This window comes from Homo sapiens, chromosome 4, assembly GCF_000001405.40.
Source record: "Homo sapiens chromosome 4, GRCh38.p14 Primary Assembly".
Taxonomy (NCBI): Eukaryota; Metazoa; Chordata; class Mammalia; order Primates; family Hominidae; genus Homo; species Homo sapiens.
Genome location: NC_000004.12, coordinates 163,439,962 through 164,593,394, shown reverse-complemented (window position 1 = coordinate 164,593,394; position 1,153,433 = coordinate 163,439,962). Strand labels below are relative to the sequence as shown.

At 36.0% G+C, this 1,153,433-nt stretch overlaps 3 protein-coding genes, 2 long non-coding RNA genes and 4 pseudogenes across 11 annotated transcripts, besides 24 other annotated features; 5 read left to right on the top strand and 4 right to left on the bottom strand.

The window, feature by feature from the left end:
• Positions 133,471-133,671: a silencer, noted in NCBI's record as "peak5144 fragment used in MPRA reporter construct". NCBI's record gives its function as "represses an SCP1 promoter by STARR-seq MPRAs in K562 erythroleukemia cells {active_cell/tissue: K562}" and the evidence as "EXISTENCE:reporter gene assay evidence [ECO:0000049][PMID:32103011]".
• MARCHF1 (membrane associated ring-CH-type finger 1) lies at positions 209,376-1,069,097 on the top strand. Of its 7 annotated transcripts, NM_001394959.1 has the most exons (10): positions 209,376-209,525; positions 481,733-481,807; positions 604,686-604,894; positions 739,226-739,374; positions 892,532-892,582; positions 980,002-980,081; positions 980,357-981,124; positions 1,007,466-1,007,646; positions 1,047,652-1,047,799; positions 1,064,349-1,068,677. In NM_001394959.1, exons 4-10 carry the CDS (start codon positions 739,264-739,266, stop codon positions 1,064,645-1,064,647), a joined length of 1,638 nt encoding a protein of 545 aa, NP_001381888.1. In that variant the 5' UTR covers positions 209,376-209,525; positions 481,733-481,807; positions 604,686-604,894; positions 739,226-739,263; the 3' UTR covers positions 1,064,648-1,068,677. The 7 variants fall into 7 exon arrangements, with proteins under 7 accessions (NP_001381888.1, XP_016863825.1, XP_016863824.1 ...); XM_047415869.1 differs by lacking the exons at positions 209,376-209,525; positions 739,226-739,374 and adding an exon at positions 209,878-210,208 and having other exon boundaries at positions 1,064,349-1,069,097; XM_017008336.2 differs by lacking the exons at positions 739,226-739,374; positions 980,357-981,124 and having other exon boundaries at positions 1,064,349-1,069,097.
• Positions 209,647-210,148: an enhancer, noted in NCBI's record as "H3K4me1 hESC enhancer chr4:165304399-165304900 (GRCh37/hg19 assembly coordinates)". NCBI's record gives its function as "activates a minimal SCP1, AML or CMV promoter by ChIP-STARR-seq in primed H9 embryonic stem cells {active_cell/tissue: H9 hESC(primed)}" and the evidence as "EXISTENCE:reporter gene assay evidence [ECO:0000049][PMID:30033119]".
• Positions 241,755-242,372: an enhancer, noted in NCBI's record as "NANOG-H3K27ac-H3K4me1 hESC enhancer chr4:165272175-165272792 (GRCh37/hg19 assembly coordinates)". NCBI's record gives its function as "activates a minimal SCP1, AML or CMV promoter by ChIP-STARR-seq in naive H9 embryonic stem cells {active_cell/tissue: H9 hESC(naive)}" and the evidence as "EXISTENCE:reporter gene assay evidence [ECO:0000049][PMID:30033119]".
• Positions 351,072-351,582: an enhancer, noted in NCBI's record as "H3K27ac-H3K4me1 hESC enhancer chr4:165162965-165163475 (GRCh37/hg19 assembly coordinates)". NCBI's record gives its function as "activates a minimal SCP1, AML or CMV promoter by ChIP-STARR-seq in naive H9 embryonic stem cells {active_cell/tissue: H9 hESC(naive)}" and the evidence as "EXISTENCE:reporter gene assay evidence [ECO:0000049][PMID:30033119]".
• Positions 351,583-352,093: an enhancer, noted in NCBI's record as "H3K27ac-H3K4me1 hESC enhancer chr4:165162454-165162964 (GRCh37/hg19 assembly coordinates)". NCBI's record gives its function as "activates a minimal SCP1, AML or CMV promoter by ChIP-STARR-seq in naive H9 embryonic stem cells {active_cell/tissue: H9 hESC(naive)}" and the evidence as "EXISTENCE:reporter gene assay evidence [ECO:0000049][PMID:30033119]".
• ANP32CP (acidic nuclear phosphoprotein 32 family member C, pseudogene) lies at positions 395,574-396,555 on the top strand (annotated as a pseudogene).
• Positions 402,762-405,162, bottom strand: LOC100288073 (heat shock protein family A (Hsp70) member 5 pseudogene; annotated as a pseudogene).
• Positions 450,731-451,320: an enhancer, noted in NCBI's record as "H3K27ac-H3K4me1 hESC enhancer chr4:165063227-165063816 (GRCh37/hg19 assembly coordinates)". NCBI's record gives its function as "activates a minimal SCP1, AML or CMV promoter by ChIP-STARR-seq in naive H9 embryonic stem cells {active_cell/tissue: H9 hESC(naive)}" and the evidence as "EXISTENCE:reporter gene assay evidence [ECO:0000049][PMID:30033119]".
• Positions 451,321-451,910: an enhancer, noted in NCBI's record as "H3K27ac-H3K4me1 hESC enhancer chr4:165062637-165063226 (GRCh37/hg19 assembly coordinates)". NCBI's record gives its function as "activates a minimal SCP1, AML or CMV promoter by ChIP-STARR-seq in naive H9 embryonic stem cells {active_cell/tissue: H9 hESC(naive)}" and the evidence as "EXISTENCE:reporter gene assay evidence [ECO:0000049][PMID:30033119]".
• Positions 642,471-642,970: an enhancer, noted in NCBI's record as "H3K4me1 hESC enhancer chr4:164871577-164872076 (GRCh37/hg19 assembly coordinates)". NCBI's record gives its function as "activates a minimal SCP1, AML or CMV promoter by ChIP-STARR-seq in naive H9 embryonic stem cells {active_cell/tissue: H9 hESC(naive)}" and the evidence as "EXISTENCE:reporter gene assay evidence [ECO:0000049][PMID:30033119]".
• YWHAQP4 (YWHAQ pseudogene 4) lies at positions 659,954-660,875 on the bottom strand (annotated as a pseudogene).
• RN7SKP105 (RN7SK pseudogene 105) lies at positions 764,282-764,595 on the top strand (annotated as a pseudogene).
• Positions 782,468-782,527: an enhancer, noted in NCBI's record as "active region_22106". NCBI's record gives its function as "activates an Ori minimal core promoter by ATAC-STARR-seq in GM12878 lymphoblastoid cells {active_cell/tissue: GM12878}" and the evidence as "EXISTENCE:reporter gene assay evidence [ECO:0000049][PMID:35858748]".
• Positions 855,588-855,779: a silencer, noted in NCBI's record as "fragment chr4:164658768-164658959 (GRCh37/hg19 assembly coordinates)". NCBI's record gives its function as "represses an EF-1alpha promoter that drives an FKBP-Casp9 reporter gene in an ReSE screen in phorbol 12-myristate 13-acetate-treated (for megakaryocytic differentiation) K562 erythroleukemia cells {active_cell/tissue: K562(+PMA)}" and the evidence as "EXISTENCE:reporter gene assay evidence [ECO:0000049][PMID:32094911]".
• On the bottom strand, positions 895,681-926,020 carry LOC107986325 (uncharacterized). Its single transcript, XR_001741915.3, has 3 exons — positions 925,946-926,020; positions 899,170-899,265; positions 895,681-895,749 (listed from the first exon to the last, which is right to left on the bottom strand). It is a non-coding gene; the product is annotated as an uncharacterized LOC107986325 (long non-coding RNA).
• Positions 898,643-899,842: an enhancer, noted in NCBI's record as "BRD4-independent group 4 enhancer chr4:164614705-164615904 (GRCh37/hg19 assembly coordinates)". NCBI's record gives its function as "activates an origin of replication core promoter dependent on BRD2, P300/CBP, MED14 and CDK7 cofactors, and independent of BRD4, by STARR-seq in HCT116 cells {active_cell/tissue: HCT116}" and the evidence as "EXISTENCE:reporter gene assay evidence [ECO:0000049][PMID:35650434]".
• Positions 918,842-918,891: an enhancer, noted in NCBI's record as "active region_22105". NCBI's record gives its function as "activates an Ori minimal core promoter by ATAC-STARR-seq in GM12878 lymphoblastoid cells {active_cell/tissue: GM12878}" and the evidence as "EXISTENCE:reporter gene assay evidence [ECO:0000049][PMID:35858748]".
• Positions 918,912-918,991: an enhancer, noted in NCBI's record as "active region_22104". NCBI's record gives its function as "activates an Ori minimal core promoter by ATAC-STARR-seq in GM12878 lymphoblastoid cells {active_cell/tissue: GM12878}" and the evidence as "EXISTENCE:reporter gene assay evidence [ECO:0000049][PMID:35858748]".
• Positions 929,097-929,176: an enhancer, noted in NCBI's record as "active region_22103". NCBI's record gives its function as "activates an Ori minimal core promoter by ATAC-STARR-seq in GM12878 lymphoblastoid cells {active_cell/tissue: GM12878}" and the evidence as "EXISTENCE:reporter gene assay evidence [ECO:0000049][PMID:35858748]".
• Positions 929,787-929,836: a silencer, noted in NCBI's record as "silent region_15781". NCBI's record gives its function as "represses an Ori minimal core promoter by ATAC-STARR-seq in GM12878 lymphoblastoid cells {active_cell/tissue: GM12878}" and the evidence as "EXISTENCE:reporter gene assay evidence [ECO:0000049][PMID:35858748]".
• Positions 981,558-981,607: an enhancer, noted in NCBI's record as "active region_22102". NCBI's record gives its function as "activates an Ori minimal core promoter by ATAC-STARR-seq in GM12878 lymphoblastoid cells {active_cell/tissue: GM12878}" and the evidence as "EXISTENCE:reporter gene assay evidence [ECO:0000049][PMID:35858748]".
• Positions 1,042,741-1,043,240: an enhancer, noted in NCBI's record as "H3K4me1 hESC enhancer chr4:164471307-164471806 (GRCh37/hg19 assembly coordinates)". NCBI's record gives its function as "activates a minimal SCP1, AML or CMV promoter by ChIP-STARR-seq in naive H9 embryonic stem cells {active_cell/tissue: H9 hESC(naive)}" and the evidence as "EXISTENCE:reporter gene assay evidence [ECO:0000049][PMID:30033119]".
• Positions 1,043,241-1,043,742: an enhancer, noted in NCBI's record as "H3K4me1 hESC enhancer chr4:164470805-164471306 (GRCh37/hg19 assembly coordinates)". NCBI's record gives its function as "activates a minimal SCP1, AML or CMV promoter by ChIP-STARR-seq in naive H9 embryonic stem cells {active_cell/tissue: H9 hESC(naive)}" and the evidence as "EXISTENCE:reporter gene assay evidence [ECO:0000049][PMID:30033119]".
• Positions 1,052,075-1,052,574: an enhancer, noted in NCBI's record as "H3K4me1 hESC enhancer chr4:164461973-164462472 (GRCh37/hg19 assembly coordinates)". NCBI's record gives its function as "activates a minimal SCP1, AML or CMV promoter by ChIP-STARR-seq in naive H9 embryonic stem cells {active_cell/tissue: H9 hESC(naive)}" and the evidence as "EXISTENCE:reporter gene assay evidence [ECO:0000049][PMID:30033119]".
• Positions 1,069,098-1,072,855: 3,758 nt separating the features above from the next.
• TMA16 (translation machinery associated 16 homolog) lies at positions 1,072,856-1,098,705 on the bottom strand. The gene is made up of 7 exons (NM_018352.3): positions 1,098,591-1,098,705; positions 1,086,250-1,086,362; positions 1,080,536-1,080,573; positions 1,079,237-1,079,321; positions 1,077,934-1,078,082; positions 1,075,919-1,075,961; positions 1,072,856-1,074,061 (listed from the first exon to the last, which is right to left on the bottom strand). Exons 1-7 carry the CDS (start codon positions 1,098,591-1,098,593, stop codon positions 1,073,881-1,073,883), a joined length of 612 nt encoding a protein of 203 aa, NP_060822.2. The 5' UTR covers positions 1,098,594-1,098,705; the 3' UTR covers positions 1,072,856-1,073,880.
• Positions 1,097,912-1,098,814: an enhancer, noted in NCBI's record as "NANOG-H3K27ac-H3K4me1 hESC enhancer chr4:164415733-164416635 (GRCh37/hg19 assembly coordinates)". NCBI's record gives its function as "activates a minimal SCP1, AML or CMV promoter by ChIP-STARR-seq in primed H9 embryonic stem cells {active_cell/tissue: H9 hESC(primed)}" and the evidence as "EXISTENCE:reporter gene assay evidence [ECO:0000049][PMID:30033119]".
• Positions 1,098,129-1,098,278: an enhancer, noted in NCBI's record as "active region_22101". NCBI's record gives its function as "activates an Ori minimal core promoter by ATAC-STARR-seq in GM12878 lymphoblastoid cells {active_cell/tissue: GM12878}" and the evidence as "EXISTENCE:reporter gene assay evidence [ECO:0000049][PMID:35858748]".
• On the top strand, positions 1,098,171-1,101,381 carry LOC124900805 (uncharacterized). Its single transcript, XR_007058354.1, has 2 exons — positions 1,098,171-1,098,233; positions 1,098,499-1,101,381. It is a non-coding gene; the product is annotated as an uncharacterized LOC124900805 (long non-coding RNA).
• Positions 1,098,309-1,098,448: an enhancer, noted in NCBI's record as "active region_22100". NCBI's record gives its function as "activates an Ori minimal core promoter by ATAC-STARR-seq in GM12878 lymphoblastoid cells {active_cell/tissue: GM12878}" and the evidence as "EXISTENCE:reporter gene assay evidence [ECO:0000049][PMID:35858748]".
• Positions 1,100,096-1,100,367: a transcriptional cis regulatory region, noted in NCBI's record as "candidate enhancer chr4.3253 targeted for multiplex CRISPR interference". NCBI's record gives its function as "positively regulates TMA16 gene expression with high confidence in K562 cells {active_cell/tissue: K562}" and the evidence as "EXISTENCE:mutant phenotype evidence [ECO:0000015][PMID:30612741]".
• Positions 1,110,919-1,111,058: a silencer, noted in NCBI's record as "silent region_15780". NCBI's record gives its function as "represses an Ori minimal core promoter by ATAC-STARR-seq in GM12878 lymphoblastoid cells {active_cell/tissue: GM12878}" and the evidence as "EXISTENCE:reporter gene assay evidence [ECO:0000049][PMID:35858748]".
• Positions 1,119,641-1,122,300, top strand: TKTL2 (transketolase like 2). The gene has a single exon (NM_032136.5). The coding sequence runs from the start codon at positions 1,119,661-1,119,663 to the stop codon at positions 1,121,539-1,121,541; it is 1,881 nt and encodes a 626-aa protein (NP_115512.3). The 5' UTR covers positions 1,119,641-1,119,660; the 3' UTR covers positions 1,121,542-1,122,300.
• Positions 1,122,301-1,153,433: the final 31,133 nt, after the last annotated feature.

Below are 1,153,433 nucleotides of genomic sequence, written 5' to 3'. Positions count from 1 at the left end.
ACACTATAATTTCTGAAGACAAGAAGTATCACACAAAGAAATTCAAAGTATTTTCTGAACCCTATGGCAGAACTATCTTTAATCAGCTTATAGTTTGGATACATTTAAGAAGTATGCCCATGTTTCCTTTTTTCTAGTTTATTTTTTCTTATTTATTTGGGGTTTTACATTTAGTTCTTCAATTTCTTTCATATGCTCAAAATCAATGCTATTTTTTTCCATTAAGTATGATGCTATAATTCCTGGATTTTGTTTGATTTCCCCCACTGCTGTTAGCCCTATGTGCATTGTATCCTGTCCCTGCTGTGTACAATTGGATAAATATATATTCTTAATACTTAGTCTGACTATAAAGCAACAACTTTGAAACACGTATTTATGTACCTGAATTACCTTTTGCAGTCTGATCAAGTTGGCCTCAATAAGCTATATCTTATCTCCCTTATCTGAAATATATCATTTTACCAAGTAATATGAGAAAAAATATTTGATGATATGCATTACAAAAGCTGGGATCTATGACCTCTGAGAAAGTAGTCATTGAAGACAGTTTGTTAAATATACTTCTATTAAACATCAAATCAACAATACCTCAGCAAGTTTAATTTTCTGTGATTGTTCCATAAGATACTCCTGTAGTGTGGCAGAAATAAAACTTAGATTTATGAAATATTTAGGACGCAGAGAGAGAGATATCTGCCATTGTGAAAGGTTAACATGAGTCTTGCAAAAAAAGTAATTATGTAAATTTAAGTGAAGACTACCAATCATTTGAAATTCTATGAAATAGCTAAATGTGAACTTCTTAATAGATAATAGTGGACATTCCCTGCAACAGAACCATGACAACCAAAGAAAAAGATTTAAATATTCCCATGATAATGACTATTTCACATTTACATTGTGTCTTCCCAGAAGAACTCTGAAGACTTTATGAACATTCTTTTTCTTAGTAGCTGGGTTTTAGTGCAGACTGAAGACAGCTTCTGAAAAAGAAGAGGGCCCTACCTAAAAACTTATTTCATATATGAGCCATATAAAATATAAGGGATGAGACAAAACTCTTCAAAATGATAAATATATTCCAAAAATGTAGGTTAATGGAAGTGGTCTAGGATTTAGTAAGTTTTCACTGGAAAACCAGTTCCAAAAAATTTTCTTTATGAGAAACCACTGTCCTCTATAGGACAGTGTCCTGTTAATTGCCAATGTCCTCTATAGCCCATTAGGTATACTTAAATAAATAATAAATATAACTCAGTCTGGTTATTTTATTCCCCTCTATAGAAAAAAACAAAATAGTTCAAAAGTCAGGACAGCATGTATTTTCTTGGTTCAATTTAGATGCTTCATATCGCTGCAGAATGTGCTGTTATTAGACAGTAGTGATAGTAGCACATTTAGGAACATTAACAAGTAATAGTTCTGGAGACAAGCCAATTGGCAAAAGTTGCTACCATATCAAACAAAATTAGCAAGCTCTTATATTCCCTCCGGCGCTGGAAGTGGAAATATCTTTACAATCACAATTATATGACATTGCATATGATTACATTATTTTCAATGTTTATATGCACAAAGTGTGTGCATTTATAAAATACAATCGTTTTTAGTTAACGTTCAGAAAGTGCTTTGAGACACTAATGGCTTGATAATTGCTATGTACCATGTGGTTGTCCACATGTAGAATTAAAGAAGTTTTTCTGAAACATATGGTCTCGCCAAAAATGCAACGCAAACCAAGTTGTCCTCATACTGAGCAACTGGGGCTCCTTATAGTCTCATGAAAGAAGATCCTGTTCTCTGGAAAGCTAATACTTTTCTTAATCAATATTCTTGACATTTTTACATAAAAGTGCAGAGTTAAACATTTCAAAGATGATCTTTCTTGTGATATCAATGGTTCTATTCATTTAAAAAAAGAACAAATATTGGGTTGGCATATGGCTTATCAGATATTCACCTCTTTTTCCAACTTTCTTGTTCCTATATAAACCACCCTACCATACCATATAAATTTAGTTTCCTGAGATGTTCACCTGGGAAAGGTGTGTTATTTGGCATAAGTTTATAGTGATCAACTTAAACCAAACTTAATAATAATAAAATTATAAATACTATTCATATAATTTATTGAGTGTCTATAATATGGTAGGTACTGTACCAGGTACCTTACGAGGCTCTACATTGTAGGCATTCTCAGGGGGTAATATTCAAAATATTAACAACATCATAGCATATGCTGATTTATCAGTATAGACACAGGTCATAGCTCCAACATATCCTGGAGGCTACTTACCAGCTGAATATCAGCTGCTCATTGGTTTTATTAGTTTGCTAGGGCTGCTCTAACAAAGTTCTCAGACTGTGTGGCTTAAGCAGAAATTTACTTTCTCACAGTTCTGAAGGTTAGACATTCAAGATCAAGGCGTCAGCAGGGCTGGTTTCTTCTGAGGGCTGTGAAAGAAGCATTTATTCCCGCATTCTCTCTTGGCTTGTAGATCACCACCTCCTTCTTGTGTCTTCACATGATCATCCCTCTGTCCATGTCTGTGTCCAAATTTCCTCTTTTTATAAAGACTGCAATCATATTAGAGAAGGGTCTGTAACTAAGCAGTTTAGCTTCAAAATGCATTTTAAAACTTTTTTTCCTTTTTCTCTTTTCTCCATAGTCTCAAATGTAACCTCGAAGCAAACTGCAGAAACCTTTTATTCATCCTTAGTCTTGAAATACAGCCTTGAAATGTACAGCCTTGAAACTCTTTGTTTCCCTCCCTTTCCCACCAGAAACTCCCATGCACAGTGCTCGCTTATGTAATTATGAGCTTGCTTAGAAATTCCAGGAGCTAATCTTGAGAAAAATCAGGCATGGAGACCCAGCTGCAAAGTTCTAGAGATAACCTCAAGGCAGTTAGTCTACAACCTGACCATTGTTGAGATAATGTCAGCCCATCCATGCTCCAAGTGGACCATGACTCAAGATAGCCACTGGAACAAGATACACAGACCTTGTGCCCGGTACAACTCCTGCATGCCTCCCATTCCAAGTTCCCCTTTCTAACCTCCTCTCCCCAGCCTAAAGTTTGGAATAAAGTCACTTTCCTTTCACAGTATCTCATCTTTGTTCATTTGGCTTTACAAACTGGGAGCAGCCTAGCTAGCATTTGGTTGCAAGCCTGCCCTAATTACTTCATTTTAACCTCATTACCTCTTTAAGGATCCTATCTCCAAATATAGTCATATTCTGAAATTAGGACTTAAAAATATAAATTTTGGGGAGAGGGTTATACACAATTCAACCCATAACACCTGATTATATTATCTCCATTTTAAGATAAGGAACTGAACCCTAGTTTAACTATCTTAAGGTCATATAAAAAACAAACTAAAACTAGAATTCAAATTCAAGTATGTGAGAGTTCAGTGCAAATGTCACAATTATTAAAACCTTTAAACAATTAATCTTTAATTACTTGATTCAATTTTCTTCCTTAAAACACTTTATAAAAATTTGCATTAAGCTAATAATAGACACGTTTTAGCTAAAAGCCAAGTTCATCAAGTTAGCATTATAAACTTCTAATTATATGGTATTTGATATAATATGTGGGTTTTATTTGTTAATTTTTTAATACCCATCTATCTTTCACAACAGATTTAAAGAAGTTTATGTAAAAAGACATGCCTAAAGCAAAAGCATAAAATAAAGAAAGCAAAATTAAGAGCCAACAAAGAACGATACTGGATTAAAGCAAAGAAACACAGATGAAAACACTAATAATAATATTTCTAAATGCAAACTATTTCTGAGCATCCTTACTTATATGTGTGGGGATCCAGGGAGAGAATCAAAGCCCTGTTATGGTATATCTGCATTTGGGAAAATGATCCACAACTTGGAAGTAAGGCAAGAATATTATAGCAAGCTCTTTCAAACTCATGCTAGCACATTGTATAACAAGCTCACCTGTGGGACAGCTGCCTCCCTAAGTGTTATTTGACTCTCTAGAAACTGGAACATTGAGAATTTACAAGTTATTAGGACTCAGATCTTGAAAAATTCGATGTTGCTTGCAGAAAGTGGAGAAGCTGCAAATATTTTTGTTTAAAAAAGATGGAGCCCGGGTGTGGTGACTGATGCCTGTAATCCCAACATTTTGGTAGGCCGAAACAGGATGATTGTTTGAACCCGGAAGTGCAAGACAAGCCTAGGCAACATTGTAAGACCCTACAAAAAAAAAATTAGCCCAGCATGGTGGTGCATGCCTGTAGTCCCAGCTACTTGGAAGGCAGAGGTGGGAGGATCTTGTGAGCCCAGGAGGTCAAGGGTGCAGTGAGCTGTGATTGCACCACTGTACTCCAGCCTGTCTTACTGAATAATTTTTTTAATTATTATTATACTTTAAGTTCTAGGGTAAATATGCACAACGTGCAGGTTTGTTACATATGTATACATGTGCCATGTTGGTGTGCTGCACGCATTAACTCGTCATTGACATAGGTATAGCTCCTAATGCTTTCCCTCCCCACTCCCCCAACCCCACAACAGGCCCCAGTGTGTGATGTTCTCCTTCCTGTGTCCAAGTGTTCTCATTGTTCAATACCCACCTATGAGTGAGAACATGCAGTGTTTGGTTTTTTGTTCTTGCGATAGTTTGCTACGAATGATGGTCTCCAGCTTCATCATTGTCCCTATGAAGGACATGAACTCATCCTTTTTTATGGCTGCATAGTATTCCATGGTGTATATGTGCCACATTTTCTTAATCCAGTCTATCATTGTTGGACATTTGGGTTGGTTCCAAGTCTTTGCTATTGTGAATAGTGCCGCAATGAACATACGTGTGCATGTGTCTTTATAGCAGCATGACTTATAATCCTTTGGGTATATACCCAGTAATGGGATGGCTGGGTCAATTGGTATTTCTAGTTCTAGATCTTTGAGGAATCGCCACAATGTCTTCCACAATGGTTGAACTAGTTTACAGTCCCACCAACAGTGTAAAAGTGTTCCTATTTCTCCACATCCTCTCCAACACCTGTTGTTTCCTGACTTTTTAATGATCGGCATTCTAGCTGGTGTGAGATGGTATCTCATTGTGGTTTTGATTTGCATTTCTCTGATGGCCAGTGATGATGAGCATTTTTTCATGTGTCTTTTGGCTGCATAAATGTCTTCTTTTGAGAAGCATCTGTTCATATCCTTCACCCACTTTTTGATGGGGTTGTTTGTTTTTTTCTTGTAAATTTGTTTGAGTTCATTGTAGATTCTGGATATTAGCCCTTTGTCAGATGAGTAGATTGCAAAAATTTTCTCCCATTCTGTTCACTCTGATGGTAGTTTCTTTTGCTGTGCAGAAGCTCTTTAGTTTAATTAGATCCCATTTGTCAATTTTGGCTTCTGTTGCCATTGTTTTTGGTGTTTTAGACATGAAGTCCTTTCCCATGCCTATGTCCTGAATGGTATTGCCTAGGTTTTCTTCTAGGGTTTTTATGGTTTTAGGTCTAACATTTAAGTCTTTAATCCATCTTGAATTAATTTTTGTATAAGGTGTAAGGAAGGGATCCAGTTTCAGCTTTCTACATATGGCTAGCCAGTTTTCCCAGCACCATTGATTAAATAGGGAATCCTTTCCCCATTTGTTTTTGTCAGGTTTGTCAAAGATCAGATAGTTGTAGATGTGTGGTATTATTTCTGAGGGCTCTGTCCTGTTCCATTGGTCTATATCTCTGTTTTGGTACCAGTACCATGCTGTTTTGGTTACTGTAGACTTGTATTATAGTTTGAAGTCAGGTAGCATGATGCCTCCAGCTTTGTTCTTTTGGCTTAGGATTGACTTGGCATCCTAAGCATTTTATTCTCCTTATTATTAGGATTGTATTTCTCCTTCACTTATGAAGCTTAGTTTGGCTGGATATGAAATTCTGTATTAAAAATTCTTCTCTTTAAGAATGTTGAATATTGGCCCCCACTCTCTTCTGGCTTGTAGAGTTTCTGCCGAGAGATGCGCTGTTAGTCTGATGGGCTTCCCTTTGTGGGTAACCCGACCTTTCTCTCTGGCTGCTGTTAACATTTTTTCCTTCATTTCAACTTTGGTGAATCTGACAATTATGTGTCTTGGAGTTGCTCTTCTTGAGGAATATCTTTGTGGCATTCTCTGTATTTCCTGAATTTGAATATTGGCCTGCCTTGCTAAGCTGGGGAAGTTCTCCTGGATAATATCCTGCAGAGTGTTTTCCAACTTTGTTCCTTTCTCCCCATTACTTTCAGGTACTCCAATCAGATGTAGATTTGGTCTTTTCACATAGTCCCATATTTCACGGAGGCTTTGTTCATTTCTTTTTACTCTTTTTTCTCTAAACTTCTCTTCTCACTTCATTTCATTCATTTGATCTTTAATCACTGATATCCTTTCTTCCAGTTGATTGAATTGGCTACTGAAGCATGTGCATTTGTCACGTAGTTCTCGTGCCATGGTTTTCAGCTCCATCAGATCATTTAAGGACTTCTCTACACGTTTATTCCAGTTAGCCATTTGTCTAATCTTTTTTCAAGGTTTTTAGCTTCTTTGCATTGGGTTCAAACTTCCTCCTTTAGCTTCGAGATATATGATCATCTGAAGCCTTCTCTCAACTCATCAGTCTTTCTCCATCTAGCTTTGTTCCGTTGCTGGCGTGGAGCTGTGTTCCTTTGGAGGGGGATAGGTGCTCTGATTTTTAGAATTTTCAGCTTTTCTGCCCTGTTTTTTCCCCATCTGTGTGGTTTTATCTACCTTTGGTCTTCGATAATGGTGATGTACAGATGGAGTTTTGGTGTGGATGTCCTTTCTGTTTGTTACTTTTCCTTCTAACAGTCAGGACCCTCAGCTACAGGTCTGTTGGAGTTTGCTGGAGGTCCACTGCGACCCTGTTTGCCTGGTATCAGCAGCAGAGGTTGCAGAACAGCGAATATTGCTGAACAGCAAATGTTGCTTCCTGATCATTCCTCTGGAAGCTTTATCTCAGAGGGGTACCCAGCCGTGTGCAGTGTCAGTCTGTCCCTACTAGGGGGTGCCTCCCAGTTAGGCTACTCGGGGGTCAGGGACCCACTTGAGGAAGTCTGTCCATTCTCAGATCTCAAACTCCATGTTGGGAGAACCACTGCTCTCTTCAAAGCTGTCAGACAGGGACATTTTAGTCTGCAGAGGTTTCTGCTGCCTTTTGTTCTGCTATGCTGTGTCCTGAGAGGTGGAGTCTACAGAGGCAGGCAGGCCTCCTTGTGCTGAGTAGGGATCTACCCAGTTAGAGCTTCCAGGCCCCTTTGTTTACCTACTCAAGCCTCAGCAATGGTGGGTGCCCCTCCCCCAGCCTCACTCCTGCCTTGCAGTTCAATCTCAGACTGCTGTGCTAGCAATGAGTGAGGCTCCATGGGCGTGGGACCCTCTGAGCCATGTGCGGGATATAATCTCCTGGTGTGCTGTTTGCTAAGACCATTGGAAAAGTGCAGTATTGGGTGGGAGTGACCCGATTTTCCAGGTGCCGTCTGTCAACCCTTTCCTTGGCTAGGAAAGGGAATTCCCCAACCCCTCGTGCTTCCAAGGTGATGCGATGCATCGCCCTGCTTCGGCTCACACTCGGTGGGCTGCACGCCCTTTCCTGCCCCCACTGTCCAATGAGCCCCAGTGAGATGAAGCTGGTACCTCAGTTGGAAATGCAGAAATTACCTGTCTTCTGTGTCACTCACACTGGGAGCTGTAGACTGGAGTTGTTCCTATTTGGCCATCTTGGAACCTGATCCCTGAACAATTTCTATTAGAAAAGATAACTCAAGATTTATCACTGGGATCCGGATCATCATGGCGAATGGGAGGCAGGACTAGGTTGCAGCTCCAGACAGAGCAGCGTGTGGAGGCTCACATAGTGAATTTTAGGTCTAGATTGACTGCAACAACAAACCAGCAATCCAGAGAGGAACTTTGAAGGAAGTGGACTACTCCTGCAGGACCTGGGAGACACTCCAAATACTGCACTGGTATCCACAGCTGAGAGTCCCATAGATGGTTCACATCACAAGACTCTGCAGACAACCACCAGTACCAGCCTGGAGCCAGGTAGACTCACTGGATGGCTAGACCCAGAAGAGAGACAACAATCACTGCAGTTTGGCTTACATGAAGCCACATCCATAGGAAAGGGAGGGAGAGTACTACATCAAGGGAATACCCCCGGGACAAAATAATCTGAATAACAGCCTTCAGCCCTAGACCTTCCCTCTGACAGAGCCTACCCAAATGAGAAGGAACCAGAAAACCAATTCTGGTAATATGACAAAACAAGGCTATTTAACACACCCAATAAGTCACGCTAGTTCACCAGCAATGGCTCCAAACCAAAAAGAAATCCCTGATTTGCCTAAAAAGAAATCAGAAGGTTATTTACTAAGTTAATCAGGGAGGCACCAGAGAAAGGCAAAGACCAATGCAAAGAAATCCAAAAAATGATACAAGAAGCGAAGGGAGAAATATTCAAGGAAATAGGTAGCTGAAAGGAAAAACAAAAAAATTCAGGAAACTTTGCACACACTTTTAGAAATGTGAAATGCTCTGGAAAGTCTCAGCAATAGACTTGAACAAGTAGAAAAAAGAAATTCAGAGCTCAAAGACAAGGTCTTTGAATTAACCCAATCCAACAAATACAAAGAAAAAAGAGTAAGTAAATATGAACAAAGCCTCCAAGAAGTCTGGGATTCTGTTAAATGACCAAACCTAAGAATAATGACGTTCCTGAGGAAGAAGAGAATTCTAAAGGCTTGGAAAATGTATATGGGGGGATAATCAAGGACAACTTCTTTGGCCTTGGTAGCAACCTAGACATCCAAATACAAGAAGCACAAAGAACATCTGAGAAATTCATCACAAAAAGATTATCACCTAGGCACATTGTCATAGGGTTATCAAAAGTTAAGACAAAGGAAAGACTTACGAGCTATGAGACAGAAGCACCAGGTAAACTATAAAGGAAAACCTATCAGATTAACAGCAGATTTCTCAGCAGAAACCCTAAAGCCAGATGGGATTGGGATCCTATCTTCAGCCTCCTCAAACAAAGCAATTATCTCAGCCAAGAATTTTGTATCCAGTGAAACTAAGCATCATATATGAAGGAAAGATACAGTTTTTTTCAGACAAACAAATGCTGTGAGAATTCACCATTACTAAGCCACTACTATAAGAACTGCTAAAAGGAGCTCTAAATCTTGAAACAAATCCTGGAAACACATCGAAACAGAACCTCTTTAAAGCATAAATCACACAGGACCTATAAAACAAAAATACAAATTAAAAAGCAAAAGCAAAAAACAAAAAAAATCAAAGTATACAAGGCAACAAAGAGCATGATGAATGCAACAGTACCTCACACTTCAATACTAACATTGAATGTAAATGGCCTAAATGTTCAACTTAAAAGATACAAAACCACAGAATGGATAAGAACTCACCAATCAACTACCTGCTACCTTCAATAGACTTAACTAACACATAAGGACTCACACAAACTTAAAAGTAATGGGGTGGAAAAAGGCATTTCATGCAAATGGGCAACAGAACCCAGCAGGGTAGCTATTCTTATATCAGACAAAACAAACTTTAAAGCAATGACAGTTAAAAAAGAAAAGAGGGACATTATATAATGGTAAAGGCCTTGTCCAACAAGAAAATATCACAATCCTAAACATATATGCGCCTAACACTGGAGCTCCCAAATTTGTAAAACTAAATTACTAATTACTAAAATTACTAACAGACCTAAGAAATGAAATAGACAAAAACACAATAAAAGTAGGGGACTTCAATACTCCACTGACAGCACTAGACAGGTCATCAAGACAGAAAGTCAACAAAGAAACAATGGATTCAACCTATACCTTGGAACAAATGCACTTAACAGATATATACAGAACATTTCATCCAACAACTGCAGAATACACATTCTATTCGACAGCACATGGAACTTTCTCCAAGATAGACCATATGATAGGTCATGAAACTAGCCTCCATACATTTAAGAAAATAGAAATTATATCAAGCAGTTTCTCAGACCACAGAATAAAACTGGAAATCAACACCAAAAGGAACCTTCAAAACCATACAAATACATGGAAATGAAATAACCTGCTCCTGAATGAGCATTGAGTCAAAAATGAAATCAAGATGAAAATTTAGAATTTTTTTGAACTGAATGACAATAAAGACACAGCCTACCAAAATCTCTGGGATACAGCAAAGGCAGTGCTAAGAGGAAAGTTGATAGCCCTAAATGCCTACATCAAAAAGACGGAAAGAGCACAAACTTGACACTCGAAGGTCACACCTCAAGGAACTAAAGAAACAAGAACAAACTAAACCTAAACCCAGAAGAAAGGAAATAACCAAGATCAGATGAGAACTAAATGAAATGGAAGCAAAAATATATACACAAAAGATAAATGAAACAAAAAGCCATTTTTTTGAAAAGATAAATAAACTTGATAGACCATTGGCAAGAATAACCAAGAAGAGAGGAAATCCATATATCCTCACTAAGAAATAAAACAGGTGATATTACAACTGACACCACTGAAATACAAAAGATCATTCAAGATACTATAAACACCTTTAGACACATAAACTAGAAAACCTAGAAGAGATGGATAAGTTCCTGGGAAAACACAACCCTCCTAGCTTAAATTATGAAGAATTAGATACCTGAACAGACCAATAACAAGCCACAAGATTGAAATGGTAATTTAAAAATTACCGATAAAAAAGTCCAGGACCAGATGGATTTACAGCAGAATTCTACCAGATATTAAAAGAATTGGTATCAATTCTTTTGACACTATTCTGAAAGATAGAGAAAGAAGGAATCCTCCCTAATTTATTCTATGAAGCCAGCATCATCCTAATACCCAAACCAGGAAAAGACATAACGAAAAAGAAAACCACAACCGATATTCTTGATGAACATAGATGCTAAAATCCTTAACAAAATACTAGTTAACTGAATCCAACAACGTATCAAAAAGATAATCCACCATGATCAAGTGGGTTTCATCCTAGGGATGCAGGGATGGTTTAACATACACAAGTCAATAAATGTGACACACCATGTAAACAGACTTAAAAATCACATGATCATCTCAATAGATGCAAAAAAAAGCATTTGACAAAGTCCAGCACGCCTTTATGATTAAAACTCTCAGCAAAATTGGCATACAAGGGACATTCCTTAATGTAATAAAAGCCATCTCTGACAAACCTGCAGCAAGCGTAATACTGAATGGGGAAAAGTTGAAATCATTCCCTCTGAGAACCGGAACAAGACAAGGATGCCCACTGTCACCACTCCTCTTCAACATAGTACTGGAAGTTCTATCCAGAGCTATCAGACAGGAGAAAGAAATAAAGGGCATCCAAATCGGTAAAGAGGAAGTCAAACTGTCACTGTTTGCTGACGATATGATTATTTATCTTGAAAACCCTAACGACTCCCCCAGAAGTCTCTTAGAACTGATAAAAGAGGTCGCAAAGTTTCCAGATACAAGATTAATGAACACAAATTAGTAGCTCTTCTGTACACCAACAGCGACCAAGCAGAGAATCAAATCAAGAACTCAACAACTTTTACAATAGCTGAAAACAAAAACAAAAACAAAAACAAACTTAGGAATATACCCAACCAAGGAGTTGAAAGACCTCTACAAGGAAAACTACAAAATACTGCTGAAAGAAATCATAGACAGAAATGAAAACGCATCCCATGCTCATGGATGGGTAGAATCAATATTGTAAAAATGACCATACTGCTAAAAGTGATCTACAAATTCAGTGCAATCCCCATCAAAATACCACCATCATTCCTCATAGAATTAGAAAAAACAATTCTAAAATTCATATGGAACCAAAAAAGAGCCTGCATAGCCAAAGCAAGACTAAGCAAAAAGAACAAATCTTGAGGCATCACGCTACCTGATTTCAAACTATACTATAAGGCCATAGTCACCAAAACAGCATGGTACTGGTATAAAAATAGGCACATAGACCAATGGAACAGAATAGAGAACCCAGAAATAAACCCAAATACTTAGAGCCAGCTGAACTTTGACAAAGCAAACAAAAACATAAAGTGGGGAAAGGACACCCTTTTCAACAAATGGTGCTGGGATAATTGGCTAGCCACATGTAGGAGAATGAAACTGGATCTTCATCTCTCACCTTATATAAAAATCAACTCAAGATGGATCAAGCACTTAAACCTAAGACCTTAAACTATAAAAATTCTAGAAGATAACATTGGAAAAACCCTTCTAGACATTGGCTTAGGCAAGGATTTCATGACTAAGAACCCAAAAGCAAATGAAATAAAAACAAAGATAAATAGCTGGGACCTAATTAAACTAAAGAGCTTTTGCACAGCAAAAGGGACAGTCAGCAGAGTAAACAGACAACCTACAGATTGGGAGAAAATCTTCATAATCTATACATTTGACAAAGGACTAATATCTAGAATCTGCAACAAACTCAAATCAATAAGAAAAAAAAACAATCCCATCTAAAAGTGGGCTAAGGACATGAATAGACAGCTCTCAAAAGAAGATATACAAAAGGCCAACAAACATATGAAAAAATGCTCAACATCACTAATGATCAGGGAAATGCAAATCAAAACCACAATGTGATACCACCTTACTCCTGCAAGAATGGCCATAATCAACAAATCAAAAAACAGTAGATGTTGGTGTGGCTTCGGTGATCAGGGAACACTTCTACACTGCTGGTAGGAATGTAAACTAGTACAGCCACTATGGAAAACAGTGTGGAGATTCCTTAAAGAACTAAAAGTAGGGCTACCATTTGATCCAGCAATCCCACTGAATATCTACCCAGAGGAAAAGAAGTCATTATATGAAAAAGATACTTGCACACACGTTTATAGCAGCACAATTCACAATTACAAAATCGTGGAACCAACCCAAATGCCCATCAATGAATGAGTGGGTAAACTGTGGTATATATGTACAATGGAATACTACTCAGCCATAAAAGGGAATGAATTAACAGCATTTGCATTGACCTGGATGAGACTGGAGACTATTATTCTAAGAAAAGTAACTCAGGAATGAAAAACTAAACATCATATGTTCTCACTGATATGTGGGAGTTAAGCTATGAGGACACAAGGAATTAAGAATGGACTTTGGGGACTTGGGGGGAAGAGTGGGAGGGAGGCGAGGGATAAAAGACTACAAATATGGTGCTGTGTATACCGCTTGGGTGATGGGTGCACCAAATTTCGCAAGTCACCACTAAAGAACTTACTTATGTAACCAAATACCACCTGTACCCCAATAACTTATGGAAAAGAAAAAAAAGATTTATCATTGTACTTCACTGTATGATATTACCCAGTTTCGACTCTAAATTAACACCCTTATTCCAGCAATCATTTTCCACACACCTCTTTCTCCCTCCGTCTCTGTCTGTCTCCTCCCCTTATATGTGTGTATGTGTGTAATCTGCTTTGTCATTCCATATCATTTATAAGTTAAAAAGATCTCTCGATGTTAAACAGATTCTCACTAAGAGACTTACCTACTTTTTTGAAAATTATATCTTTGCATTTAACAAATTGATGAGTCAGTGATCTTCCAGGCAACTGTTTAATTAATTAATTTATATGTGCAGGGCAAATATTAACTTTCATATTTTACGTTTATATGCCTGGGCCAAATCTGAAGAGGGACAAGAGAACACAGACAATCTGTTTTTGCCCTGGGCCCCACTCCAAGGATTAGATGTAATCCACTATGACCAAGGTGTGCACACAGCAGACCTGTGTTGAGGAAGCTCACACTCAATCGGTGCTGCCTCTGAGCCCACCCCTGAGAGAAAGGTGCAACGCCACATACCCAAATGAGGGGCGGTAGGTAGCAGGGCCCTCGAGGCAGAGAGGACCTTTACCCTGCAGAGAGGGTCACCAGGGAAGCAGCCAGGTGCTGGCCATTAGCGTTTGGCAGCCAGATACCACTTTATAATGGCTTGTGAGCAAAGGAACTTAATCAGAAGTCCACAGCAGAAGGATATGTAGGGGCTTATTTCTCAGGTCATAGGAGATACCCATTAAAATTCACAAAAAGTGACTGAAGGGGAAATGGTACTTTGCTTTCAAGGTAAAGAACATGGAATGAGAGTGAGGCCTTAGCAAAATTCAGATGTTCGTGTTGACGTTACTTTATTTAAATATAGACCAAAGAGAATTGGAGATATTTTATTCATTCATGACTTAGTATTTCAACAGACCTTATTCTATTTAGGTAGCCAACCTTAAGGAGTCCAAGAGTCATCCTTATATAATATTTTACAACACTAAAAAACATATTCTTAGTAGTAGGTGATACTATCCCATTCATATTAGTATAAGAAAAAATAATTAGTTGTGATTGTCAAACTTTTGAGTTTTTTTTTTTTTCAGCCAGCATGCTGGAAACATTAGATAAGTGATGCCAGACATGAGAATTGTTTTATCTTTGAAAAATTTTGTAAACAGAGAGCCCTTATTTCTATCAAAATATCATTTTTTAGAAACTAAATTAATAAGAGATTATTAGTAGAGGAACAAGGAGGAACAGTAGAGCATCAAGAAGATAAAATAACTTACATTCAACCAGGATGCTTTTAAGAGTAAAAGGAGAAGCTATTAATAATTATGCTGGGAATACAAGTATAAACCAGGACTGTATTGAGCAAATTGGGATTTAAGGTCCCTCTAAGAAAGAGCAGGAGTAGCAGAATAAACTTTAAATCTTTTCTAGAAATTTTCAGAAAATAGAAATGTATTTGTTATAGGCACAGGGATGCACTGTGCAGATGAGATTCCCCTTAAGAAAGTTCCCTTGTACTTGGGAGTAGTGTCAATAGGCAGACTTTACTGCCAGGCCCTGCAGATACAGAGCACACCCTGCCCAAGATCATGCCCTTCCTGAGGCAGCTCTGGCCCATTCAATCCAACACAGGACAACTCCCTCATGCCATTTCACTCCAGAGCTCCCAATGGGTTGATTTCTGTCTTCCCAGTCCTGCTTCCATTCCCACAAGTGTTGATCTCAGGAGTATGTCCCAAGTGCCCTGGTACCTGGGAATGGTTACAATAGGCAGGCTTTGTTGTCGGGCCCTGCAGATAGAGTCCTGCCTTACATCTTACATACTGCACCCCATCTCAGAGTCTGCTTCCCACAATCCCAACCAGGGACGGTGCTTGACATTGGCATGGTAAATAGAACTGTAATAGGCCACATGCAAAGCGGATATAACCGCAGGCTCCAGAACACACACAGACTGCTTGGTTAGAAGCTGGGCCCCACCACGTACTAGCTATATGGCTGTGGGCAAGTTACTTGGTCTTAATTTCTTTTTCTGTAAAATGTATATGAAGATAGAACCCACCTCAAAAGGTTGCTGTGAGATTTAAATGAACTGGTACCTACAAAACAGGTAGATCAGTGCTTAGAACATAGAAAATTCTCAATAAGTCTTTGCTGCTATGATTAGTATCAGTGACATTATTTTTAGTCTGTCAGCCAGAATTGGAAATAATCCAGCATCTTCAGGGCATAGAAAATCCATAACAACTTTGGATTGACTGAGTTCCCTAGGACGAGGCCCTTTCTCACATTTCAGTGCAGCGTGGGCTTCCTGACCAAGACACAGGTCTTCAGTGACTTGACTCTTTCATTACCCGGATTCCAGCACTGCCCTTTCAATGACGAAATTCCCTGCCTGCCATACAAATTTACACAAACTCTAGATTTCTGCTAGCTATATCCCAATATTCATTCCCACAACCAGGTCCCTGATAGTTGCTCCTGGACCTCCTCAATATCCTGTTATCTGTTTACCTGAACCTCCAACCATTATCTGAGTGAGCAGGTCTCTGAGACTCCCCTCAGTTTGATCTTTTGCCAACAGCATGCTCATCCTGCCTTTCCTTTCTCTCTAGATCAATTTCCCAAGTTGAAACATAGCTTTAATTCCCACCCAAACAATCATGTCCCATGTTTTCTCCTAGGTTTACATACCCCACCCTTTCAAGCTGCAGAGACCTCAGGCCTCTTGTTCTATAATCTGGCCTCTGCTGATGCGACCAACATTTTGGTCCCAATCAGCGTGATAAAAAGGAAATCTCTCATGGCAACTAGCCACAAGTGGCACAGGGATGTTGTAAATATGGCTCCGTAATATTATACCAACCACAGTGAATGTCAAGAGACTGATGAGGGTTTAACAAATATCTCCCCAAGTGACCTACACTGGAGTTCTCGGCACATCAGTTGCTATTGAAGTGAAAATCTAGCTTGTGATAGCAGTAACTGCTTCTACAGTTAGAAAATGAATATTTCTTTGTGAGATATTATTCATTCATTCTGATAAAAGGAACTATTTGTGAGGGAAGAAAGAATATGTTGTATCGACTTTTGTCTTTAAATAAGGCAGGAAGAATGAAGCTAAATTGTCTGCAGAATCCCCTGCTCCAACATATTGACCAATTTATTTTTATTAATAAATTTACAACTAAAGTTGTAAATTTACTTACAACTAAAGTAATTTAAACTTTTAAACAAAATTTGATTTTATAAAATAAACATTTTTTATTGCTAAAGAAAAATATTTAGAAGAAAGCATTTTTAGTCATATGTTAGTTTTTGTGATAGGCTGTTTGCCCTGATGTTTTAAAATACATCATGAATAAAATAAATCTTAACAATTCAAATTGCCATACTTCTAAATAATTTCACAAATCTCTCCTTCAATTATTTTGATAAATAAAACAACTAAACATTGTTTTCTGATGTTGATTTAAACTGCTTGGGGGAAAAAGTATCAGAGCAAATCCCTGCTTCAAACCAGACTGTGTGAACCTTCTACAATGAAGCTTCTGGTCACCATAGAGTGTGGGGCCTGTAGTGAGGCCATTTCAATAAACAAGGAGGCACTTAAGGTTAACATTTGAGTTGTGATTTCAAGGGGATGGCAGGAAATTGTTTGATTTAAATCATATATATCAAAAATAATATATATTCAAGGCTTAAATACTTTGAAGTCCCAATTACTCATGACACAGATTAAAATCATTTTACAACTTCGACTATTCCTTTGCTGGTAGAAATCTACCATGGAGGTGCCGAGTTGTTAGACAATGAAGCTATAGATTCATCTGTCTTTTAGTTTTCTACTCATGCTCCTGGTGTGCATTTTCAGGCTTTCCTAAAAACATCTCTGCCCTGTCTATCGGCTTTCCCTCAGGAGAGCAGTTAGCACTGCGGGAGACCAAGCACTCCTCACTGGTCCTAGAATACAGGCAACTACTGATGTTTAAAGATCCCGATGTTGACACATCCTATTATGATCCTGAATGTGGTTTCTCATATGTCCATATTTCACCAGCATACTACATTTTTGCTGTAACTATTTTATCCCTAATCATAGACAGATAGGTCCCTAAAGAAAAAAAATTTTTTTAAAGACAGAGGATCCTATCTCACTGTACTCTACTGACATCTGAGGGAGATTCAGACACTTCCACAAGAGTGTTTAACTCCCACGCACCAAATCCTGTTTTGACATGCATAGTTTATCAATTATACTGGTTTTCTTTCAGCCACTGGACAAATTATCTTTAAGAATTGATGCTAGAAAACATGTGTTCACAACCAAAATAAGAAGAAAAACCTGCACTGAAATTTGTACCAACCATTCTTCAAATTATTCCAAATTTCCAAATTATTATGAATTTTGCAGCTGGAGAAAAAATATTCATAGCATATTTTGGGTCAACTCATTTCAGGTAAAAGAATGCAGAGTAAAGTTAATTCCACTAGCTTTAATTCACAAATACTCAGTAGACATCCTTGCCTCTTATATCCTTGCATTTGACACCATCCCAGAGCTCTGAGGTAATATGTAAACATCATTGGATAAACATTTTTTTTCTTTTTCAAATTTTATTTTAGATTCAGGGCATACATGTGCAAGCTTAATACCTGGGTATATTGCCTGATGATGATGTTTGGGTTCCAGATGAGTCTATTACCCAGGTACTGAGCATAGTAACCAACAGTTAGTTTTTCAACCTTGGCACCCTTCCACCCTCCCCTCTCTAGTAGTCCCCAGCGTCTATTGTTGCCATTGTAATGTCCATGACTACCCAATGTTTAGCTTCCACTTATAAGTAAGAACATATGATATTTGGTTTTCTGTTCCTGCATTAATTTGCTTAGGAATGCAACCTCCAGCTCCATTCATGTTGCTGCAAAGGGCACAATTTTGTTCTTTTTTATGGCTGCATTAGTATTCCACAGTGTATATGTACCACATTTTTTAAATTCAGTCCACCACTCATAGACATCTAGGTTGATTCTATGTCTTTGCTATTGTGAATAGTGCCATGATGAACATGCAAATGCCCGTGTCTTTTTGGTAGAACAATTTGATTTCTTTTGGATATATATCCAGTAATGAGATTGCTGGGTTGAATGGTAGGCCTGCTTTTAAGTTCTTTGAGATATCTCCAAACTGCTTTCCACAGGGGCTGAACTAATTTACATTCCCACCAACAGTGTGTAATGTCTCCTTTTCTCCACAGCCTCACCAACATCTGTTGTTATTTGACTTTTTAATAATAGCCATTCTGAGTGGTATGAGATGGTGTCTCATTGTGGTTTTGATTTGCATTTCTCTGATAATTAGTGATGAGGAACAGTTTTTCATATGTTTCTTGGCCACTTGTATGTCTTCTTTTGAGAAGTGTCTGTTTGTGTCCTTTACCCACTTTTTAGTGGTGTCTTTTTTCTTGTTGATTTATTTAGGTTCCTTATAGATTTTGGATATTAGTCTTTTGTCAGATGCATAGATTAAGAATATTTTCTCCCATTCTGTAGGTTTTCTTTTTACTTGATAGTTCATTTTGCTGTGCAGAAGCTCTTTAGTTTAATTAAGTCTCAATTGTCAATTTTTGTTTTTGTTGCAATTGCTTTTGAGGACTTAGTCTTAAATTCTTTTCCAGGGCTTATATCCAGAATGGTGTTTCCTTGGTTTATTCTTCTAGGATTCTTATAGTTTGAGGTCTTACATTTAAACTTTTAATCCATCTTGAGTTAATTTTTGTATATGGTGAAAGGTAAGGGTCCAGTTTTGTTCTTCTGCATATGGCTAGGCTAGCCAGGTATTCTATCACTATTTATTGAATAAAGAGTCCTTTCCCCATTGCTTATTTTTGTCAATTTTGTCAAAGATTAGATGGCTGTAAGTGTGTAACTTTATTTCTCAGTTCTCGCTTCTGTTCCATTTTCTCTGTTTCATTACTTAGGAGAATGGGGCTTCTGTCCCCTGACTACATTTGACATCCAAGAAAAAGACTCTAAGTGCCCTAGTTTGTGCCATGCTCTCACTCCTGTGACCAAGAGGATAGAATAAAATAATTATCTGAGGTGGAGGGAAATGCAGCTCCTCAAAAGAAAAGGGAAACTGTCCCCTGACAGAAGGAAAAAATAACAGCTGTCCATTTTGAAAAACACCAAGGTCTTCAGCTTTGACTTTCAGCAAGTTACTGCTTGTTTCAATGCCTAGAATACATTTTTTATAATTGCTATTTCAGGCATCATTGAAACTGAAACCTTTTATTCATGACCAAGCTCTATTTAGATGTCCCAAGTCTTGAGCCCCAAAAGTCTGACATCCTTATCCACACCAACCCAGAACAGTGTCCCTTTGAACTAAAAGCAGACAATGACACTCTTGGCTCACTCTTTAACAGAGAGCTCAATTAAATAAGAGACGTAGTTCCCTTATTGGGTTCACTTATCCTTGATATTGAAATAATCTTGAGAAATACAATAGTTTTCCCTAAGAACTCCAGGATTTTCAATTATAACACAAATATATGCCCAGTCCATAACTTTGACATGGTTCTTATGCTCTCCAGTGTGGTTCCAAGAATTGGGAATAGACTGCTAAGGGCAAGAGAAAGACCAAAAAAAGACAAAATTTTCATTAAAATATACAATTACTGTAAATGTCAGGTGACTTGCCTACAAGACAAAGAGAATGACACAAGGGTAAGAAAGATTTGAGTCCTTTCCATTTTAAAAGCAATGAGTCATTGGCTATTATTCCACATGGTGGCCTAACAATACTGGAGAGATTTATAAGAAAAATTAAAAAGCAATCCAGGCTGTGCACCAGAGGCACCATTCTTTGGGCATATCCTGCTAATTGTTCTTTCTATTAGCTTTCCAGATGAATACCATTCTGGCAACAGCAAAAAAAAAAAAAAAAAAGATTCCTGAGATTATAGCCCATTTCATTTCTAAAATAGTCACATTCCTACTAAGATGATAAATCAGTGTTTCAAAAGAAATGTGACTCATTCACTGTCTGGCAGGTGAATCATTACTGGATTAAGAGTTCCTAACAATATTCTAGATGTAATAATGTATTATAGCTCTTTTAAATAGTAGGTCAAGAATTATGAACCTTGCCTTTTAATCCATATTGCTTTAAAAAGCTATTATAACTAAGCACATAAAAATTAAATACACTTTTCCAGGAGATGATAAAGAGAATGTATTATTAAATTTGGTGCCAGAAATATGGCTATAATGGTAACTAAAAACAGAACAAAACAAACAAAACCTATCAGGATCAATAACCACTCAAAAGGAAAAAAAAGGAGTTTGAATTATAATACTCTCAAATCAAAGGCTCTCATTAATTTAAATTTTTTTCAATAATCCAGAAAATCAGTTATTGATACCTGACAAATAGGGAGTGGACTACATAAAAATCTCATTAAAATCCATACCATTTACCTTTGATGCCATACACAAAATAGAGCAAAATAATATAGATCTATTTTACTTAATGCGATGAAGTGTATTCAACTTTTAGAGTGCAATGACTCTCTCAAACAATTGGGTTTTTTTCTCAGTGATGAATTGGTGGATTTATTACTGGGTTGTTAGATTTGGTGGCGATAATCTGAGCCAACCTTGAAATGTTAGTCTGTCCAGGGTCTGCTCATCAGTGGCTGTCTCTATCATGGTTCATTATGTTTTTCATCAGCCAGTGATTTCACTTACCAAAATGAGGTCAATAGCTATGCCAGCTCACTCCACTTCCTTTTAAATAGCTCAGATGTTTTATAAACCAAGAAAATAGAAGCTGCTAGAGATTAAATCAAACCAAGGTTCAAGGCTCATGGTGAAGAGAAACAGATTTCAGTACATATTGGGAAGAACTGATAAAGGTGGAGAGTTTTGTTTCCATCTCGAGGACAGCTGAGAGATTGTTCTACTGCAGGTGATATGTCTGCATGTTACTTACTCATCACACCTGCCAACCTTGAGAGGGTCTCTTTGTCATTACTTATAACTGCCAATTTACAAGATGGCCCAGTAGGGAATGAAAGAACCAACTGGAACAAATAGAGGTTTTACCACAGCTGCTGTCTGCCTGCTCGAGTCAGCACAAGCAGTGAATCTTAAATAGGAAGGAGCAACCCAAATACTTTTCCTTTCGGGTCACCAGACACCACAGGCCTGCGTGATGGGTCCTGGCCTCAGCAGCTGACATTCTTGGAATGCTGTGGACCAGGTGTTAGGTTCATAGCTGAAAGGGCTTGATTTGGCCACATAAAGACTTTCTTTCCGTATTAACTGGTTCAGGAGATAACTAGAATTTTTCCTAGTAACGTTACCTTGGGTTCAAATTCCAAGGAAGATGCAACCAATTAAGCAGAAGCATCAGTGAAAAGACTCATTGCAGCAACAGGGGACCCACCCAAGGAAAACCATGACAGTTAGATGAAATGGAAATGAGATCTGCTGAAATTGAAAAAAATAAAAAAGACTTTGGACTGCCTACAACATTTTGGCTGTGCTGTTGATCACCCTCTGGTCATGCTTGTGTGTTTAGGCATTTCAGGCTAGAGGATGTTCTGGGCACATTATAGGCTCCTCTGTTCACCCTGATCTTACTTTGATTTGACCTTTTAGTTAAATTGGCATTTTGAAGGTGTTTGGAAACATGCCTTAGGGAAGGAGTTTGCAGTGGTGAGCAGAGAGAGTACTGATGCAAATGAACACAATTTATAACCATTTTGGTAGCCTGTTGACGGTGGAAGGTCATGAGACAGTGTTTTGAATATATTTCTGGGGACTATGTCAACCCCCTAAGGTGGCTGCAGGTTAAAATTTCATTTGGATGTGGCTTTAAAGCATAATAGAATGGCCTAGGGAGCTTTTAAAGGTACCCATTCCTGGACCTCATCCCTGGGCATTCTGATTTAATTGGACTCGAATAGAGCCCAATCATCAGAGTTCTTTAAAAAGCTCCACTATATTTCTAACATGCAGCCATGGCATAGACGTCCTGCTTTATTTCAAGAAAAGCGGGAGAAAAGCCATATACAGAGACATGGTGAGCTCTGTTCTCTGAAGGCATGTCTGCTGCTTTCCTAATGGCACTGGCTCTGTCATTTGATGAGATGCCTCAGTCTCAGAGATGCTTGCTTCTATGTTTCTTCACCAACTATTTCATGTATCAGAAACATTTGCACAAAATTATGCAGGTTGGGATCTTGTTACCTCCCCTCCTCCTTCAATAGTCATGATATATATGTAGTGCTTGGCATGCAGGTGGTATGTATACCAGTTAATGTCTTAAAATAATTGTGGTATCTGGCGAAACTTGATTTTAAGGAACTCCTGCTGAAAGAATGCCACAGTGATCATTACAATATTAATGTCCTTTCAAAAGTATAAATCTTCTCTCATTTGGCCTTAAATTTTCTTTTAAGTTGGCATTAAAGAGATCTTTCTGTATCTAAAATTTGATATTCAACCACAGTAAGGAAGGCTGCAGTTTTTAAATTGACACAATTTCTTTGATAAAGTAAAGGCTGTCAAAATTATATGTAGAAGCCCTAAGGCAGGAGGAAAGATACTTTCCATCTTGGTGGTAAATAAAGTTCTTGACAGTCAGTGTCTGAGTGAAGGAGAAGAGTGGTCCAGCTGGCACTCTCCTGATAGTCATTCTTTGGTATGATGGAAGGAGGATTAAGGAAGGGGGACATAATTAGCTTTCATCAAAATATCATGACAGAATCCTCTGTGGGACTAGCCTTATGGAAAAGATTATTATACCCAATGCCATTCTATAAATCGGTTGCGCTATGCAGCCTATGATAAAAAATGTTTGACATTCCATGAAGCCTAAATGAAGAAAGCACAGCACATGAATTATGATTTAAGTGGGAAAGCAACCTCATGGGAAGAGAGCAGTTTAGTCTATGACAAGCAATTTGGGCTTTGCAATTCCTCTGTGTTCCAAGTTTCAATGGGCTGATAAATAAGAAGTGGTGAATGATTTACTTTGTTGCAGGGTATGCAATATTATGTGAGAATTAGAATGGATATTGCATATCGGCTCATTAGTCCCAAAAATGTATTTGGCTTTTAATTTTGTAGAGCAAGCACAGAACTTGGCATTAGGAGTCTGGGTTCTGACCCCATATTTTCAAATAAGTAATGGTGAACAACTAAATATCTCTGGATCTTTTTTAAAAATCACCTGTAAACAATAGAATTCTATTCACTCATTTGTTGGTTTATTCAAGAAATATTCCTGGTTGCCTATTATATGCTTAAGCACCTTGCCAGGCACTGAGGATACAGAAGTGAAAACATGGGCCTTGTCCACAGTTTATAGCCCAAAGTAAATATTGATTGTGCAGTGCTGTCAATACAATAGTAGATACATATAGAAATAAACAAGAAAGTAATTAACTTGGTTGGGGAAGAGAGTTGGGAATCTCAGTGTAGACTTCAAAGCACAAGAACTTCTTGAGCAAGGTTATGAACATAGAGGTCCACATTAGTTTAATATTCTGTGATCTTAAAATTATAAATAAATAGTTTAATAATAAATGGATCTATATGGGCCAATTGCTGTCTCCTCTGTGTGTAAGTTGAAAGAGTTTGTCCATCAGTTCTGTGGACCTGTGAATCCTTTAGAGCACTGGCAGCATCATAGAATAATATCTATTAAGCATTTTATTTTATTTTTTTAATTTATTTTTTTATTATACTTTAAGTTTTAGGGCATATGCACAACGTGCAGGTTAGTTACATATGTATAAATGTGCCATGTTGGTGTGCTGCACCCATTAACTCGTCATTTAACATTAGGTATATCTCCTAATGCTATCCCTCGCCCCTCCCCCCACCCCACAACAGTCCCCGGTATGTGATGTTCCCCTTCCTGTGTCCATGTGTTCTCATTGTTCAATTCCCACCTATGAGTGAGAACATGCGGTGTTTGTTTTTTTGTCCTTGTGATGATAGTTTGCTGAGAATGATGGTTTCCAGCTTCATCCATGTCCCTACAAAGGACATTAACTCATCCTTTTTTATGGCTGCATAGTACTCCATGGTGTATATTTGCCACATTTTCTTAATCCAGTCTATCATTTTTGGACATTTGGGTTGGTTCCAAGTCTTTGCTATTGTGAATAGTGCCGCCATAAACATACGTGTGCATGTGTCTTTATAGCAGCATGTTTTATAATCCTTTGGGTATATACCCAGTAATGGGATGGCTGAGTCAAATGGTATTTCTAGTTCCAGATCCCTGAGGAATTGCCACACTGACTTGCACAATGGTTGAACTAGTTTACAGTCCCACCAACAGTGCAAAAGTATTCCTATTTCTCCACATCCTCTCCAGCACCTGTTGTTTCCTGACTTTTTAATGATCGCCACTCTAACTTGTGTGAGATGGTATCTCATTGTGGTTTTGATTTGCATTTCTCTGATGGCCAGTGATGATGACCATTTTTTCATGTGTCTTTTGGCTGCATAAATGTCTTCTTTTGAATAGTGTCTGTTCATATCCTTCACCCACTTTTTGATAGGGTTGTTTGTTTTTTTCTTGTAAATTTGTTTGAGTTCTTTGTAGATTCTGGATATTAGCCCTTTGTCAGATGAGTAGATTCCAAAAATTTTCTCCCATTCTGTAGGTTGCCTGTTCACTCTGGTGGTGGTTTCTTTTGCTGTGCAGAAGCTCTTTAGTTTAATTAGATCCCATTTGTCAATTTTGGCTTTGTTGCCATTGTTTTTGGTGGTTTAGACGTGAAGTTCTTGCCCATGCCTATGTCCTGAAAGGTATTGCCTAGGTTTTCTTCTTGGGTTTTTATGGTTTTAGGTCTAACATTTAAGTCTTTAATCCATCTTGAATTAATTTTTGTATAAGGTGTAAGGAAGGGATCCAGTTTCAGCTTTCTACATATGGCTAGCCAGTTTTCCCAGCACCATTTATTAAATAGGGAATCCTTTCCCCATTGCTTGTTTTTCTCAGGTTTGTCAAAGATCAGATGGTTGTAGATATGCGGCATTATTTCTGAGGGCTCTGTTCTGTTCCATTGGTCTATATCTCTGTTTGGTTACCAGTACCATGCTGTTTTGGTTACTGTAGCCTTGTATTATAGTTTGAAGTCAGGTAGTGCGATGCCTCCAGCTTTGTTCTTTTGGCTTAGGATTGACTTGGCAATGCAGGCTCTTTTTTGGTTCCATATGAATTTTAAAGTAGTTTTTTTCCAATTCTGTGAAGAAAGCCATTGGTAGCTTGATGGGGATGGCATTGAATCTATCAATTACCTTGGGCAGTATGGCCATTTTCACAATATTGATTCTTCCTACCCATGAACATGGAATGTTCTTCTATTTGTTTGTATCCTCTTTTATTTCCTTGAGCAGTGGTTTGTAGTTCTCCTTGAAGAGGTCCTTCACATCCCTTGTAAGTTGGATTCCTAGGTATTTTATTCTCTTTGAAGCAATTGTGAATGGGAGTTCACTCTTGATTTGGCTCTCTGTCTGTTATTGGTGTATAAGAATGCTTGTGATTTTTGCACATTGATTTTGTATCTTGAGACTTTGCTGAAGTTGCTTATCCGCTTAAGGAGATTTTGGGCTGAGATGATGCGGTTTTCTAGATATACAATCATGTCATCTGCAAAGAGGGACAATTTGACTTCCTCTTTTCCTAATTGAATACCCTTTATTTCCTTCTCCTGCCTGATTGTCCTGGCCAGAACTTCCAACACTATGTTGAATAAGAGTGGTGAGAGAGGGCATCCCTGTCTTGTGCCAGTTTTCAAAGGGAATGCTTCCAGTTTTTGTCCATTCCGTATGATATTGGCTATGGGTTTGCCATTGATAGCTCTTATTATTTTGAGATATGTCCCATCGATACCTAATTTATTGAGAGTTTTTAGCATGAAGCGTTGTTGAATTTTGTCAGAGGTCTTTTCTGCATCTATTGAAATAATTATGTGGTTTTTGTCTTTGATTCTGTTTATGTGCTGGATTACATTTATTGATTTGCATATGTTGAACCAGCCTTGCATCGTAGGGATGAAGCCCACTTGATCATGGTGGATAAGCTTTTTGATGTGCTGCTGGATTCGGTTTACCAGTATTTTATTGAGGATTTTTGCACTGATGTTCATCAGGGATATTGGTCTAAAATTCTCTTTTTTTGTTGTGTCTCTGCCAGGCTTTGGTATCAGGATGATGCTGGCCTCATAAAATGAGTTAGGGAGGATTCCTACTTTTTCTATTGATTGGAATAGTTTCAGAAGGAATGGTACCAGTTCCTCCTTGTACCTCTGGTAGAAATTGGCTGTGAATCCGTCTGGTCCTGGACTTTTTTTGGTTGGTAAGCTATTAATTATTGCCTCAATTTCAGAGCCTGTTATTGGTCTATTCAGAGATTCAACTTCTTCCTGGTTTAGTCTTGGGAGGGTGTATGTGTCGAGGAATTTATCCATTTCTTCTAGATTTTCTAGTTTATTTGTGTAGAGGTGTTTATAGTATTCTCTGATGGTAGTTTGTATTTCTGTGGGATCGGTGGTGATATCCCCTTTATCATTTTTTGTTGTGTCTATTTGATTCTTCTCTCTTTTCTTCTTTATTAGTCTTGCTAGCAGTCTATCAATTTTGTTGATCTTTTCAAAAAACGAGCTCCTGGATTCATTGAGTTTTTGAAGGGTTTTTTATGTCTCTATTTCCTTCAGTTCTGCTCTGATCTTAGTTATTTCTTGCCTTCTGCTAGCTTTTGAATGTGCTTGCTCTTGCTTCTCTAGTTCTTTTAATTGTGATGTTAGGGTGTCAATTTTAGATCTTTCCTGCTTTCTCTTGTGAGCATTTAGTGCTATAAATTTCCCTCTACACACTGCCTTGAACGTGTCCCAGAGATTCTGGTATGTTGTGTCTTTGTTCTCATTGGTTTCAGAGAACATTGTTATTTCTGCCTTCATTTTGTTATGTACCCAGTAGTCATTCAGGGGCAGGTTGTTCAGTTTCCATGTAGTTGAGCCGTTTTGAGTGAGTTTCTTAATCCTGAGTTCTAGTTTGTTTGCACTGTGGTCTGAGAGACAGTTTGATATAATTTCTGTTCTTTTACATTTACTAAGGAGTGCTTTACTTTCAACTATGTGGTCAATTTTGGAATAGGTGTGGTGTGGTGCTGAAAAGAATGTATATTCTGTTGATTTGGGGTGGAGAGTTCTGTAGATGTCTATTAGGTCTGCTTGGTGCAGAGTTGAGTTCAATTCCTGGATATCCTTGTTAACTTTCTGTCTCGTTGATCTGTCTAATGTTGACAGTGGGCTGTTAAAGTCTCCATTATTATTGTGTGGGAGTCTAAGTCTCTTTTTAGGTCTCTAAGGATTGCTTTATGAATCTGGGTGCTCCTGTATCGGGTGCATATATATTTAGGATAGTTAGCTCTTCTTGTTGAATTGATCCCTTTACGATTATGTAATGGCCTTCTTTGTCTCTTTTGAGCTTTGTTGGTTTAAAGTCTGTGTTATCAGAGACTAGGATTGCAACCCCTGCCTTTTTTTGTTTTCCATTTGCTTGGTAGATCTTCCTCCATTTCTTTATTTTGAGCCTATGTGTGTCTCTGCCTGTGAGATGGGTTTCCTGAATACAGCACCCTGATGGGTCTTGACTCTTTATCCAGTTTGCCAGTCTGTGTCTTTTAATTGGAGCATTTAGCCCATTTACATTTAAGGTTAATATTGTTATGTGTGAATTTGATCCTGTCATTGTGATTTTAGCTGGTTATTTTGCTTATTAGTTGATGCAGTTTCTTCCTAGCCTTGATGGTCTTTACAATTTCGCATGTTTTTGCAGTGGCTGGTAATGGTTGTTCCTTTCCATGTTTAGTGCTTCCTTCAGGAGCTCTTTTAGGGCAAGCCTGGTGGTGACAAAATCTCTCAGCATTTGCTTGTCTGTAAAGGATTTTATTTCTCCTTCACTTATGAAGCTTGTTTTGGCTGGATATGAAATTCTGGGTTGAAATTTCATTTCTTTAAGAATGTTGAATATTGGCCCCCACCCTCTTCTGGCTTGCAGAGTTTCTGCCGAGAGATCTGCTGTTAGTCTGATGGGCTTCCCTTTGTGGGTAACCCGAGCTTTCTCTCTGGCTGCCCTTAACATTTTTTCCTTCATTTCAACTTTGGTGAATGTGACAATTATGTGTCTTGGAGTTGCTCTTCTTGAGGAGTATCTTTGTGGCATTCTCTGTATTTCCTGAATTTGAATGTTGGCTTGCCTTGGTAGGTTGGGGAAGTTCTCCTGGATAATATCCTGCAGAGTGTTTTCCAACTTGGTTCTATTCTCCCCATCACTTTCAGGTACACCAAGCAGATGTAGATTTGGTCTTTTCACATAGTCCCCTATTTCTTGGAGGCTTTGTTTTTTTCTTTTTATTCTTTTTTCTCTAAACTTCTCTTCTTGCTTTATTTCATTCATTTCATCTTCCATCACTGATACCCCTTCTTCTAGTTGATCGAATCAGCTACTAAGGCTTGTGCATTCATCACATAGTTCTTGTGCCATGGTTTTCAGCTCCATCAGGTCCTTTAAGGACTTCTCTGCATTGGTTATTCTGTTAGCCATTTGTCTAATCTTTTTTTTAAGGTTTTTAACTTCTTTGCCATCGGTTTGAGCTTCTTCCTTTAGCTCGGAGTAGTTTGATTGTCTGAAGCCTTCTTCTCTCAACTTGTCAAAGTCATTCTCTGTCCAGCTTTGTTCCGTTGCTGGTGAGGAGCTGCGTTCCTTTGGAGGAGGAGAGCTGCTCTGATTTTTAGAGTTTCCAGTTTTTCTGCTCTGTTTTTTCTGCTGGTGAGGTACAGATGGGGTTTTGTTGTGGATGTCCTTTCTGTTTGTTAGTTTTCCTTCTAACAGTCAGAACACTCAGCTGCAGGTCTGTTGGAGTTTGCTGGAGGTCTATTCCAGACCCTGTTTGCCTGGGTATCAGCAGCAGAGGCTGCAGAACAGCGGATATTGGTGAACAGCAAATGTTGCTGCCTGATCGTTCGTCTGGAAGTTTTGTCTCCGAGGAGTACCCAGCCGTGTGAGGTGTCAGTCTGCCCCTACTGGTGGGTGCGTCCCAGTTAGGCTACTCGGGGGTCAGGGACCCACTTGAGGAGGCAGTCTGTCCATTCTCAGAACTCCAGCTGCATGCTGGGAGAACCATTACTCTCTTCAAAGCTGTCAGACAGGGACATTTAAGTCTGCAGAGGTTTCTGCTGCCTTTTGTTTGGCTATGCCCTTCCCCCAGAGGTGGAGTCTACAGAGGCAGGCAGGCCTCCTTGAGCTGCGGTGGGCTCCACCAAATTCGGACTTCCTGGCTGCTTTATTTACCTACTCAGGCCTTGGCAATGGTGGGCTCCCCTCCCCCAGCCTCACTGCCGTCTTGCAGTTCGATCTCAGACTAATGTGCTAGCAATAAGTCTAGCGTAGTTATCCATGGGCGTAGGACCCTCGGAGCCAGGCACGGGATATAATCTCCTGGTGTGCCGTTTGCTAAGACTATTGGAAAAGTGCAGTATTAGGGTGGGAGTGCCCCAATTTTCCAGGTGCTGTCTGTCACCCCTTTCTTTGACTTGGAAAGGGAATTCCCTGACCCCTTGTGCTTCCCAGGTGAGGCGATGCCTTGCCCTAGTTTAGCTCACGCTCGGTGCTCTGCACCCACTGTCCTGCACCCACTTTCCAACACTCACCAGTGAGATGAACCCAGTACCTCAGTTGGAAATGCAGAAATCACCTGTCTTCTGTGTCACTCATGCTGGCAGCTGTAGACTGGAGCTGTTCCTATTCGGCCATCTTGGCTCCACCGATCAAGCATTTTATCACTCTTTCATAGTGCTGTACCAGGCCCCATCCTGGAAAGCATCATGGTGCCACAGTCCCTCAATTCAGTTATTATGGGTGTCTACCATATGCGTGGCTTTGTACCACACACTGGGATGATGAGAAAGATCAAGATATGATTCTGCTTTTAATGAGTTTAGAGGCAGCTAAAGAAAAAAGATTTACAAATGAATCAAAGCGTTATAGAGTAATGAACACTGTAATACTGATAGGTAAAAGAAGCTTTGGAAACACACAAAAAGAGGGTGCTTAGTTTTGACTGGGAATAGAGGTATTAGAATAATAATAACACCCTTGTTCATGTATTGAGCTCTTATATCATGCTGCCATTTTCCATGATTGTCTCATTTAATTATTATTATAATTCTGTAAGGTAAACATTATGACTCCTTCTAACAGATGAAAAGGAAAACTGAAGCCTAGAGAGGTTAGTAATCTAACCCCAAATCAGTTATTTTTTAATAAAGTGAGTTTCATATGCAACTCTGCCTGAGGCCAGAACCCTCATGTGTTAGCCATAATTTGACACTCCTTCCCAAAAGGGAGTTTCCTAAGGAAGTGGTTATATTAATTTCCTAGGCTGCCATAATACATTACCACAAACTGAGTGGCTTAAAACAACAGAAATTTATTCTCTTACAGCTCTGGAAGCCGTAAGTCTAAAAACAAGTGTCAAATAAAGATAATTAAAAACAAAAGCCATATGATCATCTCAATAAAACCCAATATTCCTTCACGATAAAAACCCTCAACACACTAGGCATCAAAGGAACGTACCTCAAAATAATAAGAGCCATCTATGTCAAACTCACGGTCAACCTCATAGTGAATGAGCAAAAACTGGAATTATTTTCTTTGAGAACTGGAACAATCAAGGATGCCAACTCCTACCACTCCTATTCAATATATACTGGAAGTCCTAGTCAGAGTAATCAGATAAGAGAAAGAAATAAAATGCATCCAAGTAGGAAGTCAAATTATCTCTCTTCACTGACAATATAATTTTATACCTATAAAACCCTAAAGAGTCCACCAAAAGACTCCTAGACCTGATGAATGATTCCAGCAATGTCTCAGCATACAAAATCAGCATACAAAAATCAGTAGCACTTCCATACACCAATAATATTCAAAATGGGAGCCAAATGAAGAACACAGTCTCTTCTCAATAGCCACACACACAAAATATACCTAGAAATACATCTAACCGAGGAGGTGAAATTTCTACAAGGAGAACTACAAAACACTATTTAAAGAAATCATAGATAACACAAACAAATGGAAAAGCATCCTATGCTCATATATCAAAAGGATCAATATCATTAAAATGGCCATATGGCCCAAAGCTATCTATAGATTCAATGATATTCCTATCAAATTATCAATGTCTTTTTTCACAGAATTAGAAAAAACTATTCTAAAATTCATATGGAATCCAAAAAGAGCCAAGACAATCTTAAGCAAAAAGAACAAAGCAGGAAGCATTGCATTACACAACTTAAAATTACACTACAAGGCTACAGTAATGCAAACAGTGTGGTACTGGTACAAAAATAGACACATAGACCAGTGGAACAGAATAGAGATCCCTGAAATAAAGCCACACACCTACAACCAACTGAGCTTTGACAAAGTCAACAAAAATAAACACTGAGGAAAGGATATTCTATTCAATAAATGCTGCTGGGAAAACTGACTATCTATATGTGGAGGAATGAAACTGGACCCCTAGCTCTCATTATGTACAAAAATTACTCAAGATGGATTGAAAACTTAAGTGTAAGACCTCAAACTATAAAAATCCTAGAAAAAAAACTAGAAAATACCCTTTCCAACATTTACCTAGGCAAATAACTTATGATTAAATCCTCAAAAGGAAATGCAACAAAAATAAAAATTGACAGTTGGGACCTCATTAAACTAAAGAGCTCTGCACAGCAAAATAAACTATCAATAGAGTAAACAGAATACCTACAGAAAGGGAGAAAATATTCTCAAACTATGCATCCAACAAAGGATAATATTCAGAATCTATAAGGAACTTAAATAAATCAACAATAAAAAAACAAATAACCCCACTAAAAAGTGGGCCAAGGACATAAACAGACACTTCTCAATAGAAGACATACCCTGCACATGTATCCCAGAACTTAAATTAACAAAAAAAGACAAGCATCCAACAAACATTAAAAAATGCTCATCATCAGAGAAATGCAAATCAAAGCCACAATGAGATACCATCTCATACCAGTCAGAATGGTGATTATTAAAAAGTCAAAAAATAGCAGACATTGGCGAATCTGTGGAGAAAAGGGAACTCTTATACACTGTTGGTGGGAATGCAAATTTTAGTTCAGCCCCTGTGGAAAGCAGTTTGGAGATATCTCAAAGAACTAAAAGTAGAATTAGCATTCAATCCAGCAATCCCATTACTAGGCATATACTCACGCAAATAAATTGTTCTACCAAAAAGTCATCTGCACTCATATGTTTATAGCAGAACTATTCACAATAGCAAAGACATGGAATCAACCCAGGTGCCCATCAATGATGGATTGGATAAAGAATATGTGACATACACACAACATGAAATACTACACAGCCATAAAAAATGAACAAACAAAATCATGCCTTTGCAGCCACATGGAAGCAGCTGGAGACCATTATTCTAAGCAAATTAACACAGAAACAGAAAACTAAATACTGTGTTTTTTTTCCCTTATAAGTGGACACTAAACATTGGGTACAAATGGACATAGAGATGGGATCAATAAATACTGGAGATTCCAAAAGGGCGAGGAGGGAGAGGGACCAGAGTTGAAAATTACCTATTGGGTACTATGTTCACTACATTGGTAATGAGATCATGAGAAGATCAAACCTCAGCATCATGCAATATAGCCATGTAACAAACCTACACATGTACCCCCTGAATCTAAAATGTAAAATAATAACAATAAAGTAAAGTCAAGGTGTTGGCAAATCCATGCTTTCTTTGAAAGCTCTAGGGGAGAATCCTTTTTTGCCTCTTACAGCTTTTGGTCCCTGTAGGCATTTCCTGGCTTGTGGCAGCATAATGCCAATCTCTGCCTCCTTTTTCACATGGCCTTCTCCTCTGTGTCTCAGTCCCTTCTCCTTTCTGTCTCTTATAAGAACACTGGTAATTAGATGTAGGGCCCACCATAATACAGAATGATCTCATCTCAAGATCTTTACCTCACTGATATTGGCAAACACTTTTTTTTTTCAAATAAGTTTCCATCCACAGGTACCAGAGGAGTTTTGGAGGACCACAAATTGACCCACTAGAATGGTACTTTAGTGGGGTTTTCAGGACAGGTTAAAGTTAGTTGGAATGGGAGACAGCAGAGGTAGCAGTTGGTTCAAAGACCAGACATTTAAGAATATGCCATATGAAACAAATCCTGCATGATCTCACTCATGTGGAATCTAAAAAAGTTGATTTTCTAGAAGGAGAGAGTAGAATAGTGGTGACAGAGGCTGGGAAGGGTAGCAGGAAGAGGGGGCCTGGGAGAGGTTGGTCAACAGACACAAAGTTACAGTTGTATAAGAAGAATAGGGGGAGGAGCCAAGATGGCCGAATAGGAACAGCTCCGGTCTACAGCTCCCAGCGTAAGCGACGCAGAAGACGGGTGATTTCTGCATTTCCATCTGAGGTACCAGGTTCATCTCACTAGGGAGTGCCAGACAGTGGGCGCAGGCCAGTGGGTGTGTGCACCGTGCACGAGCCGAAGCAGGGCGAGGCATTGCCTCACCTGGGAAGCGCAAGGGGTCAGGGAGTTCCCTTTCCGAGTCAAAGAAAGGGGTGACGGACGCACCTGGAAAATCGGGTCACTCCCACCCGAATACTGCGCTTTTCAGACCAGCTTAAAAAATGGCGCACCACGAGACTATATCCCACACCTGGCTCGGAGGGTCCTACGCCCACGGAATCTCGCTGATTACTAGCACAGCAGTCTGAGATCAAACTGCAAGGCGGCAGCGAGGCTGGGGGAGGGGCGCCCGCCATTGCCCAGGCTTGCTTAGGTAAACAAAGCAGCTGGGAAGCTCGAACTGGGTGAAGCCCACCACAGCTCAAGGAGGCCTGCCTGCCTCTGTAGGCTCCACCTCTGGGGGCAGGGCACAGGCAAACAAAAAGACAGCAGTAACCTCTGCAGACTTAAATGTCCCTGTCTGACAGCTTTGAAGAGAGCAGTGGTTCTCCCAGCACACAGCTGGAGATCTCAGAACAGGCAGACTACCTCCTCAAGTGGGTCCCTGACCCCTGACCCCCGAGCAGCCTAACTGGGAGGCACCCCCCAGCAGGGGCACACTGACACCTCACACGGCAGGTTATTCCAACAGACCTGCAGCTGAGGGTCCTTTCTGTTAGAAGGAAAACTAACAAACAGAAAGGACATCCACACCGAAAACCCATCTGTACATCACCATCATCAAAGACCAAAAGTAGATAAAACCACAAAGATGGGGAAAAAACAGAACAGAAAAACTAGAAACTCTAAAACACAGAGCGCCTCTCCTCCTCCAAAGGAACGCAGTTCCTCACCAGCAATGGAACAAAGCTGGATGGAGAATGACTTTGACGAGCTGAGAGAAGAAGGTTTCAGACGATCAAATTACTCTGAGCTACGGGAGGACATTCAAACCAAAGGCAAATAAGTTGAAAACTTTGAAAAAAACTTAGAAGAATGTATAACTAGAATAACCAATACAGAGAAGTGCTTAAAGGAGCTGATGGAGCTGAAAACAAAGGCTCGAGAACTACGTGAAGAATGCAGAAGCCTCAGGAGCCGATGTGATCAACTGGAAGAAAGGGTATCAGCAATGGAAGATGAAATGAATGAAATGAAGCAAGAAGGGAAGTTTAGAGAAAAAAGAATAAAAAGAAATGAGCAAAGCCTCCAAGAAATATGGGACTATGTGAAAAGACCAAATCTACGTCTGATTGGTGTACCTGAAAGTGATGCGGAGAATGGAACCAAGTTGGAAAACACCCTGCAGGATATTATCCAGGAGAACTTCCCTAATCTAGCAAGGCAGGCCAATGTTCAGATTCAGGAAATACAGAGAACGCCACAAAGATACTCCTCGAGAAGAGCAACTCCAAGACACATAATTGTCAGATTCACCAAAGTTGAAATGAAGGAAAAAATGTTAAGGGCAGCCAGAGAGAAAGGTCGGGTTACCCTCAAAGGGAAACCCATCAGACTAACAGCGGATCTCTCGGCAGAAACCCTACAAGCCAGAAGAGAGTGGGGGCCAATATTCAACATTCTTAAAGAAAAGAATTTTCAACCCAGAATTTCATATCCAGCCAAACTAAGCTTCATAAGTGAAGGAGAAATAAAATACTTTACAGACAAGCAAATGCTGAGAGATTTTGTCACCACTAGGCCTGCCCTAAAAGAGCTCCTGAAGGAAGCACTAAACATGGAAAGGAACAACTGGTACCAGCCGCTGCAAAATCATGCCAAAATGTAAAGACCATCGAGACTAGGAAGAAACTGCATCAACTAACGAGCAAAATCACCAGCTAACATCATAATGACAGGATCAAATTCACACATAACAATATTAACTTTAAATGTCAATGGACTAAATGCTCCAATTAAAAGACACAGACTGGCAAATTGGATAAAGAGTCAAGACCCATCAGTGTGCTGTATTCAGGAAACCCATCTCATGTGCAGAGACACACATAGGCTGAAAATAAAAGGATGGAGGAAGATCTACCAAGCAAATGGAAAACAAAAAAAGGCAGGGGTTGCAATCCTAGTCTCTGATAAAACAGACTTTAAACCAACAAAGATCAAAAGAGACAAAGAAGGCCATTACATAATGGTAAAGGGATCAATTCAACAAGAGGAGCTAACTATCCTAAATATATATGCACCCAATACAGGAGCACCCAGATTCATAAAGCAAGTCCTGAGTGACCTACAAAGAGACTTAGACTCCCACACATTAATAATGGGAGACTTTAACACCCCACTGTCAACATTAGACAGATCAACGAGACAGAAAGTCAACAAGGATACCCAGGAATTGAATTCAGCTCTGCACCAAGCGGACCTGATAGACATCTACAGAACTCTCCACCCCAAATCAACAGAATATACATTTTTTTCAGCACCACACCACACCTATTCCAAAATTGACCATATACTGGGAAGTAAAGCTCTCCTCAGCAAATGTAAAAGAACAGAAATTATAACAAACTATCTCTCAGACCACAGTGCAATCAAACTAGAACTCAGGATTAAGAATCTCACTCAAAACTGCGCAACTACATGGAAACTGAACAATCTGCTCCTGAATGACTACTGGGTACATAACAAAATGAAGGCAGAAATAAAGATGTTCTTTGAAACCAACGCGAACAAAGACACAACATACCAGAATCTCTGGGACGCATTCAAAGCAGTGTGTAGAGGGAAATTTATAGCACTAAATGCCCACAAGAGAAAGCAGGAAAGATCCAAAATTGACACCCTAACATCACAATTGAAAGAACTAGAAAAGCAAGAGCAAACACATTCAAAAGCTAGCAGAAGGCAAGAAATAACTAAAATCAGAGCAGAACTGAAGGAAATAGAGACACAAAAAACCCTTCAAAAAATCAATGAATCCAGGAGCTGGTTTTTTGAAAGGATCAACAAAATTGATAGACCGCTAGCAAGACTAATAAAGAAAAAAAGAGAGGAGAATCAAATAGACACAATAAAAAATGATAAAGGGGATATCACCACCGATCCCACAGAAATACAAACTACCATCAGGGAATACTACAAACACCTCTATGCAAATCAACTAGAAAATCTAGAAGAAATGGATACATTCCTTGACACATACACTCTCCCAAGTCTAAACCAGGAAGAAGTTGAATCTCTGAATAGACCAATAACAGGAGCTGAAATTGTGGCAATAATCAATAGTTTACCAACCAAAAAGAGTCCAGGACCAGATGGATTCACAGCCAAATTCTACCAGAGGTACAAGGAGGAGCTGGTACCATTCCTTCTGAAACTATTCCAATCAATAGAAAAAGAGGGAATCCTCCCTAACTCATTTTATGAGGCCAGCATCATTCTGATACCAAAGCCGGGCAGAGACACAACCAAAAAAGAGAATTTTAGACCAATATCCTTGATGAACATTGATGCAAAAATCCTCAATAAAATACTGGCAAACCGAATCCAGCAGCACATCAAAAAGCTTATCCACCATGATCAAGTGGGCTTCATCCCTGGGATGCAAGGCTGGTTCAATATACGCAAATCAATAAATGTAATCCAGCATATAAACAGAGCCAAAGACAAAAACCACATGATTATCTCAATAGATGCAGAAAAAGCCTTTGACAAAATTCAACAACCCTTCATGCTAAAAACTCTCAATAAATTAGGTATTCATGGGACATATTTCAAAATAATAAGAGCTATCTATGACAAACCCACAGCCAATATCATACTGAATGGACAAAAACTGGAAGCATTCCCTTTGAAAACTGGCACAAGACAGGGATGCCCTCTCTCACCGCTCCTATTCAACATAGTGTTGGAAGTTCTGGCCAGGGCAATCAGGCAGGAGAAGGAAATAAAGGGTATTCAATTAGGAAAAGAGGAAGTCAAATTGTCCCTGTTTGCAGACGACATGATTGTTTATCTAGAAAACCCCATCGTCTCAGCCCAAAATCTCCTTAAGCTGATAAGCAACTTCAGCAAAGTCTCAGGATACAAAATCAATGTACAAAAATCACAAGCATTCTTATACACCAACAACAGACAAACAGAGAGCCAAATCATGAGTGAACTCCCATTCACAATTGCTTCAAAGAGAATAAAATACCTAGGAATCCAACTTACAAGAGATGTGAAGGACCTCTTCAAGGAGAACTACAAACCACTGCTCAAGGAAATAAAAGAGGATACAAACAAATGGAAGAACATTCCATGTTCATGGGTAGGAAGAATCAATATCGTGAAAATGGCCATACTGCCCAAGGTAATTTACAGATTCAATGCCATCCCCATCAAGCTACCAATGACTTTCTTCACAGAATTGGAAAAAACTACTTTAAAGTTCACATGGAACCAAAAAAGAGCCCGCATCGCCAAGTCAATCCTAAGCCAAAAGAACAAAGCTGGAGGCATCACACTACCTGACTTCAAACTATACTACAAGGCTACAGTAACCAAAACAGCATGGTACTGGTACCAAAACAGAGATATAGATCAATGGAACAGAACAGAGCCCTCAGAAATAACGCCGCATATCTACAACTATCTGATCTTTGACAAACCTGAGAAAAACAAGCAATGGGGAAAGGATTCCCTATTTAATAAATGGTGCTGGGAAAACTGGCTAGCCATATGTAGAAAGCTGAAACTGGATCCCTTCCTTACACCTTATACAAAAATCAATTCAAGATGGATTAAAGATTTAAACGTTAGACCTAAAACCATAAAAACCCTAGAAGAAAACCTAGGCATTACCATTCAGGAGATAGGCATGGGCAAGGACTTCATGTCCAAAACACCAAAAGCAATGGCAACAAAAGCCAAAATTGACAAATGGGATCTAACTAAACTAAAGAGCTTCTGCACAGCAAAAGAAACTACCATCAGAGTGAACAGGCAACCTACAACATGGGAGAAAATTTTCGCAACCTACTCATCTGACAAAGGGCTAATATCCAGAATCTACAATGAACTCAAACAAATTTACAAGGAAAAAACAAACAACCCCATCAAAAAGTGGGCGAAGGACATGAACAGACACTTCTCAAAAGAAGACATTTATGCAGCCAAAAAATACATGAAAAAATGCTCATCATCACTGGCCATCAGAGAAATGCAAATCAAAACCACTATGAGATACCATCTCACACCAGTTAGAATGGCAATCGTTAAAAAGTCAGGAAACAACAGGTGCTGGAGAGGATGTGGAGAAATAGGAACACTTTTACACTGTTGGTGGGACTGTAAACTAGTTCAACCATTGTGGAAGTCAGTGTGGCGATTCCTCAGGGATCTAGAACTAGAAATACCATTTGACCCAGCCATCCCATTACTGGGTATATACCCAAGTGACTATAAATCATGCTGCTATAAAGACACATGCACACGTATGTTTATTGCAGCATTATTCACAATAGCAAAGACTTGGAACCAACCCAAATGTCCAACAATGATAGACTGGATTAAGAAAATGTGGCACATATACACCATGGAATACTATGCAGCCATAAAAAATGATGAGTTAATGTCCTTTTTAGGGACATGGATGAAATTGGAAACCATCATTCTCAGTAAACTATCACAAGAACAAAAAACCCAACACCGCATATTCTCACTCATAGGTGGGAATTGAACAATGAGATCACATGGTCACAGGAAGGGGAATATCACACTCTGGGGACTGTGGTGGGGTGGGGGGAGGGGGGGAGGGGTAGCATTGGGAGATATACCTAATGCTAGATGACGAGTTAGTGGGTGCAGCACACCAGCATGGCACATGTATACATATGTAACTAAGCTGCACAATGTGCACATGTACCCTAAAACTTAAAGTATAATAAAAAAAAAAAAAGAAGAAATTCTGGTGTTCTGTTATACAGTAGGATTGCTATAGCAAATAACAATGTAGTGTATATTTCAAGATAGCTAAAAGAAAATTTTGAATGTTGTCACCACAAATAAATTAGCTTAAAACAATGAATGTGATAATTACCCCAATTTGATCATTATAAAATGTATGCATACATTAAAATATCACAGTGTTCCCCATAAATATGTACAATTATCATGTGTCCACTATAAATAAAAAAGTTTTTAAAAAGAGACAATGCCATCCTAGGAAACTACATGTACTTTGTTATACTGGGAATGCTAATAAAAATATAAACAACAAACAATATGCTGAGAAATGAGGTTCAAAAACTAGAGAATAACAGGATAATAGAGAGTCTTGTCCACTAAGCTAAGTGGTTAGGCTATATTCAAACTTGAGAGTCATTCAAAAATCTTTATGTAAGGAAAATATAACTAATTATGCATATGATAAAAGTCACTCTAATGCTAGTGGAGGAAGCGGTATAGGATGTGAGTGTGTGGGCAGGGAAATTCATTAGGAGGCATTTGATAAAGCCCAGATGAATGAGAATGGATCAAAGACCATTAAAAGGGAAAGGAATTATGAAATCAAGTGACTATAAGTGATAGATTTGACCAGACTTGATAATCATTTGGACACATAGAACTAAAGAAAAAAAAGCTGAAAATGAGTTGGAGGTTTTGGCATGGACCACTGGGTTAACAGTGCCATTCACCAAAAAAGAAAACCAAGAACAGGTGCAGTTTCATGAGGAAGGAGAACTAATTTTGCTGTAGACCTGTTGACCTTGAGGACCTCAAAGATATACAAATGGACTAGACAGTTGAACATAGAGAGCTACTGATTAGTTTTGAGTAATGCAATTCTGCCACTTCCTCTAGAACGTGACTCTTCACAGAACCCACGTTTTATTCATATTTACATTCCTAACAGCACACCTGGTGATAGTGACAGGAGGCATAAAAATTCTAGGCAGATGGGGCAGATCCCTGTCAAAACCCCACCTTCAAGCTGAAAAGCCTGAAACCCGCAGCCCAAAGTGAGAACTTCCATCCCTATGTGCCTGCTCTCTCCCAATTGGTTCTTTCTAAATAATGTCTTTTTACCAATTGAATGTTGCCTTTTCCAAAACTACCTCTGACCCACCCCCCGCATCCTGTGCCTATAAAGACCCCAGACTCAGCCAGCAGAGACAAGTGGTTGGACATCAGGAAAAAGTGGTTGGATGCTGGGGAGAGGTGACTTTGAAACGGTGGCTGAATGAGGTAACTTGACTTCAGAAGAGAGAGGCAGAGAGGTGGCTTGACTTCAGAGGAGAGCAACCTGCCCTACCCATCCCCTTTCCAGCTCCCCTCTCCACTGAGAGCTGCTTTCATCACTCAACAAAATTCTCCACATTCACCATCCTTCAATTCATCCACATGACCTCATTCCACCTGGGCTCCAGACAGGAATTCAGGATGCACAGGGTGTGGGTACCGAAAAAGGTTGTCACACTGGCCCTTTTCCCTAGCTGGCAGAAGGTAGCCACCCCACAGGATGAGGCAAAGGGCACTGAACTGGTAACACACTGCTGTCTGCAGACAGCAGAGCTAAGAGAGCACTGTAACACGCCCTCTGGGGCCTTGGGGTCACAGGCACCCGACCTGGATGCTGCTGCAGGGCCTGCATGGAGTTTTCTCCTGCCAGCGCCAAAGCAGCCAGTTCCTGCACTCACTCATTCTGGTTCCTGCACTCACTAGCTTGCTTGTTCCCTCCTGTGAGGAGTGGAGTCCAGTGGACCTGAGTAAGTGGAGTTTGCTCCTGCTGCTGCCAAAGCAGCCAGTTCCTGCACTTGTTTGCCCCAGTTCCTGTGCTCATTCGCTTGCACACTCCCTCCTGTGAGGGGTTGAGCAGGGCAGGCTGAGTAAATGAGGCACTCCTGTTGCAAGGCCCGAGAAGGGGTCAAGAAAGTATTCTGTATCACTGGCTCTGAGTAGGAGTTATAATGTCTGCTGAATTAATTTCAAAGTCATTATTATTAACTTGATGTCAATGAAACTATAATTCATAAATCATCATGTATTGATTTTTTAGATATGTGTGTTGTATTAAGCAGGTTTCTTTCCATATACATCTTTTATTAGAATGCCTCCATTCTGTGAGAAGGAGAAATAACTTTCTAACTGCTGAGTTTAGACAAGGAGCTGGGCCTGCACAGTTTACTAACTCGCTCTTCCTGTGAATGCCTCCCCTGCTGAGGGCACACATCTGCTCTGTTTCTCCTCACCACATTGGGACAGAGCCTGAGGCGGATGCCTGGTGCCACCTGAAACAGACAAGACTGTCTGAGGCTGAGGATCAGAACTCACTGCTTCTGCACCTAAGCCCTGGTCTGAAAGTCCCGTCAATAGTAATGCTGAGTTTGTTAGAGCCATCCTCCTGACTCTTGCATAAATTATTGATTCCTAAAATCCCAACAGACCTCTTTGTGGGCCTAATTTCTCTCACTAAAGCAAAATTGACTTGTTCCTTATACAAATCTTTCAAGAGTTCCTCTTTAAATAGAAAAGATTTTAAATTAATTTTTATTTTATCCATCTGTGGGAGAAAAATTATCTCCATTTATTTTGTTTTATATATGTCTAAACAGGACAGTCTTTATTTTACCTAATTTAAAACATTATTTGAACTACTAAATTAATATATATTTATTATAAAAACATTGAAATTATGATCAAATGAAATTGTTTCTTTAAAAGAAATAATCTAGAATTTACCAGAAGGAAAAAACATTACAATTTTTGGTGACTATCCTTCTAATCATTTTGCTTTGCAGACATATATATTGTTTGTTTCTTTATGTACAAAAAAGTCATACCATCAGTCTATTTTATGAAAAGCTCTGATGAAATGCAATTCCATGTCACAAGATTTACTTTAATGTCATTTTATATGACTTAATGTTACTTCCTTGTATTGATAAACTAGAGTTTACTTAATCAATTTCTTGCTTTTAGGCATTTAGATTATTTTTATTTTGATAGTACTATAAACACTTTTGAAGAACATTCTTGCAGCTTAGTCTTCGTGAATATTTATGGCATTTTCGTATAATACATTCTTAAAATTGAGATTTTTAAGGTATTGAGACATTTTGCCAGAATTTTTACCAACTACATAAATGAACAAGTTCATTGTCATTATTTAAAACATTTGATGATATCGTAGGTGTACTGGTATTTCCAGTGGTCCTGGCAGATACACAACGCTACCTATTTCTACCCTGTTCTATGTTCCAGGAGGCTGACACCTAAAGATCAGGTACTAATTTACTTGTCTCTGGATTCTGGTGAGGTTCGGCTCCAGGAAGGCAGCAGCAGGATGTTGGAATGCTAGTGGAAAGAGAATGTGTTTATTCTCATGGCCCTCTCTAGGCCAGCATGATTAGCAGTAGCTACAATTATCTTCTGCTGGGTATCCCTTTTTATAAGCTGCAAACCAAAGAGTATCTGAGACAGGCATCAGTCAACTTAGAACTTTATTTTGCCAAGTTTAAGAACATGCCCAGAAGAAAAGAACATGGAATCACACTAACAGCCCTTGGTTTGTGCTTTTCTCCAAAGGTGATTCTCAGGGCTTCAATATTTAAAGGGGAAAAGTGGGCTGGAGGGGAAAGAGGGAGGGTATGGTAATCACAAGTTGTCAGAGAAAAGGAGCAGCTAGAGGAAAAGTCAATTATGTACTCACCTTGCACTCAGTATATCAGCGCCGTACATAAGATAAGGTGAATATAGAGTAGCTACCTGTGGAGATATTTAAACTTTTATCTGTAGCTATCTGCTTAGGAACAAAAGGAAAGGCAGTTTCTTCCATGACTCAGCTTTCAGCTTAATTTTTTCCTTTTGGCATAGTGAATTGGGGTTTTTATTTTCTTTTCTCAAAACAAAGCTCTCCCAGGATCCTAATAAATACTGCCTTCCCTTGCCCCATCGGGCCAATAATGGTGATGGTTTTCCATGATTACTATTAGCAGAGTGCTTCACCATTCCTTATTAAGGTATCTCCAATGTTAAAACAGACCCCTCTTTATTTTGTGTTATTTTTTTAAAATTTTATTATTATTTTACTTTAAGTTTTAGGGTACATGTGCACAACGGGCAGGTTTGTTACATATGTATACATGTGACATGCTGGTGCGTGGCACCCATTAACTCATCATTTAGCATTAGGTATATCTCCTAATGCTATCCCCCCCTCCCCCCACCCCACAACAGTCCCCAGTGTGTGATGTTCCCCTTCCTGTGTCCATGTGTTCTCATTGTTCAATTCCCACCTATGAGTGAGAACATGTGGTGTTTGGTTTTTTGTCCTTGCAATAGTTTGCTCAGAATCATGGTTTCCAGCTTCCTCCATGTCCCTACAAAGGACATGAACTCATCATTTTTTATGACTGCATAGTATTCCATGGTGTATATGTGCCACATTTTCTTAATCCAGTCTATCATTGTTGGACATTTGGGTTGGTTCCAAGTCTTTGCTATTGTGAATAGTGCCACAATAAACATACACGTACATGTGTCTTTATAGCAGCATGATTTATAATCCTTTGGGTATATACCCAGTAATGGGATGGCTGGGTCAAATGGTATTTCTAGTTCTAGATCCCTGAGGAATCGCTACACTGACTTCCACAATGGTTGAACTAGTTTACAGTCCCACCAACAGTGCAAAAGTGTTCCTAATTCTCCATATCCTCTCCAGCACCTGTTGTTTCCTGACTTTTTAATGATCACCATTCTAACTTGTGTGAGATGGTATCTCATTGTGGTTTTGATTTGCATTTCTCTGATGGCCAGTGATGGAGAGCATTTTTTCATGTGTTTTTTGGCTGCATAAATGTCTTCTTTTGAGAAGTGTCTGTTCATATCCTTTGCCCACTTTTTGATGGGGTTGTTTGTTTTTTCTTGTAAATTTGTTTGAGTTCATTGTAGATTCTGGATATTAGCCCTTTGTCAGATGAGTAGGTTGCAAACATTTTCTCCCATGTTGTAGGTTGCCTGTTCACTCTGATGGTAGTTTCTTTTGCTGTGCAGAAGCTCTTTAGTTTAATTAGATCCCATTTGTCAATTTTGGCTTTTGTTGCCATTGTTTTTGGTGGTTTAGACATGAAGTCCTTGTCCATGCCTATGTCCTGAATGGTATTGCCTAGGTTTTCTTCTTGGGATTTTATGGTATTAGGTCTAACATGTAAGTCTTTAATCCATCTTGAATTAATTTTTGTATAAGGTGTAAGGAAGGGATCCAGTTTCAGCTTTCTACATATGGCTAGCCAGTTTTCCCAGCACCATTTATTAAATAGGGAATCCTTTCCCCATTGCTTGTTTTTGTCAGGTTTGTCAAAGATCAGATGGTTGTAGATATGTGGCATTATTTCTGAGGGCTCTGTTCTGTTCCATTGGTCTATATCTCTGTTTTGGTACCAGTACCATGCTGTTTTGGTTACTGTAGCCTTGTAGTATAGTTTGAAGTCAGGTAGTGTGATGCCTCCAGCTTTGTTCTTTTGGCTTAGGATTGACTTGGCAATGCAGGCTCTTTTTTGGTTCCATATGAACTTTAAAGTAGTTTTTTCCAATTCTGTGAAGAAAGTCATTGGTAGCTTGATGGGGATGGCATTGAATCTGTAAATTACCTTGGGCAGTATGGCCATTTTCACGATATTGATTCTTCCTATCCATGAGCATGGAATGTTCTTCCATTTGTTCGTATCCTCTTTTATTCCCTTGAGCAGTGGTTTGTAGTTCTCCTTGAAGAGGTCCTTCACATCCCTTGTAAGTTGGATTCCTAGGTATTTTATTGTCTTTGAAGTAATTGTGAATGGGAGTTCACTCATGATTTGGCTCTCTGTTTGCCTGTTATTAGTGTATAAGAATGCTTGTGATTTTTGCACATTGATTTTGTATCCTGAGACTTTGCTGAAGTTGCTTATCAGCTTAAGGAGATTTTGGGCTGAGACGATGGGGTTTTCTAGATATATAATCATGTCATCTGCAAAGAGGGACAATTTGACTTCCTCTTTTCCTAATTGAATACCCTTTATTTCCTTCTCCTGCCTGATTGCCCTGGCCAGAACTTCCAACACTATGTTGAATAAGAGTGGTGAGGGAGGGCATCCCTGTCTTGTGCCAGTTTTCAAAGGGAATGCTTCCAGTTTTTGTCCATTCAGTATGATATTGGCTGTGGGTTTGTCGTAGATAGCTCTTATTATTTTGAGATATGTCCCATCAATACCTAATTTATTGAGAGTTTTTAGCATGAAGCATCGTTGAATTTTGTCAGAGGCCTTTTCTGCATCTATTGAGATAATCATGTGGTTTTTGTCTTTGGTTATGTTTATGTGCTGGATTACGTTTATTGGTTTGCTTATGTTGAACCAGCCTTGCATCCCAGGGATGAAGCCCACTTGATCATGGTGGATAAGCTTTTTGATGTGCTGCTGGATTCGGTTTGCCAGTATTTTATTGAGGATTTTTGCATCAATGTTCATCAAGGATATTGGTCTAAAATTCTCTTTTTTTGTTGTGTCTCTGCCAGGCTTTGGTATCAGGATGATGCTGGCCTCATAAAATGAGTTAGGGAGAATTCCCTCTTTTTCTATTGATTGGAATAGTTTCAGAAGGAATGGTACCAGCTCCTCCTTGTACCTCTGGTAGAATTTGGCTGTGAATCCATCTGGTCCTGGACTTTTTTTGGTTGGTAAGCTATTAATTATTGCCTCAATTTCAGAGCCTGTTATTGGTCTATTTAGAGATTCAACTTCTTCCTGGTTTAGTCTTGGGAGGGTGTATGTGTCGAGGAATTTATCCATTTCTTCTAGATTTTCTAGTTTATTTGCGTAGAGGTGTTTATAGTATTCTCTGATGACAGTTTGTATTTCGGTGGGATCAGTGGTGATATCCCCTTTATCATTTTTTATTGCATCTATTTGATTCTTCTCTCCTTTTTTCTTTATTAGTCTTGCTAGCAGTCTATCAGTTTTGGTGATCTTTTCAAAAAACCAGCTCCTGGATTCATTGATTTTTTGAAGGGTTTTTTGTGTCTCTATCTCCTTCAGTTCTGCTCTGATCTTAGTTATTTCTTGCCTTCTGCTAGCTTTTGAATGTGTTTCCTCTTGCTTCTCTAGTTCTTTTAATTGTGATGTTAGGGCGTCAATTTTAGATCTTTCCTGCTTTCTCTTGTGGGCATTTAGTGCTATAAATTTCCCTCTCCACACTGCTTTAAATGTGTCCCAGAGATTCTGGTATGTTGTGTCTTTGTTCTCATTGGTTTCAAAGAACATCTTTATTTCTGCCTTCATTTCGTTATGTACCCAGTAGTCATTCAGGAGCAGGTTGTCCAGTTTCCATGTAGTTGAGCAGATTTGAGTGAGTTTCTTAATCCTGAGTTCTAGTTTGATTGCACTGTGGTCTGAGAGACAGTTTGTTATAATTTCTGTTCTTTTACATTTGCTGAGGAGTGCTTTACTTTCAACTATGTGGTCAATTTTGGAATAGGTGTGGTGTGGTGCTGAAAAGAATGTATATTCTGTTGATTTGGGGTGGAGAGTTCTGTAGATGTCTATTAGGTCTGCTTGGTGCAGAGCTGAGTTGAATTCCTTGATATCCTTGTTAACTTTCTGTCTCGTTGATCTGTCTAATGTTGACAGTGGGGTGTTAAAGCCTCCCATTATTATTGTGTGGGAGTCTAAGTCTCTTTGTAGGTCACTCAGGACTTGCTTTATGAATCTAGGTGCTCCTGTGTTGGGTGCATGTAGTAGCTCTTCTTGTTGAATTGATCCCTTCGCCATTATGTAATGGCCTTCTTTGTCTCTTTTGATCTTTGTTGGTTTAAAGTCCATTTTATCCGAGACTAGGATTGCAACCCCTGCCTTTTTTTGTTTTCCATTTGCTTGGTAGATCTTCCTCCTTCCCTTTATTTTGAGCCTATGTGTGTCTCAGCACGTGAGATGGGTTTCCTGAATACAGCACACTGATGGGTCTTGACTCTTTATCCAATTTGCCCGTCTGTGACTTTTAGTTGGAGAATTTAGCCCATTTACATTTAAGATTAATATTTTTATGTGTGAATTTGATCCTGTCATTATGATGTTAGCTGGTGATTTTGCTCGTTAGTTGATGCAGTTTCTTCCTAGCCTTGATGTTGTTTACAATTTCTCATGTTTTTGCAGTGGCTGGTAATGGTTGTACCTTTCCATGTTTAGTGCTTCCTTCAGGAGCTCTTTTAGGGCAAGCCTGGTGGTGACAAAATCTCTCAGCATTTGCTTGTCTGTAAAGGATTTTATTTCTCCCTCACTTATGAAGCTTAGTTTGGCTGGATATGAAATTCTGGGTTGAAATTTCATTGCTTTAAGAATGTTGAATATTGGCCCCCACCCTCTTCTGGCTTGTAGAGTTTTTGCCGAGAGATCTGCTGGTAGTCTGATGGGCTTCCCTTTGTGGGTAACCCGAGCTTTCTCTCTGGCTGCCCTTAACATTTTTTCCTTCATTTCAACTTTGGTGAATGTGACAATTATGTGTCTTGGAGTTGCTCTTCTTGAGGAGTATCTTTGTGGCATTCTCTGTATTTCCTGAATTTGAATGTTGGCTTGCCTTGGTAGGTTGGGGAAGTTCTCCTGGATAATATCCTGCAGAGTGTTTTCCAACTTGGTTCTATTCTCCCCATCACTTTCAGGTACACCAAGCAGATGTAGATTTGGTCTTTTCACATAGTCCCCTATTTCTTGGAGGCTTTGTTTTTTTCTTTTTATTCTTTTTTCTCTGAACTTTTTTCTCTAGCACATTGCTTACAAAGTCTGCATATTGAGAGATGTTCCAGACTTTGCAGTCTCTTTAATTTTCTGGCTCCATCTCATATTTTTCTGCTAAGATTTTGCTAAGATAAAGCACCTTGCCAATGTCAGTAATCTATTGCCTTTTTTAAACATAGTCTCCTCTGGTAATCTCTACTCACTGATTCTTCACCTAGGAGCCACTTCTCATGTTAACAATCAAGAAACAATGTCATCAGTGATGCTCAGCATCATCTTGAACCTTCTGCACACTATAGCACCACATGGCTGTGAGTGAGTGATGCCAACTCTATGGTACCTGGCATGGTGCTGAGATGACTGTTACATTGTGCTGAGATGCTCAGCTTGGCTACTGGACTATATCCCTGCAGGAAGTCTTAGAAACATTTCTCATGCAGCTCAAGACATATTATTCTAAATTTTTTTCTCAATTTAGTATGTGTTTATTTTAAAAGTCACTAATTTTGCTACTATATTCCAACAAAGAGTAAAGTCATAACAGAAATGGAGAGCAAGATGTATCGTACTTACAAAAAGCCTGTTATGACAACACCTCAAAGCTGCAATGGGTTGGCAAATACACATGTTCTAATATCATCGGGAATAGATATAAACACCTTTTCCTCAGTGGTAACATACAGATATATAGATATAGATTAGATATAGATATATAGATTCAGATATAGATATAGATGGATAGATAAATATAGATATTTGCTATCAAGTTGCAGTTCAGAGAATTTCCCATCCTAAAAAATGTTATCTAGTGTATGACTAAAAATAAAAAAGTTTTTGCCAGGCACAGTGACTGACACCTGTAATCCCAGCACTTTGGGAGGCTGAAGCAGGTGGATCACCTGAGGTCAGGAGTTCAAGACCAGCCTGGCCAACATGCTGAAACCCTGTCCCTAGCAAAAATACAAAAATTATCTGGGCATGGTTGCACGCACCTGTAATCCTAGCTACTGGGAAGACTGAGGCAGGAGAATGGCTTGAACCCAGGAAGCAGAGGTTGCAGTGAGTCGAGACTGCACCACTGCACTCCAGCCTGGGAGACAGAGTGAGACTCCATCTCAGAAAATAAAAATAAAAATAATATGAAAGATTTTTTCCCTGTTTTCTCTTAAAATTACTTAATTGTTCTATATAGCCCTGAAAGACTTAACAAAAGTGGCAAAATAAGCCTGTAATCTCACGGCACTTTGGGAAGCCAAGGTGGGTGGATCAATTGAGGTCAGAAGTTTGAGACCAGCCTCACCAACATGGGGAAACCCTGTCTACTAAAAATACAAAAATTAGCTGGGTGTGGTGATGCAGGCCTGTAATCCCAGCTACATGGGAGTCTGAGGCAGGAGAATCGCTGGAACCTGGGAAGCAGAGGTTGCAGTGAGCTGAGGTTGTGCCACTGCACTCCAGCCTGGGCAACAGAATAGACTCCATATAAAACCAAAAGTGGTGAAACAAGATATCATCTATGAGAAGTTGAGGAAGTTAATTATTTGGTATAATTATTAGTCTGTTGTTGTTGAGCCTTTACAGGTGTAAGACAGTAGACCATATTAGATATTTAAGAGTTCATATGTAAAGTTTAAATTGTGATTTTTAAACTGCCAAAATAATATTTTGATTAGTAATTTTGAACTTACAGTAATTCCAGTTTATGTTTCTGCTTGAAACTTCATTGTAGTTCCTGAATTTTTTTTAAATATGCCAGCCTGAGAGAACTAGACATAATTGAAGAGCCCATTGAACAGTTAGCAAATACTTGTCCTATGTATCCTTAATAAAGTATCATAGCCCCCTAGATTAATTTTTTGTTCAATTCAGTTTGAAATGCTACTATCCTTGAGTCAAGTTTCAGTGTAGCTATAAAGCATTGTAATTCATGGGTGTCAGTTTAGTCTCTGGAGTACTTGAAATGCCAGAAGAGAACACTGAGAATTAAAATAACAAACAATTAAATATAAAAAGGCTACTGGGTATAATCTCCATTCTCTAGTTCTTCCCAGACCAAATGTATACAAAATTACATGAAAATGAGCTCTACTTATCATCTTCAACAAAACAGTGTTTAACTAGTTTTGCACAATGCCAAGTAGTTTGGAGTGCTACACGTAATTAAATGCTGCAGAAGGCTAATTCCTTTGATGACAAAGAGAATTTAAAGTAGAGGGAATTTCAGGCAAAAATATTACCCTTCCCCATGAGCTTTAACCCACTTCCTTTTAACATTAGAAATGGATCATATTCAATAGACATCAGTATTTCAAATTCTACTTGAAATTTGCAAGTGCTAAATCATCAGCAATGACACCCTGTATTCCCTAGGTGAAAATAAAACAAGTGGAAATCTAGAAGAAATTAAAATGGCCTATGATATGTTTTGGTTCTGTGTCCCCACCCAAATCTTATTGCAAATTGTAATCCCCACATGTTGAGAGAGGGATTTGGTGGGTGGTGATTGGATCATGGAGGTGGGGAGGAGGTTTCTCCCACGCTATTCTCTTGATAGTGAGTGAGTTCTCATGAGACCTGGTGGTTTCAAAGTATGTGGCAGTTCCTCCCTCTCGCTCTGTCTTTCTGACACCATGGTAAGAAGTGCTTGCTTCCTTTTTACCTTCTACTATGATTGTAAGTTTTCTGAGGCCTCCCAGTCATACTTCCTGTTAAGCCTGCAAAACTGGGAACCATTACCCAGTCTCAGGTAGTTCTTTATATCAGTGTGAAAACTGACTAGTACAGAAAATTGGCACCAAGAGAGTGGGGCACTGCTATAAAAATACCTGAAAATGTGGAAGCGACTTTGGAACTGGGTAACAGGCAGAGGTTGGAACAGTTTAGAGGGCTCAGAAGAAGACAGGAAGATGTGGTAAAGTTTATAACTTCCTAGGGACTTTTTGAATGGTTTTGACCAAAATGCTGATAGTGATGTGAAGTCCAGGCTGAGGTGGTCTCAGATGGAGATGAGGAATTATTGAGAACTGGAGCAGAGATCACCCTTGCTATGCTGTTTGTTTGTTTGAGATGGAGTCTCGCTTTTTTGCCCAGGCTGGAGTGAAGTTGCACGATCTTGGCTCACTGCAACCTCTGCCTTCTGGGTTCAAGAGATTTTCCTGCCTCAGCCACTCAATCAGCTGGGATTACAGGCATGCACCACGACAACCAGCTATTTTTTGTATTTTTAGTAGAGATAGGGTTTCATCATGTTGGCCAGGCTGGTCTCCAACTCCTGACCTCAGGTGATCCACCCGCCTCGACTTCCCAAAGTGCTGGGATTACAGGCCTGAGCCACCATGCCTGGCTTTAGCAAAGAGACTGGTGTCATTTTATCCCTGCCCTAAAGCTCTGTGGAACTTTGAACTTGAGAGAGATGATTTAGGGTATCTGGCAGAAGAAATTTCTAAGCAGCAAAGCATTCAAGAGGTGACCTGGCTGTTTCTCAAAGCATACAGTCATAGGCATTCCAAAGAGATGGCCTGAAATTGAAACTTATATTTAAAAGGAAAGTAGAGCATAAAAGTTTGGAAAATCTGGAGCCTGACCATATCGTAAAAAAGAAAACCCCATTTTCTGGGGAGAAAGTCAAGCCACCAGCTGCAGAAATTCACATAAGTTAAGAGAAGCCAAATGTTAATAGCCAAGACAATGGGGAAAACGTCTCTAGGGCATTTCAGAGATGGTCACAGCATCCCCTCCCATCACAGGCCCAGAGGCCTAGGAGGGAAAAATGTTTTTTTGGGTGGTGCCTAGGGCCCTGCTACTCTGTGCAGCCTTGAGACATGCGCCCTGCATCTCAGCAACTCCAGCTCCAGCTGTGGCTAAAAGGCCCCAGTGTACAACTCAAGACATTGCTTCAGAGGGTGCAAGCCCCAAGCTGTGGTAGCTTCCATGTGGTGTTGGGCCTGCAGGTACACAGAAGGCAAGAGTTGAGCTTTGGGAGCCTCCACTTAGATTTCAGAGAATGTATGAAAATGCCTGGATGCTCAGGTAGAAGTCTACTGCAGGGGTGGAGCCTTCATGGAGAACATCTACTAGGGCAATGCAGTGGGGAAATGTGGGAATGGAGACCCCACACAGAGTCCCCACTGGGGAACTGCTTAGTAGAGCTGTGAAAAGTGGGTCACTGTCCTTCAGACCCTAGACTGGTAAATCCACTGACAGCTTACATCATGCTCCTGGAAAAGCCACAGGCACTCAATGCCAGCTCATGAAGGCATTCATGTGGGGGCTGTACCCTGCAGAGCCACAGGGGCAGAGCTGCCCAAGGCTGTGGGAGCCTGCCCTTTGCATCAGCATATCCTGGATGTGAGACATGGAGGGAAACAAAATTATTTTGGAGCTTTAAGATTTAATGGCTGCCCTGTAGAGTTTTGGACTTACAGAAGGCCTGTAGACCCTTTGTTTTGGCCAGTTTCTCCCATTTGGAATGCAGCATTTACCCAAGGTCTATACCCCCATTATATCTAAAAAATATTCCTAGCTTTCTTTTTATTTTACAGGCTTATAGGCAGAATGGACTTGCCTTGTCTCAGATGAGACTTTGGACTTGGAATTTTGGGTTAATGCTGGAATGAGAAGACTTTGGGAGACTGTCGGAAAGGTATGGTTGTGTTTTTAAATGTGAGAAGGACATGGGATTTGGGAGGGGTCAGGGATGGTTGATATGGTTTGGCTCTGTGTCGCCACCCATCTCATCTCGAATTGTAATCCCCATGTGTCAAGGGAGGGACCTGGTGGAAGGTGATTGGTTCATGGAGGCAGTTTCCACCATGCTGTTGTCATGATAGTGAGTGAGTTCCCAAGAAATCTGATGGTTTAAAAGGATGTGACAGTTTCCCCCAACCCCTGCCTCTCTCTCTCCCTCTCCCGCTCCCATGGTAAGACCTACTTGCTTCCCCTTCGCCTTCTGCCATGATTGTAAGTTTTCTGAAGCCTCCCAGTAATGCCTTCTATTAAGCCTGAGGAATTGCGAGTCAATTAAACCTCTTTTCTTCATAAATTACCCAGTCTCAGGTAGTTCTTTATAGCAGTGTGAAAACCGATTAATGCAGCCAATTAGCAAGAGTCCAACTCAATTCAATAAATTTTAACGAGATTCTACATGCAAGACAAAGATAAAATATAACCTTGACTTTATGTTACTTACAACATAATTAGAAGATAATATAAATTTATAAATAATAATAAAGTTAGAATAAATAAAGACAAAAAAGAAAAATAGAGATAATTACCATGAGACATGCAAAGGAAAGAAAATATCCCTCCTTAAGGAAATCAGAAAACTTCATGAAAAAAATCACTTTTGAGATGACAGTTCACAATTACACATAGGGAAGATAGGAATTTCAGTAGACAGTAAAACCATGGACAAAAACAGAAAAAAATACATTGCACACAGAAAAAATGCTTGTTCCACTGCAGAATAGTTGAATATATCAGATCAATAATTAAAAGATTGTGTTGGGTTAAGACTTTCAGATTTCACTCTGTAGGCAATAAAGAGGCATAAAAAGTATATGTGCAGGGAAAATCTCATGGGTAAAGTTGTGATTTATATCTCAGCAATGAGTAGGAATAATTGGTGTGGGGAGTTGTAAGAATTGAGAAGATCAGTTAATCAATCTCAATAGTTCAGGTGAGAGATAATAATTAAACTCAATACTTCAGACAAGATTGTGGTAACAATTTTTGAAGAATTTTGCTGCTCTACCTGAAGTCACCAGATTTAATCCTGTGAAAACAAGTCTTTTGTTACAGCACAGTAGTATGTAGTCAACGTGCTATAATACACTTACAAACAGAATCGGGCAGTTATGTCAACATAGCTTACTATAATAATATTAAAATAGTAAAGTTCAATTATCTTCAGGAGGCTGACCTCAAGGAATCCAGCATCCCTATGCATAGGTGTTTTTGACATCTCTTTTTGTTTATATGTGTTCTGGATAGAAACATTAAACTGAGTGACTAGGACTTGGGCCAAAGCACTGGTGCTCTATATTGGCAGCTGAAACCAAAAACACTGTCGTAACTCTTAACCCTATATTTATGCTTTCAGTGTTTTTTAAATTTGTTTGGTTTGGTTTTTGTTTATGCAAAAAAAGGATGCAGTGATAACTGATGTCATGTTGGTGGAATCTTCCTTATTTTCCGAAGTTGGCTCTTTCTGCTGACATGAATGCCTTTCTTCAGCAAATAGCCTGAATATAAATAAGATAAATAGGTGTCCTCTGGGGTTTACAGCAGAAAAGCCTCTGGGCATTACTGAATACACTCAATTAGGAAGTGTCATTCCCAGGTGGTGACAGTGACAAGAAACTAAATCCTAAGAAAGTGCAATCTGGGCACTTGAATTTCAGGTGACTAATTTGGTTGACTCCGCGTGCAAGGTCTGACCTGCCACCACAGGTGAAAGGATTTGATTGAGCATAGATCAAAAATCTTCCAGGAGCTGAGTGACCTTGTTAAGCAACTTTGCTGCATCTTTTATGCAGTGAGTTACGCTCAGCAAAGCATGGATATTTTCCATTAACCTCTGAGACAACAACAAATTTAGCCATTTCCTTTCCCTGCTTACTCATCTCACTCAAATCCTTCATCAAAATGTCCTTTGTTTCCCCCATTTGCCACTTTGTCATGTGGGCCATGTGAACTGTGTCCCCACGTAAGATCTGCTGTCCAGATCTATGGGGCTCTTAAGTTTTAAACTGAGTTCCTGAAATTCTGATTTCTGTAAAAGAATTCCAAATATAATTTTAAAGTGCCTGGAGAAACAGATGGAAACTTCGTGTCTTCCATAATCTTATAAACAGACTAATTGGATATCTTTGTTAAGCTTCATCAAATCAGTCCAAAGATATTTATTACAAGCTTAAAGTGTCCGGCCCTATGTTAGGCATTTGGTATACAATGACAAGTCATGATTCCTGGGAAAATAGAGAATGCCACTTATAGAACAGGTTTACATCCCGGTAGACCTGTGTTCACATCCCACCTCTAACTTTTTCTGTGGTTTTGATAAAATAGTCAATTTCTCTGAGCCTCAGTTTCTGCATCTGCAAAATGGGGATAATAGTATTGTCTCATAGGATTTGTAAGCATTGGATGCTGTAGTTGTAAGCATTGTATACTATAGAAATGCTTAGTTGAGTTTTTGCAAATAGGGAGGATATCTAAATGTCAGCTGTTTGTTGTTTTTGTTGCAGGAGATTGTTTTGTTTTGATTTTTTAGAAGATTGTTGTCTAGAGGAAGGAATCAAATTAAGCAAATACGGTAACATCCAGATGATCACACCAATGGGCAGCTCTCCTTCATCTGCAGTAGATCTTTAATTATTTATGGGACTGCCATTTTTTCACAACCCTTCAAATTAAATGAAATGTAGAGGCCACATTTATCTCAATATCATAAGGTATATTTCATGTATATGGACATAAATCATAATAAGAACCCTTAAATACACTTCTCATCTTAAGGCAGCAACAGAGGAATGCTTTAAAGCAGGGCGTAGTTGCCCTGCATGTTATTCACATTTTCCCCAGCATACTTGGGCAAGGCCAGGCCTTAGTCACACTCTGGCTCAGCCTCTCCTGCTTTATAGGAAAGCAGTGTACATGCTGTTTTGCTGAACCTGCTGAGGAACAGTCATGCCTGGACTTGTTGCTATGCTACTGAAAGGACAGCAAGCTCATGACATTCCCACAGCAACTATGTAACATGCACAGAAATCTGTTGGGATTTCTAGCAGAACTCCGAACAGCCAAATGGCCACTTTAAAAATGTCTGATTCTTTTTATAACCTAGATCTTGAAACACACATGATCAACAAATGGCAAACTTAATTAGAAATTGCAGGAAACATTTTTAAATGTTGAAGATCTTGTTGGATCTAATCCCTTTAGTTATTTTTATTCGCATTGGTCTTCCATGCCGTGTCACATCATCAAAGGCTCAAATCATGCAAAGTAAGAGTTGAATAATAAGGTGGACAGAGACCGTTAGAGACACAAAAGAAGACAGTGACCTAAAAAATTTACAACTGCTATAGACTTAAGATATCCTAAGTGCCCAGTTATTCTGCTGGCTTTGCTCACAAAAATACTCATACTTGTGTAGTAAATACCACATAGGGGATTCTGCTCCAAACCATCCTTCCATCCACAAACCCAGCACCCATGTCCACCTACAAAAGGCTTCCTAGGAGGCCTGCCCCATGACATGCCACAGGATCACAAAAATCTAGTTTAACATAAATGAAAAAAGAAAAGGGGTTTGACACTGTTGGATGTCTAGATTTTTAGGATATTCTGAATGCAAAATTGGAGTTAGCAATATTTATCAGGAGGTATTTCTCTTTAACTTAGATTCAACTTTTAATTCTCTCTCCCTTAATCTCATAGATGGTCTGGAAGGCATTATGCCTCCTGGGTTTATCCCAGATGGGCTTCTAGATCTAGCTCGTGTGATTTCTGTTACTTGCTGCTTTTATTTTCTCTTACTGTGCATTTTCCACTGACTTTAATTAAGCTTCTTTTACTGTTATGAGGTTCTCAGTATCTGATCTAAAGCCTTTCATACCTACAAAAATAAAAAAACCAAGTTAGAAAGAGAGCAGTGCAGCCATAAAAGAGTTGTGGAATCTGTTTAAGTTTCTGTATTATAAAAGGTCAGCCCTTTAAATGGTCAAGTCAAATAGGTTGAAATTTGGGCTGAAATGTCCCTCTGTGAGAGCCACGATCTCATCCGCAGGCATGCTACTGCCCGAGGAGGAACTGCAAAGCTTCCTTTCTCTTTGTGGTGTAAGTTACATTTTAGTAGTTGAAGCCTGCTTTGGAAGTGAATGGTACTGAGGCTCTCATAGCCAACAGAAAGTCATATAGAACCCAAACAAAACCTCCTTTTAGAAATTAAAGAGCTGATAGTTTATAGTGATTGTTAGAATCAAGAACACAAGACTTTAGAAAGGCATTTAAATACTGATAACCTTGTTTCCTTATAGCAAATTTTGACTTTTTGGTTGCTGTTTTGTTTTTTAGCGTAACATGCCAGTTCAACAAGGTTAAGTAAGGGTCTTCTAGGATAATGACACACTCAGAGGCACTCAAGAAATTTTATTGTACTGCTGTCTACAACATACAGTTTCTTTTCTTTCTTTCTTTTTTCTTTCATTTTTTTGGTCGGGGGGGGGATGGAGTCTCCCTCTGTCGCCCAGGGTGGAGTACAGTGGCATGATCTCAGCTCACTGCAACCTCCACCTCCCAGGTTCAAGCGATTCTCCTGTCTCAGCCTCCCAAGTAACTGGGATTACAGGCACCTGCCACCATGCCCAGCTAATTTTTGTATTTTTAGTAGAGACGGGGTTTCACCATGTTGGTCATGTTGGTCTTGAACTCCTGACCTCGTGATCCACCCGTCTCGGCCTCCCAAAGTGCTGGAATTACAGGCATGAGCCACGGAGCCCAGCCCACATTTTCTTTCTGTAGCACTGTTGGTTAATGATGTCTCCCAGGACATGGTAACAGAATCCTAACTTCACCAATTCCACCATGCTATCTTCCATGTGTTAGCCATGCTAGTTAATTCCTCAAGGGGCATGTACAGCAAAGATGATATAAAGGCAAATGACTCTTTTATTACTAACTAGAATCTGCTCCCTGAACCTCATAAAGGCCACAAGGACCCTATCTGCTTTTTTTTCACTTCTACCTGATTATCAGGTAGAGGACTTGCCGTAGATGAAAAGCCCACCTAGACACTGCTTCCTGCCTTCATTCTCCTGAGCCCTGGTCTTATTTTAGTGTCTGCTTACAAGCTGGAGAACACCTGGTCCCGTTTTAATACGCCAATCCCATAGGGAAAGACCGTAAAAAAGAAAAGATCCACAAGAGAGAAATAACCTAAAGAAAGATCTTCTTACACAAAGATAAAAGTTTCTGTCTCTTTACAACACATATTAAAATCTGTACTGTTTGGCTATCTGACCCATCAGGTAACTTCAGGGCTTCCCTCATCTTTCTGTAAGGGTCCTATGAGGGAGGTTATAATGTGCTATTAATTAGGATTCCTACACAGTGCTCTGTGGAAGAATCACCTGGGAAATAGGGTAAGACCAGGAACACACACACACATGCACACAAATGCACATGAGGGAGGGAGAATACATATATTAAGTGTCTCTATAATTTCTTTCTTTTCCATCTCACTGCTTCAATAGATATATAATTTCTGATATCATCTCTCAGGGATATCATATTTGGGAACCATTGCTTGCAACAAAACACAATGCCATCTCAATAACTGACTTAAAGAACAGGAAAGAGGTGTTTTTTTAACCACAGAAATAGAATAGTCAATAATATTATGAGAAATTTGATGGCAGATAACATAAAGAGGGGTTCAAGTGTCTGCATACATGATTGTCTCAAAGGACCACAGGAATTTCTAGTTTTCCCCCAAATATGATGAAAATCAAATAATTTTTCCCACCCACAACCTCTCCACTTCTACCTTGGCTGGAGACAGAGAAAGCTCTCATATTCATTGTTTTATAACACAAGTGTTTTCTAGAACACTTAAATTCTAGGAATCATTGAAATTGTCTTTCATTGCCCCATGTACCAGCTGCCTAACTGCAAATTTAACACAAAAACCTCACTGTAGTATGCGAATGAATGTGTTGCTTTAGCCCTTAGAAATTTCTCAAATTCTGAAAGGCAAAAAAATGTCTAAACCGACCACTAATAACATGAATTATTATTTGCCTGTTAAAAAGAAGAGCTGTAAACAAGCCAGGCCTTCCTAATCAGCATGTAAGAGTTTGAAACCAAAATATCCAAGTTATTTTTTAAAAGTAACTTAACACATAGCCAGCCTATACTCTAATGGTGAGAAATAACCCAAAAGGCATATATAGAAAGCACCATCCTCAGCAAAAAGCTAGTAATTAATTTTTAGTGAGACCTGTATAGTAAATAATTTATATAAAGAATCAAAAAATCACTGTAAATATTGCAGATATCCTTTAATATATCAAATACCTATCATTTTCAGCACAGCTTTAGGATAACTGTTTTGTTAGTATGAGTACTGCACATTACTTGATAAAAATTTGCCTTCCAGTTAGCTGGTTTACTAAGAAACAGCAATGCAGGTCTTACCCACTTAACAGACATGTTGCTAGGGAATTGTAACCGTAACTCAATTTTAGTAAATCAAATAGAAACTTGCAAATGCTTTTCAGTATACATTTTAAAGATGCAGTCAATTGATAGTTCACAATGTAAAATCTCCGTCTTCTCTATTTCCTTTATTCTGGTCCTTTAAACAGAGTAAATTAGAGGCATTATATGGGAGTAAATTCAAAGACATTCATTTAGCAGTGTCTAGGGTCTGAGAAAAATGAAGAGTCAGGAAAAAGAATGAATCAAAGAAATGAGCAATTGAAGGAGTAGTAGACCTCAGAATGCACAAATAAGCACATCTAGAAAACCTTATGTGTGTGTACTACGGAGGAGACACTAATAGAAGACTTCTTAAGACTTTGATAGACCCACAAACCTGTGAGTGAGGGAGTAAAGATGTGGCCAGTGGTCATATTCAAAATCTCTATTACCTAATTTTCATACCATAATCAAATTAACTACTATCACTTCTGTTTCTTAATATGCTTGGAATCCAGTTCTCTCATACAATTTTTTTTCTCAGTTTAATGCTTTTTTATGATTTAAAGGTCATCGATTTGATATCAATCAGAAGTCATAGCAGTAAGTAAAATAGAGCATTAACTAACAAAGACACACAACTAGGTAGAAGGTGTGGCCTCAAATCCCCCTCCTGGTTAGCCCCTGAGCCAAGCAACTTTCCTTACCTACAAGCTAAAATAATATATTTTTTTATGAAAATTGTTTTTTATAAGTAATAATAAGAGTCTGGTTGTAATTGTTTGCAATGATGGTCAGACAGTGAAAACAAAATAGGCAGGCATATTTTGACTGATGTTTCTGTAAGAGCCAAGTAAAATAGGAGGAGCATTGCAATGGTAGAAGTGGTGACTTGCCTTTTGTTTATTCACCATCATGGTGATACACCAAGATTCATTATAGTGCATGAACTATATTCTTGGCCTTAAGGTAAGCACCCACTAGCATAAGCTTTTTTCTCAATTTTTCACAGCAAATAAGTCATGATAAAATGTCATTTCTATGTAAAATATGTGAAACCTAAGTCTATTTCTCCAGGAATAAAAAATGCGAGCACTTTTTCTCTGTGCTCTTTGATATCTTAGTTTCTTTGGGAAGTTTTCAAATTAGCTGAATTAATCATGAGACATCTACAAAGGTATCCTTACCTGAATCTTTCATGGACTAAAAAATTATGTTTATGTTTAAGAGCCCCTATGTTCCTGTAACTTAAAAAAAAATTCTCTGATTGTATTGAGGAATTAGGTAAACAGGTGAATGCAAGATGTCACTGATAGAAAAGATACTATTGAAAACAGTAGACCAGTGAGGGAACCACAGCAGTAATTCAAGCTTCTTGGTCTAAGGTGATAGTGGTAATGATTGAGAGTATTAGACAGAAAAACAAAAATACTGTGATGGGTGTACTGGATATGGAGAATGAAGAAATGAGATGAATTAAGTATACGTAAGTAATTTGAAAGATTGTAGTTCTGTATACTGGATGAGACCAGAGAAAGAACGGGAAGAAAAAAATGGGAGTTTGAGATATTTATTAGACATCTAAATGACACGTTAAGTAGGTGAGTGGATTCTGGAGCAAAGTTGGGCTAGAGCTATTTGGGAGTTATTTCAGTATTGGGCATATTCAAAGCCATGAAGTTGACTAACAGGTGTATAAATGGAAAAGCCCACAGGCAGCTCAACATCTAAAGATCAAATGAAGAAGGCAAAAGAGAAAGGGAATGAGTGACAATCAGGCCGGAAAAAAACAAGAGATGATGATGTCTTGGGAGCTAAGAGAAGAAAATTCTTCAAAAAGAAGTAGCCAAATGCCATTGACAAGTCAGTGTCTGCAGGGTAAACACACCTGATGGCAATAGCTTAAGCACACCCTTAGAATGACTCATAGGGCAGATGCACCTTAATGTGTGTTCTGAGCTAGGGAATCCAGGCATGGCCAACCGGGAGATTCATTTCTTATCTGTGAGAAACATCTGAGCCTCCATCCCGTCCTGTGAAACATGGGGCATACAGGGGATTGAGGACCTCAGTTATGGGTTAAATGAAAGTGGCTGGATGGCGGTCATTAAAGGCAGGGTGTTAAGTGAAAATGCAGTTTGTGAGTGGTTGCAGTTTTCCTGCCTAGCTCACAGCCACTAGACTGTAGGAAGGCAGATATGTTGTGCAGCCTGCTGCCACTGGACCGTTTTGTATGTAAAGTGCTTCTCCTGTCTAGTCTGCCACCACTGCACTTTCTCCACTGCATGTAAGCCCCCCAAAAACCCCACATCTCATTTGCTGGCCTGTGGTCTCTTCTTTGGCCTCTTGAACCCAGTGCCTTCCATATTAAGGTTCATAGGGGCTCAGCACAACAGTGTCAGAGGGTGTGATGACTGGATTTGGGGAATGGACTTCATTGGTCATGCTGTCAAGTACAGTCTCAGTGAATTGGTGGGAACACAAGTCTGATGGGCGTGGGTTGAGAAGAAAATGGGTAGTGACAAAATAGAGTCCGTTGCTACAGAAAATTCAACAAGTTTTGCAGTGAAGAGGACAATTTGAAGGTCCATAGCTGAAGGTAAATGAGGACTACAGAGAGAGCTGTTTCTTTTAAGAGGGAAAGTGCAAGCCTGTCCATACACTAGTAAGAACAATTCAGTAAAAAGGAAGACACTTTCAGTAAAAAGATCCAGTAAAAAGGAAGGTGATGCAGGAGAGAAATGGGACAAAGAAAGGAGGAAAATCGTTGAAGGGTTCTTGGGATCCAGAAAACAAATGGAAGGGGTGTCCTTGATAAGGGCGAATCATTTTATCCTTTTGATTCAGGTGCAGGAAGGGAGATAGGGCTCACAATGGGAAGGTGAGAAAGTTGCAATGGTACGTATTTTCTGAAAGAAAATGAGGCTACATTATCAGCTGAGTCAGAGGATTTGATATGACAAGAAGGTGGACAAAAAGAGAAGAGAACAGAGTATAAATAAAATTGTCATTTTGGAGAGGGAAGCAAACTACAGAAATATGGTAGGTTGGCCAGAGTTGATTGCCATCTGGACATTTGTGGCCGTGGTTGCGTTATGGTTTGTTACGATTAGTTGGGATTAACATAAGCCTAATCTTACAAGTGAAAACATATCAATAATACAATCAACAAATAAAATCAGGATATGATTTCAAACATAGCTTTAATAACTGTTTAAAACCTGTTCCCCAAATAGTTGGGTCCTTTACAGAGTGGTGGAGTAGTAGTTATTAAATACATAGAAGAGTATAATGTTTACAAGCACGGATTTTGGAGTCACACGGCTTTGTCCCTAGGTAGCCATATGATCTCAGCCTCTATAAATCTCAGTTTTCGCATCTATAAAACAGGGATTATGTCTAACTCATAGCATCGCTGGGAAGATTGAATGTGTGCTAATGCAGCTTAAGTGCATAGTACAGAGATTAACACATTATATTTAACGAATAAACGGTAGCAATTTCTATTACTTGCGTTATCAGTGATGGAGGTTACAATAATGTTTAACTTGTGAATGTTGATTTAACTTACTTGTTTTTAATTTGTAAACTGGCCAGAAACAGAATTAAAGGAAACAAAGTGCATTTACCTGGATAATCGTCTAATACATCATTAAGGATTAACTATTCTTCTTTATTTATTATCTCTCATTTGATTTACTTGCTTTAATCCTCATTCCTATGATTTTAACTTTCCAGCTCAAAAGATAACGGGGGCGGGTCATGGTAGCTTATGCCTGCAATCCCAGTGCTATGGGAGGCTGAGGCTGGAGGATCGCTTGAACCCAGGAATTTGAGCTGCAGTGAGCTATGATTGCGCCACTGCACTCCAGCCTGAGCAACAGAGAGAAACTCTGTCTCTTAAAGAGCAAACAACAACAACAACAAATCATAATGGAAATGTCTCATCCTTTTTTAGATCAAATTATATCTCTGTTAAAACAATTTATTGTCACTAATCCTCTGAAGTCTTCTCTCTTCCTTTCTAAAAAAGCAAGGATCCACATTTGATTTAAGGCAAAAAAGAAAAGATACGAAAATGAAAAAAGTTATTCAAATGCAATTAGCATTCAACTATGCTAATGAAGAAATAACCATATGAACTCTAGTATTTCCATAAGAAAATAAATGGATGGGGTCATGCAGGAAAGCCAGCTCCTAAGCATCAGAGCAATGGAGAAAGCACAAAGAATACACAGTGCAGAAGAAAAAGAGGCAGCCAGAGAGCCCAAGGGCGTGTCTAAAAATCAAAGGGCAGGCAGTTCACATCTAAGAACTGGGAAAGGATTGTGTTTCTAACTACTGAAATTAATATTTTTTTTCTATATCTCACTGGGAAATGTCAAGAGACCTAAAAGTTAAGAAAAAAATTTCACAGCAACTTAATCATTCCATCATTTTTTGGTAGTAATGTAGATGAGTATCTGCTGTATGCCAACATATATGACTGGGCCCTGAAGATACAGAGAACGTTGGGTTTCCTGCTCACAAATCCTTCCCTATTGAAACAATTAACCCATGTGGGATACAGGGGCAATAGGAGCCTAGGAAAGAAAGCACCCATACATGCCTTTGAAGCAAGTAATTTTATTTATTTATTTATTTATTTATTTATTCATTCATTCATTTATTTATTTATTTATTTTGAGACAGAGTCTCACCTCTGTAGCCCAGGCTGGAGTGCAGTGGTGTAATCATAGCTCACTGCAGCCCATATTCCTGGGCTCAAGCGACTCTCCAGCCTCCGCCTCCCATAGCACTGGGATTGCAGGCATAAGCTACCATGACCCGCCCCCATTACCTTCTGCAGTGGTGCGATCTCGGATCACTGCAACCTCTGCCTACTGGGTTCAAGCAATTCTTCTGTCTCAGCTCCCCGAGTAGCCGGGGCTACAGGTGCGCGCCAACACGTCCAGCTAATTTTTTATATTTTTAGTAGAGACGGGGTTTCACTTGTTGGCCCAACTGGTCTTGAACTGCTGACCTCAGGTGATCCACCCACTTGGGCCTCCCAAAGTGCTGGGATTACAGGTGTGAGCCACCACGCCCAGCTGAAGCAAGTAACTTTTGAATGTTCACAGAAAGCTGTAAATACATATTTTCCTATTTGCTTGATTTACTTGGAGCATGCTCTGTGAAGTGATTTTAGTGCCTGGCCCAAGCATTCCAATATGAACTGCTACTGTGACTGAACAGCTTTTGCAACATCATATTTTTTTTATTCTTGGTAAAATTTTTTAAAAAGACAATAGACAACTTACCTCCATTATTTAGCCACGTATATAGTCTTGTTTATTTTATTATAGTTTTTAAGAATTAAATGTATGGGCTGGGAGTGGTAGCTCACACCTGTAATCCCAACACTTTGGGAGGCCAAGGTGAGCAGATCACGTGAAGCCAGGTGTTCGAGACCAGCATGGCCAATATGGCAAAACCCTGTCTGTACTAAAAGCACAAAAACTAGCCATGCGTGCTGGTGCATGTCTGTAGTCCTAGCTACTCAGGAGGCTAAGGCAGGAGAAATGCTTGAACCTGCTAGGCAAAGGCTGCAGTGAGCTGAGGTCCGGCCACCACACTCCAGCCTGGGTGACAGAGTGAGACTCTGTCTGAAAAGAAAAAAATAATAAATCTATCATTAAAATTATTTTCCACTAATTGTTAGCAAGAGCAAAAGTACCAAGATTGCTGTCTCTTATGGGACAATTTAGATCGGAAAATAAATGAGGAACACCTCTCACTCCACTGTAAATGAACTTCATTGTAATTTGTTTGTTACCAAGTACTCTGCTGTGACAAAGATACGTGCACCTGCAAAATTTTTATAGTAATGCATTTTAGATAGTGAGGGATACCAAACCCACAAGACAATCTTTGAGAGAGAAAAATTTCGTTTTATAGTTTATTATTTTTGAAGCTTTCAAAAATGTCATAAAAGAAGTCAGAAGGAAAAAGAAATATCCCACACATTGCTGCTAAATCACCATAATCTCTGAATACAGTAGGTGTGCCTGGCTCTTCTTTGAAAGAAAGGTATTACAGCTTCCTTTAATAAATCTAAGTGCCCTGCAACTAGATTAAACTAGATAGAGTTATTCTGTCAGACCTTAATAAATGGGCTTATAACAGAAAATCTATGCATTTTCTAATTTATGACTTCATGCTTAGTATTTAAAAGAAAGGAAGAAAACCGGGTTGGACTATTTCAAAAGGCTAACCCTGTGCCTCAGTCACATTATAACTACAGAGAGATTCCCCTTGTTTAGAAGTTACTTAGCTCAAGACAAAGAAAATGAAAAGCAGCTATAAAAAGCTTAGCTTGGGTTTACAACAAATGGAGGTGTGTTTGCTACTTAAGCTCTTTTTTATCCTTCCTGCTAGTGACTTTGTCAAAGGAGATGCATTCATTGTAAGCCATGAAAAGACTCTTTCTGAGGATTTGGGGAACCCTTTGTTACTCAGCAATTAATCATGATGGAAAACAGTTCAAGGTACGCTCTCGCATGTTACTGTGAAGGAAAAAAACTAGTTCAAGACTTTAAAATTCATTGTATATATATTCTGGGATACACACACACACACACACACACACACATATATATTTAGAACATAGGCATGTGTACACACATGCATGCACACACATGCATATACGTATATAATAGTCAAGCTGCCTCTTTCTGTTCCTTCTTTCCGAGTCAGGTAGAAGATTTAAAAGCATACCACAGCTGCCTGTTTCAGAATACTAAATCACTTTAGAAGGAACAAATCAAGGTCTTTTGACTAAAGTCCATCTTGTCCATTTAAAAATGATCATCACACCTTATGTCAAAATAGAGCCAACTTCTTCCTCCAGAAATGCCAAAAATCAATAACATGTAACTCAACTTGAAAGAATTTCTTTGATATGGTTACAAAAGATAGTTTTTAAAATACTAAAATGGCAGTTTCAGCCTGGGCTAGAACAGTGAAATCATGCCAGAGAGGTATTGGTTTTCAGTGAAGGTAGGACCAGATTAGGATTATATAACTTTAGCCTTAATTTGTTTTTCCAAACATAAAGCTCTGAACTGCAGAGAAATGCATGAAAAATGCAAATACCTTACTAACACCAGTATCTGTGTGAGGAGTCATTCCTTGGCAATGAATTATGCCCAAGTGACGATGATACACTTTGTGAAAGAATTGGATTCTCCCTATAAAAAGAAAATTTAGATTCTTGTTGAAATCTCTTAAAGGGAGGTTAATAACTATTTTACCTTTCATATGTAATATCACTTTCCTGTAAAACCATTCACAATGATTTTTTCCTACTATAAAGTAATAATGTGCCATTGTTAAAAATGTGTACACTTCCAGCTTCAAATAAGCCTTGTTAAGGCCATAGTCCTCAAAGGGTATGTCTTGCAGCATGAAGGTCTATGCAAACCTATCCCTAAAGTCCGAGGAAGTTGAGAGGCCAAAGAAAGAGGCAGGCAAACTGAGTTTCTTAGAAAGAAACATTTAATAGGGACTGACAAAAAGAAGCCATGTCTGTGTCTTGAGTGGTGGCAAGACAAGATGGTGGATCCCTGTGCCATTACCCCTCAGACCCCTTAGACTGAGGGCTTGTGTACCATAGGGAAGGGGTGGTTCAGAAGGGAGGTGTGGGACAATTGAAGTATGATAACATCAAGGTTGTTTTACTTAGGGGCAGGATTTACAGTAAGTACCTGCTTTACACAAGGAACAGTAGACAAACTGGAAATCTTAGAGGCCTTCCCAGAACAGGGGTTAATCAGAAGCCAACGTGGTGGATTACCTTGCAAGATGGAGTTGCTTTGGCCTCCACATGGTATAACAGGTGGCCTGATCTGTTATCAGATAAGTCACTGCTATCCAGACAGAATAATCAGGTAAATCTGCTTCTACTATTTCTCAATGACATGGTCTTAGAGTAGTTTATCAATAAATACAGTAAAAGGATTAATAGAGAATTAATGGATAAATGATTTTATAAAATGGCAACAATATATAGTGTACAATACACTAAACTCAAGTGTACACATGCACAAAGGATATGAAGAATTCTAATTCCTTAAGACTGTAAGCTCTTTGAGGTCATAGACTGTATTTTAATTCATCTCTGGCTTTCCAGCATATAGAAGAAAGTCTAGTACCTAGGTGGAACATCTTGTCTAAATATCTGATCCCTGGCAACTGCTAAAAAAAACTTTAGTGAGGTATGGTCAAATAAATGATTTTTTTCTAGGCTAATCTAGAATTCTCCTCACTGATACTGATTATTTTATTTTGGAGGTCCTGTAGTTTTCTTTTACAATGGCAATCTGCACTTTCCAGATTGTCGATAGTTGCCTAGTGTTAATAGTACAATGAAATCCTCACGAACTGATTTCTAAGAAATTCAGTCTTTATTCAGTCGCATCTGTTGAACTGTCAGATTGACATAAACCCAGGAATGACTTCCTGTTGAGTTCTGTGTTCCCATGATTTTCTCTCCTTTTGTTCTATTGGTGGTTTGTTCCCTTAATAGCAATGGGAAGAGGGTTTTGTTTTGCTTGTTTTGTTTCTGAAAATACTTCTAGGTTAGAGTTTAAGCTAAAAATCAATCCTAGCACTGCCTGGAAGGAGAGACATTACGAAACTTCTTAAATAATACTGTTAAATCTATTCCCTGGATGGCATTATTAAAAATAAACAAGAAATATAAGGAAGCCTTCTTTTCTTGCTAATTGCCTGCTGCCTTAATTTAAATCACAACCAGACTTTTTCTCTTTCTAGTGGTTCAGCATTAGAGCTATAACCACTTAATAAACTGAAAAATAATTACCTAGGATTCTCTAGGAAGGCACTCCCTCCTCTCAACTATTTTTTTTTAAAGCTGTGAAAATTAAAACCTACTTCTGACCATTATCCAAATGACCACTTTTAAAATTTGAGAAGAAAAAGTATTAAATGTGCTTCATCCTTCTCTGCAATTATGTTGTATATCAACCAAAACGTGCTTTCTATCTTCACCAGGACCTAATGCCTGAAACAGTAATTTCTTCAAACACAAACACAAAACTGCACTGATTTGCTATAGGGACACTGAACATTTACAAATTTTACCTACCATTTCTTTTCTTCTCACTTCAGGTCTTCTTGTCATGCTCCTATGAGATTTAATCACACACAACAAAAACTTGATGTTCTTCTTCTACTTCCTTGGAGCTATAATTTTAGTTTCTTTGTTATCTGCAGAGTTTATCTTTTCTAGCCCATCAAATTCAGTCAAAATGATTTCTTTTTGCTCTTTAGGAAGTTATAGTTTCCTTTATAATCATGTCTTGGTGTAAAGCAATGGAAAGTTGGAATTACTCTGCCGTGTTTCTGAAACAAATTTTATTCCGTTTTCTCTCAGGCTGCTGATTTCTTGTGGGATCCTGTTTGTACTCCATGTATAAGGTATCGGTGATGATTGGATTGGGTCAGAGGGCCTACTTACAAAATATTTTCTCAAATATTGGATCTTGGGGCTTCCCAGCAGTTTTCTGAGATGTAGCTGCAAAAATTAAGCACAATAATATCCTCTTTCATAGGGCTCAACATAATCATAGCTATAACTTATCAGGCACCCTATATGTGCCCTTTATACGAATTTTCTCTATTCATGACCATGATCCTACAGTAGTACTCTTATTTACATTTTACAGGAAGAAAGACAGATAATCAGGATATTTAAATGACTTGCCCTACGTATCAGCTAGTCAAATCCTGGATTGTTGCTATAAAGCCCACTTTACTGTCACACCACCCTGCCTATCTAATTAACCACAAATATCCCCTGGTCGTTTTCCCCCTTCCTTCTCATAGCAGTCAGTCACATTTATCAACTTTGAAACCATAGTGAAATCTGTATTCTAGACTAATGGTTTCAAAGTTGAGTAGGTCAGAATTACCTGGGCTGCCGATTAAGAATGCAGATTCTTAAGCCCTCTCTCCCAGAATCTCTGACTTAGCATTTTAGCATTTCACAGTGGGCCTTATTCATCGGTAATTTAACAAGTGCATCATGTGATTATAGTAGAGGTGGTCTGCAGATCATACTTTGAGAAATGCTGGCCTGGTTTCCAATTATATCTCATGGGACCAGAGCTCAGTTGGCCTCACCTTAAAATACCTCCCTTTTTTCATTAATTTAAGCTATAGATTTTGAATTTTCTTCTGTTTTGCTTGATGGAAGACATACATTATTTATTGGAACTTAAATGACATATCACAATATGCATCAAAATCAAGATATTTAGCCTAATGTGTTAGTCCATTCTTGCACTGCTGTGAAGAAATACCTGAGATTGGGTAATTCATAATGAAAAGAAGCTTAATTGGCTCATGGCTCTGCAGGCTTTACAGGAAACATGGGGGCATCTGCTTCTGGGGAGTCCCCACTCAGGAAGCTTCCAATCATGGTGAAAGGTGAAGGGGAGCAGCATGTCACATAGTGGAAGCAAGAGCAAGAGAACAAGGAGGGAGGTGCTGCACACTTTTAAACAACCATATTTCACAAGAACTCACTATTGTGAAGACAGTACCAAGGGAGCTGGTGCTAAACCATTCATGAGAAATCCACCCCCATGATTCAATCACTCTCACCAGGCCCCATCTCCAACACTGGGGATTACACTTCAATATGAGATTGGGGCAGGGACACACATCCAAACTATGTCACCTAATAATTTATGTAATCTACTATATAGATTTTGAGTATCCAACATCCTTTTATTTCTACCAATTCCTGAATCCCACTTTTCCAACTCTCTTGTCAATGCCTTTGTTCCTTTTATATTGGTACTTACTCATTTTACCACATATATACATAGAAATTCTATCCAAAAAATTAGAGGTAGAGAAGGGAGTTTGCTTAGAGGTGAGTCCACTTTCAAAAATAGTTAAAGCCTAGAGCCTGACAGAGCCAGGCATGGTGGTTCACTCCTGTAATCCCAGCACTTTGGGAGGCTGAGATGGACAGAGCGCTTGAGCTCAGGAATTTGAGACCAGCTTGGGCAACATGGCAAAACTCCATCTCTACAAAAAATACAAAAATTAACCAGGCATGGTGGCATGCACCTATAGTCCCAGCTACTCCAGAGACTGAGCCCAGGAGATCGAGGCTGCAGTGAGCCATTATTGTACTACTGCACTCCAGTCTGGGTGACAGAGTAAGACCCTGTATTAAGAAAAAGAAGAAGAAGAAAAAAAGCTTGACAGCAAGGAAGTCTGAAAACACAGCAAGCAAGCTCTGGCCATGAAGTGTCAAAAGGCCATACACCTCCTTGTGTTACACTGTATTACCACTTCAGAGCCTAATATGGTTTTTTAATTTTTAATTGTTGTTTTGTTTGTTTTTAAGACAGGGTCTCGCTTTGTCACCCAGGTTTGAGTGTAATGGCACAAACAAGACTCACTGCAGCCCTAACCTCTGGGCTCAAGACATCCTCCCACCTCAGCCTTCCGAGAAGCTAAGACCACAAGTGTGCCACCATGCCTAGCTAATTTTTATATTTTTTTGTAGAGACAGGTTGTCGCCATGTTGCCCAGGCTGGTCTCAAACTCCAGGGCTCAAGCAATCCTCCTCCCACCTCAGCCTCCGAAAGCACTGGGATTACAGGCAGGAGCCACTGTGCCCGGCCTTATCAATTAATCTTCATAATACTAATTCTGAATCCACAAAATGTTAAATTATATTTAGCATCTTCATTTTAAGAAAATAATTACATGTACAATATATGAGAAATATAAAGCAGTTCTTATACTCACAAAGGTAAGCCCGCAACTATTTGAGAAACTGCTACCTAAAATAGGAAATAGCTTCACCTTTAAGAATTTTGAAAAGTGATAGTAATATATATATAGAAGGTAAGAAAACATAGTTTAAGAATGTCTCTGATGAATCAATAAATGCATATAAATACATAGAAAATGTATTGATCGGAGGGGCCAAGATGGTTGAATAGAAACAGCTCCAGTCTGCAGCTCCCAATGAGACCAATACAGAAGGTAGGTGATTTCTGCATTTCCCACTAAGTTACCTAGTTCATCTCACTGGGACAAGCTAGGCAGTGGGTGTGACCAATGGGAAGAGCGATCAGAAGCCGGGTGAGGCATCACTTCACCCGGGGAAGTGCACGGAGCAGGGGTACCTCCCTCCCCCAGCCAAGGGAAGTGGTGAGGGACTGTGCTAGGGGTACTATGCTTTTTCTATGGAATTTTGCAATCCGTGGATCACGAGATTCCCTCATGAGCCTACACCACCAGGGCCCTGGATTTCAAGCACAAAACTGGGCAGCTGTTTGGGCAGACATTGAGTTGTGGAAGTTTTTACATACTCCAGCAGTACCTGGAACTCCAGTGAGACAGAAGAATTGTCCACTCTGCTGGAAAGGGGGCTGAAGCCAGGAGCCAAGCAGTTTGGCTCAGCAAGTCCCAATCCCATGGAGCCCAGCAAGCTAAGAACCACTGGCTTGAAATTCCCAATGCCAGCACAGCAGTCTGGAGTCTGTCTGAGTCTGATGGGGTAGGGACAACTGCCATTACTGTGGCTTTAGTAGACGGTTTTCCCCTGACAGTGCTAAGGGGACTAGGAGGTTTGGAGGGGATGGGATTCACCACAATGCAGCAAAGCAGCTGTGGCCAGACTCCTTCTCTAGATTCCTCAAAGGCAGGAGATCTCTGCAGGAAATCTACCAGCTCCACTCAGGAGCTTACAGACAAAACTCTCATCATCCTGGGACAGAGCACCTGAGGGGAGGGTTGGCCACAGTCTCAGGTTCAGTGGACTTAATCCTTCCTGCCTGCCAGCTCTAGAATGGCTGATCATAACGGGGGGGATTCCCCAAGCACAGCTCACCAGCTATGCTAAGAGACAGACTGCCTCCTGAAGTGGGTCTCTGACACCGTGCCTCCTGACTGGGTGAGACCTCCCAACAGGGGTTGACAGACACCTCACACAAGAGAGTTCCAGCTGACATCAGGTAGGCACCCCTCTGGGATGAAGCTTCCAGAGGAAGGAGCAGGCAGAAACCTTTGCTGTTTTGAAGCCTTCACTGGTGATACACAGGTGAATAGGGTCTGATGTGGACCCCTAGCAAACTGCAGCAGACCTGCAGAAGAGGGGCCTGACTGTTAGAAGGAAAACAAACAAACAGAAAGCAACAACAACAACATCAACAAAAAAGACCCCACAAAAACCCCATCCAAAAATCATCAGCCTCAAAGATCAAAGGTAGATAAATCCACGAAGATGAGGAAAAACCTATGCAAAAATGTTAGAAATCCCAAAAGTCAGCATGCCTCTTTTCCTTCAAATAATCACAACACTTCTCCAGCAAGGGCACAGAACTGGGCTGAAGATGAGATAGATGAACTGACAGAAGTAGGCCTCAGAAAGTGGGTAATAATGAATTTTGCTGAGCTAAAGGATTATGGTCTAACCCAATGCAAAGAAGCTAAGAACCATGATAAAAGATTACATGAGCTGTGAACTAGAATAACCAGTTTCGAGAGGAATATAAATGACCTGATGGAGCTGAAAAACACAGCATGAGAACTTCATGACCCAAACACAAGTATTAATAGCCAAATCAACCAAACGGAAGAGAGAATATCAGAGCTTGAAGACTATCTCACTGAAATAAGGCAGGCAAACAAGATTAGAGAAAAAAGAATGAAAAGGAATGAACGAAACCTCCAAGAACTATGAGACTGTGTAAAAAGACCAAACCTACGACTGACTGGAGTACCTGAAAGAGATGGGGAGAATGGAACCAAGTTGGAAAACACACTGCAGGATATCATCCAGAAGAACTTCCCTAACCTAGCAAGACAGGCCAATATTCAAATTCAGGAAATTCAGAGAACCCTAACAAGATACTCCACGAAAGCATCTACCCCAAGACACATAATCATCAGATTCTTCAAGGTCGAAATGAAAGAAAAAATGTTAAAGGAAGCCAGAGAGAGAGGTCAGGTCACACACAAAGGGAAGCCCATCAGACTAACAGCAGACTTCTCAGCGGAAACCCCATAAGCCAGAAGAGATTGGGGGTCAATATTCAACATTCTTAAAGAAAAGAAATTCCAACCCAGAATTTCATATCTGGCCAAACTAAGCTTCACAAGTGAAGGAGAAATAAATTTTTTTTCAGACAAGCAAATACTGAGATTTTGTCACCACCAGGCCTGCCTTGCAAGAGCTCCTGAAAGAAGCACTAAATGTGGACAGGAAAAACCATTACCAGACACTACAAAAACACACCGAAGTACCCAGACCGATGACACTATGAAGCAACTACATCAACAAGTCTGCAAAATTAACCAGCCAGCGTCATGATGACAGGATCAAATTCACACATAACAATATTAACAATAAATGTAAATGGGCTAAATGCCCCAATTAAAACACACGAAATGTCAAGCTGCATACAAACGCAAGACTCATTAGTGTTCTGTATTCAAGAGACACATCTCATATGCAAAGACGCACATAAGCTCAAAATAAAGGGATGGAGGAAAATTTACCAAGCAAATGGAAAGCAGGAAACTGCAGGGGTTGCAATCCTAGTTTCTGACAAAATAGACTTTAAACCAACAAAGGTCAAAAAAGACAAACAAGGGCATTACTTAATGTTAAAGGGTTCAATTCAGTGAGAAGAGCTAACTATCCTAAATATATATGCACCCAATACAGGAGCACCCAGATTCATAAAACAAATTCTTAGAGACCTACAAAGAGAGTTAGACCCCCTACACAATAGTAGTGGGAGGCTTTAATACCCCACTGTCAGTATCAGACAGATCATTGAGACAGAAAATTAACAAAGATATTCAGGACTTGAACTCAGCTCTAGACCAAGTGGACCTGATAGATATCTACAGAGCTCTCCACCCAAAAACAACATAATTTTTTTTCAGTGCCACATGGGACTTAATCTAAAATTGATCACATAATTGGAAGTGAAACACTCCTCAGCAAATGCAAAAAAAACAAAAACAAAACTGAAATCATAACAGTCTCTCAGATAGTGCAACTAAATTAGAACTCAAGACTAAAAAGCCCACTCAAAACCACACAACTACATGAAGATTGAACAACCTGCTCCTGAATGACTCCTGGGTAAATAATGAAATTAAGGCAGAAATCAAGAAGTTCTCTGAAACCAATGAGAACAAAGAGAAAATGTACCAGAATCTCTGGGATACAGTTAAAGCAGTGTTAAGAGGGAAGTTTATAGCACTAAATGCCCACATCAAAAAGCTAGAAAGATCTCAAATTGACACCCTAACATCACAGCTAAAAGAACTAGAGAACCAAGAGCAAACAAACCTCAGAGCTAGCAGAAGACAAGAAATAACCAAGCTCAGGGAGGAACTGAAGGAGATAGAGACATGAAAAATCCTTCAAAAAAATCAATGAATCCAGGATCTGGTTTTGAGAAAAATCTATAAAATAGACCACTAATGAGACTAATAAAGAAGAAAAGAGAAGATTCAAATAAACACAATCAGAAACAATAAAGGGGATACCACACTGACCCCACAGAGATGCAAATAACCATCAGAGAATACTATAAACACCTCTACACAAATAAACTGGAAAATATAGAAGAAATGGAAACTAAGAAATGGGAAAACTAAGTATTAAAGGAACATACCTCAAAATAATTAGAGCTATTTATGACAAATCCACAGCCAATATCATACTGAATGGGCAAAAGCTGGAAGCATTCCCCTTGAAAACTGGCACAAGACAAGGATGCCCTCTCTCACTACTCTTATTCAACATAGTGTTGGAAGTTCTGGCCAGGGCAATCAGGCAAGAGAAAATAATAAAGGTATTCAAATAGGAAGAAAGGAAGTCAAATTGTTTTTGTTTGCAGATGACATGATCCTATATCTAGAAATCCCTATCGTCTCATCCCAAAAGCTTTTTAAGCTGATAAGTAACTTTAGCAGTCTCAGGATACAAAATCAATGTTTAAAAATCACAAGCATTCCTATACACCAACAACAGACAAGCAGAAATCCAAATCAAAAATGAACTCCCATTCACAATTGCCACAAAGAGAATGAAATAGGAATACAGCTAACAAGAGAAGTGAAGGACCCTTTCAAGGAGAATTACAAACCACTGCTCAAGGAATCAAAGAGGACACAAGCAGATAGAAAAGCACTCCATGCTTATAGATAGGAAGAGTTAATATCATAAAAATGGCCATACTGCTCAAAGCAATTTAAAGATTCAATGCTATTCCCATTAAACTACCATTTACATTCTTCATAGAATAACAAAAAATTTTTTTAAAAATTCATATGAAACCAAGAAAGAACTTGCATAGCCAAGACAATCCTAAGCAAAAAGAACAAGGCTGGAAGCATCACACTACCTGACTTCAAACTATACTACAAGGCCACAGTAACCAAAACAGCATGGTACTGGTACAAAACCAGGCACGTAGGCCAATGGAACAGAATAGGGAACTCAGAAATAAGACCGCATGTCTACAACCATCTGATCTTTGACAAACCCAACAAAAACAAGCAATGGGGAAAGGATTTCCTATTTAATAAATGGTGCTATGAGAATGGCTAGCCATTTCCAGAAAATTGAAACTGGATCCCTTCCTTACACCTTATACAAAAATTAACTCAAGATGGATTAAAGATTTAAATGTAAAACCCAACACTATAAAAACCCTAGAAGAAAATCTAGGCAATACCATCCAGGACATAGGCATGGGCAAAGACTTTATGATGAAATCACCAAAAGCAATTGCAACGAAAGCAAAAATTAACAAGTGAGATCTAATTAAACTAAAGAGCTTCTGCACAGCAAGTGAAACCATCACCAGAGCAACTAGACAACCAACAGATTTTTGCAATCTATCCATCTGACAAAGGTCTAATATCTAAAATCTGCAAGGAACTTAAGAAACTTACAAGAAAAAAACAACCCCCTTAAAAACTGAGCAAAGGATATGAACAGACACTTCGCAAAAGAAGACATTTACGTGGTCAACCAACATATGAAAAATAGCTCAACATCACTGATCATTAGATAAATGCAAATCAAAACCACAGTGAATACCATCTCACACCAGTCAGAATGGCGATTATTAAAAAGTCAAGAAACAACAGTTGCTGGCAAGGTTGCAGAGAAACGGAAACACTCTTTACTGTTGGTGGGAATGTAAGTTCAACCACTGTGGAAGACAGTGTGGCAATTCTTCAAAGGTTTAGACCTAGAAATACCATTTGACCCAGCAATCCCATTACTGGGTATATACTCAGAGGAATCATTCTATTATAAAGATACATGTGCCAGTATATTCATTGTAGCACTATTCACAGTAGCAAAGACATGGAATCAACTCAAATGCCTATCAGTGATAGACTGGATAAAGAAAACGTGGAACATATACACCATGGAATACTATGCAGCCAAAAAAAGCATGAGATTTTGTCCTTTGCAGAGACATGGATGAATCTGGAAGCCATTCTCAGCAAACTAATGCAGGAACAGAAAATTAAACACTGCATGTTCTCACTTATAAGTGAGAGCTAAACAATGAGAACACGTAGACACAGGGAGGGAAACAACACTTACTGGGGTCTGTTGGGGAAGGGTGGGTGCGGAGAGAGCATTAGGGAAAGGAGCTAATGCATGATGGGCTAAATACCTAGGGGATGGGTTGATAGATGCAACAAACCACCATGGTACACATTTACCTATGTAACAAACCTGCACATCCTGCACACGTACCCTGGAACTTAAACAAAAACAAGAACAAAAACAAAAACAAAAAAAACAATAGCCGGGCTTGGTGGCTCCTGCCTGTAATCCCAGCACTTTGGGAGGCTGAGGCGGGCAGATCACGAGGTCAAGAGATAGAGACCATCCTGGCTAACATGGTGGAACCCCGTCTCTACTAAAAATACAAAAATTAGCTAGGCGTGGTGGTATGCACCTGTAATCCCAGGTACTAGGGAGGCTGAGGTAGGAGAATCACTTGAACCCGGGAGGCGGAGGTTGCAGTGAGCCAAGATTGCACCACTGCACTCCAGCCTGGCAACAGAGCGAGACTCCGTCTCAAAAACAAACAAACAAACAAACAAACAAGCAGTTTTTTAAAAAAGAAAATGCATTGATCCCTGTTGCTGTGCCCTTCTCATTACTATTATTTATTTTATGAATGTAATTTTTGTCCTAATATAAAATTGTAACGTATAAAAAATTTGGTTCATCTTATGAAATCATCTCTTTTCTCTATTTACTCCTTGTTTGCCAAGCCAATCTTTATTGGTTACATTTTCAGATGGACTTAGGGAATGCTGATATAGGATGGCAGTTGTCAGACAAATTAGCAAACCCCTTATGTAAATACACATGTCTATTTTCTGACATTCTGACAAGCAGTGGCTGTGTCATCCACCTGTGGATTGGCACATGCTAGTAATAGAAGGGTTGGCTGGAGCAACCTATATGACAGGAACCTGACAAAGACTAAGACTAGTCTGGGAAAGCTTCCAGTGAGGAAGTAGGTTAAAATGAATGAGAAAATAGAGCATTTTAGTCAACTGGGTATGGTGTGTGCAAAATGGAAGGGAGGTGAGAGAGAAAGAGTTTCTTGGTAACACAAGAGATAGCACATAAGACAAGAAGAGAAATATAAAGCAAATCTAGAGGGCTGTAATCCAGAGTTTTAATTTAATTCAAATTACAATTTTCATCCATTATAAACAAAAGATAATTTAATGGAGTCTCATGTTATAAAAGGCTCTAAAGCACTTAAATGATGTGTGAGTCTCCTCTACAGAACTGTGATAGGTGGCTATTCAGAGTGGCTATTCAGATTATTCTTTAATGTGTCTCAGGGTAATACATTTCTTCCTTACTTAAAAAAATTCCTATTTTAGGAAGGTCTTAATTATGAGAATACACCCTTTCGGTAATATCTACTCACCATTTATAGTTGTGACATGTGGCACCACACAGAAGAACAACCTATATGCCACCTGTTTGACCTTAGAGTGAGAAGGGAAAAATAGAAAAAAGCCCCACAAGCTCTTACTCTAGGACTGTCAATACTCTCACCCTTTCATCATCTTGGCTGTGCTGAAATCTGAAAATGTCTATGCTTTTTTTCTTCTTTTCCTCACTTTTCATTTATCCCTCAATATGATAAAATCTGATTACTGATCATTTTTTTCTTACCAAACTTTTAGCTACCTGCCTACCATTGGAATTGTACTAAAAAAAAAAAAAAAAAGACATTAAGACAGGCAAATTTTCCAAACAATGGACAAGACTAAATTCTTACATTATAAATTTTTTACATTTATGACCCTTTGACTCTCCTTCAGTAGCTTCTCTCAGTTCTCCTCTGCCTCTCGAGGATGCTATGTTTCACTCTCTTCTTTTTTCACTCTTTATCTCTTCAAAGGCAACTTCATTTGTTCTCATGGTTTTAGTTACCCTTCTTAGACTAAGAAACTATAATTATTTATTACTCACACAGACAACTTTCCTTTTTTTAATTATTATTATACTTTAAGTTTTAGGGTACATGTGCACAATGTGCAGGTTAGACAACTTTCCTAATCTCTGTAAATCTTACTGTGTATCTCCACCTAGATGTTCCAGAGGCTCTTCCAAACTGAAAAGTCTAAAGCTGAACTTGAACCCTCTCCAGGCCTGTGCCTTACTTAATACTCACAATGTCATTGGTGGTACCACCATCCAACCAGCCACACAGGCCGGAAGCCTGGGAGTCACCTTTCAGACTTTGTCCTCACTCTCCCCTACCTCTACCTTCCATCAGTCACAAGCCTCCTTGATTCCACCTGCTCTACATGCGTTGAATCAATCCTTTCCTCTGCATTCCCACCCCTATGTGCTAGCTCAGTACTTCTTAGGTCTTGCTTAAACCCTTAACTGATCTCCCTCTTCTAAGACTCAGTCCTTCCAGGCAATGTTCCATATCACCACCAGAGTAATTGTGCTAAAAGGCGAATTAGACCACGTCATTCCAACTGCTTAAAACTCTTCACCTGTTCTGTATCACCATGCAAGAAACTCAAATACCTCAGCGTGGATAAAAGGCCTTTTGCACTCAGGCTCTTGGCTGTGTTTTCCTTCTTTTCTCCTGTCACCCTTCCTCCTGCTCCCTGGGCCTCAGCAGTGTTCATAGTTCCATCTGCTTATAAAGTGCTGCTCCCACTCACCTGGCTGGCACCACTTTCTCATTCCCTGGTAAACAATTCACCATTCAAAACTCATTTCAAAATTTACCCTCACCAGAAAGCACCCCCTGACTAATCCACACTTTTCTGTGTTAACTTCTGCATACTTACATTGTGGATCTATTGGATTCTGAGCTCCTAGGGGGAAAAAAAGATTGTTTCTTTTCAATATTCAACCTCTTTCTCCCTCCTTCTTGTGCATAGTAATTCACAGACAGGCACATAACATTTCAATATTTATTGAATAAACAAATGTAGTCATTAAACCACATAAATTAACATTAAAATTGTCAGTCTAATGAGGAGAACATATTTAAAAACCATTAAAATATAACACGTCTTTTTTTTTTTTTTTTTTTTTTTTTTTTTTTTTTTTTTTTGAGACAGTGTCTCACTCTGTCACCCAGGCTGGAGTTCAGTGGCATGATCTCGGCTCACTGCAACCTCCACCTCCTGGGTTCAAGGGATTCTCCTGCCTCAGCCTCCCGAGTAGCTGGGACTACAGGTGCATACCACCACACCTGGCTAACTTTTGTATTTTTTTTTTTTTTTTTTTTTTTTTAGTAGAGATGGGGTTTCACCATGTTGGCTAGGCTGGTCTTAAACTCCTGACCTCAGGTGATCCGCCAGCCTTGGCCTCCCAAAGTGCTGGGGTTGCAGGCATGAGCCACTGAGCCGGCCAAAATATAACACATCTTTAGACATCTTATATCCCATGTCTATGTGGGTATTGCAATAACACAGGCTGCACAGACTGCTTCTGCTCTGCCTAAATGTGGGCCCTAATGGATGTCATCTCTAGGCTTAACATGTTCATCAGTCCATGAACTGAAGCTATTAGAGTCTCAGAAAATACTGGTAACTCCTACTTCCTCATCTTGAGATACAAAGAGAAACAAAGAGAAAGTCGACAGAAACAGAAGTCTTATAGAAGGAGGAAAGAGGTGCAAGAGGAGGAAGGGAATTGTGGAAGTGGTTGAGAGCCTGGCACACATTGGCATTAACAAATATTTCTGCATAAATAAATGCATAAATGAGTGATGATGGATAAGATAGAAGTATAGAAGTAAAAGGGGAAGTCTAATAATACAAAAACGTTGTGATTTTAACTACTAACTTTCTCTTAGGTGTGATTAAGCTACCACTGAGTGGATCTTTCTTGATCTGGCTCAGTGATATACATTGGTTCACTCCCTGCTGTCTTAAAACTTTAAGTAAGGTTTGAACCACATGCTCAAGGCTATGGACTATGATGAGAGGGAAGTAACCTATTTTTAAGAAGTTTAGGAAGAACACAGGAGGAAGGGATGCTCTAGTATATAGAGCTCAATAAATATCTAATTGTTGATTGAGTCCACTATCAATTCATAATCAGTCTCAAATAAGCCCACAATCTTGACCATCAGTTTCTCTAAGATTCACTGACTAACTCATCCACCCATATCCACAATGATGTTCTCAAGCCTTCACCTTCTTCAAACCCCTGGTATTCCTTCCTCAGAGTCTGACTTCACCTCTGCTTCTCAGAAAAAATAGAGGCTGATAGATGAGAATTCCCACACCTTCTTTACAAAATATATGTACTCATCTCAGGCTCTATCCTTTTTATCATCTCTGTTGTTACTGCAGACGAATTGTCTCTTTTCTTCTCTAAGGTCTATTCTTCCATCTGAGTGCAGGAGCCTATTTCGCTTGGCCCAGATCTATTTTGTGGGGTTGACCCTTCTCTCATAACTAAATCATTTGGATTTGGTTAAAATTCCTTAAATCTTGAGTTGCCTACATATTCGCTCCAGCTCTCAGGTTTCTTTTCTCCTTTCCTTCCCTGTCAAGCTTTTAAAAAAAATTGCTGCCATTTACATTTTCTAGCTCCATTTTCTCTTCTCCTGCTCCTCCATCCACTCTCATGTGGTCTGTACCCTCATCAGTCCACCAGAATATCACTTGCTAAGGTCGACAATGAACTCCATCCCCCCCAAATTTAGAAGATACTTTTCATTCTCCACCTTACCGAACTTCACATCAGTGTTTGACACTGTTGACTATTCCCTCCTTTTTGAAACAATCTTTCTCCTTAGTTTCTATGACACACACACACACACACACACACACACACACACCCCGTGGTATTTCTCCTATAATTCTCCTTCTCCTTTGTAAACTCATTGAATGTGAGAAACTCTTAAAGCATGGCATGAAATTCTATTTTCTTCTCACACCATAATCTTTTCTAAAGTAATCATAACTGCAACTATAGAAATGAAAAAACAACTATATGGATAAACAAATGTGACCTACCCACACAGTGGAATATTATTCAGACATAAAAAAATGAAGTTATACATGTTCCAGTGTGGATGAACCTTGAAGATATTACTAAGTGATACACTTATTATTATACTCAGTGATACAAAAAGCCACATATTGTATGAGTGCATTCATAGGAAATGCTCAGAACAGATAAATCTGTAGGAAATAGGAAATAGTGCTTGCCTAGGACTTGGGGTAGAAGAAGGTCAGATCAGTGAGGGTGTGGGGGAGGTGATAGCTAAAGTGCATAGGGTTTCTTTAGGGAGTGATGAAAATGTTCTAAAAGTAACTGTGATAGTGGTTAATTTTATCTGTATATCTGTAATATACCAAAAACTAATGAGTTGTGTACTCTAAATGGGTGAATTGTATCCTTGGTAAACTGTATCTCAATAAAGCTATTTTTTAAAGATAGCAACAACAACAGCAGTAACAACAACAACAAAGCAACTTTATGGAAATGACCCCACATTTTATCTCCAACTTACACCTCTTCTTTGACCTACAGACCTATGTAGCCAACCTCCACTTATATTTCTCAAATGCATCCCTAGATCAGCATATTAAACAACAACAACAATTTCTGGCCCACTCCACACAGCCTCTCTCTCCATATCTGATCCACTTGTCTCGATCTCAGTGGACAATGCCACCTTCTTTCATCCTGTTATGCGATCTTCAGTTTATGAGTCACCTCTAAAACCTTCCTTCCTTTCAATATCAAACCCAAGTGAACTCTCACACCCTTCCATCTCCTTACCAACACCCTAATCCAAGCTCTAATTATGTCTTAATTGGACTAGTTCTGCATGTTTCCATCCACTTCAATCCATTCTCTAATTCTTTTCAGAGCTATTGCTTCAAAATACAAATGTGAGCACGTGACATTCCTCTTCTCCCTGCCTTGTCTCAACTTGAAGCCCTTCAAAGAACTTAAAGACCAAAATCTTTAATATGGTCTAAAAAGACCTGCTGGCACAGACCCCTTACCCTTCTTCCTGAGTAATCTCATCATTTACCCCAGCATTTGTCTAAATCTTGCTCCTCTCTCAAGCTCAGCTTCTCCGAGAAGGCTGCCCTAAGCTCCCTATGTTTTTAAGGTACAATATTATTCTCTCCACCCTCATTCCTATCCCCATTAGAGTTATACACATAATTGTGTCTCCTCTTGATTAAGACCATCCTTCCCACTAGACCGCGATTTCTATAAGGACACAGATCTTGCTATTATTTTTCTTGTATTTTTGTTTGTTGTTGTTTGCCATCTTTATATTATCTGAAGTGCCTCACAGAGATAATCTGGACTACAATAGTAGATTCTTAATATTTGTTTTTAATTAAGCATTACTTAGAGGAGAAAAATCTGATTTTACTTAGGAAACTTTCAGGGCTCCCTTCTTAACCTCGTGAAGGTGGGATTTGCCAGGGTGAGAGAAGGGGTGGTTGGATTCCTAAGGCAGGCTTCTATAGTCAAAGAATTGCTTCCTGAAGACAAGGTTTGGCTAAATAGGGAATGCAGAAGGACTTGGTTGGACATAGAAGATTCGGAAGGTGTAGGTATGACTGAGAGTGCTGAGGAGTTGTAGGAGGAGAGACAGGAAAGAAGGGAAGCAGCTGAGAATGGAGAGATAGCTGGGGCAGAGAACATCTAATGGAAATTTTTGCTAACGTGTAGTCCTATAGTGTCCCATGTAAATACTTTTTTCCCCATTAAACTTTAAGTAACACGTAACTAACTTGCTAATGAGCAATGGCATATCTGGTTTGGTCAGGGGCAGCAGGAAAAGGATGAAGCAAGTTGCTGATTCCTGCTGCAATGTGGATGCAGGAAGAGATTGTTGTAATCACTGTGATTACAACACATCTAGAAACTCTAGTAAGAGTCTGAACAATTTCATTTCTCACTCAGTTATTTTGGAGATTTTAAAGATAGTCCTGTTTGGCTTTCCAGTTACTTCTTGTTATCATAAATTGGTACTCTGATAGACCATAAGTGAGGTATTTCAAATGTAGTAACTTGACCATGTAAATACAATTTTGTTTTTCTCCCTATAATAAGAGAGCATTTCCAAGAATGTTCTTTAAACACCACTCAGCTTGGAGTTTTGTTTTTATCTCTATAGCAGTGAGTAATTAGAACTATGGGTTTGTGAATTCTTTAGGTTTAGGAAAATGTTAAGCAGTACAATTTACAAATGTACAATGAAGATATGACTGATTACTATTGATTCTTAAGAATCTGAGTGAAATATTTCAGTATGAAAGAGCATTTTGATGAAATAAATGAGCAAGAAAATTATATCTGCTTACTTTGATCTAAAGCTACATTGCATGGTTTAGATTCATGAATACATTAATCCCAGAGGCTATGCTTGGGAGGTAGAATTATAACACTGTTGTATAGCACTTATGATGCTTTTGTGATTTTTATAAACAGAAATTCTTTTTATTGGTTATATCTCACCATAGTCTTATGAGTCAATCTCCTTATCTTGACAGCGTATTTGAGTCCACTGACAAACAAAGAGGTAAAATAAACTGCTAGCATCACTAACAAGTGAGTGAGAGAACTGGAATAAGTGCTTTTGTGTCTGGGTTACCAGACAGCTTCAATTTTTTTCCAATGCATCACGTGGGTTTCTTAGGTCACAAGAGCACTGACTCTCCGTGTGAATGTCTTCAAATTTAAAGGCAATCTTGATTTATGCATTGGGAAAGATCTGTACACTGCAGAACATCTTTCATGGATAATCTTATGTTTACATTCAAAATCTGCAAATTAAGGCATATATACCTTCCAGTTTCACCAATGATGGAAACGAGACCCAGAGAAGTGAAATGATGCTCAGGAACATGCAGCTGAAGGACCTAAGGCTAGAATTACACTATCCAGGGTCACTGAATTATAGTTTTCATATATTTTTACACTAAAGATTATGTGTTTCTAAAGCCAACACAAGCTCCACAGCATGACTTTTAAAGACACAAAATTGCACACACTGAAAATAAATTAAATTGGGTTTCCTGGTCTTGGTAATAAAAACAGGGTTTTTTCTTCTACAGAAATAGTACCATTTTTATAACATATAACTATAGATTGGAAACAAAAGAAAAAAATGACTTACAGAGTGTTACCAATTTTTGTAATACCCAATTGTATAATAGAAACAAGAGAAAACAGAAACTATAAAGTTTTTAAATACAGTGCACCCAAAAAAGAATTAAATAGATCACTTTTACATACCATTATCTGTAAATACATATTTAGTGAGCTACCTTAACATGCTTTGGATTTTTTAAGTGCAGTAAAAAAATATAAAAGACAAGGAGAAAGGAAATGAACCAGTTCAAAAAACTGTAAAAAAAATATGTTCTCAAACACAGAATCTATCAGCTCAATAAAAAACATTTACTTAAAATAAAAAGAAAGAAACTTTTGGAAAGAATCACATAGCCTAAAGGAGAGGACATTTTTTTTTCAGGGAAGCAAAAATAAATGTTTCAACAAATATTTAGCAAAACAACAGCATACTTGTCTTAAATACTCCAAATGTTTGCCTTTTTAATTGTGGGGGAAAAACATATCCACTGGGAAATACATCTAATCAGTTTCAAAACATTAAATTTTTCTTCTTTCACTCTCAATTAAAGATTGATTGTGCATATTATAGCGTATTTACAGAGACAAAACTGCTGCCTCTTTCTTTCCCTGTATAACATAACAGTGGTTTCAGAGCCAGTTGAAGATTTTCATCAGGACTGTTCTCAAAGCTTCCGACTCCATTAAAATGAAAAATGACATTAAAATGGATAGTTCCTGACACTGAAAATGTTTTACAGTTATCACCCATCCAAATAGATGCCAGGCAGAATTGTTTAAAGGAACCGTAGAGTTACTTTTTGGATAAAGCAGAGTGACAGGTGATACAAATAGCTTCATTATTTACATACTTCTTCTACACTGCTCTGGAAATGAACAAGTAAGAATTTCGTGTTGTTTTCTTTGTTCCCTCCCCCGACCCCCCCCCCCCCCCATTAGAGGCTTTTCACTAGCCTTCTTTAGGTCTTTCACCTAAGGAATGAATTCACATCCAAAATCAATGAGTAGGTAAATCTTCAGCAATGTAATTGAAATTACATTCAAACTTTTGATTGAGAACAATGTCCCCAGGTCAATACAGTGTCATAGAATCCTGTGGCAATTCCTGAGACACAGAGCATTTTAAAGGAGAGAGGAAAACTGACTCTAAATAAATAAAAACAGTTCTTAGAGAAACAGGTTAGAAAAGAGGTAAGATTAGTTTGGAGCAAAATTTATTGTGGTTTTTGCCATGAAAAGTAACGTCAAAAACCACAACTACTTAATTTTTTTAATTATAATTTAAGTTCTGGGATACATGTGCAGAACATGCAGGTTTGTTACATAGGTATACATGTGCCATGGTGAAAAACCACAATTACTTTTGCACCAATCTAATAGAACAGGTAAGAACAGATAATGAAAAGTTTATTGGACTGAAAAGGAGAGAGAGATACAATGCTGTGGGGTAGGATTGTGAAGAGAGCAATATACTAAGTGGAAATAAGTAGAATATAGTATTGTTCTTCTCATTCTATAACAGTGCTACAAAGAATATATATTTTCTTGACTAGATTTGCTCCTATCAGCAATTTTATTGTATTGAATTGTGTACAGTGGGATGCCTTACAAGATTAACATGCACAAAAGAACAAGTCTTATGCAGTGAGCATTCCATAAAGGAAGTTACTTACCTGTGACCTTATTCTGGATATAAGAAACTTGACTACCTTGGCCAAAAAATTCAACCTCTCTCCTTGAAAACACTGTATAGGAATTTTTAAATCAGGGCTTTCAAAAGGCCCCCAAAATGTGGGAAGTTATGTGGAGTTTAGTTGGGATGATATTGTCATATGACCTCAGAACTACACTCAGCTCCCTTAAGCATAGAGAATGATGCTCTGCCTGCATGTTTTTTTCTATTTGCTAAAACACCACGATGGCAAATGTTCAAAGTGTGGTTTATTTCCAATCATGGAGTCCTACCTGCCTATGCCTACTAGGAAATGCTTTCTTCTTATTCTTTTTTTTCTCCTTTTCCTTTGAAAGAAATACTACAACTTGGGGTAACCTCATATCAGAAAGTCAACTACTGCTTTCAAATACCTTTTATTGGATATGTAATAGAAACTACAGAGGTATAAAAGATATGAGAAGAACTATAAATAATAATTCACCATTGCCCTCCCCTTTCAAATGTATGCAGTCATGTCCCAAATCAATGAGTGTTTCTGAGCAGTCTGATTAGTCATTTAAGAATATTTTACTTCACAAACCTTAGGGAATTTGGTCCTCTGACACTTATTTGACAGTTTCTTCATATGAAAGTAACAAAAGAAGTACTGTTTCCAAACTGGAAAGCCTCTTACTCTGCTCAGGCTAGAGTTCCCCTAACTTAAGCAGAGAGAGAACCTATCTAGGCCCATCATTGCTCTGTTGACAGGGCTAACTCCTTCCCATCCATACCACTTTACTTTCCTGCCAGTCGACATTGGAACAAATGCACAAAAAGAGAGAGCTCCATCCTTATTGGCAAAACTTAATTCCTTTAGGTCAACTCCTTAAACAAACCTGCTCATGGTCAAGACAACTTAAGACTCTACAGATTATCTGGAACCTGTCAGGCCCCGTCTGTTAACTTGGTTGATTTAGATCTCTGGTTCACATATGGTTATTTCCTGTGTTCCATTATTTAAGGTAGTCTCTCACAGGCCAAAGGCCACACCAACAGCTCTGGTTAAAAAATTCTAACGTATTCGGTAGATTTTTGTTTTGATATTTAATTCTCATTACATTTAAGCAATATATAAGCATAATTAGTGAACGAACATCAGGTAAATAAAAAACTTGAAGTATTTGTATCAGATCATAAATCCTTCTCATCTTTCAAGTTTCCATCTCCTTCATGAAGCATTCCATGATTTTTACATTAAGCTGTTTATTCTAATTTCTACAAATCAAAGAACCTATAAATCAACAAAACATGCCAGATGCTCCAATATCTCTACTTCTAAAGTGTGCTTCCAGAATATGTCTTATACTTTGAAATAGCACAATTTTCTATAATGTTCAACTTCGCTCATTATAAGAGAAATAAAAATTAAAACAAGATGTCCTCATTGGCCCATGAAAGTAGCCAAAAACTTGAAGTTAGTTAATTATAAATTAATAAGTTGTAATTTAGAATACCAAAACTAGTGAGTAAATGGTGAAATGTGTTCTCATTGGTCTCATTCTCCAATAAAATGGAATCTATTCAAAAAGGATGGGCCTCCTTTCTTTCAATGCCCACTTATCCTAATTAAAATTAATTCCTGTTAACTCATTTGCTCCTGTCCTCTCAAATAGTATGGGTTGATTACCTTTAGTAGTTACCAAAAACAAAAGTCAAGTACTCAACTTTCTTGTTTTTTAAGAAAGCAGAAGTGTGTTAAATTTCCATTCAACAAAGAGGGGGGAAAAAGCCCATTAAATAGAACACCTTGTACTTGTTGATGACAAGCAACATGTAATTTCTAAGTTTCTAGTTGGCAGCATGGGCCTTTCTAAACTATTTTTTTTTAACTTTCATCAATGTAGAGTTGCCCATGATTACAAACATAGAGATCTTAGTATCCTAACTTAACGACACATGGAAGAGATGACACCTTGTTTTTCAAAGGTACTTCTGCCTCCAATTTATTGACCCTTCTGGGCAGGTGACGTAATCCCTCTTTTAATCTGAGCGAGCAAAAAAAGTCAATCAAGTTCACTGCAGTAAGGAATACAGAAACCATGAAAATTGGACTATAGGACTGAAAACTGCTAAAACATGACAGCAAAGGAATGAACAAATGAACAGAGCAGATATAAAAGTATCTGTAGTCTCTTACTGTCAAAACTTTATCATGCAGATTTGAAAACATTCAGCAAGAAGAGGAAGCATCTGGCAAAGAGATTATACATTAAATAAAAATGAGATTTCAAATAATGAATCTTTGCCTTTATCTTTGCACAGAAAAATCTCTCCCCTATCGCCAAAGTTGGCTTTCCTTGGCTATGAGAGAAAGGAAGGGGAAAATGGTTTTAGCAATTACTAAATGAGTGAAATACAAAAAAAAAAAAAAATGGAATGAAGACAATTGATCTACATTATATTGAAGTTCCAGAAAAAGAGGAGAAAATAGAGCAGAGAAAATATTTGAAGGAATAATTGTTGAGAAATATTCAGAACTAATTAAACACTCCAAGCCACAGATCCTAGAAACTGAATGAACACTTAGGAGAACATTAAAAAAAAAATCATAGTATAAAGACACATAACAAAACACAAAGAAGATCTTATGTAAGAGATTGCTTACATTGGAGAAAGAATTTGACTGGCATCTCACGTCTCCATAATAACAACACAATCTAGAAGACAGTCAAATTGTATTTTCAAAACGCTGATAGAAAATAACTCACTATCTAGAATTTTATGAACAGCAAAACTGCTTTTCAAAAAGAATAAAATTATGCCTTTTCAGACAAAAATATGACACCTTACAAATATCACAGCCCCACAAAATTTTGAATGATATGTTTCAGGATAAAAAACATGGTCACAGGAGAAATAAGTAAAATAATAAAAAAAAGAAAAGTAAACAATGTAAATGTAATAAAGAACATGGTTACAGGAGAAATAAGTGAAATGTTAAAAAGAAAAAGTAAACAATGTGAACATAATAAAATCTAAATAAAAATTGCTGAAATAAAATATCAGTTGGACTTAGAGCATTTAGAAGGACTTTGTATTGTTTGAAAAGAAGATAAAGCTACTACTAATAAAATTTAAACTTTGTTGTGCTTAATATAAATGTTAAAATTTTTAGAGTACAGAGTTTATCATTTTCAAACCAATAGAGGAGAAAAATGGAACCAAAACAAAACCTAAAAGTAAAACTTAATCCAAGAAAAGGCAAAAGAGAGAGAGAGAAAGAAAATGTAGAATAAATAGGAAAAGATAGCTCTAAGCAAAATAAAAATAAAAAAAGTCTAAGCAAAAGAATAGTAATTGTATATACTTAAACTACTTAGTTAAAACACAAGACTGACTAAATTTTCAAAATCAACTGCACACTGTTTACAAAAGATGCATTAAGATAAAGAATAAAGAAAGTGAGAGAGGGAAAAGAATAATACATACCATTCAAGAGAAATCTGATGTGGCTATATCACTGCAGCAAAATTTACTTTGGGACAAACAAATTAACAGAGATACAGAAAATCACTTACTAATAAAAGATTCCATTTCCTAGGACATTAAAACAATACTAAGCTTATATGCACCAAATAAGATTGCTTCAAATTATATTAAGCAAGTTTTTAAAAAATGATTGCACCTCAAGAAGAAACTGACAAATCTAGTAGACTAAGAGATTTTACTACAGCTTTTTCAGTAATTTATACTAATTTCTTTAAATAAATGCTTCATTTTTAAATTTTAAAATGTAAAACGTTTTTAATATAATTTATGGTTTCCTAGCTAAAAATTAGTTAGCTAAGTGTCACACTTAATCACTTTAAAAAGAAGCAGAATTAAACCCAAATAAATTAAGAATAAAATAATAAAGTTAAAACTTAAATTAAACAGTAAATAATCAAATAAAGAATCAAAGCCAAAAGCTGGTTCTTAGAAAACATAAATATAGTTGACAATTATAATTGGTGAGACTAATAAAGAAAACAAAACACAAATACAAAGCATTGAGAATGAAAAAGAAACATAACTGCAGATGTAATAGATTTTTAAAATTAAGAGATGTTGAAAAACTTTGCCAATATATTTTAATATTTACACAAAATAGAAAAAATCCTAGAATAACATAATTCACCAAAATTGACTAAAGAAGAAATAGATAATCTGATTTGTTATATATTCATTGAATAAATTAAATCTGTTTTTAAAAACCTTCCACCAAACTAAATGTCAGTTTAGATGATTTTATAGGCAAGTTCTGTGATACATTCAAGGAATAGATGAATTCAATCTTAACCAATTTCTTCTAGAGAATAGAAAAAAATGAAGTACCCTCTGTATCAGTTAGGATAATTATTGTGTGTTTTATCAGAGAGTCAATACTAATTTTAGTATCCTAAAGAAGGCTGAGGTTTATTTTTTCATTATACAACAATCCAAGGTTTCAGATCAGAGAGTGGTTACCATTCAGGACCTTAATCTTGTTTCTCTGCTGTCTCTCTCAGTTCTTGGTTTGGGGAAATTTGAGGGGGCTTTTTTGTTGTTTTTGCTTTTGTGTTTTTAATTTTGGTCTGCCTGATTGAAACTACAGTGCAGGCACACCCACATTCTGGTTCAGAGTAGGTAGACAGAGAGCATATGAAGGATGGATGCCCTAATATTTTAAGTCTCTGATTTGAAAATGGTGTGTATCACTTCAGATCACATTCCACTGGTATAAACTTAGCAAGCTGTAAATATCCCTTGGAAATTGGAAGTCTGGGAAAACTATCACTACTCTACACAAGTATGTTTGAACAAGCATCAACTCACTTCTGGCATCTCAAGTATGTAAGTAACAGATGAATAATCACCCATTAGAGCTGCTGTAAAAATTCATGTAACAGAATAAAGATTTCTCATGTTCCAATCTAAGAGTCTTTTATGCTCTAAGATTCTGTGAATCTATAACATAGACTTCTCAAAAAGCAAACAAATAAAGAAAACAGAACAAGAAAATGGGTGCAAAGTAAGAAGGCTGACGGTGCCAAAACAAGCAATTCACTTCAAAATTTGCCCAAAATTTGCTGAAAAATTATGTCATATTGGCTGTAAGATTGCAGTCCAAGGAAGAGTGATTCAAATCCCTTTTGCCTGAAATCCATGCATTAGAATAAATTTCTCAATCAAGGGCCATTTATATATTTTATATATAATTACCATCATATGATCATTTAATTGGTCCATTAGTAAAGAAAAGGAACACAAATTTTATATAGAATCTATTATACTAGGTGTTCATGCATAACATTTATTTAATCTTTATTTTTACAGGTAAACAATTTAGAATTAAAGAGATTAAATCAGTAGCCTGAGGTCACATAGGTTTCCATACCCCTTTACTTGATTTATACATTGATTTCTTTTCATTCAGCACTAACAGCCCAGTTATTTGGAGGGTTTAGCATCATTATACCACACTGAAGAACAACAGTATTAATTCACTGTAAATATAGTTTCATTTTAAAAAAGTAAGGATAATTTTATATAGAAATTGATATATACAATTATATTTGGAAGAAATATATGGAAATTAACAATTGTAAAATAAGTTAGCTTATTGATGAATAGTGTCAGAAATGGCATGACAATTGCATAAATTATTAAAATTTGTACAACTCTTAAAAAGATATCAATCAGAACATCAAAACTTTTTACCTCTTCAAATTGGAAAGGCCATATTTCTAGTTTATTATTCCCCTAATAGAATACATTGAGTTAGTTCCCTCATTTTTAATTAAATTTTAGCTCACTGATAGGCCATTACTGACAAAATGGGTATAATTTATTGTTTTATAGGGAAGAATAAAATATTCAAGTTTGTCTTCAATGATAATATATTCTATTTAGTATTTGGGTATTATCTCATTTTTCAGTGATAATTTCTCATAGACGTTTAGAGCCTAGTTCACCAAGAAACTCAGCTGTGAGGGAAAATGTCATTTTCTCTTTTTCTAAAGCCTCCCTAACTTATGTGGTAAATATATTATCATTTTTTTAGCCATTTCATGATAATCCAGGAACATCTCAGCTTATTTCAAAAATAAAGAACATTTATTTAGGATCACCAAGACATTTTAAAAATGGCCTAGAAGTGGTAATGCTTGCTGTCTCCTGCGCATGTCTTTTCTTGATTCACACATTTCCCTGTGGCTTTAACTCCAGCTTTCTCTAGTCCATAAGTGGCTTACACTTTTTAAATTGAGTCCTTATGATAATAACAACAACAACAAAGAAACCCACATTTTTCTTGTAATTTTTATTTCTTTTTTTCTAAACTGACTTTGCTTATCTCTAGGGTGCTTCAAATTTAATTGTGTGGAAATGAGCTGGATGGCTGATTTAATAGTCACTTTTGATATTATCCAAAACCTCTTAATGAGAGTTGAAAAACATTCCCGTTTTATAAATACAATTTTTTGAAGTTACAGTGCTATGAACTAGAATCTAAAATACTAACCACCATTTCATAATTCTAGCAAACAGACAATGGTATGATGTGGCATGAGTGAGATATAAAAAATGAAAAGGGAAGGATAGACAATTCCAGATTTCTGTATCACGAAAGAAGTGTAGTAACATTACTTTTGAAAGCAGCACAGATTATTTTACAGGCTTAAACTGAAGGCACTCTTAGAATGAAAAAAAAAAAAAAACGCTTCAAGCACTGCATCTTTATTTTGTTGTTAAGTTCCGGGGTACACGTGCAGGATGTGCAGGTTTATTATATATATAAACAAAGCACTGCATCTTAAAAGGCATATCATCATGTATGGTACATCATACTACAGGATAATTGCTGAGTGTACTTGGCATTATAAATATGGAGACAAAGTTTTTGGTTTTGTACATTACCATTGTGCAAACAAGATGATAAAGCCATAGTTAGATCAACTGATGTTTTCCCTGCATAGCAGCAATGATCTTTTCAAACTGTTAGTTCTATGCTCAAACCCTTTGTGTGTTCCCATCTCGGTGGAATAATATCCAAAATCCTCACTAGAGCCTAGGATGATTGATCATTATCTGGCCCCTGAGAACATCTCTGACCTCATCCACTTCCACTACCACTAGCTTCTTCATCCTGCATCACATGAGTCTCCTTGCTGCTCCTCATGTGTGCTAGATAGTCTCTTACCCCAAGGTCATTATAAAACTTACCTCTGCCATGACCATTCAGGTGGAAATCAACTTGGCTCCTTTCATTTCAGGTCTTTGCTCAGATACCACCTCCCTTGTCCAATCACAACCCTGTCCCTACTTTTCTTTTCTCCATCATAGACATAAAAGATAGATAACTGATTTTTTTTTTGGCCTGCATTCCTCCACTGAAATGTAAACCATATAAGAATAGGGCTTTTGTTTTTTTCAAATATGTATTCCTGTTGCCTAGAATAGGATCTGGCAAAAGTTGGCCACTCAGTAAATATTACTTTTGAACAAAGAAATGAAAAAGTTAATGCAGTATAATAGTTGGCTCATGTTACTTTTTCAGACAATATTTTGACACCCAATTTAATGAGACAAAGTTTGCTAATGTGATAACCCTAGAAATTAAATAGTTCCAAGCAGAAACTGAATGCTGTATCCCAGCCCCACACTGGTGTCCCCTGGTTATAACCTGTATACATCTACTCAGAAGGGTATTGGGACAATAAAGAGTAAAGAGATTAAACACAAAACATAACAGGAAAAATAGCTCACAGACTATGTATGATGCTTATGAATTGAATAGTAAAGCATCAGATCTGTGATACATGAAGCTCCCTATATTTTTAGAATTGCATGTGTTACTTCACCACCCCAACCTTATCCAGACCATAAAACTTATTCTGGGGTGCCGGGCAGGATGGCTGAATAGGAACAGCTCTGGTTTGCAGCTCCCAGCAAGACCAACAGAGAAGGTGGGTTATTTCTGCATTTCCAACTGAGGCACCCAGTTCATCTCACTGGGACTCATTAGGCAGTGGGTGCAGCCCACAGAGGGTGAGCGAAAGCAGGGTGGGGCATCACCTCACCTGGGAAGCACAAGGGGTAGGGAGCTACCTCCCCTAGCCAAGGGAAGCTGTGAGGGACTGTGCCATGAGGGATGGTGCTATCTGTCTCAGATACTATGATTTTCTCACAGTCTTTGCAACCCACAGACCAGGAGATTCCCTTGGGTGCCTATACCACAAGGGCCCTGGGTTTCAGGCACAAAACTGGGAGGTTGTTTGAGCAGACATGGAGCTAGCTGCAGGAGTTTTTTTTTTTTTTCATACCTCAGTGGTGCCTGGAACACCAGTGAGTCAGAACTGTTCACTCCCCTGGAAAGGGGACTGAAGCCAGGGAGCCAAGTGGTCTAGCTCAGCAGATCCTACCCCCATGGAGCCCAGCAAGCTAACATCCACTGGCTTGAAATTCTCGTTGTCAGCACAAGAGTCTGAAGTCAACCTGGGATGCTTGAGCTTGGTCGGGGTAGGGGTGTCCAGTATTACTGAGGCTTGAGTAGGCAGTTTTTCTCTCACAGTGTAAACAAAGCCACTAGGAAGTTCAAACTGCGTGGAGACCACCACAGTGCCTCAAAGCCACTGTAGCCAGACTGCCTCTCTAGATTCCTCCTCTCTGGGCAGGGCATATCTGATAGAAAGACAGCAGCCGCTGTCAGGGGCTTAAAGATAAAACTCCTATCTCCCTGGGACACAGCACCTGTGCAGGGAGGGGCGACTGTGGGCACAGCTTCACCAGACTTAAACGTTCCTGCCTGCCAGCTCTGAGGAGAGCAGTGGATCTCCCAGCACAGTGCTCGGACTCCGCTAAGGGACAGACTGCCTCCTCAAGTGGGTACCTGACCCCTGTGCCTCCTGACAGGGAGACACATCATACAGGAGATCTTTGACTGGCATCTGGCAGGTGCCCCTCTGCCAGAAGCTTCCAGAGGAAGGAGCAGGTAGCAATCTTTGCTGTTCTGCAGCCGCCGCTAGTGATACCCAGGTAAACAGGGTCTGGAGGGGATCCCCAGCAAACTCCAGCAGACCTGCAGAAGAGGGGCCTGACTGTTAGAAGGAAAACTAACAAATAGAAAGGAATAGCATCAACGTCAACAAGAAGGATGATCACACAAAAACTCCATCCTAAGGTCATCAGCAGCAAAGACCAAAGATAGATAAATCCACAAAAATGAGAAAAAAACAGTACAAAAAGGCTGAAAATTCCAAAAACCAGAATACCTCTTCTCCTCATAAGGATCACAACTCCTTGCCCACAAGGGAACATAACTGGACAGAGAAGGAATTTGATGAATTGACAGAAGTAAGCTTCAGAAGCCCATCGCTGTAGAGTCAGGCTGCAGGCCTGTCCGCATGGATCCAGTCAAAAGGTCCACCTCAGTGGATGCCATCTCCAGGCTAGACCCCAGGGATGCAGGATCCAGGCTACCCCTGAGGACCCAAGCTCCAGACCTGCTCCTGAAGACACAGTGCCAGACCCACCCATATGGACAAAAGCTCCAGACCTTCTCCAGTGAACACAGACAATAGGCTAGTCCCTGGGTACTCAGGTGCTACATGAAGACACAAGGGAAATGCATGCGTACCCCCACAGTTGTCTCTGTAGCTTTCTCCTTTCCAGGTAGCTGCCTTAATAATTCCAGCTATCTTGGTCTTCCTGAACTGCCTCCTTGACTCAAGAAAACTACCAGTCTTTGTTTGGGTCTCTCTTTCCTGCATTGCAGGCCAAAAACCCTCTTCAGGCCATAAACTGGGGCATTCTTAGATCTCACCTTATTTCTTTCCTTTACCTTAACACTGCCTGTTGTGCTATGTCTGAAAACTGTTGTTTCATGTATTTTGTTCACTCTTATAGTTATTTCAGTGAGGGGGGATGCGTATCTAATTCCTGTTACTGTTACTTCTTTTGTTTTTTTTTTTTTTTGGAGACGGAGTCTTGCTCTGTCGCCCAGGCTGGAGTGCAGTGGTGCGATCTCAGCTCACTGCAACCTCTGCCTCCCCGGTTCAAGCGATTCTCCTGCCTCAGCCTCCTGAGTAGCTGGGGCTACAGGTGCACACTGACACTCCCGGCTAATTTTTTTTGGATTTTAGTAGAGATGGGGTTTCACCATGTTGCCCAGGCTGGTCTCGAACTCCTGAGCTCAGGCAATCTGCCCACCTTGGCCTCCCAAAGTGCTAGGATTACAGGTGTGAGCCACTGCACCCAGTCCCTGTTTCTTCTTAATGGATACAAATGAAAGTTATGGGACAGAAGTTTTGATGGGATGTGGGAGGAGGCTTGTGATATTATGTTATTAATATATCTAGAACATGAGGTAAGCTTATACTGTAATATAATTTTCTTTAAAAGTAAAATCCATTTTAAATGTTTTTCCAAACATATTGATTCTTGACTTTTAAGTGAACTATAGGATGATTACAATTGATAACTATTTATATCATTAAATAACTTTTTATTTTATCATTTTCATATAGTATTAATTAAAATAATATATTGGATATTTTTGTTTCATTTCTTTAGTCATGTATTTTAAGAACTCCACAAATTAAAAATGTTTGAAATACTTGTACTTTTTTCTATTAGAAACATTTCCTTTAGGTATAAATATATTCCATATATTTTAAACTACTAAAACTATTGAGGTATGATCTAACTGACAGTATATAGTTATATAATCTAAACAAGGTGCCTAGATCGATTGTGTATTACCATATATAAACCCAAAATTCTCCAGGAAATACTAGCTTTGAGGCACAAGTGAAATCATGTATTTTTATACCGCAATTCTGATTTTTCAACAACACCCTTCTTGTTTAAGCAATGCCTCAAGATATTTCTCGGCTATTTCTAGGAATCCGTAAAGATGTATCTCATGCATGACTGTAAACCAACCTTATTCCAGTAAATGATCTGCAGTCCCTCATATAGCATCTACCGTTTTTGACATCCATAGTGCATAAAGTCACTCTGCTGACATGGCTGATGACATCTATAGTGGAAATAACACAGTCCTTGCTAAGGGCATTGTCTTGTGATTCGTAGAGTGATAGCATGGTGCTGGTTTCTGTGCAGAGGCAGGGAGAATGTGCTTGGAGTTTTTCTCAAACTTTTTCTTAAAATACAGCACTTTCTGGCATTTATTCTCCTAGAATCTTGTCAAGTATTTATGAAAATAGTCCTATCAGCTTCTAGCCTTTACTTTGTAATTAATGTGGTTCAAACTGGTCCAAGGAAGCCTGATGGGTAATAGACGTAAGTTCTCTTAATAATCCTTTTTCTTTCTCCTCAGGGACCCTTGGCCTAACCAAAGTAATGCCACTTTCTGCAGTTATAAAATAACCTCCTCCGTGTGTATTTAAGTACACAAATTATGTACTGAAAGAGGATGGTGCTATTCCTACCAAGAAGTGAAATTGCCAAGATACTTTTAGAAAATAGAAACCAGAGAACGTTTGAACATTATAACATTTCTAGTCACTGATAAAACATAGATAATTGAACTCTGTCTTTGAAAAATAACATATATCAATGAATGGGTCATTTTCTACATCTAGATTGTGTAGTTTGCTAACTTTCCTAATAAATAATGATCCACTGTCATAAACGCATTATAGGTATTAACCTACTTAATCCTCACAACAAGCTTATGCATTGTGCACATTATATTTCCGTCTCACAACTTGCCTAAGTTTCCGTAGCTAGGAAGTAGAAGAGCCAGGATTACAACCATGTTTTTCTTGCCATATTTTGCCACTTTAAGGTGGGAGTTAACACTTGCAAGGTTTAAGCTGATTATAATTTTCACTCCACTTTGAACACTTACATTCAATGTATTTTATATTTTGTCCCATACATACAAAAATATACATACATATATACACATATATATAATGCTGGATATTTGAATATTAATCTATTACACTTGAAAATTATACAAGGATATATTAAAATATCATTGGCATATGTTGTGTGTGTGTGTATTTAGTTTACTGGTATCTGTTTTTCTCAAAGTGGCATAGACACACGTCTGCTTAAATTAAGTTCATTCCAATGTACCTAATTCTAGACTAGAATAATGAGCCATGCAAATGTTTTCTCAAACACATTACTAATTTATATGAGTAGATCCTTTTTTTTTTTTTTTTGACACGGAGTCTCTCACTGTCGCCCAGGCTGGAGTGCAGTGGTGCGATCTCAGCTCACTGCAAGCTCCGCCTCCCGGGTTCACGCCATTCTCCTGCCTCAGCCTCCGGAGTCGCTGGGACTACAGGCGCCTGCCACCACGCCTGGCTAATTTTTTTGTATTTTTAGTAGAGACGGGGTTTCACCGTGTTAACCAGGATGGTTTCGATCTCCTGACTTCGTGATCCGCCCGCCTCGGCCTTCCAAAGTGCTGGGATTACAGCGTGAGCCACCGCGCCCGGCCAAGCAGATCCTTTTGTTTAAACAATTGATCTACCTAATTGAGTCATTCTAATTCTAAATGTTAGAACTAAAAGGGTAGAACAGGAAGAGTTGTGTGGCATTTTGCACTTTATTGAGATATGAGTAGCATTGGTGCCCTGGTGTCAAAGCCAACTGTAAATAGATAATTTTTTGCACTATTCTATAAACTTACCTGAGAAGTGTACTCTTAGTGGGAGAATATTGCCTAAGACCATCCTATGATATCTTCAGTGTATGATATCCTTACCACTCTGTAATTATAATTGAAGAGGCTCTTTTAACCTGGATTCTTCCACCATTTAACAACTACTTGTTTCCTTGTGTTAATGCGCTGGTGTTCAGTTAGTGTGCCAGGTTATGGAAAGATTTGTAAAGAGTTTTGCTAAGGGAAGGGTAAACTATTCATACTTGAGTAGGGTGTTGTAGTGTGTAATGTGAAGGCTTTGAGTGTCCAGGGTGGTAGGATGGTCAAAAGAAGGGATAAAGATGAGGAACAAAGAGGGAAGCATGGATGATACTTGTTTCAATATTTTATCATATTTGGATAAACTGTTCACAGCTGCATTCTGGAGTGTCTGTGTTTCATTTTTAACTCCCTTTACTTATTGTTACATATTTTAATCCCAAACAGTATTTCACTTGCCCCTAAATGTCCCTGATAGTCATTTACTTTTTTGCTACCCTCTTTAGTTCTTTGTTAATTTAGACTTAGATTTTAAATTTTTTCTCAGCTTCCCAGTAAGATGTTCAATGAGGATTCATTTTAAATATCATTGATATTAAAATTTCATTTCAAGTCAATTCATTAAGTAGCCACCAAGTATTAATAATTAAGTTATTTTATTCTTTTAAAATTTTGAATATTGTATAAACAGACTATACTGAAGCAGATGAGAAATGACTCCTATACAGTCCTTTGCAATAAACAATGACCAATCACAGAGTAATCTTTGTGTCAGAGGATGGTTTCAGGAAGTGACATAGTCTTGTCTTGTGTATGGAACAGAGCCATCTATACAGTGTGTGACCAGGCTAAATGCCACCACTGCAGTGGGACTTTCAGAAGGTTCAACTTTCCTGCCTGGTAAGGCTTTTAACTGTGTGATTCTCTAGATAGGCCTAATTCCAACTTGGTCTATAATTTATTCAGTATATTTAGACATACTTCTGAATACATACATTCTAGTCCCTTTTCTCTGTGATGTTTTTATTCCTAAGCAATTTGACATATTCAGGGTAAGGTACATGTTACTGTGGATTTATGATCATAAAAAATTGATTAAATGACTTCTTGTGATGAACTGGATGAACATTTGTCTTTCTTCAACTTATGGTCACTTTTGCCCTTATACGAGGGGTCTTCAAAAAGTTCATGGAAAGTTCACATTATAAAACAACTATGTATGGAATTCACATTTTTTTTATGCCAAAATAAACTCATACTGCCTGTTACAACATGTCTGAACAGGATCTAGTTTAAGGCACCAAGAAGGATACAACATCAGTTTGAGAAGAGCCCCTTTCAGGACAACATGAATTCTGCTCAAATTTAAGCAAGAACAAACATCAAATTTGTGTTGAAGCTTGGGTGGAAGAATGGTGAAATCATTAATACTTTATAAAAAATTTATAGGGACAATGTTCCAAAAAGGGTAGCAGTTTACAAATAAATAACTGATCTTAAGAAGGGGTGTGATGATGTCGGAGAAGAAGCCTGTAGCAGCAGACCATCCACATCAATTTGTCATGGAAAAATTAATCTTGTTCATTCCCTAATTGAAGAGGACTGATGATTTACAACAGAAAAGCCAACACTGTAGACATCTCAGTTGGTTCAGCTTACAAAATTCTGCCTAAAAAGTTAAAGGTGAGCAAACTTTCCACTTTATGGGTGCTCCAACTATTGCACCCAGGTCAGCTGCAGACAAGAGCAGAAATTTTATTGGAATTTTGAACAAGTGGGATCAAGATCCTGGAGCATTTCTTTGAAGGATTATAACAGGAAATGAAACATTGCTTCTAAACTTCTAAGCTTTACCAGTAAGATCCTGAAGACAAAGCACAATCAAAGCAATGGCTACTAAGAGATGAAAATGGACCAGTCAAGGCGAAGGTAAACCAGTTAGAGCAAAGGTCATGGCAGCAGTTTTTTGGGATGCTCAAGGCATTTTGTTGTTGACTTTCTGGAGGGCCAAAGAACAATACCATCTGCTTATTATGAGTGTTTTGAGAATAAGAGTCAAAGCTTTAGCAGAAAAATACCCAAGAAAGCTTAATCATAAAGTCCTTCTCCACCATGACAATGCTCCTGCTCATTCCTCTCATCCACAAGGGTAATTTTGAGAGAGTTTCAATGAGAAATGATTAGGAATCTGTCTTACAGTCCTTATTTGGCTTCTCCTGACTTCTTTTTGTTTCTTAATTTTTAAAAATCTTTAAAGGACACCCATTTTTCTTCAGTTAACAGTGTAAGAAAGACTGCATTGACATGGTGAAATTACCAGGATGCTTGGTTCTTTAGGGATGAACTAAATGGCTGTTATCATCACTTACAAAAGTATCCTAAACTTGATGGGGCTTATATTGCAAAATAAAGTTTACGTTTTTATCTTGTAATTCCATGTTTTCCACAAACTTTTTGAAGCCCCCTCATATATTACACAGAACAAATGTACAACCAAAATCAATATAACAGCCATATCCACAAGGTAACCAATAGGAATTTACCATGTGTGGAAGACACAGAGATGAGCCACACAGGTCCCCATTCAAGGAGGGTGGCCAGCTGACAGGTCTTACCCTCTTCAAGTCTGTCTCAGCTTTTGAGTTAAGGTCATTCTATTCTTGAAGTAAGCCCAGCCAATGATTGAGCAAGACTGTGGAACAAGGACCTAACCATTTCCACCTAAATGTGATTTCTTTAATGGATGGATTTTGCTCCTGATGCCTCATGGCTACCCTTGCTTGATCCTGCTTCCTACCTTTTACCTTCACTACCAATAAATCTTTTATATGTCTAACTCAGTCTCAGCATCTGCTTCCTGAAGTCAGGAACCAATTGCCATGATAAGATTATATAGTTCACCTTAAGCTTTGGTTTTTCATTGTTTTCCAATTTCCTGCTAGAAATGTAGGAATTGAAGGGAAAAAGTAGAATAATTCAATCTTCTTAGAGGACTGCTATTATGGTACCTCCTCCCTGGGACTCTGGTTGTATGAAGGGAGTGAAACCGGTTTCCAGAAATACACCTATCCTTTCTTGGGCTAAACTTCAGTGCTACAAAATGAGGGTGGAAATTTGCAGGCCATTAAACTTAAATTTAAGCACCATCTTTTCCCTTTCATTAAAATAGAAAAACCAAGCCTGTGTTTCCAGCTTGATAAAATAGGCTGCTGCTAATTGGTCATTTTCATAAAAGAAAGTGACTTGTAATCATATAAGCTTCAGCTGTTAAAAATGTTGCTTCACTAACCATTATACATTCCTGCTTTAATGAACTCTTCTACTTCTCGATGTGCTAGAAGATTCATTTGGGTCATTTAAAGTCAATTCTATGAACCTTTAAACATGCAAAATGATGTTAGTACCCTATCCTGTGGCTTCTAAACTTTAAACTAGGGCTGAAATGTTTTTTATTAGGTTAATTGGCTTAAATATGAAATTTCTAATTACCAAGTGCACGTAGTATAGAGGGAAAAAAAAAGATAAAATGCTGCTTTTGTGGAATAAGATAAAGCTATTTACAGTTTCAGCTGGCTAACTGTTGAGAAATTCAATAATATAACAGGAAGAGACTCAGGAGATGCTCTTCTCCCTGGAGCATTTTCCTTCTCTAGTTTTTTTTTTTTTTTTTTTGGAGACAGAGTTTTACTCTTGTTGCCCAGGCTGAAGTGCAGTGGTGCGATCTCAGCTCACTGCAACCTCCGCCTCCTGGGTTCAAGTGATTGTGCTGCCTCAGCCTCCCAGGTAGCTGGGATTACAGGTGCACACCACCACACCCAGCTAACTTTTTTGTATTTTTAGCAGAGACGGGGTTTCATCATGTTGGCCAGGCTGGTCTCAAACTCCAGACCTCAGGTGATCCATCTGCCTTGGCGTCCCAAAGTGCAGGGATTACAGGCGTGAGCCACCGCACCTGGCCTCATTCTCTAGTTTTCTAAAACCATTATGGAATTTCCCCCATAACAGAATTTAAAAAGGCTAGATTGAAGTCAACCTATCTAGATTCATGTCACAACTCTGCTCCCCACCTGTTATGCAAAGATGGACCCATTTAAATTTCTGGTCTATGATAAAGAGGTAATAGAGAACCTGATTTCTTCAGAAGGTGGCTGTGATCACCAAATGGTAAGATACGCATGAAAATACTTTTTAATCTCAACACATTTTACAGTGGTAGAAAAATGTTATTATTTTGTCTATATTATCAAATCGACAAAACAGAACTGACGTTATTTTGAGAAAACTTATTAGATATTCTGCAAGGAAAACAAGGCAAACATTTACTATCAAGACCTAATCATAATTGTAATCACAAACAAAAGGATAGCTTGGAAGGGTATAGAGTGACTGTGACTAAAATGTATCAATTTATGTACATTTGAGTTTTGTCTGTAGGACATGCAGACACTCGTTTTTGTGACATATTCATTTGATAAATGACTATGCATCTCTAAATTTTATACACATACATTTTTATGTATTTAAGAACTTTTTATTTTTTACATAATATACTCTTGCTCACATACTTACATACAATCATGCATCACTTAATGACAAGAACATGTTCTGAGACATGCATCACTGGGCTATTTTATTGTTGTGAAAACATCATAGTGTATACTTACACAAACCTAGATGATATAGCCTACTGCACACCTAGGCTGTATGGTATTGCCTATTGCTCCTAGGCTACAAACCTATATAACATATTACTGTACTGAATACTGCAGGCAATTGCAACACAATGGTAAATGTTTACATATCTAAACATAGGAAAGGTACAGTAATAGTATGGTATTATAATCTTATGGGATGACCCTCCTGTATGCAGTTCATCGTTGACCAAAACATTGTTATGTGTGGCATGATTGTATATGCAAATTATATTTTTCCTTCTTATTTTCTTCTCCTCTACCCCTTCACTTTTCTCTTTGTTTTGCTTCTTATTTTTGGTTAAGAAATACTACTTGAGTCATGTGTGGCCACATGTGTCAAATTACACAGTGAGAAGGCCCTTTCATGCCCTAACTTGTGCCAGCTTCGTTTTCCTTCAGGGCTGTCTTTCCTGCGAACAACCCCTCTTCTGCCCCCTGGAACTCATTTTTCTTGCTGTGGTGTTCTGTTGCAAAGTAAGTCTGAAGTTATTAAGAAAGGCAATGACAAAATGCCAACAGGAACATCGTATATTACATGCAGGGCCTACTATAAACAAATCACTGGAAATGCTGCACAGGTACAAGTCACTACATTAAAACAACATATTTTTGTTTGATCGAGAAATACTTTTTGAGCATCTATTTTGTGCCAGAACTGTTAGTATCCCATTGTAGCTACCCAACAAAGGGAAGCAAAAATAAGAGATAATCATCATCCCCTCACTAATACTTTTGATTTTCTCTGTTTCAAGTAAAATGAACATACTCACTTCATTAAAATTTCAAACATTATACAAGATTGACATAAAATGAAATAAAAAGATCTTATCCTTCTTTCCAAAATTTTCATTAACATTCCTCAGAAGTAAAGAGTCTTAACAGTTTACTGTACATCCTTTCAGAATATTTATATATTTATCTACCATATAAATCTCCTTGGGATGCTATAAGAAAATGCCATAGACTTAAAAACAGATTATTTGTTTCTCACAGTTTTGAAGGCTGGGAAGCCTATCTATCAAGTCCTATCCATCAAGGTCCTATCAAGGTCCTGGAAAATTTGATTTCTGGTAAGGGCCCGCTTTCTGGCCTGCAGATGGCTGCCTTCTTGCTTCTCACATGGTAGAGAGAAAGTAATTTCTTTTAAAAAATTTTATCATATTTTAAGTTTCAGGATCCATGTGAAGGATGTGCAGGTTTGTTTAATAGGTAAATGTGTGCCGTGGTAGTTTGCTGCACCTATCAACCCATCACCTAGGTATTAAGCTCAGCATGCATTAGCTATTTATCCTGATGCTCTTCCTCTCTCTGCCCCCTGCAACAGGCCCCAGGCCCCAGTGTGTACTGTTCCCTTCCCTATGTCCATCTGTTCTCATTGTTCAGCTCCCACTTATAAGTGAGAACATTTGGTGTTTGGTTTTCCGTTCCTGCATTAGTTTGTTGAGGATAATGGCTTCCAACTCCATCCATGTTCCTGCAAGGGGCATGATCTCATTCCTCTTTATGGCTGCATAGTATTCCATGGTGTATATGTACCACATTTTCTTTGTCTAGTCTATCATTGATGGGCATTTGGGTTGATTCCATGTCTTTGCTATTGTGAATAGTTCTACAATGAACATATGCAAACATGTATCTTTGTAATAGAATGATTGCTATTCCTTTGGGTATATACCCAGTAATGGGATTGCTGGGTCAAATGGTATTTCTGGTTCTAGGTCTTTGAGGAATCACCATACTGTCTTCCACAGTGGTTGAACTAATTTACATTCCCACCAAGTGTAAAAGCATTCCTGTTTCTCTATAGCTTTGCCAGCATCTGTTGTCTCCTGACTTTTTAGTAATTGCCATTCTGATTGTCATGAGATGGTATCTCATTGCGGTTTTGATTTGCATTTCTCTAATGATCAGTGATGTTGAACTTTTTTTTATATGTTTGTTGGCTGCATAAATGTCTTCTTTTGAGGAGTACCTGTTCATGTCCTTTGCCCACTTTTTAATGGCTTTTTTTCTTGTAAATTTGCTTAAGTTCCTTGTAGATTCTGGATATTAGATCTTTGTCAGATGGATAGATTGCAAATTTTTTCTCCCATTCTGTAGGCTGTCTGTTCAGAGAAAGTTACTTGTTTCTCTCTTTCTCTGCTCCCCTCACTTCTTATAAAGCCACTAGTCCCATCAAGAGGGTCCCATCCTCATGACCTCATCTAATCCTAATTACCTTCCAAAGTTCCCATCTTTAAATACCATCACAATAGGGAACAAAGCCATATATGAATTCGGTGGGGGACATAATTCAGTTGGGTGTGTATATATACATACATGTGTATGCAAATATGTGTGTATATATAATAATTTGAATCATATAAAAATTGTTAACCAATGTGATTTTTTACTTTAGCAATTTTAACTTGAGTAATTTTCATTGCATAAACAATGCAATAACAACATTAAGGGAAATTTGAAAAAACTAAAATAACGTTACCCATATAGTTTTCTTTATTAATATTCTTTTTCATTTTTCCACATAAATGTCTCTTTTGCACAGTTATAATTGTAGTGAACAAATCCTTTTAAATTCCATGTTTAAAAATTGACATTGGTGTAAATATTTTTCCTGTGATTATTTGATGTTAATAATTGTCATAAATTGCAAGTATGTACAGTATTTTTTATTCACTCCTGTTGATAGTGGATTGTTTTCTTACTTATGACTGGAAATTTGGTTATAAAATTCGTTACTTACTAGTTAAATTAGTATGAAAATATGCATATATCACCACAAGTATTCTGTTACTAGCTATATGACTTAGAATAAGTTTAGAACTGAACTATGCCTCATTTTTCTCATTTGTACAGTGAGTCCAAATAATACTTATCTCTTTCCCAAAGTTTAATGAGAGTTATACCTCATAATACATTTTAAGCGCTTAGACTATTCTTTAGCATACAGCATATGTTCAACAAGTGATTATTTATTAATTAAAACATTAACAAATGTGCTTTTACAATGATTTAACATATTTAAAATGTTTGACATATGGTTAAATCAAAATCAGATGATTGGTGGCCCACAAACCTAATTATCAACCAAAATATAACTATAATACTTTCTGCAAAAAATCCAATTTATTAAAGTTGTTTCTCTTTTTGATAGCACTACAGTAAAAGATGAATAGGCTAGGCATGGCTCACTCAACTTTTCCCATTAATCAGAAACTTGCATTGACTCAGGTGATTGCTGACAGCTATTTTCTGAATATTTACAGAAGGCAGTGAATGGATGACCTACTGAAAATATCATTCGTGAGAAGACAACATTTAATGCACTGGACCATGAAGAGTTTGCTATACTTAGCAAAAAAAAAAATAACACTCCCAGGGCTGTATCCTTACTGATGATGAAAAGGCAAGTCTGTATGCTGAAAATGCTGACATTCCAGACAGATGGATGTCTTATTTCAAAGTTCTCCTGAACAAGCCATGAAGAACAGCATTAGCTGACCCTCAGGGTGTGATTGACTTTGCTACACAGAGCAGCAAGAGTGACCTCAATTCCATATCCATCAGTGAGATTTATGACTCAATTGTAAAAAGCAAAAAATGCATTAAATGCTAATGGAATATACAATGAAAATCTTATAAGAAATATACACATGCATGATGCATGCACACATGTATGTACATGGATATATTCGATTGTAGCTTTGCCAGGAAGAAGAGCCACTGGTGTATGAATCTTCCTGATCCAGAAGTGTTTGAAAATTATGAGGAAAAATGTATTTTAAAATCATGGCCTCATCTTCCTTTTGATGCTTGTAATGATCTTGAAAAATTCTCTTAATGTTTTTTGTTGAGGAGTAAGTCTGAGTAGGTTGGATTTATGCATAATCATTTTATGGTTGAGCAAAGTTTTATGTTCCTCTACAGCCATCCAAGAGAGACTGGGATTTCTTCCAGGGCTATCCCAGGCTTCATTAATTTTAAGGCCACCTTCAAATACACAGATCATAGTTACTTAAGAAGAATTCTTATACCATAAGGACAAATAAATTTTCTATTGGATATTCATGCATTTGATTCTATTCCAAAAAATATTGGGTATATTTTCTGAAATTCTGGGGACCGATGCCAAATTGAACACATTCAAAGATGGGATAATCTAGCTTAGGAATAGTTTATGCAAAAAACATTTGAGTTTATTCTTCATCATTTTTTTCCTATTGGAGTTAAAATAATAACAGAAGACTTGAATAATGCCATTTGCAGCTTAAAGTCAGAAGTAGAAATTGGGGTTAGAATCAGGTATCTAATAGTCTAAAACCTCTGGTCTTATATCCACAGAACTCGGAAAAAAAAGATAAAGAAAATTTATTTTTTCTTGACAAAGAATTTTGGTTTATAGAATGTTAGGCTTTCATGGAGCCTGAAAATCACCAGCTCCCACCTCACCCCATCTCCCATATCTCTCATGGTATTTTTGTCATATGATCATTCATCCAACCTCTGCCTTATATCCTAGGCAGTTCCACAGTTGGAAAGATCTAGTGGCTGAAATTGTTGATATGGAGACAAAACTTCCTCCCCAAAGTGCTTATTAATTGTTTCTGGATCTATCTCTGAATAGGAGAGAAGATTTGTTCCTCTTGTTGACTGACTGTTTTTATCCATTTTAGGAAAGCGATTGTGCTCTTCCCCGGTCTTGTTCAGGCTAAGCAGAGTTAAACCCACAAACTTTGGAGTCCAATAGAGATAAGATTCCTCCTTGCCCTTCCTATTTTTGTGATCTTATTGAACCATTCTTAGTTTCCCTTTCTGTAAAATAGCGATGAAGCAACTGACCTTCCGTAGCTCTGAGGATTAAATAACAATGCAGGCTCTTGACAGATGTTAGCTACTATTTTTATTTTTTTCAACTATTCTTATGTAACATAAATCCTTAAGAGCTAGAATAGATACAGATAAATTTGATTTGAATCCATTTTTTTTAAAGCAAATACGTAATTCCCGGAAATTTCTGGAAGTGTGTGTGTGTCTGTGTCTGGGTCTGCATCTGTGTGGGGTGCAGTTGTGTTTCTCTGGCATCTCTGGCTCTGGCATTTTGTCTCCACTTAAGTTTTGCTTTTTGTTTTGTCTTTATTCCTAGATAGTCAATCTAAACATGAAGTTTAACCTCTTTGATCTGATGCACACCCACACGCAGGCACGTGCAGGCATGTGCGCACACACACACACACACATCCACACACACACACACCCATGTCAAGTCTCTGAACATGCAACAACTTTGATAAAGGGTTGGGAGATTAAGAGAACTTTATTTTGCAGCACATGAAAACTGAAAATTCAATATCTGACATTTTTATTCTAAAACATTTTCTTGCATCAGCTACGTGTCTTTTTGCCAACTCTCTTTTTTCCTCTTCTTGCTCTCCAGACCAAAACTACCAAAATTCCTCTGAGAATATCTTCCCTAATTAAAATAATCAAATTTGTAAGACTTAATTGGTTAAAATCTAAGAATAGTAGTGATCAGTTTGTCTCTAATTAATACATTCCTTTTGGGGTGGATCTTATTCCTTCATAAAGATTCCATAACAAAATAATGTTATTCTGTAGAGAGCTTTCTGCACTGCCAATTTGAGAAGGCAATGCAGCTATTCACAGAAGATCTTTAAACAAGAGCAGTTTTTATTACTTTGAAATCACTTGCAGATGTTATTCACTATCTTTGCAGTTGCCATAAGATCAAACTCAGATATGGCACTTGTTACAGCCATCTGTTTAATGCTTCATTGAGAAACTTCATCATTCCAGCTTTTTCAGGATTATTTTTGTGAGCCCAAATCTCTGCAAAGGTGAATGTTTAAAACCTAAGTACTTACTTTTGGAGTTTAAAGTCTGTCTTCACTGCTAGATGAGACAGTAAGCTATGTGAGGGCAGGCATCCTGGCTGTGTTGTTTCCTGCTGTTTGCACATCCCTTGGCACAATGTATGCCACATGATAGAGTTTCAATCAATGTTGGTTGAATGAATGAATGCATGAACACATTTTTAAGATATGGTACATAATAAAAATGCAAAAAGGACCCTTAATTTATTTTTAGATAAGGAAGCCAGGGCCTTAATAACTGTTTAAAGTGCCCAGCTTTTAGAAATCAAGACCAAAATTTTAATGATTATAAGAAATTATTTTGGAAATGGTTGAGATCTTTCTACTACTCATGTCAGAATAATAACTTGGTGAACAATAGTACTGGAGTAACCTGTTATTATTTGAATAAATGTAGATAGAATTTTTACAAGACCTTTCTGTTAGATTTAAACACACAGCTGCCCCTCCCCACCCTCCCTCTGACTCCCTGTCAAAGGTCAAAGGCAGATTAGCATAGAGGTCTTGGGGGGAACTCTGAATTCAGGCGGTCTGAGCTCAAATCTTTACTCTGTACATCCCGAATCATGTATTCCTGGCAATCTGAATAACTCTGCTTCAGTTCCTCACTTGGAAAATAGAGGTTGTAATGTACCCGCATCCTAGTGTTACTTTATATTTCTATTCAACAGTGCCCTTTCTTTCCCTGCCCGCTTTGCTTTGCTTGCCTGCCTGCCTGCCTGCCTGCCTGCCTTCCTTCCTTCCTTCCTTCCTTCCTTCCTTCCTTCCTTCCTTCTTCCTTCCTTCCTTCCTCTCTTTCTTTCTCTCTCTCTTTCTCTGTTTAGCTTTCTTGCTTGCCAAAGTGGCATCCCCTTAATTGCTTCCTTTTTTCTATAATAATATCCTAATCTACTTTATATGAAGTTGAAACAAAATTGATTCAACTTTTTCTTGGCCTTCAAATGGGTGTTTCTAGCCCCCTCAAAGAAAATGTAGTAAATTTAAATGAGCAGGGAAATATAATGTTTAAACTATGATTTGGATTATCCTTTGTTTTCTATATGGAGCCCTTTTTCCCCCAAGCTGAGCAGCACTATGGTAGCTATCACATTGTTATCGCTACTGCTTTGTTTTATTCATTTTAAGACACATATGTTTTTCACATTTCAACATCTCTGAAACTGGGATGCATTGTAAAATCTACAGAGCCTTGTAGCTACTGTCAGTCATGCATCAAAGAGACTTTGTCATTCTTTGTGTGTGCATGAATTAAGTCCTGGCTGTACATATTGTCCTTTCACTGTACTTCTGTGCATTGCCAATACTACACATTGTTTAATCGTGATTTAAAATGTCTAAGCCTGGCACAATGGCTCACGCCTATAATAACAATGACTTGAGAGGCTGAGAAAGGAGATTGTTTGAGGGTAGGACTTTGAGAGCAGCGTGAGCAACATAGCAAGACTCCATCTCTAAAAATATTTTTGAAACATTAGCTGGTGTGGTGGTGCATGCCTGTAGTCCTAGCTGCTCAAGAGGCTGAGGTGGGGGATCACTTGAGCCCAGAAGTTCAATGCTGCAGTGAGCCATGATGGTATCACTACACTCCAGCCTGGATAGACAGAGTGAGACCCCAATATTTAAAACTTTAAAATATATTAATCTATGATTTGGCATTACAATTAAAAGTTATGTAGAAAAGCAAAGAAACTGCAGTAAGACTTTTTTTTTTTTGAGACGGAGTCTCACTCTGTCACCCAGGCTGGAGTGCAATGCCGTGATTTCAGCTCACTGCAACCTCCACCTCCCAGGTTCAAGCGATTCTCATGCCTCAGCCTCCTGAGTAGCTGGGATTGTAGGCACCTGCCACCATGCCTGACTAATTTTTGTATTTTTAGTAGAGATGGGATTTCACCATGTTGGTTAGGCTGGTCTTGAACTCCTGACCTCAGGTTATATATCCACCTCGGCCTCCCAAAGCGTTCAGATTACAGGAACGAGCCACTGCATCTGACCATAAGACTCTTAATGAAACAAATATTCATTATTGCATGAATAACCACAATTCCATTCTTTTATTTGAAAACAAATTCAAGTGTTTTGTGGAAACTGATGGAGTTCAGAAAATATATAAAATAATGCTGTATCATATAACTGGTGTCATCTTATATTCATTGAAATAAAGTAAATTTTTAGAGGGCCCAAAATTGCAATACATTTTAAAGGTATATTACTTAAGTGCTTCCCATGTATAACACAACAAATATGCTGGATGTTGTATGAGTCTCCTAAGGCTGCCACAAAATCACCACAAACTAGGTCACTTAAAATAACGGAAATTTATTGTCTTAACAGTTCTGGAGGCTAAATGATCAAAATCAATGTGTCAGCAGGGCCCTGCTCCCTCTAAAACCTGTAGGGGAAAATCTTTCCTTGCTTGTTCCTAGATTCTCATGGTTACCATCAATTGTTGGCATTCTTCAGTTTACAACTGCATCACTCTAATCTCTGCTTCTGTTGTCTCATGGCATTCTGCCTGTGTGTCTGTATTTTGACGTCTTCTTTACCTCTTGTAAAGACCCCAGTTATATTGAATTTGGGTCTAATCCAATGACTTTATCTTAATTTAATTACTTCTGTAAAACTAAACTTTCCAAATAAGATCACATTCACAAGTACCATAAGTTAGGAGTTCAACATGGTTTTTTTTTGACAGACACAATTCAACCTCTTAACGGATGCTATTTTGGAAGAGAAAAGATGACATAAGTATATGTTCAGCCCAAAAATTTATTTCATTCTGGTAGAAGAGAATACACACACACACACACTCACACACACACACACAACCACGTGCATGCATACACAAACACACAACAGGACAAGCTGTAAAGAAATAGCTATCATAAGAAAACGTAGGCAAAAAGCCAGAAGAGTTAAAAGGAAGAAAATATTACTTTAATAGTACTTGTCTTCTAGTAACTTCCATTCCAAACAATGCATAGAACCATAAACATGTTGGGACTTTGTCTACTAGCACAGCAGTGTTCATTAAATAATTAACTAATTCCATTTCTTGATGTTTAATATGTAATAGTGCTATGTTCTCCTCTATAGATAACCTAAGAACTTATATCTAGATTTATTTACAACTTCCAATAATGATCACCGCTTCCCATTTAACCTGTGAGGTTAGTCATAAAAAGATTATTTTTAGTATTTAATATAGAAATGTTAAATATAAAGTATGTAAGAATAAAACAATTCTATTTTTTAATATTAACTTTACTCCAGGGACTTGAAATAAATAATATATTTTCCTTTTTTAAAGGAAATCAGTTACCTTTTTTAAAATCAAGAATTTACTTAGATGTATGTTGGAAGTACCTAATTCAACAATGAAAATAAAGTTGGCTTTTTCTAAAGTTCTGGGGTTTTTTGTTTTAATTGGATGCTGTGAGTCCAATTAAAACATCTCTATAATATGTGTTTTATGTTGATTTTCTTGGAAAGATCGAAGAATCACTCAGGCTCAGTTTAGCCCTACATAAAATTTATGTGGTGGGCAGATTTAAGGTGGTCCTTAAATCTCATCCATGTCCTTGTATAAATAATCCCCTCTTTTGAGTGTGGGTGGAACGTATTACTTTCTTCTAGCCAGTAGAATATGGCAAAAGTGATCAGATGTCATTACCGTGATTATTACGATTTATACAAGATTTTGTCTTGAAAGTGGACATACTAGTGAGACCCTCCCCCAACCCTTTGTGAGTTTTGAAGAAGCAAGCTGTCCTGAATAACTTGCCGTATTGGAGTTCACATGGCAAAAAACTGTGGATGACCCTTAGGAACTAAGAGCTGTTTCCAGAAATAAACTGAAGCCCTCAGTTCTGCAGCCACAAGGAAATCAATTCTGCCAAAACCCAAGGGAACTTGGAAGTGTATCCTTCTCCAGCCAAGCTTCTATGGAGACTACAGCCACAGACAGAACTTAAACTGCAGGCTAGTAAAACCCTAAAGAAGAGAACCAGCTAAGTTGTGCCCAGATTTTCAACCCACAGAAATTATAAAATAATAAATGCATGTTTTTTTAAGTGGCTAAACTTGTGACCACTTGTTACATGGCAATATAAAGCAAATACAAAGTAGAACATTATGAAATCCCAGGATGATTGGAAGCAGTAAATAAGGGAAGGGACAGAGCAAGGTGGCTGAATAGATGGCTTCATCGATCATTCCCCCAACAAAGACACCATTTTAACAACTATCTACACAAAAAACATCTTCATAAGAAGCAAAAATGAGGTGAGGACCCACAGTACCTGGTTTTAAGCTCATACAGCTAAAAGAAGCACTGAAGCGGGCAGAAAAAGTATTGAATTGCCAATGACACTCCTGTCCTATCCCCCAGTAGAGGCTGCATGGTGCAGAGAGAGAATTTGTGTGCTTGGGAGAGGGAGAATGCAGCAATTGTGAGACATTGCATTACACTCAGTGCTGCCCTGCCAGAGTAGAAAGCAAAACCAGGCTGAACTCAGCTGATGCCCACCATGGAGGGAGTATTTAAACCACCTCTAGCCAGAGGGGAATCACCCATCCCAGCAGTTCAAACTTGAGTTCTGGCAAGACTCCCCTCCATAGGCTAAAATGCTCTGGAGAACTAAATAAACGTGAAAGTCAGTCTAGGCCACAAGAAATGAAACTCTTAGACAAGTCCTAGTGCTCAACTCAGCTCAGAGCTAATGCACTTGGGGTCCATAAGACCTACAGAGACACCAGCAGGGTGGCTAATGGAGTGCTTGTACCACCCATCCTTCAACCCCAAGATGCACAGCTCTCTGCTCCAAAATGAACTTCTTCCTTCCACTTGAGAAGAGGAGAAAAAAAAGTAAAGAGGACTTACTCTTGCATCTTGGATAGCAGCTCAGCCAAAGTAGTATAGGGCACCAGGAAGAGTCATGAGGCCCCTTTTCTCCCAGATGACATTTCTAGACACACCCTGGGAAGGAAAAGAACCTGCTGCCTTGAAGGGAAGGATCCAGTCCTGGCAGGACCAAATACCTGCTAACTAAAGAGCCCTGGGGCACTGAATAACCAGAAGCAATGCCCAGGTAGTATGCCGAGGGCTTTGGGTGAGACTCTGAGACTTGCTGGCTTCAGATAAGAGTCAGCAAATTCTCAACTGTGGTGGCTACAGGGAAACAATCCCTCTGCTTGAGAAAAGCAGAGAGAAAAGTAAAGCGGACTTTGTCTTGCACCTTAGGTACCAGCCCAGCCACAGGGTGGGTAGAGCATCAAGTGGGCTGTTGGAGTCTCTGATTGTAGGCCATGGTTTTTACATGGCATTTCTGGACCTTCCCTGGGGAGAGGGAGCCCACTGCCATGAAGGGTGAGTCCCAGCCCAGGCAACATTCACCACAAGCTGACTGAAGAGCCCTTGGGCCTTAAGATAACATTGGCAGTAGCATAGCAGTACTCCCTGTGGGCCTGCTGTGGTGGTGGTCATGGGGTGAGGCTCCTCTGTCTGTGGAAAAAGGAGGGTAGAGTGGGAAGACTACATCTCATGGTTTGAGTGCCAGCTCAGCCACAGTACAATAGAATAGTAGGTAGACTTCTAAGATTTTTGACTCTAGTCCCTGGCTCCTGGACAGTAGCTCTGGACCCATCTGGGAAGGACACAGGCCTGGCTGGTTTTGCCATCTATTGATCATAGAGCCCTAGGGCCTTGAGCATATATAGGTGGTAGCCAGGTAGTGGTTACAGTGGACCTCAGGCAAAACCCAGTGCCACGCTGGCTTCAGGTCTGAGCCAGCACAGTCCCAATGGTGGTGGCAACAGGGGTGCTTGTGTCACCTCCAGCTCCAGGAGGCTCACAACAGAGAGAGAGAGACTCTGTTTGGGAGGAAGTAAGGAAAAAGGATAAGAGTCTCTTCTCTGCCTAGTAATCCAGAGAATTCTTCTGGATCTTATCCAAGACCATCAAGGTGGTACCTCTATGAGTCTGCAAGAACCACAGCATTATTGGGTTTAGGGTGCCCCATAATGCAGATATGTCTTAGATTACAACACCCAAATTTTTTTGAATATCTGGAAAGCCTTCTCAAAAAGAATGGGTACAAACAATCCCAGACTGGAAATACTACCATAAATATCTTACTCTTCAATGCCCAGATACTGACACATCCACAAACACCAAGACCATCCAGGAAAATATGACTTCACCAAATAAACTAAATAAGGCACCAGAGACCAATGCTGGAGAAACAGAGATATGTGACCTTTCAGACAGAGAATTCAAAACAGCTGTGTTGTGGAAACTCTAAGAAATTCTAGATAACACAGAGAAGCATTCTACCAGAAAAATTTAATAAAGAAATTAAAATAATTAGAAAAAAATCAAGCAGAAACTCTGGAGTTGAAAAACGCAACTGACATACTGAAGAGTGCACCAGAGTCTTTTAAAAACATTAATCAAACAGAAGAAATAGTTAGTGAGCTTCAAGACAAGCTATTTGACAGTACACAGTCAGAGGAGACCAAAGAAAAGCAAATAAAAAACAATGAAGCACATCTGCAGAATGCAGCAAATAGCCTCAACAGGGCAAATCTATGAGTTATTGGCCTTAAAGAGGAGGTAGAGAAAGAGATAGGGGTAGAAAGTTTATTTAGAAAGATAGCAAGAGAGAACATCTCAAACCTAGGGAAAGACATCAATATCCAAGTACAACAAGGTTATAGAACACCAAGTAGATTTAATCCAAAGAAGACCACCTCAAGGCATTTAATAATCAAGCTCCCAAATATCAAGGATAAAGAAAGGATTCTAAAAGCAGCAAGAGAAAAGAAATAAGTAACATAAAATGGAGCTCCAATGCATCTGGCAGCAGACTTTTCAGTGCCAGAAGAGAGTGGTGTGACATATTTGAAGTGCTAAAGGAAAAAAACTTTTACCCTAGAATAGTATATCTGGCAAGAATATCCTGCAAACATGAAGGAAAATTAAAGACTTTCCCAGACAAACAAAAGCTGAGGGATTTCATCAACACCAGACCTGACCTACCAGAAATTGTAAAGGCAGTTCTTCAGTCAGAAAAGAAAAGGACATTAATGAGCAATGAGCAATCATCTGAAGGTACAAAACTCACTGTTAATAGTAAATACACAGAAAACACAGAATATTATAACATCATCACTGTGATGTGTAATCTATCTTAAATAGATTAAAAGATGAATCAATCAAAAATGATAACTATAAAAACTTTCCAAGACATAGTACAATAAGATATAAATAGAAACAACAAAAAGTTAAAAAGCAGGTGTGTAGTTTTTATTAGTTTTATTTTTTTCTTGTTTGTTTATGCAAACAGTGTTAAGTTGCCATCAGCATAAAGTAATGGGTTATAAGATAATATTTGCAAGCCTCATGGTAACCTCAAACCAAAAAGTCTACAACAGAGATATGAAAATTAAAAAGCAATAAATTAAATCATAATACCAGAGAAAATCACCTTCACTTAAAGGGAAACGGGAAAGAAGAAAAAGAAGACCACAAAACAACCAAAAAACAAATAATGAAAAGGCAGGGGTAAGTTCTAATTTATCATTAATTAAATGTAAATGGAATAAACTCTCCAAAAGACACAGAGTGGCTGAAGGGATTAAAAAAACAAGACCCAGTGACCTGTTGCATGCAAGAAACACACTTCACCTACAAAGACACACATAGACTGAAAGTAACGGGATGGAAAAAGATATTCAACACCAATAGAAACCAAAAAAAAAAAGAGCAAGAGTAGCTATACTTATATCAGACAAAATAGATTTTAAGAGAAAATTTAAAAGAGAGGACAAAGAAGGTCACTATATAATGATAAAGGGCCCAGTTCAGCAAGAGGATATAACAATTATAAATAGATATGCACCCAATACTAGAGCACCCAGATATATTAAGTAAATATTATTAGAGCTAAAGAGAGAGATAGACCCCAATACAATAATAGGTGGAGACTTCAACACCCCACTTTCAGCATTGGACAGTAAATCAACAAATAAATATTGCAGGTAATCTGCACCATACAGCAAATGGACCTACCAGATATTTACAGAGCATTTTATCCAATGTCTGCAGAATTTTCCTCAGCACATGAATTATATTCAAGGAGAGACCACATGTTAGGTTACAAACAAGTCTTAAAACATTAAAAAAATTGAAATAATATCAAGCATCTTCACTGACCACAATGGAATAAAACTAGAAATCAATAACAAGAGGAATTTTGGAAACTATACATACACATGAAAATTACACAATATACTCCTGACTGACCAGTGGGTCAATAAAGAATTTAAGAAAGAAATTGAAAAATTTCTTGAAACAAATGATAATGGAAATACAACATACCAAAACCTATGGGATACAGCAGAAGCAGTACCAAGAGGGAAATCTATAGCTCTACATGCCTACATAAAAAAATAAAGAACTTCAAATAAGCCACCTAATGATGCATCTTAAAGAATAAGAATAGCAAGGGCAAACCAAACCCAAAATTGATACAACCAAAGAAATAATAAAGATCAGAGCATAAACAAGCTAAATGACGAGTTAATGGGTGCAGCACACCAGCATGGCACATGTATACATATGTAACTAACCTGCACATTGTGCACATGTACCCTAAAACTTAAAGTATAATAATAATAAAATTAAAAAAAAGAAAAAAAGATACAAAACATCAACAAAGCAAAACATTGGTTTTTCTTTGAAAATATAAACAAAATTGACAAAACTTTAGCCAGACTAATAGAGAAAAAGAGAGAAGACCCAAATAAAATCAGAGATGAAACAGGAGACATTACAACTGGTACCACAGAAATTCAAAGCATCATTAGTGGCCTGTATGAGCAACCTTGGGCCAACAAATTGGAAAACCTAGAAGAAATGGATAATTTCTTAGACACAAACAACCTTCCAAGATTGAACCATGAAAAAATCCGAACAGATCAGTAACATGTAATGAGCTTGAAGCCAAAAAGTCTCCCAGCAAAGAAAAGCCTGGGACCTGATGAATTCACTGCTGAATTCTACCAAACATTTACAGAGAACTAATTGCAATCTTACTCAAGAAAAAGTAGAGGAGGAGGGAGTATTTACAAATTCATTCTACAAGGCCAGTGTTACCCTAATACCAAAACCAGACAAAGGCATGCCAAAAAAAGAAAACCACAGGCCAGTATCTCTGATGAACATTGATGGAAAAATCTTCAACAAAATGCTAGCAAACTGAATTTAACTATACATTAAAAATCATTCATCATGACCAAGTGAAATTACAAGGAGAGTTCGACATACACAAATCAATCAATGTAATACATCATATCAATAAAATAAAGTAAAAAAATCCATAAGATCATTTAAATTCATACTGAAAAAGCATTTTATAAAATTAAACATCACTTCATAAAAATCCTCAAAAAACTTGATATAGAAGGAACATACCTCAACATAATAAAAGCCTTATATAACAAACCTACAGCTAGTATCATACAGAATGGGGAAAAACTGAAAGCCTTTCCTCTAAAATCTAGAACATGACAAGGATGCCCACTGTCACCACTGTTATTCAACATTGTGCTGGAGGTCCTAGCTAGAGCAATTAGACAGCAGAAAAAAAATAAAGAGCATCCAAACTGGAAAAGAAAAAGTCAAATCCTTCTTGTTTATAGATAACATAATCTTATATTTGGAAAAATCTAGACTCCATAAAAATATTAGAATTGATAAATTCAGTAAAGTCGCAAGATACAAAATCAACATACAAAAATCTCTGACCACAATGGAATAAAAGTAGAAAACTGACTTTCCTCTAAGAAAATCATTTCTATATGCCAACAGCTAACAATCTGAAATTAAGAAAGTGATTCTGTTTATAATCGCTACAAATAAAATTAAATACCTAAAAATTAGCTAAAGTGGTGAAAGTTTTCTGCAATAAAAGGTATAAAACATTGATGCAAGAAATTAAAGAGGACACCAAAAAATGGGAAGAGATTCCATGTTCATGGATTGGAAGAAACAATATTGTTAAAATGGCCATATTACTCAAAGCAATCCATAGATTTAATGTAAATCTCTATCAAAATACCAAAGATATTTTTTTCACAGAAATAGAAAAAAACCCTAAAATGTATATGGAACCACAAAAGGCCTAGGATAGCTAAAGCTATACTAGGCAAAAATAACTAAACTGGAAGAATCGCATTATCTGACTTTATACTACAGTGTTATAATAACAAATATGGCATGGTACTGGCATAAAAACAGACACATAGATCAGTGGAACAGAATGGAGAACCCAGAGATAAATCTACACATATACAATAAGCTGCTTTTAGGCAAAGGTGCCAAGAACACACATTGGGAAAAGGACAGTCTCTTCAATAAATGATGCTGGAAAAACTGGATATTCATATGCAAAAGAATGAAACTAGACTCTTATTTCTCGTCATATATAAAAATCAAATCAAAGTTGATTAAGACTTAAATAGAAGACCTCAAACTATGAAACTGCTAAAAGAAAACATTGGGGAAACTCTCCAGGACATCAGGGCAGACAAAGATTTCTTGAATAATACTCCACAAGCACAAGCAACCAAAGCAAAAATGGGTGAATGGGATCATGTCAAGTTAAAAAACTTCTTCAAAACAAATGAAACAATCAGCAAAGTGAAGAGACAACCAACAGAATGGGAGAAAATATTTGCAGACTACCCATCTGAAAAGGGACTCATAACCAGAATATGTAAGTAGCTCAAACAACTCTATAAAAAAATCCCCACAGCTCTATAGGATTAAAAAAGTGGGCAAAAGATCCTAACAGACATTTCTCAAAAGAAGATATCCAAATGGCACACAGGCGTGTAAAAAGGTGCTCAACATCACTGATCCTCAGAGAAATGCAAATTAAAGCTACAATAATTGAGGAAATAACAAATGCTGGTAAAATGGAGGAAAGGGAACCGTCATACACTGTAGGTGGGAATGTAAATTAGCACAATCACTAAAAAGAAGAGTTTGGAAGTTCCTCAAAAAACTAAAAATGGAGCTACCATATGATCCAGCAGTCTCACTCCTAGGTATTTGCCCCAAATTAAGGGAATCAGTATATCAAAGACATATCTGCACTCCCATGTTTATTGCAGCACTATTCACAATAGCCAAGATTTGGAAGCAATCTGAGTGTCCATCAACAGGTAAGTGGACAAAGAAAATATGGTACATATACACAATGGAGTACTATTCATAAAAAAAGAATGAGATCCTGTCATTTGCAACAACATGGATGGAACTGGAGATGGTAATGTTAAGTGAAATAAGTCAGGCACAGAAAGACATACTGCATGTTCTCATTTATTTGTGGGAACTAAAAATTAAAATAATTGAACTTACAGAGATAGCAGAAAGATGGTTACCAAAGGCTGGGAAGTAGTGGAACTGGGGATGGTTAATGAGTACAAAAAAAAATAGTTAGAAAAAAACAAATAAGACTTAGTATTTGCTAGCATATCAGGGTGACTGTAGTAAAAAATAACTTAATTGTACATTTTAAAATAACTAGGGGAGTATAATTGAATTTTTGTAGCACAAAGGATAAGTGCTTGAGATGATGGATATCCTATTTACCCTGATGTGATTATTACACATGGCATGGCTGTATCGAAATATCTCATGTAATCTATAAATATATATACTTACTATGTATCCACAAAAGTTTTTTTGCAAAAGAAGTAAATAAGTGATGCAAGTGACTCAGCAGAGATTCTGGCATATTCTATGTTCTAGTCATATTTTAGTTCCCATGAATTTTCTTTGCATTCAGAATATCTTATGAAGTTCTAGTTATTGCAACTTAAAACTAAGCAGAAACAGACAGTGCATCAACCTTTATAAATATTAATTAAGTGTATTAACACTTGGGTAGTTTTGGTAGCAGTAAAAAGACAATCAATCATTAAAAAGTCAGGAAACAACAGATGTTGGAGAGGATGTGGAGAAATAGGAACACTTTTACACTGTTGGTGGGACTGTAAACTAGTTCAACCATTGTGGAAGTCAGTGTGGCGATTCCTCAGGGATCTAGAACTGGAAATACTATTTGACCCAGCCATCCCATTACTGGGTATATACCCAAAGGACTATAAATCATGCTGCTATAAAGACACATGCACACGTATGTTTATTGTGGCATTATTCACAATAGCAAAGACTTGGAACCAACCCAAATGTCCAACAAGGATAGACTGGATTAAGAAAATGTGGCACATATACACCATGGAATACTATGCAGCCATAAAAAATGATGAGTTCATGTCCTTTGTAGGGACATGGATGAAATTGGAAATCATCATTCTCAGTAAACTATCGCAAGAACAAAAAACCAAACACCGCATATTCTCACTCATAGGTGGGAACTGAACAATGAGATCACATGGACACAAGAAGGGGAATATCACACTCTGGGGACTGTTGTGGGGTGGGGGGAGGGGGGAGGGATAGCATCGGGAGATATACCTAATGCTAGATGACGACTTAGTGGGTGCAGCGCACCAGCATGGCACATGTATACATATGTAACTAACCTGCACAATGTGCACATGTACCCTAAAACTTAAAGTATAATAAAAAATATATATATATATATATAAAAAAAGACAACTGAACGAGCAATGAGGAGTTGATCAATATTTATTTATTGCCAGGAAAATTTTTCTGGTTTAAAGTTCCTATGCCAAAGACCTTCAAATTTGGTAAGCACCAAAGCAACATTGAACCACTTTCCCTCCTGGTGAACTTAACAGTTCCCAGTATGAAATATAGATGATGTTTGAAGCTTCACTGGAAATCTGTCTAAAACTGTTCTTTTGATTCTCTGCTTGTGTGTGTCTGTCAAGATATAAATAATTAATGGGAAATAGTTCCCAGAAACGTTGTACCTTTTAATAGAACTTAAATTCTAATACTGACTTTGATTATCTTAACTTCAAAGTATACGTGTGATATAAGTTGGATTTATTGTGTGCCTTTTTTCATTTTACTTTTGATGATAATGAGATCTGAAGTGATTTCAACAGCAAACTCAGACATTATGTCTTCACTTATTGGGGCTCTGTCTCCCTAAGTATTCAGCATTATTCAAAGTCAGGCCTACAGTTGTTACTGAACAAATTCATAAAATGTTTTAAATATAGTGCTACATAATAATTTTTCTCTTCTTTTTAATCTGTTCTTCTACAAATAGCAACTCTGTTATGCCACTGGATGTGTTGATTACATAACACAAAGCAACTGGCTTTTTACAAGATTTGAATGCAATAATGTGTACAATGGGCATTATGAAATCAATTTTGTCACAAATCTAAAACCATTAATGACATACAATCACTACTATTTCAGAAATCCTGTAACCTAGTCTTTCCTAAACTGCATTTCATAAAATTTCCCATCATAGAGCTCCATATACCAAATAAGTAAGGGAAATTTTGGGTGCAACATTGAGAATTTTGATATGTTAATGTACACTCCAAGGAAGGTAAATATTATGCAGATTTTCAAGAGTTTTGATAACAGATTTCCCTTTTCGAGGATCACCTATTAACATATGCTGGGACTAGAATTTATCAGAATCCATTTTCAAAAATTCTTTTTTGACTTTTGATGTTACAAAGTGTTGACACCTGTTCAGGGAGAATAAAACTCTGTATTGTTGTTTCTATCGGAATGGAATCCAGTTGCACTCACTGCTGAGGATTGAACACTGTTCTTATATGTTTTGTGTTTTTCTAGTCTAAAAACATCACAATTCATTGATTCAGAGATAATGAAAGAAATGGCAATACTTTGGCCATTATAGGGGAAATTATACAGAATTCCTAACCTAATGCAAGAGTTTACCCTCAAAATCTAAAAAATAATAATAGCAAAGTAAACATGCCCATGGCTAAAAATCAAATAAGGGAAGGGATAATAATGAACAGTCACATTGGCCTGTATCACCCCTCCAACCTCTCCAGTTTGCTTCTCTTGAGTCAACCTCTGTTTTAGTTTTTTGTCATGGTTGCCACATGGCTCTAAATAATATGTGCTTATGTTTTATCAAATTTAGATACTATAGCTTGACTTTCTGTAATAAAAGGTGAGGCTTTGCTCATGTATACAAACCTTCACCTGCCTTACCTCTCCTCTGCCAATAGCTATATCACTGTCCTCAGGGACTTTGCCGGCCACCTTGCAAACTCAAACTGCCTAAATCTCTGCTCCTTGTTACATCAGTTCTAGAAAGCTCTTCTCTCCCCTTGAGGCTTCTCAACCTCTGTCAGATGCATCTTTACTTTTATACTGAGAACACAGATAATTATATTCCCTCCTGTATGAATAGTCTTCTGTGATTTGATTATAAAGGTAGAAATGAGTAAACATCATTTGCATATTCATTAGCTTTAAAGCCAAGCCATGCACAAGCTTTCTGTTTCTTTTCCTTTGGGTCCAATGCCCTGTGCCTTTCCAAGAAGAATCCTTATAGTGTCTACTCTATTTCCAATATATTTTCCTTACCGCACTTCATCAGTTACTTTTACAATGTGCTCAAGTTTTGGTAAGTTCTCAATTACAGTATCTATTTTTCCATCCTTCATCTCTTTTTTCAAATGTTTATTTTATTTTATTTATTTTTATATATTTGCTTTTAATTGAAAAATAAAAATTGTATCTATGGTGTACAACATGTTTCGATATATGTATACATTGTGGAGTGGCTAAATCAAGCTAATTAATATATCAATTACCTCACATCTCATTTTTTGTGATGAGAACACTTAAAATCTAACTCTTAGCTATTTTTAGGTATACAGTAGCTCTTGTTTATCTGCAGTTTTACTTTCTGCAGTTTCAGTTACCCATGGACAACGGCTGTCCAAAAATATTAAATGGGGAATTACAGAAATAATTCATAAGTTTTAAATTGCACCCTTTCTGAGTAGCATGATGAAATCTTGCTCCATTCTACTTCACCTGCCTGGATGTTGAATCATATCTTTGTCCAGCTTATCCATACTGTACACACAATACACTGGTTAGTCATCAACGTCATCTGCATCAGATGTCCAATCATGGACATCATCATGGTTCAATGATGCAGAATTACCTGGAGCAGGTGATTTTTCTTCTCCTTGGGTCACGGGGGCATATCCCTCATGAATGACTAGCTCCATCCCCTTGGTGATGAGTGAGTTCTTGCCTGAGTTCACATGAGATCTGATTGTTTAAAAGAGTATGGCACCTCCCCCACATCTCTCTTTCTCCCACTTTCCCCATGTGACACCACCAACTCTCCTTTCCTTTCCACCATGTCTGTAGCTTCTGAGGCCCTCAGAATAAGCAGGTGCTGCTTCCATGCTTGTACAGCCTGCAGAACCATGAGCCAACTAAACCCCTTTTCTTTATAAATTACCTAGCCTCAAGTATTCCTCTATAGCAACCTAAAATGGCCTAACACAATTGGCTCCATTTTCTTTTAACATTTATTGTTGACAAAAAGTCTTACGTTAGTCTAGTTCTTGTTCCTTTGTAAATAATCTTTTACTTCCTCTGTGGGAATGTTTCAAATCTTCTTTTCATTATTGCTGTTCTGAAATTTTACAATCATGTGTTTTCTACTTGGTTATTTGTTTGCATGTTTGCTTATCTTGTTGGCTTTTTGGTAGGCCTTTAAATAAGAAAGCTTGGGTCTTTTAATTCTAGGAAATACTCGTATTATTTCTTTTATAATTTTCTTATCCACATTTCTTTATTCTCTCTCTCTAGAATTTTTAGACTCAGAAGGCAGAGAACTTTATTTCTATGTGAATTTTATCTTACCTCGTATCATTTTTGAATTTTGGTAAATCAAGAAATATACAGGCATAATTATTGTGGCCACTTGCACACTGTATTTCTTCTTTATCCTGAATCTATTTATTTTTATTTCCAGAATAAGTATTTTAAGTTCACAATTATTTTCTTGTTCACTGAACAGCCATGCTATTCTTGTTCTATGTATGTACTTAAGTTGTTAAGTGACTCTGAGGTACTAATTTTTTAAAGGTCTCTTCTTTCTCCTGAATTATTCCTATTTGAATCTTTTTTAAGTTTGATTTTTTTCTTTTATATTCAAGGCATTTCTTAAACATTTGATAATTTGCGTTTGTCTAAGAAGGACTGAGACAAAACAAAAAGTTGATTTGGAGCTGATGTATTGGGCTGGTCTTTTGATAGCTAGGCATCACTTTGAGCTGTTTGGTTGGTAAGCTAATGTGATGAGAAACCTCCTTGTGACTGACAATGTCAGGGCCATATTGCCCAGTTCAGGAGTCCAGAATCCAGAAAGCTTATTCAATTTTGTTTCATTTAGAGAAAAATCCTCAGGTTTTTGTGCTTTGGCTTCTTCATTTGGGACAGGGAGTTAAACACTTTGGGAGGCCATTGGAAAAGGAGTGTTTGTGTGTGTGAGTATGTGTGTTATAAATATACATACATTTGTATATACTTAAAATATTTGTACTGATGAGGATACAAAATCAAAAAAGATTTTTAGGTCATTTTTGAAAACAATATATCTAGTTCAGGAATGAAAATGATGAAATCATTCCATTTATATAATATTAAATGGCCTTGTACATCACATTAAATGAACATTTAAATTAACTTTATTATCTATGTAATTTAGATGTGGACAAGTGAGACATTTAGATGAGAAAAAGTGAGATTAAATGAAAATTTATTTTCCTACTAAAACAGATGACTGTGTGCTAGTGCATTAACATAAAATGATTATTGTTATATTAAATCACTCTAAACAGAGTGTTCTTATTTAATATATTTACATCTTAAGCTCCTTTCTTAGGAGAATAACTTAAACTTCCAAAGTACAGGAGAGTTAATACCAGAGTGCCCTATCCGAAATGCAAATCAGCAAAATTCTGTGGAAGTTCTAACCATGATAGAGCACCAAGACACAAATGAGTAATCTGGCTACTTCCTCAGGGGATTGTAAGAAAGATCTTTTCTTACAGACATTATCTAGTTTCTGTCTTCTCGTTACTCAGCAAACACTTCATGCAGACACTCTACAAGGCAATCTGGGAGTAATAACACAAATGACCAATCTTTATGTGTTATAAAAATTTAATAAAGTATCTGCTTTTCAGAAACTTCTGTAAATTCATTTTAATGAAGCCTAATTTACTGTGCAAAGGATTTTCCCGATTTATTTTGTTAGACAAAAAAACTAAAATATTCTGAAAAACCCACTGAACCTGTGTCATCTGCCTCACTCCCCAACTCCTTCTATTTATTTGCTCTTATCCCTAAGAGAATTGTCTGAAGTGAAGGAGAGCAAGGGCTTTGTAATCAGAAAGCCTTTCTTTTTAACATTTTCTAGTTGTGATCTTGAGCAAGTTAGTTGATTTCTCAGTCTTGTTTTGTCATCTGAGTAAGGATAGTAACAGTGAACTCACTGGGTTGTTAAGTATTAAATAAAATGATATTTGTGCCAGCGCCCAGCATTTCGCTAGGTATACAGTATGGTCTTGAAAATGCAATTCCCTTTTCAGTCTAATATTTACTCACCCTGTCCAGGTTTCCTGTATTTCAGCTGACATTTAGTTAAGTCCCTCGCAATGTTTTTATTTCTAGCCTTCTATACAATTTCTTTCACACCTGAATCCTTACGTTATTTAGATACTTCAGAAAATCTAGCCCTCGAGTGCTAAGATCTCATAAGCATGCTATACTCAGCCATTCTTCTATGGACAATTTTCATTTGTAAGAGCAGCCAAATCAAAGTTGCATGAACATGAGTTTTCTGTGGCAGGAAGTTTAAGACATTTTTAATATTTTCCAATAAGTTTTTTTAAAAAGTATTTTTGGAGATAATTTTCATCATTTTAAGGCATCACTAACACACTCTTGATTTTTCTGGGAATGATTTTTTTAGTTTGTAGATTATCCTTGCCCTTTATTTCTCCTCCCTATTTTGTCTGCCTCTGGGCTATTTTTACAGCTCATTAGTGTTTCCATAAGAAGATGGGAAATGGAAATAAAAGAAGATGACGCTCAAATTCAGGCACTACCTATGCAACATAAAATGGACCTTCAGGGATGAAAGAAAATCCATCTGGTTGGCTGTGGAGATGTTAATGACTGAATTATACTCACAGTTTGATTTCAGACTGTTATCCACACACAGTGCTTGTCAGCTACTTAAACTCAATTTTCTTCTTGAAATGGCTGATTGGTACTCATTACTATGGTGATATCCATCAATCACCCAGACCATCATGCATGCTGAGTTATTATCTTGATCTTTGGGTGTTGGAAAAGATGTCTCCACATAGCTTTCAGCATTACCCTGTTCTGTTTGCTGATTCACTTACCTCTTCTCATTCTTCACCTGCCTATCAGGGCCTGGCATCTACCAGCAACTTCATATTTGGTGGAAAACTGTCCGTTACACTGATATCCTAGGAGCCAGTATAGCTAGTAACTTCAAGGACATTAGGAGCTCTGACTCCACTCAGTTTTTTGGCCAGAAAAAGGTAGAATCAGTTTACATACTTGAATAATCTATTCTGTCTAAGGTTTGGCCATCAATAGTTTTCCGTTTTGTTTTCTGGAAGTTTTTTTTTTTTTAAATAAAAATGCCGTAGTCTTTGCAAAAACATATAACCTCAACAAAAAATAATTTGCTTTTTAAAACATCAAAATTCAGTTTATTATAACCAGTTATATTATCTATAGTTAGCTTAGTATCATATTTTGTTAACAGCTTTTATTCACAGATTTGGTTATGGAACTGTGGGTGGCCATGGAGTTCAAGTAATTTTGCTTTAAATTCCTAGTAACATGAGAATTAAGAGTGGAATATAGGCAGCTGAATGTGTGTACATAAGTTATTGTTTAAAAGCAGCACTAAACTCTTGGCCAGAGTGCTTTTCCAATATTTAACAATATATACTTTAATAAGACTTCTGAAACACCTATGTATTAAATGTTTCTTTTAATTTAGTGTCTTTGTGTGAGTCTCTTTTTCAGTAGAAATAGAATAGAAAGAAGCCATGGGAAACTCCTAGTCAAAAACTCCTTGGATATTTCATTGCCTGTTGTTGGCTTAATATTGTTCATTTCAGTTTGCAGATGTTATGCAGGTTCCAAAAATACTGCACCTGAAAATTGCAATATTAAATATTGTAATGTCTCCCTCCACTCTGAATTAGCTAAAATTGCCATAATTGCCATCTAAATTGTGGAATGACCCTAGCAAGGAAAAGTTAAGCTTGATGGAGCAACTGTGACGGAAGTCTTTTTTGGCCAGGCTCATTTTTGCAGTGGTTAGACTGAAAACACTTATGACAGGACATGCTGATGAGGCAAAGAAAAATGGGGCTACAAAGAAAAAGGAGGAACAGAAAATGAATGGGGAATTTATGTGAAAAGCAAGGAACAATAGAGCTGGAAGTTTCCTAAATTTAGAGCTGTATGAATATGCTCCCTATACTGAGGTATGAGAGAGAGATAAAGTAATGACTGAAAAGTCTGATGTTGGAATACCACTTTGTTATTATAATAATTTAAAAATTATTATTAGAATGAAAAGAAAATGTGTGAGGCAGGTTGGCATAGTATAAAATTTATTTCACACCCATTGATGGATTTCAAGAAACTGGCTCAAAGATGTGAACGGGCAAGTCATTGTATGTTTGAGGAGTAATGTCCTGGTCTTCAGGACACTGTGATGGCAAACAAAAATCCCACTGTGAAAACTTACAACAGTAGTGGAAATTAATTAGCTCTCCTCCAACCATATGGGGATATCATAAGTTAGAACTCAGAAGCACCCAGGAAGGGATTATGGGCTTCAGAAGGGAACAAGAAAGGGAAAGTACTGCTATCACCAAATTGTCATGTTCACATCACAAAGAAAATGGATGAAAACAACAAAAACTGGTACTTTTTCACATCTTGAGCATTTAATTGAGATCTCAGGTTGCTTTTAAAATTGAAATATGGGGTAATTAACTCTCTTATCAGACAACAGCCAGACTGCAATGATTATTTAGAAGAGTTAGGGAGTGTGCTCTCTAGTCAACATGACCTTTATCATTTATTAGGCTATTTACCTGGCTGCTTTAAAGGTTTTTTAAGAAACTTTTCTTTTTAACTACATGGGTAAATATCTTTGTAATCTTTATTAATTGACTGTTAAAATCACACTCAGAGTTCTATGCCTTGCATTTGCAAAGGTCAGAAATGTTTTGTGCATAAATGGCATGGGGGGATTCTATAAATAATATTTCTGATTTCAAAAGGTCACATGGAAAGGAAAAAATTATCTTTGTACTGCATGTGTTTCGTGGCACATTGTGTACTTTTGTAAATGAATCTTTGCCAACATACCATATAATATGCTCTTCTTAACACTGACATTCCCCTCTCTTTAATCTGGATTTTACTGTAACTGGGTAAGAAGGAAAGCGTACACTTCATAGGCTCAGCAATCAATGCATATCTGATTAGAGGAATCATGAGAACCAAGAGACTTTTAAAGTTGAGAGAAATGTTAAAGATTAGCTCAAAAGCCTTCTTTCACTAAAGAATACAGGAAGACCAGACATGTCACATGACTAGTTCCAGTAAGAGAACTAGTTATGTCAGAGTGGACCTAGGACCCAGGTACCTTTATTCCCAATTCTGTGCTCTTTGGTAATGTAATCTCAACGAACTACTGGACACACTTCTTTCAGGGAAAGGTCTTCACAAAGCTAATTCTCAAAAACAGAGTCCTAACTAGAATTGCTTATTTTTATTCACATTTTATTTAAAATAATAAAACCTTTAATAATAAAACCTAAATACATTTTATTCATTAAAATAAGTTTAACATTTATTTACTATAGAAATAAACCTTACTTCTTTTTCTGTAGTAAATAAATGTAGAAATAAATAATACATGTATAGCTTATATATATGAATTATCACAAAGTAAGCATATTCATGCAACCAATACACAAATAAAGAAATAGAATATTACCTGTAGCCCAGAAACCTCTCTCTGGGTCCTTTTCTAGTCACTACCCTTACCTTCTCCCCAAAGGCAACCATGATCTTGATTTCTGTCACCACATACTGGTTTTTGCCTGTTTTTGAATTTCATATATAAATATATTGTTTTGCATCTGACAAAATTTGTTAAATTTATCAATGTTGTTTCACATAACGTGTTTCCTTGAAATGATATGTGGTCTTCCTTTGTTTGAATATGCCACCATTTATTTATCTGCTCCAACATTAAAGAACTGTTGGGTTGCTTCTAATTTTGGACTACAGGTTGATTATTCTTTATACAAAATGCTTGGGAACAGAAGTGTTTTGGATTTTGAATTTTTCAGATTTTGGAATATTTGCATATATATAATGTGATATCTTGTGGATGGGACCCAGGTCTAAACATGAAATTCATTTATGTTTCATGTATATCTTATATGCATGGGCTGAAGGTAATTTTATACAATATTTTTAATTTTGTGCATGAAACAAAGTTTTGACTGTGACTCACCACATACGGTCATATTTGGAATTTTCCACTTCTGGCTCAAAAAGTTTGGGATGTTGGAGCATTTTTAATTTTAAATTTTGAGATCAGGGATGCTCAATCTATATTGCAAACAATACTTCCCTAAACATTATTGTTCATGTTTTTGGATGTATATATATATCATACCTCTTAGAAGAGTCCTGGAAGTGGAATAAAATAATGAAATAATTAATAATAAAATATAGGTTTGATAGACACTATCAGCTTTCCAAAGTGGTTATGCCACTTTACACTCCCAACAGCAGTGTATACCTCACTCCACATTCAGACCAAAGCTTCTGTATTCATTTGTTTTCATGCTGCTAATAAAGACATACCTGAGACTGGGTGATTTATAAAGGAAAAGAGGTTTAATGGACTCACAGACTCACAGTTCCATGTGGCTGGGGAGGCCTCACAATCATAGCAGAAGGCAAGGAGGAGCAAGTCACATCTTACACGGTGGCAGGGAAGACAGCGTTTGTGCAGGGGAACTCCTCTTTATAAAACCGTCATATCTCGTGAGACTTATTCACTATCATGAGAACAGCATGAGAAAGACCTGTCTTTATGATTCAGTTACCTCCCACTGGGTCCCTCTCATGGCACGTGGGAATTGCAGGAGCTACAATTCAAGATGAGATTTGGGTGGGGACACAGCCAAACCATATAGTTCTGCCCCTGGCCCCTCCCAAATCTCATGTCCTCACATTTCAAAACCAATCATACCTTCCTAACATTCCCCCGAAGTCTTCACTCATTTCAGAATTAACTCAAAAGTCCACAGTCCAAAATTCCATCTGACACATGGCAAATCCCTTCTGCCTATGAGCCTGTAAATTTGAAAGCAAGTTAGTTCCTAGATACCATCAGGGTACAAACATTGGGTAAATACAGCTATTCCAAATGAAAGAAATTGGCCAAAATGTAGGGACTACAGGCCTCATGCAAGTCCAAAGTCCAGTGGGGCAGTCAAATCTTAAAGCTCTAAACTGATCTCCTTTGACTCCATATCTCACATCCAGGTTGCACTGATGCAAAAGGTAGGCTACCATGGCCTTGGGCAGCTCCACCCATGTAGATTTGAAGGGTATAGCCCTGCTCCTGGCTGCCTTTGCAGGCTGTCATTGAGTGTCTGTGGCTCTTCCAGGTGCATTTCCAGATTCTGAAATCTGAAAAAGTCCAAAATCCAAAACACGTCTCTTCCCAAGCATTTTGTATACAGAATACTCAACCTATAGTCCAAAATTGGAAGCAGCCCAATAGTGCAAGCTGTTGGTAGATCTATCATTCTGTGGTCTAGAGGACAGTGGCTCTCTTATCACAGGTCTACTAGGCGTTGCCCCAGTAGGGACTCTGTGTAAGGGCTCTGATCCCACATTTCCCTTCTGCGCTCTTCTAGAAGAGGTTCTCCATGAGGGTCCTGCCCCTGCAGCAAACTTCTGCCTGGGTATCCAGGCATTTCCATACACACTCTGAAATCTACACAGAGATTCCCAAACCTCAATTCTTGACTTCTCTGCACTTGCCGGCCCAAAACCATGTGGAAGCTGCCAAGGCTTGGGGCTTGCACCCTAAGAAGCCACCACCTGAATTGTTGCTTGGCCCATTTTAGCCATGGCTGGAGCAGCTGGCATACAGGGCACCAAGTTTCTAGGCTGCCAGAGCAGAGAAGCCCTGGGCCCAGCCCACAGAACCACTTTTTTCTCCTAGGCCTCTGGACCTGTGATGGGAGGCGCTGCTGCAAGGTCTCTGACATGTCCTGGAGACATTTTTCCCATTGTCTTGGTGATTAACATTTGGTTCCTTGTTACTTATGCAAATTTCTGCTCAGAAAATTAGTTTCTCCTCAGAAAATGAGTTTTTATCTTCTATTGCATTGTCAGGCTGCAAATTTTCTGAACTTTTATGCTGTTTCCCCTTTAAAACTGAATGCTTTTAACAGCATCCAAGTCATATCTTGAATGCTTTGCTGCTTAGAAATTTCTTCTGCAGATATCCTAAATTATCTTTCTCAAGTTCAAAGTTTCACAAGTCTCTAGGGCAGGGGCAAAATGCCACCAGTTTCTTTGCTAAAACATAGCAAGAGCCACCTTTACTCCAGTTCCCAACAAGTTCCTTATCTCCATCTGAGACCACTTCAGCCTGGACTTCATTGTCCACATGATTAGCAGCATTTTGGTCAAAGCCATTCAACAAGTCAGCCTGGACTTCATTGACCACATGATTATCAGCATTTTGGTCAAAGCCATTCAACAAGTCATCCTGGACTTCACTGACCACATGATTATCAGCATTTTGGTCAAAGCCATTCAACAAGTCATCCTGGACTTCACTGACCACATGATTATCAGCATTTTGGTCAAAGCCATTCAACAAGTCTCTAGGAAGTTCCAAACATTCCCACATGAGCCCTCCAAACTGTTCCAAACTCTGCCTCTTACCCAGTTCCAAAGTTGCTTCCGTATTTTCAAGTATTTTTACAGAAGTGCCCCACTCTACTGGTAGCAATTTACTGTATTAGTCTATTTTCATGCTGCTAATAAATACACACCCAAGACTGGGTGATTTATAAAGAAAAAGAGGTTTAATGGACTCACAGTTCCATGTGGCTGGGGAGGCCACACAATCATGGTGAAAGGCAAGGAGGAGCAACTCACATTTTACATGGTAGCAGGGAAGAGAGAGCTTGTGCAAGGAAACTCCTCTTTACGAAACCATGAGATCGCATGAGACTTACTCACTCTCACGAGAACAGCATGGGAAAGACTTGCCCCCATGATTCAATTACCTCCTACTGGGTCCCTTCCATGACATCTGAGAATTGTGGGAGCTACAATACAAGATAATATTTGGGTGGGGACACAGCCAAACCATATCAGCTTTACATTACCATACTTTTTAAAAATTTTATTTTTAATTGACACATAATACTTACACATATTCGTGTGGTACAAAGCGTTATTTCAATAGATGCGTACAATCTGTAATGACTAAATCAGGGTAATTATCACATCCATCACCTCAAACGTTGAGCATTTCTTCGTGTTGGGAACACTCAAAATCCTCTCTTCTAGCTATTTGAAAATATACAATAAATTATTGTTAACCATAACCACCCCACAGTGCTATAGAATGCCAGGACTTATTCCTCCCATCTAGCTATGATTTTGTATCTGTTAAGCAAGCCCTTTCTATCCCCCTTCCTGCCACTCTTCCCAGCCTCTAGTAACCACCATTCTATTATATTGTATGAGCTCAAATTTTATAGCATCAATGTGTGAGATGTAGTACTTATCTTTCTGTGCCTGACTTATTCCACTCCACATAATATCCCATGTTGTTGTAAATGATAGGATTTCATTATTTTTGTGGTAGAATATTATTTCATTCTGTACATATACCACATTTTCTTTATTCATTCATTTGTGAATGGACACTTGGGTTAATTCCATATCTTGGCTATTGTGAATAGGGCTGCAGTAAACATAAGGGTACAGATATCTCTTTGATATACTGATTTCCTTTCCTTTGGATAAATATCCAGAAGTAGTATTGCTAGATTATATAATAGTTATAATTTTAGTTTTTTGAGAACTTTTCATAATGGCTATACTAATTTACATTACTGTCAACATTGTATAAGAGTGTCTTTTTCTCTGCATCATTACCAGAATTTGTTATTTTTATATTTTTGATAATAGCTATTCTGAAGTGAGATGCTATCTTATTGTGGTTTTGATTTGTATTTCTCTGATGATTAGTGATGTCAAGCATTTTTCCATATACGTGTTGGCCATTTGTATGTCTTCTTTTGAGAAATGTCTGTTCAGCTAATTTGTCAATTTTTAATCCAATTATTATTATTATTATTTTTACTGTTGCATTGTTCGAGTTCCTTGTATATACTGGATATTAATCCCTTGTCAGATGAATAGTTTGCAGTTATTTCCTCCCCTTTTTTTCAGTTATCTCTTCACTCACTTGATTGTCTACTTTGCTGTGCAGAAGCTTTTTCACTTAATATAATCTCATTTGTCTATTTTGTTTCTGTTTCTTGTGTTTTTGGAGTCCTATCCATAAAATATTTGCCCAGATCAATATTTTGAAGCATTTTTCTTGTGTTTTCTTTTACTAGTTTTTTAAGACTTTCATTCATTTGGTATTGATTTTTGTATATGGTGAGAGATAAAGATCTAGTTTTAGTTTTTCTGCACATTGATATCAAGTTTTCCCAGCACCATCCTTTCTCCAATGTATGTTCATGGTGTCTTTGTCAAGATTCAGTTGGTTGTAAATATGTGGACTTATTTCTGGGTTCTGCATTCTGTTTCATTGGTCTACATGTCTGTTTTTAATACCAGTAACATGCTGTTTTGGTTACTATAGCTTTGTAGTGTAATCTCAGGTAGTGTGATGCTCCCAGCTTTGTTCCTTTGTATCAGGATCGCTTTGGGTATTCAGGGTCCTTTTTGGTTCCATATGAAGCCAAGATTTTTTTTTTTTTCTATTTCTGTGAAGAATGTCATTGATATTTTGATTGGAATTACATTGAATCTTCAGATGGCTTTGGGTAGTATCATCATTTTCACAATATTAATTTTTCTCAGCTATGAACATGGGATGTCTTTTCATTTTTTTCTTTTCTCTTCAATTTCTTCATTAATGATTTATAGTTTTCCTTGTGAAGACCTTTCACCTTTTTGCTTAATTCCTGGATATTTTAATTTTTTATAACTATTGTAAATGAATCAGTTTCATAATTTCTTTTTCAGTTAGCTTGTTACTAGTGTCTAGAAATGCTACTCATTTTTGTATGTTTGTTTTGTATTCCATAACTTCATTGAATTCATTCATTAGCTCTGAAGTTTTTTTGGTAGAGTCTTTAGGTTTTTCTAAATGTAAGCTATGTCATTTGCAACAGAGATAATTTGACTTCTTTTCAAATTTTGAGGCCATTTATTTCTATTGCTTAGCCTAATTGCTCTGGCTAGGATTCCAGTATTATGTTGAATAAAAGTGGCAAAAGTGGGTATCCTTCTCTTGTATGTGTATAATATGTGTATTCCACAGCTGTTGGATGAAATGTTCTGTAAAGTTCTTAAAGGAAAAGCTTTAAATTTTTCCCTGTTTGGTATGATGTTAGCTGTGGTTTTGTCATACGTGACTTTTACTTTGTTGATATACATTCCTTTTATACCTATTTTTTGAGAGTTGTTAGCATAAGGAGATGTGAAATTTTATCAAATGCATTTTCTGCATCTATTGAGATGATCGTGATTTTCCTCCTTCATTATATTGATATGAGGTATCACATTTATTGATTTGCATTTGTTGAACTATCCTTGCATCCTTTTGATAAATACCACTTTGTCATGGTGTATAATCTTTTTGACATGCTGCTGGATTTATTTGCTAGTATTATTTTGAGTATTTTCGCATCTATATTCATCTGGGATATTGGTCTGCAGTTTCCCTTTTATAATGTGTCCTTGTGCTACTTTTATATCAATGTAATGCTGGCCTTGTAGAATGAATTTGGAAGAATTTCCTGCCTTCAATTTTTTGGAATAGTTTGTGAAGAATTGGTATTTGTTTCTCTTTAAAACTTTTGTAGAATTCAGCAATTAATTTTTCCATTCCTGGGCTTTTCTTTGTTGCAAGACTTTTTATTACTGATTCAATCTCATTACTTGTTATTGATTTGTTCAAGGCTTTTATTTCTTCATAGTTCCATCTTGGTAGATTGTATGTATTCAGAAATTTATCCATTTTCTCCAGATTTTCCAACTTGTTAGCACATGGTTGTTCATAATAGTGTTGAACTACTCTTGTATTTTTCTGGTATCAGTTGTAATGTCTCCTTTTCCATTTCTAATTTTATTTATTTGGATTATTTCTCTTTTTTCCAGTTAGTTTAGCTAATGGTTTGCCAGTTTGGTTTATTGTCTTAAAAAACTTTTTCATTTCATTGATATTTTGAATTTTTTTTAGTCTCTATTTCATTCAGCTCTGCTTTGATCTCTATTATTTATTTCCTTCAACTAATCTTGGATTTGGTTTTTCTTGGTTTTCTATGTTCTTGAAGTACAACATTATATCATTTATTTAAAATATTTCTTCCTTTTTGTTGTAGGCATTTATTGCTATAAACTTTCCATTTATGATTGCTTTTGCTGTATCCCATAGGTTTTCTTATGTTGTGTTTCTATTTGCATTTGTTTTATAAATTTTTAAAAAGAATGCTTTTAAAAGGATCTTTATTGTTTCATTGGTCATTCAGAGGCATGTTGTTTAATTTCCATGCATTTGTAAAATTTCCAAAGTTGTTCTTGTTATTGATTTTTAGTTTTATTCCATTCTGGTCTGAAAATATATTTGACATGGTTTTGAGTTTTAAAAATTTGTTGATACTTGTTTTGTCGCCCAACATATGGTCTATCTTGGAGAAAGTTCCACATGCTGATTAAAAGAAGGTGTATTCTACAGCTGTTGGATAAAATGTTCTGTAAATGTCATTTAGGCCCATTTGGTCTATAGTGCAGTTAAAATCCGATTCTTTGTTGATTTTCTTTGTCGATCTGTCCAATGCTGAGGGCTGGGTGGTAAGGTTCCCAACCTCTCCTATTAGCTTTAATAATATTTTCTTTATATATCTGGGTGCTCTGGAGTTGTGTACATATATATTTACTATTGTTATATTTTCTTGTGAAATTGATCCCTTTCTAATTATATAACTACCTTTTTGTCTGTCTTTATAGTTTTTGACTTAAATTCTATTTTATCCTATGTAAGTAAAGCTACTCCTGCTCTAAACTTTTGTTTTCCATTTGTGTGGAATATCTTTCTTTTATCCTTTTGCTTTTAGTCTTTACAGGTGAAGTGAGATTTTTTGGGGTAGCATATAGTTAGGTCTTGATTGTTTATTTATTAAGCCAGTCTATATCTCTTAATTGGGGGATATAAACTGTTTACGTTAAAGGTTCTTAGTGATAGGTACAGACTTAACTCCTGTCATTTTGTTGATTATTTCTGATTGTTTTGTGCATCATTTGTTTCTTTATTTCTCTCTTATTATTTATCTTTGTGGGTTTTTTGGTAGTAATATAATTTGATTTATTTCTTTCTCATTTGTATACCTGCTCTGTCAGTGAGTTTTATATTTTACTGTATTATCATAATAGTAGTTCTTGTACTTTCACTTGTAGAGGTAGGACTCTCTTTAGGCATTTCTTGCAGAACCAACCTAGTGGTGATGATTTCCTTCAGTTTTTTCTCGTCTGGAAGAGACTTTATTTCTCTTTCATTTCTGAAGGATAGCTTTGCTGGGTATATTAGTCTTCACTGGAAGTTATTTTCTTTCAGCACTTTGAGTATATAATCTCATTATATCCTGGCCTGTAAGAGGGAAATCTGAGAAATCTGCTGTAAGTCTGATAGATATTTTGTTATTTTTGACTTAACACTTTTCACTTGCTCTTTCTAAAATTCTTTGTCTTTGCTTTTTGCCAGTTTCACTGTACTGTGTCTCAGAGAGAACATTTTTTAGGGTTGAATCAATTTGGGGATCTGGATGTCCACATCTCTTTATAGACTTATAACATTTTCAGCTATTATTTCATTAAATAGGTTTTCTATACTTTTTTCTATTCCTTCATCTGAAACTTCCAAATGCAAGAATGTGTTTTCTTAGTGGTGTTCCATAAGTCTTGCAGGCTTTCCTTATTCTTTTCTATTCTTCTGTCGTTTTTTGGTCTGACTGAGTTATTTCAAAAGACTTCTGTTTTCAAGTTCAGAAATTCTTTCTTTATCTTGATCTAGCTATTATTGAAGCTCTTGATTGTGTTTTTGTATTTTATTCATTAAATTCTTTAGTACCGATATTCTGTTTGTTTTTTTCATGATACCTATCTCTTTGTTGAATTTCTCATTTAGATCATGAATTGTTTTCCTGATTTATTTGTGTTGTCCATCTGTGTTCTCTTGTATTCCACTGAGAGTTTTCTATCATTATTTTGAAATCCTTCTCAGGCATCTAATAGATTTACTTTTTTGAGGACTCTGTTACTGGAGAATAATTGTGATCCCTTAGCAACGTCCTTTTTTTTTTTTTTTAATGTTTCTGAACAGTAATGTCTTCTAGTTTTTAGAAAGCCCTTCTGACTTTTGTATGGAAAGACTTTTTTTTCCTGTGGATTTTTCTCATAATGTCAGTTGGTTAGGGTGCTTTGGCTTTGGTTTTTGTTGGGCACAATAGTGCAGTCTCCATATGACATCTTTGGCTGTAATCTATGTCAGCAGTGTTTGTGAGTGCATAAGTGGCGTAGATTGAGTGTGTTTATGGAGACCGCGTCATGGCTTTGGTGGCAGTGGCAGAGGGTGTCTACCAGGTGGGCCTAGTCTTAGGCCCTGGAAAGGCGCATGACAGCTCTTCTGGTCAAAAGTGCAGAGTTACCATTAGCAATGGTCCCAAGTGGGCCAGTCTTTGGGACTTACAAGAGTGGGCACAGGGCATGGCAATTTTGTCTTTGGAGGGGGCAAGATTGCCAGCAAAGGTGGACCCCAGGTGAGCAGGTTCTCAAGTCCTTAAGTAGGGTACATGGCAGTTCCATTGCTGGAGTGAGTAAGGTTGCCACTGCAGTGAGCCTTTGTGTGATTGGAGGGTACACAGTTGCATGGCATCTGTATCACTGAAGTGGGAAGGGTCACTGGTGAGAGCAGGCCCTTGGTGGGAAATGCTTGGCCCCCTGGTGAGATTTGAAGATGCTCAGCAGCTCTGCTACTGGAGTAGATGGAGTTGCTGATGGAAGCAGGCCCAAGCAGACCTAGGTGAGCCAGTCCTTGGGTTCTAGTGATGGCACCTCACTCTTCTACAGCTAGAGTAGTTGTGGTCACTTGTGGCAGCAGGCCTCAGGTGGTTCAGTTCTCAGCATCCTTGAGAGGGTTCATAGGCAGATGATGATTCAGCTGTTAAAGTAGAAGGGGTCACAGGTGGTGGCAGGCTGGGTGGTCTGGGAAGGACACATGTGGCTCACTCTCTATTTTGGGTGACCTCCCTGCTGCACCGTACCACCTGTTCCCGAGCATGTAGGGTGCTGCCTGGGTTCAGGTGCCTGGTTCACAGATGCACCATTGGATCTAGCTCAGGCCATGGCCCTGCAGCCTTCTGGTGTGGGTATGGTGGGATGAGTGAAGTGCCGCAGAGATGTGGAGATGTAGGGGCAATTGGGCTTTTGTGGAGGATGCACTCTGGCAGTGGTTCTTACTTCAAAACAGTACCATGTTGCAGTAGCCTGGATCCTGGGGAGTGTGGGGGGAACACTGTGAGTTTTCCTCCCTGGAGTAATGCAGTCACAAGGACTCTAGACAGCTCCCTACACTGGTTGAGACTGTGAGTACTGTGGGGCTCTCCTGTAACTAGGATTGCAGGAATTTGTGGTGGGAATGAGACTCCTAGGGATCTCCACTTACCTGTTATCTGGGTTCCAAGCTGATCTTGGCTGGGTGCTTCACTTCCTTCTCTTTGTTTCCATCCTGAGTTATGCTTCTATCCTGAGTTTGTATACTTCAGGGTGTCTTAGTTACTTTCTTGCTGTATTCCAGTATTTTTTCCTAGACACTATTTGACATGTGGTTTTCTAGTTGTTTTGATCCTTCTTTGTGGAGGAGGCAAGTACCGGGTATCTCTGCTCAACCATCTTGATGATATCTTCCTTACCAGAATCTTGTTTTATTTTACTTATTTTTTATTTTATTTTATTTTTTGAGAAAGGGTCTCACTCTGTTGCCCTGGCTGGAGTGCAGTGGTGCAATCACCACTCACTGCAGCCTTGACCTCCTGGGCTCAAGTGATCCTCCAACCTCAGCCTCCCCTGAGTAGGTGGAACTATAGGTTTATGCCACCATGCCCAGCTAATTTTTTTTTTTTTTTTTTGTAGAGACAGGGTTTCACCATGTTGCCTAGGCTAGTATTGAACTCCTGGGCTCAAGTGATCCACTCATCTAGGTCTTCCAAAGTGCTGGCATTACACGTGTCAGCCATTGCACCCAGCCCCAGAATTGTAAATGTTATCTAATCTAGTACATATGTAGTGGGGTCTCACTGTGGTTATGATTTGCATTTTCCTAGTGATTAATTAATTTGAACACTTTACAAATGTTGTGTTTTTTAATATTTTCCCTTTTTGAAGTCTTCTGCACATTTTTCTCTTGGCTTGTCTGCCTTTTTCTTACTTATTGATATCTTGGTCTGTTCTATCTGCTTTAACAAAATATCATAAACTGGGTAGGTTATAAGCCACAGAAATTTATTTCTTATTGTTCTGGAAGCTGGAAAGTCCTTGAACAACACACCAGCAATTTCATTGTCAAAAGAGGGCTTGCTTTCTGGCTCATGGATAGCACCTTCTCTCTGTTAGAAGGGGCGAAGATCTCCAGGGTCTCCTGTATAAGGACACTAATTATATTTATGAGGGCTTTACTCTCAGTATCTAATCACTTCCCAAAGGCCCTACTGTCTAAATCTTTACCTTTGGGATAAGGATTTCAGCATGAATTTTGGGAGTACACAAACATTCAGACCATAACAATTGGTAAGAGTTCTTTATGCGTTCTAAATGAATTATTTGCCAGCTAAATACATTATAAGTGTGTTCTAGACAATGGCTTGCTTTTGTATGATCTTAATAATGTGTTTCAATTAAAATAAGCTCTTAATTTTATTGTAGTTCAATTTATCAATGTTTTTCTTTATGGTTAGTGTTTTTTGTGCTCTCTATAAAAATATTTGCTAACTCTCAAAGTCTTGAAGATATTCTCCCATGTTGTCTTTTAGTTGATTTATTGTTATGCCTTTTATATTACATTTAATTCATTTTTGTCATAAATCATGTGTTCATATGTATATGTATTTCAGGACTTCCTCTTTGGCCTGTTTGTTTTTCTATGTGTTAACACCATATTGATTTAATTTCCTTTTGTTCTAATTCTTTGAAACTGCTGTTAGTTGTAGTTTCATCCTCTTTCATCCTCTTTCTCTCTATTTCTCCATGGAGCATTCTGAGTTATTTTCTCAGATTTCTTTTTAGGTTATTAGTTTCCTCTATGACATATCTAATTTGCTACTAAATCATTCACTGAATATTAAATTATTGTTTTGAATTTCTTTTGAAGTCTTATTCTGTTCCTAAGATTGTGTTTACTTTCTTATGTCTTTAAAAATGTTTACATTTTTTCAGATCATGAAAAATGATGTTTATACTTATTCAGATCATGTTTCATAAAAAACCAATATTACATGGTTTATTTTTATAACATTACTGTTTATTGCTTGATGACTCTCACTTATAATTTTGTTTTTAAGTGTTGATTATACATTCATCTTTAGTGAAGACTTTTTTTTCTGTGATAATTTCTCATGACAAGACAACATTCTTCCAGGGAGGTTTAGAGTTTGCATCTGCTGGATATTTTATGCATCTCATTGGTCTAGAGCCCATTTTATGTTAGATCTTCTCTGTTTTTTGGACCACGTATCAAAGCAAACCCCAAATCTGTGTGTTTCAGACCCAAAATTTCTCACTGGTTTTGGTTGTACCCAGAAACCTCACAGGCATAGATTTTGTCATTCCTTAAAGAGAGTAGAATGAAGGTAATGGGTATTTCTGGTGATAATATGTGTGAAATATTCCAAAAAGAAAAAAATGCAGCACAAATGTAAAATGTTCTCGTTATTTTTTATTTTAGGTAAAGCTTCTATTTGCGTATGTTCAGTACAAAGAAACTTTACTTACTAGAATTTATTATTCTATTAAATAACAATAAATTGAAGATCTAATTTCAAAACTACAAGGGGAAATCTTTTTTTCCTTTCTATGGTGGTCTGCCTACATATTATTGGTACTGAAAAAAAACCCATATTTTGCTTTTACTTTTCTATTGTTTGCATGTCGCCTCTAAAACTCATGTTGAAACTGAATCCCCAATGTAGCAGTATTGAGAGGTGTTGCCTTTAAGAGGTTATGGGATCATAAGGGCTCTGCCCTCATAAATGGATTAATGGGTTAATAAATAAATGAATTATCATGGGAGAGAAACCTGTGGCTCTGTAAGAAGAAGAGGAGAGACCTGAGCTAGCACATCACCGCACTCAGTCCCCTCACCATGTAATGTCCTACATGTAATGCCTCAGGACTTTGTGCAGGGTTTCCACCAGCAAGAAGGCTCTCACTGAATGTGACACTTCAAGCTTGGACTTCTCAGCCTCTGTAAGTATTAGAAATAAATTCCTTTTCTTTAGAAATTACCCAGTTTCAGGTATTCTGTTATCAGCAACAGAAAAGAGACTAAAACAGAAAATTGGTACTAAGAATGTGGCGTTGCTGATAACAAATACCTGATAATGTGAAAGCAGCTTTGAAACTGGGTAGTGAGCAGAGGCTGGAAGAAATTGAAGGACTGGGTTAGAGAAAGCCTAGCTTCTGGTGAGGGCTTAGATGACAAGAAGAGTGGGGAAGGTTTGGAACTTCTAAAAGGTTGGTTAAGTGAGATGACCAGAATGTTAATGGAAATATAGACAGTAAAGGCCATTCTAATGAGGTTTCAGATGGAACTGAGGAATAAGGTATTGGAAACTAGAGGAAAGGTCATTCTTCTTATCAATTGGAAAAGAACTTGACTGAACTGTGCCCATTCCTGAGGCCTTGTAGAAGGCCAGACATGAGTGTCATAAACTGGGATGTCGGGAAGAAGACATTTCTAAGTAAAATACAGAAGGAGTTGCATGGTTATTTGTAGCCACTTGCAGTGAGATGCAGAAGCAAAAGAATAATTTAAAGATAGAATTATAATTCAAAGGGAAAGAGTGGAAAGATTTGGAAAATTCTCAGTCTGGCCACTTAATATGTTGCAAAAGTGAATATGTTGCAAAAGTGAAGAAGTATGTCCAGGAGAGAAAAACAAAGGTGTAGCTCAGTGACCATTTGCTAAAGAGATTAACACAGATAGAGGGAAGCCAGGTGCTGTTTTTCAAGACAGTGAAAGAAAGACCCTGAAGGCACTTCAGAGATCTTCAAGGATGCCCCTCCCATCACAGGCCCATAGACCTAGGAGGGCAGATTGATTTCAGGGGACAGGCCCAGGGTGCTCTCCATAGGCTCACTGCCCAGGATTTCCTTGGGACTCTATTCCCCATACCCCCAGTGCAGTGCCTCATGTATGTAAACCTTGGCAGTGTTCACATGGTACTAATTCTGCAGGCTTGCTGAAAGCAAGAACCTTCACCCAGATTTCAAAATACGTCACTGAAAACCTGAAGGCCCAGACAAAGACTTGTCACAGGGATGGAGCCACCACAGAGAGCCCCCATTAGAGCAATGCCTGCAGAAATGTGGGGCTGGAGCTGTTGCAGAGTGGGCAACATCAGCTTGGGAGAGCTGGGTGGGCTAAGCCCAGTCAAGCCAGAGTCCAGGGCTGCCCAAGGCCTTGGGGACTTAACTCCCACACCAGTATGCAGAAGAGGTCAGACATGGAGTCAGAGATTATTCTGGAGTTTTAGAACCCAATGTCTACTCTCTTGAGTTTTGGAATTTCATAGGTCTTGTTACCATTTTTTGCCTATTTCTCTCTTTCGGAGCAGGAATCTGTATCCTATGCTTCTCTCACCCTTGTATCTTACAAGAAAATAACTTGTTTTGATTTCACAGGCTCACAGATGACACTTTGGGCTTTGAACTTTTGAGTTAATACTGAAACAAGTTAAGACTTTGGGCTATGGGGATGGAATGAATGTATTTGTATGTGAGAAAAACTCAAGTTTTCGGAGGCAAGGGTGAGAATGCTATGGAGTGAATGTCCCTTCCAAAACTCAAGTTGAAATTTAATCTCCAATGTGGCAGTATTGAGAGGTGTGACCTTTAAGAGGCTCTGCCCTCCTGAATAGATTAATCCATTTGTGAATTAATGGATTAATAGCTTAATGGATTAATGGGTTATCATGGGAGAGGAGCTGGTGGCTTCCTAAGACGAGGAAGAGAGCTAGCACATTAGCAAACTCAGCCCATTCAGCATGTGATATCCTGAACCACCTTGAGACTTTGAAGGGTCTCCACCAGCAAGAAGGCTGTGATGATATGGGGCTCTTTCACCGTGGACTTTTCAGCCTCTATAACTGTAAATATCTTTTCTTTATTAATTACCCAATTTCAGGTATTCTGTTATAAGTAACAGAAAACAGATGAGGATATACCCTATTTACATTTTACATTACACTTTTATCCCCTCCCTCTGATTCCTTCTTATTAACAGAATGGAGATTCCACCAGGCCTGACAGCCTGATGTACAAGAAAATGCACAAACTTAAGCTAGTGCTTCAGTGACTGTGTGTAGAGCAGACTAGATAAGCCACAGAGGGTTTCATCCTGCTGCCCCACCACAAGCTGCTCCAGGATCTAAGTCTCATTATGTATACTTAAAGGCAAATGTACAGTACTTCATGACTCATAGACTGTCCTTCAGGTTAGTGGTCAGAAAGAGTCTAGGCTCAGCAAAGAAGCAGCTAATGAGAGAAAAAATCAAGGAGAACAGTGTTGGAGTTAATTCATCTTTGTTAAGACACTTCATTGCAGAAATATTGGCAGCACCAGTTGTGAGATTCTAGCTGAGGATGAAAGGAAGAAACTCCTATTTTCTTTCTCCTGGGGAAATAAGGGCTAAAAATGAATTGGACCAAAAAAAAAAAAAAAAGGCAGGCAGAACATTCTCATCTGACTGATCAGATTTCTTCATAAAGCTGCATATGTAAGATTTTCAACTTGCTCCTGAAAAGAATTGGAAACATGGAGCGATGTAAATTATAGGTGTAGGAAGAATAAAAATAAATCCAACAAAAAGCTCCTCTCCTCTTTCATGTTAGTAAAATATCTCTGCATTTCTTAGCTTTTAGATTAGTTTCTATATTTATTTTATTTCATGGACTTATTAGGTTGGACTGTAATGACCTCAACATTGACCCTTCATCCATGCTAATGTGTCAAATGGGAATCTTATTTTTTTGTATTATTTGGATTTAAATATTCCCTTAGTTGTAAGTTGTCTTAAAAATGGAATCAACCTTTTGAGAATTGAGAATACTTTTGCATTAAAATGCTAATTTTATTAAATTTATTAAAATCTGAGAATTTCAATAATAGATTAATGTTTAAAATGACAAAATAGAATTTGTACTAATTAGGTTTCTCCTAGCTCTAAGTGGGTTTTATGTGGAATTAGCTATGACTAATATTGGCTTATATATTATATAAGAAGGACATATAGAATTGACTTATTTATTATAGGTATTGGTATTTGTGCTAGTGAAATGTCACAAGACAACTGTAAGAAGACTACATTCTAAACCATGTCCCCTTTTGTCTATTTCAAAACACTAGCTCCAGGTCAGCTGCAAAATGCTCTTTTTTTTTTTTTTTTTTGGCTCACTGCAAGGTCCACCTCCTGGGTTCACGCCATTCTCCTGCCTCAGCTTCCCGAGTAGCTGGAACTACAGGCGCCCGCCACCATGCCTGGCTAATTTTTTGTATTTTAAGTAGAGATGGGGTTTCACCGTGTTAGCCAGGATGGTCTCGCTCTCCTGACCTTGTGATCCGCTCGCCTCGGCCTCCCAAAGGGCTGGGATTACAGGCGTGAGCCACCACGCCCGGCTGCAAAATGCTCTTGTCATTGTTTTCTTTTCCTTATCAATCCTTATCAATAGGAAAAAATTTAATCTTGCTGGAGATAGAGGTTATCTATTTAATGCATCAAAAAAATTAGATCAGGATATATGGAAGTAACCCAGAACTCTCCAGACATTGCTAGTTGTTCTTAGTTTGACCAAATGTAAAGTTTGACCTACAAGTATATAATCCTGCAGATGTAATAACAAATTCAAATATTTAAGATCAGATATACAGCTGTATGGGGACAAAAATATGTATATGTCTATGTATATCTATATGTATATCTGTATCTATATTTTTCTATATCTGCTTATCAACTTAGATTTATCAAGTAAAATTTGGTTGTTTGCCCAATAACAATAATACTAGAAGTATGACTAGAATTTGCCTACTTATGACTTAACTTTCTATTTTTCTTTAGCTCCAGCAAAAATAAATGTGTCCTTACCTTAATGCCATCTATGAATAACATCTAACAGCTAAGGATTTCTGAGCACCCACTTTATTTGGAGCTTTGCAAGCACTGTCTTTTTAAAATTCATGTAAATGTTTGAGGTCAGTTCTATTTTTATCATGTTTATTTGACATAAGAGGAAACTGAGGCTTCGTAGTAGTAGAGCTAAGGTTTGAAACTGGGCTTTTCAAAACCCAGAAGAAACCAATACAAGCAGATAGCCAGTAGATAATTAATATAGCTGTGAATATAATATATAGTGAATATTAATATAGCCATGTTGCCAACACAGTATATACATACAATTGGTTCTCAAAGAAATGTACAGAAATTATGAGTGTACTTGCTCATAATTTCTGCTGTAAGCAGATGTTCATATCCTACCTACAAATTTAGACACTGTGTTTTTTATTTTTTGTTTACAGCAAAGAAACATGGTTAACTTTGGTTAACTTTCTCAAGTTTCTTTATGTGTTTTGTTAACATTAAATTACATAGTATCAGCTAGATACAAGAGTTGTCTTCCAAGAGAGAGAAAACACTTAAATTGGCTAAAGCAGAAAGAGCAGTACAAAAGTATTGGTTTATGTAACTAAAAAGTCCAGAGATAGACTGAGAGTTAGCTTGATTCTGACTCTAGTGATGTCATCAGGGCCTTATTTCTCTCTAAGCAGTGGTAACTGACTACCAGCAGTATCAGGTTTTCATATTCCAAGGACAAGTATAAACAAAGTAAAATAAAATAAAAGCCTTGGGGAAGATCCACCTGCATCCCAGAATTAATTCTATTGAATCTGATTTTATCACGTAGCTTAACCTAATCGTTGTGACTAGGGAAATGCAATACTTGTCCAAGTCTGGGTCATGTATCCTCTCCTGAATGAGGGTGAAGGGGAAGGGAATTTCCATTCAGTTATGTGGACTAATGATGGGCATTAGCAGATCTTCAAATACGATTCAGCAAATTATCATAAGAACTAGGAATGTATGCTCCATGGCAAAAATAATACAGTTACATGACAATTCTTCAAGTACTTCTAACACTTTACAAGGGATACTGAATCCCTTCATGGGGAGATAGAGGTTTTAGGGCAGAACCAATGGGAAAAAAATGCATGTCAGATACTGAGTTTTATAGTAAAGCATTTAAAAATGCTGACTTTTTACTAAATACTGGAATATAACTTTTGTGAGGTAGCTGTATAAGCATGATGGTTGATAAAAATGCGATCATGAATAATTGTAATTGCTGACTACAAAAATAAATACTGGAACTTACAATACGGGAGTATAAGAAATTCTGCATTGAACTACGGATCTGGTCTATGCTGTAGTCCAGAATTTTCCCTCTGTCAGTTAATGTGGAGGGTCTTATTTTTTAATTTTTATTTAAAACCCACAGCTAATACCATAAGAGTGTCTTTCCAAGTGTTTACAAATATTGCACCTGATTCTGTCCTTGTCAGGCATTAAGGTTTTGCTTTATGTTTTGTTTTGTTTTGTTTTGACATTTTATGGCTGTTAACAATGAAACAGATTTAAACTAAGGCCTGATGTGGCAAACTTTGAAAAGCAACTCATTCACTGTTGAAAATGCTACCAGAGGTTAAGCAATGAATGGGACACTCAACTTGGAGTTCACTGTACCTGTGTGAGCATGGGACTATCAGTACTGATGCTTTCTTTTGAGGCATAAGAGTGTAAGATTTTTCCTTATTTTTTTAAAAAAAGAAATGGATTATGTTTGTATTTTCATTGGGTGTACATTTTACCACACAGTTGAAATGAATGAAAGACTTTTTCTCCATGACTGTAGGGCTTTAGTTTTCTGTCTTTTTTTGGTTGATAATGGTTACATTCTTATGTACCAATAATAATATGAGACACAATAATATTATTAATATATGTAGCTGACACTTCCTGAATGTTCATTATGTGCTAGGAATTCGGCTAAGCCCTTTTTAAGAATTTTCTTGCAGCCCAGACTCCCGAACAGAGACACAAACCTGGATATCAAACTGCCTACTGAACATCTCCTTTTGGGTGCTTTGAAAGCATCTTACTTATATCCTTAGTTTCAAACTTTCTGTTCTTCTGTGCTTTCTAGGTTAATAAACACACCATCCACTCAGCTCCCCAGTGCTGGGTCTGGGCATCACATTTGACATGTTGTTCTTTCTCCCCATCCTGATTGATCAAACATCAAGCCCTAGTGTACAGAACTGACAACTCTAGCCTACAAACAGCTCGCTCAGTGTTCCACCTTTCTTCATCTCTGTAGCTGTCACCTGATGCACACCTCACCTGTTTCATTGCAAGAAGCTCTTAATGGATCTTTAAAGATATGAATGATCTTATCATTTCCTTATGAAACACTTATCTATAGAATAAACATCTACCTTTCTGTTCTGCCTCATCTGCTGCTACCACTGTCCCCATACTTTAGCTTTTCTGAACATTCAGATCTTAGTTTAGAAGACACTAAGGAGAATTTCCTTGATTCCTTACACATGTTTTAATATCTCTACCACAGTCCACAGTTCGTTTTGCTTTTCTTTTCAAGATTATGTGCATTCTGTCTTCCTCACCAGACATAGACTACAGGAAGGCAGGAATACATGAGTCATGTTCACCATAATATTTACATTGTCTAGCATAATGCAGCTCCTGCATAAACATGATTTAAATGAGTGAATGAATGTGCAAAACCTACACAGGTCCTCCTTTCCAAACCCTGGTTCCTTAAACTGTGTCATTCTGCTTTGAGACACATTTTGATTCCGTTTTCACTTCTTGAACGTTCAATCTTTGCCTCAGGGGCCCAGTGGGAATACCTAATATATTCAATATAGACATTTACATTTTGTTTTCTATTTGGGAAATATATCCGTTTTTCTTAGTAATAAAATTTTCATGCTCTTTTTGAAATACTTAGTAAAAAGATCAGGGAGGAAAAGACGTTCTGGAGTGAAAGTGATTAAAGTACATTTTAAACAGTGCTGGATTATCCAAAGGCAAATTTAAAATGCGCTTCAGGCACAAGATTTTGAATATTGACATTTCCCAAAAAGAATCAAAGTAATACTGATGGAAAAAAGTCAGAAAGTCTTTAAATGTCCTAAAACTCATCTTGATATTTATTATTGATTTTACTTTTAATTATACAAGAGGCACAATAATATTAGGATCACAAAAAGCCTCAATAGAACCTACCTTAGAATACTAGTGTTAGAGTTGTATAATTTTCTACATTTTCTAAACCAGTGCTCTTTCATTTTTTTAATAATAATAAGCATACATTATTATATATCAGATACTGTGGTAGGTATTTTACATTCATTCTCTTTAATTCATGTTACCTTGAAAGTTAGATGTTTCCCTCCCAGTTTTAGAGATGAGAAAAGTAAGAGTTAGAATGACCAGGTAAGTAGCAAGGTCTGCTTGGCTTTCCAGCCCATATTTTTTCTGGCAGGTCATACTAGCTTTCTCTGAGCAAATGGGGTCATAACTTCTTCCCCATCATATTCATCCTGGTAAGACAATTCCAATGCTGACTATGCAGCGGGATTGCATATATTGCTCCAATCTGCTTAAATTGGCTACTGTGCAAAACTGAAGCAAAGCCCTAGCAGCTCAATAGAAAATCTATATGTTCCAGCAGGATGCCCACAGGGAAGCAGCAGATCTCTAATTTGGAACAATTCAGCACAGCATGGAGTGTGGCAGGGCTGCTTTGTAGAAATATACAAGAGTTTCAGTCATTGTAGTTGACAGAAGAACTAAGATTTATTGTAGAAACTAAGCATTTTCTTTAGAATCAGTCATTGCATGGATCTGAAGTCAGCAGTTAAATTTCTTCTATTCAGGGCCTGGTTATGTGTCCCTAACTGGCTAAATGATGTTATTTAAATACAGATCAGTACTTAGTATGCATAAATGTATGGAGAAAATTTGAGTAAATAAAACAGTGTCCATGGTAAAACCGGTCTGATCCAATAAAACATTTAAAATAAATACAATTTTTCTAAAAAAGTTTGAAAGTAGCTACAAAGAACAGGGGAAATGCTATGGCTATAATTTGTGGCAGATACTTCTTGGAGAAGTAGTCCTCCTTAACTTTTTGGAATGTTTTTGCCTCTGTTTCCCGAGGTAGGCCCTTGAGATGCCATGGGTCTGTGCCAGCTGCTCTCCTTACAAGAAAGCTGGTGCTGAACTAGATCTGCTTCCAGTCTTCAGGAGAACCAAATGTGCATATGTTTGTAGAAATTTCTGAAGAAATGTTGTATAGGAAAAGTGGTAAGAAAAGTTAATAAATCAGATGTGATTTAGTCAATGTAAATTGAATACTTAACAACCAGTGAACCACATTTACCTCAAAGGTAGCACAGTAACATTTTCCTTAGTTTTAATCTACTAGCAAATATCTTCTCTTTATTTCTTTTTTTTTCAAGCCTCCTTTATACAGTGTGAATCTAAGGCAGCCCTCTTCTTTCTAAGCCTTGCCCCATCCCCCAGGCTGACTTTTTACCCCTACACTGCTTTCCTGACACATGATCTTCCCTTGAGATATTGCTTGCCTGACTAACTTTCCACACAATATCTTTGTGCTTTTCATGTGAATTTCAATGAGTCACAGTGACTGTACCTGTTATAACAGTTCAACATGCAGCTGGTTCCATAGTGATAAAGGCACCAATTTTCCACATATCATGTAACGTAATGGTTAGAATGTGGTGTTAATAAGGCTGAGTGTGCTTATCTACTTATAGATCAATTAGCATTGCTTGGAGAGCTTATCCATATTAAGGGTACTGTTAGGGATTATATATCTGACCCCAGGGATCAAGCATGCCATTGCACATAAGGTGAGGCAAAGACTGTCACTTTTTCCTTAATATCTATTCTCTGTTTCCTCCACAGTTAGAGGCTATGGACTCTGTGAATGAACATTAAGGAAAAAGTGTAAGACAGTGTTTCCCAGCATCCCCTCCTGCAAAGTGCAGTTATGTAACCAAAGCTGTACTGTAGAGATGAGAGTGATGAGCTGGTAGAACCTTGGGATCCTAAAGCCTCCAAGCAGGAGAACTCATCCCTGCGCTGCCCCTCTCCAGACTTCTCTGTGAGAAAGATTTTAACTCTTGTCTTATTTAAACCACTGTTATTCTGGGCCTTGGTTACTCAGCAGTAAAGCAATCCTAACTGATGTATAAGGCAAAGAGTGCGGATGTCCCAATGAACATTTAGAACTTAGATCTTCAGAATACTAGTAAAATGATAAAAAGAGTTGAGCATAGTACTTAATAAGTGAATATTCAGGATTATTTTTTGCATTAACAAAATTTAACAAATAATTTTTCAGTGTTGTTCTATTATATTAATTAAATGAGAACACATATAGTTCACCTGATTAAGTACCATATGCATATCCAGTGCTCAATAATGATCATATTCTCCTTCTAAATAAAACACTATGTTTCCTTGATAAAGCACTTTCTATTTATTTTTTATTGTAAATATCATTACGAAGTATTAAAATAGAGGATTTCTGTGACCTGAAAAAAATCCTATAAAAGCATTCATAAAGTTGTTACTCCTTTCAAATAATGTTGTGTTAACACATGAATTGTTTTGTTTCAAAGTAGCGGTCTTTTCCCATTATGGAGCATGGTTACACTAGTGACCCTCAATGAACCATGCCTCCTAGTAGCAGTGGGTTTGGGTGGTGGTAGTCCCCTCCCACATTGACACTAGGCTTCTTCATGTGACCTGCTTTGACCAATAGGACCTCAGCAAACGTGTGGCAAGTAGAAGCTTAATATGCGGTTATACATTGAAGCATGCCCTTTTGGAATGCTGCTGCCACTATTCGAGAAGGCTTGGACTAGCTGCCCTAAGGATGAAAGATCACACAGAGAGGAGAAACCAGCTGTCTCAGGTGTCTCAGCTAAACTCAGCTGCTAGTTAACTTTCCAGATGAAGATGGTCATAAAAGTGATCTCCAGGTGAGATCAGCAAAAAGCCACCCAGAGTTATGAGAAATAATAAATCGTTGTTTTACACCAGTAAGTTTTGGGGTGATTTGTTATTCAGCCATAGATAGCAGACATTCACACACACAAAGTACTTTTATGTATACAAAGTATATATACATTTTTCATAGTAAGGAATAGAATACAAAGATAGCTAAGCTTTGCTTTTCTCCTTATACTGTACATAACCATAGCAAAAATTTTACTTCATTTTTTATGTGTTTGACAGCTACAAATTAAACTATCAATTATTAAATTTGTGCATTGTGCAAGCTTTAACCAGAGACTGACACTTTGGTTAGCTACAAATAATAATATTTTTAAAATTATAGAAAAATATATGACAATCAATGGTAAGTATTTTTACTTATTTATTTATTTTAGTGGTTTATTTTGTTTTAGAGACAGGGTTTTGACCTGTTGCTCAGGCTGGAGTGCAGTGCCGTGGTCATGACTCATTACAGCCTGAAATTCCTGGGCTCAAGTGATACTCCTCCCTCAGCCTCCCAAGCAGCTGAGACTACAGGCATATGCCGCCATACCCAGCTAATTTTTAATACTTTTTATAGAGATGGGACCTCACTAGGTTGCCCAGGCTGTTCTTGAAATTCTGGGCTCAAGAGATCCTCCCACCTTGGCCTTCCGAAGTGCTAGGATTACAGGCATGGGTCACTGTGCCCAGCCCAGTATTTTTATTTAAATTGTAGGACTTCAAAGGCAGATAAAACTCAAGATGGAAGACAAGAATAAAAGAGAGAAGAGAGAGAGAATGAGATTGTTGCTCTGACTATATTTTTAAGAGTTAAATAACTGAGGAACCAATCATACAACATACCAGGCTATTTACCTGTTTTCCAAGAGTTCTTTCTATGTGTTTATCCCATTAGTGAAAGACAGTGGTTGGAGGCAACTAGATGTTTCCAGCAGATGGAATCAATTTGCAAACCAGACAGAATCACGTTCCCCATTTGCTGTTTTTATTATGGTAATCTGCTTCCTACACCAGTGTTTTCTAAATGTTATGTCTTGAAATATCTTTTAGGGCATCTAAAACCAAAATATAAACATCAGATTTTTAGCGGTATTAGTTCCATAATTTCCAAATACCCATGCTAGCTATGAACTGTTCTCACCTTCAGAACAAGATAAATCTCTCCTAATTAATGTATTTACTCTTGATTCAGGCTAATGACTGTAACATTGTTATATAGGGAAGTGTATTTTTATTACAATTTTGTTACTTGGTTAGTTTACTTTTCTCATGGGTATTCCAAGGATCTTTTTTACATACTGTGTTAGGTCTTTCTTGTGTTGCTCTAAAGGAATACATGAGGCTGGGTAATTTATAAAGAACTGAAATTTAATTGGTGCATGGTTTTGCAGGCTGTACAAATTGGCACCAACATCTGCTCAGCTTCTGGTAAGGGCCTCAGGAAGCTTACAATTATGGTGGAATGTGAAGTGGGAGCAGGAATTTCACATGGTGAGATTGGGAGCAAGTAGGGGGAAGGTGCCACACACTTTTAAACAACCATATCTCACATGAACTCACTCATCACCGAGGGGATGGCTCTAAGCCATTCAAGAGGGATATACCCCTGTGATCCCACCTTCCACCAGGGAATTGGTAATATAATATAATTCTCTACATTACATGTAATCAACTTATAATATAATTACATGTTGAAACGTTATCTCTGCCTCCAACACTGGGGGTTACATTTCAGCATGAGATTTGGAGACAAGTATCTGAACCATATCATGTGCATAATATTATGGGTATATACTGAGCCCAAAAGCCAGAATACCTGAAGTCTAGACCCAGATGCAACATTACCTAGTCACATGACTTATAAGTAATTTAATTTCGCTTCATTTTCAAATTAAAACATAGGGTTAGTAGTATCTTCTCTGTTTTCCTCACAAGATTTCTGCAGAGGGAAGCAAAGTCATGTATGTGAACAAATTATTCGATATTAATAATATCTTACTATTTAAACAATAAGATATTTTGAATGGTAACTGAAAGGTTTATGCTTAAAATCTTCTCAATAATTCTTTAACATTTGTACATTATAAATTTTTGACACTGTACATTGAAGTTAGTCTTGTGGATATAAACTAAGGTATCATTTTGGTCTCTCAATGTATTTGGAAGAAAATTATTGAGGTGCAAACAAAAACCTTGAATTACTTCCGGAAAAGAGGCATGTTTCAGTGACACATTATTATAAAAAATCATGTGCCCAGTTTGGGACTTTTCTATGGTCACAAAAGAATTATTTGGTTTTTCACAAATGTTGGTTAAAAATGATGTGAACCTTTTTAAGGTGACACATGACCTACTTTGCCACATTCCAATTATAAGCAATTTTCTTGATAATATATCTTGACATTTGCTAGATAAACTGTTTATTATTTCTGCTGAGTACTTTGTTAGTAGCAAACACTTTGAAAAAAAATTGAAATATATAGAAAAATATGTTGCAGACAATATTATTTGCATACTATCAATCTTATGCTTGACTTCAAAAATATTATTTGAATCATTTGCATGAAAATGAGATCTTTGTCTTTTGAGAGTTTATATTCTCCTGTTGCTATATATGTTATACTGGATTATTACTTCAAGTGAGGAATAAACAGCAGGAACAGATGAACTTTTAAAAATAAAGATCTCCTTTTTATGCAAATACATCTAATAATTAACACAGATAAATAGGAAAGTTATACACAATTTCTCTGACAGTATCCAATAGAGTTTTTCAAAAATAAAAAAAGGCTTTCATGTTTTGATTTAACATCTGAAGTCAGTGGAGTTTGCATATGTTACTTTGATCTTCAAAACCCTATGTGGTCTCGGTGCTAGTGACTTTCAGTGATGCCTCTTAGTTTCCTGGTGGTTCTTTTTCTCAAAAGGGCTAAGGAGAACATAAACATAATTGTTTTCTCTCAAAGTGTAGTTTGCAAACATGTTTTATGTTTGAAAATGATGCTGATAATAATTACAATATATGTATATAGCTGTACTTATATGCGTGTGTTTATGTGTACATATATATGTAGTGCTTTTAGTACTTTATAACGTACTTGATTAGCTATATAAATTAAAATGTATTTCTCTGACAAAAACTCAGTAGTTTTCAGCCTTTTCAAACATAGGAATAAATTCTCGTTATTAAATAATTGTAAATCCCCTCTCTGCATAATAAATGTTACATTTTTATTTATTCCAACTTCAGACAGTGCTTATTGTACAATCTTTTCTAATAGCTGTACTTTCCCCTGCTCCTCTTTCTAAAATAGCCAACTCAACATATCTTTGACTTGGTTATTGAATATGCATCTCTGCTTGGGGCAGCTTGACTAGGACTGGTGGTAGCTATCTGCTATCATACCTTTTAATTTTTTATTTGTATATATTCATGGGGTACAACTGCAATTTTGCTACATTGACATATTGCACTGTGGTGAAGTGAGAGCCTTCAGTGCCTCCATCACTGGAGCAATGTGCATTGTAGCCACCAAGCAACCTCCCATCATTCACCCCTTCCCACCACCTCACCCCTCTGGGTCTCCATTGTGTATCATTCCACACTCTGCTTCCATGTGTATGCATTATTTAGCTCCTGCTTAAAAGTGAGAACATATGGTATTTGTCTTTCTGTGCCACACCCTTTTAAATAGCAGGAGGCCATACCTAAGGATACAAAAAATGAGCTCAAATTAAGACTACTGGATCTAGTATTCTAATGAATGGAATGTTGCTATTTTCTAGATAGGAGGACTTATGACTGACTTGTTAAACAGTGATTTTGTGGCTTAAATATGCTATGGCTTGTGTGTATAGTGGTCACTATTTCAGAAGACAGCATCACTTGGATATATAAATGACATTTGAGATGGAGGTAAACATTTGTAAATAGCCCCTACTCCATTTCCAGGACTTGCTTGGAGCCTCCCACTTTAATACACAATATCTCTTTCTTCTGGTCATCTCAGACTTAATATAAAGTCTCCAAACTGGCCTCCTTCTCTTCTGCTTTAACCCAGAGTTTTTGATGTTTGAGATATGTTTGTGTGTGTGTGTGTGTGTGTGTCTGTATGTATATATATATATATATATATATATATATATATATATATATATTCAATGTGACTTAGGCTTATTCATGATTAGATGCAGGCGATCAAGGAGAAAAACTCAGTATTTATAAAAATGACAATTACACCCTGAACTTTAAGTTTAGTTTTCTATAAAGATTGTACCTTCCTCGGAAAAAGAAGCAACTAGCCATAACAATCCTGAAGATATTATGCTGCTCAATTATATAGGACTAAAAACAATTTTCTAAAAATGACCTGTTCATATTTAGCCAGTCAGTTTTAGTTGTTCCTGTCATGTTTGTTTTATGATAATGAAGTATGCAAAAGCAAGTTGATTTTTAATTGTCTCTTTGTCTCTAATTCTCACAGTCGAGCCATTCACTTTTTTAATTTGTAAATTTTGACCTAAATACAGGAATATAGAAAAACACAACACACATATTTTTGTGATATTCTAGTGGGTCTGCATAATCATAGCACAATTGGATGTTATCCTAAGAATATGGGTGCAGCCTTCCATGACCAGTAAAAACTGTAAATGGTACAGACTGTGCTTTCAGACTGGCCCTGTCAGTCTGATCCAAGGAACATTTTATTTGATTTTTCTATTCTAGGGCATTACTTCAATGCATTATCAATTACTTTAGAGTAAGAAATGTATTGTTTTTAGATTGAACCAGTTTTTATTGTGAATTACTCAAAAAATATTAAGAAGAAAAGAATATATTAGTGAGGGGGCTAGATTTGCTAACTTTTTGGGAATGACCCTTCCTTCTAAGCTTGCTTCTTCCTAATAATGTCCTCCTTTGTTCTTTGTGGATGTACCAGTTCTCCTTCCCTCTCAGGTTCTACTCTTTTCATAGTTTGGGCAAACTATGTTTGCCTAAACTTTTTTACTACTGGCACAACTTTAGATAATCATCGTAACTTTACTAACCTAACACCTTCTATGATCTGACTCCTAAAATGAAGGAATTTTAATTAGTGTGTCTTTTGGTGCTATAGAATTGGCTACAGCAAGTAGAAAAAGCATTTCTTTTTCTAAAAACCTTTATTAAATGAGCTACCTGACTGACCACTGGATGTTAAAAAAGTCCTGAAATGTGAGACACCCAATTTGAGAGTAGTAATCATGAAAAGGTGAAGAAAAAAAAGGCTGCCTGTGTCAAGTACAAAAATAAGATAAAAATATTTCTTCTAAGTTTTTATTATTTTATTAACACTATCTTTCCCTAATGGAAAATTTCTACTGGATTTGAAAGAATAGTGAAGACTGAAGGGAATGTGTGATTATAGAATTAATCTCAGTTGAAAATCTGCAAAAAGTTTCCAGAAGGAAGTACCTGTTCCCTCCTTACAAAACATTCTCATTATGTGCCAGGCCATAATCTGGTCACTTAACCCCGTCTATGCCATCATCCCCTAAAGGGCTAACCCATAGCTAAATAGGTTCAAAATATGCATGAAAGATACTTGCTTCTTTCCATCTTTCACTCCTAGATAACTTTCCCCTTCCAATATAGTAGCTCAGTCAGCAAAGTGTTCTACAGCGGTGTGATGGTTAATTTTATGTGTCAACTTGGCTGGGCCATGAGGCGCCCAGATATTTGGTCAAACATTATTCTGTGTGTTTCTATAAGGATGTTTTTGGATGAGGTTAACGTATAAATTGGTGGACTTTTAGTAAAGCAGACTGTTCTCCATAATGTAGGTGGGCCTCATCCAATCCACTGGAGGCTGAATAAAACAAAAAACCCAGCCTCCCTCAAGCAAGAGTGGTTTCTCCAGCAGACTGTCTTGGAATGTTATCTGTGACATTGCCTTCAGATCTACAGATGGCCTTTGGACCAAGACTGGAACATTGGCTCTCCTGGGTCTCCAGCCTGCTAGCCCACCTTGCAGATTCTGGACTAGTCAACTTTCATAATCACATGAGCCAATTCCTGTAATAAATCTCTTTCTGTATATACACATCTTGTTGGTTCTGTTTCTCTGAACCACAACTAATGCAAGAGGGTTTTATTGAAATCTCAACCATTAGATTGCTCCATTAGCAACTAGCAATCATTTATATTTTGTCTTAATACATTTAATTCCTGTTGAATATCTTTCTAAAGAGTAAAAATATTTTACTCTTTCTAAAAATATTGGTACATGGAGTAAAATATTTACATACTTCACTCAGATGTGCAGTTTTTTTTAAAATTATGAAGTTCCTCTTGTTAATGAGCCACCACTACACTAATGGAGTTGGGCTAGAGGTAGAAGAGCTAAACCTTGCCAGTTAAATTTACCTCAAACGCTTCAAGTTTAGACTAGCTTCTTTAAGGTCTTCTCCATTTGTTTTGGATAATAATAAAATTCAAGCTTTAACAACCAGTCCTTTTTCTCTCTAAATTTTTTACCTTTTCTCCTCCTCTTACGAGAGACAATATTTAGATGTAGGAGAAATCTTATGGTAATGGATTAAAGGAAATTAGAAAAGCTAGTTTGTGTGCCAGTCTTTGTGAACTTTTCACGGGCTTCTGTGAAATGTCCTAGTCCATCCTGGTCACTAGGCATGCTGATGGAATCTGCCGTAGATGTATATCACTAATAAAAATCATGACCTGTCCTTTCTGAATTGGCAAAAGTCTTGGGAAATTTGGTTCTGGCTGGCACTAAAGATCCATCTGGTCCTGACTATAACCTTCATTGAGTCCTGAACTTGGAGTTTCACCCACTGGTTTTTGAGTCCTGGACTTGGAAGTTCACCCACTGGTTTTTGGTACAGGAGCATCTTACCTGATTACTGCTACTCTCACCCATTAACAAGTTTGCTTGCTAAATATCTCTGCTTTCTTCTAGAGTTCCACCTAGAGCACATGGAATTCCGGATACTTTTTGTGAACCTAGTAAGATTTGGAATGCTACCTTCAGCCCAGCCTGTGCCTAAATATGCCATACCATTCCTTTTACATTACTGCCTCTGTTGGTGTGGAGAACCATTTAAAGAGGTGGCTTTTATGAGATGGGAGCAGGGTATAGGAGCCCTCTGAATCAGACATTCACTGAAGTGTCTAACTTCTCAACATAAGCCAGGGGTGAGGGGATGCTAAAGATCTTCCTTTTAGTCTTACCTCCAAATACTTCTCTCTTTCAGATTTTCCACCTACTCTTGAGAACTTCTTCTCTAGGTTATTTTACTTTCTTCTTTACCTACACTACATGCTGGGACCTATGTAAACTCCCCTCATACTTTTTGTAGGTAATAACCTTCATGGTGTCAGAAATGGTTATAAGGGAAAGAACTGGATTATAATAGAAGAAAATACATGGGTTTGATATTTTTAAAGCATGATTCCTGCTGGCCATTATGATTTTTTTTGGTATATTTACATCTCGAGCATTTCTACTAAAAGGAACCAACTTTTTTCATCTTTGGGTTTTACTGAGAGTTGAAACTCAGTAAATAAGTAAAACAAGATTCTATAGATTCTACTATGTGAGATGTAAAGGTGTGGGGTGCTCTAAAAAGTGGTTGTAAATCTCTACAAAACAAAGAACTGTATAAACCTTTTTTTTAGGAGTATGGTTCCTTACTGCAATATTACCTTCAAAATAATTACACAATCCAAGTTATTTGGGGGCAGTGTCATGGTCAATTGCAATAACCAAATCATGCCAATGGCTCTTTGAGCTGAATATAGTACATTCTTTAATTTCTATCGCTGTATTATTTGCTTGCACATAATGATGCATATTATTTTTAAAAATCTTAGAAAATGAAATAAATCCTGCCATGACAATCTTAGAATTTTTTACAACATGGACTAAATAGGGTTTATGATGAGAATGGGATTTTCCCTGAGGAATACTCAGACCTCAGCTGAAGGGACTGCTGGGGAAAATAAAGAGCCTTGATTTAATAGCTAGCATTACATGGATCAAAGGCTTCTTACTTGGTGCATTGGGTGCTGCATTAGTATAGAGTGGGCCACATCTGAAGTGAGGTGGGTGGCTGAATTAAGATTGGGGGAAATTAGAGAAAAGTAATCATAGAGTATTGGATTCTGTGTCTTAGGTAGAGGATTATTGACAGCTAGACATGATGTAAAGTCCTGATCAATTACATTGGGTCAGACAGGGCTATAATCCCAGTGGGTGACTAAGAAATTTACAGGTAGTTTTTACTACAGCTGAGATAATGTGCTAAGGATTAAATAAAAGCTGTGGCTTGAGGGAAGCCATTGGAAGGTTTTGAGCAGTAGTGAGACAGTCTGAATAATGTTACTAAAATGTCATCCTTTTAGGGGAAGAAGTTATTAAAACAGGGAAGATCGTTTGCCCCATTTCTCTACTGTAAAGTTACTATTTTCCCTCTTTCTATGCATAAGTCTTTGTAAGTGGGTCACACAGTCCAGCTCACATTCACGGGAAGGGAGAGCGTCTATCTATCTATCTATCTATCTATCTATCTATCTATCTATCTATCTCATTTGGAATTATTTGGGCACTGTTTAAAAAATTTTATTGTTAGTATAGTTTAGAAACGAGATTTCACTATGTTGTTCAGGCTAGAGTACAGTGGCTGTTCCATAGGCACAATTCCATTACTTATGAGCACAGGAGTTTTGAGGGCACTGTTTTAAAATGCTTTATGCATGTTATATATTTAAAACTTATTACAACTCTATGGACTATGTGTGTTGCTATCCTTACCTTAAATTTACAGATTAGAAAAATTAAGGCATAGAAAGGTCATGTATCTTTCTTAAGGTTGCACAGCTAGATTTGATACAGAGCATCTGGCTACATAAGGTATTTTGTTAACCGCAACTACTGCTACTGTTCCCTGCAGAGCATGGTTAATGAAAACAACCTGGAAAACCAGTTGACAAGAAAAGAGTGTAGACTTATGGTTTCTGTCTTAGTCCATTCAGCCTGCTATAACAGAATTACATGAATTGGGTGGCATGTAAACAGGAGAAATCTAGTTCTCAGTTCTGGAGCCTGGAAAATTCAAGATCTACGCACCAGCAGATTCCGTGAGAACCCAAGGAGAACCTAATTTCTGTCAGTGAGAACCCAAGTCCTCACTGTGTCTTCACACAGTGGGAAGGGAGAACTCTGGTCTCTTCAGCCCCTCATAAGGGTACTAATACCACTGGTGAGGCCTCATCTTCATGACCTAATAATCATCTCCCAAGGGCCCTACCTCCCAATACCATTACATTGGTTATTAGGTTTCAACACATAAGTTTTGGTGGGCCACAAATATTCGGTCCATAGCAGTTTTTCATCCAATACCGTTATGTCAATCAACAGATTAATGGATAAAAAACGATGTGGCATATATACTCAATGGACTACTAGTTAGCCACAAAAGAAGAAAACTTTGTTATCTGCAATAACATGGATAAACCTGGAGGACATTATGTTGAGTGACATAAACCTGACACAGAAAGACAAATATTCCATGATCTCATTCATATAGAATCTTAAAATGTTGATCTCACAGAAGTAGGGAGTAGAATGGTAGTTACCAGAGGCTGGAGTGGTTAAGGAGGAAGGGAGTTTGGAGAGATTGTGGTCAAAAGATAGATATTTACAGTTAGGAGGAATAGGTTCAAGAGAAGTATGTACAGTATGATGACTACAGTTAGTGACAATATATTGTATCTTTCAAAATGCCAAGAGAGTGCATGTTAAGTATTCTTACTATAAAAATGATAACTATATGAGGTAATGCATATGTTAATTGGCTGGATTTAGCTATTCTACAGGGTGTATGTACATCAAAACATAATGTACATAATAAATACGTAAACTTCATGTCATTTACAAAATAAATTTGAAAAAATAAGAAATAATCCTATTTCTTGATGTTTCTTGAAATTTTTGAATGTCTGAACACTATTTCTGTATGATAATCATATATTTACTGAAGTTTAAAAAAGGAAAATCCTTAATGTAAATTGGATCACTAACAACCTCAAAGAATTAGAAGAAAATAAAGAAGAGATATTGCAGTTTGTAGTTTCTTCTTAAAGTGGTGAAAATATTCTAAAATTGAGGTGACAGTGGTTGTGCAACTCTGTAAATACCGTTGAATCATATCCTTTAAATGAGTGAATTATGTGGTATGTAAATTACACCTCAGTAAAGCTGTTAAAAATATTAATTCTGTCACAATAATGACCAGTGTGTAAACATTTTTGCCTTGGAGTCGCATACTCTAAAGAAGAATGTGTATACTTTCTAGATTGTACCTTCTTCTTTGCCCTTTGACATCAGTATGCAGTTTTGGCTGTGAGAACCTGAATGGTGGTAATGGCTACTAGATACAGGGCTCCAACATACCAGGCCCTGTGCTGACCATTTTGTAGACATTATTTTATTTAATTCACTAAGATATGTTGGCGTTAGTGTCTCCATTTTATGGAAGAGAAGACTGAAGCTGAGGATAGGTAATATTTTGGGCTGAATGTTTTTGCCCCTTCAAAATTCCTATGTTAAAGCCTGATCCCTAATGTGATAGTATTTGGAGATGGGGCCTTTGGGAGGCAATTACGGCATGAGGGTGGAGCTCTCATGAAAGCAATTAGTCCTCTTATAAAAGAGTCCCCAGTGAATGCTCTCACTCTCTTTTCACATACAGGAATACAAAGAGAAGTCAACCACTTACAAACCAGGAAGAGAGCCTCACCAGAAACTGACTTTGCTGGTACCCTGATCTTAGACTTCCCAGCCTCCAGAACTGTAAAAAATAAATTCCTTTGTTTAAGCTACTCAGTCTGTGGTATTCTGTTATAGCAGCCCGGACTAAGACAACTAAGTAATTTGACTTCATTCACACAGGTAGTTAAGTAGTAGAACCAGGAAGTGAACCAGATCTGCCTGATGTCAAATACTATAAATTCTTGTTTTCTAATGTGGTCCCCTCTTGCTGAGATATTCCCTTGCATTGAGATGGGAAACAGATTTAAATGATTGAAAAGTTTCCCTTGAAGGTGTTTTTCCTTGGGTAGTCTTCTCCTCCTCTTTCTCCTGCCCCTTGTACTATTCCTCTTCCTCTTTCCCCTCCTCCTCCTCAGCTCCCTCTTCCTTCTCCTTGTCTTCCTCATTCCCCTCCTTTTTTCTCTCCGTCCTCTTCATCCCCCTCCTCCTATTCCACTTCTTCCTCATTGTTCACCTCCTCCTCCTCTTTCTCCTTTCCCTCTTCCACTCTTACTCCTCACCCTTTCCTCCTTGTATTCCTTTTCCTCCTTCTTCTCTTCATCTTCCTTTATTTTTTGCTAAAAACAAAAAGATAACAGAGAACGTTGGAAATAATAGAAACAGAATATATAATTCAGAAATAATGGCAGTTTAATTAAATTCTGGCTCCTTTCTGCAAGTTTTATAGAGGAAAAATATATGGTCTTGGACTTTATTGTGCTATAAAATCTTGATTTTAATTCCTAAGAATAGACTTCCTTTTTAAGGTTACCATCTGCCTGAAACTGGTTGAGAGTAGCCATAGATTATTGTATATTCTGGAATGGGAACTGGAGCAGGGAAGTCATTGTTACCTTGTTCATGGGTGGGGCAGACTGTCTATTTTTTTTCCCCTAGCAATATTGTTCTCCTTAGTAACTATAAAGGCACTGTGGCATTTCTTTGTCACTTGAGGCTTTCTGAATTAATAAAATAATACACCAAATATTCATTAAGTGCCTCCTATATACATAGCACTATTGCTCAGTATTGGGGCCAAGGGGTAATTGAGGATCTGTATCAACCCAAAGTTTTATCGCCTCTCCACTACCATAAATCCCCCAAAGAAACAAGTAAACTAAGTAAAAACTGTTGCTTTGAAAATGAAGTTTTAAGACAAATCCCCTAGACTACCCTTGCCTTCCCCTTCAACAACAGGTGCTGCTAATCCTATCTATTGGTAAATTTTGGAACTACTATTGCTGTGGTGGGTATTTTGGGAGAACCCAAGCTTTATAAAGTCCGGTCTTTTCCCTCAATGAGATTATAACCTAATTGGAGGGTAAATTTATAAACTTGTGAAAAAGTAAATAGCAATATTCACTGAGAAAAAAGCAGAAGAGGTGTCAGAAAGACAATATGAGTTTTGGAAGCATTCACAAGAGGAGCAGAGGTCAAGAACCAGCCCCTGCTGTTCAAGGCCTAGATTTCAACCCTGGTTTCACCACTTGCTATATATGTGACCCCAGGCTTTAGCTTTCTCATTCTTCATAGGATATTGCGAGGAGTAAATACATTAATACACCTAAAATGTGTAGAACACTTCCTTGCAAATTAGAACAATGTGTTAACTGCTATTATTGTTTCCAGAAGGAGGGGCAACCTCATATTTGGGTGCTCAGGGGAGCTGCCAGCAAAAGGAAATCATTTGCACTGCATTTGCACAAAAGGTTAGAATTTTGATGAGAAGAACATCTTGAATCAAGAGATTCAAACACTGAGTATAGAAAAAGTACATGCTCTTTGTTATTGTAATGCTGCAATGAATTTTTTGCTCTTTTGTGTCTCTTTTTACCAGGGTTCCAGGTAAAAACTATTAACAACTACTATTAATTTATAATAATGGGAGAGAATTAGAGACTCATTGCAGCCAAGTTTTTTCATGGTGATTTTAAAATAATGATGAGATTAAATTTAACAGCAAACACAGAGCACTTACAATGGGCCAGACGTTGCTTTTTGGGCTTTATGTAAATGGATGATCTCACTTTATCTCAACAGTCTTAAAGGATGGTTTTATTTATTTTTTAATAGATAGTTAATTGAGCGGCACAAGGAGCTTAAGGAACTTATCTATGACTACTCAGCTATAAAGTAGTGGACACTGGATTTGAAGACATGAAGTCAAGCTCTAGAGCCCTCATTGAATTTAACCTATTAATAGGATGAGAAAATACACTTCAAATTATGTAGCATGAAAAAGATATTTTAAGATACGCAGTATTAGGCCAGGCACAGTGGCTCACACCTGTAATCCCCACACTTTGGGAGGCTGAGGTGGGTGGATCACGAGGTCAGGAGATCGAGACCATCCTGGACAACATGGTGAAACCTCATGTCTACTAAAAAATACAAAAATTAGCTGGGCGTGGTGGTGCATGCCTGTAGTCCCAGCTACTCAGGAGGCTGAGGCAGGAGAATCGCTTGAATCCGGGAGATGGAGGTTGCAGTGAGCTGAGATTGTGCCATTGCACTCCAGCCTGGCAACAGAGTGAGACTCCGTCTCAAAAAAAAAAAAAAAAAAAAAAAAAAAAAAAAGATACACAGAATTTAGTGCCTTTAAAATCATACTACTTAGGCTACATATTGCTGTGTTCCTGGGTAAGCAGAGCTCTGGTGTTGATAAGCTAGGAAACAGAATAGACTAACCAATCTGATGACTCCAAGCCACTGAATGAAGTGTATATATTTACAAAATTAGTAATATCCAGGAGTAATTTCTCTATACTATGAAAAGGCTCTTGAATAGGTTATCGTTGATTTAAAAACATGATATTTTTTATTGCATTTTACATGCCACATTCACACACACACACACACACACACACATACACACACTCATTTTTCCATATGTAGTCTCAAAAATTTTCTTTTTTAGCTGGATATAAGGTCTAGCCTGTATTCAGGAGCATGAACTAGATACCTGAGGACCTTTCCAGAGCTCTGATTCTTAGGATATATAGCAACCTGAGATAAGGAGAAGTAACTCTTGAATCATTTTCTGTAAACTTACACTCCATTTGTCATTTTGTGTTCTTGACCCAGAAAGAGGAGTTATTTAGAGGCAGTGGCTGAAGCGTTCACTAAGTAAACAAATAGAGTTAATGGAGCACAGTACGTGGCTCCACATGTGTATCTTTCCATTACAATGTCATATGTCATGAACGATACAGGGAGCTCTAAGCAAGATGTAGCAAATAGCAAAGCATTTTGTAATGCAAAAATATAGCTTTTTCCAGCGAACAGCACTTTTGATTGGCTAGAAATGATGATCTTTAGGAATTTATAATGATAATGTTAGATTATAAAGACTATCTACTTGAATAATAAGTAAGATACTGTCAATACTTGCCAAGAGTGACATTTATTTACTCTTTTCTACATAGGTATTAGCATACACTGTAAAAAAAATCAGAACCTAGACATATGGCCAAAATAAAGAGACTTCAGACTTTAGAAGATGCAAATAAGTGTGTACCATTTCTCACAGTTTAGTCTTGCTATTTTAATTCTAAAGAAATTTATTGCCAGTTATTTTAAATATGCTTCTTCGCGTTTATTAAAAGGTCTAGGATAGTATTGCCCCTCGATGGCTAATCATCAGAATTATCTAAAAAGATTTTTGCATATAATTTTGGAACAATTTAGTAGATTTGTGTTGTGGCCCAGAAATCTCAATCTAGATTATTTCATGATTATTAAACCAAGCATGATTTCTAGATTATTACTTCTGTAAATGATCAAAAAAGATTTCCATAAACTATGACTTTTGTTTTATCTTCTCAAGTCACATTGGCACACTTACAGAGAAGGAAGCATATTATTTTAGCAAAGATGAACTATGTGCCAACCAATTTACTTATATTTTAAATAATTTAACTAGTGGTCAAAGAGAGTAAGTAAACAGCATATGTTCACACAGTTGGTAGATACTGGAGTTAGGATTCTGATCCTTTCTACTATGTCATGCTTCTTCTCTGAGGCAATTGTTTTGGATTTATAGAGAGATGATAACTGCAGGCATACCTTGGAGGTACTGTGGATTTGGTTCCAGACCACCTTAATAATGCAAATTTCACAATAAAGTGAGTCACTACAAATTATTGGTTACCCAGTGCAAATAAAAGTTATATTTACACTATACTGTGTCTATTAAGTGTACAGTAGCATTATGTCTGAAAAAACAATGTGCATGCCTTATTTTAATAATACTTTATGACTAAAATATGCTGACAATCATCTGAGCCTTCAGTGAGTCATAATCTTGTTGCTGGTCGAGGGTCTTGCCTCAATGTCAATGGTTGCTAACTGATAAGGGTAGTGGTTGCATAAGGTAGGGTGGTTGTGGCAACTTCTTAAAACAGGACAACAATGGAGTTTGCTACATCAATTGACCCTTCCTTTCATGAAGGAGTTACCCGTAGCATGCAATGCTGTTTGAGAGCATTTTACCCACAGCAAAATTTCTTTCAAAGTTAGAGTCAATTTTCTCAAACCTTGCTGCTGCTCTACCAACTAAGTTTATGTAATAGTCTAAATCCTTTGCTGTCATTTAAACAATATTCACAGCATCTTCATCAGAAGGAGATTCCATCTGAAGAAACCACTGTCTTTGCTTATCCATAAGAAACAACTACTCATTTGATAAGGTTTAATAATCAGATGGCAGCAATTCAGTTACATCTTTAGGTTGCACTTCTAATTCTAGTTCCCCTGGTATTTCCACCACCTACACAATTATTTCCACCACTGAAGACTTGAACCCCTCAAAGTCATCTATGTGGGTAGAAATCAACTCCTTCCAAAACTCCTGTTAATGTTGACATTTTGGCCTTCTCCCATGAATCACAAATGTTCTTAATGACAACTTGAATGGCAATTTCTTTCCAGAAGGTTTTCATTTACATTGCCCAGATCCAGCATAGGAATCACTATCTATGGCTCCTGTAGTCTTTCGAAATGTATGTTTTTACGTTTTTGCTTTTATTTTATTTTTATTGCTGTATCATTTTTGTGCTGCAAGAAACATGGGAGTTGTATATATCTTTTGAGCACATATGATATTTTGATATATGTAATGATCAAATCAGGGAAATTGGGATATCCATCACTTTAAACATTTATCTTTGTTTTAGAGACATTATAATTCTTCTCTTCTAGCTAATTTGAAATATACAATAAGTTCTTATTAACTGTAATTTTCCTACTGTACTGTCAAATAGTAGAACCTATTTCTTTTATGTATCTTTGTGCCCATTAACAAACTTCTCTTTATTCCTCCTCTTCCCTTCCCAGCCACTGGTGACTACCATTCTACTCTCTCCATGATATCCATGTTTTTAGCTCCCACATATGACTGAGAATATGTAATAGTTGTTGTTCTGGGCCTGGCTTCTTCATTAACATAATGACTGCCAGCTCCATCCAGGTTGTTGCAAATGATATGATTTCTTTCTTTTTCATGGCTGAATAATATTCTAATGTGTATATGTATCACATTTAAAAAATCTATTCATCTATTGATAGACACTTAGGTTAATAGCACATCTTGGATACTATAAATTGTGCTGCAATAAACATGAGAGTGCAGCTATTTCTTTGATATACTGATTGTTTTCTTCTTTTGCATGTATTCTAGCAATTGGAGATTGCTGAATCATATGGCAGTTGATCATATGATCCAGCAATCTTATTGCTGGGATATATCCTACTTTTAGTTTTGTGGCCCAACATATGGTCTATGGTCTATGCTGGGCAATGTTCTATTTGCTGATGAGAAGAATGTGTAATCTGTTGCAGCTGGATAAAATGTTCTGTAAATATGTGTTAGGTCCACTTGGTCTAGAATATCATTTGCCTCCAATTATTTTGTTGATTTTTGCCTAGATGATCTATCCATTGTTGATTTTTGCCTAGATGATGTATCCATTGTCAAAAGTGGACTATTTAAGTCCCTTACTATTATTGTGTATTGTAGTCTATCTTTCCCTTTAGATCTGTTAAACTTGTTTTAGATATTTGGTGCATACATATTTACTATTGTTATATCGTCTTGCTGAATTTACCCCTTTATAATTATATAAAGACCTTCTTTGTCTCTTTTTATAGTTTTTTACTTAAAGAATATTTTATCTGATGTAAGTATAGCTACTTCTGCTTTTTTTTTTGGTTTGCATTTGCAAGGGATATCTTTTTCCATTCCTTTACTTTCAGTTTATGTATGTCTTTGCAAGTAAAGTGAGTTTCTCGTAAGCATCATATAGCTGGGTCATTTTTAAAAATTTATTGAGCTGGTTTATGTCTTTTAATTGGGGATTTGAGACTGTTTACCCTCCAGGTTTGTATTGATAGATATGGACTCACTCCTGGCATTTTGTTGGTTGTTTTCTGATGCTTTGAATTCAGGCATTGACTTATCCTTTCTAGCTATAAAAGTTCTAGATGACATTTTCTTTCAATATAAAACTATTTTTCTATATTGAAAATATGTTATTTAGTGTAGCCACCTTCATCAGTTATCTTAGATAGATCTTCTGGATAATTTGCTGCAGCTTCTATGTCAGCATTTATTGCCTCACCTTGTGCTTTTATGTTTTAGAGATAGCTTCTTTCCTTAAAATTCATGGATCAAACTCTGCTAGCTTCAAACTTTTCTTCTGCAACTTTATCACTTCCTTTAGCCTTTATGAGTTGAAGAGAGTTAGGGCCATGCTCTGGATTAAGTTTTGGCTTAAAGGAATATTGTGACTGGTTTGATCTTTTACTCAGACCAGTAAAGCATTTTCCATGTCAGAAATAAGCTCTTTAGCTTCTCATCTCTTGTATGTTCACTGGAGTAGCAATTTTCACTTTCTTCAAGAACATTTTCTTTGCATTCACAATTTGGTAAACTATCTGGCACAGGGGTCCTAGCTTTCAGTGTATTTCAGCTTTTAACGTGCCTTTCTAACTAAGCTGGATCATTTGTAGCTTTTGTTTTTAAGTAAGACATGTAAATTCTTCCTTTTACTTGAATACTTGAAGGCCATTATAGAGTTATTAATAGGCCTAATAATAACACTGTTGTGTCTCTGAGAATAGCAGGGCCTGAGGAGAGGGAGAGAGATAAGGGAAACAGCCAGTGGAGCAGGCGGAACATACACAACATTTGTCAGTTAAATTAGCCATCTTACATGGGAGCAATTTGTGTTGCCCCAAAACAACTGCAATAGTAACATTGAAGATCTCTAATTATAGATCACCATAACAGGTACAGTAGTAATGAAAAAGTCTGAAATATTGGGAGGATAACCAAACTGTGACACAGAGACTTGAAGTGAGCACATGCTGTTGGAAAAATGCTGTCAGTAGACTTGCTTGACCAAGGGTTGCCAGAAATCTTTAATTTGTAAAATATGCAATACCTGTGAAACACAATAATGCACAAAGCAGTAAAATGAGGTGTGTCTGTAATTGAGTAAATGCTTTCTTTGTCAAGCATTAGTTTCCATGTTTATATAGTTAAAAAGTAAATACCTTTCTCCATCATTGAAACTCTATGTTTAGATCGGATAAAACATTTGCAAGATTCTGACATAAGACATGAAAAATATTTTAATAGTCAATAATTATAGACAGATTTGATTAAGCAGTCTAAAATACTAATATTCTATTGTAGTAAAATAATTAAATAATTTTTCCTTCATATATATATATATTTTTAACTTTTTTTTAGAATCACGGGTACATGTATAGGTTTGTTACAAAAGTAGATTGTATGATGCTGAGGTTTGGGGTGTGACTGAACCTATCACCCTGGTAGTGAGCATAGCACCCAACAGGTAGTTTTTCAGCCCTTGTCTCCCTCTAGTAGTCCTCTCTCCTATCTAGTGGTCCTCAGTGTCTACTGTTCTCATCTTTATATCCATATGTACCCAATATTTAGCTCTCACTTACAAGTGAGAACATGCAGTATTTGGTTTTCAGTTCCTGCATTAGTTTGCCTAGGAGAATGGCCTCCAGTGACACCCATGTTGCTGCAGAAGACATAAATTCATTTTATTTTATGGCTGTGTAGTATTCCATGGTGGATATATACCACACACATTTTCTTTCTCCAACCTGTCATTGATGGACACTTACGTTTTTGTTTGTTTGTTTGTTTGTTTGTTTGTTTTGACAGTCTCGCTCTGTGGCCTAGGCTGGAGTGCAGTGGCATGATTAGGGCTCCCTGCAACTTCCGCCTCATGGATTCAAGCGACTCTCCTGCCTTAGCCTCCCGAGTAGCTGGGACTGCAGGTGTGTGCCACTATGCCTGGCTAATTTTTGTACTTTTAGTAGAGACGGGGTTTCACTGTGTTGGCCAGGCTGGTCTCGAGCTCCTGACCTCAGGTGATCCACCCACCTCAGCCTCCCAAAGTTCTGGATTTACAGGCATGAGCCACTGCACCCAACCAACACTTACATTGATATCCAGTCTTTGCTATTGTGATTAGTGCTGTGATGAACATAGAAATGCAAGTCTCCTTTAAGTAGAATTTTCTTTTGGTATATACCCAGTAGTGGGACTTCTGGGTCAAATGGTAGTGAAGCTTTTAATTCTTTAAGAAATTGCCAAACTACTGTCCAAGGTGTCTGAGCTAATTTACATTCCTACTGACAGTGTATATGTGTCCCCTTTTCTCTGCAGCCTCACCAAAAACTGTTATTTTTTGACTTTTTAATAATATCCACTCTGACTGGTGTGAGATGGTATCTCATTGTGGTTTTGATTCATATTTTCTGATGATTTCAGTGATGGGGAGGATTTTTTCATGTTTGTTGGCTGTATGTAAGAAGTGTTTGTTCATGTGCTTTGACTGCTTTTTAATGGGATTATTCATTTATTGCTTGTTGATTTGTTTTGTTTCTTATAAATTCTTGATATTAGATGCTAGTTAGATGCCAGTTTGTGAATATTTTCTCCAACTGTATAGGTTATGTGTTTACTTCATTGATAGTTTCTCTTACTGTGCAAAGCTCTTTCATTTAATTAGGGCCCCTTATCAATTTTGTTTTTGTTACAATTGCTTTTGGGAACTTAGCCATAAGTTTTTTGCCAAGGCCTACATGGAAAATAATATTTCCTAGGTTTTCATCTAAGATTTTTATAGTTTGATGTCCAACATTTAAGTCTTTAATTCATCTTAAGTTAATTTTTGTATATGATGATAGGTAGTGGTCCAGTTTCATTCTTCTGTAAATGGATAGCCAGTTATTCCAGCATCATCTATTGAATAGGGAATCTTTTCCCCATTGCATATTTTTGTCAAGTTTGTTGAAGATCAGATAATGCAGCTTTATTTCTGGGTTCTCTGTTCCATTCTATTGGTCCGTGTGTCTGTTTTTGTACCAGTACCATGCTGTTTTGGTTACTGTAGCCTTATAGTATAGTTTTAAGTCAGGTAATGTGATGCCTCTGGCTTTGTTCCTTTTGCTTAAGATGGATTTGGCTATTTGAGTCCTTTTGGGTTCCTTATGAATTTTAGAACAGTTTTGTCTAATTCTGTGAAAATTGATCTTGGTAGTTTGATATGAATAACAGTAAATCTATGAATTACTTTGGGAACTATGGCAATTTTAATGATACTGAGTTTTCCAATTCATGAGCATGGGATGTTTTTTCATTTATTTGTGTCATCTCTAATTTCTCTCAGCAGTGATTTTTTAGTTATCCTTGTAGAGATCTTTCACTTTCTTTAGATGTATACTAGGTTTTTAATTTTGGGGTATGTGGCTATTATAAATGAGTTCATGTTCTTGATTTGGCTGTCAGAATGTTATTGAAGTAAGAAGTGCTATTAATTTTTGTATGTTGATTTTTGTATCCTGAAACTTTGCTGACGTTGGTTATCAGTTCCAGGAGCCTTTTGGCAGAGTCTTTAGGATTTACTAGATATAGAATCATATTGTCAATTAAGAGAGATACTTTGACTTCTTCATTTCCTATTTGGATGCGTTTCATTTCTTTCTCTTGCCTTTTTGCTCTGGCTAGGACGTCCAGCAGTATGTTGAATACGAATGGTGAGAATGGGCATCTTTATCTTGTTGCAGTTCTCAAGAGGAATGGTTCCAACTTTTGCCTGTTCAGTATGATGTTGGCTGTGGGTTTGTCATAGATGGTTCTTATTATTTTGAGATGTATTCCTTTGATGCTTTGTTCATTGAAGGTTTTTATCATGAAGAGATGTTAAATTTTATCAAAGCTTTTTCTGCGTCTATTGCAATGATTGCATTGTTTTGTTTTTAATTCTGTTTATGTGATGAATCACATTTATTGATTTGCTTATGTTGAACTGAGCTTGCATCCTAAGAATAAAGCCTGCTTGATCATGGTGAATTAACTTTTTGATGTTCTTATTTTTTAGTTATTTTGAAACCTTTACTAAAAGCTTTTAGACATTTTTGTTCTGCTATTTCCTGATATATAAAATAAGTGATAGTTTATTACACATGATTAAATTGAGCCATTTATCTAAATTTACAGTATCAGTATACATTACTCAGACATATGCTAATGGAATTTGCAGTTTTTCCAATATCTAAATTCACTGATTAATACCCCAACAATGCTATATACAGTTAAACCTGTGATTTTTTTGTCATTTGGATTTATTTTAATCTTAAGATATTTCTAGACAGTCTTAACAAAGCTTATTCTTTAAATTCAAAACATTATCAGCACTGGGAATGTTTCTTTTGTTAAGATAACATCATTTAGGAGGATATAAACTTTGCATTTGGAAGGGAATGGGTTTTGGACCTTTAAAAAATAGTCAGGTGGGGCCTCGAGTTCCTTAGCAACACAAAGTCCCCGAGACTGCTCACATGAGCAGCATGTTTATAGTAGTAAATGCCAAACTTTAGCTTGTAGTTTGGGGATCCCTCTTTGACATGCAGCATCTTTCTTTTCTAAAATTGTAGATTTTCCTTTAATTCCCATGTCCTGCTAAACTTTTATCATTCAGATTTAAACAGTTTTAAAATTTGCATTTATATATGTAATTACATGAGTAATAAGTATCAGAACAATTGAAATAAGATGAAAGCACATGGAAAAAGCACATGTCTTCTTTAATCACATTTCTTTCTTCTTACTCCATTCATAAATTTGGGGTGGAGGTTTAGTTTTCTTGTTTACATATATGGGAACATTTTATTCATAGTCTAATATAGTTTGAATATATGTCCCCAACTAATCTCATATTGAATTGTAATCCCCAGTGTTGGAGGAGGGGCCTTGTGGGAGGCATTTGTGTCATGGGAGTGGAGCTCATGGCTTGGTGCTGTCCTCACAATAGCAAGTGAGTTCTCGAGAGACCTGGTCATTTGAAAGTGTGTGGCACTTCCCTCCCAGTCTCTCTCTCTAGCTCCTGCTTTAGCCATGTGACATGTTTGCTCTTGCTTTGCCTTCCACCATGAATAAAAGCTCCTTGAGGCCTCCCCAGTAGCCAACCACATGCTGGCTTCATACTCGTATAGCTTGCAGAACCGTGTTCCAATTAAATCTCTTTATAAATTACCCAGTTTCAGGTGTTTCTTTATAGCAATGCAAGAACAGCCTAATACATATTCTGTTGACTTGATTTTTTTTTTGTACTTGTTTATTTTCTTCACATTTTTGGAAATTTTTACAAATCTCGATTATAAATAGAATTTCAATCTTTATTAAGATTGTTATGAACAATGATGCAATAGATGTCCCTATACATATATTTGTGTACATGGGTGATACTGTTTGTAAAATGTATTCCTAGAAGTAAAATTGCTGGGCCAAAAAGTATGTACATTCTAAGTATTAAAAGATGTTGCCAGATCACTTTCACATAATTCCATCGATACCTATTCTAAAACAAAATTTTATCAATTTTTTTAAAATTGTGCAATCTAATACCCCAAAGCTTGATATCTTATATATATATATAGAATTTCTTCTTTTAAATTTTAAGTATATTTGTATATTTTAAGTATATTTGTCTATTTTTAAATTTATAGTTTATTTGTATTTTTTTCTGATAAACCTTTGTTTGGAAATTTTCCCCATTTGTATTGGATTTATAAGAGCTCTTTACATATTATAGAAATATGTCATTTATTTGTTACAACAAGCCATATATATGTTAAAAATAATTTTTCAAAATTTGTTGCTGATACTTTCCCATGCCATTCACTGGAAAGAAGTTTTAAATTTGTATATAATGAAATCAGCTACTTTTTTCTTATGACTGTTGAAAGTTATTGGAAGAGCTCTTCCAACACAGAATTATATTTTAAATTATTTTTCTTGTTCAACTCCCACTTATGAGTGAGAACATGCAGTGTTTTGTTTTCTGTTCCTGTGTTAGTTTGCTGAGAATGATGGCTTCCAGCTTCATCCATGTCACTGCAGATGCATGAACTCATTCTTTTGTTTATGGTTGCATAGTATTCCATGGTATATATGTGCCACATTTTCTTTATCCAGTCTATCTGGACACAGGGAGGGGAACATCACACACCAAGGCCTGTCGGGGGTTGAGGGCAAGGGGAGGGAGAGGATTAGGACAAATACCTAATGCATGTGGAGCTTAAAACCTAGATGATGGGTTGATAGGTGCGGCAAACAACCATGGCACATGTATGCCTATGTAACAAACCTGCATATTCTGCACATGTATCCCAGAACTGAAAATTAAAAAATAAAATTAAAAAAATTTCCTGTATTGCTTCTAGTTACTTTTTTAGATTTGTTTTTGATATCTAGATATTTAATCTATTTGGAATTTGTTTCTGAAAATTATGTGAAGTAATATCTAACTTAGTTTTTTCCAAATATACAGCTGATTGCCTCAACATCTCTAATTTCTCCTGTTTTAAAAAATGCTAAGCATATAGTTATATTTACATATCTTTACATATGTGTACTATATAGTTTTATATATGTATTAAACATATGTCAAATAAATATCCATGCTTACCTGTATATATAGCATATGTTTATATAACATACAGATGTGTATTTATATTTTGTTTCATTGATATATTGTACTTTTTATGCCACTAATACATTATTTTAATTATTATATTCTAGAGTATAGTTTAATATAATAAAAAGTCTCTATTTATTATCCTTTTCTGATATTTTTATACATTTAATTTTCCACATGCAGAATTGCAAGTTTTTAATGGATCATATTAAAAAATAGATCTTATTAAGATTCATTAAGAAATCTAATTGAGATTTTTGTTTGCATTGAATTTACAGGTCAATTTTGGAAGAATTTATGTCTTTGTAATATTGAGTCTTCTCAATGAGAAAATCAAAAGGTAAAAAACAACAGATGTTGGCAAGGCTGCGAAGAAAAGTGAATGCTTATACACTGTTGGTAGGCATGTAAATTAGTTCAGCCACTGTGGAAAGCAGTTTGGAGATTTCTCGAAGAACTTAAGCAGAAGTACCATTTGGCCCAGAAATTACTGGGTATATGTCCAAAGGAAAATAAATCATTCTACTAAAAAGACACATGCACTCTATGCTCATTGCAGCACTATTCACAGTAGCAAAGACATGGTATCAACCTAAGTGCCCATCAGTGGTGGATTGGATAAGGAAAATGTGGTTCATATACAGCATAGAACACTACACAGCCATAAAAATGAATGAAATCATGTCCTTTTGCAGCAACATGGTTGCAGCTGGAGTCTATTATCCTAAGCCAACTAATGCAGGAACAGAAAACCAAATACTGCAAGCTCTCACTTATAAGTGGGAGCTAAATATTGGGTATTCATGGACATAAAAATGGAACAATAGATACAGGGGACACACTTTATTAGTAAAGGGGAAGGGAGTAGGACAAGGTTTGAAAAACTACCTGTTAGGTAATATGCTTACTATCTGGGTGGCAAGATCATTCACATCCCAAACCTCAGGATTAAGCAATATACCCATGTAACAAACCTGCACATGTAGTCCCTAAACCTAACATAAAAGTTGAAATTATTTTAAAAAATCAGCATGATTCTCTACTGACTCAAATATTCATGTATGTCCATCATTTCTTATTAATTTTATTCTTAGGTATATTGCCTAGAACTAGGTTGGCAGAAAGCAAAAGAAAATCAAAATGGCAGTCACTCAAACATGAAAGACATTTAGTTCTCTCTCACATGACAGTATCTCACAAACAGCTAGTATGATAGTTCTGTCACACAGTCTTCAGGGCCCCAGGTGCCTTCTGTATTTTCTTACCGCCTCTTAAGATGTCAATTCTGGTAATTAAGATTTGATATAACTGCAAGAGTGGCGGCTCTCATATCCCCATAAACAAGAAGGAGGCAAGGAGAACATCCAGGTGTCTTACAAGGAAAGCTTTTAGAATTGAATACAGAATTATTCCACTTATATCTTTCTTATATCCCTTTGGCCAGAATAAGGTGCCACATGGCCATACCTAGTAGCAAGAGAACCTGAGAAATATTACCTTTATTTTGGGAAGCTACGAGTCAGCAAAAAATGTCTAATATTCTATTAGTATGGGAGAAGACAAAAATGGACATTAGGGCACAGCTAGCATCTTCACCACAGTAGACATTTTTTAGTTTTTGTTGCTATTACTAACACATTATTTTTCACATATATTTTTCTCCCATACCTTCCCTTGTAATTATATAAATAAAGTACAACTCTTCCATAACTTGAGAAATAATGCCCTCCAAATTTCCAAAAAGTAGGATTGTGTCATTGTGAAAAATGACCAAGATGACCAAGGTGAGCCTGTATAGAAGCTAACTGAGCTTTGGAGTCAGACCATATGATTCAAATCCACCTTGGTGCTGTCTGGGAACAGTTCTGCCTTCTGTGCCTGGTTGGGTTTTCCAGAATGTCTGAAACATTTTCAGGAATATTCAGGTAAAATGGAAGCCCCCCCCCTTTTTTTTTGGTCTGATCAGGGAAAATTAGGCTGCCCGAATCCTGAGAACAGAGGAACCCATCTTTACCCTCTCCTGCTCCAAAAGTTTGTTGCCTGAAGGAGCCTATTTAGCATCATTCTTTTTTCCTCTTAATTCTCGCCCACAGCTAGAACTTCTGCCTACCTCTCATTTAGAACTGGGGCTCTGAACATGAAGGGAATTATTTGTGTTAGGTAAATTCCCATCAATAGTAGGTATATTATAGTGGAGTTTTTGGTAACAAATACATATTGTAATAAAAGCATGTAAAAAGATAAATATAAAAAGTAAGGCTACATCACATATAACTCCCTATGTTGAAATAAGTATTATTTTTTTCTCCCCATATCCCTTTTTTTATTTCTTACGTTTTCTTTTTCTGTGAACTCACAAGATGACTGTGAGATGTGAGGTAGATTGATTTGCTCAGCTTTGCTGTTAAATCACCCGTTCTCCTACCTGGAGTGTTCAAACCCTTCCCATATCATTAATCTCAACTGCTGAGCTGATGGGAATTGAGCTCTACAAACAGGTTGTTGGCCAAAGGAGATGTTCCCAGGCAAATATTTATGGATTTTTACCTAGTAAACCATGTTTTCTTTTTTAAGAAAACCAAATCAAAATAAAAACAACAATCTGTTTTCCCCATAGATGGATAAAATGACTAAAAATATGTTGAAATTGAAATGGAAATGAATCACCTTTGGACACCTTCAGGACTTGCAACATCTAAACTAATAACTAAGGAAAAATGTATGAAGTAGTAGATAAAAGACTCAATTATACCTGTGGCATGTGAATATTTCTGCCTGGAGTTAGACAAAACAATTTGTGCCACAGTCCTCAGAATTGTCTTCAACTAAGGCAGTGTAACATAGTGGTCAAAATGATGGGCTCAGTGTCACACAGACTTGGTTTGTAGTCTCACCTTTGCCCGTTACAATCGTGGCTGTGTTATTTCTTCCTGCTAAGGTTCAGCTTTCTTATCTTTTGACTGAAAACAACACTTTCCTGTGAGTCTTGTTGTAAGTATTAAGTGAAATAATTTAGACAAAGATTTTAGACTATAGTGAAATAATAAATATTAGCTACAACTACTACTGGTACTAGTATTACTACTATATTTGTATTATTACTATTAATATTTGCACTCATACTATGTAAAGATGCTCATCTAAATGCTGTGGGCCCCAAGGTGTGGAGGGTAGGATGTTAACCCTTAATATGTTTACAGTCTAGTTTGGAAGAATACACTTAAAAAGTCATAATTATGTTTTATGGATAAAAGTACGATAGTTCTTATTAAGACAGAAATCATTTTGTTTTTCTAATAATGACCTCCAATAAATTATACTGCCTTGATTCATTTGCAGTGTGATGCTGCCATTTATCCCATAATAAGTGATATCTATTCCCATAGTCCTTGAATCTGAGTGGCCTTGAGACTTGCTTTGGCAAAATGATGTTGTGTGACTTGCAAGGCTAGGCCTTAAGACTTTTTGTTGCTTCCACTTTCATTCTCTTGGAACATTGCTAAAATTACATGAAGAACCTTTTCTAGCTTCCTGGAGGATGAGAAACCATATGGAAGAGAACCAAAACATTCATTCAGGCAACGTGATCTTAGGAGAAATCAGCAGAGAAGCCACTCAGCAGAGCAGCCACTCAGCAGAGCTGAAGTCCGATGCTTATGTAAATGGTTCTTGTTTTGGGGTGGTTTGTTATGCAGCAATAGCTAACTGATCCAGTTTTATACATGATTTTCCTCTACAAATGTCTTTCACTTAAACAGCTTGAAGACCCAGAGTTGTGCACATTTCTTTAAAGCACATATGCTGGATCCAGGAACTAAACATTTCAGCTTATGCTTGCTAAGTTGACATTCAAATAGAGAGGTTTTTTTTTTTTAAATTTTTGAAAAAAAAGGGAAATGGTAGCATGCAGACAGTAAACAATATGATCTAAGAAAGAAAAAAGCAAAGTTATATTTTCTGTAGTTTTCTTCTTGAAATCCAATGAGAAAAATACATTGATACGTAAAAGTAAATTAGAAACTGTGGTAAAATTTTATTAATTAAAATTCTGAAAGGCATTTTCCCTCAGCATGGCACCTGAAACATTTGAGGTGTCAGGAGAAATTGTAATCTGAGCAAAGAATGCCTTTACCATGATTGGTCTTGGGGAATGTCAACCACCTCTGCTCTGCAAATGACATGAAATCAAAAGTAAGCCCAAGGTAAATTCAGGAACTTAGGGAACAGCCCAGTGAAAATCCATGTTCTTGAAAACAAGAATGCAAGCAAACAAGAAAGATGAAAGTGTAGGAATTTTAAGAGGTCAAGAATTTTTAGAAAGAGTAAAAGTGGGTGTTTAAAATAATTGTGGTTTAGCCTGAAGCTGGAAGGGAGGAAGGAAGGAAGGAAGGAAGGAAGGAAGGAAGGAAGGAAGGAAGGAAAGAAGGAAGGAGGGAGGGAGAGAAGGAAGCAAGGAAGGGAGGGAGGGAGGGAAGGAGGGATGGAGAAGGAAGAAAGGAACGAAAAAAAGAGAAAGTTCCTGGGGTCAAACTGGGACTGTTCCAAAAGTCTGAACCAGAACCTACAAAGGCCGTGTTAACTGAGTAATTAAACTTTCTTACAGTCCACGATAAGGAAAGTCCTTGAGAGAAAAACAGGAAGGGGTTTCTTCCAGATCCAAGAATCCTTGGATGTGGTCTCACAGATGGTGTACTATGCCGTTTATGCCATTGGACACTTGAATGAGCCATTCTAGAAGGTGAGGATTTCTCTTGTTAACCACATCTATGCTGGCTTTGTGATGGTATACTCCAAGAATTAATATTATGTTTAGTAGTTCTTAACATTTTATCCATTTTCTTTCAGTGATAAGATGATTTTGCTACTTCTCAGGTAATTAAATAGAATGTACTAACTGGGGTCATTTAAAATCTTTTTATAAATAATTCAAGATTGGAAGAACACTTATATACACTCATTTTATAAAAACATTTAAAAAGAATATTAGCATTGAAAGTGATTGAGAAATTAAATCAGTCTTGATACTTATGTTTGAGTTGCAATTATTTTCTTTCTTTTTATTTTTAATCTATCATTGATTTATCGTGTAACTTATACAAATTGAAAGGCATTAACTGGACTATAAATAATGAAATACGTGAAACAAGAATAATTTGCTTACTAGTTTGGAATTAGCCTGATGTAACTGCTACATGAATATCAGAATTTTAAAACTACTCCAAGAAAAGTTTTATGCCAATAAATAACCATATAGATTTATTTATTATAACAGCTTATATGCTTTGAATATGAAACAGTTCTTTCTTTTTAAAATTATTTCTTTCCTATATTGTAGTAAAGAACTTGATGAATATATTAACCCTTCCAGAATTCTATAGTGTTATATTGTAGTGAAGTGACTGATATATGACCTGTGCCTAAATAGTTGTTGCCAGTTGTATGTCATTATTTGTACCCAACAAACATGGCATCAAATTTGTCAAGATTCATCTTAGGTTACTAGTAGCTTTCTAGTTTTCAGACAATTTTTATGTGTATATTTTTTCTTTTTTAACAATGAAGTCATTGAGGATATAGCATTGAATAAGTCACTCACGGTCACAGACACTATAAATGGTATTTGGACCCCACATATTTTTCTGTAACACCCATCTCAAGAGCAAAAGGATATGAACATTTTGATATACTGTCCAAATTGTTTATGAGTTCAATCATAAAATGCAAGAATTTCCAACAAATAGTCTCCAGATAACATCAGTGGGGTGAGTATATTTGGAATGAGGTATTCAGCATCTGAGAATACTGTTAGTTATATGTTAACATATGTGAGAGGCACACCATTGTTCTCTCTGACAATTATCTCCCAGCTTCCCAGGTAACACTACTGTGAGTTTTACATACTGTACTTTAGAACATTTTCACCTAATGTCTTCTACAGAGAGTTTTGAGGTGATGTTAAATATATTCTATGTCTGAAGGCATCTTGAAGGAAGTGACATTTGAATTGAGGTCTGAATAAAGTCAAGGAGAAGATACCTGAAGAGAGAACATTCCAGGAAGAGGAAACCTCCAGTGCAAAGGCTTTGAGATAAGGGCATGCTTGGTTGATGAGAGAAATAGCCAGAGGCCAAGGTAGCTGGAATTAGTGAATCAGAGTGAGGGCGATAAGTGATGTGGATGGAGAGTTAGTCTGGGCTAGCCCAAGTAATTGCAGAACTCTGTACATTTAGAAAAAAGACTTTGGATATTTTTCTAAGTGCTATAGGAAGATCCAGAAGGGTATTAAGCAAAGAATAATTATCTTTAATGTCTTAAAGGGATTGCTATGGTTGCTCCATGAAGAAATGACCAGAGTACAAGCAGGGAACAATTTAGGGTGCTATGACCACGTTCTAGGGAATGATGATGGTGTGGAATGGGGCAATAACAGAAGAGGAAACCAGAAGTGGTAGAATTTATGTGCTGCTTTAACAAAACTTATTTTTTCTTTTTAATTTTTGTGGGTTAATGGGTACAAAGAAATAAAAAGAATGAATAATACCCACTATTTGATAAGAAACTTGATAGACTTAACATGGGATGTGATATATAGCGAGACACTAAGAACAATGTGCACACATGCCAATGCTCTTTACTAAAATGGGTAAAGGGGTAAGCCTAAGGGAGAAATGTTTGTAATGATTTTGTTTAAAGAAGCTTACTCAAGTGAAGACCTTTGCATATAGGTCTAAAGTTTATGGGAGAAGTTGAGTCTGAAGTAAAATTTTAGTCTTCAGCATAAAGATTGTATTTAAAGCCAATGAAACTGCATGGGGTCATCTAAGGAGTTAATAGAGATAAAGACAAATTACTAGGAGTAAGTCCCAGGGCCCTTCCATATTTATACATTAGGGAAGCAATGGCATTCATCACAGGAGATAGAGAATGGTCGGGTATGAGAAAAACTAGGGAAGTGTGGTGCTCCAGAAGCCAAGTGACCAACTGAGGCAATACAAGAAAAAACAAGTGAATGTCTAAAATGTTCCCAGGAAGTCAAATAAGATGAAGACATGGAAAATGAAACATTAGAAGTAATGAGGAGGTCATTGATTAACTCGACAAGAGCTGTTTTAGTAAAGTGGCTGAGATGAAATCCTGGATAGAAGCGAGTTCCAGACTCACTATTTGGAGACAAATCACACAGTGAGTGTGAAAATAGAATCAGTGAGTGTGGGAAACTGAAGTTTTTCTTTAAAAGAGAGTAGAAAAATAAGGAAATGATCTCAAGAGAATATTTTTTAAGATGGAAGAAGCAACAGCACATTTGTATGCTTACAACAAGATCCAGTAAAGAGAGAATACTTGAAGAGGGAATGCCCTTGGCAGACGAGAAGAAATGGGATCTAAGGTGTAAGTGGAGATGATATCTTAGTAAAAATAGGTTTATTTTTTCTGTTGTATAGATGATATATTTTGTGAGTTTGAAGAAGCTATCTAATGAGAATGTCTTCATCTGCATGGGAAGGGGGAGAGGATATTGAGTGGTTCAGGAGAGAATAGAAGATGGGAAATAATTGCCCAAGGAAGTCAGAGAATGAATTGACTAAGGAAATGTACTAGGATTATAGGCAGTAATAAAAATTCACTTGGATTGGAATGGCCTGCGAAAGAAATGACAAATAATACACTTGAGCCTAATTTGGGTAAACGTCAATAAACGAGGATATTCAGTATAGCAGGTGAGGAATCTGGCAGCTGTGGTGTCTTAGTGGCAATCATATTTAAGCTTGAGTAAATAGCTACATTAGTTTCCCCAATAATTTTCTGATTTGGAGGACACCAGTCATCACATCGGGATACAGACCTCAGAATCTTCCTTGTATGAACATAGATTGTCTATTACACTTGTTATCAGAATTCTAACAAAGTCAGTTGTGTCTAGAGTAGGACTCCATCTTAAGAAAGGAACATGGTATGCTTATTTTGACACTTAGGCAAAAACACGGTTTTCCAGACTGGATTCACAATAAGAAAAAATGATGAAGAGGAGAAGCCTGCTGTAAGTGGGGATCCAGATATCCATGTTCTATCCCAGCTCACAGAATACTGCATCATCTTGTCTCAGACCAGGAATTCTCATTAGGTGAGGCTTCCCAATGTATTCATTCTCCTGGTCACTTTAGGCTCAATGTCTGTATGGAATTGGCCTCCAAATGAAAGGCAAAGAGAATGGCAGATAAACGGAGCAGAAGCAGCCAGGATTGAAAATAGAGTTTTAAGGAAGTTTACTGATTTAAAAAGAGTTCAAAACTGTCTATTGAAAGTACACATTTAGGAGAAAAAGTGAAATGTTTTCAGGACCAGAATTGAATTACAGTGTTTGGTGAGTAATTTGATGCTGTGTTTTCATTTGGCTAAGATTTAAAAAGAAAAAAAAAATAAAGAAACACGGCCTTCATCTCCTGACAACTGAAAGTATGCACATCTATCTACAAAGATGATTTTGTTGTTGTTGAACTAAACTAAAGCACAAATTGAACATGTGTGTCCTTGGATAGAGGACATTAAGCAACAGCAGGTACAGTATCTTTAAGCACAATTTTACAATCAGTAAGGAAAGCCTGTACAATTCATTTTTGTAATTAATCCTCCATAAAAATAGAGAGTTTGACATTGAATTAAAACTAATCAAAGGTAGTTCTGTGAGAAGCGGAGATAAAGTTGTACAGAAACTTTTTTCCTGATGGTCAAGCTCAAAGCAATGTCAGAACATGGCACCTTTCTATTAAGTAAGTAATAAACACAATCATTATGAAACAGCTTTCAAATATCAAGTACCTTAAATGAGTTTTGTACAGATGTTGGAGCTCATTCAATTTCTGTTCAAATCCTATGGGAGCTACTGAGTACAGATATTTTACACTCTTGATTACATCAAAGCCTGATGTTTTAGATGACTAACAGGACAGAAGCCCAACATGATCCTGTCATCATATGATACCAGTCATGTCATGACACTCCCCAGCCATGCAAGTTATTGGGCATTGCCATAGCTTTACCATGTTTCTTTATTTAGTCTAAGAGGTTGAGGTCCCCTTGATGCTGCTCACACCAGTTCCTCAAAGGGGATAATAGAACTCATATAGTTTCCTATTTCTTTGTCAATAAATGTAGTGCTGAATGCTGAGCTCCCTACATAGTAGAATTTGATGATAAATTTCAACTCAGTATTTTATGACCTCTTAGATCAACATCATAAAATTGATTCACATTTTATGAATTTCTCCTAAGAGAGTTTTTCCTATTTATTCTATACCAAGGAATAAAAGGTGAAAACAAATTTCTTTTCCCCCTGAAGTGTATTATTCAGTCTTTATCCTGTGTAATATACTACATAGAATGCCCAATTCCTATTTTAGTGCCATTGAACTCAAATCTTATTAATATTATAACTACTTTTATTAAATCATCTACTATCCTTCTTTTTCCACCAACATGATTTTGTGGCAAATTAATGGTGATTATCTAAAAGAAGAAAAAATTTACTCTATCGAAAGCATTGAACAGATACAGAGTCAGGTTAAGAAATGAGAATTTGGCCTTAGAAATCTAGTAGCTTAAAATATAGTCACATTTTAAATTGTAAAGTACCATGTTTAAAAGTTATTTTGATGAGTGTAGTATAGTTTTCATTTCACAGAAACCTTAGGTTGACTCAGATTTTTTTCTTTTTAAAATTATTATACTTTAAGTTCTGGAGTACATGTGCAGAATGTGCAGGTTTGTTACATAGGCGTACATGTGCCATGGTGGTTTGATGCACCCATCAACCCGTCATTTACACCAGGTATTTCTCCTAATGCTCTCCCTCCCCTAGCCCTGCACCCCCACGACAGGCCCCATCGTGTGATACTCCCCTGCCTGTGTCCATGTGTTCTCATTGTTCAGCTCCCACTTATGAGTGAGAACATGCAGTGTTTGGTTTTCTGTTCTTGTGCTAGTTTGCTGAGAATGGTGGTTTCCAGCTTCATCCATGTCCCTGCAAAAGTCAAGAACTCATCCTTTTTTATGGCTGCATTGCATTTCAAAAGAAAAAAAATATATAAATTTGGTGTATACCAAATTGTAAAGACTCAGATATTTTACAGAATACACAGACAGACACATAATTGATACTTTCTGGAGGTCTTGGAATCCGTTGTTAGATAATTTTCATTAATTCTCTTTTAGAATTAGTATTTGAATTAAAAGTAAATTCAAATATTTTAGGCACTGTTTAATCCATTGCATATACTGCATACTTATTTTTAAAATTGTGGGGGTTTTTTATACATCGTGGAATTAATTCATATTTAATGCTCAATGGTACACCATTTGACTAATTATAGGTATATTTGTTTTCATTTATTAGTTTTGAAGAAAAACTTCTTTTTATTCATTAATCACTACAGTATATATTCTCTCTAATATGTAAAATGAAGATGGTTTCTTTGTAAAGGTTTTAAAAATTCATTATTTGATAATGTGACTGTAAGTTAAAGTTACAATCCTGCCAATGGTTAACTATAGAATCTTATAAGAGCAACATAAGTTTTCTTGGCCTTGGTTTCTTTAATCCAGACATGGTTGAAATGATTTCTAAGATCCTTTTGAGTTTAATATCCTAAAATTCTATAAAATTATCAAATCATGTCCAAAATTTTTTATAAAAATAGATAACAAGGTTATTACAGTTTTATACAGGTTGTGTTGTTAATAGCTGTAATAATAAAGTATAAACATTTATCAGCTGAGATTTGTTTAATAACTGATGTGTTGACCACTAAAAAGTTAGTATTATATATTCTCTTAAGATGATTTAGATTATTTAATTTTTAAAATAAACCCTCTCATCACTTTTAAATCTACAGGTGGGATACCTTGCTATAAAGGGAGATCTGCAATAAGTGTGCTTCCAGGAGATATGTTTACCTTTACAATTAAATACATAATCCAAATATCAGATGAAACATTCTTCCACTAGAAAATGACTTGTTTTGGAAAGAAAAGTGTATATAGAAACTATGACTACCTGATATAAATACTCAATATAAACAGATTGTTAATGACAAAACTAGCTATTGACACTTTCAGAGGCTTTTCATATGCACTTACTCATTTGATCTTCGCAGTTTAAGAGTGAGGAAAATGGTGCAGATATTACCATTCTATTTTACAGATGAGAAAATGAGAGTGAGAGTTGAAGTGCATTTTTTTTAAGGCTCTACAAGTAATGCAGATGTATTAGTTCTCCCTCTCTTGCTCCAATCCTCTAGTGTGTACATGGGCTCTATGTGTGTGAGGGGGAATGTTAAAAGCAGGAGATTCAGTCTTGGCATCACTGAAGCTATGTCAGTCATGTGTAGGTCTACAGTAGTCTGCAGTTGCTGGTCAGTGATGGTAGCTTCATTCACTATCCTCAAAGATGGAGTTGAAGGGCTTAGAGGTCTTTCAGTATCATCTTGCTTAAAAACTTGCAAGAGGGGCCAGGTGTGGTGGCTGACACCTGTAATCCCAGCACTTTGGGAATCCAAGGCGGGTGGATCACCTGCGATCAGGAGTTTGAGACCAGCCTGGCCAACATGGTGAAACCCCATCTCTACTAAAAATACAAAAATTAGCTTGGCATGGTGGCAGGCTCCTGTAATCCCAGCTGCTCATGAGGCTGAGGCAGGAGAATCAATTGAACCCGGGAGGCAGAGGTTGCATTGAGCCAGGCCACAGGGTGAGACTTCATGTAAAAAAAAAAAAAAAAAGAAAGAAAGAAAGAAAGAAAAAAAAGAGGATCAGTGATCAAATACTATCTTTTTTGAGGACAGCTTTCCTGAGAATAAAACAGACAGTTCTTTTCTCGAAGGACCAGATTTATGTTATACAAAAACATAAACTAAGTATGTGGACTGTATTAATAATTTTCCCTGTTTTCTACAAGTGGAAAATTTCTTGTAATTAAAAGGCAAACATCCCTCTTACCTCTCCATCTTTTCCCTGGAAGAAAGGTGCCCTTTTGAGTCTTGTTAACTCAAGCATTTCAGCCTCAATCTGGAGGCTGAGTGGAGCTTTTTTGATCACTCGTTCCTGGTACTTAGGAAAGCAGGGTGGATTCTTTTTTTAGAGCTGGTGGGCATTCTCATGCTAGCTCAGTATCCCGCACTCCCTCAGCAAGTGCTGCTGCTGCCCTCCTCACAAGTTTCCTAAAATCATGATGTCTTGCCAAGGTGATTATTAATTTTCTTTCAAAGTCTGCATAGGGTAGTATTGCATGGGGAAAACATTTATATATTAATGTTACTTGGACTGTTCTATCTTGGAATGAATCATCTTGACCTCTTTGTTCCAAGGAGCATTTGACAAATTACAGAGCCTGTTGATATTACAAGGACAAGTTGTATGTTTACATTACAACGACCAACTATGAATGAGTCTGAACAACCTAGTAAGGGAGGAGCCATTCTAATAATACCAGTTCTTTTGATTCCAAACTTTCTGCTGATTAGGAATGTAGTTGTATTCAGTTCATCCTGATGATTTATGTACATATATATATATATGTGTACATTTATACACACACACATATAAATATAGGTTTCACTCTTCAATGTTAACTCTGAATTTGGTGAGGTTCTGCTGCTTTCATGTTAATAGCTACTGTGGAAGACTTTACCGGTGCTTTCCAAACTTCCAGTTTTCCTTTCTTTCTTGCTACATACCTCCTTGAAACTATGTGTGGCAAAGTGACTGGCTTTGGGCAATAAAATGTGAATGAAGCCCTTCTGGATGGAAACACATAAAAACTAGTGCAGTTTCCTCATTCACTTATCTCTTGCCATGATAAACCATAAAACCTTGTACTGCAATGGTGGCATTATTATAATATAATATGCCCATTGCTGAACCTGTGTTGAACATAAAGAATACATGAGAAATGAGCCTTTGTAATTTTAAGGTTGAGATTTTGAGGGTTCTATAAAGACAACATAACTTAGCCTATTCAGACCATTACAGCAAATACATTTATCTCCGAATTTATTGAACTTTCTTGTCTGTATAACCCCAATCCCTTCAAATGCTAGTTCATTCAATTGAAAGAATTTTTATCTTTTACTAATATGGCTTACTGCAAGCCATATATATATCCTGCCACATATGCTAACTTTTCTATTTTACTTTCCTCTGAATGTTTTAAATGTGTCATACATTTTGAATGTAGTGACACAATTTTAATATTGCTACAAAGGTTTTGTTATAAATGATTTTAAAATATTTGAGTGTACAATAGAAGGGTAATATATAGGCAAAACTCATAATATGTGTTAAGTATATATACAGTAGAAACAAAAAGCTTGTAAGATATAGAGAGAATCCATAAGATGCTAAGTAAAGATACTGAGGTAGTCAGCAGAGTATAAGTTGAACATAGCTATAAAAAGATAGAGACATCAAGACACCTAATAGTCATGAAACACTGAATATATATGAAACACATACTACACATACTACTCATGAAGTACTAAATATATATAAGCCATTAGGTGTTTCTAAAGTTTTCATGTAGTTACTCACTGGTAGCATTAATTCTGGCCCCATATGTCTCCTACTGAAGAAATACAAATAAAATTTATAGCTTCCCACAGGGCTAATTGGTGAGTACAGCAATTGATCTATTTGCCTTGCATCTCTCTGGTAAAGCAATTGTATGTGCTTGTCCCAGGTCTCTTGTACTGTTGGGGTTATTTACTGAAACATCAATTCTGGTGCTTGCAGCCATACCGTTAGTAAGATAGTATGGTTCAGAAGAGAAAGAGGGAGATCAAGGTGGAGATGGAGATGGAGAGAAAGATGGAGGGAGAGAGGAGAGATATGAACATGAGCATTGCACAGTCTGGAAGTTAGGTAGTATGGTTTTCCACTCCACTCGCACAATATCTCAAGTGTGCCAACTATGTCATCTTATCCCACTTGTAGCTCACTGTACATTTTAATTAATTATATACACCAATTAATTGAATATCTTAGTTTGCTCTGTGAGCCTTTTTGCTCTGTGGCATTTGGCACTTTGCCTGCCAGTGTATTCGGAGGATATTATTGCATCAAAGTATTTATCTTATGACAGGTTTCTTAATAATGGGAAATGTTTTAAAGCAAGACTAATGGACATAGCAAAACTAGTTGAGCTGTTATATTTGATGATTATTAATCCTGCTACCCAGACTGTGGAATGTACAAACAAGAAAATGCTGCTTTCTGCAAGTTTTAGAAATTTATCTCTATGATCAATACTTTTTTTTGTGGTAAGACTGTACCTGGAACAGAAGTATCTACTTTTTTTGCATTTTTCCCCGGCATAGTTTGGTATAGCTCAAAAAATTATCATTCTTATCTCTTTAGTCTAATTTAATGAGAACAATTTTACATCTCAGCATAGTCAAAAAAGTGGGTAAGTGTACACAGAAAAAGGTTAATGTAAAAAAGAGATCTGTTAGTCATAAAAAATACTAATTAGAATCCATTGAGGAGTGCAGTTGTACCTGTTTTCTTGATAACTCTGAAAATCCAGCTAGTCTGAATAAAATCCTAGTGGAGGGAGCTCAGTGATACTGATTCTTTTTAAATTAGTCCTATAAGATCTCAGAAAACTGTCACCCTGTAGTGTTATGTTGATAGTGCACTCATGTGATAAATAAACTTAAGTGACTATTGCTGCCTCAACAGAGAATTCAACTACTGCTCTTTAATTCATCAGAGTGGGCAAACATCTACTAAAAGAACACATGCTAAAGATAGGCTTATGGACATCTGACTATGGTGAACAATGTGACTATTGTCCTTGAAGGTAAAATTCATATTTCTATATGCCAAATATTTCCACATATTTCATGGTATTTTTTTCCTAAGCTGATAAAAGTCCTTCTGTTCTGCCTTTTGAGCTTTTTTGCAAATTATTTGTAAAATTCATCATTATCTTATTTTTCTTAAAACTTATCAAAAGAAGAATGTTCTGCATACCACAAAGCACCCTCCAGTCCATGCTCCTTTAAACAAGTTGATATCCAAAATATTTGAAAATTCTTTCGTAAATTTTCTTTAAGGGTCTGTCATGTGTAACATGTTAAATGATGTTAAAATTACAAATGTGAAGAAGTTGTAATCTTTGTCTTCAAGTAGCTGATGTGTAATAGAGTAAGGAATGTTCATATGTGGTACAAAAAATGTAAAAGTTAAAAAAAGGCAGCAATACTGTGCTATAGGAATCTAGAGGAGGGATCAAAGAGAGGAAGAGATGGCAATTAGAAAAAAAGGAATTTTAACACCACATAGTCAAAGAAATTAGCAAAAAGAATAAAGTTAGAGCCATCACACTATCTTGTTTTAAGCGACACTGCACAGCTATAGTAATTAAAACAGCATATGAATAGCATAAAAATAAACACATTGACCAATGAAACCAAACAGCCAAGCCCCAAATAACCCACATATTTATGGTCTATTGATTTTTGATAAAGGTGCTAAGAACACAAAATGGGAAAAGGAAGTTCTCTTTAATGAAAAGTGTTAGGAAAACTGGATATCCACATGCAGAAGAATGAAACTGGTATGATGGCCCGTGCCTGTAATTCCAGCTACTCGGGAGGCTGAGGCAGGAGAATTGCTTGAACCCAGGAGGTGGAGGTTGCAGTGAGCCAAGATTGTGCCATTGCACTCCAGCCTGGGTGACAGGGCGAGACTCCATCTCAAATAAATAAATAAATAAATAAATAAATAAATAAATAAATAAATGAAACTGGGTCCTTAACTCACACTACATATAAGAGTCAACCCAAAATGGATTAAAGGCTTAAATGTAAAGATGTGAAACTGTAAAACCACTAGAGGAAAACAGGAGAAAAAGCTTCATGACATTTGTCTTGGCAGTGAGTTTTTGGATTTGACCTTTATAGCTCAGGCAACAAAAACAAAAATAGACAAATGGGATTACTTCAAACTAAAAACTTCTGCACAGAAAAGGAAACAATTAACAGAGTAATATGGACAACCTGTGGATTGGGAAAAAATATTTGCAAACCATACATCTGATGATAAGGGGTTTGTATCCAAAATATGTAAGGAATTCAAACAACTCAATAGTAAGAAAACAAATAACCCAATTAAAAAATAGCAAAGGACCCAAAAAGATATTTCTTAAAAGGAGACATACAAATGGCCAAGAGATACATGAAAAATGGTCAATGTCACTAATCATTGGAAAAGTGAAAATTAAAATCACAATGAGATATCACCTCACACCTGTCAGGATGGCTATCATAAAAAATGGAGGATAATGGTTGGTGATGATGTGGAGGAAAAGGAATCCTTGTGCACTGTTGATAGGAATGTCAATTAATACAGCCATTATGGAAAACTTCATGGAGGTTTCTCAAAAACTAGAACTACCACATGATCGAGCAATTCTGCTTCGATATCTTAAGGATATAAAATTAGTATGTCAAGAAAATATTTGCACTACATGTTTATTGTAGCACTATTCACAATAGCCAAGGTACGGAATCAACCTAAGTGTACATCAACAGATGAATGAATGAAGAAAATGTGGTGTGTACACAAAGTAAAATACTATTCAGCCTTTAAGAAGAGGGCTAATCTGTCATTCGCAATGACATGGATGAACCTGGAGGATATTGTACCAAGTGAAATAAACCAGGCACAGAAAGACAAATATCTCACGTTCTCGCTTATAAGTAAAATCTAAAACATTCAGACTCACAGAAGCAGAGAATAGAATGATTGTTATCAGACGCTGGGGGACGGTGGTTAGAATATAAATGTATTGGTCATAGGGTACAATGTTTCAGGTATACAAAAGAAATAAAAGATAAATATTTGAAAAAAAAATAGGTTTCTTCCAGGCAACAGTTTACCATAGAAAGAGAAACTAAAATTTAGGGCTTGGAATGGGTTGTGTGAACCTGATAGAGCCTGACTCTTCCTTGTTTCATCAAGCACAGGGCAATCAATGGTCCTTCAGAAGGTTTGAGTTACCGTTAGTGGAAAGGAAACATCTTTATACAATTCTAGGAGGGTCTACTTCCTCTTCTCTTTCCATGAGCCAACCACTTAACAATATTTTTATTTTCTTGGAATCTTTTTCTTGAAAATCTACATCTTTTTCTGTAAAATGCATTCCTAAAAAATCTGAAAATACCTGTCCTAATCAAGTAACTTAAAAATAAACAGTATTTTTAAAGCTAAAACAATAAAATAAGTTTTTTTCTTAATTTTTGGATTTTTAATTTTTATTTTACTTTAAGTTCTGGGATACATGTGCTGAATGTGCACGTTTGTTACATAGGTATACATGTGTCATGGTGGTTTGCTGCACCTATCGACCTGTCATCTAGGTTTTAAGCCCCACATGCATTAGATATTTGTCCTAATGCTCTCCCTCCCTTTCCGCCCTACCACCCGACAGGCCCTGGTGTGTGATGTTCCCCTCCCTGTGTCCATGTGTTCTCACTGTTCACCTCCCACTTATGAGTGAGAACATGTGTTGTTCAGTTTTCTGTTCATGTGTTAGTTTGCTGAGGATGATGGTTTCCAGCTTCATCCATGACCCTGCAAAAGACATGAACTCATTCATTTTTATGGCTGCATAGTATTCTATGGTGAATAAGTTTTGTATGAGACAACTACTAACAAAAAAAAGGAAAAGAAAAAAGGAATTTGGAAGGGCTTAATCAATTTAGAACTGGAAGACAAGTGTGAAGATAAAAATTTTGCCAAGGAAAGCCAACTGCCTGCTATGGAAACTTAGTGCCTTGAAGAGAAGTTACTAAGTATTAAGGTCAATTCAGACGTTAATTTGCCTTATTTTTAACTGCAGGGAAACAGAATTAAACTTAATTCTGTCACTATAGTAGAAGCACACTGAGAATTTATAATTCTATGGTAAAATATTGAAAAACATAGTACTAATATGTTTTGAGAAGAAGGTATATATTGACACTGGAATGATCCTCCAGGGAGAAAAACCACTTATGTATTCTTAAAATATTTTATTTAAGTACCATTCCCTTGCAGCGCATAAATTGCTATTAAATAAAATAGGACTTATAAACATCATTGCCAACATTTACCAATCTTATAAATTCCAACACTTTAGGTCCAATAAGCTTCAATTTAATAAAAATAAATTAATTAATGATTTAGAAAAATTAGGAAAATAACAATATGCATTATTTTGGAGTAAGAAGGACAGAAACAATATAGCCTTGATGAAATTTTAGCTATTCTTTTTCTCTACTTTGCTTGGCATATTTAGCTACCAGAATAATCTTGATTTTTCACGAATAGAATAATTAAGTTCTTCTATGAATGTAAGATATAAATTGAGTTACATACACACATGTGTATATTTATTCCAATTTCTAAATAATGCCAGGTCCCAACGTATCTGTTTACACAGCCTGCTCCTGCTTCTTCTATCTGATTATTGATGGGCAAAGTGCTGTCCAGGGTGCTAACTCAAGCTTACTGACCCAAGTCCACAGCATAACCACTAATCCAATAAAACACTCTTTCCTGCCGAGTACTTATGTGATCTCAAGAATCTCAACTGCTTACCCAAGCAACCACTATCAATTTCTTACAGATGGTTCTCAAATTAAAACCTATTAGTGAACGCAAGTCTAATGATGTGTCTCAACCTTACATGGGCTTCAGAACCTGTAAAAGAGAATTCCTATGAATAAAGGACACAATAGACTAATCTATATATTGGAATAATAGCTTATTCATTTCCACATAATGCTACCTAATGAATTATCACCAAACATTTACATAATCTACTTTTAGTAAGAAAATAGTAATAACTAGCAACTAAGTCTGTGCCAGGCACTGTTGAAAGTACCTCATATGTATTAAGTAATGCGATCATCACATCAACCCTATACAATCAATACTCTTATTGACCTAATTTTCTAGGTGAGGAAATTGAAATAAAGAACTAGAAAATGGTGGAACCAAAATTCGAACTCAGGCGAACTGGCTCTAGTAAGTATGCTTTCAATTACTACAATATACTCCTGTTACATGGGAAATCAAATTATATGCAGAGGTTGCCTTGTAAGGGTAAAGAAAAATTACTGATATGATTTTATGCTTAATGGCAATTAATTATGACGGTTCATTGAGCTCATTTTTACTAGTCAGGGCAAGAAAATGGGCAAAGGGACTCCCTGATTTCTAATGCAATTTTCTTGTATTCCATAATAATAATTCAATTAGCAATTGTTTAATAAAGGTAGCATTGCATAGTAATTAAGCAGTCTTAGAGGTAAGCTACCTGAGTTCTAAATACCACTTGGGACATCATTAGTTGCATAACCTTTGCAAGTTGCTTTTCTTTGTTTCACTTCAGTTTTTGTACCTATAAAATGAGGAAAATAACAATGTCTGTTGCACATAGTTGTGAGGATTAAATGAGTTAATGCATGTAAATCACTCAGACAATGCCTTGCATTTAACAAACCCCAATAAATATTAGTTATCATTATTGCATGTTTTCATGGAATTAATTGGATTGCAATTCGATTTCTCATAAACTTTATCTTTCACAAAATATTTTGTGGCTAAACAACGTTTAAATATTTATTTTTTCTTATGTATTGATTTTATGGTTGAAATATAAAGGTTTGACTGCTTTTCCATTTCCTATATGTATCTTCTAAATTTGGTCTATATAATTGAGTAAATTAGAAACAACAAACATTACAAATGAAGACATCAAGGTAAACAGTGTTTTTCCCTGTGCAGATAATTTACAATGTATAATATTGGCGACAAAAAAATAACTACTATCAGCACTCATATATGTAAGAAGTCAGTTAAAGTTAACAGAATAATTGGCATTTCTTAACACATATGGTCAATTAATCATTATTGGGTAACTTAATAAAGAAACAAGAATAAAGTACACAGTTGTCACAATGGGATGGTCAGATGCCACACTATGTGCACATCAATCTGGTATTGAATCAAGGATATAAACTAAATGGGCACTTTTGGAAATGTTGCAATGCAATAACTCCTAAAAGACATTGCTTCATTTTAATATTAAAGTAGTATGATTCCTTTATAAAGCACTAATACTATTGATAAATTATTGTATATTTGATACTCAGTTATGCTGTCAAGTTCTGGAAGCAAAGTAAAACAAAAGATGAACAAACAAAATGCAAGAAAAAGTTTTCATCTTTAAAGATCTCATAGCATAGTGGGAAAGATAAGCAAACACATCATGGCAGTATAGTATGAGAAAATATGTACAAAGTGGCATGGAAATTAAAATGAGAATGGCCATGTAAGAGAGTTTTTAGAGTATGTAATTTTTTTATCTTCTGGATTAGCATCTTATTGGAAAATACATTTTACATTTTAAGGTGTAGATGTGAAATCAGGTCTGATTTCAAGTCTTAATTTTACACTTTATGATTTGTAAACCTGTACAAACCTCTTAAACTTCACCTCAGTAATTATAATGAGTATTAAATGAGACAATGCACATAAAATACTTAAATAAAAATTTAGTCTATTGACATTCAATGTAATATTTCTATTAAAAATATGGGAAGAATTTGCCATGAAAGGGTTATTGGGTATGGAAGAGTACCTTTCAGAAATAGGAAAAACATTACCTAAAGTGAAGATGCAGAGAGAATGTGGCACTTAAATAAAATGTAAGTGCATGTGGGTGAATAATAGAAGAATAAACTGGAAAATTAGCATCTAGATTTTATATTTGAATGTAAAGATTATTTTGACATATACAATGGAATGTTTGATTATTTGCAGAAACATGTAATGATAAAGTCAGTATGAAGCATGTCATGTTTTAAACGAGCAGGCATTTAATTAATCACAGTAGCATAGTTCTTAAAAATAGTAGTATATGCATATACAAGACTTTGATTATTTCGTGGAAAATGCTTGGGTGATAAGGATTTTTAGCAACAACTCTCTGGTTGGAAACTACTTCCAATGACAATGGGGAATACTGATGAGTGTGCTGAGGATAGAATGGCACTATCAGGTTTGCATTTGAGAAAGGATACTCTGTCAATGGCTGAAGGATGTTTTGCACAGAAAGTGTGGTGAGGGTAAGACTATAGGCATGAAATCAATAGAGGCCATTTCAGCGATAGGGAAAAGGAGTGTGTACCACTCTTGTGTCTTAACAGGAAAGAGATAGCACAATATACTGGGATTTCTTTTTTAAATTTATTTTTATTTTTTTCTTATACTTTCTAGGGTACATGTGCACAACGTGCAGGTTTGTTACATATGTATACACTTGCCATGTTGGTGTGCTGCACCCATTAACTCGTCATTTACATTAGGTATATCTCCTAATTCTATTCCTCCCCCTTCCCCCCATGCCATGTCAGGCCCTGGTGTGTGATGTTCCCCATCCTGTGTCCAAGTGTTCTCATTGTTCAATTCCCACCTGTGAGTGAGAACATGCCGTGTTTGGTTTTCTGTCCTTGCGATAGTTTGCTCAGAATGATGGTTTCCAGCTTCATCCATGTCCCTACAAAGGACATTAACTCATCGTTTTTTATGGCTGCATAGTATTCCATGGTGTATGTGTGCCACATTTTCTTAATCCAGCCTATCATTGGTGGACATTTGGGTTGGTTCCAAGTCTTTGCTATTGTGAATAGTGCCGCAATAAACATACGTGTGCATGTGTCTTTATAGCAGCATGATTTATAATCCTTTGGGTATATACCCAGTAATGGGATGGCTGGGTCAAATGGTATTTCTAGTTCTAGATCCTTGAGGAATTTCCACACTGACTTCCACAATGGTTGAACTAGTTTACATTCCCACCAACAGTGTAAAAGTGTTCCTATTTCTCCACATCCTCTCCAACACCTGTTGTTTCCTGACTTTTTAATGATGTACATTTTAGTAAAGAAAATACTTCTATGTGAGTAGGGTTAAAAAAAAAACAGGTTAGAACTATCAAGACTGGGAAGCCATGGTTACCCTTAAGCCTACTAACCTTAAGGTATCAAGAAAGCCTGGCTGATGGCTGGAAACATGGGAGAATCTATCATGATGAAGCAAAGTAGCATATTTTAGAACCACACTGAAGCATGGAGGAAATGGGGGAAATACAAACCCACCTCTCCTTCTTTCCACCCTCTAAATCCTTCTGGTGTCTCCAAACAGAACCCAACCAGAAGCCGAAGGGCAAGGAAAATGCCAAAGAGGATGGTTCTTTAGGGCATAGAGAAAGAGAAGGAAGGGTGTAAGGGTAAATTTAAGGTGGCTAAAGATAACAGGCCAGCACAAGGTGAAAGGTTCTAAATGAGTACAATTGCAAAGAATATGGAAAAGGGGAACAACTCAAGAGATTTTTATGCAAAGGTCTTGGTGACAATGTCACCACCAAAATGATGCCACTCATTTTTTTTTTTAAAAGTAATGTTTAATCAAAATAAAATAATTAGAAATAGTTGTATGTAGAATAGTAGTATATAGTAGTAGTATATAAAATATTGATTATTCCAATGGGGTGCAAGTGAGAGGAAATATCTTCCAGTAATATTTAGATTCCTTGTTTGGAAACCTGAATGGCTGCTGGAACTATTTACCAAGAAAATTATTACAAAACAGAGAGCACGGAGGAAGAAGAGCTGGAGCTGGAATTAAGAAAAAGAAGTCAATACATTGCATGAGGTTCACTTTTAATGGCTAAAATTGCTATTTTATTTGACTCTAGTTGGGTTAATCTGGTTCCCAGAGGCTTAAAAATTAATACTGCCCTAAAGTTATAGTATTAACAACTGATTCAGAGAAAGGGACAGCATACAGGTCCACAGTGGAGCGTAACAATTTCACAAGTTGTCATCACTCACTGTGGAAAAAATATCTTTGCAGTGAAAATCACCCTCTTACCTGGATGAGGACAACTGTACAGAAACTCTCTTACCTATATATATGGCTTCAGGGTCTCAGGTTCCCTGGCGACAACTCTCTAGAGGACTTGTTAATGTGCCATTGGGAAACTAAACTATGAATTTACGACATCACCTATTCTGTTCGGCTCAGCAATGTGTTGAAAAGTGGTGTATTGGTCAGTTCAAACAATATTTCCCTCTTCATTTATTTGAAGTTGTTTTATATACATCTGTCCTTGAAAGCACTGGTTTCCTTTTACAAATAATATTATGAATTACTCTCTGCTGAAACATGTTTGTGGATAAACATATTTTCCCTGTATCTCTGGTTATTTCTCTATAGCAGAACCTAAAGAAATTTAATCACTACCTCAAAGGCTATAGGAAGTCTTAAAGCATTTGGCATTTGCTGCCAATGTTTTCTAGAAAGCTTGAACGAACATATGTTTATATCTACAATATATACAACTCTTCCTTTGCCCGAAGAAAGTATTACAAGTTATGAAAATCTTTACTTGATACTTGAAAAATTGTGTCTCAGATTTTTTAAACTTGAATTTTAAACTTCAATGTTAGTTCTTTTCTGCAAGTAGTTCTTTTTTGTGTGATTTCTTTATATCTTTTTAAGAAATCTACTGAGGTCTTAGTATTTTATTGATTTCTATATATATTGAATATACCAAATATATCTGTTGCAAAAATTTATTCTAGTTTATTAAACTTTAAATTTGTATGTAGTATTTTTGGTGTTCTGAAATTTTATATAATATTTAATAAAATGTTACTATTTTATCTATAATTTATTTCATTGCTTGTAATTTAGATATTCCTTTCTTTCTGTCATAAATGTCTATTTTTATGTTCTTCCTAATTATTTTTAGTTATTTTTAGTTTTATAATGTTTAACACAAATCTTTCTAGACTCATTTTGCTTTACTTTATAACCCAAATAAAGCAAGGGTTTAACCTTTCTGAGCATGTTTTCTCTCCTATAATATAAAATGGAAATAAGATTACCTACCTTAGAACATTGCATGAGGCTTAAATTAATACATGTAAAGTGCTTAGAACAGTGCCTGACATATAGTAGATATTCAATAAATGTTAATTCTTATTCTAATGTCTAGAAATATCTAAAAAATAAAAAAATTTTCACAACTCATTTGGCAGAGAACTGACATGAAATGATATGAGGCTCATTTTATCACACTCAGCATGAATCTTTATATATTTCACTGCAGACATATCACTATGTTTGATTTTATGGCGCTGCCCCAAACAACAGTGGGATACTACACAAAATGCAGTATATAACTTATATTCCCTTTTTAAAAAAAACAAAGGATAAAAACCTTTGGAATGCAATTTGCCCCGAATCCAGGATTTCAAGTTATATTAGTTATTGATCAGCTGCTAATTGATAGGTATTATCTTAGGTGTCTTAGTCTATTCAGGCTACTCTGACAAAATACTATAAAGTGAGTGGCTTATAAACAATGTTAACATATTTCTCACAGTTTTGAAGCTTGGGAAGTGTAAAATCAAGATGCTGGCAAATTTAGAGTCTGGTGAAGGCCTACTTCTTGATTCATAGATTGAAACTTCTTGCTGTGTTCTCGTGTGGTGGAAGAGGCAAGGAAGCTCTCTTAGGCTTCTTTTAAAAGGACACTAATCACATTCATGAAGGCTCTGCTCTCATGATTTAATCACTGTCAAAGGCCCTTAGCTCCTAATACCATAAATTTTATGATTAGGTTTCAGCTTGCAAATTTTGCAGGGACATAAATATTTACACCATAGCACTAGATGTTGTCTATATTCCATTATTTTACTGAATCATCACAGTGATCCAATCATACATTCATTTATTCAACCAATATTTTCCAGGAACCATTTAGAGTGTCTTGGTTATATTATTAACAAAACAGATTAATTTCTCCTTCCTTCTTTGAGATAGCATCTTATTTCCTTAAGTCTACATTACTACTCCTTGTTACAACTAATAAAATAACTTTTGCAGAGGTGAAAATTAGTACTACCTTAAAAGCACACTGTGGATGAACAAATATCTTGATTTTCAAAAAATTAAACTGAGGAAAAATTAACTGTATTTTAGAGGAGCAAGTGGGGTTCAGAGACATTAAAATATATTAATTAAGTTATAGTAAATGGTAAGCTGGGGTTCAAAACTTTTCAAAGGCCACACTTCCACTGTTCCATATTTATGTCTAAAGGAATAAAAAATAAAAAAGACCCCCAACAGAATAGATCTTTTTTTTCCACTCCTGTTCTTTCTCTTCCCTTCTTGTTATAGCCACCACTATCAGCTATACATAATTGAGTGTCCTGTACCACTGAACGGGATGTAGCTCAGGAGGCTCCCTTTAGATCTGTAGAACTATTACACTCCCTTTGTATCATACTTCCACTCTACTTTCTTTTCTCATAGAACTCTCTGAAGTGAGCGATATATAAGGCAGATGTTATTAATTTCCTTTTCCAAATGAAGAAGATAAGGTGGCTAGGTGAAATGAATTACGTAAGTCATAAAAGACATCATTAAGAGAACTAGATTCAGAAGCAAGGTTATAGTACTCTGAGCTCTTCCATTCGACTCTCAGGGTACTTCAGAAATTAAAGTTGACTTGGAAAATCAGGAATGTCTATTAGAAGACTCTAATATTATATATATGTTTTTTCCTCAGAAAATATATTTGTCAGGGTTTTTCCCCATGATAGCTAAGAAGATATAGCTGTGGGAAAAACATCTGCTATAAAGATTAAGGACTATGACTAAAAGATCAGCAAATTATCTTTCTTTGGGCGTATTTGGATCTGTGTTATCTTTAATCCCATGCCTATAAATGGGATCAACCAAGGTAATTGAAGCAATTTGAGGAAATATATATGGCCACAGGATCAGGGTGGAAATAATGAAAGCAGATCACTAATACTACTGTTACAGCTGAATAATATGAGCACTTTCTCAAGAAAAATCTCAGTCTAAGAGGATAAATCAGCATCTTTACTTCTCAAATACCTTTATTTTAGGAGAAAATTGTATATATACATGTTCCTTCATAGCATTAGGCTGTGAAGGAATGTGTATATATACAATGAGATTCCTTTGCTTTCCACAAGCAGTATGTCCATTCTGCAATAAGTTCTTCCTTCTAAAAAAAATTTCCTCAATCTTTCCTGTACCTTTAAACAAAAGCAATTCATATAAGACCTCTTCTATGTCATGTTAGTGCCAATGACCAGCATAAGTGACAAAGCAGCTGGAGAATTAACTAAAGCCACGGGATGGGTCCCCGTCCTGTCAAATAAAGATATTTAATGATAGAAGAATGTACTGGAACCAAAGTCAAAATAACACTAATATTTAGATCCCAAGTATGCAATAAATAAATTTGTACCTGCTAACATATCTTATGAGTACCAAGATAGCCCTTGTTTGTTTAAATGGTTTATATCATAAATGAGCAATTAATTCAAAAAGCCAAGTTAGCAGCATACTTTGAAAAAAATGATAATTTGTTATGTGTACCTTTTAACCATTTCACACATTCTCTCAAATAACCCTTATTAACAGAGTTGCCAAACATCAGCAATTATGAAACAAGATAAAATAAAAAAAAGACTTTGAAAAAGTCTACACTAAACCTTTCTGTTTAAAGAAGCTTTGGTTATATATCTGTGCCCAGGGAATATTACTTTCTATGATAAAAAACATACTGGGTCTTTCAGGTCCAATATGTAAAGTGATCTATTTTCCTTGTTAATATTCACAGTAGGAAGAAAAGCCTTCATTTGGATGGGTGATGTAGTTTTCTCTCCCAGGGCTACTGATGGATTAACTGTACAGAGAAAATAGTTGCTGAGGTAGTCTTTATCTTTATTCAAATGAATGGTTTATGGCTCTTTTTCTTTTTTATTTCATTTTGCAATGATCTGTCTTCAAGTTCAAAAATCACTGTACCTTGCTTTATGTCTGAAACTGTTTAAGAATAGATCCAAAACCAAAATTTATTTGGTAGCCTGAGATTCTTTTTCTTCATAAATAACTTTGAAAGCATTTCATTTGCAGGGATAATGGAAATAAAATTAGTGATGAATTTGTTAACTGATGGAAAAGTTCACAAAATCATATTATTTACTTCATCAAATAGAATATATATATGTGTGTATATATATGTATATATAATGTATGCATGTATATAACATTTTATTTTTTCATATTTCATTTTTTTCAGTGGAAAAAATACCTAAAATTTGCAAGTATGCTGTTATGAGGACACACTTTATATGTTTAGGCTGATATACTCAAATTTTAATTTGATTTGTTACTAGTTTAGTTGCCTGGACGATTTTTGTAACCTCTGTATGTCTCTGTTTCCTCATCTTCAAGAGAGGTTAATACACTTGTATCATGGGGTGATTTGAAGAGCAGATGGAGTAACATATAATAACTTAGCACAGTATTTGGCACATGATAAGGACTTACTGATATTATTTCTGTGTATTATGTATCAACAATTAACAAATTTGTATGTAGGAAAACTTGTTTTTAAAAGTCAAGGTTGGGCACAGTGGCTCAGGCCTGTAATCCCAGCACTCTGGGAGGCCAAGGTGGGCGGATCACCTGAGGTCAGGAGTTTGAAACCAGACTGGCCGACATGGTGAAACCCTGTCTCTACTAAAAATACAAAAAAAAAAAAAAAAAAAAAATTAGCTGGGTGTGGTGGCGCATGCCTGTGATCCCAGCTACTCGGGAGGCTGAGGCAGGAGAATTGCTTGAACCCAGGAGGCAGAGGTTGCGGTGAGCTGAGATCACACCACTGCACTCCATCCTGGGTGACAGAGCAAGACTCTGTCTCAATAAATAAATAAATAACAAATAAGAATAAAAATAAAAGTCAGTAGCTATAAATGAGTCTATCAATTTAAATGAAACCAGAGTATAAAAAGTTTATATTCTGTGGAATTCACAAATAAAAAATGTTAAAATATGTCTATTTTTCCCACCAAAGCACTTGCTGCTTTTGTGAAGAGACTCATGTATCAGTATGAAAATGGTACAGTAGAGCATCAATAATTGAGGCAGAAATAATATATCTACTCTAAATCTTCAATTCCAAGGTTTAATATATTCACCATTTAAATGTGATTCAAATGTAAGTTAGGTTTGCAAAATATGATTTCAGACTTTTTTTTGGCTAAGACTTACGATACTTTTACATTTTCTCATGTAACAATTAGATGTTTTAGTTATTTATAGCATCCATTTGGATAAAAATATTTCAAAATATTCAAACACCACGTTTTAAGAATTACAAATAAAAAAGCATGCAGTAGTAGTGGAAAATGTCAGTGGCACAGGCAAAGGTGTTAGTAGGTTGGGACACATTAGGAAAGAAGTTATTGTAGAGATACAGTAAATTCACTTTGCTAAGTTCAGGGTCCTGAGTGATTGCCACAGCACAGTATTTTCAATTCCCAAAAAAGTCCCAAATCACATACTGAAGATATTTTCACAGAAATAAATACATTATCATGTAAGAATGCATTTTTTCTTTAAAGTAAGAGATTTAGGTTTTGCTTTAATTCCTTAGAGCAGTGATGAAAAAGAAAAAAAGCTGAAGGATGCATTTTCCGATCTTTATGGCTACTATTATAAATTCCCCAGATCTGCTAACTATGACCTTCTTCTTGTCTCCATTCTTATGAATTAGTCCAGAGAATGCTGAAGAACTGGAAGATAAACAGAGGCAAAGAAGATAGATAGGGCATTAAAGAACCAATCTCCTAGGGAAGGTTTACAACTTGACCTTCTGATGCACTTAGAACAGTGTCATTAGCAGTACTAATTACTTTTTTCAAGCCATTAGATTGTTTTCCTATTCTCAAAGACTGCCATTACTTACATTTCCAAATTTTTACCTTTTCTCCTGGTTTACTTCCCATTTGGCCCCGATTGAAAAAAATCTTTATTATTTTGGTATTTAAAAATATTTGTTTCTAACATTTGTTCAATCATTTGATATGTTATTTTTTACTTATTATATAATGATATAAATACTAGTGATCCCTAAAATATTTTAATTTGAAAATAAAAGTGAACACATAGATTTCACAAAGTACATGCATCACAATTTTTTTATACTCTATTAGTTTTTAATTTTTATAGGTACATAGTGGGTATATATATTTATAGGATACATGAAATATTTTGATACAGGCATACCGTGTGTAATATTCACATCAGGGAAAATGGGGTATCATTGCCTCAAGAATTTATCATTTCTTTGTGTTATAAGCATTTCAATTATACTTTCAGTTATTTGAAAATATACAATAAATTGTTGTTGACTGTAGTCACTGTTGTGCTATCAAATACTAGATCTTCTTCATTCTATCTATCTATATTTTTGTACAGCCTCTGGTAACCATCACTTGAATCGCTATCTCTGTGAGTTCAGGTGTTTTAATTTTTAGCTCCCACAAATGAGTGAGAACATGCAAAGTCGGTCTTTTTTGTGCTCAGCTTATTTCACTTAAGGTAATGACCTCCAGTTCCTTCATGTTGTTGCAAATGACAGGATCTTATTCTCTTTTATGGCTGAATATTACTCCATTGTGTATATGTGCCATTATTTTCTTTATCCATTACACTGATAGTTTATTTTTTAAAATAATTTCTGATGCTGCTTTTTCATACTTATTACTTTTTCCTCAGAAAAGTCCCATTGGATTTCACAATTTCACAATGCAATAAGAAGCCTATCTGATAGTGAGTAGCCTTTAAATTGTTGTTGTTATTATTTTATTGAGTCCTCTTTGTATTTACAAAGATTAAGGAGTTTCTAACCGTATCTACACTTGTAATAAATGTTATTCTTAGTCTTCACACTTGTAAAGGATAATGGTGATGAATGCAGCGGCAGAGGCTGCACGTTCCCACCCAGCACTCTCACTGAAGACTGCCTAATCAGCACTGGCTGCTGGTACTTTTCTCTGCAAGCTTAGTCTCTTCCAGGAATGACAGGTGGTAGGTAATCCTGGGAACTCAAGAGCCTCCTTGAAGCTTGGACTGATTAGAGCACAAACCATGAGCTGTTGAAATCTGGTCCCTGAACAGGAGAGTTTTTGACATGAAGCTGCTCTAGATTGCTGTAGGGCTGGGTCTCAGATCTGGTGTATCTGCCTGTTTCCATGAAAAGAGCGGAATCTTCAAAAATACTCAGGCTGTTTGTCTATTCCTCTAATAAAACTTCTATTGATGTTATATAGAATCTTGAGCAAAAGATTTGGCATCGCACCTTTTATGAGTTTCAATAAACCTTGTGATTTAAATAGTTTCATCATTGATGACAGTCTTTGGGTGAGGCCACAAGAGAGTCGCTTCTCGAGTGTCCATTAGTATATGGTGGGAAGACAGGAGGTCAATACTAAGGCTAGGAGTGAATTGCTACTGGTGCCTTCTTGCCTCAGACCAGCGGTCTTTTCGGTGTTCATGTCATAGATTGTTGAGGTCCCCTCGTTGTTTAATGTTTTGCCTCAGACTCCCGCCTGTAAACAGTACACATCTTTCTCCCTCACTTTAGCTGCTCATCATTTAAGCTGTCATTGGTCAGACATCCTAAACTTTCTCATTGTGACTAGGGCTCTGAGGGTTCCAGGGGTTCTAATTATTATCGTGGCTGCAGTGTAGGTGTCCATCACCGAGATGGGGCACCTGAGCTACTGAGCAGCCAGAAAAAAACTTTCTCCTTATCCTTGGCATCTGCCATCAGTTTAAGTACTGATTTAGGAATCTTTACGGCAAAGAAGAGGCTCTTCATCCCCGGCCCCATCCCCACCGCGCCCACCCGGCCCACATACACCCTCGGAGCCTGCTTTCCGCAGACTCCCCTATGTCCTGTCCTTGACTCCAGTTAACCTGGAGATGCTAGTTCTGGGAACTCCTAGAGGCTCTGTTGCCTCCTCCGCCTGCTCTGCGTTCCCCGCGTGAGCGCTGGATTATTCCAGTCTTTGAGCATGGCAGATTTCCACTGGATGACATCATGGGAGCCCAGTGAATGCCGGCTCAGAGAGGGGGACGGAGAAGGGGAGGGGGAGCAGAGGAGGGGAGAGGACTGGGGAGCCGAGCCAGAGCCGGGCTGCCTGCCACCCGGCTGCTCGTCCGCTAGCTGGGGAGGAGCGCTCCACCCGCAACTGACAAAGGATGGGAGAATGCCCGCGCCCCGGGATGCCGGCCGCACGCAGCCTGGCGGCCGCCTGAGCTACTTCACCCTCCGCCGGTAAGTGACTGCAAACATCATTCATTCAATCAGCCTCACTGGGAGCCCCTTCTCTCCGGCTGGTAGTCCTGGGCGGCTTGTCCCTGATCCCGAGCGGGGCTTGGCACAGCATCAGCCCTGGAGGGCAGGCAGCAGGTGCCTTTGCCTGGTGGGTCCACTGGGGAGCGTGGCTGGGGTTCGCGGCGGGTGCTGCCACCCAACCTGCGGGCGGCGGGCTCGCCCAGTAGGCGCCTCTCTGGTGAGAGGAGGCGGCTCCAGCCCGCAGCCTGGGGTAGTTGCTACTATTGGCCCCCAGCGCCCGCTCTGCGCGCGCGCCGTTTCTGGCGGATCCCCAGTGCGCGGCGCGCTGTTTACACCGGCGTGGTACTAGTCACGGAGCCGCACCCCTCGGAAAGCGCGGAGTCGATGACAGCCACTTCACAGGCTCACGCGCTCCTAGTGTGGGCTTGAAGGGGACGGGGACCGATTACCAAAGGAGAGCGCTGAGTACGGAAGACACAGGGCAGCCTTTGTCTTGGGTTTAGCGCTGATGCGCTCAACCCTGAGTCGGGTTCACTGCAACTGTTGTGTCCGATTTCGGTTCCCTGCAACCGCCCTCCTGGGCGAGAGATGTCATTGTGTTCCTGCGGCCAGCGGGACTGAGAGCTGGGACTTAAGACGCCAGGAGGGTCCTGCGCTCACGGGTGAGTGTCGCAGTTATCCAGGTGCTGAGGGAGTTTCTGGAGCTCCAGGAAGTGGAGTGACCAGTCGAGGCAGAGAGACGCCCAAGTTTTATCCCCAAATGGTGTGAGGGAAATGGCAAAGTTAAGGGAGACTCACTCTCGCTCTTTTCTCTGGTTTCTGAAGCGCTGATTTTGGAGATTTGTGACAGGTGAATGGAATCAGAGGCATGGCCAATATGTAGTTAGAGAGCCTCACGTTTTCCTGGCAATTCTTATTGTTATTCAGTAGTTCCAGAAAAGATTTGCTTGCTAAACATTTTTGAGATCAAAATGTTTTCTATTATAGAGCTCTGTGGGTTTGACGAAAAAAGATTCTGAACCTGCTCAGGTACCTTAGTTTAGAGTTGTCTCGCCTATAAGTGCTATATAGCCAACATGCCAACACCCAACCCCCTGGCTTTTTGCTTGGCGGACACAGGTTTTATTGATGAATTCCTTGTTTAGGAGGTTCAATTTTCAGATCACAAGGAAGCGGTGGTACCTATCAGAACATCTGTTTCTAATGTCAATGTGTTTACAAAAGGAATATCTCGTGAAAAAGATGGAAAGAAGTGAAAGTTTGCTACTTTGGGGGTTCAGTGACTTTTTCTGTTTTCATCCACTACAATCGAAAATATTTAAACTTTAAATAGTAATTTTGTATGTATGAATTTAATGTATATTAAATGTAAATAATCCTTGAACATTAAGGAGATTCTTGGTATACCAGTTTGGTATCCCAGCATCTAACATAATGCTATGGTATAAGAAAGCAACAATCACAATAATAATTCAAAGGGTTATTTTATTTTTCTTGAAAGAGGCTAATTTTTCTTCAGATGATTTTTTTTCTTTAAAGATAGATGATTCTAATGAAGCTTTTCTGAAACAGGATTGAAATAATTTTTCTTAGTGATTGCTCTTTTGATAAAGTTTGAGTCTTTTCAGAACAGATTTGATAGAAAATTATTGGAATAATCAATGTGGTGGAAGTTAAAAAGAAACTGGGTGAGATAATACAGGGAGGCTTTACTAAATATGAATGGTGGGACTATCAGAAGGTGCTGTGTCAGTTTTGATTTTGGAAAAGCTCATTGTAGCTTTTACATGCGTATCTCTACTGGGAAGTGCATAATTATATGTCTGATTATGTCACGCTATGTTGAGAGACCAATGTTATGAGCAAAGAGCTTGTTTTAATCCAGGACTTATGGGGTTGTCAGCAACGTTTTCTTCTGTGATACAGTTTTTTTTATTTCATTGTTTCTTGACTAATTGTCACAATAGGCTCCACCTGTTTTATCTGAAGTCGTCTTTCTAACTTTGTTGTACTATGTTTTTATGATAATGGGGTTTTACTTTAAGGTTCTTAGAGAACCTGTTGCTCATGTTGACTACTTTCCTCAAGTATTGTAATAGCAAAAACTCTTTTTGAAATAGACTTATGAACGTACGAGCTTCTGACGTGCTTACATGATGGGGTGTACACTATATAAAAATCTACATTTACATACAATATGTGTATAACTCTGATCAGATAATCAGCTAGCAATGATCAACAGGAGGTACTGTGGTGTTTGGCTCATGGTTTTTGGCATATGATATTACCTTTAGCGATAAGATGTTTTACCTCCTTAACATGGTAAATAAAAATGTATATTGAGAAGAACAGATTACATTTTATGTATGAAATCTTTAATTTTATTTCAAAAATATTTTATCCAAGAAGGTCAAAAGTACATAGATTCTTCACATTCCACTAGAATACTGAGAAAATTTCTCAGAAAGTATAAGCATATTATAAATAGATATAATTTGACTTATTTGATAGCTAGTACAATATTATTTTTAAAACCACATGGAGTAAAATAGTGTCCTTGAACTAGAGAGTATTCTCATAATGTTCTTTAATGTATTTCACACATACTTTGCCTATTTTGTTGCACAAGGGCTCTTAACTGGGCAAGGTGAGAAAAAGGAGGAAGTTGCATTATAGGGCAAAAATAAAGCCATAGCACAAAGCCCAGGGCAGGCAATAGTGATGTTCCAAGGTCACCGAAAAACATGATGTCAGGACACTGGGAAGTATCCATGGAAAGATCCTGTATGAAGAATAAGTTTATGCTGTTTGACGACCTCTTGCTTTCATTGTTCCAGTTGTGTGATTTAACAGATACTTTAGGACCTCTATGATAGAGCGAAACGTCCTTTACCCACCTTGAGGCAAAATTGTGTCTTAAACTCAATGAAGAGGTTGTCTTCTGGGCTTTTTCATGGTGTAATTCAAATTCTAGCTTAAGGATGTTTTATGGATCACAAAACATTGTAGCTTTCACTTTCCTGTAGGCCTTTGATAGGGAAATTGGTCAGTAAAACCTTGGCTGAAAGGTTTTTGCATCCTAACTTTTTCTGGAAATACAACAGTGAAAGTCAACGGTTATAGTGTTGCTGAAAATATTTAGGAGTGTGATGATCTAATATTTAGAGGGTTAAAATAATGCTGTTAATGTAGCTTTAAAAATAAAATAAAAATATTTGAGACAAATTCTCTGAAGCCACGATTATCCCTTTGCTATATATTGGGTTCATTTTGCAATTTATGACTCCCCTATGATACTATTAATTCATTTCTACCTCCTAGTGTTTCAGTGATGAACAGTGGTAGGAAATATGTGTTCTACTTTTGACTTTGTCATGTACTTGAGGACAAGGGTCGGAGTCTGTAAACATTAGTTTCATTTTACATAAAATAAAGATGATAATATCTGCCTTGCCTTTCTCATGGGGGACAGTGCATAGCAAATGAACTAGTGTACAAAAATGATTTGGAAAATTCAGGAGGAACTGTGACAAATATTATATATTAGTGAACTTAATCACTTTAAATTTCTAATTAGTTTCAGTTAAAGAAGTAAATTGATAGAGGTGAACCTAATGTGTGAATTCTATTTTATTAGGTTGGTGCAAAAGTAATTGTGGTTTTAGAATATCTGGTATGTTAAATTTGTGGCATTCTTGTCAATGCACTTATAATTTATTCATAAAAATTATGAAGTAAGTGGTTATGTATTTTTATTGCAAGTGTGCTGGCAACAAATTCACTCAGTTTTTGTATGTCTGAAAATATTTTTAAATAGATGTAATTTTTAAAGCTAAGTATAGCATTTTTGTTTGGCAGTTTTTTTTTTTTCAACATGTTGTTATTTTTATTTATTTATTTTTGAGACAGAGCCTCACTCTGTCACCCAGGTGGAATGCAGTGGCGCAATCACTGCTTACTGAAACCTCTGCCTCAAGTGGTTCTCGTCCCTCAGCCTCCTGACTAGCACCATGCCTGGCTAATTTTTGTATTTTTAGCATAGATGGGGTTTCACCATCTATGCTAAAACTCCTGGACTCAAGCAATCTGCCTGCCTCAGCCTCCCAAAGTGCTGAGATTACAGGCATAAGCCACTGTGCCCGGCCAACATTTGTTATTCTTTTGACTTCTCACTTCCATCAAACCTGTCAGTCATATTGTTGCTATGAGGGTAAATGTGTCTTTGTCTCTGGGTGATTTTATGATTTTTCATTTGCCATTATTTTCTTTAGTTTTCTATATATTGCTAGGTATAAGTTTTTTGGATTTATCCTCCAAGTTTGCAGAGCTTCTTGAATTTGTGGATTGTTATCTTTCATCAGGTGAAATTCATTGGTGAATTCTTGACTATTATCTTCTCATAGATAGCTCTACTTCATTGTGTCTGTTTTCCTGAGATCTGAGTTACATGTTTAATAGATGGTTTCACTGTACCCAACATGCTCCCTGTACTTGTTTTACTATTTTCTACTTTTTTTTTCTCTCTGTGCTTGTTTGAGTATTCTTTTGACCTTCTCTTCAGTTTACTAACCTTCTACACCATGCCTGTTATACTGCTCATCCACAGGTTATTACTGTAATTATTGTATTTTTTTAAATTTCCAAGTGTACATTTGATTTTTTCTATAGATTCCAATTTATCTGTTTTCTCCATCTTTTCTTCTATGACTTGGAGCATATTAATCAAACTTATTCTAAGGTTTTAGTCTGCTAATGTCAGCTGTATTGCCGTGAGCCTCTTTTCAGCATATCTTTACTCTTAATTTTAGTTATTGTATATAAAAATTATAAAGACTCAGCCAGGTGCAGTGGCTCATGCCTGTAATCCCAGCACTTTGGGAGGCCTAGGCAGGTGGATCACCTGAGGTCAGGAGTTCGAGACCAGCCTGGCCAACATGGTGAAACCCCATCTCTACTAAAAATACAAAAAATTAGCCAGGCATGGTGGCAGGTGCCTGTAATCCCAGCTACTTGGGAGGCTGAGGCAGGAGAATCACTAGAACCTGGGAGGCAGAGGTTGCAGCAAGCCAAGATCGTGCCATTGCACTCCAGCCTCGGTGACAGAGTGAGACTCTGTCTCAAAAAACAAAAAACAAACTTATAAAGGCTCCAGATGATCTATACATCCCCAAAGAAGTATCAACATTTCCTCTGCTAGACAGATACGGTGGGATGGTAGCCCATAGTTGTAATCCACCCAGTGACTGAGCTGACTCACAAGTTGTTAGACTTCTGGGCTCCCAGATGCCAAGGCGTAGCCACCGCACCCAGCCCAGATGTCTTGAACTTCTACTGGTGCATTCACAGGCCCTCAACACAAGCCAGGACAAGACTCCTGAGAATCCGCTCTTCTTTCCAGAAGCTTCCTTCTCAGTGTCTTAGCCTCCACTCATATGTGTAACTTCAGGCTTTAGCAAATCTCATGTAGGTAAAATCAAGTATGTGTCAAGCTGAGCGCTACACCTTTTACTTCTCACTGAGCTCTTGGCCCCTCATAGCTAATTTTGTCTCTCCAGTCCCTCAAGACTGCCAAAATCTCTGCTAGATTCTTTGTCTCACATCAGTGGTCCTCTGCTCAGGCAAAGCCCGTATTCTTAGTCTCTCACTGTCTTTCCAGATTGGCAATTGCCCCCACTCTTCATCCCGGGGAAAAAACATATTGTGAAAAGTCACATTACCTCCTTGGTACTTCTTCCATCTGTAATCTTGAAGCTTCTAGTCTTGACCTCTTCTGAAACTCTCCACCAGGTTTTATCAGAATACTGTCCTTATATCTGGCTTTTCTAGTTATTGTTGACCAAAACCATCAGCTGAAATGTGTCATTATTTTTAACTGATAATAAACATAGATGTACAGTGATCAAAGATCATTTCTTGATGGTAAAACTGGAGTTAGTAGTCCCATCCCACAGCCTCCTACGCAATACAGCTAACTCCAAACGTATTTTTAGAAGTGGTATAAAACGAAGGCAGGTTCTATCAAACAGCCATTAATATACTATGTGCCATTTTATATTGAGACTGTTTGTCTGTTTTTTAAATTTTGAGGTAAATCTTTGTGACAGTGAAGACCAGTAATTCAAATAGCCAATAGATTAAAGTTATTGGTAACTAAACATAATAAATTGGTAAAACTTTTGTTTCTTTTAGGACTAATACACACCCAAAAATACAGACACAGACACATGTGTGTATGTGTGTGTGTGTGTGTGTGTGTGCATAAAAAGTAAGGCTCCTTTCTGAACACAAGAACTCCATGGTTAACGAATCATTCTAACTTACAAATAAGCGCTACATTTATGGAGTGAAAAATGTGTGAAGTCTGGAGTCTCCCTCTTCTTAGAAACAACTGTCCTATTTTTCCAACTGTTGGCTCTGAAAAGCAACTGATACAGACTGATTTCTTGTGAAATACATACAATAGTGTTAACAAGCTAGTACTATGTTTATCTCTTTTCTTATTGGTATATGGATAAAACTCAGAACGTATTTCTAGACCAATTCACGGAAATATAGTTAATTCAGGTTATACCTGAAGTAGATTGTTAGAGATATATGATTTAAATTAACTGTGCTTTTATGGATTGACCTAGAATTTTTGTTAAGTCTGCCTGGTGACGGATGGATTGAACTATTACATGTAATGTTATTTTTGAGTGACTTGTATGTTGCAGGTAACATATTCCAGATAACATATTCCAGAAATCACTGACTATTTGGGACACAATGATTGGAAGTCGGAGAATGCCTGGAATAGATTCTTGTGCCTGCCTTCAATTCAGTGTCCTGAGGCACATCAGGAGATAAATGGAAGCTTGGTGAGAGTGATAAATTAGGTACTGACATTGAGGCTCATTGGGGCTGACTGTGGTGAGCAATGATCTGATTCTCATGAAGTATATCACATGCTTTTTGGACCCTGCCGGATGTCCTGTCAATCTCACATCTGTTTCTGGCTCTGGCTCGGGCAATCATTGTAGGCAGCCTTTGACTCAGTTGTGCTATTTCCCATCTCAAGCTTGCGCTGAGTATCTTTCACTTTCTTTTCTGTGACTTTACTAGCATGTCTTATCTTTCCCCCTGCTTCTGACCGTGGTCCATGCAGCCTGGAAGTGAGGAGGAGCTAACACCACCATGGAGCCTCGCAGTCAGTGGGAATGGGTGGATAGTTCCGAGACGCACTCTGCAGCTCCTCATAAGGTCCAAGTGAGAAGGAGCCTCAACCGGCCATGGAAGTGACCCAACTGCATGCACCTGTATTAGCCTTTACTCTCTCCCTGGTTCACTTTACCCGGTGCCTCACTCCTACTCTCCGGGATCACCTTGTATTATTTGCACATAATTTTTTAGTTCAGACTCTGCTTTTGAAGAGAGCCTGGCCTAAGATTTATGACTTTCCTTCTCTAGAGAAAAATGAATAAGAGAAAGAAAAGCAGGACTAAATCATAAGCTACATCCATTACAATGAGAGAAAAAAAGAAAGAAGATAAAACATGTATTTTCAGAGATACTTTCTTTACAAATCTGTCATCTTTCAGATCACCAAGTGAGACCATTTAAATAATTTTTCTAGTAACTGTGAGGTCATCTGTTGACATAATGATTAATTTGCATCTCTTCCTTCTTTTTTACTATACTTTAATATGTAGTTATTGGCAGTCTACTCTATGCTCAACACTCAGCTAGGTCCTGGTAATGTAATGATGAGTGAAAGATGTGGCATGATTCCTGCCTCTTTGGAGCTTTTTATTTCTGTGAAATTAATTAAATAATCACACAAGCCAGTGCACATACGCAAAAGTGAGTATAATGAAGGCCAGATGCACAGTAATGGGGAAGCCTATTAGAGGGGAGTTTGACTCAGCCAGGGAGGTCTGGGGAAGCCTCCTTGAGGAGGTGACATTTTACCTGACATCTGAAGGAAGGGTTAATGAGGTGGAGAAAAAAGATAAAAATTTTCTAACAGAGGGAGAAATGAAGTGTGCTCAAGGTCCTACTGTTGGGGGAAGTTTGAAAGACTCACAGTCAGAGGGAGTGTGATGTAGGCTGAAGAGAGGTACTAAACATAAGGGACTGTCACAAAATATTTGCCATAGTAAGGAATTAATTGTACATGTGTGTGTGCATGTGTATGTGCATGTAGTAGGGGAGCAGTAAAAAGGTGCTAACAAATACAGACCATCTATTTGCAAAAAAGAAATGTATGAATCTGGGAAGAATGTTGTATCGAATATGCAGCCTAGCAAATATTAAGAGTTATGAACATTTGAATCAAATAAAAGTTGTAGGAGTTATCATTTAAAGTTAGAGAACTTCTAAAGAAATAGAGTTGAAAGAAAGGAGAATGAACTATTTATTTATTTATTACTCAATGTATTTGTTCCAGCTCATGGTGATGATACCTTAAGGACTACCTACAAGGCTTTTAAGTTCCATATAACTAAGTAGTTTTTACATAGTTATAAAATTTATATATTTTTGCTAGTTATCTATTAATTTTTAGAGTGGTAGAATTATGGGTAGATATTTTCTTTTAAAAGTACAACATTTCAATTAAAATTTTACTTGATTTATTTTAATAGTGTAACACACAAAGGTCTATTAGATGTTACTGAAGCATAGCACATAGCCACATTTAATTATTCATTCTGGAATCAGCTTTTGTATTTAGGTTTTAATGAAGTTAAATTGCCTCTATACTCACATGAGTTTGGATTTTGGTTCTGCTAAATTCTCCCAAATTTGAAATTCGATCAATTAGAGACAAATTATTTTCCACTTAGAGCTATATTTCCTTTAACATTTCTTAGCAATTTTGTTTTCATGGAACCCAAAGTCAGGTCCCAGGCACCCTGTGAAATGACCCTTTAATATTTAGCATAATATATACAATAAGTTCTTGCCAGCTCTCTTTCCTTTTTAATAAGATAACTTGGTTTATTTATAGCTTATGTTTAAACTTAATCTTTTATGAAATCTTTTAACCTCATGAGTATGTCTTATTTTAGAAACCTTTACTAAATAAATGGATAAACAAGTATTTATTAAGTAACTACTACATGAAAGAAAGATTCTGTGCCATTAACAATAGCAGAGAATTAAAGAGATGGGGGAATCAATTTGACGCATTATTAAGATATTAAGTGACAAGTATAATATAGAAGGAAAAGTCTGATACTTTTTGGTTTGTTCCTTATGACATTCATGGTAGAGAAGATGAGTCTTAAGAAGTGATAATAGATGCTATTTCTATAGCTTTTGTTATGAGGATAAGCCATAGTTGTCAATTTTCAAAAATTGTTAAAAATGAGGCAGAAGGCTTTAATTTTTTGAAACATACATTACCCAGTAATGTCAAAAATAAAGGAAATGTTTATTTTACAAATAGGAAGTATTTTCAACTGTTAATAGTTGTCATAGGACTATCGTTAGCTTTTTGTCCCACTTTTTAAATTTCCCAAATACTTTTAGTAATAATAAGACTGAATTATTATCATAATAACAATTTAAATTAATAATTATTGGATTAAAAGATGAATATTAAAGCAAAACTTAAAAAAATGTTGACGTCTGTTAAATCTAATTAGTTTTCTTGTGGATTTTAAAAATACTTTTCTGAGTGTATAATTGTAATAAATTATATGTAGAGGAAAAAATGATGCGAAAATAATCCTCTGTTTCATGCTAATTTCTATTCTGTGGCAACACATCTAATGTGAACATTTATTTGAAAAATTTCCCTCAAAACAGTGTAAGAGAGAACTTATGCTGATAAATTGTTTTAAAGAAATTGTTGGTTATCAACTATTAGAACTAAATTCTTTTTATAAACAATGGAGAGAGCAGTTTCATGGTTCATATAGCCAAATTTTACTTCTGTGTGTTTTCATGGTGATAAATGAGTAATCTACATTTTTACCTCCCATTTTTTTCATGGTGGGAACAGTTCAGTAGATTATGGACTGTGAACTGACAAGCCACTCATTCTCTCTTGGGCTCCTATTCACTTAGCAGTGAGTGGGGTGTAATCACCACATGGCTACTGGGAGATGTATGCCTTTAGAGGCAGAATATTTTTATAGTGGATCTTTCTGGATGCCAGAAAATTATCATAATTTCCTTAGGAAATTTTTTTGTTATATAAAGTGGTTTTTGGGCTGGGCACGGTGACTCACGCCTGTAATCTTAGCACTTTGGGAGGCCAAAGCAGGCAGGCCACTGGAGGTCAGAAGTTCAAGACCAGCCTGGCCAACATGGTGAAACCCCATCTCTACTAAAAATACAAAAATTAGCTGGGCATGGTGGCTCACACCTGTAATCCTAGCTACTGGGGAGGCTGAGGCAGGAGAATCACTTGAACCTGGGAGGTGGAGATAGCAGTGAGCCAAGATTGTGCCATTGTATTCTAGCCTGGGTGAGAGTGAGACTCATCTCAAAAAAAAAAAAAAAAAAAAAAAGTAGTTTTTCACATTAATTTTTAATGGGAAGATTCAGTTTCTCTGCAGGAAGAATGAGAGACAAATGGTAGTTGGAGAAGCTCAAATTCCAGGCCATATTCAGCTGTGTTGAAATCTCCACTCACTAGTGAGATGGCACTGGTCAAATTGCTTAACGTTAGTGTTAGAATGTTGGTTTCCTTATCTGCAAAATGCAGATGATAGTATTTTCTCAGTAGCAAGGTTGTTTTGAGGATTAAAGGTAGTAAGAAAATTCCCTAATAAATAGTAAGGGTTCATACCATCATTAAAGCAAATATAAATATTCTTTAAATTCTCAGGCATGGTTTCATTTTTATAAGATATATGCTATACATTTTAAGATTTTAGTTATCTTGCTACTTTTTAGACATGAAGGAAATGCGAAGATTTATTTGCTTGAGAAACTAAAGAAAGGTGGCCACCACTATCACTACTACCAACTGAATAAATAAATAAATGAATTGATTAATGAATAAATAATATTTATGACTGGTATCATTTTGTAGTGAGTGTTTTATTTTTCCTTTTTCTCTTCCTATATTTTTAAAATTTTCAGTACTGAGACCCTATCACTTTAATAATGGTAATATAAAGGAAACTTTATTTCAAAAATAAGTTAATTGTATAATTATTAGTTTATGAAACATGTACAACACAAACATTCAATCTCATATCTGAGGGTGTTTTTACCATATTATAGTAGGATAATAAACACAACACAGGATAAAATAACAAATGTGGATTTTTTTCAATGGTTTATAGCTGTAAAACTGAGGTAAAATATGTTTATTATAAAAAAATTATAGAAATATTAAGACTGAAAAGTGGATGCTCCCCTTCAATTCTCTCCCAGTTAAAAAATATTGACTTCTTTCCAGAAATGTATCCAAAATATATATTTATGCTAATATATATTAGACTATGACATTTCAATAAATATGTAATATGCTGTGTGTTAACTTGTTAGAGTCTCTGTTATCTTTTTCATGTCAATACAGTCCACTTACTGTGCAGTATTACATTTCTGGAGGCGATCAGCAATTCACTTCTAGAAAGAGTTTTTGTATGTAGACCCAAAGAGACATGTATTTATGGCAGTGTCATTTGCATTGACTTAAAGATTCTAGGTAATCATTAATCACGATATTTTGATGCAATTGAATACTATACAGAAATTAAAATGAACTAAAATTCACATGTCAACATTGATCATCATTTGAGTGAAATATAATTTCATTTTTTAAATTTATTTTTCTTGAGAAAGGGCCTCCCTCTGTCACCCAGGCTGGAATGCCGTGGCGCCATCACTGGCAGCCTTGACCTCCTGGCTCAAGTGATCCTCCTGGCACAGCCTGCAGGAGGAGGCTTTAAAATATAATTTGAGTGAAAAAAGTTACAAAAGATAATTGTAATGTATAAATGATACGTTACTTTTATAAATATTATAAACAAAAAGTAATTCTCTAAATTAGTTATAGGTACTTAAATAAGAATAAAATTGTGAAAATGTTGTAGTGGGATTAAGAGAGCAGTTTCTATCTTCAACAAATCTTTAGAGATCTATCTTTCCATATTGGTTTTAGCAACTTACATGTCCGTCAGCAATGTATAACGTATTATCAAACTTTTTGGTTTTGCATGCATATGTTTAAATGTCTTATTGATTGTTTTCCCTCATTGGTGCTATTGAGCATCTTTTCATGTATATAAGACTTCACTTAAGTCTTCTCTTTTGCAGATTGTCTTAAGTTTTGTTATTTTTTCCTTATTGGTTTGAATTTTTAAAATGAATTTTTAAGAATTTTTGTATACTCTAAGTACTAACTTTTTGTCATTTACATGCATTGAAATATTTGCTTGCATTCTGTCCCTTGTTTTTAAGTTGTGTTACTATGTCTTTTTGTATAGAGATTTTGAAATTTTGTTATGCTCAGTTTTATCATTCTTTTCCTTTACAAATTTAGTATTTCTTGTTTAAGTAGTATTTTCTTACTTAGAGATTGTAAAAATATTCACTCAGTTTTCTACTAAAGCTTTAACATGTTTAGCATTATGGTCTTTGGCCCAGTTGGAATTAATTTTTGTAGTTGTTTTGGAAATAGGGATTAACCCATCCCCCCACCACAAAAGGTACAGCCAATTGTTCGAGTTTAGTTTTTCCTACTGATTTGTGAGGCTAACTCTGGCATATCTAGGTGCCATATATTTATATCTGTTCTTGGTTCTCTATTATGTTCCATTGGTTTGTCTAATCCTTTGCCAATTTAATACTTGATTCTTTAATCCTTTTAACATTATACAGCAACTTTATTAAGATGAATTCTCCTCATTCTCATTCTTTAAAATTTTCTTGGCTGTTCTCACAAACTTTGCCATATTAGAGTCTGCTTTTTATATTTATATTTATATTATTTATTTATTTTTGAGATGGAGTCTCACACTGTTGCCCAGGCTAGAGGGTGGTGGCAAGATCTCGGCTCAATGCAACCTCCGCCTCCCGGGCTCAAGAGATTCTCCTGTCTCAGCCTCCCAAGTAGCTGGGACTACAGGGGCACGCTATCACGCCCAGCTAATTTTTGTATTTTAGTAGAGATCGAGTTTCGCCGTGTTGGTGAGGCTGGTCTCCAACTCCTGACCTCAGGTGATCTGCCCGCCTGGGCTTCCCAAAGTGCTGGGATTACAGGCATGAGCCACTGTGCCCAGCCATAATTTGCTTTTTTAAATTCCATGAAATAGTCTATGTGGTAAATATTCCTTGGTTGCTTATTTAGAGCCTTTCTCCATGGAGCTGCAACTCCTGCACTTCTTTGGCTTCTAACTTCTAGTTAGGTGTGGCTAATGTGAGACACTACCAGGAGACTGGTGAGAGAGTATGGTAAGGGAATTAATTCCTCTGGTCCCTCTCTGCCTCTTAGCAGGTGTAGAAGTGAATGCATACAATGATGGCCACCGCTCCTCTATTTCAAGGTTCCAGTTCTATTTGGATTTCTATAATACTGTTTCTTCCCTTTCCCCCAGCAGGCCTGAGAGGTTGTGGTGGTTGTAGTAGGGGTGGTAGAGATAACTACTTTCTTCTTTTCACCCTCACCATATTTCTGTCTTAGTCCTTTTGGATGTGATATCTTTCTTCCAGGGCTTCTGACATACACTCTGTTGAGATTGGAAGGCATTAGGTTTATAATTCAATTTGAGACAGCTGTCATTTTTATGATAGAGCTTTCCTGTCCATATATTTGTTACATAACTCCATTTATCTAACTCTTCTTGAATGTGCTGCAATGATGGTATAATTAACGTCTTCTGTGAAGATCTTGCTTAGGTTTTTGCAATTTATTCCCAGGATTATTATGGTTTTTGTTGTAATAATGAATAATATATTTAAAAAGATACATGTTCTAAATGTTTATTGGTGATGCATGTTGATTTTTACATGTTGATTTTTCATCCAGCAACCTTACTAAACTATTTGATTTATTCTCATAGTTTGCTTTTGAGGTTCTATTGTGTAGGCTAGATAGATGTTCGTGTTGTGTGTGTATAATATTTAGAACTTACTTTTTGAAAGACATGCTTTAAATAGGGTAGTTTATTTAATCTTCAAATCAATCTTATGGTAGAGGTACTATTATAGTACATAAGTACATTATAGAACGTTAGTACATTATAGGTACATTATAGTACGTAAGTACATATATAATTACATACATTAGTATATAAGTACATATGTACATATGTATATATGTACTTTTTTTTCGAAGAAGGGTTCCCAGAGGTTCAGTGATTATAACAACTTGATAAAGGCAATACAGCATGCAGTTGGCAGTTATTACTATTTCATATTCTGTATAAGAAAATCTAACCACAGAAATATGAACCAATCTGACTAAAACCATAGAGCTAGTAAGTGGCAGGTGCAGGATTGGAACTCATGTGTTCACTTTGATGCTCTTGAAATCATGGTGTCCAATTTTCAAATTGTCTTATCGTCTTTTCAAATCTTTATGCCTATTTTCCAGTCCATAGCACGGTAGTGAGAACTCATATAAAAGTTGTAGTAAAGGGATTAATGTAGACACAGAGAAGAACCACCCAGTCCCCCTTCAAGGATTGTTGCCCAGCTAAAGGGAATGCTTTCAGTGGGAAGCGTCTGGCCGTGAGCCTGTCTGGGTCTGTCTCAGCTGCCAAGAGCCACCTAGACCCGGGTTAAACCACCACCCTCATCCCCGGAGCAGCCCACTTACCTGAGAGAGGGAGCTGATATAAACGTTCAGTCATAGGACAACTCTGATGGACCCTTGCTCTGGATGGAAGGAGTGAGACTTTGCTGGCCTGCAGCACAGTTCAGCTTCTCCCTCTGTCCAGTCAGAACTCCTGTTCTTTCTAAAGTTTCCGTGTCTAATAGACATTTTGTACCATGACTGTTCACAGCACCAGCTTGTAGAGACCCCAACCTGCAGTAAGGTTGAAAGCTGGTATCATAGCCTTTTCCTTGGTTTAAAGTAAACAACTTCTAATATTTCACAATTTAAATAGGTTTCTTTTTCTCCTTACTGTGGAAGTCATATTTATTTTCTTGTGAATGGATGTTCAAGTGTTACAAATATAATTTTTTGGCTTCTAATCTGTTCATATGGTGAATTTCTAATAATACACAGTCCCTGCATATTTAGGATAAATCCTGGTTGGTCATTATGTGCACATATTGCTGAATTTGGTTTGAAATGTATTTTTTAGGATTGTTGTAGCTATATCAAGAAATGAAATCTTGTATTTTTCCTTTTTTGTGTTGTTGTCTAGCTTTGATAATAAGGTTATATTAGCCATAAAAGTGAATTTTTCTATGGAAAAGCTTGTATGATTGGAGATACCTTTTTCTTGAATGTTCAGCAAAACTTCCCTATAAAACCTTCTAGTATTGGTGTATTTTAAGTTACTAATTCAAGATAATAATCATTATAAGTGTCTTGATGTTTTCTACTTATTTTTAAATTATATTTATGTTTTTCTAGAAAATTATTTTCTTTTTCATTTGTTCTTAAATTATTCAACATAATATATCTTTATGATTTTAAAAAAATCTCTACTTCATCTAGAATTATATGATATTATTTTTATTACCAAAGATTTTTTTTTTTCACCTAGGATTTGGCTATTTTTTAAACATATATAAGAAAAATCAGTTTTTTAAAGAAAACCATTTCTTTGTGGTTTTTTTTTTCTAGTTCATTCAGTGATATTTTTCTATTTTCTGATTTCTTGGGTTTAATCTTTTATTGTCTTTTTTTAAATCTTTTTTTTGTGTTGAATTCTTAGCTCATTAACATTTTTATCTTTTCTGATGTGTACTTCAAGGGGTGTATTTTCACACTATATACTACTTTAGCACTATTGCCAAATTTTGATATACATATAGTGTTTGAATATTGGACTTAAGAGATGATGGAGATACAAAAGATACTAAACAAAAGAAGCAAAAAGACTCTAAGAAGGTTAATTTACACCTTCCTGCACTGGACTCATGCAATTTCACAGGTGAATTTATTTAAAACTTTAAAAAAAGATAATTAAATTTCAATTTAAATTGTTTTAGAATACTGAAAAATAAAAACAACCTAATTTTTAAGAAATATGCATAATGTAAACAAACGTTGTAGAAAATTGGAAAAAGAAAATAAAGGTAAAAAAGAAGGGGAAAAGGAAGAACTTTAAATCTAAGTCATTCCTACCAAGTGAATATTGGTGTCAAAATTCAGGAAAAAAAATCAAGAAAAGGAATATGGAGATATATTAAAACAATAAAGTATAAAAACGAAGTTATTTCTAGGAATAACTTTTTAACTTTAGAAGACCTATTAATATATTTCATCCAATTAACATTTTAAGGGTAAATATTACTAGATATTTTCAATAGATGTTCAAGTGATTTTTGATAATATACAAATACATTTCTGATTTAAACACATTAGTAAAGCAATAGAAGGAATTTTCCTTAGTATGGATAAATACATATTTAACCTGATGCTTAGAGTAACAATTTCAGTATGCTGTCTGTATAAAATTAGGAATAATAGAAGACTCTCCATGATCACCATTACCATTTAGTATTTTTTCTGGAAGTGCCAGTCACAAGCTAAGAAAATGTAATAAGGAGAAATTTGGACATGAGTAGGCAAGTCTGTCTATATTTGAAATATGACTATACTTGTATGGCAATGGTTTCTGTGAAAAAAATTCCCTCTCTCCGGTGCTTGGGCCCTCTGAACACATGTCACTTTTGTAACAAGATTTTCTCCGTTTGGTAACTAGACTGTACCTAAAAGAATGGAAGAAACTTAGGCCTTGTGTTAGGAACTAAATGACACAAATTTGCAATATTGCAGTGGTTTGAATTAAGGTAAAAATGCTGTGAGGTTGGTGCTTAGTAATGACATAAATAATGAGTAAATTATTTTGAATTAAACTGTTCTGAAACACTTAGAAATAAGAAAATTACCCTAATTTTTACTGTAAATGTAGGTGACAGGTACATATAAATAAACATGTATAAAACTTTTATAATATAAGAAGATATAATGGTATAAAATAAAAATTTAATATGCTGAAACATACTAAAATGCATATACAATAAATAAAATTATATAGCTAACTGGAAAAAATGAGGCAAAAATGCAACAGTTTTGTCAAAATGATAAAATTATGCTGATATTTTTCCTTTATCAAAAATATATTTAATATTTTTCAATCATATTTTCAATAAAATGCTTTAAAATTATAGTATTTGTTGTATGTCTATGTAGAAGGGTCAGGTCCTTAACCTGTCAGTATAAGACAAACTGCTTCCTCCTAGGAACTTGAATGTATGCAACACAGAAAAAGAAAAAAATACAATATTAAGTTATATTTATGTTATTCTTTAATTTTATAAAAGATTATATGCACATCCATTTTTCAGTTCAGTTATCACTACAGTCTTTTCTATGCTGGCCCTTCTCCTGGAGTGTAAACTTTATAAGAGCCAGGACTATGTTTGTATCTGCATAGCCTAGCCACAATTCATTACTATGTATATGTCTATTGGACTGTTTATTGGAATGGACAAGCCCTATGAAATATGCAGAAGTATTATTTATATGCCCTTGAATGCGAAACTTGTATTGGAAGGTTAATGATTGTGCCCCATTAAATATTGTCAGGATTTTAACACAACTTTTCTGATTTTATATTCATAGTTCTATTTATGATATCATCCTTTTTTTCTGGTAATAATTAGCCAAATTACTATAACAATAGAAAATACACAGAGAGTCTTGCAACTTCTTGTTCAAAACAAATGTATGCAATGTGTGCGTTTCAGAGGGGAGAGAGATGATCAAAACTTGAGGAGCCTGGGAAGGCATCATGATGAAGTGAAGGATAGGAGGAGGGGGAGATTAAGGTTAGATGCCTTATATTTTTCTTCTCAAGGGCTTTCATAATTTTCATACAAAATAATGTTAGCATATATACTTGTTTATATAGAAAGGTTTTCCCTAGTTAATGAGACCTGTCAAAATGTGATGATTTGATGCACCAACTGAAATCAACAAACAGGAGTTCAAATCTAGTTCAACTTTTCATTGGCCTCTGACATTGGGGACATAGCTTAATTCTTCTAATCCTCAAATTTCTCATTGGTAAAGTATGAATGATAACATCTAAGTAAATGAGATTGCTATATTAAATAAAGTAGTGCTTACAAAGGCCTTATACATAAATATTTAGTCATTGTTAACTGCTCTTATTATAATTATCATTTATTTTCCTTTACATCTGTGCTAAATTTTGTTTTTCAGAGATGAAGTAGAAGCTTGGTTTTTCTTAACACAATCTACAGTTATGTTTATTTTCTGTTACCTTACGATTTTTCTCTGTCTTATGAAACAAGAAAGATCTAGCCAACACATATCAATTTCTACTTAAGAAAGCAAAGTCTTGTTAATGCCAAATAAAATTTAAAACAGTCGAATGGAAGTAGAATGGAAATGACGCATTGTGAAAACCAACCTGAATCAACCTTTTTTCACTAAATATTTGCATTTTTCTCGAATTCACTTTTTATGTGAGTCCAGATAGATATTTCTCATGTAAGTATTTCTAAGGCATTTCTTTTTTTAAAGGTGCATTTATTTTATACATTTAGGAAGTGTCACTGATTGCATTCAGTCCAAGAATCTGTTACTCTATTCGTGGCAGGGAATGATGAAGACATAGTAATCAGCCTGGTTAACTGGATGTCAACTCCACTTCCTTTTAAATAATAATTCCATAATTATCAATTTTGAGGGATAAAAAATATTTCAAATGGTCTAAATTTTGTGGTATGAATCTTCAGTTTTATTGAGTTTCATTAACTGAATGATTTTATTGAATATTTTGTGTGTTACTCTACCCTGAGGAACAGCTGTGAAAAGATGAATAGATCAGATAATCTACAGGTTATAGAATTACAAAAATAAAAAATGGCTAGAAAAGATAAAGGAAAAAATGGTGAGGGAAATATGTGAAAGAAAAACCTCAAATGGGTTAAACTACCTTCATCAAATGGTGAATAAAAGGATTAAGAGAAAAGAAGGAATTGTCTTTTTATTTAAAAAAAAAAAGGAAAATTGTTCAAGAGAAGGTTACAGAGGCATTACAAAAAATTTGAGATTGAAAAATTTAACTCTAAGAATAAATGGGAAACCTCTGAAGGAAACATTAAAATGAAGAAAAATCAGAACAAGGGGTGGCAAATTGAATATGGAGAGTTGTAAAATGTATGTTCAACGTTAAATATGAGCACAAAAATAAATGAGTAGATTTGTCATTAAAATGCAGAGTTAAACAATTTCCTTTGTGATAGATAGTGGTTTTTATTCATATTTTGGTTCAGATGCTTACTTTATTTACCACTACAACTCACAAAATGAATGTATTTTTAAGATTTGCTAAATTCAAAAGTGATCTCTAAATTTCAGAAAGAAATCAGATATTCAAGGGCTCTGGTAGGAGCCTTTAGTCCTTTACTCACGTTTTTACTGACTATATGAACTTGCACATAATCTGTCTGTAATCCAAATGAAATGGTCTAATGCACAAACATATTGTTTTCAAGAAATACCAGAACTTTTCTCTGACTGACTAAAGGTTATTAAAAATGTTTGTTCTAAAATCATTTCTAATTTTTGATTTAAGATGTCTGGTCTCTCCCTTCCCTTCTTTGATAAATAAGGCTGCTACATTTCCTAATTTTTCTAGATGTTTACGCAATATAATAATGATAAAATCTAAATAATGGACGACAAAAAATTAATGTTACAAAAGGAAAATATTCATTCTTTTTTGTATATTTTTATGATGATTAGGGTTTCTAATACAAAGGAAAGCATTCTTTTGTATTTGAAACCCTATCATTGTGCTTGCTGAATTGAACATTGCTGATAACACCAGAAGACCCCTACATTCTCTACTCAATAGGAGAGCTAATGAGGTGGCATGTGATGTAGATCCATAGTATGTAAGAACACAGACACACACACACACACACGGCTTATTAATAATGTAATGTTAAATAATACAATGCAGGGCATTTACATTGAATGACGGTTTTGTTTACAGCAGATTTGCTGGTTCAGAAGGGACCAGTTGATCCACTTAAACTATTTTACTTCTTGAGTAGCCCTATTTCTGTTTTGTCCTTTTTCCCCCCAAAAATTTATGGCCAGGAGCTACCTGGATGAACTTTGTTGGCTTTTCTACTCGTAGGGTCCTGTGGATGCCTTTTCGTCAATCGACACTATCCACATCTCTAGTGGCCTCTGTTCTATTTCTAGCTATCCAGAGAAAATCTGCCAGTTATAGTTTTGGTGCCCTGGAATTCTCTCACAAAGATAAGAAGTAGTTTATAGTTTGGTTTCAACTGTTTGTTAAATATTTAAATATTCACATTTTCTTCTTAGGAGAAAGAGTTATCTCAGAAAGATAAGAAGTAGTTTATAGTTTTGTTTAAACTGTTAAATATTGAAATATTCACATTTTCCTACTTCTTCAGAGAAAGAAAATTGGCCTTTCTTAGTCTACCCAGTTTCTGCTGTTATTTTTTTCCCCAGGTTCAGTCTGTAATTACACATTTTTATTTTATATCATCTGGATATATCTTTTCTTATACCATTTATTGATTCTATAAAAGTCTGCCGTGTTTAACTTTGAAACAGAATAGAACATATGTATATTTTATGTATACTAAATTGTTTTCTTGTGGGTTTATTGTTAATAAGCCTTTTACCTTCTGGGTTGTTGGACTGTTGCAGACTACAGCAATTATGTATGCAACAAGAGCTTATGTATTCTAATTAGTATTTTTTTAGACATTGTGAGAAATGATCTTAACAATTATATATTGCAGAGAAACAGTTTTCCAGAAAAACAATTGAAAGACAAATAAGGCAGTTTAGGAGGATCATCATAAAATAAAATATCAAAATGAGAAATTGGAACAGAGGAACATCTATTTATAGATGATACTATTTGTAAATGAGTTTCTAGCCATGGCAAAAATTTATGTTTTTGTCTCTCACTAAATTATGTTTAAAATTGTTATGCAAATTCCCTGTGATTTTGTATCTGTTATTTTCTTTGCTTGTCTAAGTCAGAGATCACTATTTAAGTTTTAACTAGTAACAAAAGTGTGCACCATTTGAACCTCAGTTATTAGTTTGGTTTATGCGAGAAAATTTCTGACCACTTCTTGGTAGTAAAACGTGGCTGGTTTCTAGTCCAATTAGCCTTGGGCATCTATGTGTCAATAAATGTGGGTACAAGGCCCCTGGTGGAGGCAGAGCTTCCTCTAGCTCCCTGTATGGCCCTGATCTTCACCCACATAATCATGTACCCCCTGGACTCATGTCTCCCAGACATTTTCACTAATAAAAATGATTGTTGATCATCTAGATTTTTCTGGTTTGGGGTACATCACTATTTTCCTCTAACAGTACAAGTAATAGAAAGTTGGACATTTTAAAACAAAATAGAATTATTCACAAGTTTGAAAGATTAATTTTTTTAAAAGTATGTATCTCTGTCTTAGATATAATCACACACAAATGTCTGTAGGTTTTAGATATTAATCATTGTAGAAAAGGTTTTCTATACAAGCCAGTTTCTTTATTTGTTCACTTACTACATCTCTTACCTCCATACCCCAGTCATACTTAAATTTAAACTACATTTTTTGTGATAAAACCATTTGGTGTTTACTGAGGGAAAAATATGAATGAAGAGTCAACCTTGAAATCTACAAGTGCATAATTTACCCATGAGCTTAAGTGTATCCCCAAATGCATAATTTACCCATGAGCAAAGTATTACTCTGAATTTGTAATACTTGGGCCAACTAGATAGAAATACATGATTAAAATTGTTGGCATTCATTTCTGTAAATGAGATGTAAATTAAATCATGTGCTCTATGGCCATTATGGTACAGTGTTGTGAATGTAATTTCAAAATCCATTCCAGAAGTTTGTATACTTACCCATTTATTAAGTCCTTCCTTAGTAAGTTATCATTTAAAATTGTACATGTTTAAAATGAAAACCTCAGAAAAGCATGTAATATATTGATTACGCTACAATAAATTCTCATGGTGAAGGATTCTTTTGGCATACGTTATCACTCATATCAAAAACAGCTTTCTACAGTGGTAGTAAGAGACAGGCGAAGCTCAGAGTTGCATGAATATATACAAAAATGAGAGAAAAATCACAGAGGCAGAGTCTAGATGAGAAGGTGGGGGCCAGGAAACTGTTCTGTTTCTAGATAAACAGCAGTTTCAGTAGATACTGCAGATCTTTGGTAAGGCCCATAATGGAATGACATCCAATTTCTTTATAGATTTATATTGTACTGATTCATATATTAGCAAATTAGGAAGTGTGACAACGGTTGCAGTTGTAGGAGGATGGTGGTTGCTGAAGGGTCTAATTTAATTTGAGCTTCGAATAACTGTGGGCAAAAAGAATAAGGATTCTTGTAATTAATATAAAAGTTTGATAAAAGGAAATGTCCATTTTTAAATGCAAGTGTGAAACTTAAAAGATAGCAGGGCAGAGGAGAGAATTAACTAATAAAGCATCAGAAGAGGAAAAGAGTAGAGTCGGGATTAAAACTGATATGCTTTGGTCATGTTTAGCCAAGTGTTTCACCAGTCCTTTATGTGGATGAACTATCATCAAGACCAGTGTTATGATACACAGCACTGTACCATAATGACCCTAGACCATCAAGTGCTCTAGACCATCAGGTGCTCTAGGGTCATTATGGTACAGTGTTGTGTATGTAATTTTAAAATTCTGCATACAGAACCCATGCATATCAGTAGGTTCATTTTATGTGTATTTGCCTAAGATAATTTAGAAATAGTATAGAAATAGTACCTATAGTTTACTACCAATTATGGGTTCAGGTATTCTCCACTAATTATTTCTTTTACTATAGAATTCCAAGTTAGAGAATCTTTTAGCTATTATTATAAATTGATATATGAAAATGACAATTGCAATAGAAGTTTTGGAGACCGTAGCAGAGAGAACAGTGCTGCAGGCCACTTACTGTAGTGTTTCTCCAAGCATATCCATGGATCACCTGAGTAAGAATCTTTTAGAAGGGCTATGAAAATTTGGAGCCCCATCTCAGTAGAACTCTTTGGGTGGGGCTGAAAAATCGACACTTAAACAACTCTTTGGGTGATGCCTATGTACACTGAACTACAACTTCATAAAACACTGTTGGAATAAAACATATTCCTGTTCGAATATGAACACATACCATCACCATGCAGTAGGAATTGTTTTTTATTGTCTTAGTTTTCTCCCAACCACTTCTCCCTCCAACTATTTTAAAGCGAAGAAAATAATAGAGACATAAGAATCTACAAATAGCAGGAATTCCTGTTATGGATTTTTTGGAGACCTAGAATTCCCCTTCTTCACTCAACAGGGAGTCAGATGCCTAAGAGACCACTGTACCTGGGAAACCTCGCAAGATAGCCACCTGCAGTATCAAATATTTTGCAAAATCTGGATTTTTTTTTCTTTTTTGCCAGTGGATACAGCTGGAAGCTTTTATCTTGCAGACAAACCTGGTAGGAGAAAAGCCCAGTGGCTCTGCTGGGTCACAAAATTTTTGTGATGCTCTTGTTAACGATTACACAAGGACAATGAATGAGATAAGCTGGGGCAAGTGTTGCTATAATAGGTGTGCAATACCTGCCCGCATACTGATTGCGCGGAGTGTTCTGGGGGGTGGGGTTCACACGGCCTACTAGAATATGACACTCTCTGGAATAATGTCATTTTTTAATTTAAAAAGTCTCTATCTGTGGTTCTCAGATTTTTGTGTGAATCACAGTCCCCTTTAGAACTGCTAAAAACCAGATTTCTGGGCCCTACTCCCAGAGGTTCTGACAGTTTAAATGAGAACACAGCCTGTCATTTTCCTAGAGGCTTGTGTTTACTGGAGAGATGGACTTACAGGTGGTAGCTAAAATGTAAGCACATATGTTACAGCACTGTCAGTATTTATAAGGACATTAAAAAATAGACATTGTTACAGCAGAGAACTTACTATAATAACAATAAATAGTTAAGCTCTGGAGAATTCCTTAGTTACTTTATTAAAGCTCCCACATTGAGATGGCAGCATAAAAACAATTTGAATATTCTGTTGTAGTTGATTAAAATGTATATTCACTTTCCTATATAGAGTATGGATGATGAAATGATGAAATTCCATAATGTACATACAGCGTATCAGAAGTAAGGACTTCAGATGAGCTTGACTAAGCATCATACCATAGGAAATGTCTCTCTTCTCAACAGAGGAAGCAGTTCAGGGATTTATCTTGAAGTGTAGCAGAAATAGTAGCTTGATGGAAGGATCTCACTTCAGACAGATCTGCTGAAGTTTGTTCAGAACTTTTAAATGCATTAGACAACAATGCTGAAAACAGTGGCAAACGAGAGAAAGAACAAATTCTTCCCCAAACATTCTTTCATGAATAGAGAACTATCTCTCAGAACTACCACACACATGCAATGACACACATCACTGGAGTTAATAGAGTGCTTAAAGCACGATGTGAATGGCCACATCTTCCGAATATTCTCTAACTGCTTGGTGCAAAGCAACAGAATTGCTTTCCTATTACATATATCTATCGCACTAGAAATGTTTACTCTGAATCCCCAGAATAAAACAAAAATTTTTGTTTTTGTAATTTGTCAGTTTTTTCAGAGTAATAAGAGAAAGATCTTTCTTAAATGGATTGATATAATGTATTATCATATTTTCCTCCATATATTTTAAAGAAAAACATCATTGCTATAAAAATACATGAAAAAATGACCTTTGGAGCGTCTTTTAACATTTTTATGTTTTCATTTTTTAAAAATCCAATTGCTCGATGTCCAATATTATCAGTAGTCAGAAAAAGCTGGTTCTTAAAATAATAAATGTTACTCTATAACATTTCTATTCCATGAACTATTCTGAACTTGGTTTAATAGAAACCACATTTCATTTTCTTGGGATACTATTGATAATATTAATCCAATTACAACCTCATGATTTTATTCACTGACTTCCTTCTTTAAAGATAGCTACTTAAATGATAAACTACTGAAGTGAACCAGGTCTACCAACTACCATTTACCCAGTAATATCTCCTTTCACTTTCTCTTCATTCTGTGTATGTCACCAAAGCAAAATTCATGTTGAAAATGTCATTTATTTCTGTAAAACTAATTTCAGATATCCTGTTTAGTACGTTTCATTTTGAAATTCTTGCAATTCTGTTTCTTATCAGTTTTCTTCTCAAACTGAGCCATAGTTTCTTCTATCTTATAATTCTTTCTCTGGTGCAAAGAAAACTTCCTTGGATAGCTCATATTCAAAATAAGTTGACTAGTGACTTTCTTTATAGCATTTATGTCCCCCAGTGACATTGGCAAGTTCAAGGCTTCCCCTTTATGACCTGTATCTATTTCTAGGCATTCCAAGAGGATGCTGTGGCCTCCTGGTACACATCTAAATCTTCATTAACACGTGGGGTCAGTCTGAGAAGCAAACCTTACCTAGCAGAAGAGGCTTTACAAAGTCTCCTCTGACTCACCCTGGGCTCTAGTTGCATAATGTGGACTGATTAATGTAAGCTCTAAGTTTTTGTGGAGGGAATTTTCTCACCTTCCTCAAGAGTGATTCATCTTGTATTTATTAGGAAAAAATAGCCCCAGTGTGTAATTTCTACAGCCTTTACTTCTCTTATGTTTCTCACCTTGTCATCTGTCACCTGATCACCGAAAATCTACAGCTCTGTGGGAGAATCTGAAACTCTTTCTGATGATGTTTCTTTCTAGAAAATGATTGTTTTCCTTTTCTTCTGAGGTTTTAGGGAAAAATTATTTCTTAAAAATCTATTTTGTACAGACTGAATACCTAGCTAAAGGTTTTATGCTGTTGGTATTGGGGAGGACAGAAAGAAGCTGTTTTAGTTGTTATCAATTGACACTTCAGTACCCATTGTAAAATAATATTCATTTTTACAATGCCTTCATCATTATAAGATTCTGATTTTCTTCTACCTTGAAAATTGGCTATACTCAGAATTATTCTCTTAAGTGTATTTAATTGCATTACAATTTTTCAAAATTAGCATCTCTTATTATCTTACATGGGTGTGGTAGACTGAATTACACCCTCCTAATTCAAAACCTTCATCTCATATGCGCTGAACCTGTGCATGTTACTTTATTTAACTAAAGTGACTTTGCAGATATGATTAAATTAAGGATCTTGAGATGGGGAGATGATTCTGGGTGTGGCAAACTGTAATCACAAAGATCTTTATAAGAGGGAATCCAGAGGAACCTGACTCAGAAAAAGAGATGTGATGGCAGAAAGACAATGAAGTGATGAGCTTTGGAGATGGAGGAAGGAGCCACAAACCAAGAAATCTAAGTGGCCGCTAGAAGCTGAAAAGACAAAGATACAGATTCTCCCCTCACAGTCGCGAAAAATGAATGAGCCCTGGTCATGTTTAACTTGCTGAAACTGATTTGGGACTTCTGAACCCCTAGAATTGTAAGATAATGCATTTGTGTTGTTTTAAACCACTAAATTTTTATTTATTTTTTTTTTTCTTAAAAAAAAACTTAAGTTCAGGGGTGCATATGCAGATTTGTTATATAGGTAAACTTGTGGGGGTTTGTTGTACAGATTATCTTGTCACCCAGGTATTAAGCCTACCCACTAGTTATCTTTCCTGATCCCCTCCTGCCTCCTACCCTCCACCCACTGGGGCCCAGACAAGTAGGCCCCAGTGTCTGTTGTTCTCCTCTATGTGTCCATGTGTTCTCAACATTTAGCTCCCACTTGTAAGTGAGAGCATGATAAACCACTAATATTTTTCTGATTTGTGCAGTAATAGAGAACTAATACAATGGACAAAAGTGTTAACAATACTATTTTTTTTTTTTTTGCTTTTCTTTTTTTTTTATTATACTTTAAGTTTTAGGGTACATGTGCACAATGTGCAGGTTAGTTACATATGTATACATGTGCCATGCTGGTGCGCTGCACCCACTAACTCGTCATCTAGCCTTAGGTATATCTCCCAATGCTAACCCTCCCCACTCCCCCCACCCCACCACAGTCCCCAGAGTGTGATCCCCTTCATGTGTCCATGTGATCTCATTGTTCAATTCCCACCTATGAGTGAGAATATGCGGTGTTTGGTTTTTTGTTCTTGAGATAGTTTACTGAGAATGATGATTTCCAATTTCATCCATGTCCCTACAAAGGACATGAACTCATCATTTTTTATGGCTGCATAGTATTCCATGGTGTATATGTGCCACATTTTCTTAATCCAGTCTATCATTGTTGGACATTTGGGTTGGTTCCAAGTCTTTTCTATTGTGAATAATGCCACAATAAACATACCTGTTCATGTGTCTTTATAGCAGCATGATTTATAGTCATTTGGGTATATACCCAGTAATGGGATGGCTGGGTCAAATGGTATTTCTAGTTCTAGATCCCTGAGGAATCGCCACACTGACTTCCACAATGGTTGAACTAGTTTACAGTCCCACCAACAGTGCAAAAGTGTTCCTATTTCTCCACATCCTCTCCAGCACCTGTTGTTTCCTGACTTTTTAATGATTGCCATTCTAACTGGTGTGAGATGATGTCTCATAGTGGCTTTGATTTGCATTTCTCTGATGGCCAGTGATGGTGAGCATTTTTTCATGTGTTTTTTGGCTGCATAAATGTCTTCTTTTGAGAAGTGTCTGTTCATGTCCTTCGCCCACTTTTTGATGGGGTTGTTTGTTTTTTTCTTGTAAATTTGTTAGAGTTCATTGTAGATTCTGGATATTAGCCCTTTGTCAGATGAGTAGGTTGTGAAAATTTTCTCCCATGTTGTAGGTTGCCTGTTCACTCTGATGGTAGTTTCTTTTGCTGTGCAGAAGCTCTTTAGTTTAACTAGATCCCATTTGTCAATTTTGGCTTTTGTTGCCAGTGCTTTTGGTGTTTTGGACATGAAGTCCTTGCCCATGCCTATGTCCTGAATGGTAATGCCTAGGTTTTCTTCTAGGGTTTTTATGGTTTTAGGTCTAACGTTTAAATCTTTAATCCATCTTGAATTGATTTTTGTATAAGGTGTAAGGAAGGGATCCAGTTTCAGCTTTCTACATATGGCTAGCCAGTTTTCCCAGCACCATTTATTAAATAGGGAATCCTTTCCCCATTGCTTGTTTTTCTCAGGTTTGTCAAAGATCAGATACTTGTAGGTATGCGGCGTTATTTCTGAGGGCTCTGTTCTGTTCCATTGATCTATATCTCTGTTTTGGTACCAGTACCATGTTGTTTTGGTTACTGTAGCCTTGTAGTATAGTTTGAAGTCAGGTAGTGTGATGCCTCCAGCTTTGTTCTTTTGGCTTAGGATTGACTTGGCGATGCAGGCTCTTTTTTGGTTCCATATGAACTTTAAAGTAGTTTTTTCCAATTCTGTGAAGAAAGTCATTGGTAGCTTGATGGGGATGGCATTGAATCTGTAAATTACCTTGGGCAGTATGGCCATTTTCACGATATTGGTTCTTCCTACCCATGAGCATGGAATGTTCTTCCATTTGTTTGTATCCTCTTTTATTTCCTTGAGCAGTGGTTTGTAGTTCTCCTTGAAGAGGTCCTTCACATCCCTTGTAAGTTGGATTCCTAGGTATTTTATTCTTTTTGAAGCAATTGTGAATGGGAGTTCACTCATGATTTGGCTCTCTGTTTGTCTGTTGTTGGTGTATAAGAATGCTTGTGATTTTTGTACATTGATTTTATATCCTGAGACTTTGCTGAAGTTGCTTATCAGCTTAAGGAGATTTTGGGCTGAGACAATGGGGTTTTCTAGATAAACAATCATGTCGTCTGCAAACAGGGACAATTTGACTTCCTCTTTTCCTAATTGAATACCCTTTATTTCCTTCTCCTGCCTGATTGCCCTGGCCAGAACTTCCAACACTATGTTGAATAGGAGTGGTGAGAGAGGGCATCCCTGTCTTGTGCCAGTTTTCAAAGGGAATGCTTCCAGTTTTTGCCCATTCAGTATGATATTGGCTGTGGGTCTGTCATAGACAGCTCTTATTATTTTGAAATACGTCCCATCAATACCTAATTTATTGAGAGTTTTTAGCATGAAGGGTTGTTGAATTTTGTCAAAGGCTTTTTCTGCATCTATTGAGATAATCATGTGGTTTTTGTCTTTGGCTCTGTTTATATGCTGGATTACATTTGTTGATTTGCGTATATTGAACCAGCCTTGCATCCCAGGGATGAAGCCCACTTGATCATGGTGGATAAGCTTTTTGATGTGCTGCTGGATTCGGTTTTCCAGTATTTTATTGAGGATTTTTGCATCAATGTTCATCAAGGATATTGGTCTAAAATTCTCTTTTTTGGTTGTGTCTCTGCCCGGCTTTGGTATCAGAATAATGCTGGCCTCATAAAATGAGTTAGGGAGGGTTCCCTCTCTTTCTATTGATTGGAATAGTTTCAGAACGAATGGTACCAGTTCCTCCTTGTACCTCTGGTAGAATTCGGCTGTGAATCCATCTGGTCCTGGACTCTTTTTGGTTGGTAAACTATTGATTATTGCCCCAATTTCAGCTCCTGTTATTCGTCTATTCAGAGATTCAACTTCTTCCTGGTTTAGTCTTGGGAGAGCGTATGTGTCGAGGAATGTATCCATTTCTTCTAGATTTTCTAGTTTATTTGCGTAGAGGTGTTTGTAGTATTCTCTGATGGTAGTTTGTATTTCTGTGGGATCAGTGGTGATATCCCCTTTATCATTTTTTATTGTGTCTATTTGATTCTTCTCTCTTTTTTTCTTTATTAGTCTTGCTAGCAGTCTATCAATTTTGTTGATCCTTTCAAAAAACCAGTTCCTGGATTCATTGATTTTTTGAAGGGTTTTTTGTGTCTCTATTTCCTTCAGTTCTGCTCTGATTTTAGTTATTTCTTGCCTTCTGCTAGCTTTTGAATGTGTTTGCTCTTGCTTTTCTAGTTCTTTTAATTGTGATGTTAGGGTGTCAATTTTGGATCTTTCCTGCTTTCTCTTGTGGGCATTTAGTGCTATAAATTTCCCTCTACACACTGCTTTGAATGCGTCCCAGAGATTCTGGTATGTTGTGTCTTTGTTCTCGTTGGTTTCAAAGAACATCTTTATTTCTGCCTTCATTTCGTTATGTACCCAGTAGTCATTCAGGAGCAGGTTGTTCAGTTTCCATGTAGTTGAGCGGTTTTGAGTGAGATTCTTAATCCTGAGTTCTAGTTTGATTGCACTGTGGTCTGAGAGATAGTTTGTTATAATTTCTGTTCTTTTACATTTGCTGAGGAGAGCTTTACTTCCAACTATGTGGTCAATTTTGGAATAGGTGTGGTGTGGTGCTGAAAAAAATGTATATTCTGTTGATTTGGGGTGGAGAGTTCTGTAGATGTCTATTAGGTCCGCTTGGTACAGAGCTGAGTTCAATTCCTGGGTATCCTTGTTGACTTTCTGTCTCGTTGATCTGTCTAATGTTGACAGTGGGGTGTTAAAGTCTCCCATTATTAATGTGTGGGAGTCTAAGTCTCTTTGTAGGTCACTCAGGACTTGCTTTATGAATCTGGGTGCTCCTGTATTGGGTGCATATATATTTAGGATAGTTAGCTCCTCTTGTTGAATTGATCCCTTTACCATTATGTAATGGCCTTCTTTGTCTCTTTTGATCTTTGTTGGTTTAAAGTCTGTTTTATCAGAGACTAGGATTGCAACCCCTGCCTTTTTTTGTTTTCCATTTGCTTGGTAGATCTTCCTCCATCCTTTTATTTTGAGCCTATGTGCGTCTCTGCACGTGAGATGGGTTTCCTGAATACAGCACACTGATGGGTCTTGACTCTTTATCCAACTTGCCAGTCTGTGTCTTTTAATTGGAGCATTTAGTCCATTTACATTTAAAGTTAATATTGTTATGTGTGAATTTGATCCTGTCATTATGATGTTAGCTGGTTATTTTGCTCGTTAGTTGATGCAGTTTCTTCCTAGCCTCGATGGTCTTTACATTTTGGCATGATTTTGCAGCGGCTGGTACCGGTTGTTCCTTTCCATGTTTAGCGCTTCCTTCAGGAACTCTTTTAGGGCAGGCCTGGTGGTGACAAAATCTCTCAGCATTTGCTTGTCTGTAAAGTATTTTATTTCTCCTTCACTTATGAAGCTTAGTTTGGCTGGATATGAAATTCTGGGTTGAAAATTCTTTTCTTTAAGAATGTTGAATATTGGCCCCCACTCTCTTCTGGCTTGTAGGGTTTCTGTCGAGAGATCCGCTGTTAGTCTGATGGGCTTCCCTTTGAGGGTAACCCGACCTTTCTCTCTGGCTGCCCTTAACATTTTTTCCTTCATTTCAACTTTGGTGAATCTGACAATTATGTGTCTTGGAGTTGCTCTTCTCGAGGAGTATCTTTGTGGCGTTCTCTGTATTTCCTGAATCTGAACATTGGCCTGCCTTGCTAGATTGGGGAAGTTCTCCTGGATAATATCCTGCAGAGTGTTTTCCAACTTGGTTCCATTCTCCGCATCACTTTCAGGTACATCAATCAGACGTAGATTTGGTCTTTTCACATAGTCCCATATTTCTTGGAGGCTTTGCTCATTTCTTTTTATTCTTTTTTCTCTAAACTTCCCTTCTCGCTTCATTTCATTCATTTCATCTTCCATTGCTGATACCCTTTCTTCCAGTTGATCGCATCAGCTCCTGAGGCTTCTGCATTCTTCACGTAGTTCTCGAGCCTTGGTTTTCAGCTCCATCAGCTCCTTTAAGCACTTGTCTGTATTGGTTCTTCTAGTTATACATTCTTCTAAATTTTTTTCAAAGTTTTCAACTTCTTTGCCTTTGGTTTGAATGTCCTCCCGTAGCTCAGAGTAATTTGATCGTCTGAAGCCTTCTTCTCTCAGCTCATCAAAGTCATTCTCCATCCAGCTTTGTTCCGCTGCTGGTGAGAAACTGCGTTCCTTTGGAGGCGGAGAGGCGCTCTGCTTTTTAGAGTTTCCAGTTTTTCTGTTCTGTTTTTTCCCCATCTTTGTGGTTTTATCTACTTTTGGTCTTGATGATGGTGATGTACAGATGGGTTTTTGGTGTGGATGTCCTTTCTGTTTGTTAGTTTTCCTTCTAACAGACAGGACTGTCAGCTGCAGGTCTGTTGGAATACCCTGCCGTGTGAGGTGTCAGTGTGCCCCTGCTGGGGGGTGCCTCCCAGTTAGGCTGCTCGGGGGTCAGGGGTCAGGGACCCACTTGAGGAGGCAGTCTGCCCATTCTCAGATCTCCAGCTGCCTGCTGGGAGAACCACTGCTCTCTTCAAAGCTGTCAGACAGGGACATTTAAGTCTGCAGAGGTTACTGCTGTCTTTTTGTTTGACTGTGCCCTGCCCCCAGAGGTGGAGCCTACAGAGGCAGGCAGGCCTCCTTGAGCTGTCGTGGGCTCCACCCAGTTGGAGCTTCCAGGCTGCTTTGTTTACCTAAGCAAGCCTGGGCAATGGCGGGCGCCCCTACCCCAGCCTCGCTGCCGCCTTGCAGTTTGATCTCAGGCTGCTGTGCTAGCAATCAGCGAGATTCCGTGGGGTAGGACCCTCCGAGCCAGGTGAGGGATATAATCTTGTGGTGCGCCGTTTTTTAAGCTGGTCTGAAAAGCGCAGTATTCGGGTGGGAGTAACCCGATTTTCCAGGTGCGTCCGTCACCCCTTTCTTTGACTCGGAAAGGGAACTCCCTGACCCCTTGCGCTTCCCAGGTGAGGCAATGCCTCGCCCTGCTTCGGCTCGCGCCCGGTGCACGCACCCACTCGCCTGCGCCCACTGTCTGGCACTCCCTAGTGAGATGAATGCGGTACCTCAGATGGAAATGCAGAAATCACCCATCTTCTGCGTCGCTCACGCTGGGAGCTGTAGACCGGAGCTGTTCCTATTCGGCCATCTTGGCTCCTCCTCCCAACAATACTATTGAACTGGCTTCTCCTAAATAAGGAAAGGTAACATTGTACTATGCTTTGGTATATGAGGCTAGATTGGCACACATTGTTTTTTCTTTTTCTTTTAGTTGACAAGAAATAATTGTACATATTTATGGGACACAGAGTGATATTTTGATACGTGTATATAGCGTGTAGAGATCAAATCAGTAATTAGCTTATCCATCACCTCAAACATTTATTATTTCTTTGAGTTGGGAAGATTCAAAATCCTCTCTTTTAGCTTTTTGGAAATATACAATAAATTATTAAATATATTCATCCTATGGTGTCATAGAACACTAGAACTTATTCCTCTTATCTAGCTGTGATTTTCTATCCATTAACAAACCTCTCCCTATCCTCCCTTCCCCCCAACCCTTCCCACTTTACTAACCTCAATTCTACTCTGAACTTGAATGAACTCAGTTTTCTTTGGCTCTTACATATGAGTAAGAATGTGCAGTATTTATTTTTCTGATGGCACACCTGATTTTAAACATAGACTTTTTGCACAGTGAGTCAGCATACACATACATATACATACACATCAGTATACAATACCATGACTATGAGAGTAAAGCATCTTTTTCTTTTCTTGGATTATTAAAATATGTATATATTTGTTTAAATAGATGTTCTTATTCACTTGAATATGTTTTACATGCATTGTGAACATTGCAATTTAATCTCAGAACTATGCAAAATATGTTCTATGACCTCAATTTTGTAATGAAGAAACTGAAGCTTGGTTGACCAAAATCATACAATCATAAGTGATAGAGTTGAAATTCCAGCTTTCATGTTTCTGACTTCAAAAGGTAAGTTTTTTAACCACTATGTTACATTGTCTTCTGTATGTTTGAAATCTCTTGACAACTTTTGAACAATTTGAGTGGATAAGTTTAAATACCATCATTACATGTGACTTTCCTGTTTTACCTCAAGTGCTGAAGAAATATTTTTCCATCTTCCTCCTTATTTCTTTCTTTATATTACATTCTTTTATAGGTAACTGCTATGTGCTGATAAATATCCTTGTAAGTATAGTGATTTTGATTATGATATTCAAGTCCTATAAATTATAGAGTACTTGAAGTCTTATGAAAACTTTTACTCTCTAAAATTGTACTAATTCCAGAAGCATTCCCATAAAAGGACATGAAAACTATAATATTGGACAAATACTAGAAAATAAGTACTGTACTTTGAAAAGGATATATATTAGAAAAAAGTACCACCAGCCTTTCTTATATAAAGATTGATAGTTCTGAATGGGATTGTTATCAAAAAAAGAATACTTCAAAATTGAAAGATGTTGAGTAGATGATGGTTTCATATTATTATGTCTTATTTTAACAATACTGTTGGAGATGAGAGGAATAAAAATGCAGAGGTATTGTAACTTTTCTCAGATTTAACTTCTACCCAGGAGATAGAGCAGAAAACATTCTTGGAGTTCATAGCACTTTGAGAAGTAGAATTAACTTTCAATTCATTTGTGTCGTTTTAAGAGGATATACATTACATACCATGAAGCTAAACATGAACTTATGAGTCAGGGCAGATCTATTTTGGTAACTGAAAGGTTGATAGAATGGATTCCACAGATCTGGTAGGGAGAGGGACTAATTTTCCCTCCTCCACCGTTACCCGACCCTGTTCTGTGTGCATCAGTACCATTTCCATCTGGTGGGAAAAGTAAAGCCTTCCCAGATAGAGGAGATTCTTTGGGTATAATAAAGCATTGCTTACCCTTAGATCCTCAAAGCAGGTTTTGTTGATTATGAATTAACTGTCTTCACTAGAGTATGAGACACTCTAAATCAGGGAGCTTATCTGGCTAATTCTTTGTGGTATCTTCTGTATCTGGAAGAGTGCAAGCAATATAGTAGTATTTCAATAAATAATCTTGAGTGTGTATGGATGAACTGACCAAACACCCCCTGCCATGGTCACTTAATGACTGAAGACCAGGAGACCATGTTTCTAGGCGAGAATAGTGTCTCCTGTTTCCTTTGCTGTTTTTCCATAATGCTTACTTGTTATTATTAATTCATTCTCTGTCCATAGTTTTATTTCTATTTAGAAATGATACTGATATTAACTTCTCATGGACTTTGGAGCCCTGTGTTTCTCAAGATCTGTCTCTAAGCCTTCTTAGAAAGAATATCAGTATGTTCTCTGCCATTTGGATTCTTCATGTAGCACCAAGGAGAGCAACATCTACTTACAAATAAGCTACGTCATATCTATGTCTTTGGCACTTCCAGGTCAAGGGAACAAACCATGAGAGTCAAAAGAAGTTTGGATTAGATAAATTCCAACATTCATGTAGAAGTGAAAGAATTGTGTTCATAAAAATTAAATAAATATTGTATCTCTATTCCTCATTTTGTTTTGAAGCAAGTCAGGATGAATCTTTCTTCTTCCTTTCTTCCTTCCTCCCAAAAGAAAGTTTATAAATCAATATTGGCTAAAATGCACTATGGGCTGCTGAGTGAACTCCATGCTTTTAAGTAAGTCTGATCTTCTACAAAAAAAAAGAAGCATACTCTTTTGATGCCAATTATTGAGAAACATGTCTGGATTTTATCTCTCTCTTTTTCATCTGCTTCTAGAAAATTGCAAAAATGTCAGATTGCCACCACCTCCCACAGGCAAGTGTTCAATTCTTTTTCATTTAATTTATGCTTATCATTTAATTCTGCCTGCCCTCCCTTCTCAACTAAATTTTTAAAGTCTGATAGGATTAGGAAAAGGTCAACTTCTTAAATGCTAAGTACTGATACACTTCTTAAATGCTATATACTGACAAAATGAAAATATATAATAAATGGCATTAAACACCATGAACATAAACATTTTCTATTCATTTTAAATAGCTCTAAAATAGATATTTTTCATTTTGTTTCTTTGAGCATCTTGGTTTTTGTTTCCAGTTTACCCTACAATCCCTAAATTAATGTCCATGAAGTACAAAACCTTCTAGTAACTGCAGAACTCACAAATAACAATTTTTCCTCAGTACTGTTCTCCACTAAAAAGCTATTAAGAGTTGTAACTGATGTCTTATTTTGAGAACTAAGATTAGGAATGTTTTGATTATTCTAAAAAATGGCAGCACGGTGGATATCTTAGAACTAAATAATTAGCCCACTTTGGAAAACGGAACAAGTTGCCTTTTAGCAATATGATAAATTAAAAGAAAATAAAAATAGGTAAGAACAGTCAAAGGAAATAAACATTGAATTTGACATGATGCAGAGGGTATGTCAAGCCCCTTGGCTGAGTGGGATAATAGAGGAAAACACCTGGCCCCTTTACCTAAAAGAGATACTTGTTTCTGGCAAAGAAAAGAATTTACCTGATTCTTCAGCCATACAAGTCACCAGAGGCAGTCCTAGTTCAGCAGCATTTGGAAGGACACATAGAAATAAAATCTGGCACCTCTGACAATGAAAAATGATGGATTAAATAAAAATAAGGATATTCAAAAGAGGTGTTCTAGAATAGCACATCACTTCTTCATTTAGCTTAGTGCAAATTCAAGTTGTTCCTCACAATTTTTTTTTCACATGTTCTTTATTTATTTGGCAAATGTGGAGTACCAACTATGGCCGGATTCAGTTCAATGTGTTTGGGAAACATCAGTATATAAGCAAGGGTCCATGTCTTCCCAGCAAACACTCAGTTGGAGGGGAGTCCCAGTTGTGAATGCCAGGATAAAATGAATTTTAAAAATCTAGTCTGGAAATATGAGTCTTAAAAAACAGGGAGTTTTCTAAATTAAAGAATTAAAATATTTTGTATTTACATTTACATTTTTCCTAAAGATGTTTAAAGAGGGATACTCCTGACTCTTTTAGGTATGATGAAAATCGCTATAAAGTATATGGTTCTCTGCAAATCTGCATTCATTCATTCAAAAAATTATAACTGTACTACCTGATACTCATGCTAGGTGCTGCACAATAAAGCCATTGTTTAATTCCATACCATCTCTGAAATGAAAAGAATAAGCATTTTTCATGCTTTAGTGCTTATAAAAGCATATGGACATATATATATATATATATATATATATATATATATATATATATATATATATATATATATATATATACATACATACATACAGGTTTGAGGACATCAGCATTTGTCAGGTCCATTCATTACTGGGTTTGGTACTACAGATACCAAGAGGCAAAAGATGAAGACCTGGCCTCCAGGGCCTTTCAGTCTAGCAATTGTGATGTATTCTTTAAAGACTAAGTATATGCAATCAGTGCAACTCAGATTTATCTGCTCTTCAATAAACAGTGGATTGTAGAAAATTATAAAATCACAGTTTCTCAAAGCATACGAGTTTTTCTTTTTACCATGTCAGTGGTTCTACCTATTTAATAACATTTGACTTCTGCACATTTATAGAACGTAAAATTCTAGTTATGCCAGTATGTCCTTTGTCTCTTTATTACTTGAGCTCAACTCCTAAGAGACTCATTTTCTATATCCTGATATACCTAGGGCATTATCTGTTTAGTTCTGTTTAACTCATTTACTCAGAGCTAATGAGAACAAAGTCTCAGTTCTGATACCCAAAGAAATAATGTGGTCATAAGCTGCACATTTGCCATGTCAGCTCTTAACCAGAGTGGTGAATTTGTTTTAGTACCAATCAAACCATTGGCCTGAAAAACATTCATTTTATTGTTAAAAATGAACTTTATGTAAAAGCCTGATCTTGTTTATTTATTCAATTACTAATAAAGGCATCATGAATGATTTTATTGTGAGTCATTAAAATGGGCTTTAGTATATCTCTTATTAAATTCTTCAGAAAGCTTCCAATATTTACAATGCATTATGAAGTTATGGAATTCAGGAGTGCTTAAGTGTTGGAAAAAATTAGAAAAAAATAAACAACTTTGAAAACAAAAAACCAGCAGCAGATGATAAAATACCACAACAATATCTAGTAGGGAAGCCAAGGTCCAATAACAATATTTAACATTGACAAGAGTTCACAGTAAGGTATTAAGCAAAGTCAAATTTGCGTGATGTGTTAGCTACAGGAAAACTTTAAAGTTTTAAATTTTATGCTTTTAAATTTATTATTATTATTATTATTATTATTATTATTATTATTATTATGTTTGAGACAGATTCTTGCTCAGTTGCCCAGGCTGGAGTGCAGTGGCACCATCTTGGCTCACTGCAGCCTCTACCTCTGGGTTGAAGTGATTTTAATGTCTAGCCTCCCAAGTAGCTGGGATTACAAGCATGCGCCACTACACCCAGGTAATTTTTGCATTTTTAGTAGAGATAGGACAGGGATTCACCATGTTCCCCAGGCTGGTCTTGAACTGCTGGACTCAAGTGATCCTTTGGCCTTGATGTTCCACAGTACAAGGATTACAGGCCTGAACCACTGTGCCCAGCCATACATTTTATTTTTTTAATTGACAAACAATAGTTGTACATATTCATGGAGTACATCGTAATGTTTTAAGACACATAATGTATGGTGAACAGATCAGGGTATTAACATAGCCATCATATCAACATTTATTATTTGTGTTAGGAATTTTTAATATTCTCCTTCTAGCTATTTGAAAATATATATTATTGATAACTACAGTTATCCTACAATGGTATAGAGCACTAGCACTTATTTTTCCTGTTTAGCTGTAACGTTTTGGCCTACTAATTATAGATTTAGTGACAAGCATAGTGGCTTAGCATGTGTGAAATATTTAATTACAATTTGCCAAAGAGAAAACTTCATTAATGAGCCTATGAATGAATTGATTTTGGTTATGAAGAACAAGACTTTTTAGATACAAAGAGCAAAGGACTTCTTTAGTCTAATCTTCAGTTTCTTTAATTTGTAATGCTGGGTAGGTTGCTTCAGGACAGGGGCGTTGCTTGCTATTTTTAGTTTTATTTCTTTGTATGTTGATGGATGGGCAGAGAGGTTAGGTTTTGCCAAAGTTAATAGTTAAGTAGCATAACAGGGCAAAAAGTAGTTCACAAACTCCAAATTAATTTCTGAATGCTAGTCCTTTAAGGATAGTTGCCTTTCTAGATCCTTAGTAAATTTAAATTTTTATCACTTGGTTTCACTTACCCAACTAACACAGCAGAGTGTTGACACAGAAAATTAAATATACAAAAAAATCAAATTTTATCAGTGCAGATAAAGTCTTCACTTTAGTTTTCAAAAGTGCTGACCAAAACACACACACACACACACACACACACACACAAACACGTGCATGTGCACAAACACACATATTCTTATTTTCTGAAGGAAATACTGATCAATAAACAGACTTATTTTTTAACTTTTATTTTAGGTTCAGGGGTACACATCGAGGTTTGTTACATAAGTAAACCTGTGTCAAAGGAGTTTAGTGTACAGATTATTTTTTCACTCCAGTAATAAACATAGTACCAGATACATTGTTTTCCGATCTTCTCCCTCCTCCTTCCCTCCACCCTCAAGTAGGTCCTGGTGTCTGCTGTTCCCTTCTTTGTGTGCATATGTACTTAGTGCTTAGCTCCCACTTATAAGTGAGAACATGTGGTATTTGGTTTTCTGTTCTTGTGTTTGTTTGCTTAGGATTGTGGCCTCCAGCACCATCCATGCTGTGCAAAGGACATGCTCTTGTTCTTTCTTATGGCTGCATAGTAGTCCATGATATATATGTACTACATTTTCTTTATCTAGTTTACTGTTGATAGGCATTTAGGTTGATTCCATGACTTTGTGATTGTGAATAATGCTGTGATGAAGATATGTGTGTATGTGTCTTTATGGTAGAACTGTTTATATTCCTTTGAGTATATACCCAATAATGAGACTGTTGGGTCAAACAGTAACTGTTTTGAGTTCTTTGAGAAATCACCACGCTGCTTTCCACAATCACTGAACTAATTTACATTTCCATCAGCAATGTATAAGTGTTTCCATTTCTCGGCAACCTCATCAGCATCTGTTATTTTTTGACTTTTTAATAATAGCCATTCTGACTGGTGAGAGATGGTATCTCATTGTGGTTTTTATTTGCATTTCTCTAATGATTAGTGATACTGAGCAATTTTTCATATGGTTGTTAGCTGCTTGTATGTTTCCTTTTGAAAAGGAGACGTGAAAAGTCTATTCATGTCCTTTTCCCACTTTTTGATGGAGTTATTAATTTTTTGCTTGTTAATTTGTTTAAGTTCCTTACAGATTCTCAATACTAGACCTTTGTTGAATGCATAGTTTGCAAATATTTTCTCCCATTCTGTAGGTTGTCTGTTGATAGTTTACTCTGTTGACAGTTTCTTTTACCCTGCAGAAACTCTTTAACTGAGTCCCATTTGTCAATTTTTATTTTTGTTGCAATTGCTTTTGGTGAACAGACTATTTAAAAAAATTTCCTCAGCTTTGTGGAGGTATGATTGACAAGTAAAAATTGTATATATTTAAGGTGTACAAGGTAATGTTTTGATATATGTATACATTGTGAAATGATTACCACAATTAAGCCAATTAACATTCATCACAGCACATAGTTACCACTTTTTTCAATGTGTGTACTGAGAATACATAAGAGCTACTCTCTTAGCAAATTGCAAGTAAAAAATACATTATTATTAACTATAAACATCAAGCTGTACGTTAGATCTCCAGGAATTATTTATTTTATAACTGAAAATTTATATACTTTGATCAGCCTCTCCCTCTTTATCCCCATCTCCAATCCTTGATAACCACCCTTCTCTATTTCTGTGAATTTGACTTTTTTAGATTCCACGTATAAGTAAGATCATGCATCATTTGTCTTTCTGTTCCTGGCTTATTTCACTTAGCATAATTTCCTCCAGATTCATCCATGTTGTCACACATTGCAACATTTCCTTCTTTGTTAAGGCTAAATAACATTCCATTGTGTGTTTTTGTGTGTGTGTGTTTGCGTATATACACATACCGTATTTTCTTTGTCCATTCATCAATAGACACTTTGTTTTTTTCCCATATCTTGGCAATTAGGAATAACGCTGCAATGAACATAGGAGTTCAGATATCTCTTCAAGATAGTGATCTTACTTCCTGTAGATATATACCCAGAAGTAGAAATGATGGATTATATTGTAGTTTTATTTATTTTATTTTATTTTTTAACCTATTAAATATTTTTTTATTATTATTATTATTATACTTTAAGTTTTAGGGTACATGTGCATAACGTGCAGGTTTGTTACATATGTATACATGTGCCATGTTGGTAATGACGAGTTAATGGGTGTAGTTTTATTTTTAATTAGTTGAGGAACCTCCATAATGTTTTCCATGAGAGCTGTATGAACTTATACATTTCTACCAATAATGTGTAAGAGTTTCCTTTTCTCCAGACCCTAACCCATGCTTGTTATCTTTTGACTTTTTAATGAAAGCCGTCTTAACAGGTGTGAGGTGATACATATAATTGTTGTTCTGATTTACATTTCCTTGATGATTAGTGATGTTGAACATCTTTTAATTTACTTGTTGGCTATTCATATGTCTTCTTTGGGAAAATGTTTATTCTCGTCTTTTGTCCATTTTCTGATCTGGTTATATGTCTTTTTTTGCTTTGAATTTTGTGATTTTCTTATATATTGTAGATGTTAAAGTTTTAGTGGATACGGGGTTTGCAAACATTTTCAATACACAAATCTTTTACCTCCTTGGTTAAATTCTTGTTTTATTCTTTTTGATGGTAATGTAAATGTGACTGTTTCCTTAATTTCTTTTTGGGACATTAGTGTATAGAATGCAACAAATTTTTTGAATGTTGATTTTGTGGACTTCAACTTTACTTAATTTGTTTCAGAGTTTACTTTATGTGAGATTATGTCATTTGCAAACAGGTGCTATAGTCTGAATGTTTATGTTCCCTCATAACATATATTGAAATCCTCACCTCAGCATGATGGTATGTATTAGGATGTGGGCCTTAAAGGACTAATTAGGTCATGGGGACAGAGCCCTCACTAATGGCATTAGTACCCTTATTAAAGAGGCCCTAAAGAGACCCTTCACCCCTTCCACCACATGATGACACAGCAACCTGATGCCATTTATGGGGAAGCTGACTCTCATGAGTGACAAAAATCTGCCTTGATCTTGGACTTTCCAGTTTCCATAACTATGTAAAATAAACTTCTACTGTTTTTAAGCTACCCAGTTTATAGTATTTTGTTTTAACAACCCAAATGGACTAACATGCAGAGACAATTTTACTTATTTTTTTTATTTTGTTGGCTTTTGTTTATTTTTCTTGTCTAATTGCTCTGGCTAGGACTTCTAGTGCCATGTTGAATAGAAGTGGTAGAGGGGACATTCTTGTCTCATTCCTGATCTTAGAAGAAAGGCTTTCAGCTTTTTACTCTTGAGTATGCTGGGGTTTTTTTTTTTGTTTTTGCTTTTGATGTAAGCTGGTGGTTTGTTATATATGGCATTTCTTGTGCTGAGGTATGTTACTTCTATTCCTAATTGGTTGAGTTTGTATTATGAAAAAATGTTGAATTTTGTCAAATACTTTCTCTGCATCTTTTGAGATGATCAAATGATTTTTATTATTCATTCTTTTAATGTGGTGTGTCACATTTAGAGATGTACAAATGTACCATCCTTGCATCCCAGGGATAAATTCTACTTGCTGAAGGTATATTATGCTTACATTGTGCTGTTGCATTCAGTTTGCCAGTATTCTATAGAGGAGTTTTGCATCTAGATTCATCAGTGATATTGACCTGTAACTTTTTTTTTTTTTTTTTTGTAGTGCCCTCAGCTGTCTTTGGTATCAAGGTAATGTTGGCCTTAGAAAAATGAATTTGGGCCCAGCACAGTGGCTCACACCTGTAATCGTAGTACTTTGGGAAGTCAAGGCAGGCAGATTGCTTGAGCCCAGGAGTTTGAGGCCACCCTGGGCAACATGGTGAAACCTGTCTCTATTAAAAATATGAAAAAATGGCCAGGCATGCTGGCTTATGCCTGTAATGCCAGCACTTTGAAAGGCCAAGGTGGGCAGATTGCCTGAGGTCAGGAGTTTGAGACCAGCCTGGCCAATGTGGTGAAACCCTGTCTCTACTAAAAATACAAAAATAGGCAGGCATGGTGTGGGGCGGTCCCAGCTACTTGAGAGGCTGAGGCAGGAGAATCGCTGGAACTCAGGAGGTGGAGGTTGCAGTGAGCCAAGATTGCACTGCTGCATTCCATCCTGGGCAATAGAGAGAAACTCAGTCTCAAACAAACAAACTATATATATATATATATATATCTATATATAAATCAAGGCCTGGTGGCATGTGCTGTAGTCTCAGCTACTCGGGGGGCTGAGTGAGGTGGGAGGATTGCTTCAGCCCAGGAGGCAGAGGTTGCAGCAAGCTGAGATCACGCCACTGCACTCCAGCCTGGGTGACAGAACGAGACCCTGTCTCAAAGAAAAAAAAAAAAGAAAAATGAGTTTGGAAGTATTCCCTCCTCTTTGGTTGTTTAGAAGAGCTGGAGAATGATTGATGTTAATTCTTCTTTAAATATTTTGTAGACTTTACCAGTGAAGCTATCGGATCCTGGCTTTTTCTTTTTTGGGAGGTTTTTGATTACTGATTCAATCTCCTTACTCATTATTGGTTTGCTTATTCAGTCTCCTTACTCATTATTGGTTTGCTCAGTTTTCCTATTCATGATTTAGTCTTGGTAGATTGTGTATATCTAGGAAGTTATCCATTTCCTCTAGCTTATCCAATTTGTTGGCATGTTATTGTTAATAATATTCGGATTATTTGTATTTCTGTGGTACCAGTTGTAATGTTACATCTTTGAGTTCTGATTTTATCCTTTATTTGAGTCTTATCTCCTATTTTCTTAGTCTGGCTAAATGTTTGTTGATTTTGTTTATTTTTTCAAAAAACCAACCTCAGTTTCATTGATCTTTTTTATTGTTCTCTAGTGTCTATTTATTTCTCTTCTGATCTGTGCTATTTCCTTCTTTATACAAACTCTATGCTTAGTTTATTTACTTTTTAAAAAATTCCTGAAGGTGTGAAGTTAGGTTGTTTATTTGAGATCTTTCTTTTTTATTCATGTAGGCATTTATCCCTGTAAACTTCCCTCTTATAACTGCTTTTGCTGTATCTCATAAGTTTTGATATGTTGTTTTAAATTTTTTTTGCCTCAAGACATTTTAACATTTTTTAAAATTTAGTTTTGGATCATTGGTTGTTCAGGGGTATGTTGATTAATTTCTACATATTTGTGAGTTTTCCAGTTTTCTTCTTGGTATTGATTTCTAGTTTCATATTATTGTGGTTGGAAAAGATAATTATTATTCTAACCTTCTTAAATTTGTTAAGGCTTGTTTTGTGGCCCAACATATATTATCTGTCTTTGAGAATGTTTAGCATGTGCTTGAAAACAAGGTGTATTCTGCTGCTGTTGGATGGAATATTCTGTATGTGTCTGTGAGGTCCACTTGGTTTAAAGTGTAGTTCAAGTCTAATGTTTCCTTATTGATTTTTCTGTCTGGATGATCTATCCGTTGTTGAAAGTGAGGAATTAACGTTTCCTACTAATATTGCATTGCTGTTCATTTCTCCCTTCAGTTTTGTTGATATTTGATTTATATATTTAGGTGCTATAATATTGGGTGCATATATATATTTACAATGCTTTATCCTATTGATGAATTTACTTATTTTATTTTATTTATTTATTTTTTTTGAGATGGAGTTTTGCTCTTGTTGCTCAGGCTGTAGTGCAATGGTGCGATCTTGGCTCACTGCAATCTCCGCCTCCCAGGTTCAAGCGATTCTCCTGCCTCAGCCTCCCAAGTAGCTGGGATTACAGGCACGTACCACCAAGCCTGGCTAATTTTGTATTTTTATTAGAGATGGGGTTTCTCCATGGTGGTAAGGCTGGTCTCAAACTCCCAACCTCAGGTGATCCACCTACCTTGGCTTCCCAAAGTGCTGGGATTACAGGCATGAGCCACCGCACCCAACCTGAATTTACTTCTTTATCCTTATATAATGACCTTCTTTATCACTTGTTACAGTTTCTGACTTAAAGTCTGTTTTGTCTTATATAATTACCCCTGCTCTTTTTTTGTTTCCATTTGTGTGAAATTTCATTGCTTCACTTTATGTTTTCTTAAAGCTGAAGTAGTATCTTGTAGGCAACATATAGTTGTTTCTTTTTTAAAAAATCCATTATGCCACCCTGTCTTTTGAGAATTTGATCCAATTACATTCGTGGTAATCATTGATGGGCAAGGACTTACTATAATCATTTTATTGATTATTTTTATGGTTGAGTTACATATTCTTTGTTTTCTTTTAAACCATTTTTGCTGCCTTCCTTTGTGATTTTATAATTTTCTGTAATGGTATGCTTTGATTCTTTCCTCTTTATCTTAGTGTATCTATGATAATTTTTTGCTTTGTAATTTCCATGAGGATTTTGTAAAATACTTTATCATTATAATAGTCTATAAGTTATAAGAGTCTTACAGTTTTAGGTGATAACAGAATTTTAATTGCATATGAAACTGCACTTTTAAGCTCCCTTCCTCAGTTTAGATTTTTTAATGTCAAAATTTATATCCCTTAATATCATGAATTTTTTAACAAATTATTATGCCTACAGTTATTTTTAAATACTTTTGTTTTTATCCTTCATATTAGAGTTCTGTGAGAGCAACATATTAATTAGTCAGCCAGGATAGGAATTCTGAGATACTTAGGCATTTTCTATGAAAGTGCCTCTTGTGCCTTCTTTAGACAGGGGGAGAATTGTTAAGATTCTGTGCCTTTTCTTGATCCAAGAAGGCCAAGCCAAGTGCTGATAGTCTTTCATTTTTTTTTCCCCCAGGGTGATGCATTGGCATGCTTGAGTTTGTATGCCTTCTCCTGATTCCACAGAGTTAAGCCAGCTGGCTGCATGTGGTCATAAACTGTCTGCAAAACTCATACTCACCACCTGGGTGTTGTGTGGAAAGCAGGCTATGAGTTAGGGGTGTAAGGTGTGTGGACCATTGAGGGTGTCTGTAGGCTAGTTAGGAGGTGTACACATGCCAGATATCCCAAGTGGTTTTGGGTGGTTGTCCACAGATTGGTTACTAAGGAATATGACCTCTTTTCCCTGCTCCCAGACTCTCTTAGCCATTTACTCATCCATGCTGATCATCTTAGTATTTTGGGTGAGAAAGATAATGGATCTCTTGGGCAGTGTTCTGCATAGCTGAGGGAACCAGGTGCTCACTCATCACACTGTCACTTCTCCCTGTGGGCAGAGCCCAGGGGAGGTTCTCTTGGCATTGAGCCATGCTGCCTTGGGGTAAGGTGCTGCAGGTGAAATGAATTATTTTTTAGCTTTTTTAAATGCATCTATTTTCAGATTTTTGTGATCCAACAGTCTGGTGGAACTTCTTTGGGGGACACCCAAATCCCACAGTTACTGACATCCACAGGTGGTAGTCAAAATTGATACTTTTGCAGGGTGATGATGGCAGAAAACTCCCATTTTACCATCTTGTTAATTCCACTCAATAGCTTACTACTAATATATTCAGTATCAAGTACTCCAAAACTTACACTTTCACAGGTTTACTTTTTTCCTTTCTTTCCTGCCTTTCCTTTCTCTCCTCCCTTTCCTTTCTCTTCTCACCCTCCTTTCCCCTCTCCCTCCTTCCCTCCTCTCTTCCTTCCTTTCTTTCTTTTCTTCTTTCCTTCCTTTTAGATACAGCTAATTCCTGTTGGAAGTTAGAAGATTATTTTATCCTCACTAGGTTTTGAAAGATTGATGGATAAAATTTTCCAGAGCCATTAAAATGCCAGTGTGTATAAATTTGTTGCTAACTTGTAGGAGAGAAAGGTTTTTGTACATGCCAGCCCTATTGGTGCTTCTTTCATGTGATGAGACAGATCTTTTTCAGTTAATACTAACAAGAACTAAAGAACAAGGATTTACAACCTGGTAGTAACCTTTGAATTGTTGCCTGCCACACCTACAAAATAGGGTGAGAATAAAAGCAGTGCTTATACAGATAATATTCGTGATTTTTATTCTTAAAGAAAATTTATCCTCAACATAAGTATAAGCAACTCCTACTGTGAAAGAAGGTATTCTTTCAATATACTGGTTACTGATTCCAAGATGCATTATTTTAAAATATGAATATTTGCTTCAATAGAAAAAGCGTATAACTTTTGCAATGTATTATAAAATAAATGGAGCAAAGAAACTGATTTGCATAAAATGATGCTAGGGACCTCTGAGTTCTTTGAGGCTGGTAAATCCTTCTTCAATGGATATTACATATCCTGTACATAGTCCAAAAGGCAAAATTCTATCTGGTTAGTATTTCCTTTATTCCTTTTTTTGTCTTAACCAAATACCAATGTTACTTTACCACCATAACACCACTTCTTAATGTTTACTAAGGATGTTTATCTGACATGGGCTGTCTTTCAGGAATATTGGCAGTGTTCAGAATAGCCAATTTGGTTGTTTCATCTCTCATCTATCAAGAAGCAGCAATTTTTCCCCCTTGGTGGTCTGGTTAGAAAGGTTTCCTTTTCACAGCTGTGAACCTTCTGCTTCAGCATGTTATATTCATGGGTTTGATACTAATGTTGTCTCTTGGTACAGCAAATGCAAGTTCATTAACTCCTATCAAACAATTCTGTTCTTTCCACAGCTACTTATTTTTGGTGAAAAAAGAGAAATATTTCTGTTGAAAATACTAGATAGCATACTAAGCTTGCCTGATTGATTACTGGAAGAATACATATATTCAGGTTTGTTCTATAGCACTGTATTAAAGCAAATATCCCAATAAAGTGAGTCACACAAGTTTTTTGGCATCCCAGGGCATACAAAAGTTATGTTTATACTATATTTATAGCATTATGTCCAAAAATGTACCTATTTTAATTTAAAACTACTTTACTGCTAAAAAATGCTCATGATCATCTGGGCCTCCAGAGCAAGTCATAATTCTCTTTGTGGCTGGAGGGTCCTGCTTCGATGTTGATGGCTGCTGACCGATCAGGGTGTTGGTTGCTGAAAGTTGGAGTGGCTGAAGCAAATTCTCTTTTTTTTTTTTTTTTTTGAGATGGAGTCTCGCTTTGTTGCTCAGGCTGGAGTGCAGTGGCACAATCTCGGCTCACTGCAAGCTCCGCCTCCCGGGTTCACGCCATTCTCCTGCCTCAGCCTCCTGAGTAGCTGGGACTATAGGCGCAAGCCACCACGCCCAGTTAATTTTTCGTATTTTTGGTAGAGACAGGGTTTCACCATATTAGCCAGGACGGTCTTGATCTCTGGACCTCATGATCCGCCCACCTCAGCCTCCCAAAGTGCTGGGATTACAGGCGTGAGCCACCGGGCTGAGGCAAATTCTTAAATACGACAATGAATTTTTTTCTCATAAATTGACTCTTCCTTTTGTGAAAGATTTCTCTGCAGCATGTGTTGCTTTTTGATAGCTTTTAACCAAATTAAAACTTTCAAAATTGAAGTCAACCCTCTCAAACCCTGCCACTGCCTTTTCATTTAAGTTTGTGTAATACTCTAAATACTTTGCTGTCATTTCAACAATGTTCACAGCATCTTCACCAGGAATAGATTTTACTTCAAGAAACCACTTTCTTTGCTCATCAATGAGAAGTAAATTTTCATTTGTTTAAAGTTTTATCATCAGATTGCGGTAATTCAGTTGTGTCTTCAGACTCCACTTCTAGTTCTCTATTTCTACCACCTCTGCAGTTACTTGCTCCTCTGAGGTCTTGATCTCAGCAAAATAGTCCATGAAGGTTGGAATAAACTTCTCCCAAACTCCTGTTAATGTTGATATTTTGACCTCCTCCCATAAATCACAAATGTTCTTAATGGCATATAGAATGACAAATCCTTTCCAGAAAGTTTTCAATTTACTTTGCCCAGATCCATCAAAGGAATCACCATTTATGGAAGCTATAGCCTAAAGAAATGTATTTTTTAAATAATAAGACTTGAAATCAAAATTATTCCTTGATCTATGGATTGTAGAATGGATATTGTCTTAGCAGATATGAAAACAACATCAATCTCCTTGTACATCTCCATCAGAGTTCTTGGTGATCGGGTGCATTGTCAATGAGCAGCAACTTTTGAAAGGATTTTTTTTTTTCTGAGCAGTAGGTCTCAACAGTGGGTTTAAAATATTTAGTAAACCATTCTGTAAACAGATGTGCTGTCATTCTGGCTTTTTTGGTTCCATTTATAGAGCATAGGAAGATTAGATTTAGTATAATTCTTAAGGGCCCTCGATTTTTAGAATGGTAAATGAGTGTTCGCTTCCACATAATGTCAAAGCTGCATTAGCCCCTAACAAAAGAGTCAGCCTGTCCTTTGAAGCTTTGAAGCCAGGCATTGACTTCTCTCTCTATCTATGAAACTCCTAATGGCGTTTCCTTCCAATACACGTCAGTTTCATCTGCATTGAGAATCTGTTGTTTAGTGCAGCTACCTTCATCAATTACCTTAGCTAGATATTCTGGATTACCTGCTGCAGCTTCCATATCAGTACTTGGTGCTTCACCTTGCACTTTTATGCCATGGAGATGGCTTCTTTCCTTAAGCCTCATGAACCCACCTCTGCTAGCTTCCAACTTTTCTTCTGCAGCTTTCTCATGCTTCTCAACCTTCATGAATTGGAGAGAATCAGGGCCATTCTCTGGATTACGCTTTGGCTTAAAGGAATATTGTGGCTGGTTTGATCTTCTATTCAGACCACTCAGATAAGACTGTTTTACCTTCTTATCATTCATGTGTTCACTGGAGTAGCACTTTTAATTTCCTTCAAGAACTTTTCCTTTGCATTCGCAACTTGTTTAGCTGTTTGGCACAATACACCTAGCGTTTGGCCTCTTGGCTTTCAACATGCCTTTCTCACTAAGTTTAATCATTTGTAGCTTTTGATTTCAAGTGAGAGACAGTGACCCTTTCTCTTAAACACTTAGAGGCCATTGTAGGCTTATTAATTGGACTAATTTCAGTATTGTTGTGGCTCGGGAAATAGGGAAGTCCGAGGAGAGGGACGGAGTTGGAGGAATAGTCAGAGTAATCAGAATAGACATGTCCTTCATTGATTAAGTTCACCATCTTATGTGGGCACAGTTCATGGTGCCCCCAAATGACTACAATTATTACATCAAAAATTTCTAGACACAGATCACCATAATAGATATAATAATAATGAAATCATTTAAAATATTGTGAGAATTAGCATAATGTGGTAAAGAGATACAAAGTGAGTACATGCTTTTTGAAAAATGGTGCTGATAGACTTGCTCAACACAGGGCTGCCACAGACTTTTAATCTGTAAAAAACAGTTTCTGTAAAGTGCAATAAAGTGAAGTATAATAAAATGAGTTACATCTGTGTACATAAGGAAAATATATACATATTTATATACATATACACAATTTTGTAATCTATTATTTATATTACATCTTTATTATGTAAAGTCTGAAACACATGTGGAGAGGACAATGAAATGAATTCCCATGTTTCTGTCACTCAGCTTTGACAATGACCAACTCATGGCATTCTTATTTCTTTTTTTTCACACTCCTCTCATTGTCTCTGATTATATTGAAGTAAATCCCAGACATTTCACATCATTCATAAATCTTTGAGTATATATTGTTAAATACAAGAACAATTGAACAATACCATAATATTCCCTAAAATTTAGCAATAATGAAAGTATATTTGTATACTTTCATTATACTTTACTATATACTTTCATTATACTATACTATATACTTTCATGTATAGCAATAATGAAAGTATATAGGCAGCTTATATAACATAAACATCTAATTATGTTAATGTGTTTTTTTCTAAGTCATCTTGCAGAACTTTTCACCCACAATTATAATCTTATGTTGCTGATTTGGCATTCAGACTATATCACAGATGCCCGGTTAATCATGATGCAGTTAAGGTTTAACACCAGTTGCATTGAGTTCTAGGTGCTTAAATCAGGGCTCTCCTTTTCTCTGTTCAAGGCCAGCCCTAAAGTAAATTTGAAATGCAGTAAAACTGATCTTTTCTGCACCCTGTTCTCAGGAACCCAGCTGTCTCACGAATGTTGCCCCTAGAACTCACAAGAGGGCATAGAACCCAGCATCTTCCCCTGCTCCACAGTACTGCCTGCTATCACACCATCTAGTTTTAATCCCCACTGCCATCAGCAATACAATATTCTATTCTCTCAGAGATCCATTTCCTGAGCTAAATTTAAGTAGAGCAACTCATACTAATTAATGTTTGTGAATATTATGTCTAATATCTGTGAATCTGAAATACTCATTTTTGTAAAAGCAACCATGGCATTATTATTTTTAATAACAGGCTCTGGCAGGTAAAACAGGAATGTCAGAGGAGAAGAAAGCTGGAACAACAGTCACTTGTGTGTCTAGGTGATATGTAAGCTCTGGGTGTGCTGAAAGTGACAAATAAAAAAGACCTGACGGAGGCAGGTTCTAGCCCATTATTCTGTCTTTTTCTCTTTCTGTTTGCATACTTATTATTATTTTCTGGTCTTAACTTTAATAGGAACAGACAGAATAAGAGAAAGGCTAAGTTGTAAGGGAAGAATATAAGGTAGAAAGAAAGATAGAGGTAAGAGGGAAACCAGAAGGGAGATGAATGCTCTGTGGAGCATTGAACTATGTGGGATCCTGACATATTTCTAATGAACAAAACCGTTGGGACTAGGACTATACATGTAGTTATTAAAATGATTTCTAAACGATAAGCACATGGAAGTTCTTTTATTTTCTTCTCTGTTATTGTATATATTTGAAATTTTACACAAAGACAAAGATAAGCTAGACTGTAAATTAAGAGATGAAAATGAGCTTCTTAAGACTGAGCAGTATTCAGAGATTTTCTTTTTATCAGCATACTTAAAATTTGTCTTGAGAATTATTATAGATATGTAGATGTATTTATATACACATACACTCTACTATATATAAATGTGACCAAAAGGAAGGAAAATGGGATAAATTAAAGCATTCTTATAAATATTTTATAAAACAACGTGTTAAGACACACAATTTTAAAGAGAAAGAAGTGAACTCTGCTAGCATTTTAATAGCCTTATATTATTACCCAAAATGTACATGCATATATGCATACAAACATGAAAGGCTGAACAAGCAAAATTAAAGTGCCAACATTTAATTGTATGATTGAGGAGTCTAGAATCAAAGAAGTACAATTACATTATTTCTCTTCAAAATATTCTGTCTTAACAGCTTGCTTTGTAAAGCATTTGAAAGAATACTTTAACTCGCCACCATTTTTCTTTTCTTTCTTATACAGGACCTTAGCTATTCAGCATCATAATTAATTCTTGCATTTCATACTTTTTTTTAATGTAACTTATTTTGAATGAGCCACTGTTTACTTTTCTATTTCCTCTGTCTCGGCCTTTAATAAAGCTCTAAGATTATAAAAGGTAATGCTATTCACTTAGGAGAGAAAGTCTCATTATTATTATTTTTAAATAAAAGGAGATAAGAGAAATATTGACTAATGATATAAAAAGGATTAATGAAATTACTTGAAAACTTTTCATCAGAATGGTGTTAATGGCTAAATATTTCAGGCTTTCAAGCAACTTAATTATCTACTGACACAAAAAAATGTAAAGCTTTAATTCAGGAATGGATGTGCTTTTCTGTATTTGTAGGTACCATTCAAAATCACTTTTACAGAACTGGAGCGTCATTATATCTAGGGCTACCACTGAAAAATCTGTGATTTATATTTTTCAATAAATTTAGGTGTAGCATGAATGGTTAACAGCTTCGTTTCAAAAAATGTGGTAAAATCCCCAGTGCTGTTCTATAATCTTTAATATAAGAAATTTGGTGCTGAGTATGATTTTGGTATTTTGCACAATATAATCCTATCCTGTATCAGTTAGCCTTGCATTTTCAAAGGACCCCTACTGCCTTCATGCAGAGGACCAGCTATGTGCATGTTCCTCGGCATGTTCTTGCAGCAGCTTTAGTACATCATCATGTTTGGCTTTTTCTGTTTATGTATTTTCAAGGGAAATTATAATAATCTGTTTTATTTTCAAATGACACACTTAATAATCCCAAAGTTTGCAACTTGCACAGTTTGAAGCATATGGAGCTTTCATTTTGTGGCTACGGGTGGGTTTTATGGACATATGTCTGTCTGTGTGCACCAGGCTCTTGGCAGCAGAGGCAGCTTCAAGAGATCAAGTGATGGAGGGGAAGACATGACAAACTTCGGAATTTCTTCCTAACTCCATCCTGTACATGAGGTTTGGTTGCCTATAGGAAGGGAGTAGTGAGACAGCAACCTAATAAACTGGTTTTCTGTAAAGAATGTGTAGGCTCTGAGCAGACACAACACTGCTGTGTTGTCTAGGTGACAAGGTTTGCAGGTGAAAAGGCCTTTTCTTTTGTTTTTGTTTTTTTTTTTTTTTAACCTTCCTTCACAGAAGCTGAATTTGGTCAGGTGGCTTTAGAAGCAGAAGGCGAGAATGCCCTTGGCATGGACTTGGCATTCTTACAAAGAGTATTTTGCTGTGGTCACCCAAAGGGACATACTGGAACAAAAGAGGAAAAGTGAACAGATGCTATCTGGTAACTTGTAGCTGGCAGATTGGTTGGTGAGCAAAATGAGACATCCCTGTGAGGGCTTCAAGAAACACAGAGACCCTCTGATATGGTTTGTATGTCCTGTCATGTTAAATTGTAATCCCTATTGTTGGAGGTGGGGCCTGGTAGGAGGTGTTTAGATCATGAGGGTGGATCCCTGGTGAATGGCTTGGGCCATCTCCTTGGTGTTAGGTGAACTCTCACTCTGAGTTCTGGTGAGATCTGGTCATTTAAAAGTGTGTGGCACCTCCCTGTCCACTCTCTCCCTGTCTTGCTCCTTCTTTTGCCGTGTGACGTGCCTGCTCTTATTTTGCCTTCTGTCATGATTGGAAGCTTCCTGAGACCTCCCCATAAGCAGATGCTGCTGTGCTTCCTGTATAGCTTGTAAAACTGTGAGCCAATTAAACGTCTTTTCTTATAAATTACCCAGTCTCAGGTATTTATAGCAATGCAAGAATGGCCTAATATACCCTCTGAATAAGTGATGGAAATACAATCAGTAGATGGGGCTCAGCCCTTGTAATTTGAGCATTGATATAAGCATGACCTTTTTTTTCCGTCTTTTCATTTATTCATTCTTTCTCCTTTTTCTTTCTTCCTTTTTTCTTTATTTCTCCCTTTTTATTTTTAAATCACATGCTGGTGAAATGTGGAGCACATTGACTACTTTCTTGTATTGTAATATAAATACATATTATTCTAACACTTTAAGCAGAAGAGGGTTATGAATTATAAAAGAACCAGATGTCACAGTTTCCATAAGTAAAAGGTTGTCGTGGAGGTCAAGGGACAGTTTACTTTTGCCAAAGTGCATCTGTTAGTTTCTGATGATAATGTGGATTTTGTTTGTTTCTGGCAGTTTTTAATCTTCTTCCAAGGATCAAATGATTGAATATTGTTTGGGGTGAAAAGTTCCTTCTCCAGTAACGAGATGTAGAATATTGAGGGAATCATTAAAGGATATTTATACAATGCATTACATGTATACTTAGGTTGGTGATCTATTTGGAATATATTAGTGGTTCTCCCAGGAAAAAAATCTTAACTGAAAGTTTATTCTGTGGTGGGAATGCTTAAACTAGGAATCTTTTGTAATTTAGTATGCCTCCACCCATTTTATCCTGTGAAATATATAAAGCCACATTTAATTTGTTTAAAAATATTTCATGTGGCCGGGTGTGGTGGCTCCTGCCTGTAATCCCAGCACTTTAGGGGGCTGAGGTGGGCTGATCACCTGAGGTCAGGAGTTCAAGACCAGCCTGGGCAACATGGTGAAACCCCGTCTTTACTAAAAATACAAAAATTAGCTGAGCGTGCTGGTGCATGCCTGTAGTCCCAGCTGCTGGGGAGGCTGAGGCAGGAGAATTGCTTGAACCCAGGAGGCAGAGGTTGCAGTGAGCCTAGATTGCACCATTGCACTCCAGCCTGGGCAACAAGAGCAAAACTCCATCTCAAAAAAAAAAAAAATTTCATATGACTCGATACACTGATTCAACTGTCCACTTGGTCTTTGCTCTTCAGTTGCACATTATCTTTAGTATTTGACTGATTTAAGAAATACATACTGACACCGAAACACAGTTTTCATATTTGAATTGGTGAATACATTCTTGCTTTAATTGTTTTAAGATTTTATATAATCTCCTTATTTTTGATATACAGTTGTAGAACTGTATAAATAAAATCATAAATCTAAAGATTACTCTTTGCTGTTTGTGTGTCAAAAAGTAAATATTTGCCATGTTAATGTTTTAGCATCTTTCAGAACGCACCTAATTTGATGCACTAATGCTTTTCTTTACTTATTTAGATATGAGAAAATATGTGCTAAAATATTGGTCTAAAACTAATTTTAGAATTTTCTCCACGGATATTTTTAAAGTAAAAAAAAATTCAAGATCCACAGTTAGCCTTCTGCTCTTCTGATTTTGTGTACTCTCCCTGAGGGTATAGGATAATATATAGCCCAGGTTCTGATGGCACACGGTTTTGTATCTCCAGCCCAAATATCTCTCCTGGGACTCAGGTGCGAAGCCTAGCTGCATACTAAAAATGGTTTCTTGGATGTCCCACAGACAACCCACATATGACATACCTCATGCTGGACTTTCCTGCCAATCTGTTCTTGTTTCTATTTTAAAGAATAGCTGCACCAGCTTTCCAGCTGCAGGGGCTGGAAACTACACGAGCTGGAAAGTTATTGTAAATTCCTTTGTTTCCCCAAATTCCTACACGAAATTAGAAACCAAGTATTAAAGATCAATTTCCTTTATTGTTGTATGTTTTTCCTTCCCCTTCCTGACATTGCTTTAGAATGTTCTTCCTGAATTACTGTGATGGCATCCAAACTGGCCTCTCAGCCTCCAGTGTCACTCTCCACAGGCCAACCTGGACTTGGAGTACAGGGGTGACTGAGCATGTCATTCCCTTACTTAAAAGCCTTTTAGGGTCATGTTCAAATTCCCAAGCATACTATTTTTTTCCTCTCTTTCCTGTGTCATTTCACTGACCTGACAACAACCACCTCACCACATTCCTCTCCCTTGCCCCGACTTTAGCTCCACCTGTTGCAAAAAGGAGTTGTAATTCTCCTTGTAACATATTAAGGCTTCATTCTCTCATCACTTTCACAAGCTGTACTCTTCACTTTTCCTCCATTCTTTAAGACTCGTCTCAACAGTCATATCTAGAATTGGGTTTCTGTTGACTTTTTAGTTTCATTGAGCGATGCTCCTACCTTTGTTTCCTCAGGAGACTGCATATATCTAATAGGAGCTGTTTTACAATGACTTGCAATTGTTGGTAACTTGTTCATCTCCTTATTGAACTATTTGAAGTTAAGACTATATTTCTGATTACTATTTTTATTCTAGGTGCTAATATAGCATCCAGAGTATAGTAGACACTCAATAAATATATTTTGCTGACTGAATAGAAGATAATCATAATAGCTAACACCTACTAGTACTTACATGTTGCCAGTGATTGTTCTAAGTCATACACACACACACACACACACACACACACACACACACACACACAATCCTTACAACAAACCTATGAGGTAGGTACTATTATTAACCCCCTATTGAACCGATAAGAAAAGTGAGGCATAATGAAGTTAAGAAAAATACCTAGGGTCACAACAAATAAGCAGAAAATCTGAAATTAGACTACAGGAAGCCTTTAGTTTGGCTCCAGAATCTATACTTTTAGCTCCTATCTGTGAATAAGTAAGGTTTGTGGTTTAATTGAAAATGTGTTAGTTGCCTCAGAACATTTTTAGTTATCTTATTGCTAAATCTAGTTTATATAAATACAACTTCATAAACAGCACTTTGAATTTGTCAGATAGATATAGTTCTGCTCTACATAGTAGCAAATACTTGCTCCCTATAGTGACTTTGCTATATTACTGATTTCATTTCTGTCTACCAACTTACTGGTCCTTGTCCATTTCCCTTGTACTATGTTCTTCACTGTCCAGTAGCCACAATTTTGCTAGCAACTATCTTTAGAGTCATGTGTTCTCTTCCTGTTTTGATGATTACCTGTATCTCTCTTGGTATCCAATTAATCCTTATTTTTGGAAGAATATCTTTGATATAACAACTTTTCGGTCATGAAAATTTAATTTCCTTTTGAATATGATGTAGACCACTGGCTGGATGCCTAGATCAGAAGATGATGTGGATCATAAAAACTAGTCATTTTGCATCTCATTGTCTGGCAACTGGGACCACACCCATGCTGCTTTTACATTGCATTTAACCCCATTTGATAACTTGCTATTTTGATCATTATGTCCTCAGTGGAGAGCTGCAATTCTAGTAAAGGCAAGAATTTTTTAAAAAGGAAGGAAAATTGAAATAATAACAAGGTTTCTTTACTGCTTGATGAGACAATATGCTACTGGTTTGGGAGTTTAGAATGAAAAATATAAAGAATATTTTAGTATTAAGAAATGTTTTCAAGCACTTATTAAAATTGAAAGTTTTGGAATCGACATAAAAATGTACAATAGTGAACTGCAGCTTGAGTGCCTGTTATAGCCACTGCTCCATGTATTATGTTTTTAATGCAAAATGTTATTTTAAATTTATTTTCGTTTTTATTTTTATTTTTCCCCTTGCCTCTGGGCATCAATTATTTCATGTATGGTATCTTTGCCATATTATAAAATTTTAACATGGTGAAATGTTTCTATCATATTTCTATACAATTTAGGTTTTCTTTCTTGAGCACTGAGGTCTTTTTTATTTTTATTTTTTTGAGAGTGAGTCTCGCTCTTGTCACCCAGGCTGGAGTACAGTGGCGATCTTGGCTCACTGCAACTTCCACCTCCTGGGTTCAAGCGATTCTCCTGCCTCAGCCTCTCGAATCACTAAGGTCTTATTTGTATTTGTAATCTCAGGTTTTGGAATGAGTCTTCTTGTGTTGGTTTTATAAGTTTTGTTTTACCTTTTCTTTAAATAAGTGTGTTTAAATCATCTGAAACTAATGTTTGTATATGACGTAAGAAAGGGTTCCAACTTAATACTTTTAGGTATGTAGCAAGTTATTTCAGTATTATTTCTAAACAATCCATCTTTTAAAAAGCTGTATTGGACTATCATGTAGTTTTCTCACAAATGTCTGTGCAAATATATATATATATATATATATAATTTCTGTCTACCAACTCACTGGTCCTTGTCCATTTCTCTTGTATGATGTTCTTCACTGTCCAGTAGCCACAATTTTGCTAGCAACTCTCTTTAGAGTCATGTGTTCTCTTATTGTTTTGATTATTACCTGCATCTTTCATTATTACCTGTATCTTTGATTATTACCTATACATATAGTATGCACACATATACATTTAATATAGACTTATTTATTTCCACTGATCTATTTGTCTACTATTCCTATGCTAATAAAATATCGATATGATTACTTATCTTGTAATATCTTATAAGGCAAATAAATGTTGTCCACTCTCGATATTCTTTTTTTCCTTTATTGTGCTATTCTTGGTTATTCTTGGAAATTTATTTTTTTCATATGAACTTCCGTATCATTTTATTAAATTAAAATTATTGGCATTTTAGTTATAATTGCATTTATTGTTAAATTTTTAAGACTTTCTATTTTGGTTATATAAATCACTCAAGAAAATAGAATGTATTCCCTTTCATTACAACTTCTTTTGATCTCTTCCTCAATCATTTGTTTTCTTTATATAGATGTAAAACTTTCTTGTTAAATTTATTTCTAAAGATTTTATATTTTTGTTGCTCTTGCAAATACCTTTTGTTATTTTCTTTTCAAATTACTTATTGCTAACACAGATAATAAACATTTATTTCTTCCTTATTATAAGCAGAAGTTTTTCACTCTTTGCTAAAATGGAGGATAAATACTGATTTCTTCTAGCTTCTTTCATTCAGAACTTTATTGAATTATTACATTGAGTATAGAGATTTTTAAACTTAGAGTCTCTTGGGTTTTCAAAGTCTAAAATTGTATAATAGGTTCATCAAAGTTTTATATATTCTTTTTCGTGATTTATACAGACAATTTTATTTTTTTCTTTGATTATATTTACTAGAATCTTCACATCAATGTTCAATAATAGTGTGTTTCCCTGTGCAATTTCCAATTATAATTGTAATTGTTTTTGGGTTTTAATATTTGGGTTAATATTAGTTGATTTTTAAATAGTTGCCAATATATGTCAGCAGTGTTTTATGTTTTCTATTTTATTCAGAATTTCCTTTAGGAATGTATGAAATGTGTCAAATGCCTTTCCTACTTCTAATGTTATAATTGTATGATTTTCTTCCTCTGTTTGTTTGTGTAATTGATTATGTTAGGTTTCCTGAAATAGACTTGGGTCATGGGGTATTAATCTTATTACACAGAACTAGGTTCTATGTATTCATATTTTACTTTAAAGTTTTCATTGAAATAATTAAAATTAGTCTTTATTTTTGTTTGATCTTTATTAGGTTTTGGCATGAAAGTTATGCTGTCTTTCTAAAATCAACTGAAGAATTTTCCATGTCCTTTTAGCTTTTACATTGTTGAATATTTTAAATAACTTTGAAAATAGGCTAGACAGAATTTGCTCTGAATCCCCCTAATTCAGGTTATTTTTCAAATAGTATGTCTTTCATCACATTTCCGATCTCTTTATAGCTAATTGATATACTACTAATTTTCCACGTCTTAGGTCCAGCTTGGTAATTCAGATGTTGCTAAGAAGTATGTTATTTCCTGTCACTTTGAAATTTACTGCCGTAATTTCAATTATAATTTTTCCATTTCAAACATAATTTTTTAAATTTAATGTCTTCTATAAATGATGTGTCCCTGTTCTCAGTACTCATGCTGCTTTTTTTTTTTTTTTTTTTTTTTTTTGCTACTCATCCTCTCCTTAATCAGTGGCTTATTTGCTTCATTGGTATCTTCATAGAAGTTTTGAACTTATATTCATTAATTTTATATAATTTCTGCTTTGATATTTTACATTAATTTCATCTTCCAATTTTTAAAATAAGTGTAATTAACATTTCTGTTTTCTTATGAGGACTATTTTAAAAGATATGCATTAATCTTTAATATTATAGGCACTACAGACTGTATATTTTCCTAAGTACAGCTTTTGCCATGTCTCAATTATTCTCAGATAGTGTTTTCTTATATATGCTTTTTATATAGCTTATATTTCAGTTTTGCTTTCCTCTTTGATCCAGGGGTTATTTTAAAAGTATGTTTATTAATTTGAAATAGGCTACCATTATCAAACATTCACTAAATTTATTATAATATGATCAGCATAGCTAACCTGTAAGAACTTAGAAAGAACAGCACAATGTTTCTTAGAGGGAAAGTATATGATTTATTTTTGTTGGTGTTCCATAAAAGTACTAAAAGGTGTAAATTTTCTAATGGAGAAAAGTGAAGTTCTATATATAGCTATTAATTTGATTTTTAAAGTGAAATTCTATGTATCTTTGACAGCCATTTATAATTTATTCTATTTTTTAAATTGTCAGCTTCTGCTTTGATTTCTAACAGTTTTTACTTTACATATTTAGCAATCATATTTAGGTATCTTCAAGTTTATGGACATGATGTCTACTCTTAAATTATAATTACCTAATATTACTTTACCTGTGTAGGTAAACTTAAAGTTCCACTTGAGCTGACAATATTATTGATATTCTTGCATTCTTTCTGTCTTCATTTATACACTTTGCTTTGCTAATCCTTTTGTGTTGTCTTTTTTATTTATTTTATTTTTGTGAATACATAGTAGGTGTATATACTTATGGGATGCATGAGATGTTTTGATACAGGCATGCAATGTAAAACAAGAACATCATGAAGAATGGAGTATCCATCCCTTCAAGCATTTATCCTTTGAGTTACAAACAATTCAGTTACATTATTTATTTAAAAATGTACAATTAAGTCATTATTACTGACCATAGTCACCCTGCTGTGCTATCAAATAGTAGGTCTTATTTATTCTTTCCAGTTTTTGAGTACCAATTAACCACCCCCACCTCCCCCCAACCTCCCACTACTTTCCTCAAAAAACTAAATATTGAGCTACCATGTGATCCAGCAATCACACTGTTGGGTATATATCCAAAAGAAAGGAAATTAGTATATATTGTCTTTCTTTATCACTTTGATTTCAGTGAGTTTCTTAAATAGCCTGTAGCTGAGTTTTTTGCTTGTTCGTTTTGTATTTTTACCCAACACTACTCCTTGGCTACAGTTTTGGTTTTTAATTCAGTTTTTATCATCTAATCAATAATTTAGTAAATGATTAATATATTCAATTTTATTGCTTTCATAGATAACCATTTTCTCTAAAAGAAACTGTTCTTCCTTAAATGTTTCTCCTCACCCCTACAACACTCATCTGAAAGAAATTTACAATATTTATACTTCTCTTTGTATTCCTGGGCTGAGACATTTGACTCTATATTTCCTTCGCTCAAAACTTTGAGTTTTGAAGTCACTGTAATAATAGCTATGACTTTCTCATGAGGATTAAATGAAAAATGCTTAAAGCATTACTTGATATATAAGCAGTCAGTAGGCACATAGAATCCACAGTAGGTATTAATTTCTATGATTATTATAATTAATTATATTAGATTACACTAGTACATTTATCTATTAGTAAATACAAGAGCCATTGATTGCCATTATTTATTTTCCTCTTTATCTTCCCTGTCTTTAGATCTTTTGTGCTATCGTTTGAAAAGTTGGGTACATGGGTAATATACCCTCAGACTCTTTGCATGTTCTCAAAATTCTTCCTTTAACACTAAAAGATGAATGACACCTTATCATGGTTCTAGGTTCTTGGGTTGCAGTCCTTGAATTTCAGGGGTCTTCTAGATGTTTTTCCATTAAATTCTTTCATCTGATGTTGCAGGTGAGAAATTTTGTGTAAGTCTGATAACTTTTTCATTTAATGTATTCTCTGTATATGGAATAGTTTTTTTTTTTATCCTTGGTGTTCAGGCATGTTGCCAGGATGTATTATGTTTATTATCTCCTTGTATCTTTTCTCCATTATGAAAATATTTCTTCTACTTGATTTTTCAATCTACTATAGGAGGTCTCAACAGAATCCAAGCACTCTTTAAATTCATCCACTGCGTCATTTACTTTGCAAATCCTAATTTTTAAAATTACTTTGTTTAATGCTGTTTACTCCAGAAAGTCCTTTCTTTGTGTTGGACTTGTAATTGCTTCAGGTATTCTCACAGTATATTTTTATTTAAATCATCAGCTGTCTTCTACAGAGGTTTTCTATCACCAGCATGTGTTTATTTGTTTTGACTTTCTCTCTCTCTGTCAGTTATTGGACTGTTTTAGATATACTCTTATATTACTTTAAAAATCCTCGCTGTTGGAGTAGCCTGTCGCCCTAGTGGCCGTTGTGTCACATGTATCAGATCCCCTGTATTCACCAAATCACTCTTTGATGCTTGTCCCAGGCTCTCACTCCATCTGTAACTGAGAAAAGCTGTATAAGATCTCTATTCCGAGACTCTAGCCAACGCTTTGCTGACACTTATCTGGCCTTTGACTTGGGAAAGACAGAGAGATGGTAGCTGGGAACAGCGGAGCAGAGGTCACCTCCCCAGAACTTTCAGTTCCCAACCTACAACCCCCCAGCCCCACTCCCCCCACACACATTTCTATCACATTTTAAGGACATATCCATACTTAAAGGAAGCTTTTGTTTTGGAGGGGTCACCAGTTCCAAGCACCTGGATTCTTTTAAGGATACGAATTCCTAGGTCATTCCCATGTTGTAGTAAATTGACCGGTTTTCTGTTTTCAGTCTTCTCTGTGTGTTTGCTTGTAAGTATAATGTATATGTTTATCTGGGATGGCAAAGGCTATACATTCGTAGGTGTGGTAAAAAGAAACACACAGTAGAGAGGAAGCATGTGTTTTCTTGCTGTGTCTCTCAGCTTGTGTGTGGAGACTGGCAAGTGAGAAACGGTTGTCCCTTTCCTTCCAGAGCTGCCACTTCTGTGACTTTAGTCGCCTTGCCCACGATTTCTCATCATTTGAGGAGCAGTAATTCCTTAGTTCTCCTACTTCTCCTACTTGTGGTGTTTTGCAAGGGCTCCCCTCTCATTAAAGATTTTGGATAATAATGTTTACCTTGGGAACCATCACCTGGCAGAGGATTTTGGACTTAATTCCCTAATGAATGAATTCTACCTTATTAGAAAATTTTCATGATTACTGGGCAAACTAAGTAGAATGCTTAATACCAGGAAGATAGAAATATCGTTTTGGTTTCCATCATTTCTCCAGCACCTAAAATAGTGTCTGGCACATAGCAGATGCTGGCAAATGTTTTTTGAATAGAAAATTGGACTTAATAATACAATTAGACTCATGGATGTGTGAAAAACATATGATAGAGATTGTTCTTGTCTGCATAAAGCATAAAATTGTGTTTATATTATCCCTCTTACAGTAAAAAAAATTATACATATGTTAATCTTAAAATGTCTAGAGAAATGTACCATAAACTGCTTGGGCTTAGGGGTTTATTATGTTGCTCATTTTACATTTGTTCTCTGCCATTCTCTGTGGTTATTTTAAAACTATGCATACATTTTTGCATATTGCTTTGCTGTTCTCATTCTAGGATATAAATATGTCCAGCAAGGCCCCCAGCTATGTATAAGTCATTCACAAAGACCACTACCTCAAATACATCTTTGTTTCCCCCTTTAAAATAAAGGATCTATCTGATTATCTGAACTAAATTAAACTGAACCGACTAAATAAATTATCTGAACTAAAGAGGAAAAGTAATTCTTTCAAACATGAGATACAGTATTAGGGGTCTGACATTTTTCACATTCTTTCCTTATCAATGATAATTTTAAAGACCTTTTTACCTCACATGGGCTTATTAAAATAGGACATTTTTAATTAAAATATTGTTCTTGCTTCTTCATCGAAGAAATATTACATGCAGCACAGTTTGGGGTGAATTAGTCAGGTAAAGGCAACATTCTGCTTGGGATGCTGCTCATCTTGCTTGCCATGGGTACCAGGTCAGTGTACAGTCATTCCTTGGTATCCATGGGGAATTGGTTCCAGGACCCCTGTGGATACCAAAATCCATGAATGCTTATGTTCCTTATATAAAATGGTGTAGTATTTGTAAATAAACTATATACATCCTCCTGTATACATTAAATGATCTCTAGATTACTTATAATACCTAGTATAAGTTAAATGCTATGTAAAGATTTGCTGTGTTATATGGTTTAGGGAATAATGACAAGAAAATGTCCGTACATGTTCAATACAGGCACAACCATCCATTTCCTTTCTAATATTTTCAATATGTGGTTGATTGAATCCATGGATGTGGAACTCATGGATACAGAGAGCCAACTGTGATTATCTTTGGGGTCCACCCAATTCAGATATCCAGAACAAAACCTGAAGAGGTTCTTTAACTCTGTATTTTATAATGTCAAGCAGATAAGTTGAGTATTATCAAGTCACAGAATGAATTGAAAATTTCATGATTAATTTAAATAGAAATATATGTGTGTTTTATATATAAACATATTACAAATGATATAGATTAGTATTCTCATATTAAATTCAATTTTTTTATAACAAGTACTTTTGTGACTTAGTGAAATGTAAGTCTAGTCTTTCATAATCCAGGTCAGGGTTGATGAACCTTGTCTTTGTCCTACATTACACACATTTCATGCTGCTTCAAGGCATTTAACAATAGCCACATAGAATCCACAGTCTGTGAAAGTACTCAAGAGTTACACTTTAGACAGTCATCATTCACATTCATTTCTATAGGCCAATTATCCTTGTTTTTCATTGTATGAAACTCAAAGCAATTGCTTCTGTATTTACCAATTCTTAAAACACCTGCCACCTCTTTGGTGCTGTAATGTTTTCTCTCTCTTTGTAGGATGCTTTTACTCTCTGACATCTTAATCTGTGTTCTTCTCCATTATAGTCAATAACTTTCACTTGACCATTTCTGAATTATGTGTGGCAGTATGAACGTTTTACAGAACTTCACTCCACAGAAGGGAGAATTGATTCCAAATCTAGTATAACAAAACCAACCCCCTTACTTCCCACGTTAACATCAAACATTGCCTTGCACTGTGGATTTTACTTTTTGGCTATCACCTGCATGATTGCAGGCTGTAGTCCACTGTCTTTTTCTAGAGCACAAGTCTGCAGTTGATAACAGCTAACATTTTTTGAACAATTACTGTGTGCAAAGACTTGTTATAAATGCTTTACCTCTATCAATTCATGTAATCCTTACACCAACTCCATGAAGTAGATTTTGTTATTTTCCTCATTTTTATAGATGAGGAGCCTGAGGTAGACAAAAATTAAACAATTTGTCCAATGCATACATTTAGTTAAAAGAGTAACCAGGATTGAGATCCAAGCAATCAGGATCTCAAGTCTGCACTGGTTACCAAATCCTGAAAATCATTTTTAGCCTGGATAAAAGTGCCTCACCAGGAAGGAACAAATAAACAGAGGAATGAAACACAGTTGACCTAATTCACATTGAGTATGACAAATATGTGGGCTGGTATCTCCACATGTTTAGTAGGCCCTCAGCCTGTACAAAGCTACTCCTCCATTGATCCACAGTTTACCCACCAACTCACAGCCAATACAACAAAAAACTTGCCCACTCGCAACAGGCTATTCTACTCTATTCTATTCTTTGATTTCTTTTTCAGGCACAGATGGCTAGTTGTCTCCCAATACTCACTCCGTTTTCTTGAGTAAGAGTGCTGTTCAGCCAATGTAGTTTTCAGCCTCTCTCCCTCTTAGGAATGACCCAGTGACTGAGTTCCTGTCAATGAGACAAGGGCAGACGTGTATGGGGTATTTAGGGAATCTCTTTTGAAAAGGGGGCTAGTCTCCTTTTTCACCCTCTTGCTTAGGTAGTGGATGCGATGATACAGTTGTATGTGTAGGCACCAGCACAGACCGTGAAGAAAGCAATTGTCCTCCAGGAACAGCTGTGAGGTGAGCTGCACAGAACCTGAATCTGGTACAACTTTGAGGTGCTACTCTACCAGCTTACTTCCAGGCTTCTTTTAAATGTAAGAGAATTAAACTTCTGTCTTGTTTAAGCAACGGTTATTTTAGATGTTGTATTATACAGCTGAAGTTAACTGACACGTACTCTAAGTAGAAGAGTTTTGAACTAAAGGACAATACCAAATCAGGTAAACTGGTTACTAATAATTTGCACATAATATAATTTAGAGTACAGTTAGTTGCTTATTTTGAAATACAAATGTATTTACTTATGTCACTTTTCACATCTTCAAAACATTAGCTACTAGAAAGTATAATGATCAAGGCAATAATAGAATAACTTTTTGTATTAGTTCATTCTCACACTGCTATAAAGAACTACTTGAGACTCGGCAATTTATAAAGGAAAGAGGCTTAATTGGCTCATGGTTTTGCAGGCTATACAGGCATCTGCTTCTGGGGAGGACTCAGGAAACTTAGTCATTGCAGTAAGGGAAATAGGCACATCTTACATGGCTGGAGTAGGAGGAAGAGAGCAAAGGGGAAGGTGCTATATACTTTTAAACAACCAGATCATGTGAGAACTCACTCACTACCAGGAGAATAGCAAGGGGGAATCCACCCCCCATGTTCCAATCTCCTTCCACCCAGCCTCTTCTCCAACACTGGGGATTACAATTCGACATGGGATTTGTGAGGGGACACAAATCCAAACCATATCACTCTTAGCATAAAAGTATTTTTTAAACAAAAATATATTCTTTGGTTCTCTTAAAAATTGGTACCTCACTCTTTTAGGAGTGTTGTCATTTCTGCTTCAGTGGATAAGTATAGGATTTGGATGTTTAAAAATATTTTAGGCAGACTTTTGTTATTGTGTCTTTTTACTCATCTTTTTTCTTATCCTTTTTATAGGAAGCACAATGTTAGCACTGATATCTAAACAAAACTTTCCTTTCTACCCTTTACCATCTACCCTAATGAATTTGTTGCCCTCTTAAAATGAGTCAACTGAGATCTGAATACTAACTAGCTGGTGAGCAGAATCTGCCTTTCATTGCTCTAAAAAGTAGTTGCTAGTATGACTTATTCGTGCTTATTTTTATCAAATCCCTCTCCTCAAAACAAAGAAGTCATTGCTACTTTTGACATGTCATGCTAGGTTTGGAAGGTTAGTTTGTTTGGGAGTGGGTAAACCTGACTTCCAGTTCTGATTCTGTTACCAATGAGCTGAATAACCTTGAGTAATAATAGACACTAACATTTTTCACTCCTCACTATATGGCAGACACTTGTCTTATCACTTTATATATATTAGCTCATTTTGTCAGCGCAATAACCCATTGAGAGGAGTATTCATTATCACTTCCAGTTTACAAATTAGGAATTTTAGATAGAGATTAAGTAATTTGCACAAGGTATTACAGTTAAGCTAGACTTAAAACTCAGCCTATCTACCTACAGATCCTGCACTCATAACCTCTACTCTGTATCTCAAGTTATATAACCATTATAATACCAATTATCTCTAAAATCAGGTTGATGTTTAGCCAATTCTTTTGATATCTTATATTTAAAAGCGTCTATGATTAACGTAGTGTAAATAGATTATTATTATATATGACCTAGTTATGATCCATAGGGATCTCATATAACTAACAGTCTCCCAATACCTCTCAATGCTCTAGCCAGATGCTTTGTGAAAAACAGAATTTCTTGAGGTGACTGAAGCCTTCAGCTTTCTGATAGAGGTCATCAGCTGGCCTGGGGCAGCTAAAGTAAGTTCTAAATCATTCATAAAATGGACTATTAATTTAGACAGTAGACAACTTTGTCTCCATATGTTTTCTTTCTTGCTTCCATCTGACAGTGATACGGGGTACATCTACCTCCCTTTCCTATGATACTGTAGTTGGCTGGATCCTTACAATATGGAATATAGTCTGCATATTGAAGTGCTTTTTACCTTGTAGAATTAGAAAACTTTGATACAAACATTGCCCATTGGTGTATTAAGTTCTCATCGATCTGCCGTGTTTCCATAGTGGTTTGCTAACTATTGCATCAAGATGCTTATGAGTCTTTTCATTGCTTCTGCATTTTCTACAAGATGGCATTGTAATTGAAAGTTAAGGGTCTGTGGAATTCTTTTTTTTTTTTTTTTTTTTGTTAAATTAACCCAATACAGAAGAAAGCTAAAGTTGGCCTTAGCTACTCTTATTTGCATTGTTCACTTGGTTTTAATGAGATCCGAAGTGTTTTATGGAGCATAAACAAGTTTGGTGCTTCATGCATAAAATGTAGCTTGGTCATCTCCCTTAGTATTCTGCCATACTCCAGTAAACTGTGGCATAACTCTTCTCTGTTTTGCTAATGTACTCTGTTTGACATTTACCTGGCAAGTGGCTTTAAAAATCATTTCGGAATGTTGTTGGATTGTCACTATTACAGATAAGAGTTTTTAGCGAACGTAATCAAATGATATACATTTTCTGATATTTTCTTGGTTGAACAAGAAGAATAGGACCTGGGAGGTTTTATTTTACTTAATATAGTAACATAAAAGTCATCACATTATAAACTTAGTGAACATAGTATCTGACGTACAGTAGAGATTTGATACATGTTAAATATACAACTAAGAAATAATAGGAAGTAGTGGTGATGAAAGGCAAGAGCCACATTAATAAATTCCTAACAAATATTTATTTAAAATTTTATATGACTGAGAAATGGTTTATTTTGTATTCTCCAGGATATGGTAAATTTTCTAACATATCTGAGTATTTTATTTTGGTTTTGGTTGAGTTTGGATTTTTCCAGGGTTAAAATTTGGCTCACTTTCAAGTGTATGCCTGCGTGAGTACTGACCAGTAAAACTCACATTGCCTGTGGTAAAGGTGATATTTGTAAGTGTAACAGGAGGAATTATTAAGAGTCAATGACTTATGTACAGTTGAGAAAATTTTTAAGATAAAGTTAACAGTGAAACCCTTCACATTGGACCTTGGGTGGTAAGAGAGAGCAGCTATTCCCAGGTGTCTTTCCCTAGAGAAGTGTGATGCACAAGATTCATTTAATTGTTTGCAGCATTATATGGCTCTCTCTTGCTAGCAATTAAGATAAAAGATAAGTAACAAGCTGTGACGAACACTCCATCTTAAAGTCTGAACTTGAGTAATTAAATATAGACAAAGTGTACTTTCTCTAGTCTTTACAGAAGTCATGATGAAAGAAACGATCCATTCTGACACAAAGCAGAGAAGACAATCAGCAGAACATGCTGAATGGGCATAAATGAAAGGGCTTCTGCAAAAGCTGAAGGAATTTAGCTCTACCTTCGAAACAAAGGATTTTAAGCAGGAGAGTATCAGAATGTGATTTATGTTTTGGAGCACTCCTTCTGGCATCTGAATAGAAATGGAGTAAAAGAGATGCAGCTGAAGCTGGGAGACTGTTTTCTTTTAGGCAGATAATGAAGATAGGAACTAGAGCAGATTAGCTGGGATATAGAAGTCATGGATTTGAGAACTATTTATGAGAAAAATCCCATCAGGGCTTGGTAATGGATTGAATGTGGGAAAGGAAGGAGGCTCAGACTGACCCTCAGGTTGCTAGTTTGGGTGACTGGGTAGATTTAATTTTCATCCACTGAGTTAGGAAATCTAGGGAGAGGGGTATTTTGGGAAGATGATGCATTCTGTTATTTGGATATTTTTTTTTCTTTTAAAATGCTTTAAGCTTTAGTAACTATTTAAAACTGCTAATATTGTTATTTAGGGAGGAAGAAAGAAGAGAAAGAGGAAGCTGGAGCCCTGGCAGAGACCATACCCACTTCACTACTCTGCCTGGCATGTCTCAGGCTTTGTTCCTTTATTTCTAAAATATATCTAAGCAGTGTATCTTTACCCTGCAGAGGATCTAGGCTTTGGCCCAGCTCTATCAATAAGCTTAGATATTGGGAGGTCATCATGGAAAGTTCTGTTTTTTAAGGAGTCAGATGATCCGAAGAGGATCACTGCAAATCTACACTTTTTTTTTTTTTTTTTTTGAGACAGAGTCTTGCTCTGCCACCCAGGCTGGAGTGCAGTGGCACGATCTGGGCTCACTTGATGCTCTGCCTCCCAGGTTCACGCCATTCTCCTGCCTCAGCTTCCTGAGTAGTTGGGACTACAGGCACCCGCCACCACCCCTGGCTGATTTTTTTTTTTTTTTTTGTATTTTTAGTAGAGACGGGGTTTCACTGAATTAGCCAGGATGGTCTCGATCTCCTGACCTCGTAATGTGCCCACCTTGGCTTCCCAAAGTGCTGGGATTACAGGCGTGAGCCACCACCGCTCCCAGCCTACACGTTTTTAAAGAAATATTTTTATTGATTTTTTTCAGAGAAAGACAAGGCATCCTTAATGCCAACATCCTTAGCATTGAGAGTGAGTACTGACTTTCAGAGAAGTCCTGGCTTGTTCTACAGTTGCTTTACTGTTCTAATGCAAACTTAGAAGTTTGTGGATTGGTAGTGCCGGCACAGGGCTCATGCAGGCTGACGCCATATGTCAATTACTACTTTTCTTGTGTAAAACATCTTCCTCTTTAACATGCATCTTGAATTCAATTTGAAAAAGGTTATTAAAATCTGTTGATATGTATATATATATATTTCCTTCCACATGAAGAAACACTGTGAGCGATATGAGACTAAGAACTTCTGTGGGTTTTATGTAAATCGTAGATTCTTTCTCCAATTTTAGATAGTTAAGATTAGTGTAAAGAAAATAATTCGGCCGGGTGCGGTGGCTCACCCTGTAATCCCAGCACTTTCGGAGGCTGAGGCGGGCAGATCACGAGGTCAGGAGATCGAGACCATCCTGGCTAACATGGTGAAACCCTGTCTCTACTAAATATACAAAAAATTAGCTGGGCGTAGTGGCGGGCGCCTGTAGTCCCAGCTACTCGGGAGGCTGAGGCAGGAGAATGGCGTGAACCCGGGAGGCGGAGCTTGCAGTGAGCTGAGATTGCGCCACTGCCCTCCAGCCTGGGCGATAGAGCCAGACTGCGTCTCAAAAAAAAAAAAAAAAAAAAAGAAAAAGAAAATAATTCACAGGTGCTTCATTTGCTTTTAGTATCTAAAATACAGTTGCTTTACGTGCAATTCTAGCAAAACATCCCAAATGTGACCTATTCATTGTCATGAAGCTTCTGGGATATCTGTTCTCTGTAATTTGAATTTGCTGTTTCTGGAGGATTGAGAATACATGAGAATTCTTGGAAGATACGAGAGCTGATTCATCTGAGTCTGCGGTAACAAGAAAATTAATGCCATCTTCTGTTCTGGCAAAGGTAGTGCCACATATAAAAATGGACTTTTTGACATGCATAGAGAATTATCAGTAATATGTGGTGATTATGGGTCTTCTTTGAAACTTGGGGATCAAAGGGAAGCAAAATGAAAAAGAAAATTAGCCCAAATTTAAGAGAAGAGAGAGAATCGTTCAAAACATTAAATAGAAAGCCATAAATCTTTCCTCCATCCCAGGAAGAACTTTATGGCATAAGTAATAAGATTAGTATCTTTATTATTTGGTGCATATGCAATGTTACAACCTAATTTTTGGTCTCCATGCAAATAATTAAGTCTTATGTGAAACACACCTGACACCAATAATACTTTTGAGTAGAATAATTTAATGGGCTTTCAAATTCTTCACAAATACTATCTAATTTGATTATGGAAAAAATGTTCAAACAAAAAAGATAATCACCAAGATTAATAGGACTCAAGATGATATTTAGAACCATATTTTTTTTCTTAGTTTCATAGCAACCAGAAACTAACTACACAGATTTCTTTTTAAATGTCGTATTGCTTTTCAGAACTTCAACACACAGTTTGGACAGATGGTCATTGGAAAGGTTTCTTATAGAATTGTTCAGTGAATAGTAATCTTTAAGAAAATGTATGTTTCCTTAAAATTTGCATAGCAGAGGCATCAGCTAATTGTATCTCTCATTTTGGAACTAAACCCAGTATGTTTAACTTTAGTTATTTTCATGGTAACTCATAAAACTAAAGAAGATGTTTCTGTAACTGAGCTTCATAGTTATTTTCCTTTTTTTTCCCAGTATTACCCTGGAGAACAACTGAGAGTTATTTAAGAAAACCTCGGGTATTATGAGTAGTAATCATCCTAACAATAGATCAGTACATATCTATCCGCAATTCAGTATAGAGGACGGTTAACTAAAAAGAATACTATTTCAAGAGCACTCACCTGTTAGCATACTAAATAAACCTTAAAAAGCAACTACTTTATTTCTGGAGGCAAATTCAGCATTTAGAGTGCTATTAGAATGGTTCCACTTTTTATTTTCCTTGGAATTCTTTACGATGAATTCTAAGAGCATCATAAGAAGGAAAGTGTTTTTAGTGGCAAGTTGGAGCACACAATCTTAGAAGTAGGTTCTCTAAATTGAGTTTGTTTCAGTTTTTAATATTGACCCACTAATCACTAAATGGAGAAGAAAAATCAATATTTATCTTCTATCATTATTAGAAAAAATTCTAAACTGTGTATGATAAATTATGTTTTTATATTTTCCAGTTACCTTATTTGATCTCTCAGTTTCCTTATGAAGCTATATTTCTGTTGTTTTTTAATAACTTAAATTAAGGAGCTATGAGTAGTGGCTTTAAGCAGCTATGTAATTTCTCCCAGAGCAAATCGTTATGCATAGCAAAGGATGAAACACTGTGAAATAATAAATATTATTATTCACTACTAGAAATAAATTTCAACTTTTTGTTGAACATAAAAACACATTTTCATAGACAGAATGGTTTTAATAGTTTCTTGAATCTACACGTCCTGTATAAAAATGATTTTTTTCTCCTAGTAGTTCAATAAAACTCAAATACCATTTTTCCTAATGATTTGGAAAATAAAAGGAACATTATTTTATGTGTTTGTTTCTTTGAATAAAAATGTGATTATTTCACACTGAATGCCTCCATCAAAACATCTCATGTGGCCAGGCGTGGTGGCTCACGCCTGTAATCTCAGCCCTTTGGGAATACAAGGTAGGCGGATCATGAGGTCAAGAGATCAAGACCATCCTGGCCAACATGGTGAAACCCTGTCTCTACTAAAAATACAAAAATTAGCTGGGCGTGGTGGTGCGCACCTGTGATCCCAGCTACTCGGGAGGCTGAAGCAGGATAATCAGTTGAACCTGGGAGGTGGAGGTTGCAGTGAGCCGAGATGGCGCCACTGCACACCAGCCTGGCGACAGAGCGAGACTCTGTCTCAAAAAATAAATAAATAAAAATTAAAAAAATAAAAAGAATTAAAAAATCTCATGTACCCCATAAATATATACACTTTCTATGTACCTACAGATTTTTTTTTAATTAAAAAAAAGGAACATGATTTGTTGTGAAAGACAATTCCTGCATTACGTGGGCTTGGTTTCACACATCATTCTTGATAGAGGAACTCTGAGGCATCAGAAAAAGAACATGTAATATAACTGCTATTTCTGACATAATATTAAGTTATTAAAAAATATAGCATTACTACTACTTGGTAATTGCCTAGCAATTCCAATTGTCTAGTTTAGTCCTTTTGCCCTTAATGTTTTTGGATATTAATCTTAGATTAAAATGTCTTATTCTATTGACCTTGATTCAATTCCACAACTAATTATTTGTTGGTTACTATGTTCTTGAACTGTGATAAACAGAACATAGAAATAGAAGAAAACAGAAAGGCGTGAATTGCCCCTGTACTTAGGACATTTATAATTGAAGGTAGAAGTCATCTTTCAGTGATTAATAAAAATCATGATGCCACCACAGCCACTTCTTCTAATCTAAATAATACTGCCTTGCACTCAGCCCCCTGACTGAGGATGCTGTGCTAGTTGTACTAGATCTAGAGATGAGCATTTGACCAGCAATATTCCATCTGTGGTCTTGCCAGCAACTCTGGAGGGATTCACAGGAAGGGTTCTGTCAGTGGGGCATCATTATCATTGCCTCTTCCTGAAATGTGGCAGGGAGCGCAAAGCAGACATGCAGACAAAAGCAGAAAGCCACAATAACACACAGACACACACGCGCACACACACACACACACACACACACACACAGGTTAGAAATTAACCAGCACTTGGGAGTTGCCTGGAGTTATAATGCCTTTTTTTTTCTTTTTGGCCACGTACACAAATGGTAAAATAGACTTTATTTTTAAATGTCCAGAGCAAGTAATTCTATATTTTTATACTGTTTGCATATTTAGTTATTCTTGCAGCTCAATTTTTCTCCATACCTATCAATCATCTATCTACTCTACCTACCTACCTATCATCTATTTTTACCGATGCAAAATTTTATGTAACCCTGAGCTATATCCTCCTTTCTCTTTCTTTTTTTTTTTTTTTAACTTTTATTTTAGGTTCAGGAGTACATGGGCAGGCTTGTTATTTAGGTAAACTTGTGTCACAGGGTTTTGTTGTACAGATTATTTCATCAACCAGGCACTAAGCCTTGTACTCAATAGTTATTTTTTTCTGCTTTTCTCCCTCCTCCCACCCTCCACCCTCAAGTGGGTTTGAGTATCTGTCGTTCCCCTCTTGTGTCCATGAATTCTCATCATTTAGCTCCCACTTATAAGTGAGAGTATGCATATACCCTCATTTTTCTCTAACATTGTTTCTTATCCTGTGTGATTATTTTAAGAGGTTTTCAAGTTCTAATTTTTAAAAGTTTTTAATTCTATAAATTATTTTTAATTTTGATATTTTTTACAAAAAGCATTTGTAATTATCTCCCACAATTAGTTGTGGTGTTCTGGAGCTTAAGTAAGCAGAGAACTGCAAGGAGTGCAAGGTGAGCTGATTTTCTAAGAAAATTATCTTACTGATGGAAAAAAAAAGGAAAATGATCTTGCTTACAGATCATAACTCCAGGGAGTGTGATTTAAAATCAATAGATCCCAACAACAATATGATTATTATCAGTTAATGATTTCTTTGTCCTAAAATCCAGAGAAGAAAATAGCAAATAGGTTATTTCCTACAAATGTTTGTTTTTAGTTCAATATAAGTATAATTTCTAAGGTAATGTTTGCTGGTATGTCTCACATTCAATGCTAGGTTTTAATGAAATATCAAGACCCTCTGAATTATGTACAAATCATAAATATTGTGATTTTTTTCCTAATTAGAATGAAACATATTACATCAACTTTAGTGGTTTTTGAAAGAATGCTTGATCTCATGGCTCTGGGTAAAAAGGCAAATTTTCTAGTTTTTCATTCCAGCCTCTCCCATACACTGGTCTATATTCATTAGTGTATAGTTAAGCCATCTGGCAGATATGAAAGATTCAGCGTAACTATAAGACAACTTTAAGATTTGGCGTGTTTAGTAGGCTCAAGGGGTAAATCATGTGAATGAAGACACATGATTTGAAAGCATTTACAGCACCACAGTTTTGAACACTTAAACATTAAGCTCATTATTCTTCTGGAAAGGAGGCAAAATAGGGGACTACAGCCATCTTATGGCTTACCTGGTCTTGTTACATTGTACAACTTGCATTATATATTTGTTTAATTTTGTTGTGCCTGTACTCTGTCTCCTAACTAACTGTAACACGAATTTAAGGCAGAAATTATTCCTTAAATTTATCTGTATCTTTAGCATTTGGCCCAGTCTCTTATGTAGAGGGTGACAATCCACAAGAGGAGCATTTTTGTTGTTGTTGAATTATTTGTAATTGGGATCTCTGTTCTTTGGCATGGCAAAAATGAAATGGCATTGAATTCAGGATTTCTCTTCCTTTTGCCCAGGGGGCTGGGGTGTGAGAGGTAAGCTGAGATAGCACAAGGATTACACAGGGTTGGGAAGAGACGAGCTTTGGGTTTTACTGGCCACTGGCCACATCTCCACCTATCAGCTATTGACACATCCATTGTTTTATTTCAGCCTCAGAAGAGTAAACAGGTTGCTGCTGTTTGGTCCCTCATTCTTGTGCTCAGAGTTCCAGCAGCTCCATCCTCTTTAATGCATCAGAAATGATTTGGCTACTCCCTTACTATGCTAGGCTGTAAGAAGCTCTGTAAAGCTTTGTAGGTAAATACTGAGGTTTTCCAAATTCCTTAGCACAAGTCTGTTTTCCCCTATTCTTTAGATTTATATATGTATCTGAGGGTCCTGTCCTTTGTACAGAAAATCTGTATCTAGTTGGGCAAGAAATGAGGTGTGGGTGGCAAGGAAGTGTAGTTTCTGCATCTCCTGTGTTCCCCCAATCTTAGATCTTTTGTTCAAGCAAGAGTTATATTTTTCCAGGCCTAGTGTTAAAGGTTTAAAGTAAATTTTAACTTTATATAGCTAAAAAATGAGAAGAAAATCATTACAGGCTAGAGGGCCACAGTGTAGGAAATATAGAAAATATGCATGTAATATTTCCAAATACATACTTAAGCATTTAAAATGAAATATGTAAGGAAGAGATGTCATTGATGATGATTAGTTTATGGCATGTTGAATATCTACCTTTTAATTAATATCTTTTGTATAAGAGGCTAAATTTATATCGTCTTTTTGATTTATTAATTATGGGCTCTCTTTTCCAGATCAGTGATAAATAAACACAAAAGAGCCAGTTTTTTAAAAATTTGCAACCTTTCTGTATGTGCGCTGAATCACATTAGGACCCTCATTTATCTTTTCTCCATCTTGTTTGTTTATCTTAGTTTTAGAAGGAATATCTCGCATTTTGTTACAGCAGATATAGATTATGATCTAAGATCAAGGAATTTCAGGGGAGGGCCTAAGAGGTAGGCTGAACTCACGTGACTACTAATAATTTTTTGAAACAAATCGTTTTACTGCAGTGAGGAAAAAATGATTCGAAGTTGAATTTTGAGCAAGAGGTTGATGATTATGATATGGCAAATATAGGGAAGAGTTTAGCAACAACAAAACAAGCCTTGACTTGTTTCTAACTTGGAGTGTGACCTTGATAGAAATGAGGTTGGTTGATTTTAGTGGATATTTTCTGAAGATTTCATAGAATTATATAATTCTAATAAAAGGTAAAGAATTTCAGCCAAGAAAAATGCTATTGATATTGATAAGTTGACTTACTTTTTAATGATTATAATTTTCCTGACATGTTAAGGAAAGGTGAACAAATCTGTGAACTATCATCCTTGAGAATGAGAGGTTTCCTGACGATGACAAATTCTGGGGAATTAACATTCCTAGCTATTTTTTTTCCATTTTATTCACAGATTTATTTCATGTATAAAGACAATATAATTTCACTTTAATATAGCTATTTGTAAATAAGACATATGTGCATTAGTGAGAATTATTCGTAACAATCAGTGACAACATCTTAAAAGTTCAAGGTGGTATCAATTATTTGAAGAGACTTTATTATTTAACATGCTGCGGTACTATTCTTTTGTGTGACTTTTCCCTTTAATTTTTAGTTGACATATAATAATTTTACATATTTTGGGGACACAGAGTGATATGTCAATACATGCGTACAATGTGTAATGACCAAATCAAGCTAATTAGCATATTCTTCGTCTGGAACATTTGTCATTTCTTTATGTTGTGATCATTCAAAATCTTCTCTTCTAGCTTTTTGAAAATACTGTGTGTTACTATAAAATTCTAGCTGCATGTGTAAAATATGCAGAAGTTTTCACTATTAGTCATTGGTAAGTAAAAATATTAAATGCAGTCTTTACAAAATAAACACTTCAAATAAATATTTTATTTTTTCTTAAAAAACACCAATTTACCAATCTTTGAAGAAAAGAATACTTACAAAAACTTAAGAGTTTTAGAATGAGACAGTGCCTCACTCTCAATCTCCTTATTTGGTCATGCTGTTAATTAGGACTCTGGTGTTCTGATTTCTAAAATAGCACTTTGCTGATTACATAATTCACTCCAGTTCATCTTTCAATTCTCTCCTGCATCTAATCTTTTACCCCACTCCTACTTCTTTAGAAGTTAGATTTAAGCTTAAATGCCCTTTATCTTGAACTCACTACTCAACAGTTAATCTTTCTCAAAATATTCTGCACTTTTATTTTATAGTACTTAGTAATTTGTAATTTCATATCTATACGTATGTTGCATTTATTTGGTTAGTATTTGTCTTTACAACTAGGATGCAATGCATTATAGGGTGGGGATTTTGCCATTTTGGGGGTCACTTTCCCATTTCACAGTACTAGTATGGTGTCTGACACATGGTACAATGCATTTATTTGCAATGAGTAAATAAAGGTGTGACTAGATGACTGAGTGGGTCCAGTATGGCCAAAGCAATGTGTTTGTGGTTTTTACAAATGATGTCAGAAACTTAGACTATGCCTTGCTCATGAATTTATTTGATGAAAACATTCAGATTCATCAAATATCTGAAAATCTAAAAGCAATTGTTCTAAAAAATAAATAAAACTTGAATGGTTTATTTACTATACTTCGCTTCCTTCTTCCCACAAGCAAAATAAGACCAAACAAACAAACGTAAAACCTCCTGTGGACTCTGTAGTGAAAAACACAGCCCTGGTATTTATGGGCATTTATAAAACTGTAGCATGTGAACACAATGGATACATCAGTAATGCAAAATTTTCATGTAGATATTTAAGTTACCAGAAAGCATTGAGAGGTTAAGGATCAAAGGTGTTTTCAGTGTTATTTGGGGAAATAACTTATTTCTTGTTACATGTCCTGCCACAATCTATTTCAAAATAAGGTATTTCTGCCAGAGCAACTCAACACTTGAAATTCGGGCTAGGTACCTCTAAGAATTTATATACTGTACATTCTTAGAAATGATCATTAAAGAATTCTGTGCCAGATCTGACCACTGCTGTAGTGCTATATTCTGACTCTAAATAGTTTCAAAATGAGTGCAGATATGAAGGAGTGGGAGGGAAATACACCAGGGGCTGTACATGACTTCTCATTTATTGCAAAATGCACTTGTAGTGAATGTAAAAGCTCTTAGCTTACTAGTTAGTAATATCCCGTTTACATTATTGGATTGATTTGCCTCTTTAGCATTTAATAGACTGTTGCTAGAGGCCTCACAGTTTGTGTTTTTCCCCTGTAACTTGTTCTGTGTTCATGGATTATCTTCAGGGACATATATACTTGTTTTTCTCCCTTTGGTTATAGCTAATCATGTAACATAGTTTCTGGCATCTCTTTGGCAATCTCCTGCTTATGATCTTAATTGCAAGCTTCTGTACTATTTCATGGCTTACAATCTTCCAATCTTTAAGGATTAATTTATAATTTGATTGTTTTCAAGAATGTGTTTTAGAAAGAAATAGCTTGCAGTAGTCTGTTTGGAAGGTATTGCATAGAGTATCAGCTTGATATCTTAAATGCATGCGGTAAATAGGGATAGGAAAGCTTTTATTTGGATTCATCACTCGGAGTGTCGATTACCCAATAATGCCCATAGGGGCTATAACTTCTCTTTCCTAATAGCAAATAAGAAAATAAAATGTCTCTTTATTTTGTTTCTCATGAAGTTTCACTTAAGATCCCTGAGCTGAAAGGTGTGTGTACGTGTGTTTGTGTGTGCACGCATGTGTGTATGTGTTGGGGAGGCGATGGGTGATTGGGGTGTGTGGGTGCAGTGGCTGTGGTAGGAAAGGTGTGGTTGAATAAGTTAAACCCCATGAGCTATATGACTAGTTAATATTAGTCCTTACAAAGTGACACAATAATGGCATGAGTATAATTTCATATAGAAATGAATGGTAATTTATTAACTCTGTAATTTATTTACTCTGTGCCAGGCACAGTGATAGTCTATGCACACAATCTCATTCATTCCTTATTTAATCCTGTGAAAGGATTATTTAATCCTATCAAAGGCTAGGGATAGGAAACTAAGCTCCGAAAAGTTAAATCACTTGTCCAAGCTAGTCCAATAGTTTAGCTTCCTTTCCTTTTGGTGCTTTTGCTAAGTGTTCTTCCCCACCACAAATGAGTTTTTCATTTCTTGAAAGGGAAATATGCACTCTTATGAGAAAAATCAATTTTCTTGCCTTTATTGCACTGGAATAAATCATAAAGTTTGGTCACAAATTATAAAGCAGAAAGAAGCCTTCCATGTTCCATAGGTCATAAGATTGGAAGAAGGAAAACAAAACCGAGCTGAGTAGCAGAAACTGTGGATGTTCACATATTGGCATGACTTATTCCAAACTAGAGGGAAACCGTGAACCATCCCAAGGAGCAGAAATAAAATTACAGACCCCAGTGTGAGCCTGTGGAAGTAATGGTGTCCAACCACTCCAGAAAGATGAACATCTATTAGTGATTTTTAAGTATCTGTTTTGGAAGTCTTATAATTGTAAACATGAAAATATACTTGTAATTATGTCTATCTGAACTCCCTCATCCTGCAGATAGAGTTTATTCTTTCTTCAGGCTTTAATAGCATGCGAAATAGAATATCTTTTTTTTTTTTTTTTTTTTTTAAGACAGTCTCTCACTCTGTCACCCAGGCTGGAGTGCAGTGACATGATCTCGGTTCACTGCAACCTCCACCTCCCAGGTTCAAGTGATTCTCATGCCTCAGCCTCCCGAGTAGCTGGGATTACAGGCATGGGCCACCATGCCCAGCTAATTTTTGTAGAGATGGGGTTTTGCCATGTTTGCCAGGTTTATCTTGAACTCCTGGCCTCAAGTTATCCACCTACCTCAGCCTCACAACATGCTGGGATTACAGGTGTTAGCCACAGTGCCCAACTGAAATTATTCTTTATAATATAATTTACAAACATTTAAAAAGTATTATTAGGCATTTTTCCCAGGCTTATGTTCTGTAACTGAAATTCTCAACCTTTCTCAACCTTTTAGTCATGACCCCGGGGTTAGTAAAGATTACCCTTTTCTTAAAAAAGAGGTTTGGAAAATTAAAATTTGTTTTAAGATTTTTAAACTACTAAATTATATTTTTAAATCAAGACATGTTAAAATTCCAATATACCACTTATAAATTTTACTTGTCATGTGTTGGAACAATGGAACAGTGTATTTATGTAGAAGTGTTTTATGAATCAGGTATAAAAAATAGCCCATAAGAAGCCCAATGTTTTGGGGTTCCCAGAGTGTCTTTGATAAGCTCTTTAGAAAGGGAGAAGAGGAGTTTTCTATTCTGCAGTGCTCAATTGGAAGTATCATCAGTCTCAATTATATATGTGACTTGAGGCTGGATTTTCCGTCACTACTTTCCAAAAGAGCCATTTAGGTTCTGAATGCCCATTGGTCAAACAGGATGTGCTCCTGCATATGTCAGCAATATGTCTCCTAATTCAGAGACTGATACGTCCATACTCCTCTCCTGGACTAACCTGTCCTCAGTGCCCTCTGCTCTTATCTCCTCCACAGTCCTAGCCAATCATTTGTCTTCTCTCTTAGGGCACCCTATGTCTTTCCCCCTTCTTCACAGCATTCCTCTGGCAATTAACTTTTCTCTTCCATACTTTGCTTTAATTCCTCTGTCAAAGTCAGCCAAATTCATGACCATTTCCAGCATTCGATCCTTTTAGAATGGTTTTCCATCCACTTTGATACACTCTTATTCCATTTGCTGTATATGATATGAACCATTGACATTCTTTTTTATTTTTCTGTCAGTTTTATTTTTTGACACTTTATCTGCTCACTCCCTAAATATATGAATTCAATAAATTTCTGACCTTGGCCTTTTTTATTGACTCAGCATTTTCTTCTTGGGTAATTTTGCCCACTCCCAAGGTTTAGCTAACAGTTTTGTGCTCATGATTCCCTAATGTACAAACCGAGCCCTATCCGCTCTCCTGAGCACCATAGTGAACTTTTTCTATTTGGTTGACATTTTAACTTCTTTTTCTTCCTGTAAAATTCAGTGTGTTTAGATCCAGACCTGCCTTCTTAAGACAGCCTTACAATTAGCCCGTGTTCCTTGTGTAAACTGATGGCTTCTTTAACCCAGGTTAGAAAACAAATAGGTAGGACCTCATTTCATTTTCTTCATTTGTCAATTTCTAGCAATCATATCTTCAAAACAGTTTATTTTTCCATCTCTACCTTTCAGTTTCTACTTAGCCATTGCCATAGCTTCTGCTATCATATCTGGTACTCCAATCTCTAATGCATTTTCTTCTTTAGAATTTTTTCACATAGTCATGGTAGCTATTACTCCTCTGTGAAACTTAAATGTCTCTCGTTTTCACCATATTAAATATATTAATTATGCATAAGGGCACTTTAAGATCTGGTGTTATCTTAATTTATAGTGTCTTTAAAAAAAATAGCATCTTTCCGAAGATCTTATGCTAGGCAACTAAACATGCTGTGTGTTTGTGTTTATGTGTTTCAGCATTTTCGTCTCTTCCCCCATCTACTCAGATCTTCCTTATCCTGTAATGATCAGTTTAAGTGTCGCCTCCTTTTTTGGTGCCACCCTGAATGAGACTGGGCAAATGGGTAAATTCTCCCGCTTTACCATTTGCATGTATTTGGTGCATTGACGTACTTGTTGCCTTCAAACTAGTATTACTTGGGAGGCTGAGGCAAACAGATCACTTTAGCTCAGGCATTCCAAACCAGCCTGGACAACATGGCACAACCCTGTCTCTAGATAAAATACAAAAATTAGCTGGATGTAGTGGCACACACATGTAGGCCCAGCTAGTCGGAGGGTGAGGTGGGAGAATTGCTTGAGCCCAGGAGGTCACGGCTTCAGTGAGCTGAGATCACTCCCCTATAGCTTGGGTGACAGAGTGAGATCATCTGAAACAAACAAACAAACAACTAACTAGTATTACTGTTGATTTCATGCATGTCTTCCTTCATCAGTTGCAAAATATGAATTCAAGGGTAGAAATTGTTCAAAATGTTGGAAAGGGCCTATAGGGGAGATTTAGTGTTCAGTTTTGGAATTTTATGTTATATTGAGATAGTCATGGCTAGATCGGAAACCTAGGCATAGGTTTTGGGATCTTTGGGTATCTTAAAAGCTCACTGTGGCCAGAAATAAACTCCCATAAGTATATACCAATCGGCTCTAGTCAGCCACGTGTATGATTTATTGTCTGAGAAATTGCTTCAGCTGGGGTATTTATTGTGGCAGAGAGCTAAGAGTGGTCATTAGTCTCGGCAATAATGATGATAATGATGTTCTACAGTGATGGAAGTAGGGAGGAAGGAGAGGAAGAGACTTTAGAATTGAATTGAGTGCCTATTGTTTTAGAAGTGTTCTGGTTCTAGAAAAGGTTTAGATGTCTTAAATTTTGACTTTGGTTACTGTTATTTACAGGTCCCAGGGCTCTTTGTGGGGTTTATATTTGTTTGATTCATGTAATTTTCTTCTAACTGAACACATTTGCTAATAGAATTCTGCTAGATAATTAGTGAATTCTACCACAAATTGAAATATTTCATATGGAACAAGTATACTTAGGTCTTAAAAGTGTAATTTAATTTATAGAAAAGAATCCATAATCATGCTTACCTTTGTTTTAGAAAACTAAGTAACATAAAAGTTACCTGTTTTTATATTAGTGCCACCTCTCTATTTTCCTCTGTAAGAGTTGAATATAGCATTGCACAGAGTCAGAGCCCAGTCAGAACCCACTCCATTCAACTGTTGACAGACTTTAGAACATCATGGAACATAGGTTGAAACAATATTGATGGTCTGTGTTGTTTCAGTTTCACCAAATGGAATAACTCTACTCTGTGCAGCTAAGGTCTGTGCAGCTTCAACTGGATTGCTTTGGCCAAATTTGTCAGATTTAATTTGGTGGGCAAAAATCCAACTTCCTTAACCTTCAAAAATTATGCCTTATGTACTTTTGATTACTTGATTCATTTTCCTTAAATGAATCAAATACCCCATTTCAAGAATAAAGGCAATCTCTCAATTTCCATCTTATTCTTAAAGGCCTGCTGCTTTTGGATTCAATGATTTCCTTCCATTACAGTAATTCTAAGATTTCCATTTAATGTGTCAAAGTTGTCAGGACTTTTAGTGCTAGGGTTTTTTTTCTCCTCCATTAAAACACAGATTTTTAGAAGTACAAATTATTGTGGACATTTAAGAGATTAAGTCTAGGAGGCCATTTTAATGGAGAGAAGAAAGCTCTAATGGAAGGAACATAATACTACCTCCTTGCACAAAGCCCAGAACATAGTGGGCACCTGATAAATACTTGTCAGATGAATAAGAGTTTAATGTTTTCTAAAATTTTAATTTTGAGCAAGTATTTGATTAGTATGTGTATATGAGGAGAATATGTTTTGAGATAGTATGACTGCATACTTTAAAATGTATTTTGTTTGAAATATAATGGTTTTTAAAGAAAATACACTGGAAACTACTTTTTATACACCTGTATTTTATTTAGACCTTTTGTTGTCCTGAAAAATAATTAATCATACTACCCTATAGAGTACACATGAAAAGGAAGTGAATTATCTTCTATTTATCCCTTGATTCCCTTTAACCATATCAGAGTACCTCACTTTGCATCAACCTTTGTGTTAGATTAACTTGTAGAATAATAAAATATAACCTTCTTTCTAGAGACACTCTCAGAAGAGCAATTCTTTCCAATAACCAGAGTGCCATTTGTCCATGGAAGCGGTATATATTATCCATAACCTTAGAGTTATATCATACTAAAAGAAAACCTTATTTTAATCTCTGGTAGGAGTTGAGTGTAGTCTTGTAGAAAACAAATCTGAAAGGCCCATAGAAAGACCAACTCTTGATATTAAAAAGATAACTAAATCCGTGTAAAGGTATTGCATCACATTATGTGATGCAAAATATGAAAATTGTTTAAAATATATAAAAGGGAATTGTCCACGTTCTGGGCTACAAATTAGGTTGTAATGGGTTACTTTAAATGGGTATTCCCTGCTCAGACTTTGTAGAAGGTACCCGTTACGGAAAGATTTCAGACCATAGGTTTTTTTTTTGTTGTAACCTACATCCCAGGAAGAGAAGTGCTACTTAAGGTTAATTAATTTGTTCAATATATTTATTCTCTTTTTAGCATTGTAGAACAGTTATGCAGGAGGCTTTATTTTAATCTATTTTAGTTTTGAAAACTCTTTTTATGTACTTGTTCCACATTTGAATTTGCTATAAAAATACTATTTAGTAGTGGGCAGTTTGTAAAGAAAAAGTACATTTCTGCTGAAATATCCAAATGCTTTTCCTTATGAGTAAAAATTGCAATGAAGCTCAGGGTCTTTTAAAACTCTATTTGGGTCTTGTGTTTTTGTTTTTTTTCTTTCACCCTGAACATTTGGTATTGTGTTGAGACATATAACTAGATTAGATAGGTGTGGATTAAGATCTGACTTGTCTTATGAAGTTATATCAGAATAAAAAATCATAAGGTTTTAAATTGAGGAGATTCATGATATCTATTTAATACTTAAGTAAGTCTACTTCAGGTAAATTGAGTCTCATGGCTTTTACATTTGTTGACTTTCTTCTGCCCCTTACCTTCCAACTTTTAAAACACTTTATTTTTGAATAGTTTTAAATTTAGATTTATAGAAAAATTGCAACGGTAGTACAATTCCTGTATTGTATTCATTCACTGATAACCATGGGTATATTTATCAAAACTAAGAAACCATTAATTCTTGCTGCATTACTACTAGTTAAACTGCAGGCTTTGTTCATAGTTCACTACTTTTTTCACTAATACCCTTTTTCTAATCCACAATCCCACCTAGAATATTATGCCATGTCTAGTCATCGTTTTCCTTAGTTTCCTGTGGTTTGTGAATTTCTCACTCTTTCCTTGCTTTTCACAACCTTTACAGCTTTGAGGAGTACTGATCAGCTATTCATAGCATGTCTCCCATTTTGGGTTTGCCTGATGTTTTCCTCATGATTAGACAAGGAAGAATATTAGAGACTGACTTGCCCTTCTCATAGCCTCACATCAGGGGTCCATGCTCTCAACATGACTTATTGCCAATAAGGTTAATCTCAATCACTTAGACAGTGTACTCTTTGCCAGATTTCTCCACTATGAAGTTACCTTTCTCAGACCTTCTCATACTCTATTCTTTGAAAATGAGTCATTAAGTCCCGCTGACCATTCGAGGCTCCATCTCCATTTTTAATGACTTAGGAAATATGTGGATAAATTTTCCTTATTGTTTGCATTGAGAATTTTAATAGTACCTACCATTTTTACATATTTTCTATAGTCAATACACTGTACTAAACATGATATATCAATCATTTTTCTTAATACGATAAGTCTTTGAGATAGAAATTATTATTTTATTTTAACGGTATGGAAACTCTGTCAGAGATTAAGCAACTTGACCATTGTCACACAGAGCAAGGGCATGAATCCAAGTCTGCTGGGTGCTAGAGCACTTGCTTTTAGCTATTAGGCTCTACCACCTCCTTGATAGATATCCCAAACCTTATCAAATTTGGTGGTGAGAAATTTTCACATACTCTTTTTCCTGGCTTCTTGGTTCCATCTTAATTAAAAGGTGCATGTTTGGGCCATGAACATAAGTAACCTGAAAATTCACCTTTTCTAGAAACCATATTACAAGTGATGTGCATTCATATATAAGGTAGATGTGGGATCTGAGGATGACAGAGTAACTGTGTACAAGGGCATCAATATTAAATTAAAGAGTTTGGGCCAGACATGGTGGCTCATGCCTGTAATCCCAGCACTTTGGGAGGCCAAGGGGGGCAGATCACTTGAGGTCAGGAGTTCAAGACCAGCCTGGCCAACATGGTGAAACACTGTCTCTACTAAAAATATAAAAATTAGCTGGGCATGGTGGGATCTGCCTGTAATCCCACCTACTCGGGAAGCTGAGGCAGAATTGCTTGAAACTGGGAGGTGGAGGTTGCAGTGAGTCAAGATCATGCCACTGCACTCCAGCCTGGGTGACAGAGCGAGACTCGCTCTCCAGAAAAATTAATTAATTAAATAAGTTGAGCACTTCTAACAGTTAAAACTTCTTTGATTGTCAATGGAATATTTATCCCATGAGTTAAAAAAATTAACAGCTATCACAGATGTAGGAGAAATATGACTCATCTTCACAAAGCCAATGGCCCTCAGCCTGTTGGGTGAACTAACATATGATTGTTTGATTGATTTGGTGACACTGGTTTTGAGCCATAGAAAAAATAAACTAGTGTTATTACTAATTACTTTTTAAGTTAAGGTAAATTTTTTTTTATTTGAAAATTTCAAAATTATTCTTGAGACAATTATTGAGAATCTATACAGAAATAAGGCTGGGAATTTCCGTTTAAGAGACTCCTATTTTGTTTTGAAATGCCAGACAAATTTCTCTTCTTTAATTGATGGTTTGCGTGTGTGTGTATTATTGTTGTTTTTGCTTTTAGATTCACCATTAATTCCTCTTTATACTCTCATACTCTATGTACTAAATTAACAAGTCTTATTAGTGTAACTAACTCTCAAGTATAACCACCTTCCTTCACCCCTCTTGCTTTAGTTTAGGTTATCTTCTTCCATTTCTTTAACAAATGCAGCAGTTTACCTGGTCTTCTTACTTTTATTCTTTTTCTCTTTTCTCCTAGGAGAAATACCATCATGATGTGACATTTATGCTTACAAATTCCAGTGCCATCTCATAGGCAGAATTGAGAGGCAAAGAAAGATATATGCCCAAGTTGCTTAAAAATTTGAAGCCTATTTAATAGTTCTACTTTAATTGCAGCCATTTCCCTCCTGAATATTATGCTCCCACATTAAACTTACTTCAGTTCAAACAAAATCTTGTGATTTAATTCTTCCATGACTTTTCACATATAGTTTCCTTGTGGGAAATGGCTTACTTCTGTAGTCAGAGTGTATGTTGTGTGTGTGTGTGTGTGTGTTTGTGTGTATGTGTGTGTGTTTTGAAGTTCAGAACACATCACCCCAAAATGTATCACTTTAGTGTAAGAATTATTTTGAGCTAAAAGCCCTTGAAAAACAGCAGATGCAAGAAGGGCATTCTAATCTCCCCTTTTCTTTCTGAAAACAGGAGATAAAAACTCCCAAGTGAAAGATACCCTTCCTGTGCCAGGAGAAAAACATTATTCTACAGGGAGTCATAGCCAAGAGAATTGTACACAAACAGATTTTGTTAAGATGATTCTTATCTTCCTTTATTCTCCCCCATAGTTTAGTTATTTTTCTACAATTGCGTCTCTTTGTTCAACCTAGTATAAAGCACATTTAGGTTTTGCCAATTCTTTGGATATTTATTTCATTATGAGGGCTCCCATGTTATGTAAAACTTACGTAAATGTGTGTGTGTGTGTTTCTCCTGTTAATCTACCTATGCCAAATTAATTCTCAGGCCCAGCCAGAGACCCTAGGTAGAAGTAAAGTTGCACCCATTAAAATACTGGTAAGTTTGGAGAAGCATTTTCTTTTAACTAGACTGAGGTTTAGTGTCCTCTGTATGGTCACAATAGGGTATATTTAAGAAGTGACACCTATAAATAGATTACAATATATTGCAATTACTTATAGTCATTAATGCCTTCCCTACTTGTTTGTAATTTTTTGAGGCCAAGAAGCATTGCAATATTTTATTTATATTCACAGTTTCTAAGACAGTGCTGTGCATGTTAAGTAAAAGTTCAATAAACATTAAATTATGATGTATAATATGTGCAATGTTTATATCTTAATTGACGATAAGAATATGGCAAAAATATTCTTGATTGACAAGATTTCATAGAGGCAGGAGAAAAAGAAAATGGTTGTAAACGAGTGAAAGAGAGAAATGTAGAAAACGTTAGGAAGCAGTTGTTTTTTGCAGCATGTGAAAAAGTATATTCCAGAGTTGGGATAGCAAATGGGTTTTACTTGTAGCATAAACTCCAGTCCGTTGGTGTGGCTGGAGCTATGTGTGAGAAGTCCCTGAATCCATGGCTGGACTCAGAAGGAAAGAGAGCTACAATTGATTTGTGTATTATTCAGGGTTCTCTAGAGGTATAAGATAAATGTATATTTGAAGGGGAGTTTATTAAGGGGTATTGACTCACATGATTACAAGGTGAAGTGCCACAGTGGGCTGTCTGCAAGCTGAGGAGCAAGAAAGCCAGTCCGAGTCCCAAAACCTCAAATTAGGGAAGCCGAGAGTGCAGCCTTCAGTCTGTGGCCGAAGGCCTAAGGGCCCCTGGCAAACCACTGGTGTGTAAGTCCAAGAGTCCAAAAGCTGAAGAAATTGGAGTCCAATGTCGAGGGTAGGAAGTATACAGTGTAGGAGAAAAATGAAGCTTGGAAGACTCAGCAAGTTTGCTCTTTCCACCTTCCTCTGCCTGCTTTATTCTAACCGCACTGGCAGCTGATTAGATGGTGACCACCCAGATTAAGGGTGGGTCTGCCTCTCCCAGTCCACTGACTGAAATGTTAATCTCCTTTGGCAGCACTCTCACAGACACACCCAGGAATGAAACTTTGCATCCTTCAATCCAATCAAGTTGACACTCAATATTAACTACCACAATTTGTAATGCTGCATAGGCACAGGGCAGAGGAACTAATGCATGGGAGCCTTCATGCCTACAGGCACAGCACATGTAGTCTTTTTATTTTATAACAAAGAGTCACTCGATTCTATGTGCTAGCAATTTTAAGTGTATATACTAGCTATTGCGATTCTTAATCAGAAAAAAATCTAAATTTATTACATGCATAGTAGTTACTTGTTAGTACAGACTTTCTCAGTCAATGAACACTAAAATATCATTGTATTAAAAGAAAAACTTTAGACAAATTACATTTAGCAGAGTTTATTTGAGCAAGAATGATTCATGAATCAGGCTGTACTCCGAGCCAGGAGAGCTTTCGAAAGTTTTATCCAGCAACATGGGGAGGCAGTATTTATCGACAGAAAAAGAAAGTGTTGTACAGAAACAGCTTAATTTGTTATACCCTGGCATTTGCCTTATTTGGGAATGGGTTTGTGAGGCATTTGCCTTATACGGAGATGGTCTGAATAGCTGGCAACTTGTGATTGACTGAAGCTTGGCTGCTTGTGATTGGCTGACACTCTGCTATTTGTTGCAAGAATATATACTTAGGTTGCAGGGATTTTTTTTTTTCCACATGCTAAGTTAGGTTGCAGTTTGCTATGCAGAAATTCAAGATATAGGCTATGCAGGAATTCAAGTTTTAGGCTAAATTTAATTTAACAATTACTATTATATAGAAATTTATGATTTTGTTTTTCATGTTCAAATAATTTCTTATACTCAGAAACAATAAAAATCATTGGTAAGAAGAGCAAGAAGACACTTCATGAACCAACGTGACTTTCATGGGTGTTGTTAAAGAAAAATGACTGGAGAGTCAAATGATTGGTTAGAAGAAGGAAGTAGTATATAGTATCCTGAAATTTATAGCATTAGTAGAAGATTTTAGGGAGGAATCACGTTGATATACCAACCTGTAGGGAAGGCAATCTTGTCAAGGAAATTTTAAATAATTACAAAATTCACATAATCTTGATTTTATGATTTAACAACATATATTAAAATAAAAGTCAGTTACTAATATTAATGTGAATTTATGGCTACTGTTTTTCATTGATTGTAAGATGCACTTATTTTATACATTTTAACGTTTCTGAAATTGATATGCAATTTGCAGATGGTGGTAAATTATGTTTGCTATTGTCCAGGTGGTAGTTGAGACACTATGTATTGCATTCACATGAATAGATTTTGTTGTTAATCCTTGTGGCATGACAGTAAACCTGCAACACTATGGTAGTTCTGTAAACAAACCATGTGAAAACCACGGAAGGGGGAATATGATTTTTACATGTTATCTGAAAACTGTTTATTAACATCTGTGAGATCGAGAAAGCATCAGCCTCAAAACCTGCAGTATAGGTATGAGAAGCTTGGAGTCAATAGTAGAACTCTCTTTTAAGAAATGCTGCTTCACCAATTTGCTTGGTGGCCTGGAAGAAAATTCTGTATGAAAAAAAACGCATAACCATTTATCACTTTGAATTGCAAAGTGTTTCATAGAAGTTAGACTTTAATTATGAGAAACGTTTTAGCAATACACAATCTATTTTGCATAAATTTTTCAAGATGAGTTGGTAAAAATCTATGTATAAATAAATCTAAAAGAGCCCTTTTTATAGATATAGGTGTTCTAAGTGGTAAGAAATCACAGTGTAAAAGTTTTAAATAGCAAATGTGTTGTTTTCCTTTAGTGGCACATAAAATAATGGAACATTTATAATTGATAGCATTGTATATTCAATAAAGTATGAAAAAATCTCTATTGGTTGACAACATGTAAACTAAAATTAATTAATTGTGACTTTAGCAAAATGTATGACAACATCAATAATATTTGTTGAATGAATGAATGAGTTATATTATAGTAACTATAAATAACATTAGAATTCCTGAGAGAATATAACACTTCAAAAGCACCTCTGAGTCATTAAGGAAATAAAGTCATGGCCCACATAATGATGCTTCCAACAACAACCAACTCCATATTCAGGGGTGGTCCCATAAGATTATAATACCACATTTTTACTATACCTTTTCTATATTTAGATATGCAAATTCCTACTACTGTGTTACAATTGTCTGTGTCTACAATACATGTCAACTGTATTCAGTACAGAAATATGCTGTACAGGTTTGTAGCCTAGGAGCAATAGGCTATACCATATATCCTGGGTATGGAGTAGGCTATACCATCCAGGTTTGTGGAAGTGCACATACTCTTTGATGGTTGTACAATGATGAAATAATCAAATGGCACATTTCTCAGAACATATCCTCATCATTAAGTGACATATGACTGTACTGAATAAAGTTCAAATAAATGATAATTATGTCTTATGGCATGTAAAATGTTAGTCCAGACATCACTCTCTACAAATGAGATAATTTTGTTACTAAAGTAGCCATTCTGCAAACTGTTAGTTTAAAGAAAGTTTATTGCATTTAAATTCATAGCACTAGAAATGACATGCAAAAAATGATTTTAATTGCATGTAGCTAAAAATCAATCACATTATGTCCTTTCCAAAAAAGACTCCTATTACTCAATCCAAATTTGTTTGAGTAATCAAAAATGCTGCTTTATAATGTCAAATTATAAAATCAGGATAGAAAAACTGTACCCAAATTTTCAAAAATTATCAAGTATTTTAAATTTGTAATCTGATCATATGCTTTGTCATCTACAGAGTTTGACCTTTAATCGTAGTCTCTGGAGTAGTCTGAAGTTTTTTTGAAATTTCAACTTAAAGATAATAAACAATTGTAATACTACGGATAAGCATCATAATTTAAAAAACATGTTTACTTTAAAATGAATAAATTAAGAAAAGTTAAAAAATTAAAAGATTTTAAATAAGATACTAGTAGTATATTTGTAACTATAGTTACTTGGATTTTCTTTGTCCTTGCTTGGAGAAATGTGTCTATTTCTAGAAGTTAAACACAAATAGATTTCAAGGATAGTTTTTCATGATCTTTCCTTCACAGGCTATTTATATGACAGTTTGAAGTATTTAGCATAAAATAAATTCTTATCTTTCATTAAAGTGAAGTATGAATACTTTTCAAATGATTTTTACTATTTGAAAGTATTTCCCTCTTTGAATTAAGTATGAATTAAATATTCATTTATTTTATCTTTAAACCACATAATTGAAATTCCCACTTAATGCATTATTAGCAAAAATGAATTAGGTAAGTAATTAAGAATATTTGGAAGGGAATGTTCTTCTGTGCTTAATTTCTTCTGAAACAATTTTTTTCTCTTTTTTTCCATTTATGATTCTCATTTAGTGACATCACCAAAGTTGTGAAATGGAGGGCATCGGTTTTTGAACTTTAGGAATGCTTCTGAATACAAGTGCCTGCCCTTCACAAAGCAATAAGTTAGTAAACCTCAACTGTTTATATAACATTCTTATAATGAAATGTCTTTTTGTTTGTTTCAATTGATGAAATTTCAAATAATGTTATAATTAACTAACAGGTCTCTCTGATTTTTTAATATAATTATGGAGACATCACTAATCATCCATTCATCAAACTTGTACTGAGTTACTGGCAAGCTCTGGGGACTATCCAAGGTGCCAAGGATACAAGATGAATAAGATACAGCCTCTGACTGGAAAGAGTACATTTCTAGTGGTAAAATAGATATGAAGATAAATAACTACAACTCAATGTTGAATGCTATTATAGAGACATATATGAGATGCGTCAGGGCACAGGAAAAGAAATTGTGTGTCTGTGTGTGTGTATGTGTGTGTGTTGGAGGATTTAAAAACAATTTCAGAGAAGGAGGTGAAGTAGGAGAAGCCTTAGGGGAATACATGAAGACATAGAATAATTAAGAAACAAGTAACAGACATGGCTGAAGTGTAGACAGAAGTAGGACTGATGTGGTAGAGATGAAGCTTGAAAGATGGGCTGGGATTAGAGCATAAAGAGCTGAATATTTTGATCTTTGATCAAAGCCACTGAACCACTTTGATAAGTCACTGAAGAAACCAATGTATGGTATGATCAGATTTTTTAAAAGTCATTGATTGAAGGTGGGATGGTAAGACTAGAGACTTGTATACTCATAGCCTGTGAGGGTTTGATTAGATAGATGTGAGGGAAGGTTGCTGGAGCAGCCAAGTATAACCGCTGTTGCTTAAATCTGGGGAACGATGGTTTGAACAGGTTTTTTTTTTTTTTTTTTTTCCATCTAAGTATTTCTAGCAGCTCATTCACTCCTACCTGCTGTGACAACTCACCTCCTTTAATTCACAGAAAAGTGGCTGCATCAATAAAATATATTTGCAAGTCAACTTCAACTTTAAAAAATCTGTTTCATAATGATTATGAAAGTCCATATAGTGATTAATGTATTTCAGGTTTAGTTTCATTACCTTCAAAATCCAGATATCAACAAAATCTAAAACCATCTATAAAATCACGGAATACTAAACTACACTAGAAGTTATTGCTAAGACTATGTCAGTGATCAAAGCCACACACAGTGGTTCACAATCTTCCTAGGATTGATATCACACAGCATCAAGAGTGGATGCCACTTTTCATTTATCATTAGACTCTAATACATAAGACCACAGACACTAGTGTTTGTTTTATAATGAACATTTCTACACCCAGCCAGAAAATATATATGGTAAACTAATGAGAACACCAGCTTTATTAGGATGATTTGAAACTTACTAATTTGTTGAGGGAAAAATGAGTGTAGCAAATACCAGGAAAAGAGAAAATATTTTATCTGAAACGTTCCAAAGCTCAGGCATTCAAGATTGAAGGATTTTTTACATAGTCAATTCTAGCAACTATAATTAGACCATTTGGATAGACAAGGAATAAAAGAGAATTCCTAATAATGGAATTTGTTTACAGGTTTTAATTGATTGAGAAACTAAACGTATATACCTTGCTGAGAGTCAATAACAAATGCCAAAGATTTCTGAGATTAAAGTCGGAAAACTCTCACCTCGGAATTTTTTTCCCCGTGTTTCAAAAGGACTCCCACTCATGTGTCGAGTAGGTCTCTAGAAATGTGATGAAAGATGAACATTTGGCTGGCATTTACATAATAATATATAACCATGGGGAGATAATTACAGTTTTTGGATTTGAGGGAAATCTATTATTTATTATATTATCTTCTAGTATGGCATTTAATCTAGCTTGATGACTTTCTATTTTTCCCATTTTCTCTCACAATTAGTTTTTCTTTAGTTTTGCTTTCATACCTATTAATAGAAATTCTCATACTGCTGATTTCCTTTTTTCAGTTTTTGTTCATTTAGCTATTCTTTCCCTATGAATACAACACAATAACAGAATTGAATCTCCATCATTTAGATAAATCTTTGCAATTCATGTGTCTATCACGAATAGCCCCAGCCACCATTCCTTTCTTTTTTCACTTCATTCTTGCAATTAATTTCAATGGATTCCCTTTTCTAACCCTTAATAAGAATATTAATTTCAAGATCACAATTCTGACTTTTAATGTACTTTAAAGTTTTCCAAGTGGCTCTAGCTTTTGCGGTAAGATTTTTTTCTTCTACTTTTTTCTCAATCCTTTGCACAGTATCACTGGCTATTTCTAAACCCTATGAATACCCAGACCTCAGCGTTAATTCTCTTACCTTGAGAATTGCATCCTAGGATTTTGAACCATGTGGATCATGGATGTAATCTGCCTGTAACATTTTTGTGTGCTCCCCACACCCACAAAACATTTCCTTTTTAAATACTCATAAGCTACTCACAGCAGCCTTAGTTTAAATTGTATGTTTATGTTTCTGGGCCAGTTTATGTTAACCTAAGTCATATAATTCATTTCAGTATGTTGTGATTCTCTGAGAAATAAATTAATGTAACCTAATGGTTTTCTAAATGAATATCTAAGACATTTTATTTCCACTTGCAAAACTTTATGTAATTATGTGATCAAGCATTAGCTATTCTAAAGAGTAGATATTCTATTCTAAAGAATAACTATTCGATTCTAAAGAATATTCTATTCTAAATAACTAGTCTATTCTAAATTATTCCTCCAGAATCTCTTATGAAGACAAAGATATTAGTTTTCATGTCATCCCAGCACTGCTTCTACCACAATGATGAAACAGATGATTTTCTTTTGCACCTCCTGAAGTGAGAGATACTGTGAAGATCTCAGTCTGACGGAAGGGTTACTTTTCATTTAAATCCTACTAGGGTTGCACACAAAGTAATTAGGAAGAGCGATAAAGTCTTGGTGACTTTTAAAAAATTCAGCTTAGTGATTGTAAGGAATGCCTTGTAGTACAGCTTTCTAATCAGGATGTTCCACGACATCTTCACTGTTGTGAAACTGAGCGATGTCTTACGACACGGCAACTGTTTTAAACTGTATTGCCATTAACTTATCCTGGAGGCTGTCCTTTGGAGTGACAGGCAAGGAACGTAATAGCAAAAACAATGACAGGCAGTCCTTGACAAGTTCACCTTCTCTAAGGATGAGTTGTTTTCCTCTTTTTTCCACTCCCATGAAAACCCTAATTTGACTATTAATGACAATGGACTTTGTAGAAGCCTTGACCTGAGAGACAAATGACCTTTAATTCAGACTTCATTTATTATATATATATATAAAACATAAAATTCTATAGTTATATATAAATGTTTACATATTTATATAATATAAATTATATTATTTTTAAAAATTAATACTATAAAATTATTTTTTTCTTCTGCTTTTTTCTCAATCCTTTGCACCTCCTGAAGTATCACTGGCTGCATCTGAACCCCAGGAATACTCAGACCTCAACCTTGAGTCTCTTTCCTTGAGAACTGAAACCCAGGATTTTCCACCACATGCAGCATGGATGTAATCTTTGCCTGTAACATTTCTGTTTGCTCCCCACACCCACAAAAAATTTCCTTTTTAAATACTCATAAGCTTCCCACAGTAGCCTTAGTTTAAATCATGTGTATGTTTCTGGGACAGTTTATGTTAACCTAAGTCATAAAAATTATTTCAGTATGTTCTGATTCTCTGCTTATAGATTTATTATATAAAAATATAAAATATATATATAATAGTTTGAACAAGAAAGTCTTTTTTTCCTAAGCACTTCCAGAAGCTCCTTCACCTGCTATATATACACAGTACATATTTTGAGCACATATTCCCATGGCTTCTAAGAGAATATGTGTTTTCTCAGCACACATTCCCATGTTTTTGTAGTACCAAGGAAACTGAGTCAATTTTCTGTTTGCTCCTATAACTTTATATTTTTTTCTGAAGAAACATATTATTTTGTGAAAATAATTAGAATGAATGATTCAGTAATTATACATTAATTAGCACTAAACATTGCCAAAATATGTTAATAGATTTATGAGTAGTTTAAAAATAGATTTATAGTTATTTTTAAAAATGTTGAGAATTGATTTAAAAATATGATGCAATTCATTGATTGTTGTATTCAATTTTTCAATCCTCATACAGAGCAGGAAACATTTGACTTTAAAAACAGGTATATGGAATGTTGTATACTGATCTCCTGTGTAAGGTTGCCAGTCTAAACACAAGTTTCATAAAAATCCCTCCACCACAGTATGTAACTAAAATTTCCATTTATCTTTTGAGAGTTTAGTACAGGTAGACTACTATGCTAAGTACTAAAAGATGTTCTATAGCCATTTTGTTGGAGCTATTTTGGTTTATGGAGTGTTTTCTTTATTGATCCTGTCAGGGAAATCTTGATTTTTCTGTTGCTATGTCATTATTTTACCTATGTGCTTACTCCTTACTCACTCCCAGTCATGCTGAAGGGGTAAGATGAGACCCGAGGTAGTCCAGATCATAATTTTTTTATGAGAAGTTCTGCTGGGAGAAATATATATGGCATTAGTTATCATTAATTTTTATTTCATACAATTTGTGGCTTCAGTTTGGCCTTTTTTTTTTTTTTTTTTTTTTAAAGAACTACAGAGAAGGTGGAGCAATATTAGGATATTCAACTTAAAAAATAAAATTAATGCCGGTCGCGGTGGCTCACGCCTGTAATCCCAGCACTTTGGGAGGCTGAGGCGGGCGGATTACGAGGTCGCTGGTGGATCACGAGGTCAGGAGATCGAGACTGTCCTGGCTAACACGGTGAAACCCCGTCTCTACTAAAAATACAAAAATTTAGCCGGGCGTGGTTGCAGGCGCCTAGAGTCCTAGCTACTCGTGAGGCTGAGGCAGGAAAATGGCGTGAACTCGGGAGGCGGAGCTTGCCGTGAGCCGAGATCGCGCCACTGCACTCCAGCCTGGGCGACAGAGCGAAACTCCGTCTCAAAAATAAATAAATAAATTAATTAAATTAAACATTTTTGTTTTATTTTATTTTTAGAGATGGGGTCTTCCTATGTTGCCCAGGCTGGAGTGCAGTGGCTATTTGCAGGCAGAATCATAATGCACTGCAGCCTTGAACCCTTGGGCTCAAGCAATCATCTTGCCTCAGCCTTCTAAGTAGTGGGGCCACAGACATGGTACCACTGCTTCAGGCCAAATATCTTCAGTAGTAAATTGTAATTTAATTTTTAGTCTCTTTGGTTATATTGAAAATAACAGTGTCCAGTGACATGTCTTATTATGATTGTTCTAAAGTGATCACAATTTTTAAAATTTATAATAATAGATAGGTATGTAATTGTTCAGCAGAGTCAGGTAGTTTCTTATTATAAAATATTTCTACACTTAACACCTACAGTAGTCAACCTACTTTTGTAAAATAAACACTTGCTGAAAAGGCTGACATTTAATGTATTATGATGTGATCAGTTCATGAAAGAAAAACAAAATCAGCCATTATAAAGGCATGTGTACTTTAGCTGAGTTTCCTGGGAGAAACCTAATTCTTTGGAAGTAAAAAGCTCAACCATATTTGGGTTATTTTGTATCTAATTTTTTCATGTTGTATCGAAAATATGTGCTAAACATATACGATATTGAACTGCTTGCTACTTCTCAATGTGTGTCAAAAAGAGATAGTTGTGATGGAGAAATACCTTTGTGATTTTGAACCAGTTGTCTTTCAACATATAAGGTAAATTCTGGTAGCTAATTAGGCATCTGTGAGGGGAAGAGACTAGAAATAAAGAACAACCTAGAAATCAAGACTAAGACCAGTCTCTTCTTAGTTTTGTGTCTTTATAAGACTGTAGGAGCTATTTAAAACTAATTAAAAGTGTTTATGCAAAGTAGTTTTTCAGCTTTTTCAAGTTGATTGCTTCTTTAAAGATATGTAGCTAGAACCTGAATATTCAAATCCTTACTTACCTAATTGCCATAATATGTTATAAAGGCATATGTGCACCAAAACACTATAGGGCGTCCTATTTCCTGTACAATTTTTCTACTCTGGAGAACTGAGCCAGACCAGCTTGTTCTTGCTCTCTCTCTCTCTCTCTCTCTCTCTCTGTCTCTCTCTCTCTCACTTTCTTTAGCTTAAGGACTGCATTAAAAACAAGTTGAGCCTCCTCCTAAATATCTTTTCATTTGGCCTATACTTACATATCCAAGGAATACTCAAATTAATACATTATCAAAAACAATCCAGTATCACATTCAAACTAAAAATATGTATTTTCTCCCTACCCATTAAGTGATTTGAATAGCGAACCTTAGCATCTCAGGACCTAAGCTTTCTCAGTTTCAGTACCTTTTATCTTCAATTCATTGCTTAAATTGCTCCAATGGAATTGACCTCAAAATGTCAGAAATTAACCTTGATTGTTAAATACAGTTGTCTTTTTAAAATCAGTCATTCTCTTAGTTAACCACAAGTACCATTTGACATTTAATAATTCTCTTTGAACTGAAAGTGCTTATTGATGTTTCTAATGATAATAACCTCATGTGGATAAATAGAATACATTAGATCAAATCAGAAATGAAAATTCCTCTGCCGTTGGTTTCCATGATATCCCCTTCTTCATGACCCTCTGTATACACTCCCTCCTGCATTTTCTTCCATCTTCTTTCTACTATCTTGGTTTTTCTTTGGCGAGATTGTTTAATGACTCTGTTGGTAATTTTGGACTCCATTTTGCTATTTTCTTATTGTATACAATCTCTTTGGTTGATCTAACTGGCAACCACAGTGCCTTTAATGAGTACACGCATTCTGATGAGTTTCCAGGACTTTCCTGAGCTTCTGGCACTGCCAGAAATTCTCACTTGGATATCAAAATGTCTCAAAGGGGATTCATCATGGTTGTTCCCCAGACCTCCCTCTTGTCCTTTTCCGGTGTTCTATTTGTTAGTGAGTATTACTGTCTTTTTTTCAGTTTTTCCAGGCATCTTTCTTGAGGCAGGCTAGGAACACATATATTTTGTGATGAACAGGTAAGCAATTCCTCTACAGCAGCTTATATATGCTGTGAATGTGGTAGGGAAGGTGTGTTTAATATTGAGGAGGGAGGAAAAGAATGACATACTGAACCTAGGGAGTGGGTGAATAAAATTACTAAAGAGGAGAAGTAGGCTTGTTGGACAACAGTGAATATCCATTTGAATTTTTGTGTTGCTGATTTTAAATGGAAATCACTAAGCGAGGTTAAGCGATTTTCCTCTCTAACTTCAGAAGCTTGTGTACAAACATGAATAAGATTTGTATTTGGTGGGGATGTAGTAAGGATTGGTATTTTTGCTCTTTGAAAACTACACTATCATGTGAATCTGGTGGAGCTATCAAGTTAATACTGTTGCCTCATTTCTTTCACCATAGGTGAAGTCTTGAATCTTAAAAAGGGAAACAAGTTTACCCCATTTCTATGTCCACAGTGATGGATGCAGAGGCAGGTATATAATGCAAGTAGGGTCAGAGTCATTTATAAGTGCTTGATAGATATACTGGATCTCCTTTCTTCTAATGTCATTGGTTTCAAAGATTACTTAAGTCTATTATTAGGGAGTCATCGTACCTGGCTAGAAATAATTATCACATGGAAGGAAATAGAACAAAGAGATGGACAGGCAGAGCCTGTTGATCATGTTTGAACCCTGGATACAGATGTTCTGGTCTCTCAGATTTCCAAATTATGAGGCACAAGAAAAGTTTCCTTTTTGTTCAAGTGGGTAAAATTGTGTTCCTTCCACCTGGAACAAAAAGCATTCTGGCCAAAAGACCAATTGAGTATTTTTGAGTGAAATAGGGGCAAGGGAGTTGAGAGTGTGTGGTAAGGGAGTGTTTATAATGGGAAGTGAAGCAAGACGGTGGTGATGAATGGTGGGAAAGTAGTATAGGTAAATTTATTGGAACGGTGGATGAGGTGGCAATACTGAGGTATTGGAGATGGTGCAACTGTTGGTGATGATAAGGTTGCTGGTTTGATCATGCCAGTGGGTGGCTGAGGTGGATACAGGTAAGGTGTTCAAGGAACTGAGACTCCAAGTGTAGGTTGATAAAGTTGAAAGTTTTGAGCAAAGTCACAGTTGTTTGTAAATCAAAAATCTGGAGATAATATTGGTGAAGGCAGTGGTAAAATTAGATGGTTTGAGTGTTGGAGATGATAGGGCTTGTAGGAGTCAAATGATACAGAAAGGAGTCAAATGATACAGAAGTAGTAGTTGAGGGCAGGGAATATCCTGCCATGAGATGTGTGATGTGAGGGAGAAGAAACAAACTCCATGTAAATGGGATTCAGTTAATATAAAAAAGCAAGCATCATATTCAGAGGAAATAATGATTTATGCAAGTTTATAAATTGGGTACTAGAGGTCTATAGGGTAGAGTGAAACGATGAATGGAATGAAGCCTAAACATGACATTTGGCCAGATGAGGGATGCATGTGACTGGTGTGGGGATTGAAAGCCAGAAAATCCTAGACTAATGGATATGACTGAGTTTTGCAAAGGGACATTTTATAATGAGTTCAAGTCATTTGTTAGAAGAAGGACACGCTGACTGGCTCTGCAGCCTGCAGTAAGGTGTGTGTGATGTGCAGCCTGAATGGTAGACACTGGTGCTCTCTTTTATAGGTGATGGCTCCACAATGGTCTCAAGTCAACTGCTTCATATTACCCTGATGATAAAGCTTTGAATTTAATGTGTTATTCAGGTTCTTCAAGACCCAGACCCTTTAGCTTTCTTGCTTGCCACTTCTCACCATTGCAGCCCTACGAAGCCACTCTTAGTTCCCCTATAATTCTCCATAGTCTCTCTTGCCTCTGGTCTGTACACATGTTTTTCTCCTACTTGATAATGTCTTTTCTTCTCGTTCCAGCCACCTCTGTTTTTGGGTAACACTTAGACTTATCTCTCATGATTCAACTTTAACTAACATCAGCCCCCCTAGGAAAGCATTTTACTCATCAGTATTGTTATCAATGCTCCCCATCCACAGGTGCTCAGGCAGTGTGTTTTATTCCTATCAGAGTGCCTAATATACTACATTCTCTTTGACTTTTGATGTAAGCCCTTTGATGGAAGGCAGTATGATTTGTATATCCAACCCTAGAAGAGAGGTGTTTGATAGTTATTCAGTATGTATTTGTAGCATGAATGAACTGAACAAATTAAAACGTTCATGACACAATCAAGCTTTTGCTTGAATTTTGCTTGAATGATCACACTATTCTATGCCATGAATCTAATTTTGCAGAACAATAAATGATGCCTATGTACCTGAAGATCATGCACTCTAACAGATATAAGAATACAACTGAAACACTGAGAAATATTTGAATCAAATTTTTTGAGTGTTCAGGTTTATTATAAACAATGTGGGATTTTTTCCATATTTTATGGAGGAAATTAGAAGACATTCCATTCAGTCCTCTCTTCATTCCCTAAAGTATTGTACAATTGCTCAGTCATTCTCTTTGTAACCAGAAATGTTTGTTCTAATAGAATCAGGCAAATTTTTAGAACTATAAAATTACAACTAATATCTACCTACCTGGAAAGAGTGAGGTCAGGAATAGGAAAATAGAAATGTATGTTCTAGTTTTATCCAGTGGCATTCTCACTATATAGCCACTTAATATAAAATGTCTAATAATATTAGAAAAAAGAATTTCCCAAAATTTGAAGTGGAAAATGGAAGTTTCCATTTTTAAAGTGCCTCATATTTGTTCTCGAAATGTACCTAAGTTTGTGAAAACCAACCAGCCTTCTATTTTCTGGGTTTAGTTGACATGTGGAATAAATTTGGTTTCAATATTTGAACATAAATCTATAATCCATCTGGAGTTTATTTTGGTTTATGTCACAAGGTAGGAATCAATGTTATCCTTTTTCCAAATGGTTAGCCAGTTGTTTCAACACCTTTTCTTGAATAATTCATTTCTTTCCACTAATTTAAAATGCCACCATTATGTTATACCATTGTAGTTTATTTAACTAGGTCTATTGCTACTCTTTCTCTCTTTCTATGCAATTCCATTGATTTTTCTATTATTGTGTTGGAATATGCAATTTGTTGTTAAGAGTTCACCGTTTGAAGATGTACAGACTTAGGTTGACATTTCAGTTCTGCTTTATGCTATATTCACGACTTTGAGGAAAGATCTATGTAAACTTATTACTAAAATAGGAACAATAATAAATTAAAGTTGACAATATATCCTTTTCAGGATTATGAAGAGTATTAACTGAAATAATTTGTATAAAATATCTCACTTAATATAACCAGTAGAGGTTTTTAACCTCTATAAAACAGGGTAAGAATTTGAAAGTTAATCAAATATGCTCTTGCCACATATTGAAAAAAATATATAATTCTACCCTTTAAGTTTTTGATGTGATAAAATATTTTAATCAATTCTCTAAAAATGAAGTTTTTAAAAAATTTCCAGAATAATACATACTTAGTTGGGTATTTCATTCATGTTATGTAAAGCTGGTCTTAATTTGATAATATTCTATTTATAATTTTGATTTGTATCTTTTGCCATATTTAGTATTAAGGTAATTGTAATTACACATAATGATTAGGAAGAGGTTTCATATTCTTCTAGTTAGAAATAGTTAAACAATATAGCAGTTACTTTTTTACATTTTACACATACATTTCACAGTTACAGTTTCAGAGAAAGTTTGATACTTATCTAAAAATTTTCAATTTATGAAATTTTTACATTTGACAAATAATTGTACATATTCGTGGGATACAGAGTGATATTTTGATACATGTATACAATGTCCAATGATCAAATCAGGATAATTAGCATATCCATCACCTCAAATATTTGTCATTTATTTGTATTGTGAACAGTCAACATTTTCTTCTAGTTTTTTAGATTTATAAACATTTAAATTTTATTACAGAAATTTAAATTTTTTGATTCTGAAAAATGTCATATATGTAGGCAACATCTTTATCATTTATATATATATTTATGCATCTTTCCTTTTAGTTTTGACAGAGATTTTCTATTTTATCATTATTTCAAAAGAACTCTTACCTTATTTATCAATTATATTTCCCTTGTTTTTTCCTAGTATATTAATTTATTTACTTATCTTCTAAAAATCCTCCATATAATCTGTTTATTTTGTTTCCTTTCTATAATTTCTTCAATGATTAGTTCTGTTCTGTTTTCCATTAAAATATTTAAATCTTGTATGAATTTTTGTCAGATTAGAAATTTAGGGCATTTCTTAATTTCTCTATATTCTAGCTTTTGGCTTTTTTTTTTCTGACCTAAGAGGTATTTAGAGCACATTTTAGATTTTTTATTTTGACTAATCATTTAAAATGTATACTAATCTTCAATTTAAATAAAATACTGGTCTATAGTGACAAAAACTACAAATGAGCCTAACTAATAAATTATCAGCTGTGTGTATATGTATAGGCATGCACAGATTTTGGTAAATATGTACATAGTATATTGGTGAGCTTATTTTTATCATTCTTAACTCATTGTGTAGTCTAAACGCTGGGGAAAAAATAAAATACAATAATCAGATGGTGTGAATGAGAAAATTGTTCTAATGTTTGTAAACCAAAAACGGTTTTAACCGCTCCCCTCTTCCTGATTGACTTCTAAAAGGAATTAATCCATATTGGGTCCTATCATATATGTCACAATATAACATCCCCAGCTATAAAATGGAAATTTGAGAATAACTTTGCTGCTACTCAGATACATTTTATTTCAAAAACATACACTAAGGAGTTGCTGTTGGATCTTTACAAAAACATATTCACACAGAACTTTCAATCACACTGAGCCATATTTGAACAATCTTTCAAGGTCAGCTCTGGCATAAGCTAACATTATACCATTTAACTTAGAAATTACTTTAGTATTTGATTAATGGGTTTATGTTTGATATGTAATGTAATTTTCTAATGCTAAATCAAGTTGTAATTTTGTTAGTCAAGTTGATTTAGTGACTTGGGAAGAAAGCTTTTAATGTTCCCCTAATTTTTCTTATCTTTGACAGGATACTTCACATGTCTTATTTTGCTTAGTGATTTTTCTTTTGTTTTTGAGACAGGGTCTTACTCTATTACCCAGGCTTGAGTGCAGTGGTGCGATCACAGCTCATTGCAGCCTTGACCTCTCAGACTCAAGCTATTCTTCCACCTCAGCCTCCCAAGTAGCTGGTACTACAGGCACATGCCACCAAACTTGGCTAATTTTTGTATTTTTTGTAGAGACAGACTTTTGCCAGGTTCTCAGGCTGGTCTGGAATTTCTGGGCTCAAGTAATCCTGCCTTGGCCTCCCAACATGCTGATATTACAGACATAAGCCACAGTACCTGGCCAGTTTTCTTTTTTTAAAAAATCTATTGGTTATTAGTTTGAAGCCTTCCTTTTCATAGCTGTGCTCCTTAATTGGGAGCAAACATGAATGGACCACCACTTAGCCAATTTTCTATATACAATCTTTGCCATCCTAATTTAAAGGAATATTAATTCTTTCTTTTCCTCTTTCGTTCCACAAACCTGTATTGACTACATCTAAGTTCTAAATGGTGCACTGGATGTTGAAAAAATTGATGATGAGCAAGAACAAAAATTCCTCCTTTCAGGAGACTTACAGTTCAATATGGGAAATATAATTTGTTAAAATATAAAAGTGCAGTTGTGTTGCATGCTGTATGAAGTACATGTTGACATGTGAGCATATAATAAATGGGCTGGAGGCCAGAGGATTGCAAAAGAGAATGGGCCTCCTGCTGAGATTAAAAGTTGAGCAGGGATTAGTTGGCAAAAGTGGAAAGACGATCCTTTCTAGGCAGGAGGAAGAACATGTACAGAATCTCTGAGGTGTGATGCAACGAAGTCTATATAAAAAACTGAAGAAAGGTATAATGTGGCTTAAATACAGAAGCTAGTAGGAGAGGAGTTGAAAAGAGGCTGGAGAAGTAGAAAGTGTCTGCATTCTGCAGGAACTTATATTGTAGAATTTCTCTTTAAGTGCAATGTGAAGCCAATGAAGGGCTTTAAACAGGTGATGTGATTTGATTGAATTTATTACTTCACTTAACAAATATTCATTACATGCCCACTGTTTGTCAGATATTGCTGTAGCCCCTGGTGATACAGTAGGGAATAAAACAGGCAAAAATCCCTGTCCTCTTGCAGCTTATAATGGACTGCAATGTTTACTTTTAATATGTCAGAGGAGGTCCACAGAGGAGTGACTTCTAAGCAAGAATCTGAAAAAAATGATGATATCTAAGGAGGGAACAAATGGTTCAAAAGCCCTATAACTGCAAACAGGCATGATGAAGCAATTGTAGTTCTCCTGACTCTCAACACCGTGGAACTCAAAGGAGATGGAAAGATTCTTTCTCTCCCTCATATATTTTCTCTCTCTCTCTGTCTCTCTCTCTCTCTCTCTCTATATATATATATAGAATATGAGACATTTCCCTAATCATTATGTGTAATTACCATTACATATATATATATATGTATGTAATATATAAACATATAGACATGTAATTGTAATTACACATAATGATTAGGGAAATGTCTCATATTCTTCTACTCAGAAATAAACAATATAGCAATTACTGTTTTTTACATTTTACAGTTACAGTTTCAGAGAAAGTTTGATATTTATCTAAAATTTTTCAATGTATGAACTTTTTCATTTGAAAAACCATAATTGTATACATTCTTGGGATACAGAGTGATATTTCTTTACATGTATACAATGTGCAGTGATCAAATCAGGGTAATTTCCACTAATTTAAAATGTCACCTTTATGTTATATCATTGTAATTTATATATATACTATATATATACACACACACGTATATATACATGTCCACATATAGTGTGTGTGCACATGTACACACATGCATATGTGTATATAATGCCCAGTAATCTAAGAAATGTGCACAAATAAAATTAGTAACAGAGATAGTATAGAGTGAGAGGAGAGGCAGATTAATCTTTGAGGAAAAGCACAATTTTGTGGCTGAATGGAGAAAGCTGAGGTGGTTTCTAAGATGGAGAATAAGACGAAAAATATAAGTACGTTGTTTGACTGAATTCAAGAAAGAAGAGTAAAAGAGAAGAAGGTAGTGGTCTTATCATTAAATGCCACTGAGAGGTAAAGATAAAAACTTCAACATATTATTTTGGGTTTAGTAATTTAAGGGTTACCAAATTCCATTTTGGAGGAGGAACAGATTCCATGTCCTCTAGAATGGAATGAACAAGAAATGGAGGAGGAAAATAGGTAGTTTTTCAAAAGTTTTCAAAAATATGAAAAGAAGAAATGAAATAGTACTTAGATTGTTGAAATGGGACAGACTATGGTGGCATGTTTAGAAGCAGTTGAGATAGATCCAGTTGAGATAGAGATATTGACTATATAAACAAAAGAATGACAAATTAATAGTGTAATGGATAACTTGACTTTGGCAAATATTGTGAATTTTTGTGAAAGTCCAACTAAAAGGCAATGTCACTCCAATAATCACCAGAGTAATCAATTTGCTTATTGCTGTCCCTTTAAATAGAGTCCTCTGGTATCAACTAACATATTTTTAACTAATGATGCTTCTCAAGGAAAAGGGAAAAGGCCTTTTTCTTTCTTTCAGTCTTCAATGATTCACTGCTTCATCTCGCTCCACCAAAGAGAAATGAAATCTACATCTCTTATACATTAACAATGCATGACAATTTATAAATAGCTAAATTTTTGGAGCTAACTTTTAAGTACCTGAATGGAATTTAATCAACCCACTAATCTCCTTCTCACTTCTCAGTTATTTATCAAGTTTATGTCAAGGGACAAGGAAAAATTATCCAAACGTTGTTTAGAACAATCATCATTAATTAGTAACACTTATCCAGAGGGGTTTTTAACCTTTCCCCCACTCAAGGATTATTCTAATGTCAGAGTAGAATAAAAAATAAGTGCAGCAATGTTGACTCTTCCAAGCTTAACATTTCTCAGAAGTCAATTAGCTTTGTACTGGGAGGAGGGCGTGAAGGGCTGTTTGCGGTAGTAGTCTGTGTAGCAGCAGCACAATGGCCGCAGACGAGGAAAACAGTTTCTAGGAAAATCATTCTCAATTCCTCGTATATAATTTTATATTTTTGACAAGATTAATGACCCATGCTCCCTTCCTCTCCATTTCTTTTTTTGGAATTCTGTGTTGGTATGTAGTTACTATATTTTATTAAAGGAAATTAGCCTTATCTCTTATTATATTTTATTAAAGAAAATTATTATATTATTCCTTTATATTTTTATTAAAGGAATTTATTGTTATTATTATTAAAGGAAATTAGCCTTGTTTCTTATTATATTTTTTATGATCTTCAAAGTAGTGTCTCTGCTTAAAAGTGTACCCTGGCCGGGCGTGGTGGCTTACGCCTGTAATTCCAGCACTTTGGGAGGCCGAGGCGGGTGGATCACGAGGTCAGGAGATCGAGACCATCCTGGCTAACACGGTGAAACCCCGTCTCTACTAAAAATACAAAAAATTAGCAGGGCATAGTGGCGGGCGCCTGTAGTCCCAGCTACTCGGGAGGCTGAGGCAGGAGAATGGTGTGAACTCGGGAGACGGAGCTTGCAGTGAGCTGAGATCGCACCGCTGCACTCCAGCCTGGGAGACAGAGCGAGACTCCGTCTAAAAAAAAAAAAAAAAAAAAAAAAAAAAAAAAAAAAGTGTACCCTGAAGCACACATCAAGCGACAGGTAGAGTTCATAAATTCCGGCCAAATGGTCATACCTCAAACCTAATCAGCACTAAGTCTCTTTACTTGCACTGACAAATATGAACACTGGGGAATTTGGAAATGATCTCACATCTAAAATATAATAACTTTCCAGGTGATTTTCCTCTTAATAATTTTTTTTCTAGCTAATCCATATGAATTCCTCTTATTAAGAAAAATAAAGCATCCAGGATTCAATGAAGAACTGACTATCACCTTGTTAATCATTCAGAAACATGTTGCAGGCTTAAGCCATTTTTGATATAGATATTGAAACAATTACTTGCTAAGAGCAAACTTGAAGGTATGGATAAGGCCCTGAGTCATCTTTCTGAGCTGAATGATAGTTAAGCTGAATGTACGTATAAAATACGATTTTCTATCCACTTACTCGCCAACAAGGAAAACTTTTACGTAGAGCAGAACCTGAATAGACAAGACATTTCTTTCTTTTGGTAGAAAATGATTTACCATCACTGTCTAGTTAATTGTAGACTAGGTAATTTTAACTTTGTGATTTATTGCCGGAGACATTTTCTTCTGTACTGTAAAGTGTGTGTCAAAAAAAAAAATAGTGATTTTGGAGGATTAGGGGACTTTGATAAATTGCCTGCAATTCTGGCAGTATGAACTGCATATTAATTTCTCTCTTTCAAGAACATTTTTATTTATTAATTCCTTACAAAAACTCCCCAAACTTTGGAACAGCTCTCAATTGCCTGTATTCTTTTTTTTCTTATTATGGTACTCTTCTAGAGATTTGGTTTGCATCTATGAATAAGCCAGGACATCTTCAGAAATTGTCTGATTAAAAACACCACCAATGGAGTTTCATTAAATTTGTATTGCTCTAACTAGTGAAACACACACATCTATGTTGCTGAGGATATTTTATTGCAGTTTGAGTTGTAATAATAGCTCTGTTTAAGATCCGTCAGTCACTTGAATCTTCTCTAAGGCTTTGTATGTTAGAAGTTAATTTGCTTTCTTACAAGGCCACGTTCTATCTTGTAACTAAACAACTGAATTTTATGTCTTAGCGTAGATGGTTTATTACTTTCTGGTTTTTCTTTAGTAAAAATCCTATAAAAATACTAGTATTTTTCTCTGAGTTTAAAATTCAACACATGCCTACTGATATGGTTAGGCTTTGTATCCCCACCTAAATCTCATCTTGAATTGTAATCCCCATAGCCCCCATAATCCCCACATGTCAAGGGAGAGACCAGGTGGAGGTAATTGAATCATGGGGGCAGTTTCCCCCGTGCTCTTCTTGTGATAGTGAGTTCTCACAAGATTTGATGGTTTTATAAGGGATTATTTCCCCTTTGCTCGGCACTTCTCCTTCATGCTGCCTTGTGAAGAAGCTGCCTTGCTTCCCCTTTGTCTTCCGCCATGATTGTAGATTTCCTGTGGCCTCCCAAGCTGTACTGAACTGTGAGCCAATTAAACTTCTTTCCTTTATAAATTACCCAGTCTTGGGCAGTTCTTTATAGCAGTATGAAAACAGACAAATACACCTACTATATAAAACTTAAAATACAAAAAAAAAAAATTATCTTACTAACATAGGAGCTAATATTTTGGTGTACTTTGCTTAGTATTTTATATTAAAAATATGTACATATATTTATAATTAAGAACATGTATGTACAATCGTGCATACATCATGTACATACATCTACTTAAGAAAATAGCTATGTAATATACCATTACTCAACTAGGTTATAATTTTTTCTCTATTTCTTTATTGTATGTTATTTATCATTTTCTACTTTTTTATTTTCTCATTTTTATTGCATAATATTTAATTATGCAAAAAATACATTCAATACATAGAAAATATATAATGTAGCTATAAGAATAAAGAGCGATGGTAAAATAAATGCTAATACTCACTACCTGACTTAAAGAATATGATACTATTTTTTTTCCAATTGAAATCCCCTCAACTACTCAGAATTACTTCTATCCCTTTTATCCTTTCATTAATTTTCTTCTAGTTTTCTCACATGTGAATCTATTTCTAAATACATTTCTTTATTTTGGAAGTTTTTGGACTTCATATAAATGTAACCATATTGTATATATTCTTCTTCAGCTTCTTACTTTTTCACTAAACAATATGTTTTGCTGACACTTACATTCATATGTACAGTAATAGTTGATTTATTTTAACGGCTATATATTATTCCATTGTTAGAATACACCAGGATTTATTTTTACTTATTTTTTTGCTGGAAAATTGGGTGTCTTTTATTTTTTGATATAACAAACAATGTTGTAATCGTTTTGTATTTACTTCCTAGTCCACTCCTGTAAGTTTCTCTTGAGTACATACTAGCAATGAAGATGCTGAGTCACTGCATATACATACTCACAACTTTATTCTATAATGTAATATTCTATAAAGTAGCTGTATCAGTTTATACTTTAACCAGTAATGGACGAGATTTTCTGTTACTTCCCGTCTCTGTTAATTATTACTTTTAGACTCTAACTTTTATCAGGCTCATGGATGTAAAAAGCATCTCAGGGTGGTTTTAATTTGCATTTATCTGCTCATCTATGAAGATGAGCTTCTTTTCATATAATTATGAGTCATTATTTTTGTTTTGCCTTCTTTTGTTTATGCATTTTGCTTGTTCTATGTCTTATTTTTCCGTTGATTTTTGGGAGTTCATATATATTCTAAATGTATATTTATTCACTCATATATATGTTGCAAGTATTACAGTTTATGATTTGTCACCTTATGATATCATCCAAATAGAGAAGCTTTATATTTCGATGTAGTCATATTTTCACTTTTCTTCCTTAATGTTTGTTTTTCTTGGTTCTATGACCTACCAAAAGTAACAAAAATTCTCATTTATTTTTAATCTAAATGTTTTAAGTATTTTCCTGGAATTCACCTCGAACTGATTTCTATTGGAGATAGGTATCCAATCTAATTTGCCTCATATGGATAACCACTTGTTCTATTACTGCTGTAACAAATTTCTACAAACTAAGTGACCTAAAATAACACAAACTTATCATCTTACAGTCCACACAAGTCAGAAATCAGGCATGAATTTTAGTGAACTAAAATCAAGTTGTTGACAGGCATGTTTCTTTCTGGCGGCTAGGGTAGAATCCATATCCTGGCCTTTTCTACCTTCTAGAGAACATCAGCATTCCTTTTCTCATTGCCTCTCCTCTCTCTTTTTAAAGCTGGCAATGTCACATTTCTGTGACCATTCTTTCATTGTCACATCTCTCTCTAGACTCAGCTAAAAAAGGTTCTCCATTTTTAAGAACTCATGTGATTAGACTGGGCCCATCTGGATAACCCAGGAAGATCTCTCCATCTCAGTCTGCATCCTTAATCACATCTGATAAGCCTTTCTTGCCATTCAGTGTAACATATTCACAGGTTCCAGGGTTAGGCATGGGCATCTTTGAGGGCCATTATTCTCCCTGCCACATTATTTGCCTAGCATCTTTCATTACATTGTCCATCTATTTACTTACTGATTTCTAATGACATCCAAATCAGTTACAACATTTTATGTAAGCATTGTTTTTATTTTTATTTTATTCCACTAGTCTATTTTTCTACTCATGAATTATGGTACATGAGTTTATTTTTGCAACTTTAAGCTCAATAACATGTTTTAAGATTTCCTCAACTTTCTTTTTCTACTTCTTCAGAAGTTGACTATTTTGGCCCTTTGGTCTTCTATACACATTTTAGAAATGCTTTGTTGAGGACTAAGAGGAACGCTAAGATTTTGATAGGAATTTCATTGAATTTTGGGTATATTGGCATGCTACAATGGTTAGTGTTTTATACATGAAAATAATATATCCCTTCCTCTTTTCCTAGTATCATGAGATGTTTGTTAGGCATGCACGAATATTGAGTTGTATCAAATGTGTTTTTCTGCCATTATTGTGGTGGTGATGTGATTTAGCTCCTTGAATTAGTTAATGTAATGAATTACATTTGTAGATTGCTCTAACTATTGAAACAAGCTTGAATTTCTGGGATAAGCCCAATGTGATATTTATTCAACAAATATTCATTGAGCACACCTAGTATGTAACATGCTTTAAGAATACACCAGTGAACCAAACAGAAATATCTGACATTACAGAACTTAACACTCCAGTATTTGGAGACAGACGATAAAAAGGTGAACATGTATATTTACAGTTTGTCAAGGAATGATAAATGAAGACTCTTAAAGTAGGTGGGGAATTGGGAGTGAAGTCTGTAATTTAAATAGGGTGGGCAGGAAAGCTTCACAGAGAATGGGACATTTAAGAATAGACTTGAAGGACATGCAAGAGCAATCTCTATGTTTATATGGGAGAAAAGGTTCCAGGCAGATGCAGTAACAATGGCAAATATCCTGAAGTAGGATAATGCTGGAGTTTTTGTGGAGCAACAAGGAGGCTAGTGTGACTGCCACAGAATCAGCCAAGGGAAGATGAGAAGATCAGACCAGACCAGCACTTGGGCATCTAATGGGAAAAGTTTCTCAAGCCATCATAAAGATTTCACTTTTACTATAAATACTATGAGAAACCATGGGATGTTTTACAGTAAGAAAGGTGGCATAATATGTTACATGTTTTAAACAAACTCTATAGCTTCTGAGTTGAAATAGATTGCAGGGGCTCATGGCAGAAGCAGAGGGAACATTTAGGAGGCTACTGTAAAGAATATCATGAAAAGAACAAACAAATAACGCTATGTAACATGCTTAAATGGAGTGAAGAAGATGTAGAAAATCAAAATGATGTTACCTTCACACCTTGAATCAGTACGATAAACCCCCCTCCCCAGTCACAAAAGAAAAACTAAACACAAAAACCAGGCTTTGGTTGCTCAGACAATTTTACAGGTGAGTTCTAGCAAACATGCAAAGAACGTTTAATTGCACTGTTACAGAAATTCTTCTGGAGACAAGAAAATAAGACACATCACCCAACTAATTTCATGATAACAATGTCAATGTATAATAACAGAAAAAGTGGATCTCCAAAGAAATAAATTTATTTAGAAATAAGTAAGGATTATAATCTGAGATATTTGTGCTATGATGAATCATAAGTGCATCCCAAGAGGTTGAGGTAAGGAAAATATTTAAAGACAAAAAGAAGTCTATGCAAGCTGTTTTGAAACAAACATCATTGGTCACAAGGCCTGATGCAGGAGCTGGTGTTAACTTACTGGCAGAAACAGCCATTGCTAGGCAAGTGTTCTTGTGAGGGTGGCTTATCTGAAATGCTGCAGTCTTGAGGAATTTTTATGATAGGTCCTATTATAGAGACACCTACAGGATAAGCTGGACAAACAGAGTGTGCTGGGTGGGCAGAAATTTCTTGTGAGTTTATAGAAAGTCCTTGTGATAGTGCTTATCGTGGACACACACCCAAGATCCCCTTTTTCATGACCCGGCTCCACTTTGCTTTGGGTCTGATGTAAGTGACTTTGCCTTGTCATTGGCAACTTTCACTGTAGTATAATCTGCACATTAAAGTTACCTAACAATAGTGCAAAGAAAGAAAATTAAAGGTATATCTCTTTCAAAAATATAAACCCCAAAATTGTTAGGAAATTGTAGTGAGTATAAAAGATAATTCATTATAATAGACATCTCAAGCTTCTCAGAATTCTGACCTTTGCTACACTCTCATCCACAATCTTTTCTCCTAGTAAATGGCAGCTCCTTCCGTTAAGTTGCTGAGGCTTCTTATTGCTTTTTTCTTCAAATAACAGTGAGAACTGAACAACTGTAATCATCCTAGTCCATAAAATTGTTATATTTTCATTTAAAGAAGATCAATGTGTGATTCTTTTTTTATATCTTTCTGGACAATTCTTTATATTTTAATAGTAGTCAGAATTTGATCAGGAAAACAGAAGACATCCTATGTATTATAATGATAAAGGTTTAATATTAATTAGGGCCTTATGCTATTATTGGAAGAGCTTGGTGAATAGATATTAGAAAAGCAGCTAGACAAAATCAGAAGAGGTCTGTTTTATATCAGAGATCTTAGCCTGACAGTCTAGAGTGTGGGCACAGAACCCAAGCTTATAGGAATTTCTGAAGGGTCTGTAAATCTTATCCAGATGGACAGTGGGAGCTCATAAAGAATTCTGCAAGCCATCACATCTGTCAAACCTGCTATGTCTAATCCTTAAGCCTGCTTTATATAAAGACCTCCTCTTCACTCCTCATTTCCAGCTCTCATGAGTTTCTTTCATAGGCAAACCCAAACCTGGAACAATGTGCCTGAAGACTTCGGGTGACACAGTACCCAGATTTAAATAGGAGGGGAGCCATGGTGGAAGTGGCCATCCAGCACAATTGTCTTGGTCTTTACTCATAGTTTTGATTCCTTAAAAAAATTAACCACATTAAAATATGTGTTTCATAATCTACATCTAATAATAAAAATATTTAAAGTCTTTTCAAATTTGAATATGCTACCCATGTTGCTGCTACCCCCATTTTGTGTGTGTGATTTTTGTGTGTGTGTTAGAAGCTCATGACCTTTGAAACCTGATCTTATGAGCTTGCTTTGATGATTTATTTGTCCAGAGAGGATTTTTTTTTCCTACCTGGCATTTTGGACTGCTATCAACCTGAGACCACTTTGAATTAAATTCTCAGCTTGCAGATTTGGAAGCCACACAGATTGTGTGAGTTCAGGCTGAAACCTGTTTGAGAGCTGGATTCTGGCTATAAACTCTACAGGGAACATTTTCTCTGTCCACTCAGAGCTGAGACCGTAGGGAAATTTATTTGCTGGCTCTCTTTGCAGGTTTATTTTATTTATTTTTTTAATTTCTAGTACACATGCTCACTGAAGGTGTAGTACTTATGTGAGAATCTCAAAATCAGTTGTGTTCTTTGTATGACCCTGGCTTTGTTTCCTCCTGCTCTCTTACTTTCAGTGTGTCTCAATATGTCTGCTGATGCTATGGTCATCTTAAATTTTGACTGAGGGTGGATCTTCTTCCCAGCTCACTCACATGGTTCTTAGTTAGATTCAGTTTCTCTCAGTTTGTAGGACTGAGGACCTCAGTTCTTCACTTAGGGTTGGCTACAGGCAATCATCAATTTCTTGTAACAGGACTTACACTGGGCCACTGACAGCACGCCAGTTGGCTTCATTCAAGTGAGAGGGCAAAAGAAAGAGAGACAGGGAGAGGGCACAAGATGAAATTCACAGTATCTTATAATCTAATCTCAGAAGTGGCATCTCATTACTTTTGTTCTATTCTATTCAATAGAAACAAGTACCTGGGACCAGCTTATATTATAGGGAAGAGATTATATAAGGGTATAAATACCAAGAGGTAGAGATCATCAAGAGTCATTCTGGTAGCAGCCACAATATCTTATCCAGAATATTTCTTATTCAGGCCTTCAAATGTGCTATCTTTTCTGGTCTAATGGAAATGAACCTTCCTTCCATACAATTTCTTCTCCTAAATTGTACTCTGGCTCTCTTATCACATACAAATGTCTATGTTAGGTATTTGTGTCTGTCTTGATTCTTGGTAGGCTTCTAAACTCTGTGAATGTTGGACTGTGATGTAGACATCATGTCACCCCACACTCTGTAACCACCAAACCTTAGCAGCTTATTCAGTAAGCACATACTTGGCTTTTAATGAGTATTGCTTAAATTGATGAGTTGAATTAGTATTTTACCTTCTCTGTTGCTTAGCTAAGCAGAAGAATTTGTCATTTTCTAAATTTAGTGACTGGTTCTATTAAAAGTTACCTTTGTCTATATCATTTTGTTATACTAAAGCACAAATGTATAAGGTCAAAAAACATTCTCAAGATTTTGTTTAAACCACAGCCCTCAGTTGTGTATATTTATCTCTTGTTTTCATATGCAAGATTTCTCCTGAAATGGGCAACAATTACAGGAGTTTTGTTTCCTCTTCTGAACTAAGAAAATAAATATTTAATTCACAAATTTAGAAAAGTGAACCTGAAAAATCACAGGGCTAGGTGGATTATGAGGCCCACTGGTACATGATAGTGTTGAATGTGGATTAGAATGAACTCTGTGGATTAGAATCTCAGAGACCATAGGCAAACATTTACTTGTTTTAGAATAAGCACATTTGAGTCTACAATAAGTATTACTATTTTTAAGTTGAAAATGTAATTGGTTTCTAATAATAACCATATTGGCTAGCATTATTTCAATCGTGTTTAATGTTTTCCAATGTCATTTCATGTCAGATATCTCTCTTGATTCTTAGTAACAATTTGGACAAGAGAGCAAATGCTATTGTCCAAGTTTTCTAAAGAAGAATCTGAAGTGAAATGACATCAAGAGACCTATCAAGACCTGTATCCAGGAAAAGGTAAACCTGAGATGAAATTGTATCCCTTGTAAATTACCTACGTGACATACCAGATAGTGTTCATGATCCATTTAGTACTCTATTCTAAAAATGAGACAATATCCATTTATTCACTTGTTCATTTATTTAGTGTGTGTTCAGCCCTTACTGCATATTCCAGGCACTATTCTGACTGTGGCAGGAGCGAACAAACAGGCATGGTTCTTACTTGCATGTAATTACAGTCTTATAGTGAAAACAAGTGTTAAACAACAAAATCTCCCAATTATTTTAAAATTATAAATTTGATTCGATACTATGTGGCCATATAATTGTTCCTAATTTGGTTGGAGAAGGGAGGCAGTTAGGGAAGCCTTCCTCGAGTCAGTGCCATTTAACCTGAATTATGATAGATGATAAGTAATTTGTCAGGGGAAAAATACTCCAGGAATAAAGAACAGGTACAAAGGTCAGGTTCTGGGAAGAGCTTGTCTTGGTCCAGGAACTAAAAAATGTCAGAGTGGCTGGATCTGGGAAAGAGACAAAGAGTTATTAAATGAGGCAGCAGGCTTCAGCAGGTGCCGCATTGCTCAGGGCCTTGTAGGCCATGCTAAGGATTTGGGATGTTAATGTCAGTACAAACAATTGAGTCATAAGCAGAAAGTAAAAGCATGATTCCATCAAATGTTTATCTCTAAACAGTAATTTTATAAATACAGGTTAAATGTGTGTGGTCCCAGCTACTCAGTATTCCTTTTCAACAAATATTAGGTGCCTACTATTAGCCAGGTACAGCCCTTAGCTACTTTGAATGAAGCATATATTCCAAACTGGCAGAATTTCTTAAACAAAGAATCTAAAGATTGTTTATACACCATAATCTCAGTATTTTATAAATTTATTGAAATTATTTTTATTTACACTGCTTTGCAGAATTTTAATTGGCTTTGAATCCTCCATGTCACTAGTTTTAAATTTTCCCAATACCTACTAAGACATTACTTAATATACAGACTTATTGTCAATAGTTTGTATCAAATTGTGATAACATTTGAAATTAATATTTCAAATTAAAGCAAAATCACAAATTTATACTTTATATTATGAATGAGATTCACAAAAGGAGCATGATAATATATTCTGTTGTCATTGCATACAAAATAATAACATATAGAGTATGAATCAATAATTTTTCAAATACAAAGCTATTACAATTAGGAATACAAAGAAATCATAATTAGGAATACTTCTACAATTTAACGCACAACAATGGTAATACTTGCAAAATGATGGTGGTGTTTTTTTTGTTTTTTTTTTTTCGACAGAGTCTTGCTCTTGTTGCCCAGGCTGGAGTGCAATGGCGTGATTTTGGCTCACTGTAAACTCCACCTCCTGGGTTCAAGGGATTCTCCTACCTCAGCCTCCCTAGTAGCTGATATTACAGGTGCCTGCCACCACATCCAGCTAATTTTTGTATTTTTAGTAGAGATGGGGTTTCACCATGTTGGCCAGCCTGGTCCCGGACTCCTGACCTTAGGTGATCCACCAGCATCGGCCTCCCAAAGTGCTGGGATTACAGGTGTGAGCCACTGCGTCCAGCCAGTGGTGGGTCTCATATCTCAATGTGGACTTTTACTAACTCCCAATGCCTCAGTTTCCTCATCAGTTGAAAGGAATGAATGAAAGATATGTGTTTTTCATATTACATATTACCAGGTAGATGATAAGGAGATTTTAATTTTCTTTTTTTTTTTTAACTTTTATTTTAAGTTTAGGGGCATTTGTTACATAGGTAAACTGCTGTCACAGGGGGTTACTCTACAGATTATTTCATCGCCCAGGTATTAAACCTAGTACCCAATAGTTATCTTTTCTGCTTCTCTTCCTTTTCTCACACTCCACCCTCATGTAGACCCCAGTGTCTGTTTTATTCGTTGTGTTCATGAGTTCTCATCATTTAGCTCCCGCTGATAACTGAGAGTATGCTGTATTTGGTTTTCTGTTCCTGCATTAGTTTGCTAAGGATGATAGAGGGTCCATCCATATTCCAGCAAAAGACATGATATCATTTTTTAATGGCGGCGTAGTATTCCATGGTGTATATGTACCACATTTTCTTTATCCAATCTGTCATTGATGGGCATTTAGATTGATCCTATACTTTTGCTATTGTGAACAGTGCTGCAATGAACATTTGTATGCATGTGTCTTTATGGTAGAATTATTTATATTCATCTGGGTATATACCCAGTAGTCGGATTACTGGGTCGAATGGTAACTCTGCTTTTAGCTCTTTGAGGAATCACTGTTCTTTGCACAATGATTGAACTGATTTGCACACCCACCAACAGTGTATAAGCATTCCCTTTTCTCCATAACCTCACTAGCATCGGTTATTTTTTGGCTTTTTAATGATAGCCATTCTGACTGGTGTGAGATGGTATCTCATTATGGTTTTGATATGCATTTCTCTAATGATCAGTGATGTTGAACTTTTTTGTGTGTGTTTGTTGGCTGCATGCATGTATTCTTTTGAAAAGTGTCTGTTCGTTCCCTTTGCCCAATTTTAATGGGGTTGATTGTTTTTCTTTTGTAAATTTCTTTACATTCGAAATGTTTTTATTATTAAGTTGAGCTGCCTCATTCTTAGTATGGTTTTTCACTTTAAAAAGCATAAGGGTGGACATGGTGGCATATGCTAGTAATCCCAACTACTGGGGAGACTAATACAAGAGGATTGCTTGAGCCCAGGAGTTCAAGGCTGTAATGTGCTATGATCATGACTGTGAACAACCACTGTACTGCAGCCTGGGCAGAGTGACATAGCAAAACCACATCTCTAAAAAAAGAGAAAATGTAATTTAAATCTTTAAATACATATGTATATGTGTGTATATATGTATATATATTGCAGATATCAAAAATGGTTTGTAGTTTCCATTCACAGCACATAGTAAAATGTCTTAAACTCCTCCCTCCTCCCTATGTGTGTTTTTCTAAGTGTGTGTCTTTTTTACCTTAATTTTTCTCTTAGTGTTTCATAGTCTTCCTAGGTCTACCTCTTTCTTCTGTCTTTCATACACACACACACACACACACGCACGCGTACACACATGTACCTTGAAAAATAGCTTTTCTTTTTCTTAAAACTTCCCAAAGCTTTCATAAAATTAGCCCTCAGGCACTCTTACGTATCTCATCCACTCTTCTTCCTCTCTCCCCTTCCTGAAGCCATTTGTAACTTACTTATTACACTAGGAAGGGGAAGCAAATATTCATATTATTTTCTTGTTATATCCTTAGCATTACTAGACCTTTGTGGTTTCTATGGATGAGGGACATAATATTTACTAATTTATTCTAAACTTCAATCACTCATAATATATCCTTTTATTCCTCCTCCTTCTGTGATATTGGGAGTGTATAGTTGTCATTGTGACAAACCCTTTGGTGTCAATATCTAAAGTGGATGGGGAGAAAAGGAGGGCTTTGCCAATCATCGTCTCCAGTGCATTTCCCACTGTCAGCATCATTGTCTAATGCTGTTTGCATCCACACAGCTTAAGGGAACCATTTAAGTGAGTGACTCCCTCCCTTCACTTCAGCCCATCACTTGAGCATTTCTCTCCCTTGAAAAAAGACAAGTGGTGCTTCTAAGACTTGAGTAATTCTGAATATAATTGAGGACTAGATGTTCCTGTTTTATATCCTACAGGGCTGGCATCTCTAATGCTCAAAGTACAACAAAGTGCAGTGGTAGTCACTGACTGTTCAGCCATTCTGGGTCATCAAAATAAAAGGAGACTGTCTTCCCATTCCTATCAATGACCTCATCTCTACTAGATGTATAACTGGAAAAACAATGCATTTGCTTAAACATGCAAAGTGAGCCACACTTGTTTGGTGTTGTGGGGAAATGATGGAGAAGCATCCCTGTTTATTAAGGATCCAATTTTGATAGGTTGAGGCATATTTTTCCTCCCAAGTCTGCACATAGTCATGCATTAAATATTAATAAGCATCTTCTCCCTATCAGGCTTTGAGGGGATATGTTCACCTCTTGGGAGGTGAACATGATAAATAAGATCCTTTCTCTCAGCATTCTCTCTATTCTTTTTTTTTTTTTTTTTTCTTAAGATAGGGACTAGCTCTGTCACCCAGGCTAGAGTGCAGTGGTGCAGACATGACTCACTGCAGCCTTGACCTCATGGACTCAAGCGATCCTCTTGCCTCTGCCTCCTGAGTAGCTGGGACCACACACACACACACCCACAACATCCACCTAACTTTTTAAAAATTTTTTGAAGAGAAGAGGTTTTGCCATGTTGCCTCAGCCTCCTGAAGTGGTGGGATTACAGGTGTGAGCCACTGCATCCGGCCACACTTTCTTTCCATTCTTATGGAAGGGAGTAGTCATCAAAACAGTTAATCAACTGAGAATATATTAGGTTGTTATAGGAACCATGAAAAAATAAAATACAGTGTGTAAAGAAGGCTTGATGGCCAGGAAGCTTTTACAGGGAAGTGACATTTGAACTGAGACCAAATACTTAAAGGAGCCAGTTCTTTGAAGAGCTGATGGGAAAGCATTCCAAGAAGTGGGAATGGCAAGGGGAAAGGATTTAAGATGTAACCTCAGGATGATTAAGGAGGAGCATGGTACAAGAGGATGTCAGAAACATAGCCAGGAAAGAGACCATTTAGAGCTATGCTTAAGTGTTAGGATTTTATTCTTTGCAAAGGAAAAGCCCATTGAAGCTTTAAAGCAAGGACCTAAGAGTTACCATAATTTTTTTAAGGTACCTTAAAAATTTTGCTGAATGAAGAATTCATTGAAGTGAGTCAGGAATGTATGATTTTGGACAACTGACACAATGTGTGAGGCATAGTTTCTTCATATGGAAATTGGAGACAATGATCATATCTACCTTAGCAGATTATATAATGAATTATTTTCCTAGGGCTCCTGTAATAAAGTACCACAAACTGGGTAACTTAAGCAACAGAAATTTATTGCCTCACAATTCTAGAGGTGAGAAGTCCAGATCAAGAAGCTGGTAGGGCTGGGCTGCCTGAGAAGGTGCTAAGGAAGGAACTGTTCCAGTCCTCTTTCTCTGCTTCCAGTAGTTCCTTGGCTTGTGACAGCACAGTGTCAATTCTCATATGGCATCCTCCCCGTGTGCCTTTCTCTATGTCCAAATCTCTCTTTTATTTAAGGACACAGTCACAGTGGATTAGAACACCCCCATAACATGAAGATTGCATGAGATTATATACATAAATAATTCAACAACATAGCTTCCAAATAGAAAACACTCAGCCTATGTCATCTCATCATTATTTGTTTACACCTTTGTATTATTGGTATAGCTCTAGTCTTTTGAAAGGTGCAGTTACTCATCTTTGTGTTTTCCACTCCTTTATAGCTAAGTGTAAAGTGCTTTTGCAAAATCCAGTACTGCATATTTGAGAAATGCTTTTTACTCCTACACATACTGCATATACTGTTATACAATTCGATTTTGTAGGTCTAATGAAGTTGGTCTTTCTATGAGTTCCTATAGCTAAAAATAGTCACAATTGTGTACTCCAGTAAATTGTTGGAATGACAGAAAATAGTTCAAGTGAAATTATCAATCTGGTTTTTCTGACTTCAGCTGTGTGTCATGTTTGGTTAGTCAAGAGAAACATCTAATGTGAGGCCCCTGGAGGACAGCTGATAAGTAAGCATACCAAGTAGAATGGCTACTGGAAAAAGTGTGCCAGCTAGAGAGACAGAAAAGAGAGAGTTAATTTACCATTTGCTCAAGTAAGGAATGATCCACAAATTCAACAAAATCTAAGTAGTCTTAAAGGACATGTCATTGACAGATTTATCTTCTAGTCTCCCACTTTGTCTAACACTGCTTCAAAACAAAGCAATTTACTGAACCCAGTGGTCTCATTATTCTGGAGGTTTATAAGGTTAAAAATACCTGGGGTTTTGGGAGCAGCAATAGCACTGAAGTGGGATATTAGTAGTGATGCATGTGTTTACAGCACCTATGAACACACACAGACTGAAGCTTGAAGGCTGATGACCCTGAGTTAGGAGAAAAGATAAAACTTTTTAGATTTTTTTTAATGTCAAGAAGAAAATTATTTATCTCCACATTTCTTGAATATTATCTTCTTACAACTAGGTCAGTGATTCTCACCCCGGTTATATGTTAAAATCACCTGGAGATATATGAAAACTATCAATGTTCTACCCTCCTACAGATTAAATCATCATCACTGAGGGTGGCCCTCCAGCAACCAGGTTTAAGAACCACTTTAGACCAGAATTTTTCTCTGTGCCATGCAGTAATGACAATGATAGGTGTAGGATATGCAAATTGCAGAAAGACAACTGCAAATGGTTTAGCTTATCCCCAAAGAGCTGAGCTATCTTAAGCCTCATGGCTACTTTAGAGTGACCAAATCCATGTAGATGCCAGAAGTTGTGTCATACACCTATTTCAAGGGACACATAGAATTTACCTATATATACCTACCTCAAGGGTCATATCGGTTTACCATTCCCCTAAACAACAGCTTAATAGTATAAACTGCTGAACTGCTGTCTGCCTAATATTTATTGTGGCTATACTTCTTCTTTTCTTTTTTTTTTCTTTTTTCTTTTTCTTTTTTCTTTTTTTTTTTTTTTTTTTTTGAGACACGGTCCCACTTTGTTGCCCACACTGGAGTGCAGTAGCCGTGATCTCAGCTCACCGCAACCTCTGCCTCCCAGGCTCAAATGATTCTCCTGCCTCAGCCTCCTGGATAGCTGGGATTACAGGTGCACACCACTACCTCCCAGCTAATTTTTGTATTTTTAGTACAGATGGGGTTTCACCATGTTGGCCAGGCTGGTCTTGAACTCCCGACCTTAAATGATCCACCCGCCTCGGCCTCCTAAAGTATTGGGATTACAGGAGTGAGCCACCACGCCCGGCCCAGTTGTGGCTATACTTCTGAATTAATCATAACAGAATAACCGTATTGATGGATAGGTGATGTGCAGGGATGGAATGAATTTCGGAGGAGTATGATCTGCCTCTACAGCATAGAAAATGAGGTTCAGTGAATTCAGTGTAATATGGATTTATTGTTTACTGCTAAATCTTTTACTGAAAAAATACTCGTTTTACCTCTAAATATCATAAACATCATGCCTATAATAAAATAGATTCTCAGAAGTTTTTATATGTTTTTTAAAATGAATTAGCCAATTGATATAAACTATGAACAGACTTTCAATTACTATAATATATGTTTGATTTTATAATCTCATTTTGTTGATACATAAGTACTGAATGTGGTTCCCAAAAGTATTTATTTCTATAATTCTGACATGTCATTGTTTTTCATCATTAAAACATACCTTAGACTCTAAAGATAACAATTCCTCAGAATAATCAAACCAGAGCTACTAAAGTGAGCAATAAGAATGATAAAAAATAAATTCAAATATTCTTTGAATACATATGTATAATCAAAGAGATACACTTTATTTTGATACCCAAAATGGAAATGTATTATAAAATGTCTGTATAAAATGATCAAAACATGAACCTTGAAGTACATTTATTTGATATTGTGATTCTTTACACATGGCAGAAGCTAATTTTAACAATTACATTTACTGGGAAAAGAACTCCAAGACACAACGGTAAAATGACCTACAAACCATAAGATAGAAAATAAGAAAGGCTCTGAATTAGGAAGAGGGTGCCACACCCATAATTAAATGTGAAACAGAAACTAGGACACAGATTTTTTTCTATTGTTTTGTCCTTTATTATTATTATTATTATTATTATTATACTTTAAGTTCTGGGATATATGTGCAGAATATGAAGGTTTGTTACATAGGTATACACGTGCCATGGTGGTTTGCTGCACCCATCAACCAGTCATCTACATTAGGTATTTCTCCTAATACTATTTCTCTCTTATTCCCCCACCCTGCTACAGGCCCTGTGTGTGATGTTCCCCTCCCTGTGTCCACGTGTTCTCATTGTTCAACTCCCACTTATGAGTGAGAACATGCGGGGTTTGGTTTTCTGTTCCCGTGTTTGCTGAGAATGATGGTTTCCAGCTCCATCCATGTCCCTGCAAAGGACATGAACTCATCCTTTCTTATGGCTGCATAGTATTCCATGGTGTATATGTACCACATTTTCTTTATCCAGTCTATCATTGATGGGCATTTGGGTTGGTTCCAAGTCTTTGCTATTGTGAACAGTGCTGCAATAAACATACGTGTGCATGTGTCTTTATAATAGAATGACTTATATTCCTTTGGGTATATACCCAGTAATGGGTTCAAGCAATTTTCCTGCCTCAGCCCCCAGAGTAGCTGGGACTACAGGCACCTGCCACCATGCCCCACTAATATTTTGTATTTTTAGTAGAGACAGGGTTTTGCCATATTGGCCAAGCTGGTCATGAACTTCTGACCTCAAGTGATCCCCCCACCTCGGCTTCCCAATGTGCTTGGATTACAGGCGTGAGCTGCCATGCCTGGCCACACAATTGATTTTATTATGTTTTTTATTTCTATGTTTTATTAAACATTAAAAAATATACATGATATATATCATATGTTATATATTTTACATTTTTCAAATATATATATATTTTATCACTATCCCATGGTTTTTCAAAGAAATTTATCTTATAGCTAGTTAATAGATAAGAATGTAATTTAGCCTAAATATAAAACAAATGTGTTAGAAAAAAAGAATGAAACAAAACTGACGATTTATCATACTACCTAATCTATTATTTTTTATATGGTTTGGCCTCCAATATATCTCTAAGGTTTTAGAGCCACACTAAAAAGAAAAATCTAACTTACAACATGTATTGTATTCATAAGAGAAACAAGAAAAATTATCCAATTATTTTAAAAAAAATTAAGATAAAATTAAAGGTAAAACAGATACATAGATGAACCTAGGTGTAGATATGTTTGTGTTTACATTCTGAATAGGCACCTTTAGCTTCTGCATCACATTTTAAAGTTTTACTGAGTAACTGCATTTTAATTTTAAGTATTAACTAACCATCAATTTTAATGTTTCCAATTTTGTATATATTATGTGATGAACAGTTTATTTATAGCTTTTCTTTCTCTTTGACTTCTTCATAAGGATAAATTCCATGCTTATGGAAAGATTTGATTCTTGAAATGTATCATCAAATTACTATCTATAGAATTGTGACAATTATACTACTATAATTTGTTCATGAGTATAACAGCTTCCCCACAGCCTCACCATCTTAGAGTATTATTTCCTTTTTAAATAAAGTACTCTTGGAAATAGAATTAATCAGTGATATGGTATTACATTAAAAAATGACCAAATACACACCAAATGGACTGTACCAGTTTATGTTCCCGGCTGTAAGTATATGCCGTTGGGCATAGCTACTGAAGCCTTCTTTTGATTTATTTTATAGCAGTTGGTCTAGTCATGTTTTCAACTTACTCTTGTACACATTCTTAAGCTGTTCATAGAAACTAAACTGTCAAAATTATTTTTATAATATTTTTCTTGATATTCTCCCATGATGCTTAAAAGTTTTCTCAGTCTGTGTTCATGTCTCCTTTTCACTGATAATACTTTGCTTATTTTTCCCTTCTTTTTTTAAAAAAATTCTTGTCTATTCAATTAATTCTTTGGAAAAAGCCAATGCCTTTTATTTTGTTAGTCAATTCACTATCTTCATTATAATCTTTCTTTTTCTTTTCTTTTCTTTCTTTTTTTTTTTTTTTTAAGCTTCTTGTGCTACAAGTTAGTTCACATTTTTAGTTTTTTTTGTTTTCACCCAAATACATTTAGGGCTATAAATTTTATTCTGAGCACCACTTTGGAGATTTCCTGAGGTTTGGAAAACAGTGATATCATTTCCATTCAGTTCTAAGTAGTTTGCAGTTCTCTTTTATTTAATATCTAATATATAAGATTTTCAGATACTTAGATTTTTGACTTGTTGTTTTCTAATTTTATTGTATTGTGATCAGTGATTAGTGACTTTTATGATACAATTTAAACGTATTTTTCTTTTATTTTTATTTTTTATTTTTGTAGGGTACCACTATGTTGACCAGGCTGGTCACCAATTTCTAGCCTCATGCAATCCTCCCACCTTGGCCTCCCAAAGCTCTAGGATGACAGGTGTGAGCCACCATGCCAGGCCAACATTTTTTTCTTGTGAATGTCTTTGTGATCTACTAGATGGTCAGGTTTTATAAATATTCCTTCAATGTTTGATTAGAAGGTTTATTCTTTATTTGAGTCAAAGCAATTAAGTTTATTATGTCATTCATAACCTCAATACATTTCTCATTTTTTAGGTATTTGGTCTATTAATTTCTTAGAGTTATATCAAAGTATCAAATATGATTTATAATTTGTTGGCTTTTTCTTGAAATTATATCACTTTTTCTTTATATATTTTAGGCTATTCTACAAGGTACATAAAAACTCCCAATTGTTATATCATTTGACTTTTTTTGTCCATTTGAAAACTTTCTCTTTTTTATTTTAAAAATTCAACAACTATTATATTTTGTCTGATATTACTTTTTCCATTTTTTTGTTCTTTTCAACATGATTGTGCCACTTGATTTTAGGTGGATCTGTTGTAAAGCATAAGCTGGATCTTGTTATCTCTGATATTCTCCATCTTTTAAATTGGTAAGTATATCCCATTTTCATGCGTGGCGTTGTTGAAGAATTTGGACCTATCCTTACCATATTACTTTTTTCTTTTCTACTTTTTTTTTTGTTTGTTCATTGATTTTTTTTTTTTTTTATCTTTCTTGCCTTTTCATTGATCATTGTATTTTGCCCTTCACTGGTGTGGCAGTTATAATTTCTATTATTTTAGGGGCAATTCTTTATTTTTTGTTTCTGATTTTTATTTTTTAAACTTCATATATTGAAATAATTATAGACTTGTGGAAGCTGCAATACAAGAACGGAGATATTTATGTATCTATCATCCAGCTTTCCCTGATGGCAACATTTACATAACTACACCACATTATCAAAAACCCTCAAATTGGTATTGTTATATAGAATTAGATAGGCTACAGATTTCACCAGTTTTGGCATGACTCATTTACATATGTGTATGTGTATAGTTCTATAACATTCATGGCTGGGCGTGGGGGCTCACGCCTGTAATCCCACCACTTTGGGAGACTGAGGTGAGTGGATAACCTGAGGTCAGGAGTTTGAGATTGTGATGGTTAATACTGTCAACTTGATTGGATTTAGGGGATACAAAGTATTAATCCTGGGTGTGTCTGTGTGGGCGTTGCCAAAAGAGACTAACATTTGAGTCAGTGGGCTGGGGAAGGCAAATCCACCCTTAATCTGGTGGGCACAACCTAATCAGCTTCCAGCGAATATAAAGCAGGCAGAAAAACATGAAAGGGAGAGGCTGGGCCTACCAGCCTCCCAGCCTACACCTTTCTGCCATGCTGGATGCTTCCTGCCCTTGAATATCGGACTCCAAATTTTTCAGTTTTGTGCTTTGGACTGGCTCTCCTTGCTCCTCAGCTTGCAGACAGCCTATTGTAGGACCTTGTAATCATACAACTTAATACTTAATAAACTCCCCTTTATAGATATATATTAAGTTAATACTTAATAAACTTCATACATATGGGAGTTTATTAAGTATTAACTATATATGTATACACATATATATACACACTATGTGTGTGTAAACTATCATATATAATTAAGTATTAACCTTATATATTGATACATATATATAGGAGTTTATTAAGTATTAACTTTATAAGTTTGTTAAGTATTAACTTTATATAAAGGGGAGTTTATATATATAATATCCTCTATATATAGGATATATATATATGTATACTATTAGTTCTGTCCCTTTAAGAGAAACCTGACGAATACAGAGACCAACCTGGCCAGCATAGAGAAATCCCATCTCTACTAAAAATACAAAAATTAGCCAGGCATGGTGGCACACACCTGTAACCCCAGCTACTCAGAGCCGAGATCACGCCACTGCACTCTAGCCTGGGCAACAGAATGAGACTCTCTCAAAAAAAATTCATAACAAATATAGACTTGTATGATCAACACTGCAGTCAAGATAGAGAACTGCTCTGTCCACAAAGGAACTCATTCATATTATCTCTTTTCAGTAGCACCACCTTCCATACCTTCCAAGACAACTATTAATCTGATTTCTATCTCTATAGTAATGTTACTACAAAAATGTTATATAGATAGAATCATGCACTATGCAAACTTTTGAGATTGCTTTTTTTCCCCTTGGCATCTAAATTGTGTGTGTTCTGTAATTTGTTTCATTTTAATGCTGAGTAGTATTTCATTATATGGATGTGTCAGATTTTCTTTATCCATTTATTTCTTGAAAGACATTTGGGTTGTTTCCAGTTTCAGGCTATTACAAATAAAGCAGTTATAAACATTTGTGTATATATTTTCATGTGAATGTAAGTTTTCATTTCTCTAGAATCAATGTCCACGTATATGCTTAACATTTTAACACAAAATTAAATAAACAAATATAGGAAAATATAGATATATACACAAAGCTTAGCTTCAATCAATATTTTTCCCCCAAACAAACCAATAAACTGAGTATACTAAACAGACTGTATTTTTGCTGTAATCCACTGCTACCATCCTACTGTCTGTTATTTTAGTTCTGACTTGTTATTAAAAGCATTTTAAAATCATTACTTATTTAAGTGTTACAATAAATTTTATTAATTCATTGAGCTTACTTTATTTTACAGCTTATTTCCTTCTGAAGGTTTTCTACTCAGTGGAATATAGTTTTACTTCAAAAAGGTTGAGTAGTCCACTTTCTAAGTCCTCAAATGTCTGAAAATGCCTTTATTGAGCTCATCTCTTTTGAGTGGAAGTTGAACTATTTCAAGATTTCTCAATTTAAATTCTTCTCCCACAGTATTTACAAGACATTTTTACAATCATTTTTGAATTTCATTTTGCAAATCACAAGATTGAAGTATTGTATTTCCTTTATTTTGGGGTAATCTATCATTTCTATTTGAATGTTTTTGGATGTTTCTTCATGTCTATTATTTTTAAGTTTTATTTTTAATTTATTGTTATACCACTGTTGTTTTATTTTAATCCTTTTCATGATACACTGGACTTTTTCAGCTGGAGAATTTGGCTGTCCTCTCTTCACCCACTCCTGGCTTCGGAAAATTCTCAGGCTTATTTCTTCAAATATAGATTAATTTACATTATCACTGACATTATCTCTTTTGTCCACTCTAGGACTGCTAAGAAATAGATCTTAGAACTTCCGAATCTATATTCCTCATCACTGTCCACTGCCACTTTTTGAGTTTATCTGATAATAATTACATTTTTATTTATAATCATGTTTATTATTGTTAGATTTTTATATTACCATTTACACTTATTTCAGATTGATAATATTTTCCTCTTATCTCTGAGGATATTAACTTGTTAAAGTAAATAATTGATTGATTGATTCATCTTACCATGTCTAAGGGTTTTACTATGTAAAATTCATTGATTCTTTTTGATGGTATTAGTCTTTCTCAGCTTTTGGCTTCCCAAATGGCTTTGTTCTGAGGCTGAACTCCATGAGCTGTGGCTGCTTTTTGTTGCTGATGAGGGTGCTGAGCATGACGCACAGCTGTGGGGAGGGAGGAGCCTTTAGAAAGAGGCTATATTGGGAAGCAGCTTCCAGGGCTTCCTGCCTTGGTTGAAGCTTTCTGTGTGTCTTCTCTCATTCCTTGGGATTAGCTCAAGTGATTTCTTTCTTTCTGCTTTTTGCTTTGTTTTGTTTTGTTTTGTTTTGTTTTTTTGATGGTGGAGAGAGACATATAGTTACACATTTTTAAAAATATCTGTTCTACCTATTCTACAGATTTGATGCAGGAGGGGAAGATTTGAGCATATGCCTCATTTTTTAAATAAGCCAAATATTTAGATATATTCACAGTAACACTGGCTTAAGCCATACTTGGTGATATACTAAACTCTCCTTTTAATTGTATGGCTTAAGTAATAGAGGCTAATCATCTCTTTTTAGGATTTTTTAAATACTCATATGTAGGCAGATTTTTAAAAATTCTAATGCATTTTAGTTTAGTAATATTATTTCTGAAAGTAATTTCAGAGATTTTCTCCCTTAGCCTTTATTTTGTGATGATTTATCTAAGATGAAAATTATTAATTTCTTAAATAATCAAATAAAAATAATTTTTAAAATCTATTGGTGCTATGTGCTTTTCGTATACAATTACTTAATTATTTTTTGCACTTTTCACTTAATCTTTCTTAAATTTGAATTGTCAGTTATCCTTTTTGTTTCTAGTTTTATTTCCACCCATTGAGATTTTAATTTATTAGCATGCAGCTATGATGTGATGTCTTCTCTGTGTTGGGAATTCTGCTGGAAGGGTTAATAAGGCAATGAAGAAATAGTTCCCCTTAAGCCAGGCCTTGAATTTTCAAAATCACTGTGAATTATAAAGGAGGCAGCAATAAAAAGTTTTATCAATACACGAAGTAATTTGCCTTTATCATCATCCTAGTACCTAGAGTGCAAAACCGCATTCGTTTACATACTTTGTAAAAACAAAATTTTAAAGTATTAAAGGGATCATTGTTTCCATGTGAATTTCTGTTTGGCCTGAGGCTAAAATTTGGCATCTGTGGGGCTGTGCAGGATTTGACTAGAAGCGCCAAAGAAGAAAGGCTGCCATGGCAAACATTATATTTCATTACACGCAAGCATTGTCAAATGTTCTCAACCTCATGGCTTACACTGTATCTTTTTCTTACTTACCGTCTCGTGAAATAAAAGTAAAACAATGTGACTTTGAATCTGCTCAGCATAATTATATGTTCTGTGTATAAAATGGTATTATGCCTTTGAACGTTAGAAAAAGTGACTTTTAATGCCATGTTAAGGAAAGAGCAAATTCAAAGAGGTTTTGTTAGGGAAATATATTTCAGAAATGAATAACTCAGAGGAGAGAAGAACATAAAGTTTATACTAAATATTTAATTTTACATAATGGCTAGCACATTGGTGATGATCATGTATGTTAAATCATTATGCTAATAATAATTGTTCATAGAAATATGTTTCTTGATCATTGTTGTGGATCTATTAAATGTCAGGAAGAAAGGACATTACTCAAGTATTTTCAATACTGCCTGACCCAAATGAAAACAAAACCAACATCAAAAACCAAAAAGAGGTAGGGAGTAATTTAGTCCAATTTGAAAGTAGTAACAAGAGCATATATTCAGATATTTCTCGTTGATAGATTTGAAGGGTTTGATGGAGTCTTCCTCTTCTTGATTTCCATTTTCCATTATATTTTTCTCCTTTTCTTGTTCTAGGCAATGTTGTTAAAATATCTTATCATCTTATTTTTATAGCTTCTAGTAATTTAAGAAAATTTAAATTGCTTTAGTTGTAACAGATCCAAGCTCAAATTTATCATGTTTTATGAGATTTATGATCAATTATCAATAATTTATTTAATCAACCTGGGATGAGAAATAATTTCCCAAAATATAATTAAAATGCCACATCATTTATTATATAAGTGATGTTAACTTTATTAATTAAGAAATCTTGAAGTGGAAAATTAAAAGAGTTTTAATTTTCCCCTAGTTATATCACCCAGTTTACACAATAAGATCAAAATAGTACTGAAAGTATTTGGCCTATACCATGCAATTTCAAGGTTTATATTTCACAGTGTCCACATTCAGAGCATCTTCTATATTGGCTTTCTGGGGGAACATTCTAAAATCTGGTAACAAATGAAAATCCTTGAGATGTAACAGTTAATTTGAATATCTACACTGAAAAATTGTTGCCTTCTATTTTCTTTGACCATCTCTCCTGCCTCTTTGTTTTAATGCTATATTCTCTCCATTGACATTCTAAAACATAATGACTTTAACCATGCACATAACTCACCCCAAATCTATCTTGGATCTGCTCTGTTTATGGAGCTCCAATCAGTGCTACATGTCATCACCTAAGTTTTCCACCTCTTCCTCTAATTTAGCATGACACAAACTGAACTGATTGTCTTCTCTAGACCTGCTACTATCTGTGCTCCTGGGCAGATAACTTCAACTACCTCGGTTTCACCATCTATCATGAGGTTAAATAGGATAAAACCAGTAATATGCATAGAAATGTATATGGAGTTGCTCAGTAATTGTTTGCTCTTCCAACTCTTCTGTCCCTGAATACCTCTCTCAAAGTTTTCTATTGTATTTTCCATTTCTGTCAATGGAAGCGCTATCTAATCATCAAATAATCATTTTTCAGTTTGTTCTTTTCCTTGCTTCCCTCATCAAATGCATGAACTCTCATAAGACTTTTTTTTTTTTTTAATCCTAACCGTCTGTATTCTAGGTCAGAATCTAACTGCATGGGTCATTTTTTTTTAACTGGTTTTTACTGTTCTCCCCGACCCCTAGCACTTTCTTCCTTAATTCATTCTTATAGATTGGTAGAAAAAACTTCTTGAAATATAGTCCTGTTGTGTTCTTCCTCTACTAATAAATTTTCAAGGGATTCCCTGATATCTACAAAATAAAATTCAATTTACAATGTTTTAGATTTAGGACAGTTAGTAATGGGGTATCTAGGCATCTCTCTTTTTCTTTCTTGCCTACTCTTTGGAAACCTCCCCTGCTGCCTACATTAAGCTGCTTTGATTTCACATATACATCACATATTTTCATTTCTCAGTCTTTATTTATGCTCCTCTCTGCCTCAGGGCCTCAGAATGTCTTCTTCATTCCCATACATCAAAAATCAAACCTATATTTTGAAGGTACAGCTCAGAGCCTTCCTTTCTTCTAGTGACTTCAAGTCACTTCAAGTGATGCAATCATCTCTTCACCCAACTTCACGCTTCACTTGTATGTTTCACTACCTTCTGCCTTAATTACATGTCTTCTTCCTCTGTTAATCTTTAAGAGCCTTGATGGCAGAATCTGTATCTTCTTCATGTTGGTATCTACCCCGGGATTGTAAATAAATATTTTCATTTAGAACTTTATAACTATTTGTTGAATAAATAAATAGATATGAATGAAATGCCAGCAACACTTGGGGAAAAGTTTTGGTAAACAGAAATTGTAGCAACACTTGGTAAATATAAAGCATCTCTTTAGAGGTTCATGTTTGGTTTATTTACATATTCCAATGAATTATGAATTTTTAAATTTCATAATTTATGAATTATGTGAATGAATTATGAAATTTAAAATTTCCTAGCCCTTATATGAAACAGTATAGTGTTTTTTTGATCTTTTCTGTCTTGAATCCTTCTGATTATAGGAAGAAATACATGTAAAGAACTGAGAAATAATTAAGGATGAGATGTTGCCAGTAATATATATATTTTTTTAACAATTGTTTTCCTAATTTTACATGGTCAGTGCTAAACATTGAACAACTTATCCCTAGAACACAATGGAGAATATATTACTGAACTTCTTTAAAACATTATTCATTTATTCTCATCCTGTTAACATTCCTGTGAACATACAAAAGAATTCTTGTGGATATGAAAATTTAGGTTGCGTTTCAGAAGCTGCTTGAGAATATGTCAAAACCTTTGATAACATGGAGGAAAACTCCATGTTTTGTGAGAGATACAAAAGTAAATTTCTAAGAGAATCATAATACTAATAATCCTTTTTTCTCCAAGAATCACTGTCACCATCACCATTATAATAATCTTGTAGCCCTTACTAGGCAGATATCTAAAAGGCTTTAACAATGGGACATTTACTCTCACAATGCACCTTGGGATTGGTGCATATATTTTGATTTTTTAATTAAATTCAACTGCTAAAAGACTTACCCAAAGTCACAAATTAATAACAGAGTTACAGAAAGAACTCATGAAACCACATAACCAGCTCGAGAATATTGGTCACTAAATAACTTTATTGTTGTGTCAGTGTTTAATTAAAAAGTTGTATGTTGCAATTTGATACATGGAGGAGTACTTCAGGTATAATATAGGTCCTAATTTTCTCTAGGTCCTGACTTGTGTGTGGTTGTAAGAAAATAACTTCAATTTTATAATCTTTAAGAATGTGATATTATTCCCCAATGGCTTCCCATGTTTACTAAGTGTGGAGTATTATGAGACAGTGTGGTAGATTGTATTTTCCAATGTGGCTGTAAAAACATCTCACATTCCCAAGCTCTTAAGCAATGCAACTTGACCAATTCCTTGTCAAAAAGGGAAGCCTAATTCTGCTCCCTTGAAATTTGGACTGGCAGATGATAGATACAAATACCTCCTTTCCCATACTAGATGGAATGTTCTAGGGTGAAATTTATCTGGCTATGCAGAAGACAGTTGGATAAGATCTCAGTTACCTTTAGCCATGACCATTTTGAAAAAACAGCGACATAATATCTCTGCTGCCCTATTTCATTCCCCTTGTCCTTCATTCCCATTGCCTGGGATTACATTTTTTTTTTTTTTACTTTCTTTTTTTCTTTTAACTTTTTTTTTTTTATTATTATACTTTAAGTTTTAGGGTACATGTGCACATTGTGCATGTTAGTTACATATGTATACATGTGCCATGCTGGTGCACTGCACCCACTAACTCGTCATCTAGCATTAGGTATATCTCCCAATGCTATCCCTCCCCTCTCCCCGCACCCCACAACAGTCACCAGAGTGTGATATTCCCCTTCCTGTGTCCATGTGATCTCATTGTTCAATTCCCACCTATGAGTGAGAATATGCGGTGTTTGGTTTTTTGTTCTTGTGATAGTTTACTGAGAATGATGATTTCCAATTTCATCCATGTCCCTACAAAGGAAATGAACTCATCATTTTTTATGGCTGCATAGTATTCCATGGTGTATATGTGCCACATTTTCTTAATCCAGTCTATCATTGTTGGACATTTGGGTTGGTTCCAAGTCTTTGCTATTGTGAATAACGCCACAATAAACATACGTGTGCATGTGTCTTTATAGCAGCATGATTTATAGTCCTTTGGGTATATACCCAGTAATGGGATGGCTGGGTCAAATGGTATTTCCAGTTCTAGATCCCTGAGGAATCGCCACACTGACTTCCACAATGGTTGAACTAGTTTACAGTCCCACCAACAGTGTAAAAGTGTTCCTATTTCTCCACATCCTCTCCAGCACCTGTTGTTTCCTGACTTTTTAATGATTGCCATTCTAACTGGTGTGAGATGGTATCTCATTGTGGTTTTGATTTGCATTTCTCTGATGGCCAGGATGATGAGCATTTTTTCATGTGTTTTTTGGCTGCATAAATGTCTTCTTTTGAGAAGTGTCTGTTCATGTCCTTTGCCCACTTTTTGATGGGGTTGTTTGTTTTTTTCTTGTAAATTTGTTAGAGTTCATTGTAGATTCTGGATATTAGCCCTTTGTCAGATGAGTAGGTTGTGAAAATTTTCTCCCATTTTGTAGGTTGCCTGTTCACTCTGATGGTAGTTTATTTTGCTGTGCAGAAGCTCTTTAATTTAATTAGATCCCATTTGTCAATTTTGTCTTTTGTTGCCATTGCCATTGCTTTTGGTGTTTTAGACATGAAGTCCTTGCCCATGCCTATGTCCTGAATGGTAATGCCTAGGTTTTCTTCTAGGGTTTTTATGGTTTTAGGTCTAACGTTTAAGTCTTTAATCCATCTTGAACTGATTTTTGTATAAGGTATAAGGAAGGGATCCAGTTTCAGCTTTCTACATATGGCTAGCCAGTTTTCCCAGCACCATTTATTAAATAGGGAATCCTTTCCCCATTGCTTGTTTTTGTCAGGTTTGTCAAAGATCAGATAGTTGTAGATATGCGGCGTTATTTCTGAGGGCTCTGTTCTGTTCCATTGATCTATATCTCTGTTTTGGTACCAGTACCATGTTGTTTTGGTTACTGTAGCCTTGTAGTATAGTTTGAAGTCAGGTAGTGTGATGCCTCCAGCTTTGTTCTTTTGGCTTAGGATTGACTTGGCGATGCGAGCTCTTTTTTGGTTCCATATGAACTTTAAAGTAGTTTTTTCCAATTCTGTGAAGAAAGTCATTGGTAGCTTGATGGGGATGGCATTGAATCTGTAAATTACCTTGGCCAGTATGGCCATTTTCACGATATTGATTCTTCCTACCCATGAGCATGGAATGTTCTTCCATTTGTTTGTATCCTCTTTTATTTCCTTGAGCAGTGGTTTGTAGTTCTCCTTGAAGAGGTCCTTCACATCCCTTGTAAGTTGGATTCCTAGGTATTTTATTCTCTTTGAAGCAATTGTGAATGGGAGTTCACTCATGATTTGGCTCTCTGTTTGTCTGTTGTTGGTGTATAAGAATGCTTGTGATTTTTGTACATTGATTTTGTATCCTGAGACTTTGCTGAAGTTGCTTATCAGCTTAAGGAGATTTTGGGCTGAGACGATGGGGTTTTCTAGATATATAATCATGTCATCTGCAAAGAGGGACAATTTGACTTCCTCTTTTCCTAATTGAATACCCTTTATTTCCTTCTCCTGCCTGATTGCCCTGGCCAGAACTTCCAACACTATGTTGAATAAGAGTGCTAAGAGAGGGCATCCCTGTCTTGTGCCAGTTTTCAAAGGGAATGCTTCCAGTTTTTGTCCATTCAGTATGATATTGGCTGTGGGTTTGTCATAGATAGCTCTTATTATTTTGAGATATGTCCCATCAATACCTAATTTATTGAGAGTTTTTAGCATGAAGCATCGTTGAATTTTGTCAGAGGCCTTTTCTGCATCTATTGAGATAATCATGTGGTTTTTGTCTTTGGTTCTGTTTATATGCTGGATTACGTTTATTGGTTTGAACCAGCCTTGCATCCCAGGGATGAAGCCCACTTGATCATGGTGGATAAGCTTTTTGATGTGCTGCTGGATTCATTTTGCCAGTATTTTATTGGGGATTTTTGCATCAATGTTCATCAAGGATATTGGTCTAAAATTCTCTTTTTTTGTTGTGTCTCTGCCTGGCTTTGGTATCAGAATGATGCTGGCCTCATAAAATGAGTTAGGGAGGGTTCCCTCTTTTTCTATTGATTGGAATAGTTTCAGAAGGAATGGTACCAGTTCCTCCTTGTACCTCTGGTAGAATTCGGCTGTGTATCCATCTGGTCCTGGACTCTTTTTGGCTGGTAAGCTATTGATTATTGCCACAATTTCAGCTCCTGTTATTGGTCTATTCAGAGATTCAACTTCTTCCTGGTTTAGTCTTGGGAGAGTGTATGTGTCAAGGAATTTATCCATTTCTTCTAGATTTTCTAGTTTATTTGCGTAGAGGTGTTTGTAGTATTCTCTGATGGTACTTTGTATTTCTGTGGGATTGGTGGTGATATCCCCTTTATCATTTTTTATTGCATCTATTTGATTCTTCTCTCTTTTTTTCTTTATTTGTCTTGCTAGCAGTCTATCAATTTTGTTGATCCTTTCAAAAAACCAGCTCCTGGATTCATTAATTTTTTGAAGGGTTTTTTGTGTCTCTATTTCCTTCAGTTCTGCTCTGATTTTAGTTATTTCTTGCCTTCTGCTAGCTTTTGAATGTGTTTGCTCTTGCTTTTCTAGTTCTTTCAATTGTGATGTTAGGGTGTCAATTTTGGATCTTTCCTGCTTTCTCTTGTGGGCATTTAGTGCTATAAATTTCCCTCTACACACTGCTTTGAATGCGTCCCAGAGATTCTGGTATGTTGTGTCTTTGTTCTCGTTGGTTTCAGAGAACATCTTTATTTCTGCCTTCATTTCGTTATGTACCCAGTAGTCATTCAGGAGCAGGTTGTTCAGTTTCCATGTAGTTGCGCAGTTTTGAGTGAGATTCTTAATCCTGAGTTCTAGTTTGATTGCACTGTGGTCTGAGAGATAGTTTGTTATAATTTCTGTTCTTTTACATTTGCTGAGGAGAGCTTTACTTCCCAGTATATGGTCAATTTTGGAATAGGTGTGGTGTGGTGCTGAAAAAAATGTATATTCTGTTGATTTGGGGTGGAGAGTTCTGTAGATGTCTATCAGGTCCGCTTGGTGCAGAGCTGAGTTCAATTCCTGGATATCCTTGTTAACTTTCTGTCTCGTTGATCTGTCTAATGTTGACAGTGGGGTGTTAAAGTCTCCCATTATTAATGTGTGGGAGTCTAAGTCTCTTTGTAGGTCACTCAGACTTGCTTTATGAATCTGGGTGCTCCTGTATTGGGTGCATATATATTTAGGATAGTTAGCTCTTCTTGTTGAATTGATCCCTTTACCATTATGTAATGGCCTTCTTTGTCTCTTTTGATCTTTGTTGGTTTAAAGTCTGTTTTATCAGAGACTAGGATTGCAACCCCTGCCTTTTTTTGTTTTCCATTGGCTTGGTGGATCTTCCTCCATCCTTTTATTTTGAGGCTATGTATGTCTCTGCCCGTGAGATGGGTTTCCTGAATACAGCACACTGATGGGTCTTGACTCTTTATCCAATTTGCCAGTCTGTGTCTTTTAATTGGAGCATTTAGTCCATTGACATTTAAAGTTAATATTGGTATGTGTGAATTTGATCCTGTCATGATGATGTTAGCTGGTTATTTTGCTCGTTAGTTGATGCAGTTTCTTCCTAGTCTCGATGGTCTTTACATTTTGGCATGATTTTGCAGCGGCTGGTACTGGTTGTTCCTTTCCATGTTTAGTGCTTCCTTCCTGGTGGTGACAAAATCTCTCAGCATTTGCTTGTCTGTAAAGGATTTTATTTCTCCTTCACTTATGAAGCTTAGTTTGGCTGGATATGAAATTCTGGGTTGAAAATTCTTTTCTTTAAGAATGTTGAATATTGGCCCCCACTCTCTTCTGGCTTGTAGGGTTTCTGCCGAGAGATCCGCTGTTAGTCTGATGGGCTTCCCTTTGAGGGTAACCCGACCTTTCTCTCTGGCTGCCCTTAGCATTTTTTCCTTCATTTCAACTTTGGTGAATCTGACAATTATGTGTCTTGGAGTTGCTCTTCTCGAGGAGTATCTTTGTGGCGTTCTCTGTATTTCCTGAATCTGAACGTTGGCCTGCCTTGCTAGATTGGGGAAGTTCTCCTGGATAATATCCTGCAGAGTGTTTTCCAACTTGGTTCCATTCTCCCCATCACTTTCAGGTACATCAATCAGACGTAGATTTGGTCTTTTCACATAGTCCCATATTTCTTGGAGGCTTTGCTCATTTCTTTTTATTCTTTTTTCTCTAAACTTCCCTTCTCGCTTCATTTCATTCATTTCATCTTCCATTGCTGATACCCTTTCTTCCAGTTGATCGCATCGGCTCCTGAGGCTTCTGCATTCTTCACGTAGTTCTCGAGCCTTGGTTTTCAGCTCTATCAACTCCTTTAAGCACTTGTCTGTATTGGTTATTCTAGTTATACATTCTTCTAAATTTTTTTCAAAGTTTTCAACTTATTTGCCTTTGGTTTGAATGTCCTCCCGTAGCTCAGAGTAATTTGATCATCTGAAACCTTCTTCTCACAGCTCATCAAAGTCATTCTCCATCCAGCTTTGTTCCATTGCTGGTGAGGAACTGCATTCCTTTGGAGGAGGAGAGGCGCTCTGCTTTTTAGAGTTTCCAGTTTTTCTGTTCTGTTTTTTCCCCATCTTTGTGGTTTTATCTACTTTTGGTCTTTGATGATGGTGATGTACAGATGGGTTTTTGGTGTGGATGTCCTTTCTGTTTGTTAGTTTTCCTTCTAACAGACAGGACCCTCAGCTGCAGGTCTGTTGGAATACCCTGCCGTGTGAGGTGTCAGTGTGCCCCTGCTGGGGGTTGCCTCCCAGTTAGGCTGCTCGGGGGTCAGGGGTCAGGGACCCACTTGAGGAGGCAGTCTGCCCGTTCTCAGATCTCCAGCTGCGTGCTGGGAGAACCACTGCTCTCTTCAAAGCTGTCAGACAGGGACATTTAAGTCTGCGGAGGTTACTGCTGTCTTTTTGTTTGTCTGTGCCCTGCCCCCAGAGGTGGAGCCTACAGAGGCAGGCAGGCCTCCTTGAGCTGTGGTGGGCTCCACCCAGTTCGAGCTTCCAGGCTGCTTTGTTTACCTAATCAAGGCTGGGCAATGGCGGGCGCCCCTCCCCCTGCCTCGCTGCCGCCTTGCAGTTTGATCTCAGACTGCCGTGCTAGCAATCAGTGAGTCTCCGTGGGCATAGGACCCTCCGAGCCAGGTGTGGGATATAATCTCGTGGTGCACCGTTTTTTAAGCCCGTTGGAAAAGCGCAGTATTCGGGTGGGAGTGACCTGATTTTCCAGGTGCCATCCGTCACCCCTTTCTTTGGCTCAGAAAGGGAACTCCCTGACCTCTTGTGCTTCCCAAGTGAGGCAATGCCTCGCCCTGCTTCGGCTCGCGCACTGTGCGCGCACCCACTGACCTGTGCCCACTGTCTGGCACTCCCTAGGGAGATGAACCCGGTACCTCAGATGGAAATGCAGAAATCACCCGTCTTCTGCGTAGCTCACGCTGGGAGCTGTAGACCGGAGCTGTTCCTATTGGGCCATCTTGGCTCCTCCCCCATTTCTTTATATAATAGTATATGTCTCTGTTCTGCTTTCTGGGAAGTCCATTTTAATATACACAGAAAAGAGAAATTTCTTGATTTTAGGCCTCTTGACAAAACCACAAACACTTATCATTGTATACTGGGAAGGGAAGGCAAACTATTGTCAAAAAAGATGAAAATATTAATCAATCTAGGGTGTGAACTCAGGACAATTATGTGTGCTGAGTGATCGCTGGGCCAAAGGAGCACAACAGCAATGATGTTGCAGCAAAGAAAGAGCTTAATTATCGCAGGGCAGCTGAGTGGAAGGACTGGAGGTATTTCTCAAATCCCCTTCCTCAAGAGTTCTGAGGCTAGGGTTTTTGAAAATAATCTAAGGTCCTAGGGAATAGATACTGCTGATTGGTTGGGGATGAAATTATGGGACTGTCCAAATGGTCTTCGAAGGCTGAGTCAGTTTCTGGGTGAGGGGGTCACAGGGCGAGTTGAGTCAGTTCCTTGGTACGATTCATGGGTCTCAGTGATGTCAGATGGTTGCCTTAATGCAAAAGTCTAAAAAAAATCTCTGAAAGACCAATCTTAGGTTTTACGATAGTGGTCTTACCTATAGGAGTAATTGGGAAAAAGTCCCCAGTCGTGTGACCTCTGGCTACATGACTCCTGAGCAGTAAGCAAGCTAGGGAAGAACGGCTGGTTATTGCCTAAAAATGCATAGGCCTTAGCAGAATCCAGCCCTCTCTCATAATTCTAACCCTGTGGCTTTTTATTAGTTTTACAATGGTGGTTTCAGTCCCCAAACAAGGAATGGAGGTAGTTTCCCCCAACAAAGAATGTCATGATAGCTACTATCATCCTTGCTTTAAGTTTAAACTGTAAACTAAATTTTTCCCATAGTCAGTTTGTCCCATGCCCAGGAATGAGCCAGGGCAGTTAGCTTGTGAGGTTAGAAGCAAGATGGAGTCAGTTATGTCTGAATTCTCTCACTGTTACAATTTTTGCAAAGGCAGTTTCAGTTGGTGGGACCTAAGATAAGAATGCCTGAGGACTTATTTTCAAAGGACTTAAGGGACAAGCAGAGGAAGAAGAGACAGCTTTTTTGGTAAAGGAGTAGTTAGAATGGTGGGAGACAGCCAGGTGGGAGTAACAATCTGGGAGCAGAGGTCCAATGATGCAGACATAAAGCAAGATGAGGAATGAGGAGTCTCCATTGGAATTGGTCCTGGAAACTTATCCAGACACCAATATACATTGCAGAAAGCAATCTCTAAAAGATGGCTAAGGTTATTCCAAAGTAAAGCCAAATAAAACATAGTCAAGCTACTCCCACGTGCTGGTACTTTGTGATCACCTCTAATGGATTGTTTGTTACTAATAGGCTTATAGAAAAATTCGAGAATTTGTGAACTGAAAGTGAACTTGAAGAGGCTTATTGACAAAACAAGAGTAAAGGAACATTCCAGTCTCGTGGCTCATTAGAACTGGAATCCAGGTCTCCTGGTTCTTATTTACATGTCCCTTGAAGTCATACAGATCTTGAGATGAACAATCTATTTCATTTGTCCAGTTTATGTCAATGCTTAGCACCTAGAAAATGTGTAATGACTATTTATTGAATTATTAAATAGCTGTGACAACACTGAATGTTTAGAGCAAGATGCTCTCTTACTCTACTTAAGCATGTACTTATCAATGCAAGAAATAGAAGAACATATTTTCTATAAAATAATCATAGTATTAAGAATGGTTTCTTGCTGTCAAAGATTTTCATAAATATAAAATCAACACTATGTTCTGTAAAATTGCTGAGGAAGTCAAAGAAATGAAAAGAAGAATATGACATATACATACACTCTTAAAAATTATTTTGTGAGTGTTCAAGTTTTTGAGAGATGATCAAGTTTAACATTAATGCTTACTTAAGGTGTCATGGTGTCATTACTGGAAATGTTGATGGGTCCATCATTTAGATGGGTAAGCAGACATTTTCAAATTTTGTCAAAACACTTATGCTCAAAGTATGTTTGAATTACTCATACTGTAGTGCACCCTGACAAAGCAATCTGAATACTGTATAATCCAGCAGGAAAATCAAAGTTGTCAAGGACTATCTGACTATAATCATGTCAAACCACATGATTAGGAAGATCTCTAGGGATACTAAAGTTTTAAAAAAGTTATCAAATACTAAAAGTCTCTGAATAAATATAATCTATAGGTAAATTATTAAAAACAATTTTTAAACTATAACAGTAGTTCAAGTGTCTGCCATACAGGTAGGAACTATCAAATAAGTAAACTTAGACCTTTATCCAACCATAGTGGATGCTCCAGAGTTCTTGTAAAGTGAATATACTATACTTTGATCATGACACATCCATTTTGTCCCTCACTCAGAGATTATTCACTTTTCTTTGATACACAATTTAAATGGGACCAAAGTCCACCAATTATGAAGGATGCAGGAAAGATTTACTTTATGTATATATCTATACATGAATGAATGAAGTGATTAAATAATAGATGAAATGTAACCCATGAAGAAGCTGAGAAGAAATACCCCTATAATCAACAAATATATAACCTGAAAAACAATGGTGATCCATAGGTATTCACTATACAGATGAAAAGCCCAAAGAAACTGTGAACCTTGAGATCCTAACTCTAGTAAAACAGAATATCAGGTTTCCTTATCAGGGTCTCCAATTATCCAAATAAAGTCAAGTATATTATTTCTATTCATAAGAAATTATAGAAATACATAAGACATTTTAAAAATAGTTTCATCCAAAATGACCTGATTAAAAGAGAGTTTTAATATTCATAGAAAATCTATTTAACAAGAAAAATAAGTGGCAAAATTGACAAGAGTTTGGTTAATTAGGGTTTTGTTTCATATATTTATAAATACTATTCATTAAACATAATTTCTTCTATTGTAGGAAACTCAGTAACTTTTTTCTGGATTCAATGTTAATATAGCTACTATACAAATATCTTAACCATATTTTATTAAAAACATAAAATGGAATAATGGATTTTTTTATCTCTTACTTTTTAGATAATATTTAACTTAAAATCTACCCTCCAAGGAAGGTTAAAGGCATAAATAAATATAAATTTACTACATTAGTGATTAAAATATAAGGCTATCAAGGGATGTAGAGTTATGGAGGACTCAGTTCTTTCCTTGTAAAGTCATGCAAATTGAACTTTGCAGAATATTTGGTATGCAAAATCTGGAAAATGTCAGTATGAATAAGCCTGGTCAACTGTTGATTCAACTTTCTAATGGATTTACTATTGTTTTTTCTCTGTAGACTCTCTTTGTCTATTCTAATATTTACTTCACCACTGGAGTAGAGAGGAATGGGTTCCCAAGTGCCCAGGTTTTCTGAGTTTGCTTTTGAACTAAACCGACAGTTATGCGCTCAGTGGAAATAACTTTCAAGAAAAGGTTATGAAAGCTCTAGTCTAAAAATTGGGAAATTACCAGTGTTTACATAATTTAAAATAAATCTATTCTATATGAATTTCTACTTAAAGCTTATAATGGAGTATTTCCTTTTAGTGGTTTTCCAGAATCATTGAATTATATTAGTTTAATTGTTTTTAATTTTAAAGTAGAAATAACAGCTTCCCATGTATAGATAAATCAATAATTTTAAAATTTCTTGAATATTCATCAAAATATGTCACATGGATCAGTTGTTCTTTGATATTTTCCCCAATTTTTTTTAGCATTTTGTTAATACAGATAGTAGGTTGTATCCAGTCTTTTTAAGAATGCATATTCTTAATTTCCTCATTTTAATGTTGATAAAAATTTCATGCCTGAAATTTATGTTTTCATGTCATAGTTTGTCAACTTTAAAACCTCTCTCTAGGTCAAACACAAAACACTACGCTGCATTTTGGGGGGATCGTTTAAGTGCAGAAAGAAGCACTTTCTGAGCAGCATGAATATTAAAAAAGAAACTGAATAGAATAAAAAGCAATATCAGAGTGTTTTGCAATTAATAAAGATAATTATAAAATTTTATTTCTGATATGATCATATTTCTGTCTTGTGTGTGTGCATATGTGCATGTACTGAGTCATAATATAAAATGTATTTCTTATTATGGGTTGTGGTCCAGGTGTTTGAATGTTCCTAGTCTTTAAAAACACCTACAGATAATAGGTAAGTAGAGAAAGGATTGTGTTAGCAGAGAGAAAGAAGCAGCAGCATAGAGCAATGCCAAGCAAACAAAAGCATGATACACAGAATGGGCAAAAATATCAAACAAAATAGCAGTAAGTGCTTCATGTTTAACTGAGATCTTAGACAAAGCCATCAGGCTTGACAGAAAAAAGGTTTCTGGTGTTAGTGAAGCATGTAATTTTACTTGGGTGTTCTATGTAATAGCCAGATTTTTTAAAGAATTGGGGCTGATAGGGAAATAAAATTATGTCATCAGGTGTAAATGATGTATTCAAAGATTTCCAAATAAAACAGAAAGAAAATGAATGATACTTAAAGACATGGCATGGTCAAGGAAAAGTGTGCAAAATGGTGGAAAGTTGAGTTTATTTGAAAGAGGTGGTTGGATTTGAAAATCTGAAGAACCAAATGATAGATATAAACGTGGAGTAGAGTCCTGTATTGCTGAAAGCAAAGGTGGATTTTACTGTTGTGCAATTACAAGAGATAGACAATGACCAGAGAAGTGGAAGAAGGCTCAAATTGGAGGAAGCATTGTTAGGAATATATAAAATTCACAGTTTTTAGGGGTCAGAGAGAAATTATAGTTTTTACATTTCAAAGCTGCTACTTGAAAGGTGTTCCAAATAGAGCATATTAATCATTTGGGTTATAAATAATCAGTCTTCATTATTCTCAGTTCTTTATTTGTGAATTTGACTACTTACTAAATTTGTTTGTAACCCCAAAATCAATACCCTTGGCACTTGTGTGGTCATTTGCAGACATGTGCAGTGTGGCAAAAACTTTGAGATGTTCAATGCACATGTTCCCAGCTTAGGTTAAACAAGACAATGCTTTGCCCTCTTATTTCAGATCTCATGCCGTGAACAAGCATGTTTTTGGCAGTCTATTTAGTGGCATGTTTTTTCCCATTTTAGTGCTTTTTGTTGGTGATTTCACTGTTTAAAATGGCCCCATCGTAGTGCCAAAGTGCTGTCTAGTTTTCCTAAGCACAAGAAGGCTGCTATGTGTCTTGCAGAAAAAATATTTGTGTTGGACAAGCATGAGTCCTGCTGGCTATGAGTTCAGTGTTAATCAGTCAGCAGCATATTTTAAATAAGGTGTGTTTCAAGAAAAACATGAATAAAACAAGGTTATATATTGATTTATTAATGGAAATGTTTCAACCAGCTGCTGTGGAAACCTAACCCAGTATTTCCCTTAGAAGCAATGGTTCAATATTTGCTAATTTAGTGTTCAAGAGGCTTTATAGAGCATAAACTAGTGGGACTGACAAAATTTGTGTCTTTTGTTGTTCATTGTGATTTGTGAAGTGTGATTAAAATAAGCTTGGTACTAAAAAATTAGAATCCTTAGGACATCAGGAAGATTCTATTGAGAGTATTGCTTCCTACGTATCAGGAGACAATACATACATTAAAAATAGCACGCAAACACCTAAGCAATGCGGCCTCTCCTTGTGTAAAAGGCAAGGATGTGAACTAGGGGAGAGGAGGCCAAAAGAACTTGCATGGTTTTTATTATTTTTTATTTCAATAGCTTTTAAGGCACAAGTTGTTTTTTGTTACATAGATGAATTATTTAGTGGTGAATTCTGAGATTGTAGTACACCCATCACCCGAGTAGTATACATTGTACCTAATGTGTACTGGTTTTTTTTATCCCCAGGGCCCCTCCCACTCTTCCCCTTCTGAGTCTCTAAAGTCCACTGTATCACTCTGTATGCCTTTGCATACTCATAGCTTAGCTCCCACTTATAAGTGAGCACATACAGTCTTTGGTTTTCCACTCCTGTGTTACTTCACTTAGAATAATGGTCTCCAGCTCCATCCAAGTTGCTGCCATGCCAGTTTCTGCATATAACCGGCCTCTTCACTAATAGTTCCTGTATTTTTTAGAGAAAGAAGAGTAGAAGAGAAATTAAACTAGAACTTAAGAAGTAAACGACAACTTTAACTTTATCTGAGAAGGTTCTGAATCCTCAGCACTTACAGAAAGGGGAAAACAACAGGACTCAATTTCAGTTTGGGTTCAATAATTTTCTGAAACATATTTATTTTTATAATGGATCTAATACTTCAGATCCAACGTGAAGAAAACATTTAATATTCTAAAGAATAAGTAGATAATTTTGTATATTTTTGTTATTTAGGGCCATTTAGAATTTGAAATATGAGATACAGGGAAATGGGGACTATTCCCATAGTCCTTGTGTGTAACTACAGAAACTAAGCTGGATAAAATCGAGAATGTTTTCTTGAAAAGTTTATAATTACATATGAGAAGTGAATGATTTGGTAGAAAGAAAGAAGAGGCCTGGGGGAACGTTTAGAGAACACCCTTCTTTAATGAGTGTGAGGAGAAAGAGATGTAAAGGAAGGGAAATTGGAACTAAATTGTAGCGGGAAAAACATAAAAAGGGTGACAAAAGTATGGATACCTTAGCCTGATTGAAGCTGTGATAAAACTTATTTGGGTATGAAATCACTTGTTTTCTTTTCATCAGGCCTCAACAAAGACTATCAGAATCTGTGTAAATCAATAGCACCGCTGAGTAGAAATTCAGTTGCTGAAGTAAATATGGATTCTGGTAAGGGTAGTTTAACTGGAACCCTTTTTTGTCTTATCTGCTGAGACTGAAAATCTTTTTAAAAGTTTTATATCTGCCTTTGATTTAAGATCTTAAGATGCCTCAAAATCACATCATTTTCATTGTACATTTCTGTGGATTTAAGAGATTAAGGCAAATTAGTTCTGATAACAGGGCATAACTTGAAAAAGCTTGAAAAAGGATCCCAAGTCAATCCATTATAAGATTTCATCCCATTTATCTTTCACTGTTTCCTTTAGAAATGCATTACAGTAATGCATTTTATAAAGAAAAAAGGGAACAAGTAGGCTGAAACCCTGTATTGGTCATTTATTCTATCATAGGAGTGTCAATAAATTAATTTCACTGAATAAAACAAGGTCTTATATTAAAGGTTTTATGGTTGTTTTTATGGCCATGTCTTATTTTAAAAATGTTTAAATTTTCTGGCAAAATAAATCGTAGATAAGTAGGCATTGCATTATATCTTTCCAGCCATGACCATAAGTAGTTATTGTATAGTAATTATTCAGCATATCATACATAAGTCTATAAGCCTTTTTGAAAGAGTTTTCAGAAGATTGTCAGATTAAATATTTTTCAATTGTTTACCTAGATATTAATAACTGTAGCTTGTTAAATCATTCTATTGCATCCAGAAGGTAATTATCCTTCATAGTAATTTTAGATAGGTAGCAATTCCATTGTGACTTTCCCAGAGGTTCTCTATTTCATCTTAATTCAAAATGTCAAAATAGACCTCAATTGATAGAGACAATTCAGAAGTAACTGATGGATAAACATAAATTCTTATTGAAAAATGCTTCAGAAATAATTTGCTATTTGATTTGAACTTTAATTGATAATACTCATGTGGCATCTAAATTGTAAGAAAAACTTGGTTTTCTTGTAAATTGAAATATTTTTAAATGACCTTATAGAAATACATTTAGATTTTATGTCACCATTTTCTTTCTTGGTAGTGATGGTGGTATTGGTATATCCTTTAAATTTTGCCAAAATATTTACATGGTTCAGTTTCCAAACATGAGAGAGACCTTCATTTTTTAACAGTTTGCACTGACCATAAAAGTAATAAGTCATTGATCATCCTTGTTGCCTGGGCTAGGTGCAGAAAAAATGGGCCATCTTGGAGGATAGGACCTACACTTGGAGGATTAGAACCTAGTGGGGAGACAATCTACTCAAGCCATGGTTTTAAAGGCATGGACATCATCCGCAGCCACCAGTCCTGTCCCGTGGTTGGCCTAGAGTAGTTCAGTCCAGGATAATGGTATGTCATGAGAGGTAAACAGACCAAGGCTCTGAGGGGTGTAAGAGGGGAGATGAATAGGAAAGTCAAGCAGCCAGCCATGAAGACAAATTTTAGTCAGTGGCAATATCTTAGACCCTAAATTTTAACTAAAGCCAAGCTCTGGGGATTCAGGGCATTGAGAAAAATGGCAGGGCCTTATACTCAAAACAATGATGTCATTGGGCAGGTTAATAAGACAGAAATTCCAGAAGAGTAAATAAGACCAGGGTCTGATTATCAGTAACTTTGAACAGCAGAGTAATGTGTTTTTTTTTTGAAATAAACAGAAACCCAGTTATGAGAGTTGGACTACAAAGTAAGAGTTAAGAGAGTAAACCTGCTGATAGGATTTATTTATTTATTCAACAAACACATATAGGGGTACTATTAATTACCAAATCCTGTGTTATAATTCTGAGTCCAAAAGTATTACTTTAGATGCTTAAAAGCCTCTTGTATGGCACTGAAATTACTTCTAAAACAGAGCTGAGCCTGCAGATGGGTGTCCAGGGGAAGTTTTGCACAGGTAAGCGTTGTAGCTAGTTTTGTGTAGGCAGTTTTATACAGGTAGTTATAGTGTTGAGAAAAACTCATGTTCACTGTTGAAGAAGTTTTATAAAATGGACAAAAATACAGCACGTGTCTATAGGTTTCTGTGTGTGGCATTTGTAGTTGTGTAACTACTATTGCATCTTACACTGAAATTGAAGATATAGAGTTGTGTGTATATACAATTTCTCTAACTTAAATACTCTTTAACCAGCCAAGCAAAGAATAATTTATTTTACTGTCACAATTCAATATAACATAAAGCATTTTTGATATGATACCATACAAGGTATGGAGTTTTAATGTATGACATTAAGCAATTATTTATGATTAAAAGGAATAACCACATGTGAAATACATTATTACCAAAGAAGCTATAAATCAGTTGGTGGCTGCATATCGGCCAAGGGTGAGTTTATGGTTTAGAAATAGTAGTTCTAACCTTCAGGGTATGAGAGACAGGGATTTGCATTTTTGGCTATTGGCTATCATTCATTGCTATTAGTGTTCACTGTCTTATATACTTAACATAAGGCATTCTATGCTCCTTTGACTTCATGTACTCTTTGGTCATTATGTCTATCTGTGTGTGTGATACAACTTTATAAACACAAAGACACCTAAGAACATCCAGTTACAGTCGCAGGAATAATATTTATTCATTGTGAGGGATTTGCAGTGTTTTCTAGTAATGGGCATAAATGTCGTGTGATAACTGTATTAACCTTCAAAAAGTAGCAATCCCTTTTGTTTGGCATTCAAGTGATGGCAGTGATTAGAAAAAAAATGATGAATGAAAATGATGTTGCTTGATTAAAATTAGGTTTTACTAAAATTAGTACTGACTTTGTTCTTTGTGAACTAATCAAGCTTGTCATGTGAGTGGCTGCCTTCTTTTCTTTAGAAAAGATTGTATGCAAATGAAATAATACAGTGGCTTAATTGTAAATTTCTTACTGGTCAGTCACCCTATTAAACATTTTATAATAGGTGTTAAACTCAAGGAATTTGTTTATGATATGACTAGGGGTAATTCAATCATTTTAATTGCAATTATAGTGTCAAAGCATATAGTTGTCCGTAATTAGTAATTAGGGCCTGAAAGTAGAAATGGTTATAGATTTAAGAACTTATTTTTCTGTCAGAATTTATTACTTACCATTATGAGTCTTTCTTATGATAGTAGAGGTTCAGGGAAAAGTATATAGAGAGAATGCATTCTTTGGATACTTTAATGTTGGTTATTTATGTATAATTTGGGCTGAAAGACTAGAGCAAAAGATAGGACCCTATGTTCTAAAGCCATGAGTTTTGATTCTGAGCTCTTAGTTCTCCATGGCGTATCAAAATGTCTATACTCATTTCTAACTCCTTCATTCTGTTTTCTCACTTAGTAATGTGTGTGTCAAGCACTTCTGAGTGTTCTTTTCACACATCTCTGCTAAAATTAAAAGATGTCATGTTAACCGTTTCAAAATATGAACAATTTACACACTAGATTTGTTCTGTTTTGATCCAGACTGCAGAAATATGTCCAAGGGGAAAAGATTATAACCTATCAAGAATATAACAATTGGCATTTCTAAATTTTAGCATGCCATAAAAAAATAAATTGGCCATTTCTCTATCAATAGAAATATGAAAGAAGCCATATTTTGATTGTCAGGAATAAATACTGTGAAAGAAATTTGTGTGGGAGGTCAGATGGGGTGACATGTACTTTTATTTCACCTCAAAACATTTTACTATTATATTTTTATTCTTTGTTAAAATATTTTTATCCTTTTCTTTCTTCATCAAAACAACATAGAGTTATTGGTAGAGACAGAATTTGGACAGAATTGGATGAACTGAAGAAAATACATCAGTTCTTTTCGCTCCTCACTTTAAGTCCTGGACCTTTATATCCATCCACATCCTATTTAATAAGAGAGGATCCTGCTAGTTGTAAGGTGAAAGGATTTCTTGAGCATTTGTGTTCTATTTTTACATATCTATTGTTCCCAGAATTTCTAGGCAGCAATGCTTTCAGAACAGGAACATTTTGACATCCTGGGGATTATGAAATTTCAATTATTGTCTCAGAAAACAGTATACTGCACAATAAAAGCAAATACACATCCTAACTCTTTACCAAGAATAATAATAATAATAGTAACATGTAGTAGTTATTCATTGCTGCATAACAAATTCCTTCTGAATTTAGTAACTCAAAACAACTCAGGAGTGGCTTAACTGGGTGGTTCTGGCTAAGGGCCTCTAAAGCAATTGTAGTCCAGATGTCAGCCTGGAGGTAGATAGTAGAATGGTGATTACCAGAGGCTTAGATAGAAGAAATAAGTTTTAGTATTTGGTAGTATAGTAGGGAGATTATAGGTAATAATAATTTATTATATATGTAAAAATAGCTAGTAAAGAACTGTAATGTTCTCAACACAAAGAAAAGGTAAATAATTGAGGTGATGGTTATCTCAATTACTCTGATTTGATCATCACATATTATATACATCTATCAAAATGTTACATGTTCCCCTCAAATATATATAACTATTTTATATCTTTTTTTTTTTTTTGAGATGGAGTTTTGCTCTCGTTGCCCAGGCTGGAGTGCAATGGCGCCACCTTGGCTCACTGCAACCTCCTCCTCCTGGGTTCAAGTGATTCTCCTGTGTCAGCCTCCTGAGTAGCTGGGATTATGGGCGCATGTACTACACTCAGCTAATTTTTGTATTTTTAGTAGAGATGGGGTTTCATCATATTGGTCAGGCTGGTCTCAAACTCCTGACCTCAGGTGATCCACCTGCCTCAGCCTCCCAAAGTGCTGGGATTACAGGCATGAGGCACCGTGCCCAGCCTTATATCAATGTTTTTAAAAGGATGCTTAACTGGGGACTGGGAGCAGTGGCACACACCTGTAGTCCCAGCTACTCCAGAGGCTGAAGTAGGAAGATTGCTTGAGCCCAGAAAGTCAAGGCAGGTGGTACGGTTTGGATCTGTGTCCCTGCACAAATCTCATGTAGAGCTGTAATCTCCAATGTTGGAGGTGGGGTTTAGTGCGGGGTGATTGGATCATGGAGGTGTTTCTTATGAATGGTTTAGCATCATCACCTTGGTGCTGTTCTCCCAAGAGTGAGTGAGTTCTCATGATATCTGCTTGTTTGAAAGTGTGTAGCACCTACCCTCTTGTTCTCTTTCTTGCTCTTACTCGGGCCATGTGAAGTCTGTACTCCCCCTTCGCCTTCTGCCATGATTTTATGTTTCCTGAGGCCTCCCCAGAAACCAACCAGATGACAGTATCATGCTTCCTATACAACCTGCAGAACCATCAGCCAATTAAACCTCTTTTCTTTATAAATTACTCATTCTCAGATGTTTCTTTATAGCTATGTGGGAAAGGACTAACTCACCTGCAGTGGCCATAATTGTGTCACTGCACTCCAGCCTGAGTGACAGACTGAAACCCTGTTTCAAACTCTGTCTGGGAGTTCCTTTTTCAAGAAACACCACTCTCATGACTATTGGCCAAAGGCCTCAGTCCCCCATTGGCTATTGGCAGCTGGCCTCAAGCCCTGGTCTCTCAGGCCTTTCCACAGTGTTGCTTATGAGAGGGCAGTTAACTTTCCCTAGAATGAGTGATCCAAAGAGAGAGCACACAAAGGAAGGTACAAAGCTGCTTTTATAACCTCGCGTCTGAAATTGCAACCAGCATTTCCACCTTATCCTATTCATCGTTAAAAACAATTACACTGAGTCTAGTCCACATGCAAAAGGAGGGTAATCAGGCTTTGCTTCTTGAAGGCAGATGTGTCAAAGAATTTGTTGACATTGAAAACTACAAGGTAATACTTCCGTTGATAAAAGCTGCCATGTAGTGACAGCTTTCTATATATTTGAGATCCTTCTTTTTGAGCACAAAGTCATATCTATGGAACTTCTCTTTTAACATCCAATTTTCGCTAATACAGACGCCCCTGCCTTAGCATGTACTCACAAAGCTATGCTTTCCCCTTTCCCTTTGTTTCTTTTACAGTCCTGATTTAAATACCAAATTTTCTTTATCTGTTGATTTCATTATGGACTACAATGTGATCATTATCTGGGCATTACTTTGTCTTCCTCTCCTCCCTCTATTAAGACTAGGATTTGGTCCACTGGTCCTAGAAACATTTGTTTGTTTTCTCTTATCGAGAAAGCCAATAGATTTTCACCCATTTGTTCACATGAGCTAAACTTTGTCAAGAAATCCTGAACAAAGGGGTTAGAAAATAAAAATGTACCACCCTTCAATTTAATATTTGAGGGTAAATAAATTGTAAAGGGCCATGAATTCCCTCATATATTCTTATTTTCATGATTACCAAAATTTTAAAAAGTCAAATATCCAGTTGGGTTTATCCTTAATTAAGAAAAACATGTTTTTCTCAACATTATACGTTTGACCATCATTAATTCTTATGCTGTTTTGGAGGAACCTCCATGGTACACCAAAGGGTTCCACATGCAGATTAACTACTATAAAGAACTTTTCAAAGTAAAGGTTTTTAACCATAATAATCAACCAAGAATAAAGCTACTTATTATAACCTTCCATTTAATTCAATTAGGTCAACTCATGTGTTTAATTCAGTCTATAGCTGTTCTCTAATAGACTTAGGAATTTTTAAGTTAATGGGACAGATAAATAAATTTTAGTGATAGCAAAGCAAATTTAACCCGCTGTCATCAAGGGGAAAGTTTGTACCTCTAACCTTAGCTGGAAACTTTGTAGTATCTTGACTACATAATTTAGTAAACTGAGGGGGTGCTTCCCCCCAGGTGCTTATGTTGCCACCAACATCGTCAGTATCATCATCGTCATCAGTTCACATTTATTGAGAACTTATTAGATGTGTAATACCTTGCTTACATTCTGTAATTTAACCATAAAATATCTGTTGAATAATTCCTCTTAATATTTCAATTTTGTAAATGAGATTCTTGGGTCATAGATTATGTGACTTGTTGTCCAAGGTTACATTTCTGGGAAGCAATAAAGGGAAATAAAATATAGAATTTTCTATGTTATTAATCACCAGCCTGTATCATCCTCTGATTATATTACAGTGCTTCCCCCATGTATGACATTGACTTTACTAGCTGTACTGCCTCTACAATTCATCACAATGTAATGAAATATTTCTCTTCTTCTCAGACCTTTGGCAAAGGGAGTCCTAAAATAGTTGAGTGTAAACATATAGTTTTTTTTTAAATTAACAACATTGAGTAGGTACAAGAAGCACATGGCGCGAAATATGTGAGATTGCGAGAGTGCTCCTCTTGTCCTCCTCTCCCACACTATTTTTTAAAATTTTTGATAAAATATCACTGAGGTAAATAGAAAGACTTTGGCTAGTTTCAAGATATTTGTCAACATTCCTGCCTTTGTCTCCACCCCCAAACTTTAGCATAGTCTATATGATGAGTGCCTCTGTCACCCAATATCAGCAAATGCCATATTCTTCAAATCCTTTAATGTCATGGCCTTTGATATGGTTTGGCTCTGTGTCCCCACCCAAATCTCACCTTGATTTGTGATCCCTATGATCCCCATGTGTCAAGGGTGGGACCAGGTGGAGGTAATTGAATTGTAGGGGTGGTTTCCCCCATGCTGTTCTTGTGATAATGAGTGGGCTTCATGAGATATGATGGTTTTATAAATGTCTGGCATTTCCTCTGCTTGAACTCATTCTTTCTCCTGCTGCCCTGTGAAGAGGTGTCTTCCACCATGATTGTAAGTTTCCTAAGGCTTCCCCAGCCATGTGGAATTGTGAGTCAATTAAATGTCTTTTCTTTATAAATTACTCAGACTCTGGTATTTCTTCATAGCAGTGTGAAACTAGACTAATTCAACCTTCTTGGCCATAGTTTTTGGATCACTATTAACAAATTTATTATTCAGTGCTCCTCAGTTGTAATATGCCTGTAAAAATGTGGAATGGAATAAAAAACCACCCTCAAATCTCTATTTGCTGATAATCTAATTACTTTTAGTTTAATCCACCAATAATTGGGGGACATGGTATTGCAATAAAACCTGCATTTTGGTATTTTCATCACTAGATCTCCTTGGCTGTTTGGTTACACTTTCATTCAGCTGTTATGGGTAAAAAATTTCACTAGGAAGCAAGTTAATGAGAGAGATGGGGATGAGCTGTGGGAAGGGAAGAATGTACAGTCATTTGAAATGGGCCATGGCTGTTTGCAATGTATCTGTACTCTCTATACATTTAGTACAAAGTTTTATATATATTTTATATATATACACACACACATACACACAAATATTTATGCATAAACATACACATATAAACATGTATATAAATGGATATAAATATTACATATCTTTTATTACACATATTTTACAAAGTTTCCTATGCTGTTTTCTATGTGTTGTATCTATTTTCTCCCACTTTTCATTTATTTGTGTGTTTATTTTTCCTGCATTTTGGGAGGCTTCCTTGTGTCAGTCTTTCATCTCACTACTTGTGACTTTCAGTTGTCTTTGGTCTACTCCCCAATCTATTTTGTTTGTTCATTTACTTATTTTTATCTGTGTAAACAATCCCCTCCAACGACTCTAATAGCTTATTTTCCCCCCATAATAATTTATTGCTGATTTACAGAGGTGATACCCCTTGGAATATCTCTGAGAATATCTATTACATTTATTTATTTTCTGCTTCATTTATTCACTTTATTTCTCAGTAATTAATTAGTCTGTTTGAAATTTGGCTATTTGTGTAAATGGGTTAGTGGGGCTTCTTTTATTCTTAATGTTAATTTTCATCAACTTTTTGGTGATTGAGAACATCCAATCAGATGTTCTCCAAGGAGAATACGAGAAAAAAAGAAAATAAATGGAAGATCATAAATGGTGAAGGCGAGTTGATTGTGTAAAATTCTTCCTGCAGTAGTTGATTGTGTAATCCTGCAGTTGCCATTTCTTGATATACTAGTAATATTGCCATCAGTCACTTCTCTGCAAATTGGAATGACTGAAATTTGCATAGGTTAAGAAAACATTTAAAATAGAAAACAATAGTTGTGATTTACATTTATGAAATGCATTAAAACAAGTAGGAAATCTTTTAAATGAGTACTTATGCCTGGTAAACTTAGTGAATAATTTGATGTTTAATTAAAAAGAAACTGCCAAACTGTTTTTCAACATGGTTGTACCATTTTGCATTCCCATTAATAATATATGAGAGTTTCAGGTATTTCACGTTCTCATTAGCACTTCGTTTGTCAGCTTTTAATTTTTTAAATTTTCAGCCATTCTAGTATGATTGTAGTGGAAAGTACAAGAATGTGAATAACTCACAAAAAGTGAGTTATTCAGTTAAGGTGCACTTTGCCATTTGGTCTTTAATACACTGTAGGATGACCTAAAAGGAATAATTAGATCAAAATTATTACAGTGCATTTTTCCAAGTTTTTTCCATGTTTACTATCTTCAATTTCAGTTATCTCCCCTCAACCCCATCCCCCAAAAAATAATCCTTTAGAAGACAGCAGTCTTGTCACAGGACATCAGGTTATTTGGACATCATGGGCAAATAGAAATAGGCAGTTAGAGGAGTTACTTGAATTTGTGTAATTATACACCATTTTATTGTATAAAGTTTTTTTATAAAAAACATTAGGCAAAAGACGATATACTTGAGACAAAAAATCTATTCATTGCACAAATGTTTCCTAAATGTCTGCTTCATAAAATACATTCTGTTAAGCACTGATGCAGACACAAAATAGAATGTAATTTGGTATGTGCAGGGTAAGGCAATTATACAATTATCTCTGGTCCAGAGTAGATTGTGAAATGTACCATGGGAGACTTACACCATAGAGCCCTGGAGTTGGGAAGCAGAAGCAATGACATCTGTTAGGGGGATTAGGGAAGTCTTAGTGACAACAAAGAAACCAATCCAGCCCTGAAGAATGCATGCATGTCTGTCTATTTGTTTTGTTTTGATTTTTGGTCATAAAATTAATGTTTTAAAAATCCAGATGCTTAAAAAAACCCTAAACTTTTACCACACAAAGAAAAACTCAGCATCAAAGCGTGTTTCTCTTTCTCCTTTTTTTGTATTGCTTCACATATTTGAGAAAATAGTATGCATATAACTTTATATGTTGCTTTCTAAAGTTAATATGATATTTAAATAAATGACTAAGAATTGCACTATATTAAAATATTTATAAACTTAATTGTTGTTTATTCTAGCATTCTACATACTGTCAATGCTGAGCCAGCTCTCTTATATAAAGCATTAAGGTAATGTCTTAGGTTTTGCTATTATAAGTTACAAATAGAAAATGCTTTCATGTAAAAGCACTTTTCTATAATTTAGATTCTTTTAGAATAGATTATTAGGACATAGACTACTAGATCAGAGGTTGTGAACATTTTTCATGCTAGCGAGATGTAGGTAGATGGATGAAAGACAAGGTAGGAGTTTGGGTAGAGATTTTTTAAAAAAGAGAAGATTTAAATTCAAATAGCAAGAGAGGTAAGAAATCTAGGACACACATGGAGAGTATATAAAACTCCATTTTGATGTCAGGGATGTCCAATTTTTTGGCTTCCCTTGGCCACATTGGAAGACGAAGAATTGTCTTGGGTCACACATAAAATACACTAATGCTAATGGTAGATGATGAGCTAAAAATCGCAAAAAAAAAAACTCATAATATTTTAAATGTCTACTTTATAAAATACATTCTGGTAAATACTGCTGCAGACACAAAATAGAATTGTGTAAAATATGAATGCGGCCTAATACGAATTTGTGTTGGACCTCATTCAAAGCTGTCCTGGGCCACATGTGGCCTGTGGGCCATGGTTAGACAAGCTTGGACTAGAGGATAGTGTATATGGAAAGATGCTGTAAAAGAGAATGCTAGAAATGTAAGGAGGCAAGACTAAAATTTCCTGAACTGGAATATTAGTTTCTTTGGGTTCTATCAGGTCATACTAGATGGTGCCCTGGATATAAATAAATTTAAAAATGTAACAATTGCACAAATTAATTTAAATAGGTTTTTAGAAGAATTTTCAAAGCTGTTAATATGTTAATGTGAATGACTATTGTCTAAGAAGATACTATAATATGTAGGGTTTCCTATGTGTATTTTAATAAGGAACACTTTTTTAAAGAGCAGCATTAGTATTTCAGGAAACACACTTTGAAAACTGGTAGCAAAGACAGTAAGGATTTGATTACTAAGGAATTTGAATTCAGTTTGATGGGCATGAAAATCACTGGTGAGAACATTAGTTGTTTATATCCAATAGCGCATGAAGGCATTGTGAAATGAGAACCTATCTGCCAAGATTTACAATAAATACTGACATTTTTTCTCTTTGGATCTTCTGACTAAAACACTGGATTTAGAACACATAAATATCTATTGCTTGAAGAATGAAGGCAATCAATATTTTTCACTTGCTTCTCCACTAAGTTTGTTATTGCACCCATTATTCAAACTTTCAAATTCCTTGTTGAAAAAATGCTCATCTTCAAAATTTACTATTAACAGCCACAATTGTCACCATATATATATATTTGCATGACAGCTTCTAGTTTCTCCCCTCACAATTTTGGTTAATTCAGAATAAAACAATAAAATTATATATGATCTTTTGCTGTCAGTTTAAGTTTCTAAAACTTCATTATTGGTTCAACTCTACAACATTTCATTTGAAGTTTTCCTTCAAATATTCTCACTGATATGGTTTGGCTGTGTCCCTACCCAAATCTCACCTTGAATTGTAATAATCCCCAGGTGTTAAGGGTGGGGCCAGGATAAGATAATTGAATCATGGGGGCTATGTCCCCTATACTGTTCTTGTGGTAGTGAATAAGTCTCACAAGAATCTGATGGTTTTATAAATGGTAGTTCCCCTGCACAAGCTCCCTTCCCTGCTGCCGTTTAAGAAGTCCCTTTTCTCTTCCTTCATCTTCTGCCATGATTGTGAGGCCTCCCCAGCCATGTGGAACTGTGAGTCAATTAAACTTCTTTACTTTATAAATTACCCAGTCTTGGGTATGTCTTTATTAGCAGAGTGAGAACAGACTAATATACTGACATTCTTTATTATTCCTTCTGTGTTATCAGATACATAGTTCATGTCTTCTATCAAATAATACATGTCATAAACACTGAGAAATCATTACTCATTATTTCTAAAACTACCATCAAAATATATAATCTATCCTTACTGTTTTTGAATAGTCTTAGACATTTGTTATAAATGAGCTCTTTCTCTCTCTCTCTCTTCCTGGTTCCCTCTCTCCATCCTTCTCTTTTTCTCTCTGCCTTCCTTTCTCTTTCCATTTTCACTATTTGCCTGACTCTGTAGAACTGCCTATGGAAAACATAGGGCAAAATGATGTATCTTGCTAGCATGTTTCAACAGGGCTTATCATTTTTACAAGTCTACACTAATAAGCCATTTTTCCCTTTACAAAATTATTTTACTTAGATCCAGGCTGCTTTTCTTTCTAATATACACAAAATATATTTCTTTCATATAGATGAAATCACCATTTCTGTGATGTCTTTTTGAAATATTTCCCATAAATTAATTTCCTTATATGCCTAAAACATAAGAAACAATCAAAATGAACAGGAAAGCAGAAGGATAAAAAAGACACATGTTGATCCTAAAAATATCAATTGTTATTCTAAAAAAAAAAAAAGGTGTTGACAGGTGGTGTTATATGTTTTTATACTAAAATGACAGCAAAACAGTTTAAGTTTATGCTTCTAAGGAAAGCGTACCCACCTAGTAGATTGAATTAATTTGAAAGGCACTTAGAAAAAATTTCCATTCTTCTTTCTTATTAAATTATAGGGTTAATTTCTGAAGGACATTTTTGGCAGGCACCAGATGTAACCTTCCCATCATCTTGTCACACCAGGTCCAATTTTTTCTTCACTACCTGAACCCTGATTTCTTTAGGTACTGGCAGTTATCTCTTGAACTTAAGAAAAGTGGTTCAGGAAATGACTATAACTGATCCAAACTAGGCATGGTAAGCTCACTCTACTGGGCGAGTGATTAGTCTGGAGTGGACATATGACTCATTTCTGACTAACAGAATGTAACCAGTCAGCTGGCTATCATAACCCTTTACCTTTTCTTCCTTCCACTTGGAACACTGGTGTTTCAAGGTGCAGCAGCAGCTGTCTTGTGACCATGAGGCAACAGGGAAGAGTATAAAAATCATCAAAATATTGATGGTGGAGGAGAGAAGAAAAAGATCCTATATTTCTGAAGGCATTACTGAATTTCTAGCTCCAAATGTCTATGTAAAAAAAAAGAAACTTATTTGTTTAATTCACTACAGTTAGGTTTATTTTTAACTTTTAGCTAAAATAATTTCTAATGAATGCAAAGTTGATGCTATATTTTTTATTTATCTTTTATGTGGATGTAGGGAATTCGTTAATTTTTTAATGAATTTTATTTTCTACTCTTTCTTTAGATCTCAGTTACTTTTTCTGAGTATTTAGTTCTTCCACTATTGTAGTATGTATTTCTCCTTATACATTTTGTAATTTTTATTTTATTTGTGTAATTTCTTATTTAATGTCTGGTTTATCCACTAGATACCTGATCTCCCTAATGTTTTGAACACTGGGACACTATCCCATAATGTTTGCTTTAACTTATACATTTGAAACAATAGTACACAGATTACTTCCCACATGTTCTCAAGAATGGTTTCACTGTAGAAGTGATGCCCTTATTGTCAACAATTCTTCAGCAAATTCATAGACTATTTTTAAACAGCCTTAAATTTAGTGCACAAAATGTGACAATGCCCATTACTGTGTATAAACATTATGGGATACATATTTTGAAGGTTAAAATCAATTCTGAAAGGAATGGGAGGTTATGTCCTTCTTTGTTTTCCACGTTTTTCAGACTTCACTAGGATGAAGATCAGAACAAACAAAAATGATTTGAGGCATTTTTGCTTAAAGTGCCTGTAAAATACATTATTCAATGTCTACTACTGTCTACTACTGTTTTGTTTTTTTAAATAAATGTATTTTATTTATGATAACTGATGTGTAGGAATGACAAAGTACAATTTTCTAAAAGTTTTTAATACTTTTCAGAAAGTATTATTTCCAAAAAAAAATATATCATATATATTACATATATAGCATATATATTACATATATACATATATCATATATATTACATATATACATATATAGCATATATATTACATATATACATATAGCATATATATTACATATATGCATATATAGCATATATATTACATATATGCATATATAGCATATATATTACATATATACATATATCATATGTATTACATATATAGATATATATCATATATAGTACATATATAGATATATATCATATATATTACATATATATGCCATTCCCATATGTGTATATGCTCCCATATATATTCCATACCTATATATAGGAATTAATGGAATTCTTATATATATAGGAATTTTATACATATATATATAAAATGGAATTCCTATATACATAGGAATGGAATATATATGGGAATATGTATATAGGGATTCATATATATAATGGAATTCCTATATATATATGAATTCCTATATATATTCATATATATATATGAATTCCATTATATACATATGTATGTGTATATATACGTATGTGTGTATATATATGTATGTGTGTATATATATATAGGAATATATACACATATATGGAAATATATATATGTAAATCTCACACAAATATGATAGCTATTTCATTCAAATGTTTAATTAGGTAGAGACAGATAAATGTGATTTCAAGTGCATTTCGGAAGGAGGGATTTAGATAGTCCATTTGTAAAGGCTTTAAAAATGTTAGAATAAGATTGCTAGTTTAGATACATACAAAGTGACCTATTGTCTTACAAGGCAATAAAACTATAAACTTTGGGGATATATTATCTACGGGATAGAAATCTGTAAATTGATATGTAACTTCACCGTGTCTGGGTCCAGGGCTATAAATAAACAGTAAATGACAAAATCAAACACATGTATGTTCTCTTAGAGACAAGTAATTCTGGCATGGATTTGTTAAATAATGTCCTAGTGTAGCATTGAAAAGACATATTGCCCATCATTTTTTCGTCCTTTTTATAAGTTTTAAGTTTTAAGAGAGCTGATCCGAGTCATTGGACTTTTAATAACTTTAGAAATGTATAGAGGAATGGACTTTTTAAATCGCTCCCTTCCAGGCTTGACAGCTCTTGTTTTTAAAATCATTTTAGTGTTATGAAGGCATAACTAGATACACTCTTCTACTTTGTGTTAACATTTCATCAGTGAGATTGGTTTGAAATATTGAAGGATTCATATCTCTGAAGTTCACAAAGAGAAAAACTGGATTGACATAAATGTAAAACACACTGGAATTTCAAGTTTTATAATTGATTCTTCATTGTTATGATTCAAATGATGTATGTTCTCTATATCATATATCACTACTTTGAAGAAAAGTTCATTTGAAGATCATTGGTTTTAGATGAGATGAAAAATAACATCTGAACTTTAAAACTGATTTTTGAAAATTGGATAAGAAGCAACTAGTGAGTGTGGAAAGCAGATACATTTTGTTTATTAATGAATCTGTTGTTTTTGAAAAATCATGTTCGTTAGTTAATAGTGATAACTATATAAATATTTAATTTTAATATGTCTTCCACATGATTAATAATAACAATATTCTTCAGCACCACTATAATCTTCCTTGATGAATGCCCAAACCGAGACAGCTGCTAGGAACACTCATGTGCAGACTTCTTCACAAAAATGCACAACTCTTGCAAAACAAAGCTAAGTTTGTATTTCTCGAGGAAGAACTCAGTCATAGGAAATAATGGAATAAAGTAATTGTTGTAGTAACAGACATCAATACTGTTTACATATCCTTGGGTATTTCAGCCTCCTGGGGATACTTTTTACATTAATTGCTATATAAAATGGTTCATGCCCAATTTTCTTGCAAGGAGTTCCCAAAGGCTCGTTATCTACTGTTACTTCTTTTTTTTTTTTTTTAATTATACTTTAAGTTTTCGGGTACATGTGCACAACATGCAGGTTTGTTACATATGTATACATGTCCCATGTTGGTGTGTTGCACCCATTAACTCGTCATTTAACATTAGATATATCTCCTAATGCTATCCCTCCCCCTCCCCCCACCCCACAACAGGCCCCGGTGTGTGATGTTCCCCTTCCTGTGTCCATGTGTTTCCATTGTTCAATTCCCACCTATGAGTGAGAAAATGTGGTGTTTGGTTTTTTGTCCTTGGGATAGTTTGCTGAGAATGATGGTTTCCAGCTTCATCCATGCCACTACAAAGGACATGAATTCATCATTTTTTATGGCTGCATAGTATTCTATGGTGTATATGTGACACATTTTCTTCCTATTCCTTTCTCTGGCTCATTGCTTCATTTCCTGTGGTTACTGCCCTGTCACCACCTCCCCTTCTTTTATTCTCTAACCTCATTAATGCAACACTATGAATGTAATACTATTCCTGAAAGTTTAGGAGTAAGACCATTTACATGATGAAAAAGAACAAAAATGCCACTTAAGTTTCAATACTCAACGCTACAATTCTTACACTTTTATGTCCCCTCCTTGTTATAGAAAAGTAATTTTCTGCTAGCTATTTCCATAAGGTCTCTCCATTACCTCCTGATACTTCTCTATAATTTTATTTTATTTTAATACCAAATACTTATTTCCCTGTTTCTGACCTCCTCTCCCAAGAGTTATAGTTTTACCTTATTATGCAGGGAAATTTAGCACGTTGTCTAAATGTTTCTCATAGTCTTGATCTAGTGAGCCTTGCCTGTTTAAATGAAAAACTCCTTAAAAATATTTTAAAGAATGTCTAAGACCTTTATGATGAAATACTTCCCTTTCACAAAATAGCAGAAGTTAGGCCATCTTTTTTTGAAATTGTTTGTTTTTCCCCTCTCTCTCTCTTTTTGTTATAATAATACCTCCACTAAAAACCCTTCTTACACTCAGGGCGAGGGCAATTCCCCAGCCTATTCTGTAAATGTTTTCTTACCATATAGGCAAAAAGAACAGGGAGACCGATGAGTGGGGAGCACCTTTTAGGCTTCAGTTTGGCTTTCTGGGGATGCCCCTGTTCTGGAGCACAGGAGTCTGCCCTTCCCTCTTGAGTTCTATTTTAACAGACCTTATAAATGGTTGGGGGCAGAATGTGCTCCTGGGACAGGATTAGCCCATCAGTGCTAGCATCTGGCAAAGAGTCTTTATCATCCAAGGTGTCATAACATAAGTCATTTGTGGGAGCATGGCCTTTATTTATGTCATTGTGATTAAAATGACTGGTTTTGGGGGAAAAATTATCTTCCCTCCCTAATTGGCCATCCTCAATCATTAATAATACTAACAGGTACATTTCCCAAAGGCTTATATAGAATTTTTAGCTTTTGATGAATGAATGAATGAATGAATACACAGAATCATTTTGTTTTCTTTGTTTAACAATGTCTCAAAACTTTTACCTTTAATTGAAGTCTTATTTTACCCCAGGCTAAATCAATTTAAGCCTACATAAGTATCCTATCCAGTTGGATATAGCCATATGACACTTGTTTCAAAATTGTTTGGGGAAGTTGTTTGGTCTGGCTGAATGAAAATGTCTAGAAAAATGGGTTAATCATAAGTGAATGGTAATTTAGTAATAACACTTAGTCCAAGAGAGCTGCATCATGTTCAACAGCAGGATAAAATCATTGGCAAGCAGCTGAAACATTGACAAATTATCATCTCTAGTAAATAAGAGTGAAAGGTGATTGCTCTATAGGTTTTTAAATTTTTTTTCCTAATAGTTCTAATTCTACATTTGTACTCCAGCTATATTTGTTTTCATGCTATTGGTTAAGGTAAAAATATCCTACTTTCCCGGATTATTTACATCAGTAAATTTGGTCATTGTAATCAGATGTATTTAAAATTTAATAGTTAAAGTATTCTTGGGTTATAGTACATATTGACCTTTGCAGACAACAGAGAACGATGGAAATGTTATTATGTTTGTAAAGTCAGGAATTTTCCCTGCAGTAACAAAGACTCCAGTAGAGCCCTGCTCTCACATGGTTTTCTCAAGGAATGAGACAGCTGTAGGCCATAGATAACTCCTTTATTTTTCAAATTGGTAAAAACACAGAGTATGAGCTCTGTGTTCTATCATGAGGCTCAGGATAATGAAACTTTAAATATTTTTCTTCATCAGTAATTAATCTAATCCAAGAAATGACTTTGCTTTATTAATAGAAAAATTAACTAAACTTAATTATTTCTTTGTTTGCCCCTGGGTTCCAACTAATTAAATTTTCACATAGAACTATTTTTTCAATCTACTGCTATTCCTTGTAAAGCATATTTTTTTCTTTTCTTTCCTTATTAGCACACATACCCTTTCACCTTAAATTCAGAGATTTAATGAAGTACTGATGAGACTTGCAGATTTAAAAGAATGTTTAACAATATTATTTTCCAAGACATTTAGAATAAAGAGCTGTAACTGCACATTATTTATACTTTGACTACCTGACAGTTTCTCCTAAAAGACATTTTTATTTCTAAACAAATGAATCAACTGCCAGCACTTATACTCATGGTGTTTTCTTGGATAAAGGTTGAGGGCAAATAAATGGCCAAACCGTAAAGGGAAGTACATTCATGAGTTCAAATGTTGGTATCATTATAGACAGATTTTTTTGTTTGTTTGTTTCACAGAGACTTTCAATGCAGTTTAGGTTTGTTCTATTATTGGGAAACATTTCCTATGTCTCTGACTCTAAGCAAAACTGAGGGCCAGGTGGCCTCAAGAATTATATAGGCATTATGTGAGAACCTAATTAAATACAGAAATAATATTTTTCCTACTTTTTTCATTGTATATTCTTTGATCGCTTCTGATTACATTTCAACAATTTTATCTTTTTAAATAAAATAAAAAGTTCCGAATTTTCTCTAGCATGGTTAATGGAAAATTGTTTTTACTGTTGTTGATATAGAAAAGTGTATTTCACCTTCACAACTCATCACTGGGAATGTAATATAGTTCTTTAGGACTGTTGTCAACCTGCTTGGCTTTTGTCCTTGTGCTCTGGCTATTCTACCTCAGCCTCATCTCTCCCTCCTAAATCTTTTAAATTTCAAATTCTTTCTCAACCTTACTTAATTTTGTTGTTTGAAGTTCTTAAAGCAATGACGTGATTTTGATACGGAACGGATGTGCTGGGAAGGGAAGGGCATGGTCCCTTTAAATGATATGGAAGGGAGAAGGGCGTGGTCCCTGGCTAGGGCTCCACCCCTGGGCCTGTGCCCACAGACCTAGGTGAAGACAAGAATTTTTGTTTTCCTGCCCAAATGTTGCATTTCCCAAGACTACTCTGGCCTGTCACACCCCCATCCTGTGCCTATAAAAACCCCAAGACCCTAGCAGGCAGACACACAAGCAGTTGGACATGGAGAGGAATGCATCGGTGGAAGAAAACAAGCAGCTGGACGTCAAGGGGAGCAGGCCAGCAGAAGAGCACGTGACAGACGCCAGAACGCTGGCAGGCTATCTACCGAAGGAAGGAGGCGGGGTTTGGCGAATGCTCCAGGGGAAAACCATCTCTCTTCTGGCTCCCCCATCTGCTGAGAACTACTTCCACACAGTAAAACCTTGCACTCATTCTCCAAGCCCACATGTCATCCAATTCTTCCGGTAAACCAAGGAAAGAACCCCAGGATACAGAAAGCCCTCTGTGATAAGGAAGGGTCTAATTGAGCTGATGAACACAAGCCGACTACGGACGGCTAAACTAAAACATGCCTGTAACAGATGCCCACTGGGGCTTCAGCTGTATACATTCACCCCTAGACACTGCCGTGGGGTCAGAGCCCCACAGCCTGCCCATCTGAGGTTTGAGCGGCGGGGGCACTGAGGAAGCGAGCCACAGCCCCATCGCACGCCCTGCAAGGGGGACAAGGGAACTTTTCCCGTTTCAATTTCAAGTGTCAGATGGAAATGGGGATGTGATAAGAAGTTAAGACAGGAGGGAAATGGTGGGGATTGTGGTAAACCATAAAATATGTGCCCCACATTATAGGCATTATTGAGTTATAATTTAAAAGGCATTATAATTTTTTAAATATACTAAAATATTTTGCTTACCAAAGACCCTTGACCACAGTTATCTAAAAATCCACCAATTTGTGAGCTGGCTTCTAAACTGACAAAGATTCTAAAGATCAGAATTTTATGTACCTTGTTCAATGACACATTGCTATGATAAGCTATGACTTGGATCTATGTCTACCATTTACACAATCTTTGATCTTAGCCTAATAATATATTATCATGTCATATTAGACATTTAAAAAGTGGAGGGTTTTTTTTTAGAATAATGGGGATTCAATGAAGTTATATAAACTTTGTTACATAAACAAAGATGTGTTTTAGAACCAATCTTCATTTATAGTGACAAATGGATTGTAGACTTGCAAGTACAACATGGTTTCATGTTAACCAGATAGGAAGCAGTTAGGAATTTATATAACAAATTATCATAAATGTAGTAACTTAATCCATTTACTGTCTCACAGTTCGGTAGGTCAGAAATCTGAGTGACCACCACTCAAAAATATATGAAGACAACATAAAATACCCAATTCTTTTTTTAATATACAATTTTTTTTACTTTTTCATTGTTTATTTACTTAAAATATTGTTGTATGTGTCACGAATACAGAAATATATATATTTACATGGACGTTTTAAAATTTTTATGGGTACATAGTAGGTGTATATATTTACCCATAAACATATACAGGAGTTATTTTTATATAAACATACAATGCATCACAATTACATCAGAGCAAATGGTGTAACTATCACCTCAAGCATTTATCTTTTCTTTGTTTACAAACAATCCAGTTATGCTCTTTTAACTGTTTTAAAATGTATAATATAATTTCTTATTAAGATGAAGATTATTTACATTTTGCCTGAAGTTTCAAACTCCAAAACCCCAAATTAGATTTTAATTAATAAGATTTTTATTGTTCATTTATATATTTAAATTTCTAAATGTACTTTCATTTATACAATAGACAAAAAATAACATTTGAAGATATTATAATTTATTATGTCATCTAAAGGACATCTCATTTATAATAGATACATTTTAAATTTGTTAAATTCGTTTTGGTTTTAATTTTTTAAAAATATTGATAACCTAATTTTATTAGCATATACCTATCTTATTAATATTCCTGTTTTGTTGTCTGTAGTCAATGTGTTACGTAGAATTTTTAAAAGTGAAAGCCCAGGCCAGGCGTGATGGCTCACGCCTGTAATCCCAGCACTTTGGGAGGCCGAGGCAGGCGAATCATGAGGTCAGGAGATTGAGACCATCCTGGCTAACACGGTGAAACCCCGTCTCTACTAAAAAAATACAAAAATTTAGCCGGGCATGGTGGCAGGCACCTGTAGTCCCAGCTACTTGGGAGGCTGAGGCAGGAAAATGACGTGAACCTGGGAGGCGGAGCTTTCAGTGAGCAGAGCTTGCGCCACTGCACTCCAGCCTGGGCCACAGAGTGAGACTCCATCTCAAATAATAATAATAATAATAATAATAATAATAATAATAATAATAATAAAAGTAAAAGCCCAGAGAAAAGTAATTAAAGGCATTATTGAAAATTTATCTAAGAAACGAATTACTTACAATAGGCACTGTTATGTGAAATAGAAATACATATATGACATAAGCACACACACACACATATATAATATATATGCAGTAATATATATGCAGGCTTGTCATTTACCCATTTGCTTTAGTTACATTTTTGCCCTTTGCTGTTATGTCCTTTCTTTCAAAACACTGATTTAAAAATATGTGTATACAGTCAAACCTTTCATGCCCTGGAGGCCCTGAAGACAGAAACACTGGCACTTTCAAAGTCTGACTCATAACATATTGGTTGGATGATTGCATAAACACAATACCTTGGTGGGCCTCGTTTTTCACTCTTGTAAAATGGGGAGAATAATGGCACCTCATATGGCTAGCATGATGATTAAATGGGAGAATTCTTAGCATCTTGGATTCAACCAACCTTGGAGGAAATTTCAAGGGATACCGAACCCATGGATACATAAGACTGAAGGGACTTGAACATCAGTGGATCTTGCTATCTGATCTTCTAAAGACCTGGAACCAATCTCCCATGGATATTGAAGGCTGATCATATACATACATATATTTTTTCTGAGTAAAAAATAATACATGGAGTATGAAATAAAATGTTGAAACAAACACATCTTTGCTTCTCTCCTACTCCCAAACCCATGAAAAAACAGAAAATATACTTTAAAAAATTTTAAGTCTGTTAACATCCATAGAAAGATATCAAAATAGAAAAATGTCTTTAAATAATTCAGAGCCTAAGCTCTGAAGACAGAAACACTGGCACCTTGAAAGTCTGACTCATCGCTTACTGGCTGGATGATTGCATAAACAAGATACCTTGATGTGCCTCATTTTTCTCTCTTGAAAAATGGGGAAAATAATGTCATCTCATATGGCTATCATGATGATTAAATGAGAGAAATGTGTGCCAGAGCTTTGTGTAATCCTTAGGACAGAGCAAATATTTAATGAATGTTGATGGTTGTATTAAATAGTTGTTATTGTTTTTGTTGTTGTTTCTATTCTTTCTCTTTCTCCTCCTCTTCCTTCTTTTCTTCCTCATCCTCCTCTTCCATTTTTTATCATCATCATCATCATCACTTTGAGAGCAAATTATTAGTTGCTTTCAAAGGAAGTAATATGCTACATGACCCCATAATAATATTCTTTCTTCTCTGGGACTTTGTTCCATGACTTTTCACACTGTTTTCTTTATCTCTCCCTTTTCAATAATTCTTTCCTATAAGCATTCAAACATGTTGGAGCATCCTCCATATTTTAAAAATATTCATTTAAATTTACTTCTCCCTCTGGCTACTGCTCTATCACTGTAAGTTTCAAAGCGAACTCTCTCAAAATAGTTGTCTAAACGTGTCATCTCTGCTTGCTTCTTTTCACTTCAACTCATTCCCAGATGGCATCCGTACCTACTACTTTACCACACTGATTCTTCTAAGTTCTTTAACCATTGTCAAGTTTCTATAAGGCCAATATAAGAACATGAGGGCAAAGAGTTTTTGTTTCCTTCTACAGTTCTAGTACCCAGGATATGCCTTGTATTGGCAAACACTCTATACATATTTGTTGAATGAATGGATACAATTTTCTGTCTTTTTCTCATAAGAACTTCTAGGATTATTTCCTATTTTTAAAACAGTCTCTTAACTGGGCCTTTGACTTTTGCCAAACCACATTTGATGTTCTTTTTATGTTATTTTTACTGAGAAATAATAATTGCATGCATTTATGCAATTGGTATATATATATATATGTGTGTGTGTATATATATACAAATATGCAGGTTGCAATGTGGTATATATATATATATATATATATACATACATACATACACATATGCAGGTTGCAATGTGGTATATATATATATATATACATAAAGATTAAATCAAGCTTATTAACATATCTACCACCTCAACTACTTATTATTTTGGGAGTAAGAATCTTTAAAATCTAATATTTTAGCAATTTTTGAAATACACAGTGCATTATTACTATGATCATCATTCTCTGTGATAAATCACTAAAACTTTCTCTCTTGTCTAAGAGGAACTTTGTACCCTTTGACCAACCTCTCCCCTTTCCCCATACTCCCCATGTTCCTAGTCTCTGGTAACTACTGTTCTACTCTCTGCTTTTATGAATTTTACTCTTTTTAGATTCCACATATAAATGAGATCTTGCAGTAATTGTCTTTCTATACCTGGCTTATTTTACTTAGCATAATGTCCTCCAGATTCATTCAGGTTGTTATAAATGATAGTATTTCTTTCTTTATAAAGGCAGAATAGTTTTCTTTATAAAGGCAGTATATTTGCCACATTTTCTTTATCCATTGTCCTTTGATGGACGCTTAGGTTGCTTCCTTGTCTTGGCTATTGTCAATAATGTAGAAATGAACATGGGAGTCAGATTCCTCCTGCCTTTCTGATTGCATCTCAGTCAACTTTGCTGGCTCCAATTCTTAATATAACTCCTACATATTGAGGTCCTTAACTGAACTTATCCACTCATTTCTTATCTTTATTCATATAATAACATAACATGAAACACTATCTATATACCAAGGAATGCCAATATTTATACATCCAGATGACTCAGATCTTCAGAGCTCCAGCCCATATCTATGACAGTTTTCTTGACTTACCCAACTGGGTAACATACAGGCATCTCAAATTCAATATGCCTCAAACTGAACTCCTGATCTTTCTTCCATATCTATTTATATTCTAATTTTCCCTCTGTTGGTTAATTGAATTTTCATTCGAGTTGCTCATGCTAGACACTGAGTAATTATCTTTGATATCTCTGTTCTGCATCTTCTCTATATAATCTGCCATGAAGCTGTGTCAATTTTACCTCTAAAATGTTCTTCAGCTTTAAGCCATCAGCTTTTTCTCATCTTCGCAGATGCTGATAAATGATCCGAAGTCTCTCATACTTAGGAAAATGTCACAGTTTTCTTATCAATCAGTTTAATCACACTTTTGCCTCTTTCCAGTGAATATTCCGTACTATAATCAGAGTGATGTTTGTTTGTGTTTAAATGCTTTTTTATTTATAACTGAAAACTAGAATAATATAGCAGAGCTTTCTTTTGTACTGTTCAATAAGAATAATTTCATAAAAAATGTAGAAAACATTTAATTATATGTAACTGCCTAGCCAAGATGTTTATTCAAATAACTCATTAGCCAATAAGGCCTAATTATTTATCCCTTTTCACTGCATTAAAATTTTTTTTCTTCTTTTAATGGTTGGACCTTTTCTCATCATTAATTATAAATTACACATGATTTCCATGAAATCTAAATTTTCTTCTAGAGGCCACTTAGTAAAATTAATTGAGAGATTTTTATCCTATTAGTAAAATATTCCAATTATACAAATGCATGTTAAATGAAGAGAACTAATTTTATGAGAAAAGCCAGTGATTCAAGTAAGGGAAAGGCAATTTGTAACACTATTTTATACAATGAGGACAACATTATTTAATATATAAAAGCATAATATTAATATTTCTTGTTTTGTTTTGCTTTTTGGCTATTCCTTTTTCTCCATAAGTCTGGATCTCTCTGCTATCATGGTATTTGCTTTGTACTGCAGGATTTTCAAACACATATGTCATATGGAACCTTATAGTTTCAGAGACTACCTAGCTTCTAATCAATCCATCTCCTCCTCTTGTTGGGTGCTCCAGATTGCGTTGTAGTTAAGTATGACTAAGTTCTGGCCAGTGTACTATGAGAAGATTCCAGCCCTGGGCCATAAGAACCTCCCTGGGATGAAGCTCATGCTCCTCCCAAAGTTGGATACAGTATAGATGAGTATGGAGATCTTGGAAGATATATTGTCCAAGTGGTAGAGCTATAAATTGGAAGAAATCATTCCTGAATTACTATTTGGAGGAGATTCTTCTGATCAGGCATCATATTTTTTTCTTGATTGAGCAGAGAAACTAATATGTTAAGCCACAGAGATTTTTCCTCTTTATGTGTCAAGAGCATTGTTTTAACTAATGTTAATGCAAAAAAATTGCAACCAGTTTCACTTTTTCAATTAATGTTTAGAATACAAGGCAACTTTTATTTTATACACACACACAAACATTTTATATATAATATATATAATAAATATGTATGTGTGTATATATATTATATATAGAGAGAGAAAGTGAGAGAGAGAGAGAGACAGACAGACAGAGACAGAGAAACAGGGTATTACTCTGTTGCCTAAACTAGAGTAGTATGATCTCAGCTCACTGCAACCTGAACCTCCTGGGGGTCAAGTGTTTCTTCCACCTCAGCCTCCCAACAAGCTGGGACTTACAGGCTCACGCCACCACACCCAGCTAATTCTTTTCGTATTTTTTTAGAGATGGGATTTCACCATGTTGCCCAGGCTGTTCTTGAACTCCAGAGCTTAACCAATTTCCCACAAGGCAGCTTTTAAATGCCCATTTCAATACCCAGAACTCTCACTCATTTTCTTCTCTTGAAATAGCACTGTCCTTGTCTGCCATTACTTTTAAAGAATCATCTTTTCTCTCTTGCTTGATCATTTATCCATGTTGAGAAGAATGGCACTTATTCCTCCTATAGGCAAATCCAAGTAAGGAGGCAAAGATTACTACTTCTTTTTGGGAAATAACTTCAGATAACATCTGGGAAGACTCAGGAAAATGTTAAATTTCTGCAGTTTGTCTACAAATACTCAGCTTTGGGTTAAACTCACTTTAGATGCTTACGGCTGTGCATTAAATAAAGCTCATACTTCCCAGTTTGCAAGGGAGGTAGGGGAGGCAGGAAGAAAGAATCCAGCCCTTGTGTGTCAGCAGAGAGGATCTTTTCTAGATGCAATTTAAATTCTGTCAGTCCCTTCCATCAAACCCTTCAAATACCTTTCCATTTCACCTGAGTTACTTTCCACAGTCTTGATATGACCTAGCAGGCCTGGGCCCCTCCCTGCCTCTCCAGTCCCTTCTCAAGCTTCCTTTATTTTGTTCCAGAGACACTGATGAGTTAATCCCTTGACACAGAGCTCCTTGACATCAGGGATTCATACACAATCCCCCTTGCCTAGAAAGCTCCTCTCTGAAACCTTTGCCTGGCAATTCCTATCATGAAAGCTCTACTTAAATATCCCTCATTCAGTGAGGTTTTTTGGTTTTTTTTCAACTTTTATTTTAAGTTCAGGGGTACATGTGCAGGTTTGTTACATAGGTAAACTTGTGCCACAGAGGTTTGTTGTACAGATTATTTCATCACAAGGTTATTAAGCCTAGTATCCATTAGTTATTTTTCCTGATCCTCTCCCTCCTCCCACTCTCCACCCTCCGAAAGGCCCCAGTGTGTGTTGATCCCCCTCTCCGTGACCATGTGTTCTCATCATTTAGCTCCCATACCTGGTCCCAAACCAACTCCAGTGCAACAGTGCACACAGTCTTCAGCAGGGAACCCCCGTTCCCCCTACAACTGCCTTGGCTTCGCTGCTGTGGTGAACACCAGCAGGGAGGCAGGCAGCCCTTCATCTGCTAGCTCTAGGCTGCAGCTGCCTCACCTCAGTCCCCCCAGCACAGTAGACTCCAAACCTTCAGTGAGGTTTTATCTCTTTCCGGCCCAGTCAAAACTGGTTTCTCTTTAATGTTTTCCTAATAAAATATGCTTTCCCTTTATTGAAACTATCACAATTTATATTTATACATTTATTGTTGTGGTGATTGGTTTAATACTGCCTGTTTTCTTCCCATCTGGATTCACTGCCGGTGCCTGTAACACAGTAGGCCTCCAAGAAATACTTGTCAAATGAATAAATGAATAAACTTAAAATGAAAAATTGAAAAAAGCTATTGAATGTATTGGCCCACAATGGATTAAACATTTCCAAATTGGCAGTGCTGTAACCAGGAGATCATGTTATACAGATGTATTAGGAAATAATGTTTTTATGCATTGTAAAACACAAAATAATGATGACTTATCTTGGTATATATTACTACTCTTCACTTCTTAATAATGGCTTCTATTACCCCTTCCTCACCTGCAAAAATATCAATGAGGAAAAGAACTTTCTATTGTTAAAAGAGTTTATACAATAAATGCTTAGAGCAGTGCCTACATCGTAGTAAATTCTCAGTCAATATCCCCTGTTACTATTATATCATCACTTTTATTTAGTATTTATGGTAAATTTTAATGATAAAATTAATACAATTTTTTTAGTATTATCATACTTGTTAATTATAATTTAAAACTTGGTTTTTCTCTACTGTTTACAGAGTTTTTTCCTTTGTTATTGATTTACAATTATTAAATAAAATTATTAAGTATAGTGACTAATTCCCAATATATATTTGAATATCTTATAGTTACGTAATAAGGAATCTTCAAAGGAGTGAGACCCCAATTCAAAGTTAGGTTTATAGTCTTTGAAAATAAAATATTCTTCCTTTTTTACTTGAAACAAAGGTGAATGTAGAGACTGTATTACAGTAAGTCAATGGACTGAAATTTTTTCCTCTTACCTTTTTAATTCTTAGTTTGATGTCTGATGTAACAAAGCACTTCCAAATTTTAGAAACTGAAGCTTCTTTTAATTTGTGTTTTAATGAACAAGTTTTTTGGAACAACTTTGGCCCATTCAATAAAAAAATTAAAAAATAGTAAAAAGCTTTAGTTTGGTTTGTGTATTATGAAATAAAATTTATTTATTTATTTATGACTGAGTTTTGCTGTTGTTGCCCAGGCTGGAGTACAATGGCATGACCTTGGCTCACTGCAACCTCCACCTCCTGGGTTCAAGAGATTCTCCTGCCTCAGCCTCCCGAGTAGCTGGGATTACGGGCAACTGCTATCGTGCCCGGCTAATTTTTGTATTTTTAGTAGAGACGGGATTTCGCCATGTTGGCCAGGCTGGTCTCGAACTCCTGACCTCAGGTGATCTGCCTGCCTGAGCCTCCCAAAGTGCTGGGATTGCAAGCATGAGCCACCGCGCCTGGCCAAAATAAAATTTATTATTTTTCATTTTCACTTTTTAACAAAGATAACTCGGGGATGGGATGTCATGTTACTTTTAGTCTTCAGAAGTAGAAATCTAAGAATACCAAATAGAATAGAATAGATTAATAGAGTGGGTCATTTACAATTTCAGGTATTTTTTGAATGTAGTTTTTGTTTCATATTATTAAAGCTGAGCCTATTATTAATGGTCATTGTTAATGCAGTTTGAGTTTAATTGTATACTGCTCAGAAGATATTACTGTGACGTATATCATTCTGAAAAATTTTATCAAATTGTTTAGTTCAGTTAGATTTTCCTTTCTTTGGCTACCTTACAAATTATTTTTCACTATTTTTTATGGTTGTAGAGATATAGTACTCTAGGTTAAATTAAATTCAAGAATAGTTAGAGAAATTTTTTTTTTTTAAATAGACAACTGTGGCTCAACCTTGGGTAGTAAGAGCAAAGAAATAACAAATATTTCAAATTTCTAGCAAGTATTTCAAAGAAAACAAACAGAAATTACATCTTCATACTATCACTAAATTGATAGAACCTATGTTGATTACTCATTTAGAACAATTTTGGTTATTTTAAATTAAATAGGAAACTTTAAAATCTTTCTTTTTCTTAGGCAATCAATTGAGGATGATGGACATGCCTGTTTCCTGTTAGTTTATTCCCCAGCAAAACTGTTTATAGTAGCGAGTTTGCGCTGGAGTTTCCAGAGTTCAAGCCCAGGTTCCACTATATGACTCTGGGCAACTTATCCTACATAAGCCTTATTTTAGTTTTTCAAATACAAGTGTCAATAGTGCCTATACTATTATGTTTTATAAACAGCAAATAAAATAAGTAAAGTTCTTTGCACAGTTTGAGGACATATTGACTGCTCAGTAAATACAAGCTCTCATCATTACTTAGTGGCAGAATGTGATCATTATACATAGATTGTTTTCTTTTCTGTCAATTACTAACAATGAAATGAATTCTTAGGTATCAGTCTTTTCTATGGGATTAAGAATAAAGTGTTTATATAGGATTAAAATAAGAATAGTAGATTTAAACTCAGTAAATCAAAGGAATGGATACAGTAAAACACTATATAAGAATTAAGACATTCTCTCAAAGAAAATGTTCACTGCATTTGGATCATTTTAGTTTAAAAATAATTGAATACTATTTTATTTAACTGTTTATACTAAAAGAAATTAGGTTTTTTGATTGTACAGAGACATCAAAATGCTGAAATGGCAAGAGAATTTAATGTTGTAATTGTAAAATTAAATATTTAATGCTCCCATTTAAGTTTACAAGGCCTTGAAGAAATTACCTTCTGATGAAGCTGAATAAGGCTGGAAGTGTCACTGCTGAGAAAATTCTCAGTACTTGGCTCTGAATTGTCTTTTGACACCTTCAGCATTACCTTTGACATTCTTTTCACAGCCTCAACCATTACCAGCTTCCTGATGCCTGTCATAGTATGCATTTTCAGGATTCCAGGGTTTCTGAATCAGAGGAGCTTCTTGCATATTTCATTAGGCACAAAGTTTTTCACACAAAATGGTTAGCTATAACTGGGTCATTGCTACTGAACAAAGAATGACACATTTAATGTCATTTTTCACTGGCAAAATATGTTCTGTACTTACAGTAAAATGTGACTCACACAATGTAAAAAGCTCATATTATTTTCCCTTTGCCTGGCTGTCTCAAAGAGCAAAAACTAAAGTCGTGATTTTTTAAAAATGGATTCTTTTGTGGAGGTACGTGTCCAAAATCTGAAGGAAAACATTACTCATCCAAAACAATTTTTGTAAGTGAAAAACAGTTTTTTTATTTGACTGCTCTTATATGTTGATTTCTAATATTTGTTCTACTTTTAACCATGTTCAAAATGGTGAACTATCAGTTTGTTGTTTTTTACTTTGATGAAATGACGTTAAATCTGAGAATTTTTGACGTTTGATGAGACTTCACGCCACGTACTTCAATTTAGCACCTATCTATCAACTATGCTTAGACAGAGAAACATAATCAAGCCTGTTTCTCATATATAGTAGGGAAAAAAGAAATCACATCCAAACATTTCTAATAGAGGGACTGGGTACTAGTAGAGTGATGCCCAGAACACTACAGTGAAGTCATAATTTTAGAATTACAAATGTAAATCAGATGTGTGAATACATATTTTTATTCCTTATAATTAAAGTTAACTTTTCTGTAGATCTGTTTTTAAACATGATAGTAGAATAAAACACATTTTACAATTGTAACCCAGTTACTTCCCATTTTTAGTTCAGTCTCAGCTTTTTTGTTTCTTTTACTTTCTTCTCAAGGTTACTTCACAATGATGTCTACTCTCAAGCGAGGGTGTTTTCCGTAGAGTCCAGATTGAAGGTCAGGCAAATCTCTACTATTTTCAAAGTCCTTCAGTGACGGATATATTATATGTCAACTTGGCTGGGGCATTGTGCCCATATTTGGTCAAACATTATTCTGGATGTTTCTATGAAGGTTTGTTTTGTTTTGTTTTTTTGGCACAGGGTGAGGGTAGTAAAATTAACATTGAAACAGCTGGACTTTGAGTAAAGCAGATTACCCTCCTTAATGTAGGTGGGTTTCATTCAATCATTTCAAGACTGCAATCGAACAAAAGACTATCTTCCATGGAGTAAGAAGGAACAAGACCAATAGACAGCCTTTAGACTTGAACTGCAACTCTTTGCTGAGTCTCCAGGCTGCCAGGCTACCCCATTAGATTTTCGATTTACCAATCCTCCACAATAGAATGAGCCAAATTAACAAAATAAGTTTCTCCCTCTCTCTATCTCTCTCTCTCTTTCTCCTACACAGCCACACACCCCTATCCCTCTCTTTCCTTCTTTCTCTTACCTGAATGTCCAATAAAATTGCTTCATTATTATACATCCTTCCTTCCCTGTGGTTAATATAAGCTGTTTGAGTCTGCCAATGTTTAAAATGTGATTTTTACAATAAAGCTCTAAAAATCCCATAAAACCTCAATGGGTGTCTGATTCTAGGCACTGAAATCCAGGGCTTTCATTACTATTGTCTATATCAAGGAGAGAGAGGGGGCGAACAGCTCCAAAATCAGAAACTCAATCTACTCTGTTATTTCTCTCTCTCTCTCTCTCTCTTTCTCCCTTTCTCTGTGCTTGTACATATGTGTGTGTACATTTGTATGTGTTTCACCATTTTGGTTTAATGGTGGATGGATATAGGTCAAAAGGAACTAAGAGAGTAAACATTACATTGACTACCTCAAAATATTGTCCCACTACAGGGGTTACTATAGTTTGATAAGAAAATTCATGTTCCCAGTATCTTGAAGGATGCTTTTATGTTTTATGAAATGGCGTAAGCAAATAGTAGGAAATATTCGAGAACTATGACTACCATTGTGTAGATACAGCAGAAAGAACTAGCAAATTATAAAGCAGCAAGGCGTAGTGGGAAATCATGGACTTTAATCAAATCAAATTTGATTTAAATCCTGGTTTGAGTACTAGCTATGCCTTGAACAGGTTTCTGAAACAGCCTAAGCTTTGATTTTCTAACATATATAATGGGGATAATAACAAAATCTGCCTGATAAGGGTTTTTTTGAAAATTAACTTTTTACACATTCTAGTCTTTTAAAAATACAAATTATTTTATACCACTCTTCTGCTTTAAGTGTTTTATTTCCTTACCAACATACTCCATAACTTCTTCCTGCCTCTGCAACCATATTTCACGCCACTTTTGCCCCTTACACTCTAAGATACAGTCATATGGAACATTTTATGGTTCATAATATCTACTGCATTCTCTCACTTTTGGGTTTTGGTATAGATTATGTCCTCTGACTGGAACTCTCCCTCCACCATCTCCTTAGCTTAGACAATGCCTGTTCATCCTTCGAATCATCTAAATGTAATGACAGTTTCTTGGGCAAGCTTTCCTGATCTCTAAATCAAGGTCAGCTCCCTAAGCTCTTGGCTCCCGTACTGAAACTTTTTCTTATGTAACTCTCATAAACACATAGCATAATGTTTTGCATGTTTTTCTTCCCTATCAGTTGCAAGTTCCAGCAGAGCTGATATATTTTCATTTCATTCGCTACTATAGCCCTAGAGCCTGACATAGTTTCTGGCTGTGAATGCTCAATAAATATTTGTTTAATTGAGTAGAAACATAAAGTATCTATTTCATTGAAGGAAAGAATAATTAGCTACATTTTTCTTTTTCTTGCCTTAATATTTGAGGAATTTGCTTATATGTCATAATAAAAAAGTTAAAGCCTTATACATTATACTAAGGAATTTGGACATTAAATTCAAGCTAGCCTTTCTATAAACAAAATACTGAATTTCTGTCCCTAAATTTGTTCCTTCCCTATTCTTCCCCATTGAGATGACACCAAATCCCTCTAGCTGCTCAAACCAAGTACCCGTATGTTATTCTTAATTATCTCTTTACCTTGCTTCTCATATGCAATTTGTTAACAAGTCATCTTCAGTCTGTATCCATTATTCTCCCTTTCCAGACCACCAACATGTCTTGACTATACTGCTACAATAGCCTCCCAACTCTTGTCCTACTTAAAATTCATTGTAAAAAATCAGTCTTGGCCGGGCACGGTGGCTCACACCTATAATCCCAGCACTTTGGGAGTCCCAGGCGGGCGGGTCACGAGGTCAAGAGATGGAGACCATCATGGCCAACATGGTGAAACCCTGTCTCTACTATAAATACAAAAAAATTATCTGGGTGTGGTGGCACGTGCCTGTAGTCCCAACTACTAGGGAGGCTGAGGCAGGAGAATCGCTTGAACCTGGGAGGCGGAGGTTGCAGTGAGCCGAGATCGCACCATTGCACTCCAGCCTGGCAACAGAGCGAGACTCCATCCCAAAACAAAACAAAACAAAACAAAACAAAACCATGTAAAACATGTCTGTAAAACATGTCAGATTTCGTGTTCAGAAGTCTTACATGTCTTTTCATTATGCTAAGATAAAACCCAAATGCATTTTCTTGGTTTCTAAAGCCAAGAAAATAAGAGTTGCTTTCAGCAACCTTGTTTCTTCCGCCATGCTTTTCCCTAGCTCACTCTTTTTAGGCAAGTCGACCTGATTTTCTTTCTGTTAGTCTGTTTCTGCCTCGTGGTCTGGCTTTCTTTCTGTTAGTCTGTTTCCACCTCGTGGTCTTGGTCCTGGCTCTTCATTCTGCCTGGAATGCTCTCCACTCCAGATCCTTACTAGATCTTAGCTCAGTCATCACCCTCGCAGGAAGATCTTCCAACCATTCACCTGCATACACCTATGGCTGCTCCCTAGAGAACATCATTCTGTTTTCTTCACTTCCTAGCACTTATTGCTTTCTGAAATTATCTACTTTGATTGTTTATTTCTTTCTTTACTCTTACTAGGATACCTGGGTCATTAAAGGAGGGATATTTCTCTCTTATTTACTGTTATAAACTTAATGCTTAGGCTGTAGAAGTTATACAATATTTGAAGAATAAATCGTTAAATGTATAACATTTTTGAAGAAAGATAATTGTGGGATCCATTTAGTTTGCAAACATTTGATCTGTGTGTTAGACAGAAGGCCATGGTAAAGGACAAAGACATATTTTATAGGACTGTACCCTGAAAAATAAATAAACTTGAACCAGTTATACAAGACTTATGTGCAGGAAACAGGTACCAGTTATATTTAGAAATGGTAAATCACCTTCTAAGCATAACTCAGAGCACAATATATTAGAGGGTAGAGAGAGAAGTGCGTCTTAGATATTGGTAATCATATTAGGACTGACGCCATCCTTGATTTTTCTTCTGGGAAACAGCTCAAAATGACTATTTAATGTTTACAATGATATCTTGCATCTTGCCAGTAAATAATATAATAGACACTAGGAATCCAAATTGTAAGATGAACAAGTCTTTATAGAGGGAGAGCCAAATACACAATAAATAACACAAGGTGGTAAATGCAGTAATACAAACATACATACCATGCATAGGAGTGCAGAGAAGGTGTGCTTCTCCGAATGCAGTCACCCAGAAAGTCCTTCTGTAGAAAGGGATATCTTAAATGGTGCTTAAAGGAAAAGTAACCAAAGGCAACTAAAGATTGCAAGGAGGTCCCAGGAAAAAGCAAAAGAACCAAAGGTACATAGGCACAAAAGTAGCCTGCCTTCCTGGGAACTTCCAATAGTTTGCTGGAGCACACAGTTAGAAGTACTGTGCCATGGGAGCAAAGACTGAAGACATATGCAGGTTCAAGGGCACAGAGCCCCATATATGTCATGATAAGATATTGGGAAGCCACTGGGGAGCTACTGAAACTTTAAGCAGGGAAATAAAATTGTCATATCTACACCTTAGAAATTTGATTTTTTTCTCTTCTTTTATCTTCTCTTCTCCTCTCTTCTCTCTCTCTCTCTCTCTCTCTCTCTCTCTGTGTGTGTGTGTGTGTGTGTGTGTGTGTGTGTGTGTGTGTGTGTGTGTGACAGAGTCCTGCTCTGTCACCCAGGCTGGAGTGTAGTGGAGTGATCTCCGCTTACTGCAGTCTCTGCCTCTCAAGCGATTCCCTGCCTCAGCCTCCCGAGTAGCTGGGATTACAGGCGGGCTCTACAACAGCTGGCTAACTTTTGTATTTTTTGGTAACAACCAGGTTTTACCATGTTGGCCAGGCTGGTCTTGAACTCCTGACCTCAGGTGATCTGCCTGCCTTGGCTTTCCAAAGTGCTGGGATTACAGGCGTGAGCCACCCTGCCTGGTGTAGAAGTTTGATTTTGATGTCAGTGTGGTAGATGAATTTGTGGGAAGCAAAACAAGATAGAGTTCAATGACAGTGAAAAGTTTATTGTATAAGCTATATAAAAGAAAATGTTGAAGGTTTGAAATCCATTAGTGGCAGTAAGGGTGTACAGAACGAAACTATTTGAGAAGTACACAAGGCAAGTCTTACTTTCAAGGCAGTTTATGTAAGCTCATTCAATTGTCTCAGTGTTCTTGCTATGTGTGGGTTATAGGATTTGGAACATGTGATCAATCTGAGCACACATCAGTAAACTGAATAGGATTATTAAAATCCACAAGCATTTTACTAGTGGAATCTGTGATATTTTCTAGCTACTCTTGCTTGTTTTATTTGAATCTTTTGCTCATATCCTATAGTAAAGATTTCAGGAAATATATTTTTATTTGCCTAGAATTTTAGCCTTTTAGTTTTTTGAATCTATTGCTCATATTCTTATAGTAAGAGTTTCAGGGAATGTATTTCTATTTGTCTGGAATTTTAGCCTTTCAGGTTTTTGAGCCCCTCTTTTGCTTATGGGACATAGTATGAGACAAGATGAAATGATACTTCTATTCCCAATTCACTGATGGGGAAAATGAAGCAAAAAATGTTATTCACTCAAGGCTTCTGCCATGTTTCCTGGTGGAATTACGGCTCAGACACAAATTTCCTAATGCCTGTGCTGCTAACTTCTCAATAGAACACTATATTAATTTATCTTCTTCCTGAGTGTTTTTCCACAAATCCCATAGCCTGTGAAAAGATTGTTTTAGGGAAATATTATTTTTAATATAGCATATTTTGTCAATGTGGGACATAGGACTAGTACCTGCTGAAAACCATCTCATGATCCTTGTGTAAGAACTAATTCACACTAGAAATACTATTTTCCTTGCTCATTAAAAACATAAATGTCTCAGAAAGTAAAAAATTATTCCTCTCTAAATAAACATACATGCCACTCAAATTTTATTCCTCTACCACTTGCCGTATCTAAACCTAGTTAGATACTTTGGTTTTAGGTATAATCTGACAGAACAGATACAACCAAGATCACATTGTGAGTCAGAAGTGGAAAATTCATAATTCATGATGATACCAATAAAAGATAGATTTAGCTTTTTACAGGATGTTTTTGGCATTTTATTCTTTCATTTGAGGGGAGATCTCACCAAAATATGTCTTTCATGGTTCATTGTGTTATTTAATTTCTGTGATGCATATTCTCAGGTTACTTTAAACCTAGTCTATAGATTCAAAGATATCCCGTGTCAGGTCTCTAAAAGTAAAAAGAAAAATGGGTACTTGTGAAGGCTGATTCACAGTAAGTAGTGTAGAGGGGAGTGCCTTGTGTATTCACAAATTATCAACGTGAGCATCAGATAAGATTTTCTTTAGTCACACACACCTACCTTCTTACTAGGAAGATCCATATACTTGAATAATTGTTCTGCTTGACCCAGGTTACTTATCAGTCCCTTTATTATAATATTTGTAAATATTGGGGCTCGAGAACCGAGCGGAGCTGGTTGAGTCTTCAAAGTCCTAAAACGTGCGGCCGTGGGTTCGAGGTTTATTGATTGAATTCGGCTGGCACGAGAGCCTCTGCAGACAGAGAGCGCGAGAGATGGAGATGGGCAGACGGATTCATTCAGAGCTGCGGAACAGGGCGCCCTCTGATGTGAAAGAACTTGCCCTGGACAACAGTCGGTCGAATGAAGGCAAACTCGAAGCCCTCACAGATGAATTTGAAGAACTGGAATTCTTAAGTAAAATCAACGGAGGCCTCACCTCAATCTCAGACTTACCAAAGTTAAAGTTGAGAAAGCTTGAACTAAGAGTCTCAGGGGGCCTGGAAGTATTGGCAGAAAAGTGTCCAAACCTCACGCATCTATATTTAAGTGGCAACAAAATTAAAGACCTCAGCACAATAGAGCCACTGAAACAGTTAGAAAACCTCAAGAGCTTAGACCTTTTCAATTGCGAGGTAACCAACCTGAACGACTACGGAGAAAACGTGTTCAAGCTTCTCCTGCAACTCACATATCTCGACAGCTGTTACTGGGACCACAAGGAGGCCCCTTACTCAGATATTGAGGACCACGTGGAGGGCCTGGATGACGAGGAGGAGGGTGAGCATGAGGAGGAGTATGATGAAGATGCTCAGGTAGTGGAAGATGAGGAGGGCGAGGAGGAGGAGGAGGAAGGTGAAGAGGAGGACGTGAGTGGAGGGGACGAGGAGGATGAAGAAGGTTATAACGATGGAGAGGTAGATGGCGAGGAAGATGAAGAAGAGCTTGGTGAAGAAGAAAGGGGTCAGAAGCGAAAATGAGAACCTGAAGATGAGGGAGAAGATGATGACTAAGTAGAATAACCTATTTTGAAAAATTCCTATTGTGATTTGACTGTTTTTACCCATATCCCCTCCCCCCTCCAATCCTGCCCCCTGAAACTTACTTTTTTCTGATTGTAACATTGCTGTGGGAATGAGACGGGAAAAGTGTACTGGGGGTTGTGGAGGGAGGGAGGGCAGGAGGCGGTGGACTAAAATACTATTTTTACTGCCAAATAAAATAATATTTGTAAATATTAACTGGGATACTAGCTTTGTAGAATGATTACTATTAATTATTCTCTCTCTCTTTTTATTTTTTTACACATTCTATTCTTTTAAGTATAGTCCTTTTAGTCCAAGGAAAAGGCACTACAATCCACTTATTAATGCTTGCTACTGTGTTCAAGTAAAATAAGCTCCAGGATTTAACAAAAAGAGGAAAGAAAATATTTACAATGAAAATGTTGCTAAAAATTTAAAACAAATTACAGTAAATGTATTGTTAAAGCAAATTCTATTTTTAAAATTTATTAATAAGGAAATAATTTGCTAAAGCAAATTTTTGGAAAAATAATAATGCACTTTATACTTGATTTTATTTATTAAAACAATGATTTATAAGCTTCAAATATCTCAGAATTTTATTTTAATAGCATGTTGCAAATTATTTAAATCATGCAAAATCATTGCAAAGAAATAATAAAGCATACCTGGGGACATTATGAATATAGTTATTTTAGCAAAAACAGTGTGGAAAATATATATTGTACCTTAGAGACTGTGCATCTATACATTTTTTATTTAAAAGCTGAGCAAAAATGCATTGAGACAAATAACTATCATTGTACATTGAAAGATACAACCAGCAACAAGTCAAATAACATGAATGAAACTAATAGTAACATAATTAAAAACTAATGAAGACTAGTAATTAAATGCTCTCATCAATAATACCTTTATCAGTCAAGGCATTCATGAATATAATGATTGCTGGAAAATTGCAGCATTTCAACTATATTTATGTTGATTTTTCTGCATTAATTTTTGTTTTTAGCATAGAATTGGAGACCTCAATAAATTCTAGTAATAAAGCAGTTATTAGTATCATTTTTTAAGTCCCAATAACTCACTTAACTAATATCATGTATAAAAATAAAAGCATATAGAATTTCAGTAAAGACTCAAAAAATGATTTATAATTTTAGATTAATTCAAAACCCAGTAAGAGTAAACTCTAAGGTGTCCAACAAGCTAGGGACCATATGTGAAGTGTCATTGGCTTATCTTTGTAGAACTTTATTGCTGGTCTGTATAATCTTCCTGGTCTGTTTTAGTTAGAAATTCCCTTATTTTATAGATCATGAAAGTGAGACTATCCGGGTTTAAATTCTAGATCCCAAGCACAAGTCAGGGAGTCATAGAGCTAGAATGAGGGCACAGATAGTAATCCAGGGTCCCTTCTAATGCACAACGTGAGAATAACTTTCTATTTTCATTTGTCTGAGAAATTGTGGGGATAAAAAAAGATCCTAGAGAACGTGAGGTATATATCTTACTTAGTTTGATTATATTTTACCCAATAGCTTTGTTTAAAATATTTATAATATCTGAATATCACATTTCCCATTAACGTAAAAAGTAAATTTTCTCTTTTTAATCCTTTTTTATAGTAGCATCAGAATTCTGAGATCTTACGTGTAAAATTGCATTTGGAAAAATATTTTCTTTTTGTTTATTTGGTAAACATATGAGTGCTGATTACAAGAAAAAAAACAATTTTCTAGGTCTTGTAGAGAGAATACAAAGATTTAGTAAAGAATAAATCATGACCTCAAAGAACTTAGAGCTAATGAGTGACTTTAAAAAAAAAATAAAAGACATGGATGATGCTGGAAACCATCATTCTCAGCAAACTAACACAAGGGCAGAAAACTAAACACATCACATGTTCTCACTCATGAGTGCGAGTTGAAAAATGAGAACATACGGATACAGGGCGGGGAACATCACACACTGGGGCCTGTCAGGGGGTGGGGGTCTAGGGGAGGGATAGCTAATGTAGGAGCTATTTCTCCTATTAGGAGAAATACCTAACGTAGATGACGGGTTGATGGGTGCAGCAAACCTCCATGGCACATATATATCTATGTAACAAACCTGCATGTTCTGTACATGCACCCCAGAACTTAAAGTATAAGAAAAATAATAATTTTACTTATTATTTAATTAGTATAACACAATTTACTTTAGAATTTCTGAAATATTAAAATTTTGAATGTCATTATTTGATATCAAATAGTTAAAACCATGCTTTTCTCCCTTTTGAAAATCCATTAAATGCGTCATAGAACTTGACCTTAACATTTGATATTAGTCAGTGCTATCCTGCTAAATTTTATTATAAGATGACAGCATACAATCAAGAGATGCAGGCTGTGAGTGTGAGAAGTTAATTAACTGCAAGATTTTGACAGACACCAGGTATTAAACACTAAAATGAAAATAGGTTTTTGAAAAAAAATTAACTATGTTTTATTTTATATTACGATGGTAGGAAATGTGAAATGGGATGTTTTCCATTAGCTGGATTTGTTCATCCATCATGATGGTTCTCACATTATGCTCCCAGTGAAGTCATCATGCCTTTCCCACCTGCAGTGCCCTTAATCTGTTTCTTAAAGTAATTTTAGAAATTAGAATACTGCTGTGGCTTTAAAGTTTAATACTTTGTTGGCGCTATAGGCAGAAAAAGCTAAAAGAAAAAAATCCACACAATTAAAATTAAAATTATGTTTCTTTTTCTCTTTTCACAGAAAAAAATGGAGCTTGTGTGTAATGTAGTCATGAGAACAAACATTTTAATCTATGATTCACTATAATGCAGTGGGAGTGTTATACCTTATTGTGTCTCTACCTCAGTTTCCTGATATTTTTATGTGGTGATGATTCTGGTTGACATTACCCACTTTTGAGAGAGAGAGTTCATTCTTCCTAATCTTGAACCATAGTCATCAAGACCTTTAAAATGAGTTTTAGACTAGAATGTGCTAAAAGCCCTAGAACATTAAAGCTGCTTACTAATAACTTCTAACCACAGAAATGAAATTTCTTAGGGTAAGTGAACAAAAGCCAGTTGCTTCTTAGAGACAGCTTGTTTATTACAAGAGTCTTTGGAAATTATCTGACAAACATTGGACTATTGGTCTGAAATTTACAGATCTTTGTGCATTCTTGTTGACAGATGCAGGGTGATTTTGGACAGCATTTGTTCATTTACCCACTCATTTTTTAAATGTTTCTTATGTCATAATAATTATTCTAGCACTGAAGATGAAATAATGAGCAGACTAGGAAACTGCCCTCATAGAACATCCATTGGATTGTCAATGCCCAGGCGGCCAGCAGCCACATTGACACATGAAATGTATTCCATTTACTCAATTGAACAAATCCAAGTGAAAGAGGCATTCTTACTGGAGGTCCTCATTATTCCAAAAGAAGATCTTTCCTGTTCTGTGTCATGAAGCCAATAGACAAAACCAAAAGTGAGAGTTAAGCAGTGCAGGCTTTATTCCAATGGCCGTGGAATTGGATAACTGGGAGCATAGCTCGCAAATCAACTTCTCGGCTCCTGAGAACTGGGAAGTTACAGATATAGGGTATCTTTAATGAAGGTATGGGGCATTAAGAACAAGCAGAAGAATAGTCATGCTTTTTCTTGGAAAGGGACGGAGATTTTCTTGGAATCAAGGAGAGTCCTCTTTTTTGTTCTTTTTTGGCATCTTCCGAAAAAGGTGATTCACGGTGATTGTCAAGTGTCATGGCACCAGTGGGAGTGTCATTTAGTGTGAAAATTGGATAATAATGAAGCTAGAGGTCCTTCAGAGGTCAAATAAGCTGCCTAAGAGGTAACCTCTGACCACAGACATCCTGTTTCCTAAAAATAAGCAGAGTTAGAGCTGAGTAAGAATTTAGCTATATCACACAGGTGTAGGCATTTGGCAACAAGAGCCGGGTAGGGATACAGATAAGTCACACAGGCACTGCAGTCGGTAACAGTGTCCTCCCTCTAACCATTTTCAGAAACTCAAATTGTGCCTAGAACTTTTCATAAGGAATGCTTCTTCCGAAAAGTGCCTAGCAGAAGACAAAGGTCATTGGCATAGCAGCTGCAAGTTCCTAGTATAGTGGTTTGAATAATTTCTTAAGGGGAAGAGGACTTTCTGGCATGCCTAACTTGAATGCACCTCTAAAAATTTTATAAATGTTTCATACTTTTAACTTTTATGATTTATTGTTTTGTTATCTTGTTTGGGGGAAGAAATCCAATATTACTACAGAAATAGCCCCAGGTGCTTCAAGAGTGACTGAAGTGTTTTTTAATTCCTTGTATATTCCAAAATTATAACTTGTAACTTGCCACTTGAAACATTTGGACAAGAGGAGCCCACTTTATTCTATAGTGTCCAAAAAGTCTCAGTTAATACTTGTTGAATGATGGAAACAAGAAGGTCAGAGATCACTAACTTTTTACTTTGCTGGTATTGGCTGCCTGAATGATTGACTCTCTTATGAGGGCTCATGATAGAAGAGTTTGCATCATAATGTTTACTTTGAAGCTGAGCATAATTAATCAGTTTGTGGCTTTAAAAACTAAATTCTCCTAAACTTATATAAGTAAATAGTAAATCCTAAGGTGAAAGTAAAGCAATGATGTATGAATTTAAAAGAATATTGTTTTAAAATATAATCAACAAATTCCTGGTTACAGACACTATGAACTTTTAGAGTAAACTATGAATAAATATAATCGTATACTTAGCTATTTACAAATTAAGATAATCTTTATAGAAATTCTGTTCTGTTTTTAGTAATAATTATGCTCTTAATTCTTGGGAATGCACTGCAATGTCAGTTTTCTACCTAATATTTACTTAGTGAGGTACAATCGTTCTTGAGATTATTCTTGTCGTTGGTTTGTTTTATGTAGGCTTATTAAATTTTAAGTTGTCATATTTTACCATTGGTCGTGTTCTAGTACTAGTTTCCCCAGATAAACTAATGTCCCAAAAGCAATTCCTGAGTCATAATTACAATGATAAGAATAGAAACACAATGTTACAACACATATGATATACTAAATATTTATCATGAATAGGATTTGAGTAAAAATATAGGATGTGAATATGTATCTGTCAGCAAGTGTGATTGTAGAGATTTCAAAGAAATCCATTTAAAAATGGGACAAGTAAGAAGTATGACTCTCAGAAAACTAGACTATATTGGATTCCAACAATCCATTTGCCTCGAGTTTTTAACATATTACTTATAAAACTTTGCCAAATTGTGATTTTTCAGAACAAGTGCAAAATTACATTTCCCTGTACAAACTTGATTAACGCCATAATTGTTTGTAGAGAAGACACACAACTTTAGAGCCATCATTCAAACTTGCATTCCTCAAAGCAAAAAGAAGAATAAATGATACTATTTCCAAAAAATTTGTAGAGACAATTGCAAAGATAATTACAAATATTATACTCAGAGAGAAAACAAAATGAGTTATTGGCAACATTTCTTTGTTAAATAACAATGCGTGATGACACACTAAATTAATGACATATTCTGTAAAAGCAATTACTTTCTAATATGTATTCTAACAGATACTGTATTTTATAGCTGTAGTAATCAATTAATATGCAGAGTATGAATTTGCTCTTGGCATTTGTGCAAACACAGCATAAGGGAGGTATGCAATGGTGATTCAACTTCAGCTATATGAGGATTAAGAAAGAACATGCTTACTTTAATTAATAAAGAATTTTGCATCGACGTTCAATCCATACTCCGAATCTTGTTTACATTGCATGTTGAAGAAAATGGTGAAAATTATTATTATGATCCAATCACTGTCAGACAATGACATTCTTTTCAGTATGCAAAGAGATTTGCACAATTCTGTGGATCTATCCTGAGGTCAGCTGACCATTGAGGGAAAGATAATTTCCCGAGTGTTTGCAATGAAACAAACACACAACAATAACAACAGAGAAACAACAATAAAAACAATTGCTTCTTGATACTAAAAGTACAAAAAGGGGTACCATGATTTCAAGAGACATGCCCAGGTGGCTAGCTCAGTAATGTGTCCTCTGCCCTAAAAAGTCTGAACCTGTTGCTTCAAGACTGAAGGAGAAAGACTTCCTATCATGCAAATATAAAAGGATTTCATATGAAGATGAAACTCAACAGTCAAAAGTTGGACATTCTCAGATAGTCTCTCTAAAAATTTTTCCTTTGGGAAAGTATTCTTTTTAGACCAGTGCAAATAACTAACATTTATTGGCATCACTTATGGCAGAAAAAACTTCCTACACCAGATGAACATGACCCAGTTGTTAAATAGAACATTTTGAAGGTGAACACACACCCTAACCCAGGTTTTTTACCCACTTTTTAAGATGGCCAATTCTTCTGCCCCCTACCTGAAGACATGTGAGCAACTGCTAATGAAAAGCCGTAAACAGCCACTTGGGCTATAGCATTTTCAACTCCACTCTGAGGTGACAATTCCAATTACATTTAAGACTTGACTTCTCTCATTTTTTTTCTAAGGAAAGTTCCTGAGTCCAGTATTTACAATATTACAGCAGTAGCAGATCTGTGTCTACAACTCATCTTTTTCTGCCGTATCCTCTTCGTGGCTGGGAGAGGGCTTGCACTTCCATAGAGTTTGCTGATAAGTGGCTGAACAATTTCTTCCAGTTCCTTCTTGTTAGCTTCGAAGTCTTCAATGTCAGCAGCTTGGTGGCTTTCCAGCCATTCAATCTTTTCTTCTACAGCTTTTTCCATGGTCTCCTTATCTTCAGAGGAAAGTTTACCTCCCAGCTTTTCTTTATCTCCAATCTGATTCTTTAGAGAATAGCCATAGCTTTCCAGCTCATTTGTAGTATCAATGCACTCCTTGAGCTTTGTGTCTTCCTCAGCAAACTTCTCAGCATCATTAACCATCCTTTTGATTTCTTCAGGTGTCAGGTGATTCTGGTCATTGGTAATTGTGATCTTATTTTTGTTCCCTGTACCCTTGTCTTCAGCTGTCACTCGAAGAATACCATTCACATCTATCTCAAAGGTGACTTCAATCTGTGGGACCCCACGAGGAGCAGGAGGAATTCCAGTCAGATCAAATGTACCCAGAAGATGAATGTCTTTTGTCAGGGGTCATTCATCCTCATAGACCTTGATTATGACAGTTGGTTGATTATCAGAAGCTATAGAAAAGATATGGACTTCTTGGTAGGTACCACTGTGTTCCTTGGAATCAGTTTGATCATGACACCTCCCACAGTTTCAATACCAAATGTAAGGGGACATACATCAAGCACTACCAGGTCACCTGTATCTTGATCACCAGAGAGCACTCCAGCCTGGACAGCAGCACCATGCACTACAGCTTCATCTGGGTTTATGCCATGGGAGGACTCCTTGCCATTGAAGGACTTTTTAACCAGTTGCTGAATCTTTGGAATTCGAGTAGAGCCACCAAGAACAACATCATCAATATCAGAATTCTTCAAATCAGAATTTTCCAACACTTTCTGGACAGGCCTCATAGTAGACCAGAACAGATCCATGTTTAGCTCTTAAAATTTGGCCTGAGTCAGGGTCTCAGAAAAGTCTTCTCCTTCATAGAAGGACTCAATTTCAATTCTTGCTTGATGTTGAGGAGACAGGGCCCATCTGGCCTTTTCTACCTCTAGCTGGAGTTTCTGCACAGCCCTATCGTCTTTCCTGACATCTTTGTCAGTCTTCTTTTTGTACAACTTGATGAAATGTTCCATGACACGCTAGTCATAGTCTTCTGCACGCAGATGAGTATCTCCATTAGTGGCCACGACTCCGAAGACACCATTGTCAATGGTGAGAGGAGACGCATTGAAGGTTCTGCCACCCAGGTGGAACAACAGGATGTCTTCTCCCCCTCCCTCTTATCCAGGCCATAACCAATAGCAGCTGCCATAGGCTCGTTAATGATCCTCATAACATTTAGCTCAGCAATAGTTCCAATATCTTTGGTTGCTTCGCATTGGGCATCATTGAAATAGGCTGGTAAGGTAAAAACTGCATGGGTAAACTTCTTTCTCAAATAAGCCTCAGCGGTTTATTGCATTTTAGTGAGAACCATGGCAGAAATTTCTTCAGGAGCAAATGTCTTTGTTTGCCCACCTCCAATATCAACTTGAACGTATGGTTTAGTTTTCTTTTCAACTACCTTGAACCGCAAGAACTTGATGTCCTGCTGCATAGACAGGTCGTTCCACGTGCGGCCGATGAGCCACTTGGCGTCAAAGACCGTGTTCTTGGGATTGGAGGTGAGCTGGTTCGTGGCGGCATCGCCGATCAGATATTCCCCTTCAAGAGTGAAGGGCACATAGGACCGCGTGATGCGTTTGCTCTGATTGTTGGCGGTGATCTCCACGCAGCCGGTCTTGAACACACAGACGCAGCAGTAGGTGGTCCCCAGGTCGACGCAGACCACCGTGCCCACGTCCTCCTCCTTGTCCTCGAACCACGCCTCACCGAGTAGCAGCAGCATCGCCGCCACCAGGGAGAGCTTCATCTTGCCAGCCAGTCGGGCAGCAGAGGCAGGGCGTCGCAGGCAATGAAGCCACCGGCCGCAGCACAGGAGCGCAGCGCGGTTACCCGCCTCTCACAATTGCGAAACACCCCAGTCGGTCGGTCGGTCTGTCTGTGCTGTCTCGGCCGGCATCGAGAAAGTATTTGTGTATATATACTTGATCGTATGTAAAAAACACAACCAAACGTGGCAAAAGCAGAGAGAAATAATTTCTGGGACTGTAGGCATTCAAAAATCAGATGTGGATTCTCTATGTCGCCCTCGGCTTTCGAGTTTTAATTGCCCTGCTCGCTGACTTGGCATTTGAAGGAGTGCTAGAAATGGCCCTTAATGGAAAATTATAAGAAAACACTCAGAATTTCTGAGCCCATGTTCAATCTGAGTATTCTGAAGGGCTTCACAGTGTTAGAAATAATTGCCATTTACAATAATTTATAGGTTTACTAGATTTTCCAATTTGAGATTTAAAGAGTCAAAAAAAGATGGGGAAAGTGACATGCAAAACAAGCTGTCTGCCATCAAGGCTGAATAGACCTATGTTGATGAAAATAGTTATAAATAATATAATTCCTATCATTACATGAAACAATTGTGACTAGTCACTTTTAAAGGCTATGCTTTATTTTTATTACTAAAAACGTTGTATTGATTTCTCTTTATTTACCTACAACTGGGATCCGTGTTGTCAAGTGCTCAAGCAGAACCTAAGCAGCAGCAAATATTGCAGCTGCCAGTTGCCCTTGCCAGGCTTCCATAGATTCAGTCAGTGAGGAGACAACACACCCGAATGATGTAGCTGTTTATTACTCACAGCACAGCAGACAGCATGAGCTTCAAGTTCACATCAAATCCCCATCCCCCCAGGTCCTATGGGGGCGATGTGGAGGAAGCCTGGGTAGATACTATACACATGGCGGGTCTGTGCCACAACTGAGGAGCGTTGGAAATCCAGACTTATAAGGGGACTTCAAGCAAACCTGCTCATCCTCCACTTTAGAGAAAGACATTATTCATATTTTCTTGGTCAGGAAACCAATCTGCCTCTGATCCAGAGGGAGACCCTTTCTCTATCACCCTGGAACATCTCCAGGAGGGGGGCAGACCTAGTTTTATGACCCTGGTGCATAAGCAAATCTACTCCCTGTCCCCACAACAGCTTTGTAGATTTCCTCGAACAAAGCTGTCAATGCCTTTTTCTTAGAGGATGAGCAGAAATACCAAATTCTTGGAGACTATCTCCCTAACACACAAGTGCACCCGGTGCCCATAAAAGGTGTGCAGATGTTGAGGGTTGAGCAAGATCAGAAGATTATGTGCATTTCATGCAAAAAAAAAAAAAGATTGCTTCAGCCATAGTTGAAGGCAATTGATACCATCTCAAGTCATATTGCTTTTAATAGTAATAATACTTATAAATAATTGATTCACAAACATGGAAACTACTTTCGACACCTTAGACATCCTTGCTCTAACCTAGAGTCTTTGGTTACATTCCTCTCTAATTTTGGGATTTAGTCACACACCTTCAATGCCCTGTCCACAGGTAGCGTACTTAAGAATAACCATTATATTACAAAGAACCTGATAATATCTAGCTAATTAAATGGTAGGAGATAAGAATGAACTCTTCAGAGGTCTTTAGCTCAAAACTTAGAGTTCTTAAATAGCTCAACATTGCCCTGAGGCTTTTATTCATGTGAGCTTCTGTCACTAAGAAAGTACAGAAAGACAGATCTGAGCAAAATCTGAGTTTTTAACTGGGAGTGGGAGAGCTTTTCCTCTTCACCTCAGATCATACTGTTTCTGCTTTTAAGAATGGAACAGTAGGGTCAGATAACACAAAAGTCACCCTTCCAAATAGAAGCCAAAAAGATTGCACTGGCTCATAGAGTGCATTGCTGCTTGAATAAAAGTAAGTAGTAGAAAGTTGGAAGTGAGCAGTGTATTGGTTCTCAATTTTTTACAAAATAGAATCACATAGAGCATGGCTAAATGATATCAATTCTTTGAGGATGACAGGTTTTTTAAAAAAGAGAGCCATTCACCAAAGTAATGATTAGTTGACACAATTTTTCTACCCTCAAGGAGATCCTGAATTTAACACGTTATTCACGTTGGTGATTATGGGGCTTCAGGATTACTGCATTTTCAACGATTATTAAAACCAGAAATTGGCTGGGCACAGTGGCTCATGTCTGTAATTCCAGCACTTTGGGAGGCTGAGGCGGGCAGATCATCTGATGTCAGAAGTTCGAGACCAGCCTGGCCAACATGGCAAAACCCCGTCTCTACTAAAAATACAAAAATTAGCTGGTTGTGGTGGCAGGCGCCTGTAGTCCCTGCTACTCTGGAGGCTGAGGCAGGAGAATCACTTGAACCCAGAGGCAGAGATTGCAGTGAGCCGAGGTCACGCCACTGCACTCCAGCCTGGGTAACAAGAGCGAGATTCCATCTCAAAACCAAACCAGAAATTGGCATTTGTCTTATTAAACCCTCAATAAAATCATAGACTCTTGCTAAGAACTTTAAATATTGTCTTGAAATGTTTTTTTTTTTGTGTGTGTGTGTGTGTGTGTGACTAGTTTTAATATCTTCTACAATTTAGAAGCAATTTTAGTGTTTACTTTTTCTGAAAATAAGTAATTTATTTTGTATAGATCATATAGGTATCTTCTTATCTCAATGGGAAAAAAAGTCTACTTTCAAACTCTCCAGAGTTTGTAGCAAATATTTGAGTTAATAGCTCTTCCTTTAGATAAGTGAGCCTCAGATGTCATGAAAACAAACATGAAATTTAATCGTAGAAATATATTGCTCTTCAACAATCCTTATGTCTCTCAGTACTTAATGTTGTCTGGCAGTATATATTACTTTATAATAAAACCTGTTTTGCTAGTATATGGTAACATATTAGATAAAACTTATTTGACATGTGCAGGACTCAAGACTGGTTAAGTGTGGAAAGAAATTTTCCAAATGAAGTTATTGGATATAGTGATGGCAATATTTTTGTCTTTTAAATAAAAGACAAATTCAATCAAAAATAACCATTCACTCAGATGCCTTATGTGTGTTACAATGTTTATCTGAAAATATTAGTATTAGAGTCTTAGCTAAAACTAATGTAGTATGCTAATGCAACATACAGCAAATACAAACACAAATCACCATCAGAGTTGAGGTTTACTGATATTTTTGCCCATTCCCAACACACATCCTGGGCATCAAAATATAATTCTTAAAGAATTTTGTGAGGAAAATAAAATGAGTTTGTCTAGAATGACATATTTATATTGTTAATGCACATTTTTAAAATTTTGTTTTGATTTTTAAATCCTTATGTCTCATTAAAATTGTGATAAGATACAAACAATATGAAATTTACCATCTTAATCATTTTTAATTTTATAGTTCAGTGACATTAAGTACATTCACTTAGTTGTGCCACTGTCACTACCAGCCATCCAAAGAGCTCTTTTTATTTTGCTGTACCAATATTTTTAGACAACATACTCTATGTAGGTTTGGGTATTAGGATCCATTTATAATCACTCAGAATCTTGGAATTACATTTAGGCATTATGGCTAGCTGAGACTACAAGGACAGGTCTGATGAGGCTTGGGCCTTTCCTGTGTATCTCAAATGGTCAGGTCAACATTGGGAGTTGATCATTACTTGACGGGCCATACCACCAAGGGAATTCATGTTTGATTATGTTATTGTTTAAGCATATTATTCTGTATGAGTCTTTATCAACTAATTTCTATGGAGGTTTGTTTTCTATCAATAGGTTAGGCAGACTTCTTGCTACTATTTAACTGGTATAACCCTTTTTATTTCAGACACAATCCACGTCCATCAGTGCAGAGTGTATCCTTTTGTGTTTTGTGTATGTAACAATGGACATGTAACTCTTTTGGTAGAAAGAATTACTTTCTCTTCAATGTGGAAGCTAAAAGTGGATAACTATTCACCAAATAGGTGATATGGAAAGATTGAAAAAGAGGTATGTGGCAAAAGCATATAGATAATATTTGAGGGAGATACTGTTTTCTCAGTTTATTTCAAATCAAATCTTGCAAATTTGTACCTATAATCAATGGGGTGAGTGAAGGGATAGAAACTGTAAATGGAAAACTGAAGAATTATATCGGGAAAAAGTTGTAAAATCTCATATTGTGGTGTTGAGCAAACCAGCTTTACACTTTATGAGTTTCTGCCACTGTTGTATCGAGCAATACCTATATCTGAACCTCAGGGTTTTTAAAAAATTTCTTATGTTTTCCCATTATTGCCTCCCTCCCACCAAGGAATTATAGATTTCATACAAGACTTTGAAGATTGTACTCCAAGAGGCTGGAATGTTCTAAAGCGAACCTCTTCCTGGAGCACTTTCATTCTTCTTGCCTCTTTCCTCTGCTTCCTCCTTCAGTGGACTAAGGACCAGTAGTTTTCTTTCCTACCTCTTCCTAAATGTCACTTTCCCATGATGATTATTTTCTTTTCTTCTCTCCTAGACTTGATTAAATGTCCCTGTTATATGCTCCCATACAATCCTGACCTTTATGTCTCATGAATTCCATTGCACTTTATTTGAATCCGGGTTATGGTTGGCTTCTTCCTCTGCTGTATTTTACATTCCATGATGGTGGTTACCTGCTTATCTTGTCAATGCTGCATCACCCAGCACTATGTGTGGTATATGGCATCAGCCTGGAATAATTTTGGCTCCAAAAGTTAAAAATGTACATTTAAACAAAGCAACAAAACTTCTGGAAGAAAACGTAGGGTATTTATTTATAACCACAGAGTGAGAAGGCTTTTCTGGAATTCAAAATTAAGAAAATTGAAAGAAAAGATTGATGCTTTTGACCACATAAAAATTAGAAGCTTTTACATAGCAACAGATCTCACAAAGTCAAAAGGTAAATGAAAAAATGGGGAAAAGATTTTCTACTCTTATCACAAACAAAAGATTATAAAGAAATAGACCAAATACTCAGTGGATCAAAAAGTAAAGATTTGAACAGATAATTCTCAAATACCACTTTTTATGCATTACATTGGGAAAGTTAAAAGATAAATCATACATTCATTTGGCAATAATAAGTATGATTATGTAGAGTGAATTGAATTAGATTGGGTAGATGGGAATAGAGATTTGAGGTGAGTTTTTAATGTGTATTGCTTTTTAACATTTTACTTTTTGAATCCTGAAGTCATATAACCTGTTAAAATTTAGTGATCAAACAATTAGAGAATGGAAAAAGTTAACAGTTGTAAAAATATAAAATAAGAGGAAAGTATAAGAACTAGAACTTTTTAATATTAGGCTGAGGGAAGTTAAGGCTAAATTGGTAATAGTCTTTAAGTTTAAATGCTTCAGCTTAAAAATAAGGGATTTACACTTTGATCTCTTGGTCACTTCAAATTCTGAGACTCTATCATTTGACATGAATGGTTTTTCTTTAAAATAAGAAGTCTTATGTCTAGATATTTTATATCTCCATTAAGTATAGCACAAAAATGTGAACTTAAATTTTCAGAGGAAAAATATGAGGTTGGAAAAGTATAAAGAATATCAAATTACTAATTTCTAATAACAGGAGTCTTGCATATATTGAGCATCACTGTGTAGCTGACTTGGGAAGCTTCTTCTTTTTTTAATTTAGAATCATTTATTTAATTTAAAATATATGATTGTAAAATCTGTGTAACAGTATTGTAACTGGTTTTTCTTGCACATACATCAGACGCTTTTATAAATGTACATGTAAACACTAACAATGTGTATATATTATATGTTATGGATACATGTATAGAAGGAAGGAAGGATGGAAGGAAGGAAGGAAGGAGAGAGATGATATTCTTTGAGAAAAATGAACTTATATTTCTTTGCAAGTTGCTTTTTTTACTTACTAATATGCCTTGTTTTCTCTGATACCTATATACCTACCTTAGAAAATGCATTCTGTACAATTCTTGCTTTTTGACCTTAACAAGGTCAATTTTGTTTTTGAAAATATTTTATAGAAATATTTAAAAATTGCTATATATTTATTAGTCAAGTTTAGTGATTATATTTTTAAATCTTTTCTAAATTATTCTATCTTTATTCACTGTATTGACCTATGTCAGGCTCCGATTACACTATGTGGTCTAGAGAAGAGCACAGAGATCTAGAGGGAGCCACATTATGTCTACATATTAATGTCTTTAGGAAAAACCTATTAGTGTTTCATAGCTTTTAATTATTTGTCAATGTAATGTTTATCTGTGAATTTCATTCATTAGTTTATGTTAATGAATTTCAGAGAAAAAGAAGAGAAAAAATTACCTTTTACCTGAAGTTCTAATTGTACAGCATGAATTGTCTATTATAGGTTGTATGCATGATTGAGTCCCAAGAGAAAAAGCTGACACTGGCAAATGATTTAATTTTGTCTATATTCAGAGAATTTATAATGTGATACTAAAAATAGAATTTCAAGAACCTGTGGCATAGTCCTTAGCTAAAATACATTAACTTGAAACCAAATTTAAAAATAACAGTAGTTCATGGACTGTGTTGCCACAATATAAAAAGAAGATCATAAATCTAAGGAAGAATAATTTTATTTATAGAAAATCTTTGAGCTAGGACTATATTGTCAAGTTCTAAGCAGCGCTTATCACATCTATTTCATCGTACTAAAAATATAATCACCTTCCCGAAGAAGCATCATAATTTAGCACTGCTCATTATAGAAAAGTTATCAAAAAACTGTCATGGAAATAAATAACTTGGAATGGTACTATTTCAGGGGGTTTTATTTTGTAAGATTTTAGAATTTTATTAGAATGCCACTTTTGTGTCTTCAAATTGAAGTCTTTTCTTTGTCTATTCCCTAGCGTGAAATTAGTTGTAGTTCTTGAACATAGTTAATATAACTTATTATGCCTTAGTGTGTGCTAAAAATTAGACATACATAGTGTACAAATATAATGCGCTTGTGTGTGTATACATATATATGATTGTGTGTGTCTTGTGTATATGATACAAAAAGATACACAAGACCATGAAAGCCTTAAAAAGAAAATTTTTACCTAATTTGGGAGCTAACATTGAAGGGAGAGTGGGAGTTAATTAGTCAAAGGAGGCCAATGTATTTAGGCAGAGGACGTGTTCACACAAATGTTTTGTGGAGGGAGAAGGTTGGTGGGTATGAGGAGCTAAAGAAGGCTTAGGTGGCTAAAGTGGGAGAGGCAATGGGGACCCCACACTGTGGGAGCTTGCAAGACCTACTAAGATTTTGTTTTCATCCTATGAGCAGTGGGACTCCAGTAAAATAGGATTTTAAATAAGGAAATGAGATGATGAGAATTTTACTTTGAGAAGATTTCTCTGGTTGCAGAATTGAAAACAAGTTTTAGGAAGGTAAATGTTGTCTAGAATGGATATTAAGTAGCCTAGTGAGAAGGCTGTTGCATGGTTCAGGTGAGAGATGGCAGGTTGGACTAGAGCAATGGAGATAAAGATGGCAAGCGGATGTAGCAGTTCTAATGGCATTTTCTCCTTAAACACTAAATTCTACATTGGTCTAAATTGTATTACTTATTACTTACTAAATCTTACAAAATAGTAAGAGTTAGAGTGCCTTGCAAGAGATTATTAACATAAATGTCTCTGAGGATTAGGGTGAATTTTGGATGCCCAGACTCATATTCAGCTGTCTTGACCTAAATAAAACATTATCTGCTTAAAGATGATATATCACTGTCTCCTCTGCTGCATAATCCCTCCCTTGGTAAAAAGTAAAGGAGCACCATGCCAATTCTTGTATTTTAATAAAACTTCAGCCTTGAAATATTTTATCATTACCAAGCTCCATATAATTTTCAGTCAATGCAACTCTGAAACATAATTTTAAAATTATTAGATGAACATTAAATGGACAGCTAGAATACTATTAGGTAGCAATTTTTTATAATTGACCTTCTTGAAAGGTTAGTTGCACTAATCTTCCATCTTAGGCAAGAGTATTTTACAAACACTTATGTAAAAGTTCAAGTGACATAAAATTCTTTAAATTCAGCACATGTTGAATTTATCTAATAACTCTATATTTATTACATCCAATAAAATTATCAGTGCAGAAGCCATAATTCAATATAAATTCCTGCGTTAAAAAATGTATAACCCTGTGCCTAATCATGAAATTTTTTCACAATTAAACATTGGGAAAATTTTATTTGTCTTTTTAATTCAGTGCTTTCACTACTAAAGGATATGACCTTTATTAAAGTCTTGTAATTTCAATCAAGAAAATCAGCATTTGCAAAGTACAAAGATAAGTCACTGCTACAGAGTCAGTGGTGAATGAACCCAAATGTCCAACATCAGAAGTTTTACCATCTAGTATGGAGTTAATTTTTTCCTAGTATATCCTTGCCATAAACATTTAGCCAGTATTCAAATTCTCCCTCTGGAAATTATTAACATATTCTTAGACTGAGCAAAATTTTCTTCTCAGTATTTTTCCTGACTTGCTTATTATTACTGTAGGTTATAGATCATCTAATTGTTTTTATGCAAATCAAAATTTTCTTTTTTAAAAAAGAGATATTGCCAGATGGAGAGTAATTAACTACAAATGAGAAGACATATTAATGGTATCTTATAAAAAGGATATTTGTTATATTAGCCTATAGGAAAGGATGAATGTGCAAAGTTTTTTCATTAAGGTGCCCTTTACAGCCTCTATATGTATGTGTGTGTATGTATTTTAAATCCAAGTAATTAATTTTTTGAAGGGAGGTTTATTACATCAACTGACATTAATTAGGCAAATTGTATTTTCAGTGGTTTCTGTACCGCTTTAGGAGCATATTGTGTTTTTGAAACTATTCAATATTATTGTATTAGTGTATTATTTACTAATCCATATAAACTTACTACTATTTTCTTTTGTTTGTTCAAGTATTACATACTTTGTCATAAGAATATGGCTATAAGAAATTAATGCTAAATGAAATCACAATACAGAGCTAGTGACAAATGGTGTCTATTATTTTTTAATAATTTTAGCTTAATAAGAGTTTACTATGTGCAGAATCCTGTACTGGTGTAGAGAGGAAACCACAGCCTTTCCTTTACAGAGTTCCATTAAAAAGGTGGAAAAATATAATCTCCCTCTATCTCATCACCAGCTCCTTCTGCTCCCTGGGATTATGCCCCTGGCAAACTCAGTGCTCATTGATAAACCACTTATAGAAACAGAAAACTGTCAGCAACAGTATGAGGAGGAGAACGTAGTCTCATCCCACAACCACACTGCCCGCCAACACAGGGAGAGTCTGCGTGCCACATGGTGTTCTCTATAAACTGCAGCCCTGAACTTTTTCTCCAGGTAGTATCATTTCATCTCGGGGTTGGGGTGGTTCTAGGGGAAGAAAGACCAACAACTATGATGCAAGGTTTGTCAACTCATAGGAGAAAGACTTCTCCTGTTTTGGTAATTTTCATTTTCCCTAGGCCTTTGTATGATTATCTTCTCCTTATATTTTTATTTTTAAGCTCAAGCCATATTTTTAATTTAATTACTATAGTTAAATATACCAGTATTTTTGAAATAAGTCAAAATTTTATTATTATTAGACATTAAGCTGCATTTTAAGAGAGAAAACACGAACCCATCCAAATATGGCATAGTAATTAACACTGTAGTGATATTTAAGTATTCATATACCAAACAGTACCATCAGTACTCAGTGATTTAATCTAGGAACTTGAGCTCCTTAGATCTGATGGAAAGTACAGACCCAATTATAATTGTTTCTCTGTTACATCATTAATTAAAATTGTTAAGGGAGGTAAGGAAACCTCACATACATTATATCCATCTTGCACTCTTTCCTGCAACCAGCCTGACTTTTCCATATTCCTGCAGAGAGCCCAGATCTTTACTGGACACATAATTTTGCTCCTGCACTTTCTCCTTGTGTTTATGTATCCCTCAGTCAGGCCTCTGTTTAAGAGTCACCTCTGTCCAGAGGCTTTTCTGTCTACTCTGGATGTATCAAGGTTGAGCAGGTGGATAGTTAGGCATCTCCAAACTAAAGTTACTTGGTACAAAGACTTTACCCCTTTCCTAACAAGACAGTACACAGTAGTTGACACCACTAGGTCCAAAGTTACAAACAAGATGATGTAACTTGATTATATTGAAGTTATTTGAATTTAGATATATGTACTGTTTTTTGAATTAGGAATGTGATTGGGTTCAAGGATGCATTTTCAGAAAACTGAGGTCTTATGTGTAAAATAAGACCATTGCTGCACATCAGTACTCTGTTATAGATCAATAAAAGAGCATATTTCAGTGACATTCTGTCTAGGACGGATTGTCAAATTGTTGTACCTCAGGTTCATGATGGTGGAATTACTGTCTCTCTCAGACCAAAGCAGATGCAGTGCTTCTTGTGATCTGACACATGCAGAAGTACACTTTTAGCCACATTCTTTCTCTGTCTCTGTCTTTCTTTGTCTCTCTGTGTGTGTGTGTGTGTGTGTGTGTGTCTCTTTCATACACACACTGAGATTGAGAGAGAGAGAGATGAGAGAGAGAAATCTGCATGCATGTTTGCATGGCATTTTACCTGAAATTATGAAAGGTGTAACCCTTTGTTTTCCCTGGGTTTGGGACCATCCATTTTTCTTCTTAAGTATGTCACTTACTGCTATCAATATTAAAGTTTGCTTTTGTTTAACTCATATCCAGTAAGTCTGCATTCTCCATTAAAAAACCTACCTTGTTAGAGGAAAAAGAACTTGTCCTTAGTTTTATCTTAAAAGCAGAAAAAAAAAAATCTATATTGAGTCTCTGAAAGAGTAGATGACATTGACTTCATTCCACAATAATCTCCTTTGTCATTCACAAGCCATGCAATTCTCCGTGCATGGTAATTGCAGCAGCTGAGGAATCAAAGAACCTCGATTCTGTGTTCAGTTCTGTCCCTTATTTATTGTGTGATTTTGGTAAATTACTTCTTTACATCTTGGTCTTATTATTTACAAAAGGATTTCTCTTTTGGCCATAGGAAAGTTACTTGTATAAAATAGTGTATGTGAGATTATTCATTGATCAAATCACTTGGTCAGGATTTATGAGCCGTTTCTATGTGCCAGTATTGTTCCAGATGCCAGAGGTACAGCACAAAAGAACACAAATGTCCTACTCCTGTCTAGCTTCACTGCAGTACGATTGAAACTATTAAGGGCTATATGAAGGAATATATCAGAAAAGACTGCATAAATCATTTAATTAAGCTGTCGTTTCCATGGGGATAGGAAACATGCCTAATTCTATCATTTGTATATATATATATATATATATATATATATAGAGAGAGAGAGAGAGAGAGAGAGAGAGAGAGAGAGAGAGCGCACAAGGTACTCAGATAAATAACAAATTGAATTTAAGAAAAAAATCAAGAAAAATCTAAGAATAAAATTAAGGAATCAGAAGGCCTGATGGTTATTCACAGAGTGAGTTGTTTCAGACACTCAGTGTGTTTCCTGAGAAACCTATTGCTTGGTTATTTAGTGTCATAGAAGGACTATAAAATTAAAGCCCCTGCTAGTGGATCTAATGATGATATTTCCATGAGGCAGCTGTGTGAAAAAAAATAAAATTAGCAACACAAAAATGGACTATCTCTATCCCTCTCAGAAAAGCTGCATCTTAGATTCCCAAATTCTTAGGGTAGGAGCATATTAATTCTGATAATTATTTGGTTCTCTGATTTCATAATTCTGTACTCCTGTATCGTTTTTGTCACTAGGGAGTTAATTTTAGGCCAATTAAATATTAGGATTGCTAAGGGGTTTGGTGTTACCTGAAGTCATTTAAAAATGGGATGACTATTTTTTTCCCTTGTGATATGCATCAGTCTGAACAGAAAAAAACATCCATAGCAAATATGTTTGATCTATTTGATACCTTTTGTTAGTGCTGTATGATACTAAATATTTGACACTATTTTGCTTCTATGTCTGTGCGTGTGGCAAGCACCAATGACTATATTGTAATTAACACTACATCAGTGAAGACCAAGTATAAAATGATTACATCTGTTGCATGCGACCCTTGGCATTTCTGTCACAGTGACTGTATTTAGTCAGGCTTGCCTTAGTAACTGTAAAGGTTTGAGGTAAGTGAGATGTTATGAGGGATTTTCAGGCCATACTAATAATACCTTTTGATATTCAAAGGTCTTTGGAAACGTTTAGGTGTTGAGTTTATTTCTTTATTTCTTATCAATAGATTGATATTTAAAATCATTTTTATCCCCATATTCCAGCAAATGTAGGTTGCTTTTTTGATGATTGACTTGATGAGGACTGATTGCTAAATTTAGGAATAGTGCTAGGTTATTGAGGTCCAAATAGAAACAATTTAGAAAAGATTACAGGGGTGTATTAGGGTTCTCCAGAGAAACGGAACCAAGATAATGCATATGTGTTGGGGAGTGGGGGGATGAAAGAGAGAGAGAAAGATTGTAAGGAATTGGCTCACATGATTACTGGGGCTAAGAAGCCCCAAGCTGCAGGGCAGCGTGGTGGGCTGGAAGTTCTGGCAGGAGTCAGTGCTGCGGTCTTCAGTCTGAAGACAGACTGGAAGCAGAATTCCTTTATCATCTAGGGACCTCAGTCTTTTCTCCTAAGGCCTTCAATCGATTAGATTAAGTCTACTTACATTACAGAGGGTAATCTGCTTTACTTTAGAGTCTTCTGATTTAAATGTCAATCACATCTACAAAGTACCTTCACAGCAACAGCTGACTGGGATTTGACGGAACAACTGAGTACCATGGCCTAGCCAAGTTGATACATAGAATTAACTATCATAATGGAATCTTATCATAGATTAATTTTATATAGAAATTATATTGCCTTGGGAAAAAAAGTAAAGGAAATAGTATTGAGAAGACCTCAATTTTACCATTAGAACAAATGTGACCACTTATGGGAAGATAGGGGGCAAGGTTGTGGATATTTATGTCTAGATTTATACCCTGAAGGCTTAAATTTTCTTAGCTTTTTAGATGCATAAATCAATTGTGGATAATTCAATTGTGGATAATTTTGTAATAAAAAGTCATAATTGCAGTGAATTAATTACTAGCCATTATATCAAGTAATCCACATTTGTTATTTCATTTGCACAAATCTAGACATATATTATCTTTACTATAAAGATGAGAAAATTAAGGCTTAAATAGGTTGAGGTTTGTGTAGGGTGACAATGATAGTAAGAAGTAGAACTAGGATAATTACAGTATGTATTAAGGATTTTCTGCTCTGCTCACAGTTCAAAACATATCCTAAATAGAAGGCTTTACAGTTTTTGTCCTTACATACACCATCTGGATGAACCCAAGATATCTCATAGCCAATTTTTATGAAAAACAAAACAAAACAAAAAAAACTCTCTTCCCCAAATGATGAACAATTAGCTAATTAGTAATGGCTTATAAAAAGCATGACTCTTTTATCTTAATAATTTACCAGAATTCGTTTTTGTGGTATTTTTAAAGAGGTTTATGTAGGTATTAGGCACAGCTATACAACTATCTACTACTGTTAAATAATGCATCTATTTTAAAACAAATATATTAGAACAACATAAGATTACGTTCCCTTGCACCTTTAACCCAATAGAAAAAATGAATCCCTATAAGCTTAATCAAAACACTGACTACTGAAGTTTTCTAGCACCTGGAGAGAGAAAACTGGGAGAAACAATCTCAGTAGATACAACCATCAGGTTGAACTGCTCCTCCAGCCTTCCTAATCTCGTACCACTCCTCACTTGTACTCCACAATCACCCTGCAGTCCTTTCTGTTTTCTGAGCAACATCACAGTCATATTTCTAATGCCGAATGACACATCTGGTGCGCAGTGCTTAATAAATAATTTTAGAAAGGGCAGAAGGAAGGAAACTAGGAAGGAAACAATATTTTCTAGAAATGCTCACTTTTAAGCCCTGTATTTACTTCACTTCAATCAACCCCATTACTTACATAACACTCTTTTACTTGTGTAATTGGCAACCAAGAAGCTGAGAGGTTATAGTGAAATTTGTCAGTTTTGATGCAGGTGATTTTTCTTTATTGTTTTTTCCCACCTCTCACTATGGACTAGTCACACATAAAGCTCAAGATTGCACATTGAATCTCAGCATGTGGTGAGCCATGAAGAATACCCTTATTATCTTTGAAATTTCTTATTTTAATTCAGAAGGAAGTATTGACTAGTGTTTTCTAATGGACACGTTTTAGAAAGTTTGTTGACCTTATAGTGTGAGACGATTTCTACAGAGTAATTACCTTTTGTTTTTTAACCTCCCTGGCTATTCTTTCTAACAATAGAATGGCACTTATAAAATTGGGAAACATGTTTTAAGAATCGGAAAGGAAAGGAATTGTGTGTTAGTCTGCTCTTGCCATGCTCTAAAGAAATACCTGAGGCTGAGTAATCTATAAAGCAAAGAGGTTTATTTTGGCTCACGATTCTGCAGGCTGTACAGAAAGTGTGGCTCTGGCATCTTCTAGTGAGGACCTCAGGAAGCTTCCACTCAGGTCAGAAGGCAAAGTGGGAGCAGACATGTCACATGGCAAGAGAGGGAGCAAGAGAAAGGGGAGGACATGCAAGGTTCATTTAAACAACCGGCTCTCACATGATCTTATAAATCAAGAACTCATACATTACTGTGAGGATGGTGCCAAGCCATTTATGAGTCATTTACCCCCATGACCCAAACACCTCCCACCAGGCCCCACCTCTAACACTGAAGATTACATTTCAACATGGGATTTGGAGGGGAAACACATCCAAACAATATTGAATTGCGTCTGCCATTATTATTTTAATCTAACAATTTGTCTGATTTGCTATTGTAAAAGTAATCTGTACTTATGACATTCAGTACAAGTAGTCAACCTCACTCATCTTTGGTTTGAAAGTAATAACTGGAAAAAACAGTCATAATAATATGCATTTTGGAGCAAATAAAATCGGGTTGCCCAAATTATAACCAATTGTTAATTTTATTGATCATCTTTTAAATAAATTATATTTGCCATCAGCGTTCTTACTATAGACTTCAAGAATAAATTATTTTCCGGGACAAAATATTAATCTGTTCTGGAATGTGTGTTTAATGGTTCCAGAAAGTCTAAGTGTTGATTTAAATGCAAAACTTAAATATTTGGAAATACGTATTTGGTTTCTTTTGTACTCAAAACTTGCAAATTGTAGTTTAACAAATTTTTACTCCATTAGATTTCAGTTTTAAGAATTCTGTGAAGTAACTATTACAGTGACTTTTTTTTTTTTTTTTGAGACGGAGTCTCGCTCTGTAGCCCAGGCTGGAGTGCAGTGGCGTGATCTCGGCTCACTGCAAGCTCCGCCTTGCGGGTTCACGCCATTCTCCTGCCTCAGCCTCCTGAGTAGCTGGGACTACAGGCCCCCGCCACCACGTGGGCCCGGCTAATTTTTTGTATTTTTAGTACAGACGGGGTTTCACCGTGTTAGCCAGGATGGTCTCGGTCTCCTGACCTCTTGGTTTGCCCGCCTCAGCCTCCCAAAGTGCTGGGATTACAGGCGTGAGCCACCGCGCCCAGCCTGTAGTGACTTTTTTAAAGTGTCCTTTTATAATAATCTGACACAAAAAAATAATTCTTTTAAACTTCCTAAAATTACTTTAAGATATTTATTTACATATATTTTTACCTTGATTTTTATCCTTTAATTTTCTTTAAAAGAATTCTTGTGTGGGGATCAAGATAATGAATTTGTGCATCTCTGTGTATGTAACTAAGAAGGGGAGACGTACATAACTTGTAACTTGCAAAGATCTTTCTGTCTATAATTTAATATTTTATAACATCGTCTAGGGGCTTCATTCTTTCCCTAGTGCTTAGAACAAAGAAGGTAAGATAAGTAAGATAAGTAAATTCAGTTAATAAAATAAAATTGAAGCTTATCAACAAATTCCTGTTTATGAGAAAAGGTATACCTTGTTTACCACCTATAAAGTGATTATAATCTCATAAACAAGAATTTAATTTGTTTATAGGTTTTCATTTTATTTTATTAAACACATTCACTCATCTTCTTTGTTCTAGGCACTGGGGAAATAATGAAGTCACATAGATGATGTCATAGTTTCTGCTCTTATAGACTAGAGAAAATGAGGGGTAGCCAAGAAAGGAGGATCTGAGGATGGGTAAATAGACATGATTAGTGTAAAGACTCCATATTGAGCCACAGAGGTTGTGGTTTGACATCTTAATTCTACCCCATGTTGGAGAGACGGGCTATGACGTAGTGACCTGGGTGCCAGCCAGAAGGACAGCGCTCAACTATACATTTTACCCAACAGAATGGAATAAACTTGGTCAAATCAAAATGTCATTCTTAATAGAATAATTGAAAAATGAAAGAAATATTGGATTTCCTGTATTACTATTGTTTCCTTAACCTTAGATTTCAATATTTGTTGAGAAATCTTCTGAACCAAAGTTTAAAAGGCTGAATGCCTTTTCTTCCTCAGCCCAGTTTCCAATGAGATGAGGCATTTGGATGACAGAAAAAGTCAGTATACTGAGGACCTTGATGATAAGTTTTATTTTTTAGTTTATTATTCCTTAAAAGTGTACTTAAATTCATTTAAGGCTTGGTACTCTAGTAATTTGTGTGCCTTCCTTAATAACCTTTGGAAAAAATAATGTATTCCTACTTTTTTCTTTTAATGGTGCAATAACTTTGATTTTAAAAGTTTTAACTATTATTTGAGAATCATTACTATAATCTTCTAATCACTTATTTCACTTAATATTACGTAGTATGATAAACATTTGATAATTCAATGGCACCAAGCCATACACTTTCAAATCAAGTGGGTAGACATAAACAAATATGTATTATATTACTACTCTATATTATTCTTGTTAATGTTGCTTAATTATATAGTCATTTTTCCAAGTTAACAGTAACTTATAGTAATGGAAACACTCAAGCTCATGAATAATCACATGCTCTTTGTATCACTTATGATGATGGAATTTACAAGTTTTTCAGTATTCACACTGAAAAGGAATTATTGGAATAAATAATAAAATAAAGATGTTCATAAAAGGACAAAAGTACTATTAAGTGCAAATACATGCATAAGACATTTTTCTGGTAGTCTATACTTAGCATTCAATTAATTGCAATATTTATTGAATGATAAAAAATGAATATTTAAATATGTTGGTTACTATAAAATGAAAAACATGTTTTTGTCCAATTTGGGGTCTCCATAAGTAACCAACAATAACTAATTATTCCATTTTAAATTAATTTTGTCAGATTTTCTTTGATGCCTTTGTTAACATACATAGGAGCCGTCATAATTACTCATGAATATTTGTGACCTGTGAACATGAGTAACATGCCAACCAGGATATTGTAATGGCTTTCTCTCCAGTGTTCTGATCACATTTCTTCTCACCTCCACAGTGATTTCGTCCATTAGTTTTGAATAAATTTTTTCCTACTATTTAACTTTTATATGTCCTTCGAAATTTATTTGAAGTATAATTTCTTCTAATCAGATTTAAATGACTCTGCCCTTCCCTACTCCCATAGCGTCATTGGGAAGGCTTCTCCCACCAAAATCATAGAAATATCTCACTATGGTCAAGAATTTATTGGGCAACCCTAACAGACTCTTGGCTTTTTGAGGGAAGGAACCATAAGTAAGCTAATGTTTAGTAAACATTTATTAAGTGCCTGGCGTTGTCACATATATTATCTCATTTAATCTTTACAACCATGGTGATTGTAAAAGATAATGCTATCTCATTATATTGATGCAGGCTCAATAAACACTTATTGATAATATTATTGATGGCAATAATAATGTCCCTTATAAGTCTGAGAGTATATAAGCTAAAACAGGTTTTGAAGTCTACCACCCATTTATCACAAACTCTAAAGATATTTTCATTAAAAGCAGTTAATACCTGTTAAGCTTCATGAAAAAGTAGACCTTTGCAAAATATGCTAAAGCTCTGTGTCCATGACAGTGTAGTTCAACTCTTAGAATGGCATACTAAATTTTTTTGAGATGTGTTTACTATTTTCATCAAATTTATGGAAAATTTAAATTTTAATTCTAAGAGCTGGCTCATATTCATAGGACCTAAGGTGTTATCCTTTCATTTTTTCTTTTTGGTGGTTTCCCTGTACATCTGCCTTTGTGGGAAGATAGCTGAGAATTTTGGCTTTCAAAATACACCTGAGTCCAATTAAGCAGGCTGGAAGTACAGAGAGCAGTAAGAGTAAGAAAAACTGGCCAGAAAATGGCATGAGTTACTGTTGTTAAATGAAGGGTAAATGGATATTTTGCAAAAGTGATAGATTTTTAATTCACCAAGTGGATTTAAATCTCTTGGTTGTGTTTTCTGGCTGAAGATGATATATAAGGTATAAAGTGAGTGAGTCATTCTCTCAAGTAAAGATGTTAACCATGAAAGGTCAAGTTACTCATGGTTCAGCAATGTGGCACCAGTGTCCACAGTCCTGAGTGGTCATGATTTTGTATAATTTTCAACTTTAAATGATTTAAAACCATTAAATTATAGAGAGCTTTTAATATGTTGAAAGCTCTCTGCTTCTGTAACTATTTAATGTTACATACTTTAAAAAACATATATTTCTCTTTTGGGGGTTTATGAATTGCCATTATCCCAAAAGAACACATTTTAAAATAAGACCATGTTTAGAAACTAGTTATTTTCTTGGTAATCTATGGTCTGTCTTTTGAAAACCCTCAGCATTTTGATGTAAGATTTTTTGGATAACTTGATTATATAAGTGAGGAAATGATGAAAAGCCTTTAACTGGCTTCACACTTCATTTGGACTGTGATGGAGTTGGAGTTTTATTAGACTGAACAAGCTCACCTAACATGCCTACATATTTATCATCTTGTGCATGAAATAAGGGTGTCAGGAGAAATACAGGAAGAGACAAAAGGAGCACCTCAAAGGCAAGGGTCTTGAGTAGGCTGATGGAAGTCTATCCCCAGGTTGATGTTTTAAGTTTACTTTAATTTTTTAAAGAAATTGTATTGTGTATGGTTGAGGTTTACAATATGATGATATGGGATAGTAAAATGGTTATTATGAAGCAGATGAACATATCTATTATCTCACATAGTTACTTTTTTTGTGACAAGGGCAGCTAAAATCTACGTATCCAGCAAAAATCCTTAATACAAAACAGTTTTATTAACTTCATCTTCATTTTGTACATTAGATCTCTAAACTGGCTCATCCTACATAGCTGCTACTTTTTATCCTTTGACCTATGTCTGTCAACCATGCCTCCCCACCCTGTGGTAATGGTAGCCACTGTTAAATTTTCTATCTCTTTGTATTTAAGTTCTTTGTACAGTACATATAACATAAAAAAGATGTCATAATCAACTTTATATTATTGGATTCCAGTTAACAGTAGGCTATCAGTAGTAAAGTTTTCAGGAAGTAAAAAGTTATACACAGATTTTCAACTGTGGATAAGGTTGGCACCCCTAACCCTCACATTGCTCAAGGGTCAACTGTAGGAGTGTCTATGTGTTTGTGTGTGTGTGTGTGTGTGTGTGTGTATTCCACATAAAAGTGAGATCATGCAAGATTTCTATTTCTGTGTCTGGCTTGCTTCACTTAGCGTAATGTTCTGCAGGTCCATCATTGATGTGGCAAATAGCATAACATTTTATTGTGTGTGTGTATACACAGACTGTATATATATGTACACACACAGATATATGACATTAAAATTTTTTCCAGATCTTGGCTATTGTGAATATGCTTTAATGAATATGAGAGTGCAGATATATTTACAAGGTGGTGATTGCATCTCCTTTGGACATATACACAGAAAAATTATTACTGGGTTGTATGGTAGCTCTGTTTTTAATTAATGGCTGTACCAATCTACATTCCTACCAACAATACACTAAGGTTCTGTTTTCTCCACACCCACACCAACATTTGCTATCTCTTATCTTTTTTATAACAGCTGTTCTTACAGGTGTGAGGTGATATCTCATAGTGGTTTTAACTTGTATTTCCTTGGTTATTAGTCACGTTCAGTACATTTTCATTTTCATATACACGTTGGCTATGTTTATGTCTTCTTTGGAGAAATGGCTGTTCAGATCCTTTGCCCATTTTTCAATCAGTTTGGTTTTTTGCTATCGAGTTGTAAAAGTACTTTATAAATTTTAAATATTAACCCCTTACCAGATGTTTGTTTTACAAATATGTTTTCCGAGTACCTAGATTGGCTTTTCATTTTTTGAGTATTTCCTTTGCTGTACAAAAGCTTTTTAGTTTGACGTAGTTCCATTTATTTATTTTTGCTTTTGTAGCCTGAGCTTTTAATGTGACATCCAGAAAATCATTGTCAAGGCCAATGTCAAGAAGCTCTTCTATGTTCTCTTCTAGGAGTTTAATAATTTCAGTCTTATATTTATGTCTTTTATCAATTTTGCATTGATTTTTGTGTGGTATAAGCTAAGGGTTCTATTTTATTCTTTTGCAGGTGGAAATTCAGTTTTCTAAGACCATTTATTGAAGAGATTATTGTTCCCCACTATGTCCTCCTGGTGACATTATTGAAAATTAATTGCCCTTATATGTTTGAATCTATTTCTAGACTTTTTATTCTGTTCTATTGGCCTTTGTGTCTTTTTTTTACAATACTATACTTTTTAAATTACTATAGCTTTGTAATATAATTTGGAATCAGGAAGTTGATGTCTCCAACTTTGCTTTTCTTTCTCAGTATTGGTTTGTCTATTTCAGGTTTTTGTGGTTTCATATGAATTTTAGGATTTGTTTTTCTATTTTTGTGAAGGACATCATTAGAATTTTGATAGGAATTGTGTTAATTCTGCATGTTGCTTTGGGTAGGGAGGACATTTTAACAATATTAATAATTCTTCCCATCCACAAATATAATATACCCTTCCATTTATTTGTATCTTCTTCAATTTCTTTCATCAATATCTCACTATGGTCAAGAATTTATTGGGCAACCCTAACAGACTGTTTGCTTTTTGAGGGAAGGAACCATAAGTAAGCTAATGTTTAGTAAACATTTATTAAGTGCCTGGCATTGTCACATATATTGTCTCATTTAATCTTTACAACCATGGTGATTGTAAAAGATAATGCTATCTCATTATATTGATGCAGGCTCAGAAAACACTTATTGATAATATTGATGACAATAATAATGTCCCTCATGAGTCTGAGAGTATATAAGCTTTATAAATTTAAAGATTTATAAAATTTAAAAATTTATAAATATAAAGATTTATAAATCTTTCACATTTTTGACTAAATTTATTCATTGTTTTTTTATTTTTACCAAAAATAGTATTTTTTCTTGATTTCTTTATCAGTTGGATCATTATTTGTGTATAGAAATACTACTGATTTTTGTAGGTTGATGTATCCTGAAAATTCACTGAATTTGTTTATTGCATCTAACAGCTTTTGGTAGATCTTTGGGGTTTTCTACATATAGGATCATGTCATCTGTAAATAGAAATAATTTTACTTCTTCCATTCTTATTTGAATGCTTTTTATTTCTTTTTCTTGTCTGATTGCTCCTGCTAGTACTTCCAGTACTATGCTAAATAGAAGTGGTCAGAGTGGACATCCCTGTCTTGTACTACATCTTAGTGGAAAAGCTTTCCATTGTTCTCCACTGATTATAATGTTAATTGTGGGATTTTAATAAATAAACTTTAATATGTTGGGATGTTTTCCTTCTAGAGCTAAAGTGTTAAGAGTTTTTATCAAGAAAGGATGCTGCACTTTGTCAAATACAAAGTCTTCTAAAAACCCTCAGCATTTTAATGTAAGATTTTTTTGGATAACTTCATTATGTAAGTGAAGAAATAATGAAAAGCCTTTAACTAGCTTCACACTTCATTTGGACTTTGATGGAATTTTATTAGACTGAACAAGGTCACTGAACATGCCTATATATTTATCATCTCATGCATGAAATAGGGATGCCAGTGGAAAAGGCATGAAGAAACAAAAGGAGCACTTCAAAGGCAAGAATCCTGATTAGGCTGATGGAATTCTATCCCCAGGTTGATTTTTGATAGGCATAAAGTTATTTGAATTTCTTATCCCAAATTCCAGTGGGAGTGTGTCTTGTTAAAAGCTGAGTCTATCAGTCTCTTCCTGGCATAAATTAATTTTTAAAAGTTTTCTGAAAATGAGTTGCTACATCATTTGCTGAGCATATTCAGCCTCTATACTTTTATATGAGATTAAAGCAAACATGAAATGAAAAAAAGCAACTGAAATGGCATTTCACTCCTCTTTCATTTTGCTCTCCACTGTCCACAATTACTCTGGTGACCCACTGACTACTTGTTGTATCGGAGTAGGAAAGGCAAGAGAAAGAAGATAATTAACAGGGAGAAACACAGCAGCTTAAATTATAATCTTAAAAAATGATGGAAGCAGAATTTAAGGTCATCAGCAAGTTCAATGCACATCCTCTCAATGCCCACCCCAGTATTAATCTAAAATGCAGGGCCTTTCAGTTCATGTACATTTTGTGTTTTTGCTCTACAAGAGGCCTTCAATATGTAATCTACCTTCACCAGGCACCAACTACTTAATAGAATGAAAATTAAAACTAGATATCTTAGTCAGCTCAAATGGCCATAACAAAATGCTGTAGATTGGGCGGCTTAAACAACAGAAATTTATTTACTCATAATTTTGGAGGGTAGAATTGTGAGATCAAGGTGCCAGCACGGCTTGGTTGTGTTGAGGGCTCTCTTCCTGTCTTGCAGAAGGTTATCTTCTCATTGTATCCTCATGTGGTAGAGAGAGACAGAGACAGAGGCAGAGAGAGAGAGAGAGAGAGACAGAGAGAAAACGTGCTTGTGTTTCTTCCTATAAAAACATTAATTTTTATCAAATTAGGACCCCACCCTCATGACCTCATTCAAACTTATTTATTTCTATAAAGGCCCTATCTCCAAATATAGTCACATTGGGGGTTGGGACTTCAACTTATGTTACAAATATTCAGTCCACAACAATAGATATAATATTGTCTCTGGGTCAGAGCTTTTACTAGAAAAATGGGCAGAACCACAGCTCAAAGATTCTATCTCTCTTATTCACAGAACCATTGGGCTATCTGACATGCGCTCTTTAAACTTATGGGTATCTGATCCCCTTCTGTAGGTAATTTTCTGCCTTCTCCACATTGCACTGACATAGGTGAATCCAATTCTTGCTGAAGTTGAGCTTCTTTTTCTTATGCTGATTATTTTATGATTCTAGATGCTTTCCTCTAGTGGTTGAATGGGTCAGGGAGAGAAGGAATTGAGGAGGGTCTTACTTGGCCCATTGTTGTTTTCTTATTTCATTTTATTTTATAAAACCACCATGATAGATTTACCTATACATGAGGCTAATAACTTCCGGATATGTATGTATGTGGAGTTGTTATTCAAACTCATGTTCATATGCGTTCAAAGCCTTGATTGTTGTCACAATCCATGAAGGTTCTCTACCACCAAATTAAAGAGTCATTGAAACACTATTTTCTTCCACCACCATAATGGCACATACTCAAAACAAATTATTTGCATAGACATTGTAACATGTACAACTCACCAATTACAGTCACCTAATTGTGAACATTCAGCATTTCTTTGTTATGTAGCTAACTTATTTATATCATTTCTGAATACGGCTAGAAGTTTTCAGGGTTTTCTTTTACTTGCTGGGTCTGAATGTTTATTTATTCATAATATCTTAATAGATTTCATAATGTTCATAAAATTCTCATCTTTTTAATATATGTAGTGTCTTATGCCATTTTGTCATTCCTGATGTTGGTACATGTGTCTTCTCTCAATTTTTTTTTCTGAACAAGCTGGACAAAGGTTTATCTATATTGTTGATATTTTCAAAGCACTAACTTTTGGTCTATGGCTTTTCATGAATTTTAAATCAATTATCTATTTCATTGATTTCTCCTCTAATATTTATTATTACTTTTATTCTGCTTACATTGGGCTTCATTTGCCCTTATTTTTCTAATATCTTAAGGAAGAAGTTGAAGTATTTTACTTGAGATCTTTTCCCCTTTTCCTAATATAGATGTTTAGTGCTATTAATCTTTCTTAAGAACTGCTTTAGTAGGATTCTCCAAAATTTTGTAATGTTTTGTTTTCATTTTCTTTTAGTTGAACATATATTCAATTTTCCCTTTTGACTTTCTTCTTTGACCCATGGGTTATTTAGAAATCTGTCATTTAGTTTCCAAATGTTTGTGATTTTTAGACATCTTTGTACTATTGATTTTTAATATAATTTCATCATAGTCTGAGAACATACTTTCTATTACTGTTAATCTTTTAAGATTTGTTTTGTGACCCAGAATAGAGTCTGTCTTGGTAAATGTTACACATTCCCTTGAAAGAAATGTATAGTTTGGTATTAATTAGTGGAATACTCTATAAATGTCAATTACTTTAAGTAGGTTGATACTGTTGCTTATGTGTTCCACTAATTTTCTGATTATTCATTCTCTCATTCATTCAAATAAGGTATTAACATCCTTAACTTTAATTCTAGATTTCTCTTTATTTTTCCAGTTGTATGTTTTGCTTTATGTATTTTGAAACTTTCAAAATTTGTCCTGTCTTTTTTATATTAATTGTCTCTTGCTTTCTTACTTTTTTTGTATTAATTGATTGGTTTTCTATTCTGGTATTTTCCTCTACTAGTTTGAAAGTTATACACCCTGGTACCATTATTTTAGCATTTACTCTAAATGTTTAATACATCAAATTTAAACTCAAATATCAAGAGCAAGTTCTTCAGGGTTTCAACCTTCCTTCCAAACAATACAGTGAAATTTCAATCACTTTATCTCCAATTATTTTGTATCTTACTTGTATGCTGTCTTTATTTTGTATTTTAGTTTTATCTTAGCTTTTAATTCCAGAAATAGTATTATAATAATTTTTATAGAGTCTTATTTTTATTGAAATATCACCAAATATATAACATTTTGCTTGCATTTTAGTTCTTCCTGTATTTAGGATCTTCTAGGTGGGATAATTTTATTTTTTGCCTGAAGTGCATTCTTTACTATTTTAATTGAGTAATTCTATTGATGACAAAATATTTGTCTTTTTCTGAAATGTTCTTAATTTGTCTTCTTCATGTATGATATTTTCACTGAGTGTAGAATTCCAGGCTGACTTTTATTTTATTGCAGGAGACAGAAGATTGTGTTCCATCATTTTCTGGCTTCCACTGTTGCTCTTGAGAAGTTAGCTGTCAGTAAAACTGTTGCTTATTTAAAGATGATGTATTTTCCTGGCTAGCTTCCCTTTAATCATATTTGTTTTCATATACGTCCTGCTCTTTTTTCATAATTTCGCTAAATACTGTTTTCTTCTTATTTAGCCTGCTTTGAATTTCCTGAGCTCTTGTATTAGATAATTGAGTCTTTCATCTATTTTGAAAAATTCTCAGTCATTCTCTCTTTAAATTTTTCCCCCACTTCATTGTCTTCCTTATTTTCTTCTGGAACCTCAGTTGTGTATTTTTCTGGATAATGTTTTTTGAATCCTCTTCATTTACTCTTTCCCTAAAAGGATGACATGTAGGGACTGTGTCAATGACCTCTGTTGTCCTCTGGTTTCCAAATATGTTCAAATAATATGAGACAGTGAGTTTGGGCACTGATTTCCATTAGTCCCTCTTTGCCAGGCTGATTGGTCATTTACTGAAGGTCACGGCTCCTGTCAGGCAGCTCTTTCCTCACAGCTGCCCTCTCTGGATTCGGTCATATTCCCTTTCCTATTCTTCCTAGGCCTATAAACCTTCTCACTGGATCTTCTATGACACTTAACCTGCCTTTCATATTTGGTGTCTCCATGTCCACCTGTGTTATATTCTATGTAATATCTTCCAGTTCAGAATTTCTTTCTATAGTTGTAATGATTGGTTTTGCATTTCTAGATTCTAGAAGTTCTATTTGGCTCTTTATCAAATCTATTTGGTAATTTATTTTACTCTGTGTTTTTATTTTATATTTTATCTGCTTATTTTGTGTCTTTAAACATACAAAACATGTTTCTTTTATATGCTGTCTGATAGCAGTTGTATCTGAAGTCTTCATGTGTCTGATCTGCAGATAGCTGTTTTCGTTGTCTTTCTTTTCTATTTCTTTTAGTGTTCTGTGCTTTTATGAATGTGAGATTATATGCCTTGGAGCTTCATTTATGGGAATTTTCTAAATCCTGGAATAAACATGGGTTTCTCCAAATGATTGGGTTTTCCTCTGCCAGGTCCCTCAGTGAACTATGTGTCAAGGATCGCTGTAAATAACAACATATCATTGGAATTTGGACCATATAACGGGTGGCTAAGAATTATTACTGTTTCATAGCAGCAAGGTGGCTGTATCTAATTCATATTTACAGTATGTTTAGACAGTTGGGAGCCAAGAGTTGCAAGATGGATTTCTTCTGGAAGAAGACTCCTGATTTTGCCTTGTATCATTTAAGTTACACAAGACTATGAAGACATAAATTTAAGTTTATGAGGTTTAACAATTACCCTAAAGATGAAAGTTGTCATCAATGCTCCCTTCTTGGTTTCCAACTTCACTTAGGTTTTGGCCTGCTGCTGCTGCTGCTGCTGCTGCTGCTGATGATGATGATGATGATGATTTTGATATCACATGGAAAGATTTAAAAATATGCTTTCCTAAATTGTATCCAACATGGCATATTAGTCTGTCCTCACATTGCTATTAAAAATACTTGAGGCTGGGTACTTTATAAAGAAAAGAGGTTTGATTGGCTCATGGCTCTGCAGGCAGCATAGGAAGCATGATGCTGGCATCTATTTGGCTTCTGGGGAGGCCTCATGAAACTTACAATCATGGCAGAAGGTGAAGGGGGAGCAGGCACACCCCATGGCTGGAGCACACAATAGAGTGAGCAGAGAGGTTTTACATATTTTTAAACAACCAGATCGCAGAACAACTCACTCCCTATCACGAGGACAGAACCAAGGGTGATGATGCTAAGCCATTAATGAGAAATCTGCCCCCATGATTCCATCATGTCCCACCAGGCCTCACCTCTAACACTGAGGTTTATATTTCAACATGAGATTTGGAGGGGACACACATCCAAACTATATCAATTGGTAAGTGGTTTCGGTTAAATAATCACTTAATATACCTTGTCAGCCAAAGTGCTGGTATCAAAAACTATCATGTTATTCTTAGATTTTTGTCATTTTTTTTGTATTAGGTATGTCTTTTGTAAAGAGCATAGAGTTAAGTTTACTCTTATTGAATCTGAGATTTCATGTCTTCTAATTGTGTGGTCTGTCTTCTGTTATCTTATTACACACTTTCTGATCTTTAAAATTTTTTACTTGGCTTAATCTTTAAAAGCTTCATGGAGAAGTTATATCTTAAGCTGAGTTGTGATGAAAGTGTACCTGTCAGTTGGAGTTTTGTAATGAGAGAAAGAGAAAGCACTCACTGTCAGTGGTTGAATTCATACATTAATATTGTATCATGCTGTACCTCTTATTTTAAAAGCAGCACATAAAAATTATATCCAAAGTTATTTTCTGATAATGGATATTTTATGGAGTTTTAAATGCAAAACATTTTATAACGTCGGTATTCACACCAGAAATCTAAAGTCATATTATAATAGTGCAATTTTAGCATACAGTCATGTGCCACGTGATGACCTATGGTCAGCAACATACCACATATGCGACTGTGGTCCAGTAAAATTATAATACCATATTTTTACTTTACCCTATCTATGTTTAGATATGCTTAAATACACAGAGACCATTGTGTTCCAGTTGCCTATAGCATTCAGTAGAGTCACATGCTATACAGGTTTGTAACCTAGGAGGAATAGGCTATACCATTTAGCCTAGGTGTGTAGTAGATTATGCCACCTAGGTTTGCAGAAGTGCAGTCTAATATTCACAAGATGAGGAAATCACCCAAGGATGCATTTCTCAGAACATATCCCCATCGTTAAGTGACACATGACTGTATTTCTAATAAAAATATCGAATTTGAAAAGTAATAAAACCATTATACTTTATCCATAATTAGGGCAGCTAATAAAATTAACACTTTGTAACATCTAACAATAATAAAAAAAATAGAGTCTGTCTGAAGTACAATATTTTAAAAAATGCTAAAGCTAGGTCCTGGTTCAGAAGGAAGGGTGTTAAAAGGCATAAGTGGTGGTTTCTAAAGACATTTTATAGGTCAGAACACTGAATGTCATATATTTGCCATGGTGATTAAATTCAGTGTTACAGATGAAGAATGAGGTCCAGAGAAGAGGTACCATTTACTGGAGTCAGGCAGCTTTTAAGTGGCGGTTTAGCTCCAATGCTGAGTCTAAATTCATTTCTCTTTCCACTATACTCTATTTCCTGCTAGCTTACATTCTTTCCATCGCTGATAACTTTCCCCAGAAATGCTTCATAAATATTTCCTTTATAGCTCCTTTACACTGATATTAAAAACGTTTCTGCACAAATTTACAAGTATCACCTGGACTAACACAGAAGCTCATATTGAGAACGTGCTGTAATGATCTGCTACATGAGGAAACTCCCTATTAACATTACTTTCCTCATCATTTCCAACACTTAAAAAAACCTATTGTCAAGTAAAGTACAGTAACAGAATTCTAGTGAATTCATTCATTTTTTTGGTTCTTCCTCCATTGTGTCTTTTACCCATTGGTTTATTAAAAAGGAGAGAAACATTTATTCAATGAATAAATGAAAATAAGTTAAATTTGTAATTTTTTAACATGGACGTTTTGTGGTAAAGAAAATTATATATGATATTAATAGTTTGTGCAATTATTTAACAGAGATTAAATAAATATTAGGTTGGTGCAAAAGCAAAATCCACGATTACTTTTGCACCAACCTAATATTTGTATGAATGTATATGCCCAACAGTTTCAAGTTAGCACGTTTTAGCATCAACAGCATGTGCAGTATTTGTTAGATTAGCCTTAAAACATTAATTACTTTATTATCTCCATTTTGTATAAGAGCAAACAAACTTGAAGAGATTAAGTAATTTGGCCATTGCCACACAAGTCAATCATGAAATAGAAAAGTTTGTCTAATTGCAGAGCCTGTGTTCTTAACCACAGTGCTGTTACTGGAATCTCAAGCACACTAAACCTTGGCATGAAGAAGCATAAATATTTCCAGAAATCTACATGTACCATTTCTGAGTACTGTGACTATTATTGTGGTGCAGGTTTAGGAGGAGGATGATTCTCGAAGTAGACATGTTCATGCTGAAGATGTCATTTAAACTGCGCCTTGAAGAAAAGGAAGAATAGAGGGAATGGAGGCTAAAAAGTACATTTTTGGCGGAGCATAGTTGGAAAGAAATGTGGTAATAGGAATAGCAATTATGGCAACACATAGGTCAGTCTGGCTGGGGAGAGGATGCATGTGGAACAGTTAAATGAGATGATTAGAATTAAAGCCTTCTTTCACTGTTTATTTATTTTTAATTTATTATTATTATTTTGAGATGGAGTCTCACTCTGTCACCCAGCCTGGAGTGCAGTGGCATGATCTCAGCTCACTGCAACCTCTGCCTCCCTGGTTCAAGTGATTTGCCTGTCTTAGCCTCCTAAGTAGCTGGGATTATAGGCGCCCGTCACCACACTTGGCTGACTTTTGTATTTTTAGTAGAGACAGAGTTTCATCGTATTGGTCAGGCTGGTCTCGAACTCCTGACCTCAGGTGATCCACCTGCCTTGGCCTCCCAAAGTGCTGAGATACAGGCATGAGCCACCACACCTGACCTTTTATCACTCTCCATATTCACATATTTGGTTCAAATTTCTTTTATAAAAGGAAAAATACATAGGCATTATCACTTTAAAAATGAATTTGTCCTCATGAAAATTGTACTTATAGTTCTTGGCCACTTATTTGATTAGGTGTTGAAATATAATAGGAAGAGTCTTTTTTAGCTAATTAAAACATTGACTTATCTCTAAGTATGCCACTGATTAAACAGAAGTTTTTTTAAAAAAATATAAGAACTTGTCATTTCTGTTGGATTTCAAATATAGCATCAAGTGCATGCAAATACTTGCCCTGTGTGCTGCTAATGAATTTAGTCAAGTGAAAGTAGAAGCAATTACTAAGAATAGTAATGACTAAAACATGTTTCTCAAGAATCATCAAAAATGGCATTGGAAAACCATCGCTGGAATTGCCATTGGAGTTGCTGTTGTTGCAGTTGTTTTTTCATGTGTATTTTGGGTTGACTTGTAATCCCTCCCTCACAAAAGAAAAATATATGTTGTAATCATAACTCCAAGTACCTCAGAATGTGTCCCTATTTGGAACTTTGTAATTAGTTAAGATGAGGTCATAGTGGAATAGAGTGGGCTCCTAATCCAGTATACTGGTGTCTTTTTGAGAAGATGATCATGGGAACACACAAACACACACAAGGAGAGCACCACACCGGGATGAAGGCAGAGACTGGACTTGCACAGATCCAAGTCAAGAATTACCCAGATGCTAGACAGAGACAAAGTAGGACTCCCCTACAGGTTTCAGAGCGAGCGTGGCCCTGCTGACATCTTGATTTCAAGCTTCCAGAACTGCAAAACAGCATGTTTCTGTTGTTCTAATCTACTCAGTTTGTGGTGTTTTGTTATTGTAGCCCTAGGAAACTAATACAATATGCAAAGTAATAAACAAGATGTAAGGAACAGTTTTTGAACACAGAGCAATATGCATTATTTTCACAAACTGTGAAGCCTCCTTTTATTTTTTAAGGAAAAATATTTTGTTTAATCGTGAATAATGTTATGCTCAGAAGTTGTCTTGTAAAGATGTTAATATAGTTATCTTAACATCAGTTTAAAGAACTATACTTTCCAATGTGCTAATTTTAGGTTTATTGAAACTATAAGTATGAATTATATATATTAATATAAGAGAACATGTTAATATATACCATAATATCTTTTAATATTGTAAATATTTAAATTTATAAATTATAGTTCTTAAGATTTTCCATCTATGGAGAAATAAATACATTTAAATGTGCATATATATCAGAGATACAAAAAGCAATTTATAAGAGTGAGAGAAGTAGCAAAGTTAGAGGAAAAATACTTAAACTGAAGTTCAAATATAATTGATGTCTAGTCTTAGCATCATTGTTTAGGTGCAGAATGTAATCAAGTTCTTTAACGCATGAACAAATCTCAATTATTTCATTTGAAAAAACTAGTATGGGGTGAGATGCTTTGAAGATCAAATGAGAAGCATGTCTCCAGCTGGTGGAGTTTTTGCATATCATAGGTACTCAAAATGGGCCTATAAACAGATACATGGGCATAGTCTGGAGGATTCCTGAATTAGGATGGGATATATGTGACATTATTCATCTCCTATAAAATGACAAGAATTAAGGGCGGGCATGGTGACTAACGCCTGTAATCCCAGCACTTTGGGAGCCTGTAATCCAAGGTGAGTGGATTGCTTGAGCTCAGGAGTTTGAGACCGACCTGGGCAACATGGTGAAACTCCTTCTCTAAAAAATACAAAAATTAGCCAGATGTGGTGGTGTGTGCCTGTAGTCCCAGCTACACAGGAGGCTGAGATAGGAGGATGGCTTGAGCCCAGAAGGCAGAGGTTGCAGTGAGCAGAGATGGTGCCACTGCACTCCAGCCTGAGCAACAGAGTGAGACCCTGTCTCCAAAAATAAAAATTAAAAAAACACAAGAATTTGAGTTTTCTCTTCCCCATTTCTCTATGGACTCCATTCCTCCCCCATTTTCCTACTGAAGTCAGAGTTAATTTTGTTTAATTAATTAAATACTAGTTTGGGACTATATACTAGACATTTTTAAATGAACAATGAATATCTAAGACAAACATGCTGTCACTGTCTTCAAAAACTTCAATAGTTTTGTGCGAGAAAAATTTTTTGGAGTTCTTGTTAAAAATGTAGAACTGGGGGCCTCACCTCTAAAAGTTAAGTTCAGTAGGATTACAATTGAACCCAGATTTCCCATTTCAACAAGAGCCCTAGGTAATTCTGGAGTAAATAGTCTATAAACCATCTTTGAAGAAACCTCTGGTTTTAATGACCTAAAGCTGATTGAAACAGTCCATTAAGTCTTTTGATAGTTTTTCATTACAGAAGTAGATACTTCCCCCGAAAATTATGATTTATTACCACTAATATATGCTACTTTGTATCACAACTGAAAGATGAAAATCATTTTGAGGGAGAAAGTAAGATGAGGAGAAACAGAGGGGAGCTCTTAGTATCTTGTGGATACTAAGATTTGCTTTACACAAAAATCTCTTTAAAAATTTATTGCATCAATTTAAGGGGTACAAGTTCAGTTTTGTTACATGAATACATTGTATAGTGGTGAAGTCTGTAACCACCACCTGAATAGTGTATTATTAATGGGTATTATACCCATTAAGTAATTTCTCATCCCTTCCCCCCACCAAGTCTCCACATCTATTATTCCATCCTCTATGTCAATGTATACATTATTTAGCTCCCACTTGTAAGTGAGAACATGTGGTATTCGACTTGCTTTGAAAAAAATCTTTTAATAGAAATTCCTAAATCCATAGCCCTAACAAGAACTGTTAAGTGTGTAGAGAACCAAGACTAGAGAACATATATTTTGCTGCATCAAAATCTTTCTTTGAACTCAGGAAATTAAATCACATTATTAGCTCTTCAGTAAAGTTAGTGGAATTTTAATAAATTACTGGTATTCTTGAAATGTTGAGTAATGCTAACTATATGAAAAATTAAAAATGCATTTCTTTTTTTTTTGAAAGTTTAGTTTGATAAATTATAACGAACAGGTAAGAGATTTCCAATTGATATGGACAGGAGACAGGGAAATACTAGGTAGAAGAGAGTGGTTCCCTGGCAAAGGCCCCACCCTTAAGCCTGGATACCCACAGACCCAAGTAAGAACAGGCATTTCTATTTTCGCAGCCAAAAAGTTGCCTTTTGGCCCACCATGCCCCCTATCTTATGCCCATATAAATCCCAAACCCCAGGCTCCAGAAGCAGATGAGGAGACGAACAGACAAACAACAGAATGGTGTGGCAGAGAGGATGAGAAGAAAAGGAATGTTAGGAGGAGTTTGGCTGGGGACAGTCGGAGAATTAGCTGCTGGATGGCCAAACTCCAGGGGAAGATCATTTTCCCACTCCATTCCCTGTCCAGCTCCCCATCCAGCCTGCTGAGAGCCACCTCCACCACTCAATAAAACCCCCATATTCATCCTTCAAGTCCGTGTGTGACCTGAGTCTTCTGGGATGCTGGACAAGATCTTGGGATACAGAAAGCTGGCACAATCGTCCCCTGCCCTTGCAAAAAGGCAGAGGGTCCACTGAGCTGGTTAACCCTTAAGCCATCCATGGATGGCAAGGCTAAAAGAGTGCACTGTAACACACACCCACTTGGGCTTTGGGAGTCTCAGACTCCTACCCTTAGATGCTGCTGTGGGGCCAGAGCCCAAAAGAGCTCCCCTCATTTCCTGCACCTGCCCATCTGCGTGCTTCCCGTCCCGTAAGGGGTTTGAGCTTGTGGTGGCTGAACAGAGAGCCACACCCCTGTTGCATGTTCTGCAAGTGGGGGTCAGGGAACTCTCCTGTTTCACAATGAGTACAGCAAAATATGATGAAGTTGGAAAAGACCCAGGCTCAGAGTTTGGGTCATGAAGTTAATCACATGATGTCACTAATTACTTGAATTACTTGAATCAAAACCCTTAACATATCTGTAAACCAGTTTCCTCATCTATAACGTGTGGATAGAGGCTAAATGATTTTTAGACTTTGTTCCATTTCTAAAAGATCTAATTCTACCTTAGGTATTTTCAAGGCATCCATCCCAAATTTTACAGCATGACTAGAAACTTTTTCTTTTTCTTTTAAATGGCCTAATGGCAAATGGCAAGATATTTTTTACATTTAAATAGCTAGCTATGAAGCCTATTATTGCTAATATTTACTTCATAAAACACACAGAAGTACATGTAAACAATTTTATTGTCTTTTGAAAGAATATTTGTTTAAAAATATTTCACATATATAACCCAAAATATGTGCAATGTACCCAGTTTACATTTAGGCTAGCTCTTGAGTGGCAGAAAAGACAATATAGAACAGGTTAATAGAGCAATGACACTTCTCTGGCTGTTTATAGTTTAGAAAGCTATTTCTGAATCTGTCATTAACAGTAAACTTAAGACTTCAAAGAAAAGTCATTAATATTTTAGTGTATCATACTTTGTATACATTGTTATATATGTATATATCATACATGTTGTTTTTTATGACTTTTGTTAATAGCATATTTGTTTTAAAAGCATAAATTTAGATTTAAAAAATCAAATTATATTTTAAATGCACAAGAAGAGATAGCTTTTTAATCTGTGATGAATTTTTCTTTTCAATTTTTAGTTTTGGTTGTTTGTATGATGTATAAAATCAGCATATTTTGTCTATGGAGAATGCTTTTGCATAAAAGTGTCATTTATTCATAAATGCTAATTTGTAAAAAGTTAATCCATTTTTAATCAAAGTTGGCCAAATTGCTTTTCCCATGTGGGTGGACTTTCTTTATTAAATTATTAAATTATTATTATATTCTTATACAGGTGCTATTGTGTGAGTGACAGTCTGGCTAATTTTCAATATTTCAAACTTAATTTAACAACTTGTGTTTATATATTTTGATTTTATTTCAATGGTTATTTTTCCACTGGATGGGTACTTGAGTTTGAGTTATTCCTTCTATAAGATGTGTTACAAAGTTTTCTTGTTTAAAAGGGTAGGGATGGTTTTTAAGTCGATAAAAAGAGAATAGGTGTAATAAAAATTAACAGAATTGTAAAATCTAAGGTAGTGTAAGTGACTGCTTTAGTGGTTGATGGTTAGTGAAGATTTGTGTGTTTCTGTTTGTGTGCATTAGTATATGCAATCTAATCATTATTTTCACCTAAAATGCCAGTTTATATATATATATTCTCTGTTGATGAAAAGAGTCAATCTCTATAAAATATTTGAAAAGATTTATTCTGCACTAAATATGAGTGATCATGGCTCATGACACAGCTTTCGGGAGGTTCTGAGAACATGTGCCCAAAGTGTAGGGTACAGCTTGATTTTATATATTTTAGGAAGGCAAGAGACATCAATAAAATACTATTAAGAAATCCATTGGTTTGGTTTGGGAAGGCGGAACGACTCAAACTGGGGTGGGTGGGGGGTGGACTTCCAGGCTATAGGTAAATTTAAACATTTTCTGGTTGACAATTGGTTGAGTTTGTCTAAAGGCCTAGGATTGATAGAAAGGAATGTTCAGGGTAAACATAAAGGATTGTGGAGACCAAGTTTCATTGTGCAGATAAGCTTTTAGATAGCAGACTTTAGAGAAGAGCAGGTTGTAAATTGTTTTTTATCGAACTTGAAAGGGTGCCTGGCTCTTAGTTGATTGTCTCCTGGATCTGGGAAGGAAAGAAGGAAAACAAAGGGGGAAGGGGATTCTCTATAGAATATGGACTTTTCCCCCAAGAGACTTTGCAGGGCAATTTCAAGGTATGTCAAGGAAATGTATTTTGGGGTTAAATATTTTTTTCCTTGTTTCATAATGTTATGCCAGAGTCAGATTGAAAAGTATGTCACAATATATAGGATCAAATAAAACCCATCTGATGAGAATTCCTGGTTTATAGAGCATGACTCCCTAGACCCCTTAGGTAGGAATTTGGGTAAGATAAAAAATCGGAGCTTAGTCCTCATTTCTAATTATCTGGAAATATGGGACAGCAGAAAGTAAGAAATGATGAAATACAATATATATTTTAAAAATTCAGAATAATTATGATACCATCTTAGCTAAAGTAATCTCCTCTACATCACTCTGGTTCCCATGGTTTGATTTCACTTACACCAAGTATCACCACCTGAAATCACAATCCTTTATGTATGTATATATGTAGGTACATGTTTATTTGTTTATTTTCTATCGTCCCCCATTTCCATTAGAACATAAACATTTCATAAGGGCAAGGATTTTATCATTCTTATTCATATTGCAACTGCAGGACTCAGAATAATGCTTGGCAAACAGTAGGCACTAAATATATAGAATAAATGAGTGTATAGATATGGTTAGAATTATAGAAGCTAACAACAGCTGCCCAACCAAGAAATTCTTGGTAAGATTGTGAAGGGCAAAGGTCAATAAAAACTGAATAATTGGAAAGGTCAAGAAAGCTGCAGTTCTATAAACACATGAAGTAGAAGCTTAAGGTGGTTAGAGGCTAGGGAATTAGGACGTTGGCCAATATATTTTTTTGGGGGGGGCGTGGGCTGAGTTAGAAAGAAATACTTTTAATTTTATTTTACTATTTTAAATAAAATCATAACATGAAATAACCTGAAAAGCATTTAGGCTAGCAGTCAGTGCCTTCTTTGCATGTAGTGGCTCCAGTGGAATAGGAGAGGCTTGGTTGAGCCCTTGGGGAAGATGATGGAGCTGTTTTCAGAGTCAAATCCTGTGAGCATAGCAAGCTCAGAAATGGAGATAAAGAATATGCCCAATTCTGAGCACAATTTCTTTAGTCTGAGACAAGTACAACATAGGAAGTATTGCTCCAGGCAAAGGACTATTGTTTGTAACATTAAAAAGCACCTCTATTTTCAATCTTTCAGTTTACAAAATTTCATAGATAAGAATAAAGTTCTGTCTGAGAACAAAGGATATCACCCCTGTCACCACTCAACTGATGGCACTGGTGGTAGTTTCCGTAATTTTGAACTTAATGAACAAATGGACTTGCAACCAATCTTTCAAAATTCAAATAGAGGAGCTTCTGTAATGTTTTTTCTCCTTAGAACTGTCTTAGCTCTCCTATTCATCACTGTCTTCGTTTCTATTGCTGTTACTACAAATTATTGCATACATTGTCTTAAAACAATTCACATTTATTTTCTTAGAGTTCTGGAGCCCAAAGTGGATCTCCTTGGGCTCAAATCAAATGTCAGCATCATGTTCTTTCTGGAGGCTCTAGGAAGAATCTATCTCCTTTCCTTTTCCAGTTTTGAAAGGTCCTTGACTGTGATTTTCTTTCATCTTCCAAGCCAGCAATGGCCAGTCGAGACTTTCTCACATCACAGCACTCCACCACTGACACTTTTGCCCTCCTATTCCCATTCAAGGACACTTGTGATTACTTTGGGCCCACTCAGATGGTCCAGGATACCAGCTGATTAACAACCATAATTCTATTTGCTACCCTAATTCTCCTTTGCTATGTAACATATTTCTAGATTCTGGACATTAGTACGTGAACATCTTTCGGAGACAATTATTTGTCTACAGATATATTTTCTTTATGAAAATGTGTGGTTTTAATAAATAAATGTATTTCAAGAAATGAACTATTCTATTTTCATGTCTTGTTGAAATGGTCCAAGTCTAGAGTAGAAGAGAATCGACACTTTGTTTACTCCTGGTCAGTTTATTCCTCAAAAAGAACCAAGGTCAAGGTATACCCAGAGCAGAGCCAAGCTTAAACAGGACCAAGCTCAAGACCACCAGAGTAGGGCAAGGTCAGAACAATCACAGCTGAAATTTATTTTTTCCAATTAGACTTTGCTGCTTTTTTAAAGAATACCTGTTCTCCATGAGAGGAAACCAATGACGTTGCTTGTTATATGTAACGACCTATTTGCAGACACACAAGTCTCAAAGAGGGGTTTATATGCAGTGACTTTTGGTACAATCCCTGTGGTTAGTGGAAGCATTTATACCCTGGGAAAGACTTGAAATTAGTGCTTTACTTTTGCAAAGCACACAACACTTGAGCACTCCCAAAGTTTTTAAAAATAAAGTTTGTAACAAATTACTTGAAATTCATTATTATCTCTCCAGGTAAACTCTAAGAATAAAATTTATGTATTTGACCTCTGTGACAGATTCTAAATAGGAATTAATCTCTGTAATTAACTTGTAATGGAATCACTTTCTAATTGTGTGCACATAAAACCTAACAGTTGCTTATTTTATGCTGTTTTTGGCAGTAACTGTTCCATCACATCGTTTTATGAGACAATAATATAGTGTCTAAATAGAAACACTCAGAGCACAAATAATTTATCCTATTGAGTAACAAAGAGATTTTCATCAGTAAATCAGGAAATCAGATTACTTTTCATGTGGGCCAGCCCTGAATGAGACACTAATGGCTGCAATAAATGTCATGATTAATGACGTTTGAATGTCAGAAGTTTGAAAATTCAACATAAATTTATGAAATATCCAGACATTCACAAGTTAATCCACACCTCAAACCATTTAAATTTCTTTACATCATTCATCCAAAATGTATGCTCTAGAATCTTCTCATTTATCTCACTTTAAGTATATCCAAAACTGTGTGGATTCATGGTATTCTTGACCAAAACCAGGAATTTTTACTACTGACCCGAATCTAAAAATGGCTGTTTTTACTGAAGGAGTCCTTGAAGCTGTTGCTAAGGAACCAGCTTTGGAAAACAAAGACAACGTTTAATAAAAAATGTATTGATTAAAAAGAAGAAAAGCTCTGAAAAGCAGTCATTTCTCGAGAAAGCCGATATGTTATGATAAACTTTTCTAGGCTTTGTCTATTCCCTGGTTGTTGTGCCATTTAAACGTCTTCTTACTCCACTCTCTGAACAATATATTCCATGTTCTGATAATTTCTGAAGTGTTATCTGTTGGATTTAATAAGAATTTACATTTCAAATGCAAAGATCTTAGAGAAGAGCTAGAGTCCATAGGCCATACTAAATATATCTGAGTTAGTCCATTTTGCATTGCTATAAAGGAATGACTGACTGAGTAACCCAAAGAGGTTTATTTGGCTGACAGTTCTGCAGGATGTACAAACATGGCACCAGCATCTGCTCAGCTTCTGATGAGGCATCAGGAAATTTATGGTCATTGCAAAAGGCAAAAGGGGAGCTGGCATATCACATGACAAGAGGGAGCAAGGGAGATGCCAAGTTCTTTAAACAATCAGATTTTACATGAACTCATAGGGTAAAAACTCACTCATTACCACAGTAGCAGTACCAACCCATCCATGAAAGACCTGCCCCCCATGACCCAAACACCTGCCATTAGGCCCACCTCCAACATTGGAGGTTATCTTTCAACATGAGATTTGGAGGGGACAGAGCATCCAAACTATAATAATATCCTTGCCTACAGGAAATTAAATATCGTGTTAGGAGACAGCACTTGTGAGACATGTTAGTGTCTTTGTCCATATTAATTGTTATGGGTGGTTGAAGGCAGAATAAGCAATATTTGCTAGAACCTTCTAGAATTACTTATAGGAATTAATCTTTTAAAAAAGTAATATTTATAATGGCACAGTGGTCAATTAGCTAGAATTTTCTAAAGGACTTGGCACATGCTTAACAATAGCTTGATAAACAGAATTTTTCTTATAACAATAAATTTTATTTTTATTTGAGGATCTTCATTGCTATAGGAACTTCAGCTTCAGTCAATGGCTCAAACAGAAGGAAAACAGAAGAAACTGTGCTCACCTAAAGATTTTTACAGACTGAAAACATAGGGAAAGCAAAGTATGAATAAAGAAATTAGGAAAAGGATAAAGAAATGGTAGAATGGGATAAAGATTAATTAAGAGAACATGGAAAAAAAAATTAAGAGAACATGGCTGGCCATCATTAGCAGTAAAGGATTACTTAACCAAGATCTATGGGGTATGACATTTTCTTCAAGAGTCTGAATTATCTGCTGTCATTTGTGTTCATTTTGATATTGATTGATTTTGGAATTGTATTCAAGAAATGAGCAAAATCTTGTGAACTGGCATCATTTCAACATCCCCTACTAGTAGTTGTAGTTCCAATATCTTTTTCGTCCTCTGTTACATAGTTTCTTGGTTGAATTCGTGAGTGTGTGTGTGTGTGTGTGTGTGTGTGTTATTTTTTTAAACCACGGTTCATGATCATCACAACTGGAGAGCTATTACCATAATGTACTTTTGGAAATATGAAATGAAAAGGACTGAGTACTAGACTCCTTCTAATATCTAAATTTGGGTATTAAAATAAAATATGAATGTATTTTGTTTTATCAAATTTTCAGCAAATTTGAATATTCTATAGATTATACTTTGCTATATTTATCTAAAATCCAGAAATACTTTTAATGGAAAGGCTAAATCAAGCTGAATAACATATGTAATTTTTTTTTTGCCATAAGAGAAATGGAATTTATTTTTTTTATTGACTTTTTTTATTATTATACTTTAAGTTTTAGGGTACATGTGCACAATGTGCAGGTTAGTTACATTTGTATACATGTGCCATGCTGGTGCGCTGCACCCACTAACTCGTCATCTAGCATTAGGTATATCTCCCAATGCTATCCCTCCCCCCTCCCCCCACCCCATAACAGGCCCCAGAGTGTGATGTTCCCCTTCCTGTGTCCATGTGTTCTCATTGTTCAGTTCCCACCTATGAGTGAGAATATGCGTGTTTGGTTTTTGGTTCTTGTGATAGTTTACTGAGAATGATGATTTCCAATTTCATCCATGTCCCTACAAAGGACATGAACTCATCATTTTTTATGGCTGCATAGTATTCCATGGTGTATATCTGCCACATTTTCTTAATCCAGTCTATCATTGTTGGACATTTGGGTTAGTTCCAAGTCTTTGCTATTGTGAATAATGCTGCAATAAACATACGTGCGCATGTGTCTTTATAGCAGCATGATTTATAGTCCTTTGGGTATATACCCAGTAATGGGATGGCTGGGTCAAATGGTATTTCCAGTTCTAGATCCCTGAGGAATCGCCACACTGACTTCCACAATGGTTGAACTAGTTTACAGTCCCACCAACAGTGTAAAAGTGTTCCTATTTCTCCACATCCTCTCCAGCACCTGTTGTTTCCTGACTTTTAATGATTGTCATTCTAACTGGTGTGAGATGGTATCTCATAGTGGTTTTGATTTGCATTTCTCTGATGGCCAGTGATGGTGAGCATTTTTTCATGTGTTTTTTGGCTGCATAAATGTCTTCTTTTGAGAAGTGTCTGTTCATGTCCTTTGCCCACTTTTTGAGGGGGTTGTTTGTTTTTTTCTTGTAAATTTGTTTGAGTTCATTGTAGATTCTGGATATTAGCCCTTTGTCAGAGGAGTAGGTTGCAAAAATTTTCTCCCATTTTGTAGGTTGCCTGTTCACTCTGATGGTAGTTTCTTTTGCTGTGCAGAAGCTCTTTAGTTTAATTAGATCCCATTTGTCAATTTTGGCTTCTGTTGCCATTGCTTTTGGTGTTTTAGACATGAAGTTCTTGCCCATGCCTATGTCCTGAATGGTAAAGCCTAGGTTTTCTTCTAGGGTTTTTATAGTTTTAGGTCTAATGTTTAAGTCTTTAATCCATCTTGAATTGATTTTTGTATAAGGTGTAAGGAAGGGATCCAGTTTCAGCTTTCTACATATGGCTAGCCAGTTTTCCCAGTACCATTTATTAAATAGGGAATCCTTTCCCCATTGCTTGTTTTTCTCAGGTTTGTCAAAGATCAGATACTTGTAGATATGCAGCGTTATTTCTGAGGGCTCTGTTCTGATCCATTGATCTATATCTCTGTTTTGGTACCAGTACCATGCTGTTTTGGTTACTATAGCCTTGTAGTATAGTTTGAAGTCAGGTAGTGTGATGCCTCCAGCTTTGTTCTTTTGGTTCAGGATTGACTTGGCGATGCAGGCTCTTTTTTGGTTCCATATGAACTTTAAAGTAGTTTTTTCCAATTCTGTGAAGAAAGTCATTGGTAGCTTGATGGGGATGGCATGGAATCTGTAAATTACCTTGGGCAGTATGGCCATTTTCACGATATTGATTCTTCCTACCCATGAGCATGGAATGTTCTTCCATTTGTTTGTATCCTCTTTTATTTTCTTGAGCAGTGGTTTGTAGTTCTCCTTGAAGAGGTCCTTCACATCCCTTGTAAGTTGGATTCCTAGGTATTTTATTCTCTTTGAAGCAATTGTGAATGGGAGTTCACTCATGATTTGGCTCTCTGTTTGTCTGTTGTTGGTGTATAAGAATGCTTGTGATTTTTGTACATTGATTTTGTATCCTGAGACTTTGCTGAAGTTGCTTATCAGCTTAAGGAGATTTTGGGCTGAGACAATGGGGTTTTCTAGATATACAATCATGTCGTCTGCAAACAGGGACAATTTGACTTCCTCTTTTCCTAATTGAATACCCTTTATTTCCTTCTCCTGCCTGATTGCCCTGGCCAGAACTTCCAACACTATGTTGAATAGGAGTGGTGAGAGAGGCCATCCCTGTCTTGTGCCAGTTTTCAAAGGGAATGCTTCCAGTTTTTGCCCATTCAGTATGATATTGGCTGTGGGTTTATCATAGATAGCTCTTATTATTTTGAGATATGTCCCATCAATACCTAATTTATTGAGAGTTTTTGGCATGAAGGTTGTTGAATTTTGTCGAAGGCCTTTTCTGAATCTATTGAGGTAATCATGTGGTTTTTGTCTTTGCTTCTGTTTATATGCTGGATTACATTTATTGATTTGTGTATATTGAACCAGCCTTGCATCCCAGGGATGAAGCCCACTTGATCATGGTGGATAAGCTTTTTGATGTGCTGCTGGATTCGTTTTGCCAGTATTATACTGAGGATTTTTGCATCAATGTTCATCAAGGATATTGGTCTAAAATTCTCTTTTTTGGTTGTGTCTCTGCCCGGCTTTGGTATCAGGATGATGCTGGCCTCATAAAATGAGTTAGGGAGGATTCCCTCTTTTTCTATTGATTGGAATAGTTTCAGAAGGAATGGTACCAGTTCTTCCTTTTACCTCTGGTAAAATTCGGCTGTGAATCCATCTGGTCCTGGACTCTTTTTGGTTGGTAAGCTATTGATTATTGCCACAATTTCAGCTCCTGTTATTGGTCTATTCAGAGATTCAACTTCTTCCTGGTTTAGTCTTGGGAGAGTGTATGTGTCGAGGAATGTATCCATTTCTTCTAGATTTTCTAGTTTATTTGCGTAGAGGTGTTTGTAGTATTCTCTGACGGTAGTTCGTATTTCTGTGGGATCGGTGGTGATATCCCCTTTATCATTTTTTATTGCATCTATTTGATTCTTCTCTCTTTTTTTCTTTATTAGTCTTGCTAGCAGTCTATCAATTTTGTTGATCCTTTCAAAAAACCAGCTCCTGGATTCATTAATTTTTTGAAGGGTTTTTTGTGTCTCTATTTCCTTCAGTTCTGCTCTGATTTTAGTTATTTCTTGCCTTCTGCTAGCTTTTGAATGTGTTTGCTCTTGCTTTTCTAGTTCTTTTAATTGTGATGTTAGGGTGTCAATTTTGGATCTTTCCTGCTTTCTCTTGTGGGCATGTAGTGCTATAAATTTCCCTCTACACACTGCTTTGAATGCGTCCCAGAGATTCTGGTATGTTGTGTCTTTGTTCTCGTTGGTTTCAAAGAACATCTTTATTTCTGCCTTCATTTCGTTATGTACCCAGTAGTCATTCAGGAGCAGGTTGTTCAGTTTCTGTGTAGTTGCGCAGTTTTGAGTGAGATTCTTAATCCTGAGTTCTAGTTTGATTGCACTGTGGTCTGAGAGATCGTTTGTTATAATTTCTGTTCTTTTACATTTGCTGAGGAGAGCTTTACTTCCAAGTATGTGGTCAATTTTGGAATAGGTGTGGTGTGGTGCTGAAAAAAATATATATTCTGTTGATTTGGGGTGGAGAGTTCTGTAGATGTCTATTAGGTCCCCTTGGTGCAGAGCTGAGTTCAATTCCTGGGTATCCTTGTTGACTTTCTGTCTCATTGATCTGTCTAATGTTGACAGTGGGGTGTTAAAGTCTCCCATTATTAATGTGTGGGAGTCTAAGTCTCTTTGTAGGTCAGTCAGGACTTGCTTTATGAATCTGGGTGCTCCTGTATTGGGTGCATATATATTTAGGATAGTTAGCTCTTCTTGTTGAATTGATCCCTTTACCATTATGTAATGGCCTCCTTTGTCTCTTTTGATCTTTGTTGGTTTAAAGCCTGTTTTATCAGAGACTAGGATTGCAACCCCTGCCTTTTTGTTTTCCATTTGCTTGGTAGATCTTCTTCCATCCTTTTATTTTGAGCCTATGTGTGTCTCTGCACGTGAGATGGGTTTCATGAATACAGCACACTGATGGGTCTTGACTCTTTATCCAATTTGCCAGTCTGTGTCTTTTAATTGGAGCATTTAGTCCATTGACATTTAAAGTCAATATTGTTATGTGTGAATTTGATCCTGTCATTATGATGTTAGCTGGTTATTTTGCTCATTAGTTGATGCAGTTTCTTCCTAGTCTCTATGGTCTTTACATTTTGGCATGATTTTGCAGCGGCTGGTATCGGTTGTTCCTTTCCATGTTTAGCGCTTCTTTCAGGAGCTCTTTTAGGGCAGGCCTGGTGGTGACAGAATCTCTCAGCATTTGCTTGTCTGTAAAGGATTTTATTTCTCCTTCACTTATGAAGCTTAGTTTGGCTGGATATGAAATTCTGGGTTGAAAATTCTTTTCTTTAAGAATGTTGAATATTGGCCCCCACTCTCTTCTGGCTTGTAGAGTTTCTGCCGAGAGATCTGCTGTTAGTCTGATGGGCTTCCCTTTGAGGGTAACCCGACCTTTCTCTCTGGCTGCCCTTAACATTTTTTCCTTCATTTCAACTTTGGTGAATCTGACAATTATGTGTCTTGGAGTTGCTCTTCTCGAGGAGTATCTTTGTGGCGTTCTCTGTATTTCCTGAATCTGAACGTTGGCCTGCCTTGCTAGATTGGGGAAGTTCTCCTGGATAATATCCTGCAGAGTGTTTTCCAACTTGGTTCCATTCTCCCAGTCACTTTCAGGTACAGCAATCAGACGTAGATTTGGTCTTTTCACATAGTCCCATATTTCTTGGAGGCTTTGCTCATTTCTTTTTATTCTTTTTTCTCTAAACTTCCCTTCTCGCTTCATTTCATTCATTTCATCTTCCATTGCTGATACCCTTTCTTCCAGTTGATCGCATCAGCTCCTGAGGCTTCTGCATTCTTCACTTAGTTCTCGAGCCTTGGTTTTCAGCTCCATCAGCTCCGTTAAGCTCTTCTCTGTTTTGGTTATTCTAGTTATACATTCTTCTAAATTTTTTTCAAAGTTTTCAATTTCTTTGCCTTTGGTTTGAATGTCCTCCCGTAGCTCAGAGTAATTTGATCGTCTGAAGCCTTCTTCTCTCAGCTCGTCAAAGTCATTCTCCGTCCAGCTTTGTTCCATTGCTGGTGAGGAACTGCGTTCCTTTGGAGGAGGAGAGTTGCTCTCCTTTTTAGAGTTTCCAGTTTTTCTGCTGTGTTTTTTCCCCATTTTTGTGGTTTTATCTACTTTTGGTCTTTGATGATGGTGATGTACAGATGGGTTTTTGGTGTGGATGTCCTTTCTGTTTGTTAGTTTTCCTTCTAACAGACAGGACCCTCAGCTGCAGGTCTGTTGGAGTACCTGGCTGTGTGAGGTGTCAGTGTGCCCCTGCTGGGGGGTGCCTCCCAGTTAGGCTGCTGGGGGGTCAGGGGTCAGGGACCCACTTGAGGAGGCTGTCTGCTGGTTCTCAGATCTCCAGCTGCGTGCTGGGAGAACCACTGCTCTCTTCAAAGCTGTCAGACAGGGACATTTAAGTCTGCAGAGGTTACTGCTGTCTTTTTGTTTGTCTGTGCCCTGCCCCCAGAGGTGGAGCCTACAGAGGCAGGCAGGCCTCCTTGAGCTGTGGTGGGCTCCACCCAGTTTGAGCTTCCAGGCTGCTTTGTTTACCTAAGCAAGCCTGGGCAATAGCGGGTGCCCCTCCCCAAGCCTGGCTGCGGCCTTGCAGTTTGATCTCAGACTGCTGTGCTAGCAATCAGCGAGTCTCCGTGGGCATAGGACCCTCCGAGGCAGGTGCAGGATATATTCTCCAGGTGCGCTGTGTTTTAAGCCCGTTGGAAAAGCACAGTATTCGGGTGGGAGTGACACGATTTTCCAGGTGCCGTCTGTCACCCCTTTCTTTGACTGGGAAAGGGAACTCCCTGACCCCTTGTGCTTCCTGAGTGAGGCAATGCCTCGCCCTACTTTGGCTCGCTCACGGTGCGCCCACCCACTGACCTGCGCCCACTGTCTGGCACTCCCTAGTGAGATGAACCCGGTACCTCAGATGGAAATGCAGAAATCACCGGTCTTCTGCGTTGCTCACGCTGGGAGCTGTAGACTGGAGCTGTTCCTATTCGGCCATCTTGGCTCCTCCCCCCAACATATGTAATTTTTAACTGACTTTTAAAATATAGATTGCACTCTGAGTAATTATTTGGGGCACCAGGGTTATTTATAAAGGTGATTTTCAACAGTTATTTCTGCACAGTACCTTTAAGAGGGTATGTGAAGAATTTGTACTTTTACCAAGTTGCCATTTTCCCCAAAGCTTGCGCACCGCCAGGTGAAATCATGGGCTCTATGTTGCGACTTGTAGGGGTGAATGTCTTCTTTTTTCCGTAAGAGAGCTAATCTTGTTGTAAGGTGCAGGTTATAAAAATATGACCAAAGATAGACCAAGGAATAGCTAGGAGCCTGATTTGGTATGGCACAGACTTGTTAATTTTAGTAGAAATGATGGGGGGACATTGTCTATAAATAGGTTTTAGTATGTGACTCTTCTTTGTAAGTAGTTGTCTAAAGACAGCTAAAAAGAAACTTGCTGGGGCTGGTTTTTAGATGAAGCAAATAAAAGTCAACATTGGTTGATCACATTAAAAAGAAAGCAACATCTATGTCAGAGACCCATGATGATCTTAAAATATTAGCTGACAGGAAAAGTTCTAGAAGCCCCCATCCTTAGAAAGTATCAGTAGTGGCATACATTTGCCACAAAGGAAGGATAAGGAAATCATTGATGCCTGTTGCTACAACCAGGAGAAGTGCTGCTGATTAGTTCTCCCCAGTTTTCTCTTTCCACTTAAAGATAAAGTCAGCAAGTGATCTACTGTTAGAAGTCAATTTCAGAAGCTGCCATTGAGAATATACTATCAGGTTATAGGAAAATAGGGTGCTATTATTCAGAGAACCTCTCAACACGTGGGGTAGCAAATAGGTTTCCAGTCTTATGCTAACCCTCATGGATTGTTAGAGACCTCCTGCAGCACTGTCTTGAGAAAATTTAGGAGGTCATGTTCAGGTTAGTTGAGTAAGGATGTTATGATTAGTTAGAGATGTACTTTGTGGATAAGAGTATAGGCATCTAGGTGTAGCATGAGTCACTCTTGACAACTGAGTTCAGTGTGTGTGTGTGTATGTATGTATGTATGTGTGTGTGTATGTTACCAAAACACTGGGGGTTCCATCAAGGTCCTGCTGCTTGCTGCACAGAAAGGAAATGATGGCGACAGGTATTGCCAAGGAAGAAGACTTTAGTTGGGTGCTGTAGCCGAGGAGCTGGCAGATCAGTCTGAAATCCATCTCTCTGACTGACTACAATTAGGAGTTTATATAGAAGAAATATACCTACATGCAGAGAAACAGGAATTAGTGAGGGGTAAGGAAGAGGAGTTAGTCAACAGGAAGCAGGTAGTTCTTTAGGTAATCTGTGGGTGAGGGGTCTGGCATCTCATTGTCCAAATGCAGTGATCCGGTCAGTTTCAGCTCCTTGATACTATCTGGGAGGCCTATTGGTTGGTTTCCTGAGAAAGAAACTCAAGTAAGACAAATGTAAATTTCTCAAGTTCAAGGCTTTGAGGGTTGATTTTTTTGTTTATTCAAAAGAAATGATAAACATCAATTCTATAGGACAATTGGGTCAGTTTCATTTATATATATATATATATAGTGTGTGTGTATGTGTATATATAGTGTGTGTGTATATATGTGTGTGTATGTGTATATGTGTGTGTGTGCATGAGTGTGTGTGTGCCTATGTATCTTTAATATCTAAGGGTATGTTTTACCTCGTATATAGAGAGAAATATTGGTGCTATTAGAAGTCCAAAAACCTGGTAAAAAGTTTAATCCAGAAATGGAGGTCTTAATTTGTTAACTGGTCCTTAGATTTATGATATAGGTTATACCTGAAAAAACAGATCAATTAACAAGCCTTTATTATTGGGGGTTGGGGGAGAAAAATGAAGTGAAAGATGTCATCAATTCCCAGAAATTTGAATGAGTCAAATTTGAAGTCAAATTTTTGTTTGTTTAATATCTCTATTTTCCTAATGGTTGACATGGTTCGTGATATAAACAGTATTAAACATTATTTTTAGCATTTATAATAGCCATTAAATATACATGTTTTATATAGCATTCTTTAAATTTTAGTTCTTTAACATTGGTTTTCCATTCCGCTTAAAGTATCTTCGAATTTTCAAACTAAAGACATTTTCTACTCCTGCGCTGAGTAAGCAACTCTTACAGCAGGGATGAGCAGCTCCTCCTCTAATATCTGGGTTTCTCTCATATAAATACCACAGGTCATTTCTGGCAGTCTACCACATAACTGTACTTTCCCAGCCCCTTTGTGACAGAAGGTTGTCCTTTCTCTTTCTCCCTCTTTCTCCTTTCCTTCTTTTTTTTTTTTTTGACTTTAGATAGCTCAGCTGTTGCTGCCAATCAGCATTTGATGGTTTTGTTTGTTTGTTTCTTTTGATACAGGAAGTCACTAGCTGTTAGATTGTCAACATTTCTTACATGAAAAGGACTGGTTTAATGAATATGAGATTTTCAAAACCTTTTAAAGATCAGTGCTTTCTACTTAAGTTTGGGCACTGAAAGATGGAATATTGCCGTTTTGTGAAGCCACTTTACTGGTGTCCTTCAAGATTTTTTTTTAAAGTAAAGAACACTGCATTTCCTCTGGTACATGGTGTTCATGTGTGTTTATTATTACATATTATCAGGTTCTCTGAGATTTTCTGTGTTATTAACCAGCTAAGTTTCCTAATTTTGCAAAATATTGTACTCATCTTACCACAAAACTTTATACTTTCACAGAACTCTTATGTTTCATGTACTAGACCAAAATAAAATCATTGCTTTAATATACATTTTACATATGCAGAATTCAATTTCAAAGAAGCCAAGTGAGTAGTTAGAATGAGATAACTAAAATTTAAATCCTGGCTTATTTTTGTTATAATAATTTTGTGGTGGCTGTGTCCATGCCTTACCAACTCAGTATTTCAGAATACTTTTTTTTCAAAATCAAATTGTTAGCCATGATAGCTTTCAAATACCTACATGCCTACACAAAAATTTAATCTCTCTAAGATAGCCTTACTTATTGCTGGAAACTTCTCCCAGCAAGGAGCTATCACTTAATATCACTCTGGACAAGCCTCCACATGAGGTGATGAATCTCCCTCTTCAGTTCTTAGCCCTCATGAGATCACCAAGGCAAGTAGAGGAGTGATAATGACTGACACTTGCTTCTGCTGGCACTAACACTCTGCACTGTTCTGCCCATACCGCTTCAACTGAGTTGTGGCCATACCCGTTCCTTAATTTGCTCCTAGCATATCCCCATTTGGTAAGTGCCCAAAACCTGCTACTAATGCAAGTCCTCCAAGAACACCTATATCTCAAAGTCCAGGCCCTACTTCTTGGAAGTGATCTCAAACTCCAAGGTCAGGCCTAGCTCCCTTGCTCCTACTTCTGGTCACAGGATCTCACTCTTCTTTGGCTCACTGACTCTTGAAATCCTTTATCTCCCCTATAAGATTTAGTTTTGTGGTATGTATACTGCCAAACTTAAGTAGTCCACAGAATAAGCTGACGCAGGCTTAGAAGTGTTCTATTTTCCAGGATTAAAAAAAAAAAGAAACTTAACGTTACAATTGCAAAAGAAAAAAAAAACCTAGGTAATGCCAGAGATCAGTAAAAAATAAACCAGATGAAAAAGAACTTAATAAATGAAAATGTCTTATTTGGCCCAATAAGTCCTGTTATAAACATAAATACTCTCACTCCTCCCAACAGCTCACTGGCTGCTGGGGTCCACTGTGATAATTTGACCCTAAACAGCTTTCCTTGGCTTTGTCATTACTACAGTGAGAAACACCTGGAAGAACCTATGAGCCAAGGAGTAAAGCAATGAATAAATTTCAGAAATTACCACCAGGGAAAAATGTGGTTTCATGCCCCTTACTTTGTGCTCATTTCAGGTCAACTTGCTCAAAGAACCTCACAATAAATCTGCTGCTATCAGTTCTTCTTACCAACTTTTTATCATTTCTATGTGTATTTTATTTTATTTTTCTTGCTTTGGTGGCTTAAAGATTTTAGTTCTATCATAACAAGGGAAAATATTCTCCCAAAATCTGGAAACTCTATAATGATATAATACTGGAATTTACTGTTTTATTAATGGTGTACTTTATTAAATGTAATTCCCCAAATTAAGAGGTTAATGTGTTTCTTTTTTATATATGACATGTTTTATTAGGAAAATATATTCTCATATAACCTGAAAAAGCATACAGAGCTTTTATTATTAGATGTTAACCCAATAAACCTAATCCATAGCATTTGGCTGAAAAATCTGAAACGCATTTTCCGCTAATATCGTGAAAACAGGTTGATAGCTGAATTTTCCTTACTGCTATTTAAAAAAATCACTCTGTTGATGTTGCATGAAATATGTTACCATACATTTTATCATCAAGTTTTGTCTGTCATGTTCTATTATCCTACTATCATAGAAATATATTATCATAATTATTTTACTAAGATTAGTTCTCCTTTTGACATATTCTGGAGTTTCAGTCTAGTAAGTAACAAGGCTGTCTGTTAAGGAGAAGAAAAGTCTTTAGGAAAATCCTGACAATTTTAAAGTTAGAAAATGTTTCAGAATTAACATAAGATAGATACCAATGACAAAAAAATACAATAATTATTAGGCAAATAATAAGAGCTGTGAATGTGAATTGACAACATTAAAATAGCAATATTTTTGACTAAGGTAAAGCTTGGCATGTTCAAATTTCAAAATACTGGTTTTTTCCCTTTAGATATGAACAAATTGTTTAGACAATTCGTTTCTTTCAATCCTTTGGGGCCTAACAAAACTTTAACATATCCTTCTTTCATACATGGGAAATTGATGTGTCAAAAGTCTGCATCTGTGTTCCTAAGCTTTGAAATGGTGTAATTTTTTTGATATATCTACCCCCATGTCACAAAACCGCATTCTTCCTACCCCTCTTCTCTTCCATACTACATTGATTCTTTCTTTGGGAATAATTATAGTCAGGGAAACACATAACTTTAACCGTCCCAGGTAACATGAGTTGGTGGACTGCTCATGCTCTGTCTGCCCACTCTCAACTTCACATTCCAGGTGTGTTCATGGGAAGCCAGCCTTGGGGGGCATCAGGTGACATGGAGCATTGCAGCCTCTGGTGGGCCAGCTGAAAGGCTCCGTGGTTGAGGCGTCCCAAGCAGCCTTCTGATGAGTTCCTGAATTGCTGAGTAAGATACACAGCTCTTTGTTAAGTTCCAGGAGGCCTAATTGCTTTCAGTACTCCACTCTCTTCCCTGCTCCCAGCCAATCGGCTCTGCTGAGCCCCTGAGTATTCTGGTGGGGCAAGAAAGAGGTGGCTCTTGAGCAGTGTTATACATATCTGGGGAAGCTGGGTTACTCACTCACTCTCCTCTAACTTTCCCTTGTGGAAGGAGTTTCAGTCCAAGGGATATCTGTTGGCACTTAGCTGGGCCCCTCTGCAGGAAGGATGATGCAAGTAAAGTGAAACTGTTTTTCTTACCTCTTCAATGCATCTATTCTTGGCTTTTTTTTTTTTTTTTTCCACTTCAACTGTTTGCTGGAACTTACTGATTGGACTCCTAGACTCCTACAAAGGCACTCTTGCTGTGGGTTTTTGTCCAAATCGGTGCACTGTGAGAAGAACATAGTAGAAACTATTCTGCCATCATGTCAACGTCACTCTCCCAGTGAGGATATATTTAAACTGATGCTGATCTGCACAGGAAAAAAAAAAATGGAAATTTGATCATTGAAAAAAATATGTGTATAACTGTATCTTTTCTCTGTATCTTTTCATTTTTCTACCTAGAAATCGATGTAGTCTTTCTTACCTAAAGTTTCTAAAGTTATTATTCTAGGGCTTAAGTATAAAAAATATTTACCTTTGGGCCTTTAGAAGAATCTAGATCCCCCTGAAGTGGACCCCTGAACATTCTCATTTATTGAGTTGAGGAAAAACGTAAGTTTCTGCATTTTCACAAGGAATTCCAATAATCCTGGTGTGGATATTTCTTAGACCACATCTTTGAATATTTTAAATAATTATCTCCATCAGTATCAAATGCAGTTATGCATTAAGTAACTTATTTTTGTTGATGGCTGATATAGTCTAGCTCTATGTCCCCAGCCAATTCTCATCTTGAATTGTAATCCCTACAGGTTGGGGGAAGGACCTTGTGGGAGGTGATTGAATCATGGGGGCCTTTCCCCCATGTTCTCATGAGAGTGAGTGAGTTCTCACGAGATCTGGTGGTTTTGTGACAGGCTTTTCCACCCTTCTCTGCACTTCTCTCATTCTTCTTCTCCTTCTTGTTGCCATGTGAAGAAGGATGTGTTTGCTTCCCCTTCCACCATGATTGTGAATTTTCTGAGGCCTCCCCAACCCTGTGGAACTGTGAGTTAATTAAACCTCTTTTCTTTATAAATTACCCAGTCTTGGGTATTTCTTCGTATCAGCATAAGAATGGACTAATACAATGGCTTTAAAAATTTAAGCAGATCCTTCACTGAATTATTGATTGGCTCTCATGGTAAAACAGTGTCAAATATTTTTAAAAGGCAGTGTTCTCTAATTCTGTATATAATGTACTTTATTGCTGTGGGTTGTGTTTCCAAATGGAAGAACTCTATAGTTTTAACTGAACCGTAGTGTGTCTCCAGTATTTCTAATTTACATGGAGCTAAGGAAGCTCTACATAAAATAGAAGTAAGAAAGAAGACACAAGGTGTACTAATAACCAACCAGGAGGACTATGTCTTTTTATTTAAATAAGAGGATCTTAAAGACAATGATCAAAGCAAATTCTTCAAAGGACAAAATAAAATGTGAAGGAAGTATCATGGATACCCATTATCCTGCCTAATTTTGACGATATTGTCCAGATGCAGGTCAACTTGCTCCACACTTTACTTGTTTAGAGATATAGTTGCTCAATTAAACTTAAGCAATTTTTTTTTTTTTTTACTAAGACTGATTCTCTGACAGACTCCATAATACTTGTTTTTGTGCTTTGAATCTCGTATTTTTTTAAGTTGGTAACATATGCTAAAAGAAGCTCAAGGAGTTAAAAAAAGGAGAGAAAAGACAAAAGTAATTCTCTCTTTTATACCAGTATACAGTCCTCAGGTCTCCTCCTTGGAAGCAAATGTTATCAGTCATGTCTATTTCTTAAGTTTATTTCCAGAGTATATTGAATATTGTGGAGTGAGGGCGAGTGTGACGTCAGAAGGAATATAAATAAATGCCAGTCAGGAAATGCCCTTGGTTTCAAATTAGCAGGAGACATGCACTAAAGAATGTCTTAGTAACCTAAATGAGTTAATATTACTAAGCAGCATTTTTACCACCAGATAATGACTTAGATAGCAGAGAAAATGTAATGTATTCTTCAAGGATGCATGTATTCTCTCAGGAAAAGTAAATGAAATTTCTCTTAACAAGTACTGCTTTCAGCAGCCAACAGAAATTTAAATGAGAATGCATTTTAGCATAATGAAAATTACCTGAGTTTTAAAATAACCCTTGGGATTGTAGAAACACTGGCAACCAATCAATTGTTCTTGCAGAGCAAGATCAATGACCACCCTCTTGTAGTAATGTGTTTGGAAAACAATTTGGAGGTAAATGGAGAAATTGCTTTCTGTGACCTATTTATGAACTTTCTTTGTAATATCTGACTAAAAAGATTTTTAGAAAGATTAAAAAATATATAATGGCACCAAAAAGGCAAAAGTTGTAACTAATTATTAAGTGAGAATGACTTTGAAAACAAAACTTTAATTGAATACCTACTACTTATAAGTTACTATGCTAGGGTTATAAAATAACTTTGAGAAATTTTCAATATAATTAAGAAAGTGACATATATGCGAAGAGTATAATCTTTATCTAATACAGTATCTATTTAGAAAATGAGACAGAATTAAGTGGACTCTGTAAATCAGATTCTCTTCAGACCTATGCTACTCTTGGTGTCTTTTTTGCAAAGTGCAGTAGGTCATCTGGGTTAATGGGACCACTAGCAGTTAGCAGGTAGATGGGCAGTGCCCACTGCTGAGATCAGCCAGATGCTCTGCTAACACATACCAAATTTTAAGAGTTTTAGTTCTTTTTTTGGGCTATGTTTCTATCAGAACTTACCGACAGCCTAGGTTAAAAATTTATTTTTGGTAAAGTTACCAATAACTAATCTTTGGTCATTAGAATTCATGTAGGTGCAAATGTATCATTTCTCTTTAGGCAAGATTTCATTCTCTGTTGCACCGTAGATTTGTGTTTATATTTGTGCTTATATTTTAATGTGATGAGACTTTTCTTCAAATAAATTTTATAATGGTTTTGAATTCAATAATATGATAACCCATTTTTCTTGTGCAAGTTCACAACCAATTCAGAGAGAGAGGGAATCACAATGACAGTAGATAAAAATGTCAGTTTTATTCTTGATAAAAGCTAGATTGGAGTACATGGATTCATTGCGCAGTAATAATGGACATGTCCTCCAGTTTTAAACTAGGCAGACTTTTCCACTCAGTCTTTAGAGCAGCTGGGCAACCACAGGTTTTCCCCACTGGGGCAGGTCCTTTACCACCTGTATGGGAGCACCCTAGAATATACGCATTCTGCCGAGTTATCCTTATAAAGGAGTCAGAGCCCTAAAGAGACTGAGCCACATTTTGTCTGTTCTTTCTCCCAAATACACCAGTCAGATAATTTACTCCCTTTCCTCCTTAGAAAGTTGATTTCAGTTGTGGGGCAACTATAGTACAAATTGTGTCTGGGATACTTTATTCCGTCAGAAAGCAAGGAAGCTAAAGACTAATGGAATCTCACGTCAAAAGGAAAAATAACCCAGCTTGAAGATGTTCTTGCTGGATAAATTTATGACACAGTGAGCATGAAAATAAAATACTATGTAAAATTGATTATAATATATATTTTTAAAGAATCCATGGACCCTAATGATAATTTATAAATAAATATACATACACATACATACATATATACATACACAAATATGAAAATGAGAAAGAAGAAAAATACTTATGCAAGATGCACTAGATTATAAAGCTATATGGAATGATAAAACTGGAGATTTAACATTTATAATTAATTCAGGTAAGTGTCATCAGTAAACACTAAAGCCATTATGTCGATGGTCAGTGGAGAACAGGATATTCAAATGTTGGCAAAGGAATCCAACACAGATTGCAGGGGGAAAAATGTGCGCTTAAAATAGCCAGAACTTGCAGTCGCCATCTTAACTAAATAACTGCATTTATAGTTGATGATCACTAATAGTGGGTCAAGGTGGTAAATTTTTACTTTTTGAGGTAATGCAATATGAAGAAAATCACCTCTAATGTATTCTTGCCAACAATGTCAACCATGATCTAATCAAACATCTACATTTAATTAAAGAGAATATAGAAGACAGAGGAAAGGTTAAATGATCCCAAGTGCTAAAAATCACAAATTTGGAATAGCAGGCATTCTACAAAAAGACAGGACTCTTTTGTCAAAAAAAGTGATTGTTTAAAAAAATTAAGGTGAAGAGGCTAAAAGCAAACAAATGCAAAGTATAAGCCTTGATAAGATCCTCGTGAAACGAAGAAAGAGGAAGGAAGACGGGGAGGGAGAAAGGGAGCAAAGAAAGGATTATTTTATCATTACTACAATAATTTGTCTCTCTTGAAGTGTGAAACATTTTTATTACTAGCTAACAGGCAGCTACAGGTTTTTGTTTATTTTGCTTTATGTTGTTCCATTGGCTGTTCTGTGACTAATTTCTTACTGTTAAGAATCAATACTTTTCAAGTAGTAATTCAAGTTTTTATTTATACGTAGAATTTATACATTAATATTCTCAAGTAATTTCTGGAGAGGACTAGTATGTCAATGCATTTCTGTAAAATACATTTGCCTTTTTAATAGAAATTTACATGACATGTATAACATGTATTCAATACACAGACTTCATGTAAGAAATTACATTTTTATGTAAAGCTAATTAATTCACTGAAAACTTCTCAGGCGTTAAACTAATTAATATGGTGGCTGTTTCATAGTATATCCATAAGTTACTTAGAGTAGCAGGCAAAAGAAACAAGTTTGCAAAAAGGGCCATCAGCACAAGAATTTTCAAAGATTTGCTCTTCTCCTTAATAAAACTTTAGATCCTGGGATAGTCACAAATTGTTTCCTATTTCTGTTTGCCTATAATCATACAAAATAAGAGGTATACATTTATATTACCTAAATATGATATTAATTTGTTTTTCTCAATAGCTCTTAAAAACTATTACCTTGAAGTGCATTACAATGCTGTTATAAAAACTGCTCTCTCAAGTTTTAAAACAAATTAGGTCTACAATTATGGGATTGTATTTCCAAATGCCAAACGTAATTTGCTCTGACAGAAAGAATTTTTTCACATAGACAAACATTTCAAGTTGTTCTGTTGTTTATGGAAAATTAAACAGAAAACTTCTCATTTCATACCTGCATATACTTTATTTAGCTTCCTTCCTTCTGCTCTGCAAATGCTTTTATGAAACTGTATCCCATGGCAACCCCCAGTGGCATTCTAGCTCCATGTCTCCCAGTTGAGTTCATCTCTCCCAGGGAAACTACCTTAGCACCTCAAGTAAAGCTTGTTTTCATTAATTTGGAGGGAGTTTGGTTTGGTAGAATTCTCTACACAATTTCTATGATAGGATATATACGTTACATACACATTTATTGATACTTCCAAGAAAATACTTGATTTTCACATGGTTTATGAATCATGTTTAAATCCCAAAGAGGGGAATGAGTCAGGTTATTTTACAAAATCACAAAGAAATGGCAGATAATCATTTTTATCAATGTAAAAGATGTCTCGTATCCTAGAAAGTTACTTAAAATAAAGCTTATAACATTTAAACATGTAATGGGAAGAGAAAAATTCAGGTCCATGTAATTCAGATTTGTAACATATAACGACATCAATCAATGTATTAATTTATGCTGGGGAAAATGTGATATACTGGACAAAACAGTGAACCAAAACCAGCAGAGCTGGGATCTGTTCACAAGGTGTGGCCACTCACAGCCTTAGTATTTAGAGAAGTCATTTAATTTCTGTAAGCCCCAATTTTCCAGATCAGAAACTGAGTGAAACCTCCCAGGGTGTTGTGAAGATAATATGAGAGTCTTATAAAAACTCTTTGTTAAGGACAAAGCATTGTTTAGCGCAGGGTTTATTATTATACTCTTAGGGAAATTGGTATTTTATTGCGAGTGTCATCTATACACAATGAAAACATAATGATATTGCAGCTTTAAGTACATTTATTTGAAACAATAAAATGAAATGAAATTGTTAGAATCTTGAGGAGTGAAAAAGGGAACAGTAAACTGCTTTCTGAATAATCTGTCCTTTCTTCAGAAATCAAAGCACTCTATTCCATAACATTCAGTATCTGAATTTAAAATTGCTTTTATACCTTTTAATACACATCCACATTTTTAAAACCATTTTCAAAGCATAATTATTTTGAAAAATGTGTTAACATTATGTTATAATAAACCACTATGAGGAAACTAAAATCCACATGTGCTTATGTATATTTTTAAAATATTTTATTCCATTTCTCTTTCTGGATATAATCATTGTTTCTTAAGTTTAGAATAATAATGTTTATAAAGTAGTGTGATTTTTTTTATACATTCTAAGGAATTTTATTCAAACCATTTTATTTTATTGCAGATGCTTTTACAAAATCTGAGTCATAAATTACAGATATTCTTGATGAAAATTCAGAACATAGGATTTATTTTCAAAAAGTAAGTGTGATTGTTTAGGACAATTTTCTTTTCTTGTTTTCAAATTTTAAGTTCTGGTTTATATGCGTAGGATGTGCAGGTTTGTTACATAGGTAAATGTGTTCCATGGTGGTTTGCTGCACAGGTCAACCCATTCCCTAGGTTATTAAGCCCAGGATCCATTAGCTATTCTTCCTTATGCTCTCCCTCCCCCAACCACAATAGGTCCCAGTGTATGTTGTTCCCTGGCATGTGTCCATATTGTTCAGCAAAATTTATTTAGAACAATATTACTAAAAAAATTCCACACTTGATTGTACTCACTGCTATGGAATAAACTATGGGAAACAATCTACACTGAGGCAATACTTTCTGTTTTACATGAGAAAATCATATAATCAACTAATTCAAAAAATAATATATATAGCTTGAAATGCTTAGCAATATACTTCAATGATTAATTCTCTGAGACTATGCCATCCCTTTTGATAATTTATTCTCAAATAATTCACTCCAGCATTAAAATTGGAAGGAAGGTCTCAAATTTCTGTTTTTGCTTAACTGTAGCCACATAGAATAGGAAAATACAAATTTACATTAATAAAATATTATGTTAATTCAATTTTCTTAATCAGTTCTTCAAATTAAACATTTTCTTAAAGATTATTACCAAGCCACTATAAAATTGCCTTAATAAGTTCTAAAATAAATTAGAGTTATAATTATGAGATCATATTTCCGAACGACAAATCGCATTTGAGGTGATGAAAATTCCTTCTTCCTCCTTCTTAATCATTATTCTACAACAGGAGAAAAGCCACACAAAAATCCACAGTTCTAGATGAACTTATCTTTTGCTAAAATAACACTTTCAGCTTCTCCATCATTTCTCCAAGGAGAGGTATTCACAAATCAAAACCTGTACTGTTTATCTTCTTCCTTGACTTCACTTTCATAAGCAATCTGATTCAGAAGCCATTAGGTGGGATGAACCAGGTAGGCACTTGTATGGGTGGTAGGGAAGGGAGTTGGAGCTGCTGGACAACAGAACAGTTGTTAAATAGAGCTCAAGAAGAGTAAAGAGGGAGCCTACCTCTTGGGGTGTTGGCTTAGTAGGAGGTATTGGAGTCTGAGTGAGATGACCAGTGTGGCTTTGTAATGCAGATAATCCAATGCTGGCTTTTGGTGCCCAGTAGAATGAGAAGACCACAGGGAGAAGCAGATTATAGCAGATTGTTCATGTTATTTCATGTTTGCAGAAGGACATCTTCAGCATAGAGTGGGAGTGCTGAGTCAATGGGTAAATCCATTAATAATTTTGGAGTTTCTCACCAGCAATATATGTGTATATAAACATTGTTTCCTTACAACATAAAACTTGCCAATATTTCTTCTCAATATTTAAAAAAATTTTGCCAACCTGATAGATGAGAAATAGTATCTCAAGGTATTGTTACTTTTTTTTCATTATGAGTTCATGAGCATCATTTCATAAGTATAAGGGTCATTTGTGTATCTTCTTTTATGAATTCTCTGTTCATATATTTGGCCATTTCTGTGGGATTTTAAGTCTTTTTTCTTCTTAATTTTTAAGAGCATTGTGAATATTAATAACTGTTTTCTGAGAGCTTTTCAGTTTTATCTTTTGAATTTGCATGTTGAATTTTTGTCATTTTAAAAATATGTTATAAAATCTGTATTTTAAATATACAGGTGATTATGTGTGCATTTTCTTTTATTGCTACTGGATTTTCTGTCATTAAAAAATACCTCCATATTATAAGGAATTAATCCATGTTTTCTTCTTGTGTATTCATTCTCTTATTTTTTAGATTTGATGTCTGATGTTCTTAAAGTAATTCTGGTCTGTGGTGTTAGACATAGATCCAATTTTAATTGATTTCCAAATAGCTACACATTTATCCTCACATTTTTGTTTTAAAAATTCATATTCTTCAGAATTATATTGATGAGTCTAATTCTTGAATTTCTACTCTATGTCTATTCATGAGCCAGTACTATCCTATTTTATCTACAGAGGCATTATATTATGTTTTACTGTTTGCTGGGGCTAAGCCCCCTTCATTTTTTTTTCTTTTTCAGGAGGTGCTCACTAATTCTCCATTGTTGTGTCTGCCACTTGTACTTTAGTATCAACCTGTTAGAGTTTAGAAGGAAAATACTTTAGCATGTTGGGGGAATAATTTAAAATTTCTGTCTTACCTTGGATTAAAATTATTGTTTTATGTTTATTGTTTACTTTGCATCTTTCATAAATATTTTGAAGCTTTCTTCACATAATTTTTTGATAAATTTATTCCTAATTCTTTGATCATTTTATTGTTCTCATCACTTCTATAATAAGTGAGTTATTCCCTCTCATGATATATCTTCAATTCTTGAATGTCAGTTTTTTATTTTTCTAGTTTACTACATTTTTTGGTTTAACATTTGGTTCCGCATTGTTTCAGCTCTTGAATATGCCATGTAATACATTTTATCATCTGGAAATATAATTTTCCCCTTTTTTCAATGCTCATATATCTAATTCTTTTATGTGACTGCTTTGGCTAATAAATCTAACACAAGTGAACATAGTGAGCACCATTGTGTTGCTCTTATCTCTTTCAACATGGACAGGCTGAGCATTTTCTAAAATTCTAAGTTCTTCTCTTTTAATAAAAAACTCTAAGTTGTTTCTCTCTTCTTGCATTTTACTTTAAGCTTTTAAGAGAAGACAAGCCACACCTTCAAAACTTTGCTTAGATGCAGCTTCAGGTAAATATCAGCTGGATACTAATTTCATCACTCACAAGTTCTACCTTCCACAAAACACGAGGACAGAAACTCAATTCAGCCATGTTTTTGGCTGCTTTATAACAAGGATCACTGTTTCTCCAGTTCAGTTTCCAATAACATATTCCTCTTTGTTTTGTTTTGTTTTGTTTTGTTTTGAGACGGAGTTTCACTCTGTCGCCCAGGGTAGAGTGCAATGGCACAATCTCTGCTCACTGCAACCTCCGTCACCTGGGTTCAAGCGATTCTCCCACCTCAGCCTCCAGATTAGCTGGGATTACAGGCACCCACCAACATGGTGGGCTAATTTTTGTATTTTGTAGAGCTGGGGTTTCACCATATTGGTCAGGCTGGTCTTGAGCTCCTGACCTCAAGTGATGCGCCTGCCTCGGCCTCCCAAATGTTGGGATTACAGGCATGAGCCACTGCGCAGTCCTCATTTCCTTCTGAGATCTCGTTAGAATGGCATTTACCATCCACATTTCTACCAACATTTTGTTCAGTATTACTCAAGCCTTTTTCCAGAAGACCGAAGCCTTCTCTACAGAAATCCTCTTCTTCTGAGCCCTCACCAGTATCACCCTTAATCTATTCAGAGCAAGGTAGGGTTTTTCTACAACGTATTTCAAAACTCTTCTCATTTCTACCCATTAGCCAATTCCAAAGCCACTTCCACATTTTCAGCCATTTGTTACAGCAGCACCGCCACTTCTCCATACCAATTTTTCTATTTCTGTTCATTTGGGTTGTTTTAACTAAATACCATAAAGTGAGTGACTTATCAACAAAAGGAATTTCTTTTCCTCACAGTTCTGGAGACTGGGACATCCAATATTGAGCACTGGAAGATTCGGTGTCTGATGAGGACCTACTTTCTGGTTCATAAATGTCTCTCTCTCACGGTGTCCTGACATGGTGGAAGGGAAGACATAACTCCCTTGGGTCTATTTTATAACATCATTAATCTCATTCATGAGGGCTCTGCCCTCAGGATCCAATAACCTCCTAAATGTCTCACTCTCTGATACCATCACATTGGTAATTAGATTTCAATGTACGAATTTTGGAAGGACAAAAGCATCCAGACCTTAGCATTATTAACTATGATACTGCTTACAATTAAAGGATGAAGACTGGAACCTTAGTCGTTTGACCCCAGGAATGACTGAGACTTGATCTTCTTCAAACTTACAACATTAACTCAGGGAACATAGGTGTATAACACAGTGGTCTTCAAACTTTTTGACACCAGGGACCAGTCCCGTGGAAGACAGTTTTTCCACAGAATGGGGCAGGGATGGTTTTGGGATGAAACTGTTTCACCTCAGATCACCAGGTATTAGATTCTCATAAGGACTGCACAACCTAGATCCCTTGCATATGCAGTTCACAACAGGGTTTGTGCTCCTATAAGAATCTAATGCCCTGCTGATCTGACAGGAGGCGGAGCTCAGACAGTAATGCTGACTTGTCTGCTGCTCACTTCCTGCTGTGCAGCTCAGTTCTTAAAGGCCACAGGCTGGTACTGGTCCACAGCTGAGGGGTTGGGAATCCCTGGTATAGCAGATCCAACGCAAATGTGAGCTTATCATAAGGTTACTATGTACTGAGTTGAACACTTTGTACCAGGCAGTTGGAATTGTATATATGTAAATAATAATCATTTCAGGAGTGATTTTGGATACCAGAAGTTGTGGCCTGGAATTCATAAGATCTCTTGATGTACATTTTGGATTTCCTATTTTACATTCTTTCTTAACTTAAACTTGGTCCTCAATGAAGTATATTGTGTCTCATGTGCTTGATTGCTATTCTAAACTTCCAATGCAGAGTGGGAGGTGCAATGACTTTTGGGTGAAATGTATATATTTTATTATGTTAAGTATTTATTCATTGAGTCCTATTCATAATGTTTTTATTAAGAATGAATGTTAAATGACAAAAATTTTCAGAACTTATGGAGATGATCATGAAAGTTTTCTCCATAAGTATATTTACCTAATAAATTTTGTAGTCAATTTCCTGATATTGAGGCATTCTCTCACTTTACTGGAATAAACTCCCACCTTTGTAATGATGTTTTAAGTTTTTTATCATTCAGTTGAATTCTATTTTAAAATTTATTTTTATTTTTAATTTTTGTGGGTGAGTACATAGTAGGTCTATATATTTATGGGGCACATGTAATACAGGCATGCAATACGAAATAAGCACATCATGGAGAATGGGGTCTCCATCCCCTCAAGCATTTGTCCTTTGAGTTACAAACAATCCGATTATACTCTAAGTTATTTTAAAATATATAATTATGTTATTGACTATAGTTACCCTATTGTGCTATCAAATAGTAGGTCTTATTCATTCTTTGTATATATTCTTTTTTTAAAGTGCACACTAACTGTCCCCACTTACCCTCCACCCTCCACTATCCTTCCTGGCATTGGTAACAATCCTTCTACTCTCTGTGTCCATGGGTTCAATTGTTTTGATTTTTAGATCCCACAAACAAGTGAGAACATGCAATGTTTGCCTTTTTGTGCCTGGCTTATTTCACTTAAGATAATGATCTCCATTTCCAACCATGTTGTTGTAAATGACTGGATCTCATTATTTTTATGGCAGAATAGTACTCCGTTGTGTATATGTAACACATTTTCTTTATCCATTTGTCTGTCGATGGACACTTATGTTGCTTCAGAATCTTAGCTATTATAAACACTGCTGCAGCAAACATGAGTGCAGATATCTCTTCCACATGCTGATTTTCTTTCTTTTGGGTGTATACCCAGCAGTGGGATTGCTGGATCCTATAGCAGCTCAATTTTTAGTTTTTTGAGGAATATCCAAAGTGTTCTCCATAGTGGTTGTACTAATTTACATTCCCACCAACAGTGTGCCAAGGTTCCCTTTTCTCCACATCCTCACCAGCATTTGTTATTGACTGTCTTTGAATATAAGCCATTTTAAGTGGCTTATATTTAAATTATATTTCATTGTAATTAAATTATATTTCATTGTAATTTTGATTTGCACTTCACTTATGATCAGTGATGTTGAGCGCTTTTTCATATGCCTGTTTGTCATCTGTATGTCTTCTTTTGAGAAATATCTATTCAAATCTTTTGCCCATTTTTGATCAGATTATTACAATTTTTTTCCTGTAGAGTTGATTGAGTTCCTTGTATATTCTGTTATTAATCCTTTGTCAGATGCATAGTTTGCAAATATTTCCTTCCATTCTATGGATTGTCTCTTCACTTTGTTGATTGTTTCCTTTGCTGTGTGGAAGCTTTTTAACTTGATGTGACCCCATTTGTCCATTTTTGCTTTGTTTGCCTATGCTAGTGAGGTATTTCTCAAGAAATCTCTGCCCAGATCAATGTCCTGGAGATTTTCCCCAATATGAAACTATGATTTGATTTTTATATATGGCAAAAGCTAGGGGTCTAGTTTTCTTCTTCTGCATATGAATATCCAGTTTTTCCAGAACCACTTATTGAAGAGACTGTCTTTTCCCCAGTGTATGTTCTTGGCATCTTTGTCAAAAATGAGTTCACTGTGGTGTGTAGATTTGTTTCTGCATACTCGATTCTGTTCCATTGGTCTATATGTCTGTTTTTATGCTAGCACCATGCTGCTTGGTTACTATAGCTTTGCAGTACAATTTCAAATCAGGTAATGTGATTAAACCAGTTTTGTTCTTTTTGCTTAGGATAGCTTTGGGTATTCTGGGTCTTTTATGGTTCCATATAAATTTTAGGATTTTAAATTTTTATTTCTGTGAAGAATGTCAGTGGTAGAGATTGCATTGAATCTATAGATTGCTTTCGGTAGTATGGGTATTTTAACAATATTTATTTTTCTAATCCTTAAACGTGGAGTATTTTTCCATCTTTTGGGGTCCTCTTCAACTGCTTTCATCAGTGTTTTACAGTTTTCATTATAGAGGTCTTTTACTTATTTGGTTAATTCCTAGGTACTTAATTTTGTGTGTGGCTATTGTAAATTGGATTACTTTTTAAAATTTCATTTTCACATTATTCACTGTTGGCATATAGAAAGGCTACTGGTTTTTCTATGTTCATTTTGTATCCTACAACTTTAATGAATTTGCTTACGAGTTCTAATAGTTTTCTTGTGGAGTCTTAAGGTTTTCCCAAATATAAGATCATATCATCTGAAAACAAGGATAATTTGACTTCTTCCTTTCCAGTTTGGATGCCCTTTATTTCTTTCTTGAAATTCTTGAATTTCTTGAATTGCTTTCTTGTCTGATTACTCTAGCTAACACTTCCAGTACTTTGATGAATAACGGTGGTGATAGTGGGCATCCTTGTCGTGTTCCAGATGTTAGAGGAAAGGCTTTCAGTTTTTCACTACTCAGTACGATACTTGCTGTAGGTCTGTTGAAGAGGCTATGTTGTCTGGGGTATATGGCCTGGGGTTCATCATCTTGAGCCAGGAAAATTTAGGACACGAAAACACACAAGAAGTTTAGGGGCAGAGATTAAACAGGCAGAAGTGAAGAGAAAGAGAAACAGCTCTCTCTAGAGAGAGAGAGGGGTCTCCCAGCAGAAAAGACTGGTGGGCAGTGGATGCGACAGGTTTTGTAGTCAGGTTTGAGGAAGCAGTGTCTGATTTATATAGGGCTCATAGATTGGTTCTATCAGGTATGATGTTTACATAGCATGCGGGAAGGCTGGCCTCCCCACCCTAATCTTATTATACAAATGGGCTTTCCAGTTGATCAGCACTATCTTATATGCTCCTTACTGTACATGCGGCTGACAAAGAGAAGGAAAGATGGAGCCGCCATCTTGAACATTATTGGCACAAATGCCAATATCTATGTCTGCAGCTTGAATTTACAGGCTACTCTTAGTTAGAAAGGAAAATAAGTTGGGGTTGCTTTTCATTAAAAGGAAAATCTTACTGAGGACTTCCGTATCCTCACTATCTGGCTAAGTAAATGTTTCTTAACTCTTGTATCACTGTCATAAATAGCTTTCATTATGTTGAGGCATGTTCCTTTTATCCCCAGTTTTTTTAGGGTTCTTATTATGGAGGGATGTTGAATTTTATTAAATGCTTTTTCAGCATTGATTAAAATGGTCATATGGTTTTTGTCCTTCATTCTGTTGGCATGGTGTATCACATTGATTGATTTGTGTATGTTGAACCATACTTGCATCCCTGGGATAAATCCCACTTGGTCATGATGAATATCTTCCTAATGTATTGGTGATTTCAGTTTGCTAGTATTTTGTTAATGATTTTTGCATCAATATTCATCAGAGATATTGGCCTGTAGTTTCATTTTTTTTAATATGTCTTTGTCTAGTTTTGATATCAGGATAATACTGATGTTGTAGAGTGAATTTGGAAGTAATCTCTCCTTCTCTAGTTTTTGAATAGCTGGAGTGGGGTTGATATTAGTTCTTCTTTGAATTTTTGATGGAATTCAACAGTGAGGCCAACAGATCCTGCGCTTTTCTTTCTAGGAGACTTTTTACTAGAGTTTTGATCTTGTTACTGGTTACTGGTTTGATATGGTTTGGCTGTGGCCCCACCCAAATCTCATCTTTAATTGTGCTTCCCATAATCCTCACATGTCATGGGAGGGAGCTGGTGGGAGGTAATTGAATCATGGGGGTGGATTCCCCCATGCTGTTCTCATGACAGTGAGTGAGTTCTCATGAGATCTGATGGTTTTGTAAGGGCTTTTTCCCCCTTTGCTCAGCACATCTCTCTCTTGCTGCCTTGTGAAGAAGGACGTGTTTTCTTCCCCTTCCACCATGATTGTAAGTTTCCTGAGTCCTCTTCAGCCATGCAGAACTATCAGTCAATTAAACCTCTTTCCTTTATAAATTACCCAGTCTTGGGCAGTTCTTTATAGCAGCGTGAGAATGGAGAATACAGGTCTGTTCAGGTTTTGGATTTTTTCCTGGTTCAATCTTGGTAGGTTGTATGCATCTAGAAATTTGTCCATTTCTTCTAGATTTTCCAATTTTTGGCAGATAATTGCTCATAGTAGCCACAAACGATCCTTTCAGCTTCTGAAGTATCACTTGTAATATCTCCTTTTTTATTTCTGATTTTATTTCAATCTTATCTCTTTTTTCTTCAACTGGCTAAAGGTTTGTAAATTTCTTTTAACTTTTCAAAAAAACAACTTTTTGTTTCCTTGATATTTTTTATTTCCTTTATTTCAAATTTATTTATTTCTGTTCTGATCTTTATTATTTCTTTTCTTCTACTAATTTTGGGTTTGGTTTGCTCTTGTTTTCTAGTTATTCAAAATGCATCATTAGATTATTTAAAGTTTTTTTCTCTTTTTTGATCTAGGCACTTATAGCTATCAACTTCCCTCTTAGTACTGCTTTTGCTATATCTCATAGGTTTTGGTATGTTGTGTTTTCATCATCACTTGTTTTAAGAAAATGTTTTATTTCCTTCTTAATATCTTTATTGACCCACTGGTCATTCGGGAGCATATTGTTTAATTTCCATGTATTTGCATCATTTTCTAAATTCCTCCTGTTATTAATTTCTAGTTTTATTCAGTTGTGGTAAGAGAGGATGCTTGATATTATTTCCATTTTTTGGTATGTTTTGACTCATTTTGTGACTTAATGTATAGTCAGTCCTTAAGAATGATCCACGTGCTGAGGAAAAGAATGTGTATTCTGCAGTTCTTGGATGAAATGTTCTGTAAATATCTATTAGATCCATTTAGTCTATAGTGCAGATTAAATCTGATATTTCTCTGTTGATTTTCTACCTGGAAGATCCGGTCAGTGCAGAAAGTGGGTTGTTGAAGTTGCCAGCTATTAATGTATTGGGCCCTATCTCTCTCTTTAGCTCTAATAATACTTCCTTTATGTATCTGGGTGCTCCGGTGTTGGGTGCATGTATATTGAAAATTGTTAGATTATCTTGCTGAGTTGGACACTTTGTCATTATATAGTGACCTCTTTTTGTCTCTTCTTACAGTTTTGCCTTGAAGTCTGTTTTGTCTAAGTGTAGCGACTCCTGCTCTCTTTTGGTTTCCATTGGCATAGAATATCTGTATCTATCCCTTGATTTTCAGCTTTGTGTGAGTTAAGTTCTATTTGATAATATTTTATTTATGATTTTTTATAACTAAATATATCAGGTTGATCTGTAGTTTTTTTAATAGTGCAGTTTAATCAAATTTAGTTATCTGTTATATATTCACTTCATAAAAATAATGTATAAGTGATCTTTTATGTGTTATCAGGAACAATTTAAATACTATTGGCATTATTAGGTCTATGAATGATTGATTTCATTTGTGAAAAAATCTGATTCTTGTTCTTTTGTGCATGGTATTTATTTTATAACTTTTTATATTTTCTTTTTGAAAATTGATCCATTTTAAGCTTTTTTCTCTGCTGTGGACAACTTTTGTAAATTGTATTTTTCTATAAAATTACCTGCTTTAGCCTTAGTTTCAAATTTATTTGCATAAACTTGTGCAAAAAGCCTTAGGATTTTTAAAACATTATTAGTTTCAACTATTCAAAAGTTATTCCACTTTTGTTAATTCTCAGTTGGTGTCATTTTGATTTATTTATTTTATGTATTAGTTTGGCTCATGTTTTTATTAATTGTCACCAAACATAATTATTAATCTTTAAAATTTTTAACCTCAATTTTTGTGTTATCTTTACTTTTTATTTCTTTTGCTTTCTTTTGGTTTACTTTATCTCCTAGCTTTTTGATTTAATATTTGACTCATTTATTTTTATTTTTTTCATTTATATTGACCTTTGTATTTATTATTTGTATTTCTTTATTTGTATTTATTATTTGTATTTCTTTTGATTATTGCTTATACTATATAATCCTATAGATTCTGACAGTCTAAGTTTTCATTATCATTATTTTTTGAGATATTTTAATTTTGATTTTAATTATCCCTTCAAATCTAGAATTGTACAAAAGAAATTTTTAAAATTTGAGGAAGAAAGAAACTTTAATAAGCTTTGTATTAAGTTTTAGTTTTATTGCATTGTGACTGGGGAATACTGTGTTTCATTCATACTTTAGGATATTTACTAAGGGTTTTTTAGGGTCTAATGTGTAGTCAATTCTCACTTATTTGAAGAAGATGTGCCTTCCATTTTTGGTATGCAAAAACCCTTAATGTATTATGTTGTTTAGGTTATCTTTATCCTTATATATTTTAATAAATTTTTCCCACTTGTTTCTTGGTGGGAGAGTCCCGTATTATATTTTTTTCATTCAATTTATTCTCATATCTACTTGAGTTTGTAATTTTTAATGGTAGTTGTGGTGTTATATTATTTGGATACTTATAACTCTTATATCTTTATTGTGACTTTTTCTTTCAGCTTTATAAATTGTTGTTACCTGTTTTAGTGTTTTTGGACCTGAATTTTACTTTCTTATTTCAGAATTGAAAGCTACTATGTTTGTTTAGCATTTAATTTGATTTGCATTTACTGTAATACCTTCACACATATTTATATTTTGCTTTTCTTAATCAATATTGTTTAGCTATGGCTCCTGTATTGAGAACAGAATTGAATTTTATTTTGTGAAAAAAGATATATTAAACTGGACATTTATCTGACTGATATCATATATTTGGTCTGAGCTTTGTCTTATAAGCTTAAATGGGTGTATTATATTATATATTACTGTTTTCTATATTAGATTTTCTCCTTGTTCTATTTTGTATTTCTTTTGATATTTATCAAACTTTGCAGTTTATTTATATGTTTATACAAATAATATCTTTATAAATATATATTTATATCTTTTTCCACTTTCTTTTAACTTTGTATGTTTCTATTAGGAAATCTGTGGTCAGTTTTAATTTTTTTGTTAATAATTTCTTTTTGCTGTATGCCCATAAGATTTTTTGTAATCCCCAAAATCTAATAGTTTTAATAGAATATTAAGTTCTGTCTTGGGGTTTACTGTTTTCCAAAGTACAAGTTAATGTTTTCCATATAAAAATATTTGTTTTTAGTTTCTGGAATATTTGACTGAAGTATTTATTTAAAATATTATGTCTTTTCCATTTTATGTTTTTTTGTTAGTGACTTTTTGAGTGACTTCAATTATATGCATTTTGGGTTGTTTGTTCCTTTTTATCTCTTTGCTTAAACTTTCTTTTTCTATACTTACAATTATGAGCACTAATTGATGTTATCTGTATTCTATCATTAATAAAAATCACTTCACTGATCTCACTCATGTGTTTTTTAATTTACCTCTGAATAGATTTATAACTATCAGTGCTGATTTTTGTTGTTGTTTTGAGATGGAGTCTTGCTCTGTCACCCAGGCTGGAGTGCAGTGGTGGATCTCGGCTCACTGCAACCTCCACCTCCCAGGTTGAGGTAATTCTCCGGCCTCAGCCTCCTGAGTAGCTGAGATTACAGGTGCCCACCATCATGCCCACCTAATTTTTGTATTTTTAGGAGAGATGGAGTTTCTCCACATTGGCCAGGCTAGTCTTGAACTCCTGACCTCAAGTGATCTGCCTGCCTTGGCCTCCCAAAGTGCTGGGATTACAGATGTGAGCCACCGTGCCCAGCTTCAGTGTTGATTTTAAGTGTTTATTTACATGTTCATTACATGTTATTGAATGTTTTATAATTATCTCACAATTGTGCTATGGAATATGGGTAGTTGTATTTTATATTCTTATTGATCTTTATTCATTGGAAAGAGATTCAGGTTTAAGTACTTACTAGAAATGCAGAATTTACAGCCCAATTCAGATCTAATGAAGCCAAATCCACCTTTTAAAATGTTCCTAGGTAACTTGTATTTCCATTAAAAAGGGATAAGCCTTGACCTAAAATAAGAAGAAAGTTATCTTTTGTTATTACAAAAATTTATATTCAAGCAGAAATTATTCTATTGTTTATTTATTTATTTATTTTTTATTTTTTTGAGACTGCATATCACTCTATCACCCAGGCTGGAATGCAGTGGTGCGATCTCGGCTCACCGCAACCTCTGCCATCCAGCTTCAAGCGATTCTCCTGTCTCAGCCTCCCAAGTAGCTGGGATTACAGGCATGCACAACCACGTCTGGCTAATTTTTGTATTTTTAGTAGAGACGAGGTTTCACCATGTTGGCCAGGCTGGTTTCAAACTCCTGACCTCAAATGATCTACCCGCCTTGGCCTCCCAAAGTGCTGGCATTACAGGCGTGAGTCAGCACGCCCAGCCTATTCTATTATTTAAAAGAGACATTGATTTGGCATATTTATGTGGATTTTAACTTTGTATAAAAGATGGGCTAACAATAGAATTCATAGTCAATTATGTCTTCTTAGTTTTGGAATTTTCTACTTGGGATAAGTTAGCATCAATGTTAAGAGATCTAGCCATTCTTTTATTTTTCCTAATTTAAATGGTATGCATACACACACACACATTTGTTTCTTGTGTATTTTTTTCTCTACAACAGTGTTGTCTGATAGCACTTTCTGGAAATGCTTTCTATGTATGGTGTTCAGGATGATAGTTACTAGCAACATGTGACTGAGTAATTGTAATTATTAAGAAGCTGAGAATTTAAAATTTGATTTAATTTTAACTACTTAAATTTAAATTTACACGTGGCTAGTGGCTACTGTATTAGACAACAAAACTCTTGGAACAGAAACTAGAGACTGTGGCCTGCTTTTGTATGGCCCTTGAGCTAACAATGCTTTTTCTGTTTTTAAAGGATTGTAAACACACACACAAGCACACACTTGTGCACATAAATACATGCAAATGAAGAAGAATATTCAGTGCAATGGAGTGGCCTGCAAATCCTAAGATAGTTAGTTATTTGCCCTTTATGAAAAAAGTTTGCAGACTCCTGCCCTAAAATGTTAATTTTATTTAGTACAGCATGCATAGTTAGGAAATAAATTTAAAAGCAGATATTTTGGAAAGTATGCTATTTTCTAGCATTCTAGAATTTATATATTTATTATGATGATATGTTACTATTAAGAAATCTGTAAATGTTTTGCATGACAGTTTTGAGATTTTAGTGATATGAAGGCCTTAATTTAACTTTCCCATTAACTATTGATAATGCTTTATTTCATGTTTATGGTTGATAAATTATCAATATCATCTAAAGTTTGATGAAGTAAAGATAAGTTATTTAGATTTTAAACCTTACAAAAAAAGATCAATGATAGCCAAAGAAAGTTTTTCTCTATTCTAAAGTATTCATAATTAGAGATAGGAGAGCAAATTTTAAAATTTGGAATTCCTTAGAATTGTCTTTTATGTACCTTCTACTGAAATGTGTTGCTTTCTGTGTATATCTGTGGGAACTATGACATCTTCCAAATCTTTGAATTATTTTCTTTCTAGATTTTGAATTTTAAGAATCCATCAAAATTGTATCTTATTGTTTCATCTCCTGGAAAATTTTCTCAGAAATATTTATTTTAAGGTATTGAAACATTTGAATTATCAGATTCATAATATTTATAATTTGTTATACCAAACTTACACCATAAGCTGTATCCAAAATAATTTGAATAACATTTAGCATTTCTTTTATTCAAAATGACTTGACTCATTTCTGCAATGTCTCTTCAGTTTTGTATATAGTTTCTTAAATGATGTGTCACATTACTTGATGCCAATGTTTGTAGTCTGAATAAATATTCTTTCACAATATTATCAAGTTTTACTATGGTCTCTGCCAAATGCAGAAAATTTCCATTATCGCTCTCATAAACTTTCTTGGATGATCTTCTGAACACATTTGCCTTGCCAAAATCAAAATTATGTATATTATGTGTTCAACAACAACATGCCATATCTTCATTTAGTCTCTATTCTTCAACAAAAGTAGTTACTGGTTTTTCCAAATCAGACTTTAATTATAAATATCTAACACTGTGATTGCTGTCCAGTTTATTTTATTCACGTTTCCTCATTGCTCATGACTGATTATTGCTCATTCTTAAGTAATGGTTTATGTTTTTTATCCCTGAAGAAATTGAAAACAAATATAAGACCCTTTGTATGCGGAGAACATATGAGTTTTTTCATCTGAAAAATATCAGAATAAAATAACCACCCTCAAACTTCCTTCCTTGTCTGTCTTTTGTAAATTTAAACTTTCTTATATAAGATGCAAAATTTTCAGCAGAGTGGCTCATTGCTGAATATTTAAAAATACGTCCACCTTCTGAGATTGTAAGGGAACACATTTCATTTGATGATTCTTCAGAACTTGTTTTGTCTGCTAGATTTTCTTGAAGGTCAGTAGTCATTGACATGGAAGTGGGAGATAATTTCATGTGCCATTCCATCAGTGACGATTTGTACTATATTCTGCTAAAATTAATAGCTCTGAAGTGTTTTCCTCTGCCTTTTTTTTTTTTGGTAATTCACTCTGAATTCTCCAAAATTTTTGCAATGTTCCAAACATTGTATTGTGTGTGTGTAGTTTCCCATTTTTTTCTTGTCTCAATACTATTTATCGTAATAAAATAAGCTGTTTCAATAGTTATCTTCTGATTATTTCATTGTAAATCTTATTGCATTTATTGTACTTAGGAAAAATAGCAAAATATAACATAATATAATATAATACTTATATACTGGGAAAAAGCAAATTTTAACACAGCATTTAATTTTATACTGATTAAATTTCTGCACTAAATATTAACAATTCCTGTCATTTAAAGAATGGGTCATTATATAAAAATCGTTAAGCCTTCATTAATACTTATTTTTGAATTATTAATGGGTAAATGCTAATTGTGTTTATGTAATTCATATCATACTGGAAGCATCTTTTACTTAAACAGGGAACTCAGAAAAACCTTAATGTTACAATAAACAATAAGAAAATAATGTGAATGGCAATAAAAATATATTAAATATAACCAGTGCATTAAGTCAATGAGATATGTTTTTATTTTTATGAATATACATATATGTATACATACATATAACAATAGATTAGTTGATTGGTTAATCATTTCATTTATTGATATATGGATAGATAAATCGACTGATAGGTAGATAAACGTATGTTTTGAAGCTCAGCTACTTGTTCAGAAGCACAGGTTATCATATATGTTATTAAATCGACACTGATTTTCGATTCACAAATCTTTAGTTTACCAACTTGTCCCTCCTTTATAAGTCCCAGTGGAATGATGTTTTTTGACCCTATTATAATGGAATCCTTTATCCCCTCTACTGGAAGTTTGCTTTAATAAATATGCAAGTCTCCTATTTTGGGGTTAAACAGTTATCGTTTTATATAAAAATTAAAATGATGTTTAAAATGAGTGGGTCACCCTGAGAAGTGTTGTGCTCAATTTGAATAACCAAAGCAGTCCAGTATTTCACTTTTTACTTACATCCTTGTTCTTTCCAAAATAATATGCAATGAGTCAAGGGAGATTGTGTTGAAAGATAAATCTCATGTCTAATGGTTATGCACCATCTGTTGCTTAAATTTTGACATCCCCCCTACCCCTCCCTGAATAATTTATTTATCAGATAGACGTACCTATACAATTATTTATTAGATTTTTCTCACGATTCACCTAAGTCATTCATACAAAGAGATTTTTGGCACCCACCTCACCAAATGCCCAAATATGTAAGAACGCCGGTGCTGACCACAGTTTAGAGCTCCCTCCTTTCCCCAGATACATAAATATGCATCTTTCTTTCCTCTTTTTCTTTATCTTTCCCTCCCTCTCTCTTTTCCTTTCTTTCTCCCTTTCTGTATTGTCTTTCATGCCATATGACACAAAAGGATGTAAATGTTAGAAAGGTATGTATATAGAGAGAAAGCATCAAACTATTAAGCTTTCAAAAGGCCATGTGGGGAACCTAAAATCATGAAGCAGTAGAATACATAATCCTAATCTCTTTCATCCAACCAATAACAACATATGTTTGGAGTTTCTTGTTCCTGTTTGTTTTCATTATGCTAATGCACCCAATGATATTTCATAATACCTTGTATTTGGAACTTGGATTTTAATATACCAATTTCATTAAACTACATAATATGTGAAAATAAAGTCCATTGAAATAGAGAATGTTCCAAGTTATTCAACTTAAATAAGCAAAACTGCAGGTAGCCACAGTTAAAGCTGGAAGACAGTGTCCTCACTATCCTGAGCCAAGGAAAGATATCATTCTTTAATTTGTCAAATTTATTTGCAATTTTTTAATGGGTATTTGATTGGTAATATCTTATTTTCAGAATTTGAAAATACATAATTTATTTAAAAATTGTAATACATAATTTATTAAAAAACAGCGAAAGTGGAAATAATAACAATGACCTATTTTAAAAATTGTGTTGATAAACATTTAAAAATTAATGGAAATTTTCATGGTTCTATGCAATATATTCTTTTCTTGTAGAAATATTTTGTTGTTGTTTTTGTTGTTTCTCTAACTGATCTGATTTTTCATTTGTTGTATATAGTGTGAATTTAGTTTTCTCACCTTATGTGGTTACAATGTGTTCCCAGTGTCAGCGGTTGACTTTTATATGTCAACTTATTAATTCTATAAGCAAACTCATTTTATATAACTATTATACAATTTCTGCTTTAGCTCTATGTACATTGACTTCATAAACAGATACAACTCTGATATGAAAATGTCATGTTTTCTCTGCAACTACAGTGCTACTGTATACATTCTTTGAAAAAATGATCAATAATATCCCCTATTACTTTAGTTTGTTAAGATACTTTCTTGTGATCATTCTACATGCAGAAAAAGAATATGGAGAGATTATAAGATATGGATGCCAGCTCATTATACACACAATTGTATCCTTAGCCCTTTCAACTAAACAAAGGCAATTTAGTATTGTAGCCATGTATGTCTTCTATTGAGTGGATCCTAAAACAAGAGATAAAATAGTTGGTGTTGTTTTATACAAAGGGATAATAGAGGTAGTGAAGTACATGGCTTGTGGATATTTCCTCCTGATGTGCTGCTTAGATTACATAAGGATCCAAAAGTGAAGCTGTTGCTTATCCTTCAATCACCGCATCCTTTTACTCATCCTCATTATGTTCAAAACTTTGAGGCAAATTCAGACTGTATTTTTATCAAACAACTAGATCAAATTGAAACCAGATATTCTAGTTTGACTTTTAAAATTTTGCCTCTGTCTTTGGAGAGGTTCCTGAGTGTCTTACATTGTTTGGCAGTACATAAATGGCTCAAATAACCCTTCTTATCTTATGCCAGAAGAGATTATTTTGAAATTCTCTATTAGAAAATAAAACTTCAGTTTATTTCTTATTATGAAATATGTAGATATTTTGCAACCATACAGAAATTTATATAAATTATTTCACATGATCTGAATATTGGCAGAAATGAAATTAAGAACAGTATTATATTTTAAAGACTACTTACATAGGCCCAAAATTTCTACAACATTTGTGTGGTCTTTCCATTATACAAACCATAGTTTCCTTATGGTCATTTTTAAGCTTGGCCTTAACATTAATTTAATTTTCGTTTCAGGAAATGTACCCCAAAAGAACTCTGAGAGAATATACTCAACTGTCCTGCTGTGATTAAACAAGACTGCTGTATTTTGTAAGTTCATCTATTTTTATCTTTATTCTTTAAATAAAGAAGACTTTCCATGGCAGAAAATCCCTTTTCTCATTTGGAATTAGAGTTTAATTTTGTTTTAATGGAAGGCTTAATTGATTTTATTTTTTTCAAACTTTGTTTTACCTTAATTTTATTTGGTCTCAATGAATAATGAAAAGGCATTTCTTTCTTAGATTAACTCTGTTTCCTTGTATCTACTGGGCAATATTTTAACGACTTGTGATAAGAATCTTATTATTTGGTAAAAGGGCAGTGCTATCAGTAATGCTGGCTTGACCTTGGCAAATATATAGGTAATTATAGTACCTCCGTTTCAGTGAACAAATACATTTGATTTTACCTGTGGAAACTGGCTTTATGAAGGTAGCTAAATATGGACCATCTTTAGGATACAGAGTAATTTTATCTTGTTACTAATACTTGGATTATACATTCAAGGATTATCATATTCATCATGATGAGATATGCACTATATGAGTTTGATATATTAGGATATAACATTTATTTTGCTCTATATGATTTAGATGGATTAGAATATAACACTTATTTATTTCACATGACCCAGAGCAACCAAAGGCTATTGTGTAGAAAATCAAGAACGACATTAAATTGAATGTTTCCTGAACCTTCAAATTTATGACCCTTCTCAGTATCTCAAAGTTGAAATTTTGCTATGTCAGTTTCTGAAACGCAATATAAAGCAAATGGATTTTCCCCTCCTTTACAAACTGCTTTCTGATATTGAGATAAAATAGTCCCTTTGCCCATAAGTAGTTTCCTATGACAGACACAGTAGGTTAAGAGAATGTAATACAGGTAATTTATTTTGACACTTGCAGCTTTTTTTTTTTTGGCTTTTCATTGAAGCAGACTTTTTTTCACAAGAGAAAAAAAATATGATTGTATCGCCTCATAGTAAATGAATGGAGGGATCGACTAGATGAAAAAAAGGATCTAAATTTCTGAATTTAGTGGCATAATAGTCATTACAAGTGCCCTTCATCAGAGTATTTTTATTACCCCAGTATTTTGAACAACTTAAGTGCTGAGTATGGTAACATAAAGAACACACTTAAGAGTTAGAATAGATTTTAGAAATTTTTCCAGTAATTCTAAGGGCATAAATTAGTTCAAAAAAATCTTGAAATTGGCGAAGAATCACATAAAAAGGGGAAACTTTAGAAAGACAAATTTTAACATATATTGTGAAGCAGAAATAAAGATTATATAAGAGATTTACAAAAAATAATTATCTTAAAGGGTGCCCCAGTGGTTTCATTTTGTTTCAAATTCTATCCATTTACATGATTATTTTTCCCCAAGGAAATAATCGAGTTTTTCCCCTAAAAAAACCTCATTCAATAAGAATCAATTCTCAATTTGTTAAATAAGTAATCATTTAGCTACCTGTGTGTGTGTGTGTGTGTGTGTGTGTGTGTGTGTATCTCCAATTCCAATGGGTTTTTTAAAATTTTCAAATAACAACAACATTAAAACTTAAAAATTTTACATTAATAGGAAACTTCTGTTGAATGTTTCCATATATCAGCTCCTAAGTGTGAACAATGGCAAAGAGATCTGGTGTTGCATATGACCTGTGCAGTTCTATCAGTGGTGAATTTACATTTTCTTTTTTTTTTTTTTTTTTTTTTTTACTTTTATTTTAGGTTCAGGGGTATGTGTGAAGGTTTGTCACATAGGTAAACTCTTGTCCCGGGGGTTTGTTGTACAGATCATTAGGATTTCACAACAAGTCTGTTTCCTCTTTGCTACATTCACTCTCTACAGGTCTGAGAAACCCAAGTTGGGTATCATGTAGGAGTTATTAGAGCTTAGATTAGTAAAATCCAGGAACGATTTTTAAAAGTCAAGAAGAAATGTTATCTTGCTTTGGTCACGCGCTTCTTGATTACTCTGAATGTTTGTGGTTGAGTCAGCTAATGAAGAATCTGGAATATGTGGGAAAGGTGCAAGGAGAAATAAAAATTATGATGAAGAATTTTCAGTAATCATGTCTCTGAAAAAAAATTAAGGAAATAGAATACTTGCATTTGAAAAAGAAGACATAGTGAGATAATTATTCTTCTTCATGTACTGTATATGAAGAGACCTTATAGAAAAGGTGGCCAATTCTTTGTTTTGTAATGATTTTTTAAAAAGTATAATAAACCTGGACTGTTATTAGTGTAGATTTTCAAGCTGTGAGAGTTTTTAAGCACAGGAATAACTGAAGATAGCACTTTGAAAATCCCTTCTTTTGAGAGACCTTGAAAGTAAAACAGATCTTATCTTGGACTGTCTGGGGGATGAAAGTGCTTATTAATCCAACATGAAATCTTTTAAACCTAGGATTATATGATCATAAATTAGTTACTATTTTACATTCTGTAAATAGGTCATTAGCTTTATCACTTCAATCAACAGTGGCTTTGCTTTTCTGGAACCATACAGAGGAGAGAGTAACAGGTTTCACAAAGCATCTCACGCTCAACAATGGTCCCAGTCGAATAATTGTCCAGTTTTCAATGGAGAATTAGTACAGTTCTTTCTAAAGGTTTAAGAGATGATTAAAATAGACCCCTTGCTTTTGGAATGGGAATTGCCCTGGGAGCTGAACTAATTTCCTCTGGTTATAATAGATTTAAACAAATGTTTTAATAAGCACTTTTAAAAATCACAGCTATCTTATGCTGCCCACTATTGCCATTCTCTTAAGAGAGGATTATGCTTCATAAGGTAATACCTATAAAAAGAGACTATTTTTCTTGTATTTTAAATTAGCAATTTTAGCTTAGAAATAACTCTACTTTCTGGTTATAATGCTAGTTATTTTATAGACTTTCTTTTTCCAGAAACTTTGTAGAGATAAAATTAACATTATATTTTTCCAAGTTTTTTTTAATTTAAGAAATTCAATCAAATGAATATTTCTGCCAAAAACTGTGAGGAATAGAAGTGCCAAATATGACCACTGCTTCTAAATTGCTATAATCTCATTGTGGAGAAAATTCATTTATATAAAAATTAAATGTGGGATTCCAGTTAGTTAAAAGTGCAGACTATGTTATAAGTCTTTGCTCTTTCACAACACCTTAAACTGATCCTTTGCATGTCATGTGTGTATTCAAAGGGATGCAGAAAAAAAAACAATGAATGAATGAATGAATTCTGCAGTCATTCAGAGAATAATGTAATTAAATTTTGAACACAAAATACAGGTAAAACTTAGTAAAAAATCGTTATTACAGATAGAATAAAATAAAAACAGCAGGCTTGACTCAGGAACTTACTTAGTATATAATGTTACATATATGCTTTAAAGGTATTGAAATCCTCATCAGAGAGAATTTTATTAATAGTGGGGAGCAATGCTAAGGAGATAAAGTTGCTTTAAGCCACGAAAGGTCTTGATTCCATGTTAGGCAGCCTATACTTTGTTCAGAGATAGTCACAAAAGACAGTTCAATGAAATGCTATTCTATCACTTTCTGATAAATTGATATAAGAAAAAAAAGGTAGGACAAATCAAAGATTATGTCAAATTTCAGACTCTGAATAACTGGAAAGACATGTAGTGAACTGATGAATGGAAATATAAAACTTAAGAAAGAGGATGGAGGAGGTGGAGGGGGTAGTTTATGTGAATGATTCATGGAGTGAGATTTTCCAATTTTTGAAATATCCTGAACTTATTTTCCAAGGCTTCCCTTTTTCCAACTTTTAATCTCAAACCTATTCTCTTTTTTTTTGTATTATCGACATTTTGATAGTAAAATAAATAGTTCATTTGTATTCTTTTTCATTTTATACTGTTACTGCACTTCTAGATTATCTAAAAGTGAATTTTTAAGTGAGTAAACACTTACTCACTTAAATGTTGAGAGAAATAGAAATTAATATCTCAGGCCAGGCATGGTGGCTCATGCCTATAATCCCAGAACTTTGAGGGGCAGAAGTGGGTGGATTACTTGAGCCCAGCAGTTCCATACCAGACTGGGCAACATGGTGAAACCCTGTTTCTACTAAAAATACAAAAATAAGCAGAGCGTGGTGGTACTTGCCTGTAGTTTCAGCTGCTTGGGATGCTGAGTGGGGAGAGGACTGCTTGAGCCCAAGAGGCAGAGTTTGCAGTGAGACAGGATTACACCACTGCACTCTAATCTGAACAACAGAGTGAGATTCTGTCTTAAAAGTTAATAAGAAAAGAAATTAATATCCCCTAACCTATTTTAGATCTATTTTACCATTATGTCTTCTCAATATATCATTATATGTGCTTAATGTTGTTAAATATTATCCAATTTAAAAATTGTGACTGATAAGAAAAATGTATACTGTGAGTCAAAAACCACTGATATATGACAAATGGCACTAACTAGGGAAGTACAAAATTAGATAATTTTTTTATCAAAATAAAACGTGTTGGAGAGAGTTATAGCATTTTAGCACATAGCTTTGTATTTATTATACTCTCCTTGTCTAAAAGAAAGGATAGCAGTTCATCAAGAGAAATATTTTTCTCCTTTAGGTTTTATGAAGATGCTGATGCATTTAAACAACATAATAGCCTGTATCCTCAATACGACTTTGTAAACTATAGCAAAGATCTTCTGCATATGGTTGTTTCTTGTATCAGCCTTTGATAGATACCTTGGACAAAATTTAAATGCAATTACTCCAGGAACCAAAGTGATTATGACAGCATTCTGATTATCTGGAAACACAGGGAAAAAGTCTGAAGAGTCTTAAGGAGTAAATGGCTGGCAGCTTATTCCTTTTTTTTTTTTATTTTTTATTTTTATTATACTTCAAGTTTTAGGGTACATGTGCACATTGTGCAGGTTAGTTACATATGTATACATGTGCCATGCTGGTGCGCTGCACCCACTAACTCGTCATCTAGCATTAGGTATATCTCCCGATGTTATCCCTCCCCCCTCCCCCTACCCCACAACAGTCCCCAGAGTGTGATATTCCCCTTCCTGTGTCCATGTGATCTCATTGTTCAATTCCCACCTATGAGTGAGAATATGCGGTGTTTGGTTTTTTGTTCTTGCGATAGTTTACTGAGAATGATGATTTCCAATTTCATCCATGTCCCTACAAAGGACATGAACTCATCATTTTTTATGGCTGCATAGTATTCCATGGTGTATATGTGCCACATTTTCTTAATCCAGTCTATCATTGTTGGACATTTGGGTTGGTTCCAAGTCTTTGCTATTGTGAATAATGCCGCAATAACCATACGTGTGCATGTGTCTTTATAGCAGCATGATTTATAGTCCTTTGGGTATATACCCAGTAATGGGATGGCTGGGTCAAATGGTATTTCCAGTTCTAGATCCCTGAGGAATCGCCACACTGACTTCCACAATGGTTGAACTAGTTTACATTCCCACCAACAGTGTAAAAGTGTTCCTATTTCTCCACATCCTCTCCAGCACCTGTTGTTTCCTGACTTCTTAATGATCGCCATTCTAACTGGTGTGAGATGGTATCTCATTGTGGTTTTGATTTGCATATCTCTGATGGCCAGTGATGATGAGCATTTTTTCATGTGTCTTTTGGCTGCATAAATGTCTTCTTTTGAGAAGTGTCTGTTCATGTCCTTCGCCCACTTTTTGATGGGGTTGTTTGTTTTTTTCTTGTAAATTTGTTTGAGTTCATTGTAGATTCTAGATATTAGCCCTTTGTCAGATGAGTAGGTTGCGAAAATTTTCTCCCATATTGTAGGTTACCTGTTCACTCTGATGGTAGTTTCTTTTGCTGTGCAGAAGCTCTTTAGTTTAATTAGATCCCATTTGTCAATTTTGGCTTCTGTTGCCATTGCTTTTGGTGTTTTAGACATGAAGTCCTTGCCCATGCGTATGTCCTGAATGGTAATGCCTAGGTTTTCTTCTACGGTTTTTATGGTTTTAGGTCTAACGTTTAAGTCTTTAATCCATCTTGAATTGATTTTTGTATAAGGTGTAAGGAAGGGATCCAGTTTCAGCTTTCTACATATGGCTAGCCAGTTTTCCCAGCACCATTTATTAAATAGGGAATCCTTTCCCCATTGCTTGTTTTTCTCAGGTTTGTCAAAGATCAGATAGTTGTAGATATGCAGCGTTATTTCTGAGGGCTCTGTTCTGTTCCATTGATCTATATCTCTGTTTTGGTACCAGTACCATGCTGTTTTGTTACTGCAGCCTTGTAGTATAGTTTGAAGTCAGGTAGTGTGATGCCTCCAGCTTTGTTCTTTTGGCTTAGGATTGACTTGGCAATGCAGGCTCTTTTTTGGTTCCATATGAACTTTAAAGTAGTTTTTTCCAATTCTGTGAAGAAAGTCATTGGTAGCTTGATGGGGATGGCATTGAATCTGTAAATTACCTTGGGCAGTATGGCCATTTTCACGATATTGATTCTTCCTACCCATGAACATGGAATGTTCTTCCATTTGTTTGTATCCTCTTTTATTTCCTTGAGCAGTGGTTTGTAGTTCTCCTTGAAGAGGTCCTTCACATCCCTTGTAAGTTGGATTCCTAGGTATTTTATTCTCTTTGAAGCAATTGTGAATGGGAGTTCACTCATGATTTGGCTCTCTGTTTGTCTGTTGTTGGTGTATAAGAATGCTTGTGATTTTTGTACATTGATTTTATATCTGAGACTTTGCTGAAGTTGCTTATCAGCTTAAGGAGATTTTGGGCTGAGATAATGGGGTTTTCTAGATATACAATCATGTCATCTGCAAACAGGGACAATTTGACTTCCTCTTTTCCTAATTGAATACCCTTTATTTCCTTCTCCTGCCTAATTGCCCTGGCCAGAACTTCCAACACTATGTTGAATAGGAGTGGTGAGAGAGGGCATCCCTGTCTTGTGCCAGTTTTCAAAGGGAATGCTTCCAGTTTTTGCCCATTCAGTATGATATTGGCTGTGGGTTTGTCATAGATAGCTCTTATTATTTTGAAATATGTCCCATCAATACCTAATTTATTGAGAGTTTTTAGCATGAAGGGTTGTTGAATTTTGTCAAAGGCTTTTTCTGCATCTATTGAGATAATCATGTGGTTTTTGTCTTTGGCTCTGTTTATATGCTGGATTACATTTATTGATTTGCGTATATTGAACTAGCCTTGCATCCCAGGGATGAAGCCCACTTGATCATGGTGGATAAGCTTTTTGATGTGCTGCTGGATTTGGTTTGCCAGTATTTTATTGAGGATTTTTGCATCAATGTTCATCAAGGATATTGGTCTAAAATTCTCTTTTTTGGTTGTGTCTCTGCCCGGCTTTGGTATCAGAATGATGCTGGCCTCATAAAATGAGTTAGGGAGGATTCCCTCTTTTTCTATTGATTGGAATAGTTTCAGAAGGAATGGTATCAGTTCCTCCTTGTACCTCTGGTAGAATTCGGCTGTGAATCCATCTGGTCCTGGACTCTTTTTGGTTGGTAAGCTATTGATTATTGCCACAATTTCAGCTCCTGTTATTGGTCTATTCAGAGATTCAACTTCTTCCTGGTTTAGTCTTGGGAGAGTGCATGTGTCCAGGAATTTATCCATTTCTTCTAGATTTTCTAGTTTATTTGCGTAGAGGTGTTTGTAGTATTCCCTGATGGTAGTTTGTATTTCTGTGGGATTGGTGGTGATATCCCCTTTATCATTTTTTATTGCGTCTATTGATTCTTCTCTCTTTTTTTCTTTATTAGTCTTGCTAGCAGTCTATCAATTTTGTTGATCCTTTCAAAAAACCAGCTCCTGGATTCATTAATTTTTTGAAGGGTTTTTTGTGTCTCTATTTCCTTCAGTTCTGCTCTGATTTTAGTTATTTCTTGCCTTCTGCTAGCTTTTGAATGTGTTTGCTCTTGCTTTTCTAGTTCTTTCAATTGTGATGTTAGGGTGTCAATTTTGGATCTTTCCTGCTTTCTCTTGTGGGCATTTAGTGCTATAAATTTCCCTCTACACACTGCTTTGAATGCGTCCCAGAGATTCTGGTATGTTGTGTCTTTGTTCTCGTTGGTTTCAAAGAACATCTTTATTTCTGCCTTCATTTTGTTATGTACCCAGTAGTCATTCAGGAGCAGGTTGTTCAGTTTCCATGTAGTTGCGCAGTTTTGAGTGAGATTCTTAATCCTGAGTTCTAGTTTGATTGCACTGTGGTCTGAGAGACAGTTTGTTATAATTTCTGTTCTTTTACATTTGCTGAGGAGAGCTTTACTTCCAATTATGTGGTCAATTTTGGAATAGGTGTGGTGTGGTGCTGAAAAAAATGTATATTCTGTTGATTTGGGGTGGAGAGTTCTGTAGATGTCTATTAGGTCCACCTGGTGCAGAGCTGAGTTCAATTCCTGGGTATCCTTGTTGACTTTCTGTCTCGTTGATCTGTCTAATGTTGACAGTGGGGTGTTAAAGTCTCCCATTATTAATGTGTGGGAGTCTAAGTCTCTTTGTAGGTCACTCAGGACTTGCTTTATGAATCTGGGTGCTCCTGTATTGGGTGCATATATATTTAGGATAGTTAGCTCCTCTTGTTGAATTGATCCCTTTACCATTATGTAATGGCCTTCTTTGTCTCTTTTGATCTTTGTTGGTTTAAAGTCTGTTTTATCAGAGACTAGGTTTGCAACCCCTGCCTTTTTTTGTTTTCCATTGGCTTGGTAGATCTTCCTCCATCCTTTTATTTTGAGCCTACGTGTGTCTCCGCACGTGAGATGGGTTTCCTGAATACAGCACACTAATGGGTCTTGACTCTTTATCCAATTTGCCAGTCTGTGTCTTTTAATTGGAGCATTTAGTCCATTGACATTTAAAGTTAATATTGTTATGTGTGAATTTAATCCTGTCATTATGATGTTAGCTGGTTATTTTGCTCATTAGTTGATGCAGTTTCTTCCTAGTCTCGATGGTCTTTACATTTTGGCATGATTTTGCAGCGGCTGGTGCCGGTTGTTCCTTTCCATGTTTAGTGCTTCCTTCAGGAGCTCTTGTAAGGCAGGCCTGGTGGTGACAAAATCTCTCAGCATTTGCTTGTCTGTAAAGGATTTTATTTCTCCTTCACTTATGAAGCTTAGTTTGGCTGGATATGAAGTTCTGGGTTGAAAATTCTTTTCTTTAAGAATGTTGAATATTGGCCCCCACTCTCTTCTGGCTTGTAGGGTTTCTGCCGAGAGATCCGCTGTTAGTCTGATGGGCTTCCCTTTGAGGGTAACCCGACCTTTCTCTCTGGCTGCCCTTAACATTTTTTCCTTCATTTCAACTTTGGTGAATCTGACAATTATGTGTCTTGGAGTTGCTCTTCTCGAGGAGTATCTTTGTGGCGTTCTCTGTATTTCCTGAATCTGAACGTTGGCCTGCCTTGCTAGATTGGGGAAGTTCTCCTGGATAATATCCTGCAGAGTGTTTTCCAACTTGGTTCCATTCTCCCCATCACTTTCAGGTACAGCAATCAGACGTAGATTTGGTCTTTTCACATAGTCCCATATTTCTTGGAGGCTTTGCTCATTTCTTTTTATTCTTTTTTCTCTAAACTTCCCTTCTCGTTTCATTTCATTCATTTCATCTTCCATTGCTGATACCCTTTCTTCCAGTTGATTGCATCGGCTCCTGAGGCTTCTGCATTCTTCACGTAGTTCTCGAGCCTTGGTTTTCAGCTCCATCAGCTCCTTTAAGCACTTCTCTGTATTGGTTCTTCTAGTTATACATTCTTCTAAATTTTTTTTCAAAGTTTTCAACTTATTTGCCTTTGGTTTGAATGTCCTCCCGTAGCTCAGAGTAATTTGATCGTCTGAAGCCTTCTTCTCTCAGCTCGTCAAAGTCATTCTCCATCCAGCTTTGTTCCCTTGCTGGTGAGGAACTGCGTTCCTTTGGAGGAGGAGAGGCGCTCTGATTTTTAGAGTTTCCAGTTTTTCTGTTCTGTTTTTTCCCCATCTTTGTGGTTTTATCTACTTTTGGTCTTTGATGATGGTGATGTACAGATGGGTTTTTGGTGTGGATGTCCTTTCTGTTTGTTAGTTTTCCTTCTAACAGAGAGGACCCTCAGCTGCAGGTCTGTTGGAGTACCCTGCCATGTTAGGTGTCAGTGTGCCCCTGCTGGGGGGTGCCTCCCAGTTAGGCTGCTCGGGGGTCAGGGGTCAGGAACCCACTTGAGGAGGCAGTCTGCCCGTTCTCAGATCTCCAGCTGCGTGCTGGGAGAACCACTGCTCTCTTCAAAGCTGTCAGACAGGGACATTTAAGTCTGCAGAGGTTACTGCTGTCTTTTTGTTTGACTGTGCCCTGCCCCCAGAGGTGGAGCCTACAGAGGCAGGCAGGCCTCCTTGAGCTGTGGTGGGATCCACCCAGTTTGAGCTTCCAGGCTGCTTTGTTTACCTAATCAAGCCTGGGCAATGGCGGGTGCCCCTCCCCCGGCCTCGCTGCTGCCTTGCAGTTTGATCTCAGACTGCCGTGCTAGCAATCAGCAAGACTCCGTGGGCGTAGGACCCTCCGAGCCAGGTGCGGGATATAATCTTGTGGTGCACAGTTTTTTAAGCCTATTGGAAAAGCGCAGTATTCGGGTGGGAGTGACCTGATTTTCCAGGTGCAGTCCGTCACCCCTTTCTTTGACTCAGAAAGGGAAATCCCTGACCTCTTGCGCTTCCCAAGTGAGGCAATGCCTCGCCCTACTTCGGCTCGCGCACTGTGCGCGCACCCACTGACCTGCGCCCACTGTCTGGCACTCCCTAGTGAGATGAACCCGGTACCTCAGATGGAAATGCAGAAATCACCTGTCTTCTGCGTAGCTCAAGCTGGGAGCTGTAGACCGGAGCTGTTCCTATTCGGCCATCTTGGCTCCTCCCCCAGCTTATTCCTTAGACAATTATCTTGACTATCAACTATCTCCAGCAGGCTTAAAATAGGAGTTTTAGGGGAGACAACTCATAAATGAGGTTTTAATGAGAATGTGAAAGGCAGACATTTTTTATTCATGACTGAAAAAGCACCTCTATGCTGTAGATACCAACCATGTTGAAAACAAAGACATTTCATTGTGAAAGTTGAATGACTTTATTCATTTAGGCAACACATATTCTTATTTAGCCTGTATTGCTGGCAATTCTACTTATCACCAGAAGTTGGAAGTACCTGTGTGCAGGATTAAATTTGTTTTTGTCAGGAAGGAACTCTAAATGTTTAAATGAATGCTAAAAGGCTATCTAAAAGTTGGATATGTCTATGAGAAGATTTGGACAGGTGTTGGAGATATACCACATACCGTCAAAAGCAAAACCTTGAGTTGACTCTCTTAATGAGTTTAGATTGATCCTCTATTGTAATTAATCTGCCAGGTGAATGTGGTTTCTAAATAGATTTATGCAAATGTACACGTTTCTCTTGCTATTGTTTTAACCTATGTTCTATACTAGGTAGTTGTGAAAGTTTCATTATTTGGAATAAAGCTCTTAACACCTCTGAAGAGGAAATGCTTGCTATATAACATGAGTTTGAATGAATAAGTGTAAAAATTAGAAGTCTTTAAAAGGAAAATTCAGTTTCTTGTCAGTTAGAGAGATTCATTTATGGAATACAGATCAATACAGAGACTATCAGTTACCAAAATGATGGAATTTTATTTATTTATTCCTTCTCATGAGCTGTGGCTGTTTTCTTTGCTGATTACAAGAGATACACTTATTTCTTCTTCCTTGTTCATAATTATTATCACTTGCTACTTTTCACATCCATAATAGAAAATATAACAAAATTAAAAAGTATTAGATTCACAATTTTCACAGCTTTTAAAGGCATTTATACATATATTTTTGATATTATGACCTCAGAGAACAATATTAACAAAATTTTCTTTTGAATAATATATTTTAAAAGGTTTTTTTAAGCATGACAAACTCTCATTTGTTTTTCCCGCATAATTAACAACTCTGACTTTCTATTTCATTTGTTTTAACATTCGCATTAATGAATTCACCTTTTGTCCTGCTTTGAATTTGATATTGAAAAGAAGTTTTATGCTTCATTGCTTTCTAATATGCCTTAGGTAATCAGTCCTGTTAGAGTAGCTTATGTAATACTTATCTGAGACAACAAGGGAGACTTTTCTAGGAAATAGAGCTTATCTCAAACTGATTTTTATTTCAATGAGGTCTTTATAAATATAATGGAAGATGTTTTGACAAAGAAATTTGTACAATTATAGAAAATGAAAAAGTATATAGACAGACATAGTATTTTTCCACATAGCCTTAAATCTCTTTAACATTGAAAGTGCTAACATTCTAACCTGCTCTTATTAAATAAATGGAAAGAGCTCTCACAACTTTACATGGTAGCACGATTGTACATAAATATCAATCTGCTGAAATATTCTGACTTTTCCTGATTGTATCCCATTTTTGAAATTCTCTGGGTCTCCTGTGGATTAAGCACCCCATACAAGTCAGACTGTTTGTTTATGCAGCTGAGAAAACCAACTTCAATCATCCTGCTAAATTTTGCAAAGATTGTGAATCAAAACATTTTGATGATAACACATACATGCATTTGACTGAGGTTCAATGATTTTCCACACAAATTCAACATTAACTATATGTGAAATAATAAATCTGCAAAAGGTAATCTTTTCCGCTTTGCAATGGTAACAAAAATTGTATGTTCTTTAGAGCCAACGGGAGAAAAATTGGACCACTTACATGGCCCTTTTCTAAATTAGCATGAGCAGTTCCTCTGTGTTTTTAATCTAAAGACAAGACAGTCATGTGTCTAAATGCATTACTAGTCATGTTGGTCAGACAAGAGTTATGAATATAGATGGTCAGCCCTAACCATTGCATAAAGACAGCCAAAATAATTTTCACATCACATTCAAGGCTCCTTGATCTGAGCACATCTCTCTTCTGTGACTGAACAGATCATGAAAAGATCTTCATTCTTTCTTAAAATAGTTGGGAATACATACCAATTTATTGGTGATGCTGCTCTATCACTTTCGTTGTGACACACAAATCACACAGAGTTTTTAAAATACCAATCCCAGAATAAGATTGAAGTGTAAGACTGAATGTCACAGCATGAAATAAGACTGAAGTACACCATGAACTCAACTAGAGTAGAATTAAACTGTCTCCTTGAATTGAATCATGACATTTTAGGGCTACTCTTCAATAATTCATCTTGTCCTTCCAAACAAGCACTTCCTGGTGATCTTGAGTTTTTTGTTCTCTATTTCAGGGTTGTCTTCCTAACATACCTGTCCTGGAACCATTAGATTTAGAAGAAGCTAAACAAATATAGTGAAGTTAACCTACATATATTTTCATAACCAGAAAATACCAGCCAACAATTACTTCAAAAATTAGAATAAACCTAGAATAAACATTAGCTAATGTCATGGCCTTATGATTATCTTATGATAATCTGAAATTTTGTTTTAGATGGGTGTGAAGCGGGAAAGAGCAAGTGGTAAGCTGAAAGCATGAGCTGAAATGAACCAAAATGGGTTGTAACTCATGTCAGCTCTCACTTATCACTGCTTTCTACCTTAATGATAAAGATATCCCATGGTAGAAGCTAGTGCCCATAATCACAGAGCTAAACACTTGTCTAGCCAGGAGAAGCTGAAGGGGTCACAGGAAATGGTGGAATAGTAGCAGGTCCAGCTTCTGTGTTCCACCATGAAGCCAGCCGGAAGATAAACTGCGATGAGTATGACCTACAGAGGCACTGGTTCACCCTGCCTAGCCTTCCAAATAAAAGGGAATATGGATGTTGCTTCACTTGTTCCCTCAAATCTCACAAAAATATGTGTGGCCCAACCTACCTAAATAATACAGGGAAGGAGATTCTGGAAAATGTAGTTGATCCTAGCCCAGTTGACCCATTACAGAGTCACCATAGTGCCATAAGTCCATTTGGAAGTCTGGTGAAGGTTATGCATTCCCTCTCAGAATGTTTGTTAATATTTTTAATACATATACTTAAATACAGAGGATTACCCAAGCAATCAATTATATTGAAACAGTGATCAAAAACATGAGAAATCAAATTTGTGCCATAGTAACAGGTAAACTTAACAAGATCTAGGCATATGTTTAATAATAATAGTAATTTTGAAACTCTAATGAGTATAAATCATAGTTTATGATATCTATAATAACCAAAATATGGTATGAAATAATTTCTTAAATGAAAATTTCAAAGATATCGCTAATGCTATTGTGGTTTACTGACTAGTCATAATTTAAGGATTCAAGAGATGATCAATTTCAGTTAGAGATTAGTGACGTCATCTGAAGTCTATTCATGGAACCCATAGATAGGATCTGTAAATCCTAGGATAGAAGCTCTTCTTTGGTGTCACAATCTTTCTTGGCGAAATATATTTACCAAGATCTTTAAAATACACTTATTTTAGGCAGTAAGTTCAAAAAATATGAGGCCTAGACGCTGTGTTGTGAGACTTGCATTACATACTAAATAATGTCTATAGTATAACAAGCCTTACATTATTTTTTTACATGTCTACAGTTTTTAAAGTCTTAATTATAGTGAACAGCTTTTCTGTACTTCTCTATGAAGAGTAAAATGAACATTAACAAAAGAATTGGCAGTGCTAAATTGTTAGTAGACTCCCCGGGGTTTTCCTCCTTGCTGTAAAGGCTTCAGTGATTTCTTCATAGTTTAGGCATAGTAAAATAGTACCACTTAAGCTTCTGAGCATCAGTCACTAAATGTTTTCAAATAAATTTCTTTCAATTTATATGATACTTATGGCTAAAAAATGATCTTTTTTGCATGCAGTGAGATTCAGAATAATGCACAGTTTTATTAAATGGATATTGTCATATGGGTACAAGGTGAATTAATCTTGTATAATGTTAGTATAGAATAACAAATTTCTATTACATTCTGTTTTTGTGTTTTCTCTAACTTTGATTCTTTTTACTTTGTGTTCACCTTATTTGCTCTTACATATTCCTTACAAAGAGAAGGACTCTGGAGGCACACTTTTTAAATTTTTTTTTTAATTTTAGATACAGGAAATACATGTGCAGGTCTGTTACAAGGGTGTATTTCATAGTGCTGAGGTTTGGGCTTATATTTATTCCATCACCCAGATAATGAACATAGTACCAAATAGGAAGTTTTTCAGCCCTTTCCCTCCTTCCTTTCTTCCTCCTTTTGAAGACTCCAGTGTCTATTGTTCCCAATTTTATGTCCACAGGAACCCAAGATTTAGCTTCCATTTATAAGTGGGAATGTGCAATATTTGGTTTTCTGTTTCTGTGTTAGTTTGCTTAGGATAATGACCTCCAGCTGCATCCATATTGCTGCAAAGGATATGATTTTGTTCTTTTTATGGCTGCATAGTATTCCATAATATATATGTACCACATATTCTTTAGTCAGTCCACCATCGATGGGCACCAATTGATGATTCCATGTCTTCGCTATTGTGAATAGTGCTGCAGTGAACATATGAGTGCATGTGTCTTTTAGGTAGAATGATTTATTTCCCTTTGGGTATGTACCCAGTAATGGGATTGCTGGGTCAAATGGTAGTTCTTTTTTTAGTTCTTTAAGAAATCTTCATACTGCTTTCCACAGTGGCTTAACAAAGCCACTTTCCCAGCAGCACTGCATGAGCGTTCCCCTTTCTCCTCAGTCTCGTCCGTATATGTTATTTTTTGACTTCTTAATCGTAGCTATTCTGACTGTGTGAGATGGTATGTCATTGTGGTTTGATTTGCATTTCTCTGATGATTAGTGATACTGATTATTTTTGTGTTTGTTGGCTGCTTGTATGTCTTCTTTTGACAAGTGTCTGTTCATGTCCTTGAGGCACAAATTTTAAATTTAAAAAGTTTAAGTTTTTTGGTTGAGTTTTGGTTTTTCTTTTTACTTTTAGAATAATTTCAGAGATAGGGATGAAAGTTTGGTTACTTTTTTACAGTAACAGATACAGTTCATAATGAAACTATAATTAGTGATTATGGTTTATTATAATTGTATTATGTTATAGTATCAAAAATCACTTAAATATACATCATTTTATTTCATACTCTTGACACAATAAATGCTGAGAAGGCAATTTTTACTTTCATTTTATGGACAAAAATCATCAATAGAAATGAGTGAAAATGACTTGACTAAGGTTGGTGTGTGTGTGTGTGTGTGTGTTTGTGTGTGTGTGTAATATAGCAAACACATTTACCACTTCTCGGGCATTTGTTTTCACCTATATTACCTCATTTATCCTCACAATCACACTAGTCATATATGCTATTACTATGCTTATTTTACCAATGAGTAAACTGAGGTACTAAGGTTAAGTAACTATCTGAAGTTCCTGATGCTATTGAGTGGTGGCTAATGAGGAATAGGCCCTGGAGTATAATCCAGGCTGTTCTGGGCTTGAAGTCTGAGCTCTCAATTTATACTCAAGGAGACCTCTCATACTTCTGTTTTCTCCCGTCTAACAACTGTAGGTATTATTTGTGGTTAGCATTTTGTTGTATCAACTAAAATGCTTAGGCCATTGTTAAGCATTGTTAACAATTAGTGATGATAATGGGCAACTTGAGACTTTAATGGGATTGCTTTTGGTTTGTTTACTGTTAATGGGTTTTTGGATGGTATTTTTATTGTTATGATACAGTTATCTTTTGTAATGTAAAGATGTGTTCTTATATTTCTATTTAAATTAGAGTGTTTCTCAGAAATATTTAAATACTATTAAATTACTTTTAGCAGTCAGATGATCACAGTTGTTCTTTTCTTTGAACTGAAGGTATATTTTTTGATAAGCATCCAATAGATTAATCATTGTGTTTTTTAAATTTGCAATCCAGTGGCAAACAACACCTAGTCATGTTTCTGAATTCAATTTTCCTGAAGTTTGCTTTGAATATTTGGTTTCATATTCTTAAACTATCTTTATATTTGTGTAATATTTGTCAGGTTTTTATATTACAATCATATTAGATAACTCTCAGTCTTTGGAGATACTTGTAAATGCACTTTCATTCCTATTCCCTTGCTCTCTTAGGTAAGAGTGATATGAAAGCAGGGCTTATATAACCTTATGGCAATGGAGGCAGGTCCATGGCCACTGATATCCACTGCTCAAATCTTACTCTGTTCTCTCCGGACTTTGCTGGAGATTAGCGTCTCTTTTTGGGCCAACTTGGCTGCACCTTGAACTGGAGGGCATAATGTAATTCTCTATTGTCCCTGTCATTTCAGTCTTAGTTTAGTTGACCTGTACCTGTATTGCTCTACAGCATTATCCTCCCTTCACTAACCTGGGCCCATGGCAGGCTGCTGGCTTCAAAATCAGTATGCATACCTTTAGTAACTGAGAGAGGATTAGAGTTTAAATTATTTCCTCTTCTTTTTCTGACCATACAGTTCAGCCCTTTTTATTTTGCTGGCACGTCCATCCACTTCTTACAGGAATGTCCTGCACAGCAGACAGAAGACAGACCCAAACAAATGTTGATCTGAAATAAAGCTTTCTATGTTACATATTTCTCTTAAGTATTAGGGGCACTCTTGTTTGTACTGAAACCTAGAGAGGTGAAATTTGGACATGTGCTAATCAGATAAAAATAACACTAGTTATTTCGAACACAGAACATATGATATTAATATTATATTGATTATAACAGTGTCAGAAGAGCTGGAGGAACAAAAGAGAAATATAAGGGGCAAAGAGAAGAAAAGATAAAGCAACTCAAGAGTTAATTACTGGTTTTTCTCTTCTGGGCTGGAGATGCACAAATTTTACCCATACATTAAGGGTGCTGTGCTGAGAAGGCTTCTGTTTCTGGAATACAGATGCCCAGGAGTTTATTTCTAGCCTGAAGGGACCACCAGGATGCTCACTGCCACTGTCCTCCCCTTCAGTGCTAAAACTTCTACTGAATTGTCCTGTGAGAGACGCTGCCAGAAACTTGAAATGTAGGGAGTCACTATTCCATTTCTCCTGGGTTCTAATATTCAACCCTAATTGAAAACTTAACCAAGAGAATCTGGGAAATATAGTTTGGGTATCATAGACTCTTTGTAACAGAGCACAGAAGAGTGAGAATGGAGGCTGAGAGCAAAGGGACAAGAGATTGATCTAGTTATTACTTTTCATTTCTCAGTGTCTATTTGCAACCTTCTGTCCATGTGTAAATTCTACACAACAATAGTATTGGTTGCCTTTGACATTTCTACTTCGTATGATAAAATCCATTTTTATAAAAATGAAGAGTATCTTACTGTCTTCTCCAAAAGGAAGAAAAATGTTCCATCAGTCCCCAAATTAATTTCAAGGGATGGTAATTCCTCCTGTGTTTTAGTTATAGTCCAATTGGGTCTACTGTAATTTAAAAACCACACTTTAAGGTATACTATCTCCAGTACTTCTACTGTAAAACAATAGGAGAAAGAAAGAGGAAAAAGTAAGTTAATATAAGCAGATAAATAAGGAAGAAATTATATAAATCTACTGCTAATGGCCTCACTTCTGTTTGAATATAACTTCATTGTTCTAGCATGCATTCCATCTTACCCAGTTATTAACCCGACCTTCAAATTACCAAGGTTCTTTACTTGTGGAGTGTAAAGCCCATTTACAGAGGGTTTTAAATTCTGTGGTCTTCTATTCATAGGATTGATCTAAGTTTTCCTTAACTCTTACCGTTGGATGTGGAATAAGAGAAGCTTTAGAAAATCCCCTGTGTTCTAGACATAATCTTTTCTGCTCCAGTGTAGATCAAGAAATCAATTTCCTTCTGATAATTGAGATCAGTCAACGTAACTTTCTTCTTTATCAATTGGTTCAATAAGATGAGAACTCAATAGTGGACTGGTGGCAGTTTCAATATCCAATTAAATTAAAACAGTATTTTTATCTCTTGGAGAAAACATTACACCCTTGGAAATGAAGAACTCTGAAGCACTGCAGACGAAAGTTTTGGTAAATGTAAGTAAAATTCTGTAAGTTGGTTATTGGTCCTAATAGAGAGAGGAACAACTTCCACTACACCCTTGTATTCTTGACCCAAGTATTCTGGATATAGAATAGACAGCTTATAAACCTGTTTATATATATCACATCCCGTTGAACTTCACTCCAACTTCACAGAATGCCTTAACTGAGCCCTCAGTCAGCTCCCCCACCTTCTGTCAGGCTAGCTGCCACTGAATGATGGGGTACATGTTGTTCTTTGGTTGAAACCAGTGTTGTGTGGGATACATGATAGTGAATATGGCCTTACCTGAGTCCACAGATGTTAAGGCTTGCAGAAACATTTTTGTCAGGGAAGACAGATGCATATCCAGAATAAGTGTCTATTCCAGTGAGTACAACTCTCTGTTCACATCATGATGGAAGGGACTTAAGGTAAACAGCCTGGTGCCCAGTGGCTGGCTGTTTCCCCCAGCTGACTACTGGTACAATCATTGAGCCTCATTACTTGTCCTTGTAGGCAGGTTAGAGATCCAGCAACAGCAGTAGCCAAGTAAGCCTCGGTGAGAAGAGACCTTGTTGATTGTTTGCATATATCCCTCACCAACATGATGACTTTGTACCCATTGTATCTTGGAGTAAGTGTGGAAAAAAGATGCCAGACATGCACATTTTGGGTCATTTTTTTTAACCTAATTATTGGGATCCTCCATATAAACAAACACACAGACACACATACAGACACACACACACACACACACACACACACACACAAAAGTATACATATACTTCCCATTTCACTAGCACATTATTACTCTTCTTAGATATTTCCTTTAGTCAAATTTCTCTGAAATTTCAAAAATTAATTAAATGCTGTTTTTTGTCACATATCCAGTATTTAGTCACAATACAACATTTCTAACACAGTATTACAATTGCCTTTTGAGCATAATTTCCAATTTGACTATAAACTACTTGTAGATAGGTGATCTTTTATTTATTTTTGAATCTCCAGTTTGTAGCCTGTATTTGAGATATAGTATTTCAAGCCAATATTTGCTGACAATGATTGCAAGTGGTTCTTACTTAATATTTGCATTTTTCTTTAACTCACCTGTTAGGAAACTATGTATTCTTAATTTTCAAGTGATTTGCTTTTCTGAGTGCACACATTGTACATATTAACTGCGTGCAATTCATTTTATACATATATATATATATATATAAAACTTGGTGAAAATTATCCCCTGTTGTCCCTATTTTTACATATGTTTGTAATTTTTCACTATAAAAAGGTTTTTAAATGACCTTAACTATGTTTCGAATATTTAACAATATTAAAAATGATGTGCATGTGTTATGGAATACATAAGCTGATGCATAATTATTAAATCAAGAAGATATCATTCAACACTTTCTGTATTTTATTTTTTAATTTTTAATCCACAGGATCTGTCAATGACAGAGAGAGAGGTGTTAAAATTTCCCATTTTATTAAGAGCTGATATTTGCCACCAGATTGACATTTGGTGTGACCTTATTTCTTTCACAGTCCATTTGGGTACCAGTTAAATTACCTTCTAAAATTTCAGAACAAGTGCAGATTGAGGCCAGAGATTCTCCTAGCTTCTCGTTCAACAGTAATTCTCAAGGTTGCCCTGTTTGAAATGGGGTGATTTCTTTAACTCACTTCAATCAAATGTGTTTCCTGGAGACAACAGCCTTCACCTTTTCTTCAGGATCTCTCTCTGCCCTTAGTTCTGGTGTTTTATTCCTGGTGTTCAAATGCAGTTATCTCCTCCTCCACCAGCTTTTCTTAAGCCTCACAAACTTTCTGATTAGTTTTTCTCTTAGTTTTGCCACCTTGGTGTCTGTCTTGCTGCTTGAGTGCCTATTAATGTGTGGGCCACTGATGATAAGATTCTTATCTCAATAAGATCTCTTAATCCTATCCTGTTAATCTTGAGATTACTTAAATTTTACCCAGATTTTGACTACTTTGTTTGTTATAATGTGTTTTTTCTGTTATGAATTTTTGCATTTTTAATATGTTTATAATATTTTATTGTGAAGCTATAAAAAGAGATTCAGAAGATAACAGGTGATATTTCCAACCAAAAATCTACAAACACCAATTCTATGGATATATACTATAATGTCTTATAGATATACCTTTTACTTATTGTTTGAATAGTGTTGTTTCAAAATTTAATCATCACAAATACAATAAAAATATTTTTAGGAATCTCTATTTTAAATTATTTTAGAATAATTCACAGAAGTAGAATGACTAATTGGGTAAGAACATTTTTGAGCCTTTAATATATTTTCTTTCCAAATAGTTTGAATCCCTTTATGCTTATATCAATATCACTTGAGAGTTCTTGTTTCAAAAAGTCTCAGCTGTATTGAAATTTTTATTTAAATTATATTTTCCCCAATTGCAAGGCAAAAGTGATACTTCATCAATTTAATTTACACGTATTGGTTAGTGATTTTTGTACTTTCTTCACATTTTGTTAGTTTATTGTGTTTCTACCTGGTGAATTGTGTGTACATGCTTTGCCTATTTATCTGTTGCCTTTTTAGAATATGTCCTATCAATAAATATTCCAGTTCAATATGAATTCTAAGACATTATTTTATTATATTTCTACAGAAATATATATATATTAAAATTTTCTAAGAAAATATAATTTACTAAAATTTGCTCAAGGAGGCAGAAAGAATCTAAACAGATTTACATATAAGAAATAAAAAAGCTTGAGAAAGAGACATCCTTCAAAATACAGCAAGCTTGCTGAGATGGTTTCACAAGTGAATTCCTTCAAACCTTTAAAGAGTCATAACTACTTACTTATCTTTCTAGATAACTCTGAGGATGAGCCCTTTCACAATTATTATTGTTCCTGAATCAAAATAGCTTTTCTTGGATCTTGAGGATCCAAGGATCTTGAGGATCTCATTCACTGTAACCATATTTGTAAATGAAATATTAGTAGATTTAAGGTCCTTTAAGTTTCTATAGCATCAACTCTAGAATATTGTTTATTTTAAACAAAGAGCTGCACATATTTAGTGTGTATAATTTAATGAGTTTGGACATATGCAGCCATTTTAAATACCATCACCTCAGTCAAGGTAATAGACATATACAACACTTTCAAAAATTTTCTTGTGTTCCTTTGTTTTTGTTTCTGTTTTGAGGGAAGAACACTGAACATGCGATCTAGTAACCTCAACAAATTTTGAAGTGCACAATTTTTAGTAGAAATTATATCTAATTGGTATGTGTTCATCTTCCATGAGTACAGATATGAAGACAAATCCAATTTATATTTGATTTCTAAAACTCTTTCATATGTATACCAAAAATATTAAAAACATTTATTTTCATGACAATATTCAATGTCGTATTTTCATGACAATATTCAATGTCATATTTTGTTATTTAGTGTATTCTTTCTCGAGAAAAATACTTTTTAATGAATGCTATTTGCCTTTTACAAGTAAAGGATAATATTGCCTTAGATAATACATTTTATAGTTAAGTACAATTTAAGTGACTGTAAGAAATGTAAAGCTCTCAGCTAAATCTTAGGAGCATGTGAAGGATCATTCTAGGTTAGATACATGTTTTCATGAAGCTTAAAACTTTGTCTTTGACATTCACTCTAAAAAAAGAATTATCCATATGTTTGTAAGTCAAACCGGTTTCAATTTTAGCATGTATCTCTTCTTACATATAATTTAAAGAAAATAATCCCTATTGTATAAAATATGCTTCTTTGTCCTAAAACACTATTGTTCTGGTTTTATGATTATCTTATTAAGTTGTCTTTTGGATTTTTTCACTTATTTGGTTACTTATTTTGTTCTATTTTATTTTAATTTTTCTGAGGTAGAGACTCACTCTGTCTCCCAGGCCAGAGTGCAGTGGTGCGATCTGGGCTCACTCCAGCTTCAGCCTCCTGGGGCTCAGGTGATTCTCCCACCTCAGTTTCCCTAGTAGCTGGGACTACAAGCACACACCACCATGCCAGCCCAAAGTTTGTATTTTTTGTAGAGACAGAGTTTTGCCATGTTGCCCAGGCTGGTCTCAGACTCCTTGGCTCAAGCAATCTGCCCATCTTGGCCTCCCAAAGCACTAGGACTACAGGTGTGAGCTGCCACACCTGGCCATTGGATTTATAGATTTTAAACAGATGCTTTCTGAGCCTTCACCCCAGATTATGAATAATATTTTATGTTAAACACTTATAGACTACTCTTGACTAAGGAAAACATCAAATTATAAAATAAATTTTATGTAAGCTTCTCAACCTAACTGTAGAATTATCAAACTTTACTTCTCATGGGAACCTTTGAACGCCAATTTATCTCAAATTAGAGTAATACCTCTGTGTTTGTGATAAGTGTGTAAATAATGAATTCTGAAAAACCTCCAGTATCTATCTTAGAGAGTAAATCCATGAGGGGAAACACACAAACACATTTTTAACGTTATTTCACTATATTGTCGTTTTCAAATGTCTAAATTAACTCTACTTCTTATTCCTGATTTATGGTTCTCAGGGAGGAAAATACTTTTCATCTGTCTAATACTCATTCATATGTATGAAGACCATTTTTATGTCATATCTCAATTTAACGTCTCTACTCAAATTTCTGCTCTATTTCAATGTCAGTCATCCATTCATTCAAGTGTAGCAGCAACTCTGAAATTATTGAAGTGATGCGGACAAAGCATGACAGATTCCAGCTGGGTTTTATGTATTTTAGCTTGGAAATGCACAGAAAAATGCTATGAGGCACAGAAAAAAAAAAAACACAGAAAAAAGCTATCAATTAAGGAATACAATGAGGATTTGTTGAGTTCCTTGATGAGACCAAGAGGGCTGTTTTGTCTATTATCTCTTTGATTTGTAGTATAGACAAATTAGTCTAGGCTAGTGTGTATTTAGCTGGGAACCTGGGATGAAGATGGAATTGGCAAAGGATTAATTTGTTTGTGAACAGAGTACATTCATCTTATATAATTTTAATTGATTCCATGTGTTTATTTGACTTTAATCCTCGGATAAAACCTAACCGATGGCTACTCTGAGAGTCTACTCTAATCTATTTACCTGACTATCTATTTTCTGTTTTATATATTGTACTTTGTCTATCTGTGTTTCTATGTCTTCATGTTTTTGCTCATAAAAATTATAACTGCTTGTTGAAAAGACTAAAAAATTTTCTAATTAACAATTTCACTATGGACATTGATTTATTCAATATCACTTTGAAATATTTATGAAGAATACTGTACACACTATAAGGGATGGTTCTAGACAATACATTTGTATGATTAAAGGAATCATTTCTTCATCCCTCTTGAAGAAATGATTCCTGCAATCATAAAATATGTTGCTTGAATAGTTATTGTCTCCTTTTCAGCATTCTTAATTATTTAGAAAAAAGAAAATTTTCAGTAAATTGACCAAAACATCAAAATTCAGTAGGTTGAATTGACTGTGCTTCATCTCTGAGGCAAAGTCATGTGGCAACTCCCCCAAGGCACTGGTCTGTTCCCTAGGATTACTAAAACATATTCATTTATTCCTGCATGCATTAAATACATACTTATTAAACACATACTGTGCTCCAGGCATTGTACTAGGTGCCAAATTAAAATGAAACTTACTAAAGGTGTTTTTAAGGTTAGTTTTTATTTGATTTTATTGTCTGTCTTTTTGAAATTATTGTTATAATATTTCCTGTCATTCACTTGACAGGTGTTTTCTTCCTCTCAAGACACCATCTATCTTCTCAAAATTATATAAAATTAATTCTGTCCACATTCATAATGAAAAATCATTTACAGAGATTATGTGTGAGTTCTTCGGAATAACTGACACCCCTAAGTACCATTTTCATTTAATGTCCATTAATTTCTTAAAATGAAGTAGAGTATGGTTTATTGATTAAAAACACAGAGTATGAATTTTTCTAGGCTTAAATATTAACTCTACCAATTTTGGATATGTGGTCCTACCAATCTGAACATTTGAGTCCTTAATATGGAAGATGGGTAGAACAAAGAGTTCAGTGAGATAATACACAGTTAATAATGTTCAATAAATATCACTCATAATAACTGGTGTGTACAGTAGTGAAGCATATTGAACTTTTCGTGATGAAACTTGAAATTTATTATATTAATGAAGGATCTTAGATGCTGTTAGCAATTTATATATCATTAAATAAATGGTTTTATATTTTTGAAACAAAAGTTTTCCTCAAATTATAAGACACAGTTTTTTTCTAATGATAATCATTTGAAAAGATTCATGATACATCTCCATGGCAATGTATATTTTTAGCCAGTATTTATAGAGTTTGTGTAGTGGTCTTTGATACAGGAAATAAAAATGTACTCAGGTATATTGAAGTGAACCAACATTTGAAAAACAAAGCCTACTTAGAGGGAAAAAGTAATTTGTTTTTTCTCAGAGCTAATGATGTTTATCTCTCAATAATATTATAAATTCCAAGATTTAAAATCAGCCAACAAAACATTATTTGGGAAGATTTGATTTCCAGAATGTATACCATTTTTTTAATAGCCTTTTCTTTTTTATAGTTATGTTATTAACCAAAGTAATAAATTCTTATAACCCCCCCATTTCTGTACAAAAATTTCTATAACTGAAAGAAACAGGAAGTTTGCCAAGATTTATTTTTTCATAATTCAAATTGTACTTTCTCCAATAAGTATTCTATCTTATCTCATGCCTATACAGAAAGGTAGTACAGAATACATAGTCATAATATAAATTATTTTTATGCACCAAGATAGTAAAATTCCGCTACACAATTGTTGCACACATATTGTGAAAAACCATTACAATGATTATCAATATTTGCCCTTGAGACTTCTCTTTAAGTACTTAAGGGTTTTATTTGCGATAACCATGCTTTATTTATAATGCACAAAAACTCTTAAATTACATATTATTTCTCCAGTCTGTGCCTTAATGTCAGTGAGTATTTGGCAAATGAAATGCCAATAAGGGAATGTGCTATTGTTGAGAACATAATATGACTTGGTATTATTACTACTTTGTGTTATTGTGTTGGAGAAAATAATTTTCTTCTATCTGAGTATTCAGAACCTTAATTTTTATCTTTAGTTTCATTATGGCACTTTATATAGTGAAGAAAATAAGACATTTCCCTTAAGTGCATGTTTTTTAAAGTGCTGAAAATCTCATTTTAGGTAAAAGCAAATTTAAGTTGGGCTAAATCTTTGCAATTCATTTTGCTTGCAAAGCCTCATAAAACTAATATTTTTGGTTTATCTAGGGATTTTAAATAAATTATAAATTAAAGTATATCTGAGATTGAGATGAAGACTTATAAATAGAATTGTTAAATATGAATTTTGCTGTAATTCAAATAATAGATCCACTACACAGAAAGCCTTTCAATTGCTTGAAAACCAATCCTGTACTTTGGGATATATGTCAACTTAGATTATGTAAATGAAAGAAATATACTAAAAGAGGAAGTGGAGAGAAAACTTATTAAATGGACTGGTTGAGATTATGAAATCAAGCTATAGAACATAGGAAGTGATATAATAAATATCTTTTCTGGGCTTTGTGGGCTTAAAAAGCAAATTTATTTAATAAAATATAAATAGATGACTATTGTTTCATTTTATTTCATTACTTTTAAAAAAATCATCAGCTTTTCCACTTACACAACACTGTTTTGTTTTATGTATTGTGATAAAGTCATCAATGTGGTTTGTTCTTTGACATTAATAGTGGTTCAAGCAATATAGCTAAACAAGTTGAATCTTACAATAAAGAGCCATGAAATAGAAACATATGTCTCCCAACTAGAACACTGAAAAAACATTGCTTACTTTGCAGTGTTTCTTAGTTGAATTTTGGAAGTCTGCAAATTTATGATTCATAGAGGCATTAAAATAGCAAATTATAAGCATTTACTTTACATTGGGAGTCAGCAAATTTAGAATTTATATAAAATGGTAGCTTAGATTAGCAAATTATAATTGCTTATTTTACTGTTTATGCAATGCTTATTACATTTATATAATGACATTATTCTACAAATAAAAAGTTTTTTAATCTAAAGCATGGAAAATGTGGAAATTCTTTTACTTTTCTTATTTAAATGCCTTATATAAAAGTAAAGGTTGAGTATCTAAAATATACCTCATTTAAAACATGAAAATGCAATTCTATTTAATTCACCAAATATTTATTATGTACCTTTATATTCAAGAAATGAATTGGTACAGCCGGGGAAAGTAATAAACAATAATCTATGGTTTCATTAGCCAAACAAATTATAGTAAATAAGTTACTACTCCAAATTCATCATTCTTAAGAGAGAAATTCTTTATTATAAAAAATTTGATAGGAGAAAAACCATAATCACAGCTTCTCTTATCAGCTGTGGGACCTAAGTTATTATAATATCCTAGTTTTCAAAGTCCTCGATTTGTTTGCCTATGAAATGGGATAAGTCACATATTCATTACAATGATTATGCAATGAGATAAGCATATTGAATCACATGCTCAGTGATTTTTAGGGACCTTACCACTAAGTTAGAGAGTTTTTATATCATAGAAACTAAAATAGGTTGAAAACAAAAACAAAAGCAAAAATTATATCTCTAGGTTAAAATAGTTTGCAAGAAGTATGGCTAATGAAAATAAGAAGTACATGCACTACAAATGATTTCTATTTTTACCTCTGTTTTCATGCCATCAGGTATAATATTGTAGTGTTGGAGGTTACTATTGAGTCAATTTAGGTTTATTCTTCTGTGAAGTGTGGAATCAGGTTTTTGAAAATGTGACTGAAGCAGAATTGGGTAGTGTTAGAATTCAGCACTGAGATCACACAAAACATTTCCTAATGCTTGTTGTGTCTTCAAAGATCTAACCAAGATGCAGCATAGATTTGGAGGGAATGCCGTGAAATACACTATTCTATTTCATTTTTTTAAGTATGTTCTTTTTGGAAAAATCTTTCCAGCTATTGCATCTACCTTGTTTTCTGCATAAAGGAAACATGCTTTCTTTGTCTGGCTATTTTCCTTTCTAACATGGAAAAAAAAATTGGGACCAAGCCCTTGTTACCAATTCCATGTTGCTTCCTTATGAGCCAGGAATGGAGCCATCACAGCAGCACTCACCTTTGAAATGCTTCTTTAGAAAACATGTGACAAGATAAGTCATCCATATATTTGTTTAATTTTGTATGATACTTGGTCTGAGAGACAGCCAGATGATTATTGAAAGATAAAAAATGAAAAAAAAACCTTTCAGTAACTTTTAAATGTTGTCTATATCCACCCTCATCTGACTTTATTTCACCACCCCGCAGAGACCATAGCCAAAAATTTCTCACCTCTTACCCATCTGAGCTCCTTTTCAGTTTTCAGAGAAGAGGCATCACCTTAGCAACTACTTTTGTTTCCTTAGGATGTAGCTAAAATGCCATGTGCTCTAAGAAAGGGAAAGAAATGAAGAGTGGTACATGGGTAGACCTTCCCTGTCTAAACCACCATTTATATTTATTTTGTAGCAACATTGGGTGGTACAGATTTTAACAAATAATTTAGAAGAAAAAAAATTCCAACATGTGAGAAGGGGTTTGAGATTTGAGATCCAGGGAAGAATAATGGAAACATGAGTTTTTAATGTTGATTCAAATTTCAATATTCCACATGGCTGGTGCTGATTTGTAGCAGTGATTTGTGAAGATGTGCTTCATTAAAATCTGGTTTCTCCTCTGCTTAAAATGGATTGCAAGTTAGGATGAAGGCACTAAATATGGTTAATTTCAGGACTGATCACATTGCTTGCTTCGTGGGTTTGAAAGTAAGACACAATTTATGAATTAGTCTGTTTTTAGCACATACTTTTTTTTGCCATTTCTCTGAACAACATATGATGCCCAATTACTTGATGTCTTTTGTGGAGAGGCCTCAAAATAATGTACTAAGTTAAAATACAGATAACATTTGTATATATGCCTTCTAGAAAATGTGTGAATCTTTTTAATGAAATGAAAATTTTAATCTCTCTGCTTATTTTCCTTTATTTCTTGTAAAGTTGGCATCTTCTAAATTGTAAACTAGCTCAAAGCCATATTGAAGACCTAAGGTGGGGACAAGAATTACTGTAAAGATCTTTCATCTGTTGCGTCATTTCTTATTATGCAAATTTTTTGGCAAAAGTTATAATGGGGCCTGTAAATTGATATATCTAAGCTGATGGCACTAAGAAATGAAGCATCTGTCCCTAGTGTTCTTGCGGACAATTTACTTCACTGATAGATAATTTTATGCCTTATTAAAATGAGAGAAACTGTTGACTACTAAAGGTGAAATAAGAAGACAGGCTTCACTGGAGAAAAACAAACCTGTGTGCTCTTCAGAGAATTTGATATTTACAGTGAACATGTATTTGCATTTATGGGCAGGAGAAGGCTTTGGGGAAAGTAGCCTCCTGGGGCTGGCTGTTTTTGCAATTTGGAAAACACTAATACATGAGTAAGTTGCCTGCCTGAGTTGGCAAGGTAGACAGGATTACACGCACAGAACAGGCCTATGTATGTTTGCCAGCCAGATGGTGTGAGACAGTTTATTAGCACAGTGTCCTTAGATTATGTCTGTATTAGTCTTCTTAGTCAAGATGACTATTAATGTAGAATGGCACTAATGTGGAATAGTGGAGTCCTGGATAAAGTGCGCCCATATAGGGAGAAGCCAAAGGCAAAACACTTAAGTAGCTAAAGGTCTAGTGAACAAATTTCCCAAGAGCTCACAAGGACCAATGATCTGGTTTCTGTATTTGTGTGTGTATGTGTGTGTGTGTGCATGTGTGTGTGTGTGTATATGCATGCACATGTGCATGTTTTCCCCATAATTCCCAAACCAAGTTAAGGGACCTTAGCTACATGAAAGTCATTTTTTCCTTTTTTCACACAACTCAGGAAAGGCCCTGTGTCATGCTGCTAGGTGAAGGAAGAGGAGCACTCATAGGGCTTAGATTCCTCTCTCCCCAGGAGTTCCCAGGCTTCGGAGAATGTCCTCTTCTTTACTGGGCTTCTTTTGTACCTTTGAGCAAGGAAGAGAAATAGGTACTATTTTTATGTAGGGCTTTGTCAGAAAAATTGTTTTACAAACATCTGTCTTTTTGCTAAGTTATTCCAAAAAGTGTTTATTAAAACAGTATTATTTCCCATAGCAAGTTGAAATAGAACCAATGAACAAGATCTGCTGACATAATTATATTGTGTGTTATTTTGAATCATGAACTCATGAACATTTCTGAATTTGGCAATTTAATATGCAAATAATATTTCTTTTTTTTTTTTTTTTTTTTTTTTTTTTTTGAGACAGCGTCTGGCTCTGTCGCCCAGGCTGGAGTGCAGTGGCGCGATCTCGGCTCACTGCAAGCTCCGCCTCCTGGGTTCACGCCATTCTCCTGCCTCAGCCTCTCAAGTAGCTGGGACTACAGGAGCCCGCCACCGCTCCCGGCTAATTTTTTGTATTTTTAGTAGACACGGGGTTTCACTGTGTTAGCCAGGATGGTCTCGATCTCCTGACCTCATGATCCACCCGCCTCGGCCTCCCAAAGTGCTGGGATTACAGGCGTGAGCCACCACGCCCGGCCAAATAATATTTCTTAATCTCAAGATATTTATCTAGTTTAGCCCTCTTAAATCATTATGTGCAAAATTTACCAAGAATAACTGGATTGACTTTTTCTATTTTTCCCCCTGAAAGTAACTTGAGAATTTTATATATAATCATCTGAGGATTTAGGGACTTTTATGCTTTTTACATTTTTAAAATATAGTTTTTACTTTTGGCTTTTCAGTGAATTTTTTGCAATGATATATATATACACACACATATATATATATATACACACACACACACACACACACAATAGAATACTATTAGATTTCTTTGAAATTCACATAAGATAATAAAAAACAAATTTTAGGAGAAATTTGTAGTGTACCAAAAATAATGAAGGAAGAGGTTCTGTGAATATATTAATTTATGACTGAAGAGTTTTTTATAGTGAAAGTCTATGCTCTATTTTTTTCCTCTAACCTGCCCATCCTCATCTATATAATAATGGAAATATAATAAAGATACATAACTGGATACGTGAATATTTGGAAGTACAATAAAGATCTATTAATGTATAACTAAACACCCCAAAATGTTAGTGGCTTAAATAAATTAACTATTTTATTTGTTCATTATTTTGCATCTTGAGCAGGGCTTAGATGCTGCTTCTGCTGGTCTCGCCAGCAGTCAGCCATAAGACTGTAGTCAATTCATAGGTTAGCTAAGGCTTAGTGTCAGCTCAGATCTTGAAAGGCTGGGAATCTGTTCTATTCTATGTGATCTCAGGATCTGTTGTTCTACATATGACTTATTCACATGGTCTTTTCAGCCAGATAGCCAGAGCGCTTACTTGATGTAAGCACAAAAGCAGAAGCTTCCTGTTTTTTTTAAGGCTTAGGTGTAGAATTGGCACATTGTCAATTTAATTGTATTCTATTAATTAAAGTGAGCCACAGGACAGCCCAGAATCAAGGGAATTGGATTACACTGGGGCATGAATAGTGAGGTATGGTTTATTGGGAGCTACCAGTGTAGTAGGCTATCACACTGATATTAATGTATTTTGTTCATAACATTATTCATTCTTTCTGTAATAAATTAGTAATATTAATATTACAGAAAACTATGCTACTTAAAATGCAAATAACTACGTCTTTTAGAATGTGTGTTGTGAAATTTCATAGTATATTGATAATGGTCAAATTATGACTACTAAAAAGTAGATAAATAGAAATAGACAAGTAGATAAAATGGACCAAAAATAAAGGATTACACAAATCATTTTAAGAATGAGTATAAATACCTAGGAAACTTCTAGACTAGATTATTCATTCAACTGCTATACTCTATTCAGCAGTTAGAAGTTAGAAGTTATATAAGTCCTTAAGCATATTTTCTAGTATATTTTTTAGGTATCAATTGTATACGAACTCTATTAAATAAGAAGAGATGTTGTCTAGATAAATACATTACAATAATAAAGAAAATGCACATATTTATTAACATTGTAAGAGTAGGATTTCTTTAAAAGTACTCGATTTGGCCAATTGTTTGTTACTTTTTGTTAAAGAAACTTACTTATTGTGACCATCTGATTTCCATTTCCATTTTTCAGTTTGGCTAAAAATACAAACTTTTTCATTTTTGTTCAGTGACTACTTCCCTGTGTTTCTTAAAATATTGGTCTTCCAGAAATAGTATAACCATTCTTGACAAAGAATACACAAGGAGAAAATATTTAACATATGTAACAACACACAGTGCTAATACCATAGTATAAAATCTACTTTACAATGGAATAAGAAGTAGGTAATAATTCATTAGGAACACAGAGGAAAAAATATGAATAAGCAATATACAGGGGAAGAAGTGCAAAAGGCCATAAATGGAGAAAAAGATGCTGAACCTTCATAAAAATAAGAAAATGCAAAGTAAAGTAATAATGAGATTCCCTTTACCATCCGTGATTGTTAAGAGTTTTGAGAGAGCAGGCTCATGTATTGTTGGTGGGATTATAATTGTGATTTCTTTTTTTTTTATTATACTTTAAGTTTTAGGGTACATGTGCACAACGTGCAGGTTTGTTACATATGTATACATGTGCCATGTTGGTGTGCTGCACCCATTAACTCTTCATTTAACATTAGGTATAGTTGTGATTTCTAAAAACCAATACAGGTTTTTATGCTCGGAAATATATCAAACACATCTCTTAATAAACAAGATAAAATAGTCATGTCTAATTTGCTGTTAGGCCAGTTCTTGAAATTTTAACTTCAGTTCTAGTATTTCTAGAAGTTCTATGTAGTTCTTTTTCAAACTGTTATGTTATTTCTTATAGTTTCCTGCTAACTGATAACATTTTAAATCTTTTACTTTGTTGAACACAACAAACATAGTTGTTCTTTTTTAAAAAAAAATTATTTATTTATTAAACTTTAAGTTCTGGGGTACATGTGCAGAACATGCAGGTTTGTTAACATACGTATACATGTGCCATGGTGGTTTGTTGTACCCATCAACCTGTCATCTACATTAGGTATTTCTCCTAATGCTATCCTTCCCCTAACCCCCAACTCCCTGCAGACCCCGGTGTGTGATATTCCCCTCCCTGTGTCCATGTGTTCTCATTGTTCAGCTCCCATTTATGAGTGAGAACATGCGGTGTTTGGTTTTCTGTTCTTGTGTTAGTTTGCTGAGAATGATGATTTCCAGCTTCATGTCCTTGCAGAGGACATGAACTCATCCTTTTCTTATGGCTGCATAGTATTCCATGGTGTATATGTGCCACATTTTCTTTATCCAGTCTATCACTGATGGGCGTTTAGATTGGTTCCAAGTCTTTGCTATTGGGAACAGCGCTGCAATAAACATACGTGTGCATGTGTCTTTATAGTGGAATGATTTATAATCCTTTGGGTATATACCCAGTAATGGGATTGCTGGATCAAATGGTATTTCTGGTTCTAGGTCCTTGAGGAATCACCACACTGCCTTCCACAATGGTTGAACTACTTTACACTCCCACCAACAGTGTAAAAGTATTCCTATTTCTCCACATCCTCTCCAACATCTGTTGTTTCCTGACTTTTTAATGATTGCCATTCTCACTGGCGTGAGATGGTATCTCATTGTGATTTTGATTTGCATTTCTCTAATGACCAGCGATGATGAGCTTTTTTTCATGTGTTTGTTTGCCGCATAAATGTCTTCTTTTGAGATGTGTCTGTTCATATCCTTCACCCACTTTTTGATGGGATTGTTTGTTTTTTTCTTGTAAATTTGTTTAAGTTCTTTGTAGATTCTGAATATTAGCCCTTTGTCAGATGAATAGATTGCAAAAATTTTCTCCCATTCTGTAGGTTGCCTGTTCACTCTGATGCTACTTTCTTTTGCTGTGCAGAAGCTCTTTAGTTTAGTTAGATCCCATGTGTCCACTTTGGCTTTTGTTGCCATTGCTTTTGTTGTTTTAGTCATGAAGTCTTTGCCCATGCCTATGTCCTGAATAGTATTGCCTAGGTTTTCTTCTAGGGTTTTTATGGTTTTAGGTCTTACATTTCAGTCTTTAATCTATCTTGAGTTAATTTTGGTATAAGGTATAAGGAAGGGGTCCAGTTTCAGTTTTCTGCATATGGCTAGCCAGTTTTGCCAACACCATTTATTAAATAGGGAATCTTTTCCCCATTGCTTGTTTTTGTCAGGTTTGTCAAAGATCAGATAGTTGCAGATATGTGGCATTATTTCTCAAGACTCTGTTCTGTTCCATTGGTCTATATATCTGTTTTGGTACCAGTGCCATGTTGTTTGGGTTACTGTAAACTTGTAGTATAGTTTGAAGTCAAGTAGCGTGATGCCTCCAGCTTTGTTCTTTTTCCTTAGGATTGTCTGGGCTATACAGGCTCTTTTTTGGTTCCATATGAAATTTAAAGTAGTTTTTTCTAATTCTATGAAGAAAGTCTATGGTGCTTGATGGGGATATTATTGAATCTATAAATTAATTTGGGCTGTATGGCCATTTTCACGATACTGATTCTTCCTATCCATGAGCATGGAATGTTTTTCCATTTGTTTGTGTTCTCTCATTTCCTTGAACAGTGATTTGTAGCTCTCCTTGAAGAGGTCCTTCACATACCCTGTAAGTTGTATTCCTAGGTATTGAATTCTCTCTGTAGCAATTTTGAATGAGAGCTCACTCATGATTTGGCTCTCTGTCTCTTATTGGTGTATAGGAATGCTTGTGATTTTTGCACATTGATTTTGTATCCTGAGACTTGGCTGAAGTTTCTTATCAGATTAAGGAGATTTGGGGCTCAGGCAATGGGGTTTTCTAAATATACAATCATGTCCTCTGCAGAGACAATTTGACTTCCTCTCTTCCTGTTTGAATGCCCTTTATTTATTTTTCTTGCCTGATTGCCCTGGCCACAACTTCCAACACTATGTTGAATAGGAGTGGTGAGAGAGGGCATCCTTGTCTTATGCCAGTTTTCAAAGGGAATGCTTCCAAATTTGCCCATTAAATATGATATTGGCTGTGGCTTTGTCATAAATAGCTCTTATTATTTTGAGATACGTTCCATCAATACCTAGTTTATTGACAGTTTTTAGCATGAAGGTTTGTTGAATTTTATTGAAGGCCTTTTCTTCAATCTGATTCTTTGAGCTCTAATATTTTGTGTATTTCAAAGTCTTCTTATGCACTTTAATTTTTTATTTTTTGTTCATTGTTCCTTATTTTCTAATGTACTTGATTCCAATTTGTTTGTTTTCTCTTATGGGCTACTTGTTGTTGTTGTTGTTGTTGTTGTTGTTGTTGTTGTTAGAAAATTATTTGTTTGAATTCTTTGGGTCCTAGAATGAAAGTTATCTTTTTTCAAACAGAAATTTGACCAAGCACTTCTTTTAAGCACCTACCAAGCACCTGTATCACTAGTTACAGGAAACATTTTTAACTGCATTCATGGCTACAAGTTCAGTCATCCTGTTGACATGAATTTGGGTACAAATCTATATGATAGACAGTCAGTGGCTGTATCTGTGCTGCTTATCACTTAAGTAACTTTTTCTTATAGGCTCCTATATGCATATGTGTCTAGAGGGAGATAGGTTCAGTTCATGCCATGAGTTCATATCAGCCTCAGTGCATAACTTTTGGGGCTTTAGGTCTAAGGGGAGATGGCATCTTAGACTGCAACCCTACCTTGGGCATACTAAAACAAAAGCATGTGTTAAATCAATTTGGGAAATGTCCTAAAGACCAAATAGAGCTCAGAGATTCAATTAACATCACAGTTTCAACTATCACTTAGACTTTGACCTACGTATCAGTTATCTGTTACCACAACAATGCCATGTAACAAACGACCACAGTACTTTAATGACGTACAACATTAAGCATATATTGCACATGTGTCTGATGTCAGGTGAGGATGGCCTCAGCTGACATGATGCTGATCTGGCTCTGCTCCTTATGGCTGTCATCCACACCCTGGGGCTGCATAGGACTAGCCTGGATGAATCCCTCTCTTGGTGATTATTGAGGACATGAGTGAGCAAAGCCAATCATTCAAGTACCCTTCAAGATATTGTTTACAACATGTTTGCTAATATCCCATTGGCCTGAAGCAAGCTGCGTAGTGAAACCAGAACTAGAGCCGGAGGTCACTACATGACAAAAGGGTGTGGATACAGTTTGGGTTGAAGAATGGAAGTATTTTTCCAATTAAATGAAGCTCAATAATTTCTTACTATCTTGTCAGTTCTGTGATGCTATTAAATTTATTGTTTATAGTTTCTTGACACTTTTGCTGTTTTCTTTAGTATAGATGATTCAAATAGAAAAGCCTGAGATAACAGAGGCTGCTTTTCTTGATTTCATGTTTTAAAGAAAGTTATATAATTACTGATCTATTTTATCATTTAAGGCAGATGTCATCAAATATAATGTGCACATAGTGTCAGCATTACAAACAGGGAAATTGGTTGGACCAAACATAAATACAGTCCAGGGTGGCATTTTTATAAGAAATTATATTTTATAAGAAATTATTTTATAAGAAATATATTTTATATTTCTTATATTTTAGAAGAAATTTATTCAGATAAAATTTTTTATGAATTTACATATAGTATGTATATTTACAAAATGAAGAAAACCTCAATTTTACCTAACCAAAGCCAGTTAGGAGAAACCACTAAAGATCGATTTAAAACTAATAATGGTCCCATTTGTACTATACATAACCTGTTTTCATTTCTTTTCAAAACATAACAGAGAAATTTTTCCATGTCTATAAATACTCCTTTACTGCATACTTTTAAAATGACTACATGGTATTTCATTTTCTTTATTACCACAATTTGTTTAAACAAATACCTATTTTTAGACTTGTTGGCTTTAATTTTTCAATATTTTAAATAATGAAGCAAAAAGTATTTAGATGAATTTTTATGCTATTTATATTAATTTCCTGAGGATAAATTTCCCGACTTAGAGTGAATCAATGAACATTTATTCCCATTCTCAAGGATATGATACATTTTATTTTTTACTCTAAAATCGTGTACCTGTTACATACTCTGGAAATGGACAACCAACCACTTGAATGAGAGCAAACAGAGGATACTTACTCGGAACTTGTTGTAGCAAGAGAATAATCACCATCACTTGCTTTTTGCAGAGACTCAAAGACAGTCAGACTCTTAAAGGTGGTGGTAAAGCTTTGTAGTGAAGGAAAGGGAAGGCTTCAGGTATCCCCTGATTACAGGTTATTGGCATGGGAAGGTTGGAGGCAGGCTAATTAATTTGCATTGTGGTTATTTATTTCAAAAATTACTTTCAAAATGAAATACTTATGGAAAGTTCCTAGCAAAACAATTGATATATAGCAAGATCTCAGGGAATATACTGCTTATTGTTAGGGCAAGAGATTGACACCATCCTGGCAAACATGGTGAAACTCCATCTCTACTAAAAATAACGAAAATTAGCTGGGTGTGGTGGTGCGTGCCTGTAAATCCCAGCTACTTGGGAGGCTGAGGCAGGAGAATCTCTTGAACCAGGGAGTCAGAGTTTGCGGTGAGCCGAAATTGCGCCACTGCACTCCAGCCTGGCGACAGAGCGAGACTGTCTCAAAAACAAAACAAAACCCAACAAAATAACAGCAACAAAAAAAAAACTTTCTAAAATAGGGTATTCATCATATTACCGTTTATCAAAATTTAGTGGTGGTTAATTTCCTATAGGATGATGTGAAAACCTTTAGCTGGTATTCAGAGGCCTTTATATTCTGTTTGTTTATTTATTTATTTATTTATTTTTATTAAACTTTAAGTTCTGGGGTACATGTGCAGGTTTGTTATATAGGTATGCATGTGCCATGGTGGTTTGCTGCACCTAGCAACCTGTCATCTACATGAGGTATTTCTCTTAATGCTATCCCTCCCCCTGCCCCCCACTCCCTGACAGGCCCCACTGTGTGATGTTCCCCTCCGTGTGTCCATATGTTCTCTTTGTTCACCTCTCACTTATGAGTGAGAACATGCAGTGTTTGGTTTTCTCTTCTTGTGTTAGTTTGCTGAGAATGAAGCTTTCCAGCTTCATCCATATCCCTGCAAAGGACATGAAATCATTCTTTTTTATGGCTGCATAGTATTCCATGGTGTATATGTGCCACATTTTCTTTACCCAGTCTATCACTGATGGGGATTTTGGGTTGGTTCTAAGTCTTTGCTATTGCGAACAGTGCCACAATGAACACACACTTCCAATACTCATCTGCCTGTTCATCAACTCAGCTCATAAATTACAGCTTACTTATAATGTCTGTACAAGTCACTGTACTTCAAGAAAACCTTGTTCCTGACTTTGTTTACATTATTTTTCCCCTCTTCTGGAATTTCTTCTCTCCTTCTGACTATGCGAATTCTACCATTTTTTAAAACTCACTCATTTTCATCCTCTATGTTAAAAACAGTTGCCGTGAGGCTCTCTCCTCTGAAATTGTATTGCGCTTGATATCACTACTACTAATTTGACATGAGATGCTAATTGTTCCTGTTGTCTTATATGACCAGTTCAATTACAGGCAGGTGCAAACATTTCTCACACATTTTTATATCTTCTCCATTGCCTAATATAACCTAATAACCTTTATTAATAGGTACTCAATACACATGTCTTCATCCATCAGTGTTTTCCTATGAAATCTAGAATATAGAACACTAATGAAGTTTTTTTTTTTTTTTTTTTTTACTAGAGAAAATTTCTTAAGGGTTTTAGTGCTCTCATTTTTGAAAAGGGGATAATGTTTTAAATTTTCTTTTAGGGAGAGGAAAATAATGAGAACATTTAAAGTTTATCTGTTTCTATTTTTATTTTATTTTATTTTCTTCTTCAAGACAGAGTCTCACTCTGTCGCCTAGGCTGGCGTGTGGTGGCATAATCCTGGCTCACTGCAGCCTTAAACTCCTGAGCTCAGGTGATCCTCCCGCCTCAGCCTCCTGAGTAGCTGGGACCGCAGACACACACCACCACACCCAGTTAATTTTTATACTTTGTAGAGACAGTTTCACCATGTTGCTGAAGCTGGTCTCGAACCTACCTCTGCCTCCATAAGTACTAGCATTACAGGCATGAGCCATCGCACCTAGTCTTGTTTCTAGAGAAGACATTATGTACTAAACAACACTGATGAGAAAACATGAATAAATGACGGGAAATTATAATGTTTTTTATATTTGTTATAAGGAAACAAATTACGACGTAATATCGGCAGTTTCTGTGTTACTCTCACTGCGTATATCCTTTGATATATCAAATGGCGAAGGAGCCATGACTTTTGCCTGTCAGAAATGACTCATTGTCATTTTGACTAGCTAAAAGTGCTGAGCACAAGTGCTTTTATTACTTCTTTTTTTTTTTGGTTTCTATGTTAAAAAATATCTGCAGATGCATAGTCATATTATTGGCATTCTATTTATCTACTTGATATGAATTCTACTTTTTTGCTGCACTAAAAAATTCATTAAAAAATACAATGAAACACTTCTCTTTTGGACCAGAGTGCAGAATTTTGAAAGAAAAAGGTGTAAATTGTTATTTCATATATGTGCCATGGTGGTAAGTGTATACTTACATATATGTGCCGTGTGGTAAGTGTATACTTACAGGAGGAGCCAGAAACACAAAGCAGGGTGAGAAATTTTAAAAGCAAAGTTTACCACTAGGAAGCTATGGGTTGTGAGTAACAACCTAAAGATAGATCTTATAAAAAGAAGTAAGACCAGCAAAACATCTCAAAGGAACAGAACAAAATTTTAAGTATTCCTTATGACAAGTTGAATTAATTGGGGAACTGTCATTATGTTTTCTTTATGACTATTAACTTAAAAATATGTATTATATAAAATGAATACATATTTTGATTAAATGCAAGATTAATATAGCTGTATTTCTTAAGGATATCACTAGTTTGTAACATTTTCTTAATATTTAAAAGTATCATATTTTAATCACTATTAATTTTTATTTCAAAATGAATTATAAATAAAATATAAATTTCCACTTAATTTTGGTGAAATCTATTATAATCCATGCAAAAAACTCAACTGCTAGTGAAAAATTATACTTTCTTTTGTTTTCTGTTTCTTTTAGGTTTGAGAAATAATGCCAACACTTTCAAGAATACTGTCATGGTTTTTGTAAACGAAAATTACCATATACAATTGAACAAACATGTTTTACTTTGAAAAGGAGATAAAATGCTGCTTGCTTACTAGTTTTTACATTTGAAAAAGGTCAAACAGATTTTTATATTACTATATTAGTTTGTTTTCATGCTACTGATAAAGACATACTCGAAACTGGGAACAAAAAAAGGTTTAACTGGACTTATAGTTCCACATGGCTGGGGAAGCCTCAGAATCATGGTGGGAGGCGAAAGGCTCTTTTTACATGGCAGCGGCAAGAGAAAATGACAAAGAAGCAAAAGCAGAAATCCTTGATAAACCCGTCAGATCTCATAAGACTTTTTCATTATCATGCAAACAGTAGGAGAAGGGCCTCCCAGGGTCCCTCCCACAACTTGTGGGACTTCTTGGAGATACAATTCAGTTGAAATTTTCTTTGGGACACAGCCAAACTCTATCAATTACATATTTGAATATTTTAAGAGAATGAATTGAGGCATTTAACCTGATATAAATAGACTGCGTAACTCTGCCTGCCTTGCAGACATTTAATTGTTTATTAATATGTAGCAAGAGAATTCACTTCATACCCCTTAAAAATCCTTCCAAAATGAATAACCTATAGAATTATAGGTTGAGCATGTAATTTATCATCTAAGCTGGGATACTTTTCAGAGGGAAAGGAGAAACCAGATGTGATGGTGGGACAGCTGGTGTGAATGTAGACCATCCCAGGCAAATCAGAATATGTAGTCACTCTACAAAAAATGCACATTGAATCTTTTCCCACATCCCCAAGTAGCCAGTTTTTAAAATGATCCCAGTCTTTGTTGTATATACGTTCTGGTAAAATTCTAGGTAAGGATCCTTTTAAATTCCTGAATATCTCAAATCTCTTGGGGTGGGGGTGTTGCTCTGCACAACTTTTGCAGGGTACTTTAATAGTGATTTTATTTAAGGCCTGTATGTATCACTTATTTGTCACATTTAACATTGTGTCATGACAGAAAACTCTTTTCTTAATTTAAACTTTTATTTTAGATATAGGGGGTATATGTTTAGGTTCACTGCATGGGTATATTGCACCCAGATAGGGAGTATAGTACCTGAAAAATAGTTTTTCAATCAACACCCTTCTCCCTTTCTCCCCACTTTAGTAGTCCACAGTGTCTGTTGTTCCCATGTTAATGTCAATGTATGCTCCATGTTTAGCTCCCATTTAAAAATTAGAACATGCAGTATTTGGTTTTCTGTGCCTGCATTAGCTCTCTTAGGGCTACAGTCTCAAGCTCTATCCATTTTTCTGCAAAGGATACGATTTTATTCTTTTTTACAGCAGCATAGTATTCCATGGTATATATGTACCACATTTTTCAATCCAATATACCATTGATAGGGCACCTAGGTTAATTCCACGTCTTCTCTATTGTAAATTTCATGGTGATAAACATACAAGTTCATGTGTCTTTTTTCGATAATGATTTATTTTCCTTTGGGTATATACCTAGTAATGGTGTGTCCAGAATTGGTGGGTTCTTGGTCTCACTGACTTCAAGAATGAAGCCATGGACCCTCGCGGTGAGTGTTACAGTTCTTAAAGGTGGCGTGTCCAAAGAGTTTGTTCCTTCTGATGTTCGGATGTGTTCGGAGTTTCTTCCTTCTGGTGGGTTCGTGGTCTCACTGGCCCAGGAGTGAAGCTGCAGACCTTCTCGATGAGTGTTACAGCTCTTAAGGCGGCGTGTCTGGAGTTGTTCATTCCTCCCAGTGGGTTCGTGGTCTCACTGGCTTCAGCAGGGAAGCTGCAGACCTTCGCGGTGAGTGTTACATCTCATAAAGGCAGTGTGGACCCAAAGATTGGGTAGCAGCAAGATTTATTGCAAAGAGTGAAAGAACAAAGCTTCCGCAGTGTGGAAGGGGATCCAAGTGGGTTGCCACTGCTGGCTCAGGCAGCCTGCTTTTATTCTCTTATCTGGCCCCACCCACATCCTGCTGATTGGCCCATTTTACAGAGAGCCGATTGGTCTGTTTTACAGAGAGCTGATTGGTCCGTTTTGACAGGGTGCTGATTGATTGGTGCATTTACAATCCATGAGCTAGACACAAAAGTTCTCCACATCCCCACTAGATTAGCTAGATACAGAGTGTCAGTTGGTGTATTTACAAACCCTGAGCTAGACACAGAGTGCTGATTGGTGCATTTACAAACCTTGAGCTAGATACAGAGTGCCGGTTGGTGCATTCACAATCCCTTAGCTAGACACAAAGGTTCTCCAAGTCCCCACCAGATTAACTAGATACAGAGTGCCGATTGGTGCATTCACAAACCCTGAGCTAGACACAGGGTGCTGATTGGTGTGTTTACAAACCTTGAGCTAGATACAGAGTGCTGATTGGTGTATTTACAATCCCTTAACTAGACATAAAGATTCTCCAAGTCCCCACCAGACTCAGGGGCCCAGCTGGCTTCACCCAGTGGATCCCTCACCAGGGCCGCAGGTGGAACTGGCTGCCAGTCCCACGCTGTGCGCCCTCACTCCTCAACCCTTGGGTGGTCAATGGGACTGGGGGCCATGGAGCAGGGGGCGGCACTCGTCAGGGAGGCTCAGTCTGCGCATGAGCCCATGGCAGGTGGGGGAGGCTCAGGCATGGCAGGTTGCAGGTCCCGAGTGCTGCCCCGCAGGGAGGCACCTAAGGCCTGGTGAGAAGTCTAGCACAGCAGCTGCTGGCCCAGGTGCTAAGCCCCTCACTGCTCGGGGCCGGCGGGGCTGGCCGGCCGCTCCGAATTGTGGGGCCTGCCGAGCCCATGCCCACCCAGAACTCATGCTGGCCCACAAGCGCCGCACACAGCCCCGGTTCCCACCCATGCCTCTCCCTCCACACCTCCCCGCAAGCTGAGGGAGGCGGCTCCGGTCTTGGCCAGCCCAGAAAGGGGCTCCCACAGTGTAGCGGTGGGCTGAAGGGCTCCTCAAGTGTGGCCAGAGTGGGTGCCAAGACTGAGGAGGTGCCGAGAGTGAGCGAGGGCTGCGAGGGCTGCCAGCACGCTGTCACCTCTCAATGGGATTGCTGGATCAAATGGTAGCTCGGTTTTAAGTTCTTTGGGAAATCTACATACTGCTTTCCACAGTGGCTGAACTAATTTACATTCTCACCGATAGTGTATAAGTGTTCCCTCTTCTCCACAACGTCACTAGCATCTGTTATTTTTTTACTTTTTAGTAATGACCATTCTGACTGGTGTGAGATGGTATTTCATTGTGGTTTTATTTGCATGTCTCTGATGATTAGTGATAATAAGCATTTTTTCATATGTTTTTAGGCTGCTCATATGTCTTCTTTTGAGAAGTGTCTGTTCATATGGTTTACCCATTTTTTAATGTGGTTACTTGTTTTTTGCTTGTTGATTTGTTCAAGTTCCTTATAGATTCTGGATATTAGACCTTTATTGGATGCATAGTTTAAGAATATTTTCTCCCATTTTGAAGACTGTCTATTGATAGTTTCATTGCCGTGCAGGAGCTCTTTAGTTTAATTAGGACCATTTATCAATTTTTGGTTTTTTTTGCATTTGTTTTTGGGGAGTTGGCCAAAAATTCTTTGCCAAGGCCAATGTAAAAAAGGGTATTTCCTAGGTTTCTTCTAACATTTTTATAGTTTGAGGTCTTACATTTAAATCTTTAATCCATTTGAGTTAATTTTTATATATGGCAAAAGGTAAGGATCCAGTTTCATTCTTCTGCATATGGCTAGCCAGTTATCTCAGCACCATTTATTGAATAAGGAGTCCTCTTCTCATTGCTTGTTTTTGTTGGCCTTGTTGAAGATCATCAGATGCAGTTATACTCCTTTATTTCTGAGTTTTCTATTCTGTTCCATTGGTCTACATGTCTGCTTCTGTAGCAGTACCATGCTGTTTTGTTTACTCTAGCCTTATAGTATAGTTTAAAGTCAGGTAGTGTGATGCTTCCAGATTTGCCTAGAATTATTTTGGCTATTTGGACTCCTCTTTGGTTCCATGTCAATTTCAGAATACTTTTTTTCTAATTCTGTGAAGAATGACATTGGTAGTTTAATGGGAATAGTGTTGCATCTGTGAATTTCTTTGGGCCATATGGACATTGTAATGATCAAATAATGTTTTGAAATTAATGAAAATAGGGACACAACATACCAAAACCTCTTAGGGGATGCAGCAAAAGCAGTATTAAGAGGAAAATTAATACTATTAAAAGCCTTCGTCAGACTTTTTTTTTTAAGTTCAGAGGTACAAGTGCAGGTTTGTTACATAAGCAAACTTATATCATGGGGGTTTATTGTACAGATTATTTTATCACCCTGATATTAAGCTTAGTACCCATTAGTTGTTTTTCCTGATCCTCTCCCTCTTCTCACCCGCCACCCTTCAAAAGCCCCCAGTGTATGTTCTTTCCCACTGTGTGTCCATGTGTTCTCATCATTTAGCTCCTACTTATAAGTGAGAACATGCAGCATTTGGTTTTCTGTTCCTGTGTTACTTTGCTAAGGGTAATGGCCTCTAGCTCCATCCATGTCCCTGCAAAATACATGATCTCATTTTTTTTCTATGGCTGCATAGTATTTCATGGTGTATTTGTACCACATTTTCTTTATCCAGCCTATCATTGAAGGGCATTTAGGTTGATTTCATTTCTTTGCTATTGTGAATAGTGCTTCAATGAACATGCACATACATGTGTCTTTATAATACAATTATTTGTATTCCTGTGGGTATATACCCAGTAATTAGATTTCTGGGTTGAATGGTATTTCTGTCTGTAGGTCTTTGAGGAAATGCCACACTGTCTTTCACAATGGCTGAACTAATTTACACTCCCACCAACAGTGTAAAAACATTCCTTTTTCTCCACAACCTCACCAGCATGTTATTTTTTGACTTTTTAATAGTAACCACTCTGACTAGTGTTAGATGGTATCATGTTGTGGTTTTGATTTGCATTTCTCTAATGATCAGTGATGTTGAATTTTTTTGTGTGTGCTCGTTGGCTGCATATATGTCTTCTTTTGAAAAGTGTTTATATCATTTGTCCACTTTTTAATGGAGTTTTTTTTTTCTTGCAAGTTTGTTTATGTTGCTTATAGATGCTGGATATTATACCTTTGTTTGATGCATGCTGTGATGGTTGATATTAGGTGTCAACTTGACTGGTTGAAGGGTGCCTAGATAGCTGGTAAAGTATTGTTTCTGGGTGTGTCTGTGAGGGTGTTTCCAGAGGAGATTGATACTTGAGTCAGTGGACTGGGTGAGGAAGACCCAACTTCATTGTGGGTGCACACTATCCAATTGGCTGTCAGCTCCTAGAACAAAGCAGGCGGAAGAAGGTGGAATAAGCTGGCTTGCTGAATCTTCTGGCTCTTATATTTTTCCCACACCGGATACTTCCTTCCATTTCTCCTGCCCTGGACATCAGACTCCAGGTTCTTTGGCCTTTGAACTCTTGGACTATTACACCAGTGGTTTGCCTGGGGCTCTCAAGCCTTCAGCCACACACTGAAGGCTGCACTGCCAGCTTCCCTGCTTTTGAGGCCTTTGGACTCAAATGGAGTCACTAGTGGCTTCTTTCTTCCTCAGCTTACAGATGGCCTATCATAGGACTTCACCTTGTGATCATGTGAGCCAATTCTGCCTAATAAACTCCTTTTCATGTATATATATATCCTATTAGTTCTGTTCCTCTGGAGAACCCTGACTGATACACATTTTGCAAAAATCCTCCTCCATTCTGTAGGTCATCTGTGTACTCTGTTGATAGTTTCTTTCACTGTGTGGAAGCTCTTTAGTTTAATTAGAACTCATTTGTCAATTTTTGCTTTAGTTGCAATTGCTTTTGATGCCTTTGCCATGAAATCTTTGCCCATGCCTATGTCCATATGGTATTGCCTAGGTTGTCTTCCAGGATTTTTATAGTTTTGGGTTTTACATTTAAGTCTTTAATTCATCTTGAATTAATTTTTGGACCAGACAGATTCATAGCTGAATCCTACCAGATGTGCAAAGAGGAACTAGTACCATTTCTTCTGAAACTATTTCAAACAATTGAAAAGGAGGGACTTCTCCCTAACTCATTCTATGAGGCCAGCATCATCCTGATACCAAAACCAGGCAGAGATACAACAAAAAAAGAAAACCTCAGGTCAGTATTCTTGATGAACGTTGATGCAAAAATACTCAGCAAAATACTGGCAAACCGAATCCAGCAACACATCAAAAAGCTCACCCACTATGATCAAGCTGGCTTTATCCCTGGGATGCAAGGTTGATTCAACATATGCAAATCAATAAACGTAATTCATCACATAAACAGAACTAAAGACAAAAACCACATGATTACCTCAATAAGGATGCAGAAAAGGCCTTCAATAAAATCCAATATCCCTTTATGTTAAAAACTCTCAATAAACTATGTATTAAAGGAACATACCTCAAAATAATAAGAGCCATATATGACAAACTCACAGTCAACATCATACTGAATGGGAAAAAACTGGAAGCATTCCCCTTGAAAATCAGCACAAGACAAGGATGCCTTCTCTCACCACTCCTATTCAACAAAGTATTGGAAGTTCTGGCCAGGGCGATCAGGCAACAGAAAGAAATAAAGGGCATCCAAATGGGAAGAGAGTTCAAACTATCCCTGTTTTCAGATGACATGGTTCTATATCTAGAAAATCCCATTATCTAAGCCCAAAAGCTTCTTAAGCTGATAAGCAACTTCAGCAAAGTCTAAGGATACAAAATCGACATGCAAAAATCACTAGCATTCCTATAAACCAACAACAGTCAAGCCAAGAGCCAAATCAGGAATGAACTCCCTTTCACAATTGCCACAAAAAGAATGAAATATCTAGGAATACAGGTGAAGGATCTCTACAAGGAGGACTATAAACCACTGCCCAAAGAAGTAAGAGATGATACAAACAAATGGAAGAACACTCCATGTTCATGGATGGGACAAATCAATATCATTAAAATGGCCATACCACCCAAAACAATTTATAGATTCAATGCTGTTCCCATTAAATTACAATTGACATTCTTCACAGAACTAGAGAAAACTATTTTACAATTCATATGGAACCAAACAAAGAGCCTGAATAGCCAAGACAATCATAAGACAAAAGAACAAAGCTAGAGGCATCACACTACCTGACTTCAAACTATACTACAGGGCTACAGTAACCAAAACAGCATGGTACTGGTACAAGAGCAGACACACAGACCAATGGAACAGAACAGAGAACTCATGAATAAGACCACACACATACAACTATCTGATCTTCAAGAATCCTGACAAAAACAAACAATGGAGAAATAATTCCCTATTAAATAAATGGTGCTGGGATAACTGGCTAGCCATATGCAGAAGATTGGAACTGGACCCCTTTCTTACACCACATACAGAAACTTAAAAAAAAAAGACAGTTATTCTACATGTTTTGAAAAAATATTTGCTATAACACAGTTTATCTGACTATACTCGTATATAGAATGCACAAGTGCTATTTGAAACTTCAAGAATAATATTTGGAATATAAAAATGCTAAAAAATTCAAGCACAATGAAAATGTCTCTTTTACTTTTGTTGAAGTTGAGAGAAATAGGGGCTAGGCCCACTTCATAGGGGTAGATGATATAATGTTTGCAGATGACAAATAGAGCTACTTGAGACTAAATTTACTTACAAATTTTCCCATTTAGGATACCTCAATTTAAATATTTCCATATGAATTTAAGCAGTTTGATGCTTGCAGAGGTTGAGCCATGGTATTTAAGAAAAGACACCATCTTCATAACATAAAAGTACAAGGTGGAGCTTCAAGTGTTGATGGAGAAGCTGCAGCAAGCTATTCAGATGTAGCTAAGATAATTGATGAAAGTGGCTACACTAAACAACAGATATTTAATGTACATGGAACAGCTTTCTATTGGAAGAAGATGCCATTTAAGACTTTCATACCTGGAGAGATGTCCGTGCCAGGACTCAGAGCTTCAAAGGACAGTCTGACTCTGTTATTAGGGGCTAATGCAGCTGGTGACTTTAAATTGAAGCCAATGCTTATTTGCCATTCTGAAAATCGTAGGGCCCTTAAGAATTACGCAAAGTATACTCTGCCTGTGTTCTATAAATGGAACAACAAAGCCTGGATGGCGGCACATCTGTTTGCAGCCTGGGTTACTGAACGTTTTAACCCCTATGTTGAGAACTGCTCAGAAAACAACAAGCAAAAACCACAAAGATTTCTTCTAAAACATTACTGATCATTAACAATGCACCTAGTCATACAAGAGCTCTCAGGAAAATGTACAAGAAATTAATGTTTTTATGGCTGCTAACATAACATCCATTCTGTGCCCCCATAGATCAGGGAATAATTTTTACTTTCAGGTATTATTATTTAAGAAATAAATTGGCCTGGCGTGGTGACTCATGCCTGTAATCCCAACAATTTGGGAGGCCGAGGCGGGCGGATCACCTGAGGTCAGAAGTTGGAGACTAGCCTGGCTAACGTGGTGAAACCCCGTCTCTACTAAAAATACAAAATTAGCCAGGCATGGTGGCGGGTGCCTGTAGTTCCAGCTACCCAGGAGGCTGAGGCAGGAGAATAGCTGGAACCCAGGAGGTGGAGGTTGCAGTGAGCCGAGATCGCGCCACTGCACTCCAGCCTGGGCAACAGAGCGAGACTCTGTCTCCAATAAATAAATAAATAAATAACAACTAAAAGAAAAATTTTGTAATGTTGTAGTATCCATATATAGTGATTTCTCTGATGGATCTGGACAAAGTCAATTGAAAACCTTCTGGAAAGCAGTCACCATTCTAGATGCCACGAAGAACATTAGTAACTCATAAAGGAGGTCAAAATATGAACATTAACAGGAATTTCAAAGAAGTTAATTTTAAGCCTCATGGATTACCATGAGGAATTCAAAATTTCAATGGAGGAAGTAACTGTAGTGGTGGTAGAGATAGTGAGAGTACTAGAGTTAGAAGCAAAGCCTGTCAATGTGACTGAATTACTGCAATCTCATGATAAAATTTAAATGAATGAGAAGTTGTTTCTTATGGATGAGCAAAGAAAGTGATTCTCTGAGATGGAATCTATTTCTGGTGAAAATATGAACCTTGTTGAAACAACAATAAAGGATTTAGAATGTTACAAAAACTTAGTTGATAAAGCAGCAGGAGGGCTTAAGAGGTTTGATCAGAATTTTGAAAGAACTTCTGTGGGTAAAATTCTATCAAACACATACTACAGAATAATCTTTCATGAAAGGAAGAGTCAGTTAATGTGGAAAACTTCATTGTTCTTATTTTAAGAAATTGCCATAGTCATCTCAGTCTGCAACAACCACTAGCCTGAACGGTCAGCATCCATTAACATCAGGGATAGATTGTCCACCAGCAAAAAGATTGAAACTCACTGAAGGCTTAGATAATCATTATTATTTTTATCAATCAAGTGTTTTTAAAGTATGTACATTTTTAGATAAAATTCTATTGCACTCTTTTTTTTGGTTTATGTTGTTTTTTTTAATTTTTATTTTATTATTATTATACTTTAAGTTTTAGGGTACATGTGCACAATGTGCAGGTTAGTTACATATGTATACATGTGCCATGCTGGTGTGCTGCACCCATTAACTCGTCATTTAGCATTAGGTATATCTCCTAATGCTATCCCTCCCCCCTCCCCCCACCCCACAACAGTCCCCAGAGTGTGATGTTCCCCTTCCTGTGTCCATGTGTTCTCATTACAGTATAATGTTAATATAACTTTTATATACACTGAGAAGCCAAAAAAATTGTGTGACTTACTTTTTCTTGGTGGCTAGGAATTGAACCTACAATATCTCCAAGGTATGCCAATATCTGGGGAAAAATTATGAATCAAAGAATTGATGAAAGACAAAAATAATAAAAGTGGGGAAAGCTGTAATTCAGAAGCAAAGTGCCCAAATAACATGACTATTCATGAGAAATTATTTTTAAAATAGTTTCTGAACTGATAGAAATAATTACATTGTGAGTGGAACCAACAAGATTTTAATGTGAATGATCTGTGGTGAATTAGGCCTTTTGGTCTTTTGTTGTTATATTCAACTCATAATTTATTGGATTGTCATAGATGTAGAAAGACTGCAATAGTTTCTTATTATGACCTTACAAATCGTATGGATAAAAAAGAGCAAAATGATAGGTTAGCTGGATACATTTCTAAGTGATGGCACAACCATTGTTAGAGTATTAATTAATAAGTTGATGTCACTTAGAAGACCACCCTCTAGCCTTATATCACTTATATATTCAACATTTTGTTAGTAATTGTGTGAGGAGGTTACTTACACATTCAGCAAATCTTAATGTGATGCATGAATGCAAACAATAATAATACATGGTACAGAAGAAATGCAGAGAGGAACATCTTCGTTGTTGCTTATAAGAGTCCATTTAATCTTTGTTTAATTGCAACTGTTGGAAAGTTTTTATTTATATTGAGTGAAAATATGTCTCCTTGTAACGTTTACTTATTTTTCCAAGTTCTGTTCCTAGGGGACTATAAAGAATGCTGGATGTTTTTTCTAAGTAAAAGCTATTCAGTTATTGGAAAATTGGATAATTGTTTCCATTTTGTCCTGGAAATATCCTTATTTTATTCAATTATTTATCAAATGACATTATTACCCTTTAGTCATAAAATACTTGTATACACTTCATCACGTTTCACTACAGGACTACAAATAAAACAAGAAATACTATCTAGTGGAAGAATAGTGTGTGATTATAATCTTCTTTATTTGATGAACTATTTTCTATTAATGTAGTTTGAAAGCACATTAGAAAGTCTTTCGCCAATGATATCAATATCTATTAAATTCTACAATATGTCTTTTACATGTTTGTGTACATATGTCTTACGTATATTATAATTACACATGTAATCACAGTTTCTGTAGCCTGTACTCAGTTTAAAATGCCAGTCTTCAGCTGGATTCTTATCATTTTACATTCTGCTTCTCAATATGGTATAAAAATTTGAGAAAATATGGATATTTTAGATAAAAATGAGCCATACTTAATTGTTAAAATTGTCATTTGCTTGTACAAAACAACAATTTGGTAGACTGTGACTCAGAAACAAAGCTGAAATAATTTGAATATATGCTGATTTGTATACTAAATTATCTAATTTAATTGAGGCAAAATGTTTATTCTACAAATGAGAAAACTGAGACACAAAGAGTAAAAACAACTTGACCATGTTTATATCAATACTAAGCGGCAGGCCTAAGAATCAAATAAATGAGTTATTTACTTACCCAAACTACAAATGGTTTGCAAAAATATTTTGTTTTCTCAATTTTATCTACCTTTATGAAACATATTAAGATGAAATCTAATCAAATATTTATTCATTTCAAACAAGTATAAAATGTCACGGACCATTATAAATCATCAGATGAAAAATTGTGTGCTTCACATTGTATGATACTCAGGATTCCTTTAATAAGAATTTTAAAAAAATACCCAGCATCATGATTATGGAAATCTGTATTTATTTGCATCAGGTTAATTTTTATTTGGAAAGCATAACCATAGTACAACAATGTTTGCATGTTGTTTAATTTTATTTTCATTGCTAAGTTTGATGATACACAAAAGCTGCGATGCCTCCTATATAGGTAAGAGTTTTCTGCCAATAAATTCATATAATGCCAATAAAGCTAAAGAAGCATGTTTTATTTATTCATCTTGAAAATATGTCAGTTTTATGGAATTTTTAATGAGAGCTCTTAATTTTAAAGGACTAGAACTTTATCAAAACTTAGATTTACGTCAATAAAAAGCCTTGTCTTGAAGCATTCTACCGAATTGCATATCACGTTGCTAAGAGAAAGAATCTATACACATTGGAACGCTCTTGGTGAAGCAAACTGAATCAATGCCTGGAAATATGTCTTGGAAATATCAAGTCACTTTATGAGAAAGCAAACTGAATCAATGCCTCTATAACAGGACATCATTTACTCCGGAATCACTGATATTTCTTTTAATATTTTGAGGCAGATCCTGGAGGAATTGGCAGCTTATATTTCCCTTCTGCATACAACTAGATGAATCTGTTGTTGTTCTTTCAGTACAACCAGCTCATATGTGCATGTACCAAACATCAACAAAGAATTCTTATCCTATGAGCCCTTTTTGCAAGCTGTTAAGGCTGTTGGTATTTCAGATATTGAAAAATTTCTATGCCAAGCCAGACTTTAACTGGAAAAATAATCTTGTTACTCTGCATAGATGGAACACCTGCAGTTTTTGGCAACATCTCTGAATACACAATTTTAGGGAACAAAGAAGTTCAACAGGCATCATTGTGACTCATTGGTTTCTATATCTGTGAAGATTTGCATCAGAGACTTTACCAACCATTCCCCCCAAAATATTTTCCACTACCCCTTTCCACCATGGTTTTCCACAAAATCTTTTCCCCTCATGAAAGTTGTCAATTTCATCAGTGACAGAGATGTGCTGGGTCAGTTGCTGGGTCAGTGTGAGAGGCTGAGAACCCGCCTGTCCTAGGGAGATGGGGAGGTGGCAGGATGCAGGGTCATGTGTGATCCACACCTCCAAGTCGTTGGCATTTGCTTCTCCCATAGGCTTCACTAGCAAAACATAAATTCAAATATAAAATTATTAAGAATTTCAAGATGGCAGGCACAGACAATGCCTGAATGCCATGCAACTGAGGTCGCCTTCTGAGCATGAATCCCTGAGTGACTTCACTGGTCACAATCCCTAAAGCCAGACTTGGGTATGAGTTCTTCTACCCAATCTATTGAATAATTAACTTTTCAAAAGCAAGTAATGGTATCAAATTTGAAGAAACTTTCTACTACATCAGTGGACATTGGCTTTCAGAGGATATGTTGCAAAGAGATTGATTAGATTTTCTTTTCTCTTTTATTATACTTTAAGTTCTGGGTTACTTGTGCAGAACGTGCAGGTTTGTTCCATAGGTATACAAGTGCCATGGTGGTTTGTTGCACCCGTCAACCCATCACCTACATTAGGTATTTCTCCTAATGTTATCCCTCCCCTAGCCCCCAACTCCTTGCAGGCCCCAGTGTGTGATGTTCCCCTCCCTGTGTCCATGTGTTTTCATTGTTCAACTCCCACTTATGAGTGAGAACATGTGGTGTTCAGTTTTCTGATCTTGTGATGGTTTGCTGAGAATAATGATTTCCAGCTTCATCCATGTCCCCATAAAGGACATTAACTCATGCTCTGTTATGGCTACATAGTATTCCATGGTGTATATGTGCCACATTTTCTTAATCCAGTCTAGAGATTGATTAGATTTTCAACATCCTTTTAAGAAAAAATGATTACCTCTTTTGTCAGCTAAGGGTGTTTGCCTATACATAACAGAACAAAAATTATGGTGCCTTATTAAGATAGTTTATATTTTCCTCTTACATGAAAGGAGTTTGGGGCTGTTGACAGTTCAGAGAAGTATGGTATCTTCATTAGGGATCTCAGATTCTTTCTATTTTACTGCCTTAGCCCATGCTTTCTATTTTCAAAGTTACCTCTTGACCCAATATAGTTGCTTCATGCTTCATGTCTGAGTTGCATAAATTGCATCTTCTAAAAAGAATGAAAGACAAATGAGAAAAAAAATCTGCCACCGTTCTGGGGCAGCTTTCATGGAAGTGCCACAAAACATATATTCTTATATGTTGTCAGCCAGAATTTGGTTATGTGACCATATCCAGACATGAAGGAGATTATAAAATCTAATCTAAATTGTATGAAATAATGTGTCTAGAAAAATAATTAAGTATGTGTTACCAAGAATAAGAGGAAGAAATTGAAATTTTAATGAAACTTCTACCACATTAGCTCAGAAAAACTTAGTTGTGTATTTCTTCTTAGCTTGGCTTAATTGGTGGATATTCTTATGAAATGAATATGGTAATAATCTTCATTCAAGGTACTGCAGTATTTGTTATGATTATTATAAAAAAGTATGAGCAAGACCAGCTACATTATTTGTGGGGCCTTCTGCAGTGTGAAAATATAAAGCTCCTTGTTTAAAGAGCAAGAAAAATGCTCTTTTGTTTTATTCTGTTGTATCTTTCTTTATGTGTCACAGTGTTTTTAATTTGCTATTTAGTGTTACATTCCCTTAGCATTATCTTTCTGGGGTGTGACAGGAACTCCCTGGTGCCTGGATCGCTTCCCTACAATACCATGTAACCTTCCCAGAGCCCACATTCCAGCCTCTTCTGGAAGAAGAGTGGCTTCAGTTGCTGGGTCAGTGTGAGAGCGAGAGGCTGAGAACCTGCCTGTCCTAGGGAGATGGGAGGTGGCAGGATACAGGGTCACGTGTGATCCACAGCTCCAAGCCCTTGGCATTTGCTCCATTGTCCCATAGACTTCACTAGCTAAGACCAATTCAAATATAAAATTATTAAGAATTTCAAGATGGCAGGCACAGACAATGCCTGAATGCCACGCAAGTGAGTTCTCTTGCTGAGCATGAATCACTGAGTGACTTAGCTGGTCACAATCCCTAAAGCCAGGCCTGGGAATGAGTTCTTCTACCCAATCTATTAATCTAAATGAACAAGTCGGAAATGGATAACAATACTAACATTTTTAGGATGGACTTCCCAGAAACACACTCTTACATGAATGTTCCTGTGAAACATTCATTAGGAAATCTTCCAAGAAAAGCAGGGCAGGAGAATGGAGGATTGGCGCAGGAAGTAAAGGAACCCAAGTGAGAATCTAAAGGTTCTCATGGAAACTTTGTCTCAAATGCTCAGGAGATTTCTTGAGCCAGTGTAGGTCACACTTTTGAGATGTCCTGATCAGACAGCAGGATCGCTGGAATATTTTTATACCTCCACACCTTTCAGTGTTCAGTTAAGGAATGACCCCTGAGGATATAAATTCCCAGGCACTTTCTGTTCTCATAGCGACACACAGGGAAAATGAGCCTGGGCAGCCTGGAGGGAGCCTTTTGACAAATAGATGTAGGTGCTGGTTATGGGAGACAGAGCACACAGAGCCAGCGCATCATTGCACTAGAAAACGGTAAAGGGAACTAGGAGAATGTGACCCAAGCACCAATTAATGTGTGCAGTAACAGTCCAAAGCTAAAGGACTCCTGCAGGCTACAGTGGGACTTTTTTTTCTACTGCAAATATTTATAGACACTTAGAAACATCGCAAAGCTCTTTGAAAGTTATTTCTGCAAGGTGGATGTTTGCGCTTTTCCTTAGTGACAGAGATGAGCAGCATCACTAAAACAGACTTGACTAAAGAAGAATAAATTGATCTAAACAAAAAGCAATAATCTAATAAAATCTTCAAGATCTCAGGTACTTTTTTATGAGCCACACCTGGCAAAATTATAATGAGGATATAAAATAAAGAGGATGGAAAGTATTGTGTGCATATATATGTAGGCATTTTACTGTAGAGCATCTATAAATTTAATCAAGCAATGGTCCCCAGAGGACCTTTACTCTGAGGACTGTATTCGTTTTCCTAATCCATGCTACTTAATATATTTTAAGTCAAAAAGAGAAATGTTTTAATTGATTGAAAGTTTGATATAAATATGCATTTATTTATGATGGCTATTCTTTTTACTTTATCCATATAATAACTATTTAGCATCTAGTCCCTATTTTCGGGGAGAGAAAGGCTCAGTCAGGACATCCTTGATCGTTCCATCCAAAGAGGTTTTCCCTATTCCTAATTTTTTTTTTTTTTTTTGAGACAGGGTGTCACTCTCTCATCCAGGCTGGAGTGCAGTGGCGCAATCTTGGCTCACTGCAACCTCCGCCATCTAGGTTCAAGCAATCCTCCCACCTCAGCCTCCAGAGTAGCTGGGATCATAGACGTGTGCCAACATGCCCAGTTAATTTTTGTATTTTTGGTACAGATGGGGTTTCAGCATGTTGCCCAGGCTGGCCTCGAACTCCTGGACTCAAGCGATCCACCTACCTCAGTTTCCCGAAGTGCTGGGATTACAAGCATGAGCCACCTCACCTGGTCCCCATCGGTAATTTCTTTATTACATTATTCAGGCTTATTACCATCATTGCTGTTTTCACTGATTTACTGTACCTTTTTCATTTCTTTGCTTAGTTATTTATTTTTTACCCCTCCTGCTTACATATCCCCCAACAGATTAAACAGAGAATTTAATTAGATAACACGCAAAACCACTTACTACTTTCATATTACATGACAGTATAAATAATAATTTTCTTTTTTTTAAAATTATTATTATACTTTAAGTTTTAGGGTACATGTGCACATTGTGCATGTTAGTTACATATGTATACATGTGCCATGCTGGTGCACTGCACCCACTAACTCGTCATCTAGCATTAGGTATATCTCCCAATGCTATCCCTCCCCCCTCCCCCCACCCCACAACAGTCCCCAGAGTGTGATATTCCCCTTCCTGTGTCCATGTGATCTCATTGTTCAATTCCCACCTATGAGTGAGAATATGCGGTGTTTGGTTTTTTGTTCTTGCGATAGTTTACTGAGAATGATGATTTCCAATTTCATCCATGTCCCTACAAAGGACATGAACTCATCATTTTTATGGCTGGCTGCATAGTATTCCACGGTGTATATGTGCCACATTTTCTTAATCCAGTCTATCATTGTTGGACATTTGGGTTGGTTCCAAGTCTTTGCTATCGTGAATAATGCCACAGTAAACATACGTGTGCATGTGTCTTTATAGCAGCATGATTTATAGTCCTTTGGGTATATACCCAGTAATGGGATGGCTGGGTCAAATGGTATTTCCAGTTCTAGATCCCTGAGGAATCGCCACACTGACTTGCACAATGGTTGAACTAGTTTACAGTCCCACCAACAGTGTCAAAGTGTTCCTATTTCTCCACATCCTCTCCAGCACCTGTTGTTTCCTGACTTTTTAATGATTGCCATTCTAACTGGTGTGAGATGGTATCTCACTGTGGTTTTGATTTGCATTTCTCTGATGGCCAGTGATGGTGAGCATTTTTTCATGTGTTTTTTGGCTGCATAAATGTCTTCTTTTGAGAAGTGTTTGTTCATGTCCTTTGCCCACTTTTTGATGGGGTTGTTTGTTTTTTTCTTGTAAATTTGTTTGAGTTCATTGTAGATTCTAGATATTAGCCCTTTGTCAGATGAGTAGGTTGCGAAAATTTTCTCCCATGTTGTAGGTTGCCTGTTCACTCTGATGGTAGTTTCTTTTGCTGTGCAGAAGCTCTTTAGTTTAATTAGATCCCATTTGTCAATTTTGTCTTTGTTGCCATTGCTTTTGGTGTTTTAGACATGAAGTCCTTGCCCATGCCTATTTCTGACAATTAGAACTGTTTCAGATCAATGTCTTCTTCAGGACATTATGAATTCTTTATTGCTGCACTTTTTCAAACCAACTCTGGATATAGTTTGTTTTGTACGTTGAAGAAATGATTCCTGCATTAGAAAAGGAGGTTGAATGAAATGTCCTTAAAAATCATTTTTATCTTTGGGAGTGTAAACAAAAAGTAAAACAAAAAAGAGAAATATGAAATAAAGAAGGTTGATGAGGCACTTGAACTGTTTTTTTATGGGCTGAAATAGGGCTAATTCAGGTTAATGGAAGAAGCCTGTGGAAAGTATTGTAAAAGCTCTACTAGACCAGAAGATTGATTATACTTGAATTCTTCTCAATCATATGCAAATGTTGCCCAGCCAAGCATCACTGTTACCTTCATGTGTGTTAGCATCACAGACTGTATGAGGGCTTTTTCTATGTTTAAACATGGCATCTTAGAATGAGAAATATTAGACTCCTAATTTTCTTTCTCAATTCCTATGTTTGGGGTTGACACATATGAAACAACATTACAGGTCAAAAATGCCCAAATATCGGTCATTTCATGTAGTTTAAAACCGTGAGAAATGGTCATTGGTAACTGTTTTTTAAAAAAAAACTTCAGGATACCTAATTTTTATGCATTCAAGTAAACTTTCCTCAAGCAAAGTTTTAAAAGAGCTTTTCACTGTACTCTGTGTGTTATAAATCACAAAATGTTCTCTAAATCAATATGCTCCCCCAATAACTACATATTTTGAAGAATTCAATATTCTTTGATTATTAAAAAACTTGAGTTGTTGACTGCCAAATCAGACTTAATTATATATTCTTTTGGAGAAACTCTAAAAGTAGAAAAGATGAAGAAATTATATGAGACAGTTACTGAAAGAAAATAAGCCATCTGGATGTAAACACCATGTTTTTGTAGGATAGTTCTATGATGAGTTGAACTCTTTCATAGTTCCACTCTAAGATAATCGAGGTATAAATACCTCGATTCTAAGTCTCCTAATTACTTTTTAGCCATGATTAGTATCACTATGATTTCTAATCCTGGTGTCAGGAAGTGGCATCAGTCTTGAGATTTTACCTGACTACTTTATCATTTATGAGACAGCTGGTGAATGAGCTCAAATTGCATCAGTTCTTCTTCCCTGTTCCATGGGGGTGATGTAGAGCAGCACAGGTGGGTGCCATGCAAACAGTACGTCTGTGTCAGAGCCAAGTAAGTAGCCTTGAGCTTAGAAAATCCTTAGTTTTATAGCGCACTTCTAACAAAACTATGTTTTCTTTACCCAGGAGGAAGGCTCTTTTTTTTTTGAGACGAAGTCACTCTGTCACCCAGGCTGCAGTGCAGTGGCGTGATCTTGGCTCACTGCAACCTCCACCTCCCGGGTTCAAGTGATTCTCCTGCCTCAGCCTCCATAGTAGGTGGGATTACAGGCACCTGCCACCACGCCCAGCTAATTTTTGTATTTTTAGTAAAGATGTGGCTTTACCATGTTGGCCAGGCTGGTCTCGAACTCCTGACCTCAATTGATCCACCCACCTCACCCTCCCCTAAGTGCTGGGATTACAGGATTACAGGCGTGAGCCACTATGCCCAGCCACATTATCTTTATTATTCTGATTTGAGAGGCATAATCTCTAACTTCCAGGGCTGTTTGCTGTGCAAATATTTTTTTAAAAAATACAAAAAAAACAAAAAAAAAAACTTCCAAAAGATGTGTAGAAATGCCTCAGAATTGTCTTGGAATGTTGGTACTTTTTTTTAATAGTAGAAATAAGATAGCAAATATTATTGTTTGACTTTTGCTGTTTATTGTCTGGAAGTCAGCTAGATAGATAAATAAATTCAGTGTCTGAAATCTTGTAGCATTGTAGCAACATTCATTTTAGGTAGCTGCAAATCAAAATTCTTTTGCATTTTGAGGGGGCTATGTGGGAGCAAGTAGAAATGATGTCCTCTAAGCTATAGAATTCTAAAATTCTCCATTATTTTAAAGGAATCCGGTTAAATCTCTATCTATTCTGTGCTAACTCTAAAGACTTCTGTAGTGCCAGTGCATTGTCTTCTTCCTTTCCTTCATGCATAACAGAATAACATGGTGATTAAGTATCTGGACAAGGGAATCAGTTAGACCTAGGATAAATGCTGGCTTTGCTACTTTGTAGTTATATGTTCTTGGAAAAGTTACCTACCTTCTGCAAGTTGTAGACACCTCTTATAGTAAGGAAAAAATATTAATACCTATCTCATCAAATTGTGAGATTTAATAATGTCTAGTTGGTTGTTAACATGCAAAATGTTACCAGTTACTATAAGAATACAAATTTAGAAAAGATAGAAAAGCAGCGTATATAGGATTCTCCCACCAGGTAGAAATCACAGTTGCTATTTTGGTTTATTTGCTACCTGAACATATAAACACACACACACAGACACACACAAAGCATATTGTATATAATGTATTCTAAAGTGTTCCCTTTTAAAAGTAAGTTATGTGCAATTATCGAGTTGGCTAAATAGTCTATAGAAACATGCATTTCAGTGGCTATGCATTATTACATCATGTAGATATATTATAATTCTACTAACAGATATTTATTCTGTTTCCGTACATAAATTTGCATATATTTTCTGTAAACCTTTGAGATGAGCATCATTATATATAAGATAAAAATCTGGGAATTCAATTGGAAGGTTAAATCTTTTGAAACATTGTGCCAAATTGTCCTCCAATTCGTGGTGCACACAGGAGTGATGTAATCTCTCATTTCAAGATAATTATTTAGGTAGAAATAGTAGGGCAAGGGAGGAAGTAGGAATGCGAGTTAGAATAGTAGTACTTCTCAACTTTAATGTGCCTGTGATCTCACGGATATTATTATTATTATTATTACTATTATTATTATTGAGACAGAGTTTTGCTGTGTTGCCCAGGCTGGAGTGCAATGGCACAATCTCGGCTCACCGCAACCTCCGCCTCCTGGGTTCAAGTGATTCTCCTGCCTCAGCCTCCCCAGTATCTGGGATTACAGGCATGCACCACCACGCCCGTCTAATTTTTGTATTTTTAGTAGAGACAGGGTTTCTCCATGTTGGTCAGGCTGGTCTCGAACTCCTGACCTCAGGTGATCCGCCCGCCTTAGCCTCCCAACTTGCGGATATTATTAAAATGCAGATTTTAATTCACTAGGTCTGCTGTGGACCTGACATGCCACATGTCCAGCAATCTTCCAGGGGATGCTAATGCTGCCTGCTGGTCTACGAAGCATGTTTTGAGTAGCAGAAAGTTAGAGGACTGTTCTAGTAATGGAGATGAGATAACATGGTGGATTAGATCAGAGCATAGCAATGGAAGGAAGCATAGATGTGTGATGTATTTTGAAGGTAAAACTCACAAGACACAAGATCTGGTGAAAGACTGAAAGAAGGGTGAATGAAATATCTGAGGTCTTTGATATGTGCTATTGAAGAAATGGAAATGCCGTTAATAGAGAATGCAGTGGGAGGATGAACTGAAGGATAAAAGCTAGGGCCTTTTTTTTTTTTTTTTTTTTTTTTTTTTTTGGAGACAGTGTCTCGCTCCGTCGCCCAGGCTGGAATGCAGTGTCGTGATCTTGGCTCACTGCAACCTCCACCTCCTGGGTTCAAGCGATTCTCCTGCCTCAGCCTCCCGAATAGCTGGGAATACAGGCACCCACCATGACACCGGGCTAATTTGTGTATTTTTAGTAGAGATAGGGCTTTACCATGTTGGCCAGGCTGGTCTCAAACTCCTGACCTCAAGTGATTCACCCACCTCGGCCTCCCAAAGTGCTGGGATTGCAGGTTTGAGCTACTGCTCCTGGCCTAGGCCTTCATTTTTTATATCAAACTTGAGATGCCCAATGTTAGGCATCCAAGTGAAACTACAGAGTAACATTTGACAATGTAAATCCAGAGTTCAGGAAAGAGTTCCAGGACAGATATATACATTTGAGTTTTTATCATACTATAAATATATGCCTGCCTCATAAAATGCAAGGAAATAGTGAAAATAAAACTGTAATTTCAGTAGGTTTCTCAAATGTGTGTGTATACATGTGTGCAGTATATATGACAAGAATTGTATGGTGACATTTCCTTTCATGCTGCATTTTAATTTCTCAGTTTATAAGAAAAAATGATATTGATGATTCTTAGCTTTTTTTGTCAATTTTATTTAGAAAAAGGATAAACATATGTATCCAAGGGTATGTTTTCAGGGTGTCATAAGGAAATCAGTGTGGTAGATTATAGAGGTTACTAAATTATGTTTTGTATCAGCCATGAACAGTTTAGTACTTGTGCTAATTTTTAGCAGGTGTGTAAATTTAGTCATTAACCTCTCTGATCTCAAGTATCATTATTTAAAAAAAAAAAGATTATAGTATCTGTTCCCCAAGATTGTTGAGATGAATTGATATGGTTTGGTTTTGTGTCCCCACCCAAATCTCATCTTGAATTGTAATCCCCATGTGTCAAGGGAGGGACCTGGTGGGTGGGAGGTGATTGAATCACGGGGGTGGTTCCCCCATGCTGTTCTCATGATAGTGAGGGAGTTATCCTGCAAGCTGATGGTTTTAAGTGTGGCACTTCCTTGCTGTCTCTCTCTCACCTGCCACCATGTAAAATGTGCCTGCTTCCCCTTCCGCCATGATTGTAAGTTTCCTGAGGTCTTCTCAGCCACGCAGAACTGTAAGTCAGTTAAACTTCTTTTCTTTATAAATTGCACATTCTCAGGTAGTATCTTTATAGCAGTGTGAAAATGAACCTGAAAGTGTTTTTAAAGTAATCACTAGTATTTTATATATTAGTCTTGCCATCTATCAGTGTTAAATTGGCCTCTAATAATCAGCATAGTTATTATCTAGCTTAGAAAGTTTTATGTAAGATAATTATATAAAACTGATTTTTGGTGCTTTTTTCCCTTTATAGGTAAAGGCAGATTAGATGACAAATAGAGGTATACAAAATCTTTTATGAAAGCAGCTATAAGATAATGAGATTATTGAGTAAAAGAAGATGAAAAAATTTACTCTGCCAATTAATGTAAGGGAGAAGTTTTGAATAGATTTTTGATATTGATTGAAATATTCTGGTGGGAAAATAACTGGGAACAAAATTTCCAAGGAAACGTTGCCACAAAATATCTTGCTTTTGTTTTTGTTTTTGTATCACTCTAGTGTATCAACTTTGGAAACAAAGACATCATTCTTTTTACAGCATTTTCTTTTTAATAGTGGTATTTCTATTTACAAAATATAGTAATTCCCAATTGCTGAAAATGTCCAATTCTAGAAAATGTAACCTGTGATATTAACATTGTTCTCAAGCAGTTGTTGGCCGAAGATTCATTTGATAAATCTGATTTTTCTAAAATAGACAATTTTGATGATTCAGATGATTCTGATGTAAGTTCTGTTTATAAATAACTCCAAGGACAGTTTTTATATTTTATTTTCACATTGAAAATCAGTCCAATTTGCTTCAGCCTCAAAGAGCCTGTTTATGTAAAATTAAATGAGTGCTGTAGTGAGCTACACTTTGTTTTCTAAACTAGAAAAAAGGATTAAAGTGTAAAACAATAATAAAAATACTGATTTGTTTAAGCTGATTTAAAAATATCTATTTAAAAAATCAGAATTGAAAAGTAATATATTGTTCACATGATAAGGGAATATCATATCCAATAGAAAATTAGGAACTATTTTACTTACAATTTAATTTTATTAACATGTTATATGTATGTATTGAGCTTTTGTTTTGTTTTGACTTTTGCTTAAATTTTTTAACAGAAAAAATAAAATACATTAATCACCATAAACTTCTGAGAGAATTTTGAATATGCTAATGCTGCTCTGGGAAAAATGTTGGTTACATAGAAGGATAAAATAATATTTCTCATGGAGCTACAAATCAAAATTGGGAAATGAGGAAAATCAATGAGAAAATATAATTACAAATACAGACACTAATTATTTGCCCACAAAAAATTGCATAATATGAACTTAAGTTTATCAAACTAGAAATTTCTTTAAGCCTACATGCTCAAGGAAGAAGTCATTTTACTCTGGATTTAGGCTGAACCTTGAAGGATGGATATGATCTTATTTAGCAGAAATGACACACAAGGGTCTTTCTTGAGAACTTAAGACAAAACTTATAGTGGTGAAAGAACGTATGTATGTTTAGAAAACAAAAAAATGAGAAGACATTAGATATCTATATGGTCAAATATGGGAGAAGGTGGAAAAACCTGCAAAATTACATTGGGATGCATTACAGAAGGTCACTGCGTTGGCTTTCTGTTTCTATTAAATTACCACAAATTTAATAGATTAAACAACACCCATTTACAATCCACAGATCAGTGGGTCAGAAGTCCATGTGGATTTGGCTGGTTTCTCTGCTCCTAAGTTTCCTGAGATTAAATCAAGATGTTGGCTGGTCTGGGCTCTTATCTGAGGCCTGGAGGAAAGTCCCCTCCTAGGCCCAGTCACATGATTGTAGGAATTCTCATTTCCATGTGGTTGTAAGACTGAAGTGCCTTTTTTCTTGAAGTGCCTTTTTTCTTGAAGTGCCTTTTTTCTTGCTGCTTGTCAGCTGAAGTCATTCCCAGCTTTCAGAAGCATTGCCTGAGCTAGGGTTTCTTCTCTATGGATGTCACTGGGATTAGGACCAGAATGATCAAAACAGTGTTTTAGAAAAATTTATTTGGATATATCCTTAGCAAATTTTGTTTATTTCAAATATAAGTATTTATACATAATGACACTTATAAAAGTTTACATTTTCTTGAGGAATGTCCACTTATTTGATATGTCAAGTTTGTGGCAGTGATCTTAGTCCTATGGTTTAAACACTAGCATTCTTTTTTTAGCCTTTTTATTAAAAGATTAATCTATCTTTAATATGCATTTCCCAACTCTCCACTATGTTATTCCTTTCTCTTAAACAGATTTGGAAGTAATCCTTTTTCCATGAAACTTCTCTGAGTTCTCATCCAATACCTTACTGCTTTCCTTCACCTTGTCCTAGGTGATCATATTTCTACAGTTTCTTTCACTAAGCCTCATTAGACTTCTCATTTGTAGAATGCAGTGATGTCCTAAAAATAATGTTCTTTATGTTCATTCAAGTATTTTAGGACTGATGTATTTGTGTTTTGATTAATATTTCTTATCTTAGATTAAAAACTCATTACAGGGCAAGGATAATAAGCTATAATTTCAAGTATAGAGAAAAGACAGATTAAGCATTTAATGAGTTATTTTATTAATAGTAAAACAGATGATTATTACATTCACATTGGTCATTTAAGAAATACCAATAATTAGTGTCAGATGATACTATAAAATAATGGTTATCATTGGAATAGTTTTAATTTTTATCAATTCATCAAAGGCTGGAAGTATGCACCTATTATGTATTGGAGACAATACTTCATGAGTCTTTTGTGTTTCTGCTCATATTGTGAGAAGAGACACTGACAGCTTTTGTTCTGAAGTATCTGTTTAAGAATATGTATACAGCAAAAGACTTGGAAGATAGAAATAGTGTCTCCCTCTTGGACAAAAGGCAGATTTGTTGACAGTCCAGTAGGTAAAGATAATGTGTCCCTCTTGGGCAAAGGCCCATTACCAAACATTTGATACTGAGCTTGAAGTTCCTCTCCTAATGCAACCCACTGCATGCACAGCTGTCACCTGTCTCTTATTGCTTCGTTCTATGAAAACTGGGGCTTTAATTTAGAAATTAGAGAATTGAAGTAAGAAAATGATCATACCCAGGCTACTCTTATTGCTATGAGTAAGAAACTTTCTTTTGTTTCTGATTTAGGAATCTTGTGTCTTCTGCCAGCATCCATGAAGTGACAGCAGGCTAACTTATTTGCTTGAGAACAGGGTAAAATCTCAGATCTTCCACAGTTCTTGACAACATATTTTTAGATATCTTGCTATATATAAAAACTGAAATAAATTATATCCTTGTCCTCATGTAACTATTAAATAGTTAAAAGTATCTTGAGATGCTTTTGTTTGAGGTCAGAATGCCAGAAGAAAATCAGGAGGAGGAAGTGTATTACATGACTAGTTTTTTTTTTTCTGTTAGAACGGTGTATTTTGCTGTTTTTTTTTTTTACTAAGCCAGAATGATTTCATGACTATATTGCCATGATTTCTCCAAACAAACAAACAAACAAACAAACAAAAACCTAAGCTAAACTAAATCTGAAGCACATAATCCTTAAAATTTGGTAAATAAACGGTTTTATTTATTTATTTATTTATTTATTTATTTATTTATTTAAAGATGGAGTCTCACTCCACCACCCAGGCTGGAGTGCAGTGTCACAATCTTGGCTCACTGCAACCACCACCTCCCAGGTTCAAGCGATTCTCCTGCCTCAGCCTCCCAAGTAGGTGGGATTACAGACAACTACCACCATGCCCAGCTAATTTTTGTATTTTTGGTAGAGACAGGGTTTCACCATTTTGGCCAGGCTGATCTCAAACTCCTAACCTCAAGTGATCCATCCACTTTATCCTACCAAAGTGAAAGTATTACAGGTGTGAGCTACCATGCCTGGCCAAAAAACGTTAATTTAAAATGAATGAAATTTATACTCATTTAGAAAGTTTAAAATTTTTAGAGGGCCCTTTTTTATTGTTGTTTATTTTTTGTTTTGTTTGCGATTTTAGAAATATCTTAATTTTTTTAGTTATTATGCCATAGTATTGATTTTTTTCTAGTGTATAGTTGTATGACTTTTAATATATCCCACAAGAGCTACATTAGTTTCATTGTCACCAAAACTCTTAGAAGGTTCTTACTCTAAGTTTTATTTTTCTGAGTTACTAGAAATATAATCTTTCTTACATTTACTGAGCTTTAGAGTCTCAGTTACATCACCTATCTACTTCCAGCAGATGACACCATGGTAGTTATTTTAGAACTGGGGGAGAGAAATAATGTCTATATATATAGATAGAGAGAGAGAGTCTATAGTGTCCATATATAGTGTCCTTATGTAGAGAATCTATAGTATGTATAGACTAGAGAGTCTATAGTGTCCACACATATATATAAACACTATAGACTCTCACTATATATAGTGACATGATAGGATGACTTGAGAAAGAGAAAGATAGAAAGCAAGTACTGAGGTTCTTAGGACTAATTCCAGTCATCCACCACCTGCTCCCTCAAAGTCAAACTTCTCCTTTCCTTGAATGATTTATTTTAATTATGATATTGATATGGTTTGGATTTGTGTACACACCCAAATCTCATGTCGAATTGGAAGAAGGGCCTGATAGGAGGTGATTGGATTATGGGGCAGACTTCCCCCTTGATCTCATGATAGTGGGTGAGTTCTCACAAGATATGGTTGTTTAAAAGTTTGTGGCACTTCCCCCTTTGCTCTCTCTCTCTCCTGCCACCACGTGAGGACATGATATCTTCCCGTTTGCCCTTCTGCCATGATTTGTAAGGCCTCCTAATTATGCTTCCTGTTAAGCCTGTGGAACTGTGAGTCAAACCCATTTTTATAATAAACTACCGAGTCTCAAGTAATTCTTCATAGCAGTGTGAGAACAGACTAATACAGAAAATTGGTACTATGTGTGGGGCACTGCTATAAAGATACCTGAAAATGTGAAAGCGACTTTGCAACTGGGTAACAGGCAGAGTTTGAAACAGCTTGGAGGGCTCAGAAGAATACAGGAATATGTGGGAAGGTTTGGAACTTCCTGGAGAGTTGTTGAATGGTTTTGAGCAAAATGCTGATAGTGATATGGACAATGAAGTCCAGGCTGAGGTGGTCTCAGATGGAGATGAGCAACTTTTTGGGAACTGGAGTAAAGGTGACTCTTGCTATGCTTTCGCAAAGAGACTGGCACCTGCCCTAGAAATCTGTGAAACTTTGAACTCAAGAGATGATTTAGGGCATCTGGTGGAAGAAATTTCTAAGGAGCAAAGTATTCAAAATGGGACCTGGATGTTTCTAAAATTCTATGCTCATATGCATGGAGAAAGAAATGGTCTGAAATTGGAACTTATATTTAAAAGGGAAGGGGAGCATAAAAGTTTGGAAAATTTGTAGCCTGACCATGTGGTAGAAAAGAAAAACTCTTTTTCTGGGGAGAAATTCAAACTGGCTGTAGAAGTTTGCATAAGTGACAAAGACCCACATGATAATAGCCAAGACAGTGGGGAAAATGTCTCCAGAGAATTCAAGGACCTTTACAGCAGCACCTCCCATCACAGATTTAGAGGCCTAGGAAGGAAAAATGGTTTATGGGCCAGGCTGAGGGTCCAGCTGCTCTGTTCAGCCTCAGGACATGTTTTCCTGCTTTGTCACAGCTGCTCCAGCTCCAGCTGTGGCTAAAAGTGGTAAAGGTACAGCTTGGGCCATTTTTTCAGAGGGTGCAAGTCCCAAGCCTTGGCAGTTTCCATGTGGTATTGGGCCTGCAAGTGCATATAAGGCAAAAGTTTAGGTTTTGGAATCTCCACTTAGATTTCAGAGGATGTATGGAAATGCCTGGATGTCCAGGCAGAAGTCTGCTGCAGGGATGGAGCCCTCATGGAGAACCTTTACTATGGCAGATGGAGGGGAAATATGGTGTTGGAGCCCCCATACAGACTCCCTACTGGGGCACTGTCTACTCAAGGTTTGAGAAGAGGGCCATCATCCTCCATACCCCAGAAAGGTAGATCCATTGACAGCTTGCACTATGTGCCTGGAAAAGCCACCGGCACTCAACGCCAGCCCATGAAAGCAGCCACAGGGGCTGTACCTTACAGAGCTATGGAGGCAGAGCTTCCCAAGGCCTTAGGAGCCCCCTCCTTGCATTAGCATGCCCTGGATGTGAGAAATACAGTCGAGATTATTTTGGAACTTTAATATTGAATGACTGCCCTGCTGGGTTTTGGACTTGCATGGGACCTGTAGCCGTCTGTTTTGGACAATTTCTCCCATTTGAAATGGCAGTATTTACCCAATGCCTGTACCCCCATTGTATCTTGGAAGTAACTAACTAGTTTTTGATTTTACAGGTTTATAGGTGGAAGAGAATTACCTTGTCTCAGATGAGACTTTGGAATCAGGACTTTTGAGTTAATGCTGAAATGAATTAAGACTGGGGGACTGCTGAGAAGGGTAATTGTATTTTGCAATGTGAGGAGGACAAGAGATTTTGGAAGGCTCAGGGGTAGAATATATGGTTTGGATTTGTGTCCCCTCCTAAATCTCATGTTGAATTGGAGAAGGGGCTTAGTGGTAGGTGATTGGATCACAGGGGGATTTCTCCCATGCTATTCTCATGACAGTGAGTGTGTTCTCATGAGATCTGTTTGTTTAAAACTTTGTGGCACCTCCCCTCTTTGCTCTCTCTCCCTTTTGCTGCCATAAGAAGGTGCTTTCTTTCCCTTTCCCTTGCACCATGACTGTAAGTTTCTTGAGGCCTCCTAATTATGCTTCCTGTTAAGCCTATGGAACTGTGAGTCAGTTAAACCTCTTTTTTCATACATTACTCAGTCTCAAGTAGTTCTTTATACCAGTGTAAGAACAGACTAATACAGAAATGAATCCCTACTTGTTCAGCCTGGAGAGACTCAAGCTGGAGAGGTAGAGTGGTCTCATTCTTGGATCCTGGCCCAGGATGAACAGCTTCTGAGGACAAAAGATAGAAGACAATGGTAAACATATTCAGTCTTTTAGAAAAATAATATTAATAAAGAGAAGTAAATCGAATATTGTTGGCAATGGCATTTTGTAGCAGTATTGGTATTTCTTGGGAGCTGCGGCAATAAGTGACATTATAAGTCATGTGAATAGGGAAAAGAGAGTGTCTCCTTTTCCAAGCCTGGATTGATCATTTAAATAAGGGATCATTTTTTCCCCTAAAATACTCATGGTAATTTTAAGAAATGAGATTACTTAGTGTTCTATGATAGCTACAAAGAGAAAAGCAAATGAAATATTATAGCATACCATGCATCTTTAGATCAATGCTTCTCAAGCACCCTACATCAGAATCATAAGGAGGGTTTCTGCAAACAGATTTCTGGGCCCTACCTGCAGAGTTTCTGATTGGTCATATCTGTGGTGGGGCACAACAGTTAGCATTTATAATTATTTTCCCATTGATGTTGATGCTACTGGTGCTAGAACCACACATTAAGGACTACAACTCTAGCTAATTGGGAGAATGGAAGCTAACATGCATTTAAATATTTTCATCTAAAATATAATGGTTTTTGTTATAAGACATGTACTAATTTGGCTGTGTAATTAATGTCTTCATCCTCTCAACAAATAATTGCTCAGGGCACATCACTACCATGGAATCACTATGTTAGTATTTTGGGTGGATCAATTAATGAGGAAGGCATGAATCTTATCCACAAAGAGCTTCTAGGCTGTTTGAGATAGGACAATGATTTCTGATAGAAATGCTAATGCTATAATAAAAAGTCTAGATATAATGCTATGGTGGTTGAAAGAGGGGGATATTTCTGATAGATATTGGTAGGGTATGGAAGTTCTGGTGAGTAGGATAGGCCTCTCAGCTCCATAGCTAAATATTCTTGTTGACCTATAAAAAATATTTTGTTCGTTCATGCCATGCAATTCTCGGTCTGCTTAAGTGACAAATATCTAGATATGTTTGCCATATATTGAGAGGTGGGGTTAGTTGGCTTCAGTTTCACAATACAATATGTGGTAACAGTTTTGTTATATTATGATTCCATTAAAACTGTCTTTATAATTACATATAAGGTTTAAATTGAGTGTATTATCCAAGAGCTAATAAAATTACACACATTTAGGAAAGGTAGTAGTGAACATATATTTCACTAAAATATGCACACAGTTTTAGCTCAGTAGCTTTTCAGCATAAAACACAGGATTTATATTAGATTAAACAATTCAGAATGTCATGGTATATTCTATAATCTGTAGCTTAGAAAATGGCCAACCTTATTTTCCAAATTTGATTTTTATACTGGAAGTTCTCCAAGCACAAAATAAAGATACTCTTTTAAATACAGAAACAAAGTAAGTAACAACAAACATTTGCTGGTGTTGAACAAAATAATATTTTGAGTATTAAGGAGGAAACAGGAAAACATTGCCATGTATATATTTACTGCAAAACCTAAAGCTTTGCTTACGTTTAAAATATATTTATCCTGCATGCCTTCCAAAAACCTACTTATTAACCATCAACACACATTCATTTCCATTCTGAAGCCTATTTTTTAATTCAAAATTCAAAAAAAACTTTATCTTTTTAAATTCTATATACTTTAAAAATATTTTTATATCTATAATTTTGTATACATTTACAAATATATATAAATATACAAGGATATACCTATATATTTATATATACAAGGATATATAAGTATATATGAATTTATATATAAATACTTATATAGAATATGTAAGTATTTAATAAGAACTAAGTATATAAGTATTGTATAAGTATTTATACATATTTATAAGTATATGTACTTATAGATACTTGTGTCTATATACACACATTATATGTAATTACATATACGTATATATAAGTATATACATGTGTACATATAGTATAAATATATATACAATGTATTTATAATATATATTTGTATATTTATATATAGTTATATATTTATATAAAATTATGGATATAAAATATTTTTAAATACCTTTATATAATTGAAAAATATACTTATATATGTATATATGCATATATATACTAATATATAATTTGTATATATAAATTATGCTTGTATATATAAATTATACTTGTATATATATTATATATACAAGCATATATAGTTTATATATATATATATATAATTTCATGAGGTGAAATTTATTTTATCCAAGATGAATATGCATTTTCTTGGCCTATTTTACTTTGTTGTTTCTGTAAGTGTGAAATGTCATAAGGTAGAACTGATGTTTGTAAGTACTCAGCATGCTAAAAATCTACCTATTCAAATGATCCCCAGTAAAGACCACTTCCATTTTCTGAAACCATGTCAAGAATTCTCGAAGTATTCATTTATTATTTCATAAAACTCTACTGTCAAGCAGCATTGTACTACAATAGAAAGTTGACATGTCTATGCTTTTTTTTTATCTGTATGTGGAGAGATACAATGTCTTAAGAAAAAGATTATGTCTTTCTAGTGAATAATGGATGAAATTTCATATCTCAGAGTGCCTTCTCTTCACAGTTCTTCCTGATAATGCAACTTCCAATGAATAGGTCCCTTTGACAGTATAAATTGGAAAGGGTGAGACATTTTGTTCTTAACTGTAATTGCATGAGCCTTGTGGCAGTGGTGGTAATAGCACATAGAAAGGATTCCTTGAATTAAGGACATCTGCACTTTTCACTTAATTTTGTTGCATAGGTTTTTACTGTTACATGAAAAATGCAATTTCAACCCAGGTTCTTTCTGTGTAACTTTATTGGCATGTCAAAATCAATATATGTTGCTACTCTGAGGCAAGCAGTTCCATAAGGAGTGTCAAGTTCTACACCAAGCCTGTGGTTCCTATTATTGTTTTTGAAACATCTTTAAAAACTGGATTAGTAAATGCTACTGCATGTGGAATTTTAAAAGTGAAACAAATATACAGAGCTTTTTTCATTTCTCCAAATTAAGAACTAGGTACTAATGGATTATTTTACTCCCTAATCTATTACACACGTGTGTGCATGTATTTGTTCTACATGTTCAAATTTCGTATTTTAGAAGTTTATATTGATCACACTCTTGAAAATATGCATTAAATTAATGATTTTTCTTTAAGTGTTTATCTTATTCAGCTTTATGATCTCCTGTAATCACATTTTATTTTCCTTTTATTTTATATTTGATTATTCATCATCAATTATGTAAATTATTGAGGGGGTTCCACTTAAAACCTTATAACTGAAGATAATAAATTTGGTAATAAAAGTAAGGTTTAATAATCTCAGATCATAAGAAATTATTTGTAACATAAAATCAGCTATGGTATTAATAAATGTACCACTTACAAATTAGCACATAGTTTTCTAGACGTAGGATGGAGCTGACACAAGTGGATACAAGACAGACATGAAGAGGCCAGTTGGAGTTTGCCAAATACAATCAGTCTACACTGAAAGTTTACAAGTGATAGACTATGCTCTATTGATCTTGGAAGAAAAAAAGGACCATGGACCACCCATGGGATATACACCTCTAGCCTACAGAGCACCTGCACAAATTTTAATAAGATAGTTCATGAGGTGAGATTTTTATTTATATTTTATTTTATTTTTATTTATTTATTTGAGACAGAGTCTGGCTCTGTCGCCCAGGCGGGAGTGCAGTGGCACAATCTCCACTCACTGCAACCTCCACCTCCCGGGTTCACACCATTCTCCTGCCTCAGCCTCCCAAGTAGCTGGGACTACAGGTGCCGCCACCACGCCTGGATAATTTTTTTGTATTTTTAGTAGAGACAGGATTTCACCGTGTTAGCCAGGATGGTCTCGATCTCCTGACCTTGTGATCCACCTGCCTCGGCCTCCCAAAGTGCTGGGATTACAGGTATAAGCCACTGTTCCTGGCCTTTATTTTTTAATTAAGCTTTTACTTTAAGATAATTGTGAATTTGTGTGCAGTTGTAAGAAAACGTACAGAGTGATCCAGTATTTCTCTAATTGTAACATATTGGAAACTATAGTACCACATCACAACCAAGATATTGACATTGATACTATCAAGGCACAGAACATTTTAATCACAACAAAGCTCCCTCATGGTGCAGTTTCATGGCCACACCCATTTCTTTCCCACCACCATCTCCTCCTTAAACCCTGACAATAACTAATTTCTCTCCATTTCCGGAATTTCATCACTTCAAGATTATTATATAAATAGAATCATGCAATATGTAACTTTTGAGGATTGGCTTTTGTTCACACAGTGTAATGGTATGAAAAGTCATTAAGCTGTTGCAACTATCAGTTATTGTCATCACATCATATCAAGGGTACATACTATCAACATGACATATCACTGTTGATGTTGACCTTGATCATCTGGCTGTAGGTAGTGTTTGTCAGACTTCTCCAACGTAAAGTATCCATTTACATACTGTACTCATTGGATTGAAGTCACCATGCACAGCCCACACTTAAAGAGTGGTGTATAATGCTCCATCTCTTTGAGGGTGGAGTTTCTGCAAAAATTACTTAGAATTTTCCTGCATGAGAGATTTGATCATCTCCCTCATTTATTAGTTTGGTTAATCATTTATTTATATGAGTGTGAATTTATGGAAATTTATTTTATCTGGGGCTGCTGATAAAGAGATCCAAAATAGTAGTTGGAAGGTGACTAAAATATATTGCTTATCAGTTCACTTTTTCATTTTTGTAATATATTCATGCTTCTTAACATTAACTATAATTGTAATCAGGGATTGATTTTCATCACTTTTTGTCTCTAATTACATTTACTTCCTTGATGACCTAAGCTAGTGGCATGACTTTAAATATCACCTATATGCCAACATCTCCAAATTTTCATCTCCAGCCCAGACCCCTCTTCTGAATTTCAGACTTGCATATCCAACAGCCTACTGAGCATCTCTGCTTGAATATCCATTAGACATCATAAATTCGACATGTCTTTTCCACCCTCAGAACTGCTCAACCTCTACTCTTCACTATCTTAGATGACCATACCATCTGTTCAATTGTTCAAGCCCCAAATCTTAGAATGATGTTTTGCTCTTTTCTTATTCCCCCCATATTAAATTAATCATGAAATCCTGTTGTCTGTATCTTTAAATATATCCAAAATATAATCACTTACAATCAACTTCATTGCTGACACTCTGGTCTGAGATATCTGTTTACTAGAGATAAAAATACTGAGTCATTTGGTATGCATATATTCACCATTAGATAATACCCATTTTTTTCAAAATTACATTGCCCCCCACCCCAGAAATATATGAATGTTTTCCTTGCTTCATATTCTCACCAACGGCCTTTTAAATTCTAGCCTTTTTATTGAGTATGTGATGGTATGACATTGAGATTTTAATTTGTGTTCTCTGATCACAGAGGTGGAACATTTTTTATCTCCTTACCATTAGTCTAGCTTTTTCATGAATTGTCTGTAATTACATCACTTGTTGAGAATGATTAAATAAAAATAAATATCTTGTATTTTCTTTTGTCTTTTAAACAACACTTGAAACTACAACAAAGCAAATTGTGTGCACTTTCATTCCTTCAGACCTTGAATTTTTATTACAAGTAAAATATCAATTTATGTATTCCACATATTTATATTTAATATATTTTCAGACAGCATTGGAATCACTAGAAGGTAATTCTATAGGTTAGTTTTACAGCTTCCCAACTCAATTAGAGTAGTCATTTTTCTTTATCTGATACTCCTAGCAGCTTGCTTCAGTCATTCAATCTCTATCTCCAATTGTAGTATAGAAAAAGATGTCAATAAGCCATTGGTTTCTGATAAATTGTTTAGAAACCATAATTAAAGGGGATTACTTATGGGTGAGGTAGATGACTACACTCCCAGAACTTCATTACTGTTAAAGTAAAACATATAGCATTTCACACACCCATTTCTAGCAACTCCTTTTTTGTTAATTAAAAATTGTTTTTTTTTTTGTTTTTTGTTTTTTGTTTTTTTTTTTTTTGAGACAGAATCTCACTGTATCACCCAGGCTGGATTGCAGTGGCACAATCTTGGCTCACTGCAACCTCTGCCTCTCACATTCAATCAATTATCCTGCCTCAGCCTCCTGAGTAGCTGGGATTACAGGTACACACCACCATGCCTGGTTAATTTTTTTTTTTTTTTTTTTTTTTAGTTTTAGTTTTAGTAGAGACGAGGTTTCACCATATTGGCCAGGCTGGTCTAGAACTCCTGTCCTCAGGTGATCCACCCGCCTCCCCCTCCCAAAGCGCTGAGATTACAGGCGTAAGCCACCGCACCCGGCCAAAATACTATTAATTAGATCTGGTTTAAGTTTTTTTTTTAATCTATGTAAAGTTTACTTGGAACCAGGAAATCTACTACATTTGATTTCAGTACCCTTATTAAAAACATTTATTTTTTTTGTCTGTGTGAATGTTTCTATTTTTGTTTCTGATTTTTTTTTTTTTGTATTCTTTATCTCTGGCAGTTTACTTGCATGAAAATACAAATATTTTCTTCCCTAAAAGGTTTAAGCATGAGTTTCTAATCAATGAAAAAGAAAAGAGACAATATACTTTATAATGAATATGTGTATACTTTACAATGAAAAGTTATGTAGTTTTTTTTTTTTCTAAAAGCTGAGATAGTCAAAAGAACTTGCTTTTATATTTCATAATTAGGGTTTGGGTAGTGACTGTTATTCTTTCAAACCTATGGAGAACTCCTTGAATTTTATTTATGAAAAACATAACTAATCTACAGAGGAATTACAGATTTAATTCATGATTATCTGGTTGTCACTGAATTATTTTGTTACTATGGGTATAGAGTAATGACTTATATGTTTCTGAAGACATTTAGAATAACATTGGAAAAGCTGTTAAACATCTACTTTCACTAAAATATATAAAACTCTTTGATTAGACTTAAAAATGTTATGTGTTCAAGTAATATATAAAAATTATATAAGTAAATTTTCATTGGTCAAAAATATTAATTAAAATATGAAAATATATCCACATGTTTAAAATTAATGGATATTAGAGGCATTTTCTCTTTGATATCTCCTTTATAATGTGATACATTACATGTGTTTAGCAGTATATGTGTGGAAGTCAATTTATAACACGGATTTTTGTTAAATTCTCTGGATTTGAGAGCAAGAGACCTGTAGGGGAATCCCAGCTTTATTGTCTATCATCTGAGAAACTTCATAAAAATAAAACTTTTGTCTGATTTTTAACATTCTTTCTGTAACACCAGGCTAGTGACAGAGTCACTTAGAGAAGTAAAAAGTGTTACATACAAAATGCTTGGTAAAGTAAAATTAAGAAAACATATATTGGGCTATGCCACTTTTCTTTTTTAAAATAAGGTTTTTTGTATTACATGATATTTACTATAACTGTTATTTCCAAAATCTAAATAATAAAGCTATTATCAGGTAATCATTATATATATATATACACACACACATATGTATGTATGTATATTATTTGCTTATCTTTTGAGTGAAAAATAGTGACAGTACAGGTTGAGCATCCCTAATCAAAATTTGGAATCATAAATGCTCCAATTCAGTTGCATGTATCTTTTTGACATAATGATTTATTTTCCTTTGGGTACATACCTAGTAGTGGGATTACTGGGTTGAATGGTAGTTACATTTTTAGTTCTTTGAGCAATCTCCATACTGTTTTCCATACAGATTGTACTAATATATATTCCCACCAACTGCGTGTAAGCATTCCCTTTTCTCAGAGGCCTTGCCAACTGACCCCAGTGTGTGTTGTTCCCCTCCCTGTGTCCATGTGTTTTCATCATTCAACTTCCACTTATGAGTGAGAACATGTGGTGTTTGGTTTTCTATTCCCATGTTAGTTTGCTGAGGATGATGGCTTCCAGCTTCATCCATGTCCCTGCAAACACGTGATCTCATTCCTTTTTGTGGCTGCATAGTATTCCATGGTATGTATATATCTCTATCTATCTATCTATCTATCTATCTATCTATCTATCTATCTATCTATCTGTCTATCACATTTTCTTTATCCAGTCTATCATTGATGGGCATTTGAGTTGGTTCCATGCCTTTGCTATTGTGAATAGTGCTGCAGAAAACGTATACATGCATGTATCTTGATAATAGAATGATTTATATTCCTTTGGGTATATACCCAGTAATGAGATCACTGGGTCAAATGGTGTTTCTGGTTCTAGATCCTTGAGAAATCACCACACTGTCTTCCACAATGGTTGAACTAACTTACATTCCCGCCAACAATGTAAAAAGTGTTACTATTTCTCCACAGCCTCACCAGCATCTGTTGTCTTTTTACTTTTTAATAATTGCCGTTCTGACTGGCATGAGATGGTATCTAATTGTGGTTTTGATTTGCATTTCTCTGATGATCAGTGATGTTGAGCTTTTTTTCATGTTTGTTGGCTACATAAATGTATTCTTTTGAGAAGTGCCTGTTCATATACTTTGCCCACTTTCTGATGGGATTGTTTGTTTTTTTGTGTAAATTTGTTTAAGTTCCTTGTAAATTCTGGATATTAGACCTTTGTCAGATGGATAGATTGCAAAAATTTTCTCCCATTCTGTAGGTAGCCTGTTAGCTCTGATGATAGTTTCTTTTGCTGTGCAGAAGCTCTTTAGTTTAATTAGATCCCATTTGTCAGTTTTGGCTTTTGTTGCAACTGCTTTAGGTGATTTCATCATAAAAGCTTTGCCCATGCCTATGTCTTGAATGGTATTGCCTCAGTTTTCTTCTAGGGTTTTTATGGTTTTGGGTTTTACATTTAAGTCTTTAATCCATCTTGAGCTAATTTTTGTATAAGGTATAGGGAAGGGGTCCAATTTTAGTTGTCTGCAAATGGCTAGCCGGTTTTCCCAGCACCTTTTCTTTTTTTTTTTTTTTCCCGAGATGGAGTCTTGCTCTGTCATCCAGGCTGGAGTGCAGTGGCACAATCTTGGCTCACTGCAAACTCTGCCTCCCGGGTTCAAACGACCTCAGCACCATTTATTAAATAGAGAATTCTTTCCCCATTGCTTGTTTTTGTCAGGTTTGCTGAAGATCAGATGGTTGAAGATGTGTGGTGTTATTTCTGAGGTCTCTATTCTGTTGCATTGGTCTATATGTCTGTTTTGGTACAAGTACCATGCTGTTTTCGTTACTATAGACTTGTAGTATAGTTTGAAGTCGGGTAGCATGATGCCTCCAGCTTTGTTCTTTCTGCTTAGGATTGTCTTGGCTTTGCAGGCTCTTTTTCGGTCCCATATGAATTTTAAGGTAGTTAATCCTCTCTGTGCCACATGACACTTACTCTAAAACCAACCACATAATTGGAAATAAAACACTCCTCAGCAAATACAAAAGAACTGAAATCCTAAAAACGGTCTGTTAGACCACAGTGCAATCAAATTAGAACTCAGGATTAAGAAACTCGCTCAAAACCACACAACTATGTGGAAATTGAACAACATGCTTCTGAATGACTCCTGGGTAAATAATGAAATTAAGGTAGAAATCAAGAAGTTATATGAAACCAATGAATCAAAGAGACAACATACCAGAATCTCTGAGACACAGCTAAAGCAGTGTTAAGTGGAAAATTTATAGCACTAAATGCCCACATCAGAAAGCTATAAAGATTTCACATTGACACCCTAACATCCCAATTAAAATAACTGGAGAAGCAAGGGCAAGCAAATCCAAAACCTAGCTGTAGACAAGAAATAACTAAGATCAGAGTGGAACCGAAGGAGATAGTAACATGAAAAACTCTTCAAAAAAATCAATGAATCCAAGAGCTGGTTTTTTGAAATAATTAATATAATAGGTACCCCACTAGCTAGACTAATAAAGGAGAAAAGAGCGAAGAATCAAATAGACACAATAAGAAATGCTAAAGGGGATATCACCACTGACCCCACAGAAATACAAACTACCATCAGAGAATACAATAAACACCACTATGCAAATAAACTAGAAAATCTAGAAGAACTGGATAAATTTCTGGACACATATCCCCTCCCAAGACTAAACAAGGAAGCAGTTGAATTCCTGAATAGTCCAATAAAAAGTTCTGAAATTAAGGCACAACTAAATAGCCTACCAACCAAAAACAACCCAAGACCAGGTGGATTCGCAAGTCAAATTCTACCAGAGGTACAAAGAGGAGCTGGTACTATTCCTTCTGAAATTTTTCCAAACAATTGAAAAGGAAGGGCTCCTCCCTAACTCATTTTATGAGGCCAGCATCATCCTGATACCAAAACCTGACAGAGACATAACAAAAAAAGAGAATTTTAGACCAATATCCCTGATGAACATCGATGTAAAAATCCTCAATAAAATACTGGCAAACCAAATCCAGCAGCACATCACAAAGCTTATGCACCACAATCAAGTTGGCTTCATCTCTGGGATGCAAGGCTGGTTCAACATAAGCAAATAAATAGACATAATCCGTCACATACACAGAAACAATGACAAAAATCACATGATTATCTCAACAGGTACAGAAAAGGCCTTTGATAAAATTCAGTATCCCTTCACGCTAAAAGCTCTCAATAAAATAGTTATTCCTGGACCATATTTCAAAATAATAAGAGCTATTTATGAAAACCTACAGCCAATATCATACTGAATGGTTTTTTTGAAAAAAAAATAATATAATAGATACCCCACTAGCTAGACTAATAAAGAATAAAAGAGAGAAGAGTCAAATAGACACAATAAGAAATGATAAAGGGGATATCACCACTGACCCCACAGAAATACAAACTACCATCAGATAATACAATAAACACCACTATGCAAATAAACTAGAAAATCTAGAACTGGACAAATTTCTGGACACATATACCATCCCAAAACTAAACAAGGAAGAAGTTGAATATCAAATTGAATGACCAAAAGCTTGAAGCATTCCCTTTGAAAACTGGCACACGATAAGGATGCCTTCTGTCACCACTCCTATGCATCAGAGTATTGGAAGTTCTGGCCAGGGCAATCAGGCAAGAGAATGAAATAAAGCGTATTCTGATAGGAAAAGAGGAAGTCAAATTGTCTCTGTTTGCAGATGACATGATCGTATATTTAGAAAACCCCATTGTCTCAGCCCACTCCTTAAGCTGAAACTTCAGCAGTCTCAGGATACAAAATCAGTGTGCAAAAATCACAAGCATTCCTATACACCAACAATAGACAAGCAGAGAGCCAAATCATGAACTCCTGTGCATTTTCAATCCACCACTCTAATCTCACCTTCTCAGTAAAAATTTCCTCCCCAAAATATACTGATTCATTCATGCTGAAAATTATGTTGAAGTTATTTATGCCACACATGTTTATGTGTGATATTGTGTTATTCCAATTGCTAAATAGAACCTGTTTTATAAGTCTTAACTCTGCCACAAAGCTATTTCCTCAGTGCTTCCTGCATACCTGACAGTGCCTAATAACGTTCTGGATATTCAGCAGACATAGCACAAAGTTGTTTTATTGTTATTAAAAATGATCACCCTCATATATGTCATTTATGGTTACAGTGAATCTTTTGTGTTAAAGTAAATCTTTCACAGAAAGTGTTCATATGAACAATGAGTTTGATCTTGAAGCAGAATGCAAAAGTAGATAGCAAATTATTATCTAAGGTTATTATACAGTAGCATTTCATCTGTCCTGACAGAATTTATGATAAAGTTAAACTTCATTTTTAAGAAGAATATTAAAAATGCTTCTTCATTTTTGAATGTTAAAAGACAATGGAAATGGTATATGAGTTATTTTTCTAAATTTTTAAAATATTAAGCTAGATTTTAATTTTTTTCCAAAAAAAGCATCTTTTGATTTTTTTAAACTCTGTTTTATAAAATATTTTTGTTTATTTTGATTTTATATTAAAATTATATTCTTATCAAAATTTTAAATATACGAACCCTTTGTAAATGATTTAAAGTATTGAGAAATATTTATAAATAGAAGAAACATTAACAGATATGTATTAATTACATATTGCTTTTCAAGAAATATAGCTGTCCGCTAATTGGTTTTCTCTTTATCTGGTGTTTTTGTTACTGACTGTTGTCAATTTTTTACTTGCAAATTATCTATGAATGATAGAATCCCCAAAGGGGAAAGGAAACATTTACAAATTTCTTCATAGAACACAAAGTTTAAAAGGCTAAAATCCTGGGCCGGGTATGATGACTCACACCTGTAATGCCAGCACTTTGGGAGACCAAGGTGGGTGGATCACCTGAGGTCAGAAGTTTGAGACCAGCCTGGCCAACACGGTGAAACGCTGTCTCTACTTAAAATACAAAAATTAGCTGGGTGTGGTGGCACGCACCTGTAATGTCAGCTACTTGGGAGGCTGAGGCATGAGAATCGCTTTAACCCAGGAGGCAGAGGTTGCAGTGAGCTGAGATGCCACCACTGCACTGCAGCCTGGGTGACAGAGCAAGACTGCATCTCAAAAAGAAAAAAGAAAAAAAGTTAAAAATGACATATATATATATGTCAATTTAATCTCACATCAGTGAGAAATAAAGCATTTTACTAAATCTTGATATGGTGTGGATCTGTGTCCCTGCTCAAATCTCACATTGAGTTATTGTAACCCCAGTGTGGAAGGTAGGGCCTGTAGGAGGTGATTGGATCATGGGGGCAGATTTCTCCCTTGGTACTATCATCATGAGTGAGTGGGCTCTCATGACATCTGGTCATTTAAAATTGTGTGGCACCTTCCTGCTCTCTCTCTCCCTCCTGCTCTGGCCATATGAAGCTCCTCACTCCTGTTTGCCTTCCTCCGTGATTGTAAGTTCCTTGAGGCCTCACCAGAAGCTGATGCCATTATGTGCTTCCTGTATAGCCTGTGGAACTGTGGGCCAATTAAGCCTCTTTTTAAAATAAATTGCCAAGTATCAATTATTTCTTTATATAGCAGTGGGTGAACTGACTCATATAAAATCAATAGATTTTAAGAATGGAATTTGCAAGCGTGATATTTCTTACGCATTTCTCACAGGAGATTAATGGTTGCTATGTACAAATCCTAAAGTAAACTAAGAAAATCACCTCAAGTATCATATTTAAGCAACAATAAATATATCACTTTGTAAAGTTACTATGAGTCAATACAAAGAAGGTAAAATTCAATAAGGTTTATTATACTGAAGTCTATATGACCACAACCTGCTTTTACAACAGGGCTGCTCAACAACACTTTCTGAGACAATAGAAACACTCCATTCATTCTGCAGTGTATGGTGAGATGATCACTATCGCATGTATCTTCTGAGTACTTGAAATGTAGCCAGTATAACTAAGGAAGTGTTTTTTTTATTTTCATTTCAACTTTTATTTTAGATTCAAGAGGTACCTGTGCAAGTTTGTTACATGGATATATTGTATGATATTGAGGTTAGGGGTATGGATCACATCACCCAGGTAGTGAGCATAGTACCCAACATGAAGTTTTTCAATCCATTCTCCCTCCTCGTTTCCCTACCCCTTCTAGTAGTTTGCAGTGTCTGTTGTTCCCATCTTTATTTCCATGTGTAACCATTGTTTAGCTATCATTTATAAATGAGAACATGTGGTATTTGGTTTTCTGTTTCTTCATTAACTCACGGAAGATTATGGCCTCTAGCAGCATTTGTGTTGCTGGAAAGAATATGATTTCATCCATTTTTATGGATGTGAAGTATTTCTTGGTGTGTATGTACTGCATTTTCTTTATCCAGTCCACCACTGATGAGCACATAGGTTGATCCCATGTCTTTGCTATTGTGAATAGCACTGTGGTGAACATACAAATGCATGTGTCTTCTTGGTAGACTGATTTATTTTCCTTTTGGTATATACCCAATAATGGGAATTCTAGGTCAAATTGTAGCTCTGTTTTAAATTCTTTGACAGATCTCCAAACTGCTTTCTACAGTGGCTGAATTAATGGACATTCCCACCAACACTGCATAAGCATTCCCTTTTCTCCATAGTCTACTCAGCATCTATTATTTTTGACTTTTTAATAATAGCCATTTTGACTAGTATGAGATATTGTGGTTTTAACTTGCATTTCTCTGATGACTAATAATGAGCATTTTCTCACACGTTTGTTGGCCACTTGTATGTCTTTTTTTGAGAAGTGTTTGTTTAGTTTCTCTGCCCATTTTTTATGAGATTATTTATTTTTTGCTTGTTGATAAGTTCTTTATGGATTCTGGATATTTCACCTTTGTCAGATGCATAGTTTGTGAATATTTTCTCTCATTCTGTAGGTTGCCTGTTTACTCTGTTGATTATTTTGCAGTGCAGAAACTCTTTATAGGTCTCACTTACTAATTTTTGTTTTTGTTGTCATTGCTTTTGGGAACTTAGCCAAACATTATTTGCCAAGGCTGATATTGAGAATGGTACTTCCTAGGTTTTCTTCTAGGATTTTTATAATTTGACATCTTACACTTAAATCTTTAATCCATCTTGAGTTAATTTTTATATATGGTAAAATGTAGGGGTACAGTTTCATTCTTCTGCATATGGCTAGCCAGTTATCCCAGCACCATTTATTAAATAAGGAATCATTTCCCATTGCTTGTTTTGTCAGCTTTGTAGATCATCAGATGATTGTAGGTGAGCAGGATTATTTCTGGGTTTTCTACTGTGGATATAGATCCATTTATCTATGTATCTTTTTTTTTTTTTTTTTTTTTTTTTTTTTTTACCTGTACCATGCTGTTTTGGTACTATAGGCTTAAAGACAGGTATTGTGATGCCTCCAGCTTTGTTCTTTATGCTTAGGATTGCTTTGGCTATTGGGGCTCTTTTTTGCTTCCAAATGTAATTCTAAATACTTTTGTATAATGCTGTGAAAAATTATGCTGGTAGTTTGATTGGAATTGCATTGAATCTGTAAATTGCTTTGGTCAGTGTGGTGGCCATTTTAACAATATTGATTTTTCCAATCCATGAGCATGGAATGTTTTCCTATTTATTTGTGTCATTTCTGGTTTCTTTCAGCAGTGTTTTTTAGTTCTCCTTATAGAGATCTTTCACTTCCTTTAGACATATTACTAGGTATTTCATTTTTTGTGGCTATTGTAAATGGGATTATATTATTGATTTGACTCTCAGCTTGACCATGATTAGTGTACAGAAATGCTACTGATTTTTGTACACTGATTTTGTATCCTGAAACTTTACTGGTCATTTATTTTATTCCAGGAGCACTTGGGCAGAGACTGTGGGGGTATTCTAGGTATGTAATCATATCATCTACGAAGAGAGAGTTTTACTACTTTTTTTTTCCTGTTTAAATAACTTTTATTTCTTTCACTTGCCTGATTGCTCTGGCTAGGACTTCCAGTACTATGTTGAATAGGAGTTGTGAGACTGGGCATCCTTGTCTTGTTCCAGTTTTCAAGGAGAATGGTTCCAGCTTTTGCCCACTCAGTATGAGATTGGCTGTTGGTTTGCCATAGATGGCTCTTATTATTTTGAGTAGATCCTTTGATGCCTAATCTGCTGAGGGTTTTTATGATGAAGGGATGGTGGATTTTATTGAAATATTTTTTTGTGTGTGTCTATTGAGATGATCATATGATTTTTGCTTTTAATTCTGTTTATGTAGTGAATAACATTTATTTATTTGTATTTGCTGAACAAGTCTTGCATCCCAGGAAGCAAGTTTACCTGATTGTGGTGTATTAACTTTTTAGTGTGCCACTGGATTTTGTTTGTTAATATTTTCTTGAGGGATTATGAATCTACGTTCATCAGGGAGATTGATCTGAAGTTTTCTTTTTCACTGTGTCTCTGCCAGATTTTGGTATCAAGCTGATGTTGGCATCATAGGGTGAGTTAGGGAGTAGCCCCTACTTCTCAGTTTTTTGGAATAGTTTCAGCAGAATTGGTACCAGGTCTTCTTTGTATGTCTGCTGGAATTTGGCTGTGAATCCATCTTGTCCAGCAATTTTTTGTTGTTGTTGTTGTTATCAGGTTTCTTTTTATTACTGATTAAATTTCTGGGACTTCTTATTGTTCTTTTCAGGTTTTCACCTTCTTCCTGGTTCAATCTTGGGAGGCTGTGTCTTTCCAGGAATTTATCCATATCCTCTGTATTTTCTAATTGTTGTGCCTAGAGTTATTCACAGTAGTTTCTGATAATCTTTTATATTTCTGTGGGATTGGGAGTAATACCATCCTTGCCATTTTTCATTGCACTTATTTAAATATTTTTTTCTTTGTTAATCTAGCTAGTAGTCTATCAATCTTTCTTATTCTTTTGAGAAAAAACTCTTGGTTTCGTTGATCTTTTGCATGGATTTTTGCCTCTCAATTTAATTCAGTTCCTCTCTAATTTTAGTTCTTTCCTTTTTTTTTTTATAGCTTTGGGGTTGGCTGGTTTGTTGTTTTTTTTCTAGTTTCTCGACATGCAAAGTTAGATTGTTAATTTGTTTCTAACTTATTGATGAAAGCATTTAGTGCTATAAACTTTTAACATGCTTAATCTGCGTCCCAGAAATGTTGGTAAGTTGTGTCCCCAATTTTATTAATTTCTAATAATTTTTTGGCCTTAATTTTGTTGTTCATTCAGGAATTATTCAGGAGCAAGTTGTTTAACTTCTATGTGCTTGTGTAGTTTTGGGAGACCTTCTTGATAGTAATTTCTGTTTTTATTTTTTTGTGTTCTGAGAGTGTGGTTGGTATGATTTTGTTTTTTTGAATTTATTGATCCTCGCTTTATGAGCCACATTTGGTCCATTTTAAAGAATATGTTCTGTGTGCAGATGAGAAGAATGTATATTCCGTGATCTTTGGGTGGAGTGTTCTGTAGATGTCTATTAGTTTCAATTGATTGTCACATTTAAGTCCAGAATTTTTTTGTTAGTTTTCTGCCTCAATGATCTGTGTAATGCTATCAGTGGAGTCTTGAAATGTTTTACTATTATTTTGTTGCTAAGTCTTTTCATAGGTCAAGAAGAGCTTGTCTTTTTGTTTGTTTTGTTTTTAATCTGGGTGCTCCAATGGGTGCATATATATTTAGAATAGTTAAGCCTTCTTGTTGAATTGTAGTCTTTATCATGTAATGCCCTTCTTTGTCCTTCTTAATTGTTATTGGTTTAAAATATATTCTATCCGATATAAGAATAGTGACTCCTGCTGTTCTTTTGTTTTCCATTTGCATGGTAGATCTTTCTATATCCCTTTACTTTGAGCCTGTGGTTATCACTACATGTGAGATGGGTCTATTGAAGACAGCAGATGGGTGGGTCTTGCCTATTTATCCAGTATGTGACTCTGTCTTTTAAATGGGGTGTTTAGACCATTTACATTTAGGGTTAGGACTGACATTAGAGATTTTGATCCTGTCATCTTATTGTTAGCTGGTTGTTTTGTAGACTTGATTATGTAGTTGCTTTATAGTGTCTGTGGGGTATATACTTAAGTGTGTTTTGTGTTAGTATGTGTCATTCTTTCATGTCTATGTTTAGCACTCTCTTAAGGACCTCTTTTAAAGCTTGTCTAGTTATAATGAATTCCTTTAGTGTTTGCTTGTCTGAGAAGGATTTTATTTCTCCTTCACTTATGAAACTTAGTTTGGCAGGATATGAAATTCTTGGCTGTAATTTTTTTCCTTTAAGGATGCTGAAAATAAGCCACCAATATCTTCTGTCTTGTAAGGTTTCTGTTGAGAGATCTACTGTTAGCCTGATGGGGGTTCCCTTGGTATATAACTTGACTCATCTCTCTAGCTGCCTTTAAGATTTTTTTTCTTTCACGTTGACCTTGGAGAATCTGATAACTGTACTTGAGGGGTGGTCAACTTGTATGGTATCTAGCAGGGGTACTTTATATTTCTTGGATTTGTATGTCAAGCTCTGTAGTGAGAACAGAAAAATTTTCATGGACTATGCCCTCCAAAATATTTAAAAAGTTGCTTATTTTCTCTCCTTCCCTCTTAAGAATGCCAGTGAGTCATAGGTTTAGTCTCTTCACATAATCCCATATTTCTCAGAGGTTTTGTTCATTTCCAAAAATTCTTTTTTCTGTATTTTTTTTCTGACTTTATTTAAAGAAGTGATTTTTAAGCTATGAGATTCTTTCCTCATCTTGGTTTATTCTGCTAATAATACTTCAAATTGTATTTTGATATTCTTGTAGTAAATTTTTCAGTTCCAGAGTTTAGTTTGGTTCTTTCTTAAAATGATTAGTTCATTTTTCAGCCTTTGGATTTTTCTGCTAGATTACTTGGATTTTTTAGATTGGGTTTCAACTTTCTCTTGGCTCTCAATAAGCTTTCTTGTCATTCAGATTTTGAATTCTATGTCTGTCATTTCATTCATTCAGTCTGTTTAAGAACTACTGCTGGGAAGCTAGTGGGCTCATTTGAAGGTAAGGGGATACTGGCTTTTTGAATTGCCAGACATCCTAAGCTGATTCTTTCTCATTTGAGAGGGCTGGTGTTCTTTTTAACTGTATTGTAAGCTGAGTATAGCCAATTGTCTTTATTTTAAGTATTTTCAGAGGGCCAGCCCTCTGTCTAGGATTTTATTTTATTTTATTTATTTATAGATTCTTGCTCTTTGTGTCACATGGGTCTATATTGGCAGAATATTTTTAGCACTGTAGTTTGGGCTATGATCCAATAGATGGTGCTTAAGAGTAATGGCCAGCAGAGGGGGTCTTACTTCCTTTAGAGGCTCTTTTGTATTTCCTTGTGTTGCAAGCAGTGCTCTGTAGTGTGCAGGGAAGACAAATGACACCCTTACCTGGTCTACTTCTGGGCCTTGGAGGAGCCCCCTTCAGTCACTGGTGACACAGTCATATTTCTTTTGTTAGGTGTTCCAGATTGCTTGGCTCTCCAGAGCAGAGATCTCAGCAAGGAGACAGAACATACCTTTTCATTACTGGCCCTGCATTGGGAGGGATGCCCTGCTCCCATGCTGGCCAGTGAACCCATGTGCCTCACCCCTCTCTGTGCTCTGAGAGCGGGGCCTTTTTCCCAACTCAAGTGCTGGCCACAGATCTTGGCTCAATATTCCCGAGCTGCATGCTGCAACCCTGGGGTGCTGGAACCAGGCCACACCTCTGTCCTCTGGACCCTGTGAATGATGCTCTAGCTGCCAGGAAAGTGCTCCCAGGATTCCAGAAAAGTCCTTGGGTAGAGCAAAATACCCAGGCTAGGCAGTGGAGGCTGTGCTGTGCACCCCTTTCTGTGGGGTGGCCAGGCAGGGGCCCTAGGAGTGGCTAGTGAGCAGGAAGGCCTATGCAACAGATGTGCCCCAGTCCTGCAGAGAGGTCAGCCTCACTCTCTCCTGGACCAGCTGTCAGCTGGGACTAGAGATACTTGGACGGAGATGGGGAACCTTGGGGCATTGGAAGCTATGGCCGCACTCCGCCGCAGCTGCTCCATGCACAAAAGCTTCTGGGCTTCTCACTGGCTGAAGCCCTGTCTCTGCCCACTCTCTGGGAAGATCTTTTTGCCAGTTCAAATGTCTGTGGTAGATACAGGGTGACCTTTAGCTAGGATCCCAGAGGTCTGTGGCAAGAATGGGCTGTCCATCCTTCCCTTAACTCGCCTCTTTCCCTAGAGCCATTCAGGTAGCCCTAGCATTTGTGTACCCCACATGTGGTTTTCAGCTTTCTTTCTCTTCAGCCTTGGTTTCTGTGTCAGCTCTCCATTGACTGTCAGTGTTCTCTATCCAAAGATCTGCCAAAGTATGTTGGTTTACTCTATATTTTGGTCTGTCTCATTGGAAGCAGTGCTTCCTGGCTCTGGTCATCCTTCCAGTTATCCTTCTTGTCTTCAACAGAAAGTGAATTTTAATTTAATTTAATTAGTCACACTTGGCTAGTAGCTTATGTATTGAACAGTACAGTTATGAAGAAGAGGAGGTCTTGGGACAATGTATCAGTGCTCTTGGCAAGAGATATTGCACAATCAATGGGGTTTAACTAAAGAAAAAATAATGACAATATATTGTACTTGTATAACATATGTAAAAGTAAAATATATAACAAAAATTGCACAAAGAATAGGAGGGAATAACTGGAATTGATGGAAGGCTTTTACTCTACCAAAATGTCATATAAAATATTTTTTCAACAAATGTTGCTGAACATTTGGATTTCCATAGACAATAAAATTAACCTGGATGTGTATTTCACACCATATGTAAAGCTAACTAAAAATGGACCATATATATATATATATAATTTTTTTTTTTTGACATGGAGGTTCACTTTTGTTGCCCAGGCTGGAATGCAATGGAGCAATCTCAGCTCACTGCAACCTCCGCCTCCCAGGTTCAAGCAATTCTGTCCGCATCTCCTGACTAGCTGGGATTGCAGGCATCCGCCACTAAGCCCGGCTAAATTTTTTGTATTTTTAGTAGAGACAGGGTTTCACCATGTTGGCCAGGCTGGTCAAAAATGGACCATATTTTCAAATATAAATGTAAAATGATAAAACTTCTATAAGAAGGACTTAGGAGAAAATATTTTGTCTTTTTGTCAGGCAAAGAGTTTTGGGATATAATACAAAAAGCAAAGCTCAGAAAAGAAAAATTAGACTTGATAGAAATTAACTTTTTTAATTCACAAAGGCTTAATTTCAAAGGCTCAAGGAAAAACAAAGATAAATAAGTATTTATGGGGTTAAGTAAATAAAAAATGGGATGGTGAAGCACTCTGAGACTAGTATCAGCAGGACACCATTTTATCCACAGAGTTGATGGAGCAAGAGAATTAAATGATATTACCATGACCCAGTAAGAGATAAAATCCTGGAAGAGAGATGCTGCCTAAGAGAAGTTTCATTTGATGAGGAAAGTAGCCACTGGCTAGACCACAATTAGGCAGGAGTTAGCCCAGGAAATAAATTATCTGTCTCTAACAACCTGCCTCAATTTACCTGGCTTTTGCTTCCCAACTGGTCTGGATGATATGGTCCATAGAAGTCAGCCTCTCAGTGTTCACTACAGGGAAAAAAAAAAAAAAAAAAGGGACAGAAATGGATTGGAGGGAATATCCCTCAGATTCCATGGTCTTTACACTCACTTCTATTTTTGTCCTTTCCTTAATTAAAACAAACAAAACAACAACAACAACAAATGAGCACTTCCTACACAGACAAAATACAAAGCCTTAACCGTAGTCACTATGGTCTTTATCACCCAGGCTGGAGTGCAGTAGCACTATCACAGTTCACTGCAGCCTTGACCTCCTGGGCTCAAGCGATCCTCCCACCTCAGCCTCTGCAGTAGCTAGGACTACAGGTGTGTGCCATCATGTGTGGCTAAGTTTTGTATTTTTTGTAGAGATGGGGTTTCTCCGTGTTGCCTGGGCTGTTCTCAAACTCCTGAGCTCCAGCAATCTACCTGCCTTGCCTCCCAAAATGCTGGGATTACAGGCATGAGCCATGGCACCCAGCCCTACCTGGATCATATGTTGTACAGAACGTCCAGGTATTTCACTCTTTTCCAGAGCTTATTATAAGTGGCCAAAACTCCCTCTGGAGAAGGTGTGGGGAAGATATACTCTGTAGACTTGTTGCCATGCTACAATTTTTTCAAAGTAAGCAGACTTCTCAGTTAATATTCTGCAGGTCTGTAAACTGATTTAGATCTAGGACTAGACTAAGGAGTGCGAAACTCCAATAGCAACTTGATTTGGATATATTTCTGCCACACATAGATGCTTCATCTCATATTTTATCCAGAATCCTTGGTTAACATTCCTATATTGAGCTTAGGGATAGTCCAATGTCATAATTCCTTTTTCTTGGTATAACATCACTAGATCATTTCCCAAAACTCAACTGCCAGCTCTAGACAAATGAAATTGGCAAAAGTCCTACAAATACCTCAGTATATACGATTTATTTATTTGGAAAGAGACTTTTTGCTTTCCTCTCTAGTAAACTCTTATGAAGGAACTGGAGGCAATAAAAGATGGTGAAGTTAAATCCTGAGTAAAATCACCATACTATTTTTGAGGCAAAGTGTAGTCACTAAAACAGTTCTTTGCAAGGAAGATTGCTTCTCTGAAATAAAGGAGATGAACTGCTTCCACTGCCAAAAACAATATGGGAGGACTTTTGAATTAAAAATTTCAGTTTTGCCTGTTTTTGCCGTAATCTCATGGTTCTACTCTTTCCCGACAGCTTTTCTTAGCGTAAACAGTTTGTCAAGTTGGACATTTCACTAACACTGCAACTCTACACCCTTACAATTAGGCCTCAGGCTTTGTCTTCAGCCATGTCTGCCCTATACTATCCCAAATAAGGGATTGTTTTAAGACTGCCATTAAGATATTCTGGATCTCCACCTGTGACATGAATTGGGAGCTCAGTGTTTTAAGTATATATTTATCTTTGTGTAAACTCTCCAGAATTGTCAGAAGCAGTTTTGCCTCATTCTGTAACCTTTGCAATCACCATTTTTGCCATATCCACGAAGTGTCAAAGACAATTGATTGCCCAATGCTTTGTGCTCAATCAGTAATTAATTTCACGTCATTCTAGTGAGAAATTGAAAATTGTGATGCTACTTTGTCACAGATTGCAGTGTTCTATTTCCCTCAACAATGGGGTTTTCCATCTGCTCACAGACAAGAGAGCAAACCCATCCCAGAATCTCACTCATGATACCAGTTATTGTATCATTTAGGGCTGTGGTGGAAAACAGATGGCATTCTCAAAATGGTTTTACTAAAAATAATTCAAAGAAGGAAGAATTAAGTGAACCAAAAAGGGATAGCGAGACACTTAGTGAATAATTATGGTAGTGGAAATCCTGCAGGGAACAGCAAAGAAAATACAGTGCACCTGGAGAGACCTAGCGCAATTGAAGACCCACTCAACAGGTGTTATAGCTAAAGAGGAAAGTGAGTACTGTTGGAAATGTAAGAAACAGAGAGAATTGGAAGACAAATACCCTAACCTCACTCACCTGGCACTCTTCATTCCTTTGCTGGTGCCTCCCATTTACCAAACCCAGCCAAAGGCAGCAGACCAAAATGTAGTCTATGTTAATCAGCCCCAGGATACAGAGCTGAGCAGAATAGAAGAGAGATCAGCAGGAAATAAGAGACAAACACTTTCACAAAATCACAGGCAATTTTTGAAGGACCAATATAGTAACCTCTCTTGTGGATTACGGATTTTAAAGGTAAAACTTAGAGGAACTAACTTAGTAGATGATTGTTGTGAAATAATCTAAGTGCCATCTGATAGCACTTTGCCCTTCATATGAAAATTATTGACTTGAAAACCACCATGTCACATTCTGTGATGAGTCCATTGCATTATTATGATAAGCAAAAGTAGCAATAAAAGGCAGAAAGTTTAATTTATCAAGAAGTTATGTCAATTATACAATAGCATGTAAATATAATAAACACAAACATAATAATATAACTTTTTAAAATATGTTTTACTAATGGGTTATGTAGTGGTATCTATGGTTTAATTTGCATTTCCCAGATTATTTATTATATTGGGCATTTTCGATATGCTTATTTATCAAATATATATCTTCTTTGATGAAACATTCATTAAAATAATTTGCCAATTTTATATTAGATTGTCTTCCTATTATTGAGTGATAACAGCTCTTTTCCATATTTGTAATATATAACTATGTCTAAATAGGCAGAGTTTAAGGTATAAATATATAGATATAATCATATATATGTTGCCATATATGTTAAATGTGTCTTTCCATGTCATAACTTGCCTTTTCATTTCTTTAACAGTGTCTTTCAAAGACATGGTAGTTGTTATTTGAATAAAGTTATCAATTTTTATGTATGATCTGAATTTCTTTTAGCAAAAAAAAATTTACTTAGCCAAAAAAATTTATCCTATGTTTTCTTTTAGAAGTTTTATAGTCTTGAATCTTATATTTTGATCTTTGCTCTAATTTGAGTGAAATTTTGTTTATCGTGTGAAGCAAAGTTCAATTTTTATTTATTTCCAAATATATACACGGATATTACCAGATCATTTGGTTTAAAAAATATATAATTATTTTTGATGAATTATCCTGGCACATTTGTAGAAAAATCAATTGACTGCATATGTGTGGAAAGTATTCCAAAACTTTTTATTTATTTCTCTTGATCCATTTGTCCATCCATATACCTACACCACAAAGTTTTAATTCCTGTGGCTTTTTATAAAATCTTGAAACCTGATAATGCATGTTCCTCAACTTTGATCTTTTTCAACTTTTTTTTTTTTTTTGCTAATTTAGGTTCTTTGCATTTCCATATAAACTTTATAATTAGAGTGTAAAATTTTATACAAAGGGTACTAAGACTTTGCTTGTTACTGCATTGAATCTATAAATATATTTAGGAAGAATTCACATAATTATATTGATACTCAAATAAACGTACAATAATATATGTATTTATTTATCTTCATTTTATTTCAGCAGCATTTTGTAGTTTTCAGTGGCTAGGTCTTACATATACTTTAATTTATCTTTAAGTATTCTTGGTTTAGATGCTATTGTAAATGGTGTTTTGGAAAATTATAGCTTCTTATTGTTTGTGGTCAGAATATATAAATACAATTGACATCTTGCATATTGGTTTTCAATTGTGTAATTTGTCTTAATTCAATTAATTGTAATTTCTTTCTGTGAGGTTCATTAGACTTTTCTATAGAACTGATTATGTTTTTAGAATAAAGATAATTTTGTTTTGTGTAGGCTTTTCTTTTAACATTCAGCATAGCTTTTACTTCCTTTCTTGCCTTATTGAACTGGCTAGAACCCTAATTCAATATTAACTAGAAATAATGTGATTGAACATTCCTAATGTTGCAGGGAAAGCCCTCAGTTTGTTTGTTAATCATTAAGTGTGATGTTTTTCATAAATATCCTAAATATCCTATATCAAGTTGAGAGAGTGCCCCATCTTTACTCCTTTTTTTTAAGGTCCTTAGTATAAAGGAATACATTAATTTTTGAAATTGTTAAACCAATTTTGCTTATTTGGGATAAGACCCATTTATCATGATGTATTATGATTTTCAAGTATTGTTAGATACATCTTTTAAAATTATTTGAAATATTTTGGACTTTAGGTTCATGAGGGTTTTTTCCAATTTTTAGTTTTTAATTATAATGGATACATAATTATTGTACATATTTATAGGGTACATGTGATGTTTTGATATAAGCATACTATGTATAATGATCAAATTAGGGTAAATGGGATATCTATCACAATTATTTATCATTTCTTTGTGTTTGAAACATTCCAATTCCGCTCTTTTATTTTGAAATATACAATAAATTATTGTTAGCTATAGTTTCCCTATTGTGCTACTGAGCATTAGATCTTATTCATTCTATCTAACTGTATTTTTGTACCCATTAACCATCCTGTCTTTATTCTCCCCTCCACAGCATCCTTCCCAGCCTCTAGTTACCATCATTGTACTCCTTATCTCCATGAGTTATTTTTCTTTAGCTCCTACATATTAGTGAACACGTGTGATATTTGTCTTTCTCTTCCTGGCTTATTTCACTTAAAATGCCCTCCAGTTCCATCCATTTTATTGCATTCTTTTTTATGGCTTAATAATGTTCCATTGTGTATATGTGATATGGTTAGGTTTTGTGTCCCCACCCAAATCTCATCTTGTATTGCAATCCCCAAGTGTTGAGGGAGAGACCTAGTGTGAGATGATTGGATCGATCATGGGGGCAGTTTCCCCCATGCTCTTCTTGTGATAGTGAGTTCTCATGAGATCTGATGGCTTTATAAGGGGCTCTTCCCCCTTCGCTTCCTTCACACACTCCTTGCCTGCTGCATGTAAGATGTGCCTGCTTCCCTTTCTGCCATAATTGTAAGTTTCCTGAGGCCTCCCCAGCCATATGGAACTGAGTCAATTAAACCTCTTTACTTTATAAATTACCCAGTCTCAGGGAAGTTCTTTATAGCAGTCTGAAAACAGACTAATACAATATGTATAATATTTTCTTTGTCCATTCATCCATTAATGGATACTGAGGTTGATTCCATATCTTAGCTGTTGTGGGTACTCCTGTAATACATGGGAGTGCAAATATATTTTCGATATATTGATTGCCTTTCTTATGAACATAGACCCAGCAGTGGGATTGTTGGATCACATGGTAGTTCTGTTTTTAGTTTTTTTTTTTTTTGGGGAAACTTATACTGTTTTCCATAGTTGCTGTATGTTGGTAACTTACATTTTTACCAACAGCGTATAAAGGGCTCCTCTTTCTCCGCATTTGTTATTGCTTGTCTTTCGGATATAAGCCATTTTAACTGGGATGAAATAATATCTCACTGTCATGCATTTCTCTGATAATTAGTGATGCTGGGCATTTTTTTTTTCATATACTATTGGCCATTTGTGTGTCTTCTTTGCAGAAATATCTTTTCAGATCTTTTGTCCATTTTTAAGTAAGATTATTTGTATTGTTTGTTTTGCTATTGAGTTGTTTGAGATCCTTATCTATTCTGGATGTTAATCCCTTGTTAGATTGGAAGTTTACAAACACTTTCTCACATTCTGTATGCTGTCTTTTCAGTTTGTTAATTGCTTTATTTGCTGTGCAGAAGCTTTTTTAGCTTGATGTGATCTCATTTGTCTATTTCTGATTTAGTTGGCTGTGTTTTTAAGGTGTTACTCAACAAATGTTTGCCCACATCAATGTCCTGGAGTGTTACCCTAGTGTTTTCTTCTGGTAGTTTTATAGTTACAATTTTTAGTTGTAAGTCCTTAATCCATTTTTACTTGATTTTTATACATGGTGAGAGATAAGGGTCTAGTTTCATTTTTCTGCATATGGATATCCAGTTTTTCTAGCACTATTTATTGGAGATACTGTGCTTTACCCATCGTATGTCCTTGGCACCTTTGTCAAAAAATGAGATAACCATAATGGATAGATTTATAGCTGTATTATCTATTCTGTTCCATTGTTTGAGGCATCTGTTTTTATGCTAGTACCTTGATGTTTACTACAGCTTTGTAGTATAATTTGAAATCAGATCATGTCTATTAGGTCCATTTGGTCTGCAGTAAATCTTAAGTCTGATGTCTCTTTGTTGATTTTCTGTCAAGATGGTCTGTCCAATGCTGAAAATGGGTGTTGAAGTATCAAGCTATTATGGTATTGAGATCTCTCTCTCTCTTTAGCTCTAATAATATTTGCTTTATATATCTGAGTGCTCCAGCATTGGATACATGTATATTTATAATTGTTATATTAACTTGCTGTATCAATCCCTTTATCATTATATAATGACCATTTTCAGTTTTTTTCTTGAAATATGTTTTGTCTGATGTAATTATAGCTACTCCTGCTCTTTTTAGTTTACATGTCCATGGAATATATTTTTCCATTCTTTTAATTTCAATCTATATGTGTTTTTATAGGTGAAGTGAGTTTCTTGTAAGCATCATATATTTGAGTCTTGTTTTTTATTGATTCCACCACTCTATGTCTTTTGAATAATTTTGTCCATTTACATTCATTGTTATCACTGATAGGTAAAGACTTTCTACTGCCATTCTGTTATCTGTTTTGTGGTTGTTTGGGTGTTCCTCTCTTCCTTCCTTCCTGTCTTCTTTTATGTAAAAGTGTTTTTCTCCTGTAATATGTTGTTATTTCTTGCTTTCTATTTTTATGTATCTATTATAAGTTTTTGTTTTATGGTTACCATAAGGCTTGCAAATAACATTTTATACAAATTAGTTTGAACCGATAACAGCTTAACTCTAATTACAAAGAAAGGGAAAAAAGCAAACAAAGAGAAAACTAAAAACCTCTACACTTTTTTATTCCACCCTGTCCTCATTTTTTTGACTTTCTGCTTTCTCTCTTTACTTTTTTTTTTTTTTTGAGATGCAGTCTCACTCTGTCTCCAGGCTGGAGTGCAGTGATGCGATCTCGGGTCACTGCAACCTCTGCCTCCTGGGTTCAAACAATTCTCCTGCCTCAGCCTCCCAAGTAGCTGGGAGTACAGAGGTGCATCACCATGCCCAGTTAATTTTTTTTTGGTATTTTTAGTAGAGATGGGGTTTCACCATTTTGACCAGGATGGTTTTGATCTCTTGATCCACCTGCATCATGATCCACCTGCATCCTGATCCACCTGCCTTGGCCTCCCAAAGTGCTGGGATTACAGGTGTGAGCCACCACACCCGGACTCCCTTTAGCATGTCTTTTAAGGCAAGTCTGGTGTTGAGAAATTCCTCAGCTTTTGTTTGTATAGGAAAGTCTTTATTTCTAGTTTGTGTTTGAAGGATAACTTTGATTAATGTAATATTCTAGGTTGAAAGATTTTTTTTTCCATCAGCACTTTGACTTCGTCATCTCACTTCCTTGTGACCTGCACAGTTGCTGCTGCTAGAAACATCAGAACTCCTTTATATGTTATTTGCTTCTTTTCTCTTGCTGCTTTTAGGATCCTTTCTGTATCCTTGACCTTTGAGAGTTTATTACATGCCTTGAGGTAGTCTTATTTGGGTTAAATTTATTGGATTTTTAAAATCTTCTTGTACTTGGCTACTCATATCTTTCCCAAGTTTTTGAAGATTTTCTGTTATTATTTCTTTGAATAAACTTTCTCTTTCCATCCTCCTTAAGGCCAATAACGCCTATATTTGTCCTTTTGAGGCTATTTTCTAGATTTTTTTAGGCATTCTTTATTCTCCTTCTATCCTTTTTTCTTTTTTCTCCTCTAATTGTGTATATTGATATAACCTATCTTTGAGCTCATTAATTCTTTCTTGCTTGATCAGTGCTGCAGTTGAGCAACTCTGATGCATTTTTATGTTTCTCAATTGTATTTCTAAGCTCCAGAATGCCTGCTTGAGTTTTTTAATGATTTCAATCACTTTGTTAAATTTTTGTGATAGAATTTTTAATTCCTTCTTTGTGTTATCTTGAAATTTATTGAACTTCCTCAATACAACAATTTTGAATCCCCTGTCTGAAAGATCACATATCTCCATCACTTCAGTATTGGTTGCTAGTGCCTTCTTTTGTGTGTTTGGTGAGGTCATGTTTTCCTGAGTGTTCTTGGTGCTTGAGGGCATTCACTGATGTCTGGGCATGGAAGACTTATATATTTAAACTAATCTTCACAGTCTGGGCTTGTTTATATGCACCCTTGAGAGGGCTTTTTACAAATTCCAAGGGGAGTGAGTATTGTGACCAAAGCCTGTGGTCACGGCAACTGTTTCGCACTAGGGGGCTCCATAAGCTCAGGAATGGTGCAAATCCTGTCGCCTCCTATAGACACTGCCTTGGTGAACTTGGGTAAGATAAGGGAGAATTCCCTGGGTCACCAGGCAAAGTCTCTCACTTTCTTTTCCCCAATCAAAAGGAGTCTCTCTTGGCCCTGGGCTATCTGAAATTGGGGAAAGGGGTGATGTGGACACTCTCATATCCACCATAGCTGGCACTGTTCAGGGTCACATCCAAATTTTTACAGAGCAGCAAAATACTGGGACTCACCCAAAGCCTGTGGCCACAATTGCCTGGCTGCTGCTGCTGCTGCTATTTACTCAAAGCCCAAGACCACTTTAGTCAGCAGTTGGTTAATTCAGCTGGGTCCTTCTTATCAAGGCAATGGAATCCCTTCTGACCAAAGGTAGATCTATAAGCACCATCCAGGAGCAAAGACCTGGAATCTGGGGTTTCAGGAATCTTCCTGATGCTTCATTTTACTTAGGCTCAGGTGGCACCCAAGTTGCAAGATACAGTCTTCTGTACTCACCTTCTGTCAAGCAGAAGGAATCTTTACTGAGGCTACAGTGCCTGGAGTTGTAGGAGGGGTGACACTGGCATTCATTTGGACACCACAGTTGGTGTTGCACCCCAAGTTCCCTGCCTACAAAACCAGTGCAGCAACAGGACTTGCCCTAGGACTGTGATCCTTGTGTCCTGACTGCCACTTAAATTTATTCTGGGACCCAGGCCAATTTCGTCAGCTAGTGGTGAAGCTAGCTACGACTGAGGTTTTTCCTGCTGGTGTAAGAAATTTCCCTCTGGCCCAGGGCTGGTCTAGATGTGCTCCCTCCGTGAGCACTCTCAGAATTCTGCCCTGTGCTGTGTTCTGCTGTGACAAGGCAGAAGTGAGTTCCAATATAGTGCTCCACACTCACTTTGCTCTCCCTCCCCACAAAACACATTTCCTCCCCATCTGTGCTGCCTGGAGTTAGGGTAGGTGAGGTGTAGGCAATGCAAGAGTGTCTTACCTACTCTCTTCAATACCTCTTTCCTCGATATTATGTTCAAACCAGGTACTGTGATACCTCACATGACTTTTTGATTCCTATTGAAGGTGCTATTCTTAGTTTTTTGGGGGAACCTTCATACTGACTCTGTAATAGCTGTACTAATTTACATTCTCACCAACAGTGTATAAGTGTTTTCCATTCCCCACATCTTGCCAGCATCTGTTATTAACTGTTTCTTTGATATAAGCCATTGTAACTGGGATGAGATGATATTTGTATCTCATTTTCGTTCTCACTTGTGTTTCTCTGATGGTTATTGATGTTGAGCTTTTTTAAATATACCTATTGGCCATGTATATGTTTCTTTTGCAGAAATGTGTGTTCAGATCTTTTGCCCAGTTTTTAATTGAGTTACTTTTTTGTCTGTTGAGTTGTCTGAGCTTTTCATTATATTATGGTTATTAACAACTTGTCAGGTATACAGTTTGCAAACATTTTCTTAACATCTGCGGGTTGTCTCTTCAGTTTGTTGATTGTATCCTTTGCTGTGCAGAAGCTTTTTAGCTTGATATGATCTCATTTGTCAATTTTTGGTTCTATTGCCTGTGCTTTCGAGGTCTTACACAAAATATCTTTGCCCACACCAATGTCCAGGAGTCTGTTCCCAAAGATTTTTTTTTCTAGTAGCTTCATAGTTTCAGGTTTTAGATTTAAATCTTCCATCCATTTTTATTTGAATTTGGGGCGTGGTTCGAGAATAGGGGTCTAGTTTTATTTTCCTGAATGTCATTATCCAGGTTTTTATTAGCATCATTTATTGAAGAGACTTTGCTTTCACCATTGCATATTTTTGGCAACTTTGTTAAAAATGAGTTGGCTGTAAATTTGTGGATTTATATCTGGGTTTTCCATTCTGTTCTATTGGTCTATGTGTCTGTTTTTATGCCAGTATCATGCTGTGGTTACTACAGCTTTGTAGTAAATTTTGAAGGCAGATACTATGATGTTTCCAAGTTTGTTATTTTTGCTCTGGATTGCTTTGGCTATTTGGTGTCTTTTGTGCTTGATATAAATTTTAAGATTTTTTTTCTATTTCTGTGAATGATAACATTGGTATTCTGATGGGGATTGCATTTAATCTGTAGATTGCTTTGGGTAGTATTATCATTTTAAAAATATTAATTCTTCTAAATCATGAGCATGAAATATCTTTTCATATTTTTGTGTCTTAAGTTTCTTTCATTAATGTTTTATAATTTACCTTGTATAGGTCTTTCATTTCTTTAAGTTTATTTCTAGGTATTTTATTTTGTCTGTAGGTAATATAAATGGGATATATGTATCTTTTCCTGATTGATTGCCACTGCAATATAGAAATGTTTCTGATTTTATTGTTTATTTTGTATACTGCAACTTTACTGAATTTGTTTATTAGTTTTAAGAGTTTTTGGCCGGGCACAGTGGCTCACTCCTGTAATCCCAGCACTTTGGGAGGCCGAGGCTGGCAGATCACGAGGTCAAGAGATTGAGACCATCCTGGCTAACATGGTGAAACCCCATCTCTACTAAAAATACAGAAAAAAAAAAAAACCAAAAAACAACAACAAAAAAAAACGCTGAGCGTGGTGGCATGCTCCTGTAGTCCCAGCTACTTGGGAGGCTGAGGCAGGAGAATCGCTTGAACCTGGGAGGCAGAGGTTGCAGTGAGCCGAGATTGCGCCACTGCAGTCCAGCCTGCATGGCAGAATGAGACTCCGCCTAAAAAAAAAAAAAAAAAAAAAAAGAGTTTTTTGATGGAGTCTTTAGGTTTTTCTAAAGCTAAAATAATATACTCAAACAAGGATAATTTGACTTCTTTTTTTCTAATTCAGATGTTCATTATCTTTTTCTCTTGCCTAATTGCTCTGTCCAGTACTTTCAATATTTGTTGACTAGAAGTGGTAAAGGTAGGCATCCTTGTATTTTTCCAAACCTTAAAAGGAAGTCTTTCAGTTTTTCTCCATTCAGTATGATGGTAGCTGTTATATATGGACTTTTTTATTTTGAGATATATTCCTTCTGTACCCATTGAATGAGAGCTTTTTTTTTCTTTACCATTAAGGGATGTTGAATTTTGTCAAATGCTTTTCAGCATCTATTGCAATAATCACATGGTTAGATTTTTCTTGATTCTGTTAATGTGATGTATCATGTTTATGGATTTGTATAAGTTAAACCATCCTTGCATTTCTGGATGAATCCCACTTGATCATGGTGAATGATTTTTTAACATGTTGTTGATTTCAGTTTGGTAGTATTTTGTTGAGAACTTTGCATCTAGGTTAATCAATGATATTGACCCTTAGTTTTATTTCTTTATTGTATCTTCATCTGCTTTTGGTGTCAGGGTAATGTTGTCCTTGTGAGACGAGCTTAGAAGTATTTCCTCCTCTTTAATTTGTAAAAGAGTTTGAGTAGAATTTGCATTACTTTTTTAAATGCTTGGTAAAATTCAGCAGGGAACTTATCAGGTCCTGGACTTTTATTTAATGAGAGACTTGTTATTATGGCTCAATTTGATTATTTCTTAATTGATTTTTTGAGGTTTTCTCTTTTTTCAGGGTTCAATCTTCGTAGTTGTATGTGTACAGGAATTTATTTTAGGTTTTCTAAGTTATTGGTGTGTAGTTGCTCATAATAGTATCTAATGATTCTTTGTATTACTGAGGTCTCAGTTTTTACATATTCTTTTATGTTTTTGATATTATTTATTTGGGTCTTCTATCCTTTATTCTTAGTCTAGCTGAAGGCTCACCAATTTTTTAATTTTTTCCAAACACCGTGTTTATGTTTCATTTGGTGTTTGTACTTTTTGGTCTCAATTTCATTTATTTCTGCTCTAAAGAATATGTATTACTTCTTTCCTTCTACTAATTGGGTTTTTTATTCCTTGAGGTGCATTATTAGGTTGTTTATTTGAAGTCTTTCAACTTTTTTGATATAGGTGTTTCTTGCTATAATCTCTCTTCTTACTGTTTTTGCCATATCCCATATATTTTGGTATGTTATATTCCTTTTCATTTGTTTCAAGAAATGTTTAAATGTACTTCTTAACTTCTCAATTGACTCACTGGTTCTTCAGAAGTATGTTGTTTAAATTTTATGTGTTTGTCTATTGCCTGAGTTCCTCTTATTATTGATTTCTAGTTTTATTCCATTGTGGTCAGAAAAGATAGTTGACATGATTTCTGCCTTTTTTTTATTTGTTCAGACTTGTATTTTTGCCTAAGATGTGGTGTATTCTGGAGGTTGATCCATGTAGTGATGAAAATAATTAATATTCTGCAGCAGTTGGATGAAATGTTATGTAAATGCCAGTTAGGTCTATTTTATCTAATATGTGGTTTTATCCCATTGTTTTTCATTTTATTTTCTGTCTAGATGACTTGTCCATTACTGAGAGTGTGGTGTTAAAGTTGCCTACTATTATTGTTTTGCATTCTGTTTCTCCCTTTAGATCTGTTCATGTTTACTTTACATACTTGTGACCTTTGGTGTTGAGTGCACACATATTTATGACTGTTATATTCTGTTGTTGAACTAACCCTTTTATGATTATGTAATGAACTTATTCTCCTCTTTTTATAAACAGATTTATAGTCTGTTTTATCTGATATTAGTGTAACTACTTCTGCTCTTTATTGGTTTCCAGTTTTATGGAATATCTTTTATTACTCCTTTAATTTCAGCCTATATGCATCTTTATAGGTAAAGTGTGTTTCCTGAATGAAACATACAGTTGGGTCCTGGTTTTTTAAATTCGTTCAGCCACTATATGCCTTTTAATTGGAGAATTGAGACTATTTACATTCAGAGTTATTAATAAGTGTTATTGATAGAGTGAGTACTTACTCCTGCCGTTTTGTTACCTGTTTTCTGGCTATTATGAGACTCTCCTTTTCTTCCTTCTTACTCTCTTCCTTTATGGATAAGTGATTTTTTTCTTGTAGGACAGTTTAATTTGTTGCTTTTTATTTTTAGTGAATCCATTATAAGTTTTTGTGCCGTGCTTACCACAAGGGTTACAAAAATAATTCTATAGATATAGCAAGTTATTTTAAAGAGATGACAACTTATCTTAGATCACAAATAGAAAAATAGAAAGAAACCAGGGCAAACACACACACACACACACACACACACACACACACACACACACAGAGAGAGAGAGAGAGAAATAAATTCTACATGTTAACTTTATATCCTCCACATTTTGACTTTTGCTTGTCTCAATTTACATATTTTTATATTACCTATCTCTTTAGTTGTTGCTATAGCTATTATTGTTTTTGATAGATTTGCATATGGGCTTCATCCTAGAATTATGAGTGGATTGCACACCACAATTACAGTAGTAGGATATTCTGGGTTTGTCTGAGTGCTTAATTTTACCTGTGGATTTTATACCTTGAAAAGTTTGCTTTTTTTTTCTTTCTTTTTTTTTTTTTTTTTTTTTTTTTTGAGATGGAGTCTCGCTCTGTCGCCCAGGCTGGAGTGCAGTAGCACGATCTCAGCTCACTGCCAGATCTGCTTCCCGGGTTCACGCCATTCTCCTGCCTCAGCCTCCCGAGTAGCTGGGACTACAGGTGCCTGCCACCACGCCCGGCTAATTTTTTGTATTTTTAGTAGAGACAGGGTTTTACCGTGCTAGCCAGGATTGTCTTGATCTCCTGACCTCGTGATCCGCCTGCCTCGGCCTCCCAAAGTCCCAAAGTGCTGGGATTACAGGTGTGAGCCACCACGCCCTGCCAAAAAGTTTTCTTTTTGCATGTTCTTTTTTTTTTTTTTTTTTTTTTTTTTTTTTTTTTTTTTTTTTCAGATTTCAGAGCTCCCTCTATTATTTCTTATAAGATGGGAATGATGGTGGTGAATTATCTCAGCTTTTGATTATTTGTGAAAGGTTTTATCGCTCATTTATATTTGAAAAATAATTTTGCTGGATACATAGTATTCTTGGATGGTGCTTCTTTTTCTTTGTCTACTACGTAAATGTTCCACTCCTTTCTGACCTGTATGGTTTCTGTTGAGAAGTCTCCAGAAAAATTGGAGCTCATTTAATTTTATTGGCTTCTTTTCTCTTGCTGCTTTTAGAACCCTCTCTTTGTCCTTGAAATTTGAGAGTTTGATTATTATATACCTTGGGGTAGTCTTTTTGGGTTGAATATGCTTAGTGTTCTTAGGACTGCCGGTATCTGGATATTTACATCTTTCTCAATTTTTGGATAGTTTTTTGTTGTGATTTCTTCGAATAAACTTTGTACTTTTTGCACATTTTCAGCTCCCTCTCAACACCAATAACTCTTAGATTTGTTAATTTGAGGTAATTTTCTATATCTTGTAGGTGGTTTTCATTCCTTTCCTTTTTTTTATTTTTCATTTTTCTCCTCTGACTGTGTATTTTCACATAGCTAGTCTTCAAGCTTACTGGTATTTTTCTCTCCTTGTCCACTCTACTGTTGAGAGCCTCTAATGAGTTCTTCAGTGCAACAAATGTCTTTTTTAGTTCTATGATTTCTGTTAGATTTTTAAAATTATTATTTCAATTTTTGTCAAATTTCTCTGAAAAATTTCTGAATTGCTTTACTGTGTTATCTTGGAGATCACTGAGTCTTCTTAAATCTGCTATTTTGAATTCTTTTTCAGAGAACTTACAATTTATTGCCTCATTTGGGTCTGTCACTGGATCTTTGCTTATCCTTTTGTTGAGGTCATGGTTCTGTGTTGTTTTTTTGTTTGTTTGTTTGTTTCTCGTGGGTATACATCTATATCTTTGCTTTGGATGATTAGTAATTTATTCTAGTTTTCTATTATTAGCTTGTTTTGGTTTTCATTGGATATGTTTGCTTGGGAAATCTTTATTGCTTGGTCACTATCTCCTTTTTGGTTCTAGGTGATTCCTTAGATAGGACTGCTACCTGTTTCAAATGGGATAGGTCCCATACAGATTATCCCAGCAGCATGGTAAGGCTGGATAGGTGTTTATGCCCAATGGCCCTGTGAAATGGAACTCCTACAATGTGGTGCTGCCAAACAGCCACTCTGATTTGTCATCTTCTTTGACTAAGTTATAGAGCATTGTTTCCAAGCCTGGGGATGGTAGTCCCACTTCCTCTATTTTTCTCTAACTGTCCTCAGAAATATTTTTCCTTTCAGACAGTCATGAATTTTCCCATGAGGTAAGGCAGGGACAGGTCTCCTGTAAGGGCACCCACGATGGCACAGAAGCTGGTTGACCACCTCAATCTCATTTTCTCTAGTATAGAAACCATAAGTTGGGGGAAGATTACCATGCACTTGTTGCCAAGCAGAGTTGCAGGGAGGGACATTGTGAATGTGGAAGTCCAACTATCCTACCATCTGCTCAGAGTTTGTTCACTTGCTGGTGAAAATCCTGGTGCTGTATATTTGTTTTTGTTTTGGCAAGGGGAGTGAAGCTAGCTTCCTTCTACACTGCTGTTTTAAAACTGGAAGTCTGTTGTCCTATCTGTTGGAAAGTTTTAAATTATTAATTTAATTGCGGTATTAAAATTAGGGCTACTCACACTTTGTTTTCGTGTTTCACTTTTCTTAATATACATTTTTAAAGAAATTTAAATATTTTATCTAATTTTTCAATTTTAATGACATAAAATTGATCATAATTTTTAAAATTATTTTTGCATTTGTTAAATATATAGTAATGTTTCCTCTTATCTTTGTTATTGGTAACAGAGTATTTTTACTTTTCTTTTGATTTATTTATCTTTTCAAAGAATCAGCTTCTGGTTGTACTAATTTTCTGCATTATTGTTTTTTCCAGTTTACCAATACCCTCTATTTGGTTATTATTTCCTTTCTTTTATTGACCTTTTTTTAATGTGCTCTACTTTTATTGCTGCTTAAAGTAAATATTATATCATCACTTTTAGACCTTTTTGCTTCTCTTTCATGAAGTATGAGAGCCATAATTTCTTCTGGAGCACTTATTTAAGTACATCTCACTAATTTTGATGGGCATTCTTTTATTTTTATTTATTTCCCAATGTTTTCTAGTTGTCTTTGAGATTTCTTCTCTGGCTTATGGGCTTTATTTAAAGACATTACTTGACTTCCAGTTGGGGGGGGTGATTTTTCAGACTTTTTTGTTAGTGATTTCTAATGTTATTCTGTTATGACCAGAAAATATATACATGATTATTTCAGCTCTTTCCAATTTATTGAGTTTTTTTAATTGCCCAAGTAATAATCTATTTTTGTGAATATTTTATTTTCACTTGATAAAATAATTTCTATTCTGCAGTCATTGGGTGGAATTGGTTGACAGTGTTGTTATAGGTTATCCTTATGTTTGCTTTCTCCATCTATTCCAGAAAGTTGTTTTGAAATTGTAAACTGTAACTGTAGATTAGTTTACTTCTACTTTTGGTTCTGTCCATTTCTGTTGTATTTATTTAGGATTTCTATTATGATATGCATACAATTTATGTTTGTATATCTTCCTAATAAATTATTATTATTGTTTCATTGTATTTTATTTTAAGTTCTGGGATACATGTGCAGAACATGCATATATATATATATGTATGTAAACATGTGCCATGGTGGTTTGCTAAACCTATCAACCCATCACCCAGATTTTTAAGCCCCACATGCATTAGCTATTTATCTTGATGTTCTCTCTCCCCACAATCCTCGACAGGCCCCAGTGTGTGTTGTTCCCCTTCCTGTGTCCATGTTTTCTCATTGTTCACTTTTCAATTATGAGTGAACACAGGCAATACTTGGTTTTCTGTTCCTGTGTTAGTTTGCTGAGAATAATGGCTTCCAGCTCCATCCATGTCCCTGCAAAGGACATGATCTCATTCTTTTTATGGCTGCATAGTATTCCATGGTGTATATATACCACGTTTTCTTCATCCAGTCTATCATTGTGGGGCATTTGGGTTGATTCCATGTTTTTGCTATTGTGAATAGTGCTGCAATAAACATACACATGCATGTATCTTTATAATAGAATGATTTATATTCCTTTCATTGTATACCTAGTAATGGGATTGCTGGATCAAATGGTATTTCTGGTTCCAGATCCTTGGGGCATCACCACACTGTCTTCCACAATGGTTGAACTAATTTACATTCCTACTAGCAGTGTAAAAGTGTTCCTATTTCTCCACAGCCTCACAGCATTCATTGTTTCTTGACTTTTTAATAACTGCCATTCTGACTGGTGAGATGGTACCTCATTATTTTAGCATAATGAAATGTGTTTCTTTATTTCTAGTACTATTTGATTTCTGAATTCTAGTTTGTTTTGAATAGTGTTTACATGATATTTCTCTTTAAATAATTTTACATTTTACTTATGTGTACTTACATTCAAAGTACTTTTTCGTTGACTACTGTAGTTTGCTTCTGCTTTATTTATACAGTCTGACAATTTCTGCCTTGAATTGGTGTGTTTATACCATTTACATTTAATATAAGTGTAAGACTTTTGATATGAAATCTATCCTGCTGTATTTTTTACTTGTTCTTTTTGTTTTTATTTTTTTTCTACTTCTTCATGACTTATTTTGGATTACATTTAGAATTTAATTGTATTGCCATCTTTGGCTTATTAGCAATATCTATTTAATTTTTTATGGTGATTTCCGTTATTTAAATATTAATATTTAACTGATTGCCCTCTGTCCTTATACCATTTTGCACAGATAGCATACATCATGCTATTTAACATCTAAGACCCTTACATTGGGATTTTTCCTTATTCCTCTTCTCATTCTTTCCTTCTGCCTGAATAATTTCCTTTAACATTTTTTGTAGTTCAGGAATGCTAACATAAATTTTCTATTATTACGTGTGTTAATATAGTTAATTTTGCTTTCATTTTTGAAGAATGTTTTCATTTGTGTTTAATTCATACCTGACAGGCTTTTTTATTTCAGATGTACTAAAGATAAGTTGGTAGGATTCTTATTTTTCTTCTCTTCTATGAAACAGGCCTTTTGCTCACCAGCATTATTTAAGATTTTCTTTTAGTTAAACGTTTTCAGAAATTTGAATTTGGCATACCTGTATCTGATTTTCTTTATGTTTCTTAAGTTTGGGATTTGATGGGCTTCTTGGATCAGTGGATTTAATTATCATACATTTTAGAAAATTTTCAAACACTATTTCGTTCAATGTATTTTCCTATTAATTCCTCTCTTTTCTCTACTTCTTGTACTCCAGTTATATGTGTGTTTAACGTCTTGATTTTCCCCACATGTTACTGATTCACTGGTTTTTTAAGTTTTTTTTTGGCGCTATGGTTTGGACATTATCTATTGCTATGTTTTCAGGTTCAATTATCTTTTTCTGTAACATCTAATTTGATTTTACATTTACATAGTGAATTTTTATTTCAAATATGGTATTTTTAATATCAAAAGTTCCATGTTGTTCTTTTTTTATATTTTCCATTTGTTTTTTTACTTATATCGATTTTTAAATTAATTTTTTAATATAATAGCTGTTATAACTGCTTGTCTGCTAACTTAATCGTCTCCATTTTTGGACTCTTTGACATCACTGACCTTAATCGTGATTAAGGTCAGAATTACATTTTCTTCTTCTTTGTATATCTAGTCATGTCTTATTCAATGCCAGATATTGTGAATATTCTGTTGTTGAGAATCTGGATTTTGTTATCTTTCCTTATAAAGTGTAAGTTGTTTTGGTAAACAGCCAGTTTACTTGAGTTTTAATGTCTTCCTTTAGAGGCTTGTTTTAATCTTTATTTAGGGAGGGTCTAGAAGATAATTTATTATAAGGTATGAGTGTTCTGGGATCTCTGCTGAATATCTTATGATTCTATAAGTTATCTGCTCTCTCATTTGCTAAAACTTGAAGTCTGTGTAAACTCTGATATTTGTTTTGTCTGAAGCTCTTAAGTAGTTATTTTTTTCCTTATTTGTGGAGTTTCCCTTCATAACCTTGCAAATTAGTGTGTAACCAAAGACTCAAGGGGACAGTTATACGGATTTTAGGAGCTTTCTCTTTATAGCTCGTTTCTCTCTGGTTCTTTGCTGTTGTAAATTCCATCCATCTCTATTACTCTCCACCTTCATCTTTATCTCCTTAATGAAACAGACAACCAGGCACGCTTTTTGACTCCTTCTCTACAACAAGTCAAGTAATTGCCTCCAGGCAGAAAGCTGGAAAATTGTAGGAATTACCTTCTTGTTTCCCACTTTCAGGAATCATGTGTCTGTGCTGCCTATTGTACAATGCCTAAAACCATTTGTTTCATATATTTTGTCTAGTTTTATAGTAGTTTATAGCGACAGTTGCATACAGTGTGAAAAAAGCCTGAAAACAATAGAGGAACAAATCTCCCAACCTTCATTTTTAACCTCCTACTGCTTCCTTTCCTGTGCTATTTATCTTGTCTCTTATATTATTACCTGATTTTATGATTTCCATTCTCTTCCTAGGTGTTTGTAACCTAACAGTTTTGAGTGCCTAGTAGGAATCATGATGTATCTATGTGCTTTACACTTATCTAATCTAACCACATGCTTTTAAATTATTGATATATAGGCCACAAGAGAAGTTACTAAGTATTTTTCTAGTAATTATTCCCCTACAGACACTAACAGCAAATGGTTTTCGAATTAATTTAAAGGGTAATTTATATATTAACCTCTTCTTAAAAAGGAAAAGTAGACTATTGGATAATATGACTGTGGCCACATTAAATTATCTGTTCTGAAGCAGAAAGCTTTATATAATAATTTTAATATTGTCTAAATGTCCATCACTTTTTTAAAATTTCTTATTCATTTGTTAATAGTAGCTACTGTTAGCAAAATGATCCTTGGATAATTGCAGCCCTTCTTAATGACTAACTAAACATAACCGATAATTAAAAAATTCTAAACAGAGGTCTATGTTTTCATTGCTTTATTAGAAACAACAGTAATCATTGTTTCTATTGTTTCTATTCCATATAATAGTAAACATTTTATTAGGTGGTTGTTTTTCTATGAAAGAAAAGCTGTCAAATTTAAAATTATGTAAAATATTCACAATAAAGTCATAGTACAGAATTTATTTTATTTTCAAACCAAGTATAGCTATTATCCATTGTATGGAATAAGTACTTCTTAGTTCTCTGCTCAAATGTTCCTTCTTCTTTAATGTAACCTCCACAGTGACTTAAAAAAATTACATTCTATCTAACTTAGTAATTGTATCAGCAAATGTTCTAACCCAAATAATCCAGCTTATTCTTTTTAAGTATCTTAAAGCTTGCAGTTTCTCAGTCTCTCTCTCTTGTGCTTTCTCTTTCTCTAAATCTTTCTCTTTTCTCATATATTTGAATCTACTGAATATTTTATTGAATTTTCCATCCAAAACCTACAGATTTGAGGGTAGTGAATTAATTTTGTTTTCTGGCATCCCTGGCAACTACCATCTGTTAAGACTTTCAAGAAATAATGTCTTGCTGAACACTTATCTTTTCATTTCAATAAATCATAATATGGCCTAAAGTATTATTTAGCATATCTATGTTTCATTTATTTTTTCAATTATTTTAAAGTTAATGTTTTATATTTTTGACCTATTAGTACTCTATTGACTACTTATTCTTGGGAAAATGGCCAAGTAGTATAGAAACTTATGATAGCAAAAACATTACTATAGAGTGCCTTGATCTGAGTGTTATTATTATCAAAACCAGAAGGACATTCTAATAATACCACATGCATTGCCTGCTTGGCTTTGCAGCATGGATTTCAAGGGCAGTGTAATCAGGGATCCATGATCAATCTGATTATCACCTCGCACAATTAATATCATATTTGATCTGCATTCTGTACATCAGAACTCTTTATTAACATGTTGTTATTAAGTTTTTTGGTATCAGACAGAGTTAAATGTAATCTTATATAAATCAGTCATTAACTATATGTGGGACCTTGGGCAAGTTAGTTTCCTTCTCTGTTAAATGGAGATAATAATCATGCCTAGGAAGATTGTGTTGGGGAACAAATTAAATTATACATATATATGTATATTTATATGTACATATATATGTAGAATGCTTACTACATTATTTGGCAGATATGAGTTGGCTCAATAAATAGCAATTAATGTTGCCATTATTATTTTCTTCAATACAATAATTCAAATTTATAATGGTACTGTAACACTCCCATTATGAAAAATTGCATCCTTTAAACTACAGTTTTGATGTGAGGTATATGGCTTTTTTATAACTCTTATTTTTTGAAAAGTGCTGTTTGATAAGCATCTTTATATTTAATCAACTAGTGGAAATAATTCTCTTTACATAAAAGATACCCAGTTTTACTGTGTGTTTGAATACTCTTAAGTAGAGTGTCAAGAAATATACTCAATTGTTATTTTTAAAATATTTAATATCCATCTTTTTTGCAAACTAAGTACTTTTAAATTGATTAAAGCCTTTATTAGGTAACTTTAAGCTTCAAATATGAGTGGTTAACTATTAATTAGTACTTTTTCTTTGACAAGCCATGTACCAAGGAGTTTACATGCATTATTTTCATTTTTTGTCGGTTTTTTTTAACCAAAATAATATCTATTTATAAACTACAACATGTTTTGAAATATATATACATTGGGTAATGGCTAATGAGGGATCACCTCACATCTTTTAGAATGATAATTACCAAAAAGATGAAGGAATATACATGTTGGAGAAGATGTACAGGAAAGGGAACCCTTGTATACTGTTACTGGAAATGTAAATTAGTGCAGTCCTAGGAAAAACAGAATGGATGGTCCTTAAAAATTGAAAACTGTAACTACCATATGATCTAGCAATCTATTTGCTATATATCCAAAGGAAATGAAATCACTATGTCTAAGAGATATCTGCACTTCTATGTTTATTACAGCACTATTCACAATAGTTAAGATATAGAATCAACCTAAGTGTCCATCAGTGGATGAATAAAGAAAATGTGGTAAATACAGACAATGGAATGATGATTCAGCCTTTAAAAGTAGAAAAAATTCCTGTCATTTGCAACATCACAGATGAAGCTGGAGAACATTAAGATAAATGATGCATAATCTCATTTGTATGTGAAATCTAACAAAGTTGAACTCATAGAAGCAGAGAGTAGAATGATGGTTACCGAGGATAGGAGGGTAAAGTTGTGGAGATGTTGGTCAAAGGATATAAAATTTTAGTTAGATAGAAGATATCTATTTTGTACACAATGGTGACTATAGTTAATAACAATATGTTGTATTCTTGAAAATTGCTGAGAGTAGATTTTAATTTTCCTTACAACAAATAAGTGTATGAGGTAATGAATATGCTAATTAGCTCAACAGCCATTATCTCATTTATTTAATCAAAATATTAACATAGTACTCCTGTGTTAATATTAATTAACATGAGTATTAATGCTATTTATATAAAATAATATAAAAACACCAGAACTTTACTGCTTTAGAGTATTGAAAGATCTATATGATTATTAATATTGTTTAAAGTTTTTAAAAATCTGAATGACTGTTACAATGCTCTAATGTATGAGACTTTAGAGGCCTAGTATAGATAGAGAATAGTCTATAAAAATGATATAATATCTAATAAGTCTTCTGATTTATTCTTATAGAGTAGTTGTAATGGTACTTTTAAATATTCAATAGCTTATTTTCAAATATTTTATTATATTTTATAATTTATTTTATGCCCTCTCACCTTTTTATTGAATTTTTTTTTCTCTGTGAAATTTTCTTAGGGTAATAAAACAATTTTTAGTACCTATATTAAGAATCTCTTTTGTTACTTATATCTTTTTTTAGACATTTTGCATGTAGAATCTACGTGTGTGTGTGTGTGTGTGTGTGTGTGTGTGTATTTAAGGCAATTACTTTAAATTATAGATAACAAATGTGTAATGGAAAATCAAATAGTCAATAGCTAGACCATTATATCTTACTTTTTTTTCCACAAGCTGATTATTTAAGTCTTCTTCTTTGATAAGATTGAACAACTATTATCTCCTTTACCTTTTTCTTCAGTGTTTCTGCTTTATGGTAAACCATCAACAGCAGCATACTCCTTGTCTATTCATATGGACTGCTCTTTAGCAAAATATATTACTATACAAGGTTTCTCTATATAAGGAACCATTTCTTTACAAGAAACAACCTATGTACAAATAGTAAACACAATATCTAATGTCACAGAAACCCCAAATTAAAGGGTACTTCAGAAATTATTGAACCCAGCCTTTAAAAATATTTTTGAATTAATTTATTAATTGTCCCAGTAAGTAGTTGTATATCTCCCACTTGAACATTAAAGTTTGGTACTACGAGAGTAGCCCTTGTTTATTTTTACAGAGCTCAAATTGTCATAATTATCTTTCTTATACTGACTCAGATGGACCTCTAACTGTTGGACTATGTTCAAGACTTAGGAAATATATGTTCTAGTGTTTCAAAATACACCTGGATTACCATTTGCCTTTGATCATTTACCACCTGCTCCCATACTGTTTTTTAGCCTCAAACAGCTCCTTCAAGCCCCCTGTAACCAACATGTAGGGTAACACTTATAAAATGCAAACACTGGTTCATATTCTTCATTCTCAGACTACTCTGAGGCTTTGCTTTTCTCTGCTCTTGGCCCTCACTGCATCATCCTCTGTCTTCTCTTCCTATCTTGGCTGTTTCTCTTGGATTTGATGCCCATTGCTATCATCTGAGTGTTATGCAGAGGGTTAACAATAACAATGAATCAATGGACCTGTCTGTGGAAGTGTTTTAGTTTCCTAAGACTGCTGTAACAAAGTACCAAAAACTGCATGGCTTAAACAATAGAAATATATTGTCATGGTTCTGGAGGCTAGAAGTCCAGATCAAAGTGTTGATATAGCCATGCTCACTCTGAAAGCACTAGGGAAGCATCTTTTAGGACGCAGCTTCTGGTAGTTCCTTGATTTGTGGGAGAGTAACTCCAGTCTTCACATGGTGTTCTCCCTGTGTGCATGTATGTTTGTTAGATTTCCCAATTTAACAAATACTCTAATAACTTTTACATTTGACTGAGAAGAGTTCTGGGTGAAATACCATAGATATATGTAGACCTAATAAGACCATTCTAAATTGAAGATAATATCTATAGGGGATTCTGTAGGAATTGGTGGGGAAGATTGATGCCGTTTTTAGGTTGAATCAGATTTGGCTAAAAATATATGAATGCGTATCTATAAACAACTAATGAAAATCAATATTTATATAGTCAACTAATTATATCTTTATTCTTCCAAGAACACAAAAAATGACATATTGGCTATGCCCATACGTAGTTACCAGGACAATTATTTTAACCAAATTTCGTAAGTCTGCTGATTGTTTTGGAACTTTAGGAATATAGCATATTCAGCAGCAGAAAATACAAATTATAATTTTATAGTAATAGTTCTTTCATTATTAAAATCTACCAGATATAGAAAGAAGAATATATATTGACTTTCTGAACTTTGACCCATTATTTCTTCTAGCACTTTCCACGTTACTAATTATACTATAAAAATTATTTGTCATAAGCATCATTTATTCCAAAAAATAATAACATTACTAATGTTAGATTAATTATACCTGTGATTTTTCATAATCAGTGAACCACGAGAATAAAAATATGATGAGAAAAAACAGCCATCCCTCAAACTTAACTATTCCTTCAGTAATAAAAAAATTGGATCTTTCAGATATAAAAAACTTAGTAAAATATAGTTTCCAAAGAGGCTATGCATGTAATTCAGAATTATATTATAAAATATATTCTTTTCAGAACTATTCCCAGTAGTAAAAAGTAAATAAATTACATGTAAATAAATGTACTTATTAGATTGTTGATTTTTGGTTTTTACTTAAAACATACCTATGCTTTATACTCATCAAATAGGGTCAGAAATTGATGAAAGAACAGGGGTCTCTGGATCAGGAGATTTTTCTACATTGTTTCTGCCATCTACTAGCCTTCAATGATGTCAAAACACTCAGTTTTCCAGGACTTAAACTGGTCGTCAAATGGTAGGGTGCTTTATAATTTGCCTTTAAAATATAAAATTCCATGTTGCCATTTTCCCCTTAAACTGAATAAAGACTTGTGATATTGTGAAATACATATTTGGTCTTTGACCCCTTTCCTAGCATACAACTCCTAAAATCCTTAGAATTGCCAAAGTGATGTCTTTTTTGCATACTAATGAGTTGACTGATGGCTGGCAGCCCCTGTGTAGCTTCAGGATGAAGGCTGGTCACTCAGAGACACCAAGCAGGATTGCAGATGGTTGGGACTTTTAGCCCAACCCCTCCTCCAAGGAGGAGGGAGAGGGTGAAAGTTAAATTGATTACATCAGCCAATAGTTTAATCAATCATATCATAAAAACCCAGAAGGACTGGATACAGAGAACTTATGGATGGCTGAACATGTGGAGGTTCCTGGGTGGGGGATACATGTAAACTTGGCACCCTTTCTCACATGTTTTGCTCTATGCATCTCTTCATCTGTATCCTCTGTAATAAACCCATACACCTGAATATTTCCCTGAGTTCTGTGAGCCTCTCTAGCAAACTCATTGAACCTAAGGAGGGGGTTGTGGGAACCCCAATTTGAAGTCAGAAGTTCCAGAAGTCTGGACTTGTGACTGGTGTCTGAAGGTTGGGGGACAGTCTGGTGAGACTGAGCCCTGAACCTGTGGGATCTGATACTATCTCCAGGTAGAACTGAATTTGGGTGACACCCGGCTGGTGTCTGCTGCAGAATTGCTTGTTTGTTTGGTATGTGGGGAAAAAAACCTACACATTTGGTCACAGAAGTCTTCTGTGTAAAATAGAAAATCACAGTTTGAGGGTGTTTTTCCTTGAAAAAACTAGTAAGATATTTCATTACAAGGCATAAAAATAATATTTGAGCAGATACATGTATCTCTACATCTAGACAAACTTTAGGAATCCAAAATAATGCATTTGTTTTGTGTGTGTGTGTGTGTGTGTGTGTGTGTGTGTGTGTGTGTGTGTGTGTGTGTGTATGTGTGCTTGATTAGGACTGTTAGGTCCAGGACTCCTTTGCTTGAACCTTAATATCATACAGGAAACACTTTGTTAAATTTAGTTTTTAATTCTCTGATGCATTAAGTCAGAATTTTGACACTTATAAGAGGAAACTACTACTTCTTTCTTTTTTTTAAATGTTATTATTATTATACTTTAAGTTTTAGGGTGCATGTGCACAACATGCAGGTTTGTTACATATGTATACATGTACCATGTTGGTGTGCTGCACCCATTAACTTGTCATTTAGCATTAGGTATATCTCCTCATGAAATGGCTTAGGAAACTGTGCCACTAGGCTTGAGAATACCAGGGTTTCTGAGGACCCCAGAGATACTGACAGTGAAGTTTCAGAATATGGAAGGGGAAGGAGCCTTACAGCCCTGTGTGAGAATGCTTCCTCCCCACCACACTCACACACACACACACACACACACACACACACACACACACACACACTTTTTCTCTATCATTCTTCAGCGATAAGAGTGGACAGGTTCTGACCCAATTCTGAGGCAAGCAGTAATTAAAGACCTTCCGCCATGATTCCAGTTCCCTCTTTTGGGATGACTGCTTTACATTTTCTGAAGATAAGTGAAGAAATACATACTGGCCCTCCGAAACAGTTTTTTCTATTTTGCTCCTTGTTCAGCTAGATTTACTAATATTTTGAAAGCTACAGAGAACATTAACAAAGATTAGCTTGTACATTTATTTACTTGGAGAGTAAGACTGAGGCTAACTTTATTTGCCAAAATAAATCTTGTTTTTAAATAAAATTTTCATTCCATATGTCTTTTCAACAAAGTAAAATAGAATATAGAAATTTGATTTTATTTAATCCTAAATTATATTCACAAGCTAATTATTAATACCCCTGTACCTTCCTTAGATATTTTGATTACTTCTAACATGTTACCCTTTTTAAAAAAGGATTTAATAAAATGATTCTTTTTAGTCTCTCAACAAATTAGAAAGGAGCAAAGATCAGTCCCATAGTGTTATTTGAAAGACTCAGTTTGTGATGATGTTCTTTTGTCATGAGCATAATATAAATCATATAAACTAGTATAACTGACTCTTCAGGGCATGCTGTAATTATCACACATATTATGTGATTGTGGTGACTGCTATTGATTCTCCAACAGACTGAAATGAATGTCTTGGCTATGTTGTAATCTGCTCAACTTCAGAAAATATATGTGGCCAAAATTAGGAAAAATAATTTCAAGACAATAGAATCAAAGATCTTAAGAATTCATCTGATCCATTATACTGTATTTGGTATTGAAGGCTGATCATTCAGTCGCTTCTGAAAGGTCTTCAGAGACAGAATACTTACATTAAAAAGATGTTGTAATTACACAAGATACTTGCACATACTAAGTGTAGTCACAATTGGATTCCAATAATCAGACAAAACCCATAAACATACAAGCATTTTAGAAATGCTTTATTACATTGTAGATTTTTTTATAAACACATAACCAGAAATGTTAATTATTTTTCCGTTTTATACTCCCTCTCATTATTTCCACTAAGCTTGTTTTGCTAGCATGGGTTGTTCCCTAACTCTCCAATTAATACATAAGTGTATGCTTCATAATTTCCCCAGTAACAATACCTTTAAATTCAAGTTCCTTCTCCGTCTCCTTTACAAGATAACATAAATTCTTTGTGCCATGATAACTTATCCATATGTTCTTCCCAGTAATCTTTGACGGTGGCCATTTGACACTCTTTGCAATGACACTTTGAAAACCCATTCAATCCAGGTTTCCTCCCTTTCACCAGGGATTTGTAGTGAAATATTCTTTTTCCAACTCAGTGTACCTTGTTTCTATTTTCAGAAATAACTTAAGGTTCTTATCTTTATTACTTCTCTGTCTTGTATCAATGCATTTATAATTTTATAAATATAAATATAAAATATAATTTTATATTTTATAAGTAATGTAATTTTATATTTTATAATTAATAAAATTTTATATTGCTCATAGGATTTTTCTTTCTGCCAGGTCTGGGGTCTGGTTTCCTTCCTCTCTCCTTTCAAGTGGTGATCCTAATAACTATATATGGCCTAAACCAATTAATAATCTTAAACAAATTTTCTATGTTATTTAAAATAGCATCCTGAACTCTCATATGCCAATCTCACACCATCTCTACGCCTTGAAATGATTTAATCACCTTATGTCTACCAAGCACAATAGAGGCCTCAATTCGTCCTTAAGACTTTCTTTATGTATTTAGATCTAATATTATTTATTGTTGCTCAAAGCTTCTTTGATATTTACTTTCATTATTCTATATTGTCTTTCAGATATTAATTGCCATATGCCACATATTTTTTCAATTGACTTACCTCCTTAAATCTTATTTCCCTAATGATACAACGAACTCTTTGATTACAGATATTATGCCACATAATTTTATACATTACCTGCTGCCCATTAATTCCTAGCATGGTTCAGAAAACACAGAAGATGCTTAACAAATGTTTATCGAATTGAATTTTCAGTCTATCCATTTAATGTGTTAGCAGATGTTTACTTGGTTCCTTGTCTTGGCCCAACACTGGGTTTCCTTTCTTGATTAATTGCGATCAAAATAAATGCTTTGGAGGCCTTTTTTTTTTTTTTTTTTTTTTTTTTTGCAGCTGACAAAGATCAAGCTGGTCTTATGCTACCAGAGATGCATATTTTTCTTTGTTTACCTTTTAAACTAGAGACAACCTAGGCCACTGAGAATAAGGAACAGCACCAAATCAGAATCTCTTGGGGGAAAACTGAGGTCTGAGTATTAGAGTTAATATGTAAAAATGCCAAATTTTGGAGCCAGAGGTGGGAATGAGGAACCTGTCCCCAGAGCCGAGGGCTGGAAGCCAGAATGTAGAAGCAAAACAAATACAATTTAGACATGTATATGGAAAAAGTAGTCAGTGAAGAGTGAATGTTCCAGGATGATTTCAACAGTAATTATAGTCCATAGTTTCCACAAAAATCAAGTTTAAAAATCTGGATCACATAATGTGATCACATATGTAGATGCAGCTGAGCTGAATGATTCCTGTATCCACGATTATTCTGGCCAGTGTCTGTCAGTGCTCAGTTGCTGGGTCCATTGCTCCTTGTGACTCCACAGGGTTTAATTACTATACAAGATGAACTATGCTCCCATAGGAGAAATGCATTCCACAACAATTTTCTTAGTTTGAGTTTGTTACATAATGAGTCACCCCAGAGACTTCTGATTGTTTCTAGTTGGCAGAGCACTATGGAAGCTGCTTGAGGAAAGGTATTAGGTAAGTGCAAGACATTGATATTAGCTGATGTGTATTCAGTGTTCCAAGGCAGCGAAGTATTAGAATGTACAAAGTATTAAAAGCATGTTTTTCCCCTGATACAGTTGGAAAATTTTAAAAGTTCAATTTGTGGCAATACCTAATACAATGTTAGATAAATATTTATTAAACAGACTGATTATTAATTTTTCTTAAGTTATTGCTAAAACATTTGCTTAAAAAGATATAACAAACCTCTTCTTGTTTACCATGTAAAATACTCTAAGAAATAAATTCACTTTTCCAGAAATTCAATTTATATTTTAAATGTTAGGATAAAAGAAAGCTAATTGAAATAACTCAACCACATAAATCAAATTAACTCAAAATTAAAATCTGATTTCTGAAAAATCTCATAGCAAACAAAGGATAACCTCATATGCATAATGAGGTAAAGGATTAAGACAGCCATTTAGTTAATTCAAGCTAAAAATCTTCTTTCCTATAACTTTAATGAATATTTTAAGCAAAACTACTGAAGTCTGAATTTATCTGGAAAGCTGCCTTGGCTTTTCAGAGGACATTTCATGGACCTAAACACTGACAATATTACTTTTCTAAAGAGTTTCATAATTTACATTTTAGTATTTGTCACACACTGTTAGATTTACAGACTTCTATTTCCAGCATTCTCTTAATTAAGACAGTCCTTCTAGATAGAGGGATTAAAAATTATTAAATTAAGGAACTTCTCACACAGGCCACAGATGTGAACATTAAGCTACAGAAAATTTAAGAATTATTAGTTTTAACTGTAGACATGGCATTTTTGGCAAAGGCTGGCTTTTTAGTCCTTTCATTAAAGCTCCTGTATGTCACAAATACATTCTGTAAGCTTAAGTATGATGATGAATAAATGCCAGGTTTGAGGCACCTATTTTTTAAAACTATTTTAAGCAAGAGATTTGTCTCTATATGAACTTTAATGAGCTTATTGTGCTGAGGTTATTTTCGTGATGCACTGGAATGGTTCTCAAAATTGGTTTGTATCAGAAACATCTGTAATTTTTTTTTTTAACTGTCCAGTTCAGAACTGTACCCTTCTTGTCTCCACTGCAGCCCTCCTGAAAATGTGTCTGTTAGGGATCTATGCATTATAAAATCTCCCTAGCTGATCTTGATGGATGGTAGGGGTTAGAACCATGGGCAGGTGGCTAATTTAGGTTGAAATGAAAACATATTTGGACCAAAGTTGTAAATACATTGAAATGTTTATTTCAGTGTGAATATTTAAATTGAAGATGTTAATTCAGTCTTTACATATATTGTTTTTGGCTTTATTGCCAACAGCAGTACAGATCTTTTTTCACATTTTATCTCTATCCTGAGTTTAAACAAATTGTAATGTCATAATGGAAATGATATTATTGCTGTATAATACAAAGACAGGTAGAGATGAATTGCAACTAGAAATCACTTTGAAGATCTCTGTGATTAGGGAAAAATTCTAACTTATAAGCAGTACTTGAGTATATAAAAACGAGGAACTTTCTGAATTATGCTTCATTTGGGGTGAACAAACACAAAAAACAGTGGGAGATCTGATCTATTCACAATATGCAGAAAATATACAATGTACATCTCAAAATGAGAAAAGAAAATTCTGTCCTTTTAAAGACAGAGTGCCAAACACCCTGAAAAAGAGGGAATAATCATGCGGGAAAGTTATTTTTACAAAGTTAATGTAATTTAAGAATTTACTTCACTGAGAGAGTAGGATGTTTTAAAAGGAATTTTTTTTAAATTTAAAAAGCAGAAGTTCTGATTAACCATTTACTTCTTCCAAATTGTATAACTTTTGAGAGGACAGTAATAGTAAAGTCTGTTTCCTTTATGGAAAAGCAAGGAGAAGCTGCTAGTAATTCAAACATATATTTCGGGGAGCACAGAAGTTGCAATAAAGCTGAAATGAGTAGTATAGAGCTCTATGCTTCAGACTAACTGATGCCTTCTGACTCCTGTTGCTGATGTTTTAGTAAGAAAGGTGCACTGAATGGTTAACTCTCTTTACAACCATCCAGAAAAAGACATCTGCAATTGCTCCAGGTCTCTCTTCTTTTCTCTCTCTCTCTCTCTCTCTCTCTCTCAACACCTCATTCGATCTCATGCGATGCTCTTCACTTCAGGGCAGATCCTTTGACCTAAGCAGATTATTGTAGATGCATGAAGGACACAGCCAGCTAGCCGCGCTTCTCAAGGAAGAGATTTGGCTCCAAATAGGACACTAAGCTTTTCAGCCGTCTGCTTATTTACGTAGTCAGCAAGATGCAGTGTCTCTGGGTGCTTAGTGGACTCCTGGGGAATCAGGATAAACAAAAACAAAGCGGCAGCCGCTGCAAATGTGGGAGTCTGTGCCATTAAAGGAAGCAGTTGCTAATAAGGGCCTGTGAGACCTAGGTTTCCTTGGTTTCCATGACAGTTATTAGGTACCATAGAAATTGAATTGTCTCCCACAATGCTCTTAGGGGAGAGGGGGTGCTCCAGTGACAAAGCAGTTCAATTATGACTTGCAGTAAATCATCCTTTGGAGAATGCAGTACTCCCTGGATTATTTGTTCTTGCATTTCTTTTAACTCCCCTTTCAATGTGTTTAACATTTTGACCAGAAGACTCTGGCCTCTGCTGCACAGTGTCTCAAACACTATTTTTCCCCTCTTTGTTTAGACCTGAGCTTGGCAAAGCAAGGATATGAACAATTGTGCAGGTGGGCTACTCAGGGCGAGTGAAGAGATAAGGCATCCAATCAGGGATTGGCCACCTGCAGCCCTGCCAATATGCCCCTCCACCAGATTTCCGTAATCCCAGCACGGGAGACTGCCAGCAATGGGAGAAATTCAATGGGCAGAAACAAAGAGAAGAACAAGGAAGTCGAGGTAAGAGGAGGTTTAATTTAATAAAATCAGAGAGCCAAGCCACTGTTGCCAACACTGCTCTCTGCACCGTGGGACATGGCAAGGGCTTCAGAGCAGCTGGATCCCAGCTGTCAGTGTGTAACAGTAGATTGGAAGAGAATTACTTATAACTGGCAGGGACATATTAAACTTCACCTCTATTTTGTGAATGAAGAGAGGAGCCAGATCCATAGGGACACTTCCTACTTGACAGATGGAAACTTTTGCCTCTTTTTCTAAACAATCTATGGAGTCACTTTTGACTTTTATGGCTTGTGGGTTACAACCGGCTGTTTTGGGTTGGCTCTGGACATTGCTGTGGTACATTTTCACATAGTGGAACTGGTGATGCTGGCTGGTTTTCCTCACTGCCCATTAAACTAGGATATTTGAATATAACTGTCTTAACAAAGGGACAGAGAAGCCAGTTATGACACTGAATACATAACATGAGTTAGAGCCTCATAAGATCTATTTGCACTTCATTCGTTGGCAGTGCATGGTTGTGTATGACTGTTGTTTGATATCTGTACATTTATATTTTGTTCCTCATGACAAAAAGCTTTCTTTGAAACTTCACACAGGTTATAATTTTCAACTTCTTACGGTGAGCCTTTATTTTGCAGGGAAATTTAGTGGCAGTTGTTCTAAGTTAAACTGCTTGAAAGATCATATGCTGGAAACTTATTTCAAAGGTTTTTAAGAAAGGGATTGAACTCAACACAGTCAAGGATATTGAGTGGAAATATCATAAATGTTGTCGTGTTCCCCTAAAAGGGAGCTTGAGATAGAATGCCGGAAACTGTAATCTTCTTGTCTCTTTAACATAACTATTTTCTAGTCCTCAGGTGTCCTTAGCTTTGTAGGAGATGGGCTTTGTCTACCTCCAGTTCTACATGTTAACCTTTTTTTTCCCTCAAGAATAGCTGCTGGAGACAGAGGGAGCAGCAGACAAAAAATAAAGCAAATAAAATAAAGGAAATGGGAGTGTAGTGTCAAGGAGTGTTTGAAAGGAAAAGACTAATAAATTTGAGTACATCTTCAAATGAGAAAATATATTTGCAGCCTCTTTCTACTTTATTTGAACTGATTTTGAAAATGTCATTGAATGGCAATGAGTTCTTGATGTGGCTAGAATTTGTAGATAACTTTGGGAGATTTCTCTAAGTTAGTGCAAGAGATACTTTTACATTAGTAATTGCCTCATCATAAACACATCAAATATTTCTGGAATTTCTGAGAATTAAAAATCTTTGTAAAGAAACTTCAGCAGCCCAGAATGCTCAGGCACATTCTCTAGAGTGTCTGTTTCCTTTGACTTGGAAATGCGATTATTAGAATATGAAACAGGTTTCTCTTAAGTTTGTTGGTGTTAGGTGGGGAAGGTGGGGTACACTGATCAATTCTGCAAATAGGTATAGAAATGCCAAAAGCAAGATTCATAAAAGTTATACATTGCTTACTCACAGTATAAATTTCTGGATAAATTTAAGATAATGTTGAAGAAAACTTTATGTGAACATATTGGGTGGCAAATTTGTTTGGTATCTGGAATGATCAGCATCTGAGTAATATTTGGAAAAGAAAACAACATTGTGTCAATTCCAGGTCTTCGCCAGAAATCTCTTTCTGTAGATGTCTACTTGGCCTGAATTAGATAAATTGAGATGGCTTATATAATTTTTAAGAGCAAACAAATGTTTTTTATTCATGTTAGAAATAATAATGAAATTATTCTTTGTTAAGTAAAATTAGCCACAATTGTTATCAAGATATGGGTATTAATCCACATCTTTAAACATCTTCACAAATATCTTGAATTATTAAAACATGTATAGCTTTGTTTCTTTCAGGGTCAAAAAACACTCTAATGTGTCACAATGGGAGTTAGTGGGCACTCTTAAAGAAAGAAGAAGTTGGCCGGGTGCCGTGGCTCACGCCTGTAATCCCAGCACTTTGGGAGGCCGAGGCGGGCGGATCACAAGGTCAGGAGATCGAGACCATCCTGGTCTAACTCGGTGAAACCCTGTCTCTACTAAAAATACAGAAAATTAGCCGGGTGTGGTGGTGGGCACCTGTGGTCCCAGCTACTCAGGAGGCTGAGGCAGGAGAATGGCGTGAACCCGGGAGGCGGAGCTTGCAGTGAGCCGAGATCGCGCCACTGCACTCCAGCCTGGGCGACAGAGCGAGACACTCCATCTCAAAAAAAAAAAAAAAAAAAAAAAAAAAAAAAGAAGAGGTTAATTAGGAGAAAAGGAAAGGAAACTCTGAGCCTTCGTATAATTTCTAAAAAGAGATACAGTTCTGAATATCAGAAAGGGAAGCACTTATAATGTTTCAAATGCTTCTTGGTTTTCTATAGGATGTAGTTAAAAGTTTTATTTTAAAAGTATGTTTAAAACATATTAGTCAATCTTGTAGGCCGCCGAATAACTTGTTTTGATAAGCTAACTAAATAGTCTAAAAGAATTGTAAATGCCTTTAAAGTGGATAAATTAAACAGCATACATCTGTGTTTTGGACAGCAAGAAGAATCAATGATTTCTGTAATTTCAAGTGGCGATGCTTTCTAAAGAAAAGTAAAACATCTTGTACATATATGGACATTTCCTGATGAGCAAATGAGAAACATCCTTTCTTGAAGTTTCCTTAATGTTCTTGCTTGTCCTAAAGTTATCCAAAGCATGCCTATGTGCATTAGGAAAATGATCTAATTTCAGAATTAAGAATTTAGTTGTAATTAATTTAAATTAGTAAATTAAAAACTCATTTGAATTTAATGTAATTTAACTTCATTCAAAATTTAGTGACTCTTAACTAATGTATTAACTTGATATCAGATTTCTTAAGCCATATGAAGAAAAGAATTAGAAAACTGTCAATCATAGTTAAAATACAGAAGATCCATCCTGTTAAGGATATCAAGAAAATATTTCTAAAAATTCTTTTGTTGATTTTTTAACAGCATAGATCTTTTATATTTTAAGATTTTAAAAAGTAACTCCTATCTCTAGCTTTATAATGAAAATATATTTTGACATATTTTGTATGCCATAATATTATAATCATCTCTGTTTGGTTAATAACCCTGGAAGTACAAAACACAAAATAATATATTATGTCCAGTTTGAATACAGTTGATATTAAGGGTTAGAGAAGGGATGTAGGTTTATCTTTCAGAGGCACCAACTCTGGAGATTGATTAGGCAATTAAAATGAAGTGCCTTAGACTTGCAGTCCTGGCAGAAGATGTTGTTAGCAAAACCAGTGGTTACTACAAACCACTTCACTTCTTATGAAGTGAGTAGATATTGGTCCATTATGAAGCTACAGAAAATTTAACATAATACAGTAGTCAAAATAATTAATTTACACTTGGAGACTGTATATATGTGATGGAATGTTTGAGTTTTAGCTCCAGGAGGGTTCTGGAAGGAAATTAGTAATCAGATTTTCCTTGGTAAATGGAATTGATAAAGGAAATAAAATGGTTTAGGTTCACCTACACCTTGGGAAAACCACATTCTCGGGAAAGCTTTGGGAGAAGATACCTCTTCAAAATGGTTCATAGTTCCAGATTTCTTTTTCTTTTCTGGTTGAATGTCAGAATCTGACAGTTTACCCTCTTTATATCTTATTTGCCTACTTTTCTAAATAGACCATTTGCTTCTATTAATTCATTCTTCTTTTTTAGATATGTGAACACCACTTACTATGCTGTAATTAATTCACATTCGAGATTTGGGTCTAAAAGACATCTGTCTCTTACAAGGGCAGTGAATTTTATTAATCACATTCTTAGCCCTGTAGCTGTAGCTTGAATTCCTACTCTAGATCTGGAAATTCTAATAATTGTATAAATTCCAGTATTTAGTCGACCTCTAGCACATATTCCTTATACTTCCCTGGGATTTGCAAGCAAATGTGTCTATGAGTGGTAAGTGTAGAGATACAGCATGGATGGGGCCAAGGCTGTTTCTGGCACCTGCGCTGCATGCTGCTATATTCTTTCACAACACACTGAGTCTATACCTTAGATGATGGGAGGGACTTAAGAGGGAAAAACAAAACATGAGTTATTTGCTTCTGATCCTTCTCACTCTCAAGCTGACCACACATGGCTATCATGCTTTAGAAAGATTTAGGAGGAAAACAAAAACCAAACCCCTTTGTTTATATGTACATTTTCTTTACTGCTGCCATTATTTTGTAATATTTCTCTACCTCAGTTTTTACATTTTTTTCCAAAAAGAATATTTAGTTTTTCTTCCTGAGATATCCCTTTTAAGATCTTCTACTTGCCTTTCCAATGATAGCTCATGGGCCATCTCTTGTTTTTCAAAGTAGCTGGAGATCTGTTACTGGGGAATCTCTTTTGGTAGAGATTCCAGTAACCTGGAAAAAATATGGCTTTTTGTGATATATATTTTTCCTTTTGAACATAATGGACAAGTTACTGATTTATTTATTAGTAAAATAAATTTTTAGTAATTTTTAGTAAAATTTACTAAAAAAAAATTTTTAGTAAAAATTTTTAGTAAAAAAATTAAAAAGTTAAAAAAACATATTTAGTCTCAGGGCCAGAGCTGAGATTAGTATTCAGCTACTCTGGGCTCAAGTCTTACATTTTTTCTTTACAGTTAAGACAACTTAACCTTTTCACATTACTTAAGCAAAGTTGGTAGAAACAAAGGATCCCAGAATCAGAAAGTTCCTTAAAAATTATTCATTTTAATTTACAACCCATCATTGAAGTCCATAGAGAATAAAGAGTTTGCCAATGTCACACAACTAGTTAGTGGTGAATTTGGGACAAAAATGCAGGCCATTGACTACCAGTCTACTGCTCTTTCTATTACCAGGTCATTTAGCAATCTTTTTTTCAGACACCAAATTATTATCCCCAAAGAGTAAATGTAACCCCCAAACCTGCTAACCTCTAAGTGGGGGGAGTTTTGTTTTCTTTTTGTTACAGTGTCTGCCCATGATTCATAAGATCAGATGGAATATACATTGGGTGCTATTATAAAATATGACTAGAATTCATTTTATTCAAATTCAGAAAATATGGAAAAAATAAATAATAATGGTCAAAGTAATTTAGTAGGGAGGATACTGGGACAAAATTCAGAATATTTGAAATAGAATTCTGGCTTCATCAAGGCCTCTTAATCTTGAGTAGATAACTCAGCCTTTCAAGTTTGTCTCTTTGAGAAAAAAGTACATTTTAACTAGATCTCATTTTGAAAATAAGATTTTATTTTCTTCTATTATCCCTTGAAAATGATCATGTGGCCATGCTTCACTTTGGCACACAAAGGCCGTGTTTGTCTTCAAATGCATATTTGTCTCAGGCAGGATAGGCCTGAGTAGTGAGGACTCACCTCTAATGGACATCTGTTGTGATTACTGTACGTCATCCATGTTTGCTTCTGGTAACAGTGTTCAGAGAACCAACCCTCCCCATTCTCAGTCATGTGATTTGGGATGGGCCTTCACTGGCTTAAAATAATCCGTGTATCACAATACTCTGTCTTGGTAACTGGTTCAGGAATGGATACTTGATTCCATTGAATCAATGGCACACACTGAACCTTTAAAATGGTTTTTGGGAAGAGACACCTTTTTGTCCTGAAGACTTCTGAAGTAAACTTGCTTTCTCCTAATGGGTGGCTTGTATAAGGACATGTGAGATATACTGAGGGAAAAGGTTGGAGCTTCAAAGGGACCACAGATGCTCCCAATGCTGAAGTTTACTTGGAAATAGGCAGAACATAGAGAGAGAAAAAAAATAGACTCTGGGTAATATTGTTTGGGCTAGTGGATCAGTCCTTCTTTAAAACCAATCCTTGTTAAAAACCAAACAATTTTCCAATGAAGTGATTTGATATATGTCCTTTATTGTTTAAGCTATATTTTTGGTAGAATGTTATGTCACTTACAACATTAAGGACTCAGAATGATATTTTGCCAAAGGGCAGTTGCAATAGTTTCCTGCTTTGTTACCTGTGCAGCAACTGGCTTATGAGATGGGAAATAGCTGGGATCTGGGTACAGCAATCACAAACATTAATTTTTGAATAGCCTGCGCTGAGAGCACATTTACCCAGAGCATACAGGTTAATGCTCTGTATTAACCAAATGAAATGCATTTTTAGCAGGTGTGAATCTGACACTACAGGGTGAATGCCAAGGGGTAGAAAGGCTAATTCTCTTTTTCATTTCTTCAGAAAAGCACTTTCCAACTACTCTCTTGAGTCTGAATTGAGTATTAGAGTCCCATGTGCTTAGAGTGAATTCCACTGAGTATGCTAATAGTGTGAAAATAATTTTATGTAATGAAAATCAGGAAATTTCCATATTATTATTTGCTTTCAGCAATGAAATTAGCATAATTCACATTAATTTTTCTTGTTTAAAACAGATGTTGTGGATAATTGCATTAATAAGACTGAATAACACATTTTATAGACTATTAAATGAAAACAATTAGTAATTGCCGTCACACCCTGGTCCGTATTTTTTAAATTGTGGCCTCAATTAGGCAGGTAGATTGTTGAAACTCCTCCCTGGTGTAGAACTTCAAAATTTTTGTACTATGAATTTTTACTGATTTAATGAGACTCCATGTGGTCATTGTGTTTGAAAGATTGTTGAACAAAAACTTCATGTGGAAGAGTCTTGGAGCATTGGAGGAGCAGGTGTAGCTCTGCATGTTTTATTAATCAGGATTTTTAAAACTCGCTGATTAGCCAACATTTAACTCAATTCTTTGTAGCACAAAGGGAGCACTGACAATGCCAGCATGGATTTAGAATCCCTCAATTTGAGGTACTGCTGAAGGGGGAGGATCACAGACTGACAGCATTGCTTTCCCCCCAGCTCATTCCCAGGAATATCACCCTGAGCCACTTGCAGCAGCCTTCATAACCTCCAGGTGAGGATGAGAAATGACATCTATTCGATTCTCATTCTCTTCCTTGTCTCTGCGACCCTGTTAAATAATTGAAAGAGGCATGACATGGGGGTAGAACTGGTGATAGGATTCTGCTCTTAAAGGAGTGAAAAGGAGACTGAAGAAAAGGACAAAGTGCTTCTAGGTGCTGGGTGTCTGACTTTTGGCTTTCAGCCTGTCATCTTTCACCTTGACTATCCCACTCATCAAATTGTGCAAATCTGGATAACGAAAGTGAAGCAGGCAAATGATGTGGACTTACTTTCACTCAACCAAAGGTTGCACATTTTCTGCTACAAAGCAACATGCTGCATTCTTTAGGATTTGTACTTTTGATGCCAATATGAATAAAAGGGAGTTTCTTAGGAAAAAAAAAAAACAATTCTGGCACCTGGAAACCACTGGATGCACAACGCTGCAGGAAACAGATAATGAAGCTCATGTGTGAGATACAGAGTAAAACATTTAAGTGAGGCACCAGCTATACAGTTTCACACATGGTCAGATTCTATAGTAATTATCCTTACCTGTAAACCTAAATAGGTTGATTTCTAAGCGAGCTCCATACAGTGGTCTATGCCTATGAATGCTTAGTGGCTGAAAGTTGTTATGTTTAACATGTACAGACTTAGATCTATAGCACAGTTTTACTTTCCAATTTTATTCAAAATTAATTATCAAAACTTATAAATGTTAGAAATTTGTCATTGCAAATTTTACAAACCTTTAAAAATTCCAATACAGTAATCTGTTTCATTTTAACTTAAAACTACTTTCTATATTACCATTTACTATGTGAAACTACTACTACAGTTCATTTAGCTTTTGGAAGAAGTGATTTCTGCATACACTTAGCTGATTATACAGTGAAGGATTCATCTGTGGCTGTTAGTTTTACTATCTGACTCAAGCATTCTGTTTGTGGCCCCGTGAAATTATAAGAGAACTTCATGCTTTAGAATTAAAGGGCCCCTTTTGCTGTGCAGAAGCTCTTTAGTTTAATTAGATCCCATTTGTCAATTTTGGCTTTTGTTGCCATTGCTTTTGGTGTTTTGGACATGAAGTCCTTGCCCATGCCTATGTCCTGAATGGTAATGCCTAGGTTTTCTTCTAGGGTTTTTATGGTTTTAGGTCTAACGTTTAAATCTTTAATCCATCTTGAATTGATTTTTGTATAAGGTGTAAGGAAGGGATCCAGTTTCAGCTTTCTACATATGGCTAGCCAGTTTTCCCAGCACCATTTATTAAATAGGGAATCCTTTCCCCATTTCTTGTTTTTCTCAGGTTTGTCAAAGATCAGACAGTTGTAGGTATGCGGCGTTATTTCTGAGGGCTCTGTTCTGTTCCATTGATCTATATCTCTGTTTTGGTACCAGTACCATGCTGTTTTGGTTACTGTAGCCTTGTAGTAAAGTTTGAAGTCAGGTAGTGTGATGCCTCCAGCTTTGTTCTTTTGGCTTAGGATTGACTTGGCGATGCGGGCTCTTTTTTGGTTCCATATGAACTTTAAAGTAGTTTTTTCCAATTCTGTGAAGAAAGTCATTAGTGAACAGGCAACCTACAAAATGGGAGAAAATTTTCGCAACCTACTCATCTGACAAAGGGCTAATATCCAGAATCTACAATGAACTCAACCAAATTTACAAGAAAAAAACAAACAACCCCATCAAAAAGTGGGTGAAGGACATGAACAGACACTTCTCAAAAGAAGACATTTATGCAGCCAAAAAACACATGAAAAAATGCTCATCATCACTGGCCATCAGAGAAATGCAAACCAAAATCACAATGAGATACCATCTCACACCAGTTAGAATGGCAATCATTAAAAAGTCAGGAAACAACAGGTGCTGGAGAGGATGTGGAGAAATAGGAACACTTGTACATTGTTGGTGGGACTGTAAACTAGTTCAACCATTGTGGAAGTCAGTGTGGCGATTCCTCAGGGATCTAGAACTAGAAATACCATTTGACCCAGCCATCCCATTACTGGGTATATACCCAAATGACTATAAATCATGCTGCTATAAAGACACATGCACACGTATGTTTATTGCGGCATTATTCACAATAGCAAAGACTTGGAACCAACCCAAATGTCCAACAATGATAGACTGGATTAAGAAAATGTGGCACATATACACCATGGAATACTATGCAGCCATAAAAAAATGATGAGTTCATGTCCTTTGTAGGGACATGGATGAAATTGGAAATCATCATTCTCAGTAAACTATCACAAGAACAAAAAACCAAACACCGCATATTCTCACTCATAGGTGGGAATTGAACAATGAGATCACATGGACACAGGAAGGGGAACATCACACTCTGGGGACTGTGGTGGGGTGGGGGGAGGGGGGGGGATAGCATTGGGAGATATACCTAATGCTAGATGACGAGTTAGTGGGTGCAGCGCACCAGCATGGCACATGTATATATATGTAACTAAGCTGCACAATGTGCACATGTACCCTAAAACTTAAAGTATAAAAAAAAAAAAAAAAAGAATTAAAGGGCCCCAAATCCCAGCATTTTTGGAGGCTAAGATGTGAGGATCACTTGAGGCCATGAGTTCAAGACCAGCATCGCCGGCAACATAATGATACCCTGTCTATATAAAATATTCAAAACAAAAATTATCCATGCATGGTGGAACATGCCTGCAGTCCTAGCTACTTGGGAGCTTGAGATTGGAGGCTTGCTTGAGCCAGGAGTTGGAGGCTGCAGTGAGCCACTGTACTCCAGCCTGGGTGACAGAGAGGGATCTTGTCTCTAAGAATAAAACAAAAACAACAACAACAACAAAAGAGAAGTAAAAAATACAACAAAAAATCCCCAGGAATCACTTATATGTTATATGACTATTTCAATTGGCAACAGAGTAAGGTGGTTAAAAGCATGTATCTGGAAGAAGACTGACTGGGTTCAAATTTGGGCTATGATGCTTTGCAGCTGTGGAAACTCAGGTTACTTTCCATCTCTGTGCCTCAGTTTCCTCATATATAAAATAATGACAAGTATGAGAACTACCTCATAAAGTTATGAGACTTCAAATGAGTTAATATCTCCAAGGTTCTAAGATTTACTCGGATAAAATAAACACCATTAAGTGCTTGATAAACAAAAGTGCTAAAGGAGTCAATTCCCTATGTTGACTGTATTTTTCCTCAACATATTTTATTATTCTCAGTGAATATGGCTCATTAATTAATACCTTCTATTGTGATGAGAAAATATTTAAGGTTGCATGACTCCATAGATTGTGCCATTTATAGTAATGATGATAAAATTAATGATAATAAAAAGACTAAAACATTGGTATTTGAAGTTTGCCAATGGCCTGACCTCTACTTAAACAGACCATGTTTGTTTGCCTTAGATAAGTGAAATCTAACCTTATGGCTTTTCTTTGCTGATTTGGTGTCAATCTCAGAATTGCTGAGCAACGAATTTTCTGGAATCAAGAATTTATAGCGAAATACATGCTAACCTTTATGCTAATTTTTTCAACATTTCATGGGCTTTTGAATATTTTAAATATTTGTTATTTTGGTAACTATTTTTACTTGTTCACTTTTATGGTAGTAATGCTCCTGATTGCCTTTTATTTTACTGGTTGTTAGGTTTTATAAAGAACAGCCCATGCTATGAAAAGCTAAAATAATTAATAATAATGAATGAAAAAGTTCGTTGAAAGTTTATATTTATAGGATTATTTTGTGAATATCTGAGTGCTTAGAGAAATGGTAACTTTTTTCATTTTTCTAAATCACATCAAAACTTCTCTTAAAATAGCATTATGCTGAAAAGCACTTAAAATGTTCTTCAACTGCACAATGATGACTTCATTAAATTGTTGTACTAACAACATTTATCTGAGGTCTTGACCTGATTCATTTCTACATGAATTGTTCTGTGAAGTTTTTTTTTGTTTTGATAATCTTTGGAAATATCAATGTTTGTAACATCCACAAAATGACTTTTGGAGAATAGAAATGGCCTAAGAAAAAGCCTCTTAACTGAATTTGAATTAGGATAACAAAATATTATCATTGAGGGGCTTATGTATATGGACTGGTTAACACTTAGGTGATGGCTAAGAGGAAACAGTCACTGTCCCTTTGTTTGATGTCAACAAGGGAGGTGGTCATTTCCCCCCAGGTGCCTTAAGCTGTGGAAATCCTGGTTATAACAGTCCTGAATGTAGCTACTGATCAGGTTTTCTTCTCTTCTTGAATTTATGCTTATACATTCTTGGCAAACAGCATTTACAGATAATTTTCCTGACTGACTTGGTAAACTAATGCATTATGACAGTAAAAAGTGGCTTTTCTCTAATCCTGACACTAATATTAATAACAATTATTATATATTTTATATATTTATAATAATCACTATTGTTCTAGCTAATAATTATTGAACACATGATGTATGTGTTGACTTAGCACTGTTTTATATACTTTTCATCATAACTCACAACTTTTCTATGAAATGGTATTTCAGTTGCTATTTCTGTGTAATAAATTGCCCCAAAACTTAATGACTTAACAGAACTATTTTTTAACGCCCATGAATTCAGTGGGTCAGAAATTTGAACAGTGCACAGTGTGATGCTTAACTGTGTTTGGCTATAATTCCAAGTCTGTTACTCTACGGTGACTGGTGACTGAAATGCACTGCATAGAAATCTGAAACCTCATTGACTCAGATGTCAGACACGTGATTTGAGATGTTTAGAAGAATAAGACTGCCAACCAGAAAACATCCATGTGACCTACTCCCGTGATTTTGCTTCTTCACATCATGGCACTTTAGAGAAGTCAGGCTTCTAACATGGGACTCATTGTTCTAAATGTGAGTTTTACAGCAAACAAATCAGAAGTTGCAATGCGTTTTGATAACCTAGCCTCAGAAATCACCAGACGTCATTGAGGCAGTAGCCTATTGGTTAAAACAATTGCTCCCATAACTACCCAGATGCAAAGGGAGTGGATATAGATTCCACTTTTTGATGGAAGTTGGGTCAAATAATTTTAGGCCCTTGCTTTAAAATCACCATAGTTTGCCTTGTGGCCACAGTTATTTATATTTCTTCTTTTGTATTCTAGGGTACAAAATACTATTTTATCCTTCGCCAAGACCTCTAAAGTATCACCTCATTTTGTCATCAAACACAAGTCTAGGACCTTTATGTCTAAATTTTCCAGCTGCAGATAAGTTTTCTTGGGTACAGTTCTAGTATAATTGCTTTCAATCTGATGACCTCTAAAATAAAGAGACAAGTTATTTGTCCTCTACACACTTGCCCCGTTAGATGACCACCATAGCTTCTCCTGTTCAAAAAGAAGGAAAAATTAGAGACATACAGCAGTTACATGTCCATAGCAATTCTGAAATCCACCTGGGCACTTGTTGCTAGTTCTTCAACTAGGATCTACTTTTATTTCCCCCAAACAGTTTTCTGACATTCTTGGTTCCACTGTTTAATGTTTTATTTTTTTAAATAAGATATGGCTTGCATTTCAAATAAGATGCCCTCTTAATATTGCTTTGTGCTCAAACTGGTGGCAAGTCCAAAGGTGTCTTTCATTTTGTACTGACTCTATCCAATCCAAGTTGACCAATATTTTTAAACATTGTATGGGCTTCCTGTGTATCAACTTATAATCCAGTTTGTTAGAAAAAAGTAATACCCAAAGTCTCTTTGAGATAAACTCTTTTCTATTTTGGCCTCTTGTGAGGCTGCTGGACCTAAGGCCCTTATGATTCTCAGAATCCATATTGTTCAATAGAGGAGGCCAATCAGAGATGCTCTTAAGATCCTTACAAGGCTTTGTTTCTTTGAAAGGGTTTATAAGGCATCACTTCCAATCTTTCTAAGCTTTTACTGAAGGGCCATAAAGCCAATCCCTTGATTTCATCTTAATCCTGGGATGTTTACCTGAAAAGAACTGTGATTTAATATTTGACTTGCGGCATTTTTTCTAATTTGAGGTTATTCTGCTGGTAACAACTGAGGAAGGTAAACACTTCTACTTTTAAACCCAGCAAGTCCAGGCTGCCTTATAGTTTATCTAAATTTTGGTTGAAAACTGAAATTTTCTTTCAGTTTGTCTCTCCAGTTGTATCTTATATGCAGCCCAGAAATCCAATTAGCTATTTTGTCCATCACAAGTGAGAGTGTTCTAAACTTTCTCCTATTAACAATGCTCACTCTTTGTTAAGCCTTTGATAATAATTTCTTCTCAAAGTCTGCATTAGTCAGAGTTGTCAAGAAAAACAGAAACAATAGGAAGTGTGTGTGTGTGTGTGTGTGTGTGTGTGTGTGAGAGAGAGAGAGAGAGAGAGAGAGAGAGAGAGCTTTATTATGAGAAATTGGCTTATGTAATTATGGAGGCTGAGAAGTCCCAAGATTGGCAAGCTGGAGAACAAGGAAAGTTGATGGTATGAGTTCATTCCAAAAGCTGGCAAGACTGAGACTCAAGAAGAGCCAGTTTTCTAGTTTTAATCTAAAGGCATAAAAAATCCTATGTCCCAGATTAAGTAGTCAGGCAGGAGGAATTCTTGCTTAGCCTTTTATTTTTAAATTCAGGACTTCAATTAATTGGATGAGGGCCACTCATATTAGTGAAGTGAATTTGCTTTACTCAGTTTACCCATTTAATTGTTAATCTCATTTAGAAACTTCCTCACAGACACACCCAGAATAACTCTGGCCAAATGTCTGGGTACCCAGTGACTCAGTCAAATTGACACATAAACACCGTCACCAGGTCTTTCTGGCTTCCGACTGATACCTGCTCTCAAAGCCAGGGCAGATGTTTTGGGTTTTTATGATAGCACTTTTTCAGGTACCATATATCTATTATAATTTCTTTTACTATATAACAAATGACTTTAAAACTGAGTAGCTTAAAACAAATACTCCTATGCTTATGAATTCTGTGCATTAGAAATTCAAACAGGATATAGCAGGTATGGTTTTTCACTATTCCATGATTCCTGGGCTTCAGCTGGAAAGATTCAAAGGTTGGAGAGTAACTCAACAGTTGGAATCATCTGGTCTGTTCACCTGCATTTCTGGTATGTGGGTTACAAAGAGTCTAAGAGTAGGACTGCCAACTGAAACACCCACACATAGCTGTTTGTGTCATTGGCTTCCTTACAGCATGGTGATCTCAGAATAGTCCAATTTCTTAATGGAAGCTTAGCATTTCAAGAGTGAGTGCTTCACCAATCAAGGCTAACCTGTATCACCTTTTATGACCAAGTCTTGGAAGTCATGCAGTCTTATTTCCACCATCCTCTATTGATTGAAACAGTTACAAGCTCACCCTATTCAAAATTAGGGGTCACAGACCCTACCTTTTAAAGGGAGTGATGTCAAATGATTTGGGAGCCATGTCTAAAACAACCACACATAGGTACTCTCATTATCTTCATTTTACAACTCAGGAATTTAGGGCACAGAAAGTGTGGTGCTTTCTCCAACAACACACATTTAATAAGAAGCAAAGCCAGGATGTAAACTCAGGCAGTGTGATTCCAGAGGCCATATTCAAAAATTACTGTATTACCTTATTTTTTCCTACTGTGCTATACAGAGGTGTGTTTTAGCATCCTAGTCCTTGAAGAGGAAAATTCACTTCATTAAATTAGTTATTTAATCAACAAACATTTCTGCCAACCAGAGCCAAGCACTGGGCTGGCTACTCAGAATATGTTGGTGAACAAGAGGGACATGACTTTGTCTTTTTCTTAGTGCAGCATAAAATCTAGTTTATCATTACCTTTCTCAGAACTCTGGTGTCATTTCTTGCAATATTTCTTCCATTTTTTAGTATTAAGATTGACTTTTGCCTTGGATTTATTCTATGTGGCTATGGTGTGTTAATTACTGTAACAACCCGTATTTGTTTTCATCTCCCTGTATTGAAGTCCTTTGGTAGTGCCCTCCAACGCCGTTTCCGGGCATGGCTATGTGACTTGCTTTGGCCAATGGGAAGAGTTAAAAAATAATGCAAGCTGAGCCTTGAAAAATACTTGTGAATTAGCATTTGCCCTTTTGCTTTTCTTGAAAATTGGATAAAGCCAGAGTAGCTTTTGGATAATGAGGGACATGTAGCCCAACCATTTCTGTTGCTCCCAGCTAACAGCCAGTCACCAGACAGTTGAGCAAGGCTAAGAACAACCAGCTCCCAGCTGATGGCAGTTATATGAACAAGTCTAGCTGAGATTATTTGAGGCTGATGTAAATAACCCAAAAGTATCATGAGCTAAATAAAATGCAAGTTGTTGAAAGTTACTATGTTTGTTATACAGCAACAGAAATCTGTTACAGTGGTCTTTAAAATATATGCTCCTGTCCTCTGTTATAGAGTGTGACTTTATACTTGGTAAATTTGTACAGCTGGTTCTGATAGTCTTTGAAGAAGTTAAATTCAGATTTTATGCTTGCAACACTATGTTTTTTGAAAGGATGTGACAATCTATTTTAATACCACATTTACATATAGAAATCATCTTTGACATTGCTAGACTGATTAATTTCAGTGCTAAATTAACTTTACAACCATAACAATTACACTGTTAGTAACTAATTCTTATTCTTCTAAATTGAGCCCCTTAGATTTCTATAACTAATAGAGCTTTTAAACATATACATTAAGGCCGGGCGCGGTGGCTCACGCCTGTAATCCCAGCACTTTGGGAGGCCGAGGCAGGTGGATCACGAGGTCAGGAGATGGAGACTATCCTGGCTAACACAGTGAAAACCCGTCTCTACTAAAAATACAAAAAAAAAAAAAAAAATTAGCCGGCCATGGTGGCGGGCGCCTGTAGTCCAAGCTACTCAGGAGGCTGAGGCAGGAGAATGGCGTGAACCCAGGAGGTGGAGCTTGCAGTGAGCTGAGATCGCGCCACTGCACTCCAGCCTGGGCGGCTGAGCAAGACTCCATCTCAAAAAAACAACAAAACAAAACAAAAACATATACATTAAGACTTTTTATAACAAATATACCTTGCATATAAATAAATATAGTACTTAATAGTGCATTGTACTTGAACTTTTTAAACTTGAACAATTTCTAATACAAACTGTAAAATCCTTTTGGCAGCATTCTTTCCCTTGTCTAATTCATATTTCACTGTTTTGATCAATTTTTAAAAAAATTTTTTATTATACTTTAAGTTCTGGGATACATGTGCAGAACGTGCAGGTTTGTTACATAGGTATAAATGTTCCATGGTGGTTTGCTGCACCCATCAACCTGTCATCTACATGAGATATTTCTCCTAATACTATCCCTCCCCTAGCTCCCCACCCCCTGATAGGCTCCAGTATGTGATGTTCCCCTCCCTGTGTCCATGTGTTCTCATTGTTCGACTCCCATTTATGAGTGAGAACATGCAGCGCTTGGTTTTCTGTTCCTGTGTTAGTTTGCTGAGAATGATGGTTTCCAGCTTCATCCAAGTCCCTGCAAAGGACATGAACTCATCCTTTTTTATTGCTGCACAGTATTCTATGGTGTATATGTGCCATGTTTTCTTTATCCAGTCTATCATTGATGGACATTTGGGTTGGTTCCAAGTCTTTGCTATTGTGAATAGTGCCGCAGTAAACATACATGTGCATGTGGCTTCCATACTTCTTAAGTATGTAGCCTTGTATTTGGAAGGCTTAATAATTTTGGATGAGATCTTAAGAGACTGAGTCTTCTCATCTAACCCTGGGCCTTTAAACATTAGCAGCTCTCCAATATATCTTACCATGGAGACATATTTATTTAAAACACAGGAACAAAGGTTCTGTTTTATTGTATTTACTTGGTCCATTCCACCACTCCCTGGCTTTCTAATTGCATTTATTGAGTTTTAGTTTCTGTAACTCCACCCTGGTCCAGCCTCCATGTTTGACAAGCCATTTGGCCACATTTGCCTAGTGTGTCAGCCTCAAACACTTACTCCATTCCCACCTTAGTCTTTCCATTAACTTTGGTTTTTTAGAACCTTCACTAATAGAACTAACCTGACTAGCAAATCTAACATGACTTGAATTAGTCCACTCTAAAACACTACAGTTAAGTTATATGTAACACAACTGTTTCCTTAGTTTTCTATGGGCAATAACCATGGACTGTTCTTCAGTTTGGGGCAAGGTAAGCTAACTTCTGCCTCAGAGGTTGAAAATTACTGTTTTTATTTACCTATTAATACCTTTCTCCTGAGTCTTCGTGTGGATGGCTCTACCATTTGTCTGAATTTATCTGAAATAATACTGCAGCATCCTGCCTTACACTCTATCCCACTACTTGTTTTTATTTGCTTCATTAATATGGATCACTATCTGAAATTGCCTACTCTTGTTTACTCCTACTTGCAAATAATAGGGTACGAGAGAGAAGTGTTTTGTTTCTCTTCTTGGTTACAGCACAGTACTCAGAGCAGTGTTAGTACATTGCAGCCCTGCTGTAAATATTCATAGAATGAGGAAATCTTATTTCGAACTAGTGAAATTGAGAGTCTCACTGTAGTCTGTAATGTTCAGAAATTACCGGGGGTATTGTGCCTAGTTCCAATTGTTGCATTTTAAGAGCACTGTTGACAACTAAAGTTTTCTAAGAAATGGGCCACCAAGGTAGGTGAAGAGGCTTGAAATATTTATTTTCATAAAAATCTGTTTTTGGAGCATATATTGGTATGTCTTAGAGAATAAAGATTTTACATAAAATCAAAATTTGTTGAGATTATTGGAGAGTTGACCTGGGGAAATATTGAATGTTAAGAGTCTGATGATAGGTTAATAGTAATCAAGCTCCTCTTTTTCAGGTAAATAGAAATAAACTCCTGAATTTTATATACCAATATGACCCAAAATGTTACAGATCTTGATATGTAGAGGTAAAACTGAAATCTAGACATCTTTATTTCTAGTGCATTGTTCTTTACACTGTATTTGTCTTCCTTTCCACTTAACATTACTGTTTTCTCAAACACTTGAAAGGTTTGTTCATCCATCCATTCATCTATGTATCCATTCATCCACCCATCCGTCCATGTATCCGTTCTTCCATCAAACATTTATTGAGTACTTACTATCTGTATGCATGACTAATCTGTTTTGAAAGAGTTAATGGATGACTCGGTGTATTTCCCAGGTGGCCTGAGTGGCCCCAAGGCACTTTAGGACCCATGGGAGGACAGGATAATTGAAGATTCTTTACTCAGGTTGCTTGACTTGAAGCACTGCTGGGTCCCTGTTTTCAGTCAGATTGCAGTAAAAATAGAGGTTTACAATATATTACAACTTTTCAAACTAGTTGACTACCTCTAAATAAATATTTTTAAAACACCTACCATGTGCCTAACACTATAAAGAAATGTCATGAAGAGAACCTTGAAAGTTATCATGTGTGAGAGTAGTCTAAGTCACTGTGTCTTGTATTGGAGGTTGTATCTCTCTCGGGCCCTCTGAATATGTGAGATCTAATGGCTTTAGCTCTTGCTTTGCCCTAATTATCATCCTCCTGCCTTCCTTCTTGCCAAGTGTCATTTTGATGATTCCATGAGAAATATGTTTCTTTGAATAGAAATCCTGCTTATTTAAACAATGATTTTCTTCCACACTTTAGATCATTTTGAGACTGTGTTTGCTGCCATTCCCCTTACGTTTTCCCCCAAAACATGTGTTATGAAATAAATAATTTTACTACATTGAGTAGCATCATTTCTTATACCATTTCAAATTTCTACTGTAATGTACATTTTTTGAATGATAAACGCATTGATTAATAAGCTACATGACATCAAGTTTAAGAAAATTAGATCATAGAAGCATGTTGCGTGTAGCATATATTTCTGTTTCATGTCGTTTATTTTGATCTGTTGCCCATCCAGATGGACTACAACATATGCTACATTTATCACTGGAGGTAAATAATGGAAGGATGAACATACCGTCTGAGAAAAATCATTTTTACTTTTACATTAAATCTAATTTAGTTTTCTGTAAAAGCAGGAAACCATGTTAAAAAATATTCCTGTTGTTCTGTCATGTTCCAACTGTATTGGCAAGAATCAATATCTCCAAAAGAATGACATCTTCCCTGAAATATATCACCACACTGACAAGGATCTCTTTGAACACATTTTAAAGCATTCTCATTCCAGCAAAAATTTGCTTTAACTTGTAGAAAATGCCACAGGGAACATACAGAATTTCACGGTGCTGCTTTTACATTTTTCTTACTTGAAATGGTACTCTTAAATATTGAGCTTAGCACAAAATATGAAAATGCAAATAGAGTTTACCAGCTGTGCATATGAAGAGGGAAAATGTGATCTTCCTTTCTCTGGCAGTGTATGAGCTACATTTTGCTCATAGAAATGCCTTTCTGCCTCTTTTTTGTCAAGAGAAGCAGTTGGTCATTCTAGAGAGCTGCTGTCCAAACTCACCTTACTGTGTATCTGCTGAAAAAACTCCCAGCCACGTTCCTATGGCTAGCTGCAATGCTTAGCTTGGCTTCTTTATGAGCTCTGTAATCCAGGATATTTCTAGGACCTCTAAGTCCTGTTTTCCTCCCTGCTTTACATAAGCCTGGGGGAGCAATTAAGCTTAGCCCTCCTAATTAATGCACTTTGTCTAGACACAGTGATTTTGGATAAACAATTTCTGAGCCAGGAAGTCTACTCTTTATTTTGTTGCATTTTATTTTCCAGGGCGTATTGCACTTCAGAGCTGTTTGTTGGATGAGGGGCAGATGGAAGAGGAGTGAGGAAGGAAATGGTGGCCAAGTATTAGGATATGGGTGTCTGCATCTACAATCCTATGGTTCTCTTAAGTGCAATTAGTATGGTGTGCCCAACTGGGAAGAGGTCCCCAGAACCATAGGAAAGCAGAAAGTGTTTATAAAGTGCTCAGCATAGAGTAGGAGCTCAACAAACACTGGTGAGGTATAATGGTGTTTTTGATTAATGCTCTTTGTATGCATTAAAAGCTGTAAATATTATTTGAAGACAGTAAGATGTGCAAAATAAGTGAGATTTTTCTGAGTTTTCGAGAAAGACATGAGGTCTGTTATTATGTCTTTGCAACAAGTAGTGAAATGCATTTCCAAATGCCGATTTTAGAAATTGGCCACGTAGAAATCTCAGTCTAAATTTTCCTCTCACTTTATTTTATTTATGTATTTTGCCCTGCCTATGTAGCATGAGTGTCTTTAAGTGAGTTTTTAAAATGTCTTGCAAAAAACCAAGTCAAGAATTTCATTTTCTCCTGGGTACTTTAGTATAGCAAATAGGGTCCAATGAGCAAACAAGAGGCTATCTGCAAACCAAGGTTCTCACGGAGATGGATACAAAAATTCCTGACTTTGATCTTGTGTCTGAAAAATGCCTGCAGCAACTAAGAGGGTTTTTCTTGTTACTGGATAAAAGATTGCCAGCAATGCAGGGGAAATTTTTATGAATTCTTAATTAATATCTTATCAAGTTAAAGCTTTATCTAGGAATGACCACAGTAATGATTTTAGAAGATGGTTTTGGATGAGATTAACATTTAAATCAGTGAATTCTGAGTAAGCAGATTGCACTCATAATGTGGGTGGGTCTCATCCAATCAGGTGAAGGTCTAAATACAGCAAAAAGACCAGCCTCCCCAGGCAAGAGTGGATTTGCCAGCAGACTGGGTTTGGAGTTTATCTACACCATCAGCTCTCCTGGGCCTCGAGCCTGCTAGTCCACACTGCATATTTTAGGCTTCTTAGCCTCCATAATCACATGAGCCAAACTTTTATAACAAATTCCCCCTCTCTTTATGTACATATCAATAGATATCGATATAGATAGATGGGTGAATAGGTAGATAGAGCTCCTCTTATTTCTGTTGCTCTGGAGAGCCCTGACTAAGACAGCCATCAACTGTCTACGAATGATCCTCCATGTTGTACTAATAGAAGTAAAGGGAACCCGAGAAACTGGCTGGATAATAAGAGAGAAAGTAAGAAAGCAGGAAAGGCATTGACAGCTGTGGATTTAAAAACTGCTCTTGTAATGTTTTGACTGGGCTAGTTATGCAAATTGCCAAAGTGATTTGCCTTTCTTAAAACATATCTTCAAAGTTAAAAATACATGGACCACGAGACGTGCAGCAGCACAGTGAGATCAAGTATCAGCCTCTGATCACTTATTTCCCCTTCCCTTCATTCCCACTGCTCACTGCTCCTGACTGATCTCTATCAAGAAGCGACCTTACCTCTGTCAACAAGTTAAATTAGTGAAAGATAATTTGACAATATCACTCCTCTGCTTAAGTGACTTTGATTACTTCCCACTGCCTTATTGGAAATTTAATTTCCTTATCGTGGTATACAAGGTCCCTTAATGATCTGATTCCAAAAGACATTTCTTCTTTCAAGTCTCTCTAGGGTCCTTGTATTCTCTGAGTGCAGTAGAAATTGATCTATTCATCACTGCCTGAATATACAACTATACTGGCATATTTTCCCTCCCCCGGAATGTGATTCTCCTGTTCTTTGGTGTTTGGTTTTTTAAAAGCCCAACTAAAAAGGGAACTCAGCTGTAAAATATTTTTCATCTTATAGAATCAGAATAATTCCCTCCTTTGTGCTGTCAGAAGACTTGTTTTACATGTCTGCAATCGTACAATCACGCTAGTTTTTGGTAGATTTGCAAGTGTGACTTTCCTGCTGGAGCTCTAAAGTAAACAAACCTGTGAATAGAAACTCAGCTGTGCTACCGGAGAGCTGTGTGGCACTGGACAAGTGATTCCCTCACTAAAGCCTCATTTCCTTATCTGTAAAATTGTGATGCTAATAAGAATATGAGGAAAATGGAATGCTTTAATACATAAAAGTGTTTAGGACAGTGCCTGACATATGGAAAAAGCCCTAATATATTAGCTTCAATTCAGTTATATATTGCCTCCTCAAGAAATATTTATTGACTGCCTGTTATGTGGGAAGCATTGTTTATTGTCATCACCCTTACTATTATTGTATTCTCATTCATTTTTTAATGCTGAGCATCTAGTTCAATAAATGTTACATAGATGTTCATTATATGTTTACTGATGTTAGAATTACTTTGGTCGTTAGGCTTAAACACTGTGAAATTGGATGCTCAGTTTTCATTCTATTAATTAGGTAAAAATTTACAGGCTATAGCTATGAAAAACATATTTAATACCCTAAAGCTGTTTTTTTTAATGGTGGGGAATTTAAATAACCTAATTACAATGAAATAACATCTCCCTTATATGCAAAATAACTATGTTTATAAAGACAACAGATTATTAAATTACATTGGAAGCATCAGTTTATAAATGGTAAGATTGCTTATTTTGGTATTAGTGTAATATAGCACATTTTAGTATAATTAGACCTAAATTGAAATATTAATAACCTCAGTTCTTTGAAACAAAATCAATATTTGTAAGAGTTCCATCTATAACAGTAGCTGTTTGTAATAAACCGTAGCATCAGATACCAAAAATACTTAAATTTTATAATGTTTATGTTATTGTATCTGTCATCTCTCAATCTCAGGGTATATCATAAATTTCACTAAAAATTGTGAGAGGCACAAATGAAAGTATGTCCTTTCCTTCATAGAGATAATGCACCTATTCTTAGGTATCAAGTATAGGACATACTGATTGAACCTATCACGATCTGTGTTACACATTCATGAGATTCAGTAGCAAAGCATGCACATTATGTGCTCCAGTTATGTAGTTTTTCAGTTGTAGGAATCTGTTCATTTGGGAATAATTGACATAGATCAACTTGGTTTAACTATACAGTGTTATAATCTTCTCAGACAGTGCAGATATAAATTCAGTGCCATTTGAGGAGTGAACATATAAACTATTTTGATTAAAATGTCATGTACAGTAGTACTAGAGACAAGACAGAGATAAGTCTGGGTCCTTGATGCTGCCTTTGGGAGCTCCTACCATCCCATTGTAAGAGAGAAATGAGAGAAATGCAGTTTAGTCCATAAGGAACCCAGACTCTGAACTGCCCAAGTTGAAATCCATTGGTACACTTATTCTCTGTCTTATATCCGTCATATATATTAGTTTCCTCATCTATAAAATGGGGATGCTGAAAATAATAGTCTTACTGTGTAGAGCGTGCATGAGGATTCAATGAATTGATTTACATAAAGTGCTCAGAGTAGTGGACGTCTGGCACAAGGCAAGCCTATGTCTTGATGTCTCAATCCCTAACAAGAGAGATCCTTCCCACGTTTGAATGGAGTCCTTAGAGTCTCCATATTTTGAAACTCTTTCCAATTGTCTTCCACCAGTTTGTGTGTACCTGGAGTGTTATAATTGTGCCCTATTTATCATTATTCCCAGTTCAAGTTAACATAGGTGCTTAATAAACATCTCCTAAGATCTGAGTTTTTTGAACCTCTTAAAAATATAACACTGGTGTTTCATTTGTTTTCAATTTACAGACATAATTCTGAAGCTTGTATAGAACCCTTGCCATGCAATGTCATAGCAAAACTATCAATAATATACACTTTCGATTGACTTTAATTTTACTTAAAAATTGTTAGATACCAACTATTTATTTCAGTCACGGTGTCGGGCACTGCTGATGCAAGAATAATATCAAGCACAATCTCAATCCAGGACAAGCTCAAAGATGATCATTTAATGCAATATTTCTGAATCTGAATTGAGGCAGTGGAAAATTTTAGCATGTTCTGTGTGCTTGGAGGACATCCTAGTAGATGGAGTGGCTCTGGGAAGGCAGAAATGGCTGTGAAGACTACCATGGAAAAAGGGTTATAGAAACAAGGAATCAAAAGAGAGAGAAGCAGAGGATAAGAAAGTGAAGAGCAGAGGAGACAAATTTATTTGACCTGATTTACAAGATTTTTGACCAACAGTCCTAGAAAAAAGAGTTTTGGCATTATCTTAAGCCAGGGTTCCCAAAGTGTGATCCTTGACCTACAGTGCCAGCATCACTTGGGAAGTTGTTAGAAATGTAAATTCTTGGGCCTTATTTTAGGCCTTCTGAATCAGAAACTCTGGAAGATGAAGCCCAGCAGTGTAGCTCTCCAGGTGGAAAAAAACTGTCATAACGTAACTCACACTGTTTGTAGTAATTACTCACATTGAGTTTATTAAGTAAATAGTAATGAATCTTAGTTTTCAAAACATCATCATTGTTATCACTAAATAACTACTAAGTTATGAGTTTCTACTCATAGTGAAGTTTTTAAAAAAAGTTATTTTCTGTTCTCTCATTAGTGACAAAGAAGACATAAATTAACAGCTAACAATACACCAGTAAAATTTGCTAAATATCAAATTATTATTTGTATAATAAATGTTATAGATATTTAGAGGAAGTGATGGTAAGCACCGGTGCAGGTGATTGTGAAAATGATTAGGAAATAGGTTATTACCCTGTTCGAGCTCTGGGGTCCCAGAAAACCCTTTGGCTTATTGATTGCCAAGTAACAAATTACCCCAAAGTAAAACAACCAACAATTTATTAGTATTCCTCATGGTTCTGGGGGTTTACTGGGCTCAGCTGAGAAGTTCTTGCATAAGGTCTCTTACTGTTGCAGTGGGATTGTAGCTGGAGCTAGAGAACTCCAAAAGTTGGACTAGGCTGGATGTCCATGACTGTTTCTTCACTCACTTTCTTTCTGTGCTCAGTATTTCATCCTTCAGGGCCTCTCTATATGACTTGAGTTTTTCACAGGATAATAGTCTTAGGGTAGGTGCTTCATTGCATGATAGAGGTTGCTTCAGAGAGAGAAAAAGAATTCTGAAAGACCTGGAATTAGCATAGCATCAATTCTACCATATTTTATTTGTCAAATTAATCACAAATCAAGTCCTGATTTAAGGGAAGGGAATTGTGGGTGTGACTACTTGGAAGCATGGTTTATCATAGGACCATCTTTGACGACTAGCTATTACACATCAGTGACAATCTCTTGAAAATGTTATATTTGGCCTTAATGATCTCTGCAGTAATCTTACATTAGCTTCACCTTTCAATGATCCATAAAACTTCCCTTTATAAACTGTAATTCACTAAGGAGAATAGTAAAATGTATCTTAACTCGGTATCATCGGTTTTCAATTCCTATGTCATTTTGTTATCAACTGGTTACCAATATGGTCTGCCGAGAAAGAAAAACCAACAAGAATTTTTTGGAGGTTATAAAGTCACTAGAAACCTCTGAGAAAAATATAGACCTTATATTGATGAAGCATTTTTGTGTTAATTTGATCTCTACAGTCAAAGTACACTAATGCCTTAGGCTGTGTCACAGTGTTAAAGGGCTGATGTATAATCAGTGCATTTGTGTATGTAAGTTTTTAAAAATCAGTTGTATCTTGTAAATTTATTTTAGTGGATTTTTGGAAGGTTGATTGTATTAAAACCATTATTCCTTAAGAGCATATGATTTTATTCTGACCCAGATGTTTTGCAATACAAGGTTCTGTAGAGAAATGTAGTGCCCTCTAGAAAAACCTGTTGAGTGGAAATAAATGTGGATATTTTTTAGAATGTATTGAATATACAGGCTCTGTTGTTCAGAGTACTTACGTTATGGGATCAAGCCAGATGTCATGTCCTTATATAAAAGTCATTGAAGTTTTACCAAAGAAGCAAAATAAAACTCTATGCTCTAAATCATTTTTAAAAATCGCTTTAAAAAGCTTATTTTAAAAAAAAGTGGTATAGGATTTTAAGAAGATTTGAATTTATACTAAATTCATTATAAAATTATTTTTTACTAGAATGCTGAAAACATTTTTGTAAATATATTACTACGGTATCTAAAGTTTTAAAATTAAGGAGAATAGAAAAGCTTCCATTTTATGCCTTAAACAATTTCTAACTTTATTATTCAGATTTGAATGCCTAAGCAGAATGTACATTTCCTTCACAGTTGTAGTACACAATACGGATACAATAAAGACCTGCTTTTCAAATTTAGGTCATAATCATAGCATATTTTTAAATCATTCCTTACACCATTTAAATAAGAAAAATAAGAACTATGGACCTGTAAATTTTGTGATTTTACTTCATTTTTCTTATCTAGCTACCTCCACCTTAAAACCTCCTTTGGCCCCAACCCCCAATTCCACACCTCCGCCCCTCTCCTGAGTTATCTTATTGTTTACTAGAACCTAGCACAAGGTCTAGGGTAATGAAGATGTCCAATAAATATTTGTTTCTGGTCCCAAATGATGTCAGCTTGCACTTTTAGTGTCTAAGACCACCTGGATTATGAATAAGTCTATTAGTTTGTTAATTGCAGTTGCTTCCAATGGAAAATCTCCCAAGATTTAGGCTATTGGCTTTAGGGTTGGTGGGAAATATTAGAAAACATTTTTAGACACAAAACTTAACAGAAATAACAGCAATTTTCATTTAGTGTTAACTGTTAAAATGTTCTATTTTTGCAAGTTAGAGTAAGTCCTATTTTAAACATTTTAACAGACAACTGTTTCTTAATTTTAAAGTAAAAACAAATGTTAAAATTGTCCACTTTGTCCCCAGAAAACTGAGCCATATCCAGTAAATTAAACAAATGAAAAACGTTACAGCACAGTGAAACTCTTCTACAAAATAATAATATGCTCTTCTACTTAAAACCTTTCTTCCTGGAATTCCAAGCATAATCATGAAAATTAGTGCAGTTATCCTCAGAGCATCAGTGCCTTTAGTCCCACTGTGTTTCAGAGGAAAGTATGTTTAATCTTATTTTTAACTTTGGGAAAAAGGCGTCAAAGAGAAGTTACATAAAATTTTAGATCAGAGAATATCAAAGGCATTTACTAAGAAAGAATAATAAGCAAGCCTGTCAACCATGACAGTTGAGTGTCCCTTTGATCATATAATGCTGCTTCAGCTCATGGTAAACCGAGATAGGACAAGAGACTCGTGGAGAAGGGTAGCACGTGAAAAGGTTTAAATGAATGGCATAGTGACACCATCTCATATGACTCTTCTTTATTATTTTTTGCTTCCACTTAAGTCAATTAATTCTTTTTAAAATTCAACAGGATTCAGCCACTTCCACAGATTAATAGTAAAGGAAGTATATTTGACTTTTATTATTTTCAATGACAGCATTAGAACTCATTTTAAATATAAGAAAGAGCAATGTCATATGTGTTAATTTTCTCTAGGACTATTAATGCTCAGTAAGATCACAAACACCTTTATTACATGGAAGGTCAATATGGAATTGAGTAATGGTTATTGACAGCTATTCTATAGATGAGTGTTTAAGTTATTGCTGCTGTTAAGGACTGAAATGTATCCCTCCCAAAAATTCACAGGCTGAGGCCTATGAATAGAAACATTTGGTTCCATAACCCCCTAATGTGACTATCTTTGGAGAGAGGTTCTTTAGGGAGAAAATTAAGGTTATATGAGGATGGGACCCTAATCCAACAGGGTTGGGTCCTCATATTGAAAAAGAGAGACAGAGAGACAGACATCAGGGAACTCTCCACATGCACACAGAGGAAAACTCATGTGAGGTCACAGTGACAGGGTGGCTGTCTATAAGCTAGAAAATGAGGCCTCACCAGAAACCAGCCCTGACAGCACCTTGATTTTGGACGTCTAGTCCCTAGAATTGTGAGAAATAAATTTGTGTTATTTAAGATACCCAGTCTGTTTTTTTTTTTTTTATCTTTTATTTTAGTTTCAAGGGTACATGCGAAGGTTTGTTATATAGGTAAACACATGTAACAGAGGTTTATTGTGCAGATTATTTCATCGCCCAGGTATTAAGCCTGGTACTCAATAGCTATTTTTCCCACTCCTCTCCCTCCTCCCACCCTCCACACTCAAGTAGACACCAGTGTCTGTTGTTCCCTTCTTTGTGTTCATGAGTTCCATCATTTAGCTCCCACTTACAAGTGAAGATATGCAGTATTTTGTTTTCTATTCCTGCGTTAGTTTGCTAAGGATAATAGCCTCCAGTTCTACCCATGTTCCCTCAAAAGGCACAAGCTCATTCTTTTTTATGGTTGCATAGTATTCCGTAATGTAAATGTACCAAGTTTTCTTTATCTAATCTGTCATTGATGGACATTTAGGTTGATTCCATGTCTTTGCTATTGTGTATATTGCTGCAATGAACATTTGTCTTCATGTGTCTTTATGATAGAATGATTTATATTCCTCTGGTTATATACCCAGTAACAGGATTGCTGGGTCTAATGGTAGTTCTGCTTTTAGCTCTTTGAGGAATCTCTATACTGCTTTCCACAACGGTTGAAATAATTTACATTCCCACCAACAGTGTATGAGTGTTCCCTTTCTTCTACAATCTCACCAGCATCTGTCGTTTTTGACTTTTTCATAATAGACATTCTGACTGGTGTGAGATGGTATCTCACTGTGGTTTTGACGTGCATTTCTCTAACGATCAGTGATATTGAGCTTTTTTCCATATGCTTGTTGGCCGCATGTATATTATCTTTTGAAAAGCATCTGTTCATGTCCTTTGCTCGCTTTTTAATGGGGTTTTTTTCCTCTTATAAATTTGTTCCTTATACATGTTGGATTTTAGACCTTTGTCAGGTGCATAGTTACAAATATTTTCTCCCATTGTGTAGCTTGTCTGTTTACTCTGTTAATAGTTTCTTTTGCTGTGCAGAAACTCTCAGTTTAATTAGATCCCATTAGTCAATTTTATTGCATTTGTTGCAATTATTTTTGGTGTTTTCATTATGAAATATTTTCCCATTCCTATGTCCAGGATGGTATTGACTAGGTTGTCTTTCAAGGTTTTTATATTTTTAGATTTTACATTTAAGTCCATAATCTCTCTTAAGTTGATTTTTTTATATAGCGTAAGGAAGGGGTCCAGTTTCAATCTTCTGTGCATGGCTACTCAGTTATCCTAACACCATTTATTGACTAGGGAGTCTTTTCTCCATTGCTTGTTTTTGTCAGCTTTGTCAAAGATCAGATGGTCATAAACGTGTGGTTTTATTCCTGGGCTCTCTATTGTGTTCCATTGGTCTATGTGCTTGTTTTTGTACCAATACCATGCTGTCTTGGTTACTGTAGCCCTGTAGTATAGTTTGAAGATGGGTATCACTATGCCTCCAGCTTTTTTTTTGTTTGTTTTGTGTTTTTTGTTTTTTTGTTGTTTTTTTTTTTTGTTGTTGTTGTTGTTTTGCTTAGGATTGCTTTGGCTATTTGGGCTCTTTTTTGGTTCCATATGAATTTTAAAATTGCAACCTGAGCAGACTAGCACAGCTGCTTAATGAACTACTCTGAATTTTAGTCGCTTAAAACACCCATAATTGTATTTGCTCACAATTCTGAGTCAGGTATTTGTGTACAGTTCAGCAGAAACAGCTCTTCTCTGCTCCATGTGGTACTGTGTATGGTAGATCAACCTGGGGAACAGATTCTCAGATAACCTCACCTACATTTCTGGGGTCTCTAGCTGGCATTTGGCTGGGGAGCCTCAGTTTTTCTTCAAATTGCCTTCATTTTTCTAAATGTCTCTAATTCCTCAGTGAGAACAGATGGTCTAGACAGCTTTCCGTGGTAGATGAGTTCCCTCTTTGTGAAAGTGGAGGCTATAAATCCTTTTAAAGCCTGGATTCGGAAGCCCCAGAATGTCATTTTTGTTATTTTCTATTGGTCAAAATAAATTCTTCCTGAATTCATCCCAAATGTGAGATTTTGTGCATCATACAATGAAAAAATTTTCAAGAATGATCTCTCTTCTTTTACAATAATTTTACCTGTAATTTTAGATTACAGTAGATCTTAAAAGACCAGCCAACTAAGCAATATAAAAAAAAATCAAGTAAGAAAATAGAATGAATACAATATTCTTCAAATTGTTCAAATTCACTAAATCTTACTCTTAACAAAGGCTAAATTTTAAATGTTATATGTTGTGTAACCCCAGGTTTTTCCTCAATATGTAAAATAGTCAACATCTTACATTTTTAAGGAAACAATGTATGACAATATTCTTTGTCAAAAGTAACAAAAAAAGTATTCATTTATTCATTTACAAAACTAATCATTATTAAATGCCTGCTACATTGTATGTTTTAAGCTTCTGGACACTGAATATCCATTGGGAAATGAATAAAGTCCATAACTTTGTAACAACAGTCATCATATCTAATTTTCTAGTGTAAAGAGATGGATAATAAATATTTATGTATTAAGTCAGATGATAAATGCAATGACCAAACACACACACACACACACACACACACACTCACTTGATTGAAAGTCATTTGGGAAAGCAAAAGTTTGCTGTTTTAAAGAGGTCAAATTATAGCTGTCAGAGAAGGTAAAATTTGAACATCTGAAGGCAAAGATGTTCCTGTGCAAAGGCCATCAGACAGGAATGTTATAAATGTTCTAGCAAGAATGGCTGAAGCAGAAGTGAGGGATAAAAGGGAGTTGAGAAGTGTCCAGGGAACAGATATGAAGAGTCTTTCGGGCTCTTATTGTAAGGCTCTGTTTTTTATTCTAAATGTGAATAAAATATGATTGGAAATATTCATTTTTTAAAAGACTTTCTGAATGCAGCATGGCAAATAAACTTTAGAGAAACATGAATTGAGCAGGGAGTTCATTAGGAGGCTATTGCAGGAGCCTGTGAAGAGACAAGTGCAGATCATATCTGGATGGTAATTGTGGATGTACAGAGAGCTGGTTAGATTCATGATATACAATGTAAGTAGAGTGGGTCCACTTACAGGGTGAAAGTTGGGTGTAAAGGTTATAAATTGTCAACAATGACTTAAATTTTTTTGGCGTGAGAAATTCCATGACTGACAAATAGAGCTATTTCCTTATCAGGAAACAATAGAAAAGAGTTAAGTTTCAGAATAAAGGAAACCAAGAGTTCAGTTTACATGTATATATCTGCCACCTATTAAAGTAGCTGCTCACTCAATTTGATATCTCACTTCCCTTCTTCATTACTTTTTTGGGGACTAAAACACATTTTTAAAAAACTTTTTAAAAAAAGCTAAGCTTTTGACAGCAAAACAAAGCATTCTTGATAAGAACTTTTGTATATTCAAAGCAAATTTCAAATCAGTGGATGATATAGTTTCCTGAGCAACACAAGGCCATTTACTATGTTTTATACTAGTTTGTTCTGCTGCATGGACTTAACCATAAGAAACTTTAGAACTACTGTTAAGGTTAATTTTTCATTATAGTTACTACACACATACACAGAATTTTGAAAATACATTTGTCACATTATATTAATGATGGTAAAATTTAATGCATGATTTAGAATGTAGTATCACAGTTTAATTGAGTAGCTATAATATTTTCAAAGAAAAAATTATTGTCAGCTGTAACTAGAAAATTTCTGTTAGTAAATTCAAATAAAATGTATTAAAACATTCAGATTCTATTGTTTACCTTTATATAATTATTTAGCATTTAAAAATAGTAATTAATTTAATAAAAGTCACATAGAGTCTCTACATTTGGAAGAAAAATAAAAATCATTTTCTGAAGATTCTAATAATATAGCTATAAAGTGAATAAATCTTCTGAGTTAAGTGAGGATGGGTTAGCCATAGGGACTCTTGCTGGTTGAACACTTAGCTTCTTTTGACTAAATGTATAACTATCACAGTAAGTTTCGCTTTGTAGTCTTTTGATGAAAACACAAATTTATAGGTGTTTTTATTTGAAATTGATAAATATACTATCTAAATGCTAATGCAGATATTTAATATTGAAAGCCATGTTACCACTCCGGATTTGTTATTTGTTCATTGTCCCCCAAACCACTTATTTGTTATCTCAACACATAAACTGTGTTGTTTACTTAAAATAATTTTGCACTTCATATTACAATTTTGCATATAATATTGTCTATTTCACTGATATCTTTCCTATTTTGTTGCCTTTAAAGAAAAATGTTCCACCTGGTATCATCTTTATTTGTTGCTTAAAGAAACAGTTAAGTGGCATGAAAATCTTAGTACTAATTAACTAGTGGGCTAAAGAATACTATCGAGTCCCCTCACTGAAATTGTGATATTCGGACAACAGTACTGGCTTCCTTTGTTAGCTAATTTACCAGTGACTTTAACAATGGCATGTCCAAGAAAGAAAGTCATCATATGTCCTATTATTCATGTAGCAGTCGTTCATTCAAGAAGTATTTTTGAACACTTACTATATGTTAGACATTTTCAGTAAATATTTATTGAATGACTAAATGACTTAGGAAATCTAGCTTGAGACTATGATTTGAGCAGACTTTCTTTTAACTTTCTATTATGGAACAATTTTAGATTTACATAAATATTATGAGGCTACTACAGAGTGTTCTGATACACTCATTACCCAGCTTCTCCTGATGTTAACATCTTACATAATTGTAATTTTTCATATTACTTTTGTCAAAACTAAGAAATTAACATTGGTACAATGCTATTAACAACATACCTTTTTTTCTTGGATTCCACCAATTTTTAACTCACCTCTATTTTCTATTCCAGGATCCAATTCAGGATCCATATTGCATTTACTTGTCATATCTCCCATCCCTTTCTATTTGCGACAATTTTTGAGCAGCTTTTTAGCATCTGTGTTCAAAATACATGTTTATAGTTTCTAATATATATTATTGGAAATAAAACTCATTTAGTTGTCAATTCACTGGACATTCATCAAGAATCTGTCACAATACACTGCACTTGGCACCGGAATATGGACATGACTGGAATATGCTTATCCTAGAGAGGGTCACAATCTATTGCAAGCGAAGAATTTCAGCCATGACATAAGTGCTGTAACAGGATTGGGAAGATATAAAGGAAAGCCCCAGATTCTGACTGGAAACGTTAGATGCGATCTTCAAGAAGAGTGAATGAGTGAGACAGGCAAATCAGAGTGCTTCAGATCAAGGAAAAACACACGCAGGGGCACAGACATGAGAAGCACAGCACAGTCACAGACAGGACGGGCCTGTGGAGTGAGTGTATGAGTTGTGAGAGAATACAATGGCCAGGGAGTGTCAGATTCTGAAAGCCTGTGTGTTCTGCTGAAAAGTGAAGTGTGGACTTCATGTTACAGGCAGTGAGAGTCATTAAAGTTTTTTTTTTTTTTTTGCTTTGTTTTTGTTTTTTTTTTCCCTCAAAGCAGATCCTATCCTCTATTATGTGAGAGAGCTTGCTGTAAGATCATTAAATCATTCTGGAGAGTTACTCCGGACTGTTAGACTTTTATCCAGAACACTGTGTTTCTTTTCTTTTTTTTTTTTTTTTTAATGTTCAGTAAGGATTAGGAAAGCCATTAGAACTAAAGGTGTCTTTCATAAACATTTTCAGAAGTTATCCCTCCCCAAAAGTAAATTTTAGTATAAAGCATGGAAACATACATTCCACCTCCATTGTCCAAATTCCCATATTTCTTAAAAATAAGAAATATGGGCATGGATGGAATCACAGACTGTAGAGGAACACAAAGAATGTTGCTAAAATCTGGAATTGGTTTCCCGGAGGCAGACAAATGTGTTACTTTTGTAAAAAGATTAACATTTAAAAATTTCAAACAGTCTATAGTTTGTTGAAATCTCCAAGCAAATATCAAATGAAGCAATTTTATTCTGAATTTATACAAGGTGCAAGGGGCAAAATTATAGCTCTTAAAGCATGGCTACTTGGTTTTGTGCCTCTGAGTGTGAGAAGCCAGTTTTATTTAGACATTGCCACTGAATGTGATGTCAGCATCACCAGGGAGCAATTTGAATTTGTAACAAGATCCCCAGGTGATTTATAAACACATTCAAATTTTAGAAGCACTAATTTAAACTTTGTCTATTAGATTTTTAAAATTTTATGAAGAAGTATGAGATAGCCATAAATAAAATCATGGCTATAATTTGTTTTTAAATGAAGAAATCATGTCAAGACAACATGAACATGTGAAAATTCTATAAAGGAAAGAACATTGCATACAATTATGCATCTTTTAAAATATGCATTTTATTTTTACCTAACAGTATCCAAGGGACAAATGAGAAAATTGTTTTTACGCATCTCTAAATGTCACCTCATTATATTTCACTTCTACTGATTATGTATTTTTAATGAGTAAATGAAATTTGCTATATTAATCATCCAAGAAAGTTTTAGACATGGAGTTTAAATGCCAAGTATTTTACATAACATATAAATATTTGGATTTATGCTAAACAAAAACATGACTTTTTCAAACTCTGAATTTCTTGGGAATTAGTCATGCTCTCTTAATATTCCATGTGATTTTTATGAGAACTATAATTTCCTACCTTATTTTAAGGGAAATTTTAATAAGTGAAAGAATCATTTTACCTTTCACAGGACCTATGTCTTTTACCTAGTTATTTCTTTATGTATTAAAAAATGTCTATTCTGAGCTTACTGTACACAACCTATTGTTAAGTTGCAGCCATTTTTGTTATCAGGAAATTAGAACCAAAGTCTGGAACAGTAGCCTGCTCATGAATAATTCTGCTGTAGTTTTTTATTGGTATTAATGGAAGACAAGCGTTAGTGGACTTTTTCTGTAAAAGGCCAGATAATAAATATTTTAGGTTCTGTGTCTCATTCACCCTTATCCACTCAACTCTGCCATTGTAAGAAAAATGCAGCCAAAGCCAATACATAAAGAAATGAGCATATATGTATTCCAATAAAACTACATGAGCACTGAAATTTCAATTTGACATGATTTTATTATTCTTTTGATTTTTTTAACCCCTTAAAAGTGTAAAAACCATTCTTAACTCATAGGCTATGCAAAATATGTAGGATGGATTTGGACTCCAGGCTATAGTTTGCTGATATCTACTGTAAGACATTGAGTATATGAATGTATGTTAACAGTGGATTACTATTGACTATGGGTTTATTAGAAACTTGATTAATTTCTTGTATCTATAATATTGGCACTATATACGTAGATCTGAGAAGAAAAACAGAGGCCAAAAGAGAAAGAAGCAAAGAGAACTAAAAGTCATTGTGAATCTACCATGTATTAAACTACTATGTGTTCAGCATTTTATATATTTCATCTTGTTTAAACTTCATGACAGCCCCATGAATGGCTTGATGACAACCATTTTACACATGAGAAAAAATCAAGCCTTAAATGACTTTTCAAAGTCATACAGCAAGAAAGTGGGTAGAAATAATCCAAGTCTGACGCCAAATCCTGAAATATTTTACATTGTATCACAGTAGCCACGATGCCTCACCCAATAGGATGCATGCTATGTACTAAAAATATTTATTTTTATAGGAAGGTGAGGGAGACCGTCACAAATAATGCAATATTTGTTTGGAACTTTGAGATGGAATTCTGACAGGTAGCTGGAGGTTGGAGGAAGGCATCCACATATAGGGGTGTAAAGCTAAAGAGAACATGGAGGTCAAAAAATGGCAGGTGAATGACCACTTCTGAATTTCCAATGGACATGACATTGTCTTTCATTTCATTCCTCTTGACTTTATCTTTCTTTGCTTCTGCAACTTTTAGCCTTTCTAGCCTGATGAAAATGGATTGGCTCACATTCTTCTTTTTACTTATCTGTTTTTGTTCTTGGCCCAGATTTTCAAAAGATAACCTCAGAGCTTCTCACCTGCCATTTCTGAGTCCCTAGGAAAAATTTCAGAAGAAGCCTCTTTTTCTTTGTTGATTGTCATGTAAGCCTTTTGACTAATTGTGCTTGGTGGTGTGCAGTGATAAAAGACAAGGGAGATAGCTGGCAGGCATTGTGTCTTTCATATACCATTGACTTTTGTACTTTCTCAAAGCAGATTACAGCCACATAGCTATTTAGATGATATGCAAATTATATGTGGTCACAGTATTTGGGCTGGATCGTAATTACTACATAGATGGAGTGGTGAATGTCTCATTAATACAGATAAGCACCTCATGCAGACCCTCTTTTTGTTGTATGGTATGCATGCTGAGAAACGCAATCCACAATTTTCTCTTAATGACCCAGTCTCATATTTTATAACATGCTTAACATTTAAGCACTTTAATTATTTTCTTTTTAGGAATCCCTTATAGCCCAGAGAGATGGAGTAGGACATTGAAAATATTAGTATAGAAGCTTTGCACTAGCGTGTAGAGTAAATTTTATAAAAATATGAGAGAAGTCTACCCAACAGAGATTTCACATGTCTTTGGTTTAGCATTTTCTACAGTGTGTATCGTTATATAGGCTAAAGAAAGAATAAAAGAATGTGTGAAATAATCTCTCATAGATGACATCTACTATACTCAACAGTGTTCGACTTTGATTTAGGAAATGGAAAATATGTCTGTATATTTGCAAGATCAAACTCAAATATATGTTTCTCATGGCCTGATGCTTACTTGGGGAAAAACAAGCGATTTTCATGGAGTCTTAAGGGGGTAGGAGATCAATAGAATCTTTGTTGCTACTAATAACTACTTCTCAACATTTAAGAAATGTTCTCTTCTTTATAATGCTAAGTTATATCACAAAATGAAAAACAAGGAAACACGGGTGCTTTTATAATTTTATAAAAATGTTGACCTCTATAATTCACAGTGTGTAGCATATTTGAAATGGTAATCTGGGGACTGTCTGCTTCTGATAATATCATTCTAAGGTACCTTCATATATAGCTTATTGAGATAACAAATATTTGAGAAGCTATAACCAGGAGCGTAACTCTTACTTTCTAAAGTATACTTTCAGCTGATCTAAGCTATCCCTAGATCTTTAAAGTCAACTGACTTATCCACAAGACCTTTCTAGGAAGGCCTCTGAAAACCAGCTGTGAACTGCAGTACATACAGCACTTACCTTTGACAATTACTCTGGTCCCGTCTGCTTTACCTTTCTGATATTTCTCCTTCTCTTCCTTGTTTCCCAGATTGTAGTCCTTGCTCCCTTGGAGGCTTCGTTTTAGGGATAGCTTCAGTCAATCATTCAGACCTTTTCTCTCATTCCCTCTTAATTGCCCAGACTTCATTTTTCTTTTGGTTTTAGCTTTGGTTTTGGTTTTGCCTGTGTATCCTCTACCAGGAAGTAATCCTCCTGCTCACTTAAATTGGCATATTTTCTTCAAACTCTACTATCCCTAACTTTACTGAAGGCTTACACCTGTGTTCGTAGTTACATGCATCTAGATAGCAAATCTACTTCATAGATGAGAGTTAAGGACAAGGGTTAACGGTGAAAAAAAGAGCCAGGAATTTTGATCAATAGACCTAAAGATAAAGTTACAGATATGTTCATGGATAAGTGCAAATATATCTGGCTATTTCCAGATGTAGTAAATCTTTTTCCCTCCAATTTCCTTTGCTTCTGTTAATATCAGTTTTTCTCATTTCATCTAAATGTTGTTTTTGTTGAAGTTTATTTTTCAGTCTAAAATCAAAATAAGTGAAGTGATATTTTTGTGTGCTCTCATTTTTTGGTAGATACTCTGTTCAGTTTACATGACTTGACTCTCTCTGATACTATGACATTTCATGCTTTTGCAATAACTGTAGTGGTCTCTAAATTATTAAGTTGCTTTGCTCATTATGGCCCTGAACAATGTTCTTTGGAGCTCATGTCAAGATGAGAGTTCTTCTAACGTCAAGGAAGAATGGATTTCTTTAGATCAATTTCTTGAATATGTACTTTTCATAAATTTACGTACTCAATACAAATAATCTTATAAATTAGTATGTTTGATCTCCCTAAGTTAACATTTATACTATTTAAGCATCACAGTGTGGACTCAGAACTTTATAGTATCACAGGTAGTAGCCTATCTGGAGCAGCCGCTGCCATGACGCTGGCTGCAGTCGCGGAGGTGTGGATGGGGCTGTATGCCCCACGGAGCCAGCGGGAGCTGGGAACAGGAAGAAGCCATGCCCCCTTCCAAGTGGGAGGGGCAGGAGCCCCACCCTCCTGAGCACCGCTGTCTAGCCAGGGCTGCAGACCCAGACATCTCTACACTCTCTGGGACCGGGAAGCAACCGCCGCCCCCTGCTGCAGGCTCAGAAGTGCCTGCTCCTGATGCCTGGCCTCTCCCCATTCTGGGTGCCCACTTCAATTTCAGAACAAATTTGTGGCACAGTCCGGATGCTGTCATGACCTGGCTGGGTGTGCACACACTCGAGGCAGCACTGACACGCCAGTCCCCTGCCACCTTGGCCCCCTCTGGACTTTGGGCACTGATAAGCACAAGAGGGAGTCCAAGGGCGGGGCTAAGGGTGGCTCAAAGCAAGCCTGCAGGCACCCCTCAGCACAGCTTGGGTGCTGTGGGCACTGTGATGACAAGTTAATGGCGGCAGGAGGCAGACAGGCTCCCAGGCAGAAAGGGGTGGGTCGCCAGTGAAACCCCACCTTCAGGCTGGGCCTGGCCTGTGCCCTGAGGGCCAGGCTGCCAGAGTGAGAACTTATGGTGCTTTTCCTGGGCCCGCCCATGACCACCCATGGACCAATCAGCACACACTTCCTCTCCTAAAGTTCATAAAACCCTGGACTCAGCCAGACTCCAGCAGTGGACGACCTGCCTATGGAGAGGGGGTACCCACGTTGGGTCTCCTCTCTGCTGAGAGCTGAGCAGAGGACAGGACAACCTGCCTGCCTAGAGGAGCTACCCAATATGGGTCTCCTCTCTGCTGAGAGCTGAGCAGAGGACAGGACAACCTGCCTGCAAAGAGGAGCAACTCACTGTGGGTTTCCTCTCTGCTGAGTTCTAAACACTCCAGACACTGCCTGCAGAGAGGAGCTACCCACTGTGGGTCTCCTCTCTGATGAGAGCTGAGCACTCATCAGGACAACCAGCCTGGAGAGAGAAGCTACCCACTGTGGGTCTCCTCTGAGCTATTCTGTTGCTCAGTAAAGCCCCGCTTCATCTTGCTTACCCTCCACTTGTCTGTGTAACTCATTCTTTCTGGACACAAGACAAGAACTTGCGACCCGCTGAATGGCAGGGCTGAAAGTGCTGTAACACAAACGAGCTGACACAGGCCCCTTTCTCACCACATTGTGGATGACGAGAAGGAGAGAAGAGAGGATAGACGAGCTGCAGCCCTTTGGGGAGCCCAGCCCTAGAGCTTCACGAGCCAGGGCTGTGACACCCTCTTTGGGGCTTTGCAGTTCCTGTCATCTCCAAGCTTCTAGGTGCCACTGTGTTCCCAGTACCAGCCGTGGAAGCCGTTTGCAGTGCTCCTGGTCCATCTGCAGCCTCACAGGGAGCTGGCACCTGTGCAGGCACTTGGAGCTGCCTGCCCCACCGCAGCCGGCATGCTTGGCTGTGTGCAGTGGCCAGACCCCATGCTCACTCACTCACATACCCATCACCACTCTGCACCTGGCTTGCCCTTAGCAGGCAAGGGATCCAAGCCGGTAGTGAGAGTTGAGTGCAGACTGCCAGGCCAAGTGGGCAGAATGAGCCCAGCGGGCCCAAGCAAAACACGGGCAAAGGTGCCATTGGCCACAGAGATTTCCCACTGGAAAGATGACACCCAAAGGATCCTGTGACAGTACTATGGGTCAGATGGCTCCTTGATTAAAATCTTGTTCTCCATTCACAATCCCCTAGACTTGGTGTTTCTAATTTGTGGCTTTCTCACCCTTCAACTTGTTGTAGTAATCATTGTCTTTTTAAAGCTTTTATTCACTTTATTGCTAAAGCTAACATGATATTTCAAAGTTGTTGCTGATTGTTCCATTAAATGTAGACTTTCCTTCCTGTTTATTCTTATTTTCCACAGTTCCTCCATTTTACCTAATAACTGAAGTGTTCTACTTAGGTTTTCTTCTTGTCTTTACTCCTGTTGCTTCATTTAGAATGGCTTCTCTCCTCTCCTGTATTTAACTGCATCCTGCTCATAATTATAAGCCCAGCTCATGTCCTGTCTACATATAGGCTTTTCTGAAAAACAACCTATCCTCGATCAGTCTTTAATTTTCTTTGTATAGATTGTATTGACTGAAATACCTGATGACTAATCACATACTACTTTTTTTAACCTGCTTCTGCTATTTCCTCAAATGATTCTAAGCTTCACATATGTAAAGAATTAAAGTTTCAAGTCTTAAAGTACTGGACAGGTAGTAAATGCGTAGAAGATTACTCTTCCTAAGAAGGCTGCTCTTTCCTAATGAGAATAAATGTGTTCTTTTTACTATATTGGGACATCTACAATTAGTTTAACCTCTAAGAATTTGCTTCTTAATATGAAAAAAGTCTAGCTAATGATATTACCTGATTTGACTAGTGAACCATTGAAACGTAAAGTATACCATGTGATGCCATTTTAGGATATTGGTTATTTAGTTTAAAATGCATGTTTTGTGCCCTTGTTGTCATCAGATAGATCTTTGTTCTGTACTTAGATTTGTAATGTGCTATAGTAGAAGACACAATGTGGCAAAGAAACAAGATAGATTGGTGAGAAGGCAAATCATGTAATCAAGAGGAAGTAGTGGTGGCTGATGATTAAAAGTAGAGAAATCTACTTTGGGGGAATATTATTGCATACCTTTAGAATCTTGCTAATAGCCAAAAGAAATGGAAATGTTACATCATATAGTTATTTTTCTCCTAAGAAACTAAAATAACTACAAAGCAGTTTTTAGTACTTAGATATGAAATGGAAAACTATGGTAAATTATTATAAACTAAAGGTAGCTCAGATCATACACAAGAGGAAGCTACGTTACCTCAAAGGCAGATGGCTTCTAGACAATATAAGCTACGCTACTAGTTTCCTACTTCTACCACACATTTAGTAACCTAACACACCACACATTTTATTATATAGTTATGAAGTTGAGAAATCTAAAATTGGTCAACAGAGCTTATTTCTTCAAGAGGCTCTTGGATAGGAATCATTTATTTACCTCTTCTGTCTTCTAGAGGCTGTGTTCATTTCTTGGCTTGTGGCCACACATCACTCTCATCTCTGGGTCCAGTGTTACTTGGTCTTCTCTGACTCTGACACTTCTGCCTCCCTCTTATGTGGACCCTGTGATTATATCGGACCCACCTGCATAATCCAAAATAATCTCCCCATCTCAAGATCTTTAACTTCATTACATTTTCAGAATTCTTTTGGCCACATAAAAGAATAATATTCACAAATTTCAGGAATTAGGACATGGCCAACAGTTTGGGAACATTATTCTGGCTACCATAGCTACTAAGATTGTTAGGACCACAGCTCATCATCTTCCTACTCTAAGGACCTGGAAAAAATAACAAAAAATTAAAAATCTAGTATTTTTAGACAATATATTTGTAACTGAGTTATTATCATATAAAGTGAAAAGCCTTCCTATAAGTGAATTCAAATTGAAATTTGCCACGAAGTACAATTTTCCAATATATTGCTTCTCATTTACACCATTTCTATGTACACTTGCTGAGTCAAAAATATTCAAATAATTTTTCATTATTTGCTGAATATGCTATGTTCATTCATATTCCACAAGCTTGTATAAAAGGTAAGTGCTGCCTACTTTAAAAAAAATCTGTAAACAAGAATTCTTTATTTAAATACAGATCTGGAATGTCTTTATAGAATTTGATAGGGTATTCTAATGGTGTAGAGATAACATCTTAACAAATTGTTGCAGTGATATTTCAGGTGCATTTTTATAAATAATGCAAGTCCATCCATGGAAAATAGATAATGGGAAATTGAATCACTTTTTAATTGCTAAGGGAGACTATTGAGATGCCACTGTGCCTTTAAAACCATGGCCACAATCGTGTAAAATTAGCAAGATTACTGAAAAATAGCTCATTGTTCACTTGTGCTCAGCATAATCTGAAGCCTTTGGGAGAACATCAAATGAATGTATGCATGGTCTTGTCTACCAATCTGTTTGGGGGAGATTAGGGAAATAGTCACATAAACTAATTTCATTAGAAATTGGGAGATGAAAATAACTGTCTTGGACTAGAAGAATCAGGAAACATTCCTGGGGGATATTATTCTTACCTTGATCCATACAGGTGTGTTGGATAGGTGCAAAAATACAATAGACCAAGGTATAAAATTTATTTTTAAAAAGATTAGGGTGAATAGAGAAAATCAGGACTATAGAGAGATGATAGTATGGGATCTATTTTGGAAGGATATTATGGGGCCAGGTTAAATGAGTCTTTATTTAAGGACAAGTGGAAAAGTTTGGGCTTGATAATACAAGGATATTTAAAAATCAGTCAATCAAAGAAACAAAACCCTGGAGTGTAAAGCCCTCTCTCTACCCCAGGCACATAGTAGAAAATATATTTGCGACGTTGAGAGGAAATGGTGGAGATTTTTGTCTTTCTTTTATTTTCACTGATATACCAAGTGCCCAGAGTGATGCCAGATATGTATTTATTGAATGAATTATTTTCCATATATTTTTGTAGCAAATCAACTTTAAAATTAATGTTTTACTATAAATGATATAACATCAATTTGGTGCTATATGGAATTAAGTGTTTTTTTTTTAAATGCACTAAAAATACAGGTTGAGAAGCTGGGTTTGATATTTACCATAACAGAGACCTAAAAACTAGGGAAGCTGTGAGACTGTAGAGTCTCCACTCAGCATTAGAAGGGTGACTCGGTTCAGGCTTCTCTCTAAAGCTGAACCATCCTTAGACACTCCAAGGCAGTAGAACCCTTTTCAAATGAAAGCTTTTTTCTTAAACTGACTAAAAAGCAGAGTATTTTAACAGTCTTCTGTGGTAAACCTCTGAGTGTATCCCATTTGTATTTGTAATGTTTTATCCATTGAAATATCAAGATTACTCAATAAATGAATTAGGTGTGCACAGAGGAAATGCAATTTTCAATTAAATTCATATGCAAAATATTGAGTTGCTAATAATAAGCTAGTTTATGGAGATAATGAATTATGTAACTCCTGTGAAGATCTGTCCTTGTTGCATTGCTGGAACTGAGTTCAATAATTCAGAAAGACCTAGGCTGTTTTTCTTTACTAACTTAACTGTTGGATACACTAGTTTAGAAATATTATTAGTGGTGATTTTAGATACCATTTCAAAATTACTCTACTTGCAGCTGCTCACCATAATCAACCCCAAACAGATTGACAGCTATGAAGATACATGCTTATTATCAAATATCTCACAGGACAGCAGAAATGTTTGATTATCTTATTTTCTCCTTGTAGTATTGACTCGTCTAGTCTCCAATTGGAGAGTTAAATAATTTGTAAGGTTTTATGAAAAAGAACCCCAGAAAAAAAAATACCATGTCTGGCCAACAACCAGGATTACAGAGAAAATTAGGAGAAAACCAGACATTTCTGTAAAGAAATAGATAACATGTGTGACATTATTTTCTTGAAATCTTTGGGAGTAGAGGCTAGCATAGGAATTATTGGAGCATCTCATATGCCTGAGATGTAGCTCTTGTGGGTATTGCTCATGTTTGTAAGACAATATCAGTTTGTTTTTTATCTGTACCCTTAAGGCTGTACCATCAATTAGCTGATGTATGGAGATTGAAGGATGAACCAGCAACCTGTGCTTGAAGTTCTTAGGTCCTAGGAATATGAATAGTCAATACAGGTGGCTTTATGGTTTTCATTCAATGTCTATATCTAATCATTTTAAATTGATATTACTCTTGCAAAACTCACATTAACCAAATTGTCATGGATATCTGTGGACATGGGGCTGAATGGAAGCGTAGAAAATTGGATTTCTGGTTAAAAGATTCATGCCCTAATGAAATGCCTGCCTGTAATTAACGTGATTTTTAGAATGTTACATTTCTATTACCTCAGTTTCCAAGAATTGCAAGTTACATTTTTTGGAGTAGATGTTAAGATGAATTGGGGCTTTAGGATATTTCTTAGAGATTAATACTTGGGAAAGAAAGTGGGAGGAAGTGGGATGGAGTGGAGGAAAAGTTGAAATGCAGTGCAGATCCAATACAGCCTTGGCCAACCAGGAAGGAAGCTCAAGGAAGAATGTGGCACATCAGAGTTACCCAAAAACTGGCTCAAGCAGCTGGGCCTTTATCCTGTTACCTTGCTCACTTGGTCACTGGTTGTGGACTTCCCCACAAAAGGTGTGACATCAGGTGAAGCAGCTTTCTGCAGCTGAATCAAATCTAAAGGAGGTAACAGCTAGAGTCTTATCTACTGACCACACTGACTGCAGCTAGACAACTCCCTCCTTAAAAGATGGCATATTTCTGGCCAGGCGCGGTGGCTCACGCCTGTAATCCCAGCACTTTGGGAGGCTGAGGCGGGTGGATCACGAGGTCAGGAGATCGAGACCATCCTGGCTAACATGGTGAAACCCCATCTCTACTAAAAATACAAAAAAAAAAAAAAAAAAAAAATTAGCCCGGTGCAGTGACAGGTGCCTGTAGCCCCAGCCACTCGGGAGGCTGAGGCAGGAGAATGGAGTGAACCCGGGAGGTGGAGCTTGCAGTGAGCGAGATCACATCACTGCACTCCAGCCTGGGTGATAGAGCAAGACTCAGTCTCAAAAAAAACAAAACAAAAAAAAGCATTTTTCTGTGTTTACCATCCTGAGTCAGTAAATGGTGCATTGTAGTAAAGGGTTGTATTAATGGTAGGGTATGAACAATAAGATGATATATAACACTTAACATTCTGTGAATCTTGTTTGTAGCCACCTTAAGCCCTGGTTTAAATTCCGTGGAAGGCTCTACAGCAAGCCCAGGGATGGAGGTGTGGTCTTTTTTTTTTTTTTTTTTTTTTAACTTCTATTTTAAGTTCAGAGGGACATGTGCAGATTTGTTACGTAGGTAAACTTCTCTCATGGGGGTTTGTTTTACAGATTATTGTGTCACTCAGGTATTAAGTCTGTTACCCATTAGTTATTTTTCCTGATCCTCTCCCTCCTCCCAACTTCCACCCTACATCTACAGTAACCAAAACAGCTTGGTATACTAGTACAAAACCATACACATAGGCCAATGGAACCCTATAGCCCAGAAATAAGGCTGCACACTTACATCCATCTGACCTTCAACAAAGCTAACAAAAACAATGGGGAAAAGACTCCCTATTCAATAGATGTTGCTGGGACAACTGGCTAGCCATACACAGAAGACTGATACTGGACCCCTTCATTACACTATACACAAAAATCAACTCAAGATAGATTAAAAACTTAAATGTAAAACACAAAACTACAAAATCCCTGGAAGACAACCTAGGCTGTACTATTCTGGACATAAGAACTGGCAAAGCTTTCATGACGAAGACACCAAAAGTAATTGCAACAAAAGCCAAAATTGACAAATGGGATCTAACTAAAGAGCTTCTACACAGCAAAAGAAATTATCAACAGAGTAAACATATAAACTACAGAATGGGAAAAAATTTTTGAAAACTATGCATTTGACAAAGGTCTAATATCCAGCAATTATAAGGAACTTAAACCAATTTACAAGGAAAAAACTTCATTAAAAAGTGGGCAAAGATATGAATAGACACTTTTCAAAAGAAGACATACATGCGGCCAACAACAACAAAAAACTAGTGTATCCATTTTGTTCTTTTTTTTTTTTGGAAGAGAGGTTTTCTTCAAATAAGTACAGTTTCACATTGAAGGGGGATATTGGTTGATGGTCTTGAATATGAAGAAACTAATGAGTAAGAGAAAGGAGAAAGCTAAGGTTGAGAGGAAATGGTTTCAATTTATTATAAGGGAGACTTTTTTTGTCCAACAGAACTGTCCTAAAAAGATCGGGGGAGGTAATCAGTTCTTTCCTATAACTCCCTATGGGGAGGAATAAATAGGGGAAAAACATTTTGTGTGCAGGGCCATATTGAAGATGCATATCCCTTCAGTTCTCTTATCATGCTATATTCTACCATCACTGTAAAATTACTTGGCATGGACATTATATATGGAAATTAGGCAGAAGTGTATTCAAGGTGGAAAACCATCCTTTTAAACATGCACTTTCATGACTCTCTGTGCCCATATAATCAGTCACTTATTTCATCAGTTCAGGTTCTTAGGAGCACTGGCTCGTTAACATATGTAGCATAAAGTCAGGAAGCTGTCCAAGGGGCTTATTGAACAATTCTCCTTATCATCATGGTGTAAGACTTGACGAGCTATAATTAGACAGAGAAATATCTGTGCTCTTACCCAGAAGGGTATGCTTCTAAAAGAACTGTATACGAAGGAGAGAGTCGAAATCCATGACTAATGTCTTTGTTTCACTTTATGCTACCTGGTGTACTTTGAGAATAACTTCCAAATTGGACACGGTGGAGTTGGTCACTTTTCCAAGGAAGTGATGATGTGAAACCTTACTGCTTCACAGATATTTTATAAAAGCAGGCTGTAACTTATGGAAGATGGAATATGAAGCAATAGAAAATAAATATTTTAACATGCTGTTTTATTGTTCATGAAACCAAATGCAACAGTTTTTATTGAGAAAGTGTTTTACCTTTAACCACCTCTTCACACTCAATTTCATGTATCAAATATTTGACTTGGACTAAAAAGTAAACACAGAGAAGAAAGTTCTTTTGGCTTGAGAAACAAAATATGGAAAGAAGTAGGATTATTTTATTTAACTTTATTATTTCTGAGTATAAGCTGACACTCTTTAAAGTTGACACATAAATTTAAATAGTAATTTTAAAACATTTTTATAGCACTTACTATATGCCGTTTTAAGTACTTTCCATATGTTGAATGCTTTAATCACTGCAACAACTCTGTGATATAAACACTCTTATCTCCTTTTGACGAATGAGAAAACTTGGGTACTTAAGCACAAACTGTTCTTTAGGCACAAACCAGAAAATGGAGGAATGTCTCTGAAGGACCACGGGTAAAGGGAAGTCCATCTATTAGGCAGAACTTGGCATAGTGTATTTTGTTGTTTGTTATGTATGGACTGAGAAGGACCCAAAAAGGTCACACAAAGTAAACAGCAAGGCAAGGATATGAAAGCAGGAAGAGTCATCCAGAATCCAAGCATTTATCCTTTACTTCTATTTAACCTACCTAACTAATTCTAATCTGATACCTGTGTTTTCCAACTGGTGCCACGTCTGTCATGTTTATCCCTGACTCAACGTTTACTCATGTTCTTTCCATTTCATGGTTTCTTGGAATGTTCTTTTCTTCTCTTTAACTTATTTGACTCCGTTCAGTGCCTAGCTCAATCCTAACACCTTCCTGAAGCTTTTCTTGACAACCACAGCTAAGACTGAGTTTGCCGTTCTTTTCACTCTTAAAGCTTACAGTGTTTGTATCATACAAATCACTACTTAAATCTTTGAAATATCCATTATTATTTCTATTTTAGATAAAGACATAGACTTTCAGAAAAAAACAAGTTACCCTCTCAAGGATACATAGCCTGTTTAGCAGAGTAGGATTCAAGCATAAGACTTCTAAATTTAAGCAGGGTGCTATTTAATCCTTGTATTATTTTGTCTTTAGCTAGGTTGGAAACTCCGAGGAAGACAATATTGTACCTTATACCTCTATGTCTCCCCAAATTTACTACTATAATGCTTGACATAAAAAATAACAAACATTATGAAAACAAGTATTTATTGAGAGTTTACTCTGATCCAAACTTTATATGTTTATCTCATGTTATTCCTTTAGCAACATTTAGCAACATTGTGAAGTAGGAACTCTTATCACTCCTGTTTTCCAAATGAGGGAAAATCTTTTAAGAGATAATCAACCAAATGGATATATACTGTGTCCTTTTTAATTCTTGATTTATTTTTCCAATGCTGATTCATAAGTTCCATATTTAGTTTATAATTTTACTAAGACACACAAATATTTTATAAAATTAAAGAGAATCCCAGTAAACAGCTATGTGATTTGTGTCGTCTATGAACAGAGTACTTTTTGAGCTTTTGATGTTACACCTGATGCATTTCCCATACTGTGCAAAGATCCAATGGTGGACATAGAGGAAACACATATGAAACACACACACACAGAAACACACACACAATCTATTACAGTATTCATGTATTTAACTACCATATGCGTACATATTTATGTATAAGCAGGTATATCTTCTGCCTCTTTTTGGCATATTTATAGATATTTACAGAAACAGATAAATATATACATGTATATATCAACACCAGTGCAGTACAAATAGAATATTTAAATAAATACAACGGAAGACACAAATAATTTGCATGAACAGGTGGCTTGAACTCCTTTTCTTAGTCATTTGCAAACTGCCATTATATAATAGAACATCATAAAGTTAGTGGCTAAACAACAGAAATTTATTTCTTTGTTTTTTGGTCTGGAAATTTCAAATCAAGACACTAGTTGATTTGGTGTCTAGTAAGGGCACTCTTCCTCATTTGCAGATGGCCATCTTATCATTGTATTATCACATGGTGGAGAGTGGAGAGAGGAAGAAAATTATTTCCTGTTTCTTCTTAGAAGGGCACTAACTCCATTCATGAGGGTGTCACCCTTGTGACCTTATTATCTCCAAAAGTCCCACCTCCTAATACCATCACATTTAGAGGATTTAGGATTTCAACATATCAATTCTGGAGAGAAACAAACATTCAGTCCATAACAGTCCTATAACACCTTTCTATTCTGCATTGAATTCTCTAGTCAGTTCAAACATGTGGTATCATAAGCAGTTCCTTAGGATTAATAGTTCGGCATGTTATGCTGACATCAGCTGAAAAATGCTGTGTAATTAAAACCCCAACCACAAATGTCCCTGAAAAGCAGTGTCAAAAGGCCATCTTTCAATTGGGCAGAACTTGGAATAGTAGATATTGTTGGCATTTTGTCTGACTTAAGATACACCCAAAAATAAAGAGATAAACATATTTGTCATTAGTTGCTAACATTTGGTTTGATGGTCAGATATGTAGAAAAATATCAGAGTTGGTAAACTGATGGCAAGGAGCAATGGAGAGCTATGTGGATGAGCCTCTCAAAATGAGCATAGAGTGTGAAGAGTGATTATCACAGACCACCCACTACAGAGGACACTTTGAATAACAAGATAACAAGAAAATACGTTCTGTGGATACCAGTCAGACATTTCCCTAGCGAGCTAACATGCACAATTGGATTATCAAATAAGTCATCTGCATCAGAGATCTTATCCAGTATCAAGCTTTATTAAATAATTATCAAGGATACAGGAAGTCAAAAGGCTGAAGAATAACAGATGAGGTCTCTACATGAGGTTGTGGGATCAGCTCACATAGTGAGCACGTTTAAATTACAAAACACCTCTGTTTTATATCCCAGAGAGTTTCCCAACCGTGCCTGGAGCTGTGCCTCAAAGACTGAGAGTTCTATTTATTGTAAGTCATCTTTAGCCAGAAATATACTGCTCAGGGCATTTCAAATATAAAGTCTCTACCTACTAGCAAATATGATCAGTGTAATTTACCAGAGGGTTAGTAACAAAGGAGATTGCACCAGGTCATCTGCATTTTTTTCTTACCTTAAGTGCTGATGTGGTTTGGCTGTGTCCCACCCAAAATCTCATCTTGAATTGTAATAATCCCCACATGTCAAAGGCAGGACCAGGTGGAGATAATTGAATCATGGTGTAGGTTTCCCCTATTCTGTTCTCATGATACTGAGTGAGTTCTCACCAGATCTGATGGTTTTATTTATAAGGAGTTCCCTGCTTCCTGCTTCACTCTGCGCTTCTCCTTGCTGCCACAATATAAAGAAGGATGTTTTTGCTTCCCATTCCACCATGATTGTAAGTTTCCTGAGGCCTCCCCAGCTCTGTGAAACTGTGATTTAATTAAATCTCCTTCCTTTATAATTACACAGCCTGGGGTATTTCTTCATAACAGCATGAAACCCGACTAGTACAGGTGCATCCTTCAGGTTAAAGGAATAAGTGGATCTTTCTTTTCACCCAGCAACCCAGATAGTTGTTCAGTGTGCCAGGGTACAATGTGGCCATTGTGGCAGAGCTAGAGGCTACGTAATTAGCTCCACAGTGTGCACTTTTCCTTACCAATGAATATCTGGCTGCCACCACTACTGAATGCCTAACTCTTTTAAGAGCAGAGATCAGTACAAAACCCTCAAATGGCACCTTCCTAATGGGGGCCAGCCAGTCACCTCATTGCTGAGTGATTGAATGCCTTACATCAGGGAGGAGATAGTAATTTGCCATCATTGGATCGAGATTGTATTGTGGATATACATTTGCTTTTTGTGCCCCAAAGCTTTGTATTAGCACAAATATCTGTGGCCTTATTTACCTTCATTTTATTTCACATAACATTTCCTAAGACCAAGATCCTTATGTCACACTAAAAGAAGTGTGCCAAATGGGTTCATACTCAGAGAATTATCTGGTTTTATTCATGCACTTTATCACTGTAAAGCAGGTGGCCTGAGAGGATGGTGGAATGGTCTGTTGAAAACTTAATTCCAGTGCAATTTAGAGATCATCTCCTGTTTTTAAAAAAGATTTTATCTTATATAATGGAAAATATGTTTTGAGCCATTGACCAATATGTTCTGTTATGTGCCCTAGAGCCAAGATATATAGGTCTGGGAATCAAGGGGTGGAGGATGGAGTCACATCTTTCACTATTTTTCTTAATAATCCATTGAAAAATTTTTTGCTTTATTTCCTATAATTTAAACTCTGCTAGTTTCAATTTTTTACCTCCTAAGGAAAAAGTGCTTTCAGCAGAAGACACAATAATGCTTTTAGTGAATTATAAGTTGAAACAGCCACTTGGCCAATTTGTGCTTCTCTTGCCATTGAACCAACGGGCAAGTTATTGCACTGGTTGGCTTGATTGATCCTGATTACAAGGAAAAATTAGGTCACTACTCCAAATATGTCAGCAAACCAAAAAGATTACCTAGGATGCCTCCAAGTCCAACTGCAAAGATTAATGGAAAATTATATGTGTGTGCGTGTGTGTATGTGTGCATGCATGCATGTGTTATATATATGTATATATTTATATTTATATATGTTATACATTTATATATGTAAAACCACTGAGGATTTGAGGATTCAGATATCCTAGGAGTAAAGATTTGAGTTCATTCCTTTTTTCCAAGGACAAAAGACATATGACATTGATAATAAAATAAAGAAGTGAAAAATTCTACTGTAGCTTTTGTTATTAACTATAAAATAAAAACTCTACTCTGCATATTTTTATCATATATTTGGGTATGTGAGTATATATGTGTATGTATATGTTTGTATGTATATGTATGTATTGACTAATTTCTTTTTCTCTTCCCTCATTTCATTTATTATTTTATGTAAGGCTTGGTGGTGGTGGCTTACATTAGGATTTAGTCTTGAGGTTGCAGAGTATTCCAGTGGGACTGTAACTGAAATAGAGGACTACTGAACATCACTAGACAAGTATAAATTATGGTCAATTAGAGATGAATACGTGAGAGTTTAGCTTTTATACCACCCTTGTTAGGGAGAAGGTGAGAGTGATTTCATTTATACAGCTATACATTTAACTTGTTATATGGCAGCATAAAACTGGTATTGTTTTGAATGGAAGTTCAAGTACGTATACATGACCACCAAGGATGAACTGTGTCCCAAAGCCACTCTTATATACTCTTCTTGGAGAGGCTGAGCCTGAGGATCTGAGAACTACCTTCTCTTTTCAGCTGTTAGTTTTACCTAATTGGGGACACTGAGGAAAATGAAAAGGCAGGGAGAAAAATTTTGTTTATATCAACATCATTCTAGCAGATGGTGTTTCACACAATCAAACTGCAGTTGGTTTACATCTCAAGCTGGTATAGTCATTTCCAGAACCAGCCTTGATGTGCACACACAGAGATACCAAAAGCAGATGGGTAGTGCCTGCTCCCAGAGGCCTCAGTCCCAGGTCACAATGTCTAATCTCCACAAGCTTGAAGTACCATCATTAGCCAAGCATCACACCATCCTCAGAGATCTGAGCCTCAGCTCCTAGTGTGCTCCTCTCTGAATTTCTCAGGTACAAGAATTAGTCAAATATATTTGGGTTCTCAAGAGAAATAGAAGCAACAGTATATATACAGGCACACCTCATTTTGTTGAGGTTCACTTTTATTGTGTTTCACAATGCAATTTTGTTGTTTTTACACACTGAAGGTTTGTGGCAACAACCCTGTGTTGAGCAAGTCTATCTGCACTGTTTTTTCAATAGCATGTGCTCACTTCAAGTCTCTGTTACATTTTGGTAATCCTCACAATATTTCAAACTTTTTCATCATTATTATATTTGGTATGGTGATCTGTGATCAGTGATCTTTGATGTTACTGTTGGAGTTGTTTTGGGACACCCGGAATCATGCCTACATAAGACTGTTGTGTGCGTTCTGACTGCTCCATCGTCAGGCCCTTCCCCTGTCTCTCTCCCTGTCCTCGGACCTTCCTATTCTCTGATACACCACAAAACTAAAATTAGGCCAACTAATTACCATACGATAGCCACTAAGTGTTCAAGTGAAAGAAAAAGTCACACATTTCTCAATTTAAATCAAAGACTAGAAATAATTAAGCTTAGTGAGGAAGGCATGTTGCAAGTTGACATAGGCTGAAAGCTAAGCCTCTTGTACCAGTTAGCCAAGTTGTGAATGCAAATGTAAAGTTCTTAAAGGAAATTAAAGTTCTACTCCAGTGAATCCATGAATGATAAGAAAGCAAAACACCAGCATGGCACATGTATACATATGTAACTAACCTGCACAATGTGCACATGTACCCTAAAACTTAAAGTATAATAAAAAAAAAAAAAAAAAAAAAAGAAAGCAAGCAAAACAGCCTTGTTGTTGATATGGAGAAAGTTTTAGTGGTCTGGTTAGAAGATCAATTATCTACAACATTCTCTTAAGTCAAAGACTAATCAGAGCAAGGTCCCAATTCTCTTCAATTCTGTGAAGGCTGAGAGACTGAGGAAGCTGCAGAAGAAAGGATAGAATCTATCAGAGGCTGGTTTATGCGGTTTAAGGAAAGAAGCCATTTCCATAACATAAAGAGCAAGGTGAGGCAGCAAATGCTAATGGAGAAGCTTCAGCAAGTTATCCAGAAAATCTAGCTAAGATAATTAATTAAGGTGTCTACCTTTAAAAACAGATTTTCAATGTAGGTGAAAACATCCTTTTATTGGAAGATGTTACCACCTAGGTCTTTCATAGCTAGGGAAGATAAGTCAATGCCCGACTTCAAAGCTTCAAAAGACAGGCTGACTCTTCTGTTAGAGGATAATGCAGCTGGTAACTTTAAATTGAAGCCAATGCTCATTTACCATTTAGAAAATTGTATGACCCTTAAGAATTATGTTAAATCTACTCTGCTTGTACACTTTATATTAAGCAACAAATCCTAGATGACTCTGGAGCTCTGATGGAGATATACAAGGAGATGAATGTTGTTTGTATGTCTGTTAACACAACACCGATTCTGTTGTGTTGAGGTAATTTCAACTTTCAGGTATTATTTAAGAAACATAGTTTTTAAGGCTGTACTGTAGCTGCCATAGATAGTGATTCCTTTGATTGAATCTGGGCAAAATAAATTGAAAACCTCTGGAAAGGATTCATCATTGCAGATGTCATTAAGAATATTTGTGATTCAGGGGAGGAGATCAACATATCAACATTAACAGGAATTTAGTTAACTTCAGTTAGTCAACTTCAGTTCGGTCAAGTTCAGTTGACTAACTTGACTGAAGTTAGTCAACTTCAGTCCTAATAGATGACTTTGCATGGTTCAAGACTTCAGGAGAGGAAGTAACTACACATGTGGTGGAATTGGCAAGAGAACTAGAAGTAGAAGTACAGCCTGAAGATATGACTGAATTGTTACAATTTCATGATCACACTTGAACAGATGTGGAGTTGCTTCTTTTTTTTTTTTTTTTTTTTTTTTTTACTTAAAAAGAGTTTTTAGAGATGGAATCTTACTCTGTCACCCAGGCTGGAGTGCCATGGCATGATCATGGCTCACTGCGGCATTCAAATTTTGGGTTCAAGCAGTCCTCCCACCTCAGCCTCCTGAGTAGCTGGGACTACAGATGCATACCACCACACCTGGCTAATTAAAAAAAAAATTGCAGAGATGAAGCATTTCTATGTTGCCCAGGTTTGTCTGAAACTACTGGCCTCAAGCAATCCTCCTGCCTCAGCCAGGAGTTGCTTTCTTATGGATAAGCAAATAATGTAGTGGTTTTTTGTTGTTGTTGTTTATAAAATATAATTGTATTTTATGTTGCTCTGCTGTTACATAGGGCATATCATTTTCACAAGGCTTTTTTGGGACTATAGTCAATGATTAGCAGTGCACGGTAGTGGTCCAAATCTCTAAATAACAATACTAGACAAACTGTACACCCCACACATGTGCACATATCTGCATGGAAAAGTACTAAAGCTTTAGACTTGGACTTGTGTACTTTTATTTATTTCCCCTTTGCAGTGTATTAAGAAATGACATATACTTTAATTTCCCAAAAGCAATGCTTGTATTCTGGCAGCAACATGCTACTTGCATTACACAGTAAAGTGAATACCAGAACTACAAAGGCAGGAGGTGTAAGTGAATTTTTATTGGGAAGGGAGGTTGTCAACTTAAACAGCAGCAAATAAAGAGTGAATAAGGAAAGTCCCTGTTGCCACAGATATATATGACCTCCATAATATGTGATACAGGAGGCATTTCAATTTGTGACCTCCAGCCAGAAATGGCAAGGGCTTTTCCATTCAATTTAATACTTCTGGATTCCTACTAAAAAGGAATACATTAGGAGCATGGAAAAGTTGCTTATTGAAAGGAAACCCTGACGAGTATGGGAGGGAATGTAGAAATGGAGAAGTTGTGTGGAACACTCTTTAAATTGTAATTAACTACATTTTCATATCTTCACAGTAATACAAAACACAGTCACTTGCAGAACTGGTTCAGATTACTTAAATACCAGATACATTTTTAGTCCTCTACCTAAGTGTTTGGAAGTTGCTTATGTTTATATGAAATGAAGGTATTAATACTTTTCTACAGCAGTAACTACACACTAGGAAGGCCAAGACAAATCAAGGAATGAAGTTTTCCCAATGCTGCAGTGTGAAAAGACTGTAAACAGATGATTCCGTATACATAAATGGGTTTCTTTGCTATAGGAAATCCAAGTGGAATAAGGAATGGAGATATGTAAAAAGGTTTCTTGAAGGGAAGAAGGATGACACCCTGTCTGGATTTAGTTTCAGCCCCTTCTGCTGCATCACATTCTTCTCCTGCACTGTCTGAGGTCCATAGTGTTAGGTTGTCTCTAAGAAACTCCATAATGAGGGTGCTGTCTTTTGGATGAATCTTCATTCAGTGTATCAAGTTCTGCAATGGCCTCATCAAAAGCCGTTTTAGCCAGCGTGCAGGCAAGCTCTGGGTTATTAAGAATCTCATAGTAAAATACAGAAAAGTTAACCGCAAGCCCCAGGCAGATTGGATGTGTGGATTGTATCTCTTTCTTGCTTATATCAAATGCCTTTTGGTAAGCTCCTTGGGAATTATCTATCATTTGTTTTTGATCATTACCACATGCAGCTTCAGCAAAGTACTGGAAGTAATCACCCTTCATTTTCAGATAGAAGACCCCACTCTCTGGATTAGTTGCATTGGCTGTTAAATATTTATCCAACAATTCCAGGACCATGGTGCCGATCGATCTCAGCTCAGACTCCACTTTCTCCTGGTAGTCCTTAATCAGCTGCAACTTCTTGTCGGAGGTGTCTGTCTTCTGCTCGATGTTTAAGATGACCCTGCAGGTGGACCTGCAGCCCCCAACCGCACTCATGTAGGCCACGGAAAGCAGGTTGCACTCCTCATAGGACAGCTCGGTGCCCTGCTTGGTCATGGCCTTCATGCAGGTACCCATGTCATCATAGCACTCAGCTAGCTTAGCCTTCTGGATCAGCTCCATTTTCTCTATGGCAGGAGTCAGGGTGAAAGTAGTTTGTTGAGATGGAATTTGCTCCTGGTGAACATGCTGTGAGCATTGTTGAAATGACAACAAAGGATTTAGAATATTACATAAACTTAGTTGATAAAGCAGCAGCAGGGTTTGAAAGGATTTACTCCAGTTTTGAAAAACATTCTACTGTGGGTAAAATGCTATCAAATAGTTTAGCATGCTATAGTGAAATATTTTGTGAAAGAAAGAGTCAGTCAATGTGGCAAATCTCATTGTCTTATTTCAAGTAATTGGCACATACACCCAATCTTTGGCAAACACCATCATGGTCAGTCAACAGCCATCAAAATCAAGGCAAGAGCCCTTACCAGCAAAAAGATCATGACTCATTGAAAGATAAGGCAATCATTAGCTTTTTTTTTTTCTTTTTAGCAATAAGGTTTTTTTTAATTAAATTACGTACATTGTTTTGTTGATATAATGCCTATTGCACTTAATAGACTACAAGATAGTATAAACATAACTTTTATATGCATTGGGAAACAAAACAAAATGTGACTCACTTTATTGCAATATTAGCTTTATTGTTATGGCCTGGAACTGAACTCAAAATATCTCCATGCTGTGCCTTTATATACAGAAAGATTTATTTCAAGGAATTCGCTGATACCATTATGGAGATTTGGTAAATCCAAAATTGATGAGGTAGGCCAGTGTGCTGTAGACTGAGGGAGAGGTTTTAGTTCAGTTTGCAAGTGTGTCTTCTTGGAAGAATTCTTTTTCAGGAAACATCTGTCATTGGTGTATTTAAGCCTTCAACTGATTGGATAAACCCCACCCCCACATTAGGAAAGCAATCTGTTATATTCACCATTGTTTTAGTCTTTTGGGTTGCTCTAACAAATACCATAGCCTGGTAGCTTATAAACAACGGAAATGTATTTCTTTCTGGAAGCTGAGAAGTCCAAGATTTAGGGACTAGTATATTCAGTGTTTGATGAGGCCCCATTTTCTCAAAGACAACCATATTCTCAGTGTAACTTCTCGTGGTGGAAGGGGCAAACACGCCTCCTGAGGCCTCCTTTATGAAGGCACTAATCCCATTCATCAGGGCTCTACCCTCATGATCTAAATACCTTCCAAAAAGCCCCACATACTAATGTCATCACTTTGGGGGTTAACACTTTGAACATTTGAATTTTGGGGAGATACATGCATTCAATTACAGCACCAATTTAAATGTTAATATTACCCAAAAAACACTTAGTCAGCTCAGGCTGCCATAATAAAAATACCATAGACAGGGTGACTTAAACAACAGAAATTTATTTTCTCACAGTTCTGGAGGCTAGAAGTCCAAGATTGAGGTTCCATCCAATGCAGTTTCTGGTGAGGGTTGTCTTCCTTGCTTGCACGTATCAGCCTTCTTGCTGTGTCCTCAAGTAGTGAGACAAAGAGATTTCTCTTTTCTTCTTCTTAGAAAGCCAGCAAACTTATGGGATTAGAGCCTCACTTTTTTGACCTCATTTAACCTTTGTTACCTCCTAAAGTCCCCATCTCTAGATAGTGTCACATTTGGGGTTCAGGCTTCCACATATGAATTTGAGGGCATGGCACAATTTAATTCACAGCATTCTGCACCTGCCACCCCCCAAAATATGTTACATCCCTATTTCATGCAAAGTACATTCATTTCATCCAAATAGCCCCAAAAGTCTTAACTTATTCAGCATCAACTTTAAAGTCAAGTCTCATCTTAAAAAATCATCAAAATTATCAAGATTATCAAAAATATCATCTAAATCATACAAGGATGAGTCACAGCGCTCTTTGACAATGTACCTAGTGAACCAAAACCTGTGATTTATCTAAGGCAAAATTCCTCTCCAGCTATAAACTTGTAAAAACAGACTCTGTGTTTTCAAAATATGATGGTGGAACAGGCATTGGATAGACAAACACTTCCAGAATGTTTAGAATGAAGTTTGACTGAATATCTGGGCATTATGACCCAGCCAAAGTGAGGCATAAAATTAATCATCACACCAGAAAAAAAAAAAAAAAACACCATTTTCAAAGGCCCAAACCACAAGTCCTTTTTCCAAACTCCTAAGGTAACATCCTCACCTGGACCTCATGCCTTCCCCAAAGGTCTGAGTCCCAACTCTCCTGAGGTCCTCTGTTCAATTTCTGAGGTATCAGCAATGATCTGTTGGTTCCTATTCCCCAAAGGGGTTTAATTCTAGGTCTCTGGTGCCCTCCTCTGAACTTCTAAGGTTTGAAAATATCAGTGTCTTTATTTTTGTTTTCCCACCCCAAGAAATGAGGGTTGATTCTTACAGTTACTGTCTAACTTAGTGTTCCCTGATTGCTTTTCCATTTCTGTATACCTTAAAAATACCCCATGTTAAATTCTCCATATTAAAATACTTGACAAAATTTCCATTTTATCTATTAATTCATGGCTGGTATGCCATAATCCTAGTTTGCCTGAGACAACAAATTAGCTATATATAATATAGTATATATAATATATTTATATATAATATATTATATATATATTATATATATTATATATATTATATATAATATATATAATATAAATATATAATATATTATATATATTATATATATTTCCAATATGTTTTTTATAGTGCCCTCTTTCTTTCACAAAAGTGTCTTAGTTAAACAATATATTATATTACCATGCTAGAAACAACAAACCATGCACTAGAAATCAGAATATATGGGATCTAGTCCTGCCCTGCAAAAAATGTCATGTGGCCTGGAACAAATCACTTAACCTGAGGAGTAGATGGTTATTTCTACCACATATTATAGCTCCCAAACTCTGATTTCATCGTCTGTGATACTGTCATACAATTTACCTACATTTGCTTAAATGTGTTATCATTGACATATTGATATATATACCTGGTTAGCATTAGAAGGTGCCACAGTTGGCACGATTTTTAAGCAGTGTTCTGATGAAGGGAAAAAAAATACTTAATTGGCAAAAATGAACTGTAAGAGCTTTTCTGAAAAAATTGTTAAGTCAATCTGATCACTATGGCATCAGAATTATTGCAGCAGAAAAGGATAAATATATATGATAATTTTGAGTACATACAACTGTAGATAAAAATTAGTAGCTAACCTTCATTGATTTTTTTGTTCTCTGTACAGGCACTGCTTTAAGTGCTTTGCCTATAATAATTCTATGAGGCAGCCATTATTATTGCTGCCATTTTACTGTTGAAAGACTTAGGAGGGTAAAGTAATTTGTTTGAATATGTGCAGCAAGGAAGCAGTGATCCTAAGAAATGTACCTAGTTGTCTAATTTCATAACTTCTCTACCATAATTTTAAATATCAAGATTAATGTAGCTGGATATAGAAGAAATAAAGTTACAATGAAAGTTTGATGAGAGAAAGTATCCTACTTAAGCTCTATTAAAATATTTGGATGATTCTTTTTCAGAATTATTTGTGCCTATTTTAAATCTCAAATATGTTTTGGTATAAACAATATGTTATTTTTTCTCTCTATTCAAAAGTTACAAAGCTTCTTAAATAGAAGCACATATAGGTCTCTTATTTTTTCCCCTTTGTCCCATTGGTATCTTGAGGACAATTACTACACTATAGAAAACAATAGAACAGTGAGATTTCAAAAGTTATATTAAGAAAATAATATATTTTAATTTCATTGTGGTTAAAAATTTAAAACCCAGTGAAAAGAAATTAAAAAGTTAGTCCTTAAAGTAGATTTTTACCACTCTCAGCATGTCCAATTTTCCTTGATTGTTACTTTACAAATTACTTTTTTATATTTAGTCTTTATAATATTGATACATAAATTAAATCAGAATTTTAACGTTTTGTTCAAAGGCTGCTGCAAACTTGATTGAAATGCCATTTCTATCCAGACTTTTCAATCAAAAAAGAATATAGCAACTCACCTTTCTGTCATTGTGATAATGCAGTTAAGATTGCCTCAAGTCAATTACATTCTGTCTTTGTCCTAGATTCTTCATCCATAAAGTGCAAGTCATAATACCAACTACCCTAGAGTTATAATAATTGTAAAGTCCACCTAAATGCCAAAAAGAGTCCTCTGCCACCACGCCTAGCTCTTCTTCCCTATCCATTGTCTGATTGCCTGTCCTCTTGCACTTGTTGTTCTGCTTTATCTTACATTTTTGTTTTGTCTAGCTACTGGGAGGGTAGCATCTTCAATCAAAGGCACTATGTTGATGTGTTGTTTTATTTTAATCCCTTTGGCCCAGCAGAATAATTGGCATATAGATAATACTAAGTAAATATTTATGAATAGAAAGAGTAAATCAGTGAAAAAAGAATGAGTGAGTGAAGTTGACAAAGGCACTTTCTTTCCATTTTTTCTACTGTAGAGAATTACATGAAAGAATTACATAGAGAATTTCTCAAGAGCTTGAACATCTAATTGAAGCCTTTCTAACATGAGTAAACTATATATATACCCCATTCAACATCAAATGCCTAATTCAGAAGTGGGCAATCATTAAAAAAAGAGAACTTGGATAACAAATAACAGAAAGAAAATGTACAAACTTCATTCCTTCATTTATTATACTTCATTTGGAAGAGAGAAAAAATTTTAAATCTTTATACAAAGATCCCCTTGCTCATGAAGCTCCGCTTGTGTGAGTGTACATGTTAAATATTCAAACGGTATGCTAATTTTAAAATTAGGCTTGATCACATCTATCATCTTAGAATTTGTATAAAATGGATACACATTAAACCCTGGGTGCATTTTACATTTTACCAAGAGTCCATAGACATTCTATCTTTCTTTATTGAGGACAGTTTCTGTAGCATTTGTTTTAACTGTGTATATAGTTTACTCTAAAATTACTCTGCAAGCTAACCAGGCAACCTGTTTCATTTCAGTGCTGGAAAAGTTATTTCTTGAATTTAACAAGTTTAAAATGAATATCAGAATCAAGAATTCATACATAAAAACCTCCAATGCACTGAAAATATAACGGCAGCACCTCTATGACTTAAAATTTTCATAACTTCATTGTTATAAAACAGCCCTTTCCCCCTTTTTTCCTCACATGAAAGTGTTTGTTTGCTGAATATAATATGCAAAATTCCCACGTTAAATTTTAGTTTCAATGGATGTAACTGTTTTTGCCAGTTCCTTACAAGGATAGTGCCAGCAGTTTATTTAAAATTGAAACTCTTTCAGCTGCAAGACCAGAATTATGAATCTTGTTAGGCTTGTCTTATTTGTAGTCATCTGAAATACAAATCTAACTAGTAGTAGGAATGACATAGTCTAAGAAGGGAACACTAATCACATCAAGTTGCGCTTTTCCATCTTACATGTCAAAAGTGTGAAGCCTCATTGTAAAAAAGAAAGAAAATACAAACATTTAAGTCTGTCTCAAATACAACAAAATTGTGAGATTTGAAATATTTTTCCCAAATCAAATTTTTTATCTAAATTTGGAAGTGATTGGAAGTGTATGTAGCATTTTGATAGCTTAAAATTAGCATTGGTTATACCACAAAATAATAAAAACTAGTATTTTTAGTTCTATTAATATTTAGCTGTTCTATGACATATGCATTCTATTCTAGAATTTTGTTTTTTTTAATTTTGCTAGCACTCTCTGAATTAATAAAGTTGACTATGTTCCTTGGGAGACATATTCATGGATTGTCATAGTTTATATTGATACCTGCCCAAATTGTGGATTAGAAATAGTAATCCATTCCTCTTTTTCTTTAAAAACTCTTTAAAATATAAATGTCTTAGTATCAGAGAAATGCAAACTAAATCTCAAATGAGTTTCTACTAGTAATACATATACCAAAATATATGACATTTTTAAAATTACTGATATTTCTAAGTATTTTTAAGGATGTAGAGCAACTGGAATTCTCATATGGTATGTTGGGAATGTAAATTGATAAAACCATTTTGGAGAAGGATTAGACATAATTACTAAATCTGAATCAATGCCTTTTGCCAGAAATTCCATTACTATGTATTGGCCCAACAGTTAAGAGTATATGTTCACCAAAAGTTCTATACAAGAATCTTCCTAGCAGCAATATTAGTCATGTTCTGTTACTGAAAAAAAATCCAAATGTCCAATAACAGTTAATGGATATATATAATATAGTATAGTCATATAATGCAGAAAGTTTTTGAAAAACTCCAACTGACTGCAAAAATGTGGATGAATCTTACAGTACATTAAGTGAAAGCAGCCAGTCACTAACATCTACATAATATATGATTTCATTTATATGAAGTTCAAAAAACAGCCAAAACTAGCCTATGGTTTTCTGAAGTCAGAATAATGGCTGCCTTTGTGGGACAAAGGAGGTTGTTAACTGGATGTTCTGCATTTTGACTTAGATGGTAATTATATGCTGATTTGTTATATGTAAGAAGGCATATACATTTAAGATTTTTCCCTTCATATATGTAATACCTTAATTTAAAAGTATTAAAATATAGTTATATATAACTTAGTTACTTGCATACTGAAATCAGAAGAAAGTAAAAAACAAAAACCTCAGAATGTTTTGCAACTAAATACTTCCTGGAAGGGGAGAAACTTTGGACAAGTATTTATAAATTTTAATTATTAACTTTCATTTTTTATACCAGAATTTTTTCTTTATTAACAGGATGCATATATTATGTCAAATTTTCTGTCCACATATTTTAAGAGTAAGTAGTATGTTATTAACTAATAATTCAGCTACACCACCCAAAATGAGCAGTTTCTCTAAAGAGATTGGGTTCAGTAAAGGTCAGTCCTACTTCAATTTCAGTCTGGCCCTTCTCATTCTTATGTTCTACTTAAATATTTATCTTCTATTTTCGTACCAAAATTATTAGATGTTTCTTAGTTTACATTAAGTTTCTTTTAACTGGTAACACGTGAGGATTTTCATAGACAATTTTTTCTTTTGAACAAAATTGTCAATATGTCTTCCTTGATTTAAGTATCATTCATTTGTGTTGAATACAAGTAGTAATGTAACAATGGGTTGATTTAAAAGAATTATTTCCATTGTTAGATAACTATTGCATAACAGTAATTAAAGCTAGAGACACTAAGTAGAGAGCATTTCCACTTGGGAGTACATAGTACATTCAGGTATTGAGTTGGGATGTCTGAGGAATGGACCATTTTATAAAGTGAGGTAAACTTGTGACTCTTGAGTCCCAAACAAATACTGCATATCTGGGGTTCTACTCTGAATGGCTTCGGGTATGAATAAAACCTTATTGTTTTTTTCTTATTAATCTTTTCCTTCCCTCTCTTGAAAATAACTAGTATGGCAAAAAATATTTGCAGATAAATAGAAAAACAAATTTCAAAAATGCCAGCGTTTGGCCAACCTCACTTCCTGTAACAAGGTCTATAAGAAGTTTATCAGTGGTTACAGTTTTTCTTAAGGGGACCAAATTCAAAACCATTGGAAATCAACAGTTACTTTGGGACATTAAAAATCTATTTTAAACTACAGGTTCTGCAGTTTTGCTCATGAGAAAAGCCACTCTGATGTTATTTTATTCCTGTATGCATAGGGCTGGATCAAAGATAAATTGGTTCATGGAAATGGATTATCTATACAAATAAAGTTTGTATAATCATTTACCATGTTGCTGCTTATTTTTCTTAATATTATAATTATTAATTATAAACAATAGGAAAGAGAGACAGTAGAGCAAATTTGGCGAAGAGCTTGGACTTTGGATTAAACCTTTCTAGGCTCAATATCCAGCTTTGGTATCCACTAGTTGTGCACCCTTGATTAAATTTCTTATCCTCTCTATCCCTATTTTCTCATCTGCAGTATTTACACCCACCTCATACTATTGTCAACATGATCAAATGAGTAAGGTCATTTATGTTTGTAAGGTCATAAGATAAATTCTTGTCACTATACATATTTTTTAATAAAATCGCAAATTTGGAAAGAAAGTAAAAGTGAAAATCACCTGCAGCTCAACCACTGACATAGCCTTTACCTTTGTTACTATATTCTTCTTTTTCACTGTTCCTTGTTCTATAAGACTTGTATGCCCATGAACCTGATGTATTATGCCACACTTTCTGAGGTGTTTTGTCCACATTTTACATGCAAGTCTGCCTCTTTTCCTTAGCTCATGATTTTTCTTCACTTGTAAAGTCTGTTCTTCTCTTCTTCACATGTCAAAAGTCCAGCCAGCCTTGACAACTTAGCTCAAATGTATTGACTCCTTTGATTACTTTCTAAAAGAGGATCTTAATTTTTTCCTCCTCTGAAATTGCAAAGCATGCTGTGCTTTTGCAGCATTAAGTAATTTTCCTCTGTGTCAACAGCATGAATATGGCACTTCATCTCCTAGTCTTTGGAAATGTTGTGCAAACCTTTCTACACTCCATGCATCAAGCACAGTTCTTTGCATAGATTAATGAATGCTCAATTTAAATACATTTTAACACAAAATACATTGATCTTAAAATCAGATATTCTAAAAATGTTTATTGGCAGGCCAAAATAGTCATGATACAATGGTAGATGATATAAAACCATAAGCAATATGATTATAATTTTTAAAAATAAAGTATCCATTTATTTTTTATCTATCTATCATCACCTATCACAAAATGACTGAAAAGTAACTTCCTAGATGTTGACAGTATTTATGTCTGCATTGTAAGATGCGGGTGATTTAAATTTTCTTTTACTTTTTTCTATTTTTTTTTTTTTTTACAATTCTATCACCTTCAAAATCATGAAGACTTAATATTGTAGCATAAATGTATATATTAAATACAATCACTTTAGCCTAGAAATATAAGAAATGCAACTGCCATCTTTGAAGAGTTTAATTTTATATTAGATAGATTTACTTTCCTGCTTACAGCATATTGATCTTAGGCTCACTGGAGTGAGATAGCATATAAGATAGTATCCTTCTTCCTTGCTTATCCTAAGTATCATAACTAGCCTGTAATAAAAACTGTAATGCTCAGCTTGGGCAATTTTTCATAAGAAATCTTAAAAGAACTACTTTATATTTTCCATACAGAACTCTTAATTACAGAAAACGAAGTTTATTTTTAACTTGCTGTTAACATGTAGAAAGGAAAATCCTGTAGAGAGAAATGAAGAAATACTTACAGGGAACTGAAAAAGAAGGTGGTGATACTCATCTTCAGAATTATTTTTAATGATTCATTTTGAAAATGGATTTCAGAGCAGTACATATATAAGGTAATAATGCATAAATATTTTGATTTTTTGAAGGGAAAGTATTTGTCATTTCAGAAAGCAGTTAGAAGTGAGTTCCATTAATCTTTCAAAATGTATTCCCAAGGAATTACATAAAGTATTTTTTACCTGTGAAGTTTAGCAACCCTGGATCACCGTAAGTGTGCTCTTCAAACACATATTTTAACAACTTTTTCCAACAGGACTTTTTTCAAGCCTTGTGAATGTTATACATGCCTGACATTTGTTCATTTAGAGAACTCTAATTCTTTGACAATTTTTTCTCTATCTCTATAGCTTTGCTTAGGATAAAATTTTCTTTTGATTACTTGATTGAGCTGAATTTTACTTTATTGGTGATTCTTTTTTCTAAATTTTTAAAAAATAGCTCTAAAATTTTTGGAAGAAAAATGCATTTGATTTTTTATGTATCCATTGAAAGAAACAACTCTTTATTAATCAAATGGAAATAAGGGAGTTGTTTGTTCAGTGAAGATCTATTGATGTGTGTCATTTAGCATTTAAGGGAGAATTAGTTGCTTTTAGTGAACTTGCTTTATTTAGCTAAAATATCTAATGTAGCTATGAAAATACATTAGATAGACACATTTGAAATTCAAATGATATAAAAGCAAACACTACTAATTCAACACCTAAGTAATCAAATTGCTCACAGAATTGTAAATTACAATAGCTGTATGTGAGTAACAGATGGATGAATTAAATGTGTTCAGCAGCCTTTCTGTATGTTACAGGAAGCCTGACTGCCAGAGATATTTTGGTAGAGTGCAACAGGCCTATGTGACTCACTGTACAATAGGCAAAGGAAAGTTATTTCCTGTTTAGTACAGAAAATTGATCTAACATGAAAAACCTCAACGATATTGATTTTTTTATTATTATTATACTTTAAGTTCTAGGGTACATGTGCACAACGTGCAGGTTAGTTACATATGTATACATGTACCATGCTGGTGTGCTGCACCCATCACCTCGTCATTTAACATTAGGTATATCTCCCAATGCTATCCCTCCCCACTCCCCCCACCCCACAACAGGCCCCGGCGTGTGATGCTCCCCCCCGCATCCATGTGTTCCCATTGTTCAATTCCCACCTATGAGTGAGGACATGCGGTGTTTGGTTTTCTGTTCCTGTGTTTGCTGAGAATGATGGTTTCCAGCTTCATCCATGTCCCTACAAAGGACATGTACTCATCATTTTTTATGGCTCCATAGTATTTAATGGTGTGTATGTGCCACATTTTCTTAATCCAGTCTATCATTGTTGGACATTTGGGTTGGTTCCAAGTTTTTGCTATTGTGAATAGTGCCGCAATAAACATATGTGTGCATGTGTCTTTATAGCAGCATGATTTATAATCCTTTGGGTATATTTTTTTAATACTGTATAGAGGTACAAAATACCTTTGCCAATTTCCAAGATTCCTGAGAATTTTTCCCAACTTCAAAGTCTATTAACTAACTCATAATCATAAAAGAAACAACACTTTTTCATCCAAAAATTTAATTCTTGATTTCCTGATAATTAAACAGTTCTAATTAATCATAAATTGATTTCTTTTTATGATATCACCTTTATCATAGCCATTTTAAATCCAACACAGCTGTAACAATGTGAGAAAAAAATATATAACCAACGAAGAATTCCTAAAGTATGTGTGTACTATTGCTATCTTACTAGAAATTATTTTATTGTCTTACTGTACTCTCTTCAAGTTTTGATTCATAGTAGTAGTCAAATTGTTTATGAACACCAAAGTCCACAATAATTTTTTAATTTCTTAGAGTCTATGACACATTACCATTGGATTAAAGGCAAACATGTAATATGAATATAAGCTTCTAGATATACCTTCTTTTTTTTGAAGTGATGATTTAAATGATTCCTGACATAGGCTCATAAAAATCGAAGTATGATATCCTGAGAAGATTTTTAGTCCTATCTTTAGGCACGATTAAAAACTCCAAATTAATGGAAGTTTCCTCTGTTTCCAAACATCTACAAGGGAATTAGATCCTATAACAAATTGATAGCACTGTGTGTGTTTAAGAAAGAACATTTCCATCAGGCTATCTTTACTTCTTCTCATATGAGTTTCTTATCTGATATTTTACACTTATTTAGCCTTAGTTTGCTCTCTATAGAAACACAGACATTTGGTATCAGTTTCTTTGGAAAAACATGCTTTGATATAATTCAATTTGAACCTGCTATATCTCTCAAATTGTACGTTTTTCCAAATTTTACATTGCTAAAGCTTTACAAGTTTTATTTTCTGAATTGTAGCCAGTTTGGCTACAATCTTTTGCTTGAATGCTTTTTACTTTTTTCTGAGTTTCTGTTTGTAAGATGTTCTTACATTGTTCAGATTACAGTACTTAAAATAGTTAGGTTCTGGAAATTCTAAAACATAGAGACATAGTTATTTTTCAGATTTATTTTAGCAAAAAGATTCAATAACTGATTTCACTTAATATATTCCAAAATTTCTATTAAAATACAAAATTATAGCAAAAATGTTTCCCAGCTCTTGGCCCATCTGTCTCTGTCAGTCCATCCTGTGGGGGCAGGGAATGCAGGTTGAGCTCAGAGGGCAGGATCCCAGAGCATACTGAGAGCATAGCGCACAGGAGTTCTCCCTGGACCAAAGAGGAACACCAGGGCTATAGTAGCATAGGGTCAGCAGTCTGTCTCCAGGGAAGCTGTCTAGGGCATAACCTCATTCTTCAGAAACTGGCAAAGGCTGGAGTAAGTACAGCAAAGTAAAGCAGGCTTTAGAAGGCTAACATGTCGTTGAAGGTGAAAACAAAGCATAATACTGATAAGAAAAACTACAAGGTATCAGCATCAATCGATGGCAATACCAAGTCTAGCATCTTTGACCAACCAAGAGAGTTTTATACAATTAATTCTTGCAAGAAGGTGAACAATTTCATGGTTATCTGGGTTCTTACACATTAACAATATTAAGTCTATGTTTCCAGCTGGAATAGGGGATTTATGGTGTTTATGGTGGGGAACGAAAGCAGAGCTTGACCTCAGATCATTTCTAACTGTACCACTTACCATTTCATAAATGGCCAGGAAGCCACTAAGTGCTTCTATTCTTTGAATATCATTTCTGAGTCAAATCCTACATAGGACATTTACACGTGGTTACCTAATTCTAAATTAATTATTCTAATAGTCTTTCTAAGACACCCAGGAAATATTACATATCTTTCTCATTTTAATGTAAAGAAATGCAATCAAGAAGACTTATCACCTACCAAGATTACACTCTAATGAGGAGGAGGAGCAAGATTCAAATTGTATTCTATTCTTTTTATTTATGAATAGGATGCAGGACCTATACTTTCTTGTAGAATGGTAGATCTAATGTTGACCACTTATGACTAAAATAGAAAAATGCTATTAAAACAAAAGTGTTCTTAAGACATAGTGCTGAAATACGTTTGTTAGTCCAAGATACTGTTAAAATATCTCTGGATATTTTGAATTATTAAAACATTTTCCTAACCTCTTTTGAAAAGTGATACATTGAGATAACAGAGTTTGTACTCCTATTATGTACAATTCATTAATGTGAGCTACATAATTGGGTGTAATGATAGGAAAAATGGAAGTGCTTTAAAATGTATCTTTTAAAATTCTTAAAATTTTTACTCTTTGCAACTATAATATAAATATTAATTTCACAAACAAGGGGAAATACAGTAATATAGAGAGAAAGAAAAAATACACATAAACTCTATCAATGCAGGACATTGTAATTCTTATGTCCTTTGTAATTATATAGATACAATTTTAACTTTTTGTTAACTTATAATTTTCAGTGCAATATTTCAAGTGTTCCATTTTTACTTCCCTTTTCATGAATTATTTATTTGTATTCATTTTCCTGTTGTGTTATTAATCTTTTTCATAATGAAAATAGTTACTCACTCTTATTGAAATACCTTTTCTCTTCTCCCAGCAACTCTAGCTAGGTTTAACATCTTTCTCCAATATTTTCACAATGAACTTTAAGCAAACAAAAAAATATTTTAACATTTGCTTTTCAAATAAAATTCAACTCATAATAACATTTGTTAGTCAATGGTACCTCTCTGATTCCTGCTTACAATCTTCAGAAGAAATCAATATTAATCATAGATTGTATGTCAATATAGTTTCATAAATAAAACTGAAACAGATTTTTGCTTTAGAAATGCTTATGGTCTTGTCAAAGTATTTCAAAGCATAGGAGAAAACCAAAAGCAAAGAAAAATTTACATTTCTCTTAGTTTCACATATATTCAGGCGACAGGAGGAAAAGAGTATCTATGAAGACCAAACTGATATAAAAATCCCTACATAAATTCCACACTGATGAGAAAACATATTAAATTGATGCAGAAACATTTTTGTTTTTCTCACAGAGCTTACATTGAAAAAATAATGCATTTTTTTTGCTCCTAACTGCTGATTTCTACCAATTATCAGTTAATGCATACATTAGCAAAAATAAACACGCAACAAATCAGTAAACAACTATATAAAAATAAATGACTTCAGGTATAAATTTATTTGTAATTATAACCTGAAAGAAGAAAACATTACACACATTTCAATGAACAGAAATGCTCGTAATTATAAAGTGAAGTTGCATGTTGCTGAAGATACACACTTTTTTTTCCTCATCACTTAATCTCTACTGCTGGATTTCCCCCACAATCAGATAGGCTACATTTCCACAATTAATGCTTCTTTTCAGATTTTGGCCTCTTACCTTAATACCTTTTAATCCAATGGAAATGCCTCCATATATTTCTCTCCCTAACTGTGTGTGCTCTTAGAGTAGACACCATAAAAGGTATAACACAGTCAAAGCATGAGAAGACAAACAACAGACGGGGAGAAAATATTCACAAAACATACATCTAATAAAGAATTTGCATCCAAAATATACAGGCAAGTCTTTGCAACTCAAAAGAAGAAAATGCAAAATCTATTAAAAATGGTCCATGATACAGAGCTCGGAAATAAGATCACATATCTACAACCATGTGATCTTCACAAGCCTAACAAAAACAAGCAATGGTGAAAGGATTCCCTATTTACTAAATGATGCTGGGAGAACTGGCTAGCCATATACAGAAAATTGAAAGTGGACCCCTTCCTTACATCTTATACAAAAATTAACTCAAAATGGATTAAAGTCTTAATTGTAAAACCCAAAACTATAAAACCCCTAGAAGAAAATATAGGCAATACCATTTAGGACATAGGCACAGGCAAAGATTTCATGATGAAATCACCAAAAGCAATTGCAACAAAAACTAAAATTGATCTAATTAAACCAAAGAGCTTCTGCACAGCAAAAGAAACTTTCATCAGAGCCAACAGGCAACCTAAAAAGTGGGAGAAAATTTTTGCAATTTATCCATCTGACAAAGGTCTAATATCTAGAATCTATAAGCGGTGAGAGAGAGAATATCAGGAAGAATAGCTAATGGATGCTGGGGTCTTAACACCTAGGTGACGGGTTGATCTGTGCAGCAAACCACCATGGCACATATTTAGCTATGTAACAAACCTGCACATCCTGCACATGTACCCTGGAACTTAAAAGTTGAAGAAAAAAAAGAAATTAAATTTAGTATCAGGAAAAAATTGGCCCAAAGACCTGAATAGACACCTCACCAAAGAAGATGGCAAATAAACATATGGAAAGATTCTCAACATTTTATGTGATTAAGGACTTGCAAATTAAAACAACTATGAGATGCCACTACACATCTATTAGAAAGGCCAAAATCTGGAACACTGATAACAATAAATGCCAGAGAAGATGTGGAACAGAAACCCCCATTCATTGATATTGGAATGCAAAATGGTACATTGTTGGAAGACAAAATAGTACTGTGTTGGAAGAGAGTTTAACAGGTTCTTAGAAAACCAAATGTACTTCACCATAAAATAAACCATCAAGCTTCTTGCCCACAGGAGTTGAAGATCCTAACAAAAACCTGTGCACAGATGTTTATAACGGGTTTATTCGTTATTGCTAAAAAGAAATTATCCATCAAGCAATGAAAAGTCATGGAAGAACTCCAAGTGCATATTACTAAATGAAAGAAGGCAATCTGAAAAGACTACATACTGTGTGATTCCACACATAGAACATTCTGGAAACAGCAAAACTATGGAGATAGCAAAAGGATCAGTGGTTGTCAGGAGTTGTGGGGAGGAGATGAATAGGAGGAGAATAGAGGATTTTTAGGGCAATGAAACTACTCTGTGTGATCCTATAATGGTAGATACATATCATTATACATTTGTCAAAACCCATAGAGGACACAACACCAAGAGTGAACCTTGATATAAACCACAGGCTTAGGGTAATAATGATGTGTCAGTGTTTGTTCATCAATTGTAACAAATTGATGTAGCACTCTTGTGTGAGGTGTTGATAGTGGCAGTGGCTGTACATCTGTGGGGGTAGGGAGAATATGGAAAATTTCTGTATCTTCTGCTCAGTTGTGCTGTGAACCTAAAACAGGTCTATAAAATAAAGTCTGATAAAATATATACAAAACACAAGAAGATACATGCGGCACTGTTTGTCTGATAATGCCATAGGGAAGTAGCCCAGTTGGTGTGTTTCTCAGAGCCTAGGAAGATAATTTCAGTGACTCACGAGATCACCAGGGAGGCAGTGATCATGTCTCTGGCTATTCACAGGCACATCTTCACAATCACCTTTTCTCTTAATCCTTTCTACTTGTGCCTTTCCCCTCTCAGACCCTTACACACCTGTGCACCTGCTGTCTCCTCTCAGATTCTGACCTGCCATGATTCTTAGAATGACTTCTACTGTACTAGAGTGGGAGAACACCCAATTTTGGTGCCAGTTTTCATCACTCTTATATCTAGGCATTGGATTAAAAAGGTCCCTGACTCTGGGACAAACATATTAGCTGTGTAATAAATTGTGGAGATCCCTCTTTCGAAAGACTGAGGGAAACCAGCATTATATCACAAAGGTGATTGTTGCTTTTTGCCTGCACTGGTCTACTTCAGTTACATGTACCATTCCATACATTTTTCGAGAGACGCAGATCAACCTGCCTCATCACTGGCATTCAATCAGGCTCCAAGTTCCATGCACTGGCCACCCTGAGGCAGTTTACAGCAGATTCAAATCAGGTTCTTACTGAGTTCAATGGGAAGACCCAACTGTCTAATGGCAGGCAGAATTAATTGCCATCCTTCATAAACCACTGAATTTGGTACTAGAATTAAAATATCTATATTCAGGTTCTTAAATGGGAAGGTTTTTGTATCAAGCCACTGGCCAAGTAGGAAATCAAGGAAAGCTCTTACATACTAGGAAACAGTGAGGTCTCAGATCCAGGCCAAGGCTGACGATCTTACTACCTGACTATTTAAGGGTCCCAAGACTGCTCTAACAACAACACCCATTTCCATAAATATGGATCAATAAACACTTATTCATTCTTTATAATTAGACTCTATTGTTAGAATTGTTTTAGGTTTATAGAAAAATTGAGCAGATAGTACAGAAGATTGCCATATACCCCTCACCCACAGAATTTCACAATTTACCCTGTGATTAAAGTCTAATGTTAATATGATATATTTAGTACAAGTAGTGGGATTATATTGATACATTATTATTAATTAAAATCCACAATTTATTCAATTTTTTTAGTTTTTACCTAAAGTTATTTTTCTGTTCCAGGAGTTCATCCAGGATACCATATTACATTTAGTTTTCATGTCTCCTTTTGCTTTTCTTGGTTGTGATAATTTCTCAGTTTCTCAGTTTTTCATAATCTTGACAGTTTTAAGGATGACTGTTAGGATGCCTATCTATTTGGAGTTTTTACATTTTTCTCATAATTAAGTTGGGATTATGGTTTTGGGGTGGGGATATCACAGAGGCAAGGTAAAGTGCCATTTTTATCATATCATATTAAGAGAGAATTTTTTTCTTTCTCTCATTCTTTCTACTTTTGGATTTCAAAACAACTTAAGATTTTTTAAAATTTCCTTTGTCTTTCTCCACTCATTTCCAATCTTGCTTTCTCACATTCAAATCTTTACATAAGAGCAAGAGGTGGTTTTTAAAAATAAAACAAGATATGCTCCTGTTTAAAACCCCCAAATACATTATATTGCTCTTGGAATAAAACATCCAAAGACCTCACCTTAGTTTGCAGTGCCCTGCAGGGATCTGTCCCCTGCCTATTTCTCCAGCCTTATTTTGGCCACTATCCCTGCCCCAGTATGCCCCAGCCATGCTGTTTATAAAACACGGCAGCTCGAAGTATTCAACATGGTTATTATGCAATAATAGGTAAAGGTATGTACTCTAATAATACCTAGTGTACATTCAATCTCCAGAAAATATGTAATAGAAACCTACAGGGAAAAATATGACAGAAGCTGCCAAGCAGAACTGGATAGCTACTTGTTTTTCACGTGAGCTTTAGACACTTATCATTTCTCAAAATAAAAACAAAAACAAACACTACTAGTATTTTTCTTAGAATTACAGTATATTTATAAAATAATTTGGAAATATTTGACATTTTTCATTGTACTTGGGAGGATGTTGTCTATTTAATTCTTGTACTCAAAAAACTAGCCATCTGATATATTTATCACTTTTACTTTTATTGTGTTTAAACAAAAGTAAAATGTTTCTTTTTAATTTATTAATTTTGCTTTTAAGTTTTAATCTTTCTCTTCTCATATATGTTATACTTGCTCCTAGTTTATTGAAATGTATATTTAATTAATTGGTTTACATTCTTACACATTTAAAGATGAAAAACTTTTAAGAAGACAAATTTGCCTCTAAATGAAGCTCGACAATTTCACTTGTTTAGTTTTTACATGTCATAATTTTCTAAATAATGTATATTAATAATTTTTGCATTCTCTTTAAACAAAATTTTTAAAGAAGTTTCTTAAATGTATATAAACCTCTATTTTTATTTTATTGTCAGTGGTTTGATAGCCAAGTGATTTTTCAAAGAATATTTGGCATGAGCTTGAAGTGTACTTTGTACAAGGTACAAAGCTGAATGCTCCTCAGCATTCATGATTTTTGAAGCTATACTCTCTATATGGAAAAAAACACAATTTTTCCACATCATGTAAATTATTTAGAGTTTGAATAATAACTGTCAGAAAAGATCACTTATTTCTATGAATAGACAAAGAAAAAAAAAAAAGAATAGAGATCCCCGTGCTGTCACATCCCTTTCGTAAGTCAGACTCACGCCTGTTTTGTAGTCTGCCGCCCCCACTGTGCAAATGTTAATGACACATATCATTCAGGGCCAAATGAAAGCCAAGAGTCTGATCAATGAACATTTATTAATGCCCAAGATATGCTAACTTTGTGTGTGCAGACTGTGATGGCAGTTACAATTGGTGACAGTAGGAAATGTCAGAAGGAAAGATACTGGAGTACCAGTGTCCAGAAAGCAGTAGGATTGGGGTTTTGCCAGCTTCATGTGTTTGATAACAAGAGTGGCTATCCAGAGGAAGGCTCATTCTCCTCAGTTATCTTCCTCTTTACACGAAACATATTAAACATTGACTATCAAGTTACACAGGCTTAAATACCATCATTTTAGTGCAAATTATGGATGAGGGTGAGGGGAATTTCCTGACGTATTCCCATTAGTAATGTAGGATTCCATAGAGGTAGTGGGATGTAGGGAAAATAGCAACTGTCTTTGATAAAGGAAGAGAGTTCTAAACGTAAGACTAGAGCACTGAAAAAACATTGCTAACATTTTTATGATAGGGCACCAGAAAAGGCTGTTCTGAGTAACAACTAAAATTAAAAGCCAGGGCAGTTGTATTACACATTAAAACAGAAGCAGATCCCTCTTTGGAGGCACAGAAAATTAATCAATAACATTATAATCACCAAAAATAGAGAATTTGACATCAAGACCCCAGACCAGTGTTCAAGTACATTATGCATGTGTGGTCACACAAAACGCAAACACATAACGAGGCTTTTACCACTCTGATGCATTTTGGCTAGGTAAGGAGAATGAAATAAGTCATAAGACCTGCCATGTTTCTATAATTTTGTAATTTTTTAAAAAGGCCTTACACTTTGAATGTCTCAAAAATCTCTTTGGATACTGTTTATCAACAGGTTGAGTTCCACAAAGAAAATATATATGACTGCAAATCATAACAGAACATTTTAAATTTTATAATGTGTCATTTATCTAGGAAGAGCCTTTCTGTGACATGTTTTAAATTAATGTGCAACTTGCTTTACAAGAATTTATCTTTCAATTTATGAAGCTCTTCGTATTTTTTAAAGTAGCTTTATTTCATGTGAAATTATTCGTAGTAACTTCCTAAATAATTTTCTGTTATTCCTGCAGAAATACATTTTGGTTTCTATGGTTTTCAGACTGGAGTTAAGGCCGGCAGACAATCTTGAAAATGCCACTCTTATGCAGCCACGGTATATGATTGTTTTGTCTTAATCTGTTTTGCTTCTTCCATTATCACAAACAAGAAGAAGAAATGTTAACTGTCTTAAATAATCAATGTGGATCACCATATAATTGAGTAGAAACTAGGAAATGGTAATAACCAGGAAAATGGTGAAAACAATCAAATCAGCCATGCTTAGATCCAACTCAAAAGTCAGCTCTTGTGGATTTCCAGGATAATTTCTTGTACGCAAATGTATTTTTTCACTCATATCTGTTTTTAAAGGCAATCTCAAGTGTCCCTCCCTTCCCATCCCACGGAGCTACCTATAGTGCTCTGAATAAATCTGTGTTTAAAAATCGCTGGTTCTTTAGGGAGTAATTACATAACACTTTTTTTATTTTCCTTGACTCAGATCCCTTTGAAAGGCAGCTCCTTGTCTGCCAGTATCTATTCTCTTCTCCTTCAGTAAGGAGAGCTCAAGTTTTTAGCCCAGCACAAAATACTAATTACATTATCCAGCCTTCCTCACAGCAACTAGGTGTGGCTAATATCTAAATTCTGACAACGACTGTGTAAGCAGAAATGGTCACACAAAAAGAGAGCCCTCATCTCTCTCTCTCGTTTTTTTCCCTGCTGGCTGGATTGCAGATGTGATGTCTAGAACTAAAACATGGAAAAAAAAAAAAAAACCCTGCATTCCTGATGACTTAATAACACTGGTCTACCAGCCTAGACTAACGATTTCTTTTCTTCTGAGAGAAGAAATATCTCTCTTGATTAAATCGTTCTATTTATGTACTAGCGCTACCACAACATAGTACCACAGATGGGTGACTTAAACAACAGAACTTTATTTTCTTATAGTTCTGGGGGCTACAAGTCTGAGATCAAGGTATCAGCAAGATTGATTTCTCCCGAAATCTCTCCCCTTGCATAGTAGGATAGATGACCATATTCTTCTTCTGTTTTCAAAGGCTTTTCCTCTGTGCATATCAGTGTGTAGCTTTCTTTTATGAGAAGGAAGAAATATGACACCCATATGACATCGTTTTACCTTAATTGCCCTTTTAAAGGTTTTTTTCTCAAAATACAGTCACATTCTGAGGTACTGGCGGTTAGGACTTCAACATAAGAATTTTGGAGTGACACGATTCAGCCCATAACATGCTTATTTTTTGTTAATCTGTACCAGAATATATTCCTAATGGATACAACATAGGGGATGTTCAAATGCTGTAATTACTACTGAAAAGTGGATGATTAGATGATCTGGCTTAGATATGTGGACACCTCAGGCCTTGTAGAACTTTTCTCCTCAGTAATACTGACTTCCCACCTAAACTCAGGCACACACCTCTCCTCTGATAGGGAAAGCCTGTCTTACTAAGCTTATTATTGCAGGGAAGAGAGCAGAACATAAAGTGTGCTTCGTGTGTTCCAACAAAGAGGTAGGACTTGGAAGATGCAATACCATGTATGTGCAGTTTCTTCTTCCAAACCCACCAATCAAATTACTCAATCACCCCATCCTCTGAAGATAAGTGATAAAGATAGATGGTAAAACATAAGATGTTACTCTAATTAAAAATTGTCGTCTGTAGTCCAAACCACAGCATCATGCAATACACATAACAAACCTGTATATGTACCCCCTGAATCTAAAATAAAAGTTGAAGAAAAAAACAGAATTTAAAAAATTCTCCACATGAAAACATGAAGTAAGGGAAAATGACATTTTCCCCCACAGTAATGCTGAATCAACTACCTTTCATGGGCCTGCTATTACTGATATTCATTCATGTTATTTTTGCATTTAACTTACTGTTAAGGATTGATAACTTATTGCAAGTCAGGAGTCGAACATGTAGCAAATCAATTTACTAAAATTATTAGTGGTAACTCAAACTGTCTTTTGTAGGAGAGACTTTTCACCAGGAACTTTAGAAGATTACTATTTGGGCTGGGCGTGGTGGCTCACGCCCGTAATCCCAACACTTTGGGAGGTCAAGGTGCGTGGATCACCTGAGGTCAGGAGTTCGAGACCAGCTTGGCCAACATGGTGAAACCCAGTCTCTACTAAAAATACAAAAAAATTAGCTGGGCATGGTGGTGGGTGCCAGTAATCCCAGCTACTCATGAGGCTGAGGCAGGGGAATCACTTGAACCCAAGAGGTGAAGGGTGCAGTGAGCCAAGATCGCGCCATTGCACTTCTGCCTGGACAAGAGCAAAACTCTATCTCAAAAACAAAACAACAACAACAACAAAAGATTGCTATTTGGGAAGCTTAGAAAAACTGGGGTCACTTGAATGGCATATTATAGCAATAGGTCACAGTGCATAGAGAAGAGAACATAGCTTTGAGAAAATGTTGAAGCCACTTGGATTTAGTTTATTTGTTGGCATAATCCTCATGTTGGCAAATAGTTTTACTGCAACACATTGTTTATGTAGTGTCTAATGGTTGTTGTTTATGTTAAAACAACAAAGTGGAATCATTATGAAAGAGATCATACTGCCCATTGCCCACCAAGCCTAAAATATGTATTATATATTTGTATATAATTTAGTTATTCATAGAAAATTTGGAAGGATTAACTCAGATATAAACTAATGAATTCTACATTTCTTCACAAGCTGAGGATTTTGTTCTTATATGTTAGATGTTTGACTATGCTTCGAATATTGTAAAATAACTCCTCATCTAGACTAAGAACCAATGTCCTAGGTGAGATACAATTAAATAATTTTATTTCCAGTGTACTCTAATGAGAAAAAATTGTTGATAAATGTTTTAAAAAGTTGATTCAACTGGGTAGCTAGTATTTAATGAAATGTTTTCTCAATGTACTGATTGTTGAGGATAGCTGTTCACTAGCATATCTCATTTTTATTGATATCACATACAAGCAAACTCTCAGATATCTGTCTTTTAATTATATTTATGCCCATAGCCTGATTGTTTTCTAATGATTGATAAAAAATATGAACTCAAGCAATTTAAGCTGGATTACCCAATTTTATTTTATATGAAATTAAGGTTCTTTAATTCTTCAAAATTTATTCAGAGTTCACTCAATGGTATGATGTATTAGATTATGGAAGATAAGACTTTATTTTTAGCTCAGCCATCTCAATAAAACTTTTGATAGTTGCTTAATGAAAAAAGTATGAGATTTAGCATTGTGCTATGAAGCATACTCCTCCCACTCGACTATTGAACCCCTCATAGAAGGCAAACCTTTTTAATTACAGACATGAAAGTTTTTCTCTTTCCCTTGAAAATATTTTGTAGCATTACATGGTAATTATAATATGAGTATGGATTAAACATGATTGTAAGTGTCATTTATATTTACCACAGTAGGACACAATTTATGGGCTTGCAATGACAGAAATGCTTATGTTTATACATGTGAAAGACAATGGTAAGCTTCTGAAATCGGAATCCTGGAGTGCTACAAGAGTATATTATCATCTCACATTCAAACACTTACTGTTTCTATTATTGCTGGTGGTTTTCCATGGTAACCACTGTGTGAACACAATTTAATTACATTATTCAAAAATTTAAATTAAATTAAGTTAATCCAGGATGGGCTGTTTAAAGAAGGATATTATACTCCAGTGTATCAATTAACACATTAAAAATAATTTTTAATCCTAAAAGTTCCACAAGAACTATATTATTAGGAAAAATGTAATGTTAAAAAAATGAAGTTGTGTTATTGATTTTCTTTTCCTAATGTTATATTTTTACCTCTTGGCCTGCTTGGGGCTCTTGATTTTATTACTGAAAGTCCTATATTCTGAGAATCCTATTGGTCCCCAGTAGATACGATTGTGACAGATCTTATATTATTCATGTATCTAATCTTGCACATCTACACTAGAGAATCATTATGTTAAATATGCCTGGTTGGAATCCAAACATTTCTGGACAGTGATCCAGTCTTAACTTGTAATATTTTGTGTCGTGGTGGGGAGATGCTCGCAGGATTACATTTTAGCCCTTAGCCAAGACTCCTGGGGCCACCATTAGTCCTCTAATTGCCTTAATGGAGGAATCCTGAATTCTGGGTAGGACTTTATAGGACTTCTTGGTTTTGACTCTAGTGATTTAGCACATGGGACTCTATCTTTCTAGAATTCCCATCATCTAATCTACATTCTTAGCCTCCTTCAAATCCAGCACAAACCTGTCCACCTACAGGATATATCTACATAGACCACAACTCATTTTAATTTATTCAGCATTTAATGAACTTGGAATTTTATTGATATTTTCTCTATTAAAGTATATTTTAGATCTAATGCATTCTTCTTAACCAGCTTATAAGTTTGTAGCTCTGAAAATATGAATCAGCATAAAATCTTCTCTCTTTTTCTCCTCTCTCTCTCTTTCTATCTCTGATGGTGTCTAGATATCTTTAAGTAATGCATGAGGCAAACATGCTGCATGTCATAGGTACATGATTAATATTGTTGACTGAAACCTTGTATCTACAGCAAGGTAAATTTTCATTTTGATGTATGCAGAAGATAGTTGCAGATTTTCTGTTAGCTGCTGATTAAAATCTTTTGTGTGGATAGAATATAGTCTGAGTTTTAACCTTCTTTATCTGGATATTACCAACCTATATTGCTGAATTAATCCTGTGAGATGAGCCATCATACTGCGTGTCTTCTCATATGCATGCCAACTTCAGGCACTGGCTTGTATTACCATTGAAATAAGTGTCTTGAGGATGAAGCATGCTATATGTAGCCACTTGAGTTGAGACTTTTAGAGGGGTGCAATAATATATTCTAACACCAGTCTTCAGGTTTCTGGTATGATTCTCAAGCGACCTTATTTCTCTTTGTGTTGAAATATAATGGGGGAGTCATGTGCCAGGAACTCTTGCATGAACTTTCCACACATATCGTTCTAAAGTAATAAACCTTGGTGAAGATATAAAGGAATCAGGCTTTCTTAGTAATTGATATAGTTCAGCTTGATTTAGTGTCTAGATAGGAGAAATGAATCAAAATGGACAAGGCAGGCTGCCCATATCAAATAAGAAATTGCAATTCCAATTCATTCCAGCTAGTTGGCTCATCTAAACTTTCATTTTCTCACGCATGATTATTATCTTATTTGATTAAAAATTCAACTGAGAAGTTATTGTAGAAAGTTTTGAAGTAAAAACCCTAGGCAAATATGTGGATGATTGGTTTAGAATGAAATGTTTTATTCTGCCGTGACTTGGCTACTTTGTTTACATGGGGCCATTAACAGACAAAGGAAGTAATAAGATAGGTGCCATCTTCTAACCTATGTTTTCCTTCAATACATAACTGTTTTTTATATCGTGACCTATTACTACTCTTTGCAACTCATTTGTCACCTGTTTCCTACTTACATTTTCTTAAAACAAACAAGACAAAATTACACAAACATGTAAAACCAACAACCTTTTACTGAGACATAAAAATATATTTCATTCATTTGCAGTCTGTTTTGTTAAGAAAGCTATAAAACAAAGATCTTACAATAGAAATATAGGATACAATTTATATAAACTAGGCAATGTAAATATATAAGAAAATACAGTTAATGTGATTGAGCATAAAATTTACTTCTGAGCTTCTGAATACAAGGAAAGTATGGAAAAAGGACTTCTGTATAATTTGGATTATCAGATGATATAAAATACATGTTACTGAAGAAATACCATCATTTTTGACACTAAGGTTTAAAAAGGAATGCATCACATATGTTCACACATATTAAACACAATTAATGGTAATATATGGACAATGGATTTGTAAAAGATGCAAAAAATATTCATAAAAATACTTTATTGATTTTCAATGAATCTCAAAAGCATACAATAACATTAGTACTGAATAAAATATGGTGGTTATTATGTGGGGGGGGAGGGGTGTATATATCAAGATCAAATCTTAGAAACCTAGTCTCTATAAGACAAGAGAGAGTGTTTTTCTTAAATTGTCTATGTCAAATAATACCAGTTTTTTCTTTTTTTTTATTTGTCTAAGACTTTCATAGGACTTTGAGAGTAGTCAATTTAAAAATTAAACTTCTTGTCCTTGAACTAAAATGCAAAAAGATGCAAACTTGCTACATAGCTGATAAAAGGTGATAAATAGGTTTATGGCATAGATTGTGGTGATGGCTTCATGGGTGTATATTTATCTCCAGACTCATGTAGTTGTACATATTAATTATGTACAGCTTTTTGTAAGTCAGAAATTTAAATAAAAAATTTTGTATTTGAAAAAAAAATATTTGAATTGTAGTCAGATATCTAACAAGCTTTCTATTCTTTCATCTACATCTTCTCTTCAGATTCTAGTCTTTTCTTCCCCTTCAACCTGAGCAGTATTACAGCATCCTCAAGGTGAATTCCAATGAGCCTGGACATTTCCCATATTCTTCCTCAATACCCCATTTATTTATTCAGTTACATATTCAGGCACTGGGGAAATGCTTAATTCTCTGTGAGCAGAGAAAAATGGGAGGAATTGAGTAAAAGCCAGTAATCAACAAGAAATCCTCCTGTGGAGGAGGGAACAATTTGTGACTACTTATCTATTAACACTTCTGTACTAAATAAACTAGCCATCATTTGAGTGTTTTAAAGGCAAAGTATAATAATATTTCTCCATGTATCCATTGGGTAAATTTTAAGCTTTCTGTAGAATACCAGAAATTTGGTATCCTAATATCTTATTTTGTCTGACAGACATGAAGTTAGTCTGAATTATTAAATTACATATGTTAACAGAGAAATATATGGAAACATTTTTGAACTTTCCATGTGACTTAGAAGATCCAATAAATGAATTTTTTATAGTAACTAGTTAAACTGACTGTATGACTGGAATACATTGTCAGTGGGAGAAGTACATTCAGCCATATTATTATCAGGTTGTTCTTCTAGAGATCAGGTGAAGAAGAATTGGAATATGGGTACTTTCCTACCTGAAGGATTATCTTAAGAGTCTGACAATCATCTTAGTCTTCCTGCACCTCATAATTAACATCAGAAGATGCTCAAAGATAAAACAATAACACAGGTTGCCTAAATCTGGATTATAGCATCTCAAAGGACCTCCAGAGCAATATCTTCGAGGATTTGGATCCTTGGACTTTTCATAGCAGAACTATCCCTTCCCCTGCTCTCAGCAGAAATTCTTCCTTTCAATGCTTTATTTCCTCTTTTTCTGTGATATAACCTAAGATATATATCCTTGAAAATATATGCAAAGTGAACTTGAGATTGAAGTTAGCTCAATATTGGAATAGCTGTGTTCTATTTCAGAAGTTTCAATCTGTAAGCTGTAGATAAACAGTCTGGAGAGTAATCATTAACAGCATATTACGTTTGTTCTAGATTCATATGTGGCTCAAATAGATCATTATCTATGTTCGTGAATGTTCATATTGGGCACTCGATAAGTATTTGTTGAATGGAATTGAAAATTATAGTAGGCTTGACATTTAGGATTGTTTTATAATTTTCTTCACTTTTTGTCTCAAAATTAAAGTATAATACTGTTCATTATGCCCCAATTTCTTCATCTGTAGTGTTAGAAACACCTGCCTCCTCTAATGAATGATTGCAGCTCTGCCAAGGTATCAAAGTAAGACCTTTAGGGATCATTATCCACCATACTTGATGCCTTTGTTCTAAAACATGGAACATAATTTTTATTAATGATATATCTTAAATAAAATATTTTAAAAGGTTGTAATGCAGCATAATCACAACAGTATTTTTGCTTTTGTAGCAGAACCAGCTTTAGTTATTGTTTTCCTTAAGCAAAGTGAAATACAAGTTAGAATCAGATGTAATGTAATGATCCAATGAATAATTCCAGAATTAGGAGATTCACAGTTATTTTATAAGTGCATGCAAACACATTCATTCTCTCTCTGTCTCTCTCTCTCTCTCTTTCTCTCTCTGTCTCTGTCTCTGTCTCTTTCTCTCTCCTGGAAACCATACTGAAAGAATAAAATATAAACTCCTTCAAGTAAAAAACCTAGAGAGTGGGACCTATTCATAGAAATGGTAACTAAATATTTCCTACTATAGAATAGAGGCTTGCTACTTGATAACAGTCTTTCCCTAATATCTACTGTGCCAAGGGCTAAATCTCTAAGTATGGATTTTCTCTAACTGTGCTCATTTTCCCAGAAAACCATCCATTTCTCTGGTTAGACCTTCCTGATGGCTGCAGGTTTTGTATTTGAGGTACCCACTGTTTGTTGTCCCTGTTGGGTGAATTTCTTTTAACACTCAGCACCTGTCCCATTAAAATTCCCTATCTACTTCCAAGGATATTAAACTTTAAAAACTAACCCTGCCCTAATATAACCCAGTATAACAGTTACTCTCAGAAGCTAAGACACAGGGAGCGCTCTAATTTAATGGAAGCTTCAAGCATTTAGTTAATTGCAGATTAACTGGAAGTTGTTCAGCTTTTCTTTTTTGTGGATTCTGTGATTCAAAGCAGTTTATTTTATGAGACTTCAAGGCTTAATTTTAAATGGGTTACATCTATAGGGATTTGCCTCAAAGCTATATTTTTCATGTAATTTTAGACAGAAAATATTATTAGCCAAATGGAATATTATTAGTCACAGTTAAGTAATTCTTATAAGTATGACAAATGTGAAATGAAAAATAAGAGTGTCTAATACACAATTCAGATTACCTATATTTGGAAATTTTAAATAGAACCAACTTGTTTTAAGCACAATAATTAAAAACACTATTTAGATAGCTTTTATTTAAATTATTATGCAGTTAGAACACAATTTAAGTTTATGGCCAGGCGAGGTGGCTCATGCCTGTAATACTAGAACTTTGGGAGGCCAAGGCAGGCAGCTCACTTGAGCTCAGGAGTTTGAGACCAGCCTGGGCAACAATCTTGGCAACTATATCTCTACAAAAAATACAAAAAAATTAGCTGGCGTGGTGGTGCAGGTGCTTATAGTCCAAGCTACTTGTGGGGCTGAGGCAGGAAAATCACTTGAGCCTGGGATGCAGACGTTGCAGTGAACCAAGATTGAACCATTGCACTCCAGTCTGGGCGACACGGGTGAAATTCTGTCTCAAAAAAAAGAAAGAAAGAAAGAAAGAAAGAAAAAATAAAATTTATGGAGAATAAAAAAAAGTTTATGTAGATTAAACATTTGTTATTCTATGTAAACTTTATGTTTATCACTAGTATTTGGAAGCTTTAGATTTAAAACATACAAATCATCTATTTAAAATAATGATCCCTTTTCAGCTACAACAGAAAATCTCTATGCTTATCTCCTTTTGTTTGACTGAGTTAAGCAGGCATTTCTGAAATCACAAACTGAACCATTTCTAATTCCCAGGTTAAATAGAGATATCTTGAGATAAGCTGCAGTAGAATTTCCAAGGCTGCACTAGAACTTTTTGAAGCACAGCCAGTGTATACATACAAATATATATGCATACACACACACACACACACAAGGGAAGGAAGATCAGAGATAAATTAAAATCCAAAAGTTACACTTCCCACACAAAAGTTAAGTATTTGGGACTTTTTTTTTCAAATATAAAGTAAATTTACAAGATTATGTGATTTGTCTGTATTGACGGTAATCTGAGTCTTCTGAATCTTCAGTCGATTTTAAAGAATGGGTAGTTATTAGGAATGATTTTAGAAATGGAGGTTGTTGGGAATAGTCTGGAGAGTGTGAAGGAAAGAGGTGTATTTGGAAGTGCAAGTATGGTGGGAGTAGGTAGGAGACGATGATGTGCCTCTCGAAGGGAAAGGGGCAGACACTGGAGAAGGAAGACAATGGTCTATGGAGCTATATAACAGGAGTGATGGAGTCAGCTCTAGTTTTGGAGAATTTAGACATACAATGTTTAAGGAATTAAGACATACAATATTTGGAGGCTAAAAAAAGCATTTATTTGCAGCAGTAATAATGATATGTATTTGTTCATCATGACTGGCAATTGGAAGCTTTCTAGAAACAAAGATTAAATTATGATTATTTCCTTTTGATAGAAAGACTAAGCTTCAGTTACTTTCTGCCTGTCAGGGAATCTGGGATTGTGACAGTTTGGGCTTTTCTAGGACAGTGCTGTGAGAATTTCTTACCTGAAGCTCTTTGTTTAGGGGAGGAAAAAGCCATTAAAGATGCAATAGGTGGTTTTAACAAATGTATGCAAATTACATTCTGATGTAAATTGTGTCTCAAAGATTTTCTCATTAAAAAAGGGGCCAACATCAATAAGTATAAAACACTTCATGTCTGCAGGTTGATCCATTCGCCGTATTAATGCCACTTAAGATACTCTGTGAGCCAGAGATAGCATTCTCTTGGTCTGTGTGATCATCTGTCTCTAATTGTGGTATCAAATCACTAGAAAGGATGTGTATTGCCTTCTTAATATTTAATTAGATTTTTTAAATTAGCATTCTCTGATGGTAATTCAGGCATATTACAGCTGCTACAGCTAATTGAGAGACCCCTGTGGGATCTAAAGGTATGTTTGACATTAGCTATGGTGATCTGTTTTGATGTCACTTCACTAATGTCTTATTGTAGAATATTGTCAAGTATCTCTAACAGTGCTTCTGATATGTGTTACCCTCCCCATCCCTGTAGATTTTTCACTGCCCATCTTTTGAGGAGGTATTTGGGGAAATGAAAAATAAGCAGAGTTTGATCCTCACAGGCACCGTTTTCTTGTTCATCCAGCAGTTATTAGAGCAGAGTTTCGTACTTAAATGCTGTGGTATAATTCCATTATTCACAAGACTTGGAGTTTATTTCATATTAATTTTAAACAGCCAGGGCTTTTAGACAGGAAGACAAAGGAAGCCAAACACTTGAGGCAGAGCCACATTTGTACCGTTGTTGGTTCTGAAGTTCCTGAAATGAGTGCTTCAGTAGATAGGATAAAAGGGGAGATTATAGATGCCTTGGTTGTTTCCATAAATTTTGCAAAAACTCTGAATATCTGCAATAGAACACAACAATTGCTCTACTGGGAAGAGAAATGTCATTCCTGCTGTAAATCTTTACTGCCTAGGCCTTCACAACCCATTTGTCAGTCTATGCTTTTCTATAACAATTTTAACTCTGAAAAAATATTCCCAGGGCTGAAAACGTATTAAAACTCTCTGTGTGCAGTAAGTGTGCTGCCTTGGGTGCTCCATAGAGCTTCAGAAAAAGAGAAGGCTGCTCCTACCCCTAGGGGCAGTAAATCTAATGAGAGCCACAGGGAAATAAAAAGGACTATGCCTATAAGACAGGTGACAAAGTGTTAATGAAGACAACTGCATTCATAAAATAGGCTGAATGAAAAGTTTGCCATTAGGTTACTGAGCTATATTACAGCAAAAACAAGACATATGCTAGCCCTGCTACTAATAACTACTATTGAAATCCTCTGTGTACTAAATATTTACCATAATTTATTAAAACATTGTCATAGCTCCATGAGATATTATAATCATCTGTTGACAGAGAAAAAAAGGTGAGATTCTCAGGGCATGTTTACTGAACAAAGGTTCCTCAGCTAGTTTATCCTTAAAGCTGAATCTAAACCCAGATTGTCTCTTTACTACTCTAGTGCTTCTACAGTATGCATCACTTACAATCAATAAATATAAAATATACAATGGGATGGTTCTCACCAATGTGCATAAAGTTATGTGGTGAACAAAAGTGTAGCAATGTGGTGTCTAGTTTGTTTTATGGTAGACAGGCCAGGATCTGCCATAAACATCTGACATTACACCAACAGTTTTAGTAATGTCATCCTGGAACCATTCTTCATATAAAATGTTAATTGTTAAATGATATATTAATATTTATGTCATTAGTCCCTTAATATACATGTTTATTATATGGCTACCTTTTTTTGAAAGTACTGTAAGAACTAGCATGTCAATATTCCCTCAGTACCTACCACAATACCAAGCACAAGAAAGATTCCTAATATATGCTGTTAGACCAAACTGAATTAAAGACAAAATATCTAAAATGAGACTCTTTCATCCATGCCAGCGGAAACAATTTTGCTTATGATATCACACAACAATCCTTAGTTAACTCTCTATAAGAAACAGATAATCATGGTATCAAAAATGTTTACATATTAGGTTTACATCAGTAGTAATTAGACTGGATTGAAGAAATATCTTTAACACTTTCTTTGCCATTTACCTTCTTAGACTTATTATCCAACTCAACTACAGAACAAGTCCCTAGGTACTATTGTTTAGGCCTGAAACTATATAAGGATTTTGCATTTTCTGGGACAGAGATTCAAGATGCAAGATCAATTATAAGACAAGAAAGTTCACTATGTGTAAACATTGGAGAGTTTTTTTAAAAAAAAAAAAGGACCTATACTCTGTGGGTAGGAACATAACGATGTCTGCTTGCCAGTTCTCCCTAAATATTTTTTTAATTTGACGGAGTACCAGTCAAAATTCATTCATTCACAAATGTGTATTGAGAGACTGCTGTTATCAGTCAGTATTCTGAATGTGAGATTTTTCAGGGAACAAAACTTCATTGAGTTCGTATTCCAGTGAGAATGGATAAACAATAAATATTAGTAGCAAAAGATTATAAATAAAATCTTGATGAAGGCAATGGATAGAAATAAAAAGGGGAAGCAAGAGTTCCTGGGGATGGGATCACTGAAGGTCTCCTGAGAATGTGACATTCTAGCAAAGACAAAGGACATGAAGGAGCAAGCTATGTTGATATTAGGAAAAATACTTTAAGGCTAAGGAAAGACCATTGCAAAGGCCTAACTTGGCAACATGTGTGGAATGTTTAAAAAAAGAAAAAAAGAAAAAGAAAGGCATAGCTTGGAGTACTGCAAAACCCACTTTATTGTTATTTGCTAAGAAAGAGAAAACTGTGGCAGAAACTGAGGAGTGTGTGTGTGTGTGTGTGTGTGTGTGTGTAGTGGGTGAGACTGGGAGTTTATGAATATGTTACGTTGTTTGGGCTATTCATTAGACATCCCAATGGAGATGTCAAGATACAATAGTAAATATAGATCTGAAGGTCAGGTCAGGAGAGAGAGGCCTGGGATATGGACATTTGAGAGTCATCGTCATTTAGATAGTTAAAGCAATGAGACTGTTGATATCAGCCAAGAAGAAAGTCTGTAAAAAGAAGAGATCTGAGGACACAGCCAGGGACTATTCTTATGTTTACAAAGAAAAATGAAGTAGAATTGGCAAGGGAGGTGGAAATAGGACACAAAGAAGTAGGAGGGAAAGGAGGAGCATACTGTGTCCTAGAAGCCAAGAGAAGAAAGTCTTCAAAGAGACAGGGAATAATCTATCATATATAGTGCTGCTGATAAAGTAAAAATGAACAACCAACCATTAAATTTAACAATCCGGCATCATTAGTGACCTTGGAAAAAGACGTTTTAATGAAATGGTACAAGTAAAAGTCTAATGGGAGTTAGATATTGAATTGAGGAGGGGGAACAAATTTAAGAAAAGGGAGTATGGACAACTTTTTATTTAAACATTTTGTATTTTGTTTTGGATTCAGAAGGTATATATGCATGTTTGTTAGATGAGTATATTACATACTGGTGGGGATAGAGCTTCCAGTGCAGGTATCACCCAAATACAGAACGTTGTACCCAACAGGAAATTTTTCAACCCCTTCCACTTTTGGAGTTCCTAGTGTCTATTATTTCCATCTTTGTGTCCATGTGGACACATTGTTTAGCTACCACCTATAAGTGAGAACATGTGGTATTTGATTTTCTGTTTTCTAGTTAGTTCACTTAGGATAAAAGACTCCAGCTCCACCTATATTGCTGCAAAGAACATGATTTTATTCTTTTTATGGTTACGTAAATACTCCAAGGTGTATATATACCGCATTTTCTTTATCCAGTCAATCGTTGACGGACACATAGGTTAGTTCCATGACTTTGGTATTGTCAGTAGTGCTGCAATGAATATACAAGTGCAGGTGTCTTTTTTATGTAATGATTTCTTTTCCATTGGGTAGATACTCAGTAGTGAGATTGCTATAGGTTGAGTGATATTTCTAGTTTTAGTTCTTTGAGAAATCTTCACACTGTTTTCCAGAGAGGTTGAACTAATTTACACTCGCACCAACAGTATTTAAGCATTCCCTTTTCTCTGCATCCTCACCAACATCTGTTGTTCTTTGACTTTTTAATAACGGCTATTCTGACTGGTATAAGATAACATCTCGTTGTGGTTTTAATTTTCATTTCTCCGATGTATATTGATGTTGAGCATTTTTTCATGGGCTTGTTGACTACTCATATTTCTTCTATTGAGAAATGTCTGTTCATGTCATTTGCCCAGTTTTTAGTGGTGGTGTTTGCTTTTTTGTTGTTTGAGTTCCTTGCAGATTTTGGATATTAGTCCTTTGTCAGAGGCATAATTTACAAATATTTTCTCCCATTCTGTAGGTTGCCTGTTTTCTTTGTTGATTATTTCTTTTGCTGTGCAGAGCTTTTTAGTTTCATTAAATCTCATTTGTCTGTTTTTGTTTTGGTTACATTTGCTTTTGGTGTCTTTACCATAAATTCCTTGCCTAGACCTATGTCCAAAAGAGTTTTTTCTAGTTTCTCTTCAAGGATTTTTTTTTTTTTTTTTTTTTTTTTGAGACGGAGTCTCACTCTGTCACCCAGGCTGGAGTGCAGTGGCGCGATCTTGGCTCACTGCAAGCTCCGCCTCCCGGGTTCGTGCCATTCTCCCACCTCAGCCTCCCAAGTAGCTGGGACTACAGGCGCCCGCCACCATGCCTGGCTAATTTTTTAGTGTTTTTTTTTAGTAGAGACTGGGTTTCATCATGTTAGTCAGGATGGTCTTGATCTCCTGACCTCGTGATCCACCCGCCTCGGCCTCCCAAAGTGCTGGGATTATAGGCGTGAGCCACCACACCTGGCCTCTTCAAGGATTTTTATAGATCCACATCTTACATTTAAATCTTTAATCCATCTTGAGTTAATCTTTTTATGCGGTGAGAGATGGGGGTCCATTTCCATTTGTCTGCATATGGTTAGCCACTTTTCCCAGCACCTTTTATTGAATAGTGTGTTCTTTCCCCATTGTTTATTTTTGTCAACTTTGTTGATGTTCAATTGGTTGTAGGTATGTGGCTTTATTTCTAGGTTCTCTATTCTTTTTCATGTACCTATGTGTCTATTTTTGTACCTGTACCATGCTGTTTTAGTTATTATAGCCTTATAGTATAATTTGAAGTCAGAGAGTGTGATACCTCTGGATTTGCTCTTTTTGCTTAGGAAAAATCCTGAGAATATAAGGAATGTGAGGGTGAGAGGAAGAAAGTGATTATAATAATGGGCTCTATCATTTAAGTTAGACAGAGATAGGGGTGAGAATATGTTAGGCAAGCCACAGAAAAAGATGATGGGTTCAGTAAGTTGTATATCCCAATGAGGTTGAAGAAGTTGTTGACATCAGATATTTGAGGTAATAAGCTGAAAAGTTATGAAAAGCTGGACAATGAGTTGGGTGTTTGATCTTGATATTAAAGATGTAATGCAGTTGGTGGTAATGACAAGGTCTATAGTGTTACTCCATAAAAATTGGCCATAGTTGGGTGAAGATCAAGAGATTTACAGACCACTATGTTGGAATATTTATCCATGTGGATATTAAAATTGTAAATAATTATTCACGAGTAGTAGAGAGAATGAGCAATGAGATAAGAGCTCAAATATTCAAGAAATGAAGGGGGATGGACTGGTGCTGAATGAGCCACAGTTGAATTAATATAGATACTGTGGTTTGGGGACATGCATTTTAAAACTGATGAGTTTTAGAGAGGAAGCGGGATAATTATTTAGAAATAACATTGAGGAGCATGGATGACTCTTACCTCCCAATCCTGTGGTACAAGAGCTTTGGGGAAAAGAGGCTTATCATTGCACCTGCAAAATAGGCGATTTCCCATTTTGTTCAATTCTCTTTTACAAGCACTTGAGAAAAGTAACTATTTTTGACCAGGATATTGCCAGGATAAGAGATAGATGTCAGGAAAACTTATCTGCCAACTATGTTTCAAACAAAGGAGAGAGAGGCCAAGAACAATGCTATTATACAAGTCCAGGTGAGAAGTCATAAGCATTCGAAAAGAAGAAGTGTCGTAGAGGGACAATTGGAGAAAAACCAAGAAAAAGACTATGAAAGAAAGGAATTTCAAGAAGGGAGTGAATATCATTAGATTCTGAGAAATCCCTAAAAACAATAAGGAGAGAATGCCTTATTTTGACCATACACAAACCAGAAAACTAAAGCACAAAGAAATAAAATGACTAATTAAGATCACAATACTGAGTACAACCTGATAGAGCTGGAATCAAAATTCAGCCTTCCTGACTTCCAGGCAGTGCTACAGAGGTGAAAGAAAACAGCCAGATCCCCACTGAATCCTGTAGATTCTGTTCTTCTTGATTTCATCATCTCTATTATTGTTGTTATAATTAATTGCCTGCTAATAAACCTGAGCTTGAATAAAACAGAAAATTATTTTTATTCTTTTTTGGCACAATATATATTTAGCATAAATTCAACAGAAGGCAAAAGAACACAGTGAAAAAAATGAAAGTGTAATCAGAGGGAAATGGTTACGCATGGTATTTTATTATTGGTTTTAGAATATCATTTTTATTTTACAAAACAATGATTTAAAAGTGTCTATCAATGCTTCTCACAATGAAGTAATTGAACTACTTTTGCTAGGATATTTTATTTGCCATTTTGCAGTTGTATTTGTGTTTATTGTGGGGCAGTGGGGGGGTCATGCTTACTGCATGACTGAGCAAATGAGAGAGTCATAAGTAAGTGCTGAGGAGGCTTAGGGACTCTGTTTGTGCATTACCCATGTCATAGTGACAGCCGAGGCACTCACTGAGCACACCCAGTGGCAAGGTAGACAATTAAAGCCTCCACTTATAAATCAGAAGATTAAGAGCAAATATGCCCACACCTTCCCTGTGAAACCTGATCAAAACAGAACATCCTCTTTCACAGCATAAACAGACCTCGCTAAGTTTGTGGTGCAGGCAGCCTTAGAGAAGGAAGCCCTCTACTGCATTATCTGTCCTTTCTGCCTCCACCCACACTATGCCCCTCAGAGGTGGGAAGAGCAGTGGCTAACCACATGAACAATTAACTGTGGAGAAATATGCTCTGCCTTACTTCTGGTTTAGGTGGCAGAGTGTGATTTGCGGTTTAGATAGTTACCTTCCCATAACAAATATGGTGCTTATCATCTGCCAAACATCATCCTTTCAGCCAGTTCATCAAGCATCCAGGAAGTGTAGCTATCTCAGGAAAGCAGCTAAAATTATTTATTCCTGTTCAGAGGAGGGTTTAATTGGCATTTTGAAGAAGTGAGGGCAATAATGAAGCTAAATAATTCCAAGTAACTATTGTCCTAATTGCATAAATAGACATCTTAATCATTAGACTGCTGAAAACTTCCTTGTAAAAGTTGCCAACATTCTAGCCATTGCAAGTGCATTGTTATACACACATACGTCTTATATAGGTATTCTATGCATGCTTGTAGAAATCGACTCATGCGTATATATATGCATCACATGCACATATATATGCATCACATGCATATTTATGCATCACATGCATATATGTATATGTGTGCATCACATGCATATGTGTGTGTATGTGTATCACATGCATATATATGTATATGTGTGCATCACATGCATATATATATATGCATCACATGCATATATATATATGCATCACATGCATATATATATATATGCATCACATGCATATATATATGCATCACATGCATATATATATGCATCACATGCATATATATATGCATCACATGCATATATATATGCATCACATGCATGTATATATATGCATCACATGCATGTATATATATGCATCACATGCATGTATATATATGCATCACATGCATATATATATGCATCACATGCATATATATATGCATCACATGCATATATATATGCATCACATGCATATATATGCATCACATGCATATATATGCATCACATGCATATATATATATGCATCACATGCATATATATATATGCATCACATGCATATATATATATGCATCACATGCATATATATATATGCATGTGCAGGAGTAGATTTCTTATCTTTCAGCAAAATTATTTTACAGTGACTTCTGTGTATAACTGTCATCTTTATTCTTACAGAGGCTGGCATTGAAGTTTATCTCTTTATTAATCTTTCATTCACTCATTGTACATTTAATTATTACAAATCTATATAGCTTTGTATTAAGCATATTGGGTATGTAGCTATGATTTATGGCTCAATTTTTGTTCTATATTTTCTTATACCCCCATGTGCTGATTTACACAAGTAAATAGACCACTGCAATATAAAGTGCAAAATGCTTAAATCAGGATGCTGTAATAACATAGAGGAAAATTGCCAAACTGATCCTGCCTTGAAGGAAGTTTTCTTCTTACAGTTAGCTGAGCTCTGAAGGATGACACAAATTAGGTCACTGTCCCTAATACGAAATAATATTACTCTGTCCCTAAGGCTTCAATGGCCTTGTAATTCTGAATCATCATTTTATGCTGCTTCATTTTCTGGGATTACACGAGAAAAATGAGGAAATGGATAAACAACTTAATTGAGGTGTCATAAAGTGAGCTTGAATTCAACTTATTGAGGAACATCCAGTGTTCCTATGCTATTTCACCAGTGATCAAATTTTGAGTAGGTAACCAGTTTCTTATCTGGCTGAGTCCTTCATGCTGCCTGTGAGCACTTCTTTGATGTATTGGTGTCTAGCTGCCTGACATATGGTGGCTCTGTGGCTTACTCTTGCAGGCTGTAATGAGGCTTCAGTGAATGTTTTAGGGATGCTATTAAATGTCTCTTCATCTTTACTTTAAAAAATCATTATTATTAATTTATGCATTTATTCAAAAGACACTTTTTAAGCTTCATCTATGTGTCAAAGGCTCAATACATTTTTTAATGTTTTCTCACATATATTTCAGCAATAGTAATTATCTATTCAAAAATGGGGAAGACATTTAAATTTTTAATAATCATTTACTTGAGTTCCCTTTCCATTTGTATACTTTACGTGTCAGAAAATTATTTTCCATGGCCATCCTGCATTTCTGCACATCTTATGAGTGGAGACACAGAGTGCCTTTGTTCCCAACTATCTTTGCAAGGATGATTGTATGGCAAACAGCCCTAAAAGACAGGTAGGGCATTGTGGCTCACGCCTGTAATCCTGGCACTTTGGGAGGCAGAGGTGGGCAGATCACTCAAGGTCAGGAGTTCGAGACCCTTCTGGCCAACATGGTGAAACCCTGTCTCTACTAAAAATACAAAAATTAGCCAGGTGTGGTGGCAGGTGCCTGTAATCCCAGCTACTCAGGAGACTGAGGTGGGAGAATTGCTTGAACTGGAAGGCGGAGGTTGCAGTGAGCTGAGATCCCGCCACTGCATCCCAGCCTGGGTGACAGAGTGAGACTCCATCTCAAAAAAAAATTTTTTTTAAAGTATGTAAGGTTGGGTCTCCCTCTGGAGCGGAAGGAGGTTTGTTTACTGTCCAGATTTAAAAAAAAAAAAAAATCCTTCTGGGGCAAAGGTCAAACTGACTTATTGTGCTTTATAAAAGATCCGTTTTGCCTAAGTTCAGGGTCGTTTTGCTATAATGCTATCCACTATGCAGACAGGCATCACTTTGTCCTCTTTGCATTTCCTTGTGGAAATATATGTTCAAGGAACTGGCACAAATATGAATCCTCCGGCTACTGCTATTTCCATGAGCAATAAAACCATTTGTCTCTAACCCTGGAGCCTCTTGTCTATGTCAGCATCTATAACTAGCACTTTCCTACTAGCTTTCAAGTCAGATGAACCTTCAGACCCTTACCAGCTCTTGATATAATGTCCTTTTAAATAGCTTTTCTTCTGTCATCATCTCCCTTATGGCAAACATAAATACATAAATTGATAACTCTTTAAAAATAAAACCACCTAACATTATTTTTATTTTTTTTTAATTTTTTTTATTTTTTTATTTTTATTTTTATTTTTATTTTTTATTATACTTTAAGTTTTAGGGTACATGTGCACATTGTGCAGGTTAGTTACATATTATATCTGTATTTTTGTGACAGAGTATTGAGTACCTGATGACAACTCTAGAAGGTTGTCTCTCTCTAACTCAAGCAGCATTTCCTAAGGAGTGGTTTTTAAACTAAGCTCTACAGGGTGGGCCATTCAGTGGGATTGTGACAAACTTGAAGTGTTTGCTTCTTCCGCTTCAAACAGAGCAGCTCCACTCTTAGATGTTCTGAATATTACAGGTCTGCCTAAAGTTTTAGACAATAAATAAATAAATGAAAACTTAAATGAATTAATAAAATGATACATAAATATAATTTTTAAAGCACTGCACTAGATTATGCATTTACAGGATTTGTAGACTAGTAGAGGAACAGTTAACTGGTTAAGTGTTTGTGCTTTATTTTCCTTCACCTTTGTTAACTTAAAATGTGAATCTAGTTGAGTAAATTAAGCTATTTGGACATAATTATGGTTTATTTTCTACATATTTAAAATTAAATTGTTACAATGTCAGTGAGCTGAGGTTTTCAATTTGTTCTTTGTTTTTTTTAAAAAAAAATCTGTTGAATCTATTGAGACTTTTTAGTGCCTCATTAAAAAGGAACAAGTTAATGCCACATATATTAGTTGATGATTGTGGGATGCACAGCAAGACATAATCTTGTAGCAAAAGCATGTGCTAATAAAAGAAAGACCCGTCACATATGTTATTAATTGCCTCTAGAAAGATGAGCATCATGGATTATGTATTAAAAAAGAAAGAAAGAAAAGTCCAGGTCAATTTGTTGTTTTTTTTGTTGTGCTTTCTGCAGTAACCTGCTTTAGCTCTGTTTGGGTTAGCCTTAGATGATAAAAGGAATCAACGCTCCGCTACTTCCCAGTCCTGCTCAATTCAGGGGGAAAGAGATACAGATCCTTAAGGCACAGTGAAGTCTATGATGGGAATGCATCAGAAAGCTCCTTTTTCTATGTGCAATGGTGACAGGTTTTTTTTTAGCTTTTTTTGGTGGTTGTTTCATTTCGGTGAGTTGAGAGAGTTCATAAATTTCTGTAGGCAAAAGTGCTCCTTTGTGAAACATAATTCGGAAAAAAAAAATGGTGTAGCTTTATATCTGCTGGAAATTTATGTTAACCTTTTAAAATGAGAAAACAGAACATGAAGCGTTGTGTAAATAATTTAATTGGAAATCTCAGTTTTGTGTTTTTTTAGTTAACACCTTTTATTCTGGATTTTCCTCTACAAATTCAGGTATTAAAATTATTCACCATTATGAGCTAGTGAAGTTATTTATCTCCATGGGACCTAAGTAAGAAATCAGGAAGATAATTACTCACCTTCTCAGAGTGAAAATATAATTATTGTTTGTATGCCACCAAGATAAAAGCATGGCAATAATGATTACAAAAACATATACAATAGAGATCTCAAAATTGCGACCTGACAAGATTTGGGGACCTTTCCTCTCCTCACATGATGTCCCCTGGGCTCTAAAGCTTGCTTTTGTCTCTGGTGTTTGAAATTTAGGTTAATTATATTAAGTAGGGTTAAGTCAGAAAAATAAAATGAATATGAATAACAGCAGTATATTTCCGACTATCCTGGCACAATTTTCTGAATATTTATGCCTTTTTTAGGCACTAGTTTTTTATACTAGGAAACAAAAAAAAAAACTGAGGTTTGAAATCTAGCAGAAATTTTACCCCTGAAGCTAACTTGTACCAGATTAATAAAATTTCCAGACTTATACTGGGGAGGCCGGGTTCCGGTGGGTCAAACCTATAATCCCAGCACTTTGGGAGGCCAAGGCAGGCAGATTGTTATTCCAAAAGTAATTATACACAATTATTATAAAAACTTAAATATATAATGTAAATACTCCCGAATCAAAAAAATAAAATCTAAATCTGAAACACTCCTGGTCCTAAGCATTTTGGATAAGGGATTGTCAACCTGTATTCACCCATTTGAGCTTTCTAGCAACACAATGAAACAGGTATATAGTTATCTTTCATTTTATAGGTGAGGAAACTAAGGCATAGATTGATCAAGTTATTTGCCCAAAGTCACACAGTTAATGGAAGCAAGAATGAAGGTTTGATCTGAGTCAGTCTAGCTCTAAAGTCCACACTCTTATTTTCTGGCATTTTATTGTCCTTCAAGTAGCAAACAAGAAGAAAAAACAGAGAGAGAGAGAGAAAGCCCATTTAAATATTTCAAAGCTGCCTGGAATATTTTGTGAAATAAAGGAAATGAATTTTACTTATTAATTTTGGCACAAAACATCAGAAATTAGAACATACATTCCTACATTTAAAGTTTAACATAAAGAGGCTGGGCGTGGTGGCTCACGCCTGTAATCCCAGCACTTTGGGAGGCCAAGGCGGGTGGATCACGAGGTCAGGAGATCGAGACCATCCTGGCTAACACGGTGAAACCCTGTCTCTACTAAAAATACAAAAAAAAAAAAAAAATTAGCCGGGCATGGTGGTGGGTGTTTATAGTCCCAGCTACTCGGGAGGCTGAGACAGGAGAATGGTGTGAACCCGGGCGGCGGAGCTTGCAGTGAGCCGAAACAGTGCCACTGCACTCCAGCCTGGGCAACAGAGTGAGATTCCATCTCAAAAAAAAAAAAAAAAGAAAAAAGAAAATAAATAAACGAAGTTTAACATAAATAGTATGTGCATTTATTATTGAGATTTTTTTTTTTTAATCTGCAGGTAGTGATTTGGCAGTAATCACTTGGGAACATTTGCTAGAAAAATATATGCTGAGGTGGATTAAGAGGGTGTGACAGTGGTCAGAGCCACCAGCTAAGGAGTAAATGGCTTCTGGTCTGTAAAATATGTCAGAAAAGGGAAATAGGATCGAGTCATGATTCTCACTGCTTATGACAGAAGAGCAAACCACTTAAGCAGGAGATGTTCAGGCAATGAGACTATAATCTGAGAAATTTAATCAGAGTCTCTTTTTTTCTCAGTCTCATCTATTGTCTTTACTTCTTTTCTCCCCCCATGTAAGATATATTTATTGAATATGTTTGGCTGTACTACATGGTGATGGGACTATACCAAAGAATATGAAATTTTCCCTGCTCTCATTGCATTTAAAATTTAGTGTAAATGCTTTTAAAATTACCTTATTACATAGTCATCAAGGATGAGGCTTCTGGACTCCCACTGACTGGGTTTAAGTCCTGGCTCCAGGACTATGACTTGTGTGACCCTAAATAAGATATTAACCTTTCAGTTTCCTCATCTCAAGAGTGGAGATGAAAAGAATATCTACTTTGTAGGATTGTTAATGGATTAAATGGTCTGATACTTAACAAAGTACCTAATACAGTGCCTGGCGCATAGTGAGGACTCTGTAAATATGAGTTGTTATTTTAATGTAATATATGTGATAAACTACTGTGGTCCCTAGAACATAACATTTCATTTAAGTTCTGTTTTCCTTCTTTCTATATGCCATTCCCTGACTACTCATTTAATTCCAGTTTGCTATTGAAATCCAGCTCAAAAATCCACCCAAAGCTCAAATAGCTCTTGTATACCTACCATGCAATAATAATCGATATAATTTATTGTACACATTGATTTACTTAGACACAGGCTTACACTCACAGGGATTGTATTGAATGTATTTGAATCCTCAGCATCTAGTAAAGTATCTGGCACTAGTGTAGAAATTAAGGAACAACAGCAAAACAGTGCTTGCTGCACACAAGATGATAGGGACATAAGAGAGATGCTATGATCTCCAAGAAGAGGACCTCTGGCTGCCAACCAAAAAACCTTCAGAGGGGTTGTCTTGATAAATTTCCAACTGTTTTTCTGATTCTTAGCCTTATAGGCTTAGAAAATGATTTGGCTGCACATCAATAGTTGATTTCTTTCTCTGGAGTAGTCTCCAACCTCATTAAACAGATATAGGAAACCTCACTGCAATTTATCAGTTAACAGTGAGAAATAACTCTTATGCAAACAAGAATACTCAAAATGCAAATAATCAGTATTTTCTTTTGCTAAAGACAAAAGTGCAGAAGGAATAAAAAGATGCCAGAACATTGATTTGGGAATATGGAACTCAAAGCAGGGGCATTAAGTTGTCTAAAATGTGTTGAAATTATATTTTCTTCAAAGTAGTGATGGATTTGCCAATCACACCAGAATTCTATAAGGGCTGCCTTTGAGATTTGCTTTATATTTTGTTTCCATGTCTAATAAGACTATTCCCTCTCTACCCTGTGCCTGTGTTTCATTTGACTTCTTTTCTTTAGTATATTCACTTATGTAGTCAGGTTACCTTCAATTCTATGGCTCTGAGGGCCATTTCATCTTTACTCCATGGTGTATATGTTGATAATTTTTTAAATTATTATACTTTAAGTTCTAGGATAAATCTGCAGAATGTACAGGTTTGTTACATAGGTATACACGTGTCATGGGGTTTGTTGCACCCAACATAGGTTAATAGTTTTAAAGCGCAGACATCCTATTTTCACAATTTTTAAGTCAGTACTTTCCTATAGTCCTTTTGTAACATCAGCCAAGAATAAGCATTGATTCTTATAGAATGAACAAAACACACTTTATATCATTGTGAAATAAGAGACCAATAGGCAAAGGAACATTAAATGGAAATAAAAGAAGGGATAGATACTTGAGTTATTGCCCCTAAGAAGACTGACTTGACCAGAGTCTGTACCTATTTGAATGTGGGACCAAATAAGGGAAGAGTTATAAAATTTGGAGTCTCACTAAAGAAAGAGCACAGTGTAGAAGAAGAAAATAAAGGACTAAAGATGTTGACTTCAAAATTTAGTGTTTATATGCACATGTTGGTGAAACAGCCAAATTGATTTTCTTGGTGTAGATAAGGGTTTTCTACAGACCTTGGAATACAACTCTCCAGCCTCTTGTAGCACTCTCTTCGTAAGTACATATTCTAGGACAATACTTCTCAAACTTTCATGTTCATGTGCATCACTTGGGCATCTTGTTAAAATGCAAATTCTGATTCAGCAGGATAGGAATAGGATCTGAAAGTCTACGTCTCTAACAGGTTCTGGGTGATAATTATGCTGGTGCTGCTGGTCCCTGAACACCCTCTGAGTAGCAAACTCTGGGACACTTGCCTCTTTTCTTTTCTTTAGAAACAAAATTCTTTGCCAGTTCAGGACATTTACTCTAGTAATTTTGCATATCTGGAGTACATTTTCCCAGTTTCTTTGAGTGATTGGCTCCATCTCATTCTAGATTTCAATAGAAAATTCCCATAAAAACCCCCTTTTTGATCTCATCTAAAAATGTCCCCTCTCCTCCCCAATCATACATCTATTAATTACTTTCAATCATATCTACCTCTTTCTTTTCTTACAGTCATTATCACAATGTGTAATATTTTTATTTATATGATTATGTAATTATTGTCTGTTTCCTACTAAAATCTCAGTTTCTAAAGGTAGAGAATATATCACTTTTGATAATTCCATTCAATAAATATATGTTGATTAAATAATAAGCTTACAAAAACACAAGTGAAAGTTGGAAATGGGGGTCCAGAGCTCAAGAGAGGTTTCTGGGTTAGAATGTATAACATTTGAAGATGTTGAAATAGAAAATTCTAGCCAGGAGAATTTGGGTAGGAATATAAGAGGATGAAGGACAAAAGCTTAGGGAACATCTGACATTTTCATTCTATTTTTCAAAAACACCTCTTCATCTTTAGAAAATGTGTTCCTCATGCATGAAGCCTGGTGTTGCTCTTGGCTTTGACTTTATTATCATCAAGGATCTTTTAGGTATTCTGCTTCTGAAAGACTATCTTTCCTTATCTCTCACCAAGGAAAAATGCTATATGCCTTTTTAGTTTGGAAGTGAGAATTCTATAGAAGTTCCCCCCAAACACAAAAGGTCTTTCTGTCTTCCTTCAATTACATTTGCATTTTCTGTACTTTTTTTGTACATTAACAGAAGTCTCCATCCTCTCCTCTTCTCTGCTTATTCTATTGCACTTATCTAATCCTAGGATTTTAGTAACTGTTTTTTGTTGTTAATGCTGCACCAGTATTTTTTTTACAAGCTGCCTCATGCTAGTTACACAATTTTTTGGTTGAGATGCTTTATTATAGTTTAAGGCAATTGCCACACATTCATCTCCCTCCCCCCGTCTCTCTAGGTACCTCTATCTGTCTATATCTATCTATCTATATCTATCTATCTATCTATCTATCTATCTATCTATCTATCTATCTATGTCTATTAAGAGATATATCTATATATCTATCTATATCTACCTATATATCTATCTATACCTATCTCTATATCAATATATATTTATCTAGATATATATATTGAGAGATAGATCTATAGATTCATATCTATAGATATATAGATCTATTTATAGATCTACATATTTATAGATCTATCTCTCTAGATATAAATATCCAATTACTTCAATTTAGTATATACATTAAAATATATATATCTATATATAGATACCACAGGGGCACACTATCATACCAGGCTATTTTTTTTTTTAGCTAGGTATGGTAGTGTGTCCTGTAGTATCTATTTATCTTTATATATAGAGAGATAGATACATAAATATATATATTTATATATATATTAGATAGCTAGATAAAATATATATATTAGAGACGGGTCTCATTTTGTTGCCCAGGTTGGTCTCAAACTCCTGGGCTCCAGTAATACTCCTGCCTTGGCCTCCCAAAGTGCTGGGATTACAAATGTGAGCCAGTGCACCTGCACCCCCCCAATATATTTTCTTTGCAATAATTACATATAATAAGCCATATATGGGATCATTATATTGTGTACATTATAAAAACATACATAAATTGGAAGCTCAAAAAAGTGAGGTAAAGCTGAAAACAAATATTTTTAAATGCTGTCTATGGTGATGACTTTATACAATCATCAGTTATCACAAGGCCCAAAGCACCTAGATGTCAAGGCCCACTGCTGATGATAGAGGACAGGAAACATCTTTCAAATAGTAATTTTGAGAATTTTGTTATTATTTGTGGCTCTTTTTAAGATCTGACTATATGATCACTATTTTGTACCTATAATGTTCCTAATAAAGATCTTGTTATTCCTTTTTCCTATGAGTTGTACCTTGTATTACTTTATTTTTTATTTTTGGTTGATGGTGTCTTTTAAGGCAGCCTTAAAACACTGGTCCATAACAAATGATACAGGGTTAATTTATTAAACTACATTAAATCTTAAAATCCATTTTACAGGACCTATCTAAATGAAGGAAGGTTGAGACATGCTAAAGGTGAATGACTGAGTGAGGTGGTCACCCATCCATCCTCACCAAATGCATACTTTCCCTTCAAGGAACCTCCCATGGTGTGTATGGCTGATTGAGGATGCTGACACCAGCCATTGTATACCAAAGTTTAGTTAAGCTTAGTTTTCTTTATAGTTACATGCATGTAAATACACATATTGTTTTTTCCTTCTAAGTCTTACACACTGCCTCATTTGCTTATTCTATTTTGGAGACCACTAATTTAAATGGAATACTTTTCACAATTTATCCTAAAATGTCACCATCTGCAGAGGGAAGAAATGCATGTTCCTGAATAGTGGACAATTAGCTTTAAGTGTCCCCCTTTAGTCTCTAAATTTTCTTTTGAAGTATTTTTGGTATGTCCTTAAAAGTAAAACAGCTTTGGTATCCATTCATTTATCAGTTTTTAAAGTACTGGTTTCAATTACTAACCATTTCTAAAATGGATGCCACATATATTCTCTGGCTTGGGCTGCCTCCTGGTATTTCCTTGTTATTTAAGCTTGAAACCAAGTTGAAGGACAATATGGACTGAAGATAAAAGAGATCTCATTGAATGTGTTCAGGATATTTGAAAGTAAGCAGCTCTGTGATGATCATTTTTGAAGACCTGGTGAACCGGACAAAATCTGTGACCTGACTAGGTCCCAAGAGACTTTGAACTAGGGACTTGGGGCCTTTCATTAAATGTTACTAGGAACAAGGGGAAGGAGAAGCCAGTGACAGAGTTCTTGTTTTACCTTTGTTTCCAGGACCTCTCAGAGGTAAGAGAGGCTGGGGACACTTTCATTTTAAAAGTTAATTTATTTTGACTACAAAGAAGAATAAAGAAATGGCCAAATATAGTCATAAATTATAATACATTTTAAACTAAAAAAGGAAACAGCTCATATTTATGTGACACTAGAGATATATTTATTTTATAATTATTATATTTGCTTAATATCAGAATCCCTTCCCCTTTCTTTCTAGAAAAAAATTTAACAGGAATTTGATCCTCAGGTCCCAGGGCATGAGTTACTCTGGGGGGTGGTCTCTCAGAAGGCCACTTAAGCTGGATCATTCTAAAAACTTACAGTTCCCTGAGCTACGCCACTGATGGTTTGAGCACCTCTAACAATCAACCATCAACTCCTTTGCTCAGAAACCAGTTTCCAGACACAATTTATAAAGCCTAGTAAATCAGGAATTTCTTTATCTTACACCATATGAGGAGCTATTTTCTTATCCCACTATTTTAATATCCTGGGGAGATGGTCAGTAATCACAGTGCATGTGATTCAAAGACATGTTTGTCACTTCATGCACCAAGCAAAGATCTATGAATACCAATTTGCTATTTTGTGATAGACTTATTGAATGCCCTTAGCTTTGATGCAGGCTAGGGCAAGAAACGGGCTCAAAGAGGTGTTATATTGTCTGAATATTTATCATCAGTGATCTGTGATTGTGTTGTTAGAGTTAGCAAAAAAATACAAGACACCCAGTTACATTTGAGTATCAGATAAACAATAAATAATTTTTAGAACAAGTATGCCCCATGCAACATTTGAGTCATACTTACACTAAAAAATTTTCTTTGAAGTTTAAATTTAACTAGGCATCTTGTATTTTATCTGGCCGTCCTATCTGTATGCTTCAGGAAAAATATATTGTAACCATAATATCCTTCTAAAATCTCTAGTGTTGGCACTCAGTACTCTTCACACATTGTACAATATCTGATCAGTTTTTCATAGCAATTATTAAGACTCCTTAATAAAGAGATGGGTCTCCTACTGGAACTTTTCAACTTAAAAGACAATAAAGAATTCAGTTCAGAACCCTAAATGGCTGAGTAATTATGAGCCCTTGTTTCTTCATATGTAGAGGGCAAAAAAAAAAAAAAATACATCCGTAGGTAATTCTTGCTTGTTTAATATGGATCAACAATAATTGAGTTAAATGTAATCTCTCTCTCTCTCTCTCTCTCTCTCTCATATATATATATACACACACATATACACATATATATATATCTCAAATAGTTATAAATAAATTATTATTTGTTGTATTAGTTTATTTCCAATGGTGAGAAACTGTACAGGCAGGAACAAATGTTAACAAAGGGAGCAACTCCCGTGCATCTGAGACATAAGCCACAGTATGAGACACAAGTGCCATGGGCCTTTTTTCTGCAAACCTGTCTCCTAGGTGCTCTTACATATATTTCATCTCCTCTGAAATGTAAAACCACATGTATGAAATAAATATATTATTTGAGACAAGGTCTCACTCTGTTGCCCAGGTTGGAGTGCAGTGGCCTGATAATGGCTCACTGTAGCCTTGACCTTGTGGGCTCAGGTGATCCTCCTACCTCAGCCTCCTGAGTAGCTGGGACTACAGACATGCACCAGTGCACCACACGCCCTGATAATTTTTTGTATTTTTTGTAGAGATGAGGTTTCATCATGTTGCCCAGGCTAGTCTCGAACTCCTAGGTTCAAGCAATCCACCTACCTCAGCCTCCCAAAATGCTGGGATTACAGGTATAAGCCACTGCCCCCAGCTAATAATTTGTTAAAATTTTAATGTGGTGTCAACATTAAAATTTTAAAGTGAGAGGAAAAAGAAAACCCATGAGGAAAAGTGAGCCAACAGTGCTCTTCAACAGGCTCTGTGAGAGGTTCTGAGGAATAAATCAAAATAAAAAGATAACATTTAAACAATTTCACAGAATTATGAAACTTAAATATCGGGTAAATTATTTAGACATTTGTAATCCCTCTCCTAATATCATAGCTGCCTACCTGACTCAAGTAGTACACCTTTGCCTGAAGGCAGGCATTTAGATTCAATAGCTTAGAAGGTTCTATCTTCCCTGGACCCTGGAGATTTCAGGCTGTCTAAAGACTTTATGATAGCTTTCCATAATGTAAGTTAGAATTTCTATGTCATCTTTGCTTTGGCAAAAAGAGGTTAAAGTAATTCACTGGCCCAATTATTACCCCCAAATCCCAGAGACACAATCCTGTGTTTATTTCTATGACAAATGCTTTTTATGATTATGAACTTTTTAAAAAGACTTTCAAAATAAGACATCCAAAAATTTCCATTAATCTCTGCTCTGTGAAGTACTGTATTTCTCCAAATTAAAATGAGAAGTGAGTCTCTTGCCCTTTAGAAAAGGAAAATAAATCAGTAAGTAGAAGCTGATGCTGCAAACACTAGCTACCATTCACTATTTATGTAGCTTTCTTCATGAAGTGACAAAGAACTTTATGATTTTATTTGTAGTTTTCACTAGGGTAGCCTCATAATCAAAATATTTTATCTTTGTGGCACTTTCTTCTTGAAGGAATGACAGTTGAGAAACATTAGACTACCGTGTCTGCTCATGTACAACAGGTAGAATTCAGGCTGCTGTCAGATTTAATAAATAGTATCCATCTACATGACTTTGACTGTTATTATTAAGGTTATGGGCCCAAGTAAAGTTCATAGGGTATGTTTCTGTTATTGAATCTGTCCATACATTCCTGGATAGTATTTCCTACATTCCATATATTTCTTTTCTTTTCTGTAGCCTGATCCCAACCAGATTGGCTCTAGTTAGTTTATACCTCTCTTCCTCTTTCCACTATTATACATTCAATTATTTTGTAGATGAACTACCTCAAGGTCTGGAAACATGTCATAATTACTTCTCCTCCAGTGCATGGCAAACAGCCTCATGCGGAGTGGGTGCCAAATCCACATTTGTTGGATAATTTTTTTTTTTCTTTTGAGATGGAGTCTCGCTCTTGTTGCCCAGGCTGGAGTGCAGTGGTGCTATTTTGGCTCACTGCAACCTCTGCCTCCCAGGTTCAAGCGATTCTCCTGCCTCAGCCTCCTGAGTAGCTGGGATTACAGGCACCTGCCACCATGCCTAATTTTTGTTCTTTTAGTGGAGACGGGGTTTTGCCATGTTGGCCAGGCTGATCTTGAACTCCTAAACTCAGATAATCCGCCCGCCTCGGCCTCCCAAAGTGCTGGGATTACAGGCATGAGCCACCATGCCCGGCCTTGTTGGATAATTTTATTCTCTGTACTTGACAATGTGAATTGAATTCTGTGTTTAAATGTGCACCTGGATGTGATGAGATCATGAATGGATGAAGCTATGGTAATTTCCAGCTCCCATGTCTTTTCTCTACTGTCATCTGTAATGATGCTGGTTTACCAATCTCCTCAGACCTTTATCCCTATTCCTAATTTAATCCTCTTTAAAAGTACTTCTGTCTTCCTTAGGTGATTCCCTGAGTGTGGAATAATGGGTACTCAACTGACATGGGTATGAACGCAATCCCTGAGGCAGGAGTTCAGGTGGAAACCCATGAGATATATGTCAAATATTTAAGTTTTAAATAAAGCTCATACATTTTTAAATAAATGTGCTCCATATACTTTCATTGAAAAAAATCACTATGCAATAAATTATTTTTAGAAAGTATATAGCTATGTTTTTAAGTATAAATTGATAAAAATTTATGAATATGTTAATTACTGCTGTTAATATCTATGTCTTGATAATGGACCAACAATAGTTGGCAGAATCATGCAATAAAACCTTCCTACTTCATATATTATTATATATGTATTCCATAAAAGCTATTTTCTTTCTTTCACTTCAGCAAAATATTTACAGTCAATATATTGCATAATTTTTATGTAGTAATAGTAATAATTTAAAGGATTAAAAGAATAATATATAACTGTATTAGAAATATAGAGAATTGAAATCTATTATCATAAGACTCCTAAAGTAAACATAAAATAATAAAAATTATATTTATATTACTTTTAAAGTTATTTTTCTAAATATTCAAATTTATAATTAGAAGGCAATTATAAATTATACTTGAATATCAAAATTTGAAAGGAAAATTATTTTAAGAATAACATTTAAAAATTATTTTCTGAAAAGTTATTTAAATATCATAAAATAATTTTATAAAAATAAAAGTATTTTTAATTCTATATCTGGTTGCTAATGTATTGATCAGCATTAGGGTTCATGCATGTTATATCTCAACCTCTCTCTCTCTCTCTCTGCATATGTATGTAAATTTAAGAGTAAGAATATGGATTTTTGAAAGTATTTAGTTAATAAAATTTTACATAGGAAATGCTTATATCATATGGAAATTTGTTAAATTTATAAATATCATATACTTGTATAATTTATAAATTTGTGAATATAGCAAAACTTTTTCTTAGCCATCATGGGCAGCTGTTACAAATGCTTGCTAATTAGATGTTACCTTAGGTATCATGAATTGGAACCTAAAGAAAAGCAAAATTTCTAAATAGCTCCCATATTAAATCTTTCAATGTATGCAAGTTACATTGCCTTTTACCCTTAACTTTGGATTATAAAAGCTACACACACACACACACACACACACACACACGCCTCTAAATCCTTTCTTTAACAAATGATTTTTGAATTATCAAAGCACAAATATTCATTGTATAAATTTAAACAACATATATGTAAAGTAAAATGTGACTTTTTTTCAGTAATCTTACCCCCTTCCATAGTCCACTTTCCTAGTAATTATCGTTTGCAGTTTGATATAACACTTTTCAGATATTTGCATTAGTGTGTATGTAACACACAAGCACGTGCACACATACACAAACTATTTTCACTGTAGCAAATGATACTTTACATATAAGCCTTTGGAATTTGCCTTTCTCCTTAAAGAATATATCATGAGCACCTTTCCAGATTAGTACATAGAGGCCTCCTTCTTTGTTTATAATGTAAAATTGATTTATTTTTTATCCCATGAAGGATGTTTAGATTGTTTTCACTTTTTTATAAATAAGTAATTTTGCCATGAAAGCTGTAGTTATACAAATGTTATATATAATTAGCTTGTATTACTAGGGACAGCTATACTAGTTGGCAGCCATGCTGATGTTCTGAGCACCCTCAAACCCAGGAATTCCCTCTTATTGCCTCAGTTGCCCCAGTTTGTTCCCCAGGACACTGCATGCTTCCCCTCAATAGGCAATCTCTAGGACCCTTTTCCAATGTATGCAAGTTACACAAAATCTTAAGAAACATTTGTCTTCATAGTGTCTCTTTCACGATTGCCTTAAAGATGAGTTTTCCTTCTAAAATTCAAGAAATCTTACATTCTTTACTGTTCATGATTTAATTAATGATTCAATACTTAATATTGTTTTGCTGTGGGAGCTGGTTGCCCTTTGCTAGTTGTAATTTCTCAGAGGACAGATATTTTAGATGTCTCTGTATTACTCAGTGCTTCACAAATGAAACTACTCACAGTCATATCCAGGCCTAGTCCTGAACATTTCATGGGTGGAGAAGGGGCCTCCAGGTAGCATTCAGAATAAACTTACCTAATTACTCTGCAATTGCTGGTACAAAATAATTACACTGTAATTGCTGGTACAAAAAAACTGACTTTGGATGATACACAGATAATGGTACCCATAATTTAGTTTTTAATTCTACGTGAACCACAAACTACTGAAGATGGTTTATTTTGGTGGCTTAGGGAAAGAGTCCTTCAACTAGGTTAAGGGAGAGTCCCCTACATTCCTTCTCACCATCCAAGAGAGAAATGGATTCACATACACTAGTGCTGCTGGATTTAAGGTCATGCACTGAGTTTTAGCCTAAATTCCAAAAGAACAAAGAGATGAGTCAGGGTTAAATCTGGAAAGGAACTGAATGTTCCCCAAATCCTGAGTTAGAAAAGCCTTTCTGGCAGGACAAGATGCTGCACTTCTTCCAGAGTCTTTCGAATCCCTAAAACCCAGACAACCCAAAAGCAATAATACCTCTTTGATGGACTAGCTGGGCACAGATTCAGTCTACTGACTGTCTAAGCACAGATCAAAATCAGAACAATGACAGATTCATATGCATGAGCAAATATCCTTTTTATCATAGCAAAGCCATGTTCTCCTGTTGCTTATCTCCACTGCTACTTACCTACCCTTTTTGGCTGCGCACCAGACTAAAAAAGCTAGTGTTATAGAGAAGCTGGTATTCGGAAAGTGTCTGTCAAAAGTGTGTGTAACTACAAGGCCCTTGGAATAATTCTTCCAAAGGAAGTTAAGAAGAAGCAGTGCAAGTCAAGGGAGCAGAGGGCTTCTTGTTTCCTGACAAAGTGGCTGGAAGGGGAAAGTGAGAAACATAGGAAAGAAAACCTTCAGGTAGCTTGAGAAACGTCTCACGAATCCATGTTTGAAAGCGTGTGTTTGTTTTCCCCTCTCTCTATCCTCTGCTTTCACTTCCATGTTTGCATGCTTTCACCCCCACATAAAGGCCATGGGAAGAGATCTGGCTTCATTCTGAGTGTAACCAAGTCATTGGAGGGTGTTCAGCAGACATTACTCGATTTACACTTTTAAAAAGACTTTGTGACCACTCTGTGAAAAATATACTGTATGAGGACCAGAGTATGGGTGAGGAGATCCAAGATGGTAGCTGTGAAGGTGAGACGTGCCCAAGTTGTTACATATTTTGCATGTAAGCAGGAGAGTAGTAAATTGGGGAGAAGCAAGATGCAGAGAAGAAAGGTCAAGAGTTTATTTTTGGACATGGTAAGTAGAGATGTTGAATGGGGATTTGGAGATATTAATCTATAGATAAGGAAAGTAAAGAGATTAGGGTGATAAAATTTGAGAGTATCTGTGATTTTTCAGACAGGGAGAAAGTGTAGACCAGTGATTCTCAATCCTATCTTTCTGTTCATTAGAAAAAAAAAAAAAAACAGTGCCCACACCCAAGTGCAAACTAATTGGATAAAAATGTCAAGGGTGGGACCGAGGCAGTGGTAATTTTTTCAGAGCTCTTCAGTTAATTCTGATGTGCAATGAGGGTTGAGAAACATTGTTGAAAACAGAGAAGAAGACTAAACCCTGGACATGTACAAAGAAAAAGATAAATGGTGAACATATTGAGATTAAATCACTGATACCTCTGTCACTTAGACATTTAATCAAGAACTTTTCAGTAGGGATGAAAATAATGATCTTGATATCACAAGTGATAACAGATCAAAGAAGCTTACAAATAATGCTGTCATTATCATTTATGCAGTACAGTTCTGAACACGGTTTCCATATACTTAAGTGTGGATAATAGCTATTATTCAGAAACCTGTGGAGATATAAGATTTGGGGACTACTTTCTACTTTCTAAAATTTCCAAAAATTAGGACTAATTAAATAATGTTGTAATATAATTACATTTATGATTGAATCCATAAGGTTATCTTTTTCGTTATGGCCTATTAATTATCATTATTATTAGCTTAACATTTTCTCTACATAGCCTTCTCAACTACCAATATTTCTTCTTATGGTTATTTGGAGAATTGGGCTAGTTAATTTCCTGACTTACCTAGTAAATTAATAAAAATGTATTCTACACGCACATGCAAGATTGTAGAAAATCATCAGCAGTAGACTGTCAAAAAGCAAAAGACATTGCTTCGTTTTGTTATTTCAATACCCTTTTTCCTTTTTCAACCTCCTTATTTTGGCAATACCATCTATTTCCATGATCTCTAATATTGCTTCTATCCTGATGCCTACCAAATTTGTAACTGTGTGCCTTACCTTGATCCTGTTTCATAAGAATACTTTAAACTGCCCTGTGAGCATTATTTGTATGGAAAATTTAGTGGCATGTCACATTCTACATACTTTATAGGGAAAACAGGCAGTTGTTTTAATAATCCAAATTAGAGCTGAAGACTGAATTAAGTCAGTAGTGGAAGTAGTTGGAGGGAAGAAACAGGATTTGAGACACATTCTGAAGTCAATCTTTATAATCTGGTGGCTCACTAGAAATATTAGGAAGACATCAACTGAATGATATCCAAGTCTCTATTTTAGGAATCCGAGGGGATGGGAGGTCTAAAGAATAAATGGAAGTTTTAGATGACAGAACAAATTCTGAAGAAAAGTTGTATCTTAGACATAGTAATTCTACAATTTGTTGTGCAGTATATTGAGGTGGATATAGTTGAGCTGGCTATTGAAAATAAAGTCTGAATGTGGTGACACGGTTAAGGCTACATTTTAAAATGCAGAATTCAAATATCAATTTTTACTGTCTAGGGTTTGTCATGATATAATTTCTGTGAATATTTATTTTTAAAATAAAGAGATTGTGTCTACAAATCAAATAAAGGTTTTTTATTCCAACTCTAATATTTACTTTCCTTTATCGCTTCAATATATATGTCCTTATGTCCTTATGGTTCTGTGTTCTCTAGTTCTCTCATTCTCTCTGCCTTAAATCTACTTTCTTCCATTTTAAAAGTATCAATTTATTACTCAGCCTTCCAAGGTTTGCTAAATTGCCTCTCTTTGGTACCCCTGATCAAAATCAGTTAATCATTCTTCTCTAACCAGAGCAATTTTCTTCAAACTGTGTATTGAACAAATGGAATTAACCTGACCTCGTTGTATTGTTGCATGAGAGTCTTAACAATTTGCAAAATACGAATTAGGCAGTTCACATCAGTAAATATTTTGTATAGTTTGGTTTAAACATGGAAAAATTGATTCACTTTTCATACATTAGTGCCAATGATAAAGGGAAATAATAAAGATTCCAACCTTTTATGCAAAGCAGAAGAGAAAGTTCATGAGACCGCTTTCCATTCTGTCACCGAGCAAGATAGGGCAAGTTGTGGAATTTGTGAGTTGTTCTCATAGCATGTTGTGGCAGGGAATGTAATTAAGGGAGTGGATTTTCTTTCATATTGAGATTTTAATCATCACCAATTTAAGGTTATTTCTGAAAGAAATTGTGACAGACTATTAAGATTTAGTATATTTTACTGCTGAGACTTGCTGAGTTGCCTTTTCACATCGATGACCTTTTGGAATTAAAGAGTTTTTAAAAATCAAAAAATCACGGACCTCCCAGGGAATCACTTGCTTAGGTCACAAAACTATCTGAACACACTTAAGGGAAGATAAATTGGGGAATTTTTTTTTTCAAAAAAGCATTACTGATGTGTTTAAAGAAATGCAGACATCAAACTAAAATTCAACGTGTGTGTCAAGCTAAGGCAAATGAAAAATTGAGCTAACTCCACAATCATAAATTATCCTTAACTGACCAGAATTAAAGAAAATAGGGAATTATAGAGATATTTTATAAACATGAAGTCAAAATTTTCAGAGATTCAGAAATTTCATTGCATATAAAAAGTACTCAAGTCTTTGTGGCTGAACAGCAAACCTCAGAGTGACAGTGTGTGGAAAATGTGTTTTTTTCCTATAAATTTTCATTTATTTCCAAGGAAACAGGTACCAACCTTTGCCTAAAAGAGGACAAAATATCCCAAAGGCAAGTAAGTAAAGTCCAGAAGTTTTCTGGGCATTTTAGCAACTCAGTGCTTCTATTTGTCTAAAAATATATCATTTTTCATAAACTTTTACAAACTAAGCTTAAGTACCGTAGAGATATAAAATTGCACAGAAAATATAGCTCGGCCCATAATGAACAAAATTTCCAATGATAATTTTATGAAATAACACATTTGTCACTGAATATTTTCTGAGCATGAGTTCATGTCTGGTATATGCCTGTAGCCACACAATTTTTATATGAATAATGTTGATTTAATTCTTAAGCTTGATTTTCTCTTGCTACGAAAATATGTTACCTTGATAGCTAGCAGGCTATCTAAGTAGACTTTAAAAAAAAATCAAGTGTGGGAGGAACCCATAATATAATATTCTAACTTTGTTCCCCACTAATACAAATCTCAGTCACTTCGGTATCCCTTTGTTCCTGCCTCTTTGGGTCTTACAGTATTTGGTGTGTAGAGCTGATATTGAACGGCTACATGCTGGAACTACCAAACTTGATTTTACAGGTAATATATTCCAGTTCTTCTCCAGTTGACAAATTATCACAGACCTTAAACTTCTGAGTGTACTTCCGCCACGTGGCTGCCCAAACATCTCTAATAATCCAACAACTTAAAGGCTAATATCTGTTGCAGTTTGTGAGTTCCCATGCCCCACTGACTGTTAAATATTTGGGATATCATCCCGGTTGGTAACTATTGCTTTAGTGCCTCTATCTCTTTTGCTAGACTAATACCTCTATGATAATTCAGCCTAGACTATATTTATGTTTACAGCCTTCCAATATCTTAGACTTAGAGGAGAATGCTTATTAAATTAAATTTAATTCTTTTAAATTCTTTAAAAAATAAGAGTTGAACTAATATTAGGGTTTCGTTACTGTCTAACCCAGCTAGCCTATAGAACATAAGGCTGAGGCAAGGCCTACATGCCAACATTTTCTTAGGGGTACGATTCCAGAGTAGCACACATGAGGGTAAACGCATAAAAGCGGTGCATTACCTTTCTGCCTACAACTTCACAAGAAGACAGGACCAGTTGGCTTGGACAAAAAGGAAGTGTCCAGGGAGAACATATAGAGCTGCTATGCCTCAGAACAGTCCAAGAACAGGAAGGAAGGGAAAGGAATTTTTTTGTCATACTGTTTTTTTATTTTCTGTCTCTCACTGATCTTAGTTTTCCACACTGGGCATTAATCTCCACACACTTCTTGATTGTGTAACCAAGCCACTAAACTCAGATGCTGGGGAAGCCAGAGCTCCTGTAAATTTACCATCAGGTAACACAGGGCTGTCTGAGCGGCTGCATCTCCCACCATCAGGAACCTTGTGGATGCCATGCAGAGTCCAGCTCTGTCAAAAGCCTGACTCTTAAATGAGGCTGAGATAAACAGAGGCATTAGGAAATGAGGCAACAGCAGGGGAAACCAGAGGGCTCTGATGAGAGAAAATGGCCAAGGTTCAGGGGCTAAGGAAGTCTGGAGTGGCAGATAATTGAGAACCAGTACAATTTCTAAAAGACTTTCCATTTTGAATACTTAAACTTGGTCCTCTGTCCCCACAGCCTAATCAACAGTGCCAGTACACTGAGGTGTAAACTAGCTAGAGCAGAAGCTTAAAGGGAAACTACTTAGGCTCCAGTTTTACCAGTCTAATGGAAAGAGAGAGATTGTTCATTAGCTGAAGAAAAACCTTAAGAAATTGATTATTTTTCCAGTTTGTAACAAAACTATGACTTCATCATTTTTTTTGTTTGTTTGTTTGTTTTTTTTTGTTTGTTTGTTTGTTTTTTTTTTGAGACGGAGTCTCGCTCTGTCGCCCAGGCTGGAGTGCAGTGGCGCGATCTCGGCTCACTGCAAGCTCCGCCTCCAGGGTTCACGCCATTCTCCTGCCTCAGCCTCCCGAGTAGCTGGGACTACAGGCGCCCGCCACCACGCCCGGCTAATTTTTTGTATTTTTAGTAGAGGCGGGGTTTCACTGTGTTAGCCAGGATGGTCTCGATTTCCTGACCTCATGATCCGCCCGCCTCTGCCTCCCAAAGTGCTGGGATTACAGGCGTGAGCCACCGCGCCCGGCCGACTTCATCATTTTTATTATCTTTAAATAAATGTCAAAATATCACAATACATGACTATACACATACACACACGCACACACATACACATGCACATACACTAGTATTCTGACATAGAATACCTTGAAAGTAAAACACGAATTTTTGGTTTGGTAAAAACACTTCTCTTTGAATGCAGGTAACTCATAGTTGACCCTGTTTATCTTTTACTTAGTGATACAGCACTTCTACAAAATAATCTCTTCCAAAACAAAAGAAGTTACTACCACACCACTTATTTATTGTAGAAAAGATAAGCATGATTTTCAAATTTCTCACATGAGACCATTCTTTGCTGAGAGCTTTTAGCTTCAACTCTCCAAAGAATCTACTTTCATCTTCTTTTGTGGGTACAGATTGACCATTTTTCAAAGGTTCACTGTGTAGATTTAAATGAAAAAATTAAGTGTTCTTTGGCATTCCGTCCTATTCAAGTGTTGTCTTTGCCTTCCCTTTGGGCAGGCAATCTACTTAGTTTCACTTCAAGGTGACACACATGCTCAGATAGCCCCAGAACACATACACATTACATAGACAAAAGGGCTGGCCAATGCAATGCAGGCTACCTCTGGTTATTCTGAATTAGAATTAAATGTCACTTATACTCACATACTTAGAATTTAGTTCCACTAACTGTGTCTAGTAAAATATTCAACTTCATCTACTGGTTGATTTATTGTATTAGTAGTTTTAATTTTTTTCTCTTAAGCTTCTTCAATTTAAATACTTGAAGCTACATCTTGACTAACTTAATAACAAACTCCAGTATAAAATATCTTTCACTGACAAATAAAACTCAATTGTTTTGGATATTATAGGTCATGAAATTATTAATTGTAATAAAAAATCTAAAACAAATTTTCTTGGCATTTGATTTTGGAATACTCGTTAACTAGGAATCCCTGGGATCAAATATTAACAAATGAAGGTGTATTTTAATCTTCATAATTGCCTAATATAATAGGCATATAATTACATAATAAAATAATAAGCATATGATTTTCATATGATATAAATACAGTTATCAAATACACATCCTGTAACCATTGCTTTTTACGTCTGGTATCATAGAGTCATATACATATATTTTAACATAATAAAATGCGATGTATTTATTTTAAGATTTTAGGTGTTTCTGCAAGTGAATTCTGTCTTATATTCTACCTTTCACTTTTCTATGCTTTTTATTATGAAATTCTCTAGCAGGCAAAGACTTGTATATACAGTTCTCTGAGTGAACCCCACACAGCACCCTTAGTGGGGGGGTACTTAGTAAGTAGAGTTTTGATATTGGTAAAGATGGTATTAGGCATAACACAAGGTAAATGTTAATCTCAGAGTTGTACTATACTGAGACTATTGGGTTGTTTCCCCAATTACACCTTACATTAAACACCCTAACTGTGCCAGAGCATGTAAAAAGCAATGCTGTTTTGTGCTGACTCTTCAGATATGATTGTGAATGAGTGTCACATCATAACGCAAAAGAAAAATACCTTCTCTGTCTCTCACATATGAAAGATGATGATGTATGTTTTATTTACTACTTTGCTTGGTTTCTAGCTATTTTTATCTTAGTTTTGCTTTTATTAATATTTTTATTTGACACATAATGATTGTACATATTAATGGTGTACAGAATGATATTTTGATACCTGTATACAATGTATAATAAATCAGGGTAATTATTATATTCATCACCTCAAATATTTATCATTTCTTGCTGTTGGGAACATACAAAATTTGTTCTTTATAGCTATTTGAAAATATACGATAAATTATTGTTAATTATAGTCACCCTATAGTGCTATAGAACACAAAAACTGATTCCTTAATCTAGCTGTAATTTTGTATTCATTAACCAACTTCTGGCAATGCTCTTCCCTCCACACTTCCCTGCCTCTGGCAACCACTATTCTACTCTCTCTTTCTATGAGATCAACTTTTTTAACTTTCACATATGAGTGAGAACATGTGGTATTTGTCTTTCCGTGCTGGCTTATTTCACTTAACATAATGTCCTCCAGGCTCATCCATTTTTTTGCGAATGACAGGATTTTATTCTTTTTTAAGCCATCCTAATCTTTCTCTAAGCTACAACAGAAAAAGCGGCATCTCTAGACTGACAGTTTCCCTGAATTCATCCCACTTTGCTTTACCATCACGTCAGGTAAATGTGATAGCAATTAGGAAAGAAATGTGCACTCCAGAATCTTTTTTATATATATTAATTTTAAATAATGTGTCTTTTCTGTGGTATATAAAACATAATTCATAATATGCCAACAAACCAAACAGAAAACTTGTATATTCTGCAGAAATGCTATATATTTCCGCTTATTTGTCCATATCTTAAATGTATTTGGACAAAAACAAGAGTAATGGAAAAATGGGGTCAGTTTGAAAGATAAACCTTTTGAAATGGAAAATATTTTTCAGACACATCTTAATGAGAGTAATTTAGAGCAATTAGACACTTTAAATGTAATACAGAAAATTTTTAAAAATTGAATGTAGAGAATTGAAAAATAATTTTTCTATTATGAGTCATTTTTTTCCTTTACATTATTATACTTGAAGTACACAGAAATCCTGTTTAGCCAGAAAATCAGCCATTAAACTATGTGAAGTGTTACATATTGGAGTTTTGACTTCGTAATTAAATTGAGTGTCAGATTTTTAGAACAAGACCAATATTTAACTATGTTCATTTCTTAGGCTTTATATTTCTCTCATATTCAAAGGCAGTCTCAGGAGAGTTCACTATTTTGAAAGATGCCAATCTTCAATATTATTTCCACCAATCCACTCACATGTTGACTCAGATATAAGCTTGAGATTTTGATGCACACAGGGTCATGGACAATATATTAACGACAAGAGAGTGTCCATTTTTAGGAGTATGAAATGTGGTCAAACTATTATATAAATTTCACCTAAGTTGTGAGGAGATTCATAAATATAGCTATAAACTCCATGTAATATAGAATAGTCATTGGTTTAATATTATTTAATTGCCTTAGTGCTTTCTAGTCTTAAAAAAAGTAGACTTTTATAATGTCCTTTAAAGGGTAAACTGCTTGGAAAGGTTCTCTTGTATCAGCATTTTTCTATTTCCATTGGGTTGTCTGACAGATAATATAGAAAGAATTTTCAACAGTAGCAACATATAATTTGTGTTTTTATTTGATTGTGAATTCTGGGGTCAAAAAAAGCAAGACATTAATGGCTCTGAGGCAGATTTTACACCTGTTCTGGAATTGCAGTCTCTCAGGTCAGGACTTCATTTATGCAGCCCACTGGATGTACAAAATTGAGTCTGCTCATCATATGAGCAAATCTGTTGAATTGCCCTTGTTATTGGGATTTACCACTGCCAAAGGTCATGGAGCATCTCTGTGACAAATTTCCTAAAGAACAGCCTTCTGTTTATACCTAGCTTCTCAGAAGCCATAGTTAAGCTTGCGTAAATGTCCAAGTTATCACAGAACTAGATTATGCTTGGGGAAATAAAGCATGACACCTAAATGTTACCAAACTCACTCACGTAGTCTTTGAACTACACATGCATTCCTGGCTTTTTCTAGCTTCTCTAGAGATCTTTTTTTGGGGGGTTTTTGGGGGAGAGCATGTCTAGTAGAACCTTACTTATTCTAGGCTATTGTTTGAGGGTTTATGCGTTTTATGTGTATTATGAATTAAATTTAAAGAGACTGTTAGACACATTGTAAATGGTCTATTAAATATTAGTGAAAATAGTGCCATCAGGAATATTGCAGGAAAACATGTGTCATGTTATAGCTTCCTGCCTATTTCACATGGCCTTATTCATCTTTTTTGAAAAAAAAATTCCTGAAGTTGGACACTACTTGCTTGTCCCCACCCAGGCAGTCTTTGGAATGATATAATGTCCAGCAAAGTCTCTTTTTATTTTATCGTGTCAAAAAACATTTTTTTTTAAATCACCAGTTCAACTTTTGTCTCCACAGTGAAACAGAATATATTTTAAATGTCAAACTTATCTTCAGATGGATCTTCACAGATGCTGTTTTAAAAGTTACTATTCACATATCCAAATTTAGGTCTCATGGGATCGGCTCCAAAGTACACATTTGTATGTATGGGTATATATAGATATATGTACACAAATACATACATTTGTGAAATGATGAAATTGCACAGTGAAATTAGAACTCTTTTAAAGCTCCTAATGTTTGATGTATTCAAATTATGTTTTATTTTTCTCTTTTAGAATCAACTGTTGAATATTTTCCACAATATATCTTATATTTACTAGTTTGGTGCCAACATTTTGTTTGTATTTAAAGAGATTTGCAGTTTTTGTCATATCCTCACAAATGAACTTCTCTCTGTATGATTTTCCTTTTAATTTATATTTTATAGTATTCTTATGTATTTTTCATGTAGACAGCAAAATAGTATTCATCATTGGGTCATAAATTTTTCTCATTAATTTATGACAAAATTTTTATTTTGATACTATTTTTCCTATTTTGATATTGATATTTGATATTTGAATGTTGAACATTATTGAGTGCTATGATCTGTTCTTGGTCCTGGAGATATAAAAGCCCCATTTGAAATTGCACCCATCCATTTCTTGGAGTACTCTCAGAGCAGGTGGTGAGGCAGAAAATTAACAACTAATAGTAATGCAATGCAAAAGGCCTTCTGGTGATGGAATAAACAAACTACCAAGTTCAGATAATTGGGGAAACAGGTAAGTAACCAGGCAAAATATTGCTGAGCTACTGATGAAGTATTCTAGTGTAGATAGCATGTCCACAAGTGTGAGAGTATGAGGCAGGGAGAGAAATAACAGGGAAATGAATACAGAAGAGGAGACTACTCACCCGAAGAATAAGCTTCTCAGGAAAAAAAAAAAAAAAAAGGAAATTGATGAAAGTTGATATAGCTATTATCACTTTGAATTTTGGATGTTTGTTTATAATCAATTAAATTGTGATATTTTAAACTTAGATACCAGTGAATACCTATATTAATATTCTTGGAATTTGAACAAAGTAATTTCTGGGAATGGCAAAGAATAGTGTGTGGCAAATTAGCCTACTGCAAAAAAAGAAAGCCTTGGTAGTCAGTATCTGAGTCATTTTTCAGGTAAAGTGTCCCTGAAGAAAGGGGACCGAGTATACAATGGCATATTCATTATATTTCTACCATTTGAATTAATTCTAATTAGATTATATATAATAAGTTTATTATTAAAATAAGTAAATTCTACTATATTATGGATATGTGTGTCCAATTAACTTCATATATGGAAGGAAATCCACAGATAGGCCTCCGTATATTTAGTGTTGCCAAATTTATATTTATTGTCATTATCACCAGTTATCTAACAAAGAAATTAGATGGCAAGAATAACTGATAATACATTAGTACTTTATCTCTTTTTGTCATCACTTTATGTAAATATCATAGTTTAAAAAATGGATGAAGAAGGAAGAGAGGGATTTTATGTTGGGCGTCTCAGACCACAACTGATAGTTTATGCTTATGAGGTGACTCATGGCGAGTCCCTAGATGGTTTACACTAATGAGATGACTTAGGATAAAGTCTAGCCGTGCCAGAAAGACTAACCATGTGATTAGAAATTTGAGTCATGTGATATCACCCTAATCTCCAGGCAATTTAGGGGGCCTGGAGACTGAGTCATGTGAGTGATGATTCAATCATGTCTAGGTAAGACACCAATAAAAATATAGGCACCAAAACTCAGGTGAGCTTCCCTGGCTGGCAGTACTTTTTGGTCATTGTGATACCTCATTGTTGGGAGAGTAACATGTCCTCAAGGTCTGTAGTAGTTTCACTTTTGAAAGGCTTCTAGACTTCTCCTTATGTCTTTTCTTTGGGTAGTTCTAACTTGATTCCTTTTGCTATAATAAAACTGTAATTTAAAGTACTGTGCTTTCCTGAGTTCTATGAATTGGTCTAAGTGAATTATTAAAACTCAGTGCTGTGGGAACCCCAATTTTACAGCCAGCTGGTTAGAAGTGAGTATGGCCATGGGGACCTCTGGGCTTCTGGCTAGTATTTAAAGTGAAGGTGAGAATTTTGCCCTTAACTTTTAGTTTGACTACCTCTGGGTAAACGGTTACCTAGACATGTATTGACTTACCTACTTTTGTATAATTGATATTTGAATAATATATAATTCATAATATATTATTATATATATTATATAAACTACTACAGTCCTATTATATATATATATATAACTACAGCTTTATAATCAGAACACGTAATTCCATATAGTCTCTTTTCCCAACTTGTATGCTATTTTTTCTCTATTTTCATTCTACATGTATATTTTGAAACCTGAAATAAATTACTGTTTTACCTAAAAAAGAATTCTTTGACTCTTGGTATATAATACAGTTTAGAAATATATTTATCTGAGTGTAGTTTTTATAATTTGCAAAATAATTTTGAGAGAACTATATAGATTTTTGGAATAGTTAAAAATAGGTAAAAAAGTTGAATACCAATGGCTAATGATGTTCAGGCATTAAAACATGCTCAAGATTACACTAAGTAAGTAAACATAAATACTAGAGACATTAAAAAAAATTAAATGATGTTGTTAATTGATTTCTGAGTTCCCTAGAGACCAAAGTCAAGAAGAAAATATATAACTCTTTTAGAAGAGTTACAGTGTCAAAAGATAAAAATATCTCTTTGGTTCTGAGAAATTTAGTAGAAATTTCAGCTGTTACTATGGGAAAGGAAAAAAATGGAGATCCATATTACCTTAATAAGGGCAGAGACAGAAGGAAAAATTGTAGATGACTTTTTTTAATCTTTAGGGTTTTGCAAAATTTATCAGAAAAAAACTATATTCATATAAATGATAAAAATCCCCAAAATAAACCTAGACATTCAGGCAAGTATTTAGTTACATTTTCACATGTTAACTATTTAGATTTTATATTATATTAAATAATAAAACACCCCCACCCCAGCTGTTGTGCTTTTAAGTGAAATAATAAAATGTATGTAAAATATTTATATTAAATATTCACTCATGCCTATCTGTTATAAAGCCATAGGTCTTTCATACACACTTTATAGGTAATGAGTGATGCAATTTTCTTGAAATCAACTCAAAGAGTATGACAGAAATAAAACTGATCTTCCTGGAAGCCATTTTTTTCAGGCTGCATGTGGCTAGTAAAAACTGTATTTTAGAAATGTTTATGCAAAATATCTAATCATTCCAATGGCTTTTAAGATGCAGGCCATAAATCCCTGGGTTGGATTACAAAGTTATTACAATCAGAACTTAAATCCACATGGCAATACAGTTTCTTAATAAATCTATGTGAAAAAATAAACTTACTGTTGTGTCAAGTATCCTTGCTAAACTTATTATATTCAAAAGATGTTTCACACTGGAGAAAGCTGTAAACCCATATTTTACTCAGACACTTTAAGTGTGTTCATAAAGGGCTGCTCAAGAAACCCAAGCTTCCTTTTCTTTACCCTTCTTATACACTCATAGTTTCATGCCTTTGAGAAACAGAAGCTTGAGAAAGTGTGTATGTCTGATACACATAGCAAAACATATTCTTAAGGCATTGCTTTAAATTCTGTGAATTTTAGTTTCATACCAAATTCCCTTATTTAAAGAGAGACGGGAGTGGAACCTGGCTTATTTTAAGTCCAGAGGTGAGTACTTTTGAAAAATGAAACAACTTTTATTTCACTGTTTAGTCCTAAATCAGTGATATATGTTTTTCTTCCAGTCTCCCATAGTTATTTTTCTTAAGAAGGTAAAAAATAACTCCACTCAAAATTTCTAACTTTATCTGTTATCTTTCCTTACAATAAATGCCTAAACCATAGAATTTGGAACAATTTGTTAGTGTTATTAAATCATTAATTAGCCTTTGGACACACAAACTTTTCTACAGGTTATGGCTTAGAACTGTATATTGAAATAAGATGTAGTTTTCACCGACCTGAAAATATAATTCACATTTTTTAAATAATATTTTTTAAATTTTAGAAAACTGCAAACCTATTGCAAGGAGTTCCCATATACTCTACACCCCATTTCTCCTATTATTAACATCTTACTGTGATAGGGTACATATTTATTACAATTAGTGAATCAATATTAATATGTTATTATTAACCAAAGTGCAAACTTCATTCGTATTTTTTTCATTTTATCCAATTTTTTAGCAGCATCTCATGCAGGCTGCATTACATTTAGTTTTCGGGTCTCCTTGGGTTCCACTTAGCTGTAACAGTTTCTTAGACTTTCCTTGCTTTTCATGTCCGTGACAGTTTTGAAGATTATTGATCAGGTTTGTTGTAGAGTGTTCCTCAATTGAGATTGTTCTGATTTTTTTTTTCTGATGATTAGACTGGAGTTATGTGTTTTTAAGAGGGAAATCGTTCAGGTAAAGTACCATTTCCAACACATCTGAAGTCAATACATCATTTTGATTACCTGGCTAAGGTATGTTTTTCAGGTTTCTCTACTATAAAGTTATTTTTCTGTCTTTTCATATTGTACTCTTCGGAAGGCAGTTTCTATGTACAGTTCACAATGGTGTGGGAGGTTATGTTTCTCCTCCACTTTTGAGCAGAGAAATGACAGTTCTGCACAAGAGACTGTCTTTCTCCTCCATTTATTTCTTTATTCAATCATTCATTATATCAGTATAGACTTGTGGGTGTTTATGTTATACTTTGGGTCATAATCTGTTACTACTTTATTTTGTTGCTCAAATTGTGTCAGCTTTGGTCATTGTGGAGCTATTTTGTTTGGCTACTGTGTCTCTTTAATATATGCCCCAAATTGTGTTTGGTTTGTGTCTTGTTTTGCCTTGTTTTTAAGCATTTCCTTACTTTCTAGCGCTACAAGTTTCTCCAGGCTCATCTTGTATTTTTCCTACCCTAGCCCCAGAATCAGCCATTTTTTAAAGCAGCCCTGGTTCCTTTTACTGGAGAATAATATTAAAAACCAAAATCGGGGCACTCGGCATATTTGTTGCCACTAGGGTATCATTGTTTCCGGGACCCGTCAAGTGACACAGCAGTGAGATATGAATGTATACTAACCTAAGCATATATACGTGTTATGTAATCACATTTATCCATATTAAACTAAACATGAGTTCATATTAATGTCTCCAACTCTGACCCATTATTACATGGCATATGCTTTTCCACTTGCTTATCTGCAACCTCGCACTCCAACAATTAAAAACCCGATCTTCTACTATCTGCCAAACCTCTGTCTAATTGTTCTGTTCTCATATGCATTTATAGCACTGTCAGAGTCATACCTCCATAGGGGACCATGTTATGAACTAGAGCACAGTGCTTATGTACAATATATTTTGCCTTTAACCTTTCAGACTGCACTCCTTTCTAAAGGTACTTAGCTTAGGTCAGCACATTTTCCCTCACCATCTTCAGTGAGGTGGTTCTATAATTCATAATATATGTAGATTGTATTTTTCACAGCCTGCTTTCCATCCTGGGATCCCTGAACTCGAAATGATGTCTTTTAATTTTCATACATTAAGGTTTACACTTTGTGCTGTGAGGTTCTATAAGATTTTCACAAATGCTTAGGATGACATATCCACCACTAAAGCATCATACAAAATAGTTTCACTGCCCTCCACTGATCATTTTACTGCTGCTATAGCATTATCTTTTCTAGAATGCTATATAATTGGAATCATACAGAAAGTAGCACCTTTCAGTTTGGCTTTTTTAATGTAGCAATATGCATTTAATATTCATTCATGTCTTTTTATGGTTTGATAGGTAATTTCCTTTAATTACTGAATAATATGATGTATGAATGTACCACAATTTGTTTATCCATTCACCTATTGAAGGGCATGTTTGTTGCTTCCAGTTTTTGGTGATTATGAATAAAACTCCTATAAGCATATGTGTGCATGTTTTCATGAGACATAAATTTTAAAAATCAGTTGGGTAAATAGCTGTAAGTGCAGTTGCTGGATTGTATGATAAGATTATGTTTACCTTCATTAGTAAACTACCAAATTGACCAAATTGTCTTCTAAGATGGCTGTACTATTTTGTATTCCCACGAGCAATGGAAAAGAATACCTGTTGCTTGGCATCCTTGTCAGTATTTGGTATTATCAATTTGTTGCATTTTAGCCACTCTAATAGGTATGTAGTGGCATCTCGTTGTTTTAATTTGCAATTCCTTAATGACATATAATGTTGAGCATCTTTTCGTATTCTTGGTATCCATTTGTATATCTTCTTTATTGAAATGTCTGTTCAGATTATTTGCTTATTTTTATTAGATACTTCACTTTCTAATTGTTGAGTTTTAAGAGTTCTTTGTATGTTTGGAATACAAGTCCTTTACTCAATATGCATTTTGCAAGTATTTTTCCCAGTCTGTGGCTTGTCTTTTAATTCTCTTAAGAGTCTTTCATAAAGTACAAGTTTATAATTTTAACAAATTCCAACTTATCAACATTTTTTCTTTCATGAATCATGATTTTAGCGTTGTATCTACCACCTCATTGCTAAACCCAAGGTCACCCACATTTTCTGTTTCTTTGTAGAGGTTTACAGTTTTGCATTTACCTTTAAGTTTATGATTCATTTTCAGTTAATTTTTGTGAAAAGTATAAGATCTGTGTTGAGTCATTTTTTTGCATATGAATGTCCAATTGTTCCAGAACCATTGACTGAAAAGATTAGTCTTTCTCTTGAATTGATTTTGGTCCTTCTTCAAAGATGAGTTGACTCTATTCATGAGTCTATTTCTAAAATCTCTGTTTTATTGTCTTATATATTTACTTTTTTTTCCAACACCACACTGTCTTGATTACTGTAACTTTATAGTAAATTTTGGAACTGGGTAGTGTGAGTTCTCCAACTTTGTTTTTCTTCAGTATTGCCTTGACTAGTGTAGGTATTTTGCCTTTCTACGTAAACTTTAGAATAAGTGTATCACTATCTATAAAATACTTTTCTAGGATTTTTATTCAGATTGTATGAAATGTATAGCTCAAGTTGGGAAGAATTAATATGTTAACAATGTTGAGTCTTCCCATCCATGAACACAGAATGTCTCTGCTATTATTTAGATTTTCTTTGATTTTTAAATCAGTTTTACAGTTTTTTATATAAATCCTGTAAAATTGTTATATTTATACCTAGATAATATTTGATGCTGTTAAAAGTATTAATTTATTAATTTCAAATTTCAATTGTGCATTGATTGTATATAGGTATACAGGAAAGCAGTTGACTTTGTATATTAACCTTGTGTCCTAAAACACTTCTTCTGCTCTATTATCTCTTTGTTCTTCTTCTGGTATTCTGGTTGTACATATGTTACAAATTTAAAAATTATACCACAGTTCTTGGATGTTCTGCGTTTTCTTTTCTCCATTCTTTGTTCTCTTTTCATTTCAGTTCTGAAGTTTCTCTGTCATCAAGCTCATTGACACCTTTCTTGGGCACTTCCAGACTACTGATGAGCCCACCAAAGGTATTCTTCATTTTTGTTACAATGTTTTGGTTTCTAGCCATTTGTGGATACTTTCTTAGAGCTTCCTTCTCTGGGCTAACATTCCCCATTTGTTACTGATGTTGTCTCCTTTTTCCAGTATAGTCCTTAATATATTAATCATAGATATTTTAAATTCCTTGACCTATTATCTGTGTCATATTTGATTTGGTTCCAGTGCTTTTTTTATATCTCTTCACTGTTTTTGCCAGCTTTCTAGCATGCTTCGTAATTTTTTGTTGTTGTAGAAAGCCAAACATGATACATCAGGCAGTAGAAACTGAGGTAATGGGAGTTTCTGTGTTATTCCGGCTAGAAGTTGGGCTGTATTTAATGTTTACTCTAGCTATAGAATTCTTGTAGTGCCCTACTATTTGTCTATCCTGTTGCCTTTGGGCTCCCCAAGTACTCCTCCACAAAGAGAGTGTGCATCTTGCAGTTCTTTAAGCTATACATCACTGTTTTACCTTAAGCCTTGTTGGTATCATGGTAAGTTACAGTAGAGGAGAAGTATTCTGTAACTTTATGATTCAATCAAAGTCTTTTAGTGAGCCTGTATTTCTCGGCTGTGGCCTTCACAAGTTTTTCTTAGCTTCCCTCCCCACCATAGGCAGGGCAGAAAGAGTAGAAAAGCCTGGAGTGGAAGAAATGCCCTTTATTCTGATGGGTTAGTAAACCTCTGCAAGATATTTTCCCTTGGAGAATAAGTCTTTTTTGTAAGACTGTTTGGGGGTATTTCACGGTGTTTGCTTATCCTCTTCCCCTGCTAGTACCACCATAGTATCTTTCTCAGATATTCTCATGAAATATAGATAAGTTGCTTAGCAGTAAAACCCAGGAAAGTGTAGAGTCCCCACTAATAATGCAGCCCCTGGAAGTCCTCACTTTCAATCTAATCCCTACTGTGTCTCCAATAATATATCGAAGATACAGCTTAAGAATTTCTACCCCGTTAGGGCTCCATCAACTTCTCTCCATGTATTCTGAAATCGACCATAATTCTCTATATTTTCCTCTCTCCATATTTTTGGGGTAGTGGTTTGTTCTGCAACTTCAATTCTCTAATGGGTCCAAGAAAAATTATTTTCAGGTTTTATGCAGCTTTCTCATTTTATAAGAATGGGAGTGATGACTTCCAAACTCTTTACATGTCATAGCTTAAACTGGAAGTCTCTACATTTCATTTTTATGTCTACAAGATTGGCCCAAGCTGTGTGCTGAGTTCCACACTAACACAGTCAATTCCATAAGGAAGATTTTCAGTCATCACTTAAGAACACCAACTGCCCCATCTCTGGGTGTAACTATTTATGTGGGAGTTTCATTCTCTCTTTGGGGTCACTTACATCTCTTAGTATAATGAGGATTGGAAGAGTCACTATTGTTATAGTTTCTCCAAAGTTACCTACCTAGAAGCCTCTCCTTCCTGTTCCTGAGGATCTCCAGGACAGTGGCTCATATTGCTACCAGTACTCTCTTTTCAAAAAGCTTTTCTCGCCCGGGCACAGTGGCTTATGCCTATAATCCCAGCACTTTGGGAGGCCGAAGCAGGTGGATCACCTGAGGTTAGGAGTTCAAGACCAGCCTGGCCAACATGGCGAGATCCTGTCTCTACTAAAAATCCAAAAAATTACCCGGGTGTGGTGGCAGGCACCTGTAATCCCAGAAACTTGGGAGGCTGAGGCAGGAGAATCGCTTGAACCTGGGAGGCAGAGGTTGCAGTGAGCCAAGATCACGCCATTGCACTCAACCTGGGGAACGAGAACTCCATTTCAAAAAAAAAAAAAAAAAGCTTTTCTCTCTGCACTGCCTCAATAGAGGAGAGAATGAGAGCCCTACTTCCTTGTATTGTGCCGTTTCTTCATTCACCATCATGCCACCTTACAAGGTGAGGGTAGCTTATCTGAATTCATAGAAAGGTTAGTGGTTTTAAAAGTAATTGCAAGGTAGAGGCAAAATTTTTTAAAAGAAATCTGTACACTAAATATATATTTCAGATAGTCTAAGCTAAAAGCACCAAGAATTTAAGCCTTCATTACAAGTCATGATTATTCAGAAAAGAACTCCTCTTTACCTTCTTATTCATTGTATCATCAACAATTACTTATTGGATTCTATTTCAGTTGCTCTTCCACATCCTAGAATACAACTATGAACATCTCTCTCCATTTGAGACACCTAACATCCTACTTGCAGAAATTAAAAAGACCCCCAGGACACATCTGCAGTACACAGCAATAAATTTATCATATACAGTAATCTGTTCTTGCAGAATTCAACCCAAGCAAGAAGTCCTTAGCGGTCATTGGAACCCCAAGTCTTTAGGAACAATTCATGTGTAAGGACTGTGTGTGAGCACGTGAAAACATCCACTCAGAGGTCCACAGCAGCAGCAAATGTGAGTGATAGGCATGAATGTTAGAGTTTTCTCAATATATAGTGAGTAACTCTTAGAACACACACAGGCTCACACATTTTCACTTCTCTAATTGCAAGTTGTTCCTTTCATAATGGAAACTGAACTTTATTATTATTTAGGTGATGGGCTAATAGTTGAGACATGTTTCTTAATGACACATTAGCTAAATAAATACATAAAATCTCTAAAATTTTCCGTTTAGCAGCCCTTCACATTCTTAGACAAGACCATTCTCAAGTCTCAAATTTGAGAATAGGGAAGGTGGGCACTTTCTCAGTTCTATGCATGTGGTAAAGAGAGGGAGCATTCAGCTTAATCATAACTGCACAACTAGATAAGATATGGAATGGGCAAATTTGAGGAAGGAAATAGTTGAGGAGACAGAGAGATAAATAGAGGTAGGCAACTGCATTTTCCTGTGGCAAACAAATCTCTGCGTTTAAGATTAAATTACATTAGCCTTGGGGTAAAATAAAGTGAGTAGAATAAGCTTCACTTGGAGAAATCAGCCCAGCAGGGCTGCCAGGTTGCACAGTTCTAGGCGTACCATGCTCATGGTGTTTAATATGAAAAGCATTCCTTAGAGTACAGTGCCATTTACATGGATTGCAATGTGGATGATGCCCCCCCCCCCCCACCCCCCGGAGTTGTGCAACACAGCTTGTAGTGACAGAAGCCTTTAGAGTACTAACAATTTTAACTTTCATGTAAATTACTTGTAATTGTTACTTTCTTTGGAAAGTCTTCCAAAATCAGCCATCCCCTGCATCTGATGCTAAGTTAAATGTCTTTTCTCAACATTTTCATAGTGCTCAGTATACTGCTATCATAGCTCCTATCACACTGTCTTACAAAAACTGGGTTACTTCTCTGTTTCCCCTCCTAATTGTAAGCTCTGGGTCTTTTCTCTCTCTGTACCAAAGGTTGCAAGCACGGTGTCTGGAACAAAGAAAATGTTCAGTAGATGTTTTCTGAATTAAAAGTAAATTATTCTCCACAAAATACACCCAATTTCTTGGCATTTTTTCCTAATATTAATTTGTTGTCAATGTAGTTCGCAGAGAATGCACTATGCTGCTATTTACTAAATTAAATATCTGCTTGAAGTAGCATATTAAAAATTAAGCTTAGTTAAATCTCAATTTCCTGTGATCATTATATAAGTTGCTCATTGCTGTATCTCATATTAGCTTGGTTCAATGACTAGATAGCAATTAACATGAGTGCTTAATGACCACTTTCCTATTTTGGTATATTACTAATGATACTTACATTTTAAAGTGCTTTGGGGTTAATTATAAATGCTTATAATTTGCCTACCCTTCTGGCTGACAGCACATTCTTACACCTAAAAATATGATGAGTACTCCAGACCTGTGTAGGAAGAAGGCTGGTCTACAGAGGCTCAGCAATCAACATTTCAATTCTTCAGTTCTCTCAACTCATCTCAACTATTTTTAGAATCTATATTGTAGCATCGATAATGCAAAAAAGAAAATATTTTTGAAATGTGATCCAAACTTTAAGTGTTTTGTGATAACAGAAAAGAACATATTGTTATTGGGCAATTATAACTCTCCCTTACCAACAGGGATTTAAGGCAACGGTCTTTCCTTGTTTTTTTTTTTTTCTCTCTCTCCCTTCTGATTTGCACCTATACTCATGCTGCTTCTTTTGAGACTATTTATTTATTTATTTATTTATTTATTTATTTATTTATTTTTCGAGACAAAGTCCTGTTCTATTGTCCAGGCTGGAGTGCAGTGGCGCCATCAGCTCACTACAACCTCCACCTCCCAGGTTCAAGCAATTCTCCTGCCCCAGCCTCCTAAGTACTAGCTGAGACTACAGGCACATGCCACCACGCCCGGCTAATTTTTTGTATTTTTAGTAGAGACAGGATTTCACCATGTTGGCCAGGCTGATCTTGAACCCCTGAGCTCAAGTGATCCTCCCACCTCGGCCTCCCAAAGTGCTGGGATTACAGGCATGAGCCATGGTGCCCAGCCCCTTTGGAGGCTATTTAAAAATTGACTTCTCCAGGAGATGATGCTGTGATTCTAACATACCTGACAACTCAGAAGATGCATATTATTTAGAGGAAGTCATTAAACAAACTTTATCTCTTGGATATGAAATGAATGTCCAGATGTAGAAATGCAACTATCACAGGCATTTTTATTGTTTTCATAGATTCTACATTAATATAATAAAAAGCTGAAGTGAAGCTGTGTAGTTAGATTGCTCTCTCTCATTTCACACGCTTAACTGTCTTTATAAACATTCCAATAAGTTCAAACTAAATTATAAACTTTGCAGTCCCTAGCAATGTATCTCGTTTCTTGTCTGCTTTCTTAAAATAGCCTGTACAATGTCCATGGATAGTATTCAATGATTATTATTAACATATTATTTATATTAAAAGTATGTATTTTAACTTTCTGAATTATTTAGCCTAGCTAATAATCCTAAAATAAGATAATGACAGTTATATGCAATAGAAAACTAGAATGCAGTTGGCATTTTGTTATAATACTTCAGCAGGTGTAGCCAAAAGTTTATAGCTTTTTTCATGATGATTTGTTGACAGCTGTCCAGCAAAACAGTTCGAAAAGATGATTTGCACAGGCCAGCTTCAAGGAAGACATGATTAGGGGGAGCAGGCAGTCACCTTAGAGTTGTGCAAGTAAGCGTACAGATCTAAAAATTAGAGATCAGAAAGATCCCAGTGGTTCATGGACTTTAAAATTCTCTAGAATAGATCGATGCACTGAACCCAAATCACATCAAAAATGAAAGTTATCCTCTTCTTATGACTACTATTCCTGCTTCAGTACCTAAAATATATTTGTGGATTAATGTTGACTGAGTATAAGAAATGACAAAGCTACTGCCACCACAGCATCAAAAAGAATCTAAATGGGAAATAAGAAGTTGGCTACCTTTACAAACACATCTCAGAATGGATACTGATGGTGTCATAATTTTGTGGGCCACACAATTATGTTCTTCATTCATGAATGAATTTAGCATTTTATTATAAGTACTAAAGTGATATTTAATTATAGAGTTAAAATTGACAAAATGGTAAATAATTTAGAAGTAGAACATTTGTTTATACTTGATTAAACTGTTTTGGTCATTATGTATCATTTCACTCCTTGCCTTTGAATAAAGATCCTCATTTTCATTTACTCTTAGCACACTTCAAGAAATGCAATTAAAATCTGATGATTAACCAAGATAGTGTTACTGGGAATGAGGAAATATTTACTTTCTGTAGAGTGCAAATTAAATATGCAGATTTTGTATTGAATAGATCACAATTTTACATAAATCTCAAGCAATGTGTTTGAAAGGCCAAGCACTAATAATTTGTTGCCCATTCAAACAATTGTTTTCAAGTTCCCTTTATCATTTCTCTGTACCTCAATTGAATGAGTCACTCATATTAGATTGCTGGTTTTATTAAGAAATCCATTCTGTTGAGTATCTTAGACATTTTTAATAAAAGATCTTTTTTATCACTTTCGTATTTACATTGTTCAGATGCATTTAACTTGAGTATTTTGTCATTTAGATTAATAACTCAGAAATCTGTTAGTGCAACCGTTCTTATGTTACTTTTCTTAGTGCTATGAAATGTGCAGTTTTGAATCTCTGAAATGTTATAAATGACCAGATTGCTAATTGCTTTGGATGCTGTGAAAAATAATTACTCCACATTATTTTTGATATTTAATTGACAGTGTAATGCATTTAACTAAAGACCTGCAATAAACTATTTCTAATTACTGAGGGTGGTGGAGTGGAAAAGTAGGCTGTAAAACTTTACAGGGGAAACAATGTTTCTCCATTATGTTAAAAGTCATTGTTGATATGACTTTTTCAGAGACAAAACATTCCCCCAAATAAGAAGTTCTAGAAGTCTAGAAAGAGTTGTGGAATATTTCTACTCATGACATAGTAAGGATTGTTTTAAATTATTACTTTTGAATAGATTGTACTGGTGATAGATGTCATATACTTAATTTATTATACTTGCAGTAAATTTTTTTTCAGATGGCAGAACTTTATAAGAGAGAAAATCATGGCACTGCCAGAATGAGTAATATTTGTCACTGGCCTGTATTCGATTTATTCGGCTTCTGTAGGACATTTAGCTGAAAAGCTATGCCAAATTTTAGATGTCATTGAAATATGTAGATATTATCAGGAACCAGGTCTATTCTTATTTCTTGAAGTAAGGACTTACTGTTATAAGCTGATCTCTGAAAATAACACTTAGAACCTGGCACAAGGAATTCTCATTGTCTACTAGTGTCACAAAGAGAGATATAAAAGATGTTAGGCCCTTTGAAAAGATGTATACTCTTTCTATTGTCCTGTGACTCTAGGATATTAGTAATAATCAGCATATTCTTCTTTTCCTCCTTGTAACCCCTGGTTTTTTTAAAAAAGTCTCAATTAGTGTTTTGTTATATTGTTGATTTAATTTTGATTATATGTATTTTCCAAAACACAGCTAAAATAAGTGACCTGTTTCAGGGAATGTAAATTATTTTCAGAATTTCAGAAATTGAAAAGGGATAAGAGGAAGGAGAAAATGCTGGGCTGGTGTGAAGCGATAGCCCGTAACCCTCACAGAATTCCAAACAACACGCGAACACCCGAGATCTCAGGGGATTTGGCTGACGCCTCACAAACCTCCACATTGGTGAGTGGAAAGTTACTTTACCTCAAATTGGCTTATATGTAAATAGAATGCTAAAGAAATGTGGAGAGGATGACCTTATAAGTAAATGTTATCGTTGTTTACAACAGTATTTGCATTTGTATTATATAATATATTCATATAGATTTGGTTAGTTAGTAAACTAATAAAAATACCTTAGTGACATATAATATTAGAGTTTAATTCCAATTAAACAACTGTTTCTCTTTTTGTTAGTTTGGACATCATCCATTTATTATGTTAGTGACCTTAAAAATATTTAAATTAAAGTTTATGTTCTTGGATTCTATACTGCGTAATGAAACCTTTGGAAGAAAAGTAAGTACAGAGTCATCTAAAGATGATTTAAAGAAAATCAGAATCCTACTTTCTGTATTTTTCTATATTTTTTCTAAAAATGTCTCAGTAATAGAATCAAAAATTATAATTTTCACAACAAATTGTGAATTACACAATTGCAAAAATATTTTGAAGACCAATTCAAGAATGTGCTCCTTCATGTTTTGTTTTCTGCGATAAGTTTAAATGCTGAGCTTTAACTAGCTATCATTTTCCAGGGATTAGGACAAAGCACTCATTAGCAAAAGGAATTTTAAATGTTCTTTGTTTCGATTTGGCTGTAACATTCTTCATTTTAATTTAAAGGAGGAAAATTCCATTCGGTTTCCAAGTTTTAAACTAATATTAGATATATTTTAATGATTGTTTTACCTTTTTACAAGAATGAAAGTGTTTTGATTAGCCTGATTTATTAGCAGTTGAACATATAAGTAAATATGAACAAAGAATCATTTAGGGTATTTTTTACTGTTCATTTTGTTTTATTTTACAATGTCTATTATTTGACTATCTTAGTATGTTTGGGCTGCTATTACAAAATACCATAAACTGGTAACTTATAAAAAACAAAAATTTATTTCTCACAGTTCTAAAGTCTGGAGTCCAAGATTAAGGTGCTGGCTGTTTTGGTGTCTGGTGAGGGCCTGCTTTTCTGATTCATAGATGGTGCCTTCTCACTGTGTCCCTACATGTTGGAAGGGGCAAACAAGCTCCCTCAGGCTTCTTCTATAATGGCACTAATACCATTTATGAGGGCCCCACTCTCATGACCTAATCACCTCCCAAAGGCTCCACCTCCTAATACCATCACCTTGGGGGTTAGGATTTTGACATGAATTTTGGGAGGATACAAATATTCAGACCTTAGCAGTTACATAGAAATAGCGACCTTGAATTAACCTTAGTGAGTTGATATTAAGAGAAATCATCTGAAAGAATAGGCTTTCACTTGATAAAACATAGAAAGAGAAGTGAGGATCTTGCTTAAATCCCACCCTTAGATTGTAAGGGGAGGGCTGAAGGTATGGAGAGATATGTGCAAAACTACTGGGTATTCAAAGTTTTAGGGAATGGTTTCCTTTTGAAATTGTCATCTGCATTATCTCGTCTCACTCTAAAATGACTTATGTGTTACACTTGGATAGCACAAAACTGTGGGGCATGAGTTAACACTACTAAAACATTGTATTACATAATATTTATGCGTACAGCTGCACTTTGTCAGGTATCATACTATAACCAAGCATTTTTAAGTAAGAAAAAATTACTGCTTCTGTGCTTTAGTGCTTAACTCCTATCTCATGGAATCGCAGATCAAAAACCATAAAAACTGTGAGCAAATTTTTGGACTGGCTTTCTGCCTATAATTGGGTAACCTAATAATAAACCTAATGACATCTTCATTTTACAGCTTGCACCATGGCCCAGGAAAATTAATTGACATTCCTAGTGCCACTTATCTAGTAAATAATAAAAGGGTTACTAGGAATGGGACTTCTCAAAACAATGCTTTTTCTACTACACCTCATAATCTCAATTTCTTGATGACATTTTCTTCACATTTAAATAATTTTAATATAAAGAAAAAGATATCAAGTTACCAATGGAATTAAATCCAGTAATTAAATCTAATGCTGTATTACAGGGATAACCTCTATACACTTTAACATAAAACCCCCAAATCTCAGTTTCTTAACATATAAAATAAGAGATTTCTTCCTTGTGTTATGGGCTGATGTGTGTTGGCCAGCTCTCCTTGGAGGTTCACTGCCAAATCATGATTTAAAAATCCAGACTCCTTCCATCTTTTGATGCTGCCTTTGTAAGCACATGGCCACAGGGGAAATGGAAGAGATTGTGTGGAACATCGAGCATGGGCCATTATGGAGCAACCTTGTATGCAAGGACGTCCTTCCATTTCAGGCCCAACTGAGTTGCAAGGGAGGCCTTTCTATGTGGCCAGGAAAAGGAGATGGAATTAGTGGGCATCTAGCCCATCTCTGCCACAGTCCATTTTACTGGTCACCAGATATTCATGTCATGTTCCATTATCTCCAGAAAAGAGATTATTACTCTTCACGAGTGACAACTCAAATTCTTTCAGTCACTAATTTCAGCACAAATCCGTGATCTCTGGTTAGCCATTGTCCTCATCAAACGATGAAAATGAATCACCCATGAACAAATTACCTGCATTTTGCAATCCACTTCCCACACACCCAATATAAAAGAGAAGCATAGGAAAAGGGAATCCACAATAAACCATGATTCTTGGATAGAGAAAGAATCAGGTACACATGTCAATCACAGGCACAATCCTGCTGGAAAGACATTATAAAGTCTCCCAATCTAGAGGTCAGAGAGGATCTTTGAATAAGCTCTGACCACCTCTCTGGGATATCTTCCTTGTCCATAGTTCCCTCTAGCCTCTGGAAATGACTTCTCAGATGTTTCTCTTTTTCCGTTATTCTACTTAACCATGTTTGAAGTGCCTATTGAGAACTATATTACCTTAATTTTTTTTTCCTGTTTGGGGAAGATAATGGGACCTAGAGTTATTTTAAGTTTTAAACATTTAAGTGTTATATTCCGGAATCATGGGGTTTTAGTACAATTCCCTGAGATCTTAGCAGGGTTTGCCTTGAGTCTGTTACACAAATGGAACTTTTCACTGGACCTTTGTTGTTCAATGCCTTCATCAATGTCATGTTCCACCATTTGGGCTTTAGAAGAAGCCAGCCATTTTGCTCAATAAGTCCTGGAAACTTCTGTATTCTGTTTCTCTACGTATCTGCCTTCACACTAGCCGCTCAATGTTTCTCTTGTAATACCCTGCCAAACGTAGCCAGTAATAGTCAACACACACTATTAAAGTTTTGTTTTCCAATCTCTTTTGAGTATTGCCAGCCCAGCAGACTCAGTGCCTCTCTAGTTAATTCAAACAGCAGTTTTGCCAAGAGTTTTGACAAAACATTATGCAACTAGAAGGCTTTCTACCTTTGAAATCAGTTTCCTTTCTGCCCATTGCCCAGCTATTAAAGAAATGCTGTATATTTTAGATTTTTGCTATGGTAGCATAGGCTTTGGCTTCAAATTTCTGTATTTCAGTAGCATAAAAATTGGAGTACAGTCAGGAAAACAGAAAGAAAACCAGCAGTTTTAACAAACAGAATATAATATGCAAAAGTATTTAATCTGGTATTGGAAAGCTAAAATGTCAAAAAGGTTCACAACTTTAATGTCTGAAGAAGTAAAAACCACTCATACAGAAGAGTAACAGAGGGAGGAGGCTGGAATTGTTAGAACCTGAAAGGCTAGAGGACAAGCCCCTCAAAACTGTGCCTCGGGCCTCTGAGGAGGAGTACATCTCCCCAGATACAGATACCTCAGGGGTTCAGAGGTGGGATCCTGTGGATCTAGGACCCAGACCCCTGAAGGGGGTGCACTTCTCTATTTTTATACATCTGGGGTGGTGGTGGTGCAATAAAGATAGTTCAGCAAGTGTGAAATAAGCTTAGAAACTGGACCCAACGTCCACTGCTGATCTAAAGAAGCATTCCTGGAATGACACTGACAGAAACAGGATAAACAAGAATGAGTCCTTTCTCCTCCCGACCTCTAGTTGCCTTCAGGACTACCATTGGCAGAACCCAACCAAAAAGTTAGTGGCAAAGAAGAAATCTGGTTTGAAGGCTCCCAGCTTTAGGATCTTGAGGTAGAATATAGAAAAATGGGTTTAGGGCCGAGAGGTAATAACTTAGTAATCAGTATAGAAAGTTAAGGATAGGAGCCTTAATAAATAAACTCAGACATTTCAGACTTAACATGATAAAGGTTTGCTTTTGCTCACCAGTCACTCTGATACAGATAATTTGACACTCCAACCAAAAACAAAAAAAATGCAGAGTTCTCCTGCTGCTATTATATTATAAATATGGCTTTTGAATTTATCAGAGAAGAGAAAGAATGGGAGTGGGTAATCATGGAGATATATGGTTTAGGTTTGGAAGTGATATGCATCACTTCTACCCTGATACCTTTGGCTGGAAACCAGTGACATAGACTAATGGATCTGTAGGAATGATGAAACATACAATCTTCTTATATAACCTGAATAGGGAAATTGAAAGCGTTTAGCCAGCCTCTATCACAAATGCATTCCTTCTTTGGTAAGTAGCCTGCTTATCCTACATTTCCATTGTATATACCCATGCTTTTATTATTACTATTTTGCTGTCACCCATATCAGTTGAGGCTTTCCAGTACAAATTATACCCATCTAAAGATGATGATAATAATGATGGTGGCTGATTATTATGTTCCAAGAACTTTTCTAAGTGTTTTACAAATATTCTCATTTTTAATACTTACTACAATCCAGTTTGGCAAGTGTGATAATTACCCCCATTTCATAAATAAAGAATCTGAGGTATAGAGAAATTTAAAAACCTGTCCAAGGTGACTTAGGTAATAACTTGTGAAACTGGGATTCCAACAGTCCAATCAGTCTCAATCTAGAGGGCCACTCTATCACGTCTTTCTCAGGTTAAGGGGAAGAACACAGTCATTATTTGGATTGTACATATTTGACTAAACACAAAGATTATAAATGAGATAATAATTCATTGCACTGTGGCATAAAGACAAATAGGATCTTTCCTTTATAATCCAAGATTATACATATCTACTGAATTATTTTCTGCTCTGCATTGACTGACTTATAGCCAGTCTCACCGCCGTTTTATGTATAGAATTCTCCATAACTGACCTGATTGAAAAGAGTAGTTATTTTTTCCTTTTTTAATCTGTAGAGCAATTTATACTACCTGTGTTTTAAATTCGGAATATATTTATTGAGCTGAAAATCTTTCATAATGAATAATAACCTTGAGGGGTTTGGAAGATTATGCTTATTAAGCACATATCCTCACAATTGTAACCTAAGGGCGGGAAGTGGCCTCCTCTTGTATGACAGCCAGGGGAGAAACCTCTCTTTTAAATTTAGTGTAACACAATTTTACTCATTAAAAACAAAAACATCTTATACCGACTATACCCTTAAGGAATTTACTGAATCAAATAAGAGTTTCAATATTAAATTTAAAATGAGAGCAAAGGAGATCATAAGAATCCGAAGTAAGAAGGTGAAAGATTTTATGAGGATTAGAGTTGAAAAATCCATGGAAGTCAAAACAAGAAGATTAAAAAAATGTCATTTTAGATGATCAGCAATGACTCTAGAGAAAATTACACTCCTATAATCAATTATGATTTTTTGAGGCTCCAAATAGACTGGAGTTACAAAGAAAAAAAGAACAAAGTGTCACTCTATGTGTTTGATAGAGGTGACTTGCCACTTTCAAACATATGTTCATCAGCTCAGAGCACACTTTCTTGCCTGTGTATTATATTCCAGGATGAGATGCTTGTTGCTCTAGAAAAAAATTAAAGAGGAGAAACTAGATAAGAAACTCTCAAGGAGAAGTATGTAATACTCATACATGAAATTAAAATGAAAAATGATTTGTAATCAGACATATACAACTTTTCAAAGCAGTCTTTATGTCCATCATTTCATTACAGCTACAACCCATTTTACTCAGATGCACACAATGCAGATTTCATTATTCAAACAGATAATAAAATAGGACTGTTAAGAGTTTAGGCATTACACTCCAAATCATAAGAATTTAGGTCTTCTAATTTTTAGGTTATTTATACACAACACGCATTATAAGAAGTTGATACTGTTGTTTGCACAACACTAGTGGAAAGACTAACTCAGCCGGGTGCAGTGGCTCATGCCTGTAATCCCAGCATTTTGGGAGGCTGAGGCAGGAGGATCGCTTGACGCCTGGAGTTCGAGACTAGCCTGGCCAACATGGTGAAATCCTGTCTCTAATAAAATACAAAAAGTTAGCCAGGCCTGGTGGCAGCCACCTGTAATCCCAGCTACTTGGGAGACTGAGGCAGGTGAATCGCTTGAACCCAGGAGGCGGAGGTTGCAGTAAGCCAAGATCTCACCACTGCACTCCAGCCTGGGTGACAGAGTGGGACTCCATCTCAAAAAAAAAAAAAAAAAAAAAAAAAAAAAAAAAAAAAAAAAAAAAAAAAGCAAACTGTAATTCGAAAAGATCAAATGAAAAAAAAAGGTAGTAGCAGGTAAGAAGGGAGCATTGGTGAGCTTGGGTTCTGTCAGATTTTAAATGCCAAGATTTTTCTAATTTAACATAAACAATCTCTAGAAATAAAACAAATTTACTGATAATACATGTTTTGCAAGTCAAATTTTCAGCTACTGAACCAAATACCTTCTTACACAGCCTAAGTATTAATAAAACAAGCAGCTAAAAATAATCATTTAATTTTGTCATAATCTTTTGTTTTCAAAGTAGAGTAGATGTATTAAAAGTTAAAGTTTCAAACTTACAAAACGAAAGATCAAGAATGAAAATTATATACTTTTCTTTTGACTTTTAGAAGTATGTAAATGAATTTTATGTTTTAATTGAGGAATCTTATCATTATCACCTTATTTGTTCTAGTTCTTGTTACTCATAGGCCATTCAATTATCCTTTGTTTGAAGCTAAACCAGCCCACTTGGGTATTTCAATAGTACGGATGAAAGCAGCCCCTGGACTTGAGATTTTTTTTCTTCTAGAATCCCATTCTTTGTTATTTCATAAACACTGCCATTCTCTGGATATCATACAGAAAACAATCTGGCTTTCACTCAGTCCATTGTGCTCTGCTCAAGCTGTTTATGCATTCCACAAATTTTATTAAGTTTTTATTATATTCCTTGAGCAGAGCAAATGAACTGAGCAAAAGTAAGATTGTGTTTTTCTTATAAAGCTCTATTAAGCACAATATCTTGTATATTAAACCTTTTCTGCTTGTTAGAAATGCCATATGCCTTAAAATATGGAAGAACTAATCTTAAAGATCAAACAAGTCTGAGATGGTTTCTGTGATCAAAATACATTGTAAAAGTTTCAGAAACTAAAATGATTACAAAATTACTTCTGTTATACTAATATTCTGCCTTCAGTAAGAATCTAGAATATTGCAGATAGTTTCCCCAATGCATATGACAATGAAATGTAAATTTGTCCTTACAAAGAAACCAAATTTACCAGTTAATATTTACCAGTGACATCCTCCTCACTCTCTTCCGAGTTATTCCCATCTTCTACTTTTAGTCTATTACAAGGTTAAAGGAAATCATACATCCACCTACAGCAAATGGACCAGAATTGCCCCGCAAACATAGCCTCTGTTGGAACCCAAATAAATGGTAAACAGAAAGAGGAGGTTGAGTATATTAAATTTCTCAGTAAACCTATTGCATTATTTCTAACAGACTCACCCTTATTTCTTTTAGTCTCTGAGCAAGTGGGCCAGTTTATTATACAGTGGCCTTAATGCATTCTGAAAATAAATCAAGTCAGAGCAGATAGAGTTTTCAGTTGCGGTTCCTCATTTTTCTCCCTCCTTTTAATTCTTTCTTATTCAATCATGTATCAGTTATTGTTTCCAATTGCTATTACAAAGCCTTTACTAAGTACTGCCAAAGGTAATGGTGAATGAAATCTAAATTTTTATTAGAATAACCATCACAAACAAATGAGAGAAATTAAGCAAAAGACGTGATGCTTTTAAAGAACTTTGATTTTTGTAAGAAAGTAAAATCATTAAAAATATGTCCCAATGGTTGTTATGGAAACAGATTGAATTGAAGAATGCGAAGGGGAGACTGATGCTTTAAACTTCACACCATGAGGAAAAAATTACATTAGCTGTGCAGCTTAAAGTATCGTATTAACTTTAATTGTATAGTTACTGAACAATGTCAAAACATGGTTATTCACAATAGTAATAATTGATCTAAAAATGCTCCTTACATGAATAAATCGTTTCCTCTACGGAGTAAAGTCATGAGATCATGTTCACAGCTGCTCTTTATCAAAATGTGTCATGTCTGTGTGCTTAACTTAGATATAAATGAAGTTGTGAGTTCCTCCGAAAGATGTTTAATTCTTATGGGTTGTTTAATTCTGCTATGTGTGTATAGTGTTTAGAACACTTTAGTTTTTTAAGATCTTAATTTCATTTTCAGAGGATCAGTGGGTGGGTACTCAAATAGGAGAGGCCTTACGTGTGTGTGTGTGTGTGTGTGTGTGTGTGTGTGTGTGTGTGTGTAACTGAGGTGCATTGTCTCTCCCCATTCACAGATAACAAAGATGCCAAAGGTTTCTTCTTTGTCTTTGGTTTTGTGAGAATGTTTTTATGTTTTGTAAAAATGGAGCAGGCAGGACAGATTAGCCTTGTCTTTGTTGAGTCAGCTTGGTTTTGCCTCAGAATAAAAATTGTAACTGGAAATAAATGGGACCTGTTAGAATAGGACTATATTCCAGAGCTGTTTCCATGTAAAAGACAAGTGAAATAAATAAATTATAGTTCTCAAAGAAATGTATATATCAAGGCACAATAATTAATAATACAATCATAATATTGTAATGCTTTTTCCAAGCCAAAGATTTTGGATGTTTACTCTAAAAGTGCTCAGTAACTCTGAAAGTAGGTAATAACTCTTCTCCTTATACAGAGAGAGAAATTAAGGTCCAGAAAGATTAGAAAAGTGGTGGAACAGGAACCCAGAGTCCTATATCTTCCCAGTCCTTTATGCTGCTTCATACAGAATATTTTCTTCATGTAAATAGTTGATAGACAGTTACATGATATAGCATGATGGTTCTTAACCTGGCACAATTACTCTGCTGATTCTCCATCTGCAACACACAAGCTTCTTAAGTCCATTATCAACCACCAGGTCCATTACAGATTGCACTGTCTAATTAATGAATTGTTTAGTATTCGGCATTGTACATTGCTAAGTTGCAGGTTTGGGCTCCATAGCTGTCTGTTATCATGGAACAAAATAGGAATAAATGAATCACAGAGAAAATGAATGATTGGCTATATTCTCATTCAGAAATATTTCAATCACAGTAATCACCCAGTTGGAAAATATCTTCATTAATTTACCTGGCTACTCTATATTGAATCATTTATGTGCCAAACACTATACTATGCAACAAATATGCAGTTTGGTTTTTTTTAAAGACACAATCCTTATCCTCATTAACGTAGTCACATCGGCCTTGGCAAATAATTTATAACTAAGTCCCAAAAAGCAGTTGCAACAAAAACAAAAATTGTTCAGTGGGAGCAAATTAAATTAAAGAACTCTGCACAGCAAAAGAAACTATCAACAGAATAAACAGACAACATATAGGATGGGAGAAAACATTTACAAGCTATGCATCCAACAAAAGTCTAATATCCAGAATCTATAAAAAACTTAATTCACAAACAGAAAACAAAGAACACCATTAAAACATGGGCAAAAACTAACACAGGAACAGAAAACCACGTACCTCATGCTCTCACTTGTAAGTGGGAGCTGAATGATGAGAACACAGGGACGTATAACGGGGAACACATGCTGGGACCTTTCAGAGAGTGGAAGGTTGGGGTAGGGAGAGGATCAGGAAAAATGATGGGTACTAGGCTTAATACTTGGGTGATGAAATAATATGTACAACAAACCCTCATGATACAAGTGTAGCTATGTAACAAAACTGTACTTGTACCCCTGAAGTTAAAAGTTTTTTAAAAAAGAAAACAAATTGAAAAAAAATGAGCAAGGGGCATGAGCGAACAATTCTTAAAAGAAGACATACAGGCATCCAACAAACATATGGAAAAATACTCATCGTCACTTATCATTAAAGAAATGCCAATCAAAACCACAATGACATACCATCTCACACCACTCCAGAATGGCCACTATTAAAAAGTTAAAAAAAAAATAGATATTCTCACTTATAAGTAGGGGCTGAACAATGAGAACACATGGACACAAGGAGAAGAACAACACACACTGGGTCCTGTCGGGGGCAAGTGGCAGGGGGAGAGAATTAGGGAAAGGAGCTAAAGCATGCTGGGCTTAATACCTAAGTGATGGGTTGATAGATGTAGCAAACCACCATGGCACATGCTTACCTATGTAACAAACCTGCGCATCCTGCACATGTACCCTGGAACTTAAAAAATAATAATTAAAAAAAAAACAGGTGTTGGCAAGGTTGCAGAGAAAAGCGAGCACAGATACACTGCTGGTGGAAACTTACATTAGTTTAGCCACTGTGGTAAGCAGTGTGGAGATTCCTCAAAGGACTTAAAACAAACCTGCCATTCAACCCAGCAATCTCATTACTAGGTATATATCCAAAGAAAAATAAAGTGTACTACCAAAAAACACATGCACTCGCATGTTCATTGCAGCACTATTCACAATATCAAAGACAGGGAATCAACCTAGATACCCATCAATGGTGTATTGAATAACGAAAATATGGCACATTTCCACCATGAAATACTATGCAGCCAAGAAAAGAATAAAATCATGTCCTTTGCAGCAACATGGATGCAACTGGAGGCCATTATCCTTAGTGAATTAACACAGGAACAGAAAACCAAATACTGCATATTCACACATATAAGCAGCAGCTAAACACTGAATACACGTGGACACAAAGAGGGGAAGCAATAAACACCGGGGACTACTTGAAGAGGGAGGAGGGCAGGGGGACATAGGTTGAAAAACTACCTATTGCACCCTGTACTCACTAACTGGGTGAGGGGATCATTCTTACACCACGCATCAACGACACACAATTTACCCATGTAACACACCGCACATGCATCCCCTGAACCTGAAATAAAAGTTAAGAGAGAGGGGATAAAAAACAGAAAACAATGGGTATTCCCAGTAAACAGTGAAGAGGAGCATGTGTCAAACAAATTCTTTGGGAATGAAACAAAGACATGTAAGTGTATTTGTATTCACTCACTTTACAAAACACAGGGTAGAAAAATAACATGATAAAAGCAAATATTGCTAACATTTATTGAATACATACTACGTGCCATGAGCACCTGACACGTTAACAACTCATTTAATCCCCACCACAGCATTATAAGAAGTGTACAAACTCCTCATTTTGTAGAGGAAAACGGCAAGTAATTTGTCAAAGTTTACCCTGTAAGTAAATCAAATTTTAGGATCCATGCTCTAAGACACTCTTCTATACTGCAAAAAAATATGCTCAGGTAAAGATACAAATATTGACTTCATTAAAAAATAAGCTTAATTTAAATTCATATTTAACTAACCATTACTAAACACTTATTTTACATATATATGTAATATTCTCTAATATTTATATATACATATATATCTTAGAGATACATGATTCTCAAAATAGGCCTCTAATGTAGATACTGTATTCCCCATTTCACAGATGGGAATCTAGAATTTTGGTTAAACATCTCGCCCAAGGTGACACATTAAGATTGGATAGATAGGTAGATACCACATATACATGATATGGCTGGCTGATTATCCTCATGGGTACAAATAATTATCCACTACATTTCTGGAGGAAGAGGTAAGGTTGTTTAATAGATTCTCTTTTTTAGGCTTAATTTGTTTTAACTTTTTAGCATAATGTCATTCAGGAAAGTATTCAACATTTGAAGCCAATTCCTTAGGTTAAAAGCCAAAAGCCACCTCTTAGTTGATGGCCCGTTAAATTATTTTTATATCACCATAGTAATTGTCAACTGTAATTATTAGGTGAAATAATCCATAAGTACAGCTTTGTGATTCCACATTAAGAAACCAGCAACTCAAATGCTGATATGAGAACTTAGACACCTGGTTTCTGTGTGTTTGATGCAGCCTACAGGAATAAAATTTAACAATCCAGTTATTCTTTAAAGATAAAAAATGAAATAGCTTTTCACACTGCAGTTACCGAATTGTCAGCTTCCACAGACACATTGTCATACCAACCAAACTTTATTACACATATTGCAATGAGACTGCAAACAAGAACTGGTTATCTTGTTTTCATGGGTTGAATAATTTCACCTATGGAAATTAGACAAACTAGAACTATCCAATGGGCATAAAATTGCTGATGTTATTACTGCCTCTGACTATGTGAGAATAAATTCAAAAATTAATGCAACTATATGCATAACTGTATTATGAAAGCCTGGAAACATATCATTAACTATATTTTCTGTAATTTCTTATATTTAGGCTCCACTGCTACTGGCTCGTATTCTTTTTTTAAAAAAAATAGACTCTATTTTATATAGCAATTTTATGTTCTTAGCAATACTGAGCAAAAGGTATAGAGATTTTTCATATACCCCAGCCCCTACACAAGCATAGTCTCCCCAACTGTTAACATCCCCAAAGTGGTCCATTTGTTATAGTTGATGAACCTACATTCGCATGTCATAATCACTCAAAGTCTATTGTTTATATTGGAGTTCACTCTTAGTTTTGTACATTCTGTGGGTTTGGACAAATTTATAATCGCATGTTTCCACCATGATAGTAGCATAAAGAGCAGTTTCACTGCCCCAAAAATCCTCTGCTCCACCTCTTCATCCCTGCCTCCTCCCTGGTCCCCATGTATTAATTTTATTAGTGAAAGAATTACATTCTTTTACCTAATCTTAATACAGTGTGTGCTAATCTTTGAATTACTATAATATGTTGAGTTTGCTATACAAAGGTAAATGCAGTACAGAGATTTTTTTTAAAAAATTGCTCATAAAAATGCTTTCTTCCAGATTTATTGATGCATATTTGCCAAGTAAAAATTGTATATGCCCATTTAAGTTGTATATCGTGATGTCTTTATATACACATACATTGTAAAATGATTACCAAAATCATTAATTAATTAACATATTCATTACTTAACATAGTTATGAGTATGTATCTCTGTGTTGGGGGTCAGGGGTGAGAACACTTAAGGTCAATTCTTAGCAAATTTCAAGTATACATTGCAACATTATTAACTAGAGTCACCATGCTTACATTAGATTACTGAATCTTTGTGTATTTTGACGAGCATCTCTCCTTTTCCGCCACCTTCCAGCCCCTGGGAACCACCATTCTACTCTGCTTTTTAGATTCCATATGTAAGTGAGATCATACTTTTATTCTGCCTTCTCGTTTTCAAGGGACAAAGTGACGTTTTCTTCAAATCAGGTTAAACTATTGGGTACTATGCTCACTACCTGAGTGCTGGGATCAGTTGTACCCCAAACTTCAGCATCACACAATATACCCATGAAACAAATTTGCACATGGACCCCCAAATCAAATAAAAGTTGAATTTATAAAAATAAATAAGTAAAAGTGTTTCATTCAAATCATCTGCCTTTTTCTACTTCCTTTCGACACAAATGTCTGCTTTCCTTTCAGAGTGGTAGATTGAACACGCCCCATTCCCTTCCTGGGGACCTCCAAAAAAAGGATTGTATAAAAATACAAAAAGGAATAAAACCATTACAGTGAATAAAGATTTCAACGAATTTCAGAAATGTAAAAGGCATAATTTATTTCACTTCTGTATCAATTGTGATGTCATGTTTTTCCAGAGCCATCTCTGTTTCATCCAAATGATAATTAGATTGTCAAATTTATTAGCATAAAGTGGGTCCTATTGTTCACTTAATGTCTATAAAATCTACAGTGATGTCATCTTTTATGTTCAAATATTGATATTTTGCTTAGTCTCTTTTTTTGTGATATTTCTTGCTAGGTATGATCCATGTTTTCCAAAGAACAGACTTTAGGCTTTTTCAATTTTCTCTATTGTACATTTTTTTTCTTTACAGCTCAAGTGAGATATATTTTACATATCATTAAGTTGATTCATTTAAAGCACACATTTCAGTGGTTTTAATATATTTACAGAGTTCTGCAATCATCGGTATAATCTAAATCTGGAACATTTTCAGCATCCCAAAAGAAACTTGTATGCATTAGCAGTTACTCACCAGCCCTTCCTCCATTCCCAACCAGTATTTGCCTCCTCCAACTAGGCAACTATGATCCACTTTGTCTCTGTAGATGTGTCTAATCTAGACATCTCATATAAATTGAATCATGCAATATGTAGTCTTTTGTGACTGACATCTTTTATTTAGCATGTTTTTGAGGTTCATCCATGTTGTAGCATGTGTCAAAACTTCATTTTGTTGTTAATAATATTTCGTTGTATGAATACAACCTATTTTATTATTTGTCCAGCAGTTGATTTGGGTTGTTTTCACTTCTTGGCGATTCTGAATAATCCTGCTATGATCATTCAAAATGCAAGCTTTTATGTGAACCTATATTTTTATATTCTTGGTTAGATGCTTAGGAGTGTAATTGATTGGTCTTATGGTAACTCAGTGTTTAACAATTTAAGGTACTGAAAAATGTTTTCCACAGTGGATGTACTATTTTAAATTTCCACGAGGAATGTATGAGAATTTCCATTTCTATTCTTTTTTTCCAACACTTGTTATTGTCTGTCTTTTTTATAGCCATGCTAATTGGTATGAAGTGATGTTTTATCAAGATTTTGATTTTGATTTCTCTGCTAAATAATGATGGTGATCTTTTCCTGTGTTTATTAGCTATCCATATATCTTCTTTCAAGAAATGTCTATTCAACTTTCTATTATTATGTTGTCAGAGTTATTTTTGTATTCTGCATACAAGTCCCCTATTAGATATAAGATTTACAAATATTTTCTTTTAGTTTATGGGTTGTCTTTTCACTTTGTTAATGGTGTCCTTTAAAGCATAAAAGTTTTTCACTTTGATGAAATCCAACTTACCAGTCTTTTCTTTTATCACCGGTGCTGTTAGTGTTGTATCTAAGAAATAATAACCTAACCAAAGATCACAAAGATTTACTCCTGTGTTTTCCTATAAGAGTTTTGTAGTGTCAGCTCTCACATTTAGGTCTATGATACACTTTGAATTAATTGTTGTGCATGGTGTGAAGTAGAGATCCAAATTTATTCTTTTTCATGAATACAGTTATCCTAGCAACATCTGCCACTAACTTGGAAGACAGTTCAGTTCAATTATCTTGGCCCTTGTACATTTGTTTTTAATTTAGTTATTTTGTTCTTTTATTATTTTCTCTCTGCCATTTGCTTTGGGTTAAACTTGCTTATTTTCAAATTTCTTGATAAATGTACTTAGATCGTTGAATATCCACTTATTTTCTAAAACAGTTTTTTTTCCATATCCATGGGTTCCATTTATGTGGACTCCACATTCATGGATTCAACCAATGTTGGAGCCAAAATAGAAAAAAATTGTGTCTATACTGAACATGTACAGACTCCTTTTTTCTTGCCATTACTCCCTAAAAAATATGGTATAACAACTATTTCCATAGCATTTACATTGTATTAGGAACTATAATTAATCTAGAGATGATTTAAAGTGCATGGGAGGATGTGCATAGGTTATATGCAAATACTAAACCATTTTACATCAGGAACCTGACCATCCATCCATGGATTTTGGTATTTTCAGGAGTTCCTGGAACCAGTCTTTCACAGATAACTGGGGATGACTATATGTGCATTTTAAGGCTATAAATTTTCATCAAAGCATAGCTTTCCCTATATCACTTATTTGATACAGGAAATACACTGTTTTAAAATTATTACTTGGTTCCAAATAGTTTTGTACTTCCATTAAGATTTTTTGACCCATCTTAGAAAGATATTTCTTAGCTTTCAAACTTTGAAGAATGTTTTTAGTTGTCATTTTATTACTGATTTTAATCCTTAGAAATTTGTTACAATTGCTTTATGTAGCACAAAATGGTAATTTTGGTAAATTTTCCATGTGTACTTGAATATGCATTTTGCGGTTATTAGGTACAGTGTTTTATAGAAGTCAATTAGCTAAAATTTGGTAATCATGTTTTTGATATCATGTGCGCTTATTGATTTTTTTGTTTGCATGTTTTAGTAGTTACAGAGACATGTTAGTGTTTTCCATTATGATTGTAGGTTTTTCTAATTTTGTTAATTTGTTTTCTTTATATTTTGAAGCTATGTATTAGTTGCATAAAATTTTATTTATATATTCTTTTGTGTATTGACTGTTTTATCATTATAAAATGTTCTTCTTTAATGGTTTTGTTTCTTTCCTTAAAGTCTACCTTGATATAGTTTAGCTGAATCAAGTCACTTTTTACAAGTTTTGTTTGATATGTATTTTCATGTTGTTAACACATTTTTCTCTGTCATTATATTTAAGTTGTGTCTCTTACATGCAACTTATAAATAGTTGTACATGTTAAATTAGCACTGAAAATATTTGCCTTTTATTTGAGTTTATATAATGACTTTTAATATTGGTGTTTAAGTCTACTATCTTACTTTTTTTTTGTATTGCAGCTGCTTTTTTGTTCCCATTACTTCAGTTTGAACATAGCTTTGACACTTTCTACTTGTGTGACCATAGACAAGTAAGAGTCACAGTATTGAAATAACGTCACCAAGTCTATTAGCACTGGATCTAGAATTCTGTCCTTCTGACACATATTGCTTCCCTTAATTGTGATTCATGAAAATGGTATGTTTGATTCTGAATCCACCAAAAATTAGTGGTGTGTCCTTATTTATGTTAGGCACTTAACTTTCTTATGATTATACAAATATGATAATTGCCTTATATTTATACATATGATGTTTTTAATTTTCACAAAAAATGCATTTCTATTTCTCTAATTCAGTCCTGTATTATATACGAGCAATTATTAAAATTCACATTAGAATGGCTTCTGCTTCAACTTGGTCACTTAAAATTAGACCTCCTCAAATTTTTCTCCAGTTACTCTGTGAGGCTTCCAGGGGGCTAATGGGCTAACTCACATGAGATCAGGAATAATTCTTCTATTGTAGTCCTGTCATCAAGCAGACTCAGTGCTCTTTGCTGCCAATGGCGCACTTGGTATCACTGTTTATTGGGGGTCACACTTACCTCTGCTGATGACTACAGCTTCTATTACTCAGCTTTGGCCAGATGGACCCTCTGTTTCCTTATTTTGTCTACTTTATTCTAAAGGTAGAACTTTCTTCCTCACAGCAGAGAGACTAGGAGGCATCTTTTAACAAGCCCTGAAATATAAGGTAGAGTAAACGTGTATCAAAAAATAAATTAGCCGGGCGCGGTGGCTCACGCCTGTAATCCCAGCACTTTGGGAGGCCGAGGCAGGCGGATCACGAGGTCAGGAGATCGAGACCATCCTGGCTAACATGGTGAAACCCCGTCTCTACTAAAAATACAAAAAATTAGCCGGGCGTGGTGGCGGGTGCCTGTAATCCCAGCTATTCAGGAGGCTGAGGCAGGAGAATGGCGTGAACCTGGGAGGCGCAGTTTGCAGTGAGCCGAGATTGTGCCACTGCACTCCAGCCTGGATGATAGAGCGAGACTCCATCTCTAAATAAATAAATAAATAAATAAATAAATAAATAAATAAATAAATAAATTGCAACTACCATGTAGGTAAGGATCTGAAGATGGGTCACTATAAAGCCAGCTCCTTCCACTTACATGGAAAGATGTTTATTCTAGAGGGCTCCATGACAATTTTTGGCATTATAAAAAGAAGTACGTACTTCATTCAATCTTGCCTAATACCATCCCAGGTTGCCCATCACCAGCCTAGGCTGGGAGGAATTGTGCCAAGCTGAGTCCGGTTCATTTTCTCTTCCAAGGGGCCCTTTGTTATATTATTTTCCTTATCTAGAGCTGGAGAAGCTGAGATGAAGACATTTCAAGCAAATTATTTTCTTATCACCAAGCCAGGTAATAATAAAGAAAGAAAAAAACAATCTATTTCTAATTATAGTACGTTAACTCTCTGCATAAACTGGTTATATGTACTTTTGTAAAATGCATGTGAAATTCTCAAAATTGATATATGTATAGCCAAAATCTATATATGAGTGCATTACTCATGATAAAAGAAAAAATTTGGCCAAATTAAATTTAAAGTTAAATTGAACAATGAACGATTCGCGAATTGGGCAGCCTCCGGAGCCAGAGTAAACTCTGAAATTGCAGCACGGCCACATGGTGGAAGAAGATTTATGGATAGAAAAAGGAAAGTGACATACAGAAAATGAAAGTGAGGTACAGAAACAGCTGGATTGGTTATAGTTTGGAGCTTGCCTTATTTGAACACAATTCGAAATATTGGCTACATTTTATTGGCCAAAACCTGGAGATTGGCACAAGTTTAGGCTACAGTCTGTCTACACCTCCACTTGCTATAGTTCACGTTGTACAGAAAACCTTCAGGCCAAACTTAAAATTTGGAAGGAGACAGCTTTAGGCTAAACTTGATTTGAAACTCATCTGTCTGCCTATTTAAATAGATTTCTGACTGGGATTTTAAGAACCACGAATGTGGTCTTATCCATTTCTATATATTTATTATAAATGATAAGAAGAATGCTATCCTGGTAGTTATGATGGAATTTATTCCCTATAAATATAATTAATATAAATAGTTACATGGCCCGGACATGGTGGTTTATACCATTTATCTCAGCACTTTGGGAGACTGAGTGGAAGGATCACTTAAGGCCAAAAATTTGAGATCAGCCTGGACAACACAGCAAGACTCCATCTCTGCAATAAATTTAAAAATTAGCCAGGCATGGTAGCATGGGCTTTTAGTCCCAGCTCCTAGTATGGCTGAACTTAGGAGGATAGCTTGAACCCAGGAATTCAAGGTTATAGTGAGCTACAATCACACCAATGCACTCCAGCCTGGCCAACAGAACAAGACCCCATCTCTAAAAAAAATAAACAAGAAGATTAAATAAATAATTATGTGCATCTCTAATAATAACATAGGTCAACCAGGAAGCTGCACTGATCTGAGTATATGCCTAAAAGGCCCTGGTATAATTATAAAGGGATTGACTTAAGATCCAATATGTGTTCTCATTGTTCAATTCCCACCTATGAGTGAGAATATGCGGTGTTTGGTTTTTTGTTCTTGCGATAGTTTACTGAGAATGATGATTTCCAATTTCATCCATGTCCCTAAGGGGAACATCACACTCTGGGGACTGTTGTGGGGTGGGGGGAGGGGGGAGGGATAGCATTGGGAGATATACCTAATGCTAGATGATGAGTTAGTGGGTGCAGTGTACCAGCATGACACATGTATACATATGTAACTAACCTGCACATTGTGCACATGTACCCTAAAACTTAAAGTATAATAATAATAAATTTTAAAAAAGATCCAATATGTGAAAAACAGCTTTATTTTCTTATAATGCTTTATAGAGATTGAGAAAATATAATAAATTATGTATGTCCTTTTGTAATTATAAATATCACCAAATTATTTGGAAGGACAAAGAGCATTCTACACAATTTCTCAGTTAGTAATGTTTTTTTTTTTTGGCAGGTTTTTGTCAGGCACCCAATTCCTGCTGCTAGTCTCCTAAAGTTACAACTTCAAAGTACCACAAAACAAGATGATTTTTCATATGCTTTTATTTCTGTGTCAAACATGAAATTAGCTCAGGTGCTGATTTACAAGTACAATTTTTTGTCTTGTTTTATTTTTGTTAGAGAACATATTGTCTCTTTCTCCTTGCAACAAAACCATGTTGCAACTGCATTTGTTTTTTAAATATAACAAGACAACACATAAAATGGCTTTTATCCATTGCCTTTTTGCTTGTCAGAATGGCTGAAAAATAAAGACAGGATTCTCCATTGGCACTGCTGCTCATTTGTAGACATGGACTGATGATGAAATCGTAGTTCACTCTGTTCTCCTTTCTTCTAATTGCCTCAGAAAAGCTTTGATTGATGTTACACAAGGGTGTGCACAATAAACTGAAACTCATTATTCCACAGTAATTGTCCCCATTTCCATTGTGATCTCTGAATTACATCCACTTTCTTCAGTTGTCTTTCTAAATAAAATGACATGCCCCACACCACGTTATTCATTTTTTCACACAAAAGCATCCCAGAGCACCTACTCTGGGGCAAAAACAATAAATAATATTTTGGTTTTGATTTGCATTTCTCTGATGGCCGGTGATGATGAGCATTTTTTCATGTGTTTTTTGGCTGCATAAATGTCTTCTTTTGAGAAGTGTCTGTTCATATCCTTCACCCACTTTTTGATGGGGTTGTTTGTTTTTTTCTTGTAAATTTGTTTGAGTTCATTGTAGATTCTGGTTATTAGCCCTTTGTCAGATGAGTAGGTTGCAAAAATTTTCTCCCATTCTGTAGGTTGCCTGTTCACTCTGATGGTGGTTTCTTTTGCTGTGCAGAAGCTCTTTAGTTTAATTAGATCCCATTTGTCAATTTTGGCTTTTGTTGCCATTGCTTTTGGTGTTTTAGACATGAAGTTCTTGCCCATGCCTATGTCCTGAATGGTATTTTGGCGATCATTAAAAAGTCAGGAAACAACAGGTGCTGGAGAGGATGTGGAAAAATAGGAACACTTTTACACTGTTGGTGGGACTGTAAACTAGTTCAACCATTGTGGAAGTCAGCGTGGCGATTCCTCAGGGATCTAGAACTAGAAATACCATTTGACCCAGCCATCTCATTACTGGGTATATACCCAAAGGACTATAAATCATGCTGCTATGAAGACACATGCACACGTATGTTTATTGCAGCACTATTCACAATAGCAAAGACTTGGAACCAACCCAAATATCCAACAATGATAGACTGGATTAAGAAAATGTGGCACATATACACCATGGAATACTATGCAGCCTTAAAAAATGATGAATTCATGTCCTTTGTAGGGACATGGATGAACCTGGAAACCATCATTCTCAGCAAACTATCGCAAGGACAAAAAAACCAAACACCGCATGTTCTCACTCGTAGGTGGGAATTGAACAATGAGAACACATGGACACAGGAAGGGGAACATCACACACTGGAGACTGTTGTGGGGTTGGGGGAGGGGGGAGGGATAGCATTAGGAGATATACCTAATGCTAAATGACGAGTTAATGGGTGCAACACACCAACATGGCACATGTATACATATGTAACTAACCTGCACGTTGTGCACATGTACCCTAAAACTTAAAGTATTATAATAATAATAATAATAATATTTTGGATCCAACTTTGAGCTAGATGAAAGAAACTAATTTAATTTGTCAAGTTTTTAGAGTTTTTACTAGACCTTTCTAGTTTTGCTAAATGAGTTATAATAACAATCAAAAGCAACTTAATTTGTCATGTCACTGTCCCAGTAGCTCATTTTATATTCATCCCCATTACATGCATTGTGGAGGATAGATATTATTACCTCCATTATACAAACGATAGAAGCTTGAAATGAAGGGATTTATTAAGGGTTGCAAAACTCACGGAGAAAAGGCCAGCATTGCAATCTTGCATTTCTGACTTTTGACCTTGATGAGTCCTAATTTGTTCTTTATTCTCATGAATCTGCACGTATTCTATATCTCCATAGAGGGCATCACAATTTGTCTGTTTTCCCCAATTAGAAACGACATCTCCTTTTGTCATGTACCTCCAATCTCTTACTCGTTGTCTTGTTAAATCTGCCTTATATACCTTTTCAATTTTTCTGGACTTAGTCATGCCTTCATCGTAATAGCTTCCTAATTTGTTTATCTACTTTGAAGTCTTACTAGTTCTAATCTGTTTTGAGCTTTGCTTGAAAGTTTTCTTTCCAAATCATAGATGGAACCCAGCACTCTAGAGCCATCAATGGCCCTGCCACTCTCTATAACACAAACTCCAAGCTTGTTAAGTGTGGTGCATGTATGAGGACCTTCTCACTCAAGCTCCCTATCCACTAGTCATGAATCCCTTAAGTGGTTCAAGCTCTGCCACACCAAAGAATTACCACATACACTACAAAAATGACATTGGAAATGCTGAATTTCAGCTGACAAATTTCTCTGTACCCATTTCTATTATCTTCCAATGTTGTCATGAATTGCCTTTCCTGTTTCCTCAAACATTTGATTTGGCAATTTGGCTTTTGATTTTCCTTTACTTCTGTTTGGATTTGGATTTAGTGACTATCCCAACTTTGGACTTTATTTTTATTTTTTAAAATTTAATTGATTAATTTTAACAGATGGAGCTTTACTCCAGGCTGGAGTACAGTGTCACAATGAAAGTTCACTGCAGCCACCAACTCCTGGACTCAAGCAATCCCCCCACCTCAGACTCCCGAGGAGCTGGGACTACAGGCACATACCATCGTGCACAGATAATTTATTTTTACTTTTACTGTTGTAGACACAAGGTCTCACTATGTTGCCCAGGCTGATTTTGAAGTCCTGGCCTCGAGTTACCCTCCCACCTCCATTTCCCAAAGTGCTGGGATTATAGGCGTCAGCCACTGTGTCTGGCCAATCTTGGACTTTAGACTTGGTTCTAACCTGGCAATTCTTTGAGGGTTCCACCTGGGCAATTTCCTTGGTTCCAAAGAGAGAAAATTCAGTTCAGAGGCATCTAGCCCCCACTCCCTTTGTCACTAAGGGTTCAGTGCAGAAAACAGAAACTACACCAGGAGTCAGTTACGAAGAGAATTTAGCCATAGGAAAGACAGAAGAAATTTTTGGCTGAGCTTTTTGTAAAGACTCGCAGAACTATACCTATTGACCCACCAAGGAAAGTATTAACTCTGAGAACATTACTAGGACGATGCTTGGAACAAGAGCCCCCACCAATACTACCAAAACTGCATCTCAGAATCTAAAAGACTGGATAACATGCTTCAGTGTTGCTGGTAGGCGTCCTTATATTTTCATAGCCTTGGTTTCCAGCAGCAGCTGCCACACAGCAAGAGAAAGAATTCTTCATTTCAACTCATCTCAGCTTTTCCAAATCACAGGAGAGCATATACTTTGTTTTTAATTTTATTTTTAAAAATTTTTCTTTTTGTTGTTGTTGTTTCTTTTTTTAGAGACTGGGGTGTCACTCTGTTGCCCAGGCTGGTCTTGAACCGCTGGCTCAAGTGATGCTCCCGCCTCGGCCTCTCAAAGTGCTGGGATTACAGACATGCGCCACTGTGGCCAGCTGGAGAGCATATAATTAATAGGACTTAATTTGCACCTAGAACCCTAGCTACAAGGAAATCTGAGAAAAGCAGTTTTTACCTTTCCAAATCTGGAAGGAGGGAGGAATAGAGAATGAGTGAGCCAGTGCAGGGTCCTCAGCATCCTGTCCACCCCAGCTCTTGCGCTACTTCTCTGAGAGCCCCAACATTTCTTTCCTCTCCTTTCCATATTTTCTTTGTTTCAGGTAGAGAGTTGCCTCCTTTAGTCCAATTTGAACCATCAATGTACTATGATTGTGCTGATACGTGCATATATCTTTAATATATATTTATAAAATATATGAATTTACATATAATTTATGTAATTATACAATTATATGTTTAATATATATTTAAGAAAAAAGCAGCGTAAAAAGAGAGATGAAATATTCCTAGGAAATCTATGAAAAATTTCAAGTATACTAGGTGTTGTTTGATCTAGTCTGCATTTATTCTTCAAACGCTAAAGCAGATAAGAGAATAAAGCTAAATGTAAGTTGAATCCTATTTCAGAACTTTTTGAACATTTGAGTTAAGCTTTTGGAGGCTTTAATTAAATTGTTCACAACAATTTACCCACAAAATCCTGACATTTCAACATTGCTCCAGGGTATACACAATACGTTTTAGAAACTAAACCAAAAACTGGACTGGCCAGATAATATCTATCTGCTATTTGAAAAATTAGTTTCAGAAACTTAGGAAGCCAGGCAAGGCCAAGTTATTAACCTGTCTGCTGGGAAAGGTGAGAAGCTTATCTCCTGTATACAGTGAGGCCTGCCGTCCAATTGTTTGCCTAATTAATTTTCACATAGCTGTTCACATTCCCTTCAGTACAGAACTGTGAAGAAAAATCTAAATTCATAATATACATTTGCATTGCCAAAAGTAATGCTGGCAGAAACAGTGTTTACAAATTTAAGTGTTATTTATTTTTTTAAATATTTGCGTACATATCATCCAGTCCAGGGGGAAGGCAGTCTTCAATATTGTCTTCCTTTTACCCTGAGCCTGCGTGCACTTCTGTAGAAATTCAGGGAGAGGGATACTGTGTGGTGCTGAAAGAGCAGTAAGGAGATTTGGCAACTCCTGAATTTTGACGTTTCTTGCTCTGTGGGTGACTTAAATTGGCATATATTAAAGTGCATAAGTCAAAATAGGATAGTCATAAATATGCTAGTGATAGAGGGTGTTTATAATAGGTTTTATGAGATGATAGTCAAGCACCTTGAATTTTGGTTTTTATATTAACTAAAACAGTACCTCTAGTCTTTCTGTGTCTCTATATGGCAGAATAGGCATGGAAAAGTTCTTACCATCCGGCCCTTTTCAAGATGTGGTGGTGTTCCACAAACTGTGTTGAGCTTCTCTGAGTAAAGTAGCTTTTTAGAAAATCCACGGCATATAAACACTGAGTGACAAAGTATGTACCTAATGGTCACAAATCATACTGATTAAAGATATATATTTATTTTTGAGTTCTCTTTCCCCTTGCCCTTTTGGGTGTGAAGGATTTCTGGCTGTGATATTCATCATCCCCCTGACTTGACAGGGTTGGTTCAGATGCTCAGCCTGGCTGGCCAAGTGCCCTTCCCTAACTCTGCCCCTCGTGAATCTCTCCTGAACCTGAATGTTCATTTGAAGAGAATGACCTTACCAGCAGCAGAGACCTTCAATCAAGGGGACAAACAGCTCTATACCTCTGTCTAGAACCTGCAGACTGCTTTCATTTAGCACAAGATTCAAAAAGAAGTTATAATTGTTTCTAATCAATTTACCTTCAAAATATGTCTAGAGCCCATTGAACTTGCTTTTTCTTACACTCTCCTGTTATACAACACCGACTTACATGGCCAGAATATCCAATGTTCAGGGTTGACGAAGAAATTTAAATGTTGTTTTATGGTCCACAATGAGATGTTTTGCCAACCAACAATTTTTCCTTTTAAGTTGTTTTTGAGGCTTTGCGTGTATGTGTGTGTGAAACTTGAAATCATATTTATTTCTATTTTTAATGTAAATACCTCCTTATTTTTTCCTTTTTTGGTATCAGTATGACTTACTTTCCGAAAAGAACTCTTAACACATTCATGACTATGTTTTTACTTTAACTTCTTTAAAATATTAGCATTAGTCCTTTGAAATGTGCCCCCCATTCAGCTACATTATTTAGAAGTCTTGTGCATATAAGAAAGATAATCACAGAACAAAAGTCTATAATGACTGAAGCATTAGGTTTCATCCAAAAATGAGGAAAGAAAGAATGATGTAAAAGGTAAAAATAGTTATGAAAATCAGTTGAAAAACAGTTGTTTTTCATGCTTCATTTCACACATCTATAGGTTGGTCCAAAAGTAGTTAAAAGTACTTTGCCGTTAGAAGTAATGGCAAAAACCTCAATTACTTTTGCACCAATCTAATAGTGTCATTCAAGATACTTCTATAAAGTGAAGAGCAACTATTAAACAAAGAACATTTTTAAAGTAAACCAAAAGCATACGTTTTCAACCAGGATGAACATCAGAAGTGCTGAGGAGGAGGAGAATGACAAGGTGTGTCTGTGTGTGTGTGTGTGTGTGTGTGTGTGTGTGTGTGTGTGTATGCCTGCGCACACTTTTGGAGGGAGGATGTTCATATCTGTCCGTCATCTTAAATCAACTGAATCAGCGTGCATAACATGCAGTCTATGGGCACATTTACACTGAAACCTGATTTTACTTTAGATTTTTGCTTCCTTAGCTCTATTGGTTTGAAAGTTTCCCGTCAAGAAAAAGAAAGGTCTTGTTTTCATTGGCAGCATGTCAAATTGCATGGTCCATTCAACTTCAGTTTTGCAAAATTGCAAAATAAGGTTCAGTGTATACATAGTATACAAAGAATTAATAATATTACCTGTAACTTACAAAGCATCCCTGGAGTATATCTAGGATTAACTTCATTGACTGCAATAAGTGGAAAGGACTTTTTCTGTTCAGCCATGTCTTATTGATGCTAACCATGTGACAGGCATTGGGCTAAGCTACACAGAGGGGTGCTCTGCTTTTTAAAGGAACTTACAGTCTAATAGGAAACATTTTATTCAATCTTAGAAGCAATACACTAATCACTTATTTTGTGAAACACATTTATTCAGAAAATTTATATCTTATGTCAAATAAAATAGAAATTTAATCCAGCTATTTAAAGAAATCATTTGACCTAAGATTTTATTTTCATAATGTCATTGGTTAGAATAATCTCCTACGGAAGTGTCATGTGCTGTAGTCTTCAGCTTGACTTCAGTCTTTGAAATGGTTCGTTCTTTATCCCTGACTCTCCTAATCCCATGGAGAAAAAGTCAATATGTTGGTCAAATATCTGATGATTGAAAGGCAACTAAAGCTCCATAAAACATCAATATGTTTCAGAGAGGTTCAAATGTAAACAGTTCTATATCACTACAAATCTTATTTTCAGCCGAAGATAAAAGGAGACATTGCTACCTGTCACACACAAAAAAATAAGATGTTTTCATTACTTTTTTTTTATTTTAAAAAGGAAACTGCTGGTATATGCAAAGGTTAACATAAGTTCATACAATTTTAGGCTGTACCATATTTTGTAGTCGTTAATTGCGCAGAGATAAATTTAAGGAAACCATAAACTTAACCCAGCTTTTTTCTTTGTGGAAATTGTGGAAAATACCTCAGTATTGTCATTTGTAAGTCAGATTTGCTAATATTATTTCTCTGTTGTGCCTTATTTTACCAAATTTTTATCTCTGCTGGGGATAACCCTATATACTTTCTAGCCCCTGCCAGAATTATCCATGAATATGCAGAGATGAGCATAAATGTTATATCTTTGTAGTCACCTTCTACCCTTTCAAAGCAAGTCCTCTCTTATTATTCTGTACTTCAACACTTGTTTCCTTACAGCATTCATCATATTTTATAATCATTTAATTAATATACTTATCTACTTTTATTTTGTCTGTTTCCCCTATGAACACTATGAAGTACAGTGTATGTTGGTTTTGCTAAATACTGTCTGTAGGGCTTAATACAGCGCATGTTTAGAGCCTCAATAAATATTTACTAGGTTAGCAAAATCAATTTAATATTCTGTAGTTCAATAAAACCTATTCATGGACGGCTTTAGGATATTTATGTTCATAACTATGAATTTTGTAAGTCACTTTATCCAAAGTAAAATTTTTTAAGTGAATTTTAAATATAATTATTTTTGGTTTTTCTTCTTACATTGACTTCTTTCTAAACCAAAAGGAAGAAATGTCTTTATTCATACTTGCTGACCACTTAAACCCTCCAAAGGTATCTTAATAACTGTTGGATCTACAGTGGGCAAGTAAATTGCCAATGTCAGATTGCACTAAAAATTACAAATTACTCTACAAAAATTGTTAAATTACTAGAAAATAATCTAAATAAATTATACTAGGTAAATTAATAGGTAAGTAAATTAAACAATAAAATATTTCATTGGTTATTTTTAATAACTCCTAAAACAATGTTATTTATCAGTGAGTTTATCAGTATTCGAGGTCTATAAAAGTTGCATGACAAACTAAGCATCTAACAGTGATACAGAGGACAGGTTCAATGACTGACCAAAAATATTTTACTCATGTTGTATGACAATAGCCAATTTACTCCTCTGCTCTGCACTGGGTGTAGGGGGTAGGTATAGGAAAGTACATTCAATATCTGGATAGCCATGAATAATTAGCTCCATCAAGCCTGTTTTCATATAGGGAGAGGTGAAAAATGAATTGCTAGTAGCTGATTTATCTTACCATTTCACTGAAATTCCAAAATGAGTAAACATTCTTAAGAAAAAAAAAATTGGGTGAGAAATAATTAAAATGATTAATAATTCTGTAAATGCAGCCAACATTATATTAAAAAATGCTTAACGTCACTAATCATTAGAAAAATACAAACCAAAACCATAATGAGATACCATCTTACACTAGTCAGAATGGCTACTATTAAAAGGTAAAAAAGTAGCAGATGCTGGCAAGATTGTGGAATAAAGGGAATGCTTATACACTGCTGGTGGGAATGTAAATTAGTTCAGCCATTGTGGAAAGCAGTTTGGCGATTTCTGAAAAAACTTAAAACGGAATTACCATTTGACCCAACAATCTCATTACTGGGTATATAACTAAAGGAATATAAATCATTCTACCATAAAGCCACATACATGTGTATGTTCATGACAGCACTATTCACAACAGCAAAGCTATGGAACCAACCAAGATGCCCATCAATGTTAGACTGGTTAAAGAAAATGGTGTACATATACACCATGGAATACTATGCAGCCATTAAAAGTAACAAGCTCATGTTCTTTGCAGCAACATGGTTGGAGCTGGAGGCTGTTATCTCAAGTGAACTAACCCAGGAACAGAAAACCAAACGCAGCATGTTCTCACTTATAAGTGTATCACATATGGACACAGAGACAGGAGCAACAGACCCTGAGGACTACTTGAGGGTAGAATGTGGAAAGAGAGAGAGGATCAAAAAACTGGTATTTTGATAGATTTGGTTGAACTAGTTTACGGTCCCACCAACAGTGTAAAAGTGTTCCTATTTCTCCACATCCTCTCCAGCACCTGTTGTTTCCTGACTTTTGAATGATTGCCATTCTAACTGGTGTGAGATGGTATCTCATTGTGGTTTTGATTTGCATTTCTCTGATGGCCAGTGATGACGAGCATTTTTTCATGTGCTTTTTGGCTGCATAAATGTCTTCTTTTGAGAAGTGTCTGTTCATGTCCTTCGCCCACTTTTTGATGGGGTTGTTTGTTTTTTTCTTGTAAATTTCTTTGAGTTCATTGTAGATTCTGGATATTAGCCCTTTGTCAGATGAGTAGGTTGTGAAAATTTTCTCCCATTTTGTAGGTTGCCTGTTCACTCTGATGGTAGTTTCTTTTGCTGTGCAGAAGCTCTTTAGTTTAATTAGATCCCATTTGTCAATTTTGGCTTTTGTTGCCATTGCTTTTGGTGTTTTAGACATGAAGTCCTTGCCCATGCCTATGTCCTGAATGGTAGTGCCTAGGTTTTCTTCTAGGGTTTTTATGGTTTTAGGTCTAACATTTAAGTCTTTAATCCATCTTGAATTGATTTTTGTATAAGGTGTAAGGAAGGGATCCAGTTTCAGCTTTCTACATATGGCTAGCCAGTTTTCCCAGCACCATTGATTAAATAGGGAATCCTTTCCCCATTGCTTGTTTTTCTCAGGTTTGTCAAAGATCAGATAGTTGTAGATATGCGGCATTATTTCTGAGGGCTCTGTTCTGTTCCATTGATCTATATCTCTGTTTTGGCACCAGATTTGGTATAAAAAATAAAATAAGCCTAGCCTAGGACTTTAATTTATGTATATACATTTTAAAACCTTAATTTGAAATAAATAACCATAAATATGAGCTTTGAAAGATGGCATTAAAGTGTATATTGGAATTATCAAAAGCAGACTATATGCACTAATTGTCTAAGTTGATCATTTTTATATGATTTTTATTTTTGTGATTCCATCCCCTCAAGTTGCTACTTGGCTTTATTTCTGCTTTTCTAGATATTGTGATATTACACCCCCATCTTTTAATTAAAAACTTGAATGATATATAGGGGATTTGTACTTTCTAAATTTTTATAAAAAGGTAATATATTCTCTAAATTGGCTATAATTTCTTTTTCTCAATTTCTATTATTGAAACTTTAACATAACTTAATTTTACATCGATTTTGTCTCAAAGCACATTGACTATGGTTTTATTAAATTTAGAAAAAAATAACTATCTTGGAGGCTCAACATTATTTGATTATTCTTATTAATTTTCTGTAGGTTAGTTTATTTTAGCATACGTTAATTACTACTTTTGATCATTCTACTTTGTAAATGTTTATGCTTTAGCAATGATAGTGATAAAATGGGTGAACCAGGATAGAACATTATCAACTCAGTTAATAATCTAAGAATAATTTAATAACCACAAATATGATTTTTAAAACAATAATGGTTTATACATTATGATAACCTGAATTTGGTTAGGAAATTGTTTTTCTTGTCAAATTATACGTAATAGTTCTTTTAAATCTCTAATATTCTAATACATACCTTCTGTCTTTCATTAGATAAAATTCAAGTAGTGGACAAGGCAAGGTATTTAGAGTTGATTAGATTTGATCACAGTTTATTAGGTTTGATTTGGGCAAAGTGTTTCGAGTTTATTAGATTAGATTTACAAATTATGATTCTATCATATATCAACTACCTGATCCAGGCCAAGTTGTTTCATATTCTCTTATATTTAGTTTTTTCATCTATAGCTTCCTTACTGGGGTAGCTGTGAGGTAGTCCATACAAGATACCTGGAAAAGCAATTAGAATTGTATAACTATTGTTTTTCTGACACAAATGTCAGATATCAGAATACTTATGGACATCTAAGCTAATGTGGAAATATAAAGAAAATTCTTCATTCATCCCTAACTCTCCCAATTTTGTTAGGCCAAAATTGTATTAGTTTTGTAAGTGATGTTGATATGGGTGGTATGAGACAAAACAAAATGAAGTAAGCCTGTTTGTGTTATTAGCATAATGGATCTAACAGCGTGTGGAAAAGAGAGGAGGACTCTAACAAGCTGCTATGGTCTTAGAGTCTACAGTTTATAACAGGGTTTCTCTACCCATATCTATGAGTGGAATTCAGAGTGCTACAAATCACCTAACATTTTCTGTAGAATTGTACGTAAATGGGTACAAATATACACTTAGAAACAAGACCTCCTGGTTTTCCAATAGATCAGTAGGGTGAGTATAGTTAACATAAATTGATTGTACACTTCAAAACAGCTAAAAGAAAAGAGTTTGAATGTTTCTAGCATAAAGATAAATAAGGTGGTGGATATCCCACTGACCCCTATTTGATTGTATGACTGTATCAAATTATTACATTACCCTAAAATATGCACATCTAATATCACCAATAAAAAACAAAATTAATTTTTAAAATAAATTTTTTGTTTAACGTGCAGTACAGAATCAAATGTTGAATGATCAAACATTAAAATAGTCCCAATTATTTTTTAAAAAGAATCGTATGTGAAGTGTACTTTTCCAGAGGAAGGAGTCACATTTTATTATATTCTCAATGACACCTATGACCTCTATACCTTAAACAACTGGCTTAAAATTTAGTACTTCTTTTTTGCAAAACTATTCATATAATTGGCAAATACATAGATTGCAGTGGTGTTTTTAACAATTGCTCTTGCATTTTCTTATTTGTGAATGCATGTTGCACAAAGTAGAAATAATTACAGAGCAGGTAGCTTTTAGAGTTTTCTATGTAATAAAGGAATTATGTGATCCAATGTGCAGAGTGAATGTTCATTAAAAAAAAGTATACAAACCTTTTGTCTCTTTTCTTACAGCTCCCTTTAGGTTCTCAACTTAGAAATCAAATGGCAAATTATGTGTCTCTAAGAAATTCAAAGTTAAGGTCATGGTTTAAAAACAGGATAAATAAAAAGTAATTAAAAGTTTTGGCAAAACTTAACAAAATCATGCAAAGTTATGCTTTTATTAATTTTGTCTTATTACACTGTCTCATAAAACCGTGAATTTCCTTTTATATCTGCTTCCAGTGGTATAGGTGACGTTACAGAGGAAAACTTACTCTATGCTTTTTTTGTCAAAAGAGTTTGTGTTTTGTGACACCAAATCCACAGATAGTATTTTCCCATGGAAGTGTGATTATATTGAGTAGTCTGTTTTCTCTGAGCTCTCTTTTACAAAAAAAAAAAAACCCTCTTTTCCCAGGACGTTGCCAATATGTAAGAGATTTGAGTTGAAGCTGTAATTTTCCACCTTCATGGTCTTTTATTCTACAAAACACAGCTTTTCATTAATTTGTGGAATTAATCATTTCTAAATGAAATTGGAAAATAAAAAATTAGAACCTAAAAACTAATTAAAGCAGTCACTTTCTAATTCTGCTAACAAAATTTTTATGATTAATTTTTTGTTTATGTTCTTTGAACTTTTTAATTTTTATCTCATAGGATTTTTTAATTTGCCTCATAGTGTTAGTGATTTTACTTTCCACAAATGTATCAATCTGGATGATTGAAATTTATTTGTCTTTAATGTTTTACAAATATTTACTGAATGCCTACTATTGAAAATCCTCTAGCAGGCAATAACCATACATGGTTATTGATGTCATGGTCTAATTGGAGAGATGGCCATTCATTAAATAATCAAACCCACACAAGTATAAAATTGAAATTGCAGTGGATCCTAGAGAGGAGAGGTAGTTGGGCCAAAAGTGAATACAATTAGAAAATAAGGCCGTCTTGAAGAAGTGACCACTTGTGTTGAGATTTGAAGGGTAAGAGTTAGTTGAGCAATGGAGGGAGGGAAGCATGCCCCAGAAAGAGGAAATCATGTGCAAGGGTATGCATACTATAAGCAAAGATTAAAGTGTGTATAAAAGCCTAGAAGGCCAGGGAGACTGGAACAGAACAAGTTGATCAAGTGCAGTGCGAGCTGAAGTTAGAGAGGTGGAGCCAGGACCATGCGGGACAGTGTAGAGGAAGTTAACAAGCTTACTTTTTATCTTAAGAACAATAAGGAATTTTAAGCAGGTAGTTAGCAAGATTACATTATGTTTGCATTTTTAAAAGCTCAGCCCACACTATAAATGGGACAAGATCAGATGTGGGTAGAACTTAGAAGGCTATTTCAGGGTCCCAGGAAAGAGATGATAATAACATGGACTAGAATTCATGGGAGTAGTGTTTAGGGATGGAAAAAAAATTGTTTGCATATGAAAATTATAAAGTCAACTTTATAAGATTTAGTGATGGATTGAATGTAAAATGAGAGAGAGGGCTCTAAAACCACCGTAGCTTTCCAACTAGTAGACTTTGATGAATGGGTTATTATTATTAGAAATAAAGAACAGTAGTCTGGAATTAAGTTTGGATAGAATGTGAGAAAGATAGTAAAACTGATGGCTTTTGAATATCCAAAGTAAGATGTAACTAGACTTTGAATAAATGATTTGCAACTTGAAGAATTGTCTGGGTTGAAGATACGTATGAGTACATCATTGAATCTGTGAGCATGAATGATTTTTCCCAGTGAAAGAGGATAAAACAAGAAAAGGCCAAGAAAAAAGTCTAGGGAATTTCAAATTTGAATGGCCAAGTAGTGAAGGGTAGACTAGAACTTTACAATAGGCAGAGAACAATCAGCTGGAGAATGAGAACACTAAGAGAGGGCTGTGACATGGAAGTTTATAAAAGAGATTACTTCAAAAGGATAACTGGGTCAGCATTACAGAGTGCTGATGAGAGGTCAGGTAAGAAGAGTAAAAAATATGTATTGGATTCGGTGATGTAAAGTCAGCACCGTCCTCACAAAAAAACTATTTCAGTGGACTATTGGGAACTGAAGCCAGATTGGCATACTCTAGAGAAAAGAAAATACAGACTATAAGTATAGATAACTCCTTTAAAAAAATTGGGCTATGGAAGAAAGAAGGCATTCGCTGGAGGAGAACACAGGATCGGTATTTTTTAAAAATTATTGATTTAGGTTTGTTTTCATATGTTGATTGCACAAACTTGTGAATGTTTAAAATACGATGGGAAGGAATCATGTAAAAGGAAGAGGTTGAATATGTAATTCTGCAAAGGAATCATCTAGTTTATGATGTCCAGGATGCAGGATGAGATGAAAGCTGTAGTTCAGGTGGTGAGCATGGCTTTACATAGGCATGGGACAACCTCTTTATTGTAGTAGAAGAGATGACAGAAAGTGTAGGTGCATATGCAAGTTGGTTTGTAAGATGGTTTGTACGAATATTGGGGAGAGCATTAGGACGATAAAGACATTTCCATCTGAGAGCCTCTATTTTCTTTGTAAAGTAAGAGGTAAGATCATCTGCTGAATATGGAGATTTGGATTCGGAGAGGGATTTGGAGAGGTAGGAGGGTGTCAGAAATTTGATGAGGCTTGAAAAGTTTTCACATGGTTGTGGTGAATTGGAGAGTTTTTCAAAGAGACAAAGTAAGGCTTACAGAAAGTGTTTTAGGGCTTTTTTAAGTTTGGGAATTACTAATTTATAATCGAATGAATGTTACCTGTTGTGACACTTTCTTATGCAAAGCTCTGCTACTCTGGAGAAGACACAGAATTCAGATGTGCAATGGTTTCATTCAGGCTTGTGGTTCAGCCATCCAAATGGAATGAGAAAAACAGAAGAAGGGACATCACAAAGTATGTTATTAAAGTTAAAGCCCATGGATAGTCAGCTTGATAAGAAGTGAAGCAAAGTAAGTGAAAGGCTTATGCATCAGGAAACAGTAGAGAGAACAAAGGACTGGGAAGAACAAGTGTGTCTTTAAAATGGTATAGAGTATGTAGTTGGATAATAGAGGTGGATTTGGAAGTGTGGTCATTAGAGAAAATGGCAACTCCAAGCTGTGACTGTTGGGTGGATGGTTGAAGCAGAAAAGGCAGGAAGAGCATTGGAGATATGGAGGCCATGCTGATGATGGATCATTAAGATGAATATTGTCATTGGACAGATAAATAGCATGGTTTGGGTTAGAAAAGAAGACCGTGAGCCTGGTGCCAGAATCTTCAGTGAAAGACAAGGGAGCAGGATGTCAGTTGCTGCTAACAATGAGAAGGTGGTAAATGTAATGACGTGTGCTTCAAAAAGAGAAGTGATCATATGAGAACTTTAAAGGAGAGCAAACTCAATGGCAATTTACTGTCTTGACCATGAGGTTCATAAGATGGTGAGAAAATAACCACAACTTGAGAGACTGGTGTCTTTTAGAGACAAACGAGAGGTCAATTAAAACCTGGAGAAAAGGAATATTTTGAGAAGAGCCTGAGGATATGGGGGCTTTGCAGGTTTTGGAGTGGCAGTTCCAGAGGATAACATGCAAAGGTTTGGGAAATGAGGGACAGATAAAAGGCTGGGTTCAGGGCAAGGATGGCCAGAGCAACGTGGGAATGATAAGCTTGTTTTGAAATGATAAAGAGATCAGAAAAGAATTATCTAACCACAATTTCAACTTTATAAAATGAATGTTATGGTATACATGCCTTATATCTATCAGGATTCATGAGAGTTGGACAAAAAATATAGTGTACAAAATTCCACAGAATCAACAAGGCACAGAATCTTATTAATGGATGCTGGGGTTAATACCTAGGTGATGGGTTGATAGGTGCAGCAAACCACCATGGAACTTGTTTATCTATGCAACAAATCTGTACATCCTGTAGGTATACCCGGGAACTTAAAAAAATAATAATAAAATAATAGAAAAAGAAAACATTAAGACATGCTTAATAAGGAAATATAAAGAAATAAAGTATTAGTAAATGAAGCAACCTAGAACAAACTAAAATATCTAAGTAATCATTTCATTATGACTATCTTTCTAAGTGGCTTTCTTTTTTTTATTATACTTTAAGTTTTAGGGTACATGTGCACAATGTGCAGGTTAGTTACATATGTATACATGTGCCATGCTGGTGTGCTGCACCCATTAACTCGTCATTTAGCATTAGGTATATCTCCTAATGCTATCCCTCCCCCCTCCCCCCACCCCACAACAGTCCCCAGAGTGTGATGTTCCCCTTCCTGTGTCCATGTGTTCTCATTGTTCAATTCCCATCTATGAGTGAGAACATGCGGTGTTTGGTTTTTTGTCCTTGCGATAGTTTACTGAGAATGATGATTTCCAATTTCATCCATATCCCTACAAAGGACATGAACTCATCCTTTTTTATGGCTGCATAGTATTCCGTGGTGTATATGTGCCACATTTTCTTAAGTGGCTTTCAAAACATACGTAAACCTTTAATAGAAATGCTATCAAATCCTAATTTATGTGTAAATTTTATTTTTAATTTAACTGAGTCTACATACATTCAATTTGGGTACTGTCCTATTGAAAATACTTTTGAGTGCAACAGATTGTGAAATGTGGTTTATAATTGTGTGAAAGTAGATCTCATTACCTAGTAAAGAAACATAGTGTAGTAACAATTGTACACCAAAGATGTGCTTACTGAAACATGATGGATATGTGTGTGTGTGTGTGTGTTGCTCTCCTAACCACACAGCTACATATATGTGTGTGTGTCTATATATACATATATATGTATATGTGTATATATGCATGTGTATATATGTATGTATATGTATGTATGTATATGTGTATATGTACATATATATGTATATGTGTATATGTACATATATATGTATGTATGTATATGTATACACACAAACACATACATGTAGCTGTGTGGCTAGGACAGCAAACAGAGCTGAAGTGTACCAAAACAAGCAGTGGTAAAATTGGGGAGAACTTGTGTGATAATTTTGAGTGAGATGTAATTAGGAAGGACATGTCTAGCATTGTTTTTCATCTTATGGGCGTTTCCAAAATACCCTGGCATGTGATATCATGCAACTTATGTAAAATTGCCGAGAAAATAACTGACAAAGCCAGAGCATGGTAGATGGTGAATAAAATTGGGATCTGAAAGAGCAGAGACAGAGTCCATATTCACCACCTCTTGGCTGTGGGCCTTCACCAAGCAAATTAGGTTGAACCTCATTTTCCTCATTTGTAAAATAAAGATCATCATAGCTATTGGGATGATTGCTGGCAGTGGTGGGGTGCAGTGGGGGCACAGCGGGGGGAGTGAAGTGAAATTATGTAGATAGTATATGACAAAGTCCTGATATCCAAAAGCTGCTCAGTAACCCTTTATGGAGGTAGTGCAGTGTGATCACTGAGCATGGGTTTGGAAACCAGATTTCTGGGTTCAGATCCCAGCTCTGCAGTTGCTCATCTCTCTTGTGATTCAGTGCCCCCCTCTGTAAGGAGAGATAATAGCACCACTTATCTCAAAAGGCTGTGGTCAGAATCAAATAAATATATGCCTCTTAGAATACAGCCTGATGCATAGTCCTGGCTGACACATTCATTTATGTCCAATAAATATTTGTAAAAATTTAATTTATAATATTAATTATAAAATAGTATTCCTAATAAAAGGTTACTAGTGGTAGTATCATTAAAGATGTTTTGTTAGGGTAACCAGTTAAGAGAGATTCCCCTTGTATGTATGAAGGTAAAGAGTTTTAGTTGAACTTGAATACTATTTATAAAAAAAAAAACACCAGAAGGTACTATTTCACTCATCTAATATGTTCTAAATGCTTTTTTGAAGATCAATGTTATTTATGATAATGATCTGCCAAAAAGTTCACATAGGACTGTATGAAAAGTAATCTCCTGACTATTGATCAGCCTCAGGTTTTATTTCCTTACCTAGCCAATTTTTCAATGCCTTCGCAGCAGTTTAAATGTAATTACAAACATCTGGTCCCACTGAAGTCTCCTTAATTTTACAGTTATTGCTCAAACTCCAGACATTCTTCTTAGAAGTGCGATTTTATTGTTCATTTAGTAGAAATGAGGCAACTCTGATGCAATATGGTTGCCGTGAAATAAGTAATTTCTGGTAACCCATAGAAACAATGTTTACCACTTTGTTCTTGGTAAATACATGTGCATTTCCCTTGAACATATTACTTGGAGATAGTATTTACTTTTTTCCAGCCATAAAAAGGGGAAGTGAAAGAAGTTAAGATTATTGAAAAAGATGTATGCTATTTTTATGTTCATTTGGTTGGTTGGTTCATTTCCCTGTTTCTGTATTAATTATTAAGCAGGTGGCTTCTATGATTTTTCTATGAAGTAAATGCTTTTCTGTAATATCTCTTACAATATTCTGGTATCTTATAAAATCTATATAGAACAAGCATTAAAAATGATTAAAATTCTTGGAAGATTTAGATATCCCTAAATCTTTTGACACCTTTGAAGAAAAAGGTCTTACTGTATGGAACAGTAAGCACACAAAAAAATTCACTGTTAGCAGAATGCAAATAAATTGGGTTTGGGGACCTGGTATATCAGGGTTGGAATCCTAGCCACTCCAGAAGATAGCCCTGTAATCCTCATGGAGGAATTTCATCTCTGAGCCTCTTTACTTTTATCAGTAGCACCGATAAAACTCATCAAAGCCTGTTGTGATGATTTAATGCAATCAATGAAGATTAATCAACCAGTACAGTGCATTACTCATAATAGATGCACAGCCAACATTTCTGCCTTTCTTTATCAACCAGAAAATGTAGCACATAGCTTTATTTGGCAATTTTCTTGATCTGCTTCAAAATAAATTTTGTTCAAAAATTTGCAGCATGACAGTTTTAAATAAAACTACATTTATAGTATGCACATTGATTATCACTAGGATTTTAGGGAGTTTTTAAGTCCCAATTTAAATGGAAAAGTCATTGTGAGGACATGTTATGATAAAAGTGAAATACCTAAACTTTTTCTTATTACTGTATTGAAGAATGTGCTTATGTAAGATTTAAGGTAGAATGCCAACTTGTATGTTATAGTAATGTTGCCATTACTATTTTACTTTCTAGATAAACAAACCAGGTATATTTCTTTACTCATGAATATGTCTGAAGCTGGCATTTATGGCCTTTTCATTTCATTTTTTAAGTAATGCCAGAAAAAAATTCAGCTTATACACGTTAACTGTATTTATTATAATAACTAATGATATTCTAAAAAGAGGTACTGACATTTTATGGCATTATAAAATTTCAAGTTAATTTCTTGATTTGTTTATGTAATTTCAACATCTCAGAATCCTGTAGCATTGATAGTTCTATTGCTGATAGTTGTTTCTTAAACAAGAAAACTAGGGAGAAAATAAATGATTTGTCCAAAGCCACATGATATGTAAGTGCTGGAACCACAAATGGAAACAAAGGGATTCTGTTTTCTGCCTTTTAGTCCATCTCAATTTCTGTTGCATTGTGTGGCAAAGTTTCATCACCCTAAATCATATGTTACCACAGCAAACAATTTTTTATTTTTTTATTTTTTGAGATGGAGTTTTACTCTGTCGCCCAGGCTAGAGTGCAATGGCTTGATCTCGGCTCAGTGCAACCTCTGCCTCCTGGGTTCAGGCGATACTCCTGCCTCAGCCTCCTGCATAGCTGGGATTACGGGCATGCGCCACCACACACAACCGGCTAATCTTTTTCTATTTTTAGTAGAGATAAGGTTTCACCATGTGTTGGGGCAATCAGACCCAACACCAGGTCATGGGGGCAATGAAGTCGGGCGGAGTCAAAGGAATGAGAAAAGAGAGTTTGAAAGAGAAAGTGGGTCCAGGGGACCAACCTGAGTATGGAGACTGCGAAGGCCCCAAGCTCCAGAAGCCCAGACTATTTATTGGTGATCAAACAAAGAAACAGGTGGTGAGAATGTGAGGGTCGAAAGGGCAAGTGCATGATCTACAGCTGTGATGGTTTAGCATTTCCTTTGAAGCAGATGGAACATATTCTGCTACTTGAGATAATGGAGCAGGTTGTTTTAACTCAAGATACAATCGATCCTGGGAGAGCAAGGAGCAAGGACCCAGCAAACCTAGATACATTCCAGAGGCTGTGAGGGTTTTATGACCTGAGCCCTGGATTCTGTCCAAGCCACAAGGGGTTTTATGCCCTGGGCTTAGATTTTGGTGCATCAGGACAGCCTTCCACCCTTTGGCATAGAGCTTGGTGTTCCAAAGGCCATGAGGGGTTTTAGACCCTGGACCCCAGACATGTTCCAAGACTCTTTTACGTTATGTCAGACATGCAAGCCCTGCCTCAGCTTCTCCCAACACTCAGCTTCTCCCAACACCATATCGGCCGCAAACAATTTTAGAGTCATGCTAGAAATGTTTTTTTAAACTATATTACTTACTGGTGTCTAGGATGTATAGTATTTGCAACTCATTTCTTCACTTTATAGTTTTATTTTTGACAGATGCTGCTTAATATTTAGGATCTTGTATATTAAAAATTCAGTAAATGAAGGTAATTTATGTATTCAAATATGAGCAGATATAACTTCAGTTTTTGTTCTTTAATTTCCTCTTAAATACAATTGATGACAGGAAGCTTTGTAGAAGTCAGATGTGTGTAATATTCTAATATAGCATTCTGGTTGTGTTACCCAAAAATTCATGCTGTGCATTGTCCTGAGGAAATCTGAGGGTGGAAGGAGAGTGTCATGAGTAATTATTATTTAGAGACAACCAACCAGGATAATAAAATAGTTTGGCAGAATTGAGGCAAGACATTGACTAACATACAAAGAAATTGAAATCAAAGTCTGAGAGTTGAGTCAATATTTTTGAGTTAAGACAAATATGGGTTTGAATTTTAGCTCCTCTACCCATTACCTCTATGATGGATAGTATAAGGGTTATTTTCCACTCTGGTTCTTGGATTATCCTTTCAGAAAACCACTGGAAGTGTCAGTGGCAAGTGTATGAGCTGAGAAATCAGCTTCACAGTGTTCAAGACTCAAATTCACCAATGACCAGTCATGTAAATTCAAGCAGTGATAAGTCTATAATTCCTAAATCCACAAAGCTCTAAAATCATAATGACTTTTATAGCTCATTTAACTATAATACCCTACCTCTTCTGAGCTGACATGAACCATATATAATCTTTACGTATCCCACTTAGTGTGAAGAGTTCTGTGTTTCACTGGTAGCATTGTCCTATCCCCTGTTGTGATGTTATACAGTCTATAGTTAATTATCATATTACTTTCTAAAATCAAATAACAAACAAAAATTTTGACTTCCAAAGCTCATTTGGTTTCAAAAGTTTAGGTTTTTTGGTTTGTTTTTTGTTTGTTGTTGTCATTTTGAGATGAAGTCTTGCTGTGTCTCCCAGGCTGGAGTGTAGTGGCACAGTCTCTGCTTACTGCAACTCCCGCCTCCCAGGTTCACGTGATTCTCCTACCTCAGTCTCCCAGATAGCTGGGATTACAAGTGTGCACCACCACGCCTGACTAATTTTTGTAAATTCAGAAGAGACAGGGTTTCACCATGTTGGCCAGGCTGGTCTCGAACTCCTGACCTCAGGTGATCCACCCGCCTTGACTTCCCAAAGTGCTGGGATTACAGGTGTGAGCCACTGTGCCTCGTTGGTTTCAAAAGTTTTGAATCAGACACTGTGGACTTATACCGAATATATGTAAGCCTCAGCTTCCAAAACTACCTGAATGTATTAGTCAGGGTTTCTCCAGAGAAATAGAATCAATATGTATATATACGTGTATATGTATACATGTATGTGTATACATGTATATATAGGAAGAGATGTATTATATATATAATATATGTTATTGATATATAACATATAACTATATATTATATAGAGATATAGATGAAGAGATTTATTTTAGGATATTGGTTAATGCTATTATGGAGGCTGAGAAGTCCCAGGATCTGTGAACTGCAAGCTGGGGACCCAAGAAAGCCCATATTGATGGTGTAGATCCCCACCAGGGTCTGATGGCTTGAGAACCAGGAGCACCAAAGACAGAAGATCAATATTTGAGCTCAAGTATTCAGGCAGAGCAAATTCAACTTTCCTACACCTTTTTATTCTGTTCAGACCCTCAACAGATTAGATGATGTCCACCACATTGGGGAGAGTCATTTGCTATACTCAGTCTAGCAATTCAAATGCTGTTCTCTCCTGGAAATCCCTCTGCAGACACACTCAGAAATAATGTTTAACTGGCTATCAAGACATCCCATGGCCCAGTCAAGTGGACACATAAAATTAATGTCACACTGAGCTCTATTAAGTTGTTGTGAATATGAAATGATATAATCTATGTAACCCACAGGGCCTAGTAAACTGTAAGCATTAAATAAATCTGAATCATTACTATTATAGTAAAGCTTTCTCAATATCAGGCCTGCCTACTTTTTTCTAATAAAATTGTGTAAGCTTTATTTTATCTGTAATTCAATGAAATTCCATCTTCCTGCCAACATACATTTTCAGCCAAGGCATCGGAAATTGGATTCTACCATTCCTTATTTCCCTCCTGCTCTCCGTTTCTCTATTTTGGTCTTTTTCTTTCCTTCCTTCCTTCTCTCTCTCTCTTTCCTTTCTTTTCTTTCTCACTATGTTGCTGGCCTTGGACTCCTGGGTTCAAGCAATCCTCCCTTCTCAGCCTGCCAAGTAGCTGGGACTATAGGTGCACACTACAGTGTCCACCCAGCAGTTTTGGTTTCCTTAAGACAAAATATTTAGGAACTTTTATTTTGGCAGTTAAGCTATCACCAAAATATTTTGGCAGTTAAGGTATCACTAAACAAAATAAATTGTTTAGTGCCACTAAACAATGTTTAGTGCCACTAAAAATCTTAAAACAGTCTATAAAATCGGAACAAATTAGAGTTTATAAAATAAGAACAGAGTTTGTAAAATTAGACAAAAGACATCCTGAGGGTTTTAAAAAGTCAAGAAAGAAGCAGCTCCAGATATGAACAGATGAAAAGCTCAAGGTCTTATCTGTAGTGTCCTGGAAAGGAAAAGCAGGCAAAAACTGACAGGTTTCCATTATGATCACCTTTTACTGTAGTGAAACTTCTTAAGCTAACCCAAATTTAACAACAACAACAAAAAGTACCTCTCACGAACAGCAATATTTACCACCAGCCACTCCCTGGCATTGACGGAAGTATCTGAGTCACTATTGCTTAAAGGTTTATTCAAGCAGATTTAATGATTAGTCTGCTTTGTGGAAGGTGGATGGAAGGGAATGGCTTCAACGTGACTTCTTGACTATGGATGAAGTTACATTAAAATTCTTGTTAATTCTTAGTTATATTCTACTAAACTAGCAGAAAGTATTAAAGACATTTTATTAAAACATTAACACTTCACATTTATAAAAAGAAAATCAAAATTTTACTTAGTTATTCTTAATTTTAAATTTAAACAGCACTCTCAATGATTGTTTTTAGGATGAGGACTTCAATTATAATTTTAACTTAAAAAAATTTGTCACATCATCATGGAAATTATTGTCATATGAATGAAGTGTGGAAGAATTTCAGGAAGCAACTAGCAATTGTTAACCCAAGGAACTGCTGACTAGGGAGGAAGAGATAGATTCACCCATAGACTTTCTTGCTTAGGTCCCAGTGAAGCAGTAGAACCTGATTATTTTTAGATAGAAGTTTGTATTTGCTACTTTGTAAAAGAAGGTAAAAACAAACATCATGGGAAAGTTATGAATGTTGTTGGCCATTCTAAAATTTATCTGTGATTAATAATTTTAAAAAATATTATTGAGTTACAGATTGTGGAAAACACCATTATCATTCTGAGTTTAGCATTGCTAAAGAACTTAAATCAGACCAGAGTGTAGGCATCCATGGATTTATACATTGAACTTTCCTCATTTTCCTCCTCTTTCACTTTATTTTGTACAACAGCAATCTCAGTTATCTACACCAAGGATAGAATCCAAATTTACAAGGTTAGTCCTAGAGGCTTGTTTATTGTCGGGCACCTTGCATCGGTCTTTCCCAGTTGTATCTTGGTGGTCAAGAATTCCAACTGTCAGTGTCTCCCTCTCTGATAACATTTGCTTAGAACTTTTCAAATGGCACCATTTACAGGATACAGTACCAAAGAAAATTCTAAGACAGGAAAAAAAAGTTTTGTGGTAGTTACTGAATCTGAAAGATTATAGTATAAGATGATAAACCTCATTAAAAATCTATAATATTTCTTCTTTCTATTTCTTCATTATTTAGATGATACAACTCAGTTCTTAACATTTTAAATTTTGTTTTTGTTTAAAAATATCTTTAGTGTGACTAAAAGCTGGTCACATAAATATATTTGTGTGTGTACTTGACTTTTACATGTATGTGTAAATACATGTATATGTATATAATATACATGATATATGTTATAAAAAAGGAAAGTAGACAAAAGAAATTCTATCTTTTGCACACAATAATATCCTCAGCAGATACTATTTGCCTCATGCAGTTCTGGCTTTTAATACAAATTGTGACCTTTTCCTCTGACTTATTCTGAAATCATGGAGGACTTCATAATAGTAGAGGGTGAAGCAAATAGCAATTTAACATTTTCAATCCTTGTGGAAATTTTCTCTTACCAAAGAGATGGGCAGAAATGGTATTTATGACTAGGATGCTATTTTGAGATAAATAGAAGTGTGAAATATTATAGATGCCATTATAAAATGCAAATGTCACAGCAGAGTGGATTAGAAGTTGAGGTCTCAGCTGGATTTTTCTCAAACCTCTTGGTTTGTAAAATAAATTCTGGTAAAAGGTTTTTCTTCTTACTATTAGTAAGCTATTTTGCATAACCCATAGCTATGCTGGTCTTACACAAATTATGACCCTTGTTTAAAACTTCCCAGGGAATATTTATTAATTGACTTAACAATACCAAAGCATTTTAAAGTTTAAAATCGTGTGTTGTTGATTGTTATTTACAGGAGAGGATTAGATAAAATAAGAGTGGAAAGGTGGAATGAAAGCCGGGAATCAATTGCAAAGATGCAAGCGGTGAGGAAAGGCAAAAGGAGGAAGAGAGGACCTACTGTTTGAGATGAGGTGGTAGAGGTGGTGCTGGCGTTTGAAACCCCAACTCTGTATGAAATAGACGAGACAGTCTCGTCTGACAACTACTCAAGCAACATATCTTATTTTCTCCTCAAATACTAACGTGTACTTAAAATGCATTTCCAGGCCGGGCACGGTGGCTCAGACCTGTAATCCCGGCACTTTGGGAGGCCGAGGTGAGTGGATCACTTGAGCTCAGGAGTTCAAGACCAGCCTAGCCAACGTGGTGAAACCCTGCCTCTACTAAAAATACAAAAATTAGCCAGGCATGGTGGCAGGTGCCTGTAGTCCCAGCTACTTGGGAGGCTGAGGCAGGAGAATGGCTTGAACCCAGGAGGTGGAGGTTGCAGTGAGCCGAGATCACGCCACTGCACTCCAGACTGGGTGACAAAGGGAGACTCTGTCTCAAAAAATAAAATAAAAATAAAATACAATGCATTTTCATGTGTCTTTCCCCTCACATTACTATTTCTGGAGCACAGGCCTCATTTGTACTCATTTTACCTATGCTTTTTCTGACTCTAAAAACACTCGTGTTAACCAATATTAAAATTCAAAAACATTCATTGAAAAGGCATTTTAACTTACATTTGAAATTTTATTTTAGCAGTGGCATATCAAATTCAGGCTGCAGAACTTTCACCAAACTAGGTCAGTTAAGCTGGGGCAGGCCTGCCAGTTGTGTACTTGAATCAGAAATGCTTATCCAGGAAAGCCAGGTAGTTACCATGGAGAACGGACATTCCAGACAGCATGTGATTAGTGAAATTGACATTTCATTTTATGTGAGCAGAAGTTATTATTGGGTTTTGGTTAGCTGGGGGTTTTGTTGCAGTTACATTGCCTAGTTGGAGATAAACTAATGTCACTTAGTATCTGCGTGTAAGTAATTGTTTTCTCTCAAAATATTGTGTCACAAAATAGCACAACAGAAAGGTAGCAGTGCATGAAATATGTGTAGGAGTGAGGCAAGAAAATATAAAGGCAGAGCCTGATTTGTACTGTGATTACCCAGATCAATCACTAAAGAGCCAATTCTGTAATTCAGAAGCAAGTCTAAAAAATACTATTAGCAAAGTGTTAAACCTTTACATATAACAATTTTATAATAAAGGTAATTAACACTTCTTGGAGAAAACAGAAACGTATAAGAGGCAAAAGAAACAAGCAAACAACAAAAAAAAACCTATGATTTCACTACTCAGAATTAATTATTTACCACCATATTTGGGGGTATATTTCACTTCATTATTTGTTATATATGTATTTTTATTTAGTGAAAATAATTTTATATGTGAAGTATTATACTTTTCTTCTTTACATTGAAACAGATGCATATTTATAAGTTCATTATAAATTTTCATTAGCATTATTTTAATAGCAAAACATACTTATTAAATGGATGTGCCAAATTTTATTTAACAATGCCCTTTATTGTAATATATTTGAATTACCTCTACTTTGTCACTTTTACAAACATATTTAGCCATATGAATTCTTCTGGTAATTGTGAATTATTTTCTTAAACTAAATTTCAAAAAATGAAATGATAAGACAATAAATGTGATGAAGATTGTAAAAGCCTCTTCGGAAAAAGTATTAAGTTGCTTCCAAAACAGCAATTTACATACCCATAGAAAGAGTATAAATATTCATTTCAAATGTATGTCTGTATACACAGTATATAAACATTTGACTAAAGGTTATAATTCATTTTGCATTTCTTTTTGTCAGTGATAAATTTTTAAAATGTTTTTTAGTCATTTATGTTTTCCTCATAGTAAATTGTTTATATATTGACCCATTTTACTACTGGAGACTTCCGTGCTCCTCTTCACCAATTTTATAAGCATTTTACAAAGTATCCCCTTTGTGAAAACTTCAGCAAATATTGTGCTGTGTTTTGATCCAATTATTATTTTGTTTCGGATTTTTGACAAACTGAAGTTTCTGCTATTTATTTTGCATATTTTATCTGATACTCTTTTGTGGCATCTTCTAATTTTAAGCTTAGAAAATTTCGTTTGATCCTGAGATTTGTTAAGTGTACATTTTTTCTTTCTGCTACATTTTTTAGTACTTTTTTTTCACATTTATCTGTCTAGTCCATCTGGAATGTAGTTGGTTGAGCAATGTTTCATTAGTCAGGAATTTTTTTTCTATCATGAGCGATCACACTGTTTTGGACTAAGGTGGGCAGGTTTATTGATCCATAAAAGTGAGAATGGAAACCTTTTAACTTGGGAAAAGAGTAGCTGGGACTGGATGCCACCAGGATGCTTTTCCCATCACTTTTTCTTGCATGCTAGCTTCTTTTTCTCCTTGAGCTTGGGAAGTGGTGACCAGCCATTCACATTTTCACAGCTTTGCCACCTGAAAGTAAACCCCTCCCCAATAAAATATTCTTAATAAAGGTTGTAAGTTGTCACAGCATGGTTTACTTAACTCCAGTGGCCAAGGTGAGAGATGGGTACCAGTATTAGCAGCCCCCACTGGAGCCACATGGCTAGAGTGGGAGGGAAGTAATTTATCCAAAAGGGTAAGATTCCCGCAATTAACAAGAAAAGAAAAGAAGCTGGGTGGAAAGAAAGGGATTGGCACTGAGATGAGAGTCTTTCAGATGAGACTTTCCTTCAGTGTTCAGTTTGACTTTGTTTCCTTTTTTGAGATTTATGAGGGTTCCTAATCATGCTCCCATTCCTCCCATTAGTCCCTCTTACCCAGAATGTGGAGCCAACTGAGAAATAAAAGAAGGATGTCAGACAGATGGTGATTAGCACTTTGACTGTATTGCTTATAATGTTGTTTGGGAGAAAACAGCATGTTTATTTCCCAATAATTGAGTTCTTATTGTGAAACTTCTAAATTAAACCTACACCTTGATGCTTCAGGCCTGCACCTAATAAGAACACAACTCCTCCTTGATAAGTTTAGTGCATGAACTAACAGAAAATCCAACCATCCTCTGAAGAACAGGCAGATCCAAGTGTAGAGGATATCTTCCCTGAGATAGTGGATAGAATGAAACTAGAATTAAGATCTCTGGAGAATCAAGATGTCTAATATGCTGACAAAAGAAGGAGAATCCTTGAGTCCTCACAAAAAAATTGGGGTAGAGTATTTTGGCAAAGGTAAGAGAACAAGAGAAGAGGGGATTCTGCAGCTGAGCCTAGTGTTTGTGTAGATATCGTGACCATTGAAATCCACAGCATTGATCATAATTATTTTATCGTGTCAGAGCAACTAATGTTGTGGCATGGAATACACCAAGGTCTGCATTTTTAAAGAGGCAATATGGTACAATCACTTCAAATCTGTGTCTTCTACAACATAAGGAAAATTTGGAGCATAATGGCCTATCGTTGGAGCCTGATGTTCTCACATGTTTACTTTCATTCAGGAACATCAAATTAAAATTTAACATTTAGCACTTGTTATTTTTCATGCTGCTACTTCTGTGCAGTAGGACAAGCTAAATTTAATGTTTGGGGCTCAAAAGTGCCATGCCAAATTTTGCTTTGCTACCATTTTGGTTTTGAGTTTAAAGTTTTTTGCATTCATGTCTCTTAAAACTCATTTTTTAATCTTGTATCAACTATAAACTTGTTGAATGTTTTTTTTTTAGAGACAGTGAAATATTTTATTTCTTTTACTTTCATCCAAACACATCCATTTCTGAAAAACATAAAAGCATGCACAATTATGGCATTCTTATAAAGAAAAATTAATAACTAAGCTGTAAATTAACAATAATAATACAACGTTTAAATGATATGTGAAAAGATTTACAGGTAGGTATAGGGCTCTTAATTTTAGAAAATAATTCTAATCAATATCAATACAGGTTAAGGAGAAGCTTATAGTTTTCCAAACACTTGACTCTTAAAACATGTGGGTACATATGTATATATATCATATATACAGAATTCTATCTTGCCTTCATGGATTATGCAGGTAGCTAATGTATGGGAGCCATTATCCAAAGATGAAAAAAATAAACTATTTAAGAGCATCTTAGGAGTACATAACTTTATTGTAGTCTCATTTCGAGATTGCAATCACTGAAATTTTCAAAAGCTGTCTTTTAAGTGAGGAATTTGAAACACAGGAGACTAAGAACAATGAGAGTAGTACATGTGGGTGCAAATGAAGACAGGTGAGAGAGATGTCTAAAAGGGAATGCCGTGAAAAATGGTGAGGTGCAAGTGAAGTCATTTCTACAGTTTTATGGTTTTAATGCACCCACTAGTAGGCATTTGCATAAATTTTGGCTCTCTATTCTATGGATGATTGATTCAGCTTTGCATGGAATGTCATTTCATTACAGCTGTAGGTCTCTCAGAGATAAAACTTCTCGTATTTGGTCTTTTATTTTTCTCACAAGAGGTGACAAACATTGATTTAGTCTGGTGATTCTGCTTAATATAGAGTTTACTTATAGACCACTGAGTCTTCTTCCAGATATTTTCATATTCTTTTAGTTCAATATTTCTATTGAACAGTGGTTTACAAACTTTTGTGTGCATCAGAATCCCCCAGTGAGCTTGTTAAAAAGTATCATTTGTCCCCAGCCCAGGAGTCTTTTAGTAGGTCTGGGATGGAGCCTGGGAATTTGCATTTCTGTGAAGTTCCCATATGATATTAATGCTGTTTTGAGAACCACATTTAGAAAGCCAGTGCTGTAGGAAATTGGCTGTGGCTCAAAAATGGAGGTATTTGGTGTGCTTGCTTTTTAAAAGTTTCTGTTTTGAGTTCTAAAGTGAACCATGTCTCTAGATGGTGGTTGCTTATTATGAAAATGTGAGAGGCTTGTGGGAATATGGTTTTATTAGCAAGTGAAGATGTCTATGAGTAGTCTTGTTGTAGTTCTATAATGACAGTTCTTTAACAGATCATTTCACTGTGATCTATTTGACTCAAGAGCTGCTTCTCAAGAATTATTTTTTCTCAGTCAAGAGTGAACCTTAAGCCTTAACTTGTCTAGAAAAGAAAGGGTATACTGCGAAAAATAAATAAATAAAAACATGCCTGCCATGTCACATGTCTTAAGAAGCATGCTCTTTGAAGCAGCTGTTGTTTCAGCTGCAGAAGTCAGAAATTCAGTGCTTGGTTTACAAGTGATTTCAAGCAATTCTTCTAAGATGGTCTTATATTTGTGTAACTTTAAGAATATACCGATATAGAAATATTTTGCCAAAGTATACTCTTGACTATTGGGATCAAACACTGTATTTTCCTTTTTTTTTTCCTCTCCAAATCCACATGGAATTGAAATCAAAAGATGCAAAAGATCATTACAGTGAGAGAAAAAAATAACTGACTTTAGCTCTAGGTAAAAATCCCTACTACCTTTTATTATCAATATCATAATCTCAAGTGGGCACTATGCTTGAGCTGTGTACATAGTATTACATGAAAGAGAATATGCTTGCAAAGCTAAAGCATTTAATTAAAATGCAAAGTTTAAAGACACCTATGGATTCAGGATGGTGAATGAGTATACTCCGTAATAATATGTTTTACAGCCGGGCAGTGGCTCATGCCTATAATCTCAGGACTTTGGGAGGCCCCGGTGGGCGGATCATATGAACTCAAGAGTTCAAGACCAGCCGGGCCAACATGGCGAAACCCCGTCTCTACTAAAAATACAAAATTAGCCAGGCGTGGTGGCGCACACCTGTAATCCCAGCTACTCAAGAGGTTGAGGCGGGAGAACCACTTGAACCCGGGAGGCAGAGGTTGCAGTGAGCTGAGATCAGGCCATTACACTCCAGACTGGACAAAAAGAGTGAAACTCTATCTCAAAAAAACAATTAATAATAATAATAATATGTTTTACATTGAGACAATATTATTTTAAAATAGTCACAAATAACTTCCCAATGATGTGTGTAACCGTGTGAACTGCTCCTTCCAGAAATTCCAACCAGTGTATTTCAGCAAGAATTCAACAGATTTAAATATATAGGGAGTCAGAGGAAACTCTTTAGGATGAGGCTTGATAAGGGTGAGTCAGATAGTGAATGAGTACCTTTTTTATCATTTGAGTGTGCCATCAGAAGTCATTTCTGCGATGTGAAAGCAAAGTTCTAAATCACTATTAGAATAGTCAGGATAATAACTCTCTGTAACATAACATTCACTGTGATTAGAACAAAGCACCTAGATACCTTGACTGATCTATGCTTAGCATTCTCACCACAGGAAAGAACAACATTTTGTTATCTATCTTTCTTTTATAAATGCAATAAGTCCCTGGTAGCAATATGTGCAAAGTTACAGAGTATAAGCCCTGGGCCAGTCAAGTGAAATTTTGGTTGATGATTTTCTCTCAAGAATCGAATATGTCTAATGTACATTCAAAGTTACCTTTGCTTTCCAATTTCATATATTTTCTCTCGGATACAGAAAACCTCTTAAAAAGCCTCCTGTAAAAAACACTGCAGTTACAGCAAAAGCTGCTTGAGGATTAAAAAGGGAATGGTTACTTTTCTAAAAATACACAAACAGCCATAGTAATCTAAAAATACAACCATTCAACATATTAATGAATTAAAATCATAAAATATGAAGTAAATTACAGGCTTTTGAAATGTGTTTGACTTTTATTACCATATCACTTTAATATTTCTGAGTGTCTGCTTTGTACCTAGCAGAGATCTCCACATTAGCAATTTAAAGTGAAAAAATATATAGGCCCACCTTTTTGGTTTAGTGGGGAAAAACACAGATGACAACAATGTGTCATAGCTTTGATACCGGATAGACTCTGGCATGTTGAGGGTGCGTTTCTACTACTAAGAATGTCACCACTAAGAATGGTGACATTCTTAACTTTTTGAGGGATGGATTCAGAGGAAAATTTAGAGAAACTTGAAGGTGACATGTTGAATTGAATGAGAAGTCTATCAAAACTCTGCAAAGAACTATCATTGATGCTTCAACAGTTTCCTGAAATAGGATTGTCAAATCTGTAAGTCTGTGAGATTTCCGGAATCAGAGGTCTAATCAAAAACATTTAGCGTTCCCCACCCCCAAAACAACGGAAATTTTAAAAGTAAAAATTTCTCTCTTGGGTGAAAAAAATAAACACCCCAACTGATAAACGATATACTCAATGCTTACCAGAAATTTGAAAAAGAACTTATATAGGCAACAACATGGATGAAACTCAAAACCTAAGTTTGCATGAAACAAGCCAGATACACAAAGTGTGTTTATTGTTATTCTATTTGTATGAAATTTTAAAACAAGCAAAATTAACGGAAGGTGATGGAAGTCTCACTAGTAGTTACCTCTTAGGAAGAGGAATTGACTGGGAAGGGGAAAATCATATTAGGGTGGGGAAGATGGTGCATATTTTAATCTGGGTGCACAGATGGTATATAGGAATGTAAAATTTCATTGTGCTTTATACTTAAGATTAGTACACATTACTGATGTTATGATATACCTTAATAAAAATTAAGTAAAAAATCACTGTGTGGAATTCAAAGTATTTCCGTAGCACATTCCGGAGTATTTAGACATAGTGTCTTCTAAATAGAACCAAAATCAGAGTTTACTTAAAGAATTTCAGAAAACTTGTAGATAGGTGTCTAGGGATTTTTTTTTCAAGAACTGGTGCATAAAGTATTACATTCTGTTCTTGGCATTTGGATGATTTTTAATGAGACCCTACTGTGGTCATAAATTTATGGATTTTCTATGACTAAAAACAGAAAATTTAGGATTCATCCTTTATAAGTTCTTGGTAAAAAGAATAGCTAAGATACAAAGTTGTGGGTTTGGATGGGTAGAGGAATGGTGTCGTTAAGCAACAAAGCACAATCTTTGTTCTTCCTCCAACTCCCGAGTGCCGTCATGATGATATCACCAATTCTTTAAGAATTGCCAAAAGAAAGAATAAAGTTAGAGACAGTTTTCTGTGAATGCCAGTTATAGACATGAACAGATTTAGTACTTGGTGTTCTTCCCATGAGTATTTCAGTTCATGGTAGTCTACAGGATTTAAGATAGTTGACAGGATTTAAGAGGAAAATAATTGATTTTAGAGACACCTTGAACTTCTCAGTTATTATCTATTTATTCGCTGATGTAAGAGTTGGCCTTGTCCTCTGGAGTTTAGAGACGCTGACAACATCTTGCCCAGTGTCTTTCCCCTGATGGAAGTTTACAATGATTTTTTCCTTTAAAAGGTTTGCATTTTCCTCTTGTAATGATTCTTGATGTTCTGTACAGTCTGAAGACTTTCTTTTTGAACAATCAGTTTGAAAAGTAAAGTGTGACATAATAATTTTCTAAAGCCTCTGTACCAGATGATACTTTGTTGTTTCTTGCTTAAACGTAGTGAAAAGGAAGTCAAATATATTTTGTCATAGAAAATACCATACAATTTTGTTTATGTATCTTTTTATTGTCATCAGAATTCTCTGTGTTTAAATATACAGAGAGGAGATGGGAGGGAGCTACTTTAAGTATCCCTTAAAAGCTCTTAACTTTGATTTAAAAGTTAAAAGTAAAAAGAAAAATACTCTTTGGAATTATACATTAGATATTTTAATATCATAAAGTAGCAAAGCAAAAAAATGTTGAAAGAACAACACATGTGCCACTTAAATGAGGGAAGATACTCGTTATAATTAATAATAATATATAATTAAATGTTTAGAATAAAAATTAAAACATCAGGTTAAAACTATTACATTTCCTTTTTCTGATTTTTATTTTAGACTCAAGGAGTACATGTATAGGTTTGGCTATATTGTGTGATGCTGAAATTTGGTGTACAAATAATTCCATTCCCCAGGTATAATCATAGTACCCAAGAGCTAGTTTTTCACCCCTTGTTCCCAGCCCTAGTAGTTCCCAGTTTCTATTGTTGCCATCTTTTATGTCCATGATTACTCATTGTTTAGCTTCTACTTATACATGAGAATATGCAGTTTTTGGTTTTCCGTTCCTGCATTAATTCACTTAGCATAATGGCCTCCGGCTGCATATGTATTACTGCAAAGAACATTATTTCATTCTTTTTATGGCTGCATACTATTCCATGGTATCTATGTATCACATTTTCTCTATCTAGTTCACCATTTATGGTCAGCTAGGTTGATTTCATGTTTTTGCTATAGTGAATAGTGCTGCGATGAATGTAGGAGTACATGAGTCTTTTTGGTTGAATGATTTGTTTTCTTTTGGGTACATGTGTAAATTAGTTCAGCCATTGTGGAAAGCAGTCTGGACCATTCAACTGAGAAATCCTATTACTGGATATATTACTTTTCTTTATTGAATTCTTCATCATTAAGGAAAAAAATAATGGTTACTGTCTTATTTTTAAGCCCTATAAAGATATTGTATGTTTTGAAGGAATTAACTTTTCTCCGGAATCTTGTTGAGAACTGTCAAATATTTGTAAGTGGGTATATGTGTGTATTTGTTTTTTATTACGTCTCAGATCACTTAAGCTTATATGCCTTTTTACATGCTAGTTCACACTTGCCTGATTTAGCAAAAAATTAAATTTATTTAAATTATTCTTGCCTTTCAAGTATTTGAAGACATTATATTAACTTTTTAAATAGTACGCTAAACACTTTTAGCAAGCTTGCTATAAGATGTATATTCTTCTATGCATAAAACTTGCAAATTAAGGAACATCTAGATACAATACCTTGCCAGAATTGTAAGAAATTATTTATTAAGAATTTCTTTGAAGAACCACATTAGATAAATGCTGGCCTGCTAGTCTCTGTGATACTGAAAATGCTCTCAGTCCGCACTATCCAGATAGGGAGCTGCTAGCCACATGCAGCTACTGAACACTTGAAACGTAGCCAGTACAGATAAGAAACTAAATTTTTCTAATTTTTCTAAATTTCATTTTATTTACTTTTTATTCATTTAAATAGCCATGTGTGGCAGTCATTATTACCATTTTTAACAGTGCAGCTTTAGATTCAGAAAATATCAAATAGTGGGCTATTGTGAAGATGAAAATATCTACCTGACAACACCACTGAGAAGACTAAACGAACTAACATTGATAATATGCATGGACAGTGCCGGGCATGCGCTAGAAGTTATACATAAGTAACTTTCCTTCTTTTTCTTCTTGTAGCTCAATATGTACCCATTACTGATCCTCTTAGGGATGTGCCTACTCTTTGTACTACTTTTTATAGCCTTTTTTCCATTCCCTTGTTATGGTCTCCTTTTAGAATTCTGTCTCTTTCCTTGCTGTCACTCTTTTTCTTTGTTTCACTAAATATTCCATCCATTTCACTGTATTTTCTTACTTTTACTTCTATTTTCAACTCTTTTGTTTTCTCTTTCCATTCATGATAGGAAGGGCTACTCAACAATTACTTCTCTTTCCCAGAATGCTCTATCTTGAGTGTAACTATGACTTGGGGATGAACTTGCTTGATTAGAATTTGGCACCTAATGGAGACATAACACATTTGCCCTGAAAACTTGTAAATATAACCCAGGTCTGCAAAAACCCTTCAAAATGAGAATCAAATTTAAAAAGACATTATGTTGATAATGCTCTCTGTCTTATTCTGCTAAGACTTCCATAACAAAATACCATAAGTTGGGTAGCTTAAACAAAAATAATTTTTATTTCTTTTCTAAAGACTACAAAATCTAAAATCAGGGTTCCAGCACAGTTGCTTTCTGATAAAGTTTCCCTTCCTGGCTTGCAGACGGTTGTCTTCTTGCTTTATCCTCACAATGGTTCTTCCTCTGTACACTGGAGGGAAGAGAGAGAGAGACATTTCTCTTTCTTTCTCTTTGTATAAGGCACGTGTTCCTATTGGATCAGGTTCCATACTCATGATCTCATTTAACCTTAATTATTTCCCTAAAGCCTTATATCCAAATATAAGCCACATTGGTGATTAGGGTTTTGATATATGAATGTGAGGAAGACACAGTTCAGTCCATAGCACCCCCTAAGTGCAAACACATATCCTGTCTTGAAGACTGTACCTTTAACAATGGCCTTTAAAAACTTCTGAATTAAAGTTCTAAGAAACATGAGCTTAGAGTTGAAAATTACAGACACACAAACACAAATATACAAGCTCTAACATGAGTGTGAGCAGAAAACAAGAGAAAAGAAACAGCAGGCTTAGACTCAAAAATACTTAATGTTGAAATTATTGGGCATAGAATACTGAATAACAATAATATATTATAGAAAGTATAAATTGTGGATAAATAAGAATGGATTTTCTAAAAGACCAACACACTTGGAAAGAATCAAATGAAACTCTAGAAATAAATAAAAATAATAAATGAAATTTTAAAATAGACAAGTTAAAGAACAGATTAAATGCAGCTCAAAAAGTTAGTGAACTGGAGTATCAAACCAAATATCTGAAATGTAGTACAGAGCAAAATTAATGTAAATGATAAAAGAGATGTTAATTAAAACTAAGAATAACATGAACATGTCTAATATATACCAATCTATCCTGAGTTCTAGAAGGAAATAACAGAGAGAAAGGAAATCTGGCAATACTTGAAGAGATAATATTTGGCAACTTCAAGAATTGTTGAAAATACCAACTCCATATCAAGAAGCCCAAAAAATCTCACATGGAATAAGCACACACACACACACACACATAAACACACACACACACACATACACACCGTATCACACTGAGAGTACATAATACCAAAGACAAAAAAATCTTTAAAAGTATCTACAGAGAAAAGACAGATCACTTACAAAGGACTACCAACTTCTTGATAGCAGGAACAGAAACCTGAGAGCAATATAAATATATACTCAATATATAAAGAGAAAAATCCCATGCAACTTAGCAAATGTGAAATGCAGCTCAAAAATAAAATGAATTAAAGAGAAAAAGAAAAAAAAAGATTGGAAATTTACCAGAGTTTATTACCAACAGACCATTCTGAAAACAAATTATAAGATATGTCTCTGGTTATTGAAAATTAATTCTAAGTAGAAGGTTTGAGATATAAGAAATTAGTAAAAATTAAAATAATGATATCAATACTTATTTTGTGGGGTTAAGAATAAGTAGATCCAACATATTAGACAAAGCTGGCATAAGAATCGTAAGATGCAGTCAGATCTAAAGCACTCTTAGGACATTTATAATTCAGGATGAGGGTGAGTATTTTGATATTCTGCATATGTTATTAAGTATGCAGGTTAAAAGCTATATAATTACTAAAAATAAGCCTAATGAATATAATTACCAAAATAGTGGGAAAAAAAACATCAGAATAGGGGAAAGAACAATTCAAAATAATCCCAGAACAATGATGGGGAGAAGTCCAAAATAATCATAATTGATATGAATGCATTATACTCACCAATTAAAAGAGAAAAAATATCAGACTGTATGAAAAAATAAATATAGTGTTGTGCTTTTTTAAGTAGGTAAAGCAAATACTACCCCTCTATTCTTCCTCTGCTCCTGGAAAAAAGAGAACAAATCAAACTGATGTGTCTATAATAACAACACATGAATTAGACATTAAGCCAAAATTCATTGCTAGAGAGAAAGCTTGACTACATACTTATAAAAGTTGCAATTTTCTACAAAAAAATTAGCCGAGCATGGTGGCATACACCTGTAATCCCAGCTACTCGGGAGGCTGAGGCAGGAGAATCACTTGAACCTGGGAGGCGGAGGTTGCAGTTAGCTGTGATCGTGCCACTGCACTCCAGCCTGTGTGACAGAGCCAGGCTCTGTCTCAAAAAAAAAAAAAAAAAAAAAAACTAGAAGTTTCACTTTTCTGGAAGTATATAGTCACACATTTACATATTTATATGCAATTGACCCTTGAACAACACAACTTGGAACTTCCTGGGTTCACTGAAATGCAGATTTTCTTCTGCCTCTGCTACTCCTGAGACAGCAAAACCAACCCCTCTTTTTGCTCCTCCTCTTCCGCCTACTCAATGTGAAGACGAGGATAAAGACGTTTATGATGATTCACTTCCATTTAATGAATAGTAAATGTATTCCCTCTTGCTTGGGATTTTCTTAATAACATTTTATTTTCTCTAGCTTACTTTATTGTAAGATACCATATATAATACATATAATGTGCAAAATATGTCTTAATCAACTGTTTATGTTATTTGTAAGGCTTCCAGTCAACAGTAGGCTATAGTTGTTAAGTTTTTGGGGAGTCAAAAGTTATACATAAATTTTTGACTACATGTGGGGGCCAGTGCCCCAACTGTCACATTGTTCAAAGGTCAACAGTACATTAAATAACTTTCAAAATTAGACATTATTACATGGAGTAATTTATAAATCCCCATCATAATGGAAAATATTTAAAACATTTCTGCCGGGAAATGACAGACAGTTCAAGAGAAAAATTAAAGTTACAAAAGTATGAACACTGTAACAAAATTGCATTTCCATACAAGTAAATATTAGTTAGAAAATATCATTAAGATGCTGGGCATGGTGGCTTACGCCTGTAATCCCAGCACATTGGGAGGCCAAGGCAGGTGGATTGCCTGAGGCTGGGAGTTCGAGACCAGCCTGGCCAACATAGTGAAACCCCATCTCTACTAAAAATACAAAAATTAGCTGGGCCTGGTGGTGTGCGCCTGTAATCCCAGCTACTCAGGAGGCTGAGGCAGGAGAATCTCTTGAACCCGGGAGGCAGAGGTTGCAGTGAGCCAAGATTGCACCATTGCACTCCAGCCTGGGCAACAAGAGTGAGACTTCATCTCAAAAAAAAAGAAAGAAAATACCATTAAGATGTCTGGGAATTAATCCAACCAAAGATGTGCAGCATCTATGCAGCATGTTATAAACTTGTGTTGAAAGACACTGAAAGAAGACTAAATGTGATTGATTAGGATAAATCAATTTCACAAATTGACATTTTTATGAATTTGATTTATAGATACAATTCAATTCCAATCAACAGAGATTTTCCTTAAAAATGATAAACTGAATCTAAAGTATGTATAGAAAGAAAATAGGTGAAGAATAGTCAAGACAGATTGGAAATAGAGCAAGGTGGGGAGGCAGGATTCCAAGTGCTGATTTAATGTTCTATTTCTCAGTTTTGGTGGGGGATTTTAAAATGTTTGTTTTATTATTTTTAATCCAGAAATATATTTATATGCATTTTATGTTCATGTGTTCTGTTTCAAAATAAAATTTTTTAAAGCTCACATAGTATAAGTTTGAGGCTCAGATCTCTGTAGAATCAACAAGTAAAACCCAGGATGTTTTATAATTATATGTATAGAATTTGTGCTGATAGTTATTCACTGTTTAACAATAAAATACATTTTAACATAAGATGTAATACATGGTTAATGCAGAAAATTTGGAAAATATAGGAAATAGGCAGAAATGAATAAAAAGCCCTGTGACCCCCCACCATCAATTTCAGACACTGTGAATGTTGTTACATACATTCTGGTCTTATCTATGCTCATGTATGTGTGCTTCTGTATTTGTAAGTTTTTAGAGAATTACTGTCCTATTACATAATAAGTTTGTGTTATACTTTTTATTTGCCAATACAAATGTATTATTTAATGTGTTAGGAACTTTGCAAAACCACCAGATTTTTATTATGAAAAGGCACAGTTGAAAATTATATACTTGCTCAAGCAATTCTTTCAGAAAACAGCAATATTTTAGAAAATAAAACTTGAGAATTCAGCCAAGAGGGATTATATTGATAGGAGAATGCAGAATATGTAGGGAACATACATAATTTCAGTAATCCACAAAACAGGAGAAGGAAATACACATCTCATACACTGATGTTAGCTGGAATCACAGTATTCTGTACCACATCTGCTACTCAGTTGATTTATTAGTGATTAAAATGTAGTACAAATAGTTGTCCTTAAGCAGTTCCCTCACAGAGCCTATTCTCAACAATTTGCATAAGTGACACATTTATTTCAAAAAGTACTTAGAAAGAAAATATAATACTGAACTTGATAGTATTGTAGCAGGACAAGCCTCAGACAAAACCCCTCAGACACCGAGTTAAAGAAGGAAGGGCTTTATTCAGCCGGGAGCTTCGGCAAGACTCACGTCTCCAACAACCAAGCTCCCTGAGTGAGCAATTCCTGTCCCTTTTAAGGGCTCACAGCTCTAAGGGGGTCTGCATGAGAGGGTCGTGATCGACTGAGCAAGCAGGGGGTACGTGACTGGGGGCTGCATGCACCGGTAATTAGAACAGAACAGAACAGGACACGGATTTTCACAGTGCTTTTCTGTACAATGTCTGTAATCTATAGATAACATAACTGATTAGGTCAGGGGTCAATCTTTAACTACCAGGCCCAGGGTATGGCGCCGGGCTGTCTGCTTGTGGATTTCATTTCTGCCTCTTAGTTTTTACTTCTTCTTTCTTTGGAGGCAGAAATTGGGCATAAGACAATATGAGGGGTGGTCTCCTCCCTTAGTATGACCAAACACTTTGTACCCGCTTCTTTCAATCTATCACGAAAATGTAATTTATCTTTGAAGCCAGGAAATATCCTGATTAGTGTTTCAAGGGAGGGTAAGGAAAATCTCACAATTGGAGAAATCCTTCCTTTGAGGCCCTATCTTTGTTTCCCAACTGAAGAGAATTACAGGCCTTGGGCTAGATCCAGTTCCCAAGAAGTGATTTTATAAAAATCCACCAATGCTAGTAACGCCGAGACTTTTCTAAATGCTGTTTTCAGTAGGTAAAACATATTCCTGTTACTACCTAACTAGAGAGAATAGTAGGATGATATTTGCATTGCCGTGGCAACTTGCATCTCTAGAGTGAGATGACATTTTTGCCTGTTTATTTCTACTTTTCATTTAGGAATAACATTTTTTATTCCATTTTAACTTAAAAAATAACTTGGGTGTGTATAGATAGGGAGAGAAACTGAAAGTTATTTAACGTCTGCTATATGTCAGACACGGAGTTAAGTTGTTTATATGCACCACTGCATTCAGTCCTCCAAGGACTCTGGAAAGGAAGATTCGCTTTAGAGAGGAGACAGAGAAATTTCAGCACTTTTCTGTGCTTTAGTTCAAAAAGTTACAAAGCAATAGAGCCTGGGTCTATTCAGAGCTTGGAGCCCCTGGTTCCCAGGCCAGTGTTTTTTCCCTGCTTCACATTTCGTCCTACGGTTTATTTCCTCCCTGGGTTCCTAGTCTAACTTTCCCTTAAAACTGACAACCACCTTGTGAAATACAAGTAAGTACATTGCAATATGTAGTTTTTAAGTGTTGTGGTTCTTAACGTTTAATTCTAATTTCCATATATAGAAAATTACATCTAAATCAGGATTGACTGATTATGTTTTACTCTTCAGTTAAAATAGTTATTCAAATGCTTTAATTGCATACCATGTGCTTCAGAAGATGATACCAATTAAGTAGTTAGGATTTAGCTGTACATATGATGGAGATTTAGTTATGTCACTATAAAAGAATTATATATATATAATTCAAATTTACAGATATAGAATATTAAATATGAAATGCAAATATTGGACTATGAAGATCAGCAAGTATTTGTTGAACATAAGGAGCTATCTGTATAGATTATTTGTGGGATATGTTACTCAGAAAAAGCAAAAGAACAAACGTGAATTATATTTACAATCCATTGAAACAAAATTAAGATGACCATTTAATTCTTCAATTCTAAATATTCTGTTTATTAAAAAGTAGCTCTTACTTCCTTTATATTTTGCTATTGGGATTTTCTCTCAACTAAAAGAACGTGAAGACAAACGTAAAGAGAGAATTCCTTTGTGATAGACTTTATGAGACATTTAAATCGTTATGGCATAATGACATGTTGTTGATCTAAAGGCCTTGGTGGCAACTGCAGGAATGAAAAAAGTAAAAGTTATGTTTGTTGATATATTTATGAAGCTGCAAGTGAAAGGAAGTATTCTGATATTACAAAAATGGTGACATTATGGCTTCAGCACCAGATCCATTACTTTTTCCCCTCTTAATTCCAGCAAGAAACGGTCTCAGAAACAGTTATTGTCTGGGCAGTTTGAGGGATCTTAGAACTTGAAGGAAAGACAATTCTATGGATGTAATAGGGGCAAAAGGTGGCTAGGAAGCTACTATGGACTAGTGGGCTATGTAAGCAAAATACATGGAATGCTTACCCGAAGTTTAGGAATGATGAGAGAGAGAAGTGCAGCAGGGTACAAGGAAGAGTCTTTGTTGGACATGGAACCTAATTTGTTCATAGGTAATTAGAAAGAAATCAGGTGAAGGAAACAAACTGAAGATGCAATATTAAGTTGGAAAAGTTATGTAAGCTCAAGGGAGGGAGGGAGCAATGTCTGGGTGAATACATTTGTTTTTGTAAACAAAGGGCCGGTAGTTTCTTCAGGAGCCAGTGCCTCAACTCTCATTCTGCAGTCCTATAGTATCCACGCTTGTCAATCAGAAGTGGTTTTGAATGGATATGATGCCACATTCTTGCATAAAAAAATTTTGTTTTTGATTGACAAATTATTTTGCAAGGTTAATATGAATATGTATAATATGCAGAGCACAAAACTACTAAAATGTTATGAGTCTCATACATAATTACCTTTAAATGAAACTATAGCTGTGAAAGTAATTTCACAGTCACGTTCTTTTAGATTTTAGTAATACTATATGTGTGTGGCTTTTATATGGGCATATTATGATGAAAACCCATATATAATAGAATAAATGTAATAGTAGCCTGTAAAAGTACAGTGATGGCTATATGTCCACATACCTATCGTAAGTTTCTAAATCAGGTGTGGTACACTTTCAGCTAGAAGAAGAAAACACATTCTTATATGCCTTAGTTCTGGTACTGAGTAAATGTTCTCCTACCGTAAAATTTTCTTTACTGTGCCCTTGGAACTCTTAAGGTGCTATGGTTTTTACATTCTCATTCTAAACTCATTGTTGGAATAGCCTCCCATGTTAAACCAAAGAGGAGTCAATGAGTCATTTTGTTACTCTTTTTTCAAAAACATGTCAAAGGAAACTGAAAACATGGTAAGTGCGTTATTGCAGGGAGGCATTTAATGAGAAACTCTTCCTGACATAAATACTTGCCCCTTAATTACATTCCTTGCATGCTAACAACCCCTTCAACCAGGTCACCTCTCAGCTATAGGAATTCTGTTTTTATCCCTCATGCCACTGCTGGGCATGTAGCTCCATGTTTTTGTTCCCGTACTTCTCATTCCACTTATGCCTAAGAAGACACTACTCCACTGTGTTCACCTCCAGGCCCCAGCATTTTTGGTTTAGTTTAAGTTCATCTGGGCTATTAAAGTGTGAAAAAATTATGCTTATACTGCAGATACAAAGTCAAGATGCTTTTTTTCTCTTGATCTATTTTCTAAGAACTTTCAACTATTAGTTTCTAGGATAAGATGAATCTGATTTTACTGTGAAATGCAGGTGGCTTCAGGTCTTTGCATAGCTTAAGAGACATTATTAGCACCTAAGTGAAATTTGCATAGACAAATGAAATATTCTGCCTTCTGAGACCCTATGAAAATCTGCCCTATTAATAACTACATCAGATGGAAGTCAGATTTTTGTCATTTCAGCATTTTCCTTCTATCAAGTGGTTAGTTTCTGTCCACGTAATTGAGTAATTTAAAAGAGCCACTACCATTTGTCTTTTCTGGGCTAAGGACATTTGATTTCGTAAATAACAACAAAAAAGGCTTACGTGACTTTTTGGGAAAGATTACAGCAGGAGGAAAATAAAGTACTATTAAGCTTCATAGTTCTTTTTAAATGTTCTCATTAAACACAGTGAAGAAATAATTAGTATACCTTTCTTTCTCATATGACTGCCACTTGCAACCGTCCCTTGGTTATACCTACCAAGTGCTACAAAGAAATCTATAAAATGGATGATAATCAATGAAATATTTGAAAAGATGAAAATTATCCTGATCTTAGCTATTTATCATGAACCTACTTTTTTGTGTAGTTATACTTACTGAACTGGTGCTCTGAGAACACTTTAATGTTATATCATTGTCAAATTTGACAGACACAATATTTATACTTTTACTTGCATCATTAGTGATAAACAGCATATATAATATTGAACTATGGCATTCTGAAACTTCTACTTAATAGATGAGCATTTTCAAACATTTTTCCTTAAGGTTATCTAATCAGGTTTCTACAGATCCATTTATTCACAAATAATAAAAAAAGAAGTCCAAGTACTATATTTTCCCACATATTAAACAATGGTGAGTGATGTTTACTTCAAGCAAGACATCCCAAACTTTTTCATAGGCATGTATCAAAATCATCTGATATATTTGTTAAAATGCTAAATTTATGCCCCACCACAGACTTTCTAAATCATAATAGAGAGAGCCAAGAATCAGCTCCTTTTTCTAGCTCCTCAGATGACTCTAATATACATTAAATGTGAAAAGTCTTTATTAAAATTTTTATTTTCTTTTTTTTAAAAAGACTTTTAAGTTCAGGGGTGCAAGTGCAGGTTGTTACATAGGTAAATGTGTGTCATTGGGTTTGTTATACAGATTATTTCATCCCAAGGTATTAAGCAGCCTAGTCCCTATTTGTTATTTTTCCTGATCCTCTCCTTCGCCAACCCTCCACCCTCCTAAAGGCCCCAGTGTGTGCTGTTCCCTTCTACATGTCCATGTGTTTCTAAAACTTTCCAGTTATTTTAAATATTTTACAAAAATGATCTTTAAGTCGCTTGTATTTCTATCCTGCAGTATTTGCATGTTTTAAAATATGAGATTAATGAGCAACAAAATAAAACGATTTATAACACAAATAATAAAATAAATATCCACAAATCTATAGAGACTAATAAATGTTTAAATACATACATAAATGAAAAAGAGAAAAATCTTTCTTGCAGAAAATTTTCAAACAAAAAATGTAGAAAGAATGGGAGAAACAAAAATCACCATTAGAACATCTCAGTAATAATTGTGGCAGGCAAGATCTGCGATGAATGCTAAAATTATTGGAAAAAACTTTATGGAGAAACAGAATATTTGCATTGCCTCAAAGTATTTTCTCTCAAATATTTATTAATCATGTGATGCTTCTAGCATGTTTCCACCAATTTGTTGAGATTGCTGTCTGCTAAAGGCAAACTTACGTCCCTACTCTTGGATTGTAGGCTCAATTTAGTGGCTCACTTCTAACAGAGTAAGGAAAGGGAAAATTAAGCAAAAAGCTGTCAGATGCCACCTTACCAGGTGACCAATGTTAACAGCACCAGTAATACGCTTATTGATAGCATGTACCTCCTGATATGATGCAGTGAGAAAGGCCCTTCACCTCTCTGGGGTTCTTTACAAAATTCATAACCCCAATCTAATAATGGGAAAAAAATAAGACAAACTCAAATTGATAGACAGTCTATAAAATCCCTGGCTAGAACTCTTCAAAAGTGTCAGGTCATGAAAACCAGGGAAATACTAAAAATCTGTCTACATCAGAGGAGACGAAGGAAACTTGATGAAGACATACAATGTTGTCTTCCTGATTGGATCCTGAACAGAAAAAGACATTAGTGGGAAAACTACTGAAATATGAATAAAGCCTATAGTTTAGTTAATATGATACCAATGTTAATTTATTCACTTAAATTATTCATCGGTAAAATGCTACTATTAGAGTGAGAATTCTCGGTATTATCTTTGTAACTTCTATAAACCTAAAATTAGTTCAAACTGAAACAGGGTTGTCGTTTTTCATTGTGGTAAAACATATATGATATTAAATTTGTCTCCTAATCATTTTTTAATGTACAGCTCAGTAATATTAAGTATATCTACTTTGTTGTGCAGCAGATCTCTAACTTTTTCCATCACGCAAATCTGAAAATCTATTCCCATTAAACTCTAATTTCCTCTCCCCCTTCCCCTATCCATTGACAATCACTTTCTACTTTTCTGTTTGCATAATTTTCACTACTTTAGATACGTCAAAGTATACAATATTTGTCCTTTTGTGATTGGCTTATTTCGTTCAGCATAATTGTCCTTGAGGGTCTTCCATGTTGTAGCATGTGACAGGTTTTTCTTCTTTCTTAAGGTTGTATAATATCCCATTGCATGTATATGCCATGTTTTTGTTATCCATTCATCTGTCTGTAGACATTTGGGTAGCTTACATCTCTTGGCAATTGTGAATAATGCTTCAGTGAACAAGGCATGCAGATATTTCTTTAAGATCGTGCTTTGAATTATTTTGGATGTATACCTGCAAGTGGGATTGCTGGATCATATAGTAATTTTCTGTTTTAATATTTTTAAGGGACTCTCATACCATTTTCCATAGTGACTGCACCATTTTACATTCCTAATAAAAGTGTACAAGGGTGTCAGTTTCTCCACATTCTTACTAAGACTTGTTATTTCTTTTTTTTTTAATAGTAGCCATCCTAATGGGTATGAGATAATATGTCACCGTGGTTTTGATTTGCATTTTCCGAAGGATTAGTGGTGTCAAGCATCTTTACAAGTGTTTGTTGGCTATTTGTATGTCTTCTCTGAAGAGATGTCTATTCAGATCCTTTGCCAATTTTTTAATCAGGTTTTTTTTTTATTGTTGAGTTTAGAGGTTCTTCATATATTTTGGATAGTAACCCCTTATATGTCATGTGTTTTCCAAATATTTTGTCCCTTTTTTACATTGCCTTTTCACTTTGTTGATTGTCCATTTTGATGCTTAGAAGGATTTAAGTTTGATGGAGTCCCATTTGTCCATTTTTTTCTTTTGTTGTCTTTGCTTCAATGTTATATTCAAGAAATCATTGCCAAAAACAATGGCTGAAATCTTTTCTCCTTTTTTTAATTCTAGAAGTTTTATAGTTTTAGATCTTTGGTTTATATCTGTTAACCAGTTTGTTAATTTTTGTATATAGTATAAGGTAAGTGTCCAACTTCACTCTTTTGTAAATGGATATTCAGTTTTTCCATCATCATCTGCTCTAGAGACTTTCCTGTATGTAGTATTGGCATCCTTGTCAAAAATCATTTGACCGTATTCTCAAGGGTTTACTTATGAACTTTCTATTCTGTTCCAGTGGTCTATATATCTGCATTTATGCCAGTACCACATTGTATGGATTCCTGGTGATTTGTAGTATATTCTGAAATCAGGAAGTGTGAGGCCACTAATTTTGTTCTTTCTTTTCAAGATTGTTTTTGCTATTTAGTGTCCTTTGAGATTCCATCTAAATTTTAGGATGATTTTTCTATTTCTGAAAGAAAAATTATTGGGATTTTGATCGGGATTGCATTGAATCTGTGGATTGCTAGGGGTACTATGGCATCCAACTAAACTTTTTTTGATATGTAAGTCTAACATTTAATTTTCCAGGAATATTGGTGCAGCTCATGATTTTATGAACACCAAATATTTATTTGCTATTTTCATTTGATATATTTACTATAATGTCTTATTACTGCCAATGTTTTAGAAGCAAATTTAGTAATGTCCATTATTATTTTCTTATTCTTCATTATTTATTATTCTACATTACTTAGAGGGAGAAAGAGTGAGAAAAAAAGGTGTATTTGTTTTCTCTTACCAGTTTGAGATGCTTTTTCAGAAATAATTTTCAGTGCCTCTATGCCTCAAATCGATTGATGCCAAATCCAATTGAAATGTTAACATGATTACACAATTTAATTTTAATTCATATGCTTCAAAATGTCAAAATTAAAAAAGTAATAGAGTCATAGAGTGAATGCATTAATTTCCTCTTGGTGCTATAACAAATTAACACAACTTAGTGGCTTAAAACAACACAAGTTTATTATCTTACATTTCTGGAGGTCAGGAGTCCTAATATCAAGGTGTCCGAAGGACTGAATTCCTTCTGGAGATTTTAAGGGAGAGCTCATTTCCCGGCCTTTTTCAGCTGTTGAGGCTACCCACATTTCCTGCCTCCAGATTTCTTCCTTCATCTTCAATGTCAGTATCATAGCATGTGCAAACCTCTCTTTCTGACCTCTTCTTCTTTATAATATCTTCCCTGACCGTGTCCCTCCTACATTCCTCTTTTTGAGAATATATTGGGCCCACCAAAATAATCCAGAATATTTTCACCATCCCAGAATCCTTAATTTAATCACATGTGCAAAGGCCTTTTGCCATTTATGGTAACATATTCACAAGTGTTGGGAATTTGGATGTGGACATTTTCTAGGTGGCCATTATCCCATCACAGTGACTTTTTTTTTCCTGTGTCATTCATTAAATTTGACTGTGACTTTTAATCATTTGACAGGTACTATGGGAATATATTAGCTATTATATATTATTCTAACAATGTGTAAAAAAGTGGAATCTTAACTTTTATTCCTCAATTAATAGCCATTAACAACCACTAGATATTGTTCTCCTACATATCCCCACACTGTGTTTCATTAGTAAATTTTTCTTGAGATTGAGGAGGAAAAAAAAGTCATTGTCTTGATTTTGTTTTGATTCTGGCTACATGGGAACAAAAGAGCCATAATTTGAAATTAATATTCAACAACATCTATATTAGGAAAGGCTAAGTGTGTCAGGGTGTGAACTACCAGCTTCTTTAGGTTGTGACACACTTTCAATCGAGCAAGCTATACAAATGGATGAGTGAACTGTGGACATTGGTATGAAAAACAATGGAGAAAATTTCAAATTGCAAAATTAATATAATTGGAGGACCAATGCAATTTGTGTCATTTTTTTCTTTGTGACTATGGAGATCTTCAAATTGGAGTACTTAAATTTTAATCACGTTAAGTTCTAAAATCTGTGATTCTGATTTCTAGCGCACCAGACCTTATGTACTCAATGAAATTAAAGGTAACTATTTTAGTGTATATTATTTAAGATTAATTATCTCTCTAGCATTTATCTTGCCACAGTGTCTATAAACGCATTTCTCCATTCTGCAGTCAATACCTTTGCTGGTACAAAAGAATATCGGTTGAGAACAGGCAGTGTTTTACAAGAAAGAGGTTGAGAGGCCTACAGATCAGATAGAAATCTTTGTATGTGGGATTTGAATTTCTCAGACAGTGTTTGGGAGACATTATAAGTCAAGAATATATAAAGCGGAATATATTTTTGTGGGAATCAGATTTTTCTGTGGAAAGTTGCATAGAAAAATCCTTCACTTAAAAATTAATTACTAGGACAGCATGCATATTGATTGTTTGTTATATATTTTGTTTGCTAGGCATTTACAAGCATTTAATGATTACTGTTTTCAGCAGTTCCTATGAAATGTCACTGTCTTCCAGTTCTTATTTTTCCAGAAATATAGAGGCAAACAATAAGTGAATTATCATATTATATATGTCAATGGCATAGGTAGAATCAATGGCATAGGTAGAAACAGATCTACTGCTAAATTTTTAGTCTCTGACTTGGATAAATTGTCCTGGTGCTCCATGACAAACTTGTCCTAGAGCTCCAAAAATGTTCAATCAACATAGGATTCCTCATGGCATAAAATATTCATCTACTTACCAGTCAAATCATTTGTTCTGCCTATTAAGAACACCAGACGATATCCAGATGAAAGGATCAGTCCATTTATAGGAATGTGTTCCTCTATAGACTAGCTAAAATGTGTGTTGACTACATAATGCCCTGGCCCATGGAACCCCCCATGAAACTGGCTTTATGTCCTTTTTGACTTCTTCTAGATTGGTATAATAATAGAGCAAATTTTGAAGCTGCATGTTGAAAACAGAATGGCTTCTCTTTGCCTGAGTTCCCAAAAATCTAGAAGAGGTATTGTTGTCAATTGAAACTATCCACCCTAGAGTAAAAAAAAAAAAAAAGAATTTCTGCTGGTTAGAATCATATTTTCATCAATCATAAAACAGAAATTAATAACTTGAATTGAGTGCTGCTGTAACACAAACTTGAAATGTTTAACCTTGGTTTAACATGAACTACTGTTTATGTAGTATGCTGCAGGCAGCAAGCAGACACTGCAAACTGGAAAGCTATAAACCTATATTTTTTCCAGGGTAAAATATTTGATGCATCTATGATCTGTGGTGTCTTAAAAGACATAGCAAGTGCCAACCAAGCCTATAGTTCTAGGAGAAATAGCTGGAAATCATCAGAATATTAGTATGTGTTGGCTGCTACTACCTGCTTTTAGAAAGATATTATGAGAAAGGGACCAGCATTGCAGGCAAGAAAAAAAGATTAAAGAGAGTTCAAAAATACAGAGCTGTGAGGTTTCAGAAAAGCCAATTGCTCCTGTACCTCAAACACTAGGAGAGGCAATTGTCACACAAAACTATTTTAAATGCCTCCTTCATAATTTGACATTTTTCTGCAATAAGATTCTTAACTTTTCAAAACAAAGAAAACAAAAGGAAAAATCAACATTTCCCAGGCTCTCTTGCAGCTACGGTGAAGACAGATGACTCAGATCTCAGGCTAGGATAAGGACAGTGAGGTACTCAAGGTACAAAATTTAAGGAGGTTCAAGGGAGTCTCCAGCTCCCTTATGAGATCAGTTTTGTGGTATGGTTCTGGAAGCTACCTAAACTCGGCCTACAGCCAAGGACCCTTCCCTTTCAAGGATCCTGTGAGCTATGTAATGACTTATGTTAAATACATTCCTGTTTAAGCTAGTCAGGATAGGTTCTGCTGCCTACAATTTAAACTCTTGATAGTCAGAAATATTGCCTCTGTCATTTCCTAGGCTTTGTGATATTTGAAGTTATTTTACTCTGAGCTTCATTTTATCATCTGTGAAAGGGGAATAACAATTTCTATCTCATGGGACTATTTTGAAAATTAAACATTATACATAACAACATGGTTGAAGGCATATATCAGATAACTAATAGATATTAGCTATATTTTGTTAATGTTTTTATCAATTTGAGAATTTAAATCATTTATATTTCTGATCTTTCTTTATCTTTATATTGAAGTGACCAATGTAATTTTGTTTCTTTGTCCTTGTTTTCCCTTATACAATTGTCTTAATCTAGTTCTCCATTCTGTCACAGTTCTTCTAGTCCAAGTTTTTTTACATTGATAATCTACTCTGCACCTCATTTCCAGTAAGACCCCAATTCTGAAATTCTTTTGCAAGCCCAATGGAGACCAAAATTCTAAATCCTAGTTCTAGTACTTCATATTCTTTCTTCCTGATACTGCTACACTTGTCTGACTTTGCAGCCTACTCTCACCTTTGTACTCTCCATCCCCATGTATATATGCCTGTTTGCCCATGACTACTTGCTGGACCTTCCTTTTCTTTCTTTCTTTTTTTTTTTTTTTTTTGGAGATGGAGTCTCACTCTGTCACTGAGGCTGGAGTGCAGTGGCACTATCTCTGCTCCCTGCAACCTCTCCCTCCCAGTTCAAGTGATTCTCCTTCCTCAGCCTCCCAAGTAGCTGGGATAACAGGTGTGCACCACCATGACCTGCTCATTTTTGTATCTTTGTAGAGACGGGGTTTCACTATATTGGCCAGGCCTGTCTTGAACTTCTGGCCTCAAGTGATCCACCCACCTCGGCCTCCCAAAGTGCTGGGAATACAGGCATGAGCCACCACACCCGGCCTGCTGGACCTTTCAATAAGGACTCTGCTGTGATGACATATATTGCCTATTGCCATATTGCTGGATAATGTCAATCTGCTTTGTGACTTTTTCCATTGTTTAGAGGTAGATACACCCTGAACATCTATCTCCTCCCAGAGAGTTTATTGTATCTTTGAATCAGAATGCTTGTGCTTCTTCCTATCCAATTCCCATCTCTTCAAGGATGGGTATAATACTAAAGCTATTCTGTCCTGATTTGAGGGAAAAAGCCATTTAATATTTTTTTTTTTTCTGGGCAGTTAAATATATCCCTCAAGAAACTGTAGTTTGATATGAGGGAACCTGTTACTGATAGTGGTTTGATCTTAAGGTGACTATTATACACAGTAGCTCAGAGGGAAAGATGCATCATATGTAAGACTGAACAAAGCACTGACCTTATCTGACTTCACCTATGTAACAGCTTTTTCAAAAAGTGCCTCAGGCAGTTTTCTTAGATTAATGATAATACTAATATGTTATCTTTGTAAAGGTAATCTCTGACTTACGTTCAACCCAAGTAGGCAAAACTCACATATGATTTTTTCCAAACTTGGAATCATTTTGCCTCAGGCCCTCTTACAGAAAATGTTTTTGTTTTTAAATTATTCCTTCTCTTTTCCGTGTTTTCTCCTTACTCCTGCTGCAGAAAATGCTGAACCTTTACAAAATGATCTGCAGGAATTCACTGCACCCAACACAATTTCTGCTTAATATTTACCTTCTCTACTGTTTTAGCAAACACAAGTCACTTGCTAACTTTGAATCCCGCTTTTCAGCTTAATTTCTTGGCCATTAGCTTTTATCCCACATTATTAGTCAGGACATCTAAATAATTCCAAATTAATTATTTCCAATGAATAATACCAAATAATTCCATGTCACTTATCAAGAGTGATTCCATTGATCAGCTAAAGGCTCCCCTCCGCCACCAATTGGGCTCAGGTACAGAAAATGGCCGTATCTGGCTCCAAGCCTGAAATAATCTAGGTCAATAGTTTTCTCTCTGTTCTTTTTTTGAGATGGAGTCTCACAGAGTTTCCCAGGCTGGAGTGCAGTGGCAGAATCCTGGCTACTACAACCTCCGCCTTCCAGGTTCAAGCAATTCTCCTGCCTCAGCCTCCCAAGTAGCTGGGATTACAGCCATCTGCCACCACGCCTGGCTAATTTTTGTATTTTCAGTAGAGACGGGGTTTCATCGTGTTGGCCAGGCTGGTCTCGAACTCCTGACCTCAAGTGATCCACCCCCCCCGCCCCTTGGCCTCCCAAAGTGCTGGGATTATAGGCGTGAGCCACCGTGCCCGGCCTCTGTTCTTTTTAATTGTCCTTTCCTTGTGTCTTCCAACAGTCAAGACTTACATTCTATCAGCATGTTGATCCCTGCAGTAAAAGACATCTCAACGGGCTCTGATGGAAAATTACCAGGGAGGAGTTTTACTCACTTAACTTCAGTCACTTGCCCTTTTCACAACAAGCTCAACAGTCAATGAGGTGTGAGGTGGCACTCTTTTTGGCCAGGCCTGGGTCATATGGACACTGCTGTGGGCGTATGCAGACAACCCTGCCAAACGCACATAGAATGATTTTCCCACCGAAGAGATGGTTCTGCTATTAGAAGAAGAAAAGTTTATTTGAAAACCAAAAACAACAGTTCACTCACTGGCCACCTAATAGCTATGCACACTTTTTTCAAATATGATTTTCTTAAACTGTCCCTTCAAATAAACCAATGATTCCTGGTAAAATAAAGCCATAATTCCCACTTTCAAAGGAAGTTCTTTTTTTTCTTACAGCCTTCATTTTTTTGCTCAGGACCACCAAATAATGACCCCTTCTATTTGACAAGCCCGGAATGTCTCCTCATGAATAGAGAACCTATAGAGCTATCTAATATCCAAAATATGGGTAGCAATGAACAAAATATAGTAATGAAAATATGAAAAAGGATAATATAAATTTTAAAATTTCACATTTGAAAGCAAATGAAGAGGAATCAAAATACGACATATTCCACTGGACAAAGATAAGGATTCCTGTCCTGGCAAAGAGTGATTCCCTTGATAAGCTAATTTGACAGCTTTCCATGCACACCTTTTCTTTCTATTGTCACAGCCACATATGAGAAAGGCATTAAGGAAGATTCCCCTTCTTGGGGCTCTGCATTCTACTTTTTGAAGATGTGGATTTGGAATTCTGAGATTTCCCTTAAGTGTTAAACAACTATAGGCCCTTTTTCACCTGTCTTTAGGAAAAAATAATATCTGTAAACTTTTGACTGTTCTCAATTTTGTCCACTCAATGGGCTCATAAACAAATCCGTGTGGTCCAAGCCTGGTCCTTGAGTTCATTCCCAGACTTAGGTGTCCTCACTTCTCAGCAGTGTCCTTGATGCACTGCCCAACTAGCTCACCCTCAGCTGCACTGCTTTCACAGTAGTTTATGCCAACAACACAAAGTGCTGTGTTAATTATGAAATATTAATTGCCTCTCAATCAGAGGTTTTGCCCAGGGGATGGATCTATGTAATAGGGGTTTTTTTTTCTTCTTTTTTTCAAGTAGGCAGTGGATGACAGAGAACATTAGGGTAGATTTTAGAAAACGAATCTCTCCATTCAGTTATTTGGTTTCTTCTACATCCCAAGAATATCTCCCACTTTGTTCCCTGTTTCATAATAACTTCAGTTCAGAGCAAATAAATTGACCTCCTAAGTTCTATGAAGCCCATCACTTTTTTTTTCTGGACTGTTGGTTATGGTGCAAACATCCTCTCTTAAGCAATGTCTTTTTCCTTTCTCATTTATGGCCAAGCTACCTCAGATTTAGGCTTGTCCTTTTTGTCAAGTATTTATGGAAAACTATAAGAAGTAGCAAACTTGTTCTGAAATGCTAACTTTTTTTCTACAAAATTTCAATCCTCCTTATGTATACAGTCTAAGTCCTAAGTACAAGAGGCAGTAATTAAACCTATAACTTTGCTGCTAAGTAAAAAAAGACTTCCAATTTCCCAGCTGGGATGAAGCTTTTCCATGCCTCTTCTCCATCTTGACTTATCTTTCATATATTTAACTATTACTTATAACACTCCAATTTTTTATATCATTGTGTGATTCTATGTGACTAAAATATCATTCAAATTAGCTAAGACAAAAAGCTAGTTAAGTAAAAAAGACAGAAGGAGAGATTTTATTTACTCATGTTAGTAAAAAGCACCAGCATAGTTGAGTTCATTTCTCTCCATGTAGCATATTTCATATTCTGGTTCATAAAAACTTAGATAATGGCAGGCAACCAACTCTAATGAAAAGACAATACATTTTTGAAAAGAGGAGATGAGAAAATTTATGGAAATGCTGCATGCTTCTATTTATTGTTTTTATTGTTTTTATTTGTATAAGTGTATGGGGTACAAGCATAATTTCGTTGCTTGCACAAATTTCATAGTGGTGGAGTCAGGGCTTTTACTCATTGTACCCGTTACATAATCTCTCATCATATACCCCCCTCCCACCCTCTCACTCATTCTAGTCTCTATTGTCTATTACTCCACACTCTACATCATCCACGTGTACACATTGTTTAGCTCCCACTTGTAAGTGAGAACATGTGGTATTTGTCTTTCTGTGTCTGACTTGTTTTGCTTAAGATAATGGCCTCCTATTCCATCCATGATGCAATAAAAATATATGATTTTATTTTTAATGGCTGAGTAGTATTCCATTGTCTATATATACCACATTGTCTTATCTAGTCACCCATTGATGGACAATTAGGTTGATTCCATTCATGATTTTAAAAAAAATAGTGTAAGAAGACACATAGTTCCCAGAAATGGGCAAAAGATTTGAACAGACACTTACCAGAGCAAATGTATAGATGACAAATAAGCACATTAAAAGATGCTCACTTAGCTTTATTGTTCAGTATAGCAATATGAAATAAACCACAATGAGATGGTACCACATACCACTAGAATGGCTAAAATTCAAAAGACTGACAATGCCAGATATTAGTCATGTGAAGCAACAATTTTGCAGTTTCTTATGAAGTCAAATATATATTTATCACATAATGCACCAATTTGTCTCCTAGGTATTTACCCAAGTGAAATAAAAATATATGTGTACATAAGCATGTATTCAAACAATTGTAACAGCTTTCTTTATAGTACCCAATTCATGAAACAACCAAAATGTCCACCAACTGCTAAATAGATAAGAAAACTGTGGTATATCCATGTAATCGAATCCTGCTTAGCAATAAATAGGTGCAAACTATTGCTAAATGCAACAACATGAATGATTCTCAAAAATACTACGTTAATTGGAAGAACAAGAGTATATACTTCATGATTCACTGATGTTACATTCTGGAAAAGGCAAAACAATGGTCATAGAAAACAGTTCAGTGGTTGCCAATGGCCACTAATTTGGCGGTGTAGGCAGGGGATTGACTGCAAAGAAACCCCAGGGAACTTTTTGGGATGAAGAAATTATTCTGAATCATTATTGTGTTGGTGATTAGTCAACTGTATACATTTGTCAAAACTCATCAAATTGTATGTTCCAAATTGCTCAATTTTATTGTATGTAAATTATACCTTAATAAAACTTACAGGAAAACAGTAAAAAATATGAAGGAGGTAAACATTAAGTAAAAGTATTATTATTTATTTGGGTAGGCTTGACTCTTGTGCCTGATATCTTTATACCCCTAAAAATTTTTAAGAAAATGAAAATACAAACCTGCCAAAACAAATAAGCATGTAATTCCCAGATAAAACTGAAAGTCTATCTGCTGGTCCCAACCTCTTGTTTTGTAAGTGATTATCACTGTGTTATTAAGAAATTAGTTTTGTAAAGAATCAATTGACCATTTTTACACAATTTTTTGCAGTGAACATGTAATGCCTTATAATAGAAGTCCTGAAGCATAATCCAAAATATCTGCAAAAGTCACAAGGGACTTTAAAATGTTCCAGTGCAGACATCTGAGATAAAAATAGATATGTAACTTTATGCTGTGTTTTACATTTATGGATACAAATATGGATTCATCACAAAAAGAAAATGAATGAAGTGGTCCATCATTAGCAAAATAGCTTTTTGTGGAATTTATATTCTCAGAAAATTCCCAAATGCAGAGCTACTGTTTGAAAAACCCATTCATCTTCAGAGAAGGCATAACCTTATCATCATGCAGATTAGCATGCAACTTAAACATGATTCATTGACCAACGCTTCTGAGAAGACAGTGTCCTGACCCAGATGCAAATAATCATAAAATATTTTCTGACTTGAATCACATAGATTGAAAGGCTATGTCTTTTCTCTTTAAATATGAATTACAAATTATTTTCTTTGCAAAAGAGTTGAATTAAAAAGCAAAACAGGTTAGAATAAAAACATGTGTAAAGGGAGTACAAAGGCATTGTATCTTGAGGGTAGAAAAAGATGCCACGAGTTTGTCTATACTCTCACAATTACCTTTTTAATCTACATGTTAATTTGAATATTTCAAATCAAATATTTTTAGATATTCTAAATTCCATTACCCAAGACTAACCATTTCTACAGCAGTGATAATACTTACAAGATACTTTCATATATTGTCTTGCTTATACAATTTTAATTATTTTCCACAGAAAATAACTTGAGTATCTTCTGTGTATAAAACAATGTGCTGAGTGTTGGAGATACGGAGATGTGTGAAAAACAGTCAGCCCCCAATGGATGGATAGTGAGAACATGAAAACAATTAAGTATTACTATCTTGTATATCAATCAAAACATGAGACCAACCAAGTATATTACCAAAGGCAAAATGCACTACATATTTGAATGAAAGTAAAAGCTAAACACTATTGGAAAATTGTGCTTTATCTTGGATGAACATTTTATGAAGTTTCTTCTTTCACCATATGTTACTCTGGTAAATTTTAATTATCTAAACAACAACAAATTAAATGATATATGTATATTATTTATTATTTATAAATTAAATTATATATAGAGAGAAAGAGACAGAGACAGAGAGAGAGACAGAAAGAGAGAGACAGATAGAACAGATACTGAAAAGTTGCAGGTCTGGATTTGAACACAAAGCCTGAAACTTAGTAACTAATTGACCGTAAGCAAGTTCCTTAATTTTTTCTAAGCTCTAATTTTCTCATTTATAAAACTTACATAATGATGTCAAATAACACCTTATAGGTATTTGTAGTGATTTAAAGACAGTGTATGCAAGGGTTCAGAAAAGTGTCTGACACATAGTAGAATCTAAACAAATTGCTGGTTTCTATTTTTCTCTCCATCTCCTCATAGGATTTCAAATCCATGGTCTATCAGAATCTTCTTGTCAGAAATATAGCCTAAAGCTGCACCCTTGCCACCAAGTTTTTAGGACCATTGCCAGCTAGGTGTCTTACCTTCCATTTCACTGGGTCACTGCATCTTCTAGCTTGATCACCTGTAGATGCTCATAACACTTCAGATCCTATACAAAATCCTCTCTCTCTTCTTGACCATCCAACACTGGCTGCTCTAAATGACCTCACATTTCTGGTCTGCTCTTTTTTCCCCCTTTTTTTATATCCACTCAACTCAGATCAATTTGCTCACTGTTTTCTCCTTGGAAACATTCTTCATCCAAAACTAAGCACTTTTCCTAATATTTGTCCTACTCCTAGCCGCCTTCTTATTATCTTAAAATCAGGGAATCAAGTCCTTTAATCTCTGAAAATAATATCTGCTGTTTTCAGCCTTCCCTGACTTAGGAATTTGTCAATAAATTCCTCTTGTATCTTCTTGAACTGAATTTGAGAGTATCAGGACCCAGTCGCACAATGCATATTCTTTATCTATGTATAAAAATGTTAAGAATTCATATATTCACTCAACAATATTAAAATAACTACTACATGATAGGCTTTGTTCTAAGCATAGGGGACATGGTACCAAGCAAAAAGTCCTATTCTCATGCAGAGAGAAAGGAGAGACATACAGATGACAAACAAGTAAAGAAATATTTGTACATAAATACTATGAGGAAACATAATACAATATTAGGGGAGAATGATTAGAACCCTGTCTGATAAAGTGGCATATGAGTAAAAATGGGAAAGAAGTAAGCAAGCAAAGCATGCTAATATCTGTGGAAAGAGAATTCAGTAAGAAGAGAACAGCAATGCAAAAGCTGTTTGTTTGCTTTTGCAACAAAACAAGCTGGAGTTTGCTTGAGAGTGGCTAGACCTGAGTGAGTCAGGAGAAAGTTCAGTGTTGAGCTGAAGTGAGAGTTAGCTGAAGCCTTACCTTGAATGAAAGAGTGATGATTTGGGATGTCTTTGAGAGAGGGGAGAATCCATTAAGTTTTTAAACAGAGAAGTGACGTGACATGACCTTTCTTTAGGGGGAATCTTGAAGCAGCCTTTGAATACAAATGAAAATCTCCTACTGGATCCTGCTGAAGTAATCCAACATACTGAAGTCTCAATTTCCTCCTTTAGAAGATAGGGATAATAATAACGGTCATGTCAAATTGAGATAATGAAATAAAGAGTTATCAAAATGCCTAACGTGACTGGGCGTGGTCACTCACACCTGTAATCCCAGCATTTTGGGAGGCTGAGGTGGGTGAATCATTTGAGGTCAGGAGTTCAAGACCAGCCTGGCCAACATGATAAAACCCCATCTCTACTAAAAATAGAAAAAATTAGCTGGGCTTGTTGGCACATGCCTATAATTCCAGTTACTTGGGAGGCTGAGGCAGAATAGCTTGAACCCGGAAGATGGAGGTTGCAGTGAGCTGAGATCACACCATTGCACTCCAGCCTGGGCAACAGAGTGAGACTCTGTCAAAAAAAAAAAAAAAGCCTAACACTTGAGTGCACTAAACATAATTTTATTTGCATTTGTCAATATCAGCTTTTATCTTTCCCTATTATAATATTTTTCTTGAGATCACATGTAAATGACCGTGGAAACATTGGATACATTCCAAAGATAATCACTTCATTATGCTTTATATAGCTGGATCTCTGTGTCCATGGGTTCCACATTAGTGGAGTCTACCAACAGTGGATTGAAAATATTTGATTAAAACATATGCAAATGTTTTTCTTTTACTATTCCCTAGACAATTCAGTATAACAACTGTTTGCATAGCACTTACATTGTTTAGGTATTTTAAGTAATCTGGAGATGATTTAAATATATAAGAGGATATGCACAGGTTATATGCAAATACTATGCCATTTTATATAAGGAAGTTGAGCATCTGTGGATTTTAGTATCTGCTGGGTGTCCTGAAACCAATCCCCCACAGATACAGGGAGACAATTGTATGTGCATTCTTAAGCTAGTTAGGCAGAACTGAAAATAATCTGCATTTAACAAAAAGCATAAAAAACAGATATGATTCTGACTTCTTTGAATGGCAATTGGACCTGTTTTATTTGGCTTGAATGGCACCATTCATGGCATTATATATATTTTTATTGTAAAAATGTTTATGAACTTATCTTAAGGGAAACAGATATGTAGAAACTTTGTCTTCCTCACTGATTAATTATCAGATTATAGGCTTTTATTCAAAACATTATGTGAAATTTCTTAAAACCACTCTTAAGAATATCTTAGAAGTTTTGGCCTAAAGAACATCCCCTTGAGGCTGTTGTCCCTGTGAGGTGTGTGAAAAATGAGGTGTCACCCATTGCTTTTGTCAGTCTCACACTTCACAATCTCTTATCTGTAATAAAATGCGAGAGAAGATAATATAACTGTCCCTCTGTGCTATATTGTTTGAGCATCATTATCAAGAATCTCTCAAGAGAGTCTTCACTATTAGCAAGGTAACCACAGCATTTGCCTTATAGCCCATGGAAGTGATAAAACTGTCTTCGTGTGGCTTATAAAAATCCCTGAAAGAAATTAATTCAGTGGTATCATCCATCTATTTAAAATCCTGCAGCTCAAAGGATATGTGATCCTCTTTAGTTCATATTCATTTCACAGTAAAAAAGAAATAAAAATTTAGCACATTTCTCTTCCAGGTATTGGGCTGAGCCTGGTGGTAACCTGGCTCCTTTTGGAGGAGACTGATTCTTGGATAGACCTCAAAAGCAGGGCCTGCCCCTTCCTCCTCTCCCCATTTCTGTCAGGTAACTTCTAGTCAGTGACTGCTCCGCCTTTCATAACACATCTATGCTCTTCTGAGGCACAGCCTGTCTCCTGCTGGACTCTGCACTGTCCAGCAACAGTGGACATTCATTCTTTTCTGTTAAACTCTTTCCCCCATTGCCTCTAGCAAGTGTTTCAAAACTGTTTTACTTGCCTTCAAACTTTGAGACAGGTACTTTCCATTTATTTTCAGCAAACTAAACACTTGACAAATAAAATCCTCCACAGCCAGATTTATAAATTTGCCACCACATATGCCCACCTCCTTCTCCTTCCATATACTACAGGGATTTTCCTTCCACTTGAGGCTCATCAGTTCAGTGGCAATGTGCAGCAGGCAGAATTTTAAGATGCTCTCCAAGATTTCCTGCCCCTCCTCCACATAATCCCAAGAGATGTGAATGTTTTGCTTTCTTGCTGAGATGAGAAAGGGGGGTTATTTGAACGCCCTAGCCTAATCAAATGAGCCCCTTTAAAGCAGGGCTTTTCTTTGGCTAGTGGCAGATGGGAAAGACTAAGATCCAAAGTATAAGAAGGATTCAATGAACTATTGCTGACTTGAAGATGGAGGGTGCCACATGGCAAGGATTGTAGGTATTCTCTAGAAGCTGAGAGTGACCCCCTGCTGACAGCCTTCTAGGAGCTGGAACCTCAAGTTATGCAACCACAAGGAACTGAATTCTGCCTGCATGAAGAATTAGATGGGCAGTGGATTTTTCCCCAGAGCCTCCAGACAAGCTAGCTGACAGCTTGTTTCATCCTGGTCATGTCCTAGGCAGAAACCCAGTCACGCCTACATGACAGTGACTTAATAAATAGGTGTTTGAGGCTGTTCAGTTTGTGGCAATTTATTACACAGAAATAGAAAACTAATATACCCTGGGTTCATTCTTATCTTTTCTAAGGAATCTTTTCCATTACATTATTCCCTGTCTTCAGCCTTTCCTTATTGCTCTATTTATACTGTCATCATTACCATTATTACTAATGGTAATCACCACCACTTCTTATAGGAATTGAATATGCTGGGTACTAAGATACTTTATTTCATTTAAAGCTGTACAATTGTAAAAGCCAGAGATGTTGTGAATATGCAGATTGTGAGTCTGTAGGTCTGAATTGGAGCCTGAGATTCTAACAAACTCCCAGGTGATGCCTCTGCTCCTGATCTAAAGCCACATTTGTAAATATATTGATAATTCATGAAATTCAACTAGAATTTCTAGTTGCATAACTAGCCCTATTGAAATGGGCAACTCCTTTTAGTCACCATTTTTATGTTAGATAGTGATCATCAATTGGTAATGACTTAACTTTGATTGAAGTATCTGAGTACTTTGTTTCGTGTTTCTCAAAATAGAACCTGAAAGGGGGAAAATGTAACCTGAGGAAAATAGTAACCTGGGTGCTGATTCCTGAATTCCACCTCCACCCTTGAGATCAGAATTGCTGGAGCAGTGCTCAGAAACTTGTATTTTTAATAAGCTCTTGCATGATCTAAATGTGTGTGTCTTCCTAAAATTCATGTGCTGAAATCCTATCTCCCAAGGTGATGATATTAGGAGACAGGGCCTTTTGGGAAGTTATTAGGTCATGAGAGAAGAACCCTGGTAAATGGTATTAGCACCCTTACAGAAAAGGCCCGAGGGAGCTCATTTGTCTTTCTACTGCGTGAAGATACAGCAAAAAGATGGTGTCATCTGTGAATTAGGGAGTAGGCCCTCATCAGACACCAATCTTGCACTTTCCAGCCTCCAGAACCATGAGAAATTCCTGTTGTTATGAGCTACCCAGTTGCTGGTATTTTGATACAGCAGCCTGAATGGACTAAAACAGCTCCCCAGGTGAATCTTAGAAAAGCCGCTTTCTCAACCTCAGCACTATTGACATTTTGGACCAAAGAACTTTTTGTGGTGGAAAGCTGTGTCCCGTACATCGTAGACTGTTAATAACATCCCTGGCCTCTCCTCACTAGATGCCAATAGCACTGCCCCTGAGGGATGACACCACAAAATAGCTCCTAATTAAAAACAACTACTCTTAAATTCAAGGATACATAATTAGGCTTTAATTGGGAAAGGAATAACTAAAAGTACATATGTTAGCACAAAATTTGGTCACTATTTTTCTATAAAAAATATAATGGAATAAATGTAAATCCATAAAATAGCTATGAAAGTCATAACATGATTTGTTTAATTAAAAATATGTAAGTAGAGCCTGTCTTATTTAAGTGAAACTTTTTTCAATCACTGCTGAATTAAGTTTTAATTTTGCAATAACTTACTGTTTGTTAACACTCGTGCCCATATAAGGCTGAGTATTTCTTTAGCATTTTAAAAGATCATAACTGTCTGATAGGAGCTATAAAGAAAAAGAACTGTCTTTTGTCTTCTTAACATTTCTCATCTCATGAGCGTTGAAGAACTTTTTCTTCCCAACCCCTCTCAACCTTTTTCCCATCCAGTTTATTAGTTCTTTGCTTCTAGCAAATATCTGCTGAATAGCATGCCACTCTTTATTCTCCACAAGTAAGACAGATAAAAAAAAGACCTGATTTTGAAACTCTCAGAGTCTGTATAAATCCCCATCATTATTACGTGAGTGCATGTGGGTATGTGTGTGTGTGTTTGTGTGTGTGTGTGTGTGTGTGTGTGTGTGTGTGTGTGTGTGTTCAGTGAGGGAAAATGTATTCTAACAACTATGCTTCTATGTTATGTACCAGTACTAATTCTCCTTTGAGCTCATATTTTATACTGAAGTTTATTCTTAAGGCAGTCTAGCAACAAAGCAGATGTGTATCTGTGGGTATCTTCAATTAATCATTTTATTTACTATACACAATCTTTCTTTTCCATCTGACCATTTAAAGACAAGTTTAGGCTTAAAATCACTTAAGGGAGGATTTTAAATATACAATTGACTCTTGAACAATGTGGAAGTTGGGGCACAGCCGCCCCTATGCAGTCAAAAATTTCTGTATAAGCTTTGACTACCCAAAAACTTGCCCTACCAATAGCCTATTGTTGACCATAACCCTTACTGACAACATAGTCAATTAACACTTATTTTGTATGTGATTATTATTTTATACCATATTCTTAAAATAAGCTAGAGAAAAGCAAATATTATCAAGAAAATCATAAGGAAGAGAAAATATATCTACTGTTCATTAAATGGAAGTGAATCATCATAAAGGTCTTTATTCTCATTGTCTTCATGATGAGTAGGTTGAGGAGAAAAAGGAAAAGGGGGGTTAGTCTTGCTATCTCAGGGGTGGCAGAGGCAGAAGAAAATGCACATATAAGTGGATCAACGTAGTTCATACCTTTGTGGCTCAAGGGTCAATTGTATACACATTCACTCCCTGACCATTGATCTCTAGTAACTGGTAACCCAGTTTGTATTGTATATGCCATTCTAAGTGGTTATGGTGCAATTACTCATTTGTAATTAAGTGTGCCCGGCTACTGCTAATATTTCCAATTCACAGACCATTCTAAAAGAAATGATCTACTGAACAAGGTTATAGTAGTCCTGTTAAAGTTGGCTAGAATACTGCTTATTCACTTTCATAGTCGTCAGGTAGCTTTTATTCAAGGTGGCAATATCACACAATGATGTGACAACATGGCCTTTAGAATGGGACAGACATGGGTTTGATTCTAGCTATGTGGCACCTTGAATTCTCTAAATCTTAATTTCTTCATTCACAAAACTGTGTGAACCTACCTTATAGATTTCTTGTTAAGATTAAATACATTAATATATGTAAAATGCTTAGCTCAGGGCTAGACCCATGGAAAACATTCAATTTTATAGTATCTATTATACTACTTCTTCTAATCTAAGAGATATTGTCTGTCACTTAGATACATATAGCTAAGTGATTGCCATAAAAATGAATGAGCAGTGTTCTGGCCAAATTTAACAGAACTATGACAACCCTGTTTGGTAAATTATTTCTTCTAGAATGATTGTTTTTCTTAATCTTAGGTAGACATATGGGCATGTCTATATCAGAAATGTGTTTGCCTGTTTATAGTAATATGTAGGTAACAGAAACTTACCTATAGCTATAAGTCACATTAAAATATTTAGGTGTGCTTTTTAAAAAGCACAGCAGAGACCTCTCTCTACAATAGTCTTTTGCTAACTAAGGAATAATGGGCCTTATTATTAGCTGGACTTATTCACGTGGTATACATTTTAAAGGCTTCATATTAAATATTTTCGGCATTATTGTAGCCACCAGGAAGTCCAGATATTTGACATATAATGGTTGCATATCAATTCAAGAGCTAATGGCTTAAAGAAAGAGAAAGTATAGGAAATTTAATCCTATCCCCCTATGTTGAATGATTATTGACTTACAGTTCTTACTTTGCTACCTATCTGCCAGAACTCAAACCAAAAAATGAGATTCAATTTGGTCTTCCAGAGAGATTAGTTTTCAGAAACATATTACAAAGTGCAAAAGGTTACACTCAATAAATTTCTAATAAGCACAGTATTGTAGATGATTCATTCAGTCTTTGAAATATATTCAAGCTCTTGCAAAACAATAATTAGCCATGCATTTCCTAATAAAAAAAATCAGAAGCTGCTATAGCATGATTTTAATAAAATATTTCACACTTTTTGATCATGACTTTTCATTCAGTGCAACTGAACAATCTTCATGTTTGACAGAACTTTTTTTGTTTTTCCCCATGCCAAAATGGGAGTAAAACTACATGTCTTTCTAACTAATTTAAATTCTATTTTTAATATGCTCATAACTTTGTAATAAGGCAACTTAAAGTATTAATATTTCTGTCCATAACTCATTGAAGTTGTTTGTTAGTGTTCTTTTCAACAAGAGACGAAGTAAGCCCTTTATAATGGCAATTCTGATTTCTTTTTAATCTGAGAATATGTGTCAGTTGAAAAATTGGAGTGAGGATCTCCAACTGAGAAGGAGAAGTTAAATTGAAAGCTAAATGCTTCAAGGCAGAATTATCATAGATTGCGCAAGCTCCTAGACACTTCAGAGAACATTTAAGTTCAATTTGGACCTACTAAAGAAATCAAACCTCAAAATTCAATTTTTAAAAATTTCTTAAATCTTTTAACAAAGACGGCAGGTCATTTTAAGCCATTTCAAAGAAAAAGATATAAAAAAAATGCACTCTTTCTAAATAAACTTGGCCATCTCTGTACAGAGACCCTCAAGCTGAAACTTTAAACCAAACAGGAAAAAGACCTAAATTTCTTACTTGATAAATTTGGATGATAGCAATGTACAGCTAGAGTCATTGGTGGTAACATTTGTGAGTTTAGAAAAATTATAAATGTGCAGAAAATTAACCTATTTTAATTTTCTTTTTTTATTTTAAAGAAAAGGCTGTTTTAAAGTATAGTAGTACAAAATGCAATAAAAGAAGTAAAGCAAATTTTATAAAGTTAACTTGACAGAACAAATAAAATCTCTCAATATACAGATGAGGGTAGATCAGAACATAAGGCGGAAAAAGCCAGCATCAACTTTGGTGTCTCTGCTGGGTCAAAAATGGCAATATTGGCTGGGCACGGTGGCTCACGCCTGTAATCCCAGCACTTTGGGAGGCCGAGGTGGGCGGATCATGAGGTCAGGAGATCGAGACCATCCTGGCTAACACAGTGAAACCCCGTCTCTACTAAAAATACAAAAAAAGTAGCTGGGTGTGGTGGCGGGCGCCTGTAGTCCCAGCTACTCGGGAGGCTGAGGCAGGAGAATGGCGTGAACCCAGGAGGGGGAGCTTGCGGTGAGCCGAGATCGCGCCACTGCACTCCAGCCTGGGCGACGAGCGAGACTCCATCTCAAAAAAAAAAAAAAGGCAATGCAATGTTGGGTTTGAAGTCAGTACAACGTGTTCTCTGTTGATAACTAGGCAGAACGCAAATTAATCAGATTTTCACAGGTTATAAAAAAAGAAAAGAAGTTTTTCTGTCTGGATTGCCTTTTCTTCCCATGGGAATGAGTGAAATTTCTAAAAAAACTGTAGAGTCAGGCAGATCTCTAACACCTACAGGCTTTATATCCTTGGATAAGACTTTTTTTTTTTTTTTTTTTTTTACATCGCCGTATCCTTATCTGAAAAAAAGACAGCAGCATGTACACTGAAGATTTTTATGGGAATTAAATGAGATAATGAAAAAAATATGTCCTAATGCTTGGCCTATAGTAATTATTATTTTTACCACCAATATTAACAATATAGGTATTGACTGGAGTTCTATAATGTTTAAAAATCTGAGGAAACTATTTTTTACATATGAGTAAATGTTGCAAAATTTTTGCAGTAGATGCAAAATGATAAGGAAAGCTCTGATGTTTCATAAAATTATGGCTTGGAAACATTCATAATACCAAAGGGTGTCTTTTTGTTATCAAAAGATAAATAATCCACTAGCTCTAAAAAATGAAGCAAATGTTTGTTTGTCTCTTTGAGGAAATTTCCTGTAATCAGGTGTGTAGTTTATTTCGTGTTGTGTTTTCTGTGATTGATTGAAGGGTTATTATCTATTAATCTGTAAGGAAAACATACTTCTCCCTTATTTGTGAAAGACGCATTTTCATCTGCAGCCACAGTATGTTATAGGGTGTCTGCCAATGGAATGTTCTTGCCAGCCTAGAGAGTAGAACAGAGTCTGTGCAAATATATTGGACCTGTAGTAAGGCTGTATATTTGAATAAAGATATTTCTTCAATAGCCATATTCAGCCACTTATATTTTATTTTTAATATTATGTGCTAAGTTCTCAGACCTTTAGAAATGTAGGTAAAAGGTAAATATGAGAGGAGAATTGAGGGAGTGAAGCATTCTCTTCTCTAATTTACATAAGCATTATAGGACTTCTGGATCTTTTACTTTCCCCCAAAGTTATATTGGTTTGCTCTGGATGACGCTTACCCTATTCATTTTTCCTTTAGTTTCTACCAGTGAGAATAGAAATTTTAAAAGAAATGCTGAGATGATTTATAGGTGTCACCACACCTCTGGCGTAAAAATATCATCTTCTGTGATATACCATTTAGGGGTATTTTATTATTTTATAACTTGTCAGGAAATTGCTGGAGTTTGACTTTTATTATGCTTGCATACTCATGTGAGAACTCATTGATAATCATAGAAAGAAACTCACAACATAAATTAAGGCAAAAAAGCAATCTTAAACCTGTCATTCAGGATTCAGAACACAGAGGAGGGACATGAACACTATATATTATATATATTTATATGTATTATATATAATTATATATTATATATAATTATATGTATTATATATGTATATATTATATATATGTGTGTATATATATCTATATGTATCTATATCTATATCTATATCTATATAATCCGGTATATCACTTTAAGATGAAGAGCTAGGAAATATTCCATAAATATGTTAAGTTATTTCAGGATACAGCCAGCTAGCCCCAAAATGTCACACTTGGACACCATGAAAGTAGTAAACTTGGTTCCATGTCTGAGGCAGTGGTGTTTAACAGGTGCTCACTGAAAAAATAAGGTCTACATACGTATTTCTCTCTATATATTTATTTATAAACTACTGATGTCAAGAATGTGTAGCACACAATTTATAAATACTAACAAAGTATGTTTATTGTAAATTTTGTATCATTAGTTTTCACAGAATGCCTTAATTTATGTAATATAGCTGTAGTTAGCCTATGGCTACAATTGACAGATTAGTGTAATGATAAGAGTATTGGTTGGTGGTTTTGTTTAGTTAACAGTAAGATGAATGTGAATCACTGAAAATGTACATTGGAATGTTATTTGGTCATGAGTAGTTAGTGATGAGTGTTTTCTTTTGTACATTGATAATAGTCTTTGAATATCAGAAGACTGTACTCTCAATTTTTATGCTGTTTAGAATATAATGACTATACAGCAAATAGGGCTTCACACTTTTAAGTTTAATCTTCATTATTAACATTTTCTCTGCTATCTTAATTCTAACAATCAATGAAACAATAAACCAAGCCTACATTTGTAGAATTTGCCAATTTCAGTGGTGTAAAGTCTCTCACTTTGACTGACATTAGGGCACCCATGTAACCTCATTAGATGCAGAGTTGGTAAGGATGCACACTGATTTATAATATTTCCACCATCCAGGTACAATAAACATGAGAAAACCTCAAGAGCTCAGATAACATTAAAATGTACTAAATAATTAAGTAATGAGCCTGAATATTTATTTTGTTTTCCATATAAGTTTATATCATATGAATTCTGAGTAATGGCTGTGTTTAATAAACAACTGGTCACAATATTCAAGGTTAAACTATTGGCTCTCATGAACTGGTAGAAGCTAGCTCCAGCATGCCACTGGTCTCAGGTTATGGTATCATAGTGACAACCCTCAATAACTGAAGTGGGAAATGGTTGAAACTAGTCATACTCCTTTGCTGACTCACCTTTACGTCTAATAGAGTTAACCTTATCATCCCTCTTGGGTTTTCTATTAATACATTTACATGGTCACTGCAGTCGTTACCAGGAAACTTGAAACCTTGAAGCCACATAATATTCAGACAAGGATATTTCTTTAAAATTATCTAATCCCAATGGGTGAATAATTTTCATCACAAAGACAAATTTTCTTAACGTAAAAACTATCTATTTATTATGTTTTATGATGTTCTTTGATGTGCATGTATGTCACTATTTCTCCAAAGAATTAGCAAATCTAGCAACCTTACACATTTTTCCTCTGTGCTAGATAATGTCAACTTTTCATGCAAAGAAATAGTCATTTTAGCCACTGAAAATACTTCAACAAGCTTCTGGATACGATTTCTTACCCTTACATAGTCTTTTTCATATTATTTATCTTATTAAATGGCTCTTCTGTCTACTAGTTATCCACAAAAGAAGTGTTGAGGTCATACTAATTTCCTCTTTTTCCTTCGTTCTTCAAAATTTGTAAGTTACTGAGACCTGGTGTTTTTTCTTCCTAAGTCTCATTGAATCCAAAATGCTGGAACAATGCCTGGGCCTACTAAACCCTCAAGGAATATATCATTCAGTAAGTTGACTTAGGCACAGACGAATAGAAGAAAGTCAATTAGTCTAGACTTTGTGGCAAAAGAGAAGGTTTACGTTTTTTATTTTAGCTGCCTGCAGTGGTGTACACTTGGAATGGTATTTAGTTCTACAAGAAAAATTTAAAATGAGAAATCTCAAAAAATATGGGAAAATGGGTGTTTTGTGACTGACACCTTTAGCCTTGTAGTTGTATCATCAAAAAAACACACATTTACAAAGAGATTTTAATGTTGTTTCTTTGATTTAATTTACCTATTTACTTAATACACACTAGAATAGAATGAGTGACATTTGGGACTAAATAATTTACTGCCAACATGACAGTATAATCCATTAATTTGAAAGCAGAGCTATCAGAGTTCTTACTACCACAGCCTTCATTGCTATACGGTACATAACATTTCCAAACAAGATACTACAGTCAAATGATATGCAGCGTGTGCTGAAATATTTCTTTTTTTTAAGTGTTTAGGGTTTTCTTAGAAGTTCGTAAGGGGGGAAAGTCATTCAGAAACCCCTCTAAAGCAGTAATTGTTCCATTTTTGTTTGTCATAGTCCCAGTTAAAAACTTATAAAGGCTTGGATACTTCTGAGAAAAACGAGTATCTGCATATAACAGACAATTTTGCATGAGATTTCAAGAAGTTTTACAGTCTACAGATTAAAAATCAATGCTCCAGAGAAACTGAGTTTTGGTAAACCTTGGTAAATAAAATTAATCAACATTAAATCAGGGGAGGGTTAATTCAATCCTTGGACAAGACAAGACTGTCCTAGCTCTGAGAATAAGCATGTTCCTGCTCAATGAATGAGAATGACATCTGAATAGGTATAGAAGTAAGGACAGAGTACAGGTCATGATCACGTTTACCTCTCCAGGGGATTTGCTAGGGCCTCCCTTGATTTCTGTTCTCAGATTTCATTAAGGATAGAATGAATTGTAAAGATATGTGGTTCAGATCCCAGAAAATAATTGCATCCTGACTGATTTATAGTGAAATAGGAACTATAAAGTCTCATTTAAGGTTTCTCTTTTACTACACGTATAAAAAGTAAATGGTAAAATTGTGCTCAGAATGCTACAAGCACATTGAGGATTCCAGTGACATGAACACACCACTTGTATTTTGCCTCTGTGGTTTATATTGTCCTCTGAACATTTCAATATAATTAGAGCCTTGTTATGTGCAGTAGGAAGATGCATAATTACTTTATAATGAACAGAAAGCTAGTGTAAGCTTTTAAAATGGCCATTTATGTTCTTATTATATCCCTACTCCTATTATCATATTCATAATAACCATCAGGGAAGTATATAGTAAGAAACTTAACTTTAAAACAGTCAAACAGTGTACCAAGATTTCATATGCTCAGCAAATGCATCATAGATACATTATGTAAATTTTTGATTACTAATTAAGGTAAGTGTGCTATTTGTATAATTTTAAGTCATTATAACATTGTTTACAACGGTCAAAGAAATGATGCTAAAGATGCAATTTCTTCTAAAAAATTCTGGAATACAAAAACCTTTTATTTACATTTAGATTTACTTTGAAATACATAACTCTTTGTGTACACAAAGGAATTTGGACAATCAGGACATTTTGAAGGAAAAAATAGCACAAGTAATGCAATTTTTGCCTTAAATATCCAACTAAAAAAAGATCATTTTTCTAAATACATATTCCAGGTAATTGTTGCATTTTTCTCTTGTTTCTGTATAGACATATTTATAATGATTTTTGCCAATTTCCTAAACCAAAGTATAAGTAACACTTCACCAATTGTTAGAACCAAATATAATGAAAGTTGGTTTTATAAAATGCCAGTGTATTATTCGTACATATCACACATACAAATGGGAAATAAAATAATGAATAAATTGAAATATGTGAATAATTTAAAGTAAGAAACCCTGTTTTCAGAAATACAATTTAAGGAAGAGAGGCTTTACTTAAGAAACAAACAAACCTGGGATTATACAGAGAGTCACTTCAATATTCTACCTCATTTAGCTAGTTAAGAGTATGGCATTTCTATAAAACAGGGTGCTTAATTCCTGTCCTATTGCTTTATTTTCCATTACTTAAATAAAATAAATTATTATTTGGCCTGAAAAGGCTGATGACATCAGACAATGTATTGAGAAATATAAATGAGAGACATAAAGGCTTTATCAGTTAGTGTTTTTATCTCAAAAAATTATGTGACTTCTATTTCAGTAAACAAATACATTCAATACTCAAATCGAATGTGAAGAAGGGAAAGGAGGAGAGCAAGATGATGTGTTGTATTTGGTGGTGGAGAGTTACTGGAGAGAAATATTTTATTAGATCATAAATGTTCTCATACCATGTGGTGGCTTTGTAGTGTGTCAACTTGGCTAGACTGAAGAACATTTCCCAGAATTCCCTTCACTGTGGGTTCCACTTAGGGTGGGCAACAAGGAAGATTACTGTGGGGCTCATGGAGGGCAGAAGTGAAGCAGCAACTATGCTATCATTCAGACATTCTGGCAATTACCTGCTGGCTGATCTCATTGGAGTGAGGCTTAATCCAGACCTACAACTTCTTCCACTTAATATTCAATTATCCTCCTTCAGCTTCTACGACACCTAGGCTCAAGGACAATGGACCTCAGCTTCTACAGGACACCAATGCCTTCAAGGTCACAGATAGCAAGAGATGATATAGGTTATGATCCATTCTTGTGGGCTCAAACTCATGATTGGGAGCTCATCCTTGCTCTCTACTATTTTATATCCATCTTCCCTTCTCTGCTTTCTGCCCTGCAGACTTTAAGCTCTAGCAAAGCTTGAAGAAAGACAACAGAAACTGCTTAAACATCTCTCACAATTGTATAACATCAAATCTATATAACGAATCCCTTCATATACAAGTATATATTCTAGCAGTTCTTAAATGATTACAATATGACTGATAAACATCAGCACTAGAAATTCTTGTATTTTTCTCATTTTGAAATAACTGTCCCACAAATACAAGTAATATTTTGCTTGCATTGTCACTATTATAAGAGTCATATTTTATGTTTATCTCATTGGGTGTATTCTTATTTGCAGAAGTATTCACTCATATTGTTAAACGTTTTCCATGGAGTCTGGAACTTGGAGTTGGACTAATCGTGATGTTACAATCTCAACAAGCAAAATGTAACTTCATACCCATTTAAGTTAGGCAGAAATATGTTTATCAGTTGAAAAACAGCTTTCACTTTAAATAGAAAAATGAGGAGAGTAAATTTATAAGATGAAATGTTGGCTAACCCATAATTAGTAAATGAGAAGTTTAAAAAATTAGGCACACCATAAAATAAGAGCGCAGGGAATTTCTGAGTTAGTTTTAAAAAAATACTGCTTTTTCATGCAAAGAAATGGAAATTTATATGTACTCAATTGTACATTGTAATAATACCCAAGGGAATCGCCTTTTAATGCAAATTGTATCTCCAGTTCTGCATCCCTTAGGGAAAACTCTTGTTGTATGACTAGAAAATGTTGCAGCATATGTGCAAACTGGTAAATATTAGCCAAACCAAAAAGGGAAAACTCTTTCAATTACTTCAAGAAGAAAGCAAAGGCATCACTCTCTACTCAGGTATAAGGACTAGAATAAACTAGTTATGTATGGAAGACAGAATAATGGCCCTCAAAGATGCCTGCATCCTCATCCGTAAAACTTGTGACTGTGTTATCTTATGGCAATAGAAAATTAAAATTGCAAATAGAATTAAGATGACTAATCAGCTGATTTTAAAATAAGGAGATTGTTATGGATAATCTGGATGGGCTCACTGTGATTGCCGGGGTCCTTAAATGAGAAGAGAAAAGCAGAAGAGTCAGAACCAGAGAGAGCATCACAAGAAGGAGCAGATCAGCCATGCTGGCTGCTGGCTGTGAAGATGGAAGGGAGACACAGGCCAAAGAATGTGGGTGGCCTCCTGAAGCTGGAATAGGAAAGGAAACTGATTCCCCCTTACAGCCTTCTGAAGAAACACAATCTTGCTGATACCTGGATTTTAGCCAGTGAGACACATTTCAGACCTTCCACCTCCAGAACTGTAGGATAATAAGCTTGTGTTGTTTTAATGCATCAAGTTACTTGCAAATTTTTTAACAGTAATAGAAACCTAATACACATGATATCAGAACAAAATGAGTGATTGAAGTCAGCAGCTTTCAAATAATGTGTGCTCACATCAGCTTTATCAACCCTACCGAAAGTGAAGAGAGAAAATAGGAATAAATGTGCAGTTAGATGAAATTCACATAAAGGTAAATGTTCCCATATTGAGAAAATCATAAGGAAATTCTGTATTCCCAGGCTTCTGGCTTTTATAAAAGAAAAAAGTCTTTTAAAAAAGAAGAAAAAATAAATTAACATGTGCAACAGTAACTTATATCTCCATGTCCCCCACTGCATTATATCCTTTGATTATGCCAAGTTCATTTCAGCTCAATGTAGATTAAATCGAATGGTGACATTCCCAACTGGACCACCAGATGGAATCACATTTTAATTAACTTTTCAACCAGCATACAGATGTGCTTCTTGTGATCATTATCAAGAAATCATTTTCTTTCAGCAAAATGAGAAGCCCTGGTGGCAGATTGTAACTTACAATGATTGATCACATCATGAGATCATTAACCTTAAAATGCTCTTAATCATTTATTGACCAAATGAAAAAAAAGCTTATAAACCAGTATTGAATATATCTAAGGCACATTATCATGTACCTTTTGGAAGATTAAGTTAAAGGAAATATTTTTACAATAAAATAATAATTGGTATGTGTGTATTATGTTATTGACTTCCAAAAGAGTCACATGGCTTCTGAATTTAAGCTTCCATACATTAATAAACCAATATACCATTAAAAAAAAAAGGTCTCTACTTTCCAAACCCTTACACACTGAAAAAGAAACCAGCATGAATAATTTATCCTTATGTAGGAAAAAAAAAAGTGAATATTAATGAGCTCTAAAAGATAATTGAAAATACATAGAAAGAATGAAACTTTATATTATAAAACTTATTACTTTGATGCTTCAGTTCTTTTCAAGATATAACGGGAACTCTAGTATCTAGAACTCTAGTAACTAATAATACTAGTAATAAGAAGCCTTTCCTAATATTTAAAAACCTTTTATTTGCTTATTCCAAATTTCATAAGTGAATATCAATTTGCAAAATGTTTATATTATCAGTTATTGAGTTACAATAATATGTTCAATATCAAAGAAAAAAACAAGAGGCATCTGTCTGAAAAGTTTTAGGCTGTGAGAAAATACAAGGCAGGCATTTTAGGAGGTCAGAACCAAGCCCACGTTATTCAGTGTATCTTTCAAGGTGTCAAGGTGGACAGCATTTCATTATTCATTTCATCTTTACTCATAAAAGTTACAACATGTGTATTAACCTAGGCATGAAATGTTCACTGACTGAATTGTAATTGCAATTTAGGCTTCTGTCCTTCAGGGAAATTGGGATTCTTTTTATAGCACTGTGGGTAACCATGGAAAAGACAGCTAAACACTCAGGATCTCAGTTTATTTATCAGAGAAATGAGGAATTTTTTTTGAATTTTAATTAATACCTTAGCCCCCTTTTTAAATAAAATATCACATACGACAGTCTAGTTCTTAAAGCTGACAATAGTGGAATGTCCTTGGTTGAACTGGATCTGGGATGTGGAGACTGGACCCCACTCACATTGTCTTGGTCTTCCCCTGAAGCACCTAAGATGTGAGATTGGAAATCACTGTGTCTCCAGCCCAGCCCGGTCCAGCTGTCTTGTCTGAATGTAACTTTTTGGAATTATCAAGACAGAAGCAATGGCACCCCCAGCTGGGGCCTTCTGCCTTCCAGACTCCCTCATCCCTCAGCCAAGTGACTGGCCCAGGAAATCTGACTATGAAAATATTTGTTTTGGAATTAAAATATTCTAGAAAGAGAAAAATAATGAAAAAGAAAACAGGTAGAAAAGGAAACTACTGGATTAAAAAATGAATAAAACTTCTAGCTTTAATAACTGGTATTTTATTTCCATCTCTAAAAATCTCATCATGCATTTTTTTACTATACGTAAACAGAAAAATTAAATCATGAAATTAACTTTTACACGGAAATGATTACTCTGAAATATCATTTTGACCCTATTAATAGGCTGGACTCAAGCTCCCTGTGAACGAATGACATCTTAGCACAGTGAGGCATGCTAATGCTCCAGTCCTTAGCGTAACTCAACCATTCTTTTGTCTTGAAGCCAAAATGGCTATTTAATTCAAAGGCCATTTAGTCAAACAAATATGAAATAAATTCTTAAAAATTTACGATCAGATAGGTCAACAGAACCCTTAAATTCATTTGTAATAGTTGCTTCTCAAGCTATGAAGGCAAGATTGGACTAGTTTTGTGTTTCTATGGTGTTTCTATTTTTTTTCAAAGAACTATTTTTCTTTTCCATGTTTGCTGTTCCTGAGCTTATTAGCAACAAACAAAAAAATTACTTATCTTCTTAGGCAATATTCTCTTCAGCTTTCCCTAAACAGGCATCCTTAGGATATAAAAAATGACATCATTATTACAGACTCAAAATAGGGATGGGCAGAGGATCTGAATAACAAGCTGGATGTAGCCCAATCAGTATTGCTAATGTTCAGGATGTCCACATTTTCCCTGAGGTTTATTCAGAAATTCATTGGCAGTAACTGTACACTAACACAATTTAGTGTTTGGGTGAGGTCCCTGGTTTTTTCCTAGTTTCACGGTTCTTCAAGTCTCTTCACATGGAGACACCAACAGAATGCCAGGACATGGGAGAAGCAACCATGGAAACTCAAGGTTGCACACATATGATCTCTCTAATTCCAGAAAGAATGTTGAGAATGAGTTTGTGTTTGCCAGTTTACACAATGATCTTCTCCCCAGGGACTAAACTTTGCAAACGTTACTGATTTAACAAAGATTTTGATGTAGGAAAAGTTGAGTTTAAGGAAAAAATATTTCAATTTCCATTTTCATTTTTAGTGTGATTCTTAAATCCATGTAAGTCTTCAATACAACAAAGATGGGCAGCCCATTTCTTCTCCATCCTCTTGTGTATGGCCAATTAGTTTCTGAAGAAATAAATTTAAAGCCTTTTGAAAAAATATATCCATTTCTTTTTTTTCTCATATCCTGGCTTTCTTTCATTTGAGATATTTCTGCTTTTTCTTTAGACATATCACAAAATATCAGAATTCTAAACAAATTTACTTTAGGAATCTGAATATAAACAGGATGCTTATACTAGACACCTGAATATAAAACATTTCATTCAAATTTTACTTTATTATTCTCAGAACACATGAAAGTTAGAGAATTAGAGTCCCAAATATTGTTTTTCTCCTGCTCATTTTCTTTGTCTTTTCCTTTTTTTTTTTTTTTTTTTTTTTTTTGAGACAGAGTCTCGCTCTGTCGCCCAGGCTGGAGTACAGTGGCGCTATCTCGGCTCACTGCAACCTCTGCCTCCTGGTTCAAGTGATTCTCCTGCCTCAGCATCCCTAGTAGCTGGGACTACAGGCACGTGCCACCACGCCCAGCTAATAATTTGTATTTTTTTTTTAATAGAGACAGGGTTTCACCGTGTTGGCCAGGATAGTCTCGATCTCCTGACCTTGTGATCCACCCACCTCGGCCTCCCAAAGTGCTGGGATTACAGGCATGAGCCACCATGCCTGGCCTTCTGCTCATTTTCTTAACTGACTTCCTTCTGTACCCATGATCTCTCTATACTGGTGTAGTAGATAGTGCCCTGGAGTAAGAATTAAACAAATAGGATTACATTCTGGCTCCAGCTCTATAACTTTGGACAAAGTATTTTTCTACTTTGTGTCTCAATGTTCAACCTTGTACGTGGGCTTCTGTGATGGTCTAAACAGAAACTGTATGTGAAAGTATCAAAGTTACTATGTCTGTTAAGTAGTATTTGAGTTGCTTTGAAAAAGTCACAAATATCCTTAAAATGACAAGCATTTAGAAAGCTTAGGCAATTGCTGCATACACAGGGCAAGGTCAAATTATATAATAGAATAAAATATATTTCACTGCTTATTAGAGGGGGTGAGATTGGCACCAGTATATCTGTGAATTGTAGGTAAAGCCCAGTAATTTGAGTTCAACTGATAATTCAACATTGGTAATATCGCTTACTTCCCTAGGAAGACAAAGTTCATGTACACCTTTACATAGTTGTCTATATGTTCCAGGGGATCTCTCATTTAGCACCAGTGTTATTGAGCTTGCTCAGTTTTCTGTCAAAAATTTATATTCTTTGCTGTCTCTGTTATTATAACAAAAATACAGCATGGCTTCCATACTTATTTTGGTGATCTTCTTTTTCTTTTCAGATGTCCAGTAGTTCAAGGTTCAACTTTGGATCTTTTTCCTTCAGGAAAAAAAAAAAAAAGGGATCTTTGCCCTTTGGTTTACTTTTTATCTTTTCCTGCATGATCTGTCCAAAATGTTAGTGTCATACCCAACAAGACAGTTGTCTTCACTGCTGGGGTTAAGTTTGAAATTAAATTTACAGAGAAAACTAAGAGCCCTGGTATTATTAGGGATTCAACATGCAACATCTCTTAAGTTGATGTTTGCCAACTATAATATTTTAGGTAGGCTGGCAGAGTAGGCTTTACCTGCTATGAGAAATCTCCATCACCAGCCTCATGATGTGGTGTACTTTAAAAAGAAGGACAAAAAGTTTATTAGCTGTGGTATACGACTTCCTGTGTGCTATAAGCTAATCAGTAGGGGGCAGCAATCTCCCTGTACATATTTTATTGGCTTGGAATTTAGAATACATCTAAACGGTTTGAGAAATGTCTGTACCTTTCTTAACAGCAACACTATTGACATACTGGACAAGATAATTATTTGCTGTGAGGGGCTATCTTTGCATTGTAGATACTTAGCAGTATCTCCTGCCTCTGCCAACTAGGTGGCACCACCACCACACCCCTACTAAGATAGGAAAACTAAAAATGTCTTCAGACATTGCCGAATGTCCCCTTGGGGGCAAAATCATCCCTAGGAAAATCATTAGTCTAAAACTTAAATGGATAGTGAGACTAGGGGCAAAATTGCAGTTCATCCGTTGAATCTTTGCCGTCTCCTTTCTGCTTCCTTCTCCCCTCTTCATTCTCCCCTCAAGACTGCTTCCTTTTCTATTTGCCTTCAGGGTCCCGTGTTTTAACTTACTTTGTCTGTCCTTCTGTTATTAAAACCTAATCTCAATGCTTTTGAACTCTTTTTCCTGTGTAAGTGTAAAGTGATATTTTTGCACTTTATCTAAAAAAAAAAGAGTCTTTAACAGGTTTAAATCAAATCAATAAAATTTTAATTGTGGAATTTTAGGTGTTGAGGCTTAGCGTGGTCTTGGATTTAGGTGATGGGAAGAATGGATGGTGCAAAAAAAGATTGATTTAACTTTCTCCCCAACAAATCTCTAGAATGCAACCAGTAATCTGAGTAATCTACATCTTATCAGCTTTTCATTATTACGGAGGTCATATTATCAGTAATAACTAATTTATTCACTGACATATGATCCCATCTGAAGAATCCAGGATGTCTATTCTTGCAAATTTCACCCTATGTAATAGGTATTTGTTGTTTTCACTTCCAATTTTTATTCTATTATCTTCCAGTAATAGCTACAGATTTCATTTTGAATAAACTCCTCTTCCATTATTGGTTCAAGTGATCTGAAAGGGGAGAAGCCCCTTCTAGCTGAAGGTCTGATGCCCACAACACAAATATAATCCAATAAGAGTGGAGATTTTGGCTTATAGGGATAGAGGAAAGCTTTTGTTCTTGCTCGGCTTGAACCAAGAGTAATATAAGTTTGGAGCTATTGCAGCTATCTGGGATCTAAGAATGAAATCACACATGGAAGAGAACAAAGCTTAGCAACAAGGAGGGCCATCTATTCCTGATAACAATGTTGACCTTCCAAAAGCAACCCAACACTGGGCCTTTCAGTCATGAGTCAATGAATTCTTTTTCATCCCTTGCAACCAAGAGTCTTACTGAACTGAAACATTTAGTTATTTCTGGTAGTCCTTTGAGGTATCTCTTGTTTGCTCACAAACAATCTTTTCCTCTGCTCCAGGTCCCCTAAGTGATGTCTGCTCTTCTGCCGCTATTGCTGTTCATTCTGGAATTGACACAATAATGCCAGTGTTTATGCCAAAGGTGATATTGCTCAGTGTTCCCAAGCCAGCAAACACCCATCCTAACAACATTGCCTTCTCTAGAGTCTTGGTGTGTTGTAACTATAGTAGAATAAGAAGAAAACTACCTTGCTTGCTCTTTGTCTATTGTCACAAATATTCTTTTGAATATTAAAACAGTGTTACTTTTTCTTACAGGGACCCTAATAGAAATACTTCTTTCAGCTCCCGTCTTTAGGTCCAGCCATGATATTAATGAACTAGTAAGGCTCAGAGTTTAAGGGTTTGGTCTTGTCTAGGCTTTCTCTCACCCCCCATCCCAGGTTTCTCAGGCTATTTATGACAATATCTTCTCTCCTACAGACAACTTTCCATGACAATGGAGCTGTGGTGATTAAAAAAATAGAAAAAAGAGAGAATAAATAGCACATTGTTCTTCAAAAAGCAGACACTAAAATTGGGCATAATAGTACTTTTAACATTGTTTAAAATACATATTCATTATCTTTATTAATTGTTCCTTACAGTAAAACCATTTGGAGTAGTCTTTTTTCATAAAATATTCTTCATGAAGCAAAAATAATAATAATAATAGAAAAAAAAGCAATCGTAGGTTCAGGAAAAGGCATTTCCTGGAACATTAAATAACTAAAATGCTAAATTTGAAATTTTTAAAACCTCATAGTATCCTAATCCAGAAAGAAACCTAAGGGATCATCTAGTTCAAATAAGTCATTTTATTTTATTTTGTTATTTTATTTTGTTATTTTATTAAATAACGAGTAGATGCAGAAGAATATCCATGAAATATGGGTATATGTGTGTGTTCAAAAGAATACATGGTAACAAAGCCTCATATACCATTCTGTTGAAGAAAATTGCCATTAAGTGTGCATACCTTCAGTGTTACTGGCAATGAAAATTTATTTTGCAAAGTAGTTGTAAAAATTTAAATTTTCCCTAGCAGGGTACTAGTGATAGCAATGCATTCTTGCCAAGATTTGATGTTGTCGAACTCTAGTTTTCAACAACATAGTGGGAATAGGATGACAGCTATGAATTTGGATTCTATTTTATAATAACAAATGAAGTTGAATAGCTTCAAACATTTATCAAACATTTGTGATTTTTCTTCTTTGATTACCTATTTAGACTATTTTGCCAATTTTTCCACACAGTGCTTTTGTCATTCAGAAAATTCTAGGAGTAATTATGAATATCCTGTATACTAATCCTATGTTGGTTATATATTCTACAAACACTGTATCTATTTGTGACTTGTCTCTTCTTTTTATAATAATAATGCTTAAAGCTTATATAGCACTTATCACAATTTTTAAAAATGCCTGAAAACAAAGAAACTGAGGCTAAAGTCACACAACTACTAAACAGTGAAATGAAAAATTAAAGCCAAGTAGGCTGGCTTCAGAATCTATGTGCTTGTGTTGTATACCACACTGCCTTCCTATGGTGTCGTTGTGATATCTTTTGTTCAACAGAAATGATTAGAATAATGTCATCCAAGTTGAACTCTTTTCTCCACAGGTTTCACAATTGTAAGTTAATTTTAAAAAACCTTTCCCATTTAGAATCATGAAATTATTTTCTTATGTTGCCTTCTAAACATTTTATACTTGTTTTCTATTGCATTTAGGTGTTGCATTTACTTTGGATTGATTTTTGGATGTCGTATAAGATAGCAGTCCAATGCTGAATTTTTTTCTAAATAGATGACACATTATTACAGCCGTCTTCACAGAAAAATTCCACTATGAGTTATAAGTCCCTATTATGAGTTATTTCCATCATGTGTCCAGATATTTATCATCTACCTATTCACTTCCAAAGGAAATTTTTTTATATTGTGCACATTTCACCTAACTTTAATTACTACTGTTGGAAGAGAGTTATCGCTATCCAGTAAGGCAAGTCCTCCCATCTAGTTTCTCTTCTTTAAGATGGCCTTGACTCTTCTTTGTCTTTATTTCTTCCATATACATCCTGCAAACAGCTGGGGAATTTCCTCATCACACACACACACACACACACACGTGCACATGTGTGTTGGGATATTTTATTGGAAATACATTAAATACCTACTTGAGGAGAAGTGACATCCTTCAATATTGTGTCTTTCAGTCAGGAATGTTAAGTGCATTTCTCTGTTTAAGTCTGTCTTTACTGTCTTTCAATAAAACTTCACAAGTCCATTTTTATAATTTTTTCATTAAGTTCTTGTTTAATGTTTTCTAGGTCATATATTATAATTTTTGGTAATGTATAAAATTGTGTTTTATTACAGTATTTTGATTTTGTATGCATAAACCTTCTAAATCTTTTAAAATTAATTATATTAATTTTCCTACATAATCTTTTTTTCTATATAAACTTGCATTCTCTACATATTAAAAAAAATGGTGGTTTGATTCCCTTCCTATCCAATCCTTATGCCTTTTATTTATTTTTTTCATGTATTATTGCATAGCTTAGACTCCAGGACGATGTTACATAGAAATGGTAATAAAGCCTAGCACAGTGACACATGCCCGTAGTCCCAGCTACTCGGGATACTAAGGCAGGAGATTTGCTTGAGGCCAGGAGTTTGAGGCTATAATGAGCTATGATCACACCTGTAGTTACTGCACTCTCCAACATGGCCAATATAGAGGGACTCTGTCTCAAACACACACACACACACACACACACACACACACACACACACAAAGTGGTAATAGCTGACACCTCTGTCGTGTTCTTTATCTTGAAGTGAGTGTTTTCAGTATTACACCATTAAGTATGAGATAAATATGCTCTTTTTGTGGTCATTCTTCCATCAGTTAAGCAAATTTTATTATCTTTCTATTTTGAAAATAATTTTTATCATGAATTGATGCTAAAGTTCAATAATTTTTTTCCTTTACATCTTTTAGGACATTATTTTATTCTTGAATTTGTTAATGTGGTAAAACATAAATTTTTTAAAATTTAATCTAATCTTACATACCAGAGAGAAATACAGAATGGTCAATTTTATTATCTTCTACATTAGTGGATTTAGTTTGCCACTACTGTGTTTATAATTTTGCTCCTTTGTTCAAGAATTAAGTTGTCCTTTCATTTTTCTCCCCTAAATATTCTACTGTGGGTATCAAGGTTATGCTAACTTCATAAAATGAGACAAAGTGGTTCTTTGTTATTCTCTGGAGGAGTTTGTGTGTGCTTGAAATTATTTGCCCATATAAGTTTGGAATAACTCAATGGCAAAGCCATCTGGGCCTTATGGTCTCTTTGTCAGATACGTTTATTTATTTATTTATTTATTTATTTATTTATTTATTTATTTTTTGAGACAGAGTCTTGCTCTGTCACCCAGGCTGGAGTGCAGTGGCGCGATCTCAGCTCACTGCAACCTCCGCCTCCTGGGTTCAAGCGATTCTCCTGCCCCAGCCTCCTGAGTAGCTGGGACTACAGCTGCCTGCCACCACACCTGGCTAATTTTTTGTATTTTTATTAGAGATGGGGTTTCACCGTGTTAGCCAGGATGGTCTCGATCTCCTGACCTCATGATCCGCCCGCCTCGGCCTCCCAAATTGCTGGGATTACAGGCATGAGCCACCACGCCTGGCCCTGTCAAATATGTTTATTGATTCAGTGTCTCTGATGGTTACAAAGTGTTTTGGCCTAGGATTCCTAGGGAGCAGAATAGGCTGAGACCATTCATTCACAAAAATGAGGAGTGATGGACAAGAAGAAGTAAATAGAGAAAGAGGAAGAGATCTTTTTTTTTTTCAAGACAGTCTCACTCTGTCACCCAGGCTGGAGTGCAATGGCACGATCTCAGCTCACTGCAACCTTTGCCTCCCACGTTCAAGTAATTCTTCTGCCTCAGCCTCCTGATTAGCTGGGACTACAGGCATGCACCACCATGCCCGGCTAATTTTTTTGTATTTTTTTTTTAACAAAGATAGGGTTTCACAATGTCAGTCTGGCTGGTCTCAAACTCCTCACTTCAAATGATCTGCCTGCCTCGGCCTCCCGAAGTGGGGATCACAGGTGTGAGTCACCACACCTGGCCTAATATTTGAACATCTTACTGAGATAGCCACTGTTAAGTGCTTCTGCTTGGCTGATTCCACAAAATAGGCTCTTAGAAGCTGTCTAACCACATCATATTATCAACTCAATAGATTCAGAAAATGTGTTTAATAAAATTTGATAGCTATTTATGACAAAAATTATCAGCAAACTAGGAATAGAAAAGAGATATTCCCCCAATTTGATAAAGACCATCTACAAATAGTTACAGCTGATGTTGTGCATGGTGGTAAAGGCAAACTGCATAAGGTATAGAAAAGGCAAAGATGATCACCCTCATCACTTCTATTAATATTCAATATTTTACTGGATTTCCAGGGCAAGAAGGCAGTACAAAAAGAAAAGCCATAAAAATTGGAAAACAAGAAGCAAACCTGATTTTATTTTTAGATGACCTGATTGTTTGCAAGGGTATTCCAAGGAATAAAAAAACAAAAACAAAAACAAAAACAAAAAACAGAAAAAAAAAGCAATACTAGAAACAGTAAGTGAATTTAGAAAGGTCAGTAATGATGTTAGTGTACAAAAAATTAATTATGTTTATATACTCAGAAAAAGATAACTTAAAATGAAATCGTGAAATCAATACCACTTACAATAGCATTAAAATATAAAATTCTCAGGAATAAGTTTAATAAAAAGATACAAGATCAGTATACTGAAAACAATGAGCAACTACAGGGAAAAAAAGATTTAAATAAATATAAAAAGATACACCACATTTATAGACTAAAGAAAAGGAATATTACCAACACCTGTTAGAAAAGGCAATCATATGTAGCTCTTGACCCTTACACGTTCACATGAATGGCTTCAAGCCTGAAGCATTTCCTTACAAAGAGATGAAGAGCCCTCACAACCTATGTGGAGCATCTCTCTTTATTTGGTGATGTATTTGTTATTTTAGTCTTAATATGTACTTCTTTGTTCTGCTCAAGCATATGTGTCAATGGGCGGGGGGGCTGTGCCACCCTGCTGCTATATCTGTTTCCACCAGGGAGGGAACTAGATCTTTTTGTGATAGCAGGAAATGGGATGTGTGCAGCCACACTGCTCACATAGGCTTGAAAGGCGATCCCTGGCCCTGAGGGATGGATCACCTGGCAATGGGCCAGATCTAGTAACCTTTCTCTCTGTTCTTTCCATACATAAATGCTGTCTTACTTGAGCCTGGCAGGCACATTGTCTGTTCTCAGCAACTCAGAATTATGCAGTAAGCTCTTCCCTGTTGGCATGCAGCCTGATCACTTGAGGAACAGTGAATCAATACCAGCTATCCCCAGTATGACTGTAGTTTCAATGCAATACCTTTAATTATGCCAGCGAGCTTGTGGGATCTTTTTTTTTTTTTTTTTGGTAGAAATTAACAAGCTGATTCTAAAACATATATAAAAATACAAAGGACCTAGAATAGTTAAATGTAGCCTTTACCTCATTCTCTTGTCTAGTCAGATATTTGTTAGATGTTCTCACTCAGTCATCTGTGGGGGATTGAACAGAGTGGTGGGAAAAACTATAGGGAAAGGACGCAAATCTTCTGAAAGATCAGAAGGTTCTGTAGAGCCCCAGGGGGAGAATAGCTGAAGGTAGCTGTTCTATAACCCTGAGGCAGAGGGCAAGGAGTAAGTACAAGGGAATGTGGGGGAATGTATCCTTAACAGGCTTGTTTACTTATGTTGACCAGGAAATGACCTTTGACCATCCAGGCACATGACTTTCCCTGAAAGGGGAACAATAAATGTTAATTACCTACAGGTTGTGTGGGCTCCAGGTTTTTGGCATTGTACCTGCACTGAATAAAAGCAAGCAGCTCCAGCTTCTCGGGGCTGCTCTCTGGCCACTAGAGTCAGACAGTCACCTAGCTGCTCTTATACCGCATACCTGTGTCTGAGTACTCATTTCATCCGTTGGCCAGGGTCCACGGGACAGACCCAGCAGTTGTCCAGGTCTCTAAATGTCTTTGTTATATTTCTTTCTGTTTTCTGTATTCTTTGTAAATTCTTTCACTGTATAACTTTCAGCTAACTAATTCTCTTATCAGTGGCATCTAATTTATTGTTATGTGAGTTTTTAAATTTCAGTTGTTATATTGTTATGTTATTTTAGCTCTAGAAGTTCAATTTGGTCCTCTTGTTCCATTTTTCTAGGAATCTGCCTGATATTTTTTCCTTCTTGACTTATATATTCAATCCCGTCATTTATGTTATTAAACATTTTGAGCATATGGCTTGTCTCACACTACCAGATTTCAAAGGCTTTGCATGTCAAATTCAACTGTCAGCAAATTCACTGGGTCTTACATGATAGCTTGTTTTCTTGTGAATTTCGAGTTTTGACTGTGAGCTTATATATCTTGGAACGTACCTGTGGGAATTATTTTGAGACCTAAACGGGAGTTCCATCAGAGAAAATTTATATTTGTTTCTGCCAGTACCTCGGGTCACTACAGCTTGGGATCACTTTACAATAAATTCTCAGCTTGAGGTATTTTGTTCCAGTCAGCTAATGTAGATTCAGGCTGGCAATAGTTACAAATTCTCAAAGGAGAATATTTTTCCCCTCATCTAAGTGTCATGGTTTGTGAAAGACAATTTTCTTTGTAGTACGGTGAAAGGACATGAAACATTTCCTTTTTGTCATGACACTGACAGTGCAGCCCCTTAACGTTGCAGATTATACATTTCTCTCCTATTCGACGGTACCATTGGCAGACCCTGAACTTTGTTCCCTTTACCTCAGCAAAGTGTTGTACTAGAAACTGCTGATCAAGTTCACCCAGCTTTGAAAATGTGCTCAAGATCAAAGACAAGCTTCAGTGGTCAACTTACGTCTCCGGATTTGCGCTTTCATTTAGTTTTTAGCCTCTGAGAAAGGAGCCTCAATCCCCAAAATTCCCTCACTGCTGATACACAATGATGAGGATGATGGCTCATGAGGTGAAGTGATTCCATCAGCTTATGGGTAGCACGATACAGATGTCAGTCACATTAGCCCATATTTCTAAGAAAACAAAGCCTCAGTCAAAATATTACATGCTGATATATTATCAGAATGTGTTTCCAAAAAAATCATGAAAAAGAAAATGGAGGCATGGGAAAAGGGAGAGCAAAAAACCAGAGTGTGCGAACAGGATACTGCAGGAATACAAAATGGTACAGCCATCATGGAAGTCAGTTTGGCTGTTTGTTACAAAACTAAATATAACTGTTATCACACCATCCAGAAATCCATTCGTTGGTATTTACCAGCATGAGCTGAAAACTTATTTCCACAAAAAAAAACCCTGCACATAAATGTTTGTGTCAGCTTTATGCATAATTGTCAAAACTTAGAAGCCACCAAATGTCCCCGCTGGGTGAATGGATAGATAAGCTGTGGTACCTACAGACAATGGAATATTATTCAGCGCCAAAAAGAATGAGCTCTCAAGCCATAAAAAGACATAGAGGAAACTTAAATGCACGTGACTGAATAAAAAAGACAATCTGAAAAGGCTATGTACTGTTTGAGTTCAACTACACCTATTCTAGAAAACGCAAAACTAGATAAAAGTGAAAAGAGCCATGGTGTCCAGGGATTAAGAGGAAGGGAAGAAAGAATAGGCAGAGCACAGAGAATTTTTAGGGCAGTGAAACTGCTGTGTATTATACTGTAAAGATGGATCTATGTCATTATACATTTGTCCAAACCCATAGAATGAACAACACCAAGAATAAACTCTAATGTAAAATATAGACTTTGGGTGATGTGTCAGTGTACGTTCACTGATGTAACAAATGTACCACTCTGGTGGGGGGTGTTGATAATGGGGGAGGCTATGCACTTGTGGCAGTAAGAGGAATATGGGAAATCTGTGTGCTTTCCCTTCAATTTTACCATGAACCTAAAACGGCTCTAAAAAATAAAGTCTCTTTTTTTTTTTAAACTATAAGACTATGCATTACTAAACTGACCAGCTTCAAAACAACCCAGCTTCTGTAAGGTGAAAAGAAATTCCTAAACTCCTCGGAGGAAAGCAACAGTGCCATCCATGCAGGATGCTCACTTGCTTTTACATTGCTAGCTCCTGGGAGTTATCTCATGGCATGTTGTTGGATGAGCAATTGGAGAATGTAAATTTTGATTAGATGTTTTATTGTTTGAGGGTAAAAGGTGAGGAGATAAGAGGGATCCATATTGAGCTATTTGAGAACTGCTTCTCAGGACTCAGTATACTTACCTGCTAGCTGGAGTGTGTCCCTGGCGCTCCTCCAGCATGATGACCTCATTCAGAGCTCTTCCCTTGTGTATTTGTATCAGCGGGGTCGAGTATGTTACCTACTACACGTGCCTTAAAAAACAAGCATGGTGGCTGGGCATGGTGGCTCATGCCTGTAATCCCAGCACTTTGGGAGGCTGAGGCCGGTGGATCACAAGGTCAGGAGTTCAAGATCAGCATGGACAAGATGATGAAACCCTGTCTCTACTAAAAATACAAAAAAAAATAGCCAGGTGTGGTGGTGGGCACCTGTAATCCCAGCTACTCGGGGGGCTGAAGCAGAGAATGGCTTGAACCCAAAAAACAGAGGTTGCCATGAGCTGAGATCGTGCCACTGCACTACAGCCTGGGTGACAGAGTGAAACTCTGTCTCAAAAAAAAAAAAAAAGAAAGAAAGAAAAAGAAAAAACGAGCATGCAACACTTCTTGGCACTCTCTTATGAAAAGTTTCACTTCTGGCGTGAGATTGCTAAGCTGTTTAAAATAAGTAAGCTACAGTTTGGTGTTGGTTTTGTTTTCCCTTTTGCTTTTGGTCCCTTGGGAGCACAGAGCCTAATTTTTAGGCCTATTTAGTAGGGAAAAATGTATATGGACTTAAGGTCTATTTTTCATAATTTCTATATTATATTTCTCTCTTTTATATCTTTAGTCAATATATTTTCTGGCTCTATTTTATTTTCAATTTTACTGTATTTAAAATATTTTTACAGCTTGACTCAATCCTGTGAAATGAGGCACATACATTAAAGGATATAAACACACATATGTAAAAGGATAATTATTTGTTTTACAAGGAAAAGGTGTAACATTTTCTTGTAAAATCTGACTTCACTCTCTTCTAATTTATAATGTAAGCAATGCACGATTAAGAAAAAAGTGCTCTGTAAATATTCCTTATTTGACAGGTATTATTCTGGACACTTATATTTATTTGACACTTACACACTATTTACCAACAAATTAAGTATGTTTTTCCATTTTATAGACAAGTCACTGAAGATCAGAGGGCTTAAGTAACTGCAAATTCCGATTGACTCAAAAATACAGACTTATTCTAATACATGGTGCTGACTCAGATACCTAGACAAGGACATGAGGAGATACTTACTATATAAGAGGTCCATTGCAATCTGATGAATAACTTTCTATTTTTCCATGCCTTTCATGGGATGTGTGGACTTCTAATACAACTCTGCACCTAAAATATGGAAATAAATATGAAAAACCTAACCCTGAGGCTTTCCCCTAAAAAAAAATTGGTTCGAAAATGCAGATAAAATGCCGTGAAAATTCAACCAGTGGGTCCTTGGAAACCTTGTCTTGGCGAAATAAATGCACACAGTAATAAATTGATCACTGTCCCTGTGAGTAAGTTGAATGCAGTCACTTTGAAAACTGCTCCAGCACCTGCTAATGGAATAGAAACTGATTTGAAAATAACAGTCCATTTCCAAATTTAGATTAATATTTTATGGAACAACTACATTTGAAGTACTTCTCACTTCTCACTAAAACCGAGGTGATTTATTGCAAACACCTAACCAGTGCTGGAGCTGTAGCCAAACTGTGTTGTCATACAATTGAGAGTATAAGTTGTGATACAAAATGTCTATTTCAGTGCCAATTTCTGGGTATTTATTTTTTAAAATCTAAGAAAGATTACTAATTTCAGCAAATTATTTAGCTCTACATAGCAAAAGATGGTGTATCTCCTAGCTAACACGGTGAAACCCCATCTCTACTAAAAACTCAAAAAAATTGGCCAGGCATGGTGGCGGGCGCCTGTAGTCCCAGCTACTCTGGAGGCTGAGGCAGGAGAATGGCGTGAACCTGGGAAGCGGAGCTTGCAGTGAGCCCAGATCGCGCCACTGCCCTCCAGCCTGGGCGACAGAGCAAGACTCTGTCTCAAAAAAAAAAAAAAAAAAAGATGGTGTATCATCTTTCCATTGCTTGTTAATTTAATTGAATTTGCTTAAACAGAGAAGCGAATTAGGTGTGGGTAATTAGTGTCCACTTTATACATTAACTTTACCATAATCAGGTACGGTGGTAAAACGCTCAACGTTACATTTCTCTCATAGAGCATCTTATTGGGTTGCCCCTGTTCGTTGGGTTTAATCTGAAAACAATCTTTAGATGCTTGGAAATTCTGCCTCATACCACTCTTCTCATCTGCTTATCTGTAATGAGTATATGAGAGCTGGGAATGAGTAAAAGCAGTGGAACTGTCCTGGCAGTTTTAGTGCCACATCAGATAATTTTATAATCTTTTTTTTGACCCTCTAGTGAATGCCCAGTGTTAGTCAACATTCCAGACTTTACTGTTGTTTCCTTCCAGATTCAAGGTTGTTCTTCACCTCTGTCCTCTTCCCCCAGTAGCTCTTCTAAAATTGGAATCAAGGATATTGTTTAAAGCAAATGCTTTAATTTTTCATAATTAAGAGCAGATAAGCTTTGCAGAAACAAGTGCTTAAAGCTGTACTTAAATAGCAATAGTTCGACTATTGAAATGTCAATTTTTTAGTTTCAACCATTCAAAGAATTCAATTCCAGAGATAATATGAAGAAATTATTCCCAACTTTAAAATGGTATCTTGTCTCATCTACATATTCTTTAATTAAAAACCAGTCCATATTTGGCCCCTAACAAAATCAATTGGGTGATAGTTTAAAATACAGATTTGTAGGTGCTATCTTAGATCTCCCATCTTAGATTCAGAATCTTTGGTATTCCAGTACTGGGCGTACCCATAATTCCAACACACTGGGAGGTCCGGGTGGGAGGATCATTCCAGCCTAGGAGTTCGAGACTAACCTGGACAACATAATGAGACCCTGTCTCTACAAAAAATAAAAAAATTTAGGCAGGCATGGTGGTGTGCACCTGTGGTCCAAGCTACTCAGGAGGCTGAGGCAAGAGGATGGCTTGAGCCCAAGAAGCTGAGGGTGCAGTAAGCCGTGATCATGCTACTGAATTCTAGCCTGGGTGATGGAAGGATACCCTGTCTCAAGAAAAAAGAAAAGGAAAGGAAAGGAGAAAAGAAGAGTGAAAGAAAGAGAAAAGAAAGAAAAGGAAGGAAGGAAGGAAGGAAGGAAGGAAGGAAGGGAGGAAGGAAGGAGGTAGCGAGGGAGGGAGAGAGGGAGGGAGGGAGGGAGAGAGGGAGGGAGGGAAAGGGAGGGAGAGAAAGGGAAAGAAGAGTTAATCCCTTTTAGTACTAGCCAATAATTGACTGCCATATTTGTTTGACATCATTCAGTCTGAGGAAGAGGAATTAGAAGAAAGTGAGCACAATCGATGAACACAGATCAACTGGTGGATGTGGTAGAAGATCATGGAGTATTTCCCTAAGCCAGTGGTCCCCATGATTTTTGGTTATGCACCATCATAAAAAAAATTGCAGACACACCCCCCAATGTGCCTATATTTTAAAAGATCATTTAAAAATGCATATGCTACTGTACTACTTTATTCTACACATTGTAAGGCATACACAAAAATAAAAACTTCAGATGATGAGACTAAACAAATTAGTAGAGGTTGCACAACTTTGTGAAGGAAATTAAAATAACAAATTGTATGTTTTATATAAATATACATATTATCATAATGGAAAACATTAAAATGTGTTAGAAATAATTAGAAATAATATTGCCTCAGTTCACAATGGCTAGTGAACCCTGTGACTTCGCTGGAGATATCAGAGAAGCTTGAAGAAGAGAGAACAGAGATAACATAAAAAAGACAACACACTCCTTATCCTCTCTATTTCAAGCCAGATATCCTGTGAGACAGAATTCCACAGGGAATTGTCTGTGACACGGGAAGGAAAACAATATATAGTACCAGCTTTGTGATCTTGGGCAAACACGCAGTTGCTTAAACACGCTGATATTAGGTTTCCAAATTTTTTTTTTTTTTTTGAGACAGAGTCTCACTCTGTCACCCAGGCTACAATGCAGTGGCACAATCTCTGCTCACTGCAACCTCCATCTCCTGGGCTCAAGCAATTCTCCTGCCTCAGCTTCCTGAGTAGCTGGGATTACAGGCATGTGCCACCACGCCCGGCTAATTTGTATTTTTGGTAGAGATGGGGTTTCATCATGTTGGCCAGAGTTGTCTTGAACTCCTGACCTCAAGTAATCCACCCACCTCGGCCTCCCAAAGTGCTGGGATTACAGGCTTGAGCCACCACACCCGGCCTGTACACATACAGGTACTAACACATCAATAACACTCGTAATCAATTAAACCATAAAAGCACAAGTAAAAAACATAATTGGGGTAACAGAACAGTGTTCCAAATTTAGCCCCCTAATTTTACATATAAGAAAATTGATAGTGATTTTAAATTATTTACCCAAGGTTGCATAACTAGTAGAAAAGAATTCAGTTTAGAACCCAGTTTTCTGACCCCAAAAGCTATGTATTTTTACATTTCACTGTGTGCTACAAAGACTAAGTAGACAAAAGAGCCACATAGACAATAAGGAGACTATAGAGAAGGTATCACAGAAGGACAACATGCAACCTGAAGAGTGTAAGTGGAAGAAAGGAGAGGTCCATATTGACAGATGTTATTCTTAAAAATGGCAAGGGCTCTTCTTTGCAGCAGATGACATAAAAATGTCCTTTCCTGTGGTTGCCACTATGTATCTTTTGTGAACTATGAGCTCTAGAGTTTCTTCATTCTACTATTCACCTACTCAGTAAAAACAACTCAAACGCATTACCTTAACATGAAATTATGTTGGAATATAGTTCTCCATGAATCTTTTACATTCCTGCAGATCTTGCTAACATAAGTGCTGTTTGTGTTCCATACTATCTTTGTAAGAATGTTTATATAGTGAAGATCCTTCGAAGGGAGACATAGTATACAGTAAAGGGCAGGCATACTTACTGGCCAGTATAATTAACTTGGTTCCCTAAACTCAAGGTTTCTCCCCAGTTACACAACCCACTGAATGTATAGACATCACCTGGCCCTGTACCCTATTGCTCAGTGGTGATTGGGCCATGAAGAACCAGCACAATGTGACACTCTGGGTACTGCTATTGCTATAAGTAATAAACTGACCTTATCTCTGACCCATGATTCTTGTGTCCTCTGCCCACATCATGAAACTGTGGCAGACTAACTTGATAGCTTGCAAGTAAGGTAAAATCTCACTATGTTCACAGTTCTTGACAACAGAAAGGATGATATAAGCTAGGACCGGTACTGGGACTAAAACATATAATGGTGAATAGCATGTGTCCTACACTGAGTGAGGTCAGGTTAGAGCAGTAAGTTAGTGGGAGGTTGGGGGATTAGGAGGACAGGGGATGGAGATAGGTAGTTTTACAGTGCCATCTGTCTTATCAAGAGCTAAAACTCTGCTCTCTCAGCTGGCATAATCAAGTCTCTCATTTTAAATAACTGTGAACCAAGTTTAGTTCAATCATGCAGTGTGCCTATAATGATCAGGTAATTTACATATTGGTAAGTAAATGGCAAAAAGTGGTTGCCACAAGAAAAAAAATAGACCACAGTTTATCATTTCTTTTACCATCATTCAAGTATTTTGACTTATGGGTGGAATGCCCTCTCAAAGAGAATTATACTCCACTGTAAGGTGTGTAATGAGGAAACAAATAGGCTTTTTTACAATAGGACAAGATTTTGTGAAGTTCTAAAGTGATGATTGTTATTGTATTTTAAATAAAATGTACCTTGATCTTAACATAAAAGGGTGAAGTAAAGATTATTTCTGAAAATTAGCACATAAAAGAAGTTTGAGTGATTAAATATAACTGAAAATTTTTCCTAAGAGAAAATTATTTCCTCCTCAGAATTTATTCTGAATGTCATGTTAACGAATTTCACATGATTATCTCTTATACTATTTTAGTTGCTAAATACTGAAGAGTGTTCGTTAAAACTTGTAAGAGGAGGGTATTTTTGAGTTCATGACATTTCAGTTTAGCGTTCTTTTATTAAAGATATGGCATACTTTGAAATTACTGTTCTATAACACTTACCACACATACAATTTTGCCATTCTTCCTGACATAAATGTCAAAAGCGGGGATGTCGTTTTCATCATACTGAATTTTCTAGTATATAATAATCAGCCTTCATAATTTGTGAATAATAACTTGTTGAATAATGACATTGAACTAGTTTGTTATGTCCTTTTGTGACTTGTCCAGTGATCCTGTATTTCACTGGGATAGTCTGATTCAGTGGCAACTCTATGAGGAGTCTCTGTAATATACCACTTGGGAGGAAGAGTATAAAATCCCTTCACCACTCAATGTGTTGATAAAGGTTGTGAAATATTTCAAAGATATGAACAAATATGCATTCCATGTGTAAAATTTTTAGAGTAAATAAATGAAAGCCAAAATGCTATAAAATTATATTTGTTGAGTATTGTATTGAGGTATTTGATTTCCATGACAGAATACTTTCTTTCATAAGACAAATATCACTAACTTTTGAAGAGAACTTGACAAAAAGAATAAAATCTTCTGAAACTTTAACCATCGACTTAAGGAATTTTTTCCCCTTCTTTTCAGTCTTGGGTATGGGCAGCAGCTGCCATTCATTTAAAAACAATGTAGGAAGGAGGTAGAGGTTAGTTGCTGGCCTAAGAATTTAGGATATTTATGATGTTTGAAGTAGTTTGTAGTTTAAAATATGCTTTAGGTTTTAAAGTTTAATGAGTGCTTTTCTGCCATCTATCCAGCTGTGGCTTTTGTCTTTATGACAGTGAAGTATTTTTACTCAGCCTAAATCCTGAACAGAAGAATGAAATTCTGTTCTGCTTTGCATTAGTGAGAACTGCTATTTGGGAACATGTTAATCACCCAGCATAAAGCATTCCTTAAAACATCATTTTGAATAAGAAAAATAGCCCTTTATTGGACACATAAAGACATTGTGGACCTATTTTGGTATTTAATATGAATGTACCAGGTGGCTGATAATACATTACTCCTCAATTTGTAGAAGTTTTACTACGTAAAAATGTAGGCTCTCACATGTCATATCACCTAAGAGGCAATAATAGTTAGTGAAAATATTCTTACAAAATATGCAGCTCTCTGTTGCTAAATATATGTATTGGGATTTAATAAGGCATGAGGGAAACAGAAGCCCGAACCCAAAAGCACTCATCTTTGTTCTGCCAAGTAGTTCAAATGGCCCCAAAGAAGGTTTTGGTTCTTTGGTGGAAACTTCCACCATAAACTGAGAAAAACCGATGTTTACTCCAAGTGCATGAAATCAGATTAAAATGTGTCCTCTACATTTTTCTGTTGCCCACACTAATTGAAGCCAATTTGAAAAGACTCTCCTCTAGCCCCTTCTGAAGCAACAAGAATAAGAACTGAAATATGTTTGTTAGGACCAGATCTACAAGGCAGCCTGCCGATTTCAGAAGAGCATATAACCCTACCATGTCCTCTTCAACGCATCCAACATCCAGACCACCAGGAAGCCTAAACTGCTTCCGGAAGCAATTGAAAAAAGCTGCGAATAGTGCCGCAATAAACATACGTGTGCATGTGTCTTTAGAGCAGCATGATTTATAGTCCTTTGGGTATATACCCAGTAATGGGATGGCTGGGTCAAATGGTATTTCTAGTTCTAGATCCCTGAGGAATCGCCACACTGACTTCCACAATGGTTGAACTAGTTTACAGTCCCACCAACAGTGTAAAAGTGTTCCTATTTCTCCACATCCTCTCCAGCACCTGTTGTTTCCTGACTTTTTAATGATTGCCATTCTAACTGGTGTGAGATGATATCTCATAGTGGTTTTGATTTGCATTTCTCTGATGGCCAGTGATGATGAGCATTTCTTCATGTGTTTTTTGGCTGCAAACCCAAATGTCCAACAATGATAGACTGGATTAAGAAAATGTGGCACATATACACCATGGAATACTATGCAGCCATAAAAAATGATGAGTTCATGTCCTTTGTAGGGACATGGATGAAATTGGAAACCATCATTCTCAGTAAACTGTCGCAAGAACAAAAAACCAAACACCGCATATTCTCACTCATAGGTGGGAATTGAACAATGAGATCACATGGACACAGGAAGGGGAATATCACACTCTGGGGACTGTGGTGGGGTCGGGGGAGGGGGGAGGGATAGCATTGGGAGATATACCTAATGCTAGATGACACGTTAGTGGGTGCAGCGCACCAGCATGGCACATGTATACATATGTAACTAACCTGCACAATGTGCACATGTACCCTAAAACTTAGAGTATAATAAAAAAAAAAAAAATTAAAAAAAATAAATAAATAAACTAATATGTGAAAAAAAAAAAAAAAAAAGAAAGAAAAAAGCTGCGAGCGCTGATAAGTGACTTAAATAAATGAGAATAGCCACAGGCGTTACCTAATTAAAAGACACTTAGACACCAGGTCTCTACTTTGAGGCCTGGCAAACAAATGAGCTTTCCCTTACACATTTCTGGCTTTGCTCCATCAATCTTAGTTGATGGTAGAAGTTTCCCTCAGAGATCCTGAATGTGTTAGGGCCATCATAAATTTATTAGGCTTTTCACTTTGGAGTATTAAGGGAGAAAACTAAAAAATGATATGGAATTTAAAAAGTATGAAGACAGTATATTTTATGCAAGACTTTATTTTTAATGAAAAAGCATTTCTGACTCACAGGTGTAAAATAACTATCTGTTGACTGTAATAGAATAAAAACATACTTGGTGAATACTTTATAATTTTTTATTATATTTCTTAGACGTGATACAATTTCATGTCATCTACATTTATTTTACAGCTCTAAGTTGCTTTATCTTAGGACTTTAGCCCTATATGTCTTAGGCATCATAATATTCTACTGAATTTAGGTATCACTACCCATTTCAGCATGATTCTTTGCACTCTGGAAAAAGTTAGGTTAGAGATAATACAATAGTCCCCCCCCCCACCCAACCCTTATCTGCAGTTTCAGTTCCTACAGTTTCAGCTACCAGAAGTCAACTGAGATCCAAAAATATTAAATGGAAAATTCTAGAATTTAAACAATGTATAAGTTTTAAATTGCATACAGTTTTGAGTAGCGACATGAAATCTCAATGTCCTGCTCCATCCCACCTGGGATGTGAATCATCACTTTTCCTAGTGTATGCATGCTGTCAATGCCACCTGCCCCTTAGTCACTTAGTAGCTTTCTTGGCTATCAGATTAACTGATATAGTATGCAGTGCTTGTGTTCAAGTAACCCCTATTTTACTTAATAATGTCTCCAGAAATAAGAGTAATGATACTGGCAATTAGGATATCCCAAAAAGAATTCATAAAGTAATTCCTTAAAGTAAAATGATGAAAGTTTTCTACTTAATAGGAAAATTTAAAACATATATATGCTAAGGTTGCTAAGATTTACGGTAAGAATAAATCTTCTATCCATGAAATTGTGAACAGCATATTGTTATAATTGTTCTATTTTATTATTACTGTTATTCATATTTTATTGTGCCTAACTTATAAATTGAACTTTATCATATGTACATATAGGAGAAAACATGGTGTATATAGGATTTGGTACTATCTGTAGTTAAAGGCATCCACTATCTTGTAATGTATCCCCTATGAAGGGGGGACCACTGTACCAATAGTTTAAGACTCCAATCCTAACACATATATCAACATATCTCAAGAAAAAATAGAAGGAAAAATTTAAATTGGTAACAATGAGTGTTCCAGTATAATAGTGTACAAGAAGCAAGGGTTTAGCACTTGCTGTGGTTTGAATGTGGCCCCCTAAAATTCAGGTTTTGCCAATCTGATAGTATTAAGGGGTGCGGTCTATAAGAGGTGATTAGGCCATAAGGGCTTCTCCCTTATTAATGGAATTAAGGTTCTTATACAAGAAACTTCACACATGTCAGGACATAGCAAACATGTCCTCACCAGATGTCAGCACATTAATCTTGGACTTCCTAGCCTCTTTAACTGTGAGAAATAAGTTTTTGTTCTTTATGAATTACCTAGTCTCAGCTACTCTGTTATAGCAACACAAACCAACTAAGACAGCCTGTGTCTAGATATTTGTGTCAATAAATCTTTATTGACTGTATAATATGTTAGAAACTGTTCCAGTTGATAGAGTTATAGCACTGGACAAAACAGACAAGTTCTCCATAACCATGGCTCTCACATTCTAATGGGGAAATGAATAATAAATAAATAATTATTTAATGTAATACCAGGTGGTGATAAGATCCAGGGAGATAGGTGGATTGGGGTAATAGGATGAAGAGTGACATGTCCTAAGTGTGTGAGGACTACTGTCAACAGTGTGGCCAGGGAAGCTTTCTCTGAGAAGGTAACACTGGATTAGAGAATTAAAGAAAATGAGGAAGCAAGATGTAAATATCCGTAGGGAAGGTTTATGCAGTTGAGAGAATAACAAGTGTTTTTGACCAGGAACATGCTTATGTTCGGTGTCAAAAGGAAGACTAGATGAAGTTAATAATAAAAAGTATAAAACACTAGCAAGGAGCCAGATCATGTAGAACCTTTGAACTCATAGTAGGAACATTAAATGTTCTTCTAAAACAAATGGAAAGACATTAGAGGGCAATGAGCAGAAGAGTGATTTGTTTTATTTTTATAATTTTATTGAAGTGCAACTGACATACTGCAAATTGCGAATGTTTAAAGTGTATAATACGATACATTTTAACATATGTATAAGCCTGTGAAATCATTACTGCAATCAATATAATGAGCATATTCTTCCCCTAGAAACTTTCCTCCATGCCCTATACAATTCCTCTACCCTATCCCTCCCCACTGCTTTTATCCCCAGGCAATTATTGATCTGCTTTCTATCATCGTAGATTAGTTTGACTGTTCTAGAATTTGACCATCCTACCTTAGAATTGGAACATTACAAAAAGCAGGAGCTTTTTTTTCTTTTTTTGGTCTAGCTTTTTTACTCAGCATGATTATTTCGAGAATCATTGATGCTGTTTTGTGTGTCAGCCGTTCATTCATTTTTGTTGATAAATAAGATGTCATCGTATAGAAATTTCACCGGTATTTAGTTTTTTTCCCCAGTATTTTGCTGTTAGAAAGAAGGCTACTGGGATAATTTGTGTGCAAGTCTGTCTGCACATATGCTTTAATTTTCACTGGATAAATACCTAAGAATAGAATGACTAAATCATATGGCAGATGTACCTTTAACTTTTTAAGAAGTTGCCAAACTATTTTCCAAAGTAGCTGTCTCTTTATACATTCTCACCAACAGTATGTGAGGATTTCTATTTCTCCCTATCTTGCCAACACTTGTAATGGTCAAGTCTTTTTGTTTCTTTGCTTGTTTGTTCTAATTTTAGCCATTTCACTGGGTATATAGTGGTATCTCACTGTGGATTTAATTTGCATTTTCCTCCTAGCTAATTATGTTGAACATCTTTGCATGTGCTTAGTAGACATCTGTATGTCTTCTTGGTGATGAGTTTGTTCAAATATTTGTACATCTTTAAATTGAGTTGTTTATTCTCTTATTATTGAGCATCAAAATTTCTTTGTATATTCTGGACAAAATTTCTTGATATGATATGTGATTTGCACACATTTTTGCTCAGTGTTTTAGTACTTTTACTAGTGTCATTTGAAGATCAGTTCTTTATTTTGATAAAAGCCAGTTGCTTATTATTGTTTTCTTTTATGAATTATTCATTTTGTATTTCACCTGATAAATCTCTGCCCAACCCAAGGTTACAAATTTCTTCTATGTTTTCTTTTAGAAGTTGTATAGTTTTAGATTTTACAGTTATGGCCATCATTGATTATGAGCTAATTCTTGAACAGAAAATGAAGGCTATCACACTCCGGGGACTGTTGTGGGGTAGGGGGAGCGGGGAGGGATAGCATTAGGAGATATACCTAATGCTAAATGACAAGTTAATGAGTGCAGCACACCAACATGGCACATGTATACATATGTAACAAACCTGCACATTGTGCACATGTACCCTAAAACTTAAAGTATAATAATAATAAAATTAAAAAAAAAGAAGGCTAGATTGAAGTTTTGGGTTTTTTTTTTCCCTTAAAAATAGTAACCATTTCCAGTGCTTTTTATTATTTTGTATAGATCCAGATTTCCATCTCGCATTATTTTCCTTCTGCTTGGAAGACTTTCATATATATATAATATGTGTGCGTGTGTGTGTGTATGTGTCTGTGTGTGTGTGTGTGTGTATATATATATACACGTGTATATATATATATACACGTGTATATATATATATATATATATATATATATATATATATATATATACACACATACAGAGAGAGAGAGAGAGAGAAATGGAGTCTTGCTCTGTCACCCAGGCTAGAGTGCAATGGTGTGATCTTGGTTCACTGCAACCTCTGCCTCCCAGGTTCAAGTGATTCTCCTGCCTCAGCCTCCCGAGTAGCTGGGATTACAGGCATCTGCCACCATGCCTGGCTAATTTTTATATTTTTAGTAGAGACGGGGCTTCACCATGTTGGCCAGGCTGGTCTTGAACTCCTGACCTCAGATGATCCACCCACCTCGGCATCCCAAATTGCTGGGATTACAGGCGGGAGCCACCGCATCCGGCTTCTTTAACATTTCTTATAGTGTAAGTCTGCTGGGGGTGAATTCTTTCAGCTTTTGTATGTCTGAGTATGCCTTTATTTTGCTTAATATTTAAAAGACATTTTTACTGGGTAAAAGTATAGTTGAAAGATTCTTTTGTTTCTTTTGTTACTGTAAAACTGTTGCTCCACTGTTTTCTAGCTTGCATTGTTTCCAATGAGAAGTCTGCTGACAATATTAGTTTTGCTCCTCTGTACATAATGTGTCTTTTGTCCTCTGGATGTTTAAACATTTTCTCTTTATTATTAGGTTGAGAAAATTTAATTATGATATGCCTTGGTATATTTTCTTCATGTTTTTCTACTTAGAGTTAATTGACTGTCTTGTATCAATGTATTTATAATTATCATCAAATTTGAAAAATAATTTTCTTTACCTCCTCTCTTTTCTTCACTAAGGATTCTGATTACATATATAATTGGCTGCTTAGAGTTAGCCTCTAGTTCACTGATGTTCTTTTTTCCATCTTTTTTCTGTGTTTCACTTTAAATGTTTGCACTATGTCTTCAAGTTCACTGATTATTTTCCCTGCACATCTAATCGTACTGTTGCTACCATTCAGTACATTTTTAACCTTATACATTGTAGATTTCATCTTTAGAAGTTTGGTTAGGCTCTTTTGATCTCTTTCATATCTCTAAGTTTATATATTAATAATATAATTATATGATTAATAACTAATCATATATTAATTCTATTATCTGTGTCATTTATATATAAGTTTTGAATGATTGATTTTCCTTCTCAGTATGGGTCATAGGACATATTTCCTACTTCTTTGCATACCTAGTAATTATTTATTTGACACCAAACAATGTGAATTTTACCTAGTTGGATATTAGATATTTTTCTATTCCTAAAAATGTTGTTGAGCTTTGTTCTGGGATCTTGTTGTTGGTTGAAAGCAGTTTAATGCTTTTAGGTTTCGCTTTTATTTGTTAGGCCATATCAGGGTAGCATTTATTCTTGGATCATTTGACTCCATTACTAGGAAAAACTTCCTTAATACTTTAGCTGATTCCTTGCGAATTATAAGATTACCCATTCAGGTGATTAACGGCAGACACTATTCCTGGCTTTGTGTGATATCTAGACAATGTGTCTACTAATCCTTTTGAGTGATTCCTTTAGGTAGTTTCTTCACATATATGTGATGATCAATACTCAGCTGAATATTTGAAGATCTCCTGCAGATCTCTGGAGCTCCCTCACTCAGCCATACTGTCCCTCTGGTACTGAGCTCTGTGACATCTAGCCTCCTTGGTTTTGTCACACTCCCAGAATTATCTTCTCAGCTGAGGGAACTTGCTAATCACTGCCTGGGTTTTCCCTCACTATGCCATGCCCTGGAAACTTTCTCCAGGCAGCGAGATGGGATAATTGTAGGCCTCACTTTATTTGTCTATCATCTGTCAGAATCAATGTCCTTTGTAGAACACTGTCTTGAGAGCCATTGTGTCTTATATTTTGTTGTTTTTTTCAGCTGTTCCATATGGGAAGATAAATCTGGCCTGTGTTGCTGTATTGTTGTCAAAAATAGATGTCATTTCCAATTAATGCTGACCATGCAATGTTGCAGTGCTAATGCTCATAAGGATTTCTGTTTTTCCGTGGCCTGAATTACTTTTTAAAAATGATTCCAGCTACTATGAAGAGAATTAATTGGATATGTAGAGGGATGTGCTTGGTCATAGGGGGCTTTACTTTACTCTTTTTTTCTGAAAATAATTAATGTTTATCAGAGTTATGAATTAAGAAATGTTTATCCTATTGTTTATCCTTAAGTCATTTAACTGGAAGAGATCATTCCACAAATAAGTATATATAGGGAAGAGGAGAAATCTAAGAGCTAATCCCTGGGGTAGTGTAAGTTTTAGAAACCTGAAAAAGGAGAATAATTTAGCAAAGAAGACTGTTAGAATGGTTAGTGAAAATAGGGGATGACATTGGGAGAGGGAGAAGCAGTAACACATAATTGACTTTTACTGGTCTGTGATGCTAAGAACTCACTGAACCACAATTAGTAGAACAAATTCATACTCTTTGGATGTGGAAGAAAAAATAAACAGGCTTTTAAAAGACCTGAGAAGACCTTTAGCTTACTCTTCAGGCTGATCATGAACACAGAGGCAACTTACAACAATCAAAAAATAAAAATAAAAAAGTAGGTGCAGCACACCAACATGGCACATGTATACATATGTAACAAACCTGCACGTTGTGCACATGTACCCTAGAACTTAAAGTATAATAAAAATATGTATAAAAAATAAAGAATAAAAAAACCAAATCTTGAGTAAAAGGTAGTATTGGATTTCCAGAGTTACCACACAATTACATTCACATGTCCGCTTTTCAACAAAACAATCAGAAGGCATAAAAATAAATGAAAAAGTACGACTCATTCTAAAGAAAAAACAAACCATAAGAAACTGTTTCTGAGAAAATCTTGATGGTGGATCTGCCAGACAAAGACTTTAAAAGAGCTGTCTTAAAGATGTTCAAAGAGCTGAAGGGAGAAATGGAAAAAGTCAAGAAAACAATGTACAAACAAAATAGAAATAGCAATATAGAGTTAAGCAATCTGACACAACACCAAAAATAGATTCTGTAGATGAAAAGTACAATAACTAAAACGAAAAAATTACTAGAGAGATTCAAAGGCAGTTTTGAACAGACAGAAGAAAGAATCAGCAAACTTGAAGATAAGACAATGTAAATTATCAAATCTGAAAAACAGAAAGAAAATATTGAAGAAAAGTAAACAGAGACTAAGGGATAACTGGGACACCATCAAGTGGACCTACACACAAAAAGAGCACAGAGAAAATCTGAAAAAATAATGGCCCCAAATTCCCAAATTTAATGAAAGGCATTAATATTAAGATCTAAGATGTTAAATGAACTCCAAGTAGAATGAACTCACAGCGAATAATAACTGAGACACATTATAATCAAACTTCCCAAAGACAAGGACAAAGAGAATTTTAAAGACAAACAGAACCAATTTCTCACATGTAAGGAATCCTCAATAAGGTTATCAGCAGATTTCTCATCAGAAATTTTGGTGGCCCAAATGCCAAAATGTCTGAGAGAAGACAAAAAGTACTAATATCAGATGAAAGAGGGGACATCAGTGCATATCTTATAGACATCAAAAAGTTAATAAAGGAATGTTATAAACAACTCTATGCCCACCCACAAACTTGATAACCTTGATGAAATGGATCAATTTCTTTAAAGAAAAAATCTGTCAAAATTTACATAAGAAGAAATAAAAAACTTTGAGTAGGCTTGTATCTATTAAATAAGTGGAGTCAATAGTTAATAACTTTCTAAGACATTAAGCAAAAAATCTGAGTAGGCTTATATCTATTAGATAAATTAAATGAATAATAAATAATCTTCCAAGACAGAGGGAAGCACCAGAAGCAGTTGAGTGAACTGGTGAACTGTACATTTAAAAAGAAATTATAAGAATTCTGTACAATCTCTTCCAGGAGATAGAAGTAGAGAGTACACTTCCTAACTCATTTCATGAGGCCAGCATTACCCTAAAACCAAAATCAGATAAAGGCATTGAAACAAAAAAACAAAAAAAGGCATTTTCTTTTTTTGTTTCCTCCAGGAACATAGATGGAGGAATCTTCAACAAAATATGGACAGATTGAATCCAATAATGTATAAAAAGAATTAAATGCCTTGACCAGTGGGATTTATCTCAGGTCTGCAAGGCTGATTCAACATTCAAAAAATTAATTTATTTAATCCACAACAACAGATTAAAAATATAAATTATATGATCACATCAATAGATACAGAAGAAAACTGACAAAATCTAATAGCCATTCATGATAAAAATTCCCAGAAAACTAGGAATAGAAGAAAACTTCCTCAATGGGATAAAACTAACCTCATACTTAATGGTGAGAAATTCAGAGCTTTCCTGCTAAGATTAGGAACAAGGCAAGGATGTCACTCTCACCATTGCTTTTCAGCATTATACTGAAAGCCCTAGCTAATGCAATAAGACAAGAAAAGGAAACAAAATTATGTTGATTGGGAAGCAAGAAATAAAGCTGTCTTTGTTCATGAAATATGATTGTCTATGTAGAAAATCTGAAAGGATCAACAAAATCAAAAAGGCTAAACCTAGGAAGTGATTATTGTGAGGTTTCAGGATACAAGGTTAATATATATAAGTCAATTACTTTCCTCTATACCAATAATGAACAAGTTAAATTTGAAATTGAAACCACAACACCTTTTATATTAGCACTCAAAATAATGAAGACTTACGTGTAAATATAACAAAAGTATGGGGGGGAAGATCAATGTGAAAAAAGAACCCCAAAACTACGAAAAGAAATCAAAGAGGAACTAGAGAGATATTCCATGTTCATTATGAGAAAACTTAATATTGTTAAGATGTTAGTTTTGCCCTAATTGATCTATAGCTTAAATATACTCCAGTTGCCATCCCAGAAAGTTATTTTTTGGATATCAACAAACTGATTCTCAGAATATTCAATGAAATATTGATTCAGAGCACTGCCACTACCTGACATTAGGGCTTCCTATTGTAACTACAGCAATCAAGACAGTAATAAAAAAAGGGGGTGATAAAAATTGTGGCACAACCTGTGCAACATGGTAAAACCCCATCTCCACAAAAAATACAAAAAACTTAACTGCGTGTGGTGGCATGCGCCTGTAGTCCCAGCTACAGTGTGGTATTGTGAAAATGTAGGCAAATAAATCAATGAAACAGAACAGAGAGCCCAGAAGTAGATTCACATAAATACAGGCTGCAGATATTTGACAAAGGAGCAAAGGGAATAAATGGAACAAAGATAGTCTTTTCTTGCTTGTAATCCCAGCACTTTGAGAGGCCCAGGAGGGAGGATCACTTGAACCCAGGAGTTTAAGACCAGCCTGGATAACATGGTGAAACCTTATCTCTATATAAAATTAAAAAAATAAAACAATAAAAATACCCGAGCATGGTGGCATGCACCTGTAGTCCCAGATACTTGGGAAGCTGAAGTGGGAGGATCATTTGAGCCCAGGAGGTTGAGGTTGCAATGAGCCATGATTGTGCCACTGCACTGCAGCTTGGGCAACAGAGTGAGACCCTGCCTCAAAGAAAAAAAAAAGAAAACACCTTTTCAACAAATGGTGCAAGCATAATTGTAAATCTTCATGGCAAAAAAAAAAAATTAATTTAGGGCCAGGTGCGTTGGCTCACGCCTGTAATCCCAGCACTTTGGGAGGCCGAGGTGGGCAGATCACAAGGTCAGGAGATCAAGACCATCCTGGCTGACACAGTGAAACCCCATCTCCACTGAAAATACAAAATTAGCCAGGCATGGCGGCATGCGCCTGTAGTCCCAGCTGCTGGGGAGGCTGAGGCAGGAGAATGGCGTGAACCTGGGAGGCGGAGCTTGAAGTGAGCTGAAATCATGCCACTGCACTCCAGCCTGGGCGACAGAGCGAGACTCCGTCAAAAAAAAAAAAAGAAAAAAAAGAAATGAATTTAAACAGAAACCCTACACCCTTCATGAAAATTTATTCAAAATGGATCAAAGACCTAAATGTAAAACACAAAACCATAAAATTATTTTTTACAGGATAATTACAGCCACTATTTTTACAGGATAAAATGGAAGAAAATATAAATGACCTTAGGTTTGGTGATGACTTTCTAGATACAATACCAAAAGCATGATTCATGAAAGAAAAAAACACAAACTGGACTTCATTAAAATTTAAAACTTCGCTGCAAAAGGCACTGCCAAGATAATGAGAAGACAGGTCACAACCTGGGAGAAAATACTTGCAAGATAAATAACTAGTAGTAAAGGACTGTTACCCAAAATGCACAAAGAACTCTTAAAACTCAACGATAAGAAAATGAACAAATTCATTAAAAATGGGCCAAATACATGAACAGATGGCAAATAAGCATATGAAGAGATGTGTGACATTTCATGTCGTTAAGAAATTGCAAATTAAAACAATATCACTATACATCTGTTAGAATGGACAAAACCAAAACACCACCACCAAATGTAGCAGGATGCAGAGTAACAGGAACACTCATTTATTGCTACTGGGAATGCAAAATGGAACTGCCAATTTAGAAGATAGTTTGTGAGTTTCTTACTGAACTAAACATACTCTTATACAGTCTAGTAATTGTGCTTCTTTGGATTCACCCAAATGAGTTGAAAATGTATGCCCTCACAAAAACCTACACATGAATGCATATAGCAGCTTTGTTCATAACTGCCAAAGCTTTAAGAACAACAAGATGCCTTTCAGTAGGTGAATAAAAAAGTGTGGAATATCCAGACAATGGAATATTAAGGACCTAAAAAAAGATCTGGTGAGCCATGAAAAGACATGTAGAAAAGTTAAATGCATATTACTAAGTGAAAGAAGTCAATCTGAAAAGACTACATCCTTTATTATTTCAATTATATGACATTCTAGAAAAGGCAAAACTATGAATACAGTAAAAGAATTAGTGGTTGCCAGAGGTTGGGGAGAGAGGGATGAATAGGCAGAGCACAGAAGATTTTTAGGAAAGTGAAACTATTAACATATAATACTATGATGGTGGATACATGTTATCATACATTTGTCAAAGTCCGTAGAATATACAACACCACAAATGAACTCCAGAGACTTTGGGTGATAATGATGTGTCAGTGTACATTCATGAATTGTAACAAATGGGACAGGATTTTGATAGTGGGGAGGCTGTATATATGTAGGGATGGGGGATATAAGGGAAATCTCTATACCTAAAACTGTTCTAAAAAGACTAAAAAGAAAAAAATGGTAAAGGTAAGTAGTAGCTTATATTTGTTATCAATTTATTACAGTTTTACATTATTAGAAGATGATTGGAAATCATAAGATGTCATCCTAAGCATAGTTGTTTAGTAAAAATTAACAAAAACAGACATTAACTGTATGTTAGGCTAAAAACTTTTACATAATATCTCATTTAATTCTTTCAGGACAGGTACCTAACGATAAACAGGCATGGAAAGCTTGAATAAGTTTTCCAAGATTGCAGAGCTAATTGACAAATAATAGATCCAACACTAGAGCTAGGGACTTTCTGACTTGAGATTCTGTGCCCTGACATGCTGTTCTATACTGTCTTACAACCATAGACTATGAAAAACTACAGGGTTTAGTTTTAAATTAATTTTAAAGCACTTATTGAATGGAAAATGTATAATTCATTATCACTTGAATTCATTACTTTCTATATTACCATACTTTTTTTGTTCATATTTTCTTTTTATGTCATTATTGTTATTATTACTTTTTTTTTTTTGGAGATAGTGTCTCACTCTGTTGCACAAGCTGGAGTGCAGTAGCACAATCATGGCTCACTTCAGCCTCCACTCCCTGGGCTCAAGTGATCCTCCCACCTTAGCCTCCTGAGTAGCTGGGATTACAGGTGCATGCCACCATACCCACTTAACTTTTTTGTATTTTTTGTGGAGATGGGGTTTCACCATGTTGCCCACACTATGCCACTACTTTTATTACCCCTTTCTGTAATTCTTGAAATATGAACTTATCAGTAAAATAAACTATAATGTTATGCCACTCTAGAACATTTAAGATTTTCTAGAGCCATTATAAATTAATATATATGGGGTAGTTCCAAGATGGCTGAATACGAACAGCTCCAGCCTACAGCTCCCAGCGTGAGCGACGCAGACGGGTGATTTCTGCATTTCCAACTGAGGTACTGGGTTCATCTCACTGGGGATCGTTGGACAGTGGGGGCAGGACAGTAGGTGCAGCCCACTGAGTGTGAGCTGAAACAGGGCGAGGCATTGCCTCACCCGGGAAGTGCAAGGGGTCAGGGAATTCCCTTTCCTAGCCAAGGGAAGGGGTGACAGACGGCACCTGGAAAATCGGGTCACTCCCACCCTAATACTGCGCTTTTCCAATGGTCTTAGCAAACGGCACACCAGGAGATTATATCCCATGCATGGCTTGGAGGGTCCCACGCCCGCGGATTCTCATTCATTGCTAGCACAGCAGTCTGAGATCAAACTGCAAGGTGGCAGCGAGGCTGAGGGAGGGGCGCCCACCATGGCTGAGGCTTGAGTAGGTAAACAAAGTGGCAGGAAGCTTGAACTGGGTGGAGTCCACTGCAGCTCAAGGAGGCTTGCCCGCCTTTGTAGACTCCACCTCTAGGGGCAGGGCATAGCCAAACAAAAGGCAGCAGAAACCTCTGCATACTTAAATGTCCCTGTCTGACAGCTTTGAAGAGAGTAGTGGTTCTCCCAGCATGGAGTTTGAGATCTGAGAACGGACAGACTGCCTCCTCAAGTGGGTCCCTGACCCCCAAGTAGCCTAACTGGGAGGCACCCCCCAGTAGGGGCAGACTGACACCTCACACAGCCGGGTCCCCCTCTGAGACGAAGCTTCCAGAGGAACGATCAGGCAGCATTTGCTGTTCAGCAATATTCGCTGTTCTGCAGCCTCTGCTGCTTATACCCAGGCAAACAGGGTCTAGAGTGGACCTCCAGCAAACTCCAACATCTGAGGATCGTGACCATTAGAAGGAAAACTAACAGTAAGGACATCCACACCAAAACCCCATCTGCACATCACCATGATCAAAGACCAAAGGTAGATAAAACCACAAAGATGGGGAAAAAACAGAGCAGAAAAGCTGAAAATTCTAAAAATTAGAGTACCTCTCCCCCTCCAAAGGAACACAGCTCCTCGCCAGCAATGGAACAAAGCTGGATGGAGAATGACTTTGACGAGTTGAGAGAAGAAGGCTTCAGACGATCAAACTTCTCCGAGCTAAAGGAGGAAGTTTGAACCCAAGGCAAAGAAGCTAAAAACCTTGAAAAAAGATTAGACGAATGGCTAACTAAAATAACCAGTGTAGAGAAGTCCTTAAATGACCTGATGGAGCTGAAAACCATGGCACAAGAACTACGTGACAAATGCACAAGCTTCAGTAGCCGATTCGTTCAACTGGAAGAAAGGGTATCAGTGATTGAAGATCAAATGAACGAAATGAAGCGAGAAGAGAAGTTTAGAGAAAAAAGAGTAAAAAGACATGAACAAAGCCTCCAAGAAATATGGGACTATGTGAAAAGACCAAATCTACATCTGTTTGGTGTACCTGAAAGTGATGGGGAGAATGGAACCAAGTTGGAAAACACTCTTCAGGGTATTATCTGGGAGAACTTCCCCAACCTAGCAAGGCAGGCCAACATTCAAATTCAGGAAATACAGAGAACGCCACAAAGATACTCCTCGAGAAGAGCAACTCCAAGACACATAATTGTCAGATTCACCAAAGTTGAAATGAAGGAAAAAATGTTAAGGGCAGCCAGAGAGAAAGATCGGGTTACCCACACAGGGAAGCCCACCAGACTAACAGCTGATCTCTCAGCAGAAACTCTACAAGCCAGAAGAGAGTGGGGGCCAATATTCAACATTTTTAAAGAAAAGAATTTTCAACCCAGAATTTCATATCCAGCCAAACTAAGCTTCATAAGTGAAGGAGAAATAAAATCCTTTACAGACAAGCAAATGCTGAGAGATTTTGTCACCACCAGGCCTGCCCTAAAAGAGCTCCTGAAGGAAGCACTAAATATGGAAAGAACAACTGGTACCAGCCAGTGCAAAACCATGCCAAACTGTAAAGACCACTGAGGCTAGGAAGAAACTGCATCAACTAACGAGCAAAATAACCAGCTAACATCATAATGACAGGATAAAATTCACACATAACAATATTAACCTTAAATGTAAATGGGCTAAATGCTCCACTTAAAAGACACAGACTGGCAAATTGGATAAAGAGTCAAGACCCATCAGTGTGCTTTATTCAGGAAACCCATCTCACTTGCAGAGACACACATAGGCTCAAAATATAGGGATGGAGGAAGATCTACCAAGCAAATGGAAAACAAAAAAAGGCAGGGGTTGCAATCCTAGTCTCTGATAAAACATACTTTAAACCAACAAAGATCAAAAGAGACAAGGCCATTACATAATGGTAAAGGGATCAATTCAACAAGAAGAGCTAACTATCTTAAATATATATGCACCCAATACAGGAGCACCCAGATTCATAAAGCAAGTCCTTAGAGATCTACAAAGAGATTTAGACTCCCACAAAATAATAATGGGAGACTTTAACACCCCACTGTCAACATTAGACAGATCAATGAGACAAAGTTAACAAGGATATCCAGGAACTGAACTCAACTCTGCACCAAGTGGACCTAATAGACATCTATAGAACTCTCCACCCCAAATCAACAGAATATACATTATTCTCAGCACCACATCGCACTTATTCCAAAATTGACCACATAGTTGGAAGTAAAGCACTCCTCAGCAGATGTAAAAGAACAGAAATTATAACAAACTGCCTCTCAGACCACAGTGCAATCAAACTAGAACTCAGGATTCAGAAACTCACTCAAAACCGCTCAACTACATGGAAACTGAACAACCTGCTCCTGAATGACTACTGGGTACATAATGAAATGAAGGCAGAAATAAAGATGTTCTTTGAAACCAATGAGAACAAAGACACAGCATACCAGAATCTCTGGGACACATTTAAAGCAGTGTGTAGAGGGAAATTTATAGCACTAAATGCCCACAAGAGAAAGCAGGAAAGATCTAAAATTGACACCCTAACATCACAATTAAAAGAACCAGAGAAGCAAGAGCAAACACATTCAAAAGCTAGCAGAAGGCAAGAAATAACTAAGATTAGAGAAGAACTAAAGGAGATAAAAACACAAAAACACCTTCAAAAAATCAATGAATCCAGGAACTGGTTTTTTGAAACGATCAACAAAATTGATAGACCACTAGCAAGACTAATAAAGAGGAAAAGAGAGAAGCATCAAATAGGCGCAATAAAAAATGATAAAAGGGATGTCACCACCGGTCCCACAGAAATACAAATTCCCGTCAGAGAATACCACAAACACCTCTACGCAAGCAAACTAGAAAATCTGGAAGAAATGGATAAATTCCTGGACACATACACCCTCCCAACACTAAACCAGGAAGAAGTTGAATCCCTGAATAGACAAATAACAGGCTCTGAAATTGAGGCAATAATTAATAGCCTACCAAACAAAGAAAGTCCAGGACCAGATGGATTTACAGCCGAATTCTACCATAGGTACAAGGAGGAGCTGGTACCATTCCTTCTGAAACTATTCCAATCAATAGAAAAAGAGGGAATCCTCCCTAACTCATTTTATGAGGCCAGCATCATCCTGATACCAAAGCCTGGCAGAGACACAACAAAAAAAGAGAATTTTAGACCAACATCCCTGATGAACATCGATGCAAAAATCCTCAATAAAATACTGGCAAACCAAATCCAGCAGCACATCAAAAAGCTTATCCACCATGATCAAGTGGGCTTCATCCCTGGGATGCAAGGCTGGTTCAACATATGCAAATCAATAAACGTAATCCAGCATATAAACAGAACCAAAGACAAAAACCACAGGATTATCTCAATAAATGCAGAGAAGACCTTTGACAAAATTCAACAACCCTTCATGCTAAAAACTCTCAATAAATTAGGTATTGATGGGACATATCTCAAAATAATAAGAGATATTTATGACAAACACGCAGCCAGTATCATACCGAATGGGCAAAAACTGGAAGCATTCCCTTTGAAAACCGGCACAATACAGGGATGCCCTCTCTCACCACTCCTATTCAACACAGTGTTGGAAGTTCTGTCCAGGGCAGTCAGGTAGGAGAAAGAAATAAAAGGTATTCAATTAGGAAAAGAGGAAGTCAAATTGTCCCTGTCTGCAGATGACATGATTGTATATTTGGAAAACCCCATCGTCTCAGCCCAAAATCTCCTTAAGCTGATAAGCAACTTCAGCAAAGTCTCAGGATACAAAATCAGTGTGCAAAAATCACAAGCATTCTTATACACCAATAACAGACAAAGAGAGACCCAAATCATGAGTGAACTCCCATTCACAATTGCTTCAAAGAGAATAAAATACCTAGGAATCCAACTTACAAGGGATGTGAAGGACCTCTTCAAGGAGAACTACAAACCACAGCTCAGTGAAGTAAAAGAGGACACAAACAAATGAAAGAACATTCCATGTTCATGGATAGGAAGAATCAATATCGTGAAAATGGCCATACTGCCCAAGGTAATTTACAGATTCAATGCCATCCTCATCAGGCTACCAATGACTTTTTTCACAGAATTGGAAAAAACTACTTTAAAGTTCATATGGAACCAAAAAAGAGCCCACATTGCCAAGACAATCTTAAGCCAAAAGAACAAAGCCGGAGGCATCACACTACCTGACTTCAAACTATACTACAAGGCTACAGTAACCAAAACAGCATGGTACTGGTACTAAAACAGAGATATAGACCAATGGAACAGAACAGAGCCCTCAGAAATAATATCACACATCTACAACCATCTGATCTTTGACAAACCTGACAAAAACAAGAAATGGGGAAAGGATTCCCTATTTAATCAGTGGTGCTGGGAAAACTGGCTAGCCATATGTAGAAAGCTGAAACTGGATCCCTTCCTTACGTCTTACACAAAAATTAATTCAAGATGGATTAAAGACTTAAATGTTAGACCTAAAACCATAAAAACCCTAGAAGAAAACCTAGGCAATACCATTCAGGACATAGGCGTGGGCAAGGACATCATTTCTAAAACACCAAAAGCAATGGCAACAAAAGCCAAAATTGACAAATGGGATCTAATTAAACTAAAGAGCTTCTGCACAGCAAAAGAAACTATCATCAGAGTGAACAGGCAACCTACAGAATGGGAGAAAATGTTTGCAATCTACTAATCTGACAAAGGGCTAATATCCAGAATCTACAAAGAACTCAAACAAATTTACAAGAAAAAAACAACCCCATCAACAAGCGGGCGAAGAATATGAACAGACACTTCTCAAAAGAAGACATTTATGTAGCCAAAAGACACATGAAAAAATGCTCATCATCACTGGCCATCAGAGAAATGTAAATCAAAACCACAATGAGATACCATCTCACCCCAGTTAGAATGGCGATCATTAAAAAGTCAGGAAACAACAGGTGCTGGAGAGGATATGGAGAAATAGGAACACTTTTACACTGTTGGTGGGACTGTAAACTAGTTCAACCATTGTGGAAGTCAGTGTGGCGATTCCTCAAGGATCTAGAAGTAGAAATACCATTTGACCCAGCCATCCCATTACTGCGTATATACCCAAAGGATTACAAAACATGCTGCTATAAAGACACACACACACATCTGTTTATTGCGGCAGTATTCACAATAGCAAAGACTTGGAACCAACCCAAATGTCCAACAATGATAGACTGGATTAAGAAAATGTGGCACATATACACCATGGAATACTATGCAGTCACAAAAAAGGATGAGTTCATGTCCTTTGTAGGGACATGGATGAAGCTAGAAACCATCAGTCTCAGCAAACTATCGCAAGAACAAAAAACCAAACACTGCATGTTCTCACTCATAGGTGGCAATTGAACAATGAGAACACTTGGACATAGGAAGGGGAACATCACACACCACTGCCTGTCATGGGGTTGGGGGAGGGGGGAGGGAAAGCATTAGGAGATATACCTAATGTACATGACGAGTTAATGGGTGCAGCACACCAACATGGCCCATGTATACGTATGTAACAAACCTGCACATGGTGCACGTGTACCCTAGAACTTAAAGTATAATAAATAAAAAAGATGAGCTTGAAGATATACCCACTTCCATAAACTTCTAGTAATTTATAGAGTTGGACATGTGGCAGAACTGTATAATATTTCATGTAGAAAGTGATCTTGGCTCTGGTCCTCACCTCAGTCCTCACCAATCAACACAAAAGATTTTACAATAGCAGATGCTAACACCTACGGCTGGAACAATATCAGAGAAGAGTCATGAGGTTGGAGTTAAATAGGAGAAGTTTCTTCTTCAGAAAGTTGGGATAAATACTGGTTATATTGAACACATTTGTAATGTTCTAGGCAAAAGTCCAACCATGCTATAAAACAAAATAGGCTCCTTGGAAAAAACAAAGTATAAGGAAAAAAAAGGCTTGTTAACCACAACTGACCAGAGTCATAATCAATATACAACAATCACAAATATGTTCCTGAAATGGCTGAAACATAATGACTGTTTGGTTACTATTACAAAGCAACACACATGGGTTTTGCCTTTCTACATCAGAATAGATTGGATTTATTGATCTCATAGAGCAGTTATTTTGGCACTATGTCAGTATAATTTGATTTTAAATTAAAATAAATGTTTTTTTCTTGTAAATTTGTTTGAGTTCATTGTAGATTCTGGATATTAGCCCTTTGTCAGATGCGTAGATTGCAAAAATTTTCTCCCATTCTGTAGGTTGCCTGTTCACTCTGATGGTAGTTTCTTTTGCTGTGCAGAAGCTCTTTAGTTTAATTAGATCCCATTTGTCAATTTTGGCTTTTGTTGCCATTGCTTTTGGTGTTTTAGAAATGATGTCCTTGCCCACGCCTATGTCCTGAATGGTATTGCCTAGGTTTCCTTCTAGGGTTTTTATGGTTTTAGGTCTAACATTTAAGTCTTTAATCCATCTTGAATTAATTTTTTGTGTAAGATGTAAGGAAGGGATCCAGTTTCAGCTTTCTACATATGGCTAGCCAGTTTTCCCAGCACCATTGATTAAATAGGGAATCCTTTGCCCATTTCTTGTTTTTGTCAGGTTTGTCAGAGATTAGATAGTTGTAGCTATGTGGCATTATTTCTGAGGGCTCTGTTCTGTTCCATTGGTCTATATCTCTGTTTTAGTACCAGTACCATGCTGTTTTGGTTACTGCAGCCTTGTAGCATAGTTTGAAGTCAGGTAGCATGATGCCTCCAGGACGAATTTACAAGAAAAAAACAGACAACCCCATCAAAAAGTGGGTGAAGGATATGAACAGACACTTCTCAAAAGAAGACATTTATGCAGCCAACAGACACATGAAAAAATGCTCATTATCACTGGCCATCAGAGAAATGTAAATCAAAACCACAATGAGATACCATCTCACACCAGTTAGAATGGCGGTCGTTAAAAAGTCAGGAAACAACAGGTGCTGGAGAGGATGTGGAGAAATAGGAACATTTTTACACTGTTGGTGGGACTGTAAACTAGTTCAACCATTGTGGAAGTCAGTGTGGCGATTCCTCAAGGATCTAGAAGTAGAAATACCATTTGACCCAGCCATCCCATTACTGCGTATATACCCAAAGGATTACAAAACATGCTGCTATAAAGACACACACACACATCTGTTTATTGCAGCAGCATTCACAATAGCAAAGACTTGGAACCAACCCAAATGTCCAACAATGATAGACTGGATTAAGAAAATGTGGCACATATACACCCTGGAATACTATGCAGCCATAAAAAATGATGAGTTCATGTCCTTTGTAGGGACATGGATGAAGCTGGAAACCATCATTCTCAGCAAACTATCGCAAGGACAAAAAACCAAACACCGCATGTTCTCACTCATAGGTGGGAATTGAACAATGAGAACACATGGACACAGGAAGAGGAACATCACACACTGGGGCCTGTTATGGGGTGGGGGGAGGGGGGAGGGATAGCATTAGGAGATATACCTAATGCTAAATGACGAGTTAATGGGTGCAGCACACCAACATGGCACATGTATACATATGTAACAAACCTGCACGTTGTGCACATGTACACTAAAACTTAAAGTATAATAAAAATAAATAAGTAAATAAAATAAATGTGTATGTGTAGATTTTAATAAGTGTTAAATTTAATAATAAAACAGTAAAATAATAAAAAATTAATATGTATTATTAACCTAAAATGTTTATTCTTATGTAACAATTAACAAGAAGATTGCTAATTTGCCTATTGGGAATAACAACAAAGAAAATCTCTCTGGATTTGTAATAGTTTGTGGAACCAGAGTTGCTGTTCAACAACCAACTCAAACTTTGACAGTTCTGTGTGCATTTTGATTGTTAGGTGATACTCTTTTGCACATGGCTGCATCCCAACCCTGCCAGCTGCCCACTGGTGATTTTGGCACTGGTCCCTGAAGCACCAATCATGGGTGTGGAGCTACTATAGTGCAAATGAGCGAACAACACTACAATAACAAACACCACTGTATGTCCTCTGGACTCCTCGGCAAAAGGCGTGTATTAATAATAATTTAACATTATTAATTCTCTATACCTGTTTGTAAGTTGAGCTTCTGCCTGTGTTTTTATAGGAATAATGAATTTGTCGAGTTTGCAGGATGCCTAAGTTTAACTTAACTGTAATTCTGTCTAGCATCAACACCTAAGAATGTCAGTATTTTCATCTGGAAAGTCATGAAATGACCCTTGTGTATACTCAGGAGGCAATTTGCAAGGTACACCGTACAAATAAACATAATATTGTGCATTTTGTATTCTGAAACTTATTTTTAAAATTAGGACTAAATCCAAATTATCATACATATTGAATACTTGTATTGTTGTTGTTGTTGTTGTTGTTTACATAAATTGAATTACATTTACCAGATTAAGATGCCTCCTGGAACATGTTGCCAAGTAAAGAACCATCATAAAAGTTCAATTTTGTTCTTCCATTAGGAGTTTCAGAAAGCTAGTTACATAAGTATATGGATTTTCCTGGTAATAAACAATAATTTAGTTACACTGCTTTATTTTGGATCACCCGTATTTTGATGACAGCACATATCCATCTTCTTGCATTATCTTGATGAAAATTCTGTACTTTACGTTTTTTATGTTTGTCAAAAATTTTAGAAAGTTACTTGCTTCCTGAACTATATTATTATAACTGGATATCTAGGAAGTGTTGATTTTAATTCATCCCATGGAGTGTTGTTTGAAAATTCATTACGTTTTTTAAAAATCTGCTTGTGGTCAAAGGCATTAATGCCTTTATGTTTTTGAGATTGGAGCAGAGTATTTTCAGCAGATACACTAGCCCTTATTTATTTTATTTTATCCCTAGTGAGTATTTCTATTATGAGAAATTCAGATGTCTTGAATAGTCATTAGTTCATCATCTTTTTTGCCATAGTATGTACATATATTGGATCTCAGTAATTTCCACTGAGATTAAAATTCACCTCCTTCAGATTTTTGCATCTGGGTGGTAGAAATCTTAGAAACACTTTATAAACCCAAAGAAGCACAAATACACAAAAGAAAATACCTTTGCTTGGGGAGAGTCAGCTAATACAGATGCAGTATAGCTTACAATACTAGAAGTTCAGGTAACATTTTGAAAGCACGTGAGGCCACTGTTCTTGCAACCTCTTTTTAAAATTTCGGCTCATCTGGTGGCGGGCGCCTGTAGTCCCAGCTACTCGGGAGGCTGAGGCAGATGAATGGCGTGAACCCTGGAGGTGGAGCTTGCAGTGAGCCGAGATCGCGCCACTGTACTCCAGCCTGGGTGACAGAGCGAGACTCCGTCTCAAAATAAAATAAAGTAAAATAAAATTTCAGCTCATCATCCTAGGTCAAAGTATGATTGCCTCTGATTAATCCAATACTGCTGCCAAACATTCATAAATAGTACCACATGGAAGAGTTGATAATACTGTATGTTAAATCCAAATTATAATATACTATGACCAAAATCCATTTAATGGCGTTTTATCTTTGTGGCTTCTAATTTAGACACATTTTAAAAACAGATGTGACTTTTTTCTATAAAAATAAAATCAAATAAATTATTCGTGAATAAAACAGTGTATAGGCTGGGTGCAGTGGCTCATGCCTATAATCTCAGCACTTTGGGAGGCTGAGGCAGGAAAATTACTTGAGGCCAGGAGTTCAAGACCAGCCTGGGCAACACAGCAAAACCTTGCCTCCACAAAAAATAAAAAGTTTTTTAAAAAAGTTAGCCAGGCAAAGTGACATGTGCCTGTAGTCCTAGCTACTGTTGAGGCTAAGGTGGGAGGATCACTTCAACCTGGAGGTGGTGACTGCAGTGAACCATGCACTGCACTCAGCCTGGGTGACAGAGCAAGACCCTGTCTTAAAAAAATAAAAGAATAAAAAGAAAAATAAAATAGCATGTTAATTGTCGTATACTTCCCACCTACTATTCTCAAGAATGACTATGCTAATATGTCTCTGAATCCAACATGTAGAATTACCGTCCTACTTAATTTATGAAACATCTGTGATATTCCAGGCAGGTATTGTGTTAAAGAAAGTAAATGTGATTGAAATATAGTCTCTTCCATTGAGAAACAGTTTATTAAGTAATGGTGGTAGAATAATACATGTAAACTTACCCCCAAACTGATTTCATTAGCAGTAAGCTATTTATGGACAGTGAGTGGCCAGGATTTCTATTTAAAAGAAGTTCGAGTGCAGTAAGATAGATAGAATTGGAGCTAGAGTATTTGCACAGCAATTTATATAGCACACACAGTGTTTTAACTTACATTGCATATTTATTTGGAATGGCCCCTATGTGTGTAATGGAGAATTGGGTTTTTCATGGAAGATGAATGGTTAAATATTCCATTTTCAAGCCAATCCTTATAACTATTGCTCTTTATGGAAACATGTGCCAGAAATCCTACTGAACCCTGTGTGTATAATATTTCTAAATATTAAAAACCCAGTGAAAGAATAACATGAGACACTGAAATGTAAATCAACTGGCTCAAGGTTACATAGCTTGTGGGTGGTGAACTGATTTATAATTTCAACTACGTACAATCTTACTGCAAATTTATTGTTATGCTTATTTGTTATTATTATAAGCTTATTATGTGTTTGTTCTTTCATGTCTTCATTTCTTCCCACCTGTTTACAATAGGCACATATTTTCATTATGTATTGCCAACTTATGAAGACTTTTCGAGAAGTGACCAAGGTTCATTGAGGCTTTGGTTGTATCATACAGGTGAAAGTCTGAGGCAGACATCCTGTTCCAGTGTCCTTATCCTTACTGGGGTCTCACACCTCTCCCACTATCCATAGGTGAGATCTAAAGGGAGTGGTTTTAATTTTATTGATAAATATTTTATAGCATATTTCTGAAACTAATTTTTTTACATTTAGAAGAAATGCCTTCAGAACTTCTATTTCTAACAGCTATGCCTTTAATATAATGGCATACAGGCTGTATGTAGACAAGATGTAAAGTTCACATAAAATACAAGATTGGTTATGCTACCATTTGTGTAGCACATTATGTTCCATGCTAAACACTTAATCCCATTTACTTATTTAATTCTTACAGCAACATTGAGAGGACTGTACTATTATCATGATTCTACAGATGCATAAACAGAAGTCATGAGTGAATAAGTAACTTGCCTAGGATTGCACCACAAGTGGTATAGTTGGGATTTGGACCCAGGCATTATGGCAAATTTTTTATTTATTAGTAGAATACTATATGAAGTAATAATTCTCTAGTGACATTTCTATTTATTTCCTCTTGGATCCAAGAGAGCTGGTATGTAAAAAGATTAAATTTGATGTTTCTATAGGCCGGAAAGTGGCCACTTATTTTCCTACCTTCTACTATTTTTCCAATAATTAATCCAATAATAATGGACAAGAATTCTAAAATTCTTATCTAGGGTGCAAGTTAAATTTGATTTTTTTTGTTTTTAAAAATAGCTTAATAAGGGAATACTCTAAATAATGAAGAGAGACAGAAAATGATGAAAGGAGATGAGTCGAAGCTACTGTAGAAACAATAGGATTCATAATATAGAAACAATTCAGCTGTGTTGATTTTTTTCATGGTGTATGAAATTTGCATTCATGAAAACTAAGGTTGCTTTTCAGGCTCTTAGAAGAGCTCTGTAAAATGTTGTCTTAAGACTTGTGACTCCAGACTTCCTGGTAGGCCAATATTATTATATAACAAGGGATTGTCAGAAATGGACCTGACCATAAGTGACACTGAGGGCAAAACCTGAAACACAGGCAGTATCAACTTTCCTGGCACTTTGTTCTGATCCGTATTTAAGTCCTTGTGTCTATTTGTTCAACCAGGAAATTCTCGTATGTATCCTCAGCTGTTTTATAGAACCAGAATGTATACATCCAAAGATTAAAATTTCATCTCATTTATTTACATATTACTGACATAAGGGAGGAATAAGAAAGAGTTGAATAATGGAGTAAGACGCAAGAAGAGAAGTCAGGCATGAGACTGGAACAAAAAGGTTTGAAGTAACGACCTCACAAATGAGTGAAGCACTTCTACATGAAGGATGGATTACCAACCTTTGCAGGAATCATACATTTTCCTCAACATTTATTTTGTTTGAATCACAAAGTATCTAGTATTTTTAAATTTTATGCCTCCAGGTAACAGATGCATTGTCTAGATTGGCACTGACACACAACTTTTTATTTTTTCATAAGAAAGCCATTGCCCATATACATACACTTGTGTGTGTGACCCATGAAGGTTTTAGAACTTTTAAATCCAATTCCAGAATTTAGTAAAAAACCTAGCTTGCAAATTCCCTGACAGTCTTAAAAAATATATGGCCATTAAAGTGCTTTTAATAGCATGCAGGATGAAAAACACTAATGAAAACATTCCACCATGCAGCAGATTTTACATGGTCGGTCTATAATGTGTGGTCTGTTTTACAAACATGTCTCCAATCTTAAACCCACAGAAGAAAACAATATAACTCTTATACAGAAAGTGGTTTGAAACCTACTTGATAGGTTTTTAAGTCACTGCAGACTCTGATAAAATATGATTATACCTCCAGAGTAACTTTCTAAGATATTAATGTGACAAAAATAGCAAAAATTAGTAATAATGATAAGACTACACAATACTAAAGATGACTTTTATCCATCGGGGTCTAGAAAGAAACAGATAGCATTTCCAAATTGGATAATTTGGGGAGAGTTAATAGTCAATTTGCAATGAGTATGAGCAGAATATATTGAAAATATAAGAGATAGTTGTATACCCCATGGGTGGAAACAGCAGTGGGTGGTTGTCACCCATAGTCTTGAAAAAGCAGGGAGAAGTAGCATTTTCCAGAACCCAGAGAAAGAGAGGCATTTTTGCAGAAAGCTACCTGACAAATACTGAGACCTCCAATTGTGGGGCAAAGTCAGTTTGTGGTGATCCTTCAAGGAAGGGATAATTACTCTAAACTCACCCTCTTCCATTCCTGTAATCTACCAGGACTCTGCATTAATTCTCATTGGTGTAATGAAACTGAAAGCCAGGAGCAAAGGAGCCTTGGTGAGATCCAACCGGGTGTGCCTCCTGGGCACAGATCAGGGTGGGGAACAGTGGGACATGGATCTACACGGACTGGTGGAAGATACACCTAGCACACCTGTGAAAATAACATTTGAAACGCAAATGAACATGATACTTTAATTATAACTGAAACTGGGATTTCCAACAGAAAAAAATAAAGATCTTAAAACTCAGTGGAATGTTAAGCACTTATAGGAAGGAACAGTCAATTAATTAATAAGCAATGGGTCTTTCCATTTTGTTTTGGAAAATTAAATTTACAGAATGAAACCACTGGCAGATTTTCCTTTGGGTGAACTTAAGTAAGAAGACTACTGTGAGAGAAGGATTTTGTAAATGACGTGTAATTTACAAAAAATTACACGTCATTTACAAAACTTCTGTTTGTCTTATTAAGAAGTTTGCCACACCTCTGGTCATCTAAGAAACAACCAGAGGTGTGGCAAGTTTTTTGTTCTCATGTGAACATAGTCATATAAAACAGAATTTCGGGAAAAAATAAACCTGCCCATATACCATCCTTTATAAAGGTTCAACAAGTGTTACACTAAAAGCTTATGCCAACCTGACTTTATATATTGCTTTAAAAAAAGTAATCACCTTTTCATACAAGCAATTGAAGTAAAATCATCACCTTCTGCATTTTAGCAATCATTGAATGCCCTTATTTTCCATCCTTTCATTACTATAAAGATGTGTGAATTCAGTCCTCAAGGCTTTTTCCATGGTGCTTTGACAATTTAGCCAATGATCATTTTACTATATTATTTTTCTTTTCACCCAAATTAGAATCCGTTTGAAACATTTTCAGTACAAGAGTGTGTAAACTTAAAAAAAAAGTCTTTGGTTCTCCTCCTAGGAATTACAATTACTAACTTGTTCAGAATGGCAACTCATTTATCAGTAGAGAGTCTTTTATAAGTGTGTAGAGCAAGGACATGCTTTTGAATAATATTTTTTAGGGAGAAAAGGGAGCTCTTCTTTAGATATTTTTGATATTATTTCCTAGCCAATACAATTGTTTGGACTGCCCAATTATAAATACAACTCATATTCATGGTCGTGATTAATAAATGTGTAAGTACATAATATATTATGTTGGTGCAAAAGTAATTGCGGTTTTGTCATTGAATGTAATGGCAAAAACAGAAATTATTTCACACCAACTTAATATCTGTACCAAAATTCAGATGGCTTGTTGTGATAGCTGTCTTCTTTTTATAGGATAGTCTTTGAATGGTCACCACTTTTCAAAGTATTGGCCTTGTACTTAGGGAAAAGTCCTAAGGGGTGTATAGAAGTACCTTTAAAATAGCCTTCTGGTCACAATTGCTAGACTTTTCATAGTGATCCTGAAGTTAGATAAAGAGATTAGCAAGTTTACCCATTAAATTTGACATTTAGGGAATGATATGTTCATTTTTAAGAAAATTTGGAGTGTTTGTAGAAAATTCTACGTAGTGCAAAATTTAATAATAAATGTGGCAACTTACAAGCAATTGTCCTTATTATCTTTCTAGCACATCTAAATTTAATAATCCTAGTTTATATTTATACAGTGCTTTACAATTTGAAATATACTTGTCCAAAGTTTGCCATGTTTGCTTCAACAGAAATTCTATGAGGTAAACATGCAAGGGTCTTTATACGCATTTTGCAAGTTCAGCAATTTAGAGGTAGAGAAGGCCTGTGATTTTCTTACCATCACATGGTTAGTTATGAAGCTGCAATTCTAATGCAAGTGTTGTAACTACAAATCTTGTGATTTTTCCACCAATCCCACTTGACTGAATAAATAATTTAGTGCCTGTATATTCCAGGTCCTGTATCATCTTGGAGAATATGAACATTAACTGTTTCTTGCAGCTCTTTTTGATTACATACACATACATACAACACACATAGATATACCTTTATGATATACACTCTGTTGAGTAAGGCCAATTTTGCCATTTTTGTTTTTCAGAGTTTCTTAATTAGATGTTCTATTGTTTAAAAGATTATAAAAAACAAGTAAACTTTTAAAATTTAATTTCTTTTTATTTTTTAAAATTAGAGATGAGGTCTCACTGTGTTGCCCAGGCTGGTCTTGAACTCCTGGGCTCAAGCTATCTTCCCATCTTGGCCTCCCAAAGTGCTGGGATTACAGGTATGAGCCTGCTTGCCTGGCCTAAAACAACTGAAACTTTATACACAAAGTTGTTTAAAGAAAAAGCTAGACTACTCCCATGGGCCTGCCTGCTTCCCTCAATCCCGCCATGCTAAGGACTAAAGGTAACCATTGTGCATAGATTGCAGTGTTAATAGCCAAGATTGGATTAACATATTTCTGCTCAGTCAAACATACATCTGTAAATATGTAGACATATATAGGAGTTCTGTTTGTTTTTAAAGAAATGGAATTACTCTCTATACATAATCTATTTCATTATTTTTAAAGAAATGGAATTGTCCTCTACACATTTTTCTATAACTTTATTACCTTAACAATATATCATGAACATTACCATTTACCAGTAGAGAAAGATATAACCTCATATTTGCATTATAATTTCTGTATGCACATCATACCCATATATAATTTTACAAAAACAGAGCTCTAACATTCTCTTTTGCTTTTTAAGATTCCTTGCCCTCCATCTCCTCTCTTTTCTTCATTCCCCTCCTGCTGGCCTCTCTTCCTTCCTCCCACTGCTCTACCCAATAATTCATGTTAATATAGTTTTTGCATAACTTTCCATGACTTTTTCCATGCTCATATAGTCATAGACTACTGCATGTCTATACACAAACATGTGCATGCATATATACTTACAGAGGTTCTAACCTGGTATGTTTTTAAAAGAATCATATTTTATCACTTCTTATTTTACTTTTCACTCTCGAAGTTACCTTATGGAAATCTCTCAAATGCCAGAGATCCAATTCATTTTTTATGACTGCATGATATTTTCAAGGTTTGGCTCTACTATAAATTACTTAACAATTCTTTATTGATGAACATTGTTTATTCTGTTAGTCAAGAGGGAGAAATGATGCCTTTTGTTTTAACACAGATAATTTAGTATAAAGATATATTCCCTGGCTGTAAAAGATCATTAACTAGGTAACTGAAAGGAAAAAAATAAGGACACAAAGATGTTACAAAGGCAGGAATTGTAGGAAGCAGCCATCCTCCCGAGGTCTGAGTGAACAGGGGAAGGAAATTAAAATTATTAAAAGCTTGGAGGAGGGCCCCATAGAACTGGAACTCAAACTTCTTAGAATTCTAAGAATCCACCAGCTGGTCTTCAAAAGAGTACAATGAGCCTGTTTCTGAGGGTGTTAGAAACCTTGTATCTAGATGCCAGCTGCTGCTACAGGGGGGGATTGCAACTAACTCCCAGGGTGAAGAAGCATTTCTAGGATGATGCAAACACAAGAAGCCTATAGAAATCAAATAGATGGAGCAAATCCTGTTTTCCTTTTCTAGCCTTCTAGTTTCCCTGTGGCCCCCCTCTGTGCCCACTCCCCAGTAAGCAGAGCTTAGTAGGGAGTCAGATGGCACAACAGAAAAGTAGTTTGTAGAGTTCCAGCCCAGAACAGAAGCTAGAAGAGTGGGTTTAAAGCTTTGAGACATTAACTTAACAACTGTCCCATCTTTATTGCTGGGATTCTTTTTTTTTTTTTTTTTTTTTTAGTTCAAAACAGAGTTGTATATTAAGTGTCCTCATTCACATATTTTTATATACTAGTGCTTGTATTTCTCTGGGAGAGATTCCCAAGGGTGAAATTACTGCATGAAGTGATATTTTTAATTTCAATATATGTTGCCAGATGTTTTTTCAATGATATTGCAGAAGAAAATCACATTTCTACTAGCATTTTTGAGAGTATTCATTCTTCCTATTGCCATCAGCAACAGAAGCTATCACTCTTAAATTTTTTCAGCATGATGAGTAAAAAGTGATGTCTTGTTGCTACTTTAATTTACATTTTTCTGACTGCTCGTGATTTTGAGCATCTTGCCATATATTTATTGACAATATGTAATTCCTTTTTTTGTGAATTTCTGTTTCTATCTCTTGCTCATTTGTTTTCTATTTGATTCCTTACTGTTGCCTCTCTTGTGAATAGACAAAAGCAGTTTGCATATTCTAGAAATTAAACTTTATCAGTCTTTTGTGTTTCATTGTTTACTAACACAATTGTTTACTCACTTTAACTTTTTGTATTTTTCTAGACAGAGGATAATCAAATATACCAATGACATATAGTTTCTGGTTCGTGTCTTAGCTATGTAAATCTTTCCCACCCCAAGACTGAATTCATAATTTAGACTTATTTCAAAGATTTTTTAATCTTTAACATTTAAGACATTGTTCCATCAGGACTCCATGATTATATATGCTAAGTGATAGAAGTCTGGCTTTTTCTTCCACAGAGGTAGCCAGTTGTCCAGCAACATTTATTGTATCAACTATCCTCAATACTGACTGGAAATAATTTTTATATGTGAGATTCTTACATCTATTTCTGGATTTTCTATTCTTGATTACACTGATCTTTCAGTTAATTTCTATGCCAATACCATATTGACTTAATGATAGTGAGTTTTAATATGTACAATGCCTAGCATAAAAAGCTCTCCTTTTTTTCATTATTTTCTTGGTTATTCTCAGGTATTTGTTTTTATTTATAAGTTCTTTAAGAACATTGTTTTTTAAGATCATTTTATCTACCTCCTTTCTTCTCCAGAAAACAAGAAATAAATTCTATTGAAGATTTAATTGGAACTGCATTCTACTCATATGTCAATTTGTAGAGGGTTTATATATTAGAAAATTATCTTCCCATCAAAGTATGGTACTTTATTTGTTCAGATCACAATTTATACTCCTCAGTAATATTTTATAGAATATATTTTCAAATAAAATTTCATGTCCTTGTTAAGTTTATTCCTAAGTATTTTATGGTTTTTGTTTCTGTTATTGCATTTCTGGATATTTATTGCTAAAAGAAAGCTATTGATTTTATAGTGTTTCCATTAGGATAGACACAATATTAAATAAATCAAAAATGTAATGGCTCACAAGAAATACACTTTTTTTCTCTCTGATGAGAGTTTAGAGTATGTACTCCAAGTTGGCAGAAGGCTTTTCATTATGTGGTCACTCAAAGACCCACAAGAATTCAGCTCTACCATCTTTGATTTGTGGCCTTCTGTCTTGCCCTGATAGTTTCCATCCCAGCATAGAGCAGTAGGAAAAAAGCATGTAAGAAATTATATGGGAGATTCATGTGACAGTCAGGAAACTGACAATTGTTAGTTCTGGTCACATCTCACTGGAGGAAATTTGACCTTAGGCAACCTATAACCAAAGGAAGGCTGGGAGATATAATGCCACTGTGAAGGTGTATATTCAGTTATTATTCCCTTAATGCACAAGCAAGAGATAATGGATTTTAGGAAACCTAGTAGACTCTGCCATTATCTAATTGTCATGTATCTAAGTACTGTAATAAAGTCTAATTAGCTGCAGTGGTTTTGTTTCTTAACCAGAGACACTTGGGATTTCTAAGATGTTATGTCATTAATAAGAAAGGAGTGTTGTATTGCTTCTTTTTCAACACCTTTTCTACCAAATACTCCATTTCCTTGTTATATTTGCTAAAAACTCTAAAACAAGTTGAATAATTATAGCAAGCACCCCTAATAGAGGTTCTATAATTTTTGTAGTTTCTGTATTTTAACAATTAGCATTATATTTTGTAGTGTTTTTTAGAATATTGTCTTTATTACTATAAGGGGTTTCCTTCAATTCTTGTTTTACTTAGAGCTTATGTTAGAATAAGACTGCCAAAGTTTGTCAAATATCTTTCCAGAATTTAGTTATAAAATCATAATGTTTGTCTCTTTCAATGTATTAATCTAACGGATTATGTTGACAGGTGTCCTGAGTTTTTAAAACCTGAAATAAGTAAATTCTATTTATTCTATTCTTTGGGAATTTTAGTGATACACTGCTCATGTATCAAAGACATATGCTATTATCAAAATATACACTAATTTTTAACATTTTCTGCATCTGTAGTTCCAAATGAGAGCAAGGCACAATTTTCTTTTTTCCTTTTTTTTTCCTACTGGTTTTTTTTGGTGGGGTAGGGAGTACTATCTTAACACATCTGAAGTTTCATTTACGCCATGTTAATAATATGGATTAGGGATATTTATGTTTCTATGACAATAATAGTATACGTAATATTGGAATTATGTGTTCTTTAAAGTAAAATACAGCTCGGTTGTAAAATCAGCATGCCCTTATCCATTTTAGGAGCATATAGACTTTTATTTACTTTTTGAATATTTCCTTGATTAACTATCTTATGTTTTTCTCTTTTTCTTGAACAAATTCTGGGAATTTTTGCTTTACTTAAATATAATGTGTTTCCTCTAGGTTTTCATATTTGTTGCAATAATGTTACATGTAGCATTCTTTTTATATAGTTTTTTGTGTCTATGATTATGTATCATTTCTGATATCATTTTTTTTGTTCTCTCTTTCCCTTAATAAGTCTTATGGGAAGTTCATCTATTTTGCAATTATTTCAAAGACTTCCTTTAAGAAAATCTTTTTATCCTTTCTCTAACTTAAATCAATTTAATTAGTTTTAGCTTTTATGTTTCTTTTATTACGTTCTTGTGTTCTTTAATAATGAAAACATTTACAGTTATAAACTGTTATCTGGATACAGCTTTTGCTATATGCTATAGGTTTTAATATTATATATTCTATAGCTTCTGGCTCTATTTCAGAGTTTTCATTCCTTTGGACCAAGTATTATATAAAAGTATCTTAGTTAATTGTCAGGCGATTAAGACTTACGAGTCACTTTTCAAAATTGGATTTCTAATTGTATTGGCTCAATATTGAAAAAAAAAGACCCTGTAAAGTCTCTACTTGGACATATTTGTTAAGCTATTATTTAAGGTCAAATAATTTTTAAATGTTTCATAGACATTAAATGTTTATAACTTAATAGGTATGAGATTTTTTATATATCTTTTAATCAAATTTTATTGCAGTATTCAATTTCCCTATGTCCTTGCTTATTTTTTATTTACAAACCACATTGTTTAAGACTTTTCTTCTATTCCAAGTTATAATTACCCTAGCAAAAACTGCTCTATTGTCTACTTAAAATTTTTCAGATGACCCTCCAAATTACCTTAGTTTCTCCTTTCAAATACTTGGGATTTTTAACCTGAAAAAAGGGGGGAAATAAAATTGCAGAATATCAGATTAGTGGTCTCTGTAAGAATGTCTTAGTGTGTTTTTTTTTGCAGAAATATTTATTTTTTTTTCATATTACATTAAAAAAAAACTTTTTTAAGCTTTATTATGTCCCTCAGTCAATGACATAGTATACAGAAAGTTTATACCTAGATTCACACATGTCCAGTCATGTTGTGTATTGTTAGGACAGACCACTTCGTTTTAAAGGAACTGTGTCACTTTCCTTAGACTCTAACATTAAAAATTCGTTAAAACAAAACTTGGTAATGATTTTCTCATTTGGTAATCATTTTTCCTTGCTAGTAAAAAGAATCCAACCATGTTTAGTAGGATCAACTTTGAAAAACGATAATAGTCACAAAACAGAACTATTAATATCAGACACATTCATAGCAAACCAAAAATTAGAAACTTCTTGAAAATATTTTCAATAAAACTTAGGAAACTGGAAGTCTCTCTCCCTGTCTGTATACTATGAATGACATGCTGAAATCCAACATTACTGCTTAATGATCCTCTCCATTCCACGCAGACTTGTTAGGAACTCTTGTTGCTTCCAACTTTTATTGACCTACAAGGTCACTATAATTTGGGTGCCAGTAAGTTATGTTAGATTCTGAGATTCTGAGACAGCTTATTTTTAATCTAAGGTAAAGTAGTTAAACTGATTGTAATGAGGTATGACAACCATATTGACTAATCTTCAAAGAAGAGTATGACATTGCAATAGTAATGGGACAAGCCACCCAATTAATTAGTAGCAAATTGGACAGATTGCTTTGGACGTTTTCCAAGAGAGGAAATGTTTCTGGTGCTTTGCTTCAAAAGCAAGGCAAACCAATTTTCTTAATCCCCCTGGGCAGAGAATGATTTAATTTTTAATTTTTAAATTTTATGTGCCAGAATCAAAGGCAGAATTGCAAGATATAGAAAATAAGATGTTTATGTAAAAAAAAAAATTGTATAGTGACCTATGATGATCACCATGATTTTTAAAGAAAGCTCTTTCAGTGTTTCTTATACCTGTGAATTATAATGGAAATATCATAACTTCACAATTTATAAAATGTTTTCATTTATAACTCATTTGTTCCTTACACAGATTTCCAAGATATTATCTCCCCAATTTTACAATGAGGAAATTGAAGTCCAGGAATGTCAAACAATGTACTCCTGCCAGAATTAGCACATCACTAGAGTTCTCATTGCAAGGCAGTCTCTCAGTTTACATCACTGCCAGCACAGCATAGCGTACACCACTGTCCTACCACGTGTTAACTTTTCTGATGCACTTTCCTCTTCCATGTACTGGTGTAGAAACAATAGAGAACGTAGCCGTGGCAAAAAGGTTAACCTTTGCCTAAGTTTGTTTATTTCAATGCCTGACCTTATATTGGGAGAAAATAAAGCCAATCCATTTCAAGTTAAAAGATCCTTTGAAGTATTAAATAATCAATCAGATGCTTTTCCCCCATTAGATTGGCAGATGCTGGTAGAGAGTGTGGAAATAATATTCTTATTATAACTGTGTGGTGAACTCACACATTGTAAAGTGAATCTGGCCTTTCTTGTTTTATCTCAAAACACCATAAAGTCCCATTCAGTGTGAAAAATTAAGTAATCCTATGCAAAATTAAATTTCTTATTTTGCGTGATTCCTGTGGCAGCACCTTTCAATTCTAGTTCTTAATCATGTTCTCAAATGTCATGTAAATATAGAAAACATAACAAAATAACCACTGCTACCAGTCTCTCCCAAAGCCTATTATATTATGTGACTCTGTCCTACACAATAATGTGTCAAAATCCTAAATTTCACTGAGAAGGAAAGATGGATTGATTTTGTTTTCTAGTCTCTAGAAGAGGAGTTGAGACGTCAGTAGAAAAGTGCCTCCCTCCATCACCAGTGGAGCTAATCAGGGAAAAATGTCTGTGGTAGCATATACATTAATCTCCAGCTGGAGCATGGGGCTGTTATGAGCTGTAACTAACCGTATCGTTGTGACTCATCTCGGTCTGTAATAACATGCTCCACAGTGACATCAGTGGTTGTATGAGATGGATGTTGCATGTAAAGGAAAAAGTACTGTTCAGCTGGAATATCTGTAAGCCTGCACATGACACAGTGACAGTTTGCAGTGAATGCAGCCACTGTTTTTCTGCAATAACACATCTGCCATATCCTGTCATCACTGTGTCTCTAAAACTGTCTCAAGTAGTCATCATGGGCAATTTCAGCCCCACGGGTTGTTATAACAACTTAGTTCTCAAAAATGACCTATGTCAAGATGCATTGCAGTTGCCTACTCAGGCCCACTTTGGGGCTGAGTCCAGAAGTTAAAAAAAAAACAAAAGGAATTCTTACATTGGTAAATTATTTCAATGACAATGTTATGTCAGATCCTTTATAAACTTTTAGTATTCAGAATTGATTGTTCCAACAACATTTTCTCTACAGAAGTAGAGGTGTCCTTTGATCTTTGATCTCTTTCTACATGTAGAATGCATAATGCTTATAAACTCTGATTTTTCCAGTTGATCATCTATCAGCACATAATTGGCAGAGTAGAAAAAGTAGCTATATAATTTTCAGGAACACAATGTCTCTGGGCTTCAAACGGGAGGGCCCAACTACTTAAGGTCCATTTCTACTTTAAAATTATATGACCTTTTAAAAAACATTTATTCAAAAGCTTTTTTCATGCCTCTTTTCTGCTAAATAAAAAAATTCTTTAAGAGGAAAGAACTGAGGATATAAATATTTATAAAAGTTTTAAGTTTTAATTGAAACATATACAGTCAGAAGCATCTTAAATTTTAAAAAGTAAATGTTTTAATTTCAGAGTATGTAAAATAACAAAAAATAAATAAAATGCAGTTTAGAAGAATACGAGGTGGATGTATATAGCATATACCCAGCACAGAATATTTAATGATATTGAAAACCAGAATTGACTCAAACTTTCCTAGTTGCAAGGGCAAGAGGGGAAATGGTAGACTACAGTTTTACTGTCTAATTTTAGTGCCGAAGAATTTCAAAAATTTTTCTGGAGAAATAATTATTTCCTGGAAACAAATACTTGTAACCTGATTAATACTCAGATATTAATTGAAGCATTTTTAAAGTACACTAATATATATTAGAGAAATATGATTTCATAAAAGAAAAAAGCATTCTGTGTAAGCAATTAATATGTGTATTAGTCAAAACAATATAGAGAGCATTCACAGATTTCCTTGTGCTGTGGTTTCTCTTCTCAGTGGTACAGTATGGTGAAAGTACCATACCTTCTTTTAATTAATGTTTCCCATTTTATTTTTCAGAATGAAAAATCCCCAGGGCGATCTGCAAGTCGATCAAGTAACATTTCAAAAGTAGGTGAAGTACTCATTTTCTTGTTTGTTGACTTCTGCACTTCATGAGTTCACATAAATGTTTATAATGTTTAACCTATAATTGTTATCTGTGAGCAGAACACAAATGTGATTTGTTCATGGTTTTAACTCTTTTAAGCTTTTACTGTAATAAGAAGACATGATTTTACGCAAGAAAATAAGTAGGCTATTTTTTCTTTTTCCATGCTGTGTGCAAGAGATAATTTCCTTCCTTCCTTCCTTCCTTCCTTCCTTCCTTCCTTCCTTCCTTCCTTCCTTCCTTCTTTCTTTCTTTCTATCTATCTTTTTAGACAGAGTCTTACTCTGTCGCCCCAGCTGGTATGCAGTGGTGAGATCTTGGCTCACTGCAACCTCCGCCTTCTGGGTTCAAGCGATTCTCCTGCCTCAGCCTCCTGAGTAGCTGGGATTACCGGTGCCCACCACCATGCCCAGCTAATTTTTGTATTTTTAGTAGAGATGGGGTTTCGCCATGTTGACCAGGCTAGTCTAGAACTCCTGAGCTCATGATCCACCCTCCTCAGCCTCCCAAAGTATTGGGATTACAGGAGTGAGCCACCATGTCTGGCCAATTTGCTACTGTCATAGTATTATGTAAAGTATGTTTTTTCTCTCATTTCAAACACCATAGATCTGCCACATATCCAAGTTGAAACTATATCAACATTCATGGTATAATTCTTATGAATTTAATTTTTCTGGACTTTGGGCTGAACTCTGGGGGAATTTAACTATTTTTGTCACCAAGGCAAGTTTTAGAAATCAATTTGATAAAAACATCAGTTTGGCCATATTTAGAGGTTGTAGAGTCAGTGGATTAAAAAAAAAAAACAAAATATTCCCTAGACTGTATATAAATCTAAGTAGGACCCCAGAGTGTTGAAAAGATTATCGTTTGAGAGACATACTCTAGATTTTATGTTGCCTGAAAAAACAAAATGTAAGAGCTATTCTTTAAAATGAGTCGCCATGTGATATATACACCTGGTGCTTGGGAAGTGAAAAGTAATTTAGAGTCATTTGTCAAAATGGAAAACAATGACTTTCAAAAATATAATTAGAAGCAAGATGGATTTGTCACCATTAGAGATTCCATTTCAAGGCTTCTCAATTGCCAGGACCCCTCCACATTCCTGAAATTAACTTTATATTAGTAATTTTATATTACTTTCTTTGAAGAGGATCCCCAAAATAGTCATAATCTTCAGACATTAAAGAAAGTAGATCAACTTCCAATTTAGAGACGTTTTTGTTTTCTTCTCTTCTGTTTTCAGAATCAAAAGGCTTTATAACTCATTAAGAAAAAAATTGTGACCACAGTATCAACATTATCTTATGCTGGTTTCCAAAGCCCAGTTTTTTCAGGACAATGCCAATGGTCAGATAACATCTGCACACACACTGGGATGTTTATAGGAGCAGACCCTAATATTTTAATAAGAGTAAGCATGCCTGCCATTCCTCCATAGGGAGACCATATCTCTGTCTTGCAACACCATCCACTATACTAACATTCTTTAAGATAGTCTAGTATCAGTCAATGTGTGTGCTTGCAAGACATGCAGAGATGTGACAGACACATAGAGAATTGTACCTCAGTGCTTGGTAGTGAACATTTCTAATTACATTCAAATCTATGTCCCTTCAGAGATATTTGAGAGGCAATGTGCCCTACTGGTTAAGAGCACTAACTCTGGAGAGTAAGGATCTGAGTGTAAGTCACCGCTGTGTCGCTTCCGACTTACATGACCCTGAGATGTTCACTTTACCTTCCCGAGACACAGTTGCCTCTTTTATGACATAAGGATGATGATAATATCAGTCACCTGAAGGAGGTTTTCTGAAGTGGTTATAAATTAAAACAATGCCTTTCAAGTATCTATCACCCTAGTTTCACAATGAAGAGATTTGCCTAAACCAAAGAACTCTGTCATCTGTCTCAACTTGAATACTAATGTTGAATAAGTAATGACCAAAAAACTTGTAAACAGTACTGACAACGCCTTTGTCACACCAAATACTGTTTCATGATCTAGGGGTGAAATTATATCTGCATTTCTAAACTGCTCTTTGAGTTTTACTTAATCCAGCCCGTTTATCATGTTTTAGTATTTAATGCTTTAAGAAATCAAAAAAATCCACAGTCTAGTTTCCCTTCTATGAGTTCTTCTTCAGGGTCTGGTATGTATTAATTGTACTTCTGTGTGGGAGACAATTAATTATAAAACTGCATCCTATTTGGAGAGAAATAAAAAAACTCTATTCTTAAACATAACTTAAATTGTACCACAAACACTCAACCATCAACCAGTGATAGGAATAAACAGATTTCAGTGCACATGAGTTTACCTATTTAAACCAACTTAACTTTCCTTTTATGTTCAGAATGAGTCACAATGCTAAATATGTTGTTGAGTCCTCACTACTTTTTCTTAAATTGATAAGTGGAAAACTATTCATTGACTACATAATTTTTCAATCATGAAGTGGCCAAATCTAGAAATACTTAAGTTGTTTAATTTGTAAAGCATTGGAGAGGAAAAATTTAACATTGGAACCAAGATTTTTTCCTTAATTTTGTCAAAATAACTGCTTATGTTGAAAACTGTGAGCATTTCTAGTGTATGAGAATCAGTATAATGGAGTGATTGGATGGACAGCAGAGTAACTCTTAGGAAGGTTATTTAACATCCCTAGTAAGTTTGTCTGTAAAAGGAGCATATATATTAGTATCTACCTCTTGCAGTGGTGCTTAGAACAGTGTTTGGCCTGTGCATTAGCTATTTTTATTATGGGGTTCTTAATATTTTTCTATCAGTGATGGCTTCGAGCAAGTGCTCAATAAATATCTTTTTCAGCCAATAAATTGGAACATGGTCTATAATATATGCAATGTTTTCTAGGTGTAATAATAATAAAATGCAGAGTGGACAGGATTAAGGAAAATGTTAGTGATCTGAAGTTATTTCCTTAAAAAATGCATATTCCTATTTCCATAAAATGTATACATATATTCAACAATAAATAATAAATTGTCTTATGTCAGTAATAGTATTACTCATAATGGGTGTCTTCCTTACCTTTTATCTGCTTATGCCATCTCCTGTCCTTAGACACAGGAAAATCACAGAGAGTACAAAGGACTCCATCTAGAATGGAATGGCAAGATTATCTTTTATATTTCTAAGTCTGCTTTCCTGCCTATTTCTTGCAGTTCTTTAATGAATCAGACTTTCTCATCATCAACATTAGTTGAGTGTCACATATCAGAAATCTTGTTCTATACTGGGAATTATGGAGTAATAATTTAAAACTTTCCTTCCCCATTCCTTAGTGAGCTTACAGTGAAACGGGGTAACTAACAGTGCACAGAAGAGTTCACATAACAGGCATGAGACTCCTATCCTGAGAATAGCCTGTGGCAAGATTAGCCCTTGGCTGACATCTGGAAACTTAGATTCCATAAGTAGTGCTTCACCCTACCTGTTAAGGATGATTCACTGTGCCTGAACTGCAAACAACACAGCTATCCTAAGCACATGCCTTCCTTGTGGGAGTCTGGAGTCTTGGTACATGTGGTTGCCTACACCCTCAGCCCCCAGTAAAAACTTTGAGCACTGAGGCTCTTACGAGCTCCCCTGGTGGCAACACTTCTTCATATGTGTCGTCAAACTCATTGAGCACATCCCAGCACACCCTGCTGGGATGAATTTCTGGAAGCTTGCTCCTGGTTTCCTCTGGACTTCACTCCATCACTCCCTGTGCCTTTTCCCTTTGCTGATTTGCCTTGTATCCTTTGGATACAAGGATACAAATAAATCACAGCCATAAGCATGGGTATATTCTGTCCTGAGTTCTCTCAGAAAGTCACTGAACCTGGGTGTGGTGAATGGAACCCCTAATATGCTACCTAAAAAAGAAGTATAGACAGAAGCTATGGGAATTCGGAGAGCCATCACTTCCATCTAATTGGGACAGGGTAGCAGCAGAGAAAATTTCTTAGAAGCATAGTATGTAAAAAGGCACTTGAAGAATGGGTGTGAATTGATCAACTGTCAGGGAAGGCTGTTTAAAGGGTTATAAGTCCAAGCCATGGAAGCTAGAAAACATAGATCATAAGGAAGAAGTTATATAAAATACTTTGTAAGGGTTTTTGAGATGGAACTTTAAATAATAGAATGCATTATCTTCAGTCTAGTCATAAAGGTCATACAATCTCAATCTATGTGAGACTGTCAAGCTCAATGAGTTTGACAGCTCATGTGAAGAAGTGTCACCTACCAGGGAAGTTCATGAGAGTCTTGGTGCTCAACAGCAGTCACTGAAGTGTCATCTGGCTTAGAAACAGAGAAATTGATCTAGAACCCATCAAGGTCCTTGAGACTTTTCTTAATGAGTATGTATGAAATGGAACATTATTATTTTTGCCATTCAGGACTGTGTCTTATAAACATGATCTTGCTACTGTGAAAGTAAAAAATTCCAAACATGGGATAAATAATAAATGTGCAATTGCTCGTGAACATCAAAAATTATATCTCCTAAGTTTTTACCTCTGGATCTTTGTACCATATATTATTCAACAGCAATTATACTTTGAATTTTATGGTCCTTGCAAAATTTACTTTTTTATTAATTTATATTTCTAGTTTGTCTTAGTAAATATAAGACAGTTACACCTATGATTCTCTCTTTCTTTCTCTTCTTTTTTAATTCAAGTAAGGTTGGTGTGCCTTGGATACGTTACAGTTGATCCAAAAGCTACAGATAAGTTATATAGGTTTACTATAGTATATGTGAGATTATCAAAATATCTTGGATGTGAAAAAGGCAGCTTTCAATTATCCATCACTTAAGTTTTTAATACTTTTTTATATTAGTGCTTGTTACTGCTTTTTAACACACATATTACTCACAAATAGGTTCCTCAAGAAGAAAAGTCAGCCAAATCTTGCCTTTTATTTCTTCTAGGGTAAAGGATCATTACATTTAACTAGCAACAGTGTAATATGTATCTCCCAAGAAAAACCTTTCAAAAGCCAACTGTCAAAAGGAAAGAACGGCTTGTACTTCCAATTCAAGTCAACAGAATTTTCTTTTAAATAAAATCCTTTGCTTTTTGGTGTGTGTAGGAAGCAGCTCACAAAATCTAATCTGTTTATGAGAAGAAATTCAAAAGCCACTAGCTTAACAAAATGATATTTCAGTTAGTTTCCATCATTTCCTATTACATTCACTAGACTTCATTTACATGACAGAGAGTCATTTCAATTCTTCAGTTAGTCTCTACCTTAAAATATCTTACAAAATTTCAAGGTAAAGTTTATAAAATGTGCACACCAGTTAATTCTGCAATAAATAAAGATGCATGGGATAGTCAGTACAATTTCAGTACAATTTACTCAACAAATATTTTTTGATGACGTACTGTGTACAAGGTATTCTATGGTTCACAGCATTTTAAATAGGTGTTTTCTTCTGATCCAATATATACTTTAATTTTACTTCTGTAAATCTTCATCTCTCCATATTTTTCCAGACTTGCCTTTAAGATCCCAAAGTACTTTCCAGCAAGGTCAAGGTGAAAGTGTTTCTTATGTATAAAATGTACTGAGAATTCTTTTCAGCTGAAAACCTGAGCCAAGTGTTTGCACCTCTGAACAGGTGTTTAATGTTCTGATTTATTGAGAGATCCATTTTGGTTTGCTAACACAATGGACCTATAAATCATCTATCCCTTCAGACTATATACCTTTAGAGGGTAAGTTTGGTAGGTTGATGAAGTAAAGTAGGATATATAATTAGGAAATAACTAGAAATGAGGTGGACTAATTTGAGGACTTTCAGAGACCCTGAGTTAAGGTCTGTCCTGAGACCAAAGTTGAGGAAATGGGTATAAATTTAGTTTAATTATTCAAGGGAGAAGATAAGAAAGTCTGAGACCTTCTTATGTCCTGAAGCATGTTATTTATATACACTCACTCCTTGGGCGATCTCATTTAGCCTCATAACTTTATATATAATCAATAGCCCAACAGCTATCAAGATATTTTTAGCTCAAATCTCTGCCATAAATTCCAGACTCAAAATGGTAATCAAATTTCCCACAAAATGTGTAATAGGAATCTGTCTTAGGTCAGGTTTATCACAGCAGATCCTGAGATGATAATTTTTTTGCAATGACTCACTATGAGAATATTCCTAGGACAAGACATCCAAGGAGTAAGAAAGGCAGCCCAGGGAAGAGAAAGAAGTCAGAATTTCCCTGCTCCTGCATAGGGATTCTGGAATGTAAAATGCACTTCACTTTGTCCCCTCTTGAGGCAAGGGAGCAAGGCTTTCATCCTCCAGTATTTGCCATTCATTGGCTCAGGGTCATTCAGGGTGAGAAAAACTCCCAGCCATTTTGATTCTCTTTACATGCAGGTAAACTGTCCAAGAAGCCAAAGGGAAGTTTTCCAAAGAGAATTGCAGTAGTGGGACTTTAGAAACAAAAGCACCCAGAAGCCAAAGGAGATGTGTACTGAACCAGTGAGAGGGACCCAAAGGGATTTTGGTGGAATACTCACAGCACCTGCTGTCGTCCATCCTTTGAGCCACCCAGATCCACATGAACTCATTTCATCCTGTCATGGATTTGTATAGATGATGATTGGCCACCGTTTCTGAGGAGAAACTTAAAAGACATTGATTAGCCGAATGGGCTCTCACTACTTGCAGCTGCAAAGTTATAACTGATTCATCATATCCTTCTTCTGACTCATTCCAAATATCCTTCATTCTTGATGATCACTTCTGTTAGTCTAAGTGGCTTGCTGGTGAAGTGTCTCTGACCTTTGAACCTTATCATGCTGTAGTTGCTGTAATCACTTATTTGAAGTTAAACCTGGGTGTGGGTAAACGAAAATATGCAACAGTGGATTTCCGCAAATTTCAAAATATTTCTTGCTCTCCCAAGTAGCAGCAACCCTACTTTCTTATAATGAGTTAGTTCCATTGTTCAATAAATTGCTGCTCTGCCTACTGGACAATATAACATGTGTTATTAAGCTCATGAGGGATAGTTCCAGTCATATGGTCAACTGATGTCCATACAAAGGCCTTTAGTCTTACTATGGCCAGGTAGCTTGTTAGGAGCTGCTTTCCAAATGGTGAAAGAACTATGCTGCAATAGTATGGCCTTGATCCAGAACACTAGGGTTTTCACTGCAGTTCTCCATTCAGATTTGACAGAGAGCCCACATTGCATTTTTATTTATCATGGTACCTCTAGTAGTATTGCCATTTATTATTGCTGTGGCATCAAGGGTGCTTGTATTGCAGCTGATATTGCTGCAGAACCTTCTATCATTCTAGGCCCCACTCAGAACTGCAGCTTTCTGAGTCATCTGTTAAAGAGGCATCATTCCAAAATGTGGTTTATGCTGTGTTTAAAATTCAAAGAGTTCTACCAAACAGCCTGGGTCCTTCTTGATAGTAAAGTAAAATGCAAAATTTGGTCTTAACTCTGGAAGAAATGCACTAGCATGCAGTAGACTACAGAATTTCTAAAAATTTCACTGATTTGTCCAGCTCCTGAAGATACGTTCGTTTTATTTCCTACTCTCTGGGACACAGATATCCTAACAAAGCATTCAGATTATTGGCCCTTCCTGCTCATTAGACCTCATTATACCTGATGATATCATAAATACAATGGACTGTTCTGATATTTGACAACCACTGGACATTTGAGTCTACCTCCTATCTGTTTTGCAAAATATCCCTGGAACAGGACCATGATTGTATATTAACGTCCATGCCAGATGAATACAAACTGCTTTTGATCCACATTTATGACAAATATTGAAAAGAACACATTCGTGGATTAATAGCCTCATACCACATGCCAGATATTGTGTTGTTCTTCTCTAGTAAAGATATTACATACCGCACACAACAGCTTCAGTTAGTGCTTCTACTTGGTTGCATTTGCCATGATCTACTGTCATTTGCCTGACCTACCAGTTTTCTACAGGGAACAGACCGAGAAGCTAAATGGTGACATGGTGGAAACAATCATCCTTATATTTTTTAAGTCTATTTTTCATACAACAACCAAAATGATCCTTTCCAAATATCAGTTAGCTAATGTCTTGCTGCTGTTCAAAACCTCTAATGGTTTTCTATATTACTTGAAATAAAACATAAATTCTTTCAGGGGCCAAGGAGCCATAATCCAGCCCTGTGGTATCTCGCTAATTTTCTTCTCATTCTTCCTCTTAATAACTCATGTCCAGACACACTGACTTCCTCTTGTTCCTCAAGCATAGGTTTTGTTTTCAGGGCATTTGCCCTTCATGCTGCTGCTGCCCAGAATGCTCATTGCCCACACAGCACTAAGATTGGTTTCCTTGTCTCTGTTACATTTCTACTCAAATACCACTTTATCAGTGAGGACCTATTTCCTTTGCTACTTATTTTTATTTAAGAATTTTATCATAATCTGCAGTATTATATATTTTTTATTGGTTTAACTTCTATGAGGGCAATAACTATTTCTTCACTCAAGGCTGCTTCCTCAGCCCCAGAAGAGGGACTGATAAGTAGGACACACTCAACAAATATATGTTGAATTAATGAATAGAGCCTGCTTTGTTTTGTTAACTTATAATACATAAGTTCTTAACATGGGATCTGTGGACTTATGAGCAATGATCCTTGGGCCACGCCAGTCCGTGAACATGTGACCAATACACACAAGCTTCCTGATCCCGTAGGGAACCTCTGCCAGACAAATTGCACCACATGTTAACCCTCTCTTGAGGAAAAGCAGTCAGTCTCCCCATCTCTGTCAAGCAGCTATTGGCCTGTTGGGGTAGGAGAGTATATAGACTTTTGGCTGAGAAAGTTCCTGTTAGGCCAAAGGTGATTCTCCAGAGAAGGGAGTAGCTATGATCATCAGCCACACAGCAGCTGGGTAATGTGGGCACTGGCCTGTAGTAAACATCTGCGTGGGGAAAAACCTCCACCATTGATGACTGCTTGGACCACTGAGATCCATTTAAGTTTCAAATTAAGTTTGTTTCACCTCAACATAGCTTCTCCAGGATTTTGGTTGGTTACAGTTTGTAGGAAACTTATAAGAAAAGGTTAAGTGGAATGAAACAGAGCCCTCATTGTTGCATCTGGTTCACAGGTCATAACTGATACTCACCATTGTTTTCACCCATTCATTTTAGATTCCTTTCACCTTTTTCCAGCACTTATGCTGCTCTGGGTAGCTTGCCTGAGAAATCTGAGTCCCTGGCTGCCATTCTCTTATCAGGCCATAATTTCTATATTTCTCCACTTACAGCCACACTAGTGCGAGGGAAAGAGATGTCCTAGTATATCACTTGAGGGACATATGTATTTCTCCTGTCACCATTATGTGGCAGAATTTTCTCATGCTGTCATCCATCACCAACATCTGAAGTCTCAGTATCTGACCTACTAACATGGGGCAGGATTCTGCCTAACATGGTCTCTAACCCAGGGATTCACCTTATAGCAAAAAATGGTGTGGCAGTGAATATATGATCATGACATTTACTGGGATTAGCACATAGCCTACCAGCCAGATGCTGCCGGCCTGATACAACAATTCGATAGCCTTTTGAAGATGCTTGAGAGGCATCAGCTTGGAAAAGGCACCCTGGGAAAATGGAGCTAAATCCCTCAGGATGCAGCATATTTTTTGAATCCACAGCCATAAAATGACGCTTTGCCTTATATACTTATAATACTTGGGCCCAAGAACTAACAGGTGCAAGTGACCCTGCTTATCATCACTCCCAGTGGTCGCCTTGGGGAATTTGTGCTTCCCACAGCCAGCGCTTTGGGCTCTGCAGGTTTATAACTTCTGGTTCCCAGAAGGAGATGTAACGCTCCCAAATGAGAACAAAATAAGAGTCCAATAAGCCTAAAGCTTTGATTGATGCCTGGCACTTTGAGCTTCTTATGATAGGAGCCTAGCAAGTCCAGCAATCTGTTACCATTCTAGCTCGCTTTGGTTAGCCTGTTAAATTATGTCTAAGGCTTCCTGTTGTATTCTGGCAGTGATAGGGAGAGGAGAGTATGAAATATATCCCCTCCTTTTTTCTTCAGTAATATGGTCCTTAAATTGTGTAATCTTTATTTATTTGCTGGTTTCTTTCAGCATTAGTCCACATTCAGCTTCTTCAGCCTTTCAGTAACTGGAAGAATGGGAAGCACTTTTTAATGTACTTTTATGTGAACAATGTTTGGATGGCCTCTGAGGAAGGGCTCCATCTCTCGAACAACAACATTTGGCTTCATGGTTTCTAAGGACTTCTTTCAACTCTACCTTTAACTATTGTCAGTGTCTAAAGCCCTGAACAGAATGCCCACTAAGAAGCTAGGATCAATAACATTTTATCTCCTCCAGCACTGTAACAGACAAATACAGTCTTCTTTGAATGTTTAATAAGCTTGCATTCTATTGACACTGTGAACATCTCTTAACAAGAAGACTCTTTTTTGAGGGAAGTCCAAGGTCAAAGCAATTTTAATTGAAAATATTTTTGTTGAAAAACTACATTTGTGGGGTTGAAATTCAGAAATGAGGCTGCAAGTTGGCTCACAAATCAAACACAATGGGACATGGGATTTCTGTTGGCAAGTAGTCTTCATGCTCTGTGTCTCCTTAGCTGAAGAACTCTGGCCTATCACCAGGAGTGTAGACAGCTCAGGTCTCTTGACACAATCCCCAGCCAAGTACAGGCTCCCAAAAACCTCAGAAAAAGGGGTCATGCCAACCACATACTGGGTGAGGACAGGCAGAGCAAGAGCTTAGAGCCAAGATAGTAAGAAACACTGGCAGGGGCAATCTTGACATATAAAATGGACCATTTTAATTTAATTTAAACTCTTTGATAGGGCATTTTAATATGTTTTGTAATTTCCTTTTTTACTATAATATAAATTAGTAGACTTATGACATGAATTTAGGATATCGTGTATTTTAAATATGCCAGATGATGTGAATAGTTCTTACTCATCCCACACATGATAGGACAAGTCTTTCTCCAAGAGTCTGGTCCCTGAAGGTCAAGATGAAAAAGGATTTACTTTAGGAGATGCCTGGGAAAAAAAAAAAATCCACGCAGGTGAATTTACAGTAACAAGTAGTTAGTTATTGACTCTAGAACTGCACTATCCAGTATGGTAGCCATTAGCCATAGGTGACTATTTAAATTCAAACTAGTTGCAATTATATAAAATTTTAAAAATAAGTTCTTCAATTTTGCTGGCCACATTTCAACAGTTCAGTAGCTACAAGTGCTTAGTGATTTCCACATTGGACAATATAGCTATGGAATATTTCTATCATCACAGAAAGTTCTATCAGACAGATATTACTTCTCTAGAAAACATGTTAAACTTTTCTCTAGGAAGAAGTGAATGGTGCCTAAATATTTTCAGTACAGCTAGAAAAATAACCCAAATCTGGACAATATGTGATGATGTTTTCAAGTTCTTACATCCTAATACTTGCCATTCAGCTTTGGTTGAATTAAGGTAATATTTTTCTTAACAAGAAATACTGAAGATTAAAAACTATTGACCATAAATGGTCCCCAGAGAATTAAAGAAACATCTCTAATTGTTGTAACTGTGGTATTGTGGTAATGTTGGAAGTTGTTTTTCCAGGCCAGCAATAAAGCTAATGTGGGTCAGTATTTGCATTTCATAATAACTCAAAAGCAATGAATAACATGGTTTTGTGGTGCTAGGGATGGAACTCATTCCTTGCCACTGACCATCTGTCATATTATACCAAGCAGAAACTAAAACAACCTTGCAATTACAGTTGCTTTTCCAACAGAAGGAATTTATTTTAAACAAGACTGATTCCATTTCATTTATTTCTAATTTTTGCAGATACTCAATAATTCAGTATAACGAATCTCTGATGAAATAAGAGCATACATTCAAAGTCTATCCGTCCATCATTATAGTTTTCTAGGATTTTGGAAGGTGGCATAGAAGACAGTACTCAGAGAGGAATGAATGCTCTCTACTGATACTCTTAGCAATCATTATTTTCTCCGTCTGGATTTTCTTAATTAAAAACTCCGTGCAAGAAAAGTTGTTCTGAGGCCAAATTGGTGTATCTTAAAAAAAATCTGTGAGGTTGATGAACTATACAAACATTCTTTAAATTCATATTATCTAACATAGTAGTTTGGAGGTTGTATCTTTGAGTTTTTCACTTATTTTAAGAAATAATTTTATTTTGCAGATATTCTAACTATGACAATAAGCCACATTTAGATCCATCATCAATAAAGATTGATCACTCAAAGGCTTGGACATATTTTCATTCAAAAACCTCAAGTAAATTAAAGGTGCAATGTTTGAGTTGTTAAAAGTCAAAGAAGTCAGGTTTTTAAAATCATCTTTAATCCATTTAAACAAAAGATGATACGTTGATATGGTCTTCATAGGATTACACCATCTCTTCTTATTATCTCATTTTATTTCTTATATTATTAAGTACTAATGAGCTATTTTAATTTTTTATAACTTCAGCTTTTTTTTTCTTTTTTGTTACAATTGAGTCCTGCTTTTTTGCTTCTTTCAGAAGCTATCACTATCATCCAATATTTGTTTTTCGTGTGGTTTATCACCCCCTATTTTTGAGCTGTTTCCATGTGTCCTACAGTGAGGATAATGTTGGCAGCTGTGTTGTTAATATAATTAATGTGCATAGCCTATTTGGATTGACTAGGCCAAATAAATCCACTTTGAGACATTAACTACCCAATTGGGCTGTCTTTGTTGATCAGATTAACTGGATAATTGTCAAATCTCTATTGCACTAATTACTGCAGAGTCACATCATGTATTCCCTCATTCGATTCTCATTTCATTAAAATTTACAGCCAAAGCTACATGAAGAAATGGTGACATATAAATACATATAAATAGACCAATTTAAGATGGAATTCAATAACCATGTGCATTGTTTCCCTTATTGTCTTTCTACTGAAATAAGAAAGGGAAAGTTATAAGAAGGCATCCTTCTTCCTGTCACCAGAGAGAGGGTGAACCAGAAGAACTCTATATCCACTATACCTAAAACCCATAAAGATAACTTCCTCACAACACATTGAAATTCACAGACTTAATGGCTCTTTATTTTTACCTTTAGCAAATGAAAATATAGTAATTAATTACTTTTTGGTTCATCACAGGCCTTTAATCTACCAGAAAAAAATTAACTGATCTTTAATAAATTATTTATTTTTTCAGCAAAGATCTTTTGTACTTGGTTTGTGCTACATTAAAAGAATATGACTTTGGACCATCCTGGCCAACATGGTGAAACCCCATATCTACTAAAAATACAAAAATTAGCCAGGCGTGGTGGCGGGCACCTGTAGTCCCAGCTACTTGAGAGGCTGAGGCAGGAGAATCCCTTGAACCGGGGAGGTGGAGTTTGCAGTGAGCCGAGATAGCGCCACTGCACTCCAGCCTGGGTGACAGAGCAAGACGGCATCTCAAAAAAAAAAAAAAGATCTGACTTCTCACCTCTTGGAATTTACATTGAACTTGGGGGGTTAGACAGGTAACTCGATGATCACAGTTCCATATTTAAGTACTTTCTTGTTTCCCCAACTTGATATTTCCAATATTTTTAAAGGATTTTGTTTAAAGTAAGAAAAAATGAAATACAAAAATTTCTCTTTGTGGCTGCCCATCTGCAAAATTAGATAAAACACATTTGCCAAGCCCAAAAACAATTTGAAAATCATTAATCTATGCACTGCAAGGTAAATGCTACGTGGTTTGGAGAGACTTCTAATAGAAGATATTTGTTTTGCAAAAACTTACTTGTTCTGAGAACATAACAAGATGACTACAAATAACAAAAATTATTGCAATTATTTAATGACTACAAATATTTCATTTGGTTATCATATTTCTAAGTTTTGCAAAGTTAATTTTAATAGCACACTCATTTTCTGCATGGGCCTACACTGTTTAAAAGAACATTTTTCTTATGTCAGTTGAGTCTTTTCTTTGACTTGTATTTTTAATGGAAAAATACATGACATCAGTAATAATGTTTAATGTTTATTGAATACTATTTGTGAAGTACTGAGTTCAACATTTTAGCTAGGAGATGAAATTTTTCCAAGTAGGTGTTTAGAAAATTAGAGCTTATTATATAGTTTGATAAGTATATATTTAAGGTAGTTAAAGGAGATTTGAAGAAAAATGTTATTAGCTTGGTGCAAAAGTAATTGTGAGTTTTGCCATTTCTTTCAATGGCAAAACCCACAATTACTTTTGCACCAAGCTAATAACAGAAATTTGGTGCCTCCATTCAACTTTCCACTTATCTTATTCCCTATTACGTTTATTCACTCCCATGTGAACCCCAATGAAGAAACAGAGCAACATATAATTTGTAGATAGACCTTTTTCTGCCCAAGTATAACAAGAAGCTTTGTTTGCTGCTTAATGCATAATCAAATTATTTTTTATTATATCTGAGGTAAAAACATTATTTGATATGGAAAATTATTTTATTAACACAACAAAAGATTGAATTTAAAATTTCTGGAGTTTAGAACTTTATTATGTCTTACTAATATTAATAAGATCACTCAGTAAGCATCTGCTATATATAATTTATTAAGCACTTACTATGTGTTAAGCATTCCAGTAGGTACTATACACATGTTATTACTAAACCTGACAAGAACCCTTCTAGACAGATTTACAATTTGAAGATTATGAAACTAAGACTTATACTAAATAATTTGCCCTCAGTCCAAAAACAAGTTAGTGGAAGAGCCTGCATATTTAACCAGGTGCTGTACTCCAGGAGTTATTTGTCCACAGATCAAAGTGCCAAACCACCTCCATAATCCTCTCTGACTTTTCTTCAGTGTGACACACACAAAAGTGTAAATTGGCATCACAGATTATGTAGGACCAATACTATCAAAGAAAAGGGGAGTGATTTCAAAAATAATTGGAGAATTGGCCGGGTGTGGTGGCTCACTCCTGTAATCCCAGCACTTTGGGAGGCTGAGGCAGGTGGATCATCTGAGGTTAGAAGTTTGAGACCAGCCTGGCCAACATGGTAAAGCCCCATCTCTACTAAAATACAAAAATTAGCCTGGGGTGGTGGCGCATGCCTGTAATCCCAGCTGCTTGGGAGGCTGAGACAGGAGAATCGCTTCAACCCAGGAGGCGGAGGTTGCAGTGAGCTGAGTTCACGCTACTGCACTCCAAGCCTGGGTGACAGAGTGAGACTCTGTCTAAGACAATAAAAATAAAAATAAAATAAATAATTGGAGAATTAATGCAGTTGTATTAAGAAAAGATTGGGAGACTTATTTTGCTAGTCAATAGTAAACTATTTGGGTTTCTTGAGAAGGGGAATAGGATAATTAAAATGGAGCTTACTAATATGAGGCATTGTAAACTTGTCACATGTTTAAGATTTATGCATTTCACTACATTAAGTCTTCACTTAACTGCCGTCAAAATGTTCTGAGAAACTGCACCTTTATGCAAAAAAAAAAGTGTAATAAAACCAGATATTTTTTGTCAGAAATGTTGTAATAAAACGATTTTTAATGAAGGGAGTTGAGGACCTACTGTCCATCATTTTTCTTAAAGCCAGTTTCCAAGAACCTATTCACAATGTTAAGCAGGACTTACTGTATATGTAAATTTTACCTAACAAAATAAATGTACACAAATATTCAATGCTGTTTAATAGTTAATGATATGCATTCTGAATTATTTAGGAATGAGGTGTACTTTAGTGTGCAGCTTACTTTGACAGGCATCGTGGAAACAAGATACATTTATGAATGGATAAAGGGATGGATAGCTGAATAAATATGTGATAAAGTAAAATTAGAAAAGTTTCAGAAATGTGGATGTTGGATATACTGATGTTTACTGCATAATTCTTTCAACTTTTGTGTTTATTTGAAAATTTCATAAAATGCTAGAAAAAAGTAGATTCATTGGTAGCAATATATAGGATAGATTGGAGGAGCAAAGGGAAGAGAGAAATGCCCAGAGGCAATAAAATAAACTGGATATGGGCTATTGAGTACTTAAGCAATGCTGGTAACAAGAAGAAGTAAATATTGATCATGATATTGGTCATTTCATGATTTAAAATGAAGAAATAGGAGTTATCAGATAAAATTAGAAATGAAATACAGAATAAAATAGAGATGAATCTTATGAAGGAATTTCTAGCTTGGTAAAAAGAACAAATGGTAGTGCTCTCAAAATCTGGTGTTGAGGAATTGGTGTGACATGTAGCCAAATGCTGGCTTTCTTTTGAGGCATTTCTGTAGCAGTTTTGTTTGTTTGTATGTTTGTTTTGTTTTTTTCTTTTCTTGAGACTGTCCAAACTGGAATTCTTTCTGACATGGGCAACATATATTCCAGTTGATATTTCATGATTTTTCTAGAGCTCCTTTTACTTGCTACACCAACATACAATCCCTGCCACATGTTCTTCCTACAATGGGACATTGACACTCTTCTATTAATTGGAGGGCCCTATGTTCCCTTCTCCTTGAAACTAGGCGAACCTTTGCTACTTCCTTGACCAACTGAAGGTGGCTTAAGAGGTACTACGTGGTGGCTCCCAAGGCAAGGTCATAAATGGTGATACAACTCTTGCCTTTCATGGTACATACCTTGAGAGGCATAAAGGCTATGCTGGCTGCCCTGAAGCCCCCATGCTGGAGAAATCACACGGTTTCCAGAGAGAGAGAGAGATGCCCAAGGAGCTTCAGCTGTTTCAGCCCCAGCCTAGCAGGTAGACGTGTGAGTGAGTGAGTGAGTGAGTGAGTGAGTGAGTGAGTGAGTGAGCCTCCACATGATGTCTGCCTTGAGCCTTCAATCCTTTTTAGCTGATACCAAGCAGAGCCCCAAGGATTATCTTTGCTGAGCCATGTCCAGAATGCAGAGTTGTGAGCAAAATAAATTGTCATCATTTTAAGCCACTAAGTTTTGAAATAATGTGTTTCTCAGCTATCATAAGTCGAACACATGCATGGACCTTTTCCAAGCAGGTCCCTTTACCCCAGCAGGAAGACCTGATTTTGTTAAGGACTATTTAAGTTAACAGAAAATATGAGCCTTGTTCCCTATCAGTGTAAATACACCTCGTTCCAACTAGTTTTTTTTCTTCATTCTGCATTACTGTCAAGATTTGGTTAGTCCCTTATCTTTAATATTTTTTAGATGAGAGACAGTCTAGTCTCTACAGCTTCCAAAATCTAGATCATTGACGTGGTTTGGCTGCATCCCCACCAAAATCTCATCTTGAATTCCCACATGTTGTGGGAGGGAATGGGTGGGAGGTAACTGAATCATGGGGGCAGGTCTTTCCCGTGCTGTTCTTGTGATAGTGAATATGTCTCACAAGATCTGATGGTTTTATAAGAGGCAGTTTCCCTGCACAAGCTCTCTTCTCTTGTCGACCACCATGTGAGATGTGCCTTTTACCTTCCGCCATGATTGTGAGGCCTCCCCAGCCACGTGGAAGTGTAAGTCCATTAAACCTCTTTCTTTTGCAAATTGCCCAGTCTCAAATATGTCTTTATCAGCAGTGTGAAAACAGACTAATACATCATAAATATCAAACTGAGGTCTACCACCAATCCTTAGTGGCACCTCTATGCAAAGTAGAAAAGGCACCACTTACTCAAGATATTATACTTCTATTTGTCAAAAAATTATCAAAATATACTGATTTTATTACAACAATACATTTTAATGCCACTTGACTGAAATTATTTTGCTGTACTAAACTATAATATCTATGTATTAGCCCGTTCTCACACTGCTAATAAAGACGTACCCAAGACTGAGTAATTTATAAAGGAAAAAGGTTTAATTGGCTCACAGTTTAGCATGGCTTGGGAGGCCTCAGGAAACTTACGGTTATAGCAGAAGGGGAGGCAAACATGTCCTTCTTCACATGGCAGCAGGAACAGAACTGCTGAGCAAAGGGGGAAAAGCCCCTTATAAAACAATCAGATGTCATGAGAACTCACTATTATGAGAACAGCAGCATGGGGGTAACCACCCCCATGATTCAATTACCTCCCACTGGGTCCCTTCCACAGCATGTGAGGATTATGGGAACTAATCTGGCCCAAGCTGTACCTTGGCCCCTTTTAACCATGGCTGAACCTGAAGCTTAAGCAGCTGGAATGCAGGGCACCACGTCTCGAGGCTGCACAGAGCAGGGGGTCCCTGGGCCCGCGGCACTAAACCATTTCTCCCCCCAGGCCTCTAGGCCTGTGATGGGAGGTGCTGCCACAAAGGTCTCTGCCGTGCCCTAGAGACATTTTCCCCATTGTCTCTTGGTGATTAACATTCGGCCCCTCATTACTTATGCAAATTTCTGCAGCTGGCTTGAATTTCTCCCCAGAAAATGGGTTTTTCCTTTTCTATCACATTGTCAGGCTGCAAATTTTCCAAACTTTCATGCTCTGTTTCCTCTCGAATACTTTGCTGCTTAGAAATGTCTTCCACCAGACACCCTAAATGATCTCTCTCAAGTTCAAAGTTTCACTATCTCTAGGGCAAGGGCAAAATGCTGCCAGTCTCTTGGTTAGAGCATAGTAAGAACAACTTTTATAGTTCCCAACAAGTTCCTCATCTCCATCTGAGACCAGCTCAGCCTGGATTTCATTGTCCATATCACTATCAGCATTTTTGTAAAAGCTGTTCAACAAGTTAAGAAGTTCTAAAGTTTCCCACATCTTCCTGTCTTTTGAGCCCTCCAAGTCTCTAGGAAGTTCCAAACTTTCCCACATTTTCCTGTCTTCTGAGTCCTTCAAACTATTCCAGCCTCTGCCTATTACCCAGTTCCAAAGTTGCTTCCACATTTTCTGGTATCCTTACAGCAACACCCCACTCTACTGCTACCAATTTACTGTATTAGTCTGTTCTCACACTGCTATGAAGAAGTACCTGAGACTGGGTAACTTATAAAGGAAAGAGGTTTAATTGACTCACAGTTCAGCATGGCTGGGCAAGCCTCAGGAAACTTACAATCATGGTGGAAGAAGCAGCAAACACATCCTTCTTCACATGGCAGTAGGAAGAGAAGTGCCAAGCAAAAGGGGAAAAGCCCCTTATAAAACCATCAGGTCTCATGAGTACTCACTATCATGAGAACAGCAGCATGGGGGTAACCACCCCCCATAATTCAGTTACCTGAATTATATGTCATGGGTGCTTCCCATGACATATGGGGATTATGGGAACTACAATTCAAGATGAGATTTGAGGGGAACATAACCAAACTATATCAGCCTATGATGTGACTATCACCCCTAGGGGGCAGTATACTACCTGTGTAACTGTACATGCCAGTTCTGAAAACTCTGCTCAAGGTTTTCCTAAAGAGCTTCCCTTACTTGGCTTGAGATAGATGGAAACATTCTCCCAACCACACGTTATAGCCCTTTTTTTCTATCAATCTTTCTTTCTTTATATAGCCTGAAAATGGTTAATGGTATAAAAAAGTCGGAAAACTAGTCAGGAAAAGGGAGATATCTTAGCAATTCCCATATGCATGTGATAGCACAGCCCTTTAAAATATGGAGATACTGTTTACCGATGCTGTTCGCAAATAAGTTAGTTCCCTTTAATATCTGGTTAGCATTCATCTAATGAGCACCTAATGCACCATATTTATTACATATAAATAATATTTAATATATTTATTAAATATGTTAATATTACATAATGTATTACATATATTATTAGGTACTCAATAATATATATGTGTGTATGTATGTATGTATTAGACACAGTGCTAGGCAACTAGAAATACAATGATGAGCCATACAATTTACAGTGTAATGAGTCATTCAAGCAATAATAAATTATAGAAATACATAATGGTAAACTTCAATAAGTGTTGTGAAAGTGTTTTAAGTCATAGTGAAGCATCATGTAACACAAGTCTGGATTAAAAATGAAGATACAGGATTTATCCCTTAGAAGTGGTGGTTCTAAATATAAGAAATGATATTCCAGGGAGAATATGTAGAAAAAAAGTTTAGAAGTCTAAAGATAGAATGGCAAGAAACACTCCTAGTTCCACAGAGGAAGGATGACAAGGAGCCTGGAAGAATTCAGATGTGGCAAGAGACAGATGAGCAAATCTAGAGAGTGACGACCCACAGAACACCAAAGAGAGTATGTTTCAACAAGAGCTGGTGTTCCAGGGAGCAGATTCCCCAAAGAGCTTAGGGAGGAGTAATACTGAGAAAGATTATTAGGTTTGACAAAGACACAAGTACTAGTTACCTATAACTTCAAAGAAATAGTCCTGAATGTTTTTAAAAGACACAAGGAAGATATTATAGTGTCACAAACAAGAGGGATCCAAATTGGACTGTGGTATCTCAAAAGGCTTTCTGGGTAGGTTAAGCGTAAGCTTAGTTTTAAAAAATAAATTAATATTAGATTTAAAACAAGAAATGTAGCAAAGCTATAGAGAAACAAAAGAGCATGATATTCTGGAACTGCTGGTAGTTGGATCAAACGGTTGCATCTGGAAAAGTGACAGAGAGGGAAACCTGAAATAAGTATAGACCAGATCATGGAAGATCCTTGGACTCAGTTAAAGAGAACTTTACTATGAAAATTATAAGGAACATTAAAAAATTTAAAACAGGAAAGCAATGTGAAAAGCCTTGAGTTTTAGTAAGAGCCCTGTTGTTAGTCAATTTAGAAAAGAAAAAAAAAAAAAAAACAGATAAAAAGCAAGAGATAGTTAACAGGCAATTGCAGCTGGCCCAAGTAAAACATGGAAGTTTAAGAAGCGGAGATAAAGGCCGGGCGCGGTGGCTCACCCCTGTAATCCCAGCACTTTGGGAGGCCGAGGCGGGCGGATCACGAGGTCAGGAGATCGAGACCACGGTGAAACCCCGTCTCTACTAAAAATACAAAAAATTAGCCGGGCGTGGTGGTGGGCGCCCGTAGTCCCAGCTACTCGGGAGGCTGAGGCAGGAGAATGGCGTGAACCCGGGAGGCGGAGCTTGCAGTGAGTCTAGACTGTGCCACTGCACTCCAGCCTGGGCAACAGAGCGAGACTCCATCTCAAAAAAAAAAAAAAGAATTGGAGATAAATATGAGATATTCTTTAAAACAGCAGTCCCCAACCTTTTATCGTTGCCAGGCTGTGACTCAGAGGTCAGGGACCCCTGCTTTAAAAGGTCACTTATGTAAGGAGTTGAAGACTCTGGAGTTTGAGGAGTAGACAGGAGAGAAGACTAAGATGATGTTCAGATTTCTGTCTTTATTACCGGGATGAAGATGTGGGGCCACGTGCTGCCATCTACTGCTAAAAAAGCGTTAAGTGGCAGTAGGCTCTAGACAGGGTGATCTGGCAATAGGAAAAAAATGGACGCAGAACATACTCAGAGATTTTCTTCTGGAAAAGAATCAAACAGAGGTGTCTTCCTATCTGGTAGAATATTCCTGAAAAATCTAGTGATCTGTTGAGATCCATACCACCAGTTCAAACATGAGGTCCAGAAATTCCCATTTCAGATTCTGCCAAAACATTCTAGCAGGAAAGGAAACAATTTCAACCTCTCCTCTTTCAACGGATTTGGATGTTTTGAGAGCCAAATACTACACATAATGATTTATGGCCACAACTTACAACTCCACTGGATGCTTCATCCCTCTTGCCCAAATCCCGTACCATGATGACAAATGCAAATGCCCAAAGTATACATCTCGTTAGTTCATGCATTCATTTTTGGGAAATCAGGGCAGGTATGGAAATGAAATGTTGCTTAAAACCATCAAATAAAATTATTTTATCTACAAGGAGCTGCTATTACACCTAGTGAAATTACTGTGGTTGTCTAGCTGACCAAACAACCTGATAAATAAAACTGTTAATATGTGGATAAACAGTGAGGCAGGAACTTAAATTTTGTTAAAGCTCCATAATTCCAAGAATCCAATACTGAGAAAGAAAATGTAGAAAAATACAAGGTATTCCTGAAAGCATCAAGTAAATCCCAAAGAGACACAGGCAATGAAGAGAACAGTATTCAATGCACTACTGTCAGCTTTATGCCACATAACTCACACAAATAGCTTATTTTCTGTCCAGAAAATGCTCCAGGATAGTAGAGGAGATATACTGAATGTTTATTCTAAAATTACCTAGTGTGAGATTTAAGACATTTGTTTCCTTAAAGGAGTCTGCCTGACATTTGAACTTCCTTATAAAATTACATTAAATATGTATCAGCTTAGAGGGCCTACCAAAAAAGAATAATGCATTTTCAATTTAGTCTTGGTTACACTTGACCTGTTTTAAAGTGCTCCTCTAATGAAATGGAAGCTATACCAAAATTAATTCTATGCAAGAGGCAGAACAGATTCTGTGTTATTTAATCATAATGTATACCATCCACTTTCCTGGGCATAGAAACAACACTGAGATGGCGATTGCTTTAACCTGGCAGGCCTGATAACATTGTCATCATAATCAAAATGAAGTTCAAGTGTTTTCCTGACCTGAATCTAACACCCATGTTTTAGTATAAGAAATAGGGAAGAACAGAGAATCAAGGAATTCCATCTGTGGCAGTTTTAGCTTATAGTTGCACTGATAATTCTGTATCAAGGGCAATTGAGCTAAGAAGGAAGAGTCCAGAACACAATCTTCTTCATTACCATCACCAATTTATCTGCTAAATTCTAGGCACCATTCTTGGAATTTTTCATATGAATTCACTCATGAATGAATTCATCCTTCCAACCTTGCTAAGTTGTTAAGAAACTATACTTTTACAGATGAGGAATCTGAGGCCAGAAGAGTTGTAAAATTACACAACTGGCAAGTTGGAAATCTGGGATTCCAAAGCTACATCTTTTCCTCTGCCATGCTGCCTAATTTAGTAATATGTTGGCATGTAGTGTGTGTCCAGCACTCTGCTGGAGTTTAAATGTGCGAGAGGTAGAAAGTCGTAGTCCTCAATAGGGCTTTTACACTAGTGGGAGAGACTGACAAAGATGAGTAGAGATATAAACAAAATAATATCACATGATGTAAAGTGTTGCTGAAAAATAAAATGTTGGCACAGAGAAGTATGGGGAAAAATAGGCATCTTTGTTTGTTTGTTGGTATTAAATATAGCATGAATTGACAAGACTTCTCTAGGGAAGAGATATTTTAAAGAGAAATGTGTTTATTGCTTACAAAAGCACTAAACATGGAGAAAGCTGTTGTAGCAGGGGACAGTAAACTCAGTACACTCCAAGATTCCAAGGCAAGAAGGAGCTTGGTGTCTTCCAAGCTGGTACCATGGAAGGCCAGTTTGGTGAAAACTTGATATATAAAGGGAGAGAGAGGAATGAAGTAAGATGGGAATAAATGATGACCAAATCACACAGAGACTTGCAGAACCTTCTGGATTTTATTCTGATAACGGGGGAAGCTATAGAATTTCCGTAGGGAAATGACATGATCTAATTTACATCTTTAAAATTTTGCTCTAGTTTCTGTGTGGAGAATAAATTGCTTATTTTTTGTCTGCTTGATCACAGTTTCTGACAGGAGTGTATAAAATCTCAAACGACAATTGTTAACCTACCTATTTCTCCCTGAAAGGTTTTGATTTATATGTTTTGAGCTTGTATTATAGGCACATAAATTCTTATGTCATGCCTTCTTTTTCTATTTTTTCTTTTTTCAGTACATAACATCAGTGTTTTCTCATGTGATATTTTTGCCTTAAATTCTATTTTCTTCTATTTTAAAATCACTACCCTGGCTTTTTTGTGGTTAATATTTTCCTTTTTTGTTGTCAAATCTTTTTTAATCCAATCTGAGTGTCTATATCTGTTTTATTTAATTATATATGAACTTAATTTTTTCTCTCTTGCTTTTTGTCTTTTATTTTGTTTCCTTTAATAGACCTAGTTGAGTTCTTATTTTATTTATTATTTCTTTTTGGGACAGGGTCTCACCTTGTCACCTAGGGAGTGCAGTGATGCCAACATAGCTCATCGTAACCTCAAATTCCTGGGCTCAAGCCATCCTCCAGCCTCAGCCTCCCAAGTAGCTGGGACTGCAGTAATTTGCCACCATGCCCTGCCAATTTTTTAATTAGTTATTTATTTTGTAGAAGTAAGGTCTTGCTATGTTGCCGCAGCTGGCCTTGAACTCTTGGCCTCCAGCAATCCTCTTGCTTTAGCCTCCCAAAGTGCTTGGATTACATGCATGACCTACTATGCACAGCCTCTTATGACTTTAAACCTATACATTATCTTCTTGCTGTTATGCTGCTTGATCTCAGCTGAAGAACCATAGTATGTTTTCTTAATCTTCTGATTTTTTTTTTTTTTTTGAGACAGAGTTTTGCTCTTGTTGCCCAGGCTGGAGTGCAATGGCGCAACCTCGGCTCACTGCAACATCCGCCTCCCGCGTTCAAGGGATTCTCCTGCCTCAGCCTCCCTAGTACCTGGGATTACAGGTGCCTGCCACCACGCCCAGCTAATTTTTTTTTTTTTTTTTTTTTTGTATTTTTAGTAGAGATGGGGTTACACCATTTTGGTCAGGCTGTAGAACTCCTGACCTCAGGTGATCCACCCACCTCGGCCTCCCAAAGTGCTGAGATTTCAGACATGAACCACCACACCCGGCCAATCTTCTGATTTCTGACATAGATTGAGTAGAAATATAAACTAAATAATATCACATGAAGTAAAGTGTTGCTGAAAAACAAAATGTTGGCACAGAGAAATATTGGGAAAAATAGGCATCTTTGTTTGTTTGTTTGTATTAAATATAGCATGAATTGACAAGACTTCTCTAGGGAAGAGATATTTTAAAGAAAAATGTGTTTATTCCTTACAAAGGCACTAAACATGGTGAAAGCTGTTGTAGCAGGGAACAGTAAACTCCAAGATTCTAAGGCAAGAAGGAGCTTGGTGTCTTCCAAGCTGGTACCATGGAAGGCCAGTTTGGTGAAAATGTGATATACAAAGGGAGAGAGAGGAATGAAGTAAGATGGGAACAAATCATGACCAAATTTACTTAAGTTCACTAATTTACTAATATCTATCTACACAGTCCCTGTGATAAAACCACTACTTTAGCACAGACATATCCCTTTGTTATTGCCCAGTTCCAATTTTGTTAATATTTTCTAGAACTTAAGAACTTAATTTTCAGTTGCTACTAATGAACTTTCTAGTTTAATCGGGTCCTAGCAATTTTGTGCTTGTTCTTTCACTCTCTCTCTCCTCCACAATAAGTTGCTGAAGAATTTGGCTACCCCACGTTCCCCTGATATTTGTAGCGCCTTTGGGATTTGTTTATTTATTTTTCACTTACTTAAATACCTACTGCAAGGGTAATTTTATTATATGAGCTTAACAAAAATTCTGAAATCGTAAATGCCTAAGAATATTTTTATGCCTTCAAATTTGAGGAATTATCCAGCTGGATATTTTTCAATACTTTAACATTATTACTTCATTATTCTTACATCCTGCTACTACCAAAATGTTTGACAATCTGATTCTTGTTTTTATACAGATTTGCAATTTCCCTCAGAATGCATTTGGAATATTCTCATTGTCTTTGATATTATTAAATTTCATTAAATGTGCTAGGTAAGGGTTTTCCTTTTTCCTCTTATTTAGCATCCATCAACTCTTCTGACTTGAGGAGTCTTCTGTCTTTTGTTAAGTTTATCTTTATTAAATTTTGTGTATATTTTCTGTATCTTTAGAGCTATCATCTAGAAGATTTCTTCAACATTATCTTGCAAATTACTAATATATTCTTCAAGTATATCCAGGCTGGTATTTTTCCTTCTATTATGTTCTTTATTTCAACCATAACATATTAATGTCTAATATTACCAATTATCTGATTTAAGTTCCTGATTTCATATTGCTGCAATCTTAACCTTTCCTGCCTAAGCACAAATATACATATTATACTTATTTAAATTATAAGTCTAATTATTGTGCTTCAAATGTGTATATTGTTCAGTTTAACCCATAGTGGCATTAGTCAGGTATCTAGTGTCTGATTTGTGAGCCCCTGTTTCCCTGGAGGTATCAGCTACTCTGTGCAGTCACTGGCACTAGGGGTGGAGATAAGCACCAAGGCAGAAAACTCCAAACCCCACTATGGATAACCTCTGTTTGCTGCCACTCCCCCAGGCAAACTCATCGGTCCTTTTCACTTCCACTTTTAAGAAAGAGCTGGCTGAGGAGACTGTCTTTGATACTAATCTAATGGCCCAGGCGATTTAGAAAGGAAGAGGCTGCAAGCTCCAGGATGCCTGCTGCCGTTTGGTCAGCTCCACTTGTCTTCATCAACTTCTCAGCCCATCACATTTTTTTTCTTTTTTTAAAATTTGTATAAATTTATGGGGTACCAGTGAAGTTTTGTTACACGGGTAGATTGCATAGTGTTGAAGTCAGGGCTTTTAGGATATCCATCACCTGAATAACATACATTGTACACATTTTTGTTTCCTTGTTGTTTGCATTTTGCTTTGTTATGTTTTTATAGCCTTGATTGTTCATAAATAACTATCTTCCAGGTGTTGGTGGTTATTTTGATGCTGAAAGGGAAAGTAAGGATTGTCTGAAGGCAGTGAAGGAGAGGAGCTTAAAAGGATTTTAAAGATCACTAGGGGCCTCCTTCTACCACCTATCAGATTCACCAGTTCAAGGCCTGAGGAGTTGCCCAGGGTGGACCAAGTTGGGTTTTTGTTTGTTATTTCTGTTAACTCGTGGAATTCATATTCCTACTCCTTTCTTTGGTTTTTCCAAGTTTGATTTTGAAGGAGGTGGCTAGGAACCCATGCTAGTTTATCATCATAAAAGGACTGGCAGTTTTGATTTTGGGGTTTCTTTTTTTCCTCATGTTTCTTTGATTTGAAACAATACTGTTTGTATTCTCCAGCTCCAATTCATGAATTATATTCAGACAGATTCCAAAGTTAATATTATATACATCAAGTCTGTGGTATATGGCAAGTACTTTAAGAAAACTCTTGCCTCCTATGATAAGCTACTTATTAATTTATCTAGTAAATCACAGCTTTATTTCTTCTTTATTTAGATGTTACAACATCTCACCTATTTTTGTCACCTGCATTTCCTAAAATGGCTATTTTAGGGTTAATATAAAAACAAATCTTATTTAATAGGATTCTTTCTTCTGTTAGTGTTTTGTTTGAGTATAAAAAAACTAAAGAAGTTCCTCTGTTTTTATTATTGGAACATGGCTAAATGAATAAAAAGCCAAAAAAGAAAAAGAATAACAAAATAAAAGCCTAGTGTTAAGCTGATTAAAAGGTCTGGAGATTCCAAACTGTTTAACATTAAATTAAAATGCATCTGCATTAAAATCCTCGTCAACATCCTTAGATTTAATTAGATAATACTTGCTCAATTAGGCTTTTGCTAAATGTTTAACAGGCTAATATTGAGTAAAAATCAATGGGCAGTTATTTAATCAGTAACTCTCTGTCCAGAAATATATTCCTAGAAATAATGGAGTACATGAAAATTAGTTGCTCTAAAGATGTTTATTTCAGTTTGATGTATGTGGTTGGCTGAATTACAGCCCTTCAAAGATAGCCACTTCCTACTCCCTGGAACCTTTGACTATGTTGCCTTCCACAGCAAAAGAGATTTGCAGATGTGATTAAGAATCTTGAGATGAGAAGATTGTCCTGGATTAAGGGGAGGAAGGAGGGCAGTGGAGGGGCAGGGACAATGTAATGACAAGAGTCAACAGAAGAGGGAGACCAGAGCGTCAAAGTCAGAAAAAGGACGTGTGACAAAAAGACCCAGAGCTTGGAGTGATGCAGTTTGAAGAGGAAGGGGCATGAGCCAAGGGATGCAGGAAACGTCAAGAAGCTGGAAAAGGCAGGGAGCTGGATTCCAGTCTCCAGAGAGAAGACAACCCTGCCCACCCCTTTGTTTTAGACTTCCGACTTCCAGAATTTTGAGGTGATAAATGTCTGTTGTTGTAAGCCACTATGTTTGTGGTAATTTGTGAAAGCAGTAATAGGAAAATATAGTTTTCAATGGTAGTTAAAAACAAATAAACTATAAAAGTTTATTAAATAAAATATGACACATCAAAACAATATGTATTATGCAGCCATTAAAATTATGTTGTAAAATAGTATTTTACCATATAAGGCAGCTATACTATTTTATTAAGTAAAAAAGAGTCTTATAAAACAAAATGTTAAATAACTTATTTTTAACAAGGAAATTATGAATAACAAAAGCTGGTATTTATTAAGTGCTTCTTGTGTGCCAGGAACTTTTAAAGAGCTTCACACCAAGCTGTGCCGTGCTGAGGGATCCCTTTTACTCCCCGCCATGACATGTGTTTACCTATGTAACAAACCTTCACATGTACCCCAAAACCTAAAATAAAAGCTACAAATAAAAAATTAAAATAAAAAATACATAGTTTAGAGGGAAAAAGATCTTCACACATCTTACCTCAATTAACTGTTTCTATGGGGTGAATAATATTATCCCAATTTTATAGATAAAGTAATTATGGCACTGAGAGGTTAAAATACATGCTCAAGATCACATGGTTAGTGTGACACATTTGAAACTAGGATATCAGACCCCTGAGCCTGCACTCTTAGTCCTCTTTGTATAAACAACCCTGGAGTAAACAAATCAAACATATTACACAGTACAAAATAGGTGAGTTATATTTTCATCTTTTCTTTATCTGAACAATAATCTTTGATTACTCCTAAAATACAGAATAAATAAATGTTTGAAAAGAACAGAAAATAGAAGTTTTAAAAGACTGTTGAGATAATCTTTAGAACATACTTCCTGTTCTCTTTTATCTTTAGAAAAAAAATAGTACCTTTCGCCTTTCAAACTAGATTGCTATGAGGATTTTATGTAAATATGTAATTGTCTAGGAATAAAATTATGCCATGACCTGCTTGATTACATACCATTCAGAGTTTTGCAAATTTAATATATGCATACTTAAATACGAATACATTTACTTACAAATACCAATGAAAACACATATAAGAAAATATAGCATAAGGAATTAAACTAAAAATTAACGCTAAGGGAAAAAATGGCACCTGGTTAGCCATTTATGTGACCCACTCCATCACTACTTACAAGGAAAGTATCTACAAAGACACAAAAAACTATCAGAGTAATATCATACTTTTAAAAATGCAATTAGTAAAACACTTGCATTGTGCTCTTTCTGAAAGTAAGTCGGATAACTATTATACTCTGCCTTTACCAGATCCCTTGTTCAAATTATAAATCTCTACTAAAGCAAAATTTTGGCAGCTATTCCCGTACTGTGAGTATTCTGCTTTTGAAGTAGACAGAGTGCTGATTCACTCAACTTAGTCCATCTCAGCCTTTGCACATCTTGCTAGTAATTACATTTTCCTGAAAATAAAAGGCAGATTTACAGAGAAATGGCTGTAGCCATCAAAAGAGATAAGACACAAGAGCCTTTGTAACAATAAATAGTGATAGTGTTGTTTTCATTCATCTCATCCATTTATAAGTCTAGGTATTAGATCTAAGAGAAGATACCCTCTGCATCCAACTGCTAAAGCAGGGAACTGGGCAAGGAGCTACATCCTTCATCAACTATCCAGTCAAATGCAAGGGAAAGGGCTGAAGCAGCAAGCAAATGAACTCAGAAGAGGTGAAATCAATGAATTTCATGTTCTTTCCATTACCATTTGCTAGGTCAGCCTAGCTATCCTCATGGTCAAAGATTAATAAACAGAAATAAAAACAAATTCACCATTGCTAGGCACTACAGGAAGCTAAAAAGGAAATACTTGAAGATTCAGAAAAAAATAAAAGGAACACTTACAGTGATTTACTACCAAAATAAAAACATTTGTGTTTCTCGATAAGTATTGTATTCCCGGCTCCTAAAATCTTTGTATGACAGATGGTCAGCATTCAATAAATATACATTGAATTAGTGAATAATCTTTTAGAAAATGATTCCATATCCTCAGTGGGTGGCAAGAAGTCTTTGAATCCATAAAGCATGAATGTAAGGCTATAGAAAGAATAAACTGAGACCAAAAAATATATAGAGAGAGAAAGAGAGAAAAGAAAAGAAAGCAAGAAGGCAAGCAAGAAAGAAAAAAACAGAAACAAAAGAGAAAGAAATGAAAACAATGTACAAAGTAAGAAAATATGAAAAATGAAAGTGCAATTGAGGGATTAATAGATGCGTGTAAATAAAATTTTCCACATATATAAGAATTTTTCCATAGATAGATAGATAGATAGATAGATAGATAGACAGACAGATAGATAGATAGATAGATAGATCCTACTCTAGGTCTATAATTTGTCTTTTGATGTCATGTTATTTTTTAATAAACAGAAATATTTATTATATAAAAAAATCTCTCTCTCCCCCCATGGCCCCTTCTTCCTGGTTTCTAGTTTTTATGTCTGACTTAGAAAAACCCTTATCAAACTAAAATTATCTTTCTGATTTTCCCTAATTTTATATCATATTTTTAATTTTAATCTTTTTAACCTAACTGAAATTTTTTATTATGTCTGATGAGCAATTTGTGTTTAATAAATGATATTAAAGAAAGAAACTTTGGAAGAAGTCACTGATGGTGGCTTGTAATTACAGACTAAGTAATTTGGATCATGATTCCTTCCAAAGACATCTTAAAAGCTGAAAAATTATAAAAATAATCTCTTTGTAGGCTTTGGAGAATTAAGAAGATGGTGAGAAAATAGTGGGCAATGATCCATAAGAAGATAAACATCTCAGGCCGGGAGCGGTGGCTCACACCTGTAATGTCAGCACTTTGGGAGGCCGAGGTGGGCAGATGCTTGAGCTCAGAAGTTCAAGATCACCCTGGCTAACATGGTGAAACCCTGTCTCTACTAAAAATACAAAAATTAGCCAGGTATGGTGGCAGGTGCCTGTAATTCCATCTACTTGAGAGGCTTAGGTAGGAGAAGTGCTTGAACTGGGGAGGCAGAGGTTGTAGTGAGCCAAGATTGTGCCATTGCACTCCAGCCTGGGCAACAGAGTGAGACTCCATCTCAAAAAAAAAAAAAAAGATAAACATCTCAAACATCTCAAAAGAAGACCTTGGCATTTGGGGCTACTTTTCCCTAGAGGTATTTACCAATTTTGGAAGTAGGAGTCCAGGACCTGCCCTCTCAGAGTCCTGGAAAATACACCCTGCTTTCAATGTTTCTTCCAGCCTGAGCCCAAGGATTAAGTGTTAGCAGGAAGTAGTGGTGCTTCACGTCACCTGCAGATCATTTCAAATTTCAAATTATTTCAATACCTAGAATAGAATTAACAAGATTCCAAATTAATAGTGGTACTACTTGCTTGGCATGAGCAAGCCTAAATTCTCACTTTGCCTCAAATTATTTCTGAGAAGCACTCTTACTAATAAAAGGTCAAATGATAAAAGATAACTAGGAGTACAATGAGACAAGACAATAAAACCAGAGCCAAGTCAGCGTTCACTCAGAAAAAGAAAGACCAATGTACGTACTCCAGGTATAAAGTATTTAATGTAAGAATTCGAGGCTTATGTCAACCCTGGAAGATCTGCAGAAACGAAAATCTGAGAAGCTTCCACTGAAAATCACTCAGCTTGAAGCACCAGAGAAGTGCTTAATAAAAGCAGCTGTAATTCTCCAGAAGTTCTCAGAAGCTCCATGAACTTTCAGTCTGCAGAACTGAAATGGATGGATCTCAAGGACTCACCAGAAAGCCACTGTGAATCTCAGGTCGGCCCACACACCTAGCTACAAATGCCTCTGGAGAATAATGACTTCTTTGACTCCTCTACCTCCCAAATCACTCCCAGAGGTCTCTCACTTAGCAGTAGGTAGGAAAGGGAATTTTGAGAACTGTGGTCCTTGGCTCCTTTTCTTGGATTCTGCTATATTTGGTTTTGCCTTTTGGAGATACTACCCCAAGCCATATTTATGCTTTCAACTTACCTTATTTGTGATTAGCCTGCTCTAGTCTCACCACCCAGCTCTTTACTGATGCTGTGATTCAACAATAATTAACATGCTCTGCTGTTTATCTGTCATCAATACAGTTTCCATCCCACATGTATCTGGTAAGGTCTTGATCTTTCCTAAAGACCACCCCACTTGTTATATACTCTAACTTTTCCTTGCCCATTCTACCTCCATCTCCTCTTCTTCCTTCTTAGAATGAGTCATTCTTTTGTGCTAGTCTCTATCATGTATGTGCAACGATCCTATTGATTTATTATGAAATAGTATTTTTTCATTAATTGTTTATATATCTACTTCACCTATAAGACCATTCTTGAGGGCAGGTACTTACTATGTCTTTCTTACTCATTTTCTTTATTGGCACTTAGCTCTCTGCCTCACTGAGGTTAGGATCCCAGCAGTTCTCTTGAATGAAATTCACTAATTCATTGCCAGCTTGGCAGTGAAATTTGTGAAACTGGATGTTTGGACTATGCCCACAAAACTGCAGTAAACTTTCCCCAAAGAATGGTAGTCTACATCACAGAGAGTGCTATAACTGTATCATGATCAGTTGGTCATATGTTGATGTCAAATAAACAGCATATTTCAATCTCTAAGTGCCAATATTGTTTCTAATGAGAAATAGCTGGCAGATTGTGATAGGGACCATGTACACATTCATTCTAACACAGATCTTTCCAAATTTGCTTTTTCAAAAGCAGGACCGTAAAAATCATACTTTTTATTAAATTTAAGTTTGGCAGCCAGGCGCTGTGGCTCACACCTGTAATCCCAGCACTTTGGGAGGCCAAGGTGGGTGAATCACTTGAGCTCAGGAGTTCAAGACCAGCTTGGGCAACATGGTGAAACCCCATCTCTACTAAAATTACAAAAAATTAGCTGGGTGTGGTGGCACACACCTGTAATTCCAGTTACTCGGGAGGCTGAGGCAGGGGAATAGCTTGAACCCAGGAGATGGAGGTTGCAGTGAGCTGAGATCATGCCACTGTACTCCAACCTGGGTAATAGAGCAAGATCCCATCTCAAAAAAAAAAAAAGTTTGTATAATAATGGACATTATGCAGTGGTATAACCAGGTAAAATTCCCTAAAACTGACAGAGATCTCCCCTGGAATATTCCATTATTCCAGAGACTTCTCACATAATTCCAATCTTAACTGAAGATTATGGAAAATAAATGTGTTTATTTTGATGTCAATAAAAGGTTTTATGACTCACATGTTCAATCTGTAGAACACTATTTTCAACATCTTCTAATATATATGGTATTTTTGTTGTTGTCGAAGATATCACTGTAAGGGAAAAAAATCAAATGTAGTTAGTGATTTAAAAATGTGGTGCTTTTCACTTGTTGGTGGGTCATCTGGTTCTAGCCTTGCAGTTTCAGCCAAGAATGCAGCTTGAGTCATTTATGATAATGCCACGCTCCAGCACAACTTCTTTTTGCCACCTGCAGTTCAAGAACCTCACCTTTCCTCCTGAATCTAAAATAAAAGTTGAAAATATAAATTTTTTTTTAAAAAAAGAACTTCATGATGTGCCTTATCAGAATGTCTGCAAGCAGTCACACTGCTGGATTTTTTTAGAAAATATTTTGTACCCAACAAACTACTAGCTTTAAAAAAAATACTCTTGAACAAATTTTTTGCTGATAAAATTTCTCCCGTATTATTTTAGCCACCAAATATTAATTAAACAACAAAGCAGGGTATAGATAGAAGATTAAAATGGTCCCTTCTCTCAAAAAGATTAGAGTCCTCAGAGTCCACGCATAACACAAGAACATCAAAAATGCAAGGTTTTTTCAGTTTTAGTGTCATTTCTATTTACCTTTGTTAAGCTAGAATTCTAAATTGTTTTTAAATTACATTTTAAAATGGGAACATATAACTGTGGTTAGAAACAGGAAGTATAAAGCAGAACCTTGAAGTCTCCTGAAAATAGGCCAAAAAAAAAAAAATCTGAAAATTTCTTGTGACAAGACATCTTCTGTCTGATCCTACTGTTCCCTGAAAATAAACTGAACAATGAAGACCATGATAAATGTTCTATCCATTCATTGAGAGTAAACACAGCAGTCAACTCAAGAAGGATGAGCTATTGCTATTTAAAATGGTTGTTTTATATTTATGGAGATGCAAATGGTGTGTTTGAACATGTACTTCCTTAAAAAATTCTGGATAATAAGTGCATGAAATAATCCCTATTGCTGCAACATTTAAACAGCACTGACACTGGGAACTTTTGAGGGGGTTGGGTGTAACTAAAAAGTGGAAGAATTGCTTAGGAGCAATAAAATAAAATGCACTTTTTTACTGCTCAAATACTCCTTCAAAATCAGTTTCAGAATCACCTACAAGATGAAGCTCATGTAATGGAAAAAATATATATTATTATAAAGCCGTATGTTATCAAGGTCAAAACTTTATCAAACCACGTGATAGTATCAAATGACACGTTATGGTTTTCAGAAGACTCGTGAACAAATGGTTCAGATGCTCTGGTTAACCAAGTACTTTAAAACTAGACAGAAGCAATGATATTAATGACTTGGGCCTTCTATTGAGGCTTGTTCTCCATATTTAGAGTGATGATGTATATACAATGCTTAACAGTAATTAAAGAAGACATTTTCAACTTCCCACAGGAGAATTTTAGTGAGCACGTCTGCATGTGGCATGAACATTGATGGTTGCCTGAAGGGGCGTAGAAGTGTTACCCATTGTAACCCACTGGGTACAGTATCCTCCTCAGCATTCATCCAAAAACTCTAACCTCTGAGAGATTATCTTGGTATGCCCAATGGAGGAGTAAAACTAATGGCCTATAGTTATTAAAAAGTAATTTAATATGTTTTTAGACAAATGTATAATAAAATGGGAAGTATCTTTGAGAGTTTATTTATAACACTGATTTATTCTGTCTGAGACAGTAGATGGCAGTGGTCAGATTTCTACTTAGGGTTTCACTATTCTTTGTTATGAAAGAAAACAAAATTTCACAACAAAAGGGAAGACGATGAATAAAGGGGACTAGTTCACAGTTGACCTTAACAGGTTTTTATTTTCTTAAGTGCTATACACGCTCCATCAATATCTTCACACGAACACTGACTGTTATCACATATGTAAAAATTGTTGTAACAAAAGTAAATTACAGTGTTAGTGGAAGAACATCATCAGTCATCTTTAATGCCTAAAAATGCACATTGAAAAAAATCTTTTTTTAAGATGGAAAGACTAGACAGTTCCTCTAAGTCATCCTGCCATAAGAACATCTGAACTTGTAGGCCATAGCTAATGAAGTTCTCACCCAAAGCAAGATCCCATTTTTGGCAGCATTTTCGGCATCTCTCTTCAATCATATCCTTGAAAGAACCTTTTACGCAATTAAAAAACATTGTAATTTGCATTTGTATCATTATTTTAGTCTACATTACTAAATATTATGACATCAAGAGTGACATGGGAATTTTCCCATATACTAAAATTCAGAGACAGAATCAATTTGCCTTAATTCTGTGGACTGTTCTGAAATTGCTAGAATCAGAGCCATAGCATTGTGTCCAGTAACCAACATTAAGATAGACCCAGCGGAATTACAACCTTTGTGTGCCTTAGACACTTTTACCTTGGTAGACCCCTCCTCCAAAAAAATATTAAAATTGTATTTTGTGACTATTTTAGCATATAGCTAAATATAATCTAATCTGGGTTCATTATGATATGTTCATTTTTATTATATTAATTTTTCTAATTTTAAAATTAAAATCAATATGCTTTCTTGGGCCTTTGAAAATATCATAGGCCCTAAGCCCTATGTATACTGTGCCCACTAAATATATTGACCCTGCTGATAGAATGTCTTTATTGTAGCCTATGGTTATTAAAAAGTAATTTAATATGTTTATAGACAAATTTATAATAAAATGGGGAGTATCTTTGAGAGTTTATTTATAATGCTGATTTATTCTGTCCTAAGCCCTATATATAATGTGTCCACTAGATAAATTGACCCTACAGATACAATGTCTTTATTCTAGCATGTTAGGAACTTAAAACATGATTTTTAGATTCAAATCCCCTCCTTACAGAATCTGGCTTGTTCCTAAGTAAGTCTGAGGGCAGCTGAGTTCTCTGTAGGTGGGGCACTGACTGGCTAGGGTGTTGGGGAAATCTCCTCCATTTCTTCAAAGAAAACATTTTAAGTTTCATCTCTTTTATATTTAAGCATTCTTTGTCATGTTTAATTTGGAAAAAGGGGCCTCTCTGCCTTAGAATTTTTTTTGAAAATCATTGATATGAACTGCATACATTATTTTAAAATAGTATCCAGTTACTGTATTTCAAAGTATCTTTTCATTAACTTGATCTTCTGTATACATCTGGGAATGTACTGAGCAATCTGTTCTCAGCAAAATCATTATATATGCTGTGAAAATTACATGTGGGAGTACATTTATTATTTTCTCAGGAAAAGGCAAATAGAGATGGTCTTACACATGTTCTTTGCTTTAAACTTCTTCCTGTTTGTTTCTTAAACATTTTGTCAGGCTTTTACAGCATTGAAAGTGCCTTTAGATTCCATTGCCTATGAAAAATAGGGTAGTGAGAGTACTCGGTTTATTTTTCAGTGTCCAACCTCCAGTTAGACAATGCAAATTCATGTATCACAGCTGATTGCATTTGTCAGCTGTTTGATGTTTTTGGCAGTTTTTTTTTTTTAGCTGCCCCATTTTTTCAAGTACATGAAAGCTTTGACATAACTGTGTTAATAGCTCAAAGTTCTGATAAACAATCTAGTAGTAAGAGGCTAATATTAAAGCCTAAAGATTTTTAGTTTCTATCAATTTTTATATACTTGATTCTCACTTCTGAATATGAGATCATAGATATTAGCATGAGCTTATAGATATTAGTCTATGTTGAAATCAGAAAGTTTCAGACATAGAAGAGATCTGGGGACACAGCATGTTGGAGAGAGCACCGCGCCAGGAGAGACGTGGCCTTAGCCCTGCCACCTATTGCTCACTCTTGGGTTAGTCATTTATCCTCCACAAGCTTCAGCTCCCTTGCCAGTAAAACCCATGATTGCAAAGATGAAAATAAGACAATTAGAGACAAGCAATGTTGCAGACGAGATGATCCAAAATCATTCAGAATATAAAAACATAGAAATGCTAGATAAAAATATAACAAATGTCCTTATTTATACTCAGCTGTGCTAGGAAAAAGAAAAGAAAAATCTCCAGCAGTGAGAAAGGAAGAGAGAAACATAAGCCAGAGAAATTGGCCTGAGAGCTGACAGTGTGGCTGCCCTGGGGGGTGGTCAGTTGTGATCATCTAGTGGCAAGGGTGTCAGTGCCCAGGCAGAAACAGAAGATAAAGCAATGGGCCTGAGTGGGATGTACACTTAAACAGCCCTAAATCTAAAAAAAAAAAAAAAGATGATTTAAAATACTATAGTCTCTGTGTAAGCATCCACTAGGAAAAAATATCCAACTATCCACACAGAGAGATAAAAAGAAGCTTGACTTTTTATTTTGGCCTGAATTCTGTGTATACAAGAAAAAACAAATTCTCTGAGTAATGTAATCACAGACTTATATTACACTCCAGTTAGAAGGTTAAATTTGTATTGTTTGCATGACCTGGGAATCCCCTAGTTAAGAAACATTTTTTTTTTTCCAGGCCAATAATAACCCGTGGCAAACAAACACAATCTCTCTGAAGAAGGGGTGAGGTTACTGTAGTGCAGACAGTCGCATCCTTAGTGGTGATAAGACCTTGACTCCTCTTTCCCATATTTGCCTCGGAATGCCGGCCTTAGCGTGTGCCTTCAAACAAGAGATTGTACGATTTTTTTTTTTCTCAGTGAACTGACAAAACAGAAAGAATAGCTGCAGAATTGAGAAAATTTTCCCAAAAACAATCCGGCCTGAGTACCCTAGAGGGAAAGCCACCACTAGCCGGAGACACACATAGACCTAATCAGCTTTTGAGTGAGTGTGTAATACAACTAATATCCAGAGATCAACAGATATTTGAGGAAAATTTCTATCAGAGACAGAGAGAGATGGTAACAGACGGACTTAGAGCAAGTAGAGACAACTAAAGCCGCAGAGGGCTGAAAGGGAAGATTCTGGGACTAGAAAGGAATGTGCTTGGATATTACAAATATGAGAGCAGAAATAAAAAATAATTTGGAAGTTTGGGGGAAAAAAGGAAAAGAAAACTTCCAGAAAGTATGACAAAAAGAAAACAGAAGAGAAAGAGTTAGAAAATTTAAGAATTAATTCAGGAGTTTAAGCATCCAAATAATAAGAGTTCCAGGATGAGAGAACAAAGAAAACAATACTTGAAATAAGATGAATAAGAAATAAAAACAGTACTAGAAACAATAAGAGTTCCAGGATGAGACAGCAAAGAAAACAATATGTGAAATTTCATTATTTGAAATTATCAAGGAAATAATTAAAGAAAATATCCAAAAACTTAAAGACATAATTTCCAGATATCATGGACCAACTGTGTACCTAGCAAAATGAATGGTGGAAACAAATGCTACATCTTACACATACCAAAAAAGGAAGAAAAAAAAGATTTTATTCCAAGAATCAAGAATCAGGATGGCTCCAAACTTCTCATAACCCTGGAATTGTTTTTTAAAAAGGAGCAATTACTTCACATTTTTGAAATAAAGTTATTTCCAATCCAGAATTCTATATCCAGTCAACCATCAATTGAATGGCATGATAGCATAAAAATATTTTCAAAAATTAAAGTCTGTCCTACGCTATGTAATTAGATTTGTATAAAACTCTAGAAAATCCAAACTAATCTGTAGTATTAAGTAACAGGAAGAAATCAGCAGTTGCAAGGGGAAAAGGGAGAGGAAAGAAGATACACTGCATGGGCAAGAAAATACTTGTGGGTGATTGACACGCTCACTCACTTGACTATGTGGATGGTTTCAAACATCTACACATTTCTCAAAACCTATTAAATTGTATGCTTTAAATATGTTGTTTATTGCATGTCAATTATACATCAATAAAGCTATTAAAAACTTTTTAAAGTATCAAAATTTTGCATCCCGTTCTCTGATACTGACATCTGTATTTTTTTGAAAAAAAGAAAAGCATCTAGAAAAATGAAGATACTGGATTCAGGAAAAAGGGCTTCCAAAATAGGAGAGACACAAAGGGAATCCCCAGAATGATGGCAAAGAAAGTTGTCAGGGCAAAGCAACAGCTTGAAATCATGCCTAAAAAGCCAAAATTTCAGATCACAGAAGAACAGAAGGCTCCAGAGGAAAGTACTATGAAAAACAAAATAAAATTAATAGATTTTCTGATGTATTCGAGTGTGGAGAGAAAATATAACTTCTAGCAAGATGAGGGATGAATTTCAGGGAAGATCATAGAAAATTAAGCAAAAAGCAAAAAGACAGCTAGTAGCAAAAAGTTAGCATAGCAGGTGACTTAATATTCGTGTAGCCAAATTATTATACAATCTTATTTGGAGAACAGAAGAAAGAGATGGATGGGCAAGGGAGGAGTTCAGGAAGAATCAGAAAGACAACTAAATTTCCACAGTAACAAGTCAATAAACAGCATCCAATTAAATAAATAGTGATAATACAACCAAGATTATCAAATTTTTAGGAATACAAAGTGTAAATACCTAAAGAAATATAATACCTCAATGAGCTGAAGGTGATGTGTCTACAGAGGAAGAATCAGAGTGAAAATTATAACCTAGGTCTACTTTGAATTACATAATAGATGAGAAAGAATGGGGAAACATGAGTCAGAGAAAAATGGGAATTTTTTTGAATTTGGATTCTTTAATAGGCTCAAAATAAGTGTCATACAGAGTGTTTATTCACAGGCTTGAATGAGAATTGAAGAAATTCTGACAAGTTTAATATCCGTCTGTGATTAAGTCTGGCAGAATACAGGTCATTGAAACAGACATTTTAATTGAGTTTTATAAAACTATACAAATCTTCCAAGTGATCATAAACCAGTTTCTCATTACATGTGCTTTAACGCAACTTTTTGAAAGTCAAACAATTACAGTTTTTTTTTTTTAAGTTTTACTTTAAGTTCTGGGATACATGTGCAGAATGTGCAGGTTTGTTACATAGGTATACATATGCCATGGTGGACTGCTGCATCTATCCACCCGTCATCTATGTTTTAAGCTCCTCATGCATTAGGTCTTTGTCCTAATGCTCTCCCTCCCCTTGACCCCCACCCACCGACAGGCCCCGGTGTGTGACATTCCTCTCCTTGTGTCCATGTGTTCTCATTGTTCAACTCCCACTTATGAATGAGAACATGCAGTGTTTGGTTTTCTGTTCCTGTGTCAGTTTGCTGAGAATAATGGCTTCCACCTTCATCCATGTCCCTGCAAAGGACTTGAACTCATTATTTTTTATGGCTGCATAGTATTCCTTCATATATATGTGCCACATTTTCTTTATCCAGTCTATCATTAATGGGCATTTGGGTTGGTTCCAAGTCTTTACTATTGTAAATAGTGTTGCAGTAAACGTACATGTACATGTGTCTTTATAGTAGAATGATTTATAATTCTTTGGGTATATACCCAGTAATGAGATTGCTGTGTCAAATGGTATTTCTGGTTCTAAATCCTTGAGGAAACGCCTCACTGTCTTCCACAATGGTTGAACTAATTTACAGTCCCACTAACAGTGTAAAAGCATTCCTATTTCTCCACATCCTCTCCAGCAGCTGTTGTTGTTTCCCAACTTTTTAATAGTCGCCATTCTGACTGGTGCGAGATGGTATCTCATTGTGCTTTTGATTTGCATTTCTCAAATGACCAGTGATGGTCAGCTTTTTTCCGTATGTTTGTTGGCTGCATAAATGTCTTCTTTTGAGAAGTGTCTGTTCATATCCTTTGCCCACTTTTTGATGGGGTTTTTTTTTTCTTGTAAATTTGTTTAAATTCCTTGTAGACTCTGGATATTAGACCTTTGTCAGATGGGTAGATTGCAAAAATTCTCTCCCATTCTGTAGGTTGCCTGTTCAGTCTCATGATAGTTTCCTTTGCTGTGCAGAAGCTCTTTAGTTTAATTAGATCCCATTTGTCAATTTTGGCTTTTGTTGCAATTGCTTTTGGTGTTTTGGTCATGAAGTCTTTGCCCATGCCTATGTCCTGAATGGTACTGCCTCGGTTTTCTTCTAGGGTTTTAACGGTTTCAGATTTTACATTTAAGTCTTTAATCCATCTTGAATTAATTTTTGTATAAGGTGTAAGGAAGGGGTCCAGTTTCTGTTTTCTGCATATGGCTAGCCAGTTTCCCCAGCACCATTTATTAAATAGGGAATCCTTTCCCCATTGCTTGTTTTTGTGAGGTTTGTCAAAGATCAGATGTATACTTTTAAGATAACAGTGTTTAATGAAATTCATGAAAATCATGAATCCTTAGATTTAGGAACATTTATACCTTCTGAGTAAAAATCTAGACTAGAGAAATGTAGTGAATGCAATACACAAAAGACAATGAGGAAGAGCAGAACAAGAAAGATGGCTGACTCTAAATAAACTAATACCATATTTTTCAATGAAAACAATAAAATCCAGAGAACAACAGCATACTATTATGAAAAGATTTTATAAATTGTTAATATAAAATGATATATCCAGCTAAATCATTTTTTTTTCTTTTCTTGATCCTTTTTATTTTAAGTTCCAGGGTACATGTGCAGGATGTGCATGTTTGTTACATAGGTAAACATGTGCCATAGTGGTTTGCTGCACCTATCAACCCATCACCTAGGTATTAAGCCCAGCACACATTAGTTATTTTTCCTAAAGTTCTCCCTCCTCCCACATTCCCCCGACCATCAGGCCCCAGTGTGTGTTGTTCCCCTCCCTGTGTCCATCAGTTCTCATTATTCAGCACCCACTTAGAAGTGAGAACATGCAGTGTTTGGTTTTCTCTTCCTACATGAGTTTGCTGAGGGTAATGACTTCCAGCTCCATCCATGTCTCTGCAAAGGACATGATCTCTTTCCTTTTTATGGCTGTATATTATTCCATGGTCTTGATAGTAGAATGATTTATATTCCTTTGGTTACATACCCAGTAATGAGATGGCTGGGTCAAATGGTACTTCTGGTTCTGTGTCTTTGAGGAATTGCCACACTGTCTTCTACACTGGCTGAACTAATTTACATTTCCACCCACAGTGTAAAAGTATTCCTATTTCTCTGCAACCTCACCAGTATCTGTTATTTCTTGACTTTATAATAATCACCATTCTGACTGGCATGAGATAGTATCTCATTGTGATTTGCATTTCTCTAATGATCTTTTATGACATTGAGCTTTTTTTCACGTTTATTGGCTGCATGAATGTCTTCTTTTGAGAAGCATCTGTTGATGTCCTTTATCCACTTTTTAATGGGGTTGTTTGTTTTTTTCTTGTAAATTTGTTTAAGTTCTTTGTAGATTCCGGCTATTAGACCTTTGTCAGATAGATAGATTATAAAAATTTTCTCCCACTCTGTAGGTTGCCTGTTTGCTCTGATGATAGTTTATTTTGCTATGCATAAGCTATTTGGTTTAATTAGATCAATTTTAGCTTTTGTCGCAATTGCTTTTGGTGATTTTTGTCATGAAATGTTTGCCTGTGCCTATGTCCTGAATGATATTGCCTAGATTTTCTTCTAGGGTTTTTACAGTTTTCGGTTTTACATTTAAGTCTTTAATCCATCTTGGGTTAGTTTTTATATAACATGTAAAGAAGGGGTCCAGGGTTCAATTTTCTGCATATAGCTAGCCAGTTCTCCCAGCACCATTTATTAAATAGGGAATCCTTTCCTCATTGCTTGTTTTTGTAAGGTTTGTTGAAAATCAGATGGCTGTAGATGTGTAGTCTTATTTCTGAGTTCTCTATTCTGTTCCATTGGTCTATGTGTCTATTTTTGTACCAGTACCATGCTGTTTTGGTTACTGTAGCCTTGTAGTATAGTTTGAAGTCCAGAAGCACGATGCCTCCAGCTTTGTTCTTTTTGCCTAGGATTGTCTTGGCTATATGAGCTCCTTTTTGATTCCATATGAATTTTAAAGTAGCTTTTTTCTAATTCTGTGAAGAATTTCCATGGTAGTTTAATGGGAATAGCATTGAAACTATAAATTACTTGGGGCGATATGGCCATTTTAATGATATTGATTCTTCCTATCCATGAGCATGGAATGTTTTTCCATTTGTTTGTGTCCTCTCTTATTTCCTTGAGCAGTGGTTTGTAGTTCTCCTTGAAGAGGTCCTTCACTTCCCTTCTTAGCTGTATTCCTAGGAATTTTCTTCTGTTTATAGCAATTGTGAATGGGAGTTCATTCATGATTTGGCTCTCTGCTTGCCTCTTGTTGGTGTATAGTAATGGTTGTGACTTTTGCACATTGATTTTGTATCCTGAGACTTTGCTGAATTTGCTTATCAGCTTAAGAAGCTTTTGGCTGAGACAATGGGGTTTTCTAGATATAGGATCATGTCATCTGCAAACAAAGACAACTTGAGCTCCTCTCTTCCTATTTGAATACCATTTATTTATTTATTTCTCTTGCCTGATTGCCCTGGCTAGAACTTCCAATACTATTTTGAATAGAAGTGGTGAGAGAGGGCATCCTTGTCTTGTGCCAATTTTCAAATGGAATGCTTCCAGCATTTGCCTATTCAGTATGATATTGGCTGTGGGCCTGCCATAAATGTCTCATTATTTTGAGGTATGTTCCTTCAATACCTAGTTTGTTGAGAGTTTTTAACATGAAGGGATACTGAATTTTATCTAAGCCTTTTTCTACATCTCTATTAAGATAATCATGTATTTTTTGTTTTTAGTTCTGTTTATGTGATGAATTACATTTATTGATTTGTGTATGTTGAACCAGCCTTGCATCCTGGGGATGAAGGCAACTTGATCATGGTGGATAAGCTTTTTATGTGCTGCTGGATTCTATTTGCTAGTATTTTACTGAGAATTTCTGCATCGATGTTCATCAAGGATATTGGCCTGAAGTTTTTTTGTTGTTGTTGTGTCTCTGCCAGGTTTTGGTATCAGGATGATTCTGGCCTCATAAAATGAGTTAAGGAGGAGTCGCTCCTTTTCAATTGTTTGGAATAGTTTCAGAAGAAATGGTACCATCTCCTGTTTGTACCTCTGGTAGAATTTGGCTGTGAATCTGTCTGGTCCTGGGGTTTTTTGGTTGGTAGGCTATTAATTACTGCCTCAATTTCAGAACTTGTTATTAGTCTATTCAGGGATTCAACTTCTTCCTGGTTCAGTCTTGGAAGGGTATATGTGTCTAGGAATTTATTTATTTCTTCTAGATTTTCTTGTTTATTTGCATAGAGGTATTTATAGTATTCCCTGATGGTTGTTTGTAGTTCTGTGGTATCAGTGGTGATATCCTCTTTGTCATTTTTTATTATGTCTGTTTGATTTTAATTTCTTTTCTTCTTCATTTGTCTAGCTAGTGGTCTATTTTATTATTTTTTTCAAAAAAAAAACAGCTCCTGGATTCATTGGTTTTTTGAAAGGTTTTTTGTGTCTCTGTCTCCTTCAGTTCTGCTTTGAGCTTCATTATTTCTTGTCTTCTGCTAGCTTTGGGGTTTGTTTGCTTTTGATTCTCTAGTTTTTTCAGTTGTGATGTCAGGATGTTGACTTGAGATCTTCCCAGCTTTCTGATGTGGTCATTTAGTGCTATAAATTTCCCTTTTAACACTGCTTTAGCTGCATTCCAGAGATCCTGGCATGTTGTCTCTTTGTTTTCATTAGTTTCAAAGAACTTCTTGATTTCTGCCTTAATTTCATTATTTACTCAGGAGTCATTCAGAAGCAGGTTGTTCAATTTCGATGTAGTTGTGTGGTTTTGAGTGAGTTTCTTAATCTTGAGTTCTAATTTGATTGCACTGTGGTCTCAGAGAGTGTTTGTTATGATTTCAGTTCTTCTGCATTTGCTGAGGAGTGTTTTGCTTCCAATTAGGCAATCAATTTTAGAGTAAGTTCCATGTAACACCAAGAAAAATGTATATTCTGTTGTTTTGGGTAGAGAGTCCTGTAGATACCTATCAGGTCCACTTGATCCAGGGCTGAGTTCAAGTTCTAAATATCTTTGTTCATTTTCTGACTTGACGATCCATCTAATATTGACAGTGGGGTATTAAAGTCTCCCACTATTATTGTGTGGGAGTCTACGTTTCTTTGTAGGTCTCTAAGAACTTGTTTCATGAATCTGGGTGCTCCTGTATTTAGGATAGTTCAGTTAAATTATTTTTCAAGAGATAAAATAAAATGAATTCTGAAGGCATTTACTACATAGATTATCACTAAAAGAACTTTAAAAATTTACTTATTCAAGAAGAAAATTAAGTACGAAATGTCATGAAATACAAAAATAAATTATGAATGAATAAACAAAAGAGTAAAGCTAAAAATAAATCATCTATTGTAAGACAGTAGCAAAAATAATAATTAAGGTATTTGAAATGCTAAGCATTCAGCAAGAAATCAGTGAATGACTTTAGAAATGTAAACAGTAATCTTAAAATCATAAAAATAGAATATGTAACTTCCAAATGCATGTGAATGGGAGGAAGGGAGGGTGACAAGGAGAGACGTACATAAATTAAATTTGAACAAGATAGTAGAAAGCAGAAAGAGAAAAGAGGCAAAGAAAAGAAGAAGCATGGCCAGTAAGAAGTACATAAAAAGATAATAGAAATAAATAGAGATCTATATGACTAATCACAGTTTATGTATACAAATCATACTCAATGTTTAATGACAGATTGTCATGAAACAGAGATTAAATTGACAGATTGTAAAAGTGACTCAAGAAAGCAAAATTCAGCTGTATGGAATTTACAAGTGACTTACCTAAAGTCTAAGAAAGACACTGATGATCGAAAGTAAATAGATAGAAGAAATAAATAACAGGCCAATAAATGGCAAAAGAAAGTTGGAGTTGATATACTAATATCAGACAAAATTGACTTTATGGCAGGAATAATTATCAAAGATGAAGAGGAACACTATAGAATGAGAACAATTCACCCAAAAGATCTCTTAATTCTTAAATTGTATGCACCAATAACCCAGTCTTAAAAATATAGAGTAAAAGTTATCAAAATTTCAGGAAGAAATAGAGGAATAGAGGCCTCTATCCTGTTGTATACCTAATATATTTTATAATTTAAAAATGAGAGAATTTAATGTTCTTGAGTAGGTTTTACAATCTCTCAACTGCTTCAAAGGCAGAACTTTAAAACATCACACAAACTTCATCTGCCCCAAATTTTCCTTTTTTCTTGCACTTTTTAATTTTGTTTTTCCTGGAAAGAACTCTCCATAGCTACTGACATGATTTCTATTTCAATTATGTTTTGAACATCCTCTAGTCAGGCTTTCTACCATCATGTTTCAATGATCAAGGTGAACAATGAATCCCACATTGCCAAATAGTTATTAGTGTTTATGTCACCATATATTTAACACAATGGTTCTCTCTATCCTTCTCCAAGTGCCTTGTCTTTGTTATCTGATTTCTAAGGCCTCACACTGTTGACTTTCCTCCCACCAGACTGATTTCTATTCATGGTGGTTCTTAATGATTTATCTTTACCTTTCTGAACTCTAATATCAGAGTGCATTGGGATGTATCTTTGTCTCTCTTTCCTATCTATACTCAATTCCTAGGTTATCATATCAATTCCATGGTTTAAAACACCATTTATATAATGTGATTCCAACATTTATAACTCCAATATTATATATCCAACTACACATACCCATCATCTTTACTTGGATTTCTAATAGCCATCTCAAACTTGTGTTTCCAAACCCAAACTCTAAAATTCACACTCAGCTGTCCAAAGAAAATCCTCATTTAGCTCTGAGTGCTCCTCATCTTCAAATCCACTCATCTAGTTCCTCAGAACCAAACCTTGATGTCTACCTTCTTTCCTTTCTTTTTCTCCTATCTGACATTCAAACTGTCCCATAATCAGTTGGCCAGCAAATTACATAAACTTGTCCTTCAGCATATGTCCTAAATCCAACCACTTTTCACCTCCTCTATCACTATCACCCTACACACAGCTCCTATATCTCATGCTACAGTTACCGTAACCTGATAACTAGTCTCCCATTTCTACTTCTACCTTCATAAACTCTATTCTCTACACAATTAAGAAAATTTTCAAATATAAATCCGATCATGTCACTACCATGCTCAAAGCTCTTCAATGGGTTTCCATCAAACTCAGGAAAATAATCCAACATTCTTACCACATGCTACAAGATATACATAACCTGGCCCCTGGCTATTTCTCTGAACATTTTTCTTCTCACTCTGTCTCTCACCTGCTCTGCTGCAATCATATCAGAGCATGTTCATGTCTTCTTAGCTGGTTCATGTCCACTTACAAGAGCACTCACTGTTCTCTCTGCCTAGAGTGCTCTTTCCAATGCATGAATCACTCCCTGACTTCAGTTGCCTCTTTAGAGAGGCCTCCGTTAACCACTCTATTTAATAGTGACCTCCATCACCAATGACTCCATCCCCTTACCTTGATTTTCTCTAATAGTACGTAGCACTACCTGATGCATTTTCTTTTTTCTATTTTTTAAATTTCCTGTGTCCAACCTTCCCCCCTTTGATAATACATGAACTCCATGAGGGAAAGAACTCCGTTTTATTTACTGTTATATCTTCAATTCCTAGAACAACACCAGGAACATAATTGGAGCTCAATAAATATGTCTGTAGTGTTTGCTGAATTAACACATTTGGACTTCAGGCAGGCAACTGGTACACATTAAAAGTTGGATGAGAAAATATTACTTGGAAATGTGCATACAAATGAGGTCACCCAGTGTCTTCCCCTTTAATTAAAGAGTAAAACGTCTCTAAACTTTTATGGAACACTTAGAAGAAATAAAAGGTATATTGAAAGATACGGTCAAGGTTCCTGACCTCATGTACGAAATTCAGAATAAGTACTATAGAGCACATAAGCAAGGTTATATGTCACAGTGTTACTGGAAACGGGGACTTTTAGATAGGGGAAATAACAAGGGCTTGAGATGAAGTTAATTGATGGGCAAAAGGAAGCTACTCTGCCGAGAGCTGGAGGAGAGACATCACAGTCAGAAACAAAGAGTAAATGCAAAGTCACTCTTCCAGGAGAGGTCTTAGTGTGTTGAAGGAACAGAAAAGAAGTGAATATGGCTAGCTCATGGTGAATACAGGGAGAATCGTAGATGACATCACAAAGACGTATCTCATGTGTGTCTTTGCCAGCCACTGCAAAGTGTTTGAATGTTATTCTAAATAAAACAGGGAGCTATAGAAGTGTTTTAGTTAGGGAAGACAACAACATCTGTTGAGATAATGTCAGTTTGTTGTGAAAACCACTGAATTAGGAGTAAATGCAGAATATTATGGGAGCAACTTGAGAGGCATCTAAAAAAGCCCAAGAGACTCAGAGAAGCCTTCCTAGATGAGATAGTGTCTGAAAGATAAATAGGCATTATCCATCTGCACATGACGGCAGAACATTCTAAAAAGAGGGAATAACATGTGCAAAAGCCCCATAGTAAGAAATCAGGAGACTAAAAATAGTTCAGAATGAGTCAGGCATATTATCTAAGAGAGAAAGGGAAGAGGCTGCATGACCAGGGGCCAGATCATAGAGCCTAGTGGGCCACAATGAAAGGCCATGACATTGTCTTTAGGGAAATGGAGTAGCATTGAAAATAATCCAATTAGGAAACTGCTGATCTCACATGGTCCAAAAATAATGCCTTGGACTAACTTTAAAAAAAAAAAAAGTGGAAATGGAGAATGTGAATAGACTTTGAGACTAAGGAGGAAAAAGTAACAAAATTTGATAATGGCTTAGATGTGAAGATAGTGTAAAGGGAAAGACATCATGATAAAACCTAGGTTTTTTGTTCAAAATGGTGGGGCTGACGCCATCTACTTATCTCCAGTTTCCTTTAAAATGCCACTAAAGTATGACTAAAGGAATTTTTATAGGTATAAAACCACTTTTAAAAAAAGAATAAGAAAGTCTATTGCAGTAAAAAAAAAAAAAAAAAAAGTATGGTACTTGAAAGACAGAGAGAGCTGCAGGAATTAAAGAGGCAGTGGAGAAAGCAGACACCTAAGGTGGCAGTAGGAAAACTAACACTCAGCTTACAAGGAATTCCCAGAAGGTAAACTGATGACCTTTGGAACCAGGGGAAAATATGAAACAGAAAGTACTAGGACTGGTTGAAAATCTGTTTTAGAAGCAGTTAAACCCTCAGATCATATTGTTTGCATGTTCTAAGAGAAAATTCTACAAATATATAGAATATAGTGACAGCAAATTTTGTAAGTACACAGACTAGCAAACAACAATCCAAAAACATAACAATGAACTCCAAGGACCACTTCCACCTGGTTTCAAATGGCACCCAAAACAAGCCATTCATTCATTTGTCCATTTATTCATCAAAAACATATTACAGCAATATAATGTGATGATTACATCATTGATTTTGGAACTAAACTTCTTCAGTTCTTACTCTGATAAGTGTCAGACTGGGATACTGTTTTCTGTGTGGCTTTAGATAGGACATGTCACCTCTTTTTACTTCAGTTTCCCCTTTATAAAATAGGACTATAGGCATATTCACCTCATCTAGTCATTATGAAAATCAAATTAATATTTTGAACTCCTGGCATACAATAAACGCAACATAGTGCTTCTTTCTACGACGACAACATATCCAGTTGTTTCAGACTCTGAGATTAGCAGGAAATAGGCAGTTTCATGGACATTCTAGGGTGGAAGACACACAAATTGACCAAAGGCTAACGAATACACATGGTAAGCTTAGACAGTGATAAATGCTATGAAGAAAATGAATTACCTATTGTGAAATTTTTTAGATATCTGTTTTCAGATTAAATAAATAAGTAAATGAAAAGGTTTTAATTGGCATTGTATTATTTTTCTGTGGAATTTAATTTTCAGCAACAATCTTAAGAAAGAAGAGAACTAACATAGTACATGTACTATGACACTTTACACCTGATTTAATATAAGCTTCATCGTCACATATAATGCAGGCAGTATTATCTTTATTTTACAGACAAAGAAACTAAGCCTCATTAAAATTCAGTAACTTTCAGGGGTCTTGAGAGCCATAATACTAATGAATGGCAGAGCAGGAATTCAAACAGGTTTGTCGGACTCCAAAGTCCTGCCACAAAGTCTCATGTTTTTTGAATACCTTAGTATTTTTCATTGTATAAATATTTACTTCTAACCTTTAACTTATAAAGTAGCTTTGTTTTCCCTTTTTATCCTTTTTATTAGTTGCATTAGGTTTATTAGTTTAATAACTACTTTCAAAAGATGTAAATGCTTATGTTTAGTTATAGAGATTTCCATACAGCTTTTTAAATATCAACTTCACACTTCTCAGTGTGACCTCAAAAAATACGTGTGTTTATAAACACCGTGTGCCATGGCCTTTTCTAAAATCTTCTGTTTACTCACTCATTGTACTGTAACATATTAACTTTAACACCTACCCATACCTTGTCATTAATCAGAGCTTACATCCTAAAGATCTACCCAGGACTATTTATTTATCTTCTTTATGAAAGGACTTCTGACTTGCTGAGTCAGAAATCACCTTCTCATAAATGTAAATGGTAGTACATATTTTTGTCTCTAGTAATCAGGAACTGGGTTGTGCTTATTCAGCTGCTCATTTTGCCCTTACCCTCACTTGGGTCCTCTCTAGGTTTCTTGAGGTGGAAACTAGATTATAGCCCTTCAGCAATTGTATCAGGCACACAATGACAGAACCAGGCATGAACAAGGAGAGACTCCACAGGGTATCATGGAAGGTGGTGGGGGTGGGGGTCAGTTAGCTGCATTTGAGAAAAAGTCCCATGCGGTTTTTTTTGTGTGTTCTGTTTATTTGTTCTTTTATTGTTATTCATTAAAACTATCAGACTAAGAAGTGATGAAGTACTTCTGGGGTCCTTCTGCAGATGGACCTACAGCCTCAGCTACTGGAGGCAAGCAAGGCTTAGAGTCTACATTGCGGATGCTATTTATATCCTAAAATCTATTTAAAATTTCACCAGATCAATCTCTGGTTGATAGATTTGGAAACAAAACACATAGATATCACCGATTATTTTTCCCAATAGCCTTTCTTTTGTACAATGTGTTTCGATTTACAACTCTCTGCCTATGAATTGCTCTTTCATTGTACCATTAGGCATTCCTGTGGGTTTAAAAGACAGTAAACTTAGAGTAGCTAGATTCCAAAAATACTCCAGGAAAATGTCCTTTTTGTATGATATAAGTCAATGTGAGGGCTCGAGTAGCCTATTTCAGTGCAGAGAATCTATTCATTTTAATGGAATATCCAGTCTAATGGAGCATATTGTGCTCAAAGAAAAACTCATTCTCAGGAATGTGCTGAACCAGGTACCTAATTCACCAGAAATAAAGTGAAGCTCAGCATATTCTAGAAAAAAAATAAATCACATAAGCCTTGGATCTCAAGCTATGCATTCAAATTAAATAGTAGTTTGCTTTCAACAACCATGATTATTTTTAGAAAAGCAAAAAATATTATCACATTGGGAAAATAGGTTGCAGTGAACTCCTTGCTCCTGTAAGGTTTTTTTTTTTCCCCCAAAGATTGTGTCTGTAGCAATACCTTGGAGGCATAACAGGGAAGGATGGAAAGGGATTTAAAAATTGTTGTCATTGTGCGTTTGCATGTTTCAGTTTTTTCAAACATCCAAATTCCACGTTCTTTTTTGATCTTACATCCATTCTTCTTTGAACTGCTATTTAATACTAGAGTTGTAATTTTATATATACGCTGTTATTTTATATATTTCTTCTCCTTCTTCTTCTCCATGATAATTTTCAGCTCCTTGTTTTTTTTTTTTCCAACAACATTTGCTTTCCTCTCTAGTTTTTTTTTTTTTTTTTAGCTCATGGGCTATAATTTGCTACCCCTGCTATAGAATGGGGGTACTATTACTAGGCTATAGAATGGCAAAGTGAATAACGTCTTCACAATTAACTAGAAGAGAGGCAAAAATGCTTAACGTGCCTAGTTTTATGCATCAAATTTATTCAAATGTTTAAGAAACAGTCAGTATGTCTTAAAATTGCTGATTCACCAACGTTCAGAATATGAATAAATTGAACACAGAACTCCTAATCCTTAGACAATGTTCTGTACATGTCCAAAATTAGTCTCACTAATTGTCTAACAATCAAGCCTAATATCTTGAAACTAGGAACTATATGAAGGTACATTTCTACTTGGTCTTAGTTTCCTATCTTTTAAGAAGAAAAATAATTTTTCTTTACAGTTAGCCTGGAAACATTTTTATTAACTAAATGATTAATTTCAAAAACTTGAATCCCTAATGGAAAGAGGAAAAATCCCAAGTTTTATTTTTATGTTAATAGAAAAACTTTATTAGGTAATATTCTTTCCTGTAGATCAAAACTTATCAAACACTTTTCTGAATTTGCTTCCTTTCTTGTGGGCAACAGAAGTTTGAACCTTCTCTTTTTTTCTTAGTTTAGCTAAAGGCTTGTCAATTTTGTCTTTTTTTTAAAAAACCAACTCTTCATTTTAATTATCTTTTCTATTTTTTTCCAACAATTATTTTATTTATTTTTCTCTGATCTTCATTATTTCCTTCTTTCTGTTAACTTTGGACTTCTTTTGTTCTTCTTTTTCTAGTTTCTTGAGATGAAACATAGGTTATTTATTTGAGATTTTTCTTAAATGTACATATTTATTACTATAAACTTTTGTCACAGAACTGCTTTGGCTATATCCTATAGTTTTTTGTATGTTGTGTTTCTATTTTCATTTGTCTCAAGACTCTTTTATTTTTCTTTTTATTTCTTCCTTCACTCATTGGTTGTTCAGAAGTATGTTTAATTTCTACAAATCTGCCAACTTTCCAAATTTCTTTCTATTACTGTTTCCTAGTTTTATACTATTGTGGTCAGTAAAGATACTGCATACAATTTTAGTCTTTTTAAATTTGTTAAGACTTGTTTTCTGGCCTGCTGTATGATTTATCGTGGAGATTATTTGGTGTGTGCTTGAAAAGAAATACATATTCTCATGCTGCTAGATAGAAAGTTCTCTATATATCTGTTAGGTCCATTTCACCTAAAGTGTAGTTCAAGTCCAGTGTTTCTTATTTATTTTCTGTCTGGATGATCTATCCATTGTTGAAAGTGGCGTATTACAGTCCCCTACTATTATTGTATTGCTGTCTATCTCTCCCTCCAGATCTATTAATATTTGCTTTCTATGTTTAGGTGCTTCAATACTGTGCATATATTATACATTTACAAGTGTAATATGCTTTTGATGAATTAACCCCTTTATCATTATATAGTGACCTTCTTTGTCTACTTTAACATTTTTTGACTTAAGGTCTATTTTTTCTGATATAAGTAAAGCTACCCCTGACGTCTTCATTTCCGTTTGCATGGAATATCTTTTCCCATCCCTTCACTTTCAGTCTATGTGTGTCCTTAAAGCTGAAGTGAGTCTCTTGTAGGCAGCACAGAATAGGGTCTTATTCTTTTATTTATTTAGCCACTTTGTCTTTTCATCAGATAATTTAATGTATTTACATTCAAGGTAATTATTGATAGATGCAGACTTACTACTGCCATTTTAGTAATTGTTTTCAGATTGTTTTGTGGATCTTTTGTTCTTTTCTTCCTCTCTTGCTATCTTCCTTTGTGCTACAATAATTTTTTGCAGCGGCATGTTTTGGTCCCTTTATCTTTTGTGTATCTGCTATAGGTTTTAAGGGTATTGTTTTCCTGACACTTCATAAAACATCTTTAACAACAGGTTATATTAAGCTGATAACTTAATTTCAATCACATAAAAAACTACATTTTTACTCCCCGCATACAAATATTTTATGGTTTTTGATATCACAATTTACATATTTTTATATTGTGTATTCCTTAACAAATTATCACAGCTATACTTATTTTTAATAGTTTTGTCTTTTAATCTTTATATTAGAGATATAAGTAATTTATACACCACCACTCCAGTATTGAGGTAATCTGAGTTTGACTATATATTTGTCTTTACTGAGTCTTTTTAACTTTTATATGTTTTCATATTATTAATTAGCATCTTTTTACTTGAAGAACTTCCTTTGGCATTTTTGATGAGGCAAATATAATGGTAATGAACACTCTCAGCTTTGTCTAGGAAAGTCTTTACCTCTCCTTCATTTCTGAAGGAGAGCTTTGCTGAGTATAGTATGCTTGGTTGCCAGGTTTCTGGGTTTTTTTTAATTTCATGTCAGCCTCTTGAATATAACATCTCACTCCCTCCTGGATTGCAAGTTTCTGTTGAGAAGTCCTCTGATAACCTAACGGAGGTTCCCTTGGATGTGACCAGTCTCTTATCTCTTTTTGCTTTCAAGATTCTCTCTATGAGAACTTTTGATGTTTGATTGCAAGATGCCTCAGAGTATTTTTCTTTGGATTGAACTTGTTTAGACTCCTTTGAGCTTAGGAATCTGGATTTACATATTCCTCCAAGATTTAGAAAGTTTTCAGACAGTATTCCTTTAAATAATATTTTTGCTCCTTTTTTGTTCTCTTCTCCCTCTGGAGCCTCTATAATTTGTATTGGGTTGGTGTAAAAGTAATTGCCATTAAAAGCAATATATTAATATGATTGATTGTGCCCCAAAGGACCCTTATTGTTTACCTGGCTCTTTTTATATTTATTCTTTTTGTTCCTTGAATTGGCAAATTTCAAATGATCTGTCTTCAAGCTTTTTAATTCTTTCTTCTCCATGATTGAGTCTGCTGCTGAAGCTCTCTATTGAGTTTTTTACTTCTGTCTTTGTATTCTTCAGCTTTATATCTTTATTAAACTTCTCATTGTGTTCGTGCATTGCTTTTCTGATCTCATTCAGTTGCCTGTGTTTTCTTGCACCTCATTGAGCTTCATTAAGATGATTATTTTGAATTATATTTCAGGCAATTTATAGATCACCATTTCTTTGGACTTGGTTGCTGGAACTTTATTTCTTTCTTTTGGTGGTGTCATGTTTGCTTGGTTCTTCGTTATCCATAGACTCGTTTGCTGGAGTCTCCATTTGAAGGAACAAGACCCTCTTCTAGTCTTTACAGACATGTTTTGGCAGGTTAAGGCTTTCTCCTATTAGGTTCCAGGTGTGATGTGATTGCCTCTAGGACTGCGGTTGTATGGGGCTGGAGTCAGGTCACATGGCTGCTACTGAGACTGCAATGGGGTCTGTTGTTGGCAGACCTGTTAGCAGTGCTCTGGTGGACATGGATGGGTCCTATCTATGTGGTCCCTAGGTGGACTGAACTATCTTCAGGACCTTGGTCTGTAGGGCTGGTACTGGGATGAGGGTCCACTTTTGAGTCTGAAGACAATGGGCCTGTTACCAGGTTTATGGATAAATGTGGCTTCCTCCAGGTTCCTGGGAGGGCTTCTGCTATGTCACTGGGTGGGTCCCTGGGCAGGCAGTACTGCCTTGGTTGTAACTGAGAGGGATTGGAACCAGGTCACAGAGCTGCTTCAGGGTCTACAGCTGAGACCAAAGTCATTCAGCCTATCTCTGGGGTATGTCTCTTAGGAGGTCACTGTGAAGGTAAGTCTGCTCTTATGCCACAGTTTACAGGGACTGGAGCTGAATTATAGGGACTTTTGAAGATGCACAGTGGGACCAAAGTTAAGCAGGCCAGCTTACAGGAGCAATGATGGACACTGGAACCATCTATGGACCTTTCAGGTCCGTTCATGGACAGAACTGCTCTCAAGCCACAGTTGAGATGAACTATAGCTGAGTTCCTTGGTTTTTTCGGGATCTGCTGTATAACCTAAGTTAGCTGGCCTGCCTGTGGGAACATGGATGGCTATGCTTCCCTCCAGATCCCTGAACAGGTAGAACTGCTCTCTGACCATAGCAGAGGGGGTCTGGGGCTTGGATTCAGTTTCAGGATCTGCTGTGGGACCAAGGTTGGCAAGTCTGACCCAGGGAGTCAGATGGGTGTGTCTCCCTCTGGGTCCTTGCGTTAACAGAACTGATCTCAGACCATAGCTGAGAGGAGCTGGAGCTGGTTTAGTGGGTCATTAAGTTGTCCACAATCAAGATTGAAGTGGGCAAGCCTGTCTCACTTTAGGTAAATCTGGTGCCTAAGTATGAATCCGCCCCCTCAAAATGACCCTCCTAGGTCTTGGGCTCCACTGGGGTTTCACAAACTCCTACTTGAATTCCAAGGCTCCCACAACAGTACATTTTGCAATGGATGGCTGGGAAATTATTGCTGCTATGAGGGAAAATGAGTGGTGGACCTTCTATTCTAACATCCTGCTCAAAGAATATAGCTTTTGAGAAAACAATATTTTACCTAAAATGGTTAAAACTTGCTTAGAAAAACATGGCATGAACAAATACGTAAAAATATTAGCTTTACCTAAATGTTATTAATTTTATAATTTAAAAAAAATTTTGAAGAGGCGTGGGCATTATAAGAGCACTACTGAAGTAAGAAAAACACATTTGAAGTTTAAGAAAGCATAGGAAAACAATTACACAATACTATTGTCATTTGTACTCTTACATTCCTTTCTTCATTACTCCTATCTCCATTCCATTCTATCTATTAAGAATATATATAATTTTCTTCCACATATTTTCTTTGGTGATTTTCTTTTTGTTGTAACAAAAAAACCTAAAAGCTTGCTTTGAAAAATCAAAAATTTTGCTTATCTTTCCTCCTCAAATAAAGGAAAGAATGTTTCAAGAAATGTAAATAATTGAAGTCATTGCTAATTATTCAAAACATCCCCTAGGAAATTACAAAAAGAGGAACAATAGCCATTTTCACTTTTAACTATTTCAAAGTTGATATTTGGGAATCATTTACTTATACAAATGTGTTTCTTTCTTGTACCCTGACATCCCCATTTTTAACAATAAGGAGAAAAACAAAATGTTAAATTTAATATTTTTAAGAACAAAATATTAAAATGTAGGGAGCTGGATGCAGTGGCTTATGTCTATAACCTCAGCTGCTTGGGAAGCTAAGGCAGGTGGATCACTTGAAGCCAGGAGTTTGAGGCTGCTAAAGCAGGAGGATCACCTGAAGCCAGGAATTTGAGACTAGCCTGGGCAACACAGCAAGACCCTGAATTTATTTTTATTTTTATTTTTATTTTTATTTTTGAGACAGGGTCTCACTCTGTCACTCATACTGGAGTGCAGTGGTGCCATCTCGGCTCACTGCAACCTCCGCCTCCCAGGCTCAAGCAATTCTCCTGCCTCAGCCTCCCGAGTAGCTGGGATTACAGACGTGCACCACTACCACTTGGCTAATTTTTTTTTTTTTTTTTTTGTATTTATAGTAGATACAGGGTTTTACCATGTTGGCCAGGCTGGTCTCAAATGCCTGACATGAAATGATCCACCTGCCTTGGCCTCCCAAACTGCTGGGATTACAGGCATGAGCCACTGCGCCTGGCCAACCCTGACTCTTAACATACATATATGTGTATATATATGTGTGTGTATATATACACACACACATACACATATGTATATGTATGTATGGAGATAATACCATATTTCAGTTAGTGCTTATGCCACATTAAGGGGATTTTATTTTCTATTTTCTTATTTTAATCTAAATACTTTCAGTCTATTGCCTAATAATTATAATAAATAATTCCATTCATTGTAGTCAAGTAATTTTTATCATAGCACTCCATAGATACAGGTGTTTTTAGGAAGATTATTTTGACAGACTCAGAAACCTATAGCTCTCCAAAACATGTTTAGAAAATCTGGAGTTCTGGAGGAACAAACCAGAAGGATAAATAGTATATCCTCTAAGTTCCATTAATCACCCATCCCTTCATTTTAGAACACACAAAACAATCTAATTGTAATAGTCATTATGGTAAGAACTTTACAAAAAAATCTAGCAAACTTGTCTCCTTAATGAAAAGACAAATATGCAATCAAGCCAACTAGAATGCAAGTCAATGATTTATAAATTCAATGAGATTCACCCAGAACCGAAGTGACTTTTAAACACATATTTTAAAGCAAATAGTGACAATTATACATATTAATTGGAAAGTAAATTCAGGTAATCTGCTACTCTACAGAAAATATCAACACTGACTGTTAAAATCAGGGGGAACTTAAAGAAAATTTATGTTAATAAAAAAGAACCAACTCTTTATTATCTTTATTAAAAGAAAAAAAAGAATGTATAAGTCTGTCTTTTCCCCTGGGGAGCAACAGAAACCTAAAATCAGGTCTTAAATTACCTTCCAGAGAAAGGCAAAAATAAGCCCAATCACTGGCACCGCCACATATTTATGAGCACCTGCGTACTTAAGCTCAGTTAAATGTGTTGAGTAATTTATCCAAATACAAAGTCACATTGCTAATTCTTTGTAATTTTGTCTAAGAGATCAGGAATTTTGCCTAAACAATACGATCACTGAAGAATGAGGCAGCATTAGCACTGTAGGAGTGGAGATGGAGGTTTGTGAGAGGTCCACAAAAATAGTAACACAACGTCTCCACTGGTGGACAGAAGACATAGGTGTTACATTGACCTTCAGTTCAACATCCTGAGAAGTTACACCCAGTGCCCATCAAAACAAAGAAATTAGGAAAGTCTGACTAATATTTAACTCCAACGCAGATAAGCCAACTTTCTTCTTTGTCTCACTAATCTCTAGCACCAGTCTGGAGAAGATAAAACCTACCAATAAGAAGAAATGAGATCAATGGAAATCAAAGAGAAGAAGACTAGCATAGAAAGTTGCCTTTTGTAATTCTTTGGTACTGCTAAATATATGCATCAGATTTGTGCTCCTTAACAAAAGTTCTACTCCTCTTAGGACTTCAGAAAGGAACATTCTGTTCCTAGCATATAAATATTTGCTTTGCATTGAAGTGAACTTAAATATATGTATTAACCCCTGTATGAACACAGGAATTAATATCTTCTTTGTAGCTTCCTACTTCTCGTCTTATATGTGGTAATTACAGAGTAGATGCTTGGTTTTCAGAACAAATACATCCCAAGATATTCTGAATATCACAAGAGTTCATTTCCTTTAGAAACTTTTTTTCCTGAAAATAGCCATAATTTTTTATACTATTATCAGTCATAATAACTAAATTACAGGAATTGTACTAACTTTAGTTCTTCTGTTTTTCCCTCATATAGTATTCTTATTTGATTTCCCTATGCGTTGTCAATCAAAATTAAACTGTCATTTTATTCTGGAAAAGTGACAGATTTTATAAAGTAACAACTTTGGTATTAAATGTTCTTTAGCTTCTGATAGCAGACACTATTTAGAAATTAGCATGTGAGAAATGTAAGAATGACATATTGTAACATTAAGTAAATGTAGTATATTTGCCAGATGTTAAAAATGACTTTAGAGACAATAGAGACTGCACTTATAGGTTGACATGATAATGAAGTTTTATGTTAAAATCATAAAAAAACAGAATTTATAAGTGAAGGAAGTATGAAAACTGAGACTAATATTATGAAGTCTTTTTTTAATTCTTTATCTTATTGCCCATTTTTAACCCCTTGGTGTTTGAAATGGAAAATAAATATTCTCTTCGCGATAGATAATATGTCAATAACCAAAAGGTGGCCTTAACCAATAATTGGCCCAACTTTAAATTATTACCCTAAAGATATATAAATTAACTAATCTAAAATTAAATGCAATTTTGCTATGACTTAAAGTGTCAATAATCCTGTATAAGAATCCAATTTATGCAGTCACTTAGGCATGAAGTTGGCAATTCATCTAACTTGGTGGATATAATAGAACAGATCAGGCTGCTAAATATGCTGTAGTTGGTTTGCTGAATTTTTTTTGGTATGAACATGGTAGAAATATGATTGGATATACTTTAAAATTTTTCCAGGCTAAAAGTATCCATGGCTATGGTCCATAGTAGTGAAAGTTGATATCTTAACTGTCCTTTTATATTTGCACTTGTGTGGACCTCAAAAGTTTCTTCTGATAGCTCTTAGCCCTGACTAGGTGTATATCTTTAACCAACTTCCTTATCATTGTTTGCCACCTCACATTTTTGATAGAATCTTCACTATGCATAAGAAGTTGTCTGACTTTAACTCCACACTTAACTAGTCACATGGATATGGCTTCATGGAAGCATATTACTGGGCATATAAAACTCTTAACTCATCTAACTCCTTATTGACAATCCTGTTGAGAGACACAGTATTTATAGAGTATTATCTGATGTCCAGCTTTTTCTGCTGTACTCTAAAATTGATTGCTGAATTAAGCTAGCTATTAGCAAAGAGAACTCTAGATCCCACAGTTTGTTCTCCTGTAGAGCTGCTTTTTAATGTGTAATCATCTAACCTAGTAAATCCAGGTCTTCTTGCTTCCAGTTTAAGTCCTATCTCAACCCAAAATCTCATTTTAAAAATGCAATTCCTATTCTGCAAGCACTGGTAAACTCTTTCATTAAGGTTTTCTTGGAGTGATCTGTGAGATGAGGGCATGGATGAAGATGAAGTTGGAATCAGTCCAAAGAACATGCCATAAGAATTCCTAAAGATACACTTTTCTTACCTCCATCCCCTAACTCTTCACCAACAAAATAGCTGTTCGTCTTTGTTTCATCCACAAAACTCTTAAAACTGATCACAGCTACCAGTCTCACTCTGTCCTTACTCCTCCTCCTTATTAGATCTTACTTTCTTTTGAAACTTTCCATTTGTAGAGAAATCTATTCCACCTCTCTTTCTTCCCTTAGTATACTCTGTCTGAAAGTCCAAATAGTGTGACAAAGACCTGGTAGACAAGCAGGGAAGATTTTTAGAAAGAGGAGGTGGGGAAGGGAGCTAAGCATAATTTATAATGAACAGAACAAAAACGTTCCAACACACATGTTCATTACTATTTTCTGAAGGCATAATGTCAAAGTAAAAATTTTTCTGTTACACTGAATTTTATTTTGGCATTATGCCATCAAAATATAATAAAGAACATGTGTTGGAAACTCCTTGCTTTACTCATTATAAAAATCATGTTGAACATAAATGTTTACCACTGTTTCTCTCGAAGAATCACCCAAAGATGAAACTTCTCTCTGGTCTCAGTACCAGCAATGTGCTTCTTCTAATTGTGCAGCTTGTTTTTATATTACGGACAGTGCAACTCATGTAATTATTTGTATCAGGGACTATAAAAATTACAACCTGATATGGATTATGGTTTCAGCTATGTACTCAAAGAAATAAATCTCATCTTTCCTGCTCTGATTTTCTGTGTCCCATTTGTGGTTAAATACACATAAAGTAAAATTTACCATCTTAACCAGTTACAGTTAAGTAGTAAGTACATTCACATTGTTGTGTAATCAAATTCCAGCACTCTTTTCCTCCTGTAAAACTGAAACTCTATACCCATTAAACAATAACTCCCCATCCCCCACTGCCCTCCAGTCTCTGGGAACTATTATTTTCTCTATATATAAATTTGGTGACTCTAGGTACCCTATGTAAGTAAAATCATAGACTTATATGTGACTTTTTGTGAATGGCTTATTTTGTTTAGCATAATGTCTTGAAGTTTCAACAATGTTGTTGCATGTAACAAGATTTCTATTCTAAGACTAATAAATATTCTATTGTGTGTGTATAGATAATATAGATATACGTATACATACCTTATTTTGTTTATCCATTCATCCATCGATGGACAATGGGTTGCTTTCACCTTTTGGCTATTGCGAATGACATTTCAATGAATGTGAATGTACAAATATCTATTAGAGATCCTGCTTTTGATCCTTTTGGATAGATACCCGGGAGTGGAATTACTCAGAAGGGGAATTATTTTCCTTTCTTGTGTTGCTATATAGAAATATCTGAGGCTGGGTAATTTAAAAAAAAGTAATTTGATTGACTCTTGGTTCTCCAGATTGTAGAGGAAGCACAGCACCAGCATGTGCTCAGCTTCTGGCGAGGGCCTCAGGAAACTTTCAATCATAGCATTAGGCAAAGCAGGCGTTAGTACTCACATGGTGAGAGCTGGAGCAAGAGAGAGAGGGAGGGTAGGTGCCGTATACTTTTAAACAACTGGATCTCACATGAACTCACTCATCACCAAGACGATGGGACTAAGCCATTCATGAGGAATCCTCCCCATGATCCATACGTTTTTCACCAGCCCCACCTCCAACACTGGGATTACATTTCTTTTTTTTTTTTTAATTTTTTTTTTTATTATACTTTAAGTTTTAGGGTACATGTGCACATTGTGCTGGTTAGTTACATACGTATACATGTGCCATGCTGGTGCGCTGCACCCACTAACTCGTCATCTAGCATTAGGTATATCTCCCAGTGCTATCCCTCCCCCCTCCCCCCACCCCACAACAGTCCCCAGAGTGTGATGTTCCTCTTCCTGTGTCCATGTGACCTCATTGTTCAATTCCCACCTATGAGTGAGAAAATGCGGTGTTTGGTTTTTTGTTCTTGCGATAGTTTACTGAGAATGATGATTTCCAATTTCATCCATGTCCCTACAAAGGACATGAACTCATCATTTTTATGGCTGCATAGTATTCCATGGTGTATATGTGCCACATTTTCTTAATCCAGTCTATCATTGTTGGACATTTGGGTTGGTTCCAAGTCTTTGCTATTGTGAATAGTACTGCAATAAACATACGTGTGCATGTGTCTTTATAGCAGCATGATTTATAGTCCTTTGGGTATATACCCAGTAATGGGATGGCTGGGTCAAATGGTATTTCTAGTTCTAGATCCCTGAGGAATCACCACACTGACTTCCACAATGGTTGAACTAGTTTACAGTCCCACCAACAGTGTAAAAGTGTTCCTATTTCTCCACATCCTCTCCAGCACCTGTTGTTTCCTGACTTTTTAATGATTGCCATTCTAACTGGTGTGAGATGGTATCTCATTGTGGTTTTGATTTGCATTTCTCTGATGGCCAGTGATGATGAGCATTATTTCATATGTTTTTTGGCTGCATAAATGTCTTCTTTTGAGAAGTGTCTGTTCATGTCCTTCGCCCACTTTTTGATGGGGTTGTTTTTTTCTTGTAAATTTGTTTGAGTTCATTGTAGATTCTGGCTATTAGCCCTTTGTCAGATGAGTAGGTTGCAAAAATTTTCTCCCATTTTGTAGCTTGCCTGTTCACTCTGATGGTAGTTTCTTTTGCTGTGCAGAAGCTCTTTAGTTTAATGAGATCCCATTTGTCAATTTTGGCTTTTGTTGCCATTGCTTTTGGTGTTTTAGACAAGAAGTCCTTGCCCATGCCTATGTCCTGAATGGTAAAGCCTAGGTTTTCTTCTAGGGTTTTTATGGTTTTAGGTCTAACGCTTAAGTCTTTAATCCATCTTGAATTGATTTTTGTATAAGGTGTAAGGAAGGGATCCAGTTTCAGCTTTCTACATATGGCTAGCCAGTTTTCCCAGCACCATTGATTAAATAGGGAATCCTTTCCCCATTGCTTGTTTTTCTGAGGTTTGTCAAAGATCAGATAGTTGTAGATATGCAGCGTTATTTCTGAGGGCTCTGTCCTGTTCCATTGATCTGTATCTCTGTTTTGGTACCAGTACCATGCTGTTTTGGTTACTGTAGCCTTGTAGTATAGTTAGAAGTCAGGTAGTGTGATGCCTCCAGCTTTGTTCTTTTGGCTTAGGATTGACTTGGCAATGCAGGCTCTTTTTTGGTTCCATATGAACTTTAAAGTAGTTTTTTCCAATTGTGTGAAGAAAGGCATTGGTAGCTTGATGGGGATGGCATTGAATCTGTAAATTACCTTGGGCAGTATGGCCATTTTCACAATATTGATTCTTCCTACCCATGAGCATGGAATGTTCTTCCATTTGTTTGTATCCTCTTTTATTTTCTTGAGCAGTGGTTTGTAGTTCTCCTTGAAGAGGTCCTTCACATCCCTTGTAAGTTGGATTCCTAGGTATTTTATTCTCTTTGAAGCAATTGTGAATGGGAGTTCACTCATGATTTGGCTCTCTGTTTGTCTGTTGTTGGTGTATAGGAATGCTTGTGATTTTTGCACATTGATTTTGTATCCTGAGACTTTGCTGAAGTTGCTTATCAGCTTAAGGAGACTTTGGGCTGAGACAATGGGGTTTTCTAGATATACAATCATGTCATCTGCAAACAGGGACAATTTGACTTCCTCTTTTCCTAATTGAATACCCTTTATTTCCTTCTCCTGCCTAATTGCCCTGGCCAGAACTTCCAACACTATGTTGAATAGGGGTGGTGAGAGAGGGCATCCCTGTCTTGTGCCGGTTTTCAAACGGAATGCTTCCAGTTTTTTCCCATTCAGTATGATATTGGCTGTGGGTTTGTCATAGATAGCTCTTATTGTTTTGAAATACGTCCCATCGATACCTAATTTATTGAGAGTTTTTAGCATGAAGGGTTGTTGAATTTTGTCAAAGGCCTTTTCTGCATCTATTGAGATAATCATGTGGTTTTTGTCTTTGGCTCTGTTTATATGCTGGATTACATTTATCGATTTGCATATATTGAACCAACCTTGCATCCCAGGGATGAAGCCCACTTGATCATGGTGGATAAGCTTTTTGATGTGCTGCTGGATTCGTTTTGCCAGTATTTTATTGAGGATTTTTGCATCAATGTTCATCAGGGATATTGGTCTAAAATTCTCTTTTTTGGTTGTGTGTCTGCCTGGCTTTGGTATCAGAATGATGCTGGCCTCATGAAATGAGTTAGGGAGGATTCCCTCTTTTTCTATTGATTGGAATAGTTTCAGAAGGAATGGTACCAGTTCCTCCTTGTACCTCTGGTAGAATTCGGCTGTGAATCCATCTGGTCCTGGACTCTTTTTGGTTGGTAAGCTATTGATTATTGCCACAATTTCAGCTCCTGTTATTGGTCTATTCGGAGATTCAACTTCTTCCTGGTTTAGTCTTGGGAGAGTATATGTGTCAAGGAATTTATCCATTTCTTCTAGATTTTCTAGTTTATTTGTGTAGAGGTGTTTGTAGTATTCTCTGATGGTAGTTTGTATTTCTGTGGGATCGGTGGTGATATCCCCTTTATCATTTTTTATTGCATCTATTTGATTCTTCTATCTTTTTTTATTAGTCTTGCTAGCGGTCTATCAATTTTGTTGATCCTTTCAAAAAACCAGCTCCTGGATTCATTAATTTTTTGAAGGGTTTTTTGTGTCTCTATTTCCTTCAGTTCTGCTCTGATTTTAGTTATTTCTTGCCTTCTGCTAGCTTTTGAATGTGTTTGCTCTTGCTTCTCTAGTTCTTTTAATTGTGATGTTAGGGTGTCAATTTTGGATCTTTCCTGCTTTCTCTTGTGGGCATTTAGTGCTATAAATTTCCCTCTACACACTGCTTTGAATGCGTCCCAGAGATTCTGGTATGTTGTGTCTTTGTTCTCGTTGGTTTCAAAGAACATCTTTATTTCTGCCTTCATTTCGTTATGTACCCAGTAGTCATTCAGGAGCAGGTTGTTCAGTTTCCATGTAGTTGAGCGGTTTTGAGTGAGATTCTTAATCCTGAGTTCTAGTTTGATTGCACTGTGGTCTGAGAGATAGTTTGTTATAATCTCTGTTCTTTTACATTTGCTGAGGAGAGCTTTACTTCCAATTATGTGGTCAATTTTGGAATAGGTGTGGTGTGGTGCTGAAAAAAATGTATATTCTGTTGATTTGGGGTGGAGACTTCTGTAGATGTCTATTAGGTCCGCTTGGTGCAGAGCTGAGCTCAATTCCTGGGTATCCTTGTTGACTTTCTTTCTCGTTGATCTGTCTAATGTTGACAGTGGGGTGTTAAAGTCTCCCATTATTAATGTGTAGGAGTCTAAGTCTCTTTGTAGGTCACTCAGGACTTGCTTTATGAATCTTGGTGCTCCTATATTGGGTGCATATATATTTAGGATAGTTAGCTCTTCTTGTTGAATTCATCCCTTTACCATTATGTAGTGGCCTTCTTTGTCTCTTTTGATCTTTGTTGGTTTAAAGTCTGTTTTATCAGAGACTAGGATTGCAACCCCTGCCTTTTTTTGTTTTCCATTTGCTTGGTAGATCTTCCTCCATCCTTTTATTTTGAGCCTATGTGTGTCTCTGCACATGAGATGGGTTTCCTGAATACAGCACACTGATGGGTCTTGACTCTTTATCCAATTTGCCAGTCTGTGTGTTTTAATTGGAGCATTTAGTCCATTTTCATTTAAAGTTAATATTGTTATGTGTGAATTTGATCCTGTCATGATGATGTTAGCTGGTTATTTTGCTCATTAGTTGATGCAGTTTCTTCCTAGTCTCTATGGTCTTTACATTTTGGCATGATTTTGCAGCAGCTGGTACCGGTTGTTCCTTTCCATGTTTAGTGCTTCCTTCAGGAGCTCTTTTAGGGCAGGCCTGGTGGTGACAGAATCTCTCAGCATTTGCTTGTCTGTAAAGTATTTTATTACTCCTTCACTTATGAAGCTTAGTTTGGCTGGATATGAAATTCTGGGTTGAAAATTCTTTTCTTTAAGAATGTTGAATATTGGCCCCCACTCTCTTCTGGCTTGTAGGGTGTCTGCCATGAGATCCGCCGTTAGTCTGATGGGCTTCCCTTTGAGGGTAACCCGACCTTTCTCTCTGGCTGCCCTTAACATTTTTTCCTTCATTTCAACTTTGGTGAATCTGACAATTATGTGTCTTGGAGTTGCTCTTCTCGAGGAGTATCTTTGTGGCATTCTCTGTATTTCCTGAATCTGAATGTTGTCCTGCCTTGCTAGATTGGGGAAGTTCTCCTGGATAATATCCTGCAGAGTGTTTTCCAACTTGGTTCCATTCTCCCCATCACTTTCAGGTATACCAATCAGACGTAGATTTGGTCTTTTTACATAGTCCCATATTTCTTGGAGGCTTTGCTCATTTCTTTTTATTCTTTTTTCTCTAAACTTCCCTTCTCGCTTCATTTCATTCATTTCATCTTCCATCGCTGATACCTTTCCTTGCAGTTGATCGCATCGGCTCCTGAGGCTTCTGCATTCTTTACGTAGTTCTCAAGCCTTGGTTTTCAGCTCCATCAGCTCCTTTAAGCACTTCTCTGTATTGGTTTTTCTAGTTATACATTCTTCTAAATTTTTTTCAAAGTTTTCAACTTCTTTGCCTTTGGTTTGAATGTCCTCCCATAGCTCAGAGTAATTTGATCGTCTGAAGCCTTCTTCTCTCAGCTCGTCAAAGTCATTCTCCGTCCAGCTTTGTTCCGTTGCTGGTGAGGAGCTGAGTTCCGTTGGAGGAGGAGAGGCGCTCTGATTTTTAGAGTTTCCAGTTTTTCTGTTCTGTTTTTTCCCCATCTTTGTGGTTTTATCTACTTTTGGTCTTTGATGATGGTGATGTACAGATGGGTTTTGGTGTGGATGTCCTTTCTGTTTGTTAGTTTTCCTTCTAACAGACAGGACCCTCAGCTGCAGGTCTGTTGGAGTACCCTGCAGTGTGAGGTGTCAGCGTGCCCCTGCTGGGGGGCGCCTCCTAGTTAGGCTGCTCAGGGGTCAGGGGTCAGGTACCCACTTGAGGAGGCAGTCTGCCCGTTCTCAGATCTCCAGCTGCATACTGGGAGAACCACTGCTCTCTTCAAAGCTGTCAGACAGGGACATTTAAGTCTGCAGAGGTTACTGCTGTCTTTTTGTTTGTCTGTGACCTGCCCCCAGAGGTTGAGCCTACAGAGGCAGGCAGGCCTCCTTGAGCTATGGTGGGCTCCACCCAGTTCGAGCTTCCAGGCTGCTTTGTTTACCTAAGCAAGCCTGGGCAATGGTGGGCGCCCCTCCCCCAGCCTCGCTGCCGCCTTGCAGTTTGATCTCAGACTGCTGTGCTAACAATCAGCGAGACTCCGTGGGCATAGGACCCTCCAAGCCAGGTGCGGGATATAATCTTGTGGTGCGCCGTTTTTTAAGCCCGTCGGAAAAGCGCAGTATTCGGGTGGGAGTGACCCGATTTTCCAGGTGCCGTCCATCACCCCTTTCTTTGATTAGGAAAGGGAACTCCCTGACCCCTTGCGCTTCCTGAGTGAGGCAATGCCTCGCCCTGCTTCGGCTGGCGCACAGTGCATGCACCCACTGACCTGCGCCCACTGTCTGGCACTACCTAGTGAGATGAACCCGGTACCTCAGATGGAAATGCAGAAATCACCCGTCTTCTGCGTCGCTCAGGCTGGGAGCTGTAGACCGGAGCTGTTCCTATTCGGCCATCTTGGCTCCTCCCCCTACATTTCAACATGAGATTTGGAGTGGACAAATATTCAAACCATATCATAGAGTAATTCTACCTATATTTTCCAGAGTAACTGCACCATACATTCCCACCAATAGTGCACAAGGGTTCCAATTTCTCCACATCCTCACCAAGACTTGTTATTTTCTGTTTTCTTTATAGTAGCCATCTTAATGGGTGTGAGATATCTCATTGTGGTTTTGATTTGCATTTCCCTCATTATTAGTGATGTTCAACATCTTTTCATGTGTTTTTTGGCCGTTGGTGTATCTTCTCTCAAGAAATGTCTATACAATCCTTTGGCCATTTGCAATAATTAACATGATTTGTAAATATTTTCTCTGTATGTAGGTTGGCTTTTCATCCTGTTGTGTCCTTTGATGCGCAGTTTTTGAAAATTTTGATGTAGGCTGATTTATCTCTTTACCTTTGCTGCCCATGCTTTTGGTATCATATGTAAGAAATCATTGCCAAATCCAATGTCATACAGTTTTTCCCTATGTTTTTCTTCTAGGAGTTTCTTAAATATATTCTTAATTAAACTTTATCTTGTATTGTTTGTATCTGTGTATTGTTTATATTTACGTAAGTTGTATATTCCCTGAAACTTATTCTTAGGCAAAATGCAGAAGAGGTATACAGATAGGTTTTCTAAATTATCTGACTATTTTTTGGCACTGTTCCTGAAATACTCAAACCAATAGACAATCTTGCCACATTATAAGAATGTCTTGGCCTGGCGCCATGGCTCATACCTGTAATGCCAGCACTTTGGGAGGCCGAGGGTGAAAGATCACCTGAAGTCAGGAATTCAAGACCAGCCTGGCCAACACGGTGAAAGCCCATCTCTACTAAAAATAAAGACGTTAGCTGAGTGTGGCAGCAGGCGCCTGTAATCCCAGCTACTCAGGAGGCTGAGGCAAGAGAATTGCTTGAATCTGTGAGGCAGAGGTTGCAGTGAGCCGAGATCACACCACTGCACTCCAGTCTAGAAGATAGAGACTCCATCTCAAAAAAAAAAAAGTTCTGCAACTTATTTTCTGTTACATATTTAAATCTTCATAAATATATTTTATTCTAGTTTAAGATATACCTAATATGCTTCATGTCTCAGAAAGTCCAGCTTTGAAAACCAACTTAGCAAAGTAGCTAAGTTAAATAATTTGATATTCTATGAAACTGGGAATCACTCCTGTAGTGCATACTGTTTCAAAACCACAGACACTTACATTCCTCTCCACAACATACAACATGTATGGACAAAAATATCATTTCTCTTTTTTCTCCCTTTCCTTCTCTCTTTTCTATTCTTTCATCTTCCTTCTTTTCCTTTTTCCTTGCATTTCTTCTGGCATTCTCTCAGCTTTTTTCTTTCCAACTTTTTCTGCACTACCAATTTTTTCCTTTTTTGTATTCATCTTTCTCTTCATTTCTCTCTTCTTTCCCTTTTTCTTTTGTTCTTCTAATTTTTAACATTTCCTTTATCATACTCTACAACAGACATTAATAATATCTCACCTTGAACATAGAAATATGCTTTGCTTCTATAGCTTCCGGTCTGTTTTTTCTCACCACAATCCATTTTGCACACTATAGCCAAATTAAACTTTATTCTTATCAAATTTATTTAGGAGAAATTTAAAGTACTTTAAGTAGAATGGATAGGACAATAGACCATTTCCCTTTAAATTGTTCAAGCCAATGAGTTTTGATTAAAACTCTGCTGCAATCAAGACGTAGAACATTTCTATCAACTCCCCAAAAATTCTCTGGAACCCTGTGAAATCTATCCATCTCTCTTTCCACCTCTGTCCTCAGCAACCGCTAATCTGCTTCATGTCACTCTGGATTGTTTGAATTTCATAAATAGAATGATGCTTGTATACTCTTGTAACTGGCTTCTTTCACTCAGCATAATTATTTTGAGATTCTTCTATTTTTTGCATATCTCAATAGTTTTTTCTTTTTATTGCTGAGGAGTATTTTATTGTGTGAATATACCACATTTTGTTTTATCAATTTACCTGTTGAAGATCTTGGTTATTTACAGTTTGGGCCTATTGTAAATAAACTGCCATCTATAAACATTCATGTATGAATCATGATGTGGGTAGACATATGACATAATTTTTCTTAGGTAAGTATATAAAAGAATGATTAGGTTATATGGTAGGTTTATTTAACTTTATATGAAACTGCGAAATTATTTCCTCCAACAATGTACAAAACTTTCAGTTGCTCTGCTTCCTTGCCAGTACTTGATATTGCCATGTTTTTAATTGTAGCTCTTCTAATGGTTATATACTGGTATGTCATTGTGGCTGTAATTTGCATTTCATTGATGATTAATGACTTGAGGCACTTTTTATATACTCATTAGAAATCCATTTTTTAATTATATTTTAAGTTCTGGGATGCATGTGCAGAACGTGCAGATTTGTTACATAGCTATACACGTGCCACGGTGGTTTCCTGCACTCATCAATCCTTCACCTACATTAGGTATTTCACCCAATGTTATCCCTCCCCTAGCCCCCTTAGATTCTGGATATTAGCCCTTTGTCAGATGGATAGATTGCAAAACTTTTCTCTCATTCTGTAGGTTGCCTGTTCACTCTGATGATAGTTTCTTTTGCTGTGCAGAGGCTCTTTTAGTTTAATTAGATCCCATTTGTCAATTTTCGCTTGTGTTACCATTGCTTTTGCTGTTTCACTCATGAAGTCTTTGCCCATACCTATGTCCTGAAAGGTATTGCCTCAGTTTTCTTCTAGGGTTTTTATGGTTTTAGGTCTTACATTTAAGTCTTTAATCCATCTTGAGTTAATTTTTGTATAAGGTGTAAAAAAGGGATCCGGTTTCAGCTTTCGGCATATAGCTAGCCAGTTTTCCCAATACCATTTATTACATAGGGACCCCTTTCCCCATTGCTTGTTTTTGTCAGGTTTGTCAAAGATCAGATGGTTGTAGATGTGTGGCGTTATTTCTGAGGCCTCTGTTCTGTTCCATTGGTCTATATATCTGTTTTGGTACCAGTACCATGCTGTTTTGGTTACTGTAGCCTTGCAGTATAGTTTGAAGTCAGGTAGCATGATGCCTCCAGCTTTGTTCTTTTGCTTAGGATTGTCTTAGGGTTGTCTATATGGGTTCTTTTTTGGTTCCATATGAAATTTAAAGTAGTTTTTTTCTAATTCTGTGAAGAAAGTCATTGGTAGTTTGATGGGGATAGCATTGAATCTATAAATTACTTTGGGCAGTATGGCCATTTTCACAATATTGATTCTTCCTACCCATGAGCATGGAATGTTTTTCCATTTGTTTGTGTCCTCTCTGATTTCCTTGAGCAGTGGTTTGTAGTTATCCTTGAAGAGGTCCTTCACATCCCTTGTAAGTTGTATTCCTAGGTATTTTTTTCTCTTCGTAGCAATTGTGAATGGGAGTTCACTCATGATTTGGCTCTCTCTGTTTGTCTGTTATTGATGTATAGGAATGCTTGTGATTTTTGCACATTGATTTTGTATCCTAAGACTTTGCTGAAGTTGCTTATCCACTTAAGGAGATTTTGGGCTGAGACAATAGGGTTTTCTAAATATAAAATCATATCATCTCCAAACAAAGACAATTTGACTTCCTCTCTTCCTGTTTGAATACCCTTTATTTCTTCCTCTTTCCTGATGGCCATGGCCAGAGCTTCTAATACTATGTTGAATAGGAGTGGTGAGAAAGGGCATCCTTGTCTTGTACCAGTTTTCAAAGAGAATGCTTCCAGCTTTTGCCCATTCAATATGATACTGGCTGTGGGTTTGTCATAAATAGCCCTTATTATTTTGAGATACGTTCCATCAATGCCTAGTTTATTGAGAGATTTTAGCATGTTGAATTTTACGGAAGGCCTTTTCTGCATCTATTGAGATAATCATGTGGTTTTTGTCGTTGGTTCTGTTTATGTGCTGGATTACATATATTTTTAAATGGCTACTCAAATCTTTAGAGCATTTTTATTAGGTTGTCTGTTTATTATTGAATTACAAGTGTGTAAGAGTTATTTCTATATTTTGAGTACAATGTTTTTATTTAATGTGCACTTTGCATTTTCTCTTTCATAGTATCTTTCAAACAACAATTTTTTTAATTTTTATATTGTCTAATTTATCAACAGTTTATTTTATCATTTGTGCTATTAGTGCCTCATCTAGAAAATCTTTTCTACTCCAAGATCACAAAGATTTTTCCTGTGTTTTCTTCTAGGAGTTTTTTAGTTTTAGCTTTTGTGTTTAGTTCTATGAATCATTTCAAGTAAATTTTTAACATCTGGTAAGGTAAGGGTTGAGATTCATTTTCTTGCATGTGGCTATGTGTTTATTCTAGCACCATCTTAAAAAAAAAACATATTCCTTTCCTCATTGAGTTATCTTGCAGCTTTGTAGTAAATTAATTGACCATAATTGTGTGGATCTATTTCTAGACACTCTATTCTCCCACTGCTGAGTTAGATTGTATTTTATGGTTTTAGTGCATTATAAATTAAATTTTTAGGGTTTTTTTTTCCTATAGACTACTCTTTTTAAAGAACATTTGTCATCATCTTTATCTCCAAGTCAGAACCCTTCACTGATTACATATCAAATAAGATTGAACGATACTTAACCTGACATCGAAGGCCCAACATTTTCTAAAATCTTTCTTTACCAATTTGTCACCCACATCCTTTGTTTCTGATAAAATTACTTACTCACTGCTCCAAATGTATACCCTAAACTAATACAAGGCAGAAAGAGGGTCAAGTGTGGGGTGCAAGAATAGGGTATATATGAGAATTAATAAGCAGTAAAGGGCTATGCTATCGAAGAAAGGTTTAGACATTAAGCAGATTCTGTGTGGCTTTGGAGATCAAACTAGGAGCAGTGGAAGAAACCACAAAGAAACTGACTTCAATAAAATACTAGGATGATAAAATACTGACTTCAGTAAAATACTAGGAGCACTCTAAAAATGCAAGAGATGTTCTCAGATGATAGTGAATTTCCTGTCATTGGCCTCAAGCAGAGGCCAAATGACCACTGTTGGAAATATTATAAATGAGATAATAGTATAATTATAAATGGGATAATAGTATCAGATGAGGGTTAGACCAGGTCATCTTTATAAACTTCCATCTAGTCCTGAGATTTCATAAGTACATTCTAAAAATTTATCTTTATTAGACATTAAATAAATTTTTCACAACCAAAAAGACTCTTTCAGATCATTTTTGGCCTATTTCTGTTCCCTAGAACTAGGTTTGGTTTGGTTTGGGTTTGTTTGGGATGGAGTCACATTCTGTCACCAAGATGAAGTGCGGTGGCATGATCTCGCTCACTGCAACCTCCACCTCCCAGGTTCAAGCAATTCCCCTGCCTCAGCCTCCCGAGTAGCTGAGACTACAGGAGCACACCACCATGCCAGGCTAATTTTTTGTATTTTAGTAGAGATGGGGTTTCACCATGTTGGCCAGGATGGTCTCGATGTCCTGACCTCATGATCCACCCGCCTCGGCCTCCCAAAATGCTGGGATTACAGGCATGAACCACAGTGCCCGGTCCCCTAGAACTAGTTTTAATATTTCATTTAATACCTAATTCTCAAACCTGTTACTCATGAACTATCACAGATATTAATGGGGCTTTAAAAAAAGAATCTTCTGCAGCAGTATTTCCCATCTGAAGTTCTAAAATCATTCTTTACAGAGTATAATTAATGTGTTACTAAATAAGAGAAACCATTTGTAAATGATTATGCACGATTATTCTTTTTCACACTCATAAATTATATATTGGGTTCTCCTAGTGGATTGGATCTAAACTGGTCAGGGCACCAGGAAGCAACCACTTTAGAATCTTTTGAAACCGTAATTAATTTTCAAAATGCCAAGGCCAATTGGCAATAGTTAACATTGCCCCTAGAGCACAATCATGGCCTAGATGCCACTAAGACAAGTTGCCTTGTGTTGTCTATAAATGGATTTTCAGAAAACCTAATTTGAAATTACTGCCTTTAATTATACTGCTGATATAAATAACTTTGATAAAATTAGTGCAGCTGGCCTCCTGTTTGTTTTTCCCATTTGAATGCACTGTACAATGTAATCATCTGAAATAAACATCCATTACAAAGAATGCTTCATTTCAAAGAACATATTATTCTGCTCATCCAGCCAATTGTTATTTTTCCCTTCCCAGCCCCATTTCAATCTTACACCTAATAAAGGGATGAACAAATTACCAAGCTCTCGTAATGTACCAACTAGCAAATTAAAACAATACATTGCTGCTGAATAGGGCCATGTGTTTAAAAGACATTAATTCATTTTATCCTCAATTACAGTGTTTTCTTTTTAAAAAGACCCTTCCAGCTTCAAAATTGTTAAAGGACATACTCTTCTCCACATAATAAAATTATGGTATTTCCTAAATAGAAATTCATACTTTACAAAGAAAGCAGAAGATACAACTTCCGTTTGATGTGTTTTTTGACTCTGAAGTCCAAAGAAAGAGCCTCATGACTTACATAAAACTTTGGACTGAGTTCATTCATTTTGTTACAGTGTAGAATTGCCACTTCCACAGAGGAGAATGGAGCCCTTTCTTTTTTGTTCGCTGTGATGCGATTGTCATCTCTATCTCTACTGCAATCAGCATAGGATTTACCCAGGTCAGTTCAACTTGGTTCAACTATTACCAAGTTCAGTTCAACTCAATTCTACTATTACCACACTCCATTCAACCGCACAACTCTTTATTAGCTACCTACTACACACAAGACACTAGGAAGATTTCCAAAATCAGTATGACTGTGGCCTTTTTTTCTCAAAGTGGTAGTGAAGCACAAAATAAGATTAACTATAAAACATTGTGGCAATTTGGAAATGGTTAGACAGTAATACAGGTGATAAAATAAATGCTAGAGCAAGATTAACACCATAGTAGAAGTTGAAAAGGGCCCATGCAGTTAAAGAAAAATGGGTGTACATAAAGCTAGGAACCATCACTGGACCTTGAGGGAAATTCCAAGAGTATGCTCTGTTTTGTCTATAGAGTAAAGGCATAAAAATAAAAGAATGGGTGTGTTTGGGAATATAAAATGAGCTAGGTTTTGCTGGAATCCTGGAATTAAAAAGAATTGCTGAAGTTAATACCAGAAAAGTAGATGGGTTCCAGAATATAGGGCTCTAAAATCCCAAACTGGTCTTTTGTATTTAATTTGTTAGATAACGAGAAACCACTGAAGCCTTTTGATAAAGGAAAGGAAATGACTGGGGTTGTAACTTCAGAGGATAAATCTCAAAGCTCTGAGATCTTGAGTACAGATAAAAAAGAAGAAAAGTTGAAGGCAATGAGAACTGTGAGAATAATATTTTCCTATTTCTCAACAATTAACTGCATTGAATTGAAAGAAAGGCCAAGTTCTGGAACTTGATCTGTTTGCAGTGAGACTGAGGTTGGACACTAGACCTACAACTAGGACACTCAGGTAATGGGGAATATATAAAGCTACAAGAGCACAGGAGATAGTCCAGGCCATTAGGTGTGATGGCAACAGTCAACCAATTTATATTCCAAATGTGCAGCTTATGCTGAGGACCTCATCTCTCCCTAATCCTCTAGTGGTCTGAGGATTAGTCTGAGTTTATGTGCTCACAGAAGCAGAACCTGGGACAAGAACTTTTACAAGTAGTTTATTTGGGACGTGTTTTCTAGGCAGCAGGAGTGAGAGAGAAAAGGCAGTGAGACAGTAAAGGAGGAGAAGTCAATAAAAGGTATAGTACAGCAGTCACTGATGTGGCAACAGGGCTTGACTGAGCAGAATCTAAGAAATGTAAAGAAGCTCTCCAAGAATTGACCGCTTGAAGGAATGGGTGTTGGCGCATTTATCCTCCAACGCCTGATCTCTCTTGGTTGAGGATTGCCTGGGAATAACACCTCTGCACTTGGGGCTACACTTGTGCACAGGGTTTCACGGAGCATTCTCGGTTGATAGTTGGCTCAGCTGAACTTGCCATTGTCTTTCACAGATGTTTCCAAGGCAGTTAACCAAAGCCTTGGAACAGTTAACAACTGCATAGCCTTACAATTACCATTGGCCCTTCCTATACATATTCTTGGGATACTGCATGCTTCCCCACCCACTTGCACCTCATCCAACCCAGTAATTGTGATGTTACGGTTCACGAGGTATTATCACCATCCCATTCACCAACAGCAAAGGTATGCCTGGTATGCCTGATCGTGAGTGATCTAGCTCCTAAATTCTGTCTTGTGGATCTGCTTTCTGGCACTATTTCTAGTATCAACTGCCTCTCTCTCCAGTTTGGGTTCTCCTCAAAGCACTGCTTGTGACAAGGATGTTGGTGCAGGTAGGGGATTTAGGAAGTCACCCCGGGATTATAAATGAATGGGTAGGGAAAATGAGACAAGAATGCAGAAAAAAAGTTAATTTAAGGATACATTTTGAAGACAGTAATGAAATTAGTAAGGAGTTTAGTAATTAGTTACTTCCATTGTAACTAATGAAGTTAGCTGATTCCAAAGGGACACCTGAGAAATATCCAAAGTATCTCTTAGAATTTTCCACCTGAAAGTCAATGAGATGGATCTCTTATCCACAAGCTCTCAGACCCCATTATTGAGAGTTGTCCCTAGAGGTGTTAACGCCGTCCCATTTAGGCTTGTGCAAGAAACGTGGATTCTCATAGAATCAGGAATAAAAAGTAGAAGGTAAGTGGCACTCATACAATGTAGGACATTTTCACCATAACATTAGTTGGCACTTATAAAGAACTGTTCACCAGTGCTACAGCTGATATGAGAAGTGGACTGAGAAGTCGTGACCCAGTGTACCAGAGACAACTGCCTGAATCTGTTTCTGTAGCTGCCAGAATGCCTACATTTTACTAGGAAGCCTGAGTACTATAATGGATCCTCACCTCCTTTGCATAATGGTCCCTAGTCATTACCCAGGGAGATGGTCCTTGCTCTCAGAACTAGCCTTATCATCTCCTGATCCTAGTGCTTCAGTCTGCGCTGCCAACAAAACTTCTCTTGGATCTTGTCTATATTACTAGGAATGCATGGCAATTTCTGTTGAAAAATGGGAGGTGACATGGGCTAGTACTTCAAACCAGATTTCCTGCCTTGCCCTCCCTGATGACAGTCATTATTCCAACTCTCTTTCCAACTGTATGTTTCAGTAGGAAATGTCTCCTGGCTGAGCTTGTCCTCTGCATACCAGTGTAGTGCCACTTGCTGGCTTTCTAGGGCCTCTCAAGACAGGCTAGATTCTGCATTACTAGTTGCATCTTTGCTATTTGACCTGCTGAAAGGGCCTAGCCTTGCTCTAAGCCACTCCCCTAATGTTGTGAATTGTCAAAGGAAGACTTACTTGGCTTTCCCTTTCTGAGAAGATGTTCAGTTCCTTCCAAATTCTGGTGTGCCAAAAGGAGCATTAGGCAACTTGCCATGCCACCCTCTTCCACGTTTAGCTGTCTGGCCTGAGTCTTCCTTTAAAATTATAAACTCGGCATCGAGATAACTTTCTCCTACAACTAAATATTTTAATCAGCCCACGGTGCAGATGTTTGCTACGTATAGTTACTTAGGAATCTTAGATGACCCTCAGTGGGTAGTGTGGTAAATTTTGCACAATATAAGGAAGGAAAGCATGTGATTTTCTCAAAGTGATCTCAGTCTTTTCTTATTGAGCTCCTATTACTGTAGATGTGGGAAATGAAATGTTTGATTTTTTTTTTTCAAAAGATCTGTTTCTACCAGTTTAGAAGCTAATCACATTCAGTTTTTTAGGGTTTCTTCCCATTCCCCTTCCATTTCCTGATATACTGGAGCAGGGACTTCTGTTTAGAGTTCTGCCCTCCAGGTTTTTCCCAGACCTGTTGCTACAGTGCTCCTGGCTGGTGGATCGGGGGCCAGTTCTCTTGTCACTGTCAAGCCAGGCCCTGGCCTTCCAACCCATTTCATCTGTCACTGACAATGCCAAGTGTCTCTGCTTGGTAGTGTTTTCTGTGGCTTTCTGTTATAAAGTCACATTAACTTTAACTCTGGTGACCCCTGGTTACTTCCCTGGGTAAGCAATCTCAGCTGCCTTTTACACAACCCAGAAAGGCAGAAGAAGATGTCTAGATTTTCTAACCCCACATCAGGCTGGGGGTGGGAGGGAACTATCTCAGGTCCATCTGCCTCAGTCACTCCTACCCTAAGACACCGGTGCCACATTAGGCACTGCCCATGCTGGCTGAGAAGCTGGCCTGAAAGGCACATAGTCCTCCCAGGAAGGGAAGAACAAGAGTCGTGCTCTTGGTTTTCCCCCAGAAATATCCTGGTGAGTCTTCCTCATACCCTTCTCTACCCCCACACCCTCTGCCCAAACCACATTCAACCCAGGGTGGATAAATGGAGAGTAAAGGCAGTGGAATTTCAGTCTTTGTTTTTCTCCTCCTGTCCTGCTCTTCAGCAGCAAGTAGTAGTAAGCAGAGACCCAGTGTTCCTGTATGCTGCAAATTTTTCTTCAGTCGTACCTTCTGTCTCCTTTCTCTATAGATTGTAGTAAAATTATGCCCAGAACTCCAAGATCTCTTATAGATATATAAAGCAAAAATTGGGAATTTAGAAAACACAGTTTTCTTTGTTTAAAAAAATCAAGCTTTCACAAATATTCTCTCACTGAAATCTCAGAAAAAAATCTAATACAAAATTCTAAGTAGGATAGGATCTCCTTTAACCTAAACCAGTGGTTTCTAACTCTGGATGGGCGTTACAGTCACTGGAGCAGCTTTTAAGGATACTGACATCCAGATGCTGTGCTACAGGTCCATTCCTCACAGATTCTAGAATCATCAACCTGGGCAAAGGTATTTTTTAAAAACTTCCCAGCAATTCTTATTTTTAGACAGGATTGAGAGTTACTGGTCTAAGACTGTTATGTGTCTTCCTTCTGAACAGGAGAATACCATTGAGTTCATGTGTGGGGAGAAAAAAATGACATACTGAGAATTAGTAAAAAGAATTATAGTATTTCAAGATCAGTGTCCTATTACAACTCTTAGACACTCTACAAAACAGTTATCAGATCAATGATTTCATGTTATTATCCTCACAATCCTTTTATGTGGATGTTATTATTGACTACATTTAATGAAAGGGGAAGTGGAGCTCTAAGACTTTAAATAAGCAAAGAGTTTATCACTTAAATAGTGGAGAACAAAACACAAATCTTGATTCTTGATGTTAGTAGTTGTCATTTATGACATCATCAACGTGACCAAAGAATTACTTTTCTCATTATTAAATTAGAGATTTTAAACATTACGAAATATACAGCCTGAGAAATAAAGGTTTCCAATGATCCCAACTCACAGGTATAATCACTGCTAATGGCTAGATGTGTACTTTTCCAGATTTTTTTCTGTGCATACACAAACAGATAGCAATAAAGCACTATTTACCCTAACAAGATGACACTGTATACAATTTTGAAACTTTATTTTTCTCCTAAAAATATATTCTATAAATGTGTGTGTGTGTGTGCGTGTCTCTCTCTCTCTCTCTCTCTCTCTCTCTCTCTCTCTCTCTGTGTGTGTGTGTGTGTGTGTGTGTGTGTGTGTGTGTGTGGTGTACCTCATTCTTTTTATGGCTTATGTATTTCATTGTAAATAATGAATTAACACTTGGGTTGTTTCCAACTTCTTGCTATTACAGATAATGCTGTAATGAACAATCTTGTAAATATATCTTTGGACAATTATAAAAATGTTTCAGCAAAATTAATTCCCATGAGTAGAATTTCCAACTTTAATGGTATACATTTTTTTATTTTAATAGAGTTTATCAAATTTCTCTCCAAATAAGTTGTACCAATTTACAGTTACTTCAACAATATATAGCAACGCGTGGCTTCCCCACCTCGGCTACACTGGGTATTATCAATCTCTTTAAAATGTGCTGATCTGATAAGTTAACGTGGATACCATTGTTAATTGAATTTACATTTATCTGCTTATTGAGATTGATCATCTTTTTACACAGGGCTTTTGGCCATGTATAATTCCCTTTCTGTGAACTACCTACCTGTTTTGCTCATTTTTCTGTAAAACTGATCAACTTTTCCTTCTTGATCCGTGAAAGATCTCCAAATACTAGAGAAATTAGCTATTTGGCTATCATATATGCAATAAAATGAGGCATTATTTATGAATTCTGGTTTTGTCCAGGATGGTTTTGGTATATGGGTGTATGTGTTTCCTTTTTATAAATTAGAAGTTTTTATTTTTTAGATCATCATATTTATCTGTTTTCCTATATCACATTTTGTTTTACATCATCATAAGAAAAGGATTTTTTCCACCTATTATAAACATTAATTAAACATAAATTATGTTTTTCTCATACTTTGATGGGTCTTTTTTTTTGCTGTATTTAAATCTTGCATTTGCCTAAACTTTACTGTAACCAGTAGACTCAGGTTTACATTCTTCCAAATGACCAGTCAACGCCATTTTTTTAATAACCTACCTTTTCCCACTAACTAGAGATGCAAATTTGTCTGTACCGAGAAACAGAAAGATACATATAGACAGATAGATTCCTAGCCTCTCAGTTCTATTCTAATGATGTGTCTTTCCCTGTGCCACGTGCATATTCTGTTAATTTCTAGAATTATACTACATTTAGATGTCTGGTAAAAGTATCCTCATTTCTGGATCCTACTGAGTTTTATTAAATAATTTTCCTGAATCTTTTCCCCTGTGTCACTTTTTCAGTTGATCTTTCAAATTATTTTTACCATATCTTAAAATAAAACAACCTGTTGGGATTTGATTGCTCAAACTATCCCTTTTCTCCATCCTCACTGCATCCTGGATATATGGAATCCTAACTCTGCTCTTTGCTTTCAGACAACCCTGAACCTTCCAATTCTCAGCTGCCAAAATGACCTTTCTAGTACCCAGATTTAATAAGTTCTATTTCCTGCTGAATACTTGCAATAACTTTTCATTCTTTTCAGGATGCAATCCAACACGTCAATGTAACATTCAAAACCTCCATCTACTTTTTCATCTTGACTATGTACCACTTCTCACCTCACTCAACATCTTTCTCCCAGTCATTACAAAACTTTCTGTAGATCCCATACCAAGACGTCTTCTCTCTACTCTGTGTTTTGACACATCCTTGTCCTTGCCTGGACTGCCATCCCCTACTTGAGTCACACTCACCTTGTGTTGGACAGGCGTCTCCTTCTCTGGGAAGCTGACATTAAACCCCTGTTCTACTCTACGTTAGATGTGCTTTCTTCATCAGAACCCCACTATTGGGCACTATCAGGATATACCAGACTGTATTAAAATTGCCAGTTCATCTAAATCTCTCCACTAAACAAGAAGCCCCTTTGGGCTGCCATCTGTTTCTTTATTTCCAGAGTATATCATATTATCTATCATGTAATAAACCTTTAATTTTTGTTTGCTGAGCAAATGAATCGACAGTGAAACAAGCTAGGATTCATTTTATTTTAACTGGGTTCCACAACAAGAGGCAGCTGGTTAACTAAATCCCAGTCTTAATTTTGATGCTATTTTAGCAGAGTGCAGATAGTTTGGCTAGGAAGTGATCCCATAAAGGACAGCAATACATGTGAAAAGTAAGACAGAGAAAAGGGAAATGTTAAGAAGCTATTGAGATAGGGGAAACTAGGCCTGCATCCAGCTTGAGACCTTTCAGAAACTCTGGAAGTTACCTCAGAACTTCCCAGAACCGCCCCTCTGAAGAGTGAAGAGGCTAGAACATCCATCCACTGACTCTAGTCCAAGAGTTGTCCTCGGGCGTATTAACTTATCACACTTCCAGGTTGTGCCTGTGTGCAGCCAAGCAAAAGCACATGGAACAATGAAAGACCTGGGGCAGAGAAACAGATAGGCACAGGCACTGACATGGGAAGCAGTCAGCATTCAGGTGAACTCAGAAGAGGGCCGAGGATTCAGGCACAGTATCTGCTATGGCAGCCCACCAGCAAGCGGAACATGTACAAATGAATATTTGATATGACCTATTTGAATATTCTTCGGCAACAAGGAATGTTTTCCATTCCCTTCAAAATACTTAAGGGCTGTAGACATAAATGCTATCTGATTCACTGTGATGGTGGACAGAAAAACTCTCCAAAGGAAAGCTGTGTGTTTTAAATATTCTGTGTTACTATTCAGTGATCCATCATTTTCCCATTGTAAAACATACATTTGTTCAGACCTGTGGAATTATGACATTTGTTTTATTATGATCATGTCTATTTTGACATCTTTGTCTGTATAGCTTCATAGCCATAGGTATCCATTATGATGCTCATCATCACGTGGTTCACATACATAATAACATCATCAGTGATTTGAGGACACTTGGGCTGCATTAATTTTTTTCAAAGAGGGCAAGTAGCAGACTTCACAGGTGACCTTTACTCAGTGCCTGCTATATAGAGAGTTCTTTATTAGATTCTATGGCCATACATAGAATAAAGAATGTATAATTTAACAACATTATATACTGCTTAGAGAACAGATATTCTTATGTTTTAAAAAAGTAGCTATTTATCTGTTCAAAAGATGAAAATAAGAAGTTGATCTTAAAAAAACTTGAATGAAGTGAGGTTTTAAAAATTCTTATTTTTACTTAATGTGTAATAATTTACATTATTAGGGATACCAAGTGATATTTCAATATTTGTATACAATTTGTAGTGATCAAATCGGGTAATTACCAACCCATCACCTCAAACATTTATTATTTTTCTGTGGGGAACATCCAACATCTCTTCTAGCTTTTTGAAAATATACAGTAAACTATTGTTAGCTATATTCACTTTATGGTGTTATAAACCACTAAAATGTCTTCCTCTTACTTGGCTGTAATTTTGTATCTGTTAACTAACTTTTCCCTATCCTTGCCAGTCTCCAATGACCACAATTCTAATTTCTACTCCCATGAGCCCAATTTTTAAATTCCCACAAATGAGTGAGAAATGCAATACTTACCTCTGCGCTTATTTTACTTAACCTGCTGTCTCCCAGGCTCATCTATGTTGCTGCAAATGACATGATTTTGTTCGTTTTTATGAGTAAATAAAATTGTATTATGCATATATATCACATTTTCTGTATCCATTCATCTGCTGATGACCATTTAGATTGAGTCTATATCTATTGTGAATAATGCTACAATAATCATGGGGGTTCACATATCTCTTTGACGAACTGGTTTCCTTTTATTTGAATAAATACCCAGTATAGTGGGATTGCTGGATCATATGGTAGTAATATTTTTAGATTTTAGAGAAATTTCCCTACTGTTTTCCATAATGTCTGTACTAAATTACATTCCAACAATAGTATATATGAGTTTCAATTTCTTTTCATCCTCACACATTCTGGTGAATTTTATTTTGTTACTTTTGTGTGTGTGTGTGTGTGTTTTCAGAGACAGGGGTCTCACTATGTTGCCCAGGCTAGCTTCAAACACCTGGGCTCAAGGAAGCCTCCAGCACATCCTCCCAAGTAGCTCGGACTACAGGCATGCACCGCCATGCCCATTTGCTATATTTTTGATAATAGACATCCTAAGGAGAGTGAGATAACATCTCACTGTGGCTTTGATTTACAGTTCTCTAATTATAGTGATATTGAGCACTTTTTCATATATGTATTGGCCATTTGTCTGTCTTATTTTGAGAAATGTCTATTCAAATCATTTTCCCATTTTACAATCAGATTATTCTTATTACTGCTGTTAAGCTGTTTGGGTTCCTTGTATATTCTATATATTAGTTCCTCATTGGATGTATGGTTTGCAAATATTTTCTCCCATGCTACAGACTGTCTCTTCACTACGTTGATTGTTTTCTTTGTTGTGCAGAGGAAACAATCCTTTGCACAAGCAAGGAGAAAGCTTTGCTTTTTAGTTTGATGTAGTCTCATTTGTCTATTTTGTTTTTTGTTGTCTGTGCTTTTGAAGTCGTACCCACAAAAACTTTTCTAAAAGATCAATGTCCTGAAGCGATTTCTCCATGTTTTTCCTAATAGTCTTTTAGTTTTGGGTCTATATTTAAGTCTTTAATTCATTTTGAGTTGATTTTTATATATAGTGAAAGATAGAAGTCTAGTTTCATTCTTCTTCATATGGATATCCAGTTTACTAAGCATCATTAAGATGTCCTTTTTCCAATGTAAGTTCTTGGCATCTTTGTTGAAAATCAGTTGGCTATAAATACATGGATAATTTCTGAATTCCCTGTTGTGTTCCATGGGTCTATGTGTCTGTTTTTATAACAATGCCATGCTCTTTTGATTACTATGAATTTGTAGCACATTTTGAAGTCAAGTAGTGTGATGCTTCTAGCTTAGTTCTTTTTGCTCAACATTGCTTTGGTTATTTGGGCTCTTTTGTGGTTCTATGTGAATTTTGGGATTGTTTTTTCTATTTCTTCAAATAATTTGCTTGATATTTTGGTAGGGTTTGCACTGAAACTGTAGATTGCTTTGGACAGTATGGTCATTTCAACAATATTAATTCTTCCATTCCATCAGCACAGAATCTTTTCATTTTTTTTTATTCCTCTTCAATTTCTTTCATTACTGTTTTGTACTTTCCATTGTAGAGAGCTTTCACCTTCTTAGTTAAATTTATTCCTAAGTGGGGTTTTTTTGGTCATCATTATAAATGGGATTTCTCTTTTGATTTCTTTCTCATCTACTTTGTTTCACTGGGGTTTGGAAACACTATTGATTTTTGTATGTTGATGTGTATCCTGCAAATTTACTGCATCTGTTTATCAGTTCCAGGAGTTTTTTGGTGGTGTCTTTAGGTCTCTTAACAAATGGTTTCCTCTACCTTAAATATTTTTAAGCTTTTAAAATAATTCCTATTTGCCTTTTAAGATTAGCTGGATCGTTACCTCCTTATTAATTTCCTATAACTACTATCATAGGGATCACCCCACCTCCTGGGACCTAACCTGCTGCAACATGGCACCATTTTGAGAGCAGAGCCACCACCAGAATACATCACGTCCTGGGATCCAGTAGTCTCTGCATCTGCATTTCCCTGGGGCTTTGTCGTCTTATAGTTCTAGAGGTCAGAAGCCAAATAGAGATCCCACTGGGCTAAAATCAACATGTTAATAGGGCTGAATTCCTTCTGGAAACTCTAGAACTCATTTTCTAGCCTTTTTAAGCTTCCCCATGCCACCTTCCTCAGGGTTTCCCTTTTTTCACCTTGAAAGCCATCAGTGTAGTATCTTCCTCCTTTCTTACCTCTATTCATATTCTTCATCTTCTCTCTCTGACTAACTCTACTGCCTCCCTCTCATAAGGATCCTAATGGTTACATTGGGTTTACCAGTATAATTTGCATAAATCTCCTCAACTCAAGATGGTTAACTTAATCACATCTGCAAAGTCCCTTTTACCATAAAAGGTAAAATATTCACTATCCAAAGATTAGGATGTTGAGATATTTGGGGGGACCATTATTTAGCCTACTATACCTTCTCTTCAAATATGACCTGATCTCTTGAGTTAGAATTTGTTCCTTTTTCTCTGGATTTCAGAATCATGATTACATAGTTCCAATATGAGAATTTTTAGAATGACTTCGAAATTTGGGGTAATCTTTTTACCTTTACTGTTATTTTCTTGGTGACGAAATTGTGCATTTCATCTCTGCAGTCAAACAGGCCTGAATCTGGACCCAGATCTCCACCCATAGTGGAGCCAGATACCTGGTCCAGATCTCAGCGTTACCACCTATCAGTGAGAAGCAGCCCCAATTTTTCAGTTTCCTCAGCTGTAACATGTATGTAATTATAGTATTTACTACAAAGATTTATTGTGAGCATTAATGAATATATGGAAATGGCTTAGAACACTGATAAGCACATATTATTCACTCAAAACTGTTAGTTATTATTACTTTCCACTTGTGAGATTATTGTAGAATTAAAGAGACAGTAAATAAAGCTACAGCACAATGCCTGGAACATAGAAAATTATCCCTACATTCTAGTTTTTTATTTATCATCATAACCTATATTAAATACAACAGGTTAAAGTCAAATAGAGTGAAGAAAATACTGTTTCAAAGGTAGGACTTTAGTGAAATGCACTCAACTTTATGCTAATAATCTGATGTTTCAGGCTTTCTTATTTTCAGACTTAGTATGGTTATAGGGTTAAAAGATATGAAAGGCCAATAGTGTTGCAAGGGATATATTTTATTAGTTTCATTAATGAAATTTTAATAGCAATAAATTCAGGCTTTTAAATATTACAAAGTATTTTCAAATATCTCATGGGGCCTTGATGTTAGCTTCAGGAAGTATCTAGCAACCTAATGGCTGTTTGATTAGACTTCTCAGACTATTATTATCCTTGTCACATAATAGTGCTTTAGTCCATGTATCATAGGATCTTCAAGTATTATTCATTTGTTTCCAAAGCAAATTGAGCTATTCCACTCAAATGATTACAGTAAATAGAATAGAAACTTGTGGAATCATCTTCCTCTCTCGTAAATGAAGTAACAGCAAAATAGCGCAGCATCTCAGCTGTTCCAGGTTCCTCAAATAAGTTTTACTTTTGCAAAACCAACCTCAAACTTCCTATATTCTCTGTTCTGCATTATAAGCAACATGACCAGCAGCCACGTTTGTTGTAATTTTTTAAATATGTGGAAAAAAAGCAAGATATCAACCATGTATTACCTTAACCAAGATGCCAAATTATCTAACTTGTTTCTCCAGGCAAGCAGCCCAACAACAGGGACAGCTCCCAGGAGCCAGTCAAGGTTGTCTGTCTGTCCATCCACTCAGGACATCTGCAGGTAAGTGCTGAACAAATTATCTTAATCTATATTCTTTGGATCAATATTCGTATTCTTGTTGTTTGTTCTGAGAATGTGTGTCTCTTGCTTCTGCTTTACATGGTCCATAGAAAATTTATACTGGCTATTTTTTTTCATTTAGTTCATTTTCTTCAGTTGATCTTTATTTATCTACTTCTGGTCCATGCTGTCATTTTCATCATTCTCTCTCTCTGTTTTTCCATGGCTTTCCTCTCCATTCCCATTTCCCATCCTTTGCCTGCTGCTCTGTCTAGATCTGCCATCTTGCATGACATGTCAGAAGAGTCATTTGAGTATTGCACCCCTGTCATGGTGCTGAGCCCTGCTAGGAAGGAGTCTGGTAAGAAATCAGTAATACAAAGACCTAGGAGGAGGAGAAAAGCCTCTGAGAGATATGAGCATGCTGCAGAAGAACAAATAAGAGGGAGAAAAAATGACTTTCACCTTCAAATCTCAAGCCCCAGGTGGAGGGAGCTTTACACAGATTCTTCAGATTCATCTTCCACAGATGAGAGTCATTGGATTCAGGCAAAAAGAAGAGCCCAGGTTAAATTCAGACTGTCAAGAAGAAGGAGGAGAAATAATAATAAGCCGTGTGAAAACTTAGCTGGGTCTTCCACTCCTAACGGAATTGAGCTCGTTGATCTGGGATCCAAAGGTAAAGAGCAACAAGAGCTGATTGAATGTGAGAGTTGCTCTTTAAATCTCCACAGAGGAAAACATACAAGGTACCAAGAATGCAACCCTTCTCTGACTCAAGGGTCCTCTGAAATTAAGAGATCCTCAAGGAATCATGAGAAGAGCAAAGGCAGATATCACCACAGAGATCCTCAGCTCTTGCAAAGTCTTAGGAAAAATGAAATAATGAAGAAGACATTTTCAGAAACAGATTCCAGCACTGAAATACTGGGAGTTCCAGAAGGCAGCAAGGACATGAATGATGCAGGGCTCCAGGTGAATAACCCTGTTCAGAAGCCTCCTGCCACCTATGACGATGGGTCTGATAATTTAGAAGTATGCAGGTCAGTCACTGTAGAGAAAGGCTTGATGTCATCCATATATAGTTCTTTTTGCAGTGAGTTAGGTGCGTGTTTGACACCTACCCTCAAAACTTAACATTTATTTACATTGTTCTTTTTCTGATTGGATATAAAAGGAGAAAAGGTGGGTATGAAAAGAATAATGCAGATGTAAACATGGGTGTGAAAGCTGTTACCAAGTACAATTAGATATCCCCTTCCTTTAAACTGAATAATGATTTATCCTGGTAAAGGGGCTGACTCAGCTGAGTCTTGCACTCATTCTAGTTATGACAGTAATAGTGGGGGAATTAAGAGTGAGACTGTGTGAAATGTTAGACTTTTCAATGCAAATTTGCTGGCATCCTGACAGAAAGATATTCAAGGCTTGAGTTCTTTAAGGTCAGATTTTTGTATCAGAAAATAACATTCTCTGCAGTTGGCTTTAATTTGTTCTCCAATTGTTTGACTCAGCAGGGTAATTGAAGACTCAAAGGACACAGAAACAGGTCAGGGACGTATCAGTGGGGTTGCAAGAGCCTGTAGGGAAGGGGGCCACATTAACTTTACTGATAAACATATACCGAAAGGTTTCAACATGTGGATATTTTCTAGCTATGTGGCAGCGTTCTTGCTCTTTTTAACTCAACAGCATATATTTTCAAAATAACCTTACATAAAAAGAATTATAGGAATATCCAAGCTAGTGTGCATAAATGAGACAATTTCAAACAAAAAAATATATTTGTACATTTTCATATTATACCTAATCATTTAAGCTGTTTAGATTCTGTATGAGAGCAAATGAAGATTTTCACTGCGCAATACTTGTTATGTTTTGCTTTGCTTTTATAAAAGCAGAAGTTACTTCATAAAATATGTATGCATGTTCGTGTGAATTACGTGACCCAGAGAAGGCTGCTCATGTCCATTGAGGGCAGCAGTGAGAAGAATTAAACTCTACATGTGAATAATATAAGAATGGTTTGTTTATCTGAAAGTTTTATAGGATAGTCATTCATAAAATCCTCATTCATATATGTATTCAAGCATCTATTATGCATTAAGCTTTATTCTAGACATTGAAAATAATATAGTGAGTAAGATTTGTATAGTTTCTAACATCTTACAGCTTATAATTTAATATGGAACAGAGACCCAAAACAAATTAATTTACAGCTGATATATAATTATAATTATGATAAGAACTATGAAAGCACATGGCAAGGAAGCTTCACCTATTGTGGGAGATGAGACAAAAACTCTCTAAGTAAGTGACAAGCAGGCTAAGGCTCAAAGGATGACAGGAATTGATCAGGAAAGAAGCAGGGAAGACCATCTAGGCAGAGGCTGCCACTAGCAGGAAACAAGAGGAGGGACGGAGCTTGGCAATTCAGGGAACGTAAAGCTTGCCATTGCAGCTAGGTTGTGGTGAATAGGGGGATGGGTGGTAGAGAGAAGGATGGAGAAGTGGAGAGGGCTCGACTGTACAGGGCCATGTGAAACATGCTAAAGGACTTAAAAGGGATTTACAAAGAAACTGTCACCGTGTAATTTACCTATAAATGTAAATTTCTTATAATCTTTTAATTATGATCTATATGTATGTTTGCTGAAAAGTTAGGGGATGGACTAAACCACTCTTTCTAGTCTGAATGGAGAATTTCCCACTTGCAACCATCTGTTGTCATTCCCTAAATCTAGCTTCCAACATAATCTAATGAAAGACAGTCAAAGAAGCTAGTTGTAGGCTAAATGGTAATTGGAGAGAAAAATAATGCTTGCAATTAAAGTCGTAGTGACTGGTTCTCCTTACTTAAAAACCCTACTCTGGAGAAACATTTTCAAAGACAGGATATTTAATTTAGACTTCTATTAATGAAAGTGAGATAGATGAGCCAATAGGTATTATTTCCTGCTAGAGATTACCATCAAAATATACCAACTAAGCAAATGCTACAGGCAGCATGTTATACTCGATGCTGAGGATAAAAAGTAGCAAAAGACCTGATTCTTCCCTTAAGTGGCTTATGATCTAAGTGGCAGAGATTGAACACATACTCGAAAAAAAGCATATAAGATAGTACAGGAAGAATGTAAGAAAAGGAATACTGCAGGATTTGAAGAAAGATTTGCTGAGATCTGGGATGATCTAGAAAACCCCTAAAGAAGAAGAGGTACTGGGGCTGAGAAAAATAGAATTTACGTTAGAACTCAAGGCGGGGGAAATGCCATTAGCACAACAGGGATGGGACACTGGCACTTGCATTTATGAATTTTACATGAACTTATATGACTAGGTTGGAAAGTTTGCATACATTGATAAAAAATAACTCTTTAAAATAAGACATTTTGAAGAAAACTTACATATTCAGAGTTGTTTATGCTGTAAATCCATGTTTTCAAACTCCCTCAATGGATCTCTTGAGTTCCAAAGAGGCTGCCTCTAAAGTTGAGGCAGGTCAAGGGGATTGTGCTTCCCTCAGCCCATTTTCAGCCAGAATACCTTCATGATTATGTCTCTTACATAGTGGGGTTCTACATAATATTCCTTTAAGAATAAAAAAGGTTCCAGGGCAAAAAAATATATATATATGTGTGTGTATATAAATATATACGTGTATTATATATATACGTATATATATATATACACACACACACACACAGAAAGACCTTTTCTAAATAAAATAGGCTTAATGAAGTCACATACACAGTGTAGTCACCAGTGTCTCTGATAAAGGAACCTAGATTTAGGAGATGGAACTATCCTGTGGGTTGAGTAGAGTACTAGGACAATAATGGATAAGGAAAGGGAAGAACAAATGGCAAATTAGCCTTCCACCAAGTGAATGAGGACAATCTCAGAGTTTGGATTTGGTGAGAGCCTAAGACAGAGGAGTCAAGAATGACTCCAAATCTTGGAACTTGGGACAACAGTAAATGTTGATGTTAATGAACAGAGGCAGAAGACAGAGGCAAGTTGATTTAGGAAAGACATAGTGAGTTCAATTACAGGCAAGCTATTTGTGGTTACAATGACATTCCAGGGTCAGCTGTCCAGCAGACAATATGAGACATATTATTGAACTGCAGAAGAGCAGTCACAGTTGGGCGTGTATAGTTTTTCAATAATTAGTGAACTATACATAGCCTGACACTAAACAACGGCATGTGTGCATTTTTTAACACAATGTATTAGCACAAGGTACTAAAGATATTAAACACTGAAAATCTATTCAAGGTCAGGAAGGACATAGAGATTTTGGAATTATTCTCAAGGAGGTAGCAGTGATGCCTGGAAAGTGAATTAAATCACTACAAAAGATCTTGTGTAGGAGAAAAGATATATATGATCTCTAGAAATGGATACAGCCTGAGAACCAGGGTCTTCTATGTAGGCAAAACAATGACCCCTGAGAGAAGCAGCAATTGCCTGTGAACTTGCCCTCTCAGACATGCATAGAAGGAGCAGTCTCAGCCACAACCACAAAAAAGAAAGAAGCTCCTAAGCCTTCTTCCTTTTCTGTTCCTGGCTTCTGGTCCCCACATGCACACTCTATTCTGTTTGCCTCCTTCATCACAGCCTTTTTCAGAGAAAGTATCTCTACCAGCCTATTATACCTTAGAGGGAATTTAACTCATCATACTATTATACCCACAGTTATTTCCACAGTGCAGTGGAAAAGTATTTGCTTTTTTGAAAAAGGAATTGCATTTAATTAAAAGGCAAACAAACATGAATCAGATCATGTTAGCCCATGATTGAAACTTTTTCATGGCCTGTAAATCGCCCTCACTGGAAGGTGCAAAATCTTTAATATTTACAAGTCCCTGTTGATCGCTCTATCAGATCTGCCTCTCTAGCTCCACCACCCATCATTAACTATGACCTTTTCATGCTGGTCTGTTTCCAATTCCCTGAAAGTGTTCAGACCTACCCCTTTCAAGACCTAGAATGGCTTTACCTTACCTCCTTGGATCTTCTCCAGACGACTTCCTATTCTTTCTCAGTTTAAATGCCATTTCTTTAGGAACAGCTTCCTAACCTCCTAACCAACACTCAGGTCCCCTGGCAGTCACTTCCATAGCATAACTTTTAATTGCTAAAATATAGGCATTATTATGATTAACTGTGTCAAATTTGTTCACTGCAAAATCCAAAGTACCTGGAACAATGCCTGGCAGATAGAACATTCTCAACACATAGTTTTTGAATGATAGCTTTAGTGAAAATGTACTTTTCTAAGGGAATAATTCTTAGGATGCAAAATCATAGCACTGTATGTTGGACTGCCTCACCTGCTGTAGAGCCAACATGGAAAGAATACTCTACACCAGCAGTTCTAAAACTTTAGTGAGCATCAGTGACAACTGGAGGGCTTGTTAAAATGCAGATTCCTGGACCCACCCTTAGAGTTTCTGATGCCCTTGCTCTGGGGTTAGGCTCATTAACTTGTATTTTTAAAATGTTCCCAGGTGATTCTGAAGCTTCTGATGCAGGAATCACATTTTGAGAAACACTATTCTATGCTACAAATCGTTCCCATGCTTTAGATAGGAAGAGAAAGGAGAGAAAAGAATCTAAAGAATGTATTTGAAAAGCCAAATGTCTATAGTTTTTTATCATATTCCCTTGAATGCTGACACAAAGCATGACTAGGTTACATTCCTGTACTTCACATTGTTAGACCAATATAGCATGGGTTGTGTCACCAAAACCATAGACTGGCAAAGTCCCACCTCTACCAGGAACTCAAATGTCATGGTTTGGTTATTGCTTCCCTTCAAATCCACTTCCTCATTTCAACTACTTCCATTTCTATCAGTGAGTCCACTAATTTCCTGGATTTTCCATTTTTGATCTTATTCCTTCCATATTGGATGTGTCCAGTCTCCAACAAAGTACTGACATTTCTTTCTCCAGATACTAGTTTCTGATCTGTGCTTTTTTTCTCAATCCCAGTGTTCCATTCTAGTCCTTCTCTACACTTTCCATCTCCACCACATCCACTTTTTAGCCCACTACCTGTTTTGTTAAGTACTTTTCTAATGGGATAAAATCAACAGAAATCAATTCAAATGAGCTTAAACAAGAAAGGGGTATGTTAACCACACGAACAGTAAAACAAAGTATACAGATGGCTTCAGGAACTCCAGAAACAATGTGGTTCTCTCACTCTCTCTCTCCTTCTCTGTGAGGAGTCATTTCCTCCAACTGCAGACAAACTTCCTATATATAGAAGAGGGAAGAGATAGTCTGGCCAGAGGTAGCTTCGGGCTTACATTTTAGCAGCAGCAGCCTAACAGAAAAGAGAAATGTTCTTTTCAAGCACTTATACATGAAATCCCAGGGAAGGCATATAATTAGCCTGCCCTAGGTCACATACCCATCTTTGAGTCAATCACTGTCACCAGGATCATAGGGTATTGTGGTTGGACTAAGTCCTTGAATGGGAAGACTGGATTTAAAATGTAGCCATCGGCAACCCCTCCAAATCTTATGAATTGGGAAAAGGAAATTTCAACAGCAAAAAGAACTGCAGTAGTACCAGAAGAAGTGAAACAAGAATTCTGAGCAAGAAAAATAAATGAAACAATACAGTAATGCTCAACTACACCACCACCAAATGTAGTTCTTCCCCTCTTAAATGTCTCACTCCTCGTCTCCAAATGCTCATATTTAGGCATGCTTCAATATGCACTTCATTTTTATCCTCCTTTATAAAGGAGGATAAAAGGTTTTCTAAGCTAGTCTGGTCCACAGTTATCTTTTCTCTCTTGGAAATCTCATAATTCTTCTAGTCAGTATCATATATTCTCTACTTTCATGTGTGTTAGCTCTCTTTTCCCTACAGAATAAGTTCCTTGAACATAGGAGTCCTGCCTTACATCTGTTTTGTGCCCTCCACAATACTCAGAACAATTCAGGCAGTGCTCAAACAGACCTTTTGGGACAGCTTCCGAATCAGTGCATGCTAAGAGAGTAGACTTGCAGAAAACATGGAGACAATAATGGGAATTCGGTGTTACAGGGTAAAACAAGTAAAGAACATTGAATTCCACTAATGGTTTCTTTAAAAGAGGAAGAGCCCAAAGACAAGTGATAACTCCTGGTAATGCTCTAGCTCCAGCTTAGGTTGGATGGTGAGTTTGAGGATATACTTTGTACCATTATGCTATAGGTTTCATATATGTTATGCATATTCTCATTTTTTTAAATTATACTTCAAGTTCTGGGATGCATGTGCAGAACGTGCAGGTTTGTTACATAGGTATAAACGTGCCATGGTGGTTTGCTGCACCCATCAACCTATCATCTACATTAGGTATTTCTCCTAATGCCATCCCTCCCCTAGCCCCCCAACCCGCAACAGGCCCCAGTGTGTGATGTTCCCCTCCCTGTGTCCATGTGTTCTAATTGTTCAACTCCCACTTATGAGTGAGAACATGTGGCATTTGGTTTTCTGTTCCTGTGTTAGTTTGCTGAGAATGATGGTTTCCAGCTTCATCCATGTCCCTGCTAAGGACGTGAACTCATCCTTTTTTATGGCTGCATAATATTTCATGGTGTATATGTGCCACATTTTCCTTATCCAGTCTCTCATTGATGGACATTTGGGTTGGTTCCAAGTCTTTGCTATTGTGAACAGTGCTGCAATAAACATACATGTGCATGTGTCTTGATAGTAGAATGATTTATAATCCTTTGGGTATATACCCAGTAATGGGATTGCTGGGTCAGATGGTATTTCTGGTTCTAAATCCTTGAGGAATCTCCACACTGTCTTCCACAATGGTTAAACTAATTTACACTCCCACCAACAGTGTAAAAGCGTTCCTATTTCTCCACATCCTCTCCAGCATCTGTTGTTTCCTGAATTGTTAATGATCGCCATTCTAACTGGTGTGAGATGGTATCTCATTGTGGTTTTGATTTGCATTTCTCTAATGACCAGTGATTATGAGCTTTTTTTCATATGTTTGTTGGCTGCATAAATGTCTTCTTTTGAGAAGTGTCTGTTTATATCCTTTGCCCACTTTTTGATGGGATTGTTTTTTCTTGTAAATTTGCTTAAGTTCTTTGTAGATTCTGGATATTAGCTCATTTTTTAATTAAGAAATTGTGCCTAAAGCGAACCCTTCTAGCTCTGTCATCATATCTGTGTATTCATTTATTTATACATTTATATAGAAAATAACTATTTATTTTTGAATTTGTTCTGTGCCAAGACAATGTCTTAGAAGCTGGAAATAGACAGTAATGGTGTCATCTTTTATGAACTTATATTTCAGTTGCTAAGACAAGTAATTAAACAGGCATAAAAAAAATCTGTGAATGAAGCTAAAGGAACAACTTGCATCTAGTAGAGCATTTCCCTGAGGAAGTAATAACTAGGGAGAAATCCAAATGAGAAGTAAGAGTAAGCCAAGCAAAGAGAAGGGGTAACCTGTTCCAGGAAAATGATATGGCATGTCTGAACACCCAGACCAGAGATGAGTGAGATATGGTATACAAGGATTTCAATGTAGCCTAGTAGAGAGCCAGGGAGCAGAGGTGGGGGAATCCAATCATGGACTTCCTTATCAACCATAGTTAGGAATTTGGACTTTGTTCTAACAACAAAAAGAAAGTTTCTGCAGGCGTTTTAAGCAAAAGGATGACACTGTCAGACTTGTGTTTTGGAAAATCACTTAGGCTGCTGTTGGAAAATAGATTGGTGGAGACAAGACCAAAGACAAAGTAAATCAATTAGAAAGCCATGGCTGTGTCCCAAGGAAGAGGGTAGAGTGGCTGTGAGAATAAAAAGAGGTGGATGAATTTTTAAAAATGTTTGAAACTAAATCAAGCAAGAATTGGTCACGAACTACATATATATAATCGGCTTTCAGGTTTCTGATTTAGAACACTGGGTAGGTAACCACACCATTTACTACCCTACCAAGAGCAAAACATTGTTTGAGAGAGAGATTTAAAAAGGGAGGATGAGTTCAGTTTGGGACATGGTAGTTTGAGGTGCAAGACAAATATCCAAAGAGAGATATTTGGGAGGGAGATACAGGCAAGGTCTAGAGTTCAGAGAGATCTTGATTTAGATGAAGACGAGGAAGTCTTGAGTAGCTAGGTGGTGATTGTCAAGATCCCCCATGGGAATTCTGTAAACTGAGATGTGGTCTTGAAGAACCCTGTGACTAGCAATGTTCAATATTCCCTGGGAGGGGGAAAGAAGCCAATGCAGGGAAGGAACAAAACAGCCGAAAAGGCAGACAGAAAGTGAGGAGTCTGTAAAGAAAAGGGAGAGTATAAAAAGTGGAGAGAGAGGTAAATTCAGAGGCCTTTTTAGTTTTTGTTTTTAATTTAAGGGACCCTTGAGTCAAACAGAGAGCCTTTGAAGATTTGGAAAATTGAGAGGCTCAGTTCTTTATTCAATTCCCACAGAGAAGGTAGGAAGGTATAGGACCTAAAGTGGAAAGATTGGCCATGGAAGGGAAAATAGGTATGACTTTTTTTTGCAATACAAGTAAAAGAGAAAAATGATAAATGTGGATATGTGCAGGTCTACAGATTTTAAAAGTTTCCATTTGATGGCCTTCTAAGGTCATCTGTTCAGAGTAAGGGAGTTGGTTGCAAGATCAAACGTCCAGTGAAGTTTCAAATAAACAACAAAGAATTTTTCACTGGGATGTCCTCATGCTAAAGAATTACTCATTGTTTATATGAAATTCAAATTTAACTAGGCTGGACATCCTGTATGTTTTTGCTAAGTCCAGCAATGCTAAACATAGTAAGATAGATAAGCATTGGTGAAAGCCCTGTCGAGGTTGGTAACTAAGGGTTTATGGAAGCCACAGACTGCAGGAAGTATAATTTACCTCTGCAGTACATCACTCAAATGCGGATACAACCAAGCAAGGCAGCTGAACGTGAATCTAGGGGAGTGGTATCATAAAACATTTAGATTTTCTGTTTTCCCAGTTTCGTATGTGTATCTTCAGATGAACCTGAAATTTAATAACTAAGAAAAATTTGCATTATAAATAAGATTTTTGAGTAAAATTATATTTTAGTGAGTAGCTTTGCTCTCAACATTTATTTAGAGAAAAAAAAATTACACTTCCCTTTACCTTAATCTTTCAGACAATTTAGTCATTGGGAAGCCTGAGTTTATAGAGTCACCCATTGTCTAGGTCACTTGCCCATTGGCTCTCTGCAAACCTTTGGAACAGTAGCACACGTTATCATCTATCACATCCTTGAACATAGTATTTCCTGGGGCAGCCTCATTCTTTTCAGAGTCTCTAATTGTGAGAAAGTTCTTTGTCACATTTAATATTTAATATCCAATATTTAATCAGTCAGACTCATATTTTCTACCTGTTGGTCCTAGATGTACAGTCACTCAGTAATAGATTTTTTTTCAGCTTTTGTTACTTATTCTGTTACTTCTCCCTATTATTTTTTCTGTACAAAAATGAGACTGACATTCTGTTGTCAAAGTCTGTTCTACAAGTAAAAGATAAGCTGTTCAGTCTTCAATATTCAGGTGAGAAAGATTACACTAACCAACCTAATGAAGCATTCATTTCTAAGAGGTAACAGACTCTTAAGAAAGTTCAGATTTATTCTCTTATGTTTTTGCCTTTGTTTTGCTAAGTCTTGTCAGAACAAAGACCAACCATTCTCCTGTTGATTTTAATAAAATCTGAGTTGGTAGGAAATATAGGTGTAAACTTTGCTGATAACCTGCCAAAGCTGAGTTACTTGGGACTACTCAACATACAGTCAGGAGGTCTTGCTTCCAACTTTTCTCTCTACTTGGAGTGGTCAGACTTGAAAAAGGTAAAATGGCTCTCTATTTATAGGATCATAAAATGAGAAAAATGATATGTGCTTTGCAAATGAATACATTACTAACATAATTCAGTGTTTTCAAACTAATTTGTTTCCTTGATATGAATAATTTTAATCGCTGCAGTTGTCAGTAAATATTCAGATATACCCTATGGTACTGTGCTTTACAGAGTAAGCATTTCTCCAACAAAGAGAAGTAAAATGTTTATAACACCACATTGTATATTATAAATGTTTAGTATTATTTTATACAGCATTTTAGCTCAGTAATTTGTATTTTGAATGGATAAAAATGAATTAAGACACTGACGCACACACACACCTTATAAAAAATAATTTTAAAAAATTGTAGAAATGGCATGTTATCTTTTCTTTATATATTTTAAAGATATGCCTTGTTCTTAGCAGTTTTTTTTTTCTGATTGTTTTCAGTTTGGGAGCTAATCTTTCCAGGGATGAAATGATAGTATTATCAATAATACTGATTATCTTGACTGGCAAATTATCTTACATGACTGAAACCAATTGGATTGATAAATTACTTTCTAATTTAGCTAAACAGTCACTTCAATTTTTAGAAATAGCATGTATTCTGAAGGCCAATTATTTAACAAGTTGTGCCTTTAGATAGAAACAAAGAAAAACAGACATTTCCTTGCTTAAAAAAAAATTAAAGTAGATTTGAATATCAACCAGGAATTTTCTAATCTCAGAAAATTTCAAGCAAAAATAGATAGAAGTATGATGCTCATTCAGACATGGATCAATATTTACGTGTTATGAGGCTATATTGTGCTATATTTATCTTTTCCTTGGTAATTTCTAGTTTGTTGAATATCCAATCATATAGAAGTGCAAAATATTGAAGAGGAAGGATTATGAATTAGATAGAGTTTATCTACTTCTTAATTTAAGAACAATATGTGTCCAGAATTGCAGTTATACTGAACTATGTGCTTCCTTTAATGAATTTATATCTGTTTAGCAATATGAAATTCCTCCTCTGTCTTAAAAAAAAAAAAGCAACACTTTCTTTCTTTTCTCACACATACAATTCATTTTTAAAACTATTGTGTGTGCATTAAATTTAGATTCCCTATATGTTTATACAAACAGAAAATAAACATTGTGTGTATAAACATGAATACTGGGTACAGTGTTTGTTGCTACCAAATAAGGATATATAGCTGAGAATTTATATATAGCTTGAAGATTTTCTGCATTTCTAATTACCACAGTTAGGTTCTCATCTTCCCTATAACCATTGCAGAGTAGTTGTATATTTATTTCAAATCTTCTGCAGTTGGGATTTAAATAGGCAAATTTAAATACTAGTATCTAATTTGGTTCGGAAATTAAAATGCCCCTGCAGCAACCTCAACGAGTTTTCTTTTGCTCTTAGCACTCTGACAGCCCTAAACACAGCACAGTATCTTCCTTCCCACTTCTGTCAGATACAAGGACTCCAGGAGCGTGTTAGTTCTCCTTCATTCACTTTCAGGTTTATGCAGAACTGAAGATGCCATAATTCAGAAGTGTCTGTGTTTGGCGACGGATTTTAGTATCGACATTAAACTGAGAACTTCCTTCTTTCCCTGAAGGTTACCCAACAAGTGCTAATCAAAACCTCTCCATGTTCTGCCTGATTTTTACCAGCTTGTTCTTATTTGGACCCTCTGAGGCCCACTTTAACAATTCTGATGTCTTTATTTTAGAAACTCTTTTACCTAAATTAGATCATGACTCTCTGGGGGTGTAACCAAATTAAAATGTTTTGCCACACAGTAAGAGGGTCACAATGGAGGAAAAAAAGGAATAAGGAAAAAATAATCATAACCAGAATGAAATAGAAGCCATATAGACTGTCAAAATGCTCCACACATCAGAGGACTCTTTGTTCCAATCAGCATTCCACAGTCTCAAAACTCCACCAGTTAGAGCTAGAAAAGCCCTGAGACATTGTCTCACCAAGTGGTTCCCAACCTAGGCTTCATGTTACACTCACCTGGGAAAATTTTATGTTTTTAATGCTGCCAGGATTCCATCCAGATTGCTTGGAAGTGGCGCTTCAGCATGGGTACATTATTAGAAGCATGCCAGATAATTTAATGAGCAACCGAAAGCTGAGAACCACTGATTTTTAGCCTAATCTGAGGTGAACAAATTGATGCCCAGAAGATATATGTGTGTGTGTGTAGTGTGTGTGTATATAAAATATGTGTGTATAAATTTATATATGTATATAAATTTATATATGTGTGTATATAAATAGATATATGTGTGTGCGTATAAATACAGCAAAAATATATATGGAACAGGAGGTCTACTTGAGTGTATCTCTTATAATTTAGACACACCAGAAAAGAAGCCTGGGGGCTAGCAACTGGTACAAATTTATTTTCCTTCAGCTCCTGAAGCCATCTAAAATATAGGACATTGGTCCTCAAACTTGACACACTTACTGATGGAAATAGAAAATACAGTAGCTTTCAACAGCCTTCATCTTGGAATGACCTCAAATTTCTCATTGGTATGGAAAATTGCAATTCATTTGCAAATGACCCTTTGCGGGGGAAGCCCTAAATCCATGGTTCTCTAAGTAGAGTCCCTGGACTAGTAGCATCAAAATCACCTCGGAAGTTTTTAAACATGCAAATTATGAGGCCCCAATCCAGACCTATGGAATCAGAAACGCTGGGAGTGGGACCTAGCCATCTAGGTTTTAACTGACCCTCCATGCGAGTCTGATGCATGGTAAAGTTTGGAAACCACTGAAGTAGAGAATACAGATAATAAAACAATAAATTGCAATAGAGTGTGTTCACTGTGCATGGGGATAGGTATAGGGCTTTAGGGAAAAGGAACCTAACAAATCTGTGAAAGGACAGCAAAAACACAAAGCAAAATAAAGGAGGTGAGCATTTGTATTTGCTGAGCTTCTGTTAAAAAAATTAAATATGCACATACGTGTTTGCTTGTGTGTATATTGTGTGTGTGTGTGTGTATGTGTGTTTTGATCAAGGACAGACTGTATATATGTGTAGGCATAAGCTAATGTGTATGTTTTTGTCTTTGTTCTTAATTTTAAATGTTTAAAAAGTAAAATAAAACATATATATATATATAATTTTTTTGAGATGGAGTCTCACTCTGTCGCCCAGGCTGGAGTGCAGTGGCACAGTCTTGGCTCACTGCAACCTCCACCTCCTGGGTTCAAGTGATTCTCCCTGTCTCAGCCTCCCAAGTAGCTGGGATTACAGGCGCCCGCCACCACGCCCAGCTAATTTCTTGTATTTGTAGTAGAGACGGGGTTTCGTCATGTTGGCCAGGCTGGCTTGAACTCCTGACCTTAGGCGATCCGCCTGCCTTGGCCTCCCAAAGTGCTGGGATTACAGGCATGAGTCACCACGCCCAGCCAAAAATTTTTTAAATAGAAAAAGCTTATAAAATAAGAATAGAAAGAAAGTAAATCTTTTAAACAGCCGAACAATTTATTTCTGTTTTAAGCTGTTACGACAAAAGAGTCGAAAAGTTTAAAAACATTAAAAAGTTTATAAAATAAAAGTTAAAGTAAGCTAAGGTGAACTTATTACTGAAAGAAGAAAAATATTTTTTATAAATTGAGTGTATCCAAGTGTACAGTATTTATAAAGTCTAAAGTAGTGTATAGTAAGGTCCTAGGCCTTCACGTTTACTCACCCATCACTCACTGACTCATCCAGAACAACTTCCAGTTCTGTAAGCTCCATTCATGGTAAGTGCACTATACAGGTGTACTGCTTTTTAGACATATCATTACTGTACCTTTTCTATGTTTAGTTGCTCAAATACTTATCGTTGTGTTACAACTGTCCACAGTATTCAGTACAGTAACATGTTGTACAGGTTTGTAGCTTGGGACCAACAGGCTCTACCATACAGACTAGGTGTGGAGTAGGCTACACCATCAGGCTTGTGTATGTTCACTCTGTGATGTTCACACAATGATGGAATTTCTAACAAGGCATTTCTCAGAACGTATCCCTGTCATTAAGGGACGCATGGCGTGACTGTACTTCATAATGAAAAATTTTGACCAAGAAGGATAAAGGTCAAAAGATCCTGAAAGGACAAGGAGACAAAATGAAGGACAGGCATTGCAAAAGGCTCAACAGACAGTGATGAGTGTTGAGAAAAGTCAAACAAACCTACAAATGCAGGGATCTGAAAATGCAAATGATGCGGTTGAAGACACCCCCTTTCAATGGCAGATGACAGGGTAAAGTAGTTTTATCTTCTGGGAAAGTGCAGCAGAATCTCACATACCTAAATAGAATGTCTGAATACACACACTTGCATAGAGTATAGATGTATACCATAGCTGACATGAAACATGTTTTATGTACTTAAAATTCAGATAATACAATATATTCCTAGAATATTGGTGTATCTGAAGGAGGAGGGGAGCAGACAATACTTTTCTGTCCTTGCAATGACTAAGTGTATTGGGATATAAAATTAATCATAGGGTTGGCACCTGCAAGTTTATATTTCTGTAAAAATATGAAGGACAGTATGTAGAAGTCTTTTGCTTACTATGGAAACAAAATGCTACAAAAGTTGCTCCTGAAGCTGGACAGGAAGGGAACTAGACACAACTCAGTATCTACTGATAACTCATGGCATGTTTCCAAATTGTTCAGATATATAAATCTATCAAATTTATTCATGAATCTATTAATTAACTAAAGAATGAGAAAAAAAGTGAAGTAGAATTAGAAAAATATAATCTTTGTATTTTAATATTTTTATTGATTATTACAGTAGTTTGTAGTTACTAGAAATAAAATTTAAAAATAGAGAAAACATTTTAATGTAAACAACTGAATAATCACTATTTAGATTTTCATGTTTCCTTATAACCTTTTTCCATGAATGTAATTTTTAAATTAAGATTTTACTGTGTTTTGAGTTATATCTCTCAATGACAGAGTTTAAACTTCATACACAGCTTTTGGAGAATGGAAGGTATCAGAAAAAAGTCTTAGTGGTTTTGCCTAACTAGAAATTCCATTCTGTCAGGATTCTGAATAAATAAGCTTTTGTAATTTTATTTTTGTATGGCATTTTCATTTTGTTCCAGAAAATTATATTTTGTCCTATTTGAGAGGTAAATAATTGGGAAAGGGCCAGGCGTGGTGGTTCATGCCTCTAATACCAGCACTTTGGAAGGCCGAGGTGGGCAGATCACCTGAGGTCAGGAGTTTGAGACCAGCCTGGCCAACATGGCGAAACCGCGTCTCTCCAAAAAAAATGCAAAAATTAGTCGGGCGTGGTAGTACATGCCTGTAATCCCAGCTACTCTGGAAACTGAGACAGGAGAATCCTTTGAACCCAGGAGGCAGAGATTGCAGTGAGCCGAGATTGCACCACTGCACTCCAGCCTAGGCGACAGAGCAAGACTCCGTCTCAAATAATAATAATAATAATAATTGGGGTAATTAAATGATGTAAGAATCATTCTGGATTCCCTACACACTGGGAAAATGTAAATTAGAAAGAGGAAGGAACCACATTTTATTAGATTGGTGCAAAAGTAATGGCAAAACTACAATTCTTTTTGCAGCAACCTAACAAATTGTATGTTTGTAATTTTACTGCTATTTTGAAAAATACCTTTTAAATATGATTATTCATTGAACTATCTCAAACCCAACAGAGTAGCAGCTCTGAGAAAGTTTGGACTACTTCCTTATCCTTTTCAAGACTACTGTCTCCATACTGAGTAACTAAGTCAAAAATCAAATTATAAGCATTATTGTTTTCAAGTGGTAATTGTGGGGACAAACAAATGCTCAGAGGTTCTGTAAATAGATGATTCTTTTTTTTTTTTTTTTTTTTTTTTTTGAGACAGCCTCACACTGTCGCCCAGGCTGGAGTGCAGTGGTACAATCTCGGCTCACTGTAACCTCTGCCTCCCGAGTTCAAGCGATTCTCCCGCCTCAGCTTCCCAAACAACTGGGATTACAGGCACATGCCACCATGCCTGGCTAATTTTTGTATTTTTAGTAGAGACAGGGTTTCACAATGTTGGCCAGGCTGGTCTTAATCTCCTGACCTTGTGATCTGCCTGCCTCGGCTTCCCAAAGTGCTGAGATTACAGGTGTGAGCCATCGGCGCCCAGCCAATAGATGACTCTTGAGCGTCTATCCTCCAGGAGCTTAATTGAAAGCTTAAAGTCAGCTTGGTCCATCCTTTGCTCTCTTCCTCCATAACTCATTCCCTTTCCTTTTCCCAAACTGATGCCTAAATTCTACCAACTCTAAGTTTATAAAATATCTGTTCTCTTTTTCCATTTCATTCTCACACTATGACACTAGCTTTTGTTCTCATTGTTATTGACTTTGACTATTGTGATAGGCTCTCCCTGTTCTCCCTTTTCTTTCTTATCTAATATGCCAAATTAATCCTTCTAATAATCTTACTTTTTTTATGGGCAAATAGTTTATTTATCTTTATTGTGGTTAAAAAACCCTTAACAGGAGATTTACCTTTTTAATAAATTGAAGTGTGGAGTACAGTATTTACTGTTAACTATAGGCACAGTGTTGTACAGCAGATCTCTAGAACTGAATCATCATCTTGCATAATCAAAAATTACTCCCACTGAATAACAACTTCCCATTTTCCCCTCTCCCCAGCCTTGGCAGCCACTATTCTACTCCCTGTTTCTTTGTGTTTGACTATTTTGTACATTTCATATAAGTGATATTATGTGATATTTATCCTTCTGTGATTGGTTTATTTCATTTGGCATAATTTCCTCAAATTTCATCAATGAACAGCCAATCCTGTAGCAAATGGCAGTATTTCCTTCTTTATTTAAGGCTGAATAATATTTCATTGTGTATATATACCACATTTTTTGGAGACAGGGTCTTACTGTGTTGCCCAGGATGGAGTGCAGTGGCATGATCATAGCTCACTGCAACTGCAATCTCTCGGGCTTAGGCAATCTTCCTGCCTCAGCCTCCCAAGTAGCTGGGACTACAGGCACATGACACCACACTCCGCTAATTTTTTTTTTATTTTATTTTTAGTGAAGACAGGGTCTCACTGTGTTACCCAGGCGGGTCTCAAACTGAGCTCAAGCAGTCCTTCTGCCTTGGCCTCCCAAAGTGCTGAGTTTACAGGCATGAGCCACTCACTGGCTTATACCATATTTTCTTTCTCTATTGATAAGTTGATGGACATTTAGGTTGTTTCCGTAGCTTCACTCTCAAACTGAGCTCAAGCAGTCCTCCCGCCTTGGCCTCCCAAAGTGCTGAGTTTACAGGCATGAGCCACTCGCTGGCTTATACCATATTTTCTTTCTCTATTGATAAGTTGATGGACATTTAGGTTGTTTCCGTAGCTTCACTCTTGTCAATAATGCTGCAATGAACATGGGAGTTCAGATACCTATCTGAGGTCCTGATTTCAATTCTTCTGGATACTTAGACGTGGGATTGCTCGCTCATATGGTATTTCTATTTTTAATTCTTTGAAAAACCTCCACACTGTTTTCCATAGCAGCTGCACCGTTTTTATTCCTAACAGCGTACAAGGGCTCCAACTTCTTCACATCCTCAGGAGCATTTATCTTGTTTGGGTTTGGGTGTGTGTGTGTGTGTGTGTGTGTGTGTTTGTGTTTTGATAATAGCCATTCTGATGGGTGCGAGGTGACATTTCACTGTGACTCTGATTTGCATTTCCCTGATGATTAGTGATTTTGAACACCTTTCTATATAGCTGTTGACCATTTGTATGTCTTCTTTGGAGAAATGTCTTTTTAGCTCCTTTGCTCATTTTTTAATGTAATCTTAATTTTTTATTTAAATTATGTAGTGGGTTCCTACTCAACTAAATACAATTAAAGTTAGTTTGTGTGTGTGTTTGTGTGTGTGTGTGTATTGGCACTGGTTGAGGGAAATACCAGGCTCTGTGTAATCTTTATTTTTCAGCATGATATCTCCCTACTAAAGTAATTAATTGTATTATTATATCATATAATAATAATGTGGTATTATTGTATATACTAAATAAATATACTAAATATATACTAAATATTGTATTTAGTTGGAGTAAGAACTTTCATGCTCTTTTCATACTTGGCCACATAATGTTACCAAATTACCCAGTCAATCCTACTTCTAAGCATTGACTGAAAACATCTTCTATGCCTAGTATATTCTACCAACATCCTTCTCCATCTGCCATAATTCTACCCCAGCTTCAATTCCAATTCCCATGCCACATCTTCCATTAAACTTTCTACCCTCCCCCGGTCCCCAATCTGAGATGATCTTTCACTCCTTTGCATACAACAGCACTTGACATGGCACACATCCCATTTTAAATGTATCCTGTCTAATTTTGCAGTTGTCTGATGCATAAACTGTCAATATAAACTTCTTAAAGGAAAAAGACTGAGACTAATTCATCTTTATATTTACCATAGGACCTTATAAAACCTTGCATATATACATAAGCAACAAATTACTTGTTGACTGAATGAATGAATGAATGAGTGAATAAATGAATAAAAGTTGATCATTCTTCACTCAATGTGGTTGGAACTGCTGTAAAACATCAGTATTTTGTACTTACTTGCCTTTGTAGAAGAATTCATATGCAAAGGCGTATTTCTAATTCAATGCATTTTTGGTTATCTGTAAATAAAGTGCCTGCTTTGTCAATTATCCATGGCAACTTGAGACTTTCTTTGATGTAATGCTCAGCCAGATAAGATTAATGAGTGGACAAAATTGGAAGGAAGTCATGGTTGAGGATGAGCTTAGAAAAATTCAAACACCTAGCCATCACAAAAAAAAGATCAGAAAATCAGTTTGAATTAAGAATTTCTGCCACATGCAGAAATGAAAAAGGCTAAAAGGTTATAACTGCATAATTTTTCTGATAGCTGTTATTATGTATATACAAAAGCCTTCTCCTGTATCTGACCATATATATTTCTTTGATTATAGCTACATATTAAAGCCAAATGAGTTTTTATTATCTGTCCCTTTGTTTTGCCTTTTTACTTCAATGTATGCAGCTAACAAAAATTTAGCCTAATAACTGTAAGCACATTTGCTTAGAAATATCTCTAGTTTAATTTTGTCAGTCTTACAAATGCACCCAAAAAGACCTCAAAGCTGATATAAAATGAATATTTATGACATATGCAAATGTAGAGAAAATCATAACCTTCGGATATTCGTTCAATATATATTATCTATTTACTTATCCACAAGTCATCAAAATTGTAAGGTAGGATCTGGAAAGATAAATGGCACTGGGGAACTCATTTCCTTTATGCAGAAATACATGGTCCTCTGAGCTAACCAATGAGTATAGAGAGGGCAGTAAAGCGATGGTTAACAGGGAAGGGATTATCCTAAAAGATGCAATCCAGCTTTTGATTTCTCCTGATTTGGAGGATTTGGACAGTCTGAGCTGATCTTAAGATTGCTAGATATACTGACTGGGACTCCTAGGGGCTACACACATCAATAGAGGGAATGGGGGAATCTTAATGTGTTTCAAGAGCCCATGGAGACCTCTCAGATAGTCTTCAAAGAGGCTCCGGCCCACTATGAGACTGAACCACTAGGCTAGATGATAATAGAATCTCAGTGGGAATCCTCAGTCCCAAGCAGAATTTAAAGTCCTAGTATCAATGGCATCGAACCATCTCCAGAGGGGATGAGACACCCAAGAGAAGCAATTCCAATAGAATCTTCCCAATCCATTGCAGAATTCAATGTCTGTGAATTCAAATAAGACTTGGCCTCCTCTGCTTTCATTATTGACCAAGCAAGGTGATCATTATCTTCTTCTCCACTGTTTTCCATCAGTGTGATGTCTGGTGGTGAAAAAAAAAAAAATGTGGCTGATTACTTGCGACTCTTGGATCAGCTCCAGGAATAGAGTTAGGAAAGCCAGGGACATTGCCATGTCATTGTCTTTGTTGTTGATCATTCCCTACAGCTCTGTGCAGATGGTCTGAGGTTTTGACCAAGTCAGTGGTGACAAATTAGGGCATGAAATTAAACTCAGGAAGTCATGCTATGTAGCAGCTTTTTTGAGTTGAAAATATTCCTTTGAGAAAACAAAACACTTTTAAAAAATCACATATGTATGAAGAACTGTCACTCGTCTGCACATGTAAAAAAGAGTACATATTCAGAATGACAAAACTTATGATTACAAAAATGGTATTATCTGTTGGTAAAATATTTTTATTCTTATGTCATGATTGTATTTTGAACTTGAGTTTTCAAGGTATTTTAAATCTCAGGCTGAATGATGGCTTAGGATATTTATCTTCGTTTCTGTTAAGGAAACCTTAGAAATCTGGCTTATAATGCCTTTTTGTTTACAGTCCAAAATTGCTTGCTGTCTCCATGTCAATAAGAGTAGCTGCAAACAGCTGTTAGTCTGAATGATATTAACTACTGTCCATCTTGTTCTCTATTTATGAAGTATGTTACTTCTCCTTTCCACTGCAGATCAGTTTGCTTGACTTCCTCTGCTGCTCAGATAGGGTATAAAATTGTTACACCTCAATTCAGTTCCTCAAATGCAAATTAAAGAGTTCATGGTATATAAAAGGATCACAATTTCTCACTTTCACTGTAAGTGAATTTTCCCGAAACATAAACAAAACACTGGTCATTGGTAACAACTTCTGAGAATTGCCATATGATCTGACTAAGCTGGCTTTTTTTGGTCTGTGCTCTGTAAATGTTTAAATAGAAGCTTAATGAAAGCCAGTCCATTATGGTCTAGTGCTTTGCCATCTTTAGCCTGACTTCTTAACATTCTCATAACTTAAATTACTCTGAATATCAATACAAATCCACAAAAAGATCCTGCCCCCATAAAATTATTAAACATGAATTTATTCAGCTCATAATTCCAGAACTTGTGTAAATGAAACAGTTAACAAACAGCAGAGACTGTATCTGTGTGGTATAGGCTTTAAGAGCAATGACAGCTCAAAAAATAGGAGAGAGCATTGTAGGGAAGGAAAAACTAGGGGCTGTTTAATTAGGGATGTGAGTCTGAAATTTAGATGAGTCTTAATTTAGATGAGGCATTATTAAAAGAGGGAAGGTGTCAAAGGTATGAAGAACATACTTGAGGAAATTCTCAAAGACAGACTTTAATATAGAGAATGCAATACACTCAGGAAATAATCATCTGACCATTAATTTTAATAAATACTACTTTTAGTAGACTGTTATGCAGTAAAATGGGACAATAGTGGTCATAGACTGTTAATAAGGATTAAATTAAGTGATCAATTAAGTGACAATAATTAATTAATAATCATATGAAATAATTGATTATTAATAATTATTGTCACTTAATTGATCACTTACTTTAATTCTTCCTAATAGTCTATCACCACTATTCTCCCATTTTACTGATGATGAACTTGAAACACAGAGATTAAGTAATTTAACACGTATAGATGGGCGGAACTACAAATATAATGCTGATTGTATTTTCAATAGCCACACCAGTGTTTCCCAACATTTTTTACAACACGCAGAACATGATAACATTTGTGAGTCAACCAGGGTGAATGGACAACACACCCAAGACCTCAAAACTGCCCTCTAAGCTAACAGGAATCAAGATCTTGGCACAGCAATAACTTATTTGTGGCAAAACCCACAGCTTATTAGCTGTTAAACTCTGTACGATGCCACTGTGGTTGTATGTCAGAGATTCGTGGAAAATATGCCTGAATAGGTAAGGTAAACTCAAATTGTACAAGCTCATATGAAAAGAAGGTGAAGCAATTTGGGTTTATATGATTGGTGATAGAGTTCTTGAAGAGTGGCAGTATATTAAGAGGATCTAAATAACTGCATATCTTAAGAATGATTTCCTGATGGAAGGAACACAGTCTTAAAGATACTTTGTGTATCTGTTGACAATTCAAAACCACTAGAGAAATTGCTGTGGGGATGAAAAGGAAGAAGATATGAAAGACACTGAGATGTCTGATTTTCTTTGCATATAGCAAAAACCAAGAAACTGTGCAGGAATGAAATGACTATTGAGTGAAAGAGTTTAATAATTTCCAGCGTTGCATAACACTATGGCCCTCACAAAGATTTTTTTTTTTTTTTTAGTGATGAGTTTAAAAAAAAACTTATGAAGAAAAAAATATGATTCTACCAGTGCCAGGAAACCTTGGCAAAGGATGGGGGCAGGGAGCACTAAAGACCATTTTAAGATATGTAAGACCCAAAAAAGACCCCTACTTTTCTTAAAACTCAAACATTAAAGCAAGAGATGTGAAGCACACACACACACACACACACACACCAAAATCTAAAATTTAATTTGCTGCATAGCGTTATGTGGTCTGCTATTCACAGATAGCTAGAAATAATGTAAAAGTAAGAGTTTATTCAGTCATAAATGGTAAAAGTCTCAACATATGCTGACTGGATTGCAAGCAGACTGGTAAAATACTAAAATGCCAGTAAAATCTGTGAATTCAGCTTGTATGTAGCTGTCACTAGGTGACAGATACCAATGTGGATCACCAATAATTTTATAGAATCATTCAGTTCCCAAGCCCCAACTTCCCATCAGGTAAAAATGTACCAAAATTACGAATATTTTGCCATGCAATTTTATTACATTATTGAAATCAATTTCTCTACACAATTATTCGGCTGGAAAGGCATATTTATGTTTTCATTGCTGTTTCCATTTATAATTCAGCGATTGTGATTTGTGTGAAGTATATCAATTTAGGAATTATTTAATTCTTTCTTTAATGGCACGATCACATTATTTTTTATTTCTAGTAGATATTTGAAGTTGATATTTAGCTTTTAAATTTATTTAGAACAATCTCAACATGATTTGAAAAGACTCTTGAGGTCCAACTTGAGCCAGATAATTTGGAAAAATTTCAAAATGCTAAAAATATATAAAAATAAATCATGTGAAATGGGAATGAAAAATGAACCAAGTTTTTGATTTTCCCTATGGGAAATAACCTTAATTTTATGAGAAAATGATGTTGTTAGTGGTGCTTCAGGTAGTAGTTTTAGCAGAAATTTTTAAAAAGGACTTTATGAGACATAAGAAGCTGGACGATAGTAAACTGGTCAGGTCACTTTGAACTCAGTAACCAGCAAGGTCTCTGTTTAAAGCAGTTTATGAATAAATTACTTTTTCAATGTCAATGAAAAAATCAGAGCTGCAAAATCTTTTTGGTGCCTGTAGAGCATTTGACACAATCTTTTTTTAGTGATGAATTTATCTGATAGCATTACCTGCAGTTTTTTTTTTTTTTTTCAAATAAGACATTTTGTTCATGGAAGCAACAGGAATTAATGCCAGGCCAAGTGGGGTTTTCGTTTTTATTGTGTGTTTCTCTGTGTACTTTTACTTCAGTTTTATTGTTAATTGCAGAGGTTAGAGTGATTTATTTTGTAAAATTTGTTTTTATTATTGTCAATAATATTCATACATTGTCTTTAACTCAGAATCACGTGTGTGCTTTAAGACAGAGATCTATGACCATTTTCTGAAAGGGTCAGATTGTAAATATTGAATTGAATCATTTACCAGATAGTAAATGTTTTAGTTTCTGCAGCCAGATGGTCTCTGCAGCAACTACTCAACTCTGCTGTTACTCTGCAAACACAGCTCTAAACAATAGATAAACCAGTGGGTGAGACTGTGTTCCCATAAGACTTTATTGATTAAAAATATTCAGTGAACAGAATTGGGTGTTAGTTTACTGACCCCCGGTTGAAGAGATTTTCTTTTTGTGGAGGCAGGAGATGGATGTCCAAGGAGTTAAGAAATATCAAACTCTTATTGTCTATAATTTATTAGATTTTAGTGGCTCCAAAAATAAATATTACAACTTAATTAGGTGTTAGAGAAGCCTCTATTTACTTTTCCTGGCTGCTTTTGTAATAAGTCATATTTTGTTGACTGAATTCAATTCTATTCAATTTACATCTACTGAGCATCTATGCTATGACACTAAACTGGCAACAAGCATGACACAAAGTGTAACAAGTCCAGTTTCTGAGGCCTAGGTTTGGAGAGAAGCTATTTCAGGTTTTTATATTAAAAATAGGCACTCAGATAATTTTTAATTTTCCCTTAACATATTGGCCTTTCATATGTGGTGCTATACCCAATGTGGCTGCTTCCTAAGTCAGTTCAGGGGGAAGGGGACATTAATACGGACCTTCCCTGTGTTCTCATCCCAGCACTTCCACCCCGGGACTTTAGATGGCAGTGTTCCTTTTTGCTCACTTTATTTTTACTTAAGAAATTCGTTCAAAATCCTGGTGTAGTCTGCCATACTGTTTTACTTTGAGGTCTCTGGCAATGTTGGGTTTCAGTTCCTGTATCTTTCTGCACTATCTGAGTGAGCAGCCATTTCATTTCCCCTGGGGAGAGAGCAGATATATCTGTATCTATATATACTTTATACACTTTAAAGGAAAGAACAGTAGCAGTGATTCATACATTCTTCCAGCCTGCCATTGTGACTCAGCTCAAAAAAAGCAATTATGTAGATTTTTTTAAAAAGTTTAAATGTTACATTGCACATTTATGTTGCATTTTGTAAAATTTTGTTTTAGATTCAGGAGCTTCCTGTGAAGGTTTGTTACATGGGTGTATTGCATGCTGCTGAGGTTTGGGCTTCTAAAGTTCCCATCACCTAAGTAGTGAACAAAGGACTTCATAGGTAGTTTTTCAAACTTTACTTCCCACCACCCTCCCCCGCTTCAACAATCTCCAGTGTTTATTTCCATCTTTGTGTCCCTCTGTACATAATATTTAGCTCCTACTTATAAGTGAGAATATGCAGTATTTGTTTTTCTGCTTCTGTGTTAATTCACTTAGGATAAGGGCCTCCAGCTGTATCCATGTTGCTGCAAGAGACATGATTTCATTCTTTTTATGGCTGCATAGTATTCCATGGCGTAAATGTGCCACATTTTCTTTATGCAGTCCACCACTGATGGGCATCTGGATTGGTTCTATGTCTTTGCCATGGTGAATAGTGCTGCAGTAAACATATGAGTGTATATATTTAACAGATTTAAAGCAACATTTCTAATGAAATTTATTAGCCATGTCTAACTGCTGGTTACATCATTCAGATTATTAAAGGGCTGAGATTTGAATTCACCAGCTAAAGTTATGGGAGACTTGTCTCATCCAAAGAGAAAAATAAATTGCTTTTTAAAATCTGAATATGAGATAAAATGATTTCAGACCATAAATCTGTGAAACTAGAATTCATAGTAGTTCAGAAACAAATTCAACTCAATTCATTGGTAGATGTATTTATTAGCATTTTTAAACAATAGGATTTTCTGTACTCAAATTTTATGTAACCAGTGATTTTTGTGATTTTTTTTAGACAATGATGATTATTGACAGTTTAGACCATTTGTTGTAACCAAATAGGTGTGCTTCTTCCTAAGAACATATCTGTAATATTTTCAAGCTAAGACTTCTTGTATTAACTTTATTCCTTCATTATACTTTAAAATTTTTGAGAATTTTTCCACATTGGTAAGATACCATATTTAATAAATTACATGCCATGGTCTGATATTATCAAAGTAACACAATAAAGTTTACCAAATGATAATATTCCTTAGAATACTTAAAACTCATAACTTTTATATATGAAAGCCCATAGATAGTATCCTGTTAAATAGATTAAATTGGGGACATAGCACGATAGTGGTGCTATTAAAATTGACTTCCATGTATGAATTAAATGACAGTGCATTGTTGATGTGCTGGTGTGTAAGGCACAACTTATTACATGATTTGAGTCCAGCAATGACCATAAAAGTAAAAGTCAATTAATATAGGTTGAGTATTCCTTTTCCAAAATGGCTGGTGCTAGAAGTGTTTCCAATTTCAATTTTGGGAGGATTTTGGAATATTTGCACATACATAATGAGATATTTTGGGTAGGACTAGAAGTGTGTTGGATTGGGGACTTTTTTTTTGATTTGGCAATATTTGCACATACATAACGAGATATCCTGGAGATTCAACCCAGTCTAAACACAGAATTCATTTATGTTTCATATACGCTTTGTACACATAGCCTGAAGGTAATTTTACTTTTCCCTTCAAGGTAGTGAATAAACTTTGGGTTGTGCACCTATGTTTTGACTAAATGGAATTTTCTACTCACAGCATTATGTTGGTGCTCAAAAAGTTTTGGATTTTGGAGCATTTCAGATTTAGGATTTTCAGGTTAGGAATGCTCAATCCGTATTGATCATAGATTTGGTTCTAGCATCAAAGTTGGAGTAAAATGTCCATGTGTTCTAAATCTTAGGTTGCGGTTTATAATAGCCCTAGTATAAGCAAGGGCAGAAATAACACAGGCGAGAAATGTTCTCTGGGAGATCTCATACTGGCTGCTGTGTCTTTCTGCAGAATCTGTCACTGCGAAGGGGATGAAGAGAGCCCCCTCATCACACCCTGTCGCTGCACTGGGACACTGCGCTTTGTCCACCAGTCCTGCCTCCACCAGTGGATAAAGAGCTCAGATACACGCTGCTGTGAGCTCTGCAAGTATGACTTCATAATGGAGACCAAGCTCAAACCCCTCCGGAAGGTACAGTATCCATAGGAATTGGTTTGGGAGGGACCATTTGCAAAGCAGACTTGTTTTAGAAATCTATTTCCTTTGCCAATACGATTCTCCTAATATGCTAATATCCATTAAGGGTATGTGTCTTGTGTTGAGCTCAGTGCACAAAATTTATCTAAGTGTTTGCAGATAATCCTTCCTTTCTTCTATGTTTTATATTCTAGAGCTTCTGATTGATATATTACTTTCAATGCTTTTTTAAAAGTCAGTGTGTGCACGTAATAGATATAAACATATATATGTATATGCATGCAAAATGCACTTGTAATTCAATGTAATTGAATTGATGAGAACTATGATAGCATTGTGCTTACGGAAGCCAGTTCTCAAGAAGGTTACATGATACATTGCCTTAAACAACATCAACTCATCAAATTTCTTACAAGTTATTTATTAGGTAATAGAAGAGAATGATTTCTTCTATAAAGTGTGTACTATTTATGTTTGCTTTTATTTGGGAATTGGTTTAATGGCACATGTGTAATTAGAGTAGGTAGAAATAAAAAGTACTATTTTCCATATTGTGCATCAGGCTGTAAGAGAGAGGTAAGTGTATTTTGTATCTGTAATGTTTGTCTTCAAATTCCTCATTTATGTTATATTTTTCTGAAGAAGAAAGGTAAGACTGTGAGTCAGATACAAAGTTAGTGTCTCACTCAAAGCCACCGAAGAACAGCTTGTAAACAATACAAACAAGGACAATGAACTTATACAATTCATGTTTGATAGCTGGACTTCTGGATTTTAGCATGTAACTTATTTATCTTTTTGCCTAACTGTAGCCTTACATATATGGCTGCCTCAGTTTCCAAGGGAGAGTATGAAGACCACAGTTTAAATAATGAATCATCCCAGAGTTGCTTTTTTTATTTAAATTGAATGCAAAGCAAAAGTTATAGGACATTGCCTGGAAAGAAACACAACGAGTTCCAGAATGAGCAGAGTTGAAATGCAAATAAGAATATTCTAGCACATATCTGATTGCTGGCTGACCATTGCAATTCTTCATTAATTCTGTAAATTGTGGAGGGAGAGAATCACATTCCTTGCTTTTGTGGTAGCCTCAATTTTTAAAATCTGCAAATGGTTTATAGCTATCAAAAATAATGCATAAAATTCCTTTAGGATATGTGTGGTCTTTTTTTAACAATGGGGTAACCTGAGTGCTGCAGGGTAACCCTGTTTTTCTAGGGCCCAGAGGTGTCAATGCCAGAAATAGAAATGGACCCTGATTCCTTGTCCTTTGCTTCATCCGCTGGACAGATGCTGAGCATTGTCTGCAGTAGTTAAATGGCACATTGTACTCCACGATTTTCCAAATGTTTTTTCTTAGTTCTCAGGGAACTACAAATTATTTCATAGAATCTATATATTTCTTCATTTTTTTTCTCATGCTAAATTTACATAAAATTTTCATTTCAACTTTGTCAAATACAGTATTTTAATTTGAGGGCCACGATCTAGGATAATAACATATTCTAATTTTCTCTTCTTTACCATATCTATCACCACTACTCATTTTTGTTTAATTAAAAAACATGCTGCTGAGAAGAAACTTGAAAAGTCTTTTTATTCCACCGCCAGCTTTTGTAGTATCTAGTATACCCTGTCAATACAACTTTCATCCTTTGTTAATATTCCATTCTCAATAATTTACAACTCTCTTAGGAAATCTTATTTTTTTCCTCAACAAACACACTTATAAACCAGAGAAAGGCAGCAAATATGTCTATCTTTTTAAATATTCATGATAATGGACCAGGCACGGTGGCTTACACCTGGAATCTCAGCACTTTGGGAGGCTGAGGCAGGCGTATCCCTTGAGCCCAGGAGTTTGAGACCAACCTGGGCAACAAAGTGAAATCTTGTCTCTACAAAAAAGTTAAAAAAAAAAAATTAACCTGGCATGGTAGCACAAACCTGTAGTTCCAGCTACTCAAGAGGCTGAGGAAGGAGGATCCCTTGAGCCTAGGATTTCAAGGTTCCAGTGAGCTTTGATTGCACCACTGCAGTCAAGCCTGAGTGACAGAGCCATACTTTGTCTCCAAAAAAAAAAAAAACACACAAAAAACAAAAATTCATGATAATGAATGTGTCACAGCAACCTAGTGGGCACCTATGTACCTACTATCTGTTGATGAATATCCTAGTTTCTTCTAAAAATATCTTCTTTGATTAATTTGAATAAATTGAATACTTTTATTGATTATTAATATATCAATATATTAAGCATTGATGAAGGACAGCATTTCTACATTCTTTATTTTTAATAGCACTTATATATGTATAGGGGTGTTGGAATCTGATCCAGAGGTTGCTTCCCCAGCACCCACAGATGTGTTTTATTTGAGCCATGGGGCTTAAAATTATAATTTTAGTTACCAACATTTCAACATGTAATTATTTCATGTGCAACTCCATCCATGTGAATTTGTTTGAAAAATCACAGTATCTGGCTTTACTGGAACCACATTCCCATATGACAACAACCAGTGGAGCCAAGTGGTATCTAGCCACTTTAAAAAGGGACTTGCTTTCAAATTCGTCACAGATCTCAGCCTTCCCTCTCTTTCTGATCCTGAGTCCTTGTGCCATCTCCACTCATCTGTGTACCTCTGTGGCACTTGTGTAGGGATCTGAATCTTCAACTTCTTTTCTAACACATGAGTCCTAGACATGAGGAACGTGCATTCAGTTCCTCCCTCCATGATGCATAGGCTTTAAAAACCTAGAGAAAGTATTCCAACGTCTCACTTTCTCCTTTAAAAATATGAGGCACTGGAATAATACTTAAGAGGCAGTAATCATAATGATGACCTTCTCAGTCATCAACCTGAGTCATCACATTCTGAGGTGACACAAACTATACAGATATGAGGCATTTTAAAACTGTTCTAGTTGGGCTATTTTGATGGCACTAAGATTCATCAATAGTTTTTTTTTTGTAGTTTTTAAACAGTTATAGAGAATGCTAGCTATAGCATTTGGTTAGAATATATTTGAAGTACATCCAATTAATTGCCTTCAACTTGGTAATTCCATTACAGTTTATAACATTCTAAAGAACAACCCACATGAAACAATTAATTTAGCTAATGATGTTGAATTTCTCCAATTAGCCAATGCAGGCAGGAGATTCTGTTTAGATGAAATGATTTCTTAAAGTAGTAAGGTATAATTCTGCATAGAAAGGTGCAAATCTTCATAGACAAACCTTGGGGCTTAATGGTTAGTTTCTAAAGATATCAGCAAAATGTTACCTCATTAATTGCAACTCTTACTCCACCAAAATCTAGTTAGTAAATTCATCAAGGTATCTTAATGTTTCCAGAAGACAATCTTTAAAGTGAATATAAAATCAAGCGCTTATCCAAGGAAAAGCAATTTTCATCATCTTTAAGTCAGTAGCCCAGCTACCTTTGGAATACTTAATAAAAGTCTCATTAATCTGCTAAGTTAACCAAGGTCAGAAATAATTCTGAGGGCCCAGAAAAGTCAAAATGTCACACATAAAGAAAGCATAGTGACTACTCAGTGCAATTGGAAGTGCACTCAAGATCAACTAGGAAGCATAAACTAATTTCCTATTCTGAAGCTGAAGAATTGCATGGAGTTCAGATCTGAGTTACTCCTGACTGGGCGAAACCAACTGTTAAATATGAAACCAAGTTTATGAGGATAGCAAATACTACTGACAACTATCTATCTCCCCTAATATATTTTTTCTGTAATACTCTATATAGAAACTATTTGACAAATGTACAATACAGGATATGTAACTCCATGCATCTTTTTGTCCCTTGCCTCATTTGTACAAATAAAATAAGATAATGAATAAATTATCTTTGCTTTAGTAATGCTTATGTTGAGCCATATGCACCATTTTTGTAGATCAAAAATAGTGAAAATTGGAAAGTTCATAGAATATAAGTTCTGTGTGAATTAACTGTCAAATGAAAAAGAGTAGTCATCTTGGTATTTCTACTTTTCCACTATAATTATTTACAGTGCTGTAGTTGACATGCCTATTTTTAGAAATGAAGAACTGTCTTTAACAAACACTGTTAATTCCTTCCTTGCCTTAATTTGATGTAGCATTCATCTTTCAAAAGAGCCAAGTGCTGGTACAAGTTACCATAGCAGGTTAACTGCCCCAAACTTGTTATTGATTATTTGATGATCCGGATGTCTTATCATTAATAGCCTTAAAATTGAAGAGAAAAAGGGATAAGGCCAGATTCCTAGCTAGAATCTTCCTGCACCCTTTGAATGATGTTGCCTAATGACAAAAATAAATTCAAAATGCATAATTTTCTTACCATTAAGGGGAATTTGCTATTTCACTGATATGACCACCACATACTGAATTCCTTCTATGGGCCAAATATTTAGCATATATCATTTAACTAATTCAATTTTCATTACAATCCTATTTTATGTAGGCATATCAAGACCCTTTTGCAGAGGAGAAAAATAAAATATCATATCAAAATCATTCAATATCACACAACTCAAAGCTCCCTGATTCTAAAGCATGTGCTCATTGCACTGTGCCACTCTACCGCCAAATAGCTGAGACATTCTCTCTTTAAACATCAAAACTTTAATACTGGCCGGGCGCGGTGGCTCACGCCTGTAATCCCAGCACTTTGGGAGGCCGAGGCGGGTGGATCATGAGGTCAGGAGATCGAGACCATCCTGGCTAACAAGGTGAAACCCCGTCTCTACTAAAAATACAAAAAATTAGCCGGGCGCGGTGGCGGGCGCCTGTAGTCCCAGCTACTCGGGAGGCTGAGGCAGGAGAATGGCGTGAACCCGGGAAGCGGAGCTTGCAGTGAGCCGAGATTGCGCCACTGCAGTCCGCAGTCCGACCTGGGCGACAGAGCGAGACTCCGTCTCAAAAAAAAAAAAAAACTTTAATACTTACTTAAATCATTCCTGATGGAAATCTTTTAAAACAAGTCATTCTAAAACAAAAATTTTTCTGAAGTCTTCTTTCTTAAACAATAATATTTTACCCAATATATTTTCCTAATACCTCAAGTATATCATTATATGCACACCAATTATTTTTCAGGCTGAAAACATTAACAACTTCTATATCTTGAAATACATATAAGGCTGTTTATCTCCATTCTGCTTTCTACATCCTGCTATGTTTTAAAAGCCTTTCTATCTGGGTTTGTTGTTTCTCTTTGTTCTCTGTTCTCAGAGCATCAGCTGTCATTTCTGTTTCTCCAATAGTCCTTATTCAACATTTAATGTAGCTACTCCTTTTCTGCTTTAAACAACATCAACACCAAAAGAGTTAGGGCTTATAAAAATGTGTCTACAGGGCCAGGTGCGGTGGCTCACACCTGTAATCCCAGCACTTTGGGAGGCCGAGGCGGGCGGATCACGAGGTCAGGAGACCGAGACCAGCCTGGCCACCATGGTGAAACCCCATCTTTACTAAAAATACAAAAAATTACCTGGGTGTGGTGGTGAGTGGCTGTAATCCCAGCTACTTGGGAGGCTGAGGCAGGAAAATTGGTTGAACCTGGGAGGTGGAGGTTGCAGTGAGCCAAGATCATGCCATTGCACTGCAGCCTGGGTGACAGAGCAAGACTCCGTCTCAAATAAATAAATAAATAAATAAATAAATAAATAATAAATAAGGCTCTACAAAAGACAATTCTGGATGAACTTCTGTTCTTTTGATCATTGGCAAGAGTTTTAGTGCACATGGACATTCTGAAATCATTCTATGGTTCTTTGAGTTCTCTTTGGCATTCTTTTTAATTAATTCTCAATTTTACTTAAAGTACTTGGGATTACATGATAAGAAAGCCCTCAGCAATGAAGTTTTGATGTCTTCAGGCTATTTCCCTATCATAGGAACCCAATTCTGTGAGGTAGATTTGCTATTCCATTTATTCACAAATGTATAAGACTGAAAGCAATGAAAATTTCTCCCGTAGTATAGCTCAAACACAGCTTTCCTATAATGCTTGCAAAAAAAAATTCATACTCACAATTCACAATGCATATTCATTCCGTTCTATTATTATGTGAAGCCTAAGGGAAGTCTAAGTGACTGAGAACACTCTAGGGAAATGATTTTGTTTTCAAACTTAAATTCTTCAAATGAGCCAGATAAGTTTTTCACAACAAATTTCTCATTGTCCAGTGGTGGTACTGTCTGCAGTCAAATGCCCTTCCCTTTACTTTCTCACTGCTTCATTCATTAAGAAGGAGGAGTCTAGTATGCTACTTAGGTGTTTGCTATGGGAAAAGACAAAATAAGTAGACTACAAAATAACAAAAAATTATTAAAAGAAAAATATTTCAACTTGATTGCAGCATTAATCTTTTTTACTAATTTTTTGTCTTTGTTTTGTTTTTATTTGTTTTATTTCCTAAACTCTTAGAAGTGCAATTCTTGCTCTTAGAAGTACAATTGATATTTCAACTAAAATAATATTGCAGTGTGAATAGATTACAATGCCAACATGTATCAAATAATTATGAGATGAAAAGTATAAGTGTCTCCTGATTTATTCTAATAGAACTTGGGATTTATCACATGGATTTTATCTTTTGCCTTTAAATAAAATACTAGTAGGTCAATTAGTCTTTTGAAATGTCAAAGAAATTCACCTGAGATTGGTATTATAGAGTAGGTTGTTCAGATAGAAATATTCTTCTCTAGGCAGCAAAAGAGCTTATTCTTTTGGGAAGCATCCATCCGTAAACATAGTTCTCCCTCTAGTCAGAGTTCAGTTCACATCACCAGCAAACTATGTTCTGAATGATTGTTCTGAGAGACCTCCAATCATGCCCAGTTTATTAAATTCTCTCAACTTACTGTATTATATACCATATACCAGTCATGTGCAGTAGTGAACAAGATAGAATAAAACCCTACCCTTGGGGAGCATATAGTCTACTGCAGAAGGATGGAACAAGATGAAAGAATTTTCTGTAACTGCAGAGGAAATGGTACAGGCAATTCAAAGAGAGAGCTGGACACCATCATGTGCTTGGTCTTTGTAAGACAATTCATATCTAAAGATATACAAAACAAAAATAAAGCCAAAAACTTTATAAACACATAGAAAAATTAATGTTTCTCTCTTTTGTTCTCCATGCTTCACAAAACCAAGGCTAATCAAAAAATGTTACTTAGCAGTTAAATATCCAGGACACTACTGGGGAGAGAATTGGGAATACGGAGCAGGATTTGATACAGGCTGTCACAAAGTAGCTTTAAATAAACAACTGCTGAATAATAATTGTTGGCTGGATAGATTAAATAGAACTTTTTTTAGTACTTCCTTATTAGTGGATTGATACACTACTTTAATTCTGTTAATTCTGTTTCTTTCTTTGAAAATGATTGCTGGGAAAACATAACCTCACTTGCTTAGTAAGAATGTCACCTTGTGTTGCTATTACAGATATAATAGGAAATGCTTAACTGTAAAAGGATACAGATCCACTCCTGAGAAAATCCATTTTTTATTTTAACAAGAACTAAGAATACACAAGAACTAAGAATACACAAAATGGAGCTTCTTTTATTCTGGTTTTTGAAACATAAACTATGTTTAAAATGATGGAGTCAATATTCCAATGATCTATATGGAAAGCATAAAAAAACATCAAGTTAGAGTGTGCAGAAGTCAGAAGCATACACACACACACACACTTACAACTAAAGATTTCCCCAAAGCATCATCTTATGATTGAGTTTTAAATTAATTTCATATTTAAATTTTTATTAAGTTAAATATATTTCTCTCTCAGCTGTGGGGATGTTTTTCTTAATTTAAGGAAGTTCAAAATGCAATTGAAAGCTATATTAATAACCAAGCAGAAGAAAGAATTTCAGAGCTTGAATACTGGTCTTTTGAACTCACCCAGTTAGACAAAAATAAGGAAAAATAATGTGTAAAAGTGAACAAAGTGTTCATGAAATATAAAATTATGTAAAGCAACCAAACCTACAAATTAGTGGCATTCCTGAGAGAGAAGGAGGGATGTAAACAACCTAGAAAACATAATTTAGGAAATAATTCAAGAAAATTCCCCTAATCTTGCTAGAGGGGTAGACATCCAGATACAAGAAATTCAGAGAACACCTGCAAGATACTATCAAAATGAATATCACTGAGGCATGTAGTGACCAGACTGTCCAAAGTCAACATGAAATTTAAAATCTTAAAGGCAGCTAGAGAAAAAGGTCAGATTACATACAAAAGATAACTCCATTAGGCTAACAGTGGACTTCTCAGAAGGAATCCTACATGCCAGGGGATATCAGAGGCCCATTTTCAGCATTCTTAAACAAAAGAAATTTCAATCAAGAAGTTTATAACCCACCAAACTAAACTTCACAAGCAAAGGACAAATAAAATATTTTCCAAACAAGCAAGCACTAAGGGAATTTGTTACCACTAGACCAGTCTTATAAGTGATCCTTAAGGGAGTTCTAAACATAGAAACAAAAGAACAATACCTGATACCACAAAGCCACACCTAAGTACGTAGTCCTACAAAGCAGCCCTACAAAACAGACCCTATAAAGCAACCACACAATAGAAACTACAAAGCAACCAGCTAACCATCTCATGATAGGATCAAAACCTCACAAATCAACATTAACCTTGAATGTAAATGGTCTAAATGCCCCACTTAAAAGGCAAGTTGTATTTAAAAAAAAGGAAAAAAGAAAACACACTCATTTGTCTGCTTTCTTCAAGAGACCCATCTCACATGTAACGACATACATAGGCTCAAAATAAATGGCTGGAAAATTATCTACCATGCAAATGGAAAACAGAAAAGATGATGGGTCACTATTTTTATATCAGATAAAACAGACTTTAAACCAATAGTTAAAAAAAAACAGTAAAAATGGACAAAGAAGGATATTACATAATAATAAAGAGTTCATTTCAACAACAAGATTTAACCATCCTAAATATATACGTTCCCAACATTGAAGCACCCAGATTCATAAAAAAAGTACTTGTAGATCTAAGAAAAGACTTAGCCACACAATAATAGTGTGTGCCTATGTCAGTGGGCAACACCCCACTGACAACATTAGACAGATAATTGAGGCAGAAAATTAACAAATTCTGGACTTACATTTGACACTTGACCAATTGGACCAAATAGACATCTACAGAGCACTCTATTCATCAACCACAGAATACACATTTCTTCTCATATACACACAGAACATACTCTAAGATCAACTACATGCTGAGCCATAAAGCAGAAGTCTCAATAAACTCAAAAAAATCTAAATCATACCAACCGTACTATTGAACCATGGTGAAATAAAAATAGAAATCTATATCAAGAAGATTTCTCAAAACCAAACAATTACATGGAAATTAAACAACTTAATCCTAAATGACTTTTGAGTAAACAATTACATTAAGGCAGAAATCAAAAGTTCTTTGAAATAAATGAAAACAGAGACACAAAATATCTTGATCTCTGGGATGCAGCAAAGGCAGTGTTAAAAGGAAAGTTTATAGTGCTAAACACCTACATCAAAAAATTAGGAAGATCTCAAATTAACAATCTAACATCACACCTACAGAAACTAGAAAAACAAGAACAAACTAACCTTAAAGCTAGAAGAAGAAAAAAAACTAAAATTAGAGCAGACCTAAATGAAATTAAGAACCAAAAAAAGCATACAAAAAATCAATGCAACAAAAAGTTCGCTCTTTGAAAAGAAAAACAAGGTCAATAGGCCACTAACTAGATTAACAAGGGAAAAGACAGATCCAAATAAGCACAATCAGAAACAACAAAGGTGACATTACAACCGATCTCCCAGAAATATAAAAGATGTCCAAAGACTATTATGGACACCTCTGTGCACACAAACTAGAAAATCTAGAGGTAAAAGATAAATTTCTGGAAACATGCAATCTCCAAAGATTGAATCAGAAAGAAATGGAAACCCTGAACAGATCAATATCAAGTTCTGAAATTGAATCAGTAATAAAAAAAAAAAATTTAAAAAGCCCCAAACCAGATGGATTTACAGCTAAATTATACCAGCTATACAAAGAAGAGCTGGTCCCAATTCTACTGAAAATATCCCCAAAAATCGAGGAGGGACTCCTCTCCAACTCATTCTATGAAGCCAGCATCACTCTGATAACAACCCTGGCCAAGACACAACAAAAAAGAAAACTACAGCCCAGCAACCCTGATGAACATAGATGCAAAAAATCCTCAAAAAAATTAGCAAACTAAATGCAACAGATATCAAAAACCTAATTCACTATGATCAAGTAGACTTCATTCCTGGGATGCAAGATTGGTTCAACATACACAAATCAGTAAATTTGATTCACCACATAGACAAAGTTAAAAACAAAAACCATATGGTCATCTCAATAGATGCAGAAAAAGCTTTCAATGAAGGAAGCTTTTCAATGAAGTCCAGCATTCCTTCATGATAAAAACCCTCAACAAACTAGTCTTAAAAGGGACATATCTCAAAATAATAAGAGCCATCTACATCTAAAGAGCCCTACAAACCCACAGTCAACATCATACTTAATGGACAAAAGCTGGATGCAGTCTGCTTGAGAACTGGAGCAAGAAAAGGATGCTTACTCTCACCGCTCCTATTCAACATAGTACTGGAAGTGATAGCCATAGCAATCAGGCAAGATCACGTCAAGGAGAACTACAAACCACTGCTCAATGAAATAAAAGAGGATACAAACAAATGGAAGAACATTCCATGCTCATGGGTAGGAAGAATCAATATTGTGAAAATGGCCATACTGCCCAAGGTAATTTATAGATTCAATGCCATCCCCATCAAGCTACCAATGACTTTCTTCACAGAATTGGAAAAAACTACTTTAAAGTTCATATGGAACCAAAAAAGAGCCCGCATCGCCAAGTCAATCCTAAGCCAAAAGAACGAAGCTGGAGGCATCACACTACCTGACTTCTAACTATACTACAAGGCTACATTAACCAAAACAGCATGGTACTGGTACCAAAACAGAGATATAGATCAATGGAACAGAACAGAGCCCTCAGAAATAACACCGCATATCTACAACTATCTGATCTTTGACAAACCTGAGAAAAACAAGCAATGGGGAAAGGATTCCCTATTTAATCAATGGTGCTGGGAAAACTGGCTAGCCATATGTAGAAAGCTGAAACTGGATCCCTTCCTTACACCTTATACAAAAATCAATTCAAGATGGATTAAAGACTTAAACGTTAGACCTAAAACCATAAAAACCCTAGAAGAAAACCTAGGCAATACCATTCAGGACATAGGCACGGGCAAGGACTTCATGTCTAAAACACCAAAAGCAATGGCAACAAAAGCCAAAATTGACAAATGGGATCTAATGAAACTAAAGAGCTTCTGCACAGCAAAAGAAACTACCATCAGAGTGAACAGGCAACCCACAAAAATGGGAGAAAATTTTCGCAACCTAATCATCTGACAAAGGGCTAATATCCAGAATCTACAATGAACTCAAACAAATTTACAAGGAAAAAACAAACAACCCCATCAAAAAGTGGGCGAAGGACATGAACAGACACTTCTCAAAAGAAGACATTTATGCAGCCAAAAAACACATGAAAAAATGCTCACCATCATTGGCCATCAGAGAAATGCAAATCAAAACCACAATGAGATATCATCTCACACCAGTTAGAATGGCAATCATTAAAAAGTCAGGAAACAACAGGTGCTGGAGAGGATGTGGAGAAATAGGAACACTTTTACACTGTTGGTGGGACTGTAAACTAGTTCAACCATTGTGGAAGTCAGTGTGGCGATTCCTCAGGGATCTAGAACTAGAAATACCATTTGACCCAGCCATCCCATTACTGAGTATATACCCAAAGGACTATAAATCATGCTGCTATAAAGACACATGCACACGTATGTTTATTGTGGCACTATTCACAATAGCAAAGACTTGGGACCAACCCAAATGTCCAACAATGATAGACTGGATTAAGAAAATGTGGCACATATACACCATAGAATACTATGCAGCCATAAAAAATGATGAGTTCATGTCCTTTGTAGGGACATGGATGAAGTTGGAAATCATCATTCTCAGTAAACTATCACAAGAACAAAAAACCAAACACCGCGTATTCTCACTCATAGGTGGGAACTGAACAATGAGATCACATGGACACAGGAAGGGGAACATCACACTCTGGGGACTGTTGTGGGGTGGGGGGAGGGGGGAGGGATAGCACTGGGAGATATACCTAATGCTAGATGACGAGTTAGTGGGTGCAGCGCACCAGCATGTCACATGTATACACGTGTAACTAACCTGCACATTGTGCACATGTACCCTAAAACTTAAAGTATAATAATAATAATAATAATAATAATAATAATAAGAGAAAAAGCATCCAAATAGGAAAGGAAGAAGTCAAACTATCTCTCTTTGCTGACAAAATAATTCTAGTCCTACAAAACTCTAATGACTCTCAAAAGGCCTCCTGAAACTGATAAACAACTTCAGTAAAGTGTCAGGATACAAAATCAGTGTAGCAAAATAAGTAACATTTCTAACATGCAAGTGTGAGATTATCAACATTATAATAAGACAGATAGCTGAGAGATTTAATCTCTCCCAAGTCAGCCTCCTTCTGACCTCCTATTTTTCTCTGAATGGCACCATCAGGTAGCTTCTCTTCTGTTGTTTCCCACATGAACACACCACTCATAGCCTAATTATTCCAATGTTATTATCTTTCACATGAGTATTTATTTCAAACTAGACAGCCACAGATAGATGAGAACTGTGAAATACATAGCATGAGAGATTCTAAAATATGTGGGAAATGTAGGGCAGGAGGTAGACAGATGCTGAGCAATGCATACCCAGTATTTTTTCCTCATTCTTGATGGTGAAGAAGTGAGTAATGGGCTAGCTTTGTTATTCTGACAGAGGTCCCTCCACATGGAAACATGAAACAAAGTAAAAACAGGTTTACCTATAACACAACAGTGCTTCTACTATAAGGAATTCCCTCCCGAGGACTTTGTACTCCCTTCCCGTGGCACAAAGACCCCTACACTTAGGGAATGATAAGTATTTTAAAATCATTTTTTAACTAAAATATAAGGAGCATAGCTTAATAAAAAGAAGAAATAATTTCAACACTAAAGGAAAGAGTACTTCTGACTAGGAGGCCAGAAGGTTGGGTTTTAATTCTGGTTCTGCACTTAACCACTTTGAGTCTTGTCTCAGTTTCTTCATCTGTAAAACAAGGAGACTGGTAGCATATCTTTAAAGTTTCTTCCAACTTAAAATCCTGTGATTTTGTGAAAAGCAAGTGAAGAATCAATTTATTTAAAAAAAAAAAAAAAGGAAGAAAGAGACCTAACATTCAAATGCATTTTAAACGTTCAGAAGAATTTTTAAAAGATATAAAGAAAATCCTTCATATCTACAGTAGCTTAAGTGATGAAGGATAGGATGCTGAATAAGAAGGGGAGTCCAAGACCTAAGCGATAAAGAAACAGCCTGTGTCTGAATCTTTCTCATTACCCTTCAAAGCAAACCATGGTGAGAAAAGCAAGAAGGACTCTCTATATATTTTTTTAAATTTAAAAAGTAGGATGAAAATAGTCAAGTTAGAACAGGGAAGAAAATAGAAGAGAGAAAACGAAAATGTTTGAGGGCAGTTAGCATTTAGGAAGCATCCTGAAAAGTGACTGGAAGCCAGATATAAGTACCTTCGCTACACTTACTTTTTTCCTTATAAGTTGTTGGCAAGTGAGTAAAGGCTAAAATAAAGCAAAAGCAAGTGACAGCAAAGCTCTTCTGCAGCCCTGAGGCATACATGAAAGACTTTTGACCCTAAGAAAAGAGGCTGGATGGGCTGAAAACCATTTTCAACTTGGCACAGTGAAAAAACAAACAAACAAACAAAAAACCCCAGTGTAGATTTGAAGTCTGAGCAAATCAGTTTAGTTAACCTAAGAAATATAACTCTGTTTTCTTAAAGGCTAGGTTTTCTGTAAATGTTAGTTCAATACAAAAACTGATATTTTGAAGGAGTATTTTTATCAATAAACAAAGTTAACAAATTTTGGAGCTAGATCCTTTTCTGTGTCTAGGAAATGAATTATTTCCCAAAAGATTGCTGAGAAGAGAGGACTCTGTTCATACAGAAGACCACACAACAGGCAGCTAGGTCTGAAAGACCACACTGAGAGGGCTCCAGTAACATCCACTTACGATTCATCATTTTTACCTTCATTCAGTAAACAAATATTTACTGAGCACCTGCCGTGTGGCCAGTCATTGTACCTGGCCTAAGATTTTAGTAGTGGACAAGACCAGAATCTTCTGACCTCAGAGAATTTACATTCTGGCAGGACAGAGATGGAGGGAGGGAGTTGGAAAATGAGTTAGTCAAAATAATTTGAAACAGACTTGAAAGTGGTATGGGGAATAATTCTAGTAATTCCAGACAGGTCCAATTCCAACTATTAAAGTATGACTCAAGGGAAATTTGTGGGAATTTTTAGCTGAAGAAATCTTCAATTTCAAAGCTGTCTCTCTGTTCCATTAGGGGAACAATTTAATGAAGAAAATTAAGATAAAAAGGTTGTTGACTGTAGGGAACCAGGGCTAGAAAGATGCATAAAGATTACCCTGTCCAAATTGGATGAGGAAAATTACTAACGGTATCTGTAGAGATCTGCTTAGTCCACAGACAATTTACTTTATATCAGGAACCAGATAGGTAATAAAAATGAATGAAGAGATCTTGTTTTATGATGAAAAATAGCAGATAACAGTACTGAGGGATATGGTAAGGAGTGGTGAGGTCTGTGGCATTCTGAAATAGATGTGCCTACTCTCAAGGGGGATGTCCCTACTAAGTTCTAGCTGATTGTTGCCAAAACTATTTTGCAAATGAAGTGAAAATCGCAGATTTAATCTCTTACCATTTTTAAAATAATAGTAACTAATTCAAATTCAAAAACTCTTCAGGCAAAACAAAAGAGGTCTGAAGGCTAGATTCCGTCCCCAGGCCAAGAATGTATAATCTCTGTGAGGTAGAAATGTTCGTATAACTCTGCAAATATTTTCCTAATGGGATACGGTAAAATACAGTGGAAAGAATCTAGATTTAGTGTGTGGAAGAACTGGATTCACCCTCCCCACCATGTAGTTGTTTGGTGGCTTTGGGTGAGTCCAGTAACCTAAGAGTTTTATTTCAAGAAAGGGAAAGGAGGTAGAAGGTTGGCAATAATACCTAGTTTTTCAACTTTTGGGGGTTCCGTTGAATAAAATGATGTCAGTAAAAGTATTTTGTAGAGTCCTAGAAAATAATGATATTATTGTCTCTCCCATCCCTCCATCATCAACACTGTAGCAGATTCACTGTTTTGTTCTTACCAAATCAGTATTTAGCATTGAATCCACTTTAAGGCCAACAAGAGGGTAGCGTGCACATTTTTAAAGAGCTGACTATTTCTCACTATTTCTCAGGCACTAGATGATTGTGGGGGTTCAATGCATTGATTAATTTGCATATCAGTCATTCAGAATGTATGGCCATCCAGATAAGGGTTATGCTGGCTTAAGTTTACAATCTAGATTATCTATAAAGACCTTGCTGAGCAAATTAATAAAGTAAGCACGATTGAGACAGAAAAACAGTTATACCAAAACCTCTTCAGGAGTTCATTTTAAAAAGTTAATAAAAACAAGTAGCCTTGTCTGACATATTTGAACAATATTTATCTTATGCCTACTTTCTAAAGAGTTGTACTAATTGCTCCAGGCGTTCATTTGCATAAGAATGCCTTATAAGAGTAATAAATAATTGTACAATTAATTACAGATAAGTAACTGTAATAAATCATTGTACAGATGCATTCAAATATTTACCTGAAAGACTTCTCTTACAAAGTAATCCAATAGCCTATAATTTTAATCTACTGCATTTGACCAGTGTAGTGATTAAGATCTTGAGCTGTAGAGTCAGCAGCTAGGGTGTGGGTTCTTAAAAGCAGTCATCGTAGCTTTGTAACGTTGGATAAGCTATTCCTCCATTTCCTCCTGCGTAAACGGGGATAATAAGAGTATGTACCCCCTTAGATGGTTCGTAGGAGAGCTGAATAAGATAATGCATGTAAACCACTTAGCATCATATCTGGAACATGATGAGAATAAATATGAACTATTAGTATGTTTACACTATAAGTTAATTTCAGCTTTTTAGCATTTTGATGGTTCTAGAATTTTCGTTCAAAGTGTCTTTGAGATTACAACTGGTTTTCAACGCTGTTTAATCCCCCCTCCCACTTCAAAATATAACCTTATTTAGAATTCAAAGATACAAAAAACTAAAAGGACACAGAGTAGACAGAGACATTACAGCGTGGCTATCGTGACCCAGCTGATTGAACTGTAGCATTCCCAAACAATCTCATGTCAGCAAAACCAAGCTGTGCACATTGAAGCCATCCAGGTTTTACCCTGGAACAGCTTAGAGTGTTGAAATGTGTGTTCCAAAAGACCGTGTACACAGATTGCTATGCAGCATCAACCCTCCACCTTGATGATCCAGTGATAACTATTTGGTTCAAGAACCTTGAAATGGAAGAAGCAGAAGTGAAAAACTCAGCAGTGGCTGACACCAGGAGCACCAAAGCGTACCATTTCAATGAAGGAGGAGAAACCTACTTGGCCCCAACTGCTACAGACAGTCTTTTGAGTGCTGGAATTTAGATGCCTGATGCACCTGATTCACCTTAGTTTTCTGGCACTGAGCAACCTTGAACAACTGTGGCTTCTGTTTGCAGTTCATTGTGGGATTCTTAGCCTCAGGCCCAACAGATATGTCTAGGAGCCTCTGGTCCTCCTTGGACCACTGCTCCCTGTGACAGCCACAGACAAATTTGTGCAACTGTATGCCTTAAATGTGGAAGATGATCCCAGCAGCCTAGATAAATATTCCTTTCCCAAGGTACACTGGCCAAAAAGGGCTGGCTGGCACTGATCTTCAGTATGACTTCAGCCACTCAGCTCCTGAAGAAGGTGCGTGCTCCAAAGACTCATTGTCATAAAGATATTTCATTGTCATAAAGGTATCTCCAGACACCTTTAATAGGTAGGCTCGAGTCTTTTGAAAAAGACTAAGCTCAAGAATTTATTTCTGTAAGAAAAATAATCTCCTGGTTTCCACATAGCCTACATCTTCAGTCTTCCCTAGAGTGTCTCCTCATCCAAATTTCTGAATCAAAGGCACTTATCAAGTGACTTTGGAGAAACAGTAGAAACTAAGATCCCAGCTTAAGTTGATTTCAATGAAACACTCTAACCAAATTTAACCAAATTTGGTTAAAATAAAAAACAAAGAATTATCATTAGTTTTGACTGCATGGATCCCTTGAAAGGGTCTCAGGGTCCCCAGAGGACACTTTCAAAAGCACTGCTCTAGAGTAACAGTTAATTTATTTAATGAATGCCTATTTTATATAGTTATAATGTCTTATATTGATATGTCCAATGTAGCCATACACTTATATTGGGACGTTATGGGAAATGCGAGGGAGAAATGGTATGGCTAAGCATTAAGTCTTCAACAATAATGAGATCAATAGATAAACTGTAATATTAATGAGCCGTCAATAGCAATAGAAGACCATTATATAAAAAGATGGAGGTAAATATCAGGAGGATTATTTAACATATTTGAAAGTGATTATCTTGAGATAATGGGAAAGAAGGGTGCAGAGGAATAGAGCAAGATATTGTCATACAGTGAAATTCTAGATGGTTGTTAAAATGGTACTTTTCCTCTAGGTATATGGCATACGTCTCAAAAAATAAAAATAAAAAAAAAATCAAGTCTTGTGTATTAGTCTGTTTACATGCTGCTGATAAAGACATACCCGAGACTGAGCAATTTACAAAAGAAAGAGGTTTAATGAACTCACAGTTCTACATGACTGGTGAGGTCTCATAATCATTGTGTAAGGTGAAAAGCACATCTCACATGGCGGCAGACAGGAGAAGAGAACTTGTGCAAGGAAACTCCCCTTTATAAAACCATTAGGTCTCATGAGACTTATTCACTATCATGAGAATAGCACAGGAAATACCCACCCCCATGATTCAATTAACTCCCACTGGGTCCCTCCCAAAACACATGGGAATTATGGGAGCTACAATTCAAGATGAGATTTGGGTGAGGACACAGGCAAACCATATCATCTTGGTTCAGTAGGCATAAGGTGGGGCACGAAATTCTGCATTTCTACCATGTTCCCAGTGAACACAGCCAGTGCAGGACTGCGTTTTGTGTAGCATTGACTCAGGGAGAGAATGATTACTAACACATTTTTCAATCATTCTGAAAATATCAAAAAGAAAGCCTCAGTTAGGTGCTAGATGTCATTGGCATAAAGATGGGTTCTTTTTTTTTAATATAGAATTACTCTGCCACACTTCATTTCTTACTGCCCTATTATTTATTTGTGGAAGAGATTTTATTCTTCACTGAATATGCTGTAGCTAGAATTTTTTGTTATTATACTTTAAGTTCTGGGATACACGTGCAGAAAATGCAGCTTTGTTACATGCATATACATGTGCCATGCTGATTTGCTGCACCCATCAAGATGGGTTCTATTTTCTTAGATTAAATTCCTGGTTCATGTGGTCCCTAAGAGTTTGCATGCAAGGTGTGTTGGTGAACCTATTAACTTATAAGGTAGAAGAACGTAGTAAAGCACAAATTATGGCTTTATACTTGTGTGGATTTTCTGCATTCTTATATTGATTTAATGAGAAATTCTAATACTTAGGACTGAATTAGAAGCTGTCCATGATTCTTTCTTTAGCGAATTTCCCAAATAAGCTTATTTTTCTCCCTGGTATATAGTCAGTGAACCATTGTTGATGCTATGTGTGTTCACTTGTCACTTCTAAAGGTACTTCTAGCAAACAAGGCTTTCATTCATCCACTGGTACCCTTTAAACTATTTATAGGCTTAGAGTGATGGTTTGTGCTTCCACCAGACATAAAACCTGATGAGTAACACTGGCCTTTATTGTAGATGGTGGGTCCATCTATTAGGCATCCTATCACCCAGGAGAAAGAAAATAAATGCCAGTTGGAACAAAGACTCTCTTTGTTCTTAGCTTTCATAGTCAACACCACAGTCTGTTAGGTTACCTTGGCCCTGCACAGGTTGGAGCCATCATCGTGTGCAGATTCATACTATCTGAACTCGTGGGACTTTGCCCTAGTGCTTCGCAACTTTGTTGTTACAGAGGCAGTTCCTTTGCTCCTAATATGTGTCCCTCCAGTCCCAATTCACTTCCACAATCTTCAAGTCAGGAAAGACAAAAGCAAAGGGCAGCCCGGACAAACAGTATGTCCCCTGCACTGGGGACCACCTCTGATAACATCCAATGGGTCGCAGCATGCGACAGTGTTGAAAATGAAACTCATACTGCAGTTTAAGCCAAAGAAAAGCATTGCTCTGATTACCTTAAAAGAATCCTTTATAAAAGAAAAATCTAAGCTCTCATTCAAAATTGCTTTATGGTGATTTTTAGAAGCAGGGTATCAAAATTGTGAACTTTGAACAGTGCCACAAAGGGGTGCTTGCTGGGGGAAGGAAACAAGCATGTTCAATAATGTAGGTTTTCAAAAACAGGCTTTGTCTTTGAGGCTTAATACTTTATAGATAAATCTTTCCTCAGCCCCACCGGGATAATTGGACTACAGGGCACATATGTTAACAGGTTTTGTTTTCTATTTAACTAATAACTAGCTTTGTTGTGGTAATCCTTATTTATGCTCATTATTTAAGAATATGCAATAGGAGCAGTGATAATCCCCAGAGAGAAGCTTTGTGGAGACTGCTGGGGAAATCAACAGAATCGGGGTAAGATTTTTCTTAGCAGGATCGACTTTCAGAGAATATGCAAGAACTCCTGGAATCCTTCTGGGGGTGAAGTGCTTTAGAGGAGAGGAGAGCAGACTTTTGAGTGAAACCCACTTTACTCCTGCTCTCCTGTCTGTCTTGCCCACCTAGATTTTTTCATCTTTTCTAACAAGGTTCATGATAAAAAGTGAGAACTAATATTTCATAGGTCAGATAACACTGCCTTGCTGTGGGATTCGTTTTCTTTTAACCTAATTTGGTAGATTGTTTGCAATCTTGACATAACAGAAGAAGGTCCTGTATTGCCATGGATTTCTTGATGCAACTAACCCACGTTGTCAAGGCAACCCACCTCACTGATTTCTCCTGTCTAGAAAACCATTTCCACTGTTGCAAACCTTGTCACAATCATCTTTTAAAACACACAAGGTCAAATATGTCTCCTGTATGCACAAACCTGTTACTTTTTTATAAGATATCATGTCATTACAGTGAAAGAATTTGGCATGAGGGATGTGTATATTAAAGCATTAAAGTTAAAAGAACCCCATAGCATTTATGGCCTGCCTCTGCATTCGCAGGAGATTCAGGGCTGTTTACTACAGGCAGTTATATTTTTTGAAGCTGCAGTCACAATGTTGGCATAGTTTGACAAATTTCTATGTAAATTGATTGCAATCAACAGCTTTCTCATGGTTTGAGGAATTAAGTCACTGAAAAGACGAAGTATTTTCTGAGCTTAATATCACCCACTTGTATATTTTTCTTCTTTTTAAGAGTCGAGGCCCAGTTTAGGGAGTTCCTTCCATGGAAGTGGGGTCACTTCAAAATTCTGTGAGACTCTATGACAGTATCACACTTGAATTCAGAAACTGACATCATGAAAAAAAAAAAGTGTTTCCCCAGAGATCTGCGCTGCTGAGTGGTTGATTTAAAGGAAAATCCCAATGACAGGATAGTAACAAACATCTGACTCTTTTCTGCTGGCTCACTATTAGCAAGAAAACTGGGCTTCCTTAAGATCCTTATTGAAGTTTGAAGATTGAAAGAGCTTTTTAAAACCTAATCCTGGCAATGCACCTGGCAGGCTACATTTAACTTACATGGTAATTTGAAGTAATTCTTAGTCACTCACTCACTGATCTAGGTTTTCAGATAGTTTTTAAAATATTTACAAGACTCTTTTTTCTCTTAAGTTTTTGTTCAGAAACTGATTACATAAAAGGTAGCCACATTTCATTTCATGATTCCTAAAGATTTGAGAACACAAGTATGTGGCCTTAAATAAAGTTTCTGTATGGGTCTTAATGGTTCAGAGCATTTTCATGCTGCACATTTATTAGATAAAACATACCTCAGCTCCTTTCAGCTGCTATTCTTATTTCAATAAATCAAAGAATTTTATCCATATAAAATAGTGCAAATTATCATATCCATTATTGAGGAATTGGCATTATTTTCTTTCCATTATTGTGATTTGACAGATCAGGCATTCAAACGTCAGTCAGTCAACAAAGGCTTTTTGGTTGCCGAGCTCAGCCCTTTCTTGTTGTACCCTCCAAAAATTACTAGCACTCCATCTCAACGCACAAAAGATTTGAGCCTGTTTATAGAAATATGTACCGAACAGTAAGGCGAATGGTTAAGGAGGTTGTGGTAAAAGAGAGTGAAGTGAACTCATAAGGCAAACATAAGGACAATGTGTACTCCAGGTCCCGTATGTAGTTAGGTGGGAAGATCATTTGCTTCTAAAACCTTTCACAGCCAAAGCAAAAACAGAAGCTTGGTCAATTAAATTATTTATAGTATATCCATAGAAATGTTTTGGCAAATACAGAGGATATCAGGTCGCTTAGAGCCTAGGGAAATTTGCCTTCTGGGTTATGATTAAGTAAATTCGATAAACGCACAGATTTACCATGACAACTGTATTCTAAGATCCACTATGTTAATGACTACAATATTCGGCCAGAATTCACACATTGCTTAATAGTGCCAAGCATTGTGGTATGTGCATTGTTACATACGTAGCCCCATTTAATCCTGCTGAGAAACATGAAATCGGTATTCTTATCATAGTGTCACAAATGAGAAAACTGAGGCTTAGACAGACTAAATAAATCTTCTGAGGTCTCAGTTTTCACCTGGTGGAGCTGAATTAGTTTCAAATCAATGTGATGTCCAAGTCTATGGTTGTAAGCATGATCTTACGCTGCCACTGTAGTTCAGGGTAGGGAGGGATCATTTCTGCCTGGGTGTATTAGAAAATGCTTCCCAGGGGAGGAGGTAGTTGAAACTGGTTTTGAATGGTGACTAGATGTTTCCCAGTGAGATACAGAGAGTTGAAGCAGTCCTAGGAAAGAAAATAGTACATTTAAACCCGCAGAGGATAAACCATTCAGAAATTCAAAATAGCTGGCTTTGCCAGAGAGAAGGATGACCACAGGCAAGTTTCTTAGCCACCCCTTTCTTATCTAAATAGAGGTAATAATAGGATGTCCACCACAGAAAGGTTGTGAGAATTAAGTTAATAATGTAAAACCATTAATATTAATATTAAGGCAGATAATATTCAAGGTAAAATAGAAAGCAAGTGTCAGATTATAAAGGATGCTTTGCTAAAGAATTTCAACTTTATCCAGAAGGAAATGGAAAGACAGTTACAGGTATTAGATAAGGAATTAATATATTTGTAGTTTTCAAACATCACTCCACAGCAATGTGTGGAGAACGAAGTGTCCAGGTGAGTGAGCCAGGCACAACATTCGAGCTAGAAAAGGAGATGGACTCAATTAAGTAGCAGCTGAGAAGACAGAGTAAAAGCACTTGGCAGGGTTTAGTTCCTGAGCTAAAGTTTAGTTACTGCCAGGGCCGAAGATGAAGGATGCGCTGGAGAAAGTGGTTCATGATACTCAGCTTTCTGACCTGAGTGATGGGGTGAACAGTTTAATTATTAACTGGGAAGAACATAGAAATGTGTAAATCTGGGGAAATAACATAAAAAGTCCCATCAGGACACATGGGTTTGGGATGACTGTGAGCCAACCAGATGAGTGGTAAATCTGAGAAAGGTTGAGTCTGGACTGACAGAAGTGTGAGAAAAGAAGTCATCAGGATGTCTCTAGAAGCCTCAGGCTCAGAGGAGTCAGGAAGAGAGCAATGAGAAAGATTGGGAGAGTGTGATGAGACTGGGGGTGAAGGTGAAGGCCTGGGAACTGAGGGGCAGGGGCAAGTAGAGAAGAGGAGCAAAAGAGAATGAGAAGCAGCAGCCATCAGAGAGGTGCAAAGGACCAATAGAGACTAACACTCTTGAATCAAAATATAAAAAACACGGGAATAGTCAATAGTATCAGGTGCTGCAGACAGGACTGAGAGTAAATATACATTTAGGATGTCATTGGTAATTTTGGCAAGAGTAGTTACAGTGGAGTGTTGGGTTTTGTTTTGTTTTGTTTTGTTTTGTTTTGTTTTTGAGACAGAGTCTGGCTCTGACGCCAGGCTGGAGTGCAGTGGCGCGATCTCTGCTCACTGCAACCTCCACCTCCTGGGTTCCAGCGATTCTCCTGCCCCAGCCTCTGGAGTAGCTGGGATTACAAGCATGGGCCACCACGCCTGGCTAATTTTTGTATTTTTAGTAGAGACGGGGTTTCACCATGTTGGCCAGGCTAGTCTCAAACTCCTGACCTCAGGTGATCTGCCCACCTCGGCCTCCCAAAGTGCTGGAATTACAGGCGTGAGCCACCACTCCTGGCCTGGAGTGTTGTTTTTGATAGCTACATTTCAGAGGGTTGAAGAGTCAAGAAAAGATGAGAAAGGGTTGACATTTGGAGAAAGGTACAATATTCTTTCCAAAATGTTGCCTGTGAAGAAGTAAGCAAGTCAGTAGCTATAGGTGGAGCACAGAACCAAAAGATAGATGTTTTTACTGGAAGATAAACATAAAAGAGTTCTGAAACATCAGTACGATGAGCAAACAATGGAAAACATATAATAGGAAACAGAAAAAAAATTCACAAAATAATACAAATAGTAACTACACAAACAATTATATCCATCCAGGTTCCCAGCATGGATGTGGTTTTATCTTCTTCCTCCATCCTTTTTCACATTTCTTATAAATGTGAAAAAAATGAAAATTTAAACAATAGCTGATACCAATTTTATCCTCTTAAATTGGCATTCAAAACGTGCTAATAGTGAAATAATTTGGTATAATTTTCCTGGAGGGCAATTTGGCTATATATTTGTGTGATAGATGTATTGGCTATATATTTGTGTGATAGATGTATTTCAGAAATCTTGACTATGTATCCAACCTCTCCCTTAAATTTCATTTCTAAGAATTTATCTTAATGAAATAATCACAGATGTGCACAATATTTTGCTACTTAAATTTTGGGCACAGAACTAGCTATAAGAGAGAATACAAAATGTAAAACCTAAAACAATTATACTTTTAGAAGAAGGCATAGAAAAAATTTGTATGACTTTGAGATGGGCAAAAATATCTAGATATGACTGACATCCAAGCAAACAAAAGTTTCTAATTGTAATATAGATAATATAGATTTTAGTTGACCTATATGATATCATGTATGTAGCCATCAAAAATGAAATACATGTACATGATATATTGTTACATTTTAAAGCAGTTATCATTGAAGCATGTTAGTATAATTTTGTTTTTTTATTTAGAAAGAAAACTGTTATTTGACATTTCATTGAAGGTTCTAGCCAGTGCAATAAAGCAAGAAAAACAAATAAAAGCATCTCGATTGGAAAAGATTCAAAAAAGTGGATTTTATGCACAAATGACATGATTATCTATGTAGAAAATATGATGGAATCTACCAAAAAGCTACTAAGACTAAGAAGTGAATTTAGCAAGATTGCAGGATGTAAGCTCAATATATAAAAACCAAATGTATTTCTGTACACTAAAAGCAAACTATTGTAAATTGAAATCTTTAAAAATATTATTTGCAATAGCATTTAAATTATTAGATACTTAGGGATAAATATGACAAAAAATACACAAGACCTGTACCTTGAAATCTACAAAACATTGTTGAGAGAAATTAAAGACCTAAACGAATGTAGATGTCTATTATTGTCATGGGTTGGAAGACTCAATATTGTGAAGAGGTCAAACTCTTCCCCCAAACTAACCTACAGATTCACTACCATACCAATAAAATTCACAGCATGAATTTTTAAAATAAATTGCCAAAATAATTTTAAACTTCAAGTGGAATGCAAAAGAACTAGAATAGCCAAGTTAACTTTGAAAAATGACAAAATTGAAGGAATAATACCTGATTTAAAGACATATTATACAGCTACCAAAGTCAAGGCAGGGTAGTATAGTTGTTAAGACTGACAAGTAAATTGATGGGCCATAATAGACAATCCAGCAATAGAGCCACACATATACAGTCAACTGATTTTCGATAAAGCAATTCAGCAGGGAAAGGAAGATGTTTTTAATAAATGTAAAAAAATTATCTATATCTCACACCATATACAAAAATCAACTCAAAATGTATCCTATAAATATAAAACCTAGAACAGAAACACTTCTACAAGAAAACGAAGGAGAAAACCTTTATGACTTTGGGTGAGGTAAAGACATTTGGATGTAACACCAAAAGCAAGAAACAAAAGAACAAATTGATGTATTAAATTATGTCAAAATTAAAAACATCTGCTTTTCAAAAGTTACTTTTAAGATAAATTGACAAGCCATATATTGGAAAATAATATTTTCATATCAAATGTCTGATAAAGAACTTATATTCCACATAAATAAAGAAATCTGAGAACTCGACAATTAGAGAACACTGTATAACAAAGAAAAATGGGCAAGAAATTTTAAGACATGCCACTAGATTTCCGAGGCTGACACTCTTCCTATATGTACAAATGTCCTGAGGCATTGTAGAAGGCATTGTCCACACTGGTTATTCAGATAAACACTGAGAGAGAAACTGTGGCAAGGAAGGGGACACTCCTCTGCTTGGCAGCCAAAGACTGAAGTGACAGATGGAGATAAATTAAAGTCCTCTTGGGCCCCACTGATGTGAGGAATAATAGACATAGGACACAAGTGCAGATAATCGGAGGTTCTAAAATAAAGGACCATCTTTGAGAGGTGACTCAAATCCAGTGGTGGCTCCTGTCATTTAAACTATGTTTCTCAAAGTGGTTCTGTGTTAGATCTCTTCTCCGAGTTCTTACTAAGCAATGGGACCACAGTCTGCAGCTTCTCATTGTCATCATCCAGGTTCCCAACATGGATGTGGTTTTTTCTTCTTCCTCCATCCTTTGACTTCTTCTTAGTTCGAAAGGAACCTTCCTTTCTACTTTCCAAATCGCCAACCACTCCCTATATTTCTGCATTGCATTCTGCTAGTGCCCCAAAGAAATGAAAATATACAAAAACTAAAGTTGCATTTTAAAATGGTTTGAATATTTACATTCCAATACATTTGTGTGTATACTTGAAGACTAAAAGAGGACATACATTGCAAATGAGATTATGAATAATTTTATTTCCGTTTTAGTTTTCTATGTTTTATACATTTTCTACAATGAACATGCAATTAATAAAAAATAAGCTATTGTATAAAAGTTGAAAGAGACATAGAAATAGGTTTTAATGCTGAAGGGAAGGGGGCTATAGGGCTAGAAAGAAATTAAATGTAAATGAAAAAATATAATCAAAGGATCAAGGGTCATGGAGAATGATGAATTTGGACTGTACGGGAACATTTTGTCCTCATAAATAAGAGGAGAGGAAGTGAAAAGGGTGTGATGCAGTTATAAATGTATCTATTCTGAGGACAGGAAGTTAAGGGAGTTTATCTGTGAGAGGATCAATGTTCTCTGAAGTAGAAGTCATATTTAATAAGACCCACTGTAAGACAGCAGTTCTTTTTATTCTCTGGATTGTGGGGGCCACAAGCTGCTCACCCTCTCTCTAGGGCACGCTCCACGCAGCTGCAAGAACAGGCTTTCTGAAACCCTGGCAACGCAAAAGCCTGTTTACCTTACTCCTTAGAGATCTGCTTAAACATAGCCCACATTTCAAAACCATGCCTGGCCTGAGCCAATCCACACCCCTCATGTGCTCTCTGCAAGTGCCTGCAGCTCATCGTCCTGTTTCTGCAGACTCTCTCTATACGGGCTGTCCCTCAGCTGTTGATGTAAACCTGAGTTCAAAGATCAGTTACTTCCTAGATTTTTGTCCCTAAATCCAGTCACTTCAGCAATGACCAAGTTGAGTAGCAGAAGACCCATCCTGAAGCCAGAGAACCTTCTATCTTCTCCGAAGCATCTCCTCCACTTGCTCAAGCATCTCCTCAGAACAACAGAAAAACTCTTCCTACTGCCTCACTCAGAAGAGGTCAGCTTACATTTGTGTCCCTTGTAATCATGCTTTCTACCCCAAATAGTCATAAAGAGATTCCTTTTGAACGAATTCCATGAAGGAAATCTGGGAAGAACACTTTCTACTTCTCCCTGCACATTGAACCGTTCACGCCTGTTCCACACCCCATGTTTCCCCGCTCCGGATGATAATCGGGGGTCCTCATCATCTGGTCCTGCCCACTCTTCCCCCCTCACCTGTGCCCTTCCACCTCATGCTCAGACACTCAGTCATCTCAGTTTCTTCAGACAAATCTCTATTCCATGCAACTCCATGTATTTTCACAGAACCCAAATTTTTCTTTTTTCCCCCTCTTTGTCATGGTCAGCTCAAGTATCAGAAGACTTTTATGTTCTTCAATAGAAAGGAGATGTTTAAATGGGAATATTAAACCTTCCTGCTCCATTTTCAGTGTGGACGCTGAACCTTACCTCCTTGCTTTCTGTAAGAACAAATTACTGGAATAATATTAGATTGGTTTAACATTTAATTTCTATCCCCTGGCTGTGATCCAATAATGCTAGAGAAATGGACAACTGAATCTTCAGTGAAAAAGTATTCAACATGAAGATTTATAAATAATAATCATAATAGTAAATAAGTGGGAATGAAGGATATAGGCAAAAGAAAAGCAAGGCTAACCCATTTTTATTAGGTTTCCAAAGAGAGAGGAAAGAAAAACGACAGGCTATTAAAGAACTTTTAAATGAGTTCCTTTCATGTTCAGTTCTCACTCTTGAGCTTTAGGAAGAAAAATGGGAACTGTTCTAGAATGTGAAAAATTATCACCTATGTCTCAAAAAATTTCACATAGAAAGCATAAAGGCCTCAGGAATCATTACAAAAAAACACACCCCTTGGCATGGGCTCCCAAAGACCCAGACAAATTATTCTGGTATCCTTGGAACTGAATGAGATTCTTAGTCCCCCTGAAGCTTTCTTTGGTTCAAACCAACTGCTGTCTAATTAGAGGAAAACAGTATTTGGAGATGATAGGATAGGACAGCTTATACAGCAAAATAATTAAACAAAGTTGAATATTGCCATGTAAACACAAATGAGCATTTTACACTTTCTCCCATCACCCAGTAGGATGAGAATCAACATTTGGGATTTCATCCTAAATGCTGTAAATGAGGAAATTTGGCCAGTTGTGGTTGCAAAGTCATTTTTTGATTTCCAAACATACCGAGTCCCTGAACCACAAGTTTCATTTCCCGCCTGTGGAGATTATGTATACCTCCAACCCTTCCCTGCTATCGCTATTAAATCAATTCAAGGGAGAGCAGTTTAAAGCAAGGACTTTAACTTGGAAAATGTCTCCGATTTCTTTGAGAATCCATTGAAAATCATGGACCTTTCCCCAGAAAAAAATAAATGCACACAATATTTTGTATACAATTTAAGAAATTTCTATACCCCAAAAGAATCTTCTCTTTAAAAAAAAAAAAAAATCTTCAGTTTTAGGACAAAATTCTTAAGAAACGCTGAGTCAGTATGGTGCCAAAAACAAATTCAAATGTAATATATTGAGCCAATTAATCATGCTTGATATCAAAGTACTGATAAAATGGATTTTTAGATATAGTAACTAAAACACTATTTTTTAAAGTATTATTATATCCAAAACTGGAACCAATACTTCAAGTTTCACAGGCTCTCATTTAAACTGGAGTAGAATATATGTACAAATATATATTCTGTTTTATTTATATATAAATCGTATATATATGATTTATTTCAAGTGTATATGTGGCTAAGAGACTCTCGAGAGTAAAAAAAAAAATCAACTCAATTACATTAAATACAATGTTCAGATGTGACACTGCTATTAAAGAGTGCAAATAGGATGTAAGAATTTTTTTGACCCATGAGAATAAGCATCAACAATGGATTGTCAGTAGATGAGCTTACTGTGGGTAGATACAAATAGACGGTTCCAAAAAGATTCTCTTTTTATTTGCTGCCACCCAAAGGAATATTCTAGAAAGACATTTCTAAACATACACAACAGAATTGAGAAAGGGATAGAAGCACTTATGAAATCAAAACCTATTATCTCTTATTGATGGAAAATTACACAGTTCCCTATTTTAACAACTACACAAAATTCCACAATTGGGACCCTAATATAAGCTTCATCAAAGCAGAAATCTTGGCTGTCTTCTTCCCTAGCATCCTACAACAATGTCCGATACATTGTGATGCTTTAATAATTAGCTCCTGAACGAAAAAAAATCTAATAATGTCATCTAATAATGACTGGGTAAGTCAACTCAGTGCTCTGGGCCTCAGTTTCTTCAACTAGAAAATGATGGGGTAAAATTGGGTATTTTTAAAAGCTTTTCTCTTTTAATCTTCCCAGTGTCTGTGCTTCTGCTTAGTACACGAGCACTGTCTCCTAAACGGCAAGGCTATGATCACTTAGGCACAGAGAGTGACCACAGACCTGTGCAGATTCCACGTGTGCCATAGCTGTTCACTGAAGAGGTAAGAGGCGAAGAGCCCACAACAGAAATGGGCTTCCAGGGAAAACATCATCAATGGCAGTGTCATCCAAGAGTCCGCTCGGCAAGGGTTTCAACCTCTGGGGAAGAGAGACTATGCCACTGTGAAATGTAACCCAATTATTCCTTTTGTTTTCTTTATGAAGCCACAATCCATAATTAAGTATCCTCATGGACACAGCTCAGTAGATTTTCTGCTGGTTCAACATGCCTGAAGCAGTAATATACTGACTTCTCTTTCAGAATGTGTGATAAAATATCTTTCACCATAACCTCCGAGAGAAAACAGACAACCAAGTATTGATTCAATATTTTTAAAGGAACTTTGTTTAAATGCATCTATTAATTAAACTTTCAAGTAATTTGTGTTCTTACATGGTGATATTAATCAACTCAGATTTAGGTGAGTTTTTTGGGGGGATATGGAAGGAGGTGAAAGTATATTCACTCTGTGAAAAACCGTCAGATATTACAATGCCACTCTAAAATATGTCCCTGAACTTTTCCTTCCTTAGGGAAGTAATTGTCAAAGTTCAGCATATATAAAAATCTCTCGGAGTGCCTGCCAGGAATGCAGATTCCTAGGCCACACCCCCAGATATAAATCTGGAACAAAGCTTAGGAATTTGCAATTTTAACTTTTATCCCAACAGTTCCACTGCAAATGTGCCTAAATCCCACATATTATATCTACCCTCAGGACAGATATACAAACATTTTTCCATTTCTCTTTTTTCCATTCATATCATCATTATGCGTGATATCATTACTCCCTCTAGTGGATGATTTTACTCAGCACCTTTTTTTCTATATTACAAATATCTTGCTTAAAACTTTTAGGAAATCCCATCTGTCATGAAAATCTTGAAAGAAACCAGTGAGAGATCAAGACAAGGTTTATAAGAAAAATTATTTTGGTAATCTAACATTGGGCTCATATATATTTACATATGCATGTAATAAGTAATGTGCATATATTTTGTAGAGAAATTCTTAATCATCATTTAGTTGACTGAACATAAAATGGCTTATCTGTTTTATAAAAATAATTTGGTAGCTTTGAATTTACTGGTCACACTATTTTTAGAATATTTATGCCTGGTTTACTTCCCTGTTTACTATGTGCTAACTAGATTATCTCATATAATTCCAGCAAACTCTATACAAGAGACACTGTTGTCATCCTGATTTTACCAATGAGAAAACTGAGGCATTAGGAGGTTAGGTTACTTGACCCAAGCCAGACAGGGGTCTCTGACCCAAGTCTCCCTAACCCAGGAGTCTGAGTTCTTAGTTGCTTCGCTCCAAGCCTCTCTGACCATGTGGCTTCTAGCCTGTTCGACCTAACTACCACATTGTACTCCTCTCCCTCCACACCACCCCAGGCCTCCTGCTCCTACCCCAGCTCTCTCTGCTCTCCATTGTTCTTTCCAACACCTTCTATGTTCCCTTGGCCTCTGACTCTACTAATACCTTTGCATTTGGACAATTTCTCATCTGGCAGTTGTTAACACCTCTCTCATGCATCCAGCAGCACCACTGAGTCACAATTCTTAGTGGCGTATTCCTCACATTGTAAACTAACGTGACAAGCATATCAGTACAATATATATCTCTTACTATTACTTTAAATAAATGCACCTTTTTCTAAAGCCTTAAAAATGATATTTCAACCATGCTTGGATTTATAAGTTGCATTTTCCCTGCTATCACACCTCTATTTTTTACTCAACTGGTGTGTCTCAAGTACTAGTCTAAATACTGCAAAGCAATGTGAGCCCTTCTTGGTAAAATACTGTATCAGCTAACCCCAAAAATGTTTTTGAAAAGTAAAAGAGTCTTCATGTATAGAAATCCAAGTGAATTAGCTTTTGAGGAAAAGAGCCATTTTTTTCATGTATCCATTCTTGGGTAGCTTCTTGGATTTTGCAGTCACTAAGTTTGTTAGAATAGCATCCCTGGGGCAGAGACAGCGGGACCTTTCTAGTCAGACTGCTTCTCATGTCCTGCGATGCCCACAGAAGACATAATTCTAAGCCACACACCCACGCTCATGCTTTGAGTTTATTTGGAATGTTTGAGTTCCTTTAACCTTTTGTGAAATCTGTCACCCAGAGCAGTATGTCTTTGGGAAACATGAAACCTTAAGATACCATTTTGAATTTGACAACAAGAATGAGAAGTTACTGGGGCATATATTAAAACCTATAATGATATTTGCTCCATTTCTTACAGAAATGAAGCCATCATTGTGCCATCTTTTAGCTGTTTCTACCTAGTATATGCAAAGTAACTTTTGTAATAACCCTTCTTATCTTTGTTCACATAGTTAATAAAAATAGATTGTATTTTCCTGATATGAGACATATGAGACTCAGTATTCCGAAAAACATATTTGTACTTAGAAAACAGAAGTGGGGAACAGGTGCTTTCGCTGACTTAATTCTGCCTGAACAAATCTCATCTTCATTCCTCAGAGATGTTATCAGCATGACGCATTAATCTAGACAGTAAGAACAACTGAGGTCTAATTGGATGCGGTGCTGCAAGCTCCAAGTTGTGATAACTGCTAACATTTATTGAATTCTTTTTAAGTGCCTGATAGTGTTCTGCATTTACATGTATTAAGTTGCTTAGACTTTACCCTGCAAAGTAGGTTCTATTCTAATCACCATTTTACAGATAAAGAAATGGAGGCACAGAGAATTAAAATAACTCACCCAAGGTCACACAGTACTTAGTGGCAGAGCTAGAATTTGAACCCAGAGCGCTCATTCTTCTTTTTTTTTTTTTTTTTTTGAGACGGAGTCTCGCTCTGTCGCCCAGGCTGGAGGGCAGTGGCGCGATCTCGGCTCACTGCAAGCTCCGCCTCCCGGGTTCAAGCCATTCTCCTGCCTCAGCCTCCCAAGTAGCTGGGACTACAGGCGCCCGCCACCATGCCCAGCTGATTTTTTGTATTTTTAGTAGATGCAGGGTTTCACCACGTTGGCCAGGATGGTCTCAATCTCCTGACCTCGTGATCTGCCCACCTGGGCCTCCCAAAGTGCTGGGATTACAGGCCTGAGCCACCGCTCCAGGCCCCCAGAGCCCTCATTCTTAAACACTTGTTGGATCACAGACAGAATACACCACACAGCTGCACGGTTCATTCCTCAGTGATGGATTCAACGAGGCCTGAGTGTGTCTATAGGGAACTTGATGCCCCAAATGATCCTGTCAAACAGCTAATACTGAAAACCACTTCTAGTTAGAAAAGACTCCCATTACCCAGCAGTTCAGAATGCAAAAGGAGACTCAAACTGAGTGGTAGCAAAATGAAGCCATTGATTTCAGGGTCTTAGATATGCCTCTTTGTGGAACTGTTTATTACCGTTTTTCAGTAAGACTGCCAATTACTTGCAGTGGTATCTTTACCCAAACCTGGGTCTCAGTTAACTACTTCCCCCGATTCTAAACCGCTGCGTGCACACACTGTCTCAAGATGGTAGCTGTTAATTTGCTGTCTATATTTGGGTTGGTGATCTCCCAGGTCCATCTGGACACATGGCCCATTCCTCACTGTTTCCACTTGCAGTTCCTTTGGATTGCAGATCCTAATCTTTGGTGCAGTACAAGACCTTCTTGTACTGTTATCAGGAGAGACAGAGGAGCTGCACTTAATCAGAAAATAGTGTCCCCTCACATTGGGCCATGTACAAAAGATGTCAAATGATTATCACTGGTGGACCTAACGTGGAAGAGAACTAGGGGAGAAAATGTTTTTTTAAGGAAATGATAGACTCACAGAGCATTTATGGCTATTATATCTGAGGTTTTGACTCTTAGTAAGAAAGCCTTCATGTACATGCTTATCTGTAAAGGGACTTATATTAGTCCCTTTTTGCACTGCTCATAAAGACATACCTGAGACTGGGTAATTTATGAAGAAAAAGAGGTTTAATGGACTCATAGTTCCACATGACTGGGGAGGTCTCACAATCATGGCAGACAGTGAAAGGCATGTCTTACACGGCAGCAGGCAAGAGAGAGACCTCATGATCTAAAACCATCAGATCTCGTGAGACTTATTCACTACCACAAGAACAGTATGGGGGAAGCCATCCTGATGATTCAATTATCTCCTACCAGGTCCTTCTCATAACATTTGGGAATTATGGGAGCTACAATTCAACATGAGATTTAGGTGGGGACACAGCCACTATATTACTGTAATTCTGAGAGAACAAGTTTGCACTTGTGTACACTTCCTGATTTGTGTCCAACAGTGAGTGCCTTAACTAGTGAACTTTACCAGCTGCCTACCACCTACCTGGCTTTGTTGTTTCCTCCCTATCATCAGTTTTGTAGCAAATTTCACTAAAGGTCTGCAGAGGTCAAATTTTTCTGCTGGTCTTTTAAAATACATTTTTAAGAGGGAAATTATTTACCATAGGCATACCTCTGAACTTAAAGATTTATTAAGGTTCAAGAGTTACTCCTCATAATTAAGAGTCTGTTGTTTAGTTCTCTCCCAGAGTATTTGAAATTGTTACTAGTATAATTAGATTTTAATAGGCTTTTATGTTACCTAAACACTAATTTGAAAAGTAAAACAAAAAATGAAAGTTTGCTTTAGTGATTAATGAGCTAACTCTGAATCATTTCAGTTCAAATAAATGAATTATGTAATTTTTTTCAGTCGACCTGAAATATTTAAATCACAGCCAGAAAACAAAACTCATTTGTTGATTACCCTTTCCTGGACTACTAATTAGTTCATGACAGGGAGTGACAAGTACTACTTCTGATATAAACTCCACGGAGGTCACCGTGCAACTCTGCTAAGTGTCATCCTTTAGGCAGGTGGTTCTCTAACTGTAGCTTGCATCGGAATCACCTGAGGGCTTGTTAAAGCACATTACAGGGTCCCCATCGCCAGAGTTTCTGATTCCGTGAGTTTGGTGTGGGGCTCAAAATACTGGGTTTCTAACAAGTTTCCTGATTGCTGCTGCATCTGCTACTGGGGAACACTGAGAACCACTGCTTCATATGAATGGGTCCTCTAGAAATTTCTCCAGCATAGCAAGTCCAAGGATTTGTAAAAGGTTTACTTATTATCCTCCAGCACAACATATCTTACTAAGGCATGTAAATAATGTGATAACCTTTACACTTGCTGTTTCAGGTATTATTTTCGCTCGTCTGCAGCAAAATCCAATATGACAGGCAGAGCCAGTAAACAATTAAAATGTGGCTTTGCATTTATGCAAAATGACAGGAAGAACCTGCACACCTGGCCGGCTGGGAGCTCCTGGGTCTGGCGGTACCAAAAAAAAAAAAAAAAAGGGCTACCGTACTAGCTACTGTTTGGGCCTGGCGCCACCTGGTGGTAATTTTTTGGTCTATCATTCTATAGATTGAAAACTCTAGGTCACGTGACTGTTACGGAAGCTGGAAACCATAGGTGAACTGTCAAGAAAAAAGACGAAATGGATTTAATGGATTTGGCAAAGTAGTCCCTACCTCCTGCTTTTTTCTTTTCTTTTCTTTTCTTTTTTTTTTTTTTTTTTTGAGACGGAGTCTCGCTCTGTCGCCGAGGCTGGAGTGCAGTGGCGCGATCTCGGCCCACTGCAATCTCTGCCTCCCGGGTTGAAGCGATTCTCTTGCCTCAGCCTTCCGAGTAGCTGGGACTACAGTCGCCCGCCGCCACGCCTGGATAATTTTTGTATTCTAGTAGAGACGGGGTTTCACCGTGTTGCCCAGGTTGGTGGCGAACTCCTGCGCTCAGGCAATCCGCCCGCCTTGGCCTCCCAAACTGCTGGGATTACAGGCGTGAGCCACTGCGCCCGGCCTGCATTTTTATGTTATACAAATAAACTGCCTTTATTCTTCACTGGTATAAAGATTTAAACAACACTTTTCTGTGGGCAGTACTTTTAAATTTATATTTTAGGACAGAATATAATGCAAGTAATTTGAATTAGAAAACCTGACCCTATCATGCAAAGTTTGATTTAACTTCATCAAATAGACAATTTCACAGAAACAATGTTTGCATCAAGTTATACTACAATTCAGAAAAAACATACAGTCATATTTTTCTAAGTGAATAATAGAGTTCTGTTGGATTTCTTTCTATTGTTTAGTGGCTTCTGCAAAAAAAAAAAAAAAATCAAAAGCAAGAACAGTAAAACAGGCACCAAAGGCCCAGGGACTGTAAAGTCCAAAGCGAGGTTCAAGACTACCTATGCAGGAAGTGCTAAGATTTTGTGAAACTACTTTTGCCTAATCTTAGCTCATCCCCCATCTTCAAGGTATAAAGGAGAACTTGAAGACTAAGGAAGGGCAGATCAGAGGGTCGGCAGTGTAGACATTGGTGAAAAGTATGGTGGTGTATGTGCTGTCGTGCGTTCCTTCTCCCTGACCTTTGGGAAACGGGAAAGGGAGCTGCCGTCTTACCATTTCCACCAGCTTCCTTGAGACCCCTTGGAGAGATAACGTCTTCTCAACACCGAGAGACTTGAGGATAAAATATTCGACTCAGGCCCAAGCAATAAGCAAAAGAAACTTTACTTCATCACTGACAAGGCAATAGTTTGTATTTTCTAGGGGGCATGTGGGAAAAACTAACATAGAGTCATCTCCAAAGCGGAGCTCAAGAATTTACAAAAAATTAGCCAGGCGTGGTGGTGGGCGCGTGTAGTGTGCCTGAGTGAGGCTGGCACTGCTGAGGCTGATCAGGGACCACACTTTGGGGACCTGAAGAGGATCTTCTCAGGAACAACCTTCTCTAGAGGTGTAACCATGGTAACAATATACTCCTGGTAACAGGGCCATAAGTCACACGTTATTTGGTAAAGCAGGACAGGGGAGCAGAAATGCTATGAAAAGTTTCACAGATTATCACTTGCCTATCACGAAATCTTTTGTGAACTGCCACTGAATTTCAGCATCATGAATATTAATTGAAGGCACTTTCATGACAGCTTTGTTAAAATAAGATTTCTATCCTTATCCTCTCCATTTCTCATTCTTAGTAAGGCTTGCAAAACATACTGAAATTTTGTAAACAAACCTGAAAAGACAATATGAAGGGAAAGGTTTATAAAATACATTGATTTCTGCCAGCGCCATTTACTGAATATTGCATGCAGTAATGTAGTCGTTAGGAAGAGGGCACTGTGGCATTACATTTACTTGTGTGCTGTCTAGTGAGTTTCTAAATGGTTCCTGTAAGGATTTATAAAGTGGAAAACGTGGATGGTTCCCTTATGCTTCACTTCTCCTTAGAATGTTAACTGCGATTTAGAAGTGACAACTTCAGAGCTTCTATTGTCTGGAACTAGATGAATCTTTACAAATGATTTGGTCCATTCTTGTCAGCCCCACTGATATTTTTCTATTTGAGGAGCCTTACTTTTTAATAGTGTTCCAGCCATTTAATCAAATTGCTCCATAGATAGAAGTCCCAATTTTAATAGTATTTTAAGCCAATTTTATAATTGAGGGTTGATTTGATATGAATATTTCGTTACTGCAAGTATTCTATCCACTTGCAACACAGAAACTTTAAAAACGTGAAGCTGTTTTTCCATACCAGCTTCCACTTTTTATCTGTCTGTATTAAATACTGAAGTAATTCAAGGAATATTTATTAAATTGCAAAATGCTATTGCCAAATAATAATATTCTATGATTATATGTGTTATTCAGATTAATACGACAATAAACCAAAGCCAAAACAGGATTTTTAAAAAATCAATCTTGCACGGACATGAGGTTTTGAAAAAACTCAATTAACATTAAAATCTTCTCAGTTCAAGACTGATTAATTCAAAATAGAGTCTAAATTGAAACATCTGTTTATTCCTTAATCACATTATTAATATTTACCCTTTGTTATGCTTGGAATAATATATAAATATAGTTTGATAAAAAACAAAGTACAAGATAAAGAATGAATTTTTAATTAACTCTAACAAACTCCTTCAAGGAAAATTACATGATGATTGGCCAGTAGGAGGAGAGGAAGGGATGGTGTTTGTAAATAAAATATTTCTTTCTCTAAAATGTTTAAACTGCTCTAGAGCATCAAGGTCATACTTGAAGTATCATGCTCTCTTGCAAATGAAATTATAGGCTCTTATTCCATAGACTGGAAGAGAAGCTAGGAAGTATCTATTTAATTCTTTTACCAATAATTGCATTTGACAGCAAGTGGCAGAGACCTGGGAAATAATGGCTTAATCAGGAAGACAACAGGATGGCCAAAGGCAAGCTGTTGCTGATTGGGCTGAGAAAACTCCAGTTCTCAAGATTTTTCCTCAAGATTGCAAGATGAACACTCTCCCACTTAATTATGAATTCCAGGTAGCAAAGAGCAGAAAATGAAGGAAAGGACAATACCTACATTAGAAAGGCAAAAACTTAATGTCCCACTAGATATTGGCTCACATCTCATTGCTGGAAAATAATCAATGTACACCTGAGCCAAGAAAGGTTGGAAAGGCAGCTTTAAGATGGGCACAATGCCGACTCTAATGAATTAGTTTGTTAACAGAAGAAGTGAAGAATGGTTATTCTCTTCTCCACCTCTGTCACAGCCTCTGTTGAAATCTGCTCCTCATGAAGACGAGGCAGTGAGGCCCAGAGAGAGTACATGATTTTAACCACGTCTCAAAGCTGGTGGCAGAGACAGGACTTTATGTACCACAATGTACGCCATCTTGTTTTTGGGTTGTGCATTGAAATCCACATGTGGGATGGTCAGGTGGGGAAGGAATGGGGTCTTCTGAAGTTCTGAAGATTTTGCTTTAGTGAGGGCGTAATAATGTAAAGAATCCTAGATTATTAAAAGCTTGGCATGTCAGTTCACGTCTAATAAAATCACTGTAATTTTTTAATGGAAAGAATGCAAAGAAAAATAAAAACACAATTCCTAACATAATAATGAAGTGATACTGTAGCTACAAAGACATTAAAATATATTTTGAGAGGCTATTTCTTCAAAGTAAATATGGGAGATATTCCCTTATGGAGACCATAACTTCAATAAAACTTGCGGCCTTCTTCCTCTCCCAGACTGAGGGAGCAGCCCTCAACTTTCTCAGGAGTGTGATTAAAGGACAGCGGTCGTCACAGTAGTTACAACCCTTACGGTAGCAGCAACTAAAGGTTGCTCTAAAAGAGGCTTCAGCAGATTTTCTAGTATCGCCCAAGTGATAAAATTTGTTTTTCTATAATAGTTGTGAACAGAAAATGTTGACTTTCTCTTGCAGGTATCATTCGGTCATTCAAATACTTATTAAATTTATACATTCAAGAATGTAAAACTATGTCCAGTTGTGTGATAATCCAAGAAGATAGTGTTACCTATTACTACGTATAACCTAGTACCACAAGGAAGTGATAGGCAGAATCCTGAAAAGGAAGTTTTTAATTGTTCAATATTAAAGCTATCTCATTCTTGGTACAGATGAGGAAACTATAGACTTGCAAAACAGAAATGACTTGATTTAATTCATTTGGAGAATAGAAAATTATTTTTGTTTGCAATTTAATATATATCTGAGTTAGGCCGGGCACAGGGGCTCATGCCTATAATCCCAGCACTTTGGGAGGACAAGGTGGGGGTGGATTACTTGAGCTCAGGAGTTTGAGACTAGCCTAGGCAACATGGTGAGACCCCCATATCTACAAATACATAAAAAAATTAGCCAGGCATGGTGGTACATACCCATAGTCCCAGCTACTCTGGGGGCTGAGGCAGAGGTTCTCTTGAGCCTGGGAGGCAGCGGTTGCAGTGACCTGAGATTGTGCCACTGCACTCCAGCCTGGGCGACAGAGTGAGACCCTGTCTCAAAAAAATACACACACACACACACACACACACACACACACACACATATGTATTTAAGTTATATGTAACTCTCTAGGTTATAATTTCATATCTCTCTAAACATGAAGACTTATTTGAATATTACAGTGTCATCTGAAATTGCAGATATTTACTGTTTTTCTTCCATTCATGATCTGTGTCTGGGAAATAAAAGAGGAGCAAAATTTCCTAGTTTGCAATTCAGTTTTGTGTCCTTCATTTCTGATTGCAGTGGGAGAAACTACAGATGACCACAAGTGAAAGGAGGAAAATATTCTGCTCTGTCACATTCCACGTAATCGCGATCACCTGTGTGGTTTGGTCTTTGTATGTATTGATAGACCGGACAGCGGAGGAAATCAAGCAAGGCAATGACAATGGTAAGAGCACATCTTTCTTCTTACCCTCTTGGATCCTAAAGACAATACTCAGAGGTGGATAGGGAAGTTATTTCCCCAGGTTAGGCCTTCATCATGTATGATACACTAGAAAAGCTAGTATTTGCTATTGATTCTTCCCTAATCATGTTATTGATTAAAATACTCTGATTAAAAAGCATTAACTATATGGAGTCCCAAGCTGAGATGTGAAATTCATCAAATCCATATAAAACTTAGTGGCAGTTACACACAAATGGCACACACCACTTCGGGCTTTTTGGGAACTGAATAAGGATCAAGTTCTGCCTGATGTGAAAAGGCAAATGGCTGTAAAAATGAAGGTTTCTCATTTTATTTAATTCACTCTAGTCATCTCTCCTTTAAAGCATGAAGGAGATGGCATTCCAGTAGAGAATGTGTTATAGCTCTTTAGTTAGTACTATATAGTTTGATAGAGTGGGTTAGCACCATGGTTTGACATTTTAGCCATGCGAAGTTTGATTGTGAAGGATGGTGTCAAGTCTGCAAAGAAAAATGTTTCTAAATCAGTAAGGCATATTCTCACATTAAAATGGGTAAGTCACTTAAAACAGAAACAAAAAGAGAAAGCACAATGTCTATAAAATATTATTTTCATGTGTGAAAGGACCCAGTTCTGTTTCTCATTGGGCCCTATAAGTTTTCATACCTTATCCAGCCTAAATCGTTGGTGGTAAAACAGTGAGAAACATCCCCACACTCCCGCAGGAAACAGTATTTAACCACTGATGCCTCTAGAAAAGACATTGTTCAGATAGTAACATTTTGAGTTTGTAATGTTGTGAAAAATGTTTGCACATCCCTACACCCAGAGAAAAAATGGAAGAAAATGAAAGAACAAAAAAAGAGAGGAGGTAAGAAAAATATAAATAAGGAGGAGATTAAAACACAGAAAGGTTGGTTACTTCTGCATTTCTGCGTGGGGATTCATAAACACAGAAGGGGAGGCTCCATTCTCACACTCGCCCTCTAGGTGGCAGCAGCACACGCCAGCGTGCACCGCCCTGAGCATTTCAAAAAGCCGAAAGGGGCTGCGGGGATAAAGGGAAGGCCAGGACCCACGATAGGAATTGTGGATGGGGTTTCTGTGCGTCAAAGAGGGGATGGTGACAGCGTTCCAGGTGCCACTGTCCTTTTCTGGAAGAAAATGAAAGCACTACCGTGTCGAGTCTAAATGCTAGAAAAACAGTTAGGATGGGGTTTTGTGGGTTGTTTTTATGTGTTTATTTATTCCATATTAACTCATTTACATACCATTAATATCAAACTACATTGTTTGCAACTACATTATGTACTGTTTCAGAGAGTCTTGATTTTAAAATGTCACATTACATCCTTATTAAATAAGTTCCCTGAGGGTAGAACTTTCTTTTTCTTTTTTAAATCCAATGTCCTCTCTTGATATAGGTACTGGCCCAAGTAACAAACAGTGTGCTGTACATCCTGCAGTCGCATATGGATGGAAAAACAAAAAGGCATCCCCACCTCGCTTCACCCAATGTCTTACCCTAGAACTCTAGTGTTTTCCTAGCAATCAAGGGCAGACATGATACCCTTAGATTAGATGACACATTTAGAGCTCAGCATTTGAGAACCACAAATTTCCTCCAGGTAATGTAGTCTCTCCCCTCTCCCAGTGGTCACCCTCACTTGGCCTCTTTGTAGTAAACTGCAGAGCTCTTCTCCTCCAGCTACATGAGAAGGAAAGAAAATTAAGAGCCCTTCTCGTAGATGTAAGAAGAGGAAGCAATCTCACGTCATGTATACATAGACCCTCATAGACACCCATAAGAAAACCCCTCTCTTACATTTATTTTATCCAACCACATTTCTAAGACATGTGACTGAATAGCAATCATTTACCCTACAATGAACACGATGGTCTCAACTTCAGCCACAAAAATATCTCCAAAAACCAAGAAACTCATGGCTCCATGCTTTCTTCCATTTTTCTGTCTCCTTGCTCATTCTGTAGGCCCCCGCTGATAACTTCCCAAATTCATTTCCCACTCCTACTGTACTCCAACCCATACATCCACCTATCTTCTGAATGATTGTTTGAAAGTCTCAGCGTGTCGCAATGCATAATCCCCTACCACTTCTCACTCTAACACCTGTGGGAACGGCACCACTAACATCTAGTAGCCAAACCCAGATACACAGCTTTCACTCTGATCTCCTTCCTCTTCTACCTTAAATCAATCACCAAATCCTATTCACTCTGTCTCGAATGCCTCTGGAATCTGTCCATTTCTTTCCTTCCCTATGGCTACCATCCATGTGGAAACTATCATATTTTTAACTTGAAAACTGCAGAAGCTTCTTGACTAGACTTTCTCCAGTTTTGCCAACTTCAACCCAACCCATGCTCAGTAATGTAATCCCAGCAGATTTACAAAAACACAAATCTAATCACATCCTATTCCCACTTAACCATTAAAAGGTAACCGAAATTCCTCAGTGGGACTATGCTGCCCCCGTGACCTAGTTGAAGCCAGCTAGGCCGAACATTCATTCAGCTCCTCAAATCTATATCCAGGCCCTTGCTCAGCTTTCCTCTCTCTGTAAAACATTTCCTTCCAGCTTCTCTTGTCCACCACCACCACACACACTCAAACACTCATATATTCTCACACACCTCCCTCATCCCAACTCAGCCTTTGCAGTTTACCTTAAACATCACTTCCTCTGGGAAACTCATTACAGCTCCCTGAAGTAGGATCGTTATTCCTAGCACAGTGATTCTCAAAGTATGGTCCTGGGACCAACAACATCAGTATCACCTGGGCGTTCACTAGAAATGCATATTTTTAACCTCCTGCTTCCCTAGACCTATGAAACCCTGATGGTGGAGGCCAGCAGTTTGTACTGAAGAAGCCTACAGGTGATTCTGATGCTGGCTAAGGATGGAGAGTCACTGCCCTACCACGTAGTCCCATAGCATCCTGCATTTACCCTCCCCAGGGCTTCTCCACATTTACTGCATGGTAGATTACCTGTGGTATGTTCCTAATGCTGCAAAGCTGGGCTTTATCCCCAGAGGTTTATACTTAGTCACCCTTAGATGATTCTATCATGCAGCTAGGGAAGCTGTGCCTGACTGTGAAACTCACCACATGCCATTGCAATTGCTCATTTAATTGTCTGTCTTCCTTCACCTGCTCAGAGCAGTTGGGGGCTTTCTCTGTCCTGCTCACCACTACATCTCCCCGGTGCTGAACACTGGTCTGGGACCAGGCAAGTAGTCCGGTCAACACTGTACAAGGAATGATGAAGTGTGAATGCCTGGTACCTAAGCTTTTCCACCTCTTATTTTTCTTTTAGAATTGTTTTCAAAATATTTTTTTCTTTCTCAGCTGTGGGTGGGTGCAGGATTCCAGACAGTAACCTCCAGTGGACTCTTCATGACAATCAAGGGTCCGTTTCTTAAAGGAAACTGAAAATGACATGATTTTTATATTTGGCATTTAGAGCCAAAGCAAAACAGAAAGCAAGATATGTATCAAGAAGCAGTGTCCGTGGTAATTCCTGTAGAGCCGCTTGCCAGCGGGACAGCTCTAGAACTTGGGTAATTTCAAATGGAAACCATAGTGACTTTCATACAGGGAATCATTTGTATTTATGTTCAAATTATATTTAAACCTGCTTTCCAATGTGCACATTGAAGAGGAGTGTGGGCATCTGTATAAACTGTTATTTCTTTAATCTTCCTGTGGCATTGGGACTGTGAGTGCTGATCCTGAATTTACTTGTAAAGTTGTTGGGAAAAAATTGCCTAACTTAAAAGAAGTCAACATATTTTAAATCCATCTTGAAAAACCTTTAAAATATTTTAAAAGAAACAAATTTGTCCTTTTTCAGCCAGAATTGAGGTTGAATATAAAACAGCAAAATCTTTTGAACTGTAATGATGATCCTGGAGAGAAAAAAAATTCCTCATATGTCTGTAAATGGTTGTTCTTTTAGATTAAATAGTCATGATGCCACAGAGAGCCCTCATCTCTCTTTCCCCTGCGATGACAGGAAAAAAAATAGCAAATATATGGTACTTGGAGCTTTAACACCCTAAATAAGCCTATCGCTAAGTTTAATTTGGGCAACAGTTGTTATTCTTGCCTTATCTTTACATAGTCTAGAAGAATGCTTCAGTATATTATCTGTGTATAAACAACAAAAATACAAACCAAAAACAACTACAACAATTTACAATATTAAAGAGACTGTAGGTGTAGATAGTAAAGTTGCCCCAGAAGTATTTCAATGTATACATAAGGGACTAGCATAACAAATTGACTTTGTTTTCATGGCTGACTCACTCCCAAGCCTCCAAGCTCCTCCAGGGCAGAGGCCTTGCCTCATTATTCAGAAAATACTTGGTGTTAGTAGAGGCTCAAAAAATGTTTGCTGGCTGTGGCTGACTCCAGCAGATGAGAACAACCCAAAAAGAATAAACACTGGCTTGAGCTAGTTGTCAGAAGGCCAGGGTTCTAGCTCTCCCTTGGTCACTGACTAGTTATTTTTTTTTTCCTTTGAGACGATTTCACTCCTCTCGCCCAGGCTGGAGTGCAGTGGTGCGATCTTGGCTCACTGCAACATCCTCCCCTCAGTCCCCCTCCCTGGGCTCAAGTGATTCTCCTGCCTTAGCCTCCCAAGTTGCTGGGACTACAGGTGGGAATCACCGTGCCCAGCTAATTTTTTGTAGGGACAAGGTTTCATCATGTTGCCCAGGCTGGTCCTGAACACCTGGGCTCAAGCGATCTGCTCGCCTCAGCCTCCCAAAGCGCTGGGATTCCAGGCGTGAGCCACCGCACCCAGCCTAGTTATCTTCAATACAATGATTAATCACTCTGAAGCTCAGTTTTTTCATTTGTAAAACTACCAAGGTTGGAGTGAGTAGCTGCTAAAAGTTATTTCTATGATTTATTATTCAGACAACATGAACTTTACCTTGCATCAAATAGATTGAAACATGGCTATATAAATAATGTACATATATGACACATAATTACTCATGGTGAATATTACCATTAAAACAAGTTAAGAAAAAGGTTATAAATATGTGAAACAATTTTGTTGTTGTTAATAATCTACCCAACTGGAGAGAAGCAACCAGGACAAAAGTAAAGAAGAAAACCCGCTCCCCTCTGCAACCCCAAGGCCCCAATAGCCACCCACACACACCCTTCCTTATACACACACTTCGTAGTTCTGCATACCCTAAGCACCCAGCCAAAATATTCCAACTTAGAGTGAGATGCTTTCTGTAAATACACACAGCCACTGTCACTGTTAAGTGAAACAGGTTCTCTTCTGCTGCTTGGTTGATTTAAAAAAGCTTTTAGACATGCTCTAGGTGTCTCCAGTTGCATGATCTCCTATATAACATTTGCAGAATACTCTGAGAAATCAAATTTCAAAGCTGCAAGAGACCTTAGAGATCATTATTTATAGATGAGGAAATAAGCAATTTGCCTGATCTCCAGCTGTATTATAAATGCCCACCTGGGAGCTTCTGCTTTACCCAATTTGACTTAAAGAGAAAATACAAAAGTGAGATGTTACAGGTATGCCCCTGTGCCTTCAGGGGAGAGGAACCAGGACCCCATTCTATTACCAAAGGAAATATATTTTCAGAGAAACAGTATTTCTGGAAAGTAAATGAGTCTAAAAGGATCTGGTAGATGAACTCCAGCTGATAAGCCATTGTCACTGTGGTCTGAAAGGTTGGCAGAAATATTTCCTAACAAATACAATATACATAATTGCTACTTAAGCATTTAAGGGTGTTTTAGTTTATTTTTTGATGGGATTTCTGAGCATTTCTCCTGACGAAGGGAATTGTAACTGCAAGAGATGACCAGAAACACACTATGACTAAACGCCAGTGGCCTGGCTGACAACTAACTAGACTTCCTCCCTCTGTGATTCTGGAGAGAAGCTTACCTTGAGTCAAGCTGGGACACCCTAAACTTATAACACAGTGAAGTTAGAAAGATCTTACTGGTAGACACCTGTGAAAGCCCCGCTCTTAACCTACAGCTGAATCAGCCAAAGGTGTGTAGCGTTCAAATCACACAGATAATAACAATAATGAAAACTTATATTTACACTTCCTATGTGTCACGCACCGTTAATTTGTTTAACTCACACTAACAACCATATGAAATTGGTAGATACTATTACCTCCAATTTTAAGTAATGTATCAGTTGGCTTTAGCTTTATAAAAACCATCCCAGGCTGGGTGTGTTGGTTTAAGCCTGTAATCCCAGCACTTTGAGAGGCCAAGGTGGGCAGATCACTTAAGGTCAGGAGTTCAAGACAAGCCTGGCCAACATGGTGAAACTCTGTCTCTACTAAAAATACAAAACTTAGCTGGGCATGGTGGTGCATGCCTGTAGTCCCAGCTACTCAGGAGGCTGAGGCCAGGAAATCTCTTAAACCCAGGAGTCAAAGGTTGCAGTGAGCTGAGATCGCACCACTGCACTCCAGCTTGGGTGACAGAAGCAAGACTCTGTCTCAAAATAAATAAATAAATAAATAAATAAATAAATAAAAGCATCAGGAGAGAGCGAAACCACCATCTGCAAACACACTTAAAGTTTCCGAATGAGTTGTGTTTCCTATTGTCCTATTGGCCAAAGCAGGTCATATGACCAAGACCAGTGTCAATAGGTGATGGGATACCCCAGGACAGGATTACCGGGAGGCATGAGCCAATCAGGGGCTATTATTGAAACAAGCTATCAAGGATAAAGAAATTGAAACCAAAGAAAATAACAGAACAGGCTTAATATCTCAAGGAAATGAAATAGCTATCTGAGTTTAGGTGGATAAAGATGTAAAGACTGAAGTAGACTCTTAGGAATAGGGTTCTTCGGAATAAAATCCGTACCCCTCGAAAACAAGTGGAGATTTTGCACAGGAAAACTACTCTTGAGAAGCCATTAACCTTAATAAGAGAAATCCTCTTAGGGCATGGGCTGTAAAGAAATTAACCAGAAGTCTGAATCATTTGGGGATTTGGCTATTCCTTAGCCAGGAAAGAGATGAAAAATTCAGTCCGTTGCAGAGGTCCTGTTTATAACTAATGCTTAATTCTCAGGTTCCTGGTGGGGAACCTGAGCTCTTGGATAACCCATGTTGGGTCCATGTCTCCTGACCCAACTCCAATAGAGTACAGGATTAGGAAGATGTGGGGGATTTGTGTGTGTGTGTGAAAAAAAAAAATTTATAAATTTTACTTTTTTATTTTTGCCTTTTCATTCAAGTTTTTTAAATACTGTTACTTTTAACCTGGACATCCCAGTTTCCTTCTCTGCCTTGCTAAAAATAATCTTGTCCAGAGTCAGACTCCCAAGAGTCTAGAATGAGCTGTGAAGTCCATCTGCTTTTCTTTGTCTAAAGTGTTTTCACTCGCTCTTTAAATGTAAATTTCCCTACAAACTGTGGACTGAAATTTCTGGTTCTGGTGGCACTAGACTTTAAGGCTGCAGCATTTTGATTCCTTTAGGTCTAATTTGTGAACTTTTCAATATCACATTCAAGGGCAAGACTACAAACTATCTTAAGCCTTTCCTGGAAAACCTATTCGCATGTTGATTGTTTGGGAATGGCCTGGAGGATGCTGCAGCCTGCAAGTACCAGATCACATATATGTGACTGTAAAAAGGAGTCCTGGAAGAATTTACTTTAATAATCATATTAAATCAACAAAAATATTGAGACTGAGAACTTATCACTCTTCCTTGTGGGATTAGCATAACATGGAATGTGAATGAATCAATTAAAGTTAATATGAGAGACTACAGTAGCTTTCTATTTCCTCAGAAAATGGTGGTAGAGAGAATGCCTGCTCTTTTAATTGCTGTCCAAGAATTTCCAAGAAATGTTTCCCCTTAATGCTTGAGAGGTAAAGATGGGCAGAGAGTTTATTATTAAACCTACAGAAACTCCTGCAAAAGTATTCCAGACACAAAGACAGAAGTAGAGATGGGTTCTTGGGCCTCAGATAAATGAGCAGATGCTTGAATTGCCTAAGTTAGATTTTCCAAATTCCTCTGCGAAATCGGCAAATAGAAACAACTTTGTGCTCCCGGCATTTTGAAGTGCAGGATACAGCTTTATATATGACTGAGGACAAAGATACCTTGAATTGTACATAGGATCCCCAGGGAAAAGATTTAGTGCCTTCCTTTCTCTATCATTGTCCTTTTTTGTGGTGTACATTCTTTTGTCTTTGCTAACAATAGCATAGAAACTGACTAGTCTAACAGAATGTAAGAAGACAATTGGCTGTGTCTCAATAAAAGGAGGCAAGTACATCTTCCTGATGAAAACATTCTTGAAAAATCCATTTAGCCCCATTTTAGCATCTCCTCTCAAGATGTCCTTAAAGTGAGTTTTCCACATACAATCCTTATAACCACTCAACAGTAATTTATTTTGTAGAAAAAAATCGTGTCCACTTATTTGAAGGCAAGAAAAAGAGCTGGCTGTCTGTTAAAGATGGTCATTTGGACAGTAAGTTTGTATGAAGGCAAGCAAAAGAGCAGGCTGTCTGTTAAAGATGGTCATTTGGACAGTAAGTTTGTACTCAGATGGCTTTTGTATGTGGGGATTGGGGTGCTCTGCACTCTAAACTTAATGGAGGGGTTTTGTGGGAGATTTGACTTCCCAGGAACATATTGAAGGATGGTGTGGGCAGGGGAAACTGATTCAGAGATACCTTGTGAAGGAAAGTGGAGGGATCAGGCTGAGTCTCCCAAAAAGGGCAGAGAAAATGGCAACTGTTTCCCCCTGGCTCAGATTCCCAGGTATATTATAGGCTTTGGTCACTGTTTCTGGAAAGAGAGGTGAAACTTGAGTGGACTTTTCTTTAGATTGTCTACCATCTAAAGCATAGCTTTACTGACAGTGAAGAGGGGTTGTAAAAGCTTTCATTTATCCTTGAAATACCTACTGAGCAAGGAACTATGGAAAACAAAGTCCAGCCCAGACAAATTCTGTGCTCGTCAAGATTATAGCATGACACAGTAAAAATGCTTATGTTAGAAAGTGAGCTCATACTGCACACGGAGAAATAACATGGAAGTGTAACAGTGGGAAAACTTATTTCCAGCTGGAAATGACCTCTAAGATGGGTTTTGTGGGACAAGTAGACACATAGAAGCAGGGAAGCAAAACACAGAAAGAAAAAAGATCGGAGACAAAGGCTCAGAAATGGAAAACTTCCAGGCATGTATAAGGAACAGCTGCTAGTTTGGTTAAGCAGAGGAGAAAGCTGGATGTAGTCCATGAGAATTTCCCTAAAAATGGGAAATAAAGCACATTTCATCTCCAGTCTGTCTGTGGTTAAAGCTTTCTAAACACATTGAAACTACTGCTTAATATAAGTTTACAGCAAAAATCCTTTTGAATTTGGAGAACTGCAAGATGTCTTGCTCATATTCCAAATCCTTTCTGCAAATTTCCCAATAAAGAGACGTAAGTTATTGTCTTCCACAGCAGGGATTCTCAACCTCAGCACTATGGACATTATGAACTGAATAATTCTTTGTTGGAAGGTACTGTCCTGTGCATTGTAGGATGTCCAGCAGCATGCCTGGCCTCTAATAAAAGTCAGAAGCACCCCACTCCAGGTACAACAATCAACAATGTCTCTAGACACTGCTAAATGTCCCCCAGAGAACAAAACTGCCCCCAGTGGTGAACCTATGGTCTACACTGAGTCAGTGTTTCAGATGATTGTTCTCCTTGCATAGATGAAGACAGCCAAGTAGGAACTTAAGAAAAAAAAAAAAAAGCCCTTCTATATTCCAAATGCATGGACTCTCTGCATAGAGAATAATTTAGCTCTTTTTATTACTAACTACCGTTTGATGCCACTGTGTTACTTAGCATACAGGAAAAATGGACACAGGCGTCCAGCCATGTATAAATGTGTGCTGCCACTTATCTGGGACTATTAGAATCATCACATACTCCTGATTATTCTTCAGAACTCTTTAAATCACTTATGAAGACTTTGCCTTGGAGTATTTTTTAAATAAAAATAGCAAGTTAACTGCTATTTCCATGCAATACACAAATCAAATTTCAACACTATCAAAGATTACTAGGTCAAGATCATTGGGTAATAAGCTCACCTTTGGCATGAAATAGCAAAAGGGGGAGAAGAAGGGAGAATTGAAATAGATGGTCTTTAAAGGCCTTTGAACTCTGAATTTTTAGTTCAGTTATTTTGCTGGAACACCAGAAAAATCAAGAATAAAACAATTTGTATTGTATCAGCCTGATATTTTCTTTAAAAACTTTTTTATAAGAAAAATGATTCTTTTATATACCCCCCTCAATTTTTTTTCCAAAAATGAATAATATATGCAGGAATACCTAGAATATGTTAAAAGTGTGGAACGTATGTTTCGTTATGAACGATACTGTGAAATCTTTAGATGAGGAACTAGTGCTGTCAAAGTAGAACAACATTTTTTAAAAGTTGCACTAATGGTCAAAAATTATTATTACTACTTTAAAGTATTATATTTGTCTATAAGTTACTTGGGAAATTTATAAATAAGTATAAAGCAATTCATCTCATAATTGTATGTAATTATTTCTGTATTTTTTATCCTAAAATGAAAATGTTTCTGGAGAGTATTGGAATACATGATACAGTACCACTATTACCACTAGATAACAACAGTGCTATTATCGAACACGTGTTCGTTGCAAATGCATTTGTATAAATAAATCAAATCCAAGTAGCATACTTCTATTTTTAAAATTCCTATCCTTAAGATCAAAGAAGTCTATAGGAGAAAGGGACCATGGAAACATTTGTATACGACTAACAGACACTGATTAATGATAAATGCCTGGTATAGTCCATTTTCGTACTCTAAAGTTTCTAAAATCAAAGGTCTGTTTTCTTGACGATTTGTTTTCTAACATCTTTTAGCATCTTCTCTTAAGTAAATATATTGATAATTGAATCTGTTCCTTCAAAGAGTTTAACTCCATGATACACTAATTAATTTTTTTAAATAGCGACTTGGGTAGGGAGAGACATGAAACCGTCAGTCTTTCTCCTAGTTTTATTAAGAAGTTCAGAGTTACTCTATTTTACTCCAAACAACAGCATTTAATTAGTTAACATTAATAGGGTTTCTCCTGGACTACGATGTAGGGAATTTGCAATATTGTGAAAAGGCATCTTCTTCCTCTGGGCCAGATGGCAAAAAGATTTTTTCTCATGCCAACTCCAGAAGTTGACCTAGATTGTGGTGTTAGGAACCATGAAGCTATCATAGGGATTAGCAGGAAAGAGTGTTGGTAGTAATTAGGGCACGAATGCTGTGTTTGCCAACCTCATGACAGATTGCACCTTTTTCTCCCTGGAGTGGGTTCTGAAAGATTAGTAGAAGTTTATTGTAAAGAGCGCGGCACTCTAAACAGAGGAATAGCATGTGCTAAAGCTTAAACCTATATTAGGATGTGCAATGTTTGGAAAACAGCTACCCAGATAGGACTTTGGATAAAGTTTACTAAGAAAGGCACTGGATGAGAGAAATCAGGCAGCTGAGGATGACGATAAAATAAATAGAGGTATAGATCATGAGCATTTATTGTGCAAGACTGCAGCAAATTTTAGGCACAATAAACTCCATTGGGCATGGCTAAAAAGAAATGGAGTGTTTTTGTGCAATAGTTTCCATAAATATATCATGCATACATTACCAATTTCCAAATACCTAAATGCTCACAAACCCATCTCTTACTCGAAGAAATTCTATAAACTGACCTAGACACAGTGATGAATTCATGGAACTAATCTCTCAAGTAAGGAGCTAATATATATAAATATATATATATATATTATATATAAAAGACTATTTTTGGAGCAGATTTAGGTTAACAGAAAAATTACAAAGAAGGTAAAGAGAGAGTTCCCACATACCACCCTGCACATACACAAGGTTTCTCCTGTTATTAACATCTTGCCTCAACGTGGTACATTTGTTACCACTGAGGAGCCAATATTCTTACATTATTAAAGTTCATAGTTACATTGGGGCTCACTCTTTGTGTTGTACAGTTCTATGAGTTTTGACAAACGTGTAACGTCCTGTGTCCACCGTTACAGAATCATACAGAATGGTGTTGCCGCCTTAAAAAGTCCCTGTGTTCCACCTATTCATCCCTTCCTTTCTCCTCCTAAACTGTTGGCAAACACTGATCCTACTATCTCCAGTTTTGCCTTTTCTAGAATGTCACATAGTTGGAATCACGCAGTATGTAGCTTTTTCAGACTGACCTCTTTTATTTAGCAATATACATTTAAGGTTTCTTCGTGTCCTTTTGTAGCTTGATAGCTCATTTCTTTTTAATCACTAAATAATACTCCATTACATGGATGTATCACAGTTTATTCATTCACAGATTGAAAAACCACTTGGTATTTCCAGCTTTGAACAAATATATGAATAAAGCTGCTACAAACATTTGTGTGCAGGTTTTTGTGTGGACGTAAGTTTTTGTTCATTTGAATAAGTATAATGTTGTATCATTTGAAAAGCTGTGGTTACCATTGTAAAAAACTGCCAGACTGTCTTCCAAAGTGACTGTACCATTTTGCATACCTATCAGCAATGAATGAGAATTCCTGCTTGTCGTTCCACATCCTTTCCAACGTTCAGTGTTTTCAGTGTTCTTTTTTAAAACTTTAGCCATTCTAATAGGTATATAATGATATCTTGTTTTAATGTGCAATTCTCTAATCACATATATTAATAATCTTACCATCTGTTTATCTTCATTGATGACATATCTGTTCAAATCTTTTGCTCATTTTGTAATTAGGTTATTTTCTTATCATTGAATGTTAACAGATCTTTGTATATTTTGGATACAAATCCCTTTTTCAGAATATGTTTTGCAAATATTTTTTCCTGTGGCTTTTCATTCTCTTAACAGTGACTTCCTCAGAGCAAAAGGTTTTAGTTTTAATAAAGTCCAATTGATCCATTTTTCTTTTCATAGATCATACTTTGGTCACCTGAATTTTCTTATCTTTTAGAAGCTGTATAGTTTCACAGTTTACATTTAGTTCTATAATCCATTTTGAGTTAATTTTTGTGAAAAATTTAAGGTCTGTTTACAGACTCATTTATTCGCATGCAGATATTGTTATACCAGCACCCATTTGTTAAAAAGACTATCCCTTCTCCATTGAATTGCCTTTGCTCCTTTGTTAAAGATCAGTTTCCTATATTTGTATCAGTCTATTTCTGGGCTATTCTGTTTCAATGATTTATTTCTTTATTCTTTCATTGATACCACACTGTCTTGATCACCGTAGTGGTAGTAATCAAGGATAGTGTCAGTTTTCAAAAACTTTATTCTTCCACTTCAATATTGTGTTGGCTATTCTGGTCTTTTGCTCTCCATATACACTTTAGAATCAGTTTGTCAATATCCATAAAATAACTTGCTGGAATTCTGAATGGGATAGTATTGAATCTGTAGATCAAACTGGGAAGAATAGATATCTTAATAATATAATATTAAGTCTCCCTATCCATAAATGTGGAACATCTTATTTCATTCAGATATTCTTTTATTTCCTTCATCATAGCTTCATAGTTTTTCTCACATAAATCTTGTACATATTTTGTTAGGTTTACACCTAAGGTTTTTGTTGTTGTCATTGTTTTTGTTTTGTTGGCACAAATGTAAATGGGCTTATGTTTTTAATTTCAAATTCTGGTTGTTCACTGCTATATATAGGAAAGCAATTGACTTTTTGTAAAACTTTGTATCCTGCAACATTGTCATAATCACCTATTTAAAAAAAAAACTTAATCAGTTCTTTGAGATTTTATACATAATCATATCATTTGTGAACAAAGATAGTTTTATTTATTCTTTCTCAATCATCTTTTATTATTCTTGTTTTATTGCATTAGCTAAGACTTCCAGTGTGATGCGGAATAGGCATGGTAAGAAGGAACATCCTTGTCTTGTTCCTGATCTTAGGGGGAAAGCATCTAGTTTCTTACCATTATGTCAGCTATAGGTTTTCTATGTTCTTTATCGCATTAAGGAAATTCCCTTCCGTTCCTAGTTTTTATCATGATTGAGCGTCGTATTTTGTCAAATGTGTTTTCTGCACTTATTGATATATTCACATTTTTCTTTAGCTAATTGATGTGATTACATTGATTTCTGAAACTTGAACCAACTTTGCATACCTAGAATAAATCTCTATTGGCTGTAGTGTGTAACTGTTTTTATACATTGTTGAATTCAATTTGCTAATATTTTGTTGAGAATTTTTGTATCTGCTCATGAGAGATACTGGCCTATAACTTTTCTTCATAGTAATTGTCTTTGCCGAATTTAGTATTGGGTAATGCTAGTCTCACCCGATTAGTTAGGAAGTATTATCTCTTCTATTTTCTGGAAAAGACTGTAGAACATTGATGTCATTTCTTCTTTAAATGTTTGGTAGAATCCACTAGTAAAACTATTTGAGCTTGGTGCTTTCTGCTCTGAAAGGTTATGGTTGATTTAATTTCTTTAATAGATCTAGGGATATTTAATTATCTGCCTATTAATTACACCTGCCACTGTAATGATCTCTTATTTCTCCTGTGTGAGCTTTGGCCAATGATATTTTGAAGTATTATTTCCATTAGGATTAAGTAAATATTCAAGATGATGACTACTATGAATTATTCAAGTCATAAAGAAGTCCTTGCGTATTAGGAGTTAGTTAGAAAAAATTTACCTTTGCTACCGGTAAAGGTTCTAATAAATTTGATTGCATATATTTAATCTACTCAAAAACTAAGTTCAGATTTGATTGCTGAAAGAGGCATAGAAATTTATTTTAAATTGACAGTGCCAAACAGAGCAACAAATTAATGAAACATCAACAACAGTGAGAGGCTTTTCATGTTTTCTTACAATCCCTTTTAAGATCAGAGAACATTTTTTCCCCAAAAATTTCAAAGGAAGAGTCAGAGCCAAAGCATTTTGAAAAGAAAAAGAGTTTACTTGAAAAGGTTCAAGGGAGTCAGACTTCAGAAAAACTGGATAAGCAAGTGAAAAATATAACAGGTATTTAAAGAAAAATATAAAGAAGATTACCATGATTACTAAGTTTGCATTAATTTGTTCATGGAGAAAAAACAAAATCTTATCACATGATGATCATATTCAGAAAGATCTTGCAACATGAGCTAAATAAAAGTCAAGAATAAAATGGTGTTTGCTGGGGATCTGGGATTATAAGAAATACTCAATGTTTCATTATTTTGGGACCAGAAATTGACAGGGTAACGCTGTTATTTTTGGTTAATCTTAGGGTACAAGGTGCTTCATCATGATGGAAACAAACAGGGCATGATTTCTGCTTTGCTTCCAGAAGCATAAAGCAAATGTCACTACTACAAAATATAGATAGGATATTTCTTATAACTCTAATCACTGTTGTAAGTAAATAAAAATCCAAAGTCAAATCATAGACTCTCAATTACCATGGTTTTTACACATTTCTACCATCCCTTCCTGGTGCACTGTATTGAGCCATACTGAGCTATATTTTTCTACTTCACAACTTTTCACTTACGGGAAGACAGCTATTGTCCCCCACACCACCCTAATGTGGGCAAGAGGACCACTTGACCCTCATATATTTAACACTCTTGACCCTCATATATTTAACATTCATAATTATGTATTGCCTAAATACTCACTGTTGTAGTCACTGAAATGCCTGTGAAATAATTTTTAAAACTGTATTTACAAAAGAAAGCCTATTTCTAGTAATGGTGATGGAAATTAAGAGAAAATATAGACATCTATAAAAGTGTGATGGTTCTCAATGACAAAATATGATTTATGAAACAAATGGCTAAAATCCTAAATCTTTTGCATGTTTGTACTCAGGAATTCTCTCTCTGGTGAGATGTGGCAGCTTTTTCCTTCCCCTCCCTCTTACTCCTCCCCATCTCCCTTCTTCCATTCCTTCCTTTCCTTTTACATTTTAAAATAAATGAGGGTGGGAAGACCTGTACATACAAACCCATACATGTACCTATACCTCATCTTCTTAGAAGGATTTTAAACTCTGATTCTTCCATTATGTTCACCATCCTTCCTTAAAAGTCTAGCTATAAGGGATAAATGTCAGTGTCCAAATGTCCAAAATCTAACATAATATCTCATAATTATGATAGGTACTTGATGCTAGGAGAAATAAGAGATTTGACAGTGATAGGTGAGAAAATGTCCTGATATACAATTTTGACAGTACATGTAGGATACTCAAAAGGAATTACGCCAATTCGGGTTATAATTCTTTCTAGTTATGAAGAATATATTATTTCTGTTAACATACATAATCTAGAAGGCAAGCACGGGCTTTTGAAGGGTCATAGAAAAAAAAAATGACCAAATCCACTGAGGACAACTTGGTGATAACATTTTCTCTTTTTCATTTCAAAGGTGTCCTTGAATGGCCATTTTGGACAAAACTGGTTGTGGTAGCCATTGGCTTCACAGGAGGTCTTGTCTTCATGTACGTACAGTGTAAAGTCTATGTTCAGTTGTGGCGCAGGCTGAAGGCCTACAACCGTGTGATCTTTGTACAAAATTGCCCAGACACTGCCAAAAAACTGGAGAAGAACTTCTCATGTAATGTAAACACAGACATCAAAGATGCTGTGGTAGTGCCTGTACCACAAACAGGTGCAAATTCACTGCCATCTGCAGAGGGTGGCCCCCCTGAAGTTGTATCAGTCTGATGGAACCTGTTGGGAGTTTCTTCACCGAAGAATATCTTTCTAGCCCTCAGCCACTACAAATGACAGAAGTGATCTTGAATTATTTACTCCCTTCAGCTCCTCCTTTCTCCTACTGACACATTTTTCCTGACTTTGTTCAAAGAGGAAAGGAGAAAAACAAACAGACCAAATGCCCAGGAGCCCATGAAGTAATAGCGTAAAGTAAAGTATGATATGGAAATGTGAAGTTTGCAAGAGAATGATTTCCAAGACAATTAAGAACTACTGGGGCAATGAATGCTTTTAGGCAGTAATCAAAGATTAAATGGACCCATGATACTCTTCTTCACAGTAACAGGGGAAAAGTTCAAGAATACAGACTTGAATTGCGATGTGTATTACTTCTAGGGCCTTGTAATGTTAACTGTCTCATCTGGAAATAACTAACATATTTGGTTTTAAGCCTGAAATTGTCTGCATTATCCCTAAGTCACATTGGAAGTGAACTTGGAGGATGCATATTTTGATATGCTTTGACAGCTAACAGATTTGTATGGTTTAGTGGAGTCTGGTTATTTTGACAGATGCATGTTTTTTTTAAATAGATGCAATATACATTTGAAGACATTGATATTTGGAATTAATTACGTTTGTTTAAGTCACGCAAAAGATTTTCAGAAAATGTTCGGATATAATTAGCTCTGTTAAATACCCACAGAACTGTTATCAGGTCTTATATTTATTTTCATCTGGTTCCTCTAATACAGTGCTGTCCAATAGAAACACAACAGCCACAAATGCAGGCCACAGATGCAAATATTTAACTTCCCAGTAGCCCTATTTTAAAAAGTAAAAATAAATGTTTGTTTGTTAAAATGAATTTTGATTTTTTAAAAACACTATATGTTATTTCAACATGTCATCAATATAAAAAATTGATTGATTGATTGATAGTTTACATCTGTTTCTTGAACCAAGTTTTCAAAATCCAGTTGGTAATTTAAAAGTACACTTCAACTTGAATTAACTATATTGGATAGCACAGCCGTAAAATTAGAGACTAAGCTTCTGCTTTATTTAACAGTTGTTGAGTATTTCAAAACAGTTTAATTCATTCTTTTATTTCAAAGTCACAAAAGTTAGTTATGATTTTTAAAAGCATTAAATTAAGTGTCCTCATTTTAAAGTCAGATGAAGTTCACATCTCTAAAGGGTAAAAATCCAAAAGTATAGAAAGATAAAACAATCAATCTGCCTATAGCAGAGTTGTGAAATAAATAAATTGTTACTATGAAGTACTTACAATAGGGGAATAAAATTACCTATTTTTGTTATTAAATCAAATGTGTAAGGCTTATTTCATCCATATGAGGTGTCAACTTGACAGATGATGAGTAATTATGACTAAGAATCTAGCCCTTACTTTTAAAAGCTGACAGGATTTCCCTTGCTCAGTTAGAAAACAAAAATATTCAACAGATTCTGTGATAAGTAATTAATCGTTTAGGTTTGACAGTTGATTATTGTGTTCTTTGCATATTCATGTAAAACTGATGTGTGAATGACATTGCAGTGAGCTAGATTAACGGTGATTATAGATACAGTAGCCTGTCAAAGAAAGATGTCCTACATTAAAAAAGGTGACTTATTTTTGTTAGCTGTCATTATTTATTAACATGAAAAGGCAATGATGGCCATAAGAACCAAAGCATGAGTATCACACTGCACAAATCTGGGTATCACATGGATGCACTTTGTAATTATCAGTGTGCTTGTTCTTCACAGATCATAGGAAAAAGGGAAAAAAAAAACAAACCTTTAAATGAGGAGAAAGATGGTATAAATATTAGTAGTGGCTGACACTGAGTCCAGATAGTCTTGATTCCTAGAAATAAACAAAAGGTAAACAATGTCAATTTTGTGTGTGTGTATGGCGTGTGTGTAGTCATGTATATATGCGGGGAAAATGTTAAGGTATTCAGTCAGGAAACAAAAGGTTTAAAACTCATCTTTCTTAAAACTTGTTATAAGCACAGGGAAAGCAAAGTTGAGGTAACTAAACTGAACCAAAAATTCTGTATAAATAAGGATATAAGTAATTAACGTTTTAAAAAACATGTGGACCTTAAACAAACTGTATATTAAATTCCTCTTAAATGCCCATTTTAAATATTTAAGATAAATACATTTATGAATAACAAATCTGTGGGTGATTTAACCATGGCACCATATCCAAGGGATTAACCTTAATGCAATTTTCCTGTTAATTGTCCTAAGCTTTTTACTAATCCATTTTCCCTGTGGGTTAGTAATGGCAACATGCTGCTTACAGATATTCCCGGGGAAAAACATCCAGACACCAGCAAACAAAGAAATGTTGATTTCTCTTTTGTTTGCTCTGAAAGTAAAATAATTATTTACTTTAATTAACATGGAAAATATTGTTTAAATTCTGTACGAACCTAAACAAGATACGTTGCAGGGCTGATTTCACAGTGGAGGATGATCGGCTAAAATAAAGCCTCATTTATTAAGGGCTACACTTTTAACACTAAGAAAACATTTCTAGAATAAAAAGCAAAGGTAAGCATTATTCTATTAATAGTAAAAGAGGACATGGGATTTTAAAACTATACCTAAATTCTTGCAATTAACTTTTATGGGCTTGGACATTGTTGAAATGAGAAAATAATATAATATAGCTTCCTGGCAGGTTAAAAGTCAACACTTGATTTTGCTATTCTTCTGACTTTTTGAAACCCTGAAGTTCTGAATTTCAAGCTTTTAAGAAGCTTTTCAGCAATGGTTGTTTGTTTATGGTTCAAACATCTGAAATAACTACCTGCATTTAAAATCTAATGTTGATTATTTTCTTTTTACATTCTGTGTGGCAATGGAACATTTGCCCTTTCAAACAATAAAACGATTTAGCTTTGTGGCAGTGCTTTTTTGTAGACTGACTGACTATACCCTTCAAAAAGAAAAACTGCTCTACGGAATGCAAATTTTGAGGCATGTTTACCTGCTCGTGGAAGAAATAAAATGGAATTGAAAAAAAAAGGACTAAAATTGAAGAATGAAATTACAGTTGTGTTAAAAACCTTGGCTCTTTATAATCATGAATCTTCAGTATTAAACCAGACATTGATGCTGTTAATTTTTTTAAAGAACTATCACTCTTATCGTACAGGAGTAAAGATTAAATTGTAAAAGAAAGAAATTCCAATTTTTTAAAAAGTAAAGCCCAAAAGGCAATTAAGCTTAAGTACAAAAACAAAATAAAAATGAACAAAATCTAAACTAAAGTGAGCCCAACAACCTGAGATACAGCAATGTGTAACCTGAAGGAAGATAGGTGTAGACTGAAGGAGTCTTTCAAAACACCCCAGCATTAAATCTCACTCTGCGCTGCTTCTACACGTGATTATAGTCCCAGACAGACGACCTCATGGTTTTTTATCTTGTTTTACAAAAGGTCCTTGGGTACTCTTTAAAACATCTATTCTTTGGCAGGAAAATTAGCTCATTAGAACAATGACACCATTAAGGGACATTATAAGGGTCCTGGGGCTGAGGTGGGAAGATTTTTCTATCTGCCCCATATAGTTTACCCTTCCTTGCCTTGAAAATGAATATTATAGAACAGAGTACAGCTCTTAAAAGTTATTAGTATCATTATTATTATAGTTGTTATATAATACTTTAATTAAGAAAGATGAAAACCTTTTTTCTTTCCTAAGTCAGCCCAATGGTGCTATTTTACATATCAACACAGTTGAAAGGAAGTACTGTTATTTTGGGCTGCAGTGTTTCCTCCACATCTAAAGAAAGCCCATTTTGAAACTGGATACTGCATTAAAACAAAGAAGGAAAAATTATTTTAACTGTGTGCAGTTTTTGAAATTAGGCATTTGTACTATTTTGGTTTTACATAATTCTCTTGCATTAACAATTTACTGTTTTGTGAATCATGTGTACTAAAGCAAATTAAGAAAAAGAAAATAATTATCTGTGAAAGACTTTGTATATTAAACAAGTGACGCAAACCTTAGTTGTGGTTTCCACAATTTTTGCCTAACAGACTGATATTTGTATTTGCAACATCCAAACACACATACATTTTTTAAGATTTTACAAGGGTCTGAACATATAATTATTTTAAAGCAAACCTACGTTGACTAACTCATGACATGGTACAAATAAATAAATACACAAACAGAGGGAAACCAATGAAAATAAACTATGTGGACTTTCAAACCTGCTTTAAAAAAAGAGTTCAAGAGAAATCACAATGTAATCTAAAGCGGGACTGTCTCAAGAATAAGTCTTGGATATAGAAAAATAAGCATATAACAGCATTTTTCTGTTCAGAGATAATAGTGGATTCAGATAATTGCATGGATAATAAACATTAAAAGCAAGATATTAGAATCTAAGAGGTTTGGTGATAGCAAAAAACAAAGCTGTTTCCAAATGTCCAACTTCTAAGGACCTACAGGGCTTTCTACCAGTCTGCTAATTATATGAGCCAACTCCTCTGCCCAAAATGGAAATCTGAACTTAACACCCTCCCTCACCACCAGAAATTATAGCAAACATTCCTAGATCATTAATCACTGTCATTATGTGTCCAGTGATCCTAAACTGGGTGCTGTGATAGAGATTAACCAAGAGTAGCAAGGGTGTGGGGGTAGAGATGCTTTAGATAGAGAGAACACTTTTAAGCTCAGACCTAAAGGAAGAGAGAACAATCAGTTATTGTTGGCCTTGCAAAAGCTCAGGGGAATGGCAACGCAGGAAGAGGGAATGGTAAGTACCAAAATCCCGAATGGGAAATGTCAAGCAAAGGCTGATGGATTCGGCCAGTAGAGAAACAGGCCCTTGTAAGACTGTTTTATTACAGTCATCCCCCCAGTATGTGTGGAGGACTGGTCCCAGGACCTCCTTCAGATACCAGAATTCATGGATGCTCAAATCCCTGATATAAAAATGGTGTAGTATTTGCATATAACCTATGTATACCCTCTTGTATACTTAAAATCATTTCTGGATTACTTATAATACCTAATACTATGGAAATAGTTGTTACAATGTATTGTTTAAAGAATAATGACAAGAAACAATTCTGCATGTTCAGTACATACTTTTTTTTTTCGGACTATTTTTCATCTGTGGTTGGTTGGATCCAAGGATGCAGAACCCTTAGATAGGGAGGGTCAACTGTACTTACACAGACAGTAAGATGCAAAGGTGCGGCCTTCCCGTATGTCTTGTCCTACAGAAAGACACAAACAGAAAAGGGCCAGATGAACTGGTAGTGCTACATAAGGGGAAGGACACTCTGTTGCTGAGATGCTGAGTCCATGCTGCAGCTAAGTATTATATTAGATTGGTGCAAAAGTAATTGCGGTTTTTGCCATTAAAAGTACTTTTAAAAAAAAAAATGACAAAAACTGCAATTACTTTTGCACCAATCTTGAGTCATTAGTTTTATAGGCTGCAGCTCTATGCTACAGTGACTCGAGGTAGAGTCTCAGAGTTCATCAGAACCCAGGTGATGACAAATTGTCTCACTATCTCCTTCCCAGAAGATCAGGAGGCAAATGATATCCTCCATATCCCCATGCTCTGGGAAGATTATAGGACAGTCTTCCAAGGCTCAGTCAGGTCATCCGCAGCAAAACCCTGCCCAGCTGTGGATCAAGTGGACACACACAAGGCCATCAGGGTGCTGGCAACAGGAGCAAGAACAGTGGCAAGAAGGCCAGTTAAGAAGCTACTGCACATAGGACAGGCAAGACATGGCGACTTTGGTAAGGATGAAAAGTGAGACTGCCTGACACGGGCCAATTTGATTTTCATTTTGGAAGTGGAATCAGAAATACTCGCTAATTAAATTATATTGTGGGAAGGCATAGAAGAGAGAAAGTGAAAAATCAAGGATGATTTTACAGGCAGATTCCTGGCTTGAGAAATTGCGTGAAAAACTTAGAAAAATCAGGTTTCTGAGAAAATAAGGAGTGGGAAACAGAACATAAGTAGTATTTTCCTTTGAAAGGAAAAAAAAAGATATATCCATTAAATCAAAAGAAAGTGGTAATTTGTATTTTCTCAAAGATGTATAAAAAGCCAAGGGCTGAACATTGAGAAGGCTAGTATTCAAGTCAAGCTAGAAAAAAATATAAAAAAGTAGTAAAATAATTATCTCAAAGTTAGAAAATGAACTTAGTAGGGGAACATAATAAGATCACTAAGCAGTACTGAGAATCCACTTGAGATTTGCAAACATCAGTATGAAAATGGTCTGTTTGATATTCTCCAGCGATGTTGAGCTGCGTGAGAACAGGCATGAAGGAAACATAGCTGTTACTTGGTTTGGGTTCTGAAAGAGAAATAACTAGAGTCAGAGACAAGGAATTCAGGGTATATGCAAGGAAGCAACTATGAACTTGAAGCTAAGCTCAACAAGACAGATGATGCGTAATGAGAGTGAGGTCAAAGTGCAGAACTTCAGCAATGAAGAGGAGTGGTGACAGTGAATGGAGAGTGGAATACTCAAAATCAGGTCTACAGAGTGGAGGTGCTGATAAGGATCCAGGTGTGACCACTGAGAGGCCTCTGATGGGACAGAGAAAAAGACTGGAAAACTTAAAACTCATACTGTTGTTATATTTGCTAGCCACTATTTGTTATCCACAAGGAATCACTAAAATGATTGCTGCAGGGGAGAAGAAAACTAGGCCACGAGCTAAAGTATTCTATGAATGGGCAGAAGGTTCTTCTGGGAGGTAAGATAGTAAGGAAAGAAGGCAAGAATAGAACTTCAAAGACCTAAGGGAGAAAGTCTGAAGTGGCAGTAAAGCAAAAAGGACACCTACCCAATCTCCTGCCCCTGAAGCACACAGAAAGTAAGAATAGAAAAAAGCTTCTATTTGAGGTAAGCAAGGTCCTGAAGGGACACCTCTGTCAGTAATTACGGCAAGGAAGCAACTAGGATATTAGAGGAAAAGACCACAGATGTGAGTCAGCTGCTCTGAACTTAGAAATGTATCATTATGTCCATGGAAGTTCAGCTCATTGGTTTAGACAAGGGGTCAGCCAATTATGACAAGCAAGTCAATCCCCTGGCCTATTTTGTATGGCCGTTAACTAAGAATGGTTTTTATATTATTATTTTACTTATTTATTTTTTGAGACAGGGTCTCACTCTGTCACCCAGGTTGGAATGCAGTGGCACAATCTTAGCTCACTGCAGCCTCTGACTCCCGGGTTCAAGCAATTCTCCTGCCTCAGCCACCCCAGTAGCTGGGATTACAGGCATGTAATCACCTGGCAAATTTTTGTATTTTTAGTAGAGATGGGGTTTCACCATGTTGGCTAGGCTGGTCTCGAACTCCTGACCTCAAGTGATCCACCTGCCTCAGCCTCCCAAAGTGCTGGGATTAGAGGCGTGAGCCACCGCACCCAGCCGGTTTTTATATTTTTAGAGGGCGGCAAACAACACACATATGCACACGAATATGCAACAGAAACTACATTTGGCCTATAATGCCTAATATATTAATATTTACTTTCTGGCCTTTTATAAAGAAAAAGTTTGCCAGTCCCTAGTTTACAAAAATAAGTTACCTTTACTTTGTTCCATGGCCATGAACTATAGACGTTGTCTTACAAAAATATGCCACTGACTTAAAAGTGGTCTAGATGAAGGGAGCACAAGTTATCACCCCAGAAAGAACATGTTCAACAGGCAAGGAGTAAGAACATCTTAAGCATCACTCTAAAGACAAGTTATCTCTGAGGCTGCTTTGATCCAACTAGGAGTGACATGATTATTATGGTCCTAAATGTTATATGCATTCATTCAGCAAATACTTACCTAGTTTCCCGGCAGTGTAGCTTGTTAGTTGTAATCTTTGCTTTGACAACACATGGGAAACTAGAAACAAATGTTTAAGAAGGAGGACAATCTGTCACTTTTCACAAGTTATTCATCTAACAGTAGGGGCTTTTAAGTGTCAGTCCAGATAAAGCAGTTCTTATTCTCTTTAATGCAATTTATGACTCAGTTTTTACAACCATTTTAAGACTACGAGCCAAAAGGGAGAGAGAAGGAAACTTTCAGACATTAACTACTCATGGAATCCTAAAACCACACTTTTACACAGATTACTAACTAATCAACATGTTACATCACTAAAAAAAAAAAAAAATTAGGACTGTAAGAAATGAAATTGCAGAAATAAATTTTATTTTTAATTTTCAGAAGTAAAAAAAGTTATAATACTTTAACTGTTAACAAGGCTTAGTTGATATCCAGTTAACCTAATACTGCATTAATGTTTTTATTCTTTTCTTGAAAATACTCAAATACACCTACATTGTGCTCTTTTAAAAAAAAAATAAGGATACTTACATTTAAAAAGTTTTTTGAGGAAGAAAATTGTACAACATTCATGTTTTTCATGACACTGAATGATATATCAATTTATCTCTTAGAAGAAAAAGTAGCATAATTAAAATCACTGGTTCCCTAATCTTCAACTCTCTCTCCACAAATAAAACCTACCTCTTTTCACAATAAAAAAGCAAAAAATAATATACAATCAAAAGGAGCTAAACTGAAACTCTTTATCCCCTTTGTCAAAAGATAAATTAATTGTGGGAGATCAACATAACAATCATCACTGATTTTTTTTCTTTTACCATTTAGCTCTGGTTCAAAAGATAAATAATAATCTATAATCCAGAAATGTATACAAACTTCTTATCACATTTTCCCTTATTCTGTAAAAAAGGAAAATAGGTTTAATGTTTAAAAGAAGCATTAGTGTGATATTATTACCGAAAAACAATTTTGCTATTATCACAGCTCAAAAAGTACCCACAGGAATCTTTCAGGAAACAGGTTACTGTCCATTTCACAAAACGTGAAATTAGGTGATCATAAATACACAAGAAAAACAAAACATTTTTTGTCCTTAGTTATATTGCTCCCTCCCAGCCTGAAATTCAGATGAAGACTAAACAACTTCTGCAGATCACATCTATCTATTTTAGCAACTTAATGGAAATGAAAAGCAATCTTCATTTTAAAATAAGTATCATAACACCATTTTTGAAACGCAAATGAAACTCTCATCATATAAGAGAATGTCAGTATCAAATTTTTGTATCATGACAATTAGGTACCATAATCAATGAATATAATTTGAAGCTCTCAAATTATTTATTTTCAATTCAAGTGAAGACAATTAGGCCACTGCAGTCATTTCCTCATCTGAATCACTTGATTCATCGTTTAGTTCCAATTCCCCCAAATCTTGGTCTACAGTTATAATAGTTTTCCTCTTGCACGTCTTGGGAATTGCATCATTAGCGCAAATTTTTCTCATTTTAATGTTTGGTAATTTCTTCAGATCAAAGTCCCATTCCCTAGACAAAAGGAAAAAAAAAAAAGAGTGCAGAGTGTTGGTAAGAGTTAATGTGGAAAAACAGGAGATAGTAAATTTTCGAAACTCTGAGGATCCTACATATTCAAAACTTCAAAAGCGTTAAAGGAAAATATTAGGCACAAATTACTAGAAAGCTGTTCTATTCTTTCATCCTCTCTAACCTGAGTATCTCCTTCTCTCATGCTACCCAGATCAAGAATTGCAATCAAAAGTAGGAACTGTATCATACCTGACAAATCTCCAAAATACAGTCAGAAGAGGTTTTCCTTTTCACACACAGAAGTACATCCCAGTTAAGTTTCAGTAATCAACTGTTATTCTTATAATGGAAAATTTTCAGTTTTTCAACCTCAGTATTGTATTAATTACTTTAGACGTAATGTGAATATTATTTTGGGAACTGAACTCTTAACCAGAAGGCTATACTCATCTCTTTTCTTGTTTCTGGCTTTGGAGGAGGTAGAAGATATATTGTTTTAGAAATAAAGAGCATATTTATATATTTAAGATTACAGGCAAAATAAAATTAAGGTATAAAAAGAATCTTAACTCCACATACTTAAATTATAAATACATGCTATACATAAGCTCAAAAGTGAACTGCACCTTAAACATGATAGATGAATTCTATTAAAGCTAATTTAGTTTCAATGAATTCAAAAGTATAGACAATGACTGGATTTAAATTTACCTAATTTCAATTAACATTAAATATAAGACCCCTCAACATGGTCTAGTTAAGACCAAAATGATTAATAAAAATCTATGTTTAAAAACTAAAAAACTGCTTGTTGATTCATTTGTTTCTTATAGATTCCAGATATTAGGCCTTTGTTGAATACAAACAATTTGAGAATATTTTCTCCCATTCTATAGGTTGTCTATTTATTCCCTTGACAGTTTATCCTGCTGTGCAGAAATTAGGTCCCATTTGTCAATCTTCGTTTTTACTGCAATTGCTTGAGGACTTAGCCATAAATTTTTTGTCAAGGCTGCTATCAAGAAGGGTATTTACTAGGTTTTCTTCTAGGATTTTTACAGATTATCCTAAGTGAACTAACACAGAAACACAAAACCAAATACTACATGTTCTCACTTATAAGTAGGAGCTAAACATTGGGTACACAAGGTCATAAACAAGGGAACAATAGACACTGGGTAATACAAGTTGGGGGAAGGAAAGGGGTAAGAGCTAAAAACACCACGTACTGGGTGCTATGCTCACTACCTGGGTAGATTCATTCTTACTCCAATCCTCAACATTACACAGTACACCTTTGTAATAAACCTACTCATGTACCTCTGAATTTAAAATCAAAGTTGAAAAAAGAAAAAAAAAAAACCTAAAAAATCGAAATCCTACTCGGTAGTTTCCCAGTTTACAAAAGAGTACAACTAGAAACCACTGGACAAAGCGGGTCTTGATGACTTAACCTGTTCCCTGGAGTCATTCCTATAACCATCTTCTCTGCAAAAGAGGCTGCTACAGAACAGCCTGGGGATATGACTCTGAGCCATCACGTCTGTTGCTGTTACTTCTTTTTTAAAAAAATAAAACTGGGGAGGAATAGTGAGATCACATACTTTGAGGTACTATAACAATGTATCTTAAACCATTTTGAAAAACAAAAAGCACACCAGGTTACCATCCTGTTGGTGCAGATCAACTGTTTGTACGCCCAACTTCAGAAAATTCTTACTTGGTCAGATAAAAAAGAAAAGGTTAAAAGAAACCCGATTTTCTTTTAGTTCTACCGGCTAGACTCAAAGGGGAAGAAAGTTCACCTGTCAGGTACTTTACACACAGCTTCAGGGGAACAATACAAGACAGACTCACCTAAATGTTTTCAGATTACTTGCATTTAGAATGTCTGGAATCTCTGGAAAAGAAAGTAATTTATCTCCATGAGGCAATGTTTTCTAAATCACATAATTTTATGTACAACAAATAATAATTTTTAGCAAGAATATCCAACAGAAAACAAAATTTCGAAGTATTGCTGTAATTAACATGAAAAATTTGCAAAAGGGGTTAGTTTAAGATGACTTAAGAAAAATCCTATTAAATGATAAATTCTAGCATAGAATCCATGAAATAAAACAAAGCTATTAGGCCAGGCGCGGTGGCTCATGCCTGTAATCCCAGCACTTTGGAAGGCTGAGGCAGGTGGATCAGGAGGTCAGGAGATCAAGACCATCCTGGCTAACAAGGTGAAACCCCATCTCTACTGAAAATACAAAAATTAGCCGGGCGTGGTGACGGGCACCTGTAGTCCCAGCTACTCGGGAGGCTGAGGCAGGAGAAAAAAAACAAAACAAAACCAAAGCTATTAACAAAATAAACCCTGTCCTTTTTTAACAATAAAAGGTACCTGGCAAAGTATAACTGTCAATTCACTAAAATAACATGCCAGGTTGTATATTTTTTCTTCGTGAAAAGTACAATGTTTTCAAACGTATAATCTGCCTTCACAAGGTAGAATTTATCTCAGGAATGCAAGAATTAATGTTTAAAAAAATCACATTTTTCCAAATGTGAAAAAAAGACTTTTTTAAATTAAAAAAAAAATTTTGCTTAAAGAAGTTCAATAAAACTTAAATCCATTTTTAATAAAAACCAGGTATATGGTAGTTCTTTACCATATTTCAAAAGTTCCATCATAAACCAATATGCATGATACACTTAAATTGGTGAAATACAAGAGGCATGAACAACAAAAACTGGAAGGCTGCTGCCAATATCTGGCCAATTCAATACAATGTTAAATGAAATTTAGTATCAAGTAATAAAGAAGATAAAATAAGCATGTTTGCTACAACTGTCTATTGACTTTTTCAATAGTTTCAGAGAATAACAGTATGAGGGGCTAGGTGTTAAAAAGTATAAATAAGCACAAAAACAATTTGTAAAGGAATCTTAATGAATCAGAAATAGTTACACCACATAAGGAGGGGAGAGGGGATGGTTCTATCTAGTCTTCTCAAAATCTTATCAAAACAGAATTTGGTGACAATTTCCCCAAAGGGAAACGGACACCTGCAAACTCATCAGAGTCTGTTCATCAGACCCATCCCCTGATTCTGGGAAAAGCACTGCAGCACAGCAGATCTGAGTTTTAGTCCTAGCTGTATCACCAACAAATGGTTTACTTTGGATGTGCTCTGATAAATACTGCCAACTCATCTGGCTGCTACATGTTGAACAGACTTTAGCAGGAAAGAGTGGAGGTACAGAGAGCAACTGGGAGGCTATTACCATAGTACAGGTGAGACGATAGTGGCCTGAACCAGGGAAGTGGGAGATGGTAGTAGTAGTAGTCAAAGTCATCAGATTCTAAACGCTTTGCTGACGGGTTGGATGTGGACTATGAAAGTGACTGTAGAGTTTCTGATCTGAGCAACTGGGCAGGTGGTAATGCCACTGACTGGAATAAGAAACCTGCAGGAGGAGCAAGTTTTAGGAGAAAAGCTGGCCTTTGTTTCATGACATGTCAAGTCTGAGATGCCCAAAAGACATGCAAGTAGAGAGTTTGAGAAATCCATATGTGATACTGCAAATTTGGAGTTCTGGAGACAAGTTAGGGTTGACAAGATCAATGTGAAAGTAATCAGTATTACTATCACGGTAAAAAAGACATGATGTCACATCACTGTCACAAACTTGATAGTTTTGTTGGGAATGTAGGGGAAAAAAAAAGAATCCAAAATTTTTCTAAACCCTCACAAAGAAAAAGACATCAAAGGAAGAAAATCAAATGAAATAAACAAGATCTAAAATAAAACCTTTGAAATCAATCACAAATTGATACTGCTATGTCATATAAAAGGAAAATAAAAAATCAGTGAGCACACCAAGGCCATATCCCTCAAACTGCTGTCGCTCCCGCTCCATCGTCTGCTTGATGACGGTCTCCCGGGAACAGTGCCGCCTCCCCTGCCTGTCCCTGATACTGTTATGTAACTCAATCTGCTCCAGCTCACTGCTGAATCGATTTAAGTACCTGAAAAATACGAAAATGATTTGTGTTACATACAAAGTATATGTATTGGGCTTACATTACTTAATGGAAAACTTAGTATCCAGCCTTCATGTGGCCTTTAAATGTTTATGTTTCTCTGAGTTCCTCAGGTCCTCAAACCTCTTTTACCCATTCCCTGGATAACTCGACCATTTCTTTAACTTCAGTGACCAAATCGCAGCCTTCTATCAAACTGCAGACCCTCACATTCAACCACCATCTCAATCTGGATGTCCCCTAGTGGCTTCACCGTTAGCACATCAAAACTGAACTTGTCATCACCCTGTCCCCACCTACCCCCCACCAAACCCCCTCCATCTCCTGGGTTCCCTATCTCAGGAAACAGTTGTCCAGACGAGGAATCTGATGGCTTCCTTGACTGCTCTCTATCCCTTTTATTCCACACCTAAGTTTTCACTGAACACTGAGACTTCTACCTTCTTAATTTCTTTGGAATCTTTCACTTCTTTATCAGGCTATGAGCCAAGCTGAGGCCACCATCATTTCTGGCCTGGATTGTTACAGCAACCTTTCAACGGTTTCCTGACCAGAGTCATGAACCTCTCAGTCTGTTTTCTTCATTCTCAATGTGTCCCTTCTAATGTTAAGTATGATCATTTCAGTTGCTTGCTGTAAAAGCCTCCTGTGGTTCCTAATGTCCTTGGATAAGGTCCCAACTTTTAGACTGACATCTGAGGTCTTTCATGAGCTAGCTATCACTTATTGTACCTGCCACAGTTCCCTCCTTCAACTTATTTTAGTCATATTAAATGTCTGGCAGATCACTAAATACGTTATCTTCATTCTCACTTCTGGGCATTTTTAAATATTCTTCTTTCTTGCTAGGGGTTTTTCAAACTACCTTGCCTCGATCTGCTAACCCCCACCTTTCAGCTGCCAGTTTAGATGACACTTCTCCAGGAAGCCCATCCTGATCCCAAGAAAGTGGCCTAACTACCACTCTGAGACCCAAATAGGTTACAAACCTCCTATAGTGACTAAGCCAGGAAATAGTCTTCCTGATAACAAAGCCCATTTGCTCTTCTGCAAATCCGTAACAGAGCTCTGTGTCTTAAAGAACCAGGCTGGACAATTCCCTTTTCTGACCCTTTGCTCATAATATGCCCAGTGTTTACCTTTCAATTAGTTCACAAGCATCTTTCTTTGAATATCTCTTTTTTTGGGGATCAAGATGATTTTGAAACCATTGCAGTTTTTCACCTATAAACAACAAGTACCAAGACAGTTTACCCCACAAGTCATCATTTAAGCAAGTAAATATTCATTATCATTTTCAACATTAACGTGTTTAAAACAGAACCAAAATTTATGTCAATGTTAAACATAAAGCCTTGTGTGGGCTCAAAGCTAATTAAACCAGTCTGTCACAAATTAAACTGTCAGATTTTAATTTAGAGAAGAAAGAGGAGTGGGAGGGATGCGCTTCTGTATATATTTCTTATCCAATATGGATGCAAAAAAGGAAAATGATTATTTAGTCGAGCTTGAACTTCTAAGTATTTAAAAGCAAAGGACAGCTTGTCAAAAATAATAAAATGAAAACTCCATTAATGATGAGAATGATATTTGCTGAGTATTTAATAAGCTGTAGGCACTATGTAAATAGCTTTATAATCCCATGAGAATTAGTACTATTATTACCCCCATTTGTAGATGAGAGATGTTAAATGACCTGTCCAGGGCCCCAAAGTTAGCAAATACATTAAGCATATAAGAGCTGCCAGGTACTGTGTAGAGTAATTGATATATATTACCAAAGAGCCAACAAAATTCACCCTTGTGAGTAAACCTGACCGTCAGGGTCACTTTCAGTTAGATTTCTCAAGATTACAGATCAAAAAAAATCACCCGGCCCTGTACAATGAGATCCCATTTAAAAATACTATTCTATTACCTGATGAAGCATTGATGGGAGTTCAAATACCTTTAATTTTAATAAAAGAGCCTAACAGTCAGTATTTAAATCTCAGATTTGTGAGTAAAAAATTATTAGCAATAAATCTGACCAAAAAAACAGTGACATGACACTGAGATACAAACTGAAGATGTGTATGTCCACATCATTAAATAAATATGAATTGTGGTTTCTACCTAGGCCATAATCCTTCATAATTCTAATGGTTAGGGAGGTAGAGTTAAACATCAGATAGATGGACAGATGGATATGAATGTTATGTGTAGACAGGTAGGTAGGTAGATAAATATAAACTAACAGTTTCTGGAAAACTGAGCTAGAAATCATTAACACTGTTTATTCCAAAAGTTTAATGATTGATTTGCTTTGTTTAGATCAAGTCTGATCAAATTCACTTTGATAAAAACAGTATTTCACTAAAAGAGTAAAAAGAAAAACAAGTATAGGGCAGAAATGCCCTATACTCTAGCCAGAGTTTCAAATAAGTAAACCCACTTACCAACAAGGTTGAGACGCAAGGCCTTTTCATTCTTCAATCTTTGAAGGAAAGGTAAATATATGTGTTAGAAAATTTCCAAAGCAAGTTTTAAAACTCTGACAATAACAACGAAAAGAAAAACTGCCTAAAGAACTCTAATTAAAAGGTCATTCTTTTACAAATTTGAGAATAATTTTGTTAACAGAAACATTAAATACTATGCTTCTCTTTTGAATCACTAGAATTTTATCAGAAACTTCCTTTAAGCACCTCAATGTCTAAAGGAAGCCTATAGAACAAACCAGTTTTGAAAACACAACTGAAAGCTTTTCTGAATTGTGAACATTCAGATGGGTTCTGTAATATGCAGAATACTTGAGCACAAGAGTAATGCAAACCTTCTGGAAGACTGAGTACTGCCACCAAGATCAAAATGCACTACTGTCATCTTTTAAATTTCAATAAGAACAAAACAGAATGGTTACTTTCAATGAATTTGAAAAGAATTATAACAAACAAAAATTTCATCTATGCTCAGAAAGTGTATAGGTAACACATGCCTCCTATTACTGATATTCTAAACACTTACTCATTCAGGAGACCTCTGGATACCAAGTCTTTGCCAGACTTTAGTTTCTGATAGCCCCAAAGGATACAGCCATGAACAAAAAAAATTCACTGTCCCTGTCCTGAAAAACCTTAAAATCTAAGGGCAATAAAAACATGGAGAAGCATACAGAGCTATAAAAGCATATTTAAAAAGCACCTACCATATGTTTTAGGATTTGGGAAGGTTTTCCAGAGAAGTAAATTTTAAGCTGAGACCTGAACATACAGAGAAGTTATTCAGGATTAAAAAAAAAAAAAGATAGGGACTACGGGAATGGTAAAAGAAAAATCTTAGCCATAGGAGAAGGCTTTGTATAAAGCAGGAAGTATACATGGCTTTTATCCACAAAGAAGTAAGCAAACCAGATTTATCCTCCCATTTTACACAACTAGAAAACTGGAGAAATAAAATGAAATCTTTTGTTATTATTATCATTATTATCATTAGAGACAGGGCCTCACTGTGTAGCTCGAGCAGGACTGCAGTAGTGCTGTCATTGCTCACCACAGCCTCAAACTCCTGGGCTCAAGCAACCATCCTGCCTCAGCCTCCCATGTAGTTAGGACTACTGTTATATACCACCATGCCTGGCTACTTTTTTTTTTTTTTTTACTTTTATTTTTGTAGAGACAGAGTCTCACTGTGTCACCCAGGCTCGTCTCAAACTCCTGGCCTCAAGCGGTCCTCTCACCTTGGCCTCCCAAAGCACTGGGATTACAAGGATGAGCCACCATACTAGGCCAAAACCTTCTTTATATAAAATTTTTAAGTTACAGATTAGGAGAAAATATTCATAACACAAATAACAAAGGACTTGTATCTAGAATATATAAACAGTCCTTACTACTTAACAACAGATTAACCCAGTACCAAAAAGGCAAAAGATTCGGACAGATTCTCCATCAAGAAAACACAAATGACCAAAAAGAACCTAAAAAGATGCTCAACATCATTAGTCATCAAGAAATGAAAATTAAAACCACACTGAAATACCACTATACACCTACTAGATTGGCTAAAATTAAAGAGAAAAAAAAAACCCTGACAACATAACATGTCAAAGAGGATATACAGCAAATAGAACTCTCATACTCTGGTGGTGAAAATGTAAAATGGTACTATCACTTTGAGAAAGGTAATTTCATATATACTTAAATATACACCAAATGATCCAGCAATTCTTATATACCCAAATTCTCATATACTTAAGCAAACATCTTAAGTGTGTTAACCTAACGTCTTATAAACTGAATTTCTTATAAACTCAAACATCTACCCAACAATTATAGTTCTAGGAAGTAAAAGAAAAATGAAAACGTATGTCCACACAAACACCTGTACATGAATGTTTTACAGGAATGAACTTTATTCCTAACAGCAGAGGTTGACAATATTTTCTTCAATGGTCAAGTAGTCACATTTTAGGCTTTGGGGGCTGTGTACCTGTAACAATTACTCAGCTCTGCCACTGCAGCATGAATGCAGCTATAGAAAACACAAAAGGAACCAGCATTGATGTTTTCCAACAAAACTTTTCGTAATAACAGGTGGCTAATGCCTTAGCTTGCCGACCTCTGATAACAGCCAAAAATGAAAATATAACCAAACGAACATAGACAGTGAATGGATAAGCAAGGTGCATATCCAGTGAATGGATATAAATAAATTGCCTGAGGATGGAATAATACTCCCAATAAAAGGAAAGAACAACTAATACATAAAATGACATGGATAAGTCTCTCAAACATTATGCTACGTGAAAGACGCTGGCACAAAAAACCACATACAGCATGATCCCATTTATATTAAACATTAGAAAGATAAATCTCACCTATCAAAATAAAGAGCAAATTAGTGGCTGCCCGAGGCTAGGGGTAGAGGGTGAGGACTGACTGGGAAGATACACAAGGGAATTTTCTAGGAAGATGAAATTGTATACTACATACTGATCAGGGTGGCTACACCAATGTATACAATTGTCAAAACCCAAAAACTACACTTAAAATGTGTTCGCTTTATTATATATTAATTATACCCCAAAGTTGATCTTAAAAAACAAAGAACACTTCATAAAAAGTTGGAGAATGGCTCTGAGGGGAATTTCTTCCTTTTAAATAAGGCTGGAGGGAAGAATCTAGTTAGAAGTCAAGTTGCAATAATTCTGAATGGACTCAGTGGGAACCTGAACTTACAGTGGTATCAGCTGGAATGAAGAAAAGTAGAGAGATGTGAGAATTATTTAAAACAGTACTTGCATGTAAATATGAAAAAATTCTTAAAACAATATGTAAACATGAGTTTTAAAGAGAATCAATAAGATTAATTCTCAAAGGTAGTTGTTTCTGAGATTCTTACCCATCATGCTTAGTTTCCTTTGTTAATCTTCCATTAGGAGTCATTTTCATTTGCTATCTAGAATTATTTGCCAAAATGTTGCTATACTGTGAAATCATAAAACAAAAATCACATCATATCAAAGAGCCACTTGCTGCTTGTAAATTGTTCATTGTCGGGAATGTGCTAGTCTTCAAACCATCCTAGTTCCTGTCATACAGTCCTAAATCAGAGCTTTTCAAATGTTGAAGATAAAGAATATGCTTGAACTTTTACTCTAGCATTGTTATCCACTCCTACAGTATCTTTTCTGAGGTCTGCCAACAGCCATGTGAGGAAGCTTGGAAGCAGAAATTCTCCCTAGCAAGCTCTGAGATGAATGCAGTCCCAGACAACAGCTTAGCTGCAGGCTTGTGAAAGATGCTGGGTCAGAAACACCCAGTTAAGTGGCAACGGGATTCCTACCTGATCCAGAAACTGTGTTTGTTTTAAGCTGCTAAATTGTAGCAGAATTTCTTATGCAGCAACAGTTACTAAAACAACATCTGGTAACTGCTATTCATTTCTAAGAAGCCACAGGTACCCAAGTTCAAGTTGTCCTGTTGGTACCTTCTTCAATCACCTTGCTTAAAGTTGTCCCAACCATCTGGGTATCTTGTCACCAATCATCTTTTGAAATGGGGCAGGGAATCAGCAGCGTTTCAACGTGCCTTTTGTGACCACATTCCCATTTAAAGTTAAGTATGACTCGTGGTTACTGATGCTGCTACTCAAAAAACTGACATCTATAGTGGCCTAAGCCTATGATTTCATAACATAAAATAATGTTAAGTACTATTAAAATTGTATATTTGGTTCTAGAGCCATGACTACTAAGAGAGTGACTTTTTGAAAATAAATTTTAAAAAGGGAAAAAATCCAATCTATTTAGAACATTGTCTAAGCAGAAAAATTAAGTGCTTTCTACTCTGCATTACTAAAATAAAAGTCTTGGCCAATAAACAGAATTTTCTTAGGACAATATATACATATCAGATTAGCATGTTGTTCTGTTTTATTCTTCCATAATTTTTCTATAACGCTAATTCTGTAAATCAATACACAACATGCTGAATATACCTGACAACATACAAACATTGTAGGCTCACGGTCACAATGACAGTGAACCAAGTACTTAATCATATTCTAAAGCAGTTACTTGCTAAAATATTGCATATCATACCACTGGTACTATATGTAAGGTAAGCAGTTCATAGACACAGAATTAAACAATCTTTAATAAAATGGTAAGCACGTTGCTTCCCCTTCCTCCATTTTCTTTTGATCCTTTCACTTTACATTAAGGACAAAAGTGTGGGTTTGTTTTACCAGTCTTCCAACCTTCACCAGATCTTTTCACCAAACATATACAAAAGTTATGTCTCAGCCTCAGACCATTTACAGCAGGTAATAGTATCTATTTGATTTTAAGAGAGAAAAAATATCTCCTTTTTAAAAAATGGTACTTAAGGGAAAATAAATAATAGTATAGGTCAGTGATTCTCATAGTGTGGTCCCTAAACCAGCAGCAACAGCACCAGCATTACCTGGAGACTTGTTGGAAGTGGAAACCCTTAAGCCAGAAACCCAAACCTTCAGAATAGAAAATTCTAGGGGTTGGAACAAACAGTTTTAATAAGTTCTACAGATGTATTTCATGTACTTAAGTTTGCAAAATACTGATATATATGAGAGCAGAAACTGCAAAATCACAGTACTAATAAATCATATTAAAAAGATACAGCAAAAATCATAAAAGTGATGCATAAATAGCTGAAGTTTGAAAACTACTGTGCTAAAGCAAAACTGCTATCATCACAGTAAATCTTTATGTTGAAAAAAATAAAAAACTACCCTGCAGAAAATAAAGAAAATTTGACTCTGCTATCACAACACTTATTTCCTTCTAGCCAAATCACTGTGAAACAGGTAACCTTTACTATATAAAGCTTATCTTAAGCAAAGAATCAACATTTAAAAATATACTGGCTTCCATTATCTGGTATGCAAATGTATCTAACATTCATGAAAATGGCAAGGGCATTCTAAAATAGTCAAAACGATGATGTTTATTTGAACTTCACTTCATTTTAAGGAATCTTTGAAACAGCCTTCTTTCTCCTCCTTCTCAGTCTCACTTGTGGAATGCTCCTTCTTTTCCTAACCTCTAAATGGTAGAGGGCCACTGAACTCAGTAATTGGCTCTCTTCTCTTTCCTGTCAACAGTTACTCCTTAGGTGAACTGATCCTATCCAGTCTCACGGCTTGAAATCCCACATGGATGCTGATCGCTCCCAAATTTGTGTCAATACCCCTAACCTATTCTCTGAACACTAGACTCAACATATCTAACTATCCATTCCATATCTCCTCTTACATGTCTCATGGGCACTTTAACCTACATGCCTTATATACAGACCTCACATTTTTCAACTCTCTGTTCAAATGTAACTTCTTCAGAGAAGGCTTCCATGACTATCCCACGTAAAACAACTTCTCCCTCACTGTCCATCCCATAACTTTTTAAATTTTTCATGGCACTCATCACCTACTGCTACATAAATTACTTATCTGTTTTAGGTAAGCTCTAAAAGAGTAGAGTCCTTGTTCAGTTTCACCCTCTGCATACAGAACACACTTAATAAATATTTATGAAAGGGAGACAATACTGTGAAAGGATATATGTTTGAAAGATAAAAGTATAAAGGGGCTTTTTACCAACGAGTAATACAAATGATGAAAAGATACTTACTTTTCCTTTTTTTCTTGTTTGTGGGCCTCTCTCGTAATTTGAGCTGCTTTTCTACTATATGGATGGATGACTTTTTTTTCCCGTCCTGCACTTTTTCCCTTTGGTGCTTTGGGCTAAAATGTATGAAAACACATGACACATATAGTCAGATATGTAAGTGCCTTCAGTCCCAAAAATATTCTTTACAAATAAATTTTAAAAACAGTAATATGACAGAAATACAGTAAGCTAAAACTATTACAAGAAAAATCAGGAGATAAGCCAGGATCATTAAATAATTCTAATAATCTGTTGCCATGGTAATGACAGAAACGATATATTCAGAGGTGCTCTCCAATGACAGAAGAAAGGCACAGAAGGAGTCAATAAACTCAGCTCTTCAACAACATGTTCTATCTTCAAAGAAGATACAGGGACTACAGATAGTGAGGAGACTCACAGCCAGAAATTTGTTACAGTTAAGAAAATTAAGGGGTCAGAAGGGACTTGGATTATTAGTAGGGGCTTGATTGTAGATGTTTCACATGGAACAAAGCGGGCAATGAATCATGCAAAATCAAAGCTGGGCTCATTGCCTGTACAAATTAGGAATAGAGAAAATAATAGAAGCCATCTCAAAATTAGTATATCCAAAAGGAAAAATGTATCATTTTCCCACTGAAGCCTTATGCCAGTTAATCAGCCCACAATTCATTAGGTCCTCCAAACTAGACATCTCAGGTTTCTTTTATTCCTACATAATCCTGTATCTTACCTCACCTATAATGATCTAGGAATCATATTTGGCTCTCTGTAATAAAAACCCCAAATAATGGCATAACCCAGCTTAAGTTTGGTTCTTTATTGTTAAAAGTAGGAGCTGAAGGTTCTGTTCCACAAAGCCCTTAGGGATCCAGGATCCTTCCATTTTTTTGTCTACTAGCCTCAGGCTATACCTCCTATCTAGTTCAAGACAGCCTAATACCAGGTCTACACTCAAGCCAGTATGAAGTAGGAAAAGAAAAATCTGAAGGTACATCCCCTTTTTTTAAGAGCATGACCTGGGAAGTTGCAGATCCTTTTGCTCACATCCCACTGACCAAAATTTATTCACAGTGTTACATAAGGGAGAGTAGTAAATATAATCCTTATTCTGTGAGAAAAAGATCCATTCATATAGAAAAACAGAAAGAATACATTAGGGGACAGCTGGCAGTCTCCAACATACCTATTCCAGAAAAAGGCCAAGTGGCTTTACACTCTTCTTCAAAATTATTGTCAATTGCTTAATTCAATCCTCAGAATCTTTCATAATCAGGATAGTCTTTAGATTCTCCCCACTAGTCCTTTCTTCGGCAAAGCTACAGAGCTTGTCTTCATAAAACACTAATATAGTAAAGTCCCTCTCCCCTGCTTAAAGTGCTCTACTAGCTCACAGTTAGGTCCCAAGTCTTTAGCACAGAAACAATCTAGCCCCAACCTGCTTCTCCACCATTATTTCCCATGCTCCTCTATAAAAGATTCTTCACGCCATTCTTACTGAACTTCTCACCATTCCAGAACATACCAAGCTATTTCATAACTTCTTGAGACTGCACTTGTTATTACCTCTGCCTGCAAAATACTTTACTTGCCCTTTGATAAGATGCAGTTCAAAATTACTTCCTTTGTAAAACTAGGCAGAACTATTTAAAATAACCACAAATTCCTCATTCACAAATATATTCATTCTTTCAACACTCATTGAGCGCTCTGCTCGCTTTCTGATAAACCTGAGAAGATATATCCACATCTGAATCTTAAGGTATCACTGGAAGTTGGTTACAGGTATAGGAAAATATGTAGAACCATCATATAAGAGTATATGTACTCTTTTATGTATCTCTCTGCTCACATGGCAAGTGCAGAGGAGAAAGGCAGGTGTAATGAGGAATTTTTGAGATTAAAGTACCTAGCAAACATGAATCAAGTAAAAACTTTCAGGACATTTGGCAGGCTGCCTCTAAGATGGACCCAATAAACCCCACCTCCTGATCCTCATGCCCTTATGGAATCCCCTCCTTTTGAATGTGGGCTGGACCTACCGACTCACTTTTAATGAAGAGCATTTAGCAAAAGCAATGAAATGCCAATTCTGAGATTAGGTTATCAAAGAAGTCTGGCTTCCATCTTTCCCCCTCTCATGGAAACCAGCTGTCCTGTAGTGAGCTGCCATATGGAGGGGCCACATGACAAATAACTGAGGGAGGCCTCCAGACAACAGCTAGTGAAGAAGTGAGGCCTGCAGTTCAACAGTCCACGAGGAGCTGAATCCTACCAAGAACCAGCTTAACAATCCTACCAACAGCAAGCTTAGAGGCAGATCCTCAGCCAAGCATGGTGGCTCATGCCTGTAATCCCAGCACTCTGGGAGGCTGAGGCAGGTGGAATCACTTGTGGCCTGGAGTTCAAGTCCAGCCTGGCCAACATAGCAAAACTCCATCTCTACTAAAAATATAAAAATGTGCTGGGTGTGGTGACACATGCCTGTAATCCCATCTATTCAAGAGGCTGAGGTGGGAGGATAGCTTGAACTACGGAGGTGGAGACTGCAGCGAGCATAGATGGCACCACTGCACTCTAGCCTGGGCAACAGGGTCAGACTCTGCCTCAAAACAAAACAACAACAAAAAGAAGTAGACTCTCCGCAGCTGTGCCTTGAAATCACACCCCCAAGTAATACTTTCACTGCAACCTTGTGAGAAACCTTGAGGGAGAGGAGACCAGTAAGCCATGCCTGATTCCTGACCCAAAGAAAGGGAGAGATCATAAATATTGGTTTAAGCCATCAAATTTTAGGATATCTTGTTACACAGGAATAAATGACTAATGCAAGACCAAAAAACCAAAGCAAAGATGCATCCTGTGAAAAGAGATCTGATCCCACATATCATTATTAAAAAATGCTTAACAATATTTTAAAAATTCACAAAAATCCCAGGGAAGAAAATATAAAGTCTCTGAAGCTGCTAAAACTGAAAATGCATAGCCATGAAGTTCCAGCAATATGTTCAAAACTACAAAAAATGTCCTTTAAAGACTCAAAAACTTTCTTTAGGGAAAAGAAGTTTGATACCCCTTGAATATAAAAACGTCCTCATAGCTTTATACGATCTTGGCTAAAGAACCTTCAAGACTTAGTACAAAGAAGGTACAAAGAAATTAACTTATTTTTTGACTCAACTGTAAGTTATGATTCCTTATAATAATTTATTCATGAAAAGGTTGCCTCAAGGCAGGATATGAATATACAGTGAGACACAGAAATATGTACAATAAAATTTACTATATTTTAAAACTTTCATATTTTTCAATACATTAAAATTTGGAAAAAAATGTTTCAACAGGGAAAAACTAAAGTAAAACTCTATCATAAAATAACTAACAGACCATTTTGAATATCTATGCCTATGAAAAGACTCTGGCACCACAGAAATAGTCCAGTTAGAAAACCTGCATTAAAAGTATCTCTTCCCTACACTCTTCAGTGACTAATTCAAAAAATTCAGTCTGAAAGTCTATTCTCTTTGGATTCATAACTAGAAGTAACAAAAAAACACATAGTTTATTCAAAACGACATAATAGAGTTATTTTAGGGGCAATACGCTTTAAATATTCCTGTTAAAATCATAAGTAACAAAAAGGAACTTTGCCTAAAAGACCATCAAGTTGAGCCGCAGTCTAGGCTCAACTAGAGACAGAAGTGCCATTTAGACTACTCAGTGAAACAAGAGACATAAAGGAGTGATCATTTCAGCAAACACACTTGAGGTCCACAAAGTGTACGTAAATACATTTTTTTTTTAAAGTTTAAGACCAAACCCATGCCTACAACTGAGAAAGCTTAGAGTGCAATACTGTAAACATCATAATACCCTTAAACATAAAAATACAGGCATGCCTCACTTAACAGGGATACTTTCTGGGAAACGAGTCAGTAGGTGATTTCCTTTTTATGGAAATATAAAGTGTACTTACACAAACCTGGATGGTATAGCCTACTATACACACAGGCTCTATGGCATAGCCTATTGCTCCTAGGCTTTAAACCTGTCCAGGACGTTACTGTACTGAATACTGTAGGCAACTGTAACACAAAGGTAAGTATTTGTGTATCTAAACATGTCTAAACATAGAAAAGGTAAAGTGAAAATACAGTATTATAATCTTATGGGACCATCATCATATATGTGGCCCACTGATGACCAAAATGTCATTATGCCGTGAATGACGGTAAATTACAGTAAATGATGTACCAATTTTACACCAGTGACATGATCGAAATGATGGACTAAGCAAATCTACACTTTTTTTGCAGTGAATCTTCACTGCAAAGATAGTAGTGAAATGCACCAGTGAGCCCTAGTGCATCTTCCTTCCTTAACACATAAATATGATGCAATGACACGTGTCAATGACAAATAATTAATTAGCGCTTCCAAGAAGACTTTAATAGTTCCATACATAAGCCTTTCTAAACCCCACCCAATCTTCGAAGACCACTTAAAGGTCAAGTTCAACTGCTCCTTGAAGGGATCCAAGAATAATTTCATATCTCAGTAGCCTTTCCCTCTTGGTAGCATTTACCATTTAGCACCTAATAATGTACTGCACTGCTCAGCATTAATTGTACATTTGTGTGTTATTTCCTTAATAGCAGCTCATTTGAGACTGCAAATATGTCCTGAGGTTGCAAATCACAGTTTGAGAGAAGTAAAGAAAGTGGGATGCTGCCCTGAGTGAGCATTTACTGAGCATCCACTTTGTACTGTACAATGGGCTACTATGAATTAAAAATATTAAGTATGTTCTTTAAAATAGTGTGAGGTATCAAATATAAAAGTAATTTATAAAATAGCTCATGATGGTGCCTTCCTTAACATTAAAAGAATATCTTAATAATTCTCTAATGCAGACTTTAATTTTATCTTCATTTTAGATTCTAATATCTAGCTCAACTTATGTTATTCCAAACTTACCTACTAACGTCTAGTCAGAATAAACTTCTCCCAGATTCTCTACTGCCACTCTTTACACCGCAACCTCATATTAATATATACATATTTTTAATTACTGAGCACACACTAAATATACCATGTACTAGGATAAGCACTGAGGCTTCCAGATCAAAAACTGACATGAACTTGCCTTCATGGAGTTTACAATCTAGTTTTCTCAGGAATAGCTAACTTAGTAAGTGCTGGCTAGAAAATGGATCAAAAGCATAGGGTCCTGACTCACTTTGGGAAGTAAGGAAAGGCCTCCCTGAGAAAGTAACCTGAGATCTAAAAATCAAGAAATTTACTAAACATTTCTCAATTTCCAGGCTACAAAATAAGCCTACCACCTAATTAATGTGGAAGTTAATGTTTAAATCAGAAAATCAAATCAAAATATCCTCCTTGCTCCCAGAACAAAAGAGAGAATATGAAATAATACTGTTAAGTACAGATTTTGATCCAATGTCAACAAACACTTGCATCACTGTATATCTCTGGATACAGATAATCAAACACTCTTTGCAACGAAACAACATCTAAAATCAACAAGTTGAAAAATGATTGCCTTGCATACTGGTACTTTTTAATGGCAAAATGATGAGAACTAGCAAACCTAAATAGCAAATGAAAAGAGAAGCATTAAAATAAGCTGTAGAAAGAGACACATAAACAGACTGGTTTTAACTCTCTTTAACTTCAGTCAGAATGGCCTAACCAAAGTTTGAAAGAAGAGTTTAAAGAGAAGAGGTCACATATTATAATTGTTTTTACTCCTGTAAAAGTAGACAATAAACGTACTAAGAAAGAAGTAGCGTGGTTTAAACTCATCTCACACGCAACCCCATTTAGGTCTACCCAGAATAATAACACAGGAAATTAATATGTCACTAAGTGAGACTTCTATCAAAGACCAGAATATTTGGGATCATAATGAAACAAAGATATAACTATGAAGGAAGGACTAGTTCTTTCCAGAGATAACAGTAAGCATAGTCTCCCAAGAATATTCAGATGGGAGGCAATAAAGAAATAAAGGTGACTGGCCTGATCAATTTTAGTGACACAATTCTACAATAAAAATAAAAATGTTTACCTCATTTAAAATTTCCTTCTGACTGAATAAAACTTTGAAACAAAAGCATTTTGAAAAACTTTTGCCAGGTCACACACAAAATAGATCAGTTTTTCCAACTTAAATACAATAGTACTTGCCTTCTATCTTTTCTAACACATAGTACAGGCATACAGCCACTGGAATTCTAGCACAAATTCATGTTTATCCTTCTCATTCCTGGGTCTTTTATAAGAAGTGAAAAACAAGATTGTAGCTAAATCAGTTTGACAGGTTTACTGTATTTCTACCTAAATTAATTGCTCCTGGGAGAAACAGATTTTCTTGTTGGCCTGGCCCTGAAAAGGAGCAGGCGAATAGATTACCTATACACTTAGATGAACAAAAACTCTGTGCCAGTCCCTGTCAGAGGCATTCTTTTTCACTGACAAAGTTATACAGCAAGAAAGAAGGCACTGTCTTGTTTGAGTCAATCCACCAACCACCATGACCACCCCAACAGACATACAGCTTTCAAAAACCCTTATCAAGTAATAAATAATGGGGCCGGACACAGTGGCTCAAGCCTGTAACCCCAGCACTTTGGGAAGCTGAGGCAGGCAGACTGCTTGAGGTCAAGAGTTCAAGACCAGCCTGGCCAACATGGTGAAATCCCGTCTCTACTAAAAATACAAAAATTAGCCAGGCGTGGTGGTGCACGCTTATAATCCCAGCTATTTGGGAGGCTGAGACTGGAGAATTGCTTGAACCTTGGAGGCAGAGGTTGCAGTGAGCTGAGATAGCACCACCATACTCCAGCCTGGGTGACAGAGCAAGACTCCTACTCAAAAAAAAAAAAAAAAAAGAAAGAAAGAATGGATAAATAAACTATACGTTTCTTAAGTATTTAAATTAGGATATTTCATTTATAAGCCTTCATAAGTCAGTTTTGGGATCTCCAAATGTACTTTTGGATTAGATTTAGCAGTGATTTAGAAAATAGTCACTACTTAGCAAGCCTAGGTTTCAAGTGCTGAACATAAAGCAGATGTCACACACGCACAAAAAAGAAAATTCCTTAAAGTGTATATTATGTAACAAAGTAAGACAAAAAATAACATTTGGTAATAATTCATCCTTTAGGTCACAAAGGCTTAGCTGAGCTACTTATTTATTTGTAACATTTGCTGTGTGTTCAAGTTTTAGATTAGCATTAACTATTTCAAGCACTCAAAAAATGTAAATAAATTCAGTTGGCCCTCCAGGCTTCACATCTGGGTATTCTACCAACAGAGGACAGAAAATATTCAGAAAAATAAATAAAAAATAATAATATAACAATAAAAATAATAAAAATTTAAAAAACAATATAATCACTATACAGCGTTTACATTGTAATAGGTATGGTTAAGTATGACTTAAAGTATACAGGAGAATATGCACAGGCTACACGCAAAAACGACACCATTTTATATAAGGGACCTGAGCATCCATGGATTTAGGTATTCGAGTGTGTCCTCAACTAATATCCCTCGATACCAAGGGACAACTATAAAAAGCATAGGAATCTTTTTAAAATTTGGTATATCACTCTGTATTCTAAATTAAGTTCCTCATAGAACACATTTAAGCATAAAAAATGAAACCACACAGATCTCAGAAGAAAAGATTTTCTTATTTTTTTGTAGAGGAGTCTCAGAGAAAGGTCTTTCTAAACATTATATAAAATTCAGAAGATTTAAAATAACAAATCTACATAAAAACTTAAAAGTCTGAACTTCAAAACATAAACCAAGCTAAAAACAAACTACAAAAAACTTGCAACACAAACAAAAGAGTTAATTATCTTAAGAAGTTATTTTAAGATTAATATGAAAAAGATCAGCAAAAGATATATACAAATCACAGGAAGACTAAAAACAAGTGTTATTTAAAAGCTGGAAAAACTTTAAAAACAAAAACTTCAATGAAATAGAATTATTAATGTGTAATATTAACAAAGAGAAAAAATTATTCACATTGCATTAGTGGGGGTGTGGGTGTATTAGTAATCTTATAGTTCAAGGGGGTGCAAGCCAGTACAGTCTTCTGGAAGGCAATTTGATAGTACCCATCAGGGCTAAACACAGTGGCTTCTGCCCACTATCTCAACACTTTTGAGAGGCAAAAGTGAGTAGATCATTTGAAGCCAGAAGTTCGAGACCAGCCTGGACAACATAGTGAGACCCTGTCTCTACAAAAAAATCTAAAAAATTAGCCAGGAGAGGCTGTGTACCTCCGTAATCTTGGCTACTGGGGAGACAGAGGCGTCAGCCCGAGTTTGAGGCTGCAGCGAGCTAGCTATGAGTGTGCCACTACATGCCACGCTAGGTGACAGAGTGAGACTCCATCTCTAAAAAAAGTTTTTTAATAAAATAAAATAAAAATAAAGATAGTACCCATCAAGATAAAAATTGAAATAGAATTTCTTGGTCAAAAATCTTTTAACCAGCCGGGCACAGTGGCTCATGCCTGTAATCCCAGCACTTTGGGAGGCCGAGGCGGGCAGATCATGAGGTCAGGAGATCGAGACCATCCCGGCTAACACGGTGAAACCCCGTCTCTACTAAAAATACAAAAAATTAGCCGGGCGTGGTGGCGGGCACCTGTAGTCCCAGCTACTCGGGAGGCTGAGGCAGGAGAATGGCGTGAACCCGGGAGGCAGAGCTTGCAGTGAGCCGAGATCACGCCACTGCACTACAGCATGGGTGACAGAGCAAGACTCTGTCTCAAAAAAAAAAAAAAAAAAATCTTTTAACCAAGAAATTCTATTAATTTATTCTACAGACATATTTACACGTGTACCAAAGGGGGGATAAATAATCAATGCAGCAGTATTGCAATGTCTGTGGTAGCAAAAGAATGTAAACAATTTAAAGGTCTATCACAGATCGGGTTAAGTAAGTTACAGAAGCAAACAATGGAATATTCACTGTTTAAAAAGCAAGAAGTGGATCTATATGTACTTACATAGATCTATAAGATCAGGTAAGACAAAAAAGCAAGGGACTAAGGTGTCCAGTATACCATTTATGTAAAAAGAAAGGTTAGGGAACATACATATATGCTGGTACATACATATAAAGTATCTGAATTGATAGCTAAGAAACTGTTAACAGTGGCTGTTTCTCAAGTGAACCAGGGCATTAGGCAAGAGAGCTGGAAAAAGTCTTTTTGTGGCAGACGCAATAATGCTCTGCCCTCCTCCGACCAAAAGATATCCACGCCCTGATTCCTCCAGAACCTGGGAATATATTACCATATATGACAAAAAGGACTTGCAGATGTGATTAAGATCTTGAGATGGGGAAAATTATCCAGGTGGGCCCAACATAATCCTAAAGGTCCATGTAAGAGGAAGGCAGGAGGATCACTGTCAGAGAAAATGTAACCTTCTCTGGGGGAAAATTTAAAGATGCCATGCTGCTGGATTTGAAGAGGGAAGGAGCCAAAGAATGTAGATGACCTCTAGAAACAGAAAAATTCATTAGAGCCCCTTAAAGAAAGACAGCCCTGACAAACACCTTAATTTTATCTCAGTTAAGACTCATTTTTGAACTTCTGACCTCCAGAGGTTTCAGGAAATGAATGTGTTGCTTTAAGCCACTAAATGCATATCACTTTACTATGGCAGTTAATAAGAAACTAATACAATTTTTATGAGAAACCATTTTTTAGTGTTTTAAACCATGTACAAGTAATATTGTCTCAAAAAGATTGGTATACTAGGTAGATTTCCATTAATGTTTTTCTTTAGTTTTACTAACTTTCAGGAGCAAGTTTTCACTAACAGATAATCTCTATGAGATGTATTAAGCTGATTTGTTGTTGTGGCTCACATTTATAGATGTAGTCCCCAAAACACACAATCTCTACCATTAAGGTAGTCAGTAACAGCTAATGCCCCACAGTAATGTGCATGGATAAATGCACGGAGGATGATGGCACACTTTTCAATGGTATATAGTCTAGCTAGGGAGGGAAAGAAGCACACACAAGCTCTATGACAGGTTTATATAAAAAGGAGTATACCCATGGGTGCCTAGTAGTATTGTATGAGCCATACTTAAAAATACTAAAATCCTGGCTGGGCACGGTGGCCCACACTTGTAATCACAGCACTTTGGGAGGCCAAGGCGGGTGGATCATTTGAGGTCAGGAGTTCGAGACCAGCCTGGCCAGTGTGGTGAAACCCTGTCTCATTTGAGGTCAGGGGTTCGAGACCAGCCTGGCCAATGTGGTGAAACCCTGTCTCTACTAAACATACAAAAATTAGCTGGGTGTGGTGGCTGGCACCTGTAACCCCAGCTACTCGGGAGGCTGAGGCAGGAGAATCACTTGAATCCAGGAGGCGGAGGTTGCAATGAGCCGCGATCATGCCACTGGACTCCACCCTGGGCAACAAGAGCAAAACACCGTCTCAAAAAAAAATAAAAAATAATAAACACTAAAAACCTTTTTAATGCAGCATAAAGAAGTGTTGAGTGGAATGGATTAATTTGAAAAGATTATTTATATATAACAGGTAAACTAAATTTTGATATAAAGATATGAACTTGCTAAGCTCCAGCAAAGATTTACAATAAGAGAACATTAATGAGCAAAGTAACAAGGATGAACAACTATAAGCTGTACACTGTTACTATTTATATAACTAAAGTTAATAACAATAACATTTACTAAGTGCCAGGCACTAGACTAAGCACTTTACATTTAATTTCCACAATTCTATGAGGTAGGTACTATTGTTATCCCAATTAAACAGATGGGAGGTTAAGTAATTTTGCCAAGATGGCAACTCAGGGAAAGACAGGTGCCCAACTCTGTCCTTTGGGACCACATTCTGAGCTGTACTGAAAGAGGATGCAGCAAAACCACTAATGAGGTTATATCAAAAAAAAATGACAGAGCCAGAAATGAGCCAATGAAAACAGGTTCATATGCCACTCTTTTGACTTCTATGCCAAAGCAACGTACTTCTACTATACAGCCTGATAAAAAGTGAAGCTCTGATAGTCAAGGACAACTACAGTCAAATACCAATCTATCTCCCCAATCACTCAAACACAATGAGATGTAATTGCTTTCATATTCCACTCTGAAAAGGGGAAAAAAACTAACACTATAAAGAGTTGGAAATCCCACAAGCAAAGTGACAAGCAAACACTGAATTTACACAAATGTGTACAATCTAAAGTACAAAATATGCGTCAGCAGTGGATCAAAATAAAGCACAAAAAACTCGCGAAACAACGAAAGAACCAGACTGTAAGACAAAAATGGCATACAATGAAAAGAGAAAAAAATGAAAAGAAACAAAGAGGCCACATTGTGGACACAATATCGTAACTTCTGACCAGATTATAAACTTTTAAAATTTTGCTTTTATTAAAAATTAATTGAAAAAAATTTATAAAGCATGTTTCTATGCAAGAATTACTCTCAAGAACACAACGATTACGTAAAAAATAGGCAAGAAACAACATACTGTTTCAAAATACAAATATATGTAGTAACTATAAAGAAAAGTAGTGAAATTATAAATACAAAACTTAGATAATGTTTGCTTCTTAAGGTTTCCTGAAAGTTCAAAGAAGGTAACACAGGGCTTTCAAAGGCTATGTTTTATTTCTTAAAACTACAAAATGGGTAAACGAGAATTCCTGAAACTGTTCATCTTTACACTTGAAATGTGCTTTAGTAACACTCTTTTGTATCTACTCAGTTTTTAATAAAAACAACAAAACTGCTTCAGTGCCCTGGAGCGAATGGGGGCGTAACGGCAGGATTCAGGGCACTAACGAGAGGTGAACGGACGCCGAGGAAGAGGCGACTAAGCCCACATACTGAGTCTACCCAGGCCAGAGAGGCAGAGGTGTGTAGGGCCAGCGATCTCAGAAGTTTTGCCAAACTCCTCGATGCGTTACAATGGAAAGGTGCCGGGTTTCCCCCAGGAAGTAGTGACTAGCGAGAAGTTAGGCACAAGGCAAAGAGGAGCAAGGCGACGTGTGAGCACTTCAGCACTCGGACGCGGAACTCTAAGGTCCAGGCGTTGGGCCTGGGACTCGCCTCCCAGAGGCTTCGCCCCGCACCCCGCACACTCCCTGAAAATAAACACTTTGCATCCTCCCCTCTCCTAGGTTCCCGAAACCGCACCCTCCCTCTCTGCCTGCTCAACAAGAGCCTTCCGGGGAACCAACCGAGCGGTTCGGGGGAGCAGGAGGGGGCCCACCATGGTGACGTCCTCGTGGCCACGGAGCAGCTCCGCACTCTAGACCCAGGTAATCTCACCAACCGCAGGAGCAGCAGCTCACAAGAGCACCCGGGCCGAATCCCACGTGGCGCCTGAGAAGCCCGCGCCGACCCAACCGGAACAGGAGAGGCGAGTGCGTTTCTCTAAAGCGTCCCCGTTAACTGAGACCGCGTCTTTTTCGCCCGTGTTGGGCTTTTAAGCTCTAGCCCAACGGACAGCCAGACCTGCGTGCTCGCCGGGAGCGGCGGAAGGGAGCTTGCGGCGGGAGGCTGAACTCTGCCTGGTGCTGAGTGCGAGGCTGGGGATTGGAGCCCGGGTGGAGACGCTACACGCTTCCGGCCCCAAGAGCGGAGCTTGCCCATCTGTCCCAGAGCACGACTCCAGAGCGCAGCAACCTCTTCAGACAAGAGGTTCCCTCTTGCGGGCTCCCGCATCTCAGGGGCTGGGACCCTCTCAAAAGGGCCGCTCGGTGTTGGCTCCCCGGAGCTCTTGCACGGCACAGGCTCCTGCCCTCCGCTTTTCCACGTACTAGATTACCTTGGGCAAGTCCTTTCCTGCACTGAGTCTTTTTTTGCCCTGCCCTGCCCTGCCCTGCCCTGCCCCGCCCCGCCCCTCTTCTCTTTCCTTTCTTTTCTTTTCTTCTTTCCCTCTTTCCCGCCTTCCCTCATTCCCTCTTTCTTTCTTCCTCCCGGGTTCAAGCGATTCTCCTGCCTCAGCCTCCCGAACAGCTGGAATTACAGGCCTCCGCCACCACGCCCGGCTAATTTTTTTTTTTTTTTTTTTTTTTTGTATTTTTAGTAGAGACGGGGTTTCGCCGTGTTGGCCAGGCTGGTCTCGAACTCCTGATCTCAGGTGATCCGTCCGCCTCGGCCTCCCAAAGTGCTGAGATTACAGGCCTGAGCCACCACGCCCGGCCGAGTCTTAGTTTCTTTATCCGGAAAGGCCACTTCCTCATATTCAAGGCCTCTGCCAACCCAGTTTTTGTTTTCTTCTCACAGCATGTGAGAGTCTTTGTTTCACCCATACATGTTAGAATTCCGTAGACAATGTAATCATTCAAAAACTATTTATTGAATGCCTACTGTGTGCCTGGTACTGGGGATACTCCAACAATATCCCTCACTCAGCTCATTTTCCAGGGGATGGAGGCATGTAAAAATATTATTTCAAATAATATAAGTACTCTAATAAAAATTAGCTGGCGGGGGCATGTAGAAAAGCTGTTTTACACATGGTGGTCTCTATAAAGTCCTCTTTTAGAAGTGATAATTGAGCAGAGACCGGAATTGTAAGAGAAAACTAGGCATGGGAAGAAGCTCCAGGCAGGGTGAAGCTGGTGTGCCTTGATATGTGTGTGCAGCTGTTAACAGTTGAGGGTAGTTGGCTAGGTCCTTGGCGTTTTGAACAAATAATTGGACAAAACACACAAATAAAGCAAGGCAGCGAAAGCAGAGATTTATTTTAAATGAAAGTACACTACTCCACTGCGTGGAAGCAGGCTGTGGCAAGCTGCTCAAAAGCACAGGTTGCAGAATTTTCTGGGGTTTAAATACCTTCTAGAGGTTTCCCATTGGTCTTCCACAAGTCTGATTGGTTGAGGAAGGGGACCAATCTGAGGCACTTTCATTTTTCAACTGCCACACAGAAAAAGAAGGGCTTGCAACTGCCAGGCAGCAACTGCCATGCAGAAAAAGGAGGGGTTGAAGGGGAGTAGTCTTTCAACTGATATCCCATCAGCACAAATCAGTCCTAGCTTCCCTGCTTCCAGACCCTATTCTCCTGCCGCACAAATACTTGTATTTAATCGACAGATATATCAATTTTTGGAAATAATTTAAATTGTAAACAAGAGTGTGTCCAGAAGATTCCTGAATCTAGGGGCAAGGTATTTTCACATGGCTTTTTTTGTGTGTGAATCTATGCAATGAAGGTCACCTTTGAATATATACTGTGGAGGCAGCACATTCATGCATCACTTAAGGACGGGGATACTTTCTGAGAAATATTTCAATGGGGGTTTTGTTGTTTGTTTTTTGTCATGTGAATATCATAGAGCACACTTACACAAGCCTGCATGGTATAGCTTACTACCCACCTAAGCTGTATGGTATAGCCCATTGCTCCTAGGCCACAAACCTGTACAGCATGTTACTCTACTGAATACTGTAGGCAATTGTAACACAATGGTAAGTACTTGTGTATCTAAACATAAGAAATGTACAGTAAAAATATAATCTCATGGGATCACCATTGTAATGCAGTCCATGACCAAAACATTGTTACATGCACATGACGGTACTCTGTGAAAGACTCCAATTAATCTAGAATATTTACACCCTAGCTCCATACTTTAGCCACTTCCTGTGAAGCCATCTTTCACCCACCCTACCCCATTCCCTAAGTCTGGCCCTGTGGAGATCACCCTCCTAAGTTCTATGTTACTGCAAATCTTTTAATTATTAAATTTTCCTTCTGGCTATTTTAGCTGTTACTGATTGCTCTATTGATCATAAAATTCCTACCTACTCCTAACCCATTCCTAAACTTCAAATTGCCAACAACTCAATAAACCATATATCTTGAAACTTTTATTTTTTATTTTTAGTTGAGTTTTAGAAATAAATCTTCATATTTTCCTCATTCAGATTCAACCCCTAAATAACATTGATTATAGACATGTTAAAAATATACTGTATATGTTCAAAATACACTGTAGCAAATACAAACATGAATTATACAGAGCAAGAATAAAGATAATAATGATGGCTAATGTTTTGTCATTGTTTAATATATGTATGCACCACTGTGATAAGCAAAATGAATCCCCCAACTTTTCCCCTCCCAATTCAACCTCCCCTTTGCCCCGTGCAATAACCACTGTAGATGATTTGGAGACATCTTTAGAGATATTTTCCTGTACTTTAACAAATATACTCAGATGTGTGTGTATGTGTGTGTTGTATGTATGTGTGAGGATTAAGTATTGATTAACATTAGGTATTGATACAATAAGTACAAATGCATAATTCTAGTGTCACAACTAAAAGAATAGAAACAGGGTACCTAACTTTGTACAGGCTACACACAAGTAGAGAAAATAAAATAAATGGAATGATTAAAATATACTCAGGTAATTCCAACTAAGAAAATAAAGGAGAAAACATGAAACATAAGACAGGAAAACAAAAAAAAATATGGCAGTAGATTTAAATCCATAAAACAGTAATTACGAAATAACTGCCCCCAACTAAAAAAAAGTCAGATTGTATTGAAAACATCCAACTGTATCCTGTTTATAAGACACATCTAAGGTACACGAAAATAGAAAAATAAATGGAAAGAGTTATGCTAGGTGAATGCTAACTGAAACAATCCTGGTATACATATATCAATGTTATACGAAATAGACTTTAGGTCAAAAAGTAATATGGTATATATAAAAGATCACTTCATAATGATAAAAAGTTTCCATTTTAAATTCATGTGCATCTAGTAACACAGCCCCAAAATATATAATGGAAAAGCCGATGCAGTTTCAAGTTGAAAAACCAACAGCCTTGGTGGAAATTTTAGCATGCCATTTTTCAGTAAATAATAGAACAAACAGATAAACAATCACCAATGACTGAGAAGACTTGACCACAACAAAATTTGACCTAACAAATCTACACAGAATAGTGCTTCCAGTTCTTACAAGAATACGTGTGTTCTTAAATACGTATGGTATAGTTAACAACATTGATCACACATTAGGTCAGAAAGCAAGTCTAAACAAATCTGAAAGGATTTAAATCTATAGAATATGTTCTCTGACCACCTCATAATTAAACTAGAAACCAATAACAAGGAGACAACTAGAGAATTGTCATATATTGAGAAATTTAAAAATTGTGCTTTGAAATAAGTCAGGAACTAAAGAAGTCATAATGAGAATTAGAAAATAGTTTGGGCTGAACAATAACAAAAACAATAAATATCCAAACTAGTGGGATGCACCTGAAGTAATAATTAGCTCCATTCATGTAAATATTAGAGGCTTCAGTATAAATATTAGAAAAGAAGAAAGACTGAACATTAAGAACTAGCCATCCATATGTCAAGAGGTTAGGGAAAAAAAAAAACCAACAAAATAAGGTCAAAAAAGGAGGTAGAATAGAATAAAAAGCATAAACTATTGAAACAAGGACAAAAACCTACGTAATTGAGGACCGGGAGAGCCAAAGGTGTTTTTTTTTAAATTTTTTAAGAATAATAAAATATTTTCCTATGTTAAAATTACAGGCCTAGATTTTTGTAAAATACACCCAGGTGCAGTGGCTCACGTCTGTAATCCCAGCACTTTGGGAGGCCAAGGTAGGCAGATCACTTGAGGTCAGGAGTTCGGAGTGTGAGACCAGCCTGGCCATCATGGTGAAACCCTGTCTCTACTGAAAATACAAAAATCAGCTAGGCATGGTGCTGCATGCTTGTAACCCCAGCTACTTGGGAGGCTGAGGTGGGAGGATTGCTTGAACCTGGGAGGTGGAGGTTGCAGTGAGTGGAGATCCTGCCACTGCACTCCAACCTGGGTAACAGAGTGACTCCATCTCAAAAGAAAGAAAGAAGAGACGGAGAGAAGGGACAGAAAGCAGAAAGAAAAAGAAAGAAAGGAGAAAGAGAAGAAAAGGAAGGAAGGAAGGGAGGGAGGGAGAGAGGGAGACAAGGAGGGAGAGAGGGCAGGCAACATTGTCTTATTCCTGACTTCAAAGAGCCAACTTTTGTTTAACAATTTTGGAAAACAGTTAGGCATTACCTAAAAGTTAAAATGTGTACATTTTCTAAGGCAGCAGTGTCATTCCTGGGTATATACCATAGACTAACTCTGGCACATTTCTCTCAGGGTACATATACAAGAATAGCAGTAGTGTTATTTGTAATAACAGTGTTGTGTGGTAAATTTTAGATAGCAATGAAATGAACAAAGGACAAGTACACTAAACCAGTTGGATAAATTTTTATCATAATGTAAAGGAAGCAGTGCACAAAAAAATATATACAGTATAATCCCATTTATATAAAATTTAAAATCAGGCAAAATGGATTACATTTTTTACAGATACTTTTATAGGTGGCCAGCAATATTCTTCACCTCTGTGGTGGTTACCTTGGTGTTTGCTTTATAATTACTCTTTCTTTTTCACGTTTCCATTTTGTGCACTTTTATGTTTATATGCCACACTTCACAATGCAATATGTTAAATTTTTTTAACCACAAATATATTAGTTCATATTCTCTTGGAGAATGTGAGTCCAATATTCCTATTGTGAAGTTGCATCTTAAATTTCATTCCTTTGTGAGTGGTTTAGCTTTGCGGAATTGTTTAATAATATCTGCTGTCTTTGCTCTTCTTCAATTTTACTTTATGTTTCTAGGTATTGGTATTTTGTTACATACATCTTTGGTAATCTGTGGCCTCTTTCAATTTGCTTTTGGAATTTATACTATCTGGGCATTGATAATACTATCCTCCCTAACTTTTATTGCCCCCTTTTCATTTTTATGTTTTGTATTTTCCATCTCTTTATTTATTTCTGCTGCCCTAGGGAGAGTTTCTATTGATCTTCCGATTTACTATTTTCTGTTTTTTTTGTTTTTGTTTTTTGTTTTTTGTTTTTTTGAGACGGAGTCTCGCTCTGTTGCCCAGGCTGGAGTGCAGCGGTGCGATCTTGGCTCACTACAAGCTCCACCTCCCGGGTTCACACCATTCTCCTGCCTCAGCCTCCCGAGTAGCTGGGACTACAGGCACCCGCCACCATGCCCGGCTAATTTTTTGTATTTTTTAGTAGAGATGGGGTTTCACCGTGTTGGCCAGGACGGTCTCAATCTCCTGACCTCATGATCTGCCCACCTCAGCCTCCCAAAGTGCTGGGATTACAGGCGTGAGCCACCACGCCTGGCCCTGATTTACTATTTTCTTATTTGATGTAATCATCTTGCTGTATATCCCACCTATTGTCATCTTCATTTTAACTATCTCATTTTTAAAATAAATATTTACAATTTTTAAAAGTAATTTCTTATTTCTTTGTTCTATCATCAATATCCTTCCTTAACTCTTGCAGATATATATGGTGCTTGCTTATTGGTCCATCTCTTCCAATAAATCTGCTTCATGTGGTATGTGTTATTCAGTGTGCTTCAAGTTTCTTTTATTATAAGTTCTCCTCAGGTACTGATATAGTTTGGCTCTGTGTCCCCACCCAAATATCGTCTTGAATTGTAGTCCCCACATGTCAAGGGAGGGACTTGGTGGGAGGTGATTGGATCACGGGGGCAGTTCCCCCATCCTGTTCTTGTGATAGTGAGGAAGTTCTCATGAGATCTGGTTGTTTGATAAGTGTCCAGCATTTCCCCTGCTCTCTTTCTTGCCACCATGTAAGAAGTGCCTTGCTTCTCCTTTGCCTTCTGCCAAGTTTCCTTGGCATATATGGCATATAGGGCTCCCTATATGCCTCCTGTATAGCCTGTGGAAGTGTGAGTCAATTAAACCTCTTTTGTTTATAAATTACCCAGTCTCAGGTAGTATCTTTATAGCAGTATGAGAACAGACTAATACAGAGAACTGATACCAAGGTAGTGGGGCATTTCTATAAGATACCTGAGAATGTGGAAGCGACTTTGGAACTGGGTAACCAGCAGAGGTTGGAACAGTTTGGAGGGCTCAGAAGAAGACAGAAAGATGAGGGAAAGTTTGGAACTTCCTAGAGGCTTGTTGACCAAAATACTGATAGTAATATGGACAATGAAGTCCAGGCTGAAGTGGTCTCAGAAGGAGATGAGGAACTTATTGGGAACTGAAGCAAAGGTCACCCTTGCTATGCTTTAGCAAAGATACTAGTAGCATTTTGCCCCTGCCCTAGAGATCTGTGGAACTTTGAACTTGAGAGAGATGATATAGGGTATTTGATGGAAGAAGTTTCTAAACAGCAAAGCATTCAAGAGGTGACCTGGCTTATTCTGAAAAGCATTCAGTTATACGCATTCACAAAGAGATGGTTTGAAATTGGAACTTATGTTTAAAAGTGAAACAGAGTATAAAGGTTTGGAAAATTTGCAGCCTGCCCATGTGGTAGAAAAGAAAAACTCATTTTCTGGGGAGGAATTCAAGCCAGCTGCAGAAATTTGCATAAGTAACTAGAAGCTGAATGTTTTAATAGCCAAGACAATGGGGAAAATGTCTCCAGAACATGTCAGAAAATTCATTGCAGCCCCTCCCATCACAGGCCCAGAGGGTGAGGAGGGAAAAATGGCTTTGTGTGCCTGGCCCAGGACTCCTCTGCTCTGTGCAGCTTCAGGACATGCTGCCCTGCATCTCAGCTGCTTCAGTTGTAGCCATGGCTAAAAGGGGCCAAGGTAGAGTTTGGGCCATTGCTTTAGAGGGTGCAAGCCCTTAGCTTTGGCAGCTTCCATGTGGTGTTGGGTCTGTGGGTACTCAGAAGACAAGAGTTAAGGTTTGGGAACCTCTGCCTAGATTTCAGAGGATGTGTGGAAATGCCTAGATGTCCAGGCAGAAGTCTGCTGCAGGGGCAGAACCCTCATGGAGAACCTCTGCTAGAGCAATGCAGAAGGGAAATATGGAGTTGGAGCCCCCACACAGATTCCCCACTGGGGCACTGCCTAGTGATGCTGTGAGAAGAGGGTCACCATCCACCAGACACCAGAAAGGTAGATCCACTGACAGCTTGCACTGTGCTCCTGGAAAAGCTGCAGGCACTCAACACCAGTTTGTGAAAGCAGCCACAGAAGCTGTACACTGCCTTGCATCATGTTTTATATTTTGTATTTATGTTTTGTATTTTCCATCTCTATATTCAAAGGAGATTTTGGAGCTTTAAGATTTAATGACTGCCCAGCTGGGTATCGGAATATCAGACTTGCAAGGGGCCTGTAGCCTCTTTATTTTGGCCAATTTCTCCCATTTGGAATGAGAACATTTACCCAATGCCTGTACCCCCACTTTATATTGGATGTAACTAACTTGCTTTTGATTTTACATGCTCGTAGGTGGAAGGGACTTGCTTAGTCTCAGATGAGACTTTGGACTTGGATTTTTGAGATTATGCTGGAATCAGTTAAGACTTCAGGGAACTGTTTGGAAAGCATAATTGGTTTTGAAATGTGAAAATAACATGAGATTTGGGAGGGGCCAGCAGTGGAATGTTATCATTTGGCTCTGTGTCCCCACCCAAATCTAATCTCAAATTGTAATCCCCACATGTTAAGGGAGGGACCTGGTGGGAGGTGATTGGATCGTGGGGGCAGTTTCCCCTATGTTGCTCTTGTGATAGTGAGGGAATTCTCATAAGACATGGTTATTTGATAAGTGTCTGTCATTTCCTATGCTTGCTGTCTCTCTCTCCTGCCACCATGTCAGATGTGCCTTGCTTCCCTTCACCTTCTGCCATGATCATAAATTTCCTGAGGCTTCTTCAGCCATGCGGAAGTGTGAGTCAATTAAACTTCTTTTGTTTATAAATTACCCAGTTTCCGGTAGTATCTTTATAGCAGTGTGAAAATGGACTAATATAGGTACCTAGTTTCTTTGAACCTGTAGCATCACATTAATTTACTGATGAAATCAGCTATACTGCTCTGTGTTGTCTATTAGGGAAGTGCTCAAAGACACATTCTCAACTGAATCCTTTTTTGAGAATTTGAGGAAAGCAGAAGGGTTAAGTTTCAGAGGAGAGAGCTCCAGGGACCAATAACCTCTGCTGACAGGAGTTGGAGGCCTGAACATTCCAGGGTACAATTCATCCTAGTCCTATTTCTATCAGCTCCTTATTAGCCTGGCCTTGTGCTCCTCTGGTAGTGCTTCACAACACTGGGAGGGCAGCAAAGCTTCCCAGGTGAAGTACGGGAGACAAGAGCTAAGATTATATATGACCTCCCCAGAGCCTCCCAAGCTTCCAGGGACATCCTCCTCCCCATGTGACTGCTGTGCTCTTCGGCTGCCTCCCTCCCTTCTAGTCACTAGTTCCCTTCTTCCCAGGGGTTTCTCACAGTCTTCATTTACTTCCAACAGCCAATTTCTTCCTGTTTCTGTAGTTTTCAAGGTTGATTTTGGAGACAGCTGTGCTAATTTATCATTTTTCTTATTTCTAGGAGTCCTGATTATACTTATAAAATTAGACTTTTGTCATATATAAATTAGTAATTTTTCTTTTGACCTGTTTGTGACTCTTCTTTTCTTTTTGGCTTGGGAAAAATCATAAAGTGCCTTTCAATAAGGAGCTAGTTGTTACAAAAATGAGTTAAAATGGCCCCTGGCCCTGTGTTGTTTACTTCTTCACAGCAGCCTGGGACTTCTTAACTCAAAAGCCGGCTACGGCCAAACTTAAATTTCTACACATCCAGTTGTTTTAAAATATAGCCCCCAAAAGCAGATTGTTAGCCATTTACAGCCTGCCTGCTTTGCACATCCTGAGAAACTGCACCCAACATCTGCTAACCATAGGTCCCATAGATTAGATAAACGCTGGGGCCACTGCTTCTCTCAGAGTTCTTTGCCCAGAGACTCCCACCATGCTGCTGAGTGACACCACCTAGACACATAACCCCCTCTAAATACTCTCCCTCAGATCTTCCTCTATGTCCCTTCTGGAAAGTCGCCTGTGCACCCTTGCCTTTGGAAGGTATCATGCTGTCACTGAGAAACTGCCCCTGTCCTCACCCCAACCCCCACCCTCACCCCCAGGCAAATCTGTCAATCTCTGCCCAAATAAACTGTGTGCTAGTGCCATCTGGTGGTCGTCCAAATCCCCTTTGTAACATATTTAACTCCTTACACAAGTTAAATTTGTTACAAAGAATTATCTGCCGCTGTTTTAAAGAAATGAGTTAGATTGATATGTACCTGTGTGGAAAAATGCTCTAAAATTGTTAGGTAGAAAAAAATGAGTTATAAAACAATGTGCAAAATAAATCCCATTTACAATAAAATGTGGAATGAAGACATATATATGCCCATTCATGCATAGAAAATATGTGGATGGAGTTACAATATGCTGTTTGTAATTTACGAGATTAGGATTGAGGTAGGGCGCTCAGGAAAGGACCTTTCATTGTATTCTTCTACAGTGTTTGAATTTTTCAAAACAGTGTATTTTTTAGCTTTTTTCCAATTAAAATGAGGAGGACTGGGGAAAGCTGAATTTAATGAGTACAGTGGCAATAATGCACCAATAAAGTGGTGCATTAGAGATATGCTGATGCAAACCAAAATATACAAGTTGATAATTGAGATTAGGCTGCAAGTGTTATTTCTCTTTTAAGAACAATGTTAATGAAAGGAAGCTTTGAAGTCGAAAGAAGGAAATTTTGGTTATTCTTGTTAAGATCATTTTATTAAATTTTGTTTTAGGATGCCTTGTCTTAACCACATCTACGTAGTAGCAGAATCAATAAAAACTGAGTTTGATAATGTTTTTGTTCTCTCATTGTCATATTTATAAGGCGTTATAAGTCACATATCTTTATGAATATATGAATATGTGATAGATTTTCCTAAAATGTATTGAGTTTTTTAGAGCAATGAATACTTTAGGTGAATCTTCATTGTTGTAGGTTGAATTGTGCCTCCCCCACCTCTCCCACTAAATTAATATGTTGAAGTCCTAACCCCCAGTACCTCAGAATGTGACCTTATTTGGGTCACAAAGAGCCTTACAGGGTCACTGTAGATATAATTACTTGAGGTCCTACTACAGAAGTGTAGGCCACTAATCCAATATGACTGGTGTCCTTATGAAAAGAAATTTGGACTCAGACATGTACACAGGGAGACTCCATGTAAATGTTGTGGTTATGCCGCTACAAGCCAAGTGTTATGGATTGAATTGTGTCCCCCCAAAAGATACATTGAAGTCCTAACCACTAGTATCTTAGAATGTGACCCTATCTGGAGATCTTTACAGAGGTAGTTTTAGGGTCTTTACAGAAAGGTAAAAATGAGGGTATTAGGGTGTACCCTAATCCAATATGGCAGATGTTCTTATGAAAAGGGGAAATTTAGACACAGAGATATACATAGAGGGAAGATGACGTGAAGACATAGGGAGAAGGCAGCCATCCAAAGTCAGGGAGAGAGATCAGGAACAGATCCATCTCTCAGCCATCAGAAAGAACCAACCCTATTGATACACTAAATTTTGACTTCTAGCCTCCAGATCTGAGAGACAGTAAGTTTCTGTTGTTTAAGTCATCCAGCTTGTGACACTTTGTTGTAGCAGACCTAGCAAACCAATACATTCATCAGAGCACATCCACTGCCTTCCTCACTCCTTCTTCTCAATCTTGTCAAGTAATTCCACTTGCTTGCATTAAATCTGATGATCAGTACTATCATTTAAAAAATGTTATGGAACTTACAAGACAAAGAACTCCCTACTTTAGTCCTTTATTATCTGACTTCTGTGTTTCTGCAATAAAATTATCTTCCTTCCTGTTTCTTTCTCAACTTGACCTATCTTTCCTAACACTACCAAAACAATTTTAAAAAACACTACTCTGATCAAGACACTCAAATGATGAAAAAATTTCCATTGTACTTCACCCTCAGCCCCAAAGCAAGAGAACATAGCAAAACCTCTTACTTGTCTGTGTTTCGAGGCCTTTTCAAAATTGATCTTCCTGCTTTCTCTACTGTTCTCAGGATGAATCTTTCCTTCCTTTCAGATTAGAAATTCTCTCTTTTTATTCTCATAACTTTGCATTGACTTCCTCTCATATTTACTCTAACAAAAATTGTACTCATTCTACAACTGTACTCATCTTCAGTGGAAGTATTACCTTTTCAATGACATCTTCCTGGTCACTATCTAAGAGTAAGCACTTGTTTCTATGCCCTGGTATAACATTTGGCACCTATTGGCACACTACTGTAATCATGTGTTGTGCCTACTTTGTCTTCCCTATTAAAGTCCAGTATCTGGAGAGCAAGAACCATCTTCAACTCCTCCATAGAGCATTACATAAGGTTATTATGTATCAAGTATGCAATAAAGAAATGAATAAATTTTCACTATTCAGTCAAAAAAATCTGCTTTGGTTCTAAAGCATGTAAAAGCATTGCTTTGAAGATAAACTGTTTTAACTTGTAAATGCTATAAACAATGTTACAAGGTTGTTTGTCTACAAAGCACAACCAAAAGTTAAATGTTAAAATAATAAGTGGTGGAGATTATAACTTGTCCACCAGTATTGGTTCTTCCTTTTGTCTTTGTATTATAATCTCCTAAGTTTCAGCAGATCAGTGGGCAAATTGCTTCATTTCACAAACTCCCTTAATGTTGGCTGTGGCTAGGCAAGTAAGTTCTCACCAACAGAGAATGAGAAGTGAAATTTACAATTTCTGGGTTGCTTCCTGAAAAAGAAATAGATTGTCCCCCTGTATTCTCGTTTTGTTCTATTCTTTGGTGGCCCAAGTGGTTTCTGGCTTCAATTTTGCAGATGAGGCCAACACCTGAGTCAATGACTAGGCAGCCATGAAAAGAATCTGGGACCCTGTAAAACCCACTTGAGCAGAGCTGCCTGACTTCCAAGCATACTCTGAGCATTTATGTGAAGGAAAAATAAACTTAAATCTTGCTTGAGCCACTTCCTTTTTTTTTTTTTTTTTTTTTTTTTTTGGTTATTTTGTTACTACAGCTACATACCCTGAAAAATATACTACAGTAGAGTAATAAAAATTGAACATTTATTCTGAACAAAGATGCTGGAATAACCTTCCTTAAGCACCATTCTCAATAGTAATTTTGATTTATTTGATTGAATTTCAATAAAGCTTAATAGCCAGTGGTCATAATGATGACCATTAGTCATCAAAGAAAAGGTTAATGCTCCACATCCCCTTTATAAGAAGAAAGGCAGTTATTTGATATGTTTTAGAGAATTTAATTTAAAATCATACAAATGCCAAGGGTTTTTGGGTTTATCAGAGCAGTACTAAATCTCTCTGGAAAATTTAACCATAACAATGAAATTTTTTTGATAGTTCTTAAAAATTAAAATTTCATTAGACCATGCTTTGAGGGACATCTTTTTAAAATGACACCATAAGGGTTAGTAACAATTGGTGTAATTGGAAATTCCAAAGTCTTCTGGGTTCAAGAAGTAATATAAATGTGGGAATCAGAGGGGTGCTAGACATAAGGAGTAGTGTGAGTTGGGATACCGTTTTCTGGAGAATATATGCCCAGTATAAAGTATTAACATTCAAAACATTTTAAATGCTGTTCTGAGGCTATGAGGAAGTAACTGGAATGAGATTTACCCTCCAGCCATAAACAACTAGAAAGCTAGACAAAGTTTATAAGGTAATAGTTTTCATATATTGGAAAACAGGCAGCACAGGATCGTGGTCTATGAAAGAGAGAAAACATTATCTTTCTGGCTTTCTTCCTAGAGGCCCTTTCCAGACAGTGCTACAGGGAAGGGCATCTGACACACAGCATGGCAAATAAGGCAACAGAGATTGGAGCTCAGGAATCCTATGTTGGCTAGCATTTTGAAGGCAGAATGATTATAAGGAGAAACTGCCCAAAGAGCTCCAGAAATCTTTAGAGTACCTTTGCATAAAGCATACATCTTACATGGCCAGGAAAATGACAACTTGGGAAAGGTGATAACCAAACAGTTCCCAGAACTCACAGAAGCTAAGCCACACTTGAGTCCTAGCCAGCCAGAGTTGAGGGGCCTGATTGAACACACCGGCGCATTCGGTGGAAACCCTGGAGAGATTATGCTTTTGTAGGGGAGCTAAACTAACACTAGAGTAAAGCATACCCTACATTTGCCTTAACAGACTTAAAATACTCGAAAGGAATGAGTGGCTTCTCAGAACAAAGTCCAACACTCTTTAAAAATATACAATAAAATAAAATCCAACCTCCCAAAATAATGTCAAGCATTTAATTTAAAAACTAGATATTCCATAAAACTGGACAGTGTAACACATTATCAGAAGAAAAATTAGTTAATGGAAACAGAGAGACCGAATAATAGGCTTAGTAGACAAGGACTTTTAAAAAAATCTTCTTAAAATATGCTAGAAGGGCCAGGCATAGTGGCTCACGCCTGTAATACCAACAACTTTGGGAGGCTGAGGCAGGCAGATCACCTGAGATCAGGAGTTCAAGACCAGTCTGGCCAACATGGCAAAACCCCGTCTCTACTAAAAATACAAAAAATTAGTCAGGTGTAGTGACACACACCTGTAGTCCCAGTAACTGGGCAGGCTGAGGCAGGAGAATCGCTTGAACCTGGGAGGCAAAGGTTGCAGTGAGCAAAGATTGCTCCATTGCACTCCAGCCTGGGTGATAAGAGTGAAACTCTGTCTCAAAAAAAGAAATTTTATATATATATATATATATATATATTTATATATATATATTCTAGAAGAATTAAAAGGAGATTAATATTATGAGGACAGTAAGATATAAAGAAGAACCAAATGGAACTTCTAATGATAAAAAGTATAATATTTGAAATAAAAAATTCAAAGGATGGGATTCAGAGCAGATTAGACACTGCAGAAGAAAAATTCAGTGAACTTTAAGACACTGCAATAGAAACTATCCAAACTGAAGTTCAGAAGGGGAAAGAATAAAAAACAAAAAGGAACAGAACCTCAGAGACAGAAAGCAAATCAGTGGAGCCTAGGGTGAAGAATAACTGAATGCCAAAGCATACAGGAATGTTTGAGGACGATAGAAATATTGAAGTTATATTTTGATTGTTGTGATAGCTAAATAGAAATAAACATTTGCCAAAATTCATTAATTTGTTGGTTAAATGGATTAATGTTATTACTGTTATTGTTTGTTGTTTGTAACTCAATACATTTGCTAAAATATTCTAGCCAAAATAAAATCTCAACAAAGGGCTGAATTTGACCTGAGGATGGGAAGGAGTTAGGTGGGACATGGCGCAAGTACTAATCCACTATTTAATGCATACAATAGTAGTATCTAATAAAAATGGTTTATAGAATGAATTAAATTCCTCTCATATATTTAAAGCTGATCATACTGATTTACAATCAGTAATATAAGTCTAATACCTTGGATTTTAAAAAATTACTATTGCTATCATTTGTTATTATATTTTAGTTTTCAAAAGTAAGAGATTTTGTTGTAATCTACTTCAAGGTTATTATCTGGATGGAAGGAAAAGCATTTTCTCCACTAAATGTAGCTAGTCTATATGAGAATAAATCCAGCTATATCATTTTCATATTTCCATCATACCCAACCATCTAGGCCAGACAGCAAATGAATATGATAAGGTATCTGAGTGTTTTCTATACATAAAGCCCATGTACCAAGTTTAAAAATCCTAGTTTTTGAAGAGATAGTCAATGTAATAACAACAACAGCAACATAGCAATAGTAATTATACAAAAAAGACCAAAGTTGTAGGTGTGTGGGTGGGACCAGGCACTGAGAATAAAAATACTGAGTAAACTACATTTTCTAGAGCCCCTTCTCTTCTACTGTGAGCCGTCTTGATTGTTTTTCTTGTTTTTTTCCCTGATTACTAGACTTACAGGAGCTTGTTTAGGGGATCTATTTTTGTATCTCCCAGAAATGTTTTCAGTTGAAGATAACAGAAACTCATTCATAAAGTGGGAATATTTAATTTTTTTCTTAACAAGGAGTCTAGAAGAAGCTGGTCTCAAGGCTTGTGGACCCACGAAGTTATGAAGAACTCATACTTTCTATTTTTCCAGTCTACCGTACTAAGCACGTTAACTTTTATCTGTAGGTTTTTTTTTTTTTTAATCATGGAGTCTCACTCCATCGCCCAGGCTGGAGTGCAGTGGCGCCACCTCAGCTCTCTGCAACCTCCACCTCCCAAGTTTAAGCAATTCTCTTGCCTCAGCCTCCCAAGTGGCTGGGATTACTGATGTGCAGCACGTTGCCCAGCTAAGTTTTGTATTTTTAGTAGAGACAGGCTTTCACCATGTTGGCCAGGCTGGTCTCAAATTCCTGCCCTCAGGCAATCCGCCCACCTCAGCCTCCCAAAGCGCTGGGCGTTAGCCACTGTGCCCGGCCTGCACTATTTATTTTAATTTCTTTTAGGTTTACAGGAAAAGTGGCTAATAATTGATCTACAGCGCCTGGCCTTATCCTTAGGCTTTTGGCTGCTATAGCTCCAACACATCCTCTGGTGGTGGTGGTAGAGGGGTTGAAAAGAATGGCTGGGCGTGGTGTCTCATGCCTGTAATCCCAGCGCTTTGGGAGGCGGAGGTGGGCGGATCACCTGAGGTCAGGAGTTCAAGACCAGCCTAGTCAACATGGTGAAACACTGTCTCTACTAAATGACAGAGCAACAAGAGCAAAACTCCATCCCAAAAAAAAAAAAAAAAGAAGAGATCACAGTTCTTCTTGTACTCTCTCCTGTTTACCAGGAAGAAAATCTTTAATAGAAATTATTACCAGCTGGGAGACCAGGCAGGAGGATCACTTGAGGCCAGGAGTTCAAAACCAGCCTGAGAAACATAGCAATACCCCATCTCTAAAAGAAAGAAACGATGAGAATTATTACACCCAAAGCAGACTTTTACTTACATCTTATTGACCAGAACTGGGTCAATAAGTGCTGACTGCCATTACTAGCCAAAGGGAATGGCATTGTGATGCTGGTCCTACATTAATTATGATTTTCTCCTGGGACTAGGAGCTGGGCCAAGTTTCTTAAATTTGTTGCCACCTCTCTCTTCTGCCCCTTCTCTCTCCACCGCAAAATAAGGACTTGTAACTGTGGAAAAAGTGGGATAGCATCCTACAGATGCATCATAATAGCATCTGTTAAAATTTTCAAAGCAATAATCCAGGAAGATAAAGTACATTTTTCTTTCCAGGAGACTTATTGCCTTACACAAGAATCTTATTCTCATTTGCTCCATACTTTAGCTTCCAAAGCCAACCAAATTTAAACAGTGGAAGCAAAAGATGAATTCAGCATTTATGTATTTTATATAATTCCATTTTAACAAAACTTAACAGTTTAAATAAGATTTAAGTAAAATTTCAGCGTTCCCAACTCCTAAATATCACTCACCCTCACATGGCAAAATATCTATTTTCACAAATCAGTGTAGACCTACTCAGTAATCGGTAATTGTGTGTTCTGTTTTCTCTGCTGCAGCTCAGTAGAAATTACACTTATCAATTGCTACTATTTAAGTTTTTCCCTCATAGCTACTTGTATTGGTAATCCTGTTAGATTTTGTTTTCATGTGAAGTACACGCTATAATGAATACTTTTAGATACTATGAGAAAAAATTAAGTGAAAAATTTAAGCAAAGTTAAAACAAAAATTATTGCTGCTTTTAAATAGACTTTAAATTGGGGTCAAAAGTGGCAGCCTGAAGGTATATTTTATTTTTCCAACAAAATGTTTATAAGTTTTTCAATTTTGAATGCCTTTAAGTGGTCTTGTATTCTCCAGTTTAACACAGGCCCCTCTAACCCTCTTATAGCTGACATCCAAGCACTCGTGGTAACTCCTTATCCCAGTAGGCACTTGAATTTGCCAATCTCTGCTTTGTCTGGATAAACCAAGATTAATAATAAATGAATAATGTTTTCCTATTTGCAGAACATTTTTGACTGGCTTCCAAAATGATCTCTAAAATGAATAATGAACTTTTCTCCAAGACAACTACATTTTTGGCGTGCTGGTTTAAAAGTTTTTGGCTGACATTTTGTCAGCCAAATAGGGTTTGGCTCCCCTATTTTGTCTTCTAAATAGGGGAGAAGGTGGTATCACGTCTTTGTTTGATTTATTTGACGAAGTTGTGTTCCCAGCCATATTGGGTAATTTTGCATTATGAAATTGTGCATACTTTAAACAAGTTGAGTATTCTTTAGTTGAAATTATTTGCTTGAGACCAGAAGTGTTTTGGATTTCAATTAAAAAAAAATTTGGAATATCTGCATTATACTTAACAACGGAACATTCCAAATCAGAAAAATCCCAAATCCAAAATGTCCTTTGAGCAGTTCCCCTGAGTAACATGTCAGTGCTCAAAATGTTTCAGATTTTGGAGCATTGGAAACATCAGATTTTCAAATTTGGGATGCTCTACCTGTATTTATATATTTTCAATTGTATATTTTAAAATATATTTCAAATTTAAAAGACTAAAATGCTTAAAGAAAATAATTAACAGCTTATATATGTTATTTATATAACATATTAATATAAAATTAATTTTATATAAACTTAATATATATTACATATATTGATATGAGTTTTTATATATAATATATATACTTTTATATATAGTATATCTTTCCAGATATTTTACTATATATATACTTTTATATATTTATATATATATATATATATATATCTTTCCAGAGTTCCTTTTACAAAATCTCAGAATGGTTTATAAGTATTTTACACATAATTTATAAAATATTATTTTCTATATAGTATAAAAAATTCACACGGTCTCACAGAATGATAGAGGGAAATTCACACTCACTATCTAGGGTATTAAATCTCCAAGACTACATTCTTCTCTTAATAAAATTGACCTTTGCTAATGTTAAAATTTTTTTATTTAATACTTTAGGAAATAGCTGTGCAATGTTTTAAATGAGTGAAAGAATGTGGGAACTTGGAAAGAAATGTTAAGAAGTCCCATGTTTTTATTCATGGGAACATTGCCTCATAAATCATTTTTGTACTATCATGTTTACTAATTGTGTGGATTTATTAGAGTTCTTTTTGGCCAAAATAATGGTGAGCTACCTGTGTTTATATTAACTACTTTCCTGTCAGCCTGTAGTAGTTTGCTATTATTTTACTGTGATTATTATTTTTTCTCTAATTCCCATCTTCTGTACTACCAGTTCTAGCCTAGTCTGCTTGTATTTCCTCCTCCTTTATTTGTCTAAAAAGATAAACAAGCTTTAATTTGCAAAGGACATGGAGAGTTATGGATACATGATGACCTCTTAAGAACTTCTCCAATGCCAACATTCCTGCAACAAGTCTTAAAATCAGTAGTGTCATATTATTACTATTTATTCTAATATGTGTCCTTAAAAGTTAAAATGATAGAACTAGTTGAAATAGCAAATAACATTTGAAATATTTTTCTGAGATATAATGCAAGAGATAATAAGTATAAAGAGTAACAACACCCCCTGAGTTAGTTGTTTACAACCCTGACTGAACATTGAAATTGCCTGGGGAAGATTTTAAAATTACTGACGCCTAGATCTATTGCCTAGAAATTCTGATATAATTGGTCTGGAGTGCAGCATGGACATGAGATGTTTTTAAAACTTCCCAGATAATTCTAAACTACAACTAATGTTGAGAACCACTGGTCTCAGACTATCTCCAGATTATGTTATTAACCTTGACTACCCATTATAATCAATGGATGTATTTTAGAAACATAGCTTCCCAGACTCCAGGTCCAGAAATTCAAATTCTATTTTTCTGGGATGGAACCAGGCATTGTGTTTCTTATGTGCCCTAATTTTAACGTGAAGTTAAGGTAAGAATTATTGCTCAAGAAACCAAGAGGTTTAACATCGCAATATGGGAAGGTATGATATATTATCATTGTGTTTTTTTTAATTGTTGTTTTATTGATGACAAACCATAACCTTGGCCTGCTAGAAGAGTTCAATGGCACAAATTTAGTTTTTTTTGTTTTAGACGGAGTCTCGCTCTGTCTCCCAGGCTGGAGTGCAGTGGCACAATCTGGGCTCACTGCAAGCTCCACCTCCCAGGTTCACGCCATTCTCCTGCCTCAGCCTCCCGAGTAGCTGGGACTACAGGTGCCCATCACCACGCCCAGCTAATTTTTTTGTATTTTTAGTAGACACGGGGTTTCACCGTGTTAGCCAGGATGGTCTCGAACTCCTGACCTTGTGATCCGCCTGCCTCGGCCTCCCAAAGTGCTGGGATTACAGGTGTGAGCCACAGCACCCGGCCCACAAATTTAGTTTTTTAAAGTAAGTAACTTTGTCTTAAAAATGATTTGTAGTAATAGTCATTAAAAGATAAACTGAGGCACATTAAAATATTAAAGCATTTATTTGACCATTCAGTGATTCATGAATCTGGTAGCTCCTGATAAAGGAGCCAAGGAGAAGGCTTTTATAGGGTGAATTTGGAAGCAAAGGAAAGATATTTGATTGGTTAAAGTGGAGTACTAGACTTATTTGGGTCATCCCAGTGGAAAGTCCCCAGTTAGAAGTTAGCTGGCAGTTTCTGATTGATTAAGCTTAAATTTCCTTTTTATCATTTACACTGATTTGGGTTTCCTTTCCTTAGGTAGGAACTCATGGAGCTGAAGCTACCTCAGCCTACTGGCCTTCTAATTATTTCAACACAGAAATAGTACTTTACGGCACACTGGAGTTGCAATTCTATTCTGCAATTGGGTGGTTTCAGATTTGTTCTTCCTATAAATTTTGGTCAAATTAGTCATTGCATTTCTTTCTATAAGTCTGAGATTCAGATATTTGGTTGCTCTGAGAAAGTCTCTGTTGAGATAGCATTGCCATACTGGTCAGATTGAAAGTGACTTTGTATCCTTTCTATTAATGTTCTGATATGAAAGAGTGATGACTCGGATATAGTGTTAATGCATTAAAAAAGCACAGCCTGACAAATCGCTTCCTATAATACACAGAAAAATGTCTAGTCTTGAATTTATAACACAGGGAAAGGTAAAAAATTTAATTATGCTTCCTAATGTTGAACATGCACGTGACAAAGTAAATACTAAAAATCCATTCAGCTGGGCGTGGACAGGGAGAGGGAACGGTGCACATCAGAGGGTGCAGGCTACTCCAACGTTTCCGTTTCCTCAGTCTCGCGGGAAGCTCCGTTGTGGGCGCCCCGGCTGGTGGCTGAGCTCAGGCCTTCAGGCAGAGGGGAGGCGAGGGCGGGGCGGTCACGTGAGAGCACTGCCGCGGTGGGTTGTGGGGGTGCTGCGGCGCCGTTTGCTTTGCCAAACCGACAAAAGAGAGATGATGGCCAACGACGCCAAGCCCGACGTGAAGACCGTGCAGGTGCTGCGGGACACAGCCAACCGCCTGCGGATCCATTCCATCAGGGCCACGTGTGCCTCTGGTTCTGGCCAGCTCACGTCGTGCTGCAGTGCAGCGGAGGTCGTGTCTGTCCTCTTCTTCCACACGATGAAGTATAAACAGACAGACCCAGAACACCCGGACAACGACCGGTTCATCCTCTCCAGGGGACATGCTGCTCCTATCCTCTATGCTGCTTGGGTGGAGGTGGGTGACATCAGTGAATCTGACTTGCTGAACCTGAGGAAACTTCACAGCGACTTGGAGAGACACCCTACCCCCCGATTGCCGTTTGTTGACGTGGCAACAGGGTCCCTAGGTCAGGGATTAGGTACTGCATGTGGAATGGCTTATACTGGCAAGTACCTTGACAAGGCCAGCTACCGGGTGTTCTGCCTTATGGGAGATGGCGAATCCTCAGAAGGCTCTGTGTGGGAGGCTTTTGCTTTTGCCTCCCACTACAACTTGGACAATCTCGTGGCGGTCTTCGACGTGAACCGCTTGGGACAAAGTGGCCCTGCACCCCTTGAGCATGGCGCAGACATCTACCAGAATTGCTGTGAAGCCTTTGGATGGAATACTTACTTAGTGGATGGCCATGATGTGGAGGCCTTGTGCCAAGCATTTTGGCAAGCAAGTCAAGTGAAGAACAAGCCTACTGCTATAGTTGCCAAGACCTTCAAAGGTCGGGGTATTCCAAATATTGAGGATGCAGAAAATTGGCATGGAAAGCCAGTGCCAAAAGAAAGAGCAGATGCAATTGTCAAATTAATTGAGAGTCAGATACAGACCAATGAGAATCTCATACCAAAATCGCCTGTGGAAGACTCACCTCAAATAAGCATCACAGATATAAAAATGACCTCCCCACCTGCTTACAAAGTTGGTGACAAGATAGCTACTCAGAAAACATATGGTTTGGCTCTGGCTAAACTGGGCCGTGCAAATGAAAGAGTTATTGTTCTGAGTGGTGACACGATGAACTCCACCTTTTCTGAGATATTCAGGAAAGAACACCCTGAGCGTTTCATAGAGTGTATTATTGCTGAACAAAACATGGTAAGTGTGGCACTAGGCTGTGCTACACGTGGTCGAACCATTGCTTTTGCTGGTGCTTTTGCTGCCTTTTTTACTAGAGCATTCGATCAGCTCCGAATGGGAGCCATTTCTCAAGCCAATATCAACCTTATTGGTTCCCACTGTGGGGTATCCACTGGAGAAGATGGAGTCTCCCAGATGGCCCTGGAGGATCTAGCCATGTTCCGAAGCATTCCCAATTGTACTGTTTTCTATCCAAGTGATGCCATCTCGACAGAGCATGCTATTTATCTAGCCGCCAATACCAAGGGAATGTGCTTCATTCGAACCAGCCAACCAGAAACTGCAGTTATTTATACCCCACAAGAAAATTTTGAGATTGGCCAGGCCAAGGTGGTCCGCCACGGTGTCAATGATAAAGTCACAGTAATTGGAGCTGGAGTTACTCTCCATGAAGCCTTAGAAGCTGCTGACCATCTTTCTCAACAAGGTATTTCTGTCCGTGTCATCGACCCATTTACCATTAAACCCCTGGATGCCGCCACCATCATCTCCAGTGCAAAAGCCACAGGCGGCCGAGTTATCACAGTGGAGGATCACTACAGGGAAGGTGGCATTGGAGAAGCTGTTTGTGCAGCTGTCTCCAGGGAGCCTGATATCCTTGTTCATCAACTGGCAGTGTCAGGAGTGCCTCAACGTGGGAAAACTAGTGAATTGCTGGATATGTTTGGAATCAGTACCAGACACATTATAGCAGCCGTAACACTTACTTTAATGAAGTAAACTAGGCTTATTTCTAAAAAGTCAAGTCTATTGGCTTTGGCCCAAAAGCACTGGTATCTTTGTATTAAATTCATGTTTATTGTCACAAAACCATTATTTATACCTATACAGTTGTACTGTTTCTTTTAAAGCAAAGCCATTTAACATCTTTCTTCATTCCTAATTTGGAAATTAAAGTTTACCTTTCTGTTAATCTATGTATAAATGTTACTCTGAGTTATTAATGTGGATTTTAAAATTGTAAGCAATAGAATAGGAAATAAAACAACTACCTAATACAAATATTTCTGATAAGACTACAAATATCTGACTGAGCTGGGGATTAAAGTAGAGGTAACTGTATCTTAAATGAGTATGATTTCCTTGTAAGTTAAAAAAATTGAAATTTAATTGTAGACTTCAATAGTCCAAGTTTTGAAGGATGTTTGAGCTTTTGTATAATGCCATTTATACCTGCAGTTTTACAGATAATGTTTGACTGCAGTTGCCTTGGAAATTCCTCCAAAGTTTGCCTTCATCTCTCCTCTACAGTTTGGAGGTGATGGTGCAGCAGTGGAACATCTCTTGATGCACCACACTACTTGTGTTCTGTGAAGTGATGAAAGTATAACTGGTTCTAGTTTGCACACTACACACATAGTTTTGTGAAGCTTCAGAAATGTTTTTTCTTTTCCTTGTGGCCAAACCAGTTTGTTAATCTGATTATATTCATCTGCTAATGATACTAAAGTTAATGTAATAAAGCATTTAAAAATCAGATACTTCAGTCTGTGCTGTGTATGTGGGATTTGATTTCTTCCTGATGAAATCCTAAATAAGGAGAACTTGTGTCTAAATAAGAAACAGAGAGAGTCATGACCCCCAGAAGCAAACCTGGAAAAAGGTTGAAGCTGGAGATAAGTTACTAGAGAAGATTGTATGGACTAAAAAGCCATCCCTTAAGCAGACTCCTGACTTTTGGCTGTCAGTGTGTAAATATATGCTTGGAGTACAAGAAAGTACCAGTCAGGCAAATCATAGATGGACCCAAGGTTCCAAACTAAATTAAATTACTCTGTGTCTATGTCAGGTAATTATTTCCTTACTTTTATTACCCTCATTAAGTTCTTTGGAGGCATAACCAATTTGTCTCAGCAATCATTGTCTTAGGAGGTATAATAGAGCCAAAAAATATTAATACTAACCTGGGAATTAGAGAAACCAGGCTCTCCTCATCTGCTACTACCCGTTTTCTCTAAGCTAATTTCCTCTTTTGTAAAATGATTACGAAAATTGCTCTGTTTTTTCATAAGATTTAAAAATTACTTTGTAGAAATAAAAAGTTGACATAAAATCATTGCAGAAGTTTAGAAAATGCAAATAAGTAAAATATGTTTACCCCCCGTTTCACACACACAAAAATCATTTAATTGTATTCACAGCATGTTTTCTGTACATGCTGTGAAAGTGGGCATGTAAAATGGTCTGTTTCCAACCAAACATGCATAAGCACACCTTTAATAATGACAGTAGATCAGATTCTTTATGTCTAATGGAATCTCAGACACCACCAGAAATTATATTTTTTGTAGCTGGAGGGGAAGCCCTTAGGAATCTCTCTTGTAAAGACTCTGTTCCACAAGTTATCAACCAGAGGCTATGAGCTCCAGAGAGAAGAAATAGCAGGTGAGTCTTATGTCCACAATTCTTCAAGTACGAATCATATCCAGTTTTGCTATATTGAATGTTCTCTAGCTTTGAATCTGTGCTGAGATCTTTAAAGTGTCCATGGGAATCTTAGGAGAGAATCAACCTGACATATGCTAACCCTTGACTGCTAAAGCTTATGAAGATGTACTTTTGATGAACAACATGATCACTGGTTTAACTCTGGCCTTCTATTCATTGTTTTTGCTGTGAAGGTCTATTAGATTATCAATAACCTGGTGATATTCCAGGGACAGCTGTTGACACCAGCAGCTGCCTTGCTTATGTTTGCAGTTCTAAAGGCTGCAGTCATCTGAGAGTGACACTGGTCATTTACATGGTGAATGGCTCCCTGGTCATTTCCTGATTTCTGTGACCCTCAGAGATAGCAAAAGAAGGAATCAGTACACTGAACTTTCATTTTATGTTACCTTATTTAAATATATCAATGGCTCTTAAGCTATATGGAACTTCAATGGAGAGCCCTATTTGGGAAAAAAATATAATTTTTTAAAAAGTAAGAATCAATATTTCTGATTTTAAAATTATGTAAGAGTAATGTGAACTACTCACTGAGTTTTAGTTATCTCAGTTTCCTGAACTTTACAGGAATCACTAAATTCTCCAGAGTCCAATCAGAGAGGGGTTGGTTTGGGAAGTTGAGAAGTATTGAACTGTTTTGGTGACCCTTACTATCATGATATGGAAGAAAGGTCCTGGCACATTTTTGTGGTAGAATGGAAGAGTGTACTGTTCTTAGAGAGAAACTATCTTCTCCATCCTCCTATAAGATAGGGAAGGAGGCACTGAACCAATTCCCTTTACTGACATTGGTAGGGGAGAGTTTCTATAAGAGAATTGCTCACAAGGTTTGGAGTTAACACCAAGAAAGGGAGACAGGTATTTCATTGCAAGGTTGGATGTTGATTTAGACAGGGCTTGGTTTCCTGACCATAGATAGAACTCCTGGGTTAGAGCAGAACAGGTTGGCAAACACTGACAGTAGGCAAAATCTGCCACCACCTGTTTTTATATAACTGTAAGATAAGAATGGTTTTTACATTTTAAATGGTTGAAACAATTAGAAGAGGAGTACTATTTCATGACATATGAAATTCAAATTTCAGTGTCCTTGAATAAAGTTTTATTGGAACATAGTCATGCTCATTCAACTGGGTATCATCTGTGGCTGCTTTGGAGCTACATTGGCAGAGTTGAGTAGTAATAATAGTCACCTTATAGTCTGCATAGCCTAAAATATTTACAACCTGACTTTTTATTATTATTATTATTATACTTTGAGTTTTAGGGTACATGTGCACAATGTGCAGGTTAGTTACATATGTATACATGTGCCATGCTGGTGCGCTGCACCCACTAACTCGTCATCTAGCATTAGGTATATCTCCCAATGCTATCCCTCCCCCCTCCCCCCTTCCCCCACCCCACAACAGTCCCCAGAGTGTGATGTTCCCCTTCCTGTGTCCATGTGTTCTCATTGTTCAATTCCCACCTATGAGTGAGAATATGCTACAACCTGACTTTTTAGAGTAAACGTTTGCAAACCCTGGGAGAGAGCATTGGGGAGAGATGAGGGTGACAGTATAGACATGTGGAGGGGATAAGGGCTCACCCCTTGAGGCCCAGGCCTCCAGGCCACCTCTATATTTGACTACAGAGTGTTAATAAGATTGGAGGTTGCAGGCTTGTCAGAGATCACCACACTAAGAGTAGAGAGGTACATGCCTCAGAAATTCTGTGTGATGCCTGCAATTGGGAACAATAGAAAAGGGTCCCCCAGAAAAGGACCACCAACTGTTAGAGTATCTACTTGCTATTAAACCCTTCAGTTGGGATCAGTTGGCTCTAAACCTTGCTGAGTTTTTACATAGATTTGCAGGGTTGTTTAACAGAGAGTGGGCAGTAATCTATTTGGAGAAACTATTGGGAAGAGAGATGGAGAAAAGTTGTGAGAGAACTCTCTTCAACTCTCACTGTTATAACAACGGGGGAGAGAGGGAAAACTGAGATTGTAGATTTAAAGGGTGTATAGTTAAATTTTAATACAATAAAGCTGTTTTAATTACTGAAAATGACTGAAAGTGTTATGAACTTACAGACAACATTAAACGTAATTTATACATAATGGGTGGGATACAGGAGGTTTCAACAGAATACAGATGATAGAGGTTAATGTAAAAATAAAACTATTTTGTGATTACATATACCAGAGTTGAGTAACTGCAATCAAACTGGTTATCCTAAGAAGAAACATAATTCTTTGTACAATATTTTTAGCTATTATAAATTTCATATTTGTAATATTGAAATATTTTTGTAATAAGTTCATGAAAAAATGATTTATGATAAGATTAAAACAAAACTTTATTTTTGTTTCCCACTATCCCTTTAAAAGGAATTTAACGTGGGTAAACTAACTGTGGTTCTGGATGGAAAGTTGGAGAGATCCAGTGACTATTCCCATTTGCTCTTAGGTAATAGAAAGTACTATAGCTACTTTACATCACAAAAATCCAATCTGGATTCAGTGATTACAATGTGTCCAGCTTAACATATTGCGCAATGCTTGTCTTGACTAATATTAAGACTTTTGCTTTACTTTACCTGAATAAAGAGCTATGGCTAGCAGCTGCTGAACCTCAGGAAAGGATGTGTTGTTGCCTTCAGTTTCCTATTCCCTTCCCTTCTCCAAGCCTCTACAACTTGCTAGCTGTAGTTGTAGATCAGAAAAGGGTTGGTAGGGGCAAAGGAGAGAGGAGAAATCACTCTCATTTGGCTGGAAGACTCTATGTTCCTTGAGTTTTGAATGTGGTTAAAGCTGGTGCATCATTGTACTTATATCTGTATTTTGCATATGCAAGTATTTCTGAAATTTAGAGAACCTCATCACTATGTCGTACATTAGAATGAATGCAAACTGTTAGAACCAAATCTGACAGATATACAAACATTCATTTGCAAGAAGGCAGAAAAGCAGCCATGCAATGCGTTGTAAGCTCAGGGAAGTTGCCACTCTCTAATATGAGGCACTTTGACCAACACCCTGGATAAATGTTTGCTCCAAGAGGGGCATGAGTAGATTTTGTAAAATTCAAAATTATGCAGCAGCCACTATGGCATGGGCACCTACCACTAAGAATGGATGCTGACCTAATCGGAATCTCCCTGCCTGAAAGGATGTTTTCCTTCCCTGAAGACACATGACCACACAGAGCTCTAGACTTGGAGTACGGATCCTCTAAAATAAGACTGTTTTATTTTAGATATCCAGATTCTTATATCTCATGGCTTCAAATGGTGAGTGATATGCATACAATTTCCAGTCAAATCCATATCATGGACACAACGTATTCCCCCAATTAAAAATTATTTTAATATACTGATTAACAAAAATCTATGTTATGAATTACAGATTAGTAGTTTTAATTTCAAAAGTAAACTAAGTATCCTAAGCATGTGTATGAAAACTAACATACACACAGACATTCATTCACATGTGTGTTTATCATACTACTTTTGCTTTTTTTCCTTTTTGAGATGGAGTCTCGCTCTGTTGCCCAGGTTGGAATGCAGTGGTGCAATCTCAGCTCACTGCAACCTCTGCCTCCCGGGTTCAAGCGATTCTCCTCCCCTAGTCTCTTGAGTAGCTGAGATTACAGGTGCCCTCCACCACATCCTGCTAATTTTTGTGTTTTTAGTAGAGATGGGGTTTTGCCACGTTGGCCAGGCTGGTCTTGAACTCCTGACCTCAAGTGATCTGCCCGCCTTGGCCTCCCAAAGTGCTGGGATTACAGGCGTGAGCCACTGCACCTGGCCTATCATACTTCTTATACTTAAATGTTTTAAAGAAATTTACTAGATGAATAGTAAATGGTACTGTATTGTCATTTTAGAGATGAGGAAGCCAAAGTGCAGATAAATTATGTATTCAAAATTTCTCCAAGGTCACATAGCTAGCATGTTGTAGAGCCTGAATTTAAAGTTATGTATCTCATATAATTGTAACAATAATTTTGAAATATGTATTTCATTATTATCCCCATCATCACATATGAGAAAACTTACTCTCAGAAAGAAAATGTTACTTGTCTATTTGTTTCTAAAACTTATTTTTCAATTGCATTATACCTCTTTGCCTCCACATATTTGACTTTCCCCCTGAATTACGTTTTCTTTCTTTCTTTTTTTTTTTTTTTTTTTGAGACAGAGTCTCGCTCTGTTGCCCAGGCTGGAGTGTGGTGACGCTATCTCTGCTCACTGCAAGCTCTACCTCCCGGGTTCACGCCATTCTCCTGCCTCAGCCTCCCGAGTAGCTGGGACTACAGGTGCCCGCCACCACACTTGGCTAACTTTTTTGTATTTTTAGTAGAGATGGGGTTTCACCATGTTCGCCAGGATGGTCTCCATCTCCTGACCTCTTGATCCGCCCACCTGGGCCTCCCAAAGTGCTGGAATTACAGGCGTGAGCCACCGTGCCTGGCCTATGTTTTCTATTTAAATAGATTTTTTATGCAGTATAAATACTAATTTTATAAAGACAAAATGTTACAAAATAGCAATAGTGTGGCTCCAGCTTTACCAGTGTGACCAATTTCTGGAATTATAGGAAGAAAAAGGGAGGAAATGCAAATTTATTCTACTGCCTTGGCATAGGTCAAGTCTTTGCACACATACCTAACCTCTGCAACTACTCTCTAGGAAAGGAATTAATGCCAAATATATGTTAGATGTTCATTATATTAAAACATCTAATTCAACCAGCTAACAAGTGAATTTTATTTATTAGAAATGAAATTTATTTATTAGAAGTTTGCTGATTTGGTTAATTGGTACTTTTACCTTCTTTCTGGACAAACGCAAAGATGTTGGAATGCTTTAACTTTATTTATACCAACCTGCCCTCACAGAAATGGTGTTGTTTTCATGTACATTAAATCTTTTTCATGTATTTTTGAATTAAAAATCTAATAAACTCTTTTGATGTCTAGCATTCAAACAATAAAGTACACAAATCATTTGTGCACAGCTCAATGAATTTTCAGCAAGTGAATACATTTATCTAACTCATACCTGCCTGAAGAATTATAACACTACAGTACTCTGGAAGCCACTTTCTTGTCCCCTTCCACAGATTACCTCCTCGTCCTCCTCAAAGATAACCACTATTTAAACTTCTAACTCTATAGACTATCTTTGCCTGGCTTTGAACTTTATGTAAATGGAATAATGCAGTGTATGCTATTTTATGTCTGGGTTTATTTGCTCAATATGGTGTTTATGAAATTTTCCATATTGTAACCTATACTTGATGTTCATTTCATTCTCTGCTGTACAGTATTTCAGATCATGAATATGCCACAGTGTATTTATTTAAATTGTTGATGAACATGTGGGTGTATTTATTTGGGGGCTATTACAAGTAGTGCTACTATGAACATTATTGTACCAGTATTTTGGGGAACACATTAACTTATTTTTATTGGTTATATAAATCAAGGAGAATTACTTTCATTGGCTGTACATATATTCATCCTTAGTATATACTGCCAAATGTTTTTACATAAATGGGTATTCTATTTTTATTTGCTATTCTTGCAAACTTCTCCATAGTCATTATGCTAATTTATACTCTCATGTCAGAAAATAGACTGGGTGCAGTGGCTCACGTCTGTAATCTCAGCACTTTGGGATGCCGAGGCGGGTGGATCACCTGAGGTCAGGGATTTGAGACCAGCCTGGCCAACATGGTGAAACCCTGTCTCTACTAAAAATACAAAAGTTAACTGGGTGTGGTGGCACGTGCCTGTAATCCCAGCTACTCAGGAGGCTGAGGCAGGAGAATCGCTTGAACCTGGGAGTCGGAGGTTGCAGTGAGCCGAGATCTTGCCGCTACACTCCAGCCTGGGTGAGACTCCATCTCAAAAAAGAAAAGAAAAGAAAAGAAAAGTTCAGGTGACACCTCAGTCTCCACAACATTTGGTTTTTGTCTTTTCTCTATAGGTTGTTTGTATATTGTTGATTTTTATGAATATATACGTTGGATATACACCCTTTATTGGAATATAGGTATTTCAAATATCTTCTGTCACTATGTGTATTTCCATTTTACTCCCTTAAGAGTTTCTTCTGATGAACAGAAGAGTTAATTTTGATGTACTATTTATCATTTTTCTCTCTTTGGTTTGCACTTTTTGTATTCTGTTTAAAACATCTTTGCTTTCTCCAAGATTATTGAATATATTTTCTTATGTTTTCCTCTGCAAATGTTATATTTTTATCTTTTACATACAAATCTACAATTCACCTGGAATTGATCATTGTGTGTGGTGTGAAGTTGGGGTCGAGACGCGATTTGTTTTTTCATATTGACACAACTACATAGCACTGTTTAAAGAAAATACCATCCCTTCACTTACTGCACCATGGTGTTATTTTTCTCACAAATCAAAGGACTGTGCATGTGTAGATCTGTTTCTGTCCTATTGGTCTATTTGTCTATTCTGATGCTCATACTGTACTGTTTTAATTATCATTGCTTTATAATAAGCTTTAATATTCAGTAGTTAAGTTCTCCATTTCCTCCACTTTTTGTTCTTCTTTTTCAAGATTGCCTTGGCTATTGCTGGTCTTTTAATTTTCATATAAATTTTAAAACCAGACTGACAATTTCCACAAAAATTCAGTTGCATCTTGATGCTGTTACATCTGGATTATAGTTCTTTTTAATCTTCCATTTAAAGAGATCATATTATTAAATGTCCTATAGGAAGTTAAACTAAAGAGATCCCATTAAAGTGCTTCTAGCGAGTGAAGTTCACAGTCTTCAAACTGAGGTAGGCCTACTTTGGAAGGATCTTGGTATGTCGGCATGGAAGATTTTAAGTGCGTCTGCTTCCAGGTCCTGAAGTCCATGTTTTTGTTTCTAAAACTGATCTGTTTGGGAATACCCCTGTCATCATTTCCAATATTGTCTTTCATAATTACCCTTTTTCTACTTTTCGAAAGAAAGGCATACTTCTTTCCATTCTTAATGTTATTATTCATTGACAGTTGTGAAATTGTCACAGCACCAACCAATACTTCAAAATACTGGTTCTGGCAAAACCTCCTTAAATGAAGTCACTATGAACCAGCAGTAAATCATAGTGTTTTTCCTTGTTTTACTCCTAATATTGGTGAAAATGAATCCTGTAAGTAGGAAGTTACTTTAACCCATAAAAACATGTTATGAATTCAACATATATTATAGATTGGAGTCGTGGCAATGATCACAATTTTTGTTTAATAAAGTCTTTTCTCCCATCACTCAACTATTGTCAAAACACTGTTGCTGAGTATCTCAGGGGAGCAAAGCCAAGAACAACAGTAAGGAATACTGAAGATGGTAGCACCTGATTCATGCAGTCTACAAGTTCTGACAAGTCTCTATGCCTTATCTGTCTATGCATTTTTGAAGTGGAATATTCAAGACTTATGAAAGGCATTTTCAGTCTCACTAAGGAGAAGAAATCTGGTAAAGACTCTCATTCGGCTGGACGCAGTGGCTCATGCCTGTAATCCTAGCACATTGGGAGGCCGAGGCAGGCGGATCATGAGGTCAGGAGTTCGAGACCATCCTGACCAATATGGTGAAACACCGTCTCTACTGAAAATACAAAAATTAGCCAGGCGTGGTGGCACGTGCCTGTAATCCCAGCTACTCAGTAGGCTGAGGCAGGAGAATCGCTTGAACTTGGGAGGCAGAGGTTGCAGTGAGTCGAGATCCTGCCACTGCACTCCAGCCTAGGTGACAGAGTGAGACTCCATCTCAAAAAAAGAAAAGAAAACAAAAGAAAAAAAAATGGCTGTCACTCATTTGTGCTTTGTATGATAAGATAGAGGAAGTTAAAATTTGCTATGTATTTCTGGAAGACCAGTAGATTGTTTTCTTTTTTCCCTACTATTTATTTAGATTCATAGGAGACATCTGTTTCTTGACTTGTGACAAAATTCCTGGATAATGTACGACTATGTGCATTTTTTCATGTGGGTATCAGATTCCCACTTGTCACTGATACACCATAGCTCTGTTTATTTACCAGTAACATTCCTGGTTATCTCTCATGGTGTGTATTTATTCCATGAACTTACTAGATTTACATTAACCTAACTTCAGTATACTGTGGATTATACTGTATAAAAAGAGCATTTAAAAGATAATAATCAATGTACTTGTTTTAAACCTTATATTTACCTTCGGTCCAATACCTTTTCCTATTTTTTATGTTAATTTCCACAAATTAGGTAAAAATCTGCTCTCTTAATAGTAGAAATCTTAAGTGCGTGTGCTGGGCAAAATGTGCTGCTATTACAATCTAGGCCAGTCTAGGGCAGAGTGCCCTGCACTTCAGAAAACCTGCTTCTTATAGTCAGAATTAATTTATCCCTCTCAGATGTGATATGTCATTTTAATTCTATTGGATGTATTAAAAATATGTTTAACAACTGAATCATAAAAGGACACAAACATTAGTAACATGACCAAAGCTACATCCTTAAAATAATAATTAAAAATTAAATGTAACCTTAAAGTTTCTGGGAGTATGTAAGGAGAAAAATTTTAATTCCACAGGTTTAGTTTATTGGGGCTCATTTGTGCCAGGTAGACATGACAAGTTGCTGGCTTGAGAAATGAATCCAGCCCATAAAAGTCATCCTATTTCAGCAAGAAGGCTTTTCTTTATTTTTTTCTAACATTGAATTTGTACTGAAATACCTATAGACAATTGATTTCCTCTGCTTCCTTTCCACTCTCCCTCCCTACTTTCTTAAATCTGTTTCACAAACTTTTTTGTGCCCGGCTCTTGAATCAAGCATTTATTTTGCTATTCAAGTGGCAATTGGTAAGGAGATTGTAAGGATAAAGAGTAAATAGCATTGATGGGCATTCGGGTTGATTCCAAGTCTTTGCTATTGTGAATAGTGCTGCAATAAACACACATGTGCATGTGTCTTTATAGTAGAATGATTTATAATCCTTTGGATATATACCCAGTAATGGGATTGCTGGGTCAAATGGTATTTCTAGTTCCAGATCCTTGAGGAATCACCACACTGTCTTCCACAATGGTTGAACTAATTTACACTCCCACCAACAGTGTAAAAGCATTCCTATTTCTCCACATCCTCTCCAGCATCTGTCTCACTCATAAGTGGGAGTTGAACAATGAGAACATATGGGCACAGGCAGGGGAACATCACACACTGGGGCCTGTCGGGGGTTTGGGGGCAAAGGGAGAGGTAGCATTAGGAGGAATGCCTAATGTAGACGACAGGCTAATGAGTGCAGCAAACCACCATGGCACATGTAAACGTATGTTACAAACCTGCACATTCTGCACATGTATCCCAGAACTTAAAGTATAATGAAAAAAAAAGAGTAAATAGCTTCTTTAACAAAGTACAAACTCTATTTGTAAGAAAGTATAAAATTTTACTGAAGCAAAGAAAACAAGATCTGAGTAGATGTCAAAAGAAACACAAAAAACAAGATCTGAGTAGGTGTCAAAATAAACTATGTCTAGGATGGAAAGTCTCAAAATAATAAAAATGCCAATTCTTCTCAAATGAATGAGTCAGATAAAATACCAAAAGGATGTGTGGGGAGTGGGTAAGGTGTACTAGGGTGGTTAGGGTGAGGAGAAAATAGATTGGTTCTAAAGTTTTTGTATTAAAATAAATGCCTGAACATTGCCAAGACATTTTGAAAAAGAAAAATAATAGTACTGACTACATAATTTGAGGGGCCTAATGCAAAATAAAAATACAAAACCCGTTGTTAAAAAAATATTAAGAATTTCGAGTCAGCAAGAGCAGAGAATTACACCAAGTGTAGAAGTCTGCACTACTGCACACGGATGAAGCTGATCATGGATATGACCATTTGGTGAGATCTACAAATGGATTAACGGACATAGAGATATGTTCACTGTTTTGTTAGAGACTACAATGACTGGTTCACGATTCTTTTGTGTGCTTTTTATTTGCCTAGTTTAATCTCAAATCAATTAAGAAGTTGGGCTTCAACAGGAAAAATAACAGCTTTTTGATATCTGAACCAGTGAACCCCGTTGTTTATCTCTTGTGTCTCTTGACCTGTGGCCAAAATTCTCCTATGTAGGAGAATATTAATAACTTAGATTATAAGTAACTTTAACTAAAAGAATTGTATTTCAGCGGGCTTATAGAGATAAATCAGTGCGTATATAAATCAAATATTCCTAATGTTTCAAGAAAACAAAGACTTTAAACTTATAACTAAAAAAATTTTAGATCTAAAATTTATTTTCTTGCAAAAACTTAGAAATGTTTTAAGGTTTCAAGCTAAATTAAGATAAATCTTTAAGCAAAGAAGCCCAATCTAACAATTTTGATTTAATTTAAAAAACTGTCTTCTGATTAATCGATGTGAAGTTTAAGACCAACTTATATTTTATTACATTTGAGTTTGTTTTTAATAAACTTTAATAGGCTTACTGATAAAATAAGCTAACTTTAACATAAAGTTTATGATTGTGAAAATGTAAGTTTTTATGCACCTTAATTGTATTATTATTCTGATAAACATTGTTTCAAGACTAATCATATTTTGTCATATGTCAGCTTAAAGATAAATTCTAAGACCTTTAGATAACTTAAAACCTGATTGAGGCTGGGCGCGGTGGCTCACGCCTGTAATCCCAGCACTTTGGGAGGCCGAGGCAGGCGGATCACGAGGTCAGGATGTGAGACCATCCTGGCTAACACGGTGAAACCCCGTCTCTACTAAAAATACGAAAAAAAATTAGCTGGGCATGGTGGCGGGCGTCTGTAGTCCCAGCTACTCAGGACGCTGAGGCAGCAGAATGGCGTGAACCCGGAAGGCGGAGTTTGCAGTGAGCCGAGATTGCACCACTGCACTCCAGCCTGGGCTACAGCGAGACTCCGTCTCAGAAAAAAAAAAATAAAAAAAAAAACTGATTGATATAAAGTTGTGTTAATTAATACATAATCATTAGATATATAGATATTTTTAAAATAAGACGACAGCAAAACATAGGAAAACTTGGAAAGTAAATTTTATTCGCCTTGATTTATCATACCTGAGACTGAAAAAAAGTCTGTAAAATGTGTTAAAATTGTACAGTTTGTTCAATTTTTATAGTCTTTCTTCTTCCTTGGGTTATAGATTAACACCTTTGTCCACAATATGAAAATATTTTCAATTATAAAAGAGCTAATGTTCTTTTTAATTGTGGAGCCTATTTTTTTAAAAAAGCATTTTATTATAACTTTTATTAAATATGTAACAAGTATTGTTTATCAGACCATATCTTAATCAAGTATCTAAATCTCCTCTTCTATTTTCTTTCTTGCATTCTTCAAATCAGATTCTAAATACATAAAAAATGAATGCAATTGTCAGGATATCTTTTATACCTGAAAATATTTTGAGATAGCCCAAAGGGCACCTGGAAAATAAAATATTTTTTTCACCTTATAAATAGAAATACTAGAAAGCATTTGGTTTGTTTGATGTGTTACTATGATAACAGTTGCATGGGAATAGTTATTGATTCTCAGCCTTCATTGACCTAACTTTGTATAGGTAAAATATTATTAATATCAATATTTAAGAAATTACATGCTTTATGGAAGTTTAGAGAGAGTTGTTAATGTCCTCGCTGTCCATAATATGTTTCAATCTCAAGAGAAACAGTTATCATAGCTCTTTGGAATATTTGTCCAGTTTTTGTATAGCTTACAGCTTCCTGCTTTGCCCAATATTTGATAATAAATAGTAGTCATAATTTCAGTTATTATTTAAAATGTCAATTGATGATAGTAATACCTTTTTAATTCAAATATAACATCTGTTAGACACTAGTTCTCAATTTTCTCAATTGGGCATACATATCAGACTTACCCTTGGAGTTTGAGAGAAATACAGATGTCTAGGCCCTACTCTGGACTTATTGCATCTTTTTTGCTTTACATACTTGATCTATAAAATTAAGTCTCAGAACCACTTTATCACATATCTTGAGTTTTTCTCTTAATAAAAATCATGTTCATACATTTGTGTAAATCAGATGTGATATTCAATGTCTTGAAAACAGGCTTAATTATTGACCTTAGGAATATTTTGTCTAACTTTGATTTTGGAAGTGTGTTGTTGTTTGTTTTGTATGCCTCAGAAACAATTTTTTTGTCACTTGCATTATGCTTATTTTGAACCCTCATTCGACCTCTCAAATTTAACTGTTATTAGGAATAAGTTAAGTACAGCCATTTTAAATAACCATCATCCACAGACAGTTTTCATTTGAACCTGATGCTTGCCTGAAGTCTCTGCCAAAACCAAAAATCAGAGATTTTTTCTTCAACAAGTAAAACAGTTTTAGAGACTTAAGTAAGAGACTGTACTAGGTACTTAAACTACTGACTATCCAGATAACAGACTCTTGAAGACAGACTTCTGAGCAGATATCGTTTAGACAACTTTCAAACATATCAGTGGACTGAATCAGGATACCCAGAACTCAATTCCAGACAAGAAGCAGATGATATAATGTGACTGCTAACTCATGATCCCACAGGACGACAATTAATGACTAAATGGACTAATGGGGGAAAATGTATTATGGTTATCTGTTTGGAGTATTATTGATTTTGTTTTTACAATTTTTTTTTAGATATATAAGGAAGCTACTTCTCTTTCTTCTTAAGCTATCTAATCAACACTGATTTTACAAATTCCAGTGAAGCATTTTAGAAATAATATCTGATTCTCATGACACCCTCTCCTGCTAGAATTGGAAAATTTAAGTAAATCTCCTTATTTTTTGGCGGCAAGTTACCTTATGGTAGTTATTTGCATATATTTGGTAAGAAACTGTTCTCCTTCTTACCAGGTAATAATTGGACATATAGATTATGCAACCACTCCAATATGGAGTATCATATCTGAGAATGGTGATTATCAAGTCAGGTATTTTAAAGTACAGATATTTTAAAGAACAAAGATTGATGTACTTGTGGGACCAATGCCTATGGAGTCCTCCCGGGAAAGCTGGCCTGGTACAGGTGGAAAGAAAGGCAAGAAACCTTAATAAATTTAGAGTCCTTAAGAAAAAAAAATATCCATCCCTGTTCTTAGCTACTATGGTGAAAACTGGCAAAAAGAGATTTTGGACTTGGATTCCTAGCTTCAGGACAGCAAGTAATAGAGGCTTTCACACACTGGGAGCCTTCAGTCTAATATCTCTCATTCACAATTTAAATACTGCATGCATTTCTTATCCTTTCTTTTATTCCTTCTTCCACACTCTACACAATCAGAATACTTGAAATTAATACAATAAAGACATGTCCTCTATCATGTGTATACAAGATACCACTCCTGGCCTGGTACGGTGGCTCAGGCCTGTAATTCCAGCACTTTGGGAGGCCAAAAAAATAAAAAAAAAACTAGCCGGGCTTGGCGGCATGCACCTATAGTCCAAGGTACTCAGGAAGCTGAGGCAAGAGAATCGCTTGAACCCAGGAGGTGGAGGTTGCAGTAAGCCAAGATCACACCATTGCACTCCAGCCTGGTTACAGAGCTAGACTCTGTCTCAAAGCAAACAAACAAACAAACAAACAAAAAACAACAACAAAAACACTTTTTCACTTACAGTGATAATAGCTTCTCTTTGTTGTATGATATAAAGTTCATGAATTTCCAGTCAAGACATTGGCTCTTTGGGCTTCTTTTTGCTGGGTCCACAGAGATCAGATACTGTGGTACTACTGCCCAATATGGCATCATTGCACATTGACTGGCAATATTCTGATCTGGGCACAGCTTGGCCAACATCTTATCTTCACTCTGTTCTGAGGGATGTCCCATAATTTCAGCAGTACTTTTTCCTTTTCAAGGTTTACTTGTACCTAGATTTAAAAAAAAAACTATTCTTTTTATTTATTCTTCTATTACTTTTTATATTCTTGGGACCTTACTCAATTAACTATCCCTTCCTTTTTCTAGAACCTTCAAGAGAACAGATGCAATAGCAAAAGGAAGTAGAATTCAGATTATAATAGGTAAGAATGAAGGAAGTGATGAGAAAGTTAAGTCAATAACATATGACAAGACTTTTGAGAATTTTATCTACTAAAAAGATCCTGTAAAAAGTAATAGGCTTATGAAAATGGCTTTTTAAGATTAGTGAAGGACGAGGCATGGTACAGGCTTAGAAATAAATGGCGAGAGAATGCTATAAAATTTTTAGAGATGAAGGCATTAAAAGGAGTGGCTTTGAGTTAAGAAAGAAAAGGATTAACATCATAGAAGCTGTGAGGAAATGACAAGAGAAATAATAACGATATTTAAATTTACAGAGGAAAGTTGAATAGGAAGGTATAAGGAAGTATATTGAAGAAGTATTTGTGTAAGATTCCAGGTTATCCACGAAGCGGCAGTGACATACTCTACAAATTTGTTCATAAACTGTAGAGTTTACAAATCACAATCTAAGAACTCCAAATGTCACCTATGCCCTTTATATCAGTCATCTTCATTCTTGTCCCTTTCCAGCTTTGTACTTATATCTTAAAAATCTATTTCTTCCCTCATAAAATGAATGGAAAATAGCTGTTGGTGCTGGCTTACATTTATCTTTAAAACTCCTTCTTAGGTAAGTCGCATCCAATATTTTTAAAGGCAATTTCTCAGCCATACATGTATTCAGTGGAAGATGGAACAGAGCTCGACAGTATTGTCTTCAATCTTAAAGCCTTCTCCTAAAAGCTTTCCTTTCACTGTCCTCTCTTTGATCTTAAGTGCACTTTCTAAGCATTCATAAGACTAAGACTCATATCATTTTCCATTTTCAAAGAATGACTTGAATTAGATTGTATAACATATTTCCTAACCATTTAGAATTGCTGTTCCTTCTGGACTTGTGTCCTTCAGCATGACTGTATATTTTGGAATAGAAATAGAAAATATATCCCTTAGCAATCAACAGATGGGTTTACCATTAATCGTAAGAGAGCAATAGAAAAAATTGTTTTATGACCAATGTTGATGCCTGTTTTTTGGGATTTAGCTAAATTATACACTAATAGCTGTACCTTTAATTTTTATACCCTCAAATAAAGCGTTTTATCGTTTCCTTTTAATCACCTTATCTGCCTCTCGACTTCAGAATTTCTCCGTATATTCATTTACTTTTACACTCTGCAGTCACCTGATGAATACATGTACTATGTACAAAATACTTTGCTGGCTTTAGAGACACAGAGATTAAAAAAAAAAAAAGATTTGGGCACTGAGGTAGATCTCACAATAGTCTTGCTCAATATAGAGTTGCCACAAACCTTCAATTTGAAAAACAAACAACAAAAACAAAGTATCTGTGAAGTGCAGTGAAGCAAAGTGCAATAAAATGAGGTATGCCTCATTATATATATATAATATGATATAATATAATATGATAAATTATATATAGCTTCAATTATAGTCTTAGTCTTATAGCTAGTAAGTGGTAGAGTAAATTTTACACTCAGATTGTCTGGCTAGCTCTCTCAACAGCTACATGCTTCTTATACTTCCTAGAATATGTTACTTTATGCCTTCAAATCTAAAAGATTTTTGCTTTGTATAGAATATACTTTTTCCCTCATCTAAAATTATCATTTTCTTTCTCAATCTCTTTACTGCCTGATTAACATTCATTTCCTGACATTTTTCACAATACCTTAAGCAAAACTTCCAATATACTACCGCTTGTTATAGTTTCAGGTTAAACCACAGTAATATGCAATATTTGACTAAATTTGACAAACAAAAATGGAAATTTTATGTTTTGATTTAATATTTCTTTGTGTTTTACAGATGTTACCATAAATTTATTTATTTAGATTTGGCAAGTCTATATTGAGCAAGACTATTGGTGTAATTTTTCCAACAGTATGTGACCACTTTGTGCCTCTGTATCACATTTTGGTAATTATCACAATATTTCAAACTTTATTATTATTATATCTATTATAGTGATCTGTGATCAGTGATCTTTGATGTTACTATCGTAATTGTTTGGGGGCACCACAAACCATGCCCGTATAAGATGGAGAACTTAATTACTGTTTTATGGGTTCAGATTGCTCCACATACCAACCATTTCCCTGTGTCTCTCCCTCTCCTTGGGCCTCTATCCCCTGAGACGCAAAAATATTGAAATTAGGCCAATTAATAACCCTATAAAGGCCTCCAAGTGTTCAAATAAAAGGAAGAGTTTGACATCTCTCACTTTAAATAAAACGCTAGAAATAATTAAGATTAGTGAGGAAGGGACTTCAAAAGCCAAAATAAGCCAAAGGTTAGGCTTCTTATACCAAACAGTCAAGTTGAGAATGCAAAGGAAAAGCTCTTGAAGGAAATTAAAAGTGCTACTCCAGTAGACACAGGATTCGTAAGAAAGTGAAACAGCCTTGTTGCTGATACGGAAAAACTTTGAGTGGTTTGGATAGAAGATCAAACCTACCACAACAATTCTGTAAGCCGAAATCCAATCCAGAGCAAGGCCCTAACTCTCTTCAATTCTATGAAGGCTGGAAGAGGTGAGGAAACTGCAGAAAAAACTGTGAAGCTAGCAGAGGTTGATTTATGAGGTTCAAGGAATGAAGACATCTCTATGATATAAAAGTGCAAGGTGACTTTGGGAGGCCGAGGTGGGCGGATCACCTGGTCAAGAAATCGAGACCATCCTGGCCAACATGGTGAAACCCTGTCTCTACTAAAACTACAAAAATTAGCTGGATGTGGTGACACACACCTGTAGTCCCAGCTGCCTGGGAGGCTGAGGCAGGAGAATCGCTTGAACCCAGGAGATGGAGGTTGCAGTGAACCGAGATCTTGCCACTGCACTACAGCCTGGCGATAGAGTAAGACTCCGTCTCGAAAAAGAAAAAAAAAGTGCAAGATTAAACAGCAAGTGCTAATACAGAAGCTACAGCAGATCATTCAGAAGATCTAGCTAATATTGTCTGTGATTTCTTCTAGCAGCATTTTGTAGTTTTCTTTGTAGAGGTCTTTCACCTCCTTGGTTAGTTATATTTTTAAGTATTTTGTTTTATTTTAATTTTTTGCAGCTATTGTAAAAGGGGTTGAGCTTTCGATTTGATTCTCAGCTTGGTTACTGTTGGTGTATAGCAGTCTTACTGATTTGTGTAAATTGCTTTTGTATCCTGAAACTCTACTGAATTCATTTATCAGATCTAGGAGCTCTTCGGAGGACTATTTAGGGTTCTCTAGGTATATGATCATATAATTGGTGAACAGTGACAGTTTGACTTCCTCTTTACCAATCTGGATGTCCTCTATTTCTTTCTCTTGTCTAATTGCTCTGGGTAGGACTTCCAGTACTATGTTGAATAGAAGTGGTGAAAATGGGCATTTTTCTCTTGTTCCAGTTGTCAGGGGCGATGCTTTCAACATTTCCTGGTTCAGTATAATGTTGGCTGTAGGTTTGTCATAGGTGGCATTTATTAGCTTAAGGTATATCCGGTCTATGCCAGTTTTGCTGAGGGTTTTACACATAAAGCAATGCTGGATTTTGTCAGTTGCTTTTCCTGCATCTATTGAGATGACCATATGATTTTTGTTTAAATTCTGTTTATGTGGTGGATCACATTTATTGACTTGCATATGTTAAACCATCCCTGCATCCCTGCAAACCCACTTGATCATGGTGGATTATGTTTTTGTTTTTGTTTTGATATGCTGTTGTATTCAGTTAGCTAGTATTTTGTTGAGGATTTTTTTGCATCTATGTTCATCAGGGATGTTGGTCTGTAGTTTTCTTTTTTTATTACGTCCTTTCCCGGTTTTGGTATTAGAGTGACACTGGCTTCATAAAATGATTTAGGGAGGATTCCCTCTTTCTCTATCTTTTGTAATAGTTTCAATAGGATTGGTACCAATTCTTCTCTGAATGTCTCATAGAATTCAGCTGTGAATCCATCTGGTCCTGGACTTTTAAAATTACCATTTCAATCTTGCTGCTTGTTATTGGTCTGTTCAGAGTTTCTATTTCTTCCTGGTTTAATCTAGGAGGGTTGTATATTTCCAGGAATTTATCCATTTCCTCTAGGTTTCCTAGTTTGTACACGTAAAGGTGCTCATAGCAGTAGCCTTGAGTAATCTTTTGTATTTCTGTGGTATCAGTTACAATATCTCCCATTTCATTTCAAAGTGAGCTTAATTGGATCTTCTCTCTTCTTTTCATGGTTAATCTTGCTAACAGTCTATCAATTTCGTTTATCTTTTCAAAGAACCAGCTTTTTGTCTCATTTATCTCTTTTTGTTTGTTTCAATTTCGTTTACTTCTGCTCTGATCTTGGTTATTTCTTTTCTCCTGCTGGGTTCAGGTTTGGTTTGTTCTTGTTTTTCTAGCTCCTTGAGGTGTGACTTTAGGTTGTCTATTTGTGCTCTCTCAGTCTTCTTGATGTAGGCATGAAGTTCTCATAGCAGTGCCTTTGCTATATCCCAGATGTTTTGATAGTTTGTGTCATTATTATTGTTCAGTTCAAAGAATTTTTTAATTTCCATCTTGATTTCATTGCTGACACAGACAGCATTCAAGAGCAGATTATTTAATTTCCGTGTATTTGCATGGTTTTGAGAATTCCTTTTGGAGTTGATTTCCAGTTTTATTCCACTGTGGTCTGAGAGAGTACTTGATATAATTCTGATTTTCTTAAATTTAGTGAGACTTGTTCTGTGGCCTATCATATGGTCTATCATGGAGAATGTTCCATGCGCTGATGAATAGGATGTCTATTCTGCAGTTGTTCAGTAGAATGTTCTATAAATATCTATTAAGTCTATTTGTTCTAGAGTATGGTTTAAGTCCATTGTTTCTTTGTTGACTTGCTGTCTTGTTGATCTGTCTAGTGCTGTCAGTGGAGTTTTGAAGTCCCCCACTATTATTGTGTTGCCATCTATCTCATTTCTCTTGTCTAGTAGTAATTGTTTTATAAATTTGGGAGCTCCAATGTTTAGGTGCATATATATTTAGGCTTGTGATATCATTGATGAAGGTGGCTACACTAAATAATAGTTTTTCAAGGTAAATGAAACAGCCTTCTATTGAAAAAAAGATGTCATCTAGGACTTCCATGGGTCGAGAGAAGAAGTCAGTGCCTGGCCTCAAAGCTTCAAAGGACAGGCTGACTATCTTGTTACAGGCTAATGCAGCTGGTGTGTTTAAGTTGAAGCCAATGCTCATTTATCATCCAAAAATCTCAGGGCCCTTAATAATTATGCTGAATCTACTCTGCCTGTGCTATAGAAATGGGACAACAAAGCCTGGATGATAGCACATATATTGATAGCATGGTTTACTGAATATTTTAAGCCTATTATTAAGACCAATTGCTCAGAAAAAAATATTTCTTTCAAAATATTACTGCTCACTGGAAACATACTGGGTCACCAGAGAGCTCTGATGGAGATGCACAGGGAGATTCATGTTGTTTTCATGCCTGCTGACACAACATCCATTCTGCAACCCATAAATCAAGGGGTCATTTTGACTTTTAAGTCAAATTATTTAAGAAATATATTTTGTAGGCCGGGCGCGGTGGCTCACGCCTGTAATCCCAGCACTATGGGAGGCCAAGACGGGTGGATCACGAGGTCAGCAGATCAAGACCATCCTGGCTAACATGGTGAAACCCCATCTCTACTGAATATACAAAAAATTAGCCAGGCATGGTGGCGGGCGCCTGTGGTCCCAGCTACATGGGAGGCTGAGGCAGGAGAATGGCGCGAACCCGGGAGGCAGAGCTTGCAGTGAGCCAAGATCGCGCCACTGCACTCCAGCCTGGGTGATAGAGCGAAATTCTGTCTCAAAAAAAAAAAAAAAGAAATACATTTGGTAAAGCTATAGCTGGCATAGATAGTGATTCCTCTGTTGGATCTGGGCAATATACATTGAAAACCTTTTGGAAAGAATTCACCATTCTAGATGCCGTTAAGAATGTTAGTGATTTATGAGACGAGGACAAAATATCAACATTAACAGAGTTGAAAGAAGTTGATTCCAACCTTCTGGGATGACTGTGAGAGGTTTAAGACTTCACGGGAGGAAGTAACTACAGACGTGGTGAAAATAAGAAAATCAGAATTAGAAGTGTAGCCTGAAGATGTGACTGAGTTGCTGTAATCTCATAATAAAACTTGGATGAATAACAAGTTGCTTCGTATGAATGAGCAAAAAAAGTGGTTTGAGATGGAATCTGTTCCTGTGTAAGATGCTCTGAACATTGTTGAAACGACAACAAAGAATTTAAAATATTCCATAAACTTAGTTAATAAAGCAGCAGAAGCAAGAATTAAGGAGATTGACCCCAATTTTGAAAGAAGTTCTACTGTGGGTACGATGCTATTAACAGCATCACATGCCATGGAGGAATCTTCCATAGAAGGAAGAATTAGTTAATGTGGCAAACTTCATTGCTGTCTTATTTTAAAAAATGTCCACAACCAATTCAGCCTACAGCAACCACCACCCTGATCAATCAGCAGCAATCGACATTGAGGCAAGACCACCCACCAGGAAAAAAGATAATGACTTGTGAAGGCTCAGATGATGATTAGTGTATTTTAACAATCCAGTATTTTTTAATTAGGGTATTTACATAGTATTTTTAAACGAAATGCTGTTTCACACTTAAGAGACAACAATATAGTGTAAACATAACTTTTACCTGTATTGGGAAACCAAACATTTGTGTGACTTGCTTTATTCTGATACTCACTTTATTGTGGTGGCATGGAACTAAACCTGCAATATATTTGAGGTATACTTGTATGTAATTAAGACTATATTAAGAATATTCAGCTATGAGACTATAAAGCTGTCAAGTTCTCTGTCTCACCTGTCTCACTGTTACTTCATCTGTAAAACAGAGGTGATGATAAGACCAATTTAATATGCTTGTTGGAGGATTAAATGAGTCAAATGTATAAAGCTCTCAGAACTGTGACTGCCAAAAACTAAGCAGTATGTGTCAGTTATTATTGTTGAAAGGTAGACCGAAGAGGCCTCATCCTAACTTGTGTTGCTGAAGAAGAGCCAGCCTTCCCCCTTTTAAAGACTCTCCCCTTAGGAACTGCCGGATCTGATTAAATCATCTCCTGACTTACTCGCTACATCTTTGCTTCATCAGTTTTCCCTCTTCCCAGTTCATTCTCTGTCCCTAAAGATATCAACACTTGTTTCCTTACTGAGGAGGCCTCAGAGTTAAGGCTGGAGGTGAGCTGACACAGTGTTCCACAATTTTCGAATCTGAATGCTTTGCAGTTGCCACAGACCCACTCACAGTGCAAAATCTGCAAGGCCCCTGGAGCCATTTGTATGACTCATTCTGCAGTCACATACAACATTGTACTCACTATGCAGTAGCTACATGTCAGGTTGACATTTTTCAACATTAAAATCGACCTTATGTCACTACTACAGCTTCATTTTTTTTTTTGCCTTTCTATATTAGATTTTAAAATGACAAAAATCGTACAGAATTTTATTAGTAAGAAATTCATGATCTTACACATCGCAACCTTTCTTTAGCTCATCCCTCTGTAACAACCAATGTTAACTGCCTTTTACTTCTTTCAGGTTCTTCTCCATAGTCAGACAAATGGCCTTTTCACAAGATATTCTTATTTAGTATATAATACATGAAATTTAGTTTGGTTTTGTTTTAAAACAATATACTATAAACATCTCTTGAAGTCAGTGGCTATGGATACAGTATAACTTGTGCTTTTTTATTATAGTTTCAAGATATTCCAAGGCATGGATATAACATAATTTATTTAGCATTTTCCCAACTGGTAAACTTTCAAGTGCTTTCATGCTACAAAAAACATCTTTGCCTAGGCGGGCAGATTGCCAGAGCTCAGGAGTTCGAGACCAGCCTGGGCAACACAGTGAAATGCCATCTCTACTAAAATACAAAAAATTAGCCAGGCGTGGTGGCGTGTGGCGTGCGCCTGTAGTCCCAGCTACTCGGGAGGCTGAGGCAGGAGAACTGCTTGAACCTGGGAGGTGGAGGTTGCAGTGAGCCAAGGTCGCACCACTGCACTCCAGCCTGGGCGACAGAGCAAGACTCCATCTCCAAAAAAAAAAAAAAAATCTTTGTGTGTATATACATATACACATATACATATATATTAAATATATTTATACATATACAAAATATGTATACATATATAATGTATATATTCATATAAAGTGTTTTGTATTTCTGTAAATGAAATTAGAAAAAATGGGACTACTGAATCAAAAGCTGCTTGTCTTTTAATATATTAACAGTTATTGGCAGATTACTTTCCAAAATGATTTTAGCAACTCCCTCTCCCAGTGCTTGTTTTCTGAACCATTGCCAGAAGGAAATGTTTTCCGTTTTCTAATTTTTGCCAATCTGATAAGTTAAAAATGTCATGTCATTATGGTTTTATTTTGTGTTTTTCTTACTACAAGAGAAATTGAAAAATATTTTATGTTTGTTGATGTTTGGATTTTATCTTCCTTGACTGGTCTGAAGTATTTTGTGAATCCTTTGCCTCTTTTTTTCTAGCTATTTGTACTATTAGTTTATAGGCTCTCTGTATATTAAAAATATTGAAACAAATTTAAAACACGAACAATAGAGTTGGAAAATATTTATAGTGCAGATGATAGTAAAAGCATTAGCAGCAATGGGTAATTAGAAAAAAACAAATGCTGGCGGGGCCTGGTGGCCCATGCCTGTAATTCCAGCACTTTGGGAGGCTGAGGAGGGCGGATCACAAGGTCAGGAGATCGAGACAATCCTGGCTAACAGGGTGAAACCCCAGCTCTACTAAAAATACAAAAAATTAGCCAAGTGTGCTGGCGCGTGCCTGTAGTCCCAGCTACTTGGGAGGCTGACGCAGGAGAATCGCTTGAACCCGGGAGGTGAAGGTTGCAGTAAGCCAAGATCACGTCACTGCACTACCGCATGGGCGTCAGAGCAAGACTCCATCTCAAAAAAAAAAAAAAAAAAACGAAAAGAAATAATAAATTTGGTTGAAAATTTTAATATAATCAAATATGTCTATTTTATACTGTATGACTTCTGGGTGGGCTGTTTTGTTTTAGAAGGTCTACCTTTCCCCACGTTTTGCTAAATCTAAGACTGTACAAATATTTTCCAAGACTCTCTCCAATAATTCAATGTTTTTTATAACAAACTTTAATTTAGATTTTTAAAATTATTGTTTAAAGTGAGACTTGAACTTTCTTTCTTCCAATGAATTTGCAAAAAATATCATCACTTGATACTTTAAAAGATTTTATGTTTGGATATTATATTTTCTAAGAGAGATATCTGTTAAAACTGAACAAAAGCCAGCTACAGAAATTGGGGACTGGGCTTTCTTTCATCCAGTATATCTTTATTTCTGTAGTTCCTAAATTTAGGAATCTTTTACTTCACTCTTAGGGCCTAGATTTATTTCATTTTTTTCTTTTTTTCTTTTTGCAATTTTGACTTATATATGGGAAATGATTAGGAGCTCAAAACCTGAAGCCAGATAAGCCAAATTCCATGTATGTGTGGTATTTAGCATGTGACCAGGAATTTATACAACTTTTGTAATTTTAGTTTCCTCATCTTTACAATGACATCAATGAAATAAATCTATAACATGGTAATCCCATGTAAGGATTAAATATAATAATGCATTTAAAGAGAATAAATGCTTAAAAAATAATAAGCTTTCAACAAATGCAGCTATTATTGTTATAATCTATTAAAAGATATTTTCTTATTATCTGAGATGGGCCTGTATGCCTGATTTAGAACTTAAAAGAAATATCAGATTATTAAAGGATATATATAATGAACTAAAAGACTATTGTATTCTAATATTAAAAATGCAGCCCAATGTGTTCTTTTAATTTACTCCAAAGATAACATCATTGATTATTTATGATTTATTATTTATTATACTTTAGTTCTTTTAATTTACTCCAAAGATAACATCATACTTTAGTTCTGAAAGTTGTATCTGACTATTTTAACTTGATATGCTGAATGTTAAAATATAATTATTTAGCTCATATATTTTTGGAAGAAATTTTTGAAATATTTAACTTATAAAGCAGAAAACAATTAATCCCTGCCCCCTCAAGTCTTGCATCAAAAAAAGAATATAGTACACAGATTGGTTCCAACATATATCCTAGACTTTTTGTTGTCATTTACTGGTGAAGTAAAAATAGAATCTGGTTACTTCTGTTTTAATTAAGATTCTTTTAGCTCTAAATAAAAATAAAATTCAAACTGGCTTGAAGAAAAGGGGAATTTTTGACTTTCCTAACTGATGAGTACATGGGTACAGCAAGCTAATGTACTGCTGGATTTCGGGCCAAAATTATCTGTGTCTTTCCATCTTTTGGTGCCATGTAACACTGAGATAGCTTGCTTTCTCCGTTCCTTCCTTCCTTCCTTCCTTCCTTCCTTCCTTCCTTCCTCCCTCCCTTCCTTCCTCCCTTCCTTCCTTCCCTTTTTTTAAGACAGGGTTTCACTCTGTCACCTAGGCTGGAGGGCACTGGCTTAATCATGACTCATTGTAGCCTCTACCTCCTGGGCTCAAGCGATCTTCCCACCTCAGCCTCCCAAGTAGCTGGGACCATAGGTGCATGACACCAAACCCAACTAATTTTTTTTTTAGTATTTGTAGAGACACGGGTATTCCTGTGTTGCCCAGGCTGGTCTCCAACTTCTGGGCTCAAGTGATCTTCCCATCTCAGCCTCCCAAAATGCTGAGATTACAGGCATGAGCTGCTGTACCTGGCTAAGTTTCTTTTTATAAGTACTTTTCCAGGGTGTTGATCACAATAACCACCAATTGCTCCAGGTTTACATTTGCCAGTTTAGGTGCCAATACAAAAACAAAACAAAACAAAACAAAAAAACCCCACATTTCTTTCCCAAGAATTACAAAGGCTCAGAGCTGACTGTACTGACTTTAATTGAGCCAGCTTGCATTAGGTAATATTTCTTAATCTGTTACTGTTATTCTAATAGGCCAGGCCCAAGTCTTCACTCTATTGCTGAAGTCTTCAGGTAGATTCCACTCCACCAGATACACATGGCCGGAGAGTACAGGGAAATAGTTTTCCAAGGAAATCTAAGATGCCATTACTAATCGTTCCATATCTTTATCAATAGGCAGTGGAGTTACTCCTTTTGATTTTAGCTTATTTACTGAGTATGAAATGGTACCTTATTGTGGTTTTAATTTACAGATTCCTATGACTAAAGATGTTAAGTGCCAGATAAGGTTGAGGACATGCTATCCCAAAATATAGCACCTTAATACATTGTATGTCTAAACTTTCATGTGTTTATAGAGCATTAGTTCATCTCTATGGTAAAGTGTGCAAATCTTCGACTTCTTTTACAAAATGGGATGGTCATCCTTTTACTGTTGATTTGTAGGTGTTCTTTATGTGCAAGTTCTTTGTCATATGTTACAAGAATTTTTCCTTAGTCTGTGGCTTGCCAATTCATTTTTATAATGGTGTGCTTTGCAGAGCAGACATTTTAGTTTTTTGTGGAATTTAATTAATTCATTTCAAATTATTTGTTTCATGCTGATTGTGTCCTGCTCAAGAAATTTTTGCCAAATCTGAGTTTCAAAGATAATCTCCTGTTTTCTTCTAGAAGATGTATGGTTCTGGGTTGAATGTTTAGGTATATTATCCATATCAAAATAATTTTTATGTTTAATATGAAAGAGTAGATGAGCGGAGTCTTTTCTGGTGTTTTTTGTTTTGTTTTGTTTTTTGTTTTTGCTTTGCTTTACTTTCCCCATAGAGATTTCCAGCTGTAATAAAGTAACATATCCTAAAAAGGGTTTTCTTTGTTCATTGACCTCTCCATTCTGCTCAAATAATTGAATGTTTATTTGCCTGGCACTACCCTATCCTATAGCTTTATGGTAAGTCTTGACTCTGGATATCTGGTACTATAAGAACTCTCCTTTTTCAAAATTGTTTTAGCTACTGTAGATCTTTTATGATTCTATAACATTTTTACAATGAACTTGTCTATTTCTTTAAAATGTTTTTAATGACACAGTTTTAACAGGAATTTTGTTGAATCTATAAGTCAATTTAGAGAGAATATGAATCACAACAATCCATGAACTAGTAGAGCTTTCCACATATTTAGGTCTGTTCAAGTTTTTCTCAGTTCAGTCTTACAGATATTTTTGGGTAGAGATATCTTACATTTTATGTAAAATATAAGGTCAGGGGTTCTCAACCTTGGCATATTGACAGGTTGAATCAAATAATAGACATTTGTAATAAAAATTCTTTGTAAGATATAAATAAATTTTCTTAATTTTGTTAAAGGTATCTATAAAAATGACAGCAAACATTACACATAGTGATGAATTGTTAAAATAGTCTCATTAAGGGAGAAAAAAATCTGACAAGGATGCCTATTGAGAAAGAAAAGAAGCAATTCTGACAACCATCAGGTTGATGATCTGATACTCACAGCAAGGCTATGGTGTTTCTTCTTTAATATAAACAATTTCATGGAATACTCACATCAGACAAGGTCACTGTGAATGACTGTGACTGAGTGAGAAAAACAAGACTATTTCTTAATCATGTCTGAGCACAGAAAAGATAAGAACACTCAGCAAATCACAAAACTAAACAAGCATGACCCCTGCATGCTAAATGAGCAGCTGCTAACTTTTTAAAAAAACAATTACAGCCTTAGCCTAATTTCATATCACCTTCTTCCTAGATAAATATTAAGATACACAATTGTACAATCACCTCCACTTTCTTACAATACACATTCCAGAGGTAAACCTGCTTGGTCCCACCCTAGCCCAAATTTTATAACAATCTCCTCATAGTATCCTTTTAATGATACATCCCATTGTTTCCCCGAATTTTATGGTTTCTCCTGTTGCAACAAGTAATAAACCCAACTTTGTTTGATTCTTGTGATTTTGTGGTCTTCAGCTGTTGGGCATCTACACTACTTTATCGCAAACAATAAGCATTATTCAAAAAGTAAGGGAGAGGAAACTAGGCACTCAAAAAAATGTAGGAGAAGCAATAGCCTCAGTAGGTGTCACTGAAAGTGAGAAGTTGAGGGTAAGATTCAGAAAAATGACTGATATTGTCTGGCTCTGTGTCCCCACCCAAATCTCATCTTGAATTGTAGTCCAAATTGTAATCCCCACATGTTAAGGGAGGGACCTCCTGGGAGGTGACTGAATCATGGGGGCAGTTCCCCCAGGCTGTTCTCCTGAGAGTGAGTGAGTTCTCACTAGATCTGATGGTTTCGTGAGGAGATTTTCCCCACTTTGCTCTGCACTTCTCTCATTCTTTTTCTTCCTGCTGCCATGTGAAGAACAACATGTTTGCTTCCGCTTCCACCATGACTGTAAGTTTTCTGAGGCCTCTCCAGCCCTGCAGAACTGCGAGCCAATTAAACTTCTTTCCTGGCTGGGCATGGTGGCTCACACCTGTAATCCTAGCACTATGGGAGGCTGAGGTGGGCAGATCACCTGAGACCAGGAGTTCGAGACCAGCCTGGCCAACAAGGCAAAACCCCATCTCTACTAAAAATACAAAAATTAGCCAGGCATGGTGGTGAGCTCCTGTAGTCCCAGCTACCTGAGAGGCTGAGGCACAAGAATCGCTTGAACCCAGGAGGCAGAAGTTGCAGTGAGCTGAGATCATGACACTGCACTCCAGCCTGGGAGACAGAGCGAGACTGTCTCAAAAAAAATAATAATTTTTTTTTAAATACCCTCTGTCCTTTATAAATTACCCACTCTCAGGTATTTCTTCATAGCAGCGTGACAATGGACTAATACAATGACTGAGGATTCAAGCCTCACATACAGTTGAGGGGTTGTGCTCTGCCAAAGATGTTATGCAGAGGGCACTGGGAGCCTAAAATACAGCCAGGACCCACTACTCAGCCTATGAGTGTTGACTTGGCACTCTCACACTGGGAGACAGAAGTACCTCTGAAAAGCTATATAGCAGCACAGTGTAACTTAGCTGTGGTGCATTTGATAAAGAAGGCTTTTCTGTGAGCTCATGATGAGCTCCAGAGGGAGATGTAAAGAACTTCATGAGGATGAGAAGCTAAGGGATGAGGATTGGTTCACAAGTCTTGGGTTTCTTGTAGTGACTTAGGTAGTCACATAACATTTATGAAAGGATCAACTCTGTCTCAAGTAGAATGCGCTATTGGGGTTATGAGATTTGGGGATGGGGTCCCTTTTACCAGGAGCATGCTGAACATGGGCCCCCCTCTCCACAGCCTCTATCAGTGAGGTAGAGACCAGTCTTCTCAAAAGTCTTGTGTCTTTGGGTCTCCCGTCTATAAGAGGCACTACAGCATCCACTTGATTTCTGCCAATTGTGTCATGGAGGCCAGGAGAAGGGATGATTTACTTGGTGTATAAGAAGTTCCTGGCTTTCCTCTTTAATTTCTGCTGTTGGAGGTATGGGGGCCAGGAGAAGTTCACAGAGAAGGATATGTTCTTTTTTGCTTTTAGATCTTATGCTAGGTCAGGGGTTCTCAACCTTGGCATATTGACAGGTTGAATCAAATAATGGCTATGTAAGAAAAATTATTAGTAAGAGAGAAATAAATTTTCTTAATTTTCTTAAAGGTATGTATGAAAAAATGTCAGCAAACATTATACTTAGTGATGAATTGTTAAAATATTCTCATTAAGGGAGAAAAACAATTTGATGTGGATGCTCTTTCTTTTTTCTCTCTGATAGAAATACTCTCCCATTGGGTTTGACAAATAACTGATCTCTCCTCAAACTCCATTCAGAAATTAACTTTTCAGTGACGCTATCACTGAATTGAGCTGATTTCTTCCTCTTTGAACCCCCAATACTTTCTTGATGGCACTGATCTCAAATAAATACAATTTATTTATGTACATATTTCTTTCTCCTTAGAGTATGTAATATCTTTTATTCTTTTGTTTCCATCACTCAGTGTTTGAGTAATGATTAATATAGTAATATTAATAGTGCTTGATTATACTGAACCAAATGGATTGTACTGAGTTGATTTATAGATAAGCTAATGTTATCTAATGGAATGAATCTGTGATCACAGGCAGAAAACTCTGCTTTTTTTGTTTGTTTGTTTTTTTGAGATGAGGTTTCACTCTGTCTCTCAGGCTGGAGTTCAATGGCATGATCATGGCTTGCTGCAGCCTCCACCTCCCTGGGTTTAGGAGATCCTCCCACCTTAGCCTCTAAAGTAGCTAGGACTACAGGTGCACGCCACCACACCCAGCTAGTTTTTGTGGAGACATGGTTTACCCTCTTTCCCGGGATGGTCTCAGACCCTTAGGCTCAAGTGATCTGCCCACCTCAGCCTCTCTTCCAAAGTGTTAGGATTATAGGTGAGAGCCACCATCCCTGGCCAAACTCTGCTTTCTAACTTTACCTGTGCTAACTGGTTTCATTTTTAGAAGCCTCTTAACCTCTGTGCATTTTTTTCCTAATCTGTAAAAATGAAAATATCAATTGATCGCTGACATTACTTTTGATATCAATACTCCATGATTCAGACTGATTTATCCCATGCTTGACCTTGCTAGCTGAGTTTTCATAATTTGCATAAGGAGCGCTGATGCATTCATTCCTAGGCACCGAGGATCAAATTCAATTGTATAAAAATTGATAATAAGGCTTTTGCTCAAGGATGAATGGCTAACTAGGAAGTCTGGCTATGAATACAAACATTTCCCAAGGCTACCATATTTCTCACACTGACACAAAAACAAGCAAGAATGTAATTAATCAAGCTTTTATCTAGGTAGTTATTACAGTGCACTTAAGTTCTACTGAATTACCTTGAATACAAAAAGGCTTACATGACTAGGCCAACTGGAACCTGTGATTGATTGGAATGATTTCAAAGCCTATACACATACAATTAACCCATGTCATTAAAGAGTAATTCCCTTTCTAGATTTTGAATTAAAAAATATTTGGCTGCCAGGAACCAGTTATCAAAACAGTGTGATTTGAAGTGATTTAAATTTCAACAGTAGCTCTAGCATTATG

What these genes read in the sequence shown, in the direction of transcription:
- MARCHF1 (NM_001394959.1), top strand. Translation starts at nt 739,264, where the DNA reads ATGCTGGGCTGGTGTGAAGCGATAGCCCGTAACCCTCACAGAATTCCA. An exon ending in CCTCACAAACCTCCACATTG is followed by an intron (nt 739,375 to 892,531) that starts GTGAGTGGAAAG and finishes TTTATTTTTCAG; the next exon opens with AATGAAAAATCCCCAGGGCG. An exon ending in GATCAAGTAACATTTCAAAA is followed by an intron (nt 892,583 to 980,001) that starts GTAGGTGAAGTA and finishes TTGTTTCTCCAG; the next exon opens with GCAAGCAGCCCAACAACAGG.
- TKTL2 (NM_032136.5), top strand. Translation starts at nt 1,119,661, where the DNA reads ATGATGGCCAACGACGCCAAGCCCGACGTGAAGACCGTGCAGGTGCTG.
- TMA16 (NM_018352.3), bottom strand. An exon ending in CTTGCGTCTCAACCTTGTTG is followed by an intron (nt 1,079,322 to 1,080,535) that starts GTAAGTGGGTTT and finishes TGTTGTTTATAG; the next exon opens with GTGAAAAACTGCAATGGTTT. An exon ending in GCTTGTGAACTAATTGAAAG is followed by an intron (nt 1,078,083 to 1,079,236) that starts GTAAACACTGGG and finishes CGTATTTTTCAG; the next exon opens with GTACTTAAATCGATTCAGCA.